The sequence below is a fragment of the Notechis scutatus genome, chromosome 6 (assembly GCF_049901735.1).
Source record: "Notechis scutatus isolate UNSWTSFEM ecotype Mainland chromosome 6, rNotScu1.2, whole genome shotgun sequence".
NCBI lineage: Eukaryota > Metazoa > Chordata > Lepidosauria > Squamata > Elapidae > Notechis > Notechis scutatus.
In genome coordinates this window covers 13143963-14021552 of record NC_142014.1, presented here as the reverse complement: position 1 = coordinate 14021552, position 877590 = coordinate 13143963, and the positions used below count along the sequence as shown (strand labels likewise).

Below are 877590 nucleotides of genomic sequence, written 5' to 3'. Positions count from 1 at the left end.
TTAAACGAGTCTCTGGCTTCTTTCTAAGCCGGGGGGGGGGTGTTTTCTCACACCCCGCCCCCGCATTTCATGCCAAATATTGTAGTTTAAATATGACTTGCTTTTTTTTTTCTTTATACTTCCCAACAGCGCTGTGAATTTTTAGTCCCTATCGGTAGAAATTTGCAAAGAAATACATAGAAAATTTCTGGCCATATGTTGTGAAGTTACAAGTTATCTACCACCATCACCTATTGGCAGTTTCCTTGCTCGTTTTTTTTTTATTCCTGGATGTGAAGATCTGTATCTGAAAATAATAATAATAATAATAATCCTGGAAATATACCATGGTTTAAAAAAAAAATAAAGACTTCGTCAGATCAATATCTATTCCTGGGAACACAATGAGCGGCTCCTGTAGGAATCCAGTATCATTTGTTTCCTTTGTTTCTTGGTTATTTCCCAGATCTGGGATTTCATTTCTTTGTGGTCCCCTGTTTACCTATAGCACTAATTCAACCCAGCTTATGTTTTCCAAGGTCAGCCAAGGTTGGCTAGTGGTGCCATCTACTGTGACATTTGCATACCTACCTGAGGTTTTAAATTGAAATGGAATAGATTGGCAAAGAGTCAGAAAGTTTGTTATTTTGGGTGTTACATAAATATTCACACCACACTTCTTAGGAAGATAAAACAGATAAAAGTATGTCAGCATTTCCTGCTAATGTAAAAAGACTGGCGAACTTTGGGGCATTTTGTTCTATGCCATAACTCTAATAACTCTTGATCTTCTATAACAAAGATTTCAGCTATTGTTGTCTTTCTCTAAGCATAGGTGTCTACAAGTAACCAAATGACAATGAAATGACACAGCACAAAACCTGTTTCGCAACTCAAGGTCATGACATTACAGTGCATATTTCAACATTTGCCTCACCCTAGAGTGCCTATGTATACAAAAGGTACATGCAATATATTGACACACTTAGGAGTTGGCTGTGTGAGGAGAATTATAAAAAGTGAATGGAATGCACTGGGAATGGGTTATTTAAGAAATACATCTACGGTATCAGAAGAAGAGGCAAGGTGAAGAATGGATGAATGATGAATGAATGTGGATTGAATACAAGAGTCTGAGCTGTACCAAAGAAGTTGAGAACATATAGAAAGAACAAATGAGAGCTAAATAAAGAGCTAAATAAAGGGTCCTTAGTGCGCTCTGAGCTTGTTGGTTTTCTTGCACATTTCAATACCCTAACTAGGTAATATCAGTGCTACTAAGGAGTGCTGTTTGTTCTCCATTTATATTTTGGTGTCTTGCCTGTCTGGGTGGGTGAGGGCAGTCTTAGACATTCTTTGGTTAGGGCTGTTCATTGATGGCTCTTCAGCAGTTTCTTGATCAGGGTATTGCTTGAGTGTTGGGCTGAAGTTAACCTTGGAGAGCTAAATAGCAAATCAAATACATGAAGGAAAAGTGAGATCCTGCAGGAAAGAAAGGTGAGACATTTAAAGAATAAATTTAAGTAATATAATAGAAGATACATGTGTGTGTGTGTGTGTGTATTTTGTAGATTTTCACGGGTACAGGTATGTAGGTCTAGGTGTGTTCGGGTCTTTTCCCGTGTAAGATTAAGAGTATCTTGGTGATGTTTTGGTGAGGTCCCATCTGCTTGCACTGGCACGAAGCTGAAAGCTGGCGAGTGGGACCTCGCCGAAACGTCACCAAGATACTCTTAATCTTACACAGGAAAAGACCCGAACACACTTAGACATATATGTATGTGTGTGTGTGTATATATATATATATATATCAATTTTTCACAGGTACTTACATGTATGGTATTCAGCTTTGTTCGGGTATTTTCCCACGTCATTGTAGTTGTGCTTTTAAAGTTGTAGCAACGTTTCGGCAGAATCTCATCTGCCATCATCAGGCTTCTGTATTGTGTTTGTGAGTCAGACTTTTTTTTTTTTTTTGACTCACAGACAAACACAATACAGAAGCCTGATGATGGCAGACGAGATTCTTGCTACAACTTTAAAAGCACAATTACAATGACGTGGGAAAATACCCGAACAAAGCTGAATACCACATATATGTGTGTGTGTGTGTGTCATTATATAGATTTCCTTATGAACTTGAAACACTCTGATTACTCTGAAATAAATGCAGTGACGAGAATGGCATCCTAACACAGCTAAAGTCTATCGGTAGTAGCATTCTCTTGGAAGTATATCCCATTGAAATAAGTAACCCCTATTTCCAAGTATGTTTAGTTTGTTACTATAATTGCACTTACTGTTATAGCCTTAGTTATTTAATGAAGGCTTTGTGAGCACAATACTTATTTTCTTACATATGGCTGCAGGTTGCTAGGCTGTAATAATAATACTTAGATGGCAAACAGAATGCATTTCAAGCATTCAAAATACATGCTGTGTATTATCTCTGTAATGTTTACAGTAGCCTTCAATACAAGAATGGGAAAATGTTTGGCAAGTGATCACTTTTAAGACCGGTTTAGCAGCAGCCAAAGACTGCAGCAGTTGTGACAACGATTCCAGGTGGTGGAGATAGGGCTTGTTCTGGAAAAAAACCGATAATTTAGTCTGAATGCAGCAATGTTTTACCTGGTTTCTTCCCCCAAAACAGAGAGAAACCATGCCTCTATTTATGGATGTCTTCCCCCCAAGAATTCAGAGCCCCGTTACCGGAGCAGCAAAACAACGTTAAACAAGTTAATTCAATTCGTGTTGGAGTTGGAGCACATCATGAATTAGATCGCGCCTAATAACTTGCTTAAGGCTACTTAGTGGCGGCGTTCACATGGCCCACGAGCCATGGTGAATGAGAAAAATGGTTTGATTCAACAATTGGCTAGATGGCATATCAAGGCAGATCATTAATTGGCTTCCAATACCAGGCTCATCATGCACATCCTGGCTTAATCCATTGGGTCAATCTGTTCTCCGTGACATGAGATCACCATTCTCCGGAGGGGAAAAAAACAAAACACTAAAGACACACAGAATCGTGGCTAGACAACGATCAGGATTTTAACTTCATTCGTAGACCTAGCCCAGCGCCGTCTCGTGCCGCCACCCACTCTTTCAGGCTGGTCGTCCATCTCGGCATGGATGGCTTGCCAAGGGCAACTTCAGTCTGTAGGAGTCACCCTTTGTCCCAGTCTCGTATTTCGCCATTCCCTTTCGCAAGAGCAAGCGGCGGCGGCGCCTGGCCACTCCTCCGGGCTGCAACCTGGTCCCAGAAGCCTCGAAAGCAAGCGCAGTTCCCACGACCCGCCTGGGTCAGTTTTGCTAGACATGAACGGCCGGAAGCCATGTCCTTTTCGCTGTCCCTGGCCTTTGGGGACGAGGAGGGCTGATTCCCACTTCCAAGGCCCTTATGGGCGGGGGGAAGAACAAGGGAAAGGGATTCAAGACGAATAAAGGAAACGGTACTTTCCCTGCCCTCCCCAACGCCCTCGCCCTCCTCCCCCCCGTTTCCTTCCCTTTCCCTCCTCCTCCTCCTCTTCCCAAGCGCCGATCTTCAGCAAATCACAGCGGGAGCGCAGGAGCTCTTCTTCCCTTCCTGTCTCTCAGCATCTGTCGAGACGGCGGGGAGCGTCGAACCCATTCGCTGCTATCGCTGTAAAGCCCCCCCCGCCCACTCTGGGTTCTGTCACCTTCAAGCCTCAGTCATCTTTCTCGGCTGTCACCATCATCTGTTTCCCCCGCCGCTTGATTTAAAAGAGGCGAGGGAAAAGCGAAACCTTCAGAGAGCCAAACGCTTAAATATCAGGAGGCGGGCTGTACGGCTTACTAGCCGAGGTAAAAATGTTTTACTGTTTTGAATTAAAGAGAAATTAGCTGCTCAGAGAGAAAGCAGGTTGGGAGGAAGGGAAGAAGGAAGGAGAGGGAAGGAAGGAGGGAGGAGGGAGGGAGGGAAGGAAGGAAGGAAGGAAGGAAGGAAGGAAGGAAGGAAGGAAGGAAGGAAGGAAGGAAGGAAGGAAGAGGAAGGAAGGGGAAGGAAGAAGGAAGGAAGGGAAGAAAGGAAGGAAGGAAGGAAGGAAGGAAGGAGGGAGGGAGGGAAGGAAGGGAGGAAGGAAGGAAGGAAGGAAGGAAGGAAGGAAGGAAGGAAGGAAGGAAGGAAGGAAGGAAGGAAGGAAGGAAGGAAGGAAGGAAGGAAGGAAGGAAAGGAAGGAAGGAAGGAAAGGAAGGAAGGGAAGGAAGGAAGGAAGGAAGGGAGGGAAGGAAAGGAAGGAAGGAAAGGAAGGAAGGGAAGGAAGGAAGGAAAGGAAAGAAGGAAGGGAAGGAAGGAAAGGAAAGGAAGGAAAGAAGGAAGGAAGGAAGGAAGGAAGGAAGGAAGGAAGGAAGGAAGGAAGGAAGGAAGGGGAAGGAAGGAAGGAAGGAAGGAAGGAAGGAAGGAAGGAAGGAAGGAAGGAGGGAAGGGGGGGGAGGAGGGGGAGGAAGGAAGGAAGGGAAGGAAGGGAAGGAAGGGAAGGAAGGGAGGGAAGGAAGGAAGGAAGGAAGGAAGGAAGGAAAAAGGAAGGAAGGAAGGAAAAGGAAGGAAGGAAGGAAGGAAAGGAAGGAAAGGAAGGAAGGAAAGGAAGGAAGGAACCGGTCATATCAGGTAACCTAATAAGCTATGATTTAGAGGACTTAAATATAGATAAGGATAGCAGACCTTAAATTCAATGAAATGTGTGTTTTTTTGTTGATAAGTGATCCAAGGGACCTAAAGGAGATGGTAACAATAAAACAAACTGCTACAATTCTTGATTCAATCACTTTCTCTGATTCCATTTTCTTTTCATATACAAACACCACACAGGAAACTTTTTTCTTAACTTGCATCATCACACCTGGGAATTCCTTGTTTACTTTGTGGTCTACAATTGCTAATTCATCTTCATCCCTTTATTTATCTTTTGCTGAGTCAGTCCCAAATTATAGGGAAAGGGTCCATTCAAAACATGTTAAAAACATTTGGGGTGTGTGTGGGTGTGTCACAAAGTCAGCAAGTCAGAGCCATTCTGAGACCTGAATACCACTCAAGGTGAACCTAAAGCTGGAAAGAAAATTACAGATCATGCCTATTGTCTTCTGATAAATGTGAATGCTTCCATAAATAATTTATACTCAGTGGAATTTATTACAAGTATATAGCTATTTGCGAAAAACCCTTCTTCCGATAGGACCATGTCAAACTATGCACACAGTATCTAACATGGCTTCTCAAAACCTAGCTATTCTTAAGGTAAACTACTTTGTAAGGTAAAGATTCCCCTTGCATGTATCTGCTGGTCGTTTCTGGCTCTAGGTCACGGTGCTCATCTCCGTTACAAAGACGAAGAGCCAGCACTGTCCAAAGACGTCTTGATGGTCATGTGGCCAGCATGACTCTATGCCAAAAGCGTACGGAATGCTGTTACCTTCCCACCAAGGTGTTCCATATTTTTCTACTTGCATTTTTTACATGCTTTCGAACTGCTAGGTTGGCAGAAGCTGGGACAAGTAACGGGAGCTCACTCCATTATGGAGTACTAGGGATTTGAACCGCTGAGCTGCCAACCTTTTTGATCAACAAGCTCAGCATCTTAGCCACTGAGCCACCGCATCCCTGTACTCTACTCTACAAACTACTCAAGTAAATGAACTGAATTGCTTTAATTTCTAGTTCATAAACATTTTATGGAGATATTCACACTTGGGTTCTCTCTTAATCCACAAACAGATTATATGTTCTATGACTTCAAGACTCAAATACTTCATCAGGCTTTCCATTAGCTGACATTCTCCCAATGTGTTAGCTGAGATTCAAATTCCAAAGGTCATCTGGCAAACAGTTCAGGAAATTGCAAATTCTGGAGACTATCTGGCAGGGAGAAGCTGCCTGGAGCATTTGGCTGTTAAATTATTGACACCTTCTGAACTGGTTGCATCATCCCTAGATGTCCATGGAGGATGTCAACATCAGAAACCCAGTCGGTATGGCATTGTGGTTGAAATTTTGCAATACCACACCTACCATCTTGCTGATTTTAAAGTGCACAGCCCAACAGATGCTGCTAGTGCTATCTGCCAAATGGGAAGATTATTTGCTGTTTTATCATTATTATACATGGCTATGCTTTTTTTTTTCATTTTGCATCTTTTAATAAGACTTCAGCAACTGAAGGTAGACTTCTTGTTTACTAATTAAATTAGGCCTTAAAGAGGTTTCACTGAAGAAAGCAAAAAGCTGCTAGAATTGTTATTTTATTATATGCACATTCCATATTTCAAGGGCACTGAAGGGTGGGTAATATGGTCATATTCCTGTCATACCTTCAGGAAGAGACTGCCACTAATGAGACCACAAGACCATTTTTATTCCATATCTTTATGTGTGATTGTTAATTGTAATTTCATTTATAATGGCGACTACATTTTGAACAAGCTAAATCTAACCTTCAGTTAGAGGAATGAGAAGTAGGGGAATAAAATAGCACCCTGCAGACAGCCGCATGTGATTTTAAGCATTTTGTGCAAATATGGCCTTTATCTCACACAAAGAGGGTTTAGCTGATACCATACAATGCCACAAGCCATTGTTTGATGAGAAAGGATTGTTTGATGAGAAAGCCACAATTGTCAGACTTCACACAACATGCTCATCTAACCTCCCCCAAACACCCTTATGTTTTAGGGCATTGTGTGGATCCACCCTTCATCTCAAGCTCTTGGAAGATGATACCCCAAGAACATCCCCCCCCCCAAAAAAAAAGAAGAAGAAAAACGTTAATGGAATCAACTCAAATCAGAAAGTAGGTCTGATTGAAAAAAAGAGAAAAAAATCTTGGAAGGTGCTAATTTTCTGGAAATGTGATACATAGAAAGAAAGCTGTCTACTCACAAGAATATTTTCTTTTTGCTTTCACTATGCTATAAATTTTAATGTATTTTTAAAAAACACCATCACATAGCTTTATGACCCATTCATGACTCACTACCATATCTTGCTATTCAGAAGTGATCAAGCTTATAATGATGAAAATAAGTAAAATAGTGGCATTGGCAAATACTGTATTCTATGTGTTACTACTCTGTTCACATTTATTCTTGACTTGCTATACTCTAATATGAATATCCAAGTCCTAGTTAGAACTTGACACTCAAGAAAGTAAAAAGTCCTAAAGAATTTGGATATTAAACTTTATTTAAAAAAAATCATAGGATATTATATCCATCTTCTCCAAGACAACAGAATCAATGTAAAACATGAATTTCTACTAAATCACCCATTGTTTACTGAATTAACTCTGTTTACAGTTGCATAGGACTCAGAGATTTATTAGCTATCATATCTATCTATCTATCTATCTATCTATCTATCTATCTATCTATCTATCATCTATCTTCAAACATGCACACAAAGGTAAAATATGGTTAACCAGTTTGTGGTTTGGTGAATCATGCAAACATAATTTATTAAATGCCTTTTTTTGGAGGTATTCAAACAAAATATGCAACAGTTTCTCTTTTCAGTATCAATGTTCTACTATTATTAGTTTAAACTCTAGAATTCAAGATCTTATCAGACGTTCATTCTTGGGATAATAAAACTGCTAATCTGGTAATCTTGGATTCTGCTGAATGAGTGGTTCTCCTGAATGCCAGCCTTACAGTTCTGCCTTTACAGTTTTACCAATCAGCCTTCAATTGTTCAACTTTGAACACTTCCGAGGGTAAATGAACTGTATGGAGGTGTACATGAACCCACAAATCAACAGAATACTCACAGTGATTCATTGAAAATGAAAAGAAACTGGTAAAACATAGATTTACTGCATGTAATGCTTTTAACCATTACTGGATTTTGTGGGACACCATCCCTATTTTTTCCCCAAGCATTTATAGCTGCCTCAATTGAACCAAGTCGAAATAAAGCATCCTCAATGGAATATACTGAAACCTGAACTTCTAAATACACTTATTATGGTGTAAATCACCATTGTACCTATTGGAATTTATGTTCCATATGAGACATGTCTAGTTTGTACTATGTGTTAGATTTATCCATTTTGCCATTTTATAACTTATATTTATATGAAACATTTAGAGAACTAAAAATCTAAATGAGAAAAAATAAATTAAGACTGCAGATTCTTTTGCACGGCTTTGTCAGTTCACCTATTGATAAGAATACGCTAGATTCTACTTATAATTGAATTGTGCGTTGAAAAGATCTATTTAAAAAGATCTGATAAAAATAATGTCATAACTTGAACAAACATACTGTATGTTGATTACCATTAATTAATCATCATCAATCAGAAGAGGTCATGATGCTGGAGACGGCAAGCAATATAAAGCAAATGAAAATTCCTATTGAATTACCTCTTTCTACTGCTTCCTTTTGACAGAAACAGATGGAATTTGATTTTGTCCCAATTACTATGACCTGAGAATAACCACACTTTAATGTAGAACTAATGAGGTGGAAAAGGTACAACAAGGAAAAAAAAAATCCCTTAAACACCATAAATATAGATAGTGAAAAATAATCAAATGGCAGGTAGAATAACAACAAACGACAGATGATTTATTGATTAGATTCAGTTCTACAATGGAACTACAGCAAGTCATTTACAATGCTGCTGTTAGAACTTGGAAACTAGCCCAGGGACACAAAGGGGAAGGTCTCACATCTCTTTCCTTTCAGCATTTGTTTGCATTGTTACACCATTCCAGTGGAGCCTTTCAATGTTACTTCTTTTTGCCTTACCTGCAGTGCAGTTGCTTTAACTCACTGTCAGATTGAACATATATCCTCAGCTCTGTTCATGTGACAGAGCATTAGGGCTGTCTGTTCAATCTCTGCCCCAACACACTAAATGGCATGTCGAATGAGGATCTGTGCATTAGCAGAAAAAGCCAAATGCACATGTATTATTAAGGGTGGATAAATTGTAGTTTGGGTCTAGTAGTAGATCATCAGATGACATATAGTAGTTTCTGGCTACAAATTAACAAGAAAAGCCTTTCTCCAAGCCCTAAATTAAACCGTTAGCTTTTCTGACATGTAGTAATTCAAATCATTGTGTAGGCTATCCTAGTATTCATGGATACTGTAGTTTCCCCAATCAGCCCATTCCAGATGTGTGGGTTGTTTACTAGCATTCCCAAACTATCACGGTCATCATTCAGAACTCTGGTTATCCAAAGTCCACACATCTGTAAACATTACCATTCTGCAGAAAGTCAAGCTAAATCCAGAAAGTAAATGATACATATTTCATAGACAAGATTAAGAGAAGTGTTAACAAAATAACAGAGTCGGAAGGGTCCCTGGAGATCTTCTAGTCCAGGGGCAGTGGTGACATTCGACCGGTTCTGGAGAGCCGGTAGGAGCGATGAGCAGCGGAAGTGCTAACTCTGCTGTAGGGCTCACCTGCCCACCCAGGCTCCCCTACTCACCTTTATCCGTTGAATATGAAGCGCAGCTGCTTTGCGCGGCACAGAATAGCGCCGCGCGGCAGCTGCTGAAGCAACTGGGATCGTGCAGGCTTGCAGGAGGCGAGTTAGAACAAATTTGCACCTGCGCAAATGCCTTCTGTGCCTGCGCAAAATGAACATTTGGCGCACGCGTGCGCGCAAAGTGTGTGCACGTGCACAAAGCACACCCACCAAGCCACGCCCACCGAACCGGTGGCAAAAGCATTTGAATCCCACCACTGTCCAGGGGTGTCAAATTCACGGCATCACGGCGGCATCATGTGACGTATCGGGACTTTTCTTCCCTTCGCTAAACTGGGCATGGGAGTGGTCAGTACATGACACATCTGGCTGCGAATTTGACCTCCCTGTTCTAGTCCAACTCTCTGCTCAAACAAGATGTCCTATCTCATTTCAGGCAAGTGGTTGTCCAATCTCTTCGTAAAAACCTTCAGTGATGGAGCACCTACAACTGTTGAAGGCAAGCCATTCCACTGACTAATTGTTCTAACTCTCAGGAAACTTAACCTTATTTCTATATTGGTTTTCCCCCCCCTTGGAATAGTCTCTATCTATTTCTGCTTTCAAGTGCTTTGGAGAATAGGTTGACCCTCTTTTCTTTGTGGTGGCCTTAGATATTGGGACACTGTTATTATGTCATCCCAGTCCTTCTTTTCATTAAACCAGGAACACCCAATTCCTGCAACTGTTCTTCGTATGGTTTAGCCCGCAGTCCCCTAATCATCTTTGTTGCTTTTCTCTGCACTCTTTCTAGTCTCAACACACACACACACACACACACACACACACACACGACTTCAACAGCCCTCTCATGCTTATTGCTATTGAGCAAGGTTCCACCTATTCTATACTTGTGCATTTGTTTTTTATTCTATTTTTCTCATCGTTGATTTTCATTTTGTTATGTAGAAACCAGTGTTCAAGTCAAGGTGAAGTCTATTTCCTCGAAGGAAGTAGCTATGAAATGCTTCCTAAGTTTGCAAGCTTAGCACATCCAGACAGAACATAGCACATCTTCATAGAACATTTTCATCATATTCCTCTTTTTCTTCAATTGAATTAGTTCTCAGTTTGTGCTGGGCTCAATTCAGAATTCCATTCTGAATCTTGAAAGTCTCTCATAGCTTAAGAGTGAAATATCTAGAGCAAGGGTATCAAACTCACGTCGTCATGGCAGCATCACGTGACGTATCAGGACTTTTTTTCCTTCGCTAAACGCCCCTTCCCCACGCACTTTCATTAAACTGGCTGTAGGCGTGGCCAGGCCGTGACGCATCCGTCCCATGGGCTGTGAGTTTGACAGGCCTGATCTAGAGGATGCTTTGTCTTCATATATATGTCTACCCTGAATTCCACTACTTTCAGCAGAGGCCTTTTGTTGGTGATACCCCAGTTGTAATCTTTGGAAGTTACCTCGATGAAAAGGCATTTGAAAATATTTTTTATCTTCAGCAAATTATTTTAGTGCTAATTATTATATTGTGATTGCTGTAATAATCTCATTTTAAAACTATTTCAACTTTTTGAAAACATTATTGAAAGGTACGCTATAAATTGTGGCTCAAATGAGATAATAAGATACAATAGGATATTTATTAATTTAAATGTTAATAAGTTGACCATGTTTATCTCAAATAAATAGACATATCAATTAAATAGACAAAAGACATTGTATGGCATCATATACTCATAAACAAAGCTGAACTTAGAAGCATATAAAACTGCAAACCTTATTTGTACAGAGTGCAGCTGTAATCCCTAGCTAGTTGAATATCACCTCCGTGATTAGAGAAACATCTACCTAAACAACCCTGAGCTGGGCTAAACTTTAAATTCAATTCTTCTTTATAATAGAATTCTTTATTCTTTATTGGCCAAGTGTGATTGGACACACAAGGAATTTGTCTTGGTGCATAGGCTCTCAGTGTACATATAAAAGAAAAGATATATTCATCAATTTAATATCTCATCTAATTCATTATTATCTTGACACCTTGTTTGGAACATGTGAGAGAATTATAAATAATTATTTGCATATTCATTACATCAAGATTTTGCCAGCCACTGAATATAAAGGTTAAATCAAAATAGTGATAAAACAAAGACTTCCTATACCCTGCGTCTCAAATATAACTGTTTTGTAGCATCATTTCTAGAATCATATGAGAGTGGAATTTCCAGAATGTAATGCCTCCAACTCCACCCATTTCACCAAATACATTAACTGAAAGTATTTAAAATGATCTAGAAGTCTAAGAGTGCTCATAAGGGTCTATTGCCAGAACGTTCCACCTTGAGACACAGGCACTTTTGACGTAGTTGAATGTTCACTGATATTGCTTTTGAGTTTTCAGAGTCCCTCATAATTTGCGTAGGATTTTCAGCACTCATATTTATTTACCAACATTTTCCAAATTGGAGGCATTCACTCTTATATCTATCTATCTATCTATCTATCTATCTATATCTATATCTATATCTATATCTATATCTATATCTATATCTATATCTATATCTATATCTATATCTATCTATCTATCTACACACACACACACACACACACACACACACACACTGTATATAACAGATAACAGTTAATCAGAGTTGGAAGGGACCTTGTAGGTCATTTAGTCCAACCCCCCACCCAAGCAGGACACCCTACACTATTTCTGACAAATGGCAGTCCAATCTCTTCTTGAAAGTCTCAAGTGATGGCACTCCCACAACTTCCAAGGGCAAGCTCTTCCATTGGTTGATTGTTCTCACTGTCAGAAAGTTTCTCCATATTTCCAGGTTAAATCTCTCCTCAGTTTCCATCCATTATTCCTTGTCTGGCCGACAGATGCTTTAGAAAATAGCTTGACCTCTTCCTCCCTGTGGCAGCCCCTCAAATATTGGAAGACCGCTATCATGTCTCCCCTGGTCCTTCTTTTCACTAGACTAGCCAAGCCCAGTTCCTGTAATTGTTCTTCATATGTTTTAGTCTCCAGTCCCCTAATCATCCTGGTTTCTCTTCTCTGTACTTTTTCTAGACTCTCAACATCTTTTTTGTAATGTGGTGAACAAAACTGGATGCAGTACTCTAGGTGTGGTCTTACTAAGGCTTTATAGAGTGGTATTAGTACCTCCCTTGATATAGTTGAGACTTTATAGTACTACATTTAGGAGAATGAGTTAATCTTATATTCTAGTGTGAATGTTTTTCTTTTAATATTTTTGAACTTACTCTACTTTTTTTTAAGATCTTTCTTTTTCATATGTAATCATAGATAGATAGATAGATAGATAGATAGATAGATAGATAGATAGATAGATAGATAGATAGATAGATGGATGGATGGATGGATGGATGGATGGATGGATATAGATATAGATATAGATATAGAGATAGAGATAGAGATAGAGATAGAGATAGAGATAGATAGATATAAATATAGATAGATAGATAGATAGATAGATAGATAGATAGATAGATAGATAGATAGATAGACAGACAGACAGACAGACAGACAGACAGAAATAATATATTCTAAGACTTACAGCGAGAGTCTACAGTGGAATATTGCAGGATGGGTACAGGTTTAAGAGATTTTGTATATGCACAATGGCATGGCAGCTACCATTATTCATTCTTTATACTGAATATCTAGTTTTGTTATGTAAAATAAAAAGTACATGGAAGTATAAGCAACTTTTATGCCCTAAATATGAAAGAATCACAGATTACTCCAGATCTGTTTATGTCATGCTATAAAATACACTAATGAAAGAAAGGACTTCATGATATACACCATAAACAGAACTGATGTAGAAAAAATTAAATATGCTTCCTTGATCTATTGTATGTCTATTGGCTTTATTTGGAGGTGAAAAAATCTACCAACCTTATTTCTTTCCATTCTGTGGAAGACAGAACACAGAAATAATCCAAACAATCTCATTTTAAAAATTAATGAAATACCAATTACTTCAATAATTCCCTTTGATTATACAATTTCTGCTCTTTTCAAGTTTATACAACAATGTAGTTTTCTGGAAAATTTGTTGTGTAACATAACTGTAGATGAAAAATACACTGAGAAAAGAAAGAATATCATACCACCATATTTTTTTTGTACATGGCACAATCAAGCATTGCAGATAGTTTTCCACTGATTTTGCAAGACTCAGATAATATTGTTTAGTCTTCTATGCTCTACACCTGGTTCACATTTATATGTGTTGCCTGTGTGTGGTTTACAGAGCTGGGGGAGGAATTGTGCTTTCTTGGTTGCATACTTGGGGAAAAAAGTTGTTCCTGACATTTTAAAATGTAATCTACACTCCTGAGGCCTTTTTTTTTTTTTTTTAAAGAAAAATTGTACTGAGAAGATGCTGGCCAGAGTCCAGTATCTGTACACTAGGCAGCTGATCTCTGCAGCTTTTTGCATTCCAGCTAAAGCACAGTGTGACAGCTCAGCTGTAACCACCTGCTGCCATCTGCCCTCATTCCTGCCAGCTAATAATACAAAAACAAGACTGTAAACAAACTAGCAAAAAGCAGGCATCCTGCATCCTGGGAAATAGCTAGAGTATGATAACGGACAAGCAGAGGAAGGGGACAGAAGGCTCCTCAAGCTAATTTCATGAGATTTCATCATGTCTTCCATAATAAGGTCTGGAAGCATAAAATGCATCAAAGATTCCCTTGGTCAACTCAACTGTTGGGGCTACATTGACAATGCAGTGCAGTAAATTATAGTGTTCTTCACCTTAGGGACTTAATCCAAAGACACGTATCATCATAAAGCATACATGTAAATCAATGCACATACATACGAAATAAGTTGCAATTAAATTTGCTTTCTGCTTTGATTATGTGCCAAGAAGCCTCTGCTGACTCTTAGCACAGATAAATTTTCTGCAAATGATCTGCTCCCAGCCTGGTTTCTCAATGGTGCTCTCCATTGTAATTCAAGCCATCTTCTTCGGTACTGGTCATCCTCTGAAATATGGACAATTACAGCTTTAAAAAGTCAATTTTTGCTCTATCCTCTAAAAGTCTTATATCATGTCCATGGGCATACAATCTTATGAACTTGGGCATGCATGTTGGCAGTCAAGTGCTTTTTATGTGGCTCTAGTTGTGCCTCTTCCAGTAGATAAACCAGCCATACCTCTTTTCCTAGCATAGCACAGGTAGTCCTCAACTTACAACTATTCACTTAGTGTCCATTCAAAGTTCCAGTGGATCTCCCGGAGGGGTACTTACAACCTGGATTCAAAGTTCCACCCACCCACCCTGTAGACATGTGACCACACGTTAGGCTCTTGGCAACTGAGCTGCATGTATGGCTGTTTGCAGCACTTCATGGTCATGTGACCACATTTCAGACAGTTTTTCCAAAACCCGGCATTTTCTTCCTTTTTTGGGGGGGGGAGGCAAAACCATCCCAAACAACTGCAACTTTCACTCAATGTCTACCACATTTGCTTTTTGACCATCGTATTCACTTAATGACTGCTGCAAAACAAAATCAGAAAGGTGGATCAGTCACAGATCAAATCAGTTGGTCACACTTGCCTACACTGGTCTACTTTAGGGCCATCATGAGTTATGACCGTGATGGGCAGGGTCTATTACAGTCATAATTTGAAGACTACCTGTACTGAGTGATAAAGAAAAATAATGAAAAAAGTGCATTTCCTGAGTTTGTGAATAACACACAGTGAATATATTGTTAGCATGGAATAGAGTTCAAAGAAGAAAATTCTATGAGATTATACCATATGATCCAGTGGACAGTGTATCACTCATTTGCAGATGGTTAGGAAGACGCTATTGCATGAGAGATAATTGAATCCCAAAGTTATTTGATAGCAACGTGAATAAGTGTTTTTCTCCCTTCATTGTATTACAGTCTAAGACTCAGCTTCTGAATTAATCCACGGTAATAGGTATGCTGTTGCAAGCTCATCTTTTGTATACATAACGGAGGCTAATGAGAGTCTATTGCATAGGATCTCTATGGAAGGCGAGTATGGCCTCTTTCGACAAAGATCATTGGATTTTTTTTTCATCTCTGGTCTTAGGTTGGGCAGACAAAGAAACAACAGCTGGAGGCAACTGCATGTGACAGGCTCCATCTGCATTCAGCACACAGCCTGCACGGAAAGCTTGCCTGTTCGAGCTTACTTTAAACACATATCCCTGCATCAAAGGATAAACACAGGTAAAATTCAACATAAATTATAAATCTGGCATAGTTGGGGAAGCACAATTTATAGTTCAATCCCATGCACTTCTCTTTTGAAGTCATTCCTCCTGAATTAGGTTGAGTTTACCTTTAGGAAGAGGGGTCTCAAATTGTTGATTACAAGCCTGTTCATATTAATCTCTTCATCAAAACATTTAGCAGATCTATATCCAATTGATGCAGAAGACTAAACAAATATAAAATCTCATTATGTAAATCACCAACATTTTAAAGCATGTTTTCATGCCATTTAAACTCCAAAAAGACACCCTTCAAAGGGAAACTCAGAGTTAGAAAAGAACAATCGAGGTAGAGAATAGAAGAAACGTGATTGCAGTTCAGGCTTTCATATAACAACTGGTTAATTTCCAGGTTCACAACAGATTCTAGAAAGATGCACATTTTTTTTATACTTGGTTAGACATTGGATGGTTGTCACTATCTACAAATTCAGAATTTAGCTGTAGGGATACTAGCACACAACACTTGCAAAGTAAAATAACTGTAACGTAGCATCAGACTTGCTTCACTATTGGGCTGAGGGCCAAGACATGACTCGTGTACCATGTGCAAATAGTGTGGCTTAGGTAAGAAATCCTGGAAGAGCTGTAGATGGAGTCTCAGCCAGATGGTAACAGCCATAAAAGGGGAAATGCAATAATACTACGACTTTTTCTCCAGTGTCTTTGCTAGTGAAGTACATCCCATATTTTATGAAATTCCATCTGTTCATCAAACATTGGGAAGGGACATGAGCTGTATCTCATTGCCCTCTCAGTCAGGAACACCTCAGAAATATGTTTACCAAAAGATGGGAGATTTTAGGCAGAAAACAGAAGGATTAAGGAAAAATGTTCTGAGGAGGCCTGAGAAATAATAACCAGGATGTAAGTAGTTCAGGAAGGAGCATGCAGAGAAGCTAAAAAGTCTGCAGGGAGCCCACAGTCAGGAATGTGAACTATGCTGCTAAGCGGCAGATGTTCCTCTACAGGCACCGCTTAAAATTTTGCTGGGGGCTTGTGGAATTTCCAGATCACAAAAGGGGTTTAGAAGAGTTTTCAGTGAAGGGAAAGGATATGCCTGATTATGAAAGGAGTGGTGATTCAGATATTTTAACAATCTTCAAATTCAGCTGGTAAGCCTTTGGGAGACGGAAAGCCTTTTCATGTTGTGCCATGGTAACCCATAATTATAATATTATAATTATAATAATAATATAATATAATTATAATATAATATAATTATAATATAGTGCATAAGCGCACCAACATGCCTACCGTCCCTGTCCTATTGTTTCTTTTATTTTTTTATTTTTCTTATATGTATCCATGAATTCATAACTATGTTTTTACTTATACCTATTATCTTGTATGCAATTGACAAAATAAATAAAATAAAATAAACAAAAATAAATAATTAGCTATCCTACTATAGACTAACAGCCTGGTTCCAAAAAGAGGACTGTGGTTCAGGAAAATGACTCTGGCCTTGGATCCTTTTATTTCAGTTTCCTACTTGACATTATGGCTGCAATTACTTGTGAAAAAGGAAAGGCATTCTGCATTCTGTGTACACTCTTATTATTATTAAAGGATAGGAACACACTTAATCATACTTGCAGTTCAAGCAGCCTAAACAAAATATATTTCAATATGCCCAGGTAATGTCAGGGATTGGTTCTGGAAATTCAACACGCACAACATGTGCTTTGTGGTCAAATGCATGAAACTGACCCTGAACTTTGCTTCAATAAGCAGACTGAATGAGAGTAAATTGGGAATTGCTCTTTCTCCAACACTTCCTATTACATTACACCCTTTTCAGGGTGTTGAAAATGCCTGCAGAAGTAACAGAAAGATGACGAGTTCACATACCATTTCTGGTGTCATATACATATTATGTATATATGTATTCTATATGTGTGTTTGTCAGAAATATGAAGTATACATAGGTATAATATCTGCATTTATATTTATGCTGCAATTATGCTACATTCATGTATTTGGTATGTATTTATATTCACTTGCTATCTTTTTAATCTTTCCACTAATTACAACTTATGGGGTCAATTAATGATTCGCTGTGATCAAAAGATGGAGATTGATTAAAGTAAAGTCTGAAGTAAAATTTATCTTCCACTCTTGACATATTTTGCTCACAGACTTTCAAACGGGGAGGAAGAATTTGCTGACTTCTCAAGGCTAGAAAGCTTTTAGCCTTTTTTTTAGGAGGCATACAAGCAACAAACAAAGTTCCAGCCATTATTTATTATAATCTCCCTTTAGGCTCTAGATGCCACTTAAGTTAACTTTTGTTTATCTCTTGATGGAGAACTGCAGACTTTCCAGCACACGGATTCTGCTAGCTTATTTGACAAAATCAATGCTGCTGACCAAATTTAGCTCATTGGAGATCTCTAGCATTAATAGAAAACTCTGCCAGCATGTATCTGCATTGTCACTCATTAATCAGTAATCCTTCATGAGCCGGCCATGTCATCCACAGTGCTCGGTGTATATGTTTAAATAAAATACCAGAGCAGTCAACTGTGAAGGAATATTGGCAGCCTGTTTAGTTAATGTTGTTCATTTTTTTGACGCAAAACACTCTGTTCTCAGGCTGTAAGGAGACAAGCCTTTTATTGCAGCAAGGTAGTAAAAATGCCCTCCTTTCAGATCCATTTGTTTCTTCATTCTAACGTGCCAAAAGACACACAAAAGGCCTTGTAATTTTCCATGACTATCAATCCAGTATCTTCATAATGCAGCTTTCACAGGTCAGGCTTGGTCGAACATTAAACATAATACAATGGAAAAACAGCACATCCTGAGGGTTTATTTCAGAGAAGAGGTAGGAGAGGCATAAATGAATGAATGAATGAATAAATAAATAAATAAATAAATGTATAAATAAATAACCCAGAAAACCACTCCGAGAGAAAGGAGATTGCATCAGGATTTTTCTCCTGCTAATATATGTGATTGGTGCACATGCTAAACCAAAAAGACCAGTTCATGAGAATGCTAGTATTACCATTGTCCCATTATCAAGCCATGTGGTTGACTGTGCTGTCTGAAAACCAGAATGGGATGTTTAGGCGCCGACCTTTGGCCGTGTTCCCTTTGTTTCCAATCAACTGCCCCCGCCAAGCAGCAGGCTTTCCACTTCTGCTGGCGGTCTGTCAGAGATTATCCACCGCCAATGCCCCTCTGGCCCTCCAGCCCCAGCCCTTCGTCCCGGCCAGTACCCGAGCATGGTTTGACTTGGGCATTTCATTGACGATCTGATGGCAGGGTGTAGCGGTTGGGGGTGGAGGTGTAGTGCATGATTGCCAGTGGACAGGACGATCGTAGGGACTGGGCACCATGTGATCGGTAGCAGACAGGCAGGGAAATTACAGGGGCTGAAGGGCACACGCAGGGGTGGGATTCTACCAGTTCGCACCTATTTGCTAGAACCGGTTGTTAACATTCTAAGCAGTTTGGAGAACCTGTTGTAGGAAGAAATTACTGGCCTAATCCTGTAAGGAAGGCAGGAAGGAAACATTCTGGTGTTGCTTACAGAAACTGCCTCTCCGTTGACCCTTATTACATTCTTGGCAGGACTAGACTTCCTGTCTCAGGAACTTCTCTGGAGGTTTTTTTTCCTCCTTTGCTGGTACTTTGCTTGTGTGGAGTGACCATTCAAAGTTACAATGGCACTGAAAAAAGTGACTTATGACCATTTTTCATACTTACGATTATTGCAGCATCCCCACAGTCATGAGAAGCCAGGCGAGGAGATGCGTGCCTCAGTGTGAGGGATATTGAGTTGGCCACATCCAGCCAATAACATGACCACCAAGCCACGTCCACCCAGTCACATGACCACCAAGCCATGCCCACCACCTACGCCACGCCCACAGAACCGGTTGTTAAAAATTTTGAATCCCACCCCTGGGCACATGCAATTGGTGGAAGGTGGGCAAGGTGAGAACTGTTGGGAGACAATATGGAATGAGTGGTGGGGCTGGATCTCTGCCTCTCTGCTGGCTGAATTCCTTGCTTCCTCTCTATGGAGTGAAAACCTTTTTCCCAGATGGAACAGTTTTGCACAATAACTCAAGTTGCTGCTTCTGATGAAAATTGTCTCCTTCCTGATCCTCTTTTTCATATCATTTCTAGGACACTATTAAAGCTGTACTGTTTTTTGAACTGCAGAGACCGCAGGTTGAGCAGGGAGAAACAGGCACCACAGTGCACCATAGAAACCCCAGAGTTTTGCAGTGCAAAGCAGGCATTTGGCAGCCTGTGGCAGTTTCCTTCCTTCCTTCCTTCCTTCCTTCCTTCCTTCCTTCCTTCCTTCCTTCCTTCCTTCCTTCCTAGGCAGTAGATCTCAAAGCTGAAATCCACTATCCCTTCCCTCTTCTTCCCCCATATGCTGCTGCCACACATTGCCCCCTCAACTTGCCACTGATCGTGCGGTGTTCCCCACAGTCCCCCATTCTCCTGCCAACTGCCAATTGTGTGCTGCCCCACCTCAGTACCATCTCTTGATTGGTTGGTGGCTACTTGTCCAGTGCAGCAAAACACCTGGGTCAAACCATGTGTCAGTAAATGGGTCGGGACGAAGGTCTGGGGGTGGAGGGCAAGAGGGCCAACAGAGGTCAACAATTGGTAATAGACAACCAGCGGAGCGAGAAAGCCTGCTGTGGTTCAGCGCTGGCAGTTGGCTGGGAACAAAGTGGGCACTGCCAAGGATTGATGCCTAAACATCCTAGTCCCTGAAAACAGTATTCGAGTAACTAAAAAAAAACGGTTGTCAGAAATAAGCCTCTTAACTTTGCATCTGATGCAGTCTCTGGTGTTTACTTTATAGTGTGTTTTAATATAGAGAAGAAGGCCTCCAAACTAGCATCCAGCACAAACATCTCAATTACTACCATTCAATCTATTAGTCCATGAATTCCACTTCATACTCTGCATTATGTAGGCAAGATCTCATAGGTGCGCTAACTTATGCTTTGTTCTGACTACAGCTACATTTACATATAGCAGTAAGCCATAGAGCAGGGGTGGGCAAACTTTTTGGCTCGGGGGCCGCATTGACTTTTAAAATTTGACAGGCGGGCCGGGTCAGCACAAGATTTTTTGGGAATCGCCCCCTTCCCCTCTTCTCATCCTTCCTCCCTCGGAGGCTCCCTCCCCTCGGAGGCCCCTGAGTCAGGAGTTGCTACCTCCGGCGCAGCTCCAGCGGCTCCAGTCCCGCTGCCTCGGGAAGGAAAGGCAAAAGGAAGAGCCGCGGCGGTGCTTTGCAACGGAGCAGCGGCACCGAAGCTCAGGCTCAGCGGCTCCTGGTTTTGCCTTTTCCTTCCCAAGGCAACGCGGGACTGGAGCCGCACGGAGCTGCGCCGGGCGGTAGCAACTCCTGACAGCCCCAGCCGGACACCTGAGCGGAGCCCGGGCGAAACTGCCTCTGCTGCTGCCGGAGCACCGCTGGTCGCCTCCTCCAAGCAGCCTGCCCGCCCACCGGGCTTCCCTGTGCCACGCGGCTCGGGCCAGGCACAAGCGCGGCGGAAGGGAAGCCCGGCGGGCGGGCGGGCAGGCTGCTGGAGGAGGCTCCGGCTTCCCTCCGCCAGGTGCGAGCGCCCGCGAGTTAAACGGCTTCGAAAGTTGCTGGGAAGTTGCTCGGTTTTCCAGGGCTTTGCAAAGGCAAAGTTTGCAGGCTGGAGCATCTTCCCGCCGAGGAGCGGGAAGGGTTCCGCCCGGCGGGCGGGGCGGGCTGCTTAAACTTTGCCCGGGCGGCACTTTAAAAGCCTGCTCCCAGCACCAGAGCAACTTCCCAGCAACTTTCGGCTTCGTTTAACTCGCGGGCGCGCGCCGCCCGAGCCGCACGGCAGCCCGCTCCAAGCAGCCTGCCCGCCCGCCGGGCGGAACCCGTCCCGCCTCGGCGGGAAGACGCCCAGCCTGCAAACTTTGCCTTTGCAAAGCCCTGAAAACGGAGCAACTTCCCAGCAACTTTCGGCTTCGCTTAAATCGCGGGCGCCGCACCTGGTGGAGGGGAAGCCCGGAGCCTCCTCCAAGCAGCCTGCCCGCCCGCCCGCCGGGCTTCCCTTCCGCCGCGCGGCTCGGGCCAGGCGCGAGCGCCCGCAGTTAAAACGAAGCGTAAGTTGCTGGGAAGTTGAGCATGGTTTGTAAACTGTTCACATAGCTACAGCTGTACCACAGTCCTTCTGAGATTTGGGGTAAAGCAGCAAATGTCCCCACAGATTCGAAGTATTTTCTCAAATTCTGTTGGGAGATTCTAAGAAGAAGCATCTTGCTAGCTTAATAAAATAAGGTGGAAACCAGCCACCATGGAGCCAGCAGCCTTGGGGGGGTGGGTTATATTGTTGCATTTCAGAAAGCAAGAAGATGTACAGGCTTATTTATCTCATTGATTTGAGCTGTATGCTGCAGAAGATGCCAGAACAAATGACAAAGTAATTAATTTGGAACCTAGAGAGAACGATAATACAATGTAAGATGAATTTAAAATCAAATCACGCCAGACAATAAATGAATAAGAATGGGAAAGGTAGTTGGAACAGCACAGCTCGCTTAGACTTACATGATCTCTTTTCACTTTTGTCAGTGCAAGTACAGGCCTAGGTCTGGAATAGTTGTTGTTCTTAACCAGGGGTGTCAAACTGGTGGCCTGTGGGCCAGATGCGTCATGCACAGGCCACATGGCACCGCAAAGACAAAAAAATGTCCCGTGACGCAATCTAGTTTGACCCCCCCGTGTCCTTAACAATTGGAACTGGAAACTCTGTCACTAAGCAACCTAGCTATTAAGAAAGACATCAAGTCACCACAATGGACTTGCCCAACTTTGGCTGCAGTCATTAAGCGAATCAGCCCAGGTCATTAAGCAAGGCATCTGCGTCTTGTGATTTCACTGTGGGCTTCTCCATCGACTCAGCTTGTCAGAAGCCAGCTGTGAAAGTTGCAAATGGCGACCAGATGATATAGGATACTCTAACCGCCATAAATGCCAATTGGTTGTGAATCACCCTTCTCTTGTTCACGGGTGTGGGCATGCTGCTATAATTGAAGACCGGGCATATACTGAAGTTATATTTGCAGCATCATCGTAACTTTGAATGGATGCTAAGCAGGGCATTGTTAAGGACGAAATACCTGTAAACACTGAACTTTTGTGAGATGTTGGTGTTCTTGCGAAATTATTGCAAGGTTGGCATTGTTATTTTGAAAGTACTTTTAAATTAATGTTTGGATTTTCTCAGATATATGAGGGTGATATCATGGCATCCATGTACAGTGCTCTGATAATTTTAACATAATGTTTGAACCCAGCCTTTCTTCCCAATCATCATTCTTTAAGCAGCGAGCAACAGTATACCTGCTTTGCCTAGGCCTGGTTTCCATTTCCTCTAGTCACAGGATGAAATGGGGTGTGTGTGTGTGTGAGAGGGGGGGGGGAGGGAGAGGGAGAGAGGATAATTTTTTTAAAAAAATCATTGGCTTACTTAAATTAACTTTTGCTGTTGAACATATTCTTGCCGTGGATCCTGCATTGGAAGGGCTTTTTGAAAAAAGAATCTTGGCCTTTGATTTTCAAAATGTAGGCAATATTATGAATTAGGGGGTGAGATCAACATTTGTGAAATGCTAATACACTATTAGGTGCATGCACGAAAGCTCTTTCTAGATACTATGATAAAAGTTAAAAGCGCTTTCAATCTATTTGCTGTCACTTTAACATTGTGCAAATTATAAAATGTGGGGTTTATGGCATGAAAAATATTTACAGACCTCAACGCCTTGCTGTTTCAACTTCCTCTTCATTTGTACAAATGCTGCACTGTTTTATATTTGTATTATCTTTCTGTTTAGACATACTTGAACCATTGCCCAGGGAATGTCACAAACAGAAGTCAACGACAACAGAACCATGACATTTTAATTAAGGAAAAATGAGTTAGCATTGACAAGAACTGTATTTTGACACCTATAGGCAGAAAACCTACCACTGAAAGTTGACAGGCGTAGAGCTCTAAAAACCCATGACTGGAGATTTACAAGACCTGAAATCTGGTTTATGCCATCCTTCAAATGCCTCAAAATAATACTGTGGGCATGGCTTGGTGGGCATGGCAGGGGAAGGTTACTGCAAAATCTCATTCCCTCCCCACTCCACCAACCTGCTTTCAAGTTCCATTCTCCTGTGCAGGGCAACAAAAGAAGACCCAAACTATCAGCTGGGAGGCAGAGAATAGAAGGGAGCAGGGCCAGTCAGAGGTGGTATTTGCCGGTTTTCCGAACTACTCAAAATTTCCACTACCGGTACTCCAGAACTGGTCAGAACCTGCTGAATACCACCTCTGTGAGTGGATGGATGGATAGACAGGTAATTGATCAGAATGTTGCTTTTGACATGGGAGATTGGAGTTCAAATCCTGGCTGGTACCTATAGTTCTTTACTAGTAGGGGTTCTTGGGTAAGATCCACTAATGTTTAATCTGCCTATCTCAAATATGACCCTGTCATGATCTAGGACAGGGGTCCTTAACCCCCAGGCTGTGGTCCATTACCAGGCCTCAAGCCCTTCGGAATCTGGCCATGGAATTGGCAGGCGAGCGTGTGCATCCCCACTTGTGCAAACAATAGGTAAGCACACCATTCAGGCTCCATTTGCACGAGCCTCGTGTACACATACCCACTACTCATGCAAATGGCGTTGTGTGCGCACTTGACCGCCACTCACACCATTCCTTCTCCCCCACCAGCCAGTTTGAAAAGTTAGGAAGCTCTAGGAAGTCTAGGAGAGTCTTGCTGGTTATGTTACACAGATGAACAAGGGACATATCCGGTGTTGGAGAACCAGAACAATCTGACAATAAATGGGCTGTTAGAACAAACCATACATGCATGAAACTAGAGAACTTGGAATTGATGGAATACGACTACCACAGAAGATCTAATGAATGGGGATATAGGAAATGTATGGGGGAACAATGGATAGGCAGAGGATCTGCATCCTTCCACACTAACAAGAAAAAGCTAATGCCAGGTGCAAAGCTGGGTTGTTCAAATGAGTTGTGTGTCCAATCACACTTGGCCAATAAAGAATTTTATTCTATGAGTATACAAGTTTATACCATGCTATCTCAAAGCAAAATGTCATTGCAGTGATAAGAACATGCTGCTGCCTTGTGCTCAGGGGAGCATATTGAAGGCGATGCTTGGCATGTTGAGCTTCCCACCTGTTTTTTTTCCACTGTATTGTGAAAAAAAGTGCGCACACAACGCCATTTTCATGAGTAGTGGGTATGTCCTCAGAAAGAAGCCCAAATGCAGGATGCATGGCATATAAAGTTTGACCTATGAACATGCTGCCATGTTTAAGTCCTAGAAGAGTCAAAACATATCCTTTTTCATAGATGAGGGTAGAGGTTAGCAGCTGGTGGCAAAGGAAAAAAATAGTAAATGTCTTCTGCAGCGCAGTTGGATTGGCAGTTGTCTATTAACCCAAGAAAGGGGAAAAGGTGGCCAGGGGTTCCCTAAATGTAAGTATCCATTCCACATGTCACTGTAACATCCTGTTCTAAAACAGTCTGAAATTATTAGCACAGCCTATAACAGTGCCAAGTGGCTTGTAAATTGTAAATGGAAAAGTATATGAATAATAAGACTTGTAAGCTGGAATGATTCCTCACACACAAGAATAGAATAGAATTCTTTATTGGCCAAGTGTGGTTGGACACACAAGGAATTTGTCTTGGTGCAAATGCCCTCAGTGTACATAAAAGAAAAGATACATTCGCCAAGAATCATAAGGTACAATACTTAATAATAGCCATAGGGTACAATAAGCAATCAAATCATACTAGGAAACAGTCCATATAAATTGTAAGGATACAAGTGACAAAGTTACAGTCATACAGTCACAAGTGGGAGGGGATGGGTGATAAGGAGTGATGAGAAAATTAACAGTAATAGTAGTGCAGACTTTGTAATAGTTGGACAGTGTTGAGGGAATTATTTGTTTAGCAGAGTGATGGCTTTCAGGAAAAAAAACTGTTCTTGTGTCTAGTTGTTCTGGTGTGCAGTGCTCTATAGCGTCGTTTTGAGGGAAGGAGTTGAAACAGTTTATGTCCAGGATGTGAGGGGTAAATATATAAATATTTTCACAGCCCTCTTTTTGGCTCGTGCAGTACACAGGTCCTCAATTGAAGGCAGGTTGGTAGTAATTGTTTTTTCTGCAGTTCTAATTATCCTCTGGAGTCTGTGTCTGTCCTGTTGGGTTGCAGAACCAAAACAGACAGTTATAGAGGTGCAGATGATAGACTCAATAATTCCTCTGTAGAACTGTCTCAGCAGCTCCTTGGGCAGTTTGAGCTTTCTGAGTTGGCGCAGAAAGAACATTCTTTGTTGTGCTTTTTTGATGATGTTTTTGATGTTAGATGTCCATTTAGGTCATGTGATATAGTAGAACCTAGAAATTTGAAGGTCTCTACTGTTGATACTGTGTTGTCTAGTATTTTAAGAGGTGGCAGTATGGGAGGGTTTCTTCAACTCCAGCTGATCTAATTTTTATATGTTTACATGGTTAAAAATATAGATAAAAAGTTAGTCTCATGCAATGAAACTTAGATGATTTTTTTCCAAAAAGTATTTGTATTTTACACCTAGTTTTTTCTTTCAAAGGAATTATTCATGGGACTATCCTATTGTGTCGTAGCACTAACTTAGACTGAAATAATGTTGTGCATTGTTCTTTAGTCATTCTTGCAGAACAGAATGTGCTGCGTGTTCCACAGCAAAAGAATAAGGGGGAGCTGTTTATGAGGCTACAGCTCTTTTTGCAAATCAGAAAGGAAGATATTCAAAAGGTATAGAAGTCCACTAACTATCAGGATCTGCACCAAACATGGTTAGAGGCAGAATCATCCATGTCAAGTATAGATGGGACTGTAGCAGATAGGACTTTGCTGTGTAGACATCAAAAGCTAGGCTTTTAAATGTTTTTTTTCTTCCAGTTTGGTGCTTCATGGCTCTTTACTAATTTTTTATTAGCATTTTATAGGGTTTCATGTACTTTCTATCTTAAAATGTCAGTACACCAAAATGCCTCCTTTAAAAAAATCTATTATGACTGAAAAATGCAGTAAAAGTTTTGATTGGCACATGACCTCCAGGTGCAGGTGAACGTTGTTCCTCGTTTTGAGGGAAACAATCTAGAAGTTATAGATATTGAAGATTTAAAAGATACTAAACCTGTACCATAAATTTGACAATATGTAATAAAACACAAGAGTTAAAGTATGTGTTATCTTCATTCTAACTGCATAGAGATAATCAATATAGTTGTACAGTACTCTTATTCACAGCTATATTGGAACAGTCATGTGTTTGTGTTTTAAGGTTAAATGATACTATTTGGAAGAAGTCGCTATACAGTTACATTGCTTGATTGCACCGTACTAATAATTACTGAAATTTCCTACATCAGATTTAGAATAAGTGTAACAGAGTTGAATTCATCTTTATCTGAACTGGGGTGCATCTCCACCACTCCACACTGAAATTGTGTTCAAATTTGTATTTATCCATGGATTAACCCAATTTTATCAGTTCATATGATAGACACAAACATAATTTAATCCTAGAATCTGAATTTCTACAATGCCCTGGGCTAAAATGTGACCGACTACTTTGTGGATCAATGTCCTATGCAAACACAATTTTCTTAGCATTAACCTTGGTGAGGAACATTTTGGTTTGGAAAGTTATTTTTTATAGTGACCACAGAAACAGGTCTTGAGAATGGATGCAAATGAATATTCATTATGACTTGGATGCTTTGACATAGTACTTCTCAGAGTTTTTGTCTTTTGTATGTATAAGGAAAACAAGAACTGTTTTATTATCTAAGAATACTTGTATTACTAGGACTCTAAGATGTAGGCCTCTAAAACAATGCTGGATAATTTGGTGATGAGAGTATCGATGATAAAGTGCAGGCAGTATACAAGACTAAAGTGCTCTGGAGCTTTCTTCCAAAGCAGCTCTGATAATTTGAACAAAACAGCTATGATAATTCTAAGCATTTATTTAGAACATTTTTTCCTTTTATTTTAAGAGGCATAGAGGCATCCTTTACATTCAATATTGCTTTGATATCTTGCATTGTATCACTCTCTTATCAGCAGTTAAAAAATGAATCTTGTCAACATGAAATACCATAAATAATCTGCTGCTTCAACAATGCTGATGTTTGTATTTTCCCCTTCTGCCAATGAATTCAGTATGAGTTGATATATTTTATTCAGATAATAACCCTGCCTAGTAAGCTAAATTTAGAAAGTTGGCTATTTCTTATTAGGCTCATTATGTCATCAGTTCATGGTCCACATCTGAGATTCTCATTAAACATTGATCACAATGTGGAACCATGGTTAAGTAAATGATTAAAACAAGCAATAGATAAACTCAGGTAGGAAGTTAATAAATAATTGTTTCCCACATTTCAGTTAAATAAACAAATCTATGCTGTTCAGTTACAGTTTTCCATTCATACTGGCTTACTTCTTCTCACATACCACTTTTCTGCTGAATGAAATATGTAACTATTCTGTACCATTCAAGAGATGGGTCTAATTTTAATTTGCCCACACGGTACGTGTATTTCAGTTTGCTGTTGGAAAGATTACTGGAGTCCTAGCTATGGTAGGCAGGAAACTTTTACTACCATACTAAATAATTTGCCATCTTTTCTGAGCATGAATGGGTCAGCCATTCTTAGCTGATGTACTCTACTGCCTTCAGTCACTTCCCTGTGGAATGAAACAACTCACCGCAGCCATGGACAACTTGCTACAGTCAAGTCACCATGGCCATGGCGAGTTGTCGAAGGCCGTCCCTGTGGAATGGGGGAATTTACCTAATAAATTTGCCGCAGCCAACTCACCATGACCAACTTGCCATGGACCAACTCGTCATGGCCAACTCACTTCGGGATGATTCAAGAATTCAACTTAATTACTGTATTTTTCAGAGTATAAGATGCTCCGAAGTATAAGATGTATCTAGCTTTTGGGGAGGGAAATAAGAAAAAATAATCTGCCTCTGCCTCCCAGCAATTTGACTCCTTGTAGCTAACCGCAAACACCCTGGTCAGCTTCAGCACAGCCTGATTACACAAGCCGCTGATTGTCAGTTGAATCGGCCTCCCAATGATCAGCTGTTTCAGGCTGCAGGGATCACCATCACCTATTGCTGCCTCCACCTGCTCCATTTTTGGCCTCTGTGCATTTTCAGTCTCCTTGTGCCCCATTTTCCACCATTCTGATCCCCGCCGGCCGGAATGGGCCGAAAATGGGGTGCATGGAGGCTGAAAACGGGATGTGCAGAAACTGAAAACGGGATGCAGCGGCCGAAAATGGGGCAGGTGGAGGCAGCAATAGATGATGGCGATCCCTGCAGCCTGAAACAGCTGATCGTCGGGAGGCTGGTCCAACTGACAATCAGCTGCTTGTGCTAATCAGGCTGTGTTGAAGCTGACCAGGCTGTTTGCTGTTTGCTGCAAGGAGGCAAATTGCTGGGACCAGAGGCCGAAGAGTGAAGCTGGCAGGTGGGTGGGCTTCGGCAACATTTTTTGTATAAGATGTACAAACAATTCCATCCACTTTTTTTGGGGAAAAAGTGCGTCTTATATACCAAAAAAATACGGTATGTAAAATAATTTAATTTTTTTTTAAATTTTTGTCATTCACATTTCACTTTGTTCCTCCTTTGGCAACCTTTCTTTAATGATTCTATTCCACTATTTCTTGTAATTCTTGTCCTATGGTGAGTTGTCCCATGGCAAGTTGGCTGTGGCGAGTTGGCCTTGGTGAGTTGGCAGTGGTGAATTAGCTATGGCAAGTTAGCCATGGTAAGTTGTCATAGACCCTTCCCTGTGATGTCATTACTAATCTAGGTATTCCGAGTCAAAGTCCCCAGAGCTAATCTATACCACAGGTTGATAGATAATTAGCTAATTTACCTAATAAATTTGGCATTATTCTATATGGTACAGACTATCCTTGGGGTGCATAACTATCCTCAGGGATAAGATTACAGAGATTTGTATATTTTATACAATGGAAAGGTGTAAGTGGAGCTGATTTGTAGGAAATTAATATGAGTATAAATTGAACATTAGAGGGGTTTGGTGTAATGTGGGTCTGGAAGAAAGTGACATAATAATTGCCATAATTGGAATTACTGCCACCATAGTAATGATTAGTGAATGATAACCAAGTATATTGATTTAACTCCATTAACAAAAAACATTATATTCCAGGTGGCATCAGAGCCATAAAATCTGTGATTTATTCATTGTAAATCATTATTTGTTGTGGTGGTTGCCAAATGATGAGTGTGCATAAACTCTCTTTCTATGTTTGTTGGGTTTGCCAAAGTTGGCAGATATAAGAAGCTTCTGCTTTGTAGTAATCAATTTAGTTTTGTGCTTTCACAAAGCTGAGACCTGAATTTCAATTTTTCCATGGTGTGGTATTAAATCTTTTCCCTGCTTCCAAGCAAAGACAGCCCTGCCATTCCCACTTGACTGATTTTAGTTTGAAAGGATTTCACACGCCTTTCCCAATAAACAGTGATGAGCATAATGATATCTGATATTTTATCTTGCCACCCACATCTGTGCTAGTACGGAATATGTAACAGATTTCTTCAATGGAAACTGCCATCATAGGATTGTGTAGTTCACAGAGCTGACATTTAAAGCAGATAATAATTCCACTAAAGCAGACAACTGCTATTTTAAGGATTACCTATTAGAAGGCAGAAATATACAATTGTCATCAAACAGACTAGAAAGATTATGTGGTCGGATAAAAATAAATCTGGGAAGAAAAAGATTTTGATTTGTGCAGTAGCTTGAAAAATTGTGGCATTCATAATCTATTTAATATTTACTGTAAACATGGACCACTAGCAAATCTGCTTCCTGCAATTTAAAACAACAGCACCCTGAAAGCTACTAGACAAGAGCTATGGGAAACAGACTAGGAACATATTGTTTAGTTCCGTACCATAGCTAGAAGATCTTCCAGATTCACAAGTTTTAAATTTATTTAATTAATTACTGTTGAGGTAATTCCCTGTTAGGAGAATGAGCGCATACAGGGAGATGTATTTGAGAGAAGTGTTTGAATAATACACACACAGCACACAGATACACCGTACAGTAAATGTAGGTTTTTACTTCCAGAAAGGTTTAAGCAAAGTTCAAACAAGCAGTCCAAAGTCATTCACAGGTAAAGCAGTCAGTGTTCAGTCCAGGGATAATCCAAATAACAAAGTCCAGTGTCAAAAACAGTTCAGTATCAGACTTACATCAAATCCAGGAATAGCAGTCAATTTGGAGGAACAGCAATACTCTCCAACAGAAGGAAAAAGATACTCACTGAGATACACTCTCTTCTGAGACTAAGACTAAGACTAAACAACCCAGGTTTCTCGCTCCATCTTATGGCTGTTTGAGAAACCACACCCAATTACACTTTTATGATTCTCTTAAAGATACAGTTTTAAAATGTCTATCCTGGTTTATATATTTCCAACCCAAATAGCTGTTAGGTGACTTACATTTCTAACAATTACATTAATTAATTCTTGATCCAATAGATACAACAGACTATAAAATTAAAACAGCCTGTCATAAAGATGAACATTAATATGTATAACATATATTGCACAGGTTCTGTCCTGTGAACACACTGGTAAAAAGTAAGGTAATGCAAGTAAGTTAACTCTATCTGTTCACTGAGACTTTGCACTGAAAATAACAGGATGCAAAAATTACTGGGGAAAAACATCTTGGTCTAACTTTTAAGTAGCTATAACACTGGCTTAGAAAATTGTTTCACAGTAAGATTCTTTCTGGCTGGCATTTAAACGGTTGATTATTGCTTTATATGTTTTGGATGTACGAGGGGAAGGGTGAAAAAGAAAATTATTGCATTGCAATAGTCTCTTTTAATGTATCTATTATTGCAAGTGATTTAATTACACCCCATAAGGAAAGGAAAGAATCCAGAGAAATAGATTATACATATAGGTACTCAAACACAAAGTTGGCACTGTTCCAGCATTAATCCAATAAGCCTACCCTAATCAAATCCTATTATCAGTGGGTTCTGGCATCACACAAGATTTTGGGACGTGCCCCTAAATTAGTATTAAACACCAGATGGCACTGTTATGCTAAAAATACCTGTAGAAAAACAAGGTGGGAATCTGGACAATTTGTTTTTATAGTTTCATGTGACCGCAACCTTCTTTTATGTATTTGGGCCATTCTAATAGTATAATTTGATTGGCTTTGGTTTTTGTGACATCAGATTGGTATCAATTCTTACAACTTATCTAGATTAAGCACCTTGTAAGGGCCCCTTTCTAGAGTTGCAGGAGAAGATGGTCATACCTTATGCCAGTGATCCCCAACCTTTTTTACGCCGCGGCCCGGTATCCCCAACCTTTTTTATGGCGCGGCCCGGTACTGACATCAGCTGGGCGCCGCCATCTTGTTTTGATGAAAAAGTGCTTCGGTGAGCTCACCGGAAGCACTTTTTCATCAAAACAAGATGGCGGAGCTCAGCGCTTCAGTGAGCTTTTCCGGGTAGAAATGGCTTTCTACCCGGAAAAGCTCATCGAAGCGCATGCCGCCATCTTGTTTGATGAAAAGTGCTCCGGTGAGCTTTCTACCCGGAAAAGCTCACCGGAAGCACTTTTTCATCAAAACAAGATGGCGGTGCCCAGCAAGCCAGCGGCCCGGTAGGACTTGTTCCACGGACCGGTACCGGTCCGCGGACCGGTGGTTGGGGACCCCTGCCTTATGCCAGCAGACTTGAAATTCTAGACTTAGAAAACCTGGAACTACGCCCCCTTCGGTCCAATCTAAGTATAGTACATAAAATTATATATTGCAATGTCCTACCTGTCAATGAATACTTCAGCTTCAACCATAACAACACAAAAGCATACAATAGATACAAACTCAAGGTAAACCGCACCAAACTTGATTGCAGAAAATACGACTTCAGCAACAGAGTGGTCAATGTCTGGAATCCTCTACCTGACTCTGTGGTTTCTTCCCCAAACCCCCAAAACTTTAACCTTAGGCTGTCTACTGTTGACCTCACCCCTTTCTTAAGAGGTCTGTAGGGGGCGTGCATAAGCGCACCAACATGCCTACCGTCCCTGTCCTATTGTTTCTTTTTTATTTTTCTTATATGTATCCATTTCATGTATTCATAACTATGTTTATACTTATACCTGTTATCTTATAATCGCTTGACGAAATAAAATAAAAATAAATAAATAAATAAAACAGCTTCGAAGGCAGAAGAGGGCTTTATGCCCCAACAGCAGATAAAATGGTAGAACCATCTTCTATGAGAAGAGAAACTCTGATTTCAAACCTCCACTGCCTTGTGACTATATCTAATATTGGAAAAGGCTTCAGGAGTCAACCGTGAGGCAAAATCTGGAGCCGGAGTCACGGAAGCAGTTCATGACTGTGTACAATCATGTTCTGGGAACTCCTGCGACGCAGCTGGAACTAATGGTATCGGCTCTGCCGTTCCATTAGACTATTTCAGTGACGTGGAGAGGAGGGAAAACAGTTTATCCCCCATATTAAAATACCCAGGTCTTGTGCTCTGGAAAGGACACTCCAGCGTTGCATGCAGCATTGAAGCAACACAAGAAGTGGCAGTTACTGGTTTCATAGCATGATACCATAGTCTCTTGAGACTGAAGGATGCCAATTCAGTCCAGATTAACCAAACCCCAATCCGGCCCTCAAGTCTTTCACCAGTATACTCATTAAAATCAATTCCATCTATCTTACTACAGCACATCCTTTTCTCTTTTCTTCTACTTTTCCATCATTGCAGATTTCTCAAGAAATCTAGGTGTTCTCATACAGTAATGTTTCTAAAACCTGGCTTAAAAATCTATTCATTTGTACATAAGTGGCTTTATTTGTTTTTTTTATCTATTTGTTTGTTTTCTTGGCTACCCCTGCTATTCTCGGGCATCTTCTCCAAAAATCAATCATTTTCTATCTTTTTTTTTCAAAGCCCACTTTTCATTTCTATAGTGTCACAAGGAAAATAATTGCTCACAATTAGTTTGTATAATGGTAGCCATTGGGGTTTCTAAATTATTGCATTTGCTTGGTGTTTTACATTAATCAGATATAAAAATAAGTCATGGTTTAGCTTGGATTAAAAAAGCAAAATTTAGCAAGGAATGACAAATAATCTAATTGCCGCCAATCCCTTCTCTTCCAAGTGTGAAAGTTGTCAGAGACCTACATCCTTCTGCATCTGAATGTTATTTGCATGTGTGGTGGATAAGAAATATGTGCATCATTTCTTGATTGAATGCTGGCAGGTAAATGATAATGGTGGGACTAAGATTAACTAGTGAATAATGGCCAAGGTGAGTTCTAAATCCCAACTCACATACTTAAGAACTTTGCTGACTGGCCTACTAAACAGAAAGTGAAAATTATATGCACTCTTTGAATGTGTGTTGATTTGTGGGGAAAAATCTCTAAAATACAGCTTCAGACCTCAGCTCCCATTAATTACCTGTCTTGAATTTCAGGATGAAGGAAAAGAGAATCCTAAGGATTCCCCATTTGATATATTGGAGAATGATAGTAATACTGAAAATTAATTCACACAATTTAATAAATCATATGTAAGAACCACAAGGGATAACTAATAACTATTTATTATTACTTTTCTCACCAACCTTGACAGGTGTTTCTATAAATCCATTAGTAAAGGAAATTGGACGTCCACTGACAATTCATTCCAACTCTTGGCATTCTGAAGCAACTATCCACTAACCTTTGTGCTGAAGAGCCACATAATTCACAATATAAATCAGTCCAATATTGAACTACAGTATAACAAAAGCAGTTTTAGAAGTTACCTTACCTCTGTTAGTGAAATCCAGCCTAATTTTTCTGCTGCCACATTCCTTTTTCTCAAAGAAACTGCAAATCTTTTCTGCTTTCCTCCTCCAGAATCTTTTCAAATTCTATTCTCAAGGGTTGAGTAGTTCTTGAGAGAATGTAGAAGATAAATAACACCTATTTGTGTGGCATTGCATTTCAGCACACATTCACTGAATACATTACTAACTTTATGTAAGCAATAACATTCCCTGCACTACATGTTTTGTGCATTTGGCTTAAAATGATCTCATAAGACTCCATCCACTCCATTAAGATGGCAAGGAAGCAACGGGCAGTAGAGAGAAAGCAGAGCTGCTGAATTCATTCTTTGCATTTATCTTCCCACAAAAAGAAAATACAAAACAACCTACTAAAAATATAACCATAAAAGACAGACAAGGAATACAAATTAAAATAAGAACAAAAATTGTAAAAGAATACCTGTCCACTCTAGATGAGTTCAAATTACCAGGACCTGACAAATTACCAAAAAGCCAGGAGCATTTTTCATGAAGAAGAGAGACAAATTTATAAAATGTCATGCTGCTTTCATGGAGTCCACAACCATCTTGAAAAAAATGTCTTGTCCTTAATAGTAGTTAAACGAAATAAATCCCACACAATCTTTGAAGAACTTGTGGCTCCTTCTGCTATTGCAATTGGTTCAATTCTCTTTTTTGAAAAAAAATATGGCTGATGCTATTCGTAATATTCCATGTTCTGACAACACCCATCCAAAAACAAATATAAGATATTGCTACAGACGTTACTCAACAAGTAGTGGAAAAGGCCACAGTAGCAGAAAATTTTGAATTTCAATTGGATGAAAGCACTGACATCGCTGGTGAAGTGCAATTAATTATCTTTGTGCATGTTCCTGATTTGGACAATACACTGGTACATGTATTATTTTGCTGTCCGCTACCCAGCAGATTGACTGGAGAAGAAATATTCACAATAAACAACATTTTTTTCAGTGAACATGGAATATTATGGGCTTGGTGTGTAGCAATTGTTCCAAAGGTGGAGCAGCTATTATAGAAGAGTTTCAGGTGTGATAGCATAAGCTAAGACAAGAATTATTTCAAATCATTGCATCTTACATAGACATGCATTTTATTCTATATGGATGAGCCCATTATTACATGAAATTTTGGAGGATGCTGCAAAAATAATAAATTTCATCAAAAGTCGTCCATTGAATGGATGTTTTTTCTGACAGTTATGGAAGGATTTGGATTCTGAGAACAACAGTCTTCTCTTTCATACAGAAGTACATTGGTTGTTGAAATTATTTGGACATTATCGAGGTTATTTGAGCTAGGAGATGAAATACACTTGTTCCTGATGAATGTTTCAAACCCCTAGCAGAAAAGTTTGACAATGTCTTCTGGTGTCCTGCCTTGGCTGTTTAGTTGGCATATTTAAAAAGCTAAAAGAACTTAATTGGTTGTTGCAGGCCAATGGTCATAATGTGTTTATCATGGAAGACAAAGTATGTGCATTCTACAAGAAAATCTCTCTGTGGATAGGCCAAGTAAAGAAAGGAAATATTGATTCCTTTCCCAATGTGTAAGACTGTATTGAACTAAATTCTGTTGTTGACACTGAAGACATTGAAAGTGCCATCAAAAATCACTTGGAAAAATTGCACACCGAATTTGCATTGTTTTTTCCATTCAAGTCAAAAGGATGTGATATTGGAATTTGTTGGGTTGCATCACCCTTCATCATGGACAATGCTGTGAACTCTGACTTTCGTCTCAAGAATAAGAAGCGCTTCTGGAATTGACATCAGACCTCAGTTTGAAGGAACTTTTTAATGAATAAAAACTGACTGAGTTCTGGAGCCATGTTGCAAAACTGTACCTGGAAAAAGCTATCATAGTGTTACTGCAATTTGGTTCCACATACTTGTGCGAGAAGGCATTTTCTTAGTTTTATAAAAACTAAGGAAAGAAATTGTCTTCAGCTGGAATCTGACATAGTTCTATCAGTAAGCATACTCCAGCCACAAGTGCAAAGATTAATGTCAGAGAAACAGGCACAAGTTTCCCATTAAAAGTATGGTAAGTGGGTCTACTTTATAACTTTTTTCTTTTTTGGGGGGGTCATCCAATTTTTGACACCTTGCTAAGTCACTGGTGGCACTTGAATATTGGCATATCCTAAAGTGGTACAATCTGTGAAAATGTTGAAAAGAACTGAGCTAAAAATGTGGGATAGACAGCATCACCACCATTTGTAAGTAGCTGACAAATCATACTTAACAGGTGGTCTTCAATGGTACTACATCTACACGGAAGGAAGGAAAAGGTAGGAGACCCCAAAGTTCCGTTCTAAGCCCAGTACTATTCAATTAGATGAGGAAATAGAAGGGGAGTTATCAAATTTGCAGATAACACTATCTGTACATCAGTTGATTAAGATTTAGAAAGGCTAAAATTAAGCTCTCATAGGGAGCAAGAGACCATTGCAAGCCAGTTTCTACATAATACTGCCCTTTCATTTTCTACAACCATAGAAATTTAATGCGTATTGGGCTGCCTGGATTATTGCAAAGGTCTATTTAAGTCATTGTCTTCCAGAACATACTACTGGCTGCAGAGTAGCAGCTTGTGGGCAATTTCTCCTACAGTCCATCTTGCCTGTAGTGAATCAGAGTTCTGTAGTAAGAGGTTGATGTCACTGAAATTGGGAAGCCAATCTGAAAATATTTAACATGGGTTCTTTAAACATGCAGAAACGATCATATATAGTCTGCTACACTGCTTCTGTTAACAGAATTAAAAGGATATTCTCCAGATTCATTATCCAACCTTGAGCCATTTCAAAGTATCAGCCCGACCCTCTGCTTCAACTTAATTAAATTGACTGCTGCATAATTGATTATCAACCGCTGTCTGTGACACAGCTCAGAAAGGGTTGTTACAGCTAGCAGACCCTCTGAAGGAAGGTGTATGTAATTTTAACATCCAAAGAGGAGTTTATCTAATTAGCCAGGCCTGTTTTAGGCCTCCCTTTCAAGAAATTTTGAAGAGTAGTTCTGGAAGCCTTAGACTCCATCACTTTGAGGACCCATGTTTCATAAAGCAGCAGAATACCTAATTACTTGACATTGTTCCTAGATATACTCTCTAAGCATTTATCTTCCTATATGGCAATATTCCAACCAAGAAGACTGAAGGATTGATTAAGACTGCAGGTTTATAATTTTCAGATCTAATTTGTCCCTTGTAACCTACATTTAATTTTCCTTTGTCTTCAATATATAGATAGTCCTCACTTAATCATAGCAATTGGGGCTAGGATTTTCATTGCTAAGGGCTGCAATCATAAAGTGTGACATCACATGACTACATCCCTTCACTTCAGGGGTGGGATTCTACCGGTTCTGTCTACTTCTTTAGAACCAGTTGCTCTGAAAAGCAGCAAACAGAGAGAATACATAGAACCGGTTCTATGTTTGCTGCTGTTTTGGCCCGCCCGCCTGCCCGGGCTCTTACCTGACCTTTATTTCCTGCATTTCCAACTGCAGCTGCTTTGCGTGACACAGCTACGGTTGAAAAAGCAGGAAAAAAGTGCTTTTTCAACCGCTGCACACCCATGCGCAGTGCTGCTCAGTTGTCCAGGCAGCTAGATGATGACTATAGACATGTGTGTGCAGCGTGTAAAATGTAAAATCACCGAACCGGTAGTTTCACCCCTGCTTCACTTCCTGTTGATACTGTTAAGTTAGGATCACAGGTTGTTAAGTGACTTCCATGTGGCTTGCAAGCAAGTCAAAAGGCAAGGAAGTGGCTGCTGCCAAGCAGAGAAGGTTGCACATGTGGCCAGCAGAGTGGGAGTGTGGCTAGGACAGGAGTGGCTGCTGCCAGGCATCAGAGATTGTGAGTAACTTCCTTGTTGGCTTCCCCATTCACTCTGCTTGTGGGAAGCCAGCAGGAAAGACTGCAGAGTTGGGATGCTGCAACCATTGTAAGTGTGAGCTGGTTGCCAAGTGCCCAGATCTTGATCATGCAACCACAGTGGCAAGAACTTTGAGGATTGGTTGTAAGTACTACTTTTTCCGTGCCTTTGAATAATGGCTGAATGAGTGGTGGTTAAACAAGAACTACTGTTGTTATTGTCATTTCTGATTGTCTGCAGGTAGTAGATGTATGTTCACTCAAATCAGCCACCCAAATAACTCACTTTGGCTCTTAGTCATAGACTGCTGATGCTTTGCCTTAGGCAAGTATGTAAACTATGGTTCATGACTTGATATTTCGTGTAAACTCAAGAAATATAGTTTAGATCAGGAATTCATACATTGTGATTTAGCCAGATGCATTAAACCAGTAATTGTTTATATCTAAATTTATAAAATTATTCGGGGTAGAAATACTTTAAAGCATAGCTTTAGTATTGCCAAATGATTTTTGTAAAGAGTGCAATTCTATCCACTCCGGAATTTATTTCTGAGAAGAGACTGATAGAAGCTATGGTATAATAGCATGTTGCTAAGCAAGTTAACCAATAAATATCCTATAGATTTGGAAGATCTTAAGAGAGAAGACTTGAAAATTTTAAACTGAATCTATAGACATTTCTAAGGAAAAGGTATGCATTCAGGGGTTTAATATGAGCTTTCTGCACCTCTTCCCTTGGACAACCCTTTCAGCATTTCTGAAGATTTGGAAAATTAAGTTGAATGCAGTGAGGTAAGGATGGAATTACATCCTTACTTCTCTTGCCTTCAGCCACTTGTACTACAGCCCAAGTCCCTGACTAGTAATTATAATACCATTAACATTTAATTATGATTCATAGAAAACCAGAAAGGAAATAATATATTCAGTAAGTGGTTATATTTTGCATCTCATTAGGTAAACATAGAAGACTTACCTTTAAACACTTATAATCAATTAATCTACTTTAAAAAAAAGATTAAAGGCTATAATCCCCCCATTCAATATGGAACAGTAGAAGAGTAAATTATTCTTTTACTATTAATTTCAGTAGATGATTAAACAAATGTCACATCCATTTATAGCAGAGGAGTAATAAGCAGCTTTGGTTTCTGAATGTGCAACTACATAGTTTAGGATGGCTGTGTAACTAATAACAACTTATTAAATTTGTATGCCGCCTCACTTCCAACAACACTCTTCAGTAAATGCTGACTTGGGTAATTTTGTGCCACTTCTATGGGAAGATAGTTCAAGGGAGGTTTTTTTTGCTTTTGTTTTTAAAACTCAGATTGCAAATGTGCATTTTTGAATATATCATTATTCGTTTCCTCCATCTCAATGGCTAGCTTGTTTTATTCATTTGCCTTCAACATGGCAAATTATTACCCCAGAAGTATATACTCATACAAAATCCATTTCTACTAAGCCATTGTCTAAATAGTTGCTTTCTCTATAATTTTCCATTGTAATGCCTTTCACATGTATAACTCTAATTCCTGTGTTTTTAAATAAATTCAGTGGCTTTGTGGACTCTTTTGTTTTAACCTTTTGGGGCGATCCGGTATTCTGCAGCATCCTAGTTCAACATCACAGTACTCATCTGTATCTTCAATTTAAATATATGTAATTCAATGTAAACATATGAGCCATGGTGGCACAGTGGTTAGAGCTGCTGCAGTTTAGCAGTTCGAATCCCACCAGGCTCAAGGTTGACTCAGCCTTCCATCCTTCCAAGGTGGGTAAAATGAGGGCAATTGTTGAGGGCAATATGCTGACTCTATAAACTGCTTAGAGAGGGCTGTAAAGCACTGTAAAGCGGTATATAAGTCTACGTGCTATTGCTAAACGTATGCATGCATGTAAATGTGGAGATATCATGACAAACTAAGTGATGATTAATTTTGGCTGGACTGTGTGTCTGCTATCTGTAAAATAATTTTATGGTTCATCTACTGTTCTCTTGAGCTACGTGTTGATTTCCTCTGCTGCACAGCTATTATTTTTGCATCCTCTCACCCAAAATGAGTCTCACCCATTTTTCCCATTGTAAAGTCTGCTGCTGAGTAAGAAATATCAGTCAATCAGCTGTTGCTCACTGCCATCCCAACACATCTGTAAACTGCCATAAAGTAGGCTTTTGTGGGATTTTAGATGACTGGAAAAAGTTCTGCAGAATCCCCAGGTTCCAGTTCAACATCTCTTCAATTTGCCTGCCAGTTTCAATATCCCCTCTTCAACGTAGGTCAGAACTTGTTCAACACTTTAGTTATGTCTAAAAATTAGCTCTCTGGCTTGATCACTAAAATGGAATATTTCAATAAAGTAACCACAATCAGCTTATATTGAAGATAGGAATCACACTAGCATCAACACTTAGATGGTCCAAGTCCAAGACATTTATTTTTTTCAATCACATAAAATATTCTCTCATTTCTTATGTTAAATTCTGACCCTGATAATAAGTAAGTTAACACAGGACAGTCCTACTGTCAGTGTTATATTACTTATTATTAGGGTCAGAATGAGGGACCACTTCAGTGAACAACAATGCTCTCTTTTTGTTCCTCAGTGCTCCTTTTCTGACAGTGAAACTTTCTGACAGTGAGAACAATCAACCAATGGAAAAGCTTGCCCTCGGAAGTTGTGGGAGCGCCACCACTTGAGACTTTCAAGAAGAGATTGGACTGCCATTTATCAGAAATGGTGTAGGGTCTCCCGCTTGGGCAGGGGGTTGGACTAGATGACCTATAAGGTCCCTTCCAACTCTGATTATCTGTTACTTTCTGTTACCTGTTACCTTCTGTTACCCTTCCAAGTCTGCTGCCTGAGTTGACTATAATGATGGAATTGGTGCTGTCATTCTTTATTTCATATTAACAAAATGGAATGGGAACACAATGCCTTTGGTAGGAAATGACAAAGAACAAATTTCCCCTAAAACATATTAACACCTACATAGTGCTGATTATGTTATCAGTGTTAGATTAACTCAATACTTATTTGCAGCCCATGGAACATTTTCCTCAAGTCATATTGGCAAACAGCTTATGAGTCCACTTTTTGAATAACTTTTGATAGGCTCTTGGAAAGAGTGGATAAGATCCTGTGCCTTCATTTTAAAGGTATTGAAGATACTAGGACTTTTATTTATGTATTTCTGTGACTAAAAAAGTTTCTATGAAACTATTATTCTTTAGACATAGTTACAGGAAAAGATCAGCTACAATTTTTTTTTTTTAATCTAAAACTGTCTTTATGGGATTTTTGGAATTGCATTTTTCCGCATTAAAAATAAATTCAGGTTTCTGATTTCCTAGACTTTGCCTAGACATTATTATGTTAAATAATGCAAAACTTGGATGATTCATAGATGGTCCTGGAATGAAGCTGTTGGTTGCTAGGAAAATGATTAATTTTGTACTGCAATATTTAAATTTAGTAGGATTGTAGAGTGGATAGTATTTTTAAAAATCAATCTTATCCAGTAAAATGGAAGCAATATCACACAGTGGATTAACGCAGTTAACCGAACCATGGTTTACCCACTTAATCCAATTTTACATATTCTTGACATATTGGATAACAACAGCTGCATTAGTGCAGCGAACCCAGACACTGGAAAGCTTAGATGGGAGTTAACAAAAGCAAAGTTTAAACAGGTGACTAATTTCTGCTCATGTTGCAAATGTGTACCTCAACTGATCAGCTGGATGGATGATCCACATTGTTTCTTATGGAGTCAAGTGATGTGAGAACATAACTTCTTTTGTGTATAAAGACAGGTTCATTTTTTCAAGCAGTGCATTACTTTTTTTTTCTACCAACAATAGGCCTTTCTATTTACAAAACCAAAAATATTTCAGAGTAGCATGAGTGCAGAAACATATTACACATCCATATATTCTAGTTTAAAGGAGATCCAATTCACAGCAGACTGCTCCCACAGCTTAAGTAAGTCCTCAATAGTTTCAAAAATAGGGAACACACTATTTTTACTCCCAAATATTTTATTCTTTGTGACCACAAAATTTTAAGACGCTGCCATAAACTAGGAACCACTGACAATCATTGTCTAAAAATAGGACTAGCTCAAGGAAGAAATTAATTCTCTGTGTTCTCAGTCATATAGACCAGCGGTTTCCTGTTCTTCCTTGTCATGCCCATATATTCATGTAGTATAATGGCTAAATAAAAATACAGCTCTTTCTAGAGAATTAAATAGTTAAAATGTTAAATACTACTGCCTGTCTTTCACTAGCATGTGGATACTCTCTAAAAAGCAATGACTGCCATGGAGAAAAGGGAACCACTGCAACATACTACCACCTAATCCCAATGCTATGCTTGGAGCCAGGATGGTTGCACAAACCCCATATCATCATCCTCCCAGAGGTTATCCATAAATGTGACCAATGCCATCTCAGTACTGTATCCCAACCTGAATCCAGACTGATAAATGTCCACCTAATCAAACTTCCTCCAAGGTCCTCTGAAACTAAACACCAAGCACCCTCTCATTCATGGAAAATGGTATTTTCCTGTCCCACACTGAGACATGAACCATTACTTGGACCCAAGAACTACTACTGCCCAGGAGACCTTAACCAGCTAGAAGGTGTATGAATTTAGAATACGGATGTCCAAACTCAAAGCCACAAGGACACTGTTAACTACATTGGATTGACAGTCTTAAACTACTTCCAGATAAAGAGCTGAGATGGGTCTTTGTCACTTTCAAAGGATCTGTCCAATCAGAGTTCAACTCAGAATGGAGCCAAGTGACTATTTCTGACAGTTGATAAGCATATCCTTAATAATATCCCTGCAAGGATTCCCTGATTCCTCCTTACCAATAATATCCCTGCAAGGATTCCCTGATTCCTCCTTACCAAGGAGTGATCTAGTCACCCAAAACCCAACCACTGGGTGTCTATCTGTAGACACAATATGGACAGGAAAGTAAGATGACTTTGCCACCCTTATTATCATGAGGCAAGTCCTGACTTCATGGTTTATCTTTTCCATTGGCGCTTGAGGCATCTCATGGGATATCTTACCAAATCATCCCATTATAATTTCTAAAATAAAAATAAAATTGAAATCAAGGTGAATCCAATCAGGAAACGGCATTATTTCCTGTACAAAAAAAAAGAGAGCGATGAATATATTCTAAAAGTAATACAGCCGCTAAAGGGAGCAAAATAGGAAAGCACTTAAACTAAATTACAAAAGGGATGTAAAAAGGGAGGGAGATAGATTAGAGACAGAGAAAAGCAATTACCGATCATTTAAAAAGGTTCATGTTAACAGGTGGGGAGGCTGTACTAGAATCATACTTTCCTAAATCTAAAGTTTTCATTAAAAAAAAACTTTTCAAAATGAAACTGCTTGTTTACTTTATAGCTCTATAAAAGAAGAAGGGCCTCCCTGACTAACCATTCATCTCAGTTCTTTCATCAATTCTGGCTGCTGCATGATGGACAGCTGAAACTGTGAAAACATAATTTTCTTTTTTCTCTTTTATTTTTTGAGCATGTATAATCTTCTGGAAGAGACTTCTGAGAAAACATCTTTCACAAACTTTACCAAATTTGTCTGCCAGGACCAACAATCAGGTTACCTTCTGTTCTGCATGCGCTGATTATGTTTTTTTTTTCCTCCCGTTTTGATTTCAGTAATCTTGGTCTTCTTATATCTATCACGGTGTGACAGGCACGGGAAGAGAACGTTTGTTGTACTTTCTGTTCCATCCATTTCTTACTGCAAAGAGGAGAAGGTTAATTTGTATAGTTTGCTAAGGAATCCTTTAACTTATCCGCTCTGCAGTAAGAAATGGAACAGAAAGTCCAACAAATGTTCTCTTCCCATATCTCGTTTCTCTTCTATAAACAAATCCATAAAAACTCATCTAGTCCTGTTGTCAATAAAGCAAAAGCCATTAAGGGTTACCAGAGATAGCAACACATCCATCTTAACGTTGATCAAATGAACCAACTTTATATTACTTCCTTTTACTTTTAACCTTCTTGATATTTAGTCTCTCAAACAATGTCCTGGATGTCATTTTTCATTTTTTCTTTGTCCTCTATCACCAATTCTTCAAAAATTTAATCAGCTTCTTTTGTAAATCCAATGCAGGGAAATTATCCAGGTCACTTTCTTGGAGGGTCCCTATTTTAATAATGAAGACGTCAGCCAGTTTCTTTTGTATATCCAGTGAAACATTTTTCCCTATCGTACTTGTAGCCTGTGATTTTAAAATATCTTTGATAAAATATGATAAAAATTAAGAACTTTGATATATTTTTGAAATAAATAAAGAAAAATAAAAAATGTATGTTTTTATGCTGTCACACCCTTCCTGTTCCAGTAAGGCTTAAGAAAAAAGAAAAATTGGAATTTCTTGGTGCAGATTTTTTCTAGCAGGATACTCCCAAACTCCCTGAACAGCCTTGTACAGTTGATAGAAGTAGAATTAAAATCAAGAACGTATCTTGAAGTAGTAAATATTTTCCATATTTACCTGATCAAAAAAGATACATTTGCCTAACTTATAAACCACGGACGGACAGACGGACAGACGGACAGACAAACAGACAGACAGACAGACGGACAGACTGAAGGACGGACAGATGGACAGACAGATGGACGGACGGACGGACAGATGGACAGGACGGACAGACGGAAGGACGGACGGACAGACGGAAGGACGGATGGACAGACGAACAGACAGACAGACGGATGGATGGACGGATGGACAGACGGAGAGACGGACGGACGGACGGACAGACAGACAGACTGACTGACGGACGGACGGACGGATGGACGGACAGACGGATGGATGGATGGACAGACAGACAGACAGACAGACGGACAGGCAGATGGACGGACGGATGGCCAGACGGACGGAAAGACGGACAGACAGACGGACGGACAGAAAAACGGACAGAAAAACAGACAGACAAATGGACAGACAAACGGACGTACAGACAGACAGACGGACGGTCAGATGGACAGACAGAGGGCCGGACAGACGGATGGACAGACAGATAGTCAGACGGACAGACGGACAGACAAATGGACAGATGGACAGACAGACGGATAGAGAGACAGACAGACTGACTGACTGACGGACAGACAGACAGACGGACTGACAGACGGAGAGACGGATGGATGGATGGATGGACGGATGGACGGACGGACGGACTGACAGACGGATGGACGGACGGACAGACAGACAGACAGACGGACAGACGGACAGACAGACAGTCGGACGGACAGACGGACAGACAATATGGGAGTCCTTTTGGTTAAATTGGGAGAAGATTAAAAGACAAGGCTACTTGAAAATTCTAGTCTGGTTATCGACTATTGAAGCATTTTCCTACCCTATAATATATAAAAACCTCTGTTAGGCTCAGGTTAGGGTGCTCCATCACTGGAGGATTTTAAGAAGAGATTGGACAGGAAAATAGTATAGGGTGTCCTGTTTGAGCAGTGGGTTGGATTTTTGCATCTGAGGAAGTAACCAAGTTGAAGGCTTCTTGCAATAGAAGTTTATCACCTCCATCTCATTGTATTAGGATATATACATTTCTTTTTAAAATTTCAAAGAGACAGAAAAAAATAGTACAGATGCTAATCAAATCTAGCTTACTTATCAGTATAGAACAGCCTTCTTTAACCTAATGAGTATATAGTGGATAGACTTTCCGGCTTTGACAAAATAAAATTGTCCAAATTTTGTTCAGTCACATAATTAGTACCACACCAATGCCCCTTTTTATTTTTTATTTTTTATTGTTCACAGACTCTACAGGTATAAACAGCTGAAAGATACAAAATGAAGCTGACATAAATTTACATTTCAAACAGCTGGCTACTGTTGCCTCTACTAGTTGTCAGAAGATTGGCAATTTCTTCCTTCCAAAGACAATCCCAATTCAGAGGCAGAAAATACTATGTACATTCAGTATTGGATAGCTGTGGGAGAAATAAATATTATCCTTAATTTTAAAGACACTCAAAATTGAACCATTAGAAAAAAAAAAGATTGTGGTTTGTCTTCCTTTGTTGGCATCCCTTGCAGGCACTTTTAGCTTGATTCTCAAGAATTAATAAAATCTCAGAATTAGACCATTAAAAATTATCCATATTGGAAAGCTCCGTTGCACACAATAATTCTCACCCAATTGAGCAGAAACTTGCTAATGATTCAGAATTCTATATGTTTATTTCCATATATGCCAGACTACATTTTTATTCATTTCTCTTTTTCTGAATTAGCCTTTTGAACTGCATTTCCAATGTCATTGTTTGTCTTATCTTTATCAGAGGGAAATCTTAATACAACATACATACTACCGTGTTTCTCATATAATAAGGCTGGGTCTTATTTTTTTTTGAGCCCCGAAAAAATGGCTAGGCCGTCTTTTCAGAGGTGACTTAATTCCCCCCCCCCCTTGCATCTTCAGGCGGGCAGCGACGGCTTGGATGTTGACCTTGGCATTGGTGGGGCACTTCATATTGGGGTCAACGCAGGCAGCACCATATCCGGGTGTGCAACAAAAGTACTTCCTAACGGCAAGCCCCCCCACCATTCCCCCCCCATTTCGCATGTTTTAATATAGGCCTTAATTTGGGGGGAGGGGCTTAATTTCATTTCATGCCTATAAAACATGCTGGGACTTCCTATTGGGGGAGGCCGTATTGTTGGAGAAACAGGGTAGTTATAAACTGGATTGGGTTGAGTTGTGGAATCTTTTTCCTTTAAAACAACAACATGAAGCCTATTTTAGTCTTACACTACAGATTTCGTATTCCCATCTGAAAATTGAAGGAAACCATTCAATCACTCTTCAGCAGAAAGACCACCAAGGACCCCTACAAGCATATAAAACAGTTTAGGGGCAGTTTCAGGTTCCCAACTCCTCCCCACAATTTTCTATTCTATTGTTGTCATATTCTGTGTGAATCTAGCCAGTGTGACTTCTAAACTATGGTTTGTTTATTTTATTTATTTATTTATTTATTTTATTTTGTCAAGCATGCGTTAGATAACAGATACAAGTTTAAACATGATTATTAATACATGAAATGGATACGAATAAAAGGAAACATTTGGACGGGGACGGTAGGCACTCTGGTATGCTTGTGCACGCCCCTTACAAACCTCTTAGGAATGGGGTGAGGCAGAGGTGGTATTCAAAACTTCCTCCAGTAGTGGAAATTTTGAGTAGTTCGGAGAACCAGCAAATCCCACCTCTGACTGGAGATTTTACAGTATCCTTCCCCTGCCACGCCCATCAACACATGCCTACAGAACTGGTAGTAAAAAAATTTGAAACCCACCACTGGGGTGAGGACAACAGTAGACAGTCTAAGGTTAAAATTTTGGGGGTTTGAGGAAGAAACCACAGAGTCAGGTAGAATATTCCAGACATTGACCACTCTGTTGCTGAAGTTATATTTCCTGCAATCGAGTTTGGTGAGGTTTACTTTAAGTATGTATCCATTGTGTGCTCGTTGTATTGTTGTGGCTGAAACTGAAGTAGTCATTGATGGGTAGGACATTGCAATAGATAATTGTATGTACTATGCTTAGGTCAGACCAATAACACTAGATGTTATTGTGAATTCACACAATAACGTTTAGTGCAAACCATGGTTTAGAAACCTGGTCAAGAAAAACCTGGTTTAAAGTTATATGCAAATTCAGGAACTATATGGCACTCGTGTGCAACTCTGCTCCTCGGGAACTATATTACAGAATACTAAGACTGCCACCTCCAAGTGCATCCATGGGGAAGGGTTAAAGATTGCAGCAGGATGATAAGTAATCCTTGGGGTCACAGTCACCTTCTTGATTTTTATGACATTCTTCTTTCCATGGATGTACCTGGCGATGTTTGTTATGGCATATGCTGCCTTTCCCAATGTGATACCTTGTAAGGGATGGAGCCCATGGAGGGGGAGTTGATGTGCTGTACAGCAGCATAAGGACAATCTGGAACTATGCTGCCTGTGGTCCAATCTAAGCATAGTACATAACAATGTCTGCTACAACATTTTACCTGTCAATGACTTCTTCAGCTTCAACCACAATAATACACAGGCAAACAACCAATACAAACTCAAAACTGCTCCAGACTTGATTGCAGAAAGTACGACTTCAGCAACAAAGTGGTCAACACCTGGAATGTTCTACCTGACTCTGTGGTTAGAGCCTTGAACCCTCACAGCTTCAGTCTCAAACTGTCTACCATGGAACTTACTCACCCCATTCCTAAGAGGTCCATAAAGGGGGTGTGCATAAGTGCACCAGCGTATCTACTGTCCCTGTCTTACTGACACCAATTATCTGTGCTTCCTTTGTTCATGTTCATGTTTGTATCTATACCTGCTATCTTATACATGGTTGACAAACAAACAAACAAATAAATAAGTGGCAGTTTCACAAGAAAGAGGGAACACATCCAGAAAGTGAGTAGGGAGACAAGAGGCAGCACAGCCTCGGATAGGAGGCAGAGGAAGAGAGTTAGGATAGCCGCTCTCTAGAATCTCTCAGTGTACATTCATTAAGTTGGGAATAATAAAGATTTAATCTGGCAAGATTCTGTATTTATGTCTAAGCAAATAAAGAACTAAACTCTGGTTGGATTTATGTAATTACTTGGGCTTAGTCTTACCAATTTTCAAGAAGTGTTGAGTCTACAGCCTCAAAATTCCCAGTAGTACATTATCTGGAAATTCCTTGAGTTTTAGTCCTAATATATTGGGAAGCCAATATTCTGGGGAAAATACACTAGAAATAATATATGTGAGGTGAGGCATTCTCAGCAAACTGAGATTCTGGCAAAATGACAACATATATTTCATGAGATCATAACACCAACTCCGCCCTTTGTATTCACTTCCCAATATCTGACATAAGTACAGAATCCATGGAGTTTGCCTCATGATACACATTTTGTTACTTATGCACCCTCCAACTAGTATAGGACTCTATAGAAGTTGATAACATAATATGTAAGAATTATTCTAATATTACAAGATACTTTGTTGGTTTTCTTCCAATAGACTAACATGAGCCTCCTTGTGGAAATTGTTTATTGATAATATGTCTGGTGGCAAAATAGATCATCAAGCTATCATGATCACTACCTTGAAACAAACATTCATAACTATGATAGATTAAAGATGGACAAAATGTTGGCTCCCAAAGCACAAAAATCAGTGGAGCATGGCATACAGGAAATCCTATTTCAGACATTCATTACAAAACACTATTCTCTTTTAATTATAACTATGCTAGGATTCTTCAGTTTGTGCAAACACATTAATCTAACAGATGACAGATAATCAGAGTTGGAAGGGACCTTGTAGGTCATTTAGTCCAACCCCCTGCCCAAGCAGGACACCCTACACCATGTCTGACAGATGGCAGTCCAATCTCTTCTTGAAAGTCTCAAGTGATGGCGCTCCCACAACTTCCGAGGGCAAGCTGTTCCATTGGTTGATTGTTCTCACTGTCAGAAAGTTTCTCCTTATTTCCAGGTTAAATCTCTCCTTGTTCAGTTTCCATCCATTATTCCTTGTCTGGCCTACAAAAATAGCTTGACCCCTTCCTCTCTGTAGCACCCCTCAAATATTGCAACACTTCTATCATGTCTCCCCTGGTTCTTCTCTTCACTAGTCTAGCCAAGCCCAGTTCCTGTAACCGTTCTTCATATGTTTTAGTCTCCAGTCCCCTAATCATCCTGGTTGCTCTTCTTTGTACTTTTTCTAGAGTCTCAACATCTTGTTTATAGTGTGGTGACCAAAACTGGATGCAGTATTCTAGGTGTGGTCTTACTAAGGCTTTATAGAGTGGTATTAGTACCTCCCTTGATCTTGATTGTATCCCTCTGTTAATACAATTTAGGATTGCATTAGCTTTTTTGGCTGCTGATGCACACTGCTGGCTCATATTTAACTGGTTGTCCACTAAGACTCCAAGATCCCTCTCACAGTTACTGCTATTGTGCCTGGTTTCACCCAGTATATATGTGTACTTTTGGTTTTTCTTGCCTAAGTGTAGGACTTTACTTTTCTCTATATTGAATTTCATTTTGTTAGATACGGCCCAGTGTTCTAGTCTGTCAAGATCCATCTGGATCTTGAGCCTATCTTCTTGGGTGTTAGCTATTCCTGCCAGCTTAGTATCATCTGCAAATTTGGTAAGTTCCCCTTCTATTCCCTCATCTAAGTCGTTAATGAAGATATTGAAGAGTATTGGGCCAGAGATCTAAGCCCAGAGATCTCTTCATTCATTTCTGTAACCTTCTAAGCATCCCAGGCAAATATAAATACCAGATATAGTGTTTGATATTTAATGAAAACCATATTAACATGTTAGGTACATTTTATAAAGCCATCGAATTGTAGCACAATTATTAAAATATTTCTTTGAATGACAAATAGATGGATCGATACAGTGATATAAATACAATTCCGCTAAATTGGGTATGGATAACACAATGCCAAAAAGCTGATCGATCCCCACAGATCAATTTGGTGCTCACTTTGCAGACCAGGACATCAAAATCAAGAATACTAATACAATCTTATTTGTAAGATTACAATAACAGAATCTTGCAAGTCAGAAAGCACTTCCCTTCTTCTGCCTTTATGTTCCAGAAAACCAGGGAGAATCTATTCTGAAACTCATATTCTTGCTTTGGACCTAGATTTCCCATATCAGAATATCGTCTAGGCTGCAACCCTTCCTTCAGTCTTCCTTCAGTCAAGATTATGCTCATAGCCTATTACACTACCAGATTCCCTTCCTGAATTAATTTTTTTAAAATATTGTTTTAATTTAAAGAAATAAACCAGAATATGACACCGTGCAAAGCACTAATCTTCAGCATATTTATTTGTAGCAGTACTCTTTGACCCCACAAGATCCCCTTGGAGTTGTAGGAAGTACCCAGTTCAAAGCAATAGTTCATCTAGTAAATGGGTACTTTGAGACTGGTCATGCTCCCATGGCGGCCATTTTGTTAATAGGTAGATCTCCCACGAGACGCATCTTCTAAGTGTCCCCACCATATGGTCTCAAAATTCCAAACAGGCTTTCAGCTAAAACACTCTATATCTTTGTTTTAGTTGGATTGGATATGATTTCAGGTGTTACAGTACAGTTGTTTTATAGTACAGTTGTTCATTTTAACCTTTCTATACTTCTGTATGATTTCTTTCACCTCTTCTATAAAAAAAACCCCACTAAAGGCAAAAAGATGCAATAACTCAATATTTATTTGACTGGCAGCATTAAAGTTCTCTGGAAGACCTATGGGGAAAAAAATCTGAATAGCACTGTAATTATTTTTTTTTCAATTATACATAAAAACTCTGTTTTAGGGAACATATTATGGATATGTGCAGACAATAGGCTGGCTCCTGTTCCATAAAGAGAAATTGCTTGTTTTTAACCTAGAGTGATGTGCATAAACAGTCTCTGAAATGGAGTATTTTATGGGAACCAAGCCATTATGGGTTATAGTACAATATTTAACAAAACGATTTATCTCAATATGTGAACCCAGCTATCAGTTATATTTAAATCAATATATTCCAGAGGCATCATTATGTATTGGAGCTGCACATGATTCAAAAAATTACAGGCAAGAGGTGCTTTGGATCTCATGCAAGATTACAACATTACTCTGCTACTTCTTACGGAGCCCAACCTTTTTCAAACTTCTGCACAAATCTAAAAAGTAAAGATGCTGCTTCTCTCAAAGTCTGAAAAAAAGAGAGCGTAGAAGAGTGAACTCACTACATCCAGGGGCTGTAGAGGAGTTCCTTCCTGAGATCCAGAGTTTTGGGAAGGATGGTTAAAACAGTATCATCCTCTCTTGGACTGTTTATTTCACAAAACAGCAGGAAAAGCTAACCTAGGAAAGAAAACATACGAGTGGATGTGTTAAAAAAAAGTCAAGCTAAGAAGATGTGAGAAATGCAGGAAAGAGAAACCCACAACACAAAGGCTAGCACCTCAGGAATACTTCAGCACAAGAGAAAACTTCAATTTTTGGAGCTGCGGGACTGATGAGAGACATCGTGTGAAGAGCTGGACCAGCAAATCCAAGGAAGCACACTGCATGTGATGCAAAGCTGTTTTTTTTAAAAAAATGAAACATATTGTTTTGTATTTATGATAAACTCATCCATATTTTATGTTTGCCAAAGTAGTTTTTGAAGAAGACCCAAAAAGGGAGCCAGATATGAAAGCTGTTAAGTTCGCCGTTTAGAAGAAGGCTCGGGAGTCAGTGACCTGGTTTCAGCTCTTTATTAGTCCCGAGATCGACTCGGGGTTCAGGAGATCGGCGGCGGCTTATATTGTCTGGCCGCGGCCAATGGCACCGCTTTGAATCTCCCGCGATTGGTTTCCACCAATCGCGGGGATTCGCGGCGGGCCAATCAGTGCGGCTCGCTCGGCCAATCAGGTCGCCCTGCGCCCTGGCCAATCAGGGCGCGGTGTTTACAAGTATGCTAATGGATCGTACAGAACAAAAGCATATTTTAAAGACTCAAAACTGCAAAAGAGAACATAGAGGGGAATGCAATTCCAAGTAACAAAATAACTAGAAGATGGTTATTTATTTTAAAGAAATGGGCAAATACTTGTTTTCTGCTGTGCCGAAATATGGCAAGTTCAAACAAGCTCCCTCCAATTTTGGAAGGTTAGGTTACAACTGAATATTAGGAGAAATCTTATCCAAAATAGCACCAATTTGAGAAATGAAGCAGTAACTTGAACATGAGAGAGCTGAAGCATGATGTAGTCACCTATTTGTTGAGGAACCTCTTATTGTAAGGGGGTCCTCATTGTAGGCACCAGAAGGGAGGGTCCTTTTTTAAAAAAAATATATAAGCTAAGGATTTTGTGCTGCAAATGTTGAAGATCCAAATCCCATGACATTGACTATAAGAACCTCATGATGCACTGACCTCAAGGGACACTGAGATGTAGATAGATAATTAATTACATCTTTCTTTCTATAGTTCTGCTTGCTCTTTATCTGACAGATTCGTAATCTGAAGTGAGTCCCTTCTTAGGTTACCAGCATGCTTTTGACTCTTCCTGTTAGAACATAGTTAGCTGGGTATTGCACTTTGCTTGTCTCTAAAATGTGTTTCTTTAAATAATTCTGAGAAAACGTGCTTCACTAATTCTTGCTTAGGTTAGATTTTTACATTCAGGAATAATCACAATTTTCTATTTCCAATAGAGAAGGAGCACAGCTCTAATCTGCTTTGCTAAATATCCAGGAGCAATGTTGCACACGAGTTAGAAATTGTGCATTGTGGAATTGTGGAAGGGGACACTGCCAAACAATAACGTCTATAATTTTGACATATGTTTCAAGTCCTAACATTTTATGAGTTTTGTACTGGAGCAAATAATCAGGAAGGGAGTGGGGGTAAAGCACGCACGGGTTTCCATGTTCTTGTTCTATTCTTAATTGCAAATACACATGATTTTCATTTTTTTTTTTAATAGGGTACCCTTGAATAGATTCTTTCAATCTTCAGTTGGGCAAAATCCCATTAAAACTGTGTATTGTATTTGTACATAAGTCAAGAGAGGAGGTTGTGCACTTCCCTCCTTATTTCCACTTTGCAAAGTCTCCAATGTGCCTAGAAAAGATTGGTATATTTCTGAATATCCGCCTTCTCTTTCCAATTTGCTATATCTCATATTGAACCTTTTACAGGCAAAGTACTTGCGCTACCATTGAGTGATACTTCCTTTATCATCTGTGTCTGTTGTATTTATTATGCCATTTTCGTGTCTTTGGCAGCAGTGACAATCAAATCAATTCCAAGAATTACTGTGCTGATTGCCTTTTTCTATATCCACTATGCCCCAGGCCTACCTCATTCAAGGACACCATGAGTAAAAACAATGAAGATTCTGCTATGAAGATTAGCACTACATGATTAATATCCAACATTAAAAAAAGCAAAACAAAATAAAAGTGGCTTGAATATGAGAGATCCTGAATAAGGAGGTTCTTTATTATTATTATTATTGACTTCCTAGTCCAAGAGTCTTAAGAAATTTTCCTGGCAAGTTTATTTTCACTACTGTTTTTGAGACGAGAAATGGTACTCAGCATGTTGAAAAACAAAAACTTCATTTCTTTTAATCATTAGTTCTTGAGTAAATAGATGTAGATAGAAATCCCACAGCAGATAACTTGTACAGAAGGAAGTATCCAGCCACATTTCCCAGAAAGGCTAAGAAATCATCTTGGAGCTTAGGAGGAAAGTCCCAAATTTTTCCAAACTCTCCAAACACTTATAATGTAGCTATCCTACCAGAACACATATTCACAATCAGATGTCTAATGGGGAGGTCCTATTTGTATTATAATTGGGACAATTTAGCCTGATAATAATTATCAAGGGGATAGGACAATGGAATTGCCAATAACTCCACTCAACATACGGTATTCTTATTTATTAGGTTTATTTCCTGCCTTTCATCCAGGATATGCCACTTCCATTTTCCCACATAACAGACCTGTGTGGCTGAGAGACACTAACTGACCTGAAATCACCATGTGAACTTCATGCAGAGAAATAGGTTTACACTTTACATCATTATATAGCTAATTTGAATTATTCTAGAGTAAGAACTCAGTGGGGAAACTGTGTACCAGATTCCCTCAAGTATTCTTATGTTCCTGAACAGGGCATATAAGTCTTTTGATGCTATGATTATTATTCCATATTTCTCGATACAGAGTCTAAATGTTTTTTAGCAATGGACATATATAACAAAATAAATTAAAAGAAGCATATATATCATGCCTCAAACCTTTTCCCAAAGCAGCATTCCTCGGCTTGGAATATGCAAAATAAGTTAAATTTTAATATGCACAAACATCATTAGAAAAAACAAGATTTGCAAAACTTTTGCGGTTCTATTCTTTTGAATAACATAGATTCAGAGCCATTTAACAATAATACTAATACGGAATTTTAAAGAGAAATGTCTTTCATGTTTTACTCTTCTCTTTTTAAAAATAACATTTTTTCCAAATTACTTATATCAAGCTCACTGAAACATTCTTTTTCATCTTCAGTGGTACATCTCATATACAGAATTTAATCTGACAATATGAACCAATTAGTTACTTTACTATCACCAAAGCTCTCTTAATTAATTTGTTTTTACTGCCTTAACTGAATTGTATGTTATTATAAACAATGCTTTAAGGATTGTTCTGATTATCCTACAGAGGAAATATCATTGCTAACACTTTCTGGCATCATACAAGCAATCTCTTTGTTTTAATTATTTAAAGAAGTTTTTGTACTTCTAATTATTCCATTGCAGAAATACAAATATTGAAAAAAAGATCCATTGGGCAATTTTGGGCCTCTCAGTTTCAGAAGTCATAAAATGACACTTTCTAACAAAGAAAGAAGAACTCAGTATAAAATCCTCGCTGACAGAAATCCTGAATTGGATCCCATTAACAAATAACAGGTAGTTCTTGACTTACGACTGTAACTGAACCGGAATTATGGTTGCATGTTATGGCAGTCATTGTGCGGGTCATCATGTGACTGAGTGAGTCACATTTTACAATCATTTTTGCAGCAGTGGTTAAGCAAACACATTAAGCAAATGTGGCAGTCTTTAGATGAGCCCATTTTCCAATGGCTGGATTTTTATTTTTTTTGCCAGAAATGAAGTAAATGCCACAAACTGGCAAAAAAATGCCAAAAATTCCAGCGACCACAGGACTCTGCAAGGAGCCATAAATGCGAGCCAGTTGCCAAGAACTCAAAATACAGTCACATGACCATACTCTGTGCGTGTGGCCTTCAGAATTTCAAAATCAAGTCACAAGTCGTTCTGGTGAGGCCCATCGTAACTTCAACTGAATGTTAAACCAGGATTATCTATAGAGGAAAACATTGCCAAAACTGCTCTGCTTTCATCTTGGAAAAGAAAAATAGGGGGAGAGGAATGCAAACACGCTACAGCAAACAGGAAAGCAATCACTTTAGCTTTCCCATTGTAATTCCTACAAACATGGCAAATTCATTCAAATCATCAATGGACAACTCAGAATTGGCTACTTTTAAGCTCTGGTAAAAATTAAAAGTCATTGGAAAAAGTATATGTTGATAGTCCAAAATGAGTTCTCCAGTGATATAGATATTTATTCAGAAGGACAATCCATCTCAAATATTTAATAGCAGTTTTACCACGGTTCTCACTTTAGCTGTTATGAGGACTCAAGATGAGCCAAGCAGGGTTTCCCCCAGTTGATCAATGAGAAAGAGAGATAGAGAGAGCCCCAGCTGGCTTTCATCACCGTCTTTCTTCCCTGATATTATATTTCTTTTTAGGATGGCAAGATTTTCCTGGTGTGAGAACATCAAAGCATTCTAGCTGTCTGACAATTGCAGCAGAAATAAAGAGAAAAAAGAGATTGGTCAGTGTTTGTACCAATGATAAGTCAATTTTCTCAGACACACATAGACTTCTGCATTGCAAATCAGGTAACACCAATTTGAGAGAAGGCAGAAGAGGCCACGAAGAATCACAGAAGCACAGAACTAATCTATGCAAGCCTTGTACGTTAGTGCCTTAAAGTTATTGGTGGGGTTTTCTTGCAGCTAAATAGTATATATAAAGTATATAGTATATATAAAATATCAATCTACAACTATAATCCCATTAAAACACCACCATGTGGATATGGTCCTGCTGCAAAAGTTATTGGTGGGGTTTTCTTGCAGCTAAATAGTATATATAAAGTATATAGTATATATAAAATATCAATCTATAACTATAATCCCATTAAAACACCACCATGTGGATATGGTCCTGCTGCAAAGTTGTAATTCAAGGCAACATCTGGAAATGGCACAGAACACAGTGTGGAATTATTTGGATAAATGTGCTTAAAAGCAAATTAAAAAATATGAGTGGATCATGCCTGAATGTTTAATTCCTGCAAGCCAAAACAGCCTTTCAATATCATAAAAGTCAACTCAGAACTTTGCACCACTAAATTTAGCTGACTTGTTCAATTCTCAGGCACCAGTTCCTGTACTTCGATCTTAAATTAGGCTAGTTTCTCAGCAGTCCCTTTTGCCACAAGGAACTTCTTGTTTTTCTTCTTCTTTATTCCACAGTTATAGGACTTCTGTTTCCCCACTGAGTTCACTTGGTTCTTACAGAGGAACTAATCAATGTACCATGCAACAAGTCTTGTATACCAGCCAGCTTGTTGCTATTCCTGATACTGGTTTGAGCTGGGGAGCCAACTGTCTTTTGTGCCTAAGGGAGGACTATAATCTGGGTTTCCCTCTCCTAGTCCAGCACCTTAATCGCTATATCATGCTGGCTTGCTTTTGTTATATGGAACTAAAAGCCACTTCCTGAGAAAATAGAGATGTGGAGGGAATGATATAATGAAAGATAATTATGGTGCCTTCAGATTTTAAATATTCGTATTTTGAGAAAGTAATAAGAATTTTCTGGGTAAAAAAATGAAACGAAATCTTGGTTTGCTGTCTAAAATGACATCAAATCTTCCATCAGCATATCATTTAGCAGTTCAGATCCACTTTTCACCAATGAAAGTGGTGCTGAAGAATAATTTTATCCATTTCTATCATTGGCACAGTGAAAGAAAGATATAATTATCTGTTGAAAACTATCTAATTTAAAGATTTGGTTTCAGCTACTGGCTCCTCAAACCTACATCTTTCATGCCTCATTTGTTACAGACCATCTGTATGCTAATGTGACCTGAAGGAATGATGTAAAAGAGTGGGGACTTTGGGAATTATCCTATTCATATTCAAGACAACCAATAATAGTAATGCTCCTAAAAGCTATTGATAGAATAGGCAATTTGAACTTCTGCTGGAAAAATATGGGGGTAAGAGGCTGGCGAGAAATAGAGTGTATCAGAAAAACTCAATATTTGGTCTGATGAGTGTTACCACATTTCAATGGAGAATATATCTCACTGCTTGGTTCCAAAGATAACCTGGATACACATAAGAGCAATTCTCAGGATGCCAAGGGACTTTTCCACAAATGGGCTGTATATATCTTTTGCTTAATAAAGCAGGAATAAGTTACTTTTGGAGGTCCATTGACAATTGTGTATCACAGAGTAATGACTATATGGTGGATGCGGTCAATGAAGACCCATAATTTATTGCAAGATAAAGTAATGAGACTGCTCCCAATTACTCCATTAGCCTTTCACAATTCTTACTGTTCTCTACCTCACATCTCACTTTTTTTCAGAACAGGCGAATACCCTTCTGGAAAAAAAAGCAACCACCACCACTGAAATGCAATAATCCTTTGTTGGATATCTAATAGATATGTAGGGCATAGTGGAGCGAAAGGGCATCATTGCAAACAGAGTTGTTAAACAGCAAATTATATATTGCTGTTCCCTTATTAGCCTGCAATCAAGGATGGATTCTGAATTTTTACTCAACAGCATAAAGTTGATAATTAAAAAATTATCTATTTCCTTTTCCAGTCGTGTTATCTTCTTTTTGAAACTTGTTTAAGACTATAAGGCAGTTATTTCGATTTAGAAATTTACCTTTTCTGGCTTCTCACTATGCTGGTTTTTAAAGATTCTAATGAATCTAGAAAAATTTTCAGATGGATTCAAGATATTTTTTTGTATTGCTTCTTTTTACTTCATTTTTAACTGTCTAATGCATCATGGATATTTGTCAGGAAGATTTGTAAAGTACACGGTAGAAGCCATACAAAAAGGGTGCACAATGCTATGGCAAAAGGGTGCCTCAAGGTTATGGCATCCAGAGATCCTTCAAAAGTAGCTGTTGAATTTTGATGGCATTCCAATATGTTCCCACTTTTTTTCCCAACTCACAGAATGAATATAAAACTAGCTGCTGCCCTGTTTTTATAACCTCTATCTACCACCTGCTTGTTTGTCAGGTCTGCTGCATTTCAAGCTAGTAACCACATAAGGCCTGATAAATCAAAAGGAATCAGTTCAAATAGACTTTGTTTTTAGTAAATGCCAAAATATTTTTCCCTTTTTGTAAATGTTGGCTGCTCTCAACAGTTCTGTTGAGTTTATATATTATATATTAGATTATGACATTGGGAAAGCAATTATTTAGCTACAACTTGTCTTAAAATCAATGCAATCATGGCAGAATAACAGGATTGTTTTTTGAATTGAATATGAATGGAACTAAGTAGAAAGTATGACCTAAACTATATCATTACAATTTTTTATGTTCAACATAGGTGCAGCGATTTTGTTTAAATCTTAGGTGATGGTAAGGCTAAGAGATACACTTACATTTAAACTGGTAAGAGATGTCAGAAAAAAACAACATGAGAAGAAATGATTTCATAAATTATTTGTGGTAATAATTATAATAATACTCCGCAAGCTTTAAAATGCAAATTGAAAAGCATTTCTAAAATGCAAAGCAAAGAAATGATATTAATAGGCATAACACAAACGAATTGTCAGATAAATATATATTTTAGGATTCTTACTAATGAAGACTTGCAGAAAGTTTGAATTAAAAGTCCTTTTGGATGAAATAGAAATAGAAATAGAATTTTTTATTGGCCAAGTGTGATTGGACACACAAGGAATTTGTGTCCTGTGCATAAGCTCTCAGTGTACATACAAGCAACAAGTGGTAAATCATTATCATAATCATTATAAAACACATGAATCATAAATCAGAAGATACAACATTTAGTGATAGTCATAGGATACTAAATAAGCAATCAACATAAATCATAATAGAATACTAAATAAAATAATATAAATCATAAAATACAAGCAACAAAGTTATAGCATAAGAAGATAAGGAAATTGGTAATAGGAAAGATGAGAAGAATAATAGTCATACAGGCCTACTAAGGTAGTTTGACAGTGTTGTGAGAATTAGTTTATTTAGCACAGTGATGACATGGGGGAAAACTGTCCTTGTGTCTAGGTGTTTTGGCATGCAATGACCCACAGCATCATCTTGCAGGAAGAAGTTGAAACAGTTTATGTCCAGGATGTGAGGGGTCTGTAGATATTTTCACATGCCTCTTTCTGTCTTGTGCAGTATACAGGTCCTCAATGGAAGGTAGGCTGGCAGCAGCTGCTTTTTCCGCAGTTCTAACTATCCATTGAAAATGTGCATTAAAAGCTGCTAACCTTTAAATTACCTGTACTTTCATTAACAACTAAAATTTTTCTTTTTTACTTTAATGAGCTTTGCTAATATCATGCAACTGTTTACCCTAGTAATTATTGACAACCATTGATTACTGGAGCCAAGATCAGACTTCTGGTAATAATGGTGTATACCAGGATGTCAAACTCAATCTCATTGAGGGCCACATCAGGATTGAGTTTGACCTTGGAGGACTGGTGGGGGGAGCATGGTGAGTGTGGCCATGGTGGTGTGACACGGGACCGTATCTCCACAGATATGGTTTTATAAACTTATAAAAATAGGGAGGTGTACATTTCTGTGATTTTGTTTTTATAATACTAACTTGATCTACTTGATCACCTTATGAGAGAGAGAGAGAGAGAAAGAGAGAGAGAGAGAGAGAGAGCAGATTAAAAAACTGACTCCATAGGAAGAATAGAAGTATAAATTATTGACATAGGCCAGCGGTGGCTAACCTTTTTGGGCTCGTGTGCCAAAAATTGTGCATGTGTTTGCACGCTTGCACTCATGTGCCAGCACCCGGAAGGCAATGCGCGTCTCCCATGCCCCCTACACATGCGCGCCCCCCACCCACCCACTCCCCCCACCCCCTTACCTGCACTGCACCTCACAGCTGATTTTTGGCCAGTTTGAGGCCTTTTTCGGCCTCCCAAAGTTTGAGGAAGGTTTCTGCAGGCTTTGCAGGCCAAAAACTAGCCCTGTTTCATCAGTTCCTGTATTTTCGGAAAAACAGGAAGTGACAGAACGGGGCTAGTTTTTGGCCTGCAAAGCCTGCAGAAGCCTTCTTCAAGCCTTTGGGAGGCCACAAAAGGCCTCAAACTGGCTGAAAATCAGCTGGGAGGTGCGTGCATGCCCAGTGAAGTAAGTTTGCCTGCAGCTCGCGTGCCGGCACAAATGGCTCTGCAAAAGGTTCGCCATCACGGACATAGGCTATAGGAGCAGAATCCTGCAAGTGTAAAAGGTAAAATATTTTCCCTTTTATAACCTTCTGAGTCAAAGACTCGGGGCCACTCCAGAGGCCCTGTTTTGTGCCTGGAAGGCCTCCTAGATTATTCCTGAGTTCCCGTTTTGGGCCTGAAAAGCCTTCTGCAGCACTCCGGAGGCCAAAAGCAGTTGCGGGTGTGGGGCGAATGCCTCATTTTTTTCTAGCAGAGGCGCTGCAGGCAGATCCTTTGCTATTTCCAGCAAAGGATTCCTGCTGGCCCACGGGCCTTGAGTTTGACACCCCTGGTGTATACAGACACCAATACAGTACTGTATATGTATGTGTATGTGTGTTCAAGCTAAGTATTTATTTGTTCCCCCGAATATGTCATACATAGACATGTTCAATAAATATATCTAAATACAGGTAATCATCAAGTTAGGACAGTTCACTTAGCGACTATTCGAAGCTATGGCCTAACACCCCCAAGGAACTTTCGACACAGTCCCGAATTTATGAATGCTGCAGCACCACGGCATTGTTCACACTTACAAATGGCTGCAGAGGCACCACAGCATTCACCTTGCCTCCCCTCCCCTCCCTACCAGGTCTCGACAGGAAGTGGGCCTGTGGAGACTCACTTACCTTGCGATGATCTAGTGAGCCATCAGTTCCTTTGCCTGCTTCAGTGCATTCGCAGAGAACAGAGGCCTCAAGTAATGCAAGATCATGTGAGATCAATAGTGCGAGATCTCACACTACAGTACTTTGAGCCTCTGTTCTCTGCAAACCGAGGACTGCACCAGATCCAGACGAAGAGCATTTGCAAACTAACGAGACTTGGGGGCCGCAAAATCTCATTGCTTCAAGCCTCCCATCGGCCTGTAAATGCTTTTCATGCCGAAACAGGAAGCTTCTTTCTTTTTTTTCTAAAAAATTTTTTATTTCAATTTGCATATAACAACAATATATTAACAGTGTGGCATCAGTATATCATACATCTCTCATTGCATTATATTCATATTAATTCATACTTCTTCAATATTTATTTTCAACCTGACTTTCTCCAAATGCCTACCACCATCTCGATTAAACATACCTAATAATTCCATTATTCGATTTTCTCCCTAGACAGGAAGCATCTGGGGGCTGTGATCTTGTGTGAGATACCACTTTGGTGAGAAGATAACAGTGTTTTATGTTTCACCTTACACTTCACATTGCAGCATGATGTCATGTTGGCAACATGATCATAGAAATGTCTTCGGACAGCACTGGCTTAACGAAATGGAGATGAGTACCGCCCTCTAAAGTTGGCTACAACTAGCAGAATAAAACCTGCAGGGACTCATTTACAACCCCCTTCTCTCCCTCCCTCCCTCCCTGTATGTGTGTGTGTGTGTGTGTGTGTGTAATTTGTATGTGTGTGTATGCAGAAGCATTATTCTTATTACATCTCCCAAAAATAATGATTTTGACAGTCCTTTTCCATAAATATGTGACAGAATCCAATAAATGTGAACACAATACAGAAGCCTGATGATGGCAGATGAGATTCTGCCGAAATGTTGCTACAACTTTAAAAACACAACTATAATGACGTGGGAGAATACCCGAACAAAGCTGAATACCATACATACATACATACATACGTATCGTATACGTATACGTATACGTATACGTCATACGTATACGTATACATATACATATACGTATACATACATACATATAGACTCACAGATGAACACAATACAGAAGCCTGATGATGGCAGATGAGATTCTGCCAAACGTCGCTACAACTTTAAAAGCACAACTATAATGACGTGGGAAAATACCGAACAAAGCTGAATACCATACATACATACATACGTATACGTATACGTATATGTATACATACATACGTATACATATACATATACATATACATATACGTATACATACATACATATAGACTCACAGATGAACACAATACAGAAGCCTGATGATGGCAGATGAGATTCTGCCGAAACGTCGCTACAACTTTAAAAGCACAACTATAATGACGTGGGAAAATACCCGAACAAAGCTGAATACCATACATACATACATACGTATACGTATACGTATACGTATACGTATACGTATACGTATACATATACATATACATATACATATACGTATACATACATACATATAGACTCACAGATGAACACAATACAGAAGCCTGATGATGGCAGATGAGATTCTGCCGAAACGTCGCTACAACTTTAAAAGCACAACTATAATGACGTGGGAAAATACCCGAACAAAGCTGAATACCATACATACATACATACATAACACGTATACGTATACGTATATCGTATACGTATACGTATACGTATACATACATACATGTATACGTATACGTATACATATACGTATACATACATACATATAGACTCACAGATGAACACTATACAGAAGCCTGATGATGGCAGATGAGATTCTGCCGAAACGTTGCTACAACTTTAAAAGCACAACTACAATGATGTGGGAAAATACCCGAACAAAGCGGAATGCCATACATATACATATACATATACATATACATATACATATACATATACATATACATATACATATACATATACATATACACATACATATACATATACATATAATTTGCTGTGAATCATAATTTGTGGTCCATTGACATGCTATAGAGAATAAAACATGTTTAGTAGGAACTTCTAATTCTTTATTCCATAACTGGGATGATCTCTGAGAATTCACTATTTCTTATAACTGTCAATCCTGGAATAGACCAGGACTGTCAAATTCGTGGCCCATGGGCCAGATGTGTCATGTGCTGGCCACGTCTACACCCAGTTTCACCCAGAAAGGGTGGGGGGGAAACACAGTATGTCACATGATGATGCCGTGACGATGTGGATTGGACACCCCTGGAATAGACACAAAGAAGTCTTACTTGATATAACTAAACAAGTAGGCTGAATTGGAAGAAGCTGATCCATCAGTAATAATGAAACCAGATAGGAATATCTATAAATAATGCACAGTAAATAATTTGTCACCATAGATGAAGTCCCAAAAGTAATCTTATCAACTGAAGAAAGTCTTTAAAACAATGTCTAAAGACACTGAAAAAATACCCCATTGGTCAAGGAATTCTGGCTAATGGAGTCCAGGAGAAGAGCCTTTTCTGCCATGATGCCCAGATCTCTGAAGCATTGTGTTCCTTGAAGTGAGATCCACACCTACTCATCTGGCCTTCTGAAAGGGCCTAGAGATCTGGCTCCTCTAACTGGCCTGGAGCCTTCATGGGGGCATCTCATTCCGTAGATGGTTAATAGAGTAACCTGCTCCACATGTGTATCTTTATCCTTTCCTTCTCTTCTTTGTCAAATTTAATCCAAAATTATTATTTTTATTGTTTATTATTCTTACTGTTTGTTTTAATGTTTCATATTGTTCTTTTCATTGATCGTAAGCTGCCTAGACTTACCGCTAGGCGAGTTAAGCGACACATAAGTTTAATGAATTAATAATGGCATTTTATAGCTCCATGTAGAATGTATCACAAGTTACAGCAGTGGCATCAACCAGAAATTATTCTATGATGATAAATGTGCAAAGCTCCAAAAACTAGAATATTGAAGACATTGAAGTCCATTGATACATTCCAAAAAATAGATGGAACCAATTATAAATATAATGTTACAATCTGACAGCAAGGTTTTGAATGGATCTGAGAGTTGCAACCAAAGCTTTGGAGGTGGCCTCAGATAGCATATCTTACAAGAAGCTAAATGTGAGCAGAATAAATACCTATATAGATCTTTTGAATTCTATTCTTTAAATAGAACAGTTCTCCAAATATCATCTAACATATAGGTAGCATGTTTTTGGAGCACTTCCACACTTTAGTCATAATCTGGATTGTTATAACATGGTACATGCATATCTTTTCGGGGAAAGATATGAGATGCTTTGAAGATAAACTACCTAAACCAAGTAAAATTTGGTGTGGGATGAAACTACATTTAATGATTACTGCAATTTTCAGAAGTTAAGGCCAGAATAGCATCCAACTATCACAGAAAGTGGTGAACTATTTCCTAAGAAAATCTCACTTTTGCTTCAAATTGTAGGCTCAGCTTTTAAATCCTTTCTGTGGATCAGCAGATTTCAACTGCAATACCAACAGCCAGGTTTATTCTACAATGCCCTTTATCCAATGCCCTTTATCCAATTGCAGCAACAGAGCAACTGGGTCCAACAAAACCAAACAAACAAGTGAACAAAATATCATTTTAATTCCAAACACAGACATAATTCAAAACACAGACTGAGCCTCGGTGGAGCAGTGGTTAGAGTGCAGTACTGCAAGCTACTTCTGCTGCAGCCAGCTGCCTTCAATTTGGCAGATCGAATCTCACCAGGGTCAAGGTTGACTCAGCCTTCCAACCTTCTGAGCTAGGTAAAATGAGGACCCAAATTGTTGGGGGCAATAGGCTGACTCTGTAAACCACTTAAAGAGGGCTGTAAAGCACTATAAAGCAGTATAAAAGTCTAAGTGCTATTGCTATTGCTATAATTATTTATAATTAATTCCAAAATCTTTCAAATTCACCTGGATCCTTCATGTATTTATACATTTCTAAAATCTTAATCTTAATTGGCTGGGGGATTTTTTTAATTCTTTTTTTTCGTTCTTAGGCTGTTAGTTAAATTTTACTTTCATTAAACACCAAAAGCAGATTCATCAGTTTTCAGACTCCAGAGGTTTTTAATAGCTGAAAAGTAGTTAATAAGCAATTTCATAATGATTAGAAAAGGAAGTATTCAAACTTAGTGTCTTTTTAAAAGCATAGATTGCAGCTTGAGTTTGATAGCTATTCTCATCTCTCAATGTTCAAAACCCACTGGACAGGGTCCTCATGGGGAGTAACTTGTAGATGATCTCCCATTTCCTATCTTCTCTTTGTCCAGAGAATTCTGGTCTACTCAACAGTTCTTCAAGTCACTGATTTTGCTTTTTACAGATCTGTGTTCAGTCTGTCATTTCATTGTTCAGAAGTTCCCAAAGCAGCCAAATTCAACTAGATCCATCTTTTATTCTTCCCCTAGTCTTCAAATGTACAAAAAATTATGCTTCTAAAAGCTTCAGGACTAATAGGAGCAAGGGTACACCTCTTATATCTAATGCATTATGCAGAAAAGGAGCACGTTCTTTCTCATTGCACATCTCAAAAATGGAGACAATCAGCACTCAAGCTGATTGAGTGATATTACCTCAAGCTTAAATAGAAAGAATTTAACACCTAACACTACTTAAGTGTTAGGCATACTCAAGAGACACTATTTTGAGGCCAGAATAGAATATTTTTTAGAAGAGGTTAAAAAAACCTGTATTCTTAACAGTTGCATGACAAATAACTAGTGAGAACAATCAACCAATGGAACAGCTTGCCCTCGGAAGTTGTGGGAGCGCCATCACTTGAGACTTTCAAGAAGAGATTGGACTGCCATTTGTCAGAAATGGTGTAGGGTCTCCCGCTTGGGCGGGGGGTTGGACTAGATGACCTACAAGGTCCCTTCCAACTCTGATTATCTGTATCTGTATCTGTATCTGTAACCATCAAATTAATGTTCCACTCTATTTTACTGCTGTTGAAGGAAAGCAGCTTTACACACACACACAGACACACACAGAGACACACACACGCAGAACCAACTCCATAAGTTGATACTGAGTTCTTCTGAAATTATAAATTAGACATACAAGAAGGTAACAAGTCACAACAGACATGTTGCCTGAAATAATAGACTGGGTTAAATTAAAAACTAGAAAGAAGCAAATGTCAAACTACATGAAGACTATTGAAATCATACCATGGTCATTGTAAGTAAACTGAGATTTATATTTTTGAAGTTACTTCCTGATTCTAATAGAAATTTGGGGGGAAAAAAACATTAGCAAGATGGCCTGACTTGGATGTAACTGAGAGGTTGGCAGAGAGAGAGTAAAAATCTACTTAAAGGCTTAGACCACTTTAGTTATATATGCCTGACAATATAAGAGAAGAGTGATGCAGGCAACACATTCTGGCAACTCTAACATTTTACAAGATCAAAGTTTCTACTGCAGAAAGAAAATTAGGAAACACCTGGCTAATAAACTGGACTTGGCCTGGTTCATGAAGTTATTAGTGGTGTTGGCTAAACCTGGACAGATTTAAGACTATCAAACAGATTTCAGAGCATATGGCAGAAGATCTGAATGAAGAGGCTTATAAGGTTTTGCTTGTGTTGCTCTTTTCCTCACTTGATCTTTTTTGAAGGACTAAAATCTTTCCAAGCATCACTACATTTTCCCTGCAGTCTCAATTGCTACTGCATTATGAGCTTTCCAAATCCTCAACATTTCCTACTGTGCCACTATTCAAAAGCATCATGGCCTCCATTCATCTTTTGTTTCTCAGTGACAAGATGAGATATATAGCAATAAAGACCAGACCATCCTATGTCTTAGCACAGAGGTGGGCAATTAATGTTCCCAAGGGGCCACAGGAGAAACTAGGACTGTTGTGGAATGACTATGCATGGACACAGGACCATATGTAAATTGGAAAAAAAGCATCTCCAAAATAAAAACAATGTGGTTATATCGCAAGCATGGGGTATACTTAATTATATTTTATTTCCATTTGACTTCATGCAGGCTGCACAGGGACAGCCAAAGGGTTAGATGTGGCTTGGGGGCAGTAAAATTGCCCAGGTCTGTCTTAGTAATTTATTGGATTTCTTGTATTGGATACTCTTCAGCTGATATATTTCACCTGGCCATTGGTATTTTATTTCACTGGGGAAGGCAAAGGCACCTTTGACATGTCTTTCATTAGCTAATCTTGTTCCAGTCTTGCATTTTTGCCTGGAGGTAATCTCTGATTCAATCTGAGACATTTTCAAGTAATATTAAAGAAAGATCTCCTTCTGAAATTTTGAAGAGCCATTGCTTGACAGTGTTGATGAAGGATAGAGATTTTGTGGTTCTTCAGTTGATGATGACTCATATTTTCTAGCAATCTAAGCCAGTTTGGCCAATTAGCACTCTGAAGAATCTTCTATTTCATGATTTACTACTAGAACTTATACTGTATCACCTAAGATAAATCTTCATTTGTCTTTACCAGGAAACTAAGCAGGAACATTTTTCCAGATAGAAAAATAAATGTGGTTATTGCACTTGGCGATACTTGGGTGGGCAATCAGTTATAAGAACTGGGGTTCAATTAATGTCTGGAGGCCATATGCTGCTCATCCCTGGTTAGGATTATTATCTCTATGTATTTTATGGAATTTATTTCTCTGTTCCTACATTATGCCTGGGTGGGATATTGTTGAGTTCATCAGCACTGAAATATCAAACACTGTCTTGGCACCGCTTCACCTACATCATTCATTATATCAAACTGCTTTGAAGAAAATGGCAAGTATCTGCAAAAAAAACCAAAAAAAAACATTTTGAATGACTCTCATATTTGTTTGACTCAGGTTCAATATTAAAAAAAAAATATTTTTTCCACATTAAAAAATAGCTATAATAGCAGCTTTTATTTTAAAAAAATTGAGAGCACCTTTCTTCCAGTTGTGGTTTAAACAATGTGGCCTTTTAAAGTATTCAGTTAAGATTTTGAACTCTGAATGCTGCAAAGACCCGATGTGATCAATTTCACCAGGACTGTTCTTATTTATGTCTTGCAACAGAACCCAGTGAAAGCAATCAATAAGCACTAACACTCACAGTAATGCCATCCTGCTGGGTGTTGTCAAGCAACCTTCTTCCAGACTGGTGGCAGAATCCTGGAAGAGAAGGCTTAAGGTGAAAATAATTAGGTTATTGACTTACATCCTGTGATTCATTCATTTTGCCTTTTCTCTATATTCTCATCAGAAACATAATTTAACCATGCTGAACAATGCTACAATTATCCCTAACAATCAAACTGTCTGCATCTATATGCCATCAGAATACTTCTCTTCATAAAGCTATTGTATTCAGGCATTAATAGCAAAGTTTCCTCCTGCATAAATCTGGTTATGGTTAAGTCCACATCAGAAGCCCTTCTCTGAATGTCACTACCAACCAAACGTTAAACCGGCGGTAACAGAAAAGAGCTTACCTATTGTGATGTCCTGTTGTTTGACCTCTCCCAAAGATAGGATGCTTGATTACCAGACTGAGTTAAAAAGGAACAAAGAAACAGACCTCAAATTGATCCTTTTTAAAGAAGGTTCATACATTTAACTGTTATTTTCCTGCCTCACTTTTCTTTTGCTATTTTGTTTTCAGTTTGAGGACTGCTTCACTATCATGCCATAAGGTGTTTTGTTGGTTGCCTTTACTATACCCTGAGGTATCATTGATAACAAAGCAATAAAGAGAAATCATTTGAACCTGGTCTTACATGGGGTAACCTTTGGCCTTTGAAGGAGATAATGCCCATTATATTATTTTGCAGAGTCATCTAACCATCATTGTACCAAAACACTAAGGCAGACCAGACCTTACACCATCTTAGCAACATCCGAATATTATGAAGATACATACGCTAGTGCAGAAATGGCCTTTATGTGGTACCAGGGGCATTCTACCCTTTTTATTCCTTCTTCCCAAAAGTTCCATATAAACTGGAACTTGAAGATAATTCTATCTGTTGTTAGTACTTGACTGGGAATTCCAGGAGTCTACATCTAGATTGGGAAGTCAAAAATAAACTTCGTCAAATAATATAGCAGTAAACTATTTCTGTGATATTGACCTTATAGATGTAGTCATCAGGAGCAAGCTTGATTTTGACAGGGAGTGATGTATGTTTTGAAACATTTTCAGAAGAAATACAATAAGGGGAGTTCCAAGTAAGGTAGGCGAACTGACCACAGCTCCACAAAAGTAGACAACTGCAGCAAAGACCAAAGAACCAGTGAGTAGATCCCTTCCTTGGAACCAAGATAAGGAGATGATGGCAAATCGTCCACATGTGCTCCAGGTAGCTGCTTTCCGGATAGATTTCCACAGGTTTCAGTGCCAAGAGATGCCAGGAACACCCATCTTGCTTACAATCACAGTGGAGCCTTTCAAGGATATTAAGTTTGCAAACCTCACTTTCCAATCAGTTTCAGAAATTGCTAATTAAACATATTAAAGTTATGAGGGACCTACAGAATGGCAAGTTTGAAAAGTCTACATTGAGTGAGCTTATTTTCACCTCTGAACAAAAGAAGAAATAATTATAAGTTTAGAACTTAAAGAATTTGGACATAACCAAGAGCTAAATAAGATTTTGATTTCAGAAAGTTATAAATGGATTTAAGGATCCAGATAAGTTTGGAATATTGATTTTTACCATAAGATTTTGGAATAAATTAAAAAAAAAATAGCTTCTTATGAAAAAGATTTATTTTGGCTCTCCTGGCTATTCTAAGTAATGACAAAGATGATTTTAGAAACGGGTCACTAGAGACCACTAAAGATTCTAAGTGGAAATAAAAAAAATGGAAGTCTTTTCTTGATGACAGTTAATATTACAAAGCGACACAAAACATTACAACATTGGCTATATTAAAGGAGATCTTTAAGGAATGGGGCCAGAAATCAGTAACTACAATGACATGTATAACCAATTTTATCTGGCAGAGAAAGTATCACATGTAGAACTACAAATGACAGACCATGAGAATGGATATACAAAAGATGCTACCTGAAAATTAAAAAGGAAATACAAATGATAAAACCAAGAGAATAACCTGGAAATATTTTCCCATTGGATCTATAAAAGAGGAAGGGAGAAAAGGAGGAAGGTGCTTCATATTCAACAAAGAATTGGACTAGGTTACCCTCCCCCAGATCATATTATAGCTCACAGATACTGGTCACCTTTCGACAAAATATAAAGACTAGCTTAATTTCAACTCAGTGTCCTTTTAGAAATGTCTTCCAGCCTTGCTGAAGTAAGAAGAAATAGCTATATTTTAAAGTCATTAATTATAATTTTACTTCCAACCATTATTTTTTGTGTTGCAAAGAACACATTAATTTTTGTATCATCATTATATAATAGAGTAAAAAAGGGAGGAAGAAGATTGCATTTTTTTACCATTCTATTTTTTTCAGCAGCAGTTGGTATTCTACAAACAATAGGTGACAGTAATTAGATCTTCAAGAAAAATAGATAAGACAAATTTCCAGGGTAAAATCTAATCGTTTATACTATTTACAGAAAAGGCAATAAGTCCAAGGAAAATAGCAGAATATGTAGTTCAATGCTATATTCTAGTATTAGAATATTCCTACCCCTCAGAAATAGTTTGTACCAAAGGTGGAACTGCTTAGATATATCCAACTATCCACCCAGCATTTATTGTATGGGAGTCCAATTACCTGAAAGGTAACAAGTTAGCTCATATGGGGTGATAGGCAATTGACTACAATTTCAAATGATGGTTGTCATATATTAATATTTGAATAGATCATTTATTTATCAACTCAAAATTACAGTCATCATTGAAACATTTCACACAATCAATTGTCACCATCAGGAACTGGCTCATATATGGAGATACATTATATACCAACAGTAGCCTCAAAGATATTTACATGATAAGCAATGGATAATGTTCACCAAGTGGAAGGCATGGATACTAATTATATGGACTATTGTTCCAAGGTCATAGTCAAGCCATCTCCTATTTAAGAGAGAGAGAAAGAAAGAGAGAGAGAAAGAGAGATAATAATAATGCATAATAATTTTGAGTAGTTCGGAGAACCGGCAAATACCACCTCTGACTGGAGATTTTACAGTATCCTTCCCCTGCCATGCCCACCAAGCCACGCCCACTGAACCGGTAGTAAAAAAAAATTGAATCCCACCACTGCTTTCTAGTCTTCCTTTGCTTCTGGCAGTAGTAATAGGCATATACAATAAAGATCAAATCCTTCTTGCCAACCCAATCGCCATGTGAGTTTTCATCTTTTCCTCTGGCTTCTTACAATCTTAGATGGTGCAGCCTAATAGCCAGAAAGGAAAAGAAGACTGCAAAGGAGTGAGTGGGGGAACCACACAGGCATCCTGTACTGGTCACAAAGAATGTCACGGGTGTAATGATATGATTGCAGAATAAATGCAAATCAAGCAGGGGTGGATTCGCTGCCTGGTTGCTGGGTGGGCGTGGCCATGGTGGGCGTGGCCTACCAGAATTCCAGGAGGACTGTTTTTCAACCTTCCCAATGGTGTGGAGGCTACTCCTGGGTTTCTGGGAAGGCGAAAACGGCCTTCCCCGGGGTCTGGAGGCCCACCGGAAGCTGGAAACAGGCCCATTTCTGGATTTCCGCTACTTCCACGAGGGCCATTTTTCACCTTCCCAAGGGAATGGAGGCTTCCCCCAGACCTCTGGGAGGGCGAAAACGGCCTTCTAGAAGGCCTCTTTTCCCCCCTACCAGAGCCTCTGTGTGGACCCTGCACTTACTTGCATCAAAAATGGGGATTGCATGGAGATTCCTGGGAGGGGCGGGGAGCCACTTGGTTGAAATACTGGTTCGGTGAACCAGATGAAAACTTAACATCCGGTTTGCCCGAACCGGTCCGAACCGGTAGCATCTCACTCCTGAAATCAAGTCTTTTGCACGAGACATATTCTAGTGCCAAGATACAAGTGATACAGTGTATATCAATTTTCTGACAATTATATCATGATGCATGGTATTTGATCCCCATCCCTCTCCAGATAACTCTTGCAGGAGTGGTGGGGGCATAGTGAAAGTGGAAAGACAGATCCGTCTCCGGTTTGGATTATATCACAGATTAGAGGCACCTACTGATTGGGAAGGCTTGGAACGACTTAATTCATAGTTACAGGAAGTTTTGAGAATCCCCAAAGTCAAGAAATTATGAACTTTACCAACTTCATGTAGTGCCCACTCTACACTGAGTTTTCATATTATTCAAATAAGGAATTTATATGAAGGAAGCTTATTGACTGAAATCACCTTCATGCTTACTTTGTCTATAGGCAGCTGTTACGATAAACATGGACCTCTTTCTCCATAGGAATCTTCTTTTGAGAAAAATGTTACCATATGCATTGAATTGAGATTCGTATCAGGAATCTGATTTACAAATGCTGTCCATATGCATGTACGCAGACCTTTACCCAATATTAGCACGGCAAATAATACATATGGAAAGCATCTACCAGAATGTGGCTGCACATGACACATCAGAATGCTCTATCTTAGCTGCAGCCAATTGCTACCAGATATTCCAGAGAATTGCATGTTGTAGGTTGTGGTTTTTACATTTCTGAACACCGACAAAACACTTTCCACTTTGAGTTCGTCACCAGCCATTTTTCTGCATTACGGAGGATTGTCAGCATATTTCAGTTCACTTCAAATGATCATGGCCTTCAATTCTGCTGCCAAATGTGAAGAAGGAGCATTCACCCTGCTCCCTCGTGCAGAATTTCCACAATGCAGAAAAAAAGATTTCAAATGAAGCTGCCCATTCAGAAGATTACAGGTTACCAAACAAGAATCCACGAAAAAACTATTCTGTCACCCAAGGGCTTCTGGGAAAACAATTTGAAACCCTTGAGTTGCACTTCAATTAGTTCTGTACAAAATCAATTCCTCAGCAGGTTCTTTCTGCTGCCCATCAAGCAGACTCTTGTTTTTTGTACTTTATTCTCAGGGGGCTTGAGAATTTTGTACTAATTTCTCTACGTGAGATTTATCCGCTTACCTACCCTTTCAAGGTTCTATGACAATTATTCCATTATATATCCTTTCATCCCAGGGAAGCCTCTCGGGCTGGCTAGACTCTGCCGTCTGAAAAAGCTTCATGCATTCCACTGGAGATCCATTAAAGTGTGGAGCCAGGTTTGCTGCAGTCTACAAGAGAAAGATTGCCCCACGAAATGCAGGACATTCTCACTAAATCAATTCCATGTTTATGCTCCACCTAGGAGAATTTTTAAAATATTAATCTTGTCCTTTGAAATACATAGGAGAATTACTTTTTTCTTTCGTCAATGAATGAGGTAGGGGCATGAGAGAACACTGGACTGTAGTTATATTAATGGAGGGGGAAGACTATTGGTAACTATGCTAGATTAGAATGATAGATGAAGACAGTGACTTAGCTGGTCTCCCTAAAATTTGTAACTGTTCTTATTCTTTCTATGCAGAAAAACAGATGCCACTTCCACGCCTTTTTGCAGAACAAAATCTCCCTCCAAAAGATGCGCAACCTGTCTTCTGCACTCCGCAGTACTCTGCCCTCACACAGTGGAGAAAGGTCTTCCTTGCTGATCGATTTTTCTCTGAGTTATCTGCTGCCAGCCAAATGAGTCAGTATGTTTGTAGCAAATCGATTGAATGCAGGGCACCCACATTAGAGTATGGCTAGTACAGTGCTACAGCTGATTTTAATTATTAAAGGCAAGCACACTTAGCCCACAGCTGGAACTTATTATTTCGAATATAATCCCTTTCTCTCCCCCACATTACTAGTTTCATTGTGATGTCTGACAAGAGAAAATCAAAAGGCACACATATATACGCACACACACACACACACACTCACAAACACACATATGCACAGACATTCCTATTCCTGCTGTACTGCCTATTTTTCTTTTAAGTCCTGCCAAGTGGGGCTATAAAAGAAACTCACCATGGATATCTATCTAAGGCAGTTGATTTGTACAATCTACTGCACCAGGCTTGGTTATGGCATAAATGGCAGAACTGAAGAGAATGTACTCAACTCTGCCTTTTGAGTAAAAAAGATTCATTATCCCACATTTCTTTGCAAGATGCCTCTTCGGGGAAAAAAAAATGGATAAACAGCAAACAATAGGGAGTAATTTCATAAATGGGAAAAGAGCTTACACTAAAGAAATGTATTTTAAATGTATGCAGGCATTAAGAATATTTCCAAACAAAAGAATGATGTAATGAATACTTGCATTTAAAATAATGTTTCCCATAGAATTTACTGAACAACTGCATACATTATGAGAAGCTCACAAAAGTTCTTCATATTAGAGAAAGATGTGAACAAAACCATTAAAAACTCTGACAGAGTAGAAAACTTCCCTATTACCATTAATAATAAAGAAGATTAGATTTCTAATGTTCAGCACATCCATACCATCTAGCATTTAATAAACTCTGCTATGTTAGGAATATCTGCAGTCTGGATCTGTAGATAGGGCTCATTGGAAAACATAGATTTCAGTGTAATTATATGCAGAAATGCGTTGCCAATTAATGTGGGGTGGAATCCAGTAGTACAGTAATGAAATTTGGAATGACTTCATATAATGTCTGTTCCTTATAGGTATTGTCTGACAATCTTTTCTCCTTGAGCATCTTCTCAAATCTTGAGTGGCACAGTGCCACTCAAACATTCTTACACAGTTTCTACAGTTCTTCTTACATCACAAAGGTTAGCAAATCCAGAAGGAAAACAAGGATTATTGCTCCTATTAGTTCTGCCTTAGCAGCAAACCATTGTAATATAACTGCTTTGTCATCAAAGAAAATTACCCAAGCATTTTGAATCAAGATGCAGAACAGAAACAGTAGAAATGGCAGAAAAAAAGTCATCCTTTGTCTTCTCAGAAATGAAAGCTCTGGCCTGAAACACCATATGTGTGACACAGATGTGTTTAGACTTGATAGCTGCTTTTATTACCTGAAACAGCTGGAGATTCTGACAATTATAAATAGCCATCACTAGAAAAAATTGGAAAAAAAAACTTAAAAAGATCTTTTAAGTGGAGAGATTTCGACAGGGATATGAAGAAGAACCATTTCATTCAGAATTGAAGTTTTCCTAAAGGGGCTGGGAGCAATGCTTCCATTTCATACATGTACTGGACAGTGCACTTTCAGGATTGGTCATTCATTTGGACAGTCTCTACCCAAACAAATTCAAGAAGCTAAGCAGTTGAAAAGAGAGTAGAAAAAAATGAGAATAAAGTTTACAAATAACATTCTATGAAATGTTGAATTCATATCTACTCTGTATATTGGGAAGCTTTGTTAGCTTTTGGTCAGCCATGAAATGGCTGTAAGATCTGTGATCATATGAACTTCTTTGGGAGGATGAGCTGTATATAACTAATATATAATATATATATAATATATATATTATATATATAATATATATAATATAATATAATGTAAACAATGAGAGCTCATCCGATTTTGAAGTTCTATTGGGTGCATTTTTTTTTTCTTATTCCCTTGATGTATTCACCATGCAAACTGATTCTGGATGAGGTGAAAAGGTTAATTGATATTTTTTTTTAGATGATTTATATTTACTCAGTCATAAATCCTATTCCTTCACATTTTTGCATCTTTCTGTGAATTAAAAAGATATTTCCCTAACGTGGTCTTTGAAGATCTAACAAAACAAACAACAAACTGAAATCTCCTCATCCATCCTTCTGATTGGGGCCATCAGTTGAGCTATCTCAGCCCCAGGACAATAAACTCTCCCCAACAACATGAAAGTACAGATGCTGCCTCCATCCACTGTACTATTGAGGGAGGGAGGGTTCTTCAAAGCCTGATTCCCTCAGGGTCAGAGAAAGAGAATGGTCAGTAACAAGCGCCAAGGAAGTTGCTGGGATATCTGAGGCCAAATGGTCAGAAGATGCCGAGACTTTGGAAAGAGTGCAGAGAAGAGCAACAAAGAGGACTAGGGGCTAGAGGTTAAAACATATGATGAACAGGTAACAGATAATCAGAGTTGGAAGGGACCTTCTCGGTCATCTAGTCCAACCCCCCACCCAAGCGGGAGACCCTACACCATTTCTGACAAATGGCAGTCCAATCTCTTCTTGAAAGTCTCAAGTGATGGCACTCCCACAACTTCCAAGGGAAAGCTGTTCCATGGGTTGATTGTTCTCGCTGTCAGAAAGTTTCTCCTTATTTCCAGGTTAAATCTCTCCTTGTTCAGTTTCCATCCATTATTCCTTGTCTGGCCTACATGCGCTTTAGAAAATAGCTTGACCTCTTCCTCCCTGTGGCAGCCCCTCAAATATTGGAAGACTGCTATCATGTCTCCCCTGGTGCTCCTCTTCACTAGACAAGCCATGCCCGTGAACGATTATGGGAACTGGGTATTTCTAATCTAACAAACAGGAGAATGACATCATAGGAATTGTCCAATATTTGAGGGGCTGTCATAGAGAATAGGGAGTCAATCTATTCTCCAAAGCATCTGAGGACAGGACAAGAAGTAATCGATTGAAGGTTATCAAGGAGAAGCTTGAGAACTAAGGAGAAATTTCCTGACAGTAAAAATAATTAATCAATGGAATGGCTTGCCTCCAGAGGCTGTGGATAGCAATAGCACTTAGACTTATTGTATATGCCACTTCACAGTGCTTTTCATCCCTCTCTAAGTGGTTTACAGAGTCCGCCCATTGCCCCCAACAATCTGGGTCCTCATTTTAACCACCTCAGAAGGATGGAAGGCTGAGTCAACCTTGAACCTGGTGGGATTTGAACTGCCAATTTGTAGGCAGCTGGCTGCAGCAGAGGTAGCTTGCTTTATTGCACTCTAACCACTGCGCCACAGAGGCTCCTATAATAAAGGATACTATATATAAAGGATGCTCCATCACTGGAGATTTTTAAGAAGAGATTGGGCAGTCATTTGTCCAGCATGGTGTAGCATTTTCTGCCTGAACAGAGGATTGAACTAGAAAACCTCCATGGTCTTTTCCAACTCTGTATTCTGTATTCTCTACTTCCACTTCATGATCTCACCTTACCCCAGGTATGTACAGCAACATCTTTGGTTCCTTTTTCCTTTCATGCAGCCCTTCTACTAGAATTATTTAAGGTTTGACTAAATTTGTAGAAGGCTTAAGGGGACTTCAGATTACCTGATACTTAGCTGTCCTTCTTCTGGTAACCTCACTGTTTATATGCAGGGGATTCAAATTTCTTGACAACTGGTTCTGTGGGCATGGCCTAATTTGTGGGTGTGGCTTGGTGGTCATGTGACTGGGTGGGCGTGGCTTGCTGGCTGGATGTGGCTTGTGGTCATGTGACTGGCTGGGTGTGGCTTGTATGTAATTATTTCTGTAAATATTTAATTTTTTATTTAAAAAAGAGCAGCTTTTACGCAAAATCAGGCAAAGCAGGCAGGCAGATTGAGTTGCTCGCAGAATCACAGATTCACTTAGAGATCGATCTATATCTGCAATCTGCTACTGAAAAATAGAAGCTTCAGTCCTAAGGAAGGTTCAGCTCTGCTTTTAGATTAGCTAAAAATCAAGAAATCCAAAGATTTCCTGCTTTTTAGCTAATCTAAATCTCCTGGCAGAGCAGAACAGCTGATGGTTGGGTGGGGGGAAGGAAAAATAGAAACTTAGCAGGCAAGTTTGATGGCACGCATGCCAGGTAAGGAGTGAGTGGGTTGGGAGGGGAGACGCAGGGCCAGACAGTGGCGCAATTTGCCGGTTCTACAAACTGGGCAGAATCATAACAACTGGTTCTATAGAACTGGTCTGACCAGGTATAATCCCACCCATGTTTATATGCCTCTGCTCTAGTTCATGAAAAAGAGATTACTGCAGATGAAAGACTGGGTAGAAATAATACTAAAAGGAGATATTTGGTTTCTTGAATAATTGATCTGAATTATATGGAAAAAAAAAACACTTGCAATAGTTGAGTTGTCCCAAAGATGCTTTTCAAAAGGTAACTGGACTGTTTTTTCTTTGAAAACATTTCATTTCTCATCCAAGAATCTTCTTCATTTCATGGGTGAGAAATGAAATATTTTCAAAGAAAAAACAAATAAAGCCCAGTTGCCTTTTGAAAAGCACCAAAGAAATAGAAGACCCCTCACACTCTGGCAATTATCTTTTTGACCTGCTGTTGTCAATAAAATCCCACACCACTAGACTAACAAATAGTTTCTTTCCCTGGGCCATCTGAACCGCAAATAAACACGAAGTTACTACCTTGTTAAGATGTGAAAAGATGTGAAATCTCAATACCCCATTCAGATGCATAATAACATATTACAGTACAATCTTGTGTATTATACTCGGCTAAGCGTTACAGTCAGTGTTGGATGTATATTTTGTGTATATTCGTAGATATTGTACTCTCAAATTGCAAATGGAGATGTGGGTACTCTATTTTTCTTATCTTCATTTTTAAGTGCTTTGGTTTTATTGTATTGCAAACAGTTGATGGGGTACATCCACAGTTTCGTTGTACTTGTAATAAAGTTCTTTTTCTTCTTCAAATAATCATGACCTGGATGATTGAGAATCTCCAAAGACAGAAGTTGAGTTGTACCCCAAAAGAATCCATAGAAATGTGTTTGGGTGAAATATTGCAAACTTTATCACCAGAGTTGAATGGACTGGGATTGGAGGAAAAGAGCCTTGAAACAAGAGTTCAGATAAAGGGTTCTGCACTGTTGAAAGAAATAGGACAATTGAACCATTCAATAAAAATCAGACAGATTTTCAGACAACTAAGAGGATTGGTTTGTTTTTAGCCCTGTGCTGTAATTTCTCCAAAGCAAGGAAGTGCAACTCTTTGCTCACATAAAAATCATGGACTGGGGATTGCATCAAAGAGAAAGGTAAGGTAGAACTAAATGCCCTATCAGCTTGGGACAGGATGGGGCTGAGCTAATCCTTCACTTCAACCTTCGCTTTGAATGTTAAGACCATTGTTTGAAATTCCGAAATGTGTGGAGAATGAAGTGTGAAACTCAGGGAGTCACAGTTCTCTTTCTATCAAGGGGAAGACATCAAACTCTTTGTCTGCTTTGATGCCAAAGAGGTGACAGTGAAAATACCCAGGAGTCACAAATTCAAGTTTCCAAATAGGATGGAAGTGGTGTTCTTTTCTATTGTTGGTGATCTTAGAATTAAATCTGTCAAATTTGATTGATCCCACACCTTGTTTTCACCTAGAAATAAAGCTTGTGTGAATGAAGTAAAACCGTAACAGAAAGGTTGTCATAATGTTCATGGGAATATTTGCAATAAAACATGTTTGATTCTTTGAACAGGAAAATAAATAGGACTTAATTGGTATAATGAGATATTTCCCATGACTGGAATATAGTTCTTAAACTATACAATGTATTCAAAATGAAGTAGAAAGGGAGGAGAACGGCACTGCATGTTAATGGTTTCACATTTCAGAATTTCACGTGAATTCTGCAAAATAATTGAAGACATCTGGATTTATAGCAAATGGAGAATAAATAAAGGGGTGTTTTGTTGGGATGCATTGTTTGTTGCCTTACTGTATATTCAAGTAGAAGATGTGGCAGATGTTTTCCAAACTGAAATCTTTTAAAAAGCATAAACTTAATTAAAACTGTTGGGAGACAAGCTCTACAAAGTATGGTCGTTCCAGGAAATTTCTGATGTTTTTATTGATAAATCTCTCCTTTAGAAAGTAGACTAAGGTACAGGAGTATCAGCTATCTTTGACTGAGTGATAACCAACAGGGAAGGACCCATCAGTTCCAAATGGAAGAGGAATATAGGTTTAAAATGAGAACACACTTCTGGAGATTCTGTTACATGAGGGAAACCAAAGCTGATAGCGACTGAATGTATAATGTATCAAGGATTTCAAGAAAAGCGGTTATAATAAAGTCAAAGCAAATAGGATCCCCTGGCACAAGGAGATAACAAGAGTTTTAAGATGGGTGGGAGTTCTTTCAATATATGATACTAACAGTACAATTTCAGTGAGAAAAGAAATGGGGAATAGCAGAAATAGCCAATGTGGTGGTGGGAAAAAAAAGCTTAGTAAAGATCTAAGAGTATGTTTCCAAGGAAGGATATACAAATACAGCCTGGAATTACAGAGATGATATCAAAAAGGAAAAGGTTCAGGATGAGCTAAGGATGCAAGGAACAAAAATAAAGATGTTTCCTCAGTACCAATGAAAGACAAGAATAAGTACAGTCTACCCAGAGAATACCTATTTATGTTGAATGATTTCAAATGTCTAGAGCCAGATAAACAGTATCCTACAGTTTCAAAGGAACTTGATGGTACTCTGGTCAAACATTTGTTTGTTTATGAGGTGCGTATAGTGCAAATCTCATGGTACATCCAGCAACTGACAAAACAAAAACATACAATGCAAATAATTAAAACCATGGCATAATTATAAATATATAAAACACAAAGCAACAATAAAAAAATGCCTTTAAAAATTGTGGAGCATGTGTGAAGTAGCTGATTCCTGAAAGAGAACAAATGTTATTTCTAATTAGGGGAATAGGCCAAAATAGAAGGTCCAGGCAACCAACCAATTAGCCTAACATTGAAAACTGGAACAGAATATAATTAACTGGTGTAAAAACACCTTGAAAGCAAACATAGTGAATACCAGGTTTCAGGATGGTTATGTCAAGAATCAATCTTTTCACACGAAAACTTATCTCATTTTTAAGTAACTTCCTTACTACATTGTTTAGAATGTTATGGACAAAATGTCCAGAACATTCTAATTAAATGTGGTATGAGAATTAAGTAGATATAAATCTTTCTCAAATATCTTATTTAGAGAATATGAAGAACCCTCAATAGTTCTCCATCAAGCTGGATGGAAGCATGCAGATAGCTTTAATTCTAGTTCCTATTATTTATCAATATTATTAATGGCATGTGTGAGAAAGTGTGGGGAATATTTATTAAATTTCAGCTCATACAAATTTGGCTGTAATAGCTAATATATTTGAGGGCAGAAATAAAATCCAAAATATTCTTGACAAATTAGAAAAATGGCCAGAAAATAACAACATGACAACAGCAAATAAATTTAATATGAATCATGCTTTTAGCCCAGCTGGATCAGATAAAGCAACTACAGGTAATCCTTGAGTTACAATAGTTCACTTAGTGACCGTTTGAAGTTACAATATAACTCCCCTGAGCAGTGTTGGGATTCAAATAATTTAACAACCAGTTCTCTGCCCTGATGACCAGCTGGGTAGATGTGGCTTGGTGGTTATGTGACTGGATGGGTATGGCCAACTCAACATCACTCACACTGAGGGGTGCTTCACCTTGCCTGGCCTCTCATGACCGTGGGGATGCTGCAACGGTTGTAAGTGTGAAAAATGCTCATAAGTCACTTTTTTCAGTGCCATTTTAACTTTGAATGGTCACTAAATGAACTGTTGTAAGTCAAAGATCACCTGTACAACAATACAAAAAGCCTCTTTACTTGCAAAAAGCTGCCCTAAATACCAGTCATTAGATTAGAAATGGGGTAATACACACTGAAGATCAATGATAGCCACAGACATCATGGAAATGTAAACCATTCTGTCTGAATGCCTTCCTTTTCATCAGCAATACCTGCAACCCAGAGTTACAAATCAGGCAGCGTGCCAGAGCACCTTGAGCAATTAAAATAGTTAAAATGCAATAACAACTATCAGCAGCCAACTCTTGCTCATAAAGTGAAACCCTTTAGTAGAGAGGTCATTTAAGCTCTCCAGAAAGTGGTTGGGCACACTTTGGCTACAAAATGACAAGCTAAAGAGACAAATTAACAATGTATATAGGGACCCAGGTTCAAGTCTCTGCCCTCCCAAGCTTGTGGATCACAATAAAATTAGTACATGCCACAGATATCTAAATAAACTTCAAGCCTGGTGCCATGTTACTAAGCTTGTTATCATGACAGAAAGCTAAAACAAATCGAAGGATCCACACCCCTACCTCCTTTTTTTAAAAAAATCTTACTATCAGTAAGCAATCATGTGTCTTGGCCACTCTGAAGCAGTGAAAGAGACTCCTGTCCCAAAGGTGCCTTTTCAAGAGGCAACTGAACTTTCTGGAAACCAAGAAAGTCCGGTTGCCTCTTGTACAAAGTTAGCACTCACCCCCCATAGAAGAATGAAATATTTTGAGAAATATTAAAAAGGCAGACAATTATATTTCCCTAAATGAGAAATAAAGAAACATGTTTTTAAAAGGCAGGAAACATACTGTATTTCTTAATAGCCCCAAAGAATCTGAGGTCACCTATTAAAAATGCAGATTTGGTAATCCATTCAAGACAGGTTTAAAACCCCAAGGAAGCCAGTATCTAGGATTAATTACATTTGTTAAACAAGATTAAAAACCCCAACTCATTGCTAGGCTTCGCAAGAAAAACTAATTAAAATCAAATAACAAAATATACAAAACAAGCCTCTACATTACAAAGTGCTGTAGAATAAATTGTACAAAAATCCATGTACTCATCAAACCAATTGGTCAGCTGCCCAGGACCTCAAACCCATGTAGTCCTGTTCACCAATAAACCATCTTTCCAAGAAACACCAGAATGTTTCCTTCCTGCCTTCCTAACGGAATTAGCCCTGTAAAGTGGGAAAAACAAAAGGCTGTTGGAAGAGGATTTCTTCCAACAACCAGTTCACTGAACTGTTCAGAAAGTTAACAAATAGTTCTCCCAAAGTGGTGCGAACCAGCTGAAACCCATCACTGCCCCTAAGTACTTACGACACAGTCCAGAAGTCATGAATGTTGCAGCATCACTGCAGTCGTTCATACTTATGAACAACTGCAGAGGCACTGCAACATTTGCCCTGCCTATTCCCCACCCACCTGCTGAGTCTCCACAGGCACTGATCCTGTGGAGACTCACTTGCCTTGCGACGATTTAGCGAGCTGTCGGTTTCCTTTGCCTTCGCAGAAAACAGAGGCTTAAAGTAGTATGAAATCCCGCAAGATCAGCAATATGAGATCTCGTGCTGCTGAACTTGTGTGATCTCACACTGCAGTACTTTAGGTCTCTGTTCTCTGCGGACCAAGGCCTGCACAAGATCCACGGCAAAAGGCTTTGCACACCGGGAGGCCTTCCCTCTGTTTGCAAAGCCTTTTGCCACAGATCTGATACAGGCCTCCATTCTGCAAGATCACACAAGACTCTTCAGCAAAAGGGAAGGCCCTTCCATTTGCAAAGTCTTTTGCCGCGGATCTGCTGCAAGCCTCTGTTCGCAGAAAACAGAGGCCTAAAGTACTGTAGTGCAAGATCGCATAAGATCAGTAGCACGAGATCTCGCGCTACTGAACTCATGTGATCTCACACTACAGTACTTTAGGCCTCTGTTCTCTGCAAACCGAGGCCTGCACCAGATCTGCCTGAAGAGCACTTGAAAGCCAATGAGACTGTGGGGTAGAAAAATCATGTTGCTTCAAGCTTCCAAGTGGCTTGCAAACACTTTATTTATTTATTTATTTATTTGATTTGCCAATTGTTTACAAGATAATAAGTGTATACATAGTTGTGAATACATGAAATGGGTACATATAAGAAAAATAAAAGAAGAATAAGAGAAACAATAGGACAGGGACGGTAGACACGTTGGTGCGCTTATGCACGCCCCCTACAGACCTCTTAGGAAAGGGGTGAGGTCAATAGTAGACAGTCTAAGGTTAAAGTTTTTGGGGTTTGGGGAAGAAACTACAGAGTTAGATAGAGTATTCCAGACATTGACCACTCTATTGCTGAAGTCATATTTCCTGCAATCAAGTTTGGTGCGGTTAACATTGAGTTTGTATCTATTGTGTGCTCTTGTGTTGTTATGGTTGAAGCTGAAGTATTCATTGACAGGTAGGACATTGCAATGTATGATTTTATATACCATGCTTAAATCAGACCGAAGACTTTTTGTGCCAAGACTGACAGCGGGCAAAGAAACCCCACTGCAGTGAGGCTGGAAAGGAAGCGGCTCATGAAGATCTTTACAAGGTAAGTGACCCGGTACGACAGGATGGGGGGAGCAATTGTAGGGACCCCAGGGAAGGGAGTATGAGGTATCTCAGTGGGTCGGGGGAAGCCTTGGGTGGTCTGAAGAAGGTGGTCTGTTCCATCACTAGGCCCTCCATGGCCATCCTACTCTGAGATACCTCATGTGCACTTAAGAACCCACGCATTCGATTAGCGAATGCGTGGGCAAAAAAGACAGACTGATCACGTTCATTTTACATGATTCACTCCAACGAATCCTCGGGTTACGAATGTAATTGGCAGGTTCCATTACATTTGTAATTCAAGGATTACTTGTACCTTGTTAGTCATAAGCAAGACTTGAAGACAAGACCAGTTTCCTCAGCAAATGACATTTAAGCTGTAACCCTTTTAACTACTGAACTCACCCGCTGTTCATTAATGAAGCGTACCATCTTGTCCCTCAGGTTTATCTCTAAACACACGTCTTTCCCCCTCGCCATAAAAACAAAAGAATAAAATGCAAGTGTTTTTCTGCAATATTGTTGATATGTTGATACTCTTGTGTTGCTTTCTCAAATCCCATAAAAACAAAAGAATAAAATGCAAGTGTTTTTCTGCAATACTGTTGATATGTTGATACTCTTGTGTTGCTTTCTCAAATCCCATAAAAGCAAAAGAATAAAATGCAAGTGTTTTTCTGCAATACTGTTGATATGTTGATACTCTTGTGTTGCTTTCTCAAATCCTGGTTCAGCATTCAGACTCATTCATGAAATCATGCCAGTACAGTACTACAAGCAAATCCCAGGAGCTGGGAACAAGGAAGTGTCTGCTTATGGTTAACAAGATAAGTGCTTCATCTGATCCAGCTGGGTCAAATGTAGGACTTGTATTGCATTTATTTGCCTGTATTAAATTTCATGTTATTTTGATGATGCCAAGTGAGTACATGCAGGCCAGGAGATCATCACAAATCTTTACCATTATATACCTGCATCCAAATAAGTACACAAGTACTTAAATGTTATCATTTATTAGGTGATGGTGGTGATGATGCCTGGCATGCTTGGTCATTTGATGCTCCTTTTCCTCAACTGCTCCTGTGTGGAATAGGGCAAGTCAGGATTCCACACCAAAAAGAGCACAAGCAGTCAAGCACAAGACAATGATTCTTTTTAAAAAAAACAAAAAACAAATTTTATTAGTTTTACAAAACAATACACAAACAATCAAGGCATAATAACATAAAGGATCTTTTCTAAGAAAACCAATAGAACATACAAAATAGTTCCAAATTGTAATATATATATTTACGTTATCTGTTCAACTTCGTATCTTATCCCAACTTCTCCTTTTCATTCTATTATCCAAATTATATTTCTTGTTAATTAAATTTTTTTTGCCTTTCAAAAACAATACACAAACATACAAAACATAAAACATAAAAAACATAAAACATCTTTTCTGAAAGCTGCTTGATCCCGGGTTAAAACTCTTCGCACAGACACAAATTCAAAAATCATATTTACTTTATATATCATTCCATATCTTATTACCTTATTCAATTTTCTATATAGCTTCTTCCCTCTTTTATCTTTCTTAATTTTATTTTATTTATCTTATCTCAATTCAATTCATAATACTTATCATTCTTTGTCTGTTCTATTTCCAGCTATCCATTCATCTTTTCTCTTTAAATATACTTCTCCTGTACACTGATTGGAGTGACACCTTTGACTCTTTCCCCTAACTTAATAATACTTAATATAACACTTAATTTATATTGGGATTATGTTTAGTACATTCTAAAATTACACAATAAATTTTATGAGAAAAACAAAAACACAACAATAACAAAATAAAAGCATATGGAACCACTATCAATACCATTAAAAGACAATGATTCTTCAGCACTTTGAAGCATTCTCCATCCCAGAGAGATTTTTCACTGATGCAGATTTATAATTAGTGTCTGCAATTGCAAATTCCAAGTAACCCTGTTCATGTAATCAGTGTTGAGGTCCATTTCATGTCATTATTCAGACAATGATGTGGCCTGGCAGACTTCATAGCTTATCTAGGGTTTCAACTTATTCCTGGCTAGATTTTATCCTCAAAAAACATCTAACTCAAGGATGTCAAATTCTCATCGTCACGTTGTCATTACGTGATGCATCGTGGCTTTCCCCACTTCACTAAAACAGGGGTGGGCCTGGTCCAGCACATGACGCATCCGGCCCATGCTCTAACTAATCTATAAAGTTGCGAAGCAAGGATACACAAAAAGGAGGCAAACCAAATGGGCAAAAATATATATATTTCTTTCTTTTTTTTTTTTTCATATAAAAGACAAACTGCAGTTTACTTCTGGCTTATTTGGCAAATCATGTTAAAAAAGCAAAATCATCTTCTTTGAAGTAAAAATGCAGCCAATAAGAGCAGATCTCAAATATAGGAATGCTTCCTAGATTGTATATTATATTTCCTTGGTTAGAAAGATCGTGAACATTTCACATCCTGATTCCTTTGTTTCTGAATGCTGATATATCTTCACCTTTGGGTATGTAGCCTAAGAAAAATGCTTCCATTGCACTTTCTCTCCCCATTAAAATGGTTTCAGGGGTAAAGACTGACTGACTCTCCCCAAGCTGTGATGTGGTAGTTCTGCCACTGAGCGCACATCACAACTAGACCTGAAGCTGCCAGAATGTTCTCTGGTTTCCAGGCCTTAGGCTTCAGTCACATGCAATATGGATTTGACTATTCAAGGAACTTTGAGCTTCATTTCCCAAATGACTTATTGTTGCAGGGTTTTATTCCCTGAAACCAAACCAGATCTAATAAAGAAAAAGGTCTACTCAAGGACACACTATCTTGCTTTTCCTATCCATCTGTAGCCTGGTGTTACGATGTATTTGCCAGAGATTCAGAGAATGTTCACATAGTAACAAAAAGACAACAAAAATTTGCTAATGTCTACTGAACAAAGTATATTTTATGGAGGAAGGCATGAAAAAGACCCAGGTTAATAATAACAGAACAGAAAAAAAAATATCATTTATTAAAAGAAATTTCCAGATCTCTGGAAGCTTTTAGAATATACACATCCATGCCTGCATGAATAAAAACCTTAGAGAAATATCTGTTCATTGCCTGTTTATGCTACCTGCTCTAAGAACTTTTATTAAAGTAACTCCCACAAATGGCACTTATGATATATTAAAGTAAAAAATATCAATTCCAGTTCTTCTGCAAAGGAGCATCACTTTCCCGTTCTTTCAAAAATTACTCATGTACAATTATACTCATTTCTCTGTCAACATAAAATATTCTTTCCCTTCTTCACTTTGTAACTTCCAGTCCTATAATTGCATTTTTACACATTACAGGTGTCCTCCAAAGAAATTACAGTGAAATGATGTCCTACTCTGTTCTATGTATAAGGACAAATAAATCTTCCTTATCATCATCATGGTTCTAGATCAATGGTATCATGCCTCTTTATAATAGTCACTGGAAACAGATTGGAAAAGATGGGCTTAACATCCTTGGCTTCCCACAGGCATTGGGTGGCCATGATGAAGACAGAATGCTGGACAAGACAAGGGTCTGTTTTGCAGGGCTGTTCTTGCATCTATACAGGGTTAAGGTCATTCTGGAGTCTGAAAGGTGAATGTTCCAGAGGGAGGGCTCTAGCAAAGAAGGCTCCTGATCCCCACCAAGTGACATTTCTTGGCTGATGGGACCTGTAACATGCCCAACCTGCTAGACCAAATTGAACAGGTTGGAAAGAGTTGGAGAACACGATCCCTTAGAGCAGGGATATCAAACTCGCATCACCATGGTGGCACCTCATGACGTATTGGGACTTTGCTCCCCTTTGCTAAACAAGGCAAGGGCCTGGCCAGTGTGTGACACATCCAGCCCATGACCCGGGAGTTTGACAGCCCTGCCTTAGAGCGTCAAGCCATGAAGATCTTTAAATGCGATAATTGATCACCTTTGGATGAATTGTACCCAGAAGCACACTAGTGCTCATGTAGCAGTGACGTTATATATATTACGTGTATCAAAGATTTCTCATTCTTTACTATTCATGCAGTCACATTCTATGCCAGCTGAAATTTCTGAATGCTCTTCAAGGCAGTAGAGCAAGTTGTTGTAGTAATCCAGATGATAGGTCACAAGAGTAAGAGGGACTGTGAGAGTCCAGAAATGGATGCAACTGGTGCACAACACAAGGTTATAGAAAGGCCTTCCTGGTTACGGCTACCACCTTTTCATTTTTCTTATATGTATCCATGTATTCATAACTATGTTTTTACTTATACCTATTATCTTGTAAGCAATTGACAAAAATAAATAAATAAAAATGAATAAATACCACCTGCTCTTCTTGCAGGAACTGTGAGTCCAAGAGGACTCCCAGATTGTCCACGGGCCAATCTGTAGAGTACAATCCCATCTAGGACTTGCTTGGGTTGATTCTAAGTCTACTGCACTCCATCCAAACCCTTGCATGACATCCATGGCATTGCTCAGGCAGAGTAGAGATTTCAAGTTGGATATAATCAGCATACTGAAGATACCTCACCTCAAACTATCAGATCACCTCACCCAGCAGCCTGAATATAGCCAGTAAATGGGGGACAGGCGAGGAGATAGATCTGAGATCTGAGACACCTTACAAATTAGAAGCTGCAGGGTAGATCTCTCCTTCACATCAACACCAACTGGAACTGACCCAGAAGGAAGGAAAGGAATCAGGCAACACAGTGCTACTTACCCTCAACTGAAGTTGGTCCAAAAGGATATTATTATCAACTTTATTATTTACTGTATACATTTTCTATACATATAAATGATTTTTCCCCTTTAGGTATGTAGAAAGTTAGCAACCATCCCTCTCCTAGAAGAATGAAATATTTTGAGAAATATTTAAAAAGGTAGCTAGAATAGAATAGAATAGAATAGAATAGAATAGAATAGAATACTTTATTGGCCAAGTGTGATTGGACACACAAGGAATTTGTCTTGGTGTAAATACTCTCAGTACACATAAAGAAAAGGTACATTCACACACACACACACACACACACACACACACATATATATATATATATATTTTCTGAGGTTCTCGTGGGTATTTGTATGTGGATCTTTGGTTATTCGGGTTTTCTCCCGCGTAAGATTAGAAGTATCTAGGCAACGCGTTTCGATGAAGTCTCATTCATCATCTTCAGGCTTGTGTCTTCCGCTCTGTGCTTCTCAGAGTGATGTGAGCTTGCAGCTGCTTCTTCCTTTTAACTGCTAGTGGGGGTGTGTCTTGATTGGGTGGGGCTTGGCTGTGTTCTGATTGGGTGGGGGTGTGTTCTCATTGGTTGGGGGTTGGCTGTGTTCTGATTGGTTGGGGGTTGGCTGTGTTCTGATTGGCTGGAGGTGTGTTCTGTTCAGGTGGGGGCTTGGTTGTGCTCAGGTTAGTCTTAGTTGCTGGGGATTTGAGCTGGTAAGCTGTGATCTTGCTGTTTGGCTTTAAGTTCGTGGTCGTGCTGCATCTTCATGGTGGGGTCAGTTCGCTTCATGTATGGCTCGGAGGGGTTTGAAGTGGGTAGTGATGCAGCTGCAGTGCAGCTTCTGGTCCGTGGTCGTGTCTCATCTTCTGTGTAGGTGTGAGTCTGCTTTTTACGTGGAAGTGTGGTGGTGGCATCTTGTGTGGCTCTGGTGGGTGTGGGTCTGGTGTCATTCTTCATGTTAGGTACTCGTCTGTTCATGAGGGCGGGTTTCCAAATGGCTGGTAGGCGGGAGGTGTCATCTCTTTTATTCATGCTGTGTGGGCGTTTTTCTATCTCTATGGCTTCTGATTATTCTGTTGTTGATAGTTCTGGTATTTTTAAAGTCAATCTCATGTCCTGTGGCTTTGAGGTGTTGGACCAGGGAATAGGTCGGTTCTTCTTTTTGATTGAGTTCTTATGTTCTTCAATGCGTGCACTTATTCTTCTGTTAGTTTGTCCAATGTATGTGGTGGAGCAGGCGGTGCACGGGATTTCGTATACTCCTTGGTTTTCTAACTCGATTTTGTCTTTAGGGTTTCTTAGGATGGTGGATATTTTTCTGTCTGTGCAGAATGCTGTTTTAATGTTGTGTTTTTGGAGGATCTTGCTGATTCTGTCTGTAGTGCCTTTTATATATGGGAGGAGGGCTTTGCCATTCTCTTGTTCTCTGTCTTGGATTTTGGTTGGGGTTTCTTTTTGGATTAGGTGGGTAATCTTCTTTCTTTGGAATCCATTGGCTGTTAGTACGTTGGTGAGAGTGTGTAGTTCGGTTTTTAGGTGTTGTTCGTCGGCTAAGCATTTTGTTCTGGAGATGAGTGTCTTGGCTACGGAATTGATCTGTGCTGGGTGGTGGTGTGAGAGTGCGTGTAGATAGCAGTTTGTATGTGTTTTCTTCTGGTAGATGGTGTGTCCTAGGGAGCCATTGGATTTTTTTATACTAAGACATCTAGGAAGGAAGTTGATTGTTAGCTTCTGTTTCCATGGTGAATTGTATTTTGGGGTGTAGGCTGTTGAGGTGTGTGAGGAAGTTGTTCAGTTTTTCTTTCCCGTGTGGCCAGACTATGAAGGTGTCATCTATGTATCTGAGCCAGAGTTTGGGTTTGTGAGTCTGCTTTTTACGTGGAAGTGTGGTGGTGGCATCTTGTGTGGCCCTTGTGGGTGTGGGTCTGGTGTCATTCATCATGTTAGGTACTCGTCTGTTCATGAGGGCGGGTTTCCAAATGGCTGGTAAGCGGAGGTGTCATCTCTTTTATTCATGCTGTGTGGGCATTTTTCTATCTCTATGGCTTCTCTGATTATTCTGTTGTTGAAGTGTTCGGTTTTGGCGATAGTTCTGGTATTTTTAAAGTCAATCTCATGTCCTGTGGCTTTGAGGTGTTGGACCTAACATGATGAATGACACCAGACCCACATAAAAAGCAGACTCACACCCACACAGAAGATGAGACACGACCACAGACCAGAAGCTGCACTGCAGCTGCATCACTTCCCACTTCAAACCCCTCTGAGCCATACATGGGCTTAACTGACCCCCACCATGAAGATGCAGCACGACCACGAACTCGAAGCCAAACAGCAAGATCACAGCTCACCAGCTCAAATCCCCAGTAACTAAGACTAACCTGAGCACAACCAAGCCCCCACCTGAACAGAACACACCTCCAGCCAATCAGAACACAGCCAAATCCCCAACCAATCAGAACACACCCCACCCAATCAGAACACAGCCAAGCCCCCACCCAATCAAGTCACACCCCCACTAGCAGTTAAAAGGAAGAAGCAGCTGCAAGCTCACATCACTTTGAGAAGCACAGAGCTGAAGACAGAAGCCTGAAGATGATGAATGAGACTTTATCGATATATATATATGTTTTCTTAAGTTTTCGGTACTTACATGTATGGCATTTGGCTTTGTTCGGATATTTTCCCACGTCATTGTAGTTGTTCTTTTAAAGTTGTAGCAACGTTTCAGCAGAATCTCATCTGCCATCATCAGGCTTCTGTATAGTGTTCGTCTGTGAATCAGACTTTTACAGTGGTTTCAGATTTAAATTTGGGGCAGCCTATTGCTGTGCCAGAATGGTTTTTTCTTCATCCTGATTGGTTGAAAGTCTTGGTCTGTGTTTATTGGTCTCGGAGTTTGCTGTGTTCTGCTTGATTGGTGTCTCTAATATCTTCTGTCTGTTTTTGGCTCTTTTGTATCTTGATTGGCTGGCAGCATTGTGTTACTTTATTGGAGGCCTTTAGTGCAGCTTAGCTTCGGGTAAATGGATGGCTATCATTAGTTAAGAAGCTGGGTTTCATCTGGGTGCCTGGTTGGGGTGTGTTTGAGCTGGAGGTATCAGGGGATCTGTTTGTGCCCAGGTGTTTGCCTGGCTTGTGGTGTGGAGGCTTTTTGGTTTGTGAGTGCAGGCTTCCAAATGATTGACAGCCTGGTGGAATCATCTCTTCTATTCATGCTTTCTGGTCTTTTTCAATCTCTATGGCTTCTCTGATGATTCTGTGGCTAGGGTTTTCTATAGTGGCTAGGGTTTTGGTGCCATTGAAGTTGATGCTATGACCTGTGGCTTCCATGTGTTGGACTAGTGAGGAAGTGTGTTCCAGCTTTTTGACTGCATTTTTGTGTTCATCCAGGTGGGTACTTATTCTTCTATTGGTCTGTCCAATGTATGTGGCAGGGCATGATGCACAGGGACTTCGTATATGCCTTGGTTTTCCAGGTCAATTTTATCTTTGGGGTTGCTAAGGATGGCTGCTATTTTTCTGTCTGTTTTGAAAGCAGTCTTGATGTGATGTCTGTGTAGTACCTTACTAATTTTGTCTGTAGTACCTCTTATGTAGGGCAGGACAGCTGTTCCATAGGGCTGTTCATCTTCTGGGTCTCTATTATGTTTCAGTGTGTTTTTGTGGATCAAGCTGGTGATTTTGCTTTTGTGGAAGCCGTTGGCTGTCAGTACTTTAGTCAGGGTGCATAGTTCAGTCTTAATGTGTGTCTTGTCTGCCAGGCGTTTGGTTCTGGTAATTAGTGTTTTAGCCACGGAGTTTATCTGTGCTGGGTGGTGGTGGGATTGGGCGTTGAGGTAGCGGTTAGTTTGTGTTTTCTTCTGGTATACGGTGTGTCCTAGTGTGCCATCTGTTTTTTTGTAGATTAGTACATCTAGGAATGGTAGTTGTTTGTTTGTTTGTTTCCGTTTCCATGGTGAACTTGATTTTGGGGTGTGTGCTGTTTAGGTGTGTTAGGAAATTGTTTAGGTTTTCTTTTCCATGGGGCCAAATCACAAATGTGTCATCGATGTATCTTAACCATAGTTTGGGTTTGTGGATGGCATTGGCCAAGGCTCTGGATTCGAATTCTTCCATGAACAGATATATATATATATATATATATATATATATATATATATATATATATATATATATATATATATATATTCATAGCTCTATTCATAGCAAAAATTTCCTGCTGCAAGGTCTGAACAAAGATAGGATTAGCCCTCAGCCACAATAGGAATTGCCAACGTTCCTTGTTGCATCAGCAGTCCAAACTTCAACTAAACCTGGAAGCTCAGACAACCTACAGAGCCAGCTATGACCCCTACATACCCGCGACATGGCACCATAGGAGTCTGACAACAGCCAATAGAATACATGTTCTTGCACAGGAACAGGAAGTTCAAGTAAAAAGCCCAGAGAAGGTATAAAACCCCCCACTCTCAACTCCATGTGTTCAGCTGCCCAGAATCACATGGGCTTGGTGGTTCTGCTTCATCAATAAATGGACCCTCTTTACAATCAGCCTCCAGCCGACATTTTGTCTCCAGTGCCTTTCTCCTGGCTTGAAACTGAATCAGATGGATATTTCTTCCAACAGGTACAAATGATGTTTATTTATTACTCATCATATTATTGTTTAGCAAATCCTGAAGACATGGAGTGTAATGAATAAATATTAAATTTGATTTGGAGAAGCCAAAGGCCATCTAATGTTACCTTCTAGAAAGGAAGCACAGCCAAGATTTTCTAACCTGTCCTGCCAAAATGATTCTGAGGTTGAGAATGTTATGATGTCATCCAGCTCATAGTTAACTGTATCCCACTGGGGTGAGAAGGCTGATGTAATTTCAAAAGTTGTTAAAAATAAATTTCTAAATTACTAGATGATAGAACAGCAAAAAGGATTTAACTGAATTACTGTTCAGCATTCTTTCATTTGGATTTCCCAAGAAAATAAGGCATGGTAGGTAACCAGGGTAACCTACATTTCAAAACACAAATGTAACTTGAATCTGGGAATGTGAAAGTTTTATATGCTGGAAACTAATCATATTATCATGGATGAGTAATGGTTGCAAACCAATACTAGCACATTCTTTTTTTTTTTTAAGTAAACTTTATTTACAAGAATTAAAAACATACAAATTTTAAAAATACAAAAACAATAGTATGTAAATAACACATTCCTCTTTACATTGGTATCGAAATTGATAAGTCCTAATAGACAGTACTAACTAATATTTATCGCATTTTCACATCTTAATCACTAAGTAACTCACAATACTCTACTAATCTTCTTGTTGGTTTATAACTATTATTTAATTAATAATACATTCATATTATTTAAATAATGAATAAAAAGATATCGTAAATATATAATGATAATAATGTAAAAGAAAAGAGGATTTAAAACCTTTGTTATTCTTATACATTTCATATAGACAACTGAATATAATTTATTTCTTGGGTTCATTTGCATGTTTTCCCCTTGTAATCTACCCAATTGTACCATTTATCCCATATCCTATAGTAATCTGTGTCCTCCTTCTCATTGATTTTGAGCGTGAGCCTCTCCAGTTGGGCACACTCATACATTTTTTTGAATAGCAACATGTATTGGTGGTACATTTGGTTTCTTCCAATATTGTGCTAATGAAATCCGTGCCACTGTTAATAAGTGGATGGTCAAATATCTTACTTTAGAGGTATAATCCCCTTTGATCATTCCCAACAGGAAGAGTTTCAGTTTCCACTCCAGCCACGGTCTATGGTTTCTTCTATCCACTCTTTCATTTTTAACCAATATTTCTTTGTCTCAGGACAGGTCCACCATAAATGAAAATAAGTACCGAATTTCCCTTTGCATTTCCAACAGTATGGATTTGCTGTTGGAAATATTTTGGCCAATCTAGAGGGTGCCAGATGCCATCTATACATCATTTTATACAGATTCTCCTTATGTGCTACTGATTTAGTTAATACAAGATTTTTTTTGCCAAATTTCTTCCCAGTCATCCAGATCTATACTATAAACAATTTTTCCCTCAAGCTAATAAAGGTCCTTTCACAATTCTCTCAGCCATTTCATGTTCTAATAAATAATTATATAGTTTAGAGATCAACCCTTTCTCAGGACTTGAAAGTATTTTGTCTAAATGCATATCTTTTATCTCAATTCCATATTCCTTTATGACTATTATATCTCAATTTTACTTGAAAATATGACCAATTATCAAAAACTATCCCTTGTGCTTCTAGTTCCTATATCGTTTTAATTCTTTCCTCTTTATCTAATATTTGATGGTACTTAAGTTTTTTATTGATATCCATTGTGTTTAAATGAAACATTGCCTCCATCATTGAAAACCACCTCAGAATTTTAGTATAATGATTTCTTTTAATATCAGTCCAAATTTTAATTAAAGGTATTCGGAGGCATATCTAGTAAAATATAGATTGTTTTTGCTATTCGAGTTCCACAAAAATGCGTGCCAACTTAATTGTAAGTCATGACCCTCCAATTTTAAAATTCTATTGTTCCTCAGATTAATCCAATCTTTTATCCACACTAATGCTGCCGCTTTATAATAGATCTCTCAGACAGTGAGTTCAAATCCACCTCTGCTTTTGTTATCTTGTAAATATTTTTTTTATTTTCTTTTTTCCCCCTGCCCAAATAAATGTCATCACAATTTTATCTAATTCTTTGAATTTTTTTGTATCCAATAGTATCGGAATTGTTTGAAACAGATATAATATTTTAGGTACAACATTCATCTTGATTGTTGCTATTCTGCCTAATAATGATATTTGCATCTTATTCCAATTTTCCAAATTCTTTTCAATCTGTTTCAGTAATTTGGTGTAGTTATCCTCCCGCAGGTTTAATGTTCTAGCTCTTAACCATATGCCTAAGTATTTGATCTTATTTACAATTTGTAAACCCATCTTTTCTTTCAATTTTTTTTGTTTACTATTTGTTAAATTTTTAACTAGCATTTTAGTTTTTTCCTTATTAATTTTTAATCCTGCTAATTTACCGAATTTATCTATTTCATTTAGTAAAGCTGGTCCTGAGTCTATTGGGTCTTCTATAACAAAAACCATATCATCTGCAAAAGCCTGTAATTTATACTCTTGACTTTTAATTTTAGTTCCTTTCATTTCTTTATTTGATCCAATTCTATCCAACAAAGTTTCTAAAATTGTTATGAAAAGCAGAGGTGAAAGAGGGCATCCCTGTCTGATACCCTTCCTTATCTTTAATGATTTAGTAATCTCTCCATTTATTAATACATTAGCCTTTTGTGTGGTGTTAATTGCAAAATTACTTCCAAAGTCCATCAAGTTAATCTGCTTCTTCATAAAGTCCCAATTTAAATTGTTGAAGGCCTTTTGTGCATCCAGGAAGACAAAGGCCACTTGGCTTCCTGGATGTTTTTCATAATATTCTAATATGTCTACTATTATTCTTGTATTATCTCTAATCTGCCTCGTGGGAAGAAATCCATTCTGATCCGAATGGATTTTGTTACTAAGTACTTTCTTTAATCTTTCCGCGATCACCGCCATAAAAATTTTATAATCTGGGGGCTCTTCCGGTTTGTCGGCTTCGCGAGCGGCAGGGATTTGCGAAGCTGCGCGATCCCTGCTGCGCTAGCCGTTTTTGGGGCTCCGATCCGGACGGGTACGGAGCTAGGCTGCCCTGAAGGGGCAGCTGAAGGTAGGGGATCTGGAGAGGGGTTTGGGGGTGTTGCAGACCCCCTCCCGGCTGGCAGAACCCCCTTTTCCCAGGGCGGTGCAGCGGCGGTCCGTAATGGCCGCCACAAAGAAGCTGGCAGCTGGGTAAGAATGCGCAGGAGGAAGTGGAGAAAGTTTTTCAAAGGAGAAAGTTTTTCTTGGTTCCTAGGACTCTAAGACATATTTAACAAAATTCCTGAAAAGTATGATTTTCTGAATGATACCTTCTAGAAGAGGAAAAAAGTGGCAGTTTGATGGTGCTGAAAGGAAAGCTTACCCTCTTTTCCTACGGAATAAATAAGTGGATATTAAGAAACCTATTTCTTTTAGGTGAAAACTGGTTTTAAGCGATGAGTGGGAAGAGAGAGGACTAAAAAAAAATATTTGTATGCTAAGACTTTGTTGGAGGAGATGCCTTAAGGATTTGAAGACTAAAATATATTGCAATAAGATTTTAAGAAATAGATTTGGACTTTCTTTTTCTTTGATTGATACTACCCCAGGAGGAGAAAGTGAGAACTCTGCCTTGGTTTGGACTGATTGATAACTTTGGGACTGTTTTATTTTTCTTTGGAATATTCTGGTTGTTGTAAGAAGAAAGAAGGGGAAAAGAAAAGATTTATAATGGCTCTTTCTATTGAGGAACTGAGAAAAGATTATGAACAAGCAAAAAAATGGTAAATCTGGTCTGAAAGAAGCCTTCCTTTTTTTTAGAAATGGCGCTTATTAACTATCAACAAACATTACAACAGATGAAGACAGCAGAAGAAGAAGAAGGAGAGGAAGCCATTTTTAATAAATTTCAGAACTCGACCAAGAAAGAAGGAAGAGTGAAAGGAAGAGAAATAAAGGACTTAAGATTTAAAAAACACTTAAGAAAGGGAAAAATAAGGTGCAAAATCAATATAATGATAGTAAACAAAAGGGAAAAGGAACACGACAGAGAGGGAAGCCAGTGGGGCAGAGGCTGGAAGAAGGGGGGTAGAAAGGTTTGCTGGGAGAAGAAAGAAAGGGAAAAGGTGGAGAAAAGCTACAAAGTTTTGAAATTAAATGGGAAAAAGGAATTTTTTTTTAGGGATAAAGGATAAAATATAATTTTTTTAAAAGATTTTGCAAGGTACATAAGATGATATTGTAGTATGGTATTAGAAATAGAAAACTTAAACGGTTTAAGAGTTGATAAGAGATTAAAATGTTGAAATGTTTAATAATGATTGGTTTTAAAATTTAATAATATGAGGGAGGTTTAGAATATTGAGTTTTAATTAAAGAGTTTAATAAGATTATGGTATTGATGTTATTATAAAATTTCTACTATAGTATTTGTTTTTAATATTTAGATTTATTGTTTAACTATATATTTAATTACTTTGGATGTACTATTTAGATAGAATGTACCAAGCAAAATCGGATTGGGTATTGGGCGTTATTTTAAAGGTTAATTTGATTAATTTAGGGGGAGATAGAAAGGCATTATACTCTGATTAGTGATTTCAGGAGAAACTTCTTTTTTTTATAAGGAACGAGACAAAGGGACAATAAAGAATGGACAAAAGATACAAATATAATGACTCAAATTAAGATGATTAATTAAGATAGAATTAAGAAGAGTGAAATATGTGGAGAAGTTAATATAGAAAGCTTAGAATGGTAAATAAAATAAGTAATGATATGTAAGATGAGCATGAATATAATTGAAGTCCATGAAGAGAGAGATACCTGGCTCCAAGTTACTTTCCAAAAAGATTTTTTTTTTATGTTTTATGTGTTGTGTGTATATGTTTTTTTTTTTTTTTTTGGGGAGAATTAATAAAACCTTGCAGAAATATAGAATGAGAATAATGGTAACTAAGTCAGAAAGAAACAGATGAAATAATAATAATGAAATTGAATAAGAGTAAAGAGAAGTAAAGAGAAATTGGACAAGAGGTTTTTTGTATGTTTATATGGAAATGGTTTAAAACAGAATTATAGTTTATCTGACTTGTTAAATTTATAATGGAAAAAGGTTTAAACATGTAATGGATAATGATTTGTGTGTTTTGAAAACTAATAAAACTTGTTTTTTTTTAAAAAAAAATTATAATCTGAATTTAAAAGTTGGTATATAATTGTTTATTTGGTTGGCATCTGCACCCTCTTTAGGAATCAATGTTATATAAGCTTCCTTCCATGATTCTGGGATTTTAGCTTCCAGTAATACCTCATTGCAGACCTCTAACAGCAATACTAGCACATTCTTATTATTAGTGTTATATATCTTGGAAATAGGCTCATCTGCTGATACATTTCAAGAATATAGTATACAAAACTTAATCATGAATCCCAAGTGTGTTGTCCAGTTAGGAAAACTGCACTTCTGTCCATATCTGGACCATGGTTATCTTTAGACTAGACATATTCTCACACACAGAAGATATTTTGATCCAATACAGCCTCTATTTAGAGGAAAAGGGATTTTCCCACTGTGGATATCTTGTTCTATGTCTCATACAATTTTACAATCCACTAGAAAATATTTTCAGTACCTCCTCCCCAAATGTCCTTTGTACTTCCTTGTTGTGGATGCTCAATAAACACAACTGATAGTAAAATAAAAACTCAGCCAACATCCCAAAACAATGACTCACTACCCTTCCTGGACATCCTGATCACAATCGAGACCACAGTGGCAAACAAGAAATGCAAGTGTACTGAACAACCACCCAAATCAAACAAGTGTTCCACTACTAAAGGAACAACCCAACTTCTCATAAGAGAAGCTGTGTAAGAACTCATTACAGCAACACTGAACAGCAGAAAACAGCAGAGCATATACAATTTTCTTCCAACCAAATGGATATCCACACAACTTTATCAAAAAAAGGGCCTGACCACAGATAGAAAGGATTTGTTTTTAAATATCATGGTGGCATGATTAAAAATTAGAATAGGGATAAAAATAAGAGAGGGGGGAATATTAGTATACACATTTTTATATAATAAGACAAAAATAATAATAAGAGGGAAGATTAGAAATCGAATGATGGTATGTTTAAACAATATTGTGATTGGCACTGTAATAATGTATTGAAACGCTTAATAATTAAATAATGAAAGTCTATAATTTTAAAACAAATATGTGTATCAACACTAGAACTACATAAGCTTGAGGAATGTAACAAATATGATTAATAGCACTATTTTTATTTGTACTAAAATGTATGATACCCAGGTGCCACACTGTTCACGCATGTGTTTTATGATATTTCCAGGTTGATCAAATTGTCAACGCTATTAACAATTACAACTATGTGATCAAGGCATTACATTCCTTATTTGTTTCAATATTCCAGTAATGTCAGAACGTATCTTTTTCACCTCTGCTTATACTAGGATTGTCACTATTTCAGATTTGATTGATTCATAATCAAATTTCTTCACTCACTGCTGACAGTGTTTAAAACAATCCTACGATCCGTTATTTGATGATCCCAATACATTTTCCCCATATCCGCCCCGGAAAACACCACAATATCAATTTGGTTTTAATACTTTTTGTAACAATTTTCTTTGCTACATACTTTAGACCTAGTGAAACCTGAAATAGTTTTCATTGTGTCATATTTATAAATATTTAATTCAGCACTTTTCTATAATTTTTACGGATTATGTTACATCCACCGAAGCACACTTTGATAATGGTACATTTTGCCTTCAGGTAGTCCTTACACCCATGCTATTATAAACTTAGGATCAAGATTATGTCACAGGTAGAATAACAATGCTAACTGTAAAATAATAGATCAGGCTTGTTGATATGTTGCTGAGAACAGAGTTATTGTCATAGTTAAAACTTGGACAAAAAAGATTCATAAGGTGTTTGATGGACAGCAAGGAATCAATCCTAAATTTTAACGTACATCTTTGAAAAATGCTGAAATCACAGTCAAAATGTGTAGAGTATAACAAGGCAATCATTTTTTTAAAAAAATATTTCTGTTGGTTTTAATGAAAGTACTGGATTACTATGAATTTTGCTTCCCCCTTCCTTCCTTCCTAGAACAACAAACTAGCTTTCATTTCTATTCACTCTAGGGCACAAATATCTTTTGGAAGTGTGAACTTTCTGCAAGGCCAGACAAGTTGAATCAAGTAAGAAAACTGCCAGGGGATAGAATTGTGAAAAATTCACACATGCACAGACACATACACACACACACACAAACACACATTTATTAAATGATGAGAGATGTTAATTTTTTCAATTATTTGAAATGATGAGCTTACTAAAATCTTCCACATGAATCTATTTCAACACTCAAATCTGTATGTGGAATTAAGTTGGAAATTAATTTTTCAGGAGTAATAATTCTATTCCTGCTCTTGTACTGCCACCCCATGGATTAATAGTAAACTACATGGGTTACTTAGGGATTTTTGAAGGGGTGTAGTCATTTAATTAAATTAAATATTATATAAAGTAATACCAGTAACTCTAATGCATTTTAAAACGGATGAATATATTTCAGTTCTTCAGGTACTAACCTGCACCCAGCATTAAAATCTTAGCAACTGTGAGACTCTCAGCGTTATAAAAACCCTGGCTAAGCATTTGGTCAGGGCCTGGATGAGGAAAAGGAGGGTCAGATTGAATCCCAGCAAGATGGATTTGAAAGCCAACAGCACCTACAGACAATTCAGCTTTGACTCTTCGCGGAGTTGCTGCTACCCAGATGGAGCAGGCTTCCAATCCAGAAATTCTTGTGGATAGCTTCACAGCTCTTGCTTGCACAGCAGGCAGAAACTGTGGTCAGGAGGGGGTGTGACAAGCACAAGTCAGCAAGCTCTGGGGATGACTAGTCACACATCCTTGCAATGGTGTGAATTGTGGAGTGGGTGTTGGGAGGAGGGAAAGTAAACTAAACCAATTCTTCTTATTGAAGCTTTGTGTTTCACTGGTGGATAAAGAGCTAGCGAGCAGAGAATATTTGTGCTTTTCATAGGGCATGGTATTAACAGGAAAGGAAGAGGGGGATATGGAATTGGCAACAAGAGTACCCTCTAAAACTTACAGTCTAAAAACTTACAGAATGACACATTAAAACCAGGGAAGATTCTGAGGAACAATGAAGGAGTTGATTCATGGAAGAGGTGACTGACAGCTAAAAAAACCGATGATGGCTGAAACAGACTGGATAGATCTAGCAGCTGTTGAAGATGGAATGTTGGACTCTTGGTTTCTGTTCAAAATACTGTATTTTTCGGTATATAAGACACACTTTTTCCTCCTCCCCAAAATGGGTGGGAATGTCTGCGTGTCTTATACGGCGAATGTTGCCGAAGCCCCACCCACCCGCCAGCCCCCACCCTTCGGCCTCTACGTCCCAGCCATTTGCTTCCTTGCAGCAAACAGCAAACAGCCTGGTCAGCTTCAGCACAGCTTGATTTAGCATGAGTAGCTGATTGGCGGCTGGTTCTGCTTTCTGATGAGCAGCTCTTTCAGGCTTACCATCGCCTATTGCCGCCTCCGTGCCCCCCGTTTTTGGTCCATTTCAGGTGGCGGGGTATACATATGCTACATGTTATATACATGCATATATGTACATGTTGTGGCTCCGATTCCCAAGCCTGTGCTGTTAGAGGAAGAGGACTCGGAAGATGAGGAGGAGGAGGAACAGGGAATGCCTTCCTCCCCAGGACCTTCCTCTCTAGCAATGCCTTCCTCCCTGATTATGCCTCAGGTTTCATCAGACAACTGTGAGGAATCAGGAGGAGGGCATATCGGAGCAGCCCCTGACAGGGAGACAAGAGGACGAATGTTGGCTTGATCCTAGGCAGCGTCGTAGGAAGAAATGTGAGCTGCAACGTAGGAGGCCTGGGAGGGTCAGAGGGTGAGCTGAGTCATTGAGATACACCCCACAGGGGATAAAAGTGGGTGTGTTTTCTCCGGAAACTTTGTACGGGACAAAGTTTGCTTCTCTTCCAGGTTTCGTTGTGACTGTTTTTTGTGGTCTGCTTTGGAATCTTCAGTGAGTAGTTTTTTCTTGTTATCATTTCGGACTTGGCAGACAGTGTTGGAATGCCAAGGACATTATCAGTATAAAGGATTAACTCTGTAAAGTCCGAGTCAGCTTGCCTGCCTGTGTTTGTGTGAGTTTGTTCTCTTTCATCTTTTTTGGAAAGAAGAAAGAGGAGACATAACATGTACATGTATATAATATGTAGCATGTATATGAGTAGATATATAGTGCATTCAGAAAGCATTCAGATCCCCTTCACTTTTGTCAATGAGTATAGGTTAGGGCCGTGATGGCGAACCTATGGCACGCATGCCAGAAGTGGCATGCAGAGATATTTCTTCAGGCACGCGTAGGCATTGCCCGTTGCTCTTCCGGGTTCAGGCATGCTGGCCAGCTGGACTTCACGTGCACATGCGCACCAAAAGCCAGAAGAGCAGCCACCTGGTGCGCATGCGCACTCCAGGAAGATGATCTTGTTTCCAACGTGTGCATGTGTGTCAGCCACTTGATCTTCTAGTTTCTGGCGTGCGTGTGGGTGCAAAGACCAGCAAAGGGAAGAGTATCAGGCGTGCAGGCCAAAAGACCCTGAGAGGGGCAGAGCTGGGGGCCAGGATGGGCGGGCCGGGGCTTCCCTCCCTCTCCACCTGAGTGGGGTTTTTGTGTGGTTCCAGCCCATGGCGCATCCATGCTCTGGAGTGCCTGGCCAGCTTGGGCACCCCAGAAGAGTTGGGCAGCCCCGCACAGCCATTTTTCCCACCACTTTTGCCAAGGAGGCACGGCCGCTTCTGTCCCCGGCATTCCTCCCACCTGGTTCAGCACGCCAGCGATCAGGCCGGGATAAGAAGTGTGCTGGCCAGGAAGCAGTCACACTCCCTTGGCAGAAGTGGGGCAGGTGTGTTTCTGCTGGCTTGTTCTCAGTGGTGGGCTGGGGAGGGGCGCTTCATCCCGGCCAGAGTTGGGGCAATGCTCTCCCATATTCTGGCTCTCCAACCCAACCCCCAGGAACAACGACACCCCTTCCCTTCGAGGCCAGGAAGGGGCTCCAGCTTTCCAGCAGAGGGAGGTGGCATTCCCCACCCAACTTTCTTTCCCTGACCAGGGCTGTGGAATTGTTGGTAGGGATGTTCCGCCATCCCAACAGGGACCAGGGGGAATGGGTAGGGAGGCACAAGGACCCCTGAAATGCCAGGCAGAGCTAGTGCATGTGCACCGGCCAGCTGGTCTGCGCATGTGTGTGAGAAACCGGAAGACCAGGCCACTGGAAACTGGAAGATCATGTGTTTTTTCGATTTTCAGCACGCGGGAGAGCACGTTCCCATTTTGGCATACGGTGGTGCCAAAAAGGTTAGCCACCGCTGGATTAGGGGAAAAAATGAATTTCAACAATGGTAGAATCAGGCTGCAACATAACAAAATTGAGCAAAGTGATTGGGGTCTGAATATTTTCTGAATGCACTATATACTTTCTTTTCAGAGCAGGCAACAGAATTTCATTTTTAATGTCGACCAATGTGCTCACAGTAAAAAGTGACAATAAAGGTTACTTCTTATTTCTCTTTCTTATCTTTTATGTGGGTAGAGAAGTAGAAAAGCCACTTGTGATATTTTCATGTGCAAATAGTACAGGAAACTTTTTTCTTTTCCCCATGGATCTCCCATTGTCCATTGTCCATCAATCAATTGACTTGTTTTAGTATGAAAACAGGTTGTCTGCCTTGGACTCTCAGTCAATGACCTTGAGGTTTGGGTCTGTCTTACACTTCCTGGTGGCACACTTGCATTCCGGAGTTCCCTATCAAACTTCCCTTACATTCCAATGCCTCCTTTACCCCCAGGGGTGGGGTTCTACCAGTTCGCACCTATTCGCTAGAACCGGTTGTTAACATCCTAAGCAGTTTGGAGAGCCAGTTATTAGAAGAAATTATTGGCCTAATCCTGTAAGGAAGGCAGGAAGGAAACATTCTGGTGTTGCTTACAGAAACTGCCTCTCCATTAACCCTTATTACATTCTTGGCAGGACTAGACTGCCTGTCTCTGGAACTTCTCTGGGGTTTTTTCCCCTCCTTTGCTGGTATTTTGCTTTTGTGGAATGACCATTCAAAGTTAGAATGGCACTGAAAAAAGTGACTTATGACCATTTTTCACACTTGCAGCATCCCCACAGTCATGAGAGGCCAGGGGAGGAGACGCGTGCCTCAATGTGAATGATATTGAGTTGGCCACGCCCAGCCAATAACATGACCACCAAGCCATGCCCACCACCTAAGCCACGCCCACAGAACCAGTTGTTAAAATTTTTGAATCCCACCCTTCTTTACTCCCCTCCCTTTATTGTTGTCTGGTTGCTTTTGTGATTTGATTTGATTTACCTCTTGCAGATTAAATAACTTCTAATTTTTAGCTTTTCCTAAAAATACAAGTACTGCAACTGGTCTTAAGCTGTTCTATAATTGCATAAGTGCCACATAGTAAATATTGTACATCACACTGTGTAATGCAGGTGGCAAATCTTTCCTGTGCAATATTTTATTTGAGGGACTGGATAGTTTTTTTTTTTTTTAATAATTTTCTTTTAGTATAAGAATAAGAGTTGGAAGGTGTTTCAGTCCAACGCCCTTGTTTAAGCAGTGAACCCTATACCATTGCAGACAAATGGCTGTCCAATCACTTCCCCAAAACCTCTGGTGACAGAGCATACACAACCCATGTGGAGGCAGGCCCTTCCACTGATTTTTGGATTTGGCTTGGTCTAGGATGGTCACAGGTTCTCAATTGAAAGTATAGTTAAGTCTATCCACATGCTGTGAAATTAAAGGGTTTTTCATCATGTCTTTTGCTTGCTAGTTGGTATTCATGGATGTATCCTGCCAGTCTTCTGCCTTTTTATCCTACATAATAGATGCTGCAGTCATTCATTACATTGTATGTTGTAGATGAGACTTCTTTTTTGTTCTGTGGCTGCTGGGTCTTTTGATTTACTTAGGCTGTTTTGAAGGGCTTTAGTTGGCTTATGTGCCACGCTTATTCCATGTGGTTGTACTAATTGTTATTGGTTTCTGAGATGTTCTTGATATATGGCAGTGTTATTTTTTTTTAGGGCTTGTGTTGGTTGTGTTGTATTGGGTTGAAAGGTCAAGCGCTTTTTGATAAAGCTGTGTAGTTATCCATTTGTTTGGAAGATCTTGTACAGATGGCCTGTTTCCTCTTTCTGATGTTCAGTGCAATGAGTTTGTGTTCATCTCAATAAAGTTCTTACACAACTTCTCTTGTGAGAGGTTGGCTTGTTGCTTTGGTAGTAGAGCACTTGCTTGGTGTGGATGGTTTTTCGATACACTTGTATTTCTAGTTTGTCATTATGGTGTCCGCTGATCAGGATGTCTAGGAAGAGTAGTGAGTTGTTTTCTTCTTCTCTATTAAGTAATCCAGTTTACCAATGAAGAAGAAAATATTCTCCTTTATTGATATTTTACAAGAATACCTAAATTAGAATTAGAGTTAAACCAGGGTAGATCTCAAATATAGACATTACCTAAAATAAAATTTTCAAAATGAAAATTCCATTTTGCAAGCTTTTAAAATTTCTTTTCTCAACTAGTGGATGAAACAAGTTTATGGCTCAGAAGTCAGGAGTAATTCTTCCCCAGTCCCCTAAGCATTACAACTATAACTTGCTCACAAAGGTAAATGAGATGGAAGGCCTCCTTTTGCCATTTGTCCCTTAAGAGCAGCAAATGCCTCTGAGCAAAACACTACAGAATTATCACCTCTGAAAAGCGAAAAGATTAGATTGAAGTGAACACCTGCGGTTGAGACACAGATTCCTTTCCATTTTGGAAAATAATGAAGGAAGATAGCAGGCTGAATGGAAAAGCACTTTAGTTGAAATGTACTGCACTGTTATGAAGACTTTTTGATCTCGTATGAACTATATACTACACTACAAATGAAGGTACTATTTTTGGTGTAGTTATTACCATTTCTAAAATGGAAAGAATCCTTTATCATACCATTTAAAATGGCTGGAATGAATCATTCTTAGCATAAATACAGCCCATGACCTCTGTTTTTCACATTTTTCACAGGCTGGCATCTAAGCTTGTTTGCTCATCTTTGATAGTAAAGTGAACACTCTGTTTCTGCATCCTACTTAAGCTTGGAGATGTCAATTTATCAATCCAGAGCTTGAAAATGGTTACTTAGCAAAATACAATCCTTTCATTCCTTTTAACACAATTTCAAGCTTATGTTACTGCTGTTAATTTGTGCAATGTTGTTTGTTCAAGATTAGTTCTGAATTCGTAAGTCCATGAGAAAAGCCCTGTTGGATTGGTGTTTTAACATTCAATATCACACATTCCATTTGCATCTCTTCCTGTTGCTGCTTTCTATTTATTGTTTAAGATTTATTTATTGGTTATCTAACTTGTATCTTTCTAATTCACCACTTTGGGTAGCGTACACATTTAAAACAATCACAAAAACAAATTATCAATAAGGACACCAATTAACATACTACTATAAGCCCTAGAAATAGACTAACACAACTTTGGTCCAATACTTAATGGAATATCTAAGTCTTCAAAACTTTAAAAGAGGCCAATTGGGTCAGGGTCATGCCAATCCAAATCTCATGTACCAAGTTCTTCCACATGGCAAGGATTGTGACAGAGAGGCACATGTTCTGGATCCCATAAGATGGCAGTGCTTGATAGAAGAATCATGCCCATCCTATCCCAATTCTGGTGGGATAACCAGAACTAATGGTCCCACAAATAACCCAACCCTGGTTTTATAGGGTTCAGGAATGGGTACAATTGGAATGCAAGTTGAAGGCTCTTTGAGACAAGAGTTAAGAAAGACTCCCAAATTGCAAACTGATTGCTGGGAGAATGCTCTGCCATTTACAACTAAAGTTGAAAAATCTCCAACATCCATCTCCAACTCTCAGCTATCCAGCAACAAAGATAATCACATGGCAAGTTTCAACTCACTGTAAATGGAAATAGCAAGCAAGTGCTTCTGGCTAGTACAATCGAAGTTGGCTTCACTCAGTGCAGAATCAGTTTTAAGTTCTTGGTGCTCTTAGTTTCAACCAGAAACCAATCCTTTTGAAGAGTTTACAAAAACTGGCTATTCTTGTAAGGCTGGAGACTCTGCTGTAACTTATCTAGGAACTTAAATGGTAATTATTTTACAGCTGTCTCTTCTGACAAGAGGATACTGGGACTGCACTAGAAGAAAATCTGCCAAATTTGATAAATCACATGAAGAAGCTAGTCTGGAACTACCTGATAAACCTGAGGAGAAGGGGAAATGATTCATGCTCACTATCTTCTCAGTTAGAAGACTTATGGGCATCAAGCACAATTCACTTTTATGACTTTGGCCTCCCAAAATGATATTGAAGCTACATCATCACCTTCCCTTATCTGAGAGTGAGTATGAGAGAAAGCTATGAATGAGTTATCATCAATCTCACTCTGGAAGAAAAGCAAAAAAAGTCAAATGACATAATTACTCTGCTAGGGGAATGGTCAAAATTTAACCATGCGATTTGTCATGATGGGTCTATGATTAACAAGCAAGATCTGAGGTTAGGTTCCCGGAAGATAACAGAACCAACTCCTCTTTCCCCCCTGATCATTGGATGGTTTTGTTACCATCGGCTCGGGATTGTGGTTACAGCTATATCAAATGGAAGTGCCTGATAGTCATTTGAAAGGAAGAAAAAATGGGTTTCAACACTAGAAGTAAAGAAAGTAAATTATTGAACATCTAATCATCGGGTTCGAAACCGCATTTTTAGAGAGAAAAGGTAACTTTAATTAGAAAAGGAGCATTCAAAGTGTAGTAGCAATTGGTTAATGTTCACGTAGGCTTGCTATTGGTGATTTGCAAACTTTAGAAGTTGTAAGAAAGGGCTGATTGATTAGGAAAGAAAAAGTTACTGGTAGAAACTCTGCCTTGATCTATAAAGAGAAAGTGCTGGTGTGATTGGACGAGACAGATGGTCAGTCTTGGAAAGCAATCCCTGATGGAATAGCAGGCCATATAATGCCCTATAAGTAAAAATTGTCAGGCCAAGACTAAAGATTACAGAGTGAAATCCAATTGAGTCTGATCCTTTATTTTAATTTTTTTTACACCTAATAGTAAAATCTTAAAGCTATCACTTTCTAACCTATTAGATATATCCTGAGATGTGTCCACCCTGAACCTCTTCCCCCCCACCTTTCCCCAGTTCAGGACTGCACGCTCTCTTAATTTGGGCTTGTCTCTGACGGAATGTACTGCCAATTTTGAAGAAAGCTCTATGCTGCGAAGACCCCTCTCCCACTCTTCCTCCAGATGCACATTCTATCACAATAATGAACACATAAATCAACGGGGTTATCACAGCTGCAAATGTAAGATGGGCATGACTTTATCAATGAGTTTTTCTAGCCCAAGTCTGACTGCTTCTTTCTGCAATCTTTACAGTTACCTGCAAAGGCAGCCCCATACTGGCAGCCCTAGACTAGGGCATGAGTTACCCTAATGAAGGATTCTATTTAGAAACGGCCACTACTAACAAATTGAAAATAGACAAAGATATTCCTATGCTTAACCTCAATATGCTATTCAGAACCCACAATCCCAGCTAGAAGAATAGAATAGAATAGAATAGAATAGAATAGAATAGAACCCCAAGTTTTGAACAGGAGTATAATCAGGGGTATAATCAGACTCAGACTTTCTACCAGTTCGCACCTATTCACGAAAAACGGTTGTTAACATTCTAAGCAGTTCGGAAAACCAGTTGTTAGAAGAAATTACTGGTCTAATCCTGTAAGGAAAGCAGGAAGGAAACATTCTGGTGTTGCTTACAGAAACTGCCTCTCCGTTAACCCTTATTACATTCTTGGCAGGACTAGACTTCCTGTCTCAGGAACTTCTCTAGAGTTTTTTCCCCCCTCCTTTGCTGGTATTTTGCTTGTGTAGAGTGACCATTCAAAGTTACAATGGCACTGAAAAAAGTGACTTATGACCCTTTTTCACACTTATGACTGTTGCAGCATCCCCACAGTCATGAGGGCCAAGTGAAGAGAAGTGTGCCTCGTTGTGAGTGATATTGAGGTGGCCAATAACATGACCACCAGGCCACGTCCACCTGGTCACTTGACCACCAAGTCATGCCCACCAACTAAGCCACACCCACAGAACCAGTTGTTCAAAAATTTGAATCCCACCCCTGAGTATAATCCTATCTTCAGCCATTTCCAGGATTCATGTTTCTGGATAGTCAAGCTGTTTATGGACTGTTATGATGCCATCTGTCAATCACAAGACTGATAACCATTTTCCAGATAGGGACTACACCATCCCTTTGTCTCAAGCAGAGTAGTCCTGAGAAAGGGTGTTTACCTTACGAAGTAGCAAAAGCAAACCCCCCCTTGGCCTTCTCTCCTTCTAAAAAAAATTAAAAACCCTTAACTTTGAAAAATCTATTTTGTTCAAAGGAATAGGTAAGCAAGTTTGGTGAGAAATCTGTTGGGGTTTTTTGCTTTATTTAATTTTGTATATTTCATCATCATTTATGATCTCTGGTGATTTGTTTTCTTTGGGTAAACTTAGTTATTCTATGGCAGATGCAATTCTGAGTTTTGACTGAATGCCAGGTCAGGATTGGAATGGGAGGAAATGATGTATATTGCTCTCCAAGATTAAAAAAAAGAAGAAGTATTTTGTGCACAACTACAACTTGTCTTATTTATTGAAAGACTTGTATAACCAGTCATACTATGAACCACAATCCTGGTGATACCCCAAGGCTTACAGGAAGAGCAACTCTTCAAGGATTGCTGGAAGGCAGGGTGCAAGGGCTTGCCAGATCTCAAGGAAGGGCAAGACAGCTACAAAGGAAGTGTTCCATTTGTAGCCATGCCTGTATTAAAAAGTTCTGCTTGCAGTCACTCATGTCCAACTCTACATTGCTGTAATATGCTCTTCATGAGGATGCCCCTGAACTGAATTTAGAAGCTCTTGTACTAAGCAGCTAGTACAAATTCAGCCCACTTGTTCATTGATGGGACTGTCTTGTTATATTCAGATAACCCAACTTCATTGAGAACTACACTGGTTGCTAGTTGGCTTCAAGATGTATTTGTATCTTTCAGGCTTTAGATAGCTCTGGATCTGGTTATCTGCAGCACTGTCTCTTCCTACAACCAATTGACTATTTCTAACTACCCATCAGATTGAATCCCTCCATGTTCCATTCATCCAGGAATACCATCACACGGGACTTAGGAAACATGCATTTTACTTCACTGTCTTCATTGGTTGCATCTCTCTCCCGCCATGGATATTCAGTTTACTTTTTCCTCCCTGATTCAACAGAGCAGTTATCACCCCATTTTTTCCATTTAGGAAGGCATACTTTAAACACTAGGAGACACGGGGAAACCTATAACTTTCTCTCCCCCCCCTCCAAATCCCAATGATGATTTTTATTGATGGTTTTTAAAAACGATGTTCCTGATTGTTGGCCATTCAGAACCCTTTGGAATCAGTGGTGTGCAAAGTAAGTCATAAACAAGTAAATAACATTAACAGATCCATGCAATCTTGTGATTTGACCTACGCTTATAGGGGCTGTGGTGGCACAGTGGTTAGAATGCAGTACTGCAGGCTATTTCTGCTACCTGCTGGCTGCCTGCAGTTTGGCAGTTTGATTCTTAACCAACTCAAGGTTAACTCAGCCTTCCATCTGTCCGAAGTCGGTAAAACGAGGACCCAGATTGTTGGGGCCAATATGCTGATTCTGTAAACCACTTAGAGAGGGTTGTAAAGCACTGTGAAACAGTAGATAAGTCTAAGTGTTATTGCTATATCTTCTGTAGTCTTCAATGGGAGATTTCTGTCCGTGATTTTAGCAAGACCACATTTTTATTTGTCCCAGCCCTGTTTTTGTATGTGAAAAAAAATAAAAGAAATGTTTATACTATTGCCATTATTATATTGCCTCATGTTAAGCCTCAGGGGTAGAAGTATGTATATTAGGTAGTTTTGTCTTTAACAGAACAGTAACAAATTACCTTAGTGGGAAATTTACTCCCTAGCTGACCAAAGCCCCATTGTTCAGGTTTATGGTATTGTCTGGATACCCTAATTAACCTGATGGGCTATTCAACATTTGTAACCAATGTAATGATATTCAATATAGATACTGTACGTTGTAGAAAACTTTTTGCTAGAAATTTATGCTGGGCTAAATGATCTTACATGCACAGGAAAGGCTGACTGTAAAAACTAATACAAGTAATTCTCAGCTTAAAACCATTTGCACAGCAACCATTTGAAGTTATAGTGACACTGAAAAAAAGTGGCTTATGACCAGTCCTCGCATTTACAGCCATCACAACATCTCCATAATCACATGATCAAAATGTGGGTGTTTGGCAACCAGCATGTATTTATTATGGGTGCAGCATCACAGCGTCATGATTGCCAATTGTGACCTTCTCAGCCAGTTTCTGATAAACTCAATTAGGAAATCCACTTAACAATCCCGTGATTCACTTACCAACTGCAGTGATTTGCTTAAGGAGGCAAAAGAGGTCATAAAATCAGGAGCGACTCACATAACTGTTCTTTAACATTCTCTTAAACGTGTCCTGCCTTCTCTCTTCACTTTTTCTTCTTTTTGTCATTGTTACAGAATGTTTTTTCCTCCTACTTCCTTGTGAACACTGGCATTGTCTGAAGTATCTGAACTGTAAGATGTTTGTTTATATAAAGATAGAGTGATTTTTTAAACAGAGCAATTTGCTCCAGAAGAGAAGGAGAAAGGAAAGGCGCTATTTATTTTGGACATTCTTTTTAGCAAAGTTTAGCAAAGTCCCAGCCTTGCTAAAATCTACATAAGTGGAAATACACATTGTTTCTTCTGAATGCAGCACAGGTTTTCTACATTGAAAACAGAATCCCTTCCTAATTATTATTTATATTATAATATTGAACAATGCTGGAATAGCTTATTTACTTATTTGTGTCTCACCTTTATTATTTTTACAAATAACTCGAGGTGGCCAACACCTTCCTGATCCTATTTCCCCACAACAACAACCCTGTGAGTTGATTTGGACTGAGAATGACTAACCAAGATCACTCAGCTGGCTTTCATGGCTAAAGAGAAACTAGAACTCGGGGTCTTCTATTTTTTAACCTGGTACCTTAACCACCATACCAAATTGGCTCTCTATCAGATTGGTGCCAATACATCAAAATCAAATAAGAAGATTTGTAGGATGAAGTAAATATTTTGATTATTACGGAAGGAGAGAAATATTCAACCTTTTATGATTATGACTGCAATCCTCTTAAAGGATCAACCTTTTGGGATGAGTTAATTCATTTGTATCAGACAACACCGTTCATTAACTTAGCCTGCTGTATCATCTGCTTTCTCTGAGTGAGATAATCTATCCAGAATTATGAGTTCTTGTAATATTTATGACTGATTATTCTAGTACACAGCATGCACAACAGACACTACAGAATGTTGTAAACTTCTAATCAAACAATACCCTCTAGATTATTAAATGATATTTAAAGGACTTCAATAGTTTTCACTGATTTTTAAGCAAATTTCAAAGTACTAGTAATTATATTTTAAACTGAATTTGGCTTAGGACCTGGCCCTGTCAACCTCTTTATACACTGATGTTATATTCACACACTATCAGCCAGATATGCCTGCCTGTAATCAAGTAATTCTCAATGGTAATGTTCCCTTAAGCTTTCCTGATAAATGTCCATTCTAGAAGAAATGTTGCTTTTCCTGGTTTTGGCATTAGGAAAAGCTAAATTTTTACTCTCCCAAGCTTCTGAATGTATTAAATTTTTATATTTTATTGACAATACCTTGCCTTTCCCAGAACTGTCCTAGAAGCATAGCTGAATAGGAGTAACAGAAAACCAGAGTTGAAAGGGACTTGTAGGTGTCCTAGTCCAACCCCCTTGATCAAGTGGGAGACCCTATAAATATTTTAGATCAATAAATTTAGGTTGCAACTCAATTTTAGGAATAGGTTCCATTACAACAACTACAACAGTATGTACTGTGAATAAATATTGGAAAGTATGCTATTAGCAGTATTATTAGAAATAACAAAATACAACATAAGGATGGAAAATAACCATGATATTTTATGGCTACCATCTTGCCAAGGTTCCTACTAAGTTGGTAATTCCAGCAGAAAGTCATATGTCAATTGAGATTCTGTAGTGACATGAAGAAAATATGCAGGAATAAATTCATCTTCAAATTCCAATGAAATTATACCATTGGACAAAGGGATCTTTTTGATAGTGTACTGCCTCTTAATATAACCTTAATATAACATTAATACCTCTTATGTCAAACATAAGCTATAAGGTGCAAATTTTGCATGTAGTTAAAACCTTCAAGAAAAACACCTATTATGAATGGGAAGGTGTATTGCTACAATTGATGACATCATTCCAAGTACTGCAATGGCATACTTAATCATGCCTCTTCTATGACATCCTGTCTATAAGAATTACTTGGAACAAAATAAGGAAAGCAAATGTTACAATACTTGAACACCATAACAAAAGCTTAATGTTAATAGCTGAACAGAAAGATTTATCTCAGCGTAGCTATTATAAAAATGAATGGATACAGTTCTAAAAATGATAGTATCTTCCTAATTAAAATTAAACAACAGGATGTCCCAAACAGAAAAAAAACCTAACCTTGAATGAAAAACTTTATCTCATTGATCTTAACTGGAAATGAAAGGTTAGAAAAAACAAGCCAAGAACTCTCTTCTTGATGAAATATTAAGAAATATTTGGACAATGGGATTACAGTATTAGCAGAAGTAGCTAAAAATATATGTCCCATATTAAAAAAAAAAGCAGACTCAGTCAAAATTTTCAGGAGTACTTGAGTGGTAATTCAGAACCATCATTGGTATATATCCTGTTTCCCACCCATTTTCAGATTAAAAATAAATTCCATATCCAAATGATATTTACTGAAGACTTTTTAAGGAACTACAATCTTTAGATTGCGGACTTATGCAGTTTCTTGATATCTATTTCTAAGTATAAACTCCCAAGTATAAACTTACCAGTGCAATATAAAGTGGTATTCAGCCTAGGATTAAATTGGGGATTGTTTTTTTGGCAGCAACAGCAAATTGCTGGCTCATAATTAAGTGGTGGTCTACTAAGACACCAGGAAAAGGAGCCGCTTGACTCCTATCTTTAAGAGGAATCATGGGAGGAATACAATAAATTATAGACCATTTAGCTTCATTTTCATTTCAGATAAAATAATATTAATCAATAAAGATAAATAAAATCAAATATATAGAAGAATGGATTTTGTTAAAAAGGAACAAATATAGATCCTTCATTAATATTTTACCTATCCTTTTTAATCCAGTGTGCTGTAGTTTCATGAAAGCTTATGCCTCTGAATAACATTTATTATCCTGAAAAGATGCTACCACAACCACTTTATTTTTGGCCACTATAGATTTACATGGGAAAGATGGCCTCATCCAAAAAAGTCATGATGGCCACAACCATGCAGTTGAAGCCCCAGTATTTTTGTTTTGCAAGTTAAAAAACAAACAGAGCTTAGGTTGGTTGCCATTTGGATTTTTTGACCCTCACCTTGAAGACATCTCTCTACATGGCTCTCCTCCCATAATATTCACAATGCAATACATCATTAATATAATATGCACTGAATCTTTGGTATGAGGTAAAAGTAGATGGCAACTATACTGTGGTGACCAGAGCTGAAGGCAGTATCCCAAGTATAAACTTACCAGTGCAATATAAAGTGGTATTCAGCCTAGGATTAAATTGGGGATTGTTTTTTTTTGGCAGCAACAGCAAATTGCTGGCTCATAATTAAGTGGTGGTCTACTAAGACACCAAGATCCCTCTCACAATTATTACTGCTAAGTCAGGTACCACCTGTTCTGGCCTGTGCATTTGGTTTTTCTTGCCTAAGTGTAAGACCTTACTTTTCTCACTGTTGAATTGCATTTTGCTGGATAAGGCTCGGTGTTCAAGTCTATAAAGATTCTTCTGTATCTGTCTTCTAAACTATTTTCCCAGCTTGTCATCAGCAAATTTGATGAGTTCTCCTTCTAGCTCCTCATTTATGAATCATTTATAAAGATGTTGAAAAGTACTCAGCCTAAGACAGAACCTTGAAGTCTCTCTATTTAGATGTAACTTCAGTGAAAATTATATTGATTGCGGTTGGTCAGCCACTTGCAAATCCATCTGGTGGGGATGCTGTCTATCCCACTTTTTTCTAACTGTACCAAGAAGTAGGCTGTGATCTACTTTATCAAATGCCTTATTGAAATAAGTACACTATGTCCACTGTATTTCCCTCATCTACCACTTAGTCCCTTTGTCAAATTCAAAAGAATTCCTATATTTTTTTGCAATTTTAAGGTCCAGACCTAGCTAACAGTAAATATATATCTTCTTTTCAACATTTAGTATGCAGGAAAAATATTAGCAATGAGTCCAAAGTGTGCTGTAAATGATAAGTGACAGTACAACTTGCAAGAATATCTCAATAGTTTTGTCCGAGCATAGACTGAGGCTCTGGAATGCTACTGAAGCTCTCTGTCAACATTTTCAAGAAAAGGTTTTAGACTTTGCTGATTATGTTTGTTCCCACTTCATTATTTTGGCATAATTTAGGAATTTCATTCTTTCTCATATTATTTTTTGTAACTGAGAAAACAAGGTTGTCAACAAGCATGCAAATCTTCACAGCTCATTTATTGAAAACTGGAACAACATTGATGGTAAATGTATACTGAATAAAACTACCACATTGCAGCATCTACTTCTTATTAATATAATAATAAACCACCTGATGCTCACAAACTACACTTGTAAATGTACTGCAGTTACCACAAAGTGGCAGTATTGTGCAATTCTATATACAGAATGCAACTTTTTCCATGTTATCACCGAAGGTGCTTGTCTACAATATATTCCTAATTGCATTCATGCCTTCAACTTAACAATAGCCAGCACCTTTCCTGCTAATTTAGTTATTCCCATTAAGAATATCCTTCAAATAAAAAGCTCTTTAACCCTTATCCCTTAAATAATAGCAAAGTAGAAAAGGCTGCACTTGGCTTATCCATTAAAGTGAATTGTGTTTCACTGAGAAATTGAATCGAAATGATACAGACTTAAGACAGCACTCCATCTTCTTATTACAACTATAATTTAGATGGAGATATAGGCAATCTCTTAGTATCAACCAATTTAAAATATTTTGAAACCAGTAATATAAGAATAACTATAAATAACTATATAAATATTGATATAATATTCATTATACAGGATTTATTTTCTCAAAAACTCAACAGGAATTTTAATCATCTATAAGTAGTCCTCAATTTATTACCTTAATGGAGCCAGACCAGTACTATCGTTAAGTTGTGGGAACTTCAGAACCAAGTCATAAGTACCTTTTGGGGGATCCATCATAAATTCAAATTCAAAATTCAACACATACCTCCACTATGAAAAGGTTGGAAGGGTAAGCATACGTTGCAGATGGCTGCAGAAAGATCGATGCGCACACCTTCCAAATCTCAATAATGCGTTGTGTGGAGATGCACATCCTGCAGGCTGATTGGTTGATCCAACTTCTTGTTCTAGTTTGAGCACCTCCTAGACAACACATTAACATTCGCAAACACATAAAGGCAACAGCTACACAACCGCCTCTGAACAACAGACACATGTGTTCCAGAGGTGATGTTCAGCAGGTTCTGATCAGTTCTGGAGAACCGGTGGCTGATCTGTTCTGGAGAATCGAAATTTTGAGTAGTTCAGAGAACCGGCAAATACCATCTCTGACTGGAAATTTTACAGTATCCTTCCCCTGCCACACCCATCAAGCCACGCCCACAGAACTGGTAGTTAAAAAACAAATTGAATCCCACTACTGATAAGTTCCCTGATGTGTAATGATGCAGAAGTCTAATGCTGCCTTAAGATTGTAGAAGCAGCAATGTAGAATTATAGAAAAGAGATTAGGGCAATTTAGCTGATAAACCACAAGTGTCAACTTGCTATATGCTGGTGCCTGAGTGTCATTACAAATATTAGTAAATTTGAGCACAAGAAAATATGGGTATCCAAAACTTAATTCACAATCAGAATATAATAGTTCATTTTTAGCCACTGTTGAAATACCTTTCATCTGCCTAATAAGATAATTTTATTAGCTGTCTTGGTTGCGATGATTTTCATAGCTTCATAAATCATGCTTTAGGAAACTAGACAGGAGTATCAAAACACAGGCTTTCTATCTCCTTTTTTAATTCTCCAGCGTTGGCACTTAATCCAGCCCTGTACATACAAATCAAAAATCCTAGTTAGTATCAACTACTTTTATAAAATATATCAAAGTAAATGGGACAAAGCATGCAGAAGCAATTAAACAGATTTCACAATGAGGGCACGCATGTGATTAAAGAATGGCATTGAGTCCTACTTGTTTGAATCATATTCTCCTTTTTTCTCCCCAGCTCTTTCTATTCAATAGCAAAATATTGGAATATTAAAAAAATCAACCTATGCTTTAGGTTGGGGTTGCTTTTGATTTCAGAAAGGAAACACAGTAGGAGCCCCTAAATCTGCTTCATCATATTTCTTGAGAAAAGAGTATATGATATTTTACATTAAGACAAAAACTTTCTAAAAAATAAGGATTTAGTTGCAAGACTGTTAAAAGAAGGTACAAATGTTGCAGTAAGCATGTTGCTCTTAAAACATGAAAATAATTAAGGCAGCTAAAGAAACTCTGGAATGTATTATTTTTAAAGTTCCAGTATAAATCGTTCTTCTAATCCTACAAAAGCTCAATATGTAATACTATCATTTAGGTTTAGATTGGCAGAAAGCCAACTTTCATAAGCTTCTTGCCTGTGATCGACCATTTTTAAAAAATTTAACTTTCTGCTGACTTCGCTTCACTTCAGATTTCCACCAACTTCCATGGTAATTAAGGTAGCTGTGTAAATCCTTTAATATGTGACTTAATTGCCACACAATGATATGAGTAAAAGATTGCAAATTTAAATGTGTCCTGAATATTATCTGAGTATTTCACATGATCCAAAGGTGGTATTCAGCAGGTTCTGACCAGTTCTGGAGAACCGGTAGAGGAAATTTTGAGTAGTTCAGAGAACCAGCAAATCCCACCTCTGACTGGCCCCGCCCCATCTATTCTCTGCCTCCTGAGTCCCAGCTGATCGGCTGGGTCTTCTTTGGTTGCCCTGCACAGGAGAATGGAGCTGGAAATCAGGTTAGTGGGGTGAGGAGGGAATGGGGATTTTGCAGTATATCCTTCCCCTGCCACCCCCACTAAGCCACCCCCATAGAACTGGTAGAAAAATTTTTTTAATTCCACCACTGACATGATCTTTTCCAATTAGTCATTTTGAACTTGCGTAGGTTTATCTGTGGTCATACTAGGCAAATATTTTCAACTATAATTCTATAGTTGAACTATAAACTTTTCTGAATATGCATCCAGAAAAGTTTTAAAGTCAGGATAACTTCCAACTTGTAGGCCACATTTCACTCATCAGTCCAACCCACTGTATTTCTCTGAGACTAGCAGAACTATTAGCAGGTATAAGATGAACCACTTGCCAGCTTGGCTGTGAAGATCTTTGCCACTGCATGCCTTTCCCAAAGGAGGCGGCTTGTGGCAGCCAGAGCTGCATACCCAAGTCTTCCACTGTACTGCATTTCCAAAGGCAGATATGATTTAGTACTGTCCACACCACAGGTCTACCCCTTTAATAATCTCAGTTTCTTAGAAAAAGAAAATAAATAGCAAGTCAAGGATGAAGGAATTAAAAAATGAATTAATGAAGAGACCAAAAGAGGGGGAAGTCATGCTACTCTGACTATTGTAAAATTTGAAGTCTAATTGTAGCATCCTCTGTCCTTCTAAAATCAGACATGCTTTCATTAGAAAATCAAACTCAAGATAACTCCCCAAACACTTAAATTTAGCAACTGCAGCTGTAATAAAAAGAGTCATTACTCACTGCTAGAAGCCAGTTTGGGGAAAACAACATGGATCTTACACATTACATTCTTCAAAGAACCGGATCTATACATCTGAGCAATACCTCCTTGTCACTAAAAATAGAACCTTCAGATATCTCACAATTATTGCTAAATAAAACCATTTTTACAAGAAAAAAAAAAGGCGGCAACAAACCACCCTGCCAGATGAATATTTATACGTCTACTCAGTAAAATATATTTGATAGAAATAATTGGCCAAAAAAATAAAAAAAATAAAAATTCTACCCTGCCAAAGATTACAAACTGATTCTGGTTTGTACTACACTCCTCTTGTTATGCAGTGATCTGTAAAAGGAATCTACTCTGACGCAGTTTGAAAAGTGCATTTTGTATTTGGCCATCCCTTTGATCGAATTAATCTCCCCGTTTTTGTGGCCCTAAACGGAGCCTATGGGCTGACAATGTAGCTGTTTAAAGGGGATTTAGGAGAATAATAGCCAAGGCAAATAATGCCATGAGAATGGCCAGTTGCTTTTTCACTCTCAGCTGCATAATAACAGGGAAGAAGGCTTTAAAAACAAATTGAAATTTTGTAGCATGCCATGTGAGATTATTTTGTGTGGTGGGTATGGGGGGGGGGGAGGAGCAGCTGAATGCTGCAGTTGTATAAAAGAATGGGTAGCGTGGGCCACTCTTAAGCTGACAAGTTTCAGATGGCAACCTTGTGCTTATTGCTGCAAAGTTGGCTAGCATTTCCCCACCCCACATATTATTTTCTTTCTTGCGGGGTTATCAGCTCCCCTCCCCCATCATATGTTCTTTGGACCTGGAGAAACTTTGCCATTGTCTACATTTTCAATTCAAGAAGCTTGCAGCTGCTGATCCTTGCATTGTTCTGACCATTATGTATATGCAATAAAAATGAATGTGACCAAGCCTTTTAGGGTCCTTATAGGTATCTATACAAAGGATTTCTTCTTGCCATGGTTCTTGTTTTAGTCTGAGTTTATGTACAAATAAGTGCAGCTAAAACATTAATGCTACACAAGTCAGTTTGTTCCAGAAAATACACCACAGTGAGTGAAGGAGATATCTAAGTCCAATTCTTTCCAATCCCATTACAATTATAACATATTATCAAGGATCATACAGCTTACCTTTCCCCCAAATTATGATTTCCAAATTACTTGGGCTACAATTTCCTTAATCTTTAGGTAGCATAGCTATCAGTGTGAAGGAAATTTGTGAATAAAAGCTTCACCAAATACACTTACATTTGCAAACTCAAATGCATTTTGTACTTTCTTCCATTCTGAAATAATTATGGTTCATTTGTTTTTTAAAAAAAGAAGAATCAAGCAGATTCTTGGAGATAAAGCTCAAGTTAAACTATCTAGGACGCAAACTGAATAATCTTGTACAGTAAAACCCTAACTTATGGAACTCCTATTCAGCAGAATTTAGATGCAACGGATAACAATTTTATTTTCCTCCAAATCAGTCAGAATAATTTATGTAATTTATAACATGCATCATTTTCATATTTATTTGATTTTTTGTGTCACCTGAATCAACTGTTACTATTTGTAAACTATCATCAACTGTATTCATTATGTAGATTCAGATTTAACCAATGACCCTTTCCATGAGTAGTCTTATAAATCAAGCTGCTTTGTACCTGTAAATTTTTCAGGAGTTTATTTCTAATAATTTAGTTTTCAGCTTCGATCTGAGAAATACCTTTGGCTGCCTTTCCTGAGCTATAGAGAATGTAGTTCCATTGTGTTCATTATACAGTGATGTGTGACTTTTAAAAATTCTCCTGGATTGGTTTGGAAACATTTGATACCCTGTATCGTACTCTTCTAGAATGAGTTTCTGAAATAGCATTCCATATTATAGTGTTATAATAACTTAAAGTTAAAAGAGAAACTATTCCACAGTATGGTTCCCAGGGCAGAGATAGAGATGTATACAGAGTTTTGGGGTATAGTAACACCAATATACAAATCAGAAAACTTTTTTCCATCTTCACCATCAAGTAAGGGATGGAAATTCTTAACTATCGGTGAGACTGCAAACAAACCAAAGCCAAATATGGATGAAATGAAGACTCTATGAATTGGGAACCCTGTCAATATTAAATGGAATTGTACAGCTTATTTAGAAAGGACCTGACATCTCTCTGGCATTAGATACTGCACTTAGCTGAGGATGCTTCCAGAGTACAAATTACATTAGTAGCCAAGGGTGCTAATATTGATATTAATATGTTCAGAAACATATTAAACCTGCCTTGTTTATGCTTTTTTTAACTCCACCCTGGGAAGCTGATAATCCAGGTTCGAAACCTGAGTGTTATGCAATGGGATAAGTTCCTCTCTTTTCCTAGCTCCTGCCCAACTAGCAATTCAAAAGCGGGTAGATAAATAGGTACCACTTTGGTGGGGAGGAAACAGCACTCTGTGATGTCCTCAGAAATGTCTTCGGATAATGCTGGCTCACAGTCTTGAAACAGAAATGAACTCCACCCCTTACAGTCAACCATGACTAGCAGAGTAAAATCCACAGGGACTTATTTTCCTTCCTAACTTCTCCCTAGATAACAGCATCACCCACTACAGGTCAGAAATTCTATTAATTCAAACTAACTTGATAAGGGTATGTGTGTAAACTAGGCAAACCGAACAGATTATATCTACCTATCCTGTACAAATACTGTAATGTTACATGGGAACGATCTTGGGAGATTGGAAGAATCAGAGCAGACCAGACAATAGATAAGAGGCACCTAAGATGTGGCATGGCAAACATCTCAGAAAGGACCTTTCCTTGTTTCTTGAAGGAATGTAAAGGAAAATGGGGAGAAATACACTTTCAAACTTGCAAGATTTTGTTAACATTACCTTGCAGTAAAGTTAAAGTTAGGAGTTATTGAGTAGTTATGAGTTCGTAGTTATGAGTTCGTACTTCTTATCTGGATTACCTTGCAAGGCTGGCAACTATGCAATATCTGTAACGAGGTCGAGGCATCTCTTCTGTTTGCTTTTTTTTTTGACACCTGGAAATTGAAATATGAAATGAAATATGACACAAGATAGACAGGGTGTTGTTCTGGGAATTCTGTGAGTCTGAGCAATCCTAAATGCTTTCAGCACTAAAAAACACTGGGGGAAGGGATCAGCTTATGTCACCCATTAGCCTGACATGAAAGGGATGAGAGAAATAGGGGTGTCCTCACCTTTTATCTTTTTTATAATGATAAAAAAGCAAACTAAGAAAAATATTAAAAGTAAAGAAGAGAAAAGAAGGTCAAAGAAATAGATAAAAGAAAACAAAAATAAAAGATGACTCCCTACTCCCTCCAGACAATTATAAAGAACTTTAGTAACTTAATACCTTCTCTAATATTTCAGTGATTTCCCATATCCCATGCCATATCAAAAATCAAATTACAAAATTTCACCATTAAATTCTAATCTGCAAAAGTCTAACCTTAACCTAATACATCAGTTTTATATTCCAACTTACTACTTTCTCATATTCAATCATAATTAAAAAGAAATTCCCTTAATAGCTATCAGAAACCTCAATATATGCATTAACTCTGATCAAATCAGTCCACACCTCCTTCTGTTTACTATTCTTGATCTTTAATCCCATCAAATAATGTCCCACAAATTGACTTTTTATCATTTTATCTTTTTCTCTTCTCCTGAACAGTTTTATTAGTTTATGTAAATGCAAAATAAGACTTTCCAAGTCACTCTTCTGATTTATTATGTGTACATTCCTTTTCATTATTAAAACAACAGGTGATTTCATTTGTAAATCAGTTGTGACATCTTTTTTTTCAGATTACTCTTTTATTCTGGCATTTTAAAATCCATTTTCGGGTTCAGAGCATCTATGTTTTTCTATGTTATTTTTGTAATTTATATTTTTTTAAAAATCCTAATCTACATTCAAATCAGCCCCACTCTCTGTTTTATCCAATAAAATCCATTGTTCTTCTATATTATTGTAATATCAGATAATTTTGTAACATTGTTCCCAACCAGATTTTACTTCTTCTGTAGTCAAATTGGATAGTTCCATAGTAATGGATCTCTTCTCCTTTAATTTTAATTGGTAGGTTTCACTGGTTTCCTCTAGTCAACCTTCAAATCATTTCTTATCATCTGTTTATTTTCCAAGGGGGTGAGGAACTGTCCTCACGTTCAGTTTGGCTTTTCAGATTTGAAAGTCAGAGAGCTCCACACCATGGCAAAATATTACCTTTTTGGAAGCAGATATGTATGTATTTTAGAAATAGCAATGCCACTACTTTTTTGTTTTGCATAGCTTTATGAGAATTTAAGCCTTGGTAAAGATGTAGAATCTTTCTAATTTAACATACCATGTTTTTCCCCTCCCAGAGTTTAATACAAGAGTAGCAATAACAGGTCAGGATACTGAAAGAATATCAAATGAACCCTTCTTTGGGTAGAGCTATAAGGCAAGAGCAAGAATCTTCTATTTTATGATCTGCAGCCACATTTTGAATTGATTGTGACTATAAATTGACTCTTCTCTTTTATTCAGGTCCCAGTAAATGGAGCTACCCTAAAATATTTACCATTTTTTTCTCCACTAGATTTTCCAAACCACTTTCCTTCTTTTCCCTTTCCAGAAGGATCTGCTGCCTCTTCAGATCTGTCCTAATCCGCTAAATTTATGCCAAAAATCTTCCTATTTTTCTTTCAGCAGTGAAACATCATATAAGTGATAACTTACAGAAGCCTTGCCTGTTTTCTTCATTTCCCAGTTGTCAATACTCTTGAGCTTAATGGCATTATGAGCAATAGAAAAGGATGGCTTCTGACTGTTATTTACTAGCAAAAAAAGTTTTTAAAACATTTAACTATTGCAAAATATTACCATTTAGCATAAGGTGGAAGAAAGGTAAGAGCAGAGGTGATATCCAACAGGTTCTAACCAGTTCTGGAGAACTGGTAGCGAAAATTTTGAGTAGTTCGGAGAACCGGCAAATACCACCTCTGCCTGGAGATTTCACAGTATCCTCCCCTGCCACGCCCATAGTAAAAAAAATTGAATCCCACCACTGGGTAAGAGAGCTTTGAAGATATTATCAAGGGTCCATAATGCTATTCTGAGTATAGGGCTCACATTGCGAGCTCTAGTCTTGGTAACCATTTTGGGTTTAGGTACTAAATAACTTTTCTGATCTCATTTTTTAGGACTTGACCTCATATTTAGAATGTTCTTATAATAATATGAAATGTATACCAAATGAGAGGAAACCAAATGGAAGTGCGCATTCATGCATGTCTGTTTGTATCCTGCAGGTACTATATATTATATATAATTCAAATGTGGTCAACAGATGTCAGTCTTGCAGTATATTTTAATTTTTCTATATTAAATCTACACTTCCATCCTCTGTGCTCATATGGCAATAGCTGTGGGAATGTGGATGAGAGACAATATTGCAATTCAAGTTTTTATGCAGCCAATCTGTAACAAAAATGGTCCAAACCTCAGACTGACATCCATAGAGTTAAAACTATTGCAAGACTGTTCATTTTTGCTTCTGGTGAGATCTAAATTTCCAGCAAAGAAATATTCTGTACTTCCAATCTTGCAAGTGATTTCCACAGTTTCTGTTCTCAGGAAATTGCTTTGACAACTTGCTGGATTTTTCCTAACAAGAAATACAATTCTAGATGTCACTCTGTAATTCCCCATGCCATAAGTTAACATCTTACCCATTAAGACAGATGGCAGGAACCTAACATATGGGAGCTTGAAGCATCAGCATATGTGAGTTGCAAGGAACCATATTGACTCAAGCATTTTGGAAGGCAACTGCAAGGTAAGAGTCAAAAGAATCATATGGGATCGTTTCAAAGAGATCAACAGTGTCAAATACAGTGAGGAATAAATTTCTGTATTTTAGGGGAAAATTTTCAGCTCATGTAATGAGTAAGGAAAAAGAATAATGTTGACATCTACCCTATATAGTTAAGAAACATTGGTTTATGTAGTGGGACTCAGCATAGGGAAGAAAGTGATAAAAATGATGGAGAATGTGAAAGATAAGATTTGATTCAGAGCAACAGACACTACATAAGGGGAGACAAACGATCAAGCACTGTCAGAAATAAGAAACTGACAACACTGAAGAGAAAGCTAGTAAGTAGAAGATATAGATCTTACCACCCACCTTATTACGATGAGATTCTCGAATCAAAAATCAACGATCAGTAATTCAGACTTTTGCCAATGAATTAAGAAGAACCGGAAACATTCTGTAGTTTTGGAAGAGCAAAACCATTATCTTTACCTTCTACATTATCTTTACCTTCTTTACCTTCTTCTTCCGTTCACCAACGTGCCTACCGTCCCTGTCCTATTGTTTCTCTTATTCTTCTTTTATTTTTCTTATATGTACCCATTTCATGTATTCACAACTATGTATACACTTATACTTATTATCTTGTAAACAATTGGCAAATCAAATAAATAAATAAAATAAATAAATACAACTACTCTCCATCAGTTTTGTCTCACAGAATTGGTAATAACCAAACTCATTCCTATTTTATTTTAAGTGTATATGATACATATTGACTGTGGCTGCACAAATCAACTACTTTATCCACAATATCACTTGAGTTCTTTGTCATGTTAAAGTTTGACAAAAGTATAGAGGACAGAGGGTTTTTTTTCCCAACAGACACTACAGATAATACATGGCAATTTACTGGTGATGGTCAGAAACAAAAGGGATATATTATTGAATAATTCCCAAGATTTACAAGACTAATACACATCAGAACAATTCCAGAGTGGATAGAATTATTTCCTTCCACAAAGCCCAATGAAGACAGAGTATGAAACATGAAAAGATACACTGCTACTATTTGTGGGAATTATACACTGTATTATTCTAATCTGATTTTATGGATTATACTCTCTTAAAGTATGCACTAAATTCAGTTATTTTGCTGAAAACTGCTTTCCATATAACATAGAAAGGCAAAATGCTTCTGCATTATTTTACTGCAGTAAAGATACTTCTGCAGCGACTTCCATGGTCCTATCCCAAAAAACCATTAGTCAAACTGATGGTCACTCTGGGAACCCAGAAAGTATCCATTGACAAAGAGTCCATCATTGATCTGTGGGAGGGATCTAGGCATCCTAGTGGACCTCACTTACCATAAGTATGAGTCAGCAGTGTGCTGCCACAAAAGTCAATACAGTCTTAGGTCCCATCAAAAGAAGGCAAGAACCAAAATACTGCACACATTTGAAATACTGCATCCAGTATTTTGTCATCATGATACAAAAAAGACGCCGAAGCATTAGAAAGACTAGAGAAGAGCAACAAAGGTGACAAGGGGAGTGGAGGCTAAACCACATGATGAATGTCTAGCAACTAGGTATGTTTAGCCTAACAAAGAGAAGACTTGATAGCTAGCTTCCAATACTTGAAAAGGCGTCCCAAGAAAAGGAGGGGTCAATTTATTTTCCATAGCACCAGAGAGCAGGACAAGAAGCAATGAATAGAACTCAGAGGAAGATCCAACCTGGAACCTGGAGAAATTTCCTGACAATTAGTAACTGGAACATCTTGCCTCCTGAAGTTGTGGGCGCTTCATAACTGTAGGAAAACATTGCACAACCATTTGTCCAGGGTAGAGTAAGGATTCCTGGCTTTGGCAAGGGGTTGGAACCAAAGACCTTCAAGATCCCTTCCAACCCTATAATTCTATGATTGCAGAAAAGGTGGAGAAGCCAGGAAGAAATTTACAATTCCATAAGAACATGGTAAGACCAAAACCCAACACAAATATCTATAGTTTCTATAGTTTTCTATTGATCAAGGATCCACCATTGATCTGTTGGAGGGATCTAGGCAATGAGTTTTCTGTGGGAACTTCTATGCAACTCAGAACCTGATAGGTTTTAAAAGACAGAACCTAAGGATATTAACACTATTTCCTTTGATTTTCATTAGAAATAGACTCACACTTTTACAGTAGTACCTGCTTTGAAACATACTGCTTTAACTCTGGAGATTGCCATTATTGAAGATTAAAACATCTTCCACAAATATGTCCCTTTAAAATAATTAATTAATCCTCTTTTTAAAATAATCTAGTTGATCGCCATTACAATGTCATTAAGTAGATAATTTCATTTATTTCCCTGAATTTCCCATCATTTATGTTTATGTTTATTTTATTTTATTTTTTATTTGTCAATTGCTTACAAGATAATAGGTATAAGTAAAAACATAGTTATGAATACATGGATACATATAAGAAAAATAAAAAATATATAAAAGAAACAATAGGACAGGAACGGTAGGCACGTTGATGCGCTTATGCACGCCCCCTACAGACCTCTTAGGAAAGGGGTGAGGTCAATAGTAGACAGTCTAAGGTTTGGGGGTTTGGGGAAAAAAACCACAGAGTCAGGTAGAGTATTCCAGACATTAACCACTCTGTTGCTGAAGTCGTATTTCCTGCAATCAAGTTTGGTGCAATTAACCTTGAGTTTGTATCTATTGTTTGCTCTTGTATTGTTATGGTTGAAGCTGAAGTATTTATTGACAGGTAGGACATTGCAATGTATGATTTTATATACTATACTTAGATCGGACCGAAGGCGACGTAGTTCTAGGTTTTCTAGGCCTAGAATTTCAAGTCTGGTGGCATAAGGTTCATTGCATGTTCATTGAATGATCATATATTCTAATATTATGTGACATACATTATACTTTATCTGCTTTTGTTATGTCGGTATCTTAGTTTTTGTCTACAATAAAAAACCCTAAACTTTATACATTTTCTTCCCCAAAGAAATTGCTAGATACTTTTTACAACCCCACCCTTTTCTGAACCTTTAGGAGTTTCACAATATTTTGAGTCACATATAGTTATTTCTCCAAAGGTATAATATTAAATGCACTTTTAACTTTTTTTTCAGTGATCACTAAATTAGAATTCACCCATCTTCACCCATCTTACGGCAAGACACGTTCAGGCACTTTGGGATAAATTTCACTCAGTTTAAGATTGGTTCTAATGCTGACATACTCCTGATCATTGTGATGAATAATATCTCTTTAAAAACACCCAAGAGGAGTGGCACCCTGTTCTCCTTGATAATTTGATACTATTAAAAAAAACAACTTGCTGAACTGGCTCTATGAGTACTGTGTAGATTTTAATCATAGCTGCAGTTCATTTTCATAAATATTGAGGGACTTCTGAAATAATTTGTATGAAGCCATTGGGTAAGATCCTCCAGGGATTTAGATATGTATTATCAACAAAGTAAGATATTCAGTTCTGCCTTTAAAAAACATGCAATTCAGGTGAGGCTATGGTAAGTGCTAAATTGCTACTTGGACTCAGCAATGGAATGTAGAGTATTAATTCTTGACATTTTCTGCAAATTCAGGTTTGAGATTCTTGAGTATCCTTCATACTTTTGTTAATATACACTGGATAACTGAATCTATTTTTTAATAAAATAAATTATAAAGATTTCTCTGGCAACATGCTTCAATGCTGTGAGTTACTCCCTTCTGTAATCTAGAGGTTAATGTATTTTACTCTGACACTCTGTTTCATATTGTATTATTATTTAAGATGTAGATTTCATACTTTTTATCATATTTATATAACGAGTGTTTGTGAGCTGCCCCAAATCAGTTTCAGTTGAAGCTATATATAAACCTTGCAAACTAATAGATACACAGAGGGAAAGAAAGAAAAATTATAGAAATAATTACGTTTTATTGACACTTTGGATGACATCTTACCAATAGGAAAAGTATGTTATATGTTTACAGAACTGAAGATCTCCTCTATAGTGGCACCCTTTCAAATACTTCTGGGAAATATATGCCTTACAATTAAAATGAACATTTCCATGTTTTTAGTTTTAATGTTTTTACTAAGGTATATAAACCAGTTATGTCAAAGTTGATTCCTTGTGACTGTCTGCATAGGTCCCTGCAATTGTCTTGGTAAGATTATAGAAGTGGTTTACCGTTGTCTTCTTAGGCCAGAATTACTAGCCAAAGTTCACTCAGCTAGATTCATTCCTAGGGCCAGAGTAGAACTCACTGTTTCCTAGTTTCTATCCTGGTGCCTTAATTACAGACGGGCTGTCTCTTTTTTAATGTTAATATACTTAGCTTCACATTAAAAAAGAGCTTGTTGATCAGAAAGGTCGGCAGTTCCGTGGTTCGAATTCCTAGCACCGCGTAACTGAGTGAGCTGCCGTTAGTTGTCCCAGCTTCTGCCAACCTAGCAGTTCGAAAGTATGTAAAAATGTAAGTAGAAAAATAGGGACCACTTTGGTGGGAAGGTAACAGCGTTCCTTGTGCCTTCAGTGTTTAGTCATGCCAGCCACATGACCACGGAGACGTCTTAGGACAGCGCTGCCTCTTCGGCTTTGCAACAGAGATGAGCACCGCCCCCTAGAGCCGGAAATGACTGGGATGCACCTTACTTAGCTTCAATTTCTAGGATTGGGACAGAACCAGATTGTTTTTAAAAACTGACTTCATACTGGCCACATTTGCTCATCATAGAAATAACCATTATTTACATTTCTGGCTTACCATACTCATGTTCTCTCCTCTGGTCTTCCTGGCTCCTCATCCAATCTGAAAGCTCTAATTTTTAAGTAGTTTGAAAATTATAAGCCACCATATGTATTCAGATGTGTCTACATTCCATGGAACTCCATGGTTATATATTTATAGTATATTTATTCACAGGAATCTCCAATGTTTGTAGATGTGTAGCATTAACAAATGGTTACATCTCTAAAATAATAATACAGATTAAAAAAAAAAACTTTGCTTATTGAAACCACAACATATACAGGCACCATTTACTAACTTGACAAATAAAAATGTACTGTGGCATTTATTTTAGTTAATGGAAACATAGCCAGTGGAAAAGAACAAAATATATAATTTAGTTAGAAATTATGATTGCACTCCATGTAATTTTCTTCAGCAAGCATTCATTATTGCTAAGTGTTTTCTTACTGTTTCATTTTGTGATACATAGTAATGTTTTCTCATTCTTTTCCCTGGGCAATTTAATTGATGTTTAAAGAAGCATTGGAAAATGTGGGGAAAAACCTGCATCAGTATAAAAAAGCGATTAGAATAATAGTTTGGATCAAGAAATCAAAGAAGCAAATGAAAGAAAGATAAAATCAGTTAAAAACCGTAAGTGTGATATCTTCCTCATGCTGCACTGATATTTTTAGATAAAGGCAATGGAAAACTTGCCCGAAGAATTAACATTTTGTAGCTCATTTACATGACAGCCACATTGTATTGGAAAATATTGGGAATGAATAAAACCATTGAGCACTGTCTTCTATCTGTGGAAGGAAATTAGTGCATTACTGCCTGTTGTTGATAAGAGAAACTGAAAAAAAAATCCTGTATACGCTCAAATTTTCACTCTCACACAAACACACATACACAATGGATAGCTGACACAGATTTCTCATTTTTATTGTTAAGATCTTCTGGGAGACCAGAGGTATCTTTTACATATTGCCCTAATGGACTGTAAACTGTTCTTTATTAAAAGGATGTTTAATCCTGCGAGACATTTGGAATCTTGTTTTAATAAATATGAATAACATGCATTTTAATCCTGTGTATATTTAGCTACAAGAATGACTGTTCGTGCTCAGTAGAAAAAGGTTGGCCATGGCGAATGAAATATTGATCGCATCTAAATGATGAACTGCTGTAAAGTTATTTGTATAAAAATATTCTTTGTCCAGAAACTCAAATACTTTGGCCGCATAATGAGAAGAGAGGAGTCACTGGAAAAGACCCCAAAATATTTTGGGAAAAGATTGCAAAAGGAGAAGGTGATGGCAAAGAATGAGATGATTAGATAGAATCATTGACAGAATGAATAGGAATTTGGGCAAATTCCAGGATATAGTGGAGGGAGGCCGAGTCCATGGGATCATGACGAGTTGGGCACGACTTAGCAACTGAACAGCAACAATTCTTTGTCCAAAGGCAGCTTAGTGCACACAACCTAACCTTGAAATTCATACCCCATCTACATCTTTGAGGTACACCAGATCCTTTAAGGAGCCAATTAGCTGAGTAGCAGGCTATATGAGTCATCTTGCGAAGGAGCTTTGTTGGTGGTCTAAATTTTAGAAGGTGTAGTAAAGCACTAAGAGCAATAGCATTTAGACATATATTCCACTTTATAGTGCTTTACGGGCCCTCTCTAAGCGGTTTACAGTCAGCTATTGCCCCCAACAATCTAGGTCCTCATTTTACCGACCTTGGAAGGATGGAGGCTGAATCAGCCTTGAGCCGGTTAGGATCAAACTACCAAACTACTGGCTGCTGTCAGTCAGCAGAATTAGCTGTAATACGGCACTCTAATCACTGCGTCACCATGGCTCTAATGGCTACACTGGGGGCAGTTCATCTATATTGTCCTATTAGATAAGCCTTGATATTAGCTTGCTAAAAAGTTTTTGACAGCTATTATCTGGCTGGTGACATAAAGTCACATCTGCAAAGTGGATGAGTCATTTTAGCACTTATCCAATCATGATGATGTTGAAACAACATTTACAGGGTTTGTAAGTTTTGCATCATTTAAGTGACAGCTGCCTAAATCTTTAGTGGTAAAGGACCTTAGCCTGCTGCTTCCTTTAAATCAGAACTGTCCACTGCTCTGGCTGGAAGTAGGAATATAATTTTTACTTGATATTTTAATTGACAATGGCAAGAAGTGAACCTCGAGTTCTTTGTATGCAGAGGTACTATTTATGTTTACATGTGTGTTTGTCTAGATTAGTATCAATGGATTAATGAATACGAAAACATAGGAAACAAAGCTGGTTTAGTACTATCTTTATTTCCATTCTTTCACACTGAACTTTTCAATGTTAATATATTATAGTGATGAAAAAAATCAAGTTAAACAATTTCTATCGAAAGGACTGAAAATAAATGCAGACATTTTAAGCCTAAATATAAGTTTTATTACCATAATAATGAAATTAATGTACAATATGACTCTGTTTAGACTTTTGAACAATGGTAAAATAAATAAAAGAATAAAAAAATGAGAGAGGTTAAACAATATTTACAAGAACAATTACAATAGTTAAGGAAGGATTAAAGTCAGCAGGCCAATACTGAGAACTCAACTGAGTTCAGGAACTTCAGGTAATCCTCATTTAGCGAATACATTTGGGATCTACAATTTGGTCATTAAATGAAGAGACAACTAATTGAAATCATGGTTGCGTTTGTGATTTTACTTCACCTTTCCTTTCTTTACAGGTCCACAAAGATGGTAAATGCGAGGATTGGCTGCAAAGTTACTTTTTTGTCACCGCTGTAACTGACTGGTTGCTAAATGAGGACTACCGATTGCGGTTGCTCAATTAGGACAATCGACATTTCCAACCCCTTTCCCACAGAGGCCAGCTATCAAGGCAGAGATGTGCGAAAGCTGATTCTTTTTTCATAAACTCATCTGTATCATGATACAATTCTCCACGGAAGAGAAATGGGGCTCGTGGGGGTGGGAATGCTTCTCCCTTCCTGCACAGGAAAGAGCAGTTTATCTATAGGTGATGCAAATGATACTGTATGGGCAGATTGTATAGGACGGAATGGAGCAGGAATACTCCTCACGTTTCCATGTAGTAATTTCCACCTCCCATCTACATATTGGAAAACATACAGCATAAGGTTTAAGTAGCTCTTCCTGTCCTTAATCATGTCTTTTTGCCTTTTTGCTTTAGAGAAAACGAAACAAGATTCCAGTGCCGGTTGAGTATGTATGTATGTATGTATGTATGTATGTATGTATGTATGTATGTATTGATTTGATTTGATTTGATTTGATTTGTCAATCGCTTACAAGATAACAGGTATAAGTATAAACATAATTATGAATACATGAAATGGGTACATATAAGAAAAGTAAAAGAAACAATAGGACAGGGAGGGTAAGCACGTTGGTGCGCTTATGCATGCCCCCTACAGACCTCTTAGGAAAGGGGTGAGGTCCATAGTAGACAGTCTAAGGTTAAAGTTTTTGGGGTTTGGGGAAGAAACCACAGAGTCAGGTAGAGGATTCCAGACATTGACCACTCTGTTGCTGAAGTCGTATTTCCTGCAATCAAGTTTGGTGCGGTTTACCTTGAGTTTGTATCTATTGTGTGCTCTTGTGTTGTTATGGTTGAAGCTGAAGTATTCATTGACAGGTAGGACATTGCAATGTATGATTTTATGTACCATACTTAGATCAGACCGAAGACGGCGTAATTCAAGGTTTTCTAGGTCTAGAATTTCAAGTCTGGTGGCATAAGGTATTCTGCAACGAGTAGAGGAGCGGAGAACTCTTCTTGTGAAATATTTCTGCAGATAGTAGGGACAAATAAGGAATTATCACTATCATCACTAACATCTTCAGTTCACAAGTTCTGATATAGCCACTAACTGGGCAAAAGTACAAAAACAATGCTACAGAAGATGGATTTGGTGTCATCCAGTATTAAATTTTTAAATTCTCATTTGGAATCCTGAAGGAACATAGCGGTAATGAGTTTACCAAGATACAGCATTTTATTTCATGAGCGTTCTCTAGCAGAATAAGCCAGCATAATCAATTTTACCTAAACTCTAGAAATGCCTGCTTTTTATGAGGCTTGCATAACAGATAGCCACTTTGTGAAAATGAGCTGTTTCCTAAAATGATTTGCTTTTCTTTAATGATAACAGATAATAGAACAGTAAGTGGGCTTTTCTCTGCCATCGAGGCAATCTTTTGTAAGAAGCAAAAGATTAAGAATCCTTTCGGCTGGATATTAAAATCTGAATGTTATTAGTGCAATATTCACTGTTGCTAGCAGTGAATACAACAGAGGCCTGGTACGATGAGTTAATTGATTCCTAAAATCAATAATTATTAAGTTGTAGCTGTTAAGTATAGGATGGTGAATAATATAACAATGATTTATGAAATCTGTCACCAGATTTCCAATGGCTTTGAGTAGTAGCGACAGAAGAGAACATATGTAGGTCAGGGTTGAACTGGAGAGTCTGCAGTGCTCTCGCTGGGCCTGGTTGTTTGCCTGCAGACATTTTGCCACCAGACTAGGTAACATCTTCAGTGCTGGAAGGGAGAGACCGTTGCTCTCTGTTTATACACCATTGCTTTCCCTGAACAGTATTAGTGGAAATACTGTTTTCTTCTAGGTCAGGGGTGTCAAACTCGTGTCGTCATGGCAGCGTCACATGATATATTGGGACTTTCCCCCCTTTTGCTAAACCGGGCAGGGGCGGGACCAGCACGTGACGCATCTGGTTTGCGGGCCGTGAGTTTGACACCCCTGTTTTAGGTAATTCCTTGATTAAGCTGATGTTTACTGCTTGTTTGCCTGAGTTGGTAATTAATTTCACAACATATGGGCTAAGGATTGAAAGCTTTTATTGTTGTTATTTTAGTCATCTGTAACTAGAAAGTGTGTGTGTGTACACACACACACACACACACAGTGTGTTCATGACGTTTTCATCTCTTTTTAAAAATTATTTTATAAACTTGTAGGGAATTCTTTAAATAAATAAATTCATGCTTTGGGAATCAAAAAGAATGATAAAAAATTTACAAAGCATTGAGCTGTAGTTTATAGCCAACACTGGCATAAAAACAATTGAATAGTAATGAATTTGTATGGAGATGCTACATGACTATTAAATATTTTAATAGACAATTTGTTTTGCATTCTTGACTCATGGATTTCCCACTGGCTTGCCTGATGACATGATATGAATTTACTGAACAGAAACTTTTATAAAAGCTGAACACCAAGAGAGGGGCTGCAGTTACAAAATAGCAACCATTCACCATCTGTCATTAGGACTCCTTCCAAAATCTCACGCTGATATACTGAAAAAAGACAACAGTAAAGTTGCCCCTAGATACAGTATTTAAATAAATGACATGAAATTAATTTTTTAAAAATTATCCTTTGAGCTGCTGCTTGGACAAATTTGATTCTCCCAGCTCCCAAAGCCACTTGGACACTGCTCTTTTCTGACTTCATCACAAAGAGAATCTGTAAGGAGCACTCTGGCAATCCCAAGCCCTTTCTTTAATCCAGAGAGAGTTTTGCAGAACTGATTCATTCACCAGCTGTGCTTTCTGCCATGGCTAGTGGCTCTGTTGGCTCAGTTCACTATTGCTTCCCTGGAAGAAGAAATTAATTAAAAATAAATAAATCAAAAATATTGAAGAGCCCACAAAAATAATAGAGCATTGACAGAAGATTACATCCGCCTGAAACCCGCATTGTATATCGGACATTAACACAATTGAGCAGGTTCCGAGGTATTTCTCAAGAAAAGTACTCCACTCCTCCACTCACAACAGAATTCCCTCTGCCTCCAGGCTTAAAATTTTGGGCCTGGAACTGCGCCCCCTGTGGTCTGATCTAAGCATAGTTCACAAAATTGTCTGCTATAACATCTTGCTTGTCAACGACTTCTTCAGCTTCAATCACAATAATACACAGGCAAATAACTGATACAAACTCAAGGTAAACAGCTCCAAGCTCGATTGCAGAAAATACGACTTCAGCAACAGAGTGGTCAACGCCTGGAACGCCCTACCAGACTCCGTTGTAGTAGCCTCAACCCTTCACAGCTTCAACCTCAAACTGTCTACCGTGGACCTCACTGCATTTTTAAGAGATCCTTAAAAGGAGCGTGCACAAGCATAGCAGCGTGCCTACCATCCCTGTCTTACTGTCCCTATTTATCTGTATTTACTTCCTTTGCTTTTGTTTATGTTCATAGTTATACTTGTTATTTTGTACATGTTTGACAAACAAATAAAATAAATATATATATAAAACTTGATGAGTTGGGGCAATACTTCTACTTTGTTAACTGTGAATAGTATGTATGTACTCTCTACCATGCTCTAAAAAGTGACCTGCGATAATTACATTTGGTACTTCACTAAAATTAATATACAGTATTATGTACAGTTTAGTTTCAGGTATTAAGTTTAATCTCTATGTATAATTGCTTGAATTAATACTTAAATTTATACTTATAAATTTGCTAAACAAATAATTCCTTCAACACTGTTCAACTATTTACAAAGTCTGCACTACTATTACTGTTAATCTTCTCATCACTCCTTATCGCCCATCCCCTCCCATTTGTGACTGTATGACCGTAACTTTGTCGCTTGTATTCGTACGATTTATATGGACTGTTTCCTAGTATGATTGGATTGCTTATTGTACCCTATGACTATTATTCAATGTGGTACCTGATGATTCTTGACTCTTGATGAATGGATCTTTTCTTTTATGTACACTGAGAGCATTTGCACCAAGACAAATTCCTTGTGTGTCCAATCACACTTGGCCAATAAAGAACTCTATTTCTATTTCTAATTTATTATACCCCGACATCAGAGGTAGGATGCTACCGGTTCGGCCCAGTTCTGCCGAGTCGGTAGTGCTGAGTATCAGTTGAGACTGAACCGGTACGCTCTGACGATCTGCTGTTGGGCCCACCTTCCCACCTGGGCTCCCATCCTGACCTTTGTTTCCTGCTTTTGAAGCGCAGCTGCTTTGCGCGGCACAGCAGACTGCTGCGCGTCAGCTTTTGAAGACACAGGGACAGTGCAGGATTGCAGGAGGTGAGTAGGAAAGCCTTTGTGGGGGCACAAAGTGTGCGTTTGGTGCGTGCGCACACACAAAGTGCGCCCACCAAGCCACACCCACCAAACCAGTGGTAAACCACTTTGAAACCCACCACTGCCCCACACACTATATTTATGCTGTCACATTAAAGTTGGAAGGATTGGCAATTTTAGGAAAGATTGCGGAGACCACTGGTCAAGTGTCATATCCACAAAGAAGTTCATTTCTTTTATGCTATATAGGTAATACTTGAAACATTTGTAGGAAATTATTGTATAAACGTAGGGAAATTGCATTCTTACTATCTAATATGGAAACCTACCCTGTGATAGCAATAAGATTTATCTGGAATATTAGTTAGGTAAAATTGCTAATGTTTTGCCAAGCCTAAGATTGCAGTAAAGCTTTATACATCAGATAAATTACCAAAGTAGGAAAAACTCATCATAATTATTTTTATTCTTTTCCAATAAAGTTTAATGGTATAATAAATTTCAATAGAAGATGAACCAAAGGAAAGATAAGTACAGTAGTTCTTTTAGAGTTACTGCAAGTCGTAATTGCTCTTACTTTTTTGTTGTTGTTAATTTTGATTTGCATTGACTTTTCATTTGTATGCCATTACAGCAGCATTTCTCAAACTGAATACTTCACGATGCTGAGCTTCAGCTCCCAGAAAATATAACCAGGAATGATGTACATTACTTTCCAAAGCAAGTGGAAGACTTCCATTCATTGGAAGACAACAAATGCTAAAACATACTATGAACTAATTTTTATTGTTCCTTCAATCTTCAAGTTATTAAAGCTGCAATCCAATGAACATACTTTTATATGGACCTTTGAACTTAGTGAGTAGATAAATTTTTACCATAAAGTTCGAATTATTTTTAAAAAGCCACAGCAATCATTTGTGGATCTAATAATGCAATCTGAATGATACATTCACTCCACCTCCCGATTAAGCTCCAAGAACAGAGAGATACAAATATTGCAAAATGGCATGGCCCTCATACTGTGGATCTGGATAGTTCCTAAAGCTAATGCATGTGAGAGATGATGCCCACAGAGAAGGAGCTAAGGCAAGTGGCACAGCCCAGAGCTGGATAAGAGACATAGGAAGAGAGTAAAGATACCACTCCCTAGAAGAAGGGTCTTCAAACTTGGCAAGTTTAAGACTTGTGGACTTCAACTCCCAGAATTCCTGATCTAACATGACTGGAGGAGGAATTCTGGGAGTTTAAGTCCACAAGTCTTAAAGCTGTCAGGTTTGAACAGCCCTGCCCTAGAATCTCCCAGCATATAATATTTAGGCTGAGAGTAGAAAGCATTTAGTCAAGCAAGATTCTGTCTGTTATGTATCAACAAATAACTGAGCTTTGCCTGCATTATTCTATGTCATTCTTGGAGTAAGTCTGACACCACACCAATATATCGATTTATATATGTGAATTGAGTAGACGGTTTGAACTTCATAAAATAATATCTGGCCACCCACATCTGAGGAGTACCACAAATGATAAAAATGGTCATGTGGTGCCTCTGGTGAATAATGGTACTGGGATGCCAATGGGTGCTATAAATGTCATATTACTTTCTATGTGGAATGAAGCATATGATTTTTAAATGATTTTGCCTTCACTCACCTAAATTACCAAAACAACAAAGAACAGAAACATTATCACTTAGGCTTTTATAGTAACCTACATGGGGATGGTAGTTGTGGGCAGGGAATGTTTTATAGTTTTATAGTTTCCCTTTGGATTTCCCTCTGCATCATGCAGAGCCCAACTATGTACTGTATTTTATGGAATATATATTCCAACAACTCTGCATATGATCATTAGATAAGTGAAAGATGAGAATGATGCTGATTCATTTACATGGAATTTAGTCAGTTAGATATTTCTTACAACAATCTATTCACTCATCCCCATCCTTTATTCTGCCTTTCCATGGCATTGTGTTGGAAAAAAATCCAAAAGTTTTCTTTCTGTAATACTTTGTGCTACACCAAACGTTATTTGTTTTTATATTTCTTTCTGGGATTTTTCCACACTAAAATATGTTGCTGAAGTCACACTCTGGCATAGTCCCTAACTCTAACCCTAACCTGTTGCTCTTTAGATATGTTGGTTCTTGAACTCCCACAATCTAAGCAGACATAGAATTTCACATGATCCGGCAAGTTGTAATCTCTTAAACTTATTAAATTTCATAGGTTTCAATTACTGTAACTTAGATTCCAGACTGAAATCCCAAGAGCAATTCTGATGAGGTAAGGTCTACTAAATTCTGTATTCCTTAATGATTGTGAATAAATTTAATTAATACACTGATTACCCATTTTAATATTTAAACCACCAAAATCAGATTCTTCATGAAAACAACAATAAGCAAATAGATTCTGTGGGAGAATCAAGCTAAAATTCTAGTTAGGATAAATATTAAGGAAGAAAGAGGCTGTATGTTTTATTCTTAAACTTATTTATTTCTCTATTTTAAAATTTTCAGACAGGATATAGGAATCAATGCTAAAGACATGGCAATGTTTATAGAGCATAAGAAAACTATGCTGAATTGACAAGTTCATCCAAAAAGCTCAAAGTATAATGGAAGAAAGTACTACAATGCAACTTTTTTTTTTGTTCTTAGGCTACTAAATGCCCTGTACCTACTTCCTAATAAGAAGCAATGTACAACTCAGCAGTAGAGAAATTGCCATTTACAATAATTCTAACTTGGAAGGGTTATTCCCTTTCCTACCAAAGAGAAAAAGAACACTGCAAAAGTATTTCACTGATATTGGTACCTTCTGTACATTCTCTGGTTTTAACCATATTCAGATAAAGCAAGTCATCTGAATAAACAGAATAAAACGCTCCCTCTTTAACAGATAATATTTTATTTCGATGATTCTACAGTACTTCAGAAGTTTTGCAAAGCATAAAATTACTGCACGTCCATTATAGATAACGTACTTATCTTGCAAGCCATTCGATTTCCACGCAGTGCAAGTGAAACTCTGCTTCCTATCTTCCTTGGTTATCCTAACTGCTTTCTTGTCCAACTCCAGATTTCCATCAGGCCCTTTATCTCTGCGGCCGTAAATTGGGGGCAAACCTTATTTCCACCGCGTTTAGATAACTAGGATGCAGTATAACGGTACTTTTAAACACCTGCAAGGATGCAATCCTTGTCACCATAGCCAATCCCTCTTGCGAGGCCACAGTGTGAGCCCATCACTATCTTTGCTACGCGGGAAGGTTGCAACGAAGACCGGCCAAGGAAGCCCCAACAGCAATAAAAGAACGGGGCAAGCCAAAGCATTAAGCGAAGAATGCGACGGGGAGTCTGGGACGCCGGCACAAACCACGTTTTTGGACCTCCCGCCGTCAGTGCTCAAATCCGACAAAGTGCCACTCAAGCCTCCCCCGGGCTGCAAAGCACTCCGGGCCTGCGAATGCGGCGGCGATGACAGCTGCCAGTCCCCCCCACACACCCTTTTCCAGGAAAACGCGCGTTTGCGCGGACGGAGCGTAGGAACTTTCCGCGGCTTTGGTTCGCTTCCGAAAAGCGTGTCACGCGTCTCACTGCGCGCCGCATCCAAAACTCCCGCAATTGCATTTTTATAAACCCGGGTTGCGGGTCAAGCGTTAACCCCCCCCACACACACATACCCATCGTCCTTCGAGCCACAAGCGGGAAGCCCTCAAGGCATTCGCCTTAAATGAGTGGAGAACGTGTGTGTGTGAAGCGGGGGTTTCTCCCTTCACGCCCTCGCAGCGCTTTCTCAACTGGAGCTTGGAAGGCACAGCAAAAGCAAGCGGGGCTGAATCCTCTAAACCAGTGCTCCCCAACCTTGGCAACTTTAAGCCTGGCGGACTTCAACTCCCAGAATTCCCCAGCCAGCAAGCTGGCTGGGGAATTCTGGGAGTTGAAGTCCGCCAGGCTTAAAGTTGCCAAGGTTGGGGAACCCTACTCTAAAACTCTTAGGATGTTCGTTCGAAGAGACCGCCCAAGGTAAGGTCTGCGGATAGCTTGGATGGGGGCAACTAAGCGCCTGGCCCCGGCTACCTCACGAGCCACACAGGCAACGCTCCTGTGGACTAAGCCGCGGCGCGCTCTGCCTCAAACTCTAGTCACGCGGCGGCCTCCCCGCTCCTCAGAAAGAAAATCCACCGCCACCCTGAGAACTAGCGGGGCGCGGCACCCCCAGCAGCCTGCCCTCGCGCGCGTCGCTCCCTTCCTATTGGCTGAAGCGCACGTGGAAGAGGCAAGTGGTGTGCGCGCGCACTCCCCTCCTTTTTTGTTTTGTTTTTCTTTCTCTTTATTTTTGCCTCCTTTTTTTGCCCCCCCCCCCTTTCTCTCCTCGCGCAGGAATAACACCTGCTGGAGATTGGCTCTGCGTGCGTGCCTGCGTGCGTGCGTGCGTGAGTTACTGGAGCTGGGAGGCGCCCCCACCACCCCCCGGGCCCCGCGAAAGGGGTGTGCGCGTGTGTTGGTGTGAGAGGGCGAGCCTGGAGAAGCCGGGTGCGGCGCATGCGTGCTTGCGCTGCCCCAGGCCTGCCCGCAGCCGCAGTCACTTCCTGCCCTTGCGCCCACATCCGGCTCCGGGGTCGCCGTCGCGCGGCCGCTTGGGCGGAACGGCCGACGGCAACTTTCTTGCCGGGACGCTCTGAGGGAGCGCTTCCCTTCCCTCCCCCCACCACCGGCTGAGGCAGGGTCGGCGCGGGCTGCCCGTGAGAGAACTCGGCCGGCGCCCGCTGTCACCTGCCGCTGCCTTGGAGAGCCTCGGGCACACTCGGCGCCGTCCTTTGCCTCTCCTTCCGCGCGCACTGCCGTCCCGTCCGAGAGAGAGAGAGAGCGAGAGCCGCCGAGCGGACTGCGCTTGATGGGCTGATCGCCGCCTTTCTCCTCCTCCTCCTCCTCCTCCGTCTTTCCCGGAGCCTCGGTAGGTGCGGCGGGTTGCTGGAACTTCTTCAGCCAGCCCTTCTCCTCAAGCCACGCCGGCTCGACTCCCGCGAAAGGCTGTGGAGCGGAGGTTTTGCGCGCCTCTTGTGTGGTCTGGCTGGGGGGGAAGCGAGGAAGAGCGAGCCCCGCCGCCGCCGCTGCGGCTTCGTCAAAGGAGACCGGCTGATGAGGTGACAGGTGGCCCGAAAGGAGAAGCCCAAGGGCTGCCCTGGCCCTGGGGAGAGGCGTTGAGGAAAGGCGCGCCCGGTCTGGAAGAAGCGCCTGTATTTGTGCGCAGGAGGGGAAGAGAGGGTGTGTGTGTGAGAGAGAGAGAGAGGTGTGTGTGTGAGAGAGAGAGGGAGAGAGAGGTTGTGTGTGTGTGAGAGAGGGTGTGTGTGTGTGAGAGAGGTGTGAGAGAGAGAGTGTGTGTGTGAGAGAGAGGTGTTTGTGTGTGTGTGAGAGAGAGGTGAGAGGTGTGTGTGTGAGAGAGAGGTGTGTGTGTGTGGGAGAGGTGTGTGTGAGAGGTGTGTGTGTGAGAGAGAGTGTGTGTGTGTGTAGAGAGAGGTGTGTGTGTGAGAGAGAGAGTGAGTGTGTGTGTATGAGAGAGAGAGAGAGAGAGAGAGAGAGAGAGAGAGATTCAAGTTGTAATAGTGGAGGTGGGCTTGGTCTTGGATCAGATGATGGTTTTTTCCCCCCTGAAAGGGCTAAAGGGGTCTGTCGGGTTGTGCACATTTCCCCGTATTTTCCTTTAAAACCTTTTCTTAGGTGGACACTCTGTCCTGGCAGAGTTGGATTAGATTTTGAATCTCTTTGTCGGTCCATAGGTTAAAGTGAGGTGTGTGAGGAATAATGGATTATATGCCATCGAGTTGTTGTCAACTTTTTAGTGATCCCATTGATAGATTTTCTGAATGGTGATTTGTCCCTAAACTAGTCTCTTAGACTTAGATCATCTTTTGGTACACCCATCACTGCTGGTTGCCCTCTTCTTTTCTTCCTTTTACCTTTCCCACCATTAGAGCCTTTTGAGGGGCTAAAGATATTCTGCACATGGTCAGTTATACTCTGCTGAAACAAAAACCAGTAGGACCTGTCATTCTGCAGGGGGAGGTTGCTAGGGAATTTTATGAAGAAAATGAAAAGAGATACACGATTGGCTAAAGGACTTTTTAAAAATGATATTAATATAGATAATACAGAGAACGTGTATTACAGGTAAATGATATGGCTTGAAAGTTGTGTGTAATAATTGCACTTATAAAAATATACATTTCTATAGCCACCCATCTCAATATTCTGATTATTAGAGTTTTCTGTTGTCAGTGTTTAAGCAAGCAAGTTTCAACCCCTTTAATTTTATGATTTATTTAATAAAACAGATTTTTTAAAGACAACAAATAGTCTTAAATTGTACAATTTACAGTATTGCTACAACTAATATGATATTGTTGAATAATATGTAGATAAAGTATTGATTGTATTTATTGTTTACAATAAAGTATTGTGTTAAAAAACCTCTTTTCTACATACAATAGTTAAGGTGGAATTCATTTCTGAACTTTTGCTTCTATCAAAGTTGAATTGAAAAGCACAGGAGTGATGGAGAAGTATTTATACATGATAACATAGGAAACAACTTTATGTAAATTGTAGATCTCACAAGCCAGGAACACTAAATCCTAATTTATTTCTTTTCCCAGTTATGTAAAGAGAGGATTGTGCAGTTGAGCTTGCTTTTAATACAAACACTTTTAATCAAATTCATTTTAAATAATGCCTTTAAAACATAAACTAATGTTTTATTTGAATCAGGCTAATATATTTTGTAGATAGCCATGACTCATAAGGTTTTAGAAGTTATCAATTACATTCAGAAGTCAGTTGAATTCCTACATGGTTTGTTTCTACCAGCTGACATTCCCAGGTTTTCCAAAGCCACAATATGCCCAGCTTGCCTGACCAAACTGGACAGATAGAAACCATCTGTCACTGAAGTAACTCAGTCCTACAAAAACAGAGATAAAGATATGGCAAGCATAGGAAATTTAGAATGAGTGTATTCAGAATGAATTTCTGAAAATGCTTACATATTGAACAGAAAGTGCACAATCTTAGTATGTAGAGTATTATATAAACTGACAGTTAATTTGAAGGAATTCTCATTTGGAAGTGTAGTTTTTAGTTATTTTACTATATATCAATCCAATATTGAGTGCTGGGATTAATGTAGTTTAGCTTTGTAGTACAAGGTATACATATGTAAATTCATAAGTGTGGTGATACAAAGGAAATGAATGATACAGTATTGCTACAACTAATATGATATTGTTGAATAATATATAGATAAAGTATTGATTGTATTTATTGTTTACAATAAAGTATCGCATTAAAAAACCTCTTTTCTACATACAATAGTTAAGGTGGAATTCATTTCTGAACTTTTAATCCGCGTCAGTTTTCATTGAAAATACATATGCTAGCAATGCAGATCAAGGTGATAAACTTTTTTGTAGGGATAATCTATTTAAACATGCATTATACATGAAATGATGGATGAGATTGAAGCAAGAATGGTATAGCCAGAACAGATGATACTACCATTCCTTTTCTTCCTGTTACAGCTTACAGTATCTCACTTCATATAGCATTATCGGACAATATCAAAAACCTGAATTGAATAATAGCAAAAGCTTTTATTAGCTTTTAATTAGCTTTTTAATTAGCTTAATTAATTAATTTTATTTTAATTTTATTTTAAATTAATTAAAATAATTAATTAATTAAATTAATTAGCTTGAGAGTCATGAAAGTAGACCAAGGGCCACACATAATTTGGACTGCATGTTGCCTATCCCTGTTACCTTTGGAATTCATTTACAAGATATCATGTTTGTAATGAATATATAATCTTGAATTCTTCTCGTGATTTAAAATTCTATATTCTACTGATTCATCTGATCTATGTCTTTCTTGGGTAGCAGTTATGGTAGCTGCAAGCAGCCACAGTCTGGGCCTTTAGGAAATGTAAAGGCTGTTTTAGGACTGTATATTTTCTAATCTGTTTTTTCTGTGGTTCTTGTGGTTCTCTTGCCATTTGAATGCAGTCATTGGCTCCATCAGTAGGCTAAATAGGTTTGAAATTGACAGGCAGATCTGAGATAAAGTGGAGGGGGCTATAGACAGGGCATAAATTAGACTCACTTAATTTGAATCAGGATTGACAAGTTGTGTTACAAAATTTGCTTCAGAAGCAAATTGATGCAACAATAAATGATAGTTTCAAACTTTTATGTGAGCTTGGAAGCCATTGTAACAGTTATATAAGATATACCTCTTTAAGGGTATCTTTTTGATGTACTAAAATACATCTGTGTATGTGTACTTCTGCATGCACACAGAGTTTAAATTTATTTTTGCATGTCTGAAAGTGTGTTCCATGTCCACAACTGATTTTTCAGACTATTGGTTTGACTTGGATTGTAAAACGATTAATATTGGCTTATTTTATCAGAAACAAGCTACTGAATGTAGAAGGAAAGGAAGTCATTGATGTAGAAAATGCCTCTTAGAGACAAGTACTGTCAGACTGACCACCACCATGGATGCTGTGAACCGGGTAATAGTATTGTCTTTAATCCTAAAACTTCCACTTTTGCAATTTTTGTATTCTTCACATATTAAGTTTTATTTTCTGTGAAATACTTGGGCAAAATATATTAATGTTACATGAAATTATTTGTATATAGTGTGTTTATGTGTCTGGACTTGACAATAAGCAAAATGTGCTTTTATTTTATTTATTTATTTGTACCATGCCTTTATTATTTTAACAAATAACTCAAGGTGGAAAACATATCCAATACACCTTCCTCCTACATTTTTCTCACAACAACAACTCTGTGAGATGAGTTGGACTGAGAGAGACTGAATGGTCCATAGTCACCCAGCTTGCTTCCATGGCTAAAATGGGATTACAACTCACAGTCTCCTGCTTTCTAGCTTGGTGCCTTAACTACTAGACCAAACTGACTAGAATTCCAAAACATATGGAACAGTTTTTGTAAATGAATAGCTTGATGTATAAGTATGTAACAGTATTTATGTTCTTAAATATAATAAAACATAAATATGATTTTCAGTCTAAAATAATACTTTTATAATTTAATTCGACACTGAGTATTTAGCATATACTGTTTTAGAAACAATTTTTCAATTTTTTGTTGAAGCTAAAGAGGAAGTGTGTGTGTTTATGCATGTTCTATGAACATATACATACACACTTAATATTAGGGTATATGCTCCATTCAGTTGGAGAATCTGTGGAATAATTTTTATAAATTTAGCTATTGCCTATCTATTCATGCTTACTGAAGCAATTGTTTTCATTGTTTTCAGCAAGCTTTTTCCCCAAGTAAATATATATATACCTGAGGGAAAAATTCTTGATTTTGGTCAGAATAGGCAGTGCAAGACTTTATATTATTTTTTTAAAAGATGTTTTGAAACATTTGAGGGACTCTTTGTACACATTTTCCCAGGTCCACATAATTTCTCTCTGCACTTGTCACATGATGTGATTGAATGTGTCATCGAAGGGAGAGGTGATATGAGGGACTACAGTAATTGCAGAAGGTTATCCGGAAGGAGATAGCATATTCCAAAGAAGGGGGCTAGACAAGGGACAACATACATAGTTTGAAGCTGGATTGTGGAAAGAGAGAGATTTAAGTTAGCCTTTCCTGGATGATATAGATTTAGTCTGGCAAGATTCTGTCTATATGATGTAAGAAAAAATAACTGGACTTTGGCTGGTTTGTGCTACATTGTTCTTGGGCTAGCTTGATGCACCACCCTAGGAAAGATGCAGCAGCTTTAAGGAAATGCAGGGATGTATTACATCCATGTCCTTCCATATGAAGTATTGTAATGCATTCTGAAGTATTGTGACAATCATATTTGACAAATTGCATAACCCTATTGCTGAGGAGTTATAAACACAGTATACCAAAAGTCAGACCCCGTATTCAAATTCCAATGTGCTTTTTATTAATTTTCTTTTCAGAGAAAATATTACTTAGGAACATTCAAAGGTCAGTAAGGAAGAGTCTAGAAAAAAATGGCAACAAATTCAAACATTTACATTATAATAAATAATAAAATATCATAATCATTAAATATAATTTAAATATGCACCTTGTATATTGTTCCAAGTATTAAAGAATTCATCTAAATTTTATTGTATATTCTAAGGCAATATTCTAGCCATTATATATTAATATCTGATGTATTACCAATATCAAGACCATAACCACATGGTTTTAAATCAGATAATGTTTGTCCCCATCTAAACCTAGCCTTAATTGCCTTACTTGGCTGGCCCAGGGGCAAAATATATAATTGGATATCATCAGCATAAGGATGATACCAAACCCCAAACTGCGTATGACCTCACCCAGGGGTTTCATTGAGATATTGAAAAGGAGGGGAGAGAATAAAACCTACAGCCTATAAAGGAGGAGCAGGGAGTGATCAGTCCTCTCAACCAACACTGATTGGAACTACCCACAGAGAAAGGAACCATCATAAAATGGTGCCCCCAACTGGCAGGGCCATCTTAGAAGGATATTGTGGTCAAGAGGCACTGAGAGACCAAAGAGTAAAAGAATCGGTACATCCACTAAGTAATGTTTTGTTTAACTCTTCTACACAGGGTTCAGATTAGGAGTTCTAAGAGGCATTTTATACTACAGAAATATTTTACATAATATAGGTGTAATTTAAAACTAGAGGAATGAATTTGTTTATAGTAAATCAATATGTCAATTATTGTAGAAAAATTGATCGTTTTGCTACAGTGTATGATTAACCAAAATAGATTTTTTTTTAACCTGGCTAAAACTTTCAAACATACTCCATAGTTGAGATAAATGGTTTTCTGCAAAATAGTCTAAATTATTATTGTTGCTGTTGTTGCATTAATATGAATAAAAAAATGACAGAGCTAATTAAATGTTTCCTTTGATAAATTGTGTGCCTTAGAAGTTCAATATGTACCTATTTGTATACATGTGTCTTTTTTGAAATTTCTGTGTTACATATGAAAAAATATTTGTGTTATATGTTAACAAAATAGATTAATATTTAATTAACAAAATGTACAGTTGATTTTCCTTAAAAACAAAGGCATGAAGCACAAACAAAAACTGAAATTGGAGATGAGAAATTAGTCATTACTGGTGGTTTTTCAGACTGCAGTGTATGCCACCATTCATGTAGTGACTCAATTAATTAACATTTCCATTTTTGATACTTTATAGTACGTGTGCTGGAACCTGGAGATCCACCTTTACTACAACAGCCATTTCATACATCAAAATCTGGAATCCAGCAAATTATTGAATGTTTTCGATCAGGTATGCTTCTTTTCTTATTCTTTTTAAAAAATATTTTTGGGATATTTTCATGATTAATTCAGTTTACCATGTACAACCTTAGTTGGCCTGAGGAGATACTTGATGTCTGAGTAGCATATCTAGAACTTTAAACTAAAAAAAATAGGCAGTATCAGGACAAAAAAATTAATTTAGCTTAATTTAACTTTTAATGTTCATTAAGTTAGTTAATTCCCATTTAATTTTTTCATAACAACCGCATTACCCAGAGCCCTTTCTGAGGGAGATGAGTAGTTAAGAAATATGAAATATAAATTAACTAATTAATTTACTATCTTTTTGAGATACTAGAGGCCATAGGAATGAGTTTAAAGATTACAAGTTCTATTGTAATGGTAATAATAAAAGTAAAAACTTTCAATTCCATTATAGGTAAATAAATTTGAATACACATATCTTATTAAATAACTTTATACAAAAGATCCTGTTTTATTTTTAAAACAGAATTTCTAAGGGTACATTCTGCTAGAAGTTTAGTCATCCATACACAGTTCAGACTTACTACAGAGAAACAGACAAACAAGTTGGATAATCTAATTGTAAGGCTTTCATATTGCTATTTAAGAGTGTAGTTTTTATTGATGATAATAGTAACATCTTTCAAAAAAATTGTTTTCCTTTAAATGATTCTAGATTAACATTACCAGTACTTGTGGTTTTTTGAATGACATAAAGTTTTTAACTATATATAAAATAGTAAAACTAGCAAAACAACCAGTGGTAGACCTCACTGTGTTAAAAAATAGTCATGTATTCCACACATTTCATGATGCATTACAATATATCACTTTGTACTCTACCCACACTCACAGCTGTGGGTGAGGCAGCCATAGGCAGAAGGAAGGAAGCATGGAAGGAAGGGAAGGGAAGGGAAGGAAGGAAGGAAGGAAGAAAGGAAGGAGAGAAGAGAAAGAAAAGAAAAGAAAGAAAGAAAAAGAAAGAAAGGAACAAAGGAAGGGAGAAAGAAATTGTATATGACTGTCAGAATATTTGTATAGCCTAAACTGGAGAATGAAGAAGAAAAACTGCATTCTTGAAACTCATAAATAAGAGCGTGCATCTGCCAGTTAAATTATACCTGGTAAGCTTGTAGCATGCAAATCAGATATTTTCTAAGCACATTATTGAAGCATCTGACTATTTTCAGGTAAAGTGGTATTTTTGCGTGGATGAAATATTACCACACAATTTATTTGAATCCAATTGTTTTTGATGGCTAAATAAAGCAATTATTTTTATCATTTGGCTAACACCAGTTAAAATCCAGGTGAAGAATATCCTGAATATGCTGTCCTGGTAATTTTTTTTTAATAATTTGTTTAGGAACTAAACAACTCAAGCATATTTTGCTAAAAGATGTGGATACCATTTTTGAATGCAAATTCTGCCGCAGTCTCTTCAGAGGGCTACCAAATTTAATAACTCATAAAAAATACTATTGTCCACCAAGTCTTCGGATGGATGACAGTAAGTTTCTGTTCTCTGAATTTTCTTGCTAGGATTTTAAAGTTATATTCGTATAATGCTTTTAAGGACAGTGATTGTTAACATGTAGCTTTTTTTCTATAAAGCATGCATACATACTCTTACAAATATAATTTGTTGTATCTGTATACATGTTGTATCTGTATACATGATTAATAGATCCTCTTCTTACAGGAGTTTCTAAAGAGTATGGAAAGGGCAAATAATGTTAAAAATATGAGCAAATAAATTGACAGGTACTTAATTTTATCTTTTTTTAAAAAACCCTGTGGTTGCACACTATTATATAAGCGTTCTGTGAGATACTGTATGTGACGGAATTTTGAGTTACTCATTTCTGTTTCCTTTCTGAACAAAGGTTTTCCAGAACAGAAAAGGCTGAACGTTAGTTGATTTGAATGTCTATGGAAAAGCATTTATGGTGCTGTCTTCCCTTTTTATAATGTTGTCCTAATGTACTTTACTGTTATATTATTTTTACTTTTTAGTGATAGATGTAATATTGTCTAATTTAAACACTCTGTTTTATATTTTAGACTCTCCTGATATAAATGATAAACAGAGTCAAGCCATAACTGATCTCCTAGAAGCTATGTATCCAAGAGTGAACAAGCAAGATTATATAATACGTTTGGAACCTATAGAAACAAACCAGAATGCTGTGTTTCAGTATGTTTCAAAGGCAGATAGCTCAGTGGAGAACACTGATACAAACACTGTTCCTGACCAAGCTTCTGTAGAAACACCAGAACATGCAACAGAACCTCCTCCTAAACCAGTGTCAGATGCTTCAGAAACAAAAGCTGAAGAGACTCCTCCGTTAGTTGTTGACAAGATAATGCCAACTCCAGAAGAGCCTACCCCATGCTCAAAACCTGAATTAGAATGTGATAATAACTCTGATTCTGGTCATCAATTAATTTGTTGCCTGTGTAAAAAAGAATTTCATTCCAGACGCAGTGTACGCCGTCATATTAGGAAAGTCCACAAAAAAAAGATGGAAGAACTAAAGAAATTTATTCAAATTAAAAAACGGCCAAATCAGACATCTGGAAGGGGTCGCAATAAGAATGTTTTGGTAACTTTGGGTAAAAGTTGTCCTTTGTGCATTAAATCATTTGCTACAAAAGCCAATGTAAGAAGGCATTTTGATGAAGTTCATAGAGGACTGAGAAGGGACTCTATAACTCCTGATATAGCTACAAAACCTGGACAGCCTTTATCCTTGGATAAAACCTCTGCAAAAACTGCTAAAACACAAAAACAAAAGCCTTCAAAAGCTGAGTACAATTTAACTACTTGCAAATGCCTCTTGTGTAAGAGGAAATATAGTTCCCAGGTAATGCTTAAAAGGCATATGCAAATTGTTCACAAGATAACACTTTCCACTAAGAATCCTAAAAGAGAGAGAAAGCCCAATGCAGAAGTGAAAGTGAAAATCGAACCAACAGAATCCGCAGAATCTACGCCTTCCATCTGCAGTTCTTTGCAGAATGAAGTAAAGGGAATAAATAATTCAAATGAAAGAAAAAATACATCATCCACTGAGAGAAAGAATGCAGTATCCAGTGAAAAAAAGAAAACACCCACTGAACGAAAAGGCGTGTCATCTACTGGAAAAAAGAATGTAACTCCAGCTAAAAAAAATAAAGTTAAGCAGAGCTGTCAGAAATCAAAGTCAAACAATCAGTCTCATGCAAGTGGTCTCAAAAAGCCCAGGAAGCCAAGGTTGTCAGTTGGCTTTGATTTTAAAAAGCTTTACTGTAAACTCTGTAAACGCCAGTTTACTTCTAAACAAAACTTAACAAAGCACATTGAGTTGCACACAGATGGAAATAATATTTATGTTAAATTCTATAGGTGTCCTCTCTGCACTTACGAAACACGCCGAAAGCGTGATGTGATAAGACATATAACTGTAGTACATAAAAAGTCTTCACGCTACCTTGGTAAGATAACTGCAAGTTTAGAAATCCGAGCAATAAAAAAACCTATTGACTGCATTCTAAAAAAGGTGGAAAAAAGAGGTCCTCAGAGGGATGAAGGTAAACAGAATGGTTCAAAACAAGACATTACCTCTAGCTCGCCAAATAAAAAATATGAAGGAACTGATGTTGGCATTGAAGTGAAAGTCACAAAAAACTTTTCTCTGCACAGATGCAATAAATGTGGAAAAGCATTTGCCAAAAAGAGTTTCTTAGAGCATCACAAGAAGACTCATAAAGCAAATGTGACACATTCACCTGATGAAGACAACAAAACCAAAGGCAGAAGTACAAGATCTAAAGCTCTTGTCTGTTGAAGGATACTAGTGCCTTCTTAAGATACATGCCTAAATTTTCCATGGGTACTTAGGGCACAATCACATTTTTAATAGATCTAATGCTTCAGAAGGTAAAAGACATTCATTAAAAAAAAGTTTAAAAGTTTTTTTTTTCATGACAGTGAACCTAAAGCAGTTTAAGTTAATACAAGCATGGTTCTTCAAAGTTTAATATTATATATTAGTATTTGCATAATATTTAGTTAATAGTTTTACAGTTCCAAACGATTTTTAAAATTAGTTTTGCACTTCCTTGGTACTGACCGGGCACAACAAGCATATATGAACTGAAGATCTATGGATGTGATGTTGCCTAAGTATGTTGCTTTAATACATTAGAAAATATTTTTGGCATAGGACTTGGAAAGTATATTTGTATTTTAAATTAATGGTGTATAAATCTTAAACCCAAGAGTTAATACTTTTGTATTTAAACCATAATTCCTTTTGTATTAGGAGAAGATCATCACTCAAAAAAAATCTTATTTTATTTGAGGAATGTTTTTGGTACTTGGTTATTTGTTTCTGGAATTTTAACTTTTTTTTACAGAATTAAATTGGTCTGGATAGGGGTACAGATAGCCCGCTTTATTTTATGTAATGAAAATATGTTAACAGTTCCAAATTACCTTGCTTTAATTGAAAAATCTTGGAAAACCAGCCGTTAAGGAAGAATAGTGTTTTTAAATTCCTATGACAGATAGAAGTTGTTTCATTTTAAGAGAGATGTGAGTGTATTTCAGTAAACAGGTGGAAAGGCTCCTTTCATTGAAGGTAATTTCATAAAATTAAATTACTTGTGGATTCTGGTATTAATATTAAAAATTATGTAAGACAAGCTTCCAGATAGTTGAAAACTATTTTCCAGTTGGTTGAAAGGTTGGTTGGTTAGTTGTTGTTTTTGTTTTTTATAAAATAAAAAATGGGTCTCTAAACCAGTGATAATCTGGACTATTGACCCTATACCTTCCTTTTCCCTTTTCTCCATATTTAGGGGGGGACTCTTCAGCCAGTGAGGGAAGAGATATAAAGAGAACACAGAATTTTTTAGTAAAGGAGTCCCTATCTTGTACATAAAAGTTTCTACTGGGTCAAATAATTATGGGTATTAATTGAATGATTCAATTTTTACCCAAATAAGCAACCAGTTTATCAGAGAAAGTTAGTCTGATTTCTATGTGGTAAGCTTATATGCTGCTTACTAATAAAAAAAACCTTTAAAATTGATTACAGGTTATATATGTATTTCTCGTTAGCTCAAATAATGTGATAATATTTGAAATTAGAACCACTAAAATTTAGAATAGTACTATGAGAATAAGCTATTTTCAGACTAAATATAGATATATCTTAATGTAACATCTTGTCCAACATTTTCAACAAAATTAAACTTCATTAAAAATAACACCTTGAATTGAAAAATTTTCGTTGATGCAGTTTTCTTGATGCAGTTCTGGAGTGTTAGTAATGAAATGAACATTTTAAAAGGAAAGTTTGCAAACATTTTTAAATGAAATTACCACATAGAACATGTGCTTCATAGGTGTGTCCTATGTGGTCCTTACTTAATTCTGATTTTACGGAAAATATTTTATGTTCGTTGTGATATACTACTAAGCAAATGCTTTGTGATGTACTTAAAATATTTTTATATATATAAATGAATGTATATGAACAGTTTTCTTAGTATAATTTGAATGAATTGTAATCTAGCATTTGCTTTAAATTCAATTCATGGTTCAGTAATTTTGGGAAGTGTTAAATTTGAATTGTACTGTCAAAATCTATAGTGATTTTGAATGATTAGTATATTCAACAGCTTTCATATGGAGGTTTACAAGCTACCCACATTCCCCTATTTTAATTGTTCTTAAAAAAAATAAAATTACACACAAGCACTTTAATAGTCAGAATTTAAATTTCTTTTAGTGATTTCTTCTAAAGACATTACACTAATATTCCTGTGAAGATAGTAGTTGGGGTTTTTTTGGGGGGGAGGTAGTATATTCATATTCAAATATTTGTTTTGTAGTATGTTAATTATTGCCTAAGAAAAATACTGCAAGGAATTTTTTGTTTTGCCCACAAAATGATGAATGACCATTTTAGGTAGCACTTGACTTTTTTTGTAAAGTTTATAAGATGCTTGCTCATTATTGTCTATTTTATAATCAGTTCTATAGCAAAACAGTAGCACACCTTCCATTATGAATTTTTGGCAGGTTTGTACGCCTTTTTAAAAAATTTAGAAAATGTTTAGTGATTTGTGTCAAATTGCCAGATACTGAATATCAGAAGAAATGCCGTTTCTAAAATACTGGTTGACTCCCTTCCTAAGGGAATGCCTTGTGTCCATATAAACCTTTTGTACAAAATAATCTAAAAATGTTGATCATAAATAAAAAAATATTCTTTTATGAATAGATACATGTTTGGCCTTTTAGTGCTCTGCACTAAAAAACTGTGAATGGAAAATGGACTGTAACTGTTTCTGGAAATGTTCTATGTTGAATGTACGTGCTTGGATAAATGTACTTTATTTGAATAAACTGGAAATTATTTCAGCTAAATATACTTAGGCCCTCTGTATCAAATGTATAGTTGAGAATAATGTGGTTGGTAAAGACTACCTGTTGTTTACATACCTTACTGTGGAAAACCTGTAAGAACAGTTGGCTACATTAGCAATTATGCAGCTGAGGGAGGGGGATTTGTTTTCCTCTTTTCTTCTAGGGCAGTGGTGGCAAATCTTGGCATGTCAAAAATTCAAAAAATGCCTAACTTGACTTTGCTAGCATGTCATATAACCCCTCTCACCTGCCCACCCTGAACAAATGAGAAACAATTCATAATATAAAGTAATACATTAAATTATTTAAATTTATTGTTAAATAAATGAATAATTAGATAATTGTACATATTTTTGGAAATGCATATCTGAGGCAGCTCCAGGTTGCCCAAGGCTTGGAAACTTTGGAGAATGCTCTTACATGGCCTTGCAGCTTCCAAAAAGAACAGGAAAGCATTTCTTATTCTCAGGTACTTGTTGCAATCTCTGGAGGTTGTGCAATAACAGAGGCCTCTTGCTCAACTTTCAGAGCATCTGGATGCTGAAAGGTCACCAAAAATGAAATGGTGAGTCACCTGTGACACATGTGTCATGAGTTCACTATCACAGTTATAGAGTCAAATGAGAGCTTGAATAGAAATCAACTGCAACATTATTTTCAGTGTATCAGAAATGCAACATTTACTACAAGCAGCAATGGGAAAGTTGATGATTCATGACCAAAAAAGGTCTAGTTACTTAGCCACTAATCTGGCAACAATCAGTTTTTGAGCTGACATAATAAAATTGTGCCACATAGGATTCAATTATTAGGAACATGACTTGGATCATATATGATTTACAAATTGTTTAAAACATTAAAAACAAGAAACAAAGAATACATATGACAGGATGACAAAAACAGGTGGGAATAAATAGCAACAGGAATAACAGAAGTAGCCTATACTGCATTCTAACCGCTGTACCACCATGGCTCATATGAAATGAAAACCATGTAACTTCCTATGCTTCAATCAAGGCAAAGGCCTGGGTAAACACCTCAGACTTCAGGGCTCTTCAAAGTATCAGAAAGTTGGGGGCCATTCAAGTCTTACTTCATTCCACAGGGTAAGGTCTGTGACGGAGACGATGCACTTGTGGGGTACTGATAGATAGCATTGCTTAAGTAAAGCAACCTGGTATACTCCAGCCTACCAGGTCATATTGGCTGAGAGGTACATAATGAAACAAAATGTTAAAAAGTTATATTTATGTAGTTACCAAGCACATCTGAATTAAAGTAACCAAAATATCTTTACAACCCCCAAAGCATGTCAAAACTTTTGAGTACCCCTAATGTTTGGAAATTGAAAGTTGAAAAATTTGACATGCCCTAACAGACATTCAAGTAACCAGGTTGTATGCCTTATATGGCTTCACAGGTGACAATATTTTGATTTACACCCAAAGCAAATTGGCAACTATTGCAGTTCAGAAAGCCAGTTTTTACTTGTACATAGTGAGGCTTGCCCATTACTGCCTATTCTGGACCAGTTGAAGCTTCTGGGTGGTCTTCAAGAATGGTCCCATATAGTAATGGTGACTGTACTAAGTAACCCTACTGAATGTCATTATCTAAATAGACGGCTCAGTACCTACAAAATTAGATTAATCTAAATTCATCTAATACTGAAGTAGATTATTAGATTATTGCTTGGTGCTATAATTGAACCTATCTTTAAATATTAAATGTAACCACTAGATAGAACTTTCCAATCTGATTTTCCTGGGCACCTTTTCTTTATATTGGCATCTCACATGCAATCTTTCACAGTGATTTAAAAAAGAAAAAACTCACAAATTGTGAGACCAAATCATATTCTCATTTGATATAAGATATTCATCACAAAATACAGTTACACCCTGTTACTAGCATAAGGATATGAATGTAATGGGTTTCGGTTGTGCTTGACTGCACTAGATGTGTACATATTAAACAGAGAAATGAAAGTTATAATAAAAATCTATAAAGTCTTAGTTTTTATTGACCTGCTGAGTTTCTTCAGTGCATAATTAAGTTCCAGTTTTGCAGATCACAACTTAAGGCAGTTAAGGACAATTTACACCAATCGATGGAAAGGCATGGAGTCATTTATATTCTAATTCAGCGGTACGGTCTTATACCTTCAGGAAATTTCAGGGTTTTCAATATTGTCTAAATATTGAACTACTGTAGAAGTCAAAGCTGGAAATTCTGATTTCTTGGATTCTGCTTTTCCAAGACCGCTAAAGGAGACAGAACTCAGTCTCATTTCTGATAACAGGTCAGAAAATAATCCATGGACAACTGCAGTTAAAAAAAAAAGCAACAACCCTTGCTAATTGTTCTTTAAGAACATGTCCTCATGATGTTGCCTTTACCTCATGGCCAGCCCATAGCTGTGGGTTCTTGTATTTTTCTCATTCAGTGTGAAAATAAAATAGATTTTCCATCTTCTCCAAACATGAGATTACCTTCTTTCAAAACTTGACTCCTTCCCCAGCCCTGCTGCATCCCACCTTAGAAATGGGGATTGGTGAATACTTTTGCATCCAGGAAGAAATCCTCCAATCACAGGCCTTATCACTGAGGTAAATTAGAAAATGGCTGTTGGAGTAAAGTTTTCCTCACAGTTGGGAGAAATAACATGTTAAAGTGACTGGTATGAGCTCTTTATTTTGAGGAAGATGTGTCCAGTTTTTTTTAAAAAAAATCATTGATCTTCTTGTTTCAAGCACCAAAATGCTGTTTATAACCTGTAAATTATTGTATTTCAGTTACTGACCAGCAAAACTGCTTTGAAAGGCAGTCACACTTAACCACCAAATATCAATAGAGTTCAGTGGTTTTTTGACTCTGTTACCTTACAGTGTTAAAAAACAGAAACTGATTAGAAGAAAACAAAGTATAACATCATATAGCAATACAACTAACATTATATGTTTAAGAATTTTGTGTATAAAATTAATATAATAAGGCAGTGGTTTTCAACCTTTCCTTCACCATGGACCTCTTTTAAATACTTTAGCCACGGACCATGACCACAGACCACCAAGACCTAACTCAAGATTGAAATAATAAAATTTCTTTAAGCCTTCTTGGAGCCCATGTGATGACATAGTGGATCCTCAGGGATCCACTATGACTAACCTGTACTCTAACCTGCAGACTACAGGTTAAGAGCCACTGTAGTAAGTCATTAGGCAATTTGAGTAAGCAAATTAAGTCAATTTAGAGTAATAGAATTGTCTTTTCTATTAAAATGGAGAATGTCTAAGAGGTAGAATGTCTAAGAGGAAGAGAAGTTATGGCATATTATGCAAACTATGGAATGGTATTTTGGTTAGTCTTTGACGTAGAATCAGATTGATCTGATAATAACTATTAGAGATAGAAGGAATCAGTGTGACCAGGATATTTGGTGATGAATGGTTAGCATCAGCATAGATTACAATGTAATATGTTCTGGTATTTCAATTGCTGCTCTACCAGATTGGTACAATCTCTGTTCAAAAGAGGTTCTAGCAGCTCCCTTCAATGACTGCTGTTGGAAGGTCATTGAATCTAATCAAAGAGAAATCCCTGCTAATTTTAGGTATTGTTATGCAAATAAGGGATCTGGATAGGTGAAATAAATGCGTAGAATCAGTGGTTTATGAACTTCGTCGTGCATAGTTTGATCTAGTAGTTAAGGCACCAGATTGGAAACAGGGAGATCAATAGTTCCAGTCCTTTTTGGCATGAAAGCCAACTGGGTGACTTTGGGCTAGTCACTTTTGGTTCAATCTACCTCATAGAGTTGCTGATTAAAATAGGAGTGTTACATATGTTTGCTGCTACCATTATAGCAATAGCTATAGCAATAGCACTTAGTTTTATATACCTCCCCATATTGCTTTACAGCACTTTCTGGGCACTTTACAATGTCAATATATTGCCCCCCCCCCCCAATGGATTCTCGCTTTACTGACCTCAGAAGGATGGAAGGCTGAGTCAACTTTGAGCCCATCAGGATTGAACTCAAGACTGTGGGGAGAATGAACTTGAAATATTGCATTCTAACCACTATGCCACCAGGGCTTTTATACATATAATGAAGGTGGGATATAAACAAATAAATAAACGGGAGGTAGAAAGTATCCTTGGCTCATATCTCTTTTTGATTTCCTTGGTGCAGCATCTATGCATATTATATCACATCTTCTTCCCAAGAATGTTCTGGAAGTTTGTAGATAAGCACAAATAACCTAGTGGCCTTTCCAGGCTGAAATAGGGATGGGGTTCAAGGATTGGATGAACTGGTTGGAGTGTTACGAGTTTCTAAAATAGAATTCTTGGAGTAAGAAATTAGTTGGCTCCATTATTTTTTCAAAACTTGCCTCTTTTTTTAACTGTAATAACTGTATTGAATAACTGAATAAATCTTAAACTACGTTGAAAAGGGGATTATTTTTCTATTTCTTAGAGTGGGTAATCAGTTGCTGCTTAGCTGTATGGCATTCACTGGATGACATTCACTGTCAAACCAAGACTGGTTAAAGGAAAATCAGTCCGTGTTAGCAAAGATGGAAAAACTGGATTAGCTAGGTTGGATATAACAAAATGGGGTTAGATGATGCGCAAGATTATGCTATAGGGCATTGCATGCCAAAACAATGGATGCAAGGACAGTTTTTCCCCATGCCATCACTCAGCTAAAAAACTAATTCCCACAACATTGTCATGCCCTGGGATGGCAAATCACCTAGTACGGCTGTATTACTATTAACATTCTCATCTAACCTATTTCGTTAGCTTCTTGTGACTTAACTTGATTGTTGGTACCTTATGCTTTATGTTGATTGCTTTTATTTAGTATATTATGATTTATGTTGATTGCTTATTTAATATCCTATGACTATCACTGAGTGTTGTATCTTGTGAATTATGATGATTGTATTTTATTATGATCATGATTTATCACTTGTTGCATATATATATATATATACATACACTGAGAGCTTATGCACCGGAGATTGTGTGTTCAATCACGCTTGGCTAATAAAGAATTCTAAATCTATGAGTAGTCTGAATAAGTTTGGGTTCATGCCAAATCAGGGTGCTATTGACATGTAAGTGGGACACAGTTGAAGGTGGCTTTTGCTTGTAGAGTAAGCAAGTACTGAATGGAGAAGAGAGACCTGAGTTACAAGGCTTTTTTTTTTTTTACTGGCTCTTAGGCTGTCAAATCAATGAATAAAGAGGATTTTCCCCATCTCTTCCATACAGTAGTAAATGATGGAATAGGTTGGTCAACAGTATAGGTTGCAGCAGAATCAATTTATGCAGTAGCATCAACTTTTGTTAGTGAACTATTATACCTTTTTTCCTAACAGGGACAGCTATTGGTTGTGTGAAACTGAAGCTATGAGGTAAATGAATCAATTGGTTGAGTTTCTCTGCCACAGCAAAGGTTTTAAATATCCTTGCAGAGGATACAGCAGATGTTAAGGAGCTTTGACCTTCATTTAAAATGGAAACAAGTGCATTCTTAGACATGCAGGGAGGGAGCAGCTCATTTGTTTCCCGAATGAGAAAAAAAAGTACCTAATTGCTACTAGCTTTGAGTACAGTTGATTAATCCTCCTAATCAGAGTCAGCACTAAAACGTTGTAAACTACCTTTGTTACCAACTCTCCCAGATGCCGTCTGATTCTTGTGCTCTGATAGTTATAGAACAGGGCAACACCCCAGTAAGGATTATTTCAATTTGTTTAGAAAGTCTTTCATTCTGATTAACATGAAAGGATGAAGTGCAGGTATAAAGGTAGGCACCAAACTTACATACAGAGAGGGAAACCATTCCAAATCCAGTAAATCACAATGCAGTTCTGAACAGTGAAGACACTGTCAGAGAGAGAGAGAGAGAGAGAGAGAGAGAGAGAGAGAGAGAGAGAGAGAGAGAGAGAGAGAGAGAGAGAGAGAAAGAGAAAGGGAGAGGGAAGGTTACCACTTTTTTCATTTGCCACTTGCTGGAATTAAATTAGTTACTAATTAGGTTTTTTTTTCCAAATTTTGTTCTATTGTATTTGACTAATTTGATTCTTTTTGTTAGTTCTTTTTGTTTTTGTTTTTATTTTTTGTTTTAAATATGATTTTTACGTTGTATAAGCTGCCTTGAGTCGCCGTGGGCGAATAGGCAGCAACATAAATCAAATAAACAAATAAAAATACTAGCAATCAAAAATATGTGTTTGTTTGAGTTGGTAAGAATGGAAATCTTGATGTCAAAAGTTTGGTCTCTAACAGCACCTCTTCTCTGCTGCTCCACACCCCCAAATATTTATATGGCTGGATCTTTTAATGCTGTCAGAAAGCCACCTTTGCTTTGGGGGGGGGGGAGCCTTCCCTTTTATCTTTGCTTTAAATAAAGTTTATTTAAGTTTCATATATTTAAAACATTTTAAAAAACAAACACATCAACAAATATATGTACATATATACATTTTGCAGCACATATTGAGCATTGGTTACACTTTTCTTTTTTTCTTTTACCCCATAATATTGACGTGATCTACCTTGTTACAATACTTTCCTCGTTCTTTTAATGTTTTAATTTCACAGAATACTTTATGATTACACGCAGGTCCTCCATAGTTTCATAACTTATTCAGTTGTCAAATGTGGCTTTTTCTTTAACCATTCATACCAACAATTCCAAACTTTATAGTATTCACTATCTTTGTTGTTTTTTAGTAATTTAGTTAGGCCTTTTATCTTTGCTATTGGCTTTGGGAGAAAGTTATAGGCAGGGAAATGTGGATTTAAACAGTAATTAGCAGTCTTATCTTCTGGGGTTGGTTAAATAACAGCAGGCTTAAAAAAAAAAAATCTAAAGAAGTTGCCTGAGCTCTTTGTGGTGTATACTGCCTCTTTATCATCTTGCCTCCCCTTATTATAGGCAGTGGATCCAATATTTTCTTTTTCAGGTGACAGAGATGAAAAGTTACCCCAGTAACCAAGGAGCTAATTGACTCCAATTCATTCCCCTAACGCCCAGCTGCCATGAACTCTATGTGATCCTTGACTATTTTCTGCATGCCTTGAGAAGACGTGCTCTTTTTACTTATGCATTTATTTATTTGCACAGTTGGTAATGGGGAACAAAATTGCTGTTTCCCTGGGGCTGTCAGCAGTGAAGGAAAGCAGAATATATATGTGTACAATACAGAAGCCTCATGATGGCAGATGAGATTCTGCCGAAACGTTGCTACAACTTTAAAAGCACAACTACAATGACGTGGGAAAATACCCAAACAAAGCTGAATACTGCTGCCTCTTAGTGATTCTGCAATTATTGGTATAGCTCTTCCGTTAGAAATCTGTTTTCAGAATGTGGAAGCAACTGCAATCTTTTCCAGATTCTGGACTGACCAATTAAACTGTGGAAACAAATATTACAATTGTGTTCAATTCATTGCTGTGTTCAATTCATTGCAGGTAACTAGAGAGAGTTGATTTTTCAACGGTGGAATGGAGATCGCTCTACTATTCAGCATTATATCCAAACCTGTTAGAGTATATTTACTGGGGGTTGGAAATGAATGTAAAGGATTATTTAGATAACTTTGAGGAAATAATCTACATAATGGTAAATACAATGCAATTCAGTCCTGGGATAGGAGAGGGCATGATAAAGAACTTCAAAGTAACCCTGTCTTGGTTTTGTTTGATATAAAGGGGGCAGAGGTTTCAAGATTATGCTATTCTGTTATTATACCTTACAACGATTAAACTGCACTCCTATAATACTTTCAGTTTCTATTTCCTGGCTGGCCACTTCGAAGGGCTGATAGAAAATTATATTGATGGAATTTATGCAATCATGAACGTGATCCATTACTTCTCACTTTATTGCCACATAGAAACTCAACATTTTCTCAAAATTTCACTGAAGAGTTTAGAAACTGGTACGTATTGTTTAGTCATCGCTCCAAGGTTTCAGGGAAGTCCAAATAAAGACAGCAATCCAGCAAATTCTGTTTCAGCAATGATACATTAAACACCTGCTATGAGAATAGCCAGGAAGTAAGGTAATATACAGTGAAAGTTAGAACAGATCTTGAAGACCATGTAATCCAACATCCTACCCAATATAGTAATGGTTTCCCAGAAAAATGGCCATACACTCTTAATTTAAAGATCTCTAGTGAAAGAGAGTTCACCTCTTTCCGTCTATTGTTATTGTTGAACAATTCTTCTCATTAGGATGTTTTTCCCAACTGAAATCTATCTGCTTGTAATTGAAACATGTTGCTTCTTGTTCTTTCTTCTGGAAGAACTCAAGTTCCATCTTCTACATGACCAATAGTCTCCAAGTATACTATCAGATACTTGATGATAGCTGCTAGATATACCCCAAAACTAAAATTAACAAATGTTTCTGACTCTTCCTCATGCTTTTCCTTCCAACTTCATTATCAGTGGTGGTATTCTACCAGTTTGGCCTGGTTCAGCCCAATCGGTAGCTCCGAAGATCATCTGTGAGTGAACCATTTGCTCCAACGATCAGCTGCTGGGGCCTCCCACCCACCCCGACTCTATACTGACAGTTATTTCCTGCTTTTCAACCTCAGATGTTTTGCACGGCACTGCTGATTGCCGCGCGTCAGCTGTTGAAGACACAGGGGGAATACAGGATTGCAGGAGAAGGTTAGTAGCAAACCCTCTATATTCGCGCAAAGTGCATGCTTGGCAAATATGTGTGCAAAGCCACACCCACAGTGCTGGTGGTAAAAAATTTGAAACAAACCCCTGATCATTATCAAAGTAGTTGCTTTCCTTTGGATATATTCCAGCTTGTTTTTGTTTATTTGTATCAGAAGCATCACAATTAAAGTAAGGCATACTATGCAACATAAAAATTAAAAGATAAAATACAAGATTAAAATTTGTATAAGCTAAACAGTTCTTGCCCAGAAACTAGCAAAATTAATTGCATTCTGTCACACTGCCATGAGGTCCTTAGGTGTGCACTGATCAGGACACAAAAGACAGGTGTTATTGTCTGCATGTCCCCACAAAGTTTATTAACAATCCAGCTTGTTAATAAGATGCTCAGCGCTAAATGCAGATTCAAGATACATTCAAATAAAAGATGAATCCAGACAAACGGTGATTTCTCTTAAGCTTGACAATACTTCTGTTGACCCAGTCTGTGAGTCCATTTATTTTCTTTGCAACTGTTTTACATGTTCGATCAAATGATTTTTGCAATCCACCCAGACACCCAGTTTATTTTATATGTATTGTATTGCTGCATAATATGGTTTTTTCCCCAGCCTATACTCAGACCTCCTACATTTCCTCACCCTCCCTCCAAGGGAGCATTTATTGGTTAGTATAAACTTTAAAGAATTATCTAGAAGCCTGAGTATCATATTAGTAAATAAACTTAAATAAATGTAAATGCCCTTCAATTAGCAAATTAAAATATGATATACCAGTGAAATGTGGTTGCAATAGCTGCTGTGTCTGTAATTTTTCAAAAGGCTACAAGTTGCCTTGAATGAATAGTACGGAATTGAATCCATTCTGTTTTTCACAAATGAGGAACATGATAGAGGCATGGTATCTTATTTGAAGTATTCATGTCTGCATATTAAGTCTAAAACAACTCATGGCTATTCTTTTATGATTTGTGGCTTTTTGTATTCGTGATGCCTTTCAATGCACTGAAAGAATATTTAGTGTGATATTATATGCAGTCTAATGTACTCTTTCACTGTGGCAAAGAAACTTTTAATGATGAACAGCGCCTCCTTTAATGCCACCATTACCAGTATTGTCGTGAATTTGCCTCTCTATTGTCCTGATTGAATCTCTTGCTATGGTTTTACTTTAAGCGTTTGCAACTTCAGAAAAGGACTTGGGTGATCCATAATAACATGAAATTTTTCCACACTTGTCGGAAGTCTAACTTATAAGAGTTGGAAATGGGCAGAGAAATAGCATGTAATACAGGCAATTCAGATTTGGATATATGGAGAGAGGCAGGACTGTTCATTTTAAAACAGCGTTAGTTGAAGCTACAATAGTTACTCTTTTAAGAAAGGATTAATGTCTAGGCTGCTCACTGAAATAATATGTTTGCTTTTTCTATTACTACTTTTTTTTAGAATGGAAATATTACAGTAAAGAATGGAAAACCTGTTTCTTTCCATAGATACTCACAGAGAGTAGGGGATACGTGAATTCATATAATTCACACAATGACATCCTAACAAGCAGTGTTAGAAGGCCTTTCTTTCTCCTTAAATTTTATTGGAATTCAACTCATGTAAAATGCAATCTACTGTATAGTCTATGGTAAAAGAAACAGTAAGCTAAGAGCTCTAGCTGTTTTGGATTACAAGTGTTAGTTATCTGTCTCTTCTTTTGCCTGGGCATCCAGCTGATTCACCTCTTTTAGCCCAGGTTCAAGATAGACTCAGAATTTACTTTCTGCAAGATCATTTTTTTATATCCTAAAATTATAATCTGATGCCTCTTTTTTACTTTGGCTATGCAAAACTTGGGTATGGTGCAGGTGATACACAATACTATCACAGAAAAAAAAGCAACAATGCAACAGTTATTACATTTTGCCTGGATATGGACAGATCTGGGACAACATACAAATGTGAAAATCCTTTTAAAAGATGCAGTAAAATAAAATATGTTAATCATTTTTTTTCCTCCCCACAGCTTCTCATGTGCAGGTGGTTTTAGCCAGAGGAATTTTTAGAATAACTGCCCTACAGTAGTAAAATGTCTTCCTGTTTCAAACTTTAATTACAGATTTACAGGGCCAGGCTTCATAAAATAAAACACAGTATATAGTACAAAACATAATGTAACATGGACAAAAAAAAGAGGCCTGTAATAATTTTTAGTTTACTTTTTCTCAACAACACATTAATTTTACAGGCTAACAAAACAGTAATAGTACAGTACAGAAAAGGGAACATTATGCCTAGCCCTAAAAATGTATTTCTGCACTCTGGCAATGATGAGTGGATTTAGTTTGTGACTCCTAGATAAAATTTTGAAACTCCCATTCGTATCCTCTGTGAAATTCTATTCACTTTATTCTGATATTCCATGTCATTGAGCTTTCAAGACAAAACCAATCACCCTGCCCATGTCCACTAGAAATAAGGAATTGTACTGAGAACCTGTCTGATGTTAGTTCGTGTTCAGTTCTGTTTTCCAACTTCATGAATGGTTATCTGCTAGACCTAACTGTCATAAGCTTGTAGGGAAGAACTGGCTCTTAACTTGCCCTTCACCTTTCTCTATCTCTCAAAAGCTCTAGTCTGGCAAATTAATGGGTGGACTCATCAGCTGGGTTATTCAGTGGTTATATATATATATATTGTACAGTATATGTACAATATACTGTATATATATTGTACAGTATATATTGTACAGTATATGTGTTTCTCTTTTTGATACTTAGAATCATAAATATAGACTCTAACACCTATTCACTTGTAGGAATCCATTTAAATACATTAAGTGAAGAGGTATTTATCACCTATCTGGGTAATCAATATATTGTTAGTCTTAACCTTCTCTTTACTAGGATTTTATGTTCTAACATTCAATTTCCCTTTGCTTTTCAGATTAACGATTCCACGTTCTGAACTTGTAACATCCTTCAAAGTATTTGAAAAGTGCTACTATATTCCATCTTAATTTCTCTTCTCAGGATTAAACAAACCCACTTCTTCAAGTTCTTTTTACCTTATAAAAGAAATAATTTATCTTATAGTGCCTTGATAATCCTCATTGCCTTTTAGTGAACCTGCTCTAGTTTCTATCATTTTTATTAAAAAAAAAACTATTATTGGACATAATAGTTGTGGTGGGTCTAATACACAGCAAATAAAGTGATTGCCACTGTCATTTGGAAACTATTTTATTGCTGTGTGATAGATTGTATAGTATAGTATTAGTATTAGTATTAGTATTAGTATTAGTATTAGTATAGTATAGTATAGTATAGTATAGTATAGTATTAGTATAGTATAGTATAGTATAGTATAGTATAGTATTAGTATAGTATAGTATAGTATAGTATTAGTATAGTATAGTATAGTATTAGTATAGTATAGTATAGTATAGTATTAGTATAGTATTAGTATTAGTATTAGTATTAGTATTAGTATAGTATAGTATAGTATAGTATAGTACAGTGCGGTAAAGTACAGTACAGTAGAGTGCAGTACAGTGCAGTACAGTACAGTATAGTATATTGTGAGATTAGTGCCCATGTTTTATCGACATATATTAGAGCAGATAGCACAACTGATCAAAAACTTTTCTCTTCAGGCATAGGGGAAGGATGTTCTTGAAAATTGTGCGCAGCTTGCCAAATGCCTGCCAACCACATTTAACACACCATTTCATTTCCTTTATTGATACAAAAGCTATGAATGGCGCAAAGAGACATGGAAAGATACATGTTCAGCATTACAAGACAAGATAGAAAGACTTGCACATGGATTAGAGAACATACAAAAGTATACAATGTCATCAAGAGACTAAAATAATTGAAATAGAAATGGGCTGGCCAGATAGCAAGAAGAATAGATGGCAAGTAGACTAAGGCAGTCATGGAATGGCCCACTCGATAAAAAGCTCCATGAAAGAAAGCTAAACTTGATGGATTGATGACATCAGCAGGCCCAATTTGCAAAATAAAGCTCAGGACCATTATTGATTGGAAACATGTAGAAGAGGCCTTCAACCTGCAATGAATAGACAATGGCTACAAATATCCTATCCTATCCTATCCTATCCCATATACACAGCCTAAAACTGCATTTGCCTTTTTTTCAGCCAATCACATTGCTGACTCCTATTCAACAACTCACTCAAACGTCTACTCATTTGATGAAGAATCATTAAGATTCTTTGCTACAGTATGTATCTAGTTATATACAGTATGTATCTAGTTACAGTATGTATCTAGTTATATACAGTATGTATCTAGTTATTTGCCATACAGGCAAATATAATCAATCTGCTAATGAAAATGCTATGGAGCACTTTATTAAATTATTTGCTGAATTCAGGGTATATTATATCTGCAACCTTCTCACAATCCAACAGGAAAATTAAGAAAACAAGGAAAAATTAATTTGGTGACATAATTTCTTGACATACTTTGCTCTGGCAATCACCACATCATTTTCAGTTTGTTTAAACATCAAAGTCTATTATCTTCTCAAGAACCTTCCCATGTACTGATCTTAAAGTAACTGGTTTGTAGTTTTCCTACCATTCAGTTCTTTATGTTCTACCAGACATCTGCCATTCTATTTTCTAGAATTTTTCAAGGATAATAATGAAGATTTGGCTAGATTGGGGGCCATGATCAAGTCCTAGAAATTCTGGGACTTGAAGCCCATGGATTCTAAAGGAACCATGGTTGCTCACCCTGGGCTAGATCATCAATGCTTTTCTTTAGAAATGGAGGCTACAATTCATTTGTTTCTGGAGGCTTAAACTCATTCAAGTGTATTCCTTGACTATGTTTCTTTGGGTTTCCAGCTTCAATTATGTCTTTTCAGCCTCTTCTTCACAACTTCTTGGTGAATCATATGTTCTGTTAGAGAGGTCGGAGACAAAATTAACACTTTAAAGAAATTATATCCCTTTCTGGAATGAAGCATTACTGATTCATGGAGTTACATCTATAGTTCAGCAGACTACAATTTCTTTTGGTGATTATATCTGAAATGCTCTGTAGCTCTAGCTGGTATATTGATAATTTCTCCCTTTTTTATTTAGGACATTTTAAGAAACTCTTTTGTTCTTCTTAACATCCATTTCCATGATCTGTGATTTGTAGGTTTTCCAAAAATTACCTCTGCAGTTCCAAGCTATTTGCAGATGCTCTTTACTGGGAGCCTACGGTGTTTCTACATCCTGCATGTAGCTTTTGAATATTGCATAGATATCTTATTTAGAATGAATTTGAAGATATTCCTTTGATTACAGAACTCACTGGTTGGCAAAAAAAGGACAAAGATCCAGATTCTATTACTTAAATTTCAAAATAAATATCTTACAATCTTAACCCAAAATCTGTTATCAGCAAGAACATAAAATACTCATCACACTAAAGTCTTAGGATAAGCAGCAGAAATATGAAACCAAAGCAATTGGTTTACTATTTATAAATATTAAACTAAATCAATGATTCAACTGATACTGTGACTGCCTATTTGCAATGCCTGGACGCTATAGGAACCTGGATGGGAGACAATAGGCTTCAAATGAACCCTGGTAAGATAAAGTGGCTATGGATGACAGGGGGAACCCTAACTTTTGTTGCAAATCTTTCATGTTCTCAAACCAATGTACCTCTTATATCACAGACATTCTTTATTCATTTCTTCACTTACATATTGAGAAGTATACCCTATTTTACTCAATGTTCAATATTAGCCATTTATAAAATGTTTATTCTCATACATTTTATTTCCATCATATTCTCATCCTCTAAATTCAGCACCTATTATGCTATTCTACTTTTGTGCAAAATTTGCTATAGTGTATGACTATTCATTTAATCCTGTGCTTCCCTAAATCAATAATAAACACATTCTCTTACACTCATGAATTCTCAATGATTTGCAGAATAACAAAATTCTAAACTGAATGTCCAGTATAAATCTGCACTGCATTTCCCAAAATGTGCATATTGTAACCTGTCAAATTTATTTACAAAGTTTTCTTCCAAATGTTGACAGAGTAATTAAAGTTTGCCCTATGGCTATTACTTTATGCTCATTCCAAAGATTTCAGTTTTGTTTTGGAGACCATTATGTATTTTCCTTTGTGTGGGTCAGCAAAAATAGAAACCCACATTGGTACTGAAGATATAATTCCTTCAGTTATATTAAACCTCTAAGTTTTCAACTGCCCTGTCAAGTTCATTGACTTGGTTTTCTGAACAGAACTGGATATTTTGAATACACTTCAAACTCTCTGTTACATCTGTTCAATCATATTTGCTTTCTTGTACTAAACATTTAGGCTAATTTCCTATATTCAGACCATTGAAGACATTATTAAAAAGTATGAACTAATGTCACTTCAGATTTATCACTGAGTGATCCAATAAGATCAATTATCAAAATTCTAGACCTAGAAAACCTAAAACTATGCTGCCTTCGGTCTGATCTAAGTATAGTATATCAAATCATACATTGCAATGTCCTACCTGTCAATAAATACTTCAGCTTCAACCATAACAATACAAGAGCAAACAATAGATACAAACTCAAGGTTAATCGCACCAAACTTGATTGCAGGAAATACGACTTCAGCAACAGAGTCGTCAATGTCTGGAATACTCTACCTGACTCTGTGGTTTCTTCCCCAAACCCCAAAAACTTTAACCTTAGACTGTCTACTATGGACCTCACCCCTTTCCTAAGAGGTCTGTAGGGGGCGTGCATAAGCGCACCGACGTGCCTACCGTCCCTCTCCTATTGTTTCTTTTATTTTATTTTTTCTTATATGTATCCATGTATTCATAACTATGTTTTTGCTTATACCTATTATCTTGTAAGCAATTGTCAAAAATAAATAAATAAAATAAATAAATAAATCTCAACACTCCTATTTCTTTTTTACAGACATAAATCTTTAAATGTTTCATTTCCAAGGCCTACAAAATTCAGTTTAAGCATCTTGATCAAGCTCAGTCTGTTTTAGCCTAACAAATGTTTACCAGTTCTTTTAAGATACTATCCATCCAATAATCCATAGTTTTGTTCCTAGAAGTATTCCAAGCAATTGGACGTGTTCTTTTCATAGCAAAAAGTATTCTATGACAACCAAGAAAATACAGGTCATATGTGAACAGAAGTTGCAAGTTTGCATAGCTGTATTTTATCCTCAATGTACTTAGTTTAAAATAATTTGCTGAAATGGAGCAATCTATGCTCTCCCTTATAAAACAGAAGTTCAAACACTTGTCAATTTCACTTTACATGTCTCAAATGTGAAACCGACACAGCATGAGAAAGAGATACAGTAATGAGCAGAGGAGGAAAGAGGCAGGAACTGGTGAGCTCTAACAAGGATTTGCTTTTACCAATAAAGCAGCTTTCAGTAGGCATGGGAAAAACCAAGAAGTTGCTAAGAACTAATAAGAAAAGTTTTCAACAATGTAAACCATATAATGGGAAAAGGTAATGTAAATAACTGATTCATTGAATGAAGAATTCTGTAGAGAGTAGAAGCCAGAGAGATATGATCAGATAATTGGAATGTAATGGGAAAAGGAAGTGAAATGAAACGAGTAGCAGTTAAGCTAAGGTTATTGCTGAATATGATGTGTACCTTTTTGATACATGTGGAGGATAGAAAGAAATAGCAGGTGCAGCTTCTCAAATGATTAGATAGCACAATGGGAGCCGATTAAGTTTCACAGGCCTGTCCTCAGGAGTTTTAAAGATGACATTTAAATTGCTATCCAGAAAGGATAACAGGAGTTCCTTCCCCATGACACATGGAGACTCATCAGGCTGACTGCATCTCAAAATGATTTTTTTAAAAATAAAAATGGTAACACTGCGTATCTTTTTATATGCTGACATATTCTGACATTGTAATTTGTATAGCTGTATGGAATAGTAAGACACAATTCTTGGCTGATTGAAAGAGCAATCCTGCCCTCTCTTTCACAGATAAATCCACACTAACTTCATTCTGATTTCTCTTTCCCTAGAAACAGAATGAGGAGAGAATGGGAGGATCACCTACATTAACTTTTTTACTCATGGAAAGAATAAATACAATGAAAAGACTATCAACTGTCCCTATTTGTCTGTCTGCTGCAGAATGTTATTCTACTGAATCCATTTAGAAACTCATAGAAAAGCTGAAGCTTCAAATAAAAATATTATCACATAACAAAGGCAATGCAATTGTGTTTTAAGCACATTCATTGTGCACGAATCAAAGTTCTTTAGTAAAATCAAATTAATTGTACTACATAGAATATTTTTTACCTATGGGGTCCCTTAATGCTCTCCATACCTGGTTGCTTTACTAAACTGGCTAACATAATCTAATGCTAAAGAGGAGTGAGGTTCGGTTTCATTTATTAGTGGCTTGCCCTGTCTGTGTCCTGCAAGTGGTATTGATGGTTCCTTGATTAGGCCCTTTACTGTTTGTCTGAGTTGGTAGATCCTTGGGGTATTTTTTACTCCTTGATTGATGGTCTAGTGTTAATCTTTGTGTTTATCTCTGCTCATTTGAATGTTGATTGCTGGTGAGGAGGTGTTTTGTTTTGTTTCCTTTTTGGCTTTTTGATTGTCTCTTTTGAATGTTATGTAAATGTTGTTTATCCCTATGTACTTGCTGATGGCAGATTGGTCAGAGTGCCAGGCTTCCAGGAATAATCTGGTGATTTTTTTTACTTGGCTTGGCTCACAATTTCCCAGTTGAAACTATATTAAGTCGGTCTGTATGTTGTGAAATTAAGGGTTTTCATCATGTCTTCTGATTGCTAGTTGGTGTTCATGGATGTGTTCTGCCAATCTTCTTCCTGTTTGTCCTATGGAGTGGTTGTTGTAATCACTGCACTGTTTGTTGTAGATGACTCCTGTTTCTTCTTCAGGGGCTGCTAGATCTTTTGGTTTGCTTAAGATGTTTGGAGGGCTTTAGTTGATTTGTCTGTTTCAGTGATACCATGTGGTTATAACAGTCTGTTGGGGTTTCTGAGATGTTTTTCATGTGTAGAAATTTAGCACTCACCCCTCCTCTAGAAGAATGAAATATTCTAGGGAGTATTAAAAAGGCAGAATATTATATTTCCCTGGATGAGAAAAGGAGAAACATGTTTTTAAAGACAAAGCAGCTCCCTGCAGCTCCCTGCTCCCACTTCAGCTCCAGGATGATGGAATTAAGACACGGCCCTCAGGACATGATAGGACAGGGGTCCCCAACCACTGGTCCCCGGACCGGTACCAGTCCATGGATCATTTTTTACTGGGCCGCAAAGCTTGGGCGCCGCCATCTTGTTTTGATGGCGCTTCCGGGTTTTCGGTTGCTTCTGGGTTTTCGGTTGGAAAGTGCTTCTGGGTTTTCAGTTGGAAAGCGGCGTTTGGGTGCTCGCGCCTTAGTTTCATCGAAGGGGGGGGCGGCTTTGAATGAAGAGCCGTCCCGATGGCGGTGGAGTCTCGCGTTACTCAGGTACTGGTCCGTGGAAGAATAAATAATCGTGAAACCGGTCCCTGGTTCAAAAAAGGTTGGGGGCCACTGTGATAGGATAAGCCCTCTACCCATCTCACCACATGGCACCTGGGAAGTTTACACCATCCAGCAAGATTCAACCAAACCTGGGACTCAAGACAACCTACAAAGTTACCCCGTATGGCCCCATGGGAGTCTGACAACCAATCGGAATACATTTCTTTCACAGGAACAGAAAGCAAGTTCAAAGCCCAAGAGAGGGTATACATCTCTCTCTCTCTCCCCCTCTCTCTCCCTCTCTCTCTCTCTCCCATGGGTTCAATTTTGCCCAGGACCTCAAATCATATAGTCCTGTCCACCATTAAACCATCCTTCCAAGCAGTCTCCATGTTTCTTGTTTCTTTCTTCCCACTTGGAACTGAACTCAGGTAGACATTTCTTTCAAAAGATGTATATAATAGTATTCTTTTTGCATCTTGTGTTGATTGGGCTATAATGGTTTAAGTGATCAGGTGCTTTCTGATAAAATTGTATGAGTATCCATTTGTTGGAAGATAAATGTTGGCTAGATGATCTATTTTTCTGATATTTGAGATTGCTGCAGTGTGCTTGTGCTCATTTAAATTGTGTTCTTATACATCTTCTCTTGTGGGAGAAGATTGTTCTCTTGTTACTTTGGTAATGGAGCACTTGGTTGGTGTGGGTAATTCTATGAGAGACTTGTATTTCTAAGTTGCCACTGTAATGTCTCCTGATCAGGTTTTTCTTCTTCCACACCCTGTTTCTTTCATAAAATTAAAATGAGACATTTAGACATGCTCAGTGCAGAAATCCAAATCCTGGTTGTCCAGATCAATCTGAATACTTTTAAATGAAAGGTTGTCATCATTGTCACTCTGGAGATCATTCTGTTGTTTAATTCTTCATACAGTTACATTCTCCCCTAAGATTGATCTATAAATTGTCTTCCTGTAACTTAGATCCATTTTTCCATGTTCTGCACAACATGATAGAGTGAATTTTAAAAAAAATTTTAGTATGAATTTCAAGTAATTGAAAATGCTACCTTATCCTTCTCGTCTCAAGATTAAATAGACTTAGTTTGTTAATTCTGTCTTCATTTTAGTTTCCATACTGCCAGTCTCCCTGATTGTATCTTCCTCTTCATTTTAATATCTGGATATGATTGTGTGTATTTGCTAATGCATATTTTGCTTAAAATGTGAGCACAGCACATCCAGAAAACAAGCAGAAACAATAGTAGCACTTAGCAATAGCACTTAGACTTATATACCATGTTACAGTGCTTTACAGCCAGGGGTCGGATTCTACCTGGTCCATCCGGTTCTATAGAACTGGTTGTTATGATTCTATGCAGTTCGGAAAACCGGCAAATAGCTCCACTGGCTGGCCCTTCCCCTCCTTGCCCTGCCCACTCATTCCTTACCTGGCATGCTTGCCTGCCATTTTACCTCACCCCCCAACCATCAGCTGTTCTGCTGTGCTGGGAGATTTAGATTAGCTAGAAAGCAGGAAATCATTGGATTTCTTGCTTTCTAGCTAATCTAAAAGCAGATCTGAACCTCTACAAGTCTGAAGCTTCTATTTTTCAGTTCAGACTCAGGCAATAGATTGCAGAAAGGTAGATCTCTGAATTAATCTGTGATTCTATGAGCAACTCGATCTGCCTGCCTGCTTTGCTTGATTTGGGGTCAAAGTTGCTCTTTTTTAAATAAAAATTTCATTATTTACATACATGGTGTGTTGTGAGTTAGTTTTGTGAGTTTGCTTGCAAGCATATTTTATGAGTTTGCCTGCAAGCAAATTTTATATGACAGACTCAGGCAATAGATTGCAGAAAGATAGATCTCTGAGTGAATCTATGATTCTGTGAGCAACTCTATCTGCCTGCTTGATTTGCCTGATTTTGGGTAAAAGTTGCTCTTTTTTAATAAAAAAATTCAAATTTACATAAATGTTTACAATATTTGAATACAAGCCACACCCAGTCAGCAAACCACACCCACCCAGTCATGTGACCACTAAGTCACACCCATAAATTAGGCCATGCCCACAGAACCGGTTGTTAAGAAATTTGAATCCCACCCCTGTTTACAGCCCTCTCTAAACAGTTTACAGAGTCAGCATATTGCCCCCAACAATTTTGGTTTTACCCACCTTGGAAAGATGGAAGGCTGAGTCAACTCTGAGCCTGGTGAGACTTGAACTGCCAAATTGCAGGCAGCTGGCAATCAGCAGAAGTAGCCTGCAGTACTGCACTCTAGCCATTACACCACCGAGGCTCATAATATTTGAAGACTGTAGTGGAGGGAAACCCAAAGATGCTTTTTCAAGAGAAAAAACACTTTTGGGACAACTATGACCTGGATGACTGAGAATCTCCATAGACATCTAGTGAGACTGGAAAAAAGTAGATGTCATAGGTCTTCAGAATTATTTCTTATCAGAGTTAAAGAGAAGGTTGAAGAGGATCCCGTTTCTTCCCAACTTGGAAAAAGACAATGGAGAATCAGGTAGCACAACTATAGTAGCCTTGTATCACAGAGTTCTTAGGCTGGACCCATGAACCTAGCAACTTGGAATGCAGGCATTTATGAGAATAGGTCAATGCCATATCCTCCTCTAAATGTTGAAGCCATATAAGAACAAAATATGCTGTGCTCTCAAGTGGGGAAAAATAATTTTTAAAAGGACCAACATCTGGAGTTTTCAAATGCCTTCTGTTGGTTAGAAGGGATTTTAGTATAGATAGTGTTGATCTTGCTATAACTATATTGTTTAGCTTTGACTCAGGACTTCATTGTTCTAAACGGTCAAAGCTTTGATATGTCTATTGTATTGACTCCCAGTCTGCCTAATTAACTGAATGTTGATTTCACCTGTGTTGCCTGTGGAAGGAAGTGTGTATGAAATTCAGACAGCCATTGAAATCTCTGGAGTTTTGCTGTCTGATGGATTTGTGCTGCCTGGACACGAGAACAAGCTTCTCTCTGTATATATTTCACAACTCTAGCTTTTTATCACTCACAGCACATACTGGCTTCTTGGACGTTGGAATATTACTGAATCCTGTTCTTATTTTAAAAGATTAATCTAGTGCTTTCAAAAAACCACTAGATCTGTGCACATAAATAAGGAACTTGTTTAAGGCCTAACAAGCATTTTGGAAAATGACTGGTTAGCTTTTTCTTGGATGGAGTAAAAGCCAAGTGTCCAGTCTCCCCTACAGCCAAAACCAAACTGGCCATAGAAGGCAATTCCCCCTGACCAGAGGAAGTGGGGGGATGTCTGTAGCAGCTTAAAGTGGTCCAAAAGAGCTGGCTAATTCTGAACTTCTAATTGTATCATAAACCACATTGTTGTGGTGAATTATTATCCAAAGCAAAAATGTTTCAGAAGAAATGGAAAAATGTTATTAAAATTAGAATAGCTGAAGACATTGTAAGCACTTCAAGAAAAACTACTACTTGACACAAATATCTGATCGGACATTTATGTTCCATAATCTGTGATACTTTCAAAAATAAGCATGACTAGCTTTGTATTTGTGGTCCTAGTTCTCTCCTAGTATAGTAATTTTCTCAATGAAAAAGTTGAGTACGTAATTTGCTATGGCAGAAACATATTTATTTTTGTATTTATTTTTGTTAAGAGCAATGCCACTTATTATTGTTGTTATTTAAAGCAGATAGCTATACAAACAATCACAATGCACATATATCCTATATCTAATCCTATATCTATATACTATACTTATATCCTATATCCTATATCTATGACTATCTATAGTATATCTGTCTGTCTGTCTGTCTGTCTGTCTATCTATCTATCTATCTATCTATCTATCTATCTATCTATCTATCTATCTATGAAATAGGAGCTGTGGTGGTGTAGTGGTTAGAATGCAGTATTTCAGGCTAATTCTGCCCACAGCCAGGAGTTCAATCCTGATTCAAGGTTGACTCAACTTTCCATCCTTTCAAGATTCGTAAAATGAGAACCCAGAATGTTGCTGTAAATGACTATGGAGCATTGTGTAGTGCTGTACCACATGACAAATTACTTCCTTTTCCCACCCCAGAAGTTACTACAAGACTTGACTTTTTGGGGAAGAAGAGCTAAATAAACACTTCATTGCAACTCTCTTGATATAATTTGTGATGGGACCTTAATATCAAACTGGAATCTAATTACTATTACTTTCTTGGATGATAACAACTATACTCTTCTTAGATTTTCTAGGCATATATTTCCTTCTATAATAAGTGCACTTTCTGTGTACATAAAAGCTTCCCTGCATCTGTATATTATGCACTTATTATTAATATTATAAAGTTAAAGAGTGTAATCTAGATGAATTTAAGCATTTCCAATGTGAAAATTATACCCTGTTTTGTTTTTAAAAGGTATGATAATATTAGGCAGGGTGACACCTGACTATTAACTATATAGAGCCAGTAGTTAAGGCTGCAGGCTAGATATTGGGAGACCATGAGTTCTAGTGCTGCCTTTAGCATGAAAGCTGGTTGGGGACTTTGGGCCAGTCGCTCTCTCAGTTCAGCCAACCTCAAGGCTTGTTATTGTGGGGAAAATAGGAGGAGGAAAGAGGTATGTTTGCTACCTTGAGTTATTTATAAAATAATCAAGGCAGATAAATATACTGGTTTTTATTTCACTCAAAGGAGGTATGTACTCTAATAAACAGCAGAATTTATATCATACCTTTTCTTTGTGAGACCAAAACAATTTAGATAGAGAAAAATCTACCATTACTTTAATCCCACAAAATAATCATATGAAATAAATTTTATTAGGATAAAAATGAAAGGTCATAATTACCCCAAAAATATTTCTTCCACTGATTAAGATGAAAGGGAGTGATAAAAGCTGTTCTGGAAACTTTAGAGCAAAATAGGAATTTGGATGCATGTATTCTGATAAACAAATTAATTTATAGCTAAAATAACAATTCTCTTTAAACCAAAAACTGCACTTGATGTGTCTGTAACATTCTGACACAACATTTAATGATTTCTTAGTCCTGTTAAATGTTAAATACTATTTTTGGAAAGACCTTAAATGTGAATTTTCATTCAGATTTCAAATCTCTATTACTGTCTTGAAACTTAATGAGCAAACTATTTTGCTATGTGGGGAATAAATAGTTTCATTGCTATGTGAGAAAGAAAATGTACAGGGGACATGTGTGTGTGTGTGTGTGTGTGTAAGAGAGAGAGAGAGAGAGAGAGAGAGAGAGAGAGAGAGAGAGACTGTTAAATAAACAAATCCAAATTTCCTCCTCTCAAAAAAACACAAACAAACACAAAACCAAAACCATGTGAACTTAAATCTTATTTCCACTAGCACAAAAAATCATATTGTTTGGGACAAACCAGTGTTTCATTATATAATATCTGATACCTTCTAGATATTTGCCTTACAATTTCCCAACTGTCATAATGGCTGGTGCGAATGGGATGAGGTGTAAAGATCTGGATTTTTTTTAAACCTATGGTAAAGGTCTTATACTCCCTGAGAATTCTACCATCTTCCTTCTACCGTTAGGACAATGGAAAGTTTTTGTTTTTCTAACCCTACTACTATCACTAAGAATCTAAGCTTCACTACATATTCAATAGTGGTGGACCCATGTTAAACTTTTTACTATAGCTCTCCATCTTTCTCTTTTTCTGATTTTCTGTCTTCCTACAGCTTGACATTTCATAAGGAAAGACAAAATAGAAAGAAAATGTGGGCATAATTAACATTTGAATGAGGAAAAAAAAATACTTCTCACAGGTTCTGATCAATAGTTGAAAATAATGTACTATATCACACTGACTTTCCTGTAACTATCTTTAAAAAAATGATTACTTTTCTTGGCTTTTATATCCATTCATAATCTAATTGCTGAATATACTTTTCCCCAAGATTTCTGCCATTTAATGTGCATGAAAGATGCTTTGCTAAAATCCGGTTAGGCTTTGTTTTCCGCGCAATCCAGGCAGATCAAATTGATTTTGAATTGAAACCTTTTCATTCACTCTATAAAATATTGCAGGGCGTGAATTTTGAAAATGCTATTTATCTGAGTTCTCATTCTCCTACTCATTTAATAACTTGTCAGCATGATCATATGCAAGTTTCTTCACCCCAATGTTTTCATGAATACCAGTAAAATGACAATTATTAAAATGAGTGAATACATGGAGGGCAGTTTGAACTATCAATGAATTTCTGAGCAGACTGTGTTAGTCTGTGTATGAAATTTACTTACTAGATTATTTTTGTTTGTAGGGTCTTTGAACCATTCTTGATCACTGTTAACTGCCTGGACAGTTCCCTGCAGGTTTTTTTTTTTGCAACTATTATTTTCTTTCTAAGGCCAATAAAAAATGACTGACCCAGCTGGTTTCATACTTAGGATGCAGGACTAGAATACACAGCCTTCTGGCTTCTCACCTAGTGTCTTTAATTATCACACCAGTCTGGCTATTGATAAAGGAATTTAATGAGCCACAATTTGGGAATCCCATTTAAATTGAGGTCAAGTTACTTCTTTATCCAATAGTAATGAATGAGGTGCAAGTTGAAAGATTTTTTTAATCTAAATTTGTCCATCTTAATGTAGATGAAGCCTAATAATTGCATAACTTCAACTGAAGAAGTTATTTTAAAACTGAATTTACATGAGTTTTTTTCTTAAATAAGAACTTATGCATGGGTGTTACATAAAGTTCTGTGGCGGACATATTGGTAAGTATAAAAAAGAATATCAGAAGACAGAAAAATAGGAAAATAATAAGCTTTTAAAATAATACTTAGATAACATATTGATTAGCTGTCTTCAGTGCTAATTTATATTCTAAATATATAAACTACATTGTATTTTGTTGGAATTTACCTACAAATTAAATCCAGTGACTCCAGAAACAAAGCTCAAGTAGAGTAAACAATGCAAACAAAGAATATCAACTAGGGAATAGAACAGCAGGATAGAAAAAAATTAAAGATTAAAAAAAAGAGATATAACAAGAAGATTCAATGAAAGCTGTCTGATATCTTTGAATTCAGGTGAAATTAAGCTAAAAATGCCTGGAAAGTTAGTTTTCTAAATTTCTGCTGTTGACTTCTCTTCTGGAAAGTCAAGCATTCAGAGGTACAACATGTTCATCTTATCTTTGAGCCAATATAATTCTAGCAGAAAATTGGTTTTCTACTGAAGCAGTGTTAATCTTGGTAAAAACGAAGCAAGTTTGTTTTAAGATAGCTTTCCAGGGAAAAGAATACCACCAAGGTGTGGAAGGCCCAGATTTTCAGGTTGTTGCTTGCTGCCCAATTCAGTTCCTTCAAGTACACTTCATGTCAATAACTTTTGAATTGTAATCAGGTTTAAAATCTAAAGTAGACTTAAGCTACATTGTTTTCAGAAACAGTTCTTAGGAAAACTTATAGCCAAATATTTGAGAGATTTCTGCACTGGCAGGATACTTTGGGCTTGTGTATTTCACTATCACGTTGTTCCTGTTACTTGGCAAATTACTGGAAAAATTGAGGATACTTGGAACACAGATTGTGATTTCACAGATGGATGCCACTGATCCAGGAAAGAGAAACAATTCCCACAGCAGTTAAAAAATGTGGACATACCGAAGTCTCTCATCACTTCATCATCTCTCCTCAAAGTTTTGTCTAGGTAAATAATAGTTTATTCATAATAAAATGCACAGCATTTTACAAGTCTGCGAATATATACTTCTCAGCATGGATGCATTTGGCTTCCTGTCCTATTGGCCAGTGTCATTCCATAAATTACCAACAAATTGTTGGTTGCCTTGTCACTTATTGATGCTTGTGAATGTGAGGTGATTCCATGAGAGTAAGCTAATTTCTCTACAGCCTTTACATTTGTTAGACTTGCATAACTAATTTTCCTCTTTTTCTTTCCTAATACTATATAATTTAATTAGTTCCTGAATTTATACTAAAATAGTACCATGTCTAAGAATTAGCAACTGCAAAGTGAGTTTGTTAGACATGCTAAGTCATAATATGGTTTCTCTGTTTCTTTCCATCTACTTAATTTGCAAGTATTAGATTTGCCATGTTTTCTGAAGTGAACTGTGATTCTGTCCTGACATACACAACAGTAATAAGTGCTTCAGATCCTTAACCTAACAATCTTTGAATGTTTGAATGGATTCAAGTAACAAAATAATTAAGAAGATTGTGAATTATATGCATAAAAAATTAATTCTCCAATAGAAAAGCCTTGCTTTTCCACCTTAAATCGTTCTGCTTGATATACCTATGCGCAAAAGTAGTTTGCAAGATATTTGATTATATCTTGGCTCAAAAATGTCCCTTGCCCCTTTCTAAAATTTTCTAATTTATTTCTACAATAGGGTTGAAATCAGTCATCAGAAAGAAAGCCATGTGGTCTTTTTAAAATCCCATTAAGATGACAAATGAGGTGGCAGTTAATAATAGCAAGTGCTGCAACTGTGTAAGAATTCTTGTAACTATTCAATAAATGTCTGGTTTAAACTTTATCTAATTAAACCATCAGTGATTACCAGTCATTAGACTACAACAGTAAGATATAACAGGGCTACAGTCATTAACCCTAAATACCAGGCATGACAGAAAGGCCTTGAATTGCTGTCCTTGGTGGGAAATGTTTATATGATAGCAATTAATTATAGCTTGCCTATTTCCTATGTATATAGACTAAAGATCCATGTTTGTGTAAGGATGCATCCTGAGTGGCTATCTTTCTGTAATTGTTCCTGATAGATAGCTTGGTAAACCAGTTATGGGCGTTAAGAATGATTTGAGCTTTAGATCAACCTGGCAAAAAATAGGGGCTTGGATAGAATAACCATAAATGAGTGTCTCATCATAAATGGTCAAGCATATAGTTTCCAGACTTTGTCAATTCTATCATTTTCTTACTTGATCACATTCACTTTTTCAACATGACATTAAAAACATGCAGACATAAGCCCATAATCGGCCAAGCAGTAAATTAATAGCTATCCAGTTGCAATGTATGTTGAAGAATCTAGATATTTCATTTCAACCAGAAAGACCCTTTCCTATCATCCAGAATATTCTTAATGATTTAGTAGAGCTCTTATATCTTGTGATACACAGTAGTTTTCAGTGCAACTGGAAATATGAAATGTATTAATGCTTTTATTAATGGAACGGCTTCATTTTAAGTTCAAAGACATGATGATGCACTTTGGAATGGGTCATTCTTATCAAGTATTTGGAAAAGCAAATGTTTAATCTTTTTTTTTACTGTTTTGTAAGACTGAAGGCTGATAGACCAAACTTTGTGTGGCTTTTAAATGTTTGGAATATATCAAAATTTGCATAGAAGTGATATGTCATGAAGTACAAGTTACAATTGTACTTAGATTTTTCTTCTTCCTGACAAGAGAATGGCAGCCAACTCTTGAGAATTGAAGAATAATATTTCTAAGCGATTGTCTGACTATAGACTAATTTCAAGTGTCAGGATATATATGAATCTGTCTTCCTGTTGGATATTCAGAACTTGAATTAAGATTCAAAAGCTGATTTATGGGAGAAGTATCAAATTAAGACCACCCTAGATGCAGATTGCTTTTTTAGCTACCAGAGCATCCTAAAAATGATCTTTTGATTATATATTTAAAAAGCTCCTGCATTTTAAGGATCCTTAAAAACTGTCAAGGCCTACAGACTGTCTAATACCATGCAAAGCTAGTATTAAGAAAGGGAGCCAGAGATTTCAATACTTGGAGAAAACCTTATGACAGACTCTGCTCTTATCTTGGCTATGTTTTAATTTTAGCATGAAAATATCAACCTTTTATTTAACAGCAAAATGACAATCCCATGGCAGAGCAGTACAAGAATTATTCTGATTGGTTTCATTTTGAATTTCTTTAATATGCTTTACAATGCAGCACTGTGAGTGTGTGTGTTGTGTATTTATATATAAATATACATAAGAAACTATGCATAATCATAATTTAAAAGGTTTATACATATACTACACTTAATAGCGCAAGAGGAAACCATGTTTTTCATACCATGCTTTTTGTTATGCCATTTGCTTTCAACCACAAATCCTACACAGAAGAATTGTACTCTTTTGATTATTCCTTCATTGCTCAACCTCACTTTCATTCATCAGCTGTTTTAAAAGGCTACAATCTGCAAAAGAGAACAGCAATTTATAAATTTGGTGATTTGATGAATTGACAAAGAACTGTGCAGGCTATTAATAACTGCATAAATGAAGTGGTCATCATTTAGTTTCAAAAACAGTATAAAAAGATGATGGTGCTTTGCAGGACACAACTTGTCTATTTAAGTAACTTTACTTGGTTAATAATGAATGAATTGTAACAATAACCATTCTGAAAAAGCAGGTTTTCCTTTTCTCATAGTAGACAGCAAGAGCAAAAAAAGTCAAGAAAAAAAAATGCCTCTGCTAAAATGTAATCTGTTACATATGGCTTTAGGTATGTTTACATTTTAACTTGAAAACTGTATCATTGATTGATTGAACGGCAGCAGGAAACATTTGTAACTAAAGACTTTAAGGCTGTTTATGTGGAGATACTTCCAAGAATGCAAAATACTATGTAGTAAGTCATACTAATTAACAAAATGCTGTACTCCTTAGAAACTCACGGGGTAGATCAGGAAAGTAGCAAAACCTTATAGTATATTACAGTATACAGTATGTGTAACCACGCAAAGCCCAGTTTTATTTCCCATTTTGATGGACCAAACTTTTATGTTCATAAGTACTAAACAACTTATAGGTCAAATCAAGAAATCAGACTAAGTTCTATAACTATTTTACACAATGAAGTATGAACCTTGTGTGAAAAAATGATCAAACAAATATGAGCAGCAAATAAAACAAAAATGAGATTTTTTTGAACATTTGGAGTGGATACACGAGTAACAAATATTATCTATCAGTGTTGACCTGATATGATAAACTCACAGACAGCTACGGACAGCTATTTTAGTATTTCAGAAATTCTAACGCTGTTGACAAACACAGCAGTATTTTAGGTGCTTGATACTTTTTTGGTTCATGTTTTGACTATCAAGGAGGTTAAGTCTTATTTAATGTTCAACAATATTTCTCGATAATGCTGCCTTTCCCATGTTATGTAATGTACTGTAAAGCTGGAATAAAAAAAAAAGCAGAATTCCGCGTCCCGTGCTAATATTTTCTCTTGTTCAGCTTGGACGATCTCAGCCCTGGGAGAGATCGGTATGTAATTTCCCCCCGCTTGCTCTGTGGTATCCCTCGGCCTTCAATCTTCAGACTTCCCTCTCATTTAAAAGCTCAGCCTGTCTCCTTTGCTAAGGCGGCTCTGTCTCCAGTACGTAAGGCGACCTGGATCTCCGACGTCGTCCGTGATTTATTTCACAAAAGAATAAAGATGGGCGGGAAAAAAACAAACAATTCCATCGAGCAGATCGAAATAGTTCGCTTGCAGTTCCAGAAACTGCCTCAAGATGGGACTTTTTCATCAAGACACGGTCAGCGTGTCACAGCAACAGCCAAAAAAGACTGGGCTGATGATCCAGCCTCCCTTTCTTTCAGCATCACATGTTGGGAACGAAAGCAAGCGAATATCGCTGCGGAGAAAGGAAGTACCTTATTTCCGGAGATAAATTTAAATAAGAAAGATTGAAATACACCAGAGATCCTCGCGACAGTTTCCCATTTCCAACCACAGGGAGCGCCTTCCTTCAACATCTCGGGCAAAGCTCACTCCATGCGGCTGAACAATTAGCGCTCCTTGGGGGTGGGATTTTTCTTAACAAAGTCCTCCCCCCCTCCCCCACCCCAACTCGGAGACAACCCCAGGGAGAGACGCCGCGGCCACTTCAAACGTCCACCTTGCAAACTTTGATGGACAACTAATCCAGCAGCGCACCGACTTCCCCCAGAATGACCACCTACTAGCTGAGCGAAGCTCATTAGGACGCGGCGGGCTTTCGAGCGCAACTTGCGCTGTTTTTCGACCCAGCCTATTAATATGAGGCCTCGTGTGCACGCATGACTCTGGGGGAGTCTCCCTGGTTTCCCCCCTCCCCCCCACCGCGGTTCCTTGCTTCTTCTTTTGAATGACTCGTCTCCATTCAAGAGAAACCGCAGTTAACACCCCAAATCCTTATTAGCCCCATCTGTTTCTCGTTTGCCTCCGCTCCTCCCGCCGGGGTCCTTTAATTAGCTTTTTTTCTGGCTTTGGAAATCCAACCTGATGCAAAGATTTCTTTTTTTCTGACCGTTGGCGGTGTCAGAGCGGAATAAGGGAAACGGGAGGGAAGAGAAGCAACGGGTGCTTTGCGGGAAAGCTTTGCAGGGGGAGGAAGCAAACGGCGCAGGAAGAAGTGGTGGGGAGACGAAAAAGCTGCCGTGGTTTTTTTTTTGACTAAACCAGAGTCAACGTGGGGGAAGAAGAGGAGAGGAGAAGGTGTTAATGCACTGTTAGGAGTTGTTTTCCCTCCCCTCTCCCGTTTTGCAAAGGCTGCGGCATTTTCAGAAGTGTTCAGAACATTCAGGGTGGCAAATTGTCCTAATTTGGGATTGGAAGGGTGTCTTGTGTGTATGTGCGTTGCGGAAGTGGCGGGGTGGGGTGGAGGGATAGAGAAAGCTTCCTATACTTTTTCGCCCCCAAGCCACGGTTAGGCTGAATGGTCTGATAAACGGGGATTATAGGACGGGACTTTCGAGGCAGACCAATAGCTGCTGCCTGTGGGACTATTTGTTATTCACATGGAAGAGACTCGGGAAGCGCTGCCTGGCTTTCAGCACCAAGAACAGCGACAAGTGAGCTCCCTCCTGTCCCCGCTTCGGCAGCAGGCAACGGGCGTGAGAATGGGACGCCTAGGAAGCCCCCGCAGGGCCCGTCTCCAGCCCGGGTGAGTGAGCGGAGCTGCGTGGGGTCAGTTCCCCCCTTCCTTTCCTTTCCTTTCCTTTCCTTTCCTTTCCTTTCCTTTCCTTTCCTTTCCTTTCCTTTCCTTCCTTCCCTTCCCTTCCTTCCTTTCCTCCCTTCCTTTCCTTCCCCTTCCTTCCTTCCTTCCCCTTCCTTCCTTCCCTCCCCTCCCTTCCTCCCTCCCCTCCCTTCCTCCCTTCCTCCCTCCCTCCCTCCCTCCCTCCCTCCTTCCTTCCTTCCTTCCTTCCTTCCTTCCTTCCTTCTTTCCCCCCAGGCCTCCGGGAAAAGCCGCAACTTGAAAGCGCAAAAGCATCAAGTTGACTCGGTTGAGACTTTACTGACTGGCGATGGGGTTGGAGGGGGGGGAGGGAGAGCGAGGCAGACAGCCGAGGTTTGCTCGTTCGTGCTCGGCAGATTCGCTTGCAAAGAAGGAGCAGGGCCGAAAACCCAAGTCCGAAGAGTCTCCCTGCGGCCGAAGAACTTTGGAAGGTTTAGGACGAAGCTTTGGAAGAACTAGGTGTGCACAGAAAGCGGCGGCGGCGGCGGGAGGAGGGGGTCGGTCGTCCGACGCTGGCAGATTTCCCCCCGGCTCTTTGCAGCAAATCTGGGATCACCCTGCCTCGTCCGACGCTCCATCGGGGGTGGCGGCACTCCGTCGCCCGTGCGGAGGGGGTGGGTGGTGGAGAATGTGTGGAGAGGAGGGGCGGGGAGTAGATCTGAGAAGGGAGGCTCGTGGACTGAAATTACCTAATCCCCTGTTATCCGGGCGGCGGCGTTGGCGTCTATTAATTCCATCACTGACCTCCGCTGCTACCGGCAGGATGAAGCTGTGCCTAATGCAGATCGAAGAGGGGGATTCCAGGAGGTATCATGTGTGTGTGTATATATGTGTGTGCATGTAAAAAAAAATGCGTATGATCCTTTGGGGGGTTGGCTGGGGTGGGAATGCGGCCGAGGGGGAGGAGGGGGGAATTCGGGGAGGGCGACCCGGGAGGGGCAGAACTAGCGGGAAGGCAAGTTTCTCTCTTAGTTAATAATACCTTGGCCGCCAGGGCGATCAGAATAGCTTGTGTGCGAGCCGGACTTTGGGTGAGCTTTGTGGAAGAGGTTCAACACCAGGAGGGGAGACTCTTACGGAAAGAGGCATTGGGTTTGCCCAACAGGCAGCGATCAAACAGGCATCTGGCAGTGAAGGGGAAGGCAGTACTGAAATTCAAACATCCCAATGTATTTACAAGGAAGGGGAGAGGGCTGACATTTCTCCTCTGCTCATTTATGAATTTCCACCTTCTGATTTTTAATTTGGTTCTGTTCATTTGAAATGTTCTGCTTGGTTTTTTTTTTTTCTTGGTCTGAGACTACCTTTCCATTGAACATAGTCTGGAGTAATATTTGCATCCTTCCCCCCTCCCCCCCCACGCGAATTTCAAGGCGGTTTGCCCCAAACTTCCCTGGGGTTTGGGAAATCCGCCCAGTACAGTTCTTCAGGATTTAAATGCGAGCATCTCCCCCTACAACATGTGAGAGGAGAGAAAAATAGAGATAGGTTTGCTCCCTAAAGATTTGTTCCAGCGATGGAGGGGAGGGGAGACGACAGAGGGAGGAGATATCCTTAGGATTGGCATATGGTGTCTCTTGGTATCAATTATAAAGTTGGATATTTGGTGGGTATTTTAATGTCAAATTGTGGAAAACATGACTGGAGGTCCCTGAACACTACTGCACCAACTGAATCCTGGTTTTAGAGGAGTGGGAAGTGAAGTCCTCTTGAGGTTTCTTTCCCTTGTAAATAAAAAAAAGCAAGCTATTTATAGAAGGAGCTCAGAGGTATCTGCTTAAAGATTCTCAACCTTTGTGGAGATGTCTAATGTGTCTTTATATTTGCTGCAAATATTTTGAAGCAGATAAATGGATCACACTCAACACATACACTAACTACATCAATTAATTAAGAGCAATTATATCTTTTAGAAGCATGCAGAGTGAATCAAATAATCAAGAGCAATTATATATTAGAGGAGCATACAGAATGAATCAAGAATATTTGTCTTTACAAAGAAGTCCCTCACTTTTTTTTTTTTTTTGCAGAGGGTGGGGAGATGTTGAAGTTTTAAAATTGTTACATGCTTATATAAAGATTAATATGAATGAAAATAACACATGGTTCTTGATTTAAGAAAAAGCGGTGTCACTTGTGTATAAACAAAAAATACAATTACTCTTCCACACTAAACACTTAAAAAATTAATAGCATGCTATGGAATATCCTGTGGGATTCCTCCACCCCCCACCCAAAAAATGGACCAGATTTTTTAATTGTAATTTGACTATTCACATGCTGTGTAGCTCAATGGCAGAAAAATAATAGAAATGCACTGATAACAGTTCAGTTAGAAAATGCCCAAGCTATATTTGTATACACAATTTTTCAATTACTATTGCGGTGCCTTAGGAATTGAAGGAAGACAGGTTAAAAAATTGACAACAGAGGGCTCTCTTCGAAGCAAATTTACTATCAAGGTAATAGCAGATTTGCATGCACTTGAACAGATCACAGTAGTGAAAGTATGCTTGCAGCCTGAATATTTGGCTTCCCCTATCTAAAGCAGATGGAGTTTGAAGCATGTCCCACAAATTGCAGTAATATTTACTTTCTATTGGATGAACTCAGGTGATGGACAGAAGGATTACCTACAATGAAAAAGGATTCAATTTGAGGATTAACATGATTTAATGCAATATTTTAATGGAGATGAAGGATGCCTAGGTACTAAAAATGAAAGATGGACAGGTGGCTTCACATTATTGTAAGTCTTACAGAAAATGGAAAGGGCAGCTTTTGTACAATGAAAGAAAATGTTTCAAGAGTTAGCAGTGCCAAAGGAGGATTTGTTTGGGTAAAACTGTCATCCAGACAGTCAATAACCCAAGTTGACAGTGACTTGGCAGCAGAAGGCCAGTAATGTTAACTTTGGGGCAAATGAGTCTTGTGCTGTTTCTGAGCATGTCAGAAGGCCTAGCCTTGGAAATTAGATTTTCTGATTTTTTAAAAAACTTAATTTATTTTTCTCAAAATGAATATTCTTGTCAGCGTGAGGGATGCCCTCCTGCAAGCTTAGACAGGTTTTTAGCTTTTCTGAGCACAGTATTTTAGGTCACTGCTGCAGCAGTCTGTTGTCTATGATAAGAGTCCTCCAGGCTGTTTTGCAAAGTCTGCTTGGATTTCATGCAGGCATCAATAATGTGAAACTATAATGCCAAGCAAACTATATTTGAAGGATCAATTTAAGCATGGAAAGGAACTTTGGCTTTTTCTATTTATTCCTATGTTCCTAATCTGATTTGGAATTCTTTTAACTCTTACCTAAAACACATAAAATCTATATGTTATGTAATCTAGCAAATAAATGTGATGGTATTTTCAGTTGTGGGCCAAGTTAATGTTGATAAAATAATACATACCATAATCTTAGCAAGTGTAGATACACATAAGACACACACAAGAGAGTTGAAAATGCTTCACCAGAACTTAATGGGCAACTTTTCACCTTCCAGATCCTGCTGAATTATAAACGCAGATTCCCAGCCAAATACAGCCAATAATACAGGAATTGTATTTTGGGATTTGTAGTTCTACAATCATTAGTTTTCATCCTACCATATTGAAGCTGCAAATATCCAGATAGTCACCATGACTATCTGGATATTTGCAGCTTCAATATGGTAGGATGAAAAGAGATACTTGAAAAGTATCTCTAGCAAAGAGATACTTGAAAAATTTGTCCAGATTTTTCCAGGTGACATATAGATGTTTTAATATGACATTTTGTTTATCAAACTCCTACATCATTAAGATCACTTAAGTGACCCTGGGTGGTTTGAAACATATTAACATATTATTTTAAAACACAATAACATTCCATCCTAGAATTCTGTGAGGTAAATAAATTTATTACCCATATCATGCAAAAAAGGGGAATTAAGGATAATATTTTGCCTCAAGACACTCAGAAAACAAATGGTTGATCTGAGATTTGAATCCAGGTTCATATTCTTAGTCATTCCATATCCTCAATTTTTTCACTACAGTATTAACTTTTATAAGGAAGTACAGTATATAGATATAGAATTATTATATCTAATTGCAAACACTGGGCAACTAATAAGTGGCAACTACTGTATTTGCCTGCTTCATCTTGCATCGTTTGGATTTTTGCATCTGGTAGCCCTGATATAAAGAATTCATTCAGTAATTAATAATACGATTATGTAAATAATTACATACAAGAATTAAGTAAAGCTGTACCATGTTGCTCCACAATCAAAGAACAAGTAAAGATTTAGAGCTTCATGAACTAGAAAGCAATAAATAAGTAATTGCTTATAGTGACTGTGAGGTAAGTGAGGTTGCTACTGGACACCACCAACCTCTTGAGATGCAGGAAGCTCTTCTGATATTAAAAAGGAATTGAACAATGATCCAGCCTTATAAAGAAGTAGAATAAACCATCTTTTGAAGTGGTGAAATACAGACCTATATGAAGCTGAAAAGTAATTATCAGTTTGGCCCTCTTCTTGAAAGTTGGATGGTAAGTGTGTTGCAAAGAACTCTGGAAACAGAATTTTAAAATTACCAAGTTTTCTTTCTGGAATCATACTTGTTTATCAACCTGTATTTTCTGCTGTTGAGAGAATGTGATTTGACCCTTGACTTTACTCAAACCAGAACCCTTGGCTTAGATTTTCAATAAATATTATGACCAAAATGATTTTGAGTGAACCTTTTGTTCTACTATTGTATATTTGGTTCATTCCCAAACTAACTAGCTGTAATCTAGGATGGACTGAAATGTGACTACCTGAATGAAGTTGGTTCATGTTTCAATGTGTTGTGGGAATCAGATTTACAGATTTCTTCTCAAAGCAGAAAAAGCAGTTTAAGAAAAAGTTTATTCTAATGATCATTGTTAATTAAATTCTCCAGTTATTCTCAGTTCCAATACTATTTGATTCTAATAACATGGCTGGATAGATCATGATTCATATTGGTGTATGTAATAGTAAATGGAAGTATGAAAATATATTTACTTTAAATGAAATAGAACTTGGGAGCACCTCGAAAGAAATCTATTATTATTGAAAAAGTTTTTCCAGTTTAAGTCCATTTTGTTAAAATTAATCTAGATGCAGAAATATAGAAAAAAAGATAACTAAAGTAATAAGATAGGTAATAAGATAGTTTTTTTAAAAAAAATTGGAGCAACTCTTCATGAAACATGTTTACATCATTTAGGGCTTTTTAGGAAGCGTGAAAGGAAAAGCAAGGATAAACATGAATACTAGAACCTCAGTTCATTCAGCTTTATTGCTGGATGGTCAGAGAAGAAGGGGAAAGAACAGGAAGAGCTTTCTTATGTAGCATACTGTTGAATTCAGTCAAATAATGTATGAAAGCCACCGACCTGACCCAGTTTTTAAATGGCTGAATAAATTAATGGAAGAAATGTTAATATGTTGATATTCTTTCCTTTCCCTATAGACAAACAAATTTAAGAATTTTACTGATATAGTGTCAGGTGCAAGGAATTAGGATAGAGTTCAAAAGCGCTCTAAGTTTATTGTTATTTATTACACCTATACAAATGAATCTGATCTACTAACAGTTATCTGGCAAATTTGTGCCAGGTAAAAGTTAATGGACTGAGTGTTGGACTTAGGTCTCTTATGAGGGCTTAGTGACCACAAACTGATTCATCGGACACTACCCTAAGGCTCAGCCAGGTCATCTCCAACATATACTGTTTAAAAATCCTCCCAAGGTCTGTAATTCATTCAGCAAAACTTAAGTCATGATGCTCCATGTTTGATGGAGTCTAATAGAGGCCTACTTTGGGCTTCTTCACTTATATAATTGTTTACTCATTGAACAGTCTGCAAAAATATATACATCCTCTGTTTGTAGAAGTATTTTTGTGCTTTCAACTGTGTCTTATAATGACTGTGCCTGTGTGAATGAACAAATATTCTACAGCTGGATTAAAAAACAAAATTAATTTAGCTGCAAGCACTATAGACTGTTCCTTTCAATTCACTCTCTTATTTACATCTATGAGATTCCAGGATCCCTACTTAGAATACAGATTTCAGGAATTAGGTCTCAAATGTTCACAAAAGGTAATTAACTGAGTGAATGTATAATGCCCTAATGTGTATTGGAGTGTCATCCTTTATTGGTGCAAGTTCTTCAATCCACCATAAGCAGGACAGTTTCATTCAGTTTGCCTTTATAGTAGTTGGCTCCATGGACTTTTGCATTTTTTATTTAGCTCAAGATAGGAATCCAGAGTCATTCATATTCCTTATATATAATTCCTGAAAATTTAAGTATAACTTCTGGAACCTACAGAACTTGTTATCACATGGTAATGTTTCATCTGACAAAAGTGGGAAATTCTAAATCTGTGAGGTTCAATCATATTATTATTTATTTTAAATTAAACCCCAATCTATTTTTAATCATGTTAAAATTCATTTAAGTTAGATTTAATTACATTTAGTTTTCAGCCTGGATTTGCCCTTTTCTTCTCCCCCATTCTGTTTTTTGAAAAATGTCTTCCATCATGCAGTCAAGAATGGCACTTAGCCTGAATAGCAACAGCAATAAGACATTTAATTTAATTAAATGTTAAATGCAATTAATATTTATGGTAATATACTTTTTATTTAATTGTGATATGCATATTACTGTGGTTTCTTCATGTTTTCAATAACTACAGGTAGTCCTTGCCTCATGTCTGTAGCGGAGCTTTCCAGTTAGAGAGGTTGCAAAGTGAATGTTGCAGTTGTTAAATGAAGCCATTGTTTTTTATGGCATGTTTTTACCCAAAATGGGAAGTAAATGCCAGATTTTGGCAAATAATTGTAAATTGTGTTCATGTGATCAAAATGTCTAGCAAACAGCTATACATGTAGGTTGATGACTGAGCACCCAAAATTCAATCATGTGACTGCAGCGGGGCAGCAACTGGAACTTCAGAACCGGGTTGTAAGTAGCTTCTAGGGTGCCTGTAAGATCATCAAATGGTTGCTAACATCAAAGACTACCTGTAATTTGCTGTGATAGAAAATGATATTTTGCATGAATCTTGGCTTAACTGAGACTTCTATAACCCAACCTTTTCTTTCTTTTTTTCTAATTATGTAAGATTTGGTTCTTTACTCCCTTCCTTGCTTATTAAATCCTTATGATGGGATAAGTCTTGGGTTCGAGTCTTTTATTATACTTTTATTGAGCCCTTATTGTATTTTATAACCAAAACTAAGGAAACATTTTAAAGTAAGAATATATTTGAAGCAGATTTCTTAAACAAAACATTTACATTTAATTTAAAAACATGTTTCCAGTTGGCATTTCCCTTCTTTTTTTTTTTAAAGAAATACTGTTGGAAATTCATATTTTAATGTACAAATGATCAGGTTTTTATCTATCAAGAACATTACCAATTTTGCATTCTATTGAGAATCAAAATGTATCACTGAACCGTGTGGCCCGAATGGGTTTGACATTTCCTTAAAATGTAATTGAAAATAATGTACGTGAAATGGTTTGGAATTACTATTTCCTTTCCATTTCCATTTAGCACCAGAGTGGTGCTAGATCACTGTACAGAATAAAGACATGAAGAGTTGGAGAAGGACTTTGAAGCATTAAAACTGCTTTGGGCTAGGGGTATGTTCTTTTAGATACCAAGATTCCTATGAAATATATTATTTTCATGCCCTTCTTTGGCCCGAATGTCAATACTTGATTATGGCAGTTATATGGAATTCTGGTCTATTATGATACAAATCTTCCAATTCACCTGAAAGGGAGATTTTGCTTTATTTACAATATTGAAAACAAAAAGTGTAAGAAGCATCTTCTTGGCAAATGCCTTTCTAAAATCAGATCAGGTCATTGGCACACTGTGAAGCTTAACTAATCAAAGTAAAATGCAATACATTTTCATGTTGTACAGTTTGTACTTTTGAAAGCATACAGCAAAATGAATTAGGTTAATTCACTGCATGCTAGAAAGCTAAAATTATTTCTGTACTATCCAGAGTCCAAACAGATATGTGAGAAATTCCTACCTGAAATTCAGCTGGATGAACTATGTACATACTTTATCATGATGTATGAATCTAGTAATTCATAAATCATGGTTTGTAGCAAGGTAAACAATTTTTTAAGATTCAAGAGTTACAACAGGCCTTCGTGTAGTTGCTGGAGAGACAAACTTTGAAAATAAAGAATAAATAGAATAACATCTACATTTGATTTCATTTAATTTGATCACAGTGCATGATAGCACTTAAATGACAAGCGGATTACAAAAAAGCTAAGCAGTATCTGGTTAGTAAGGGACCTGGTGCCTCAGTGGCTAAGACGTTGAGATCAGAAAGGTCAGCAGTTTGGTGGTTCGAATCCCTAGTGCCGTATAACGGAGTGAGCTCCTGTTACTTGTCCCAGCTTCTGCCAACCAAGCAGTTTAAAAGCATGGTAAAAATGCTAGTAGGAAAATAGGGACCACTTTGGTGGGAAGGTAACAGCATTCTGTGCACCTTTGGCATTTAGTCATGCCGGCCACATGACCACAGAGACGTCTTCAGACAGCGTTGGCTCTTCGGCTTTGTAACGGAGATGAGCACTGATCTCTAGAGCCAGAAAAAACTAGCACATATGTGCAAGGGGAACCTTTACCTTTATCTGGTTAGTGCTTGTGTAGGATATTATTTAGGAACTGTCAGAGCTATATATTGGGAGCTTAAAATAATTCTAGGAAGATCACAGTGACAAACATTGTTTTATTATTGTCAAGGAAAAAAGTCCCCAAGAACCAAGTCACCTTAAGTCACCAAGAATGAAGTCAGCTGAAATTTTTACTTTTAATACATGTTTAAATTCAATTAACATTAGATAGGTACACTACTGAAGACTGCAGAACACTATTAGGTAAATTATGACATCCCTGGAAGGGATGTGGCTGAATGTTTTGTTCTACTTTTTTAGCATTTTCAAGGAGTTTAAGCACTGGTATGGGAGAAAAAGGCTTTTGGGAGGTCAACTATTTCAATCTTTATACTTAATTTGGGAGGAGAAATAAATAATCTATAACTTAAATGTGTCAGCACAATCTCAGGCTGATGGAAGTTTCATAATTATGCTGTATGCCCCATCTTGTTTGTTGGATTGGGTCAGGTGCATGCTGATTGTCAGTCTATGTTTATTGATTTATTTATATGCCACCATTCCGTGGTCTCCAGACCATTTGCCAAATTAAACATTTTATATATGGAATTATATACATATACAACATTCCCTTAAAGTCTATCATCCCAAACAGCCATCCATCTCATCAGTTATTGCAGATTCTCTAAAACACAGTTGATAAGTAACCCAGAAGGGCCACTATAGCAAATAACCTTTGAGTTCATGATCTTTGTGCATGTTTTTTGAGGTCAGAGCTGAACGAAGGAAGTAAAATCTGACTCTGTGTATCCCTGCTTGCGTAAGCAATGTTCCTGAATGAAACATGAATTCATGTGATACAGTCTTATATTAATGACAAAGCATTTACTTTCTATGTAACATATTTTAGTTTTGGTTGTTTGAATTTTTAAAACCAGAAACAAACCTGAAAAGTGCAACATAGAGGATGTTTGCAGATGATGCTTATCCTTTTTATAGTAATTATAATTTATTCCATTAATCTGCGTTTGCACGACACATAATTAACTACACTGGCTGGATTTGCACAAAACACTAAATTAAAATGTGGTCTGTTAGTTTTCAATTCATTGTGTCAGGTTAGCACAGCTTGCACAGTATTGGGCGAGAGGAATCAACGATATTTTTCACTGTAAGACTCCTATGTGCATTCAGAAAATGTAGAGATGCATTTTTTAAGATGAATTACCTGTGACATATGGTAGCTGGAACTGGGCAAGCATTTGATTAGCCATCTCTCAGACCGTTTCAAAAATACGATTTAAGGCAATTATCAAGCCAGATAAAAGGGTGGAAAAGTTTGCTTTTCTCCAGTTTTCTAATGGCATTATGATTCTCTGTTATAAAAGTGTGGAATTCCAGTGCAAAGGGAAACACGAGTTATATACAGGCTTCAGAGAAGGTCAGGCAAGTCAAAAGTGTCAAAGAAATTCAATAGTTAACTTTCACTTTCCTATGATAACACATTTGGATTGATTATGTGCCATCAGGTTGGTATTATCTTAGCAACCACATAGGTAGATCTCCATTCGGGTGATTTGTGCCTCATCTTCCGGGCTTCCAATAGTGCAGCCATTAAATCCATGCATCTTTCTGCTGGTCACTCCTCATTCCTTCCTCCTTTTTAAGCATTATAGATGTAAGAAAATGAGACCTTTGTGTAATGCGCTCAAAATATGAGACTTTGAGACTGCTCATTTGGATTTTGAATGAGAACTCTGATTTCATTGTCTCTAGGATCCATTTGCTTGTTTTCCTAGCTATCCATGTTATTTTCAAGACTCTTCGTTCTTTCTATTTTGCTTCAAAATACAAATTTGTCTTCCATAGAGTATCATAGAAAACAAACATTGCTTACCCAAGATGATATTGTTAGGCAGGCACACCACAGCATCCAACCATCTTATCCCAGGGATTATTTTTTTGCTAATTGTCTGTAGTATATTTCCTAACAGCCGGTTCCTTTACTACTGATATTCAATCATAACACATAAAAAAGTTTTAGGAAATCATCTTGTGAAATACTTTTATTTGTATTCATCTGGGTACAATTAGTATAAACAAAATTCCCCACAATCCTCTCACTAAAATGAACCCAATTGTTTGCATGGAGCTAACGCTGCAATGCATTATTTAGAGTCCATTAATATAAAGTACATTGGCGCTGACATTGGCGACTTTTGTAAAAAGTAATGAGGTCGTAATAAGAATAATGATGAGTCCCATTAGCCTTCTTTCCTTTTTTGTATTTGCATTGTCAGTGTGGAGTTACATGCTAAGCATAAACCTGTTACAGATGAGTTTTGGGAAAATATAGTAATCCCTGCACATTTCTAATTGTGTTCAGTTGTTAGTATCATCACAGTATACTTAGGGCTGGAATCTTTGTTCTATATTTGTTTATTATATTATCAGTCCTTGTTTCCTTGTGACAAACATTTCAATTTCCCCTTAATGTTTGATTTTCTAATTTAATAGGTAAATAGATGTAGCTATCAAACTAGCCTGTTTTTTTTTCTTCCCCCAATCCTGTTCTCTTCCCCCAATCCTGTTAATATTGACTCAAGTACTTACCCATAACTAAAAGCACACCTGCCCTTCCACTAATTTCAGCTTGAAAACCCTTAGCTCACTATTCTTTACTGATATGTCAATATGATGTAATCTTACTTTCATTCGCTGCCTATTGCTGAAGTCAACTAAGTTCAGGTTTGGAGATCCAATGTGGAAGTTGTGTTTTCTATATTTTCCCGGCAAAACTTTGCTACCTGTATATTTGGTGCTTCAGTGGCAACTGGGATCCCCTTACCTTCTTCTGGTAGATTTCAGCTACTTCGGGCAAACTCTCTCTAGTCCTTACTTTCCTCCATGACCATTTTAGTTGAATTGCTAGACCGGTATGACTGCAAGAGAGAAACACCAATACTAGCATTACTAGAGAAAGCTTACTTATACATATGACTTTCTTGGATTCCTCCATCCTCTTTTTCTGGTCAGTTTCCTCCCTTTATTTTTTCTCAACTCAATTGAGATTGGAATGCCATATAATTATACCTCAGGAATGATCAATTGAAGACGAGGGCAGACTAGTCATCCCCTTCCAGCTTTGTGACTCTATTAGTAATTAAAAGCAATAGTGTTTTTAATATCTACAAAATGTAAACAATGTCTTTGAAACAGCATCAATAATATTATATGTTTCTATAATATTCTTCCTTATAAACATGTAATTAATCCTAAAAATGCAGAGAAATTTTAAAAGTTATATGCAACTACTGGTTAAAGAAAGGGTCCTGTAATTTGAAAGTACAGGTGAATTAATTCAGATTTATAATAAAAGGTATTAATGTTAGTTATGAAAACAACAACAAGAAATAAATAACAATAAAACTGAATATCGAAAGGAGGTATTTGGATTTGTAGCCTAGTCAATATTTTTTAATTTGCCTAAATTCACTGATAACAATGAACACAAATGTTTATGAAATTATTTCTCTGTTAGTTGCAGGAGCACACACGATTGCATTTGCATTGCTATAATATTTAATATTAATCAATAGAGCACAAATGATACGGTTTGAATGAGCCATTGAATATAATGAAAGCTTTTAGCAATAGCAATAGCACCTAGACTTACATACTGCTTTATAGTGCTTTACAGCCCTCTCTAAGCGGTTTACAGAGTCAGCATGTTGCCCCCCAAAATTTGGGTCTTCATTTTACCCAGAAGGATGGAAGGCTGAGTCAACCTTGAGCCTGGTGGGATTTGAACTGCCAAGTTGTAGGCAGCTGGCTGCAGAAGTAGCTTGCAGGACTGCACTCTAACCACAGAGGTTCCTTATTTTACTTATTTTACTTATTGCATGACATAAAGAACATAAAAGTAATTCAGTGTAATGTAATTTTCATAGCATTGTAGTGTGACATATTAAAAACACCCAACCATTCATTTGTTTCTCATCCAGCCAGGTTTTAACTATCAACAAGAATAAACTGCACCACATGTCTCCTCTTTGGCAGAAGAGATGATCCAATCCTTTGATGCACGAACTTCAGAAGTATATGTACTATTTATTCTGCTTGTGGGATTTCTTTTTTGCTTCCATACACTATAAACATAAGAAACATTTATAGAGTGTGAAAGTATAACAAAATCCCATAAGGAGAACAAAACACTACATATACATGCATCATAAGGTTAATCATCCCCATTGTCAAAGTGAAATGCAATTCACTGTTGTTAATAATGACTTACTATGGTCGGAGTGGGGGAACCATGTCATTTCTAATTCTGTTTATAAAAATACTACATTGAGTACACAGCCTACAAACAAAAACTTTGCTCTAATGGTAATCCTTGGAATCTGAATATAGTGTGATTACAACCAGTGTTTCAATGGGTCATGCCTGCCTACCATGCCTGAATGGTTATTGGGAATAAATTGATTATTAGATAACCCATGGCCATCATTACTGGGTAGAGTAAAATAGCCATTTGTCACTGCTGGCTAGGCACTCTACGTTATTTCCAGCAAGAATCGGAAGATGTAAGAAGCTTTATATCTGATTTTTCCATGGCTACGGGTTTCAGCTCACTTTGTAAGAAAAAGTAGAACAAGATACACACTCAAATGACAGAGCTGTCTTTTGAATCTCCACTTGTTTTCACAGATTATTTAATATGAAGCAAATTATGTTTACATGTCCAGCAATCATTCCTTTAATCTACCTGTGTTAGCAGGGCTGACTGGTCAGGTTAACAGCCATAAATTAGTTTGCAGGTTGAGAAGGATAATTCCCCCTGAATAGCCAAAGGAATAGGAACCAACGTAGAAGTGTTTTCACTTAGAGGAAACACTTCTAATACTCAGACTGCTTTGCAGGAAAATTATTCTCACTTTGACAGGCTTTTGAAATAAATCTTTTGCAGGGTGCTTCTTAATTTGAATTTGGAGAAAGCATATTTCAAGTTCCAATCCTATGCACAAGTGCTTCTGAATGAAAATGAATAAGGTTGCATCAACAGCTGTCAGAAATTGTACTTGTGTTGTATTGACTAACCACACTTCCTAAAGGCAATATGCTTTGCCTCTCTTATCTTCTGAAGTAGTTTCATGGCACTTCACAGCTCCACCCTGCTATGCTGCAGATCAGTGCTCACTCCATCTATCTGCCCGAAGATGTAAAACATGGCAAACAGACCTTGTTCTTCCAAACTATATTTTAGGGAAGGGGGAGTTACACATTTCCTAGCCACTGAATGTTCAGAGGACAAAACCTCATACTTTGGTGTGACTGGGTAAGGCATAACAAATAGGCTGAAAGAAAACTCATTTGCCACCCCAAAGAAAATGATCTTTGCAGCATTTCCTCTAGATTGTAAATTTAATTAACCATGGATCAACATGACTTTCTAGGCCGCTGGCCCTTGCAATAAAATGGAGATCCAGAATTGATACTAATCTCAAATTGGTGTCGTGCCCCTGTGTGAAAGGGACCTTTCACAATCAAGGCCGTTTTCAGAAAAGCAGGGTTTTGCAAAAGATGATATAAATAAAGCAGCAGCTGGTATAATTGTTTATTTAACATATTTTGTATTGTTACCCATCTTACATAGTGACTCCTGGGGGCATAACACATAATAAAATACATAAAAACCAATAAAATCATAATTAAAATTAAAATTAAACACTAAGTAAAAAAAGAAAATGATGGCCAACATACCGAGAGTATATAGTTAACATTAATAATGAGCATCACTTAACTCACTAGGAATGGAGATATACAACTGGGTGTTATCAACATACTGATGATACCTCACTTTACAAACTTAGCAACTTTAAGATACATAGATGTCAACTCCTTTGTTCACTGGGAGTTGAAGTCTACACATTTTAAAGTTGCCAAGGTTGAGAAACACTGATTTCAGAGTATTACTGAATAAGTATAACTTATTCAGAGTATTACTGCTTGAACAATATTCTATGGGGTTTTGGGGCTATGGTGAATCTTAAACCACTAGCACATTGCTTCTTTAGTGTGCCAAAAACCAATTGGCAGCAAAGGAAGCTCACTAGAGACCAGAAGGAAAAGCACTTATTAGCTGAGTCACATTCTGCTTTTATACAAAATTGTACAATTTACATATGTAAACTGATATTCTTTATCTCAAATGCTAGTACTTTAAGAATCTGAGTGCAGTGCAGTAAGACAAAATCTACATTTCTGTACTGCATCATACTTTTGATGTACCAAGGAGGTTATTTTGTTGGGTCTGAATACTTTTTAAATTAGCATAAGGAACTTGGTGTTCCCTATAAGAATATGACATTCTTTAAATTAATATGAATTGAAATAAAAAGGGAAATGATGCATATTTCACGCATCCTTGTTCTCTAAATACAGTCACTTTCTCCTTTGATACAGACAATTCTGTTTCACACCACCTCTGTTTCATTTTCAAGTACATATTTTGGCCTGAAATCCCAGTGAGATATTTTTACCATCATCACATGATACTTCAGTCAGAAACATTTTCACAGACTTTGGAATGCTCATCCTTTTTTTTTTATCATTCTCTTGTAGGTAAATGCAATATTAAAATTTAACAGATGCCATATTAGAGTCCTGGTCAAGAATTAGCAAAAGTTGGCAATTTCATAGTGGGGGAATATGGGGCATGAAATTTGTAGAGTAAAGCATCATTTTTGATAGTACACTGGACAGATGGCGTGAATTTACACATTGTGCTAAGCCATAAATTATGGGGTTACTACAATGGGTCAGTGAATTATTTATTTAAACATTTAATATGAAACTATGTACAATTTTGGCTTAATTATTGCCACTCCGGTTTACCATGACATCCAAAAATTTGTTTACAATATCTTGGATTATTTCTTATTTGATCTTATGCCCCGCCAAAGCTTCTGTCTAATATATAAATATGTAAATGAAGAATAATTAAACAAAGGGTGGGGTGGGGAAACCAAGCCAGAACATGGACCAATAAAACTTGGTTGTTTTGTTATTTGTAAGACTGACTTTGACTTGTTTCCCGCTGGTTCTGCAAATCACAATTAGACAAAGCCCAATTCAGCCTGATGTGTGAATGCAATCATTGACTTCAGAGAAAATGAGGGTAAAATTTCAGAAATAAGCTGCTATAAAGAAGTAATACAAATGGCAACATCTACCATAAGATAAATTAACTAAACATTCTCTTTCTTTAATACTTCAGGAGAATTTCAGTTACAAGATATTATCCAAGGATTTGAATTGGTGGCCTTTTCCTGACTCTGGGAACGCTTACTCAATATTAATTTGTAGTCATCGAAAACACTTGAAAAGCAAGCAAACCTCTTGGCATACTTAACTGAAATGGATTCTTTATGTCAGAAACTACTTAAAGACATTTATTAAAAATAACAACCAAGAGCTCTTCTTTTCTACCTACTACAAGGTCCTATATTCTGAATCACTGGGGACTGATGATAGCCTTCAGAAGAGGTAGTTTCAAAATATCCACTACTTCCTGTAGCAAGGAGAAAATCTGGATCTTGGATTGCAACACCATCTTCAGAAAAAATGGTATACAAGGACAAGCTTCTAACATCTTGCCATCATTTTTTCCTGCTTGCAGCCAGATTCTGTTGGGTAATTCCTATGATACGAGGAACTTATGGCCAGGAATATGCCCATTCCATTCGACTCGATGGAGATGTAATCTTGGGAGGACTGTTTCCTGTCCATGCCAAGGGAGAAAGAGGAGTACCTTGTGGTGAACTCAAGAAAGAAAAGGGAATCCATCGGCTTGAGGCAATGCTATATGCAATTGATCAGATCAATAAGGACCCTGATCTTCTTGCCAATGTCACATTGGGTGTTCGGATTCTGGACACATGTTCCAGAGACACTTATGCTCTGGAGCAGTCTTTAACTTTTGTTCAAGCTTTGATAGAAAAAGATGGGTCTGATGTAAAATGTGCTAATGGAGATCCTCCTATTTTTACCAAGCCAGACAAGATAACCGGGGTAATAGGTGCAGCAGCGAGTTCAGTGTCCATCATGGTGGCTAACATTTTAAGACTTTTTAAGGTAAGTGGATCCTCATTTTCTATTTTTAGAAACAGAGGCAAGTATTACCACTCATTGCATGATATCATAGCAAGGAATCTATCAACACAGAATGTGAGGGTGATCTGGCTGCAACATCTGTCACTCCATGGATCACCAGGCTGATCTAGCTGGCTAGGTGTGTGTCTCCTTCCTTACTCAGTGCTCCATGTGCATCCATCCCAAAGCTGCATAGTGGAACAAGATGACATCCCAGATAGAAGTGTACCAATCTTCAGTCAAGTTATACAATAGTTGTGCTCCCTGTAGACTATATTAACATCTGTCAAAAGTATTTTGCTTCAGATATGATCATGCTAGTGTTTGAGTAAGGATGGTACTGGAATTGATCATTATTGATATTTTATAAAGTAAAATATTGTTTAATGTTATGAATAATACTTCAATATAAGTATATTCTAAACTTTCATACTTAACTGAAAGTACTTCATATTTTAAATTTTCTTAAACATCAAGAAGGTTCTAGCAGAAAGAAAAACAAAACATAGTACATTCAGAGTCCAAAATGTCTTTATATGTCACAATTTTTCCAAACTTCACCAGATTTGGATATGTAAATGCTTCCATCATTGAGAGACATTCTGGGATTCTCAAATAGATCTTAGTTTTTATTTTTTTCCCCATACAGATAATGGTTTCTTATATACTGATTTTGACATCTGTGAATAATATTCTTCTTATACCATAAGAAGCCATGCAATTCAAGTTGTAAATCATGTCTTTCTAAATATAACAGTCTCGTGTGTCTGACAGTTTTTCATTCTTTTAGCCATGTTATAACACATGCTTGGTAATATAAAAGTCAATCTGGTAGTCCAAATCCTCCATTTTCTTTAGATTGCTGCTAATCAAATAAAATAACCCAGACAACATGATGTTTATTAAGCACTAACAAAATGTAAATAATAGAAAATTAATAAAACTTTATAAAAAAAATAACCATAGTACCCTATGGGACAGGGAGTTTCTTACTGTGACAGTGATAATCTAAGCTGGAAGAGAATGGAAAAACAGTAATGGGAGAAGCAAAAATAGCAAAAAAAAAAAAAAAAAAAGAGAGAGATTAAAATACAATTAAAACCAGTTGTGAATGCTCATGACAAAAGCTATAGATCATACTAAAAACTTATCCAGTCCAGAATTCTATCAGTTGTTCCTAGAAAATTACAAGCAGAATCTAATTGCAACGATATTCCCTAAATCATGTTCACCAGTAATTACTCCTTTAAGGGTTGACATCTAATAAATCACATATGCAGGTTTAGATTTATGTGTAAAACTATATTTATCATTTACTAACTTTAATTGCTTCTGTTCAATGAAGGAGTATTTGGAACAACACAGAATATTTGTAAAGATATACCAAAATCAAGCTGTTAAATTTTGATTCAGAAGAAATGGCACAGTTCTAACTACTAAGGCCTTAAGTTCTTAAGAAAAGCAATTTAAAATCAAATAAGAGACTCACTACAAAAAAAGTCCCTGCCTAGTCACCACCCTTCTTACTTATCTAGGAGGTAAATCATTAGGTACTTAAACCCTAAGTCATGCAATGTAGAGAGGTTAAAATTACAGGTAGGTCTTTTGATAATATTTAGATTTGTGTATTTGTGCTTTCTGTATTATCCTGTATGAGAATTTGGAAAAGAAAAAGAAATGGCTTTTCTAAATGACTCTTCTGAATTCTGGAATTTTTGATACGGAGTTTTGCTGGAGAACTTTGTTCAGGAACCTGTCACTGTAATGAATGATTGAACTGAAATCAATATAGCTACCAGGTGAATTACCTCTTATGGCACAGACAACTTCTGATTAATTATATATTGTTCTAGGCTGGTTTTATTTGATTATCGAATCATGGATGATCAGCTGTCAGTTTTACATTTATATTGGTTTATAAGAATGCTGAGGAGGTAAACATTGAAGTATGTTTGAAATTCCAGAAATTGTGGTCTGTGTAAAAGTATATATAAACATGTGCCTATAAAAAAGGTAACTTCTCAAGTTTTACAAGGTTATAATTTTTCCTGGATGAATTTTAGCAGTTCACTTCAGAATAATAATCACACTGACATGTTATTCCTGGACTTCATAATATATTTGTTTAATTCATAAAGCATAAGCATTGGAAAGGTAAACCTGTCACATCTTAACTTGTCAAATGTAATTGATAGATGAATTCAACTGGAATTCATTAGGGAGCAACACTTTAAAAAAAGAAGATTTAGTGGATAACCAATTGATGATGGCACCCTGAATTTGGGATATGTTCAATATATGCTAAAAACAGTATCTTTTATAGAGCTGTCAGATTTGGAGAGAAAAAATTGGGATAATATTAGATAATAAAAAAGTAAAGAGGAATTTTTTGTTTATATTTGCTACCGTATAATAGGTGTCCAATTTTTGCAGTGTAGATCTGATAACCTCTTATTAAGATTTATAATCCTGCTCCTTGTTGACTAGGAATGAAGCAAATCAAACTTTTCTCATTTTGTCTTGGTTATAATCAGGGCACTCAGCTGCATGGGTTAATTGTCTGCACTAAAAAAGGGGTTCTGTGTTTCAGTCTTGAGAACATTAAAATACTGTTTCATTCTTAAGAGCCTGTGAATAATAGCCAGAAAAAGAAGCCTGATCAGGTTGACTTGTTAGAGATGAAAAGAAAAGGAGGACGTCACCACCTAGCTCCAAAACGCTCTTATTAAGATGCAATTGAAAGATGGATAGCTATAGGATTTTATACAACCTGTTTTATAAAAACATAAGGTATAGATGAAGCTCAATCTTCCTTTGCTAATACACAGAGATACCAAGTGCTCAGCAACTTTAAAACAAATTAATGTTAATTTCAACATGTTCCTTTGCTTCTCATATTTGGGCAGACTTTAGCCCCACTATAAACACATGTATAGTTAGTTATTTGTTAGCTGCTTCTTATTCCTGAAATTTCTCAGGAAAAACACTTATTATTCTGACTATTCATCTCTTTAAATTATAGGTCCACAGTGTTGCATGAAACCAATCCTTCATAAAGTTATGCCACTGAAATGAAGATTTGAGGGAATAATACAGAATTCTGAATCCTCCTTGACTACAACGCTGTCTTTAGTGAGATTGGCTGCTGCATATTTATTTGTTTAAATTTTTTGATTATTAAAATTTCATCCTATTAAATAATATGAAATTGAGAAATTCTGATAGACATTGCGGTTAGTTAACATCATCTCTAATACAGGGTCCTCTAAATTATAGCTGTCTCTTTCTCTCTCTCTTAACTGCCGAAGACAGTGAAGGAGACAGATTTAAGAAACTAATCCCTGTAGAACATGCATTAACTGTGACTTGAGAACAGCAAAAAGAAAGGGAGCCTATGAATTGTCTCAGATGCCAGCAATTTGTCGTTTGAAAGCATGACAGCTACTTCCTGATTGCCATTGTGCAATGCAATTGCAAATAACATTCCACTGCAGTCTTAATCAATACTGGATCACATGATACTCCTTCTGGGGACAGCTTCTACTTACCCATTTAATTGATGTAACACAGTTACTAGCAAGAGCAGGAGGCATCTTTTAGGTTTTAATTAGATATTCTTCCCACTATCTTTAACAAGAGTGAGGAAGGAAATCCAAAGAGCTGACTATGAAGAAATTAAATCTTAGGTAGGGCTTGTTCATATTTGGATGTGTAAATATTAGAAAACTAGTTCTTAAGGAGGGGAATAAAATATGCAACTGATTGGTTCTACGAGTTCTAAGAAACATTTATTTCATAGTAATCTGTAAAAATAAAACTTAAGGCAGGAATTGAAGGCTAGCTTTGCAGTGGCTGAGTTTACATATTATACCAAATCTTAATGTGATTTATTCTGGCTCTGTGTGATTTGTGAATCTAGCTTGTGGGTGTCAAACTCATGGCGTCACGTTGCCATCATGTGACGTTTCACAGTGTTTTTTTCCTTTGTGGAGCTGGGGTGGGCGTGGCCTGCTCATGACGCATCCAGTCCACAGGCTGCCAGTTTGACACCTCCAATCTAGCTGCTTTGACTTGTAAAATGAATTTTATGATTTAGTATTATATAGAAGCTGGCCGCTATGGCTTCTGCAACCAAACTTGGTTAAAACAAAATCAGTGAGATATTATGATAAATTCCTTTATATGACTAACCCATCTTTCTACTTAAAAAAACCCCACAACCACATATTTTTGAAACATTCCATTATACCTTATTGAGATCAAGCAAAAACTTTGTTATTGTTATCCTAATAGCAGCTAGATTTATAGAAGTTGGAATTACAGTGGGAAAAGAAGCTAAATTTTGTTTTAATTCCCATTATAGTAATATGTTGTCGCTAAAGAATTCTGATTGTCCTAATAATTGCAGTACACAACTGAGGTCTTTGGATAGATTGTGTGTGTTTGTTGCATTGACTAATGTACAAGGATTAAAATGAAAGTTATGCCCTCCTATGTGCTAAATCATGAGCAGATGACAGTACTAACACACTAGAAGCTCTGAAGTGTTCGTTTCTTTCTCCGATGTGTACCTTTCTTTCACTTCAGTGGACAGAAAGTTGATGTGAGAAAAGGTTGTGTTGCTCTTCTTTGTGAAATGGAAACCTGCTGTGAATACTCATCAGTGAACTTTAAGCAATGTGCCACAAATGAATTTTTGACTGGTGAAGATGTTCCTCCAATTGACATTCACTATCAAATTCTAGTAATGTATAGGGATTATATTAACTTGAGTACTGTGTTAAGCTGGGTCAAAAAGCATGTAAAGATGGTGAACTGGGAAGAGATGATTTGTGTTATTAAGAATGAAGTGGATAACCTGTGATAGCAAATGTTTTTGTATAGGAAAACTGATGAACTGATTAAGGACAATCAATAGATCACTCGAAGGGAAATTGCTATCCCTTTGGCATTTTACAGGAATGTAGGGCCACATTATTTATGTTCTTCAGCATTAATAAGTTTGTGGCAAGATGAATTCCTCACATGCTGATGGCAGAAATGAAACTTGAAGAGTTGAAATTAATCAGCAATTGTCATAAGTTGTTAGGAGACCAAAGGTGAGTAAATTCTTCACAACATTAGGACAGTGCACATGAAACATGAGCTCATCATGATGACCCAGAAGAAAATCCATTAAATCCATTGAATTTAGCTTCTTTTCCCACTGTAAGTCCATTGAATATGAATTATAGAGCTTAATTTGTTTTAAAAAGTATAAAAATGCAAGTTGTTTGTAAAACTTGTTTGTAAGGAAGACTGTTGCACATCAAGGAAGACTGTTACAAGAGTTGGTTTTATTAAGGATATTGGTATTTTGAAAGATTGGTTATTGATAGACAAACATGCTTTGATTCTGACTTCAGAGAGACAGATAGCACATTTATTGCATGAGAATTATTATTTTGCAATATCCATGAGTAGCCATGCAATGATCTAGTGCAAGGGTCTTCAAACTCGGCAACTTTAAGACTTTAAGACTTGTGGCAACTTTAAGACTCTCAGAATTCCTGAGCTAACATGACTGGTGGAGGAATTCTGGGAATTGAAGTCCACAAGTCTTAAAGCTGTCAAGTTTGAAGGCTCCTGATCTAGTGATATATATCAGTTGTAACCAAGTTAAGAGTATATTTCAATGGGATGTTATTTTAAGTAATGCTTCAGTTTTACATATGTCCTTTTTGGTCTGGAGATGATTGCAATGAACGGTTATAGGTTTGCGAAACAATCCAGCCATCAATCCCCAAACACCTTTGTAAATACGTTGTTGGAAAACATTAGTTTTTGGATGCCACTAACATAATAGATTAGCATCAACATTAGTTCAAACTAATTTTCTTCAGGTGAAAGAATTTGAGATATACAGATTATTGTACTAACTTTTTCATTAGTGTTTGGTGTAAGAAAGAAAATTCAGTTGCACAATATTTTTGAGAATCTGCAATGTCCTTGCAATATTACTAGATGTGAAGGAAAACAAACTGCTTTAAGAACATAATGGGTTTCCAGTGTCTTTTCAAAAAGTTGAGTGAGTAAGATTTTATTCAGTTTTCTGGCTCCATTCAGCTTTAGTACCATGTTTATTGTATTTGTATTTTTAATTCACATGAAAAAGATCTCCGATTCTCTCCATAATATCATCTAGTAGGATGGGAATAACTTTTATTTGAAACTGTAGGGAGTTCCTAGAAATTATGTTAAGTTTAATGGTGTTTGCTGGTGTAAATCCATGCAAGTAGTTTTACATCTGATTGAATAAGTGCTGGATGGTCTTGCAAGGGGCAGCTTTCCTTTGTAGAAGTAAAATGTTCAGATGCTTCTCAAATGGTTAAAGCGTGAAATTACATGAAATATTAGGAATACATAAATGAAATTGGAAACACTGACAGTCATATTTGTCTTACCTGCTAATTTCAAAATTACCAAGCTTAGCATCACGGGTGGGATTCAACCGGTGTTACTACCAGTTCGGTGTTTACGTTTTGTTTACATTTTGTGCGTGCATGCATGCTTCACATGCATGCGTGCTTCACGTGCACTGCGCGTGCGTGTACTACACCTAAAGCTGTGCCACCCAGACAGCTGATAAGCGCTGTGCGTGGGTGCGTAGCATTTGAAAAACACCTTTTTTTTACTGCTTTTTCAACCTCAGCTGTGCCGAGCAGAGCAGCTGAGGTTGAAAAAGCAGGAAATAAAGGTCAGGTGACAGCCCAGGCGGGCGGGCGGGCCAAACAGCAGCCAACACAGAACCAGTTCAGTGTCTGCTGTTCTTCAGAGCTATCGGTTCTATAGAGCCAGTCAGAACCGGTAGCATCCCATCCCTGCTTAGCATGCCTTAAGTGAAACAGCAAACACTGCAAAAAGAAATTACATAAAACAAGACTGAATATGAGAAAAATGCCCAAGCGGCAAAATAAATGGTGGTGGGCAGATCTTTTTCAACGTATTTTTAAAAATTGATTTTGGGTAGGGTTTTTAAATGTGAAAATCCATTTTAAAAGGCACGCAAATGGAATAGCTCTATTTCTGCTTTCCAGCAAAACAGGTACAGGTGTGGATATTTAGGGATGACTCAGCACTGTGAAACTGATACAGCAGGGCTATAGATCTTCAATATTATTGGTTGTTGGTGAGGTCTAAACCACATAGATAAGGACATATTTTGCAAGCACATGGGAAAAGAAAATCTGAGAATATATTTGAAGGCTTTTGATTGCTTTGTAATTTCCACTGAGTTTGAAACAACTTCACCTTCCAAGGAAATGTAATGACCCAGGGTGGGATACAAAATAAACACAGTCACAAAAACAGGTGAAGCCCCTTTTATTCCTTCACTTTGCTTCAAAGCTCCAAATATCCCTGACTGGAGACAAAAAAACCTCCCCTACAAGCAGTTACGAAAAGGAGAAAATGCCGTTTATACTAAAAAGACCTATAAATTATAAAGAGTGAAAACAACACAAACCACACTGAAACAATTAAGGGAATCAGGCAAGATAAGGTCTTGAAGACGTCCACAGATATCGGAACACACCCTGGGAAGAATGCCAAACTCAGAGAGAAACGACAGACTAGAGATATTTCCACGCTTTGTTTCCAGCACTGGCCCATACGCATGTCCGTCCTTTTAACCGGTTCTCACTGCTGCAGCCTATGAAGAGGATCAAAGCCCTTTCTTCCCCCGTAGACCACGCCATTCATGCCTCTCCCTTATCCTCTCCTCCCTTCGTGCCCTAGGATGGAAAGGGGATGGCCCTGGGTTTTCCTCTGACTGCTCAGCCTCCTCCACAACCTCCGGAGCCACACTTCCACTCCCTGCTGGCTGTTCCTCCTCTCCCTTGGAGTCAAACTCCAACAGGGGCATGACAGAAAATGTATTTGAAATGTGGATGTTTTACTGGAGCTCCTAATCTAACTTTTTCTCATTTTGCATAGGATGCAATCACACCCAATAGCATTTCTATACTGATTTACGGAATATATAAAATGTGATTTAAATTTTACCTTAAAGCAGTATTTATCTGAAGCAGCTGGTGCTGCAGAGATTCAGAGATGAAGCAATAATTCCAGAGGTATTGTGTTGTAACTAAAGTAATTTATATTTTGTTCATCTCCTTTCTGCTCATTTTCTACTTGCATCCTTCCAGTCTTTTATTGTCTTCTGTACTCCTCAGGAGGAGCAATCTTTCAATTGTCCCAAATTGATTAAAAATAAATAAAAATATCAACAAGTAATTCTCTTTCTTACTTTCAGATCCTACCAGATATCTCTGTGTTGCACTATTAGTAAAAAGCCATTTCAATGATAGGAGAACACAGTTAAGAAATCTAGGGTAGTTCATATACATGCGGGTAATACTAATGGCTTGGTAGACAAACAACAGTTTCAGAATGAGGAAAGGGGAATTTATTTAGATTTAACAGTCTGGGAATAAATGACAAGCCTCTGCTACTTTATCAACCTTTTTACAGTATTATTCTTTTACATGCTTGGTTAATCTGCTTTCTTCTGGTTTAAACGTCTGGTTAAATCAGAATGTTCTTCTTTGGACATATTGAAAAACTAAGCAGCAAAAGAGTAAAAAATCCAAAGCTAAGTTCGAAAAATATAGAAAATATAGAAATTTGGGTCTTATTATATGAAAAGACCCCAACTTTTCGCTGTGTAATGTGAAATGGATTGAAATGAATCTTGGGTTTTCTAAAATATTGTTGAAAACCAGCATTCAAAACTAATCAGTGATAAATTACATTTATGGATTGACTCTTGTCATAATACAATACAAAGCACACACAAACAAAAATTTAACATTAGTATCAAATCAACTGCAGTTCATCTGGGAGAAATTATGTTGAGCAGAAAAAAACTTCATTCATTATGAGTATCAATTAGATTAATCATTCAAGTCTCCAAAACAGAGAGATAATTTTATTTTACTCTACAGGCAAAAATAGTGTAATTTCTAATGGCTTAGAGTTTAAATACTTACAAGAACTGTCAGTAAGATGTATAGGTGATGGTTCATAAATACTAACTACAGAATTAGTCTCAGATTATCACCTGTTGAAAATATGGATGATGATTGTTTTTATAGTTCTGAATACATCACAAGGGAACTATAATTATATTGAATACACCTTGCTTCTATCATGTTGATAGCTATAATACCTCTGACATATAAGACATTTGTAAAGAGGAAAATAAAAAATGATATCAAAATAATATAAGAGAGATGATGATAGACTTAATACACTTTTCTTAGATTTGAGAACTAAGGGAATTTATAGTTCATTTACATGGTTTCTCTTGAATATTGAATATTAAAAATGTAAAAAGGTTTATTATAGTCAAAGACAAGTAAAATTAAAAATACTCAATGAACAGTTAACAGTTCTAAAATAAAATAATAACAAATAACAAAATCTGTTATCCTAATTTAGCATCCTATCTGTCACTCACACATAGATAAGAACACAGCCTAAACAATATTATAATAATAGTCCTTAAATTGCAAAAGCCTATAGTCTTTAGATACTAAAATGTAACAAGGTGATAATATCAAAGATTTGGTACATTAATTGTATGAAATAACTATAATGGATTATTCGTCAGGTTCTGATGAATCCTTAGTGTTGCTGCAGAAATCTAGCTACTAAAGATAATTTTAAAAAAACCTGGGAAAGCAGGGAAGATAATGAACTTTGGTTCATGCGTCTACAGTGCACAGTGTTTTATTCACGTTTGGTGAAGATTTTGAGCACTATGCCTTGAATTATATTTTTGTCAAGAATGAGGACCGGGACTCCTGAATACTAAAATCTTGGCTTAAAATCAGGAACTATTTTTTCCTTCTGAGGTTTGTTTCTCAACTAGTGAATAATGGTCTGAGAGATAGAATTGTGTGAAATATCAACTTAGAATCTGCTGGCAGCATAAAGGGTTATCTGTTATCCAAGGGAGTAGAGAGATGCTCTTGGAATTCACGAGCTTTTGAATTCAGCATGGACCAAGATAGTTATAGGATTACATGGCTCTTCTGGCAAATACACAGATCTGGCTTTTAACAATAGCAAGCGAAACACATCAGGGAGCTTTCCAGGCTACTGTATATCTAGCAAATGTGGGTTCATTTCAGCCAGCTGCTATAAATTTGAAATCTAATGTTTCTGAGTCCTGCTTTGCAGTTTTGTGGCATTTGCTCCACAAAATGTAGTTGAATTACATTTGCATTGATCAAACTTCCACTGAGAGAGATTGAGAAGCCCAATGAGCTATATTATGGAATGATGCAAACTGGCGTTTAATCCCCTTTGCTTCCAGTGGGTTTGGACCATCATGCTGCTTCTCCAACATTTTTATTTTAAAAAGACACTAGGTTGGAATAATTACTTATATGCATTGTTCCTTAGAATTCTATATTTATTGTTAAAACTTTATTTGCACATCTACAGTATTTTAATTGTCCTGGCACCTTTCTTTGTCTAGAACAGCAGTCGCCCAACAGTGGTCCATGGAAAATTTTTGGTGGGCCACAGAAGAAATGGCCCCCGAAAGCAATTAATCTGGGCCACGCAGTTCTTGCGCCTCCCGGCTTTTCGAGGGACCCCAGAGTCAGGTCCCTGAGATGCATGTGCCAACCAGCTCCCACACATGGCAGCAACAACAGTCCCTTCCCAGCTTTGAATTGCTCCCACCTCTCTCTCTTTCCTTCCCCCTCCCCTCCACGTCCACATGCAGGCAGGCAAGGAAAAGGAGACGGAGCCATGCGCAACTCTCGGCTCTTCCACCCCTTGCTGCCTCTTCCAACATCAAAGCCTCAGAGATGCAGGCAAAGCCACCACAGAGGTAGTGCCCTGAGTTGCTTGCTTCTCCACTACTGCCTCCTCCTCCTCCTCCAGCACCTCCCTCCCTGGGTAGGGCAATTCTGAACTAATCGAGTATGCTAAGGCAACTCGAGCACTACCACCACAGCGGCTTTGCCTGAATCTCTGAGGCTTCGATGTCCTTCAAAGAGCTGGGACATCGAAGCCTTGAAGAGCCAGGAGCCATGAGAACTGCGAGTGGGAGCCTTTGGTGATTTCAAAGAATTCCTAGAATGCGGTAGATTGGCGTTTTGTAGGGCTCAGTGAAAGAGTAAGCTTTGTTTTGCCTCCTTTCCTCCCCTGCTTTCTCTTTCTCTCTTTCTCTCTCTCTCTCCCCTCCCCTGCCCCGATTAATCATTGGCTGTGGCTGGGTTTGGCAGCAGCACTAAAGCAAGCAAAGTGACCCCAGGGACACCTTTCCTTGACTCTCTCCAGGTGAGGCTGGAAGAGCCCCCCTCCCAGTTTTTCCTTGGTTGCAGATCTGAGCTCTCTCAATCCTCCACCCGGGATCTGAAAGGAGCTCCCACTTTCTCCCCTCCACCCAATTAATCACCGAGGGTGGCAGTCCTTCTGTGGGCAGATGCTTTCTGAGAAGACCCTTGAGTGGCAGCCGACGGGTACTGCCCCCCAAGGAGAGCAAAGCCCCCTTTCTGCCTCTGCTTCTCCCAGAAGCAGTTGCCCCGAGGCCCCTCAGCTCCGCTCTTCTGTCTCTTTGGAAGGTGCAGGTGGGGGGAGGCTTCCAGCCCAGAACGTTTTATTTTGTTATCATTAAGCATTTACATTTTTGTTATAATTATATAAGTGTATGTGTATGTATATGTATATATATATATATAATATTAAATTTATTAACTATTAAATTTATATATTTATTTTTTATATTAAATATATTAGCTTTAAAAAAATTCGTATTAGTCGTCCTCGGGATTTAAAAGTATGAGTTTGTTGATTCCTGAGGTCCAAAAGGTTGGCGACCCTGGTCTAGAAAGTAATAATCCATATATTTAAGGGAAGGGGGAACAGTAAGGAAGAAATAAATAAAGCGAGAAAGGGAGGGAAGGAAGGAAGGAAGGAAGGAAGGAAGGAAGGAAGGAAGGAAGGAAGGAAGGAAGGAAGGAAGGAAGGAAGGAAGGAAGGAAAGAAGGAAGGAAAGAAAGAAGGAAGGAAGGAAGGAAGGATTTTGATGCACCCTTCTAGCTTCCCACAAGAAAATTCAATGGGCAGAAAATAGAAAGTCGCTCCCAATCCCACTACTTTTTTTTTTTTGGCCTGTCTTTGATTATTCTGTTTCTCTGTTTAGGTAAGGAAATATCTTTGAAACATTGACCGAGTGTGGCACTGGTTGTCTAGTACACTTATAACGGGGTACATTCCTCCTGTCACTTTTCTTCTTGAAGATCTGAAAATATATTTTCCCTATTCACACATTGCAAAAGTCTACCAAACCTTTCTCGGTTATAAGGAAGAAAATTAGGGTAGGATCACATGTAAAATGATGAAATAGTTGAGAAAATAGATAGATAGATAAGCCCTTGTACAAAATACGCACTGAGAGTGATTTTCAGATACTGGGAACAGCTTAGTTGTTGGATAGGTTAGAAGTCAGGGGAGAAAATCATGCCAAACTTTTATTTTTCTATAACAATGCCATAAAATTTGGAGTACTGGTTTGTAAAATAAGCAGAATAGACACCTCAATACCAAAAAGCTGGATCACCACAGACTGAACAGAAGTACAACCCATTTCTACTAGAAACATGCCTTTTGCTATAAACTCAATGTTAACTTTAGCAACTTATATAGATCTCATCCAGGATGATGTGTCCTCAGTATGGCCATTCAAGTCCCCTAATAGTGCATCCACCATTACTATAATCAGATACATTCACCTTATTGCTGATTGTCCTTTTCACTTCACTTTCCTTTCATTTTCCTACCATTATGGACTTTTTCAAAGCAGCTAGGTCTTTTCATAATTTGTCCAAAATATGATAATTTGAGTCTGGTCATTTGTGTCTTAAATAAAACATTAAATCATTTGAGACCAAAATTTGATAACTGCCATTGTTTCACCTACCAGCACTCAAAGCTGATTATCATTAATAAGGCAAATCCATTTTTTACAAGAAATAAATTTCATTTGGTTTATTTTTAAATGTAGCTCTCTTCTTCCTTTTCCCAGGGCAACAGATGAGAGTGTGGAATATGCAACAAGATGAAATTCATTATTCTGTGTATATATATCATGTAAGGATTGTAGTACAGATTAATATCCTATTTATTATATAAAAATACAAAGTCAAAGTAATTATGTTTGTTGAAAAAAAATCAAATTGCTACAAAAACCCAATTTATTCAAAATAAATACTGACTCAAATAGCTTTTAAAGAAAAAATGGTTCTGATATAGCTTGTATGTTTTATAAAGTGATTTGCATCTAAAAACAGACATGGCATTATCAGTGTCACTTAAATTTACAATTATTGGCTCAAGGTTAATATTATTTTGTATAACTATATTGGAGTTGTTGAAATGGTAAAAGTATAGGTGATATTTGAAACAAACAATCTGTTTTACTGCTACCCCTTAGGGACAGAATTCTAGGACCATATTCAGACAAATGAGCAGAAGAAACTTCAAGCATAATAAGATAGGTTTCTTATATTTTGAAGTAAATAAAAGAATGCACATTATGAATACTTTTAACCTAGTGAATTTAGAGTTCAAAAATATCTAAGAACATCATGTTATGCTGAGGGAAATGACTATTGTATGAATTTCTGCAGGTATAAGTATTTATCTACTATATGATCATTTATCATGCTTGTTTGTCCTGGGGATTCAGACAGATGGCAGTAGATGGTTTCTTGATAGTCATTATGAATTGTGTTCATTACCTGAGCTGGGTTCTGTATTATAACATGAAATATTTCCATTTTATGATGGTTACCTGCTGCAACCCTACAGACAATCTATTGGTACAGAGTCAAAGTCATTAAACTATTAGAAAATGCAGACCATAATATTGAGGTCACACAGACAGATATAGCAAAATAATTTGGTTGTTTGAGGACCATTTCTAATAGAAGAACTTTGAAACCATATCTTTGTAACTTAAATTTATTGTCACTGTAACTGAAACAAAGTCATTGTTGAATTTGAAAGATCAGACAGAAGCTCCCCTAAATTTAGAGACTTTACTGGTAGATTCTTCAAAATTTTATTAAATGATATACTAACTGGGAAGCATACACAGCTTTACTACAGTTTGAGAATGGATAAAATCACTTACAATTCTTTGCCATTTACAGTGGACTCTGTATCAAACATTCACATCCATTTGTCCTTAGTTGCAAAGCAAATATTAACAGATTTAATATTGTGCTAGCAAATCCCAAGAATGGGGGACTTGCCTGATTTAATATTTTATTTTTTTCCTGAATTCTTTTGCTGTTCATGCCTGTCTTCTGTTCCATTGTGGGATTTTAAACAACCAGATGCCTCTTACAAACACATATTTTTGTGCACATTTTCTGGTCAGAGAAGGAGAAATACTTTTAGATTTCATTTGACAAGGCTGTCTACAGCTCATTTTAAGAAAACCCATAGATCTATTCCTTTCAAATGTGCCACTCACCAATTTGATACAGGACAACTCACCATGGCCAACTAACCATGGGACAACTTGCCGCAGAACAATTCAACAAATACAAAAGTTAAAATAATTTCAATGGGACTGTGGCCAATAATAAGAACATAAAATCAATCCAGAAATACAAGAATCACAACAAAACATGGTCACCAATAATAAAAGTGACTGAATGAAATGATTAATACAGTGTTGAATTGTCCTATGACGAGTTGGCTGTGGTGAATTGTCCTAGATCCTTCTTTTACATCTCTATCTGGAAATAGTGATATATCAAGGGTCTTTTCTATTTCTAAACACTGCTGGGCTTTTTGATGCATCATCCAAAATTATCTTTATCCCAACAAGTCTTTCATGTGTTTGTGAGAGATCTTGAATGAATTCAAGGAACAGAAGAAGTTTATAAAAGAGCAAAAAAACAAACATTTTGGAGACCCAGCAACTGCCTTAGTGTCTATAACTTCTGCATTGCCAATCTAATGTCCCTGAGCACCTCTGTAGCTCGGTGATTTTAAGGTCTTGACTTGTTCCTAAGTGCATACAAATAAAAACAATTCCAGCAGGTCATAGTTTCACTATTTTTCCAGACACCTGATATAGAAAGATTCCATTTCCATTTTCCAAACTAATTTATGTGTAAATAGATTTTAGTTTACTGAGGGTGAAACCCTTGCTTCTCAGGTGACTGGTAAAATAATTAAAAGGTGCACTACTGGACTTTTTCTTTCTTTTAAGCCCAAGGGGAAACCCAGTTCAAGAATACAAGAATAAGAATGTTTTAAAAATTGTGTTTCTGCCTGGCTTTTTGTTTATTAGCAATCTTCTATATGTGTTATTTCAACACATTTCTGTAAAGAGAGGGACAGAAGCTATTAGAGTGCAATGTGAACATGATTTAGTTGAATACAAAATAGTCAAATAATTACTGGGATCAGGCTACAACAAACTGAAACATGATATCTTAAATGGTGAAGAGCATTCCTAACTGGCAAAAATGGAAAAAAAATGTACTTCATGAAGAGCAGAAAAACATATCCTTAGGTAACTGATGGTGAGTGGAGAATTAATAGAGGATGATTTCTGTTTCTGTCTTCTAGAAACAGTTATTTTCCCATTCTGGCAACGGGGCAACTGAGTAGCGTGGAAAAGAACTAAATAATGATGGACTTTGAAGACTTTTGGAAACTTCGTTTTTCTTTTTCTAGCTTTTTCATGAGCTCAGTAAATCAGACCAGGATTGTTGATCAGATTCAAAAATATTATCCTGAATGTTGTATTAAGGACCTGTCAATCTCAATCTCTTTGCCCCTTCCTAGTTTGGTATAGTGGTTAAGATATCGGATTAGAAATTGAAAAACCGAATTGTAATCCTGCCTTATGTACAAAACCACGAGGTGACTTTGAGCCAGTCACTTTCTCTCAATCTTAGGAAGGAGGCAATGGCAAACCATTTCTAAAAAAACCTTGCCAAGAAAACTGCAAGGATTTGTCCAGGCAGTTTCTGAGAATTACTCACAAATGGAAGGAAAAAACTAATTAAATAATGTGACCCATTTTTCTGTTTTATATGATGATTTAACAGAGCACCTCAGGTTTCTGCAAAGCTATAGATATTTCTTTTCTGAAACGAAGTTTAGTTTATGTCAAATGACTATCACATATGCAGCAGATGTGAATTTAAAAATGAAAAGAAGATGTATAATCATTTCTTCTTCAAACTTGCACCATATGCTAATAAGAATTAAACAGCACCAGATATCTGAGTATGGCAGGAAGGGGCCTACCAACAATCATCCTGGCATTTATAATACTGAAATGTTCGCTTTCACAATAGGAGCCTGTAATATCAATTTAAGTTCAAGTTAAAGTATACAGAGAGAGAAAACAATTGTGCACATTTGCATGGTCAAAGGAGTAAAATTAAACCTCAAGACACAACCCTATCAGTTATCACAGTTCATAACTTGCTATGAGATTGCAGCTGTAATTTGTACATTGGCTATCCGTTGCATTTTGTAAGCATAATTTTGTAAACACAATTTTCTCTTTTTTATTGCTCAGTCCTGGTTAATTATGTGAAGCTAAGTGTGGAAGGCATATTTTTCCAGTATGTCAACATCACATAATTTATTTATCTAAACTTAAAAAAAATTAAAAATTAAAACTTTCCATATTTTTGTTTCGGCTACATTCTTGGATATATTTACTTTTTCTTTGAATAAGATACAATTTGCCTCTGGGAAAAAAAAACATGTCTAAAATAGTAGTGATGCTGCTGCTGTACTGATTCTATAATAAAGTTTCAGGAGTAAACATATATGATTCTTGTCAAATAATAAGTAATGGCATTTTGGGAATAGAATAGTATCCATCAAATTCCTTAAAATTTAGATTTATAGACATTACAGTGGTTATTGCAAGCATTTGATCCAATTCTCAGTATACCAAGCTCTTTACTATTTTCTTCCTTTTTAAAAAAAAAAAAATCGATCCTTACAGGACTCCATAGTTTCCATTTGTTTTACTTTGACATGCTCCATTAGAGGATTGGAGGATTGGAGAGCTCTGGTTCAGATTAAGAATTTAAATAGTCAACCATTTCTGGGGGTAAGATCTTTGGAAAATTACCAAGATGAAAATATTTGCCCTTTGCTCTGAATGCTAGGTGTAGCTAGGTGTAGTAGTAAGGTTGTTTTTGTCTTATGCAAGTCCTCTTCATGCTATATATAGACTCAACCATTTCAGCTTGCACAGCATGAAGATGACTTTCGGAAGCTCCAAATTCCTATAGTTTTACTTAGCACAGGAATTCATTTAAAAAAAAATGCTTATTCCTTATCTCCTGTAATCCATGCAATCAACTTCCACCAGTGCAGAAGACCCAAAGGCCTTATTTATCACTGTCATTATCTGTCCAGCTCTTAATGAAGAAACCACACACACATTTGACAAGGATGGAATATTCTTCATTACAGTTGTGGTGGTGTTTTTTTTTCTTAAAAAACAAACACACCAATTTCAGTGTAGAGTTCCTCCCACCCTTTTCAGTGTTTAATATATCAGGCTTGCTTTCCTCTCCCTCCTGTCCAAACAATGATAGTGGATTTACAGTTATTTCACAGGTATTCTTTGCTTTTTGGTTTTGAAAACAGGAAGAAGAATTTTCTCTCATCTGCACAATCTTTGGCACATTCTCAGAGCCTATATTTGATCTGCCATGTGAAAATAGTTGCCTAAAATATAGCCTAAAGTGGCTTGCCTTTTATGGCATTTTCCCAACTGTATGCAATAGAGAAAATTCTGACCTTGTAGTTTAAGGGTCTTGTGAGGTGTTGTTCAACAACCACAAAGGCCTCCTAATATAAAATTACATTTAAAACTGAAATAAACACATCTGATTACAAAAATGGTGATTATTTGTCAATTATTTAATATAACAATGATATTAATCTTAGCTGGCACGTTTCTGTTGTATGGAGAACTGAGATCACCCTGCCCCACTGACTAGATTCCTGTCAGCTTATTTTAGCCCTTGTTATGTGAGATCTAGACTTTAGTTAGATACAGATCGTTATGAAGCAAAAAATGCCCTTCTCACTGCAGTTTATAATTTTAGATCTGGCAACTAATTAGGTTCCTTTCAGTGTTCAGAAAGAAAAAGAATATTCTTTTAAAATCTAAGAAAGAGCTAGCACTGAGAAAGGATCTGGGGAGATTAATTACAGAAGCTAAGCGTACGGTTCCTGCCTTGTTCTGATGCCTAGTTAACTGCTCTCCTATGGGCAGACGCTCGGTGCTGTCTTCCAGATGCTTGCAGATATTTGGAAGAATTACTTTCAAAGCTTTTTCAGTTTAGAATGATTAAATAACCCAGAAGTGCTTACTTACTATAATATACCTCTCAAATAGCCATCTCGGTCTGCAGCTGAGATTAAGGATCCCATTGCACAATTGAAACCTGGAAAGCTTATGGAGGTGATGCCATCCCTCCAGAGTTACTAAAGGCAAATAAATACCGGTGAGCCCCTGTGCTGAGCTGTCCCATGTACTCATAATAACATGATAGCATGTTTTCCTTCTGAGTGGAATGAGCCCACAGTCATTCCTTTTTATAAGAATAAAGAAAAATATATTTAACTCTGCCAATTACAGATCCATTAGCTTGCTTAATACAATAAGCAAGATATATTCAAAATGCCTTTATTTAAAATTATTGCATTAGATCAACAGTCAGAATATTCTTGCTGATAATCAAGTGGGAGTTAGAGGAGATTGTTCAACATTGGGCCACTGCCAGTGCTATTTAGTTGAGAAATACACCTTGCTATTCAAAGACTCTCTTTTTTACAGCCTTTGTGGATTTCAAATCAGTTTTTGATTTGATTCCAAGGGACAGGCTGTGGCAAAAACTACACAGATTCTCAATGGATAAAAATCGCTCCTTTTAATTTGGACTACTTATTCTAACACCTGGCTCAGAGCCAGATAATTGCCCCAGTGGTACTTTTTGGCATGTTGTCTGCTTCCATTCAAAAGGAGTAAGCAAGCGGTGTTTCTAGCCTCCTATTTTTCAATTTTTATGTTAATTCAATAAATTTAAGCTCTCACATCTCCTTTTCATTACTCTCCAATATTAGCAGAGTGTGCAATTCCAGCCTTGTTAAATGCAGATGACACAATAATGTTGTTTGTTTTCCAGGTGGGAATGAGAAGGGCATTCTTTTTGCTGAATTAATAAAAAAAGAACCAGAAATCCCAAAGTTTTAGTTTTTAAGTTTCAATTATAGGATGTATAAATGGCAAATTAATAGAACGCCAATAAAGCAAGTATAAACTCATATATTAGGGACGCGGTGGCTCCGTGGCTAAGACACTGAGCTTGTCAATCAGAAAGGTCACCAGTTTGAATCCCTAGTGCCATGTAATAGAATGAGCTTCGGTTACTTCTGCCAACCTAGCAGTTCGAAAGCATGTAAAAATGCAAGTAGAAAAATAGGGACAACTTTAGTGGGAAGGTAATAGTGTTCCGTGTGCCTTTGGTCATGCTGGCTACATGACTGCAGAAATGTCTTTGAATAGCGCTGGCTCTTCAGTTTTGTAATGGAGATGAGCACCGCCTCCTAGAGAAGGAAACACGATCTATCTTAGTTAGTTCTCAGCTTAGCCTTATCAATAATTTTAGGCATATGTGTTTTTGTGTAATGTTTTCTGGTCTAAAGGCTATAATAAAGTATTATGCTGTTGTTGCAGCTTGCTATTGTAGAGAGACCTGTGATCAAGATAATGACGATCAGTGATTTATGGAGGAAATTATTTATTTTTCCTTTGCACCTAAATGTGTGAAAATTACTAAAGCAGTGTAAGACAAAAATGCCCAGCTTTAGAGAGACTGAAGACTTCAGCTCTGCCTCTTGCTTTTCAATAGAAGAAGAGTAAGAGGGTTTCAGTGAGTCATTAGCCCAGAGTCATTGATCCTTATCTACCATCAATTTCGTTGACTAGATTCTTGTAGACAGCCTTGAGCAATAAATCTTGACTGCAACTTAATGTATGGTACTGATTCTTTGGGCCTGACTCTTTGTGCCTGACCAGAGCATTGCTGCTGGTCATTATGATGTTTCCTGAAGGACAAGGTGAAAACTTTTTATTCCTTTTAGGTATGTGAATGGAGACTCCTTCCATTCCAATCTTAATTGCAACGCAAAATGTTTGCCTAGAACTGTACAACTGTACTTTGGGTTGTGTTGGGGCTATCCTTTCAACCTTGCCTTTGACTGTGTAGTCACTTTGCTGCTAAATTTCAGTGATGAGAATCAAGTGCTGGAGAAGGACCTTGAGTCGTTCACTTTTGGCAATAGCTTATATCCAAAAAACTATGTCACATATGTTCAAGGTTTTGATAAGGGAAGTAGAATTTATGATACCAGCGGTGGTTTTTTTTTTTTTTTTTTCTGGTTTAAACTTCATAAGTTTTTGAAACTTCTGAGTACTAGAGGAAATTTGTAAAAAAATGTTGCTCCTCAAGCTCTTCTTATATTTGACCCAGGAACTACATCCTATGTAACCAAGATGATTATCCAGAAAGTGATACATCATACAGGTACAATAGACTTTGTACCTATCTTATAAGCAGCAATGCCTATGGTATAAGCAGTAGTAAGAGGGGACTGACATAATTAGCCATTTCATCAGGGGTGGGATTCAATTTTTTAAACAACCGGTTATGTGGGTGTGGCTTAGTTGGTGGAGGTGGCTTGGTGGTCATGTTATTGGCTGGGTGTGGCCAATTCAATATCACTCACATCGAGGCAAGCATCTTCTCGCCTGGCCTCTCATGACTGTGGGGATGCTGCAACAGTCGTAAGTGTGAAAAATGGTCAAAGGTCACTTTTTTCAGTGCCACCGTAACTTTGAATGGTCACTCCACACAAGCAAAGTAGCAGCAAAGGAGGGGGAAAAACCTCCAGAGAAGTTCCAGAGACAGGAAGTCTAGTTCTGCCAAGAATGTAATAAGGGTTAATGGAGAGGCAATTTCTGTAAGCAACACCAGAATGTTTCCTTCCTGCCTTCCTTACAGGATTAGGCCAGTAATTTCTTCTAACAACTGGTTCTCCGAACTGCTTAGAATGTTAACAAGTGGTTCTAGTGAATAGGTACAAACTGGTAGAATCCTACCCCTGCATTTCATGCTTTTTTTTCTTATAGATTTGATAGCCAGGTGGTGGTTAACTCACCATGTCTATCATAATTGATCCTTATATAAGTTAAGAATGTAGCATTTGGCAACATATTATTTCTTATTCTCAAGAAAGTAATGTGGGTATGTAAGAGGCAGCGTCTGCAGCACTACTTGATGACTAGATCATAAAGAGCACATGCAACAACTTTTAGTCATGGCAGTAGAGCATTCTTTAGCATGTGCTGCTCTTAAGCATAGCAGCTGCCTTTGAAATAGTTTCAGCAGAAATAAAATTCACTAGGCAAAAACTAAAATGGACCCAAACTATGTGTACATGTGCTGTGTTTGTTCATGAGCAGGATTTAAGAAACTAATAAAATGTAACTTAAAAGCAAGCACCATGCAAAATATAAACTAAATAAAGAATGGGGGAAAATAATAGAAAACTAGTACAGAAGACTATTGAGAGAGGTTGTTTGGCCTTTCCTTCCTTCCAGAGAAAATATTATATTATAATAGGCAGTATATTCTCTGAGTTCTTTTACTGCAAAGATATTTACTTTAGACTTCTGGAAAGAAACATTTATGGTCTAAATATTCAGAGGACTGAAGACCTGTTGTTATTTGAGATTTATGAATGGTACAGACACAGAATATGTATGAATGTTTATCATGAAATATGCATCCTTTGTCAAAATTGTAGTGTAAAATTCTATATACATATATGCATGGATGAGATATCCTTATTTGTGTGTCTCTTTCTGTGTATATTTTTATTGTTTGTTCTTTCTAATTAAAGGCTAATAAAATATATCTATTGTATATTTAAGTCTATTAAAACAAAAATAAAGGTCAGTTGTTGTTAAGAACTACTGTACTTTTGATGAATAATAAATTAAAAATATTAGTCTAATTAAATCATTACTACAAGTGCTTGCGCTTGCTGTACAGTAATATCAGAACAGCGCTGGTCTACCCAAACATGACTGATCCACTTGTGTAACAATGACTATGTGTGTGTGTGTGTGTGTGTGTGAGAGAGAGAGAGAGAGAGAGAGAGAGAGAAAGAGAGAGAGAGAGGCAAATATGCAGAAGTATTTATTTATTTATTTTTATTTATTTATTTTATTTGCCAATTGTTTACAAGATAATAAGTATAAGTGTATACATAGTTGAGAATACATGAAATGGGTACATATAAGAAAAATAAAAGAAGATTAAGAGAAACAATAGGACAGGGACGGTAGGCACGTTGGTGCGCTTATGCACGAACGTGTATAGAATCATTATCTAAACTCTTCTGCTTAGAAGTAGGATCTTGATATGTTGCTCCGAAGGGCTCCTTTGCTCAAATACGCAATGCAGCCAACCCACCTGAAAGTCTGCATTGATGATCTAATGTTCAGCTTCATCATACTGAAGATAAAATGAGGCTACACTAGTTGGAACTACCCTTCTGTCATGTTCTTGTCACTGATTTATGCTGTCTTCTATATTCTAGCAAAAAAGAAAGTCTGAGGTGGAGAATCTCCTCTTGACATGTATAGAGGCTCCCCTGTGATTTAGAAACTTGTACTTGGATCCTTAACATGTTAGAAATCTATACTGCACACATAAACATCCATGTACTGTACATGTTTATACCCATGTGCATGATAAACCTTTCAAATGACAAAACACTTGCTATTTATATGGCATGCTAGGCTAGCACTGTACTTGTGCCTGACATCAAGATACAAGTACAAAAGGCCAAAGTTTGTACTGAGACATCGGGATGCACATTTTGATTGCAATTGTTCATAATCACCGTTTGTATCTGATGCCTATATCTGCTCATGCGAAGCAGAATTCTTGCTTCACACAGGCCACTCTGAATTCACAGGCCATTCTGAATTCATAATGTGAATTTCTGCTCTCTCTTTTCATATAATTGCAATTGTATCAAAGAAACCAGCTAAATATAATTATTGAGCAATACAAACTTTTCCCAGTGGAACAATTAAATGGCAGTATGTTCTCTCAAAATTCTACCTGTGGCCTTGATTCTTGAATATATAAACATACCACTTGATATTTCTGAGTGAGAGGTTTAGGTTATAAACATTTCACTATTAGAAAAAGTGTACAATTGCGTTTAAATGCTTTGGTGCTCCATGTATCTTAATATACAGTGGAAATCATATTCCGAAGAGTTGCATGTACTTGAACCAAGACACTTATAGATGTTTGGAAGGTCTGTTCAAAGTAAATTTTTAAGCAGATGTACTATATTTTCAATGTATCTGAGCATCATTTGCCTTGGACCTAAAAACACTTGAATAATATAGTAAAATTCTTTGTAAAATTCATACTGAAACAGATCTTTATGAATATTTGACATAAAAAAACACATCAATTGTCCCTGTCCATGGTAGGCCTCTTACCTGCCTCAGCAAATTCTTACTCTATTTACTGTATCTGTGTTTGAAAAGCAATTGTGGAAAAATGTTTTTAAACTCTTGCTTGAGTAAGAGTTTAAAAAAGAATTCCCAACATTTGTAAGGGTATGTTATGTATTATTTATCTCACTGTTATTTAATTATTCTGTTTAGTTGCCATAGAGGCACAATGGTTAGAATGCAATACTGCCTGGCCAAGGTTCAATCAGCCTTCTATCTTTCCAAGTAAAATTAGGAGCCAGATTGTTGGGAGCAATATGCTGACTCTGTAACCCACTTAGAGAGGGCTGTAAAGCACTGTAAAGCGATATATAAGGCTAAGTGCTATTGCTATTATGTACTGTTCTGACATCCACCCAGATATCAAAATGGCATCCATAATTTTAACTATTAGTTTGGACTATAACTCCTGATCCCTGTAGGCCTAAATCTTATAAATATAGTTAACTACTGTATATAAAATACAGTTAAGTGTCCCATACATCTCCCACTGGGAGATAACAGCATGGCTATTCCATTCCCATGTTTTTCTGTCAAAATGTTGGAATATTATAAACTGAATTTTGGAGATTATAATTCAAAATAGATGCGCTGGTTCATTCTTCCTCAGATGATGACTGCTGTTTCATATTTCCCCATGGCATGTTAAATGCTGGGAGAATAACAAGGTGGTCAAAGGGAGGACTATTATGGTTACTAATAAGTATCTGTCACTCAGCAGATTCCTGTTTTTAAGTACCATTATTTCATCATTATTGTTTGATTAGTTAAACAAGTTTATCATGATTCAACCCTAGGGCTTATAGTGTCTGACATAATATTATGAACAGAAGAGATTCAGGCTGCTTTGATAGGGTGATGGGAAGGGAATAGTCAGTAGCTCTCTGATGCTGTTATTGTCACAATAAAACATCATGTGCAGACCTAAAGTGGAATTTCTAGATTCTTCTCATCCTATAAAAAAACTTCACATCTCCTTTATTTTCTATTGAAGCAATACTTTTTATTCAGCTACCTGAAATAGTCAAGATCTTCAATGTCAGGGTCATTTGGGATTGTCCAATTCCTTTTTTTAGTATGTTTTCTGAGTACAATAATTTTTGATTTCCTTATCTACTTCGTTAGACCTTGCCTGTTGTGATTTCACTTTATTTGCCAGCTTTCTCTATGAATCTTAAGTGCTTGAATACACTGATATTTAGGAATCTCTATGAACTACATAAACATAGGCATCTAAGTTACAATACCAAAGGACAGAGTGTGCATCATGATGTCAGGTTGCACATTTATCATTTTGTGTCATTGTGGCTACCTGGCAGTGTCTGTGAACTCAGTCTACCACAGATAATATCTGTCAGCAGTTATTCTTGTCATGGTATGGCTGCTCAGATTTGCTCCTAACAGTTTTCCAACTACTGATTCTGAGAATTTGAGTTCTGCAGGAGTAAATTTAAATGTAAATTTGAACTTTACATATGAAGATCTAGTTGCTTGCGCCTATACATGGTGAGGTTTAAATGGAAGTTGTGGAATTCTAGTAGTCCTGCTAAATCTCTTAGCATCTATTGACTTTGTGCTAACCAAAACAATTTGCACATGCTGGAAATTAGGGTCATCATTGCTTAGCAGATTGTTCTGGTTGGTGTGCATTAGCAGGAGTGGTATTACAATATGAGCTCGACTCTTCCTATCCTGTTAACATCTATATGAAACTGTTGAGGGACGCCATTGAATTTTTATATATTTGCATACTTTTCTTATTAGCCAACAAATAATTGAATGCAACAACAACAACAAACTGATTCTCCTTTGCATGTCCCTTAGGAATTAGTTAAAGAAGGTAAGTTCTTGCACATTCCACAATTATTACATTTCTTAGTATTAAAATTATTTTTATCTTTCTTTAAATATGCTACTTGTATATTTTGTTATACTAATATCATTATTATATCTGGGGCATTTTGTTGGAATATATATTTCTTTCCATAGTGTTTGGTTATTATGTTTTGGGACAAAAACTATAATGCTACCTCCAGTGGCTGTTTCTTCCATGACCTGTGGACTACTTGCACATGCTTAATTCACCAATATTAAGAAGCCAAATATCAAACTAAAAAAAAAAAATTGTCTCATGTTCTTAGGTAGAATATTGGCAGCTATTAAAAAGGCACCCTTCCCTAGTCTTTCATTCAGACTGTCATTCAATTATTCAATCACTTCCAACTCCTTGTGATATCATTTCTGCTGGAATTTGGAAGACGATTTTTACATTTTGGTTCCTTCCGAATATATTGGACATCAATTCACATTAGTAGTAGGGAAGACTATACAAGGCATACTCTTTTAAGGAAAACCTCCTATCTTAAAAATAAATCAAGCAAGACAAATGACTTTTGACTAATTCCTTTAGAACAAATTGGAATATTATATCGAAAAGATTAATAAATTAGCCATTTCTGCTCTATAAAAGGTTTGAAAATTGTAGCTCTAAATCATTGTAATGTGGCAACAAAATAAATAACAGATTGTTTTGGCTGCTTGAGGTAACCAACTCTTCCCACAGTAATATGCTTGTATGTATTGTTGAGCAACATATTCTGCATATTTATAGAGAAAATATTTAATAGAAGAGGTGAGAATTTAGAATTAAGCAAAAACTTTCTAGTGGCTTATATTGGGAATTGTATACTGTGCAGTATATTAACTGGCAAACTAGATCAGCAATATACAAGCAATTACTACACAGTTATGTTTAATAATCTGCTCATAAATCTCTGAAATGATCATATTACATCATTATAATTGCATTGAAGGTAGTAAGCGTCTAGGTTGACAGGTAGAAACAATGGTTGTAATGATCAAGATTTTCTAAATAAGAGCAACAAATTTATATTAGCCAAGAAACACAATGTAATATAATTATAAGGAGATCACCTCACAATTTTTAGTTCTCTATATAATTATACAAGTTTGAACAAGTACTGCTTAAAATGAAGTTGTTGATAAAATTCCATACATAATTACAATGCATTTTTATCATTTTCTTAAACCATCATGGAATCATTGGCACTGACTACAGACATTTTTATGGTTATATCTGCTTTTACTGTATGCTAATGGGCTTTATTATAGTGGATTAGATATACATAAAAATGAGGAAAACATTGAGTCATCCCAGACAGATGGCTGTTTAGTCTCTGCTTGAAAAGATTCAGTAAAGGGAAGACCACCAATTCTATGAGTAATTGGTTCCACTGTCAAACTATTTTTACTGTTAGTACATTTTTGCTTGCATACAAATGAAGTCTGCTTTCCTCTATCTTAAACCGATTATTTCATTGTCTTTCTTTCTGGAACAATACAAAACAGATATTAGGACATCCTTTCATGCATTGAAGAGTTCTTCCATGATCCTACAGACTCATTTTTTTAAAGGCTAAACATATTCAATGTGAAGAATGAAGCTGGTGAGGCAATAATTTGCTAGGTAAAGAAAACCTGGATCTCAGCAGAGATAAGTGTCTTCTAAGTCAATTACCTGTAAACTTGGAAAGATAGAAAGAGAAAGTGTAGAATTTAAATCCTGTAATGTAAATCTATATAAGGGCAATATTAAATATTGTGTACAGTATATATTTTATTACTTTATGAAAAGACTAATCTAGTTGAGTTTGAGACCCAATGTGATCTTCTGATTAGGTTGATGGAGTAGGAGTGGTAAAACCGATTCTAGAAAGCTATGGAAAATAGGTGCTCCCATAAAAGTATGTGATTTAACTGAAAAGTAATGTGTTAAATGTTTAAGATATAAATGAATATCAATATTAATGAATAGATTTGTATTGGTTTTGATAATACTGTATAATTTTAGAACGTACCAGACAGAATCCCAATGTAAGTTATGTGTTTTATATTAAGTATTATAAATATAGGGGAAAGAGATAAAGGCATCATACTCCATTTAGTGTACAGGAGAAGTTTTTTTCAAAGAAGAAAGATAAATGGATAGCTGGAAATAGAACAGACAAAGAATAATAAATATTATGATTCGAATTGAGAGGAGATAAATAAAATAAAATTGAAAAAATTTAAAAGAGAGGAGAAGTTATATAGAAAATTGAAAATGTTAACAAGATATGGAATGGTATATAAAATGAATATGAATTTGAATTTGTGTCTGTATCAAGAGTTTTAACCCGGGACTAAGCAACTTTCAGAAAAGAGATTTTTTATGCTTTTATGTTTTGTGTTTCTGTGTATTTATGTCTTTAAAAATTAATAAAATTTGTTCAAAAAAAAACAAACCGATTCTAGAAAGCTAACTGGATAATCTTGGGACAATAATTTTGTCTCACCCCTAATGAGGTTCTGTGATAAACTTGATGAAAAATATTAAGTACTTCACTTTTTGAACTGGACAAGTAAAGATGTAAAACTAAGCAAACCCTGTGATCAAGTGGATCACTAAGAACAAGAACAAACAACATACAGTGCCTGAGATCTTCTGCCTAGTAAGGCAATTCCTGAATAAAGGAATATGTTTCTGGATAGCTTGTCCTGTGAATGAAAGTAACAACCAGAAGGAAAAGATCTAGAAGATACTGTCCACTACTGGACCTATGAAATAGCTTTCATACTCAAGGGTGTATTTATCTTTATTATTATGTTCTTCTCTGTGTGTAAAGTTACAAATCCCTGGGATTTAAACTAGTATGAGCTTTACTCCCAAGAAGTAGAACAAACTAGTAAATTGCTGAGAAGCTTGACTCTAGATGTTATTTTGTATGCTTCACATTTCACTCCATCTTACACTTTGGTAATTTTTCAAAGACCAAAGCACATTTTCCTTTTGGTTATGGCAGATTGATGTTTTGATTCCACACAGTTAATTCTGTCAGTGCAGAAGCCTGTGGGCTGTTTCCTTTTGAAAAATATAAAGAGGTACATTAAAACCTCTTCTCTGTGTCCAAGTAATAATAGTGGTTATGGTAATGTTTCCTCAGTCACATTTGATTGAATGCATCTTAAAGTATAGTGTTGTCATGTTAGAAAACTAATTGGATTTACGTAATTTAAGAAGACCTAACAAAGAGCAAAGAAACGTCTCTGCAGCATATTGTACTTATGCCATGCTTCCTCCCCCAGCCTCAAGGGATGTCAAATATATTTCATTTCCACTACAACATTTTATTCTTTCAACAGCCTTTTGAAAAAGATTAAGTTGAGAGACTATTGGATTCAAGGACACTCAGTAACTGCCTTAGTAGGAATATAAACCCTGAATATCCCCAAAGTAAGACCATCAATGTCTATGCTGTATATATATATATCTGGTAAAGAATTTCCATTTGTTGTCATTTTGATAGGAAAAAATAAGTTGGATCGATAAATAATTTTGATATTCTTATTTTTATTTTTCATATTTTTCTTTATAATTTCAATAATTTAACGATCTAAAGTTTGTTTTAAAGACTTGCTAACTCTACATGCATGATAGATAGAACAACCCAACTCACATGGTGATCTGGCTGCCTATGAATTGTTGATCAATGTAAGGTAAAGATGATGTGTTTAATTTTGTTTGATACATACTAGGAGAATCTCTGCTTTTGCAGATATCTGTTTATTTCAAATTTGAAATAAAAATTTGTTCTAGTATAAATTTCTTTCTAAATATCTATCTGAACAAAGCAAAATAATAGCAGCATTTGGAAAGATACAATATTTCATTGATCACTACATTGAAAAATTGTAGATTTTGCTGATTGAAAACTTTAACATTCATTTTGTGTTAAAGTTTCCATCTCTGCGACACTTTCTGTGTTTTTTTTTGATATAGTTGCTTCTTCACTTATTATGTGTGACATGTATCTCTAATCATAATCCTTCTAATTATTAAAATTCTTGATCATTTCCAAAACCTTCCTATGAATGTTCCATGATTAGGAGGCAACTTAAGTATCAGTATGACTTAAAGTAGTTAAGTAGGATTTAAAGCAATTTAAACATGCATATACATAAATTTTAATGAAATATGTATAAGTACCTTTACTTTAGGGAAGCATACTGAACACTATGATTAAATTACTTTTACATTTAAACTTTTGGATCTATCTTCAAATTCAACATTTTAAATAGTTTTAGTTTGTAAATATACAAAGGAGATTGATATCCTAGTATATCCTAAATTAGATGTTAGCTAAGATCCCTGATGATAATGGGATGTTTTAAAAATGTATGTATTGTTAATTATGTGGCCTGCTGCTGTTGTATGAAAGAGAAGTAACAGACTCTGGCTGATGTAATTCAGAATTAGTAGCTAAGATCCTCTCATCTTTGGCTGACTCAATAGCAATACTGGTTATGAATGCTGAAAATGTGAACAGCCATCTACAATTCCACATAGACTAAAGGGTTGGACAAGCAGAAAACATGCTGTTGAATGTGAACTCAAGAAAAAATAGTTCCAGACTATAGGAACACTATATTTTCTACTTATTTGAAGGTAAATTCAACTGTAGTCCATCCCAGGACAGTGAAGGAGAATTAAGGAATTAGGAAATAAATGTGTATGGAAAATACATGGAGCAAGGGCCATATTCTTGGCTTATTTTATAGAAATGTTCATAAATTTCTTTCTCAACCAAATTGGATACCTCCTGACGGTAGACTAAAGGAGAATTTGTACATTCTAATAAGGAGAGAGTTTCTTGACTCAGCATTTCTTTTATTTAATATCATGGTATATGGAGTTTTGGCTGAAAGAGATAGGCAAAAATCTTAAAACTGTTCTGATTTGTTCTGTGTTTATTCATCTTGCTATTAAGCCAGAGATTCTGAGTGAGGGGAAAAAAAAACACATTTGGGGAAAAAACTCTGGCTCTCCTCTTTCTCTTTCTTATAATTTGATGGAATTGTTTGCATTTTTTCTTTTTTATTTGGGGAATGTCAAAACAGATAGGCCTTAAATTTATGTGCATTTGGAAATTAAATCTTAAGAAGTTAACTCCAAAACCATTTCAGTTGCCTAATCAGCTTCAGGCTTTGCATGCAAACAAAAGTAAAAGAAAAGGGTAAGATTGAAAGATAAATGTTGCGATTGATCATTTGAAATGTCACAATTGGAAGGGGGAAAAACACTTCCAAAGAGACAATTGCTTGAGCTATTTCCCCCTATAATTAAAGCAAGACAAACATCACCATCTAACTAGAAAATATTTCTTTCTTGCTTATTTCTCTGAGGTATTGCTCCCCACATCCTTTTAATTGTGCTTCTCAAAATTGTTCAAATCAAACATTGACTTTACCTCCCCTCAGGGGCAGAAACTGAAGGAAAAGTATACACAAACCTTTAAATTATATTATTTTAAAAGTAGTTTAGGTCACTTGGAAGGCAGGTTTGTTTCCTCAACAGAGTCTAACTGAAAGCACAATAACTCAGAAGGCATACACAAAGAAATAATATAGCAGGTGAAAAACATGCTCCCCACACAGTTGTTGTTTTTTTGAGACAGAGTTGTGTTCCTCAGAACAGGATTAGGATGACTATTTTGGCCTGTGGCCCACCACACATTTTCCAGGGTTCCAGGTCCCAGGTCTATCACAGAAAAATCTCCAATGATGTCACTGGAATTGGAATGTGGGGTTGAAAAAAAACAGTTTTTAGGCAGTTTGGGGATTTTAAGAGAGGAAAATTTGGAGTTTCTCTTCCCAGAACTCATACACTTTTGTCTCCACTGTCATGTTTCCTGGACTTTAGTCAAAAGAGTTATCATCAAAATTCAGAGATTTGTTATTGAATTTTGGTGGCATCATCTCAAGGAGTAACAAGATGAAGGAAGTGCTTCTGGACCACAGGTTATCCAGTCCTATACTGGATTATCCATAAGTAACACCTTTAAATTAAATTGATAATTAGATCATTCTAAAATTATTTATTTGCAGAAGTGTCAGGAAGAAATCCTGGGATCTTCCCCCAGAAAGAATATGTATTATAGCCATTGATGCTATTTTCCTTAAAGAAAACAAGTCCTATCTATAGACATGATAGAGTCATATTCCCAGTGTATTTGAGAGCATCAGTCTAGGGGAGACTAATCTGACATGATTGCAAGTAATGTTATGAAATCATCTAATTATTGAATATGCATGTTCATTGTCATTTATTTATCACCAGTGCTTTTCTGCCACTTCAATCATTTGACTTCAAATTCCTTACCACATGCATTACAGTACCATACCATTCAAAATTATCAAATATATAAAATAAATTAATCAACATAAATCACAAAACAATCTTAAATAGGGGGCACCACTACTTATAAAAACCATTGGATTGACCAATTAATTGAGGTAACTTTTGTGTTCTTTTCATTGCCTAAACTTTACTACTGCTATGAAATATCTCATCTGTCAATACCAAATGGGATGCATTTAGTACGATTTCATTATTTTATACCAAGTCCTACTTCATGGCTCACATACAAATTATTGTTTTTCCATGTTTCACAAATATATCAAACCAATCCTTTCCCTTCGTAGTGCAATGTAGATGTCCGCTTCGAACGGAACCTGGCTGCTTTCTGTTCCTCAGTTGTCACACAGAAGGGGAAGGGAGGAAGGAGGTTGGAATGCAATACTACACACAACAAAGATTTCTTTATATGTGCAAGGTCATCTCTACTGGCAACAGATAAGGTTGGGGAAGGGAGCATGTTTGTAAGTGCCTGAAGAGCCCGCCAATTAACCCAATTGGCCAATGAGACCTGTGACACTTGGGGATGGGGTTATTTCCTAGTTTAATTATACTGAAACTTGGTTTTCCATTGAAGCTGTGCCAATATGATGTACTCAATAATCAGGACCTTTGAGAAGGAGCAAAATCTCAGAGTTCTGCTTTGCTTGGGTTCATTAATCTGAGCCTTGACAGTAGACAAATCTGGAATTTTACATTGCTTCATATGTGCATGATTCAATTTCAGTAGTAGCTAAACCCCTATTAAATGAATGCTGGCATATTTTCAACATCAAAACTCTTGAAGGAAGATGCACTGCTTTTCAAATTAAAATAAGGTCAGTAAAAGCACTCCCTTTTTCTAATTAAAAAAACATATTCTGGCTGAATTTGTGTAAATTGTGAAATATTTATCCATATGTATTCATTTATAAGATCCCACATTTAATCAAAACCTTTGGCCAAAACATGAAGGTAATGTTTGATCTAGGAAATAATTTAAGAATGTTTTGCTTTTATATTAGGGACATTTTTTTAGAATAGGTGAATTCTTTGAAAAACTGAATATTACTTAAATGTGTAGTGTATTTAGAATTCCAATAACTAAAATCATTTATTTATAAAAGTTTGCTGGTTTTGAAAGCTTCCTTCCTTCCTTCCTTCCTTCCTTCCTTCCTTCCTTCCTTCCTTCCTTCCTTCCTTCCTTCCTTCCTTCCTTCCTTGAATCATAAATTGTTTTACAAATTACAAATTCTTTAAAGAAACAAATCATCTGAGACTCTGAAGACTTCATTTATCCCATTTTAGTGGCTATAGTTGCTTTTGCAAATTATCTTCATATCTTAAGCTTATGACTTTCTCTTTTCATAGGGTTGACCTATTAAAACAACCACCACCACCTCAGGCAATGAGTCCATAGAGTGGCAGAAAAGTACAAGGACTTGTCTGCCACTCTATCAGAGTTTTTTCTACTGCTATCCATCACTCTGAGGCATCCTCCTATTGAGACATCTGGGCAGCTCTTCAGGGAAAGCTGTAATTTTGACATTGTATTTTGAAGACTACGTAAAGCCTCTGATATAAAGAGTGCTTGCTAGTCTTACTAGAAGTGGCTGACTCAACAAAAATCAGCTTTCTGGTTAGAAAAGTATTGAACAATTTATATGCCTCAACATCTTAGAAGAGTTTTTTCCAGAGCTCATTTTGAACAACTAGATTTCATGGAAAGATATGGGTGGCTTCATGGAATTCCATTTGAAAAGAGGTTTCCCAGCTGTTGAAGCTTTGCACATATTTCACAACTTCTTTTACTAATTAATAGAAAAAACTAATGAGACACCATTATTAAACATCATAATTTTTCTTAAAAAACAAAATATAACCACATTTCAAATAATGTGACAAAATTCCTTGCCCCTTCTCAAACAAAAACTAATTCCAAACCTGAAACAACATGCACCACAACATCAGTGTTGTAACAAAGTATTTATGTGTCCTTTCAATATTATATAATAATGTGCAAAAAATTGTATAGTTCTGAGGTGTTGATAGGTTCCAAAGGCTTGGAATACAGCCGAAAAGAATCTATGCATATTTAACTTTCAATGCTTGGTCATATTAACAATCTGGTGGATTTCAACCCAGAATATAGCAAGATAGGTCCAGACTATGTAAATTATCATTCCAACTGTTTCAAATTGCATCTCCAGTGATAAGGAAAATGAGTCCATCCAACCCTTATGAAATATTATCTGAGGTATCTAATATATATGAAACAAAAATTCTTTTATATTAACCTTATTTTAAGATTAGGGAAAACTAACTTCACATCCTTTAGAGTAATCTTCAGTTTGTTTACAAAAAAGGGAACATTTGTGTTCAGTATTTCAAAGGTCATATGAATCAAGTTCCTTCAGGTTTTTTATAAAAAGAGGTACTGTCTTCGAACTCTCTGTTGCTTAATCCAAAACCTTCCAAGAACTACTCTGATGTAGATTAAACCTTTTTTTTAAAGTTCTAGAAAAGTTTTTAAAAGAATGTTGATTGAAATTTATTGAAAGTATGCATATAATAACCAATATAAAGAAACCGTTCCCAATAATATTGTCAACTATTTTAAAACCGGTATGATGAAAGGGTCAGAATTATATTTGCTGCCTAATTAAATGCAAATATTACAACAAATGTGCAGATCTAAGTATGACAAATACCTGCCATGATGTCAATGGGTTCAAATAATAACAGTCAACTTGAGCCTAAAGAGGATGTCAATCCTGATTTTTTTTAATTGTACCCATTGTGCAGAGCCAGAAAAAATGCTAGTCTAAAACTTGGCAAATTAAAATCAGATTTCCTGACTCATAATTGTCATTTTAATAATACAAATCTTGATAGATGGCTATGTTAGATAAAGTTATTTCAGGTGTTAAGCACTAAATCACAAATCTGTCCAGAATTTCATAAATTTGTGTAAAAATAGGTGTAAATTCAATTTTACCAATTCTAGGAATCCTTATATTAAGGTAAATAAAATAATGGGTACGTAATCTAAAAACCCAATATCTAAACAGATTAAAATGATATGTTATTCAATTTATTGATTAAACAAACAGAATAGTAATGAAAGAATGAATAGATGAAGTAATGAATACTAATGAAAGAAGGAATTAAAGTTACTGGCTTAATTACACCATATAATGTATCATCCTTAACTAATATTTTATACCCTGCTTCCCCTACTGTGATTCTTTTAATACTTTCTAATAATTTCTAATAGCATAAGCATGAAATTGCAAAACTAGTATTCTTTATGTGTTCCATAACATAAATTTAGTCATAGAAAAAAGCATATCCTTAGCAATCACAATGTGCCTTATTAGTTAAATAAAGAAATAATTATACATATAAAACTTGAAAAAAACTCACAATAATTCAAAATCTGTTTCAAAAATATATTTAAAACTTTGTCATCATACAAGAAAACATAACTGCTGGAATCTGTCAATGGAATTACATCAGTTAAGAACTTAATATTGCTATATTGCAATGTAATGCAGTAAAAATTCTGGTTTTGTAATATACATCTTGTTAAGTTTATTTTTAGCAGAGAACAGAATGCTTGCTGGCCAGTTTAGTACGGAGCAGGCAGCAAGCCAAATATGTGTATGTGCTTTTAATATTTGACATATGGATAAATGAATATAGAATGCTTGGGTTGATGGTAGATGTCTCACAGACATAAATAAACTTTTGCGTGCAGATGATCCAGGCAGAAGGAAGTCCAGGCAGAAGAAGAACATTATGGCTTCAAAATTTAAGGGACTGGTTTGGACAAAACTCAACAGCACTTTTTCATGCGGTTGTTGATAAAAATAGGATCATCAACATGATCACCAATGTCCCATGATGGCTATAGCACAACAACAACAACAACAAGATGCAGATTGTCGTGTCCATCGAGAAAGGAAGCTCGGAGTCAGTGACTTGGTTTCAGCTCTTTATTGGCTCCTGAAACAGCTTAAGCTTGAAGGGGAAAACTGCGGCTTTTTATTTCCGAGCCGCGGCGGCCACGTTAATGACACCGCTTGAATCTCCCGCGATTAGTTTCCACCAATCGCGGGGGATTCGTAACGGCCAATCAGTGCGGCTCGCTCGACCAATCCGGTCGCGCGCGCTTTAACCAATCGCGACGCGGGGCTACGAGTATGTAAATTGACTTGTACAGAACACCCCTCCCCTCTTGGTTCGGTCCTACGTAACGTAGTCCCGTAGGTAGGCGGGCTTCGTACTTGTCTACTTGACTTGCGCAGCTTAGTTGTTGTTTGGTTCCCGGCCGGTTCGGTCGGGACTTCTGTTCTCTTGGCCCTGTCGATGGAACCCCTGGAAGGTGTCGCTGGGCCTCTTGTTGCAGCTCCTCCCGGTCTACCGGGTTGGTCGAGCTGCGACTTTCGCCGCTCCTGCCTGGTCTTTCCGGGCTGGTTGAGCTGGCCTGGCTGTTCCTTCCTGGTGAGACTTCGGGCTGGCTGTTGACTGGTGAGTATTGCTGGTTATTTCCTATTTGATCCCCTGTATCTTCCCTCCCCTCTTGGTTTGTGTTATCGGGTCGTCTGTGTTTGGTTGCGTGTCGGTTGTGTTTTTGTTCTTGATCTTATTTGATCGATGTGGCGTTTCCATGTTTGTCCGTCGGTTGTCTGTAACCGGTAGGAGTGGGGTCCTGTCAGTTGGGTTATAGTTGCCGGTACCCATAGTGGGTCTCCGGTAAGGTTTCTTGCATAGACTGCGTCGCCTGGTGCAAAACCCGGTGCTTGCTAGATGAGTCCGGGGTTTTTCCGGGTTGTATGTGGGGTGTAGTCTGTCGAGTGGTGACCTTAGTTTTCTCCCCATTAGTAATTCTGCCGGGCTTTTGTTAGTCGTTGTGTTTGGGGTGATATGTTGTATTAGGAGCATTTTATTTATTTTTCTTGTATGTCTCCGTGTTCGATCTTTTTGGAGGGTTCTTTTTGTGAATTGAACCATCCGTTCTGCCCTACTATTGGCCGCCGGATGCGCCGTCGCTGTCAGTGCGTGTCGTATGCCTCGCTCCGCTAGGAATCTTTCGAATTCCAGCGAGGTGAACTGGGGTCCGTTGTCTGACACGATGACATCCGGGAGACCGTGGGTTGCGAAGAGTTTGTTTAAGACCTTGGTTACCGCATCTGTTGTGGTGGTCTTCATGTTGCTTACCTCCAGCCAGTTGGAGTAAGCATCCACCGTGATGAGGAATGTGTTCCCTTTGTGGGCCCGGCAAAATCTATATGGAGTCTCGACCATGGTCCCCTGGGCGTTCCCATTCTAATATTGGTGCTGCGGGGGATTTGGTCTGGTTTCTTGGCAGCGAGCACTTGGCTACCCAGGCCTCGATCTCCTTGTCCATACCTGGCCACCAAGCGTAGCTTCTGGCCAAAGCTTTAGTCCTCACAATCCCCGGGTGCCCTTCGTGTAATAATTTTAATACCTTCCTTGCAGTTTTTCTGGTATGACCACCCTGTCCCCCATAGCAAACAACCTTTCTGTAGTGACAGTTCTGTTTGCCGGTTTCGAATGTCCTGAATGCTTCATCGTTGTCTTTCTCTGGCCATCCCTTTTCTACCCAATGTAATACCCGCGCCAGACGCTTGTCTTTATTAGTCTCTCGGGCAATGTCTGACGCGGTTATGGGTAGGTCCGGCAATGTCTCTATGCTGAGGGTGGCCGTCGTGGGAGCTGGATCGTCGTCTGGGTCGCGGCGAGCGGCTCAACGCGTCTGCATGGGAGATCGTCTTACCGGGTCTGTGTGTGAGCCGGTAGTCGTGGCGGCGAGGAACTCAGACCACCTTGTCATCCTGGGGGATAGGATGTTCGGGTGGCCTTGTTCCCGCCAGGATGCCCAGCAGCGGCTTGTGGTCCGTGATGAGGGTGAATCGGCGGCCGTAGAGGTACTCGTGGAACTTCTTTACTGCTGCGACGATGGCCAGTGCCTCCTTATCTAATTGGCTGTAGTTTCTTTCGGGTTTGCTGAGTGTTCTTGAAAAAAGCGATGGGTGCTTCTTTTCCGTCTGGGAGTGTATGGCTGAGGACGGCGCCGGCGCCAAATGGTGAGGCGTCGCATGTGACGGCGATGGGTAGGGTCTCATTATACTGAATGAGAACGGCATCCGAGGTGAGCAGGTCTTTGGTATTCTTGAATGCGGTGTCCTCCTGCTTCCCCAGGTCCATTTGGCCGTCCTGTCCAGGAGCCTATGCAAGGGCTCCGCCGATCGCTTTTTGGGGCAAGAACACATTGTAAAAATTTAGCAGTCCCAGAAATGCCTGCAGCTCTGTTTTGTTCTTGGGTGTGGGGCTTCCTTTATGGCTTTGACCTTGCTTCCGGTTGGGTGGATGCCATGTCGGTCTAGGAGGTACCCCAGAAACTCGACTTGCTCTGTGTATAGCTGGCATTTCTTTTCTTCACCTTTAGCCCGGCCCTTTGAATTTTTCTAGTACCTCCCTTAGGCGACCCTCTAGTTCCTCCTGGTTGGCTGCTGACACCAATACATCGTCAAAATAGGGAACCACCCCTTGATTCCTCGCAGCAGTCTCTCCATGAGGCTCTGAAAATTCCTGGAGCTACGCTGACTCCAAACTGGAGTCGGTTACAACGAAACGCTCCCGGTGGGTGACTATTGTTTGCGCCTCGCGGTTTCTTCATCGACCGGCAGTTGCTGATATGCTTGCGCCAGGTCGAGCTTCGCAAAGACCTTGCCCCCCAGCGAGTGTAATAGGTGTTGCACTACTGGGACGGGTAGGCGCTTTGTTGCAGGGCGCAATTGAGGGTGGCCTTATAGTCCCCGCAGATCCTTACTGACCCATCTGGTTTGACTGGGGTGACTATAGGGTCTCCCACCGGGCGTGGTCGATTGGCTGCAAAACCCCTGTTTGACGAGCTTGTCAATCTGCTCGCTCTATTTTCTTCCGGAGTGCAAAAGGCACCCGTCTGGGTTTTAGGCGTATGGGGGCGACATTTGGGTCTAGGCTAAAAGAGATAGGGGGCCCTTTGTACTTGCCTAGGGTGCCGTCGAATACTTCTTGAAGTCCCTCGCCAGCTGCTGCTCCCAGTCGGCCTCTGTGGTGTGGTTTACTCCCGTGACCTCGATCCCGAGTGGCGCGAACCATTGGAGTCCTAAGAGGCTGGGTCGGTTCCGGTCCACGATAGTCAGGGAAGTTTCGCGGTGCGGTTTTGAAAGTCACCTCGAACTGTCCGGTCCCAATGACGGGGATGCGGTTCCCCTGATAGTCCTTGATGATCAGCTTCTGGTTCTCCAGTCCTCTTTTCTGGATGTTCGGCACCAGGCGCTTGAGTTCTTTCCAGGCGACCATGGAGAGGTAGGATCCGGAGTCTACCTCCATCCGGCATGGCTCGCCCTCGATGCTCACCTCCACGTAGACCTTCCGGGCATCCGTGGTTTCGCATGGCCGATGGTGACCGTCTGGTGGGTTTCTTCTCTCTGGCGGCCTTCCCCGCTCCGCCGTCCTCGGTTGTCTCGGTTCCAGCGATAGTCGGCTTGGCGATCTCTGGTTCTCGGGGTGTCATCTCGTCCCCGGTTGCTTGGTTCTCGCCGGCGGGCTGTGTGTCTTTTGCGCCGGCAGACTCGGGCGATGTGGCCCTTCTTGTTGCAATGCCGGCAGATCGCGTCGATAAAACGGCACTCTGATCGAAGGTGATTTCCCCGCACCCGGCGCACTGGTTCCCTGACTTACGACCCGTTGATCTCGCCGGTCCCGTCCTGTTTGTAGTCGGTGGACGTCTTCCTCCTCGTCCGTGGTCTCGGAGGCGGAGTCCAGGTCCCCGTGGTGTGTGGTGGTTTCTCGTCGGCTTGTCTCGGGGTTTTCAGTGTGGTCCCCGTTGTCTGCCCTCCGAAGTCTGGCTGCTGACTTCCGGGTGGCTTCGGCTGCGGAAGCTTCGCCAGGGCGTCCCGAGGTCGATGTTGCCTTTCGCCATCAGTCGACTTTTTAGTGCCTGATCCCTGAGGCCTAGGACCACGTGGTCTCGGAGGATATCGTCCAGGTCCCTGAACTCGCACATCCCCCTAGGTCTCGCAAGGCGGCTATAAAGTCGCTAATGCTCTCGCCCTGCCGCTGGTTTCGCTGAGAGAACTCATCCCGCCGGATGAGGATGGGCACAGCGGGGCGTAGTGGTTCCGAAGGAGTGGCTCGAGATCGGCCCAGTCCATCGCCTTCACGTCCTCGGGCTTCGCGAGGGCTTTGGCCATCTTAAACACTGCGGGCCCGCAGTGTGTGAGGAAGACGCCCTTTTCTTCTGCCCGTTCGCATCCTTCAAATTGCTACTTTCGAGGAACATCAGGAATCTATCCGTGTACGATTCCCAGTCCTCGGTAGCGGGGTTGAAGGGTGCTGGTGGGGTCATGCTGGCCATCTCGTCGGTCTTTGTCTTCCTCGGGACACGTGCTCGGTGGTTATTCTCTGATCCCACCTTCGTCGCCAGTGTCGTGTCCATCGAGAAAGGAAGCTCGGAGTCAGTGACTTGGTTTCAGCTCTTTATTGGCTCCTGAAACAGCTTAAGCTTGAAGGGGAAAACTGCGGCTTTTTATTTCCGAGCCGCGCGTCGCGCCAATGACACCGCTTGAATCTCCCGCGATTAGTTTCCACCAATCGCGGGGATTCGCAACGGGCCAATCAGTGCGGCTCGCTCGACCAATCCGGTCGCCGCGCGCTTTAACCAATCGCGACGCGGGGCTACGAGTATGTAAATTGACTTGTACAGAACACAGATTGTCATACCCCTGTCGGAATCTGATTCAGAGGAGGAGGCTAAGCAGCTGACAGAGAATGAATGTGGCTCCATTGGCTGTGGAAGAAACTGGGGAAGGTCATAGTCCAGCTGGGCAGAGTAGGGAAGAGGTAGCACAAGGAAGAGGGAATTTGGAGGAAGAGCCAGGTCCACCCCCTCTTCATCCTAGGGCACGCAGGGAGGAACGGAGAAGGGAGCAACATGAGTTGTGTGGCTTACGGGGGAGGAAAGGGCTCTGATTCCCTTCATTAGCTGCAGCTGGGAACACAATGTTTAAAAAGGGAAGCTGTGCACAACAAAGTTGTTGGGAGCAAATGGTGAATTATCTAGTATCGTCGAGGCTTATCTGTGTTCCTGGCATCTTCCCAACTGTGTTTGCTTTCAAGTCTGCAATTCCTTCTCCTGCCCTATCAAGTCCATTACTGCAGTGTGGTTTGTTTAGATTTTTAGTTACAGTTTGTATGTACTTTGTTTTCGGACTGAATTTCCTCCATTTAAAGACTGTTCCTGGAAGAGTTTTTCTCCAGCTGAAGGTAACCTGGACATTGGGGGCAAAGTTGGAGATAATAAAGGGACTCTTCTTGCTTATTTGACTGTGTTGCCTTTGTGCCACACCCCAAGTCATCGCACAGATGATGCCATGTATTTGACTGAGAATCTAAATGATTTGCAGCAAGGGTTGGATAGATTGTATGATGCAACAAGGAGTATGAATCTCAATATTTATGTAAAAATCATGGTAGTTGTGTTTGCTGGGGAAATGGAGCAAAAATTTGCAAATTATACATACATTGCAAAAAGCTAAAGCAAGTATATGAATATGTATTCCTTGATAAAAATGTTTACTGAAGATGAAAAAACAGAGACATTTCAATATGTGCAAATGCTGGAAGAAAGATTAGTAGATATTATGTAGGAACATGTTTGTGGAAGGAACAAAAAGAATGGCGAATAAGGTTAACTTGTCCATCTCTGCACAGGAGAAGTTAACCTTAGCACTCAAGGAAAAAGAAACATCAGAATATTATAGAAGCTGGGAATGCTGGTATGATTGGATAGAACAAAAATAGAAAATATATTAGTAAATAACATAAAATGTAAATCATAATTATATATTCACAATAAGATGTATTTGTAAATGTATCACCAATATCGATAACAAATAAGGAACCATAGACTGTCGATAGTAGAATTGTTAGTTTTTTAATCATTTTCTTTTTTTCTATTTCATTTCTTTCTTCTTCTGTGTTTGTTTGATATTTTGGTTTTGTAATCAATAAAGTTTGTTTAAAAAAAAACCTAAAAAAAAAAAGAATGGCGTATAAGAAAATGCTTTTGCCTATTTTACTATATAGAGTTTTGGCTATTATCAAGAAAAACATAAAAGTAAGTGGAATGTAAGAGGAATAGGCTTCTTAAGAAACATATGTGGTTAAAAAAAGAAAGAAGGGATAATGTCAATTGTATGGAAAAGGAATTGAAATGGATCATTATAAAAGAAGTCTGTTGAAATGGTTTGATTATTTGGAGAAAATGAATCGGAATTGAAGTCTAATGCGTATGAAGGAAGAGTGGAAGTATTAAGAGTAAAAGAAAGACAGCTTTGTTTGAATGGAACTAATGAAGTCCTCAAAAGGATAGAGGTGAGAAGTTTAAAAACAAAAGACAGTACAAGAACTGCATGAGAATAGCAGAAGGAGAACTTTCCAGTTATAAAGAATGGTATTGCCTTAAACTAGCATTAACTAGATTTTCTGCTCCATTTTAAAAATCTCATCTTTTTCATTTTTTGCTTACCATTCTGTTTCTATATTCTGCATAATATTACTTGTTCCAAAAGCAAAAATGTGATTGGTATATATATGAGGATTTGATTGCCCTAAGTCACAATATTTAGCATTTCCATTAAATAACCTTCTTTATCAGCAAATTTATGATAAGAGATGTTATGATATGAAATGCACAAAATAATTCACATGGGAGAGAAATACTTCTGAAGAAAAGTTTAAAAAGAAAGGCATGGGAAGGCTAAGTAAATAAACAGACGAAGTCCTTTGCCCTTATCTTACAGAGAATTTTGGAGGGTATTTGCTTAATTTAAATTAATGGGGGGGGGACGACAATATTTTGTGATGGTCCTTTTCCTTCAGCTGGAATTGCTTCTAAGTTCTGCTGTTAAAGGGAGAGATCTAGCCCATAACACCTATATATGGTGTCTTGGCTCTCTACTACTATTATTTCACATCTGCATGAATCACTTGATGAGGTTATTTGTTGATTTGAAGATCACAAGCATGCTAATGACATGGGGGATCTTCGCTTAACAACCCCTTAATTGGCAACCATTTGAACTTGTAATGGCATTGAATGAGTAGTATTTATAATTGATCCTCAACATTCTAGCTACTGAAGTATCCTGCAGTCGTGTAGTTGCCATTTGCAATCTTGTTTGCCAGCTTCAAGAATAGAGCTGGAATGAACCTTGGAAGCTTTCTAGTCCAATGTCCTGCTCAAACCTATACAATTTCAGACAAGGGGCTGTCCAATCTCTTCTTAAAAACATCCAGTGATGAACCACTCACAACTTCTGAAGGCAAGCTGTTCTACTGGTTAATTGTTCTCACTGTTAGGATGTTTCTCCTTAATTCCAGGAGGGAATTGCTTTTCTCCTTGATTAGTTTCCATCCATTGTTTCTTGTTCTGCCCTCTGGTGTTTTGAAAAATAAATTGACCTGCTCTTCTTTGTGGCAGCTCCCCAAATACTAGAATACTACTATCATGTCATCCCTAGCTGTTCTTTTCTCTAGACTAGCCAACGGGGAAGCTGGCAGAAGGTTGCAAATAATGGCCACATGATGTCCTTGCTTAATGATGATACAGGATTTGCTTAATGGTGGCAATGAAACTGCCATTGCTAAGCAATGCAGTCAGATGAAATTAAGGTCCCAATTGCTGTTGTTAATGTAACAATACTCATCCATAGAGACCTTGGCTGTGTCAATGGTGCTTATCTACTGCTAAGAAGCTCTTTGGATCTGGATGGGAAAAACAGATGTGACTCAACTCTAGCAAAACTGAATAACTTTGGGATTCTTAATCTTTAACTTTTGATAGGACAGGACTTCCTGCTGGACAGAGTAAGCATGCCACTTGAGACTCTTACTGAAATCACAGCTCCTGCTTAATGACCAAGAGGGAATCATTTGAAGAAAGCTATTGATTTATTTTCTATATGCCCCAGCCCCAGAGATTTGGAGAACTCAATTCCCCTTGTTTTCCAGAAAATGGTGAAGGCCTGTCTTTTTCTTCTTGTACTGATCGTTATTAATACATAGTGATATGGATATTAATTTATTGAACCCACTTCAGGTGTAGTTATTTTGTGAGTCTATTATGGTGCCTTGGATATTGTAGCAAGATTATTTTAACTTGGTTTTGCACTTTGTGCAAATAAGGAAGAAGAAAGAAATATATTCATATTGGAAAGATCCACAGAACGCTAAATATTCCCTAGTTTATATTTGTGCTGTTTTTGAACAATGTGACAATATATCATGTGACAAATTGATCTAGAAAGGTATCCAGGGTTTGATTCCAATCACCAACTATTATGTGACTTATGAATTTCAGATACAAATGATAATAACCATTCTATATCTGGTGATAACCATTCTCTATTTATAGAAAATAGTTATGATGAACAGTCTGAAAAGTTCATTGTAATGACAATGAACCAAGACAATTATACATAGAAATGTTCTATAAATAATAACATTAAACAAAGACTAAAATTGTAGGTATTTATTTTAAAGCATCAACCTATTTTTGTTCTGCTACCACAAGCAAAGTTCTCTTATTACTGAAAAAACAAGAAGAATAACACTAATCAAGCAGAATTATATTACTAATAGGAATTGTGCTACTATTAAGATACAAACAAACCATTCTTTAAAGCTTTGGTAACAGATTGAAGAAGCACATCTAAACATGCTTGTTTGTGAGTAAGGTATACATTTTTAGCAAACGGCAGCACATGGATCACTGGATTCAGAAGCAATGCAGGCAATGCATGGTTCATCGCTGACCTTTAGAATATAAGAGGATTATAAACTAAACTTTAAAAAAAATATCAGAAGGCAATGGCAAACTAATTCTAAATTGTTATAAAAATATAGAGAGAGCTGAATGAGACTTTATCACACTTTATTTTTCTCCCGAACAACAAGGCAACCTTTTTCTAAATAAATTACTATTGAACATGGATAACTCTTACTTCATATAAAGTAAACATAATATGCCTAGCCTTTTGGGAGTAGAATACTGTGAGAATTCTCTGGCCATCCTGATATTGATCAATTACAGTGCAGTTCTTCCTTATGTCAGGTGTTCCAAGTAATGCAACCATTATAAAATTTGTTGCTATGGTAGTTGTAGGTATCCATCCTTGGCCTGCAGGTCCCTACTTAAACTAGAGCTTTATCATTGAACATTTTTGTTAAAACAACAACTCCACAGGAAATATTATTGCTGTTGGATTGCATTGGGTTACAGCAGTGATTTCAGCTATGTAAATGATTTGTTTGCCTTGCTGCATTTTTTGTCTTACTGATCTATGTACATATTTTGCTCTATTAGTTCTGGTATCCTGCTTTTCTGATTAATTGGCCAACAGCCACAGGAGGGCAAGGCTGATGTTTGTGTTACTGAGTTACACATATGCATACTTATTTCTAATGGCTGTAACAGTTTGTAGTAGCAAACTTTTGTACAATGATCAAGACTGTAGAATGTTATTTAAGTATATCTCAATAATTCTCTATTGTTACTCATTTGATAGATTGAGATCTATTTTTATTGGTAATTTTAGTATTCTGTTCTAAATAATCAAATAGTTGCATTATATAAATTATATGATACTCTTCTACATGAGTTTTTATTCCCTAAAGTCTTAAACTCATATTTACGATTTTTTTCTTGTATTATATGATTTGATAATTTGTTCTGCTCTAGTCAAACTCTGTCCTGTATAAACTATATTGATATTAAGTGAACTAAATGTGACTCTTTTGTTTTGCCTTGCTGGTCAGTCCTCAAAATAAAATGACTGACAGACAGACAAAGACACTGTAGCTCTCTTCATATTACACATTATTTAACAACCATCACCAGTTGTTTTCCAAAGTAAAGATATAATTTTTGCATTTTTTCGAGTGTTAACAATGTTTTTCAATTGTTATGCATAATTTGCATAATTTCTGCAAAAACAGTTTTTCATTTTGTTATTCTGCTTAGAGTGGCTATTTGAATTCAGAAATATATTTATGGTTCATCAGTTCATATAACCACATACTAGTAGAGAATCTGCCGTAAATTGATGATAATCCTGCTTGGATTGCTGCTGAACCTTCATTTAAAGAAAATTATTATTCAAAATGTTTGTCCTCTTTAATGCCTTTAGTCTCAGTCTCAGTCTCAGTCTCAGTCTCTCTCTCTCTCTCTCTCTCTCTCCCTCTCCCTCTCCCTCTCCCTCTCCTAAAGGCAATAAAGAGGATTCTCTACTGGTAAGTGGTTATATGAATTTATAAACCATAAACATCTCTCTCTCTCTCTCTCTCTCTCTCTCTCTCTCTCTCTCTCTCTCTCAAATATGTATATGTGTGAGGTGGCTGCAGCAAAGACTGAAGAACTGGAAAGTAGATTGGTTTTATGAAAACTTTCTGGAAAAGGAGAGGATGGGACATTATTAGTGTATGCTCTAGATGGCTAAAGCATGAGGAGTTCCTTATGAGGAGACTTCAGAACAGTTATTTTCCATGGATTTGAGTGCTGGAACAAGAAGGGATTAGCCATCATGCTTGCAGCTGTGGCAGAGCCTCATACAGGACATTGGGCTTGCTAACCTTATTTTCGAATCGTTTTTGTAAATTACCTATTTACTATCTTAAAGGCTATTAGAAGTCTTTGGAATAGCACATTTGAAAAGCCCCCTAGTGAGTTTACCTTGTTAATATCAGCAAAATGCTTAAAGAACTGGAAATAAACAGCAAAAAGCTAAATCTTTGACCCAAGAAAGTTATAAATGAATGGAGTCCAGACAAATTTGGAATATTATTATTTTTACTATAATATTTTGACAATAATTAGATAAATAGTCATTTGTGGTAACCAAATTGTTTTGTGTAACCTAAGCCATAACATAGTTTTGATTTGGAAGACTTCATGACTTGGAAAATTGGAGGAGACTAAATATTCCAGGCAGAAAAAGAAAGGAAAGGAGTAAAGCTTACCTTTTGTTTTTACTTAGTATACATAAATTTGTAAAACAACAAAAAACATTCTTACATCTGAAATACCTCTAGGAATTTTTGAAGGATAAGAAATTACCAGCTACAGTATGATCAATGTTGTTTCCTTCTATGGGTAGATTACATCCAAAAGTTGTTAATGAAGGAATGACAGATGTAAAATAAATTTTGCCCGATGTAGAAATATTTGAACCAGAAAGACTGGACAATAAAGTAAGTATGGATTACAAGACAGATACAAAGCAGGTAATATGAAAACACAAACGACAAACCAAAACAATGACCCAGATAAGGACTTTCTACTGGATGTACAAAAGAGTTGATTTAAGCTTTGAAAATTAATGTAGAATTACAAATGACAAGCTAGGAGAATGACCTGGATAATTTTTATGGGATTTACATGGAGGAATCCTAAAGCCTCAAATAAGCCTTTGGGATAGGAAAAAGAAAATAATGGTGCGGCTTTGCTCCGCATTTGGAAGGCTGCCCACTGGGTGGTCGAATGCATCAAGAAAGACACCAACGCAGGTTCTATCTTGGATGAGCTGCCCCGATCACAAGTTCGGGAAGCTCTTTTATTAAAAAACACACAGTGATACGTCACAAGCAGTGAATTCTATCCAATCATTAAGTTACATGAGAAGGAATATTAGTGCACACATAGTAACATCCAATTACAATGCATGGTGGTGTGAAAGGTGCAAGGTAACAAATCAGTGCCTGCATTACAGTTATCCGCCCATGATGACGTGTTTGTTGATTGGTGATCTCTGTTCCTGGTACGCTTTCAGCCTACGTGAGGCCTAGAGGCCTTGAGGCCTGGTATGTACCGAAACTATAGAAACTAATTTATTACTGCATAATGGAGATAAAATTCTATGGCAACATCTGAATGAATTATACATCAAAACTACTAGGAGTAAAAAAAAAAGAATATACATTAAAGTTTCTTTGTTTGATCAATTTTAGAGTTAAGGCTCTGCTAACCCTTTATGGACATATTTTTACAAGCTCTGTTAATCCTTTACAGACTTATTGTTGTCACAAGGACCGAAAATTAATGATTTAACAGAATAACAGAGTAGGAAGAGACCTTGGAAATTTTCTAGTCCAAGCCCCTGCTTAAGCAGGAGACCCCGTACAATTTCAGACAAATGATTGTCTAATTCAGGGGTCGCCAACCTTTTGGACCTCAGGGACCACCAAAATCATAATTTTAAAACCCAGGGACCACTAACTGGTTCTGTAGGTGTGGCCTAGCTTGTGGGTGTGGCTTGGTGGTCATGTGACTGGCTGGGCATGGCTTGTATGTAAATATTATAAATATTTATATAAATATTGAATTTTTTATTAAAAAAGAGCAATCTTTACCCAAAATCAGGCAAAGCAAGCAGGCAGATTGAGTTGCTCACAGACTCACAGATTCATTCAGAGATCTATCTATCTGCCATTGGCTAGCTCAGTTTGTCATATAAAATTTGCTTACAAGCAAACTCATAAAATTAACTCACAACACACCATGTATGTAAATATTGAATTTTTTATTAAAAAAGAGCAATTTTTACCCAAAATCAGGCAAAGCAGGCAGGCAGATTGAGTTGCTCACAGAATCATTCAGTGATCTATCTATATGCCATCGGATAGTTCAGTCTGTCACAAAATTTGCTTGCTGTAAGTCTGCACTGAATAACAGAACCTTCAGTGCTAAGGGAGGTTAGGCTGTGCTTAAAAGCAGAGTCGAAAATCTAAAGATTAGCTAGAAAGCAAGAAATCCAACCATTTCCTGCTTCCTAGCTAATCTAAACCTCCCAGCACAGCAGAACAGCTGATGGTCAGAAAAATAGCAATTTAGCAGGCAAGTTTGCCCGGTAAAGAGTGAGTGGGTGGGGAGGGTTCCCGCGGGTCATGTGGGCAGTGCAGCCTTGTGTTTCTGTGCAGCCTGGATTAATTCCTTGGGGGGTGGGGGCTCTGGGGGTGATATTTCTCTGCGGCCCTCCAAAATTTTCTCACGGCCCACCGTTTGGCGACTGCTGGTCTAATCTCTTTTTTAAAACCTCCAGTGCTGGAGTAGCCACAACTTCTGGAGGCAAGTCATTCCACTATCAAGTCATCCCCTATCTACAGGCAAGTCATTGGGGATGGGTTATTGGAAGAAGAGGTATTTATAGCTTTATAGGGAGTGAAGTTTGTTTATACTTGTCTAAAGGTTGGAAGTCACTTCTTTAAATATTTCTTTTTCTTTATCTTACTTTCCTTTTTCCTTTGTACTTTTTATTCTCTCTCTCTCTCTCTTACTGTCTCTGAGTTTAGATTGTTTTTGCATTTCTATGTAATCAAAATTGTTCATAAAAATATCCTTTTGAAAATAGACTGTGTAAAACTCTCGGATGTCTTCATGATTTCCCATGTATAGGTGGCTAAAGGATCAGGGAAGAAATAAAATTAACTTAAAATATTAGAAAGTGCCAGACAATAAAATAAGCTACTCTTATTTCTTTTCTACATAGGCCCAACTGACACCAAAATCCTTTAATTTCTGGAAATGTTTTTCATTTAACTCTAAATCATGTTTGTTAGGAATCTGTCCACCAATTAGTTGGGTTGGCAGTATATAAACCAACAATGTATGTTTGTTGCTTTAAGACAGGATCACTGTATTGATTTGTACTATGTTCTGATTGGTTGATTGTATTGCAAATTGCCATAAGGGGGAGCTAAGGATCATGGCTTGCTCTCTCTGACATGCTCTATCTCTGACATTCTGTCTCTCTGACATTCTGTTGCTATCTAAGGTTCTCTGTTGTATTTATCCTGTGCTTATACTTTGATATCTTTGTTTACTGTAAATGACAAAGGCAACCGGTAAGAAGACTTTGTAATTGGATATTCTTTGGATTGTTAAACGTATATGACCTGGACCATTTATTGGACTGTGCTATTTCTTAAAGTAAACTTTAATTCAATTCAGTGTAGCTGTGTGTGGCTGAATAATTATTCATAACTACTCTCATAAACATTTCTATGTGTATATCCTTGTTAATCAAGGGTTATTCTGCACATATCATAACAATGTTCTTTGGAGAACTTTGGTTTTTCCACCCCCAAAATTTTCAAGTCTGTTATTGTTGATGGGTGATTATATATCAGGATTCTTCAACAGGCGACACTGGAGTTATCCTTTTTCATAGATATTTTCTACTGAGGAACATTTAAAAGGATTTCAAGCCCATTTTTTTGCCCAAGGATAGCACATTGAGCCCTTTAGCTCAATATTAGCATTCTCTTCTATCCCCAGTTTACTTAGGAGATGGAGAAACATCAAATTTTGGAAAGAAAATGTCCTGAAGAAATATCCACAGTGATCTTAGTTATGCTTCATCAGGTACTTACCCATTGCTGCAGATTTACGGTAGCACTGACTTTGTCCTTAATTTTTAGTCTTCTTCATCTTGTCTTCCATTATTGAAATAATTACATCTAACAAACCAAAGGAAATCCAAGGTACAGCAACCAAACGTGGAAGGAATATGTTAGAATCTCTCTCTCTCTCTCTCTCTCTCTTTCTCTTTCTCTTTCTCTTTCTCCCTTCCTTCCTCCCTCCCTCCCTCTCCCTCCAGGAGCATTTTCAAATTATTTTACTTTTGCAGTAATTTCATGCAATCTTGCAAATGTTTTCAACTGTTGTCCTAAGGCTGGGGAGGATGAGTAAAGATGAATGATCCAACATCCATCTCCTGGGAATCCTTCCTTTATCCTGAAGTCATGATTTCATACCATCATATCACTTCAGATTCAGTTCAAATCTAAAACGGTTAAAGTTATCCCTTGGACTGAATCTAAAGAATAACAGGAATAAAGAATTCATTGGCAGGACTTCCAGCCTTTCCTTCAAGAAAAAGAAAACCCCAAGAGTTGGCTTTCAGGACAAGGCAGGAATCCCTGCTAATGAATAACCATTGCTCTGTCTTTACAGTACTGAAAATCACCAATCCCCATGTAAGCTGCATGAATCTATAGGGCCATGGGGGCAACACCAAAATGACTCATTTGTGTACAGCTGCATGAATCTATAGGGCCATGGGGGCAACACCAAAATGACTCATTTGTATACAGAAGAGACAGAGAAAGTTAATCTAATATCTAAATATGTACAGTATGTATATGTAGAATGGATTATATACTGTATGGATTTTTTTGGGTGACACTATATCACTCCATGGCAGATCTTATCATTTTACATTTAGTTTTGAGTGAAAAGCAGCATCTGCCAAGTTCTTATCTTGTATCACACAACAATATGAATTTGTTATTCCATATTGCATAACTATGACAGCAATTGCTACCATCTGTGAAATAGATACTGAATAGATTTGGACCAGATACAAAATTATTTGTCTAAAGCTCTTTCTTGCCCCTTCCCTTCCCAATAATTTCCAGACACTTTTCAAAATGCCCAATTAGTTACCTATTCTGCTTGCTATATGAGTCAAACTCTGTTAATATATTATGCAATAATAGAAATTATCAAGAAATGTAAGTTGCATGGGGTAATTTGTTGCTCCTCTGCCCCATCCACTTAATTTTTGATCTTCTCAGTATTCATAATTACATATTCAAGGGAACATATTTAGAATTCCCTTTGTGTACCTTGCTTCTCAAATGCAGGATGATTGGAGTCACAGAGCTAATATTGCTGCTTTTGTGCCTCTTACATGCACTGCAATTTCTACTATTCATTATCACTTTTTCTTGCGCTTCAGAACACACCTTTATAGAACTGTACATATCTAAGTCATCCCCCTATGTCACAAGTACACAAACAGCAGGACTGGGTGCTGTTCATAATCTCTTACTAAAATAATGTTTTATACAAAGACATTGGCAATAGAAACTGTAACTGCTAACATGAAGTTACTGTCTTTACTTAGCCTGAAAGAACATGAGGCTACTAAAGCAGCATGTACAATTTTAGTGTTTTATTTTGTTATCTTGTTTCTAAATGTCCTTAGGTTTTACTAAGATTTTGGGAGGATGGCTTTGATCAAAATATTTTTTAAAACAATATTACATTTTATGTTGTCTTTTATTTGACAGTTGTTTTTTTTTTTTGTGTGTGTGTGTCCTTGCTTCAGTTTGATGATTCTCTTTGGTGGACATTAAAAATTATTTTTTTTAAACAGTAGATTGCTTAGTTAAGAAATGACTTTTATGTTTAAATCATACCTGTGTGAAAAGACAATTCCATATAACTAGAAAAAGTAATTAGGATTTGGCCTTTGATCTTGATATGGTGAAAGGTGAAAGAATTTCACAATCTGAAGAGAAACAACTGCTAGATCTATAAGCCTTTTACAAGGAAGCTATACTTGTTTCTGTTCAGATATGAAGGATGAATCTGCTTCATGTGCACTATTAAAGTATCCATCGTATGTCCAATGGTGATTGAACTTAATATTTCCAAACTTAATTCTTGTTAATAACTTTAATTGCCATTGTGAATAAGAGACTACTCTGCTTTTTTGGCTAATCATTCAAAAACCTGTTAGAAGGTTGCCAAATTTCTATCAACAGCTAGAACACTTAAAACCCATCTGGTTCCTTCCTCGTGCTATTAATTGTTAGGTGTTAATTATCTCAGAATTTTCTTGAATTTTGTTTTAAAAAAATCTTATCTCATATTTATTGTATGATTGGTCTTGGACTGTAAATGAACTTTGATTTGATATTGTAATTCAGTTTGAAGTGACTAATTGCATGAAGGCCACTCAGTAAAGGCCAATAGTAAAGGCGGACTTGCATTTTGGAGAGAAGTATGAAAAAGGGTCAACTTATCAAAAGAGAAAGAGCTGTAGATTAAAGTTTTGATCAGATAAAAGTACTTGTCTCAAGCACAGTCTCACCTTATTGCCAATATGGAATGGGGGCTTTCCTTCTTCATGTAGTTTAATTAATTATTTGTGACTGTTCTCAGGGGGTGAAGGTATCTTCTACATTTCTTCTATTGCTGGGGCTCCTGATCAGTTTCCCGGAAATTACTGTAATTATTAGTAATTATTGCTATGGGGTATTTTATTAAAGAAACTTAAAGATATCCCATTGCTTTGTTTAACATTATACTGGATCACTATTTTTTCTTCTGCAACAGTCCTCTCTTGTACAAACAGGAATTGATAACTAGAACATAATTTCCATCCAAAATGCTAATCTACAGAAATGATGGACCACATGAATTATTATTATTAAGGAAGCAAAAGCAAGGATGTGTATTAATGATGTTGTAATACACATCATTAAATATGTATACAATGTCACTAGAAACTGGGAGATGTATAACAAATTTTGCTCTCTATTTCTTGGAGTTATCAATCTGTTCCCTACCTTTATCCAATTTCCTTGAAAAACACAAACATATTGCTAAATAATAATGTGACTTTTTGGCCTAAGAAGTTCCAGAAGGAATGTGTTAGTTGTAGTGCCAAAATGGACTACTATGAAATTACAAATCTTGAGTCCTTGGTTTGTGATGGTCTTCAGAATCAATGGCATCATTTTGGAGGCAGAAACACCACACTTTTCATCTTTGGTTTATGTTCAAATTTGTTTACAGTCTCTGTTCAATTGAGTGTGATAACTATGCTCCTTTTGAAAGTTCTATACATGTACAGAGCAGCAGTCTTAATGGAGAGCTTTTTCTATTCATGGACAGTTAAGATCATTTATCATGTAAAGAGCCTACTTGAGTAGATCGTCAAATCTTTTTTACAGTCAAAGCCCAGCATAATTCTTGAGTAGTGGAGGCTCCCCCATACAAGTAGCTGTTCTCAATACATGAAGATGTCAGAGCTAGTGAACTTAATGTCCCCCCCACACCTGCCACAGAATCTGATTTTTTCCTTCTTCTAAATAAAGCCTTAGAAGAACTTTTACTGTATTCTTATTAAATATTTCTCCACCGTTCTGCAAGATGACAGAATTACTTTGAGTATCCTATACTCAAAGCCTTCAAAGAGCCTTCATTCCTCTTTTCTCTTAACCATTATGGTACTTTTGCCTGTTCATCTTTCATTTAAATGCAACAAAAGTAATGGGGTGTGTGTGTGTACTTTCCATGAAAGCTGGTAACTCCCAACTCTAATATTTAGCATATTATGCTGCAAATGAACTATTTTTTTATTTTAATAGTTATATAAGATATATAGCAACTATTTCAATATAAGAACCACATGCAGTTCAAATTTTGATGCATTATGGTAATTTTATGGTTCAGCATCCAAAAAAAACCCAGCAAAACATAAAACCTTAAGTGTGCAGAATTGCCCACTAAAGTACGGTGTATATTTTTCTTTGAATTTTAACGACTATGTGTTTGCTTAGACTTAAAAGATTTCTTCAAGCTTGATATCTATGGGTGGCATACATGGGAAGTTTTGATTTTGGTGACGTATCTCCTGATATATCCAGGCGCAGCACAGTAATAGTATTTAAAAATCATAACTAGGATTTAGATTTAGATTCAGAAACTGTTGGCAATCAGTTAAGCAGTTTCAAACTAAGTTATTTATAGGGTTGATCCATTAGGAGGTTATCTAGCACATTTCAGTTGTAATTTTACAGTTCTTCTTCAAAGACAGCTCCACATAAAGTATTTCAGGCAAGTGGTGATTCCAACATGAGTTACCATTACCAGAGCTAGTAATTGGTTGGAGAAGGATTGTAAGTGGCACACCAACTGAAGCTGACTTCCCTGGTGAGCTTCCACTTGCTGCTTAAGCAGGAGCTATGAATTTAGGAACTCTCCCAAGCCATTAAAAAAAATAATCCAAAAATCTTTGGAGGCAATGTGATTCTATCCAGACTATAGTCTTGAGCAGAAGTCTCAATTTTTATTGATAAGCAGCACTCTGTTTTGACAGAGTTTTAATGTAAATTTATTTTCTCTATCTAAAGCAGGGGTGTCAAACTCAATTTCATTGAGGGCCACATCAAGGTTGTGTTTGACCTCAGAGGGCCAGAGTGGTGGCATGGGGAATGGCTGGGAGGGGCATGGCTGGGGGTGGGCATGGCCATGGTGGACATGTCACAGGACTCATGTCGGAGGCACTTGTGGTGGCCAAGTGCTAAGACAAGACTTCCCTGAGACCGTTCCTCACTCTCATTATAATCTCTTCCTTCCTTCCTTCCTTCCTTCCTTCCTTCCTTCCTTCCTTCCTTCCTTCCTTCCTTCCTTCCTTCCTTCCTTCCTTCCTTCCTTCCTTCCTTCCTTCCTTTTCTTCTTTTTTCCTTCCCTTTTCATTCTCCTTTCTTTTTCCTTCCCCTCTTTCCTTATTTTTCTTTTCTTGCTCTCTTGCCATCTCTTTTTCTTTTTCTTTCCTCTTTCCCTTTCTCCTTTCCTGTCCGTTCTTGCATGCTCAAATGCAAAATGGAAAACATTTCTCCCTTTGTTTTGTTTTTAGTTTGTTTTGTTAGCCCTCTGCCAATGAAAACGGAGTCCCCTGTGCTCCATTTTTGGCCTGGGTGGCCTCTTGCAGCCCCCTGCAGTGAAAAATGGAGCCATTTTTGCTGGCAGAAGATACAGGAGGCTGTCACAGCTGAAAACAGGGCATGGGGGCTGCACCCCTCTGAGCTCCATTTTCATTAGCAGAGGTACCGCTGGTAAGTCCTTTGATGTTTCCAGGCCTTCCCCATATACCAGATCTAAGTCCTTGAATTTGACACCCCTGTTCTAGAGACTTACAGTCTCCAGACACTATCAAGACTTTGGTGGCATGTCCAGCATTTTCCAGGTGATATAACAAGGTATTATGAGCATATTGATGACTCTTCACTGATAACCAATTGGATTTCTAACGAGAAATATATAAATTTATAAACTTCTGTCTTAAAGATGCTGGACTAGTTGCCATTGCCAGAACTGATGGATGCTAGTTTGGCAGCATCTAGATTCTTCATCCTTTATAATGAGCAGGCCAAGAAGAAAAAAACTGCAAAGTGCGAGATTTCAAGCAGAAAAAGAATTATTTTCAAAGTCAAAATCCAGTTTCTTGAAGTAGTCTGAGATCATAAGCTCTTGCAGAAGAGTGACTTTTTCTGACATTCCCCTGAAAAATCCTGTTCCTGAGTATTGCACCCCTGGAACAATGTACCTGAGGCAGCTATGATAATATAACCTTTCTGTTACAACACATAAAATTGAACTGCAGGTATAATTTGGAATCTTTTATCCATGAAAACCTCATTTTATGAGATAAGCACAGTTTATAAACTGTGTAAATCAATTGTAGAATAAACTGGGCCTCTGACAGCATTATTACTTTTGCACAAGTCAGTTCTGGAGAAGTCATTTGACATAAGAGAAAGACGATTATTCAACAATATACTCATTTTTTTTCTGATTTATTCATTTTATGATATAATTTACAGGGACTTTCCTTGCTTTTCTTTTTCCATTATTAAATTTGTGCTAAAATTCTTTTGTTAATACTATTTTTTGTGTGTGTATCTTTTCTCCTGTTAATTAATTTGATACAATAAAATTCCTATTAAAGAAATAATAATAATAATAAGACTAATAAAGAAATGTCTTAGATTTCATGGAATAATCTCTAAAGGCAAATTGTTCCAATTGATTTTGGTTACTCTACCTAAAAGCACAAGTTTGCAGCGCATTTGCTATCATTGGCTTAAAGATAGTAGTCTTCTTTCAAACTTAATATCTCTCTGAAAAACTACTATTTTTTGGTACATTATTTTATGATTGGACAAATGTCAAATACAGTTTTATGTCAAGAAAAAGTAACCTATTTCAGTAAAACCAATGTTTGGTTGATATTTTCAAATAATCTTGTTAAGTAGAATAAAGTATTTTAATATTTCTTTATTCTCAGTTAGTCAAGGTCTGAAAGGTGGCCAAGCTCAGAAACTTGAAATTTTGGAAATATCTTTATTGCCATCACAATTATGTCACAGAATATTGAATGCCTACCCCAGTATTTTCCCATACAAATTATATATTGTAGTACCTAGGGTAATTAAAATGGAGTTATTCTTGAGTCTCTTTCTCACACTTCTCATTGGATTCAAACATTTCTTCTGGAAAGGTCTTGTTTACTCTCTTAAATGTTTTGTTGCCTCATTTCTTCCCAATATCCATTCCTTCATAGTTGACAATATCAATGCATCTTCAAAAAACATGTTCTCTGAAAGTGATAATTTACAATGCTTCTGTTTCTCTCTATTTTACAATGGTTCTATGTAACACTTACAATGTTTAAAGTTTTACTTCTACCTGGATATTAATAGAAAGTAACATTTATTATATCTAGATCATCAAAAGATTATTACGTTTTCACAGCTGAAGTCTACAAATGCTAGAATTCTTTCCCAGATCTCCATATATGATTACATATAGGCAAGTCAAGTCTGAAATTTTGAAAGTGCTCCTTAACTTTGCGCATTTGTTAGAAATATGCTGCTAAGCATTGATTAATTTTAATTTGACATGAATATAATCACAAGGTGTATATAAGTGGAGAAAATATTGCATTTTTCCAGGTGGTGACTCAATAATCCAGCTGCAGTAAAGTATTATGATCAGGTTGGTTAAATGTAAGTGCAGGTTTAGCAGATCTTCTGAATTATAATTGTAATTATATATAGTATAAATGTGATTAAGACTGTATTTGTAAATTTCATGCTGATGTATTAGACACCTAGTTCTCCAGAGAGTTGTAGCTCCAACAGCTGAGGTTGTAGATCTTACATTATATGTCACATTCTGCTTCATTTTTACCAAGGTATTTGGTTACTACACTGTGAAAATTTCAATTTATCATCTATTCCGTGCACTTGAATTGGAGAGCTGGCTAGAATGTAGTTGTAATTGTTCTTCTTCAGCGGCAACATTGTCAGCACCTTACAGAATAAATTCAGAAGATTCAAGAAAGCTGAAAAGACTAAGCTGTATTTTTCCATTCAAGTTTTTCAGTATGTTAAATAATAAAACTCATTAAAATTAATCAGCTTCAATTTTAGTACAGGTCTTCTCTTTATAGATGGAATTATTCACATAAGAGACATATCTATGCAGATGCACACACTATTATATCTCCTGGGTACATTATGCACTATTGTTTTTGAGTTAAAAACAGTAAAACCTGTGTAAAATGTAACATACAATGCTATATTAGAAGAATATATTAAAGTGAGTACAATAAGATTTGCTTATCCAAGACAGCTAAATGTAGAACTGGGAGAGGAAACCTGGTGTCTCAGATTTAATGCAAGTATGGTATCCATGTCTTGCTGTTTTATTGGATTTTAGTGCATTCAATGATGTCTTGTTAGGTGGTAACCTCTAAGTGGTAACTTGGATTATTTTAAAAACAAAGTAGGATTGAATTAGTACTTAGATGGGAATTTATCAGAAAATATCAGAGCTGTAAATTAGACTGTGGAGTTGTAAAAACACATCCTGGAACAAGGCACTGGCAAACCATTTCAGCATTATTGCCAAGAAAATGACATAAATCTGTCCGTGAAGTTGTAAGAAATAGGCCAACTCAAAGGTAGTATTGGTATACTTTTTATACAGAAATAGGAAGTGTTTTGTGTTTCCACCTGAAGATTCCAGAATTAATCAGTTAATAAGCACTAAAGATGATGTTCTGACATTCCAGAATTCCAATCTTTGAAGAAGTCAATTTCAGAAGCTGATGGTGATGCAAGAGGAATTGTTCCAACCTCTAATATTGAGGACATAAGAGTGAGGCAGAATTATGCATTACAGGTGATAATGAGACTCAAATCGCACTAAACCTCGGTGGCTCTATAAATCTATTAATCAAACTATTTTGTACCTCTTTTCAATGTGGGGTCTTTGGTACCCTCTGAGCTTGGTTGTTTTCTTGCTATACTAGCCCTGATGATGTTACCTAGTTTGGATAATGAAATGTCTGCTAGAAAACAGTCAAGCTCAGAGAGCACCAAGGACCTCTCATTTCAACACGAAGCTACAAATATTCGTATTATTGGTATCTTTTCTGGGCTTTCTGATGAAAAGAGCAAGGGATTGTTGACTGAATTCAAATTCAAATTGTTGATTGTTGACTGAATTCAAAGACAAGGGATTGTTTAGGACTGTTCCAGTTTGAGTTTTGGCATGGATATAATAAATAATCTCTTAGAGTCCCTTGTTACCATAGAAAGGAAAATTTTTATTCTACCAATCTTTCTAGATCTCTAAGCAGATTTGACTCTGCTAACGTTTAAGAGCATTTGAAGGAGCTAGCATTTGAAGGGAGGATGTTCTCTGTAATGGTTCTGCATTTATCTTTCTGGAAATGTTCCTATTAGATGGTATGTGGAGATATGTACACAACTTTCAGAAATTCCTTTGGCTGATGTTCCATATTGTCTACTCTACACCAATTTGACAGCCCACAAGCTGGATGCGTCATGCTCAGGCCACGCCCATCCCAGCTCTGTGAATGGGAAAAATGTTACAAAATGTCACGTGATGGCAACGTGACATGGCAAGTTTGACACCCATGGTCTACTGCATTATTTAATATCTATATGAAGCTAATGGGAGAGATGATATATTGCATATGTATTCTGATGTTGTTGAGCTGAAGTTGCCTTTTCTTGAAAATTCAAGATTTGATATTGTAAATATTTCCATATAATATGAGGTTATAAAAGGTTTGAATATGAGAGGATGAGCAGAAACTGATCCAAACAAGATATATCCATTCTATATTTTTCAGGATTCATTTATATGCTTATATTAGATAAGGCAATTTTCCTTCTTAAGGAACATTTCATAGATTTTGCATTGAGCTTGGAAAACTAGTAGGAGTCAAATTTAACTGATAGACAAGTTTCATTACTATCTGAGAAGAGAAACCACATATATGACTCATGTACTAGTTACCCCATAGGATGAATACATATCATGGTGCAGTGTTTTTCTCTGGCCTTACTTCAGAAAGGTTTCTGTTACTTCCAAATGTCCCAGACTTTTTTCCATCCTAGTTATAGGAACAAAACAACCAAGCCAAAACTTGCTTTAATGAAAAGAAAATGTTTGCTGAAAATCAAGATCAGAATGTTTAAATTGAATTTTCTTTTCATATGCAAAACAGGAATGGAAGGAAGAGAATAAGATTATCTAGTTTTACTTAATTTGTCTCATCTGTGTTGATGAACAATTGATCCTGATGAGAAAAAGGGTCTGTTATCTTGCACAAAGCAGATTTTGGTTCACTGGACTGTGAAATTTATTTGCAACAACATGTACTTGTCCACAGATATATACTGTGTGTATGTATTGTGTGTGTGTGTGTGTGTGTGTGTGTACATATACTGATATATGGAGTATGATTATACTCCATATATTTAATGAATATTAGGAAATTGCTCAAATGTATAAATTCATATATAATAGAACAAGAAGCTATTCTCAAATTATCTGTACAGTTGTTTAATTAGTAAAATTTTCATAAGTGAAAATACAGTAATTTAACCTAGGTTGACAATTGTTTTTTAACTGTTAGGAAACATTTGGCAAGTCATTGCACAATATGAAATATACAGAGAAATGGTAATAAGCATCAAATATAGGTGAAATTCCAGTTTGGACAGCTTTGAAAATACAAACAGCATGATTATTTCATTGAATAAGTGAAAGGATCAAGAAGAAAGAAAAGGTAGGATTTTTAAAAAGGATGCTTCTGGAGTTGTGATTTGCTGTAGGTAACTAGATTAACTTAAGAATAATTATTAGGATGGCTTCTGTGATGATTACCTGAGGAATAAGTGGAGATTTTTCAAGCGCTTGAGTATCTAAAGAGTTATATACTTAAAAACCTATTACTTGGTTACTTTTATTTGATGAATCTGCATACTAAATATATTTCTATCTGAAATGAGTTCAGCCAGTCTTCATTATAACATAATTGATTACTGTAATTACATGAGTTACTGTGGAGTTACTCTGTGTGAGGCTATCCTTATATTAAGTCCACAATCTACAATAGATACAGAATTAAGTGGCCAAGGTTTTGACAAGATGAGTTGTTCAGGCATCTACTTTATTATATTGTGCTCAGTTGGAAGCTGTCCACTAATTAGATAGGAGAGGTTAAAGGTTTATTTATTGGCTTAAAAAGCCCCAAATTTGTTCTGACTATGTTAGTTACTAGACTACCATCTATATTATAAACCTGAAAAAGTCAGTAAGTTTGTGTTTCCTTACAATTTTGTTCTTCTAATCTTCATTTTAATTCCATTTTACACATAACAATATTCTTTTATTACTCTTAAAATTTGATATAAATCATTTTCATACAAATAGTAGGTAAATGTTTTTAATATTTTGTCTTTGTTGTATAGTTTTATTACTGTTGAAAGCAATTCTTGGCAGTTCAATTACAACTGGAAAAGTAAAGTTAAGTATTGTTTTATGTTAAATAAAGCAAGTTCATTTATTTTCTGCAACTTCTGAGTGTGTCCTCCATGATGGCATCAATTGCATTCAGTGAATTGCATGTGTTTTTTTTGCAAATTTATGAAACATTTTATTTTGGCACCTTGAAATTGGACAAAAAGGCTGCTGAACTGGTTCCCTGTTGCCTGGACTTTGCTCTCTTGCATCTGGAATTTCAGATAGGACTTAAAAAGAAATGTAAATTTAACATTTGAGTTCATTAATTGTCAATTTGGCTCTGTGGTTGTAAGTAGAAACCCTTGCAAATTTCTCTGAGCTTGTTTACTCTATTTTAATTATGGAAATTTTATAGAAAAGTTTTGTCTTCTTCAATTACTATGTATGATCTCTTTGATAAACCGTTCTTTGCTCACTATGAGTTATTGCTAAATCCAAATGGCCACAGAAATCAGAGTTCTGAACTCATCTGAAAAGCAACAGTAGTTATAGTAGTAAGCTTCTGTTATGCTTTTTCAGGCTTTCACCCCCTGCTGATGATATTTTGACTTACTCCCATTTTTTATTTGAAATAACATAATGAAAATATTGTTTGAGAATAATGTTTTGCTGTAGTTTTAAAAAGCCACACCTGCAAGCATGTCAGCAGATTTTTGGGCAGATGGATGATTCATTCAGATTTAGTTGCATGATCCAAGACCTGGGAAAGGACACAAGTAAAATTCTAACATTCTAATTGTGCCCAAGTCTATATTTTTGCTTCATTTTTCCCACCCAGGAGTGGTAACAGAGGTTTGATTTAGGAGCACTTGATAAGATTTAACCTTAAAAATATTTTGTACATCCTTAAGAAGTTTCAAGTGTCAAGAGAATGAGTGAAATGAATGACAACAATTTAATATATTCAGTAAAACTGACTCTTATCCCACTACTTTCTTGGATAGTGACTCTTGAGTACATTTTCCTTCAAACAGAAGCATACTGCCAATTCAGTGGAACTTGTATGAGGATTAAAGCACACGTTGTTCTGGATAAAAATTCTCATTGACAGAATGTGATATATTTCCAATAATTTTCATGCGATGGTCTGCTTCTAAACAGGATGAAATTTAATTGATATATGGTACATACTTTTAAATAAATATAAAATAGTATCTCTCGTGCATCAGCATTCAAGAAAATAAACTTTTTTTTCCCAGCAAAGAAATCAGAAAAAATAACTGTAAACGCATCATGCCTAGCTACAATTGATTTGTTTTATGTTTAGTATTGTTTGAAGCTAGCTGTGGTCTTAAATAAATTTAACCATTGTAGTTTGATTATAGTTAATCCATAACTTAGTGTGTATATAGCATATCTGTTGTACTTCTGAAACTTATAGGTCACAGATAAAGACAATGCAGAGTCCCCAAATCCCTAATGCTTGAAGATATTTGTGTTCTGGATTTTCAAACTAGGCTCTGCAATGCAGGTCTGTTTGCTATCATTTACCACTGTCATTCCTACTGAAGTTTACACAATAACAATCAGGTAAGAGAGAAATGCAAAATGAGTCATTATCTGTCTTCTGGTATAATTATGTACCTTGGTTTCCAATTTTGGTTTTTTTCCTAATTTCATTAACTCACTATAAATTATTGGAAACTTATACAATCACATCTATTTATCTCATCCTGATAGATTATTATTGAGTTATTTTACCAGGGGAGATGTGATAGCAGTGTTCTAATATTTGAGGGGTTACCACAGAGAGGAAGGGGACAAGCTATTTTCTAAAGCGCCTGTAGGCCAGACAAGGAATAATGGATGGAAACTGAGGAGAGATTTAACCTGGAAATAAGGAGAAACTTTCTGACAGTGAGAACAATCAACCCATGGAACAGAAGTTGCCTTCTGAAGTTGTGGGAGCTTCAACACTGGAGGCTTTCAAGAAGAGATTGGACTGCCCTCTGTCAGAAATGGTGTAGGGTCTCCTGCTTGGGGAAGGGTTGAACTAGAGAAGATCTACAAGGTCCCTTCCAACTCTGTTGATCTGAATTAACAGCTGGCTTCTTAACAACAGTTTAAAGTTATGATAGCCTCAGAAAGGATGACTTACAGCCTGTAAAGCACTTCCAACCATTGTAGAATGACATGTTTCCACTCTGCCACCTCTGGTCACTTGACTGAATTTCAGGCACTTGGCAACTGACTCGGATTTCTGATCTCCTGCAGTCACAGGATCATGATTTGCAATGGAGTATTTTTTGGCCATTTTCCACATAAAATGAAAAAAAAAACCCAACCCATTGAATATGCTGATTTTGCTTATTAACCACATGGTTTTACCTAAGGACCCTACTGATACATTTTATTACCAATGTAAAAACGATCATAAATATGAAACCTAGCCACGTAGTGATCCAGTTAAAAACTACCCTGACTTTTGACAACCAAAAGTATGAATTCAATTATGGTTGTAAGTCGAGGATCACCTATATTGTTTGAATAATTTTCAGAAATCATCAGAACATCTGGCCAGATGAGAAGAGATTTCCCCCTCCCCATTCTTGTATTTATTTTTAAATTGTAAGCATACATCTGGAACAAATAATGTGAGGTTCCCCCCTACAATAGTACTATGATATAATTAGCATTTCCCTTGGAAGATGCTAGTGTACTGTATATGTCATTTGCCTTGGAAAAGTTGATTTTTCCATAATAAGTCAGACACGATACTGCATTGCTATAAAAAAGGAAAATGTCAACTCATAAAATATTTATATGGTCTTTTTAGAGTTGCCAACAGAAAGGGAGGGGGAGCAGTGTGGCAGCTTGCAAACCGAAAGTGCATTCCATAAATAGTTTTCAAAGAGAGTAAAAGAGAGTAACCAGGTGACTGAAGTTTCTATTGTGCAAAATTCTAACTGGAGAGCATGATTGATGACTCTTGGCTATGGATGCATTCCATTGGAGAATATGAATGATGATACACCCTTGACCATGTTTTTCCTGGGGGGGGGGGAACAGGGTCAAGGGTGACAATGAATTGTGTCTCAGAGTCAGCTACACCCAGGAAGTTCCGGTGATCTTAACTCCCAATAAATCCTTTTGAAGTTTTGGAAGTTTGGCTTGAAACTCATGATTTAAATGGGGGTAACTGCTGGAATCCCAACACAAAAGGAGTGATCTCATGAAATCTGTCTTTTGCTTTTGTGTGCCTTCTGGGTGTCTTGGCCGTCAATGGAGATGATCCAAATGCAAGTGCTCCCAATATTGAATGAAAATCACTTTACTTCCATAATCTATCTTACAATTTCTGAAAGGCTTTCTCTACTATGAAAGAAAATTCTTATTTTCAAAACTAAATTTCATGGGCGGTTTAGGATATTTAGGAGTTGGTTATATTTTATCTCTCATGGTTACACATTTTTAGCATTCTTGGCTATCTGCACTTCCAGATCTGATGTGGCATTTCCTTAGTTTTTCCTAACCTAATTTAAGCATGGGTAGCTAAGAAAGTTGCAAACTTCTGGGGAGGTAAAGATTGAACAATAATAGGCAGACATTCAACAACAGCCTTCGTAAACCAAATGAGTACCAGGGAACTACTTTTCCTCCTAGAACAAAAGAACAATGTATGTTTTGTCAAACTTAAGGAAACTGGTTGAAAAAGTATGAATGCAAATTAAATTAAGTGCAAATACAAATTTCAGTGATTTTTTTTTTCCAAAAAAATTCCAGTAGTTCGTGAGATATCTAGGCAATGAAAATGGATCTATCTAGTTCAAACAATCATTTTATTTAAAGATCTTGACATGGAGGGATGCCTTTAATGTAGGAGAAAAATAAAAAGAGGTTGAAGAGACCTTTTAGAATTACCATCTTGAGCTGGTTTTATTCTATTCCATTTACCAGAGCTATCAACATCAGAACAATAAATTTGGATTGTATGCAGTTTGTGCCAGTTAATATTACAATTTTTACCATTCTTCGGTGATAATTTTACTTTGACTTATTTTGCTTGACATCTTCTTTGTCTGAAAAAAAAAAAACTATACCAAATGAATAAATGCAACATGTGCAGTAAAGGCTGGTTATTATACTAAAGGATTTGACACTTTTTATTTATTCTTTCATTCATTTCTATTATAAGTAGGAACAAGTAAAGAAATGAGATGTGGAAATCGATGTCATTAAGTATTTGATGTAATTTGAGAAGATTCTCAGGTGGCTTTCATCTCCTAAGAATGCATGTGAATATGTTTAGAAATTATAAAGAAAAGGATGATTTTACGTACTTAATCTCTGAGCTGTTCAGGAAAAGATGAAAAGATTGTTTTAAAGCTGACATATGACACTGATTCAGATAATCAGATGATCAAATACTGATAGCTAAATGACCCAGTTGGAAAAGAATTGGTATTTGCTTCTCTACTGTTTTCAAGGAGATTACAATTTTAGCATAGACAACTTCAAAAAGAATTTCTACTTTAACTATTATCCATTGGCCTTCTCAAGAGCACTCCTCCTCTCCTTCTATGGTATATGTAGTTAAATGACAGCTTGTGAGGGGCTATAACCTGAAAGTAGAGTGCCTTTTTTGACTGAAGAAGAACCCATCTTTAATTCTTGATAGCCCGTGGTAGGACTGGATATATTCCTTTCTGAAATCCTTGGAAAGTTCTTATCACCAATTAGTATGAACCACATTGGATCAAATATTCATCCATTGGATGGATGAATAGATTTTGTTTATGGCAACATTCCATGTTCTGGTGTTTGAAACATTGAGAAGAAAAGACTGAGTCTTCCCCACCACCCCCAATAACACACCATTTTGGTGTGTTATAGATAGATGTGATATATCTATATCTATATATCTAATCTATATATTATCTATATCATTATATTTATATCTACATCATCTCTCTCTCATAAATCAAATAATCAATCTATCTATCATCTGTCTGTCTGTCTATCTGTCTATCTATCTCTCTATCTATCCATCCATCATCCATCCATCCATCCATCCATCCATCCATCCATCCATCCATCCATCCATCCATCCATCCATCCATCTATCTATCTATCTATCTATCTATCTATCTATCTATCTATCTATCTATCTATCTATCTATCATCTATCTACAGTATCTGTACATATATATACGTATACACATATACAGTGGGGGAAGAGAGGAAGAGGAGAAGGAAGAGGCAGGTCCACATGTATTTGTTCTCAGAAGTATGTCTATTGACTTCAGTGGAACGATATCCTTGGTAAATCAATATTGCAGTGTAAATTGTTTTAATAATGTTTATAATAATTGATATATTGTATCAGTAAAACAATAACTTTTTTATAGCAAAGGTAATATTATACCAGCCATACTCCAAAACAGAAGCTATGCTTGCTACTCATAAACTGCTCAAACCAAAATCAATTTGTTTGCATTTTTACAAAAAGCTGTCTAAGAAGTGGAGGTGCAGGGTTGCTTATTTGATCACATGTAAAGAAATATATTCATCTAAGCAAAAGGCATTAGAGTTTAAGCATTTGTTAAGCCACATTTTAAAAATGTGAAAGCAGTATTAGAAGTACAATTCTAGACCAACATCTGATCTGGCAAGAGAGGCATATTAAAGGTCCATTAAAGAAAGTATTTTTCTCTTCTTGTACCTACCCTGCAGAACATCATCTTCCAAAATTGGCCCTGACTCAGTTGGCCTTTCAAAAGGTCCGGAAGCCATGGCTTTGTTCCCAGACCTGGAACTAGAGTATCTGTTGGAGCTTGCTAATTAGTTTTATTGAAATATTTGTATGGCATTTGTAGTGATGGGGTTATTTTTTGTTTGTTTGTTTCTCAGTGCTCATTGTATTTTCATGAGTATCAGAATCAAAATTTGAGTGGGCCGTCATATAAATAAAATAAATTTTTTAAAAATGCTTCAATGGTAGATTTGATTTTAACACTTTTTTTTTTTTAAAGAGCTGAGCCTCGGTCTTAACTATTTCAAAAGCTCTAGTAAATGGAGGCATATAATCTAATGAGAGAATATTCCTCTGCAAAGTATCCAACACCTGTGAAGATTAGCCTGCAACAAGCTATAGGCCAAATAAAGAGAAGTACTAATGAAATAATATACGTATAACAATAAAAAGCACACTTTGAAAACTGAGCAGAGAAGTCAGTCTGAAGAAGAATAGGCTTGATAGACAATAACATCATTCCTACTGAAATGTTTTTGCAAATAAACTTAAAATAAATTTGAAAATCAATGCAGAATGGAACAGAAAAAGGAAAATAAGAAATAAAATAATAGTTGATAACCCTTTCCTTGTAACAGATCTTGGAAAGATTCCCAGGTAGGAAAATTTCCTTGTTATTGTTTATCTAGCAGCCAGTGAGAATATGTGATACAAACGCTGCTGCAGGGAAGAATTATGTACAATGCGTTCTAATAGATAAAATCAAATAACATGCATTTACATTTATCAATCTTAGTCCATAAGAACTAACCGTGTAATTAATAACAGATACCCTAAGATCTACATAAATGCATTAAACAGATTGTGTTGGGATGATATATCTTAGGAGTCAGCGCTAAAGATATTTCTCTGTGGGGAGGCAAGTCTTTTAATGACCCCAATATGTAATTTTAATTATACACAAGTAAATATAATTTAAGTGTCCACAATATAACAATGACTTATTCATCTCTTGGAAGTAAACCTCGGTTGGTAGTTCATTGAATGGAATGAGATTAGCACCTCACAGCCTTGTTTTTATGCTCTCAAACTAAACACTGTGTTCATCTGTTAGTCTGTATGTGAAGAAGTATGCTTTAAAACCAGCCAGTCTTTCTGTACGCTTCCAACTGTTGTGACATCTGTGCATATAAAGCTAGCATTTCAATCTTCCCATAGCAATTTAGTGTTAATCATGGCTTCAGTGTATTGCAGGGAAATTAGCTCTCATTAAACTTAGTATTTTTTTTTAAACAATGAAAAGCTTCGAATCAGCTGGGTATGTTTATCAAGATTTGGAGAAATGCATGTAAGAGGAAAACCAACGTCGGTTTCAAATTATTCAATTTTTCTGAGGCTGGGTTTTTTTTGGAGGAGGAGGAAAAGTGAAATTTACTGTAATCAGAAAGGATGTCATTTAAAATATCCATTACACTGATTACTTTATTATTCATCCTACAGACCTGTTTTGTGTATTTAAGACAGTGCAGAGTGTATAATGGCATTTTTTGTGGAGTAAGTTGTCTATTAAATCTCCTATAGATTTGCGTCCCTGCTTACAGTGTTCAGAAGAACAAGTACATCTTTGGTGTGTATTTGTTTTTAAGTGACAGTAAAGGAGAAAATGTGTAGCTGTGGCCTGAACAGTGGGGAGCTTGCAGCTCTCTGAGTTTGGTTGCTTTTTTTTTTGCAGACATTTCATTAGCCAGCTAGGTAGCATCTTCAGTTCAGTACATTGGTAATGAAACATCTACAGGAAAACAATGATTCCATAGGTGACAAAGTTTTGTAAGCAAGCAGTAGATGCTCCAACAATCTAAAGTTGAATCTTTACCAGGAGATAAAAATTTGTAGATCCCTTTGCTATGCAAAGAGATGGATTGATTCAACGTCGCTGAAGTTATCAGACTCCCCCCAACTGTTAGCAACGCCACCCGTGAGCTGTGGCAGGATTGCCTCGGATCATGTGCAGAGTGCCTTCGCCGTTCAGCTCCCCCCACCATGACTCAAGGTTCAAACTAAAATTAGGCCTTTCCAACCAGCCCCTGCAAATATTCGGCCCTCACCAGAGCAATAGAAAGGACGGTTTAGCTTCTCTCCTGCCCTTCTTCGCTCCAGCTCCCTCCCACCCTCCTGTGCCGCGGCAGTGACCCTTTCACACTCACCCTGCTTCCCTGCCACATTCCTACGAGGACCGGTCCCACGTCTCCTTTCAGGAGCCCACCTGATCTCCCTTCTAAGGGTAGCCAAGCTCTGCTGCCTCCTCTTCCCTCCCTGGCAGCCCCCCCGCTCCCCAAACCAGTGGCAGCAGCAGGTAAAGGGAGGTCAGCTGCCCTGGGACTTTGGCAGGGTGCCTGGAAAAGGTCTGGCCTGGGGAGGGGAAGGCGGCAGTGGGAACCCCGCAGATGCTGAGACCTTCCCTTGCCAGAAGGGCTTGGCTGACCCGGTGCAGGGATGAGGGCTAGTAGGGGTGGTGTTTGTGTGTGTGTGTGTGTGTGAGTGAGAGAGAGAGAGAGAGAGAGAAACTCAGCTTGCTTCCCTTCTGCTAAGAAAAGTTTGCAGCCGCTCTCCCATGCGCACTCCCTCGCCATGAAGTCGTTTCTATTGGCCGATGGAAGCGGCTGGTGACTCTGCCTTTTGGGAGCTTCCATCGGCCGATAGAAACGGCCTTGAGGAGAGCGTGCTCCTCTCAGGAGCACCCTGTGGGCAGCCACGCCTCACCCCAAAGCAACTGGTGACTCTGCCTTTGGGGAGCTTCCATCGGCTGAGAGAAACAGCTTCGTGACGAGGTGAGTACACATGGGTGCTTGCCCCAAGGCCGCTTCTACCAGCCGATAGAAGCGGCTGGTGACTCTACCTTTGGGGAACTTCCCGTGGCAGCCTCATGGAGAGGTGAGTGCGCATGGGGCACTCTAGGTGGAGGTGTGCGTGGGGGAAGAAATTAAGTCACCCCTGAAAAGACGTCCTAGCTGTTTTTTCGGGGCTCAAACAAAAAATAAGACCCGGCCTTAAACACGGTATGGATATATATACATACATACATGCATACATACATACATACATACATATACATATACATATACATATACATATACAGATACATATACAGATACATATGTGTGTGTGTGTGTGTGTGTGTGTATGTGTGTGTGTGTGTGTGTATATACTGTAAATTAGTCAAATTCAAATAAATACACCAAGGTCTTCATAAACACGAAACATACATTATTGCTTCAAGTATGACTGACTGAGGGAAATCAACATTGAGTGATTACCAATAAGATTCAGGCTGGACAGGACATTTAAGTGATAAATCGCAAGAAATTTTTGGCAAATACTATCTGGAGCACTTTTACTTTCAGAACAGTTTCTGGGCTTTGATATACTGCTGTTGGTGAGGTAATTCTCATTCTGTTAGGAGAATGAGCGCACACAGGGAGACGTAGTGAGAGTGGTGAAGAATAACACACAAGCAGCACACAGATATACTGTATAGTAAAATGTAGGTTTTTACTTCCAGTAAATGGTTAAGCAAAGTCCAACAAGCAGTCCAAGTCATTCACAGTTAAATCAGTCAGTTTTCAGTCCAGGGATAATTCAAATAACAAAGTCCAGTATCATAAACAGTTTAGTAACAGACTTACATCAAATCCAAGAAGAACTATGATCAGCAACAGTCAATAGGGAAATTCAGAAACAGCAACACTCTCAGCAACAACAGAACAACCCAGGTTTCTGGCTCCATCTTATGGCCGTTTGAGGAAGCACACCCAATTACCATTTTAGCATTCCCTTAAAGAGACAGTATTAAAATATCTATCCTGGTTTATATATTTTCCAACCCAACTGTTAGGTGACTTACATTCCTAACAGCTGTCATATGCTATGTGGAATTTACAGTGACATGTAGCCTAGGACCATTAAAAACAACAACTCAAATAAACTTCATTGCAAGTGCAACATCATCTTTCAAGATCTTTTGTGACTGAGTGTGAATTAATCTTGAAGCATGTGAAACTGTGAAGAGAGACAGGGTAGTGCACTTTGAATTCTACGTCAGTGACTCTAACTGTGTTCAAACATGATTTCCTTTCCATTTGCATCAGACTGATCATTATAATCAAGCAGAAACTTTGTGGACCCAAATCAAGTCTTAGGAGTATAGGCTGTGTATTTCTATCTTATATAGCACTATCCTAATGTCCAACAGTGGTTGGAGGTGAATCAGAAGTTGAAATATAGCCAAGGCAGGAATTGAATTCCTTAAAATAATAAATAAAACTGTCTCAGATTCTTAACTATTTAGACCAGGGCTATCAAAATCCATGTCCACGGGCCAGATGCGTCATGTGCTGCCCACGCCCATACCCAGTTTAGCGAAGGGGAAAAAAAAAGTCCTGATACATCACGTGATGCTGCCATGACGACATGAGTTTGACACTCCTGATTTAGACTATCACCTCCTCCTGTACAGTTCATCCCGTGATCTTTAGTCACCAATGAATTCTTTGACAAATCTGTTGTGGATTCATCTGACATTACCATTGAATTTTATTTGTTTTAATGCTGTATCATGTGGTGGAACAACTAGCCACTGTATCATTCCTTATAAAATTTTAGAAAGGACCAAAAGCACATTCATTTCTTTGAATTCTGGTGTTTAAATATTAAGAGGTTACCGTTTGAGTTTCTAGTTAGGTTAATGACATTTCTCTGATTGCTTTATTGTATTTTTGTAAGCCATTAAAGGTTAGCAGATTGATTGTATAGTTATAAATAAATAAATAACATTCAAATTGATTAGAAAACTTCTTGCTTTGCAGAAATCCGATACATTCCCAATAAGAGCTTACAAAGAAAGAAAAAAAAAGCTTCTATTGGTGCAGGGAAGGTGTTAAAACTCAAATTATTTAACAACTATCTAGTAGCAAATTATTAGATGTACAAAGGTTTTCAAGTAAAACAAGTTCCTGAATGTTTGTATCAGATTTTAATTTGATCTAAGCCAAATAATTAGGTGTTAAATATACTTCAGACTGACCAGGTACAAATATTCTTAAATGTTTTCCTCCAACATGTTCAGTGGTGGAATTCAATTTTTTTTACTACCGGTTCTGTGGGCATGGTTTATTTGGTGGGCGTGGCTTGGTCATGTGACTGGGTGGAAATGACCAACTCAATGTCACTCACATCAAGGGGTGCCTCACCTAGCCCCTCCCCTCCCAGCCATTCCTTGTCACCCAGCCTCAACTTATCTATAGTTCTGTATAAATGTTGTTCACCTTTTTTGACTTTATTATCTGCATACTATAAATGTACTTTTATGGACCACTGAAAGGAGGAAATGGCTCACATGCTTTACTCAAGAATGTGACATAGGCAACAGGCTTTTAAGGGGCTGCCACAAAGAAATGGGGGGGTGTATTTTCCAAAGCACCAGAAGGCAAACAAGAAGCAATGGATAGAAACTGAACAAAGAGAGAAGCAACCTAAAACTAAGGAGAAACTTTCTGACAGTGAGAACAATTAACCAATGGACCTGCTTGTCCCCAGAAGTTCTGGGTGATCAATCACTGAAAATTTTTAAAAGACTGGACAACCATTTCTCTGAAATGGTATAGGGTTCCCCCAAAAGTCCCTTCTAAGTGTTATTCTGACATCTTTCCCAGGACCTCTACTCAGAGTTTGGCATCCTCAGTTTTCCTGCCTGCGCAGGGGCTTGGACTAGAAGACCTCCAAAGTCCCTTTCAACTCTGTTAAACACGCATGTATTTATGCTCTGGACTATAGACATTGAATGCATGTAAACCCTGAAAAATATGTGGTAGCCCTGGGCAAAAGAAAGGCAGTAGAATCACTCTAGGTGTAGGGACCATGTAAAATATTAACACATGATAAATAATGGAACAATTAGAAATAATAGCACAGAATTTTCTCTGTCTCTCTTTCCTTTCCTATTTCTTTCTTTCTCTTTCTTTGTCTCTTTCTGTCTTTCTTTCCCTTCCTTTCTTTTTCTCTTTCTCTCACACACACCACACACTCTTTTCTTTCTTTCTTTCTTTCTTTCTTTCTTTCTTTCTTTCTTTCTTTCTTTCTTTCTTTCTTTCTTTCTTTCTTTCTTTCTTTCTTTCTTTCTTTCTTTCTTCCTTCCTTTCCTTCCTTCCTTCCTTCCTTCCTTCCTTCCTTCCTTCCTTCCTTCCTTCCTTCCTTCCTTCCCCTCCTCTCTCTCTCTCTCTCTCTCTCTCTCTCTCTCTCTCTCTCTCTCTCTCTCTCTCTCTCACACACACACACACACACACCTGTCAGTCTTCATTCCCTCTCACTCTAGGCACCTTACTACCAAGGGGAAGTGAATCCAGCATTAGAGAAGTTCTGCAGGTAAATGGACTTGCATTTGCAGCTCCTGCAAACTTCCCCATGGCTGGATTTCCCCCCCTCCCCCAGCGTTCTTTCCCTCTCGCTCCAGGTACTTTACTCACAAGGGGAAGCGATACTTCTAGTGTCCGTGAAGAATCCATCCTTGGAACAGTTTTGCAGGTTAATGGACCGCTGCTCCACCCACAGTCATGTGTTTTCAAGTGGCTGCTTGAAAACACATGGTTTGCATGGCTTGCTTGCTACCCTCCTTTAAACTGGGGTCGCAAGCATCAGGTGAGTGGGGCAAGCAAGTGAGCGGAAACTTGGCGACCGGGTTGGGGGCGTCGCCTACCCATTTGGCGACCCATGTCAAATTCTTGCTACCGGTTCGCCCGAGTAGGTGCGAACCGGCTGAATAGCACCTCTGAACATGTTGATGAGTAAAATTTGATGGCCAGTTTCATGGAAGCAAAGGTTCTCCAGTCATTTCTCAAGAACACAAAATTGTTAATTTTAATGCTCAAGCAAGATTCACTGTTGAAAAAGTCAGGTAGCTGGAATTCCCGTATAGAGCTTTCTCTATGTAATCAATCCATAGGAGCTCATAGGAAAAAGAGGCCAGTATAGAGACAGAAATACAGTAAAAGACTATATCAGAAGCAAATTTTGTTCCCTTCAGTTGAAGCACAGGTAATAAAAGTGGCAGAAAAAAATTATCTGCCCTGCACAAATATAAAATTTAGAATTTAGTTCTGCAGAAAAGTGAATGGCAGAATGAAAACAGAGTCCTCAAATAAATAGAAAATGAGTTTGGTTATTTTAACTCTTCTTTTGATCTGCTAATTGGAAGTACTTTCAGATGATGAAGGTATCTGCAAACTTTCCAGCCTATTTCCTCAGATGTTCTTAAGATGTCATTAATTTTCTTCATTTTTTAACTGTGTCTTTTACTGCAGAAAACAGACCTTTCTTGCATTTAAAATATCCAGGTAGAATGTGTTTATGGATGGTGGGTAATTTAATGAGCATCTGTTTAATCTAGTCAGGTTTTTAAAACTGAGAAGCTGGATTTTAAGTGATGGGAAGTATTAGACCAGTTCTCCCTTGCTGAGAAAAAAACAACTGTTAAACATTTATCAATAGATTTTCTTGCAGAGAGAATTTTGACAGCTCAAGCTGTCCTTCGTTGAGGTTATCTTCTTCCTAGTCTATCATTATATTGCACAAACTGATAAAATTCATTTCCACTACAGATACTTAAGTTCATAATGACTAATTATTTTTAAACTGTTGATTTAAAATGTGAATTTATATTTATCAACATCAATATTGCTCCTATTTTCTTTTGTTCATTCTGTTATATGGCATCTTAAACTTCAGAATAAAATTTATTTTCAACACCTCTTGTTTAAAAAAAACCAGTTTTCAATTATTCCATATATCTTCATTTGCTACATAAAACATTTCCCAAACTTTTGGGAGTATAACATGGTACTACAGGAATTTATGCACCCTGTAATACCTTGATAATAAAATACCTAAACTTGTTATGTAAACTTACTCTTGTTTTAATACAAATGAAAGATGATTCAAATGCACGGCCTATTTTTCCTTTCAGGGTTTGAAGTAAGATAAATGGGATTAAATTGAATTTAATGCCAAGATTTATTTTGTATTTTAATAGTTCTTCCCATTTTCTCCAAGCAAATATATAGGATATCAAATAACTTTCTCTGCCTTAGTCATCTTTCAAGTTTTTCATTGTGTACATTGCAGCTGCATTTAGAAAAGGTACACAAATTTATCTCCAGGTATTTATTTTATCTTAAGTTATTGGTAGGAATTCAACCCTTTTTGGAATTAAACTTGAAAGTTTTTATGTCACACCATAAAATTCAAGTCTTTATTTCGATCTTTGTTAAATTTCAGATAAATTTCAGTATTCTGAACTTAATGCTTTTAGTTTAAAAATAACTAATAAACAGTAGTTGGTGAGTTAATAGAGTTTTCACAGCACTATTACTGTTGTGTTCTTGTGAGAAAAAAAACTGAAGAAATGCACGTAGACCAAACACAATTAACTTTTATAAATGTTTTGTAAAGAGGGCTAACAAAACTCCACTCAAGAAATATGTCTTTTCCAAAATTCCTTCCATTGGGTAGACCAAAATATTATACTAACATACAACACCCCCAATCTACAAAAGATTTAGTTTGCAGAATATTGTTCTAATGCCTTGTAGAAATCAAACCAAGCTTTGTGCTCAATTATCAAAGTCTTTTCAGGAATCAGTCCTGGTTCTTAAACTGGTAACCTACTTTTATGAAGAATTGGAGGAAGCAATGAAATTGGAATGAAGTGGTGGACAAATTAAAATAATGAGCTTGAATGCTTTTTCTGTGAACCAGTCGAATGTTGCCTTAAAGCCTCAATTTCTTTTGATCTTAAAATGGGTGAATATACAGAAAAAATATTTCTGGTATATTGGCATTTCAGAAAATGTTTAATAAGTGTTGGATATAATAATCACCTTCTGCTGAAAATGCAATTCAGAAGTTGGAATGTTAATTCATATGGCCTGGATGTGGCCTATTTTTGACATACTTTGAGCTGAAATCCAAAGATACACATTCTGGTAAAGAATGTGTAAAGTCACTTGACTATATATTACAGTATTTGTAATTTGTAATTCATCAAAACATGGGCAACTGGTAATCTTTTTTGTGAATCATCAAAAAATTAAGCTACAGTATATGGCTGTATTTATATCTGATTAGAACTAATCTGAAGTAATTGGAACTAATTAGAACACTGTTAACTTTAGATGTGGTTAAGCTTATGCATTCAAAAGTGGTACAGGTAGTCCTTGAGTTACAACTAAAATTGAGCCCCAAATTTATAAAACATTTGTTGTTTTTACAACTTTTCTTGCCATCGTTGTTACATGAATCACTACATTTGATTGTTAATTTAGTAACTTAACTTGTGCCATAATGTAGAGTTAATGAGCATTTAGTTTGCCATTCTAGAATGTTCTGTCATTTGGTAGATATAGTTTTCCACAGGGTAACCTTCATGCTCCCCTTATAACCAGCTAATGCCCCTATTTTTAGATTCTTTTAGAACCTTATTTTTATGTATACTTCTTTTTATTTTATTTTATTGTATTTTATAATTATTATATTTTTAGAATGTTGTATTTTCTGTGCTTTTTAATTGACTGTACTTCTTCCTCCTTATGCTGGTCTTTGACTATAATAGAGATTTGAGGATGAATCACACATATCTTTTCAGATCCCAAATTTAAATATGTACAATTTTAATTGTAAATTGTTAAATTTTTATAGTAGAATTGCACTTTGTTTTGTTAGTTGGACATCAATATAACAAACAAATAAATGGAATAGTGGTTAAAGGTGTAAATAAAATAAGTTTCATGTTCTTATTGTTATTTGAGTTTAATAAAAGGCAACTTTGTGCTGTGAAATTCAAATGCTTTGTCCCAAACTCCAGTGGCAACCCACATCAAAGCACAGGTGAACTTTTCAAATGGTGATCTTCAGAAATATAAAATTAAAGAATGTCCCTATTTGTTTTTCCATTGTCTGGAAAACACATTGGTGCAAAACCTGGGAATCAGTAAGAGATACAGTTTATCTGAAAGACACTGGTGATACTTTTTCAATTTTGATGGGCCTTGATTACTGCTTACAACATAAATAAAATACTAGTTGTCTAAGACTCTCTGTTACTGTGAAAGTGATATTGTTATAAATGTCTACATCTATAACTATGAAAAGACCTTTTTAGAAATGCATAGGATAAAGCTCCAATGAGGTGATACTTCTCTAATCTATGCACTGCCTTTACTTTGGGTAGCATTTTCTCAGTCTCCCTGGAGGTTGCCTGTGACAATCAATCTAAGATATGTCACTTGCTAGACATTATAAAATGATGAGTACTGCATGGCAAGAGATCTATTGTACTTTGATATTCATGCCATGCAAAGTCATTGTATCAAAGGTTATAGATAAACAGTACAATGAGCTATATTCATTGATGATGGAAAAGAAATAGAAGAATAATTTTCAGCGGGTATCTTTTTTGATATGATTAGCCAATACATCTGGAAGGGGCAACTTTTTGTTGTTATTTTAGTGAAAGACAATATATTTGTGGAGGATGGCTTTCTGAAAACTGGTGGATGAGATGAGACAGAGGTGGTATTCAGCAGGTTCTGACCAGTTCTGGAGAACTGGTAGCAGAAATTTTGAGTAGTTTGGAGAACCGGTAGCAAAAATTTGAGTAGTTCAGAATACCACCTCTGCCCACAAGCCCTGCTCCCAAGCCCTGCCCCCAAGTCCCAGCTGATTGTCTGGGTCTTCTTTTGTTGCCCTGCACAGGAGAACAGAGCTGGAAAGCAGGTTAGTAGGGTGGGGAGAGAATGGGGATTTTTTTTTTTTTTTGTAAATTTTATTTGAGTTTTCACAAAGAGAAAAAAATACAAATAAAACATCTTTTTTGAAAGTAGCGTAATCCCGGGTTACATTTCTTCGTACAGACACAAATTCTGGTTCATGCTCATTTTTATATTCTATTCCGTATCTTATTACTATTTTACATTTTCTGCATAGCTTCTCCCCTCTTTTAATTTTCTAAGTTTTATTTTAATTATCTCATCTCAATTCAGATCATTGTATTTATATTTTTTGTCTGTCCTGTTTCAATTATCTATTATCTTTTCTCATTAAACAAAATTTCTCCTGTAGTTACTGATTGAAGTATGACGCCTTTATATCTTTTCCCTAAAGTTGTAACATTCAATATAATACATAACTTCCATTCGGATTCTGCTTGGTACGTTCTTAAAATATATACTGTATTCTTAAAAAAAGAAAAAATTATAAATGTATATAATTAAAACAACATTCCATTCCATTCCAATTCAATTCTATCATTAATATTAATATTCATGAAAGTCTTAACATCTTTAACATTACTTTTCAATTAAATATCATACTATGGGAACAATTATAAGCTTTCCATAGTTAATCCCCCCCACCTTCACTTATATTTTATAAAACATTAACTAATTAAAATGTCCCCGTTCCTTCCTAATTCAATTTTCTCATTTATTTTATTTCACTTATTTTATTCACAAACATTTCACTAAATTACACTAATTATTTTATCCCTCATTTTAATCATACGTTGTTTCCAATTTTCTAAAGTTATTTCTATTACTAATATAACAATACAATCTTATGTACCTTTACAGAATCCCTTTTTCAGTTAGATTTTCACCCATTATCTCTAAATAGGTCCTGTTTCTCTATATCTTGCTCTGGACCTTTGTAACTTCTTTTCCTTTCTTTCTTCCCTCTCTTCTTCTCTCTCCCCTTTTTACCCCCTTGTCTCTCTACCTCTATTTCTCTCTTCTGTATTCCCCTTTTCTGTTGCTTTCCGGTATTATACTTATTTTTCGAATTATTTTTCTTTTCTTTGGTTGTTTTTTTAAGTCTTAAATTCTCCATTCTCTTTCCCCCCTTTCCTTTTTCTTCCCCACATAAAATTACTTCTTCTTTGTCCCAGTCTTCTTGTTTTGCAGTCGTTTCTTGTTGTTTCTCATAGTTCCAAATCACCATTTCTAAGAATTGAAAAACAAAGCCAAAAGAACCCTTCCCTTCTTGTGCATCTTCTTTGTACTTTTTAAGTTCCATTCATTTTCAATTCATCCAGAAGTGGTGCCATTGTATAAATTTTTAAACAACCACCTGTCATTCAAATATAGTAACCAAAAATCCAAAGATCACCAAATAATCCAAATACACGCAAGCTGTTTCTTTTTTGCTCTTTTTTTTTCACTTTCTCTTCCCGAGGTTACTATTTAGTTACAAAGTTTCAGTTAAAATGTATCTTTTAGAAGTCTTGTTGATATTTTACTGTAGATTCTTTTTAATTCCAGGCAGTCTCCTCCCTCTTCCAGATCCTGCCCTTATTCTTTTTCTCTCCCTTCCTGCTTATAAAAAAGAAAAATTTTAATGTCCAGAAATCTTTATTATCCCTTTGGCATTTTGTTTTATTTTCAGCTTAATTGCCTATTGATGTCAAAGCGGATTTTTCCAATTTCTTATTTAAGTCTCTTAGTTGTCAGTATAGGGAAGGAGAGAGAAGAAGAAAAAAAAGCCAAACCTTTCCCTTTTCACTTTCCTTCGCTGCTTCCAACTCTTCTTTGGGAGCGATGTTATTTTTTGTAAGTTTAAATTCCAGGGTACCTTAGTTGTTGCTTTTGCAATTTGACCCAGTCAGCCAAAACTTTCACTTCTTATCTTCCTCCTGCACATTCTTTTCCGGTTGAGTTCTTCTTTGAGGTGGCCATTTCTGACCACTGCTGCAACCGCCTTCGGGAAAGGGAGTAATGGCCAGCTGAGAAGGAGAAATGTGGCTCTCCTCGACCCTGCTGGCAGTCTCCCTCCTCTTCACCCCCTCTATGGGGTGGCTTAGCCCCAAAACCAACCGGCTCGGGGCGCTCCAGCGGCGAGCCCAGACCGAAACCGTACACGATCGCGGTTTTCTGTCTGTCATGAAACCCTTCAAACCGGAAGTCCAGAATGGGGATTTTACAGTATCCTTCCACTGGAGTGGGGTGGGAATGAAGATTTTGCAGTGTCCTTTCCCTACCACACCCACCAAGCCACGCCTGCCAAACCACACCCCGCCCACTAAGCCACACCCACAGAACTGGTAGTAAAAAAATTTGAATCTCACCACTCGATGAGATTGAAAGGCCAGTGGCTACAACTAAAAGACACAGGTCTCATTTTCTGCATCCTTTCCTCACCTTTTTCTGGCACTCATTATTTCTCTTCTTATGACACTTTTTTTTTCATAATTACCCCCACAAAGCAGGCTTCTTGGGCTGGATGAGAGGGAGGAAGAACAGTGGTGGGATTCAAATTTTTTTACTACCAGTTCTGTGGGTGTGGCATGGCTTGGTGGGCATGGCTTGGTGGGTGTGGCAGGGGAAAGATACTGTAAAATCTCCATTCCCTCCCCTTCCCAATAACCTGCTTTCCAGCTCCATTCTCCTGTGCAGGGCAACAAAAGAATTGGGTGACAGAGAATAGATAGGGACAGGGCCAGTCAGAGGTGGGATTTGCCGGTACTCAAAATTTCCACTACCAGTTCTCCAGAACTGGTCAGAACTGCTGAATACCACCTCTGAGGAAGAACATGAATATCTCTTGTCAAGCTTGAATTTGTCCGTTACTTAAAGCTTTTGGCTTGAACCTGAAGGCCTTTGCTGTACACAATACTGAATTAAAAGGTCTGAGATTCTTCTTCATGTTCATTTCAGATTGCTTTCAAATGTTATTTTGGAGCTTCAGGGGAATGTTTGATAAGCTCAAGTTTGAAATCAGGAATGCTTTCTGTGGATGATTTTTTTCCTTCTTCTGTGGCTGGGGAACTTTGAAGTGAATATATGATATGCATCTTTCCATTTGTATTACACATCGGATACAGGTAGAGCAAATATTAAGCCATATAACGTGTTATCCTTGGATCCTTTTTAAAAATGGCTAACATTTCTGTAGGGTTTTGTGGTGCACATAAAACCTCCAAGAACTGACATTAAATCTCTACCTGATGACACATCTGCAAGAACTTTTGTGCCTGCCAGCTTAGGTTAAAGCTTTTTTTTCCTTGATAGTTAAGGTAGATCATCAGAGCATTTGTCAGTTTTTCTTAGTTTTCCCATCAAAGAAATAAAGCTGAAGGCAGCCTTTATTTGCACTGGATTCTACTGAGTTTTTGTAGTTTTAAAAGAAATTGTGGGGAGGGAGTTTCTGATAACATTGCTGTATGATTTCTGAATCTGGCACTAAATGTTCTTCATTCTTGGATTAGAATTCATTTATTGGCATTAATTTAAAACAAGAAATATCATATTTGTTTAAGAACATAAGTACATTTTATATATTTTATATATTAGCACAAAAAGAACTAAGAAAAAGCTGAGCTGTATTTTGATCTTTCATTTGTTCATTTTTTTTAAAAAAAGAATCATTTTCAAAAAAACCTTAGGCATTCACTACATATGATATTTTATTATATGGGTGACATACATTTGATTCATATTATATGGGTGACATACACTTGATTTCATTTGTATTTTTATTTGATATAATTAATAAATTTGACCTTGGAAAGAAATTAATACAGTTGTGATGGCAAATAAGTTTCTAGAGCAGCCATGGGTAACTTTTTTCTGACTTATATTTCACATTTATATGTGTTTGTGTGTGGGGTTGTGGTGATAGTGATGGTTAGAACTACAAAGTGAACTGTTCGGAGGTGTTTTGTGGTGAGCTCTTTCTTTTACATCTCTGATCTTCACATTTTGTATATGTGTGTATTTGTGTGGGTTATGGATGTAACTGAGCCTTTATGTTGAGAATTGTACCCTCATTGGGATTCTAAATGAGATATTTGTAACTTTACTAAAGGCTTGATGGCACATATTTGAGATTATAACTTCCTTAGGGACAAAGAGCTTCCTAGTTTTGTTTGGAAATTCTGAAAAGTGCCAAGCATATTAATGCATTTTGTTATATACACTGTTATTTTTAGGTGTTGGTTTTAGTACATTTCAAGATATTTATGTAGGTCAAATACAAATGCTAATTGACTAATTGCACTTCCACAATTTACATGTACACTGGGACACAAATATTCTGAGCTTTGATTTTTTTTACAAAGCGTTATGCCTCCCCTTCTCTCAAGCATAAATATATGCACAAAAACAAGAGCTTTGTGCAAAACTGCATACCATTTTCAAGCATATGAAAATTTATGTGCATGATTTAAAATATATAGCTTAAAAATTCAGAAACTGATGAGGAAAGAAATGAAAATGCACGTAGGAATAGCACAGAAAGATCTAGCAGATTTGTCCATCTCTGTGTACATCGTTTGTATATAGCATGAGTAAGATCATTGAGTTGGTTTTTCTGCATCAAAGGACTTGCTACAAGTATCCTGAGTAGCATTCTGAGTGCACAGTTCTATTCTCTGTACAAGTTGTTGCAGCTAATATAGACCTTTGAAGTTTACAATTACAATATAAGCAAGATGAAAGGGTGAAAAGTCTGCTTTGATTGTTGTATGCCTTTGCTGAGTGTACAGTACACACTAAATAAATTCTATCCTGTAAAGGCGTATGACAATTTACAAAGAGGACTAATAGAATAGGTAAAAATGGTGATTAATGAAGGTAATTTTTCTCGTGAAGAGTCCATGTCCAAACTGATTTTAATTCCAATGAAAAAATAATTGTTCTTTTAAAAAAAGAAAGTAATACATATTTAAGAATGTAAATGTTGTTAATAATTTGTGGTAAAAGTAGAATAATACGACACATTCAGTGGCAAATTTAATGGGTACCCAAAATAATATATACCCAAAACCCAAAATAAATTTTGCCTGGAACATTAAAACTAAACTGGTTGATTTCTTGCTGGTTTTGTAAACTAATCTTTATTTAAATTTTATTATATAAAAAAGAGGAAACAACAACAAAAATCTTTGATATGCTGATGATACAAATGTCCTCTCAGAAACCAAAGAAGTCCTGAACAATCTGATTCAAAGGCTTAAAGAAGAAAATGAGAAATTTGGCCTCTTCCTGAACATCAAAAAGAACAGGTTCATGACTACTGTGAAGAATGAAAATGTCAAAATAACAACTGATGGTGAAGACATTCACTTTCACAGGATCATAGATTGATCAAAGCAGGAAAGGCAGAGCAGAAATAAATCATTGAATTGCACTGGTCACACAGTATGAACCATGTATGGAAAAGCAAGGACAGCAGCCTTGCCAGTAAATGCAGATTAGTTCATAGTATAATATCTCCCATAGCTACCTTTGGTTTAAAAGTTGGATCGTGAGAAACTGGACAGGAACAAAATTAACTTGTTCCAACTGTTCTGCTTGTAATGGTCAGTGATGAAAGGAAATGGGTCTGCCTGAAAACATGGTGATTAGACACCATCAAAGCTACACAAACAAGGGCATGGATCATCTGAAAAAAGCTATAAAAGATAGAACAATGTGTTGAGAATTAATCCATAGAATTGCTGAGAATCAGACGTGATTGAATGGGTACCACCACCACCTCCTCCTCCTCCTCCTCCTCCTCCTCCTCCTCCTCCTCCTCCTCCTCCTCCTCCTCCTCTTCCTCTTCCTCCTCCTCCTCCTCATCCAGAGTGTGACACTTTTTTCATATTGTGTGCTGTTTTTCCCTACTGCATTTTGAATGGGTGTAATCCTTTGGCTTTTTATCTTTTTCATTTCTTTCTACATTTCTGTCTGGAGATGAATTCATGACATATACATTTTATACCAAATAAATAAGATTTATTTTAAAAAGAATGCCAATTGCAATTTACTCCCACCTGTTCTTATTTCCATAACCCACACTGTGTCTTTTGGCATTGCTTGGCCCCAAATATTTTGAAATAAATGTAATAATATTTTTGCTTACACCTTGACCAACATTTATAATGAAGTATTTTTCTTTGTACATTTTGGATGTTAAAATCAACCTTTATATTGGGGATATGGAAAGCCATCAGACGGTCTTTTCTAAAAGAAATTAAAATAGCAAATACATTCTTTTACCTGATAATATTGCTCTCCATGTTCAGAAAGGAATGTTTCCTAAGCTATCTGTTACAATCCGTTCAGCCCCAAGCTGAGGAAATACTAGTCATTATCTCTTCTGTAACCTATACCCTGGTTGTAAACAGTATGGAGAATAGGAAACACACAAAAAACAATAATCTAAACCCATAGTTATGGCTAGTGGTAATAATCAACATTTCATAATAATTATGCCATAGCAGTGAGGGATCTTCAAGCAATGTTGTCAGCTCTGAAGCCACCTGGGGTCATCTTCAGGGGTGCTGCAGCAAGGCCGGTTGAAGTTGTGGAGACTTGAGAAGGGAGATAGAGATAGCTGGGGGATGTGTAGCCAAAATAACATTCTTTCCTGTGGGAGCCAAGGACTCTTTACCAGGTGTTGGAGAAGCATGGACAAAAGCCAGCCAGAATTGGGGCTGTGACCTGATTAGACCATGTGATGGATGTGTGACCGGGGAAAAAAGAATTTTGGGGTTTTGATTTGGGTGGGGAAAACCTTGGGTCCTTCAAAGTCAGATTTTCTCCAGATGTGCCTAATAAATTTATATTTTGAGGAAACTCCAGGCCTCAGAGTTTTGATTGCCTTGGGTCTGTTACCTGGAACCCTGACAAATGTATGTTTTTTTCTAATTTTAATATTTTTTAACAATTAGAAATTTAATATCTGAAGTTTTAGTGAAGGGAAATTTCTGGTTGTTGAATATCAATTGAATGTTAAAGGATTAGAAATACAATGCTGATTTCTTTTGTACTATTCTATAGCTTTATGATTTCAACTTCCAAATAGAAAACAAAATATTAAAAGTTTGGAATATTTGGTACTGTGCTAATCCTTTAAAAGGTTATATGATAAGGAAATAATTATGAGGTACAAGATTTTGTATCATAGATGGTCATGCTGTTTAGGAATATTGATAACTGAAATAACTCTGTGTTTTGATCTACCTACCTACTTATTTACCTAGCTATTTTTCATGAAGGAGATTATGAATATAACCATCTATGTATTTTTCTACTTTGTGGAAAATTATGTTCAACTATGTGATGAGGAAATGCAAGAAAAAAACATACCCTGTCACATGTTAAAGACTTTTTTCACAGGATAATTCTTCATTTTGGAGTATAACCTGAACCTGATAGGTAATCAGTACTGCTGATCACTTTTCCAAGCACTGAGACTATAGAATACCATTGTTACTTAAACTTCTTGAAACGCTAATAATTATAATAATGATAATTATATAATTATAATAATTATTACAATTATAACTACCAGAGCCCTGGCATATAAGTTGGATACTTTTTTAAAAAAAAACTTTGCTTTGTGAAAAAGTTTTCTCTGCCTCAGGTCTCAAATGCTTGACTTTCCCTTACTAGGTGAAAAAAAATTGTCCAACTCTCTCTAGAAATTATTAAACATGTTTCAAATCACGAAAGATTAAGTCTCTAAGGACTTTTAAGGTGATACCTACCGCACATCAAAGAAAGGAAAAAAATACCAGGAAACATTCCTAACAAGATGTATTATAAATTATTACAAGTTTCTGAGAAGAGGAAAATAGTGTATCAAAATGCTGCTATAGGCCTATTGTACCATAAATCTTCAAATAGATTTTTGTCGCCTTGATCTAAACCGGTTTGTACTTGACTGAAATATAGTTGATAGAATTTCATTGCTATTAAATGGCATGAAAAAGCTGTAGGAACAGACAAAGTTGGCCCAACATTAAGCAAGAAACAAATACTTCAGCAAACAGATTTTGGTGTTATGAAAGGGCAACAGATTGTTTGATACTTAATTTATTATTATTGTATTTTCCTTTGGGTTGCTTTTTCTGAGGATGTTAGTGTTATATGCCAAAATAATTTTCTTCTTCCAGCTCAGGGTGCAAAATATCTTGGTTTGCAAAGAAGAAAAAAGAATTACATTCATTTGAGTGATGTCCTGCTTGTATCCTATAATGTTCTGCACAGTATTACTGCATTTCGATTTTTACAAATGAATAATTAATAAGATGGTAATAGAATACATTTAGTATCAATATATACTTTAGCACAGCGTTAAAATCTACTATGTACATGTAGATTGAATTAAGTGAATATTGTGTGTATATGTTTATTATTGGATTGATTGACTACAGCACCTGTTCTGTTTAGAAAGTGTTATATTCCGTAAACTAAAAAAAAAGGTCCCACAAACATGTGAGATGGAGAGCTTTTTAAACCTACTATCTAAATTCTTGACATTTAGATAATGAGATCTGCAAATTGTATTTGTCTGTCAAAAAATATCCTCATGAAATGTGATAAAAATGTTATTGTCTTTTAATAGCTTTTTCTGTAACATGTATTTGACCAAATTTCTTGGCTTGTATGTTACAGCTCTTTATTTGTAATTCAGTAGAATAATATGTTGTCAATTCTTCCTCTATCAGAATAATTAGAAATTAATAAAACATTGTATTTTAATTTCAACTTGTTGCAAAGAACAAACCTTGATGGCCTTTAAGAAATAATAATGCTGATAATTAGTGTCTGTTTACCCATGTAAAATATGCTTTTTGCCTTGTCCAATTTGAAAAGCCGTTTCTTATGATTCCCTAGAGTGACAATGTTCTAATTTGTTAGTATTGAAATGCATATTTTCTAACTTTTGTACATGCAAATTTATTGCCTGCTAACTAGTTACTGCTTCAGCAGTTTGTGTTGCTATCGGTTGTGCTTACATTTGATTCATTAACTGTATAAACAAGGAATATATTCTGAATAAACCCTAAAAATTCGGACAACAAGATCAACATAAAGCCACATAAGGCAAAAGGAAGGAAGGAAGGAAGGAGGGATGGAGGAAGGGGGGAAGAAAGATGAGTAAGGGAAGAAGGAAGAAAGAGGTAAGGGAAAGGAAAGGACAGAAGAAAAGGAAAAGTCTGAGAAGCAAATAGAGTGAAATCAAGATTACACCAATTCTTTTTTTCAAACTGAAATTATTTCCTGTTGAATAAATTTGCATTTTATCATTGCTTCCTAATGTCATCAGCTAAACTCTGCTGAGAAAGTTTATTGGAAAATATGCAGTGATGGCCTATGTAGTGATTGACTACTTTGATAAGGAATATTTTTAAGTAGAAATCCAGGAAATGTTTAATGTTCTACTGTTTGTGTTATTTTAATTGTTTTTATTTTGTAAATTTTGTTCGCTGCAGAGTCAGTTGATGAGATTGCCTACTGTACAAATTAAATAAATAAATATGAGCCAATCTGTTAATCACAGTTGACTTAAATGTATAAAAATATAAAAACAGTTGCACTACTGATAGAAAATAATACTTACTTTTTCCTGGGCAACTGAGTCAAGAGAAGGATTCTCTTTCAGTAAGTCAAATAATTATGCTTTTGCTGCGAGTGAACAAAATGAACAAAAATGGGCTATTTAAAATGAACAAAAATTGAAACCAGATTTAACTGTGATATTCATAGTTTAATGGAGTGTCGTGGTGACCTAGAGGTGAAGATTCTCGCCTCCCACTTGGAAGACTGAGAGTTCAATCCTAGGCAATGACAGATGTTTCTCTCTCAGGTTGCAAAGAGAAAATATCTACTGCGAACTCTGTGTAGACATCAGGAAGGGTATCTGGCCAGTAAACAGTTAACTTCACTCAGTTGTTCCCCAAATAAAGGAATTAAAGGTTCATAAAAAGAAGAAAAATGAGACCAATTTACCATTTATGACTTGGCCTTGACATTATAGTCTACTTTCCTGTCACATTTGTTCCAGTCTTATATGTATCTGTGATAACTGGGAAATCATATATTTCTTATCTAAAGCTGTTGCTTTGTAAACGCCGTATCATTGTTTACAAATTTAAGAAATAAGCACTTTTTCATAGAATCATGGTTTCTATAATTCATAAAAACATAGAAGTATAGTGCTGTAAAGAGCTTTTTAAGCCATCGAGCCCCATTCTTTGTTTCTCGTGGGAACCCAATGTCTCATGTTTAACAGATGCCTGTCCAGCCTCTGCTTGAGTGTATGCTAAAAAGAAGAGCCCAAAACTGTTACAAAATCTTTTATTAGAAGGGCCCTTTTTTGAATCATTATTATGTTTACAAGTCATCCTTGAGGTTTTTGTAATATGTTTCTCATGCTGGTTCTTTGCAGATACCTCAAATCAGCTATGCATCTACAGCTCCAGAACTGAGTGATAACACCAGGTATGATTTTTTCTCTCGTGTGGTCCCACCAGACTCCTATCAAGCCCAAGCTATGGTTGACATTGTGACAGCACTTGGATGGAACTATGTGTCAACACTGGCATCAGAAGGGAACTATGGGGAAAGTGGTGTAGAAGCTTTCACTCAAATCTCTAGGGAAATTGGTAAGTGAATCTGTTTTAAAAATTATATTATGGGTGTGAATTTTAAATCCTGGACATGGTCTGAATGATTCATATAAAATAATGATATATTTGATGAGAAAAAAGTGACACACTTGATGGGAAAGCCTGTTCCTCCCAGACACAACTGCTTCTTTTTAATCACTGCTTATTAGGATGGTCAATATAGAATGGAAACTTTGTAAAAAAAAAATGAGAGTTGAGAGTTTAGGAACATGCAAATTAAATTGTGGCCGCAACGAGTTCTTTTAAGTAGATGGAGATCCTACTAATATATTGCATAAATGATCTCACTGAGGTCATTTCCACCTGGAATTTGCAATTCAGTACCTCAATAAAGTTATCACCCAGACAAAACTGTGTCAACTTGGTCCCCCTTTTTTTTAACCTTTCTGATAATCTGCCTGTTGGTACATCTATATTGACAAACTGGTTGGAAAATCTACTTTGGAGGAATGTGAAAATTCTCTTTGAAGAGACTAGACAAAGTATCATAATATGTAAGAGATTTTGGGTTAAGCACTGGTGCTGGTCATTTTTATGGCAGCCCATAAAGATCAATTTTTCTTCTCATTTGACTGACTGTTGATATTACTCTAATTATTATTTTTAGGATAAAATAGTTTTGATCATTCAAAGGTTATAAACATGATTCCTGTTGCTTTGGATCTCACCTATTCTATTTTAATTCTATTTTAATTAGAATAGTTATTTTTGTATTTTTTTAAAAAACTGGATTTCTTTAAAGAACTGTAGATTTTTAGTCATTATAAAATGATACAAAGAGGTTGCAATGGCCATGATCTAAAGTGTGCATCTGTGAATTTTAATCTGATAAATAATTCTTATATTACATACAGAAAAGAGAAACTCGTGTATGATAGTTCTACTGTTGATATCCACTTGGGAAAATAAAACCCTTGGATATTCCCTTCTTTCAAAGATCTCAAAATAATAAACCTGTGTCAAAATACTTTCCCCCCCCAAGATGCTTCTTGAGGTAGGCTAGCCTGAAAGAATGCAACTGAATTATGGGCTACCTTTATAGGTTGATCTGAAATTTGATTCATGATATCTTATTCCACACTGGCTTTTAGAAGATATTTATTCTAAACATGTATTGAAACAATTTTATATAAAACAAGTAGTACAAAACGTTTTTGTAGGTTCTGTTCTGACAAATTTTGGTTAAGACGTTTTTAACTTCAGATCTAGGAATACTGAAGTATCAAAGGATGTTCTGTTAAAATTAGAGATATGTGAACTATTTCTTGAAATCCTATTTCAGATATTCTTGATTTAAGTTTATTTTTGCATTCTATGTCAATAAAATAAAATAAAATAAAAATAAATCAAGGTAAGCTTTACAAATGTAGCTATGATCTGAACAATTTATAATAGTTACGTAACACAAATGAAATGCAATACATTTATTCCCAGACTATAGAAGATACATATCAGATGTACACAATAATGCGCTTGCTTATGCATGAGGAAGTTCCTGTGATAATTATATCTAACTAGATCTTAAGAACTAAAAACTGATTCTCTCCCTCAGTTAACAGGTCCTAACAGTCTATAAATAGTGGGAAGAACTAGCAGCAATACTCGGAGCAACATTGGTGGCAGGATCAAGCTCATTTAGTACCAAATAATGCAGACAAGTAAAAATGCAGGGCAGAGCTTGGTTTACTTTTTGCAAATATTAGAGAGGGCAGGTCTGTGTTACCAGTGGGACAGTTAGGTTTGTGTGTAGAATCTTTGCTTGGCCCCAAGAAGCAGATACTTCTGAGTGTGATGAAGTTGTTTATTCTCAGATTTCTCCAGCTTAGCCGAGCAAGATCGTTTCACCACCTAAGGCAAACTAAGAGCCACATCTTATTTCTCTTGACATGATTAACAAGGAAGTGTTGATTTGCTCATTGCAGTTTGGAAGATCGGCAGCATTTTTATCAAGCTTTAACAGAATTGTCGAGCTTACTGTTTTTTCAATATCTCTTTACCCAGGAGTTTATCAAATATCAGTTGGTAAAGCCAGAACTTCCTTCTCCATAATTTTTTACATATGCAGACACATGCATGCAAACACACACACATACACACACACACTGATATCTTTTGAGCACCATGTGTCTGAACAAATGTCAGCAAGAATCTGATGGCAACCAGGAAACATTCTTGACATCTGGCAGTAGAGAATGATTAAACACAATCTCTCTAGGGTGCTGGCTTTTTGCTTGGTTCAGTTATTGTGACATTTTTATTACAAAATCCATTCCGTCCCCCAAGTGGAATATGGAATGCTGTAGACCCAGGTTTATTCCTGAAGCATCAGGATAAATCCAGATGGGAAGTTGTTGCCTCTTCTGGCAGGCAGTTAAAGGAAAAATGAAGACAAAACAGAATACTCCAGTTTATGATTAAGGGAAAACACTTAGCGCTTTTTTGAATTCTCCTTTGCCTCTTGTTCCTAATACTGAGAACCTGAACATCTGTTAATACAAAGGTGTTATTAGAAAAGACTGCAAGTAAAATGATTTGAGAAAGGAAGCTTTGTAGCTTTGTATGATATTAAGGTGTAAATTATATCATAATCCCGGTGAAGCCCCTTTTATTCCTTCACTTTGCTTCCAAGTTCCAAATATCCTTGACAGAAGACAGAAAACTCCCACACAAGCAGTTACAAGAAGGAGGGAAAAAACAACACAAACCAGGCAAGATAAGGACTGGAGGACGTTCACAGATAACAGAACACACACTGGGAAGGACGCCAAACTCAGAGAGGAACCATAAACTAGATATATCTCCATGCTTTGTTTCCAGCGTTCACCTATACGCATGTCTGTCCTCTTATTCAGTTGTCACAGCTGCAGCCCATCAAGAGGATCAAGGCTCTCTCTTCCCAAGTAGACCACGTCTCTCCCTTATCCTCTCCTCCCTGTGTGCCCTAGGATGGAGAGGGGATGGGCTTGGATCCTTCTCTGATTGCTCAGCCAGCCTCTGCCCTTCCCCAGCCTCCTCCACAACTTCTGGAGCCACATTTCCACTCCCTGTCAGCTGTTCCTCCTCTCTTTCAGTCTGTGCTCCCTTTAGATCCCAAGAAAGAAATACTCAGACTCCATAGTGTAGAGCAAAGTTATCCTTTTACTGGAAAATAAAGTGGAAACGACAGAGCCAATTCCGAAACTGAGAAATTGGCGGGTAGAACACATATACAAAGGAATAGAATTGCTCCCACCTTCCAAAGTTCAAATGATTCTTCCAATTAAAACTTCTGAATATGATCATGTGGTCATCTCCAGGTGGTGATGAGGCTACTGTCAGTTGACCTTGACATATTTTGATAAAAGTTCGCAGTTGCGCAAAAAGGGACAGAGGCTAGCAAAGAAATGGAAAGTTAAAGAAAGGAATCCCCTCCCCTTGCTAACCCAGCAAAGGAATGCAAAACACCTCCTGCCTTCTTCCCCTCCAAGATTCCCCCCTCCCACCATTTCATGACAGCCGAAAGAAGTAAATTGGCATAGCAGCAGAGAAGCAACAGTTAGAAGACAGAATATACTTATTAGGAAGATATCTTGAGGCTGACATTCTCCCTCAGAGTCAGTCTCCATCAGGGGCATGACAATAGCACTTGCCATTTTGGTGTCATTTTAGCCTGTGACTAATAGCTAAAGGAAGAAAACCTATTTTTTCTTCAGAGAATAACAATTATGGATACTTTTGTGGGAGAATATTCAGGATGCTTGTATGGTCCTGTGTGTATTGCTGAATTTTCCTTGCCAAATGCAAGAAGTGGTTCAGTAAAAATATTTAAAGTAGGTTTTCCAGGTGATAGTAGTTGTACACATTGTCATGAAAGACAACAAGCTTTATTTATTTCATTTGTATCCTATCACAATTAATCTGTCTTTGGTTGTTCACTATTGTCTTTAATTTTGTAGTGGATAGACTATTTCTTTAATTCTGTGGTAGGCAGTGGCTTGTTATTTCTCATGATGAAAAAAGATGGGAATAATGCCTATTTGGTATAATTCCTATAATTTCCTATCATTTGATGGCAGTGCTAGATGGGAGCACTGGAACTACAGTTACAACTTTCTAAGGAGTCAGTCTAAAGACAGAAGCTTTGTGGTAATACTTTACAGTTTACTTGTGAAATTCTCAAACATCTTTTTTATGGAAACAGGGTAATATATTATAATTTCTTATGGAAACTAAACTTGAGGTTGGATACTCAGTTTCAGTGCTGAGAAACACTGTGTGCTCTTTTATGATGAGGCTGGCCATCTGAAGCTAATGAACAATGTTACATCCTTAGAGCCCAATTTGTCTCTGATATATAGGGTCTATAAAGTTATTGGTGCCATATTAAAAAACAACTTGAATGGCACTAAAAATCTGTTATTGTAGGTTTCATCTTTATGTCTCTTGATGATTAGGCCATTTGGCATTTCATTTCCATTTTATTTTGATTTATTGCTACTTTACACATTTGGGCTGCCACAAAGATGAGGAAATCAAACTGTTTTCCAAAGCAAACTAGGCAAGACAAGAAACAATGGATGGAAACTAATCAAAGAGTAAGATAACCTAAAACTAAAGAGAAATTCCCCAATGGTGAGAACGATCAACCAGTGGAATGGGTTGCCTTCAGAAGTTGTGGGTGTCCCATCAATGGATGCTTTTCAAAGAGATGGGGCAGCCATTTATCCAGAGTGATATAGGGATGTGTTGGCGAACCTATGCCATGCGTGCCAGAAATGGCATGCAGAGCCATTTTCCCCAGCACGTGAAAGGTCGCCTGGAAGAGCCCCACTGTAAATGCATGTGCGTGCCACTGCCTGACAGTTGATTGTCGAGTATCTGGTGCTCATGCGCAGGAGGCGGAGGGGGGTGTATGGGAGATGCACGCTCATGCGCAGGGATCCGCTGCACATGAGGGGGATTGTGGGCATGCACAGACATGCTGTGCGTGAGTGGGAAATCACGTGCATGCGCAGATGTGCTGTGTGCAAGGAGGGAGTCACGCGCAAATGTGCAAAGATGTATAACGCATGAGGGGGAGAATCGTGTGTTCATGCGCAGAGGCGCGGTGTGCAAGGGAGTCATGTGCACATGTGCAGAGACACACAACACGTGAGGAGATCACATGCGCATGTGCAGATGTGCAGTGAGTGAGGGGGAATCACGCGTGCATGCACAGATGTGTGGCGTGTGGGGGGGGTCGCTTGAGCATGCGCAGGGGGTGTGAGAGAGGGGCCAGCACGCATTGCCTTCTGGGTACTGGTACACAAGCGCACGCAAGTGAGCACGTGCACAATTATCAGCACAGGAGCTGAAAATGATTAGCTACCTCTGATATAGGGTCTCTAGTTCAAGCAGAGGATTCGACTAGAAGACCACCAAGTTCTCTTCAAACTCTGTTATTCCATGTCTTTGGTTCAAACGTTTAGAGTGGATCTGGCATTTTTATCCACCTATTGAGTCCTTCCCAAGGACCTGAGATAGGGAGATGTTGTTTGTTGATATTAAAGGTATTATCACTATTCTGTCCTGTACAAAGACAGATAGATAAACTCAACAAAGCATCCATACAAAACAAAGTCTTTTTTATTGGTTCATCAGGCGTGCTCAATAACTCACAGTTATGACGAGATTCTTCTTAATGTCCAATCCTTTGCATATCTGACTTTCTGGATAAAAAGATGGTGACCTCTTCCTTTTCATCCCATATTGTAGAAGCAGGGGGTAGAGATGCTACCATGAGGCTGTGTTCAGGCAAGAGTGAAGAAACCTCCCCCGACCCACAAGGGCCAATTCAGTGACCAATCAGGGTTACAGATGTGGCCACATGGACTACATTTCCCAGGATACCTTAATTACATTTACCATAATGCGCATGCGCAGATGTGCTGTGTGCAAGGAGGGAGTCACGCACAAATGTGCAAAGATGTATAACGCATGAAGGGGAGAATCGTGTGTGCATGTGCAGAGGCGCGGTGTGCGAGGGAGTCATGTGCACATGTACAAAGACACACAGCACGTGAGGAGATCACATGCGCATGTGCAGACGTGCAGTGAGTGAGGGGGAATCACGCGTACATGCACAGATATGCAGCACATGAGGGGGGTCGCTTGAGGGGACAACTCCCAATTCCTAACTGACTATCCAATTCCCATTAACTATAACTGGCTGGACAGCACAATTACAAAATGCAACCTGTTCTGAATAAAGTTGCCTTTTCCAGTTGACTGATGGTGATTTTGTTAATGCTCACAGTATCCGAGTAGTATTGAACTAGTACTATTGTACTGTCTTTGTTTTCTTTTGTCATAGCCACTCTACTTCTATATACAGGTCTTTGCATTTTATGATTTTATCTAGTTCTTTTTATTCTATTCTGCTATGTCCAGGCACTGCAATGTCTGCTATAATCATCATTGTTGTTGGTTATGTTGTATGTGGCTCAGAGTCACACTCTTTCTTTAAATAAATAAAAAATAAATTTCAAAGGAGTAATGTTTGATATTGATACATAAATATTAATTTATTTTATGTAATTTTAGCACATATATGTCAACTTTTTAGTTGTATTAATTATAGTTTTATGTATTTGATTGTTGTGTTCTATAGCCTAAGGGCTGTAATAAAGATTCTGATTTAATATGATTTGAAGCATGGTTAAAAATCAATATTCGAAAGACTGGCGGCAGATACATTGCTAGAGTTAGATACATATGTATCACAATCTTACATTGCATTTCACCTTGAAATAACTTTCCAATTCAGAAGCTGAATAATTTTTCCCCATAATTCTTTTTAACATTGTGATAGAGTCCCCCACCCCTTTTTAAAACATGCAGAGTTCAATAAAGTACCTTTTATGCTAGTCTTTGAGATAAATTCAGAATCTTGGAAACTGCAAATAGAATTTCTAACTTTCATTTATAATAAATTAATTTAGGCAGAATCTGTTTTCATTTCATTTATTTTTATACTTTTATTTATTTTTTCAAAATGTTTATTTAGCTACCCAGCTTATAAAATATAACCTGAGGTGGCTCTTGTGATCACATAAAACATACAAAAATAACAAGTCTCAACAAAAATAAAAACATTACACTCAGTGAAAGATCCATGATATTTCTATCCTGAATGCCTATGTGCTGGGCACAACTCCGATTCTAATCCAGTATCTGGGAGAAGTGCTAGATCTTTGTAGTCTTACCGAAGGCTAAGAAGGTAGAAACTTCCAGATTGTGAAGAAGACGCTATTCCACAGAGCAAATATAGCTAAGGAGAAAGTTCCATCAGATGACTTCATTTTATAGAATGGACCTAAATGTGTCTACTCTGCCTGATCTAATGGTGCAGGCAGATATAGTCAGGGGAAAGGGGTCCACAAATAACCTGGCCCTGTGCCATATATCTGGAAGAAGCCAGGAATTAACAAAGTTCGCACAGAGGTGTGTGTGTAAATAATAAGGAAGATAACCTTGGTGGAGATCTGCAAGTTCTATTGTCAAGGTAACAAGGAGTATTTTTTTTAAAAAAAAAAAGAATGTCTAGATAATGTTTGGATGTGGCTCTGACAGACTTCTCTCTAGTTCACAACACAATCAGACTTGCAAGATTCTGTTATAGCCAATCTCAATAAAAAAAATAGTTTTAGCTTTGCAGTGATGTTAAGTTCTTGAATTGATCTTCAGGCTGACAAAATTTGGGCTGATCTGAACTGTGATCATGCTGTCATTCTGGGAGCCTTCTTCTTGGTTTTCTTACCATTCAAGTGATGTTGTCAGTTATAAGATAAGGTGCCAAACGGATTATGTCTGAGTTTCCCTTCCTTCGTACTTCCAGCCTTTGTACAGGTGTAGTGGAAATGAAGAAATTGCCTGTCCTATTTTCCTAATGGATTTATACTGTTGAAAATTCAAAAGAAAACATGCCATTTCTCTAAAAATATAAGCCTAAACTGGTATCTCCCTTGCCATTAAAATTCTCCTGGAAAGCAGTGGAACCTGTCATGGCTACCATTCTGCTAAGCTATACCTTGCATGTTGACAGCCTGACATCTGCAATGGAGGGGAGGTGGGAGGAAGAGACCAGTGGGGCTAGGAATGCATGGAAGTAGCCAGGAATAATTGAAACCGAGATGTTTCATCCTGTGGGAAGCACTAGCCACCTCAAGATCAGACAAAAACAATGCTGAACCAGCAAGCACACAAAGACAGGGACTGTTTCCCAAACAATTTGTTAACACCTAATTGGATTTGACTGATAACCTGGGGGTTGGACAGGAAGTTAAATTGTATCTTTTGTGTCCAAAAATCTCAGATCCACTTTGGCTTCTTCTGTAACAACTTTGGCTTTAGTAAAGTAATTTTTGGCTAATCATGGGACAGGAATCTTTCTTTTCTAATTGACCAAGATAGAATGGTGACAGAATCAAACTATCTATTATATCTTACTATGTTACCTTTCACTGTTTTCCAGGCCAAAGGCACTTGATACTCAAAGAAGCTTGAAGGCCATAAACAAAATGATTACTGGAGAAGGGCGTAGATACTGCTATGGTAATTTTTAGTAGATTCAAGGCTTGATTCTGCCAAAATTCAAAGCTGATTTTTTTAATTCCTGATTAAAAAAAAGAATAGAATGGAATATTTTATTGGCCAAGTGTGATTGGACACACAAGGAATTTTTCTTGGTGTAAATACTCTCAGTATATAATAAAAGAAAATATACATTTGTCAGGAGTCGAGAATCATAAGGTATGACACTTAACGATAGTCATAGTGTACAATAAGCAATCAATCAAATTAGGAAACAGTCAATATAAATTGTAAGTATACAAGCGACAAAGTTACAGTCAAGCAGTCATAAGTAGGAGGGGATGGGTGATAAGGAGTGATGACAAGATTAACAGTAATAGTAGTGCAGACTTTGTAATAGTTGGACAGTGTTGAGGGAATTATTTGTTTAGCTGAGTGATGGCTTTTGGGAAAAAACTGTCCTTGAGTCTAGTTGTTCTGGAGTGCAATGCTCTATAGCATCGTTTTGAGGGAAGGAATTGAAACAGTTTATGTCCGGGATGTGAGGGGTCTGTAAATATTTTCACAATCCTCTTTTTGACTCGTGCAGTATACAGGTCCTCGATTGAAGGCAGATTGGTAGTAATTTTTTTTTTTTTTTTTTGCAGACATAATTACTCTCTGAAGTCTGTGTCTGTCCTGTTGGGTTGCAGAACCAAACTAAACAGTTATAGAGGTGCAGATGACAGACTCAATCATTCCTCTGTTAAAAAAAAAAAAAAGACACAATACGGTCACAAAAGAACTGTTTCATAAAGCTTTTGTCAGAAATACCATTTGATTCTCTGCAGTTGCAAACTGGAGAAAGACTCCAATTTTTTTTTTTAAAAAAAGTAGTTTCATTTTTCATAACCTTAATAAAGCTGTTAAATAGTCATATTTTTCATTAATCTGATGTCAACCCTTCAATGAAGTTGTCAGACCTACGAGGTAAATGAAATCAGGAAATCAACTCCCCAGAAAGGTTAAAACTATTTTTATTGAGTTTGGCTGTAATGACAAAACCTGCAAGTCTCATTGTGTTCTGCTCCTCTTCCTTCTTACATCCATATAAATTAGAGAATCATCTTCCTGAGCTGTTTCCAAATCTTATCTTCTTGTTCTGGGCCTAACAAAAGTTCCACTCCCTTTTGCTCAGGTAATGATTCCTATCTATCAAGATAATCCTCCTTATTCTTCCCTAAAGTCCAGGTGAGGTATCAGATGAACTCTATTGTTGTATCATGGAATCAGGGGTGGGATTCTTTCAGTTCGGACTGGTTCGGGCGAACCCCTTGTTTCGATGATCAGTTGGCTCCAAACTGGTTCGCTCCGACTAGCATGTGTGCCCTCCTGCTCTTTCCTGTGTTTCATGTCTTTTTGCTAGAGCACAGCTGATTTGTGGCAGAGTGGTTACTTCAGCTTCAGTTGAAGGTAAGTATTAGCTTTTTTAAATGTGGAGTATTTATTTTATTTATTTATTTTTATTTGTCAATTGCTTACAAGATAATAGGTATAAGTAAAAACATAGTTATGAATACATGGATACATATAAGAAAAATAAAAAAAAATAAAAGAAACAATAGGAGAGGGACGGAAGGCACGTTGGTGCGCTTATGCACGGCCCCTACAGACCTCTTAGGAAAGGGGTGAGGTCCATAGTAGACAGTCTAAGGTTAAAGTTTTTGGGGTTTGGGGAAGAGTCAGGTAGAGTATACCAAACATTGACCACTCTGTTGCTGAAGTCGTATTTCCTGCAATCAAGTTTGGTGCGGTTAACCTTGAGTTCGTATCTATTGTGTGCTCTTGTGTTGTTATGGTTGAAGCTGAAGTATTCATTGACAGGTAGGACATTGCAATGTATGATTTTATATACTATATTGTGATGTCCTACCTGTCAATGAATACTTCAGCTTCAACCATAACATATGGTTATATAACATAAAGTATGCACGAGGAGCATGCAATTGGCGCATGTGTGCTCACTGAACCTGTTGTTTTACCGGTTGAATCGCACCCTAGGTAGAATAACAATATTATCCTGAATATACGACAGTTTCCCACTGCCTAAAGGGACATTATATTGAGGTTTTTTTTTTCACCCTCTCCTTTTTCCCCAATGTTTTACTTGACTATTTTCCTATTCTTTCATCTAGGTTAGCTTTGTACATTTAAAGACACCTCTAAATATTAAAGATCTACCTCAAATATATTTTCACAGGATTTCTTCAAATGAACTCTACTGATAATAAATATTTCAACTTGCAAATTGTAATTAATATTATATATCCCAATTAAATAACAGGTATGAGCCTCTGTGGCGCAGTGGTTAGAGTGTAGTACTGCAAGCTACTTCTGCAGCCAGCTGACTAAAATTTGGCAGTTCAAATCCCACCAGGCTCTAGGTCAGGGTGGGCAAACCACGGCCCGCGGGCCACATCCGGCCCTTTGGTCTGTCCAATCCGGCCCGCCCTGAAAAAAAATTGCTGGGCGTGGCATATTGCCCTGTGCCGCATGGCCCCCAAAGCTGCAAAACAGTGCGGAGCACTCTCGGGTAGGAAAGAAAAGAACTTTGCAAAGGCCTCGGCTGGGAGTTCAAATCACCTTCAAGTGCGACCTCTCCGAAGGTGAGTCCCCACCGATCCCCTTTTTTTCCCGGGGCTTCCAGGCTTAAACTTTGCAAAGGCAAAGTTTGCAGGCTGGAGCGCCTTCCCGCCGAGGAGCGGGAAGGGTTCTGCCCAACGGGCGGGCGGGCGGGCTGCTTAAACTTTGCTCGGGCGGCACTTTAAAAGCCTGCTCCCAGCACCCGAGCAACTTCCCAGCAACTTTCGGCTTCCTTTAACTCGCGGGCGCTCGCGCTGGCCCCGAGCCGCGCAGCGGAGGGGAAGCCCGGCGGGCGGGCTGTTTGGAGGAGGCGACCGGCGGTGCTCCGGCAGCAGCAACAGGCAGTTCCACCCGGCTCCACTCAGGTGCCCGGCTGGGGCTGTCAGGAGTTGCACCGCCAGCGCGGTTCCGCGGCTCCAGTCCCGCGTGCCTTGGGAAGGAAAAGGCAAAACCAGGAGCCGCTGAAGCTGAGCCTCCGGTGCCGCTGCTCCTTCAAAGCACCGCCGCGGCTCTTCCTTTTGCCTTTCCTTCCCGAGGCAACGCGGACTGGAGCCGCGGAGCCGCACCGGCGTAGCAACTCCTGACTCAGGGGGCCTCCGAGGGGAGGGGAAGGGGGGGAAGGGGGGCGATTCCCAAAAAATCTTGTGCTGACCCGGCCCGTCTGTCAAATTTTAAAAGTCAATGCGGCCCCCGAGCCAAAAAAGTTTGCCCACCCTGCTCTAGGTTGACTCAGCCTTCCATCCTTCCGAGGTGGGTAAAATGAGGACCCAAATTCTTGGAGGCAATATGCTGACTCTGTAAACTGCTTAGAGAGGGCTGTAAAGCACTATAAAGCAGTATATAAGTCTAAGTGCTATTGCTATTGCTATTAGAAACATTGTAATATAGAATTCTAAGTGCAGCAATATTGCAGATTATTGAAGGGATTCCTATAAAAACAGTTAAAAATAACTTTAGCAATTACCATAGTCTTGTTCAATGTACAACTTACTTTCTTATCAGTGTGTTATTAATGGCTGTTTAATGCTAATCCTTACTAATATTAATAATGTAGTATTCTTTAGCAACATGTCTCCAGTGAGTTTGCCTGGACACTGGACTTCATATTAAAATAATTCATAAGGATATTTTGCTGCTCAGTGTAATTGGAGTTTTCATTGCATCATTGTGTCAGTGTTGAAGACTGAGATTTTTTGAACTAACTTAAAGGAATGAGCATACTTACTAGCTGTTAATTTAGGAATAAAGCTTTGACAGATTTAGCTTATGAGATCATGAACCAAACATTAATGGCATTAACCAGAATATATGATTTGTCATATGAGTCAGAAAAGAATGGGGATTTAAATTAGTGACTGCAATATCTCTGTAGTTTTTCTCAGTTACATTTATATATTTACATGTGCCATATATCCTATTTTATACATATTAAGTAACATGACTTATCAAAAGCCTGAAAAGGGGAATGCATTTGGTGTTTAAGAGCTACAGAGCTGACTATACAAGCATTGGGTGAAGACATAAAATGTGCCTCTTGGGATTATTTTAAAATCTTAAGTTCTCAAAATGTCATCTGAAAAGGTGATAAATATATGTCTCAAACATGCTAAAAAAGACTCATAAACCAGAAGTATTTTTTCACAAGCTCATGTGCTCATATCTCTTATGTCTTCTTTTTAATGAGAATGTTATCCTCGGATAACATGTTATCCTTAATCCGTAATGGCTACAATGGTTGGATAAATTATAACAATATGTAAAGTGTGCCAAGATTTTTTTTCAGCCCTCACTTCTTTAAACATCTTTCTGCTATGTGTATGGGTAGTGAGTGATCTCCATAGGCAATCTCTCCTGTGCCTGACTCACTTTTTTCTTCCCTCCCTTCACAAAGTAGAAAGATTGGAGGGAAAGGGATTACAAGAGAATAAGTAGGCACAAAGGGAATATATTGGGCTGATTCTGTAGTATGCTGGAGGCTTCCGGTCCCACGCATATCTGGAGCTGCCAGTGCTGCTGCATCCCTTTGGGTGTGCATTTCCCATTGTGTGCCTATTTATTCTCTTGTAATTCCTATCTCTGCAATTTCTCAACATTATCGGGGGAGATAAAACAATCTCACTGTCAGATCTACCACCACACCACTTCAGCCTTGCTCTGCTTTGATGGCATTCTGCCATATGAAAATGGAGGAAGGAGAATGGGGTGGGAATAGGGAAGAGGGGGTGACAGGAACCAGAAGTGCCAACCAGAGATCAGAGGTAAATAGTTGAGAGATCCAAGGCCACAGGCATGGAAACGGAATGTGAACCAGAGAGGCACCAAACCTTAGAACTGTTACCAAACACCTAGTTTGAATATCATTGGACATTAACAAGATGACCAAGTGGGGAAGAACCTGGAAGAAAGGAAGATCACAGGGTTTACATGGGAATACTCAGATCAAATGCAAACAAGTACAGCTCACTTAATGACTGCCTTGTTCGGCAGTCATTCAAATTTACCAAGATGCTGAAAAAATAACTTGGTTGTAAAGTTATTTTTTCAGCATCTTGGTAAATTTGAATGACTGCCGAACAAGGCAGTCATTAAGTGAGCTGTACTTGTATTATGCTAAGGCAAAAATCAGAGAAACCTGTTTTGCTATATATGGACTAAGCAATAGACACCTAAGAAAAAGTATCTAACTACAATGTATTCCAATAATAAAGTCTCTATCAACTCCCTTTGGGAACTCCAACCATTATGTACATGTTAATACAGATTTATTGCCAGAATGAATAGACTAGCTATGTTCAATATGGTCGTAAATTGTGACTTAATGCCATAAAAAAGCCACAAACTATACATCTATCAGTAATGTTACCTTGCTACTGGTTAACCACATTTTTATGCTGCTCAAACTGTTGCTGATACTAAATATACCAAATATATTTTTGTGTTGCTCCAACTACATATATTTCAGCAATATATTAAATATTCTTCAAAATATAGTTTCTGAATTTGATTATTTCTTGATCAATTTATGTCATCACAGTTTTAAATAGAGATGATCTACATGGTCTACAATATTTGTTTAAATATTATGAATTAGCATACCCACTGCTTTTTTAATATTCTCATGTCATATTCTACCATCATAATAGATTTGGTTCTCCCACTATTGATTTCCAGGCCACTTTGGGCCAATGCTTTAGATATCACACCAGAAACTGGCAGACCACGAGTTCTAGTTTTGCATTAGAACTAATGTAGCAATGGCAAACTACTACTAGAAAACAGCATTGCTAATCCAGGAAGTCATCAGAACTCAAGACTTACTTGAAGGCTCAATCAGTCAATCAGTCATAAATATCAAATAAAAAGGAAGAGAAAATATCTGGAAGAATGTTTGAACACACAAAGATGTCTCAAGGAAGTCATTGTTTATATCAAGATTGTGCTGATCAGAAATAGGTAGTGTTCTTTGAAATTAAGAACAAAATCAGTTTGACTCTTCTAATATTGACATACACTTGAGGGATCTGGGTTAGTAATAAAGTTATATGTGTCTTTCGGTGGATTATAAGAAAAATCTCTATTCATTTATTTGAAAATGCACTTGTATATGGTAGAAAAAAATAGGAAAATTAGTCATATGGCACATTATTCCTAAGAAATAGTTTTCCTAATGCAGGAGTGTCAAACTTGTGTTGTCATGGTGGTGTAACATGACGTATCGGGACTTTTCCCCCCTTTACTAAACCAGCCATGGGTGTGGCCAGCACGTGATATAGCCGGCCATGGGTCGTGAGTTTGATAGCCCTGTCCTAATGTGTTATTTCATGTATTCATATTAAAGTGAAAACTATATATGCATTCTCTTTAAAATATTTTCAGATGATACGTTCTAAAAAGCTTCGACCAGGTTTTTCTCTTATGGAATTTTTGTATTTTTTTTTTTTTTTTGTGATTTACGGCTTTGATGATTAGTCAGGATGCATAATGGAAAAAAGTGTATACTTTAGAGACACAGGTTAAAATATAATTGTGCTTATATTTTATCAAAAGCTACTTCTTTATTATATCTTTTTACTTTCTTTTCTATTCTTCTTTAATTCCCTCCCCACTTTCTTGCACTTTTTGCTTTTCCTTTATCTATCATTCAGGGATGTATTTAATTTGGGATTAAATCCAGCATTGCTTAACCATTCTATACTTGTTTTCAATTAGATATTTGTATAGTTATTTTGGTAATTCATCAATTAATAGCTATTAGTAGACACATATCTCAAAGCATAATTTGAAATTTTCCTAAAAGATGACAAAATATTACATTTTATGACCAGCTCACAAAATGCATCCATTTGAAAGGAACAGGACAAAAATTCAAAATACAAGTGTCCTACAATGTCAGAATTACATAGGGTTATCTATTAAATGCATTAATTTCATATATTTTAAATTATGAAATACGATGATTTCTTACAACTTTTAGGAGACGTTTAACTGCACTCTACTAATAAAATTACAAATCTTTTAATTTAAAAGGCTATTCTGAGTACCAGGAATAGTAGTTCTAACTTTTCTTCTGTAGGATTGAGAAAGAAAGATGAATTCTTTTGAAAATTAACATGTATGTTTAAAATTAATGAAATGAAAAAGAAATCTTGATTTCCAGAAATCCAGAAAGAGTTCTCCTGGGAAAATGGTTGACAGATTTATAGCATTTAAAGAATATAATTATATTACACATCACTTTATGACATGCAGCTTGACCTGAGTACTAAATTGTTTGAAAAATTATGTCTATGGGAGGATGAGAGAGATCTGTGATAGTTGACCCTTCACAATTATTTAGATAAAACCTGTTTTAAATTATTTTTGCAGTGGCCAAGTGGAAAAATATGGAATGTTGGCTCTGCCTTCACAGTTCAGCGTAAAGTTGATGTTAAGGTTTTCTGTGTATCCAGTTAAGTAATTATACAGCCAAATTTAACAGGTCATCTAGCACTGGGTTACTGTCCTACATATAAAACAATAACTCTAAGAGTGTGCAGTTGCATGGGAGAAAGCCTAAAATGGCTACAAAACAACATGGTATTTGAACTATGAACAAATTACAATCACAATGTCCATATTCTAAAATGCTAACTTTTAAGGTCTTTTAAGATCATTATAGTACTATGCAATTTCCTTTCCAAAGGAATATGTCATGTCCAGATGAGAAAATTGGGAGGTGGGCTGTTCTGCCATTAACTTCACACTGATATTCAATTATCATGTGCAGCAGAGTATACAACTTCAATCAGTTCAGCAGCCACACCTGACTTTGTGCAACTTGTCAAAGGTTATAGTCCTCAAAAGGTTGGGGGCTACAACTCCAATTATTGAGTATTCTCAGAGTTCTTAAGTGTAAAAATGGTCTTTTAAACTTGTGCAAGACTGGTGACAAACCTCTTGAATGGGAAAATGGTACAGTTTGACTTCACCTACTTTGGACCACAGAGGAATGCTGGTAGGCTGCTGTGTTCAAGAAAACATTTACATCTTGCACATAACACTGCCTACAGGTTGAACTTTCGCACCTTTCCTCATGCTGTTGTTTACAAGGAAATTTAAGCACCATGTGGTGGATCATTGAACTGCTGGTGACAGCTTTAAAATACCTTCACTGCCTAAGCTGATGTTTCCACCTTAGATAGTCATTGGATTCTGCTGGACACAAAGGGATATAACATGTTTTCCTGTTTCATCTTATCTTTGTTCTTGCAACAAAGCCTTCAAAAGCTCTTGGGTATTTCTGTATCGCCAATAATTATTTGTTTCTGATTCATCTTTGTTTCTTACATTAAATTGATTGTAACACTCTTTGAAACTAACTACATGATGGCTTTGTGCAACTTGCCTACAGCTAGCTTGTTTTCCATAGTTCCCGGCAATGAGCTTGCATTCACACTGGGTAAATCATGTTTTAATGTCTCAGTGAGGTAACAAGAAAAACCATGCATTAATTTTATAGTTATCAGTTACCTTGTGTAATGTTAAGTCTATGAAATATGTTAATAGAGTCAAGACTGACCAAATATTAAAACAAATATGAAAAAGTACATTTTGAATTTTGTATAAACTGAATTTCTGCTGATTTACAGTACTGAAACTGCATGTCAATTTTGACAGGAAAATCCCTGAAAGTATGCAGAATGTAAAAAAAAAAAAAATGAACTGTAGTTTTGCTTTTACTCAAGTGTTTCTTAGGTTTCTATTACCTAGAGAACTATTTACACTATTGCAGAGAATCACTTCTAATTGTGGACTAAAAGCACAAATTTCATTACTAATTCAAAAACAATAGACATTGTATTGTGCCTTGCTAATATTTGGAAAAACTACCTTCTCTTGGTTGCAAAAGAAGATGCCTGATTTAAATGCAAATTACAAGCTGTGCTACAATCACTATAAATTGAGTTTGCAGCAAGATGCATTTTTTGTGGATTGTTTTTTTTTAAAGGAAAGCTCTTGTTCCTTGTTGGAAGACAAATAAGTTCCTACAGTTCAACACATTTTTCTATTTTACTGTCATATTCTTCTTTTTCTTTTTTTGGTGTTCTTTCAGGAATGGCTAGGATTTTCAGAATTCTCTTGAAATGAAATTCATTTAGAGATTATTGTTTCAGTAACTGAAGTGCTATTGTACATACTTTTTTCTTTTCAATTCTTTCCAATAATTCCTTTAAGCCTGTTTTGAATAACATTATTAGGAAATAATCTATAAAATACAGGGAGGAAGTGAGGTCTAATCATGCTTTCTCTTTGGATGCTATTTATAAAGTACATCAAGTGAAAACTGGTTATATTTTCACTGTGAGCTGCATGAGTCTCACCTGGAAGCAGGTGAATTTAAAAATGAAGATGCAGAAATGTTAAGTAAGAGTATTGGAATCATCTAAACTGCAGAGATCTCACTCAATGGTGGTGATTAACAGTAACGTAGGGCTGCTTATAGATCTCTGAGCTTCTAAAGGAAAGTACCAGCTCTCAGTTAACTGTTAATGAAAACACCATCAAGAGTTTGTCTTCTGGACAGTCACTCTCTCACAACTCTTCTAAGAGTACAGAGAAATGAATAAAACTACAATTAATGTCTTGATCTTGTCTAGTTAAGAAAACCATTCAAGATAGGAGCAGGCAATTTGGAACTTAATGATACTGTGAAAGAAATGGAAAGAGCTTGTCAAGGCATAGCAGTAACAATATCAGAAGTGATAATCTGGAACCTTTTCTGTAAACCCAAAGAAAATTCAATCCTATTATGCCTAAAAAAGAAACTCGCCTTCTACCCAATACAATTTATCTATTATACAAGATGAATGCTTGGTTAGCCAGAAATATCTTCTAGAAGGAAGCCGGGATTCCTCAGTGCAAGTGGGTTGTAGAAAAGTGGTTTCATCCTCCTTTCCCTTGCATAGTCACCAGAAGCATCCCTTCTTTTTTATTATTTGGTTCTGTTATAGTTTCTGGAGGCAATTTACACCAGAAAGTGAAATGTAATCCGTGAAAGCTCACTTACAGAAGCAATCTGCAAAGTTTGCAAAGGTTCATTTGCACACAAATGGTCTGCACATTGTGTACTTTTAGACTTTGAAGCAAACTTTCCAACAAAGAAGCATCTTTTCAGATTAGAAATATGGACTTTGATAATCCAAGAAAATATGTGTCCTTGTAACTAGATGGTTAAATGCAGTGGTAGGATTCAAATATTTTTACCACAGGTTCAGTGGGTGTGGCTTGGTGGGCACGTTTTGCGCGCGTTCACACACTGTGTGCGGGCACATGCCAAATGTGCACTCTGCACAAGGCGCAGAGGCATTTGCACAGGCACAGAGGCATTCTAACTCACCTCCTGCAAGTCTGCACGATCCCAATCAATTCAGCAGCTGTCACGCGGAACTCTTCTGCGCTGCGCAAAGCAGCTGCGCTTCAAATTCAGAGGATGAAGGTGACCCTGGGAGCCAGGGTGGGTGAGGGCCCAACAGCAGAGCAGTGGAGATAACTGGTTCGGTCTCTGCTCCTCATCGCTGCTTCCAGCTCTGCAGAACCGGGCCAAACTGGTTAAATGGAAAAATACTTGTTCTGTCTTTTGCAGTCCCTATTAATATTGTTGCATATCACAGATCTTTGTGAAATATTGGGCAACCTAAAATGACTAGAAATTGAATTATAAACTCATAAAAATCTGGTTAAGTGGGTTGTCACAATAAAGTATATTTTATCAATTGTTGTAAGGATCATTTATGTATTTGTTTAAATTTCAACTGATATGCCTGCTCATCTCATTATGAAGTAAACTTTTGAAAGCAGTATAAAAATCTTAAATATAAAATTCTAGAATTTCCCAGTTTGTTTATTCTCATTACACTTGGTTTCTTTCTTACAGAAGGTACAGGTTTCTTTTCCATTATCTAAGCTGTCCTTTTCCAGACTGGCACTTCTGCCCAGGTAAACTGTGATGACCCAGGGTGAGATACAAAGCAAACAGAGTCACAGAAAACAGGTGAAGCCCCTTTTATTCCTTCACTTTGCTTCCAAGCTCCGAATATTCTTGACAGAAGCAAAAAAAAAAAAACTCCCACACAAACAGTTACAAGAAGAAGGGAAAAAGCAACACAAACCAGGCAAGATAAGAGCTGGAGGATGTCCACAGATAACAGAACACACAGGACGCCAAACTCAGAAAGGAACCAGAAACTAGAGATATTTCCACGCTTTGTTCCCAGCATTTACCCATACGCAGGTCCGCACTCTTTATTCAGTTTTCACAGCTGCAGCCCATGAAGAGGATCAAGGCCCTCTCCTCCCAAGTAGACCACGTCTCTCCCTTATCCTCTCCTTCTAGCGTGCCCTGGATCCTCCTCTGACTGCTCAGCCGGCCTCTGCTCTTCCCCAGCCTCTTCCCCAGCCTCTGTAGCCACACTTCCACTCCCTGTCGGCTGTTCCTCCTCTCCCTCAAATCAGTCTCCACCAGGGGCATGACATAAATATATTGACTATGCTATTTAAGGATTGCAAATATTTAATTTGAGCATTTCTGGACAGCAACAGATGTAGGACCAGAAATTCTAAAAGTATTGTGATGGCTGATGTCACAAAATGGCTACTCAACTCTGGCCTGGCCAACCACAAAGATTTCACAGCAAAGTATGAATTTATTTCCCATGATATTCTCTATATGTCTTCTTCAACTCCCGCATACTACTTAGTTATTGACTTTTGTCTTATTAATGCACTGGGCTGTGGCCAGTAGGGCTATAGTGCTTCAGAGTTTGAGTGAGTGATACTCCTCTCTGCTGTTCATTAAAGCAGTTGGTCTTTTTTCATAGTTTATTTTCTGCTTTAAAGAATCCAATCATTGTGATGCTTAAAGCAGTACTATATTTCTTCGGGTTTTAACAAAGGCAAAACAATGTAACCTTTATTGACTTGCTGCTACACTTAACCTTGTGTAAACTCCAATCTTGTGAATAAATTTGTTTTTTGTTTTTATTATATTCCTCCCGTTACAATATGATGAACTTAGTGACTTGTAAAGTGTGAGTTATAACAAAGGACATTGGATATTTATTATCTAAAATATTTAGATGCAGGAGTGCTCTCTTTAAAACAAAACATGCTCAGTTTGGAGAGCCAGTTTAGCCTAGTGGTTAAGATGCCAGACTAGAAAGTTCAAGTTCTATCTTAGCTATGAAAGTGAGTTGGATGATGTTGGTCCCATTACTTTCCCTCAGCCCAACTTGTGAGGAAAAGAGGAGGAAAGAATGTTGGATATGTCCACTATAATGAGTTATTTGTAAAAATAATAAAGACAGGATAAAGCCTTCTTTGAGAATGTATTGGTAATTTCCTTTTGCACAAGAGGTTTACAATCTTCTCGATCCAACTGGTTACCTCATCACCTCTGAAGTGCAAAGCTAGAAAAGGCAAGGATTAAAGAAGAGGTTATAGAAGACAACATATCTATTTCCTTGGTGCTGACAAGCCAAAAGGAATCTCAGATAATATAGTTAGATAGTGCCACACTCAGCACCATGGAATCTTCCCATAGAAATAAAACTTAAAAAATCTGAGGCAACTTTACCCGCAAAATTCTGTGCAGTTTTGGTCACAGAAGTTTACATCCAAACCACTCCCCAAATGTAAACCACCTTAAACAAACTTTCTGGATGATGACTTGCCATTGCAATAAAGAGAAGCAGTAATTTCAAAAGTATGTGCTACTCCATTGGGCATCCCCTATTATAATTAACAAGTAAAGAGACAGGATTAGAAATATTCAGCCCTGAGACAATAGTCAAAATGAAATATTTAATTATTTGTAGTAGAAGTCTAAAATCTAAAATAAGCTGGGATTTGATGCACCAGTTATCCATAAATATATTTGTACCTGCCATAACTGCACTACCAAATTTATATGGCTATGAATGTTTTCGTCTAATGTCTTGGAAGGACATGTGTCTATGACTTGGAATAACCTATATCTCTTTCTTCAAAAAGTTCATTTACAAAGGATAAATCTATGAATATTAAAGATTGAGGAAAATAAAACGAAATAAACACGTTGCACACTTTATTAATCTTATTTTAAGAAGAAGGAGGTAGAACTACTACAATTTTTTTTACAAGCTGGACTGTTGGTTTCAAACTCCCATCAGGTATTTAAGATTCAAGGCTAGTTTTGTGCTCTCAGTAAATGATGATCAAAGAAAGATGCTTCTTTTATCCTATGTCTTTTCTTTTAAGTTGATTTCTTGTAAGTTCTTTTAAGTGTTTTAAAAATCACTATTTACACCTTAACATTAATATGAAAATGGAACATTGTCTAAATAGGATGTCAGGTTTAGTGGGGGTTTTTAATGACTTTTAAATCAAAGTCAAATGTTGTCATAAAAAAGCACAGATTTTTGTTTTCTTCCAAATACCATCAGTGCCTGACGTATATTATATTGATTTTGAAAAAGTATGCACTTTTACTTGAGATATCTCCAGGCAATAATGTTAACTGACATTCCTTTTAGTCACTATATACCAGTACGTTAGATAGGATGCTTGCTATAAGGTCCCTTCCCACTAGTGGATACATTCATGTTTTTCCAACTCCTTGCAAAAGATGGGATAGTGTGTGGTTTGCTGGATCCAGGAAATGCCAATGCCTTCATTCAGACTTTGAAGGCTAGCTATGAATCCACTCAACAAGGATAACCATTTCTCCAACATTGGGGCATCTGGAGAAGCAGCTAGAGCTAGTGGATGATGGTTCAGGCCCAGATATGGAAGGGAAACTACATTTTTAAAAATTTATTGTTTATCAAAAATGTATGAGATAACAAGTGTAAGTATGAATACAAACAAGACCAAAGGGAGTAAATACAGATAAATGGGGAGAGTAAGACAGGGGCGGTAGGCATGCTGGTGCGCTTATTCATGCCCCCTTTAAGGACCTCTTAAGAATGGGGTGAGGTCCACGGTAGACAGTTTGAGGATGAAGCTGTGAGGGATTGAGACTGTAACAATGGAGACAGGTAGGTATATTGTTCATACTGACTGATAACTTTTATTAGGTGAAATGCAGGCGTTCTGGTTTACTTAGATTTCTTAGAAGCCTTTGGTACTATTGACCATGACTTCCTGCTGGATACATTTGCAAGTGGTTCCAGTTGGTGATTGTGGAGGAGAAAGGTACAGTGCACAAGGCTTTCACATATGAAAAGGAAGAAAGTTTAATTCTTTTCTTTCCCTTCTACTTCTCAATATTTGGGTACAGTATCAGCAAAATTTGATGATACCCAACTGCACATTTCCACTGTGATATACAAAAGAGGTACAGTCAAAATAAGAATCTGGAGATGAAAAACTGGGCACGGTGGCGCGAGCCTGTAATCCAGCTACTCCGGAGGCTGAGGCTGGCACATTGCTTGAGCTCAGGAGTTCTGGGCTGCAGTGGGCTATGCCGATCGGGTGTCCGCACTAAGTTCGTTATCAATATGGTGATCCCCAGGGAGCCGAGGGCCACCAGGTTGCCTAAGGAGGGGTGAACCGGCCCAGGTTGGAGACGGAGCAGGTCAAAACTCCCGTGCGATCAGTCTGAAGTTGAATCCAAGGAGGAAAGAGTTGGTGCTTGTGTTGTTGGTGCTTGTCAGTTGTGTTGTTGTTTCTTGAAGGGATAGCACTGCCTCTGTGGCAGCAGACCTGTAAGTCACCTAGGACTTCACATTTTTATAATAATAATATATTATAATATAATAATAATAATAATAATAATAATAATAATAATAATAATAATAATAATAATAATAATAATAATGATGATGATGATGATGATGATGATGTAACAATTGATTGCAATTAAATGCTTTCACATAGGTAATTAAGCCAGAAAATTAGAATAGAAAATTAAAATGTCTGAAAAAGAAGTTTCAAGCCATTCATCATCCTTCATCATCATGCTGTCATACAGAACCTGAAAAGCCTGATTGTAGATGTGTGTGGATTGCATTCATTAGTCTTCAAGATTTTTTTGAGTGTGTCAGACATCAGACAACCCTTCCTTAATGTCAGTTGACCTAATTCTAGCCTTCTTTGACTTAAATGGATTTCTAAAACCATCCCTTTCCAAAAAACCCTTGATGAAATGCAAAAAGAAACCAGCCTTATACATGCTTCTTCTCCTTTAGCAATAGCAATAGCACTTAGATTTATATATCTCCCCACGGCATTTACAATGTCACCATAGTGCCCTCAACAATTTGGGTCCTCATTTTACTGATCTCAGAAGGATGGAAGGCTAAGTCAACATTGAAACTTATCAGGATCAAACTCTAGGATGTGGACAGAGTTTGCCTGTAATACGACATTCTAACCACTATGCCACCTGGACTCCTTTCAGCAATTCCTTTGCAGAAATTAAAAATAACACATTTCTGCCATCACTGATACTGCTTTTTGCAACTGTGGAAGACCAAGATAAAATAGATCTGAAGAGTGAGAAGGTGTCATGCATTTGATTAGCAGAATGATTTGTGAGTTAACATAGAAATTCCCTACTGAGGTATGTGAGTAAATAAGAAATAGGCCAGATAAGAATTTAAACCAAACATCTTACATCATTGATTTTCTACTGATGTATTTAAAACAGTCCTTTGTGAATCTAATAATGACTTTATGTAGCCTTTTATTTTTGTGTTGTATTTTCTCTTGGAAGAGTTGGAATGTTTTGTAAAAAAAAATATTTTAAACTTGCAGCTTTGAAAATTACTTGAAACATAATAAATGTTTAGGGATTTAATTTTATTTTTTTCCTGGGGAAAATGGCTGCTCGTATCTCAAAAATAAAACTTAGCATTATGATAAAGGTGAAATGAGATGCTGTTACCAGTCTAATTATCTTCTATATATATATGGAATACTAGCAGGGCATCATTCTTTCTTTTAGTCCTACTCAGCACATTTTCATGCCTTGGCTATCAGAAATTTACACTACATAGGTTCCATTGAAATTAATGGCCTTTTTGGTGGAGAATGAACATGCTTTTCTCATTCCCAAATCATTTCATGGATCTCAGGCAGTATATTGGTATATTGTGCTGAAATGTTAGTTAATGAATGGCCTTTTTTAGTTTTCAAAGATTTTTCCTCTAGTGCAGCTCATTTACTAAATTCTTACCTTCCTCTGCAATATATATATATATATATATATATATATATAGATAGATAGATAGATAGATAGATAGATAGATAGATAGATAGATAGATATAGATAGATAGATATAGATATAGATATAGATATAGATATAGATATAGATATAGATATAGATATAGATATAGATAGATAGATAGATAGATAGATATATAGATATATAGATATATAGATATATAGATATAGATATAGATATAGATATAGATATAGATATAGATAGATATAGATAGATCTTTGGTCATTCCGGTTTTCTCCCGCGTAAAATTGGAAGTATTTTGGCGACGTTGCGACGAAATCTCATTCGTCAGGCTTGTGTCTTCGGCTTTGTGCTTCTTGGAGTAATGTGAGCTTGCAGCTGTTTTTTCTTTTAACTGCCAGTGGGAGTGCGATTTGACTGGGTGGGGGCTTGGCTGTGTTCTGATTGTCTGGGGGTGTGTTTTGTTCAGGTGGGGGCTTGGTTGTGCTCAGGTTAGACTTAGTTGCTGGGGGATTTGAGCTGGTGAGCTGTGATCCTGTTGTTTGGCTTTGCGTTCGTGGTTGTGCCACATCTTCATGGTGGGCGTCTGTTCGCTTCATGTATGGGTCGGAGGGGTTTGAAGCGGGTAGTGATGTAGCTGCGGTACGGCTTCTGGTCCGTGGTCATGTCTCATCTTCTGTTCGGGTGTGAGTCTGCTTTCTATGTGGAAGTGTGGTGGTAGCATCTTGTGTGGCTCTCATGGGTGTGTCATTCTTCATGTTAGGTACTTGTTTGTTAATGAGGGCGGGTTTCCAAATGGCTGGTAGGCGGGAGGTGTCATCTCGTTTATTCATGCTGTGTGGGTGTTTTTCTATCTCTATGGCTTCTCTGATTATTCTGTTGTTGAAGTGTTGAGTTTTGGCGATAGTTCTGGTATTTTTAAAGTCAATTTCATGTCCTGTGGCTTTGAGGTGTTGGGCCAGGGAAGAGGTCGGTTCTTCTTTTTTGATTGAGTTCTTGTGTTCTTCAATGCGTGCACTTATTCTTAATGCATGCACTTATGCGTGCACTTATTGCGTGCACTTAATGTGTGCACTTATTCTGTTAGTTTGTCCGATGTATGTGGTGGGGCAGGCGGTGCAAGGGATTTCGTATACTCCTTGGTTTTCTAACTCGATTTTGTCTTTAGGGTTTCTTAGGATGGTGGATATTTTTCTGTTTGTGCAGAATACTGTTTTAATGTTGTGTTTTTGGAGGATCTTGCTGATTTTGTCTGTAGTGCCTTTTATATATGGGAGGAGGGCTTTGCTGTTCTCTTTTCCTCTGTCTTAGCTTTTGGTTGGGATTTCTTTTTGGATTAGGTGGGTAATCTTTCTTTGGAATCCATTGCCTGTTAGTACGTTAGTGAGAGTGTGTAGTTCGGTTTTTAGGTGTTGTTCGTTGGCTAAGCATTTTGTTCTGGAGATGAGTGTCTCGGCTATGGAATTGATCTGTGCTGGGTGGTGGTGTGAGAGTGCGTGTACATTTTGGTTTGTATGTGTTTTCTTCTGGTAGATGGTGTGTCCTAGGGAGCCATTGGATTTTTTGTATACTAAGACATCTAGGAAGGGAAGTTGATTGTTAGCTTCTGTTTCCATGGTGAATTGTATTTTTGGGTGTAGACTGTTGAGGTGTGTGAGGAAGTTGTTCAGTTTTTCTTTTCCATGTGGCCAGATTATGAAGGTCTCATCTACGTATCTGAGCCAGAGTTTGGGTTTGTGATCATATTTTTCTAGAGCTTGTGTTTCAAAGTGTTCCATGTAGAGGTTTGCGATGAGAGGGGGGATCCCAAGGGTGCTCCTTCTATTTGTTTGTATTTTTGTCCGTTGTAGGTGAAGTATGTATTGGATACGCATTCCTAGATGTACTAATCTACCATTCCTAGATGTACTAATCTACAAAAAAAAAAAAAAAAAACAGATGGCACACTAGGACACACCATATACCAGAAGAAAACACACACCAACCGCTACCTCAATGCCCAATCCCACCACAACCCAGCACAGATAAACTCCATGGCCAAAACACTAATCGCCAGAACCAAACGCCTGGCAGACAAGACACACATAAAGACTGCACTATGAACCCTGACTAAAGTACTGACAGCTAACGGCTTCCACAAAAGCAAAATCACCGGCTTGATGCACAAAAACACACTGAGACATAATGGAGACCTAGAAGATGAACAGACCTATGGAACAGCTGTCCTGCCCTACATAAGAGGTATTACAGAAAAAATCAGTAAGATACTACACAGGCATCACATCAAGACTGCCTTCAAAACAGACAGAAAAATAGCAGACATCCTAAGAAACCCCAAAGATAAAATTGACCTGGAAAACCAAGGCATATATGACGTCCCCTGCGCTTCATGCCCTGCCACATACATTGGACAGACCAATAGAAGAATAAGTACCCACCTGGATGAACACAAAAATGCAGTAAAAAAGCTGGAACACACTTCCTCACTAGTCCAACATATGAAAGCAATAGGTCATAGCATCGACTTCAATGGCACCAAAACCCTAGCCACTATAGAAAACCCCAGCTACAGAATTATCAGAGAAGCCATAGAGATTGAAAAAAGACCTGAAAGCATAAATAGAAGAAATGATTCCACCAGACTGTCAATTATTTGGAAGCCTGCACTCACAAACAAAAAAATCTCCACACCACTAGCCAGGCAAACACCTGGGAACAAACAGACTCCCCCTGATACCTCCAGCTCAAACACATCCCAACCAGGCACCCAGATGAAACCTAGCTTCCTAATAAATGATAGCCGTCCATTTACTCGGAGCCAAGCAGCACTAAAAGCCTCCAATGCAGGAAACACAATGTTGCCAGCCAATCAAGACAAAAAAAGCTACAAAACAGACAGAAGATATTAGAAACACCAATCAAGTAGAACACAGCAAACTCCAAGACCAATAAACACAGACCAAGACTCCTAACCAATCAGGATGAAGAAAAAACCATTCTGGCGTAGCAGTAGGCTAGCCCCAAATTTAAAACAGAAACGGCTGTGAAAGTCTAACTCACAGACGAACACAATACAGAAGCCTGATGATGGCAGATGAGATTCTGCCGAAACATTGCTACAACTTTAAAAGCACAACAAAACTGACATGGGAAAATACCCGAACAAAGCTGAATACCATGTATGTATGTATGTATGTATGTATGTATAAAACTTGTGATGGTACAAACTTGAAGAATGGGGCTCATTCATCACTGAAGAAAAAGGACTGGATAACAAATTAATTCCTTTGTAGACCTGTTTTGCCCATTCATCTTACTAATTACTGAATGGGATTTTCCTAAAAGCTAAAACAGTGAGAGTTTACAATTCATTTATTTGTTGAATATGGCTACCACCCATCACACCCACACAGTGACTTTAGGTGGAGTGCAATTAAAACATAAAAAAACTTTAAAAGCATACAAAACACAATACCTAATAATAGAGCCAAATAAAAATAAGAATTAAATATGTTAGGAGTTAAAAGGGGGAAATAATTTGGTTTTTTTTAAAAAGATACTTATACAAGCTGTGTGGCTCTTGATTTCAAGTATATATATATTTAGATTTAGTTTCCATTTTATTGTAAATTCACTGTTAGATTAGCATACTTTATTTAATTGGAAAGAGGGACACATTAATGTACCTGTTAATATTAGTTTCACACATCTGAGTTTGGGGAGACATACAGTTTTTCATTAGGATCTTAGCAAACTAAAAACTTAAACTCTTATCTAGACATAATAAAAGTGAAAGATACTTTTGTTAGGAGAGAAATATAGGTATAAGAATCTGGATAATTTACTGTAAATTTTTAAAATATAAGAAAGGCATCCCTCAAGAATCATCTTGGATTTTCTCAATATATATCATAAAAGGGAGGGTATAATTTATAATTATTATTTATTCAGTAAATAAAAGACTAAAAATATTCCTATGTATACTTTAAATGAGGATATATTCACCTTGCAGTAAAACTACAGTGCCTAATCTGTGTGTATATATGGGTGTGTGTGTATGTGTGTGTGTGTGTAAGTTTGTGCACCTCTCTGATATCTCCAGGAGTCTTTAGCCATTGCTCCATGTGATAAAGCATGTTGGGATGCTGTTGAATCGGGCAGCAAAAATACCACTTCTGATTCTCTCTTTGTACTTCTCTTTTCGTGGATACCAGTTCTTCAGTCCTATGGCTTAATCATGCTTCCATATCTTTCCACTCCCAATCCAAGATTAGCACGGTAGCGGAAATTTTGACTAGTTCAGAGAACCGGCAAATACCTCCTCTGACTGGCTCCGCCCCATCTATTCTCTGCCTCCCAAGTCCCAGCTGATTGGCTGGGTCTTCTTTTGTTGCCCTGCACAAGAGAACGGAGCTGGAAAGCAGGTTAGTGGGGTCGGGAGGGAATGGAGATTTTGCAGTATTCTTCCCCTGCCATGCCCATCAAGCCACACCCACCAAGCCATGCCATGCCCATCAAGCCACACCCACAGAACTGGTAGTAATTTTTTTTTTAATCCCACCACTGCTGGACATGGTACAAAAAGTATAGTATCTCAAGACCCCAGTAGTACTTACCTGCTCCATAAGCTTTGGTTAGGTCATATTCAGGGTTGACAAATAGAATGAGAACCTTTATTATTGGGTGGGTGGCTATTCTTCCATAAACCCTCTCCCAACACTGTGCACTTCTTTTGTACCCTTCAAACCTTGACAGACTGTTGACCTGCACCAGGTTTGATATTGTTCGCAAAAGAAGTAGCTGTTTGGCATCGTAGGAATGTGCTGAGATGCATAACCAAAAGGCAAATGGCCTTGAAATTACTGCCCTAGGATTAGAGGGGATGGCATGCTTATAGCAACCTCTGTGCCCAGTAGAAGCAGGGCATGTTCTCATCTGAAAGATACCTTTGATACAAGATGCTGTAGTGTGGACCAGGGGTCCCCAACCACCGGTCCGCGGACGGTCCCGGTCCGCGGAACAACTCCTACCGGTCCGCGGCTTGCTGGGCGCCGCCATCTTTTTTCATGAAAAAGTGCTTCCGGTGAGCTTTTCCGGGTAGAAAGCTCACCGGAAGCATGTTTTCATAAAAAAAAGATGGCGGCGCCAGCGCTTCCGGTGAGCTTTTCTGGGTAGAAAGCCATTTCAAGGCAAATGAAAATCTGAACAAAACAAGCTATAACCCTATCAATAGTTAACCTTTCTTCTTCCCAAACATATTTCTATCTAAAACAAAGTTTTAGCCATCAGTTCGGAACTTCAATTTGCCATTGCTAGATAGTTTTGAATAATTGTTCATTTTAATGTGACTCGTGGTCCTCAAATTAGTTATGAAATTACACACTTAACAACAACAAATATGAAACTTTTAAACCAAAACCATCAATTAATGATTCAGTAACTATCTACTATTGGACGTCCACAGTGTCCCCATATACTCTTCTGTTCTGTTTACCTTGCCAATAATGTTTGTTGGTAGTTTGGTGCTTGGCATCCTATAAATAACATTGTAAAATCAACTGCTATGGATTGCAAATGTGAACATTTAATCATCCCCGATTCTGCATTCGGTTTTCCTGCAGCTAGTATTAAAAGGGTATATAAGGGAAGATACCCTGAAAAGATACAGGATGAAGGTTTTCATCAAGTATAGTTCACCCTTCTTCTGCTTAGCGGATGTACGTTTAATATATAGCTCTAAGATGCACAACTAGAAATGAGGAATAAAAAAAATGAAGAAAATGAGGTGAAGGGATAGGTCTCAGCAAGCCTGTTTCTGAAATGTAATGTTAATAAGATACTAAGAAAATTGACAACACAACAGTGTCATTTTAAATGAAATCACAAGATACTTTTCATTTCATTTAGAAGCTTTGCAAAAGTATAAATTAACACTTTGCACAGGTTATTCTCAGTGAATGAAAAGAAATGCTAAATGTAGTTTTGTATGAGGGGGAGATAGAAGATTTCTAGACAATTACATTCTGTTGTGTTAATTCTGCAGTATGACATGTCTCATTCCATGAAATGATACTGATGAAAGCAATAGCACACACTACTGTGCAGTAATATTTCATCAGTTTGAATTCAGGTCAAAACTTTTCTATGTGAAGGGAGGTTTATCTTGATCAGCTTATGTAATTTTTGAGAGAAGAGTATTCATTAATATGTTGAAACATTTAATAAGGGTATTTTCTATGAAATTGTCTGCAACCAGAATGTAAAGCTAGACAAAGAATAAGCTATGTAAACACACAAATGCAAATCAGAATGCCTTTGTTTCCTGTTCATACCCTGTTGGCCATCATCTTGACAGAGAACAATCCATATATGTTTTTTTTAGATAATCCACTCTATGTTTGTTTGTTTGTTTAAATTTAATGACTATTCATCTTAACACAAGGTAACTCTGGGAGTTATCTAGTGCTTTGTTCAAAAGGCATCTGATTACTATGCTAGTTTTATTTGTTGGTGCTAAAAGGTTTTTAGGGATGCTGTTTTACTAGTAAAATATTAAAAAAATTTTTGGAGATGGTTATCTTGTATCATTTAATACATTCCAGAGTAGTAGAACAGAAAATCAGTATGTATAAGGGTTTTTTTTGTCCAGTTTCTTCCAATTCTTTGAGACTGCTTACACAAGTCCTTGCAGGTTTTTTTTGACAAGGTTTTTGACAAGTAGTTTGGCTTTGGGTCCTTCCCTGGGCTAAAAGAAAGTGACCAGTCCAAGGTCATTTATCTGGCTTTGCTGCTAAGGCAGAACTAGAATTCCTAGTCTCCTGGTTTGTAGTCCAATACCTTAAGCCAGGGGTCCCCAAACTTGGCAATTTTAAGACTTGTGGACTTCCAGAAATCTCCAGGCAGCTGGCTGGAGAATTCTGGGAGTTGAAGTCCACAAGTCTTAAAGTTGCCAAGTTTGGAGACCTCTGGCTTTAGCACTGCCCCTAATGGATGTATACATGTATGTATATGTATTTGCATACAGTGAATAAATACCATTTAAATGAATCATTAAAAATAGAGCAGAAAAGCCATGCCATGATTTCAGTACAAAATTCATTTTTATATGTGGAGCGGTTTCTTAATTTTACAATTACTAATGCATAATATTGATCCATAATGTTAAAAAAATACCAATTCATACTTTTCTTGTGAGGAAAAATGTAGCCAGTATACTCCAATTATTTCATGCTAAGGCTTTTTTTCATTCATTATTTTCTGAAAGAAATCTAGCTGACACATTTTCACTGAAGTCTCATTTTTCCCCTTGTGTTACTTTCTATTATCCATCTCTTCTGACTTCTTCATTTGCCCATTATCCAGTCTTCATCCACTCTATTACCTTCTTGATTGAGTTATTGAAGTTTGACCCAGGTTTCCCCTCAGATGCCACTGAGTAACAATCTCTTTCCTTACTTAGATGTAACTTTTCTGTGACTTTCCTTTAACGAGCATCATATACTTATAATGACACACAATATATATTTTGGTATCCCTGTTGTCCCATTTCTTTCACCTGTAAGCCATACTATTTGCTTTTTCTATTAGTTATACCCACTGGTTTTCCTAAAGCATTTTTTGTATTTGAGCATGATTAATTTTCTATGCTTCTACTCCCTTAGTAATAAGTAGCTCTTCCTGTGCAACTATACTAAGCAAACCCAAACAGTTGAACTAACCTATATTTTTCCATACTTTTAGTTTCACCAATGATCTTTCTGTTTGTAGAGTGGAGACACCTTGGTGCAGAAATTATATAATTTTTATTACTTACAGTACAAACCAATAGGACAATTAGCATATTTTAATAGTGTTATTACTTTTATAAAATTTTGATTTAGTGTTTTCATTCAGGCTCATTTTGTTTTACTGATTGTTTTATATCTTGATACCTTGCCATTGAAGATTTCCAGTAAGCAAGAAATGGAAAACAGAAAAAGAAAAAGAAAAAGAAAAGGGATTTTATTTGTACTTCCATTGCTTTTTTGGCAGGAAGAATAAATGATGAATTATACCATACATGATTTTGCAACAGAACTAAGATAACATACACACAAAAAATGATTCTACTTAATTCCTAAATAGTTCTACCCAGAGGTACTGAATTTGGTCCCCATTCTAATGTTGCCCTGACTTACTTGGAATAAGCCTATTTCTCTCATGAGATCATATAATTTAGCAGAATTAACTTGCTGAAATCAATATGAAATCAATATTCATTCCATAAATACAATATGGAATGAAGCTGGTTAATGTCAGTTGTCAGCAAATCCATATGCATCAATTTCCATTGTAAATTGAAGAAAATATTCCTACGCAAACAAGAAAAATATACATTCAAAATCCTTCTTGGTAAAGGAAAATGATTTATTAAAACTGAAGTGAACTCCCAAAGAGACAGCTAAATCTATCAGGTTTTTACTGCTTTTTCTTAAGGTTTTTTCGGATTAACTCTCCCCAACTCCCAATATAAAGTGTTCTATGCAACCATCTGCTGCTGTTTCTGTTTGGTGTTGTTCTGTGTGATTTACATATTGTTAGCTGTAAAATGATGATATTTTTGTATTAGAGATAATATTTTATATTTCTATCTATCTTGGTAGTAAATTTAGGATTAAAGCTAAAGAAGACAGTAATTTGAATTTGAATATAGGTATACAATTGCTTTGAAAAACCTTAGGAAAAAAAATTAATCTCTGTTGGAGAACCAAATTTACATGTACATTTCTACTTCTGTTCTATAGCGTTGTAGTCAACCCATAGCCAAAGTTCATATGACACTTAAAAGAACAAAGAAAAAGAAAGTCAGTTCAATTGGGATCAGCTTCTGTTGGTTTCATGCATATTTCTAGATATTTACCTTGGCAACTGTGCAGAAGTAGTTTGTCGTCACTTTTTAAGGAGTTTAACTGATAGTCCTGGAATTTCTGGAGGAATTCTATCCAGTTACTTAAAAGAATCTGCTTGACTTGCTGTTGGTGGTTCCAACAGCTAAGCTGATCTAATGTCAGTCATTAGAGTTTGCTACTAACAATGTCATTATTGGGGGAAAAAATAATATTTTCATTTGAACCTTTTTTGGTAAAATTGTTAAAACTTATATAGTTTTACTGAACCCTTTTTAGCTGAAGGCTGAGTAAGATGAATTTTAAATGGATAAAATGGGAATTGGGCAGAGGAGGGGGAATCTCTGACTGACTATTCTACTTTTCTGCACAGTCAAGCAGAAATCCAGGTTGGTCATATACAATGCATACCCCGTCATCTGATTAATTTTTTTCACCAGAAGACATGAAATTTAATTATGGAAGCCTTGACTGGGAATAAGCCTTAGAGCTAATCTTCTAGGTGGTGCAAAACTTGCTATGCTTGACTTGGTACTTTCAAGCCAAATATAAAATGTTGAGATGCACTGAGAATTCTGTAAATAGGACCTTAGCAGTGTTCACCTTGCCAGTGACGCTACTCAAAATTAGATCCTTTCAAATTTGCTATTTTTTTTCCTGTAGAAGCTCTGTTATGTAGCAGATGGCTTTCATTTTTGTATAGATAACAGTATGTGATAATTGTAGTCTTGCGTTTGGTGACTGCGTGTTAGGGATGTGTATTGGCACAGATCATGGGTTTTTCTCTGTTTCCCCTCTGAATACTTTTACATGGCAGCTTGTCACAAATATTGGACACTGGTATATGTGGTGAGAGAGGGAACTTATCATCAGGTGAAGTAGCCATGTTGTAGAGGCAGTTCAGATATCCTCCATAAACAAACTGAGGTATAGTGAAACAACACAAGAAAGATGTCAAGCGAATGAGTTCCAGAATATAATTTATTTTCCATTTTCCATTACCTAAGTAGCAGGGTCAGGGTTCTGCCTGTTTCTCTTCTGAAGTTCTTAATAAAGACAAGCTTCATAGCTCTTTCCCCATTAACACAGAATTCTCTAGAGCAGCTTAAGGAATACACTCTTGAGATAAATGAATGTAATGAGGAGTAGATCATGTAGCAAACAAGTTTTCTGTAGGTATTGGAAGCAGAAATGCATCTTTCAGAATTATGTGTTCCTCGCCAATTTTTCTTCTTGTCACAACATCACGATGCAAATATTGCAGCATTTTGTCAGGACATAGTGAATGGATTGCTTTGTGGCTCCCTCAGGATTAATTCACTGACAGATATTGAAAGTGTCATATGATTGATGGGGACAGTCACCCAGTTGGGAAAAGAAAAGGAAAATTGGTTAAGAGAGTCAGCACTTAGGATGATTTGCTTCTGCAATGTTATATTGCTTGAGGGGGAAATCATAGTCATTTATTTCTCATTTCTTAACATTCAGGAAAACTTTTAAATGAATACAGTTATGATTATTGTTATTCCCTAAGATATTGTAGAGTATAGATATGGTAGTAGATAATCTGATTTCAATGAAAAGAACTATCAGCAAGAGCTAAAGAGAGAAATAGAAACAAAGCATTTAATAGAAAAACGTAAGTACAATGTGTTGAAAACTAGAAATGATGAAAAGACAAAGAAAAGGTTCACATGTAAGTATTTGTATGTAAGCAACATTGGGTTTGTACATTTCTCAAAATGTCTACCTTCTGCTTTAGAACCATTCCAGCCAAGAACGTAAACAACGGCCAAATAGCTTAATTTATCTGTGATAGGTTGCTGAGATACATGTCTTCTCACAGGAATTACAGAGTGGAAAAGAACTATGTTCCTAATACCATTATGATAACAAGATCATAGCTTTCCTTTCTCTTTCATATCTTTTATCTTGACAATACATTTCTTGCATGGACCATTGACATCAGAGATGTTTCTTCTTTCACCATTGAATAAAACAACAACTTACAGTATCTCTATCAATGCCCTTGTTTCTGTAAAACAAATTTGTCCATCTCAACAAAACAGAAGTGCAGTAGCAAAACGTCAGTGGAGGGACAGTTAGATAACTGGTGATCCCACATTTAATTACTCGTGTCTTTCAATTCTATTTTTGTAGCTACCTCAGTATGCTGTGAACTTGGGGAATTTTCTCTATTCACAACTTTACTATAATTCTCAGTGGCCAGTTTAAATGGGATAAAAATAGGTCTCACTTTTTAAAAGAGAAGTTGGGAAGTATATAGATATATTTGATATGGTATATTGTTTTATGAAATAGCTAGGATAGATTAGGGAAGAACTAGGCCTGTAAACCTTATGATTTCTCTTGTGTGTCATATTGCCACTTTCCTAAAGATAGCAATTAAAGTAGTCTGAAATATCCATATGAAATTCTATGGCAGATAATTAATAAATTGGGTTTTTTTTTCAAGTCATGACCCTTAAGCAGTGTCTTGTATTTATGTATGTTATTTTTTATAGTCCTACCATAAATTTACCCCCATTTTTTAACTGTGTTACATTTATGCCTATATTTGAAATGTGTTTGACAGAATAAATGCTGTAATTCCTGTTTTCATGATGTATTGTAGTTGCCTTCACTGTTGCTAAGACTAAGGCAAATGGGAACATTATTAGAAGAGGCAGCTGGGCAATGAATAAGGACTATAGTGATTGGATCAGACATGCAAAGGAAAACAAGGATGACTAGATTTTCTTGTTTTCACATACTGTTTCTTGGAATTTTTTGTCACTTTAAAACATGGGAATTTAGCAAATGTGATCTTACAGCTGTACTGTGATTTGAAGGGAACTGACATGATATTTAAATTAAGCAATAAACTAATGTAATATATAATATTGAAGTGCAATATATTAAAATTTCTGTTCCTTGTGAAGATGCATTTTATTATCCTGAACATCTTCTGATTCTTCTAGGATATTTGCTTTTTTGGTTCTTGTATCATATTAAGGATTGCTCATGAAGTTTGACAGGATTTCTTATAATTTTTATTCTAACCCTTGCATTGTCTCCCTTCCTATTTTAAGTTACCATTAAAAGTAAAAGAAGGATATGCTATTATTTTTATTTTATCTCCATAGTTCAGGACTATACAACCAATACATACCTTCCCCATGTATGAAGAACAACCATGTTAACTATATTTATGTTATTTTGTATTGGATTGGTCATTTATTTGTTGTACCCCCAACTACTTTTGGTAAGTGGTCAGCAATGTATTAACACATTCAAAAGTTGTAAGCAGTTTCTATAAAATAATACTCATCAGTTTTGAATTTTTGTGTTTTCTAGAAACATAGCTGTGCAGCTGAAATTTCCTGGCAATTGGCCAGACTCTGGAGGCACTATTATTCACCTGACCAAAAAAGAAAAAGAAAAAAGTTTGATTGGTTCCATGTATCCAATATAAGTTTTATAACATCCGAACTCATAATTTTAAGAAGAAGTAGCCTTTCTGACTTGCATCTCATCGTGGTTTTTATGTTGCTTTCTCTGACTCCAGACACTGGTAGCTTAAATATAAAGACCCAGACTTGAAAAAATGTAAATAACATATGCTTGGGCATCAGAAAAGGTACAATAGAAAATTGACAGTTGGAAATAAGTAGAAGAAATGAATTTGTTAAGAGAGATTAGTCAATTTGAATTACCATCTTGGTACTTCCCTTAGTCTTCAAGGAAAAATAAAGTAAAAATAAATGAAAAAGAAAGAATTTAATGAGACTATATCATGCTAGTTTTTTTAAATAGAAGTACAGCAATCAAACTTTGGTTTCAGTTGGAATTTCCTGAGTGGTTGATGAAAGTGATTGCCTATTTGTTGGAAACTTCTTTGCCTTGGAAGATGCCAATTAACAGCTGCCTCCCTCTCTACTGAACAACTTTTTTAAAAATGTTGGGCAATTATAGAACAATTATTTATTAAAGAACAAAATGAGTTCTAGATTGATCTTCATTTTCACCAGGCACTGAAGACTCCCTTTTTACTGGCCTAATGTCAGCACTTAATGAATCCAAAGTTCTCTTTTGAAGTTCATGGATTGTTATTGCTGGTGATATAATTGCATCTGGTGATATAATTAAACAGAAATCAGCAAGTCTAAATGACACTTTTTAATCCTTGTTTATTCAAAGATTCTAAGAGCAAAGTTCCATGAGGAATACTTCAAAAATAACTGGACAATTCAGATTCTGGATTAGATATGACTGGATTAGATTGGATAGTTCTCGACCAACTTCAGCCATCCTGATGTCTTTCAGATTAGCTAGTGTGGAAATTATATGAATTGAAGCTCAATATGCCAAGTTTGAAAGACAGTGCTAGAATAATTCTCATGGCATTTGATAAATCACATTGATTTGACTCATGTATTAATATCTTAGTGAAAGAATGTTTTGCAATCCTAGTTGTAGATTGAATTAAATGGTAAATGCTGTAGTTCTGCTTCTAGTATTACTTCTATGACATTAGATTGTGGGACTTGGAAGCAATATGGTTCCGTAAAGGTTTGGACTTTTGTATTTTAGGAAGAAGGTCATTTCGGATGATGCAAAAATAAAGGGATGAAAACGTATCAACATTTGATGGATTACATTACATTACATTAGTCTTCTACTTCAGTTAATTAACTCAGCAATATACCAGCAACTAAACAAGTAAAGACTAAATCTAGAATTTAAGTACATAAGCATGGTTTTAGGAATATTACAAGTGTGTGACGTCACACATGATGTGTGATGTCACACATCACTTGCACATATGTTTTGGGCTTAACTGACATTGAGCATGGCTCTAATGATGCTGTCTGTTCAAATTGTTAAAACTACTTCACTCTTCTGTCCCATATAGTGTGTAGCAGTTGATCTGTGGAGATGTGTTCCTTGTCCTCTTAACGTCTTCCACATTACATTTCCATGGCAATGATCCCTTGGCCTTAGCTTTGGAATTTGGAGATTATATGCAAAATGTGTATATGCTCATGACTATGGATGACATTGGAATTTTATAAATTCTAAAAAATAAAACCTGAAAGAGCAAAAAAGGAAAAAAAAGGAATATTACCTTATTCTATGACTAAGTAAGCAAAGAGAAAGAAAGAAAAGAATGAATAAGAAGACAAACTGCTGTTATTGACAGTCACGTTTAACTACATTAAGCCTGGCTGTTGTATTATTTATTTATTGTCATTATTTATTTATTCATGCAACTTTTAGTATATTTTCTTTTAAGAGTCGCTATGACACAAATTTTAGCATGGCAGGGCGCTCTTTGGGAATGCAGTGTCATGTTTTTAATGTATAATAATAATAACTTCTTCCAGTCTTCCATCGTTCTGAAATATGTAGCATTACTTCTTTATTATGCTGGACAGCTGAGGACATTTGGTAGCATTATCTCAAGGGTATTTCCAAGGATGCTCCTGTCACATCTTGCCTCTGTACCGTTCTATTTACTCAGAGTCTTCTAGGAGATCTGTTTTCCTTTTAACCTGCAGTTCTCCAAGCAAGACAGGAATCAGTTTGGATAGAGGCCCATTTAGTTTGTTTTTATCAACCCTTTTCATCTGGATATCTTTATAAGCCAGGTATAATAATATATTGATTTTTAAAAAAATAGATCATGCACTCAAATATTTGCCACATAAATATATGGAAATGATTTCCTTATACTTTTTCATGGTTTGAACATGTGCAATTCTACTTTCTCAGGCTACATTATCATAGAATTAGATTAAGTGAAAGAAGGCAGGGCAACTTTATAATATTGGAACACAAAGATTGTATGATATTTAGCTTAAAGGCTAAGCTAAAACTTATTTCACTGCTAATTAACAATATGATAGAATATTCATGTCACCTACCAATTCTGTAATTTTTATGCTTTTTATTTATATTATATTTTGTAAATATTTTAGTAATATTTGTAAATATTATATCCTGAAATATTTAAAAGAACAAATTAAATGATAGATAAGAAACTCAAATATTTTTAGATAAATGCATATGGTTAATACATAATTATAGTAAATATTATAATGAAATTAGCCTTTCAATTTCCCATGGTTTTTTTTTTTTTTTTTTTTGCAAAAGAGGCTTTTGTTGTTTCTAACTTCAACACTCTTAAACTTTTGAATTTGTTTTGATAATACATCTGATCTATTTTATTCTTCTGTTGGGGCATAGTATGCTATAATGAATGAAGCTAGAGAAATGGGAATCAGTGGCTCCTGTTAAAAAGATCTTGGTGTCTTCATAGAAGATACAGTATATTTCCCCATCAACTTGGAAATGTAGGTGGAAAAAGGTGGAAGCATAGCCTTATCGAAAGATTTTGACTTCTAGGTACTTCAGGGAACAAATACTTTGTGTTTATATGCAATAATAATTATTTATACAATATGTCTGAGTGGAGATAAAGGCCAATTTTAAACTAGGGGTGGGATAAGGATCTGGAGGCCTAAATTACAATCATACCTAATATGTGGCATGATAGAACCTTCTGCTATTTCCCCCGCTCCCAAATTAAATTTATTTCCATTATTTTATGGCTTGCTGCAGAATGCTGTTGCTTCCTGTTCTGAATTATATAAGGGAGGAATTCTGTCAGCTGATCTTCCCTTGGATTTGATTAATTCATAGAAAAATAGTTCAGTAGACAAAAAAATAGTACACTACGGTGAATAGCACAATACTTACCCTACTCCTTCATAGCTAAGATAGGATCCTTTCATTCCATCCAGGAAGACTTTTTCTTAAACAAAATAAAGTGCAATGTCTTTTCCGTGAGTTTGCATAGAAATAGTTTAAACATTTGCAAAAGATTTTCTCTGCAGAAAGACAATAAAGGGAAAAAAAGAACAACCTAAACAAGCTCTTAATTTAATAGTGTCTGTTGGTAAAACTAAGCGATTAAAATAAATGTTAAGTGATAACAATAAAAGAGATATTATTAAAAGGAAAATTTTCATTTAAAATGTGAATGTTTTGCCTAATAAAAAATAAATAAAAAATCAGTCCTAAAATTATGGCTAAGACTAAGGTGTGTATATATATGTATGTATGTATGTATGTATGTATGTATGTATGTATGTATGTATGTATGTATATATGTATCTGATGTGCCTTATTTTGCATGCATCTGTATCTCACTATAATTCATATTATTCCAGGATTGATGTCAGGTGGACAGAAAAATGCATATTGTTGGATGCAATATTGTCCTGCAATATTATTCAGAAGTGGAATAATCAGGTGCCAGCGTTCCCTGTCAAATTGACAACAAAAGAAAACATGCTTAATAGATTCTACCTACCCTGGTTTGCAGGGTCACATTCATAATGGACATAGTATCTTCTCATATCTATTTCTCAGCAATTCTGACAGGTTGGCATTTAATTGTTCCAGGGTGAAACCTTATGACTTCCAGTTGTATTAGGTATGTAGCTAATGCCATGATGTATCTGAAACTGTCAGCATGAAAATCTGGGAGGAATTGGCTGCATCAGTTTGACATCCTGTATCTTTCAGGTGTTGCCTGTACATTACTGTTGCTTGCTGGAAGCCATTAACAATAAATAAGAGGGCAAAGTCCCCGAAGTAAAAGCTTATTGTGAATTTCTTACTTCCATGTAATTAGAAATCTATCTTCTAATTTCAAAGGGGCTTAATCTATGGGAAAGAGTGTCAAATTCAGTCAGTAATTGCAGCCTGCCATATTTAGGTCTCTACTCTTATCATGCCTGTCTTCATGCATAAGATTGCATTAGAGATACAATAGAAGAATGTATTTTCAAATTTGGGTTGAACAAGCCCCCTGTTCACTATGTATGGTAGTTGGGCTTGGCTGTGATAAAATCTTAAAATAGCTGCTACCCCCTTTTGTGCATTTTGTGAAAGAATGTAGATCTGGCCTTGGGAAGGGGAAGAAACATAAAGTGTTAAGAGAGGATAAACTCTATCCAATCCTAAAAGGGTGGAAAGTGTGAGATAATAACCTCAAAACAAATGCCTTAATTTTGCTTAGTGTAAGACAGAGTAAAGAGAAATTCTGTCCTTCAAAATTCTCTTCTACCATAAAGCAATCAAAAGTATTTCTAAAATCCTTGATGCCTCTGTTTCTTGACTTTTTCTATCTTGAGAAGCTAATGCATTCTGAGTTACGCAGTTATTATTTTGTGCCTTTAAACCAGTGTTGATTCCCGATGACTGCTTGAACTAGTTCCTGAAATTTTCTTGGCAAGATTTTGGAAGTATTGACTTCTTTCTGGAGCTGAGAGCAAGGACTAATTCAAGGTTATCCTGCTGGCTTTGTTTCTAAGATGGACTAGAACTCACAACTTCCCAATTTCTGGCCTGACCTTAATCACAAACTGGTTGCACAGTAACTGTTGGTGTTTTACTGCTATCAGCTTAGAAGATCACCCCAGATATTGCATGCATCCATTCAGTAGCTTTGGCAAATGATAGATCAAGAAAAACTTGTATCTATAAGTTCTTCTAAGTCCTGTAGGGGATTTTGGAAGAATTACTGCATTGTCTGTCTATAGTTGTAAAGCACTATATCTTTCTGGTAGACATAGAATTTAGGAGAGAAGAATTTTGAGTGGTTAAGTTATTCTGCGATATAATACCGTGTTTTTCCAACAATACGGCCTCCACCAATAGGAAGGCCCAGCATGATTTCTAGGCATGAGGTGAAATTAAGCCCTGCCCCCAAAATTTAGGCCTATTTAATCCATGCGTTTCCCCGCCATTTCTCACATCGTTCGTTAAAACTACACGAGGTGAAGAGAAATGGGGGGGAAGGGGAGGGAGAAAACTTGCATTTAGAAGCGCCCTGCAGGTAGTCTAGGCTAGAATACCCCAATCTACTACCGATAGAACATCGGCCGATAGAACCTCCCCGAAGGCAGCCACTTCTATTGGCCGGTAGAAGCAGCCTCGGGGCGAGCACCCACGCGCACTCCCCTCGCCATGAAGCTGTTTCTGTCAGATGATGGAAGCTCCCCAAAGGCAGAGTCACCAGCTACTTGTATCAGTTGATGGAAGCTTCCCAAAGGCAGAGTCACCAGTTACGATGGAAGCTCCCCAAAGGCAGAGTCACCAGCTATTTGTATCAGTCGATGGAAGCTTCCCAAAGGCAGAGTCACCAGTTATTTGTATTGGCCGATGGAAGCTCCCCAAAGGCAGACTCACCAGCCGCTTCTATTGGCCGGTAGAAGTGGTTTCATGGCGAGGAGAGTGTGAGTGGGGTGCTTACCCTGAGGCCGCTTCTACTGGCCGATAGAAGCAGCTGGTGACTCTGCCTTTAGGGATCTTCCATCAGCCGATAGAAACCGCTTCGTGGTGAGGGGAGTGCACGGGAGTGCACGTGGGGCGCTCCTGTCAGGAGCACTCTGTGGGCAGCAATGCTTCGGCCTGAAGCGGCTGGTAACTCTGCCTTCGTGGAGCTTCCATCGGCTGATAGAAGCGGCTTCGTGGGGAGAGAACTGCGAATGGGCGCTCACCCCGAGGCCGCTTCTACCAGCTGATAGAAGCGGCTGGTGACTCTGCCTTTGGGGAGCTTCCATCGGCCGATAGAAACGGCTTCGTGGCGAGGGGAGTGTGCGTGGGGCGCTCCTGTCAGGAGCACTCCGTGGGCAGCAATGGCTCACCCCAAAGCGGCTGGTGACTCTGCCTTCCGGGAGCTTCCATCGGCCGATAGAAATGGCTTTGTGACTAGGGGAGTGCGTGTGGGCACTCGCCACAAGGGCGCTTCTACTGGCAGATAGATTTCCTCCCCCACACACACCCCACCTAGAGCGCCCCATGCGCACTCACCTCTCCACGCTGCCGCTTCTACCTGCCGATAGAAGTGGCTGGTGACTCTGCCTTCAGGGAGCTTCCATTGGCCGATAGAAGCAGCCTTGTGGAGAGGTGAGTGCGCATGGGGCACTCTAGGTTGGGGTGCGTTTGGGGGAGGAAATTAAGTCACCTCTGAAAAGACGTCCTAGCCATTTTTTCGGGGCTCAACAAAAAAATAAGACCCAGCTTTATTTTATGAGAAACACGGTATATGCATAAATTTTGTGTCATATTACACTTGTGGCTACTGTTAGGTACTCTACTGGCATGTTACTGTGAGTGATGTGTTCTCACATAACGCACCAATGAGGTTGGCAATCAAAGATGGTGTTGTTCAATATGTCCTTTAGCTTAATCCAGGAGGTGAAATCAAACGTTACTTTAAAGCTAATAAAGGATAGTATTCCTGGGAGTAAATTTCTCAATGAGATATTGAAGTACAAGACACAAATCAATTGTACAGCAGCTATCTTAAAGCCCATTTGTTTGACTGCATGTTGATCTTCCTTTCCAGCCAGAGTCTGAATTTCCATTTAAGTTGTCTCCCATGGAGCTTATTGATAGCACTGAAGCTATTTAAGGGTCAATAATTAACAGAATCAGTGTTATTGCCCTTCTTGTACAGTGGATATAGAAAGTCTACACATATCCCTAATTATAAGAGAATGTAAAGACTTATGCAACCATGTTATTATAAGTTTTTTTATTGTTATTTTACCTCAAAAGTTTTTAGTTTGCTTTTCAATTGAATCATACAACTTATATGCTATATTAAAAATGGAAATAATTCTGAAGTGATTTATCTGTGTGTGGTTTTTTTCATTTAAAAAAATCTGGCATTTTACAGGTGTGTAGAATTTCTATAATCTATATCCACTGTCTATAAATACAATGGTATGTAGTCCCTAGATTTGTCAACTGTAAACTGCATTATTTTAAGTTAGGGGTGATTGAGTCTGCACCCAGTACCTTTTTTTAGCTTGAATGTTCAAGTACATACTTTCTATGGCTGCAGCTCTTTTAAGTCAATTTATAGAGCTCTATTGAGTTATCTTTATATTAGAGTTCCTGAAATGTTTTTTCCAGACCTCCAACAAGATATAATTGTCCCAATGATGCAAACCAATACAGAGTGTCTTGCCATGATGTGCCAAAGATAGCTTGCTTTTTCTCAGTATTTGATGAAACCGTGCCACTTTCATAGCCTCTATTTTGATTAATTAGCTGATTAAGTTATTATTAATAACTGTCAAGGTCTGAAGTTTAGTTCATTCCTTCCAATATGTATTCTAATGTGTATGTGAATATATCACTTAGGTTAGCATTTCTCTACTTTAGTAACTTTAAGTTGTATTGACTTCAACTATTAGAATTCCCCAGCATGAAGAGTTAAAATCTACACATTAAAGTTGCCAAGGTTGAAAACATTGATTTAGATAATTCAATCTCCCTCCAATTGTTACTGGTCTTATACTTCCATCTCAGAGGTGAAACAGTATGCTAGCTACTTTTAAGGCACAGCTGCTGGTCTTGATTGAATTTTAACTGACACGGCAGTTAAGTTGGTAGTCATTCTGTAATAGTTACATTCAGGCTGATATTATTATTAATATGCTTATATAGCCTTTGAATCCACCACTACCTGTCTAAGATTTAGTATTTGGGATTAGCTATTTGGTACAGGTTTCTCACTTTTGTATCTGATCCACATGAATTCGTTATCCCTTAAATCTTCTTATTTTTTCCACAAACAGTTAAATAATCCATTTCCACTGCATTCAAGTTACTTTTATGTTTCCCCTGACTTATTCAATTTTAACTTCCATATAACAAGTGGGTAAAAACACATTTCATAACTTGAGCCCATTTTCTTTATTACATGATTTCTCAAAACAGACGAATAAATAATAAACGTCCTTTTTCCCATTCCTATATTTCGTGGGACCTGAGAGAGAGCAGGTATCTGGTCTTCAGATCCCCTGCTTAGAGTAAAGTATTGTTACGTCTTGTATTCTTTCAGTCAGAATTCAGGCCAAACAACTTCTCAGACATGCTTAACAAACTAACTCCCCTGTGGTTTCTCCATGCTGTCTTTCTACCCTTTCCTTTGTATAGGGGAATAATAATAGCATTATTTCAATTGTGAATTATCGATGTGCTCTTAACATAGACATTAAACAAGCCACACAGCTATTCTGTAAGCAAACCATACCCTTATTTTAACCTTTCTAAAGTTACGCCACCTGCACCTGCACTTGCAGTTGTACTGTTTTTCAATATTTTCACAGTATTGATGACTTTTTTTCATTATTCTTTTTCTTGAACACTACCACGTATAGAGCTCATTTCAGTCTTGTTTTTCAACACAACACTATTATTTTTGTACAATATCCTAAAATACCATTTCAGCATATCCTTGAGGCCTCGATAAAAAATGACTTTGAAGAAAGAAATGCCAGGTCTTTATGGAAATCTCCAAATGGGAAAAAAAAGGGTCCCTTGTTCTCCCCCTATAACATAGATTCAACAGTATATAGATAGATCTTAGCAAAGTGGAGAAGCCCAAACATGCCACAGTCAGCTACCCAAATAAAACCTAGCTAATAAATAATTATTGGCCATTCACAAGAAACCAAGCTGCACTAAGAAACCCCAATGCACAAAACACAATGTTGCCAACCAATCAAGAACACAGCAACTCGAAGACCAATAAAAACAGACCTAGACTCCCAGCCAATCAGGATGAGGAAAAAACCATTCAAATAAAGCAGAAAGCCAGCACCAAATTCAAACAAAAAACGGCTGCCAATCCTGACACACATGATTAAAAAGAATCCAATACACAAGCCTGAGGATGGCAGATGAGATTCTGCCGAATTGTCGCTATAATAAAAGCACAAATATTAAGACGTGGGAAAACACCCGAAGAAACCTAAATACCATACATATGTGTATGTATGTATGTATGTATGTATGTATGTATGTATGTATGTATGGTATTCAGCTTTGTTCGGGTATTTTCCCACGTCATTATAGTTGTGCTTTTAAAGTTGTAGCAACGTTTCGGCAGAATCTCATCTGCCATCATCAGGCTTCTGTATAGTGTTCGTCTGTGAGTTAGACTTTTACAGCCATTTCTGTTTTAAATTTGGTGCTGGCCTATTGCTGTGCCAGAATGGTTTTTTCTTCATCCTGATTGTTTGGGAGTCTTGGTCTGTGTTTATTGGTCTTGGAGTTTGCTGTGTTCTGCTTGATTGGTGTTTCTAATATCTTCTGTCTGTTTTGTAGCTTTTTTTTGTCTTGATTGGCTGGCAACATTGTGTTTCCTGTATTGGAGGCTTTTGGTGTGGCTTGGCTCTGAGTAAACGGATGGCTATCATTTATTAGGAAGCTAGGTTTCATCTGGGTGCCTGGTTGGGGTGTGTTTGAGCTGGAGGTATCGGGGGGTGGTCTGTTTGTGCTCAGGTGTTTGCCTGGCTGGTGGTGTGGAGATTTTTTGTTTGTGAGTGCAGGCTGGTGGAATTATCTCTTCTATTCATGCTTTCAGGTCTTTTTTCAATCTCTATGGCTTCTCTGATAATTCTGTAGCTGGGGTTTTCTATAGTGGCTAGGGTTTTGGTGCCATTAAAATCGATGCTATGACCTGTTGCTTTCATGTGTTGGACTAGTGAGGAAGTGCGTTCCAGCTTTTTTACTGCATTTTTGTGTTCATCTAGGTGGGTACTTATTCTTCCATTGGTCTGTCCAATGTATGTGGCAGGGCATGATGCGCAGGGGACTTCATATATGCCTTGGTTTTCCAGGTCAATTTTATCTTTGGGGTTTCTTAGGATGTCTGCTATTTTTCTGTCTGTTTTGAAGGCAGTCTTGATGTGATGCCTGTGTAGTATCTTACTGATTTTTTCTGTAATACCTCTTATGTAGGGCAGGACAGCTGTTCCATAGGTCTGTTCATCTTCTAGGTCTCCATTATGTCTCAGTGTGTTTTTGTGGATCAAGGTCAATTTTATCTTTGGGGTTTCTGAGGACGGCTGCTATTTTTCTGTCTGTTTTGAAGGCAGTCTTGATGTGATGCTGGTGTACAGTGTTTCTCATAAAATAAGGCCGGGTCTTATTTTTTTTTGAGCCCCGAAAAAATGGCTAGGACGTCTTTTCGGGGGTGACTTAATTTCCTCCCCCCCACACACGCCAACCTAGAGCTCCCCAAGCGCACTCACCTCTCCACAAGGCTGCTTCTATCGGCCTATAGAAGCTCCCCGAAGGCAGAATCACCGGCCGCTTCTATCGGCAGGTAGAAGCAGTGTCGTGGAGAGGTGAGTGCGCATGGGGTGCTCTAGGTGTGTATATGTGTGTGGGAGGAATTCTATCTGCCAGTAGAAGCACCCTTGTGGCGAGCACCCACATGCACTCCCCTCGCCATGAAGCTGTTTCTATCGGCTGATGAAAGCTCCCCAAAGGCAGAGCCACCAGCTGCTTCAGGGCGAGGTGTTGCTGCCTGCAGAGTGTTCCTGACAGGAGTGCCCCACGTGCACTCCCTTTGCCACGTAGCCATTTCTATCAGCCGATGGAAGATCCCCAAAGGCAGAGTCACCAGCTGCTTCTATCGGCCAGTAGAAGTGGCCTCAGGGCGAGCACCCCACGCACACTCCCCTTGCCATGAAGCCACTTCTACCAGCCAATAGAAGTGGCTGGTGACTCTGCCTTTGGGGAGCTTCCATTGACCGATACAAATATCTGGTGACTCTGCCTTTGGGGAGCTTCAATCGTCCGACAGAAACGGCTTAATGATGAGGGGAGTGCGCATGGGCGCTCGCCCCAAGGTCGCTTCTACCGGCCAATAGAAGTGGCTGGTGACTCTGCCTTCGGGGAGCTTCTATCAGCCGATGTTCTATCGGTAGTAGATTTAGGTATTCTAGCCTAGGCTACCTGCAGGGCGCTCCTAAAGGCAAGTTTTCTCTCTCCCCTTCCCCCCCATTTCTCTTCACCTCATGTAGTTTTAACGAACGATGTGAGAAATGGTGGGGAAACGCATGGATTAAATAGGCCTAAATTTTGGGGTGAGGCTTAATTTCACCTCATGCCTAGAAATCATGCTGGGCCTTCCTATTGGTGGAGGCCGTATTGTTGGAGAAATGCGGTAGTATCTTACTGATTTTGTCTGTAGTACCTCTTATGTAGGGCAGAGAGAGAGAAAGAGAGAGAGAGAGAGAGAGAGAGAGAAAGAGAGAGAGAGAGAGATTGGCTGTAGCCATTATAGAAATAACTAATTTTCAGCTATTTGCTGTACTCTACTTACCATACCTGTGAGTACAGATGTGTAATAAGAAATGCTCAGGTCAAAGACTTTATATTGTCTGTCTGTCTGTCTGTCTGTCTATCTATCTATCTATCTATCTATCTATCTATCTATCTATCTATCTATCATCTATCTAAAATTAAACTGGTGCTAACATGCATAGAATGGATATATATTTTATCCATATATACTAAGTGGTATCTCTATATAAAATTAAATGGGTGTAAAACAAAACAAAAAAACAAAACAAAAAGGAAATTTAAGTATATTTGGAACAAAGCCAACAAACAATTTAATAGTATAAATAACTACTTTCTTCTTTACTAGATGTTATGCTTTAGGCTAGCTTTGGAATCCTAAATAAAACTAGGTAATTCTAGCCAATGAATATTTTAGAACAAATTATTTATAGTTTCAGGCAATTTCTCATATCTGGAATATCTAAAATAATGACTTGTGGGTCAAGGACATTCTGTGTGGTACCCTTATTTTTATTTTCCTCTTTTGATGCCATCTGATTTTAGTATCCTCAAATTTATTTTAATAAATATGAAATAAAAAAGGAATTTGGCTTATTATAAGGCAAAAGAGCAGTCCTAGCAGCATTTTTATTAGAAATAATTATTTTGGCTTTTGGGTTGATAGAGAGTATCTTTTTTTTGGTCAAGTTTTTTATTTTATATTACATGTACATATCAATGCATGAACAGTGTGACACATAGGTGCCATACATTTTGGTATAAATAAAGATAATATTATTACTCATGATTATTACACTTATCCAGCTAATATATTTCTAATAACAATACACATTTATAGTAGGTTATAATTTTTCATTATTTCATATTGTTTAAACATACCTGATATTACTGCCATTCAATTTCTGAACTTCCCTCTTGTTGTTATCTCCCTCTTATTTATCTTGTAATATAAAAATGTGCATACTGTTATTCCCCCTTTTTTATTTCTGTCTCTATTCTAACTTTTATTCACATCACTACTTTATTAAAAGACATTTCCTTTCTGTTTTTCATCTCTCTCCTGCTTTAATACTTTAATTCATATTCATATTTCCACAATTTAATTCTTTACATCTATTTCTATTAAAATTTCATACTTCATTATTTCTTTATTCAATGTTTCAATATTAAATTCTGATAGCAATCACAATATTATTTAAACGTGCAATATAATTCTATTCATATTGTCATGCCCCTGTTAGAATCTGATTTGGAGGGAGAGGTCAAACAGCTGACAGGGAATGGGAATGTGGTTCCGTTGGCTGTGGAAGAAATGGGGGAAGGGCACAGTCTGGTTGGGCAGAGCAGGGAAGAGGTAGAGCAAGGGAAAGGGAATTCAGAGGAAGACCCAGGCCCAACCCCTCTTCATCCTAGGGCATGCAGGGAGGAACGGAGAAGGGAGCAACATGAGTTGCGTGGCTTATGGAGGAGGAAAGGGCCCTGATTCCCTTCATTAGCTGTCGCTGGGAACACAGTGTTTAAAAAGGGAAGCTGTGCACAACAAGTTGTTGGGAGCAAATTGTGAATTATCTGGTATTGTGGTGGCTTGCCTGTGTTCCTGGCGTCTTCCCAAATGTGTGAGTGTTGCCGTGCTTTCAAGTCTGAAAGTCTTTCTCCTGCCCTATCAAGTTAATTACTGAAGCTTTGTTTGTTTGGATTTTTAGTTACAGTTTGTATGTACCTTGTTTTGGACTGAATTTTCTGTCATTAAAAGCTGTTCCTGGGAGAGTTTTTGTCCAGCCAAAAGTAACCCGGACATGGGGGCAACATTGGAGATAATAAAGGGACTCTTCTTGCTTATTTGACTGTGTTGCCTTTGTTCCATGCCCTGGGTCATCACACATATTCTATACATTCATCCAGTTTATATAAGAGTGTCTTGAGAACTAGTTTGCTTTCTGATAAATCACAAGTACTAGTTCTGGGCTGCAAAAATCTGGATAACCATGATGATAATGCCAGATAATTTTAACTGGTCATGGCCACTATGGCAGCAATTTTGTGATAGACAATCCTTATCACTGACATTTTTTGTTGTATCCACAATTTATTCTCAGAATTCCAAATATTCCATGATGCTTTTAAAAAAATCTTGTTTCCTGATTCTTGAACCTTATGCTTGCTAGTGATAAATAATCTGATGAGTCAGTTTCCTTTGACAAAGAGAAAAACTGTACTAAACAGTTCACTATAGCAGAATATTTAAGATCATTCTGTACTTTCTGTCAATAAAGTATACTTCTACTGTGAGCTACCCAGAATTGATGAGACTCAGATGATATATATAAATCAAACTAATAAAATAAATATGTTGGAATTATCTAACAAAAGGTTAAAACTCAATGAAGAAGTTTATTCCCATCCTGAAGAGAACAGAGACCAAAGAGATTGATTTGTAAGTCAAGAGCTAAATTATACAAATTAATCTGTGACACAGGCACTGCAAATCTTAGGGAAAGTATTAGGAGAGTAGGTAGTTGATTAATTTGTTTCCAAAAGTTAGAATAACAGGGTAAAATAAAAAGACATTTGTAGCAAAACAGTCTGTGATTAAGGCCTTTTTCCCAGGCCTTATTCCGAGTTTCAAACAACAATAAAATACCTTAAAAGATGATGTTTAAGTCAACTGTATTGGACTGAAGGCTTTAACTAGGATATTTGTATGCTTATGAATCTTACAATCTCCAGGACTGAGGTAACAAAATGCCAATAATGTGACTGTTGAATTGAACTTGATTTTAGACTATAGATAGTAGTTATAGGTATAGCTTTTACAGACATCTCATTAGACAAAAATGAATATAGGGATATCCAAAATCAGTATTTCCTGAAATGAAAAAAAATAATAGCAAAACATCTGGACTGGTTAGGAGTTTACGAGCAACAGAACTGAATCATTGACTATTAGAAGATTTGGATGTAATGAGAATATAATTCAACTCCAGGTAGGAGTTTAATGTTAAGTACCCTGCTGAAATAAGCAGTTCTTGTAATTGGGTAATTGTAGAGCTTGGATTTAATGATTTTATAGGTTCTACTTTTTCAAGAGCTATCCATTTTACAGGCAAATAAATTCTAGTTTCTTACCGAATAAATACATTATGAAGTTGTGGGTTCTTAGTGTGGTTCTTTGAGCTAGGCTGTTTTCTTATAGACCACGTCTGTCTAACTTTGGCAACTTTAAGACTTCTGTACTTCAACTTCCAAAATTCCATATATATATAGACCTCAGAAAACATATATATATATATATATATATACACACACACACATATATATGGAAGTCTGCACTCACAAACAAAAAAATCTCCACACCACAAGCCAAGCAAACACCTGGGCACAAACAGACCCCACCTGATACCTCCAGCTCAAACACACCCCAACCAGGCACCCAGATGAAACCTAGCTTCCTAATAAATGATAACCGTACGTTTACCCGAAGCCAAGCAGCACTAATAGCCTCCAATACAGGAAACACAATGTTTCCAGCCAATCAAGACAAAAAAAGCTACAAAACAGACAGAAGATATTAGAAACACCAATCAAGCAGAACACAGCAAACTCCAAGACCAATAAACACAGACCAAGACTCCCAACCAATCAGGATGAAGAAAAAAACATTCTAACATAGCAGTAGGCTAGCCCCACATTTAAAACTGAAACGGCTGTGAAAGCCTGACTCACAGATGAACACAATACACAAGCCTGATGATGGCAGATGAGATTCTGCCGAAATGTTGCTACAACTTTAAAAGCACAACTATAATGACGTGGGAAAATACCCGAACAAAGCTGAATACCATACATATAGATACCCGCAAAAACTTAAGAAAACATATATATATATATGTATATGTATGTATATGTATATACATATACATATACACATATACACATATACACATATACACATATACACATATACATACATACATATATATATATATATGGATCTTTTGCTATTCGGGTTTTCTCCCGTGTAAAATTGGAAGTATCTAGGCTTCATGTATGGGTCGGAGAGGTTTGAAGCGGGTAGTGATGCAGCTGCGGTGCATCACAATTCACCATGGAAATAGAAGCTAACAATCAACTTCCCTTCCTAGATGTCTTAGTATACAAAAAAATCCAATGGCTCCCTAGGACACACCATCTACCAGAAGAAAACACATACAAACCACTATCTACACGCACTCTCACACCACCACCCAGCACAGATCAATTCCGTAGCCGAGACACTCATCTCCAGAACAAAATGCTTAGCCGACGAACAACACCTAAAAACCGAACTACACACTCTCACTAACGTACTAACAGCCAGTGGATTCCAAAGAAAGAAGATTACCCACCTAATCTAAAAACAAACCCCAAGCAAAATCCAAGACAGAGGACAAGAGAACGGCAAAGCCCTCCTCCCATATATAAAAGGCACTACAGACAAAATCAGCAAGATCCTCCAAAAACACAACATTAAGACAGCATTCTGCACAAACAGAAAAATATCCACCATCCTAAGAAACCCTAAAGACAGAATCGAGTTAGAAAACTAAGGAGTATACAAAATCCCTTGCACCGCCTGCCCCACCACATACATCGGACAAACTAACAGGAGAATTAGTGCACGCATTGAAGAACACAAGAACTCAATCAAAAAAGAAGAACCAACCTCTTCCCTGGTCCAACACCTCAAAGCCACAGGACATGAAATTGACTTTAAAAATACCAGAACTATCGCCAAAACTCAACACTTTAACAACAGAATAATCAGAGAAGCCATAGAGATAGAAAAACTCCCACACAGCATGAATAAACGAGATGATACCTCCTGCCTACCAGCCATTTGGAAACCCGCCCTCATTAACAAACGAGTACCTAACATGAAGAATGACACCAGACCCACACCCACGAGGGCCACACAAGATGCTACCACCACACTTCCATGTAGAAAGCAGACTCACACCCACACAGATGATGAGACATGACCACAGACCAGAAGCCATACCGCAGCTGCATCACTACCCACTTCAAACCCCTCCAACCCATACATGAAGCGAACTGATGCCCACCATGAAGATGTGGCATGACCACGAACGCGAAGCCAAACAACAAGATCACAGCTCACCAGCTCAAATCCCCTGACAACTAAGACTAACCTGAACACAGCCAAGCCCCCACCTGAACAGGACACACCCCCAGCCAATCAGAACACAGCCAACCCCCAACCAATCAGATCACAACCAGGCCCCCAACCAATGAGAACACACCCCCACCCAATCAGAACACAGCCAAGCCCCCACCCAGTCAAGCCACACTCCCACTGGCAGTTAAAAGAAAAACAGCTGCAAGCTCACATTACTCCAAGAAGCACAAAGCCGAAGACACAAGCCTGAAGATGACGAATGAGATTTCGTCGAAATGTCGCCAAAATACTTCCAATTTTACGCGGGAGAAAACCCAAATAACCAAAGATCCACATACTAATACCCGCAAAAACCTCAGAAAACATACACACACACACACACACACACACACACACACACACACACACACACACACACACACACACACACACACATATTAGTTTGCTTTCCATGCTTTCATAGGAGCATAGCTTCCTGCTTGATGACTCCTTGATTAGGTATTTCTTCTGTCATATTTGCTGCTTCTCTGAATGTTGATTGCTTAGGGAATATGCTTCAAGCTGTTTGTTTCCTTCTGTTTTTTCAACTGTATATTTTAAATGACATATAGTGGGATTTTTATCTCTGTGTCTACTGATAGCTGATTTGTTTGAATATCAAGCTTCCTGAAATCTCTTAGCCTTGTGGATTTTCATGTTGAAACTATGGTTAATATTTTCATTATGCATCAGTAAAGATTTGTATGTAACTGTTGTGTACTTATTAACAAGCTCAGTTCCTATGAGTATAACTATAGTTACACTAACTATAACTTTTTTAAAGAAAAGCCCAAGCATTGACTGGCAACCCTAAAACCTCAAAGATGGCCATGCCAGATTCACTTAAGTTGACATTATCTGTTTGACAATTTTTCTATTAATTGCTGCCTTACTTAGCAATTACTTAGCCTTGGATTTTAACTTGCACAATTATTCAATTCTCTGCTGTCTTGATTGTCAGCTGATTTTTGATCCAATTCAGGGTGCTACTTTTATCTAGGAAGGCAAGTTACTCTAGAGCAGTGGTCCCCAACCTTTTTTATGCCGCGGCCCGGTACCGGCATCAGCTGGGCGCCGCCATCTTGTTTTGATGAAAAAGTGCTTCCGGTGAGCTTTCTACCCGGAAAAGCTCACCGGAAGCACTTTTTCATCAAAACAAGATGGCGCCGCCCAGCAAACCAGCGGCCTGGTAGGATTTGTTCCACGGACCGGTAACGGTCGACGGACCGGTGGTTGGGGACCCCTGCTCTAGAGGACAGTCTAAAATAAGTCTGCCAGACTTGGATGTCAAGACAGGGGCCACTCATGTGAAATGAAAGGTATGTGAACTGAAGGACAGATTTTTGAGGCTGTAGCTCCAATCTTATGGAATATATCATTTCTGGAGATATGGCTGTTTCTCTCCTAAGTAGGCTTTTGATAATGTGGGGGCCTAGTGTGGCAGGTATATATCACCTTTTATTTATTGATTGTCATTATATTTTTTAACATTTAATACTTGCTTTTGAGACTATTGTGCACTGCCTGAAGTTGTGAGATTGGAACAGAGTATAATTTGTGCAAAAAATAAATAAAAAATGGCAAATCCAAGGAATGTGACATTTAAATTGATAAAACACTTTGTACAGAAAAGAAGAGAAAAAAAAAGAATCTTCCAAATTTATCCAGAATCAAGAGGAAAGATTAAATCTAAAGGAAGTGACTCATTTCAGCTAGGTTTTTAAAAATATGTTTAATTAAATTTATTTTGTCCATATCTATAATTACCAAAGTTCAGACATTTCTATTCATTTTTTCAATCATCAAAAAAATAATAAATGCATATTTTCTATTTTATGCAAAAAGTCTATAAGGGGCTTACCAGTGAACCATAATTGCAGGTATTGTTTTTTTCCTGTAATCAAAGAAGTTAATTTAGTCATCTCCACGTGTTTCATCCCTTCACTAAGAATTCCTTCATTGTGGGCATTCTCAAACTTTTCCCCAATTGATAAAACATATCTAGCAATTGGTCAAAATATTTCTGAAGTACGTCTTGTGTAATTGCAGGTTGCTCTAACAAACCTCTTCTGCTTCCTCTGGGCATTTTTACAATAATCATTTTGAATTAAAAAAGCACAAAAAAGTCCCAAGCATCCAGATTAATAAAACAAACCTCTCTCCTTTTTTCTCTCACACCACTCTTATTATCTTCTTATTTCAGCCACTTTCACTTCAGCTAGAAAATACATCATGTTTCCATAGTAACCAAACGTCATAGTCTAAGTTTACCTTTTGTTATGCAGAATCCTCCAATTAGTTGGTCTCTTTAAAGATAAATAAAAACATTTCCACACTGGTCTATTCTCTTTAATTATCTTATATTGAAGCGTTTTAGCCAAAAGCAAAAAAAAAATAGTAAAAAAAATAAATAAGGATTGTCCCCTTAGCTACTTGAAAATTTTCTTAAATATTCTCTTGATTAAACTTTTTGCCTACAAGTCTTGAATCTTTATATCAAATCTCTCTTGTATTTTTAGTAATCCCAAAAGGAGGTTTAATTCACTACAAGGAGTCTTATCTTTGCTGCAAGAGGAAATCTCTCTTCATCTGTAATTGATTGCTTCTTAAGGTGATTAAGATATGGGAAAGGCAGAACTTTAAATGTTCATATAAACTTCACTTAACTTAGAAACACAGGTGAGATTCCAGAGTTCTGAGCAGTGGTAGACCTATCTAGTCACAAAAACTTTCTGTTACTGTAGTTCAATCAGAAGGAATCACCATCCGGAACATATATAGTTAGTTACATCATCTCCCTTTGATTCAGAGAGACCCATTTCAGAAATTGGTTCCACAGTAAAAATTCTCAGTTGTGTAATTCTCAGGTGTGATGGGTCTCTGTATTTGGAGCTAAATTATAAGAGTTGATTTCATAAACAAAACAATTTCAATCAATTTTGTAAGCTACCAGATATAGAATAATGAAGCAGAGCGTATTTTTTCTATTCATTGACCAGACTACTCTACATTTTTAATGGCGCTCAAACATTTCTGATTAAAGTATTGAAAAATAAATAGTGGAAGTAAAAACAAGTGCTTAAGTAGGAAAAGGGCTAAATACTTAGGATTATAGCAAGGCATTATAAAACTACTTAGCAAAGGTATAAAGCATATTAATTTACAAACCAGAATAATATAGAGTGACTCTGATATAAAACATTTAGATAAAATGTCAAATTACATCATTCCGAATAGATTGAATAATAAGTCTATTCATGGGGAATGCAAAGCCTCTCTCTGAAGGGAATACATTGAAATCTTCTTCCTAGTAAGCCTGAAGACTTTATAGTAAAACTTGCTACTGGAAAGTTTTCAGTGCCATTCAGGCCTCGGCAGGCCTTGCCAGGCAGGTTGCCAGCCAAAATGGAGCTTCTTAGCAGCAAATCTGACCCTCTGATGGTCTGATCGGCTCTCCACGGGCTTCCCCCGGATCATTGCAGGCTAAAATGGAGCCTCTGGGGCAGAATCCAACCCTCCAAGGCTATGTTTGGCCCTTCACAGGCCTCCTCCAGCACACTGCAGGCCAAAATGGAGATTGCTTGCTAGATCTTCACAAGGTAAGTGACCTGGCATGGCAGGTCGAGGGGGAAACAATTGTGGGGAGCATGAGGTATTTCAGTGGGTCAAGGAGGCCTTGGGTGGTCTTAGGCAGGTAGCCTGTTCCATCAGTAGCCCCCCCCCCAGTGGCCTTTCCCACCCTGAAATACCTCATGTGCACTTAACGAGCCACACATTCGATTATGCATCTTTGATAGCTTCTTTCTTACTTTTTTTGGGGAAAAAAATCTATATTTATTTGCCACCAACCATGTTACATACCCAGGGATGCAATGGCTCAGCAGTTAAAGATGCTGACCTTGTCAGCTGACAGCCTTGTTTCAAGACCCAAGCACTGTGCAAAAGGGGAAACTCGGATTATTTGCTCCTGCTCCTGACCAACTAGCAGTTTGAAAGCAGCACATGCGAGTAGATAAATAGGCACCACTTTTGTGGGATAGTAGCAGCATTCTGTGTGCCTTGGCATATAGTGAGACTGGCCATATGACCATGAAAATGTCTTCAGATACCACAGGCTCCCTTAGCCAAGAAACAGAGATAAGCACTTTCCCCTAGATTCAGACAGAACTGGGCAGAAGAAATCCTTACCTTTATGTTACGTACAGTTTTATTATCTATATTCTACAAAAGTAACCATGATAGGACTACCATTGAGGAATGTATTATGTAGTATGATTGTAGTTTATGGAATTTCCTTGTTAATAGCATATGCTGAGAGAGAGAGAAAGAGTTTTTTTTTTTAAAAATGATCAACTCCTTTGAAGGATCAGCACTAAAAAGATGAAACTTAACAAATTAATATTACAATTGACTGTCAGTTATTATTTCCTATTTTATAAAACATCAGTCATTAAATGCTGATTCAATATATTATTAAGCATTAATTGTCCAGTTGTGTAAATTCTTATATTTGAGCTAAGAAATACATAATTGCAAAGCTTATCTGTATTAGTGCTAGCGAATGAAAAGTAATGATAGTAAGAAAGCAATAAATAAAATAAGGTGGGACAACACCATGGACTTTCTTGCTTAGTGCTAGTTTAATATTATAGTTTCAAGAAGTTCTGTGTCAATTAAAACCATGGGATCATATAAATGACATGTAATTTTTCATAGAATTCTGTATAGATACAAAGAGAAAAGAGATAAAGGATTTGGGTCATTTGGTACTTCAATACTGGATTTTACCTGTTGAAACATTTCGCCTATACTTTTTTTTTTAAAAAAACAAGTTTTATTAATTTTCAAAACACACAAATCATCATTATCCATTACATGTTTAAACCTTTTTCCATTATAAATTTAACAAGTCAGATAAACTATAATTCTGTTTTAAACCATTTCCATATAAACATACAAAAACCTCTTATCCAATTTCTCTTTACTTCTCTTTACTCTTATTCAATTTCATTATTATTATTTCATCTATTTCTTTCTGACTTAGTTACCATTATTCTCATTCTATATTTCTGCAAGGTTTTATTAATTCTCCCAAAAAAAAAACATATACACACAACACATAAAACATAAAAAAAATCTTTTTGGAAAGTAACTTGGACCCAGGTATCTCTCTCTTCATAGACTTCAATTATATTCATGCTCATCTTACATATCATTGCTTATTTTATTTACCATTCTAAGCCTTCTATATTAACTTCTCCACATATTTCACTCTTCTTAATTCTATCTTAATTAATCATCTTAATTTGAGTCATTATATTTGTATCTTTTGTCCATTCTTTATTGTCCCTTTGTCTCGTTCCTTATAAAAAAAAAAGTTTCTCCTGAAATCACTAATCAGAGTATGATGCCTTTCTATCTCCCCCCTAAATTAATCAAATTAACCTTTAAAATAACGCCCAATACCCAATCCGATTTTGCTTGGTACATTCTATCTAAATAGTACATCCAGAGTAATTAAATACATAGTTAAACAATAAATCTAAATATTAAAAACAAATACTATAATAGAAATTTTATAATAACATCAATACCATAATCTTATTAAACTCTTTAATTAAAACTCAATATTCTAAACCTCCCCTCATATTATTAAATTTTAAAACAAATCATTATTAAACATTTCAACATTTTAATCTCTTATCAACTCTTAAACCATTTAAGTTTTCTATTTCTAATACAATACTACAATATCATCTTATGTACCTTGCAAAATCTTTTTGAAGAAATTATACTTTATCCTTTATCCCTAAAAAAGATTCCTTTTTTCCCATTTAATTTCAAAACTTTGTAGCTTTTCTCCACCTTTTCCCTTTCTTTCTTCTCCCAACAAACCTTTCTACCCCCCCCTTCTTCTAGCCTCTGCCTTACTGGCTTCCCTTCTCTGTCGTGTTCCTTTTCCCTTTTGTTTACTATCATTATATTGATTTTGCACCTTATTTTTCCCTTTCTTAAGTGTTTTTTTAAATCTTAAGTCCTTTATTTCTCTTCCTTTCACTCTTCCTTCTTTCTTGGTCGAGTTCTGAAATTTATTAAAAATGGCTTCCTCTCCTTCTTCTTGTTCTGCTGTCTTCATCTGTTGTAATGTTTGTTGATAGTTAATAAGCGCCATTTCTAAAAAAAGGAAGGCTTCTTTCAAACCAGCTTTACCATTTTTTTTTTGCTTGTTCATAATCTTTTCTCAGTTCCTCAATAGAAAGAGCCATTATAAATCTTTTCTTTACCCTTCTTTCTTCTTACAACAACCAGAATATTCCAAAGAAAAAATAAAACAGTCCCAAAGTTATCAATCAGTCCAAACCAAGGCAGAGTTCTCACTTTCTCCTCCTGGGGTAGTATCAATCAAAGAAAAAGAAAGTCCAAATCTGTTTCTTAAAATCTTATTGCAATATATTTTAGTCTTCAAATCCTTAAGGCATCTCCTCCAACAAAGTCTTAGCATACAAATATTTTTTTTTTTAGTCCTCTCTCTTCCCACTCATCGCTTAAAGCCAGTTTTCACCTAAAAGAAATAGGTTTCTTAATATCCACTTATTTATTCCGTAGGAAAAGAGGGTAAGCTTTCCTTTCAACACCACCAAACTGCCGCTTTTTTCCTCTTCTAGAAGGTATCATTCAGAAAATCATACTTTTCAGGAATTTTGTTAAATATGTCTTAGAGTCCTAGGAACCAAGAAAAACTTTCTCCTTTGAAAAACTTTCTCCACTTCCTCCTGCGCATTCTTACCCAGCTGCCAGCTTCTTTGTGGTGGCCATTACGGACCGCCGCTGCACCGTCTTGGGAAAAGGGGGTTCTGCCGGCCGGGGAGGGGGTCTGCAACACCCCCAAACCCCTCTCCGGATCCCCCCTACCTTCAGCTGCCCCTGCAGGGCAGCCTAGCTCCGTACCCATCCGGATCGGAGCCCCAAAAATGGCTAGCGCAGCAGGGATCGCTTAGCTTCGCGAATCCCTGCCGCTCATGAAGCCGACAAACCGCCATTTCGCCTATACTTTTTAATGTGAAGGATCAGTGGGTAAGTAATAGCATTAGGCAACCCAGCAAACTTCTAGATCACAGGTGTCAAACTTGCAGCATCATATTGCCGTCATGTGATATTTCATGATATTTTTTTCCCCTTCACAGAGCTGGGGTGGGCATGGCCTCCATGTGATGCATCTGGCCTGCAGGCTGCCAGTTTGATACTCCTGTTCTGGATACTTCATGAAATAATGAAAATGCATTTTTTACAAATATTCAGATTACAAATCTGTTATGAGTTCTTTTTAACTCAATAGTGACTCTTTGCCATTCAATCTTTTTTTATTTAAAGCAAGAAAAGAGTAGGAGGGAAAAAAGATCAATAACACTGTTTGTTATTTGATATTGTGAATGAGCAATGGATTTCTAGTCTGCACTTTTTCAAAGTTATGACACTCAAAGAAGCAGCATAAGAATTGCAAATTGGATTCCTTTACAGAGAGAAAATTGCTCTTTGTAACCTTTTGGGAAGTGAGAAACTGCTAGTACAAGTCATGAATAATGTAAGCATTTTCACTGAAGCATGTAAAAACAACCTTGCTTGTTTGTTTCCCTACTGTACAGATTGAATGCACAGTACAAATATGTCACATGTTATTCTCAGCATGCTAGCCTTGTGCCCTTGGTCTGATAATTTTGAAATATTTCTGATTTAATGGTCTACAAAGAATGATTGAAAAAAGTTCAGGTTGAAAAAAAAACTGCAAAGGAATTTTAAGAATAATACTAATTGAGGTGCAAAGGATTAGAATCACATACATATTTTCATCCCTTTAACTTGTTTGTATTAATAAACCCAGTCAGTCCTGCCACCTCAGTTAGGACTGTAATTTCATTCAATAAATTATAGATTTTGGTTGATCTAGATTAGTCATTATTGGAGCGCACCCATCAAAATCAGAATGGTTCATATCCCATTGATTTAATGGTCTATTCAAAAAAATAATAATCCTAAATCTGTATTCAACCAGTAATAGTTCTGTCCGTCTGTCCATCCATCCATCAGCAAATGATAGTGATTGGGTAATGTACAGGTATGAAATAGCCACTTTAAATTATTCTAATCCATTAAATGCAATGGTATAAAATTCCTCTTAAAAGACTAAAGAAGAGGAAAATGCTGATGGATGCTGAAATGCAGTGGAAATGTTTGTGGAAACATGTAGGGAAAAGGCATGTTACAAAACCTAGAGGGAGCCAATATTCTATTTTAAGCAGCCAAGTGAGACAAAATGTAGAGGAAATCAATAATCAAAGCCACAGCTGTTCTTTCAGTACCAGTTTGATCAGAACAGGAAAGAGTAACATAGACATGAGGGCAACAGAAATGTGAAAAAGGGAAGAAAGCAAAAGAATGAGAATGGGAAACACTGCACCAAATTAGAAATGTATATTTGTGCCCTTGAAATGATTCTCAGAGAAGGAAGTAAAACATTCAAAGGTTAGGACAAATTTTATATATGAAGGGAGATTTGGATCATTTAGTCCAGAAAGGACAGTAAGAGAAAGTATGACAGAAATAATTTAAAATAATGAATATAGTGAAGGCAGATGGCTCGTTCCCTTGTTTTCAGTCTTGGAAAGAATACAGTGAATCTGTGACCACTTACCAAAATAGATTGGGAACAAATTTAGCATAGATAAATTTAGAAAATAACTGACTTCTTTACACAATATAATTAACCTAAGAAATTATTTGCTGTGGGAAATTGGATCAAATAATTCAATAAAATGTAAATGGCAGTTGGATAGATGGATGAATGACCATCATACAGGCAGTTAAGTAAACTTATTTCAGCACGTGAAATAATGCAAGTATTTTGATTCTAGAAAAGGGTTATTGATGTGATAGCACAGTAACTGAAAGCTGCTGTTTATAGATTTTTATTTTCACTTAGCAGTTCAGACCTTGACCAAATAGTTTGAAAATTCAGAAAGTGTCTCTTGTGCTGAAATACTAGCAACAGCAAAAAGAACTTTTCTTTTGATTTCTGGAAGAGCCAAAGGAAGCATCTCTCCTCCTTCTTCTCTAATTAGCAAAATAGAAGCTGACAACTGAAGACCACAGTGGTGAAGGAGGATATTTTTGAAGCCATATAAATAATTGGTACCTACGATATTATTCCCATCTGATGAGTTATTTTTCTTAGCAATATTGCTTAAACTTTAGGTCATCTAAAATGGGTCAAAATGGTTCTTTACAAATTCAAGCCATTTAGTTTGCATATAATATATCTAAATTTAAGAAGTTCTTAATGATAATCAACAGATACCAAAAATATATTAAAAAATATTGATATAATGAATAGCAGAAATATAACAAATTTGAATTAGTTTAGCAACTCATTTCAAATGGCAATATTAATGAAGTGTAACAACTGTACAATACAAGCAAAAAAAATTAGTTCATTTACATCATAATTTCAGATTTGTGGTCACTTTATTTGATTGAGACTTCCAGTTGCACCAATCAAAAGTTGGAAAGATTGATTTTGGGAAATATTATTGGAAGAGAGAGAAGGAAAAGTTGTATATATTGATTATAATATATGATCTCATTATGTTGATGACAGTTTCTCATTATGTTGATGTCATCATTTTATATTATATTTTGATTATAATATATAAAACACCAACACAAAGGGACCTCCTAGAGGTTAGTATAATGGTGATATATTTTCCTAATTATTTTTGTGCATTGCTTGTTGCCGGATTTGCAAGCATAACTCATTTAGTTTGTATTTTCAAATTTGGATTCGTTCCCAGTTGTATACCAAATATGGTCCAAGTCCTATGGAGAAGCCTGGGGAGTGGACTTACCCAAATATCTGGGAAAGGTTTGATTCTGTTGGACCTAAAGAAATGGACAGTGTCATACAGAATGCAAACACCACCACCTGCATATTAGATCCATGCCCTTCCTAGCTGGATAAAGCTGCCCAGGAATTGTCATATGGATGGGTCTAATCAACAGTGGTTTCTTCCTTGTTGAAGGGGTGTGTATGTATCCAGTTCCTTTTAAAGAGGAGTGTGACCCCTATTCAAGAAACTATCACTGGACAATTTTTATCCAGTTGCACACCTCCCCTTTTGGGGGAAGGTAGTCGAGAAAGTAAAGTCATTGCAACTCCACATGTTCCTGTTGAGTTGCAATGACTTTACAATGACTGAAAAGGGTTCTAATTATCTGGACTCTTTTCAGTCAAATTTCAGGTTCAAATATGGGACCAAGACAGCATTGGTCATGGATGATCTCTGGTGGTACCAGGTTGGAAATGCTGCTTTTATCCTTGGTCTTCTTGATCTCTTGGTGACTTTCAATATAATTTTGGGCCAAGTTAGGGAGTTGGGGATGGGTGGCACAGTTTTGTGCTAGTTCGCCACCTTTATGGGCACTATTTCATGGTGCCTGAAGGATGTGGGGGCATGGATGGGAAAAAATAAGGTGGGTTCTTCTGTATCTAGTATCTTGAGACAGCACAAAACTGTGTCACGCATCCCCACTCCTTATCATTTTTAGTCTTGAATGGGGTGTTTAATCTGGAGGTTCTCTTGGACTAATGGTTCTTGCTCAAAGAGTACTGATAGGTGACAGCTGTGGCTAGGAGCACTTTTCCTCAATTCCATGTTGTCTGCCATTTGCACCCTTTCTCGGTTTGGCCACTCATGTTCTGGACATCTCATGTTTGGACTTTTGCAATGTGCTCTACATGGGGCTATCATTGAAAGGCATCTGGAAACTTCAGCTGGTACAGCATATAGAATAGAATAGAATAGAATAGAATAGAATAGAATAGAATAGAATAGAATAGAATAGAATTCTTTATTGGCCAATTGTGATTGGACACACAAGGAATTTGTCTTGGTTCAAATGCTCTCAGTGTACATAAAAGAAAAGATACATTCATCAAGAGTCAAGAATCATAAGATACAACACTTAACAATAGTCATAGGGTACAATAAGCAATTGAATCATGCTAGGAAACAGTCAATATAAATCGTAAGGATACAAGTGACAAGTTACAGTGATACAGTCACAAGTGGGAGGGAATGGGTGATGAGGAGTGATGAGAAGATTAATAGTAATAGTAATGCAGACTTTGTAAATAGTCGGACAGTGTTGAGGGAATTATTTGTTTAGCAGACTGATGGCGTTTGGGAAAAAACTGTTCTTGTGTCTAGTTGTTCTGGTGTGGCCCCACAAGCTATGTTAGGTGCTCCATGAACTGCAGTTTGCTTCTGGGTCCAATTTAAGATGTTGGTTGTGACTTATAAATCCCTACATGGCACAGGGCCTGGCTACCAATGGAACTATATTTGTCTCATTATTTCAGCCTATGTCACTCAGTCAGGCATAGAAGGTGTGTCAGTTAACAAGAATTCTAATGGGCAGGATCTAGAGAAAAACCTTTGCCATTGCTCTCTCCCTGTGGAATATTCTCCCCTCAGATGTGAAGCAGCCCCCCCACTCTCCTGGCCTTCTTAAAGGAGTTAAAACATGGCTCTGGGCTATGTGTGGGAATCTCAAAAGAGCATGCAGGTTTGGAGCTGGTTGGCGCCCCGAAAGCCTTCCCTTCACCTTTTTAATGGTTTTTGGCAGGGTTTAATTATTCTTACCACCTAAAAAAATAATTTTAAAATTTTAATCCTAACATTTTAACTTTTATATATCTTAAATGCCAGGGAAATCAGGAGATTCAGGCAGTTCCAATGAATATAAAGATTTATTGCAAGATTAAGGTCTCTACAAGAATCTGAACTACTAACGGTCAAGGGAAAGAGTTAAAAGGAATTCAAGGTGTTCTGGATTTAGATCTCTTGTGCGCACACAAGGACTCATAGTTAATGACATGTTTGACTCCTTCCTCGAGTTCAGCCTTATCATCTCTTAAATATACTATTTTTCTCGTTTGACATTTTATTGTACACTAACTTGAGTCTCTGTTTAAGGTGGACAATTCATAAATAAATAAATAAGTGAAAAATAAATAAATTATTATTTAATACATACATTTGTTATAATGACTTTTTCATAAAATGAAAATTCATTTGGAACTATTTCAGATATAGTAAACAATATTTGTATTTCAGATTTCAGTTAACAAACTGTGGATCAAATTAATTTATGTCCTTTCTAAACAGTGTCTAAACAGTGTCTAACAAGAAAACTAAAATAATATGATTAATGTTATTGTCCTTATTCTCTGTGAAAGTAAATCAACATTTCAATATTAGTATGTAAATTGGATTTTAAATGCTACCAGACTATTCCTCCCTCCAATTTATAAAAGAACAGAATTGAATAATACACAGCTGATATGTCAGTAAATTTGTAGTAAATGCTCCCTATTTTAAGTCTCTGAGAAAATCCTATGTGCAGAAATAATGTAATTCTGTAATAATTCTGGCAAAAATAGCACTGAATGAAATAGCAACTATTACAAAGCATTCTTCAAGGGGAAAATGTGTTTTTAGCTGTTGGGAACAGAACATTTATTTAAACCAATAGAAGAGAATATCTGTAGTTCAAGATTGAAGAATGGGGCCCTTTGGTGCACTCTGAGCTTCGTTGTTTTCTTGTAGGTATTCATTACACAACTAGATAACATTTCAGTGGTGGAATAGAGTGGTGTTTGTTCTCTTTTTATATACAGTGGCTTACCTTGTGATATTTATTTGGAGTATTGTTTTCTTCTTGGTAGTTCTTTGATTAGGCTCTTGCTAACTGTTTGTCTGGTTTGGTAGTTCCTTGATTAGGGTATTGTTTATTGTTTCATTGTTACTTTGGAATTAATTCTAGTTTTAATCCCTGCTTATCTTGGTGTTGATTGCTAATGAGGAGCTGTTATGGTATGTAAATGTTACTTATGTCTATGTACCTGTTGATAGCTTATTTGTCTGAATCCCAAACTTCTAGCACTTAGTCGTAAAATCATAACCATAAAAGATAGATTAAATTTCAGTAAGGCGTTTGACAAATTATATCACAATCTACCCTTGGTAAGCTAAAAAAAATTGTGGGATAGACAACCTGACCATCAGATGAAATTGTAACTGGTGACAAATTGCATTCAACATGTAGCACTACATTTACATTTAATGGCACTACATTTACATGGAAGTAAGTAAGCAATGGGGTACACCAAGATTCTGTTCTAGGCCAGTAGTCTTCAATATTTTCATAAATGATTTAGATCAGGGGTCCCCAACCACCGGTCCGTGGACCGGTACCGGTCCGCGGAACAAGTCCTACCGGGCCACTGGTTGCTGGGCGCCGCCATCTTTTCTTGATGAAAAAGTGCTTCCGGTGAGCTTTTCCGGGTAGAAAGCTCACCGGAAGCACTTTTTCATCAAAAAAAAGATGGCGGCGCCAGCGCTTCCAGTGAGCTTTTCCGGGTAGAAAGCCATTTCTACCCGGAAAAGCTCACCGGAAGCGCTGGCGCCGCCATCTTTTTTGATGAAAAAGTGCTTCCGGTGAGGTCACCGGAAGCACTTTTTCATCAAAAAAAGATGGCGGCACCCAGCTGATGCCGGTACCGGGCCGCGGCATAAAAAAGGTTGGGGATCACTGATTTAGATGACAAAATAGAAAGGGAACTCACCAAATTTCCAGATGACACTAAGCTGTAGGAATAGCCAATACCCCAGGTGATAGCTTCAAGATCCATATAGATATTGACAGACTTGAACACTGGATCCTATCCATCAAATTGAAATTCAGTGAAGAGAAAAGTAAGGTCTTACACTTGGGCAAGAAAAACCAAATGTACAGATACAGATTAGGTAAAACCTGCTCAGTAGCAGTAGCTGTGAGAAGGATTTTTGGAGTGTTAGTGGACATTCAATTAAATATGAGCCACAGTATGTGGCAGCAGCCAGAAAAGCCAATGCAATCCTTGATTACATTAACACAGGAATAGAATCAATATCACATGAAGTACTAGTATCACTTTATAAAGCCTTAATAAGACCATACCTGGAATATTGCATGCAGTTTTGGTCACCCCATTATAAAAAAGATGTATACAGTTTAGAAACAGTGCAAAAGAGACCAACAAGGATGATTAGGGGGCTGGAGACTAAATCATATGAAGAAGAGTTGCTGGAATTGAGTATGGCTAATCTAGTGAAAAGAAGGACTAAGGAGACATATTATTTTACCAATATTTGGAAGGGAGTCAATCTATTTTTCAAAGCACCTGAAGGCAAGACAATGAATAAAACTAATCAAGGAGAATAGTTAGTTACTACTTTGTAGTTAGTATTTAGTTCAACCTAGAACTAAGGACAAATTTCCTGAAAGTGAAGAACAATCAGCTAGTGGATCAGCTTGCTTCAGAAGTTTTGGTTGCCCATCCCTGGAAGCTTTTAAAATGAGACTGGACAGCCATATGTCGGAAATGGCATAGAGTCTCTTTTGTGAACCGGGATTGGACTAGAAGACTCCAGAGTTCCTTCCCACTCTGTTATTCTGTTATTGTTATTTATTCTGAGGGTGCTCAAAGTTTCCCTATTGAAGCTGTGATTAGTCTGTCCATGTGTTGTGCACTTAAGGAGTTTTTTGAACCTTAGAACTTTTGGATTCAAGAATTTGGGTTACTCAAGTGTTTGACAGGATCTTCCAGTAAGACGATAACAATAGACAGGTTTTCCTGAAAGGCAAGTTAGTTGTCTTAGTTAGACATTGGACTAGGTCTTCAGTTTTTGTTCTGAAACACCCACTACTAGGAAATGCTGTATATACTTTGGAGAATATTTTTAATGCAGTGTTAAGCAGTACATGGCTTCCCAGAATTAACAATTTCTAGCAATCTTCACAATTAATAGCTTTACTGAAGAACTAAAGTTCATCAACATTGGGAGGACTATAAGTTACTATATAGAGTAGAATGAGTACCCTTAAACATTTTCTAGAATCATGTGAAACATGTTCTGTTTTCTTAAACATTTTACACAATGTAGAATCCAATGTTTATAACAATATGTACTGATATGTAATCAAGATATTTGAGTTTAACTATTAAATAATTTAGTTATAAAGAATTACACTGAGAATACTCTGCAAATAAGAATTTGTGATTCTCATATGACTCAATAGAAAGGGCTTTTAAGTGATAAGTAATAAAATCAAATGAATGTTTTGTAGTTCAAAGGAATCATTTTACTTATTTGTAGAGTCTGACTAGATTGGATATCAAGTAATTTAATAAGTATGATTATTTCTTAAGTAACGATTAACATCTTGAAAATTAAGTTTGCATCTACGGCATGAGACTCAGCACAATATTTCATTTCTCAGATGATGCATGTAATATTCTAAGGTATCAGCATGAAGTCTGTAGTACCAGTACATAGGTCTTTCCGTAGTTGTAGTTTTATGTTAAAACTTAATACTTCAATTTCTAGAAGTTTGTATTGATTTGTGAATTCATCCTAAATTAACATATTTTTTTAATATTTATATTAACATTTTCACAGACGGTACTTAGTCACATGTAAACAAAAACTAAAGTCATTTTGCCTTTAGGTTTTTATATGTCCTATTTCAGTGATCCTACTCTGCATGTACAACAACTAAATTTAGATCCAACACAATAGAGATCAACTAAGAGAGAATTTTTCCAGCTGTAGAAATATTTCTTGCTTTTCTACTAAATAATCAAATTGTAGATGCATTAATTGTGCTGCTCTTATAAATTGCAGATTTCAGCAGAATTTTTTTTTCTCATGCTCTTTCAAAAAAAATGATCTGAAAGGGCAGAGTTTTCCTCTGGAGAGCCAGTATGTGGAACAAATCCTGTTTTAAGCTTTTTACAGTTTTGGTTGGCATGGTTGTATATTTTGTATTCCCCACTGTAGTCAAGTTAATTTTTTCCATCACACTAGCTTAATTCCATTAATTAATTAATTAAATTTTTAAAAAAACAATTCTTTAGTAAAATAGTTAAGCATTATGGAAGGTGGGAGAGTGGCATTAAATACAAATCCTTGCAACTTTGAAAGAATGATTGTATATGCTAGAAATTAAAATGGACTTGTAAATAAAATGATCCAATCCCTTTGCAAATAGTTTCTGAAGTATCTGCTGCACCACCTCTCATATCCAACTAGTATGATATATGAGACCGTTTATGATCAAAGATGCCTCTTGCAGCCTAAACAGTGTGTTTCCTAAGTAGAGATATTTCCCCCACTGAACTATCATTATAGTGAAACATCCATCTAAAATTTACCTGGAAGAAGATGAAATTCAAAAACAATAACAATTGTATGAAGATCTGCACTTGTTTTCAAAGATTCCTAAAAAAAAAAAAAAAAAATCAACCCTAAGAGGTTTGATTGTATTGATCTTCATCAAACCCTTTAGTTTTGTTGCTGAGATTTAAAAACTTTTGATCACAAAGCCCAGTTTAATTATCAGGTAGGCCACAAGGGAGAGGCGATTGGAGAGCAGAAGAAAAGGTTTTCAGGAGATAAATATCCTTCATTTTTAAAGTCATCTACCCATTACGAAGATTCTATAGAAAGATCATAATTCATTCTGCTTATAATTCCATTCAGTATGCAAAAAAGACATAAATTGAGTGATATAATTTATATGACAATTTATTTATATTTTTCTATTGTACATTATTTTTAATGTGTTGCTGTCGGTGATGGCAAGAGCTCACATTCAGGGAATAAAACACTAGATGTTAAAATATTCATTAATTATTACATGAAAATATGATGTATTAATTTAACGTCACATTACCTATGAATAGGCCGTAAAGAATCATTGTGGAAAGTCCATTTGATAAAAATTACTTGAGTTAACTAACCATAATAAACTTTTTGTATAATTAACTAGATTCTATAAGTTTTTTTTAATAAGCAGAACACCAAGTTCATTCAAAAATTCACTTAGTAGGAAATGTTTCTGGGAATCTAATTTCTTCAAATGCTTCTGGGTTCATTTGTGTAATTAATAAATATTATTCAATGCTAATCTTAATTAATTACACAATATAATTACAGAAATATAATTTATGGAAAGATTAATTGACATGGCACCAAACTGACTAGAGCAATAAAATCAAAACTAACCCTAATTTCAAATATCTATATTAAATTATGTTTACATTGTCCTCATATGATAATTCTATTAACATGTTTTGTTTTCGTCAGCTGGAGGAGTAAACAACCTATTTTGGAGGTTTGAGTCATGTCACTGACTCCTTCAATTACCATCTCTCCCATTAACTAAAATCGTGGATCCAGACTTATGCCTTCAATGTGGACTTTAGAAATGACAATTCAATAATTTAGTCTCGGTTAAAGAAGCTCAGGTCAGTCTCTGTTGACCTGATCAAGCGTCATTTCTGTTCTTAAGAAGAAATTGCAGTAGGTCACATAATTTCACATACTCATGAATCATATTGATTACTTACATTCATTCAGTCAGTCTGGTGTTGACAGCATGGGTGATCTATGCTAGGGAGATAGCTAAAAGGAATGAGAATTTCTATTATTGTTTTTCCCCCCTCAATCTCATCTCTCGGCAGCTTTCCATCAGTCCTGACTTCTACAGTGAACCTTGGTAGCACAGTATTTAAATGTTCTTTACTAGGAGTGGCCATTCATATGTTCTGATAGGCCTAATGGCACAGAGACTGGAAATTATAGTTTAGTTGCATCTGGAAGTCAAGGTTACCTCTTTTGTTTATAATAATCTATGTATGAGAGGGCACAGCAGCAGAATTTTTAGTGGAGGAATGTGATAGCCTGAACTAGCTTTCAAATTGTTGGCAAACTATCTCAGTCTGGAAGGATTTTTTTTAAAGTGACGTAGAATCAAGCCAGCATGAACACAAAATGGCTGAAATAATAAATATAAATATGTTCTAAATGAGCCTCTATATCCCATACTATAATTTGACATCTAAAAGAAATAATTGGATTTAAGAGTATGTAGCTGCTAAGAAAAGTATTGGTAGCAAGTTATGCATGATATAATGATTCAGGGTTTAAAAGTTTTCTCTTAGTTTATTCAGAAAAGTTATTTTACAAAATGACTCTAAATACACTAGTTCCAGTGGTGGGATTCAATTTTTTTTACTACTGGTTCTGTGGGCGTGGTTTGGTGGGCATGGCAAGTAAACTGTAAAATCTCCAGTCAGAGGTGGTATTATTCGGTTCTCCGAACTACTCAAAATTTCTGTTACTGGTTCTCCAGAACTGGTCAGAACCTGCTGAATACCACCTCTGATTAGCTCCCAATTTAAATTGAACATACAGTATTTAGCGGGTATCTTCAGATGAATCATGAAAATAATTAAAAGTAAACTTACTTGTTATATTTATTTATTTATTTATTTTTTATTTATTTGATTTGCCAATTGTTTACAAGATAATAAGTATAAGTGTATACATAGTTGTGAATACATGAAATGGGTACATATAAGAAAAATAAAAGAAGAATAAGAGAAACAATAGGACAGGGACGGTAGGCACGTTGGTGCGCTTATGCACGCCCCCTACAGACCTCTTAGGAAAGGGGTGAGGTCAATAGTAGACAGTCTAAGGTTAAAGTTTTTGGGGTTTGGGGAAGAGACTACAGAGTCGGGTAGAGTATTCCAGACATTGACCACTCTATTGCTGAAGTCGTATTTCCTGCAATCAAGTTTGGTGCGGTTTACTTTGAGTTTGTATCTATTGTCTGCTCTTGTGTTGTTATGGTTGAAGCTGAAGTATTCATTGACAGGTAGGACATTGCAATGTATGATTTTATATACCATGCTTAAGTCAGACCGAAGACGCGTAATTCAAGATTTTCTAGTTCTAGAATTTCAAGTCTGGTGGCATAAGGTATTCTACAACGAGTAGAAGAGTGGAGAACTCTTCTTGTGAAATATTTCTGGACTTTCTCAATTGTGCTAATATCAGATACGTAATGAGGGTTCCAGACTGATGAACTGTATTCGAGTATTGGTCTAGCAAATGTTTTGTATGCTCTGGTTAGTAGTGTGATATTACCAGAGAAAAAGCTACGTAGTATTAGGTTAACAACTCTTAATGCCTTTTTGGCTATGTAGTTGCAGTGGGCTCTAGCACTTAGATCATTAGAGGTGAGTATTCCAAGGTCCTTTACAGAGCTTGGATCATCAACAAGATCTTGACTATTCAGCTTGTATTTTATTTTCTGATTTTTTTGCCAATATGTAAGACAGAGCATTTATTTGTTGAGATTTGAAGTTGCCATTTGTTTGACCATTCAGATACATAGTCAAGATCTTTTTGTAGGGTAGCAGTATTGTCTGTGGCATTGAACAGCTTTACATCATCAGCGAAGAGAACGCAATTGCTCTTAATATGATCACAGAGGTCGTTTATGTAGAGTATGAAGAGAGTTGGTCCTAGAACACTGCCCTGGGGGACACCACTATTGACAGGTACTGGATTTGATAGGACGCTCCCGATTTTGACCATTTGTTGTCTGTTTGACAGGAATGCTTCTATCCAGTTATTCAGTTTTCCAGAGATACCATAGGATTTTATTTTTAGGAGTAGTTTGTCGTGTACCACTGAATCAAAGGCTTTACAGAAGTCTATGTAGATTGCGTCTATTGCTTTGCCTGGTCGAGTTGTGTCATCCATATGTTTTTGCAGTGTAAGAGTTGCAGATTACAGGATAGTTTTTTCTGAAACCAAATTGTTTATTGGAGAGTAGGTTGTTTGTCTCTAAGTGGAGGATGATGGATTGGTTAATAATTGATTCCATGACTTTACAGGTGACGCAGCATAAGGAGATTGGCCTGTAATTTTCAACTAGGCTTGGGTCTCCCTTTTTGAAGATGGGGATGACTGTGGCTTGTGACCATAGGTTAGGCAAGGAGCTGGTCCTGAAAGATTTTTCAAAGATTATGCTTAGAGGTTTGGCTATGGCAGTGGATAGCTTTCTTAAGAAGTAGGCACATATTCCATCCGGTCCAATAGATAGAGATGGTTTTAGATTGCGTAGTGATTTTTCAACATTGTCTTCTGTGAAATCGATATGTATTAGATCATTGTTGTTATCTGTGATACGGCTAGGAAATACTGGGCATGATCCATTGCTGTTTACAAATACTGAGCCGAAGAATGTGTTAAAGATGTTGGCTTTAATGGTGTCGTCGTTGCAGTCTTTACCATCAGGTCCTTTACCATCAGGGAGGGATGGACCTTGAGTCTTTTAGTTTGTTGTTTACAAAATTGTAAAAAGCACGGGTGGAATTGGTGCTTAGAAGGTTTTCCTCTTGTTTAATGTGATAATTGGTGCATTCGGTCTTTATCTGGTGGCATAAATTTTTGTATCGGTTTTTGAAATTGCAGCGTGACCAGATTTGTTTTTCCTCCAGAGTGATCTCTTTTTGGATTGGAGTTTCCTTATTGATATGGGTAATCTGCTTTTTGTTTTGTTTTGGGAATTGTTGTTGGAACATATAGTTTGATGACTCTTTTGACTTCAAGTAAAAATATGTTGTAATGGTCTTCAACGGTATTGCGTCCAGTGAATAGAGATTGCCAATCAAGGGATGAGAGATCGTTGTCTATAAGATCATAGTTGCCTTTTTGAAGTTACAATAGGGGATTACATCATTGTGGTGATTTTTGTGTGGACGTATGTTGAGACAAAAGTCAATCATATTGTGGTCACTACTGGAAAAGGGTTCTTTAGTTTGTATTCCGTAAATTAAATTCAAACTGTTGCAGAAGATGAGATCGAGGCAGTTGTTTAGTCTAGTGTTGTTGATTACTAGTTGTTCCAGTCCCAGATTTGTAATAGCATTGTAGAAGGTTGTGTGTATGATTTCAGTTGTACAATCATTTAGGGTCCAGTCAATATGAGGTAGATTGAAATCACCAAGAAGGATAAAAGGGTATGGGCAGGATGCAGCCCATGTTAGTAATGTATTTAGCTTGTTTACATGTTCGATGTCATAATCAGGTGCTCTGTAACATAGTAAGAATCAAATTGTGATATTTAAGGATAGTTCACAGATGATGGTTTCAGGAAGGGCAAGCTCCTGGGTAACTTGGATATTTTTAGATGTAAGGATTTTTATAAAATATAGCAACACCACCTCCTCAACGATTTTCACGATCTGATCGGTAAACATGATAGTCTCTTACTGTGGTAAGAATGGAGTCGGGAGAGATGCATTGAGCCATGTTTCACAGACAAATATAATGTCGAAGTTAGCCATATTTAGGAGGAAGAGAAATTCAGGTATTTTATTCACGAGGCTTCTTGCATTGAGTAGTTTGCATTTAAGGCCGGCAGTAGTTGGAATTGAGGTAGTTGGGGCGTGCGTGCCTAGTCTTGGGTGATGGTGGATGGGTTGAGGTAGGGTTGTGGTTGAGGTAAAAGCTGAGTATTGGGTTGCGTGGCTTACTTTTGATACAGTCAGCATGGTAGTCAATGTACAGGTCCTTCTCTCCATTGTCTAGACGGTTTTTGAGTTCGATCACGGAGTACACGGGAGCGGGCACGTTGCTGTATGGTTAGGTCAGGGGCGGCGGAGGTTCTTATGGTTGGTGTTGGTTTTGGCGAGTGAGTTTATAGTATAAATGAATTTACGTTTGCTTGATTCATTTTTGCAAATGACCCTGCACAAGCGTGGGGCCACAGAGCCGTCTCTATTTTTGAGCTCTCGGTCGATGCGGGAAATGTCAAGTATTTCATCAGCGGAGATGGTTGATGCTTGATAATCTCTGATGATGTTTCGGACAGTTGTGATGTCATCATTGACATTGATGTCTTCTAGACCAAATAAGATGGCGTTTGGACGTTTCCGTTCACGCTCAACGGCTTCTCTGATGAGGATTGGGATATCAATATTTGTCTGGGTTGTGTTTATTTGTGGATTGGGTTTTGGATTGGATTGTGGTTGTTTGGTAGAGATGTGGTTTGTAGCTATTGGATGTTCAGGTTTTTGCGTTGTGTCTTTTTTTTTCAAGGTTGGATATTCTTTCTTTTACGGCGTCCAGGGATGCTAGTATGGTGTTGAGGATGTTTTAATGGTTTCGATGGTAGGGGATGTTTCAATGGTTTCAATGGTATCAACTCTTTCAGACAGATCCAGTTTGGGTCTGCATGATTTGCAGAAATATGGAAACTCATTGGATGATTTTAGGTATTGAATCATCTGCTCAGGTAATCCCAAGCAGTCATGATGAGTGTATTTTTACACAGAGAACATTTGATGGAGTTTTCATTATCCTTTAGATTTTTGTAGCATTTATATGAAGAAATCTGTAGAGTTTGTATAAGGAGATTTTTCATTTAGTTGCATTCATGATTTCAATTCAAAGTCTGTAATGTGTCATTTTATGAATTGCACAATTGCACATTGATGTCTTATGTTTTGGAGAAATAATTGATTATTGATTTCCATACTGTATAGAATGAAAATGCAGCAGGATTCATTTTTAATAGCTAGTAATTTTATTCTTTCTTCCACAATTTTAATTGTGACTCATTTTGCCATTCTGTAGTTCTTAACCTAGCTATGGTTGTGAAGTCACCAAGAGTTATTTGAAAGCAAATTGTAAAAATCAAAGACTGAGTGGTAATGATTCACTTTTCTTGTGCTGAAGAACTTGTTTGTATTTATAGAAATTAGGACAAACTTTATAAAGTTGTAATGCAACTGATTCTGCCACTCTTTAATCTGTGTAAGACCTTTGCTGTGAGAAATTCTGAACTGGGAAGCTGCAATTGCACAGAAAGCAAATCTTCTATTTTAATTTGTGTGGTGGATCAAGCTGGTAAGTTTCCAGGTTCAATGTAGTATAGCTTACATTTGTTGAGGTAGATAACATGTGCAGTACTTGGAAAGGACAAAGAGAAAGTAGAAATTATTTTGCCGTCTAGCTTTATATGTGAAGCTAATGGTATATGTTCCATTTTAAGTTGTAATTCAAAGGGGTATTTTGTTCCTTAACTTAGTGTCTACCCTACCTGAAGATAAGAATTCTAGGGCTTTTCTCTCAGGTGCTAAATCTACCAATTACCAGAAATTATAACAATAAATACATTGAACAAAGTGTCCTGTATGCAAATCACCTACTCACGGTTTCAGTAGAAGTTATAAACTGATACTTCTGAAGAATTTCAAGTTCAAAGAGCAGGGAGTCTCAAATATTCACAGTAATTGAAAATTATTTATATATATATATATTTATTTTATTTATCCAATTTCTATAGGCCATCCAACTCAACCAAGTTACTCTGGGTAATTTACATTGATTCTGACTCTGGATACCATACAAATAAAAAAAATCAAGCCAATATCTAAAAGCACACAAAAGAGAATAAATATTATAGGGGAACATATATATACCACAAGCAAGGTAGACAATCCACTCCAAGTAGACACATTCTGACCTATTTTGTCAGCTTTCCCAAGTAGATCAGACTAAGACATAAAAGTCATGAATGCCAAAACTATTTTTATTATAATGATTAATGTAGGTTAGTCTACTCTAATGTGACTTGAGGGGCTGTCACAGAGAAGAGGGAGTCAACTTGTTCTCCAGGGGAAGGTTGGGAAGTAACAAGTTGAAGATCAATAAGGAAAAATTCAACCTAGAACTACGGAGAAACCTAGAACTACGGAGAACAATCAGTGGAATGGTTTGTCTCTGGTAGTTGTGAGTGCTCCATGGAAGTTTTCAAGATCAAACTAGACAGCTGGAATGATATAAGTTCCCTGCCATGGGCTTGGACTAGAAAATACACAAAGGGTCCTTCTAACCGTATTATTCTATGTTCTATGCTTCCACCCATTCTTGTTCTTCATTTGGAAGTTATGGTGAATGCATTTATGTTCTTTTCCCTGTGACATCCCTTTAACTATTTAAAATGCATTCTTGTCTTCTCTTCCATATTCCTCATCATCTTCATTGCTCTTTGTACTTTTCCCAGTTCCTCAGTGTCATTCTGCTGGGTGATCAGAACTGGATAAGATATTCAACAGCGGACTGACTTGTGCAGCGTCACTTTTCCCCCCTTGATCTTGATGGCATCATTAGTGTGGCATTCTTCTTATTTGTTTGCTTTGACAAATAAGATACCTGTGAAAATTTATTTATGAAATGGTGTTCCTCATCTTTTTATGCTGTGGATTGATAGGTTACAGATTCTGTTGGTTGTACCTAAAGCAGACTCCCCGAGAAGACTAAAATGACCCGATAATGTATTGTGCATGCTACTTCTTGGCTTTCTGATAATGCAATATGTCATTTTGATGCTATAAAGAAAGATTGTGATGCTCAATAGATACTGTGGATTTATAGAAAGAAAATGTATATGCTAAGTTATATAAAATGTATATTTGTCAATGCCGAATTACTGTCAAAAACTGTCTATGAGATTTGTATTTGTGGAAAATATAATAGATTTTTATTATATTTTCCACAAATACAAATCTCATATACAGTTTGGAAAATATAATAAAAATCTATTTAAAAAAGATTGTGATGCTATTAAGCACTTTGCCTTAGAAAGTAAAAACCTGAAAATGTTTTTGATGTCAATCTGGTACCATGACTTGATATATTTTCTGGATTCCCTTTGAACACATAAACAAAAAAGAAACGTGAGGAGCAGTCTCTACAGCTTTTCCAGAACATAGTGTCAGGCACAAGAAACCAGGTGTCAGGATGGAGTTCAGAAGGATTGCAAATTTATCCTGTGTGGCCTATGTAAAAATCTGATCTGATGTTAAAGGCAAATTGGTAGCAGATAAGAGTCAGTGGACTTCAAGGGAAGACTGGAGATAAGTCTCTTTTAGGGGTAAAGGGACTGCAGACTGATGATGCATTTGACCCCACCCTCGGGCTCAGGTTTGTTACTTCTTACACACAATCTTCCACATTTCTATGCAAAAACACAAAGATTAGTCATCTTTCTTGTAGATACAGTCATGAAAGAACTTAAGAAATACTGTAACTAGTTAGGCAACTTTTCAATTTTAATTGACAATTTAAATTTGTCACTGGAAGAAATGTGAGCTAATTTTAACAAATCACACTAATTAGAAACCTGGCTATGTTCTAACACTATGTGAAAATGTTGGGTTGAGCATTGGTTAGAGCTCCTTCGACGTGCAATTATGTTCTTGAACAATGCTGGGAAATGTTCTTACTTAATTTTCTTGCTGGCTTGTATTTATATAAACTCAGGAGTAATCAGAGGTGGTATTCAGCAGGTTGTATCCAGTTCTGGAGAACCGGTAGTGGAAATTTTGAGTAATTCAGAGAACTGGCAAATACCACCTCTGACTGGCCCCGCCCCCATCTATTCTCTGCCTCCTGAGTCTCAGCTGATCTGCTGGGTCTTCTTTTGTTGCCCTGCACAGGACAACGGAGCTGGAAAGCAGGTTAGTGTTCTGACCCAGGCTTCATCAAACTTAATAAAACACAAACTGAATTTAAAAGTAAAACTTTTTTAATGCAACGCTGGGAATTACTTGCATTTCCAGCCAAAACTCATTGCACAAAGTTCCTCCAGATAAGAGCACGTTTTTCAGTGCTGTCAAATGCTGCCAATAAACAGAACTCCAATTAAGGCTAACATAAACCAAACCAAAAAAATAGAAAAAACTGACCAGAGTTCAGAGCTTCATGAAGGACTTGGAAATTTACTGAACTGCTTTGCTTCCTGCAAAGCTCTTTGTCATTAAGGACTGACTTTTATCCCTTATGGGAGGGGCAATCAGTTCCCAGCCTTACTCCCGAGTTGCCCCTTCTGCTGCTCTTGCCTTCTAGCAGCTCTGCGCATACATGTACTGGGAACAGGCTCCCTGTGATCCTCTGCTTCGCTGCTGCCAGACCCTAAAAGCTCCAAGGGCAGCACCCCACTCTCAGAAAGTCCTGGCCCCATCCCTACATCCAATGCAGGACCCTCATCCAAGTCCTCGCCAGACTCCCTGACCCTTTTGTCCTCGCTGTCCGATACCTCTGCCATCTGCACCGGCTGCCAGCGAACCACAACAGTTAGTGGGATGGGATGGAATATGGATTTTGCAGTAACCTTCCCCCAGGAGTGGGGAGGGATTGGAGATTTTGCAGTATCCTTCCCCTGCCAAGCCCGCCAAGCCACGCCCACCAAGCCACGCCCACAGAACCGATAGTAAAAAAAATTGAATCCCAACACTGGGAATATTGTTTCCTCTAATTCTTGATGTAGCAAAGAGGAGGAGAATCAATCAGAACAGAGCTGGAAGGGATTTTGGACGTCTTTTAGTTCAATCCACTGCTCAAGCATTTCAGACAGGTGACTCTCCAGAAGTGGTCTTATTGTTTCTGCAAATAGCACTGACCTTTAAGCAGAAAACGGATGAACTTCGCTAGTTTCAAGAACCAATTACAGCGCAAAGAATTTATTCTCCATTGTTCCATCTCCCTGATTAATTAGAGAGTTCACCACTTAGCAGTCAAAATCTAGACCTGAGGTCCAAATTATTTTGGTCTTGAATTCCTCCCTTAAAAAAGGCGAATAAGAATAGTGACGTTGTTTTTTTATGGGAATACATTAGTCTTATGGGATTGCTACCTGACTATAATGTGACGGTGACAGTCTGAATATAATATCTGATAACTACCCAGAAATAGGAAGCTATGTAAATGCAGGAGCCCTGTGTTCATGTGCATATTAACAACAGTGGCGCATGGATATATTCACCAAGGGATACTTCTGTATTAGCACTGCATATGCACATGTACAGAATGGGACTGTATATACTACATGTTGTCATACTACCCATATATTTTCTTTATTCTTTTCCATAAGGGAATTTTCACTACGGTACTAACCTCAAGGCATAAGTTTCCAATTATATTTAATAGTATCTTACTCATATTGTTGCTCTCCTGGAGGTTTGTCATGCTCAGGCAGCATTCTCAGAGATGTTTCATTCTTTGTTGTTACACTTGCTAAAATTCCTCTGGGACAGGGAGCAAAAAAACAACAACCAAAACCTTGTCAAAGGACCCACACAATCCAATCTCATTTTTCAAGAGGAACCATGTTGTTCTGACTATCTGAGCAACTAGAACGAAAAAAAAAAAAAATTAAAATGGGTAAATTCCATTGAATTTTCAAATGGATTAATATTTGGACCTCCTTCATATTGGTGATTTTTTTTTTTTAAGGCAAAGGGATTCTTAAAGCAGATTAAATTGAAATATGGATTTGTGGATTTTGTAATAGTTAAAATTTACACTTCATGAATGACATGTGATTTGCACTGTTGTGCCTCACTGCATTTATTGCTATGCACAATCAAACATATGAAATATATATTCCACGTGGTTTTTTTATGCCTCTTGCTGTACTTGTCATTGACGTTCTGTTCTTCCTTTTAGAGAAATTTCCATTTCTCCTTAGAGAATTCAAGAATTTTGGATCTTTCCATGTATCACTTAGAAATATAAAAATGCAATAAACTTTGTAGCCAACCCTCGAACACAAGCAATAGCTTTTTAACCAAGTAGGGATTTTTGTGGTATGGCTTTAATAAGTAATTTTAAATAGTAAGTAATTTTATTTCTAAACATAAACAAAACCAAATTTATAAAGAGTAGTTTGTTCAGAAAAGAAAAAATGAGGGAAATGAGGGAAAGCAACCATCAAGCCCTATTAGAATGGAATAAGGAGCAGTAAGAATAATATTTCAAAATTAGAAAAGCAGTTTCCCAAAGTTGTATTATTATTTAATTTATAAATTTTGCTATGTTGATACTGTGTTATGATTTGATGTGGATGTTGGATTAATCAATAATGAAAAGAACTATTTAATTCATATGCAGAATATATAACCATAAATGCTGGATTAGAAGAAACAGAAATTGGGATTAAAATTGCCAGGATAAAAATCAAAATAAGCAAGTACTATAACTTCAGTGGCTTGAAGTAAGAAAATGTCTTGTTGAATGTGAAAGAAGAGCGATCAAAATCTAATCTACTATTCAGTATTTAAGAAAACCAAAGAAAGATATTTTAATAGGCAACAAATTTGTGGGAAATTCGCAGGGCGGTTACTTTAGATGTGAAATAAAGAGATGTGTGCTACTTGTGCAACAGATTATAATAATTACACAAAATGTTAATGTATACAAAATGCTAATGTATACTGTAATATCAATAACATGGATACATATTTTAAGGCTACATTTTCCACTTTTAAGTTATGGTTGGAGAAAATTGTTGAAAATACCTTATTACCAGGAGGTAATAATTCATTAATAGGTGATGCAAAAAAAAACCAGAGTGCTTACTGGAAGAACTGAATAATGAAGCTAGAATTTTGATATTCTGAATACCTAATTCAGAGGCAAGACCTTGAGAAAACTCTAATGCTTGGAAAAAAATCAAAGGCAATTAAAAAGAGTCTGACAAAAGTCTAGGTACTACATACCATCATTGATGACACAAGCCTGAACTTATAAATTACTGACAGACAACCTAGCAAATATGTTCATTGAATCATGAAGTAGGAAATGACTCAAGGACTGAATAATAAAAAAGCTAAAGTAGTTTCTTCTTATGTCCTTGAATAAGCTCTTAGGTTAGACATGTGTTTCTTGCTTAGAGAATGTCTGAAAAGAAATAACCTGGGCCCCTGGCTTGGAAATTCTTCTCCCTTTTCCTTTCCTTCTTGTCTTCTTTCCCAAGCATTTGTCTTTATTTTAGAATAGGAAGGATAAGTGAAAATCTCCTTGTTAGGGGAGACTATTACTTTGCTCCGTCAAGAACAATGATTTCTTTATAATGTCACCAAATTACAAATTACCTAGGGACTAAACTTCCTTTTCTAATGACCCTTGGTTTAATTATAAAGATGTTCTCTGGTTTTCACTAGTGTTGTTTTTGTATAATTGAGATTGCATGGGAGAAGGAAACAGAAGATAAATTTCATCAATTTAGGTCTCTTAACGTGGGATCCATTTATCAAGTGCTTTAGTGGGCAGCATTCTGCTATGTAAAAAACAAGGGATTGTCACGATTTTAGAAATCACATTTATTATGCATTCCTTAAAACTGACACCTCTCCAGCAGAATGTGTTAGCAGTGATGCTTGTCACCAGAAATGCTTGTATGAGAAAGAAATGTGTAAGTACCATTAAACAATGAATTAACAATGCATAAGTTTTATAAAATATGCTAAGTTAAAAAAAATTTGCTGTGGATTTATTATGTTGTGTTTTTATATGGTCTCTTTGTGGAACGGAACATTTTCAGGTAGCAAAACAGGATTTCTATCATATTTAGTCAGGTTTGTTTCCTCCTCTGAGGAATATGGTATACAAAACATGTATTCAAAATAATGGGCATTTTACAAGAACATCATCTATCCATGCATTTTGGGGGATTTTAGGTCTTTTAGCCTAATCTTCCTCACTAAGTGGTAGCAGCAATGTGGCATATAGAGCTAATTCACTGCTACTTTTAACATAAGTATGGTTAGGCTATGTAACTTATAACCTCTAGGGAAGTCCACTATCTTTCTGGGCAATTGGTTCCAGTGTTAAACTGGTGTAGTTGTTAAGGAAGATTTTTTTTAGCTACAGTTACAACCTGCCTTCCTGTAACTTAAATCATTTGTTTCATAATCTGGATGAAATGAAAAATAACAGGTCTTGACTTTTTTATATGGCATCTTTTCAAGCATTTGAAGAGTAATAATTTCTAAAAGATGGACAGAGCAAGCTTCTTTAATAATTATTTGCAAAGGTTCATTTCTAGTTCCCTTATCATTCCCCACTTTTCTTCACTGCTGTTGCTCCATTTTTATTTTTATTTTGAATTCTGCTTGAAGTATGGAACCCAGAATTGCAGGAGTGATCTGGTCAAAGGCAAATAGAGAAAAATGGTTTGGAAATGATAGTTTGAAGATGCAGCCTAAAAACCGAATTTTCCTTCTTTGAAGTCTTATCACTTTCCTAGTTCATATTCAATTTGCAGTCAGCCCAATCTTAGCTTACACATTACACATAGTTTTCCACATTTTGTCCAAAGAAGGGATAGTGATGAGTTTGTCTGCCATGTTTCACTGCAATATAGGCATATATCTACTCTAATTTAGTAGTATGTTCTATGGTGTCTTTGCTTTCTGCCCTCCATAGCTATTTTATAGTGGACTGCTGAAATGAATGGCTCCATTAGAAAAAACATTTCTGGCTCCTGTCCTCCATTTTAACTTCCTCAAAGGAGACAAGTACACATAAACCACTAGTACTTTAACTGACCAAGTTATATATGTGCCAAGAAAAAAAAATAGACATTTACTCTATGCTGGTGGATGCATATTGTCAAATAGTGCTATGCTTTTATTTATTACATTATTATTTTTAAAAAGTCACATAGTTGATCAAAGTGCATACACATAGGTGAATAGCAATCAGCTTTCAAAGTTCATTTCTTGTTCATTCATTCATTCAATCATTCAGGTTTCTCCATCTCAGTCAATGACTCTTTCCCAGGCTTGGTTCCCTAATCTCTATTATGGTGGTATAAAGATAATTAGCATATTTGCCTCATATGAAGAATGCCCCAGTTTGAAACTGGAGAAAAATATTTTTTTGAAAGTATTATTAATTAAAAATATCATTTGGTCTTTTTTCTTCACTCATCCTCTCATTTACTCTTCATTGTGCACTTGCTTCGTCTCGCTCTTTTCCATGCTCTTTCATCAGCACTGTCCCCAAACTTAGCAATTCTTCCATCATCTGCTCCACAAACTGCTCCATCTCTTGTATCTGCTTATACTTCTCCATCAGATTTGGCATGGAAAGGAACATGAGAGGTGCTTACTTTGCTGATATAGGTGAAAAAGAAAGAGAAATTAGTGGGAATCTGGAAGTCAATACAGACATCAGGCCATCACTGTGCGCAAAGTACAGTCAAGCACCTTAAGGCAGAAGAGCCCTAAATTTATTGCATTCAGTTAAGGAAGTTAAAATCTGAAATAGTGTTGCAAAATGTGAGACGGTTTTGCAAAAATTTGCCCTTGTCGGAGATATGTTGACTTCTGATAATTGAATTGTATTGTTTGCAAGGTGTTATCAATTGTTCTTTTATTATTTTCAAAATTGTTATCTTTAAAGTTTTCCCAGGTATTAATGTCAGACTGACTATCCTTCATTCCTCAGATCTACCTTTTTCTGAAGTTAGAGACAAGCTTTTTTTTCTTCAGCCATCAACTTCACTAGTTCTCCAGAATTTCTTGAAGATAATAAGCCTGATATAATCAACTAGTTCCTTCAGTACACAAAGAACCATACATCTAGTTCTGGAGAATTAAACTCTTTTACAATAAAGGAGTATTCACTGACATTGTATTTTAATTTTTTTTGTCAGCCTCAAGTTTCAATATTATCCTTTCATCTTGACTTTCACTATTTCTCACTGGAACACCAGCAGAAGAATAAATTGAAATAGTACATTCGTATGAGTATTTTTTGTTTTGTTACATCATAGCATTTTGATGTATTTGCTGAGAAGCTGATGTACCGATACTTTTATTTGTCCTTTTCTTTTGAACATAAACAATTTTTGCTAAATTCAACTAGGACTCTCTAGGTTATCCTTCCTCTGAGACTTGACCTTCTTTCCATTTCTTTTTTCTTTGTCCTTGTTATTTTCCAAATGTTTGCTAAATTTTTGGATTTATTGGCTTCTGTAATGGGTCTTTATTTTTTCTTCTCTTCAAAAAGTTTGTAATTTTAATGTATCCTTCTTTAGGAATTTACTTTGAGTTCATTTTCTTATTAGTTTCTCCTGCCATGGGATCCTACTTACAAATGGTGTGAATTTTCTAAAACCTGCTTCTTGAAATCTGACATACCGGTATGTCAGATATCCCCCATTTAGATAGATAGATAGATAGATAGATAGATAGATAGATAGATAGATAGATAGATAGATAGATAGATAGATAGATAGATAGATAGATAGATAGATAGATAGATAGATATAATTCTTTATTGGCTAAGTGTGATTAGACACACAAGGAATTTGTCTTGGTGCAAATGCTCTCAGTATACATAAAAAAAGATACATTTGTCAAGAGTAAAGAATCATAAGGTACAACACTTAATAGTCATAGGGTACAATAAGCAATCAAATCATACTAGGAAACAGTCAATATAAATTGTAAGGATACAAGCAACAAAGTTATAGTGATACAATCACAAGTGGGACGAGATGGGTGATAAGGAGTGATGAGAAGATTTATAGTATAGTATTGCAGACTTTGTAAATAGTTGGACAGTGTTGAAGGAATTATTTATTTAGCAGAGTGATGGCGTTTGGGAAAAAACTGTTCTTGTGTCTAGTTGTTCTATAGCATCGTTTTGCTCTATAGCATCGTTTTGAGGGTAGGAGTTGAAACAGTTTATGTCCGGGATGTGAGGGATATATAAATATTTTCACAGCCCTCTTTTTGACTTATGCAATATACAGGTCCTCAATGGAAACCAGGTTGGTAGTAATTGTTTTTTCTGCAGTCCTAATTACTCTCTGAAGTCTGTGTTTGTCTTGTTGGGTTGCCGAACCAAACCAGACAGTTATAGAGATGCAGATGACATACTCAATAATTCCTCTGTAGAACTGTATCAGCAGCTCTTTGGGAAGTTTGAGCTTTCTGAGTTGGCGCACAAATAGCATTCTTTGTTGTGCTTTTTTGATGATGATTTTGATGTTAGGTGTCCATTTTAGGTTTTGTGATATGATAGAACCTAGAAATTTGAAAGTCTCTACTGTTGATACTGTGTAAGAGATGGCAGTATGGGAGGGTTTCTCCTAAAGTCTACCACCATTTCTATGTTTTTGACTATGTTCAATTCCAGATTGTTCCAGTCACACCATGAGGCAAGTTGTACAACGTCCCGTCTGTATGCAGATTCGTCGTCGCGAATGAGACCAATCACTGTTCTCTTAAAATAAAACATTCCAACATTGTGTGGTCATTGTACCTCCATGTTTCTGCTATTTACATTTCCTTAATGAAATCTTTTGTGTTCGTTTGTTTCAAGTCATCAGAAAGTTGTACAAAATTATATTCTCGCTTTTTTTTACTATGCAAAATAAGGGATAATTAGACTTTTGCAGGATCCAATCTGGGTTGGTCATTGGGACCAGAGGTTTTGTCTTCAGAGCTTTCCAACATTGTGGATGGACAGCACACACTCTGCTAGAGAGAAGTTCCTTGAACATGGGCTCGAGCCCAAGTCTGGAAGCTCGTAAGACAAAATCTCTGGTCCCAGTAACAGACCCAGATTGGATCCTGCAACATGTATATTAACCTTCATTCATTTGTTTATCTTCATATAGAAAAAAAATTGTGATGTAAGAAACCAAGAGGAGTGAAAATACAAAACTGGATTTTTGGACTGCAATAAGTGAGGACAGATTAAAAATATTTTTTTACCATGTATACAATTTTATAGCAATTGTGCTATATTCATGCTCTTTCTCTCATTCTCTCACTCTCACACCCTTACACTTACACACAAACACATCCTCCTTGCACTCTAGTCACATAGCAGTTGCTAAAAGCAATAAATATAAACCAATGGCACAACATCACACCTGTATGCTCCCGAGAACAATCAAATGCACAAATCACTTAAAAGCCTCTTTAAAAGTATACAGTGATATCTGAGTGCAAAAGAGTTCCCACAGCAAAAAAATCAAGGCACTTCCTAAATTACCATGGCTGTTATTATACCAATAGTGGCCATAAAAAACTGCATGTCATAGAGAAGAAATATTCCTTAGCTCTATAAAAATCCACCTAAACACTGAAAATACTTACTGTTTTTCCACATTTACATATGAAATATATTTATTCCCATGTACATAATTTTATTTCTAAATATTATTTAGTAATTTAGCAACTGCATCATTTAATGATGATATGCATTTATGACAGTGATAGAATACTAAGAAAGGAAACTCTTACCTTCTTTTTGTAATTATTTTGGAAACATCTGCAGGAGAAGTTCTGAATAAGAAGAAAATGGATACGGAGAATAAGGTCTTTTTGTGAAAATGTCTAAGCCTGGAAACTTTTGTCATAAACTCAGCTCCCCTTTGTGGTCACTTCAGCGGCGAGACTAAAACAAAGCAAAAAAAATAAAGCTACACATGATTTATAATTTAAAATCTATTCCCACTTGGTTTTGCGACTAACTACAGGTAGTCCTCAGTGGACAACAATTCATTTAGTGACCGTTCAAAGTTACAACAGCCCTGAAAAAAGTGACTTATGGCCATTTTTCACACTTATGACCATTGCAGAATCCCCTTAATCACATGATCAAAATTTGGACGCTTGGCAATTGATTTGTATTTATGGTGCTTGCATTATCCCAGGATCATATGATCCCTCTTTGCAACCTTCTGACAAGCAAAGTCAATGGGGAAGCCAGATTGAGTTAACAACCATGTTACTAACTTAACTAACTGCAGTGATTCGTTTAAAAATGTGGCAAGAAAAGTCGTTAAATGAGGCAAAATTCACTTTACGATCTCATTTAGCAACAGACATTTTGGATTTCAATTGTGGTTGCAAGTTGAGGACTACCTACATTCTAAGTTATTATTTTAGTTGGTTTTTCTCCTTTTTATAGGTTTACATGAAATAAATTATATGTAGAAATAGTACTGTACATAAATCTGTAGTTAACAAAGCAAAAGTAGTTGAAAAAAATATAGGATAAAAAATATAGAACATTGCATTTTTAAAGGAAATTATTCTGATTTATTTTCTTTTATTGAACTCTAATGGGTTTAATTTGTGATTCTTCAGAACAGAATGTGAAATTGGTAGCTATGTGAAAGTGTTTTTAGTCTACAGAACTGGCAATGTAAAACATTCTCTCTGGATCTGTTTTAAATAGATTTGCGTTTTATGACCTGCCCAGTGATTATGTTAATTATGTCTGATTGGCCATATTTTTATTGTTGATTTTATTTGCTTGGTTTCTCCTTATTCTGAATCTCCACGCTATTCTTTTAAATATTTATGTAGATGCTTCCATTTGAATGAAAAAGTTTTGATGAAGGTTAAATGTACATGTATCACAGGCAACACAGGTGGTAACATAGAACAAAGCCTGTATTTCATTTATCACAATACATACCCTGGTCTTTCATACTCACTTCCCAATCTCATGGATGCATGTTTCGTCATTGGACACAGATGCCATTGTTTTGTGTGAATGGACACATAAGGATGTGCACAGATGTTTGGATGTATTATTCACCCTCTAGGCTGAACATGCCTGGCAATTTCAATTAAATATTGATTGATTATATGCTGTCGTCATTTTCAACTTCTACCAACCACATAGCTAGATTTTCTCCATGACAATCTGTTTCTAATTTGGTTTTTCAAGTCTCCCAGTGATGCACTGACCAATACTGTAACTTAGTCTATCTACCTTGCTGTTTGTTGTTGTTGCTTCTCTTTTTATCAACTGTATGTTATTGAAATTAACATACAGGCCAGAATGGGACAACTCATCCTAGCCAGCTCAGCCCAACCAGCTTGCCACGGCCAAGTCGCCTCTGCGAACTCATTGCCACCAAATTGTCACAGGAAAATTCAACATGGCCAATTTGCCACAGGAACAATTCACTGCGGGCACCCAGAGGGAAAGCAAGGTGGGTGGGTGATCAAACAGAATGGCAGCAGAAGCTGGAGGCTTTCCATTTTCATACACACTCACTGTTACCGCTGCTGCCGTTGTGTTGAGTTTCAAGCTTTTTGGAATTTGGGCCATTTAGTGGCAGTGGTGGTGTTTGGGCCATTTGGGGGCATTGCCAGGGGTGGGCTGCTGGGTGCTCTCAGGGGGCTTGGGAAAACTCCATGCTAAGTGTGCAGGGCTTGGAGAGCCCCCAATAACCTCAGAAAGACAAGCAGCAAGGGAAAGCTGTTAATAGGCTTAATTGAACTTCTGGGCATTCATCCAAGAGCATTTCACACTTCGTAAAAGTATTGCAAGCTAGATAAACAATCCACTCAGCACTTGAGAGGGAGAGCCATTGAGAAAATCAGATAACATAGCCTCCGAGGGGATTAATTCCCAAATAATAAGAATCATGTAACTCACCAGAAACTCCACTAAGACTCCAAGATTCCTCTCACAGTCACTGCTATTAAGCCTGGTTTCACCCAGTCTTTTATTTAAGTATTAAATACATGAAATAATAAACAACTTTTTGGTATATATCTTTTTTTAGGTAATTAGGACAGAGAAGCGATGTTGAGTTGGCCACACCCACTCAGTCACATGACCATCCAGCCACGGCCACCCAGCCAGGTATTAGGGCAGAGAGCCCCTTTCTAAAAAAATTGAAGCCCACCCCTGGCCATTGCTAGTAGGAGGAACCAGTGGCAAGGAGGTGGTGGAGGCCCGGCGCATCCAATTTCACTTACAGTAAGTTTTTGAATAGCATTATTCTCTACACATCTTCTCAGAAGAAAGTTATGAAGGTTGATACAGTTTCAATTACTATAAGCAGAGCTATATTAAACTCTTCTTTGGATGCGAAAATCAAATATATCTCATCAACTTCCTTTACCTTGCATTTATATTTTGCATTATTTGTTAAAAACTCAATACTTCAATAATTACTCAACCTTTTTTCAAAGCATCAGTGTGTAGTAACTGCTATTAATAGAAAATTCCATAAGAGAAAATGACTAATGAAGAATGACATGCCTAATTTCTCCCATATTTTGATATCTTTCCATGGAGATGCCTGGGCACTGAATAGGAGCTATAAAGTTTCACGTGATTCTTGTTGATTTTCAAATTTGGACACATTTCTCTGGCGGTAGAACTTTCAGTGGAGGTGGGAAGAATTTCAAAAGAAAAATTTAGATTACCATGCAAAGCTAGTCTCGCTATGCATGTCAAAATCACAGCAGAATTGCTACGTAGATACGATTTTAATTAAATAAATACATATGAAAGTGAATTGCCATTCACTTATGGTAATAAAGTCTTGTTTTGCAAGCAAACCCATAACTCCTTCCTGATAGATTCTGCTCCTTTGACAATTGTTGTTCCTTAAAATGAAAATGTTTTGCACAATGAAAGAAAAGTAGAAACCAAGAAGTGCTCCTTTTTGCAAAGAGACATGTAGCTAAATGTCAATGCACACATTTATTGTGTATATACATACATTGGGAAGAGTGGTACTTTTTAGAGAACTGTTAGAATGGGTATGACATTGAATTCTAGTCATAAATCCAGTCCTTGGATGGTTGAAGGGTATTCCCAGTAGTTTTAAGAAGGTCAGGGAAAGCTTATTGTTGGGATTATAAACAAGTGTTAGTGAAATCAAGCACAGAACTGATTTGAAATAGACCTTGTTTCATAAGGGCCAGGATTATTTGTTTATTGTTTTCATTTTGACTTGCTATTTAGAGTGCAATCTTTATTTTTTTTCAATCTTAGATAGCTTTCTATATAAAAAAGAAAAGGTTGAAGGACATTTTTGTTTTTAAGGCATGCATGGATTCTAGTAAATGAAACTGTGGCAAGGCCAAGAGCAGTGCTTTTAAAACAAAACAATGATGTTTTCCCCGCAGTAGGAAGAGAAAACACAAGCTGACATCCTTTGAATCAATTTAGGTGAAATAATTTTTCAAAGACTTATTTGTTTTGTAAAGTGAGTTATTTATACATGAATATGTCCTCCTCATGTCTGCTCCACAATGTAGTTTATTCATCTATTTGTTCACAATAAATACAAAGGAGGAAAGTGCCAACTCTAATAAATGCTAAGATGAACAGCACTTTCCTGAAACCTGCAGATAGGTTTCATCAGGAAAAAGGATTGTGTTGAAGCATTGGGACTTCTGCATGTTTTCATTGGATAGTGTCAGATCCGTGTATCTGCCATTCTTCAATGGAAGAAGAAGGGGGGAGTTGGTATAAGTAGTCTTTTTGATGTAACCTGAATATATTAAATCATATATTGAATCTGTATAACTTGCACATGATATACAACTGGAGGACAGGAGCCAGATGGCTAGAAACTTGTCACCTCTTGGAGAGATAGCAAGAGGAGAAGGGACCATAAAAATTCCAGCTCTAGAAGGTAATCCCTGGAAAACTCCTCTAAGATACATTCCCAGAAAAGGGGAGGGGGGAATTAACATGTTGGTTCTTTGTTTGACAAAATCCACATCTAAATAAGGGGAGAGGTTCTAACTCCCTTTATCTGTTACTGTATGCCTGGAAGCATCTTAGATTCTGCTTTGACTAGTATTGGAATCATTTCCTTTCAATAAAGAATTCCTTTTGAAGTGCCTAGCTTTCAGAAGTTCATTCTTTTTTTCGGTTGAAGGGGAAAAGGTCCATTGTTTACATAAAGCAGAATCTGCAATAGAGGTCAACCCAGAGAGGATTTTTTTTTTTAAACTTCACTCTACCAAGGGGACCCTACAAAAAATGTCTGAATATAGCAAGGAGCAAGGGGAAGCTGAATGCTGGGGAGAAACTTCGACAGCCAGACATGGACTTTGTGTACCCCATCGAAGATAGTGAAGCTGCCTGCGAAAATTCCACAAAGCCCCAGTTGTTTATAGGCATAGGAAAGAGAGAGAACTGGGATGGAAGAACCAAGGGAGTAGCCCTCACCTGGGATAACCATAAACCCAGGTGGAAAATGGAGCTGGAGGCCCTCTCCGATCAGGAAGAATGGGTCGAGGGACCACTGGCAGATGACCGACTGAAACAGTACATAAATCACCTTGTGAGGGAAGCCGGTTGATTAATTTGAATTCATATTAGCAGTCCCAGAGATTTAAAATTATGAGTTTGGTGGTCCCTGAGGTCCAAAAGGTTGGCGATCCCTGATCTAAGAGAACTAAGGATCAGTCCCTCAAGACCAGGGGTCGCCAACCTTTTGGACCTCAGGGACCACCAAACTCATAATTTTAAATCCCGGTGACCACTAGTATGAATTCAAATTTCTTAACAACCAGTTCTTGGGTGGGGCCTAATTTGTGGGGGTGGCTTGGTGGTCATGTGACTGGCTGGGTATGGCTTGTATGTAAATATTATAAATATTTATATAAATATTGAATTTTTTATATAAAAAAGAGCACCTTTTACCCAAAAATCAGGCAAAGTAGGCGGATTGAGTTGCTCACAGAATCATTCAGTGATCTATCTATCTGCCGTTGGCTAGCTCAGTCTCTCAAATTTGCTTTCTGTGAGTCTGCACTGAATAATAGAACCTTCAGTCCTAAGGGAAGTTTGGCTGTGCTTAAAAGCAGAGCCGAAGATCTAAAGACTAGCTAGAAAGCAAGAAATCCAACCATTTCCTGCTTCCTAGCAAATCTAAATCTCCCAGCACAGCAGAACAGATGATGGTCAGAAAAAGGAAAAAGAGCAATTTAGCAGGCAAGTTTTCTGGGTATGGAGTGAGTGGGTGGGGAGGGTTCCTGCGGATCATGTGGGCTGTACAGCCTTGTGTTTCTGTGCAGCCTGGATTAATTGCTTTGGGGGAGTACTCTGGGGATGAGATTTCTCTGCGACCCACCAAAATTTTCTCACGGCCCACCAGTGGGCTGCGGCCCACCGGTTGGTGACCGCTGTCTTAGATCATGGAATAGATCTTTTATTAAAGGATAAATACCTTGATTCTTGGAATTACAAAGGCAAGTCCCTATAGCTTTCTAGTCAACAGTAAAATAATGTTTTGCCCCTGTTTCTTCTGATTGTATAGCAAACTTTCTTGCAAAATTTTCCTTCCCTTTGTAGCACTTTTAGCATTTTCTATGTTTTCTAATTCCTAACCCTACACATAAACACTGACTGTGGCATTTTATTCACTGCAATGTTCAGATAATGTCATAGTGATAAAGTTGTCCATACTTTTCAGTGTCTTGAAATTATATTTTCTGAATTGTGTTTTTAATTATTGATCCCAGTGGACCAAACTACAGTATCACAGTGTGCCAGGCATGTATGTTTCTTGCATAATGAGTGTATACAAAGTCTTTACTGCAAATGAATGGATTACAATTCCCAATGTGAATTGTAAAATATTGTTTCAGTATAGAAGTATGTTCATCTTCTGTTTGCTATTATTCCAGTTCATTTTAATAGTAATTTTACTAAACTTTACAATTAAAAAGATTAAAACTAATACAGACTAAAACTAGAAGATGTCGAGAAGAAAAAGGGTGCAGAAAAAAGAAAAATAGAAAGAAATAGAAAATAATGGAAAAATAAGAATAAAAGGGAAAAAAAAGAAACATATAAAGGAATGCCCTCCCCCTTTATCACAAGAAGTATCAACAATTTTAGTAAACTATCACATTGTCTTAAAGTACAAATGATTTCTTCTTCCTATATTTCATCTATTTATAAATAAACCATTCAAGCCTCATCATTCAGTCCAGGGGTAGGATTCAAATTTCTTAACAACCGGTTCTGTGGGCGTGGCCTAATTTGTCGGTGTGGCTTGGTGGTCCTGTGACTGGCTGAGTGTGGCTTGCTGACAGGGTGTGGCTTGTATTGTAAATGTTTAATTTTTTTTTATTAAAAAAAGAGTAACTTTTACCCAAAATTAGGCAAAGTAGGCAGGCAGATTGAGTTGTTCACAGAATCACAGATTCACTTAGAGATCTATCTATCTGTAATCTGCTACCTGGGTCTGCACTGAAAAATAGAAGCTTCAGTCCTAAGGAAGGTTCAGCTCTGCTTTTAGATTAGCTAGAAAGCAAGAAATCCAACGATTTCCTGCTTTCTAGCTAATCTAAATCTCCCGGCACAGCAGAACAGCTGATGGTTGGGGGAAAAAAAAGGAAAAATAGCAACTTAGCAGGCAAGTTTGATGGCATGCATGCCAGGTAAGGAGTGAGTGGGCAGAAAGGGGAAGAGCCAGACAGTGGCACAATTTGCTGGTTCTCCGAACTGGGTAGAATCATAACAACCGGTTCCATGGAACCGGTCCAAACAGGTAGAATCCCACCCCTGATTCAGTCCTGATTCAAAAGTCCATTAAAAGTTATCAGTGGACAACATATCTCTTTTGACCTTGATCAAATAAACCCACTTCCAATTCCTTCCTTTTACGTTTAACAATTTTGATCTTTAATCCCTTTAAATAACACCCTAGAACTGGATTTCTTTTCATTTTTTCTTTGTCCCTTTTTCACAAAATTCCTGTATTTCCAAAATACAGTGTAAATCATCATATCTATAGACAAAAGAGCAAATGACAAAACCAGTTACTGGATTACTCAATATTTATAGACTTTGTAGATGGAGAGCTATGTTAAAATACAGTATAAAAACATAATCAGTGTCCTGCTGGATCAGACCCTTTGTGCATGTATAGTCCAGCAGTCCATTCTCACAGTGGGCAATCAAATTACAAGGAAACCTACTAGTTGCCCAATAGCTGGCCTTTAAAGGCAATCACACTGACATTAAGGCAATAACCATTAATCTATAGTCGTCACAAATCATGAGTCTGATAACATCCTTTTACACAAGCTGTTCCAAATCCAGCATTCATGCTATATTTAGAAACTAACAGGTACTGAACAAACACTGATAAGAGAATTTAGGTAGCAGTTTGAATTATTAAATAAATTGCTTATTAAAGCAAAAAAAAAAAAAAAAGTGTTTGGATTTAGGAGATTATAAAAGCACCTAAAATATCCTGCTCCTCCATTCTTATTAATATTAGAAAAACTTTGGATTGTTATGCTAAGTTTATAACCAAGAAAATAATTATAGATGGAAACACATCAGTCTATCATATGAAATTAACACGAGTAGGATTCAATAATCTTTAGACAATAACTCAAGGTGGGCAAAAGTATGCCAGGCATGTGGATTGGGGAATTCTCAGATAATTGGGTGAAACATCGGAATGAGATTTTGAGGTCATGGGGATGACTAGAAAAAGAGAAGGAAGAAATGATGCTACAATGTTTTTTATAGCTAGTTCAACATTATCCTTTAAATCTCTGTGAAAAAAAGATGTGTGTGTGTGCTCTGAAATCTGCTAGAGATAAATATAATAAAGACTGTCTGAAGTTAAATTCAATCCCATTTGACTTTATGAACAAATCCATGTTGCTTTTTTTGATAACAATACAAAAGATTTTTTTGCCACTGTTTTCTTCTCTGATTTCTATTTTTCCCCTCTTTACCTTCCCAGCCAACATTGTTGGGAATTTCTTTTGCTCTGCCATTCAAGTGACCTTGCCTGGCCTAAAAAAATCAGAACTTGGGAACCAGATGTTCAAGAAATAAGAATTATATAGGAAAAGGCAGGATGTTAATGGTGTGACAAAGATATCACAAGTTATTAATGTATGACTCAAAGATGCAAGGGAAAAAATTAAATGACATGGGCAGATGGTCATCAGCTTTGGCAAGTTGGTGCCTTCATCTTTTGCATCTCCATAAAAAACTTTATGCTGTCCACAATTTGCATATTGAGCAAGTAATAATATAAACATTCCAGAATGAACTATCATTTACTACAGTGAGATTACTAACTTTCTCCAGGAATATCATGCCTGGGTTCTATTACTGTTTGCTCAACAATTCCCCCTTCAAATTCAGAGGCTCATTGGAAATATGACATTTATTTCTCTTTGCTCAAGCCACTGTGAGATTGTTATAATTGTTTGGCTGGTCCAAAAATTAACTGATTCTTATAGGAAGCTTAATATGAAAAGAATAAACTTACATGAAGTGAAACTAAATCAAATACTGTTTAAATATCCATATATGGAAGCTCTAGAATGATAGTAGGCTAGCAGCAACATTTAGGAGTCCAGAAAAGTAATGATTCCAAAGTAATACTTTGCTCTGGTTTCAAACTAATCTTGAACCTGAAATGTCAGCTGCAGTCCTCAATTCCTGTTGTGAGGGTCAGATTTTCAGTGGTGGCAAAATCTTTGTGCTTCTCAAACCCAGCAAATTTGTGGTGTTATGCTATTCCCTGAGATCCACAGTAATGCTCTCCAGCACTCTTTTCCTCTTTTCATTTTTTTTTTCTGTATGCACACCCAACAGATAGATACTAGCATCTTCTCAACTGCGGCTGTTTTGCTATTTTGCCTTTTCTCTCATGACATTCCCCAGGTGTCATGTAAGCTTGAAGCAATTTTAAAAAGAAAAGGAGGATGGCTTGAGCTGAAGGCTTAAATTTAACTGATTTTCAGCCAGCTAGTTCTCTTTAAAAAAATATCTCAAAGAAATGGATATGTTATTGTAGTGTACATTTTTGCCATTTTGTTATTGCCTGCTGTACTTTTTTTAAAAATCCAGATATTTCCACAAAGCCAGAAATCTTGATAATACTTCCTCTGCCCTACTTATTAGAAAATATCTGGCAGCCTTATCCTGTTCTGCCATGCTTTGGGAAGTCTGTAATTTGGTAGAAAGAAAATAGCAGAAACAATTGTCAGTGTCTCTGAATCTGATAGGTAAGACTTGTTGCAGGAGGCTAGTTTTACAAGTTGCTCTCCTTCCACTGTAGCTTCACTTGGCTACCTTGCATAATCAAACGTAATCTCATGCTAACATCTTTTAGACAAAATCTTTTGCCTGGTTTGTAGGTTGCCATGATATCATTGCATCACACACCAAACTAGATGGGATATGATAACAAAGGTTAGACAAAGACAAACATTGTTTACATGATTACATACCGTAGCTGCATTTTAGATTGTTAGCACTGGCTATATTACTTTTTGTAAATTCCTTTCTTAGTCTGTTAAAGAACCATTGAAGGGACAATGTTCAGCGAAGGTCTGGAATATTTGCATTAGTTTGAAATGTGCCATACTGTACACCTTTTATAGAAAGATGTGTTTTACAAGACTGTAGCATGCTGCCAGAAGGTTAATAGCATTCATGTAATTGGTCATGTCTCCAGAGTGGAGCTGTGGCTTATATATGAACTTCTGGGCTGAACTCCTACTTCCTCCAGTATGAGTTGTTCATCCATTATGAGTGAAAAGTTGGTTCAGAATTATATTCACATGACTTGTATTGGTGGTATAGAAGATAGGAAGCTGGAAGCCTTTTGAATCTGGTAGATGATTGCCAAGTTCAGTAGTGCTACAATTTGTGATTGTCTCCATGCCTTAAGTATTGTGTCTATCTTTATGCATTGGTTGAAAAGTTCCAGTAAAAGCCATTTCTTCTAGCCAGCTTCAGAATGTGCTATGTGTTAAGTTTGAATGTTATAGAAGCTAGTAATTTGATCAAAGTTTACATGCTTAATGCCATTTTGTAGCTCCATTCTAATAGAGCCTATAAAGTTTTTAATCTCTTCATGTACCTGCATTTTCCTTTCTCCCCTATAATTTGAATTTGTCATTTAAGAACAGTTGGTGAGCTATTTGGTGGATTCTTACATGATCATGCTGTTTTACTTGCCTGGAGTCATTATTTAACTTTCAAATTATGCTCTAAGTTTTGTTGCTTTGAAGTCATGTCTATGCTTTCAATAAGGTTCTGTCATTATACTTTATCCAGAATATTGCAAATACTTTTCATGATAAGAAAAGTATCATGAAAAAGGGAATTAGCTGTGTGTATTTACATGTCGTAATTTATAGTGAAAGATGAGTGAAATGCTAATATCAGCCTTGGGTACATATGTCTTGATAGCACATTGAAGGCTTTTGATAAAGTTTTTATAGTTTTCAGGATTAGATTTTACAACTGCTACCAGTATGACAAATGAACTATCAACCTCTGTCAGTTAGCTTTTTTGAAATGGAAGTAAAACAAAAAAGGCATTGTATCTGGTGTAATTAGTAGATATATTTTCACAGCAAGAGAGTGATTCAGCAAGAGTTGCTACCCCCTTATTCTGTTTTGAAGTGATGGCATTAAAATGTTTGGAAAAGTGGAGCCCTTGGTGCTGTTTGAGATTGGTTGTTTGCTTGCAGGTATTTCATTACCCAGCTAGATAACACCATCAGTGCAAGTGAGTGTGGGCTTTTCTCCCTGTTGATATGCTGTAGCTTGCTTTACCAATTTCAGTGGAGGTGTGGATTAATGCTTGTTGGAAAAGACACGTAAGACAAAGCTTACCTACTGTAAGCACTAGGCAGCTACCATGATTTGAAATTCTCCCGCAAGTCTGGAAGACATAAGAAGTTCAAAAACAAAACATAATGAAGCAGAATATTCATGCTCTTTCAGGATATCTTTTGTCTTCTCAGTAATGTGCAGAATTTTATTTTTGTTTTTTTCTACATGCAAAATTGCAAAGGTCAGGCTCATATAACTAGTTCATATTAACCCACTTCCTAGCTTTTTCTGTGGACAAATTCATTGCCTGAAAAAAAAAGTAGTCATCCACTGGCTCAGTAAAGGTACTTACCTGGGACAATGTAAAAGAAATGCCAGGAATCTTGAATCATAGCAGTGTGTGTTGCCTAAACCTTAAAATTATCTGAAACAGCAGCTTTTATGTCCTCTTCCCCACCAAGTGCCTCGTGATCCTTAGGCCAGATCTTTGACTATATTTGGAAACTAGAACTTGGTTAAGTGTGATTCTAAATAACTCCTTAACCTATGGTTTTGCTGTATTTGTGTTTTTTTATTGTTGGAAATAGTAGGATTTAAGAAGTTGTGTTCCAAGATTGTTTACCAAGAGGAATAGTTTGAAAAAAGGCATAGTTTGAGGTTGGCAGCTTTCTCTGTGAACATGGCAACAAGCCGGAGCAAGCGCTGAAATATGAATTGTAGTTCAATCCTTGCATGCAGTGACGCCAAGCAAGTAATATAGAGCAGAACTTACACTTTGAAAGCCACAGCATTACTGTGTTTAGGAATTGATATCCGTATAGGCAGGCAATATTTTTTTCCCCTGTGCAAGACTATACTGGAGCTGGATGTGAAACTTTTTAGCACACAAGTGACTGGAAAAAAAAAAGTGAATCGGGAACCAAGATGACACAAGCACAGGACAGGAACATTTTAAATAGTGATATTGCCCTAAGACCTCTCAGAATAAAGTAGCATGAAGATTCTTTTAACAGAGATAAAGCTCTAGACCACAGGTGTCAAAACTTGCGGTGTCACTTTGCTGTCATATGGTGTTTTGTGATGTTTTTCCCATTTGCGGAACTGGGATGGGTGTGGCCTGCATATGACGCATCGGCCTGTGAGCCGCCAGCTTGACCCTCCTGCTCTAAGCGGAGAGTTTGAGACTTGAGTATCTTTTCCAATACAAGTAGTCCTTCTTTAACCACCGTTCATTTAGCAACTGCTCAAAGTAACAACGGTACTGAAAAAAAGTGACTTACAACTGGTCCTTGCACTTATGACTATTGCAATATCCCATGGTCATGTGATCACCATTTGCAGCCTTCCTAGCCTCCTTCTGATAAATAAAATCAGCTGGGAAGTCATGGTTATGAGATGTCTTGATTAACAATTATGGTGATTTTTTACCTTGGCAAAAAGGTTGGGTAAGGTCACATGATACCTCACTTAATGAGGCACCACAATGATTAATTTTATGGTCTGTATTACGGTTGGACTACAGGTAATCTTCCACTTACAATACAAAGTCATGTTACTGAATTAGCCATTGGCGCATGCCATAGCTAGGATGATATACAACATTTTGAATTGTTGGCATATTAGAGCTTCCAAGCACTATTTTGACTCTTCCAAGAGTCAAAATATTGCATTAGTCAAAAAACACCCCTTTTAATGCTGTTTCTTTTATATGAAACAGGAAGCAGCTGAGTGGCCCAATTCTGGTACCATACTTCTAATTTGGACTGGATCCCCTGCTGCTTTTTGTTCCCAAATTGCTATAAACAACAGCTTCAGATATAAATAGAGGTCAGGACTGTGTTGTATCCCACAGACTCACAGAGAGTAAAAAAGCATACTCATACTGTTGAGGTTAAATCTGCACAGTCTCTAGGCAAAAGAGTAATTTGAATCCAAATTACAAGACATAGATATTAAGTCTGCAGGTCATAAATATTAAGAGCTGGAAGGGGCATTTAAGTCATCAAAGTAAATAGGTACTGTCTAATGAATTTTCTAAGAGTTTCATGGTTCATCTTGCTCTTTACTTCTGCCTATGGAGAAGTCTGGCCCAGAATAGGAGTTGAGTAATTCTGCCATTGTGACACATAGGCCTTTTATCTGAACATTTTTTTCTCTTCCTCTTATTTAAATTAGTCCCTTTTTTATTGTTAACATCATTTGTCAATGGTAACATTTTAAGATTCAGTCATTTCTACAGTTCTGAAGTATGCAATCTTTCCTAGTGTTGTTCACTTCTTGGTTTCATTTGAAAAAAAATGGGAAAAAAAACACTATATGGATATTCCTACTCACATTACATTCTTCTGCTATCTATTTTCCTTCATTGAAATTGTTTGCCATTTTAAGGAACTCCCATTCATCTGAAGCTTCTGTTCCCATGAGCTTCTCTCAACATGGAAATCCAGAGCCAGAAGCATAATACAAGTGGATGCAGTGGGAATTTGGCAACATGTACCTGGTGATGTTGATAAGCGTCTGAGTCTGCCACCTGTTATTTTGGCTTCATTTTAGATCATTTGTGGGCAAATCCTTGGCTTGACAATGCAATACTTTGGTTTACAGGTTTTATGTACTTCAGTTTGAAGAACATTTAATTCTCCCTATGGCCCATTAAGTCTTTATTGCTGCTCTCTATTATAAACAAGACACTGAATAATTTAATCTTCCTACAGTGTCATTAGTGTAACATGTAGTTTATCCAACACTTCTTTTACTTATTTTCAGTTGATGTTAGGAACAGGTTGATAGAGAGAGAATGGAAGTAAAAGGTTCCTTACCGGTGTATAAGTTCTGATTACAACATTTGAAGAGAACTCCTATGCAAATAGCAAGACATGTGAATTACTTTCCCTGTATAATTAGTAACATATCTCTTCAAGGTTATTTTTATAGAAATCTTTGTAATGGCTAGGTTCACACATAGTGCTAAGACAGAATTCTTTTAGCCATGATTTATTGAAGAACCTGGGTCAGACATAAATTCAGAAAGTGAATTTGCACATCATATTCAAGTTAACTTAAGCAAGCCATATTATGAAATGTAGCAATAAATAAATCTGCTGTATGAAGAAGACATTTGTTAGACACTATGGAATTATAATTGTTCTTTAGGACAAAAGAAAATCCAAAACAGCCCATTTTTTTGCCCCACCTTAGCTATTCTTTAAACATATGGATGATAAAGGGGGATTGCAAATCTCAATATTGCACACTGTTTTTTAAAAATTGTTTCATTGTCAATAATTATGCATCCGGATATTATTGTAATCATGTATGTAAATTAATATTACGACAGATGCATATATATATATATATATATATATATATATATATATATATATATATATATATTATTTTTGTAAGTTTTCGTGGTACTTACATGTATGGCATTCAGCTTTGTTCGACAAAGCTGAATGCCATATATATATATATATATATATATGGATCTTTTGTTATTCGGGTTTTCTCCCACGTAAAATTGGAAGTATTTTGGCTACATTTCGACAAAATCTCATTCGTCATCTTCAAGCTTGTGTCTTCGGCTTTGTGCTTCTTGGAGTAATGTGAGCTTGCAGCTGTTTTTTCTTTTTTCTATTTTCAAACATAAAATATATATGTTTTCTTAAGTTTTCGCGGGTACTTACATGTATGGTATTCAGCTTTGTTCGGGTATTTTCCCACGTCATTATATAATAATGTGGGAAAATACCCGAACAAAGCTGAATAATACACACACACACACACACACACACATACATTACATACACCTTGCTAATTAGTAAAAGTAGCTGCTGAGTTCACATGTGATCACTGCAAAGAAACACAGTTTCTAAGAGCTTTTTGATTTCCTTCCCTCTCTCCCTCTCTCCTTCCCTCCCTCCCTCCCTCCCTCCCTCCCTCCCTCCCTTCCTTCCTTCCTTCCTTCCTTCCTTCCTTCCTTCCTTCCTTCCTTCCTTCCTTCCTTCCTTCCTTCCTTCCTTCCTATTGGATTTGGAAACTTGCACAGCTCAAAATCAACTCTGGGTGGCATACAATATTAAAACAGACAAAAAGTTATTCCAAGATGATAGTGACACAGAAGAATCAATGATCTCCGCACAGCCAAGAAGTCTCCAAGATCCCTAATATCCAAATTGGTTCAGGGGCAGGAAGAAAGACCAGCTTTTAAGATTTTTTAAAAATAAAACAGAGGTAGGAACCGTTCTGGATATGTTCCAGAGCGCTGAGAATGAAGGCATAATTCCTGGATCCCATCACATTTTTTTTTAAACAATAGGATCAACTTTGTCAGACGAAACATGCCTGAAGTATTTCATACTGCCTGGATGATAATGTCTGGGTTAGATGCAGCTTCTGAGTGGTCTTCAAAAGCACTCCCATGTAGAGATTGTTGCAATAGTCAACATGCAAAGTGACCAAGAGGCAGTGATTGGCCATAGTGCCTTCCTGATCCAGAAAGGGGAGCACAAGATGAAGTTGTGAGAAATCTTCACTGCCACATGGATATTTTTATCAGACAGACAGTGACATCCTAGAGAAAAATAAAAGAGTTGAAAAGGTGAAAAACGTCACCTGTTGCTCAGAGTTAAAGGTTATCAGAATAAATGTGACTATTATGTTAGGTAAACATGAGGATGAAATAGTAGAAACATAATTTTATAAAAGGTCATACCCCATTGCACTGGTTCCAGTAAGAAAATGACAAATGTACACCAATGAAAAAGATACTGCTTAATTTCTATAACAGATGAAAATGAAAATTTCTCAAGGGTAAATTTGAGTATTTGTCTAAATATATTTTTAATCATTAAAAAATCCGATTTAAGGATTTGTTCTTTATCTATGTTATATCCTAACTTCGCATTAATGCCTGAAACCTAATAGAAGATATCACTGACTTCTACATTGAAATTGTTCTGGACTCTAAGTGGTTCTATATTTGTAATTAATAAAAGAAAGGACTCACCAGGTGGCAGCACCTATTCAATCCTGCTTGAATTTGTTAATTTGGAAGGCGAACAGGATTAAGATTAGTTAGTATTTACAGGAAAGATCACCAGAGAATTTCAGGGAAGAGGAAACAATTCCAGAAGATTGCAATGACAAGTCACTTTTTAATTCTTTTAGATGCTTTAATCCTGCCTTTATTATTTTTTATAAATAACTCAAGGTGGTAAATATACCTAATCCTCTTTCCTACTCCTATTTTCCTCACAACAACAACAACCCCATGTGGTGACTTGGTCTAAGAGAGAATGACTGGTCCAAAATCACCAAGCCAGGGGTGGGCTTCATAATTTTTAGCAACGAATCCTCTGCCCAGCTGCTGGGTGGGTGTAGGCATGGCAGGCATGGCCTAGTTGGCCTCCTGCACCATGACAGGGGAGCATTTTTGCCCTTCCCGGACTCCGGAGGCCCTCTGGAACCCGGAAACAGGCCCATTTCTGGCCTTCATGCAAAAAGGGCTGCATGGGGACTCCTGGGAGGAGCAGGATGGACGGGGCAGGGCCAGCCAGGAGTTGGGATTTGGGGGTTCTCCAAACTGCATAGAATCTTAACTAGGGGCTCTCCTGAACCCCTGTAAACCCCCAGCAGCCCGCCTCCTGCACCAAGCTATGTTTCATGCCTAAAGGAGACCATAATTTACAGTCTCTTGTTTCAAGGTTAGTACTTTAACCACTCCATCAAACTGACTCTCACAGTTCTACTTGGAAATATAGATATCAAAATAAAATCAATGCATGATGTCACCCTATTTGACTTGAAAATAACGATTACATTTTACAAAGTACATCATTAAAAAAAAATAGAAAGATGAACAAGTAAACATCCATATTTTGTACTTTTAATTGGTGCTATAATATTAAACAATAGCCCATTGCAGTCTTTACTAATTTGTACCCATGTCACAGTATAAACCTATAATTTAATTTAATAGCTCCATATCAGTGGCCAATGACTATAATTCATTCCAAAAAACTATTGAGGAACAGAGTTGAAGCCAACTGTTATGTCAATAAAAGCCGCAAAAATCTGCTTAATAAATCTAACTAGGAATTAATTTGCAATACATTTTAGCAAGCAATAGTTTATTGTTCTCTGAGTCATGAGATCGGTATTTCCTGAAGTAAATACTATTTTTTAGAAATAACTTAAACAATATGTTTTTTTAAAAAACATAATTGTATTTATTTGAAATAGTTTGGGTTTGTCAGTCTTAGCCTTTTCTCTGGTTTCATATCTTTCCTAATGCTTAGAAACTTTTCTTTAATACAAATTTCTGTGACTTTTTAAAATTATTTTTACACAACTTTCAGAAAAATCTATTCTTTTTAGAAACATTTTTTAATGAACAAATGAGATTTTTGTCTAGTTTTTTTAAGTACTCTGTTTCCCAAGCTTGTGATCTATAGAAATCCATGGTATTATTTTTAACACACTCAATCATAAGTTATCATAAAATAGTTAAAGATGAAAATGATTTATTGCTGAAAAACCAATTTAATCTAATACAATTGAACCAGTCTTCATAGCCAGAATTTTATGGTTCATTGAAATAGAAATTAAATGTTCAGAGTTTTTATGGCAAATGACAAGAAATTTTTTTTTATGGTGGATTTAACTTTTCAGGACAAGGTGGTCAGGATACTAAAAGATCCATGGCTACAGGAAGTTTGGAAGCTTCTTCAGTTCTTCACATTTAGCTTCCAAACCAGGGTTACATTTAGACAATTGGTAATGAAGGTTAAATCTGCAGGAGCAGAAAACTGCTAAGAGACTTTGATGGGGTTTCCTGGTATTTCATCAAGTGCTGATGCCCATTTTCCAGGTATAGAACTGGATTTACTCTCGGATGAAAGGCAGACTGTAAAGCAGGGGTCTCAAACTCGCAGCCCACGGGCCAATTGCGCCCCGCAGGACGATATCCTGTGGCCCCCACCATGATATGAAAGTATAATATTAGTGCGGCCCGCAGGGGGAATGGACCTCTGAAGGAAGTCCTGCCCGCCATTCCTCGTCGTGGCTTCTTCTCCACCCTGAACTTTAACAAGTCCAAGTACAGGTCCAGACTTACTGATGATCATCTTCAAGCCATACTGAGGGTCTCAAGTGCCTCCTCTCTCAAGCCAAATGTGGCTCAGATATGTGAGAGGAAGCGTTGTCAAGTCTCTGGCAGCAAGGAGTAAGCTGGAGAAGCCATGTTCTGAGGAACTGTTCATGATCTTCATTCAATGTTCCATTCATGTGTTCAGGACAGTTCATGTATTGGAGAAATCATTAACTGTTGATGACATTTGAGGATATTTTTTTAACAACGTTTTTTGTGGAATCCCTTATGCGGCCCAGCCTCACCCAGACTCTGCCTCCAGCGGCCCCCAGGTAAATTGAGTTTGAGACCCCTGCTGTAAAGTAAAGGAAACCCTTTTAAACTGAGATAATATAGACTTGGAACCCTAACTCTATTAATACCTCAGTAGCAGAAATGTATTAGAGAAACTCTGTAGAAAGTAAAGAGCTTTTGGTCAAGTAGAGTTGTTTGATTTACTGTGTGAATATAAGTAAATAGAAATATTGGTCAAGTGTGTGATTGAGCTCAACTAACCTGAAGGAGTGTTCTGCACAATTTGCATAGAGCTGATAAGATATGAAAGTGACAGATGCTAAATGGAATGCGATGGTGCTAGGGGTAAGCAATGGTGCTGGGAGAAAAGATCACGGGGATGACATTAAATCAGTGATGGGTACTATAGGTGGAAAAAAGGATCCCCCACATTAGTGTACCTGCCTTTTAATTCAGTTGCTTCAACTTTGGGGCCAAATGGCCGTATAAGCTCTGGCCTTAGGATGATGTCTCAGCAGGCATATGTGATAGAACAGTGTTAGATCGGGTAGATCGGTTCCATTGAGACGCGAGACCAAAGTGAACAGTCAGCTCTTTATTGAATATACAGTTCTGTACAAGACCTGCGAATCGTGGTGGCTCTTCATATAGAGCTAGCGCGCGGCTCGGCAGCCAATGACATCGCTTTGAATCTCCCGCGATTGGCTCGACCAATCGCGGTAGATTCTTAGCGCACCAATCACGGTCACTTAGTCAGCCAATCAGGTTGTGGTCCGTGCGGACCAATCGGAATTCAGGATTTGGAGAATGTTAATATAGAACAAACAGCTCTTCACATAGAATTGGTCTTAAATGAACATGCCTGTTTGGCATCTATTATGATAATTTTGTCAAAGATCTGATCTGAGTTTCAGGTCCTGCTGCAGCCAGGACATTTGCAAAGTCATTCACAATAATGATAATCCTAATAAAATGGTCTGCCCATTTACTGGATTCTGATGGTTTTCTGAGAGCACTTGCTGGAGTCTCCTGATGATCTGATAGGCAGTTCCATCTCTTGTCTGTTTGATCTCTGCTATAAGGAGATAACTAGAACCAAGAATAAGGTTGTTGCTGATCTTGAGTAGGAACTATGAAAGATGAAACCTCTGAAAAGACTCATAGGGCAATGATAGTGTAAGATTGAAAATAAATATGAAGAAGCACTTGTACCTGGCCAGATTTTGATCTACACAGTGGTGATAAGAGCAGTGAAATGGTATACTTTTCAACTCCTATTGATTGAAAGGTGGGGGACAGAAGGAATATATTATATTTGCAGAATGTTTAGATGCTTTTGTGAATTTCTTTTCCAATGAAAACTCACATATTAGCTCAGGTACTGATGCAAATGGGCAAAGCCTGTCACGTGAGTTACCTGGAATATCTTAGAGTTAGGGGGTGGAGCGTTTCTTTCCCATATATTATAGAAGGTGGTGACATTTTCAGAAAATATGCAGCTGAACAAGGATTCAAACCAGAGGTGGGATGCTACCGGTTCGTCCCAGTTCTATAGAACCTGTAGCTGCGAAGAGCAGCTGACACTGAACCAGTTTGGCATTTGGCCCACCCGCCTGCCCGGGATCTAGGCTGTCCTTTATTCCCTGCTTTTCCCTCCTCAGCTGCTTTGCGCGGCACAGCTGAGGTTGAAAAAGCAGGAAACAAGAGGTTTTTCCAATGCTGCGCACCTGAGCGCGGCGCTTGTCAGCTGTCCAGGTGGCACAGCTGATGATTTCTTGCAAAGGCTGCACACACGATTTTCCCCAGTTTGGAGAACCGGCAAATCGTTCCACTGGCTGGCCCCGCTACTCCCACTCACTCCTTACCTGACATGTGAGTCATCTAGCTTGCCTGGTTTGGTAAATTGCTATTTTTCCTTTTTTTTCCCCTGACCATCAGCTGTTCTGCTCTGCCAGGAGATTTAGATTAACTAGAAAGCAGGAAATCCTTTGATTTTTTTGCTTTCTAGCTAATCTAAAAGCAGAGCTGAACCTTCCTTAGGACTGCAGCTTTTCAGTGTAGACTCAGGTAGGTGATTGCAGATAGATAGATCTCTAAGTTAATCTGTGATTCTGTGAGCAACTCAATCTGCCTGCCTCTTTGCCTGCTTTGGGGTAAAAGTTGCTCTTTTTTAAAATAAAAAAAAAATCAATATTTACATACATGGTGTGTTGTGAGTTAATTTTGTGAGTTTGCTTGCAAGTAAATTTTATGTGATAGACTCAGATAGCCAATTGCAGGTAAATAGATCTTTAAGTGAATCTGCCTGCCTGCTTTGCCTGCTTTTGGGTAAAAGTTGCTCTTTTTAATAAAAAAAAATCAATATTTACATAAACATTTATAATATTTACATACAAGCCATGCCCACACAGTCACATGACCACCAAGCCATGCCCAGTCAGCAAGCCACACCCACTGAGTCACATGACCACCAAGACACACACAAATTAGCCCACACCCACATAACCAGTTGTTAAGAAATTTGAATCCCACCCCTGATTTAAACTCAAGAGTTTTATAGGTCTCTCACATACATAAGGCAAAGAGCAGAGCCACCCTCCTCCTTCCTGAGAAACCAGATTGTGGAAAAAGAGAAAAGGAAAGTTGAATCAACTCTGTTAGTTTAGTTTGGTTGATAGAAGTTGAGTTTGTCTCTCTGTATTCTTTTCATTTCAGAAAATAATAAACACAGGACAATTGTGAAAACATTATATTGGATAGTAAGATGATAAGAATCAGCAGTTGAGTATTCTTGTTTTCCTTTATTCCACTTATCCTTTCTAGATTTTAACCTGTGGGCAAGGACTGACCCCTTTCAATGATCTGTAATTCATCCTGAGTACTTCTTCAGCTTAAAGACAGAGCATAAATAATAGGCTGGTATGAGGCAACTTAAATTCACCTAGACAAACAGAATTGTGCCACTTTGGACAAGATTTGCTTTTACAAAGATTTTCTTTTCCTTCAAAGCTTCTGTCTCCCATCTTCATTTCCCAAAGCTAGAGGAAGTTTCTATGTAGGCCATTGTACTCCATCTGCAGTCTCTTAGGCTTCAGTGAGGATTAAGGAAAGGTGGATGAGTAAATTCTTTGGTGCAATTCACCAACGCTTGAGGATATTAATGCTGGAAAAGGTGAACAATCTTTCATATTGGCTACCAAAGCTTTTAGAAAGCTTTTTAGAGAAAAGGATCAAAAGGTCCTACAAAATCTTCATTGATATTTTGGGCATGTGATCTGAAGAAGACTGAACAACACCTTCTCCAGCAGCTCTCATCAAAGCATCCTTGGCACATGTCTATGTTCAGTCCCTGTTATTTCCAGGTATGTTAGGCTGCTGCAGGTCAGTATTGACTTATCTGAGCTTGAAAGGCCTGTCAGCTTCTTAATCAGTTTTGCTTTCTCTCTCTTTTACCTTATTAAATTTCAGTTTTTATACTTCTATATGAAAAAGTGAGTTTGGTCATTTTGTCCAACTGATCCAGAAGTGTGGTAATGTAATAAATTCCTCATAATTTAAGTTGACAATAGTGCACAGGTGGTTAGAAAGTGGTCCATGCAAACTAGGGCAATTTTCACTTGATAAAATCTATATTTATCTTAGATCATTTGAAATTATATCTGAGTAAACAGTAAATATTTGCTACTTTTTGGTTGAATTACATATAAGCTGGTTTCATTATCAACAAAGAAAAATACAGTATCACATTCTTGTCTCTGTCTTTAGTATCGTAGTTTGGAGGGGAAAGAATCTCTTGTGTATTTGATAGATAAACTATGTGCCATCAAGTTGTTGTCATCTCTTAGCAACCATATAGATATTCTCCATGATTATCTGATTCTAACCTTCAATTCTTTGAGTATTCTTGTGGTGCAATCTATCAGAAGGAGATTGGCAGAGCCATAGGAGGAGATAAGAATGGAATTTGTCAGAGCCTCTATGTAGTCACAAGAGGTGAAGTCCAACCTCCCTTGAGTGCTGTTGAACTTTATATAGATTTACCCAGTTGCAAACCATTAGTATGAGAAGATTCCTGTGTATAGGCTTGAACAATAAAGCAATACATTGAATCCTTCAGTTGTGGGCCTGACAACTCATTGCCTCTGTATTGAGCCCATCTACCTTGGTTACTGGTTGTCCTTTTCTTCTATTTCTTCCTACTTTTTCCAGCATCAGAACCTTTTTGAGATAGCTAGATCTTTGCATAATGGGTTTGAAATAGGATAATTTGAGCTGTATCATTTGGGTCTCAAATGAGAATTCTGGGTGATCCATTTGTTGGTTTATTAGGCTGTCCACAGTATTTTCAGGAGTCACTCAATCCCTAAACTTCAAAAAAGTCAATATTTTTTTCTATCCTGCTTCTACAAAGTCCAACTTTTGCTTTCATAGTGTCATAGAAAATACTGTAGTTTCATGATTCTAATTTTTGTAAGTAATATTTCATAGATCAATGTACAGGGGTGGGCTGCTATGGGTTTGCCTGGGTTTGGGAGAATCTGTAGCTAATGTTATGGACAGTTTGGAGAACTTCCAAATCCCACCCCTGGCTTGCCCTGCCCGCCCCTCCCCTCCCCTCCCAGGAGTCTCCACGTGGCCTGTTTTGGATGTGAGGTAAGTGCAGGGCCCACACTGAGGCTGGGGAAGGGTGAAAAACAAGCCTCCCGGAAACTCTGAAAGGCCAGACATGGGCCCATTTTTGACCTTTGGAGGAGGACCTCCGGAGCCTGGGGGAGGCCGTTTTCACCTTCCCAGAGGCTCAAGGAAAGCCTCCGGAGCCTGGGAAAGGGGCTGTGGTGCAGGAGGCAGACTAGGCCACCCTCTTCATGGACACGCCCATTCATCAACCAGGCAGGGAACTCATTGCTGAATTTTTTGAAGCTCACCCCTGTCAGTGTATATAGACAATAACCCTAATGCCTCAGTGAGACATTTCATGACATGAGATGACAGTGTTTGTCTTCTATTACAGTGGTCGCCAACTGGTGGGCTGTGGCCCACTGGTGTCCCATGAGAAAATTTTGGTGCTCCACAGAAAAATATCACCCGCAGAGCACCTCCCCAAAGCAATTAACCCAGGCTGCGTGGGAACACAAGGCTGTGCCGCCGCCACATGGCTGGCCCCCACATGGGACACAAGGCTTGCATCAGAACAACACGAAGTAGTGAGGGGAGGGGGGGAAAGGGTGGAGGGGGGAACTTGCCTGGCCACCAGGTTGCTTCTTTCTGCTTCTTTCTTCTTCTAAGCAAGTTAGGAATGTGGCTGCCTTGGAGGGTGTGTGTGTGTCAGGGATCTCTGTGTTAGATCAGATCTCTCTCTCCCCCTCGCCCTGAGAACAGAGCTCAAAAGCAGGAATGTGGTTGCCTTAGAGGGGGTGGGGTTTGTGAGGGATCTCTGTGGGTTTGTGTGTGTGTGTGTGAGACACACACACACACACACACACACACAAACAGAGAGAGAGTGGGGTTGGATCATCTCTCTCTCTCTCTTTCTCTCTCCCACCAACGTGAGCAAGTCACCGTCAGTCAAAATTCATATTAGTCGTCCCCGGGATTTAAAATTATGAGTTCGATGATTCCTGAGGTCCAAAAAGGTCGGCAACCTCTGTTCTATCTCAGTGTCACTTTCCAACTGTTCCTCCAGCTTCTTCATAAAACTTCTGCACATGAATGGTTCATATATATGGAAACCTCTTCTGACAATTCCTACAGGTCATAAGAAACTCTGACTAAGGCTTTCTTTCATGTGCAGGTCTATTCAGTGAAGCAACCCAGCAACTTTGTTTTTCTATGTGAAAGCAAAGGGAGAATTTTGTTCCCAGAGTAGTTGCAATGCAAAACAAAGGGATGAAATCGAAGTATGTACAATTTTTGTATACAAAATCAAACGTACTTCGATTCCATCCCTTTCTTATCTCGTGCGATGCAAGAACCTTTGCAATATTGAGAATGGAAGATGTTACCTTTTTCTTCTTTTTTCAGAATTCATTCTATATCATTAGCTGTATCAGTGATGGATCCTGACAGTAAAAAGTGTCTTATTGGTGCTATAATATATTGTAGGTACTGTAGACTATTTCCCTTCTGAAAAGTGTTTATTTCCCCAGTGTTTGCATTAGTATTTGAAACTCAATGCTCAAAAACAAATGTCCATCAAGGTCAGTATTAGCAGAATCAAAACTGCTTGTCTCTGCATTCTGCACGAGAGTACATTTGCAACAATTTTTCATTTGGAATCAAACACATACACACACATGCACACATATACAATGTTTAAAAATATTTAGAGATGGTCATGAAAACAATTTGTACATACATTTTTTTAAAAAAAAATTGTCTCCCACCTGCACACGTAAATTTCATCATACATAATTTTGGAATATAAAAGATCTGCATCTGTTTAATTTTATAAAAGAATTTAACTAACCTACTGTCAATAGTCCTAACCACAAAATGTAATGCTTTTGAGGACATTTGCCTGCCAAACATTATACAAATTAACAAAGCACTAAGTAATGAAGTAAAAGAGCATAATAAACTGAAATGGAAGGTAATGTTTCAGGTGTTGTTCATAGTAAAGAAATGGCATAGCAGTCCAACATCTCAGATCTGTTGATTTATGCAAAGGGCAAAAGGAGACAGGAAATTAAGTTGTTAGTCCTATAAAAAGTCTTTATGAAGCTGAGAAATAACCGCTATTGGAGATGTTTCCACAGATAGTAGACCCTGATATGGATTTTTCTGTGGAGTGGATAGAATTATGCAATAAGGTGTGTGCTTTCTATGCTTATACATGGATCAACAAAAAAGTGGTGGATTGAATCCACTGACCCTCATACAAAGATCTTTAAATACTTTGTTCCTAACTCTTTCAATGTATCAAACCCTCCTGGAGACAGCCTGTTCAGCAAACAGCCATCATTCATTTTATTCCTAAGAAAGTCCTTCTCTGTACTGGTTTGTTTCACAAGGAGTATTTCCTTTGAGTTTTCTCAGTGGCAAAACCTCAAGGGAGAATGTTATACTTAAAGCTCACTCAGAATCAATGGGATGATTCATCAAGAAACTGGAGCCTTTTGGTAAGTCTATCAAAGTTTGGGAATTTGAATGAGAGAAAGACAGAGAGATAGGAAAACAAAATGGAACAACAAACAACAAACCTGAAAAGGAGGTTATACCCCCATTCAGTAATGTACACAAAGAACAGTGGCAGAAAGAAATAGCACGTAACCTAAAAAGAATAATCCATTAAAAAAACAGATTACATGAGAATCACTTCTTTTTTTAAAAAAAAAAAAAGAATTTTTATTTTTAAGAACAAACATACACATACAAAACATAAAAACATTAAACCACCTTCCATTTTATATACATAAAGTGTGTCAGTTGGTTACAAATCTTTTGTGCTATTCTTTTGTAGTCATTTACTCACAATTTATATCAATTTTCACATTGTCGAACTAACATATGCTTGTATATTTATCAGTTATTAATCATCGATGACTAAACTGTTTATTCCATCATTTTATATGAGATGTTCCAAGTTTTATCTTAAAATTTATGTTATACTTTCAACCAATGGTTATATCAAAAAATTATCTAGTCTATTACATTACCATGTCTTTTTGTCCAACCATTGATAAAACAAATCCCATATCATATAAAATTGTTTATCTTTTTGTTCTCTAATTTCAAATGTCAATTTACTCATTTCAGCACAGTCCATAATTTTCTTAATAAGTTCCTCCTGCATAGGTATTTTATCATTTTTCCAATTCTTAGCAAATACAATCCTAGCCGCTGTTAGTACATTTACAATCAAATATTTCAACTCTTTGTTGTATATTTCCGGTATAATTCCCAATAAAAAGATCTCTGGTTTAAAGTCTATATGTTGTTTTATCATTTTTTCCAACCACGTGTGGATTTTAGTCCAATATTTCTTTGCGTCCACCACATATGATAATATGAACCAGGTATCTGATGACACTTCTAACATTTATCCGATTTATTCTTAAACATTCTCGCAAGTCTCGTCGGGGGAAGAAGCCACCTGTAAAACATCTTATACAAATTTTCTTTATATGCAGTTGACATTGTCATTTTATAATTTTGAGACCACAATTTTTGCCATTTTTCTAAATCAATCCCATATCCAAAATTTTTCCCCCAAGCAATCATCATTTCTTTAACTTGTTCCTTCTCCAATTTAAATTCTAATAAATGTTCATAAAGTTTTTTAATTACCTTTTCATCAGTACCCATCAAAATCTTATCTAAGTCAGTCAACTTATCATAAATACCTTCTACTTTAACATCTTTGTCAAATCTAGACTGTATTTGCAAATATGAAAACCAATTCATTTTTACACCTTGTTCTTCCAACGCTTGCATAGATTTAAGTTCACCCTTTTCATTCAATATCTCACCATATCTAACTGTTTGTTCCTTTTTATATATTATTGGATAAGAAAAAGCTTCAATGGTAGATATCCATAGTGAAATTTTTAAATAATATTGTCTTTTTATCTTCTCCCAATTCAAAAACAATGCCTCTTGAATATAATGTCTTCTAAAATACTCCTGTGTTTTAGTTCCCTTGTAGCAAAGGAAGGCATGCCATCCCAACAGCAAGTCATGCCCATCTAAGGTCAATAGCCTATTGTTCCTTAATGTTATCCATTCCTTTACCCACATCAAATTTGTTGCTTGGTAATACAACTCCCAGTTAGGCATGGCAAACCCTCCTGTTATTCTTGCATCTTGTAACAATTTTAATTTTATTTTTGCTTTTTTTTCCTGCCAAATATATTTCAACACAATTCTATTTAAATCTTCAAAAAAACTCCTTCCCTAGTCAGATTGGAATTGTCTGGAGTAAATATAAAATTCTAGGCAATACATTCATCTTAATTGTAGATATTCTCCCAATCAATGATAATTGTAAGTTTCCCCATTTTGTCAAATCTGTTGCAATCTGCTGTTTGAGTTTAAAATAATTATCCTCCTTCAGTGTACTACATCTTGATGTAATGTATATCCCTAAATACTTAACCTTATTTGTGACCTATATTTCTAAAACTTCTTCCAACTCTTTCTTTCATCTTAGTAGCATATTCTTTGTTAGTATCTTTGTTTTATCTTTGTTTATTTTCAAACCTGCTACTTTTCCATATTCTTCTATTTTTTTCTATTAATTTAGGTGCTGTTTCCAATGGGTCTTTGAATATAAATACCAGGTCATCTGCAAAAGCTTGCAATTTATACTCTTCCTTTTGGATTTTCATTCCTTTTATTTCTTTATCTTCTCTAATATTCCCATTCAACACTTCTAATGTTAACACAAACAGCAGGGACAACAGTAGACAACCTTGCCTTGTCCCTTTTCTTATATCTATTGATTCTGTTAGTTCTCCATTTACCATAACTTTTTCAGTTTGTTCATAATATATCGTTTCAAAGGCTTGAATGAATTTTTTACCAAAGCCCATTTGTTCCAATTGCAATAACATAAATTGCCAACTCACATTGTCGAAGGCTTTTTGTGCGTCTAAAAACATCAAAGCCATTTGCTTCTCAGGATGTGCCTCATAATATTCCAGAGTATCCAAAATAATTCTCACATTGTCTTTGATTTGTCTCTTTGGCAGGAATTCATTTTGATCAATATGGATAAAGTTATTTAAGTATCTTTTTAGTCTTTCTGTCAAGATTGAAGCAAAGATTTTATAGTCTGAATTTAATAGGGATATAGGTCTGTAATTTTTAACTTGCTGCAGGTCTGTATCCTTCTTCGGTATAAGTGTAATGTATGCTTCTGTCCATGTTTTGGGTATTTTTTTCTTTAACATAACTTTGTTCATAACTTCTAATAGGTGAAGATGCAGTATTTCCTGAAAGGTCTTGTAAAATTCTGCTAGTAAGCCATCTGGACCTGGTACTTTTCCAACATTCTGTTTTTTTAAAAAACTTCTGTCAATTCCATCATTGTTATATTCCCTTCTAGCATTGTTTCAATACCTTTAGGTATCTGAGGTAAGTTCGCTTTCTGTAAATATTGCTTAACTTTTTCTTCTTGAATATTCTCTTGAGAATACAATATCCAATAGTAATCTTTTATACTTTTTTTCTTCTCTTCATTTCTATAACATGTATGTCCTTCTTCATTTATTAGTTGGCTAATCCTTCTTGATTCTCTCTCCTTTCTCAATTTCTCTCTCCTTTCTCAATTTATAGACTAACCATCTTCCTGGTTTATTTGCATCTTCAAAGTAATTCTGTTTAGTGTTTTTAATTTTTTGTGCTAGTTCCTCTTTTTCAATTAGTCCCATTTTATGTTTAATTATATCCATTTTATTTTTAGTGTCTTTTTTTTTTTTTGCGGGGACTTCTGTAAGTCTTCTTCCAGTTTTTTATAATCATCCTCTAATATTTTGAAAGTCTTTCTGTTTTATATTTCTTTTCCTTGTATAGTCTATTATCAAGCCTCTTGTGTAGGCCTTCATCATGTCCCAGAGGTTCTGTAGAGATGTATCCTCTTTTCTATTTTTTTAAAGAAGAAAGCAAGTTCTTTCTTTATTTTCTGTTTAAAGTCTTTTTCTTTTGATATCATATTGTTTAAGGTCCATCAGGATCTCCTCTTGTATCCTCTCCAAGTAGCTGTCACTGGGTTATGATCTGCTCAAGTGCTTGTTTCTATTTCCATCTCTCGTATATTAGCCAGTAGTTCTGCTGACATCCATATCATGACTATTCTAGACCATGAAGCATGTCTGTTTGAGTAAAAGGTGTATTGCTTACTCTCCATGTTTCTCTCTCTCCAAGCATCTTTTAAGTTGAATTCTTCTGTTATTTGAAAGAAGGATTTCGGTAATATCTTCCTCGCTTTCTTTGTTGATTTCTGCGTTTTGTAATCCAACCAATCATTAACTATTCCATTAAGATCTCCCATCATACAAATATTAACATAGTCCAATTCAATTAGTTTCATATGTAATTTTCTGTAAAATTCTTCTTGGTTATCATTTGGAACATAAATTGCAATTAAAAGTGTTTTAACATTATTGCCCATTATTTCCACCATCAAAATCCTTCCATCGTCATCTGTATAAATTAATTCTGCTGAAATTGTGTCTTTAATATATAAAACCACATTGTGCCAGCGACGTAAATAATTTCCCTAATTTTTTTGTTTAAGTATATATTCATGTTGTTTTTTAATATGTATTTCTTGTAAGCAAATTATATCAAATTTCAATTTCTCTAGTTTATGAAATACTTTCCTTACATGAGAATCACTTCTAATGGATTCTTTAGGGTTTAATTTTACTGATCTCTGATGGTTTCAGCCCACAATACAGATTGACAGGTTTAAGGTTTTATTGATAGGTCAGATGCAAATTTTCCTTCAATTCTTTCACATTTGAACACCTTGGGATGGGAGTTTTTTCTCCATCCACAACAATTTTAACTCTTGATCTAATGAATGTTTAATCCTTCCCCTACATTGCCTGTAGGTATTGGAGTGCAATTAATTTTGCTACATATAAAAAACCCTATTGAATAGTTGGAAATAATGTTTTATGAAATCAAGTTTAATTTTCAGGTGCATAAAACCTTTTAACAGGTTTAAGATAGAGGCATGAAAATATTTTTAAATCATTCAAAAAGCAAAGGTATTTATGCTGGTAATGAGAAAAATAGCAAAATTTCTGTTTAGTGCAATTCTGTTAATAGCTTAAGCAAAATTACACAATATAGTATGGATGTACTAAAACTCAAATGTTTGCTTTTTAAAAGAAAATAATATAAATTAAAAACAGGGATGAACATAAATAGTTAGGATGTGTATGTGTGTAGCATCCATTAATATTTATGGAGAAAAATGAACAATTTTAGGTCCTACCATCTAATTTTTTTTACAGTTTGCAAAATGGGGCTTGCTCTTTTCCTAAGTAGGGTTATAAAAACAGTTATAAACAGTTAATAAAAAGAGTTAGATTTCTTGAAATCAGATTCCAAAAATAAGCTCTCATCCAACAAGAATTCAGACTGTTTTAACAGCATGCTTTTTGGAAGACTCCTTCATATACATTACTAATGTTCTAAAGGACATAAACTAAAACTTCAACGTATTCAAATTTTGTAAAGCACTTTTGCACAAATTTCATGCTGTTGGTAGATTGAGCAAATAATCTCAAGACTTGGGACAACAGGCATTGATTTTATTTTCTTCCACTGTGAATGTGACACAGAATTTGGTGGTGTGGTTTAGCCTAAGAACTGAAATTAAAGGTCTGTGCTCTAGAAGGTTTCAGCGACAAATAGCATAAACTGGCATGGGTGTATATGGATCTACCAAGGGTTGATGCTCCTTTTGGAAGCAGCTGTTTCTTCAACACCTCCTCCCACTGCTCTGTTTATATTATTGTTTTCTTATAGCAAATAGTGTTTACTAGAGCTGTGCAATATTTTAGATTTGATTTAGAAAAGGTACTTTGGAATACAAGGGTAGTCTCCTTGAAGCTCTTATGGAATCATAAAAAAAGATGTGGCTGCTGTAATGAATTGCCAACAGTAGTTTCATTTGCAGTGCTGGATGTTGCCCTTTTGAACAAAATCTGAAGCATTTTACAACACTATATATGATGGGTTTAGCATCAAGCAACATAACGTAACATTGATATTGTTCCTGTAGATATGATGCTGCTGTTATTTTACTGAGTTTAAGGCTAGACATGCTTAAAATACTTTCCCTCCCTCTCTTTCATTTTGTTCTAAGATTTCAGAAATGTCAAGGAACATGTAAAGCACTAAATGGCATGGGAGGAGCAGAGGAAGATAAATGTCAATTGTGTTTAGAGTCTCAACCATTAATTCAACAGTCTAAAATGGAGCCCACTTAAATGCCAATTTCAGGGAAGAAATGGTGAACTAAAGATGGCTCTGCTAAAAGCAGAGCCAATAGCTGCAACAGAGTGAAGAGCCAACAAATAGACTGGCTCTTTGTCATTTCTCTCTGGCCAAGAAGGAGTTGAGATCACCCACAAATGCACCAGACACCTGCTCCTCATGAACATACTATAAGGCAGCAATCTTCAGCGGATTTAGAGCTTTGGTAAATGAGGGATAGCTATCCTTTTGCTCAAACTAGACTCAGCACCTTCAAACGGACATTTGGATTCCCATTGATTGCCAGACTCTGTTCCTGTGGTTCAGGAGAGGTGGAGACTGTGGGTCTCCTTTGATGTTCCTTTGACACAGCGATTAGGAAAAAGCACATTCTGCCAATATTTGCTCGGTATTCTGGCCGTTCCAACACTGTTTATCTCCAGTGGCTGCTTAAGGATGAACAGTCCATAACTACAGCGCAGGTGATGAAATTCTGCACAGCAACAGTGGGGATTTGTCGGAAACATGTGTCTAATCCACCATAGTTATGTTATATAACAAATGTGGCAAACCCTTTGCACTGCTTATTCCTTTCCCTTTTAGTATTAAACTGACCACGGGCCACACATTTTATGGATTGTAATTTTAGTATAGTTAGACCATGTACAATTGGCAGACTGGATTTTATCATAGATTTTAGTTGTTACTTATTATTTTATACTAGAATTTTTAACTGTATATTTACTGAGCGTTTTTATTTGTTCTGGTCTCTGGTGTATGACTGAATTGAACTCTTTTTTTTTTTTCTATTATTATTTTCCTTTTCTGCGCTTTCTATTTTTTTCTTTTCTTTTTTTGAGTTTGTATTAGCGTTTATACATTTATTGTAACAAATAAAATAACTTACATGCATGTGGATTAGTGTGCTGATAGCAAAGCCTTGAAATTAGGTGTCATTGCCACTGGTCATTGCTCTGCATTGCTCTTTCCACCCACTGTTTCCTCTGGAGCTTTGAGTACAATAGTCAGTTATAATGTTGAATGATTTTCTCTTGTTGTTCCTCTCTCCTGGCCCTCTGTTACACAGAGATATACATAAAAAAGCAGAGCAAGCAAGTCTTCAAGACATTTGTCAATATTAGAAGCAAACAAGTGTCCCAGAAGAGAAGAAAAGTGGGTAGTGGGAGCTGAAGTTGTGATGCCTGTTTTCCTTGCTGGTAGCTGATTTTAGTTGTATTTATCTTTCAGCCATACAAACACCACAGCCTCGCCATACAAACACATCTCCCTTGCAGACAGGGAGATGCAGGAGACACAAGCAACTTAAGTGACAATGATTTCAGTAGATCTAATCTCAGCAGGCTGCCATGGATTGCACGATTTTGTCTAACCCTGGGTTTTCAGAGAAAATACTTATATATTTTCAATGAGCACTTATGGAAAAAGGCTGGCTGCAGTAGAAATTTGCTAACTTGAGTTAGGGCACAGTATGCGAGAATCAATTATTCTACAAAGCTTTTAAAGTGAGCACTTTACATTATTACATTATTAATAGCCACTTGAAAGGATGGAAAGCACCATGGTATGTCTGTCCTGCGTACCAAAACATAACATCCTCCTGCAACCTAACAATTTAAGTGGAAGAAAACTTAGAAGAAGGTTTAGCCTCTATCACTTATTATCACACCTGACAATTTCAGGTGGGACAATACATGGTGCGTGTTAAACCTTTTAATCTACAGAAAGTAGCTTCAGAAAGTTCAACAAATACATTAGAAACCTTCCATGTGGTTTGGGGTTTATCATCACTGACCTACACCACCAGAGCTGTGATGGGGCAGTGGTTAGAATGCAGTATTGCAGGCTAATTCTGTCGACTGCCAGCAGTTTGAGGGTCACCCGCTCAGGGTTGACTCAGCCTTCCATCCTTCCGACATTGGTAAAATGAGGACCCAGATTGTTGGGGACAATATGCTGACTCTGTAAACTGCTTAGAGAGGACTGTAAAGCACTATGAAGCAGTATGTAAGTTTATTGCTAAGTGCTATTGCTACTCTGTCCACAAAATATCATGTGGGGTTTAGAAACTGAACAGGTTAAGTCACATTATATTTCTATGAACCACACTAGATGGTCTGGCCCAGAAATAATGGAGATGTTTGCTGATCTGCTTCCAAATATTGGACTAGAGTCACTTGATTGACTTGGGCAGCTATAGAAATTGAATGAATTAATTAATGAAATTATTGTGTTTCCCAGGAGTTAAATAATATTTCAGCCATCTTTGCCTAGCTCAGGGGTGTTAAACTCAAGGCCTGGGGCTCAGATTGACCCACTGGGTTCTTAGATCTGGCTCGTGGGGCTGCCCTGGAAATAGCAAAGGACCAGCCTGCAGTGCCTTTGCTAGCAAAAACGTAGCTTGAGAGGACCACGGGCAACCCTTCTGTACTCTTGTACTTTGCTGGCAGAGGGTTGCAGGAGGCCATCGCATCCGAAAATGGAGCTTGGGAACCCGTTTTTGCTGACAAGGTACTCGGGCCACCACAGGCGCCCCAACATGAATGACATCAAGTTGGCCATGCCCACCCAGGCCACACCCACCCCAGCCATCCAAGGTCAAAAAAAAACCTGATGTGGCCCTCAATGAAATTGAGTTTGATACCCCTGGCCTATGTAATGATTCTTACATATTTCTATGAAGGTCACCTCCTTTAGTCTCTTTAACTCTAAAGGAAATATCGCAATGGTATTTCCTTAGGCGTTGTCCAGTCGTGCCAAAGTGGACGGAAGAGACGAAGAATATTTGGTGGTCCCAGAGAAATGTCAACCCCAAAGCATTCCCCCAAGCAATTAATCCAGGACAACAAGGCTTGCATCACTTGCATTGCGAACAACACAAGGTAGTGACAGGAGGGGGGAAAGGCCAGAGGGGGAACTTGCCCCACTTGCCCCAGGCACCTGGCCTGGCCACCGGGCTACTTCTTTCTGCTTCTTCTTTCTTCTGATTTGACTGCATGCAAGGCAGCAAAGTCTTTCTTTCTCTCCCCAAACTCCACCAGAAATGAGTCTTTGGAGCAAGGCATCCTGCTCCAGGGGCTGCCAACAAATCTCACAAAGACTCATTTCTGGCTGAGTTTGGGAGAGAAAGAAAGACTTCTGCTGCTTCTGCTGCTTTCCTTGCATGAAGTCAAAAGTCTCTCTCTCTCTCTCTCTCTCCCCGAGAACGGAGCTGGAGATGGTATCAGAACCCAAAAAAAAATGATTGATCGGTAGGAAAACAGGGTGGGCCCTTCCAGACTTTTGGCCCAGGGTCTCTGGTCTGCGGGTTAAAATTATGATGGCTTGGTGGTCCCTGAAGTCCAAAAGGTTGGCGACCCCTGGTCCAGTCAGTTCCCCATTAGTGGTAAACTCCCAGCCCATGTCATTTCTTCCCTCCACCATCCTGCCCCCATTTCCCTCTCTTTGATAACCAGGAGTGCTACAGAAATCCCTGGATACCTCCAGATTCTGTCATGTTTCAAACTATTTGTAATAAAGAAGTTTGTATTTTATAATAAATAAACAGAAAAATGACAGTAATGAAAGGAAAACTGTGCCATTAGGCTCCTTGTTATAAGAAGTTTTGCATTTTGAAACAAGGGTCAACCAAAGTGTGCTTTGGGAACCCGAATCTGGTTTTAGGATTTTAGAATTTTTTCCCCAGTTTAGTATTTATTTCTTCCTGTCTTGTTCTGTCCCCTTGAATCTAACTTTGATTCTTATGCCCTCCCTCTTCACACTCGAATGTTGACCTTTAAATTCTTGGCTTTTAATATCTTTTTCTCATAGATAATTTTCCCCTTTCTTAAGAACCCTATAAATTTATTTGTTTACAAGTTTTCTTTTTAATGTCCTTATGGTTGTGGCTGATAGTTTTGATGTGTTTTGATGCAGGCACAACTTTGTACATCTCTTAGGTCATTTGAAATATGGCTGAATAATTTGATATTATTAGTATGTACTATTTGATGTATGAATTATAGTAGTATTGCTTTCCTTTGTGGATGTAAATACAGTTTTGGGTTATCGCCATCCATAATTGCAAATTATTGTATTATTTTGTTTAATCCAATTCACCAAAGATTTTCTTTTTTTCTTTTTCTAAGTTAAAGTCTACAAAAGTTTAATTTTTTGTTACATTGCTAGACTTTTATACACTTAACTCTATGCTGATTATTATTACACTGCATTCCTGTAAGGGCTGAACTTGAAACAAGAGATACCGTTCATGACTCCATCATCAGATAAGTGGAAAAAATTTAGTAGGAAGGCAGAATTCACTGTTCACTAAGAACATTAATACTTATCTCAAGTTTCCCAAAGGCACTTGAATGACATGGCAGACTTTGGGAATAATATTCAATCAACTAAGAGTCAGAAATTAATATTTTAGGGCTCCATGAGTGTCCTTATGTTTGATAGAAACCAAACGCAGGTAGTCCTTGATCTACAACTGCAGTTGAATCCAGAATTATGGTTATAAGTCATTGTGTTTATAAGTCAAGGTATCCTTGTGACTTGAAATAATTTTCCAGCCTTTTTTGTGATGGTCATTAATCAAATGCTGCAATAATTTAGTGAATCCATTTATATGAATAGGGATTTTTTTTCTTGAAATTAGCAAAAAAACATTACAAATCATAGTCATATGACTGCAGAACACCATGAATAGTCGTGAAGCTGATCTGGCCAGCGTGCCGTCATGTGACCATGGGGGGAGGGGAAATGGCACATCCATTTATCAAGGCTGGGGCTGCTTTATTATTTTATTATATATGACTCTCTCTTTTATTAGTTTTATTGTTTTTATATGATGTTTTTATATTCTTGTAAGTCGACTTGAGTTGCCATGCACGAATAGGTGCCAATATAAATCTTCTAAATAAATAAATAAAATAAAGCACCAAATTCCATGTTTTGTCATAATGGCCAGCTATTAAACAAGGACTACCTGCTCTTATTCTACAGTAAAAGTCTCATATAAATTGTAAGTTATGAAGGTGTTAGTGTCATGATTTAAGGATTTTTTTGCTGCCTAGGACATAAAATCATGCCATGAGTAAAGACAGTATGAATTCTTCTTTGTATCAGACAAGTTTACAGGCCATTTGTCCATCAGCTGAAGCTAAAGTATAAATGGTTCATGAAGTAAGATGATCACAAGCCTACAAGCAAGACTACCAAAGAATAATGAACAGGAACAAATTCAGTGCTTTCAAGTGGCTAAATTGAAGTACAAAACTACACTTCGTTGAAAGGTTGTGTCAGGACCCGAAACAAGCAATTTATGTTGGAAAATCCTTAAATTCCACTGAGTTTGAAGCAGTTTCCCATAGAAAAATGGATCTAAATTCCTTCACAATGAGCACCAATTGCAATTGGTCAAAGTTATGGTAGTTAAACATGGGTCAACTACTTAATGACTACAACAAAATATTAAAAAGGGTGATTACATTTTCACTGTGATATATTGGTATATGTATTTTGATGAAATAAACAAGCACCACGCTTTGTTGTTATTTCTTAAGATTTCCTTTATATATCAGTAAACTGGGTATGAAACTCTTGTAAGATTCAGTGACGAAGAAAGATTCAAGGAAAGTGATATTTCCCCCTAGAATTATTTAGTAGTCATGCCTATAACCTAAAGCTGCGGTTTCCTACAAAATATGGCACTGTAGGAAAACTGCTCAAATTAATTTCCTGCAGTGGTCTATAATAATATTGTCTGTTCTTTAATGACAATATCTGTCATTACTCTATCTGGACATTAAGCTTCTTGTCATTTTAATATAATTATATTATAATTAATAATATAATTAATATAGTTTAATATAATTAACATAAATCAACCACTAAGTTACAGCACTTTCTGGCTATAGAATTGTGTAGTATCTGCATAAATACAGAAATGGGCCAACACCATGAGGCCCTATGGGCTAATTTTAAAGCTGCTGGACACAAGATCCTTTAATTTAAGATCATCTATCTCTCAGTTTCCTACAACGTAAGATTTTAAGAGAGAGAAAGAGAAGGGAAAAGGAAGTGCTAGACATGTTTCAATCCTTCATATCTCTGGCCAGAAGAATTCAGAAGGAGATTTAGGGCTGACCAGATGATGAAAGCAGTAGTAGAAATTCTACCACTTCTGTACATGCATTGTAACATTGCATGCATGTCCAAAAGGAGAAGAGCTTGAGTTGCAACGATATAATCCTGTTTTTATCATTTGAAGAAAGGATTAGATCCTCTGGATCTCTCTGGCCTTATGAACTGCTTGATTAAGCTCCATCCATCAGATTCCCTGAGAAAAGGTGATCTGACAGGAAAATTGTGGTTTACCAATGGCATTCATAAATATTTTTTCTTCTAACTTTCAAACATTGGGACTTGTTCTGTATACAGACCTATTATATAGAAGAAGATTTAAAACTTAAAACTCTTGTTATTAATATCTTATTGCTATTGAATTGTTTATTTTCCACTATGTTATTTCCTGGTGTGTTTTTTTTTTGTAAAAAAAATGATTTTGTTAAGATTTTATCCATGACAATCTATTCCTAACCTGATCTTTTGGGTTTTCTAATAGTACACTCATCACCACTGTAACTGATCACCATCTAACTGCTGGTTTCTCTTCTGATTTCTTCTACATTTCCTAGCATTAGAGCCTTTTACAGAGAGGTAGATATTTGTATAAGGTGTCCAAAGTAAGATAACTGGTGCCTGCTCCATGCAGAGAAAGATGAAGCAGCCTCTCCCTAATAGGTATCAGAGTATATTCTTGATGTAGATCAGGGGTGTCCAACCTTGGCAACTTTAAGACTTGTGGACTTCAACTCCCAGAATTCCTCAGCCAGCAAAGTCACAAGTTCACAAGTCTTAAAGTTGCCAAGGTTGGGCACCCCTGATGTAGATAGTCGGGTGTTTCAGTTTGGCAAGATTCTGTCTATAGGTGTGGAACAATAAAGAAATATGCAATAAAGAATCACCACCTGTCTTTCCTGCTTTTGGGGGTCTGACATTTTCATGGTCTTATGGCTACTCTAACAAGTCTAGGTCTGCAGCGTATTCCTTTACTGCTTGTTCCTTTACTATTAGTGGTTTATCCTAAAAGCTATCCACCACTTAAATATCTTCAATGCCAACTCTAAAGTTGGTTGTTATACCTGTTATCATTAGTTGGATCTCCTTTATATTTAATTTTGGTGCCATTGTTTTGGTGTTCTTTTTGACTTTTAGTACTAGCACTTGCATATCCTTTTCATTGGAAATTTGGTAGATAAATGTACAATTCTTGTTTAGAATTGTCAGCTGTTTAGTTATAATTGTAAGTTTATGACTGATCAAAAGGATCATTGCCATATTTATAACATCTGAAGATGTCAGTATTTGAATCTGCATGAGAAAAAGGTAACTGCTTGTTGCATTAGATTGTTCATATTTGAGATTGGAAATGAGATTTGTGTATAAATATTTTAAAATAAGATGTTTAGAAATATGGATTATAGATTCTAGGTAGAGCCTCCATTAATCTCCTAGTGATGTTTGGATGGAATTTAAGCTCTTATTGAATAGTGATTCTGAGGCAAATGTATCAGTCCTATCAACAATTTTGTATCTTAAAAAGAGAACTGCTGAATTTCTCCTTTTTATGCTGCACAGGACAGAGTGTAGATTGTTCATCCCTTGGGATCCATATTATTAAAGAGAGATTAGAGAGTAATTTCAGGATATAAGAAAGTCATACTAGTGCAAATATTCTTCCTTTCCAAACATTGGTTCTATTAACCCTCAATTATATTAATTACATTGATCATGTATTTGGGCTACATCATCTACCTGGGTTAGGAGGCCCCTTTCTATGGTAGTTATGTATTCATGAAGAGATGGAGGCTATGGCCACAGTAATAAATAAATAAATAATTTTTTAAAAAAACAACATTAATTGGTATTTTACTTTCTATTCTCATTCTAAAAAGCTGATGGATTTGGTTGTTGATTTTCAGGTGGTAAACCTTTGATGTTCTTTCTTTGATCTATACATACCTAGGGTCATCTAGACAAGTGTCCCATGAGAATGTTATTCAATTTATTTTCTCCACAGTTCTTTTTCTTGTTAACATGCAATCTCTTTCTTGTTAACATACAAATACTTTCTCCTATACAGCTAAGTCTGTATTTCCTCCTCCTTCATCTATGTAACAGTGTTTCATGAAAGGCTATACTACACTTATTTCCATCCCCCTACCAACTGGCTCAGTGGCTAAGATGCTGAGCTTGTCCATCAGAAAGGTTGGCAGTTCAGTGGTTTGAATCCCTAGTGCTGTGTAACAGAGTGAGCTCCCATTACTTGTCCCAGCTTCTGACAACCTAGCAGTTCGAAAGCATGCAAAAAGTGCAAGTAGAAAAATAGAGACCACTTTGGTGGGAAGGTAACAGCATTCCGTGTGCCTTCGGTGTTTAGGCATGCCAGCTATTTTGACCATGGAGGCGTCTTTGGACAGCGCTGGCTCTTCAGCTTTGAAATGGAGATGAGCACCGTCCCCCTAAAGTTGGAAATGACTAGCACGTATTTGAGGGGAACCTTATCAACAAATAAAGTGCACACTTGGAATAGGGTGTTTATTTGGATTACTCTCCATCCTCTCACAACCATTTAGGAATCTATACAAAAGAAAGAATTTATAAGTCACTAGTACCAAAGCCATGTGTCTACAGCCTTCTCATAGCGGTGTACATCAGACAATTTTTAGCAATGTCTCAGAAGATTCCTTTGATCTGATAGCCAGCCAATGAAACAACCCTTCTATTGTAGGATAACACTGACTATAAGGTTGCTATTGCCAGCCCCACTAGATAGATCAGAGCAGCAAATCAACACCTAGAACTATTTATTTATTTATTTATTTATTTATTTGATTTGCCAATTGTTTACAAGATAATAAGTATAAATGTATACATAGTTGTGAATACATGAAATGGGTACATATAAGAAAAATAAAAGAATAAGAGAAACAATAGGACAGGGACGGTAGGCACGTTGGTGCACTTATGCATGCCCCCTACAGGCCTCTTAGGAAAGGGGTGAGGTCAATAGTAGACAGTCTAAGGTTAAAGTTTTGGGGTTTGGGGAAGAAACTACAGAGTCGGGTAGAGTATTCCAGACATTGACCACTCTATTGCTGAAGTCGTATTTCCTGCAATCAAGTTTGGTGCGGTTAACTTTGAGTTTGTATCTATTGTGTGCTCTTGTGTTGTTATGGTTGAAGCTGAAGTATTCATTGACAGGTAGGACATTGCAATGTATGATTTTATATACCATGCTTAAGTCAGACCGAAGGCGGCGTAATTCAAGGTTTTCTAGTTCTAGAATTTCAAGTCTGGTGGCATAAGGTATTCTACAACGAGTAGAGGAGTGGAGAACTCTTCTTGTGAAATATTTCTGGACTTTCTCAATTGTGCTAATATCAGATACGTAGTGTGGGTTCCAGACTGATGAACTGTATTCGAGTATTGGTCTAGCAAATGTTTTGTATGCTCTGGTTAGTAGTGTGATATTACCAGAGAAAAGCTACGTAGGATTAGGTTAACAACTCTTAATGCCTTTTTGGCTATGTAGTTGCAGTGGGCTCTAGCACTTAGATCATTAGAGGTGAGTATTCCAAGGTCCTTTACAGAGCTTGGGTCATCAACAAGATCTTGACTATTCAGCTTGTATTTTATTTTCTGATTTTTTTTGCCAATATGTAAGACAGAGCATTTATTTGTTGAGATTTGAAGTTGCCATTTGTTTGACCATTCTGATACATAGTCAAGATCTTTTTGTAGGGTAGCAGTATTGTCTGTGGTATTGAACAGCTTTACATCATCAGCGAAGAGATCAGCGAAGAGATCAGTGAAGAACTAGAACTAGAATAGACTAGAACTGTAGTCTATATTGAGATTGGCAATAAGAACAGAATGATGAACATTCTATAGGGTGTATTTCTCATCTTTCTTACATTAAGAGGGGTGTTGACTGAACTGCTTCCAAATATGATCTTGCTTCCTACCTAAATAATGTTTTAACTGTTTTTTTCTAGGTAATAGTTATTGGTATTTTTGTCAAACCCATCTTTCCTATTCTCTACAGCTGCACTCATTAGGAATAAGCTTCTGGGCTCAATTCAAAGTGTTGGGAAACTAGCATCCAATTATATTGGGCAACACCTTGTAAAGGTTCATTCTAGTTATCTGATTGGAATATCTTATGTGTGCCTATTGAGATTTTTTGCTCTCCAGGACATCCTTGGGAACTGGGTTTCTTTGTTGGAGCCATCATGCTGGAATTTGCTTCCTGCAAAGGAGCTATTCTACAGTAGTCATTGCCAACCAGTGGGCTGGGGACCACTGGTGGTCCATGAGAAAATTTTGGTGGTCCGCAGAGAAATGTCACCCTCAAAGCACCCCCCAAGGCAATTAATCCAGGCTGCACGGGAACACAAGGCTGCTCCACCCACATGGCCTGCATGAACACAAGGTTTGCATCGCTTGCATTGTGAGCAACACGAGGTAGTGAGGGGAGGGGAAAAAGGGTGGAGGGGGGAACTTGCCCCACTCGCCTCATGTACCTGGCCTGGCCACCAGGCTGCTTCTTTCTGTTTCTTTCTTTTTGCTTTTGGCTGCATGCAAGGAAAGCTGCAAAAGTCATTCTTTCTCTCCCCCAAACTTTGCCAGAAATGAGTCTCTTTGGGACCCTGTAAGGCATCCTGCTCCAAGAGGCTGCGCTGGTGCAACAAATCTCATAAAGACTCATTTCTGGTAGAGTTTGGGGGAGAGAAAGAAAGACTTTTGCTGCTTTCCTTGCATGAAGCCAGAGCTCTCTCTCTCTCTCTCTCTCTCTCTCTCTCTCTCTCTCTCTCTCTCTTCCTCCCTCCCTCCCTCCCTCCTCCCACCCCCACAGAATGGAGCTGGAGACAGTATCCTGCAATCCCAAATAAAGAATGATTGATTGGTAGGAAAATGGGGTGGGGAATTTTCCTGCAGACTTTGTTTGGGATTTACCCAGAGTCTCTGGTCTGTGGGATTTAAAATTATGAATTTGGTGGTCCCTGAGGTCTAAAAGGATGGCAACCCCTGTTCTATAGCACTCCTTGTATTACATTCAACCAGGCAGTGAAAACATTCTTAATACACTATACTTTTGGTCCTACCTGATGCCTTTGATCCTCATTAATTGTGGATGTGCATGTCTTGCTATGTATTACTTTATTTGTTTTCTGTGTCTTGCTTTATGTACATTGCCTAGGATCCTCTAACACTGCAAATGAATTAATAACCAAAGTGAAACATGTTCCACTTGATATTCCTAGAACTAGAGTAAGTGTTGCCATTCACTATAACTGACTTAATGCAACTTGCATTCTGAAGGCAATTGCTCACATAAGTGTGAGAACAGTCTTTGCTCCTTTCCAAAGTTCTGCTCACATTTTTAATGGATGGATAAAATAAATGAGTGAAGAAACAGGAACATGAAGGCTTAGCTTGATTATTTTGTCACTGGTTCAGGTACTTTATTACCACACTAAAAAAAGACAACTTCTGGTCACAAAAGATTTTTTTATATATAGAGAAAAACTAATTAGGATTTACACTCCAATTCTTCATCACTTGGTGAATGAAATTTAGGACCCATCTAAATGTCTTAATCAAATTTGAATCAATGTGTGACAAAGTGTGGATCACGAGCATGAAGCAGAAGCTAAAACGTGAACCTTGCATGTGAAATAGGCATTCACAGGCATTGAGATTACAACAGTTCCTGAATTTTGAATCAGGAGAGAAGCAAGATTGGAGGCTTCTGAAGTATTGATTTATTCTGCTCAAGCTGAATGCAAAAGATACCTCAAAGGAAAAATGAGAAAGAAAAGACTTACCTTTTATGTGTTCTATTATATTCCTCATTCAGAAATAGGGGAAAATAGGAAGAGAGCTTTTCTGGAATATTATTGAACAATAATGGAAGGAACATCAGTGTATCCAAGGCTTTTACTAAAATATTCCTACCAACATTGTTCAACAAATTGTCTGCACTGAATGCTTCTTATAAAAATGAGGCAAACTCCCCAGAGTTAAGCTGTCGCTGCATGTGAAATTCATTAAGAGCTGATGAGAACAGCTAATGAAACAAAATGCCAGCTATGATGTAAAGACAGTATAGTAAATTAAGCAGTGAAATAAAAGGGGCTGCCACAGCTATGGCATTTTTGAAGCAATTAATTAATTAAAAACTACAGCAGGTAGGAAAAAGGTATTATCTCTGAAGATGTTTTCATTCCATTCCAAGCCAATTAGATGGCTCTAATATACTTAGTTTTTATATATATTAAAGCAATTTTCATTATCTCCATTTAAACAGGTTTGCATAATTTAGATCAATACCACTTCAGAGTATTTCCATTCTTTGAGCACAGTGATTTGTCTATCCATTTTCACATTAAAATTAAGGGAAGTGAGTCATTTAAAAGTTTGCATTAGCTAAAGCTATATTATTATGGTTCTATAGAAGTAGAATTAATATTTCTTGTTCATCTACGGATTTGCACATGAAATATTATTTCACATTAAGGCATATATGTCCTTTGGAAATGCATTCCAAATCTATCTTCATATTTAATGAAATTAAATTATGCAGTCTTTTCAGATTTGTAACTTTTTGCTCTTTTAATGTATAGGTAATAAGAAATCATAGTATTGAATACTAACTACACTGCATTCAATGTACATCATACCCCGTGTTTTATGTTTTAATTTTTCATATTTGTATGTCATTTCTAAATATATGAAATCACTTTAAAATGGAAATTCAGATAGCAATCAGAAATGTTGTTACTATAATATCTGTGTATGTGGTAGAAATATATTAACTTTGCTTTCACTGTTTCTTACTTTTTCAACTTTAAAATTGTAAAGCTGCTGTCATATCAATTTTTAAAAAAGAGTTAAATGAATATTGTATTTATACATATTTTGTAAATATACATATTTTATATTTGCATTTTATGTTTTCTTTTAATATTGTACACATTTTACAGTTTTCAATCATTATAATATATTGCTAGGTGCATATTTCCTTAACATATAAAGAAAACTGTGTTGGGGTTGCATATAGGTTAAAGAAGTGCATAATGAGTAAGCTTTGATTAAAACACAACCTAACAATTTCACTCTGACCCCTAGAGTATAATTAGGTTATTTGTACTAGGGTAGCCATCAGCATTATGCTAGATAACTGCTGCTGTTCTTTCTTCAAAAGCTATCTCAACCCCAGACAGAATTCTTGAAGATTTCACTGCTCTTTTCTTAATGGATATCCCAATATTTACATTATTGCTTCATATATTTTATATGAAGCAGGAGACATAGGCATGTCATACAAAAATGGAACTTTGTTTCTGTATCTAGTATTGCATGTGATAATTTTGTATTGATGTTAACTTCTTGTTCAAAGACCCAGCAGCCCCAGAAGGCAGAGGGGGAAACCCTAGGAGTCATCTTCAATGCACAGTGTAAGGTTACAGTTACTGTGTAGGACAAAGAGGCAGAACACTAGCAGAGCACATCCATAGTTTCTACTAGGAAACTGTGATGTTCCTAGACCAAGCTAAGCCACTACAGAATTCCTGGAAGCCTGGCACTCAGACAAATCATCCATCAACAGGCATCATTCAAAAGAGACAATCAAAAAAGGAAACAAAAAGGCCAAAAAACAGCTCCTTGTCAGTAATTGACCCCCAGATAAGCAGAGATTAACCCTAAGATTAACACTAGACCAACAATTAAGCAGCAAACAATATTCCAACCAAGAAACTACCAACTCAGACAATAAGCTCACAGTAAACAACAGCCTTAATTATTTTTTTCAAGATGGCTGTGCACAAGGATGCTGCGGCTAACCGCTCCTTCTTTCAGTGTATGGTGTGTGTGTTTTGGATCCTTTCCTTGATTGAATCCTGTGGGGCAAGGAGCATCTATAGTCGGCAAGCCTTGTTACAAATTGGACTGAAACGTGAAAAGGCTATTACGGATTATTTTATACATTCTCCTAACATACCGAAGGAGGCAGCTAGGCCCCTGGGGAAGCCATGGATCATTATCCCTGTAGGAAGGAGGAAGAGGTGGAGAAAGAAGCACAGGAAGAGGAAGAGAGGATGCCGTGCTGGGGTTTTCTTTAGGCTGAGTAAGTTTCCACACAAGCCTTTAATTCCAAGTATATTTCTTACCAATGCAAGATCCCTGACTAACAATATGGATGAATTAAGGCTACAGATTGCAAAGACTAAATGAATCAAGAATTGCTGTGTTTTGCTAATCACAGAAACTTGACTTCGTTCACTCCAGATGCAGCTGTTGAGCTGGAAGGCTACATAGCTCACTGGCAGGACAGGAGTAGAGATTCTGGCAAGATCAAAGGGGAAGGTTTAAGCCTTTATGTGAACAAAAGCTGGTGTATCAATACAAAGACTGTAGACAGCCACTGCTCCATGGATCTGGAGTATATGACACTTAAATGTAGACCCATATATCTTTCACGGGAATTCAGCGTGGTTTTGATTACTGCAGTCTATGTCCCACCTGATGCCAATACTACTATAGCTTTGGGATTCTTGTATAATGTTGTTAGTAATCAGCAGAATAAGTATCCTGGTGCTGTGCATATCATAGCGGGGGACTTTATTCAAGCTGATTTAAAAGAAGTGCTCCCTAAATTCTATCAGCATGTTAAGTGTGCTACTAGAGGAGCAAATATATTGGACAAAGTATATACCAACATCAAACATGGCTATAAGCTTATACAATTACTACATTTGGGACAATCAGACCATATGTCATTGCTTTTAGCACCAGCTTACATCCCTTTTAGGAGACAGGCTCTGCCTATAATAAAGACAGTGAAATCTTGGCCAGAAGATGCTTCCAACAACTTCAGGATTGTTTTGAGAACATAAATTGGGACATCTTTTACCACCCTGACCTAGAGGTGCACACTGCAACTGTTCTGTGCTATATCAAACACTGCACAGATACTATCACTGTGGATAAACATATTAGGATCTATCCCAATCAGAAACCCTGAATGACCAAGGAAGTCCAGTGCCTCTTGCATGACAGGACCAAGGGCTTTAGGTCCGGTGATGGGGCAAGATACAGTGTTGCCAGAGCTAATCTGAAGAAAGGTATTTGGAAGGCCAAGACTGATTATAAGAGGAAGATTGTGGATAATTTTTATAGCAATAACATGAGGCAGGTGTGGCGAGAGATTCAACAAATTACAAACCATCAACCGACCAATGTCATCCCTGCTGAGGGGGATGCTTCATTGGCAGAGGAACTGAATCATTTCTTTGCTCACTTTGAAGTGGAGACATCAGAGACAGATAAAACACAACTACCAGCCAATTGTAGCCCCCACCTCATTGTGGAAGAACAGGAGATGTGGAGCATTCTGAGGGCTGTGGACCCTAGAAAGGCTGCCGGTCCTGATGGTATCTCTGTCCGAGTGCTTAAAGACTGTGCTGATCAGTTGGCTGGAGTCTTTACCAGGATCTTCAATCAGTCTTTATCCCAGTCCACTATTCCATCTTGTTTGAAGGCTTCCACCATTGTTCCCTATCAATAACCTCTATGATTGCAGACAAGTCGCACTCATTCCTCTCATCATGAAGTGCTTTGAGAAATTGGTCTGCCGGCACATCATTTCTGGTCTTCCGCATACATTTGATTAACACGTTTGCATACAGAAAAAAATAGATCTACAGAGGACGCTATAGCCATCACTCTTCACACTGCTCTGACTCATCTAGAACAGCAGGGGGGCTATGTGAGGATGCTTTTTGTGGATTTTAGTTCTGCGTTTAACACAATTCTTCCATGTAGACTAGTGTCTAAACTTCTGGACCTTGGGCTTTCTAATTCAATCTGCCTTTGGATTATGGATTTCCTGTCTGGCTGCTCACAGAGGGTCAGATTAGGTAATCATACCTCTTCAGCCCTTATTCTTAACACTGGTACACCACAGTGCTGTGTGTTGAGTCCCTTACTCTATACTCTTTATGTGCATGACTGCATTCCCACTCACGTTAGTAATACTATTACTAAATTTGCAGATGATAAAACAGTGGTGGGATTCATCTCCTGGGGGGATGAATCTGTCTACCAAGATGAGGTGGACCAGTTGCTTTTGTGGTGTGGAGACAACAACTTGATTCTCAACACCAATAAGACCAAGGAGCTTATAGTGGATTATAGAAGGAACAGATCAGACATCCAGCCCTTGCTTATCAATGGAGACCGAGTGGAGCAAGTGGCCAGTTTTAAGTTTCTGGGTGTTACCCTAAAAGAGGACCTGACCTGGCGTGCCCACATTGCAGCCCTGATCAAAAGGGCCCAGCAGAGATTATACTACCTGAGGCTTCTCAGAAACTGCTGGTGACCTTCTACCGCTGCACCATAGAGAACATTTTAACATACTGCACGTCTGTATGGTTTGCCAATTGCAATTGCACAGATAGGAAAGCACTCCAGAGGTTTAACGTCATTGCCCAGAAGAACATTGGTTGCCCTCTCCCCTCTTTGGAAGAGCTTCATAGCTCCCGCTGCCTTAAGAAAGTTCAAAACATTCTCAAAGATCCATCTCATCCTGCATACCCTTTTTTGAACTATTACCATCTGGCAGATGGTACAGAATGATAAAAACAAGGACAAATAGGCTGAAAAACAGCTTTTATCCCAGGGCAGTAGCTCTTTTGAGTTCTACTGTATAGTGCAGTGTTGATGTGGTGTCGGGGGTTTCCGGTTCAAAGTATGAAGAGTGAAGTATGTGTGTTTGTGTTTATTTTCATGCTCATGTTCATGATGTGCACTGAAGATGGTGTTTGATTTTGTTGTACGAGGTGCAATGACAATAAAGTAAACTAAGAACACTCTCACCAACACTGAAAAGGCACCCATAGTATATAGACAAAGTGTAAAAACCCCATTCCTTTCTAGCCCTGATAATGTTACCTAGTTGGGTGATGAAATGACTGCAAGAAAATATCCAAGCTCAGAGAGCACTAAGGACCCCCACTGTTCATCTAAATGACAAAGTGAACCAATACATTCCACTAAGCTAAGTGTTGGGTATCATTATCTAACTGCCAGAGAACCATAAATTAAGACAAATTCAGTAGTCTGCAAGAATGTAATCCAGAGTTTTAAAACATGAAATCTAAAGTTGGCTAGAATTTTTTTAAAAAAAGATTTTTTGTATATCATCTAGTTCAGATAATTCTGACTAACAATGATACTGAATGTGTTAACCTTTTAGTGGGTTCTCATGTTCCAGGACTGTAAAACTTTTTACAGCTATAAATATTTGGACAAATATTCATTAATATTCATGAATATTTGTCCAAATTTCTCACGGCAAATGATCTATAACACTTTTCTGTAATACCAACATTAATTCTATACATTCTGTAGTAAATTGATTCCCATCCTATTCTTAATTTTTTATCCAAACATGTTGGGAGGGTTTTTTATTTATCAATAATGCATATTTTCCTTCTTTAACAAGTGAATGTTCCTATATTTTTTAAAATTGGTACTTTTGGTACTGTAGATAGGCCATTTTAATAATATACTGTGAACCAAATCTCACCTTGATCCACCAGCACAATATTTTTCTTAAAACCATAGCAATGATAAAAACAATAATATTTTTACATTTTCAAAAATAAGTCAGACTTCAATTTAAAGGGAAGACAGCTGCTAAGTATGAGGCATGGGCGTAGAAACGGAGATGAGACTGCTTCTTGTGAACTTCAGCTCTTTATTTAAAGCATGATAACAGAGACAAAACCCCCGGTTAGCAGCCACCCTTTTATAGAGTGAACTGCCATCCGGATGACCAATGAATGTTGTTATAGGGTTTGAACCTCGTCCAATGGGACTCGGCCCGCTAACAGCCAATCAGATTGCTCGGAATGAACCAATCATAACTTGCCATTATATGGGCCAATAGGAAGTGCAGGATTACGATCCTGCTATGCAAATGAATCTTTATTAATTACATTTCTTTAATTCACAACAACAGCCAAATGATTCTTTTGCTTACTGACATATTAATTCCTTTGTTTGCTCTATTGCAGTATTGAAGATCCTATGCCTTAACAGCACTGAATTCTCAAATGATGCCTAAATGTTTGATGTAAATAGGTAAATATTTTTCACCCTTCTTAGTTTCTAGTCCACCTTCAGCAAAAAAGAAAGAGAGAAGGGAAGGAACTAACAAAAGATAGGAGCAATGGGAGACCACAGAAGCTATTTTGAAAATGCACGCACTTCTGTGGAATAACAATGGATTTAAAAAGCAGTTTGCACACAAGTCAGATCTGGAAAGAAGTCAGCAGCTTTTTAAAAAAATATTACTCATTAAATGCAAATTGGATCTTGGGACATTCATGTAAGCCAATTAATGGACCATCTGATTATGCATGCAGCTAATAAAATCTCATTTGTGAGATGAGTTTATTGTAATACTATCATGATCCCTATATTAACACACAGTGTAACGCAATCCTGTAAGTCAATAGAATTAGTTGCCAAATTTGTCCTTATCCATTCTTGATTCCCGTATCATAAAAAGATGACAGCTCAGGCAAAATTATGGCAAGTGAGACTGAGAATTTAATCTGTTCGAGCACAGGAGCACAATATTGATTTCAGATGGGGCTGAAGATGCTTGTTCATGATGCTAGGTAGGAATCCTGTATAAAATTAGCACACAAGTTAAATTTCTGTCAGTATCAACCTGGAGCGAAGTAGCAGGTTTTGTGTTCTCACAAGGATAGTTCTTGAAATTCATGTCCTGAGTCTCACATCTAGTTAGGTCAAAGGGCCTTTTCTGCAGTTGGTTTTTTTTTTTTTAGAGAACAGTTTGGAAACTGGTTTTAAACTACATTTCCCAGCAACCAGCATAGATTAGGGTGAAGAATGTTGTATATTGCAAGTCATGCCTTATATTCTCTAGCTCTCTGAGCTTTTCATTATCCTAAATAGGTAGCATCATCAGTGTTGACATCGCTAGCACTGATGATATTGCTTAGTTTGGGTAATGAAACATCTGCAAGAAAACATGCAAGCTTACAGAGCACCAAGGACCCCTTATTTCAAACCTGAGCTACAAATAGTCTCCTTTATTGATTCTCTAGTTTCAAGATGCTTTTCCAGTTTTTAAATAAATACAGTATAAGGTATACCCAGAATCTAATAGCAAGTAAATAGATGTATTTTGTAACTATAGGGTCATGATAATGCAGTATAAAATACAATAACGCAAAATAAAATAATTAAATGAGTGCCAGATATAAGATCATATCAAGTGAAAACTAAGGAAACAGTTAAGTTCTGATGCTTTTCTTTTTAAGTTCCAATGTCAACAAAGCAAAAGTATTAACTTGTATACCAGTTGTTAAAAATAGAACTGCAAGAAGACAATTCAGTTGCTCAAGACCTCAGATCCAAACACCTGAGTTATAATCTTATCAATAGTTTACCCTTAATCATTATAAATGGGGCAGGATAGCATATAATAAGAAATGCCTACCATTTGATGGGTACCACATAGACACTTTTCAACAGATACTTACCACATTTCCTTTCAAGATATGCCAAATTCATGGTCTAGGCCAGGGGTGTCAAAATCAAGGCCTGGGGGCCGGATCTGTCCCACAGGATGCTTAGATCTGGCCCACGGGTCCGCCCTGGAAACAGTGAAGGACTGGCCCATGGTGCCTCAGCTAGTGAAAACAGAGCTCGGGAGGGCCGCACGCAGGCCTCGCGAGCTCCGTTTTCACTGGCAGAGGGTTGCAAGAGGCTATCGCAGCCAAAAATGGAGCTGGGGAGCCCATTTTTGCTATCAGACCACCACAGGTGCCCCTGACATGAGTGACATCGAGCTGGCCACGCCCATTATGGCCACACCCACCCCAGCCCCCCCGGACATCAAGCACAACCCTGATAAGCCCCTCAAAAAAATTCGAGTTTGACACCCCTGATCTAAGCCAAAGAATGTAAAAGCCTTCCACATTGGTGTGCTGATAATATTAACCAGATACTGGGAGATTCTTCAGTGTCTTTACAAAGATGAAACAAGATGGCTCTAATATGGTAGCATGTTTCCTGGTATTCCTTTCAAGCAGCCTAATATTTTTTTCCATTCCAAGAGCTAAGTGTCAGGACTCCGACATGCACCCCCATTCAAATCATAAGTCTCTAGCCACATCCTCAGAAGAAGAAAAAAGATTGATTTATTAGGAGTTGACATGTTGGCGTTTCCTGGTTGCAGCTGACTCTGACACATCATTCATTTCACCCTTGACCCTGGTCTTCTCCTTATCCCCTGGATGTACATTCTTCAATGAGACACATCCATAGCCAAGAGTCATCAATTATGCCCTCCAGTCATAAACTTGCACGCCAGAAGCTTCGGCTGCCAAAGCGATTATCTGAAGCATTTAAGGAATGCACTGCTTTCCCCCAATCCCTTTCTGCTGGCAACTAAAAAGACCAAAGTTCCCCACAAAGGTAGGTATTACATTGGATAGGTTACAGGGGTCCATTGTACTGATTCCCAACAGTACAATGAAAAAAACAAAACCAAAATCTAGCTAGTGGCATTTTTGAGGGCTTTGTTGTTTCTTAGAATGCCTAACAATATTAGGTATATGCTAATGGCAACAGCAAATCTGGCCTTCGTTTTTAGATGGGTATAATAAAAGTATAAATAAATAAAAGTATTATACTAAGAGTATAATAAAACATTTCTTATGAAGTGATTTTGGACCACTGTTACTTGGTCAATAATTCTCACCCTACTCCAGGATCTCAGCCCCATGTAGTATTTAGGCTATCACCTTTCTGTGGAATAATTGAAGTGAAAGGACAATCAATTGCCTTCCTTTGGACAAGAACAGTTTCAGGCGTCTGTCACTGTGTCCTGGGCAGTTGCTGAATGGTGGTTACAATATGTTCCGATATAAGGAATCAAGAATCCAATAGCAACGGTGCCCCTCCTGGGATTCAAATGTCAACTTTGTTCTATAGAAAAGGGGATCCAACAATTTCCAGCTTCTGTCACAAAACACTCTGCTTTTGAAGGCCTTCCACTTGGGATCATCTCAAACTGGTGGTGAATATCGTGATTTTATTGCAAGTAAATACTTCAGCATCCAAATAAAGAAGGACTGCTGTTGAAAAGAAAACCACTGCTGTGATATAGTTGTTATGAGAATTTTTCTTTTTCTGATAGCAGCGACCAACCTTGGGAAGTATGATGACAATATCAAGTCATGAAGTGAATTTTGTGAGCAGTAATAGATATGTATAAAACCTTTTCAGTAGCAAAATGGTCTTTTTACCCTGTAATATTTCAAAGTTTCTTGACAAGAAGCCGCTCTGTTCATCTACTCTTTGTTTAATCAGCAGCTTGTTTAGCAATTATTCACAAATAATAATCTTACAACATTTTCCAACCAGTTCCTGCATTTATGATCAAATTTCATGATTTGACAACAAAAGCCTTAATGTGAAACTGATTAATGTCTGGTCAGTTTCAGGCAGCAGTCAAGAAGGCTGGAGGGTTCTAATCAATTAATGAAAGTCTCATAGATGAGCATGTTAATTTGCAGTTAGTACTTTTAGGAAAGTGCTGCACCATGGAGAAAAACAGCTTGGGAGGAGACAGAAAAAAAAACCCAGCTCAGGCACAGGATTGTACTGTATAAACATTTTATCTGAATAATGCCAGAACAACTATCTTTGCAGTCTCTTTCTTTCTTTCTTTCTTTCTTTCTTTCTTTCTTTCTTTCTTTCTTTCTTTCTTTCTTTCTTTCTTTCTTTCTTTCTTTCTTTCTCTCTCTCTCTCTCTCTCTCTTTCTCTGTCTCTCTCTTTCTCTGTCTCTCTCTTTCTCTGTCTCTGTCTCTCTATGTGTGTGACATGTTCATTTGGTGGCCATTTTGCTTCCAATTTAAGGAATGGAATACAGTTACTGAACAAGCAGATAATGTAACTAAATAGAACAGACTTTGATGGATTGTATTACTTCTTTTGGCATTCGAGGTCTTAATTTTGTATTTATGTCTAGTGTAAAACTTTCAATTGGTTTTCTTCATAGACAGATATTACATAAGAGCTCAGATATTAATTTTGTACTGTATTTTGTAGTAAAAGTTGCATATCGATTTAGGGAAACATATGTGTTTAGATTTCAATGTTTTGCATCAAACTTCATTGGATATATTGTATTACGCATTTGTCTCCTCCTGCTCATAAGTTGAAAACAATGTATGCAATTGCTCATATTGATCAATGCAAGTGTTTTAACTCAGTTTCACCTTGATGTACACAATTGCTAAAGTATTGTTCCTATTTCTTATGTCACATGTGAATATAGAAAGGGAAGTTATTTGATTTCTGAACAGAAAGGTGGAATTAGGTCAGATATATTCACTATTATATCCATCACACGACTTCACTTCCAGGTTTCACTAATGGATTTTCCATCTGTAAAGACATTTAAGTCAGAAAAAAAAGGCCAGTAGGGTGATAGGCTCCATTCTTCAGACCATTTTTACTGTGTTCTTAGCAATGGAAAAAAAATGAAATAAAAGCTGCTAATGTATTTTTATTATTTCTTTTTTTAAAATGAAGAAAAACAGAAAAAGGAAACTGGTGTGTTTTTAAAAGTTTTTATTAAGCTCTAGATAGTTTTTATTTATTTATTTTATTTGTTTGTCAAACATGTACAAGATAGCAAGTATAAGTATGAACATAAACAACAACAAAGGAAGTAAATACAGATAAATGGGGACATTAAGACAGGGATGGTAGGAATGCTGGTGCAGTTATGCACGTCCGCTTTAAGGACCTCTTAGGAATGGGGTGAGGTCCATGGTAGACAGTTTGAGGTTGAAGCTGTGAAGGGTTGAGGCTGTTACAATGGAGTCAGGTAGGGCATTCCAGACATTGACCACTCTGTTGCCGATGTCATATTTTCTGCAATCGAGTTTGGAGTGGTTTACCTTGAGTTTGTAGTAGTTGTTTGCCTGTGTATTATTGTGATTGAAGCTGAGGAAGTCATTGACAGGCAAGATGTTAGAGCAGACAATTTTTTGAACTATGCTTAGATCAGACTGCAGGCAGTGCAGTTCCAGATTGTCCAAGCCCAAAATTTCGAGCCTGGAGGCATAGGGAATTCTACTGTGAGTGGAGGAGTGGAGTACTTTTCTCGAGAAATATCTCTGAACCTGCTCGATTGTGTTAATGCCCGATATATAGTATGGGTTCCAGGTGGACGAGCTGTATTCCAGAATTGGTCTGGCAAAGGTTTTGTATGCCCTAGTTAACAGTTCAATGTTTCTGGAGAAGAAGCCTTGCAAAATAAGGTTAACAATTCTTAAAGCTTTTTTGGCAATGCTGTTACAGTGAGCTCTGGGGCTTAGATCATTTGAGATAAGTACTCCTAGGTCCTTGACAGAATAAGGGTCATCTACGGGATCACTTCCATCTAACTTGCATTTGGTGTTCTGAATTTTTTTGCCAATGTGTAGGACAAAAGCATTTGTTAGTTGAAATTTGGAGTTGCCAATTGCGTGACCACTCTGACCAGTGGTGGGATTCAATTTTTTTTACTACCGGTTCTGTGGGCATGGCTTGGTGGGTGTGGCAGGGGAAGGATAGTGTAAAATCTCCAGTCAGAGGTGGTATTTGCCAGTTCTCCGAACTACTCAAATTTTCTGCTACTGGTTCTCCAGAACTGGTCAGAACCTGCTGAATACCACCTCTGATTCTAACACATAGTCAAGGTCACTTTGCAGGGCAGCAGTATTGTCGGTGGTGTTAAATAATTTTACATCATCAGCAAAGAGGAGCAGCTGCTTTTAATGTTTTCACATAGATCATTGATGAAAAGCAGAAAGAGTGTGGGTCTTAAGACATTGCCTCGGGGGACACCACTATTAACTGGTGCTGGATTTGATAGGACCTTTCCTATTTTGACCATTTGTTGCCTTTTTGACAGGAACATGGCTATCCATTTGCGCAGGGGTCCGGAGATGCCGTAAGAACTAAGTTTCAGCAGTAGTTTGCCATGCACCACTGAATCAAAGGCTTTGCAGAAGTCTATGTAAATTGCATCTATTGCTTTACCCTGGTCCAAATGTTTCTGCAGTGTAGGAGTTGAAGATTACAGGAGAAATTTTTCCTGAAATCAAACTGCTTGTTAGAAAGTAGGTTGTTTGTTTCTAAGTGTAAGGGGATGGATTGGTTTATAATTGATTCCATGACTTTACAGTTGACGCAATACAGTGAGATTGGTCTGTAATTTTCTACTAGACTAGGGTCTCCCTTTTTAAAAATAGGTATGACTGTGGCTAATGATCATTAGTTGGGCAGGGAGCTGGTTCTGAAAGATACCTCATAGATTGTGAGTTGGAGGTTCGGCTTCTTAGCAAACTATTGTAAAAGATAAATTATAGGTTGAAGTAACATTTTTGTAAATTAATTAAGCTGAAAATGGGATCATAAGATTGACCTTACTGTATTAGAATGTCTATTTACACTACTGCTCAATCTTCAAGAGTGGCTGGGCTTCATTGAAAATCTCAAATATGATACATAATGAAGAGGATGGAACTGCACAGTGGACAAGAGACAGGCATTAATCAAGATATCCCCCTTCAAAACGCCTCTGACCTTATCTCAGTTATTGGATTTAGGTGAGTTATTCTCAATATATTGGAATTTCTCCCTCATTTTGAATAGGAGGAGGATAGAAATGATAGAGATATAAAAGATTAAAAAAAAAACAATTAAGTCTGAAAGTACTGAGCAGGACAAAACTGAGAAAAGGATAACTCAGTTGGAAGAGCATGGAAGAACGTATAGATACAATCTCTTAATTGTTTTATTCAAAACTAATGAGATTCTTCAAAATAAAACATTCTTTCTGGAATATCACTCTGATCATACATCTGACCAATGTATTTATGATTGGTCTGGATTACATTACTGAATTTGATATTGGATACTTGCAAATAATTTATTGAAGTTAAAATTATCTAGTTCTAAAATAAAGCAAAAATGTATTAAAATTAAAAAAGTTACATGCCCAGATAAGAAAGTTATTTTTAAATGAATGTATTAATTTGTTAAAACAACAAGTACAGTGAAAGAAAAAACAAAGAAGAAAGAAATAAAAACATAAAGAGAAGGCATGTCATGACATTTACAAGCATTATAAAATTAGCTTAGACAAATGAAAATGCCCTTAACATAAATCTGTGTAATTTGAGTATTTTAAATCATTTTGAAGTTTTACCACAACACTAAAAGGAAGCAACATGTCAATTGGATTACTTTACAATATTTGACACTATAAAAATGAAGGTCAGATTATGACTTGAAAGACAAAATAAAAGAAAACTGCAATAATACAAATTATATTATAAAATAATAAAAAGAAACTGTAATAATGTTTGCTTAACCTAGGAAATTTGGCAGATTTAACTAATCATGAAAAAACTGAATATAATCTTAGGGGGCAAAAAAATCAAACCTTGATGTGATCTAAAAGATTTAACTCCTTTATATGAGTTTAAATTCTGTATCAGATTTGTTTTTCAAATACGAAATTAATTTTGACATTGGCCTATACTTCCGCAATTTAGTTTTCATCTTAGCAGTTTAGAAGCAAATCCAAAGCCAATTTCATATACTTTGTAGGAATATAAGGTTTGGTAACCCACTTTTAAAACATATTACAATCATTTTTTAAAATTGTTGGGCTTTACCACACTGCTAGCAAAATAAATACATAATCTATCTGTTTGTCTGCCTGTCTCCAGCATGGTTATTGATCATTCCTATCTACTAAATGGTTTGTTTCATGGTACAGAATGGAAGTGGGAACACCTGGGGTCCCATTTTATATCTCTATTCTGTTACCATTATATGTAAAATCTGCAATAATCAAAGAAAACTCCTTCTGAGATTATCTGTGCCACTGGTTATTAAACTGGCAATTACCGAGGGAGTAATTTGGGCATATCCAGAGGGTAATTGAACAATTTTTAATTGCTTGTTTGTGACTCTGACAGAGTCATTGTGCAATACAGAAGTATTCTATTTAATTTCAGTTGCTGATGCCGGATGGGGCTGGAATGAGTGAGGCTCAATAGATCAAGAAGAATCTCATAATATACAGGATACATTTGTATGATTACTTTCTATAAGATAAATACATAATCAAGAAGAATCTCATAATATACAGGATACATTTGTATGATTACTTTTTATAAGATAACTGGAAGTCTGCTCAGGCTTTGATGTAAGGCTCAAGGAATTATGGATGAATGTGGATAGTAAGGGAAAGTGTCATTATTTGTTAGAGTTCATCCTATTTATAGGCACACACACACACATTAATTATGGCTAGCCTTTAGAAGTTGTGTGTGGTCTGTCATTGGAGGTTTCGAAGAAGACATTGGACAACCATTTGTCTGAAATGGCACAGTCTCTTGCTTAAGCAGGGGATTGGACTAGGAGATCTCCAAGGCCCCTTGAAATCCCAACTCTTTAGTCTGTTATTCTGTTTGCATTTCCTCCTCTTCCTCTCACCACCTAAAGACCTGCAGACTAGAAGCCTGTAGACCCCATTGTTTTTCTTGCTCCCAACCCAAAGCAGATGCTTCTGCTGCAGATATTGCAGTGATTCCAAATGAGAGGAGGAGCAGGGAAAGCTCACCACCTCTAAACAGTTCATGAAATTGTGGATTGGTGCATCTTGCCAGTAGATGCCCTTCCTACCAAGTTCCAATTAGGATTTATGACAGAACATGAGACATTCCCAACCACAAGAGCAGTGAGACTGGAGAAACCACTTTCTCAAATTCACTCATGGTTATTTTGGTCACTCTGAAAATTCAAGCTAGCACCAAAATCTACCTTCAGGCTTTAACAGACTGGTGCAACTAACCAGTGGTGGTATTCAATTTTTTTTTACTAGTGGTTCTGTGGGCATGGCTTGGTGAATGTGGTGTGGCGTGGTGGGTGTGGTGTGGTGTGGCTTGTTGGGTGTGGCTTGGTGGGCATGGCAGGGGAAGGATATTATAAAATCCCCATTTCTACCCCACTCCAGGGGAAAGATACTGTATAAACCACATTCCCTCCCCGCCCCACCAACCTGCTTTCCAGCTCCATTCTCCTGTGCAGGGCAGCAAAAGAAGACACAGCCGATCAGCTGGGACTCGGAAGGCAGCAAATAGATGGGGGTGAGGACAACCAGAGGTGGTATTTACTGGTTCTCCAAACTACTCAAAATTTCCGCTTCTCCAGAATCTGTCAGAACTCACTGAATACCACCTTTGCAACTTACCATTTTGTAGATCCTTTTAATGAATGATAAATTCTACTTACTCAGCTTGTGAATCACCGGCCACCGAAACCACTAGTAGAGAACAACTGCATCTTAGGCTGTGGTCCAGGATTGTAGTAATCAATAGGGATGATTGTTGTCTTCTAATTTGTAAAACAACAACAACCTGTTCATTTGCTGAATTCATACTTAATAGACAATAGACAATCTTTATCAGTCAAGTGATAGATGAGATTCATTAAGGTTTAAGATTTCTTTAATGTTCCTCTTTTTTGTTATACTTTAGTTTTTTTTCACAATAGCACACGCAATAATGCAATCTTAAATACTTTTGCTATCTCATGCCATGATTTAAGTAGGGCATCTATGTCACATTTAACACTGAATACCACTTTGCAGGACTAGTTATTTATGTTAGATAACATAAGGTGACAAACACATCTATTTTTTTTTTGTTTCTACATATCTGATAAACAGAGATATGCTGTTTTGTTTTTTTTTAAAAAAAGAATTCCATCACTTAGATTGGCTATACTTGAAAAACATCTGAGAAAAAACCAGAAAAAAATATTGTGGAAAGTCAAAGAAGCAATTGCTTCTTAAATCATATTATCAGTTTAATACTGTTTTTCATAATAAACTTAACCATACACAGGTGAAATAAACTTATTTATTTTAGTTATTTGATTAATTGCTATATCATGTATCTAAAGGCTCACTGTTGTGGACAATCCTATTATAAATAGGAAGCACAACTGAATTTTTTAGCCGAGGATAAGATGATGGTATTTATCATTTAATGCTGTTGGCATCAACATGTGAAAAATACCTTCTTGTATTCTTCCAGAGCTATTGGTCTGTTGGAAACTGGTAGAAGAAAGAGAACTAATGTACAGGTAGTGTTCAACTTAGCAACCATTTGAAGTTATGATTGACCTCTCCAGGTTTACTTACAATCCAGTTTCAAAGTTCCGAGCCGATCTTCCCATCCCATCACACTAACACATATTGGGCACTCAGTAGCTAACCTGAGTTTAGAGCTGTTTGTAGCGTGCAGTGGTCATGTGACTGTGTTTTTCAACGGTTTTGCTGAAAACCTCCATTTACATTAAGGTTTCTGCAAAACTGGCCTATAGCAAACCCTTGGTTCACTCAAGCTTTTGGTTAACAACTGAGGTGTTCACTTTAATAACCACTGCCAAAAAAAAAAAGTCATAAAATTGGATCATATGAGTGATCCAATGTATGACCATCACAATTTACAATCCTGATGAGCAGGCCTATTACAGTCATAACTCAAGGACTACCTGTATGTATAACTAAGTGCAGTGTGGAAATATTTTTTTTTCTTCCTGTACCAATTGATTGTCTTTCTATTTATGGAACCCACTTTTCCACTGCATTCCTCACAAGTTTTCTTATACATTTATGCCTGCATGCATGTTCATTATGACATGCAAGGTGATACTTTGACCAGTAATATAAAATGGAACTAAGGATAAGAAACATGGATAAAAAAGAAACATTGGTAATTTTTTTTTTTATTTGACTGTTTCAACTTCTAGTGTTGAAAGATTTAGTTTTTTTTTTTAAATGATACAGAAGCTTTCCTCTTTGGCTGCAGACCTATTATAGCAAAGCCAACAGTGTTTTCTTCTATACTTAAAAGATTCCCACAATAATAAACTTTCATTAATATGAAAGTTGTGTTTCATATTAAGAAAACAAATCTTTAAAGCAAATTAGAAGATTGCAGAGTCTGTGAATCAAAACAGCTGCAAATTGATGCAAAGTATAATATTAAAACAATTTCACTCTGTTTTTAGCATTTCATTACTCAAGAGATATAATTGTTTTTAATATTGGAAACATATAAAGAAGGGTTAGAAAATAAAAGAGGTTGTGCAGGCAATAATTGCTGAAAATAAAGGTATGTTATAAAGCTAAAACAAGACAAGCAGGTAAATGAAGGTCTGAAGTAAAATAAACTTAGAATTTGGTTAGGGTTGGGGGGAAATGTATTTATTGTCAAAGGGTTTGCTTATAAGTACGATATTTATCTAATGAATATGACCTTGAATTTAAAACAATTTTCTTTTCCCCTACCAAAAGGAATATTGTAAATGGAAAATAAATTGGAGGATCTGTGTCTGGCTTCTAGATTAGTAATTTCAGATGAAACTAGCCCTGGATAATCCTTTATAGAAAGGGATTTTGTCTCATATATACTACATGCATTTCAAAGAGGGCAAGGCCAATTTTTTAAAAAAGGGTTATTAATTGAATAAATTAATGATATAAATTAAATAGCAATGGAACAAAACTTTCTATTTAAATAATAGGTTTCCACCTGCATATGTCAATTGTTTCTCAAGCCGAATACTACAGTATACAAACATATAAGCAAGCACACCAAAACAAAAAGAAGCACCAGGGCTCCTATAAGAGGGTCTACTGTGCTAAAAAGAGAAGTTAAAAAGGAGAAGGAAATTGGGTTGGGTAGAGACAAGACAGAAAGGCATATGGGCAAGGAATGGAAGCAAGAGAAGGAGAAGCCATATTTAGGCATTATGTGAAGTGCTAAATTCACCATGCAAGCAAGGAGATAATCTTCAAAGGCTTCTCTAAGCTATGTCTGCTCTTTTCCTGTGGTGGTGGAATGGGATTATTTTCCTATTGAATAAATATGGTATAAACATAAACACTAAGAACATCTTTTAACTCCTTGTGTAAACAGTCCAGGCATTTAGAGCTATAAAAGGATAAAAAAGCTGTCAGCTGAGATACAGATCCACCCAGCTGGCTTGTGTCCGTGTGGGGAGATTTGGAAGGATAATTAAAAACTGTAGGGTGGAAACTTAATGTCTCAATTCAATTGTCAGCAGGTGGCAGCATCTGACCGACCTGGTCTGGCTTGAAAGCTAACTAGGATTGGAACCACTCAATGCTTTTCTGGGAGAGCATCACGGCATCTCAGGGATAGAGGTTCAACTGGGAAGCAAAAAAGCATGCTGGAAGAAGGGAATAGCAATCATATTCCATATTGTTAACAGTAAAAGGACATGAGTATATTCAGTGAAATATGAGTATAAAGGGAAAATTTTAGCTTTGAGAACTAGTGTCCTTAGCTGATTGAAGTGTTGGATTCCCAGATTCTAGTCCACCTTTAGACAAAGACTTTCATGGGGTGATTTTTTTTTAAATTCAACCTGCCTTGGCTGTTATTATGGGCGTATGGAACATTGTGCATATTGCCTAGACCTCCAGAGTAAAAAGGAAGACATACAAGTAACAAGCAAAGAAATAGACGGCAATAAATATTGTGACCTTAGGGTACTTTGCAAAAATCCCCAGTCTTTAATAGTTCCCACTCAGTGCTATTGCTATTCCTCAGTCATGGCCAATAATATCTCATAGAAAGATTGCTGATAGTTGCTGAAATTTGGGAACAAAAAACTCTTAAATGTTTATAATAGACCTTCACAAATTGCAAAACCAAGTAATTGTGCTCAGCTGATGTTAAGACTGCTTATATTGGATGTGTATTCAACACCAGTTTTTATTTTTTGGGGGGGGCACTTTGCCAGGTGCCCCCATGGACTTTGTTGCTGTCTCTGCCAATTATTTCTTCTTGCTATCCTCTTCAGAAAAGGAAATATTGGTGCTTGTGGAGACAAGGGATTTCTATTATCTTCATTTTATTAAAATGCGGTCCTCATCTGAAGTGCAGTTATGATAACCAACTGCTATGAATTCAGATTGTCAGTCTCCGATGCTAAATGTGAATACTGGTTTTGTCTGCAGTCTGCATGAATTAGTTTGAAACAATAGAGTGATAAGATCAATACCAGATGTGTGCAGGATGCAGTATCATTTGTTCCTAAAAGGTCTGCAATTTGCAAAACAAGGTTAGGTAAAGGTGAAGAAAAACTCAAGAGTAATAAGAAAAGAAGAAAAACAGAAGAAAAATAGATGGAACCATAGGGTTAAAAAAAAGAGTTTTATTAGGAATTTTTCATATTTATTATTCAGACAATATATAGCAGAATGTAGCAATCACCTATATCGGTGGTTGCCAACCGGTGGGACTCCCCCCAGAGCAATTAATCCAGACTGTGTGGGAACACAAGGCTGTGCCTCCCACCTGCTGGGCCCCACCCTTTGGCCGAGTGCAAACCTTACCTTGAGTAGAGCCACACGAGCTGGAACTGGAAGGTAAGACCAACGGTGGGGGAGGGAAATCTACCCTGGGTTGGCTTGTTGACGTAGGAAAGTCGGTCCCATATTCCAGAGCTGCAGCAGTCACAAGACTGGCACTTTGATCATCCCGGAGCAGCTCCTCCATTCCATGGCAGGCCGGTGCACCTGGGTGGAAGAGCAGCTGCTCCGGGATGACCAAAGGACCAGTCCTGTGATGATTGCAACTCTGGAAAATGGGACTGACTTTCCTACGTCAACAAGCCACCGTCAGTCAAAATTCATATTAGTAGGTTGTGGGATTTAAAATTATGAGTTTGGTGGTCCCTGAGGTCCAAAAGGTTGGTGACTCCTGACCTATATGATACGTGTGGATGAAAAGTGCAAGAAAGTAAAAAGTATTTTCCTTCAACTTTTAGATTTAGTAAAAGTAGCATCAAAACAAATCAGATGAATTATAGGATTATAGTTATGTACAATTTCAATATTTAGATGTAGCTGGGGTTTCAGTTTCTAGGTTAAGATAGATAAGCAGCAGGGAAAAGCTGTTGTCTTGATATACTTCTAGTAAATTTCATCAAGACATCTCTTACTCTCTGCTCGAAACAATATCATGAAATATATAAAGTTTACTCTAAAATTAAAAGAAAAAGATTATGAGTAAATTAGCAGCCGTTAAATGTGATCTTGGTGAGCCATGATCTTTACTGATTCTGAAATGCAGTGTTACCTGTGGAAAATACAGTTAAAAGGATTATGATAATGATAGCTGTTTTACATTTCACACTTTGATAAGCGTGCCTTCTTATAACAACTGTAATTCAATACAAATGTTGTGATTTCTAAATGTCTTCATCAAACAAGTCCTTTGAATGTCAAATGGCTGTAACAACTGGCTGATTTTTGCAGGGGTTATAGCCAGGGGTGGGATTCTACCAGTTTACACCTATTCACTAGAACCGGTTGTTAACATTCTAAGCAGTTTGGAGAACCGGTTGTTAGAGGAAATTACTGGCCTAATCCTGTAAGGAAGGCAGGAAGGAAACATTCTGGTGTTGCTTACAGAAACTGCCTCTCCATTAACCCTTATTACATTCTTGGCAGGACTAGACTTCCTGTCTCTGGAACTTCTCTAGAGTTTTTTTCCCCCTCCTTTGCTGGTACTTTACTTGTGTGGAGTGACCATTCAAAGTTACAATGGCACTGAAAAAAGTGACTGATGACCATTTTTCACACTTATGACTGTTGCAGCATTCCCACAGTCTTGAGAAGCCAGGCCAGGAGATGCGTGCCTCGATGTGAGTGATATTGAGTTGACCATGTCCACCCAGTCACATGACCACCAAGCCACACCTACCAATTAAGCCACACCCACAGAACTGGTTATTAAAAAAAATTGAATCACACCCCTGGTTATAGCTTTAGCTTGTCCAGCAAGGAGGAATAGGAAGGGCTACCATCAAATACTTGCTCTTACTTCTCTGCCATCTGTTGGGTCATCAGGTCTTTCTTCTCATCAGGATGGATCAGTGGAGCTTATGTTCAGGCCAGGAGAATAAATATAACATGAATATCAAAATGTGGATCACTGGAAAGCAAGGATCTCATCCTTTAATTTGAAAAATAATAGGATTATCTGATGGAGGTAAGGGGGAAGGCATTCCTCCCGGAAGTCAAATTCTCTCAAGGCCAGAAATCAGTCCTGGAATGGGAATACGGATCTGGACGCACCTCAAAGTTAGCTTGTCTGGTGTTCATTTAGCTTACATTAGCGGCCCCCAACCTTTTGGGCACCATGGACCAGTTCTGTGGAGACACGTTTTTCCACGATTGGAGAGAGGTGTGATTTCGCACGCTTCCCGCATCCTGCAGATGGGACTTTGCTTGTTTGCACACCTCGGGTTTTGGCATGCCGTGATCTGGTGCTGGCCATGGAACAGGGGTTGGAGACCCCTGATTTACAGGATAGTGAACATCTCTTTTCCGGGCTTATGCAGATTTTGTGAATATTGCTGGAGTGGAACTCTTAGACCTATCAGTGCCACTTTTACTATTTGTGTGGATAAGAAAGTCAGAGTTGTAGTTTGTAGTTGTAGTTTGTATGGATAGGAAAGTCAAAATAGTTGTACTGTTAGCTTTTTGCGCATCTGTGTTAAAGGGAGGCACTGTTTAGAGGTGATTTTGGAGGTTCACAGCACCAAGGAGAACTGAATTTGAATGTACCACGTTTTCCTGAAAATAAGACCCAATCTCATTTTCTTTTTGGCCCCAAAATAAGCACCATGTCTTATTTTGGGTGGAAGTCTTACCCATTTACTTTAGGACCACCACAACCAGGGCTTCCATGCCCTAACAAGTGTTGTGCTGCTGCCTGACTTCTGCAGCTGCTTGTGGCCAGCCACCATGTGGCTCATTGTGCTGATGGCACTGCTCACGGCAGGAGGCTGTGTAGTGCATTGTGCCATTGCACACATGAGCAGCAGCACTGGCACAACAAGCCTCACAGTGTTCTGCCATGAGTGGTGGCACCAGCGCAATGAAGGTTGTGGTTTCCTGCCATGTGCAGCAGTACTGGTGCAATAAGACTTGCAGTGTTCTGCTGAGAGCAGCGCCACTGGCATCATGAGGCTTACAGCTGCATAAGAAATCAGGCAATGGCGCAACAGGTGCTGGGACATGGGAGTCCTGGCTGCAGCGGTCCTAAGGTAAACAGGTGCAGTGTGGATGGGGAAGCTCCACCCCACACCCTTATCCTAGCTTGATTTTTATGCCTGTGTCTCACCCCACCTCGTATAACCAGTATTAGGCACAGGCAGGAAAATCAGCTAGGGCTTGTTTTCAGGGTAGGTTGTATTTTGGGGAAACACAGCATTACTTTCTCCCAGCTCACCATCTTGGATGCTATTCATGCAGTCTTTTGATCTTCAACATCAAACAAGCATCTCCCTTCCACAGCCTAGTTTTGAAGCATTATTACTAATGAAGAAACAGAGATTAGGGGAAAATGTGTGAAGCTTTGATTGACATAACAAGGATATTGTCCATTAGCATATGGATATAGCAGCTAAGAAACTAAGTCATAATTTAAATGGGTAAATTTCAAAATTGTAAAAAGTTAAACTTTCAAACTGCCCAGGGCTATTTGCTCTCCATATGTATCTATGTGCGTGTGTTTGTGTGTGTGAATTTTATTCCTAAATATGTTTGAGGTTCTTAACGATCAAACACAACTTGGGAATGTTGTTCTTTAAATTTTGTTATGCTTATCAATTGCAACCCCCCTCTGTGGATTGATTAGGTCTTTCTTCAGCTTCTTACTCCCAAACTGTAAAAGCTATCTCTCATTTTCACAAACAGTAAGGAATCAAAACAGGAATGAAAAGGATGTTTGCTGCAGTGCAAACTTGAAAAATGATATTTGTCATTAGCTTTGGGTGGTAAGAAGATCCCTTGTGGTTTTCTTCTCAGCATATGTTATTTCTCATGCTGACACTCTGGGGGGTATCAATCATATACTTCTTCAAAGGTGGAAGAAATATTTTTGCTTTTTATCATGCTTGAGAGAAATGTGAATTTTATTGAATATGTGTCGCTTTTTTGTACGGACACATATCTTTACCACCATCTCACTAATCCATCAAAATCTGTATGTTTCGGTAGCCTAAAACACTGAATATTTCTTGATGTGTTTAAAATAAACAAGAATAAATAAATAAAAAAAATCAATGGAATCAGGGAGGATACAGAACACATCTCTTTCTAACACTTTCCCATTGCCTTGATATGCTTTTGCACATTTTGGGGGTAAAGTTTCTGAATAGTTTCTCAGATCATGTCCATATTTTCCTACAAAGAATGAGGAACTGAGATAAAAAAAGAAGTTCTATGAGTATTTTTTCTTTCTCTTTGTAAGTGGAGAGTTGCCATTTAGTTGTAATTGAATAATGAAATAATCATTTGTTATATTAAAGGACTTCAAAAGCAAGCCAAAGCAGCAGAAAACAAATGTTGCATGTCCAATTTCTAATCAAGAAATCTATCAGACTCTTCCCTAGTCAAAGATGGAAAGAGATATTTTATTTTAAAATGTGTGGGTTTTTTTTGGGGGGGGGGTGTAGTGGGAAACCAAAGTTGCAATGGTCAGGTGATTATGAAATTGATGGATCTATGTGGTGGGAAGATAGATGAGGTTTTTCTGTTCTCTGGCTAAACTGTACTTTAGGACTTACTCCATAATTTGTGTGTGTTTCTTGCTTCAAACAAGAAACATATACGTACATTATGGGGAACTGGGACATCAATGTCAGCATTGATGCTACTGAAGTCTGATGGAACAATAAAAATGTAATTTGTAGATCATGTATTCTCAAATATATTAGGGTCCCTTATATATTATATATTAGAATAAATATCCTTATGTGGGGGAAAGTGGCCTAGATGTTTTATCGCTAGAGCTATTGACCACTTAGGGGATTTTTAATGAAAGCGAATTCAGTTTTTTCTTTAAATCATTTTAATTTTCTTTTGAAAATGTATTGTTAAAAAGTTAAAAAGTTGATTGTACATGAATAATCTTAGTGTTTCCTGTTCCTAGCTTCTTTGCTGGCTAACTCCTGCTAAAAGAAGATATTCTTGTCAATCTAGTTAATCTTTCATCTATAAGGAATTCTAATTCCATCAGCAGCAAATAAAATATATTAGTCTTGTAAAATCAAACAACTCCCAGAATTATTGAGTTTCATTGTTTTAGAAGTGACTGAAGATAATGTGCAATTCAACCTAATGCTGTTAAACTAAATTGCGAATGGTAGAACTATGTCAGTAAAAGGCCAAAGCAGAGACACATGCCATTCCACTGCCATGTTTTTCATTTGCTTTTCTTATGATTTCCAAATTAAATCATCTTTATCAAAGTAAAATTAGAAGGTTTGTTTGAACCATTAGATTGAATTGAATGCCTTCAAATCAGTGGTGTCTGCAGGGCGGAATTAAAAAAGTCAAGATGGTTGCCACAACAATGTGTTCAAATATATGTCCACTTTTTTTATGCATATCACCTACTCCTGATCCAAAATGCATGCCCAGAAATGGCCTTTGCTGATTGCTTTGGAACCTGAATCAAATCAAAACTTTTAGACAATGTAATCTGAATGTCCAAAATTGGATCAATTTCCCTACATCGGTTTGAATAATCAAACCAATTTTCTGAATTGATTTTTCATTTAAATAGTTTTTTGTCCACCTCTCATCCCTGCGTTTTCTGCCATTCTTTGTTGCGTCTTCCAATCACTACCACCTTTTTTCTCTGGCTTCCTGCCACTGAGTTTATTCTTAGCTGCACCAGACAAAGAAGGCAAGGGATGCTTCAGAATCACCTTTTCTTTCCTTTTAAACAGGTTGCAGTTATACTTTAAAAGACAGTTGCATAACCCATTTTCCATTATCTTTTGGAAAGCCCTCCAGATATAGAAATAGATCAGTACTAAGGCTGATATTCTCACCTACTTTCTATTTGCTTTCACACCTTTCTTCTTCATCACCGTTTCCATCATAATTGTTTTACATTTAGCATATCTGAGCCAGAACGCTGATTGAAACAGTCTCCAATTTAATTTAATTTAGAATTCAAGATTAAAGCTCTTTTCCAGGTTAGATGTAATGAAACACTATGGCTTTCAGGTCTACACCGTTTGCTCAGTCATCAAAGTTAGACTGGTGCTGGGAAAAAATGTACCCATGAGATCCTTGAGGATCATACAAGGCTATCACAACACCCCTGCAGTTAAATGATTGCAATCCAGATACCTGGTTCAGGATTATACCATCATATGATCATGTGATTGCCAGTTTTCCACTTACAAAGTCAATGAGGAAGCTAGCAGAAACAGTTGCAAGTCCCTCCAATAAGTTGCTCCCACTTTTTCTCTCAGCTACAGTCATCTGCCGCCCCCATTTGCAGCCTCTACAACTCTCCCAAGCCCTTACTGATCTCCTGTGACTCATACATGGCCTACACTGACCAGTGGTGGGATTCAAAATTTTTTACTACTGGTTCAGTGGGCATGGCTTGGTGGGCATGACTTGACTTGGTGGGCATTGCAGGGGAAGGATATTGAAAAATCTCCATTCCCTCCCCAATTCTGGGGGAAGGGAAATCCCCATTCCCTCTCCACCCCACTAATCTGCTTTCCAGCTCTGTTCTCCTGTGCAGGGCAACAAAAAAGATCCAGCCAATCAGCTGGGACTCAAGACACAGAGCATAGATGGAGGTGGGGCCAGTCAGAGGCGGTATTTGCCGGTTCTCTGAACTACTCAAAATTTCTGCTACCGGTTCTCCAGAACTGGTCAGAACCTGCTGAATGTCACCTCTGACACTGGCCCTCTCAGGCCATCCCTCACAGTCTTTCTCCCTGCCGGTGGCAGCCTTGATTGGGACTTTTATTTGTTTGTTTGTTTGTTTGTTTGTTTGTCAAGTGATTATAAGATAACAGGTATAAGTATAAACATAGTTGTGAATATATGAAATGGATACATATAAGAAAAATAAAAGAATAAGAGAAACAATAGGACAGGGATGGTAGGCACGTTGGTGCGCTTATGCACGCCCCCTACAGACTTCTTAGGAAAGGGGTGAGGTCAATAGTAGACAGTCTAAGGTTAAAGTTTTTGGGGTTTGGGGAAGAAACCACAGAGTCAGGTAGAGTATTCCAGACATTGACCACTCTGTTGCTGAAGTCGTATTTCCTGCAATCAAGTTTGGAGCGATTAACCTTGAGTTTTTATCTATTGTGTGCTCTTGTGTTGTTTTGGTTGAAGCTGAATATTCGTTGACAGGTAGGACATTGCAATATATAATTTTATATACTATACTTAGATCGGACCGAAGGCGGCATAGTTCTAGGTTTTCTTTTAAAAAAACAAAAAACAAATTTTATTGATTTTACAATTAAAAACAAATTAACAACATATACACGAATAGAAGAACGAAAAAGAAAAAGAAAAAGGAAAAGGAAAAGAAAAAAGAAAGGGGAAAAAAAGAAAGAGAAAGGAAAAATAAACACTTAAAAACATTCTCATTTTCGACAGTTTGTAATATCTTTTCTCTTCTTGACTTATGCCATATACGCACATCTCTCCATATATATATTTATATATCACTCATATAGATTTGTCCTATTCTTTTTTACCTTACAATATAAAGTCTATCTTTGATCTAACCATTTATACCAACAATTCCAATTGTTAAAATATATTGAAGAATCTTTATTTTTTAAGGCTAGAGTTAGTTTGTCCATTTCTGCACAGTCTGAGATTTTTTGGATGATCATCTGTTCTGTAGGTATGTGAGGTAGTTTCCAACATTGAGGAAACGCTAGTCTGGCCGCTGTTAATATGTGTATTGTATGTGAATTTCAAGTCTGGTGGCATAAGGTATTCTGCAATGAGTAGAGGAGTGGAGAACTCTTCTTGTGAAATATTTCTGGACTTCTGCCACTGCCCACTGAATGCCCCACTTGGGTTACAATGGCAACCGCGTGTACCTGGAATTGCAGTCCCAGTGCCAATTGCTGTCATAACCCAAGGATTACTGGTATAGCAACTACAGTACAAATGGTTAAACTGCCAAAGGGAAAACATGAACAGAAAATATGTGGGCATGATGATTATGCTTTGTTTAATAAATTACTGGTCCCAGATATGATTACATACTGACTGTTTCTTTAAAGGGTTGCATTTAGTTAAACAACAGAGTGAAAAATTCAGTGAAAAATGGTTGAATGCTAAATAACAGTAGACAGAATTATTCTTGTATCTCTGAAAGACCTCCAACAATCACAGATTTATAGCTAAAATTACAGGGAGCAATCATTTCAAAAATGCTTGGAAACAAGCTAGGTATGTTTTCAGAACATGGCCCATTTAAAAAAAGGAAAACTATAATAGAAAGAATCCTGTGATTTAAGTTTACCCTGCACTGCTTGCTAGAGAGAAAAAGCAGCCAATTTAATATCTATAATCTTGCTAAAAATATCAAGATTGCACTATATGATTCAATTAGCAACTTTTATGAAACATTTATTCATGAATCATACAAGTACTTCTCTCTTTAAATTCCCTGTTGGTTACTTTATAATTGTAATTGGTAATATATTTGGCGGATATTATATATGTGGTTTGTATACTTTGGATATGCACAAGCTTTCTATTTTATAAAAATGTAGATAAATACAACATAATAATTTTAAAATGTGGGGAGAAACTGATTCAGAACCTCTGTATTATTAAAATTCTCCATGTACAAATACATGTATATAATTTATATAATTTAGTACCAGCGGTATTGTGTGCTAGCCCTGTTTCTATTTCAAATAAGCTGTAAAACTGTGACATTAACAATACTGCCAACATACCATTTACAATTCCATCTAAGTGTTTTGTCCTGATTCATCCATTATCTTTGCTCTGTGCCTCTTGTCACAAAGCAGAATCATTCATCTCTAATATAAATTGTAGGAACCCATGAAGAAACAGAGACACTACAGATATTTTTTACAGTGCAATGCTGTGGAAACCAAGTACCTAAATTCTACTTAGGTAGATAGTGTAATCCTAGAGAAACAGCATGTAATAAATATATGATCCAAGTATTAGTCTTAAGACATGAATAAATTATTAATGTCAATTCTCTTTTATCAACCCATATACATTAGGTATCATTACAGTGTCCATACCTGGTAAACATATTTTTAAAAATCAGTTTAAGAAAGTATTCAATATTCAATATTCTTTCTTTATCACATGATTGCTGTCACTTTCAGAGATATCTTTCTTATCAATAGCACTCCCCACTTATCTCAGTTTTAAAAGAAAACATGTTCTATTAGCCTTGTGCCATCCTGCTGTGATTTCAATTGAAAACATTTATTTTCTGCCCATTATTGTCTTTTGTAATATCTGAGTGATGCATTCAGAAAGTTAATCTACATAAGAATTATTTGTCAAGTGTGTGTCTCATACATATGTTCTTCTCTTACAAGAAGATATAAGTATATTAAAAAATCTCCACAGGTCCTTGTAAAACAGTTTGTTATCTTCTTCTATAGTTGCCCTTTAACATCCTAACCACATTTTGAAGTATGAGATAATAAGAGATATATTATTTATTGAACCAGTAGAAAAATATTAGTGAAATGTAGTGCTTCAGAATTTTGATAAAATATTGAAATTTCTTTTTTTCCCATAGAAGTCACATTAATTATAGAATTAAAACTTGAGTTCCTCTCAGCTATTTTTAAAAAAATGAGATTGTTTATCTATATCTGAGAAGATCACTTATGTTGATATGATGATTATATGTATACACTTTTATTGGTGGCTGAGAATAACTGCACATATAACTGATAGAGCTCTGAAGTGGACAAAAATGGATGAGAAAGTATTCCAAACTATTTTCTATTTTTTCATCAAAGCAGCCCAGCCCAATATTTTTCATACTGCTGTTGTAAGAGTTGCATTTATTTTAAAAAGTGGATTCTTTAAAGCAGCTTCATTCTTTTTTTTTTAGTTTTGTGTAACAGATAACAGATAATCAGAGTTGGAAGGGACCTTGTAGGTCATCTAGTCCAACCTCCCACCCAAGCAGGAGACCCTACACCATTTCTGACAAATGGCAGTCCAATCTCTTCTTGAACGTCTCAAGTGATGGCTCTCCCACAACTTCTGAGGGCAAGCTGTTCCATGGGTTGATTGTTCTGACTGTCAGAAAGTTTCTCTTGATTTCCAGGTTAAATCTCTCCTTGTTCAGTTTCCATCCATTATTCCTTATCTAGCCTACAGGCGCTTTAGAAAATAGCTTGACCCCTTCCTTCCTGTGGCAGCCCCTCAAATATTGGAAGATTGCTACCATGTCTCCCTTGCTTCTTCTCTTCACTAGACTAGCCAAGCCCAGTTCCTGCAACCGTTCATTGTATGTTTTAGCCTCCAGTCCCCTAATCATCCTGGTTGCTCTTCTCTGTCCTTTTTCTAACGTCTCAACATCTTTTTTATAATGTGATGAACAAAACTGGATGCAGTACTCTAGGTGTGTTCTTACTAAGGCTTTATAGAGTGGTATTAGTACTTCCCTTGATCTTGATTGTATCCCTCTGTTAATACATATTTAGCTGGTTGTCCACTAAGACTCCAAGATCCCTCTCACAGTTACTGCTATTGAGCCTGGCTTCACCCAGTCTATATGTGTACTTTTGGTTTTTCCTGCCTAAGTGTAGGACTTTACTTTTCTCTACATTGAATTTCATTTTGTCAGATATGGCCCAATGTTCTAGTCTGTCAAGATCCATCTGGATCTTGAACCTATCTTCTTGGGTGTTAGCTATTCCTGCTAGCTTAGTATCATCTGAAAATTTGGTATTTTCCCCTTCTATTCCTTCATCTAAGTCATTAATAAATATATTGAAGAGGAGTACTGGGCCTAAGACGGAACCTTGTGGCACCCCACTGCTTACTTCCCTCCATGTAGACTTAGACCCATTAAAGACTACTCGTTGAGTACGGTTTGCCAGCCAGTTGCAAGTCCATCTGGTGGTGGTGCTATCTATTCCACTTTTTTCTAGCTTACTAAGAAGTAGGTTGTGGTCTACTTTGTCGAATGCCTTGCTGAAATCTAAATATATTATGTCCACAGTATCTTGCTGGTCTACTAATTTAGTCACTGTGTTGAAGAATGAAATAAGATTGGTTTGGCATGATCTGTTCTTAACAAACCCAAGCTGACTGCTAGTTATTACTTGTTTCTAGATGTTGGCAGATCTGTTTTTTTATTATCTTTTCCAGTATCTTCCCGGGTATTGATTGGTCTATAGTTTCCTGGTCTGTTTCCCCCCGCCCCCTTTTTTTTGAAGATGGGAACCACATCAGCTCTTTTCCAGTCCTCTGGTAGTTCCCCGGTGCTCCAGGATTTTTGAAAGATATGGTGCAGAAGTTCTGAGATGACCTCTGCCAGCTCCTTTAAAACTCTGGGATGTAATCCATCAGGCCCCAGTTATTTGTTTTCATCAAGATCAGACAGGTGTTCTCTTACTATTTTTTTTGCTTATTTTAACTTTTATTTCTGGTCTGTCTTTTACAGTTATGTTTTTGGTGGGTTGAGCTACAGTTTATTTTTGCGTGAAGACGGATGCAAAGAATGAGTTAAGCAGTTCTGCTTTCTCTCTGTTGCCTGCTACTTCCTTGCCATCTTTTCTCTTTACCGACTGTTTCCTTGATTTTTTTCTTGTTATTTATATATTGGAAGAAAATATTTGACTTGTGTTGCAAGTCTTTGTTCATTCTGAGCCTTTGCTATCCTGACTTCATCTTTGCAGCTTCTGGCTATCCACTGATATTCTTCCTTAGTTGTATGTCCTTCTTTCTATTTTTTGTACTTGTCCTTTTTTTCTTTCAATTTGCCAGAGAGATCTTTGTGTAGCCACACTGGTTTCTTCTTGGATTTCTTGTTTTTCTTTCTCAGTGGTATTGTGCTGGTCTGGGCTTCTATGATCATACTTTTTAGAGTTTCCCAAGATTCTCAAGTTGTTTTCCCCTTTAGGATTTTCATCCATGGAATCTTTCCCAAGTTCTCTCTGAGTTTATTGAAATCAGCTTTTTTAAAATCCAAGACTCTGGTGTCATTATGTTCTGTTGCTTGTGTTTGTGTTATGTTGAATTCTAGTATGACATGGTCACTCTCACCCAAGGTTCCTTCAGTTTCAATTCCCTCTACCACTTCTTCTCTGTTTGTAAGAATTAAGTCCAGTATGGCTGTTTATGCCAAGTCTGAAGCACTCCTTTCAAACTGTTTTTGAAGTGTGTACAATCCTGATAGTGAGAACCTATCACAAATATTATTTTAGTAGTCAGGGTGATACATGAGAAACTCTTCAGATTGCTTTCATAAGTGAAACAAATGCCTTGAAATTAGTGTATCTTTTGCCTCTGACAATAAGAAGCATCTGGAGGCTAAATAATCAGGGAGATGCAGTCAATTCAGTGAATTCATAATTGCCACAATTATCTTGGTCAGTTCTGCATACAAGTCACAAAAAAAGTTCAAAGTAATAATGTTGCAAAAGTTAGGATAGTAACTAGGTAGCCTGTTGCCCATTGGGTCATCATTTCAAATATTAAAAAGCAGTGGGAGTGGGAGAGACTTCTACTTCCTGCTGGCTTCATTGAGTTTCCTTATGGGAAGCTAGTAATGATTATCAGAAATCTTCTCCCTGTTGGAGAAGAGCATTCAATCTTGAGCACTTTTTTGTGAGATCATTGTCAACTGCATAAGGCAGTTGCACAAATATGAAGGGGGAAAACCCACAGCTTTGGTATGTACTGGTATGTACACAGTGTGGCCTCACATATAAATAAATAAATGGTAGCAGGTATTGTTCTGATATTCTTTCATTCCTCCCAGGCTTACCTCCTACCACAATGATGCAGCAGAGTCTAAGAGTAAAATGTTATTCTCAAACTAAAATATAATTAGATCTATTAGTCTAATTTCCATCTGGAAAAATTACAGTTTGGATCACCTATACTTAGAAGATCTTCTTTCTGTTAGAAATAATATAATAACATCAGTTTCCCACCAGGCAACAATGAGGAACCATCTGTTCCTATATTGTATGATATGGGTTTTTTGTTTTGTATGTTTTTTAAGAGTGGTTATGATTATCTTAAATAATTATAACATTTTTCTGGGGAATTTTTGTTGTTAAAGAGTAAATCCTCTTTCTCTTTAATATTTTTCTTACACTTTTCTAAACTCTAAATTTGTTTGAATGGATTTATATGCCACCAAATCGTTACAAAAATAAACATAATATAGTAAAAAATTAAAGCATCTATGGAAAACTTCAAAGCACCCCTCAAATAGCGCACACACAAACACACACATACACCATATAATACAAACGCCACCACCAACATTCTCCAGATGGCTGAAAAAAATCTCACATTGATTGGTTTCATAAGAATATGCAATATTTTTCATAGCACAAGACTGCATTTTGAAGCAGGCGCACAAAGTGTTGCCATCATGGAACTTAAAGCAACACTTGTCCATATGACAATTCTGATGTCTGATTATTGGTATTCTTATATTATTCAGAATAAGATAGACATGCTGCAAATTACACAATTAAAGTAATGGTAATTAACATAGTTTCAAATGCACAATCCTATTAATTCAACTCTGAATAGAGAGAATGGAAGATGCACCAGTGGGTTCTGAAAATCTGGCTATTTTATTGCAGAATGCATCAAATTACATTTATTTTCAACTCTGAAGCTTATTGTTCCAGCATCATCCATGGCAAATTGAAACCTTAAGATAGGCAAAGCCAAAGATCATATAGTTCCATCTCTTCTTGATCAATTCATCGCTTATGTTCTATATCAGTGGTTAGGATTATAAAGAACATTGATTAAATTTCAGATATTTCTTCAGTTTTTCAACAACTTTATCTGGTTACATATATCCTATATGTTTTTTCTTAAATGTGTAGACCTTGGTGTACAATTTCAATAACAATCTGTTTTATATTTGTAGTGGGGAGATAGAATAATGCCTCCACAGTACAATAATGATGGATGTGACTTCAGTTAATCAAAGTAGTGAATTAAAGTTTAATTGGTGCATGGGTTCAATATAATAGATTCAAAATTCTGAACATATAATACAATACAATTATATAATATATAATATAATAGAGCAGAAGTGAATGTAAACACCTATTTAATATCCTAACGATACCATTAGCAATTGATCTTGATGTTAAATGATTCCCAAATCATTATTTTGAAGACTTATCTTGCATAAAAATGTTATTTTAAACTATTTTATGCTTAATTTAGTTTCCCTTGATATTTACTTTGTTTCAGAATTGTTTCAGAATTGTATAGCAATTTGGATCCAAAACATAAAAACTGACTTATAATGTATATGGCTTGCAAGGTACACTAGAGAAGAGGGACACCCAAAAGTATTAGCTCTCTCTTAGTGTAAGGTGACATTTACAGGACCTTGCAAGTATAAAAGCACATTTCTCCCCTATTACCTTTAGAATCTAAGAAACTAAGAAGAACATCTCTCTTCTGAGATGTTTGCCATGTCTACATTACTTTTGTGGACTCAGATGCCTCTTAATCTGATTGTTCCCCAGGTGTGGCTCTTCCCCCTGTCTCCCATGGTCATTTTCACATAACATTACACTGAGGATGTATATTGCCTCTGTCAATGCCTTCTAAAATCAAACATTCAGGGCTGGCTCTAGGCTATGGCCAGATAGGCACTTGGGAACAAAAAATTGAAAAAAATTGAAAAAACTTCTGAAAAACACAACAGAAAACCTAAAAAGTAGTAACAGTGCATTCTGAGCAAGCAGGCGTGCTTGAGGCTTACATAAAATTAAGACACGAGAGGTTACCACATAGTTTCATTTGTTTATAATATGTTTATGACTGATATTTTTCTCAATAACCAATACATTCATTTAAATTGTGTTGTTAATATATGTGTGTGCTTCAAGTCACTGATAATTAAAAGTATTCAATTATATAAAATATTGTAGATAATTAGTTATAATTACTGTTTATCAATCTAATTTTCATCTGATAGATGATATAATTAATTTAAGAATTATATATTTGAAGTACCATATGCTTCACATTATACCTGCATTTTCTATTTCAGAAGCTAAGTAGAAAACAAAAACTAATAGATTCTAAGCAGTGGTATAATTTTTAAAATATGAAATGTTCCTGAACGCATTCAGTTGTTCCTCAATAATAATGTAGCTTGCACTGAATAAGTACATCATATCTTCATTTATTGTAAGAAGAAAACCCATAGTAAATATTAGAACATTTGATTCCTGCAAGGTTTTTGCTTCCAAACTGGTGTTAAAAACTGAAAAAAGTGGCATGCAATTATTTATAAAGTAATGATCAAACAATAAATCAGAATATTTATAGAATCTTGTGGAGTTTAAGACTTTTATAGAAATGGGAATAATGGTGAAGAAATTCTTTGAAAGTTACACTTTAATTCACAGATCTGTAGATGATAGATAGATAGATAGATAGATAGATAGATAGATAGATAGATAGATAGATAGATAGATAGATAGATAGATAGATACTGTGTATGTGTATATTTCTGTACAGTGCATGTGTCTGCACTTCCAAACTTGTGTTACATTTTCAATAAAGGAATGCTACTACCATTTGATTTAGAATACTGAATTCTCAGCCTAAACACACCAAAATCCAAGGCCTGTACAAAATTCTTTTCCAAATTTCATCCATCCATCCATCCATCCATCCATCCATCCATCCATCCATCCATCCACCCACCCATCTATCTATCTATCTATCTATCTATCTATCTATCTATCTATCTATCTATCTATCTATCTATCTATCTATCTATCTATCTATCTATCTATCTATCTATCTATCTATCTATCTATCTATCTATCTATCTATTATCTATTATCTGTCTATCTATCTATCTATCTATCTATCTATCTATCTATCTATCATCTACCTATCTATCACCTTTATTAATTTTACAAATAATTCTATGTGGTGAATATCCCTTCTTCCTCCTATTTCCCCAGAAAAAACAACCCTTTGAGCTGAGTTGGCTGAGATCTCCCAAAATTCGCCAGCCAGCTTTCATGCCTAAATTGGGACTAGAACTCACAGTGCCTTAACCATTAGATTAAAGTGACTCTTTCCCCCTCTCTTTTTAAGACTAAGATAAGCATGCATATCCAGCAATCTGGCACATGTGTACATCCATTTCTAGGCTAGGTAAAATGGCTAAATAAGCTCAGAGTTCCAATATAGTAAGTTTATTGCCATGTACATTGGCAGAGAGGCAGCAGGTTGAGATCAGGCATCATGGAATTCCTGCCTTGAAGCATGCAAGATAATTTTTCTCCGGGTAACACTTTTCTATGGTGAAATTAGATTTAGTTGTCATTTTTGGTCAGCTTTTCTATGGGGAAAAGCATCTTGTCTTTGCTTCAGGCATTAAAATATATCTATAATGCTCAAAACCTCACATGGAAAATGCAGCATAACTCTTAGCACAACCTGTAAGGCAAATGAATAGAAATATAGTATTGTTCTTGAAATGTAAGGCAAATGAATAGAAATATAGTACTGTTCTTGAAATGTATAATACTAATACTGTCTTCTGAACTTGTGACAGAGATAAAATTCATAATAGCAGAACTGAGAATCAACATGGTTGTGCAGAAAGTAGCTTCAGTATAAGAATAGATTCAGAAATGCTGCCTATAAATAAATGTTACAAGCCCTCATTGGACATTATGACATAGCTAAGTACTCTAAGATTAGAGTGAAGGATGATATACACTTACTCCTTTAACTTCCTGTGTGATCATCAAAAGTTCCTATGCTTCCAATTTATACCAATAGCACATAGACTTATATACCGCTTCACAGTGCTTTTATAGTCCTCTCTAAACAGTTTACAGAGTCAGCATGTTGCCCCCAACAGTCTAGGTACTCATTTTACTGATCTCGGAAAGATGGAAGGCTGAGTCAGACTTGAATCTGGTGAGATATGAACTGCCAAATTGCAGACAACCGGCAGTCAGCAGAAGTAGCCTGCAGTGCTGCATTGTAACCACTGCGCCACTACAGCTCTTATCTCCACAAAACACTTTTCATTGTCTTGCAACCTCTATGTACTCTCTTTTTGACACTTGTAAAAGCCTCAAAATGCTGCTGCTGCTGCATAACTGTTGATCATGAGAGGAAGCCTCTTCTGTTCCTTCCAATACCTGACTAGAAGAGATGAATGCAATCCCTGCATATGAGGAGTTTGTAGCAGAAACATTTTCTGGTATTGAAAGTGCCAGGGAAAGCTTCAGAGGAGGTAAGAGACCAGATATGCAAAGCTGCTTCACTTTATCCATAAAAGTGAGGGGTCCGGGTTGCTTTATAAAGCAGTTTCAATGGATGTTTCACTCAAACTTTCATTGAAGCAAAACCTCCATCTGAAATGTGCACTACTTTCTAGTCATCTAGACTCTGCTTTTGTTCAGATGAAAATAAGTAGAAATCTTTGCAGGCTATGCTACTACATTGCTTAGAAATAGGAGCATGTGTAGCCTCTTCATTTATTCAGGCGAGTATCCTATGACCGTCTGATACCCAAACAGAATTATACTTTCGCTATTTTCTAAAGCGCCTGTAGGCCAGACAAGGACTAATGGATGGAAACTGAACAAGGAGAGATTTAACCTGGAAATAAGGAGAAACTTTCTGACAGTGAGAACAATCAACCAATGGAACATCTTGCCCTCGGAAGTTGTGGGAGCGCCATCACTTGAGACTTTCAAGAAGAGATTGGACTGCCATTTGTCAAAAATGGTGTAGGGTCTCCTGATTGGGTGGGGGGTTGGACTAGATGACCTTCCAACTCTGATTATCTGTTATCTGTTATCTTCTCTCAATATTTTACCTACAGACAAATAAGACAGAGCTAGGTGACTGAAGCTGACAGAGGCCAACTTGTCCAATTCTCAATGGCTTGTCAAAAACTTCTTAAGTATCCATACCTCATTATAGTATTGTGTTCCTATTACAACACAAAAATGATATGGATTAGGTCTGTATGTCTGTTTAAGTTCAGTATTTTCTCTGCTTTTGACTACCTCCTATAAATCCAAATACAGAGGGAGTGGGTGGATGGAGGAAACATACAGACAAAGAAACAAACTAATTGCTTTGCTTGTCAAACATTGGTGTGCTGATTTTATTGTGAATGTAGTAGGAAGTCTAAACTGCATTTTTATTTATTCCTACTGGTGTTCTTCATCACAAGCATGATAAAATGCTCAGTTCAGTTGTGGTGTAGTGTTTCTCTTGTGGTAGTGATGTTTCTCTTATGACATTAAAATCTAAGAAAACAACTATTCAGGCTCTGTGTAGGATATTAAAATTATGATTATGATTACTATGTTGTTATATACACAATCACATGAAAACACAGCTGACAGTTCTTTACCTCGTGTTGGCCTTCATTCACATCAAGCTATTCCTAAGAACCTAGGATGTCATAATATATTAGCATATATGTGCAGATTCAAGCAATATGATATTTTTCAATTGACAGGTGGAAATTTTGTCAATGCACACATTTTCTAAGCATGATCCAAGGCTTTTTGGTATGGTACCCAGTCTGCCAATCAATATTCTCCTTATTCCCAAAGTTCCACAGAATTCAGGATGTATAATAGATAAGTATTTGCAACTTTTCTGGGTCTATTAAAGGCAAAGGGAATGGGTTTCTTAAAAATCAAAGCATCTTTAGTTGTAACTTAAAAATTCTAAATGAGATAACTTTCTATCCTTCCTTCATCATTGCTCTTAAGAATTGCTTTTCTTTTTTATTCATATATAATTTTAAGGATTATTGAAAGCTTAATATTTTTTCTGAGGCTTAATGATTTGATAATGAAAAGAGTAACAGTACATCTGTTTCACATTTTCCCAAAACAAATATAGACAATTTGAGGCTCCATTCCTCTAGAAAAAGCTAATCTGTTTACGTGTTTGGCGGGATGTCACAAAGGAACAAGTTATTAAATATTATTTAAGTATATTCATTTTCAAATGTATGACGTCATGAAAACCAAAGCATCTGCAATTCTTCAAGACATGGAAAAGACTGCAACAATAACAGATTCAAACAGAATCCAGATGAACATTGGATATTAAATGCTTGGGCATGGCACAGACTAAAGTGGAGCAAATGCATTACTAATATAGTTTTATTTTATATATGATAATTACTATGAGATTATAATATGCACAAAAATGAAAATACTTTAAAATATCCACAATGGAAGAATGACAAGAATGATTGGTGAAGATGATAGAATAAGTAGGGGTGGAAAAATTATTTTATGAAGTAGACCATGAAACATACTCTCTTCCTTCTCTTCCTGTGCATATCTATCTGTAGTGTCTGTCTGTCTGTCTGTCTCTCTGTCTCTGTTTCTGTTTCTCTCTGTCTCTCTCTGTCGCTGCCTCTTCTCTCTCTGTGTGTGTCTCTCTCTTATATTGGCATGTAAAATGTCAATATTATTGTTCCTTTTCTTTCATTTTGTCATACTTCAACTGATGCCAGCTAAGGTTGTAAGTGAAATCATTGTAACTCTTTCCCATGCTTGACTTAGCTGCACAACTTTGGTTTTAGCATGATAATGTATTGCTTCAGCCATTTAAAATGTGTTAAAATTCTCTGCAGGAATGTTGAGTTACATACAGCATGCTAATATAAGTGTACTACTTAGTAACTTTAAAACTGGCTGTGCTACACAAGGTATTTTGTTAAGCTATTTCTTTTAAGCTAAGCTGAATATTTTAAAATGATCTTTACACATTAAGTTCTAAAGAAGGGCGCAACCTTTCTAAATGTCATTTTTTATTCTAATCCAGTATTGGGAGGTAGGGATGGAGGAGTCAAAACTGAAAACATCCAGTGGAATCAATGCTTCATCAGTCTTTGAATCTTAGGGCAATTTTTTTTTCTAAAGAAAGACTTAGTTAGGTAGGGTTACCACTATACTATCTCTGGGTCTTGCTGTTGTGGGGGTCTCACCTGTGCAGATGGCAGCAGAATTGGACAGTGGGGAAGAATGGGGACCAGTCAGGGAGTCTGGAGAAGACTCGGATGAGGGTCCTGTATCCAATGCAGAGATGGGGCCAGGACCATTTGAGAGTGGGGTGCTGACCCCGGAGCCTCTGGAATCTGGCAGCAGCAAGGCAGAGGAACAAGGGGAGCTTGTTCCCAATACACGTGTGCACAGAGCTGCAAGAAGGCAAGAGCAGCTAAGGCAAAAGGGGCAACTTGGGACTAAGGCTTGGAGAGGATTGCCTCTCCCATACGGTATAAAGGACAGGCAAAGGTGACAAAACCTTTGGAGGAAACAAAGTCATTCATTCTGTTTGGATTAATCCTTGAAGCTCTGGACTTTGTACTTTGGTTGGTTTTTTTATAATTCACTTGGCACTCTAGTTGTTGGAAGCAATTTAAAGGAAAGAAAGGTGGGTGCTTATCTCGAAGGGACTGTTTCCTGGCTGGGAATGAAAAAAATTCCCAGCATTGAAATAGAACAAGACATGTTTTAACTAAGCGTGCGCTTAATTATGGTCTCGGGAAGCCTTGATCAGAACACCTGCAGCCAGCATAAACACACATATTTTCTCTAAAATTTAGCTTTATAATTAAAATTAACATTATTTTATGATGGGGCGATCCTGTTTGAGGCTCGAGGAATAATCAACATATTCCTCTGTTCCATGGTACCATCAAGATAATGGAGGTTGGGATAGCAGGGAATCAAGAAGTTGCATAGAAGACTGGGATTTTTAAACCTTGGATGGATTTGATTGTTCTTATGGTATATCTATTGTAACTACTGTAAAGCTTTTATTGATGACTATACAAAACTTTAATAATATGGTTGAATAATGAATACAACTGAATTAATAATGTGGTGATTAACAGTTGTAGTAGGGCCTAGCTATAGATTTCAGAAGAAGCATGCAGATTTGTCACTTTATTGTATCTACCAAAATATTTTTCCCATAAAATGTATTCCTGCTATATTGTTTTAATAATTCATACTGTTGAGCACTATACAATAAATAATGAAATTAGATAGAATAGAAATTAGATGCAATGAACAAAAAATTGAAGCATTGTGCACTAGTATTGCTTTTCCAAAGTTACATTTTAACCTCTTTTTGGTTTGGTAGTCTTCTCTTAAAGCCAGATTTCTATTTTCACTGTAAACTGGGCATAATGATTGTAAAAACAAACAAACCACCCTATATTTAACAGCTTTTCTTTTATTATCCCCTTTTCTCCAGGTGGTGTCTGCATTGCTCAGTCACTAAAAATCCCCCGTGAACCCAGGACAGGAGAATTTGAGAAGATTATCAAGCGCTTGATGGAGACTCCAAATGCTCGTGCTGTGATTATGTTTGCAAATGAAGATGATATAAGGTATTGGCTGTTTTGCTGGAATAGGTAACATTCCAAATCATGGTTTTATTTAGATGTGTTAGTCATACTAATTTCAGTTTGTAGCTCGTTCCAATTTTCCAGCAATCCTTAAATATGAAGGAAAAATGGTTTTCCCAGAATGTTCCTGCTCCAGTGGGATTGAGTAAAAATAGAAAATTTAACATGGTGAATACGTAAGGTTTTAAGGGGAAAAGATACATTTTGGGGTCAATTTTCTTTGGCACTCTGAGCTCTTCCCATTCCCCTGGAATCCACCTAATACTCTTCCCTTGACTGCAAAGTTGAGTAACAATGGAAGGTACAAGTGAAATGAAGCCATTCAAAAGCAAGCAAAATGACATGTCCACACCTTCTTTTAAATAACAGTATGCCAACTGCCAAGTTCAGGTGCATATGAAAGAATTATGTCTTTCATAGTCACCCAATATTTACTAAAGAAAAAAAACCCTTGAGTTAAGCTTGACTTCAATTCAAGACTTCAAGTCTTGTCCATGTAGATATTTTGACAATGATACCGATCAATGTTGCTATTTTACTTGTGATATTCTTGCCTATCTAACTGATACCTCTGGATTGCCCTGGAAGTCATTCAGCCATGTCCTAACAGGTCTGAGCTTGCTTAGCTTTGGAAGTTTAGCCAAAGTTCACTGAGTGCTGCTACCTGAGTTTAGGAAAACAAATTAAGCAGAAAATTCAGGTAACAAAAAGTAATGGCAAGAAAGGAAGATTCTTTTCCTCCACAGACATTAATGATAACCCTGCAGCACTTGACAACAAGTAAAACAGAAAAGAGAAGATATTGGTTTGGAACTGATAGAGAAGGCAGCTGAAAGAGGCATACAGAAACATGAAAAAGCAGTCAGCCTTTTTTATGTCATTTGCTTCATTGCCATGATACTTCTAAGTATTGTATTGTGTAAGCTTTATATTGTAATTGTTCTGCATAAGTGGCTGAGAATTGCTTTGATTGCATAGAAATATGATAATGTAAATAAATAATTAAATGTTACAAATAAATAAACATTTTTTCTATACTCTTTTTTTTTGTCCAAAAAGCACCCCAATATGTTTCTTTAAAACGTTTGATGATTTGACAAAACCAACTAGTTTTATGACTCTTGAGGAGGAACCTTTATAAAAGTTGGCTTAAAATAACTGTTTTTTAAAATATTGTTTACAGGCGAATACTGGAAGCTGCTAAGAAATTGAATCAAACTGGACATTTTCTTTGGATTGGCTCAGACAGTTGGGGTTCTAAAATTTCACCTGTTTATCAGCAAGAAGGAATAGCAGAAGGGGCTGTCACCATCTTGCCCAAAAGAGCTTCTATTGATGGTAAGACTGTGTAATAAGACTTTAGTAGGATGAGCCCCTACTATATATTTGTGTAACTCTGGTACATCATGCATTCATGAAACTATTCCATGGTTTTCTTATGATGACAGCAAATAACTTTAAATGGCATTTTCATTCTATCTTCTGTAGGTGCACTATTGTTTGGTTCCCATACTCATAATTATCAAGTAAAGGTTTCAAGCCCACTCTATGAAGCAGTATTTTACAGGTAGTCCTTGAGTGCCAACAATAATTTGTTTTATTATATAAAATATAAAATACCAAAAAAAAAAAAAAGAAATTTAAGAAATTAAGGGTGGGAAATGGAATAGGAAAAGGGGGTGTGGAATACAAAGGGAAAGAGAGAAAGAAAGAAAAGGGAGCATTAAATTCCAACAGAGAGGAAGGGGTCAAGCTATTTTCTTAAGCATCTGTAGGCCAGACAAGGAATAATGGATGGAAACTGAACAAGGAGAGATTTAACCTGGAAATAAGGAAAAACTTTCTGACAGTGAGAACAATCAACCAATGGAACAGCTTTCCCTCGGAAGTTGTGGGAGCACCATCACTTGAGACTTTCAAGAAGAGATTGGACTGCCATTTGTCAGAAATGGTGTAGGGTCTCCCGCTTGGGTGGGGGGATTGGACAAGATAACCTACAAGGTCCCTTCCAACCCTGATTATCTGTTAATTCTCCCTAGTTCAGTACAAGATAAACACTCTCCAGCCTCAACTTTTTGCATTTACACATTAATATATAACTAGCCATTTCTGTAACACCAAATCTTTCTAATCAACAAAACCAAGATCAAAATTTCATTCTTTTTTCTTTGCAAGCACAAATTCCAGAAGTGATCTCCAAATAAGAACATATTTCCCTCTTTAAATAAAGTAAACACATTAAGCATGCCTGCCTTATCTTTCTTGCTATGGAAATAACTTGTATTTCTATTTGTACCTAGTAATTTTTCTACACTGTCACCATTTTTATTTACAAAGTTTATTTATATACTTTCAAATTCTTTGGCCTAAAAAAAAAAAAAGGAGGGGAGGGGGGAAATCAACAATAATTTGGGCTGGAAATTTCACTGCTAAGTGACAAGGTTGTAAAGTGCAATATGATTTGTTACTATGACTAGCCAACTCCCATGCAGTCATAGAGACCTGTGATCATGTGATTGGCATTTTCAGCCTCCTGCCAACTTCCACATTGAGTCTGTTGGGAGCCAGGGGGAAAAGTCACAAATGACTTTTCATGACTGTGGGAATGCCCTGACAGTCGTAACTATAAGAACAGCTTGTAACTACCCCTTGTTCGGTGCTGAATCAGTGGAGTCAAATGAGGATTACCTGTATTGTACATCCAATTTATGACCATTCTGAGAATAACATATTACGTAAACAATTCAATTGATTTATACTGAAGAAATTCTAAACTAAAGGTTTCTTGTACAACAATAACATCATTTTGTGCCATTGCTATTTGTACCCTATTTATTTATTTGTTTGCTTATTTGTTTATTTAAATTTATTGGCCACTCAACTTTGGATGGTGTATAAAACTAAAAAAAACCATCATAAAAACAGCTGGAAACATAGAATGAGATACATGGCCTACACTAAAATAATCCAATAAACACAAAACAATATATAAATGATAAAAATTAAGCCCAGACCTGGGACCAAAGCTCGGTGTTCAAAGTTTCTTTTACTTATTTCATATATCAGTTTATTGACATTATCTAGTTGGTGAAAATAGATTCTATGCTCAATGGTTCTAGTTAATGTTTAAATTAATTTCCTAAATACTACATTAGTAGTATGATTGATAGAAAATCTATCACCTAGTTAAATATGCAATAGGTTCCATTTATTAATATCAGCTAATTGTCTTTATATCAGGAAATTACATGCTCTGCCCATTGTCAGTTCAGCTTTTTTCCTCAGTTGCCAATATACAATAGTCACTGGCACAATATTTAGAATCACATTTACAGCTGATTGCATCTAAGAGCTATAGGATTATGGGTAAATGACATAATAAATGTAGAAAAAAGGTTCCATATTCAGTCATGGCTGTTTAATTAAGAAAAGAAGGATCTATAATTTGATGTCTTTGGGAGTCAGCAGGTACCACTCAGAGTTGAATAATACTGTACAACATGAAAACTGTTAACTTGTTGCATATATACTTGAGATAACTATTTTTCAGAATTTCAGCTTCATTAAGTAATGAGTAAGGCTTTCTAAGATTTCTTGTATGTAACATGAGGTAACAGCAAAATGAGATAAAGGTGAAATAGAGCAGGATGAAAACTGCCATTCGCAAAAAATATCGAGTCAGAGAACTCATAAAAATACCTTAATGCCTCTCTGAACTGCTGAATCAATTTATTATAGTTATGATGATGAATAGTAGCAATCTTCAGTCATTTCATAAATATACACATAGGAAACCAAATAAAAAGTAAGGTTTTAAAAGAATGCTCCTACTTATTTGCTGCATACTCTTGTTGGTCTTAGTTTATACCTGGAACATGATATTTCATGAATGAAAATAAGCTACTTTATGATTGAGCAAGGATACTTTTCTTCAGCAATCTGTTCAAGCAATTGGACACATTATTTTTTTAGGATGCTTCCCAAATTCTGCATTGTATTAATGTAACAGTAATAAAGATAGGCTTTAAATTGCTTTAGTGTTGAGTGGGTAATGCTATAAGATGTTACAAATCACTAGTAGGGCAATTAAAATACAAAAAGAGCCATAACATATAAGGCCAAATACCTTAGCACTCTGTTCTGATCTTCATGTATGTATATCTGTATTTTCAATTCAGGTTTTGATAGATATTTTAGAAGTCGAACCCTAGCAAATAACAGAAGGAATGTGTGGTTTGCAGAATTTTGGGAGGAAAATTTTGGATGCAAGCTGGGCTCTCATGGAAAGAGGAATAGCAACATAAAGAAATGTACAGGTAACTGTTGAACATGCACTTTGTTCAACTTATTTTCTTTTTGGTTGGTTTTGTTAATCTGGCAAGTAGTAGCCTGACTTTGTCTTGGCTCAAGAATTAAAGTGTGGCTAAACTGGGAAAAAGAGAATATAGCAAATCACATCCGTACTGTTTTCAAGAAAAGTGCAAGAACTTGAGCATGACTTGAAGGGGACTTTAACTTTTAAAACTTACTGTTTTTGAATTTTGTTCTGATAAAAGTTCTTGAACTCTCCATTCTCACAGCCTGAATCAAGTAGGCTCTTGGGTATTTGTTAAGATTTTATACTGATCTATTGCTAATTAGATTGATGGAAAGAATTTATAACTGCTGAAAGTCTACTGGTGATGACTTAATTATTTACACTGGCAATATTGTAGGTGTTTATTTGATAGGTGGCTAGAGGGCTCTGCCCTGATTTATTGCTTGAAGTTAGCCATATTGTTTTTCATGGGCTATATAGAGTGTGTTAATGGGAAGTAACTATGATTTCCATGTACAGTTCACATACTCTTACAATGATCAAAAAGCAATAACAGAAAAAGCATATTATTTTCATTTACTTTGCTGCTGCTAGAATTAAAAGAAACAACAGCGAATTATACTTTTTTAAAATCATATTTAAGTTTCATTATATTTAGTAGAGTTACTGGATTCAAGTGTATCAAGCTCCAGTCTTTAAGATATTTTTCATCTGTCCACTGAGAGTTTTCTTGGTGATATACAAGTGTATTCATGTAATCAATGAAATTGCTGTGAAAGCACATGGTTAATCCATAATCCATAATCCAATAATCCTAATAATTTGCAGTATTTTGTAGCAAATCCTTAGTAATTAAAATAGTTGTGGGCTAAAGATACAAATCAAAAGATCAGTACAGGGCTAAATATAACTATGTCCTCATTCATTATTAATGAAAGGTGTCTATGAACATACTGTATATAGACATATCATCTCAAGGTATACCCTACAAATAGGTTCATTTCCTTGCATCTAGTCGATATGTTGTATAACAGGCTTTTGTATTATGCATAGTAAATGAGAACAAGATTGGTTGATGTATAAGTAGGCCTTACTTCATTAAAATTAGGGTTACATTTTCAAACTAACAGTGGTCCTGTAGTCTTATTTCATGCTACTGTTTAAATGTTAGGGTATAGAAACGCTCTCCTCAAAATCTTATCTAAAATGTTAATTAAGATTACTATGTCTTGCATGCGTTTTTACTATAAGAAGAGCAGCTTATATTTCTTATGTTAGCATTTTGTTTTCAGCAAAGCTAATCAGCCTTTAAATGCTTATAATCACTGACGGCAGTGTTAAAAATAGAGATGGGAGAAGAGATTTCATGAGCCATGTACAGCAAGTTCAGATTTGGCTAATTTGCACAGGTCATGAACAAGCCATAATATTTATTTCTAGGGAAGACATTTATGGTACTTTATAATGAACTTAAAAACGTATTTGAGGATTAGAAACCTTTTGGTTGCAATTTTTCAATAGTTTCTCTTTTATTCTGGGATATTAATTTTAAGGCTGAATAAGAAAGAAATATTTACTGTGACTTTTAAATACACTGGAGCAATTTTAGAGAATGTAACTTACATCATTGTTTGGATTATATTTTTATTCTTTATATATTTGAATTCACAAAAACAAGAGCCATTTGGGCTAAGAATTAAGCACAAGATTTAGAGGGGCAGAGTTCTAATCCTGTCTGGGTAACAAAGCCAAGAAGGTGATTTTGGACCAGTCATTTTCCCTCAACAAAGAACATGTTTCTGAAAATGTTGCCTTGTCTTTGCAGTTGCCAGCAGTCAAGACTAACTAAAAGTCAAAGTCAAAATACAATTAAATTAATTGTAAAGAGGGGGGGGCATAACAGCATTTAAAACATGACAAGCCAAGAGAGCATTGTATAATCTAATTTTGAGATTAAGATGATTTTCTGTTACCTTTATTTTGTAGTCAAAAGTAAATGCAGTGGACTACATCAGAACTGACAAATTAGAAAAGCAGTTGGGCAATTCTAGTTAATCTGGTGTGAATCAGCAGTCACATGTTTTGTGTGGGAATTAGCACTTTTATTATTCAAAATTATTAAATATAAAACTAAAATGACAATTCTGTGCCCAGTCACTATTCCATCAATAAATTGTTGTGATAAATAGTGTAAATCATTGTGGCCTCTAGATTTGCTAACTATCTCATTGATCTCAGGATAATCATATCTACTAGGTCTTCAGCTTTCTCATGTTAAAATCTCAGTACTTTTAAGATAACATGAATCCAGTAGAATTACAGTATAGGAAGATTATCTAACCTACCACTAGGTAGTGCATTGGCATTCTTCTCCAATCAGGAGGCAATCCATCAATCTCTGAATTGCTTAGCAGCTTTTTAAAAAAATCCTACAAACTTCCAAGGCAAGGTAGTCTGTTGTATAATTGAATAAATTCTTACCTTTAAGCTCTTTTTAACATTATGCATTATCTCTGTCCAATGCACCCAAGTTCAAAGGATCATTAGTTTTAGATAAAACTTGTAGAATTTGGCAGTGTGGATTTTAAAGAAAATTAATTAATCAATCAATTAATTCAATTTCTATAGCCACCCATCTCAGTAAATGAATCAAGGTGGTGATAGATAGATAGATATAGTAAAACATATTAAAATGATAAAAATACTATAACATCCAGATTAAATATACATAGGTGCCATGTATACAATGGACCTAGACTGAAAATCTCATTGTCTTAGATCTTCCTGAATATAAAAGTAATGAAATGGGCAGTTAAGCTGACTAAAATTTAACTCTCGATCTTCTTGCTCAACACTCTGTATAGAGTTTTCATGTTTATTCCTGAAAATAATGTTTAGAGTAATAGACATCCAATTTCACAACGATATACCCAGGGGTGAGATTCAGATTTCTTAACAACTGGTTATGTGGGCGTGGCCTAATTTGTGAGTGTGGCTTGGTGGTCATGTGACTGGGTGGGAGTGGCTTGCCGACTGGGCATGGCTCGGTGGTCACGTGATAGGCTGGGCATGGCTTTTATGTAAATATTTATGTAAATATCATTTTTTTTTTATAAAAAGAGCAATTTTTACCCAAAATCAGGCAAAGCAGGCAGGCAGATTGAGTTGCTCACAAAATCACAGATTCACTCACAGACCTACCTTTCTGCAATCTGCTGCCTGAGTCTGTCACCTAAAATTTGCTTGCAAGCAAGCTCATAAAATTTGCTAAGCAAGGAAACTCATAAAATTAACTCACAACACACCATGTATGTAAATATTAAACTTTATTATTAAAAAAGCAACTTTTACCCAAAATCAGGCAGATTGAGTTGCTTGCAGAATCACAGATTCACTCCCAGATCTACCTTTCTGCAATCTGCTGCCTGAGTCTGCCCTGAAAAAAAAAGCTTCAGTCCTAAGGAAGCTTCACCTCTGCTCTCAGGCCACTTGTCCCCCACCCCCACCCACTGAATACCACCCCTGACTGGGCCTCAGAGAAGCCTCCTGGGCGAAGGTGAAGCACTACAACAGCGATTTAGATTAGCTAGAAAGCAAGAAATCCAACCATTTCCTGCTTTCTAGCTAATCTAAATCACCCGGCAGAGCTGATAGTTGAAATAGCTGATCGTCGGTGAAAAAAAAGGAAAGGTAGCAACTTACCAAAAATTAGGCGAATGTAAAATCCAGGCAAGTTGGATGGCGGACACGCCAGATAAGGAGTGACTGGGTGGTGTGATGCAGTTTTCCAACTGGTAGAATCCCACCCCTGGATATACCCTATGCAGAAGTAGACAAAGATATTACTTAGCTAAAACATGCTGCTAAAGTGCATGAATATTAGAGATAAATATTTTGTCTTACGGAAGGGATTATTGGTAGCAGCAGAGTGGCTGCTTTGCACTAGACTACCAACAAGAAATTGTGAGAAAATTGGTAAAGGAAAGGTAGCAAAATAGACATAAATGATTAAGAAGCAGAAGCACCTTGGTTGGAAGCTTACTTTTAAACATCATCTTAGCTCATATGGTAAGAAATGTGGGAAGAAGTATTTCAAACATATTTATGCACAGAAATCAGGATGAGAAATTATTCTTTCCAAGTTTCCAAGATTCTTTATTTCCAAGATTAAATATATCTTACTGAAATCTGTGCAGTTCTTGTGTCCTTAATCTGCCCATCACATGGGTTAGATAGCATCTATCAGCATAGTGCAGATTCTGACTTTATATTAGAAATATATTGAGAGTGATTAATCTTGTTAAAAAGCAAATATTCTATGTGGATGAATAGCATGCTCTAGCACATATTTGAATGGCTTATGCATAGACTGTTTGTGCATTTAAAGGGTGGCTTCAGAAAAGACATTAGTTCAAGCAAAGCACTCCTCCTTGAAGCAATGAGTAGCTTCAGTTTCTGGAACAATGGCATAGTTGTGACATGGGCTTTCCCAGTTGTTTTCACATCTGGGTCCATGCATAATTTGCATCAGATGAAGCTTTAGTCCAAATATTGTCTGTGCATGGAACCGGGAAAGTCAACAGAGCTCTTCTGTTGTATGAGGCTGGCTTGAAATGTTTCACTGTCCTACTAATAATGATATTTATATTTTCTCTTTAACTGCCCAGCTTTCATTACATCAGATACCAATAAGTTTAGGGACTACATTTGTTCCCTTTCCTTGGTAAGTGCACTAGGTTCATACGGTGCAATAGGGCTTGGCTAGTCTGGTGAGCTTGGCTAGTCTAGTGACTAGGCTTGGCTAGTCTGGTGATGAGAAGGACCAGGGGAGACATGATAGCAGTGTTCCAATATTTGAGGGGCTGCCACAGAGAGGAAGGATTCAAGCTATTTTCTAAAGCACCCCAAGGAATAATGGATGGAAACTGAACAAGGAGAGATTTAACCTTGAAATAAGGAAAAACTTTCTGACAGTGAGAACAATCAACCAATGGAACACCTTGCCCTCAGAAGTTGTGGGAGTGCCATCACTTGAGACTTTCAAGAAGAGATTGGACTGCCATTTGTCAGAAATAGTGTAGGGTCTCCTGCTTGGGTTGGGGGTTGGACTAGATGACGTATAAGGTCCCTTCCAACTCTTATTATCTGTTCTCTGTTAACTGATTGTGTGTTTGTTAGTAGGATTCACTGGGTTAGAGATTTTCTGCTGTCTTCACTGTGAGTTGTATTGGGTTGGGGGGGTGGTTTCACAAAGGAAGGCTCAGCCAATCTCATTGTACACATGTTTTTACTCTGACAATAGAGGTTTGAACTTGAACTTGATTCATATTTTGTCATTAGCTCAGAACATTATGAAGTTATGTAGATAAATTCAGTTGAAGCACAAAATCTCATATTATTTGATGTAGCATTAAATCAACATGCTTCTTGATTTAATGCAAACTCTATGGGTGAATAACATTTTACATGATAGATCATGTCTAATGTAGGAATAGTAAAATAAGATGCATATCCATTTACTGCTCATAGTTTTGTTCTAGTTCCATGTGTTCAGTTTTTGTTAAAAAATAAGTCTGACAGTTTAAAGGAGCAAATAGGCAGATTTGTGTTATGAGAGTATTAGAAAGGAGACTTAAGGCTTTTTTTTTTAAGTGCCAGGAGAGACAGAAGTTTTTTGAGAGTCATCATCTCTATATATCAGGACTGTTTTCCTAGACAAAAAAACAGATGCTGTGTAAATAAATGTTCACTTGTTCTAATTCAGTTTTCTGGATCAGGAATATGCTGACTGAATTAGGAATATACAAAAGTGTCAGTTTTGGCTGCACTCAGTTTCTCATTTTTCTGTCTTTAGAATTAATTTGTCCCATTCCTACCTCAACTTGTACTTTTGTATTAAACTTCTTCATTTTTGTGTGAATTTTTTCCTGACAATGTTTTAAAACACAATTTGAATAATGGATGCAATTCCTGCAAGTTATTTCCCATAATGTAACACATTTCTATGTTCCCTTTTTAAAATGAATAATACATTTTTGTGTTTCTAAAATAGATACATTTATGTGTATACTTTAATTGAACAACACAATTTCATATATTTTTTTGACAAAAGTGTGATTATTGAAAGATAACTAAAATTTCAAAAACATATGCATACATTGTTTGTTATAAAAAGGCCAAAAGACCACATCTATTCTAATGCCATTAAATGTCTGATTGCATTCAGAAAGTTTTCCTTATTTACTGTTATCTTTACTGTGACTCATTTCCCTTTCTGAAACACATTTTTAGTGGTAGACAATCACTGTTAAACAAATGGCTCTGTGGGTGGAAAGATGTACATATGACTCTTCAGTTTCATCTTTAGAAAACTCATTATAGTGACTGTGCTGTACCTTACTTAAGCCTCTAAGTAAGCAATGTAATGTGACCATTTGATGGCAGATACATACTGTATGCAAACACATCATGGGTGCCAAGACTTTAGCTCAGAATTTTTGACCTCAACTTTGACTAGAAAGACTATATTCTAAGATGAATAGAACAGGTTTAAAAGTTCTTTCTACTTTGAAAGAAAATGCAGACAAATGAAAGGCTGCTCTTTTGGCTCTATTTTCATGCATGGAAAAGAATCTGAGCATTTTTATCAGCAAATGGTCTTCTCCCCCCATCCCTCTGTCCCTCCCCCACCCCCCTCTCTCTTATGACTCATGCACACTTTCATGTGTATTAGGAAGACTGTTATCTTCTCAATTTAAAAATAGTATGTTTGCTGAGACAGAAGCTATGGCTCAAAGCCTATCAAACATATCCATGGGCTCCGTTATAAAAAGCAAGATACATTTTCCTCAGGAATGAATTTTTGAGTTTTCTGCTAAACCTGTATTTGTTGTTTGATTAAATAGGAATTGCTTTATTCTGTCTATTTTAATGTTATCTATATTGGCTAATACCATCCAGTGCTTAGAGAAAGGATTTACTGAAGAGAGTCTACAACTGAACTAAGAACTATTTCCTGCAATGCATGTACTCTGCAGGTGACAATATAAATCTTTGCAAGAGCTGTTGCTTTTCAGATTGTGCAGACAATGTATTGTTCATTGTTCAATAACAAGCCATAGATGTCATGTTGAAGTGACCAGGTTTTCCTGTTGACATATTAGTTGCCACATCCCAGATGGAGGTTTATTGATACAATGAGAGCTAAATGAAAGAAAGCCTGCACTTCTATGACCCTGTGTCTATAATATACCAAACTGGATTGGAGAGAGGGTTAGTGTGACATGAGAATAGCATAAAAGAACATTTATCTCAGTCAACTAATCCCTGTGGAAAGTTGATTTAGCTCTAAACAAATCAGGTAGTACAGTATATAGTCAAACTAACTCCACTCATTCAGTTGTCTTGTATCTGCTGAAGAACAGGCTCTTGAACCCTTAAATTGCTTTCTGATATTTGTGTCAATGGCTACAAAAGATTATACACCATGTTCTAATCCTACACTATTGTTCAGCACTACAGGTTTCAAATATGCTCAGACCAACTCTATTAATAATTTGAAGAAGGGGAATGAAAACTAACCTTCTGCTTATTGCTTTATGAAAACATATCTGAGAGACCATGGCAACAAATCCAATATTTTATGCTACCACTTCTTCCATCGTTTCTGTTCACCAATGGTGAACTGGAAATTAGGATATACAGTTGAATTGTTTCTGTATTGTAATTTGCTAGTGGTGGCTATAGAAATACAGGAAGCAAAAAACTCATAGAAGACGATACTCGTTATACTTACTAAAATATGATTCTAACAGAAAGGATTTGTGTATTAGAAATGTGAATTCATAGTCAATTTTCTCTTCCTCCCTCCCTCCCTCTGAGATAGGTGATAATTAGATACCCTGGGGACACACACACACACACACACACACACACACACACACAAAGATCATACTTACTATAGTAAGAACTTAAAGAAAAATAGAAAGAGTAAAAATACCCAAGACTCTCTTGGTTTATTGTTTTTATGTTGCTCTTAATTATTAAAACATCGTCTTTTTAAAAGTATATCATCTCTTTGTGTGCCATTCTTATAGCCTATCTTTTGTAAGTCTATTTTCAGGTCAGACTTGGTCTTGTCAGGTACAATCTGTTCCTCTTCAATAATATCTTTTAGACAGGATATTCAGAAGCTTATTATTATTATTAATCAATATTTCTAGTCATAGAATATTTTGCACCATTCTGTAACTGTTAGTCAAATCTATCTGTATTTTTCCTTTAATGAGAATCTTTTATTCCCTCTTTCAAATTTTAAGTGATCATATTTATTAAAGATTCAAAACAAAATTATTTTCCCATGGAAAATATTCTTTATAATTAATTCCAAAGTCTTATTTCAAACTTATCTGGACCCACTTTCCAAAATCAAAATTCTAATCAACTTTTTGCTTTTTTCTTCAATTGTTAACAAAAGTTCTTAAGCTTATAGTGAAAACATTCTTTCATTAAGAATTGAAGGCAAGTTCACCCAGTCCTTTCAAACTTGTTGACCCAAAGTTTTCTGAAAGCTGAAAAGTAGTTAAAAAGTAATTTCCAAAAATGATTATAAAAGAAAGCAGGCAAACTTAATATCTTTCAGAAGTGCCAACCATGGTCTGAGCAAGATAATTATTTCTTCATTTCTCAGTGCTCACTAGAGATCACTGTTGTGGTATTCTCATGAAAAGCAACTGTATGGAGCACTTCTGGGTGATCTCAAGTCATTTCCTATGTTTGAAGCAGAAATGTTCAAAGACCCAGTCTATTTGCAGATTTTTTGTTCTTTGCTGCAGTTGCTGACTCTGCTTGGAATTGTTTTCAATCTGCCAGTCTTCTTCCACAAGTCACACTAGAACATTTTCTATGTTGAAACAATCTAGTAGAACAAACTTGGTTCCAATAGCATCACTGATTACTTATGAATAAAAGGAATTAACTACCATCAAATGTTCTGAAAAAAACAAAATCCATGTTCTATATAGCCAGGCTTATGAATAATACTGTGTACCCAAGAAAAAAGTAGGTTTATCATTTCAGTTTTGTTTTATTGCTAACAAGAAAGCTAACTTTATTCACATTGCACTTAAAATATAGATTACATTACACAATAAATATTAAAATATATCTCAGCAGTTTTCTACTTTATGTAACCGTATTAATTTGTACATTATCTGCAAAGTACCAGTATGTCCCTCAAATAAGCTGATTTGCAGCAAAAATGTGACAAAAACAACACCCCTAGAATGGTGATTTAAATTTCATGGGAGAACATTTTATTTGACCTTAATAAACTACAGCTGTGTGTAATACTATTTGCAGTTTGGTATGAATATATTTAGACGCTCAAATAAATTGGTTTAAATTATGTTATACTTAAAAATAGATAAATAAAAATCCATTTTGTGTAGATGATTTACATGCAATGGTATTTCTCAAAAACCTATAGAAAGGCTGGGTTTGTAAAATTTGATGAAATGATCATATCATATATGAGTTGAAGTAATTATTTGTTGCTTTGTTGTTGTTGTTTTGCCTATGGTCAAGTTCTGTAACAGGGGTCTGATTGGTGTCAAAAAAAATCAAATGGAAAGAAAGATCTTTCAAGTAGGAAGCTTACTACTAAGTAGGAAGCTTTAATTTGGGTGAATGAAATGATCTTGTTTTGTTGCCCTGCACAGGAGAACGGACCTGGAAAGCAGGTTAGTGGGGTGGGGAGAGAATGGGATTTTGCAGTATCCTTCCCCCAGGAGTGGGGAGGGAATGGCAATTTTGCAGTAACCTTCCCTGGAGTGGAGTGGGAATGGAGATTTTACAGTATCCTTCCCTGCCATGCCCACCAAGCCACACCACGCCCACCAAGCCATGCCCACAGAACTGATAGTAAATTTTTGAATCCCATCATTGGCTGAAATATCTTCTACATAGTTAATAATAAAAAAATGATCCTGTGTTTAAATACTTGATAACAAACCAATCTACCGTGTTTCTCCAACAATACGGCCCTTCCCAATAGGAAGACCCTGCATGTTTTCTAGGCATAAAATGAAATTAAGCCCCTCCCCCAAATTTAGGCTTAGTTTAAAACATGCAAAATTGGGGGAAGGCAGGGAGGAACTTGCCATTAGGAGTGCCCCGCGGTCAGCTACGCCTCACCATCAGCCGCTCTAACAGCCAATCATGGTGGAGCATGGAGGGCTCCCTTACCCCTCCCTTACCCGGGTCAGCAGGCAGGCGGCATCGGCGTTGATATCCAGCAGCGTTTCAGCCGCTTCTCAGGCCTCCGTAGCTTCCACGGTTCCCACCAGTGCTGGCGCCTCTCTTTCCAGCACCGTCTCCAACAACAGAGTCTGAGTTGCTCCCGCTTTTCCCCCGTCCTCGTAACAACAGGGAAAAAAAACATTTTGAGGTACCTGGGAGCACCGCACGCTGCGTTTTGGTTTAAACCCGAGTGGCTGGGTGGGTGTGAGAAGAGCCGAGCAAGCATCTCTGCTGCTGCTACCCTTGGTGCTCTAGCCTTGGGCTCTGCAAGTTTGCAAAAGTCCCGGTGTGCAGCCTGTTCCTGCATTCCAAGTGCCCAGGCTGAGCTACAGCTGTCCCTCTCTTGCCAGCACCATCTCCAACAACAGCGACAGCAGCAGCGGCAACCATGGAAGTTATGGAGGTGGCTCCCCCACCTGAGAAGCAGCTGAAATGCAGGGATTAAACCAAAACACAGCACACAGCACTCCCAGGTACCTCAAAATATTTTTTTTCCTGTTGTTACGGGGACGGGGGAAAAGCAGGAGCAACTCAGATGCTGTTGTTGGAGACAGTGCTGGTGCATGGGGGTGGGGGAAGAAATTAATTCAACCCAAAAAAGATGTCCTAGCCGTTTTTTCGGGGCTCAAAAATAAATAAATACCGGCCTTATTATATGAGAAACATGGTAGTATGTGGAAGGGGTGTCAGCAAGTTTAGGAGTACGAGAGGAATAAATTCTGAAAGTTCAAATTCTAATTTAGACTATCCTAATTTGAAATTCCCACCTCAAATTGCAAGTGAGATTTGAGGCCACTTTGGGATCCATGTGACAACAAATTCCTAAAGATTTCCTTCCTTCCTTCCTTCTTCCTCCTCCCTTCCTTTCAAGAAACCATTACTTCTTTTAAAAACTGATATCACTGAAAGTGGTGGCACATCATCATATTGATATCAGGATAACAACACAAGTTAACCATGTTTAAAATGTAGAAGAAATTTAAATTTTATTTAATAAGCAAATCTTTTAAGATGACTCAAAATACATTAAAGTTTTTGGGATAATTTCCTTAAATTATAGAATAGGTTGCACTCATTTGCATGATATTACTTGGAGTAATTCTAAGATTTACAAAAATAAAACAACATAAGAAAAAAAAGAACCTTGAAAGATATCTCAATGAGAAGCAAATCCTGAGTTAGGTGGGAAAAAATAGAATTAACTGAGAGACTGAAAATAACTGGTGTACAGTGTATATGAATTCTAAAAACAAAAATAATTGCAGAAAGCAGGATGGAGAACCTGAAAATAGACAAATGTTGTCTGAGCATGTTCAACAAATAATAAATGCTGATTATTGGCCAGAAGCGAAAGAGAACTAGGAATGGCTGATATCATACCCTCTTCTATAAAAGGGCTTGGCTGGAATCTTAGGGAAAAAATATAATGTGGAATACTATATTTTGCTGACAGTACTCCTGATAAAGTATAATATTTATTCACCCTTCTATCAACATTTTCATGATTAAAAACAATTTTCATGCTACTAGACAGAATACATTATTGAAATATTTGTCAGGAAAAATAGTGACATACATTATATTAATTATATTGGTATTGATACTAACTGCAATGGACCAGACTATATTTCAGGTGTTTTTTTTAACTGTCTTGTATCTCTTCAAAGTCTGAAATAAAAGTAAAGTGACTATTCTGAAATCAAGGGTGGTGGAAAGTGGGAATAGCATTGAACAGAAATCATGGAAAGTGCATTCCAGAAATCAGAGTAGAAACAAATTTGCACACTCTTTAAAAAAATATTCAGAATTACCAAAAAAGGATTATCGGAATAAACTTCTGCTGAATTAAGCCAGATAAATGGATATATTTTTTAAAAAGATCATTTACAATTCTACAGGGATATCCTAAACCCTGATGGATAAGAGTATCAAACACGGAATAGAAATGCCCTTTTCCTGGAAGGAACATTTTAGTTTAGTTTGGTTTACTTTATTGTCATTGCACCTTGTACAATGAAATCAAACACCATCTTCAGTGCACATCATGACCATGACCATGAAAATAAGCACAAATACACATCCTTCACCTTTCACACATTGAACCAAAAACCGCCGACACCACACCAACACTGTACTATACAGCAGAATTCAAAAGAGCTACTGCCCTGGGATAAAAGCTGTTTTTCAGCCTATTTGTCCCTGTTTTTATTATTCTGTACCATCTGCCCGATGGTAATAGTTCAAAAAAAAAAGGGGGGGGGTTTCCCAGGATAAGATAGATCTTTGAGAATGTTTTGAACTTTCTTAAGGCAGCGGAAGCTATAAAGCTCTTCCAAAGAAGGGAACTTCTGGGCAATGACGTTAACCCTCCGGAGTGCTTTCCTATCTGCACTGTGCAAATTGGCAAACCATATAGAGGTGCAGTAAGTTAAGATACTCTCTATGGTGAAGCGGTAGAAGATCACCAGCAGTTTTTCATTCAGTTGTTTTCTGAGAAGTCTCAGGTAGTATAATCTCTGCTGGGCCCTTTTGACCAGGGCACCCCAGATCAGGTCCTCTTTTAGGGTAACACTCAGTAGCTTAAAGCTGGCCACTTGCTCCACTTGGTCTCCATTGATAAGCAAGGGCTGGATGTTTGTTCTGTTCCTTCTATAATCCACTATAAACTGCTTGGTCTTATTGGTGTTGAGGACCAAGTTGTTGTCTCCACACCACGAAAGCAACCGGTCTACCTCATCTCAGTAGGCAGACTCATCCCCCCCTGGATATGAGTCCCACCACTGTGGTATCATCTGAAAATTTAGCAATAGTATTACTAGCATGAGTGGGAATGCAGTCATGCACATAAAGAGTGTAGAGTAAGGGACTCAACACGCAACCCTGTGGTGTACCAGTGTTAAGAATAAGGGCTGAAGAGGTATGATTACCTAATCTGACCCTCTGTGAGCAGCCAGACAGGAAATCCATAATCCAAAGGCAGATTGAATTAGAAAGTCCAGAAGTTTAGACATTAGTCTACGTGGAAGAATTGTGTTAAATGCAGAACTAAAATCCACAAAAAGCATCCCCACAGAGCCCCCCTCCACTGTTCCAGATGAGTCAGAGCAGTGTGAAGAGTGATGGCTATAGTGTCCTCTGTAGATCTATTTTTTCTGTATGCAAACTGGTGTTTATCAAATGTATGCGGAAGACCAGAAATGATGTGCCGGCAGACCAATTTCTCAAAGCACTTCATGATGATAGGAGTGAGTGCCACTGGTCTGTAATCATTGAGGTTATTGATAGGGAACTTCTTTGGCAGAGGAACAATGGTGGAAGCCTTCAAACAAGATGGAATAGTGGACTGGGATAAAGACTGATTGAAGATCCTGGTAAAGACTCCAGCCAACTGATCAGCACAGTCTTTAAGCACTCGGCCAGAGATACCATCAGGACCGGCAGTCTTTCTAGAGTCCACAGCCCTCAGAATGCTCCTCACCTCCTGTTCTTCCACAATGAGGTGGGGGCTACAATTGGCTGGTAGTTGTATTTTTCTATCTCTGATGTCTCCACTTCAAACCGAGCAAAGTAATTATTCAGTTCCTCTGTCAATGAAGTATCCCCCTCATCAGGGATGACATTGGTCGGTTGATGGTGTGTAATTTGTTGAACCCTCGCCACACCTGCCTCATGTTATTGCTATAAAAATTATCCTCAGTCTTCCTCTTATAATCAGTCTTGGCCTTCCGAATACCTTTCTCTGAACCTAAAGGCCTTGGTCCTGTCATGCAAGAGGCGCTAGACTTCCTTGGTCATCCAGGGTTTCTGATTGGGATAGATCCTAATATGTTTATCCACAGTAATTGTATCAGTGCAGTGTTTGATGTAGCAGAGAACAGTTGCAGTGTGCACCTCTAGGTCAGGGTGGTAAAAGATGTCCCAATTTATGTTCTCAAAACAATCCTGAAGTTGTTGGGAAGCATCTTCTGGCCAAGATTTCATTGTCTTTATTATAGGCAGAGCCCGTCTCCCAAGAGGGATGTATGCTGGTGCTAAAAGCAGTGACATATGGTCTGATTGTCCCAAATGTGGTAATCGTATAATCTTATAGTCATGTTTGATGTTGGTATATACTTTGTCCAATATGTTTGTTCCTTTAGTAGCACACTTAACATGCTGATAGAATTTAGTCCCCCGCTATGATATGCACAGCGTCAGGATACTTATTCTGCTGATTACTAACAATGTTATACAAGAATCCCAAAGCTATGGTAGTATTGGCTTCAGGTGGGACATAGACTGCAGTAATCAAAACCTCGTTGAATTCCCGCGGAAGATATATGGGTCTACATTTAAGAGTCATATACTCCAGATCCATGGAGCAGTGGTTGTCTACAGTCAACATCAACCCTATGGTTAGATGTGGAGAGCCATAGTTATAAAGGGTCATTTAGGTGATCAAGTCCAGCCCCCTGCCCAGTGAGTAATCAAAATTAAAGCATCACTAACAGATGGCTCTCCAGCCTCTACTTAAAAAAGCATTTAGGGAAAGGAACTCACTACTTCTTTGCATAATTGATTCTGCTGTCAAACTGCTTTTACATGGATTTTTTTCCTAATTAGACTCTGCCTTCTTGTACAGTTATTCCATGAATAGGTTTTATTCATGTGACATCCTTTCAAATATCGGAGGAGGGCTAATAGTTCCCTTCAGCCCTGCTAATTAGCACAAAATGAACCAAATAAGTGTCTCTTTATGGAACTTGTCCTTGCAAATCTGTTTTTACTCTTCACCTGTCCCTGATTTCACTGGATCCTTCTTATGGCACAATGACTAGAATGAGATGCAACAGTCAAATTGAGATTTGACCAATGCAGAAAAAAAACTGTAACAGAATGCCTCCATTGGTTTGGAAACTATGCTTCAGTTGATGCAATCTAAAATGACATTTGCATCTCTTTCAACTGTGCTGCAGACTCACATTCAATCAGCTGCTATTCCAAAATTTTCCTCACAGTTATTATTTCCAAGCTTATTCTTGTAACATTTGCATTCAGTATCCCAATTGAGGAATGTTTCCATTTGTATATATTACATTTCATTGTGTCCCTCAATTTATTTTTCAAACCTATCAAGCTGATTTTAATTTTATTTAACTCTTTGAAGGCATTAAATATCTTGCCTAATTTTGTGTTAACAGAGGATTTGACTGAATCTATCCAGGTCAGTAATAAATATTTAAAGAGTCCAGTATGGAAGCTTGAACCCAGTAATAGGCTCAATATCTCATGGCACTATGATGTGTGCAATTTTCAACCCAGGTCATAGTAGACTTAATTGTCACGCCACCCAGCTTATACTTAAATTAATAGTTTAGAAGGTACCATGTAATTGCTATGTTAGATCTATCTCCATAGTTAATGATTAGAGGAGAGATTACTTTTCAATTATAATAACTACAGCATGTCGGATACATGTGTCTTTGGAATTTGAATAGATACTAAATCCTCTTGGTAAGGAATGTCATTAAGTATTCCCAACAGTACCATTGATGGAAAAGCATCCAAGTGTTTCAGTATAACAGCCCCCTAAGGTAATGAGCAAGTATATGATAAATTTTTTTAGATTGATAAAAGGAGGATGTGAAAGTTAATTATAATAGAGGCATGAATTTTCAGTTCTATCTCTTTGAATATTGAGGTCAAAGGTTTTTGCTTGAGTTTCTCCAGGCTTCACCCAAACCCAGCATGGACACAAATTGGTGGGTGAGCCCTCAGTAAACCAAGTTGGCTGTTATGTGTTAATATTTGTCAATATTCATTGGCTTTTCTTGAGCCAGTACTTCAAGTAGCAAAACAATAAGCAGGTTGCAATGCACTCTCCTATGTTTCAATTAGTAATAATCTGAGGTTTTGACACTCTAATGAATTTTGTACTTCCCTTTTCCAAGATGAAAGTAATTAGAAACTGCCTAACACTGGATATTTTATCTGAAACACTTATCAAGTCACTGGATAGATGGCTTGTGAAAATACCTTATTAGATATTTAAATGTGAATGAATCATATCATTTTGTAAGAAATTCAGAAAAAACAAATGAAATTGTGCAATGCAGCTTTTTTTGTTTTGTTCCTTCTTTAACTTTCTACCTGTTCTCAAAATATTTGGGAAAGAAAAAGGATTGGAATAGACTGCACCAAGCATTTTTAAAGCAAGTACCCTTCCTGTCATCCATTTTCTGTAATTTATTCATGTGAATAACATTCTTACAAGTATGAATGGCTGACATATTACTAATATTTGAGGCCCTATTCCATCCATTTGTACAATTTGTTTTGCCCAGTTTGCTTTATTATAGTTGAATTTAATGAATTTAACTATCATCAATTTGCACTGGAATGTATAATTGTCTACACTAAATATAATAATGTAATAATTAATACAAAGATGATATGACATAGCATAGTACAGCATAACAATACAACACAACACAGTCAGTTTGGACATTTTCTTTATTTTATGTTCCCATTTGTCAATTCTGTCTTTTTACTGAAGCCACAACTAATTACAAAGTACCAACAACATATTCATATTTATAGCACTCCATAAAATAGTAATTTAATCAATAGAAGACTGATATTGAGGGATATTAGTCAATGCAATCTACCAGGTTGAAGTTCAAGGTTCAACCTGATTTGGTTGACACTTTGTGTAACATAGGTGTGCTTTGAAAATAAGTAACCAGGACACTGGGAGAAGTAGCAGTCATATCATTGCCACCTCTGTCCCAGTTTATACTTTGATTTTGGACTGCTTTCAGTTTATATTCTAGTGCAGTGTTGGCAAAGTTTTTTGGCACTGAGTGCTGAAATGAGAGTGTGCACGCACAAGGGGTGGGGGAAGCACAAGAAACTGGAAGACCAATTCCCAGGTGCACACACGGAAGTGCCGACCATCTGGTCTTCTGGTTTCTGGCATGCATATGTGCGAAGACCTGCTGGCCGGCACACATGCATGCACTGGAACCCAGAAGAGCAATGGGCAATGGCTGGCATGCCCATAGAGATGGCTCTGCATGCCACTTTTGGCATGCATGCCATAGGTTCACCATCATGGTTCTAGTGGCTTGTCCTGTCAGTGTTGGTGGGAGTCATCACTGAGGTTCTTTGGTTGGGTTTTCATCATGTTTTATCACGACTGCTAGTTGGTGTTCATGGATGCATTCTGCTAGTCTTTTGTCTGTTTGTCCTACATAGTAGCTGTTGCAGTCATTATACTATATCTTGTACATGACTCCTGCTTTTTCTTCTGGAGCTTCTCAGTCTTCAACCACGTGGAATCAGTGTAATCACACAAACCAAGTAAAGCCCTTCAAAACATCCTAAGTAAACCAAAAGACTCAGAAGCCCCAGAATATAAACTGAGAGGAAACGCCACTCTTTACTAGCACTGATGATGTTACCTAGTTTGAGTAGTGAATTGTCTGCAAGAAAATAACCAAGCTTAGAGCTCTAAAAGAGCTCTATGTAACATCATTACTGCTTTTATCGGCAGATCAATATTTACAAGAAAGGAAGAAGTGGCATCTCAATGTACATAAAACTGGAAAAATATCAACATCTTTCAAAAGGTGCAGCAATGCATCCAGATTCATTTTGAGTTGTTTGTTTTGGTTTTTCCCTTGCTTTCACTTTAAGTCATCAAAGGTTAATGAAGAACATAAAAGCAATAGCAGCTGGAAATGACATAATCTACTCTTTGCCCTAGAGAGAATGAGAGTAAGTTTTTAAGTCATAAGCCCAGGGGGAGACATGCAGTGCTTATAAAATATAAAGTTGCAAATGAAAAGTTGTGCAGTTGATTAAAGGCAATCTTTCTGTATAAACAGGAATTGTACTAAGGGAGAATTTGGGGTCATTATGATGAGAATTTAAAAATTAACTTGTACACCCAGTTTTATTTTCACAGAGGATTTGGTGGAAAGATGACCATGCTCAGCAAAAACAATAGGTAAAATGAAAGGTAAAGGTTCTCCTAAATCAGATTAAACTGCTGGTGATGGCATTTATGCAATTTTATTAGCATTACTAAAGTGTGGTTCCATTGCCACTGTCTCCTCCTCCTCCTCCTCCTCCTCCTCCTCCTCCTCCTCCTCCTCCTCCTCCTCCTCCTCCTCCTCCTCCTCCTCCTCCTCCTCCTCCTCCTCTTTTTTAGTTCCTTTAACTGCAGGACTGAGATAACTTCTGTCTTCTCATTCTATCTCTTCAGAAACCCCCCCCCTCAATTTGTTTGTCTCTTAATAAAAAAAAAGGAACTATAGAGAAAGGGAGATTAAAACGGCTATTTGTTATTTTATTTCTTTATTCTTCTCTGAGTTCATGAGCTCTTCTTCAAACTAATTGTCAACTCAAGTGAAACTTTGGAAATGGTGCAGCATCATTATTGTTTTTGGTTGAAATGTAGATGTTCAGATGCTGTGATATACCTAGACTTAGAAAAATTAGAATCATTCTCTCTAACATTCTATGGAAATAAAAGTTGGACTGAAGAATCAGGATAGAAAGAATATTGATGCTTTTGAAATTTCATGTTCATTCTTCAATCCTGAGATTACTGTGGACAGAAAGCAAACAAAAATGGATCATTAAACAAATCAACCCAGAATTCTTACTAGAGTCACAAATGACCAGGCTCAAATTATCCCATTCAAATACATTATGTGAAGAACTATCTGACCGAACAAGCTGGAAAAGGTGGAAGTAAAGAGAAGGTGAAGGTGACCAGAACAAGGTGGATGGAGCCAGTTGCAATTGTGGTGAATACATTGTTAGAATATCTGAAGGACCAAATTAAGGACAAAAAAAATAATCTATGTGATTACTGAGAGAACACACATGAACACACAACATGTCAATTTGTCATTAGGGGTTTTACTTTACAAACAATATATCAATGTGCTACTTAAAAGGAGTTGCGTAACATTGGACAATGGAAAGACATTGTCATGTTTATTTTACCAGGAATAATGTTTACAATGTTTGCTATAGCTGAAGGTCACCACAAAGTAACTCAATATAATCAGAGCAGAACTGTGCTGGGAAAAAGTCCTAACCTTAAAGTATAGAACATTTATTTAGTGATTAATGTGGTGATATTCTTTACTGATTCACTCTGATTGTATATTTCCAAGAACAAGGGTTTTAATGCAACTATTTACTTTCTGTACATCGTGCTAAAAATATTTATTTTGCACATTTGTTACCTATGCTCAGGCTTTATTCATGATCTTTGTGTAACCAAACTCAAAGATATTAAAGACTTGGAAATTAAATTTAAAATGTATCTGACATAAATGTCCCTGTCATAATATTTCTCACATAAACCCTGTAAGAAATTGGGCCTGTTGTATTTCTAAATAAAAATATAATGAAAGGAAGAGAAGAGAGATGCAATGGCTGGTCATCTGAAGCATGTCTTTCTTTGTAACATGATGGAAAATCAATTCAGTGGACAGGGCTATTCAGATTAATGACTGAAAGACACACAAGAGCTCATTTGAAAGGGTCCATTATAATCTAAGCAAGTCTTAGTTCAGTAATTAGTGGCATTGGTAAAGAAGAATGTATCCTTTTTCATTTGATTGTTTAATTATGATTATCTATTTTAGACTGAAAATGTGAAATGAAATATGATAAGAAGTCCCATACAATTTTACCAAAGGAAAATCAAAATCATACTAGCAAAAACTTTTAGTGGGCTTTGCTTTTCTCTATAAATCTTTGTTGGGAAAAGTACAAGGCTGAAACTAATTAGATGCCCCCTAGTAGTAGGAACTTGTGTTCAAGTTGTGTAGCATAGAGAATTTTGCATTAGAAAGGCTGGGTGTAGTGAGGTTAGCAGAAGGAAAGCATTCCTTCCTCATGTAATCTGATCTTGTTGATATAGCTGGAAGTTTTAATGGTGATGAATACTTACTCTGTAGAAATGTAACCATCTGTGTTTCCTTCTCTAGAAAGTGCTAGGTGTGTTTTACTTATATCAATATAATTTGACCAAATGTGTTAATAATAATTAATTATTGTTTTAAATATTAAACAATTACTGATTTTCCTTTAGTTTAAATAATAGTTATATTACTGGTTTCTAAGTAATTTCTAATTTATAACTAAAGCATTTAGTACTATAGTGTAATTTTCTTAAACTAGAAGTTTACAATTTAAATTTATTTAAGGACTACGCTGTTGGTTGCACCCATGGACAGATATTTATTTATTTATTTATTTTTATGAGGTGACCTTGGTGCTCTCTGAGAGCACAAAGACCACTCATTTCAACCCTGAGCTACAAATATACTCCTTTATTTGTGTTTATTTAGGTATCAAATTTCTGGAACATAAAAACTATATAAAAATCTTTTGTTTCACTAAAAGGAAACAAAACAAGGATAGAAGAATTAAAGCTAAAAGGAACTTTAAAAACACTAAGGTTGTGTCTTCTGTGACTCCCATGAAAATTGACAGAGCCTGGCCAGTGGTGGAATTCAATTTTTTTTACTAAGGTTCTGTGGGTGTAGCTTAGTGGGCATGGCTTGGTGGGCATGGTTTGATAGGTGTGGCAGGGGAAGATTATTGCAAAATCCCCAATCCCACCCCACTCCTGGGGGGAAGGTTACTGCAAAATCCCATTCCCTCCCCACCCCACTAACCTGCTTTCCAGCTCTGTTCTCCTGTGCAGGGCAACAAAAGAAGACCCAGCCAATCAGCTGGGACTCGGGAGGCAGAGAATAGATGGGGGCGGGGCCAGTCAGAGGTGGCATTTGCCGGTTCTTCAAACTGGTCAGAACCTGCTGAATACCACCTCTCAGCCTGGCCTTCAATCCTACATCTTCTGGATTTGTATGCTCAGTGTAACTAGCAATTAAACGTTTAACTTGAAAGTTTAATTTCAACCCTTCTGTAGACATTTTGAGTTTATTTATTTTTAATCTAAAGGTTTTGTAACATTTTTATTGCAGCCAAGGCCAATAACTCTACCAAAGCTAAAAAGCCCAAACAATGATGCAGAACATAAGAAAATAGGCAGCAACATAAAGGAATCAGAGAATTATGACTATGACTGAAGTACCAATTATACTGACATATCCTTGATGTCACTTGTCTCATTCTGCAGATTGGAAACTGTACTAAAGTCTAAGCACTGCCAAGCTATGTGTCATGAACTACGAGTCATGCCCAAAATTAATCTGGGGAACACAGGAATTTTACTAAAAAGGGCTTAGTGAAATACTACAAAGGTTTCCAAAACATAACAGACCAAAATATATTCAAATATTCTGATTGCCCCTGAGCCATAAAGGCTCAAATGCTTCTTGTGTGGAATCTAAAGTGGAATGGTTGGAAAAACATTAAAATTAACCATTGATATGAATGAATTTCATTTTTGTGAGTAATTGCTGATGGAATAGCAGATCTTTTGCATGCAGATTCAAATGATCTGCTTGGAAATAATAAGGCATAAGATTCCTTAGTAAAATCTTATCTCAAGAAGCCGTTTTCATTTATAATTTGGACTGAATTTTATAATAGTTCATTGGCTCTGTTTTGAAATGACACTTGACCCCTTTCCCAATCTCTTTTAAACTGGATACAGTGGATGGATTAAAAAGCAAGCCTTTGGGATATTGTAGGGTCAGCCTTTCCCAATTATCAGAAGTGTGGGCTTTGGTTCCCAGAATTTATCATAACAGCCATTAGAACTATCTGTGATGGACAGAATCTGCCTTCATGCTGTAGAGGTGACATTAAATCATGTTATTGAGAGGCTGACAAGGGATACATATTGTCTCAATCAGGCATATCACTTTGCTTTCTTAACTCAGTACTGTGTAACTCAAAGAAGCAGTGGAAGAGACTTCTGGACATTTCCAAAATCTCTTTGGTATTGGAATTATATAAGGAGCTCCAGTTACTATCCCTAGAACTTTAAATGGCAGAAATGATCGTTTTATAAAATAGGAACTTCATTGCTTTACTTATTTTCTAAAATATTATGTAAGATTTTAGCTTAATCGGGTTTGAACAACTTTCAGGAATTGCTAAATACATCTGAAACTTTGAGGGCATGTAATGGGTATACTCTAAAAATTGGTATCATTGGTCTCATCCTTTGGTGATATCATGATGGATTAGTATAGATGAGTATATTTACAAATATTGAATTGTAACCTGTTACCATTGTTATTTCTGAAGAAAAGTATATACTTAAATAAATATGAATATGAAAGGTATAAAGTAAGTTCAGAGATATTGAAAATAATAATATGGTGAAGGCCAATGCTTTGCTTTATAAGATGTCAGCTTTTTAATTATTTTTTAAAACATTAAAGTAATATTCAATGAAAGCTAAGTGGGACAGGATGCTACCTGCTGCTATAATGCTATTTAAGGATATCATGTTGCTTCCTCCTGATCTAATGATTTTTTCTTCAAAAATAGCTGAATTGTTTCCTTATGATCAAAAATTCATCATATGGCATGTACTACTAAATAACCATCCAAAAATATCCCACAATACATTGTTATAGAATAGTCTAAGAATGCATAATTATAGAATATATATATATTCCAATCTCACACACATACCCAAATTTATCATTCAATATGTACCTAAAAAAGAATATAGTGTATATGAGACTGAAAACTATGAATATATCTGGCCCCAAGTTTTTTGCTTTTTAGAGTTCCTGTGTTTATATGTGGCTGAAATAAATTTAGTGGGATTTACTTCCATTCTTTTTGCATCTGGATCAATACATTATTATAATGCTTTATGATTCAAGTATTAGTTTTCCTTGAAAAATCCATTGGCTAATCTTAAATTTTATTTGAGACTGCAGATCTTCTAATTTTTTCCAAGTGTTTTACTCAGTGTAATATATTGTTTACTGCATTTTATTTTTGTTCTGATTTAAATAAGGAAGATTTAAAAATCTTATTTAAATATTTTAGGGCTGTTTAAGAAACACCCTAAGTATTTTAATGGGTTCAAAATGGTATGTATGGGGGGTGGTTTAGAAATCTTCACAGAAGAATTCATGCTTAGCCTTTGGCTTATTCATCAGCAAAAAGCAATTGAGAAAATGTAAATGTATAGAATAGAATAAAATAGAATCTGATGCAGCAAAGTAGAATGTGTTTTAGGACTGCCTATTTGTCTGCTAAACTTGGGGGAACAAACAACAACCACAAATCCCTTGTTTATTTAACCTTGATTATTTGGAAGGGGGCAATCCTAGCTTCAAAAATAGTAACATATCCTTTTGATAGCTCTTCAAAATGTATGTGTTATAGGCTTTTGAGTTCTGCCTACTTAAAGAACGTCAGTCCAAATAATTTTAGGATCCTAACTAAACAGCAGTCTGGTTTATTGTCAACTGTTCTGCAATTCTAATTGAATCAATTTGTAAGTGATTTGTGGTGAGCAATTACTTGCAGATTGTATACAGCAATGCCAGAAATCTACTGGAGCATTAAAAAGGGAATCCTCTAATCTTAAAGTTTTAATGTTCTGTAATCTACAAATCAAGTTAAAAGAATGAACTGCAATTAATACATGTAACCTCGGAGTCTAATACCAGAATTAGGGTGGTTGTAGTGTTTCTCTAGAAGCAAGTAGAAGTTATCAAGAAATTTTCTATACCACATGAAAGGGGGCAACTATGATGAAGCCAGATGACATAAATCAAATCACATGCTGATATATTTTTTCACTTGTCTCAGGAGCTTCATAATTGCAGTTATTTTTGGTTTTAACTAACCAAGTTTCTACTGTTCTTTTCTTTTGTATGTTATTGTTAAACACACACACACAAAAACCATAGTGTGATTTAGTTCTTATTTTTCCCACTGATATACTGAATATGTGTAAGCAATATATATTATATACTTTCTTCTCCCAGATTTTATTTTCCATTAAAGAAATAGAAATGAGAGGGATCTTTCAGGCTTTTGATAACTTATACTATCTATACTATATATCATCCTATAAAGAGACCTACCTAAATATGAGACTTATATATATATATTAATTTTGTGAAATCTTGAAGATGAGAACCAATTTGCCCTAGTGGTTAAAAGTACTAGAGTAGACATTGGGAGATTGCAAATTCTTTTATATATATATTATTGTTTTTTTTTAAAAAAAACATAAACAAACAAAACTTAAAAACATCAAGCTATCTTCCATAGGTGTACATACAGTGTGCCAGTTGGTTTACAAATTGTTTTGTGCTTCCATTTCGTAGTCTTCAATTACAATTACATTGCATATAATCTCATATTGTCAATCAAAAATTAAATACCTTAGTATCATTATTAATCAATCATTTGACTATACTTTTATTCATTCATGTTTTACAAGATAATCATAATTTACTTAGTTTCTTTTATAACAGTTCATATTATCATCCCAAATCTATCCTAAAATCATTTTGTAGATATAATAAGAAAGAAGTACATCTTTATATATTTATTATTTTCTAAATGTCTACATATTTCATTACTGTACTTTATTGTCTAACCATTGATAGAAAAGATCCCAAATTTTATAAAATTGTTTATCCTCTTGTTCTCTAATTTCAAATGTCAATCTACTCATTTCAGCACATTCCAATATTTTCTTAATGATTTCCTCCTGTGATGGTATTTTCTCATTTTTCCAGTTTTTAGCAAATACAATCCTAGCCGCTGTTAATACATTTACAATCAGGTATTTCAAGTCTTTACTATATATTTCAGGTAAAATTCCCAATAAAAATATCTCTGGTTTCAAGTCTATATGTTTTTTTGTCATTTTTTCCAACCACATGTAGATTTTCGTCCAGTAATTTTTAGCATCCGCACAAGTCCACCACATATGGTAATATGAGACAGGTGTCTGATGACATTTCCAACATTTTTCAGATTTATTCTTGAACATTCTTGCTATTCTTGTTGGGGGAAAATGCCACCTGTAAAACTTCTTATACAAATTTTCTTTATATGCTGTTGACATTGTCATTTTATAATTTTGGGACCACAATTTTTGCCATTTCTCTAAATCGATCCCATATCCAAAATTCTTCCCCCAAGCAATCATATTTTCTTTAACTTGTTCTTCTTCTAGTTTAATTTCTAATAAATATCCATACAATTTTTTAATCACCTTTTAATCAGTACCCATCAAAATCTTATCTAAGTCAGTCAACTTATCATAAATATCTTCTACTTTAACATCTTTGTCAAATCTAGACTGTATTTGCAAATATGAAAACCAATTCATTTTTACACCTTGTTCTTCCAATGCTTCATAGATTTGAGTTCACCCTTTTCATTCAATATTTCAATATTTCACCATATCTAACTGTTTGTTCCTTTTGTATATTATAGGATACAAAAATGCTTCAATAGTCGATAACCAGACTGGAATTTTCAAATAACATTGTCTTTTAATCTTCTCCCAGTTTAACCACAGAGACTCCCGTATATAATGTTTTCTAAAATACCCCTGTGTTTTAGTTCCTTTGTACCATAAAAAAAGCATGCCACCCCAACAACAAATCATGTCCTTCTAATGTCAACAATCTAGTATTTCTTAGTGTTATCCATTCCTTAACCCACATCAGATTTGTAGCTTGGTAGTACAACTCCCAATTAGGCAAACCAAATCCTCCTCTAATTCTAGCATCTTGCAAAAGTTTTAACTTTATTCTCGCTTTCTTACCTTGCCATATATATTTCAACACAATTTTATTTAAACCTTCAAAAAACTCCTTCCCTTTCTCTTCCATGGTTATATTTTGTAGTTAAGTTTAACAGCTCTCATAGATCTTAGTTTACGTTGTTCTTTGGCTTCCACCTTTCCACCTACTCCGCCTTCTTCTTTTTCAGTCGCCATTTGGCAGTCCTCTTGGAATTCAGTTAGTGAGATCTCTTTTTCTGCCTCTTCCTCTTTCCTTCCAAAAAATTCTGTATAAAATAATTCCGCTTTCTCAATTGAGTCAATTCTATGTCTCTGTTCTTGCCATGTGAACATTAAACCTTCTGGAATCAGCCATCTATAATTCACCTCTTTTTTAAGTAGCATTTTAGTCAGGAATTGGTATTCTCTTCTCATCTCTCTCACTCTTCTGAGTACTTGTTTCAAGACCACAATCTCCTTGTCTTTGTATTTCAATGTTTTCTCTTTTGCCACTTGCAATATTTGTGTTTTAATGGCTTTCTTTGTAAATCTAATGTGAACTTCTCTTGGTAAGCTATTTCTCATCGCATATCTTGGGAAAACTCGATAAACCTCATCTATTCCATCCATTATCTTCTCTTGAGTTATTTCCAAAGCTTCAGCCAGTATTTCTATCATTATCTCAGCTAGGTTTTGTCCTTTTTCTTGCTCTATGTTTTGGAATCTAAGATAGAATTCTGATTTATCCATCTCCCATCTCAACATACCACTTTTATCTTGTTCAACCACCATTAATCTATTATCAATATCTCCAATCTTCTTGTCTCTTTGTTTATCTTCTTCTTCAATTTTTTGGAATCTCTCATCATACTTCAACATCATTTGTTGGATGTTCTCCACTTTTTCATCGGTTTTCCCTGTTCTTTGTTCAATATTCTCTGTTCTTTGTTCAATGTTCAATGTTCTTTGTTCAATGTTCTCTGTTCTTTGTTCGATGTTCTCTATTCTCTTTTCAATATTCTCTGATCTTGCTTGAATATTTTGAATTCCTTGCATAATCATCTGCAGAGTCACTTTTTCTTGTTCTTTTTCTTGCTTTAACATTGTCTGTATTGAACGTTGTCCTCCAGATGGTGGAGAGGAAGAAGTAGAAGTTGAAGAACCAGGAGCTGTAAATTTCCTACTCATTTAAAGCAATTCAAAATCTTCAAGTTCTTCTAAACCTTAATCCAATTGTGAAGTAACCAATTATAGTTCAAAATAAAAATAGTAGAAAAAATAAGCCCAATAATAATAATTTTTAAAAAAAGGGGAGGACAAAATTTCTTCAGGTTCTTGTATACCTTAATCCAATCAATAATTAGATGAAGAAAAAGACTTAAGAAAAAAAAGAGAAAAAAGGAAAAGTTCTTCAGGTTCTTCAACACCTTAATCCAATTGAAAGGTCTCAAATAGAAAAAAGTGCATAAGAATAAACCAGAAAGGTAGATGAAAAAACAAAAATACCAGGAAAGGAAAAAAAAAGGCTTTTAAGGCTTTCCCTTTAAAATAAAAAGCAAACGTAGAGATTGGACTTCCAAAGAAAAAAAGAAAAACAAAGACAAGCTCCAACAAAGCCAAAAACCCATATAGTTATTACAAAAAAAAGATAAAAAGAAATACAATAAAGCTGGTGAGGAGGGACAGCACAACTTAGGAAAAGTAAAAAGGGCACACTGCGCTTTGTTTAATTATCCAAGGCTCTTATTATAACTCTCTTCTCCAAAAACTTATCACCTTTTTTCCCCCTACGTTTCAACACCAGACTCCAGCTGTTGATAGAAACCCAGAAGAGCACTTGCAATAATACTCTCCCATGCTCTTCCCTCTATCTTATCAAATAGCAATGTCCTTGAAAAAGAGTCTCAGTTCTTTCTTTCTCAGTTTTGTCTGGTCACAGGGAAATAGAATATTTTCAAGCCTCTAGTTGGCAGTGTTACAAAGTTTCTTTGCTCTCACTTTCCTCCTCCTTTTCCGAGCAGGATATAATAAGAATTAATAAAAAAAGAAAAAGATATTTTTAAAAAATGAAATAACTAAAGGGAGCCTCTAGCCTAAAATATTACAAAATCAAAAAGGAGAAGAAAAAAAATAGATATAAAGGAAAAAACCAGTCCAGTTTCAAAATACAAGATCATATATAGAAAATCCAGCAATGAGAAAAAAAACCCCAAAACATTACTTTGACATTCCTGTTTAAAATCACCGCTTAATCACTTCTGTCAAAACTTTTATAGATTCTTTCTTTTCCTTAGGGTGTCCTTTCAGATCTTAGAATAAAAAGAAAGTTCTCACCAAACCGGCACACTCTCTCTTTCTGCTCTCTTCCATTTCGGAGCTGTCCCAACTTCAGCAGCTTTAATGGCTGCCTCTTTGCCGCTGGCAAGAAGAGCTTCTCCTAGATCTACCAGGGACTTTGCGGTATCCCTGGGATCAACAGGATGCGCTCTTCACTTTCACCATTTCTTCGGGATGGTTTAGATCTGATAGGACTGTCCAGGAGCAAAGATATCGGCAGCGATCTCAGACCTCCAAGATCGCAGGCAGTATTGTCGCGACGCCAGCTCTGCCCCCCCGGAGATTGCAAATTCTTAGGCATGGAAACCAGTCATTCTTTCTTAGCCCTGGGAAAAAAGGCAACAACAAATTACATACCAATGTGCTCCAAGAAAACTGCATGGACTTGTTTTGATCACCAGAACTCAAGCATTCCTCAACAACAACAACAACAACAAAAAACAAACAAGCAAGCAAACAACATTTTTGAAGACATACAATACAGTAATATTATCAAGCAACTTTGTTCCAGAACAGAAGTTCAGATCCCATGGACACTATTAAATGTCTTATATATTATTTATCCATTCTTTTTTTTAAAAAAAAAAAAATCATGTTTTTCTCTCCAAGTATGTGGGGAATTGCTAACACTTTGGAAGACAGACTGAAGATTCAGAAGGATCTTGACAGACTTGAACATTACACCCTATCCAACAAGATGCAGCTCAGCGGTGAGAAAAGTAATCAACTATACAAGTACAGGAGACCCTATATTTGACTCATGCCTATGAGAGGAATCTAGGTTTCCTAATGGAATACCACTTAAGTATAAGTCAGCTGTGTGCTGCACGCGCTAAAAGGCCAAAGCTTTATACTGTAACTGGTAAGATCACACTTGGAAAACTGCATCCAGTTCTGATCACCATGATGCAAAAAAATATGTTAAGGCCCTAGAAAGAGTGCCGAGAAGAGCATCAATAATGTTAAAGACTGGGGAAGCTAAATCATATGATGAATGGCTAAGAGAATTAGGTATGTTTAGCTTAATGAAGGGAAAGCTTAGGAGAGTCATGAAATCCATCTTCCAATACTTAAATGCCTGTTACAAGGATGAGGGAGTCAATTTATTCTCTGTAGCATCTGAGGGCAGGACTAAAGGAACTGATGGAAGCTCATCAGATCTAACCTGAAAATGAAGGATTTACTGACAATGGAAATGATTAATCAGTGGATTATTTGGCCTTCTGGAGTTGTAGGTGCTCTATTGATTGAGGTTTTTAAGAAAAGATTGGATAACTATTTGTCTTGGATGGTATAAGGACTCTTGCCTTTGGCAGAGGTTGAATTAGAAAAGTTCCACAATCCCTTACAGCCCTATCATTCTATGATTAAATATAGCTATTATTATTCCAGTCCTCTAAATATTTATTCTGGGTTGAATAGTGGATGTAGTGTGCATAGGAATTCCTGGATTGGGGAAGATTGCTTTATAAAATTCCCTGATGGTTAGACCTCCTGAACATGTTCAGTAGAAAGAGTCTGATTTTCTCCATCTCCATAGAAGGAAGAAAGAAAATAATCATTCAGATCACAAAAGCCAAGAAACATCTTTTGCTAGCCACTTAATTTACTTCTCATATGCCAAGCTGTTTCCATTAGTGTTGCCTATTCCTGATCCCGACACTTTGAAATGCCATTGTTGACTTTTTCTTTGTAAAAATTAATTTCTACAAAGCAATTGGGACATTCTTATAATGTCACAAAATCTGTTGTTGCAATGTTATAATGTAGCAACCTCTTATTGACAACCTGATTGATTTTGTTTGCCAAGTGAGTTATTTTATTACTTTCAGAACCTTAGCAAAGGCCTCTCACATCAATAAATAAAAATAAAGTAAATATAGTGCGCCAAGGATACAGGAGGCTGTCATTTTTCTCCTAATAATGTTAAAAAGGTGATTTGGGTTTCTTTCCTCCCCTCCAGGAATGAGGGTAAAATCTAAGGTCCATGAGGATATATTCTTTTGGATGCTGTGGTATATTTTTTCATTCCATACTAATTTCCCACTTCTGTTGAGTGTTATTTGGCAATGTATCAGAATGTGTGCAGGCTATGATTCAGATATCCTATTGTGAGTGAGTCCATCTGTTTGCTCCATAGGTCTTAAGTGTTTGATCCTTCCTGTGCTGCTTTGCTCTTTACAAAAGACATAGACAGATGTTTTGTTTTGTTTGGGAGGTTAAAAAAAACAAAGAAGGGGCTAGCACAGGACTGAATGGACCATCTGCACTTGGGCAAATTTCATTCAGCATCATCAAGTGCATAATTCTTTGGACAGAAAACATTGGCCCTCATTTTTATGTTTTGCCTATTATTTTAACCTTTCAATAGGCAAATATTCTCCAAAAATGAAACATGCTCTGTCTATCTGGAAATTGCTAGGCTCACCTACAACATAAGCATGGCTTGAAGTGATACCTAGCATACAAAATAAATGCAACTTTCCTGTGTGACTAAATTTTTAAGGAGAAAGTAAGGTGGTGGGAAGAGAATCTCAAAACCCAAATCTGAGTTAGAATGAGACAATGTTCATTTATAAGTGTTATTCTCAGTGTTCATTTACTCATCACAGCTGCTTGGTAAAAGACAACATGTTTTAAAGAAATCTGTGGAAAATAAGAATTAACTTTTATAAGTTGCTAATTAAGAATAAGGATGAAAATAAGAAAATGACAAAGACCAAAATAATATAAAAATACCTATCAGCTAAATAAAAGCAATCTTTATAAGGAGAAGAACATATTGTACAGAGGTAAAACTAAATAAGGCTGCAGCTGGAAATAATATTCAATTCATGACTTGGAAGCAAAGAAAATAGAGGAACATTTTCTAGAAATTCTGACAAATATAATTGCTACAGTTTTAGAAATAATATGGAGGATCAAGCAATTATGTGATCGATTGATCAAGCTAGACATGATTGGTTTAAACCAAAGGTATGAATACATAAAACCACTCTTCATGATGGGAGACATTCTTACAATTAGACTGTAATTATCTTCCCAGTAATGTGAAACACATAAAAGAGTTGATTAAAATAATAATAATGAAAATAATATTATCTGTTGCACAAACCATAGCTGATTATCATTAATTGCTTGTTAGTGTTGTGTTACCGAGGCAGCATTATTTCATACCCCTTTATGAAATTTGTGCTCATGGGGAGAAATTAAATTACTTTATTTCTTGAAATTAAACATTCTTTAATTAATTAAACAAATGCCTCTTTTGATTTCAGGTCACAACCTAGCAGACCCTGATTGAATACATACTTATTAGAACTAGTAAGAGGTTGTGCTGCAAAAAAAGGCTGTTTAGATTTTCAGACAAGTTTATATTAGTTGTAATCTTACTGTGAGTTATGGCAAAGCAATGCTTCCTTGGGCTTCTTCAATTTGATGTGAACAAGTCACATATATGCAGCACCTAAAGAAGGGCAGAGTTTTGATTACATAGTTGTGGCCACCATTTTGTCCATACTCAGTGGCCACAGCTGTATGAATTGGAAGCTTAATGCAATATAGTCCTTCATTTTACATCTCAGTAAACCACAGCTTAAATGTACATGGCATGTAAACATGGCCATAAAATGTAATACATTCCTAACATTTATACCATTCCAGAATAATAAATAGAGGCTGATTATACTGTGAAATGAATTTTTTATCACAGCCAAAGGCCAGCAAGTTAAATAGTCTTCAAGCATTAAAATCTCTAGACAATAAATAATACATAATAAAACTTTGCTACAACTGTTGAGAAAGATCAGTCCCCAGTTTTGCTGATAATGCCGGATTATCTGTTGCCAAATCCTATATGCTGCTGCATAAAATTTTCATATTTCATTAGTTATGGTAGGCTGACTCATCATAAGTAGCAAGGTGGACAGAAATTAATATGGGTGCTTTGGAAATTACTGACAAGGGTATAAAACAATTTACTGAAAAAATAACTGTATAAATTGCAGAATAGCAGAACATTCCTATCCATTTTGACCATGCCTGAGAGTGTAGGAAACATGTATGTCTTATAGGGAGAACTTGTTAAATCTGATTTTTTAGCAGACTTAGAGATTGATAAAGGCACTGAAGAAGAGTCAATGATGGTTTTGCAATTCCAAGTCACAGAGATATTTGGTTGGCTTCAGACTTCAGTCTAGACACAAATTCTGGATGTAATCTAATTCTTAATCTAGCAATACCTGAACTGGCCAAGGGCTGTGCTGAAGTTCTGTCCTAGTATCTGGAGACCATGCATGGTGTTGATAAGAACTCTGACTTAGATGTAGGAGATAACCAGGCTGAGTCTGAGGGCAAGATCAAATGCGTAATCAATTTGGTGTTGGTCTGCTCCACAAGTGACCTAAGTACAGCCTCCCCTTTGCCCCAAATTCTGTTGACTTTTATCTAGCTCCAATTTGCCTTGCCTGTTAGTTAGATCAGATTTTTGTATATAGGAAAGATGAAATAAACTTGGAGTGCTTTGAACTAAACTCTTGTTCCTGGTTACTTGTGCCTGAAATTAATCCTACTAAGACTGAAAGTGAATGGATGTTAGGGCATCCCCTCAATCCAAGAATTGTTCATCTTTAACCTTGAATTGTACACTTCTTCAATCAAGAACATTATTGAAGCTGGGAGTTGTTTCAGATTCACAGTGCCTGCTCAAAGAGCAGGTGGCAGCTGTGGCCAAGAAAGTCTTTAGATTCTGATTTGTCTGCCAGTTGTACCCTTTATGCATTATTCACATCATGACTCAACTACTGTAATGCATTCTACATGGGCTTGCTCTTAAAGACCACTCAGATTACTTAAATGGTCCAAAATGAAGCAGTGGGAATAGTCATGGGCATGCCTGGATCTGCTCATATGACAGTGGTGGAATTCAATTTTTTTTTATTACTGGTTCTGTGGGCATGGCTTGATGGGCATGGCAGGGGAAGGATACTGTAAAATCTCCAGTCAGAGGTGGTATTTGCTGGTTCTTTGAACTACTCAAAATTTCCACTACCGGTTCTCCAGAACTGGTCAGAACCTGCTGAATACCCACCTCTGCCATGTGACATCTTTGCTTTTGAACTATAAAGGTTGCCAGTTGGATTCCAGGTACAATTAAAGGGACCTGTTGTGTTTACCACCAATAAAATTCCAACTGAAATAGTCTCAGTTTATTGAGAGACTAGTTATCACCCTTATAGTGTGAACTGAGAAAACTATGCATTCAGGTTCCTTTCATTAAACAATGTCATTTATCAGAATCCAAGAAGCATGCTTTTTCTATTGTGATGCCTGCCCTCTGGAATAAATCATTCCTCCCCCCAATATCCATGTGGCTCTTTCTATGGTATTCTGGAAAGAGAATGAGACATGCCTGTTTTTTCAGGCCTTGGGTTAGGTGGATAGAGTAGATGAGTTTTTGAACGTATTTGGATTGGAAATATATAAAATAGGATAGACATTTTAATATTGTATCTTTGAGAGCATGCAAAAACTGTAATTGGGTGTGGTTCTGCAAATGGCCATAAGATGGAGCCAGAAACCTGGGTTGTTTAGTCTCAGAAGTTTCAGTGAAGTGAGTGAGTCTCTCTGTTTCCTTCTGTTGGAGAGTATTGCCGTTCCTCCATTTTTCCTGATTGACTGTTATTCTTGGATTTGATGTAAGTCTGTTACTGAACTTTTTTTGATATTGGACTTTGATATTGGAATTATCCCTGGATTGAACACTGACTGATTTACCTGTGAATGACTTTGGACTGTGTTTGGACTGTGCTTGAACGTTTATTGGAAGTAAAAACTTATATTTACTGTACAGTGTATCTGTGTGCTATTTGTGCATTATTCAAACACTATTCTCACTATGTCTCCCTGTATGCGCTCATTTTCCTAACAGAGAATTACCCCAACAGAGTACTTGGTATCATTTTGTTTATCTATATGGTACTGTGTTTTTAATGTTTTCCAATTGATTTTTTGAGCTGCCCACTGTCATTCTGGCACCTAAATCCAATAAATATTATTCAATACTAGTAACTAATTAATTTATTGGTTAAATAAAAATAAATGGGATCTAAGAATAAAGTATAGGTTAGTAATAGAAATAGCAATAGCACTTGGACTTGTATACTGCTTCATAGACTTCTACAGCTGTCTCTAAGTGGTTTACAGAGTCAGCATATTGCCTCCCAGAACCGGGGTGCTCATTTTACTGACCTGGGAGTGAGTCAACCTTGAGCCAGTCAGGATCGAACTCTGCAGTGGGTAGAATCACCCTCCAATACTTCCTTCTAACTACTGCGCCATCACAACTCTATTTTGCTAGATTTTGCAAGATGGAATAATTATAATAGAGAGCTATTAGAACAATTAATATGCTGTAATAAATGAGAAAGCACATTTTTCAATCAGGAAATAAAGTTAATTTTGTGATGAAACTTGATCATAATTACTGCATTTAATTACTGTATTTTTCTCCCAGTGGGAGTTAGATTACACTCTGTCTTGGTTTTTACCATCTCTGAATTTAAGACAGTGTCTTTATTTTGTTTTTCTAACAAGTGCTGGGGTTCACACATGTCATTAATTCATAACATGCATTGTTTAGTTTTGGCTCAGCAGAATCCATCCAATTATGACTTACTTCAATGAACCATGATTAAACTAACTGCTGAAAAGAAAAACATTCACATCATTCTAACTAAAGTCAAAGTGTGTATTATTAAGAACAATTAGCTTTGAAAATTATGTTGGTATTTGTGACATAATTGAATGTTGCCTCACACCCAAAGTTCAAAATGGCTTGTATATGAATACTTTTGAAAAGAGATGCTTGAGACTAAAATTCAACACTTTTTGTAACACTTAATTTACTTTCCAATAGTTAAAATAAAAAAAATATTGCAAGAATTTAAGATTTTATTTTTGCAAGAAAACCCTCCCTAATTAGGAACAAAGGAAAAAGTATGTGTATCCATATCAAAGTAAAGGTTAGTTGTTCAAGATTGATTTGTGCATCAATGAGAAATCATTTTTCTAGAATCTGAAAACAGCAATTACTGCAGATGTGCATAATAGAAATTATTATTCTTTGAGAATAACTAATGAGGATTTATTGCTACAGTTGATTTTTTATTCCAGGCTAATATTGGTTATAAACTTTTATACTGTAAGTTTTATTTAGAGTTGGCCTTCACGGTTCTATTATGTTTGAAAATATGCTACCCTTTCCAAATTTTAAATCAGCTATATGAGACTATGATTTTCTGCAGTGCTGCTTGAAAGATAGAGGTATCAGTTTGTGTAAGAGCTTATGAACTAAAAATTCAATAGATCATCAACTTGGTTTTGGAGCAGAAAACATTTAGAGATATGGTTGTAAGATCTGTCTTTAGCTGATAGAATGAAATACTCAAAACATTCAGACAACTCTTTGCTATGCCTACAAAAAATAATATAGAAATGAAAAAAGTGTGAACAATCTTCTTGGGGGTGACCAGAGCTCCTTCACAAATGAAAACCTGAGTATGTATGGAAATTTTTAGAAGCAAAATGAATGACTTAAGCTCTGCAAGAGTTTTTACTCTTTAAACTCAAAAAATCTACCTCAAAATTAATCCCACTTTGGTCCTGATTCTACACATTTTAAAGTGACATACAACTTAGAGCTAATTTGACTAGTGAACTAATAAAGATTTTGCCTTCTCTTTAGTGTAAGTTGCAAAGTAGTTACAAAGATGGGTTTGCAATAATATTTAGTAACCTACCATCCCTAATCCACTCAGCTGTTATTTCCTTTCATATTTTATTCTAGTTTCAGTGGTCAGATTGTACTATGAATGCTTTTAGTGGAAAACAGCAGAAAATATATTTATAACATACTTGAAATATACGCAACTCTTCTAAATATCACTTAAATCCCATAGTGTTCATGAAATGACTTGGATTATTTCCAAGTCATTAAGAAGAGCTAGGAGATGTGAAGACTTCTCTGATCTATACAGCTTAAATCATTTTAAAACAATTTAAACCCAAACCACATTTTAAATGAAAATGCAACAACTTGAATTTAAGCAAGGTTACATTGGAGATCAATCTGCAATGAATAGGCAATGAGCTTTACTTGAGGAAAAGCCTTGTAAGTCCATTATTGATAGAGACCTTGACTGGATGTATTAAAATACAATCACTTCTTCTAATTTCTGTAATGCCAGCATTGTTAACTACTGTAAAAAAATAGGTTGGTTTACAGGCAAATATAATATATCTGGAAAGTTGCCCAAAGAGAAATAGTTGACATCTATTAACAATCAGATGAGTAGGGGTCAGTAATTCATAAAGATAATTTGATCTCTGTTTCTGGAGTACTGTGTGGGTCAATGGAATATTTCATATAAGCAATGGAAAATGTTGAGTGATGACAATCAGTGCAGCAAGTTAGAATTAGGGTCACTTATTTGCACTCCTTATAATCAGTCAGAATCTAAGGTACTAAATTCTTCACCAGCTTCATGTAGCAATTGTACAAGTTGAAATGTCATCCGGGAAGGCATTTGTATGTGGCAGGCTGTCAAAGAAATTAGAGTGAGTGCTATCTGTGGGAGTCTGAAATGACCATCTAAAATTCTTCACTTATTCATTAGGAAACAATTTTAATGCAGCTTACTTCCCAAAGTTTTCTTGTTGTTGAAGCTTTTTCGAAGATGCCTCAGGGTGGAAAGAATTTATTATGTAACTTGGATATGCATTTGGTCCCCTAACTTGCTTCTAGAAGTAGCTGCTCACTAATAGCCACTACTAATTAGGACCTTGCTGATAATTTAGCAAGCTGCCTGTTTCCTTAACATTTGTTGATGTGGCATGTCACACTTCCAGTGGTTCCTTGGTTTCTGATAATAATTGGAAAGTTTTGTCTGGAGCTCATAACACTAAATTCAAAAAGGGATGCCATATAATTTTTAACCATCTTGAGTGTTAAATTAATTGCAGTTTAATTCAGTTGACGTTTTAAAGTAGTTTGGTGAAGTTGATTCACATCCAATATAAAACATATACATACAAGCAATTGGTACAGAAAGGATGAATCTATTCTTTATTAACCAATTTTGCTGCTGAATGATTAATTCTATCAAAAAATTAATTTAGCACATTTATTTATACACTAATTACTGAAACATTTCATGAGTTTGGAAAGGCACTTTCATGATGAGTGTGTGCACAATAACTGTGCCACATGCACACTTATTTTGCAATGCAAAATTATCTGAAAAAATGGAAACTTTATCTCACAGCATAATCACCCAGCTTACATTAACATCTAACACCAAATAACTAAAGTGAAAAGTCCCTTTTTCAATTATAGCATCTAACTTTTTGTGAGATTAGTTCTTTCAGAACAATGGAGCCTTTGAAAAGTAGAAATGTAAAGAAAGCAATATCCATCATGGATTTCTTTAACTACAATTTACTATGATCTCCTAAAACATTATTCATGGAAAGCAACAATGGACCGAGTTTAATGCCATTTATGGTTGTCTAGAGACATTTGTAAAAAAAAAAAATGGATCATTTTTGTAAAGCTACAATCACTCAAATCTTTTTGGAAAGTTGGATTTTAAAATATGTGTTAGGATTAACTTAGTTATATTGTGTGTGTTTTTGTGTATATTTTGTGTATGTGTATGTAGCATTAAATATTTACAAATTTTTATATGACAGAATGGGAGACATAAAAAACATAGCTCTGTTGACCTTTGAAAACAACTCAAATATATAATCCTAGTTAAAGCAAGGAACAGAGAAAAACAAATAAGTTCAAAAACTAGATCAGATATATTAACCACATGATTTTCAGTTCAATTTTTTCTCCAGAATGGAGATATTAGATTAGATTCACTGCAAAATTATTGGTGCAAAATTATACCTGAACAGAAACGCTTGCTTTTCAAAACTCCAAAAACATAAAGGTCATTTGCCCCCAATTATTTCTTGTCCAAGCTAAATAGAAAGGTCCTTGATTGGCAGAGGTGATGAAATTTAAAAAAAGAGTATTCACTATAGCAAAGCTTGAAAGTAATGTTTAAATAGCACATCAAGTTGCAAAAAATAAACAAAAAGGAAAAATGTGTGGCATTACACAGTCATTTCAGGGAATTTGTAGAAAATTATTGTTCTCTGGAGGTAGAATCCATTGTACACAGCCAAAATCTTAAGATAGAAAGGAAACCAAAAATATAAGCAAAACAAGAATTTAGTGATATAAGAGTATCTGATTAGTTAATTTGTTATAGAAAACCTAATTAAGCTATCATGAAAGAATTCCAGCTACTGCTTTATTTCAAATTTTGGAATGCATGTGAAAATTTCTTTCAAAATTCTTATCAGAGAGGACAGGATCTTATAATCAAAAAGGGCTGTTTGTCTTTTCTTTAACTTTACCAAAAAAAACTCAGTCCATCCTGCAAGTCAATTTTCCTGCCTTCTGTGGTGCAAACTTTTAAATAAATTATTTTTGCATGTATGTATGTATGTATGTATGTATGTATGTATGTATGTACGTATGTATGTCTATATGAGTTGAACTAGGGCTAAACCATACTCAATGGTTTATTTCCAAGAAATTCAGGGGATGAACAAAGATATTTGTTCTTTTCCTCTTTTCCAAAACATGCATTAGAGAAAGTTGGGGAAGAAAAAGTGTATTAATGTGTTTGCATATGAAGAAACAGTTATGATGAGGGTGGTAAATTGCAGAGGCAAAAATAAATTATGCCTAGATAGAGTTAGAGAGTGATTGTTGTTCATTGCCCATTAAGCTTATATAATTCCTTCAAGCCCCCAGAAAGAGACAGAACAATTTTTTAAGAACATATCCCAAGTTGTTTGCTGTGTCTCAAATTCAACTCTTTGTCATCTGGCTGGTATTAATAAGATGAACACCAAGCCATGTTACAATTTCCTAACACTTAGAGTTGTACTGTAATATCCCTATAGCAGATGTTCTCAGAAGGGAGATATAAGGGCATTAAATTTGTGTTAAGGTGTTACCCATGCTGCAAAGGGTTTATTACAACTGCAAATCATATTTTATTATATGGTCCACTTTATGGATGCATGCTTAAGAGTTGATGCTCCCACATGTAAACAAATCCTGTAGACTTTCTGACTGGTTCTATTTACCTTCCAGATATATGTCACTCTGTTGCTTCTAGTAAAGCCAAATTTGCTATGTTGTATTTGAAAGGTGTAGCTTACTAATTCCTAGTGTTATAATTAATTATTTCCTATAGATATGTATTTTTATAGTATCAACTTTTATTAGATATCAGTTACTGATATCAGTAAAGATTTGAATCTATTCTGAATTTTTTAACTACCGTGTTTCTCATATAATAAGGCTGGGTCTTTTTTTTTTTTGAGCCCCGAAAAAATGGCTAGGTCGTCTTTTCGGGGGTGACTTAATTTCCCCCCCTTGCATCTTCAGGCGGGCGGGCGGGCAGCAACAGCTTGGATGTTGACCTCGGCGTTGGTGCGGCACTTCGTATCGGGGTCAACGCAGGCAGCACCATATCCGGGTGTGCAACAAAAGTACTTCCTAACGGCAAGCCCCCCCACCATTCCCCCCATTTCACATGTTTAATATAGGCCTTAATTTTGGGGGAGGGGCTTAATTTCATTTCATGCCTATAAAACATGCTGGGACTTCCTATTGGGGGAGGTCGTATTGTTGGAGAAACAGGGTATTTAAAAAATGGGATTTACATACCCCATCTTTTCATTAATTTTCATATCTCTTGTACAAAACTGGCCAAATTGAGTCAGATAGGGAATTATATAGGAAGTTAAGAATATAGTTTTTCTAATGCGTCAACAGACAAAAAGTGCTGTTGATGTAGGATAATCTAATACACCGATTTTGAGCATCATGGATACTTATAATAGAGCTAGTTTTCCCCTTGATTTTTATCTTGACCTTTAATTAAGTTCCCTTAAGCCTGCTATTACATGGGCATTCCACACTTCTGTGCAGGGAAAAATACAAGGCATTGTATTTTTGCCACCCAAGGCTCATTTTCTGTAGAAGAAGGTCACTAGAGACTTACAGCATTTATTTCCTCATATATCCACACTGTGCATAAAATGTGGTTTCACAGCATCCATTTCTAGAGGACTGATAGTGCATTGATTTCCTGTGAAGAGCAAAGGCTGTTCTTTTCTTCTCAGATTTAGTTCCAGAATGTTCTGTCTTCTTCTGAGACATAAAATCTCTATCAGTAAGTTTTTAAAAAATCTAATAGGATCATCATCTCAAGGACCACTGCGATCCCTGTTTGAAAAGATAACGGTGATATAAAATATAACAATAAAATAGTAACTATAAAATATAAGCATAAAACAGCAACAAACAAACAGCAATTGAAGGAGCACATGAAAAGAACTCAATCAATGTCTCTGTTGTCCCCAAACAGCCAGATTCTACTTTATAATCAGTCTGATAACCCCAATAAAATGTTCAGTTCCTCAGTCTTATCTCCTGATTGCTGGTAGCAGTGAATAATGTAAAACGCTAAATTGAGTTCTTGAAGGTGATAAGCGTTTGGTTTGCTAACCCTTGAATTTATTCTATTGAAACAGCCTGCATGTAGTTCAGCAACAAGATAGTTGGAAAGTATTTTCAAAATAATTATTTTACATTACTGGTGCGTCAACCATTGGTTGCATGTAGACTTCAACTCAAAATACATCAAGCTATCTTTCAGCAGCTTGAAGTAAAAAATCATACTCCCAATTTCATGGTTCTGGCCCAGAAATTACTCTCAGAGGAATCCAAGGTATGGACTCCTGTATGTGATTTATTTCTTTCCTCCCTCCCTCCCTCCCTCCCTTCCTTCTGAGAATTTAGAATAATGGGGTAACAAAGGATGATATGAAAACAAACATGAAATCAGAAAAAAAAATGATTCCCTTTTCTACTAAAATAAATATTAAGATAAGATAATCTTTATTGTCATTTTTTTCTGTGGGCACTCTGGCACACATTAAAAATGAAATTCTGATTATAATCTATATATATAAAAGCCAAGTACCACTCACTCATCATGAAATCTCCAGAACCGTAAAGCCTACAAACTTGAAATTTGGCACTTGGCTTCTAGGTGCTCGCTAAGAAACGATTTTTTGAAATGACCATCAGATCATTACTATTTCTTAATATAGTAATTAACATGCTCTGATGCTAAGGAGTTCTGTTAGATATTTGCATGAGAGGTTTTGATTGGCCAGGAGCGACGGCGGGAAATTTAAAGAGCTGTCACTGGCTGGAGCCGTAGCAGCCCAGGAGTAAAAAGAGCTGCCGCAGCCACTGTTCTTTGTTCTGAACCATGCGAAAAAAAGTGAATAGTCTCAGAGCCTCCCGCATCTTCTCTCACCCATGATCTAACAAATTATATTACTACTCCCCACCTGAAAAGAACTCTGTTCCAACTGCCAGTTGCCTCATAAGGTTGCAGAACAGCAGTAGGTAGCATCACACGCCATTATTGTAGCTGTAAAAGTCAGCAGCAGGCATTGTCTTCTTGAGAGAACTCTTGGTCTTTGTGTCACACTGAGCTTTAATGATGTAATAGCCATCATCTTCATGGCAGAACATCAGTGGGTACTGGAGAATTCAGGAGCGGTCTGCGGCTCCTTACAGTACTAAATGTCAGTAGCTCACCAAAATGTCTGTGCCTTCCACATATGGAACTGCTTCTGGACTCAAGGCGGTGGGACTGATATTCCCTTATGTGTTTCAATCACCAACCACCACTGAGCCAACAGATTATGTACTGGATTTCTCTTGCATAGACAGTTGCCTCACATTCTGTTACCTCAGTTCAAACTGGCAGACATTCCACTCCTTCACTCAGGAGCGGCCTGGGGTTCCTTATAGTGCTAAATGTTGGTACCTCACCAAAATGTCTGTGCCTTCCACATATGGAACTGCTTCTGGACTCAAGGCGGTGGGACTGATATTCCCTTATGTGTTTCAATCACCAACCACCACTGAGCCAACAGATTATGTACTGGATTTCTCTTGCATAGTCAGTTGCCTCACATTCTGTTACCTCAGTTCAAACTGGCAGACATTCCACTCCTTCACTCAGGAGCGGCCTGGGGTTCCTTATAGTGCTAAATGTTGGTACCTCACCAAAATGTCTGTGCCTTCCACATATAGAACTGCTTCTGGAGTCAAGGCGGTGGGACTGATATTCCCTTATGTGTTTCAATCACCAACCACCACTGAGCCAACAGATTATGTACTGGTTTCTCTTGCATAGCCAGTTGCCTCACATTCTGTTACCTCAGTACAAACTGGCAGACATTCCACTCCTTCACTCAGGAGCAGCCTGGGGTTCCTTATAGTGCTAAATGTTGGTACCTCACCAAAATGTCTGTGCCTTCCACATATGGAACTGCTTCTGGACTCAAGGCAGCAGAAGCGATATTCCTTATGTGTTTCAATCACCAACCACCACTGAGCCAACGGATTGTGAACTAGATTTCTCCTGCATAGCCTAATCACACAGTTTTGTTGTGAAGCAGTATTATAATAATCGTTTAAATTTGTGTGCATGTGTAATGCAGAAAACAGATAATTAATGGGCTAAATATAAGAGTTGCATTGCATATACATGTGTGTTTGAATAACTTATCTGGGCATCTTATTTTATTTAAAACAATATATTTACAGGATACTTTCCTCAAGTTATTGCCAATATTTTCTTTGGTTCTCTTATGAATTGAAGTGGTGCTAAATATCTTTATTTTATAATCTGAACATAGTTTAAAATTATATCATATACAGTTATGTGAATGCTATTTAGCACAACTTATTTATGTTCAGTTAAACTATAATTTCTTTCTTTTTAATGGCATGGGCTGAATTTGAACTTGCTGTATGCAGGTTGCAGGAATTACCACTGAGCAACACTTTCACAATAAAAAGTAACCCCTTCCCCCAAGAAAGAAAATGTGATATAGGGAAAAATATAGATTTGGATAATACTCAGCAATATATTTTTTAAAACCTTCCAAAATGTCACTTTTTAAAAACTGGATTTACAGCATAAAATTTCCATTTAAAAAATAAATTAGTTTTGCTGATCATAAACATGCATGGTTGGGTTGTGCTGCTAGTGAAGGAAGGAATATAATTCTTACGGTATTCCAATTACATATCAGAACACTTGAGACAGAAGGCCTTCAAAAACGATTAGCTCATCACATATGAGAGATGGTGCCTACAGAATGGGAGTTGATGGACTATGGTGAAATGGCAATTTCCCAGGAATAAAGGAACAGAGTCTAAGAAGTGGGTGAGACAAGAGGCAGCACAGCTTAGAGCTGGATAGGAGATGAAGGAAGAGAGTAAAGATAGCCGCTCCCTTGTATGTCCCAAGGTATATCCATTAGGGTGAGAGTAGTAAGGGTTTAGTCTGGCACAATCCTATCTATTGTACATAAGCAAATAAAGAACTGAACTCTGGCTGGATTGTTTTGCATCATTCTTGGGCTAAACCTGATACCACATCAGGGCCAGCTCTAGGAATGTCTTATTTTGGAGATCATGGAAATTGAAAAGACTTCCAAAGAACAGAATAAAAAAGTGAAAAGCAGTAATGGCACACCATGTGTCCAAATCAAAGGTTATATATAATTAAGAAATTCCTAACAAAATTGGAAGATGTTTGAAACTAGAGTGGGTGCCAGAATATGGCTTTGTCTAGGCACCAACATTTCTAGAGCTGGTCTTGACTGTGGACCAAATTGTTTTTATGGATTTTCTCTATACGGTGTTTATTTTATTTTCTGGCTCATAAGCAGCTAATAAGTAAACTTTCTGTTCCCTGTAATATTCTCCTTTTATTTTGTTTTCTTGCACTTTGAAAAAATTTAGGGGTATGACTTGGTTCAAAAAAAGAGACAACAAACCTCCAAATGAAAAAAAAAAAAGAATTTGAATAGAATATATATTTTAAAAAAGCTTGCATAGCTGGTCAGTGAGATCATCATGCAGATGAGCTTTATCGAATTGGGCTGCTGTCTTATATACACTACATCCATAGTTTCCTTTGATTGGATATGGTCTTTCTCATTTTCTTTCCATGCAACCCCTGTAAAACAAGCTACAAAATCATAGAGAGAATTTATTTTGACTTTACATTTCAATGAGTCAATACACTCATTTCTAAATAAAATATATTATATAGAAACTTGAACTATACCAATTATAGAAAGAATTCTATATAGCTCCTATATATAGAATTCTTCCTATTTGTGATGGAATAATTCTGGAAACATTTGGATGCTCCCTTAAAGCAATTATCAGATATTTTGAGTTTATTGTTTGAAAGTAGTTGCTTCAGACATGACAAAAGGCTTGTTATATACAAAGTAGTATATATAGTTTTGCCTTTTGCATTTCATGCTGATGCTTATGAGGTGGTAACCTGCTTTTGAAATTTCCTTCTGTTTGGGAAATAAAAGCTAAAAGCTCATTTTGATATAATTAAGTGGTTGAGCTCTTTTTTTGGATTCTGGTACCAGATGATACCAAAGCCAAAAATACTTTCACAATCTTGTAATTGTTGATGTACTATTAGTTATTAAGGATGCACATTAAATATGTACTTTTCTATTTTGTATTTTATGTCATGTTCAATGAGAGATGGGTAAGCTGAATTTAATAATAAATAAGGTGGTAGTATTAAATTGTATAAAAATATCTCTTGTTTCTTGTAATGGGCAGAAAAAGTAACCACGAGGATCAGGAGGTGCAAAAAAGACAGTGGTTAGATGAATAAAACTTGAGCCCAGGCTAGATCTGTAACCCAAGGAAACGTCTTGAAGAAAACCCTTTATTTCAAGATAAAGGGAAATAGGAAGAAAGCATATTCTGATGTGCAAAATATTTTATTAGAAACGAAGGATTTTATGGGTTTGATTTCCTAGTCTGGACTACCTTGGGGGGCTGACAGTTCTGCTTATACATTAGTGTATGTGTGTATTTGTTTGTTTCTCTAATTATAATTCTTGACACTTATTCAGGATTGAGTGTAAATCTGGTGTCACCTGCATTACAACAAAGTTCAAAGAGTTTGCATGAGTTGAAGCACCTTCTTGTGACTTAAGTCTCTTTTTGTTAGTTGAAGAATCTAATACAGTCCTGCCATCTCACTCTCAGTCCTTGGCACAATTTTATGTCTGAGTTGTATGTTGCACAGTGAAGTAAAGCGGCCATATCATCAAAGTCCTGAATAAATATTTGGAAAAACTCTTTAAATGTCTTTAAAACTGGCTGTTATGATTCCTGTTTCCTCTATAATAGAGTCGGTGTCAATTTGTGTACCTATCTATGCCTCTGTGCACCTGTGTGCATTTCATTGCAACTCTGAGTCATTATTTCTAAAGTTGGATTTCAATTTATTCCATGAACCTCATTATCTGAAATACAGCAGTTTGGGCATGTTCCATCAGATAAGCAATCGTTATTTTATGCACTGATCTTTATGATGATTGGATGAATTAATCAAACAGCTGGTACGGTAAACTAAAAACAGACTCATACCTTCCTCTATTAGCATAATCACATTATGTTTCTTCATTCCAGAAATCTTCACATTCAGTCTGGTACATTGGGGAAGTGATTTAATTAAAATCCAAAAATAATAATGTTAAAAAATATGGTCAGATATCTAGTAGAGTTATTATAATTGAGTGCCCGAAAGTGCTAAAAATATAATATCTTGGGGGCTCAATCTGATAGCATATTTTATGCATGTTATTGTATATAAGAAATTGATCTGGGTATCAATGTAAAAAAACAAACTGCCCATTCTTTTGAATTCACTTTTAGTTTTGAGTAGAAAAGTTGGAAATACTTAATCTGTTATCTAGTATATGGAACTATTATATACAACTTTCTGCAAGGGCTATTTCCCCCCTCCTTCCTAAGCACTGCCTCCACACTCATTTTTAAACTCAAATATTTAAAGCTCTAAAGCATCCCTTTTTGTTTAAGTGGTTCAGAGTCTCTCTGTCTCTCTCTTTCACAGCTGAAACCGATTTCCTGCTTCACAAGATGTAGCAGGCCTGGAGGCCTCACATAGACTGTATAGGGCTTATTGGGGTGCACACATTTTAATTTTTTAAAAATTTTTATCAATGTATTTCTTCTGCAGTTATATATTTGTATAAGATAATTTTAAATTAAATTATTTTCTTTAAAAAAATGATATCTGCCTATTCCAGGTCCTTGGGAAGGAATTGATAGGTATTAAAATATTCAGTTAAATATTTGGCTGACTGTGTGTGACCAGCCATAATAAAAAAATAGCCATACCAATATATGCATGTGTGAGGGTGATAAAGAGACATCTTAAATTTGCAGACTACATGGATTCTATCTTCCTGATTTGTACATATAAGAACAAGATAGCTAATCCTGCTTTTACATCCATTATTTAAAAATAAGCACACAGCAGTGTATCCTTGTGTATATATGATGTGTATATACGCAAGGTATATATATGAAGACCACAGATGTTGCTATTGTTCTATCATAATTGAGAGGAAAAATATTAATTTTTCTCATGGCTGATTTAAATTTTATTGCCCTTATATGACTCACTCCTCATTACCTAAGCAGTACTGTCTGTCAGCTTCTTATGTCTGTTTCTTGATCAAAGGTAAAACATTGTCCCCTCTACCAATCTGACATTTCCTTCCCTTTAAATATGATAGTATAGTTAAAGTAGAAGCTTTTATGCCTGACCGTGAACATCACATGGTGAAGATTTTTTTGTATTTTAGACACTTCAAAAAGAATTTCAGAAATTCTTAATTTATAAATTTCAAATCTTTTCATATCACATGACGCCAAATCTCTCCATATCACATCACCTACAGTTTATGGAGTTGATTGATGAATTTGGAAGGCGCCAAAGAAAGGTGGTCTTAAATCTAATATGATTCATTGTGCCTCTATATTATTCTTTCAGATTTGATTCAAAAAAGTTTCTTTGGAGTATACCTGAAAGTAGCATTTATCTCCAACCGTTTTAAGCAGCTATGCAAGGTCAGCTGCATAACTTGGGAAAAGGTGATTTTCCTTTAAGCCATATTCATCCTCTGAAATGCTTTTTGTGGGATCCTTAATGTACTCTATTTCATCGTGCAAATTATTCCTCTTTTCCCAAATAATTTTACTATATTCTCTGTGGTGTGAGCCCTTTGTATTATTGTTTTGCTTCTGAGATGGTATCATTTTTTCAGGAAATGGCTCAATTGTCCGTCAGTGAAGCAAAGTCTTTTAAAGCTAGGCCTCTTTGTAAAGTTGAGGAAGTTTTACAAACTTGAATGGAAATTCCAGAAATTCCATCTTTTACATTCTATCATTAGCTTATATTCTTTCAACTTTCTTGATCTTCCTTTTCTTCCCTATTCATTTTTTTCCAGTATATTTCCCTACTTTTTAAGGCAAGTTCCTATAAATTCCTCCCATCACTGCATTAAATCATACTTTACTTGTTGCTTTCATATTATTGCAGAAGAACATTGAATCAGAGATATGACACATTATTTTGAAATACTATGGCTGAAAAGAGAATATTGACAAATTAAACCAAAATGTGTGAATTATTATATTTATTTTGGTTGAAGGCGTAGTACTGTATTTACATTTGTATTTACATGTGTGCACACATATATCAAGACACAATCTTTCTTCAGAATTGCAGTTTAGATATAGTCCATTATTTGCATTCATTCATTAGAGATTATGAACTATTACTTACCTACGCCTAACACTTTTTTTCTAAAAAGAAAAAAGTCATTTCTTCAAAACTAGCTTACTAGATTTTTGAGTCCAAAAAACATAATAACATTCAGAAAAGGACACATTTTGTCATACAGTTAAAATCTTTTTCTAATTTGGCTGGTGGTAATATGTTTCTAAGCATGTTTCTTGTCTATTCTTGACTACAGTAGATATGTATGATACTGCACTGTCATCCTATTGAGATAATCACATGAAATTGGTTGATGATAAATGAGAATGGGAGTTATGTCTGAAGAAATTAGAGACGAAGAACAATGACAAAGTGTCTACATGAACTTCTTTCTTTTAAAAACAACACCAGATGATTCATGAATTCATTAGATTCTTGTATTTTCAAAAGGAAAGTTCTGCTTGGTGCTGTGACTAAAATCAAATTGTTCAGCTGCTCCATATTTTTCACCTTAATTGGTTATATTTAGAAAGAAAGTTGAGAAAAGATGTGAGAAAAGAGGGATGACCATAAACAGAATTATGTCCTTGGGATTTCAACTAAAATTATGTGAATAAGGAAGGCTCCTTCTAAAATGATACATTTTCTTTCACACACCTTTATCTTTTTATCCATCACTTATTGGAACACATGCATTAATCTTCCTATTATATTCCATTTTCCAACTGGTACATTTCAATTTTGGGTTAAGATTTGGATGCTTGCATTTAATTTCTCTGTAGGTCTGTACATGTCAACATCTCTAGCTTTAAATAGTCATGGTGGTGTCTTATTTTTAAAAAACTGTTCAGACTATTATAATCCCTTTATAATAGAACTCTTCAGAGAAAGTGGAATAACTATTGCCAACATTTCTCACCATCACAAAAGTTTACATTTTGCCAAACACTTGATGGCTATAAAATCCAATTCCATTTTCTTACTTCAAAGTATAATTACTGTCAGATAGTTTGTAGCTTTAGCTTTAAATAAACGTGATTTTTCTGCAGGAATGATAAGACATAAGACATAAGAATTTATTTGTCATTACACTCGCTAGCGGGTGCAACGAAATGAGGTGCTCTTCCACAAAGTAAAACTGGACAAACACCACTAAAAGAAAAAAATTGAACTAAACACAACCAACCATACAATAATCTCTATGCAATTTAAAAATGTAAATACCCCATTACTCTCAGCCATTTAAATTCCACAAAAATCTTATGACCCTGCATTCAAACTCAAAACTGCACTTGGATAAAAACTGTTCTTAAATCTGGTCGTCCTTGTTCTTAATACCCTAAATCTCCTTCTCGATGGTAATAGTTCAAAGAGCTGATGTCCCGGATGAGAGGAGTCATTCAAAATATTAAGTATCTTCCTCTTACATCTATTCCTATACAGTTCTTCCAAAGAGGGGAGTGAGCAGCCAATGATGTTTTGGGCCGTCTTGATCACCCTCTGAATTGCCTTTTTCTCTGCCACTGTGCAGCTCGAGAACCATATACAGAGACAGTAGGATAATATACTCTCAATTGAACTCCGATAGAAGGCAGTCAGTAGACTCTCAGCCAGTTGCTGTTTCCTAAGAATCCTTAGTAAATACAACCGTTGTTGTGCCTTCTTAATTAAAGCAGCGGTGTTTGCGCTCCAAGTCAGGTCATTTGTAATGATGGTCCCGAGAAACTTACATTCAACCACCTGTTCCACACGAACTCCCTCTATATACAGTGGCTGAATGTCTGCTCTTTTTTTCCTATAGTCCACTATAACCTCCTTGGTCTTCTTAATATTAAATAGAAGATTATTATTCTTGCACCAGCGGGATAGCTGTAGCACCTCATCCCGATATGCAGACTCATCATCCCCAGAAATAAGTCCTACAAGCGTAGTATCATCTGCAAATTTCATTATCCTATTGTTGGGATGTTTATTTGTGCAATCAGATGAATAGATGGAGAACAGTAGTGGACTAAGGACACAACCTTGTGGAGTGCCAATGCTAAGTGTCTTAACTAGTATGTTATAAAATGTTGTTCCATGATTCAATCCAGCCAGTATTAATTAAAGTGATATAAAGCCCTAGATTATATATTGAATTAAATGGCTATGATTTGTTAGCTCTGGAAATGTATATGAAACAAAACTGGAAAGACTAAAGTTCATCAGTCACAGAATTGTTTATTTTGATGGAGTGTGTATCTTAGAAATGGAAATGGATATGAGGACACTTGGGATATCTTGGCATATGGATTATGTAGTTTCATTTAACAATCATGGTTTTTTACAAGATTTTCATGCTCCAGGGGGCTAGTAAAAAATAGAAAGTAACAAAAAAATGAAGAAGACAAGGATTATATATTTTTCCTACCAAGGTTTTGGACTAGCCAATCAATCAAAATCCTTTGGGGTTAGCTGATATGTATTTCAATGTATCAAACAGTTTCCAGTAAGAAATTTCCACTGAGAAATTAAATGTTTACTCCTTTATAATCTTTCAAGGCATTAATTTTATCTCAAGCCAAATGTCTTGACAATGGCTATAGAAAATGCAAGATATATAAGTACAAGTGAACTAAGGACTAGCATATCTGGACCTAGTGGCTTACTTTAAATTAGGAAAGATAGAATTTGGTTTCCTGAGTTCAGCACAAATATATTTAATAAATTAAGACATAAGACATAAATATATTTAATAAATAGACTGACATAAAAGACATTTTTTGTAGCTGGGTTGACTTGTATTTATGGCTTTTACAATATGCGTCATTTTATAGCTATATTTATTTATAACATTTATTTTGAAAAGTACAGCTATAATTAAATTTTACAACCAATTAGGTTGATGTGTCACTGTCATCCAGTTAAATTATATTATTTTAGGTTCTTGAAACAACTAGATAGATAATATTTTCAGCAGCTTTTATTCTTGTAAACATTTAGAAAGAGGAATGATAGTATCTTCAAGAAAGTGTAAATCTTTCAGCTTTTCTTAGGAGGGAGGAAGCCCAACCTCATTATTGTAATCATTCTATAATTAGAGAAGGACATATTGTGTTAATTAATAAGTATGTTTTTAATTGATATTGCAATATGATTTATGAGTACTGCAAGGGATTCAAAAAATAAAAGATTATGCTATAAATAAAGAGGTTAGCTATTTATTAATTGTATAGTCAAGAACTAGACCTTTGAATAATGAGTTCTAAATTTGACTGAAAGTAATCCTAGAGAAGTAGACTTAATATACTTTTACCTTAATTAGATATCATTAGAGATTCATATCATGTTTTTGTATATTTCTACAACGTTCAGTTTGTATATGTTTGTCAAGAAATTTAATTTCAGTTACTTTAAGTATTATTTTTTAGTACTTTGCTTCCAGAAAATGGAAGTCTTTCCAGTTTTGTATCATATACATTTCCAGAGCTAACAATTCATAGTCATTTAATTCAATATTTAATCTAGGGCTTTATATCACTTTAATTAATACTGGCTGGATTGAATGTATTTTGAATCCAATCTAAGCAGGGTCAGACCTGGTTAGTACTAAAATGAAATTCACCAAGGAATGGGATGAAGGTAAAGGCACGGTGGGATGCTACCGGTTCTGCCCAGTTCTATAGAGCCGGTAGCTCTGAAGAGCAGCAGACACTGAACTGATTCTGTGTTTGCTGCTGTTTGGCCCACCTGCCCACCTGGGCTCTTACCTGTCTTTTATTTCCTGCTTTTTCAACCTCAGCTGCTTTGCGCAGCACAGCTGAGGTTGAAAAAGCAGGAAAAAAGAGACCTTTCAAATGCTGTGCACCTGCGCGCAGCACTTTTCAGCTGTCCAGGAGATACAGCTTCAGGATTTTTTACACCTGCGCGCAAAACATAGTCACTGAACCGGTAGTAACACCAGTTGAATCCTACCCCTGGGTAAAAGCCAATCATTTCCACATTTTTGTCAATGAAACCACATGGAAACTATATTGGCCCTTTATAAAATGGCCATTCATGCTTAAATCAAACAAGACATAAATTTTAAGATTTTTTTAAGAGTCCCAACAACTGGCAACACTATCATGACTTGCTGATTTTGAAAAAAAGAAAAAAAGCTTTAAAGGGGTCAAATCTAAGAGATCATAAGAAAATTTTAGGCCTGTAGACTAGATTTGGACATTAAAACCACATGTAAAGTCAGTTTCTTACTGTTAAAAATACAAACCTAAATTATGGCAAAAGTAACATTTTGGGCACAAGAACTTGATCTGACGATGTATCAAGCAGTATAGATGGTTCAATTAAACAATGTGAGAAAGCATCCAGAGTGTGATTTCTATAATTCTTTTGTATTAACTTCACCCTGTATCACTTGGCTAGGAAGAAAGATTTAAGAAGGGAGCAGTCTGTAATCTTGCAAGGTGCGTCTCAGCTGCCTCTTCCATATGGATGCATTTAAAAAAATATTTTTCTGCCTGATTTCCTCTCCTTTAAAACCTCCAATATCATCTGTCCTACTTCCTTTTGCCTATTTTTCTTTCTATACGGAATTGCTCCTGTGTTGTTCAGTTTTTATATTCTGCTTATAGACACGTGATGTCCTGAGCTCATTAGCATAATTTATTGCTCAATATTCTCTGCTTCCCAGAGAATGCACATAACACAAAAATGCAGTATGTTGCTTGATTAAACAGAAGAAAATATAGATCAGCAAAACTTTAAAAGGGGATAGGTAAAACTTTTAGAAGCTATGCTCCGATTTAATATTATATATTAAATCCAGGCTCATATTACATTATAATATTATATATTATATCCAGGGTCAAGGTTAATTTAAAAAAAACCTAAAGCTATATCTGATCTCCTTCTGACAATCCTTGTCCCTCTTGTATTTCTACTTCCATGCAGATAACTTCATTTTTGCTTTGCTTTGAAGGGTTTACTGATGACATTGGGAAATAGCTCTGATTGATTTTCTGTTACAAATGTGTTGAAGCTTTAGATTTACAAGATGCATGTTTATGACTAAAAGAGGAGTATTTACCCAGGAAGTATTAGAGTGGAACATTATATTCCCTATGTTTTTTGTAATGATAAACAACAAACATGATTTTTCTTCTGAGTATTGTGTATCTATTAAATAAAAACATTTAAAGATAACATTGAAAATGGAGGTCTAATGTACAAAAATGGATGGAATATTTACGGTGTTTAGTCATATCTAGATTTTAGTGTATATAGAAAAATGGAAGGGGCCTATGGAAATGTAATTGCCCATAATGTTGCTGATTCACTTCCTCTCTTTTCTATGTACCTAATTTGAGAAGTTTGAATGCAATGGGTTTATCAAAGCCCTTTGATAAGGATAGGATTTAGGAAGAATACTGTAAAATCTCTATTACCCAACTCCTGGAGGATGGATACTGCAAAATCCCATTCCCTCCCCACCTCACTAACCTGCTTTCCAGCTCCATTCTCCTGTGCAGGGCAACAAAAGAAGACACAGCCAATCAGCTGGGACTTGGGAGGCAGAGAATAGATGGTGTGGGGCCAGTCAGAGATGGTATTTGCCAGTTCTCCGAACTACTCAAAATTTCTGCTACTGGTTCTCCAGAACTGGTCAGAAACTGCTGAATACTACCTCTGATCTGGACCCAGAAAGTATGGGTGGCTGTTTAGAGATATTTATCTGGCAAACATCAATCTGAAAAATAAATGAGTTGCTACTGCCAAATGCGATGAAAAAATATACTTGCGCTTTTACAGGTCTGTTATTCATTTGTTGGCTTATTATATCTTTATTCTCAGATCTGCTTTTAAGGCCCTGATTGTGTGCTGAATAATGTACTCTAAATAGTAAGGTTGGTGAGCGTAAAACACATGACTTCTTAGAGTAGCAAGCAGTTCTGGAAGTCTTTTTCAATTCATTTATGCTTAGCCCTTTCAGCAGATAATTCTAAGGAGAGCTTGAAGCCTTCTTCACTCTTCAGAGTGAAGTTACTCTTCAGAGTTAATTAAGAATGTGTGATTAGGTAGGATGATTCAGAGATAAACACTTATGGCTCCTCCTTAAGTGTGTCAAATATTTGTCTTCCTAAATTGCCTTTTTCTGGCCTCTGATAATTGTACTTAATGTTAATCTGTATCAGTTATGTATGACCAATTTAATTTTTGTGTGAGAATATCAGCAACTAATATCATAAATTGACCAAATTATCCAAAAATCTTAATATGTGAGCAATTAAGGTAATCTTTAAAAGAGCTATATGCAGGCCTTAATTTAAATGTTAAAGTGTTTGTGAAACTTGGCAATTCTTAGATATATTCTTAGATGTATAAACTTCAACTCTGAAGCCAATACTGGCTTAGAATTAGGAGCCATAAGCCATTCCTTGGTGGCGCAGTGGTTAGAGTGCAGTACTGCAGGCTACTACTGCTGCAGCCAGCTGCCTGCAATTTGGCAGATCGAATCTCACCAGGCTCAAGGTTGACTCAGCCTTCCATCCTTCTGAAGTGGGTAAAATGAGGACCCACATTGTTGAGGGCAATATGCTGATTCTGTAAACCACTTAGAGACTGCTGTAAAGCACTATAAAGCCGTATATAAATCTAAGTGCTATTGCTATTTTTATACACATAATGGACTGAAACACACCTTCCTTCCAAAGTGGTTTATGAACCACAGAAATGAATGGGAAGAATATAAAAGTAGTCGGGAGGCATTTAAATTAAATCTGAATTATACAAATGCTGTAAAAACAGTTTAAATATAATTAGCTAGCTGTTCTGCAAGAATTACTTAGCTGAAAACAAAGAGTTTGGAAGCAGCATCCTGAGTAGGTTCTGTTTCTTAAAATAATTCCTCTTTCTGTCACCTAATTTATAAGACAAATTTGGAAGACTGATGGCAAATATGGTAATCTTCTAACAAGTACTTCTTTGTGATTAAAAATTGAAGCATTTTTTTCATCCAACAGCCTGAATATAATCATGTGCATTTGTAAGGGTGGTGTAAATGTTTGTTTAGTTATATTTAATGTAACTAAGATTTGCTTCATTTAATATTGTTTTCCCAAATTAATGTTTGAATGAAAACTTAATATATATTTTTTATTATCATACTGTTCTAATTCTTGAGCTTTCTATAAATTTTCTGTTGAGAAAGACTGTCTAACTTAAATTTGTATATTGTTTTATACCAGTGTTTTTCAAACTTGGCAACTTGGCAGCTAAGATTTGTCTATTCCAACATCTTAAAGTTGCCAAGTTTTAAAAAATACTGTTTTACACAACAATGAGTGATGAATCCATCCATAAGTGCTTAATCCCAGTAGCTCATAGGATTCCTTTTCTTCTGTCTCCAAAATAAGTTGCCACTTTCCCCAGCTTCTCATTTAGCTGCTGAAATATATTGTGAATATCAACTGTGTCGAAGCATTCAATCTGCCAGGGATGTGTAATTAATTTTGAGTTCACAACCTTCTTGTACAATAGGAAGTATTCAATACATAGATTTGCCTTAGTATCTAGTCTAGTAAAATGATTCCTCATCTGTCTTCTTTTTCACAGGATTGGAACGAATTGCAAGAGATTCTTCTTATGAACAAGAAGGAAAGGTTCAGTTTGTCATTGATGCAGTATATTCAATGGCATATGCATTACACAACATGCATAAAGAACTTTGCCCTGGGTACATTGGTCTTTGTCCTCGCATGAGTACAGTTGATGGCAAAGAGTTGCTTAGTTACATCCGGGCAGTAAATTTCAATGGTAAGTTCATACTATTTTTATCTGTGTTAGATTTTTCATTTGGCACAATATACTTTGAAACTTTTTATTGAAACCTCTCTATCTCTCTCTCTTTGTCAAAAACAAAACAAAAACAAAAAACAGTGAAAGTGTACCTTGTCTTCTTTTTAAGTTGATGTTAAAGGTTGATGTTTTCCTGCAAAAGGTAGATATTAAACATAAATTTATGTCAAGCCAAATAGGCAAATGGAAAATTGCTCCTCTAATAACAAATTATGTAGTCCTTCTATAACTGATGGATAACATACTAATTAAAGAAGAGACAGAGATCATGCACTCTTTAGTTTTAATTGTCTTTAAAATAGCTTAATGGTGTCTCTATATATGCATAGGTAGATCTATAATTGTTGATAGAAGCATCATCTTTTTCTGAATATTTCCATTATGATACTTCATTGTTACACATTTAACATGCTTGATTTATTCTAGGTTACTATGGATAAAATGTTGGTTTTAGTCCATTCTTTGCACGAGCACTTCAAATTATTTAGGAAGGAATGGTGGTAGAGGTGGTTTACTGTCAGCTTAAAAATCTCAGCTTGTTTGATAGTAATGACTCGAGGATTCAGGAATTCTAATAAGCAGGCTTTTTCTAGTTTCTTCTATGTAGTTAGTCTTACTTGCTTACTCGAGAGGATAAAAGGCATGAACAGGTGATATGTATTCATATGTTGCTTATTCACAGTAACTCTAAGTAACTCAGTTATTGTTACTGATCTGTACAAAGAATTACGTTTGACCTCAGCAATTAAGCAAAATAAAATGATGCATACTATTGAGTATTCTCTCTCACTTCTAGCCAAACTCTATAAAATATTGTACTATTGGCATCTCCATGCTGAGAAAATGTAATTAGTGATCCATTGGCAGGATCAGTGGAAGTTTCCAAGTCAAAGTTTAATGTTTAATAGGTCATAGGATGAAGACGAAAAGGGGAAGGTGAAATAAAAGGTTTTCAAAGCACCTGCTTCTTCCTGAAAATTCATTGTTGTCCCGCTGTTGGATTGTATTTTACACATTTTTCAAAGGGAGAGAGGCAGGATGATCTGTATAATATTATTCTTTTTGCAGAATGCCTGCAAACTATAGGCAGAGCAGCACTATTAGACTATACTCTAGTGACCTCAGCTGCTAGACTTCCTTTAAAAAGCACAAGATTGTTTTCAATTTAGCTTCCAAGTGGAAACTGTGTGTTTCAGATGCTTTTCCTGAAGCCAAACAAACAAGCAGGCAAACATCCAAACATTTGCTGTAGTAAAAGTATCTCATGTGTCTTTGATTTCTCTTTTTGTAATTTCCACAAAAAGAAAGACTTAAATAACAAATAAAATAACAGCAAGAATGTATTGTGGGATGCTACCGGTTCTGCCCAGTTCTATAGAGCCGGTAGCTCTGAAGAGCAGCAGACACAGAACCGGTTCTGTGTTTGCTGCTGTTTGGCCCACCTGCCCACCTGGGCTCTTACCTGTCCTTTATTTCCTGCTTTTTCAACCTCAGCTGCTATGGAGGGCAAAAACACTCCTCCCCACCATGGTGCAGGAGGCTGACTAGGCCATGCCTACCATGGCCACGCCCACCCAGCAACCGGGCAGAGAACCTGTTGCTAAAATTTTTGAAGTCCACCCCTGGTCAGCTATGTGTGAATCCTTTCTTCTCCCTTGTAATAAAATACATGCTTAATAAATACATGGCTTTACAAGAGAAAAAGGAACAAAAAAAAAAGTCTAGTGTAGCTTCATTCTGGCAAGATTGGAAGTATTGGTAAGAATAACCAAGACAAAGTAAAATAAAATATACATGGATTTCTCAGCAACGTTGAGTTTGTTTTTTGTTTGAAAAATCAGAGCTCCACAGTTTCAGCTATCCTGGAGCATTTGTTTCTGTTTTTCTGCCATCAAATGCTGATCAAAAAGAAGGGAGCATAAAGCATAGCTGATCTCTAAGATGTTGATGAGTTATTTAGCATGCATTTCTTTCTGCAGACTGTATTTCTCTGAATTCAGACAAACTATTAAATCTTCCTTTGGACAGACTTTTTTTTTTTTTTTGCATCAAGAGAGTTTTAATAAAATGATTAAACTGCCAACCACTTTGTGTACCAAGGCTAAGCATCCAATGTAGATGGAATAGCCACCACCTTGTGGAAATAATAAAGCAATTGTAGAATTGATTGACTCTCTACTGCTAAAAGCTGCTACTCCAACCATGGAGAAAACATTATTTGTCTGCCTTAAAAATAATAATAAAAAACCCTGAATTTTATGTACCTTCTTCAATCTTACTCTTAAGGACTTCCTAACAACTCCATCTCTTTCTGCTTTCTGGAATAGAGACTATCCTTTCTGGAAGAAAAAAATGACTGATTTATGATTTGGCCCATGTGTAATGTTATAATAATGTTATATGCATGAACCTAGAGTTAACAGATTCATTTAACCTGTGTTCATTTTCCTGCTGAGTCTGCAAGCAGATGAATTTTGACTTCCATTTTAAGTAACTCTGGGTATCCATTGCTTCTGAGCTCAGAGAAATCATGCCATGTTTAAAATCCTGTCCTGTTTTCTTAAACCATAAGCATGGTTAGTATACATCAAACTATTTTCTTGTCTTGTACTCATACTTTCTAATCACAGTTTTCAACCCAAGCTGCCTCTTACAAAGGATATAGAGCTTCTTTTGACTTCTTCAGAGACTAATAGAATCTTAGAGTTGGAAGCGGCCATTTTAGTCCAACTTCTTATTGGTAAAGGAATAAGTTTTCAAATGTCCTTACTGGTGGTTATCCAGCCTCTTCTACCAGTCATTACTACAATTCTTCAACATTACTATATCTACCAAGAAAAGTACCTGATTAAAAATGACATAAGTTTAATCTGTTAAGACAGTTCTTTATAAAACCAAGTAAAATTCTAGGATTCACTTAATTGTTTATATGGAGTCGACATGAATTAATTAGATTTTCCTCATCTCATTGTTCCTGTCTTTGTTCAATCAATAGAATTATTGTTGTCAAGGTAATTAATTGTTGTTTGGTTAATATACCTTATATACCACTTTATAGAGCTTTACAGCCCTCTCTAAGCAATTTACACAGTCAGCATATTGCACCCAACAATTTGGGTCCTCATTTTACCCACCTCGGAAGGATGGAAGGCTGAGTCAACCTTGAACCTGGTGAGATTTGAACTGCTAAATTGCAGCCAGCCAGCAGCCAGCCAAAATAACTTGCAGTACTGCACTCTAATCACAGTGCCACTGTGGCTCATAGTAATATATTTATGTCTCACTTTACCTAATTACTGATATCCATTGTTTATAATAAAATACAAATAGTGAATTAAAACAGTGGTTGGAAATCCATAATGCTAAAAATTAGCTCTAAAATGTGTTACCCATTTCTGTGAAGATGATATTCAGCTTATGAAATGAGAGAGTAATTTATTTAAAAATATATATTGCTGATAGAATAAGAAATCCTACAGCACTAACTCTGAAACAATGTTATCCCCCCAAAATAAAAAATATGTCATGCATGGTTGAAAATTACAGTGTAACTTTCTAAAATGGAGAAGGTGTTTGAATCAACAGTTCTCATTGAACACAATAATGCAGGGGTCCCCAACCACTGGGCCCCGGACTGGTACCGGTCCGTGGATCATTTTCGACAGGGCCGCCGGTTTGCTGGGCGCCGCCATCTTGTTTCGACGAGAAAGTGCTTCCGGGTGAGCTTTTCTGGTTGGAAAGCAGCGTTTGGGTCCTGAAGGAATCCTAGCGCCTTAGTTTCATCGAAGGGGGGGGCGGCTTCAAACGAAGAGCCGTCCCGATGGCGGAGGAGATTAAGAAAGCACAAAAAAGCATAAAAAAGGTACAAAGGAAGAGTTCAAGGTGGCGGGGAGAAGCGGGAAACGGCTGGCTGGCCGGTCGCTCGGCTCGCCTTGCCTTGTCATGCGTGCTGATGCCGGTACTGGGCCGCGGATCATTTTGTGATGCCGGTACCAGGCCGTAGCACAAAAAAGGTTGGGGGCCACTGCAATAATGAACCAATAGTTCATTGTTGAACATTTTGCAATTGTTTTCCTTTTGTTAACCCTTTTATTTTTTACTTTTTAAAAATCATTTTAGAAATCATTTGAAGTAATTCAATTCAACTAGAAACAGAACTGAAAATAATTTTTTACAACGCACATTTTCAAGTTATTAGGCCAGTAAGTCCGTGTTTGTATGTTTGTGTGCTGAGTTTGGCCTGTGAGCCTGGAAGAATCTCTTCAGTTTTCATGTGGATTTTAGAAGTGGATTGCCACTGTTTTCTTCCTAGGGCCGAGGGCCAATGACCATCCCAAGATCACCCAGCTGGCTTTGTATTTTCCAGCCTGATACCCTAATCTGCACCAAACTGGCTCTTTTAGTAAACCTGCCAGTATAACTGAATTGCAAAATACATTTAAAAATTCCTTAATATTCTATGCAAATTGGTAATGTATAGTTATTAATTCCATGTGCGTCCGTTGGATAAAAGATATTTTGCAATCATTTTGCACCATTTCACATATACTGAATAAATCAAAACAAACTTTAGACTATCCTAGTCAGTAATGATCTCCCAAGAGGAGCAGAACATTGCAAATTTTGCAGTTTATATATTTGAAAATAGGAATAAAAGGATATGTGGTGAAGGAGATAAAATTATGTAATATGTGATTATGGTTTCCTTTCTAGAAGGGAATTTCATGGAAGAAATTCTATTTGCATAATATTCCTCCATACTAAAATGTCTATAAATTGTTTCTTGTCCGAAAATGGCTAGTGTGTGAACTAAATTTTCATTTGGCATTTTAATTACACACAACAAGTTATATTCTTAACTTGTCCAAATCCTAAGGTTAATAAATATTATGAAAATAATTCTGCAGAAGGTAGTGCAGTATTCTTTTTTTCCCCTTGATTTTTTGATAGCAATGTTTGGATGGATGGAAGGAAAGAAGAAAGGAAGGAAGGAAGGAAGGAAGGAAGGAAGGAAGGAAGGAAGGAAGGAAGGAAGGAAGGAAGGAAGGAAGGAAGGAAGGAAGGAAGGAAGGAAGGAAGGAAGGCAAGCAGGCATATCAAAATGACCAGTGAAGTAAGGAAATGAAGAAAAAAGCTATAAGCATTTACAAGCATGTTTAAAAACACAGACTATTTATTCAGTTGTAATAGAAAAGCATTAAAGAATTTTAAAAGCTCATGGTTTATTTCATTGCATGTTATTATTTTGGTTGTGATATATATTTTCTCCTGTTATGGGATGTTCTTTCTGTTTCCGTATGTCTATATACAGAATGTATCTGCAATGTGTGGTGTTTTAAGATATTGTATTGTTCTAATTGTATGATATCCAAAGTTGGTTTTGATTTGAGATAATATTATAAATATCAATGATAAATAAAGAGTTCATTAATTTGTTACATTAATTCTGCAAATGCTAAACCACCTTCCATACTTAACGGAGGACCAAAATTTACAGCCTCTCTCTATTTCAGTACATTAACCAATTTACAAATTGACTCTTTCATTATAAATCAGGTATTGGACTTTGTCAGTAAGTGAGATACAGTACATCAGAAACTTCTATTTTGGAATTACATAGTTTTCATGCAGGGAATTGTGTAGGCAATAGATAGGCTTGATGTAAATTTGGTTAGAATGTTTTCTGTTCTCAAATGAAATATAATCTGATTCACAGCATAACTGGGCCACACATGAATTAATTTAAAATTCCTTTTCAAAAGGCACTGCTGATTTTTTTTATGAAGGATCGGTGGTGCTAGAAATATTTTGCAAACTAGTCAAAGGGTTAAACAAAAGCATTCAACAAAAAAGTGCAATAAAGCCCAATACATTTATTATCAAATCAGCTTTCATGGAATACATCACATAGCAAAATATTCTTCTTTTAAATAAAACCAAAATAGATTCTCTATTTTTGCTATCTAATATTAGTTGAGTCAACCTTCTTTTATCTATTTGTATCCCTCATTGTGTTGCTTGAGCTACATTGTTAAACCTTGGCTAGGAGACATACATCACAAAAATACAAATTCAGATTTTGTTGCATGTGTATGGAAAAAAACATATCAATTATTTTAAACTGAATGCAATTGTATATTGTTTTGATGACTATTTGCTTATTATGTCCTTCATTTTGTATATAATTTGAGCACTTAATTAGAAGACATGGTCGAAGCTGAAGTACATTAAATCTTTTGGTAAACCAAGCATTAATCTACAATGCCTTTTGAAAAACTCATATGACTAGAATGAAGAGTCAGCTTCATAACTTATACAGTATAACTGCTTGTTTGCTTGTTATTTATTTATTTGGCTTGTGCAAAGAGATGTGATCTGCCTTTCTCTTACCTTCAAGTTTTGGAATGAACACAATTTGAATCATTGATTAAAATGAGGAATTGAAAATAACATGGTCCACCTTGTGATCAATCCAGGTTTGCTATTCGTTAATCCATCCTTGATATTAATGTAGCATATGTTTTCATGCTCGAAAACTACTGAAGGTTCAAAGAAGCAATAAAAGCAAAATGATTTAACTCCCCCCAATAAGGATAAGGCCGTGTTTGAATCCAATAATTCCAGCGAAGCTTTAGTAGTCAACTATTTACTCCTTGTTTTTGGATTGACACTACATACTCAAAACAAGATGGTTAATTAAAATTATGAGTCCATATTATTCTATATTTGTATGGTTTTAAATTCTTAAATTTGAAATAAAAAGGTGGCAAAAATACAAAATGTCCTTTAAAAGAAATGGAGTCATAGGAAGTGCTTTCCTCTATAGTACATATGTAATAAGAAAAATATTGGCTGATTATATATACCAATGAAAGCCATTCTTCAGACAGATCATAATAATGACAAACTATCTATAACTTTCAAAAAAAAAAAAAAAACACAACCAACCCTAGTTTCTAAAAGATTCAGGTAGACATAATTATCTAAAGCAATAATTAGAAGAACTTTGTAATTAGCAGACAAGGCACATTTAATTAGCACTGTTCTAGAGATTTTGGATTTTGAAGACTGAAAGGTATTTTCAAATATGTGCCCAATAATATTAGGTCATATGGTCAAAATCCAATAATGTATTTTAATGAAACAGAAAATATAATATCTCATATACATTTTTACATATAATTTAAAAAAACAGAAATACAAAACAATGGAAGTACAATATGATAGATTGTTGAACTTTGTCTAACTGAACGATGATGCTAAATAAAAAACATTAACCATTAATATTCTAAACTATGCAACTTTGTTGTAATGGGAAAGAAAATGCAACAAACACATATATATTAAAATAGCTGTTTGGATAAAGGTAAAAAAAGACAAAAATATGAAGACATAAACATAGCCTTGTTTTTTTTTTTGGACCTTAAGTAGATATAATGTAAGACCTGGAATATCCCCCCCCCAAAAAAAAAAATACTCACCAAGAGTAGACTAGCAAAACCAATAGACCATTAGATGTAGTTATAAAATGTTTTGCAGAGGTTTTCTGAGACTTTAGATAAAAGCCATTCACAACTTTATATTACATATTTCAATCAATAATTAATGTGGCTTCATCTGTTTACAGTATACAGATTTAACCCCAAAATATATATAAAAAAAACAGTATTAGTTGAATACTGCAACTTGTGAATGATGTATTTTAATGAATAAGTTAGAAAATTACTATTGTACCATATATTATGATACAGTTTTAAGGTATAATACTCTGTCTGTTCTGTACAATTGACTTCCTTCAGCTGTTTTTCAAGGAAATCCAAAGAGGTCCTATTTCATATACAACACATGATTAACCTGTCATTAGACTGATTTAATTCATCATGGTCAGCAATTGGATATGTAGTTACGTTTCCATTATATCTAAAAATCACTTCTTTAGAGAAAATCATGATTACTTTTGAATTAGGTTCCACAAGGCATTGTGGTTTATTCCTCCTTACAAGGGAAGAAAAAGTCTCAGATATGAATGTCCATGGAGATTCTCAATCATCCATGTGATTGTCCCAAAGGTGCTTTTTCAAGAGGTATCTTGCTTCTCATCCAAACAAGCTTCTTCAGTGAATTGTGGAGAATATAAAGATTTATGTTCCTTGCAGTCATCTGTTTGTTAGCACTCTCTCTAAGAGTCATTGAGAAAACTGTAAACAGGAGATAGATGGGTGTCATATATCCTCTGTTGCAATTGGGCTGTACACTCTTAATGTAGATGACTTTTCTGATCCCTCTATCAAACCATAGTCCTTTCAGCAGTTCCAAGAAGGTTCCACACTCATTTGCACTATTCAGGTGACCTGAGAGCACCGATAAACCTTCAAGTGGCCTCAATGACTCTTACCAAGAATGCCAACACCAGATGACTGCAAGGAACATACATTCTTTCATTCTCCACCGTTCAGTCGGAACTGAAGACACTTACTGGATAGAAGCAAAAAGTCCAGCAGACTCCTGAAAAAGCAGTGATGTTAAGGAAGTAATTAGTTCACTTCACTTACACAGTATAACTTGTATTTGTTGTCTTTTTTCTTTACTCCTTAATAGTGCCTCCAAAGCCAATAATTCATTATTAATTCTATTTATGCAAGCAATATCCAGAAGACAAATGTTGAAAATTGATGGTATAATTTTTAATTTATTACAAATTACAAAGATAAAACTAATACAAACTAAAAAATGAATAAAAAATAGAAATAGCAGAAATGGAAAAAAATAGAAAGAAAAATGATAATGATAATGATAATAACAACAACAACAGCAACAGCAACAACAATAACAATAATAATAATATCATAAAAAGAAAACATTGTAGTTTACAAATGGTTTTCAAAGGTACCTCCATGTAGAGTGCACTGCAATAGTCATAGTATGACATGATCAGGATTTGAGTGACAATGCAGAGAAGAGTAAGTTCATTTAAATGAGAAAATATTTCTGTGTCACCCAATCAAGGAATACTTAAACGTTTGTGTAACCTTTATATTATGCGTTCTTAATATTAATATGAAACTTTCATTTTGGACATCTCAGCACCTTTTATTTCATCCTACTTAACCTACATTTTCATTAATTCATATTTTTAAAAGCGGATAGATTTTTTTAAAGGAAAAGCAAGTCATAAAATGTATCTTCAAATCAGGTTTTATGGTAGTTTTTGCAATTCTTTAATATTTAATATTTTTCTTATTTTTAAAATATGAATTTCTTTATCCATTATTGAAGGGAAATTATTACTTGATTTGGTGTAAAATAAACATGCTATTTCTAGACAACTCTTTTGAATGGATACTCATTATTCTATTCACACAGTTGCCATTTGAAAAAGAATAATTAAAAGGGAAAAAAGATAGACCAGGAATACTTAGACAAATCTAAAACAAACAAAGAGAAAGGAGAATGAAGGAAGCATAATCTGTTTAGCTTTATCTATGAGACTTTACTGTGAATTTTAAAGCCTGCCTATGCATCATTCAGATTGAATCTTCAACCACATCAGGAAGCAGAATTCTAATTTGTATTTCTGGGTTTTGCTCTGTCATATGATTTGTTTTTAAATAGATGCCAGATAACCAACACATTTTCAAGCACAAATCCATAATGCAGTTATTATTTTACAAACAGAATAGTGTCATGTCTCTAATACTAAGTAATCCCAACCATATAAACATAGAGATGTAGAGATAACTCATACAAATACAAAAAAAAATAATCCTATTCACCTTAAAGCAGTATCTATGTTGGATTGCACTGTTGTGTTTCACATAAATAAGACTATTGGATCCTGTTCAGAGTAAAACTATTTTCAAATGTATACATATATCTAAAAATTCTTATATAAAGTGATGTATTTCAAGAACAAATACTCTTCAGATATCGTACTTTCAGGTAATATAAATTTCCCCCTAGCTGAAGAAACGACTAAGAACCATATTGTAAGTCTCATTTTATCCTCAAATCCTTAAAATTTGAAGTGGGGACATACATCTACATTTCATGTCTGCATCTGAAATATAAAACATCAACAAATATAAACATCAACAAATCTGATAGAAGAACAAAAAGTTAGTTTATTTTCACTGTGAAAAATATAAATATTCTACCAAAGAAACGAAAGTTGTATCACAATATAAAATGAACTTGTTATGTGATAGGAAAAAGTGCTGCGTAGTATATTATGAAGAGTCATGGTGGTGCAGGGGTTAGAATGAGATATTGCGGTATTTTAGGCTAATTCTGCTGATTGCTAGCAGTTTAATTCTCACTGGCTCAAGGTTGATTCAGCCTTCCATCCTTAGAGATGGTTGGTAAAATGAGGCCCCGATTGTTGGGGTAATATGCTGAGTCTGTGGAGATGTATATAAGCCTAAGTGGGATTGGTATTACTTCTTAAAAGAATGCCCCAAGGTTATATGTACTGTTACTTTATTTAACTTATATGCAGATTATACCATGAAAATGGAGGATGGTAAAATGGACTAGTAGAATAAAAGTTAGAAATAAACTTGATGGGAAGTAAAATCAACAACTTCAGGAATGTTTGATGACAGAAAATAAGGAAGAATAAGGAATTTTTTTGTTAAAATTGAATAAAGAAATTGCAGAATCAATATTTATTAGAAAACAAATGTAGGAAATGTCAACCTAAAGCAAGAAGAGAAGAAATTGAAGTGGTACCACACTTTATTTTCCTGATCTCCAAAATCACAGAAATAGCAACCATAAACATGATAAAAAGGGACATCTACTTGGTAGAAAAATTAGGACAGATTGAAGCAAATCTTACTGTGCAGAGATGTCACCCTACCAATAAAGGTATGTATTAAGTGATAGTTTTCCCAGTTTTAACATACAGCTGTCAGGACTAGACCATCAGAAAGGCTGGACAAGGATAAAAATGAATAGCTTTGAACTGGCCCTGGATTAAAAAAATGTTAAGAATACTTGAACTGAAATTTAAACTAAACTAAAAGAAAAAAACTGCTCACTTGAAACACCAATATTGAAGTTAAAGCTTAAATACCATGGGAACATAATGCAAAAGGAAGAATGACTTGAAATGATCCTGATACTTATAAAAAAATAGAAGGCAATTGAAAACAAGTTATCAAGGTGCTTTTTCAAAAGACAAATGGACTTTCTCACACCCGAAAACAGCTTCAGAGCTTCCTAGGATTTGTGAACTTTTACCAGAAGTTCATTCCCTCATTCGCTGAGATAGCTTTGCCCCTTATGGAGCTATTGAAAACAAGAGGAATTAACCCTAAACCCAAGCCCAACCAGCCTCTGACCTGGATTCTTGACTGCCATTTGAGGAACTAAAAGGACTAAGTATAGAGTATAAAATCATACATTGCAATGTCCTACCGGTCAATGAATACTTCAGCTTTAACCATAACAACACAAGAGCAAACAATTGAAACAAACTCAAGGTAAACTGCACCAAACTTGATTGCAGGAAATACGACTTCAGCAACAGAGTGGTCAACATCTGGAATACTCTACCTGACTTTGTGGTTTCTTCCCCAAACCCCAAAAACTTTAACCTTAGACTGTCTACTATTGACCTCACCCCTTTCCTAAGAGGTCAGTAGGGGGCGTGCATAAGGACCCCAAAGTGCCTACCGTCCCTGTCCTATTGTTTCTTTTATTTTTCTTATATGTACTCATTTCTTGTATTCATAACTATGTTTATACTTATACCAATTATCTTGTAAGCGATTGACAAATCAAATAAATAAATAAATAAATAAATAAAATATTCTCCAAGGAATCAATCCTTTGGCATCCTGACCCTGAGTGACCTTTTGTGGTGCAAGCAGATCAGAGGTGGTATTAAGCATTTTCTGACCAGTTCTGGAGAACCAGTAGTGAAAATTTTGAGTAGTTCGGAAAACCAGCAAATACCACCTTTGACTGGCCCTGCCCCCATCTATTCTCTGCCTCCCGATTCCCAGCTGATCGGCTGGGTCTTCTTTTGTTGCCATGCACAAGAGAATGGAGCTGGAAATCAGGTTAGTGGGGTGGGAAGGGAATGGGGATTTTGCAGTGATCTTCCCCCAAGAGTGGGGTGTGAATGGAGATTTTACAGTATCCTTCCCCTGCCACCCCCACCAAACCATGCCCACAGAACCAGCAATAAAAATTTTTTGAATCCTGCCACTGAAGCAGATGCCAACAATGTCTCAGTAGCAACAGTATTCCTACAAGAAAACTCTCTAGGCCAACTGCAGTTCTGTGCTTACGTGTGCCCAAAAATTTTCTTGGATGAAAAGTGAAATGTCTTCAAGCAAAACAAGAAAGTCCAGTTGCCGTTGAAAAAACAACAACCCATGACTTGGATGACTGAGAATCTCCATGGACAATTGAAAAAGAGGACACCAGAAGACAAGGTAGCTAGACATTATCACTGATGACACCAGTATGGCTTACAAACTTTCTGACAGTTCTGGAAACATTATGATCTTGTGGCTTATAAAGCATGAGAAGTGACAGAACAAATGAAAAACAATAACCATCAATTTATATCGGATCTAATTTTATGTATGTTATACATTATGGGAAAATGGATTACTATTAAATGGTCTACTTGAAAGATACGTTTTCAGTTGAAATTTTCAATCTACTCTTTTCTACAGGTATGTCTCCTGGTCAGTTGAAATGAAATAGTTGACTACCAGGAGAAAGAAAACTACTTGACAACAATTCCATTCTTCCTGAGCATTCCCCTAAAATATAAGTAGAATGTGCATTGTATTCAGCAAAAAAGCAGAAAGTCTTGAGATAGTAATGCATAACCAAGCATATTGAGGCTTCAAATCAAGAGAGAAAGCTTCATATCTACTAGGAAAAGGAGCACAAAGTAGCAATATATAATATTTTAAAAGTAAAAAATACTGTACTGCCAGTATATTTATTTTCTTTGTACATTTTTAAACTATGGTGCATTCTTCAAAACAGTTTTTAAGAGTCCACTGATATAAAAAAATTCTATTGCAGTCACTGACTAGTGTAAGATGAACCTAAGTTTACAGTATAAACAATGTACACTAACCTAGAAACTTTAGGAAAGTAGCTAAAGATTCGTATCACTAGTAGAAAAATAGGAACTTATTATAACAATAAGATTTCTATAAATCCTTTTAAGGCTGAAATATAAAATAGTTTCCATTTTTCTGCTGCTTATAAAAAAGTGTATTAAGCTGCAGTTTGTGGGAATTTAATTTCTGTTTGTAGAAAGCTACTGTACTATATGCATAGTTTTAAGAATCTATTAAAAGTGAACTAAAATGAATCAGGTGAAGGATCATAAAGTATCAACATCTTTTTTCATGGTAATGGATAAACCTGTGTGCGTTAATGGATACCAGAGAAGTACTGTACAGATTGTACTTGTCAAATTCCACACAATATCACTGTGTTAAGATTGGCCGTTGAATAATAGAATTATGGGTTTTTCAAAATTGATGCAACTAAAGTATCGTTTTTGTTTATTTATCTTTAAGTCATCTTTTACTTAAACAAGATAAATAGACAAAATAAACAAAAAATGATGAGGACAATTTAATACATTTTTTTCCAGGATTTCAATAGTGGTTTGCCATTGCGTGCCATTGTGTGTTTCCTAGAGCTGTGAGAGAATGACTGACTCAAAATCACTCGGCTGGATTTGTGTGCAAAATGGGATTAGAAGTCATTTTCTTCCAGTTTCTAGTTTAGTACCTTAAAATACTACACTAAACTTGCTCTTGCAACTAGTATATACCTATTCATAATTCATCCATAAAGTTGGTTGCTATTACTTCTCACAGAATATTTCAGGATTTATCATTTCCAGATTATGGGTTCAATATCATCATCTTCATCATCATCATCATCACCACTATCTACTGCATTACAAAACTAGACTTCTTTTAAGAATGCAAGAAAAACAATAAGATAACATTTTGTACCAGAAAGTAAGCAGTAAAGCTGTAAAATACAGCAGTGGAGGGGAGCTGTACTGTCATTAGGAATTATCCACTTTTCAGTTGACCTTTTTCTGAGGTAACTTTTTAAATGCTAGGATCCTATATAGTACAAGGCTTCATAAACTAATATCAACATTTTAAATTAATCCTGATAGCTCAGAGCCAGCCAGTGTGGTGTTTTAAATACCAATGATATTTATTTCCATTTAGCAACATATTAAGTCAAGCAGCTGTAATTTGCACCAGCTACAACTCATAGAAGGTTTATAGGGTGCTTTATTTAGAGTAAGCCAAGCATAAAATTATTAGGGAATAACTCCAACTAGTGTGTCAACAAAAGCTGAGCACAAGTTCTTTTTGTCTCTTAAGTGATAGCTTAGAATCAGTGTGGACTTCCCAAGCTAATGACCCTTTCATTTAGAGACTCTTACCTCTTGCAGAAAAATGCCTTTTATTTTTCCTGAGAACCTCATATCTAGAATACCTTTCACCTTATTTGACTTCAGTTTATTTTTTGGGCTCACCTTCTTGTTCACATACAGATAACAGATAATTAGAGTTGGAATGGACCTTGGAGGTCATCTAGTCCAACCCCCCACCCAAGCTCTACAAGTGCTTTAGAAAATAGATTAACCCCTTCCTCTCTGTGACAGCACCTCAAATATTGGAACACTGCTATCATGTCTCCCCTGGTTCTTTTCTTCACTAGACTAGCCATGCCCAATTCCTGTAACCATTCTTCATATGTTTTAGTCTCCAGCACCCTAATCATCCTGGTTGCTGTTCTCTGTACTTTTTCTAGAGTCTCAACATCTTTTTTATAATGTGGTGACCAAAACTGGATGCAGCACTCTAGGTGTGTTCTTACTAAGGGTTTATAGAGTGGTATTAGTACCGCACTTGATCTTGATTGTATCCCTCTGTTAATGCAATTTAGGATTGCATTAGCTTTTTTGGCTGCTGCTGCATACTGCTGGCTCATATTTATCTGGTTGTCTACTTAAGACTCCAAGATCTCTCTCACAGTTACTGCTATTGAGCCTGGTTTCATCCATTCTGTCTATGCACTTTTGGTTTTTCTTGCCTAAGTGTAGGACTTTATTTTTCTCTACATTGAATTTTATTTTGTTAGATATGGCCCAGTGTTCTAGTCTGTCAAGATCCATCTGGATCTTGACCCTATCTTCTTGGATGTTAGTGATTCCTGCCAGCTTAGTATCATCTGCAAATTTGGTAAGTTCTCCTTCTGTTCCCTCATCTAAGTCAATGATTATAGACCAGTAGCTTTTGAGAGATTGGTGTTGAACTACATTAAGGCTAGTCTTCCATCTACTTTGGACCCATATCAATTTGAAGATCAACTGATGATGCTACGTCTATAGTTGTCCATACTGTATTGAATCATTTGGAACAACAGGGAACTTATGCAAGGCTATTATTTGTGGATTATAGTTCTGCCTTTAACATCATTCTACCCAACAGGTTGTTTCTTAAAATGTCCAATTTGGGTATAAATCAGAAGATTTGTTTATCGATAAAGGATTTTCTGACAGATAGGCCACAGTCAGTAAGGATGGGATCTCACCATTCTTCTGCTCTGATCCTAAGCACAGGAACCCCCTAGGGTTGTGTGCTAAGCCCCTTCCTTTATTCTTTGTACACACATGACTGCACCCCATTAGTAGAACACCAATGCAATTATTAAATTTACAGATGACACGACAGTGGTGGGGTTTATTAATAAGAACAATGAGTCTGCTTATAGAAAGGAAGTACAAGGGCTGACACTGTGGTGTAAAGAAAATAAACTTACACTTAACGCCAAAAAACTAAAGAACTTATAATTGACTTCAGGAGGAAGAGAGATGTACATTACCATTGTTCATAAATGGTGAGGAGGTGGAGAGGGTTGGTAGTTTTAAATTTCTGGGCACTTATATCTCGGAGGACCTCTCATGGACTATGAATGCTAACATGCTTGTAAAGAAGGCACAGAAGAGGCTCTACTTCCTGAGAATGCTCAGGAAGATAAATCTATCGCAGCATCTACTTCTGTCCTATTACTGCAGCACTATTGAGAGTGTCCTGACATACAGGATTCTTACATGTGATGGGAGCAGCTCTGTAGCAGACAAAAAAGCTCTTCAGAGAATCATTAAAACTGCCCAGAATATCATTGTGCTCCAGCTACCAGCCCTAGATGACATCTTTGCATCTCGCTGTTTGCGGAAGTTGCACAACATTCTCAGAGACTCTTCCCATTCTGCTCACAATCTTTGTGAACTGTTGCCTTCTGGCAGAAGATACAGAACTATTAAAACTCAGACCACACAGTTTCTGAAGAGTTTTTATCCCAGAGCTATAATTGCACTGAACAATGAACTTAAATACCACCACCAGTAAGCTGTTGGACAGTATTACTTGGTCTGTTGTGTGGATTCTTGTGTGTTTTTAGGAGACGGAGAATGTTGGCGGGTGGGGAAGTGTTTGGGGATTATCATGTGTGTGTGAATATAGAGTCTGATCTCTGGGTATGAATTTCGTTGTATGTATACTGTGTATATACATACAATGACAATAAAGAATTCAATTCAATTCAGAGTTATTAATGAAGATATTGAAGAGTACTTGGCCTAAGACAGAACCTTGTGGCACCCCACTGCTTACTTCCCTCCATGTAGACTTAGACCCATTAAGGACTGCTCGTTGAGTACTGTTTGTCAGCCAGTTGCGAGTCCATCTAGTGATGGTACTAACTATTCCACATTTTTCTAGCTTACTAAGAAGTAGGTTGTTGTCAAACGCCTTGCTGAAATCTAAGTATATTATGTCCACAGTATTTCACTGGTCTACTAATTTAATCACTATGTTGAAGAATGAAATAAGATTGGTTTGGCATGATCTGTTTTTAACAAACTCATATTGACTGCTAATTATTACTTTACTTGTTTCTAGATGATAGTCTACCTAGTCTATGACTACCTTCAGACTATTGTCAAGTATTGTAATAGTATGTGGGAATGGCCTTGAAAGACAGGGATGTGAGGAAAAAGATGTTGCTGGCAAAAAAAAAAAAAATCAGACAAGAGGAGAGGGAGCTGCATAACTGGCAGAGAAAGAAATTTAGAAAGGAATCTTCTTAACTTAAAAGAAACAGTGGGCGGTTTGTACCTTCAGACTTGCCAGATCCTCTTAATGTACCCTTACAATAAAGTAAAATTATCTCATATGGGCTACTGGAAAGGCTAAAAGGTGTTTAGCTTTTTTTTATTCTGATGAAAAAGGCAGATAAAGTTAATGTCATACTGATAACATCTCACCTCATCATTTAATGGACATTCCCATTAGCTCTATGCTGATACCAATCAGTTGAAAAGAAAGAGCAGTATATTTGGGGATACTGGAATGCAATTGAGCCAGACATAAATTTTCCACTGGTTCTCTGTAACCACTGCTATACTGCAATCCAAGAACCACTCCTGAAATAATTAAATAAGGTTAGAGATTACAAACAGATCCAGAAGTATCAAAACAATAATATTTTCCTTATGTCTCTGCCAGTAAAATGATTAACTAGGACAACCAAAGCTATTTCAGTGTTACATTCAAGCCTGACTCCAGACTGAAATGACTGATATATAAAGATTAGTAGTAAATGATGCTTACAACATTATACATAGAGCTATTTAAATAAGTAAATAGAGGTTTAGCACAATAAAGTGGCCTCTTGCCCAATGAATGATGTGTGCCATAATTGTTAAAGATGTTTAGCTGTGGTTACATGTTAACATAGCAATTGTGGAAGTTTATGATATATTTATAATATATTTAGAGATGTCTTCAATAATAATGATAGCTAATTATTTTAATCAACTAGTTCATTTTGTTGAACTAACAATGAACCATGAAAATGAATGAATTCAGATGTGAATTTGATTTGTAAGTTTGGTTTGAGGACATTTCTTATGAAAGACACAACAGAAGAGGCTTTGAGATTGATGTATCTGTTATTTATACATGCTTCAATTCTAAACAGCTGTACTCTTGAAAAGCATTAGAATTTTAAGGCTGAAATTAAGTTGATGTCAAACTTGGCATATATTTTCTTCTTGCTGCATTTGAAATATTTTCCAGACAGAGAACTATTTTCAGCATCCTTCTACATATTTACTCAAAGTGCTGCATATTTACATTAACATTATATTAAATAATTGTTTTATTTTACATGATTTTAAATATTTTAATAAACCAAATATCAATAGAAATCAAACAGTCAATGTGATAAACAATTAAGATGTTGGCCACCAACATCCATAGAACTGAATAAGTAACTTTGGTCTTTAAGTCTGATTGTTCTCACAGGGCTGTTGTGAAAATAAGCATTGAGAAATCTTCATGTACGTCTGAAGAAGAAAAAGAGGATATACATTAAAAATAATAATTTTATCTCTGTGCTTTCCAGCTTCGGCATACCAGATTTTTTTCACAGCAGATTTCTCAATTGATTTATGCTGTCAATGTCGTTTGGAAGAATCTGTGAAGTAAACTCAGTTCTTCTGTAAGCTTGTCTGAAAAATATTTGCTAGGTTGGATCCAGATTAAGGATACATTGAACTAAATAAGAAAAAATTAAATGACTTATTTTATATTTCCTTGGTTAATGTTTTGTATAACTTTCTCATTTTATACCGGGCATACATTTGTTGGGGAAACAGTAGCTATTTCAGAGAGAAGTCTAATAAGAATGGGGATTTGTTCTGATGGCTTAATTCTTCATGAAGAGAGCTCTAAAAATTATTGCTTTTCAAATTCAGTTTCCAAATCCCAATTCCGAGTGTCACATCTATTTGAGCTATAAATGGAGTAGATAGGATTTTTTGATAGTTTACTTAAATATTTCTTGTCCAGCACATACTTGTCAATTTGTGTGTGGTTTGATGGCTCATGTAGAGTGTAACAGCATGGATTTCATCCATTACATTTTTCTTCCCTTTTCACCCGTCTGTCTTCTCTTCTTCAGGGGTTTGAATTAAACTCTAAGATGCTGAGGATGTTATGACTAATTATCTTCAGGGAGCAGTAAAGATTGTAAAAACTGAAGTAAAATTTAAAAAAAATGAATATAACAAATAAAATACTGTAGAATAAAATGAGACACTGAGTAAGTGGATTGTCTAACCAATTCATCAGTTCCACCTTCTCTTCTCTAATGTGTTTACCTTAATTGACTTTTCTACAGGAAGTTGTAAGCCACTAGGAGGCCTTGTGAAGTCACATGTACATAAGAAAGAAAGAAAAACTTTTTAAGTGTAAGCCAATTTAGACTTAAATATCAGAGTTGTAAGAGACCTTGGTGGTCTTCTAGTCCAATTTCCTGCTCAATCAGGAAACCCTATACCATTTCAGACAAGTAGTTTTCCAATCTCTTCTTAAAAACATCCAGTATTGGTGCACCCCCAAAACCTCTGAAGGCAAGTTGTTCTATTGATTAATTTTTCTAACTATCAGGAAATCCCTCCTTTGTTCTAAGCTGGATCTCTCCTTGATTAGTTTCCATCCATTGTTACTTGTCCTGCTTTCAAATACTTTGTAAACAACTCCATCTAAAATTATCATGAATAACTTGTTAGCAAGGCCCACCTGGTATGTTGTTAACAGTTCTGCTGTCCCATAGTCAGCTGAAAATTACAGGAAACAGTTATTGATTCTGATCAATAACTGTTTCCTCTTTAATATTATAGTTATTTTACTTTAAAATCCTATTGCTATGATGGATTATTTTTAAAAAGATGTAAAAGATATTTTTTTTGCCCACTGTGTTAAGTACACCTAATAATGTTAATGTACTTCCTCACCAATAAGACAACTATGTAGTGGGACCCTTTTAGTTCCTAAAAGAATTAAACATATTATTTTAAAGTCACATCATATAAATGTTACTATACTTTATTATTTTATTTTATTTTTAGTTAGCATTTTTTTAGCTTTTAGAAGAGAAATATTTCTTGGCATCTGCAGCTATAATGGCTTTTAAATTGTTGATGAAACAGCTAATGAATAGAATTGAATAGCTACTATATCAGGATTTCTTTCTGTAACTCAAACAGAAAGTAAAGGAATCCTTCCTTTTTTAAAGAGCCATCTCCAAAATTCCTAATTGCATATTTCAGATAAGAGGCAGGCAATTTTCGTTCTTCCTGTACAATTTGGGAAAAAACTTGTAGTTCAGTAGTTAAATTTCATTTTTGCGTTTATTAAGTTTTAGGCTGAACTGAGAGCATAACTTGTTAAAATTTCTGGAGAACTATTAGACATCAGCATGTGCAAAAGCAAGATATTTCATGATTTGAAAAATAAGCCCAGTTTGATAAAATTACACATCATACTTCTAACATCTACATACTAATTAGTATTTCCAACAATTTTTTACTATGCCTTTGAGATTGTAAAATATTGAGTTTTTGCAATAAAAATCTTTATATAGAAATATTTACTGCAAATTCTAACATATGTTTTGTCTCAAGAAATGTATAGAAATTTATTTTACAAAGGCAAATATTTAGAATATAATTTTAGAAATAGAAGCAGCCATTTAGCTAGTTGACAATTTAGAAATTCCATGACTGTTGGGTACATTGGAAAGTGGAAAACCTGCGTAAATAGAGAGCTTCCATGCATTTGGCTTCACCTGATTTTTTTTATATATATAGTTAATCAATGTAGAGGTAAAACTTACACATAGAAATGTTCCAAACAGACTGAATGTTTGATTATGAAGGTGATTAACAATAATAATGCAGCCACTTTCCAGTAAAAGTAAAAGAAAATGTTAATGCTCCTCAGAAATTTTAGAAGGAAAATGCAATGGAATAAAACAGAGCAAAGCATAAAAGCCTGCCGAGTATCATTGGAAAAATAAATTGTGCAGCACTTGCTATGCAAGAAATATCTGAAAACATGATCGCAGAAGAATTATGGCACAAGACAACCAATAGTAATTCTCATGCATGAAACTATGATGCCAAATATGCCAAACTTTTCTGCTTCTTCTGCTTTGTGCATTAACATTTTTCATTACCATCCAAATATCTTTTGTCACATTCAGTAATGCATATTTCAAATATTTCTTATACGTTTCATTCAAATTTGATCAGGGAACATGATTTAAAGTTACCCTCAAAGCTGTATAGACAGCCTAAAAAAGGTCAGGTAATATAGAAGATGACCAATTGTTGACCAGGCAAAGTCCAAAGGTGGGGTCAGATGCATCATTAGTCTACACCAGGGGTCTCCAACCTTGGCAAGCTGGCTGGGGAATTCTGGGAGTTGAAGTCCTCCAGGCTTAAACTTGCCAAGGTTGGAGACCCCTGGTCTACACTCCCAAAAGAGACCTAAATCTAGGTTTCCCCCCCCCCCACATCCCCATTGATCTTATCTGGTCCCAATTTGCCTTGACTGACAGTAAATCAGATTGTAGTATATAGATAGCACAGAAAAACAAACAAACTCATAATACTTTTGAACTTTATTCTCACCTGACAGAGAATTGTCAGTTAAGGCCACTGAAATTTCCATGCTTAATATGGATATGAATATTGTATTCAGATTTTAAATATATCTAAAACTCATAAATACAAAAATGATTTTTGCTTCATAAATATCTGAAAGGAGGTCCTGAGTAATCAAATAACACTTTTCACATTATAGCAGCTACCAATCAGTGACAAAATTACAATTCCTTTTTATTTCTGTTTTTTTTAACCTCTGAACTTTTAAAATAACTTTGTTCAAACAAATCAACCGTATAAACCTTTATTGAAGTTTCTGAAACTAAACTTTAACTTCTCAATATTGAACAAATGTTCATAACCACAACACTTTTGCCTATTGTATGGTACGTTCACAGATATTTATTAATTCACAGTATAAAATGAAAATTCTATATTTATCCTATATGCTGGCCATGTGGGCAACTCATGGTGCCCATTCAATTTTTTTTGTAGGTGTTCATGAAAACAATATTCTTCAAATCTAATATTTAGCAAATGGAATATTTGAGGGTGATAGATTGTCATTTTCTCATAATAGTTGTTTATAACAACTAATAATCACCTAGCTCTAAAGCTGAAAAGTGAATGACAAAATATCTATTAAAATGTAGGACAGATAGGGAAAAGAAACAACATTGTTGTTTTCACTTTACATTTCAGCAATCAACTTCCTGTAACAGCTTCACCCTATATGCAACAAAATTGCTAACTGCTCTATTACATATGTGGATAATTACTATCAGGATTGAAACAGTTATCCTGAAAATATTATTCCTTCCTGGTTGAGTCCAGATTGTTCATTAAATAGTAACTCCCCATATTTTTAATAAACTTAACTTACTTTCTTACAAAGTTTTGATTCTTTTTTCCTCCTTGTTTGGAGGACTTACTATAAAATGGAGGAAATGTTGTGTAATAAATGATGCCTTGAAAGAATATGATGTAGGTTGACTGTTGTCAAGCTGTAATCAGATATAATTCAATACAATCAATGGCCTAAGAAGATTCAAAAGTCAAAAAACATCCATGAATAGAAGTAAGGTAAATTGTGTCATATCTTAGTAAGCAAAAAAAAAAAAAAAAAAGGAAAACCATTACATATAAGAAATCAGATATTTGAAACTAAGTTTGGACAGGATGGGATGTATAAGAAAAAAAAGACACCAACTACCAAATAATATTTGTGTATATAATTCTAAAAACAGGATATTTTGAACATAGTAGACAATTCTGAATTTTCTACTGTTTCATTCAGCAATAAAATAATTAAGTCTCTGAATATGATCAGTAGCGAATTAGAGTTAAAATCAATATGACATTAGAAGATGTGTTAGAAAGCAGAGTTATTGGAACCATCAACTGGATACAAAATCTTGTATCCTAAAATATTATTAACTCCCATAAACATGTCTTAACTGAGTTTATCATGTGGTGGTTCTCCAATGTAGATCATCTGCAATTCAGCTATTGTATAAAAGAATAAAAACAATACTGCATTGTGAGATATGTGGAGTCCTTAGTGCTTTCTGAACATGGTTGTTTATTTGCAGATGTTTCAGTACTCTGTTAGGTAACATCATTAGTGTTAGTGATCCTAGACCAAACTCACCTGAAGATAGAACAAGAAACAATGAATGGAAACTAATCAAGGAGATATGCAACCTAGAACTAAGAAGAAATTTCCTGACAGAATTAATCAGTGGAACAACTTGCCTTCAGAAGCTGTGAATGCTCCAACACTGGAGATTTTTAAGAAGAGATTGGACAACCATTTGTCTGAAATGGTATAGGGTTTCCTGCCATAGCAGGAAGACCTCCAAGGTCCCTTCCAACTCTGTAATTCTGTTAAATCCCAGACCATTTTAGTCCAAACTAAATCCAAAAATCCAAGGGAACTCCTGGAAGCTTGGCACTCAAATCAGTCATCACTAGACATATACAGATAAACCACATTTATACTTTTATTTATACTTTTATTTAAATAAAAGAGCTAATAAGAAAACAAAATGACCAAAACACATCCCCTGTAGTAGCTAACATTGTAAGCAAAGATTAACACTAGACAAATGCGCAAGCAGAAATCAGTATCCTAATCAAAGACCTGCCCAAGATAAGACCATTCCTCCAAGATGAAGAGCAGGCCAACAGGCTGTATATAAATGAGCAAACTCTACACTCACTAGCACCTAGTCTGCTGACAAAATTGCAAGCAAATAATTAAGCTTAAAAAGAGGACCAAGGTTTCCACAGTTTAACCCAGTGCCATATTCTCTTCAATGAATATTGTGAAATATGGCAGAATTGCTTCTTCATCATTTATCTGCTAGTCTCTTTAAAGAACTTCCCCTGAAATCAATAACAATCAATTAAATACAAGAAATGCTTCATAAAAAGGTTTTGTCTTTATGCCTCTGATTTGTTCATAATGATTTTCTAATTTAACTGCATCAAACACAATGTTGTTTACAAATTACTTCATTGCAATAAAGAAAAAGGGAGAAGAATGATAGTGAGGCAATGAAACTGGATAATAATATAGAATGGTGGGCACAGCACAAGAATGAATTATAATAAATATGACATCCATAAACAAGATCACTGGCTGGTATTTGAATCTCATTGTTCAGGTCATATAAAAATGAAATAGTAATGTTAGCCACACAGAGATCCTGGTTCAACAATTGCATATTTTGAAGAGAAGAAGAATATAATTTATCTGAAAGTATGATACAATTTACTAATGCCTTGTTTATATAAGTATTTCTAAAAATGTTTGGTTGAGTTTTATGTGGATGGTAAAAACTTTGATTCTGTTATGCTCTTAAGACCATGCCTCCTAAGCTGGTATGAAAATAAAGCTAAATACTTAAAATTAAGGAAAGTTATTATATACTATTGTATTTATTGGTCTTGGTAGAGAATTTTATTTCATTTTATTGCAAATAGCATGGCATTTATATAGCATTCAGCTCAAATATTTTAAAAAAGGAGAATCTGATTATATTTCCTATATTTTGAAATTTATATATTCATATTTACAAGTTTTACTTTATATGGTGATGATGGCAATAACAATGATGATGACGAACACTTGTGAAATATTTTGAATCAATTTTGGTTGACATAAACAAAAAAACAATAAATAAGGACAATTGTACCTGATTATTACTTGAATAGGAATCTGTGGAGATTCTGAATCATCCAAGTCATGGATGTCCCAAAGGTGTGTTGTTGTTGTTGTTGTTGTTGTTTTTTTTGAAAAGGCAACTGAAAAAGTTTCATTTTCATTCAAGAAGCTTCTTTGTTCTGACCTGGAGAAGGTTCTTGGCTATTGGATATTGAACTAGAATAGGAGATTTTTAAAGGATTTTTGGTTGTCATAGAAAACTGAAAAACATCATGGACAAACCAAATTACCGTATTTGCCGGCGTATAAGACGACTGGGCGTATAAGACGAGCCCCCAACATTTCCACTCAAAATATAGTTTTTGTTATATACTCGCCGTATAAGACGACCCCCCACTTGGAGGCATGTTTTTCAGGGCAAAAAAGTCATCTCATACGCCAGCAAAAAGGTAAGTTGTAACACTTGGGGTATTCTGGATATAATTCTTGATTGACACCCCCGCCCCTTTCCCCCAAACTTACAAAGCCACCAAAATGCTTTAGAGAGGCAGCTTCGCCTTTCTCAGGCTGGCACTCAATTCCTCTCCCTTTCTTTGTGACAGCCCCCGCGTGCGTGCCATCGGGACTCCAAGAGTGGGGGATGGACAGCTGCCAACTCCCCCCCCTCTCTCTCTCTCTCTCTCTCTCTCTCTCTCTGTGTGTGTGTGTGTGTGTGGTGTGGAGGGTAATTCCGGCTATCTCTGGCCTCCGCTCGGTTTTAAAGTCGCTTGGCCGGTTCCCAAGTCACAAGCGCGTGCTGGCCGGGAGACGCGGCGCCGGGTGGCAGCTCGGTGCCGGGGAGGCGGATCTTTCTCTCTTAAGCGGGGAGGGGAGGAGGGGACAAAAGGAGGGACGAGACGGGACAGAGTTTCAGTGTATTTCTATATGTAGACATGTGTCTGTATGTATTCCCTTGTGGATTCCCTTGTGCATTGTTATATTACTATTTTAATCACAATAGTCACACATTTTAGGACTATTTTCAAGCTACTCTCACAGTGTGACAGACATTATTCTGTTAGATTTCACTGTAAAAGGAAATGTTTTAATAAAATGTCTGACATAAATAAGTAATTATTCTGCAAGACACCTTTTATTTTGTTATTTATTTAATTGATAGCTAAACTTCTGCAAAGCACTTTTTATTTCTTTGTTTAGTACAATTGATATCTGAACTTTTTGCTAAAAATAAATGTGAAAGGCATCTAGCAATAATTCCATTAAAAGATAAAAAGCAATATTCTCCTTCAAGTCTTAAAAATGGGACAAGTGACAAGTAATTAAAAGCAAGTGAAAATCTTATACACCTACACAGAGAAGAAGTGGGAAGCTGAGAATTATGGGAAGATTGCCTAACAAACTAGGAAATAAAGTCTGAAGCAAAATGGAAATAGTACTTGTAATACTATTAATAGTATTAATTGGTTAGATATTAATTAGACATTTAGAGTAACTTAAAAGCTTGTTTTAAGCTTTACAGAACAATTACATTAAAATTGTATTTTAAAAAATAACAGAAATATAATCATTATTAATTTATGTAATAGTGATTGGGTATTTACTTGTGTAGGTAAATGCAGTATATTTCTGATAATAGAAATATACAATTTTATATAGGCTTTGGCGTATATGAAAATTAATTTCAGCATAGGAATTGGTTGCAGAACAGTACTAGAGATCTCCATTCAACTGAAATCTGAATTGAATCAGATTAATTTGGAGTGTTTATCTAAACCAAAGCAGGAATCTGTCTATATAGAATCAGAACCACTGAATTTCATTGAGTGTTTTGGACTGTAGAATGGCAGAAAATGGAACATGCTATAGTAGAAACCCAACTCCCAAAATAATTTTTTGTCCACATATATAGATAAACAAACAAAAAATAATCTGGAGATCTGTATGATTGGTAAACAATAAATCTGAAGAACCTAAACATTGGTTTTTATACATCTATTTCTGAAAGCTCCAGAAATTATCTCACATTTTTTGTATTCTTTTTGTTTGTTTATTTCGAAGCGAACAGTTTCAGAGGACAATGTCCACAATTCTGGAATGTTCTTGATCTCTTGATAGTTCATAGTCAATGACAAAGCAACTTTTCTTGAAGTAGATTGGCACTGAGTGCATACAATAGCATTCAAAGAATTTGTGTAGATAAAAAAGGCCTATTTGTATCATATCAACATCTTTGCTGCTATTGTCAGCTTGAATTGAAAACCTTGTAATATGAGTTGGGAATCCACCTTAGGAAGCTATGAATGACTATATGGTAAGGATTCAGGGTTATATTTAGAATGAATATAATGGACAATATGTTCTTTCCAAAGCCAAACCTGGATCGGCTAGGTTAGAGGTAAACAACTAGGAACGGATTACTACTTTTTTATTTGCTGGATTTAGAATTCCATCTTTCCTTAGATTCTACCTTAAGCCTTCTAGTTTAAAATTGCTGTAAAGTTGTCCATTCACCCCACTTCGTTTCATGCAGCCATGTTGATAAAAGCTGCACTGCATAGTATCTAAACTCCATATATTGTTAGTAACTTCTCAAAAGAGTCAAGGCAGCTATCAAAATACAAAGCATACTATTACAAAAGCATTAGAGTATGAAATTATTCTCATAACAAACACTCCTCTCTTGATCGATAATAATGGATTATTTAATGGATAATCTTATTCTAGTGATTTGATCAAACCCTTTATATCTTAGTTTTTTAAACAAAGAACTAAATTGGATTAAACAGCATGAAAATTTAAGCCTAATGCCGAATGATTTTATAAATAATATTCTTATCATTAAGTAATGGAACTTTTTAATGACAGAATATCTTACAGAACATTTTAAACACAGAGTAAATTAAATTAAATCCTTGCTAAGGTGAAAGAGCATCATATTTTAAACACAGAAACTTTTTGGTGCAAGCTCTACTTCAGAAAATAAGGTATTATGGATGCATTTGTAAGGTGAAAGAGAAATAGGAATGTCACTCAGCCATCATGACAGCAAAATTGGCATGGGAGATGTATAGGGCTCATGATACTTGAAAGTTTAATTTGTTAGCAAAAATTAAACATATTCAAGACCAATTACAATGTATTTATCACCTTTGATCTAGAGTAACCAGACACAACACTTTAAAACAAAAATAGAGTACATGTTTCCAACACATACATATGCACACACATATGCACGTATGCACACACGCAGAGAGAGAGAGAGAGAGAGAGGAGAGAGAGAAAGGGAGGGAGAGGGAGAGGGAGGGAGGGAGAGAGGGGGGAGGGGGAGAGGGAGAAAGAGAGACTTTCAGACTTCCATCTTTTAAATTTAAGTCTGAATAAGGGATTTATTTGCATGAATCCAGTATATGTAACAGAAGAGATCCTAGGTAATGAATATTATATGACTGGGAAAAGAAATTGTATTCACTCAAGCCAAGGAAAATGAAAAATTAGGGTGCCTTTATCACAAAAGAAATCTCACATGGAAGTGTGACTTAAGGCCTGCTTTATGTTCAATTCCTGCTCCACCACTAATAATCATTTCAAGATTAGAGGGGAAAATTATGATCTTGCAGGCTGGAGGAGGAGATAAGGAAAGATTTAGAATAAGCCTTCTCTAACTTCATCCAACCATCCATTTCTTATGGCAATTTATTACAGATAAATTAATAGTCTTTGCAGATTTCTGCCTATTCTTTGATATACTGTATTTGCATCAGGTAGATAAATCTTCTCTAGTGTGAACACTAAAAATTATGGACTTCATTCCCAGGATCCTTACAATGACAATACTGGCAGAGGAATTCTGGGATTTGAACCTAATATAAATAAAAGACATTGAGGTTGAGGAGGGTTAAAATAGCACAGGTTTTCAAAAGAGAGTAGCAAGAGTTGAGTTTGATATTCTGAATTTGCACTGGCTTAATAAAAGACAACCTGAGCGGCATGGTGGCCTAGCAGTGAAGCTAATTGCCTCACGTTCATAAGGGTGAGAGTTCAATCCTAGGTAGCGACAGATATTTCTCTCTTCCTGGGAGCGCAGGAAAAAAAAAAATCTGCTGCAATCCCCACATGGTGTCAGGAAGGGCATCTGGCCAGTAAGCACTCACCTCCATCCAGTCACCCCGACTCTACCCTGAATTACTTAAGGGGTGAGAATCATAAAAAGGGGGGTATATGGTAGCATGTGTTTTATTGAAAACAAATCATCCTTAGTCTATTAGAAATGAAAATAGGGCAAAAACAATAAATAAATAAATAAATAAATAAACAAACAAACAAACAAACAAATGCATGGTTTATTGCTGCAGTGAATCTTTCTCCTTCTTCTCCAATTTTTTTGGTATATTATTAAGAGACCAATAGGCCTTAGATTTATTTTATTTATTTATTTACTTACTTACTTACTTACTTACTTACTTACTTACTTACTTACTTATTTATTTAAAAAGAAATGATATGGCTGTCCAATTCACTTCTGATATGGCTGTCCACTCCAGGCAGCTTGCTTGTCTGTCTGTCTGTCTGTCTGTCTGTCTGTCTGTCTATCTATCTATCTATCTATCTATCTATCTATCTATCTATCTATCTATCTATCTATCTATTTATTTTGATTTGTCAATTGCTTAAAAGATAATAGGTATAAGTAAAAACATGAGTAAGAATACAGAAAATAGGTACGATTAAATGGGGACAATGGGACAGGGGCGGGAGGCACGATGGTGCACGCCCCTTACAGACCTCTTAGGAATGGGGTGAGTTCAATAGTGGATAGTTTGAGGTTAAAGGATGTAAAGGGTTTGAGGATGTAACTACAGAGTCAGGTAGTGTATTCCAGGCATTGACCACTCTGTTGCTTTCTTTTGTAATTAGTGAGAATTAAGTGGAGGTCCATCTCATGATTTTATCCTCCCCTGCTTTTTTTTTTTTTTTTTTAAAATCAACTGATCACTTTCTAGAGCTTTGTAAAAGTACATTAAAACTGTATTTAGAAGTATATAGCTTTGACTCTACCAGAGGTCAGTACAATCTTCCATGGCCATAAGAGGCAATCATGTAAACTGTAATTTCACCCTGTAAAGAAAATTTAACCCTATTTTTTTTCTTCAGTTGTAAACATTAGTACATTGAAAGCCCTTGTTACAGAAACATTCACATGGATCTACTATAGCACTGTACCATATCCCGTTCTGTTTATTTATAGTTGCCTCATATCTCATTCATCCTTACTAAGGGCACTTTGTGAATTCATTGATGCCAGTGACCCAGGGGTAATTGTTCTCTGTTTAATCTGGACCAAAAGTTAAGTGATTGCTTTTGTCTGGCCTTTGCTTTGAACTAATCTGCCAAAAGTCCATGTAAAGCTTCCAAATTTATCTTTATATCTTCTTTTTCATCAATTTAGATTCAGAAAATGACCTTCTTTTTGAAACAACATTAACACTTCTATCAAAAATTAATCAGTAGTTTTGAAAATAATAGTGGTCAGAGCCCTGCCACTCTTCAAAACCATTTCTCGTATATCTAGGATTTATTCACTGCATGCTATTATAAAGGAAAGGAAAGTGTTTTCCTGCATGCTATGTATGTAAAGTTGCTATTTTGCAAGCCATCTTTTTAATTTTTTAAAGCAAAATAGAGATTTTTGTGGAAGCAGATATATTCTTCAAGATTACCACCTTTATACAATTTAGTATCTATCCTGTCCAATTCTATTGTTCATCTGTTTACTTCTATTTCTTCATAGTTAATGCAAATTTCTTGTTCATAATGTATGGATTTCAACTTTATTAATTTTCCAGCTAGCATAGCGAATTAATGGCTGGGGAATTCTGGGAGTCAAAGTACACACTTTATCAAGTTGCTAAGGTTCAGAAACACTGTATTATAGAGAATATTTTGAAATGTGTTTGTGGGGATATTTTGTAACAAATATTTAAACAAATTTTGAAGAATAGAACAGAAGAATGTATGTATGTACTAATGCATGAACATTGAGACAGACTGTGATTCTTCTGACTCTAACAAAAATATTTATTGCTGGAACACAGAAACTATTTGAAGGTTACCTGCAGACACATTCACTCTAAGCAGGGGTGGGTTCCGACAGGGTTAACTACCCGTTCAATGATTTACAAGGTTCGATGATTTACAATGTGCTTTCCTGCCCACTGCCCGCGCACCTGTAAATCGTCATCAACACCGCTGCGTGCAGAGAAGCAGCCTTTGAAAGAGCATATTTTTTCCTGCTTTTTTAACTGCAGCTGTGCCTCGCATGGCAGCTGAAGTTGAAAAAGCAGGAAATAAAGGTCAGGTAAGAGCCCGGGCAGGCGGGTGGGCAAAAACATCAGCAGACATAGAACCGGTTCTATGTTCACTGCTTTTCAGAGCTACTGGTTCTACAGAGGTGGACAGAACCGGTAGAAACCCACCCAGAAAGGTAAAAATGCTTGTATTTCTAAAATCTGAATTAATAATTTAAATAGAATATTTAATGAAAGTGGATTATTTGGAGTTCCTTTAAAAAACTTGGCTGAATTCCACAATTTGTTCACTATTGTGCAGCCAATGTTTGTTTACTTGTTTGTCGTTGGGATTTCTTAGTTGTAAAATTATTGAAACTTTATAACAAAGAAGACTTTAACTACAGCTATATAATACAAGCATAGAGGCAATTACTACCTGCCAACTGTCAGAATAAATCAGTCATTCAAGGCATATAAATTAGTAGAGACACACCATCCTTAATTGCCTCTGGATAGCAGGATAATAATTTAATGTCAGTTAATTGCATATCAGTTTAAATGAAAAACATATTCTTTTTGGACAGAGAGGAGTGTAGATGAAGCCTGTGGTACAAATTTAGAATGTCTTGTTGAAATGGTTGATATCATATCTGTCAAGCAACGTGACAGACAATACTGATATAACTGAATGTGATATATCAGCAGCAAGGAAATGTGACAAAATTTGTGTAAAGTAATTTTAAGAAAGAGCAGAATCAATTGCCTTTTTCCAGTGGCCAACGATTTCTATTGCTATGTACATTGGAAATAACTTTGAGTTTAGATTTCCTTCCGTATTTTTCAGTTTGCTACAAAACTTAACTATTGTGACTCTTGGTCAGTAGCACTGGAGAGATGAGGATAGTGCTGGAATCTGCTGGAACCAGCAGCAGAGATGCGATTGGCACTCACTTTGACACACTTTGACAAGGCCCTGAAGATCTGGTTTTGCCAATGGACCTGGGGACCCCAGGTTGAGATGGAGCCCATCAAAAGATTGATCTGATTGTTGTAACCAAGGGCATGGGGGTTTATTGCTTTATTGTTATTTTTTATTTTTTTTTATATCCTTGTAAGCTGCCAAGGGCATTGAAAGTAACTTATTAACCAATAAATAAATAAATAAACAAACAAACAAATAAATGTAGTAGACTTTTCCTTTAGTTAACATGTTGAATTTTATCTTTCCTTTCATATACAATTCATGGCACCTTATCTTATGTATAGTTATATACAATATGTTTCAAAATGAATATTTTACATTTTATTTTCTTCTGAAAGATACTTACCTTGAACACTCAAGACATGCTCTCCAATAATTTAAATACCCACCGAGTAATTCTCATCTTTCTTAATTATTTTATGATTTCAGTATTAGTCGATGATAGCTGGAAAGCCAGTTTGGTGTAATGGTTAAGGCATCAGGCAAGAAATTGGGATATTGTGAGTTCTAATCTTGCTTTAGTTACAAAGTCGTCTGAGGGCCAGTCATTCTCTCTCAGCTGTGGGAAGTAAACAGTGAAAATCTTGCCAAACAAACTTCAGAGACTTGTCCAGGAAATTTCCAGGAATCATCACTGATTCAAAGGCGTCACACAAGCATCACGTATACAAAAAAGTGATAGCTGATATCCAATATTTTGCTGGTGTTGTTTTTTTTTTGTTATTTTATAATATCTAGGATTGTCATGCAGTGTATCCGTGTGTCTTATATGAAGTCATTCACCCATCTTTCTCTAAGAACTTTGGCCAGCAGCAGCTGGAGGGATGGAGCAGGAAGAAAGCGCTGGGGTCTGTTGGCCAGGGGCATCATCTGCCTACCATCCTGTACCAATGGACCTGGCTCTTTGGATATCAGATGCTGGTGGGAGGAACCACCCAGAGATATTCCTTGCCAAAATAACTAACTTTCCACTTCAGCACCTACTGGACAGGAATTTAGCCAGAGTTGACAAGAGGACTTGTGAGAAAGCCGCAATCAAGGAGCTATGAGAAAAGCTTCAGAGGAATCTTTATGTGAAACACTGACCTGTTAGTGGTTTGAGGCCATCATATTTGCTTCATTAAGGCACAACTGGTGACCTCTTTACTTCAACAAAGCTAATCAAGTCTCCTCCAGCACTTCAAAACACATTAGCAAAGTGAATTTTACTCACGTTACATGGGCCTGTTAGACAACATATGATAGATGATATGCAGCATGGAAATGTATTGTGAGCAAAAGTCTTCGATACAAAAAATGAATATTTTTTCCTACCTCAAGCCTGCCCTTTTTACTCCTATTTGCATGTCTACCGGCTAAGTTTCATTGTGATTCTTCATTACAGTGTACTTACAGTAAAACTATAGCCAATCAGTCTGACACTGCAGTAACACCACAGAGCAATTGTAAGCCATTTAGAGTGAGGGCAATGTTTTCTCTGTCATGCTGCCATTCATCTGGATGGATAGGTGAAAGAAAGAAAGTCAAACAAGAAACATAGCAGCTTGTCTTATTCCTGGGCAATGTAGAGGAAACCTTATAGCTCTGTTTTCCAGCAGTGAAATCTTTTTAGAAAAGTGCAACAATTGACTGTTGAATTGATTGCCATGGCTTGGTTAAAGTTTGTTTTAGTTTTTCAAAGAAGAAGAGATCATGGGTCTTTCTTCTTTCCATGCCAGCCACTCTCTACCAGCTTCTACTCTTCCTTGCCTTTCCAAGAGCCTACAAGGAAGCAACGACTTAGGGAAATTTTTAATTGCAGGGATCCAATGAATGATTGTATATGTTTTTTGGGCTCTTCAAATGCTAGCCTACAAAATCCCATATGAGCCTGCTTGCCTAATTCTGCCTTCCTGGACATATTACTTCAATTTACAAATTATTTCTATTTGTAAAACGTTTCATTCTCCTGGTGGGTCACTTTTTCCCCCCTACTGACCTGCTTTTCTCTGTGCCCACAATATTATCTGCTCCTCAGGAGTCTGCCTGCCTGCCTTGCAAGCTGCCGGCCATATATGTCCTAACTGGGCACACTCTTTTGTCTCTCAGATACTGTTTATTTATTTTATTTGATTTGATTTGTCAATTGCTTACAAGATAATAGGTATAAGTATAAACATTGTTATGAATACATGGATACATATAAGAAAAATAAAATAAACAATAGGACAGGGATGGTAGGCACGTTGGTGCACTGCCCAAGTTAACACAGACAGCTGATAGAAAATCTGACACTAACAATATTGTTAGATACAGATACAGATACAGATAATCAGAGGTCATTGTAGGTCATTTAGTCCAACCCCCCACCCAAACGGGAGACCCTACACCATTTCTGACAAATGGCAGTCCAATCTCTTCTTGAAAGTCTCAACTGATGGCGCTCCCACAACTTCCGAGGGCAAGCTGTTCCATTGGTTGGTTGTTCTCACTGTCAGAAAGCTTCTCCTTGTTTCCAGGTTAAATCTCTCCTTGTTCAGTTTCCATCCATTATTCCTTGTCTGGCCTACAGGAGCTTTAGAAAATAGCTTGACCTCTTTCTCCTCCCTGTGGCAGCCCCTTTAGTGTTTTTATATACTAAAATTCTATTACTAAGGAAGCCAACTTTGTGTGTTAGTTAATGCACCATGCTAGAAACTAGGAGGCTGTGAATCCTAGTCCTGCCTTAGGTAGGAAACCAGTTGGGTAACCTCAGCTCACTCTCTCTCTTTCTCTCTCAGGCCTAAGAAGGAGGCAGAAGTAAACCACTCCTGAAAAATCTTGCCAAGAAAACTGCAGGGACAAGCCCAGGCAGTTTCCTGGAGTCAACAGTGACTCCACGACACAATATACAAACCAAGGGAGGAGGTCTTCTCAGAAAAACAAACCTACAAATCATCTAACATGAAATTGCGAAAAAGATACAACTTTAGAGCTTAAGGTAACATTATGGACCACGAAATTGGATGTCCTTCCCAAAAGGAGTAGTGTCAGAGTTGGTATTCAGCAAGTTCTGACCAGTTCTGGAGAACCGGTAGAAGAAAATTTGAGTAGTTCGGAGAACCAGCAAATACCATCTCTGACTAGACCATACGCCTAGAGCGAAGCACCTGTCCCCATCTATTCTCTGCCTCCCAAGTCCCAGCTGATTGTCTGGGTCTTCTTTTGTTGCCCTGCACAGGAGAACGGAGCTGGAAAGCAGGTTAGTGGGGTGGGGAGGGAATGGGGATTTTGCAGTATCCTTCCCTTGCCACGCCCACCAAGTCACACCATGCCCACCAAGCCACGCCCACAGAACCGGTAGTAAAAAAAATTGAATCCCACCACTGATTATGGGTCATGAAGTCAGATGTCTTTCCCAGAAGGAGCAGTATGTGCCTACTTAAATAAGACATGCCTGAAATGCTAGCCAAGAAAATAAGTCATTAGAGGATGAAAGAGTAGATTCATATTATCCTTAAAAACTTGGTTGTTGAAACCTGCAGAGGTTTCTTTTCCCAATAAGTCATGCAAAGCTGCTTCTCTACTCAAACCACTTTCAGCCTACCAGCAGGGGTAGTTTTAAACCTCAAGTGAACAGGAATTGGATGAAAAGGCACACAAACTTAATAGGAGGATCTTTACATACTGAGATTGGAGCTGTGAATGAGGCCATTTCTGATGCTTTTGCTAGCAGCAAGGATGGTTCTTTTCCTCATTCCACATTTGTAAAATGACAAATGAGGTGGAAGTATATAATAAGCTGGAAGTTCAATTCAGCTCTTCGCTCTAGGCGTATGGGTTCAAAGCTGACCATTTTAGGAATATGTATGTACTTTTGGGAAGAAATTTTACATTTACATTCTGTGTGACTTGGGAGGTTACAAGACTCTACATTAGAGTTGGTGTAATTGTGCCAAATAAACATTGTTAGGCACCAGTCCAAGCACTTACTGCTTTAAAGAATGGAGACTGGTTTTCTGCCAGCCTCTTTTTTTATATGATCTGCCCATCTCTGTAGTATTAAATTTCACTTTGTTGGTTTGTTTTTGCTGCCTCTGCTAATTAAGTAATATTGTGTAATGGTTTGTGAAAATGACCCTGGGAGACAGGAAGTGAGCCACAGACAGGGGAATGGTCCGATAAGGGGAAATTTATTATATACAAGGAATGGTGACATGGCAAATGTCTCAGAAGGGACCATCCTTTCAAACTTGCAAAATAACAATAGCACTTACACTTACATACTGCTTCACAGTGCTTTACAGCCCTCTCTAAGCAGTTTACAGAATCAGCATATTCCCCTCAACAATCTGGGCCCAACCTCGGAAGGATAGAAGGTTGAGTCTATCTTGAGCCTGGTGAGATTTGAACTGCCAAATTGCAGGCAGCCAGCAGTCAGGAGAAGTAGCCTGCAGTACCGCATTCTCACCACTGCACCGCCATGACTTGTAACCTTATAATAAAGTGGATGCAACTTTATACTAACCTTATAATAAAGTGAAATTATTCCAGCTGCTGATGCTTCCTCTTTGGATTACCTCACTAGCTAACACATTAAATCTTGACATAAAACCACACCTGACAATGTTGAAGAAGTCCACGTTTCCTAATCAGCCTGGCCAATTATCCAAGAAGTCCAAAAAGTAGATTGTAATTTAAAAGATTGAGTTTTTAATTCAGAGTAGGAAATGCATTGGCTCAGGCAATCAAATGTCTTTAATAGACATTGAACTATTTGGAGAGGTGTTGATATGTTTTTTTTTTCCTCCCAGATGGCAGAAGAAAAATAAAGGAGAGGGAATTCACACTCTAAGGCAGAACTGTCAAACTCCCGGCCCATGGGCCGGATGCATCATAAGCTGACCACACCCATGCCCAGTTTAGCGAAGAAGAAAATAGTCCTGATATATCACGTGATGCTGCCGTGATGATGTGAATTTGACACCCCTGCTCTAAACCATATGAAGGGAGCATGACTGAATTTAGAAAGAGGGAAAATGCATCGATATATTTTTGCAAACACAGAGCTAGATATCAAATGTAGCTTGTAGAGAAATATCCAATATTCCCAACTTTGGTCTGAAATTATAGAATACATGCACAAATGTATAAGCATGCTGAGGTCTAGGAATATTTGCTACCTGGCTTTCCCATATCACAGCTTATATAAGCACAATCTGAAAGATAAATAGTATAGCAGTAAATGTGTTCAACTTCAGACACCCTGGTTCGAGTCTTTATTTAATTATGGAGCTTATGGGTAACAGTTAGTTTATTAGTGGGGTGTTCCATTGAATTACTTAATTGGCAATTATTTAATTAGTAATGTTGCCTAATAGTTCTTAAATGAGAGATTGGGACATTTTCACAAATGTCTTTTCATTTTTGATGAAAAATCATTCAACAAAGTGAGTTTGAGCAGTGTGGCAATATTTTACTCTTCAGCTTCTTCACATCCATTTTCTTACAGATTTTATCTTAGATTTTAATTAGACTGTGTTCTTTCCTGAGATTCCAACCTTCTCTTTTAGCCCACCGGGCATGCTTCTTCCTCGTGTCTTTCTCTAAGCAATATGACTAACTTGGCTCCTTTGAACACAGAAATAGCTCAGTTAATGAAAGCCATAGCATTAGCCATTCCATGAAATCAAAAGAATCTGCCCTGTTCTTTATGAAGGCACTAGTAGAGATAAGGCACTGTGTGTGGTTAATGTTTTAAATAGATGCAAATATGAACCTAAAATTAGAAAATATTTTGTCATGAACTGAACAAAACTTATTTATGTATTGAGTGTCAACTCATAAAACATTTCGATGTCTGTTTTATAGTTGCCAACAGAAAGTTGGGGGAGAAAGAAGTTTGAAAGAGTAGTGCAGCAGTTTGGAATCAAAAGTGCATTCCATTCATAACTTGCAGAGATTATAACTGCTGCACAAATCTCTAATTGGAGAACATGATTGATAACTGTTGGCTATGGAGGTGTTTTGTTGGAGAATATGAATTATGATGCACCCAAGGAGGTGGTGGTGGGGAAACCAGGGTCAAGGGTGACAGTGAATTATGTGTCTCAGAATCGGCCTCAACCAAGTCCTGCCGACATGTTTGCTCCTAATAAATTCATTATAGGTTTTGAAGTTTGGCTCAAGGCTCATGATTTAGTTAGGGCAACTGCCGGAATCCTGACATTGAGTTTCTATATACAAAACAGCTGCAGTTGATCTTGTTTAGCCTTAATTTAAACTCTTCTAACATAATATTGAAGTTGGGTATCTTTTTAGTAAATTGGGTATCTTTTTAGTAGATTTTTGTGTGCTCTTTTGTTTTGCTTTTCTGCTTTATATAATGTTCGTTTCTCTTTTTAACCTTAAAAATATTGACTGACTTCAATTAAACTCACTCTGCTTTCAAAACCTTTAACTAGCTGGTTTTCCAAACTATCCTACATCAGTAGTAAAGAATACATATACAGCCACACCTTGCAACAAGACATTTAAAGCACCACCCCCACCCTCATATATATGCAATAAAGAGATTCACACTTACTGTACATTCTGAATGAAGTGAGCAGTATACATTTTAGGTTTTGTTTGGGTTCATCTAAAAATGGACACTTGTTCCTTAACCTGAGAACATACTCCTATGAATCTGTATATAATGAGCACATTAACTCATAACTATTAAGGTATAACATAGCAAGTGAGATAGTATGTATGTTTTTAAATTCACTTGCTTTACTATTGTCAAAATCTTGGCTCTTCTTGTATATGGAGAAATGTCAGGGAAACAGAAAAATAGATATTCTAGCCATCTAACTATGCAATGTCCCCTTTGTTTCTTTAAAACATTCCTTTTCATGGTGAGGGGAAAATCAGTGAATGTGCTGGAGAGGTGGGATAGCCAAAGTGATACTCTTCTGATTTATCCTGAAAAATGGGGAAATTATGTTAAGGCATTACAGAGACTTGCCATCTGCAGACAGAGGGAAAATTCCAGGAGCCAGAAGGCAGGCTCAGGTGGGAGTTCCTGACTGTGCAAACTTGTAATATCTTCAGGGGGCATTTCAAAAATTTCCTCAGGTTCAAGAACTCTTCAATAAGTGTCAATTAGTATAATCATTGTCATTCTCGAGGCTGCTGTTCCCTACCTAGTTCTTTCCTGGTTTCTTTGTTAGCCTACCTTGGCAGATTTTTAGAGCAATTCAATTCTTAGAAAGAGAACTTGGTATTGCCAAGACCTTGATAATCCCTTGCAAATACGGACAGAACCAATCCAGGTGAACATTTCTTGTCTCAATTGTTCATCAAACTGGAGCTAAGTGATGCACTTAGGTTCAGAAAGAGTGATATGCTTTCACAAAGTGAAACATTTTGAGGTGGGGGATCAGGGATGATATGTATATTCAACTGGTTTTTGTAACAGAATGGATTTGTGCCTCATATTAACTCTGCAGATTTTTGAATTAGGATTGCACTGCATTACATCAATAGCACAAGTAATTCTCGCTTGGGACCAGCAACTCCATTGCTAAGTACAGTGGTTATTAAGTGGAAAATCACATGACTGTGACAGACACATGATGATATGATTTGGATATTGTGTGAGTCACCATAGTCATTAAGTGAAACGTTATATTACTGTGACTTAAAAGTTTAGTTCTGTGGGCTGCATTAATTCAGCTGTTGATTGGGAAGTTGATTGGGAAGCATGAAAATGTGACTGCAAAGACACTGAAATAGTGTTGAGAGGATTGGTCACAATGCTGGTTTTTTTTTTTTTAAAAATTGTTTTACATCATTGTAACTTTAAATTAAACAAAGCAGCCAATAAGCAAACATTATCTGTGCTTAATTTTCTGCACATATTCCTCAGTAAGCATGCTATAGATTGTATTGTAGCTATATTTCCAGAGAACTGTTTAGATATATTTATACAACAAAGACACTGAGTTTATGATTTGATGACAAATTGCAGGGAAGAAAATTAGATTATTTTTTTTTTAATATATAGCTTTATGGAATTTCACCTCCCCCTCACAAGAATAAAAGATAAACGACCAAGAAGAAAAAGAATTGAAATAAAGAAAGTCAGGAAAAGAGCAAGATAAAAGTACAAAAAGAAAAATAAGGAACTGTCAAGAGAATATAAAAGTAATGACTTCTGACTCTTTTTTTGGTACAGATATAGATAAAAAATACATCAAACTGTTATTCTAAAGTCCATAATTTTCCAGGAGTGGGCTGCTGGGGGTTCGCAGGGGTTCGGGGGATCCCCTAGCTAAGATTCTGCACAGTTTGGAGAACCCCCATATCCCACCGCTGGCTGGCTCCGCCCAACCCATCCTGTCCCTCCCAGGAGTCCCCACATGGCCCATTTTGGATGCAGGTAAGTGCAAGGTGTGCACGGAGGCTCAGGGAGGGTGAAAAATGGGCCTCCCGGAAGTTCGGGAAGGCCAGAAATGGGTGCATTTCAGGCTTCCAGACTTCCTCCGGAGCCTGGGCAGGCCATTTTCATCCTCCTGGAGGCTCGAGGAGGCAAAAATTCTCCCTCACATATAGTGCAGGAGGGCAACTAGGCCATGGCCACCATGGCCACATCCACCCAGCAACCAGGCAGAGAACCTGTTGCTAAAACTTTTGAAGCCCACCCCTGCAATTTTCTAGATTATTTCTATAACGCCATATAAATCTAATCATCAAATCCCAAAAATCAAAATTTCATTTCATTCAATATCTCACAAAAAATCCCATAGTGATTTCCATACAGAAGTAAAATTGCTCAGTCTTTTCTTTAATCATAACTGTCAATTTTGTCATCTCCACCAATTCCATCAGCTTCACCTGCCTTTGTAAGTATTGATAAGTCCTTCCACCTTTGTGCATATGGAAGTCTTACCACTGTTATCATATATAGCAACAAATTTCCATTAAATCTTTCAATCTGTTTATTCATTACTCCCATAAGAAAAAACAATGGTTTCAATTTACTTTTAACATCTTAGGAATCAAAATACATATTTGATCCCAATATTTTCCAGTTTTCTTACATGTCAAAGATGCAAATATGTTCCCTTGGTTTAATTACATTTCTAGAAAGCATTTGAAATTTCATTATAGATCAGTGTGGTGGCCTATAGGTGAAGAACCTCCCACTTGGAAGGTTGAGAATTCAATTGTAGGCAGCAAGATATTTTTCTCTACCAGGGCTGCATAGGAGTTAGGAAGGGCATCCGGGCAGTAAATGCTCAGCTCAATTCAGTCTGCCTGACTCTATCCCAAATCAAGGAATTACAGGGTCATTAAAAAATCATTATATATTTTTGACAATTTATCTGAGGTCAAATACAAGCAATACAAGCAAAGAGAGGTTCTTGGAGTAGTTACCATAATGGGATTTTAGAAGGCAGATTTGCTTTATACCTTTTCCAAATTCTCAGTATGGCACTACACAATAAAATTCCTTTTAATAAGCCAAATCTTAAATCATGTTCTTCCAGTTTCAACAGCCTCCTTTTTCTCAAAGTTATCAATTATTTCATCCATATGAAGTAACAAATTGCAAAATACAGTTTCAAATTTAGTAATCTTAACCCTCCTCCTTTTTTAATATTCTGCAAGAATGTATATTTTATTTCTAATTAATCGTATTGCTGTAAAAATGTCAAAATATTGTTTTCTGGTATCACATGATTTTCTTAGATAACATAATTCAAGCCTTCTGAATATATGTTAAATCCTTGAATAAAATTTGCCAAAGTCCATATGTTCCAGAACTTTAAATGGAAAAGGCCAATTCAAATTACTGAAAGCATTCTGTGCATTAAGGAAGATTAATGTGTCTTGGTTTTCATTATATTGTCACAAATATTCTATTATATCTAATACAGAGCTCAAATTGTCTTTTAATTGTACTTTAGGTAAATAATTTAATTGTTGGTATTCATGAATAAACTCTTTTAAAATGTTTTTACTTTTATCAGTGAAAATTAATTTAAATACTTTATAATTGTTGTTTAATAAATAAAATGGTCTATAATTCTTAGCAGAAGTTAAATCTTGTCCTTTGTTTGATAATAATATGTTTGCCTTTTCCCAAAATTCTGGCATTGCATCTCCCTGTAAAACAGAATTCATTACTTTCTAAAGTGGTTGCAGAAGGTGCTCTTCAAAATATTTATAATAAGAACCTATAGTCCATCTGGTCCTGGTGACTTCCTATTTTAGTCCTTTTGTAGCTTTTTGTAGCTTCTATTATCTCCATAGGAGTTACCTCCATTCATAACTTGCTTCTGAGATTGTGAGAGTTTTAGTAAATTCTGTTTTTTAAGATACTTCTGAATCTTTTTCTGAAAGAAAATTAGATTCTTGACTATATTCTACTCCATCATTTTCACCCTAAATATCTACCCTATTTTCCCACCTCCCTCCACTCTCTGCTGGAAAGACTGGTTTCACATGAACTTTGGAAACTTTTTCAAATAATAAAAAAAAAAGAGCACAAGGAAAGGGCTGCGGCTTTGCTCCGCATTTGGAAGGCTGCCCACTGGGTGGTCGAATGCATCAAGAAAGACACCAACGCAGGTTCTATCTTGGATGAGCTGCCCCGATCACAAGTTCGGGAAGCTCTTTTATTAAAAAACACACAGTGATACGTCACAAGCAGTGAATTCTATCCAATCATTAAGTTACATGAGAAGGAATATTAGTGCACACATAGTAACATCCAATTACAATGCATGGTAGTGTGAAAGGTGCAAGGTAACAAATCAGCGCCTGCATTACAGTTATCCGCCCATGATGACGTGTTTGTTGATTGGTGATCTCTGTTCCTGGTACGCTTTCAGCCTACGTGAGGCCTAGAGGCCTTGAGGCCTGGTATGTACCGAAACTATAGAAACTAATTTATTACTGCAAAGGGCCAAGAAGTTTCTTTTCCTATTGAGAGTTTTGTCTTTGAAAATGCTGTCTCAGTAGCTATGCTGAGTAAAAAAGGAAAAATGCATATCCAAAATGGAAATGTGGAATTACATATAGCATGCTGGTCTGCTTTTATCTGTTATACAGTTTCCCCCCCATATTAAGGAAAGTGAAAAATGCAATAAGAATAGCTGATTGTGGATCTTGTCATGAAATACTGCAATGAGGGATATGATCATGGACCATAGAGTCATTTTCTATTTTTTTTTTCTATCTTATTCTCCATTTTTGAGATGCATTTCAGATTTATTTTTAATTTTAATTTTTTGGACAAGAGACACTTCCATACAAAACACATGGGTGCAACCAATCATCACTTGAGGGTTATATGTGCACAGAAACAAACAGACAAACAGAACATCTGTGGTGGACTGACATTCGAAATGAGACACAGGGAAAATGTCTGAGAAAATGCCAGCCCTGAGCAAACTCAGGTAGCAGTATTTATTGAGAAAAAACACAAGCAAAAATACAGTATGCATATTCAGAAACAATGACCTCTACAGGAGATTACTTCACCAGCATGAGAACATACAATCTTGGAAAGTCCCAGATGTTACCTTACTAGGATGAGATCATACAGCCACGGAAAGTCCCATGGGAAAGTCTGGAAAGTCCCATGAGAAAGCACAACTGTGTACCTTGAACTTTTACCTATTTTCCTGTTCCTTCTAAACTTGCAGATCAAAACAGGATGAGACACTCATGAGCAAAGGTACTCCTACCCCCACCAAGAATGCCTACATATCCCTAGACCTATTGCTAGTTATACAAAGGCCTTACAGAAAATGATAAAATGATCAATAGATTATATTACCACATTCCCTCCTTTTTTATTTATTCAAAGATAGGGGGTGTTTTAGTGGCATAGTACACAGTTCCCTCACGACCTGATCCCACACGCCGGAAGACTGAGGTACACATTTGTAATAGATTAGGAATACATTGAATAAAACAACATAATAAGATACATATAGCAATAATAATAACAACCCCTTGCAATAAGGAGCGAAACCATGATCCATCAGGAAGCCAGGACCACAGACTGTCCCAGAATGATGCATTAAACCCATCGGCTCCAGATTGATGCTGAGCAATACGATCTTCCATGTCCTGAACAGTCTTTGTAATGTTTGGCTCATAATTATGTATAAAAACACAGCAATGCGAATGAATTAAAGCACAAACTCCTCCTTGGGCAGCTAACATAATATCTAAAGCATATCGATTTTGCAAAGTAACTTTACGAATTTCAGACATTTCTACATTAATCATCTTAATATTCTTTATAGTATCATTAAACATAGCAACAGTAAAATTATTTAAAATATGAATATCCCTATAGTTCATAGCAATTCCCAAAGGCGGGATAAGACCTCGGGAAATTTGTGTCCATAGATTACCTCCCATGGTTAGACCTGATTCCAGCTCACGCTTGTTGCGGATTCTGCCTTCCGGCAACTGATCCAGTTTATAAATTACAGGTATTACATACCCCAATGTGCATATCCCAGACCAATTCCCGGGAACCTCCCGATACCCATATTCCCCACATAGGAACCACACATCATTCCCCATAGCCCAAGGCTCCCCCCGGGCTACCTCAGAACCATTCTTCATCTTCTCAAGATATTGACACATATAGCACTGAGGAGAATTGAACTGAGGGAGACAGGTATAGTTCTGCACACTGCTATTATAACAGATGGTTGGCATTTGAAAAGTGACATTACACCTGGACCAATTCCCTAGGAAAGTTCCTCCAGAGTCATTTCGGGTGAAGCATACATACGCCCTTCCCTTTAAAGACACCTTGACTTTAGCCGTCACATTCCGATTATAATGTGTGCATTTTTTCTGTTTGAACATCTGGAATTGCTCTGTTGTAGCACAAGACAACTGTTTTCTCCAGGTTGCATTCTTTATTAATTCTTTTTCCTCAAAAGGCACTCCATGCAATGTTAGTCCTTCTCCCACTCTCCCAGGAAGGTGCATACACAACCAACAATTGGTGATGTTCAAGTTTTTGGCAGTTGTGCGCAAATCTTTAATGTAATTATTATCTGTCCACAAATCATTGCCCAAATCTCCGGCACGCTGAACATGCTGTCGCTGCTCTCTCCGCACCCGAGCAGCCCAGGACAGATTAGGCAGAATCAGCAGGATCAGGAACCACAGATGCACCATCCTGCTGTTCCGAAACTTCCTTCACAGGTGCCTGCGAATGATCAGGTCGAACACACCGACCAGGAACCCAACGAATTTGACCAAGATGTTCAACTGCTGCATAACCACGTCCCCACGTTATCAGCTCAGCAGGAACCCATGCTGGATCCGGAAGAACCGCACCAACACCCGAGGTCTCACCGCATCTGTAGAAGGAGAAGAAAAATGCCTGCTGGCCGCGCCGCAGGGGGTTACCAGACAAATTTAAAAATTTAAAGTATATAAAGCTAGATTTAATTGATCTTGAATCGCCGGAAGCCCCAGGAGCTTCCCTCCTTTTTATTTAATTTAGTCAACATGGTCTTGAGCGTGGCATTATGACGTTCTACAATAGCTTGCCCTGTAGAATTGTATGGAATTCCAAATTTATGTTCCACGGACCATTGTTTGCAAAACTGATCAAAAACGGTGCTCCGATAAGCCGCACCATTATCAGTTTTTAAAGTTTTAGGTGTACCAGCAACTGAAAAAGTCTTAATGCAATGATTGATGACATGTTTAACCATCTCACCTCTTTGAGGGGTAGCCATTAAAAATCCTGAGTAAGTATCCACAGTCACATGTATATATTTCCAGGGCGCAAATGGCGGATATTGAGTAACATCCATTTGCCAAATCATTGAGGGTTTCAACCCTCTAGGGTTAACTCCCATAGGGATAGTCGTGCCCTGCTTTGAACAAGTTGGACATTGTTGAATTATGGCAGCAGCTTCTGCAGTAGTAAGTTTGAATTGCTGTGCCAATGCTTTAGCGTTTTGATGAAAATAACTATGACTGTCCCATGGCTGGACAGTGAGGACTGAAGTTACAGCACTGTCAGCTTTGGCATTACCTTGTGATAAAATTCCAGGCAAATTACTATGACTACGAATGTGAGCAACAAAACACACATTCACACGCTGCTCCAAACATCCTTGTAACAGCAAAAGCAATCTTAAAATATCAGGTGATATTCCAGGAGACAAATAAGAACCTGCTACAAAGGGTAACAAATTATACACATACAATGAATCCACTATTAAATTAAAATCCTGATTGTGGAAATTTTGAAAAGCCAAAACTACAGCAGCAAGTTCTGCCTGCTGGGCAGACTTCTGCTCTGATGTCACTTTTGTATGCCAAATTCCAGATTTATCTTTCCAAACACAAGCACCAAAAACTTTCCCTCCATCGGTAAAAACTGTAGGAGCATCTGATTTGCCCAATGGTATCCTTTCTTACATTTTGGGCACACTGATTTAGGACGAACACCCTGTCCCATTGATCTCTTATTTTGCTGACTTTTACCTCCTCCAGGAGCCCGACATTGCGCTTTAAAATGTCCAGGCTTCCCACAATTGAAACAATTCCCCTTTTGAGCATGTCCTGCTTGTAAAGCCAGAGCTAAAGTCTCCATGTTAAAAGACTGACTCCCAACCTTCCTACATGCATTAATCAAATCCGCAATTTCTCGCTCTCCACTTGCTACAAGTGGATTTAAGATCTTTCTGCAATCTGTGTTAGCTTGTTCTACTGCTAACTTCAAAAGCAACTCTTTCTGGGCAAATTGATTATCAATTTGTCTTTCAATAGCCAATTTCAGTCTGCTAATGAAATTTTCATAGGGTTCATTGTTCCCTTGTTTGATGTTAGTAAAGGTCTTCTCACCACCTTCGCCGTCAGGGAGAGCCCCTATGGCTTGAAAAATTAATTGTGGGAGAAGAGCGAACCCCTCATCAGGCATACCATCTCTCTGTTGTTCCACTGTTGTAAAATTACCAGCTCCGTAAAGCTGATCTGGGGTAACATTTGCTGTTCCCCTCTGTACTGCCAGCTGTCTCCATTTCTGATCTAACACCAAATATTGAGCTGGAGTTAAAATCATATTCAACAGAGCTTTCCAGTCAGCCGGAATCATTCTATTTCCATAACCGACTGCTTCTAACAATGCCTGAGTATATGGCGATCTAACACCATATTCCTTTGCTGCTTGCTTAACTTCCTTCAAAATCCTAAGAGGTAAAGGCTTCCACTCCCGCTGCGGATTCAACGCAGCGTCCATGACAATTTCTACTGGATTAAGTTGAACTTCTACTCCAAACTCCACCAAATCATCTCCTGATAATTCCCCTCTATTCTTTGCTTCTTGAATAGCTGCAGTAACTGCATCCACCTGAACCCTTAAAGGTAAACTCTTATCCTCTGACAAAGTATTTCTAGCGCCGGACAGTCCCCAGATTTATCTGGAGGTGCCGTCAGCGGCAACAAACGTACCGCATGGTAAAGCGGCAAACCTTCTTCGGGGGTGCTAGGAGTTGTTCATAAGTAGCTAACGCATCCATAATCACCCTCCAGGTTAACAAAATTGAAGAAGGGGCACGAGGCTCCTCGTGCAAAAATTTCCCTATCTTTTTCCAGGACTCTACTTTAATACTACCTCCCTCTGGATATGACTTAATATTTTTCCAAACATACTGTAATAAGTCCTCAATTTCTTTCTTTCCTACAGCACAACCCCTACTGCCAATTCCAAACCCAAAACTATTCCCAATGATCCCTCTCAATTCCCTGATGTGCTCTTTCTGAGCCTTCGAGAGATCTCCCCCCATACTCACGAAAAGAATCTATCTTCGTCCAGCGAAGAAGATGAGGGCCCAGTCGACGTCCGCGACGATGAGTATAGGATGCGGGAAACGTATAGCCTTCCAAGCTATCACGTCGGGGTCACCATTTGTGGTGGACTGACATTCGAAATGAGACACAGGGAAAATGTCTGAGAAAATGCCAGCCCTGAGCAAACTCAGGTAGCAGTATTTATTGAGAAAAAACACAAGCAAAAATACAGTATGCATATTCAGAAACAATGACCTCTACAGGAGATTACTTCACCAGCATGAGAACATACAATCTTGGAAAGTCCCAGATGTTACCTTACTAGGATGAGATCATACAGCCACGGAAAGTCCCATGGGAAAGTCTGGAAAGTCCCATGAGAAAGCACAACTGTGTACCTTGAACTTTTACCTATTTTCCTGTTCCTTCTAAACTTGCAGATCAAAACAGGATGAGACACTCATGAGCAAAGGTACTCCTACCCCCACCAAGAATGCCTACATATCCCTAGACCTATTGCTAGTTATACAAAGGCCTTACAGAAAATGATAAAATGATCAATAGATTATATTACCACAAACATCCAATGATTTTCCCCTAAGAAAAAATAATGTTTGATTAGAGGTAGAAAATATACCTCTAGGGCAAGGGTGTCAAACTCAGGTCATCATGGCAGTGTCACATGACAAATCGGGACTTTTTCCCCTTTGCTAAACCAGCTGGATGTGAGGCCAGCACGTGATGCATCTGGCCCATGGGCCGTGAGTTTAACACCCTTGCTCTAGGACGCTTCTATTGAAATGCATCATCTTCAGCTTCACGTGTCTTTAGTCCATTGGCCATATGAGCTACAGTAGGTCTGCAGTGCAGCAACATCCTAAGTGCCACTGATTGTCTATTTCCATGGTAGAGGCTGATACTTTGTTTTATGGCATGCCAGCTCTCTATTTAATTTTTTTAAGCTAAGTGGGCATGGACTTTTGCTTCAACCATTAAAAAAAACCTTCTAAAAAAATTGAACTATTATTGTCAAGGTGCTAAAATAGATCACTAGTGACAACAGCTACAAGTGCCCAAGCTTCTCTCTCCAATTGAATAAAGCAACAATTAGTTTATCACCTGTGGTTCATAAATAAATCCTTGTCAATCAGCATCTAAATTAGCCACAAGAAACAAAATTTTGCCAAATGGCAATCCAAGGCACTTGACACAACTGAAAGTATCTTCTTAATGTCAGCAACAATCACATGCCAAAATAGCTATATTTTTAATAGATGTTTAATTGCAATATCATTTAATGGATTTCATTTGGCAGCTGGCTCAAATAATAAAGAATGGCTTTTAAAAAAACTCATGGCCTTATAAGCTCAAAGTCTTTTATTTTATGCTGAACATTAAATTGGATAGGTAGTGAAAAAAAGAACTCTGAAAAAGTTGGCAATTAACAAAGTAGTTTTTCAAATAATAAGGCACCAAAGTTAAGAAGTTTCGAAATATCTCTTTAGAAGGAGACAATTCTTTCAAACATCCCATGTCTTAAAATATATTAATATTTATAACATAAATGTCATAAATGTATAATATTTATAAATCTTAGAAAGAAAGCCATGCACATTTATCTGATGAAGCTCACCCATAGTTACTGGATGGTGAAAAGTGTGAATGTAATTTCTGCCTTGTAATTTTAGGGAAATGTGAATTTCTTAAGTTCTGCAAGGATTTCAACTCTATTATTAGCCATGAAATATTAATTTAGTACTGGGACATCTATACTAGAATGAACTTACAAATCATTATGGCTGGCCAAATCTTTGTGGAGTGTTTGGCTTCAACAACGATGTGAGTTCATTTCCTCCAAACAGCTGCACTAAACCATGCAGCTTCCTCACTTTTAATATAAGTTTGGAGGTGTTGTCTGGCCTGACCCAATTTGCCTTCCATTCTCCTAAAAATAAGAAGCAGTTTCTGGTCATGCCCATTAAATAAACTGAAGTATCTTTCAGCTTTTTCAAGTGTTGGTCTGTTGCCTCTGGCCTTCAATGAAGAGGACAGTGTGACACTTCTACAACCCAGGGCAAATTGAAGCAAAGGCCTACTATTGCCACTTACACAATGGTTATTTATTATAAGCCACTTTGACTTTGTGGAAAGGTCATGTGCTACTAGCTTTAACTAAAATTAATCAACCATGAAATCCAAAAGATTTCTCTTATTTTTAGTATATATGTGTTCTGTTATATTATGGAGGTTATATGAATTTTACAGTGTGATCATTCTTTGCATACTGTCACACAAATGTATTGCTGGAACTGATTCTACGCTGTAATTTTCATTTTGTAAAAGCAGGCAATACACCATAGTGCCAAAAGATAGAAAGAGGGGATTTTATTGAAATAGTAATAATTCCAGCAATTATGATAACAACTTAATAAATTAGTAAGTGACACAGAAATCAGCAAATTAAGGTAGAAAACTTATTTGCATGAATCTCTCCCAAGGAAATTAAATTAGATCCTTGTAGAGAGCCAGGAAGGCAGCTTTGAAGTAAATATTCAGAAATGATCATATAAACAAAGTAAGCAGAGCATTATTTAAGTCATGAGAAGGGAGATAGTATTTCTTTCAAGGATGATTTCTCTCTGACTTTCTGTTATTATAGCTTACTTCAGTAATGGATAGTTCTGGTCTTCCAATGGATTGTGTTTCCTGATCTGGTCTATCTCAGTCTTATCATAAAATATTCAACAGAAGAAAAGATTGATATCCCCTCTCCAGGAAGATTATTAGCTGCCCAAGCATGGAAAATAGACATATTTCTACATATAAAATAAGCACATCGCCATAATGTGAAGGGGTTCTGCATCTAGAATAGACAATGGGATCGTGCACTGAGTATATACTGCCCCTATGGTGGCCCTAGGGCATAATATTTGCATGCTTACCATAGACATCTTCAAAAGGTTATTGATATCACAAGCTATTCTGCAGTCTATGTGATTAGAAAAGCTACTTATGCTTGCATCTTAACTATCTTTAAACAATCAGTAGATTTTTATGATGGTCACAGACCACCCAAATGCATCTTAACTGTACATTGAACCACTTACTTGAACTGATATAATAGGAATGTTTTAAAAAATAGAATTGTCCTCTCTGAAATGACAATAAAAGTAGTAGAAGAAATAGAAAAAAATATGCTATTTCTAATTTAAAATATATAATGGATCAAGTCAGTCTATGAAGAAACTAGATAACTTTTGCTTTTTGTGTGCATATTAATGGAAGACAAATTTGCCACCAGAATCTAGCAAATAGCTCTTGCATATCGTGCCTTTCAAGTGGAAGGATTTATAGACATTATGGGTTTTCTCCATATCTCACACAAATGAAATACTTAAACTAAATATAGAGATCTAAACTGAAAGTTCTTTTTCCCCTCACATTATTTTCCTTTCTTTTGCTGGCAGTTTAAATAAAACCATAGATCTTTTATTTTAGATGCAAAATAGATATAACAAAGTTGGAATTTAAAGTAAAGATAGTTGTTTCTTTTTCCATTTTCCAAACAAAAATGCTTATTTGTTACTTCATGATACATTACTTATAAAGTGCATTAAGCTTAAGATGAGGTGTGGAAAAATGTTTTTAAAAATATTTATATTGTGTGACTTCCACTATAGGTATCCTTTAATATACTGTCCCTTCCATTTTTTCTGTTTAGCAGTTTGGTATTTCATTTGTTGGCCAACAAGCCATGTTTGCTAATGTAGCATGAATGCTGTTATAACCTTGAGGTTTTTAATTGATTTATGAAGCACAAATCGGTTTTGTTGTTATTCACAAAGGATATGTATTTTTTCTTGGTATAAGAATTGAAAGCAAGCTTTCTCTGTTGGAAAGCTAAATTATTTTTGCAGCTTCTGGAATCATAGACATAAGAACAACTATAGAGTTCTAAACTTAGCTGCTTATATCTCATTTTTCTGTACATGACACAAATAGTTGATTACTTCATATGGCATATATTATATTCTCTGGAGAAGGGCCAAAGGTTATGTGTAAAGTTGAGGCATTGGATGTATTTCAATATTATATTAATATTTCAGACATCTATAATTTGTATGGTTTTGTGATTTCTAAGCTTATGGCATTAAATACAACTTTAAATCCATTCCAACCCGAATTTACTGATAAATCTTTGCAAATATAACTTGCATATTGTTTTCTTTCAGAATAGAAGGATTGGATATTCATCATGCATTTCTATAACTTTCACACAAATGAGATTCTTAAAATAAATATACAGATATGAATTCTTTTTTTCCCTTAGCGGTATTTCCCCATTTCTTTGGCTGGCAGGCAATATAAAATTGTGTGTGTTTGTGTGTTTGTGTATAATACAAACACAGAAATACAGAGACACATATAACCACAGATGACTTAAACATCTCTCACTCATAGCTCATAGGATGGTGATACGATAAAGGCAATCTCATAGGAACAGCAGAAAAATGTCAAAAAGACATACTTTTGCCATGGTTAGGTGCACAACTTTAAGATGAGACAGTATTTAATGTTAACAATTCATTTCTCTCCCCCTTTCTGTATTCATGTCTTTAAAAAATATAAATTAAGTTGCCTTAAGGAAATATGTGATTTGCCAGTAGTACAAAGTTGAGGAGAAGCCCAGTGTAAATATTTTCTTATTTTAAAATTGAATTTAAGATATGTAATGAAAAGTTTTCCTAATCCAAAGAGTTGGATTAAGGTCAAGTGCTATCTATAAAGTTGTATAATTAGAATAGAATTCTTTATTGGACAAGTGTGATTGGTCACACAAGGAATTTGTCTCTGGTGTATAAGCTCTCAGTGTACATACAAGCAATAAGAGATAAATCATAATCACAGTCATCGTAAATATACATTCATCATAAATGATAAGATACAACATAGTGATAGTAATAAGATACTAAGCAATAAACATAAATCATACTAGAATACTAAATAAACAATATAAATTATAAGATACATTAAGAGAGAACAAAGTTCTTCATTCTCTCAAATGAAATTTACTACTGTTTATACGTTCTTTAGAATATGCAGTTTATCTTCTATTTTTGTGAATCAGTTAAAGTTCCCTTTAAAGCAGTGGTCTTCAACCTTTCCGGCTTGGTGGGCCGGCGAAGTTGGGGGACAGAGGGAATGATTCCATGCAAGTGGCAGATGTGCACGCAAGCATGCGCAGTTCCATTTGTGCAAGTAGCTAGTACATGCACAAATGGAGCTTCATGCGTGAGTGTGAGTGCTCATCACATGAACAATTAGAGCTACACACTTGCGGATGTGTTTGCCTGTCACTTGCACGGCTTGGTTCCAAAGAACAAATTAAGCTTTCTGCACGAACTTTGCATGTGAGCTCCACAAATGGATCTTCTAAATGCACTATGACCTAGTAGTGGGCTATGGTCTGAGAGTTTGGTACCCCTGCTTTGAAGAAAAGGAAAGTCATTTTTATCTTAAGATCAGTTTTGTACGGCAGCAAATTCTCTCATAGATAATGAACTCTTCAGGGAATACTTAATAAGTGTTACGTGTAATCACCTTGATATTCTTGATGAATTAATACATTTACATGGTCTAGATTTGTTCTACTATTGCCACATTTTGAGTTGAAATCCAGGACTGTTAGTATGACTTTTGATCAGTCACTGCTGCTAAGCATTTACATATTCTTTCTTGCTATATCTCCATCATAACCTAATGACCTGTGTTCATCCATCTGTCTATTCATGTGTTTCTATGTGCCTGTATATCTGTGTGTCTATGAGACCCTAATCAGGGTCCATACATACACGCTGCTTCTCTATAGGTATACTTCTCATGTCTCTTGTCTTATGTCTGTGTATGTTTGTGTGTATGTATGCACAAGGCACACGCCCTATGGAAGAGAAGATGATCTTAGAAAGAAATAGTTGCTATTATTCTAACCCATTCTTTAATGCCTCTGCCCTAGGAATTCAGGGAGAGATTTTGGAGCGGACATTTTTCTCCATAGTTCCAAACATTTATAGCCCATTTTTGAACAAAGTTAATTTTGTTTGTTTGTCTGCTAGAGTATTTTCTTCTTTAAAAAGAAAACCTAACTTTCTTACAGTGTACTGTAAACACTATATAATGTTACAATAGCTATCAGTTATGAGGAAGAAAAGCTTTTATGAATGCTGACCTGTGGAAAATAAATGATATGATTTATCTGTGTCTGGAAAGCAAGGTTCTATCACAGTTTGGGATCAACTTTCTCTGATGTATACTTCACTTGATGAAATATAAGCTACTAAGTAGAATTCTCTCCTAAAGGAATGAGCACTCTTCGATATTGGTGTAACATAACCCTATCAATAAAATCTTCCTGAAGTTTCATCTGCAGTGCCTTGAAAAGTTTTTATAAAATATGTGACTGCCAATCTTGAAGTAGATGAGGAAAATATTTTGATTTCAGAAAAACTTTTGAGATGAATTCTCACAGGTTCTATTCTATTTCCCGCCTAAATCTAAGGGACAGACTTCTCAGTAGCGGAGTGAAAGGTCAACCACAGCATCCAAACTTTAGATAAGTGTCCAGCTATTTTCCACAGGAAAGCAAATTTAAATAGAAGATTTTTTGTGGAGGACCCAGGAAGTTAGAGAAAACATTAAAAGACTGTATTTTACAAATGCAGCAAGTATATAGTCTTGAAATTTCATGAAAGATAAAGGCATTAAATGTTCTAAGCTATGGCAAAGAAGAGAGACATAATTAAAGCTCTTAGCAAACTTTTCATAATAATGGTTTGTAAGAGTTCTTATATTCACAATTGGAAAAGTAGCTGTTCTACATTATGCTTTGTTTTGTTTTTACTGACAGAAAATTCTTCCACAGTCACTATGTGAGATGGCTGGAAATTTAAATAAAGGAATAATGAAGAAATACACATTTATAATAATAAAATTTATATGAAGAGTTGTCAAATGCTTACCACATATATCAAAATTAAATTCTAATCAGTCTGTCTATAAATAATTAGGGTACTGCTTGTTTTAATCACGGGGTACATATGTATTATTAATTTGTATTCCATATTTATCATTTTTATCCTACTCCTATTTTCCCTTCAAAAATAATCCTGTGAGTTGGGTTTATATGAATATATATATATATATATATATATATATATATATATATATATATATATATATATATATATATATGGTGTTCGGCTTGGTTCGGGTATTTTCCCACGTCATTGTAGTTCTTTTTAAAGTTGTAGCAACGTTTCAGCAGAATCTCATCTGCCATCATCAGGCTTCTGTATTGTGTCCGTCTGTGGGTCAGACTTTTACAGTGGTTTCAGATTTAAATTTGAGGCAGCCTATTGCTGTGCCAGAATGGTTTTTTCTTCATCCTGATTGGTTGGGAGTCTTGGTCTGTGTTTATTGGTCTCGGAGTTTGCTGTGTTCTGCTTGATGGGTGTCTCTGATATCTTCTGTCTGTTTTTTGGCTCTTTTTTGTATCTTGATTGGCTGGCAGCATTGTGTTACTTTAATGGAGGCCTTTAGTGCAGCTTGGCTTCGGGTAAATGGACAGCTATCATTAGTTAGGAAGCTGGGTTTCATCTGGGTGCCTGGTTGGGGTGTGTTTGAGCTGGAGGTATCAGGGGGATCTGTTTGTGCCCAGGTGTTTGCCTGGCTTGTGGTGTGGAGATTTTTTGTTTGTGAGTGCAGGCTTCCAAATGATTGACAGCCTGGTGGAATCATCTCTTCTGTTCATGCTTTCTAGTCTTTTTCAATCTCTATGGCTTCTCTGATGACTCTGTGGCTAGGGTTTTCCATAGTGGCCAGGGTTTTGGTGCCATTGAAGTTGATGCTATGACCTGTAGCTTCCATGTGTTGGACTAGTGAGGAAGTGTGTTCCAGCTTTTTGATTGCATTTTTGTGTTCATCCAGGCGGGTACTTATTCTTCTATTGGTCTGTCCAATGTATGTGGCCGGGCATGATGCACAGGGGACTTCGTATATGCCTTGGTTTTCCAGGTCAATTTTATCTTTGGGGTTGCTAAGGATGGCTGCTATTTTTCTGTCTGTTCTGAAGGCAGTCCTGATGTGATGTCTGTGTAGTACCTTACTAATTTTGTCTGTAGTACCTCTTATGTAGGGCAGGACAGCTGTTCCATAGGTCTGTTCATCTTCTGGGTCTCTATTATGTTTCAGTGTGTTTTTGTGGATCAAGCTGGTGATTTTGCTTTTGTGGAAGCCGTTGGCTGTCAGTACTTTAGTCAGGGTGCATAGTTCAGTCTTAATGTGTGTCTTGTCTGCCAGGCGTTTGGTTAGGCATATACGAAGTCCCCTGTGCATCATGCCCGGCCACATACATTGGACAGACCAATAGAAGAATAAGTACCCGCCTGGATGAACACAAAAATGCAGTCAAAAAGCTGGAACACACTTCCTCACTAGTCCAACACATGGAAGCTACAGGTCATAGCATCAACTTCAATGGCACCAAAACCCTGGCCACTATGGAAAACCCTAGCCACAGAGTCATCAGAGAAGCCATAGAGATTGAAAAAAGACCAGAAAGCATGAACAGAAGAGATGATTCCACCAGGCTGTCAATCATTTGGAAGCCTGCACTCACAAACAAAAAAATCTCCACACCACAAGCCAGGCAAACACCTGGGCACAAACAGATCCCCCCTGATACCTCCAGCTCAAACACACCCCAACCAGGCACCCAGATGAAACCCAGCTTCCTAACTAATGATAGCCGTCCATTTACCTGAAGCCAAGCTGCACTAAAGGCCTCCATTAAAGTAACACAATGCTGCCAGCCAATCAAGATACAAAAAGAGCCAAAAAACAGACAGAAGATATCAGAGACACCCATCAAGCAGAACACAGCAAACTCCGAGACCAATAAACACAGACCAAGACTCCCAACCAATCAGGATGAAGAAAAAACCATTCTGGCACAGCAATAGGCTGCCCCAAATTTAAATCTGAAACCACTGTAAAAGTCTGACCCACAGACAGACACAATACAGAAGCCTGTCATCAGGCTTCTGTATAGTCATCAGGCTCTATACAGAAGCCTGATGAAAAAGAAAGCTTTTTGAGGTAAGGTAGCTTGTCTCCCTTGTCCTTAGTAAAACCCAGTGATGAGACCATTAAAAAGCAGCTGTGCTTACTTCTGGTTCAGAGAAAACTTCAAGGAGAGGATTTTGAGGGAGACCTAACCAGAGGTGGTGCATATTTGTTGGTTTTGAAGAGATTTGCCAATTGACATCTTTCTCAGGATCATGACTAACAGGTTTTCTTCCTTCCTTTATCCTTCCATCTATCCATCCTTCCATCTATCCATCCATCCATCTGTCTATCCATCCATCCATCCATCCATCCATCCATCCATCCATCCATCCATCCATCCATCCATCCTCTTATTGTATTCTTTGGTTGGTGTAATATTCTTTAGTATTCCTGTACATTTCCTGATGCTATCTCATATTATATGACTATGTCATTTTCTATACCAACTTGCAGTAAAGCCTCTGATGTAATTTATTTACTTATAAAAATCTATAGGCCACCCATCTTACCTCAGGGTAAATTAGTTATTGTTTCTGAATCCAAAAGAACCTATGACTGGAGACAAAGCAATGCATCCATATATATTATATATGATGGATTTCACAGCTCTATTTCGAAGTACATACTGTGGGTGAAGAGATTCTTTTGGTATTTTGCATCTGATTTGCTTTTGCAAAACTTTTTGGGTTGCTTGTCATATGGTGTGCCAGTCAACAAATAAACTAATCATAAATATTGAGCAAAATCCTCCATAATCTAGCATTGCAGCTGTAGGAATTGCTGATAAAAATAATTCCTGTCTTCAAGAGACATTTTTTTCCTTTTCATATACATATCTTATATTTAATCCCAATTAAATTCAAGAGTTCTCATAATAAGTCCATCTAAGTATTACGATGGACTAGTTTCAGTTATTTTATGTATTTACAACTGAAGTCAGGCATATCAGGATTGCTTCTGCAAGCTGGGTTTGTTGCATTTTTCTGAGTGTTATGGTCCTTAATCTCTTTACAATGTAATGCTTTAATCTTTCAATAGGTTATATATATATATATATATATATATATATATATATATATATATATATATATATATATATATATTTCAAATAATCAACATCCCAGCAGATATGATAGGCCTTGTTTCAGCAAAATATCAGTAAATGTTGATGAAACATAAATCTTCAGTGCTTTTAGCAAAAATCTTCAAGAGGATTCCAAGATGATTTAAAAAATATCTTGTTTGTGGGTGTGGGTATGTACATGTGGGTGTACAGTAATATTTTTTTTAAATATGTAAAAAGATATAACTTGTTGCTGATTATTTGTAATTATTACAATTAGCAATTCTTCAAAAAAGTAGAGTTTTTTTTTGTAATCTATATAAAAGCGAAAAACCACTCACATATCATCACAAAATTTCCGGAACAGTAAAGCCTACAAACTTGAAATTTGGCACGTATGCTCCTCTTGGCTTCTGGATGCTCACTAAGAAAGCATTTTTCAAAATGATCATCACAGCATTAGTATATAGTATATTATTATTAATATACTAAGGATGATGCTAAGGAGTTCTATTCCCCCTCCCCACCTGAAAAGAAATCTCTTCCAAATGCAAAACACAAGCAGAGGAGAGGAGTTTCAGTTTCAGTTTCACAGCACCAAGCAGCTTTAGTACAGAACAGTTGAGCTAAGCCATGCCCAGGCTCCTTGCTGTCTCCTTCTTCCTCACACAACAAATACTGCTTCAGTTTCCAAACAGCCCTCAACTGTCTCACACACTGACAGGACTAGGAAGATGAATATTGATGGATGCTGGTAAGCAGAGGCAGATTTCTCCCCCTTATTTTCCTATTGAGCTAGTCCTGTATATAATATGGGTTACAAAAGTTACAACATCATTCAGAAAAGTGTGTTATGACTGTTTTTCACACTTACAACCATTGCAGTATCCCCATGGTCACATGATCAGAATTTCAATGCTTGGCAACTGGTCCATAGTTATGACGGTTGCAGTGTCCTGGGGTCACATGATCCTTTTTTGTGACCTTCTGACAAACAAAGTCAATGGGGATGCCAGGTTCATGTAACAATTGTGTTCCTAACTTAAGAACTACAGTGATTTCTTTAACAACAGTGGCAAGAGAAGTCTTAAAAAGGGGTAAAATTCACTTAACAAATGTTTCACTTCACAACAGAAATTTTGGGCTCAGTTGTGGTTATAAGTTGAGGACTATCTGTACAGTATGTACTTTGAAAATATACTTAACCTGTTATATAAAAACTGCTATGGCTTGGGTGAAAAAGAAAACAAAAATACTATGCTAAACTTCGAAAGACCCCATCCGAAAACTGAGGAAAAAAATAGAAATGTAGAAAGACCCCATCCGAAAACTGAAATAAAACAAAACAAAATAAAAAATTAAACACAACTAAAGCTAAAGCAAAAACAGACCCATTCCAGACCTAATTTATATATAATTCTGAATTAGTCTCCCTTTTATCAGTGAACATACTGCAGGAATATTGTATTGTCATTGTGGTGTCCTTCCGTACAGCAGCTGGAGGGGAGAATTTATATTGTTTTATCTCACATTTATTATTTTATAAATAATTCAAGATAGCAAACATACCTAATAGTCCTTCCTCATCCTATTTTCCCTACAATAGCAACCTTGCGATTGGCTGCTATTGTTCTATAGGGTTGCTGAGAGAAAATGACTGGCCCAAAGTCACTTAGCCACCTTTTATGCCTAAAACAAGATTAGAACTCATGGTTTCTAGCTGGGTATCTTAATCATTAGACTAAATCGGCTTGCTTATGTTTTATATCTATTTGTTTGGGTAAAGCTGCCCAAAGGGAGGAAGAGGAGAAGAAAAAGGGGAAGGAGAAACAATTCTGTACTATATCAAAATATATTTATTAAGGGGTTGTATGTGTGTGAGAAAGGTGGGGGGAGAGAATGGAAAAGAAAGGCATAATATTGTATAAAGTACTAGCTTTATTTTTCAAAGAATTCTATGTATCATCTTAAAACCGGGTGACCAAATGATAATATTTTCTTTTCTGGATGAAAACATGGGCCATGAAGAGCAACATTTCTTCTTATTTAAAATGGCAGGACACATCAGAAATTCTATGGCTAGGGTTAAAAGTAAGATGTTTAAAAAAGCTATTTCTGCATTGTTGCCAAGAAACCTGAATGGATGTGTCCCGATAGAGCTAAGACAGAGTGGAAAGAGTTAAATTCTTTGCTTAAAATTTAAGAATGAGAATCATGAGCAGTATTTTGCAAAGTGGACTTCACTTGGAGGAATTGTATCTGAGTTGTTATATTTCTGAACAGTTTAGAGCAATGCTGTCAAACTCCCGGCCCACGGGCTGGATGTGTCACACACTGGCCACACTCATACCTGGTTTAACAAAGGGGGAAAAAGTCCTGATATGTCACATGATGCTGCCATGATGGCATGAGTTTGATGCCCTGGTTTAGAAGCTTTAGCAGGGATTCTTGACAAAGTAAAGTAGGAATGTGCAAAGGTTAAGATTTGAAGGCAAAATACTTTTTTTTTGGAGACTTCAGGTAACAAATGTAGCTTGTACCTATTTACATTCTCTACAATAAATCATCCCTTTACCCGACAAACCATCCTGTTATTTAAAAACAAAACAAAACTATTGGCTGATGTATTTGCAAATATGTTGTATATTCATGTTCCTGTATGTGCCAAAGCAATATTTTCACAACCTTTGGTTGTGAAGTTCTGCACAACATTATTACATGATGTTCTATCTAGAGCTAATCTGTTTGGAGGCCTGACATTTATTTAGAACTTCAAATTAAAACGCAAACGTGGGAAGAAAATTAAACACACTGAAAATCCTTGGTAGAGATAAGCAGCTGGGTTGTAAATAAAGCAGTCCTCTGGAGAATAAATAAATAATAAATTTTATTTTTACTCTTATTTTTTCATGTAAGATGGGAGGGTGATACAAATAGGATATATGAACAAAAGCACCTATTTTGCAAGGTTGCAAGACATGGTTTCAAACAATGCAAAATGTTTATAGTATTGTGCAAGCATTTTTGTTTTTGCGACTATCCTGTGTTAAACGCAGGAGAAAAAGGGTACAGGAGAAAGGCAGAAGGACAGGAAAGAGCCTGAGAAGTAAGTAGTTGTTTTTCAATTTTATGTGATTAATTTATTAAACTCTCTGTATCTGAAACAGACGTAAGAGAATTTACCTATCTCTAGCCAGTGTTGACTGTTTAGCAATGGGTAGAATTCTGGCATTCTTTTTGGTACAAATTTATTGAAATCACTAAAAAGAAACAATGCTACTACAACAACAATAATAGAAAAATCAGAAAATACAAAGACCTGTAAATAAAAGTAGAATAAGTGTGGTAAAAGAAAGCAAAGGTAGTACCAATAGTGATAGGTGACTTGGATGTAATTCCAGAACATCTGGAACATGACTTGAACACCATCAGAATTTATAAAATCACCATCAATCAATTGCAAAAGGCAGCTTTAATTCGGACAGCTTACATTTTGTGAAATACCTTTAATACCATCAAACAACAACATCCTCCTATGGCAGGTTTCACTAGGAAGAACTCTATAGATCAGGGCTGTCAAACTTGCATCACGTGCTCGCCATGCCCACGCCCAGTTTAGCAAAGAGGGAAAAAGTTATGACATGTGATGCTGGCGTCATGTGATGACGCTGTGACAACGCAAGTTTGACACCATTGCTATAGATGAATAAAAATGACAAATCCAGACTAAACATCTGACTATGCAACCAACCATAGAAAACATATCCACATGCACACACTTCATCGCAGAAGTATTTCAACACACCATACTTGAACAAGGCTTAATGTGAAATTTTGGCATGAAAATTGCCCTCTGAAATTGTGAAAGGTTAGCATAGAAACAGATGTTTCACTTGATGATTTATTTCATTTTAATCTATTTGTTTATTTATATCTCACCTGTGTTATTTTTTTTACAAGTAACTCAAGGCAGGAAATATATCCAACACACCTCCCTTTTCCTATTTTCTCCAGACCTTATTTTCTGTAAAGTGAGTCATTTTCATAGGCCAACCATGCAGTATTGTCTTTTAAAAATATCCTCCTTTTTAATTCTCATATTTTCAATTTTATTTTATTCTTTAAAAGGGGCAAGGGAAATAACAAATAGCATCAGAGGAAAAAAATGCAAAGTAAAGATGCTTTATATTATATTTTAAAAATCATTATACATCATTAAAACTAATAATTATATAATTAACTAACTTGAAATAATATTGTTAATTCTTTCCATTATGTAGACAGCCATTTTATCAGCAGAAAGCAGACACTGAGAATCCAGAATTGCATATGTCAGATGACTTTATTTGAATTTATTTGAAGATCCTTGAACATAATTTTCACCATAGCAATATTCCTTAATTATTTATGAAGATGTTTTACAGTATATACTTATAGACATCCAAAATATATCCATTTTTAATAATAATTCTGGACTTTTAGATGCTGATAATGCAATCTGGACTGAATTATAAAACCAGGAAATGTTTTAATTAACTATATTTCCATTTCATAATTTGACAGATTGCAAGTTCTTGCTGTAACAAATTATTAGAAAAGGTGGAATGTAAAGTATTTCTTTCTTTTTTGTTCATTATACAGCAAACAAACAAATCCTATTTTCAAACTCTTATCCTAGAATGCGAGTTTTATCTGTGAATAAGATTGAAATTTTATTTCCATAGCAGTTTCTTCCAGTTGATATTTTTGTCTTTTAACATAGGAAATACAGTAAAGCTATGGCTAAAAGTAGAACCAAGCCCCAACCATGAGGTTAGAGCATTTACATAATAACTTACATAATATAACCATAATGTTTTTATTAACTTATAAGTATATTCCATATAGAACTAAATTAAAGGATAGTGATAAAAAAAGAAAATTGGAAATGTTAAAACTCCCATCACTTTATGATAGCCATAAATTACATAAAGAAATTGTAGGATTTGTCCACAATTAACTTTTAATATTGTATCAGTTTGCTTGAAACCAATTTATACCAAGAATACCTCTAATATCTCAATCTTGAAAAGATACTTATTTTTTATATTATTCCTTGACCTTAAACTCATTGCAATTGTCAATATGTATTTATGTTAATTTTAATCTGAGATTTTTTTAAGAGATGCTTTAACCACAAATTTTTTAAGTAATTACAGAACAATTGAACCCTGATTATTACAAATTGCCATATAAATGTAGTTATACGATTATATCATTAAATTTTGACTTAGAAATTACAAATAAGACGCAATCTATAACTGGGTTATGATTTCAGCTTCAAGCCAATTTTATTCTGAAGACACTCATATGAAAATTTTATTCAAAGGTACTTGAAGTCAGTTGTTTGCAGATTTTACCACAGCCCTGTCATACTTGGCAATATTACACATAATAAAGGATATCTTATCTGAGACAGGCAAATTAACGGAATAACAGAATAAAAAATTGGAAGAGACCTTAATTAAGATACTATATGACAAGGGAAAAATAAGCTTCTTAGCTGTCATTGTATAAAAAAATTGTATAAAAAATAATGGAAGAAAGCAAGGATCTATTCAACCCAGGGACCAAATCCGTCAAGCTATTAGGGTTTTATTAAATTTCCTATATAAAACTGCTAAATTTAAGATGTCAAACCTGGCTCTAAAGAAAAATATTTGTTCAGCAGGCTTTAAATTTAAGGTTGTCCTTTCTTGCTTCTTTCTTGCTAGAAGAAAAAAAAAAGGAAAGAAAAAAACTATAAAAAATTAACCTGCCAAGATAGTTTAAGTCTCTTATCATTTCAGAGACATCGATGTAACCATTCACTTACGCATATGTCTTATTGTTGCCAGATCAAATTCAGTCAACTGCTGGGCATCAGAAAAGACTTAAAAATAGTTCTGTGATAACCAGGATTCTACAGCTCAGATCTGTAAACAGTCCTGATCACATCCATGTTGTGTAGAGTGCACATATATAGCTGCTATATGTAAACAAGATGTGGCTTGTTTTTTTGAGTTAGTTTTTGACTCCTGTTGACTACTTGGGCTTGCCCCTGCAGTTTTCTTGGTAAAATTTGAGAAGAGTTTCGCCACTGCCTTCTGAGTGATTGTTAGAGGAGGCTCTGGGTAAAGCCTGTTTTAGTGATCCAAAAACAGAATTATAGAAATTGCATATTAATAAAAATGGCTTCTACTAATGTAAACTAGCTGACTATGTGTTGAAGGTGAGACTAGAATTCACAATCTTCCAGCATCTAGCCTTAACCACTACACAAATCTGGATCTCTTTCACTAAAAATCTGGCCAATAAAACTTTAAAAATTAAATCCCTTTTTAAGTGCTTTATTGATAACCTGAGTATTACCTTATGGTTTTGGATATTAATATATTCACTCAATGGTGGATTTTTTTTTGCTTTTTACAATAAACAATTATAGGTCCCCTAGTTAACTATCATCAAGATAGAAAAGTAGTGTAATTATTTGTTATCCACAATTTCTAATCCATAAATGATTTCTTCCTTCTGTTCCCTTTTGAATGTATTTTCCTTACAATTGTACTTTTGTCTTGTGCTATATTCATATTTCTGTATGGTATTTTATGTTTCAGTGTTTTAACACTGTTCTAAACCACTCACATCCATCGGGAGTCAAGTGGTATATAAATTTAATTATACATATATGTATATACATAATTTAGCTTTGCATATATCCATCTTTGCATTTCAGTAATAAATTAGAATCTATGTGCTCTAGATATGTTATGAAATGAAATTATGTGATAATGAGACAGTAAAATTGCTTTGGCAATTTTATAGCAACTGAAGTGGCAGGTTCCCTTGAGTTCTTTTATTCTGAGATTTTACATAATTTAAAGTTAAGAATGCTATTTAAAGGAAAGTGGAAAGACACAATGTTTCTACAAAGTAACCTTTCTTTGATTAAGCAGGATAGTAACGACGCAACCAGCTTGTAAAATGAAAAATAATTTTTGATAGTGACATCTACATCTCCCTAATGAAGTAAGAACAATTGTCAAGAAAGTGACAGTCGCCTAGGGGGTGGAGGGTGGGGTGAGAATCACAAGGCATTTTGTCATCTGACTGAATGGTTACATTCCCTGGGTTACAGTTAATTTTTATGTCAATTTGATTATTCAGTCTATCAGTACACTGTAGTCCCCAGCTAATTGAGAGACTTACAGTATGGTAGGTTTTATGTGATCTATCCTACTACCAAAAAAAACAAAAAAAACAAAACCCCAAACCCTGGAAAGCTGTGGAATGACTGCCATGAGGCTCTTACTGTAGTACTCCTGAACTTGCTGCTTAAACATTTCTCCTTATTTTGCCTAATTTTATGTTTGAGTTTATTTGGCTGACCTTTCTAATCAAACTCCCCCTCCCTTTCATTACCCATTAGTTATGGATAAAGGTAGGTGGTATTCCTACTCCACAATCTTTGCCTTTGGTTGTTTTTTTTTTTAACTTAACTTTAAACATTTAGAACTTTTTAATGTTTCAACTAATCTTTAGGGGTAAGATGATCTCAAATGGTCAAATCACTGAGCTTCCATTTATACAACAGATTTTGGAGCTGAATGATTTATGACTCTTAAGCTAATTAAGACTAGTTCTATGTGGTCGGGAGAAAGTGATAAATAAGAGAATAATAACTAAAAAAAGTTGGAATAGGGGGAATCTTGGGCTAAGGTGATAGATTGCTCCTTTAATGACTGAGGACATTAGGCACAGTTTTATTGTCCATGGGTCTTTTATGGATAGTTTAGTGACTACCTCATTTAGTGACCGTTCACCATTATGATGTTGATGAAAAGATAACTTTGCAACCAATTCTCATATTTATGATCTTCACCTCTGTAAAGCAAAGGAAAGCTGAAGTGGAATAATCACAATTTCACTTAGCAATCACTTTGTTTAATGAGAAAATCTCTGTTCCTAGTTATGATTGTTAGAAGACTTCCAAAGTCTCTTACAACTCTGAAATTCTGTTATTCTCTTATTTTCAATTGGTTTACACTTCTTTCTTTCTTTCTTTCTTTCTTTCTTTCTTTCTTTCTTTCTTTCTTTCTTTCTTTCTTTCTTTCTTTCTTTCTTTCTTCTCTCTCTCTCTCTCTCTCTCTCTCTCTCTCTCTCTCTCTCTCTCTCTTTTCTTTCTCCGTCTCTCTTTCTGCTAAACCTAATTTTGAAACAAAGTTTTCTCAACAACAAACCCAATGCCCATAGAATGGTCATCATTTTTAATTTTTCTCCTCTTCAGAACAGACTACAATTCTCCTGATTCTGTTACAGTCAATAGCTGTAAATAACATTTTAGAGTAGAATTCTTTGAAGTATTTTTTTCTGATTGTTTGAATAGCTGAAGAACAATAATTTTCTATTTTAGATTTTATATTGTTTGAAATGCTACTCTGTTTCTGGGATTTCACATTGATAATGACTTTATTTATCACTGAACTGGATAGAGCAGAGCATTCAGTTCTATTGCCAACACACAATCTCAAATTAGAATCCTTTCATTCTGCTTAATTGTTGATAATGTTTGCTTTGGCATTCTTTTTACAAACACTCTTATCATTTTATCAACTCTCTTTTCATTTCAATTTATTTTATCTCTTTCACTTGAATACATAATAGAGACAAACAGATTTTGTTCTCCATTTTTAAATATACTTTTTGGAGTTTTGAGAACTGTATGTTGACATAGATGTTTTTCCCTTTTTATCTTACCCACCTGTGTATTTTTTTATTTTATTTTTTGCATCTATCTTGTGGCTCCATTTAACTGCTAATTAAAAAGGAAAACAATAGTAAAACCAAAAACAAAAAAAAACACCTTCCCATCCATAACCTACCTTGGCACACTCAACATTGATTATACAAATTAGTAATAATGACAGGTGAGGCATCCACCTTATCATACTCTCAATATGGCTTCATTTGCTCTATTTTTATTTTATATTCTGGTTGAAATACATTCCTCTTTTATGAGGAATTGCTTGCTTACAAAGCTGAAAGGCTTGATCATGTGTAAGTTTTTTATTCTCAGAGTAAGAGCATTGTACAAATATAATTGCATTTTTAAGTGCATTTGGAAATGTAGGAATATATTGGCACTACTTCTTTTGATATAAATGGACATCATTGTATCTTTTTAGAACCATGTGGGTAAGTGGCTAATTGGAGATGTGGTGCTTAGAGTAGAAACAATCACATGTATTATGTAGGTATTTTATTAATTTTGTTCAGGAAACTCTGCTTTTCAGCTGCTTTACATAGAGATATGAATCTACTAGTAATTTAGAAATCAACAGGAAAAAAATGATAATGGATATTGCATATTTTTATGATTGCGGAAAAAATGATTCTACCAAGCCTGGAAGAGAATGTACTTTCTATTAGTAATATGATAGTCTAAAGAATTGACATCTTTTTCTATATTAGAATGAGCATTTTGCCACCAGGAGTTCTAGCTGCACTTAGATTGCATGTATTAATTCACTTGTATTTCCTTTTTCTCACTATTGCTAAATAAACAATTAAAATTAATTATGAATTGGATATCTTAGCTATATACATTTTTTTTCAGATTTTTTTCCAGATTTTTGTTACGATAACTGCCCACTGATGAAATTTCATTCAGTAATGGTCAAGATTCATCTACTTCCTTTATTCCTTGCAATTTTGTTTTTCAACATAATTTGGAGAACTCCCTCCCTGGTTCGTGCGTGCCCACAGAACCAATAGTAAAAAAGTTTGAATCCCACCACTGCCCTGGAGCAAAGGATTCGAACCAGCATTTGGGAAATTCCAGGCTTGTGGAATTTCAATCTAGTCAGAGGTGGTATTCAGCAGGTTCTGGAGAACCGGTAGCAGAAATTTTGAGTAGTTCAAAGAACCAGCAAATACCACCTCTGACTGGCCCTGCCCCCATTTATTCTCTGCCTCCCGAGTCCCAGCTGAATAGCTGGGTCTTCTTTTGTTGCCCTGCACAGGAGAATGGAGCTGGAAAGCAGGTTAGTGGGGTGGGGAGGGAATAGGATTTTGCAGTAACCTTCCCCTGCCACGACCACCAAGCAATGCCATGCCCACCAAGCCATGCCTACAGAACCCGGTAGTAAATTTTTTGAATCCCACCACTGAATCTAATATATAGTTTAATATAACATTCCTTATATAATCACAGTGAAATTTGCAAGAAAGAAGTACAAATGCACAAATTGACTAATAAGAATTGAGCAGAAAGCTGACAGGCTTTTGAATGTGTGAGGAAGAAACATAAAACAAAGCACTGGAATATCTGGAGCAACATTTATTTTCCAATAAATTGGAGAAGTGACTAAGAGCATTTCATTGCAGTTCCAGCATTCTCTTTATTATATAATCTCTTATTATTCCCATTCCCCTGTGTCCATAAAAAAAGGTGAAATGATTTAATGCCTAGACTACAGTGAATCCTTCACTATAGACATATCCAATAGCAATAGAATCACCCAGCCTGATTGAAGATACCTGTTGCTCAACCTGGACACAAATTGAACTGTACATGCTGACAGTATATTCTCTGACAAAGTAGCCCCTTATTCACCAGTACCAGACATTATGAAATGGCTGATTGACTGAACAATCAATACATTTTAAAACAGTACAAAACAGTTAGATTGCATCCATCATTTAGTACTCATTGGTCAATATTTGACCCTGATATTTCCTTCCAGGCACATTTGTAATGATAAATGGGTCATTTAGCAGTGTGATTGCTTGAATATATTTTTTTCAGAAGAATAACATATTTTTCAGGATTCCTTTGCTTTTTCTCCTTTAGTGGTCAAAGCAATGTAATTCTATTGCACCAATAAATTAAGATTATTATGTAAGAATTTTCTTATCTTTCATAGGGAGTGCTGGAACACCTGTAATTTTTAATGAAAATGGAGATGCACCTGGCCGTTATGATATCTTCCAGTATCAAATAATCAATAGAAGTGCAGAATATAAAATAATTGGCCACTGGACGAATCAACTTCATCTAAATGTAAGTTTGTACATTTGTTTAGTGATGTTATTTCATAAATATGTCTTAACGTAAAGAATAGCAATGATTTCTTTTTTAAAAAGTGTATTTGTTTCTTGGGGCATCTACATTTATTGAAAATGATTTTCAGTATTAATTGATTTATTGATTTAGTACTTAGAATGAGTCACTCAACTCAGAAGATACATTTGATGAAGAGGAGAATCTAGAAGCCCGTTCCAGAGAATAATACATTTTCTTGGAAGACTGTTGGAATTCTGCAGTTTACTGGCATGCTGTAACATCTTTCAAACATTCACTATAGGTAGAACAGCCTTCCTGAAAGTAACACCTCTATGACAGAGGTGGTATTCAGCAGGTTCTGACCAGTTCTGGAGAACCGGTAATGGAAATTTTGAGTAGTTCAGAGAACCAGCCATTCCCACCTCTGACTGGAGATTTTACACTATCCTTTCCCTGCCACGCCCACCAAGCCACACCCACAGAACCGGTAGTAAAAATATTCAAATCCCACCACTGCTCTATGACTACTAATTCTAATTACATTCTTAATTCATTCAGACCAATGTTGGATCAGTTCATTAATTGCCATGAAAGGATTGCACATAGATGAATGTGTTCTTCTATAGGTCAATATTCCATTGCAAATGCTCAATGACAAACCAGCTGATGTTTTAATACAAATAATAAATTAGGAAATATCATTTAAACAGAACAATGGTTTACAAATGATTATTCTTCTGAGGCTACTTTGTCATAATTATTACTGTGCTACCAACAGTAATACATAAAATAGGTTCCTATATCCAATCACTAGACCATATTTGCTGTTAATTTTCTACTCTTTTCTGGCAAGAGGCTATCCAGTTATTACTTTAATTCAAGCAAAAAAAAATGCAGTATTTGGCTAAGACATTTCTCATTCTTCCTACAGTGTAAAAATAAAAATATAAATCTTTGATGCAGAAAAATGATACATGATAGAAGCCCTGTACAATTTTTGGTTACATTATCAACATGAAGGCATGGCAGATGAAATGCCTTCAATTTTTTTCAAAAATAGTAATGTTATGGTTCCTAGTCAATTACTATTCCTATCAATAGTAATTTTAAGAACAATTATATATGAATTATGTGGAACTTTGGAAAATGTGTATATTGGGAGGGATGGACTAATAATATTTTTAAAAGATTAAGGGAAAAATTTATGGCCCTCATAATGCTATTGAAGAGCTGCCCTGGCATCTTCCTTTATTTGGATGATTCTTTCTTATATTGTAAGTTGAACTTTAATTGTAATAAATCTAAGCTATTATGGAGAAATTTTATCATCTTGACTTTTTCCTTTTAATATTGTTTTAAATGTTATTAGCCCCTTTCCCCCAACACTGGGGTTGTTTTCAAAGTTCCATATAATTCACAGATATTCTAATATTTGTTCTTGGAATTATTATTGATAGCAAATATATTTAATTAATTGCTTACCACTTCTAAAGTTGCTGCTTTTCCAATTATAATATATTCAAATCAGAAAAGTTTTAGGAATAATAGAATGGAATTCCGCCCCAGTATTTCCCAAGAACTTGTGTTCAATTGACATATTTATTCTTTCTAATCAATTTTAGTTACCAGGACTTTTGACATATTTGAGATAATATATCACAAGTAATTGTCCATATCTTTTAAATGTGTGCTAGATATGGCATAATCTAATTAAGTCAGTGGCATTTTCATCCTGTTTAAAATTATTCTAGGAATGTTGTAGGCAAGTTGTACTAAGTAAGTGGGATTTATTCCAAATAAGTGTATACAGAATTGGAACCTTGAGATATGAAAATTTAAGTTAATGCTAATTTTGTTCGCCTACTTTGAAGAAATATTTTCATCCACACGAAAGGATGCATTTTTTGCAAAGAAATAAAATAATTTCTTTTAAAAATTGTAATGTTGGGGAGAACTGCATGCTTTGTACATCAATTCTCTTTTATATTTTATATTAGGTTACTGTTAAATTTATATTGAGCTTCTTACCCCTTACATTAAAAATGTGTTCACCTTATCAAGAAAAATCTTAGAATTTAAATCAACAGCAGTCAGATTATCATATATTGACATAGAATAATTCTAAGATCTGTAGTTAAAAAAATCCCTGTGTATAAAGAAAAATCAATCTTCGTATCTCATCTTCTTTTCTTATGGGATTATTCAGATAAACATCATTAGCTAGTATCATACATAATTTTAAAATCAATTCTTAATACAAGAACTCATTACAGACTTTTAAAAGTGAATATTGTTTTGATGCTTATTATACCAATTCAACCTACGTATTTAATAATAATTCTAATAGTAGCATTTCTGAATATTATTTATCATTTGTCAGTATCAGGAGACCCACTGAAGACAATTTAGAGTGGAGGATTCTGTTTCCCTGGAATCATTAAGATAGCTGCATGACATTTTGCCAGTTTCTCTCAAGTTTCGATTGCTTTATATTTAAAACGCTATTCAACTTTCTTTCTGGCAATTATGTTGTATATTTATTCTAATCTTATTCTAATCAATTAATGGTAACAAAGCTGATAAAACTGTTATGATGATGGAATGGAATAATTTCATCTATATTTCCCTAAACCTTATGGAAACACAAAGATAGGGATTACAGATTATGAATATGTAATTGTTATTGTTTACCATTTTTCTGTTACTGGCTATGCTACACAACTTACAATCTTATTACTTAATTAAAAGAAATAAGTACTGCATGTAGTAGGTTCACCAATATATTTGCTTAGTTTCTAACTATAAAATGCAATCATATATGTTTCTTCTTAGAAGTAGGTTCCATTTAATTTAATAAGACTTTCATTAGGTTAAATATTGTATGTAGGGTAGTAGGTATAGTATGTTATTGTTAATATGCTATTGTCTTCATTTTCTTATTATTTAATTTACATACTGACCATCATGCCAGAAATTATTCTAGGCAGCTTACATTAAATAAAACAATATGCATTTTTTTGGTAAGATACAATTAATGAGAATATAATCATACACATGGTTTCTCAACATTGTTTTCTAATATTGAATTGAAGTGGTGAATGAAGATCCTAACACTAAATCTAACTCATTTTGTACCTGGTCTCACTTGTAGCAAGTCCTACCTCAATGTTCTAGATTCATAACTTTAAAAATTCTGACCCCAGTCACTCCCCTCCAGGTACTTGTCCTTGATTTTCTGAGAAAGGAATGTTGTTGTGGCTAATCTTCCACTGCTCCTTGAAATCCCCCTCCCAAATTCCCAGGCACCAAATGTGGCAGCCCAAAAGCCTCAAAGTAAAATGGCTTCCAAGCTGACAAGCAAAGTCTTTGCAATTTGTTTTCATGATATGAATATTCAAAAATATTCTGATGTTAAATAGCACAAACATGTCTTTTTATCAGTTAAAGGGACAAAATTCAAGCAGAAGCATCTAGTTGTATTAAGGAATAAATCAATATCAGTGGATAGGTGTATTCTCAGAGAACAACTGGATATTGTAGCCAGGGCATGGTAACCCTGAATTTCACTATCATGAGACTTAATTTTTCTTTTCTTGGTGCTGCATCAAATATTTAGATTTATTTTACAGGTAACTGTTTTTCTGTGGACATTAGAGTGGTTCCTATATCTGTTATGCTGTTTCTGTTTCTGTAGATATGATAATGGCTCTCCTTTCTGGGTAGAAAATGCTGAGTCTGCCCTGGGAAAACATTACAAAATCTTGAAGATATCTGTGTCATCAGATTTTGCTGACATCTGGATTTCCTTTTAGTTACAGAATTGCTTTCTGCCTTTACCCCTTACTAATGTAAATGCTCCAGGCATACTCTATCTTCACATTCTTTTCAACAGCTATAGCTGTTAGGAAGATAGATATTTTTACCTTTAAAAAAGGTTAAAAATGGGAATATGCCTTTCAAATTAAAATAAGTTTCTTTTAACTTTCTGTGAAATATAGTGTATTTGACACATCAATAATTTATGCAGAACAGCTTACAAAAATGGGAAAAGTCTACATTTAAACAAACAATTGTGCAAATAAAGGAAAGCTGACAAAGCAAAGGATTATCTATTCTCTGGCTATTCGATGCTGTTTTGAGATCTTGCATGATTTTTTTTATGTCTTCTTAGGATAGCTTTATAAAATAGACAGGTAGCTATTAATATTTATATTAAATCCATGGACATTCTCCCTTTCTGCTAGAAGTCATGCAAGGTGACTAACAATACAGAAATCTGGTTTATGTAGTTAAACTCAATATTGACTAATTCAAAATGAAGAGAGATGGGTAAAGAAGAAAGAGAGGAAAGAGCAACTCTGAAAGAAATGGACCTCAGAAAGTGAGGACATCTGTAAGAAAATCTGTTATAATGATCCTATCATTAGATAGGTTCATATCAGAGGTGGTATTCAGCAGGTTCTGACCAGTTCTGGAGAATCGGTAGCGGAAATTTTGAGTAGTTCAGAGAACCAGCAAATACCACCTCTGACTGGAGATTTTACAGTATCCTTCCCCTGCCACGCCCACCAAGCCCACCCACAGAATTTGAATCCCATCACTGTTCTGACTGGACATTTTACAGGATCCTTCCCCTGCCACGCCCACCAAGCCACGCCTACAGAACCGGTAAAAAAAAATTGAATCCCACCACTGGTTCATATCCACAGAAAGCCACGTTTCAGATATGGCTGGCTGGGAATTCTAAGAGTTGAAGTTGAAGGGTGCCGAAGTTGAGAAACTTAATGGTGCCGAAGTTGAGAAACACCAATTTAGTGCTTTAAAACAGGGGTCGCCAATCTTTTGTACCTCCCGGACCACCAAACTCTTAATTTTAGATCCCAGGGACCACTAACCGGTTCTGTGGGCATAGCCTAATTTGTGGGTGTGGCTTGGTGGGCATGTGACTGGCTGTATGTAAATATTATAAATATCTATATAAATATTGATTTTTTTAATATAAAAAAGAGCAACTTTTACCCAAAAGCAGGCAAAGCAGGCAGGCAGATTGAGTTGCTCACAGAATCATTCAGTGATCTATCTATCTGCCATCGGCTAGCTCAGTCTGTCACATAAAATTTGCTTGCAGTGAGTCAGCACTGAATAACAGAAACTTCAGTCCTAAGGGAGGTTCAGCTGTGCTTAAAAGCAGAGCCGAAGATCTAAAGACTAGCTAGAAAGCAAGAAATCCAACCATTTCCTGCTTCCTAGCTAATCTAAATCTCCCAGCACGGGCCATGTGGGCAGCACAGTCTTGTGTTTCTGCGCAGCCTGGATTAATTGCTTTGGGGGGTGGGTGAGATTTCTCTGCGGCCCACCAAAATTTTCTTGTGGCCCACTAGTGGGCGATGGCCCACCAGTTGGCGACCGCTGCTTTAAAACACAAACACAAGTGTTTCCTTTCAAGTGTTCCTACAAAATAATGAGGAACAAATGAATGACTTTCAAGATAGGAGGTGGGTAGGGATGGTGGATAGGGATAGGTAGTGATGGTGAAAAAAGGGTAATATGTCCCTGGTATTAAGCACAATTTGGCTCCTGTTTTTGTGTTACCTTCTTACTAAACCCTGAGAAGGAGAAGTACAGCTTGTAAAATAAAGCTAGAATTATCTGTTTCAAAATTAGGTCATTTTTCCATGCATTCATGCACAAAATTCTTACATATTCATCAACACTTTTTAAAGAAAAAAAAACCTTTTTAAAAAGGTATGCTTTTGCCTTCAAAATTTTTACCTTCTTGAATTTCTAAATGAAAGATGTAGAAAAATCAGAAAACTAGTTTTATTTTAAACCCAGTAACTTTTTGAGCTACACAATCAGAGACATGTGAAAACCCAAAAGCTCATTTAGTTGTGATTTGCATGTTAATTTTGAAGATGGTAAGCTGGTCAGGTATCTTCGATGTCTTTAGATCATTAGCCGTGGAAACCTACACAGATGCTTTTGATGTCTGTGAAGAAACAGCCCGTTTTAACAAGCTATTTTTCCTTTAAAATTCTTGCCATGTTTTACCTAAAGAAGCGGAACTTCCAAATTTGCAATGGCATGTCAATTTACAACCCAAAAAAACCTAGCGTGCACTATGGTCAACATTCATTTCTTAGGCACAGAGAAGTGCTGGTGACCCTAGTTCAGATTTGAGAATAAACTTGTTTGGGAAGACAGTTCAGTCATCATCCAAGGCTAAACACTTATGTAGCCAGTGCAATTCAGTTCATTTCTGCTCCATGGCTGATCTCATTTCATTGCCATAAGTGTCATTATTCTTGATGCATTTAAACTTATTTTTTTTTCTGACAGCAACAACAAATCATTTAATAAGTCAAACAGGGAGCTTATGTCTCTATCCATATCGACAATTATGTTGACTTTTGTAATGGATACAAAACATACGAACAAGAATCTTTTTTAAAAATCATCTTTTATTCATTTAAGCATCACACCTGCACACCGCTCACATTTATTGCTTCACAACAAATGTGTGGATTTAGCAACTTTGAAATCTCAGCCATATATTTCCAAAGGAAGAAAACTGTAAAGAAAAAGCCTGCAGCACTTGGCATTCATAAATTAGGAAAACAACGTTATTCTGATGAATAAAGAATCTCCTTTTAAGGTTGATTCACATTCACAGTGAATGTTGTAGATATATGTCTCTAGATATCAAAATCTAGAATGTACCATACATTGGGAATATTGTTTGATTTTAAGGTTTGTTGTTCTGTTGTTCAATCTGTTCTTGTTTTGGAAATATTACAGACAGCATGAGATGCAAAATAGGGGATACACATATTATATATGATAGCTTGGTCCTATTGTTTACCAATAAACAATAGGATCAATACATTGTTTGCCACAAAAGGGTACAGACCATTGCTTTGCAAACTTGCAATTACCGTCCCCACACCTCCTATGGGAGCAGCAACTGAATATGCTACCTTAGCCAATTTACTCCAGAGAAAGTCCTCTAACACTAATGAACAACCCTGAAATTGGTGGCTGGTGGCTGCAGGGTGCTCTTTGTATATTTTTAGTTTTATTTTTGTATGGACTTTTTATATGGATGTTATTTTTTAATTTATTTTTATTTGTAAACCATCCAGAGACAGTAAGATAAACAATCTATAACTTTGATTTCTAAATAGTAAAATCCATAGGGAGAAAATAAGAGTCCTTGTCATAGGTTTCTTGACTCTACCTTATCAGAATTATCCAGAATACAATATGGTTAGATTGGAATCTTTGGTGCATTCTAGATTGATTGCAGTTTTAGTCAGGGGCTCCTTTTCTCCACCTTTCTCACAGCTTAGTGGGCATCTTACGTTGTGCTTCTTAAACATGGTTTAAGGTAGTAGCAGTTGGTTGATATGATCTGTATTCATCCATGCATGCATAGTTCAGGTTCCTTGAAAAGCCATGCTACATTACTGAGACCTGTATTGTTTTGCATTCTACAGAAATATTTTTTAGACTATAATGAAAGGAAGATTATGCAATTTCCTTCCATTTTCTTTATATGTCTGCCAGGTCAGGAAACAGAGAATGAATTTCACAAATGCTATTTTACTGTTGTAGAATATAACAACAGAATCTTGAAAGCCTGCCAAGAGTATTCTCAGCCAGCATGAAGACAAGGTTATTTTGGATATTTTTTTTTTCATGCCTTCTCATTCCCAGGACTGAATTATAATTTATTTCCTCTTAAAAGCTCTTACATTAAGCTCCAAGGTTGCCTCTATACTTCTGTTGCTGCATTGGTAGTAATACCAACTAAAATAAGTCCAAAGATGAGAGCTCCATTGGCTGCCCATCTTATCACATCTGGGCAGATTAAAATATTTAAAAGATAAAACTATACAAAACCTAAAGACAACATAAATAAAATATTATAAAGATCCAAATATGCAGTCCTAATTAAAAGATTGGGAATGAGTGAGTAGAATGAGAATGGAAGGAGATGGGATCTGTATCAGAGGTGGTATTCAGCAGGTTCTGACCAGTTCCGGAGAACCGGTAGCAGAAATTTTGAATAGTTCAGAAAACCGGCAAATACCACCACTGACTGGGCCCGCCCCCATCTCTTCTCTGCCTCCTGAGTCCCAGCTGATTGGCTGGGTCTTCTTTAGTTGCCCTGCACAGTAGAAAGGAGCTGGAAAGCAGATTAGTGAGATGGAGAGGGAATGGGATTTTGCAGTATCCTTCCCCTGCCATGCCTACCAAGCCACGTCCATTTGTATTAATTTGTATTAATCTATCAACCACTCCAATGTGACCCGCCCCCAGTGGTGGGTTTCTACCAATTCGTACCTATTCGCTAGAACCGCTTGTTAACATTCTAATCAGTTCGGAGAACCGGTTGTTAGATGAAATTATTGGCCTAATCCTGTAAGGAAGGCAGGAAGGAAACATTCTGGTGTTGCTTACAGAAACTGCCTCTTCGTTAACCCTTATTACATTTTTGGCAGGACTAGACTTCTTGTCTCAGGAACTTCTCTGTTTTTTCCCCCTCCTTTGCTGGTACTTTGCTTGTGTGGAGTGACCATTCAAAGTTACAATGGCACTGAAAAAGTGACTTATGACTATTTTTCACACTTACAACTTTTGCAGCATCCCCACAGTCATGAGAGGCCAGGCGAAGAGATGCGTGCCGTGATGTGAGTGATATTGAGTTGGCCAATAACATGACCACCAAGCCACATCCACCCGGTCACTTGACCACCAGCCACGCCCACCAACTAAGCCACACCCACAGAATCGGTTGTTAAAAAATTTGAATCCCACCCCTGCCTCGCCCCCCACACACACACAAATCAACTGACAGGTTTTTAAGCTCTTGCAGGAGATCAGGAGGGTTGGTGCCAACTTCACTCCAGAGGGTAAGATGTTCCAAAGGTTGGCAAAATGGCAGAGAAGGCTCTTCTCCCTCACCACATATAGATGGAAAACTAAGCACTTTTATATAAGAAAGACTGCCATCCTATAAACCCATCTTGCTCAGCCCTGTGGGTGACTTTGGGCCCGTCAGTCTCTCTCATCCCTCAGAAGGAAATAATGGCAACCATTACTATAGTCTTGCCAAGACATTGCAGGGACATGTTCAATAATGACTTGAAGGGTCAAATATATCTCCTCAATTAATATTATATGCTTGGGGCATACTCAAGATATGCTAATAACTATGTTAAGTAATAATTATTTAATTATTTAATTAATTTATATTGCTGCCTATTCACTCGAGGAGTCTTACACAATGTAAAACCATATTTAAAACAAGAAATAAAAATAAAAACAATAAAAACTAACAAAAAGAATCCAATAAATCAGTAAAGTATAATAGAACAAAATTTGGAAAAAAACAAAAACAAAACAAAAAGCAAAAAAAAACCAAAAACCAACTCACACCCACCCCGCCCCGATGACAGCAGATCAAATTAGCCATTTGATGGCCTCCATCCCTTTCTGGGTTCCCCAGGCCCGCTGGCAAAACCAGGTCTTTAGTGACTTTCAGAAGAGTATTAGTGAAGGGGCCGTTCTAATCCCTGGGGGAATGATATTCCAGAGAGACGGAGCCATCACGGAGAAGGCTCTTCTTCGGGGTCCCACCAGGTGTATCTCCCTCAGGGGTAGGATCCGTAACATTCCCTGCCTCCTTGCTCTAATGGGTCGGGTAGATGTCACTGGCAAGAGATGTTTCCTGGAAAACCTGGACCCAAGCCATGAATGGCTTTAAAGGTGGCAACCAGCACCTTGAATTGCACCTGGAAGCAAATTGGCAACCAATGCGTCTCCTGCAGGAGAGGTGACACATGTGCACGCCGGGGTCTTTACAAAACCATGTGGGCCGCATTTTGCACCAACTGGAGCTGCTCTTCAAGGGTAGCCCCATGTGGAGTGCATTGCAATAATCAAGATGGGAAGTGACCAGGCCATGAGTGACTGTGAGTAGGGACCGCTGATCCAGGAAAGGGCATAACTGGTGTACAACCCACAGTTGCACAAAGGCCCTCCTGGCCACAACCATCACCTGATCTTCGAACAGGAGTGAATCCAGAAAAACCCCTAGATTACGGACAGGGTCTGTTTGAGGTTAGTGCCACCCAATCCAAGACTAAAGGTGGTAATTCTCCCTGAACTAAAGAACTCCAAACCCAAAGCCACTTGGTCTTGCAAAGGTTCAGTTTCAACCCGTTGCTCCCCATCCAGCCCTTAACAGCCTCCAGACACTTCAAGAGGAAGGACACAGCATCACAACTCACCATGGGCCGAGACATACAGCTGAGTATCATCAGCATATTGGTGATAGCTCAGTCCATGGTGACGAATGATCTTACCTAGCGGCTTCATATAAATGTTGAACAGGAGTGGAGAGAGTACCAAGCCCTGCGGAAACCCATAAAGCAGTGGGCGAAGGCTCACTCTCCCACCTATCAACACTGACTGAGAGCAGCCGCAGAGGAAGGAAATGAACCAAGACAGCACAAGGCCTCCCACTCCCATCTCCTGAAGCTGCCCCAGGAGAATCCCATGGTCAATGGTATCAAAAGCCGCCGAGAGGTCAAGTAGAGCAAGAATGGATGCACTACCCCCATCCCGCTCCCGCCAGAGATCATCCAAAAGTGTGACCAATCCTGTTTCTGTCCCAAATCCAGGCCTGAATCCTGGCTGGTAGGGGTTGAGATAACCCGTTTCATCCAGAAACCTCTGGAGCTGCTGCACGACCACCTTCTCAACAATCTTCCCCAAAAGGGAAGATTGGAGACAGGTCAGAAATTATCCAACCAGGTGGAGTCAAGCGATGGCTTCTTAAGAAGAGGGCGGACCATAGCCTCCTTAAGGTGCTGTGGCATTGTCCCTTCTGTAGAGAAGCATTAATAATACCTATTATATTATATTATTATATAATACTATTAATACTACTAATAATACTACTAATAAAACTACTACTATACTACTACTACTACTAATAATAATAATAATAATAATAATAATAATAATAATAATAATAATAATAATAATTCTTTCTTGTTTTGTAAGTCCTTTTGCAAGCATCTTCTTCTAATATTTATTTTGCTTATATTTTTATTTATAATATTTTCTAACATGCCTATCAAAGAGTTGCATTGCAAAGATTGGAAAATGTAAACACAAAAAATAACTGTGTCCTATTATTGTTTTTAATTTTAATGTTTAAAATGTAGACCAAATTGATTTATTTACCATCCCTACTGGTGCAAAATTTATAATGCATTTATATAATACATTTTCAAGGTGTGTTTGTGTGTGTGTGTGTATATATATTCCACAGATGAGCATAGTTTCATCAGCAAGTAAATTAAAATGAGCAAATGAAGCTGTGTTGCTTAGTTTTCTTCAGAATCAAATAGATGCAGGTGGTAGTTTTTGTTTTGGTTTAGATCTGTTCTCGAGAATGCTTCATCTAGTTTTCTGTGTAGCTCAAAGCCAAGTAGCCAAGGGATAAGCAGATTTGCAAGAATCTTGTCAGGCAAGCTTCAATGTTCAATAGGTCTTACAACCGAGCATGACTCATGTTCACATTGTTAGATAGAGTCTGAATTCAACAGGAGATCTCTCTGCAAGAAGAGCAGATGCCAAGCTGAACAGGCAGATCAATAACTATGAGCAAAGCATGAGCTTTTGTAGGACTTCTCTTCAAAAACAGTTACAGGGTGAGGGGATAAAATTTATAAAAACTCAATATCCAATTTGGATAGGAAATACGGGGAACATCAAGCTTAAAACTGTGGGGTCCTCAAAGTATTCTGTTTTGAAATGTAATACTGGTAATAGAACACACGGAACCTGAACCTGAACAACTGGATAATCTACTGCCTTATTTTGACTGAAGAAAACATTGGAGATGGATATGACATCTAATGATACGGTGGCAAAATGCATAGACAATCTGTGATCCTTAGGAAAATATCCAATAAGTACTCTATTAAGCAGAGGTCGCCAACCTTTTGGACCTCAGGGACCACCAAACTCATAATTTTAAATCCCAGGGACCACTAACCGGTTCTGTGGGTGTAGCCTAATTTGTGGGTGTGGCTTGGGGGTCATGTGACTGGCTAGGCATGGCTTTTATGTAAATATTATAAATATTTATATAAATTTGATTTTTTTTATTAAAAAAAGAGCAACTTTTACCCAAAATCAGGCAAAGCAGGCAGGCAGATTGAGTTGCTCACAGATTCATTCAGTGATTTATCTATGTGTCATCAGCTAGCTCAGTCTCTCAAATTTACTTGCCGTGAGTCTGCACTGAATAATAGAACCTTCAGTCCTAAAGGAGGTTTGGCTGTGCTTAAAAGCAGAGCTGAAGATCTAAAGACTAGCTAGAAAGCAAGAAATCCAACCATTTCCTGTTTCCTAGCTAATCTAAATCTCCCAGCACAGCAGAATACCTGATGGTCAGACAAAGGAAAAATAGCAATTTAGTAGGCAAGTTTGCTGGGTAAGGAGTGAGTGGGTGGGGAGGGTTCCCGCGGGCCATGTGGGTGATGCAGCCTTGTGTTTCTGCGCAACCTGGATTAATTGCTTTGGGGAGGTGCTCTGGGGGTGAGATTCCTCTGTGGCCCCCCCAAAAATGTCCTCATGGTCCACCAGTGGGCCCCGGCCCACTGGTTGGCAACCACTGCTATAAAGCATACAATGACATCAATATTGCCCTGAGGGAAATCTGAGACAATAGAATATGGATTAGAATTAGACATACAAATATTTTAAGCTTCTGGGAAAATTACATCTGGTGCAGTAGCTAGGAAAACAAGGATTTTAGTTTTATCATTTCACGCACAAGGAAAGCTGGATTTCATCAATGAAGCATGAGGATGTTTTGAAAATGCTGAAACAGAAAAGATGTGAAGGGGAGAAATTGTTTTGAATAAGATATAAAGATATGATATGTAGTGATACTTTTGGCATTGTTGTCACTTTTCCCCCCCCTATGGTCCATTGCACTAGATCCAAGTAATATTGGAGGTAACCAGATGAAAATCAAAACAATAAAACGGTCTTCATTGAAAAAAGGTCTGAAGATGCTTTTTATACTTATTGAAAATTAAATTAAATTATAATCTATTAGTAAAATTATATATTTGATCCTATTGTCATTAATTATTGTAAATTTATTTTCTGTAAATTTCCAATGAGAAGCAAGTACATATTTAATTTTCAATACTGATACTGTGTATGATGCACATGTTTGAAAGTTAATTAGTTTAAGGAATAACTCAAACCCATATTAAGCCATTAATCCTAATTATTTTAACAGAGAGTGAAGTTTCATTCTTTCCAGTTAAGAAAATTATGATTATGATTTGGGCTGATCAATGTATAGGGTCACAGAGAAAAACTTGAGTGTTTGTGATGCTGTATATAACAGACAACTTTCCATGTGAACAATCCTTGCACACTCATCATGTATACAAAAATATCTTGGAATATTTTCCTAAGGATCACAAATTAACTATGCATTTTGCCACAATATCATTAGATGTCTTGGTGACCCCACAATACTGGAATTACTGATGTTGTGCAATGTTGCACGAATGCTAAGAAGCTTCATAAAGAAATGCAAGGCCAAAGCAATACATGATAAGTTATTATTTCGAGCACTTTATTTTCCTAACAACATTTGTATATGGAAAACTAATAAAAGCAATCTGAATATATGTCAATACACAAATACACTTCCAGATTGGGTGAGTGCAGACAGTGGATTTCTGATTCTGAGGGGGAGGTCGAGCAGCTGACAGGGAGTGGGAGTTGGCTCCAGTGGCTGTGGAAGTAACTGGGGAAGGGCAAAGTCTGGCTGGGCAGAGCAGGGGAGAAGTATAGCAAGGCAGAGGGAATTCAGAGGAAGATCCAGACCCATCATCCTAGGGCATGCAGGCAAGAATGGAGAAGGGAGCAATGTGAGTTTTGTGGCTTATGGGGGAGGAAAGGGCCCTGATTCCCTTCATTAGCTGCAGCTGGGAACACAGTGCTTAAAAATGGAGGTTGCACACAGCAACTTGTGGGAAGCAAATCCTGAGTTATCTTTTATGGTCGAGGCTTATGTGGGCTCCTGGAGTCTTCCCAACTGTGTGTGTTTTGTTGGCATTTGAAGTCTGCAATTCCTTATCCTGCCCTGTCCAGTTAATTGCTGCAGCGTTTTTTATTTACAGTTTATATGTACTTTGTTTTTGGATTGAATTTCCTTCATTTAAAGACTGTTCTTGGGAGAGTTTTTTCTCCAGCTGAAGGTAACTGGACATTGGGGGCAAAGTTGGAGATATTAAAGGGACTTTTCTTACTTATGCAATTGTGTTGCTTTTCTGCCACGCCCCGGGTCATCACAATCTTTATGTAAGTCTATATAGAACTTTACATGGAACAATGATAGTTTGCTTTGAGTAAAAGTGATTTGGCTTATGCCATCTAGTCCAGAATTGAGACAAACCATCATTTGGGAATGTAAAGAGTAGATCTTGAGGAAAAAGTGGACATAGAAGTGAAGGCATAAAAATGAAAATAGAAGTAGAACAATTGCAATGGAATTGCTATTGTTGGTGAAGTAAAGCATGTGCAAGGACAAACAGAATACTTAGCAAAAGATTCAGCATTGAGTGAGCTGGGAATAATTTTAATATATTTAGGTAGGTTGTGAACAAACATTTTTACACAGATCTCATTATATTGACAAAAAAAATGAAGGAAACATTTGCAATTTTTACATACAAAATTTAAGATGAGCTATTGCTTGCATGAAAGTAATGGGTAGAATGTGGTCTTTTTTTGGAAATTAGTATACAAGTGAAAAGATACCTATATATAAAAACATACTTTTGCCTACTTTTATATGGTAGCTTCAGTTTGGTATATCAGGGGATAGATAGATAGATAGATAGATAGATAGATAGATAGATAGATAGATAGATAGATAGAGAGAGAGAGAGAGAGAGAGAGAGAGATGAACGAGGTAGTTATATAATTTGTATGGTAAAAGAAGAAAATGTTGACAAAACATAAAAGAAGAAAATGTTGATAAAAATGAATGAGTGTTGAATAGATGTGGATTGAATTTAGAAGTGAGTAACAAGTACAGTACAAAAATATGCTGAACTAATTTGATCATATAAAGAAAATAAATGTGGATTAAATTGCAAAACAAATATATAAAGAAAAAGTGAATAGATTGAGAGGAAGGGAAAGATTGAAAAAATGTGATTAGATGGAAAGACTTGGTGAATTCCCAAAAAGAAAGAACAGTGAATGAATTGGTGCATGGCCATGATGAAAGCAAAGATGGAAAAGCATAGCAATAGCACTTAAACTTACATACCATCCCATTAAAGATACATTTTACAGCATTCTTTGGGTGGTTTACAATGTCAGCATATTGCCCCCAAACAATCTGGATCCTCATTTTACTGATCTGGAAAAGATGTAAGGCTGAGTTGTGCCCCATCAGGATTGAACTCTCGGCTGTGGGCAGAGTTAGCCTGAAATACTGCATTGTAGCCACTGTGACACCCCTACAGGGAGAGATAATTAATGATATCAGTGTCACATAAATTTAGCTGTATTTTCGTTCCTTTTCTTGTTGTGCATTTTAATTACTTTTACTTATAGTTATACCTTTTTAGTACTTTGCATAATGTTGTTTACATTGGAAGTGAATTGAATGATGATTACATGTAAACCAATACAAAAGAAATGTGATGACCCAGAGCATGGCACAAAGGCAACACAGTCAGATAATCAGTAGGAGTCCCTTTATTTTATTTTATTTATTTATTTTTTATTTGTCAGGCGATTATAAGATAATAGGTATAAGTATATACATAGTTATGAATACATGAAATGGGTACATATAAGAAAAATAAAAGAAACAATAGGACAAGGATGGTAGGCATGTTGGTACGCTTATGCACGCCCCCTACAGACCTCTTAGGAAAGGGGTGAGGTCAATAGTAGAGAGTCTAAGGTTAAAGTTTTTGGGGTTTGGGGAAGAAACCACAGAGTCAGGTAGAGTATTTCAGACATTGACCACTCTGTTGCTGAAGTCGTATTTCCTGCAATCAAGTTTGCTGCGGTTTACCTTGAGTTTGTATCTATTGTGTGCTCTTATATTGTTATGGTTGAAGCTGAAGTATTCATAGACAGGTAGGACATTGCAATATATGATTTTATATTTATATTTTACTTAGATTGGACTGAATGCGGTGTAGTTCTAGGTTTTCTAGGTCTAGAATTTCAAGTCTGGTCGTATAAGATATTCTGCAACTAGTAGAGGAGTGGAGAACTCTTCTTGTGAAATATTTCTGGACTTTCTCAACTGTGTTAATATCTGATACGTAATGTGGGTTCCAGACTGATGAGCTGTATTCAGGTATTGGTCTAGCAAATGTTTTGTATTATTGTATTATGTTTTTATTAGCTCCAACTTTGCCCCCAATATCCTGGTTACCTTCTGGGCTGGAGAGAAACTCTCCCAGAACATCCTTTGGCTCCAGAGAATCAAATCCAAAACATGGTCAACAAAAACTGTCCAATCAAGGCAAGATGAGGTAATTAGTCTGGCAGGGCAAGAGAAGGAATTCCAGACGTGAAGGACGGCAGTAATTCAACATGTTTGGGAAGATGCCAGAAACGCAGATAACCAAAGTCAACACAAGATAAACTCACGTTTGTTCCCAGTAGACGCCACACTCAGCATGCACCTCTTTTAAACTCTCTTGCCAGGTGTGGCTAATGAAGGGAATCAGGGCTCTTTCCTCCTCTATAAGCCACGCAACCCACGTTGCTCACTTCTCTGTTCCTCCCTGCGGGCCCTAGGATGAAGAGGGGGTGGTTCTGAGTCTTCCTCTGAACTCTCTCCCTTGTTCTACCTCTTCCCTGCTCTGCCCTTCCCCAGTTTCCTACACAGCTAATGGAGCCACACTCCCACTCCCTGTCAGCTGTTCTTCGGATTCAGACTCCAACAGCGGCATGACAGGAAAGATAATATATGGAAGATAAATTTAACTTGTGAAATAATTATTATAAGACACAGGTAGTCCTTGACTTTCAACAATTTAGTGACTGTTCAAAGTTACAACTTCACTGAAAAAAGTTTTTCACACTTACGACCGTTGCAGCATCCCGATTGTCACATGATCAGAATTTAAATGCTTGGCAATTGACTCATACTTATGACAGTTGCAGTGTCGTGCGGTCATGTGATTACCTTTTGTAGCCTTCTGAGAAGCAGTGGGGAAGCCACACTCACTTAACAACTGAGTTACTAGCATAACAACTATAGTGATACACTTAACAACTGTGGCAAGAAAGATCATAAACTGGGGCAAAACTCACTTAACAATGTCTGACTTAACAACAGAAATGTTAGGCTCAGTTGTGATTGTAAGTTGAGAACTACCTGTACAGCACTCCTGCTAAGATAGCCCAAGGAACAAGGACTGATGTAGTTGAAGACTCTTACCAGTTTTTTTTTAAAAAAGCACAGTAAAAACAAAATAAACTTTCTTCTCTTGTTTCCACTTGTTATTTTTATCCTCTGAATCTACAAGCTTGATCCAAAAGACTCATAACCTACTGATGTCATTTTATCAATGCAGGCTATTAGGATGGTAAAGAATGGCTTTAAACAATAGGTAGACAATTTATTCTTTTTGTCCAAAAAGAATTAATGGCTCTGCCAATCCAAATAAGAAGACTGAACCGACCTATCTAAATATACTATCCAGAGAGCATAATTTATCCATGCATCTTGCTCAACTGATTTGTTGTGGGCCTGTTTGAGGTATTGGTGGCTTTACACTGATAGAATTTTTTGCACCAGACTGATATAATTCACTTTATAGTGGCATTTCATTCTGCTTGTAGGCCTCATCCAGCAGTTTTAGCAGCTGTAAAAAAAAACCCACTCAGGAGCCCCTTATAAACATGCCTGATAAAGCCTTGGATTCATGCAAAAAGGAGAATCTATCTGCTTCATTTTACTTCCTTCACAGAAGGAGGTCTCATCATTTTGCTAATCAACTTTGAAGAGGGTGCTTTGCTCAAAAGCATGTTTGGAATGAAGCATCCCTTTCAAACTTTGCTAAATCAGAAATTTTACAGCAATAGGAAAAGCATTTAGACTTATATACCCCTAATAGTGCTCTTTAGAGCACTCTCTGAGCAGTTTGAGGTATTGGTGGCTTTACACTGGTAGAATTTTTTGCACCAGACTGATATAATTCATTTTATAGTGGCATTTCAACATATTGTGTGCTAATGGAGTGTGACTCCATTAGCTGTGTAGGAAACTGGGGAAGGGCAGAGCAGGGAAGAGGTAGAACAAGGGAGAGAGTTCAGAGGAAGACTCAGAACCACCCCCTCTTCATCCTAGGGCACGCAGGGAGGAACATTCAACATATTTGCATATTTATTCCAACAATCTGGGTCCTCGTTTTACAGACTTTGCAAGGATGAAAGGCTGAGTCAACCTTCAGCCTCATCACAATCAAACTCCAGGCTGTGGGTAAGAGTTTGGCTGCAATACTGCCATCAGGACTCCTTATTTCCTAATAACACTAAAAATGAATTTGTAAAATGCCAAAATTTAAAATATTGTTTGACATATGCCAGAGGAATAAAAACATTGCTTTTATAGTTTGTTCTATGATAATTATTTCAGATGTGCCATTATTTAAATTCTATATAAAGGCAGGTGCAAATTCAGTACTAGCCAAGGATTTTGGAAAGGAGATGTGCAGTAGTCTGAGAAACAATTGATTTCTGGCAGGAATGATGAAAGAACTGTATGAAACCATATTATTATTTTAAAACTAATGAAGCATAAATTGTCACACATGGGTCTTCATGCTTGGGCCAGGCAGAATCAGTTACTTCTTTGGCTTATTAATTACTGCACTATTATCTTTTTCAAACTAAATTATTTCTTATTTTAAATTGAATATGTTTTATAAAACTTACTTTATTTAGACTTTCTTAATCCTGGATTATGTGCGGAAAGATGATATTTCATTATCACAACTATATAAATTGCATACTCCTCTCACTGAAATCTTGTGGAGTTGAGACAGATTTATTTTTGATGGGAAACATAATTTATTGTAGAAAGCAACTGATATTTGTACAGTTATCATGAACCTGGATTGTTTTTGATACTTGAATATAATCAATAGGTGCCGTTAATGTTTTCTCTACATATTTCCAATACCATATTTGATGAAAAGATTATAGGATTATTATATCTTAATAGACAAATTGCTCAGACCCAACTTACAGCCAGTGTACCCACAAAATGGTATATTAATGAGGCAGAATTTATAAGAAATATCAAAAGGAAGGAAGAACTGGATAAGAAAAATAGAATTGAAAGAATAAAATGGAATTAAAAGATCAGTAATGTTATGCTTCTAGGACTTCTATAGGGAGAGGCTTCAGTCACATCTGTCACTATTTAATGCATTTACTGTATAGTCTATCCGTTGAGCTGATTTTAATCTCCAAATGACTAAAACATCCAGCTTTAATTTTTGGATTTAGCATTGTTTCTTTCTAATCTCTCTAGGATAAAAAATATATAGAGAATTGGAATGGTGACACATTTTTGATGCCATTTTGGTTGGTCTCCAGTATGGATTCGGATTTGTTTTTCTTATGAACCAAAAGAAATCAATTTTGTAAAAATAATTTTCTTCCAGTTTCCTTTTATAGAGAGGTTAGAACTAATAATGAAATCTAATGCCAATAGTTTATGGTTTTATTGTTTATTTTATTTCTAATGCTCCAAACCCAAAGTTCTCTATTAGAATTACAGTTACTAAAATATTAAAAAAAAAGATAAAGGCAAAAGTGAACAATGAAAACTATAAAGTGCAATTAATAAATAATCCCGGAGAGATATAAAGTGTATACGTCCATTATCTTATTACCAGTCCAGTGTGTAGTACAGGCACAAACCTATTAAAAATATCTGGGAGAAGATGAATAACTTACGTTATTGATATGTTTGATAACCTGCTCCCTCTCTTTTAGCCACTCATTGTACTCAATAGCAAGGACACCTTTAAAAATGATTGAAGAGACTAAAAAGCTCTTCTTGCAAAGCTTCTGGTTTTGAACCACTGAAGGCTTTAAAAACCAGCAGCAAAACTTTATTTTGGATCTGAAAATTAATTGCCAGCTACCATAGCTGGCAAAACAACATTCAGTCAGTTCATAAATTCTGCTAAAGACTAAGGTGCCCAAAGTGCCTGCAAAGTTTCCATGTACAACACATCGCAGTAAGTCAGGTTAAGTAGGATAACCAAAGCATGTTTCACTAACAGGTAAAATTGTTGCTTTGCTTGATGTAAGGAATGTGCTCTGTCTTATGAAGCATCTAATTGCAGCCATTTCATCTTGATCAGCGACCCTAATCTTGAAGAAGATGTGTTGTGTGCATGTACAGTACTGCATATATGCAAAAGTCACTTTGGTTTGTTGAGATGAAGTGTTGCTACTGCTTATAGTGATGGTTCATGATTTTGCTCTGAGAAGGTTACCCTTTAAAGTTGTGCACAACCTCAATAATAACAAATGAATGAACATTATACATTATCTTTGTATAATAAGTATAGTTGGTTTTGAGGGAACAGGGAGAACAAAATCAACTTATAGGCCCAAAATTATGAATAGGCATGAATGTGAGATCTCTGTATACCTAATTCCGCTATTTCTGATTATCCACAAATTGATTGAGTTATGCATGTGAGATTTTCAGTTAAATATGTTGTAGCCAAAAGGCAAGATTTTATTCATGGTCTTCCTCAGGCTTATAGGCAAAAGTATATGACAACCATTTCCAGTTCCTTAAACCAAGTATGTCTTTTTCTGGCATTTTACTGCAACCCCGGATTGCAGGAAATTCCAGGGGGGGGGAATGCAGCTGCTTCAAGGAGTTTTAGTTGATTGCAAAACTAGAGTTTTTGCATGCTCTGTAGATCTTGTCTATCTTGAGATCTAGATTCCTGAAACAAGTCAATGTCAAGACATCTCCCAATCCCATTTCTAGAAATTAAAGACTCATAACAATTCACCCGTAGACTAGGATATTTTATTAAATTAAGCACGCTCTCTTACTTGCACATTTTAAATATCACTAAGATATTCCTTTGTCTGCTTATCAGTGACAGTTTGGGAACTAATTGCTATACTAATCCAGCATTTTGCTGAAAAGAATTGGCATGTAGCTTAAGAAAAGAAGGGGGGAGAGATAGCTTTACTATTATTAGAGAGACAACTGATAAATTTAAAATAATACCAATTATGTTCCCTGGCCTAAAGTTCTGAAATAATTCAACCTTACAATATAAACCAGAACAAAAGAAAATAGGGCTTGAATGAGATTTGCATTTCCAAGTTAGAATCCCTCATTTGCCCTTACAGGTCTCCTGCCTTTTTTATTCACTGTCACAATGTTTTTGTCTCATTTTCATGACAAAATCTACCAATCAGAATGTTCTTTTTCTTTATGTTCTTCTTTTATATTTGATTTTAATAATGTTGGTAGAACAAGTGCTATGCATTTTCTTCTGGTCCACAATTGTACTCAGGTTTATGGCATTGTCCATACATTTTGGCCTTTTACACTTTGATCGGTGCCTTCATCCTATCCAGGACCAAACTAATGTATCATTGGAATACCAGTCTCTAAAATCATGTATGTCTTTCACTCATGATATCTCGTAAAGATAATGTATCCATTCTACACTAATTCATGCCAAAGTTAACCTTGTAAGTAGCATCGTCTTAACAAGGAAATATATTCATATTCTATTCTGCGAACTCTTCAGTTAGTTGAAGCCTCCCCCCTCCCCATACAGATAGATAGGTAGATAGATAGATAGATAGATAGATAGATAGATAGATAGATAGATAGATAGATAGATAGACAGGCAGACAGACAGACAGACAGACAGACAGACATAGATATAGACATAGACAATAGACATAGACATAGTTTCATATTCCTAGGAATGGAAAAGAAATAGCCACATGATTCTTTTACAGGCATGATGCTATAAAACCACTATGACACAGATTGCACAATGTAAAGGAGCCTGCTAGTGTTTCTCATTACTACTTCAGAATATTCATTAAACAATAATTACATTTGAGAAATATTCCCCACATATCTGGGGATGTTATACCCAAACATCATAGTTGGAATCAGCTGGGCTTTCAACTACAGTTATTACTTATGCAAATGATCTCAGGGAATAATATTTCCAATGAAAAGGGTAATAACTTTAATTATTGAATTAAAAACCATACATGTTATTTTATACTACATACAAAACTGCAGTTACTAAAGAATGTTTCATATAAAACAAAATCACAGACAAACTGAAAGAAAACAATATGAATACAGTACAGATAGTTCTCAACTTAAAACCACAGTGCAGTCCAAAATTTCTGTTGCTGAGCAAGATACAGGTAGTCTTTGACTTACAACAGTAATTTAGTGACATGACCATTTTTCACAGTTGTGACCATTGCAGCATCCTCATGGCCACATGATCAAAATTCAGATGTTTGACAGCTGGTAGATATGGCTTTCCCATGGACTTTGATTGTCAGAAGGTTGCAAAAGGAGATAGGTGACCCGGGGACATTGGCAAGCATCTGAATTTTGATCACATGACCACAGGGATGCTGGTTGTAACAGTAAAAAAAAATGGTCATAAGTCACTTTTTTGTAGTACCTTTGTAACTTTGAATGGTCATTAAATGAATGGTTGTAAGTCAAGGACTACCGGTATATTTAATACTGATGAAAACTAAATTTAGACTGAGCCTAATCTGGACTATTCCTAATCATATATACTTATGTTTTAGAGTTGTACAAAACTCTGGTTTCAGTTCAGAAGAAGTATTTTAAGATGTGTGATCGGGCTGCTTTTATTAGACATAAGATGCTGCATTCACGCACCGTGAATGTAATGCAGGACATCTCTTTAGAATTGAATCTGAATAGCACAGCCCTACTCTATAAATATGAAGTCTTCACATGACTAAAGGTTCTTAGTGAATACATAGATATATTTTCTCCATGACGATCTGTCCCTAACATTTTCCTTCGGATTTTCCAATAATTTACATGTAATACTGATTTTTTTTTAGGTATAAACTTATCACAGCACCTAAATATCTTTTCTGAGAAGGGGTGTCAAATTCAAGGCCTGTGGGCTGGATCTGGCCCATGGGGTGCTTAGATCTGCCCACAGGGTTGCCTTGGAAACAGTGAAGAACTGGCCGGCAGTGCCTCTGCCAGCAAAAATGGAGCTCCATTTCTCTTGCAGAGGGTTGCAGGAGGCTGTCCCAGGCAAAAACTGAGTTTGGGAGCCAATTTTCGCTGGCAGCCTAGCGCTTGGGCCACCATAGGGCGCTTGCCCCCTGACATGAGTGATGTGAAGCTGGCCACGCCCACCCTGGCCACGCCCACCCCAGCCCCCCGAGGTCAAACACAACCCTGATGCGGCTCTCAATGAAAATGAGTTTGACACCCCTGCCTTAGAGACTTATGGCAAACCCCAATTAAATAGCAAATGCACTTCTAATATTTCTATACTTGAGGTTCTAAAGCAGCACAAGGAAAACATGTAACTCTTCAGTTGCATCCCAGATCATACAACTTATATTCAGCAATAAAACCTCTGTACGGATATAGGTGAAGGAAAGGTAGAGCTTCAGGGCAGAGTCAAGAGAGGAATCAGCTTGGAGTCGTTTATGTTCCACAAGTGGTCCAAAGCCCAAGGCCTCTGGAATTCCATTACTCTTATTTAGCACCAATTTAGTGCTGACCATCAGATGACTGTAGGCATGAGCAATAAATCAACTTAACTGGAACTTAGTCAGGAACCTGGTCCTGATTCTGTACACCTGACATTAAAGCAAGTTTTCAGGGTTCCCGCCCATAAGAACAGGTGTGTTAAGCCTCTGATAGATTTAAATAATATATATCTAGGCTTCAAAAATGAATCACTCTCAAGTGAGCAGCAAAGTGGTCGAATTTTCTCTACTATGCCTCTTTACTTCCATCATGGCATGGTTCAGATTTTTAAAATCCTGATATAGTAGCTTTACTTTAAAAAACAAACAAAAAACTATCAATTCCTCTCCTTCCAATGACATCATTGCATTATTACAACGTCTTTGTTTTCGAAATAGACTTATAAATCACCCCACAAAAAAGGTGCCAGGCTTTAAACTACTAATAGTAATGACTATTCCTGAATAGGATTCACACCTCACACAGTGTCTGCCGGGACTCTCTCTATAAATGGGACGTAGTATCTTCCTCTCAGTGTGGCTACAGGGTCCCACGTCATATTATATAGGCCACATTATGACTAGCTGCAAACTGAGGGCATATACTGGTCTAGTGTCTGATTTTTTTAAATATAAATGATGATGCACTTCAATGATTAGAAAGCCTAGACACTGGTATTTGAATATAGATCTTTTTCACACGTATATATTTTATTGGGTTACTAATCTAGGTGACATGTTAATACATATTGCTAGCCCATGAATGATATGCCATACGCTAAATAAATAGGAGATAGAAAATAAAACAGAAATTATCTGTTATCTTGTTTCAGGCTTTTTCTCCCACACTCATCATGTTGATTTACGTAGGGACCATCTGTCTCGTTCATCTGATTGCTTTTTTTTTTTTAATTCAAAGGGTACTTAATTTTTCCTATGAAGCAACTCAAGGGAAATATTAATCAAGATCAATTTTTGAAGGTCTTAAAATTCAAAAGGATGAGAAGCAGAAATATGCTACATTTTTTTTTTTGGCCATATGGTTATTAAGCTGGCCAAAAGCCATATGTGACTCACCAAGTAGTCCTGTTTCACTTGCCCTCAAAAATATGAAAATATGCTGCTCTTTTCTTTTTGTTTTTTTTAATCACTGGAGTCTCCAAGAGCTCTGAAAGTCACCAGAGGAGAATCCTGAAAAAAAAGAGGAAAAAAAGTTATGTAAAGAAAGAAAAACAAAAAGGCCAGTGGAGACTAATATAGGGAAAGGATGCTTGTTTTTCCTTTATTCCTTTTCATTTGAAAGTATATGCCTAGACTGGACTTTAAGTGCATTAATGGCAATTAAAATGTACAACTGCTAAGCTATTAATTGAGCCAAATGAAAATTAATTCCTGAGCGCCATTCAAACCCAGCACTTAATCTCTACCTGGAAGCTAATAGGCAGCTGGTGTAGATTATGGTTCAGTAACCTGATGTGCTCTCCCTTCTAAATGCATCGTTCAAAGTGCTCAGCTACAGTTAAATAGCTTAGGGCTGCAGTGCAGAGAGCTTTGCAACCACATTTTTATTCATCCCTGGGTCTATTTCTCAATTTCTTCTCCTATTCTTTGCTCTATCTATATCTCTAACTGTTGCCCTGATCAAAACCTTTCCCATTGTGAACAAAATATAAACAGCTTTACTTAATCCCAGAAACAGACAGACTGCGAATTTAAGGAAGTGAAGAAGATAAAGATGTTTGTAATCAGAATCTCCCAGGTATACAGATGTCAAAAAAGGTACATCCCTCACATAAAGTACAATGACCACATGCCTTAAAAATGTTAGCTATTCCTTTCAAAACTTCCACAAGGAATCTAAGGTAGGGGTTGGCTTTTTCTTGACTGTTATTTTCAAGAATTTTAAAAGATAAAAGAAGTGGCAGATGTATATATTCAAGTATGCATTTGGCTAATTTCCTGGATACCATAAGGTCCACATGGAGAACTGGGAAGGAGAACAGTCTCACTTTGATGTGAACATGCACCTAATTGGTCCTTTCCAATTTCATCCATTAAATGAAACCTGTTTTTATATCATCTCCAAACAAATCATGTGGAGTTGGTGATCGAAACCCTGATTATTATAAGTTTAGGCTGACCCCAGACATACTATAGGTGCTGAAAAATCCAATGAAGTGCTGGTCTTTTTGTTTTTGGTGGGTTTATAGTTCCTCAAAAGGAACAGATATCCAGTTACAGAGTACCTCTGAATTTTTGTTTGCTTGGATTTTCTTTGTTCACGGAGACTTACATTTCACTAAAGTACACAAAATGTGCATTATATAAACAAACTAGTCCTGAAATAACAAATTAACAAGTTTCCTATATCAAAATCAACTCATTCCTCCACAGCATAGCCTAACTTTTATTCCTGTAAGCCTCTACAGAAGAGTAGTTTCCTAAATATTAATAATGAAAGGGCCATTCTGACTTTAGAAGGCAAGCTACTACTACAAAGGGAGGTTGTGCCATACCAGAAAAAGTATGAGGTGACAAGAACATGAGTGACCATATTCAATCCAGCCCTGGTCATATCTGATGTACTATTCAAAGCTGTCTAAAAGCTGCTTCTGGACACAGCATTAACAGGAGTCCATGACAAATAAATAATAGATAATCCCATCCAGAGTCAAAAATCAAACTAAAATCTGATGATCAGATTTTGAAAGTACACTCACTCCATCTTTCTGGAATTAAGCCAAAGTCTGCTTTTTCCAATCCACCATCTCCTATATTCCGGATATAGATCTTCTGCTTGGTCTGAATAGAGATATAACTGATTATCATCAGAATATTGATACACGTATCAATGTATGACCAATGGGGAGAGGACTGAACTTTGAGGCAACATAAACTGAAGTGGCCAAGAACTTAACCTGCACTCCCTCATTTCATTACTAATTGAAACTGTTTACTCAGACAGAAACAGTCAACTGCAGATCAGGGCTCATAATGCTCAACTCTTGCATACAGTCCAGAAGGATGCCATGGCCGAAGGTTGCTGAGTGATCCAATTGAAGAGGCTTTCACTTCCTACTCCCCCACTGTAGGAAACATGCAGTCCGCATGCATAAATTTTTTTTATAATAAGATTGAAGATCAGATAATTTCATATAGGCATGATCAAAGATGAAAATCCAAGCCCCTGTATGCCATCAAGCTCTACTGAAGAAAGGCAGAGACAGCCATAGCGAAAACAAAAGGAAGAAAAAACACATTTGTTTCCCCATTTCTTTTTTAAATCTTCTTGCTGTCTTTTCTTTCTACCCACTTGACAATCTGTTTAAGAGAAGAGTAGAAACATCATGAGACTGTTTGCTTACAAGGATGTTTTAAATTAATCCAGGACTTCTAAGTTATTTACTCCTAGTTTACATAATTATTTTTTTGTAGAAATGCTGGGCTATCTCATACCAGCATTCAAGATAAGATATGAGAAAGAAAATAATTACATCATTTTGGGACTCTTGAAAAAGCATTTATTGTCCTGGAAATAAACAGCTGTTATTAGCATTTTCCTCCTCCTCCAGATACGAAGAATAAGACAAACCAGCAATCCTAGAGTCTAGCCACTGGGGGCTATTGCAAAACTCTTTTCAGGGACAACAACAAAGTCTATTTATGTTCTTGTTGATTAATCTATTGAAAAATAGATGAGTTCAATAAGAGACACTTAAATAAAACAAAACACCCTGTTATAAAATACCCTTCTGGTACAATGGAACAATGTGATGAAGTGACATGGTAAGTGAATAGAGGCATTATTTCCATTTCACATTAAAATTCCTGCAAACAGCACCTTTTCAACACATATGCCAAAGAATATTGCTTTTCCATTTTATTAACTCTTAGTTTCTGCAATGAGTTTTCCACATTTTGGAAGGATAGTTACATTTAAATACATACTGTACTTAAACTTCACAACAAAGACCTAGGTTTAATTTGGTTAAAATCACCTACATTGCAACACATTGCTACCTTATCCAGATCAAATCTGAGTAGCTTTGCTGCTAACCAGTCCATTATCTATCATTTCCATATCAGAATATAAAACTGAATAAAATTTGAATACAAAGAAATGTAAAATGGAATGCATATTTGTCTTCTATTAATAGTATCATATACCAAATGGTCAGCATATTCACTCATACATATCTGTTTGGAATTGAATTGAGCATAAAAAGTGAATAAAAATGGGGGGAGGGGGGGTTTACACCTTTCTACTGAGATCTGGTAACAAGAATTATTTTGATTCTGAATGATTAGTCTTATTCATCATTTCAGCTGTTTATGTCTTTCTGATTTGTTACATCCTTCTAGTGAGGACAAGTTTGCTGTTAAGGCATCAGGCTAGAAACTGGGAGACCATGATTTCTAAACTCACTGTAGACACAGAGCCAGCTGGTTGACATTGGGCAAGTCACTTTCAATCCTAGGAAGTGTGCAATAGCAACTATTTCTGAAAAACCTTGCAAAGAAAATTGAAGGGAGTTCCTCAGATAGTCTCAGAATTAGACATGATTGAAGAGAAGGAAAAAAAATCATTCTGTGTTTCTGGCTTTTTATGTTCTTACTCTCTTTTTACATAGTAAACTACTGGGAGTAATTCTGGTTATATCTGGAGGTATATGAAAACAATAAATGTACATGCATTTAATTTATATGCATAAAATATGAAGCTGCAACTGATACCACAGTGTTTTCTCCTGATAGGTCTGCAGGAAAAGCAAATACGTTACAACTGATTTTCAATCAGCAGACTTCCATCAAGTAGAGGGATGGGACCATTCTTATAAACCTTGGCAGTAATGAAACTGACTGTCAATCTAGAATCTTGACAGTTTTTATTTCTAGCTTTGCTTACTTTCTGATGGATTGGTTGCCCTTGACTTGTTTTCTATCTATAGTCCTATTAAATATTTGCAATTTCAGTATGTATCATCATGCATCTCCCAGGACATAAAACCTGTATCATATGAATCCAATAATCTTTTTTAGATTCATATAATAAATTACATTTGCTTTAGTGTCAGCTTTCCAACATAATTTTAGAAATGTTTTGGTCAAAATGCAATGAATATTCCCTTAAATGCATGAGATGCTTTCCCCAAATGCATTGTTCACTCACTTATGAATAGATAAATCAGGACATAGCACATATATTCTTTAATGAAGGAGACCTTGAAGCATGACCATATAACACCTACTCATAATAGAAGCAGTAGTGACATATAACACTTGGTTAAATGAAGTTCCAGGGCATGATCTGAAGACACAGGATGCAACCACCCAACTGATAGATGAGTTACTGAGCTACTCATACCTTTTTCTAGGAATGGGACATGTAGTTTCATTTAGAAAGCTACTGAAGCATAAAGGAAGACAATGGGCTTCTGATTTCCTTTTCCCTCTGTAATATAAAATTATATCTCCCCTACTATTCTGGGATGTGACCCTTTTTTGTAGACTCACAAAACGAATTCTGGATAGCATAGAGAACTTAAAGGAGAATAGACAGAGATAAATTACACTCTTTGCTGTCACTGGAGTTTCCCTTCTATTTCAAAAGAAGCAGGATAAGATCTAATCCATATTTATCCTACTGAAATCCATAGAACAAAACATGTTAGCATTTATCACCCATTCAAAAGTAACAATGAGAAGCTAAAGTGTGTTGTTCATCATAGAACAATCTAATCAAAAGTTCAGATAAATCCATCAAATTGTTTGTGATTTCAATACATGAACCATTCTACTAATCAATTTAATGGTAATATAGCAGCCCAGAAGGTGAATGAGCTCATTAATCTTTATGGCATACATGCTGACACCATGCCCTGTTGTTAATTCAATTTTCACAAAATAAATGATTACTGGTGTCATTAAAGATCAGACAGCACACTTAATTTAGAAGGTCTGTGTTGACCCACTTATTCTTCTTGTTAATTGGCATAGGATCTTTGCTTCATGTTTATGCTAAGAATTTTTGGAGCTTAACTTAGAATAAATTGTATAAACTATAAATCAAAACCAACATTTAGATGATAATCATTATGCTGTTTTAAATGGTAAGAATGTTTTATACCAGAATTGTAGCTTTAAAACATGATTTAAGATTGCTCTTGATATCCATTCTTTGGATATTGAACTAATGTTGATGAAGTAGTAAAAACAGAATAAAATAAAGGAAGGAAGCAGTAATCAAGTCTATACAGGAAGACTGTAAATCTACAGACTATTCTGAAATAAAGTTAAAGGCAGTCCAGTAAATATGAGCATAGCTAAAAATCTATTCACTGAAAACTTGCATTCCTCACAAATAAGTACCAAAATAGATGTGACATTAAAATCAATTGATCATTGTGATCATTGATCACATATAATTGATATTGTGATTTCTTTACTAAATAAAAGTCAAAGCTAAAGAATTCCATGTCCAGTCATGTCTGACTCTGGGGGACAATGCTTATCTCTGTTTCCTTGTTTCTTAGCCAAGGCAATAGGCATTGTTCAAAGACATTTCTGTGGTCGTGTGGCCATAAGACTATATGCCAAGGCACACAGAACACTGTTGGTTTCCGACTGAAGTGGTACCTATTTATCTACTCACATTTGCATGCTTTTGAACTGCTAGGTGGGCAGGAGCTGGGGCAAGTAACAGGACCTCACTCCATCATATGGTGGTCAGGTCTCAAACCTGGGCTGTCAGCTTTTCAGCTGACAAGCTCAACATCTAAATCCAGAAATAAGAGTAGATTTTATACCTTTCTTGCATCATTTCAATTGCTTTCAGTTTCCGTGAGTGAACATGTGAGCACTTGATGGATGCACTTGTATCCCAATCAATAGCGAAGATAAACAATGAGTTAATAAGGGGAAGGCACACCTTTCTTCTGCTCACCACACCTCTCAAGACTACAAGGATAAAGGTTGTCCCACCATGATAATCAATAGCTTCACTAATCACCATTACTTCTAAATTTCCTTGTGTGTGTACCCACCCAACAAATGAAACAGAACAAAAAAATAGTCCCCCGGCAGCATGTGATAGTGTTATAGGAACACTTTGCTCTTGTACCAAAATATTTATTTATTTTAACTTCATTTTCAAATGTACAATAAAGTACTCTTACATACAGAACTAATATCATGAAGGCAGGAGAGAAGTTCTGAGTTCATAAGTTTGAATAAATTTAACATAAAAATGCAATATCTCCAAATACAGTCATTAGCATTACAGATTCCCAATTTTTATTTTCACATTCCATAGTTTCTTCATTAATCTATCCAAGACCTATGAGCCTAAGGCTGTCAGAAGGCTTTATTTGCAAAAATTAGAAACAATAATCTTCACCCAGGATATTTTTCCAGCACTTATACCATGTCATAATATGAATTATATGTTATGTAATTTATTTGTGAGAGGCATTGAAATGAAAAAATATTATAGGAATCATTACAACTGACCTTCTTGAAATGAGAATTTGTTGCCTTTGCAGCCAATAGATTGTGAAACCTGTGGGATATTTCAAAGTGTATTTAACGATTGGAAGCATTCTGAGAGGCATTCTTTCACTGCAGTAGGAGTGAAAATAGTTGGATAAAATTTTGTGAAATACTGCCTAGTGGACGATTAAATGAATATTACTCCCAATCGCACAATGGAACAACCAAAATAATTGTCTGGTTTCTGGTGTTCTCTTTTGCCTGTTTATCTATTGATCCCATCCTTCTTTTACAGTTAAAAAAAGAATAATATATTAGTAATGTAAAAGCATTTTGCCCTTGATTTATTTTTTCTTCAGTAACTCTAATAATATCACCAGACAGCAGCAGCAGAATTCACAGGGTTCTTTTCTTTCTTTCTTTCTTCCTTTTTTCTTTCTTTCTTTCTTTCTTTCTTTCTTTCTTTCTTTCTTTCTTTCTTTCTTTCTTTCTTTCTTTCTTTCTTTCTTTCTTTCTTTCTTTCTTTCTTTCCTTCCTTCCTTCCTTCCTTCCTTCCTTCCTTCCTTCCTTCCTTCCCTCCCTCCCTCCCTCCCTCCCTCCCTCCCTCCGTCCATCCTCCTTTCCTGAAAAGATTTATAAAAAGGAAATAGAGCTTGGGATAAAAATGCAAACAAAAAGTTTAGCATAAAAGAAATGCTTCAAAATCAGGGCATATTTGGAGAAAATGACAATAAGGAAGGTACATTTGGGGGTGGTTGATTCTAGTCCAATATATATTAGAGAAAGTAAGTAAGGAAAAAAGTGCATATTATCAGTTGCTTATGACTTTGCCTATTTAAAATAGATCGGTTTTTGCTCCCAGACATTACGTCATATCACATCACCTCTCACTATGTTAGTTTCTTTATCCTATATATACTGGAAGTGGCTAGGGAATTCTGGGAATTGAAGTCTAGAAGTTAGAAAACATTGCTTTAAATTTTCACACAAACTTTTGCAGTATGGCTATTATTTTGCTTATGTCAAGCCCCTAAAGTTTTCTAAAAGATAATTAGTCAGATAATTAGTCAGCTGTTAAGATTCTAAACCATGTCATTCATGTATATATAGTATTACATTAGATTGTAATGGAGAGATTTTTAATGAAAATTCTGAAGAGTTTGAGTCTAATCAGAAACCTATAATGACTAATAGAGATAGTGAACATTATTGTATACATTTAAAATGATGGATTATCCTATTGTTTTGAAATTTCTGGTCCATTCATTTTGTACCATCCCTTGACTATTTTTCCCCCATAACAATGACAATTATTTGATAGAATATAATTTATTAACTAGGTCAACTGTCCCTTTGAAAGCATGAAAGGGAGAGGAAAAAAAACACTTGTAAACCCTTGGGCAAATTGATCTTTTGTGGGTCACTGTTAAACTTCTTTCAGAAGACTTTTTAACTAAACAGAAGCCTGGTGCAACTCAGCAGAAGATTACCTTTGTACAGGTGAAATTTTCCATGTTGTTCTGGAAAAAAACAAACCATCAGGACTAACAGTGGCTTGCCTGTTTGATTGCTAATTTGTGATATGTGATTCCTAGTTCTCACAATCAGGATCATGGCTTCCATCTGCAAAATAATGTGTTGGGTTTTAAGTGCTGGTTTGATTCTGGAGTAGCTAAAAATGTACTTTTCAATTGTGTTGAGTGACTCCCCGATCTCTACCTATAGTATTTTCGAGTTTAATAAAGTACAGGTAAAATTGAACTGGTTGAATTAAATATGCATGAATTACATTTGAAGAACATTGCCCTGCCTCTTCCAGAAGACGTTTATTGAGTCAGACTAAGCTGACCATTCACAAACACCAAGAAACATGATGTTTCAAATGCCTCTCCATTTTATTGGCAAAGAAGTTTCATAAAGTCTCTAGGGTTGGTCCCATGTGATATGATTTCTTTATCTATGAACCTGAAATAGGTGAAGGATGTGTAATCCAGAGGTGGTATTCAGCAGGTTCTGACCAATTCTGGAGAACCGGTAGCGGAAATTTTGAGTAATTCAGAAAACTGGCAAATTCCACCTCTGATTAGAGATTTTACAGTATCCTTCCACTGCCACACCCTCCAAGCCACACCCACAGAACTAGTAATACAAAAAATTGAATCTCACACTGGTGTAATCCTTGTGATGTTGCCAAAGTATTGCTTTCAGTGGCCATGCTGCTACAGGATACGGAAAATGCAGCTCAGCAGCACTCAGTATTTCCCTTCTTTAATTTGTTTCTTTTTTTAAAGAAATCATATTTCTGCTAAAAGTCATCAAAGCAGTAGTTTAAAAAAGTTTAAATGAAGCCATAGGCAAGTAACATTCTGTAATTGCGCTACAGGAAGAAAATAATCAGAGAAGTCTGAAGAATCTGACAGTTCCATCAAAACAACAAAACAAGTGTGCAATTGTGATATTGCAACACATGGTTCATCCCTTATGTACATTTATTTGTCTATTTACAAGACAGAGTTGTTTTGTCATCTGCTTCCCTTGTTGGTGCTGTGGATACCAATGTAAAATGTAGTACTGTAAGTAATGTAGCACTGTATTAATGCAATTAATGTAAATTAATTAATCTTTGAGGAAAACTTGTCTGTTGGTATAACTATTATGTCTGTAAAATGATTTAACTATTTATTTATATCACTATATCTCTAAGAAGTTTAAAGATGGAATGCTGTGAATAATTTTCTCCATTTCCAAACAATTCTGTAATTAAAAGGAAACACTCAATGAACTTTACATCTGATCATTGCTAACTGGTTCTTGTCACACTCACATAATACTAACATGTACATTATGAAACCAAATGTCTTGAATTCCAGTTATAGCTGTGCAAAGGAGAGAAATTATGAGGGAATGCAATTTAAAAATGGATTGACTCATGCAAAGTTTGTTGTTACTATTACAGTGCTGGATTCCAAGGGCCCTTCTCTTGAAAGGATTAGTTGATCTACAGAAGCACTGAGATCCTACAACAAATTAGTTGTGTAAAAAATAAAAAGTCCATCAGAATTCAAAAGGCTATCTAATCTTCTGAAGCCAGGCCCTGGGTTATATTTTTTTTCTAGATATAATTCAAAGTTCTCTTTGTCAGCTATGAAGTCTTTTATAACAAGGCCTTCAAGGGTTGCCTGCAGTAGGAAGACTGCTTGATTCATGCAGACTGGGGGAGAATGCAGAAGATTCCTCTACTCACCCAAAATCTTTAAAAAGTGGGAAGCAGAAGCAAGCTTTCTTGGCTTCCCTTTTCTTGTTCAGAACGATAAAGACAATGTTTTCCTTGTGCGCTTAGAGAGGCATGATAGGACTGGTGGCAATTAGTGAATCAATGAGGTGAATAATCAGGAATGCTACTTTATTTGTCTATATTGGATTGATGTTTAAGCTTTTATTATGCGTCGTTGTTTTGTTGTAAGCCCCTCAGAGAAATTTGATGGGGGGGGGAAGTAAATATGGTAAACAAATAACTCTCTAGATGGTAAAAGATAACAAGCAAAGCAACCTGAGACAGATCCAAAAGATAAAAATACAATAAAATATTTCCTTGCTTCATAATTTTACATTGCAGAAATAAAACTCCTCGTTCTTTCCTAGATCAGTGCAGGATATTTACTCTGTCCGTACGTTATGATATAAATTAATTCAAAACCCGTATGCCATTATTTTCTAATTAAATGTTTGAGAACTATATTTGCATGTGATTAGTTCATCCATTCCTTTTTATAGGATGCCTTTGCTTCAGACTAGAGCTTAAGAGTCAATAAATCTTTTCACAGGTATCCATTTGGTCAGCAGTAAAGAGGTAAATAGAAACTAATGACACTCATCAAGCTCAAGGCGCAAATGATTTATTGTGCCCAATCATTTAACAGTTTCATAAAATCGGTATCAGAGAAAGAGGGGTTTTCTTATCCAAATAAACTGTATTTGTATTGTCAAAACAAGGTGATTCATGAGAAACTTGTGGCCAAGATTAGGGGATATTATAATTAGGAGATGATGAATGGCTCATTATCTTTTTTCTTCTTCTTAATATATATAACCATAGGTAGAAGATATGCTTTGGGATATCAAAGAACGAACTCACCCCGCTTCAGTCTGTAGTGTGCCCTGCAAACCTGGGGAAAGGAAGAAGATGGTGAAGGGAGTAGCTTGCTGTTGGCATTGCGAGCGCTGTGAAGGATATCACTACCAAGTGGATGAGGTCACCTGTGAAATGTGTCCCTTTGATAAGAAACCCAACACCAACCGCACGGACTGCCAACTCATTCCCATCATCAAACTGGAGTGGCATTCCCCGTGGGCGATTGTGCCTGTCTTCATAGCAATACTTGGCATCATTGCAACCTCCTTTGTCATTGTGACATTTGTCCGCCACAACGACACCCCAATTGTCAGGGCCTCAGGGCGTGAACTAAGCTATGTCCTCTTGACTGGGATTTTTCTCTGTTATGCTATCACTTTTTTAATGATTGCACGTCCAGACACTGCCATCTGCTCTTTTCGACGGATCTTCCTCGGACTTGGGATGTGCTTCAGTTATGCAGCCTTGCTCACCAAAACAAACCGGATCCATCGAATATTTGAGCAAGGGAAAAAATCGGTCACTGCTCCAAAGTTCATCAGCCCAGGTTCCCAACTGGTGATTACTTTCAGCCTCATATCCATACAGCTTATAGGAGTCTTCATTTGGTTTGCTATTGATCCTCCACATATCATAGTAGATTATGGAGAGCAGAGAACTGTGGATCCTGACAAGGCCCGTGGGATTCTCAAATGTGACATCTCGGATCTATCGCTCATTTGTTCTCTTGGATACAGTATTCTCTTAATGGTAACATGTACTGTATATGCTATTAAAACAAGAGGCGTTCCAGAGACCTTCAATGAAGCAAAACCAATTGGATTTACCATGTACACCACCTGTATCATTTGGTTAGCTTTTATTCCAATCTTTTTTGGAACAGCACAGTCAGCAGAGAAGGTGAGTAAAGAAGTAACTTATCTCAAGCCAATGTTTTGTTTTGTATTGTCCTATTGAAAAAAAGTTGAAACGTTTTTCAGCTAATTCATTTGGATAATCAAGTTTAAAAGTTACTTGAACAACATCAACTAATACTGAATCCAAATAGAGTAGCTTTTTCTGCGTATGCATGCAATTTTTATATTTATACTTTTTATATTTAGTAGTTTTATACTCAACTACTCAAAGAAACCCTACCATTATTTGAAAACCCCAAATATCAACTGATTTGCTCTATGAAACCCATACAAATTGTGTAGTTTTGAGTAAGCAAGTAGGAAAAAAGTCTAGTTTTCCAATGAGTATGGCAAACAGGTTCTGAAGAAGTCTGAGAAGAATCAGCGGATACTTGACAATGGTTGGCTGGTCCTGTATATTCAGAAATTGTTCCTTTCAATGACAGGACAAGCAAAACATTAAGCCATGATTCACATTCGATAGAAAATATGTTTGTGTATAGAATATAAACATTTTGGTGTACAGAATACAATCTCTGTGATGCATAGTACATTGTCAGACATGAAAGACAAGGTTCAAACATGAAAGACAAGGTTCAAACGTGTTTAATTTAACACTGATTTATTGCTAAAAGCCTATGCACAGCAATATTCTCAACTAATAGTCAGCACTTGGTTAGAGTTGGATAAGAGTCAACAGCAGTCAAAGGGGGTTGGAATTAATTTGTCCCTGGCTATGTGGTGATTCTAGGCTGATCTCTCTTTTTACTCTCCCCGATATGTGTGTGTGTGTGTGTGTGTGTGTGTGTGTGTGTGTGTGTGTAGATGTAGATAGACAGATAGATATATAGATACACACACACACACACACACTGATTAATGCAATTAAACAAGCATATATATTTATGAATTAATATATGAAGTAATATAGCAAGAAGGTTGTTTTCAGCACCTTTTTTTGTAGATAGTATCAGAAAGAAAGAAAGAGTTTCAATGTAGTGGATGGTTGATAGCCAATGATAAATCTAGAGTGCATCATTTTACAGAATGCTTCCAAAAATTTACATTAATAACCTCTATTTTCTTCATGGTTATGAATTCTAGAATATAATTATATGCTGCTTATATATTTTCTTTTTAAGTAGCTTGAACTTAAGGTTATTCAAAGTCATCGAATGACCCCAAAATCTATTGTCTTTTGTGCAAAATAATTTCCTTTGTATATAGCTCAAATTGTCATGTCATTTCTTCAACAAGTTCATGCTCCAGCCTGTTGGGAAATGCTTCAGTTTCAGCACTGTGCTATCAGCAATGATTTGTATTTTATTATGGACACTGTTCAATAGCTTTTTACAAGTTTGACTTTTCAAAAGGTATATTAACCTCTGTGGGTTATTACTGAAAGGTGAGGACCTATGAACTACATTATAACTATTTTAAAAATAAATAAATAGTGTAATATAACAATGAATACCTCTTTTCCATGCTAAATTCTGAGGCTAGATTTACAAGTATAGTCTCTTGCTAATTTCATTCCTGATAAAAGTCTTCTAATTTATATACTATTTTACAGGTCTTTATAGATATTTAACGTATTGCAAATGGTTTGCTCAAATATGCAAATTTGCTTAAATAAAGTGATTTGATAGAGCTTAAATATATTATAAGTTGTGAATCTTTGTAAGCCACATGTTATAGCTTAGTGTGATGGATAAACAATCCATAAATTAGAATTATAGTATATCATCATCAACAATATAAACACCATGGTTAAGTGTTGAATGTAAAGCCATCCAATGTAAATTTTGAAATCAAATTCTGCTGATGTCTTGTCTACTAGTAGGATTGAAAAAAAAAATTAATAGCAGCTTTAGCATGCACTTACATCTAAGTATGATACAGATACAGACAAACACATACACTAATCAATATCAACAATAAAACAATAGGAATATCAAGGGCATTTTCTAACATGGTCTAATAATTAACATATAGTACTTCCTAATACTAGGGCAACTATAATATAAATCACAAGCAATTAATGAGAAGTAAGTTCTTTTGCATAAGTTTTGCAAAAGCAAGCATCTTAGTTTAGTTTAGTTTATTGTCATGGCATCTTGTACAACGAAATCAAACACCATCTTCGGTGTACATCATGACCATGACCATGACAATAAACACAAACACATATCCCTTCACCCTTCACACATTGAACTAGAAACCCCCGACACCACACCAACACTGTACTATACAGCAGAATTCAAAAGAGCTACTGCCCTGGGATAGAAGCTGTTTTTCAGCCTATTTGTCCTTGTTTTTATTATTCTGTACTGTCTGCCAGATGGTAATAGTTCAAAAAAAGGATTTCCAGGATGAGATGGATTTTTGAGAATGTTTTGAACTTTCTTAAGGCAGCGGGAGCTATAAAGTTCTTCCAAAGAGGGGAGAGGGCAACCCATGATCTTCTGGGCAATGATGTTAACCCTTTGAGTGCTTTCCTATCTGCCACTGTGCAATTGGCAAACCATACAGAGGTGCAGTATGTTAAAATGCTCTCTATGGTGCAGTGGTAGAAGGTTGCCAGCAGTTTTTCATTCAGTTGTTTTCTGAGAAGTCTCAGGTAGTATAATCTCTGCTGGGCCCTTTTGACCAGGGCTGCAATGTGAGCACCCCAGGTCAGGTCCTCTTTTAGGGTAACACCCAGAAACTTAAAACTAGCCACTTGCTCCACTTGGTCTCCATTGATAAGCAAGGACTGGATGTCTTAAGGGTCATTCTAAAATTCATAAGGCTAGAATTCAAATTCAAATTTAAGGTGGAATTGGTTCCAGAGTTAGGTTTGTGAGGTATTATATTTGACAAGCTTTTCACTGGAAGCATAATTATTAGGAACATGGAAAGCAAGGACATTCTCTCTATAAAGTATTGAATCAACCCTAATCCACTTCAGACAGCAGCTCTCTCTCAAAAAAATGTTGGCATAAAGATTTTGTAGATCCGGAGCACTCTTCATAATAGAATTGAGTGTCCTCAAGCTTTATAGTTACCCCAGTGAAAGATTCACATGGAGTTTTAAATTGATTACGTTTATTGCCCAGAAAAAGGGGATGTGAATACATCAATGTAGAAACTGAATTAGCAAAACCCCAGCCTTTATTTATTAGTGAATTCATTAAGATGGGGGTGTCTGTGAATTGGTTGAATGTCTTTCTCCCTAATTTCTAATTGAAGGGCTAAAGATCTTTGTTTTCTAGACAGGACTGGAACCATGGCAAACCTTTGTCATGTTTTCAAATACTCTGTCTTCTTTTTCAGCTTATGATAGTTCTCTTACATCTGCCTTGTATAAATTTACTGATTTTACAATAATGATATAAATAAGTAATATTATGACTACTGTCTATCTATCTATTTGTCTCCCTTCTTTCCTCCTTTTCTAAATTCTGGATTATCTCAGATTCGTGACAGGAAAGGTCTCAAACGTTTTCGTAGGCACTTGGGAACTTTATAGATCAGAAGTGCTGTGTTCATTATGTCTAGTAATTAATCAAGAACTGGCTCAAAGAGATCACTTCTATATGTCCACACGAGGAATCACTTTGTACTTTTACTCAAAGCTTCATTGAGGTGTAGTATTCCTTCACAGCTCTAAGAAACCTTAGTGAGGAGTATATCAAAATTATGAGAAACCCACTTCTTCCTGTGCATGCTGATCTTCCTCATCTATCAATTGGCAGACTTAAATCCAGGAAGTCGTCTCTGGCACTTGCTCAACAACTGTCTAATAACTTTGACATCAACACACACTGGAAAGAGAAATGAGCTGCTGAACGGCCAGATACAAGCAGTTACATAGATGACCCAACACAAAAGGTGCCAGGTTTTGGCCTTCCTTGGCAGTATTGGCCCACTCTGAACAAGATCCATACCCAACATGGTGTCTGCCAGGATTCATTGTTTAAGTGGGGTCTTGTCTCTACCGCTCAGTATGACTGTAGTGTTCCTTGACAAAATACCCACCACATTGTGCCTGAATGTCCATCAAGAGCTTACACTGGCCCAATGTCTGATTTTTTCAATTGTCCTTGAATGGCTGGGTGGACTGGACATTAACATTTGAACCATTATAAGTCCGTGTATTTTCCCTACACTAAATAAATAAATAAACAGCTCCAAGTAACTCTAAAAATTATATATCTAATGACCTACAAATCAAATAGCTTTTACAAAATATCTTCAAATCTTCCTTCAAAAGAGTTACATGATGCAATTTGTTACCATAAGAAATCAGGAATTAAAAAAAAAAAGATAATAGAGGAATTTAAGAATATTTTACATAATACTCTTATATGCACCCTCAAACAAATAAAATTTCCTAGAAGTGATCAAATATCCTGAAGACCTTCTTGACTTCAGCATTTTGATAAAGACATTAATGTTAAATCTAAAAAGAAATGTAAAGCACCTCACTGACTTTGTTATCAAACTCTGCAAAAGAAGAAGTCCTTATTGCCACAAGTGACGATTACTACAATTTACTATAGCTTGTTTTACCTTGAAAGTAATAAACAAGCGAGGCCTAGGGAGGTTGAATTATGCTCAGTTGTTATGTGAAGTGAAAAGGCTATTTTTTAAAATAAAGAAAAGAACTCTAAATGGTAAGGCAGAGAAAATTGGGAAGTTAAAAATGAGAATAAACAAGGGGAAGTAATTCCAGACCTTTGAAATCCACTTGAAGTTGAAAGATAGATGTTTTATGCATAAATGTTAGTATAGTGACTATATTTTTTTTCACACTGAAATTTATTGGCAAAAGTTCTAACCCACAAGAAGTAATTACTCACATTAACCCAATGGTTGAAAAAAGAAGTTTCAATTAACTATAGCGGAATTTTATTATATATTTATCTATATTAAACTTTTATTATTTTTTATAAATAACTCAAAGGTGATGTACCCAATACTCCTTGCTCCACTTATATTCCCCATAACAATTTGGACCGAGAGATTGTGACTGGCCAAAAGCCACCTAGCTGTTTCACGCCTGGAGTGAGATTAGAACACACAGCATCCTGGTTATAACTTGGGGTCTTAATCACTTTTGTGATTTTGTGCAGCTTGGACTCCAAGGGTATATGGCGCCTAGCATTTCCTTCAAAACCTGCTGCTAAATTGTAATGTTTAATATGACAGAAATTACTATGTGCTATATAATAAATTGGTTATATTTATTATAATTCAATTTACAGTAAATCTTATTAACCCAACACTTGTTTATCTCCTTACTTGTGTATCTTATTCATGATTGTAAATGGTGAATACATACCACAACCATCAAATTTAAAGTCCACATGGGGCTCTTAACATGGAAAATTGAACAGATCCACAATTTATAGCCTGCCTTTTCCTTAATGCATTTGATTTTCTGTAATTTTTCAATCAGCTGCGGCAAATCTTTTTTCCTTATTATCTCTTTCGGTTACTGCCATCTTGAAAAATTAGATCACATGATTTTGCAGATAAAGAATAGCTATGGTTAGAAAGCATCATGCTACATTGCACGCATGTGAATGCAGATATAGTAAGCTTTGGCGTTGCTCTTCAGGAATACAGTTTGTCAAAAGATTCCTATCATATACCACTATGTTAAATGCTTTGTTTTAGCTATCACAATAACTGGAAATTAGACGTTGCATCCTACAGTTTATTGCCACATATGGAAGGGGTGTAGATTGACAGAGAAGTTGATTACTGCTTTCTAGAAGCTGGAAGGAAGATAAAAGAAGATAAAACCTTCTGAAAACCTCTTGTTGCAATGTGTCCAACAACATCTTTTTCTTGGTTGCATAGTGTTTTCCTATTTAAGCAGTGTTAAATGTAACATAAGTATAGGCTATAACTCTTACACAAGAAAATAGTAAAGCAAGTTATAAATCTACAATCAATACTTTGCCAAAAAATGAAGCATGCCCTATATTTTTGCTGGTAGAACAGGTTTTGATTATTCTTTTTGCTCTAGATAAATATTATCACTTGTAATTAAATCTAAGTTAAATATACAACATCATCTTAAACTTAATAATAAAAATCACAATAGAAACAACCTGCCAAATTAAGATGCTAATTTTTCAGTTTTGTGACAGCAATTTTCTTCTTCCACAATTCAGATCACAAAAAAAAACAAATGTATTTCCAGCTGAATTGTTTATTTAAATTAAGTCAATTATGGTAAACACTGGTCTACCCTGATTGGATATGTTCTGAAAAAAAGTTATTTTTACATTAGCATATGTCAGTTAATGGCAACAACAAACAATATACCAACTGATACAAAAAGACTGAATAAACTCAACTCTGCTACATAGAAAATAAATTATCATTCAAATTATATAAAAAAAATTTCCTCTCCCCAGATTAATGGAAAACAATCAGAGTAAATGTGTTGATCACAATTTCTTAACTAGATATATTCTGAAAGCATTTCATTTCATTGTATTATCATTTCTTCCTATACATTTTTACAGAAGCAAACTGAAAACATGGTAATGAACACGCTACTAACCTGAATCTCAAAATCTTGATTTTTTTGCTTGATAGCAATTAATGGTTCAAAGTACAAGTTCCAAATAATTTCATAATGTTATCTGCAAAATAATTTAAATATTCATTAAGATACAAGAAGGATAAAATGAGTTGTTAGTAAGATGTTGCTTACTAACGCTGAGCCAAAATCTGGTTTGCAGATTTTATTTTCATGTCCCAATACCCATGTGACAAAATCTGTGTATTCCCACATTAAGAAAACATATATCTGTGTAAATGCTTTTCTCACATAATTTTAGTCCATCTTCATACCCATGGATTTATTCAGGCTTCCAGTCTGAGAATATTTATTCCTCCTATAAACTATATACCATTGTCATATTTTATCATTTTTCCTAGGAATGCTCTCTATGATAATGCAGATTTGTGAAGAAATGTAATGTAGCAAGTTAACACATAACAAAATGCATTAGTTAAAGTTTTATACAGCTGCCAGCAAATGACAGAAGAAATTTTTTTATCAAGTTCTCATTTTATACTTGACATTTTATACTCCTTGTCTATACTGTAGATGAGAAATTTTGCAATTAAGTGGGAGATTCAGATTCATTCTTAATAAAAAATATTACAATTAATATAATATTTGTTCTGTTTACTATCATTTTTAAGCATGAAGTTATGAATTAATTTTTTTCCAAATAAATTATTCCATACCTAGTTGAAACCGGTAAAATTATTATATAAATTTGCTTTCTGGCGATAGTTCTCTACACTTCCATTTACAAAATGCCACCTTTACAAATACATAGGTAATCCTTGACTTATGACCACAACTGAGCCCAAAATTTATGTTGTGAGACATTTTTTAAGTGAGTTTTGTCCCATTTCATGACCCTTCTTGCCACCGTTGTCAAGTGAATCACTGCAGTTGTTAAGTTAGTAACACGGTTGTTAAGTGAATCCAGCTTTTCCATTGACTTTGCTTATCAACAGGTCACAACAGGTGATAATATGACCCTGGGACACTGTGTTGTGGTTAGCCGGCAGCAGATGTGGATGGCTGAGGAGAATGAGGACTCAGATGAGGACCCAGGACCATTAGGGAGTGGACTGCTGCCTTCAGAGATTGTGGAAGCTGGCAGCAGCGATGAGGAGGTTCCCGAGGAGCCTGTGCCAAGTGTGTGTGCGCGCACACAGGGCTGCTTGCAGTAAAGAGCAGCTGCAGCAGCACAGGCGACTCGGGAGTAAAGCTGCAAGGTAATGGCCTCTCCTTCAAGAAAATAAAAGCCAGCTGTGAATCGGACGTTCTTTGCAGGAAGCAAAGACGTTTTGAAACTCGAGCCTTGTGGACATTGCAGTATCTTAGTTAGTATTTGAAGACTCTTGTAAAATATTTCTAGGTAACCTTATCTGTTATTCTTAGCAGCCTCGCACAGTTTTGGCGAGGCTCGTACTTATCAAAGTTAATTAGTTTGCAGCAGCCTTTTAACTGGGGATTCGTAAGAATCATTAAAAAGGTTTCTGTTCCCTTTGGTTCATGTTTGTTTTATTGGAAAAGGGTTTGGGTCAGAACACACTGCAACCAACATAAATATGAATCGGTTGCCAAGCCTCTGAATTTTGATCATGTGACCATGGAGATGCTGTAATAGTCAAAAGTGTTAAAAACTGTCATAAGCAATGGTGGGATTCAAAAAGTTTTACCACCGGTTCAGTGAGTGTGGCTTAATGGGCATGGTTTGTGTGTATGCACACACTTTGTGTGCATGTGCATGCCAAACGTTTGCGCAGAAGCATTTGCGCAGGCGCAGAGGCATTTCAACTCACCTCCTGCAAGTCTGCACTCTCCCAGTCACTTCAGCTGTACCGCGCAGCACTCTGCTGTGCCACATAATGCAGCTGCACTTCAAAAGCAGAGGATAAAGGTGAAATATGGGAGCCCAGGAGGGTGGGTGGGCCCAACAGCAGAGTGGCGGAAAGACCGGTTCGGTCTTCACTGCTCATCACTGCTATCCGCTCAGCAGAACCAGGCTGAACTGGTAGAATACCACCACTGGTCATAAGTCAGGTTTTTTTCAGCGCCATTTTGAACAATCATTAAACAAACTGTTGTATGTCGAGGATTATCTATACATCAAATTTCAGGCAAACTGCTTAAAGTCCATAACTGTGCAGTCTGTATGAGAATATTTCAGCAGTCTTACAACTTTGATGCCAACATCCATTGATAGCACCAGATATGTTGTTAAATTCAAAACAGATCTTCATTAAGACTATTGGCACTGATATTCTATTTAATATACTCCCATCTGGTCTTAGGGTTTATTACCTGATCCTGTTTGCAGCAGATACAAATATCATTGACAAATTTTTGAGGATATGATATCGCAAAGGATATTCCAACTCAGGAATAGGCCATAGCTGAGTTTATACAAGAGATGTATGCTAAGTAAGTTTTAATGTTTTTCAGCAAGACTTCCAGTTAGCATTCAGAATTTAAATAAAAAGCAGATAACCTAAAATGTTACAAAATCTAGTTATGCTCAGAGTAGCAGTTATATATTCTGTTCATCAAATCTTGCAGCACGGTATATGTCTGGAACAGGCATCCATACATAGACCATAATTTTCAAACATAAGTTTGTTGGTTTCCATGTGAGACTTAATAGTTTGCATGAAGTCAACATATGGTGCCATTGGATGTTTATAGCTCCTAAGTATAGACATGCTCGACACATGTAGAAAAAGCTTTATTTCCGTGTTCATCACTGAATGATGCACTGTTCTGTATTGCTTGTTCAACATAATAATTACGAATTTAAATTCAATTCAGTTAATTTAGAATTTGCAGGTTGGGTACTGAAAAAGGTGTACTCAGAGAATATACCCAGATAATTGTAATTAATAAGAGTGTATTAAGATAATAAGATATTCAATACTTACAACATTGGAAAGATTCAACCTACAATTCATGCAGTGAGACAAAATGGTAAGGAGTTGCTTACATTGGGTGAATTTTATAGCCCTTCAGCCTCTCTCTCTTCCTAGCAAGCCTGAGCTGCTTAATGAGGTTATCAACAATGGGAAATTGCACATTAATAAAAATTAGCTGCATGCCTATTGTTCAGCAGATATTAAGACAAAAGCGGGAAATAATTATCTGAGGTTAGTGTGGAAAATTTATTTTGCAGTTCACAAGAGTAAATAGAAATAACTAGCTTGTCTAAGCAGCCACTATTCCAGTTGTTAATTTAAAATGTGGATCAATCCCAGAACATGGATAGAATTCATTTTGCAATGCATGAATAGGACAACAGAATCTTCTGTTGCTTCCTTTTACAATCCAAGGAGCCTATAAAAGATCAATTATTGCATCACACTACGCAGGGTAGATTAAGTAAGGTAGTAATTCCCCATTATAAAGGCTAAGGGGAAACTAGCAATAGGTTAATTAGGAAATCATTTTGGTGCTTTTTATATGTATTAGGGGGACCTCTTGGAGAATTCCTAACCTAATAATTTAGCATACATCACCTGGAAAAGTTTGGAGTTGGTTGTAGGGGCATCATATGAGAAAAGACTGAGTGAGAACACTCTGACACATCATAAAGTAAAAGTTACTGCAAATTTCACTTAGATACATTGTAAAAGAAAGGTTTGGAAATATTGTTTAGCAAAAAACCCAAGACCAGACATCTCAATTTGCCATTAATGGGATCCATCAAAAATGTGTAATAGAAATGCTGAAATAAAGTCATAAAATGGAAGAACTTCATAGACTCCCTGTCTAGACCAGATTTTCTCTGTTCCATTCCATTCCATTCCATTCCATTATTTACTCTTTTGGATTTAGTCATTTTTTTTAAAACCATGGGGCATCTCTCCTCTATGAGTTATCTTCTACCTTTTTTCTTCAGAAATGTATGTTTGATAGAATTCTCCCCCAACCCAGCAAATTGCACATTTCTCTTGGGTGCCACAAGGTTCCATCATAGGCCCAGTACTTTTCAATATCTTCATTAAAGACTTAGATGAGGGAATAGAAAGGGAACTTACCAAATTTGCAGATGACACTAAGCTGGCAGGAATAGCTAACACCCAAGAAGATAGGCTCAAGATCCAGATGGATCTTGACAGACTAGAACACTGGGCCCTATCTAACAAATGAAATTCAATATAGAGAAAAGTGAAGTCCTACAGTGAGACAAGAAAAACCAAAAGTACACATACAGACTTGGTGAAACCAGGCTCAATAGCAGTAACTGTGAGAAGGATCTTGGACTCTTAGTGGACAACCAGCTAAATATGAGCCAGCAGTGTGCAGCAGCAGCCAAAAAAGCTAATGCAATCCTAAGTTGTATTAACAGAGGGATACAATCAAGATCAAGGGAAGTACTAATACCACTCTATAAAGCCTTAGTAAGACCACACCTAGAGTACTGCATCCAGTTTTGTTCACCACACTATAAACAAGATGTTGAGACTCTAGAAAAAGTACAGAGAAGAGCAACCAGGATGATTAGGGGACTGGAGGCTAAAACATATAATGAACGGTTGCAGGAACTGGGCATGGCTAGTCTAGTGAAGAGAAGGACCAGGGGAGACATGATAGCAGTCTTCCAATATTTGAGGGGCTGCCACAGGGAGGAAGGGGTCAAGCTATTTTCTAAAGCGCCTGTAGGCCAGACAAGGAATAATGGATGGAAACTGAACAAGGAGAGGTTCAACATGGAAATAAGGAGAAACTTTCTGACAGTGTGAACAATCAACCAATGGAACAGCTTGCCCTCGGAAGTTGTGGGAGCGCCATCAGTTGAGAACTTCAAGAAGAGATTGGACTGCCATTTGTCAGAAATGGTGTAGGGTCTCCCACTTAGGCGGGGGGTTGGACCAGATGACCTACAAGGTCCCTTGCAACTCTGATTATCTGTTATCTGTTACCTTTTTTTGGATCTCTGAAGGTCAGTCTTTTCACCCCGCAACCCTTGATCTTGTGAGGGAAGTCCAGTTATGAGAAAATAATAAGCCATTCAAGAAACTCTGTGGTCACATGAGAACTTGAACATGGGCTTCTCTGTCCAAACCTTAACCACATCCTCTCTCAAATTAATTATATGCAGTCTGCATATTGAAATGGGGAGGGAGTCTCTATTTTCTATCGTTACCTCTGCAGCATTTGCTTTCATGGTAGCAACTCACAAATTTACTGAGATTGCCGCTGGTGGGAGAGCCATCATCAACAAGATAAGTGGGTTTATTTCATGAACAATCTCCATCCTCAGCAACGAGTGTCAAACCAATAAAGGACAAACGGCCGCAATCATTGTTGAACAGTTCTCCCCGTTTCATTATTTTGTAATTTCATGACTATGCTGTCATTTACCATGGCTACTGGAGGAAGAAGAAAGGAAACCCAGTAATGTAGTGAAAAGCAATTCCAAGCTTTGCTGCAATTACCTGATTTTGATTGTAGTTGGGAGGTGATTTTACCCACAAGTCATAAAATACTTTATTTCTCAGCACACAGGCAAATGTCACATAGCCTACTGAAGTTAAAACACTAAATTTTTTTATAGGAAAACACTTCTTATCTAATATAATCTTTGGTGTTCTTTATTTGCACAGTAAAACACTAAAACTTCTTGAAACATAGGTTTTTTTAAATTCTCCCAGAGTTAGTGATTCTGTTACATATGGAGCAAAATTGCCTACATGATTAAAACAAACCTTTTATGAACCTCTGTGTAAAATTAAGTTGCAATGGCAAGTCATATTACCTTCAGGTGAGGTTAGGGCATTCCTATTCACCACAATGAACAATTTCAATTTCCTTGTATTATCTGTTTTATAAGTTTTGACATGTGAATGAATCATGTTCGTTCAATATAAAATAAAGATATCACTTATTATGTTAAGGAAAAAGCTCTGAATTATGAGAACAGATGAATACATTGGTTTTCAAAAATGTAATTTCAGCTTTTTAACAGAAGAATGTCTTAGAACAGCGCACTGTAGTGTGTCAGCCTGAGATTAAATAATTATTTTAAATGGGATACTTTATTGAAACAGGGAGACTACATTATTTTTTCTATATTCGTTTATTTGCTGGTCATGATATGGTTATGAATTGTTTTAGGCATATCATCTATGATATTATATGGTTATACCCAAATTTGTTACATCCAAATGATGCGATTATAAATTGTTCTAAGTAAGTGATCTATAATTTTACCTTGTCAGGCTCAAAATTAATGCTGGACAAATCCTTTAAAGGAGATTTTTCACTTTAGTCCCAGTTAAGCACAGCGGCTGAGAATATTGAAGCATACAGAGATGGTCAGTACAGGTTTAAGAAGCAGTTGCATGGATATTGGAGAAAATAAATGACTTTAATGATTCAAAAAGAGATGTTTTGTAGCTGCTCCCTATATTGCAAAATACATTTTTCAAAAGATACATATCCTATTATCTATTGCCCATTTGATAGTGGGTTGTATGGCAGAAATTCTGTTTTAGCAACTTTTTGTTGTTCAGATAATTAATATAAATGGACATGTTTACAAAGAATAAGTCCTGATTTAGAACTTAGTCACACCTACATTAATTTACAAATACATCAGTAAACATCGTGAACACTTAAAGGAACAAAATTAAATTATGGAATCTGGGTCATACTCTGTTTTTTCCCTCAAATATTGGACTAAGGCTGAGTAGTTTGTCCTCATTATAAATGATGTATTAAGATTCTATTCAAAGTTGGAAGTGGATCCTATTTCCCAATAATTGGCCAAAATTCTCATAGCTCAATGCCACCTGTAACTGAATTTACTATAGCCTTAATTTTCTTATGTCCTCTGCCCCACCTCACCCAATCGCAGCAATTTCTAGTAATTCTAGTCCATCTAAAATCACAGAAAGTTCACTAAGATGCCATTCAAAGCAGTGAAAAAGGAGAAACTGTCAACCAATTAGGTAAAATCAAAAGCACCCATGTGAAGGTATATGTATATATAATTATATGTGAGAATTACCTTTGGAAACAGGACCAAGAGCTGCAGACTAGACAATGGTCAGATTCAAGAAAGCCGAGCCCACAGAAACAATGGGGGTGTGGCAAACCATCTCAAAAAGGACCCTTCTTAGTTTCTTAGACTGTAAAGACAAGTGGGAAAAATGTACTTTCAGATTTCCAAGATTCTGTTAATGCAATCTTACACCAAAGTTAGAGCTAGTATTTCTGGACATGCTTCTTGTTTGTACTAATTCGCAGGCAGGAAGTATGTGTCATCCCTTCAAGATAGACTAGGAAAGGGCTCCACAAAGCATGCTGAAACTCTTCTTTGTTGCCATTAGCTAAAATAACACAATCTTGATTACCTGGCAGAGTTTACCTTCCCTTGCTCATATACCAAAAAGATTTAAGGCAGATTCCCTAGAAGTTTCTTTCTAATGCTTTTCCCCATTTTGCTAACTGTCACATTCCTTCTTCAGGAATTTCCTGACTTTCACACTTAGCACAAGGGCAAAGACACTTGAGTATTTTGTGAAAACTGGCCTCCAAATAACAGAATAACAGAGTTGGAAGGGACCTTGTAGGTCATCTAGTCCAACCCCCTGTTCAAGCAGGAGCCCTACACCATTTTTGACAGATGGGAGTCCAGTTTCTTCTTCAAAGCTTCCAGTGATGGAGCTGCCACAATTTCTAAAGGCAAGCTGTTCCATTGGTTGATTGTTCTCACTGTCAGAAAATTTCTCCTTATTTCCATGTTGAATCTCTCCTTGTTCAGTTTCCATCCATTATTCCTTGTCTGGCCTTCAGGTGCTTTGGAAAATAGCCTGACCCCCTTCCTCTCTGTGACAGCCCCTCAAATATTGGAAGACTGCTATCTGTGGTAACACCTTGCATTAAAATAATATGAAAACTTTTCTGGTTGGTTCATAGATAACATTCAACAGTGAACATGTGCAACAATTTTTCCTGTTCTTGTTGGGGTACTGTAGGGTGGAGTCTAGCTGAGATCATTTTGCAGGCCAGTAATATCTGGCACACTCCTTGAAAAATGCTCTTTCGTTTTTCACACCTCACAGGATTAATGCATTAAGGGAAAACCTGTAAGACCTTCAGAGTGCTAAAAAGGCAGGAATTTCTCTTGAGGTGTCAAGTAACCAGACCTGTTGAGTTACAATTTTGTTTGAACTAATAACTAACTAGAATTAAATAACTAACAAGTCCTAGCGGCAAACAGGTTTTAAAGGTATCAAAGTCATTCAAGCTTCAGATCAGATACTGGAGTCTGAGATGCATTAAGGTTTATGGAACCAAAATTAGGAAGTCTGACTGAACTGTTTCTAGCCATTTTATATCCTTATTCAGGCATGCTTAGAAGCCATAGGATAATTGAATTATTATTTGGCTTCAAATACCTTTACTCCATCTTGAATATAGGAATTTCCTTTAGTGCAGAAAAACCTTAAGATGGAGTTACACTTCTTTGGGCTTTCTCTTTTAAGAACTGAATTTGGAGTATCCATGAACCAGTAGCCTGGAAAACAACTCCAAGGTTTTTAAATGCCTAGACTTGTTCAATGATGTTATCATTAACTTGCCATCTACATTTGTGTCTAGGTGGTCTTTTTGAGAAGGCCATGATTTGCATTTTTTTTAACACTGAGAACTCATTATTCATATAACAGAAGACTGCTGATTTTAATATTCTCCTTAGTCCAATGTGTATATTTGAAATAACAGTAGCACCCTCTGCATATAAAAGCAACGCAATGTCTATATTTTATTATTATTAAAGTATATTAAAGTATATTGTATATAAAGTATATTATTAAAATATATTAAACAACTAGGATGCAATCTTGTTTGATGTCTTGTAAAATAGGCACCATACCAGAGAGTTGTCTTTGATTATCAAAGCTTATTTGGATATATTCATTACTATAAATATCAGAAAAATGATATTGTTTGGGGATAGATCCTCATTAACTCTGGGAGCCTCATTTAACTACATTTTGAAAAAAGCAAGTTAGCTTTTGTAAAGGTAGTCTTTAACTTACAACTGTTTAAAGATGGTTCAAAGGATTTGGAAAAGTGATTTACAACCTGTATTTTCACTTATAACTGTCACACCATCCCCACAATTATGTCATTAAAATTAAGATACTTTGTAATTGGCTCACTTTTTTTTTTTGCCAGGTTGCAATGTCCTGTAGTCATGTGATTATAAGTTGCAATCTTTTTTCGGCAACTTCCAGGAGAAATGACCAAAAAAAAATGCACATTGAGAAAACTGGATTCACTTAATAATCACATTTGGTTTAATAGCCATTGTAAAGAATGTCATAAAATCAGGTCCGACTTGATTTACAATCACAAGAACAGAAACTCCAGTCCCAATTTGGCTGTTAGTTAAGAACTACCTATGTATATGATGGATCCCCCTTAGAAAAATAGCCAACAAGCATATATTTCTGATATATGTTACAGTATCATAAACTAAATCTCTATTATTGTTTTACCTACATAACATCTAGGAAGCTTCCTCAGTTTGTCTAATGATAGGAACAATTTTATTCCCTGAAATTCCCCCTTGAGATAATAATTTGGGGACACAATCGAAATGGTGCTGGGAGGTATAAAAAATTGGGACTTAGTAGAAGTAGGTCTTTTTAGCCAAGAAAAGCAGACTGTTGGAGAAAACTATTATTATAAAGTATTGGGAACAAAAACAGGGTTTTGTAAATATGAAATTATTTCTATAAGTTGATAAACTGAAAGTAATTATCTATTATTTCTTAGGGGCATTATTGTAAACAGAATCAGTGTGTCTTTGTGTGTGGGGGGAAGTATTCTTGGGTACAAATGCCTCTTTCTTCCTTTATGTGAAAATATCTAAAACCCATCCACCTCTTTACAACTAGCAGCTCTTATCTGTGTTATTGCTGCAATAAATCTGTCAAGCTAATCTCATAGTTATAAATCCAGTTCAAGTTCAGGACAACGGAGGAAACTCACGAGGAAAGCAGCATTGTAGGAGTAAATGAGAAGTCAAAAGCCAAGGTTTTCCAAGTAGAAAAGAATTGGAAGAGCTGGCAGGACTGAAAATCATGAATGGCTAAGTTGTCTGTCATAACTTCGACATGTCAGTAAGTGGCCGTTGAGGACTACCTATAGCAGCATTATCGTGATTTGTCAATAAAGTGGGAATTGCTCATGCTGTTTACATAACTGTCTCTTGAATTAACCTGGGAAGTCACTCTTACACTGGCCTTGATCAATTTGGTTTCTCTCATCAGTCTACTGTCAAGTAGCCGTATTCATTTCTTTCTCAGCCTTCTCAATTGCTCATCTGGTCTCCTCTACTCTGCTGTTCCACCTTCTGATTTTTATTTTCCAAAGCTGACATTCTCAAGAATGAAGAAACCTTCCAATGTGGGTCCATTAGATCCAGAAAATCAATAGTATGTTGTGATTCAATAGTTTATAGAAATAGAGTATCTGGCTTTTGGGATGGCTCATCTTGACTCTCTATCTCATCTGAGAAGGTCTTTTAAGGCAACGTTATGATGGTCTCTGCTCAGGCTTTGGAATTTACTATATTAATTGCAATATTTTAAATCTAATATATACAGTAGTCCAGTTCAAATTTTAGTTGTGGAAGAAGAAAAAATGCAATTGCATTCACATTCAGTTTGTGTCTGTGCTAGTTTGGCATGGCCAGTCAAATTTGGGAACAAAAAAACTCCAGTGGATTCAGTTAACAGCTGCTGACAGTAGCCCTGGGACACCAAAGGTTGGTTGACAGATTTATTTGTGCTGTGCTGTTTATACTTCATTCCTTAAGCTGACTTTAGGCACTCAGGTAAAATGAAGTATACTAAACTATCATTAAAATATAAGGTTGCAAATAGTGCTATTGCATTCACTTTGGGAGGGGAGCAGGAAAAAGGTCAATGTATTGTCCTTCCACTTAGATAATAAAATAGTTTGGAATTCTCCCATTCTAAGGAGCTGTGAGTTGAGCATCCTAAAGATGGTGAAGGAGAAGAAATAAATGTTGATTTGGACTTTGTCGGTTACCCTTCCTTTAATTCTTCAAAGCCACTGTTCTTTGAATGATTTCTGTAGCACAAAAGCAGTATCCCAATGTGGAATAATGGTTAAGTGACTGGATTGGGACCCAGTTCCAGTTTGACCCTCAGCCAAGATAACTCACTAGGCAACTGCCCCACTCATTCTTTTTCAGTCCAATTTTTCTCACAGAGCAAAAAAAAAATAAAAAATGGAGGAACATTACAAAAGCTGCCTTGAACCTAACAAATTAAATAGAATAGCACCGGAGAAATCTGACATGTGCATATTGATCAACTGCAGTTGTTAAAATTAGTTATAACCTTTTGTATGGAACTAGAGAAATAATCTTGGAGAAGAAACGCAACAGTTATCAAAGCATGGTTTCAATATTGTTATATCCCTTTAATGTCAGGAAACAATCTACTGTATATAAGAAACCCCAGAACTCTATTAGCATAGGCTAAACTAAGCAACAAGAGGGCTATCAAGGAGGTATAATTAAAAAAAAAATCTGTGTTCCATGAGCAAGGCACATATGAAAAAAATGAGGTGGAGGTTCCATCACACTGTTGTAGCCAATTATTTTGATTTTTTGACTATATTAATGAGTAATATAATCTTGAAAGTCTGTCAGTATTTTGCCCTTCTTCCGTCCATTTTATAGCAGATTTAAGACAAAGCCAATGTAAGTTTTTTTTCCTAATGTTTTCTTTTTAAATTTATTTATTTATTTATTTTTATTTATTTATTTGATTTGCCAATTGTTTACAAGATAATAAGTATAAGTGTATACATAGTTGTGAATACATGAAATGGGTACATATAAGAAAAATAAAAGAAGAATAAGAGAAACAATAGGACAGAGACGGTAGGCACGTTGGTGCGCTTATGCACGCCCCTACAGACATCTTAGGAAAGGGGTGAGGTCAATAGTAGACAGTCTAAGGTTAAAGTTTTTGGGGTTTGGGGAAGAAACTACAGAGTCGGGTAGAGTATTCCAGACATTGACCACTCTATTGCTGAAGTCGTATTTCCTGCAATCAAGTTTGGTGCGGTTAACTTTGAGTTTGTATCTATTGTGTGCTCTTGTGTTGTTATGGTTGAAGCTGAAGTATTCATTGACAGGTAGGACATTGCAATGTATGATTTTATATACCATGCTTAAATCAGACTGAAGACGGCGTAATTCAAGGTTTTCTAGTTCTAGAATTTCAAGTCTGGTGGCATAAGGTATTCTACAACGAGTAGAGGAGTGGAGAACTCTTCTTGTGAAATATTTCTGGACTTTCTCAATTGTGCTAATATCAGATACGTAATGTGGGTTCCAGACTGATGAACTGTATTCGAGTATTGGTCTAGCAAATGTTTTGTATGCTCTGGTTAGTAGTGTGATATTACCAGAGAAAAAGCTACGTAGGATTAGGTTAACAACTCTTAATGCCTTTTTGGCTATGTAGTTGCAGTGGGCTCTAGCACTTAGATCATTAGAGGTGAGTATTCCAAGGTCCTTTACAGAGCTTGGGTCATCAACAAGATCTTGACTATTCAGCTTGTATTTTATTTTCTGATTTTTTTTGCCAATATGTAAGACAGAGCATTTATTTGTTGAGATTTGAAGTTGCCATTTGTTTGACCATTCTGATACATAGTCAAGATCTTTTTGTAGGGTAGCAGTATTGTCTGTGGTATTGAACAGCTTTACATCATCAGCGAAAAGAATGCAATTGCTCTTAATATGATCACAGAGGTCATTTATGTAGAGTATGAAGAGAGTTGGTCCTAGAACACTGCCTTGGGGGACACCACTATTGACAGGTACAGAATCATATTCCTTCTCCAAGGTAATTTCTGGGGTTCTTTGCACTGTCCTAATGAAAATGATAGGTGAAGTTAATAGTTAGATATATTTCATATTTCATATTTCATAAAGAAAAAAAGCCAATTCAACACAAAGGAAAGACTTTGGGACATTTCTGTCTGAAAGGAAAATCGATCAAATCTGTCATTTCTTATAATGAAAAAAAAAGTTTGAACATTATCTAATTTCCAAAATGTTCCCAGATTGCAATACCCCACAAGAGGTTCTGTTCATTTTGCAGATTTTGTGATCTTTGACTTTTCAGCAATTTTATTTTAATCGGGAAAAGGATAATCTCCTCAGAGTTCAGCAGGCTCTGTGGCGTACATTGACAACATGCCCTAACACCCTGCCCTAAATCTTATTCTTAGTGCTATTCCTGTAATGCTATTCACAAAGCTTGTAATACCATGGTATTGCAATACAAATATAATAATTTAAATTAATATACATATAGATTCCATTTTAGGAACCACTGGTAGAAATACTTGAAAAAAAGCTGACGTATTTGATGTTCTAGTCTGCTTCTCCCCTGTACACAAAATGAATATTCTTATAGAGTTTGTAAGTGTTTTACATTAGAGTGCAGTAGCTGGGAGAGAACAGACCTCACAGCAGAAAGAACATTGAAAACCCATTAAGGATTCTTGGACTGCTATATATTATGTAACTTAAAAGTGGCAACCACAGAGGCTTAGTTTGAAGGCAGCCTTACATAAGGCAATTAACAATAGGAAATAAGATGAACTCAAAAATGTGAACTTGGTTAAAGTCAACAATTTCTGAAATAACCATTCAGGAGAATGAATGGCAAGGAGCTTCCTAAATCAGAGGAAGAGAGAAAGCCAAATGGATTTTTAAAAAGAAAGAAAAATGAATCATTTCTAATTGTGTAGTGAACAATGCAGAAACCTCTGAAAATCAGGTCAGTTATCTACTGACAAAATTTTAGTCATCAAAAATACAGTATATATCTGCGTACCTGAATAAACATAGCATGTTGAATTTTGGCTTAAAGGCCAAAGCTGTTTGTTTGAACGGGATTGATATATAAGCAATTTGATTTAGAATACATCAAATGGATTAGATGTACTGCCTAATGTAGAAAGTTTTTACTGTGCCTTCTGATTTCTATAGTTGGTGTTCATAGAAGAATTCTGCTTTTGTATGAGTGGCTGTTAACAATCCTTACACTGCATGCTCTAGATCATGGATGTCAAACTGGCGGTGTCACATTGCCATCACATGATGTTTTGTGACATTTTCCCCATTTGTGGAGCTGCAGTACATGGCCTGCACATGACACATCTGGCCTGCAGGCCGCCATTTGACACCCCTGCTCGAGATAACATGGAACAACTCACAACATGTAAACTCAACAATATTTTCAATTAGGAAACTGAGCATCCTAGACTAAGCTGAACTAAAAAATGCTACGAAATTTCTGGAAACTTGGGATTCAGACATCAATAGACACATAGAGATGAACCATATTTACACACCATTCAAAAAAGACAATAAAAAGCCAAGAGGGAAATGAAAAGACCAGAACACATCCTCCCCAGCAACTGATTCCCAGATAAGTAGAGATTAACAACTGACAATCAAGCAAATCAAATCAAATCAATCAATACCCTACTCAAGGAATTATCAGGAAAAAACACACAAACACCCATTAAAATTGACAATCTAGTATATATAAACAAGGAGCAGCAAACCCCAAACTCAAGTAACACTAATTAGGTTACTTAGTTGGATAATGAAATGTCTCAAGCCAGGGTGTCAAACTTGCGGCATCACAATGGCGTCATGTGACATATCATGACTTTTTCCCCACTTCACTAAACTGGGCATGGCCAGTGTGTGACGCTTCCAGCCCATGGGCTTCAAGATTGAAAGACCTGTCTTCAGCAAACAACCAAAGACTCCACAGTTCAACCATGAGCTACTTATATTCTCTTCTACAGTATTTCAATCAACAGCCATGCATACAAATAACTTTCTATCGCAGTTACCGCCAATGTTGGCAACTTCCAGGTATCAACTCCCAGAGTGCTCATCACTAGCGGTGGAATTCTAGAATTTGAAGTTTACTCATCCAGAAATCCCCACTGCTCTACAGCTATTCACACATATTATGAAATTTATTGCTTGTCAATTATATATTTGTTAAAGTTTTCTTCCACCAACACCAGAAGACTACTCTAGGCTCATTGCCAGCTATCTTATCCTTTTCCATAGCCCCACTGCAATTGCTTAATGCTTCTTTTGTTAAGCCACCTCAATTTGTCAATTCTACAATTCCACTGAAACGACCAACTCAGTCAAAGGAATACTATGTTTATAGAGAAATGAGGAAAGTGGAAAATCCACCAACACTTCTGTCTGATAAACTTTCTCCTCCTACTCCACTCTATGCATACTTCTCATGTTTGGCAATCACAATGAAGACAATGAAAATGTTACTATCTCCTTCACCTTTGTCTGATTTTCTTTAATGAAGAGAGAAACAGTCAATGGCTCTTGGCAAATAAATGAACAACTTAGCTCACTGTAGCTTTTCTACTTGTCAGCCTACTTTAGATGTATCAGTAAGTGCCTTAAAGATAAATGACTTAAGAAAACTGCCCATCATTTGAAAAACCTGGATGCATCTTTGACTAGAGCTTTTGCGTCTCTCCCCATTTCCAGCCTTCCAGCTGATAGACATTCACTTCTTACTCTCCCCACCATCATGTTCATCTAATACATTTTTAAAAGCAGCTCTTTCAGTATGACTGCTTTAAGGCTTCCAGCAGTTGGAAAAAGTAAAGGATCAATGTAGTTGCAAATGCATTTCAGAGTTTTTATTGTTATTTTTTCTCTTAGGGGTTTTTGTTGTTGTTCATAACAAAGTTAAACAAATAAAAACATAACATGCATCAAATCTGTGGAAGATTTCAGCCTGTTTTATATAACATGCTCTTGTGTATTCCAGTTCACATACAGGGGAAAAAGTAGCCTCAGGTTCTTGAAGCATGCTCTCCCTTCAATTCTTTACCACTTTTGGTAACCTAAGCTCTGCACTGTAATCAAATGTTAACAGCACCACTGCTAATTATCTTTAACAACAAAGCCTTGTTTTGTTTAGCTACTGAATATGACTTCTGCTTGATGTGACTACTAGTTACTGGATCATTACCGTTCTTGAGATTAAGAATGGTATTACATAAAACAAGTGCTTCCTCTCTGCTCCACATTCATAGCCAAATAAGAGTCAGGGTTTATTGGCCAGCAGCTGACAAAATTGCTCTTTGCATTCCTTAAAGGTTAGGCTATATGTAAAGACTTTGCAGCTGTGTCCCCATTGCTTTAGGAAAGGCAGATGGCAAAGTTAATTTAGGAAATTGCAATGTTAAATTTAAAGGGAAGCAAAGGAAGAAAGGAATAAAATAGAAAGCATTAAACACTAAGAGACAGCACTAAATGCAATGGTAGCCAAGAAAAAAAATTCTTGTGTTGCTTCTTCTTATTTATCTCCTTGCTCATTCCTTGATACCGTGTTTCTCACATAATAAGGCCGGGCCTTATTTTTTTTTGAGCCCCGAAAAAACGGCTAGGCCGTCTTTTCGGGGGGTGATAATTCCCCCTTGCATCCTCGCCACCAGCCGCTCCTAGCGGGCGATCATGGCCAAGCACAGAGAGCTCCCTACTCCCACCTTTGCTGCAGACACCTTTGGCACCGCCGCTGTTGCTTTCCCTTCTGCCCATTACGCCGCCACGTTTGGAGCTGCCGCTTCCATGATTGGGCGCGGTCGCCATTGGAGCTCCAAGCGCGGAAGTGGCAGCTCAAACATGACGGCGGGCGATCTTTTATTTTGGTCCGCGCGAAGTTCAGAGCAAGCAAGAGAGGAGACCTCGATGCCTTGCTAAAGAGCTTCGCCTTTCCTCCTTGCAGCGCGCATGCGTCCCAAGCAACACTCCTTCCCCAAAGAGTCATCCTACTGCCTTCACTCTGCGTCAGTTACACGACTCCGCCCTCCCCTCCGTCTCACCCTCCTGCGCTTTGGGCATCTCCGTGTGATCGCGACCCTGTCCTTTCCACCTGGCGCCCTTGCTTTTCTGGCTCTTTAGCACCAAAAAAAAGATCGCCACCGCATGCTTGAGGTTCCGTGTTTGGAGCACTGCCGCCGTTTGGAGCTCCAAACAGCGGCGGAAGCTCCAAATCGGAACCTCAAACATGACGGTGGCGAGCAATTTTGGTCAGCTCGCTCTGAACCGCGGACCAAAATAAAGGGTCGCCTATCACATTCGGAGATGCCCAAAGCGCAGGAGGGCCAGACGGAGGGAGGGCGGAGTCGTAATTGACGCAGAGTGAAGGCAGAGGATGACTCTTCGGGCGGAGTGTTGCTTGGGACGCATGCGCTGCTGCAAGGAGGGAAAGGCGAAAGCTCTTTAGCAAGGCATCGCGGTCTCCTCTCTCTGCTTGCTCTGAACTGTCGCTGACCAAAATAAAAAGATCGCCCGCCGTCATGTTTGGAGCTGCCACTTCCGGCTTGGAGCTCCAAATGGCGACCGCGCCCAATCACGGAAGCGGCAGCTCCAAACGTGGCGGCGTAATGGGCAGAAGGGAAAGCAACAGCGGCGGGTGCCAAAGGTGTCTGCAGCAAAGGTGGGAATAGGGAGCTCTTGTGCTTGGCCATGATCGCCCGTTAGGAGCGGCTGGTGGCGAGGGAATCCTGCCCGCCGGGCGCTCCTAACGGCAAGTCTCCCGCCTTCCCCCTTATTTTGCATATTTTAAAATAGGCCTAAATTTGGGGAGGGGCTTAATTTGATTTTATGCCCAAAACACATGCTGGGCCTTCCTATTGGTGGAGGCCGTATTGTTGGAGAAACACGGTATTCCTTTAGCAGCAACATCACAAATGCATCTAATGCATCATTCTACCAAGGGTGTTTGGATGTTCAGACCTAGCAGAGCCACTGGTATTTAATATTAACCAATTAATATTAAACTATTTGATTCAAGTTTGAATGATCCAGAGGAGCTTTGTTATTTCAGTTCTGGTGCCTTATTTATATAAATCATTTTTAATAACTTACCATGACATTTTTCAATTTCATGAAATCTTTTGATTGTCTTCTTTTTCTACCTTTGATTGTGGTTTATTTTGTTCCTTCTTTCTGTTCCTGTCTTTTTTTTTTTTTTGTAGATATCCTACCAGTTCTTCATTGATTTTGCTCTTGAAGTTTTCAAATTTGTTGTTTTGGTTTAAAGTACTGAATTGAAATTGAATTGAATTTTTGTTTTTCTGAGGGGGTTCAAAGAGGAAAGATGGGAGGTTAGAATTAAAATACTCTTTTCAATTTAGGTGTGCAACTTTGATAGTATAAAAAGGTTATAAGGCCAATGATGCACAGAATATATAATTAGTCCTGTATTTATATCCCAACTTATCTCTTTGAGAGCTCAAAACAGGGTCAATCAGGGACTCTTTTAATTTTAGCTCCAAGACACAGCTTGGTGTGAATGGTTTTGCTAAAAACAAGTAACTTTTGACTTGAATTAAGCCCGAACTTAGATTTCCCCTAGTTCAAGTCCACCATTTGAACTATTTTACTTTAGAAGCTGGTGAGTTTGCTAGTGATCACAGATACAATCATTTTGGCAAATCTTACCTTATGTTTTGGGGACTCAGTGGCTAACTCAGCTTGTTGATCAGAAAGTTCATCAGTTCAGCAGTTCGAATCCCTAGCGCTGCGCAATGGAGTGAACTCCCGTTACTTGTCCCAGCTTCTGCCAACGTAGCAGTTCAAAAGCATGTAAAAATGCAAGTAGAAAAATAGGAACCACTTTTGGTGGGAAGGTAACAATGTTCCGTTACCTTCCCACCTTCAGCATTTAGTTATGCCGGCCACATGACTATGGAGAAATCTTCGGACAGTGCTGGCTCTTTGCCTTCCGCCTCCTAGAGCCGGAAATGACTAGCACGTATGTGCGAGGGGAACCTTTATCTTTACCTTATGTTTGAAACATGGTATCACTGGAATCTTAATTCCTTTATAAACTCTAGAGAATCTTATATACAACAGAATTTAAACACCACTATTTGGGATGAGATTTGATAAATGCGCATCGTAAAGGATATTACATTCCATAATGAATTGTAAATTACATCTCCAAAACAATTTGTATTTCCATTTGGACACTAACGCAACCTACTTTTTTTCTGCTTTCGTTTTTTGCCCCAGCAGAATATGATAAACAAAACAAAGCCTTATATTTCTTTGAAGCTTCTTAGAAGGAGGCCAGGCATCCCAGGTGCTTTTGCTGAATATAATGAATTATCTGTTGAGTATGTAAATCTGCAAATGGAGTTGCCTTTATTTGTATCATATGAAAAGAAACATTGTAAAGAAAGAAACTTAAAAGAGGTTTAGCAAGTGTAGAGGAGATGATATATATGTATTTGATTTTCTTCCAAGACATTAAGAAAATGTGTATCTGCTTACACAGCAACATGTTGGTGTTAAAAAAAACACGACTCAGGTTGAATCCTGCTTCCTAATTACTCTCTTTCTTCCTTTTGATAATGCAGACTACTCCATCTGATGTCTTCTAGAGTGGGTGGTCATAATAAATATAAATAAAACACATACACTGAATCTCATTAATAATGATCTTGTACATTTGCTTGTATGTAATATTTTCTAATTTTACATCATTGTTATGGTATTAGGTGGCTTTTTTATATAAATGAAGCTACCTATTCTTAGTTTTCATTACACTTTTTTTTTGGACACCAGTTGTCCTGAAGACTGTTGTACTCATCCCTTTCTTACTTTTACATTCACAAATTATTGCTAAATTGTGTTTTTCTGTTTTTCCAGCCTTGGTTTCTGTTGAACAAATGGAGATCACTCTGCATACACTCTGCATACATTTTAGATTTTTAAAGCCTACAGAATGGTAAAATAGAAGAGGTATTAGAATAATGTGAATTACACACTAATGATGAAATAAATTCTGGGAAATTTTCAAAATACTGCCAGTTTCTTGGGTCATGGGCATTTTATTTTCAGAATAAATCTTACAGTTTAAAGATAACAGATAACAGATAATCAGAGTTGGAAGGGACCTTGTAGATCATCTAGTCCAACCCCCTGCCCAAGCGGGAGACCTTACACCATTTCTGACAAATGGCAGTCCAATCTCTTCTTGAAAGTCTCAAGTGATGGCGCTCCCACAACTTCCGAGGGAAAGCTGTTCCATTGGTTGATTGTTCTCACTGTCAGAAAGTTTCTCCTTATTTCCATGTTGAACCTCTCCTTGTTCATTTTCCATCCATTATTCCTTCTCTGGCCTTTGGGGGCTTTGGAGAATAGCTTGACCCCTTCCTCTCTGTGGTAGCCCCTCAAATATTGGAAGACTGCTATCATGTCTCCCCTGGTCCTTCTCTTTACTAGACTAGCCATGCCCAGTTCCTGTCACTGCTCTTCATATGTTTTAGTCTCCAGTCCCCTAATCATCCTGGTTGCTCTTCTCTGTACTTTTTCTAGAGTCTCAACATCTTTTTTATAATGTGGTGAACAAAACTGGATGCAGTACTCTAGGTGTGGTCTTACTAAGGCTTTATAGAGTGGTGTTAGTACTTCCCTTGATCTTGATTGTATCCCCCTGTTAATACAATTTAGGATTGCATTAGCTTTTTTGGCGGCTGCTGCACACTGCTGGCTCATATTTAGCTGGTTGTCCACTAAGACTCCAAGATCCCTCTCACAGTTACTGCTATTGAGCCTGGTTTCACCCAGTCTATATGGGTACTTTTGGCTTTTCTTGCCTAAGTGTAGGACTTTACTTTTCTCTAAGTTGAATTTCATTTTGTTAGATACAGCCCGTGTTCTAGTCTGTCAAGATCCATCTGGATCTTTGAGCCCATCTTCTTGGGTGTTAGCTATTCCTGCCAGCTTAGTGTCATCTGCAAATTTGGTAAGTTCCCTTTCTATACCCTCATCTAAGTCGTTAATGAAGATATTGAAGAGTACTGGGCCTAACACTGAACCTTGTGGCACCCCACTGCTTACTTCCCTCCATGTAGACTTAGACCCATTAAGGACTACTCGTTGAGTATGGTTTGCCAGCCAGTTGCGAGTCAATCTAGTGGTGGTGCTATCTATTCCACTTTTTTCTCGCTTCCTAAGAAGTAGGTTGTGGTTTACTTTATCGAATGCCTTGCTGAAATCTAAATATATTATGTCCACAGTATTTTGCTGGTCTACTAATTTAGTCACTGTGTTGAAGAATGAAATAAGATTGGTTTGGCATGATCTGTTCTTAACAAACCCAAGCTGACTGCTAGTTATTACTTTACTTGTTTCTAGATGTTGGCAGATCTTTTTTTATTATTATCTTTTCCAGTATCTTCCTGGGTATTGAAGTTAGGCTGATTGGTCTATAGTTTCCTGGGTCTGGTTTTTTCCCCATTTTTTGAAGATGGGAACCACATCAGCTCTTTTCCAGTCCTCTGGTAGTGCTTTGGTGCTCCAGGGTTTTTGAAAGATATGGTGCAGTGGTTCTGAGATGACCTCTGCCAGCTCCTTTAAAACTCTGGAATGTAATCCATCAGGCCCCGGTGATTTGTGTTCATCAAGATCAGACAGATGTTCTCTTACTATTTTTTTGCTTATTTTAACTTTTATTTCTGGACTGTCTTTTACAGTTACGTTTTTGGTGGGTTGAGCCATAGTTTCTTTTTGAGTGAAGACGGATGCAAAGAATGAGTTAAGCAGTTCTGCTTTCTCTCTGTTGCCTGTTACTTCCTTACCATCTTCTCTCTTTAGTGGACCAACTGTTTCCTTGATTTTTTCTTGTTATTTATATGTTGGAAGAAACTTTTAATACTTGCTTCTGAGTAAATGATATGAATGAAGAGAGTATTTTCAACTCCACTTTTTTTAAATGATGCTATATATCAAAGTACTAATGGCATCATCAGTTTATATGGTATATCAATTGCCACATTTTCACTGGAGAACAAAATGAAATTGTGGAAAGAACCAGGGGACAGTAACACATATGTTTTTAATGGACAACAAACCAGTAGCTGTTGAATAATTTTCCTTGCTTATTTATTTACTTATTTCTGTATTTATAATGCTTTTATTACACTGAGTGAGAAGCATTTTCTGATTTCATTCTACTGTTGCATCTAATTTATACGAGCAGTACTTAAATCTTGACAACACATTTCTTTTAATGGGATTCTGCCCTGAATCTTCTTAAAAGGCTATGTTTTTTCATGCCTGATCTCCCCTGATTGTTAGCTCTTTTACCCTAAGGGTTTCTGAGGGTTTTTTGAGTTAAAACCATAAGAAGATAAAAAATAATCATGTTACATCAGGCCAGGGGTCATCTAAATTCAGTATTTTGATTTTCATAACCTCAACAAGATACTTTTGTGGTGATCATAAAGAGGAGATGGAGATGTACTCCGCATGTGCTATTGTTGAAATTTGTAGACATGCTGCCTTCAACTGAGAAATAATGGCCCTAGATGGACCTTTCTCCAAGCAATGTATCAATTCTCTTTAAAATTCTGCAAGTCAGTAGCCATTATTGTTATGCCTTGTGGTAATGAATTCCTCAGATTCCTCATGTAAATAGCCCATTTCCCAGAAAATATGACCTACCCCGAAAGTAAGTCCTAGCTTGATTTTTACATGCGAGCCCAATATAAGGCCTACCCCCAAATAAGCCCTAATTAAGATCTGGCCCACTCCAGAGTGCAAGGGTAAAAATTAAGCTAGGGTAGGGATGGGGGTGGAACTGCCTTACTACTTACCTTTGGACAGTTGTAGCCAGAGCCCTCGCACACCCTGACACCTGCCTTGCCAGCCCATTTCTTCTGTAGCCAGCTGAAGGACTCTGTAGCTGATAACAATACTCTGGATCGATCTGGAGCTTTGTTATTGTCTTCAGAGGCCTTCAGGAAAGCCTTGCCAGTCGCAGAGGAAGTTCCTGAAGGCCTCTGACAGCGAAAAGGAGGCTGGGGAAGACTCGTGCAAGTGAGGATAGTCAGTGGATTACATCCCCCCAAAATAAGATCTGGTGCCTTTTTCAGTGGCAAAATATATATATAAGACAGGGTCTTATTTTCAGGGAAACACCGTGAAACACTATATAATAAATAGTTCCAGACATTCCAGCCTTTTCACATGGTTTTTGAGCCCCTGATAATATTGTTTGCTATCTCTTGTACCTTTACTCATTCATTTGTTCATTCATTCATTTGTTCATTCATTCCCTGATGCTTTTTCAACTGTCAAAGTCCATTTAACCTAATGCACATCATCTTTTATAAGTATGCATTCATAACATTTTGCATGGAGCTATTGGGACCTATAGAGACCTAAGCAAATTCTTAAAATTGGGATTTCCAAGGCTAATAGCAAAGAAATCACAAAGCAATATTTGGGTTATGAAAAAAATTATCTAGCAGACTGACTGAGCAATTTCAATTCCAAAACTAGTTATATCTGGATGAACTTAATATAGAAAATCATTTAATCTAAGAGAGTCTCCAGCTGATTAGCGGTTACAATTTTTGTGCTTAAATACAAAAATATAAAACATAGGAAGCTGATTGAGAGAAGGGAAGAGATGATTCATGTCTATCCATCAACAAGTTTTCTTGCTGATGTTATATTTTAAGGGAAGATACTTATTTTGTGGACATAGTCCTGAGTAATCAAAAGTGGCTTATAAGTATAGCTCTGCTGTAGCAAACATTAATCTTTCTCAATTAATATTTGGCCTCATTTTTATTAGCTATTCTGTTCAGAGTGAATCAGTGTTCTTAAGGTAGCAGATTTAGGAGTGAGTCATTCATCATAACTTGGTTTAGGCTAGTTTAGGACTGGTTCAAGCTATATACAGTACATCCACAAAGCTACATGTCTCTACTAGGGTATACAGGAGGCCTATTCTCTGATACAATGGTTTTCACACCTGTGAGATGTTCTTGTTGTTAGAAGGAAAAGTCCAAGATACTGAATGGAAAATGCTGTTTTGAACTCTGTATGTAGATATTACATTTGGCTCCTGTTCATTAGGGATTAATTGAAACATATAATCTGACCTTGCAACTGTATGATGCGGTTGTTGTCCCATTTTGGTTTAATATTGAAATATTCATTACTATAGTTTCTTGAAGGGAAATGGGTTTTAAAGATGTTAATGTGATACTGAATTATATACCAACATGGAATTCATCAGTATATGAATAACTTTAAATTTGTTGAGTATGGAATATAGGAAATGAATTTGTTCCATTATGATGAAAATACTATGTTAGATTAATTATATATGTTCATTTCTGCCTGTGAATTTGTCTTCTATCTATCTATATTCTTCATATGTATATAAAGGTTTATTTTCTATAGTATATGTTGATAACTGTTTTTATATACCTGGTAATGTTTTATTTTTTTCCCTTTTTTATATTTCTATATTTTGTCCATTTTCCCCTTTCCTTTTATTGTACATCAAAGAAACTAAAATATCATAAATCAATAATGCAAGGAACAAAAGATATCCTGGAAGACAATTTTGGTCTATAATGTCTTTTGTTTCCCCTCATTCTATGAAATTGCTAGGGAAAATGCTCCAGAACTTTGGAGTTAAAGACTACAATATAGTAGTATACACTCAATTCTATTTTGCTCAAAACAACTTAACTTTGAACAGTTCCTAGCATTTGTAGCAGGCTGAATGAGAACAAAGAACCAATATTGCTTTTTTAAAATGCAAACAAAGTATGTTGGAATTTGGAATTCATCCTGGCTAGGAAAACATTTTCTTAAAAGTTTTTCTTTAAGAAAAAACATTTTCTTAAAACTCCATATTAGGTATGGAGTTTGGAAGTGGCAAAGACTCTATTGCACAAATAGGTAGTATACACCAGCTGTAAATACAATCTACATTGTATTTGCATATTGTCTAAACAACTGTGTTTTTTCTTATTAAGAAGTATCTTTAACAACATGCAGAAGCATTAGCTACCTCAAAATTTCATAACTAGGCACTTGATCAGTACATTATGCAATGTTTATAATTTTAATATTGAATGATCTCCAATTTTCCATGGTACCATTTCAGATGCTGGCCTTAATTTTTAAAGCACCTAATGGTGTAAATATTTGCAGGGCCACCTGTTTTGCTACAAACCTGATGGGTTCTTAACATCTATGAGAGGCCATTCTGAGATCTATTCCCTTGCAGCAATCTCCACCTAGGGAATATGAAAATAGCTTTTTGGAGTGAGCTCTTAATAATATTCTATGTTTAATTTCCGAAGCATCCTAAGGTACCTAAACCCATCATGTGTTTCCCCTAGTTTGTCATATCCCATCTATGGTGAGAAGAAATTAGTCTGGAATGGCTTGGAGTTCATCAGGTGCAGTTGAAGGTTAACCTTTCCCTGATTCAATTAAACTATAGCTGAGCACTGAAAGCAGTCAGTTGCTGTTAATGCCAGATCTTGTCAACTTTAGTGCTGCTCTGTGAATCAACAAATGACATGGAAAGAAAAAAAGAAACAGAACTGTGTTTCATTTTGACACCATTTGATGTTTTGTGCTGTGCTCAACACTCAACACCCTCTGTAATGTCTTTTTCTATCCATGGCTGTCAAGACAGCATACCACACCATAACGCAATATGTGAGGACGCTTTCTATTGTGGACCAGTAAAAGGAGGTCATCAGTCTTTGTTCCACTTTGTTCTTTTGCAAGACCCTAAGGAAATGGACTCTCTATTGGGCCTTTCTGACCACCTGGGTTGTGTTGATTTTCTAGGTAAGATTTTCGCTGAGGTAGACTCCAGGAATTTAAAGGAGGAAACTCTCTCCACACAGCCCCTCCTTGATGTAAAGTGGGGCGGGTTCCTCAATCCATTGCAAAGTGGCTTGAGTTTAAACAAAATTTAGCATATTGCACTGAATTCCCAATGACAATTCCCAATGATGAGACAAACCTGAAGTTTATTGCAGAAGTTTCTTTTATCCATACCCCAGAACATTATTGTCATTGAAATACAAATTGAAAGTATATAAGAATATATCATGCCTTTTTTGTTACCAGGCACACTTTCTCTAAATCCTTATTAACACCACTTCATTTCCATTTTCTCTCATTAATCATACATTAATAAAACAAATGTTACACCTGGTCCCGCAGGTTTAACATTTGTAACTAAGGGTTAGCATCATTTGCTACCATTTATCAATAGAAGTTGAACACATTTTATGTTCCATAATGTGACTGTCTCATTTGCTTTGTGTTTAGCATTTTATATATAGGAGTCTAGAATATGATATGGTGTTAGTAAATTAATACTGTCAGAGTTTCTCATTCTGTAGTGTCACTGATTTCATGTCATCAATATTAAATTTGAATTATTAACCACAGGAGCAACACTTCTGAAAGTCTACTGAAGAAAGACATCACATACTGTATATGTGAACAGATTTCTCTTGCGGAATACAAGTGAAAAAGTAAATTTACCATCAATCCTTGCATTTAGGACATTTACAGGTCTGTGAAGCAAAGGAAAGCTGAAATAGGATCATAAGTAGAGTTGTGATTTCTATGAGAAACCGCTTTGCTTAACAACTTTGTGATTGCTAAACAAGGACTTCCTGAATAAGTAAAAATTGCTATGCAGCTGAGAAGTAAAAGTCATAAATGAGCAACTAAAATTCTTTAAAAATTCAAAGACACATTGCTCCCTGATTCCTCTGCTTTAAAATGTTTTATACCACAGTGCGTTATTTTCTGTTTTCAATCAGAAAGATTGAAAGTTAATGCATTTTATTAGTTCTTTGGGTAAGTGCATATAGTTACATAACAGTAAACATTCAGTGTTCTTTTTTGAATTTGACAAAGAACTAGACAATTACTTCAATACCAATCATGGCAATTATCAAGTTACAGCTATATTTCTAAATGGCTGTTTGCCAAATATGGAAATTGAAATGAAGCATTTATGGCTATTTGTTGGAATCCACTCCTTCAATAGAATACACAAACAATTTAGATGTTGCCAGCAAGGTATGCATAGCTTATATGTACGCAAAATACCCTGTCTGATAACTGTTTAATTGAGGGCTCTTTTGTACTTCCCAGTTGTTCCAGTGTCAAAACAGGCACCAATTCATTTCTGGAGGCCAGAAATCAATAATGTCGCCCTGTATTAATTATCCACTGACCAGCAAAGTGACTCCAGGGCATATTTTTCTTGTCTATTTCTAAAGTGCCATTTCTGGTTTAACACTTCAGGCCCTTGTATCTGGACTGGGATGTTCTATTTGCTAAGGGCTCACTACTACAGTCCACTGGCTACTTTGCAAAGGGAAGAAATGCTCCTTGAGTTGACTCAATACTTACTATCTTCCGTAATTGTTTTTAAAACTGCATTCCATCCTGAGTGCTAGAGTGGTACAGTGGCCTAGAGGTAGAGCTGTCGCCTCACAATCAGGAGGCTGTGAGTTAAATCCTAGGTGTGGTAAATGGAACCTGTTGATGTTTAACTGTGAAGAGGAACCAATGTTAGACAGAGAGTAGTGAGGGACATATTTTGAGGTGACACAGTATGAAGGAACTGGAAGGGAGGAGTTAAGAAAAATAAAGCAGTTTGTGTGCAGAGAACTCACGTGTTAGGAGTATTATTACAAAATATGGCATGGTGTCAGAAGTTCTGTAACTTGGTAACTGAACACCGAGGTCTACCCAAAAGAGGAAAATGAGCGGCAGTGGGGATGAGCAGAATGAGGAAGGAGTTAACAGAATGGCTAGCACACCCAGTGCTACTTTTAACATCCAACCACCGGAGCCCTTTGATTTTTCCAAACCAAATGAGTGGACAAAATGGATATGGCGATTCAAGAGGTTTAGGCAAGCAAGCAATCTCGCAATAAGCTCTGAAGAAAATCAGGTGAACACTTTGATTTACTCTATGGGAGACAAAGCAGAGGATGTTCTGTGTGGCCTGAAACTCAGTGAAGCTGATCAGCGTCAGTATATTAAAGTAAGAGACGGCTATCAGTCATTCTTTGTAGTAAAAAAGAACATTATGTATGAGCGTGCAAGATTTAAATGCGCAAACAAGAAGCAAATGAGACAGTTGCATTTGTCACAGCGCTGTATGCATTAGCAGAACACTGTAACTATGGAGCACTACATGACGAGCTTATCAGAGACAGGATTGTAGTAGGCTTGATCGATACACACACGGCTATCAGAATGTATACAAATGGAAAAAGACCTAGACCTGGATAAAGCTATTAATATGGCAAGACAATCAGAGGAGATTAAAAAACAGCAAACCACATTGAGAAGTGATGCTAGTGCTGTAAACCTAAAGGATGTGAACTCTTTGGACAGACTGTTTAAAGGCAGGCATCAGAAAGAAAAGCAAAAATTCAGCAGATCAAAGAATGATGGAGAAAAGCCTCTAAGCAGGCAGAACAAAAACACTAAAGACCCCAGTGTCACAAATGCGGTGGCATGCTTCACCCTAGACAGGAATGTCCTGCTAAGGATGCTAAATGCCATACATGTAGGAAAAAGGGTCACTATCAATGTGTATGCTTTGCAAGCAAGGCTGTACATGGCATTGAGGAAGAGGAGAGAAGCTTCTTTCTCAGCTCTGTGACATCACATGTTGATCCATGGACTGTGGAAATCAGAATGATGGATAAAGACATCACGTTCAAGTTGGATACCGGAGCAGATGTCACTGTTGTTTCACAGAAGAATTTTGCCAACATTTTTCATAACACACAGGTGCTGGTGCTGCACAAAGCAGAGAGACCTCTACTGGGTCCAGGGAGAATTCCACTGGAAGTGATCGGGTTTGCGAAACTACAGCTAAAGAAAGTAGTAAAACAAATTACAGAGAAGGTGTATGTGGTCAAAAACCTGAGTATGCCTTTGCTGGGACTGCCAGCTATTGTAGCTCTTGGTCTGTTGGTTCGTGTAGACACTATTGACATGGAAAACCTGAAGTCAAGCTACCCTAAGTTATGCAGTGGCCTAGGGGAGGTTCAACAACCTTATTGTATTAAGCTCAAACCCAATGCTATGCCTTTTTCCTTGAAAACCCCAAGGAGGAGTCCCCTACCATTGATGGGAAAAGTCAAAGATGAGCTTCAACACATGGAAAACTTGGGAGTAATCACTCGTGTGGAAGAGCTTATGGACTGGTGCGCAGGCATGGTAGTGGTGCCCATGAAGGACAGCAAAAAGGTGCGTTTGTGTGTGAACCTGACTGGCTTGAACAAGTATGTGTGTCGTGAAAAATTCATTTTACCATCAGTAGAACAGAGTCTTGGAACACTGGCTGATGCTAAAATGTTCAGTAAATTAGACGCCAACATGGGGTTTTGGAAGATACCCCTCACCGAGGATTCAGCAAAGTATACCACATTCATTACACCCTTCAGGCGGTTCCACTTTAACCATCTTCCATTTGGCATTGCTTCAGTGCCTGAACATTTCCAATGTATGATGGCAGAAGTTACACAGGGGCTGGAAGGTATAGTTTGCCACATTGATGATCTACTGGTGTGGGGACGGGACCAAGAAGAACATGATAATCGAATCCATACAGTGCTAAAAAAACTGGAAAAGGCGGAAATCATTCTGAACATGGATAAGTGTGAACTCTCCAGGAGTGAGGGGGTCTTTTTGGGTTACATCATCTCTGATGCAGGGATATGACCTGAAAACAGAGGCTATCAGAGCTATTAAGGAGCCCTCTAGTGTGAACGAACTGAGGAGTTTTCTTGGCATGGTAAACCAGCTGGGGAAGTTCATCCCTCAGTTGGCAGAAAAAGACAAGCCATTTTGTGATCTCCTTTCTAAGAAAAACTGTTGGGTTTGGGATGTGGAACAGGTCAGGACATTTAAGACATTGAAAGATGCTTTGTCTTCCCCTCCGGTGCTGGCCATGTATGATCTGAACAAAGTGACGAAAGTGTCAGCGGATGCATCGTCATATGGCTTGGGCGCCATTCTTCTTCAAGAGTGGGGAGATAAATGGAAGCCTGTGGCTTATGCATCGCGTTCACTCACTCCAACTGAACAACGCTATGCACAGGTGGAAGAAGAAGGCCTGGCTCTAATCTGGGCATGTGAAAGATTTTGGGATTTCCTCCTAGGAAAGCATTTCTGCCTGGAGACTGACCACAAACCACTTGTCAGTTTCTTTGGAGACCAAGCACTAGATCTTCTACCCTTGAGAATTCAGCAATTCAGGATGAGGCTCATGTGTTACTCTTACTACATTGTGCATGTGCCCAGAAAGTCACTTTGGACAGCAGACACATTGTCACGTTTGCCTATGAACTCTCACATGTCCAAAGCAGAACTGGAGCTGATGGAAAGCACTAACATATATGTGGACTGTGTAGTAGACACCTTGCCTGTTAGCCACACATATAGGGAAATCATAAAAGAGCAGTTGCAAGCTGATAGTATTTGCTCTCGAGTCATGAAATTGTGTGCAGATGGATGGCCAGTGCATGCAAAACAGGAACCTGCACTGAGAGGATACTGGCCAGAACGAGCTACGCTCACTGTACAAGATGGATTACTACTGAAAGACACTAGGCTTGTGATCCCATCCACTCTGAGGAATGAGGTGTTGGAGAGGCTACATGAAGGACACCAAGGGGTGGTGAAATGCAAAGAATGTGCTCGTCAGTCTGTGTGGTGGCCAGGACTCAGTCAGCAGGTCAGTGAAATGGTGCTCAAATGCAGGACATGGATTCAAGAGCGTCAGAATCCTAAAGAGCCACTCATGACATCTGAGTGCCCTGAAAGACCATGGCAAAAGTTAGGGACTGACATGTTTGTACTTGGAAGGAAAACATACTTAGTTGTGATAGACTATTTCTCCAGATATGTCGAGATTGCACTGTTATCGAACACTAAGTCAACTGATGTCATTGTCCATCTGAAGTCAATCTTTGCCCGGCATGGGATTCCAGATAAGTTGATGTCAGACAATGGACCACAGTTTTCTGGCCAAGATTTCTCTCATTTTGCATCCACATAAGGGTTCAAACACGTTACCAGCAGTCCAAAGTTTCCACAAAGTAATGGAGAAACTGAACGTGCAGTTCAGACAGTGAAAAGTCTCTTGAAAAAGGCTAGCGACCCTAATCTGGCCCTGCTTGCCAACAGAGCTACCCCTCTCCAGAGTGGGTTCAGTCTGGCTCAGCTGCTTATGGGGCGACGTCTTCGTATACTGTGCCAACTCTTCCCTCTCAGCGAGACCCAGCATTGCCAGATGTTGACCATTTTGCTCATAAAGAGAGAGAGAAGAGGAAATTGAATACTGCATACTACAACAGGAGACATCGTGCAAAACCTCTTAATGATTTGGTACCAGGAGAGCATGTATGGGCCACTGATGCAAAAGAATCTGGGACTGTGCTGCAGAATCACACGAGTCCAAGGTCATATCTGGTGGATGTACCTAAAGGTGTGGTGAGACACAATCGTCAGCACTTGATATCCTTACACACACATGCAAGTGAAGGAGGAGCGGTGGAGCAGCAGGAGTTGCCAGAGACAAACAGTGAACAAGTTTCTACATCACCTGGAAAAATACTTAAAAACTTTCCTAGTGTGACAGCTACCCCAAGGACAAGGTCTGGGAGAACTATAGTTAAACCAGAGAGACTGAATCTGTGAACTGAGAAAGTGAAAAAGAGTTAATGTTGATGTGTAGTTCAGTTAGAAATCTGAGGTGCAGAATAGTTTAAACACAGTTAGGTGTATTGGATTAGTAAATAGTTATATAACATTTTCTTCCCTACAGGATTTAGATAGGAACCGACCTACAACAAAAGAGGCAGAAGAATCCTCTAGGGCAGGGGTGTCCAACCTTTCACCTTCCCTGGGCCACATTAGAAGATGAAAATTTGGTTTGGGCCGCACATATAATAAATTATTATAAAATAATTATATTATAAAATTATATAATAAATTATAAATTATTTTTATTATTTATTATTAATTATTTATTAAAAATAATTTATTTTTTATTAATTTTCCGGCCAAATTTCACGGGGTGGGGGCGGCGGCAGGGGCAGAAGCGGTGGTGGCGGCGGCAGGAGCAGAAGCGGGCGGTGGCAGCGGCGGGGGCAGAAGCGGTGGCGGGGGCAGAAGCGGCGGCGGCAGGGGCAGAAGCAGTGGCGGCGGCAGGGTGGGGGGTGGCGACGGGGGCAGAAGCGGCGGCGGTGGCGGCAGGGGCAGAAGCGGCAGTGGCGGCGGCAGAAGCGGCGGCGGCGGCAGGGGCAGAAGTGGCAGCGGGGGCAGAAGCGGCGGCGGCGGGGTGGGGGCGGCAGTGGGGGCAGAGCGGCGGCGGCAGGGGCAGAAGTGGTGGCAGTGGCGGGGTGGGGGGGGCAGAAGCGGCAGCGGTGGCGGCAGGGGCAGAAGCGGCAGCAGCGGCGGCGGCAGTGCAGAAGCAGCAAAGGCGGCGCCTGTCTTTTCTGTTGCTGTTTGGCGTGGTACTCGCCTCGTGCCTGCCTCTCCTCCTCCTCCTCGCTGGCTCTTGCCAGACGGTTGGGGTGGGCACTGGGCCGCATTACAAGGCGACCTGGGCCGCATGCGGCCCGTGGGCCGCGGGTTGGACAAGCCTGCTCTAGGGTCTGGTGAGACAAAGGTAGTCTACCCTTTGTTCTCTAGAAAAGGGAGATGTGGTGTAGGGTAAATGGAACCTGTTGATGTTTAACTGTGAAGAGGAACCAAAGTTAGATAGAGAGTAATGAGGGACCTATTTTGAGGTGACACTGTATGAAGGAACCGGAAGGGAGGAGTTAAGAAAAATAAAGCAGTTTGTGTGCAGAGAACTCACGTGTTAGGAGTATTATTACAAAATATGACACTAGGTAAAGGCAGATATTTCTCTCTGGGCATAATGAGAATTTATCTGCTGAATAAAATTCTGCATTGGCGACAGGAAGGACATCTGGCCAGTAAACACTCTTGCTCCATTCAATTGCCCTGATTCCACCCCCACAAGGGATTATTAAATTATTATTATTAAAAGGAGATGATGATGATTCCATCATAAGTGCTGTAATAGCACTAATGACTCTAACTCTTCCCTTGCAAGTACAATAGAAGTATTGTGATTCAAATCCTGACATTTTTTTAAAAAACTACTAGTTTGCTTTCTTTGAACTTGTTACTTTTGTCTGTCTGTCCATCCCTCCATGTCTTCATTGGTATACCATTTCATTTTCAGATGCATTTTACGATCAACTTTCCTCAGACTGTACCAGAGTAAAAGGCCTCTGGTGTTTAGGTACATTGAGTTTAATTGATTATGCCAAAGGAAGGCAGAGTACTTGTTGGATTCACTGGCAGTAAATGTTGGGAATCTGGCTAGATCCAATTGATGCTTTATATCTGTTACATGCTATTGAATTCTTTGGCCTAATCATATCCCTCGCTGGATAGAAGACAAGATTTTAGTTCCTATTTCCATGTAGACTGAAAATCTTCACATACAATTAATGGGGCAAAGCCAAGGAGAAAAAAAAAAAGATCAGTTTAAGCCAATAGTTTAGTATGGACACTCAGACCTTAGGCTCCACTTTCATGAGACCTGCAAGACTTTGGATAAAATAGTTTTCTTCACTTTATAGTCAAAATAAGTCATCAATAAGATTTTCTTTGAGAATGCCTATCAGATGTGTTGTAATGACGAGCCAGTCAAGTTGTTTGATCATGATCAACTGAATCATGATGATCTTTATTGGAGTCTAGTCTTGCATTTATACACATTTTTAGTAATCCTCCAACATTGGTTAACTTTGGTTACTGCTTAACTTTCGTTACTGTTTAGCATAATAGTAATTAACACAATTAATTATCTCTAGTTAAAGTCTAACATATGTTTACTTCCTCTCTCTAATCCTCCTTTAGATTAGTGACTTTGTTTGCCTGAGTTGTATTTGCTTGTAAACATTCTTTATCTGAGGTTTGCCATCCAAGATTAGAATATTCCTGCAATTACAACTCTACACAGATGTTCATGTTACTGGATGAATAATCCCACTTTTCTTTTGGGTTTATCAGCATCTTATATGACAAAGTCTTGTCAAAACAGCAATATTGCTGGTATTTTGCACCTATTTATTTCTGCTGATATTTCTGGGGAAAGCAAAGCAAAGCTAACCAAAGCAAAAAAGCCAAGCAATGGCGTGTCTGTGAACTGAAAAAGTGCTATGTCATATAGGCCTGTCTAATATATTTGAATGCCATCGAGTTCTATGGGGGAAAATCTTTGTTAGATGTTGAAATTATTCTAATAGAAGAAGAATATACAGTATGTAGCTCAGGCTTGAACTATGGAATCCTTGGTGCATTCTGAGTTTGGCTTACAAATGTTTCATTACCCAACTAGGTAACATCCCTAGTGGTCTAATAGAGGGGTACCCACCCCAAGATCATGGTCCACTAATTGGCCATGAGCCATTTGGAACAAGGCCATGGAAGCGATGGGCAAATGCACACATCCCCACTTGCACAAGCAGTGGGTGAGAACACATGTGCACACTCTATTTGCATGAACGGCAGTTGTGCATGCCCGCTGCTCACACAAATGGAGCTGCGTGCACACACTTGCTGCCTGCTTGCACAGAACCATCTCCTCTCCCCTTCCACCAGTCCGCAAACCCAGAAAGGCCAAGAAACTCTGCTCTAATAAACACAAAACTCAGAAGGAACCAAGGAATCTAGAACGATTCTAATCATTATTATCTGGCAAGCTGGCCTTCAGTCCACATTTTTATTGTCTTGATGGACCACCCCATGTGAGCTCCACCTAAAATCCACCTGTATTTATTACTAAAGCAAAATCACAGTAGAAGTCTACTTTTCTGTAGTGTAAAATATTTTTGTACTGCTTTACTCAGTTATATAGGCACAATATCTGGATGTGCTAAATTTTCCTGGGACTTCAGCAGTTCAAATCAATCTGGACAGATTGCAAGTGTGAAATGGAACAAGAAATTGAGCTGAATGTGACCAAATCAGTTTAGGAAACTTCAAATGGTTTACCCACATGGGCTAATGTGCTTTAATGATCCTGATAGATGTGAATAAGATGAGTATAATTTGGTGTTATTTGGAAGTTTTTAACCTCTGAATCAGATTGTTCTTCTAAATCAGTTCAATCTTCTAAAATGAACTGAATTATAATCTGCCTGTTGGGGCTAGAGACCAAGTGGCTAATTTTAAATGCAAGATTTGTTCTGGGGATTTAAAAAAATTCTTTACAAAGCTTCTTTAGAACTGCAAGTACTCAATCTAATAACTGTTAATTATTTATAATGACATATCATCCCCATAAGAACAGCAATTGCACTGCCATGTATTTAGTATCATGTCAGCAAACCCTCTCAATCACATAGGAGCCTTAGAAATACATTCAGTCAAAAATATAAATCTGCACATGAACAGCATTTAATTTTCTTTTCTAAAATAGGAATGCATGAAAAATACAATTCATCATCATGTTTAGATAAACACACCATTTTTATAACTGCTTAATATATTGAACAACCAAGCCTGTGTTGAATTTGCACAGATAGCCAATTTCATTGCCAGTATTAAGATAAGAGTTGCTACTTGTTTTCTCTTTTATTTCAAATATGGAAGCTGCATTTCAAGTCAAAGATAAAGTCAACAATTTGAGATTGCTGTCAATTGAAAGAGGAAAGACCATAAACCTGGTAAAGAACTAGCCTAATTGTGAAGAGGCCAGCCAACATCAAGATTTGTCCCACCAGGACTCTGACTCTGACACTGGAGAAGCTGTTGCAGCTGAACCACTGGAATATCAGCCTCAGGAAACACAACTCAGGAATCACCTAGACCAGGGGTGTCAAACTCATGACAACATGTTGTTGTCAGATGACATATCATGACTTTTCCCCCCTTCGTTAAACCAGGGTTGATGCATCTGGCCCATGGGCCGCAAGTTTGATTCCCCTGACTAATCAAATACTGGTGCAATTGAAACAGCTAGAACACTGAAATTAAGACATTGAGTCTCAAAGTCCTAAGACCTGGAGGTTAGAGTGGAGAGCAGAGCAAAGCTATTCAGAGAAGCTCCTTGCAAGCAAGAAAGTAACACTCTTAATTAAAGATAATTGGCTGCTGCTTGATTTAAGAGGCAGCCCTGACTCATCAATGGATTTGCCTGCCTGTGGACTAAGGCCAGGCTTAGCAATTGAAACATTTTTGATAGATTAAATGTGACAGAGAAGTTCTATTTGTAGAATGTCATAACAAATTGCATAAGAGGGACACTCAAAAATCAAGGACAGATTAAAGTTATCTCTTCCTGAACAGGAAAACTATTGAGGAGTAGAAATCTATAACCAGTCTTTTGTTTGTATTTATTAGATGTATATCTGTTGGCAAATATTTAAAGTGAAATCAACTACTTTATTAAAAAAAAGTGTGGATTGCATTTTACACATATTTTCATGAATCAATGGAAGAAACTCAAATATCATTTTATATTTAGGTAAAAATAGGGACAGAGTGACTATAGCCATTTCTCTTTCTTTCAGCTAGGATAGAAATAAGTAGAGAATTGGTGTATTGCAAAACAATGCATTCATCTCTAATAAATTCCATAGACATTCTTAGAAAAAAATAATAATATAGATGGTTGTAGCCCAGTTTGTTTCAGTGTGTTTCAAACTGTCCAGAAAAAAAAGTTGGAGGATGATACCACATTGTAGAGGGATTGTTTTGTGTGTGCCTTCAAGTCAGTGTTGACTCTTGAAAACTATCGGTATTAGTTCCTACATGTTTTCTTGACAAATTTTTTTGGAGTTGGTTAGCTCTTCTTCTTAGGATTAAGAGTAGGGGACTAGCTCAAAATCACAAGTCTATGCTTTAGGAAGGCCTAAAACTCATGGTACCTAGTTTTTAGCTTGGTGTTTTAACCATTACACCAATTGTGAAACCAAGCAACTTCCTCAGCTTGTCTTCTGATAAATTCCACCAGGAATAGGTAATCTTTTATGGTGGACATGAAATGCTGTGAACCATGAATCTATAAATAAGATTGTACTCTAAGCTCCAAGAATCCTTCCATGCAGAGGTGAGAAGAAGGCATTGTAAATTTGATTCTCTTTCCATTCAGATAAAAAGGAATGTTATGTGTGAGAATGCTAATTTTTTTTTCTTAAATGTGCTACAGAAGAACCATACAGATACACAGATTTCACCATAATAGAAGGAAGTCTTGTTAGAAGAATTATGTGAGATTGACCTCTGTGGACCCTTTTTGAAGCTGCTTGTGGATTTTTTCTTATCAGCACTCCAACAGAATACTTTCAAGACGGCAACTTTTAAAAATGCTAAATATTTTTACAAATTTGGAAATCAGTCTAGGAGTAAGGAGTACATAGAAGCATCAGGACTGCTTCTGTTTAGTTTTGTGCTTTCCCCTCTCCACCTACCTATTGGCTTTTGGTGGAATAAAGGATTTTATCAATATTAAAAAACGAATGGCAACTGGGCAAGATCTTAGAATATAGAAAAGGAGAATATAAATATAAAATCTAAAAGACTGGAATAAGAGATTTTTATTTAAACTAGTCTTTGTATATAATGCCAGTTCTATTTTTGCAACATATTGATTGTATTTGTACAACTTTGCCAGCCCTTGGGGTAACCAGATGTTACTTAAAACTTACATCATTTTCCACAAGAAATCTGCTTAACTATGCCTTGAAGATGTTCAACAAAAACTACCGTATTAGAACAATGCATTTTATTTAATGTATTACTCTATCAACTATTTGAATTCAAACTTTATATCAAATATAATAAAATGCATTCTATTAAATCCAAAGTTTTATTATGTTAATAACTGAAAAACCAAAGAGCAACTGCTTTGAAAGAATGCAGCCCAGAGCCATTGTCCTTTATTCCAGGATTTCATCTCAGGGTATGAGGTTTTAATTCTTCAAATGTCTTTATTATTAAAGAGATACATTAATTTCCAAACCAGCAATATAATACCTGTTCTAAATTGTCTAGGTTTTCAAAAATGTAGCTCTATAAGTTGCACGCTTTCATTTGAGTAATTGTGATTAAAACCAACCAACCATCTTCTAGTTTACACTACATAAAATGTTATGAAAAATTTGGAAACAGAAAAATCTAATTTAGCATTATTTTGTTATTATAATTTAGATGTGTGTGTGTGTGTATGTTTGCAAGGCACACCAATAGATACGCTTGCACATAATGAGCCTAACAATTAAAAGCTTGGCAGAATGTCAGAATGTCTTAGTGAATGCTAAATTTTCCATAGGACAGTTTCTGGGTATTTTAATGCATTCTACAATATTTGAGGACCTGCCAATCCATCTGAATTTATTTTGAATGGCAGCACATCTGCCAAATGTCCTAGTTGATTTACTCTATGGACAACTTTTAATTAGCATTCAGTACATACATCTGCAGACTAGATTAACTGACAGTGTCCATTGGGTACAAAAGTATTTTTGGCTTTAAATCTCCAATGATAATATAATTAATTCATGTTATTGGACACGTGTTAATATGCACACAACAGAACTAGTGCTCCCTATTAAAAAAAATCATTATTAATTGCTTGGTGTTAAATTGGTGTTAAATGGAGAAATAATATCAGAGACTATTTTTTTCCCGCTAACCTGCATATAAAACACAATGAATACTCAGTTTAATTAACCATTTGGGGGAGGGTATGCCCATTACTATGTGTATTACATTAAGTACATCCTTTGCATCGACTACATAATTTGCATTATGATGTATTCATACACACTTAGCATTATGCAAATGATGCAAACTGAGGGAAATAATGCAAATTCCTTAATTATGGATGATATCTGAATAGAAAATTGTCAACTTAGTGAATCTCTTAAATTGATTTCTGGTAAAGGAATAGCAGTGAAGCAACTAAAAAATTAGATATACCGGTAGCTATTGAAAAAAACATTAGGGGTGTACCAGGTAATCTGGAAAATTGGGAAGGGTTTTTTTTTATTTTTGCTGTAATAGACTGTTTTTAGATAGCAAATGATACCATAAAGAGATCTGAATACACACATAGATACTCATAACTCTAGAATATCCTCTTCCAACCTAAAAATGATTAGGAAAATCCAGGGTAATACAATAATGCCCAGTAACAAATTTAGCTCTAATTTGCACCAACTAATGCCTTTTTATTTATTTTGCTTAAATGTTAGGATATATTTAAAAAATTAAGCAAAAATATAAATTAAATTAAAAAAGAAAAGAAAAAATGGAACAATATAAGGTTTAAATTTATTTTGTTGAAAGTTGGACTGTGGAAGTATATTAATTTAAAAGCAAATAAATTAAATCTCTTAGTTGAACTGACATTTCAAACTGAGTCAAGAAAATTTGAATCAGATACTGCCAAATGAACTTGGGTGATATGAACATTTCTATGGGTGTGCAGAAATGATTCCACCTACCAAATGGATTTGGAAATCCATATTGAATTAAACCTATTATGCATTTTGAACATCCAAAGGTATGTATTTGCAAGTGAGATCATTAATAATGTGCTGCTAGATGAATCCCTCTTTGTCAAGCTATGCTGTTGTTTACAACCTAATTTATAAAGAATTACTAGTGTCATAAAGACTTGATTTGGAGAGCATCATTACTGAAAATATTTGATAACATAAGTTGGGTTAATGTAAAAAAGTGAGTTATACCGTAAGAATAGCGGAGAAAATGAACATCAAGAATTTTTATCAATAAATACATAAAATGGTTTTCAACAATTCAATAATGGGTATGTAGAATGGGAAAGAAACCTTCTCAAGTTATTCCTAGCTATCAGAAAGCATTTTATCATGTCTTGCACGAAAAACATTGTAAAACTGGGTTGCAGTTAAAATGGCTTAATATTTACTTGTCAATGATCCATGATATAAAGTTTTAGTCTAGTAATGGTTGTATGAGGTGGCAGTCAGGATGAGAAACATGATGACAGATGGAATTTATGGCTATGGAATAATTCCTATTCAAGAATGCTGCTGTCTCAGTCTCACCCACCCACAAGTAAGTACATGCAACATTTCAAATCAAGGCAGCACTAATGATTATTTCCTTCTGCAGGTACAGAGAGAAACATCTGCTGTCAGCAAAAGAGTTGCCATTTCTCAGAGTAGGTGAAGGCAATATGTTGTGAGGAGAAATTCACTTCTCGGCTATAAACAAGATTTATTCCAAATTGTTTTCTCACAGAAACCTACTTCCAATTTGTAATGCTTATAGTTTCTGAAAATGTCTGCTACAATATCTCTATTAGAAATGTTGTTTGAAAATGATAGCCTTGATTCCAGTGGGGAGATATTCATTTTCTGGTAGTTCTAGAATTCAGAGAATAACTCCTGCTATTTTTCAAACTAAATATGAACACACCGCACCAAAGCATTACTTTAATTATACATTAGATCTAACATCTAATTGTGGCAGATTGCCCTGAACATTTCAGTTTAGTGAATAGAATGTACCAAACCAACCATATTGTCAGACATGTTAATCAACTCAAATATGAAAATGTAGTTATTTTACATTGATTGTTCCTAAGTAAATTAATATTCTCTCAAGCCCTTATTAGTGAGGAACAATTTACCACAAAAAGGAATAAAGCACCCTACTGGTACTTGTGAATAAATGCCATTGCTTCCTTTTATTTCTGAATATTTAGGGAATACTGTAACTTTATTACTATATATCAAAAGAAAGCATGAAGTATAATGCATAGTCATGTTTATTAATTATAAAAGTGAAAATTATATATTTGCTTATTCTTACAATGTATCATTGTATGTAAGAAAACTCTTTCTTCCAAAACTTTAAGATGGTCTTCTTATTTGACACTGTCCTCTTTACCTCTGCATATTCACAATAACATATAGAAAAATGGAAAGAAATAGCTCAGCCAAGGTATTTTATAAAAATTTGAACCTAGGACTTTCTGGTTCTAGCAGATCACATTAACTATTAGTCTACTTGATTCTTTCTTATATAGGCAGTCCTTGACTTATGACCATTGTATTAACATTCATTTGAAGTTATAAGGCTCCTGAGAAAGAGTAATTTACAACTGGTCCTTTGCATTTAAAACAAACTTTGCAGCATCCCCTGGTTATGTGATCAAAATTTGGGTCCTTGGATCTTGGCATGTATTCACAATGGTTTCAACATCCTAAAGTTTTGTGATCACTATTTCCAAACCTCCCAGGGGGCTTACAACAAGCAAAGTAAACGGGAAAACCTGGATTCATTTAATGACTGCATGATTTGCTTAACAACTATGACAAAAAGATTGTAAACTCAAGCATGACTCACTTAATGATTATATTGCTAAGTGACAAAAGTTGTAGGCCCAATTATGGTCATGTTGAGGACTAACTTCCTGTCTGTCCTGGATTAAAAGTCCTATGTTTCTATTAGGATACAAAAGATTTTAAATCTATCTAGTATATTTAGAAAAAAAAAATGGTATATTTTTTTTCCCCCACAAGCTTAACTTATCGTTTTCTTTTTTTTTTAATTTTTCCTAGATGTACATCCAGACAACAACTCTTACAGTGTCCTTAAGTTTAAGTGCTTCTGTCTCTTTGGGCATGCTCTACATCCCCAAGGTTTATATTATCATTTTTCATCCAGAACAAAATGTGCAAAAAAGGAAGAGGAGCTTCAAGGCTGTTGTCACTGCAGCCACAATGCAAAGCAAGCTGATCCAAAAGGGAAATGACAGACCAAATGGCGAGGTTAAAACGGAACTTTGTGAAAGTCTTGAAACCAACAGTAAGTCATCAGTAGACTTAACCATGGTCAAGAATGGCAGCACTTCCTAATAGATGTACGTTCACAGGAATGTTTCATAAATTAATATTTTTTCTATCTTGGCTTGCCATGCATGAACTAGGCATGTGTCAAAATTCATGTGGTCATTTTGTTAAGAAGGTTTGAACAAAGCAAATGTGTCCTATGAACTGGTATATTTAATATCTTGCATTATTTGTTACATAATTTAGCTTTGAGTAGTATGGCTGGCTTAAGATTTCAGTATTACCTTAATTAATTAAATAAACAGTCCCTGTTTAGCAGCCACCTCGTTTAGCGACAATACATTGAACAGTAAAAACAACCAATCCTCATATATAAAAGCTTTGCAGGACTGTAAAGCAAAGGAAAGCTGAAGTAAGATCATTAGCACAGTTATGGTTTCACTTAGCAACCACTTTGTTTAGTGAATGAATTGCCTGTTGCTAAATGATAACTCCATGTGTTACCCATACAGATAATTATAGCACCTATATAAATATATTGCCATATACATATACATATCATATACATATATATAGTTAAAGGTCATATTATTAATATATTCAATAATGGAACATTGAAATTAATACTATATCCAGATAAATATCTTATCCATTCATTTTTTAAAGGTTCTGATAACCTTCAGTCTGTTATTTTCCAAATAGTTCTTCTTCTACCTTATCAGATTTCAGGTGTAGAAAGATATTTCATGTTGGTTTGATTTTCCTAATGACAAAGAAAAGTCTTTATAAAGTAAAAGGGTTTATTAAGTGGACAAAGGCAATTTCACTTATATTACCATGGTGTGCATGGAATCATTTGATATGCAAATCAAAAACTTTGTCTACAATTTACATGGCAATGATAAAATTCAATTTACAAATCAGAAGAACTTTATACAGATAACTTACTAGAAATTGGATATAGCAAATCCATTTTGACAGCTTTAAAAGAATAAATTGCTTATATTATTCCTCTTCATTTACATATTTATTATACCAGCAAACATGCAAATACAATAGGCCTGGCCCTTGAAATTTGACACATCTCTAAACAATGTTTTCCTGTAGTCTAATGATTGCATCAAATGGCAGCATGTTGTCATGGCATGTTATACTAAATTTATACTCCTGTTATTTGTTTATATATTCTTATATAATTAAAAGGGAAATAGATCTGAACAAAGTTGACAAACTTAATGCAAAAACTGAATTTCCTTATTAATACAGAAATCTCAATTTTGTTGTTTCCCTTGCTGATACGAGAAATTTTTGTAATATGTTTATTGAAACCATTTCAGGATGTAGAGACAATTTCCATTTAGTCTCTTAAAAGATTAGAAGGTTTTTCTTGAACCAGAAATTACAGATTATGTGAATATTTTTTTCCATTTCTTGGGTCAAATTGGAGTTTTTACAACTGTCTTAACATCCCAAAAGTGATAAAACATACATTTAAAAAAATCTACAGATTTCCAATGGCTGGGTCTCTCCTTTATACTTCCTCCAGGTTATCTCGATGAAATTCTGGGACTCAGAATTCTCACCACATTTTCAAAAGATATCCTTCTTTTTTGCTCCAAGTAGTTTGTGGAAACTTTTTAGAGATACACTTACCATGGGATGTCTTCAAAATCATTTTAAAAACTATCTATAATAGCACCTAGATTACTTTAAAAGAAAATATTCCTTCTTGCTAACAGTTGGTGACCCTTAGCTCTCAAATTACTTTCCCAGTGACAGTTATGACACATTAATTTTAGTACAAGGACCTCAGTTCAGAATATGTCTCCATTGCAGAGAAAAGAAGCAAGGCCTGATCCTGAAGCATACTATTTCACTGAGACTTCACTTACAAGTATGTAGCTTGTAATTTACTTGAACCAATAACAACAACAATAATAATCACAACATATATTTTCCCAATAGAGTATGCTTTGAAATTAGTTTTAAAACTCATCTTTCTTCCACAAAATAATTATTCAGGATTAAGGATTAAATTGTCTCCAGTCTTTGTCTTTCTTATTACTTTACACTATTTATAATTATTATAACTGTAGTTCATTTTTTAGGGTGCTACACTATCCTAGAATATCAACCAGATATGATCACATATCTGGCTGTGAGACATGACTATATCAATTAGCTATGGCTGACAATGAGCAAATTATATCAGAACCTTCCATATGGTCATATTTTTGAAGAGTCTGTGGGCTAGAAATTTATGCTTGATGCCATTCTTAGTATTAAGCCTACCATGATTCCAAGCATGGGGTCAATACTGTAATCAATATGCTATCAATAGTATCTCTAAATGTTTCCATGTGTTCTAAAAGCTTTTAAAGCTGAACTGGGAAAGAGCAACAAGAGAAAGTTGTTGCCTTCATTCTCTATTTGTAATCATGAATAGGATATTGGTCTGGTCCGTCAAGATTTGAATTATAATATGAAGGGCCTGAAGGACTTGAGCAAATCAGCAACAATGTTTGTAACCATTGTTTTTTTTTTAAAACAAGGGGAATTCTCAGTTATTGAACAAGGATAGATAAATCAACCTCTTCCTCCAGTAGGAGAAATCTATTGGGGGGATGCATAAAATTTGAAGGATTCCTGGGGATGAAGACCTTTTATTATATTATATTATAAGACCTTTTATTTTTATTTTATTTTTGTAACATTCTATTTATTTCCTTTTCCTTTTCTTTCTGTATCCATTTTAGATTGGACAGAAAATAAAGCTAAATAAGAATAGATTATAAAGGATTTTATAAAAATTAATTAATAACCAAGGAAAAATAATATTTAAATTTTATGCTTTCCATTTCTTGGGAATTAAACCACTTTCAGAAAAAAATGGACCTTGTCTGTCTAAAAATGCAGGAGTGTCTTTGGGGAGAGGATAAAAAAAGATGCCATTGCAATAATGTGATGGAAACCCCATTAGTTTTTACTTATTCTGATTTTAAGCTTTCCGTTATCCAGATTCACATCTGTTGGCACAATTATGAATGAAGATTAGATTTTTTTTCTTAAAATGATGTCACTGCAATTGAGAATGCAAGTTTCTCAGACTATTGGTAGAGAAACCTGAAATTATCAGAAGACGTCCTTGCTTGCTCTCTTTGTATACACATATATGGACATATATATGGATATATAATTCACTTTATCTAAACAAGTAGAACAAGTTATGCTTTCTTTTAGCAAAATAATAAGGTATTTCTTTGTATTTATTTATTTATTTAATTTATATTGCTGCCTATGCCACTTATTGGAATCTTAGTTGCAAATGCTTGACAGAAATACAGAAAAAGCAACTATTTTGGGAGGCAAAATATATGTATTTCCATTTGTTTATTTGTTTATTCAAAACTGGTCTTTAAAAGCCTGTTCTCTGGGTTTGTCATGCCAAATTTACAATAATCTCTGAATATCTATGCTTTCCATGTTTCAACTCACAGGGTTTGAAACTGAAATACTACCTCTTGGGGTTGTAAAATCCCAAAATTAGGAAGTTCATTATAGTGATTTGCGGATGATACCTAAGAGAATATTAATGGAATCAAGAAATAAGTGGAAATCTGAGAATACTGGTTATTTTTTTATTTTATTTTTAGATCCTAAAATACAGTTCACAAAAATCTAGATAAATTTTCTTTGTAAATTCCACTGTCAGTTTAGGCTTCTTATTCAACTAAGGAGCATAGGAGCCGCTATAACTTCAGCATTTTAAACACCATGATATAGTTATGCTCCTTGTTGCCAAAAGTCATAAAATTTGTATTCCATAAATTGGAGACTGTGGTATACCATGTCCAAAAGTATAAATTCTAGGATTAAAATAGGATTTTAATGTCCCATTTGGGGGAGAAGGATGCCAAAGTCTATTTTAGAGAAGGCCTTCCTTTGTAGAAGGTAAATGAAGTTCCCTTACAGAAAGGATAAAACCAGGAGCTTTTTGGAAAATACTAATACAGCCTAGACACTCTTGTTTTAATATGTTGTTTTAATATGTTGTTGGGCATGTATGTATATAAATTCAAAGAAAAGTCAATCCAAATGTTTTTTTTTTATTTATAAACAGAAATTCTATTTATAAAATGTATATATTCTTAAGGAAAAAGTATAATACCATGTTGCATGAATTTCAGTGTTGATGAAATCATGCCTACTAACAAGGATGTTTCATTCATGTATGTTTACAACTAACCTAACATTCATTTTCGTTGGCGGTATTATTGTATCTTGCCTTCTTAGAGAAATAGAAGCTACTAAAGTTGAGAGTGTTCCCCCAGGCCTTATGGATGGGGAATTCTGAAGTTGAAATCTACCTATGTTTAAGTCATCCAACCTGAGAGACACTGGAGAGAAAGCTACCCATTCCTCCTATCACCTTCACTTCTTACCTTCTCCCTTATAAATCAAATTGGTATCTAAATCAGATTGTTTCACCTGATTGCACTTGTAGAGATGCATGAAAATTGTGTTCAGTTCATAAGTTATGGGTTTGATTGGTTCTTGCCAGATTTAATGCATGGATACGGAATAGATTTTTGTGTTTCTTTGGATGCTATGATGCAGTTCTTGCCCTATAAAATAAAATAAAATAATTTGAAAATAAATATACTGAAGTAGAAAGGCATGGAAATTATTGCAAATGAATGTAGAAATGGGATAGAATTGATTGCTGCATGAATCATACTAGGCTGATCAATTGTATTTTTATGGCGTTGTATCACTTTTTCTAGAAGCAGACTATGCCAATAAAATATAGCTGGTTTTCCACAATAAATGAAATAATGTTTGTTATTTAAAGCCACTCTGGCATTATCATAATGTGGAATATTAATATTCTTAAACTTGATGAAGGGGGGAGTATTAAAGATAGCCCCCCTTTAGCAACAGATAGCAAATTTTAGTTTTAGTAAATTATAGGTTATATTAAAAGAAATTGTTCATTTTCTTTGAGAATCTTCATTAAAGCACCTGGAGGGCTTAGTAGTATGCAATTTTCTTTGAAATGTAAATGATTAAGCAAAGCTAGATAATTAAACAGAAATATCTTTAATCAATTGAAAGCATAAATCATATAATTTTCTGGAAGGAAGAGGCATCAATCTTCTAGCCAGCATGCAACTAAGCTTTAGAGAGACAGTCACATGTGATTTTGCTTCCTATAGTGCAAAGAAATTGCAAATGTCAGTAAAATCTTCCCTATAAATCATTTAGTCTAGTCAGTCCCCTAGCAGAGGCTCAACTTTTACATTAATTCACTGTTAAGAGTTATGTTATTCTCACTTTACTCCCCTGCTCTGATAGAGAAAGAATATAGCAGTGAATATTTATATTACATTGTGTCTCTGTTAAAAGCATTCTGCATACATTATCTCAACAGTTTTTATAAAGACCCAATTTCTTTTTCCAACACAAAACTGTTGACAAAGTAACTACATGAGTAGACCAGTGAAATGCTCTGGACATAATAGATTTCAGTAAGACTTGACAAAGTAGAGCACAACCTACTTCTTGGTAAACTAGAAAAATCTGGGATAGACACCATCATCACAAGATGGATTTTTAACCGTCTAACAAGCCATACTCAATGAGTAGTCCTTAATGGTACTATTGTGCTACATCTATATGGAGGGACATAAGCAGTACCATAATATTCCATCTTAGGCCAAGTAGTCTTCTATATCTTCATAAATGACCTAGATGAGGGAATGGAGGTGGAACTGATCAAATTTTCAGATGCTACTAAGTTGGCAGGAATAGCCAACACCCCAGAAGACAAGCTCAGGATCCAAAAAGATCTTGACAAACTTGAACACCAGAGGACAGCACAAGAAACAATGGATGGAAACTAATCTGGGGGAGAAGCAACCTGGAATTAAGGAGAAACTTCCTATGAGTGAGAACAATTAACCAGTGGAACAACTTGCCTCCAGAAGTTGTGAGTCCTTCATCCCTGGAGGTTTATAAGAAGAGGCAGTACAGGCACTTATCGGAAATGGTATAAGGTGTCCTGTTTGAGCAGGGGTTGGGCTAGAAGACTTCCAAGTTCTTCTCTTCTCGATATGAAGATATAACATTAGAAAAGACTATCCTAGTGTGAGCAAATTAGTTTTCTTTTCATTCTCTTCAGAGCTTTTTGTCTAACATAGAAGCTTAACAAAGCATGCCTGTTTTGTAACTAAAAGAGCATAGAGGCAAGAGAAGACATTGCTGAATATCAATTTTATGTACCTGTTCTTTCGGAAGGAAGGAGGGAGGAGGGGAGGGAGGGAGGAGGAGGAAGCAAGGAAGGAGGAAGGAAGGAAGGAAGGAGGGAAGGAGGGAGGAAGGGAGGGGGGAGGAAGGAAGGAAGGAAGGAAGGAAGGAAGGAAGGAAGGAAGGAAAACCTAGAGGTCTATTTTATGTACCTGTTTTTTCTGAAGGAAGGAAGGAAGGAAGGAAGGAGGAAGGAGGGAGGGAGGGAGGAAGGAAGCAGGAAGGAAGGAAGGAAGGAAGGAAGGAAGGAAGGAAGGAAGGAAGGAAGGAAGGAAGGAAGGAAGGAAGGAAGGAAGGAAGGAAGGAAGGAAGGAAAACCTAGAGGTCTATAATGTATCAATATGAAAAATTGGTCCATAGAATGTAATTACCATCTTAACTGTGAGTCAGATCAATTAGTAAATAATGATAGCAATTTGAAATGCTTGTGTAGAAAAAAGGGGAAACAAAGAAGCAAAAAGACACTAATAAAACCACTCTAAATATCTAGGCATGTATCCATGTGGTCACCAGAAGTCAAGACTGACTCGAGGGCACCCAAATATCCAGAATTTCCCTGGAGAAACCTGTTTTGGGACATAAAGCTGAAAACATCTGGAAGCTTTACAGTTGGACTGCTAATTTGTGTATGATTATACATAATCATACACAAATCTCATTATCTAAATTTTGGAAGAAATGCCCTGGTTGCCAGTTCTTTCTTGGCTCAATTCGATGTATTGGCCACATGTTAGAACTCCTGTACAATATAATATACAGCTTGAATACCTAAATACTTCTTGCTGCAAAGTTGGATGGTAAGTAAAATCTGAAATTGAAGCTTTACTAGGCTGTTCACCAGTTCCTTAGCTCCATTTATTGGGAATCCAGAGTTGATATTCTGTGACATTTTCAAAGATGTCCATAGAGTTTCTATTGAGTTGTCATTGGATCTCATTTATTTGATTTTCAATAAAGATTCAAAACATTCCTTTCAGTTAGTCATTTAAATTGCAGCTATGCTGTAAAATCTTTTCCCATTTTCTTAGCAGCAGGAACAATGAACTCCATGAAATACATAGGAATCATTCTTGTTACTCTATTGTTATTTTAAGGATGGGCTTCTTCTTTTCATGTTTTAGTAATTTCATCACTTGCTTTGAATTGTTATGCACTGCCTTGGTAATTTTTAGCAGAAAGGCAGTATAGAAATACCAATAACTAAATAAATTTAGGCTTGTAATGTCACTATAGTTTTGTATATTTTTTAGCTTGAAGATCAATACTGTTGGCCCAAACTGCCAGGTTATTTTCCAGCACATTGTTTTGAGTTCCATCAAATCTATTTCCTACTATTATCTAGCTGTTCCATTCATATTGATATTTTCATGATAATGTATTCCTATCTCCTAATAGGATAACTCTAATAATATTTACTATGGGGCGGTTTTTGGCTACTGATCATCTGCAATATTAGAATTGTGGTTGTTATTTTTCAAGATCAACTCATGCATAAATTTATCAGGGAGTACATTATTAGTCATATTTATTACTAATATTGTAGTGCTTATAATATGGGGATAAACAGATTATTCTAACATTTTCTGTCCTACTTTGTTACAGTACTCTAGAAAGTGATGGCAATGCAAGTTTCAAAATATATTTTTTCAAAAATAGATTGAAAGCAATGTTTCTGGGATTGGATCAAATTCTGACCTTCTACCACATCAAAATTTGTTACAACATATTTATCTATATTACTTTTTAAAGTCACATTGTAAAATGGCATATATTTTCATTCAAGTAGATTTTCCCAATCATTGTTTATTTGTTCATGTTATTAATACAGACTTTTCTACCCCTCCAACCCATTAGCCTTTTTCTTTTTGATGATGTTATCTCTTTGAGTAGATCTGATCTGCTGATATTGTGCAACTAAAATGTATGTTTATATGGTTCCCTTAGATTTTTCCTTACAAACTAAACTGGTATATAGTGAATATTCAAGGTACGCTTATTCAGGTATACATGAAATGGGAGAAAAACTTTACTTTAAAAAGGGTGTCACTCCCGAAAACCAAATTTTCACCTGGACAATATAGGGCAGTCACAGAACATTACATCTTCAAGTGCTCTGCCATAGAAAGGAATTGGAAAGTGGTCCATTAAAATATTTAGTTAAAGTGTATACTGACTACTATCCACCACCCAACTCCAAGATATTTGATAAAGGGAATACTTTTTTTTTATAGTAATTAAAATATTTTAATGCCTTTCCACAATTAAACTTGCCTGCCTATACAAACAAGCCAGCAAAGAAGTAAACAACATCAGTGGATTCACTATAATCTCGCCTAAGGACAGGATAAAAACACCACAAATCTTCTGCCATAATTGTTAGCAATTTTGCCTTTGCAGTCTAAAATCTCGTCAGCATAACTGTACCTGTAAAGTGTATCTACATGGCACACCACACAGCTTTTTTCCATTTGAAAACAAAATAATAAACAATAAAGATCACTCAAGAGATAGATTAGATTAGTGCACAGGTGCTTCATTGCCCAAGAGAAAGAATTTAAAGAAAACAGTAAACTTGCCTACTTGGCAAATGGCAGGGTTTCCCCCCCCCTCCTTCATAATATTAAAAATTGTTTTCAATCCGTGAACTTGGGCTTAATTGATGCTTCCTCCTCTCCTCAGATAACAGATAATCAGAGTTGGAAGAACCTTGTTTTAGTCTCCAGTCCCCTAATCATCCTGGTTGCTCTTCTCTGCACTTTTTCTAGAGTCTCAATATCTTTTTTATAATGTGGTGACCAAAACTGGATGCAGTATTCTAGGTGAGGTCTTACTAAGACTTTAAAGGGTGGTATCAGTATCTCACTTGATCTTGATTGTATCCTTCTGTTAATGCAATTTAGGATTGGATTGCATTAATGCAACTTGCGATTACATCTTCTCCTTCACCATTTCAGTTTCCCAGTGAATGGCAAAAGGTACAGAACCAGGACCTGAGGAGTAAGAAATCATCTACATCTTGAAGAGGCTCTCAGCTAAAACCAAACTAGAGAGATCAAAATAACAATGACTCCCCACCCCCATTTAGTTTACCAGAACAGATAAAATTGGGACTTTCAAGAGTTTCACCACCAATTTTGGTTAGATGATAACCCATTGCTTTTGTTAACGTTGCAATGGTCATTTGTACAATGCTCATTGATACGGATAAAAACATATGTTGTGCAGGTTGTAGGATTCATCCTCCAAGGACCTTGCTTTTCTCATAGAAACAGAATATATTCTCTAAATAGTTAATGCAAGTCTGTTAACACATAAAAGGTGTGTCACCATTGTTATTGCATAAGCTGTTGGGCATTCAGCCAAATTAATTTGTTTTGTTTTATTTTTTATTTATTTATTTTTGTTAATTGCTTACAAGGTAATAGGTTAATTGGTTAGCAACCAGATTTAGGATAAACATTTTAAGCAACAACCCAAGGGTCCGTCCCCATAAAAGAACTTGGCTTGGGATTCAGATGCAGCTCTGACTTAAACCCAACAGAAAAATGTTGTAGCTATCTTTTATCTCAAATCAAAGTTGGGTGTAATTTGTGTTTCCTGGTCCTGTTGCTGCACTATATCATCATAGATTGGGTACCGATGAAAATTCCTTCCATTATACCATTCTTCGGTTATGCATTGAAATCTCAATCATAAAAGCATATTTGCATAAAAGCATACTCTACATAAGAGCTCTCTCAGTTGGGGAGAAATACTCCCATACATATTTCTTTAATCCTCCTATAATATCCGTGAAAGGTGCAATGATGGTTCAGAAGACATATGCAATTCAATAGAGGCAATCCATGCTTAATAAGAGTAACTGGGACATGAATTTCTATTGCTGAACAATATGGTTGCAAAACGCAATGCTTAGCGTCTGTAGTTATCATGCTGGTTATCATAATTAAAGTCATTAAGTAAGGACCTCATGAGATCACGTCTTCTGACTTCTTGTCAGCGTCCTCATTGACCAATTTTGCTTGTGAGAAGCCTGCAAGGAAGCTCACAAATAATGGTCATGTGATCTTGGGATGCTGCGACAGTTGAAAATCCGGGTTTGTTGCTGACTATTCAGATTGTAGTCATGTGAGTGTGGGGGTACTTCACTGATAGATCATAAATACCACTCATTAAACACTGTCATAGGTTTGAATGGTAGCTGAATAAGTAGTTGTTGAACAAGAACCACCTGTATACTTATTTGCATGAATGTCTCATTATTTAAAATTATTACAGGATTGTACTTTAGAGATGGATAGAATGCATACTTTAATCTTCTCCACAAAGCAGGATGTATGCCTCCTTTTAGTCCAGAGTTAATCTTACGCAGAATGAACAACATCCAGTGGCAAAAATTAATGTTGAGCAGTGGGCCAGAGTGTACCATCTGGGCTCTAATTTCAGCTTAATTAAGATACCCTTGGCAAATCAACTCTCTTAATCTAATCTACAATGCAATTTAATTATTTTAATCTACAATACAATTAAAGACTTTTTTTTTTCATTGTTAGCCACTCAAGACAAGAACTCTCTAACAAGATCTTCCTTGCTCCAGGACCTACACATTCAAAGTCTGTCCCTTTCCAGCTATTACTCTTACCAGTCAGGATATAATCCCAAGAGTTACTTCAGATTTTTTTTTAAACTTTTTTCTCACACATTCCCATTAACAGGGCCAGTTACTTCAGTAGATTAAAAGAAAATGGAGAAGAAGAAAAAAGAACAGTAATGTTGACAGAGGAGTCACTGAGGAAAAGATTGGGGTTTCTGTCTCTGGGTTTAAGAACAATCTGCTTGTAGCATGTCTGCATCATAAAATTGCATGCATGTGAATGGATAAGATGGTGCTAATGAATTTATCAAATGAGGGTTCATTCTCTGAGCTTGTGGATTGGATTCCAAATGTTTTTGTTATCAGTGGATGATGATGTTACCTAGCCTGATAATGAAATGTTCATAAACCAACCCACAAGCTCAGAGAATAAACCTCCATCCTCTTCCTCCACCCGAGCTACAGATATTCACCACCATTGCAAATCTATCAAATTTACAAAGGATCACTAGTAGCTGTACGAGTAATGTAAAATAAACCCTTTTAATTATTCAGTGATTGACTTAATTCTGTGTTTGGGCAACTTCCCCATGCAATATAATTAGCTAATATGTCTAATATTAATATAATTAGCTATATCTAATTACAAATACTTTTTTTTCAGGATGTCCCAGTATCTCAAATCAGCCCAAATCATTTCTAAGAACAATTAAGCTGCTTCAATACAGGTTTTGCCCCCCCCCCTCTTTCCAGAACCGTAATTAAAAATTACGGTTCCTTTATTGAATTAGCTGATTTGGATTTGTTTTTCCTTTTGCAGCTTCCTCCACCAAGACAACCTACGTCAGCTATAGCAATCATGCAAACTGAATGGTGAAACCAATCATATCTGAAGACTCACAATATGTGAACTGAAGAACAATGTTGACTATCACATCATGACAACTCAGCCTCTGAAGACTAAGCTGTAAAAGGACAAAAGTTGGCCATGAGACCACAGCAGGAGGCATGGGTGGGTTGGGGGGGAAAAACGGCCCAGAATTATATATTATGACTCCCTGTCAAATGTCTGAACTGTTTACTCATGAAAAAGGTGAATCACAAAAGGAAAACAAAATGTTAGCTTGTGAAAAAAAAATTCTGTTGAAATAAAACCATGTCTGATGTTATACTTGTAAGTACTTTTTTGTGATTGTGAGAAATTCCATTCCTGTTCCACACTTGTTCAACTTGTATAAGAAGATGAAGTTTGTTTCTTGTGATGGCTGACTGAATTGAAACCCTGCGTTGTGCTAATGATAAATGCAATGGTTGACGCATGCACATTTTTATACTAAATAATTTATTTCTATTAATAAAGGAATGTTTTGCAAATGTTGAGACTTGTTTCGTTGCCATTTTGAGGGATATGCCGAAACGTGGGTTTTTATTCTGGACAAGCAATAAAAATTATGTTGCACACCAAGAGCCTTAATTTAAGAGATTGGGAAAATATTATTTTAGGCCCAATATGGATAATAATTATAGATTATCCATATTAGTCAGGCCCATTTGATTTCATATTGTGGATTCAAAGTTCATAGAGGGCAGGATTTAATTCAGATTTATGTTTTGACATTTGTGGCCAAAACCTATCTAATTTCTGCCACTTTAAAATTTGATCTGGAAAAAAAAAAAGTTTTATCTATAGGCTTCCCTATAATAGGGAAATAAAAAAAAAGCATGACTTTTTTTTTTTTTTGGCAGAATAGGATGAAAATAGCATGGCTGATAGACTTTTTCAGAGGACATTAACTGTGCTAAAGTTCAAGTTCACAGCAATATATTTTTGAAATATTCCCCTGTGCCTATTTTAAGGCAGAGACAGCGGATTGAGGAACAGACAGCATAGCAGCCTGCTCACTGTTCAAAGTTCACTGAACTTAAAGTGTCTTTCTATTGCAACTTAAAAAATTTAAAAAAAACATCAAAAAGTATTTGAGAAGTAAGAGGATTTTTTTTTGCAATTTGGTTTTTTAATCCCCCCACCCCACCCCCAGGGAATATGAATGAATGCCAGACTTGTCCACAGTCATGTCCACTGCCCTGTGATTATAACTTTTTCACTGGAATCTCTTGAATCACTGGATTTTCTGGAATATCAGATCCCTTCCTCAACTGTTGGTCAGAACACACTGGAAAAACTCTCCCTTTTTTTGCCAGAATTCAGACTGTCATGTCTCTGGTGTGTTAGCAATACTGTGTGATAATCAGGGGTCTCCAACCTTGGCAACTTTAAGACCTGTGGACTTCAACTCCCAGAGTTCCTGATCCAACTTTGAAGTCCACAGGTCTTAAAGATTTCTGGGAGTTGAAGTCCACAAGTCTTAAAGTTGCCAAGGTTGGAGACCCCTGTGATAGATGGTTAATTAGTAGTCACATCAGTAAGTTGAAATAGCAGGTTACACAACTTCGATTTCCTTGCCATTCCACAGTCTTAAAATGGTAAGCATTTGGTCCATTGTGTATAAATGTTAGCTTGATACCCACCCATTCATCATTGGGACACATAAATCTTTGTTGGGGATGCCAAATTTAAAGACAAGTTTGACACAAGAGTCTACTAGATTAGACTTGAGCCTCTTTTCAAAGAGAGATGAGTTGAATACTCAGTTGTGTTGGCATGTGCATTCCACTTCCAAGAGCTCTCTTGGAGGAGAAAACAAATTAAGATTTGTTGCTGGTTGCTTTACAGAAGTAAGAGTATACAAATGAATAAAATTAAACCTTATTATTTCAAGAGAGTTCAGTTATACAGAGAGTTTAATGAACTGATCAACACAAAGAAATAAGAAACAAAAAAAATGTTTACAGGGCTCAGAAACATTCCCTACAACGTAAGATCTGTAAGTCTTGAGGCTCTTTCATTTGTTTAAAAAAAGTGAGAAGTGGATGTGATATGTAGATTGGAGACAGTCAACTGTCTTTATTTCTCTTTCCAAACACACACTGAGAAAAAGCCCACCCAGTCAAGCTTTTTGAGAGATTTAGACAGAGAAAATAAAATTCTTCAAAGGCTGTGAAAGCATTATCACAAGATTTGGTGATTTTTTTAAAAAAAAATCAAGACTGATTATTGCAATAATGGATGATTTATTTATTAAATTTATTGACCTTTTATTAAGTCTGGGCAGTTTAGAATATTAAACATACAAAATATTACAAAACCTATACACAATATGAGCTAGATCATATAAAAAGATAAATAACAGGTGGTTGCTTAGAAGAAAAGACATTTTTTTTGCATATGAACTGTATATCTATATCCAAATTCCTGGACAAGGCTTTTCTGTTGATGTACAGCACAATACTAGTCTATCTTCTAATAATATAAACACTTTAAGCCTTTGGCTCTTAGATTAGAAGCCTAGACCCCAAGCCTTCTTGGTCTTCTGCCAGACTCCAATTATGATGTAAGTTCAAAGCAGAAAACGGTAATCTATACACCAAATGATATGAGCTCACCAATTCCCTTTTAACAGCTCCTTGATTTTCCTCTGTGCTCCAGATTCATTTTAAAACAGGAGGTTCCCTTTCCCTTTGTTAGAGTAAAATATAATAGTTTTAATAACAGTTTAAATATGGAAAACACATTTGCCCGCCCCCCCCCTCCTCAAAATCCCAATTCTGTCCACTTAAATACATCCAATGAAGAACATGTGATGTAACCATCCTCACTTTGTGTCAGTATTTTCCAATTTCCCGTGGCCTGGCTATCAAAAGTTTGGACATCCCATATTTAAATCTATTCTTTGCAAAAAGTATGACATTTATATTTTAAAGTAAATGCTAAGAATTTAACAGGGAGCTGCAAACTGGGGTGGTTTTTTTTTTTTTTTTTTGGCTTCTCTTTCATTACAGTTCCCAGTAGCAGAGCAGCTCAACCTATCAACATATGTGACATGACATTGTAAAAGTGAAAATCTGTACATCTGCTTATGTACCTGAACCCGAAAGAACATAACATATTCACACACACACACACACACACTTTTCTCATAGCACAGTCTCTTTTTCAGAGGTTCTAGCATATGATCAAATTAACTGTAATCATTTGGGAATACATAATCTTGCCACGTTATCTAAGAAATATCTGATTTTTCATAAATCTTTGTTTCAAGTTTCAAGTTCATGATCTGTTTTAAAAACAGATCATGCCAAACCAATCTTATTTCATTCTTCAAGAAAGTGACTAAATTAGTAGACCAGCAAAATACTGTTGACATAATATATTTAGATTTCAGCAAGGCATTCAATAAAGTAGACCACAATCTACTTCTTAGTAAGCGAGAAAAAAGTGGAATAGATAGCACCACCACTAGATGGATTCACAACTGGCTGACAAACCATACTCAATGAGTAGTCCTAAATGGATCTAAGTCTACATGGAGGAAAGTAAGCAGTGGGATGCCACAAGGTTCCGTCTTAGGCCCAGTACTCTTCAATATCTTCATTAACGACTTAGATGAGGGAATAGAAGGGGAACTTACCAAATTTGCAGATGATACTAAGCTGGCAGGAATAGCTAACACCCAAGAAGATAGGCTCAAGATCCAGATGGATCTTGACAGACTAGAACACTGGTCCGTATCTAATAAAATGAAATTCAATATCGAGAAAAGTGAAGTCCTACAGTGAGACAAGAAAAACCAAAAGTACACATATAGACTGGGTGAAACCAGGCTCAATAGCAGTAACTGTGAGAGGGATCTTGGAGTCTTAGTGGACAACCAGCTAGATATGAGCCAGCAGTGTGCGACAGCAGCCAAAAAAGCTAACGCAATCCTAAATTGTATTAACAGAGGGATACAGTAAAGATCAAGGGAAGTACTAACACCACTCTATAAAGCCTTAGTAAGACCACACCTTGAGTACTGCATCCAGCTTTGTTCACCACATTATAAAAAAGATGTTGAGACTCTAGAAAAAGTACAGAGAAGAACAACCAGGATGATTAGGGGACTGGAGGCTAAAACATACAATGAACAGTTGCAGGAACTGGGCATGGCTAGTCTAGTAAAGAGAAGAACCAGGGGAGACATGATACCGGTCTTCCAATATTTGAGGGGCTACCACAGGGAGGAAGGGGTCAAGCGCCTGTAGGCCAGACAAGGAATAATGGATGGAAACTGAACAAGGAGAGATTTAACCTGGAAATAAGGACAGTGAGAACAATCAACCAATGGAACAGCTTGCCCTCGGAAGTTGTGGGAGCGCCATCACTTGAGACTTTCAAGAAGAGATTGGACTGTCATTTGTCAGAAATGGTGTAGGGTCTCCCACTTAGGCGGGGGGTTGGACCAGATGACCTACAAGGTCCCTTCCAACTCTGATTATCTGTATCTGTATCTGTAAGTTAATATTGCCAAGACTTCATATTATCACATGCTTTTTTCCCTATTTTCAAGAAAAAATCAATATTTGGGGGTGGAAAGGAAAGAAGGAAAATTGGGACAGGTAAAACCTGATTCTCAAAGTTCCAGGTCATGAAATGACCACTGTTGGATGCTACTCTGATATTCTTCATTTTGTTGTACAGCATTGATTCTTCGCTAACAGACCAGAATGTTGGTTTAAATCAGTTACGGTTGTTTTGTGTTTTCTGTTGATGGTTATCATATAATTTAAGAGAAGAACATTTTTTATGCCTGCCTGACAAAATGCATCAGTCAAATAAAAAGCAAGAGCTTATCAAATATGCATATTATAACATCATTTGGAGTTTAATATTTCATTTTCATTAAGCTGCTATCTAAAAACTGTAATTTAGTGAATAAAACAACACGCAGCTGTTGGTTAGTGTTATTGTCACTTGAATAGAATGGAAATGGGGACAACATTTGTCTCTGAAAATTGTAATTGCATCAGAACAATTTCACCTTGGTAGATCCGTTTGGTCCAGCTATTGTCCTTGAATTATCTAGTACAATCCAATTTTGAGAAGTGTGTATGACAAGCACATTTTAGAATATTGCTAGACATTAAATTAGAAACACCATTTTGGAGGTACCATCCTTGCTAATGAGTTACAAGCAAGGAAGGTGGAAAAGATTACAAATAACAACTGTGTATCTGCATAAAACCATACTAAATGTGACAAAATCTCATTATGGTCTGGCATAGATCTAATCTATTGGGAACCCCTTTAAATCAGGAATGTCCAACCTTGGCAACTGCCATGGACTTCAACATGCTGGCTGGGAAATTCTGGGAAATGAAGTCCACAAGTCTTAGTCAACAAGATTGGACAGTCCTGTTCTAAATCCAATTCTTTTTTTTTTTTTCCAGTTTTTCTGAAGTCAATAGAATTACAAAACATGTTAATGATGAACCAAATCTCCTCTTCTCTGTTTTGTTGAGGGAAAGGAATTAAATCCAAAAATAAGTTGTTGACTTAAGTTATGCTTTTGATACTGCACAGTGAGAGATGCAGGAAACAAATAATAAGCTGGATATAGTAGAACATTTTAGAAAGATAGCTACCATTCTGACATACGAACGTAAATTTATTTTAAATTTATTCCACCTTGTTTCTATATTAACTATGCTCTAAATGTTATTTATGAATCCCCATAAACATTCACAGTTAAACATGTATTTAAATAACCATGAACTCAGTTGAAGACTCATAGGCAGCAAAGGTAGTGATAAACAATATTAAATATCTTCAGTATCTTGGAAGGTGAGATCCAGAACCATTAATATAGAAATTCATATACATCATATTCCTCAAATGCTGGGCCAGCCTAGTTCCTCATAACTTTGCTTTAATGTTATATATAATTTTAAAACTAAATACATGGCAAAGTAGAAATATTAACTGATATATTGTTTCTGGCATATGATTTAAACACTTTTTAATTAACCTGGATCTTGTCTCAGTGCATTTTTTATGGGGGGGGGGGGGAGAAGAATAGTTATATGGTTTATTTCATTGACTATTTTAGATTCTGGAAAAGTCCATACTTTTGGAACAAATGAATGAAAGAAGCAGTAAAAGCCTGAGGTCATTCTATTTCCAGAAAGATACATCATATTTACAGGCAACATTTTTTTTTGTCTAAGAACACAAAAAGAAAGGAGACTTTAATGGGACATTTGGTCTTATGCAGAGAACTTATCAGAAGAGAGATCTGTAAAATTAAACGCATGATCAGCCTCCATCAAGAGGACTCAGCTGTGAAGAAATATGCAGATGTCTCAGTACATAAAACCTAGTGACATTTTATCTCCATAAAATGGCTCCATAAAATTCTTCATCTATCCTATGAAGTTTGTGAAAATGCCAGTTTTATTCTTCTTTTAAATCAGGCTTGGAGAATCAGAACAAAGTACTTGACTCATTGGCACTTTTTGAATGATGGCAGGTGGTGAGCTCTGAGGAGACCTTTATTATTTTCAATAAATGGAAGCAGCAACATGAAAAGTAAAATCAGTGTCCCTATAAACCAAATCAATAATATTTTCAGATTAAAATTTGGTCTGCAACAAACACTTCCTTCTGATATTCAGATGGAAAGTAATATTCTTGGAAAGCCTCTTTTTTTCTACATATGCTGGCAAGACCATTTTTTCTTCTTGATTTAGTACAAGGGCATCAAACTGGCCAGATCAGCATTATAGTTCTCCTCCGCAGGCCAGTTTGGAGGAGGGCATGCCCCTGTGCCCTGTTTTGGGCTGCAAAAAGGAGGCCATCCAGGTTGAAAATGGGCAGCCCCCCACACCCCGTTTTGGCTGCCAGAGGCACCGCAGGCTGGTCCTTTGCTATTTTTGGACTGACCCCACAGGCTGGATTCAGCCCACAGGACTTCAGTTTAACACTTCTGATTTAGTCTAATAATGAATGGATCCTTACCATCTTCTATGTGAAAAGTAGGCAACCCGGTGGTCTTCAATCTTTTGAATCTCAGTTCCATCCATCGCCAGCCACTACCAAGGGATTGAAGGAGTTGTGGTCAAAAACATCTGGAGTATACCCTACCTTAAAGTGCAGGATTTGGCATAAAGCCTCTCAACTTGATGCCTTGTTACTTGAAAGCAGGGGTGAGATTCTACCAGTTCACACCTATTCACTAGAACCGCTTGTTAACATTCTAAGCAGTTCGGAGAACTGGTTGTTAGAAGAAATTACTGGCCTAATCCTGTAAGGAAGGTAGGAAGGAAACATTCTGGTGTTGCTTACAGAAACTGTCTCTCCGTTAACCCTTATTACATTCTTGGCAGGACTAGACTCCCTGTCTCAGGAACGTCTCTGGAGTTTTTTTCCCCTCCTTTGCTGGTACTTTGCTTGTGTGGAGTGACCATTCAAAGTTACAATGGCACTGAAAAAAGTGACATAACCATTTTTCACACGACTGTTACAGCATCCCCACAGTCATGAGAGGCCAGGCAAGGAAATGAGTGCCTCATTGTGAGTGATATTGAGTTGGCCACACCCAGCCAATAACATGACCACCAAGCCATGTCCACCCAGTCACATGACCACCAAGCCACGCCCACCACTTAAGCCACCCCACAGAACTGGTTGTTAAAAATTTGAATCCCACCCCTGCTTGAAAGTATATCAAGATCCATCAGAATGATGAAAATTCTTGCTACTTGGCATTTTCATCTTGGAGAATTAGATAAATTGCTGTGAGATAAAGGAGTATTTTGAGCAGTTTGAAATGCAGCTTGTTGATATTCTCACTAATGTTTAAAACCCAAGGCTATTGGCACTTTATCTGACCATCATCTGGTAATACTTTCTGAGTCATCGAGAGAGTATCCCACTTAAAATTAATACCTGCTGTGTAGTATATTGTAAATATATTTCCAGAATACATTTTGATTTCAAAACATCATACATTATTAATAATAAAAATATATTAAAATTATTGACATTGCTAGTTTTGGAAAGATAGACATTTTAAAGAAAATATTCTCTCAGTCATATTTTATAATAGCTCCTTCCTGCCTTCCTTCCCCCCCCCTCTCTCTCATCCTCATCTATTTTTTTTAAAGTTGAAATGGGAAGGCTCGGTTATTTGTTAATGCCTTGTCTATCTAACCTGGAGGAAAGAACCAGAGCTTTTAAAGTTCACTTGAAAGACAAGTGGGTTACAAATGTATGCTTAGTGATATTGCAAAGATGAACATTTGGCTCCTTCATAAGTCAAAGTAAGTCAGTAAGCTTGTACTACATAAGGGACCAACAAACTTGAAAAAATGGTGATGAGTACATTTATATTTTCTCTCTATTTCCTGTTAAATTCTTTCATGTCAGAATTTGCATGGGATTTTACTAAAGCCCTTTGACATTCTTTGCTAAGAAACTTGTTCAAATGCCCAGACCTGAATAACAATTAATTCTATTTGAAGAGATGTCAAGATAGATTTGTATTCATTTATAGTTGGATTTTGATTTACTATTATCAATAAACCATGTGGCAACAGCCAACCAGCAAAGTTTATTTTGTTATGTACAGTATGATGCTAGAATAGAAAATAACACTATAGTTCATTTAGAAATTCCATAATGCTGTCTGGGCATAATACTTTGAAGATATTATAAACTATAGCAATATTATAAACCATGCTGTGTTATTTTATCCTGAAAAATCAGTTACAATTGTATTGTACTAGTCTAGGATATTCCATAAGGGGAGACCCTACTTTCTTTTTCTAATGAAAGTAGTAATAATTTTTTGCTTTCCCTATCCTTGAGGTCATTTGTCTAACCTCAAGAGAGGAGTAAAGATAATATTCATAAGAGATAGTATTCACCAGGTTCTGACCAATTTTGGAGAACCAGTACTGGAAATTTTGAGTAGTTCAGAGAACTGGCAAACACCTCTGACTGGAGATTTATAGTATCATTCCCCTGTCATGCACACCAAGCCAATTCCACAGAACCAGTAGTAAAAAAAAATTGAATCCTACCACTGATATTCATGCTCTGAAACCATGATGTAGGTAGATAGATTGATAAATGAATGGATGGATGGATGGATGGATGGATGGTGGAAGGAAGGAAGGGAGGGAGGAAGGAAGGAAGGGAGGGAGGGAGGGAGATCATTTAATTCTTTTAATTCTTTTTTTGAAGGATAATTATCCTAACCCTTCAAAATGAATTTCACTTAGATGATGAGTCACCCTCCTCCAAAGTTATTGAAGAAACCTGATGGAATTGATTTTTTAAAAAGAAAACTATGTAAATAGAATAAAATATTTGCCTCTTAGTAGTAGAAATTACTTGGTTTGTATGCGTAGAGGGCTGGGAGCCAGCTGATAGTCATTTTAGAAGGTTTCACAAATCCTACTCATTTTGAAATGATTAATTGATCAAGTCCAAACAGCAAGTGAATCTGAATTCTTAGCAGGCATCGTCTCTTCATGTTTTAGCTCTGTGAAAATAGTCAGAAATTGGTGTGCTTTGGTGGACTTAAACAGTTTCAGATGCTGTATTCAAAGATCTTATGGGTAATAGATATTCTTCATCTCCCCCAGACCATGATTAGGAATTCCAGGTACACTTCAGCTTTCAACTGATCACATCAGCTTTCACATTCTGCCCTGAAGGTTATCACTGCCTATGGATTCAAGTCATTTATGTACAAAAATGGGCATTAGAATTCTTGAGGACATCTTTGGATTTGTAGAAGTTAGGACACTAGATAGATACACAGATGCATGCCTCAATGGATTTCCCCCTTTTTTTAGCATAACCCTAATAACTCTCCAAAAGCGGAAAAAACATTCTTCTTGTTGTCTAAAGCTGATTTTCTCTTTTCATCATCACTGCAGTTATCTGACAACTCATAACAAGCTTCAGTTATTTTGACATACACAGGTTATCATTCCTTGCAAGAATTTTCATCTGTCGTATTATCTCCCCTGTGAGCTGAGAATGACAGAATGATTAGCTTTATCTAAAATTCAGGGTGTTTTTCTCTCTCTGAAGGGCAGCTATGAAGTGCACCGTTTGCAAGATTAAATAACAAAAATGTGATTATGACAAATGCTAGCTGTTGGTGGTTTATTGTCCAAAAGTAGGAAGGGCATTGTGGATAACCACCCTAATAGTGTGATCTGGAGACAATTTAAAAGACTTGCAAATTTTTTTTTTTTTAAAATGTAATTCCTTCAAGTCAGTTGCAGAAGCAAAGAAAGAGATGCAATCATTTTTAGGGGGAGGGACAGCTAGATAGGGTGCTTAATTTTTTTTTAATTGCTCCCTAGTGCACATAAAAGAAATTGTGCTAGTTTTCCAAATGACATTCTGAAGAATCTTAGAACACTCAAAAGTTTTTTTTTAATGTAGAAATTATGGCATTAAATGGAAATTTTATCTGAAAAGTAATGTTTTACGGGATTGGGAATTCAGGAGTTTGGTACACTCTAAATAGGGTTGATAACATAAAATCATAGACTTGGTGGCATTTCCCTCTGCTTCTCTGCTCTACTTATTTTATTTATTTAGCCACGCAACATTTTTGGATTCTGCACTAACATGAGAAAAGCAATGGCTGCTTTAAAGTGTGGCAAACAGGTTACCCTCACCCTTTTTCTAAAGGTGGAACTGAAGCACTGCACATCTATGCTATTTCTTTTATTTATTTATTTATTTATTTTTTAGAAAATAGAAGACTTGTTTGAGGGAAAAGGAAGCATCAGCCTATGGCACAATTTTTATTTCCAAGGATGCCTTGGAGCTATAAAATCAAAATGATGCTTAGTGGAAACCCAATGCTGTCTTTAAAGGTATGCCCGCCCTGGAACCTAGTTATAAGAATTATTTTCTCACCATGATGTCTTTATTCCCCACAAAGCTATTTGTCAAATACATTTTCTACAATTCTTGAAATTCAAATGAGGCATTTTTTTTAATCTTTCTAAAAAAGTCTATTGTTGCTACATCTATCTGCCTTATATTGAACTCATTCCTCTTACCCTGTCTTTCTTTGTAATATGCTAGAGAGATTATTACATTCAAAGATAAATACAGAGATCAAACTTCCTCTATATTCAGATGACTGTTCACTTAGCAGTTAGGTCAGGCTAATCATCTACCATTGCTCAAATGATTATTATGCTAACTTGAATCCTGAAAATGTCACCCAAAATAAAGTGAAACTCTGGCTTTACAATGAATCTTACAATATCTGGATTTTGAAACCTGAACTTTGTGGGAATGCAGAATAGCAAAATAGAGGCAAAATAACCATAATCTCATGAATGGAATGTTTCCATCTTTCCAGGTGTAAAAGCCCGGGAAAGTGATTAGAAAAAGGAAGAGGCATACTAAATTTCAGAAGAGCAGTGTCATGGCTTCATCAGATGTGTTTTGGAGGAGGAGGAAGAGATAAATCTAGGACCACCTGATAGGGAGGAAACAGTCGTCTCTGAATAAGTGGAGAGTCCAGGGGCTGAGAATAAGGCAGTCCCAGGACACCTGTCAATAGGGAAGGGCAGCTTACTGGATAGAGATCCACCTGCAGGAACAGAGCAGCTGCAGACAGCCAGCAGAGATGAAAGGTTCCAGACCACACTTGGCAAAGAACAGCTTCCATCTCCATCCAATCCATGGGTCCTTAGGACAGCAGAGTGGAAAGATGCACAGAGGAGGTCAGTGAGGCTGCTTGCAAGGAAACAGCCCTTCCTCTCCTCACGAAGAACAGCTGGGATGTTTTAGGATGATTTAACCAGATGCTAGGAAAGGTGTATTTGTCGGAAATAACTTTGTTTTGATATGCTCCCTCCTGGCTTCACAGAATCCAGTTCCTTGAACTTTGGACGCTGTTTTTGAACTCTGAACCTCAGACCCTTCTCACTCTATTTTTGGAGTATTTTTGGTTGCTGGAACTCTGGACTTCTTGGTATTACTTCCCTCTTGGCTCGTGAGTCAACTACCGTGTTTCTCCAACAATACGGCCTCCACCAATAGGAAGGCCCAGCATGATTTCTAGGCATGAAGTGAAATTAAACCCTGCTCCCAAAATTTAGGCCTATTTAAACCATGCGTTTCCCCGCCATTTCTCACATCGTTCTTTAGAACTACATGAGGTAAAGAGAAATGGGGGGGAAGGGCGGGAGGATGGGGAGAAAAACTTGCCTTTAGGAGTGCCCTGCAGGTAGCCTAGGCTAAAATACCCCGATAGCCGATAGAAGCTCCCTGAAGGCAGAGTCCCCAGCCGGTTCAGGGCGTGGCGTGGCTACCCGTGTCCCCTCGCCTTTAGGGCAGTCTCTTTCGGGTGATGGAAGCTCCCCAAATGCAGTCACCAGCCACTTTGATCGGCTGGTAGAAGCGGCCTCGGGGCGAGGGGAGTGTGTGTGTGTGTGCGCTCACCCAGAGGCCGCTTCTACCGGCCGATCGAAGTGGCTGGTGACTGTACTTGGGGAGCTTCCATCGCCCGAAATAGACTGCCTAAAGGTGAGGGGACACGAGTAGCCACGCCACGCCCTGAAGCGGTTGGGGACTCTGCCTTCAAGGGAACTTTCGTCTGCCGATAGAAGCAGCCTCGCGGTGAGGTACGTGTGTATGGGCCGCTCTAGGTGGGGGAGGAAATTAAGTCACCCCCGAAAAGACGGCCTAGCCATTTTTTCAGGGGTGAAAAAAAAATAAGACCTGGCCTTATTTTGTGAGAAACACGGTAGTTTGTGAATCTAGACTGACAAAAAATTGAGGGCTAGGATGAAGCTTCAGCAGCACCATTGGTGGGTTGATTGTCACTGTGATAAGTGGATAATGAGTAATAATAGGTAATAATTAACCTCTGCCTTGCCTGTGTGATTTGGGTCAGAACAAGCAGTGAAGCTATATTTCACAACACTTATGAACTATTGATAACTATGGAAAAGGAAGCTTCAAGAGCCTGGTAGATATTGGAATATCACATTTTCCCCATGAATCCCAGTGCAAGTGACCAGCAATTCCCATTTTAGGGACAGTGTGGGACAATTAATCTGACAATCAATCAATATCCCAACAATTTAGGTTTATTGATTACAAGTGATGATAAAGTCTTCAAAAAAGTGTCTTTTGAATTTTATAGCTCACATAATCATTTCTTTTTATGCCACAAATCTTTTCATTTCTGCCACAAGATGGTGGCAAATATGCTGCTGTCCCATATGCAGTGCCACTACATAAATAGAATACGTTTTATTTGAACTGCTACAAAAATCAAGATGATTTTGCATTGCTACTTTCCTATCCATCTGTGATCACTGCGTTACTTCTTCTTTGTGGTTTTAATTTTCTGATGACAATGTAATAAAGGCATTCTTAAAATTCTAGATTGTCTCATTGACTTTGTTACTGAAAACATAACTTCAATGTTGTTGTTGTTTTTTTATCCAAGGGACAGTAGTCCAATGCTACTAACGTTATCCCAGTTACACCACTGAGAGAAAACATACGTACATGGCTTGTGCTGATTTTATAGAAAGCCAGACTTTTTTATACATGTTGATTTGAAGATTAAAAGAAAGTTCTTCATTGTAGATGTCAGCTTATTATCACAGGTGTGTAACAAGAATTGGCTTGCAGCTGGCAGGTTGTCTATTGAGGATATGAGACACAAGAAGAGCCACCCATAACTCAACATAAAAAGCTGTGGCAGTAGGCACACTTGTCTTCCCATGCAAAGCATGCAGGTCTCCACTTGTCTACTTAGGAGTAAGCAGAGCTCTATAAAGCTTCCTTGTTTATTTAAAAAGGAATCATTTTGGGGCTGCTTCTGTCCCTCCACTTTTGCAATTTTGTCCCTGCCCTTCTAGCAATGTGAGCCAAGTAGCTACGCCCAGTGACCAAAGCAAATGCAGACAATCCTCTTACAACCACAGTTGAACCCTAATTTTCTGTTTCTAAGCAAGACAGTTGTTAAGTGTGTTTGGCCCCTTTTATGATGTTTCTTGCTACAGCTATTAAGTGAATTACTGTGGATGTTAAGTTAACATCATGGTTGTTATCAGGCTTCCCCAGTGACTTTGCTTGTCAGAAGGTTGCAAAAGGTGATTACATGACTTTGGGACGCTGCAGCCATCATAGATATGAATCGGTTTGCCAAGCATCTGAATTTTGATCACACGACCATGAGGATGCTTCAAAATATTGTACTTTTCACTAAAAATGTATATCTCATAAAAAGAATGTAAAGCCACTCTTTAATCAATTCAGACTGAAAAGGAGTTAGATTGTGATTCCTTTTTTAAAGCTGAGTGAATGGGAACTGAGTGGATTTCAGTTCTGGGGAATTATCCAGGAAAATATATTTATTTTCCCATGTGCCTGATTAAAGATGCAGAAAGTGAGATCATTTGTAGAGTGCCTACTTTTCTGAGTTTGCTTGTCAGACAAGTTCGTTTGAAATTGTGGTTCCTCAAATAATCAGCTCCAATAAAAGCTTTAAAATTAAAACTAATGCCTGCAATTCTATCAGGAACACCTGATGTTTTTGTTTCATGCACTGGTTAGCAGCCTAACTGCTTCATTTTGCATCAGCTGAAGCTTCTAAAGGATCCTGAAATTAGTCATGTAATGTCAACTTTAAGGTGAATGTACTTCAACTCCCAGAATTCCCCAACATACTGGGAAATTCTGGGAGTTGAAAACATATATGCCTTAAAGTTGCTGAAGTTGAAAAATTATGGTCCTGCTACTGCAGGGGTGTCAAACTCACATTGTCACAGCAGCATGACGTGACTTATTGGGACTTTTTCCCCCCTTTGCTAAACCGAGTGTGGGCATGGCCAGTGTGGCACATCTGGCCTGTGTGCTGGGAGTTTGACAGCCCTGTGCAACTGCATGGACAGTGTAACATAATACAGAACAGACTAAATTCTAATTTATTTATTTATTTGTTTGTTTGTCAAACATATACAAGATAACAAGTATAAGTATGAACATAAACAGGAAAAAAGGAAGTAAATACAGATAAATGAGGACAGTAAGACAGAGATGGTAGGCACGATGGTGTACTTAAATTACTATGAAAGAAATATCTGCTGCTGATGAACTATTAAAACAAAAGTTACTGTGCTGCAATATCATTATTCTTAAGGAAATAGCAGAAGATTTTTTAATATACAAAATTAAAAGATAAAATTCATGGAGGTTAAAACATAAATCCATTTATTTCAGATAATGGTATTATATAGTAAAAGAAGCATTATAGAAATTATGCGAAGGTCAATTGCTGAATGACAAAACATCAATAACAATAATTTCATTTTTATCTCCAATACTTTGGTGCAGGGAGAGGTCCTTTTATTTTATCACCTCAAGATAACCCTATAAGATTTAGATTATAGATTAGATTATAAATGGCATATGGGAAGATGTCATAAATAATGGGATACTCAGGAAAGGAGTTTGTTAGAAAAGGACATAGAAAGAAAGGGAGACTGGTGTTAAGTGTTGTACATTATGATTCTTGATTCTTAACAAATATATCTTTTCTTTATGTATACTGAGAGTGTTTACACCAAGACAAATTCCTTGTGTGTCCAATCACACTTGGCCAATAAAGTATTCTATTCTATTCTATTCTATTCTATTCTATTCTATTCTATTCTATTCTATTCTATTCTATTCTATTCTATTCTATTCTATTCTATTCTATTCTATTCTATGTTTATTTCTGAAAGGTTAAATCCAAAGAATAAAGGTACTCTTGCTAGTTCTATGAAGTTCATATTTAAACAAAGTTTACTAATCTATGTATGTATGTAGATATGTGTGTGCGTTTATGTATATGTATGTGTACATACATATGTACGTACATACACGGGTTATATACAAACACAAACACACAAATCAGAGAATTAACAAATGGATAATATATGAAAGCATGGTTAGAGAATTCAAGTTCCCATGCAAGCAGGCATGGAAGAAGAACCAACAGATTCAGATTAGATTTACTGTAGGGTTGTTGAAGATATTAGATGGGGATTGATTTGGATGACTCAATCAAGTCACATATTTACTCTCGTTTCCTCTTGCCTATTGATTGGTTGGAAGCGCTTCAGAACAGTCATTTTCTAGGATATTGGTTGGTCATTTTGGTGCCACTAGAAGTGAGATAGAGGAGTCCATCTTCTGATATTCCTGGACGGAGATACACATCTTCAGCATAGGGGTTTTAATCGCACATTCTGCTCTTTGTGCAATTGGTAAGCATTCATTGATTTTTAAAGAACACAAATTCAGTACGCCTTATTTGGTGGGCACTCCAAATATTCATGCATAAGTCTCTTCTGAGTATCCTCCTGGGGAAATTGATATACTTGATCCACAAATAATCAAATAAGGGAAAGAATTCCTGGAAATGCTCAATAACCTTACTGTCTGCAGTCTCACTGTCTCTTTAAATTCCTTAATTTAATAGCGATCCAGGATTTTAAGTAACAGTTTATACAGCCTTACATAGGTCTTGATAGAAGAGAATTTATAGCCCAGGGTTAAACTGTGGGGTCCTTGGTTCTTTCTGACTCTGGTTGTTTTCTAGCAGAATTTTCATTACCAAACTTGGCTCTTCTGCTTACTTACTCTGACTGCAAGCCCAAGTTTGGCTGGGAGTTATATTAAATGAAATCCATAACCCGAACAGATGGTACAAATGAATTGACTTTGTATAAAGGTCTGGTTAATAAAGTTCATGAATTTGAACTTTTCATATTTTATGAATGATTGCTATGCATGTGAGCTTAATCTCATTCCTCCAGAATGTATTTGAATGTTCTGAGTTAAAATTAAATTTCTGCCTTCTTGTAGTGATTTTTTTTTTCAAAAGTTGTAATCATCTGGTAACAAATATTCATATTTCAATAAATCATGTGCAATGTAAGATGTATACAGTAACTGTTGGTGGCTAATCAGGAAGGAAGGAAGGAAGGAAGGAAGGAAGGAAGGAAGGAAGGAAGGAAGGAAGGAAGGAAGGAAGGAAGGAAGGAAGGAAGGAAGGAAGGATTTTTCATGCAATGAAGGATCAAAGTAGAATACCAAATAGACCCCGTTCATCCATTTATAAAATAAGGAGAAATCTATATATAAATAAAAGTGAAATACCACTCAAGCATCATCACAAAATCTCCAGAACCGTAAAACCTACAAACTTGAAATTTGGCACGTATGTTACCTTGGCTTCTAGGTGCTCACTAAGAAAGGATTTTTCAAAATGACCATCAGAGCATTAGTATTTCGTACTGTATATTATTATTAACACTTTCTGATGCTAAGAAATTCTACTCCCCCTCCACACCTGAAAAAAAAATCTGTTCCAAATGCAAAACACAAGCAGAGGAGAGGAATTTCAGTTTCAGTTTTAGTTTCACAGCACCAAGCAGCTTTAGTACAGAACATTTTAGCTATGCCACATCTAGGCTCCTTGCTGTCTTCTTCTTGGTCACACAGCAAATACTGTTTCAGTTTCCAAACAGCCATCAACTCTCTCACACACTGACAGGTTGCTAGCCAGATGAATACTGATGGATGCTGGTAGGCAGAAGCAGAATTTTTTCCCCTTATTTTCCTCCTCAAAAACTAAGTCCGACCACAGTTTTTAGCCTCTGCTAAATAAATACTGGTTGTTGCAAATGATCATCAAGGTATTTTTTCTTACTCTCTACAATGATCAGAAACATAATGTGTGGACAATTTTGTTTTATTCTCAAAATAAATTACTTTTCATCATCAGGTTTCCAGTCTTATCTTTCTCTGCCTTGAAAACACATGGTCAAAAATAATAATAGTAAATCTGACTTGGCTGAATTTTTACAGCTTTCTCAACAGCTATATTTTCTAATAGACTTTAGACAGATTTTCTAATCAAGTGCAAGAAACTAGTGGTTCTACCTTTATAGTGAATAACACTGACCTGAAATAATTGATGAGCATGAACATGGATTCAATGAGGCCAAGCTGAGATTTGAACTTGGTAAGATGGCAATACTGTTGATTAATATTTCATGCACTCGGTGAATTGAATGAGCTTGTGTTTTTTTTTTTTTTATTGATAGCTACCAAAGAATTGACAAAGGAGGACAAATAATTACAAAACAAAAACATTTTTGTTAATGGTATGCCAATTATTAACATCCTCAGAAATTACCAACTTAAGTCTCTGTGGTCTTAGCATAACCTGGATAAGTATTGTATCCTTGATTAGAGAGTCCTTCATGAAATGGCCCCTGTATTCAAAATGGCCCCTGTATTAGTCCAGGGCTCTCCAACCTTGGCAACTTTAAGCCTGGCGGACTTCAACTCCCAGAATTCCCCAGCCAGGCTTAAAGTTGCCAAGGTTGGGGACCACTGTTAGTCAATCAACCTTCTTTTCCTGGTATTTTCAATATATAAAAAGGAGAAGTCAAAATACTGGTCTATTTATGTAGTTATTTTCTCAAACTCAGTATTTGCTTTTTGAAGGCCTCTGAATTACTTATAAAGCTTTGGGGAAGTCCACCTTTGCCTTTGACAGAATTCATGTAGGAAAACCAAAATTTCTCTCTGAAGCTTTTCAGTTTAGCTTTGTTTTTGGGGATTTGCTGTAGCTCCTAAGTAGTGTAGAAAAAAACTGTAATTGGGTGAGTATTTATTTACCTCACCTGTGAAATTTACCCCAGGATGAATCACTTACCATAGCTTAAATGTGAAATGAGACAAGTAGGAGTACTAGAAAAACTGAAACAATTTTACACACAGAGAGATAAAACTATCCATAATTCAGATATGTAAAGATATGTAGAACAAGGATTAAAAACTTGATATTTAAACAACTTTGAAAACCTTGGACAGGTTGGTATGGCTATCATTTTCACACTGAATCGGAATAGGAAATAGTGGGTAATTTTGTTCAAACGTTAATGCACTTCTACTAAAGGGATGGGGGCAGTTTATAAATGCTGTTAAGGAAAAGAAGGGAAGGGAAGGAAGAAATGGCATTATCGTTCAAGAGCTTGAAACATTATAGGCAATTGTTCATTTGATTGCTCCATCTTGGAATATAGAGTCCCTTGCAACCTGACCCAGCAATGAATATCATTTAAGTTGTTTTATGAACCTTCATTAAAAGTAAAGAAATAGGTAAGAAACTATATCAACCACAGTTTTGTTTCTATCATGGTAGAATTAAAAATGGAATTATTTGACTTTAATATAATTTACGTTATAAAAGTAGTGAGCATGTTTCCTGGACACTTTGCAAACCTCTTTATTCAAGTTTCAAGCTCTGGTATAAAACATAGAAGCTAAGAATTACACCATACTTTAAAAAAAACCCTCTAATTCAGGGGTCTCCAACCTTGCCAACTTTAAGACTGGCTGAGGAACTCTGGGGAGTTGAAGTCCACAAGTCTTAAAGTTGCTAAGGGTGGAGACCCCTGCTTTAATTTATAGTTGCATAAATTCATAGTAGCACCATTGATATTAGTAAAGATTAAAATTTGGAGTAAGCAATAAGTCTATTCCTTAGGGTTTTTTTAATCTGCCCCAATTGCTTGTCATCGTCCTAAAGCTTTGAATTCCATTTGTCTTATTAAAATGTGTGTGTAGGATCCCATGTAGCATAGCTTAGTCTGAAAAGCTTTCTTCAGATGAAGAAGTCAATTCTATGATGCTGAAGACATCTTGGTTTGCCATGCCTTCCCCACCAAATTTTAGTTTTGGGGGTTTGCTTCTCTGTCAAGCAGTCTTAAAATTTATTGGTGGTTTCAAGAATTCATTGAGTTCTTGGTGTTCTCTGAGTTTACTTGCAGATATTTTATTCTAAGCTAAGTGACACCATGAGTGTGTGTATTTGCTGAATTAATAAAAATATACAATCTCCTCTTGATATCACTTCTTGTCATCCAATGCAATAATTTTTATCTTGGCCTTTGAGCTCAGATAATCTTCAACATTAATTTTGGAGAGAAGACAATTTTAGGTGTCTGGAAGAAGGGAAATTCAACATCATAGTGGGTGGGGCTTGGCTTTATCCATGAATTTGTTGAAGAGGGAGGTTGTTTACCCTGAATTATGTTCAACTTACATAGGATATATGGCACACTTTTCATATGGCCTCAAAATTGGGAAAAAAGGTTCCATTAATTTTTAGCTGTTGTGGTCAAAGGAATTTGTGTGAGTTGCTTGGGCATTTCTTATAACCCAGTAGTCCACTCCTGCCTAGTGTTCTAATGCTCCTTTCTCTTTCAGTCTTTGTCTCTGTCTTATTATTATTACCTTTATTGTCAGAGTACAACATGTGTACAATGAGATTGGCTGAACCTCCCTTCATGCAGCCCCCATCCCCAACACAACTCAAGTGTGGACAGAAGTCCTTAACCCAGACCCAATCTTATTACACTATGTGACCTTGTTGCACAATGTGCCGGCCCCACAAGTCTATCATACTATGTTGTTATCATATTATTATATATTATAATTATTATTATATAATATTATATATTATAATTATTATTATATAATATTATCATAGTATATTATCTCTGTCTCTTTCTTTCTCTCTCTGTCTCTCTCTCTCTCTCTGTCTCTCTCTCTCTCTCTTTCCTCACCTCCTTCCCTTCTGCAATGATTTCATGTAACAGAGTGATGTTTTCCTTGCCAGAAGCCTGGATTATTTACCTTCAGAGGGATTTTGAAATCAGACATTTTGATCATCTGCAGCTTGCCCACCCTTGATTTCAACATTGGTAAGGTTTCATGTCTCATTAGTTTTCCTTTCATTTTTACCTGACATTTTATTATCCACATTATTTGATTTCCTTAGATTGACATTGGAAGAAATGGTTAGATGCAACCATACTAGAAATATCTGTTAAGGCCAGAGAGAAGTATGAAATTAGATAACTTTGCATTCAACAGAGAAATAAACAATTATCCCCCACCCCCAAAAGCAGCTGCTTTCAGATGCCAATATTTCCGCTCACTCGAAAAAACAGATTTTAGACTGTTTTCTGTTAACAGATGTGTATGTTACTGTGTGTGTGCCAGCGTGGGCAAACTGAGAATTAGTAATCACTTCACATTTCCCGCCTCGAGGCAGAGAGATGTAAATCAAAGATGCTAAAAGGAGTTTCTTCAAAAGATAGACCACAGCCACAAAGACTAGGGCACTAAACTCATATTCCTGCATCTTGTATGGAGAAGAAACCTAAAAAAAAAGGAAGGGAAAAGAAAAAAATATTAAGACTGTTCCATAAGCAGTCAATTTGATATATGTAATGGACTAACGTCAGGATAGGTGTGATGGGTGAAATCTTTACATGAAACTCAATGGAAAGGAAAAATATACAAACAGTACTGTGAAATTGACCAAGAAATAGACAGATCTTGGAATGGTTTTTGACAAGAAAGAAAGAAAGAAAGAAAGAAAGAAAGAAAGAAAGAAAGAAAGAAAGAAAGAAAGAAAGAAAGAAAGAAAGAAAGAAAGAAAGAAAGAAAGAAAGAAAGAAAAAGAAAGAAAGAAAGAAAGAAAGAAAGAAAGAAAGAAGAAAGAGAAAGCCTCAGAACCAAAGAGTGAAGAGTAAGTCCCCGATAGATACAATAAGATGTCTGAGATCTCTCAACAAAACTTTTTCCAGTATCTTCTACAACTGCAATTCTCAACTCTTCAGATTTTGACAGCCTTGTAGTTTTGTTCTCAAGGGCAGGTTGCAAACTTTGTACAATTAAAGTAAATAATAAAATAAAGTTTTGTGGGCATGAAAGAGCATGAAATGTGTTCAGACATAGTATTTACATCTGGTTTGATGATCCTAATCCATTTTTAAGAGTATGAAAATGGGAATTTAGTAACTAAACTTTTCCATATCTGACTTATATCCTTTTTTATTTAGAAGCATGAAGCAAAACAGCACTGCTGCCTAAAAGTATATTTTTATTCTTGTAACTCTTGTAGACAAGAGACTTGTAACTCTTGTCTACAGTTCCACATCAGGTTTGATTAGTTGTGTCTTCTACACAAACTAAGACAGTTCAGTTGGAGAAGGAAATTTGAAAGCCTGTTATCATGATTTGAAGATAGCAATGGACATATTTCTTCTGTCTGTCCTTCTATCTGTTTCTGTCTCTATCTCTGTCTCTCATTATCTATCTAATTAATCTTCTGGTAGATATGCAGGAAGAAATTCATCCAACATCTCATTCAAAGGACATTCTGTGAGCCATTAAAATAGATTATATCATGTAATGGATGGACATAAAATTCATGGAATTAGCTTAAAGTAATTCTTGAAACATAAAACTGTACACATTTAAGGAAATAGTAATAGCATGTGTATTTTGGAAATGTTTATAGCATTTCAGGCCTATTAAAAATGAAAAATGGAGGCACATTGCATAGAGATGTAGGGAAGATCACATGTTAACATATAGAAAGTTGCATAGGGCAATAAATATACATACAGTGCATTTTTGTTCACTTTAAACAATGACTTAATGAAAATTAGATGGAACAGACTAACATCAGGAGACAGAATGGACAAAATCATCATATGAAAGTCAAGGGTGGAGACAGATATACAAACAGTATCATGAAATGAACCAACAAATGAACAGATCATGAGATGATTTTTGACTAAGTTATATTAAACATTTAAAACATGGGAACAGTTCATACAACATAGAACATGGAAGGCACCTTAGAGGTCTTTTAGTTCAAGACCCTGCGCAAGCAGGAGACCCTATACCATTTCAGATAAATGATTGTCCAGTCTCTTTTTGAAAGTTCCTAGTGATGGAGCATCTACAACTTCTGGAGGCAAGTTGTTTCATTGGAGCATCACAACTTCTGGAGGCAAGTTGCTTTCATTGGAGCATCCACAACTTCTGGAGGCAAGTTGCTTTCACTGTTGGGAAAGTTCTCCTTAGTTCTAAGTTGCTTGTCTCCTTAGTTAGTTTCCATCCATTGTTTTTCATTTTGCCTTTTTGTTGCATTAACATTAAATGTTAATGACATTTGCAGCATTGGTGGCTGAATAGTTGAGTTATAATGACTCGGATTGGAATTATTCAGAGAACTTTGCTGCATGAATATATCATTGTACCATGAGTCTTTTTTTTTTTTTTTCTTTGAATTTCCTTTGGATTATTTTGGTATGTTTTGCTGACTTTTAGCAACTCAGCTATTTTTAATCCCTTGAGGAATACAAATCTGAGATGACTGCACAATACACAGTGGAACTGAAGACTTGATTGAATGATAAATGAAATGAATGATTCAGAAATGTCCAAACACAGGGCTCAGAAGTAAATGTGTTTAACACATATTCAGGCTGAAGCTGTGATGTCTGCTGGATTGAATATGATAAATATACAGTATTAATTCTAGCCACTATCGTAACTCTAGTTGTATTGCATTATTCTTATTTTGCATGCTTACTTTCTGCTTGGTTAGTTCTACTCATGTTTACATGAGTAGAAATGCAATAGAGCCAATAAAACCTTGACTATAACTTTACTTGAATAAAAAAAATAAAAAGCCTATTTTAATTTCAGATTCATATGTGATTTTCTGTAAATTTCAAATGTTTTTACTGTAAACTGCATGTGTCACTTTTTCTAACCTAATACAGATTTGGACAGTACTGTTCACATACAGACTGACTGGGCCATTGTGTCAAAAGCGTATGGTGAAATACAATGTGTTGCAACCTCAGGCTAACTTGTGATACATAGAGTGGTCCTTTAAATACAGATGAATGTTCCTTTCTTTCAATGGGAGAAGATGTGTTTTTAGCATTACAATTTAAGTTCATTAAAAATCACAAAGATTTGTAAAAAACACAAGGATTGGAGTCTCGCTGTTTTCTTGCATTATACTTTGGGAATAGTTGTTTGTAAAATCCAGAATGCTAGGTTTTCTTCTCCAATAGCAAAGATTTAATGGGAATTTAGTAGGGTACTTTAATTATTTTTAGTAGCATAAGATTGAAGAGGAAATTGGATGAATGGCAGATATAACTGCTGCCAAATGATGGCCACTCTGATAGGCAAATAAGGGAAAAGGTACCTTTATGGTAAAATGACAGGGTACCTGGTCTAAAAGAAACCTGAAAGTAGTCAAATTAGCTGAGTTGTAGAGAAATGGAAGAAGGATGCTTGATAGGAAATCCTTCAGCTCCAAATTAGTCATCTGGGCAACAGCTGGGGCCAAAAGAAGTAAATTGATGAGTTGTGCACCTCAAAGGCTAGCATCTCAAACATATTGCGATTCAGAAAGAAAGCTTATTAAATCAAGCAAAATTAAACAACCAAGCCATCCCTCAAAGAGTAAATTATATACAGCATTAATTCTGTTTCAAGGTATGAAAATGATGGACCCGAAAGATCTAAAGAGAAAAAAAAATCTGGGACCAGCTGAAATTATTTGCCAACATATTTGAATTTTGAAGAATTTTGAAGAATGGCTTCATATCTCCTTCATGAAATTCATTGTGGCATGGATATTACTCCCTTTTAACTATCTATTAGAACCACAAACATAGAACTTTGAGAATGACTTTGACAAACTTATTTATTTATTTTTATTTTTGTCAATTGCTTACAAGATAATAGGTATAAGTAAAAACATAGTTATGGGTACATATAAGAAAATAAAAATAAAAAAAAAACAATAGGACAGGGATGGTAGGCACGTTGGTGCACTTATGCATGCCCCCTATATTTATTTTATTTATTTTATTTGTCAATCGCTTACAAGATAATATGTATAAGTATATGCATATTTATGAATACATGAAACAGGTACATATAAGAAAAACAAAAGAAACAATAGGACAGGGACGGTAGGCATGTTGGTACGCTTATGCACGCCCCCTACAGACCTCTTAGGAAAGGGGTGAGGTCAATAGTAGACAGTCTAAGGTTAAAGTTTTTGGGGTTTGGGGAAGAAACCACAGAGTCAGGTAGAGTATTCCAGACATTGACCACTCTGTTGCTGAAGTCGTATTTCCTGCAATCAAGTTTGGTGCGGTTAACCTTGAGTTTGTATCTATTGTTTGCTCTTGTGTTGTTATGGTTGAAGCTGAAGTATTCATTGACAGGTAGGACATTGAAATGTATAATTTTATATACCATACTTAGATCAGAGCGAAGACTGCATAATTCAAAGTTTTCTAGGTCTAAAATTTCAAGTCTGGTGGCATAAGGTATTCTACAACGAGTAGAGGAGTGGAGAACTCTTCTTGTGAAATATTTCTGGACTTTCTCAACCCTATCAGGGTGCTAATATCAGATACGTAATGTGGGTTCCAGACTGATGAGCTGTATTCGAGTATTGGTCTAGCAAATGTTTTGTATGTTCTAGTTAGTAGTGTGATATTACCAGAGAAAAAGCTACGTAGGATTAGGTTAACAACTCTTAATGGCTTTTTGGCTATATAGTTACAGTGGGCTCTAGCACTTAGATCATTAGAGATGAGTACTCCAAGGTCCTTTACAGAGCTTTGATCATCAACAAGGTCTTGACTATTCAGCTTGTATTTTATTTTCTGATTATTATTATTTTTTTGCCAATATGTAAGACAGAGCATTTATTTGTTGAGATTTGAAGTTGCCATTTGTTTGACCATTCTGATACATAGTCAAGATCTTTTTGAAGGGTAGCAGTATTGTCTGTGGTATTGAACAGCTTTACATCATCAGCGAAGAGAACGCAGTTGCTCTTAATATGATCACAGAGGTCATTTATGTAGAGCAGGGGTGTCAAACTCAAGGCCCGGGGGCCAGATCTGGCCCACAGGGTGATTAGATCTGGCCTGCAGGGCCACCCTGGAAACGGCGAAAGACTGGCCAACGGTGCCTCTGCCAACAAAAACAGAACTCAGGTGGGCTGCACACAGCCCTCTTGAGCTCTGTTTTCATTGGCAGAGGGTTACTTACAGGAAGCCGTTGCAGCCAAAAATGGAGAATAATTTAATATACCCAAACAAAGCTGAATACCATACATGTAAGTACTCACGAAAACTTAAGAAAACTTAAGAAAACAAATATATATATATATATCCCCCCCCCCCCCCCCCCCCCCCCCCCCCCCCCCCCCCCCCCCCCCCCCCCCCCCCCCCCCCCCCCCCCCCCCCCCCCCCCCCCCCCCCCCCCCCCCCCCCCCCCCCCCCCCCCCCCCCCCCCCCCCCCCCCCCCCCCCCCCCCCCCCCCCCCCCCCCCCCCCCCCCCCCCCCCCCCCCCCCCCCCCCCCCCCCCCCCCCCCCCCCCCCCCCCCCCCCCCCCCCCCCCCCCCCCCCCCCCCCCCCCCCCCCCCCCCCCCCCCCCCCCCCCCCCCCCCCCCCCCCCCCCCCCCCCCCCCCCCCCCCCCCCCCCCCCCCCCCCCCCCCCCCCCCCCCCCCCCCCCCCCCCCCCCCCCCCCCCCCCCCCCCCCCCCCCCCCCCCCCCCCCCCCCCCCCCCCCCCCCCCCCCCCCCCCCCCCCCCCCCCCCCCCCCCCCCCCCCCCCCCCCCCCCCCCCCCCCCCCCCCCCCCCCCCCCCCCCCCCCCCCCCCCCCCCCCCCCCCCCCCCCCCCCCCCCCCCCCCCCCCCCCCCCCCCCCCCCCCCCCCCCCCCCCCCCCCCCCCCCCCCCCCCCCCCCCCCCCCCCCCCCCCCCCCCCCCCCCCCCCCCCCCCCCCCCCCCCCCCCCCCCCCCCCCCCCCCCCCCCCCCCCCCCCCCCCCCCCCCCTTATACTTGGAACCTTGCAAGATAAGAATGGCTTATATCATACTAATAAATGAGGTCCCAAATACATGATAATCTAGGTCTAGGAGTTATGTTTGGAGAAAGTAGCTTTTTCTTTTTGCCTCAAGTCAATAAGTAGTTAAGTAGTGCACTATATTGAAAAGAATTCTGAGACTAACGAAAAGAACACATCAATCTTAGTTTCCAACTTAGTACATTTATTTAAACAGTCAAGCAGAGAGCAGTCTGCTTTTTAAAATAACCAAAACAGGTTTATCAGAAAGCTTTAGCGTTTGGGGATTTTTGAGGGAAAGGCTCTTGGAAATCATTAATGTTCTCTTCATATGGTTCTTTTCCTGAAGAAATTTTTGTTACTAGACTAAACAATCAGTTGCTGATATAACCTGGCTTAGTAATGAAATATATGCAAGAAAATAATCAAGCTTAGAGACCATCAACTTCATACATTTTAAGGAAGATAGGATCAAATAAATAACATTACTATGTTTGGTCACCCGGGTAATATTACTTTTATGTAACAAATCTTCAAAACCTCCAGATATATAATTGTTATATGGGAAATACGGAAACAATTTCAGAAACAGGCTTGATTCCCATGTTAGCTTCTAAAAGCGGCACTGCAGTACTGAAGCTCCAAGTGCTTATGGTGGCATCAGCTTGGTAATCAGTATAGAAATTTATAACAAATATCCTTTAGGCACTATTTTGCCTTGAAATCTTAGCTTCCCAAGAGTCACTACCAGAAAAAGGAAATAAAGAAAGTTTTGTCCTTACTTTATTTCCTCCCCCCTTTTTTTCTTTTTTATGTATAATTAACATTTTTGATTGTTAACATTTTTGATTATAGTAGTAGAATCTAATAAAAGAAAGAAAAAGAAAGAAAGAAAGAAAGAAAGAAAGAAAGAAAGAAAGAAAAAGAAAGAAGAAAGAAAAAGAAAGAAAACTAGAATTAATAAAAAGTGCAAGAAAAAAAAAACAAAAAGTAAGTATGCAGTAAAGATATATGTGTGTGTGTGTGTGTGTGTGTGTGATATTTCCAGCCTTCATCATAAGTAAAAACAAATTTAGTGACTCTTCACCCCTTCTAAAGTTTCAAAATTTATCCATTCTTTCCATTTCCTTATCTGCAAACAAATTCATAAAATATTTTTTTCAGTCCTGAAAAAGTCCCCAAAAGATTGCTAGAGGTAATAGCATTACAGAAGTACATAGTTATAAATATGATCAAATAAATTATTTTTATATTCCTTTTTTTTAACTTCTAACAGTCTAAATTTTTAATATGTTCAAATGTTGTGGTAGAATTTCATTTCTCTTCATTTCTTCTTTGCTGTATCCATTTTTCAAAACCTTTAAAAGGCATTTTTGAAAATCCAATATAAAAAAGCTATGAAGATTTGTCCTATATCTGGAAGGAAGGAAGGAAGGAAGGAAGGAAGGAAGGAAGGAAGGAAGGAAGGAAGGAAGGAAGGAAGGAAGGAAGGAAGGAAGGAAGGAATTATACACAGTACAATAGTTCAGAAGTAACAAGTTTCTGATTACCACTTTCTGTTACTGAACAGAAATACAATATTTGCCTTTTGCATTAGTCCTGGATTTCTTGTTATAACATTTCAATACATGACACACTTCCACATGTCTTGCACTTAATGCTCTACCTACACTCTCTCTGTGATTTAAAATCCTGTATTGTTCCTTCTCACAGCAAGTGGCCAAATGGCATCTATTTAAAATAGTTTTGCTAAAGAACGGTGAATTCTAAACACTCTCCAATCTGAAAAAGCTTTTAAAACACCATCCTCAATGAAGATCGATCTCTCATGAGTACTCATGGGTTAGAAGAAATTTTGCTGAATGTATCAATTTAAAAGAAATTACTGAGCACATTAAGAGAATCATTACCACATTTCAGCGCCCTCTGTCTATATGATTCTGACTTTGTTTAATTACATGACCAGAGTGAAATTAGTTTTTCCAAGAAACAGCTTACAAAAGAACCACTACAGTTCTGCAAGAGAACAGGATACAAGCAGATATTTAAATATGCAACCTCTTCTTTATCCAATAATTTTAAGGTCAGTAATTAATTAATTGGTCAGTTATGTCTGCTTCAGCTGTTTATAACCATATATAGGCAAATCCTTGTGAAAACTGTTCAAGTAAATGCTTTCATCTCACAATTAGTGCTCTACTGTGTTTGATTCCATATGAAGTGGCTCATTAAACATGCCCACAATGCTTATTTGGACAGACATCCCATGGTGCCTTTCTATTGGCTTGTTATACTTGCGCCTCAGGGTGTCCTTGTACAAAGTGAGTGAAGCCCCATGATTCCCTTAGTAGTGCTGTGGTTCCGAAATGTATCCTTTTTGATAGTCAAATAATAGACACGGGGAACAGAGGGAACACATTTGATGAGAGCTTATGAGTTGTGCTTTGCAAAAGAAATAGGAGAGCTTTTTTCATTATCACAAAATAAGAACTGGTAGGCGTGTGTGTGTGTGTGTGTGTGTGTGTGTGTGTGTGTGTACTGTATCTATCCCTATTGTCTATCATACAATATCTATTATCTATCTATCTATCTATCTATCTATCTATCTATCTATCTATCTATCTATCTTCTATCACAATATGTCAGATTTAACATTGATAGGAAAGAAAGGAGGAAAAGGAAAATTGTGTGTAAATCTGACAGAATATCACAATACTTAGATCAATAATAACAAAGCTTTATTATAATTTTAAGGGCAGTAAATGCTACATAGAAACATACAGTGTATCCCTCAAATTATTGGAAAAAAACTAAGATGTAGTTATAAAATGCATTAAAATTGCATAACAATAGTATCATAATGTAATACCACTGGCAATCACCTAAATCAGTGGTCCCCAACCTTTTTTGTACCAGGGACCAGTTTCACGATTATTCATTCTTTGTGGCCTGGTACAAAATGATCCACGGACCGGTACCAGCATCAGCACGCATGACTAAGGCAAGGCAAGCCAACGACCGGCCAGCCAGCCGTCCCCCGCTTCTCCCCGCCACCTTCAACTCCTCCTTTGTACCTTCTCATGGTCGATGGGCTTTTCGGGTTCTTTCTTAATCTCCTCCTGAGTAACGCGAGACTCCACCGCCATCGGGACGGCTCTTCGTTCGAAGCCCCTTCGACGAAACTAAGGCGCGAGGATTCCTTCAGCACCCAAACGCCGCTTTCCAACTGCCGACCGACAAGCTCACCTGGAAGCACTTTCTCAAGCGCCGCCAAAACAAGATGGCAGTGCCCAAGCTTTGCGGCCCGGTACAAAATGATCCACGGACCAGTACCAGTCCGGGGCCCGGTGGTTGGGGACCCCTGACCTAAATTACACTTATTTATCTTATTTATCTTCAGTCGTAACTAATTGGGCAACCTGAGAAGATACATCAGAGTCTTAACTGAATAGAAGAGGTGACAAATAAGCATTGTGGTTTTTACCAGAGTAGTTCTTTAAAAAGGGATAGAAGAACTTCTTCCGAGATTCTCTCTAAAGAGAGCAACAAAGAAACATTTGGTTTAAGGCTTTTCCAACATGGTCATATACATGGTTGAAGAGGAATGTTTTTACAAGGCCCCCAAAGAGAACTGTGGCCAACTTGACAAAGTTTCAAAGCTAGAATAAAATATGATAGGAAAACATGTTCATTTCAGAATAATCCATGGACTATCAGGTCAGATACTTGGCTTAGATTAAATCTTTATTTCAGATAGCCTGCTAAAGATGATTCCTAGCATTTTGAAATTCTAATGGGCAGAGATCCGTGGTGGGATTCAGCCAGTTCACACCACTGGTTGTTAACTTTCTGAGCAGTTTGGTGAACTGGTTGTTGGAAGAAATCATTAGGGTTGTTAAATTATTTGAATCCAACCACTGGCAGACATTCTCCAAAAACAATCTTAGGGATCATTTTTTCTTTCTGGAATGGTGGTTAAATTCCTTGAAATGTTGGTGAATTGGTGAATTGGTTATGATGTTTGGAAACTGAGAGTGAAAAGGAAAAATAAAGGAAGTTGTGTTTGACATTTGTTTGGCTTTGTGGAAATGCTACAAATCGTTTATTTCAGAAGGATATTTGTATTTTGGAAGTGTGTGGATTAATAATATTGACTCTTAACAAGGCATTTGGTTCCATGAAAGCAAGACAAACTGCTGGTGTGGATTTTGCATTGTAAAAGCCCATTATTCTTCTTTGATGCAACCATTGCAACTTGTTTGTCTACCATAACTTGTAACACGGACCTCTGGGGTGCATTTTGCATCTATGTTACCTTAAGGATAGAAGGAATGGGTAGCGTTTTAGCTCTGATATTTAATAGCAGTGTGCAGTTTTGCTTCAAAGGATTAATTTGATAAAATATTAAATTATTTTGAATGTTATCTGGAATATTCAAGATCCATATGATTGCAAATGGCATCAACAAACATAATGCTTTGTGGACCTTCACTAACATCAGATATTTCCTAACTTCTGGATCAAACACTAAAATGTGAGAATTGATGTGTCTCCACTTTCAGTCAGCAACTATGACACAGGTCATTGTTTAAAGTGACAACATATTTTTCCCTTTTGTGTGCTGGTCAATTACAACATGAACAGTAGATGGACATCTACAGGGACATTTTTTTGATGGGGAAACTCAAGGTTTATATTTAGGATAATGATCTATTGTGTCATGCTGTTGTTTGTAGTCAGTCGGTGTGATCTTCTTGCAGCAGCTACAATAACAAGGTGATCCACTGTGACTCCAGCTTCTTTGCAGAGATGGCATTTGTTTCTGTCTTCTCAATTCTGCTTTGTATGCATCTGTTCTTAGCTATTGCCAGGTCTTGTGGTTATTTGATTTCTTTGCTATATTTTTATGTATTGGCCATGTAATACTTTGCCTTATCATGTCTCTTTTCTATTTTCCATTTCCTCACTACAAACAATGGTATGGAAAGTAGCAACAATGGTGCACTGTAATAGCTGCAAGAAATACCATTTTCTTATAAGCAAAAGAACTTATAAGATAGGACTACAAAATAGAAAAAGTCATAGAAAATGAAGAAGCCAAAATGCTCTGGGACTCTAGAATTTAAGCAGTCAGGCACCCCAAAACTGATAATAAGAAAGAGAAAAAAAAGTCTGGCTGGTGGCATTACCTGGAGACAACAGAAAAAGAATTGGAGAACATCACAAAATACAATGACCTACAAATATAAATAGAATAAAAGAAAAAATACTACCCATAGTGATAGGCAATTCCCTCCCCCCCACCAATGGAGACCATTTGAATACCTTCAAGTATTGACAAAATCACCATTAGCCATGGTGGTGCAGTGGTTAGAATACAGTATTTCAGGCTAATTCTGCTGACTGCCGACAGTTAGCAGTTTGGCAGTTTGAATCTCACCAGGCTCAAGATGAACTCAGCCTTCCATCCAGTGGTGGGATGCAAAAATTTTGTACTACCAGTTCTATGGGCATAGTTTGGTGGGCATGGCAAGAGAAGGATACTGCAAAATCCTCATTCCCTCCCCACCCCAATAGCCTGATTTCCAACTCCATTCTCCTGTGCCCCAGCCTTACAGGATAGGCCTCCCTGCAGCCTCCTTGGAACCAAAACAGTACACGTGGGAAGAACCCTGGAAGGAGTGGGGAGAGGTGGGTAGGGCCAGTCAGAAATGGTATTTGCCGGTTCTCTGAACTGGTCAAAAATTCCGCTCCTGGTCTGCCAGAACCGGTCAGAACCAGCTGAATACCACCTCTGCTTCCATCCTTCCAAGGTCAGTAAAATGAGGACTCAGATTGTTGGGGGGAAATATGATGACTCTGTAAACTGCTTAGAGAGGGCTGTGAAACACTGTGAAGCATATATAAGTCTAAGAGCTATTGCTATTAGTGAATTGCAAAAGGCAGCTTTAGTTGGAACAGCTCACATCCTGCAATGATATCTTTAACAAAATCTTTCAAACAGGCATCTGCCTATCCCAGGTCCTTGATAGGTGGATAAAATTCCAAATCCAGTCTAAACATCTGCTTGACAAACCATAATAATAATAATTGGAGAAAATCATAAAATACAAATACTTGTAAATAGAAATAGAATGACTGTGGCAAAAGAAAGCAAAGTTAGTACTAATAGTAATAAATAGCTTGGTAATCCCAAAACATCTGGAGCACCACTTGAATACTATCAGTGTTGATAGAACCACCATCAGTTAACAGGAAGAGGTAGTATGAAGACAGACAGCTTACATTCAAATTATAACTTTAACACCACTTGGGAAGGACTCAATAAACTGTTAAAATACCAAATCAGTCTAAATATCTGGCTGACTATATGACCATGATATGATCATTATCATAATAATCCTTGTTTGCCTTGTGTTAATCTCTGTTTATTAAAGTATTGGCTGCTAGAGACATGTATTCTGGTGTTCTGATGGTTTTGTTTTTTCTTTGTTTCTTTGTTATTATCCCTTTGGTGTGTAAATATGGTTTATATCTACATGTCTATTAATGGCTAGTTTCTTTGAATGCCCAAGTTCCAGAAATTCCTTAGTGTTTTTGGATTTAACTAACTCTAGAATGCCTAGCGCCCCAGTTTCAACTCAATTTGTTTTAAAACAGGTTTCAGATCATTCAAATGGATGTCAAAAATAATTTATCTTGATTTTGAGAAATGGCTTTTCTACAACTAGTTCTTTATTTTGGATAATGGTAGCTTAATATTTCAGTATCAAAAGGTGTATACAATATATAGCTCATTCTTCTTTTGAGATTTTTAATGGTTTATTTGTGTGTTCTGCAGGACCCCCAAATGGTGACAGCATGAAAAATGTACTGGTTGCTAGACAGAATTGATTCTCAGATTCTTTTAATTTTTTTCCTCACAGTTCATAGTTTGAATGATAGTCTTAACTGTTTCCTTTATTTCAAAGATGAAAAATGAAGTCCTTAAAAAAACAGATGCAGTTGGTAACACTGCTCAACTGATAATAGCATACAATGAATGAACATTTCATCAGGAAGCCCAGTGGGAAAAGTGATTTGGTGTTTTGTGAGACACTGCTGTATTTATGGGATTTAAAGAAATAAGTAGAAATTGTTCTATCATTGATCTCAGAATTTACTGGAAATAATTTCTGCAGGTAGCAAATGAGGACAATATTTGTTTTAATTATTTGTACAGAAACACCCATTTTTCCATCTTCAACATTAGTTTTATCATCACTTTGAGGATTTTAATAATGCTTCATGCCCTTGGTGATAGATCAGCCCTAACTAACCTGGCATCCTTCAGACTGGATGGAATGTAACTCCAAGAATTTTTAACCAACATGGGGTTTGGCTACCCTTCCAGATCTAGCCTGGGGGAAGCTGTTCTAGTGAACGTAAAACAGCTTTCCATATTTGGAGGGCTGGTGACATTCTCATTTTTAAAGAATATCATGGGAACATTTACCAAGAGGGGAAAGTTTGCTTGTTCACGAATGATAGACACACTCACTAACAACAGACCCATTATATTGCTTCCTTCTATTGTGTGGTGCTCCACATGTCTTCTGTGATAAGTTTTATATTATTTCTCTTGGTATACTTCCAAACAAAGTCTTTGGCTGCTGTCGATACATGATAAATGATAGATAGATAGATAGATAGATAGATAGATAGATAGATAGATAGATAGATAGATAGATAGAAAGACTAAAATATACTGATTGAATTAATTACAGAAAATATTCTGGAAATAAAAACAAAGTGAAAGGCTAATGCTTTGCTTTGTCCCCAGCCAAAAATGGGTCAATAAATTTGAAGGATAAAAAAATGGCCTGTATGTGTGGACATAACAGTGGTTGTGGAATAACATTGGAGATACTGGTGTATTTTCCACAAGAAAAGTAAAACAAGAAAGCCATTAAACACTTGGACAGTTTGACCAACACACAGCTTCTTTGTTCACCTTAATTTCTTTTTCTTATTCCAGAAATCATACATCAATGCCCCTCCAAGGCCCTTTCATTTCGTCACAAGCTGGAACATGTTGTGTCTGAGAGAGTTAACTGACCCCTTTATGGTAAACAGCTACTTATTTCAGTTTAAAACTTTGGCCTGATAGGGGCCAAGCTGCCAAGAATTAATTAAAATGGGGATTTCATCGTTTTCTGCTACATCAGTTACTGAAAATATCAAGCAGTCTTTGATCACATTTATAATTAATTAGGCTGCAATAGTGTAGTAAATTAACATAATAAATAAAGTTCTAATTACAGGAGCTATCCACACAATTATTGAAGGAACAATCATCATTAGTAGGAGAGCTTTGTTATTACATTTGAGTTAGTGCACTTTTGCAGCTTTACTTTATCAGATAAAGTTCTTTCCTGCCAAAATGTAGCAGAACCAGAAGTTCTGTTCCTTTCCCAGTTACGGCCTTATGAGAACTAAGAAAGAGGCAAAGTTTTTGTTGACGTGAGTTTGACACTCCTGGTTTAGTTAATCAAATCAAATCTTTACTAAGTCATAGACTGGTATTAAAAGGGTGAAAAAGAAACAATTATTTTAAAATGATTACATAAATATGTATATGTCAGTTTTGGAAGCCATAGTAACACCAGAAGCTTCCACACTGCCACATTCTTGTGCTTGGGAAATTGGGAGGGGAGATTTCATGGAATGTATGTGCTTAGACATAATAGCATTTTTCTTTACTGTCATGTTATTCCTGCACCTGGGTGAAAAATGGTTGAAGAGATATCTCAAGTTGGAATGGATGGTGATTGGGCCATGTGATGGAATGATGGAGGGGATGGATTTTGTATTTTTAATTATTGAAGGAAAACCTGGAACTCTCAGATTTGGGTTTTCCCAGATGTGCCAGTATGACAACTCTAATAAAATGGAATTTTGAGAAAATGCCTGTCTAAGAGTTTTTGGTTGGAGTTTGGTTTTTCTGAAACGCTGACATTATGTATGTATGTATGTATGTATGTATATATATGTATATTAATAAGATATAAAATTCTATTATTATGTGTATATTAATAAGATATACAATTCTGCCTGGATGAGGAAGTTTCAATTCAATTCAGATTGTGAATAGATTCATCACATTATTTTGTTTCTGTTTTTAAATAAACATTTTCCACTCTTTAACGCAGAGTAATTTCCAACCGTGAAGCAAAGTTCAATATCAGCATTTATGTCTATAATTCATTTCTGCCTATTTTTTTCCATTCCAGTGTTTTCCTGAAATTTCCAATCTAGGAAAGAAACCGTACAAAAACCTGAAACTGAGATGGTATTAAAGTGACGGCTTCCCACATTCTTTATATGCCAGTATTGTGACTTACTTGTATTTAACAGCTTTCTTTCAGCTTTAAGTTTTACTACCAATTAATTTTTAAAGCCTATTATTTTAAATTATTCAATTATTTTAAAATAATGATGCATGATTTGGAAGCATTAGTTATTGTACTTTTATGCTTTTGTAAGACACATTATGCTACTGTTTCTCTGGAAGGAGAATGAATGGATATAAATTTATCTGTCTAACCCCTGTCCTTTATATTATCCAAATAATTTAAAAGAATAACAGAGAGACAGGGACAGAGACAGAGACAGAGACACACACACACACAGAGAGAGAGAGAGAGAGAGAGAGAGAGAGATTCATTTACAGATACCCTAAATAGCTGGATAGTGTAGTAGTTAGAGGGTTATGCCAGCTGGTTCTTACCTTAGCAGTAACTGTTGTACCTTATATTAATGGCTACAAGTCACAAAAATTGCACAATATATAAATCTAATAAATCAAATCAATCTAACAATTTGGAGTTTGAAAAAGGAGAGGGGAAAAAAAGAGTGCCGTGAAATTTTCTGATGATTCGGAGTCCCTTTTGGTATACCTGGTACGGACACACTCAACTTAAAACCACAACTGAGTCCAAAATTCACATTGCCAAGCAAAACCAGTCGTTAAGTGAATTTTACCTCATTTTTCAATCTTTCTTGCCACAGCTGTTAAGTGAATCAGTGCAGTGGTTAAGTTGGTAACACAGTTTTTAAGTGAATCAGGCTTCCCCATGGGGCTTTGCTTGTCAGAAGGTTGCAAAGGTGGTGACACGATCCCTGGACAGTCATAAATACGGTCATAAATACTTGCCAAGTGTCCAGTGTCCGAATTTTGATCCTGTGATTACTGGGATGCTGCGATGCTCATCAGTGTGAAGAACTGTCATAAATCACTCCTTTCAGTGCCATCGTAACTAGTGACCAACTTCAAAATGACAACCAAATGGTTTTAAGTTGAGAGCTACCTATATGGTATATGGTTCTTTGGCTTCTTCCGCTCTGTTTGTACTTTTGTAAATAAAACAAATATTATAAACTCAGTTGTAAAACCTCAATGTTCCCTTACCTAAAGTAACCCAAGGCAAATATCTGCAATTACCTGGGAACTGATTATCACAAACAAACGTGGAGTATATTCCTCTTACATAAGATGATGATGATGATGATGATGATGATGATGAATCGCTCAGTCTGCCAGATGTTCAGACTGGGTTTGGCATTTTTGTCTACCTATCAAGTCCTTTTTTTTTCTGGCAGTTCAAAACAAAACCTGCAGGAGTGATTTTGACAAAACCACACTCATTGCTTATCTTGACAGAGATCAGAGTCATATCAAGTCATATTCAGCTTAATCTTCTCAGAATGAGACTGCTTCCAACTGGTCAATGACTATCACAGTCGGAAAACTGCTGTTTCAGGGTACTGTTAAATTTCATACATATAACTAGATTGCTGCAGCTTTCACCCTTTTCCTGGCCTAGAGACAAAGCTATAAAACTAATGTTGGAAAAAATATCCTTCTGGGTTCAGTTCCAAGTGGGGAAGAAAGACACTGGAAACATGGTGGCTTGGAAAGATGGTCTAATGGTGGACCACATGGCTTGGAGATCCTGGGCTGAGAGTCCCTGGGTTTTATCCTCTTTCTGGGCTTTGAACTTCCTGGGGCACAGGAAAAGTATCCTGATTGGTTGCTGTCAGAAGTCAGCTAGCTTTGTAGGTTGTCTGTGTGCTTAGTTTGGTTGAAACTTGGTAGGTGGTGCAATGAAGGGCAACTGAACGGCTCTGCTGAAGGAGGTAGATCTTTGTTATGTAGAATAGACTATCCCAGCCTTCAATGGCCCATTAACAAATGTGGGTGGGTGGGGGCTGAGTTTTTGCCACTCTGAGTTTCTACTTCTCTTTTAGGGGAAATATTCTGCCTTTTTAAATATATCCTAAAATATTTCATTTTCCTAAGAGAGGGGTGGGTTTTAACTTCCAACACTAACAAGTGGATGGGTTTTTGTATTAGAAACCTCTGAGAACCCCTTCAAAAAATGTTCAACTACTGCTTCTAAAGAAGCTTTCAAGCTGCAAAGTGAAAAGAAAATGTTAAGTTCGGTAGGTCGGGCTCATAGAGACGAAAGACTCAGGTTAAGTGAACAACAGCTCTTTATTTTACTGGCTAGTCCCGAGTAAAAAACATCGCTCACGGCAGCTCTTTTTATAGAGCTGGCCGCGGCTAGGCGGCCAATGACATCGCTTTGAGTTTCCCGCGATTGGTTTCATCCAATCGCGGTAGACTCCTAGCGAGCCAATCACAGCTGTCCTGACTGTCCAATCAGGTAGCTGTCTTTGTGGACCAATAGGAATGCAGGGTTTCAAACCTGCTAATATGGAACAGAAAATGCTACCCTTTGTTCTTGATCCTTTCTACACATTGTCCCCCAAAAGACATGTTTGGTGCAGAACGCAAATTCTTCTCTACTCTTTTCATCTTTCTTTCTTTTTCTTTGAGGCATGGGGATAGCTTCAGCCCTCTTTCTCTTATATACTCCCTCTGAATGGTCTTGGATGCTACAAATGACTCCCTTATACTCTCCAGGGAGAGTGCAAATGGAAATCTAGAGGGGGGGGTACTTTCTCCTTTCTCCGTGCAATTTAAAGAGGAAGTTTTAGATGCTTTCCATTTCTTTTTACTGCCACCTCCCAGATGGCTTGCTAAGCACAAACCAAGCATGGATGGCCAACCCACAATGCCCACCTCCCAGTTTGCCTGAAAGCATGCCAATAAAGCAATCATTTGGGGAGGACTGGAATTGAATTTTAAATATCAGTTTTACACCTTTATTATTTATTACAGCTGACCAAAGAAAGAATGATTGCAAGATCATGTGGTATCTGTTCATACTTTTCTAACATGCAAAGTTTTGGCAAAGGAGTGCCATGATTAACATGTCATTAATTGGGAAGTTATATTTTGCTTTACTTGAAAGATGAAAGACAGTAATTAGCAACTATAAGCAATAACTTTATTTCCAACAAAATGTGTTATCTTTCAAGTTCTGAGAATTACAAGTCCCGTGGTTTCTCTATTAAAAAAAGAAGAAACAAGAGGCAAATGGCAATATTTAAAAGCAGTATTTCCATGCATAAAATTTCATGGTCTTGCTCCACCTCTTTCAGAAAATAAATGTTTCAGCATCATCCGTATTACAGCAAGTACATTTTCCAGCCTAGAAGCTTGCTGTAGTACAATAATTCCCATAGGGAGGATTTGGTAAATCAATGCGCAAGTGGAGATTTTGTGGATTAGGAAAACAAGCTGTAAGCTTTGTTCTCAGAAGGATTTCTAAGAGTGGACTTCAGATAAAAGGGCAGCACTCTGGGATGCATAGAGCAAAAATAAATAGACCAAGGAAAAGTGTTTTAGAATAGATTCACTTTCCGTTAAACTGAGTTTCTTCATCTGCTGCAGTTGATCTCTACTACATTCATTTCAAATAATGAGCAGATATCAGTATAACCAAAATTAGATAGATAGATAGATAGATAGATAGATAGATAGATAGATAGATAGATAGATAGATAGATATAGATATAGATATAGATATAGATATAGATATAGACAGTGGCCCCCAACCTTTTTTGTGCCACGGCCCAGCACCAGCATCACAAAATGATCCGCGGCCCAGTACTGGCATCAGCACGCATGACAAGGCAAGGTGAGCCGAGCGACCGGCCAGCCAGCCATCCCCCGCTTCTCCCCTCCCCTCCCCTCCCCTCCACCTTCAACTCCTCCTTTGTACCTTTTTTGTGCTTTCTTAATCTCCTCCGCCATCAGGACGGCTCTTCGTTCGAAGCCGCCCACCCCCTTCAATGAAACTAAGGCATGAGGATTCCTTCAGGACCCAAACGCCGCTTTCCAACCGGAAAAGCTCACCCGGAAGCACTTTCTCGTCAAAACAAGATGGCGGCGCCCAGCAAACCGGCGGCCTGGTAGAAAATGATCCACAGACCAGTACCGGTCCGGGGCCCGGTGATTGGGGACCCCTGGATATAGACATAGACATAGACATAGACATAGACATAGACATAGACAGATAGAGATATAGAGATATAGAGATATAGAGATATAGAGATATAGAGATATAGATATAGATATAGATACAGATACAGATACAGATACAGATAGATAGATAGATAGATAGATAGATAGATAGATAGATAGATAGATAGATAGATAGATAGACAGATAATGATAGAGAGATATAGATATAGATACAGATACAGGTAGATATAGATAGATTGGTGGATGGATGGATAGATAGATAGATAGATAGATAGATAGATAGATAGATAGATAGATAGATAGATAGATAGATAGATAGATGATAGCCAACTAGAGATTAGATTAGATTAGATTAGATTCAACTTTATTGTCATTGCCATGGATACAGGCAACGAAATGCAGTTAGCATCCAACCAGAGTGCAAAACAACAGTAAAATATGAATATATGTATGCAAATATGCAAGGCATCTATGAATATGTCAGTGGAAAACACAACAAAATGTATGTACACAAGCACACAAAGATAAGTGTGACTGCACATATATGAACAGATACAACTGTACAAAATGTTTATGGACACGTTGAATATAAATACAAATGCACAGAGAATTATACAAAATACATCATATATTATCAAGGGAAGCACCAGTATATGTGTGGGAATATAGATATAGTTGATATAGAGATATAGACATAGATGTATAGATACAGATATAGATGTAGATGTAGAGATATAGATATAGTTATATAGATATATAGATCAGGGGTGTCAAACTCAATTTCACTGAGGGCCACATCAGGGCTGTGGTTGACTTGGTAGGCTGGATGGGTGTGACCGACTGGGTGGGTGTGGCTAACTGGGTGAGTGTGCCCAGCTTGATGCCACTCACTGGGTGTGGCTGACTGAGTGGGTGTGGTCAACTGGGTGGGTGTGGCCAGCTTGATGCCACTTCCCAAACTGGGCTGAAGCCACACTGGCCTAATGATTCCTCTTTGCTTTGGGTAGACCGGGCCGAAACCATAAGATACTAAAATAGATGCATACCACAGAAGCAACAAGTACTCTTGAGTGGCTTCTAAATACACATCAGTTGGAAAGAGATACTTAAATCAAGCTACATTGTGATGTCTGACATGTAACAATCTCCGTATCAAAACATCCACATGACAAGACCAGCATGACATAATCTCAGTATGTTGTCCACTCATTTGCAGAGTGGTTCTTCACTTTCTTAGGGGCTAGGACTCCACCCATCATTTGAAAGAATAGCAACTTCTATTTTAAGTGGCTTGACAAAACAATTTCAACTAAAATGAAAAACTCCATGAGATATTTTAGAGAGACAAATCATCATATATTTTTTTTGTTTCATTCATTTGCTAGTCAATCTACAACAGTAGCTGATATGTGAGCTTGGGCAGAAGAGACTCACACTGAAGTCTCTGCTTGACCACAAAGCTCATGCTGTGACTTCTGGCCAATCAGTCACTTTCAATGCAAACCACTTGACGCAGCTATTTGCTTCCTCTATCATTATAGGTCCATTCATAAGTTGTCTTTGTCTATATGTAATCCTCAATAGATTTTGTTTTCTAAAATATTCTATTTTTTTCCATGGGGGTGTCCTGTCCATTTTATACATATTAGTATAATATGGATAAAATGTTTTTTTTTCTACAAATACATTATCCATTACTATATTATATCCCTCTTGCAATTTCAATTCATTTTTTCTCTTTCTCTTCATAGTTTATAAGCCAACCATTTCTCTTGATTTATTTGCAAATTTTGAATTCAAATTCTACAAAAAATGTACTGAGATATCCTTACAGAATATTCCTATAGAATATATTCTATACATTCTATCAATTTTAGTTCCATGTCTTCCTATTCTAGATTTTTAAAAAGCCAAAACATTAACAAACTTCTGCCTAATATTTTCATCTGATATCCCACCTCTGGTACAGCTGTAAATCTCAAGCAAAATTATTTCTCCATTTCAGCAATGCCAAATAATCCAATGTTGCTTTCAACTCTATGCCCGGGACTGCATAAATTCTTTAAAATTTCCATGCTATCATTAATTTGTTATATTTCTTCAAATACTTTATTGATATCTTCTTTCATTACCTGTCTTAATTTCATAAATCTCAAAAGGAAGTTTAGTTCACTGCAACAAGCCTTATCTTTGCTGCAAAAGGAAATATCTCTTCAGATGTAATTGATTACTATTTAAAGATTAAGAGATGGGGGAGCAAGGCTGTAAAATCCACAGAGATTGCAGTTAGGAGGTTGCAATTAGGAGCCTAGATCCCCAGGTTCTGGGCAGCTTGACTGCCAATCTGGCTGCAAAAATATTATCATTTATGTAGTTTAAATCTAAAGGAGCTGCTGCCCAGAACCCATAAGGTTAATCTCTCAAACTCACTTTGATCCAGGGAAGTCAGTAGAAATCACTCACAGCTGATTTTGAAAGCCTGCAGTGACCCTCCTTGCTTTGGAGAGCTTTGGAGACCATCAGCTGCCATTCTCCACCTGAAGCTCTGCTTTGTCATGTTTTGAGACAATGAGTTGTAACATTAAAAAGAAAAAAAGATTTAACTTGTCTAGGCCATGGCTGGTCCAATGTCAATTATTATCTTCAATTTTTATTTTATTTTCCCCCTCTTATTGTTTTCCCTGTGTAAAAAAATAGAATAGTATCATAGTGGTCTGGGAAACGTTAATATTTTTTAAAGGAAGAGGCAAATCATTTGCTTGCCCAAGAGTCCAATTTTGGTGTCTAGTTATATACAATTTTTGGCTCTTTTTACTAAGGAGGAGTTTTTCTAATATTGAAGAGGCTCTCACAGGAGAGATAGGTGGATGTTATAAAAAAGAATAAATACAAATCTCTTGCTGTGAATGAAAAATAACTCTAAAGATTAAAAAAAATCCTATTTTCATAAACTGCAATATTTTACTGTTGTGTTTCTTTATCAAGTAGGCTCCAGATTGTTTTCTTTTGTCTGTGTAAGTAGTTGGAGATTCTCAATCATAAAAATAGCATGTAGCAAGAATTGATTCCCTACTACTGAAAAAGTATTATTATTATTATTTTCTGACAGATATAGTCATATTTATTCATATTCTTATGTGTGTAAGATTCAGAAGTATACAAAATATAATCTTACAATATTCAAACAGAGATCCTTTTAAAGTTTAAAATAAATACAGCATCATGTTATGTGATATATATTTTATTTTTTATGAGAAAATATTGTACTCCAGAAGAAATAAGGTCAGTTTTTCTGCATTATCATTCAAATATATGTATCTGGTGACATAAAGAAACCTTTATGATTTTTTACAAGCCCCCAGATAGTTTTAGGAAAACATACTCAAGAGCTCAAGATTTCTGTAAGCATGCTGATCCTAAGAAGAACTAAAGAAACATGGTAGAATCCTCTTAGTCATTTCAGCTTTTCCTTCAATCTGATGTAATCATATTAAAAATGAAAATGTACTAGATCCTATATGTACTTCTTAAAGTGGACAGATGGAAAGAATTTATCTGGTCACTAAGCCACTTCCAAGACTTTATGATCTTACGGACATAATTTCACCAGGATTTTTTTGTAGCTAACAAACCACTATGACAGGGGTGTCAAATTCACAGCCCAAGGGCCAGATGCATAATGTACTGGCCCCGCCCCACCTGGAAAAAGTCCGGATACATCACATGATGCCACCATGACGGTGTGCGTTTGACACCCCTGAACTATGATATAAATAGAGAGCAAATTCTACCTCTTCCTAACACTGTTGATGTCACCAAGTTTGATAATGAAATGTACACAAGAAAAAAAAAAACAAGCTCAAAAACCGGAAGAATCTTACTGTTGTTAGTAACTGATGGGAAGGAGGATAACTGAGTGTTGGTGTTGGTGTTTAAGATGGGGAAAGGCATATTCTCTATGACGGAGAATTTTGAATACCTCACTTTTAAAAGCCCATGTGGGAATCTTTTATTATTATTTTTTTAAAAAACAGGTTTTTAAAATTAATATTGTCTGAAGCAAAAAAAATAGAAATTCATTTTAGGACACTGTACATGCTTTGCTTACCTTTGTGGGCCAAAGCTCCTTGTCAAATCACAACTGTTACCAGCACATACATCCAGACTGATTGTAATGTGTTGGTCTAATACAGGGGTGTCAAACTGGATTTCTTCAAGAGCCAGATCAGCATTATATTTCTCCTCCAAGAGCTGGGAGGGCAATAGGGGTGGGATGGAGGCCTCCTGTAGCCCCTGCCAGCCAAAATGAGGTGTGGGGTCTGGGCACGGCCCCCTGCACCTCATTTTCACTCTCCATGGCCTCCTGCAGCACTCTGCCAGCCATTTTCAAGCCTGTTTTGGGGCTGAGTTTTTTTGGCCCATTTCTCGGCCATTTTTAGACCATTTTTTGGGCCGTTTTCAGGCTGTTTTCGGCCACCAGAGTGCTGCAGGAGGCCATGGAGAGTGAAAACAAAGTGTGGGCCCCCACACACATGGCCTATTTTAGTTGCCAGAGGCACCGTGGGCCAGTCCTTTGATATTTCCAGGCCAGCCCCATGGGCTGGATTTAAGTACTTGAGTTTGATACCTGGTCTAATATCACTAGAGTTCATGTGCTTTTTGTTAACCACTCAACAACAGTAGCCATAGTGGAGATATTGTAAACTCAACATATGCCAATGAATCCAGGAGACAATGGCTGGAGACAAATCAGGGAAGCAGGGGAGACTCAGCATAGCATAAAATCTAACAAATAAGTGCAAAGAAATTCATAGAATCTAAGAGTGGGCAGCATACAAATTCTGCATAGAAATAAAATATTTGCAAGAAAACATTCAGATAATTGACTGAAAAACAAATAGGAAAGAAAGAACAGCCTGACCCATATCTCATAGCTTATAACCCTCAGAATTTTTAGAGTAGTATTAAAGTAAGAGTAAGTATTTAGAGTAAGTAAGTATTAAATAATTTATCTATGTTCATCTAGAAACAGCTTGCTCCATAGTTCATTAAGATTCCAAAAATCAACAAGAATTTTATCAGATATTTATTTTGGCTAGTTATACAGGTGTTTGGGGAGGGGAAGAGAATGCTAGGCAGGGGGGATAGGAGAAAGAAATGGCACTTAATTTATAACCTGTTTGAGCATTACAAGCTGACTAAATGCACACAACATACTGAGTAATTACACATCTCTACCCTTGGCACTATCATTAACTGTAAGTCTACATTTTACTGAGTTCTTAATACTTACATAAGTAAAAAAAGAAAAAAGAAAGCAAATACTTTAATAAACAAGGAAATGGCAACAACCAATCAATCAATGAAGCTTTCATAATTTGGAAGAGGCTGTCTGAAAACAAATACCTACTATGTAATTGTAATAATGCGAAAGAGCCTGCAATTCAATTTCTTGAATTTTTCCTTATATTTTATAGTCATGTATAATGGCATGGACTGTCTCTGTGAGGAAGAAGGGCAGTTAAGAAGTTTGAGATGTAAATAAATGCAAAATAAATAGATCTGATTAGCAGATCTAGGCTTTCCCCTTTTGGTTATTCAAACCATATACATAAAAGCAGGAGAATACACTGGAGGCTAGCAACACTAGAGAAAGCAACCTATAATACTCTTTATATTCTTGGCAGGAGGAACCTTGAATACGGGACTAAGTGTTCAGATTACCCAAACTTCAGCCTGACCCATTTAACTATAGTTGGCATCTGGGGATTGTGCACACTGATTCCACTCTCGAGTCCACATGCTTCAGTAACTCAGCTCCTTGCTGATCTGCTGATCTGCTTCATAAAACTTGGAGTTGGACTTGCTTCACTGTGAGCACAACATGAGCTCAGCTTAATACTATAAAGCAGAAGATCAAAGAAGATAAAGTGAAGGGGTTTCATAGATGCTAGAAGGGGGAATCTGTTCAGTTTTGTTGTTTTGTTTCGTTTGTTTTGTTTTCACCTTAACTGTCTATACATATATGTCACCAGGGAAATAAACCAGATCTTTTCCTCATCATGCTCCTAAGTTAAGGAAGCATGTGGGTGAACAGGTCTCACTGAATTCTTCATTCAATCATATTAAAGAAAACAGAAATGCCAATAGAATTGTCCTCGCTGTTGCTTCTTTTGAAACAAGCCAGTTACATGATATCAGATATTCAGCTGTTTCTTGGATCTCATTGCTGATTGCTAAAAAGTGTTAAAAGGACAATTCCAAGTAGGGGGAAATAACCAAACAGGAAGCTTCATTGAGAAGAATGATGGTATCTTATAATAGATGAAATTCATATACAAATGATAGTAGTGGCTTTCAATAACAATTCTATGCAACAAAAGAGAAACAATGATAAGTTTTGAGATGTTCATGGATGCCACATCATTGGTGTTCAGATAATCAATAATGATGGTCAACATAGGCCCATCTCATTGAGATGAACTACAAAGGATTGCTAGATTAGTATAGTTACCTTCTGTCTATAGATGCAGGATCATCTTGTTTAATAAATTCTGCTTGTACCATTATGATTGTAGAAACATTTTATTTCAGTTCAGTGGGACAGAACTTAACAGTCACAAAATACATTTATTTGTGATGGCCTCCTGTTGCTTTTAATGACACATAATCCATAGAGTGGAAAGAGCTTAGGGGTGAATTTTAGATGTGAGGCTTGTGTGCACAGCATGGGAAACTGTTTTTGCCCTGTCAGAGGTGTTTTGGCTAAACTGTGTAGTTTCAGTTAAGAACCATGTTTTTAAAATGGCATTGAGAAAAAGAGAGCTGTGTGTAATTCAACAGCTTGGAGTTCTCCTACTATGATTGACTATATGTATTCTGGTATTATGGTCTTATGCTTCACAGCTATCACATATCCATTAGCATATTAGAAGTTGTGTGGATGTATGGGGAAAATATGCCAGTTACATTGTGCTACTATAATGCCACTTAATTACATTGCTCTATTCTCACAGCTCTAGTTATAAAACTATTCAGGTAGTGCTCAATTTACCACCATAATGGAGCCTACAATATATTTGGGAGCAGGGGTGGGATTCTACCAGTTCGCACCTATTCAGTAGAACTGGTTGTTAACATTCTAAGCAGTTTGGAGAACCGGTTGTTAGAAGAAATTACTGGCCTAATCCTGTAAGGAAGGCAGGAAGGAAACATTCTGATGTTGCTTACAGAAACTGCCTCTCCGTTAACCCTTGTTACATTCTTTGCAGGACTAGACTTCCTGTCTCAGGAACATCTCTGGAGTTTTCTTTCCCTCTTTTGCTGGTACTTTGCTTGTTGTGGAGTGACCATTCAAAGTTACAGTGGCACTGAAAAAAGTGACTTGTGACTATTTTTCACACTTACGACTGTTGCAAGATCCCCACAGTCATGAGAGGCCAGACGAGGAGATGCATGCCTCAATGTGAGTGATATTGAGTTGGCCATGCCCAGCCAATAACATGACCACCAAGCCACATCCACCCAGTCACATGACCACCAAGCCACACCCTCCAACTAAACCATGCCCACAGAACCAGTTGTTAAAAAATTTGAATCCCACCCCTGTTTGGGGGGCTATTGTAATGTCAAACATTAATTAAGCAACCAGTCATAAATTGAGGACTATCTGTATTTAGTGGTTTGAATATAATGTGTCAAACAGTGTGCAATATTCTTTATGGAATAGCACACATATCAGTAGCTATCCCTCCCTTCTACAAGTTTATGGCAAAATAGCTTTTTCATATAAATGACTTCTTTACCTTATTTGGAGGTACATTCTTTTCTATAAATTACTTGGAATATTTTTATACTCCTTCATACCAATAGGGTTTATAGCAATGTTATTTTGGCTTAATACATTTCCTTTTTATCATACTGAAGCATTGATCTGATTTTCAGGTGCTCTATCTTTAGTTTGCTGCAGTGATTAAAATGCTAGATTGGCAGAGGAGTTACACAGATTCTAGCCCGACTTGGGCATGGAAATTAGCTGGATAACTTTGGAGCAGTCACTTTCTCTGAGTCCCAGACTAGAATGTTGAAGAAAAAAAATCCTTGAGCCAATGACAAAAAAAACTGGTGTAATGTTGCCAAGAAAACTGCATGGCTCTGTCCATGAAGTTTCCAGGATACCTTTAAAAATATACCAAACAAAACACTTTAATTTTGTTTAGTATTTGTAAATTAAATTGATCCAAAGGTGTCAACTTTTGCATCTAATTTTTCTTTCAAATGTGAATATGATGCAATAGCTACCACTACTATTCACTACTGTCTCTCATGACAAGTGAATCAACTTTCCAACGCCATCCTGTGAGATATCTAAAGTTCACTAGAAAACGCAGAGGGCAATGTAAGATCACATGCTCGTGATCAGCTCACTATTTTATTTTTTCTCCAAAAACTGAAAGTCCAACTATTTTGATCCACCCGTAGTAAAAATGCCTATCTGTAGTAACACCATTATAGGTGGAAAGCAGTGGCTAAAATTAGCAGAGACTTACAATAATAATTCACAAATGCTAAAAAAAAAAATATTGCTGAAATACATCTTGCAATTTCAAAGCAATCATTAAAGGCATGACCACAATAGTTTACGTGATTCATAATAACAGACTGATAAGGAGAGAGAATATACCAATTATGTATGAAAAGCAAATCAGGAATATGTTTAAGTGTTTTGATTCTATGACTGATGAGAAGCACTTTATTTCAGCACATGCAGGACTGGATTTGTTTAGAGTTGAATTTCCAGAGAACGGTGACTTTACCCTGGTAAAATAAGTAAATACCCTTAATAATTTGGATCAGTCTGGATCTAGACCATCTCCCAATTATGCTCACACAGTTTTTCCTGCTGCCCAGTATCTTTCAGAATTTCTCTCTCCTCTAGCTGCAAGTGCTGTTCCTCTGGTTTCTATGGACTTTTTTTTACTAAGTTCATTGTTGCAACTTCCTCTGATGTGAGACTCTCGTGGTTCAGAGGGTTGATTTAGATCTGGTTTCTGAAGGGTGTATTATATTCATTTGCTTACCTTCATTTTGGCTTTCTGTTACAAAATCATAGTTGCCTTATGTCCTGATGACCGGATCTATGAATTAAATTGATCCAGCCTTGATTCTGCTTTGAGTTTGGCTGCTCTTTCCACTTTACTGCTCTCTAATTTCTATTAGATGCTTTATTTTTCTGGTTCTGGACCACATCTTCTGCCTTTTCCTCTCCTATTAGAAGATGGACCTTTCTATTATTTGGGCTTAGTTGTATTACTTTATCTATGCCCCTTGCAGTATTTTGATTTAGAGATCTGCAAAAGGTTTGTTTGCCCTTTCCACTTCTAACTGGTGGTTCAAAGTTCAACTGGTAGTGCAGACTTCCTGATCAATGCTCACCTATTTTTGTGCTCAAGTTTCACATCTCAAGGACCTGCAGGTCATGGTTATCTACCAACTTTTAGCATTTCATTTTTCACTCTTATTCCACTTTATATTATAGCTTGAGCTTCTGGTTTTATATGGCTTTTTTTCTTCTTCAAAAATGTGCAAACTGGAATACATTTTGTCATGTAATTTTTTTTCATTCTTTTTTTCTTCATTCTTTAATTAACTTGTAGCTTTAGCATACATTTACAGATATATGTTGTTAATCTCTTGTAACATTTCTGCCAATTACCTGAAAAAATGTGATATTCTAATATCCTCATCCTTCCTGGTCATCAGAAAGTGGAATCACTCTCTTCTTTATATTCATTGATAACCATAAATATTACCATTTTTTAAACTGATTACCAGTACAGCCACTACATGGATACACTGTGCCTACATTTTCAGATATTTCCTTGATAATATGTGTTTTATGGAATGAATTGTTGGGATGATGCATCTTAAGTAAGCTATTAGTGGGTATAAATACTCCAGTGTGAGATTCAATTTGGGTTCAATTCTTCCATTCTTGGATGTTAGCTGGAGGGATTTGCCCATTAATGATCATTGCCTCTGTGTGAATTCTTCCTAATAGCACAGTATGAATGTATATACCTTAGTTTTATAGTTTTGCAGGATAAGAATATTTTTATTCATTGCAGTAACTTTGAAATCAATAAAGCCAATTTGCACTGATAACACTGTAAACCACTAAAAAGGGCTGTAAAACACTATGAAGTGGTATATAAGTCTAAGTGCAATTGCTATTGTTATTTCACATGTTGGTATCTTGTTAAATTTATCAATATTCAGTACTTGTTTGTAGCACTACACCTAATTCATAAACTAGGATTTCTGGCCAAGTTTATGCATAATATATAGAGTAGGAAAAGAAATGCATAATTGCTACACTGGATTAATATGCCCTGCTGAAGGAGCATTTTACCCTAGTGTATAGAAAACCTCCTTAGTACTGATAAAGATCCTAGTGTCACTGTCTAATTCTGAATTAAGATTTTTTAGAAATTTCCACTCAAGGGAAAAAATAACCCTCTTCTGAGTTTCTGGATCAGTGATTTCTTGTCATGTGAACATAATCTGCATTCCTCTAAAGTATATCTCAGGGAGAATTCCCAACAACACTTCCTAATTTTTGCATTACTCAATTTCAGTTACTTGGCCTTTTCCTTCCATTTTACCACTATAAATACCACCTTTACAAGCTCAGAATGTAGAGAATTTTGGCCTCATTTTGAGTCTGGCTTTCATTAAAAATGTTTCTTCCTTCCACCATTCTTCAAGCAGTGCTTTTGAGTCCAATTTCTGCTTAAATGTTTGTTCATCTGATAATTCCCTCGCTCCTTATTCTGCCTTGCTACTTTCTCTGGTAGCAAAGGAAATAGATTAACAAGAATGTTATAATAAGGATTTTGCTAAACACATCAAAGGTGAAAAGAAATAAGACATTAGTAACCTTATATCCTTTTTTTATTTGAAAACAAATGCACTTAAGCACATCAATGTAACCTCTGGCTTGAAGAGAACTCTAGATTCCATACAGTACACCTTTAATAAATATTATATTTACAGCATGTAGTAGTGTACAGTGTATATACGATATTGTTATAACCAACCTCTTTATTGTTAAGTTTCAGAAATTTCATCACCAACTTCTTCCTTCCAAGATTAGACTAGCCATTTTATCACTCCAGGGAAATGAACACTTTTTAATGTCTTAGTCCTTTCTAAAAGTTTTCAAACCCTTTAAACTTCTTTAAAGTCAAAAAATCCACTGTCCACTTATTTTGTACTTTTAAAATCTTTTTTCTCCCCACTCGAGGGACTCCTTCCCTTCTCTTCTATTTTAATAACTGATGCCAACTGCCTTCCCTAAAATATCCCTGCTATTTGTCAGTTAAGAGAGGCAATCCTTCTTGCCCATAGTGATATATCTAAATTCCATACTTGCAGGAATCAAATTGCCCACCTAAATCTCAGATTCTTCACAATAGCATATATAAATACTTATCATCCCCCACCATCATCAATGCCTCAGCTAGTGTAGTAGTGATAGTTTATTTACTTATGACATTTATATCCTTGATTTTTTTTCCCCAGGAGCTCAAGTTGGTAAACACAATTTTCTGTCTCTCACTTTATCTTCACAATGACCTTGAGAAGCAGGCTAGAGTGAGAAATTGTCTTTTTTTTTTTCATCATGCCGTATGAGTGTGAGTGGAAACTGGAGAGTTCCCAACCATATTTCAACTACTTAAGTCCAGCACAACATTGGCTGCAGCCAGCCTTACCATTAGAGAAAATAAAGCCTCATAGTTTGCAGGACTAGCAGCAAAAGTTTGTTTGAGGATGGAGTTGCATATGTCATGCAATCTGTTCTAAATCCACTAAGCTGACCTGCTATTATTGGATGCAGTAAGTTCAATTTTCAGTGATTAAGTAACAGGGAATTGCCCACTCAGTAGCCAGCCACAAAGTTGCATTAAATTGCATTACATAAATGGTTTATTGTATTAAACAGAAGCTTTCATGTTCCTCATAATCCTACTAGTAAATATAGAAAAGAAAACTTTATTTGTAAATGTGCATTTTATACTGCTAAATATATATTGACACAAAGAGCATTTTTTTCCATCAGGGTAGCAAGCTAAAAGAAAAATTAATATGCAATTTGTTGTCAGATTGTGTTAGCAAAAAACAAAAATAGTGCCTTATAGACTCAATATCATCTTAAAGCAGTGGTCGCCAACCAGTGGGCCGGAAACCACTGGTGGGCCATGAGAAAATTTTGGTGGTCCATAGAGAAATGTCACTCCCCAAAGCACCCTCCAAAGCAATTAATCCAAATAATTAATGCATGGGAACACAAGGCTGCACCACCCACATGGCTCATGGAAACCCAAAGCTTGCATCACTTGCATTGTGAACAATACGAGGTAACAGATAACAGATAATCAGAATTGGAAGGGACCTTGTAGGTCATCTACTCCAATCCCCTGCCCAAGCAGGAGACCCTACACCATTTCTGACAAATGGCAGTCCAATGTCTTCTTGAAAGTCTCAAGTGATGAAGCTCCCACAACTTCCGAGGGAAAGCTGTTCCATTGGTTGGTTGTTCTCACTGTCAGAAAGTTTCTCCTTATTTCCAGGTTAAATCTCTCCTTCTTCAGTTTCCATCCATTATTCCTTGTCTGGCCTACAGGTGCTTTAGAAAAGTGAGGGGAGGGGGGAAAAAGCGGATGGGGGGAACTTGCCCCCTTGCCCCACGCACCTTGCCTGGCCACCGGGCTGCTTTTTTCAGCTTCTGTCTTCTTCTGCTTTTGACTGCACACAAAGAAAGCAGCAAAAAATTTTCTCTCCCCCAAACTCCACCAAAAATGAATCTTTGGGACCCTGCAAGGCATCCAAGTCTCACAAAGAGTCATTTCTGGTGGAGTTTGGAGACGAGAAAGAAAGACTTCTGCTGCTTCTGCTGCTTTCTTTGCATGAAGCCAAAAGTCTCTCCCCTACCCCGCGAGAGCAGAGCTGGAGACGGTATCCTGTGATCCCAAATAAAGAATGATCGATCGGTAGGAAAATGGGGTGGGATTTTCCCAGGGTCTCTGGTTCACAGGATTTAAAATTACGAGTTTGGTGGTCCCTGAGATCCAAAAGGTTGGTGACCCCTCATCTAAAGAAATGGACCCTTCTTAAAATAGCTGGTGCCTAAAGGCTGACACGTAGAGCTATCTTCCTTGTGTTCATAAGTATGATGTGTCTTCCAATTTCACATTGCCAAAATAAATGGTGACTTAGTCACAGGTAGTTCAGTATTTACTGCTTAAATGTTGAACATCTCATTCCAGTTGCCATTTTAAGCATCTACCTTCTATGTTAACTTCATCTCCTAAACAGCAGTTCCACCTCTGTGGGATTGGGCCATTGGCTTTTTCTAAATGTCAAAGAAGCTGGTGGAAAAAAGTATGACCTAGTTCAATTAGCTTTGAAGTTGCAGTGTTTTCAAAGAGTGAAATGAATAAAAAGGGGTGAGTTTCTATCAACCAGGAAGTGGGGGATAATTATCATCTTACAAATGAGGTGATGGAAAAAGAGTTCTCTTGACTCATTTTTCCCACACCTATTGCACCAGCTTCCAAAATGCTACAGAGAAAGAGTCAAAGGAGGCTATTGAATGGGGTCGTGGTTACTAAGGAACTCTCCTTCCTCTTTGCTGTCAACTTGTCTAACATATTCCATCTCAGCCTTATCAATTTCTTGAAGTAGTTGCCTTTTCCTCCCATTTTGATTAAATATAACTGGATATTCTAATATTTTAGGACAGAGCTGTTGTGGTGCAATGGTTAGATTGCAGTATTATAGGCAAACTCTACCCATTGCCAGAAGTTCAATCCTGACCGGATCAACATTGATTCAGCCTTCAATCCCTTTGAGGTCAGTAAAATGCTGACTCTGTGAATTGCTTAGACAGGGCTTTAAAGCAATGTACAAGACTAAGTGCTATTTCTGGGACTTCCGGTTTGCAGGGCTTTGGCGGCGGCAGGAATCTGCAATTATGCACGGTTTCTGCTGCGCTTGCCTCTGGAGTGCCCCAATCAAGCTGGATTTGGGCCTATAGTTAGCCCATAGAGGTAACTGAAGATAGGGGAGATCCAGCAGGGGTCCGGGGGAATCGCAACCCCCTCCTCGGCTGGCTTAACTCCCTTTTCCAAAAGCGGTGGAGCGGCGGTCAGTAATGGCTGCCACAAAGAAGCTCTCATCCAGATAAGAATGTGCAGGAGGAAGCTGAGAAAGTGAAAGTTTTGGCTGACCAGGATAACAAGCAACATTAAAAAAAACCTGGAATTTAAATTTCATTAAAGATACATCGCTCCCAAAGAGATCTGGAAAAGCAGCGAATGAAAGTGAAAAGGGAAAGGTTTTTTTTCTCACTCTCCTTCCTTATGGTGACAGCAGATGAATGGAAAAACCTGCTTTGGCATCAGCAGGTAATTAAACCGGAAAATTAAAGCCAAGGAGACAATAAAGATTTCTGAACTTTGGGAAAAAAAACTTTTTATTTTTTGCTGTAAGTGGGAAGGGAGAGGAAAAGAATTAATATTAAGATCTTGCTGGAGGAGGCTGCTTGGAACTTACAAGACTAGAGCTAAATTGTAACAAGACTTCTAAAAGATACATTTTAATTGGAACTTTGCAACTGAATTGTAACCCCAGAAAGAGAAAGTGTAAAAAGAAGAAAGTGTTAAATGAAACAGTCTGTGTGTATTTGGATTGCTTGGTGACTTTGGGACTTTTGGAAACTACTATTTGAAAGATTAAAAACATTTGGGTTGTTTAAAAAAATTTCTACAATGGCATTACTTGTTGATGAACTGAAAATGGAATTTAAAAAGTATAAAGAAGAGGAACAAGAAGGGAAGGGCTCTTTCGGCTCCATTTTCCATTTCTTAGAAATGGCGATTTCTACGTATGAGAAACTACAAGAACAAGATGAAGAAGAAGCCATCTTTAACGAACAAGCAACTTTAACTGGGGAAGAAAAGGCAAAGGGGGGAAAGAGAATGGAGAATTTAAGACTTAAAAAAACAACCAAAAAAGGGGAAAATAAGGTGAAAAGTCGATATAATGTTAGAAAGCAACAGAAAAGAGGAATACAGAAGAGGGTGGAGATCAAGAAACAAGGGGGTAAAAAGGCTAGACTGGAGAAGCAAGGAAGGAAAAAAGGGCAGAGAAGCTATAAAGGTTTGAAACAAGATGTAAAGAAACAGGATTTATTTAGAGATAATGGGTAAAAATATAACTAAAAAAGAGATTCTGCAAAAGTACATAAGATTGTATTATTGTATTTGTATTTGAAATAATGTTAGAAAATTGGAACATTATATGATTATAAAATGGGATAAAATATTAAAAGGAATGTGTAAAATGTTTAAGACTTAAATGAATATTAATTTTAACGATAGAGTTTAATTGCTATGGATTATTGTTTTAGTTATATTATAAACTTATTATTTTTTCTTATTTTAAGATATAGTACGTAGCTTTAGAATGTACTAAGCAGAATCTGAATGAAAATTATGTATTACTTTAAGTGTTAAATTTAGGGGAAAGATATAAAGGCGTATTACTCCAATCAGTGATTACAGGAGAAATTTTGTGTTAATGAGAAAAGATAATAGATAGTTGAAACAGACAAAAGATATAAGTATAATGATTTAAATTGAGATGAAATAAAATAGAATTAAGAGAGTGAAAAGAGGGGAGAAGCTAATATAGAAAATGTAGAATGGTAAATAAGATATGAAATGGTATATAAAAGTGAGCATGAATTTGAATTTATGTCTGTACAAAAAGATGTAACCCAGGACTAAGCCGCTTTCCAGAAAGAAGTTTTATGTTTTCATGTTTTTTGTTTTGTTTGTGTATGTTTGTTTAAAATTAATAAAAAAAATTTGGGGAAAAAAAAGACTAAGTGCTATTGCTAAGTGCTGTTGCTATTTTTCCTTCTCACTTTTTTCCTTGGTTCCAGAGACAAAACTTCATGTTATTTACATAAATATAAATGAAGCATCCTAAGGAAATGGACCAAATAAATCTCATGGCTGGAATGGCTGGCAGCAAGAAAAATGTATACCAATTTACTAAACAATCTTCATGGAGAAAATGGATGTGATGTTATATTGGAAAGACCTTGAGAGTCAGGATTATTCCCACCTACCATTACAATGCTGAATATGATATAAAGCCAACATTTCAGTGGTGATGAGAAGCAGCATTGCTTCAATAGAGCTGAAGATTTAAATGACTCCTCCCTGGGAATTAGCTATAATATAACCAGGAACTAAACAGGTCTGTAAATGTCAATCTATTTTAAACCAATTAGATTTATCTCCAGGATTGATATTATGACACAGTTCAGAAGCTAAACTTAGAATTTGTTCCTTTCATTCAACCTGTTCCATATTCCATATTTATTCTATTCAACATAGGAAAGCATTTATACATTAACAAGATTTAATGTTTTACCTTCAAAGTTGTTGGAGAGGAGTATAGTAACATCCTGAATCAGCAGCACATTCATTTAAGGTTTGTAACTTTTGACAATTTGTTCCAAAAGTTTTGCTTCCTGAAAAAACTTTTGGTGATTATAATGTCCTTCTTCAAACTGAACAAAAATATAATTTTAGAATGATTGTGACATGTACGAATCTTGAGAAATGTGAAATTAATTTTTAATCACTATAATGCATTTAATTTTATAATCTGTATGAGTTCAATAGAGCTAAAAGTGTTTTACTTCTGTTTTTTGTTTGTGCTCAGTGTCCGAAGCAATTCACTGCAGTGTCCAACAACAGTCAGCCATTGTTAATCCTATTACTCCTGGGTAACTCCTGTATCAAGTTACCCTGATACAGTTTTTTCACTGTACCAATGTTCTGGTGAAATCTTTCACCATGTTCATCATTGACTGCACCTAGATTTTCAGGAAAAAAAGTCTAAGCATGAATTAAGAAAATGAATCTTCACTGACATGCTACATTTCATGGTCTTGTATGTTGTAAGACATTTGTGCTAAATGTAGCTAAATGTAATTTGGTGCTCTATAGTTGCCAAGAAAATTCTCAACAACATTCTTGAATGCTTTTCAAGCAATTTTCTCTGGCCCCGATAACAAATCTTTGAACCATTTATCATTGATGATATATCTGATCTGTGGACCAACAAAAATACCTTCCATAAACTTGGCATTAGTTATTCTTGTCTCAAATAACAAAAATCTTCACCTTTCTTGTTTATCACTTTTGTAACATTATTGATCATGAGTTTTATGTGAAGCAGAGACAAAAAATATATTTATTGGGGCAGCAAAGTGTTCATGTGCCATGTTTTTATGTCCTGGAACAAAATTCTTTTGGAATGGCCATTTCTTTTTCATGTAATCAATGCAATACTCTTACACAGCCCCAAATGTTCAATACTCTAGAAGTTTTTGTCTAAGAAGTTTGTTATATTTTATCATTTACAGTATATCTATCTATATCTATCTATCTATATCATCTATATCAGGGGTGTCAAACACAAGACCCATGGGCTGGATCTGGTCCATGATGTGGTTGGATTCAGTCTGTGGGGCCATCCTGAAAAATGTAAGAGGCTGGTTTAAGCCTCTTACAGGAGGAAACATGGACTTTTTCTTATTGGATGGTAGATTGTATGTTTTAACAGACAAGCAGCTTGCATTTGTGAAGAAGCCATAGAGAATTAGGCTTTTCTATAGAGCAGAGGTCCCCAAACTTGGCAACTTTAAGACTTATGGACTTCAACTCCCAGAATTCTGGGAGTTGAAGTCCACAAGTCTTAAAGTTGCCAAGTTTGGGGACCTCTGCTCTATAGCAACACCTAGCACGTGTGTGCTAGGTGTGCCAAGATCCTTTCATTAGAGTAGGGTAGGCAACTGAGTTACATCATCTCCACTTCAGCATTTAGTTAAAGGACAGCAATCCACCTTATTGGGAGAATTATCTTGTCAAGGTAAAATGACTCATCTTTGCAGGAGAAAATTGCCTCATTGAGATGGATCTCTGCCAAGTGACACTTGCCTTCCATCTATGTATCCTTGCTACTGACATTGCCATATAGATAGGTGATAAAGATGCTTTCTGAGTATGAGAGGTTTTTTTAAGGAGATAAAATAAACAAAAAAAAAAATTATTGGGAAAAGAATTTCTTTTCTTGAAAGTTGCTTCTTGATTAAGAAGTAGATTCTATTTACCTTTTGATGTGTGTTGCATTACAAATAATAAGGAGCCTCTGTGGCACAGTGGTTAGAGTGAAGTATTGCAAGCTACTTCTGCAGCCAGCTGCCTACAATTTGGCAGTTCAAATCTCACCAGGCTCAAGGTTGACTCAGCCTTCCATCTTTCCGAGTTGGATAAAATGAGGACCCAAATTGTTGGGGGCAATATGCTGACTCTGTAAACTGCTTAGAGAGGGCTGTAAAGCACTATAAAACAGTATATAAGTCTAAGGGATATTGCTATTACAGATGATAAGTAAATACTAGAGCAATTTTTAAAAACTTTCCTAGGATCTTCCCTTGTAAATCATCAGTATATTCTAAACCCATTTAATTCTCATTTGTTCCTTCTGCATATCCATCTTTCTGTAGGTCTACAATTATCAGGAATTGTGGCTTGCATTATCAAATTAAAGTTAAATTAGTATTCATCTTACTTTTTTTTCCAATATTTTTTCCAGATAAAATGTGAGACGTGAGGAAATTTGCCTCAGCAAACAAATATTTTTCTATATTTCTTAGACTTCTGAAGTTCTTAGCTTGAATCTTGTAGATTTTTTTTAAATATAACATGGCATGCACACTACATGAATAATTATATGATCTTGATCCATATCTCTTTCTGCCTATTTAAAAAAATATCCTATGAAGAGAAAAAAGGTAACATACTTTGGCTCTGCTGGGCTCTGTAAAATAAAGTAGGCCATTCTGTTCCAGAACTTTGCTCTAGGCATACTATAACGTTATGTTGTTTGTTAATGGAGAGTAGAAGTATATCTGTTATATCTCCTCCTTCCCCTCATCAGTGAGGCAAACATGACAGGAAGCAATAAGGAAACTGCACAGAATTTGAAAAGCAAATTAAATTCCATCTAAGTAGAAAATATCCTTCATAGAACTACCATAAATAGAAATACCAGATGCCCATTCCCCAAACTGGTTGGAGAGCAGGTCCCATTGACCCAAGACCAGCAGTTGGTTTCCTACACAACTTTAAAACTGTGCATCATCTTCATCCCTGAGAGAAACACCTGCTTTTCGTCTGTGACCTGGGATACCCTTCAACTTGTTAGCACTGTGGGCATGTTTGAGAAAGATAACATGCATGCAGAAGGTGTCCTGAGCTACTCAGGCACAGTGGGCCACAGTGATGACCATCAACCACTGGGACAAACTCAGTTTTTGTCCTTTGGCAAACAGACTTATGACTTCTGGACAGTTAACATGACCTCATCTTCTTCCAATAGACGTAGATTAAGATGAGATGAGGTAAGGTGAAGCGAAATGAGGTGAGTTGAGGTGAGATGAGATAAGATACGATAAGATACGATAAGATACGATAAGATATCAGATAACCTTTATTGTCATTTTTTACTGTGAGTACACTGATCCACATTAAAAATGAAATTGTATTGCTTTCTCTCAAAATAAATATGTTTATCTACCCATACACATATATAACACACATATATACATGGTATACATATACATATATGTATGCCTACAACCAAATGTGTGTGTGTGTGTGTGTACATATAAATATTATTAATCACTGTCCATTTTGAAACTTAAGAGTTCACAAGGTTGATGCTAAACTGTCATTCAATCTAGATGTTCTGCTTTCGATACCACAAAGCTTCCTCCCAGAAGGCAACAAGGAAAACAGGTTGTGAAGAGGATGTGTAGCAACCCAGACAATTCTGTGGACCCTGCTCGAGCATCATTTATATGTCATGTCCTGGATAGAAGGAAGTGAACTACCAATAATCTTTTCTTTCATCCTCATCATTCTCTACTCCACCTTCCTGTCTGAAGCGGTACCTACTTTCTCGTGCAATCCGTCAAGCTGTGATTTATTTTCCCATTCCTTTTAAACCTTTAATTCTGTGTCTGGTGCCTTCATTTGTGGGGAGTGAAAGAAATGCATGCATGCAAAAGCGGGCTTTATAATATTTATTACTTCTTCAATTTGTTTCATGCTATAACAGAAGGAGGCATTAATTAAATGACAAGAATGCACCGAAATTTCCTCCCCTAGAGTAATAATGATAAGCAAAATAATGCCTCAGATCCCTGACCAACTATTAAGTTTTTATAGCTGTAATGCCAAGCACGTGCATAAGGGAGTTAGTGCCATGGAATTAAAAAGAATATAATTCTGAATAAACATGCTTGGTTTTTTGCTTATAATGGACAATATTAGGTTAAAATGGCATTACTTTATCAGGTTTATTGTGAATATTCAAACTAATAAGAATAACTAAGTAGGCTTTTGGTAATGAATGCATTTCTAGTTTGCCTGTGTGGTTTATCTATGCATATAGATACCAAGAAGAAGGAAGGAAAAAAAATGAAATGAAACTGTGCAAAACATTTTGTTCTGGGTGTAAGAATCAGTTGGAGATTCAAGAATAAAGATAGGATAATTTGATGCAGTTTTGTATTTAAAAATACAACATTCAGTTAGACTATTTTAGATTTTTTTTTTTGGGGGGGGAGCCTTTATCTATCTATAGGGCAGATCAAATGAAGCCTGGAGATGCATCATTTTTGTCGGCATTGAAAAGCCAAGATGGTTAATTCCTTAGAGCACATTAATATTGCAAAGACTCTGCTATACATTTTCAAGGATATTGTGCCTCTATTAATGTTAAAATATTTCCACTACACCTCTCTGAAGGCAGAAGAAAATAAGAATAAGCAAATGATAGCTCAATAACCTCCAAGTTGTCCCACAAAAAAACAAATCGTTTCAGCAAAAAATATGACTAGCATCTTCTTCATAAAAGCAACAATGTTTGGGAGAAATTCCAAGTGGACTTGTTCACTTTTCTTAAAAACAACAAATATTGAAGAACAAGTACAGGTAGTTCTTGAATTATGACACATTTATCTGTATTTACTCTCTTTGTTCTTGTTTATGTTCATACTTATACTTGTTGTCTTGTACATGTTTGACAAATAAATGGAATACCCTAAAGAAAATTGAGCCCAAAACTTCTGTTGCTAAGTGAGACATTTGTTACGTTAATCTCCTTCTATTTTATGACCTTCTTGACACAATTATTGAATCACTATAGTTCTTAAGTTAGTAACACAGTCATTAAGTGAATCTGGCTTCCCATTTGACTTTGCTTGTCAGAAGGTTGCAAAAGGTGATCACATGACCTTGGGGCACTACAACCATCATAAAAATGAGTCAGTTGCCAAGTCTCTGAATTTTTGTCCATGCGACCGTAGGGTTGCTGCAATACTCGTAAGGGTGAAAAATGGTCCTAGGTCATTTTTTAGAGCCTTTGTAACTTTGAACATCACTAAACGAACTGTTGTAAGTCAAGGACAACCTGCAATATTTACCTTATTCTCTCTTTCCAAATTAATACATTTTTGGAATAAAGTTAAATAATAAACTTATTCCAAAAGTGTATTATATACAGTATTTTCACTGGGTTATTTATGCAAGATCTGCACAGCAAAGTCTCATTTATGTAATCAACTCAGTAAAAGAAAGAAAGAGGTAAAGGGAAGACACTTTTAACTAAGTTTTTTATGGTTATATTTTTATTGTGGAGAAGAATAGGAAAAATGAATACTGCAGACAACTGCACATAAGACCTTGATTCTAGCAGCACTCAATCTTCCTCGTCTTCTTCTTCCTCCTCCTCCATCATTATGGAAAGAATCTCCTAGTTATTCCTAGAACCTTAATCATGTGCTCATGAATATGGGGGAGGCCCTGCAATTATTTCTTGAGTCTAAGACAATTGGCCACATTGCCATGGCCACTTCATTATACCCCACCACCACAGCTGACCCAGCACAGCCGCTGGGCCACACCATACACTGTCCGTTTCCATTTCTTCTTTCCATTTATCCTGATAACAGAATAATTTTCATGAGGAGCTGGGCATCTACTTCCAGTTTTTTTTTTCTGGTAAAATTAGGCAACATGCATTTTTCCATAGCTGTTTGTCATTTCTTGAGAAAGAAGAATGCACAAAACATGCAAGAAAGAAATTTCCTGCATGGAAAATTTGGTTTAGGATTAAAATTAAATAGACTGACTTAATAACCAAAGTTAAAAAGTCATGAACAAAAAAACTGTTGCAATGTTGCATAAAGCCAAATACTCCTATAATTCTTTTAATTAATTTATGATGCATTCAATGGACCCTGCTTGTTCTGCTGTTTCAGACACTCTTATGTGTAGTATATGTCAACTGATTACTGAAAAACAGCATCAGCTCACTCCAAGAGCTTTTTCCCCAGATGAAAATGAGAGAAATGCTTGGATAATATAAATCAATTTGTGATTTGAAAATCTGTCAAATGGTAGTGATTTGCTAAACTCAGTTGGAAGGAAGGAAGGGGAGGGAGACACAGCACTATTATAGTCTACTAATGACTTCAACACAGAGAGTTCAGGGATAACAAAAGTCATCAGACAGAGATAAAAAAGGGAGTATTACAAAAACAGAAAAACTGGAATCTTTTTTTTTAGCCCTTCTTTCTTCTTTTTTAATTGATTGATTTTAATCATCAAATTTGCTTTGTTGATATTTTTTAATTTGAAAAAATAAGATTAACAAAACAGTGGAGTCCTTAATATTAATTATTAATAATATAAATTTAAGACAGAAACCTTTGTTGTACAAGAAAACTTTGATGCAATCTGCAGCAGTTTTTTAATGTTATATTCAATGCGGAAAGAAAAATTGTATGTTTATTAATATTCACATTCTAAATCATAACTAGTAATAATAACTAATAATCCTAACTAATCTTTTTTATCTTTAATTATCTAAATTATATAAACATCACAGCATTAATATTCTTTACAAATACCACTGTATCAAAATAACATAATGTATTATCTATGATCCACAAGAATGTAATAAAAAAGTTGATAAATAACTTTTATAAACACAGAAAAAACACTGGAGCGAGCATGAATGCACAAATGCACACGTACTCACTCACACACACACACATACACACCCACACACCTTCAAAAGAGAGGGAACTGTGGATCAAATTACCACATTTTAAAAGCAAATATGTAACAAAGAACATATCAAAATGCCCAGATTTGCCCATCCTACTTCATCTTCTATAAACAATTGAAAACGCTGTTTCTTGTGTTTCTCACATATTGAGAACATGGTATGTTTTGAATGGCTTAAGAAGGATTTTGATGACTCTGGCTAGAACGTTATTTTCATATTTGTTTCCTAGTTGCTCAGTAAATGCAAAAGCTTCATATGTGTGAATAAATATTAATGAGAACAAGTAAATATATAAGTTGGAATGGAATAGTGTAACATTGGAGATACAACTCATTTTGCTCAGGCTTGATTGATCAAAAACACACAAATAAGGCCTCAGTTGGTTGCTTCCTCCAATTGTGAGGGTATTTATAAATCTACTGTTTCCTGATATAACTTAATGTAACTGTATACTTACTTCTTTTATCATATGGCAATATAGAACAGAGATATATATAATGTAGAAAACCTAATTGTTCATAAGAGTGCAAAAGTTTTCTCAAACAAGTTGTGTTTTTGTCTTGATGATGTCATATATGTATCCATGTCAGTGGTGGGATTCAATTTTTTTTACTACCGGTTCTGTGGGTATGGGTTGGTGGGTGTGGCTTGGTGGGCGTGGCTTGGTGGGCGTGGCAGGGTAGGGATACTGTAAAATTTCCATTCCCACCCCACTCCAGGGGAAAGATACTGTAAAATCCCCATTCCTGGGGGGAAGGTTACTGTAAAATCCCATTCCTTCCCTACCCCATTAACCTGCTTTCCAGTTCTGTTCTCCTGTGCAGGTCAACAAAAGAAGTCCCAGCTGATGAGCTGGGACTCGGGAAGCAGAGAATAGATGGGGCAGGCCAGTCAGAGGTGGTATTTGCTGGTTCTCCAAACTACTCAAAATTTCCGTTACTGGTTCTCCAGAACTGAATACCACCTCTGATCTAGACAACAGAATGGATGGGGATGCCATTACCTTCTTGCAGTTGTTGTTTTCAATTTCCCAGTCTAGCTCCCAACAAAGTATTAACACAGGTGGATTGCCTGATCAGTTCTGTCTGGTTCAGGTAAATTGATTATTATGTTCTTCCTCTTCCTTGGAGAAAAGATAGGAGTCTAACAGGCTCAGGTTGTGCAGATTGCTCTCCAGTTCCAGAAGCAATTCTGTAATCTTCATTTTGGCCTTACACAACTGTCTTCTACCATTTAGCCACTGTTGGCATCCATATTGCTGCATTCAGGGATGAACAAAATCTGGTTCCTTCCAGGTGAAAGTCAGGATGGGAATCCAGCAGGCCAGGAATACTAGCAAAGAAAAAGTGGAGAAAAAGCTGAGGTTGACTGAGGCTGGCCACTTGGAGTCAGATCAGGTGAACCTGAGGTAGGGATTAATGGGAACTGGGATGAAGACCAGCACAGCTGGTTAAGTAAATAGGCTGGGTACAAGAAAGGACCTGTTCTAATCTCAAATTGTTCTAAGGTGGTTTGGAGGGATGTTACTCAATGTTGAACTAGCACACATAAATCATAGTATGGCTTTAGACTTTCTGTAAATAAAATCTGAATCTGCTTAGCTTTCTGGGGATCAATCAAGATTAGCCAAGAGATTCTACCTGCTGTCATTCATAAGTAAAGTCTACTAAATCCAAAGGATTTCATCTACCATTGCAATTCTGCAGGTCTCCTCTGAAATAAGGGCACATATATTTGTGTGTTTTCTTTTTGCACAGACAAGGCATTCTGCGTTACATAATTTGTTTTCCAATACACTTGATACCCACATCTTTTGTAAGAGTGATAAAATAGTGATTGTTTATACCTAATATATAATTTTACACTGAGCTGTCGTCCCCCCGCCCCAAAGCAAATATGGCTTTACAGAAATTATGTTTTAAATGCACAACAGTGTACAGAAGAGTGAGTGAATATTGATCTTTTAAAATAATTATTGATCTACCCATTAGTCATTTACAGTGGTGTTTAAGTCCTGGTCTTGGGTTCTATGTCATCTATTTACACAGTGATTGCAAAACTAAAATACATGGGAGATTCTTAAGCAGTTGCAGGGATGGGATATGACAGTGTTAACTACCGGTTCAGGATTTACAAGCTTCCCTGCCTCACTGTGAGCTGCACGCCTGTTAATTGTCATTAGCCACACGTCTGTAAATCGTCATTGGCATGCTGCGTGCCGAGAAGCAGCCTTTGAAACAGCCCTCTTTTCTTGTTTTTTTAACTACAGCTGTGCCTTGTTCGGCAGCTGAAGTTGAAAAAATCAGGAAATAAAGATCAGGTAACAGTCTGGGTAGGCAGGTGGGCAAAAACATCAGCAGACATAGAACTGGTTCTATGTCTGCTGCTCTTCAGAGCTACCGGTTCTACAGAGGTGGACAGAACCGGTAGAAACCTACCCCTGTACCCCTGGATTTACTTACTGTCATAGGTGGAAATGGAACAGGCACTGTATTAGATCATCTGTTTTCTGAGGCCATTTAATGTTGTCATTTATAAATGTTTTTATACTTTTTTGTTTATAAAATTTTTAATAGATTTTAGTTTGTACACAGTTCAACTGAAAACCCAGCTGGTTTAAAAAATGAAAATAAAACTGATGCTGTGAACTGTCTCCATAGATGGGTTTTTGAACTGGGACATAATTCAGAAACTAATTTCAGCATGCTCGGTGTCATAGAGGTGTGTATCCCCAAGGCTAACATTGTTATTTTTATCTACGTGCTTGCACAAGCTGGAATGTCCTCAAGTAAACTAGTGTTTTCATTTTGCACCGTTTCTCTGCTTAGATTCTCTCAGTCATCTGAAATATTTGCAAAACATATATGCACAAGATTGTAAATAACACTGTTCCCATTCCTCAATGAGATTTGCATCGGACAAATTCTTCTATCTTCTAGTACAGGGATGTCAAACTCAGGAGCTGGATCCGCCCCACAGGGTGCTTAGATCTGGCCCACGGAGCCGCCCTGGAAACAGCAATGGACTAGCCGCAGTGCCTCTGCCAGCAAAAACAAAGCATGGGAGGGGGGGTGTGGAGCTCTGTTTTCACTGACAGAAGGCTGCTAGAGGTTGTTGCAGCCGAAAACAAGGCCCAGTGGGAACACATTTTATGTTATTTATTTTTTATTTGATTTGTCAATCTCTTACAAGATAATAGGTATAACTATAAACACGAGTAAGAATACAGGAAATGGGTACAAATAAATGGGGACAATAGGACAGGACGGTAGGCATGATTGCGCGCTTATGCACGCCCCTTACAGACCTCTTAGGAATGGGGTGAGCTCAATAGTGGATAGTTTGAGGTTAAAGGGGTTGGGGTTAGAGCAGGGGTCCCCAACCACCGGTCCGCGGACCGGTACCGGTCCGCGGAACAAGTCCTACCGGGCCGCTGGTTGCTGGGCGCCGCCATCTTTTTTTGATGAAAAAGTGCTTCCGGTGAGCTTTTCCGGGTAGAAAGCTCACTGGAAGCACTTTTTCATCAAAAAAAAGATGGCGGCGCCCAGCTGATGCCCTGTGCTCTTGTATTGCAAGAGCTGTGCTCTTGTATTGCAGTTGAAGCTGAAGTAGTCATTGACTGATAGGACATTGTAGCAGATAATTTTGTATACTACGCTTAAGTCCAACTATAGGCAGCATAGTTCAAAGTTGTCCAAGCCCAAAATCTCAAGCCTGGTGATATAGGGTATTCTGTTGCAAGCAGAGGAGTGTAGTACTCTTCTCGTGAAATACTTCTGAACTTGCTCAATTGTACTAATGTCCAATTTACAGTGCCGATTCCAGACTCAGGAGCTGTATTCGAGTATTGGTCTAGCCAAAGTTTTGTATGCTCTAGTTAGCAATTCAATATTTCCAGAGGAGAAGCTTCATAAAATTAGATTTACAATTCTTAATGCCTTTTTGGCAATGCTGTTACAGTAAGCACTGGCGCTTAGGTTGTTTGATATGAGTACTCGAAGATCCTTGACAGAGTGAGCGTCGTCAATGAGGTCATATCCGCCTAGCTTGTATTTGGTGTACTGATTTTTTTTACCAATATGTAAACAGGGCATTTGTTGGTCGAGATTTGGAGTTGCCAATTGTTTGACCATTCAGACACACAATCAAGGTTGCTTTGAAGGATAGTAAAACTGTCAGTGGTGTTGAATAGTTTTACTTCATCCACGAAGAGGATGCAGTTGCTTATAAGGTCATTGCAAAGGTCATTAATATAGAGTATAAAGAGTGTGGGTCCTAGAATGCTGCCTTGGGGGACACGGCTGTTAACTGGAACAGGGTTTGATATAGCACTCCCTATTTTTACTATTTGTTGCCTGTTTGACAGGAACACAGTAATCCACTTATGAAGGGATCCAGAAATGCCGTAAGAGTTTAGTTTTAACAGTAGTTTGTCATGTACCACTGAATCAAACGCTTTGCAGAAGTCTATGTAAATTGTGTCTATTGCTTTACCTTGTTCTAGTAGAGTAGTCCATGTGTTGTTGCAGTGTAGGAGTTGTAGATTGCAGGACAATTCTTTCCTGAAATCAAATTGTTTTTTGGAGAGTTTTTGTTTGACTCTAAGTGGAGGGTAATGAATTGGTTAATGATTGATTTCATGACTTTGCACATGACACAACACAGTGATATTGGTCTGTAGTTTTCAACCAGACTGGGGTCACCTTTTTTGAAGATAGGGATAAGTTCGGTATTGAGCTGGTTCTGAATGATATCTCATATATAATGCTTAGGGGTTCCACTAGAGCAGAGGAGAGCTTTTTTAAGAAGTATGCACATAAGGCATTGGGGTCAATTGTCCCACTTGAGCTCTGTTTTCATAGGCAGAGGGCTGCAGGAGGCTGTTGTGGCCGAAAACAGAGATTGGGAGCCTGTTTTCCCTGGCAGAGCAATCGGGCCACCACAGGTGACCCTGACATGATTGACATCAAGCTTGTCACGCCTACCCTGGCCATGACCACGCTGGCCCCCAAGGTCAAACAGAACTGTGATGTGGCCTTCAATGAAATCGAGTTTGACACCCCTGTTCTTGTGCTATGGAAAAAAATAACTATCTATGGTCTAATTGGTGAAGTATAGCAATTACCTATTTTCCTGGTTTTCTTATTTTCTTTTATTTTAAATTCCTGGTAATATATCCAATATCAATTGTTCAGCAATCAGTTCATTATCACATAACAATGAATCCATTTATGAATGTAGCAGAGTTTGCCTTAAGAAATTGTGTGACTGTTTTCACATTACCCAGTTAGAAAGAGAGAGAGAGAGAGAGAGAGAGAAAAGAAAAAGGAGCTACTTATTATCTAATTCTTTTTTAAAAAAATCATTTTTATTCAAGAAAAGGAATTTTAAAAACAAGAATCGTGTTCTCACATTTTACAGTGTTTTCATAACAGTGTACATCTCTATTAGTGTTAGCTGAGATCATTTACTACAAAGATATCTTAAATCTAATTCTGGATTTCTTACTTATCTATGTTATTAATACGTCATGATACATTGTTTGTTTTCCTATGTTACCACACTACTACACCTATATACATAGCTATACTATACATATATTCATAGCTATACATTTATCCTTATTTCTGTTATTCCATAATATTTCTTTAATCATTTTTACTATACATCTTTATTTCCTTTTCATTTAACCATTTGTACCATGCATTCCATATTGTAAAAAATTATCCCTCTTCCTTGTTTTTTAATCATAGTTACTCTCATCATTTCTGCGCATTGGTAAATTTTGTTGATTACTGATAAATCTGTGGGTACCATTGTTAATTTTCAATTTTGGGCAAAGGCTATTCTTGCTGCTGTGATGATGTGTAGTATTACATGCTGTTGTTTTTTACTCCATGACAGTTCTGATATTCCCAATAAGAAGGTCCCGATGTTGAGTTTAATCTTTAATTTTGTCATCTCTTCCTGCCATCTCTGTATCTTAGACCAGTATATTCAAGCTTTGGGGCATGTCTACCACATGTGAAAATAAGTTCCCTGGCTATGATTGCACTTCCAGCATTTGGGTGACTTATTGGGAAACATTTTTGCCAATCTTGCCGGTGGAAGGTGCCAGTGGTAGAACATTTTATAGATATTCTCTTTATATGATACTGATAACATTAATTTATAGTTGGTTTGCCATATTTGTTCCCATTGTTCTAAATGGATCTTATGACCGCAATTTTTAGCCCATATTATCATATTCTCCTTAACCGTTTCCTCTTCCATTTTAAATTCCAATAAGCAATTGTATAATTTAGTAATCATTTTTTTTCACTTCCTTGTAATTTTTTATCTAATTCCTGTTCTTTGTTGTAAAATCCAAATTGTTCCTTGGTTGTTGTTTTTTTGTTTGAATTTGGAGGTATGGCCACAACCCAATTTCTATTCCTTGTATTTTGAGTTGTATCTGTGATTTCAGGTCACCTTCATCTGTTATGAGTTCTTTGTATTTTATTGTTTTATTCAGATCCATGGCATTAGGATATATTAATGCCTCCATTGGAGATAGCCAGAGAGGTATTTTCACATAGTGTTTTTTTTTAATTGCCTCCCATACATATAATAGAGCATCTCTTATCCAATGTTTTTGAAAGTAGCTATGGGTTCTGTTTTCCCATCCCAAAGAAACGCGTGCCAGCCAAGCTGTAGATCGAAACCTTCTATTGTCAATATTCTTTTATCCTCCAAGTTAATCCAATCCTTAATCCAAGTACTCGCTGCGGCTTGGTAATATAGCTTGAAGTTTGGAAGGGACAGTCCTCTCTTGCTTTTAGTATACTGCATTAATTTATATTTTACTCTTGCTTTACTCTTCTTTTGTCAAATAAATGTCCTAATTCTTCTATTCAAGTCTTTGAAAAAAAAAATTCCCCAGTTTGACTGGCACGGTTTGAAAGAGACACAACAATTTTTGTTATACATTGGTTTTAATGGTGGCTATCCTTCCCATCCAAGAGATTTGTAGGTTTGCCCATCTGTTTAGGTCTTTCTGTATCTGATCTATTAATTTGTCGTAATTATCAGCCTTTATTGTAGAACACTTCACTGTGAGCCAAATTCCTAGATATTTTATTTTGTTTGTTGTCTGAATCCCTAGTTCTCTTGTCAATTCCTCATTTTGCCTTTTAGTACAATTTTTTGTTATTATCTTAGTCTTCTCTTTATTAATTTTAAGTCCTGCTACTTTGCCAAATGCCTCTATTTCTTGTAGTAAGTTTTTGCTTGACTCTTTTGCGTCCTCCAGTATAAAAACCATGTCATGAGCGAACGCTTGCATTCTGTATGTTTCCTGTTGACAGGGAATAACTGTAAGGAAATTTGGCCATGTTCTTTCTGTCTCTGGAAAGATACAATAATAAACCTTGCATTCCAAAAAGGAGTGACAGTCAGGCTGTTACCTCACAGTGCTACGAGGTTGCTGCCTTAGATTGCTGCTGAATCCTTGCAAAACTGGGCAAAGACAGAGAGAGGGGAGCAGACAGAGGTGAATTGAGCCGAATCTCTCTCCCTCCCTTTGTATCTCTCTGTCTCTCTCTCTTTCTCTCTGTGTGTGTATCTCGCTCTCTCTCGCTCCCTGTCTGTGTCTCTTCTCACTCTCTCGTAAAGCCCTGCGTGCTCTCCTTGGGGCTCTTTGCTGTCCCCTTTTCTTTCTTCCTTGTGGAAATCTGGGCTGGCTGAAGAACAAGGGGAGGAAGATAGGGAGGAGGGAAGCCTCCACCGCAGCTTCTGCTCGTTCCTCAGCTAGCCCAGATTTCCAAAAGGAAGGAAGAAAAAAGGATAGCGAAGAGCCCCAAGCAGAGCACGCAGGGCTTTCCGAGAGTGTGAAAAGCTTCTTTTCTTTCTTCTTGGTGAGTTTTTGGAAATCCAGGTTGGCTGAGGAATGAGCGCAAGCCATGATGGAGGCTTCCTTCCTCCCCCTCCCTCTCCTTCTCCTCTTGTGTGCACCCTCCAGGCCCCACCACAGCCGGATCCATGGCTGTTCACTGCTCTTGCAGCACCTGTGCACCACACTCAAATTTAGTGCACTTCACTCCGTCCCCTTCTCCTCCTCCTGGAGCCCGTTAGAATGCAGAACATCGGCTCCAAGCCGACCTGGCTAGTGTCTTGGGCCAAAGAAAAGTCACAAATCTCTCCCAGCGGCCGAAGTGAATACAACACCAACAAGGGCTGGAAAAAGAAGCAATTAGAGGGGCGCTTTGCTCCTACCCTTGAATACAGAATGAGACTCCATCTGCCGCCATTGCCCTTCTCTTCTCAGGGCAGGCAAAGAGTGAGTGGGAGGGGAGGACGAGGGGCAGGACCAGCCAGTGGTGGAAGCATCTGACAGGGAGCCACAGGAGAGGGCCACATGTGGCTGCAGAGCCGCACGTTGCTGACCCCCACCCTAGGTGTTTGACTGTTGCACCTGAGTAGTGCTTCGGAGCTGCCGCATTCGAGGCACCGGCTCTGGAGCGATGCAACAGTCAATGGGGTGACCCTGTGGGCCAGCACCCTGAACGCCCCTCTGTCACCTCTTAGCACTCCCCTGCTGGCCCCCTTGCCTCTTAGCACCCCCCTAAGGCATCCCATTGCCCCCCAGGGGTTGGTACCGCCCACTTTGGGAACCACTGCTGTAGACTATCCTATAAATTTTGAATGGAGTATTTACATCAGGGAATTTCTAGGTCATGGCTCATTTTCTTAACATCTGTGCAGAAGCTGCTCTCAAACTGCATTGCAGATTTTACAAGTGAGACAGCATATAAAAAAGTATGGAGGCATTACAAGTGTGAGGTTTTACCAGCAATTTGATGAATGCCATGAACAAAAGAAAACTGAAGACGAAACTAATGATCTTATTAGATGTTACTGAATATAATTAGAGCTATTAAATAAGCAATTTGCATTTGTAAAATGGGGCGAGGAAAGCAACTTTCAATCACAATTCATCTATGGAAAAAGGCGACAATAATTCCTTTCTAGATTGCTGAGAAAATTATATGATCACCCTTAAATCTGTTCATTACTTTTGACTCCAACCCAAAAAGTGTTTAGCAGCATTAGAAGCATTCACAAGGAAGTTAAAAAAATGTCAAGAAAGAGGTCACAAATGCACATTTTTAAAGCCCTACAACAGTGGTGCATTTCAAAAATTGTTACCGTCGGTTTGGTGGGGGTGGCTTGGTTGGTGTGCTTTGTGTGCATGCACACGCTTTGCATGCACATGCGCCAAATGTGCACTTTGTGCAAGTGCAGAGGCATTTTGACTCACTTCCTCCAATCCTGCGCTCTCCCTGTAGCTTCAGCAGCTGCCGTGCGGCAATTGCTGTGCCGCACAAAGCAGCTGTGCTTCAAAAGCAAGACATGAAGGTTAGTATGGGAGCCTGGGCTGGCAGGTGGGCCCAAGACAGAGCGTTGGAGGGAGCCAGTTTGGTCTCCACTGCTCATCGCTGCTACCGGCTCAGCAGAACTGGGTGGAACTGGTAGAATACCACTATTGCCCTACACCTTTTTACATATGCCAAATGTCCTAAGTAAAAAAGGCAGTAGGGCTTCAATTTTTGAATCTTATTCTTTATGCAGGTTTTTAAAGGCTGCCCACTGCTTGGAATCAATTCATTTTCTTGTGCTCTACATTCTCTGTCTCTCTCTCTCTGTCTCTGTCTCTCTCTCTCTCTCTCTCTCTGTCTCTCTCTCTCTCTCTGTCTCTGTCTCTGTCTCTGTCTCTCTGTCTCTCTCTCTCTCTGTCTCTCTCTGTGTCTCTCTCTCTCTCTTCTTCCTCTCTCTCTCTCTCTCTGTCTTCCCCCTCTCTCTCTGTCTCTCTCTCTGTCTCTCTCTCTCTCTTCCTCCCCTCTCTCTCTCTCTCTCTCTCTCTCTCTCTCTCTCTGTGTGTGTGTGTTTGTGTTTGTGTTTGTGTGTGTTCCCTTTTTTGTTTATTTTGCCAATTGAACAATTTATAACATATGTTAAAAGTAATTCAATCTAAAATATTGGTTATTATAAACATTAGGTAAATAGTCAAACTACTGTCTATTTATTTCTCACTTGTTCCACATGATCCGTATATGTTCATTGTTTTCCTGAAGCTAGTATGTATTCAGTTTTTTGGTAGTTTCTAGTTCTGTGAAATATGCCTCTCAGACTGCGTCAAGCCAGATAATACTTGAAATATGCTTAATGCTAGGTACCACCTGAGTTTATCTTCACTGTTTTGTGAATAACAACTTTGAAAAAGTCCATGCTTCTACAGTAATATAATGGTATATACTGTATTTTTCCAAAAATAGAACCTATCCCCCAAATAAGCCCTAGTGAAGGGGGTGGCTGTGGCCAAAAAAGGAGGCAGCAAGCATGCATGGGCTGATGGAGTTGAATACCTATGCAAGCAGCAGATGGAAGCAGAGATGGGGGAACTGTATGCGCTGTGCGGGCCACAGGAAAGCTGAGCAGTGTTGGGCCAGAGCAGTGGCCAGCCACAGGAGGCTCATCTTCACATGACAACACCAGCAACAAACAGAAGCAGAGGCATGGGAGGGGGAGGCAGGTGATCAGGACGCGCCACATGGGCTAAGGGAAAGCCGAGCGGTGGTGGGCCAGAGTGGCAGCTGGCCACGGAAGGTTTGTCTTCATGTCTCTCAATTTGCCTGAAGCCCACACAGCACATTGGGATTGCCTGCCTTCTACTCCGTGCATCAGGATTGCCTGGGTGCTGCTCCGTGCCTTCTGCTCTGCAGAACCCAGAGTGTGCTGCTGCTGCTGGATACCTTCAATCCCCATGCACCTACTGACTCTTGTGTGCTCATGGGAGGGGCAGTGTGGCCAGTGAGGGCTGATCACCCTGAAATCATGTTTCTCTGTAAATAAGCCCCAGTGCTTATTTTGAGCCCAAAAGAAAATAAGACTGGGTCTTAATTACATAAATGAGAAACACAGTACATATATGGAACATATTTTTTTTTTTAATAGAAATATTTTGGCATGCTCTTTCATAAGCATATTTCATTGTCCATGAATAAACCATCAACATCTCCTAGCACTACTCCACTATTTTATGAGCAACTTTCAACATGTTTACTAATAAGTACATTCATTGACTTCAGTAGAACCAGTGGTGGGATTCAATTTTTTTTTTACTACCGGTTCTGTGGGCGTGGCTTGGTGGGCATGGTGTGGCTTGGTGGGTGTGGCAGGGGAACGATACTGTAAAATCTTCATTCCCACCCCACTCCAGAAGAAAGTTACTGCAAAATCCCATTCCCTGCTTTCCAGCTCTGTCCTCCTATGCAGGGCAACAAAAGAAGACCCAGCCAATCAGCTGGGACTCGGGAGGCAGAGAATATATGGGGCTAGGGCCAGTCAGAAGTGGTATTCCGAACTACTCAAAATTTCCATTACCGGTTCTCCGAACTACTCAAAATTTCCGCTACCGGTTCTCCACAACTGGTCAGAACCTGCTGAATGCCACCTCTGAGTAGAACTAATATTCAATATTTGTTTTATTTATTTAAAACATTTATATAGCTACCCATCTTCCAACTCTGGATGGCTCCCAATCAAAAGCTTATATTCCTTATATTTAGAAGACAAATGGATAAAGGGTTATAGGTTTCTGTAATCTAATTTTCTGTGCCTGTATTATAAATAAGACCTACTGAAGTCAGTAGGACATATTTAAGATGGACAAACATGAACAGAGCTGGAAGTTATGTTACAGTTTAAAAGTTATTTTAAAGATGGCATCATGGAATTAGATCATGGAATTAGGTTCTTGATGGTCATGTAGTTGTGAAGATCTGTAATATAAGATTACAGCTCTGAAATTCCTAAAGCTGTCTAACAGATTTTGGCTTTCATATCTACAAGCTACCACTTTCTTTCTTTTTTTAATTAAAGTTTTATTTAAGTTTTCACAAAACAATACAAATACAAATAAAATATCTTTTTTTGAGAACACCGTGGCCCCGGGTTTTCACTTCTCCATACAGACGTAAACTCAATGCACATTTATCCTGTACATTCTAATCCATATCTTATAACTATTTTTGCAATTTTTTCAATAGCTTTTCCCTTTCTTTACTTCCTATAGCCTTATTTTAAATTATCTCATTCCTTTCTTAATTCAATTACATATCTTTTTCTTATTTTTAAAATCTTTCTAATCAATGTTTTTATACTTTCGTCTGTCCTGTTTACAATTTCATATTATCTTTTCACATAAAACAAATTTTCCCCTGTAATTACCAGACTGGAGTGTAATACCTTTGTATCTTTTTTCAAATCTCATTTAAAAATTTAAGTTACATCTTTACAGTTATAACATTCATTTTCTAACCTCTATTTTATAACACATACCTATTTTCAATCGAATTCTGCTTGGTACATTCCCTTAAAATACACACTAAATTCTTAAAAGAAAAAAGTATATAAGTATGTATATATATACCGTGTTTCTCATATAATAAGGCCGGGTCTTATTTTTTTTTGAGCCCCGAAAAAATGGCTAGGCCGTCTTTTCGGGGGTGACTTAATTCCCCTCCCCCTTGCATCTTCGGGCAGGCGGGTGGTGACGGCTTGGATGTTGACCTCAGCGTTGGTGGGGCACTTTGTATCAGGGTCAATGCAGGCAGCACCATATCCGGGTGTGCAACAAAAGTACTTCCTAACAGCAAGCCCCCCCGCCATTTCCCCCCCATTTCGCATGTTTTAATATAGGCCTTAATTTGGGGGGAGGGGCTTAATTTCATTTCATGCCTATAAAACATGCTGGGACTTCCTATTGGGGGAGGCCGTATTGTAGGAGAAACAGGGTATATATATATATATATATATATATATATATATATATATATATATATATATATATATATATATATATGTGTGTGTGTGTGTGTGTGTGTGTGTGTGTGTGTGTGTGTGTGTGTGTGTGTATATCTGTATATCTGTATATCTGTATATCTGTATATCTGTATAACAATAGTAAATGGAATAATTATTCTATTCAAGTACAGCTCTGCCATTAATATTAATAACAATCTTTTACATTTCTATTTCTTTTAACAAACATTACCTAGTAATATCAGTTGTCTTTCACTTTAACCATCTATATTTCATATTTTACTTATTACTGTCTTTAAATAAAAAACCAAACAATAGTGATTAACAGTAGTCAGTAAAGTTATTATTCTTATTCAAGATCATCTTGTCAACTGATAAAAATCTTCCATGTTTCTTTTCAGTTTGTTTTAAACGTTCTTTTTAAATCATTGAGAGCCTTATTCTCTTTACAAATAAATAATCCATTACACATTAATAAAAGTTTTTCCTATCACTTTAATCATCTAACATATTTTCTAACCCTTTTCTATTTCTAATATAACTATGCTATCCCATGCACCCTTGCAGAATCCTCTCCTTAAGTTAAATTTTAACCATTGTCTCTGTGTCTTTTAAATAGGTTTATACCTTTAATTCTTGTACTTTTTCCTGTACCTCTATATCTTGTTTCTGTCTTTTGTAGCTTCTTTTCCTTTCCCTCTTCCTTCTCTTCTTCTCCCCTTTTTATTCCCTTTTCTATCTGATTCTCACTTCTGTAATCCTCCCTTCTGCTTCTTCCTGATATTATGATTGCTTTTCAAATTACTCTTTTTTTTGGTTGTTGCTTCAGTGCTTAAGTTTTTAACTCCCTTCCCCCCCTTTCCCTTTTTTACCCCGCTTAAAATTGCTTGGTCATTAAAGATGGCTTCTTCATTGTCCCGCCCTTCTTGTTCTGCCAGCGTTTCTTGTTGTTTTTCATAATTCAAGATCTCCATTTCTAAAAATTGAAATACGAAGCCAAAAGATCCTCTTCCATCTTGTGCTTTTTCTTTTTGTTCTTTAAGTCTCATTTTTAACTCTTCAAGGAGTGATGCCATTTAAAAAAAAATTAAACAACCCCCAATTGATTTGATTTTATTTCATTAGGATCCTCCATCCAAAGTTCCAGCAATCATCCAATAATCCAAAACTGTTTCTTGCTTCTTTTCTCACTTTCTCTTTCCAGGGGCTTTGTTATCTTATAACAAAGTTTCAGCTACAATGTATCTTTTGCAAGCCTTGTTAAAATTCCACTATCAGTTTTTTTTTAAAGTTCCAGGTGGTCTCCTCCATTTTCCAGATTCCACCATCTTTTTTTCCTTTTTCACTCCACTGCTTTCTTTCTTTTTTAAAAGAAAGTTTTTAAATTATCCAAGAATCTTTATCCCTTTGACACTTTATTTTCAGCTAGAAATAGTCTATTAATGTCAAAGTGGATTAGTATAAATTTCTTATTTGAATCTCTTCTTAATGTTCCAAGTCAGTTAAAACTGTCGATGTTAGAGGAAAAAAAGCCAATTCCATTTCCTTTCCCTTTCTCTTTTGCAGCTTAAAATCTTTTTTAAGAATAGTATTAGTCTTTAAAATTCAGGTTCCAGGTACCTTAAATAGATGTTCTCCATTCAACCCAGTCAGTCAAACTTTCTCCTTTAAACGTCCTCCTACACAATCTTGTCCAGTCGGGTTCTTCTTTGAGGTGGCCATTTCTGACCACCGCTGCAACCGCCTTTGGGAAAGGGAGTAATGGCCAGCTGAGGAGGAGAGATGTGGCTCTCCTCAACCCTGCTGATGGCTCCCCCTTCTTCACCACATCTACGGGGTGGCTTCAGCCCCGAATCCGGGCGGCTCAGGGTGCTCCAGTGGCGAGCACAGATCAAAACCGCGGACGATCATGATTTTGGTCCGTCGCCGAAAAAGCCCAAACCGGAAGTCCAAGCTACCACTTTCCAAGTTTATTCTACTAACAAAAACCATATACAGTACCTTTTCAAAAGTTATCATAACTGTTCAATGAAAATTGCTTCCTTGTTGTTTCTGCCCACTGAATATAATTCTGCCTTGAGAAGCAAAATAGAACAAGTCCATTTTATCTTCATCAATAACAACACTACAGATCTATAAAGTACAGTGGCAATTACATCTTCTCCCATTCTTCTTTTGCACAGCTAAACATCCTCCACCATCCCACTTTGTCCTCTGTTAGATACATTCCAGTTTGTCAATGCCTTTCTAATAATGTGGAACACAGAACTAGACACTTTATTCTGAACATAGCTTAATGACGGAGGCAGAATGAATTATGGTCCTGATCAAGCATTTCATGAGAATGCAGAGACAATAATAAGATTATATACACCAGTCCTGTCCAGGTATCCTGCTGATGAACACTGTGAGTGGAAAAAACTGTAAATGAAATTCTTTAAATGTTCAGCTTTATTAAATGTTACCACCTCTAAATCTAAGGTGGTGGTTGTCTATTTTTTTAAAAAAAATAATAATAGATCAAAGTAGTCTTCCTTTCAGGTACTGTATTATTTTTAAAGTGCTCCAAGGTTGTACTAAATTTTTAGAAGCAACTCACATTATTGACGCTCTTCAATGCTCGTAGTGTTTAGGAATATTAATATTCATTAATATTAATGCATAGTCTGAAGAATATCAGACTGGGGAAAGGCATTTTACTGGTATGTAAAATAATCACATTATGATTTTACATAAGATGGGGTGATTTAATTGATTAAGTCCGACTACTTCACTAGACTGAAACTGGTGATGAGTTAGATCATTTAGATCAGGGCTGTCAAACTCCTGACCCACGAGCCAGATATGCCATGCACTGGTTACACCCACGCCCATTTTAACGAAGGAGAAAAAGTCCCAATACATCACATGACACTACCGTGATGACATGAGTTTGACGCCCCTTACCTAGATTTATTTTTAGATTTATGGTCTTCTCCTTTATAAGGGGATAAAGATGGTGGTTGAACGTCAGAGTTTGTTGCAAAAAATCAAATCCAGAAAGCACACACAAAGAACTGATTCAGCAGGATTCATTCACTTCTTTATATACATAATAACACATGAAGTAAATATACAATACCAATTGGCAGATTTTCCAACGTGGTAGCAGTTACAAGCAAAACACAAGCAAAGGAGAGAACAGTTTCAGTTTTGAGTTCAGAGCAGACAAGTTTGCAGCTTCACAGCTGAGAGCTTAATACAAAGCCATGCCCAGGCTCCCTCCAGTTTCAGTTTCCAAACAGTCCTCATTGGCTGTCTTAGTTGCTATGCCTATTCATTGGCTGACCTCCAGTTCATGAATACTCTGACATTGTAGTACTTCTATACAGAGAAAGGGGGAGAGAGAGAGCGCGCTTGGAAGTGGATTCAGCTGAGAAAGAATGACTGGCCCAAAGTGCACCTTATGAGCATGTGAATGTGGTCTAGAACCTGGGTCCTCTTCCTTCTGCAATGTACTGGCTTTCACATTCCCACATTCTCCTACTAAGCTTGATTTACCCCATGCTCGTATACTGTCTTTTGGGGATCTAAAAACAAAGTCAAAAATTACTACTGCTATCCTGATTTATTAAGGACAGAAGCAGCATGGGGAAACTGTTTTTAATGATATTGCATTAGCCTGAAAACAACACATACATTTTACCATTCTTTTCAGTGTCCTCCTCCAGCTGAGAGAATACCCAACATAATGAACAGTTATCCTAGGAGTTATCCTAGGAGTAGGCTCTGTGTAGAGACAGCTTTGCTATTGCAGCCTGGAATAAATGGAACTCGCTAAAAGCAAGACAGTACTCTGACACTGTGTGATTCTATGAGAAAACCCCATTGAATGTGGCTTCACAGAATCCTCAGGAACAAACTTAAAACAAATACTTGAAATACCTCATAGATATCAATATGAATTATAAATGGCACATTCTACCATGTAGACATATTTAGTCCCCCAAGTCCCAAGCCTGAAGCATAAACTGCACAATAAGATGCTTTGCCTTCATTTCACAAGATGCACATTAAAGGTGACTCTGTATACCACAACTTTACTTGCAGTCATAACTCATGGCCTAGTTTAATGTAACTCACTTGAACTGAACTGACTATTAATTTTCAACACCGATTAAATTCATTATAATAATCCCCTATAATAAAGTATTAAAAACAGTATTGAACTCAGACTTCAAGTATTGTTCAGACGTCTAAAAACAAAGTTTAGATAAGACAAATTGTCTATTCATTCTGAATCTCATTGCCAGCTGAGTGTAGGAAAAAAAGTGGGGGGACAATTAAAAAAGATCAGAAAGTAGAACAATATAATTCTTTCCTTTTTTTTCCTAGCTGAGGGTAATGACTTGTTATAATATGACTTTATTGAAATGGTCCCACCTTTTTCTTTTATCCAGCCTCTTTCTTCCTTGATAAAGGTGAAACGGATCCTGTTAATTTTTCCCCCTGTCGTGTTAGTTCTCCTGACTGCTTTTAGATTCCATTAATTAGGATAATAATTTTGAACTTCATGAATTTATGGTTCTCCATGTTGTAGAGTGAAAATGTATGGTTCTTTCACATTTTCAAGCATATTGTCCTTACCTAAGATATTGATTGCTTCATATTTCTGTCATCGCACAATCCTTCTAGCTGTTCAAAGGCTCACGGAGAGTTTTAAAAACTGTTGGCGCCTCCACACTCTCTCATTTAATTTCTGCAAATCCATTGCTACACAAATGATGGTATTATGACATTAAATATTTACTCTTTGGGTTATTTCCTGCCTGAAGCTGCTTCCTTCTGATTCCATGCTACGAGGCCACTAGAATCATACAAATTAATCCAGTTAAATAAAGATAATAAGTCCGAGGGAAAACACAAATCAGTCATGTGTTATTGAACTAGAAAAATGTAGACTTTGACCAATATTAAAAATGGGATTGTATGTAAATTAGGAATACATTATTTATTACGTATGATTTAGGACTATTATTTAGGACTAACAACTATTATTATTATTGACAGGTAAACACTTTTTATTAAATATTCCTGTTAAAACTAGGTGAAAATTGCTGGTTGCTTTGCTATATGTTATATGGGCCATATGTTAATCCACCATCTTTTTATACAGACTGAGATCACTTCCTTTCTTCTTATCTTCTTTTCTTCCTTTTCCATTTTCAAAACTAAATATCAATTGTCTGGGAAACAGTTTAATGTTAACTCATCTTACCCTAATCTAATTATAACTATTTGGCTTAACCTCGTGTAATTTGTAAGCTTCTTCACCATAAACAGCATCGTTTCCACACAACTTGATGTAAACAATTTTGTAAATTAAATTAGAATGAGTGGACTTTCTCTGTTCCATTGCAAAGTAAGGTGAGAACAGAATGTCTGAATTTGACTCTAAAAGAATGTGTAAAACAATGCTTTTGAAAATGTTACTTAAAACGTACAGATTTATTAAAACATAGTATGCAAGATCTTATTAGAAACCTGCATTAGAGAATCAAATACAATGTATGTATGTATGTATGTATGTATGTATGTATGTATGTATGTATGTATGTATGTATTATACTTGCCTTCAAGTCAGTGTTGACTCCTGGTGACTGCCTGGGCATTTCCTTACAGTTCCATACAGTTTTCTTAGCAAAGTTTTTCAGAAGTGGTTTGCCATTGACTTCTTATTCTTAGGGCTGAAAGAGATTGACTAGCCCAAAGTGATAGCTGGCTTCATTGCTTTGAACTGAATTGAATCAAATACTTTATTTGGCCAAGTGTAAATAGCCACACAAAGAATTATAGAACCCCAAAACTTGACCAAAATGTATGGTCTCCTGGTTGCTAACCTTGTTACCGTTATCTATCTTGGCTCTCTATTTCTCTTAGTTTGCTAAAATAACATGTATCCAAATGCAAGTAAAGACCTCGAATCCTATCCCATCTTTCCTTTTTGTTTCAGTCTATGTTCAGACCACTTACCATGGTATGCTGTTAAACTAATAGAACTGTTCTGACCAAGGCTTCCGAGACCGTAATTACGCACACACTTATTTTAAAAACAAGTCTTGTTTTATTGCAACGCTGGGAATTATTTTTATTCGCAGCTGGTAATGAAGCTCAAACAGTCCCTCGAGATAAGCACCCACCTTTCTTTCCTGTGAAGTGCTGCCAATAACAAAAGTGTCAAATGAACTAGAAGAAAACCCAACCGAAGTACAAAGAGCTTCAAGAATGAATCTGAATTGAACAAACTACCTTGCTTCCTGCAAAAGTTTCATCATCTTTGCCTTTCCTTTATACCTTATGGGTATATCACTTCCCAGCCTTACTTCCGAGTTGCCCCTTTTGTTTCAGCTGCTCTCGCCTTCTAGCAGCTTTGCGCATATGCTCACTGGGAACAGGCTCCCTGGATCCTCTGCTTCACTGCTGCCAGACTCCAAAGGCTCCGGAGGCAGCACCTCACTCCCAGATGGTCCTGGCCCCATCTCTGCATCGGACGCAGGACCCTCATCCGAGTCCTCTCCAGACACCCAGACTAATCCCCTTTCTTTTCCACTGTCTGTTTCCGCTGTCGTCTGCCATCTATTGGTTGCCAGCGAACCACAACAAGAACAAAGGAATTACTGTTATTCAAATATAGATGAGAATTTTTTTTTGACTTGTATTTGATTCTCCTGAACCAATACATGATCTGAAATCCAATTGTACTTTGCAAGGGATACATTTTCAATGTTTGTGCACAGTTTTGCAAGAAAAGGTGTGTTTGTTGAAATAACGGGTACAGAATATTATCTCTATGAAAGCAGGACAAAAAGCATGAGCCTACCTACTAGAGTTGTTTATGAAAGACAAATTATTATTTTATTTTATTACTATAATGACTATTTATGCACCATTTTGTTTTAAGGATAGAAAAATGAGACATTGAGGAAAACTCAGTGCCCACCTATAATGAATGAGAAACTGATGCCATAAAGACAAATAATCGAAGGGAGCACCGAGCAGAAAGTTTATCAACATGTTCATTTCATACATTGTGTATTAGTTTCATAACAGCAATTATACATTGTTAGGACATTAATACATTATTCCTAATTCAGCCAGTCTGGCAGGCACACAAGGTATGTGCCATAATTTTTAATTAAGAAACATAAAATCACTAATTGCCTTCAGCTGAGGCATTGCAGAATGAAACCAAGGCCAGCTCTGTTACTCTATTGGTTCTAGCAATTCAATGCATTTTAATATGAACTGACCTAATTCACACTTTCCAAAGTAATATGTGAGGCAGAATGCAATTACATTAGCATTTTCACACTTTTCCATTGGTTGCCAGGTAATTTTCTATAAAAATAAATATAACTAGATGTATGCATATATTAAAAATGATAAAAAATAAACTAAGAATTAGGGGAAATGTACTACACCTGGATGAATGTGACCTGATCTTTTTCAGGGAAGAATAGGTTTTGCTATGATGAAAAGGCTAAAATGTGCACCAGAATATATAAATTGGTGCCATCTAGATTGTTGTAGGCAAATATGGATGCTGATATTTGCATGTTCCTTTACATTGTGTGGAGATATGTAGTATATGAAGACTGAGGAGGAAAACTTTTGAAAAAGTTGAATAAATTGAATAAATACAATCCAGGGAAATAATTATTCTATTAGGTAATATTAATGGACACAGGATAATGTGCCATGAGATAAAAGAATAAAAGCTAAATAAATGAATCAATAAAAATAAAAGCAATGTATTATCATAACATGTAAATAAAGAAAAAAGTTAGTTGTAAAAGAAGGTAGCAGACCCTGGAAAGCCTAAAAGGGGCAGAAATGAGAAAATTCAGCGCAATTTCAATGGAAGCAAAATCTTATTTTTTAAGTCGATAAAAGGATTGAGCCTAAATACCCCATACAGATATCTATATAAGCATGGGGATGTTATGTTGAAGAGTTTAATGATAAAAATGAATGATGTCAATTTTAGCACCCAAGGGAAACTTGATGAAAAGGAAGTAATATATTGTAACACTGAGCTTGTCAATGAAAAAGGTCGGCAGTTCGACAGTTCAAATGCCTAGCAGCGGGTAATGGAGTGAGCTCCCATTATTTTTCCCAGCTTCTGCCAACCTAGCAGTTTGAAAGCAATTAAAATGCAAGTAGAAAAATAGGGACCACTTTGGTGGGAAGGTAACAGCATTCTGTGCACCTTTGGCATGTAGTCATGCCGGCCACATGACTACGGAGACGTCTTCAGACAGTGCTGGCTTTTTGGCTTTGTAACGGAGATGAGCCCCTAGAGCCGGAAATGACTAGCACGTATGTGCGAGGGGAACCTTTACCTTTACCTAATATAGAAATGTTAAAAAATAGCAAGAGAGAATATAAGTAGATGAAGTGACAGGGGATATCAGTGTTTATTGACTGATGGTTGTTGACTGAGAATGGAAACTATCTATGGCAAATGTTAGATTATATGATGCAGTGATGAACATGGATCTCAAAATTAGTTTATCAAAGGCTGTATTTAGGAGGAAAAACTGAATTGAAAAATTGTAAATTATATGCACATGGCAAAAAAGCTAAAGCAAATAAATGTATTTATGTTTCCTAATAAAGTATTTACTAGAAATGGGGAAATGATTGAAGAAATTTTAAGACATGCTAATGTTGATAGAAGGATAATGAGCGGCATGTAGTCTGAGGTGAGGATGAATGCTTGTTGAAAATAATTGTAAGAAAAAGCATGTTACCTCCCATTAAGTTACATGGAAATAAGAGTAGGATATACAAGGACAAACATAAATGTAAGTTGAATGCAAGACAAACTGGAAAAGATAAAAATGAATGGGTGCTATGTGACTGTGTATATCAAGTCCCCAGGTTAAGAATGACCCACTTTAAGAATTACTCATAGTTAAGAATGGAGCCTATTGTAGCAAAATTTGAGTTAAATACACAATGATTCAAGTGAAATACACAGTGATTTTACACAATATGACTTTTACAATATTATACAATAAAAAATGTTCTGGCTCACATACACATTCAACTTATGATAGGCTTTGGGAACAGAACTCCTACATAAACTCATACCTTTATTCAATATAAAAGTATGACCAATATGAAAAAAATACATTTAGGTTGTTTGAACAGAATAAATGAAAATCAAATCTCCCCCCAAAAATGTGTGAAGAAAGAGTGAATGGGATGAGAAGAACAGAAAGTCCAAGAAAATCATAGTTGGATGCTGTTGTTGAGATTCAGAAAAAGAAAAATAGATAAAAGTAAGAGAACAAAAGTAAGAGAACAAAAAGGAACATTTGAAGCAGTATATGGGCATGGTGGAAATAAGGAGTTTGAAAAACAGAAAAATATGGAGTGATAATATGAGTAGAGTTGATACAAACTAGATTGAGCTATTTTAATTCTTCTTACCCTGAAATAAATTATCTGGATATGCATGCAATGTTTAATACTTCTTGTACTTCATTTACATGGATATTATATCAACAAAAGAAGACAAAAGAAGCAAAAACTTCTATATGAAAGGTCAGCAACTTTAGTGTTATCTTCCCTTCATGCCTATCATGAACAATTGATCTGAAAAATGATCAAAATGACAAGATTCAATATCAAGTAAGAATGGTAAAAATGGTTGCACGTTATCTTCAACTGATGTGGTGTAAAACCTTAATAACTACATACTGTAGATCATTAACCATGCAATAAATCAATGCATTGAAAAACTATCAAGCTTGAATACTCTTGGTGTCATGAAAGTTCCCTTCTTCCTATAGTCTCTCCTTTCCTTGAATACTTTTTTCTACATTTATACTTTCATTATCACTTCCCTTCACAATATGGAAATCAAAGCAAATGCTAGAATAAAAAAAAGAACTCTTAGATCTAGAGATCTTCTCAGTGAACAATATTTAACTTGGCTAGGTACATTAAGAAACATCTTTATTTTTAAGAAAACATTATTGCCCTTTTATCTATACCTCATATTTAGTTAAGTTTTTGCATTATAAATGATCAAAAGATTTCCCATTATGAGTGTCCCATTCAAGTGCTCTGTACTCTTTAAAAGTACAACGTTTTGGAGCAATATTTTACATTAGGGAAAAAGAATAATAATACTAGGTTTGATCAATGGACTAATCCCCCATTCTCATTGAAGATATCTTAAAAGATAAAACACACTGAACAGAGGCACAAAATTGAGGGGAAAATTTAAACATTTATAGTCCAGGAACATTCCATGTGGATTGTATTAAAGTAGAAGGTAATCTGGGGCACTCCCCGTATGTTAATCTGTTATTCCCACAATCCCCTTGCAGTTGGCCTGGCATAATTAAAACCCAAAATATTTCGTGCTAGGAGGGGCCTACTCTTTCATGATAAGACGTCCATAGCAGAATTCTTTATAAAAGGTCCCTAAACTCTGCTCTCACTGTAGATGGCATTGTGTCAAGATTAGACAACATGTTAATGTTTGAAGTGCACATTATTCTTTGCAAATGATGGCAAAGGACAAAGTTTCATACTGCTAATGACAGACTAAGCAATGGTCAGCTAAGAGAACCTGCAAGAAGACTGGGTGCTTGGCAAACATCTCAGAAAGGAATTATCCCTAGTTGCTAGGATTGTAAAGATGAAAGGGGAACGATGTACTTTCGATCTTGCAAGATTTGATTACTGTAACCTTACAATAAATATAGAACTAGTACTCCTTCTTGTCCAATACTATCTTGCAAGTATTCAATACTGACTTCAAGGATTGAGTTACTATTGATCAGAATGATCCGTAGAAATAAAGATAGCACTCTATTCTTGGATCATGTTAAGTAGGCTCTGTATGATTAGCTTTGACATAAATAAGAATGGAATGAAAACAACAATTAGAACAATTACACAGATTAAAATGATAAAAATCAGGAAAACAACATCTTTGTCTGATGCTAAAAAGCAATTAGTATAGTCTTCTCAAAAGTTCCTGATTGAAGGGATTCCATAAATGGATTGTTACAAGCTTCAGTTTGCCAAGGAGATAGGCTAATAATTGACAATGTTGCCTCAGGCAGAAACAGAAGCAAACTAATTGAAATCATCTCTCTCGTGATATCTTAAAAAGGATGAAAGAACAAACTTTATATAAGGTTATATTATTGTGCTAATTGGACCTAAGATACTTTTCTATCAACTGTTTATTCACATGAACTTTGGATTTTAGAATAAGGTACTGTAAACCCAGTTACTGGAAGACAAAGGATAGAACAGCAAATTGACCTTTTTATGAAAAAAAAAGTAGTAGGAGATTTTTTTTTAAAAAAGCATTACTTTTGTTTACCTTATAAGAAGCAGAACATGCTATTATAGTGTATACAATTTCTGTAAAATTGAATCTTTAAAACTGTGTAAACGAAGAGTTTTTTTATGGAAACTTTTTTTAAAAAAATCAATTTACATTTTTCTCCTATAATTATATTTTATATTAATAAGTTTGGAGAAGGGATGTTAGCTAAAAATTAAAAGGAAGGAACTGAACTGTTGCTTAGCAATACGTTTAGAAACATCCTATTAGAGCAGACACTCTTTTCTGGCAGAAAAGCTGTCTGTCCATCTGAATAAAGCTAAAATCTGGGTTTTCAAATGGGGTCTTTTACATTTCAAGAGACAGATTTAATCTAATAACATTAAGAGAAAATATCCAACAAAATAGAAATGGTGCATATATGTGATTTATCTCAGGGAAACGTTGGAATAACTACTAATTTTGATTATCCAAATTCAAGCCACACAGAATTTAAAGCTAAATGGCTATGTTCGGGATAAGGGATGATTTCAAACTTCCTTCTTTGAGAGGTAGTGTCACTCTATTCAGGGTGAACTCAACTTCTAAAAATTGAGTACAGTGCAAATTCAATCCATCAACTAATGTTGGGCACCATTTAATACATCCACTAACTCATCTGGCACTCTGTCATAAAATAATAGTGTGCTTGATTATCACACAGTAGCTTGGGGTGGGTGAGTTTGTGTGAGTATACACACAAATATACATACATATGTACACATATACACACACACAAGCACCACTGTTTGGTTTTCTACATAAATCCAAAACTATGAGACTCAGGTTGAAAGACATTAATGCATATCCTTGTAGCATAAATGTATTTAGAAATATAGGTCATTACACAGTAGCCTGATAAAGCTGTGAGAATCAGCTAACATTTCTGCTTGCTATTTGCCTTTTCCTTCTCGATGTATTTCATCTGCTCAGAAACACCCTCAGGATTAACTTTTGTTAACAAAGCAAACATGCTCTGTTTTGTCTCATCACACCTCACTCACTGTCTTCCTGACAAATTGACCTAAAAGTAAATCATCAGCTTGTTTGGTGACAGTTCATCAACTACAAAGAAGAAAAAAGATAATAATGACATATTAGGTTAGGGTTTCTTCTTAAAAACTCCACTTGCTTCTAATATTGCACACACCAAACCTGCTTCAGATTAATTTTATTTTTTGGAGACAGGAAGAACATTTTTCAAGAAGGAAATATTTTGTATTTGAAAACCACAACATCAGTCACAAGAAACAAAGTTACTGGTTTGTGACACAGATCGACAGTTCTGGTCTTAATAAAATGGATAGATATTACTGATCTTATTATTAAAGATGACTTAATCCATCTGGGTGATCTTTCTTTGTCAACTTGTAGAAACTCATCTGCCTTGGAGTAATTTGTTGGCTATTATGTCTGAACTTCAGAGCAGAGTTGTTGGTTTAAACAAATGTGAATTTTCTTGCTTAAAAATTCCCAAAGTGAAAGTAATATTATATTTGAGAAAATTCCTCCTCTTTTTTACAAAGTCAGGTTGCTAAGATACCAAGAGAAGAATAATCTAACACCATAAACGGAATATAGTTAGCTGAGGACCATTTATTAAGCTTAGGTAAGGTAACTTGGATTCACCTCTAAAAACAACTTCCTGTCATGGAATCAACATGATATTTTTCCTCAAGGGGGAGAGGCAGTACAATTTGCATTGACGAAGAGTTTCATATCATATTGTCTGCTTTGATTGGAAGAGAAAGAGGTCTGGACAGTCTTGTTCAATGCAAGCAAAGTAAAACCTCACAGCTTCTTTGCTTCATTCTCACAAGCAAGATGTGTTTCACAAAGGAACTTCTTGGAGCTGATTTTCTTGAGCCTTCTTCACCCTCAGAAATCTGCACCACCAGATCCTCTGCTTTATTAAACTTATGCAATGCAATGCATTTCTGGGACAAGGCACTCAGGAGAAAATAGTAGAGCAGACAGATGAAAACATCTAAACAATTTCATGGGAACTTTAAAAAAAGAAGAGATCATTAAGTAGGTTAATTCATAGAACAGCTGATTAGCTGTGACTTGACTTTTAGATCATCTGCTATAGGAAATCACTCCTGAAAGCCAATACCTTAGCTAAGAAAATGTTAGTGCCTATCATAAGTTCTCTCCAGCTTATACAGTGAAATGAATGAGCGTTTCACAAAGGAATGCTCCATTGTTTTAAAACTTTGCATTGAGAGGATGGGAATCTAGGTCAAAAATCCATGTCTTCTGGACATTATTGAGTTCTACTTTAGTGAGCCTCAGTTAGCTTTGAGAATAGTCAAGAATGGGAGATGGGGGAGACGATCCATGACATCTGGTACATACTCCTATCCCCTAGTGATTTAGTCAGATATAATCCATTGTGACCAAACCTGGATTATTTGCTGTTGCCTAATAAACTATGCCTCTAACAATACTAACAACCACAAAGATTCATCATGGGAAAGAAACTCCAGGTAGCAATGCATACAGATACTAACATTGGGCTACATATGGGATCCCATCATTAATCCAGTCCAACCTGGTCTCATCTTGAATGCTTTTCCTTTCAGTTGTTAGAGGAGTAACACAGACTTCCTGGAGGGATAGGGTAAGGGTAAATATATTAAAAAGGAGGTTTAAGTAGCTGTTACTCTGTTAGTTGTGAGAACATTACAGGATGTGGAAACTGCTGTGCCATATCTGTTGTCCTGCCCAGGTGGATGCTAGCATCTTGTTAAGATAATTTGTAACTTGTCCTGCTTTATAAGAAATGTTGTATTAGTTGGCAGGGACTCTATTTTTGCCTTAAACTTAAAAATATCATTTTTTTATGAATGGAGGAGCTGACAGTAAAAAAGGAATCTTAGTATTGTCACTTTGAAATCAACAATCTTAGGCATTCTGTTTCGCTTCTGATGAAATGCAAAGGAAATCTACCATGGTGGCTTGGAATGCAGTTGAATAAAGGTGAACAAGAGAAGTAGCCATTTAATTGTTAAGAGTCTTTTTCGCATACAAAATCCAAGCAATCTATCTCCCATCACCTAGCCCCTTCCTAGCAATTTGCACATAACCAAAATGTTACATGCTAAATCTGGCCTTTGATGTGATCGGCGACATACAAGCTTCATTGATAAACAAACAAACAAATAAATAAATAAATAAATAAATAAATAAATAATCTTATTTCTTCTATAATCTTTATTGAATTCCAACTTTATGTGCATCATTGAAGTTTTTAGTGTAGAAAAATAATATGCTAGTTGTTTTTTTTTCAAAAGTTAAATATGTTAGGAGGATTACAAATAAATAAACAAGAGATTACATTAAACATATATAATTCTAGAACACTTGTTTTCCAGAACACTTGGTATACATATAGAAAATACTTCTCTCTCATACTAAGCCTTTATTGACAAACCTGGCTATGGCTTTACAAGTGAGCAAGTTTACGTTGGTGCCTGGAGAAGCAATTAGCAGTTCTATTTACATAGCAATAAAATTTTAATGTTGTCTTGGGCCACGTCCTGGTTTACTGTGCAAAATATGCTAAAATGAGAGATGAATGCAGGGAAAATAATAATCTGCAGAAAAATAAATTACACTAGATGCATTATGGGGAAATCTAACCCAGTTTGTCCAGTGTTTGTATAAAAACACTCTTCACACTTAAAAACTTCTCACCCTTATGACTGGTATTCGTCTTTTTCAATTTTTGATCTTCTATCAGAGGAATAGGAATTTGAGGGTTCTTAGCTGTTCTTAGCAATGTAGTCTCCTGGACAGAGAGCTTTGTCTCTGGGATCTGTTGGAGGCACTCTCTAGGCTTAGTACTGGGTACTCTTACCACCCCTGGGGCAACTTTGGCCTTTACTTTTCACATTCCCTCTAGTTCTTCCTTCAGATTCGGGTCCTACTCCAGATTCTTTTAAATGTTGCTGTCACTACCTCTTTCTTCTGGCCTTTGTCTACTATTATGTAGACACTATCACTACTGAATTCTATCACTATCACTGTCTTCTGGTCTTTGTCTACTATTGCAATGTCTAGTTGACTGGACAGTAACGGCCTGTCTATCTGGATCTGTAGCTCTCATATAGAATCTTATGTGGTTATTCATCATGACTTTCTGTGGAATGTTCCACCTAGACTTGGCAAGGTCTAGCTCAAACACCAAGTAGATTTCCCATACACAATGATTGCTACTGTTCAGTGTTCAATGCTGTTCCTGTCTGCATCTTACATCCTGCTATATGTTGGAATGTCTTTGAGGCCCCTCTGCATAGTCTGCACCTATCTACTATGGTAGACCCTTATTTCTATGGTTCTGGTGCTGTTCTTGTTATGCTATAACTGGTACACCAGTGCTGTCTTTTAGCCCAGCCCTTCCCAGCCACACTTCTATGCATGCTTCAAAATACCTAAGACCCAAATTTACAATTTATCCAATTGTATCATTGTATCATCAGGAGGATTACCAACATGAACATAGCAAAGAAAAATCCTCAATATATTGCAGAGGGGATAAATATTCTATCAACTCACCAATACAATGCCTCCATACAATCAAAGACCTAATATTAGGTCATAGAAAATGAGATTATGGTTTAATTCAACACCACATCACTCTTTACATCTATAGAGCCAGAGCTAGTGTAAGAATACATGGCAGAAAAAAAATAAACAAAACACTTTGCATAATCAAATGTGGACTGGTTGCTTTCATGGTGTGGAGACAACTTGGTCCTCAACATCAGTAAGACCAAGGAGCTTATAGCGGACTATAGAAGGAACAGATCAGACATCCATCCCATGCTTATCAATGGAGACCAAGTGGAGCAAGTGGCCAGTTTAAGTTTCTGGGTGTTACCATAAAAGAGGACCTGACATGGGGTGCTCACATTGCAGCACTGGTCAAAAGGGCTCAGCAGAGATTATACTACCTGAGACTTCTCAGAAAACAACTAAATGAAAAACTGATGGTGACCTTCTACTGCTGCACCATAGAGAGCACCATCTTAACTTACTGCGCCTCTGTATAGTTTGCCAATTGCACAGTGGCAGATAGAACAGCACTCCAGAGGATTAATGTCATTGACCAGAAGATCATTGGTTGCCCTCTCCCCTCTTTGGCTTTATAGGTCCCGCTGCCTTAAGAACGTTCAAATCATTCTCAAAGAACCATCTCATCCTGGGCACCCTTTTTTTGAACTATTACCATCTAGCAGATGGTACAGGATAATAAAAACAAGGTCAAATAGACTGAAAAACAGCTTCTATCCCAGGGCAGTAGCTCTGTTGAATTCTACTGTATAGGTGCAGTGTCAGGGGTTTTCAATTCAATGTATGGAGTGTGAAGGATGTGTGTTTGTGTTTATTTTCATGATCATGATGTGCACTGAAGATGGTGTTTGATTTCGTTGTACGAGGTGCAATGACAATAAAGTAAACTAAACTAAAAGATTGAAAAAATGAGTATCATAGACTTAAACTTCTCACTGCCTGTTTTCAATATGATGGAGAAATACACCAACAAATCACAGCAAACCCACAAGAGCACCACTCTCAGAATTCATACAAAATACTGTAATTCTGCATCTTAAAACTCCCATACATACAACCAAAAATATGGATCCAGTATTTGGATGACACCTTTATATTCTAAAAAAAGGAACAACTAGGGGAGAGTTATGAAACATTCAATGGAATAAAATTCAAAGGAATAAAATTCAAAAGAAATAAGATAAGAACAACATCCTACCTTTCCTTGATATCTTCATCCATAGAAACATAAGTTTATATATATATAAAACCAAAATCCCACACTAACCAAATAATCCATTACCAAAGTAAGAACCCTACCAAAAATATCCTCCCAAAAGAGGAGCTGTGAAAAATCATTACTCAGGTGAATACAAATACACTGCAGCATCTCATAATACCAAAAAAGGAAACAGACCACCTATACAACATCTTGCAACAAAATGGATACTCACCCAACTTTACCAAAAACTGCCTGACCACTCAACCCACTGCAATATAACTAACCCAAGCTATGAAAATACTGCCATACATCAAAAATATCTAGGGAAAAAATATTATTACTATCACATGTAACACCATAGCACTCGAAGCCCTGCAAACAACTTAAGTAAACCAACTTAAGTAAACCAAAATCCCAGTAGAAGAAGAAAAAAACAGAATCTACAACATTCAATGTAAGCACTGTAATAGCCACTATGTAGTACAAATAGGGAGAAGATTAGCAGAGCGCACCCATGAACACCAAATAGCGATCAGAAGACTTAATGAAAACTCTTTAATTTTGCAACACATGGACAGCCACAACCAGAATACATCCTCACCAGCAGCCAATATTCAGATAAGCATGTATTAATACCCAACTAACATCCAAGCAGGAAACAATAGCATAGTCAAGGAATTACCAAGGAGAAAAACACACCCAAACCAACACTGACAAAGCAAGCTACTGTATATAAACAGGGAGCAAACCCCGCTAGCATTGATGTTTCTACCTAAAAATATTTTATGTGTTGTGTGAGAGTCACCCTCAAAATGGACAAAGGGGATGTAAATATTTTAATAAGGATCATACTGAATTTTGAGGAGAATACCAGGAATGTGGGGGGGGGAACCAGTCTGCATTATAAACTTATTTGGATATCCCAATTAATGCTTTCTTCAATCTATTGTGAGAACAACTGATTTGCAACAAGACTGTTGAAATTTTAACAGCATTATCCAGGCCCACTATAAATTATTGACTCAGTGGGAGAATAAAAAAATATTGAAACCAGGTGCAAATAAATATACACAAAATATTAGCGTAAACACAATTTCCCTGAAAAGGCAATTAAAAATAAATGTCAAATAAATTTTAAAGGAGCATTAGCAGCAATAGTCATTGGCTTCAAAGTGTATGTTGGGGAAGGGTGAGTGAAGCTGTGGCTCCTTTTAAATGCAGGCAATGCACGTTAAAAAGGAGCAAGGATTTTTTTGTCTGTGTATGCCTACCATTTTGAAACTAGAGATTGTTGCTGTAGACCACAAATTCAACTACTTAATTAATTTTGCTTCCATTTTCTACATAAAGGGAATAAATTAGAATTCTGTTTCACATTTCTGGGGTGCCTGCATCAAGCTGGTTGATAAGGAAAACAATTTTTAAGATGGTTGAATCCTAATTAGCAGATCCTAATTTCCGACAGCAATCCTATACCTTTTTTTTTTTTTTTTTTACTGAAATTAGGCTGGAAATAATTAGGCTTGTGTTCTTAACAATCTAAAATAAAATAAAAAAAATAAAAAGAAATCCTCCTAAGTATTCTCAGTGACTACACATTATTAGAACAGGAATATACTGGCAAAACTATAAGCCAATAGGTAAATATTACACTAAAAGCTAATAGCGAAGTATTTAGATTAAAAATGTAATGAAATAGTGAGCACCAAGGGTACAGCTTTTCCCACTTCCTTGTCCATTTGCTGATATTTTGTATCTTTGTATTGTTTTTTTTAATTTTCTCTATTACTTTTTTAAAAAAAATTAAAATTAAATATGTGGATTTATATACTTTTAGTATTTAATAAAAATGTTACATAAATATTCAGTGTAATATATATTACTTATGACCTATTTAAAAAAAAACACACATAGATATTTCCACTTTAATGTCTCCATGGAAGTTTAACATTGTTTTATGCTTGTTTATCAACAGCCACACATGCATATGTACATTGTTTTATTGAATAGTTGCAAATGCAAACAAAATAGACATAATTAGAAAAAAGTAAGAAAAATCTAAATTATTTTTAGAAGAAAACAAACAAAAGATTAAGAACAATGGACCCACTGAAGTACTCTTCAGTGTACTTTTTCATACACTGAAATTATTAAATTATGCTCTGCTGTCTCACTTTGTATGTGTGTGTGTGCGCGCACGCATGCGTGCTCATACTCCTGAGAGGGTAAACTCTGACCTTAACTAATGAATGAAAGAAAGCTCTAGTCTTTATGACATTTTAAAATGTCAGTTTATTTATCTTTATTATACTCATTTATTCCTTTTTCATGTTCTTTCTTATGCTTGCTTGTATCTTTTTTTCAAAGTGTTCAAATAAAAGAGAGGGAGGGAGAGAGAGAAGGAGGGAGAGAAATTTGGGAGGGGGGTTTCATGAGAGAGGGAAGTAATGTCAATGTTCCGATGAGACTTCATTTCATTCAGCACTCAGAAACAAAGTTCATCCAAGTAAAAAATTATTAAAGAAGTCATACTGGCACATTTGGGGGAACATGAATCTGAGAGCTCTGGGTTTTCCCCCTGTAATTGAAAATCAAAACCCATCCCCTAAATCCACCAGTCCATCACATGGCCAAATCACCCATCGTTCCAACTGGAGACATTCCTCCAAACACTCATTTCCAAGTGCAGCGTCAGTTGTCCTTGACTTTATGAGAACAATGTTGTTATGTCTAAACTTCCTTCTCTCATGAAATCCCCCTTCCCAAATTCCCAGGCACTAGGATGTGGCAGGGTGGAAGCTTCTAAGTAAAATATGGCTTTCAAAGCTGACAGAGTAAAGGATTCTGAAAGGACTATGTGTGAAGGTCACCTCAGCTAAGGTAAACATCATTGGTCAGCAGCATTATAGGAAGAGGCCAGAGATAGATGATACATTGACTATGGCAAAAGCATCATTTCATGGTAGATAGGGTAAGGCAATAGTAAAATACTCCTGTATTTTATCAAGTCATGAATAGACTACATACTGTATATGCTGGATAGGGATTCCTTAGTTTGGATGTCATCAACATGCTACTGAGAAATTGCTGATGATCTTTCAGAACACAGATGTTATTTCTGAAATTGTTAGATTGAAGTTTTTGGGATAGCCAGTCACTATTTCATTCCAGTTTCAAAGAAAAAATTCCATTGGGAATATGGAACCTGAGAAGTATGAGCATGGGGATGTTCAACCTCCTGAGAGATGAAATGACTACAATTGATATCTTTGGCACACTTGAAGTGAGCTAAAACTGGATCAAGATCATAGTGTTCGCTACTCATGAAACGAAAAGGTGTGTAAGCTATAGCAAAGACAGTAGTTATGGAATGCCATATGTTGTTGTTGTTGTTGGTGGTGGAGGAGGAGGAGGAGGAGGAGGAGGAGGAGGAGGAGGAGGAGGAGGAGGAGGAGGAGGAGGAGGAGGAGGAGAAGAAGAAGAAGAAGAAGAAGAAGAAGAAGAAGAAGAAGAAGAAGAAGAAGAAGAAGAAGAAGAAGAAGAGAAGAAGAAGAAGAAGAAGAAGAAGAAGAAGAAGAAGAAGAAGAAGAAGAAGAAGAAGAAGAAGAAGAAGAAGAAGAAGAAGAAGAAGAAGAAAAAGAAAAATAGATATCGGAATAAAATTTGTTATACAATCAACAGGATGCCCATATACTTATTCTATCTCTTCGCATGACACTATTTTCTTATAAGAAGCATTGGCATTAAATCTAAGCAAAAGGTCACATCTGCCAGTGAAAAGTGAAAAGTAAGAAAAAGAGGATTCTTCATAAGCATCACTCTGTAGTACTGTTGAATGTTCTCCAATGTCTATCATGTTGTAAAAGCTTTTTTCCCTGTATAAACATAAATGATACCATATTGACATTTCAGGCATGAAAGCCCCACCATGCAAACATAAGGAAAGGAGTTGTTACCAGGTGGTAGGCTTCATTAACCTTAAATTACTGTTGTTAAGTTTTATATAAAAAACAGAGGACTGCTGCTTGCTATGTCTTTCCAACTCTTTGAAACTGGCTTGTAATTTTTTTCAAGTGCATTTATTGTGTCCATCTTTCCACTGTGAATCGACAAAATAGCATTGTCCTTTCAATTAGAAGCTTTCTTCTCCCATCAATATTAGAAGGAATGTTGCTTCGAATGTTTCTTTTTTAATTAAACCCTTGTGTTGAGATGACTAGGTTTTAACAAGTAGTGATAAGAATAATACTGATGATTATTGTACAATAAAAGAACATACATACATCTTTTACAATAAAAAAACATTTTATCCAAATTATATTTAAACTCTCCCATATTATTCTTGGTAACAGGACACTTATAACGGGTGTAACTAAAACTAATCATGCCAAGATGAACGTATAGTAGCATACACATTATCTCATCATCATACACATCATTATAATCATTTCAAACTATATTGCTATTGGCAACATCAAACTTAAAAATCCACTAGTAAAATGCTAGCACTCAAGTATTATATAATTATTTAATTTTAAAAAAAATGTAAATTAATTTTTTTTTTCTTAAGAGAGAATATTAAACCATGGCCATTGATTGAGTGTCATAGGGACATTTCCAGAGGAAGTCAAAGAAGAAAGGAACCAAAAATTATGCAGCTTTAACCACACAGTGGAAAGCACGTTCTTTTCGTGTATGTATCAACATCACTCACACACAGACACAGACACAGACAAGACACACACACACACATATGCACATAATGGGAAAGACTTCAATCACACAGTCATACTTGCTACCTTGACTTTGTGACCCTTTCCTGCAGACAAAATATATACTACAGTTTGTATTTCCAAGCTTATTTTGTGCAGGATGCCAGGACAACTGGTGGAACATAGCTATTGTTGGGGAAGACAGTGGAAGAAAGAGGAAAGGCTATAACATTGGTAAACTTGAACTTCAGGAAAAGAATGAGAGACTTTAGTAATTGACTAGTTATAGGTCATATAAGGGAAAACTGATCCGTAATAGTCTGGGTATACTGAACGTTAAAAAGAAGAAGGTTGAAACCTCAAACGAACTCTAAATAAACCTGTAGATGATGCTTGCTGAAGGTATTTATTTTACTGAAGAATCAGGAAGAAGCTTAGGACAGATGTTTTTTAAAAAAAATTGAATTCAATGCATGCAAGGTTATTCACTGATCAGGTCTCCATGCAAATTGTTATTTGAAAAAGGTCCCTTCCAAATTTATTATTCTATTCTATAGCTGCTGCATCAAAAAAAATGATGGTAGTATATTTTAGAATTGAGTATATTTGGTATACTCAATGATGGTAGTATATTTTAGAACTGCAATCTTCCCTTGGGATTTAATTTAAGTGTAGGAAATCATGAGACAAGGAAGCAACTACAATACAAATGGTCCTTGTTGAATGATCACCCATTCAGCAATTGTCTGAACTTTCAACAGTGTTGAGCAAGTGATCATTATAACTGGACCAAGCCATTGAGGTATCCCCACAGTCACAGAATCATGATTTGTAATGTTCCCTTCTGGCTTCCAATAAACAAAGTCAAGGAGAAGCTGGTAGGAAGTTGGAAATCATGATCATACAAGGTCCTCACTTAATGACCTTGCAACCCTCATTTAACAACCTGAACTGAAACTGCTATCAGTAAGCAACATCATCACATGATTTTTAGACTTATACTATGTCACTTCACAATGTAATTTCCAGACCCAATTAGCACTATATAAAAATAGAGACATTTATGTCCGCACTATAATTAAGATAAATGCAAGACCCCAACATTCCAAACTTGAGAATTTTATCAATATCTCTGTTTCCTAGAAGGATTTTGGTACAGTATTAGGGTGGGATTTCCCCCCCTCCAAATTTTAAGTGAATAAATAGGTGTTTGTTTTACAGCCAAAACAAAAATGAAAACCTCTTTGTGAATATAATATTTCAAAGCTTAGTAGGCAAGAGTCTTTCCTTTTGATATCAATGGGTTGCTTTCTTTGAGCTTCAATATCCACAAAATATATGTGTAACCACACAGAAAACATAAATGATAATATCACAGTCAACAGCCAACACACTGTTACTTAACACACTGTTACATTACTTAACATATAGCTCAAAGCACACCTAACATTAAAAATGTCATCAGAAAAGCACAACAAAGAATGTTCTTTCTGCACCAACTCAGAAAGCTCAAACTGCCCAAGGAGGCGCTGATACAGGACTACGGAGGAATTATTGAATCTGTCATCTGCACCTCTATAACTGTCTGGTTTGGTTCTGCAACCCAACAGGACAGACACAGACTTCAGAGGATAATTAGGACTGCAGAAAAAACAATTACTACCCACCTGCCTTCAATTGAGGACCTGTATAATGCACAAGTCAAAAAGAGGGCTGTGAAAATATTTACAGACCCCTCACATCCCGGACATAAACTGTTTCAACTCCTTCCCTCAAAACGATGCTTTAGAGCACTGCACACCAGAACAACTAGACACAAGAACAGTTTTTTTCCCAAACACCATCACTCTGCTAAACAAATAATTCCCTCAACGCTGTCCAGCTATTTACAACTACTATTTTGTAAATACGACTATTACTATTAATCTTCTCATCACTCCTTATCACCCATTCCCTCCCACTTGTGACTGTAGGACTATAACTTTGTTGCTCATATCCTTATGATTTATATGGACTGTTTCCTAGCATGATTTGATTGCTTATTGTACCCTATGACTATTATTAAGTGTTGTACCTTATGATTCTCGACTCTTGACAAATGTATATTTTCTTTTATGCATACAGACAGCATTTGCACCAAGACAAATTCCTTGTCTGTCTAATCACACTTGGCCAATAAAATAATTCTATTCTATTCTATTCTATTCTATTCTATTCTATTCTATTCTATTCTATTCTATTCTATTCTATTCTATTCTATTCTATTCTATTCTATCTTCTTTCCAAGTGTTTATGATTTGCCAATCTGTAGGAAATTATTACTGATCATTGATTTCTTTCTATTATCAAGCTGCTAAATGTTCATTATATCATCAAGATATCTTGGTTACGAAAGGTGCTCTTGTCAGAGAATTAAACACTGAAATCGCACTTGTAGTAGTAATGTATATTAGTAATAAACACAAGTGCTTACTGTATCATTAAGATTTTGGGTACCTTCTGAATGGGAAGATATCATTTGACATCTGCTGGGAACAATTCGGAGACATTTATTTTCACGTTACTTTAGAATAAGACAGACTCATTATGGATAATGGATTCTAGTTTTATTTCAACTGCAGTTTTATTCACAATGTAGGTGACCAGATCTGATCTATTGTAAAAAAAAAATATAGTCAATACAGTAGTGAAACATCAAGCTAGGTGGTTAATTATTGATGTTCTGTTCTTCCAGGACTGACTGGAATGATGATAAAAAAAAAGTCTAGAGGGTGATGTGATGATACTACACATGAGGATGGATTTAAAAGGCAGAGAAACAAAAAACAGACCAGACAAATGGTCAGAGAGAAGGCAGCTGAGTCTGCAAAAGAAATGTGAGTGTGAAAAACATTTCAAGTGAGATCCATCCTAGTTTTCTGGGCTGTAAAGCCAGTGGGAAAGGGAGAGAGATATATATGTTGAAATTTGCAAGATAGCCCAGACAAGAGACATACAAAAAAGAAATATGAGTACATTGCTTCAAAACACAATTCTGGGAACATTGAGGATGCCCTGAAATGTTATTGGGATAACATATTCCCATGAACTTAATTTTTCTTCCACTGGCTAAATAACCTTCAACAACCTATTTCTCCTGTCCAAGATTCAAGTAGTTTTTATCTTCCTTCCTTCCTTCCTTTCTTCCTTCCTTCCTTCCTTCCTTCCTTCCTTCCTTCCTTCCTTCCTTCCTTCCTTCCTTCCTTCCTTCCTTCCTTCCTTCCTTCCTTCCTTCCTTCCTTGTTTATTTGTTTATTTTTCAAACAACAAGATGGATTTGTTTGGTTGATCATGTTTCACAAGTTTTACTAGTTCTCTTTCTACCAATCTAAAAATAGCATTGTTCTTTGTAACAATCCACACAATGCTGACCTTTGCATTTAGAGAACATTCCTGTTTCTTTCATTTGTTTAAATTTTACTGTTAGATTGACAGGGCACAACATAGGCTAGACAGTAAAATGTTTCAAAATATTTCAATTAACCAATCTAGAGTTCTTTCGGGGGTGGGATTCAAGCAGCGTTACTACCGGTTCGGTGATTATGTTTTACCAACCTTGGAAAAATAGAAGACTGAGTCAACCTTGAGTTGGTGAGAATCAAACTGCCAAACTGCTGGCACCTGGAAGCCAGCAGAAGTAGCCTGCAATACTGCAGTCTAACCACTGTGCCACCATGGCTCATAATAATTAACATTCATGAACATAATAACCCCCATTTAATTAAACTGAAAAATTGTATATGCATAGATATAATTCTTTGATTATAGCATTAAAACTTTTTATTCAAGAAAAAGACTGGATGATGAGTTGTTTAAGTTATAATTAAAATTTTCAATTCATCTTAAAGATCCTGATGGGCATTGGATATTTTTTAACAGGAACAATTGCTTGCTACATTAAATTAGTATGTACATTGATTGCTCTTCTTAATTCTCTTCTTTAGAAACAGAATATTATGGGAAATTAGAAAATATAAAATTTTTAAGAATGCTAGCAATCTTTTTCCTACAGAAGTATTGGTTATTCTTTTCTCAAATGTTTTTTGTTTAATTTCCAGATCTCCTATGTTCTGGAGAAAGGAAACTTGGCTACTTTCTATAGATATCCTCCAACATATTTTTGGCATTTAATTTTTATTCATGGTGATTAAATTATACTATAAGTCCAAGTACTTCCTCCCGCTAATGATTTAGCACAATAGCATCATTTTCAAAAAGAGATAAATACAAATACTAAAAGATGCTGTATAACAAGTACATACAATATACAGATTTATCTCCGGGTAGTTTAAGTATTTTCTTTTATCATTATGGGATGTTCTGTTTGTATTTTATATTTTTTTCTAATTAATTTTATTATTATTTCGATGTTGATGTAGTTTTATGCTTTTTAACCGATTATCCCTGTGCTCCTTATGGCTGGTCTTTGATCATAATAAAGATTTGATTTTTCTTGTGTTATAATTTCTCTAGGCGACTTTGTTTCAGCTGATGATCTTTCTCTTTCCATAATCTACATTTGCTGTTGTTTCCAAGTTTTTTTTAGGTTTTATTGTATGAACTTGTTCTTGTGCTGCAAATATAAAACCTTCTTTTTTTGTCTTGATGGATCTAATCTAATCTATTGCCAAGTTTCATTATTATTCCCTTGTCCTTCAATTTCTTTCTAGTATTGACTATGTTTAGAGGCTTATTCCCCACCTTTTTACATTTGCTGTTGCAACTGTTCATTCCATTTGTGGTTCTGTCAGATTCAGGATACAGATACAGATAATCAGAGTTGGAAGGGACCTTGTAGGTCATCTAGTCCACCACCCCCCACCCAAATGGGACACCCTACACCATTTCTGACAAATGGCAGTCCAATCTCTGCTTGAAAGTCTCAAGTGATGGTGCTCCCACAACTTCCGAGGGCAAGCTGTTCCATTGGTTGATTGTTCTCACTGTCAGAAAGTTTCTCCTTGTTGGATGTTTTCCTTGCAGACGTTTCTTAACATGCCACCCTTGCTTGTTTTTATATAATCATTTAGACCTCTGAGTTCATCCTCCATTGTCTGCTTCCCTTGTGACCATTTAAATCCACCAATTTTCCTTGGATAATACTGTCAGGCACTACACCCAAAAAGCAACAGAGAAAGAGATAGTCTTGTGGTTGAAAGCATTTATTTCCACTTGTGTCCATGCAACAATACCTATTCTATTGCTTATTATTGGGACAGATTATTATTAATGGATTTGATTGAACGACCACCAGTCAGCTTCAATTTTAAAAGTTGGGTAACTTATTTTACATATTTGGCATTTGAGTTTTGTTTGTTTTGTTTTCTTGGGTGTGCAAAATATTGTTTCCAAAACACTCAGAACTTCATATTTTTTCCATAGAGTTTTCTTTCTATTTTATTTACCCCTTAATTATAAAAATAGGAAAAAAGCAAATATTAAAATATGAAGAAAATAAAAAATACTAATATAAAAAAGCTCAATTACATTTGAATACATAAAATAGTGACACAAGGAAAAAGTAAATTATAGCCTCCCCTTCTCTTCCATTTGTTACTCCAACCATGTGCCCTGGTTTGGATATTTGAACATTGCATCCAATATTGATAATTGTTACTAGTAATCTGACTCCTAAAGGCATATTCCATATATTTTATTCGGACATATTATAACTAAGGGAGTCAACTTTCTCCATTGTCAATGCTTTGATTTTAGTGCTGTTGCACGATTCAATTTCATCTAAGTATTCTTTTTTTCCCCTTTTTATCATCAGTGTTACAAACTTATTCTGTCCAAATTACATTTTATGTCATCACTAAACTGTATATAAAAGTGACTGAATTTCTAATTATGTGTTCTGACCCGAACCTGGTTCCAAGAGAACAGACACAAGACAAAGGCAGCAGTATAACCTTTTTATGTTTCAGCTAAGAATCCTGTTTCTTCACAGATAAAAGGCTGCTTCCAACTAATTAGCTCCGACAAGAAAGAGCCTTGCCAAGTTTTTTCAAAACTGCCAAAAAACAAGAGATAAGAAATAGTTTACAAGAGTCTTTAAATACCATCTCTAATGTCCACGAGGCTGAGTTCAAAACATCTTTGCTTTCTGCAAAGTATGTTCATTCACAGCCATTACCTTGCAGCCTTACTCCTGAGTTGCCCGTGCTGTTGTAACTGTTCTTTCCTCTGAGCAATCCTGTGTGCATGCACACTTGGCTCCTCGAGAACCTCCTCATCACTACTGCAAGCCCCCACAATCTCTGAAGGCAGCAGTCCACTCCCTAATGGTCCTGGCCCCTTGTTGAGGTATTCCCTGTTAGGAGAATGAGTGCACTCAGGGAAACGTAGTGAGAGTGGTATTGAATAACACACAACCAGCATACAGATACACTGAATAGTAAAATGTAGGTTTTACTTCCAGTAAACAGGTAAACAAAGTCCAACAAACAGTCCAAATCATGCACCGTTAAAGCAGGTAGTATTCAATACAATCAGTCCAGGGATAATCCAAAAAAGAAGTCAAGTATCATGAACAAAGTTCAGTAAACGGAATTTGCTAATAGTTGCAAAACTCACAGTAATCCGAGCATAATGACGATCAGGCAAAATGGCAAAACAGGAAATGCAAGGAGAGAGAAACCATGTTTCTGGCTCCATCTTGTGGCCATTGGAGGAACCTCAGCCAATCACACTTACAGCATTCTCTTAAAGATACAACATTAAATTACTATCCTGGTTTATATATCACAAACCCAACTGTTAGATGACGATCATTCCTAACACCCCTCAAGTGAGTCCTCATTCTCCTCAGGCACCTGCACCTGCTGCAGGCTAACCATAACATTATGATTTTCATATAGTTTCAAATTGTCCACATAGAACATCTTTCGTCCTTTGCTTAGGTAATTCATAATCTGATTATATTTTATTCAAAACCACTGCCATATTAGAACTACATATTTGGACTACTACCAAGTTCTGGATTTGCCACCAGTATTTTCCATTTTTCCCTTCAAGTATTTCCAAACCTTTAAAAAAAAATCTAACTGCAGGATAGTTAATCAAATGCTGTTTAGTAGTTTATACAAGTCTCACAAATGTTTGCTTAATGACTTTTAGAAGTTGTTTCATCAATCAAAAGTTCATCTTTTTATCTGCAAAATTTTTGAAATCTCCCTTGTGCTGTTCGGTATGCAGTGATTCTGAGATCAGGTGTTAAGATGTTTGTAGATGTGAATGAAAATTATTCTTGTTCACTGCTTGAATGCTGTAGGCAGACAAGTGATTGGGTAGTAGTTGTTGGATGTGTCCCTTTTGTCTTTTGTGATCAGAAACATTTTGCCTGCAATGAGCCAATAATCTATTAATTTTTGAAATGATTGAGAAAATACAGTGAAAAGAAGCTCATCTTTTGCTATACACTGCAATTTTCCACCTTCTTTGTTTGTTTGTTTTTGCTTTTATACAATTTTTTATTTTATTTCTTTAGCCTTGTTCTTCTCTATCCATATTCATTTTATCTTATTTGGTTGATTTAAATGTTTTTTTTTCCAAAATTCTAATATTTTTTTCTTTATTTTGGGAGGAATATAGTTGGTTGGTTTGTCTAGTTAAACTTGAACAATGTTAATTTATATGAAATTGCCTATTTTCATGTTTCAGTTTTCTTACAAATTTCCACAACTCTTTGTTTTAATTCTTCCATGATTCGTGCAATTTGTTGTACAGTGTGTATTGCTTTTGCAATCTTGTTTTATTTTTTCATTCTCATTGGTTTAAATATTGTTAGTAGCTAATGTCTTTTCAAAACTGATTTTTATTTTCCCATATAATTTTCCCCTTTGGCATTTGATTTTTGGTTTGGCTGCTGGCTTTTGATATTTAACCCAGCTCTATTGTTAACATTTTTCAAAGGCTGAGTTACATTTTTGGTAGGTTTTGTCATAATTAATTGGGCAAACATATTTGCATAATTGCACAATCTTATTTCAATGTTTCTTTTGAATATTTTAAATGAGGCAATCTTCCAAAACCTTTGCTCTATGTGATATTCAGACAATTATAGTTCTAATCAGCATATACTATTATTGACCTCACCCCTTTCCTAAAGGTCTGTAGGGCGTGCTAAGCGCACCAACGTTGCTCTTATTCTTTATTTTTCTTATATGTAACCATTTCATGTATTCACACATACATTTATACTTATTGTTCAATTGGCAATCCAATAAATAAATAAATAAATAAATAAATATAAAAGATGTAGTAAACAATAACTCAACATACATAGATAGATAGATAGATAGTTATAGTTATAGTTATAGTTATAGATATAGATATATAGATGATATAGATATAGATATAGATAGATATAGATATAGATATAGATATAGATATAGATATAGATATAGATAGATAGATATAGATATACACATAAATGCAAAATGGGTGGCTTTACTATTCAATCTGGTAGAGCTCTGGAGATCACAAAAACAGGGCAGGGGTATTTAAGGAAAGAGTAGGTTGTTTTACACCATTTCCCATTTAGATCAATATATAACAGCAAACAGCAGTGGAAATCCAGGAGAGAGATATTTGTGTGTGTGTGTGTGTGTGTGTGTGTGTGTGTGTGTGTATACACACAAACACACACACACAAGATAAAGGTTTTCCATGTCCAATCATATGCAACTGTAGGGGGTGGTACTCATCTTAATTTTAGCCTAGGGAGCCAACCTTGTCCAAAAACATTTCCAGGGTCATATGGCATGATTATGTACCAAGTCATAAGGAATGCAGTTACCTTCCCACCTATTTATCTGTTTGCATTTGCATGCTTTCGAACTTTTAAATGGGCAGAGCTACGGCCAGTAAACAGGAGCTCACCCCATTATGCAGCACTAAGGTAGCAAACCTGGGCTGTCCATTTTCCAGTTGACAGCCTCAGAGTCTTTAACAACCCCACCTCCCCCTTTTTTAAAAATATATATAGAACACTGAATCTGTGATCTCCTATGGACAAAACATGAGCTCTCTAACATAATTAAAATTCCTCACTGACTTCCATTAGGAATATGCAACAAATTAAGATGTTTATGTAGATATGTGGTGCCTGTCCTTCCCTTCTTACAGCACAGCCAGTAAAATGTATGTCTAAACCAATGAAAATAACATTCTAATCCTGTCCAGGATAGAAATCAATGAGCCTAGGCATACCTATCTCTGCATAATATTGAACTGTAGAAATAGCTGACACTTAATAGCAGAAAGGATGTCGTGTTTTTGTAATATGTATACTAAAGGAATCAAATCTATTTATAAAAAGAACAACATGACACAAGTTATTATAAAACAAAAAATCAACAAGCAGAAATCAAGGAAGAACCTTTGGCAATAAGTAATTTTGGAGCAAGTCAACCAGTGAAAAAAATTAAGCATGATCTCAAAAGATTTCCTATTTTTACTTGCAAAGTGTTGGAGAATAAGTTGTCTCTGGGTCAAGTAAAATAAATGTATGCAGACCATCATGTTCTTCATCATTTATTAAATTCAGCTAAATATTAATCACTATTCTTACCATTACCAAAGTACAAACTGTACACCTGAATAATACTGAAGTCAGATACCCCTACCTAGTCAATGAATGAAGGGCATTAACCTTTTACTTTAAGACATGAATCTGAGTAAATCACATCAAGATTTTTCAGAGGAGGTTTTAATCTCATCTTTTCCAAATGATTGGCTTCCCTAAAGTTGATAGAGATTGTTGAAGAGATCAGAGTTCCAATGTTTTCAAGTGAATGGTTTTAAGTTATATAAAACACAAGAGGGTAGTAATTTTCAATTGGATTCTATAATTAATGTTCATCATATTCTGGAGCTACGGAAGTCCTCATTTGTAGTTCTGCTAGTTTCAATAATCTTCTCTTATGTCATGCAGATAGCATGCATTTGACTGACAAGGGAGGATATGTCTAATTTGCATGCAGGTAATTCAGCTTGCCAGCACAATTTTAAAGCATTTCTTTCATTATACAAGTGGAAAGCCTCTGACATATCTGATGAAAATATTTATAAGGAAGTGGAGGAAATGGAGGAATAAGAGAAGGAAAGCAAATTTAATGCAATCCATATTCAACTATAGTAACAATAATACCAATACATTACAAATGAGTGAAAAACAGCTGATAACATTTGTAACCTATCTGTGTTATTTAGCATTTGATCGTTAAACTTGTTTTAATATATCTATGTACCAAATTAATTATTTTTAATTATAGCTGGGCCATACGATCCTGAAAGCCACAGAGTTACATTCATAATATATAGCTTTTAGAACATAATATATACTTTTAGAACAGGAACATATTTATGGCTCATTAAAATTCAAATTAGGAATGAACTTGATAATGGACTCTATAATAAAAAACAAATGTCATCATTTTAAATATTTATGTATATGAAATACCACATATGCAGTCCATAAGGAGGGTGGAATAATTTTAATTTCCCCAATTAAATGGACTAATTCATACATATTCATATTAAGAATTTCTAGCACTTGATTTTTTTGCCTTACTTCACTAGCATTAGGTGATGTCTTTCAGTGGAATACTGACTGCTTAATGAAACAACAACAAAAATGTCTTGCAAATGTTACATTCTCTTATATGGGTCGCTTATGTTGAGTGTTATTATTTCCTGATTTTTTAAAAGTCACAGTTTAAAATCCGCAATTAGCACTGCCTTGAAAAGTATCCTTGACAATATTAAAGTACTCAGATACAAAATAACATCAACTAGAATCCTGATAAATTCTTGTGTTAAATGCGACACTGTAAAGCTATTACAGCACAATAATAGTAATGGTGTTTTCAAATGCTAGAAAGAACTCTATTATTGCTACAGCTCCAAACTTGATAAAAATCCAATTTAATCATAACCCAGAAAGAGCTTTGTCCTTCAAGATTTCAATCAATCTACAAATGTCAAAGGTAGCTTGAATCGGATGAATGTAGGTATGGAGGATAGAATTTTGTGACTTAACAATTGTTTTGAAAATTAAACATTTATTTTTAAGTTTTGTAAATCTTATATCAAAAACAGAGGGAGTGGATCAACTGTAGGAAAGATGTTATAAAACCCCAATTTTATATGTTTACTATAAAAAATTTGTAATCTAGTGGAAGGATTGAACAGGCCACAGTGTAAACTCAGCAAAAGGCAATTGGGTCTTGGAATCCATAGTCATGCCTGCAATAACAAGTCATTAACTTGATAACTGAAAAGGGGATCATAATAATGCAAATTAATGTCTTAGACCATTAGAATCTGTGGCAGGTTTTTCAGATAGCAGGGGGAAAAACAACTTAAAGGCAGATTCAAAAGTCCAGTGTTTAACTAAAGATCTACTGTAGAAGCATCTTATCCAAACAAGCCATCATAGACTCAATCAATAAACTCAGCTTCATCAAAAAAGGAAATCATATGACACTGTATTAATGATAATGAACTACTATATTATTGCTGATGATATTTGTAACCAAAGAAAAGGATTGATTTGCAGATATCAATAAGAACTTGTAAGCCCACCCCTCTCCAACATTTAACCATTAGCTTTTTGTACAATACTGTTATTAAATCAATTTATAATTTGGCATAATTGGGTTTGGTGTCTGGTTTAAATGTACTTTAATGAGGGATTGTTTTAAGGTAAACAATTTTATCACAAAGTTCAGAAAAGGAGTAAGAATTAATACACCAAAGAAATTGGTAGATTTGAAGTTCAATCGCCATCTAGTACCTCTGTAGGAGAAACAATCCAGTGTGCTTATTTATTACCAATGGTCTTTCACTTTTGTATTCAGTTCTCATTCATTCTGAAACCAGCTCAATCTTCTTGTTTAACCATACTTATGTCTTAGTGTTATGCTATTCCCATTACATTCAACTTACATTTCTCCTGACATATCTATCTCTTGCGGTCTTTTGACAAATATTCATGCCTTACAACAGATAGTATATTGCTACAAATTATCAATAGCTTTATACCAGCATTTGCAAATTTTAACTGATATTTTTATGCATAACTTGCAATAGTTCACTTTCATTTTCTCTGTTATATATAGCTATATATAGTCTCTAAACTAAGTTTCAGATCTGTACTCTGCTTTTTATAACCTATCTAACATATGAATCATACAGGTTCCCAGCCAAAAAGATAGCATAATCTGCATGCCACATACATTCACAATGAAGAAATCACAAACATTACTGTAACCATTCTCTCTCTCTCTCTCTCTCTCTCTCTCTCTCTCTTTCTCTCTCTCTCTCTCTCTCTCTGGATTTTTGGTTATTCGGGTTTTCTCCCGCGTAAAATTTGAAGTATCTAGGTGACGTTTCGATGAAGTCTCATTCATCATCTTCAGACTTGTGTCTTCGGCTTTGTGCTTCTCAGAGTATGTATGTATGTATGTATATGTATATGTGTATGTGTATGTGTATGTGTATGTGTATATATATATATATTTCTTAAGTTTTGCGGTACTTACATGTATGGTATTCGGCTTGGTTCGGTATTTTCCCACGTCATTGTAGTTGTTCTTTTAAAGTTGTAGCAACGTTTCAGCAGAATCTCATCTGCCATCATCAGGCTTCTGTATTGTGTCCGTCTGTGGGTCAGACTTTTACAGTGGTTTCAGATTTAAATTTGGGGCAGCCTATTGCTGTGCCAGAATGGTTTTTCTTCATCCTGATTGGTTGGGAGTCTTGGTCTGTGTTTATTGGTCTCGGAGTTTGCTGTGTTCTGCTTGATTGGTGTCTCTAATATCTTCTGTCTGTTTTTTGGCTCTTTTTGTATCTTGATTGGCTGGCAGCATTGTGTTACTTTATTGGAGGCCTTTAGGGCAGCTTGGCTTCGGGTAAATGGATGGCTATCATTAGTTAGGAAGCTGGGTTTCATCTGGGTGCCTGGTTGGGGTGTGTTTGAGCTGGAGGTATCAGGGGGGATCTGTTTGTGCCCAGGTGTTTGCCTGGCTTGTGGTGTGGAGATTTTTTTGTTTGTGAGTGCAGGCTTCCAAATGATTGACAGCCTGGTGGAATCATCTCTTCTATTCATGCTTTCTGGTCTTTTTTCAATCTCTATGGCTTCTCTTTAATTTAAATCTGAAACCACTGTAAAAGTCTGACCCACAGACGGACACAATACAGAAGCCTGATGATGGCAGATGAGATTCTGCTGAAACGTTGCTACAACTTTAAAAGAACAACTACAATGACGTGGGAAAATACCCGAACCAAGCCGAATACCATACATGTAAGTACCCGCGAAAACTTAAGAAAACAAATATCAAACCTCTACGGGGAGGAAATAAACAGCCAGATCAAAACCTACGAGAAACTGGAAATTAAAAGAGCAGGAATACTATGTGACCTCCAATTCCTACGCAGCTGCAGAGACAACAATACTACACCAACCTGCTTCAAATTAACATTTCATCAAAGCACAGCAGCCACTAAACGTATCCTGAAAAGAACTGAAATGGCTCTACTACGGAACGAGCTCCACAGTAAGAGATTCCGATTAGATCAGTTAAACAAAGATTTGCAAGCACTACACCTGGAACTGAGCAGCAAAATCCACCCTCTACTTTGGGACAAGATAAAACAACTTACAACTTGGAGAGCTGATTCTGAAGGCACTTACAAACAGGAAAAATTATTGAAAAAATTAAAGAAATTAGAACATGACAAGAAAACCCCCAACAACTCACAACAACACCTGAAACAATTAGTGCACAACGTTTCCAACAGAGAACTCACCAAAACAGAAACAGATGTCCTAACCAAAGGATTCAATTATGCTATAGCACCCCAAAAAATCCCCACAGAATCCATCATATGTGCAGTAGAATCCAGCCTAACTAAATTAAATACAGATGAAGCTGATAAAATAAGACACCAAGTTACCAACATCCTATGCACAAGCAAACCACCCAAAAGCAACTTGCAGAAAAATGAAATTAAAGCGCTACAAACCCTGAAAAGAGATAGCAGCATAATCATCCTCCCAGCAGACAAAGGGAATGCCACTGTAGTAATGGACAGAAAAGACTACGAAACAAAATTGACAGACCTACTCCAAGACTCCACATACAAATCCATAAACACAGACCCAACCACATATCTGGAAAAATTAACCAAGAAGAAAATTATAACCAGCCACATGAGCAAAGAGATCCAACAGATGATCATCCCAAGAGAAAAATCTTCCAAATGCCCCAAACTATATGGCCTCCCAAAAATACACAAAGAAGGCATACCTCTCAGACCCATAGTCAGCTCCAGAGGAGCACCACTACAAAACCTAGCTAAACACTTAGCAAAACAGCTACAGCCCCATGCTGAAACAGCAGCTTCACATGTACAAAACTCATACCACTTCTTGGAAATGATCAAAGATCTACATGTGGAGCAAGAAGATCTGCTTGTAAGTTTCGACGTGGTTTCACTATTCACTCAAGTCCCGATAAAAGAGACCCTTGAAATCATCAAAAATAAATACCAACCAGCTAAACACCTCATGGAACTAACAGAACACTGCTTAACCAACACATATTTCATATACAAAGGACAAAGATACAAACAAATTGAAGGAGCCCCTATGGGATCACCACTGTCACCTGTCATTGCAAACCTGTTCATGGAAGAATTCGAATCCAGAGCCCTGGCCAATACCACCCACAAACCCAAACTATGGTTAAGATACATCGATGACACATTTGTGATTTGGCCCCATGGAAAAGAAAACCTAAACAATTTCCTAACACACCTAAACAGCACACACCCCAAAATCAAGTTCACCATGGAAACGAAACAAACAAACAACTACCATTCCTAGATGTACTAATCTACAAAAAAACAGATGGCACACTAGGACACACCGTATACCAGAAGAAAACACACACTAACCGCTACCTCAACGCCCAATCCCACCACCACCCAGCACAGATAAACTCCGTGGCTAAAACACTAATTACCAGAACCAAACGCCTGGCAGACAAGACACACATTAAGACTGAACTATGCACCCTGACTAAAGTATTGACAGCCAATGGCTTCCACAAAAGCAAAATCACCAGCCTGATCCACAAAAACACACTGAAACATAATAGAAACCCAGAAGATGAACAGACCTATGGAACAGCTGTCCTGCCCTACATAAGAGGTACTACAGACAAAATTAGTAAGGTACTACACAGACATCACATCAAGACTGCCTTCAAAACAGACAGAAAAATAGCAGCCATCCTTAGCAACCCCAAAGATAAAATTGACCTGGAAAACCAAGGCATATACGAAGTCCCCTGTGCATCATGCCCAGCCACATACATTGGACAGACCAATAGAAGAATAAGTACCCGCCTGGATGAACACAAAAATGCAGTCAAAAAGCTGGAACACACTTCCTCACTAGTCCAACACATGGAAGCCACAGGTCATAGCATCAACTTCAATGGCACCAAAACCCTAGCCACTATAGAAAACCCTAGCCACAGAATCATCAGAGAAGCCATAGAGATTGAAAAAAGACCAGAAAGCATGAATAGAAGAGATGATTCCACCAGGCTGTCAATCATTTGGAAGCCTGCACTCACAAACAAAAAATCTCCACACCACAAGCCAGGCAAACACCTGGGCACAAACAGATCCCCCTGATACCTCCAGCTCAAACACACCCCAACCAGGCACCCAGATGAAACCCAGCTTCCTAACTAATGATAGCCGTCCATTTACCCGAAGCCAAGCTGCACTAAAGGTCTCCAATAAAGTAACACAATGCTGCCAGCCAATCAAGATACAAAAGAGCCAAAAAACAGACAGAAGATATTAGAGACACCAATCAAGCAGAACATAGCAAACTCCGAGACCAATAAACACAGACCAAGACTCCCAACCAATCAGGATGAAGAAAAAACCATTCTGGCACAGCAATAGGCTGCCCCAAATTTAAATCTGAAACCACTGTAAAAGTCTGACCCACAGACGGACACAATACAGAAGCCTGATGATGGCAGATGAGATTCTGCTGAAACGTTGCTACAACTTTAAAAGAACAACTACAATGACGTGGGAAAATACCGAACCAAGCCGAATACCATATATATATATATATATATATATATATATATATATATATATATATATATATATATATATATATATATATATATATATATATATATACACACATACATACATACATACATACATACATACATACATACATATATATATACATATATATATATATATATATATATATATATATATATATATATATATATATATGTTTTCTTAAGTTTTCGGTACTTACATGTATGGTGTTCGGCTTGGTTCGGTATTTTCCCACGTCATTGTAATGTTCTTTTGAAGTTGTAGCAACGCTTTCATCAGAATCTCATCTGCCATCATCAGGCTTCTGTATTGTGTCCGTCTGTGGGTCAGACTTTACAGTGGTTTCAGATTTAAATTTGGGGCAGCCTATTGCTGTGCCAGAATGGTTTTTTCTTCATCCTGATTGGTTGGGAGTCTTGGTCTGTGTTTATTGGTCTCGGAGTTTGCTGTGTTCTGCTTGATGGGTGTCTCTGATATCTTCTGTCTGTTTTTTGGCTCTTTTTGTATCTTGATTGGCTGGCAGCATTGTGTTGCTTTATTGGAGGCCTTTAGTGCAGCTTGGCTTCGGGTAAATGGACGGCTATCATTAGTTAGGAAGCTGGGTTTCATCTGGGTGCCTGGTTGGGATGTGTTTGAGCTGGAAGTATCAGGGGGGATCTGTTTGTGCCCAGGTGTTTGCCTGGCTTGTGGTGTAGAGATTTTTTTGTTTGTGAGTGCAGGCTTCCAAATGATTGAGATTCTGCTGAAACGTTGCTACAACTTTAAAAGCACCACTACTATGACGTGGGAAAATACCCGAACAAAGCTGAAGGCCATACATGTAAGTACCCGCGAAAACTTAAGAAATCATATATCATATGAATCATATATCAATGATTCACTAAGCATTCAATTTATTATCACAGAGGGTTCCACTCACCTTAGATACCATCTTACCATACTCACCAAGCAACTTTCAGATCCATACCTCTAAAAATATTTCTTCCTCGATTCCCCATAAATTTTGTCCCAAATCATTTTATTCCATTTATTTTTAATTCCATTCTCTCTGCTGGAGCCTCTCTTTTCATACACTTCTAAAACATTTAAATTTCCATCAAAACTATTTTGCAGTTTCTTCCTTCCTTCCAATATTAACTCCTCATTGCTCTCTTTGACAATATGCTTTTTAATTATCTTCTTTAATCCATATATATTATGCAATTCCTTTCTCAGTTTTGCACCTTTCTATGCTAGCACTTTTCCCCTCATCCATGGTATTTGCCACCAAGCATTATGTTTCACAGCCCAATTAGCATAACTTCACACAGTCTTTTAGCATTAGTATTTAGTATTTTCACTCAGTTACTTCCACTTTCTCTTTCACTCATTTCCACTTTTTTGTTTCCTTATAGCCCTGTTTCATGCATTCTGTTTGATGATGATGCAGTCTAAACTTATAATATGTTTAATAAAGGATTAATTATTTATCTGCATTCATTCTAATTTTGTTATATTTCTTCATTCTGACTTAATGACAAGCACTAGAACACTGTTTCTCAGCTTTAACAACTTTAAAATATATGGACTTCAATTCCCAGAATTCTCCAGCCAGCACGTTTTAATATTCTTTTGTTAAAATTAGATCAAATGTTACATGTTACTTAGACTGAAATTACAGAAATTGAACAAGAAAATTTATTTACAGAAACCTGTAGTCCATTGATCATTCAAAATACTGGGGATGAGGAGAGTAAGGCAATTGAAACCTGGGGTTCGAGGAGGGAACTGCAGAGAGGATGTGATTTCATAAATGTCAGGATAGAAGCTACATTTATTTTTCACATGGGTAGAGCTGTCATACCAACTTTTTTGACTCTTCCCATGGAAGTAATGCTGTAATATTTTACATTAATGTTTCTACATTTGCTTCTTTGTTCGAGATCTGCCAGGGTTCTAATTATTCTAGTTATTCATGCTACTATACCTGCATGTAATGCCAAATTATATACAGTATATTTAGAGCTTTAAACCAGAATATGGAGAGCGTGGGCATCCTTGGATAGTTAATAGATCGATACTCATTTCCACTGTTATTGATAACTTTATCACCTGCTGCTCTAGTTATAGGTAGTTCTCTTTAGCAATCTTGTTCTGTGCATTTGGACCTATAAGCCTGCTGCAGTGGCATATATTTCTACTTGAGTGAGCTAGATTTTGATACTATTAATTCTTTTAGAAAATGTCCTCTACCAAACAATTGATTACTTTCCAGTTTAAATTCCCAATTTCTCCCCTCAATTACTAGTGATCTTTTAGTTAACTCAGTATTATTATTCCTCTTGTTTCTATACCAAGTTTGCCAAAACGTTTATTATTATAAATTATGATACTACCTTTATATCAGTTCTCTTCCTTTTCTTAATAATTCCCACAAGACTTTGCTGGAGCCAATTTTGTAAGATGGTTCTTAATTTTAAACACACTCCTCCATAGTTTAACTCCTTAGGTGATTAATTTGTAATACAGGGTGTCACCTTCCAGTCTTGAGTTTTGTATCACTTTTTATGACTTTCTGGAAGAGGCACTGGATGTATTCATAGCATTTACTGCTTTAAACAAATGTCAGAGGCGTATATCTTCATTGGCTAATTCTTCATTTACATATGCCAATATATTCTTTTTATGATCTTCAAGCAGAAATGTGAAGTCACCATATCAGTAATCTTGGAAAACACTTCATTCAGGAATACTTAGGTAAGTTCTTGTTCCTTTTAAATAGAACAGGACTTCTACATAGAAAACATGGGAATTTATTTACTGCCACCTAATGGTCAAGGTGCATCAAGTGGAAAATACTTCTGGTTAGTTATAATTTAATAGAATAGAATAGAATAGAACAGAACAGAACAGAACAGAACAGAATAGAACAGAATAGAATAGAATAGAATAGAATAGAATAGAATAGAATAGAATAGAATAGAATAGAATAGAATAGAATTATTTAATGGCCAAGTGTGAATGGACACTCAAGAAATTTGTCACATAAGCTTTTAATGTACATATAAACAACAAAAGTGATAGGTCATAGATCATAAATCATATTTACAATCATTAATCATAAATTACAAACAGCAAATGATACTCATAAGATACCAATAGGAGAAAGCAGTAGAAAAGATAAAATAAGAAAAAAAGAGAGATGAGAAGATGAGAAGGATAAGAACAATACAGCTTACTATATGGGTAAATATCTTTAGGTTGAAGACAGATCTTTCTTCTTTTTTTTTTCATTCTGTGGCTTTGCCCTCCGTTCTTATACTGAGAAAAATCTGGATTTCATTACTATGATAGTTAGTTTTTAAAATATTCCACAATCCTAGAAGTGAAAGGAGATCAAAATAATTTAGTCTAACCCAGTATAGGAACCTTCCAGAGTTGTATAAAAGTTGACATGAACTGAAACTTGGATTGTTAATTGAAGCATTTTCTAGGCCTGGCATATCTGGGTTGCAAAAATCCAAGTGACCAAAGAATACATTTAAATGGGGATCATCTATTTTCCTAGCCTGGTAAGCTAAGCATAGCCACTTTCCCTACAGAGTCTGATGGGTATAGTTGCAAGCAGTCTGTCAGCTGCCTGAAATTGGTTGATTGAAGAAATACAGAAACAAACAAACAAATCATTCATCTATTTCTGGGCTAGGTGGATCCAGATACTGTGCTCCTAGTTGTTAGGCCTAATGGCAGAACTAGTCCCAATCTAAATGCAGGTACTTTCACCTCCTAAGACAGACTTTCCATAAAACCAGCCAGCAAACCTAGTTTCATATATACTGAGTAAAGTATCGCAGACGCTGCTGTATGCAATTAAGGGCTTTCTACTCTACGAAATTATGTCCTCAGATATATTAAAATACTGAAGACTTTTTGTCCTCCCAGCAAAATAATATAAAAACGTTATGGTCTTTTTAGCTTTAGCTAACCCATGCTGGCAATTAGTGACAGACCATTTCCTTCTCTAATTACTATTGTTGGTGAGGGAAAAACCTACAGTTCTTTCCATATTCACCAAACTACAGTTTTAAAATAGTACTTTAGTCTCTTTTTCCTTTATTAACAAAGGATCATGATTTTCTCTTTGATCATTTATTGATACTGTTGAACCTGTTCTGATATTTACTTATTTGTTTTACATTCTTCATTTAATAAGAAGTCTGACTATACTTTGCATTGCAAATATCACTTTTTGCCACAGCATGCAGTAGATTGATGACCAGTTTTCTTATCCTCAAGAATGAATACTACTGTGTCATTCCTGTTAGGTGACATTAATCTTATCAAACTGTTGGTGATTGGGGAACCACAAGCACTCTTTTCGCAAAGCAAAATCACAGCATCCCAATATGCATATGTTTTTGTGACAGCATCCTCCCATGAAAACAAACTTACTATTAAGTGAAGCTGTAAAATTCCACACCATCTGGAATTTGCACTGGAACATGCTGTTCCTTCTTGCTACAGAGAACCCATCAATATTCACATGCAAGGAAGCTTCTGGAAGATCATGATATTGTCATCATGCTGTATTATTGTGCTTTGCACTTAAAACCTTTTGTTGCTATGTTGAACATATTGTACTGGAGAGTCTAGAGAAACATATTGTAGTATACAAAAGGGATATTAGCTATCATGAACTTCTCTAGTGCAGTCAGGGATCCATGACGTGGTAATATACAGGGGGGTCAAACTTAAGGCCAGGGGGCCAGATCTGGCCTGTGGGGTTGCTATAGAAACAGCAGAGGACAGGCCTGCGGTGCCTCTGCCAGCAAAAATGGAACTTAGGAGGGTCCTCCCAAACTCTGTTTTCACTGGAAGAGGGTCACAGCCAAAAATGGAGTTTGGGAGCCCGGTTTTGCTAGCAGAGTGCTCGGGCCACCACAGGCACACCCAACATGAGAGATGTCAAGTTGGCCACGCCCACCCCAGCCCCTAGAGATCAAACACAATTCTGATGTGGCCCTAAATGAAATCGAGTTTGATACCCTGGTAATATATAAAGCTTAGTACAAATAGCTGGTTGAGATTCTCACCAACTTTATATCACAAAAAATGGTGGGAAGGTTCTCTCATTTCCTCCTTTCTTTCCCACACTCAGGAAAAGAATTTTTCCCCCAATATTTTTTAAGGAGAGCCTTCTTCCTTCACAATGTATAGCAGCACTATATCTAAAAAATGCCTACTGTAAAAGGTTGCCTCTTTGAGTTTTAATTAAAGTCAGGAAGCTAAGAAAGCTGCAGAACATTATAAGATGATGGTACAATGAAAGGCAGGACATAGGCTTTCTACATTCACCTTGTAATGGAACAAATGGAAGAATGCCACATTTCAGCCGTGAGAAATTCTTTCAGATGTTCTTTGCCTTTAAAGAACTTCAAAGGAAATTTCCTTTCATAACATTGAAGAATGGTGGGCATTTTTGGAGTCCAGCATTAATATTAGACCTTATAAACATGCAACACCCAATATAGGTGTTACTTATAATGTACCCTATCCTACCTGGTATTCGGAGGTCAGATTTCTGATTCAGTCACATTTCTACAATGACACTTGGGGTTCAAGGGATTCCCCATTGCCATCTGAAGCAATAGTGAAGTTGGTCCTGACCTTTTCTGCTGTTTCCTCTATTGCTTTGTTCTATCATTCAGTTATCATTGTTATAAATGCAAGACCTCGTCTTCCCCAGGTGTGATTTTTCTTCTTCTTTCTCTTCCTTACTTCCTCTCAGATCTGACAGTACTTCACAAGTATGCACAGACTCATTTATTAAATGCGTATGCTACCCATTTCACAGTTTATCCCCACATGATCTCATTTAACAAGCACTTACCACAATAAGCATATAACCCTTTCTTTTCTTCCTTGTTATTCCAAACAAACAAAGTACCCATCCTTTGGCTAATAGCCTGGTGTAAGAGGCTTCATATAAATGGATGATGGATGGTTAGATCTTCACAAGGGATATATTTGATAGGATGTAGTGATAGAAGTTCAGGTCCCAATTGTGATCATAAATCTAGGTATTTTTTTGTTTGAAATATTTTTTTAAGTTCTTATCCATCATTTTAAAGACCTGATATTTGCAAGAGATTGGATGTCAACTGAGCAATGTAAATAAGAGTAGTCAAAAAAAGCAAGAGGAGGGAAAGAGGAGGGAGGGAGGGAGGGAGGGAGGGAGGAAGGAAGGAAGGAAGGAAGGAAGGAAGGAAGGAAGGAAGGAAGGAAGGAAGGAATCCATCTGCTTCTGAATAAGGCCGTTTTGAATCATTTACTAATAGTCTGGAGGCCTGACAGATTGTTTTAGAAATTATCATCCAGTGACAGAAAACAAGATTTTCCTGTTCTAACAATGCAAAGTACTTTTGCTGATCAAGGAGACAGATACCAGTTCAGCATTCTGTCAATGTTTATAGGCTTTTGTGCAAGAAGATGCTTTACAGTTGATTTCCAAGAAAGCTTAGATAAAAATGCCAGAATTGATTAGGGCTTTTTTCTTTAGTTTTTTTTTCCCCTTAGTTTTTCTGAAATAATTTCCAATGCTGGTTCCATGTAATGAGCTGGAAGATTGAGAAACCTACTTGGAAATAATGCACGATTGTTAAATGTGCTTAGAACGTTTCATTGGAAGATTCCATAAATGCCTAACTAACTTCTTGTGGTATAAATTTTAGTAAAATCCATCTTTCTTTCTTGTTGTGTGCATTTTTTTTCTATAGAAAGCCTTTCCAATTTCCTTTAGTAATCTATGAATAGAATTTGTTTGATCTGTGCAGAGAAAATATGTCACATTTTTCACTATCAAGGTGACATTTGCATGCAGAATCTGAATGAAGTGAAATATATATCAAAGGCAAATGAGAAATGGCCTTATTGATGTGAATCCCCCCCTAAAAAAAACCTACCCCTGCAATGTACCGTGTTTCTCATATAATAAGGCTGGGTCTTATTTTTTTTTGAGCCCTGAAAAAATAGCTAGGCCATCTTTTTGGGGGTGACTTAATTCCCCCCCCCCCCCTTGCATCTTTGGGCAGGCGGCAACGACTTGGATGTTGACCACAGCATTGGTGGGGCACTTCGTATCGGGGTCAACGCAGGCAGCACCATATCCAGGTGTGCAACAAAAGTACTTCCTAACGGCAAGTCCCCCCCCCCCCCATTTCACATGTTTTAATATAGGCCTTAATTTGCGGGGAGGGGCTTAATTTCATTTCATGCCTATAAAACATGCTGGGACTTCCTATTGGGGGAGGCCGTATTGTTGGGGAAACAGGGTATGTGGTAATAAGAATATTAATAGTTGAAGCTTTAACCAGATTGTTCTTTTCATGTTTGTTTAGGGAATGTCTATGAAAAGACAATTCAAGATTCAGCCAGAAAATAATATGGATGCATGATAGCACAGACTCCTCAAAGATAGAAAATCTAGGCAGCCATCCTCATTCCAGATGAATTCCCTTTTTTTTAGATGCCAAATAAAAGGCAGTCCTGGGAGGGGGAGGGGGGATTGTTAGTATAGAGGGACAAACCTATTTCACTTTTTCAAATCTTGTTTTTCCAATTTAAATCCAGTTCATTTCCTTTTACTAGTTTATTAAAATTCAGAAAAAAATGCATTATTAAGTATTTATATTCATGAATACTTTTAAGAAGTTGATCTTTGCATCAGTTTGCTGAATATACCTGGTTTTACAAATAATTTTATTTAAATAAGGAACTGGATCTGGACTGGGTGGGAGGAAGCAAAGCTTCTTTTTCTTCTTCTTTTTTTTTTGGATTTCCCAGTCTAAACTTCCTTATGGTCTCTTGTCCATTAACTAACTTCCTAATTACATTTTATCCTGCTCTGATATTTTGGATAGGAGCCAAGACTTATTGCTTCCTGTTATTGTAATAAAATTCCTGTTGCCACCTGCTGGTCTATATTATTCAGAAATAGGCAATAATAAATGGATCAAGAAATACTTTGTCATAGAAATAAAGAAATGTTTGTTGCTATAAGCTTTTTCCAAGGCAGAAAATTCATTATAATTTTTCCCAAAGGTAAGTAATTTTCCAAAGAGTATTAACACATAATCTCATTTTAGTTGTAAAAAAAACTTGTAAAACATTTCAAATTTATTCACAGTGAGAACTAGCAAGCTTCAAGGTTTGGTAGCAAACTTTAGTAGCCTTAAGTTTCATTTAGATAATTGCTTTTTATGTTCTTAGGCTAGTTTTAAATTATATGAAGATTTAAAACAACAACAACAAACATCATTGATCTCTGAAAAACTTCTTGAAAACTCAGGTCTTATAAAATTAAGAAATTTATATCAAATGCCTTGAAGTTAGGTTTACTTTATAGTGGTAGCCTTTGAATTGAAAAAAAAAAAGATATAATTTCTAAATGTGATAATGTAGAATCCAGAATTGTCAAACTAGAAATCTGTTCAGAATCTCACACTTCAATTTCAAAGTCCATAGACTCCTAGCAGTAGAATACACATTTCTTTTTAAATTTGACTCTTTACCTAGTCTCTTCTATAAATAGGAGAAATTCTTTTTTTTTTCATGAACTCTGTAGATCCATCATAGATTCTTCACTGTCCTAAAAGGAAGATTCTTCTGGGCTGCAAATTGTCTTGCAAATTTAGATACCATCTCATCCAAGGATTACAGTTTTGATTCACACAATAGGATAAAAAAATGCAGATATCTTTAGTTTACTACAAAAAGCAGATTATTCAAAACTTAAGCCCTGAGAATCATCCGTTGTGGAACTTTTTTCCCCAAATCAATCAACCAGGTAGTGAAGAAAAATGAAGATGAGAAACTGTATCAAAATACTTTAGGTTTTACAGAAATTAACAGATTTAATCATGATAATGTCAGCACAACTATGCAAATGCTACCCTCTTGTAAATGAGTTGCTATGTTTATGTATACCACATTGTTCCAGAACATTTGTTCTTATTTATGAATTGTTTTGATTGGGAACTAAATAATAACTTAAAAGTATTTTGATATTTTCACTGCCCTTTTTCTCACTCATTAAAGATGAATTTGAAGGAATTGCTCATTTTTTTCAACTATATGTTACTGTAGAGGTGCTTACGTGTTATATGATCTGGATCATTTATTTTGGAGAAAGTCTGCATTTTTCCACATCAAATGTAGAGTATTACAGATAAAAGTAGATTACTCTAGTGAACATGTTTTTTTTTTTCAGTAAAAGATAACCCAGTGCCAAGGCCTTTTTCACTGAAATGTAGCAGATCAATACTTCTAAACAATAGGCTAAATCAAAACAATCCTGATAACATGAAAGTGAATCTTTCTTGTGGAAGGCAGGATAATTCTTTTATAATCATGGATATTTTGTCTTCTCTGAGATGGGTCAGGCATTTCAATATACTAAAAAAAAGAATTGTAATGTATTTGAATATATTCAAACATGGATAAGAAATTACTGCAAAGTCAACCCATGATATTTGTTCTTTACATGCCTATATCCTGCAATTGTATGACACATATATAAAGAACAAACTATGGAAAATCTAGTTCTGAATGATTTCTGTACATTATACAATTAATCTTTTAAAAAAGGATTAGGCTATTTTTAAAATATTTTTATTTATTTTATTTGCATTATTTTTATCAATCGCTCAAAGTGGAAAACATTTAATACATTCTTCCTCCTATTTTTCCCATTCTAACTGTTCTGAAGATTAATTTATAACAGTGTGTTTCTATACTTGTGTATGTGAATGCTCTTATCACACTCTTAAGAAAAACTTACAGGACACAGTACTTTTCTCTTAAGTGTTCATTTATGGTGTTAGAGAATTTATCTAATGGTTTGTTCATTGCATTAGTCAATGCATTCCAGACAACATCTGATGGTTCAAAAAGTTCTTTATTTAGGAAACATACACAAAGATTGTACGGGTGAAACCTGCCCAGAAGGACAATTATGTTCCCTTTTATTAGCATGAACAATATGTTTATAGTACAGATGTCTACTTCACAGTTTCAGGCAAGCAAAATTCCTTTTGGCAATAATACTTAGCAATAGCAATAACAATAGTACTTAGACTTATATACCACCCCATGGTGCTTTATAGTGCTTTACTCTGGGTGGTTTACAATGTAAGCATATTGCCCCCAACAATCTGGGTCCTCATTTTACTGACCTCAGAAGGATGGAAGCCTGAATCAATCTTGAGCCCTGTCAGGATCAAATTCCAGGTTGTGGGGAGAGTTTTACCTGCAATACTGCACTCTAAGCACTGTGCCACCAAGTCTCGTTTTAAAACAATGACTACTTTGGCCTTCAAGAATTGGTAAAATATAACCTTCCCATTATTATATCACCATAATTAATCACATACCTACCTATATGCCCACTGACTATCCAACTTGTTTATCTGTAACGGTGAAGTATGAACTTCCTCTTTAAAATAGCATTACAGTGACTTTGGTCAAATGAAGCACTAATTTTCAACAATGCTGAATTCATCTTATAATCAAATATTAATTGAAATAACATTTTAATGTGATTTCTGAACTTCTGTATGAAGAAATGTTCTTTCTTTTTTACAATTTTAGTTCATTTCATTAAGTACAGGTCAGCTGCTATCATTCTCAACAATATTTCTGTTTTTAGTCTTCTGTTCCTACTGACATGAAATCCTTTTCACTTGATAGATAGTGTTCATTCCAAAGGCAAGCAACCGCTTCTATTTTATTCTGAAAATAAAGCCTTCTGAATTTTTCATGACCTCATTTTTTCCTCATTTATCCTTTATTTGAAATTAAGAAATCGAGAATGGATATGCAATCCAAATGGCTGAGTTGTTGGAATAACTGATTTAAAGGGATATACACAAAACACTCTATAGTTTACTATTATATTTAATTATATTATCTAATCTTATCCACTAGCAATGCATATGTAGGTAGAAATTCCAACAAAATGCTATAATAAGAACAAGAATAGTAACAAGAGTAATAGTACATTACTCCAAGAGTTGCACAATATTGTTAGATCATTTAGAAGCATTGAAAAAACATATATTTTGAGACAAGTTAACAAGTAGAAAGTTTTTCACTATTATATGAACTAAAACTTTTGCAAGATTAAAGAAAAATTAAGCTACCTGTTGAAATCTGCACATATCAACATTATCCAAGAATTGCACAATAATGAATATATTTCATTAATATGTGTATAACAACAAATAGAAAAAAACCTAGTTCCAAAGGTGCTTTTTCAGGAGGCAACTGGCCTTCTTGTATTTTCTTTGAAGACGTTTCCCTTCTCATCAAAGAAGCTTCTTCAGCTCTGACTGGATGGTGGGGAATGGAAGGATTTTTATTCCTTGCAGACAGCTAGTCACTTGCATCATTTTAGATGGTCGTTGAAGCACTTGGAGGTTTATCTGTATCCTCAGGTTCACCTGAGTAGTGCTCCTGGTTCCTGTAGTTTGCAATTTCCCACCCCCCTCTGGAAATCCATTCCTATTCCCACACCATTCGAAGAGTTTTCATCCCAAATTGGATCGCTAAAAGTCTGTAGAGATTCTCAGTCATCCAGGTCATGGTTGTCCCAAAGGTGTTTTTTCAGGAAGCAACTGGACTTGTTTTATTTTTGAAGATATTTGGCATTGCATCCAAGAAGCTTCTTCAGCTCTAGGATATACATATAGTAGGTAAAATTGTGCCTTAAAACAGTGACCCCCAACCTTTTTTGTGCCACGGCCGGGTACCGGCATCACAAAATGATCCGCGGCCCGGTACCGGCATCAGCACGCATGACAAGCGAGCCGAGCGACCAGCCAGCCAGCCGTCCCCCACTTCTCCCCACCACCTTCAACTCCTCCTTTGTACCTTTCGATGAAATTAAGGCGCGAGGATTCCTTCAGGACCCAAACACCGCTTTCCAACTGGAAAAGCTCACCCAGAAGCACTTTCTCATCAAAACAAGATGGCAGCGCCCAGCAAACCGGCGGCCCAGTAGAAAATGTTCCACGGACCGATACCAGTCTGGGGCCCGGTGGTTGGGGACCCCTGCCTTAAAATATGAAGATTAGGCAAAATTTACATTGAATGCAAAGGATATTATATATACATAGATATGGATATGATGTAAATGCATATATAATAACAAATTTGGACAAAATGAACTTAAAGCTCCCCAAAAATAAATATGTAAGAGAAACTAACATGAGTTTCACTTGAATTATGTAGAAATTGGTTGTCTTCCACAAGGGTCAACTAATATCAAAAAGATAATGTGTATTTTTCTGCTGAATTCTTATGATGTTTTTGTGGCTGCATACTATTTTTCAATCAAAATATAAGATCTTGTATATCATATTCTTCTATCTGGAGCTAATGGGCTATTTCAAGTGTTGCATACCAAGCCAATGAACTTTGCTTTTTTATTTTATTTATTTTATTTGGTTTGTCAATTGCTTACAAGGTAATAGGTATAAGTAAAAACATAGTTATGAATACATGGATACATATAAGAAAAATAAAAGAAACAATAGGATAGGGACAATAGGCATGTAGGTGCGCTTATGCACGCCCCCTACAGACCTCTTAGGAAAGGGGTGAGGTCAATAGTAGAAAGTCTAAGGTTAAAGTTTTTGGCATTTGGAGAAGAAACCACAGAGTCAGGTAGAGTACTCCAGACATTGACCACTCTGTTGCTGAAGTCGTATTTCTTGCAATCAAGTTTGGTGCGATTAACCTTGAGTTTATATCTATTGTTTGCTCTTGTATTGTTATGGTTGAAGCTGAAGTATTCATTGACAGGTAGGACATTGCAATGTATGATTTTATATACTATACTTAGATAGGACCCAAGGCAGCATAGTTCTAGGTTTTCTAGGTCTAGAATTTCAAGTCTGGTGGCATAAGGTATTCTGCAATGAGTAGAGGAGTGGAGAACTATTCTTGTGAAATATTTCTGGACTTTCTCAACTGTTTTAATATCAGATACATAATGTGGGTTCCAGACTGATGAGCTGGATTCGAGTGTTGGTCTAGCAAATGTTTTGTATGCTCTAGTTAGTAGTGTAATATTACCAGAGAAAAAGCTATGTAAGATTAGGTTAACAACTCTTAATGCCTTTTTGGCTATGTAGTTACAGTAGGCTCTAGCACTTCATTATCATTAGAGATGAGTACTCCAAGGTCCTTGACAGAGTTTGGATCATCAACAAGGTCTTGACTATTCAGCCTGTATTTTATTTTCTGATATTTTTTTGCTAATATGTAAGACAGAGCATTTGTTTGTCGAGATTTGAAGTTGCCATTTGTTTGACCATTCTGATACATAGTCGAGGTCTTTTTGAAGGGTAGCAGTATTGTCTGTGGTGTTGAATAGCTTTACATCATCAGCAAAGAGGACGCAGTTGCTCTTAATATGATCACAGAGGTCATTTATGTAGAGTATGAAAAGAGTTGGTCCTAGAACACTGCCTTGGGGGACACCACTGTTGACAGGTACAGAATTTGATAGGATGCTCCCAATTTTGACCATTTGTTGTCTGTTTCACAGGAATGCTTCTATCCAGTTATGCAGGTGTCTAGAGAGAGATACCATAAGATTTTAGTTTTAGGAGTAGTTTTTCCTGTACCACTGAATCAAAGGCTTTACAGAAGTCTACGTAGATTGCGTCTATTGCTTTGCCCTGATCGAGTTGTGTACTCCGTATTTTTTTGCAGTGTAAGAGTTGCAGATTGAAGGATAGTTTTTTTTTTTCTGAAACCAAATTGTTTATTAGAGAGTAGGTTGTTTGGCTCTAAGTGGAGGATAATGGATTGGTTAATAATTGATTCCATGACTTTACAAGTGACGCAGCATAAAGAGATTGGTCTGTAATTTTCAACTAGGCTGGGATCTCCCTTTTTGAAGATGGAGATTACTGTGGCTTGTGGCCATAGTTTTAGCAAGGAGCTGGTTCTGAAAGATTGTGCTTAGAGGTTCGGCTATGGCAATGGATAGCTTTTTAAAGAAGTAGGCACATATTCCATCCGGTCCAATAGATAGAGATGGTTTTAGATTGCGCAGTGCTTTTTCAATGATGTCTTCTGTAAAATCAATATGTATTAGATCATTGTAGTTGTCTGTGGTTCGACTAGGAAATATTGGGCATGATCCATTGCTATTTACAAATACTGAGCCAAAGAATGTGTTAAAGAGGTTGGCTTTAATGGTGTCATCATTGCAGTCTTTACCATTAGGTCCCTTCAGGGGTGGGATGGACCTTGAGTCTTTTAGTTTGTTGTTTACAAAATTGTAGAAAGTGTGGGTGGAATTGGTGCATAGAAGGTTTTCCTCTTGTTTAATGTGATAATTGATGCATTCAGTCTTTATCTGGTGGCATAAATTTTTGTATCAGCTTTTGAAGTTGGCAACGTGACCAGATTTGTTTTTCCACCAAAGTGATGTCTTTTTGGATTGAAGCTTCCTTATTGTTATGGGTAATCTGTTTTTTTCTGGTTTGATGGTCTCAGGAAGAGCCAGCTCCTGGGTAACTTGGATGTTTTTTAGATGTAAGGGCTTTTTATAGAAGATAGCAACACCACCTCCTCTGTGGATTTCATGATCTGATCGGTAAACATGATAGTCTATTACTGTGGTAATGGAGTTAGGGAGAGATGTGTTGAGCCATGTTTCACAGACAAATATGATGTCGAATTTAGCCATATTTAGTAAGAGGAAAAATTCAGGTATTTTATTCACAAGGCTTCTTGCATTGAGTAGCTTGCATGTAAGACCAGTTGTAGTTGGAATTGAGGTAGTTAGGGGCATGCGTGCCTAGTTTTGAGTGATGGTGGGTTGGATAAGGTAGGGTTGGATGTGGAGTTGTGGGTTGTGTGACTTACTTTTGATACAATCTGCGTGGTAGTCAATGTAGAGATACTTTTCTCCATTGTCTGGACGTCTTTTGAGTTCATTGCGGAGTTCATGGGAGCAGATTCTTTGCAGTTTGGATAAGTCTGGTCTTGAGCAAAGTTTTTTGTGGTTGGGATTGGTTTTTGTAATGGCATTTATTGTATGAATGAATATGCGTTTGCTGGACTCATTTTTGCAAACAACTCTACAAAATTTTGGGGCCACAGAGCCTTCATTGTATTTGTACCCAGAGCCATCTCTGGTTATTTCAATGATATGTTCAGGAGAGATGTTTGTTGTATTTGAGTTGCTTATGATATTATGAACTTTGGTGATGTCATCTGATTCGTTGGTGTCTTCAAGACCAAATAAGATGGTATTTGGATGTTTCTGATCACGTTCTATGGTGTCTCTGATGAGTAAGGAGATATCATTTGTGGAATTGTGGTTTGGTTGTTATTTTTGGTTGTAGTTGTGATTGTAGTTGAGGTAGTAGTTGTGGTAGTGGTTGTTGGGTTGGGATTTGATTTTGAGCTGATAGGTAGTTGCTTATCAGTGCTGTATTTTTTTTTTCCAGGAGAAATTAGGCTTTCTTGTATAAGTGTTTCAAAACGTGTTGCTAAGCATTTTTCTATTGAGAGCATGAGTGATTCTATGCTATCAACTCTGTCAGGCAGGGTACTTGGTTTGTACCCTTGGTTTGTAGTCATATTCATTCTCTCCATTCCCCATTACATGTCTGCTTAACTCCCAGCTTCTTAAATAACAATCTACAATAAAATCCAAATAATGAAACAATGGATTATGAGCTTCTCAAAATCAGCTTTGCAAATGAGAAATAAAAATACCATGGCTTTGAATAGTGGCTTGTAAGGTTTTTGCAGGTTTCCAATTCAATTTATATATACTGGATCACATATGTAGAAAAAGAAAGAAGGATCAATGCACCTCTGGTTCAACAAATCAGGCACTACTGGATAGGAAATGCATCATTTGTATATCTAGCCCTAGTTATTACCATATTTCAGTGTTATGTCTCCAAACATATACCATAACTAACTGAAACTTTTCCTTCGCTTGACTTCTTCTATATGTTTATGGATAAGGCTTGAGGCCACTAGGGTTGAGATGATTGACTAAATGTGTATTAATATTTTACAGAGAGAAATTGGCATACCTTCTCAGTTATCAGCAGAGTTCTTTCTTTAGGAAACAATTGAACTCTGCAGTAACCTTCATTTTTCAAAGGTTGTTAAATGCCAGCAAACATCTTAGAACCAATTTGCATCTTCGTAGTGCTTTCAACGTAGTCCAGGAAGAGCACAAATAAGTTTCTGGTTTTGTAGATAAAGTCAGATATCTTGCTAAAGACAGAAGTGGTAGAAAAATATAGCTACTGGAGATGTTAGTTATTGTACAGCAGGAAATGTAAGAAGACATTTTCTTAGTATTCAAACTTCATATCATTCAGATAAAACTGAAAAATTAGTTGCCATTTGCTATGTTAGAAAGGCTAGGCACTAGCCTAAGATACCACTGTTCCTTCTGAAAACATTTTTTATTTTTTAAATTTTTATTCTAAAAATGCAATCACCATCAATCAATGTGACCAAGTGGTGCTATATACCCTAGAGTTGGCACTGCATGTTACCATACAATTAATGCAAAATCAGAAACTCTGATATCTGAGTTTCATGATAGGTAAGAAATCCTGGCTACTACAAGACAATGCCTCTTAGTTATTTCTATTCAAAGCATGGAAAAACAACCCTTTGGGACTGGATGTCACATTTTCTTTTATATTTTTTTCAACACCTGGGAGTACAAAGGATAAAGATGGTGATTTTACAAGAGTGGGTGGATCTTTGACCTTGTTCTATCAATTTTGAGAGATGGGTTTTGGTTTTTAGTTAAATAGACATGCTAACATATTTTCTTTTTCAAAATAAAAATGGTACTCAGAGCTCAAATTCTTGGGGAATTTTAGAGGCCTGCAAAAAATATAGTGTACGTATGTAACTAAATTCTGCTTCTAGGTTGTCCAGCCATCTTTGCGATCAATTATTGTGATGGTTGGAAACCATTCAAGTTATTGTGAGACCTCTTCCCTTTCTGGCAATCAGATTGAAGTAGGTGAGTGGTATCTGCTATCTGTCCCAACAATTCTTCCTCACTTCAGCAAGCTATTGCATCAACATACCTAGAGGGCATCAAGCCATTGACTTAGACACTTTAGGTACATTTCATTGATTCCAGATGATTACACACATTTATTCTATCACCAGAAGCTATTTTCAAGGAAGAAATAATTCAATGAGTCATGCATACTCCATATCAGTTGAAACTCTTTGGGGCTCTCTTAAAACATTTCCTGTTGTAATTTGTACTAATAATATCATGCCAGGGTTGTTCTTAGGGTACAAGTGTCTCCTTCTATAGTACACCTCATCTTACTCTAGAGGACACTTGCATATGTTTTATACTTGCTTATTACTTCAATAAATCATCTTGCTATTGCTGCTGTTCCTGGACTATTTATGTAACGTGACATGCAGTAAAGAAACAATACAGAAATGGCAAAAAAGAAATTTAGTATTGTTTAAAAGAAATGGAAAAAAGTCCATCACATGGTTGCATTCTTCCAGAAAAAAAAAAATGTGGGAATGAAAGCTGGCCCTAGATATTTGAGGTCTCCCATGGATGGACGTAAGCCATGTAATCATACTGAGTCAGTTTGCCTTAGGTACCATTAATCAAGCAATGGGAAATTTGTGGGGGTGATGGTCATTCTGGGGAATAAAGTTATTTCTATAATTTAATACTTGCCCATTACACAATTTTCTATTTAATTGTGACAGACAGACAAACAGATGATAGACAATAGGGATCTGATGGGTGCAAAGGACTACATCTACAGTCACACTGATGTCTAAAAGTTCTAAAGTACCAATTCTTGGAACAAACATATAAAATCTAACTCAAAAGTATGCAATGGCACTATATTGTGTTATCCAGCCTTTTTAGTAGCAACATCAAGCCTATCCATATTAGTAGAATATCACCAAAGAGATAGATGATGGTACTATAAATTGCTAGAGTGGAAACCCTCTTATTATTCACAATTGTGAAAAGGATTTATATTTATGTCATAACTGTCATTTTATATCAGGTGATAAATGAAAGCTGGGACAATCAAGTTGAATCTTTCATGGTAGGTTGGGATTCTGACTAGGAATTTAAGCAAAAGAGTTTAAACAAAGACAGAAGAAAGTTGACAAATAAGTTAAAGGCATAGATAGAAGTAACTGGAGGATTCTGCAGACTCATGCTTTTTTAGCTTTACTTTCCACACCAAAACTGCATCCTGATTTTTGTAGAACTTCAGAACAAGTTTATCATAGTTTTTATAGCTTATCTCAAGTGTCTTATTAGTTTGCTAGAAATAATCCAAAGTCTTTCTGCTAAAACAAACTGGAATGCATATGTGTGGTCTTCACCACAAATTAGCTACACACATATTCATCTGATTATCAAACTTTTTCAAATAACTGAAATGCTTTGTTAAGATAAATGCTGCCTAACTTCTATACACTGCCATTGATCAAAATGGTCCATTGAAAATAGCTTTTTAAATTCTATTTGTGGAAATCAGTTTAAGATAAAATTAAGATAAATGTTAAATAAAATACATCAGCAATGGCAAAGCAGTAATCCAAAATAATTTACTGCCTAAGGTAAAAGGCAGTAACTTCTAGTGTTTCTCCTGGGGCTTTCCTCTCCATATCTTGTCCCAAGAAATTTTTCAGAATGAAGTATTGTGGGTAAGTAGCCAGATATCTCTATCTTGCACCATGGAACAATTTCATCTATACTTGCTCTAAGGAAAACACTCTAAGAATGAAGAATTTGGGACCTGGTAGGTGTTAGGAATGATAGTCACCTAACAGTTGGTTTGGCAATATATAAACCAGGATAATCATTTAATACTGTTGTATCTTTAAGAGAATGCTGTAATTGTGATTGGCTGAGGTTCCTCCAAAAGCCATAAGATGGAGCCAGAAACCTGGTTTGTTATCTTCTTGCATTCCCTTTCTTGCCATTTTGCCTGATCGTCATTCTTGTTGGATTGCTGTGAGTCTTGCAACTGTTCACAAACTCCATTTACTGAACTTTGTTTATGATACTGGTAAAGAAAATGACTTCATTTTTGGATTATCCCTGGACTGATTATTTTGAATACTGACTGCTTTAACAGTGTATGATTTGGACTGTTTGTTGGACTTTGTTTACCCATTTACAGGAAGTAAAACTTACATTTTACTATTCAGTATATCTGTGTGCTGGTTGTGTGTTATTCATCACCACTCCCACTAAGTTTCCCTGAGTGCACTCATTCTCCTAATGGGGAATACCTCAACAGTAGGCATTCAGATTCAAAAAACCTTGCCAAGAAAACTCAAGGAATTTATCTAGGCAATCTCCAAGAGTCAGACATGATTCAATGGAAGAAAGAAAAAGGCATTCAGATATCTTGGTCTGAGTTCATCTCACTATTGATAGTCACTTTCCAAGGCATCAGCAATGAACATCTACATACTCCAATGCTTCATTAAGGACTCTTGAAGGACTAAATGACCAATTGGAGCAAAAGTGAGTGGTCAACCTTGCTTTCTTGTGTGCCACTTTTAATTTAATTGTTGCACCAGAAGAGTATTTAAAAAGTGAACATAATATAGCAATATAACCCAAATAGCAATTTTTATTTGGTTTTGGCTTGATGCAAATATTCATTATCTCATTCATCTAATATATTTTTCTGAAGGAATGTTCTCAAACCAATGCACTGTGGCATGTTGTTTGAGGGTAGAGGAATAGAAGTGGATGGGAGAATACTAGATCCAACTGTCCTTTAATCACTGCTTCTCAATTATTTAGTTACAGCATGGCTTTTATGTGCATGATCCTTAGGAAAGGAACGAAAGGTGATGGACCCAGCATTCCATCAGCCCTATTCCTATATTCTTCTGGTTCCCAATCTGGGCCCAATATTGATGGAACCTCAGTATTGTTGAGTGGATTTTATAAGGTGTCACTTGTTTCATTTATAATGCTAACCAAAATTTGCCACATGGGATTTTAATACTGTAGATATTGCTGTATTTAACAGGCCTCCTTTCTCACAAATATTTCAGCAAGATTTTAACTTGGAAAACCTTTGGTAGTTGTATTATTTATAGATCAGCTGTGTTTTATATACGCTTGCTATGATGCTATGATAGATGATAAAGTTTTCCCATTGTGGAGTGCTTTAACGCTGCATATAGTTATAGGTCAGTTATTTTGAAATCATGGAACTGTGAATTCAGACATTTCCTATAGCATGATGAAAGTGGGTTGAAGACTCCTTCATTCTCCAAGGTAAAAAAAAAAAAAAAAACTAGAATAAGACGGAAAATTATTATTCAGATAAAATCCCTGTGGTTTTTGGAGACAAAGCTAAAATGTTCTAAGTGATTAGCAATGCATAATGTCATAAAAGGTCTGTATAGTTACATTTTTATAAGTCAAAATTTTCTCATTCAAATTTTCTTTTTCCTCCGAGGAACAAGAATTAGGGCTTCCATATTCTGTACTGCTAACTAAATTTACAAATTCTATTTAAACTTCTTTTATTAGGAACAGTTCAATAAAGCATTCATTATCTAGCTTTTAAATGTTATTGAAGCATCTATCATTTAAGGCCCAGTATTTTGCAGCCCAAACGCTAGATGTAATTACAGCAATAGCAAGAGTAGTTTTCTATCACTCTGTCTTAACCAGTAACCTGTTTTAACCAGTTATCTTTTTAAATAACCAGCAATGTTATTTTTATTTATATATGTTTGCTATGATATGGGCATGATATTGCCCAGGATGGGCAAAGAATAGGAAGATCCCATTTCTAAATTGTGCTGTAAAGTCATTGATTTGTCTTGGGCCAATCCTATATCTAAACTTAATCTATTTCAAAGATTAATCTAATTAGTATTATTTTGAACTTTGGAAGAAATGTAAAATGTGGATATCAACTGATATGAAATAAATATATAAAAATACCTTAGTAAATTGCAAACAGATGAATTTGAGTAAAATGTACATAAAGCATTGATCAAAAATATGTTATTTGCACTAATGGAACCTTGATGAATTAAATTATTAAAGCTATGTGATGCGAATGAAGGCAAATATGCATGTCCCAGGATAATATTTCAAAATCCAATTTGGGTCAGTCACTAGAACCAGAGATTTAGTCTTCTTTTGGATTCATGCTGAACTCAGATAATTTTTCTCTCACCAGAACGTGGAAGACTAAATATCTGGTCCTGGTGACCAATTCAGATTGGATCCTGCAGTATGTGATACTCTCATATTTTTAAGTGTTAGCCAGTTTTGCTAACCTCCCAGGCATCTGAATAATAAAGATATCATTTTCCTTTCTGAAGTTTGTTATTTTCTTATTTTTCAAGCGATGCACAAAATACCTCAAAACCTGGAAACATTATTTGCAAACTGAATACAACTTCATTAATACAATCACCATTCTACCCTTCTTCCTCAGAGCAGTTACACTAAAAGCTTCTCATTATTTACAGAGCCTCTTTCCATGCATTTGTTAATTGTTTACACAGAAGAAATAAGACTGAAAGGGGAAAGAATGTCCAAGAGGTGATGTGTCTGTGGTAGCTTATTAATATATAGCTTAAACCTATAATGATGATGAAACCAGTGTTTCAGGAAATGATTCTGTTGCTCAGTTCAGACATCTACCAGCTGCATTTCTGAATCATTATTTTTATTTTTCAGTATTTGTTTGGCTAATTAACTCACCGCATGATCACATTTCATGAATTCTAGCTACCACTTTATAATCATGTCCTTCATCCATAAAGACTTAACTTTATATTCTCCCCCTTTTTTGCTTCTTTCCTACCAATTTAGCTACATTTTAAAGTTGTGAGCATTTCACAATAGGAAAGCAATAAGCTGAATATGCAGTATATGGGGGTAGATTTATAATATCCAGGGTTTGGGGTCTTTGAGCAGGTTTAAAGTTTTAGATTTGATTGGTGGCTAATGGAGTTTATTTGTTCTTTGCTGAAAATCAGGAAGAAATTATTCTTTCCATTTACTAGCTACCAAATTTAAGGAGTAAAATTTATTGAGGCTCAGGAAACCCTAAAGGAATTCCAGGTCTATCCATTCCTGATTTAAATTATAAGTAGCTCTAATAAATGCATAAATGTGTAACCATCCACCAAATGAGCTGGTTTTAAATGTAATTTTAGTGTACGCTATTTGGTTTGAATTTCTTCAATCCAAACAAATGGATTCTTTTCACTGCTGTAGTCAGTATCCTGTGTTTGGCAGATCATGGATTTCAATTTTAAAGAAATCTAAAATGGATTCTTTTTTATACCCCTATCATAAAACCCAGATTTTCTACTGTAAAGAAAGATGACAGGGGTGACCTTGAATAAGAAATCCAACTGTTAGAAAAACACGATTTAAGTCCAAGGGAAAAAAAGGAATTTGGGAAAAGAAATTAAATTGACTCCAGCTTAAAGAGGAGAGAAAACATTGTCAGGCTTTCAAGTTTCTGGTACCATAGCCTGTATCAACAAAGTAAATTTTAATTGGGTTTATATATATGTTCAATGACCTGCACAGTAGCTACCACACTAAAAAAAACAACACATAAAACTAGGCCCAAATATATTAAGAGCAATAAAGCCAGCATACAGTATAGACTTACCAATTAAAATTTAAATGTAGAGGAAGTAAACAAAAGAAAAGGAAATAAAACAAAGCAAAAGTAAATAAATAAAAAATAAGCTTAAAGAATTAGTTAGTTTCATCTTTTAGCAATAGCTATTGGTAAGAACTTGGCTACTCAGTTGTAATGACAGGGTTCTAGTCTGAGACTAGGTAAAAAGAAATTACCTCTTATTCCTAGAAAGCTTGATCTCTCCTAGCCCAAATGATATGGTTATACTAATGTGTAGGTTTTCATAGAAGGGACAGCAAAGAAACCCAAGCACTAAGGTCTAAGGTCATTCTGCCTGCAGGCACAATTTCTCTCATTAAATGGGATTTTATGAAATTTCCCATTCAACATTGCTCAGGATAGAATGTTGAAGCATACCTCGCTCTCAAAAAAACTCTATAGAATGCTAAGCCAGACTGAGAGTTCAAATAGAATTCTAATATTTGTGGTGAATCTGCTTTCTAACCTGGCCTCCCTATTGTCAGCACTACAAGATAAACCAGCCCAGAAAATGACTTCAAAGAAAGATTAGAGCTAAAAAAAAATTTATTAAGATAGGTGATAGCACAATAGATTATGCTTTCTTTCCCCACCTTGCCTTATATCCTAATAAATATGGATGGTATCTGCCTTAAGTTCTTCCAGATACCATTGTGATTTCCAGGATTTAAGAAATGTTTTAGACCACTTTGCTTATATATCAGTTCTTGACCATTTGTGTCAAGGTCATCTCCCTGATTCTCTGTACGTGCTGTCCTGAAATCTGAAAACAATCTGTTGCTGTTTCATTCCAAATAGCTTAGGATATTTCTTTTTCAAATTTAACTTCAGGAGTGTCCACAGGAGAAGTAAAAACATAGTCAATATGGCCAGTAAAATAGTACATTCACATTGTGATCTTTTTTTTCTTTTTTCTTTTTGTTCAATTGCACATACTATTTTAGATTTTTTTTAAAAAATGCTTTCTTGATGATGACTCTGAAGGTTTAATGGCTGTAGATATTTCTTCCAACTTTCTTTCTTCAGAAATCATTAATGCAAATATGGAGTACTACATGTTGTATGTTTTATGGCAAACTCATCAATAAGTATGATGGTAAACTATTTTTGGGGTATTATTCTTGGTTAGCTAGTTTTATTGTGATCCATCTAACTTATGGGATACTGCAGGACTCTCCTTGTTCTTGTTTCACATTGTTGGTTCTTCAAGGTATTGGTTACCTGAAGAACTGCTTATCTCTAGTTATTTCTGACTATCCAGTGTGTTCCATCAGGTTGGGCGCACTCCAACTCCCTTCCATTAAATGTTATCACCTTAGGAAACTAATAAGAATGTTTTCTCTATTGCTATCCCTGTCCTTTGGAACAGCATTCTCCCAGAGATACGTATACAGTAGTATCATTCCAGAAGACCCTGCTAATAATGTCTCTATGGGTATCTATCATGATTTCATTGATATACTTATTTTCATTTGGGGATGCCATCTCTTATTTTTTGCTGTTCAAAACCATCTTAACAATATATTTGGTTATTGTAAGCTGCTCAGAGTCTCCTGAATTTAGTTTCCTAAATGGATTGATTTAATTTAATAAAATTTATTAAAATTGATCAATTTAACAAAATTATTATCATCATCTCATATTCAAATCTTAGAAAACTGCAATTGCTGCCAGTTTGCAAGCAAAATCTAGTAAACAAGGATGATACTTACTTTTGAACAGACCTGAAATAGTAAAGAAGTATTTATTAAGGAGTTTCAGGCAACAAAATTACAAAAAACAACAACCCGTAAATATGGTTTCTATTATTTTACTATTCTCCAATAATTTCTAGTTTTACTTTGCTGCTACATTCAGTAATTTCCTTTGTCCTGTCTAGTAAGTTTGCTCAATTTTGCTTTCAAAATTTAGGTTGGTTCTCATGGTATATTTAGATATCAACAAGTTAAGAAGTTGAAGTGAATTATGTCTAATACTTCCTGCATTTATTATTTAAAGGGGGAAAGTATTTTTATTAGGATCTGAGCTTTTGACTAAGCTTGGTTTAGACATCTTAATGCTATTTCCAGCAGATGTGCATTTTAATGATATCTGATGGCAGAACCAGGCTAATAAATGTTTATTTGTTTAGTATTTAACCAATGACTGGAAGCGTGCATCACAGTATTTATGACACAACGTATATGTTTTGACTTCAGTATACTGAAGCCCTATGTGGCTATCAAACTCAGGAAACCAAAACCACCTGGATTTCTGGAAAGACTTTTAATGCTAACAGAATAGTGAAAGCCTCCCAAAGTATTTTCTGAACAAGGTATATCTAGTGTATCAATCAATCAATCAATCAATCAATCAACTTAGAGTTATTTTTTCATGCTTCGCTCCCTTCTCTAGACCCAATAATCCCTTCCCTAGTAGCCCATTTTTCAACCTAAATAATTTTCTGTATTTCCAAGGTATATTAGGCATCCCATCACAAGGATGAGTTATAGGATGCAGAATAACCAGAGTTACAACATCAATCTTAATGTTTCAATGGTTTCTTGATATCATTAGCTAAGGAGCAGAAAAGTACAAGTACAATTATATGAAGAAAAAATAATGAATATAGGTAGTTTTCGACTTAGAATCACAACTGGAACCGGAATTTCCATAGCTAAGCAAGGTAGTTGTAAGGGAATCATTGAGGTTGTTAAGTGAATCTTGTGGCTATTAAGCAAATTTGTCTTTCCCCATTGACTTTGCTTGTCAGAAGATCATAAATGGCAATTATATGACCCTGTGACATCATAAATACATGCCAGTTGCAAAATTTCTGAATTTTGATCACATGGTTGTGGAGATGCTGCAATGGTTGCATGTTTACTGGATGTAAGTTACTTTTTTCAGTACTGTTGTAACTTCAAGTGGTCATTAAACAAATGATTGTAAGTCAAGGACCTCCCACAATGTTGTATGGCCATTAATCTGCAGGTATTTTGAAAACTAACCAAAGTGCATTTTTGGTCTTTAAGTTAAGTGAATGCTTTTATTGAATTATTTTTTTATCATGTCTATCTGTCTGGGTGACTTTGTTGTACCAACCAGAATTTGTTAGCCTTGATGACACTAAATAAATTATATTTCCCAGAGTTCGGAGTCAAGACTTTCCCAGAATTCCAGAACGGAAAGATGAGTTACAAAGCTCTGGAGTTATACTTTCTGTTCAGAACACATGATATTACTACATTCTTATCAGAGACACCAAAGTACTTCTGGGTTGAAAGGATTCGATGTTGACATCACCATGGCTCAGGGTAAACCAAGTTGTGGGCTCCTTTTATGTTCCTGTTAAGTTGCCCACCAAAGTGGTACCCAAGCTATTTCCTCACAATTGTCTGCTTTCAGACAGCTGGGTCAGCAGCAATTCCATGTGCCATGGCATATAGTCATACTGACCACATGACCATAGGAAGTGTCTTTGGACAAACATGGCTGCCTCAGCCAAGAAACTGAGATGAGTCCTCTAGGGCTAGAAACCACGAGACATAGAAAACCTTTACCTTAAACACAGATGCAAATAATGTATTAAGCAGTCCCACTTTCTTTCTGATGCTTGTCACCTTCTTGCCATTTTCTCCCATTAATGGACCAATCATTTCTGTGACATTTTTTTCTGGTTTTTTTACATGTTGAAAGAAGCTTTTTTTAAAAAAAAAAAAAAATATTTTTGACATTTGTTGCAAGTATTAGTTCATTCTGAGCCTTATCTTTATTGAGCTATGTGCTGGGCTATATGCTGATATTCTGCCTTAGTTCTCGTTAGCTTATTCTTATTATTAGCTTATTCTTATCTTTAGTTATTCTGAGCAAAACTAGTATATGACCCAGTTTTTTCATGAGGTGTTTAAGTAGGGCAGAGGAAGCCTGAAGAAGGCTTATATGTCACTGAATGTGAAAGTTGCATAAAAATCTCATTGCCATGATTATGCAAAATTGCTTGTAGAAGACCGAGCTAAGAAGTTAATTAATGCTGCTTTTCTGTAAATAATCATAAAAATAAAAATTAAACTGTTTTAAGTTGATATTAAGCAAATTAATTCAGGAAACCTTTGTTTTGTACAAATATATCATTACTCTCTGTACCTTCAATAAAGTATAAATCAGGAAAAAATATTTATTTACCCAAAAATATTTATCCAAAGAAGACTGCTTTATTAACAAGTGAAATATCAACATTACCAGTTCTTATTTTAAAACCAAGATCACCATTACGGGCACTAATTTTCCTACAGGTATTTTACTTACCATCATTTTCCCATTTCTTTCTTGTCTTAAATCAGAAATTAGGAATTGAGGAAAAAGTTAGATTTTACTGAACTATTTCGATAAGCAGCTCTCATTACTAGCCATGTCTTTATCTGGGAAATATTGAGCTACATTTTCAGGTCATCACAAAGAAGAAAACTTAAAAGTTGAGAAATATTGATCCGGTGTGTTTAATCAAAGTAACATAAACAGCAGAACATTGTATACTAATTCATGTTTGGCTTATGATTCAAACTTTGTTTTTCTTGGTCCCTTTCTTTGAAGTGCAATAACTGCTTCTTTCTCTTTTTTTCTTCTGGGGAAAACTGGCAACATCTTTACAGTCAAATGTCTATAGAAATACATGGATAAAACTCATTACAATGAAAAAATATAGGTCTTGCTTTAGGACACCTTACAATAAATTTAAAAAGGAAATTGGTGATTGGTGATCCATCACTGGAGGGTTTTATGAAGAACTAGACAGTGGTTTGTCTGAAATAGCATAAGGTCTCCTACTCCAACTCATCTCACAGAGTTGTTGTGGGGAAAATATGAGGGAAAAGGAGTATTAGGTATGTTCATCACCTTCAGTTATTTATAAAAATAAAATTGGGATAAATAAATAAAAAGAAAAGGGAGCTGGACTAGAAAACTTCCAAGGTCCTTTCAACTCTGTTATTCTGTTCTGAAAAAGGAGAAAGAACAATTAAATATGAACAAATCCCTTTCCTGTTCACAGAAACAGTAAGAGAATAGGTTGGTGGTCAACTTTAGCATAAGGCAGCAATTGCTGTGCCAATATAGCAGTAATTTGTCAGCTTGGTCTAGTGATGAAGGTGCTGGCTTAGAAACCAGGAGGCTGCAACTTCTAGTCCTACTTTAGGCATGAAAAATAGGCTGGATGACTTTGGAGCAGGCACTCAGTCTCAACCCAACTCATCTCACAGAGTTGTTGTGGGGAAAATATGAGGGAAAAGGAGTATTAGGTATGTTCATCACCTTCAGTTATTTATAAAAATAAAATTGGGATAAATAAATAAAAAAGAAAAGAAAAACGGTAGCTCCAAGTTACTGCAAATGACCAATTAAAATTGCCTTTATCTCCAATACAACAAAATGGAAAATTAAATACACCTCCAACCTATTCTATTTCAGTACAGAAATAGAAAATTATTTAGAAAAATTGCTTTGGACCTGAACTTCAGTTATCTCTTATTTCAAGCTTTGGGAGGAAAAAAAAAAAAAAAAAAAGACAGGGCAGCATTAACTTAATTTCAGGATGCCTTAAAGCAACCGTAATATTTCTTTCAGAGTCATGTAGAAGTCTTGACACAGAAGATCTCTGTTAATACAGTAAATAATTCAAATGAGCTATATTTGTACAAAAGTCTGGATCATTTCTTCCAAATCATTTTGAAATCTCGAAGAGCCTAAAGAGCCTTCTAGCAATATGGAGTGTTTTGCTAAGAAAAATGAATGGCAGTATTGACTTGCTGGATTTCTCAGCTACACATATCTATACCAAATAATGTCCTATTTTAGTCTGTGGTAGACTTAGGGCACCATGTCTTGGTTCCAGATAAAGTAAAGTGATCAACTACCTACCTACCTATATCTTCTTGTTGTTGTTGTGCCATATCCATCATCGGACCTTGGCGATCATGTTGGTGATCCTATATATCCCACTTTTATAAATGTTAGAAATAACTCAGGGCAGCAAACATATCTTCCTCCTCCTATTTTCCTCATAAAAACAACCCTATGAAGTGGTTTGGGCTGAGAGAGTGATTGGCACAAGGTCACCCAGATGGCTTTCATGGCCTGGACAGGACTTGAACTCATGGTCTTCTACTTTCTAGCCCAATGCCTTAACCACTAGACCAAACTGGCTGACATCTACTGGTTGTTTGGATTTTTGGAGTTTCAATACAGATAGTCCTCCATTTATAAACATTCATTTAATGATCATTCAAACTTGTGACAGTCTTGGTCTTGCAACCTGGACTTCAACCTGACATATGGTCATCACATCATCCCAACAATCATGTGATTGCAATTTGGGTGCTTGGCAACTGGGTCACATTTACAACCAGTTTCAGAATCCTTCAGGAACCTTTCTTGTCAATTTCTGGCAAAAAACATGCCCATTGGAGAAGTTGGGTTTAAAGAACATATGATTTGCTAAATTACCATCATCAAATTGTGTTGGACTTGACTTATGACCGCAATGATTTACAATGGAATTCCAGTCCCAATAGTCCTCCCAAAAGTCAAGGACTACCTGCAGTGGATCTTAATCTTTTATTTATATAAAACATCTCTCTCACAAAAAAATTCCTTGAAGAAAGATAATGGTTGGGGCTATCATCACTGGAAAAAAAGAAAAGAAAAGAAAAGACAATCACAGATGGAACCATAGATTTAAGTATTGGCAGGCACACATAGTAGTTGTAAAAAGGCTTTTAAAAGGGAGGAAGATATATAGACAGACAACATTCCTTTATGTGCAAGATTTCATTGCAGCAGAGTGCAATTAGTTAGCTAGAGCTTATGTTAACAGAAGAAATCAGATTGGGTTAAGTCTATCTTTCTATGCCAATCTTAAAAATACATAGCAATTTCAGAATCTGTTCCAGGTTATTGTAACAGTGAATAAGAAGACTGAGTCTTCCACAGGGATTGATTGCCTGCAGGGTTAGATGGTTTGTTTTCTGGAAACCTTTTAGCAGATGCACAGAGGAAAAAACACTCTGAACCCTTTAAAATGTTGGTATCATATTTAACTATATATATTGCCTTTGAGCAAAAGCAGAAAAATGCTTTGAATTGGCGTCAACCATAATAAAAATTTTCTTTATTTATAGTATGCAAACAGGCATCTGAGCTGACAATTTATTTGATGCAAAGCTCTGGGATTAAAAATCAAGGTTTTGTCTATTTTTATTCAGAACAACAACAACTTAAGGTATGGTGGCACTTTTCTAGCACAAACTGTTGACACCTATGGCTATGTTTATGGAGAACTAACTATACTATGAAGTGTTTTATTTATATTCTTTTAAAAAATGTGCTAATTTCAAAAGGAAGCATGTGAAAATCCAGGGTTCTATATGGAAGAAGGGTGTTTAATTTTGTTCCTCTGATTCCTAGTATTTTGTACTTGTTGGGAAAGATTTTCCAGCACATGCTTTCTTCCTAGTAAAGCTAATACTCCCTGGAATTTAGAAATAGTTTTTGAAGGCATAAACAAAATGTTCTGTTTGCATTTTTACTACCAAAATCTTGTCTCTTCTCTCAATCTCATTTAATCTCATACCCATAAACACAAATGTCAATTCTGGTTAAAGAGCAACCAAAGAGCTGCAGCACACCTGACTAAAAACAGGACTGCACTAAGCAGATGTCTAGTTAAATATAGTGAGTTGTAAAGGTTAAGGTTGCACAGTGTTTCCAATTCAATCTCCAAATGTGCTTTGGAGAGTACAAGACCACTCAGATAGTAACTATCTGCAAAAGCTTAATACAGTCATGGGAATGTGAGTGCATGGCTGATCTGAGGAATAGACACAGCTGTTTTATCTGGTTGCAAGCAGTGGCCTGCATCAAGAAGTGTCTTCTTCCAGATGGAATTCTATGAAACTGCATTGTTGAGTTCCGAATTATTGTATTTCAGTCCAATGCTTTTAATTGATTAGTGACTTTTGTAAATAATTATCACAATGCTGTATTTTAAATGACTGAGTGATAATATCTCATGGAAAAAAAACTGCAGATAGCTCATTAGAAAATCCAGGCAAATTCAAAAAGAGTAGTTATTGGACAGGTTATCTGATCAGTCATGTGTATTTAATGAATTCCTAACTGCTTTGCATATTTCATTAACCAAATTCAATGTTTATTCTTTAATTAATGAGAACTCTCACCAAAATGGGCAATAAAAAGTAGATGAACCAAGATATCATATTAACTAGTTCATAACTGAAGAGAAAAAAATTAGGCGGAACAAAAACAAATGGCTTTAACCAAGACTGTGTTCTTATTTTGATCACAGCAATTCAGAACTATAATTCCTGAAACATGAGATGGTGGCTTTTTTTTTCTAGGCTGTTATGTACCCTTTCACCTGAGACAATGTGGAATAAAGTGGTGTTACTAATTAACAGATTAAAATCTCATTTGCAGCAACAGTGGCATTTCTTCTATTGAATGTCATCCATATAGAAAGAAGTATTGAATATAACCCCACTGAAACTTAAGTAAAGATTTAACAATGCAAACCTTAAGTCTTTTGCATTTCCAACTTTAAAAATGCTCAGGTAACCAGCAAGGAAAATATGAATACTGAAATTCTTCATCATATGCAATTTCTTTTCCTTTTCATAAATGAATATTGGTTGCAATTATTATCTTTCTTCTCCTGACCTGTTTATACAAGACACTAAACAGAAAAATGAATCAAGACCCCCAAACCAAGTAATATTCTGCTTAGTTTGTCTGCAATGGAAAATTAAAACTTCTTGGAGTTGTTTGGTCCCCACCATTTGTTGATTATTAATTCCCTGCTTCTCAGGGGAAGGTATTAAAATGACAATAAATATGGAAAGGGGAGATAACAAAATGAATTAAAATATGGTGATAGAAAGAGAAGATATTTCAAATATACCATTGAATGCCATTTATCCAAACTTTTGGGTAAATGTTAATCTGAGCAGAGCAATCACTTTAAATGAGCAGCATATGGAATATATGAAGCATATGAAATTCCTCCAGCAAAGTCGAAGCTGAGGAAAGAAATAACTGCCTGGATCCAGCTAAAGAAGTTTCAAAAGTGTCTCACAATTTTAGGGGCACCTAAGCTAGTCTTCTTTTTCAAATATGTTTTGGTGATTACTGTTTTGCTTACTCCTGTCCCATGGAAGAAGGAGGAGATGCTATTTTCTTTCCTGTTATCATAAGTGCTAAAATCTTTATTCCATCAATTGCCAACCTATTGCTTGTATAAGGTTATAACTGAGAAATGGTTGGGACTGCCTGCAATTATTCAATTTGTTTTTATTTTATTTAGGCATGCAATCACACCTGAGTATATCTAGTGATCACATTAATTTGTATGGATGATCAAAACTGGAAGGGAGGATATCAAATGTAAAAACTGCCTCCTTTTTTTACATCTGGTCATTACTATTTCTCTGATTCACTTGTAATGATAATAATATATTTAAAAGTCTGGCCTCATTACATTATTATCTAGCTTCTGTAAATATTCAAAACATGTCACATTAAAATCCAGATAAAGTAATTACTCCATTCAATGTATTATAATCATCTTTTGATTTGTCACAGCTTTATACAATAAAGATGAACAAAGCAATCAGGAAGATAATCTGGTTTTTGTAATCAAGCGACATAAAATGTGTATCAGTCACAGATTTTAGCCCTGAATCTGAAGGTCTGCATATATTAAACTCTGAATGAAAGAATTTAGCTTTTTTTTTACTACTACTACTGTAGATCTCTTATGAAATATAATTACTTGAGACCTTGAATGCACTGCAATAATTTTTAAACAAATATATTCTCTCTTGTCTTTTAAGGACAATCCTCCAAATCATAGACTTACAGGGAGTTCTGAAAATTCTGTTTCTGTTTCACCACTCTTTTTGTTCCTCTCAGCCAGTGGTGGGATTCAAATTTTTTTACTACCGGTTCTGTGGGCATGACTTGGTGGGCATGGCAGGGAAAGAATACTGTAAAATCTCCAGTCAGAGGTGGTATTTGTCAGTTCTCTGAACTACTCAAAATTTCCACTACCGGTTCTGCAGAACTGGTCAGAACCTGCTGAATACCACCTCTGCTGTCAGCCCCAATTTTCTTTAGTGCATCCCAACTCCTGCCTTGAAGGTCCACTGTCATGCATTTATATTGCTATGCTCTATTGTACTCTGACAGCAGCCTGCATCTCCTCTACAAACATTTATTTCATTTACTGAAATTCTATGCCATTAAGTCCTGCATGTTCTGAGTGGCTTACAATCATAAATAAGATTTTAAAAAGTAGACAGAAATCCACAGGCAATCTCAGAACAATAAAAGTACTTCCAGAAGGGAAACAAGCTGGAAAGCACTTCCCAAATGAAATGGTGCCCCAAACCATTAAGAAGGCTCAACTCTGTTCAATGTGGACTCTTTCTCTGTGGAATGAGACCTCCAATGAGTTCAATCTTATTGGAAATGCAGATTCAATTAAGAAAAAAATATTCTCAAAGATATTGAGATCCTGAGTAGGTAAGACTTTAAAGGTGACAACCAGCACCTTTCATTGAAAATAATGTTCAGTCAGTGCAGCTCCTGGAGTTAGGTGCTATAAGGCAAAACTTGGTGAACCCATAATGATCTGGGCAGTTGAATGCTATACCAGTTGCAGTTGTCAAATTCTTCAAGGGGAACCCATAATGATCTGGGCAGTTGCATGCTGTACCAGTTGCAGTGGTCAAATTCCACAAGGGGAACCCTACAGAGGATGTATCTGAGAATATCTCATAGAAGCTTATGTATGTTTGTTTGGAAAACAAAATTGCAAATTAACCCTTCAGGAAGGGAGTGGTTGCAAAAAAGCAGATTCAATTTGAGATGCATAAAATGAGTAGAATGCCAGCATCATAGAGAAGTAATTTCACATTATTTTAGATTAGTGTAATGTTAACAATTGGCAAGGGAGAATTGGATAATGGTATGGACCTCTTTCCCTTGGGTGACTGATGCATAGAACATTATATCCCTATTTAATAGTTGGTATTTGTGTGTTCTTGAATTCTTTTGCTGTATTTTTTCCTTATACTGCCTTAGAATAAAGCCTTAAATACTCCTGATGTGGTCACTGCTTCCAGGTCCAAAAGAAACTATGATCCCATCTTTCTGAACTCAAAGCAGAGCAATACCATTAATCAGACTCATGATACTATATTTTAAGAATGATTTGGACAAACTGGAACAGATTAAGATAAGGATAACAAAGGTCTTGAGGGGATTAGGATTTAAATCCTATAAAGAATTATTAAAAGAACTGTGAATGTTTAGCTCTGAGCAAAGTTGACTGATGCAGGATGTGATTGAACTATTCAAACCCTTTAAAGGATGTCACACAAAAGAAGAATGACATCTACTTTACATCATTCCACAAAGTAATAGATTTCAGTTAGAGGAAGAGCAGAACGAGATTGAATGTTAGAAAATAATGTCCTAACGTAACAACAGTTCAACAATCGAACCAATATCTAGAGAATGGATGAACTTCTTTTAGCTGAAGTTCAAGGGAAGATTAGAAAGCCATCTGTCAAGAAAGCTTTAATTTGAATTCCTACACTAAGTATAAGATGAAACTCAATGACCTAAATGATATCTTACCAATCTATTATTTTATTGTCACTACTATTAGAAATGTACCTTTCATCTCCAGACATTTAATATAAAATGAAAAATTTAATATAAAATGAAACAGTCTATGAAACATTGGCGAGTGAACTTGCAATGATTGTTGGCTGACTTTAAGAACTTTCTTTTTTTTTCATGATACAATGTTCATTGACAATTTGTTCCTCCTTCTTCCAAGAAACTAAGTTTTCATTAATTCCAAAAGTTAATGTAATAAAAATGGTGAAAATCTGGTATTTGCCTTCCTCAGCCAACTTTGGACAAAATCACTCCACATTAAAATGCTAGTAAAATGTATGAGCCATAAAATACAGGCCAAGAGTTGACTTTCTTACATTTTCCATGAAGGAAATATAGTCTGAAAACCTGATAAAAGATTTCTTTCAGCCAAGCATTCAGGTATTTCTGTGATTCATGATTTCCCATATGTTGACTGACAATTCAAGAAGGATGAGCACTTAACACCTCATGAAAATGAGATATTTCAAAGTGGCTCAGCTGGAACAGAATTTAAAATATGTTATTAATAGTGAGTAGCAAAATTAATTGTTCCTTTTCTTTGCAGGGAGAAAAGTACTTAACTACACAATATAATAGTATCCTCCTCCAATACTCCTTGGCCAATTTCTGGAGTATCTATACAGGATTAAGTTACTTAAATATGTAAGTTCCGTAATATTTTGAAGATCTTGGGTTTTGTTAATATTATTCCAAGGTTCTTTTTAATGGTTCTTTTTTTTTCTTTCTGTTCCAATGTGTATAATTTTATAGGAAGAACTTATAAAGTATGCAAAAAGTTACACTATTTCAATTCCTTCAAGGCTAAAATATGGCACTTTTGTGGAAAGCAATCTTCCTGAGAAATTATCTACATATATTATCATGATATAAACCAAGAAAGGTCATTGGAAAATGCCACTACCCCATTAATTGTTTTTCTTTATTTCAGAATGTCATTTTTAAAAGAATCAGTGGGAAAATATAACATTTAGAAATAGCATTGTGTACTAACTGTGATAAAGCTTTAGTTTCTGGTATAGTACAACAGTGTGCCCCAAACTATCTAATAAAGTGATTCTATGCTGAGAATTTTCAGGAGGTGGAATTCATATTTTGTTTCTCAAAAAAGCTGATCCTGTGAACAATGGTGAAAAGTAGGCTGCATCTCTCTCTCATTCTATCAAAGGTCATGAGGGAGGTGAATTTAACTTGCTGGTTTGCTAGATAATTCCCAAGATAACAGAGATGGAGCATTTCTTTTTTTGATGGAGCAAAGCAACAGTCAACCTTTTCAAAAGGCTGGTATTCTATGTTCTATAGATAGAAAGAAAGAAAGAAAGAAAGAAAGAAAGAAAGAAAGAAAGAAAGAAAGAAAGAAAGGAAGGAAGGAAGGAAGGAAGGAAGGAAGGAAGGAAGGAAGGAAGGAAGGAAGGAAGGAAGGAAGGAAGGAAGGAAGGAAGGAAGGAAGGAAGGAAGGGTCTAAGCAGGAGACCCAAATTAACTTACTCCAAGCATCTCTGCAATATGCTTTGAACATGTGCTGCAACTGAAATCTCAGAGAAGCAAGTTGTAAATAACAAGCTGAGTTAGACTGTCTATACTTGATTTTATCCAAAATTCTTTGAGATTAATTGTTGCCTTTTTGTGTTTTCTATAGTTCCATTTTCCCAATAAATCTTTTTTTAATCTAGATATTCTTCATTGGCTTAATAGGGGAATTTCTCATTAAAGCCTTCTCTGTGTGCCATGATGCATGATTACAGCTTCTTCTTAGGTATCCAAATTACTGTATTTCGGGGTCATGGACAGAAAAATCCAAAGGCCTTCCTTTCTTTTTTCCTAGCACTGGGATGAAAGAACATATCCTTAACAGAGGCATTAAGAGCTTCCAGATATACAAGAGAAATTAACAAGTTTAGCCAGACCAGGGTAGCCCATTATAAATATTTTATACTTGGCAAAAAGGAATTTGCCAGCAATGTTCTGAATTATCATCTCTGCCAGCATTCTGAAAAGGATGTTAATGTTTAGAATGTAAAGTTCAATTGTGTATTCCTCCCTATTAGTTTCTACCCATTACAAATATCTATCAATTGAGTTAAGTGAACCAGAGACCACTCCCAAAAGATTTGTTTCAGCCAAAATCAGACACAGAAAATTCTTAGCTAGGCATATTTTTAAGATCATGTTAATTACTGTTCCAGAAGATAGAAGTTTGAATATTGAAGCATGGGTACTGGAAACCTTGACTTGACCTTATCAATTGGTCTTGGGCATGAGTGGGATGCAAATATTTTTACTACCGGTTCTGTGGGGATGGCTAGGTGGGAGTTTCTAGATGAGTGTCACCATGTGACTGGGTGGGTGTGGCTTCTTTTTTGTGCAGGCCCCCCCCACACACACACACTTTGTTTTTTGGCCTCCTGGGTGAAGCAGTAAGATAGCAAGGGGGATCCCGGCACAGATGATTTTTGGAACAGCTGATGGTTGGGAGGGAAATAAAAGAAATACCAGTTTGGCTGAACTGGTAGCTGTTTTTTTACTACCAGTTCAGCCAAATGGTAGCGTTTTTTACTACTGGTTTGCCCAAACCAGGCTGAACCGGTAGAATCCCACCCTTGGGTTAATTTTCTATCTAACATGGGACTTAGGGTGCGTAGTTTCTTTCTAGAGAAAACTAAAAACTTACTTTTGGAATAGTTGATTTCAAAAAGTTCCCTAGAACAATAAGGACACTATTCACTAGTCATCTACAAAGATCTGTTTGAGTTATGGATAAGATGGCTCCTTCATCTGCATACAAAAAGTGTTGGGGGTGGAATTATGGTTTAGAAAAAACTGTAATAATGTCATTTACACAGCAATTAAACAGTAAGGGGGCAAGGATGCAGCCCTATTTGCTTTCAGGTTAGTGATGGGGGATGGTTAAATTGACATTACAATTGCTACACTACGTTGTATTTTGTTGTGGGAAAATTATCAGTTTAAGATGATGATGTTTAATGGATATTGCAGATGCCATAAAATATTGGGAGAAATTGATGAAAGGTCTGTGAAAGTGAGAGTGGGAAGATATGCTACTACTTTAACTATATTCACCAAAACACCGCAAAGAAATTAATGCCCTTGTAGACAAATCATTTTCAATTTAGAATAACTAGCTACAGGTTTTTTTGGAAGTCACTGGTCTTCTTTGATTGGTGTCTCTATTTTAATCAGCTCCTCCTTCAAACTGAACATCATATTGAATTACTGAACTAATTCCAGAGGCATACCTGACATCTATTAGTTGTTATTACTTGGATTTTGGCCAGTTTATTTGAGAATTCAGAAAACTGTTGGAGAAGCATGGGCACTGGGCCCAAACTGAGTTCCTCCTTTGCCGATTATGAGTTCCTAAATTGGCTGCTGCTAGAGAAAAAGTCCCATCTTGAATATCCAAGATGTAATTATATTTGATGGTACAAGATACATAAAACATCAGATGAAGCATATAGCCATCAGGCAAACTGTATGTATGTGGGAAACTATTATTGATATTATAAAAAGAAACAGTTGTATCAGCTTATTGGGGTGTTCTTGTTTTTAATACAAAATGATCTTGGTTATTTTATTGTTTTGGTTAAATTTGACCAAAGACTGCATTGAGGTTAATGGATCCAAACAATAAATTAAAAATAAATCACTCATAAGTAAAATTTAGAAATAATAGAACTTCTTTCATAATGAAACTAATCAATCCTTTTCTAAATAGCACAACATGCAAATTATTGGAATGAATCAAAGGTTTCTTGTTTTGTCAACAAATGTAACTTTTAGTGCTGCTGTTCTAAGCATAATTAATTAACAGCTATAACAACATTCAATTTATGGAACTGATACTTCCATAAATCTACCCTGCATCAGTGGTGGGATTCAAATTTTTTTACTACTGGTTCTGAGGGTGTGGCTTGGTGGGTGTGGCAGAGGAAGGATACTGTAAAATCTCCAGTCAGAGGTAGTATTTGCTGGTTCTCCGAACTACTCAAAATTTCCACTACCGTTTCTCCAGAACTGGTAAGAACCTCTGCCCTGCATATTGTTAATATGGCAAGCTGACAATATTTTTTGTTGTTCAGAAGAGTATGTATATTTATAAAACCATCAGCCTAATAGTAAGTGGAGGGAGCAATAATTATATAATCCTCTAAAGTTCATTTTGAAGAACTAAGGAAATTGCTCGAAATTGTTGTCTATCAGAAATCAGAAATTCCCTAGCAAAATCAAAATTTCGCTTTCGAGTTCTAAGAAAATATTATTTTCAGATTATTCCTCTTTCTTCTGTTCTACCTGAGTCAGTAGATGTGAATAAGGTGGGCATTATCACTGATATCTTTTTTGGGACTGTGTTGTAGGGGAGTTCCGATTTTTTTAAAGATTACATTACAGGTAGTCCTTGACTTACAACAGTTCATTTAGTGACTGTTCAAAGCAACAACAGCATTGAAAAAACTGACTTATGACCATTTTCACACTTATGACCATTGTAGCATCCCTATGATAATGTGATTTACATTTGGATGCTTGACAACTGGTTCATATTTATTTATTTATTTGTTTGTTTGTCAAGCAAGTATTAGATAACAGGTACAAGTATAAACATGGTTATGAATACATGAAATGGATATGAATAAAAAGGAACATTAGGACAAGAACAGTAGGCACGTTGGTGCGCTTATGCACATCCCCTACAGACCTCTTAGGAAAGGGCCAATAGTAGACAGTCTAAGGTTAAAGTTTTTGGGGTTTGAGGAAGAAACCACAGAGTCACGTAGAGTATTCCAGACATTGACCACTCTGTTGCTGAAGTCGTATTTCCTGCAATCAAGATTTACCTTGAGTATGTATCTATTGTGTGTTCTTGTATTGTTGTGAATGAAGTATTCACTGATGGGTAGGACATTGCAGCAGATAATTTTATGTACCACACTTAGGTCAGACTGAAGGCAGCATAGTTCTAGATTGTTTAGGTCCAATATTTCAAGTCTGGTGGCATAAGGTATTCTGTAACGAGTAGAGGAGTGGAAAACTCTTCTCATGAAATATTTCTGGACTTTCTTGACTGTATTAATATCCTATACGTAGTGTGGGTTCCAGACTGATGAGCTATATTCAAGTATTGGTCTAGCAAATATTTTGTATACTCTAGTTAGTAGTATGATATTACCAGAGAAAAAGCTACATAAGATTAGGTTAACAACATAGCCTTTTTGGCTATGTAGTTACAGTGGGCTCTAGAACTTAGATCATTAGAGATGAGTACTCCAAGGTCCTTGACAAAGTTTGGATCATCGACAAGGTCTTGACTATTCAGCTTGCATTTTATTTTCTGATTTATTTTGCCAATATGTAAGACAGAGCATTTATTTGTTGAGATTTGAAGTTGCCACTTGTTTAACATTCTGACACATAGTCGAGGTCTTTTTGAAGGGTAGCAGTATTGTCAGTGGTGTTGAATAGCTTTATATCATCAACTAAAAGAATGCAGTTGGTCTTAATATGATCACAGAAATCATCTATGTAGAGTATAAAGAGAGTTGATCCTAGAACACTGCCTTGAGGGACACCACTGTTGACAGGTACAGGATTTTATAGGTTGCTCCCTATTTTGACCATTTGTTGTCTGTTTGACAGGAATGCAGCTATCCAGTTATGCAGGTGTCTGGAGATACCATAAGATTTTCATTTTAGAAGTAGTTTATTGTGTACCACTGAATCAAAGGCTTTATAGAAGTCTATGTAAATAGCGTCTATTGCTTTGCCCTGATCAAGTTGTGTAGTCCATATGTTTTTGCAGTGTATTTACGATGGTTGCAGTGTCCTCGATTCCTGTGTTCATTTTTTGCGACTTTCTGACAAGCAAAGTCAATGGAAAAACCAGATTCACAAAAAGAAACTATAATTCAACACACCAAAAACATAACTGTAAAAGACAGACCAGAAATAAAAGTTAAAATAAGCAAAAAAAAAAAAAAAAAAAAAATAGTAGGAGAACACCTGTCTGATCTTGATGAACACAAATCACTGGGGCCTCATGGATTACATCCCAGAATTTTAAAGGAGCTGGCAGAGGTCATCTCAGAACCTCTGCACCATATCTTTCAAAGCATCAGAGCACCAGAGAACTACCAGAGGACTGGTAAAGAGCTGATGTGGTTCCCATCTTCAAAAAAAAAGGGGGGGGGGAACAGACCCAGGAAACTATAGATCAATCAGCCTAACATCAATACCCAGGAAGATACTGGAAAAGATAATAAAAAAACAGATCTGCCAACATCTAGAAACAAGTAACGTAATAACTAGCAGTCAACATAGGTTTATTAAGAACAGATCATGCCAAACCAATCTTATTTCATTCTTCAACATAGTGACTAAATTTGTAGACTAGCAAAATACTGTGGACACAATACAGTATATTTAGATTTCAGCAAGGCATTCAACAAAGTAGACCAGAACCTACTTCTTAGTAAGCTAGAAAAAAATGGAATAGATAGCATCACCACTATATGGACTCACAACTGGCTGACAAACCGTACTCAACGAGTAGTCCCAAATGGATCTAAGTCTACATGGAGGGAAGTAAGCAGTGGGGTGCCACAAGGTTCTGTCTTAGGCCCAGTACTTCTCTTTAATATCTTCATTAATGACTTAGATGAAGGAATAGAAGGGGAACTTACCAAATTTGCAGATGCTGGCAGGAATAGCTAACACTCAAGAAGATAGGCTCAACATCCAGATGGATCTTGACAGACTAGAACACCGGGCCGTATCTAACAAAATGAAATTCAATGTAGAGAAAAGTAAAGTCCTACACTTAGGCAAGAAAGACCAAAAGTACACATATAGACTGGGTGAAACCAGGCTCAATAGCAGTAACTGTGAGAGGGATCTTGGAGTCTTAGTGGACAACCAGCTAAATTTGAGCCAGCAGTTTGCAGCCGCCTCCAAAAAAGCTAATGCAATCCTAAGTTGTATTAACAGAGGGATACAGTCAAGATCAAGGGAAGTACTAATACCACTCTATAAAGCCTTAGTAAGGCCACACCTAGAGTACTGCATCCATTTTTGGTCACCACATTATAAAAAAGATGTTGAGACTCTAGAAAAAGTACAGAGAAGAGCAACCAGGATGATTAGGGGACTGGAGGCTAAAACATAGAAGAACGGTTACAGGAACTGGGCTTGGCTAGTCTAATGAAGAGAAGGACCAGGGGAGACACGAGAGAAGTGTTCCAATATTTGAGGGGCTGCCAGAGAAAGGATGGGGTCAAGCTATTTTCTAAAGCGCATTTAACAAATGTGGCAAGAAAAGTTGTAACATGGGGCAAAACTCCCTTAACAAATTTCTTACTTAGCATCCTAAATTCTTGGCTCAGTTGTGGTCGTAAGTTGAGAACTATCTGTACAACTTTCCTTCTCCTTCCGTTAAATAAGATATGATGCAATAAATGGGCCAATAATGATTAATTCCTAAAGGGTAAGAATTCAGGAGAAGAATTCTTTTGTTAATAACCAATTGCAAGTTCCACTATTAAAGACAAACAGCTGGCAGTTCACAGGAAAGATATATATATATTTTTTATAAAAAAAGTCCATCCTCAAGTATGTTGAGGATTGGTAGCATATTGGAAAATAGTTCAGTTGCTGAAATTCTTGTAAACACATCTTTTGCCAGAGAGCTTAAGTGAAAATTGGGCTTGGAAAAGAAATTTTTGTTTTAGTCAAAAATCAAGAATGTGACGTTAATTCTGGCAACTCCTTCCCTTCTCTATGTGCAACTCAACTTTATTTTGAATTCTTTAGGCTTTGATCAGTAAAGGGCCACAGCTTATTAACCTAGAAAAAATAATAACTAAGTATGGGAAAAGCAGATCAGATTTCACTGTAGACCTCTACATTTCAAGGGAGAATTGCTACAGTTTTACATTATATCACAATTTCCCCCCCCTACTCCTAAAGAAAAATACTTCTGCTGTTGAATGTCTCATATGGGAAACTTATATTGCGTCAGAATACCAAAAGAGTCAATTAACTTTGCTGAAGATACAAATAACTAATGACTTCACTCAGCTTGCAGTCCAAAGCCAACTGTCTAAATTAATAATTACAGAATTAAAATCTGTCCAAATTTTGCAGTACAGGTTTTACCTCAAAAAAATATAGCGATATATTTTTAAAAATTGCTGATAAGCTCAGGAAAGAGACAGAACAGATTTATGAATAAATATATATAAATCATACATTGATGAGAAATACACTGTTCTATCTATTCATAGCTATAGCTTGTTCTGTCTGTTCATAGCTATTCCTTGCCTATCTCACCCATGTACATAAACTTAAATGTCAAAGTCCAAGAGTAACTTTTTTTTTTTGTATTTCTTCATATTGGCTGACTGTAAAAAACATTTCTTATAAAGTCACCTCAAGCTTTCTCTACTTATATTCTGTTTCTGCCTCCAAGCTATTCCAGATTAGGTAACTTTATCAAATCAGCCATATTATGATTTGGTTGTTATTTCAAAATGAAATAGCTATAACGGAATGTCTAGCAGGCACTAGAAAGAAACATGAAAGAAGAAAGAGAAGAGTTGCAAAAGAGAAATCATAGCCCTAGAGAAGGGGAGGGGGGATTTGAGACTGACTAAATCTGTGTTAATCATGCCAGATGTAAGTTAATTCAAAGAATTGTTTTAGTAGGGCTTCCAGATTCTGTTATGTCTACCTCACAAGGTTGTCCAAATAAGAATCTTGCCCAGACTAACTAATTCTATTTTATTGTAAGGTTACTTTAATAGACTCTTGAAAGCCTGAAAGTTAATTTCTCCTCTGTCATTTTGATATCCCCAAAAACAAAGAGAGGTCACTTTGGATGTTTGTCATACTCACAGACTTTCTGTGGGCTCAGCTGATCTTATCTGATTGTTTCCCTGGCTATGACTACTTCTTCTACCTTCCAAAATCACTACCACATTACAGTTATGTCTTCTTAGCAACAATAATTATTTTTCAAGAAATCTAAGTGGTTCTTGCTTTCTGATTTTGCCAGCATTGCATTAGAGGGCAGAGGGAATGACCCCGAAATACAGAACGAAGAGTGGCTACCAAGGCAATGGTCAGATAAAAGGGGTGTGAGCCAGGGCAAGAATATAACATGACTAAACATCTCAGAGAAGCCTGTTCTTGGTTTCCAGGAAGAGAAAGGCAGAGGAAACACCATCAGTCTTGTAAGATTCTGCTATTATAGCAGTTATTATGCATTTGCAATACATGACATTGGTTTCATACATGTATTTATGAATAAATATATATAAATCATTCCAACATACATGGCATTGGTTTCTTCATCTATGTGGACTGTAAAGAAAGGCTCACATTTTCAGGGCTTGACAATGGCAGAAAAAAAATTACTTCTGCTATCCATTTAAGCAAAATATCCAGCCTGAAAATGTATCCATCTTTGTTGGCCACAATATGAAAGTGGTTTTTCATTGCTTTCTTCTGAGATGTCTTTCAAATTTCCATACTGAATTTTCCCAATCAATTTCTAACACATCTAATCCTGTTTATCCTTTTTCAAGATGATACCCTGCCATCCCCAAATATTCCTATTCAACGACTAACTTTGTATAAGTACAGTATGTGGGAAAGAAAAGGAAGGAAAAATATGCTTTCTAAAATTGTCTCCTGTTTTACTGGCATACTGAGGAAAAGATTATATTGGCTAGAATCTGTTGCCTAACATCTTCTACACGCTGTGTTTGCATCCTCATTTCACTATCTCTGTGAAATCAATGATTTATCAAGCTGTGAGGATCACACCAGCATTAGGATTCTTTAAAGACAACAACTTGTCCTAAACATGGCTGCTAAAGTGCTAATGGCAGCTGGCTGGGGAGAAATTTATACTACTCATTCTTAAGAAGCTGCTCTAAACTTCTATTATTTTCTGGGCACAATTCCATCAATTTTATCTGTCTTCATAAATATGGATGTTTGATGGATATGATCAGTGTTGCTTCAAAACAAACAGAACAGAACTTCTGAAATTCTAAGTTGCTCCACTTGATTTTAGCTAAAAGTCCAAGAAGCTGTGAATTTTTCTGCATGTAGTTATAGTAATGGCAGCCAAGTAGATTGGTTTGAAAGGGAACTAGTCACATTCCTGGGAAGGTCAAGTTATCAAGGACGGTATTGTATTGGTTCGGACTGGTTCTATAGAACTGGTTGTTATGATTCTGCGCAATTTGGAGAACCAGCAAATTGTGCCCCTGGCTGGCCCCACCACTCTCCGCCTGCCCCACCCTTCCCCTCCCCATCTAGTCAGTCCTTATCATGCATTCACAACATCGAGTTCATGCCTGACATTGCTGACTGCATCATCCCCCACTCAGTTATTCCTTAAGGTATTTTCCTCTCCCGACAATCAGCTGTTCCTCCTCGCTGTCTTACTGCTTCGCCCAGGAGGCTTCCCTGAGGCCCAGGATGCAAAAAGGGGTGTGTGGTGGAGGGGTTCTGCATGCCCCCCCCCCGCATTCATTTTTTCCCTTCCTAGGCCCCAGAGAAGCTTCCTGGGAGCAAAAACGCCCCCCAGAAGGCTTTCCAGAGGCCCAGGAGGCCTAAAAATGGAGCGCGGGTTTTTTTTTTTTTTTTTTTTGCTGCGCTCCCCCTCTGTGCTCCATTTTTTGCCTTCCTGGGCCCAAAGCAAACTTCCTGGGAGCAAAAAGTCCCCCTCCACCAGGAGGCTTCCCTAAGGCCCAGGAGGCAAGAAAACCAGGGGGGTTGCTGCAAAAAAGAAGAAGCCACGCCCACCCAGTCACATGGCCATGCCCACTTAGCCATGCCCACCTAGCCACACCCATAGAACTGGTTGTTAAAAAATTTGAATCCCACCCCTGCAGGTTATCCATGGTGATTAATATTGATAGATGTTTATTGCTTCCTGTGTCAATAGTAGAATGCCTATAACGTCTGGGATATAAGTGTGGGAGGGGAATGTATCAACCCTAAGCAGTCACCACCGCTTAGATCAGAGGTCTCCAAACTTGTCAACTTTAAGACTTGTGGACTTCGATTCCCAAAATCTTCCAGGCAGCTATGCATAGCTGCCTGGAGAATTCTAGGAGTTGAAGTCCACAAGTCTTAAAGTTGCCAGATTTAGGGACCCATCTTAGATTATTGCAATATGTTCTACTGGGGTTTCTGTCGGAATCGCACTCACATTTCAATTAGTCCATGATTCAGTAGTGTAATATTAGCTTGTATCTATTACTATGAGCATAGTATACCTGGGCTTTTGAGAGTCCACAACCTTCTTAGAAATTAAATATCTATGGAGAGTCTCATTCATCCAGGTCATAGTTGTCCCAAATGTGTTCTTTTTTTCAAGAGGCAACTGGACTTTTTGGTTTTACTTTGAAGACATTTTGCTTCTCATTCATGAAACTTCTTCATCTCTGACTGGATGATGGGGAATGACCACCATCCAGTCAGAGATGAAGAAACTTCTTGGATAAAAAGTGAAATATTATCAAAGAAAAATGAGAAAGTCCAGTTGACTCTTGGGAAAAAAAAACATCTTTTGGACTTGTTAGAAGTTTCTAAGTGCAGTTCCAAATACCAGTCATTATATGTGAGGTCCTAAATTGCTTGACACCAATATATTTACAGGACCACCTACTTCAACTGGAAACAACCTACATCTGGGGGAAAAACTCCTTGTGATCTTGCATTTCCATGAGGGAAAAAGAGAAAGAGGCTCATATGTACTGGTGGTGAGTGAGCCCAGAACACAGAAGTTGTTTCATTTTGTTATACAGTGAATCAACTTCTCCCTAGAAGTTGGCTCCTAATTTTTTGGTCTTCCAAAAACTTTTGAAGATTGAGTTCTTCTATAGGGTCTGTGATGACTGATAGGGTGCCCGGTTTAATTACACGGATGTTTATGGTTTTATAATTTTATACTATTTGATACTACCTCAAACGTTGCTTTGCCAAATTGTAATACCTATTTTTCTAGGAAAGTTATCTGAAGAAATTATAGGTTACTAGAAGATAGAGATGCCCAGTTGAGCTATAAGTTACCTTAATATAGTATATCTGGTCTTGTTCTAAGTATGCATGCATCTTCCTGATATTGATGAATGCTCAGCACCTACAGATAAAAACATATGGATGAGATTTTAGACAAATTCCAGAATATAAAAAGTACTCTGTTAACTGCTGAGGTTTTCAAAGTACATGTCTTTGAATAAAATGATGGATACTTGCAGGAATGAATCTTAACTAAAGGATTGATAAATGCTTCCTGGATGTTAAATGTTTTCTACTTTTGTTTGAACATTGTCAAAGCAGTAGAATATATACTTTATGGAACAGAACAATGCTCTGCAAGCATGGAACACATAAAGGAAGAAAAATAAAATGAACAGATTTAAAGTACTAATTTATAAGGCTGTTCAAAGTTTCAAGATTATGCTTCACGGTAATAAATGTTGGTGTAAAACTGCACTGTGAATATCCAATTCCCTCCACCCATCCAGTTCTACAGGCAAAGCAAAGGTTTGTGTTGCTCCAAGACCTCATCCAACAATTCTTTAAAAAGACTTCTGTTCAACTGATTGTCTACAGGCACCTTTCCTTTGACTGTATGAGACCTCAGAGCAACAGAGGCAAAGCAGTACATATGGCAGGAGGCTTGGTTGTTCCGTGATGCAGCTTCAAAAGGAGGCTTCATATAAACTTTGTCAAAGGAAACCTCCTTTCTGCCAGTTGTTTCACCTGCCTGCTTTGACAAGGTGAAACATCACTTCTGTGGTGCAAAATGCTTCACTTAAGTGAAAAACAGCCATCTCACATAAAAAACTGTTATGTCTCACCTGGACAAACAAAGTAATAAGTCCAAATTTCCAACTGAAACACAAATAAGCAGGCAAGTCCGGTAATTACAGGGTTAAATTCCTTAATCCGAAAACATTCTTGGCAGTCTCACGCAAGCTGTCTGCCAAGTCCGATAAGGAAGCATAAGTCACAAGCTGACGCCACACACAGGATAATTCTGAAGCTTCTCTCACAAAATAACACGTTGTCCCGAACAAGAACCCAGAGCTAACACACCCACCTTTATTCCCTGTGGGGCGTGTCAGTCTCTCATCTCAGTCTCTGATTTGTCCTGTCTTTCTGCGTTGCATCTCACACTTTTGCCTGCGTCTTTGCCTTGCATCAAACCAACATTCCTCAGCCAGAGGCTCTGATACGCCCTCCTGGTTATCTGCCGACATCTGAGGCACAACCAGGGAGGAAGGACTTGCCGAAGAGGAAAGTCCTGGGGAGGAAGGCAATTCCAAATCCTCTAACAAAGCAGGCTCAAACCTCAGAGCCAAATCCTCCTCTTCCTCATTATCCAAGTCTGTGTCCTCTAACAGAGCAGGCTCAAACCTCCGAGTCACAACAAAAAACATAGGTTGGCTTAGTCAGACAAAACAAGAAACAAAACAAACAAAATGCTTTTAGATGGCTTTTAGATGTTGCTGAACGTTTCCTTGGAAGAATGAAATTCGTTCTTAGGGATTCACACTTAACAAGATCATTTGACATTGTGCAAGATGGAATGCAACCTTAGATTGCCAGGAAAAGTTTAAAGTTGACTATCTCTGCTTGGAAGCCCTTCGCCTCTTTCCCATCTCTAGCTCTTAACTCACAAAGAGCAGGGATACCCTCCCTCAACATTGGCATTAGGAAAGTTTGTGTGGTAAACCTGGCCTCTTCTCCTCCATACTTGATTCTCTTATCTTTATTTGTATTTTCCAGGGAAACTAGTCTATAACGTGCTCATATTTCACAATATTCTGTGCATAAAATTTAAGCGACATTCTTGAACAGCCTACTTGTTTACTTGTTTGGTTTAAATATTGCATTGTGATAGGGATATTTGAGACAAAATGTACTCTAAAAATGTCCGAGTACAGATAGATGGATTTTATGCAAAAAGAATGGAAGTTCCCAAGAAATAATGACACCCATTCATGATTCCTGGGAAATTAGCTAACTGTGCTTTATTTATCATTTAATTATATTTAAGATCTCATAATACAAATCAGATTAGGTCAGCTAATCTAATCATCACAAAGGTTCTGTGGTGAGACACTTCAAATAGAATAGAATAGAATAGAATAGAATAGAATAGAATAGAATAGAATAGAATAGATTTAAATATGGAATGGAGTGGAGTGGAGTGGAATGGAATGGAATGGAATGGAATGGAATGGAATAGAATAGAATAGAATAGAATAGAATAGAATAGAATAGAATAGAATAGAATAGAATAGAATAGAATAGAATAGAATAGAATAGAATAGGATAATATGGAATGGAATGGAATGGAATGGAATGGAATGGAATAGAATAGAATAGAATAGAATAGAATAGAATAGAATAGAATAGAATAGAATAGAATAGAATAGAATACCTTTATTGTCATTGCATTCTACAAATACAATGAAATTTGAAAGCTACTCCAGCACAGTGCCCCAAACACCACATCATAATCACACTACAGATTATTTAAAAATTAAAATAATTAAAATAATAATATGACACTTCCATGGTCATATACTCTTCTTGAAAGTCTCAAGTGATGGCCTCCCACAACTTCCGAGGGCAACTTCTGTTCCAGATTGTTGATTGTTCTCACTTATTTCCAGGTTAAATCTCTTCTTGTTCAGTTTCCATCCATTATTCCTTCTCTGGCCTACAGGTGCTTTAGAAAATAGCTTGACCCCATCCTTTCTCTGGAAGCCCTTCAAATATTGGAACACTTCTCTCATGTCTCCCCTGGTCCTTCTCTTCATTAGACTAGCCAAGCCCAGTTCCTGTAACCATTCTTCATATGTTTTAGCCTCCAGTCCCCTAATCATCCTGGTTTCTCTTCTCTGTACTTTTTCTGGAGTCTCAACATCTTTTTAATAATGTGGTGACCAAAACTGGATGCAGTACTCTAGGTGTGGTCTTACTAAGGCTTTATAGAGTGGCATTAGTACCTCCCTTGATTTTGATTGTATCCCTCTGTTAATACAATTTAGGATTGCATTAGCTTTTTTGGCGGCTGCTGCAAACTGCTGGCTCATATTTAGCTGGTTGTCCACTAAGGCTCCAAGATCCATCTCACGGTTACTGCTATTGAGCCTGGTTTCACCCAGTCTATATGTGTACTTTTGGTTTTTCTTGCCTGTACTTTTCTCTACATTGAATTTCATTTTGTTAGATACAGCCCCCTACTGCTTACTTCCCTCCATGTAGATTTAGACCCATTAAGGACTACTCATTGAGTACGGTTTGTCAGCCAGTTGCAAGACTACTCGTTGAGTATGGTTTGTCAGCCAATTGAGAGTCACCTATTTATCTACTTGTATTTGCATGCTTTCAAACTGCTAGGAGTACAGAAGCTGGGACAAATAACGGGAGTTCACTCCATCACATTGTATTTGGGTCTTGAACCCAAGCTGTCAACTTTCCAGCTAACAAGTTCAGCATCTTTAACTGCTGAGCCATCAGCCCTCCTTAAACTATATACCATAGGTTAAACTACTATAGTAGACAAACTATGATGGTGAACCTATGGTACGCATGCTGGAAATGGCACACAGAGCCATTTCTGCCAGCATGCAAGAAGTTGGCCAGAAGAGCCCCACAGCGCATGCGTGCATGCCTCCCACTAGCCAGCTGATAGTTGGGTGTTTGCCGTGCATGTGGGGGGGGGAGATGCATGTGTGGGAGACATGTGCGCACACGGAGGATTGCGCATTCATACACAGAGGTGCGTGGGAGGTCGCATATGCATGTGCAGAGGCATGCAATGTGCACACAAGGGGTCGTGTGCATGCACTAGGGCGGTGGGGTCTCACGCACATTGCATCATCAGTACAGGTTTGTGAGTGCGCGAGCGCACACCTGCATGCACTTTTGGTACACGACGTGGAAAAGGTAAACCATCACTGAACTATACAGTTTTCCCAGGTTAGTAAAAAAAATCTCTTTTGCTTCATGAACTGGGTTTCTTCCAAATCTGTTACATATCCTTAAAGTAAATAATATAAAGCAGAGAGGCTTATTACAAAAATAGTCTTCTGACTTCAATATTCCTATAAGTGTTTCTCCTGAGTAAAAAATCTCCATTATCACTTTGAAGTTTGTTCTTCGGGGATATTGGTGACAACTCAAAGACAGAGTAGTTACATTTTAAACTGTATTGTGTTGGTGCAGTGGGGCTGCAGGGGATGCTTGTGTTGTATTATCTTGGTCTAAAAAGTGACTCCACTACAGTTCTTTTACTTTGCTACATCAAAAGAACATGATGATGGATGGGATAAAATTGTGGCCGCCACAATTTTCTTTTGCAGTGATTTAGTGATGGTGTTCACTTCAATCTAAGAAAAGAATCACACCAGCCTTTGGAATGCTTCCTAAGCTCCAGTGCATAAAATTAAAATTTACAACACAATGCATCCATTCACTTCTTTAACTAACTCAATCTTTCTCAACATTATATTGTATCATAAATGTCCCCAAGGTTAGCTTTGAAAAACGAGTAATTGTAAACCAGGAATATTAGCTTAATGTTGCATACAAAAATTGAGAGGTCCTTTAAAAGGAACAGCACATGGTTACAACATCACTAACAATAAATGACGCTCAGAAGCAACAATCACAGAGTCTTGTGACAAGGTGCAGCCATGTGGTAAGATTATTTTAAGTTTCAGAGATAATTGCTCGTGACAATGTTGGCAAAAAGGCAGCAGGCCAAAGAATGCAAGCCTTTAAGACTGGATTTTTTAGAATACCTTCATGTGTGTTTTATGAATGGTTTGCTATTTGAGAGGAATTGTTGTGTGCTGTTGTTCACATATAGGAATCATAAATATGGTATCAGATCATGGTTTTCTCTGCAGAGGATAAAATGCAAGATATTGTTCTTATTTTATTTTTCTGCCTTCTGTACATACCTTTGGTTACCCATCTAAAACATCTAGATAGGATTGTGTACCAACTGACATAGTGATTCTCTGTTGACTCTGCATGAAATCTTAATACATCTCCTGATGACTAAGGATAAACTCTTACTGGTTTAATGTTGGCTAAGATGTAATAATAGAGCCAATCCTTGGTTATGGAGATCGCCTAGCACATCAGTCTTCTCCAAAGCAGCAACAAGGACATGGAGTTCTTAATGTATGTTCAATTTCAAGTGAATAAACATTTGAATATTTAAAATTGCAACTGATTGACTTGACTTCTGCATACAACTAATTAACAGTTTGGCTTGAAAAGAGAAAACATGAGACCACAACTATAATTAGTAGAAGACTATAAAACAAGGGTCTTCAAACTTGGCAAGTTTAAGACTTGTGGACTTCAACTCCCAGAATTCCTGAGCTAACATGACTGAAGGAGGAATTAAAGCTGTCAAGCTGTCTTAAAGCTGTCAAATTTGAAGACCCCTGCTATAAAAGGAGGCCTCTGAATGCCATAGATGTTTCTGTGATGTCTTGACAGAACTGCTTTGAAATGCAATCCAGAGAAATTTAAAAGAAAAACTAGGGATTTAATTTTTGCACTTACCAACACTCCGAATTATTTACCTCAGGAGTTCTCGAATAGCTTTATGGCCCAAAATGTGATGAGGTGAGAACATCGAAAACAGTCAATCTTAACCCCACCCATCAGACATAAAATGGAAGGACTGATTGTACATTCAATCAACTGATTTTTTTTTAAATCTCTCACTCTACTCCCAGACGTCCCTGCACAAGAAGAAATTGTAGAACGTCAATCAAAATACATTCTCTGAAAAAAGGAGCATAGCTGCATACAACTATATTAATATATAGTGTGAATGCATATATCTATACAATATATATTACTAGCTAGTTACATACTTACAAATTACTGCCAGTTTGACTATTGTCATGTTTTACTGACACAAGATATGGAGAATGCAGAAGGTTTAAAGAAATACAGCTTTCTCTTATACATAGATGAGGAAAATACAGGTACTTTATTCAACTAATTTTTTCATGTCATTATTAAAGGCCCAACACCAGTGGAAAGGTAGAGGAACAAAACCTTATAGATGAAAAAGAAAGAAAAAGGAAAAGAGAAAAATCTCAGAATTGCTTCCAACTCATATAAATGCTACTGTACAAAATTATACCTATTTTTAAGAGTAAAAGATAACAAGAGATGAACCTTTAACTTCTTGTTCCTTTCTTTTGTTGAGTGGGCACATTCTGCTAGCCCCTTTTTTCTGTTTACCAGTTTGCAGAAGAACTAAATCATGAAAAATAGCCATTTTCAGTCCAATGGGAACATTCCTTGGAAATCAAAGAAAAGAAGAGAAGAAATCCAAATAACCATAGATGCAGGGACATAGACTATTCATCTGGCACGAGTGGTGTCACAGTTAAGCTTCCTTGGGCCAGCAGGGAGGGCTGTCAATATCAGATTGAGTTCATCAGTCCTGGGGGTTGCAGCTGATTGTCACCTAACTAATTGAAATTCTGCTGCATTGCTGGCTGCTGTTGAGGAACCTGACATCATTCATGCCTGTCCTATCAGACTAGCAGCAGATACCATACAGGTCACTGCAAATGCAGCCACAGTAAGTCGTTACAAGACTCATTTCTACAACACCTGAAGGATTTAAAGTGCTGAAGTCAAAAAGGGCATTAATCTTTTCCCCCCCCTCTTTGTTTCTCATCAAGGACTGCCTGCATGTCAGAGTGCAAGAAAGTCTCCTTTGTGACTGCGAGGTGCAACTGTCATTGTGATGCCTCTTTTTTTCACAGGGGAGAGTTTATCTTACACATTCAATCACAGCAGAAGAGGGGAAGCAGCCATATTTTATGTAAAATGCTTATTTGCATTTGATTTAGAAATATCCGTCAACAGAAAACTGGGGAGAAGCCCATCACTGAGAATTCATTCAGAAACAAATATGCAATCCTCAATACTAGTGATATATGTATAAATCTCAAGAAAGAAGTTGGAACTTGTCTGTTATTTATTTTTATTTTATCTCCTTTTGCTGAATGTTGTTGTGTTGTGTGCTATTAAAAAAACAAACACAGAGACACTAGGTCCATCATCAGCTTCTGTTCAAATATGATACTGGCTTAAATCAAGGAATCTATAAAAAACATGAATGGTTGCAGATTGTCCGGGATCCTCACCAAGTCACACAGAAACACACAATAAAGGGGCAGAGCCAAAAACAAAAGAGCAAGGAAATATTATGGGCTTCACCAAGATCTATAGAGGCCCCATGCCATCTTTTTGCCAGCTTGGCTGGTTTACCAGCTGCAACTATTTTTGAACAGTCATAAAGTATTCACCATGATCTATATTCTGAAAACTTCCAGGCTGATTTAATGCAATACATTATGCATCAGGCTACTTTTGATGATGACTCAGGAGCTTCTCTTGATGTGGAATCAAGCGTATTGCAGCAATTTTGAAAGGACTTTGTAGGGGGATTTGAACACTTGAAAGTGTTATACACATCTTAAGAAAATCACTATTTGTACTTTATGGCTGCAGATTGGTAGATAAACTGGTGTTATGATCCTACAGTGAATGCTTTGAAGTGTAAAATTCACCCATAATTCCAACTTAGTTGGAATTACTCCAATAAATCTGGCATTCCTGCTGGCAACAGTTAAAATTTGCTTCCCTCTTGGCTGTTCCAGACTTTCCAAAGAGAGTGTATCCATGTTGAAAACAGCTAATGTTTTTGCTTTCCCCCACGTACTTGTAATGTACTTACCTCTAGTCCTTGAACAAATGCATACCACTTTGAACAACTTTTGATCCAACACAATTCATACCACACACACAAACCAGGCAAGGAAACCTGCTCCTCTTGCATGATGGTGAGACTGTGGTTGTCAAAGGATATCATGGGAAGAAATGTAGAGATAATGGCAAGGTTGGGAAAGGGAGAGGAGGGAGGGAGGGAGGGAGGGAGGGAGGGAGGGAGGGAGGGAGGGAGGAAGGAAGGAAGGAAGGAAGGAAGGAAGGAAGGAAGGAAGGAAGGAAGGAAGGAAGGAAGGAAAAAAGAAAAGAAGAACCTAAGGAAATAACATCAGGTCTACTAAATTGAAACAAACAAAGAGACTACTATTTACTGAAAACATAGAAGATGATTTGATGGAAATACTGCATATAAGAACCATTATTTAGGCAAAAGGGGCTGAAACATTATTTAACTTTTGAGAAATGAGATAAATATTTGGGAGTAGCTCAGGCAGACCCTCTCCTCAAATTCATTGAAGTATAAGGAGAGGTACAGCACAATCAGACTTGCAATATTCTATTATGCTTAATTTCTATAGAAGTAATTGTAGTCTTCCTGTAGACATGATTACATGGTCTGATCTATCTACTATGGATGATACTAGTGGGAATAGAAACCATATGGAATACCTTTCAGAAGGGCACTATTCCAACTTCAACATAAAAAGACAGAAATAAACCATTGGTTGCTGGGTGATTTTGTTTTTTCCGGCAACCTAAGAAGAAATAAACAAGTATGCTCAGAGCTGCATGACCAGGTGAGAGAGGTGGCCCTTCAATGGGCCAATTGGAGCAATGCTGATAATCTTTCTCATGCCTCCCTTCCAGATCAATACAAATACTTGCATAGGAGGTTATATTCTATTTTTCAGTGGAAAATATACTGTATATACTCGAGTATAAGCCTAGTTTTTCAGCCCATTTTTTGTGCTGAAAAAATTCCCCTCGGCTTATACTCGAGTCAGATTCCCCTCTGAAAAAAAATGGTGTGGAGTCGCGGCCTCCGGCGGCAGCGACTCCCAACAGCCAGCCGGGAAGGGAAAGGCAAAAGCGCTTTGCCTTTCCCTTCCCGAGGCGGCGGACTGGGGCCGCTCCGGCGGCAGCGACTCCCAACAGCCCCAGCCGGAAGGGAAAGGCAAAAGCGCTTTGCCTTTCCCTTCCCGAGGCGGCGGGACTGGGGCCGCACTGGCGGTAGTGACTCCTGACTCAGGGGGCCTCCGAGGGAGGGGAAGAGAGTGACTCCTGCCTCCCGCTGTCATCATCATCTTCTTCTTTTGGGTTAGTGAATCAATTAAACCTTTCATGATAGTGAGATCGTTTCCCAAATTAATTATTTTTATTTTTGAAATTTACCAGTAGCTGCTGCATTTCCCACCCTCGGCTTATACTCGAGTCAATAAGTTTTCCCAGTTTTTTTGTGTAAAATTAGGTGCCTCGGCTTATATTCGGGTCGACTTATACTCGAGTATATACGGTACTTTGATTCAGCTTCAGCCTGCCTCAGGCACTGAGATGGAGGCTTTGCTGTGAGGATAACAAGGGTTGCAACTTTTGTAGGGTTCTTGGCCCAGACTAGAAAAGGTATTTGATTGAGGCCTTAAAATTTTACAGGGATAGGGCTAGCGGGTTTGTTTTTTTTTCCCATCTTTCAAATTTTTCAATTTCAATTCAAATCTTTCAATTCACTGGGGTAAATCTGAAGAATCTGAAATCTGAGGTTCCGTAGTCCTGAACCTGTCACAGAGTCTAATCTCCAGAAAAATAAGGAAAAGATGCTTCTGAATTGCGCCGGAGAGTATGATATTATTGTTCATGTGTATTTACTTTGTTATTTTACTCATAAAAATTTAGGCTTTCATCTTCTAGTCATTTTTATAAACCAAGAAATCCTGGCCTCAGAGTCGGACCATTTTTTCCTTTTACTATGAATCTTTCCTTCCAGCAAGTTCATTAATCTACATTATAGGGCTTCAAAATGCAGCTGACTTTTCTCACTTAACATATTGTTAGCATCAGTCAAATGGACCAATTATTTGATTCCATACAATTTACAAACAGCAATTTACAAGGGAATGAAATGATCTCTATTTCTCTCTAGCCATTAATGTGGGTTTCAATAGCGAAAAAAAATAATGAAGGAGGAGAAAAATGTGTCCCCAAGGAGAGCCACCTCTCCAAGCTCATATTTATACCTTCATTTTTGAGATCATAAAAAGATGGAGAAAGATATGGCAAAAAATGGATTACAAGGTTGATTCTTGGACCAGGAAAGGATGGAAAGTGTGAGCACCATATCTCATTCACAAGTTCACATTCTCTATAAAATACTTTGAATTATCTGAGACATGGATGTTCCTCTTTTAATTCTTAGATGTAGATCGAAGGAAGAAGAATCTAGAATTTCTGTTCCTTAGATGTACATCTACAGATCTACAAATCTTTCTTATGGAATACAAGACAAAGTCTAGACTTCTGTTTTCAACGTTTACTTATTTTATTTATTTATTTGATTTGTCAATTGTTTACAAGATAATAAGTATAAGTGTATACATAGTTATGAATACATGAAATGGGTACATATAAGAAAAATAAAAGAAAAGAAACAATAGGACAGGGACGGTAGGCACGTTGGTGCGCTTATGCACGCCCCCTAGAGACCTCTTAGGAAAGGGGTGAGGTCAATAGTAGACAGTCTAAGGTTAAAGTTTTTGGGGTTTGGGGAAGTATTCCAGACATTGACCACTCTGTTGCTGAAGTCGTATTTCCTGCAATCAAGTTTGGTGCAGTTAACCTTGAATTTGTATCTATTGTGTGCTCTTGTGTTGTTATGGTTGAAGCTGAAGTATTTATTGACAGGTAGGACATTGCAATGTATGATTTTATATACCATGTTTAAATCAGACCGAAGACGGCGTAATTCAAGGTTTTCTAGTTCTAGAATTTCAAGTTTGGTGGCATAAGGTATTCTGCAACGAGTAGAGGAGTGGAGAACTCTGTTCTGCCTTGTTATTTTGGAAGTCCTACCTTGAATCTAACAAACTATCACTCACATTTATCCATTAGGTGATTTATTTGGCAGATGGCCAAAGGCTGTATTTTTAGGTTCTCTCTCCTTCTCTTTCTCTCCTGGAAAACAGCTATGTTAAGCTATGTACCCTTGCCTCTGACTCCCATTGAACTATGTATCATATAACTACAGTATAGTTCTAACAGATTGAATGGTTTTTGAAATGGAAGAGGCAATCTCTTACTTGGATTGCACTTTTGCTTTGATTGTATTTAGTTAAACAAGAAGTGGTGGTTTTTGTTTTTTGCAGTTTGGACAGGATAAATTATAGAAAGAGTACCCTGTAGTAAGAAATATATTTATAATTGTATTTATAACTGCAGGAAAAAAGATTGGAAACCACACTTTTGCTTCTTTTTTCCTGTCTATTTTTTCTTATTTCAAGTCTGCAGACATTATTAGCAATATTCTGAAAACTTGGAAGAAATGTAAACTTCACACTTCATGATTCATAATTTACAAAATCATACCTTGCCAGAAGATGCTTTACTTCTCTGAAGATTGTTACCTGGACTTTCCCACTTGAAAGTAATTTTTTCAGAGGCTATTTGTTAAGCAAGATTAAAAAAAAAAAACCTATGAGTTACAGATTCATGTTTATAAACTCTTTAAGCTGTTGCTTGTGAAAAGATGTCCATTTTAGGGCAAACCACAGAATATTCTTTAAAATATCGACACATTTTACATGCATTTTGTTGTTTTGTTTGTGGTTTACTTTGGGGAGGCTAAGAAGGTGCCTTGAGGACTACTGTATATTACACAGATGCTAAAGCCGCTTCATATAGTTGTGCAAATTCCTGAACATCCTGTTTTAAATTTGGAGGGAATATTTCAGGTATTTTAATGGTTTAATCTTTTTCTGAAGCTTACTACAATATAAAAACTAGCAAGTTAACATTTGTTTGAGAGGGATGAAGCTGCAAAAACAGGGCTGAAGTATCTCATGATATCATTCACCTCTCTTCTGCGTTGATTCTAGGCAAGCAAGTTATTGGTTGGTTTTGCTGAGTGGCAAACATTGAGAACATTAAGGAAACGCCTTATCAAACCCTGCACCAGTTAACAGTGGTGTCCCCCAAGGGAGCATTCTAGGACCCACATGCCTTGGAGCTCCTGAGCGAAAAGGGAAGAGATGCTGAGAATCCTTGGTTTTATACCCTCTGTTGGGGTCCACCTTACTGTTTCCTGTTCCTGTGTAACAAATATATATCGTTCGCTTTCAGACTCCCAGGGGCAGGGGTCTTAGCTAACTTTATAGACTTTGTCTGGACCACATGGTTTCACCTGAGTGCTGGCTGATGCAATCGTCCCAGGTGCCATGTGGTGAGATTGGTAGAGGGCTAATCCTATCATGTTCTGAGGGCCGTGTCTTAATCCCATCACCCTGGAGTTGAAGGTGGAGCAGGGAGCTACAAGAAGCTGCTTTGTCTTTCAAACATATTTCTCCTTTTCTTCATCCAGGGAAATATAATATTCTGCCTTTTTAATATTTCCTAGAATATTTCATTCTTCTAGGAGAGTGGTGGGTGCTAACTTTCTACAGTACAATGAATTTTCTCTAACGTTTCTTAGATATTTTAGAACAGGACTCTCAAACTCCCGGCCTGCGGGTCGGATGTGTCATGTGCTGGCCATGCACATGTCTGGTTTAGCGAAGGGGATAAAAGTCCCGATATGTCATGTGACACCGCCATGATGATGTGAGTTTGACACCCCTGTTTTAGAACAATTATATTTCCCTTTTTATCCTTATTAATTCCACCTTTTGTGTTTTATCTTCTGGTCTATGACCAAATAAAGATTGGAAAATTATTTTCAGAATGTTAATAGGGAATATTGTGTTTTTCTAAGTTTAGATGATAAATTTGCATAATTTATACATGCATATTTGAGACCCATGAAACAGAGTAAGAGAGATACAAGTTTTCAAATTAATATAAAAGATGAAGAAACAAACATTAGTTGAAGTTTATTTAATCCATTCCCTATGCCAAATTGGGCAATATATGTGATTTTACAGGTACTATTGCATGCAACTTCCAAGATCCTTAGCATACAGATTAGGACAGATAAGCATTTAAATTGGAATTTAATATAATCCTGAAATAAGTTGTTTGCGTGTTCTGTGCATGGAAAACAACTAGTAATTGATTTTAAAAATCCTCAGAATTTTCAGTATAGCTGCTTGTTACAGAGTTAGCATTTATTTTTTTAATCTCTGAAAAACACAAGAAACCAAAATGAATAAGACTCTGCAAAGTCTAAAGTAAATGGTACAATATGATTGCACAGATTAATTCAAATTTAAAAATACATATAATTTCTCAAAAGAAGTTAGGGAGAATTCAGAGGCTATGCCAATATTGTTAGCCTCCAAAATTATTCCATTGTTAATTGCTTCTTTTTAATTAATGTATGGGACACATTTATAGGCTTATAGAATGTAGTTGTCTGATGAAAGATAAATTTTTTTCCCCCTAAGGCTGCATGAAAGTTGAGTTTGTCCAGATACTGTTGATCTTTACAATGTCAATTATTTATAGAAAGAAGAGTTGACATAACTGAAAGTACATAGCAGAGAGAAAATTATTTTGACAAGTATTTTCAGATGAAAAAAATTCCTGGAATTACTAATAGTGAAGCATTATTGAAAATATACTGTATAAAAATCTAAGTCTCCTCCATGAACAATATCCTCATATTCATTTCTTTGTCATTCACCCCTATCCACCAGAGTTCCTACCCCTGTAGACATGTCCATTTTTGCAGGCATATGTAGGTATTTGTTCAAAAATGTCAGAATGATCATGGTATGATCAAATCACTCCCCTTTTTTGTTTTGCATTTTGTGTGGACAATACATAACAAGGAGGCAGGTCTTTAACTCTGTCGTCATGGCTACTATCTTGATATTTTTTTCTGACCGAAAGCAAAAGAAAACTAATAGCTAATATTTATCATGGTTGTTCATTAATGTGAAGGGTTGTCTTTGAAAATGACCTAGAAGCTTCAACTCACCCCAAATACAGCTTCTCACCTGCTCCCTGAAAGCATAATCTCTATGCAACATGCATTGCATTCAGTTATTTTTCTTCCAAATCCAGTTCATCCACTCGTATTTGACCTGCCCCGGGTGATCTCTAAAGAAGGTTCAGAGAATCCCTAACCCGGGAAAAGTGAAGATGGTTTGGTCAGGGTGGGCTTCAAAAAATGTAGCAAAATTTGCTTTAAAAATCTGCCTGATTGCTGGGTGGGGGGTGGCCATAGAGGGTGTGGCCTAGTCAGCCTCCTGCACCATGGGGGGGGTGGGGTTTCGGGTGTTTTTGCTCTCCCCAAGTTCTGGAGGCTTTTCTTGAGCCTCTGGGAGGGCGAAAACAGCTTTCCCAGGCTCTGGAAGCAGGGGGAAAAAAAGCCCATTTTTGGCCTTCCCAAGCTTCCTGGAGGCCCATTTTCACCCTTCCCAAGCCTCCCTTTCCTCTCTAGAGGAATTTTTATTCCTCTAGAGCACAGGTGTCAAACTCAAGGCCCGCGGGCTAAATGTGGCCCACCACGTCATTTTATGTGGCCCGCGAGAGCTACAAATTTCCGATTGTCTTTAAATAAATAAAGCAAAAGAGAGCATTGACCACAAACTACATTTCCCAGAATGCATCCCAAATGGGCTGCGTGGGAACTCCTGGGTGGGAAAGGGCAGAGTGGGTGGGGACAGCCAGGAGTGGGATTTGGGGATTCTCCAAAGCGCACAGAAACTTAGCTAGGGATTCTCCTGAACCCCCAACACCCCACTTCTGGGTTTGGTGGTTTCCACCCTTTTGAACACCCTGCCAGTCAAGACTAGAAATGTCCTGAACTTCCCAGTCTTTAAGAAGGCTTTAAAAATTTTTATTCCTCTAGAGCACAGGTGTCAAACTCAAGGCCCGCGGGCCAAATGTGGCCCGCCACGTCCTTTTATGTGGCCCGCGAGAGCTACAGAGTTCCGATTGTCTTTAAATAAATAAAGCAAAAGAGAGCATTGACCACAAACTACATTTCCCAGAATGCATACTGATTATGTTACCAGCAAATTGTCGACATCCCACCACTAGGTTGCAGTGTATCCGCATCAATGTTATTTTCTGCAAGTTGAATTATAAATGGAATTACAAAGGATCCCAAAATGTCCAGGAAGAGGAAAGTTGATGCAGATGGAAAGATGTTTCAAGAAAGATGGGAAGGTGAATACATGTTTGTGCTTCAAGGAGAGAAACCGGTATGTCTTTTATGTTACGAGGCATTATCGGTTGTCAAAGAGTACAATCTACGTCGGCATTTTGAAACCAAACACGGAGCTAAGTATGCCAAAGTTAGCCTTTCAGAAAAATGACAGATTGTCTCAAGAATAAATCCGAAAAATGTTGGAAATGTCATCAGATACCTGGCTCATATTACCATATGTGGTGGACTTGTGCGGATGCTAGAAAATACTGGACTAAAATCCACATGTGGTTGGAAAAAATGACGAAAAAACATATAGATTTGAAACCAGAGATATTTTTATTGGGAATTTTACCTGATACATATAGCAAAGATTTGAAATACCTGATTGTAAATGTTTTAACAAGTGGCTAGGGTTGTATTTGCTAAAAACTGGAAAGACGAGAAAATACCATCGCAGGAGGAAACCATTAAGAAAATATTGGAATGTGCTGAAATGAGTAGATTGACATTTGAAATTAGAGAGCAAGAGGATAAACAATTCTATAAAATTTGGGACCTTTTTTATCAATGGTTAGATAATAAAATACAATAATGAAATATGTAGAATCTTAGAAAATAATAAATATATAAAGATGTATTTTTTTTTCTTTTTTACTATATCTATAAAAAAAAATTTAGGATAGATTTGGGAAGATTATATGAATTGTTACAAAATGATACCAAGTAAATTATAGTTATCTCGCAAAATATGAATGAATAAAATTATTGTCAAATGATTGAATAATAATGATACTAGGGTATTTAATCTCTGATTGAGAATATGAGAATATGAATATAGAATATGAGAATATGAGAATAATACTATGTAACTGTAATTGATGACTATGAACTGGATGCACAAAAAAATTTGTAAACCAACCGACACACTGCTTGTATATTCATGGAAGAAAGGTTGATGTTTTTATGTTTTGTTTGTTTATGTCTGTGTTTAAAAAAATCAATAAATGTTTTTTTTAAAAAAAAGAAAAATGACAGATTGTTGAAGAATTAAAAAGCAAACTACAATTGCAGCAGAATGTGTTCACGAAAGCCACAACCAAAAACACTGCAGCAGTGAATGCTAGCTTCATCGTTGCAGAAGAAATCGCCCGAGCTTCAAAGTGTTTTTCAGAGGGCGTGTTTTTGAAGCAGTGCATGCTGAAGGTCTTTGAGCAGGTGTGCCCCGACCAGATACAGACTTTTAAAAATGTCAGTTTATCAAGGAACACCATTGTGGACCGAGTTACAGAACTAGCAGGAAACCTGTCGATGCAGCTGGCCCAAGAGACACGTAGCTACATAGCTTTTTCATTAGCTCTTGATGAAAGCACAGACAACACGGATACAGCGCATCTATCCATTTTTACTCGAGGCGTGAAGTCAGACCTCTCTGTCACTGAGGAGCTGTTGGATGTAGCTGCCATGCATGGGACCACAACGGGACAGGACATTTTTGATATGGTGGAGAAGTCCATGAGTAAAAATGCACTGCCTTGGGAAAAGTTGGTGGGATTAACTACAAATGGTGCACCCGCAATGTGTGGAGGAAAAGCGGGCTTGGTTGGACTAATAAAAGACAAAATGCTGAAAGTAATTGTCAGACGCCTCTGGTAACGTATCATTGCATCATTCATCAAGAAACGTTGTGTGGGAAGGTGCTGGGGATGGATCATGTAGTGACCACGGTCATGAAAACTGTGAACTTCATTCGAGCGCATGGCCTGAATCACCGTCAGTTACAGCTGTTCTTGCAGGAGATGGGCTCAGAGCATGGAGACGTGCCGTACCATACAAAAGTACAGTGGCTGAGTAGGAGTGAAGTCCTTAAACAATTTTTTGAACTTAGGGAAGATATTGCTCTTTTCATGCTAAGTAAAGGAAAATTCATGTCTGAACTGTCAGATCCCAACTGGTTGTGTGACTTTGCTATGTTATGTGACATAACCGAGCATCTCACCCAACTGAATCAGAAGCTGCAGGGACGTAGACAAGTCGTTATGCAGATGTCCGACATGATCACGGCTTTCCAGCGTAAACTTGATCTGTGGATGTGCCAAGTCAAACAGGACAATCTTGCTCACTTTCCTGTTTGTCAAAGCATTTCAGCCTCATTTCCCGGTGTTTTTTCATGTGCTCAGTTGGCTACCAAAGTGAGCCGATTAATAAATGAGTTTGATCGGTGCTTCTCTGACTTTAAAGTGCAGCACTCAGACTTTGCCATCTTTGCTGATCCTTTCACCACCGACGTCTGCACTGCACCCCAGCACCTTCAGATGCAGTTAATTGAGCTTCAAAGCAATCGTAGCCTGAAAGCAAAGTTCAAGGATGTTGCGATCCAGGACTTTTACCGTAAAATACCCCCTGGTTCAATGCCACAGCTTTGACGTCATGCAGCCCGTGTTCTGTCTATGTTTGGGAGCACCTATCTGTGCGAACAGATGTTTTCAATAATCAATCTAAACAAAAAGCATAGATCACATATCACATATCACTCCACGCTGTTCTACAGATTGCTTCAGCACAAGACCTAAAACCAGACATTGACACACTGGCTACGGAAAAACGGTGTCAAAGATCCAGCCAGAAAATGCATAAGTAAGCATTTTTAAAAACCTAATTAATATATAATAAAATGTATTTCAATCAAGAAGAAGAATAGTTAAACTGTGCAATTTAATGATTGTGCTGACATTTTGTTATTTTTAGAACATGGTCAATGGATTATGATGGAGGAGAGGGGATCCACTCTGTGTGTTCCAGGACAATCAGCATCTTCTCATGAACTTCACCTAAAAACTTGAGACAATATAGTTGTGAATTGAGACAACCCTGATTTTGTTATTTTGAGTTATTTACAAATATAACTTTATATGTGTAGTAATGCATTTAGTGTTTATAGGTTTATATGTTTATGCAGTCAAATCTGCAAGGCTATATGCAGCCATTTGTTTTTGTGAAATGCTACATCTGTCACATATGTTCTTAACAGCTCACAATTGTTGGTTGTACTTATTCTGTTATTCTGTCCCTCCTAGCTGTGACAAAAAGGATTTGAACAAAGTTATTATCATAACTGATGTTGGATGATGTTTTTCTATTATTATTCACTTGGATAGATTGATCATTGATTGATGGAGTAATGTGGGTTTCTTAACTTGACAAAGTAAATTTTTTATGTTATATTAACAGAGCTACTAGCAACCTTTTTTTACATTTATGCAAATGCATATGTAATATTTGTGATTTGAATAAATAATAAATTCAGAGTTAATTAACATTTAGGAGTAGTTACATTTGATTACATTTATACTGTCATACAGTTACATGTGGCCCTTTGAGGGCAACCATTACGCTGACGTGGCCCTCGGTGAAAATGAGTTTGACACCCCTGCTCTAGAGGGTGGTGATGATATATTGCCTGCCTGTATTAGGTAGATTAGATGTGATTTTGTTACAGTTTTGGTTGATTGTAAACTACCTGATTAAAAAGGATGCTTATAAATATAATGAACAAGAAAAATCAAGTGTAGTGAGTTTAATGCATGTGTCTATGTGGGGCTGTGTATTCATATAGGGCAGTTAACTTTTTATGTTACTCTTTGATGCATTCAGAATGCATACAGGTAAGTCAAGTACAAAAGTAAAAACAGAAAATCACGTACAACAATATATACAGATTTTTTTGATGACTGACACAAAATTAGCTGCAATCTATATCAGCATTTATAGCTATAGCATGAAGTGACCTGAGTTTATTCCACACACTGTTAGAAGCTTATAAAGGGGTGTTTTTAAATAGTAGTATCCATCATGCTTTATAGGCAATAACTATTCTAAGCATAAAATATGTCCATATATGCCAGTTCTTCCCAGTTCTGATGGTTTGCCCTGGCCAGTCGTAGGGCTGGTGCTCATTTCCATTTATTAGCTCATATATATAGAATATCGGAGTTGGAAGGGACCTTGGAGGTCATCTAGTCCAACCCCCTGCTCAAGCAGGAGAGTCTATTCCAAATATTAGCCTCCACCAAGGATCGAACTCACAGCCTCCTGATTGTGAGGCAAGAGGTCCACCTCTGAGGGAACTAGCATTGTGCAAAGACATTTCCGTGGTCATGTGGCCAGAATGGCTCTACGCTGAGGCACACAGAATGCTGTTACCATCCAACTGAAGTGGTACCTATTTATCTACTTGCATTTGCATGCTTTAGAACTGCTAGGTGGGCAGGAGCTGGGGCAATTGAACCCGGGCTACCTTTCCAGCCTCCACCTCTGCTGACGTGATGTACAATGAGAAAAAATATGGTTGTATCAACTGAGAGAACTGTGTATTTATACACCCGCAAAGAATATATTCCTGTTCAGTCTAATCACTTCCAAAGTCTTTCTCCTTTTGTAAGAAATATCCACCTGCTAGATTCTACATAACCAAACATGAAGGATGATGAAGGTACTTCTGAAGCACTGACTCATTTTTTTTTTTAGCTCTTCCTTGAGGACTTATTGTAGAACCAGACTTAAACTAGTAGCAAATAAGAATACTATTGAATAATCAGAAAGTGCATTTTGAAATATACAGAAGTTACAGCTTAGTCATGGTAAAACATTAAGCTTAAACAATATTTTGCTGGCTGTATTTAGTTCCTCTTCTTCCTCTGCTTCTTCCTCTTTTTCTTCTCAGTGTTGACTGGTGACTGCCTGCACTAGTCCCAGAAGTTTTCTTGCAAGCTTTTCAGAAGTGATTTGCCATCAAATGCTTCCTAGGGCTGAGACAGAGAGAGAGAGAGAGAGAGAGAGGGAGAGGGAGAGGGAGAGGGAGAGGGAGAGAGAGAGACCACCCAGCTGGCTTTTTGCCTAAAGTGAGATTACAACTCACAGTCTCCAGATTATTAGCCTGATGGAAACTAGTTCTCATTTAGTTCTATAGCAAACTCAAGACCTGGGGCCAGATCTGGCCTGTGGGGTGCTTAGATCTGGCCCAAAGGGATGCCCTGGAAACAGTGAAGGACCACCCATGGTGCCTCTGCCAGGTAAAACGGAGCTCTGCTTTCCCTGGCAGAGGGTTGGAGGAGGCCATCACAGTCAAAAACGAAGCACAGGTGCCCCAGAATGAGTGATGTTGAGCTGGCCATGCCCACCCTGGCCCCCAAGGTCAAACACAACCCTGATGCGGCCCTCAATGAAATTGAGTTTGACACACCTGCTCTATAGCAATGTTATATATATTTAGCTTTATGCAATACTAAAATTATAATGTGACACTATTGCTGATATAAATAATGTTCTTTAGAGTTCCATTGACTGAAGACATTTGTCCCATCGACTGAAGATATTTGTTTTAGGGATTTTAATTTATTCCGACACGTATTCCTAAAACACATTTAAAAATTTTTGTAGTTCATGGGGAGTAGGGCCACCTTTGTTAGTCAATATGCCTTATTTCAAACAATTTCACTTTTAGCAAATGGATAAAGTTAGACCAAAGTAGACACAAAGTCTCTGTGCTAATAGAAAAGGCAATTATTTAGGCCAACTGTTTGGACCTCGGGGACCACTAAACTCATAATCTTAAATCCCATGGACCAGAAACCCTGGGAAAATCCCCCAAAAAGTTTTCAGGAAAATTCCCCTCCCCGTTTTCCTACTGATCGATCATTTTTTATTTTGGATCACAGGATACTATCTCCAGCTCCATTTTCCAGGTTAGAGAGAGAGACTTTTGGCTTCATGCAAGGAAAGCAGCAGAAGCAGTAGAAGTCTTTCTTTCTCTCCTCCAAACTCTGCCAAAAATGAGTCTTTGTGAGATTTGTCGTTCCGGTGCAGCCTCTTGGATCAGGATGCCTTGCAGGGTCCCAAAGACTCATTTCTGGTGGAGTTTGGGGGAGAGAAAGAAAGACTATTGCTGCTTTCCTTGCGTGCAGGCAAAAGCAGAAGAAGAAGCAATGTGGGGTGAGTGGGGCAAGTTTCCCCCCTCTGCCCTTTTCCCCCTCCCCTCACTACCTCTTGTTCTCAATGCAAATGATGCAAGCCTTGTGTTCCCACGGGCCATGTGAGCGGCACAGCCTTGTGGCACAGGCGGCACAGCCTGGATTAATTGCTTTGGGAGATGCTTTGAGGTGACATTTTGAGTGGTCTCTGTGGACCACCAAAATTTTATCTTGGACCACCAGTGGTCCCTGGCCCACTGGTTGGCGACCACTGATTTAGACCTCTTGATTCCATGGACTGCCTATTTACATACAGCTCTACTGCAACTGATTCCAGGTACCTTACTAGACCTATATACTCATACAATAGTCATTTATTTTTATCCTTTTATTGTTTTTTGTAAATAATTCAAGACAGCCAATACATCTAATATTCTATCCTCTTCCTATTTTCCCCACAAAAACAACTTTATGGGGAAGCAGGGCTGAGAGGGAATGACTGGTCCAAAGTTACCCAGCTGGCTTTCATGCTTATGGTGGCTTAATCTCTAGCCTGTGTCTTAATTATTAGAGCAAACCAGCTCACATAACACTCTTTGGCTGCTTAATGAATTAAACATATGTCCTGACTTCTCGCAACATATTGCAAAATAATCTAATCAACCCCAGAATACTAAGCCACAAAATTCCTAATTCACATTATCACCAACCAAATTATGTGATCTTAATACATTTGCTAGCCTTTATTTTACCAAGTCAAACAAGCTGAATAAACATAGACATTGGCCCAAGACAGATAACAGTAAGGTACCATTTCTTTTTTATTTCACATATGTTCCCCATTAAATGAGGATAAGGAAAGCTTGATGATGTCATAGTTAGGACTGGCCCTCCAGGCCAAAATATAGTCTCTCGTAATCAAATGATGAATAAATAATCACCAAAAAGTTAATAGTGATAGGAACAATAACAAAATATCTTGTTATGACTACTTGGACTGACAGGAACATAACACTGCAGCTTTTTATTTTTATTTTAAATTATAGATAGTATTAATACCTGGTCATGTACATAGTTACAGATGCTCATTATATTATATTTAATCTGAAAGTATATTTAGGCTGCAGCAGATTGATGCTTATTTCCAAGTAAGACATGTGGCTTTCTAAGGGAAAGAGTTGGGAAGAATTGTTAACTGCAGATTGATTGGTTATGTTTGGAAGAAGATTTCTGTACAGAGAAATCTAGAGTAAATCCTAATATATAATAATTAATGAACATTAATTCAGTCCTGAGTAGGCATAATTAGCTAATTTAGTGAAACTGCCATGTGCAAAAGCTTTAAACTTTCATTATAATGTCAAGTAAATTCAATTAAGAGCTGTTTTTATGTCAGTTTAAAGAAATCAGACCATACCTAATAGTAACTTTGAAGGTCATCTAGAGCTTCAGCCACCTTTACTATGTGAACTTTAAGTTAAAAGTTCCAAACAACTTTGTGTTTTGTACATTTGACCAGCAAAATAAGATCTGTAGCTGTTTAATCCATGTATCATCGTCTATCATCTTAATCTTTTTCTATCACGGTTTCAGAAGAACATCTTACTGTGGAAAGGAAATACTTTTATGATAGGTCATAAGCTCAAGTTTTTATCTTGTGTTCCTGAGATTTTGTCAAGCTGGCTTTGCATTCATTCATTAAAGGAAGATGTATGAAATGCTTAAAGGAAGAAAATTATATTCCCCGTTTGACTTGGTTGCTATACCCCGTTCTATTGCTTCCACCCCTAATGTATAGCTAATCCATATTTATCTGTTATTTCTTTCTTGCTCTGTACTGAAAAAATCCTGTATCAGTTTACCAGTGAAATAATCCATCTCAGTTCTGTGATCTAAAGCATGATATGGAATGAAATATGGAACTGGGAGAAGAGAGCAAGAAAAGGAGAAATAGTCAATTCTCACATCTACCTGGGAAGGAAACAGCTCAGAAGCCTGGTGCTAATTAGCTGATAATTAGAAAAAGGCAAAGGTGTCTGGTTTCTAAATAGAAACAACTCTGTTCTTTTTTCTCAGTTGCCCAATGGAAGAGCTGCTGATTACAGTGTTTCCCTTCAACTTTTCTGGAAACATTTAATTAAAAATTAGTGACTGGACCAAATTTGCAATAATTTATGAGTTGGCTGCGGAGTATCAGATCCAACGTTACAGCAACAAAAGTCATCGATCACTATGTCATTACTTTGAATATTTATATATTATAGGCCCATGTCAGGACAATGATGGTTACTACTGAAGGTGAAGCCAGTGTTTTTCTTGACTTGGGTTCCTCCCTCTGATGGGTTGCAAGTTGGCAGATGGAGAGGTTCCAGACATGTTTTCTTCACAATTTCTTTCTGGGCATGTTTTCCTATTTTCAATTTATATAGCAACCCATCTCACTTTTACATGTCTTTTAGTGGCTTAAAATAAAACAGATAAAAACACACAGCAGCTGGACATAGCCTAACCTTTTGTCCATATAACCGAAGCCCCAGGCCAGAGCTCAAAGTCAAGTTTTCAAGGCTTTATGAAAAGCCAAAAGGGACAGTGCCAAATTAATCTTGGGACAATGATGTTCCAAAAGATGGTTGCAGAAAAGGCTCTTCTCTGGGGCCCCATCAGTCAATACTCCCAAGTAATATCCATATCCAGAGTATACCATTCCTGCCCAATTGAATAAGATGGGTAGAAACAATTGAGAAGAAATGGTCTCACAAGTAACCTGGCTGGAAGCCATGAAGCTCTTTAAAGATGTAACAAGCTGCATTTCAAATTGCGCCTAGCAGCACAACGGAAGCCAATGCAACTTGCTGAGCTTTGGTGTCATATGTGCTGAGTAACTGGCACACTGAGTAACTCTACATGCTGCCACATTTTGCGCAAGTTAAACCTTCTGAATACCCTTCAAAGACAGGTCCACCCAAAGCACATTGTAGTAGTCCAATCAGAAGGTCACAAGAACATGAGTAACCATGTTTATTTGATGCAATTAAAAACCAAGTGACTACTCCAAAGTCTTGTTATGAAACATAAGTGCCCTATAATTTTTTTAAAAAACATACAAAATTCCATGCTGAAAGAGGAATAATCATACTAGGAAGTTCTGAGGCTTTTGTGCAATGCTTTAATTGCATGACTTGATCCTCATTCTGCATATGGAATTTCAAGGGAATTTGGGATACCTATATGGTTATTGGAAAGAAGAAACTACAGGACTTGGGGATAGGATCTACAAACACCAGGCTGGAAGGAAAGAGAAGATGGGCTGTGAGATCAGCTGTGATGGAAATCAAAACACTGAAAGCACCTTATAGCCAGCAGCATTTAAGAGGAATTTAAGAGAAACTGATTTAAGGCAAGCAAACACTTCCTCCCACCTTTCCTTTGGTGAATGAGAACACCTGTCTTCAAAATATATCTACATTCCAGAAATTATGGAAAAGGTTTCCCCCATATTTC

At 36.9% G+C, this 877590-nt stretch overlaps 2 protein-coding genes, 1 non-coding gene and 2 pseudogenes across 6 annotated transcripts; all 5 read left to right on the top strand.

Moving 5' to 3' along the window:
* Nucleotides 1-78719: 78719 nt before the first annotated feature.
* Nucleotides 78720-80883, top strand: LOC148130125 (16 kDa beta-galactoside-binding lectin pseudogene; annotated as a pseudogene).
* A 62820-nt stretch (nucleotides 80884-143703) lies between these two features.
* Nucleotides 143704-156950, top strand: ZNF800 (zinc finger protein 800). The gene is made up of 5 exons (XM_087969396.1): nucleotides 143704-144117; nucleotides 147628-147732; nucleotides 150434-150529; nucleotides 151892-152035; nucleotides 152590-156950. The coding sequence occupies exons 2-5, from the start codon at nucleotides 147675-147677 to the stop codon at nucleotides 154353-154355; spliced, it is 2064 nt and encodes a 687-aa protein (XP_087825522.1). The 5' UTR covers nucleotides 143704-144117; nucleotides 147628-147674; the 3' UTR covers nucleotides 154356-156950.
* A 30243-nt stretch (nucleotides 156951-187193) lies between these two features.
* Nucleotides 187194-692529, top strand: GRM8 (glutamate metabotropic receptor 8). 4 transcript variants are annotated; one of them, XM_087969394.1, is made up of 11 exons: nucleotides 187194-188176; nucleotides 204201-205057; nucleotides 293484-293700; nucleotides 465998-466133; nucleotides 467335-467489; nucleotides 470330-470467; nucleotides 526198-526398; nucleotides 595329-595465; nucleotides 630924-631859; nucleotides 680019-680265; nucleotides 691970-692529. In XM_087969394.1, the coding sequence occupies exons 2-11, from the start codon at nucleotides 204548-204550 to the stop codon at nucleotides 692017-692019; spliced, it is 2727 nt and encodes a 908-aa protein (XP_087825520.1). In that variant the 5' UTR covers nucleotides 187194-188176; nucleotides 204201-204547; the 3' UTR covers nucleotides 692020-692529. The 4 variants fall into 4 exon arrangements, with proteins under 4 accessions (XP_087825520.1, XP_087825518.1, XP_087825521.1 ...); XM_087969392.1 differs by having other exon boundaries at nucleotides 680019-680320; XM_087969393.1 differs by lacking the exon at nucleotides 187194-188176 and adding an exon at nucleotides 188951-189055 and having other exon boundaries at nucleotides 680019-680320.
* On the top strand, nucleotides 316780-317072 carry LOC148130124 (signal recognition particle RNA). Its single transcript, XR_015750291.1, has one exon.
* Nucleotides 692530-868082: 175553 nt separating the features above from the next.
* LOC113413000 (general transcription factor II-I repeat domain-containing protein 2B pseudogene) lies at nucleotides 868083-870782 on the top strand (annotated as a pseudogene).
* Nucleotides 870783-877590: the final 6808 nt, after the last annotated feature.

What these genes read in the sequence shown, in the direction of transcription:
- ZNF800 (XM_087969396.1), top strand. Translation starts at nt 147,675, where the DNA reads ATGCCTCTTAGAGACAAGTACTGTCAGACTGACCACCACCATGGATGC. An exon ending in TATTGAATGTTTTCGATCAG is followed by an intron (nt 150,530 to 151,891) that starts GTATGCTTCTTT and finishes TAATTTGTTTAG; the next exon opens with GAACTAAACAACTCAAGCAT. An exon ending in AAGTCTTCGGATGGATGACA is followed by an intron (nt 152,036 to 152,589) that starts GTAAGTTTCTGT and finishes TTTATATTTTAG; the next exon opens with ACTCTCCTGATATAAATGAT.
- GRM8 (XM_087969394.1), top strand. Translation starts at nt 204,548, where the DNA reads ATGGTATACAAGGACAAGCTTCTAACATCTTGCCATCATTTTTTCCTG. An exon ending in GCAAATGAAGATGATATAAG is followed by an intron (nt 466,134 to 467,334) that starts GTATTGGCTGTT and finishes TATTGTTTACAG; the next exon opens with GCGAATACTGGAAGCTGCTA. An exon ending in CCGGGCAGTAAATTTCAATG is followed by an intron (nt 526,399 to 595,328) that starts GTAAGTTCATAC and finishes TATCTTTCATAG; the next exon opens with GGAGTGCTGGAACACCTGTA.